Genomic DNA, 1,051,949 nt, shown 5'->3' with positions numbered 1-1,051,949 from the left:
CCATATGCTGTGCTTAGGTACTTAAGAAGTCCGCACCAGAACCCACAAGCCCTTAAGTAGTGAAACCACGTGACATACGGATTCTCAAGAACCCAACTTTCACCGCTGGCACATATATATGTACACCCCAATATCACTTTTCGATAGAGGAATATATATATATTGTACAGAAAGACAAAAGCCAGCACCCATCTACGAAAATTCTATATAATCCTCTCTATCAAAACCCCATTCAACATAAAGAACAAAGTTTGAAAGGAATGTAATGTACCGCCTCCTCCACAGCTCAAGCGCATGGGGATTTTATCCTTTCGAACAAAAAACCCTAGCCAAGCCATGAATTGTAAGGGAAAAAGGAAGACGAACTGCTCTGCAAGGCTGGGAACGGAGGAGAAACCCATAGAGAAAAAATCCCACACAAGATAACCCTCAGCGAGCCGTACGGTGACGGAGCCCCGGTAAAGATTTACTAAATTACTTGAAGGTAAAAGTAAACCGCTACTGATGATGAAGAAGAAAGGAAAAAAAAAGGAGGGCGAAGGGGGGGGGCCGGCGGATAGGGGGGGGTTTATGTAGGGGTTGGAGGGTGGGGACGCTAGGGGCTAGTGGGTGACGAGGTGGGAGGGAGTAGGGTTAGGGTTTGTAAAGGTCACGTGGAGGATGGATGGGAGGGGAATCACATGTGATTGATTGAGGTTAGGATTGGGATCGGTGAGAGCGGTGGGGTGTGGTGTGCTGTGTATTTTATGTTGTGTTGAAGGCGGTATTGGGTTGTTTGATACGGGGTATTATATGGTGGGAGTATATCGATGGTTACCTTGTTGTGTGTATGGCTTGTAGTGTATGGGCTTGTGAGGTTAGATTGTTCCTTGCGGAGGATACAATGGATTAGATATCATAGGTTCGCAGCGAGGTTGTTCAGGCTTTCGTGCAATATACGCAGTATAGAGATACGTTTGCTTGGATGTTATAGTCAACAATGTAGGGAATATGTTGGAAATAGCCATATTGTACCAGCTGGCTAGTAGCTACTACTCTATTGTATCCTTATAATCACCTCCTTATTGTTATACCTAAGGTCCTCCTACCTATTTCTCTACCATTATCTTATCTATGTTGCGTATGGTTCTGTATTGTATCCATCAATACGCTGCCACCATACGCTCAACAACACCCCTGACCCCTGATGCCGTCAGCCAAACAGCCAGTATCGCCATGAGCGATATTGATGGCCTGCTCAATATTCAGCCCTTTAGCTTCCTCACGAGTCTTCATGCCTTATTCAGCGGAGGGGTAACACTGGCGTCATCTCAACGGATGGCCTGCCAGTTGGTTGGCTGCGGTGCAATCCTCAGAAGGCGGAAAAGGAGGGGTTCAGGGCCCGCCGCCGCCTTCCAATCAGTGAGTCTCTGGCACGAGACCAGCGGCGACATCTTCTCCTCCTCCTCTCCTGTTCTCTTCCTCTTCGTCATTTCTCTTGCGCCTGTCTCTGAGAGTAGTATCAATTGCCGGCCAATTTGTACTCGTAATCACCCCTTTTCAGACGGCTCACGGACCACACGGGAAAAGGAAAATCTCCTGTTCTGTCTATCACATTTTAGTAGGTACGTGGGTACCCTTGTTCTACATGTGTGCTTTAATTCAAGGCTATGCCTTATCATCCCAATAACTAGCAAATCGCTTGAATCGTGTGGCTGACTTTGCGTGGAAGAGTTCTAGAACGGCTAGACCCTGGTCGACTGTCGCGTATTGTTCGATCACCGCCATTTTTTTTCTTTCCCTCCTTTCAACCCCTTGGATTCTCCCACAACCGCCATAATGCATGCAGAAGACCGCAGGCCCTTTCGTCACATTCCCCTATCATACAATCATGCCGACTCTCATGCCTCCGCGCTGAGGCTCATCTTGACACTCAACCCGCACTGGGAGGGACCGGACAACAAGATCGAGTTTGTCCGGTTCACGGATGGCATCACCAATACTGTGTGTTCCTCGCAATGTTCTCTTCGCCGGTGCTCGCTGTAAGAGGCAACACCGCCATTCTATGGGACTAACGTGGCTTCAGCTTCTTAAAATCATCAATCGCAAGCCCGGCTTGACCGAGGAGCAGATAGACCAAGAAGCAGTACTGATGCGAGCGTACGGTAACCACACAGAAATCCTCATAGACCGCGAAAGTATGCCACCCGGGGTCACTACTTGCCCCTCCTCTCTGCCCATTGCGACACTTGCTGAGTAGATACTTCTACCTATAGGAGAAACGAGATCCCATGCTCTTCTTGCCAGCCATGGATTAGCCCCTCCTCTCCTGGCGCGCTTCAACAATGGCCTCCTGTACCGGTTCCTCCGTGGCCGCCCAGCCAGCGCGGAGGACCTTGCCACGCCTGCCGTCTGGCGTGGTGTGGCCAGGAGACTTGCGCAGTGGCATGCGGTGTTGCCCATCAAGGGAGCTGCCACACCGCTAATGCCCGCCGAGGACGTGACCCTGATGCAACATGTAGATGAGGCCACGGCACACTGCCAGAAGTTGAAGCACGAGGACATCTCCGTGATCACCCCAAAGCAGCCTGGGCCGAGCATGTGGAGTGTGCTCCAAAAATGGATCCTTGCTCTGCCCACGACCACGGAGGAGCAGCGCCAACGGAGACTTAGTCTGCAAAAGGAGCTGGAGCGGGTTGTCAGCGAGCTAGACGATGGAAAGGGCCTAGGCGATGGTGGAGTACGTAGCACTAGTCCCTGTTATACGGAACGACCATTTAACCTCACACTAGTTGGTTTTCTCTCACTGTGACCTTCTTTGCGCGAACGTCATCGTGTTGCCCGAAAGCGCCTCTTCGGAAGACGAAGCGGCCGTTGTCAACTTCATCGACTACGAATATGCCACCCCCTCACCTGCCGCCTTCGACATTGTCAACCACTTTGCCGAATGGGGCGGTTATGACTGCGACTACAACATGCTGCCCACCCGTTCTGTGCGACGCGAGTTCTTGACCGAATATGTCAAGAGCTACAGCTACCACAAGGGTATCCCGGAGTCATCTCAAGGGGAGATTGTCGACCGACTCTACGAAGACGTCGACCGGTTCCGAGGCATTCCCGGACTCTACTGGTATTGTCCCTTACGTGCTTTTCATATACTACATGCTAATCTAATCAGGGGCGTGTGGTCACTCATCCAAGCCCAAATCTCACAGATCGACTTCGATTACGCCTCCTACGCCGAGGTCCGTCTCGGCGAATACTACGCATGGCGCCGGGAGGTAGACGGGTCGCGGACCCAGGCAGGTGAAGAGATGCCTCTCCGGGAGCGACGATGGGCTCAAGAAGCTTAATCGATGTGACCGTATATAACCGCCTCCCCGACTCTTCGTATACCTCCCTCGAAATCTGTTTGAGATAGCAAGCGATGATCGTTCCAGCGATAACATAAGCGATTTAGAGTCTGGCCGTCTGTCAGAGTTTAACAAAATTTTGTTGATGGGGTGCGGTATCCTCTAGGGACGGGATACAAGATGCACGAATATTTATATTCAACATATTCTTTCCACAATGATTGTGGAAATGCTGTTGGGATAGACATGACTATACCGCGGCTTTTGTCCCTTTTTCTTGTCTATAGTTACGAATGTTTGATAGATAATATAATCATTTTGCCAGTACACAGATAAACATACGTCATTGCTTCATGATGTAGTCCTACCTACCAACCAGTTTTCTGCCACAAATACAGGCTTGGCTTTCTAAGGATCAACAACCTCCAAAGACAGTTGATAAAATCAGATGGTCTGTAGCAATCCACCATTTGGGCACGGACCCAATTATAGAAATGGGTGGGTCACGGGCGCTAACGTTCGCGACAGCTGAACCGAGTAGCGACAGCATCTGTACGATGTACTACTCACCAGAGGGACATGACGTCTAGTCTCTGCGTTATTTTGAGGGCGTTGCGACTCTCACTGAAGGGTTGAGAAAGCATTGTTGAAGTCGAGGCTAAGATAATCATATGGAACACCGTTGGTTACCCATCGTCGTATGCACCGCCACTGTCTCCTAGACATGGTCGACCACACATCCTATCCCCCCAGCGGCTAGATTCTATTGATCCTAGAAATATCTACGTAACATTCGATAAGAGATCCCTGTTGGTGTACCTTTCCATTAGGCATCCATGGTTCGGCTCCGACGATGCCTGTAAGGTTTAAGCCACTGCAATGTGGCTTAGACATGCAAGTCCGGATACAATTTTCTACCCTTGAAACCACACATTCTATTCTATTTCTGAATGAGATAGCATAATAATCCCAATCTATCAAATCCTGAAAAACAAATTGTTATTGCGAGAATCACCTCAAAATAAACCTTTCTCGCCAGCATCACAATCTTTAACCATCTCAACCCTCCAACGCCCACCACATACTAGTATAGACCCTGACCGACCCTGCGGCTACACTAACACGCTCACTCGATAGCCGCCCCCCCTCTTCTTAGTACCCTAAAGCACCTGCATCATTCTCCGAAAGAAAACCCCATATCAATGATGGCGCAGCAATACACTCCCCGAACTACTAGTACTTAGTACTACTAGTATGCACCTTCCCGGTACTCATGATTGGTGCCTGTCACACGGGCGCTAATCTGCATACCCTCACACCCTCTCAAACATTCAGCTCGAAGGGCGCTTGTGATGGATCGTCGCACCGCCCTCGTGTGTCAGTCAGCTGCGATGCACCAATCCCAACCCCTCTACTAGTTCCTAGCTGTCGTCCCCCCCCGCGGCAACTGACTATGCTCTAGTCTCAGCCCTTCGAATGATTTCGATCATCATGCACCTGCACGGCTGGGCTGACTGACTGACTGGGCTAGACTATACCTACAGGGTAGGTTAGTAGGTTACGTTAGCTATGCGTCCGTTTTTAGTTATTTAGAAGCGCCGGCAGCCTTGTCTTTCGTCTTTTGCTCTGTTCTTCAATCTTCCTGTGTTTGTTGTGTGCATTGAGTTTCTGGGCATTTTTATCTTCCGCTACTACTTATTATTACATCGTCTTTACTGATATCTTTCTGACACGCGCAGCTACATCTAACTACTACTAAGCATGTCCGAGCTCGTCCGCTCAACCACCTTCCAAACACCCCAGGAATACTACGCCGGATTTAAATCCAGACCGAATCTGCAAAACGCGTTCTGCGATATCGATGACGAATCTAACCTCAAGGCTTACTTAAAGCTCTTGAAGGATTCCCAAACGCGTAACTTTGTGCTCGACTTTGGGAATGATGATGCTTGGTGTGCGGTGAATTTGGGGCAGGAGGATGTTGCGGCGATGTTGAGGAAACCTGTATGTGCTGTCTGCGGAGTGGGGGAGATGGAGTGCTGACGTTGATGGCTTAGAAACCGAAGTGTTTTGGGACGAGGTGGATGTACGTTGTGCATTTTGAATTTTTTTATCTGTTGTTAAGATCGGTTGCTGACCTCTCTATCTAGTAATATCTGGGCTCCGGAGCAACAGAAGGATTTGATCAAGACCCTTACGAATCACTATGGTGTTTCAGAGAGGCTGCAGGGGTTGATGTGTACGGATCCGGTGGAACGTCCTTCGAAGCCTCCTGTGCCTTCTGAGCCACAGCGGAATAATCTTCGCTCGAATAATATCGATCGCTCTCGTCGGTCTCGTCCAGATGATGTGGAGGGAAACGCCTTGCAGAACCTGAGACATCCTGAAGAGATCGCGGCATTGGCGGCGTTCAGAGGCATTACCTTTGGCAACGTTATCGATCAGATTTGGCACTTTTGCTCAGTGGACTATGGTTTAAAGTGTATGCTTATATCTTTGAATTCATTGAGGCGGTTACTAACGCGGATTTAGATACTTGTATTGGGTACAATTCGCTATTTGTTATTCCTCAAACAGACCAACATAATGGGAAAGAGTTGCCGGATGGAAAGCGACTATGGACCTGGTTGATCTTATGTAATGATGGTAAGTTTGCTATTGGAGACACGAGGATGTTGTGCTGACTGGTCAAGGAACGGTCATTTGCATGCAGGAGAATCCATTCCCTGGTTTGTCTGGGCCATCGGAGAAGGAGCTGCAAGCTGTGCTCGGCGTAGTCCGCAGGAACATCCAGCTCATCTTTGCGGGGGTCTCAAAACAGCACTTTGCTTCGTCTGAAAGCGACTCGTTGGTTACTATTCGAGTAAGACCGTTCTTTGAGGGTGGTCCAGAACAGGTGAGCATCAAGCAAGAAGATGGGCCGAGCTTGTTGTTCTACTATATATTCGATGACTGGGTTTCATCGTATGCTCTCGTTGCGCAACGCGAACATAAATACGGGGTATCCCTCAACAGACTTGTAAGTCCATGGTGATGGCTCTTTACCTTCCCACACGCATACATTAACACTGTTCAGAGGCAAGACATGTTATCGAGACCGGAGGTTGACCTGGTCCATGAATTGCATCGGCTGGGTAGACAGTTGGCCGTCTTGAGACGTCTCTATCAAAGTTATGAGCTTATCATGATGCGTATACTGCAGAGACAGCGTCTGCTGCGTGACGAGGCCCGGTCAAATCGACTTCCAATGGCAATGGGACAAAGCTTTGCGGAAAACGAAGTTGGGGATACTCGCCACTCGACGAGGGAAAGTTTCAGCTTTTCAACTCTAGATGCCGATGTAGGTGTCCAGCTTAGTCCGCCTGCTGTAGCTCGATTCGAACGACTGCTCGATCGCATCAAGCTATATTGTCTGTCGGAGATTGAGAGCTGTCTGACAGAGAAGGAAAACCTCACATTCCTTGTAGGTTTGTCCATCCTGGAACAGAAGGAATATACTGACCGATCACTAGAACTTCAACTTGATCGCCCTCAAGGATTCGCAAGCCGTTGAGAAGCTGACGCGAATCACCATTCTACTCGCAAAAGTGACCATCCTGTTTTTACCAGTCAGTCTGATGACTGGTTACTTCTCCACCGAGCTTCGCAACGTCAAGGGCGAATATACGATCAATCAGTACTGGGTCAGCTTTGGTGTGATTTTGTTCCTGTCGATGGTCCTGCTCTGGATTTTCGGATATGCCAGCGACACAGTGGAAGGCAAGACAATCTACCAATCGTTGTCCCGAAGCTTTTTCCGCATGTCGAGAGACCGGGTTTCCTACCGTAGAAACGAGACATCGGGCGGCGCAAGCCATCGATCTTGACGCGTCGAGTTATGTGTTACGATAAGAGATACCCAGCCTTCAGCATATATAGAGCTTCCTGCACAATGCGCAGCCCTGCACACGAATGAACAGATTACAAGTTACAAGCACCATGCAAGCGAATCTGATGCTATAGATCTCGAGAAGAGACCAGTCACATGTCTACTCCACTGCTGCTACTTTATTCCGCAGTGCACGTTTCGAATGCTCATGACAAGAAACTGCTATGTGATCTGTTTGGCCGAACGATGTTACCTATCGGGTGCATTCGCCCCATCCAAATCAGGGTCCATCAAGACCCTACCACATGCTCTCGCAATTATTCTCCTGAGGCCCACACCAGTAGCACGAGCCATGACGGCATGGCCTCGAACAATGATGGAAATTCGATACGGGGAATTGCAAATGCCACGCCTCCAGGAGTCACGGGGATGATGCGGCAGTGGCCCGTCGCTATGAGGATCGCTTGCTTATCTGGCACGAGGGATGAATAATAGCATGACGCGTAGTGAGCTGAAAGTGGCCCCTGTGGGTTCCGAGGGCTTGCACGAACCCAAGTGTTTAACGCAACGGCGTACTTTATGCGCGTGAGACGATTCGTCAATCTAATCAGGAGATGATTAGTGTGATGGCCACCAAATTACGGAATTTACCCTGAAATCATCCTCATCCATTTCCCAATGTTCTAGGGACAATTGACCGGCAGGCGTGAGCACAAGGCATCCATCGATACCCTTCTTGACTTGCACCCCATAGTAGTGCCACCGAAGGCGATCCACTGGGACGGGGTACCCAGAAAGCCTTGTTCGGGAACCTATCAGGTGTCCGAGTGGGCACCGATCCGGGTGTCTGGACCTTTTCTCGGGACCAAGAGGGGCCCAGGGGGGCAAAGGAGGGAGACAGATAGATACTAGGCAAGAGAGTATGCTGGGCAAAGCAAAGAGGCTGTGAACGGGTAGCAGCATTAGACCGTTGTGGGCGACATGAGGATAGGCAACGATGAAGCCCGTTTCCATTTGGCGTAAAAACGGTACGGACTTGTTTCGTGGGTAAGCCGATCTCGAGGCAGCAACAGGGATGTTGAAATGGTATCAATCGGGAATCCATTGACGGGAAACACCGTGTCCTCTTCTTTTCCATTCGGGAGCCGCAGTCTTGAGCAGGAGGACACCACAAGAGCCTCGTCGAGACGGTCTGTGTCTGCTGGATGGTATTAAGTATTAGTGGTAACCTCTATTACTATCCTAGATTCAATCTATATACACTGTTTGTCTTCAATTGCAAGCATTGTGCCTGTTTGTTGCGTAAAAGACATCCTGGTAACAGAGAATAGAATACATAGTTTGGTATTTTTGACCAGCTGGTTTCGTTAGTGACGGAAGCTACGCCGAGCGGCTGAATTTCTCGACCCAAAAATCCCACCACCTCGTCAAAAAAACCGTCTTTCTGGCGTACGGCAAGGGAAAAAAGACCTGAACCTGACCGACCTGACTGAAACTAACAGAACTGACGGACTCTGACTGAGACTGACTGACTGATCACTCACTATCTCCAGCTTGTCTCTAACTGTCTTGTGTCGTATCCACGCCTTCTAACTCTCCCTCTTTCTCCCTCCCTCTCTCCTTCTCCAGCTTCAACCGCAACCTGGTAAGTTTTGCTATATTCCCCTTCCTCTCCCTCTCTCTCTCCCCGGCTGGTTCCTCTCCATTTTTGTCACCCGATCACACACCTCTATTCCCTTCCTCTCCTTTCCTTAACGGCCACCGCTTTCTCCCCCTGATTTGTCCTGCCCGCCGTGTTTCCCCGGCGTGACTACCTTAACCTGATTACCTTCGCCCCTCGTCCACCACTCCATTCCATCCGTCATACCACTTGCCCTTTTACTCTTATACTATACCTTCCCCCTCCTCTGCCCGACGTCACTAGGTCTGTGTTCTGTCGCTTGACCCTCTCTATCTCTCACTCTCTCACTCTTCTCCCCTCTCACTCTCTCACTCTTCTCCCCTCTCTCTCCGACCGTGCGGTGTGGATCTCGCACACCCTGGACTCTCTTGGTCAGATTGATTCTAACATCGCATTCTCATCCCTAGACCTTTGAATCTCACGCAACCGTCGTCATGGGTCTCACTTTCTCCAAGTTGTTCGACCGGCTATGGGGCCGCAAGGAGATGCGTATTCTGATGGTCGGTCTCGATGCCGCCGGTAAAACCACCATCCTGTATAAGCTCAAGCTGGGTGAAATTGTCACCACCATCCCCACGATTGGTCAGTCCACCTCTTTCTCCCTTTTCTCGGCCCAGACAAAGCAGAACTTGGCATCGATCAGTAGTTGGGCTTGGCTCAGCGCCGAACGGAACGATACTGTGCTTGGAAATGCAATTCAATCCACGATGGGAAAACAACAAGACTGACAAGTGTTGTTTTGTGCTGTGCAGGTTTCAACGTCGAGACCGTCGAATACAAGAACATTCAGTTCACCGTCTGGGACGTCGGTGGTCAGGACAAGATCCGTCCTCTCTGGAGACACTACTTCCAGAACACTCAGGGTATCATTTTCGTTGTCGACAGCAATGACCGTGACCGTATCGTCGAGGCCCGTGAGGAGTTGCAGCGCATGTTGAACGAGGATGAACTCCGTGATGCCCTTCTCCTGGTGTTCGCCAACAAGCAAGATTTGCCGGTATGCTTGAAATCTATTCCCATCGCAACAACGTGAAGGCCGAAACAATGGATATTAACTTTGGCTTTCCTTTTCTTTAGAACGCCATGAGCCCTGCCGAGATCACTCAGCAGCTTGGTCTGCAGAGCCTCACCCGCCGCCCCTGGGTAAGTTATATGCCCCTCGCATATCGACACCTAAGGTGTCGATTCCCGAGTATCCACCCAACTAACGCGCTTGCTTCCTTTTTCTAGTACATCCAATCCACCTGCGCCACGACTGGTGACGGTCTGTACGAGGGTCTGGAGTGGCTTGCTGAGACGCTGCGGAAAACGAACCGCGACTAAACTGATCATCTAATGAGTGGAAGAATACCTGGAAGTTTGTGAACCTGGGAGTTGCGGATGCTGGATGGGGAACCGGGGCCGGCAAAGTCACCTCGTGTAGGGGAAAGGGATTATGCTTGCTAAACTTGGTGGTTCTTGTATGTTCTCTAACGGCTCTTCATTCCTCTATGCTATTAGCTTTTACTTTTTTTTTATCATTTCTTTTGTCACCCTGGCGCCGCCCGATTCTTTTTTTTACGACTTCTTCTCTGCCTTTGTGCTTCTCAACCGCATGCCGTTTCCTTCCCTCCCTTTCTCTCGACTCGACTCGACTCGACCTCGTGCTCGGCGCAGAACAAGGGAGGGAACGGGAACAAGGGACAAAATGGAAAAAGGAAAGGCAGTATATCCATGGACTGGGCTGTGATGCATTTGGCCCCGAGAATGAGAATGAGAATGTAGAACGAGTGCATGTAGTGGCCGGTTTTTTTTATTCTACTTTTAGTGAGTTGTGATAACATTTTATAAATATAACATGACTATGACTATGACTATAGCTAGTATCATCGAGTGCAGTCTATCCATCTTTCAGGTTCCTCCGTTTGCCCCCTCTGTCGAGTCCTTGAACGAACGTCCCATTACCACATTCCACATCCCCAAAGCCAATTATCCAATACGATCTTGTTTGCTCTACTATATATATGAACTGATATACTATACTACCATGTATATACAGTGTATATATATATTCATTAACTTCACCTCACCTACATCCCTCGACAACTTGACGACGAACAGGTGCTCCCTCCCACTTCTGCGTCTTCTGCTGCACCAGTTCCTCCCCGCTCACCCACCACGCCGCAGCACGAATAATCTTCAAGACACATTCCAACTCCTTTTGATCCCTCGGCGCATAGATCATGACGAACCCCGTCGGCACGGTCCTCAAATAACACCACCACCAGCTCTCCCGCGTTAATGGATGTCGCTGGCCCCAGCCCCGCTCGATCACTGCTTTCACGTCCGCCGGATGCAGCGTCAAATGCAGACTCCCGTCGCTGGGGTGCGCGTGACATACTTCCCCGTTGCAGGTGCGGCGGTGACGCCATTGTTGGTTGCGGGACATCATTAGTGAGGAGATGTCGCGGTCTTTGAGCGTGCCTGCGCTTTGTTGCTGGGGTGTGTCGGTGCTGGAGCAAAACATGCCCGTGCTGTGTTTTTCGAAGCATGAGGTCCCTTCGTAGAGGGCGTCTGGGTTTTGGGATACTAATTTCTGGATCTCGGTCGAGAGGGTCTCGTACATGGCTGGATTGGCCTTTTGGGTCATTTGGCGCTGGGGAGCTATCCCGGCGACGGTGGGGCGTGGGCCATGGCGTTGCGGGAGGTTGTTGGAGTTTAGGAGGCCGGTCTTGGGGAGGAGGGTTGGTGGGAGGGAGGGCGGTTGGAAGGGGTCCCGGATTGTGAAGAGTCGGAGGAGGCAGATGCGGAGGTAGCCTGTTGGGGTCGATGGAGTGCCGCCGGGGCCGAGGGCGAGGAAGGCTTGGTAGTCTTTGTGAATGCGGTGGAGGAGGAAGATGGTTGGTATGAGGAGGATTGGTAGGAGGAGGAATATGCTGTCCAGGGGTGGACTGTAGGTGTGGTTGGTTGTCGGGTGTTCCTGTTTGGTGTTAATGGAGGTTTGCTGGGTAGCAAGAAGGAGGTACGGACCATTGTCGTCACTTCGTTATTCACCCTGCCTTATGTAGTAGAGACTGGCGCTGCTTGGCTGGGAGGAAGAGTATGGATGAGTGGTATAGATTCTATCTCAATTGACTTCGAGTCGGGAGAGCTGCATGCCTCCGGGAGTATGTGATTCACTCTCTAGTTTTATAGTTAGTCATCGGCATCAAGACCGCAGGTGCCACGATACTGGACTGACCCAGTTGGTATCGAATGGCCGGGGAAGCAAACAGTGCTATCCGTCGGGGCATCGAGACCTCCTGATTAAGAACCTGAACCTGCTGGATGCAGCGTGCATGGACAGGTGGGCCAATCATCACCGTTGCATCACACACCGCAAGTACCGCGAGGCGAAAGCTGTCTAGGCGACAAAGAAGGTTGATCTCCGTTTATAGGGTAATAGCAACTCTCAGTGTCATAATGCAGTGTGCGATAAACAAAAGGTGTGGCCATCATGAGATCTTGGAAACACGAGACGGATCGTCGTCACTGTGATGTATGACGACAGCCATTCCAATGGGGGTGGTCTCGGGAACTAAAAGCAAAGCAAATATTAACTAGACTAGCGAGTTAGTTTCCGCAGCATCTTTTCGGTCAGCAACGGCATGCCGACCCAGTCAGCGGGTGACTTTTCCTATCCCTTCTGAGAGCCCTCACACGAGGCGGTGCTCCCAATCCAGCACATTCTTGCACAATGGGTTCAGGTCTGGTCTTTGTTAGGCTTTCGTGGCTGGCGGTGGAATGTGAGTTGGTGTCTGGGCGTGTGGAGAGAAAGCTGGGGTAACTGTGGGCCCGTGGGTAGGGTCACGCTGGACTCGATGCTTGCTTTTCTTTCTCATGAAAGAGGCTCAGATCGATCCTGTTGGAAGTTCACGACTGTGTTGTCAGTTATATCGGGTCAATTGACAACTGAAGAGTGATCTTACCGCTGTTGCCGAGGATTTGTAGGAGATGATCATGCCTAGAAGTCGAGTATAGTCTAGGTGAGGCGGCCAGCGTCGGATCAAGAAGATAGTGCAGATGCGCCTTGCAGATCAATGGCAAAGGCACGAGGGAGAATGTTCCTTGTGTGTGTGTTCTGCCTGGTCGTTGTACTTCCTGTTGTTCTTGTCTTTCACTTTTGGGGGTTGCTTCTTTTGGCCTGATCAGTCACACTGATACCTCAGGCGACGACATGCCCGTACTGGACTAGTCCATGACCGTGAATTGCCTCTAACCGCATGTGGACAGCACAAGACATTCCATCCCAAAAGGGACTTTCTTTGTATTTCCGGATCATTTGAAGGCAACAACTTCATTATGGCTAATCTTGAGAGTGCATATACACCGTCAATAGCATCATCAATCCCATCTCTCTCAGCCATTCATGGCACCTTACCGACTCAAGAAAGACAGCCTCAATGTCTTGCGCCAAGCCGTCCTGCCGGGCTAGTGCATCAGCACGGCCGTCCCTTGGGCAACGCTTCCTGGCCGATCTACCAAACAGCTCGCTATGTCGTTACCTGTCGGTAGCTCACTGTTTTGTTGATATCGAGATTGATACAGGGTTGTTCTCGCCATCGTCACCTGTTAACTTGCTTGAGATCCACTGGCCTTGATCCGTGGTCACTCTGGGGTTTCTGTGGCTGGTTCTGGTTTGTTTGTATTCGCTGCTATTATAGTAGTGGTATACCATTTTAACTAGCACTCCGTCGCAGACGTGCGCAATAGTCGCACGCCCATTCTCGGGCCCAGTCACGCTGGGTCTACACTCACTGCAGCAATCGAGCGCCGAGTCAGAAACAAAGTCGACTGCCGAGCATTCTTTTTCTCCGAACTTGATGCCGTTCTACTGATCGCCTGATCCACTCGCATACCTCTGACGTCGCCACCAATACATACTTTCTATGCGAACATAGATCTCCGCCATGCCTGCCCGTTCGAAGAGGTATCAGGTCAATGCATCATCGCCCTATTCGAGCGACAATCGCGATGTCGTCGACATTGAGAAGCAACCATCGAGGCCGAGGCGCCACTACCGTCGCGATAGCTACAGCTCGTATGATTCAGACATTGAAGATGACTCGGAAAGCTCCTCCTCGGTGGCTTCGTATCGGCCCATGCTGAACAGAGCGCCGGTGGCACCCGTGCGACGTTCTCGCAGCAGGCCAGGCTATCGCATACCTAATCGGATCATGAGATGGCTTTGTCTCGCGCTACTGGCCTTCTTGGTTCTGTTTATCTGCACCTTGTTTCGCTTTACCTTCCTTTCAGCTGTCACTCGCGTCAATGTTCCATTGCCGAAGCCTGCTGCAAAACCGGCACAGTGGGAGAGTTTCCCTTTATTGAAACGTTACCATGGCGGCATCCGGTCCTTGGTATCGCGAAGCGAACAGGTGCCAGAGTATCCCAACGATAATCCGGAGATCTTGGGCGTTGTAAGCGCGGAAGGTGCAAATGATACCATCATTCAAGCCCGGGACCAGACATTGCCATTGTCGAGCTCTATCTTCAACCCTTATCCCGACTACTCGTCCGCGGAATATGTCAAAAAGTACGGTGAGAAGCGTGACTGCTTCCTTGACGAGGACGAGAACCTACGGATCCCTCTGGTACATCACTATCCGGGTGTGCCTCGTGGGTTTCCAGATGCGGCCATGGGCTCCAATGAGATGATCGGTATCCAAGACGACGTTTGCTTTGACCGTTTTGGGCGTCTTGGTCCTTACGGTCTAGGCTACAGTGTGCGAAAGGGTGGTATCGGTGCAGGCCTCGAAGGCGATCGTGAAGGTGCGGAGCGTGTCTGGAACGACGTTCCGCCAGTTGACTTTCGTCGCGTCGACTGGGCTGCGGCGCAGAATCGATGCTTGGCTTCGAACAGCCACCGGTTCCGCGATCTTCCTGCTTCACAATCCGACCGCTTCCGTACTATGACCGTGGGTGCACCAGACGCCAAGCAAGCGCCCCAGGACGAGGCACGGTCTGATGGAAAGTCCTATCTACCCCGGACTGCATTCGTGATCCGCACGTGGAATGATTTTCACTACACCCCGGATGACATCCTGTATCTACGATCCCTCATTTCCGAGCTATCACTTCTCTCTGGCGGCGAATACACCATTCATTTCCTGGTCCAGGTCCGGGACGAAACCCTACAAATCTGGGCTGACGATGAGGTCTACGAGCGCGTGCTAAACGAGGCCCTGCCAGCCGAGTTCCGCGGCATGGCTACCCTCTGGTCCGAGCGGCAAATGAATCTCATGTATCCCGGTCTAGAAGAGACCTGGGCCCGCGGGCTATCCGTGCACGGCGTATACCGCAGCACCTACATGCCCATGCAATACTTTGCCCATCAGCACCCGGGATACGACTACTACTGGAACTGGGAAATGGACGCCCGGTACACCGGCCATTGGTACCACCTCTTCGACAAAGTCATCAATTGGGCCCGAGCCCAGCCACGCAAGGGTCTCTGGGAGCGAAACGCCCGATTCTACGTCCCCTCAGTGCACGGCACCTGGGAAGACTTCCGGCAGATGGTCCGCGTGCAGACCGACATCGGCACCAACAGCCCCAACAACCTCTGGAGTGCCGCCGGCGCCTCGCGACCCGGTCAAGACCGCACTCCCGAGTCCCTGAAAGCGCAACAGCAACAACAAGGCGACAAGCCAATTTGGGGTCCGGAGCGACCTAACGAACCCGACATCCTCGAAGTCCCCTCGGAAGGCATCCCACCCACCACGATCGACAAAGACCGCTACGAATGGGGCGTCGACGAAGAAGCCGACCTCATCGTCTTCAACCCTCTCTTCGACCCCGAAGGCACAACCTGGCCCCTCCGCGACGACGTCACCGGCTACGACCACTCCACCGGCCCTCTTCCTCCCCGCCGTGCCTCCATCATCACCGCCTCCCGGCTCTCCAACAAACTCCTCCAAACCATGCACCACGAAACGATCCACAAGCGCCACACTATGTTCTCCGAAATGTGGCCCGCCACGACAGCCCTCCATCACGGGTTCAAGGCCGTCTACGTACCCCATTCAGTGTACATTGACCGCCGCTGGCCGACTCAGTACCTCGAATCGGTATTCAACGCTGGCCGGAACGGTGCGTCTGGTGGTGCTCGCACGTCAGTCTTCGGCGATAGGGAACATAACTTCCGCGGCTCGACGTGGTTCTACTCTGCTGGGTTTGCGCCGAATCTGTGGAAACGTTGGCTGGGGTATAAGGTTGATAATGAGGGGGGTGAGCAGGCCGAGTTGGCGGGTGAGGGAAGGATGTGTTTGCCGCCGATGCTGTTGCATCCGGTTAAGGAGGTAGAGATGATTATCGATGATGGGGAGGAGAAAGAAGATGAGTAGGTTGATTTTGACTGATGGATGGATGGGGTTACATGATTAATCGGTAAATATGTGGCGAATTGGCGTTGGGACTCTGGATTGGATGATTAATGATTAGATGTATATGATGGTTATGCTATAGGTTATGTATGTATGTATATGAAGAAATATTTTGGATATGATGTAAGGGGCATGGTAGGAGAGAGGTATTGTTGTTGTTGTTTACTAGATAGAGATTCTATCTGGAACGGCTGACACTTTGATTGTTGTAGTCTCTGTATAGTATAATCATCAAGAATTCATGATTGGATACCGGGTATATCTAGATCTAAACCAAGATTATCCCAATCCCAGATCTGATTCAGGTCACTCAGATCTAGGTCCAACTCTAGGCCCGTGCTAGGAATACCATCCAGTCCTAGTCCACTCGCATACCCATGCATATCAATAGGTGTACTGTCTGAGGGGCTATGTTTTTCCAGCAGTCGTGAGACTAAACCATTGTCCTGTCCACTCGTAAGAGTACCTTCTGACGAAGAACATCCCGCATCATCAGTACTATCAGTGGTAGACGTTATAGTAGGAGACCTCTTCGACCAGACCGCTTCCCTCTCCTCGGCAGAAAGAGAGATGCTACCCACTATCTTCGCAAGAACAGCATAGCAGGTAGCGCCTGTTTTGGCCGTTCTGGCAACATCTTCCAGTGTACTCAGGGCTAGAGATATGCACTCGAGTACCTTCTCCCGTTGAGGAAGGTTCCGATGTTTATCATGGCTAAGTGCAGAGCAGAGATACGCAGCCGTGTCGAACATCAGAAACGGCGCGAAGTGGAATTTGCCATTTGCAGGGAGGAGATGTGATAGGAGTTTCTGAGCCGAGAGCATCAGGTTCAGGGCGCAGGATACTGCGGTTGGTTGGAGGGATTTTTCGAGGGTGGGTGTGTTTTTGGTGGTGGGGTCGATGGTGAGGCAGGGTTTCAGGGGCATGAAGGTGACCATGTGGGCCAGGGCGTGGAGTTGGTGGCGTTGCATGGGTATATAGGCGTGGGTGTGGTCGTGAGTGGTGTCGGGGTCTTGGAGGTGGAAGATTGGGGGGAAGGTGTCGATCCATCGGGTGACTTCTTGTTGGATGGCGATGGCTTGGTCTGGAGATAGGATGCCGCTCATTACTCCGGGGACTTTGGAGATTCTTTGTCCTAGTTGACATTGGAGGGATATGGATGTTACTGGGGACGGGGTGTAGGTTTCTGTGTTGGGGGTTTCGAGCCGTAAACTGGGTAGTTCGAAGGAACAGCTGCTGCTGTTGATGATGAATGGGCGTGATAAGAGGAGTGAGATTTGCCTGTGGCGTTAGTGTAGGGTATTGCAGAAGGGATAAGGACTTACCAGTCCCAGGTGTAGAGAAGACACCATATCCGTCTTCTCATTTCCCGTTCGAATTCAGTTACCTTTGCTTTGGAGGAACTACGATGCATTCCTACTCCGGATTAGTATCAGACTGGCTGGATGTATGGGGCACTGACCTAGTTCTTGGGCCTCGTGAATTGCAGCTCCCAGTGCATGCCATGATTCGACAAATAATGCTTCAGTCTTGTACCATATTGCCCCAAGGAAGAGTTGTTGTACTTGCGTCAATCCACCTTTGCCTGGACCAATGGTATTGCTGAGCTGCTTGGCAGTACTATGGTATTGTTCGGACAGACTGGTATAGTTTTCGCCCAGATCAGTCTCCAGTTGCTGCCGTGTCTCGACATCCAGGTAGAGAATTGCGCATGCGCAAACATGCAGCAGCAAGGCTGTAAAGGCGGGCGTCAATGATTGGCCATTGGCTTTGCCCGACCACCACGTCGCATAGTCGTGCGAAAAAGTCGGTGGGTAGAGGCAATAGTACTGGTCATTCATCTCACTCAGGAAGTACTGCACCAGGATATCTAGCACGAGTCGCACAGGTAAGCAGGCTATCACGAAGAGCTGTCGCCACATTTACCTGTATAAGGTTTGGGGGGAATAGTGCGAATTGCTTTTTCCAATTCGGGCGATACGAGTCTTTGTGAGGGCAATAATGCGGCTGATTGCTGTAGCACAAAGTACTTAGCATTTACATGGTCAATTATAGGCCGACCTTGCAGTCTTACATATTGCTCAGCGCCACTTGCATGTGGATCGTCGTTATCGGGGAGGTATCCCAGCATGCGGAAATCATCCTCGGTGGCGATGCCCGACACGACTGAGCCACGAGCTTCCGTCAGGCTTTGTCCATCGTCTCTCGCAGACACATCTATCGCCCTGCGAGCGTCAATAATGGTATAGGACAATTGAGGCTTTACTTGAGCGGACCTTGAATCATTACAGACAGGCTTAGCCTTGAGCACCTTCTTCGGTGTGAATTTACAGAGATGGGCAATCCTTCGTGCTTGGCAGTGATTACAGGGCCATTCCCGGCTACACTATATACCGTGGCGTTAGCAGATGTACTCAAGCTGATTGAAATTCATGATAGGTTCGGATGCTTGCCTTTTGCTTCCGACGCTGACACTCGGTGCATGCGGTAGCCAAGCGGACCGACTTTCCGGGAGCCTGAGCTTGGACCATATCCGCTAGGAGGATTTGTGACTGAAGGTGCAGCGGAGCATTCCCGGATCCTGGAAACTGGGATCGATAGTGAGGAGAGAAGCAAACTAGATGGGACTAGTGGATGGTGGAAGTATGAAGAGTCGAGATCCAGTGACCCACCGGCTAGCACTGTCATGTGAGGATTAGTCAGGATCTGCCTCACTTTATCAAACTATAGATGCCTGGCGAAAGCAAATGACCCTCTTGTCTGCTTCAGGTTCGCTGAATCCCTGACCGGTCCCAAATTGTTTCGGGAATCGTCTCTAGAGAACGTGATTGTAATCCTGAGCGCTCGTTTGAGCTTACGCAGTTGGATCATGTGACCCTTCTGAATTGTACGAGACTAAGTCATGTATTTCATCTTAGTTTGCCAGCGTGTCTGTCATTCTCATAATCTTCTAAGAACAACAGGCCCCATTGTAATGATCAACTCTCGTATGACCCTAAACTAAACATAGACATACTCTCAAGTATATTCAGTGTTAATCGAACTACTTACCGAAATCCTTTATTAATATCAACAATACTATAACAACAAAGATCTATACTTGTCCAACCTCCTATATTCTTAGATGATACCGTGTATCACTGCATCAGAGGCCTTGAAACTCGTCTATTTTATTTGGAGGTGACGCTCTGACTGAAGAGGCTTTGAAAGACCGAGTAGGACTCAAAGTATAGGCTGTATAGATGCCTCTTAGAAATGTCTTTTACAAAGGCATATGTCGAATCAGTTATACTTATGAACTACAATTCTATGGGCATCTCTATCTCTCAGCACTAGCATAATGTACAGACCAGCCCAGGTACAACAGTCATGAACTGAAATATTGAGATATGTAATCTTTCAAATGATGCATATAGCAACCATCTGGTATCATAGAGAAGTCATAAGAGTATGTATCAACTGCCCGGTGCAGTTGAATGTTTCATCAAATTTTGTCAACTACACTGTCAACGTGCCAACTTATGAGTCTCTAATCTAAACTAGCAAGGTACTCAAAAGCCAAGAGTAGACGAAGGGATAGGCTAGTGGTATCATAAACATGCAAGATAGAACTAGATGCTTTTTATGAACAAGAGCATCCTGTGGTTAACTGGATGCAAAAAGATTTTCAAAGGATACCTATGTATATACCTAGGGCCACATATGCGGATTATGCCCCTGTCATTCATGATCTAACAGCTATCCAGTCACATCCTTTCTCCGACGAAAACAAAAATCGCCGGTCTAGTTCCCCGTCATCACCCCCCAATCCCCCTCCGTCCACACCAGTTTCATCCTCCAGAGCTTGATCTTCCACAGCCCATTCACATCTGCGGGGTCCTTGGCTACATCGATCGAGTAAAGCGCCCCGCTCGTCAGCCGGGTAGTGTCGGGCTGGTTTCCCTGGCCTGTGCGAAAGTGCTGGGCCAATGCGGAAGCGGTCACTGTCGCGGTCGTGCTGTCCTCAGAGGGAAGGTTGATGCGCACGTTGCTAAGAAAGTGGGTGGTGTCCAGCTTAGAGACGTTATCCCAGCTGCCAGACTTGATGGCCGCGCGGCCCTCCATCACGCTGCCGTTGAAGTCAAAAGCGGCGTCCTCGAAGAAGGCGGACTCGAAGAGCGGAAGGTCATTGCCGTCGAAGGAGAGGACGGCGCGGTAGACCGGGTCCACGATTGCCTCGCGGAGGGGGAGGGCGGGGAGGGTGGTTGGGAAAAAGGACATGGCTTGGGAAGGGAGGCTAAGTTTGGTAGGTAGATTGATTTAAATGTCTTATGATCCTGTTTCACCTTGTTTGGGCCCTCTTGGACTTGGCTTTGGGTGTAGCGCTTGTGCTTGTGGGAGGGGCTTATATACCATCTTTTTCTAGCAGGACTACCGACGGAGACTCTGACAAGGCTGAAAATGATGAACAAAGAGACCGGAGACCGAAAATGAGGACCGAGTCTCCTTCGGTCGAGGAGGTAAGATCCGTGGCTAATCTCCGTAGCCCTATCCGGCGCGGGGTCGGGTCGGGCCGATGTGCCAACTCGCCATGACATGCTGCGAAATCCTCATTGTTACCAGGAATTGGCAAATGAGTAAGATTATAAGAGATCCTCCAGGAGCTCATGCTCCATGCTTCCCTGGGTGTAAGCCTTGCCCAGCGCTTGGAAATTGCTTGTCTCTTCTTGGCTTCCTTCCCGTCCCCGGTGCCGTGCCGATCCCGACCTGCTCAAGCAGATCGGGCAGAGGAAGCGCAAGTCTTCCACAAGCCAGGTGTTGGTAATGGGATGTGGAGAGGAGTTTGAGTGACAGTGCTTAGTTGTGCGTTGCTGGCGAGTTGTACTAATACAATTGACGTTAACTAGTCATCGTTTGAACATGTACTTGTGCTTGAAGCATATGTCCAGTTTGTGCTTCCGGAGTTCAAGCTTTTGAGTTGTTCGGCCTTCTTCCTTCAGCAAATAGACCAATTTGTTATAGGCGAGTGGAGCTATAGCTGGTTATCATTAGAGACATGTCGACCTTACTTTGACGCCTGTAGCTACCTAATATACCACACTCCCCGTAATAGGAAAGGAAGTGGAACGTGAGTGGATGAAGGACAGTGCATATTAAGGCAGCAAGTATGTAGATCCGGGAGGGAAGGTTTTATCTCTTACATTTGCTACATGATTGCTAAATATGATCCGTAGCAATCCAGACAGACTAATCCGGTGGTCTGTGATAGGACTGATGCCATTCGTCTTAATTCATGCCTCAGGCATAAAGTTAATGCCTTAGGACCCTCGCGACAACCACTCCCCCAGCCAGGCCATACTAGTACTAGATACCTCAAGGTTTTACTACAAATTTCCAATTTCTGAATTCTCCTTACGGGCAAAGAAACTGCAACCTGCCCAGCCATTGTCGGAGTGATTAGTGATCCTCGGTTTCTGCGAATAATGATTAATGATCATCATTTAAGTTGGTTATAGTTATGTTTAATAATCATCTTCTCTGATTAACTATGTGGCATGGCGACACGTCCGAAAGACTACTACATAGACGTTATGACATATCTCTTGGATATAAAGCGACAACCAAATCCATCTGGTATTTAATTGTAAAAGATTTGCAATTGCATGATTTTCAGTTCAATTTATCCAAAATGTTTCCAATGATAGTCAATGGGCGGTACCCTCCTGTCAACAGCTCTACTCTAAACGACGTGACTTCTGAAGAACGCTCAAGCGCCATCGACTTCGTCAACCGTCACAACTTTGTATTCGAAGAGTTCGACCATGCTAAAATGATTGACACCTTCCTCCCAAATGCTACTGTTTACCATAGCCATGGTACCATCAGTGAGCACAAGCAGATGGAGGAATTCTTCGAGAAAATCTACGGATATCTTATTCCGGGGATCTCCCGCAGTGCCACAAACCACATCGTTGATCGTGATGAAGATGGGGGCGTGATTGTGCGGTATCAGGAAATGCTCATCCGTTATGGTTGGCCTGGTGATGACACGGCTGGATTCACTCGAAAGGATGTGGTTAGAGAGAATGGATTGCCAGCCATATGGTGGATTGGGACCATCATCGATCGGCTTCGAATGACATCCAACGGCTGGAAGATTCATGAGCGATATCTTGGAACGCCTTTCAGGAATGCCGCTCTCGATCTTGATCGTGCCCCTGAGAAAGTGTCATCAGTGTGACTGCCCTTCACATGGGAGATCTTAACTTTAGGTATTTAGATTGGTAATTACCGATTGCTGAGTTGTGCAGGTTGTTCTAAAAGTGTAGCTGCAGTTGCCAGTAACTAATTCAACTAACAGCACACACCACAATAGCACCTTGAATATAATATGTAAATCAATCATATAATCTATCCCTTGTATCTATAACAAAACATGCCAAACCAGCCCGAAATAGTAACATCATATATACAAACCATGAGCACATTTACACAGTAATGTAGCATCTACAACCGATGCTGCACAGCCCCCATCTCCTCCTCGACCTTCGCCTTCGCACTCCCCACAGCAACAGACTGCACCTTCACCTCCCCAGGAACAAAATCCAATCCCGGCTCTGCTCCCTTAAACTCCAACCTCCTGCACAACTCCTTCCACGACTCCAACCCACGTCTCGCATGCTCCGTCACAACCCCCGTCCCCTTCTCCGCCAACGTCCGACTAAACAACTCCAACGACACCCACCCTTCAAACCCAGTATCAAAGAATGCTCTGGCGGTCTCCTCAATCGGCAAATACCCACCGCGATCCTCCTCAAACGCAAACAACCTCGCATTGCGACTCCAGTTCATCCGCACCGGCTGCCCCTCCACATGGAACGGATGCGTCTCATCCAACGGCCTATCCAGCCTCTCTCCATCAACTACCTGCACGTAAAACACCTTCTTGACATCCACCGTCTCGCGCAACTTCTTCAGCGACGCAGCTAGATCTGCTTCCGCGTTGACTGTCTTGCCGTCCTTCCGGCCGGGGTGCGCATATACCCGCCCCGCAAGGTTAAATGTATCAAGACAGATACCGAAGTTAGGACGGTCCACAGCCTCAACGATCTCGTACGCCTCGTCCCACAGGTTAACCCGCGTGCCCCAGGCCAGTGCCTCGTATACGAAGCGGAACGGCGGGGACTGTGCCAAACCAATATCTGCGAGACGCTGGAGGTCGCCAACGATCACGTCCCGGTCACCCGTGGTTTGCTGGGCGGGCGCAAAGTTCGAGGGCACCTGGATCATGTCGGTGTCGAGGATGCGGGCGAGTTGGAACCATGTGGGCAGCTTCACGGTCAACAGGTACTCAGTTTGCTTGCGGTCGACGAGACCCTCGAAGAAGGAGAAGGGCTGCAGGCAGATGATGGTGAGGTTGAGGGTCGTGCAGAGAGCGTGCACGGCGTGGGCGGCAGCAATGTGGCTGCCGTTGAAGTGGGTGTTTGCGTAGTGGTCAAGGTCGTCGAAGAAGAGCTCGATCCCGCTGTAGCCGTGGCGGGCGGCTTCGTGGAGCTTCCAGGGGAGGGAGTGGATGCCTGGGCGGCCCAGGGACATGGAGGCTATGCCGAGACGGTTGGGCATTTTGTTGTTTTATTTTTCTTTCTTTGATATCTTTTGAAAGGGTTGTGTTGTGTGTTATGGGAGGGGTGATAATGATGCTCTTATAGAGAACGACCCAGTCCTTGCAAGATAAGGAATGGAAAAAAGTACAACTAGTTCATCAATCAATCAATGTGATTAAGCCGCGTCAACTAGTGGATTGCACAAACCTTATCGGGTGATCCTATCTAGATGCTGTGCAACCGCAAAAGAAAGCAGAAGAAGCAAAAAGGAAATGCAATCCAGAATTGAAAACAATAATTTGTGATCTGTCGAAAAACAAAAAGCGTACTTTCTTCCCTCTCAAACAGAACCAGGAACAGGCAACATACTTTAACCCATCTAACTTAGGGTTGATTGGTGTTCCCCAATGCAAGAGAGGGGGGAAGAAAGGAAAATTGGGGAAATTGTCCGCCCGCCCGCCCGCGGCAAAGCGCTTTACCCGCGTTGCGTTTATCCGGGGGTAATGTATCCCCGGCAAAGACTCTGTGGTCTGTGGGACGGGTGTGGGCCGATGTTGTTCGAGTGTGTGTGCCTTCCCCGTTTCTTTTAACCCGCGGATGACCCCGGAGCGGCAAATGAGGAGAGGGATGGTTTTATTTAACCTTTATCCATCCCTACTTACTTCTTCACACTTGTGCCTTTTATATGGGTTTGAGTTGGTTGAGTCTTGGGTGTGGCTGATGCCGAGAGAGTTTGTTCTTGTTTAACTTTGAATGAATATCAATTGGTATTGGCATATTGGTATACAAGGTTCAGAGTATAGGTAAGTAAATCCATGTCGACCTAACGGTCGCTATCATCTAACTAGCAATCCAGGAATACTGCATTCGCTCATTCCTTCCGGCTGGTATCCTCCACCTGCTCAACACCCCCCTTGGTGTAGCCCGACTCCTCGAGATCACGACGGAACCGCTCCTCGTCTTCATGGATCTGCGCCAACACCTTTGCGTGGGCACGCCACACGGGCTGAGTCTGGAAGAGCGGGTCCATGTTCTCCAGCGGGATACCCTTGGTCTCCGGGACGAGGAAGAATACGAAGGGGATCGACAAGAGCATCAGACTGGCGAAGAAGAAGTACACGCCGTAGTCCATCTTGGCGAACATCTGCGGCGTGAAGCGCGAGATGAGGAAATTCCATAGCCAGTTGGACCCGGCAGCGCACGCCTGGGCCAGGGACCGGATGTTGGGATCGAACATCTCCGAGTTGATGACCCATGGTGTGCCGTTCCAGGATGGCGTGTAGAACGCCGTCCACAGGTAGAAGAAGAAGATGGCTGCGACACCGCCCCCGTTGAGGTGGTCGCTCTTGTTGTGGGTCGGGTCCACGACTTTGATGTATGCACCCACAATCCACATGCAGATGGATCCGCCGGCGGCACCGATCAGCAGCAGCAGCCGGCGGCCGACGTGGTCGATGAGGTACAGCAGCCAGATGATTGTCACCACAGTCTTGACAACGCCGAAGATTCCCGTGGTCAGAAGGCTGGAGCTGTTGCCTTTCAGCCCGATGCTCTTGAACACGGTCGGGCTGTAGTAGTTGATGGCGTTGATGCCGGATCCGTTTTGCCAGAAGAAGAGCATACTACCGAGGAACAGCCGGTACAGGATACGCTTGTTCGTCCAGGCTTCCTTGAGAGGCCTCCAGAAGCCAAGCCCGATCGTGGAGCGCTGCTGCTCCAAGGTCTGGTCGATGGCCCCGATCTCCTCGATCATATAGATATGGTCAGCGGGGATCTGGCGGATCCAACAGAGGTTCTTGATGGCCTCCTCGCGGCGGCCACGCAGGAACAGCCAGCGAGGAGACTCTTTGACGAAGAAAAGGCCGATAATCAGCAGGCCCGCTGGAATCAGCTGGATGGCAAAGGGGATCAGCCACTGCTTGTGGCTGGGAGCCATTGTTTGCTCCACTCCGTACTTCTTGAGTCAGCGATGATCGTAGATTGTAAACATGCTGTAGGGGACACTTACGTTGATCCAGAAACCCACGAGACCGCCGATCTGCCATCCTAGCTCGTAAACACCGACCAGCCGGCCTCGAATGGCAGGCGGGGCCAGTTCTGAGATGTAGATGGGCGTGAAGTTGGAGCCAGCACCAACGCCCAAGCCAGCCAGCACACGACCGCCGTAGATCAACCCCAGACCGCGGTCGCCGTCGGCACCCAGCATCAGGCCCGCCCCCAGAGTGAAGATCAGAGCTGACAGCATGAGACCCCACCTACGGCCCCAGAAGTGGCCGATGGGATAGGCAAAGAAGGCGCCGAAGAAGGCGCCTGCCTGGTAGCAGGAGACGATGTTGGCACTGACAAGGTTTTGTTTCGCAGTGGTCATGGAGTCCCAGTGGAACTCATTCTTGAAGGAGTCGAGTGAGATGGTAGTGCCGATGAAAGCACTATCGTAGCCGATCATACATGAGGTGAAGGAGGCAACGGCCGCCAGGAGGTAGATACGCCAGTTGTAGACCTCCTTAGGCGTAGGCCGGTCCTCGACCATTGACAGAATAGACATGATGTCTGTCTGTGTGGACGAGAAGATGATGGATGGGTAGCAGTGAAGTTACAATGATGACCGAGGTAGATTGTGTATGCAACAGTCTGATAGAGACTTAGAGGATGGGAGTCACCAGGGCAGGGTTATATAGCCCTTCCCCGGACAATCGAAATCTGGGGTGCGGAGAAAGACTGGGGGAAGAGGCAAAGGATTACCCCAGATATCAGACTACGCCCAAGCGATTGTTGGGTAAAACAAAGGGCGGCAAAACAATCTCTTCTTTGCAAACCAGGATTCAACCAGAAGGATTCTAGAGAGCAGGGAAGATAGAATGGGATGGGATAGGATTGGACATGGATAGACTTCACGGGGAGAGTGGACGAGCCACGGTCAGGCCTCGTGTTGCGCACTGGCCTACACTGCAAATTTTCCGCCACGGGGGAGGATACACAAGCTTGGGAGCCAGATAGGGGAAGGGAGACGAGAGCCATGGCGGGTTGTGGGGGGCAAATGTGAGGGTGTAGGTAGCGAGCCAATTGTTGTCTACTAAGTGAGTCTATACTGTTGTTAACTGGCTCCCTCCGCAATCGGAGGAACTGTCACGGGATGAGAAGCGAAGATCGCAGAGATGAGCCAATGACAATACCTAATTCCCCACGGGGATGCACTGGCCAGACACCGATGTTTAGTGGGAAAGACGGAAAGTTCTCAACGCGTGTGCGCTCACGTGGACTCAACCAGAGAGCGAATAAGAAGGACGGTATTGCCACACAAACCCTAACTGAAGTAGTACTAGGTACTAGTGTGACATGTAATGATACCAATACTAACCACTGCAATGCAGCTAGATATCATATCCACTAGACCAACAACAAGAACTACACCGAAGGACTAATCAGTCATTCATGACTCGTTAACCATCACTGTGTGTAATCTCGCCTACAGTTCTTATACTTATACCTCCACCTCCCACATTTCATCAAATACACTCCAATACCCCGCTCGGCACCTCGGCACCAGTCCCCAGCACCTAACCCGGGAAAGCGCTCAGCCCCGGCCAAGTCCTTAGCCTACCCCAAGACCTGTGAACAATAACCTGCTAACCCTACTGACCTACCTAGTCCAGGGGACTGGATCGCATTACTCAGTAAGAGGCAGTCTAGGTAAAAGTCATCCCCGATAATCTCCATAGATATAACATATGAAGTAGAATACTTAAACCTACACATTCATTACCCATACTACCACCACATCCTCTATTCATACTTCCTTCCTCCATCTACCAACCCTCACTACCATCACCCGTCACTACAAACCTCTCCCATACATACATACTACTACATCTTCAAAAATGGAACTGCAAACTCCCACCCCCAAATCCATCCTCCTCATCAACGGCCCCAACCTCAACCTCCTGGGCACCCGCGAACCCCACATCTACGGCAGCACCACCCTCTCCCAAATCGAGTCCTCATGCGCCGACCTAGCCACCTCTCTCTCCTGCACATTCGCCTCATTCCAGTCCAACCATGAGGGCGCCATCATCGACCGCATCCACGCCGCGCGGGGCTCCGTCGACGCGATCATCATCAACCCCGGCGCATACACACACACCTCCGTCGCGATCCGGGATGCGTTGCTGGGTGTATCCATTCCGTTCATCGAGCTGCACGTGAGTAATGTGCATGCGCGGGAGGAGTGGAGACACAAGAGCTTTTTCAGTGATAAGGCCAGTGGAATTATTGTGGGATTGGGCGTGCAAGGGTATAGGGTTGCGGTTGAGTATGTGGCGAGGAATTGGGCGCCGTTGAAGAAGGAGGGGGGAAAGTTGTGATTTTATAGAGATTCTATCTTTTTATCTTCTACTTTTTATGAGAAATGAGGGTGTGGTGGAGGAAAAGCTTGTTATGTATGGTATGATATGGGTATACTATCGGTGCAATATGCATATATGTACAGTTCAGGTCGTCGTCACTCATCGTGGCTTTGCTAAGAAGCCAGCATCCTCTTTTCTTCTTCCATTCCTTTGGATGGGTCACTTCCTCAGGTGAAGTGATACTGGGCCGTATATCATATCTACAATGACCATATTCTCTCTTTCAGTGCTGTTCGAAGAGAGATGTAGAGCGGAATATGGATCGGCGGTTGCAGCCTGTCTGCCGTCGGAAGTTAATATCAAGGATTTGATGGATAGCACTCAGTACATACCTTACTGCAGTCAACCGAAACTAGGCCGGTGGGTTAGAGGTGAAAAGCAGCAGTCGATTGTCTAACTGCTCATCTCTTTCCCTCTGCTTGCGACCCCCGTCGGACCCCGCCCACCTCGCATGGTACCTGCTGTTGCGTCTGCGCCAGAAGGAACGGCTCCACTTGGCTCGAGTACGAGTACAGCTCCGGCACCCCCGCCTCGGGCACAAACCCGAGGTTCTGCATAAACTCAGGCTGATTGTCCGTCCTGCAGCTGTTAGTAAAGATTGATTTGCAAATTGTGATAAACTCACTTTTCAGTCCCATCCAGCGACGCCAGTTCGTCAAACAACGCGTCCAAGTCCGGTGCAATCCGCGGTCGTCGCGGCGGCCCGTATCCGTCAATGTCGACAAATGATCCCAAATTGAGACTGGTATCACCGTATGGAGGTGGGTACTGTGGTGCAGTGGTGTGGAAAGGCGAGGTCAGGTCCGGCATCAGTGGTGTGCCTGTACCGTTGATTGGTTTCGTAGAGGAGATGGAGGAGCGAGGATGGTGAGACAAATGGTTAGGAGGAACAGATTCTTTGAGTTGAGAGGAAGGGTGGGCGGTCTCGCCGCTTTGGTTGATATTCAGTGACGGGGCAGGAGTGGGAATAGATAGTGCCACATTGTCATCGACCGTGGGTGTTCGCATCCACCCGTTCGAAAAGAAGGCATCTGGTGTGGCTATGTTGGTCCGGTTGTCCTCCAGCATGCTCACTCGTCGTGCCGGCTCGCCCGCGCCCAGCGGAGCCTGAGCGAAAGCGTGAAGCGGACCCGTATCCCGGTTGGATAGGCTTCTCGGTCGGGCGGGTGCAGGTGTTATCGATGCGGGCAGGTCCGGAGTCTTCTCCGGTAAGGTCGTGTCAGGCCTGTCCTTGATATGCCAGACGGTCGCCAAATGTGCAGCAAAAGATTGAAGTTTACTTTTGAGGCCGGGGTCCAGTTCAAAGGGCAGCGGTGCCGCTCGTTCTCCGGCCGGTGACAGACCACTTGTGAGAACCAGACCAAACGTAGGACAAGTGGCAGAAAGACTGTAGTTCTCCATGTATGTCTGAAGTAACTGGAGCAACCGTTTTGAGCTCTCCGTGGCACGCTTCTTCAGCGGCATCTCGGACATGTTGCGGTCGCTCCGCTGCAACGCAAATTGCAGGCTCAGGTTCGTAGCGACGCTCTCGTACATCATCTCCAGCCCAAATATGTGTGGGGAAGCCACCTTGATCGGTGTCGTCTGCAGATCAACGCGATAGCTCTTTGGGAGTGCCGACACCCAGAGTTGGAGTTGTCGCTCCAGCGCCTCCAAGTGTGCGATGGGGCCGGTTGTCGTCTGTTTCAAACAGCACAAGTCGTTCAGAATACACATCAGCGAAGTGAGTCGGTTAAATGTGCTCAAGGCGTGGAGAGGTCCGCGGTGGAATGAAGCGCGCGACGGCTCGACTGGGCGCAGTCCCGTCTGGTCCTCCCACGGGTGCCACTCCTCCAACCCGTCTTCGTTAATCGGACCAATCTTGATGAGCTCTGCCTTGCGCAGCGATGGCACCTGCCCCGTCTGCATCGCAACCAATGTCTCCAAGATGAAACATCCCAGGAAAACGTGCTTAGACCGTGGTGCACTTTTACCTTCCTCCGCGCTCTTCGACTGCCCCGTGGATTGATTCAACCCAAGGCTCTGAGCAATGCGAACAGCCTGTCCGACTAGTAGCCATGCTGCTGACCAGTCCTGCTGGCCTAGCTTTACCAGTGACAGAATCAGCAATGCCTGCACGTGACCGAGCTCGTGGTTCCCGTTTTCCTCGGGTATGAGGCGTCTAGCCGTGGCGTACAGCTGCGCTGGATCAGGACGATCACCAGCAAAATCGTTCAGTTGACGCGTGGTGGAAATCGAGGCCTCCTGGATGGAGGCCAGCGTTAGGACCGCCCACAGCGCGGCGTAATCGCCAGAACCTGGAGAGGTGGCGGAGATTTGAGCGTCGTCTTCATTATGACGGAACGCTGTTCGTAAAATATCGTGTTTTTCAAGGATAGGAAACCAGCATTGTGTGTAGGAGAAGTAGATGTCTAACAAGGGCCAGGCGTTCGAGGGGAGTTGGGGGATAGGAATGGGAAGCGAGGCCTGGTCGGGCGGGCGCTGCGCCAACCTACCCAGCGACAGGCTCGATACATCCTCCCCTAAATCGTTGGTTGTAGCCGTTTGAGTCGCAGAGTCCCGCGTAATCCGTACTCCGGATGCCTTAGCTGTCGATACCGCGGACGGGGTCTTGATAGGAGACACCACCGCCAACGACCCTTCTCGCCCTTCGCCTAACACGTCTGGAAGATTCCACTCCAGCGCTTCCGCTGACAAGACGCTGCTTCCTTCAGCATCTTGCGGGGAATCACTCTCGCCCGGTAAACGACCTGCTTGGTCCTCTTCAGGTTGTTCCAAAAACGTCAACAGTCGCTCGATCTCTCTCAGGACGATGCTGTTCTTCCACGACGACAATAAGGTATCGGATCCCTCTGCCTCCTTGCCCATCGTCGCCAGATGGCTGGGAATATTGGCCGCCTTCAACAAGGCGCGCACCACCTCCTCACTGCCTTGAATCTTATTGAAGACCAGTCCCCATAGTAACTCGAGGGTGCGAATATAGCCGGTCGGAAGGCCTCGTTTTTTAGGATTGGCCTTGTAGGTGCAGGGCCGCGAGAGCGAGGCGCAAGTCGAGCACACGGGCTGCACGCCATCGCATTTGTCCTTTTTGGAGCGACAGCTGTCGCAAGCCCGGGAGACACGTTGGCGTTTGGGGTTAGAGGCGAAATCATCTGCAGCAGGACTCTGCTTGCTATTTTCCTCGACGTCAGTCAATCGCCGCTTTGACTTGCTACCAGGCCCGGAGGCTTGGCGCGTGTCGTTGTTCATGATCGTCTATCCAACGGTCCACTAGATGGTAATTCCGGACGCATGTTCATCTTCCATAGAGGGTGGCCGAAGAGATGAATCCTTTGCCGGCGGCAGGTAGTACCTCATAAATTGGCCCTTGAAGGCCGCCCCACCGCAGGAACAATTAGGCGAGGGCCAGTGAGCGGGCGACTGCGAAACACAAACAGGGAAGGGGGAGGAAACTAAAGTAGTGTCGGTCAGATAGAACAGGGATGATGAAAAGGCAGCTAATAGAGAAGGGGAAGGTAGTAAGGTCAAAGTAAGACAAAAGGACGGACCGATGGGGGGGAAGAATGGAATATGGGAAAAGAATAGAGAGCGAGAGGGAGAGATCTAAGAGCGGAGAAAGGAAAAGTTGGCCGGACATGACGGCTGGAGGAAAGTTGGGGAAAAGGCCGGCCCTAACTTCTTACCCGCGGGTGGGAGAGCGTCAGCGCCCGCCCCCATAGGCCACTTTTGCTGCATCGCGATTGGGGAAACTACGGTGTAAAGCTAAGTGCTACTGGTGGTGGAAAGTGTGAAAGGCAAAAAGAGGTCAAAGAGGCCCATCAGAACCCACGGATTGGAAACGCTAAGTGTCCCCGGTGGACAAGATGGAGTAAAGCGCCGGGGATGGGGGGGATCCATTTGGTAATACGAAATCAAATGTAATCAAATTGTGAATCCTTCTTATGTGTGTGTGGATTGTGGATTGTGGATTGTGGATGGTGGAATCATAATGTGGGAGATTTTGGTCCAGGTTCGGGAATTAGGAAGTTGTCCGAAGAGCCTGGGGGTGAGAGGGAGCCAAGTGTTAGTAGAACTTGGGGAAGAGAAGGTGTGGAGAGCCATTCAGATTCCAGCATTTTCAGACCCTTTACCTTTCCCCCGTCTACCACTACTATTACTGGTTAACCCAGTCTTGTGTCGCATGGCTTATTCCAGCCGCACCCAAAGTGCGTGTGCATTTCAGTATGTAACTAAGAGTATTAGATCAATTGCTGCCTGGGGATCGAGCTGCTCTCCCCGCGGGGTATCAATGCAGGACAAGGAACAAGGCACATCCCAGTCAACTAAACTCAGTTGAACTAAGTCAAGTCTACTGCAAAGTACTACTACTAAACTTTCCTTAACAACTTGGTTGTTCGGCCGCCGGAGTCATTCCGGGTCATCCGGACGTGGCGGTAACATGAGGTACGAAAGGCATACGAAAAATACGGCCCAGCGACGGCAGAGCCTTTGTCCGCAACCACTTTTGGAATTTGGAGAGCCAAAAGTGTATCCACTCGCTCGGCAGTCGTTTCTTCCCCGCGGTTCGATCGCACTTCCGTCTTCCTCCTCACTACTCACTCTTGACTATTCTACTAACAGTAGTTATTCTCCATCTCCACCTTCTCGTCAAACACGCCCAGTCCCTTCCTGGTGCTGCAGCCACTCCAGGTTCGTCCCTCCTTGTCCCTTCCCTTCCCACCCCCCCTACACTACACTACCTCCTTAGCTCATGTCTCCCCACACTCTTGGGTTTTGAGCATTTCCCGCCCTCTTCTTATCACGTCGCTCACACAAGTAGTTGGATTGCTCCTCCGCAGGCTCATCGTGACCTTTACAAACCAATGCTTACCTTTGAATGCGCCCGGTCGGTCCTGCAGGAACTAATTCTCGGCTCTCGCGTCCTACGCCATGCGTGGGTCTAATAATCGCCCTCTTCTCAGTATTGTGATTTCTCGTGTATAGCCTGAACAAAAATTCCTGTGCACGACATGTCCATCCTCGTGAATCCACCCAAACGCAAGCTAGACGAGCTGGAAGGTCCGGTCGAGCAACAGAACAGCAGGCGCTTGTCGCATCTCCCTTTCACCTCCAATACACCCCATGCAGTAGACCCTACCCCCGGCAACGATGCTCCTCCACATCCCCGTGTCAATTCCGCTCCTCAGACGGAACACTCAGAGGCGTCGCCATGGTTGAATGCTTCCTTGCGCGAGCTGAATTCCAATCGTCAGTCGCCAGTCTCCTTTGACGGGCCTTTCCAGGCTCAGAGGAAATTCGCTCCCAATGCGTCCATTGTGTTGACCGGAATCCGCGGCACGGGAAAGTCCAGTCTAGCGGTCATTCTGGCGGCCACCTCGGGTAGGCGACTGATCGATGCAGACCGGTATTTTCAGCAGGTGACCGGCCGTACACGCGCTTCTTACAAGAAGGAGTTTGATCTGGTCGAGTATCGTCAGCAGGAAGCCAGGGTGATGGAGTCCATGCTCTCCGAAAATCAAGAGGGCTGCGTCATCGCATGCGGGCCTGGGTCCATGGAGCGCAGCGGGCAGACGTTGTTGAGAGAGTACGCGAAGACCCATCCAGTTATCTACGTCCTCCGAGACCCCGAGAGCATCCAGTCTTATCTGAAAGCGTGGAACACAGACAAAGTTCGTCGTTTTCTGGAACTCTCGGGGCCCATCTATCGCGCATGTTCCAACCTCGAGTTCTTCAATGTCTCTGAGAAAGGCATCGCGGACCACCCACTTCCAAAAGACGGCCACCAGGACTCGCCATTGGAATCTGAGCTTGATCAGCGAGTACAAGCAATCACTCCTTTCCTGACCCTCAAACAACTACAGCGTGATTTTCTTTGTTTCATTGCGTTCGCAACGGGCGACACCACGGACCTCAGCCGTCATAACTCATCGTTCCCTCTATCGATGCAACCAGTCGAATCACGCACCTACACCTATGCCGTGACCGTCCCTATCTCATCCATGTTAGAACGTGATCTGGACATCGAGGAGCTAGAGTCGACCTCCGATGCGTTCGAGCTGAAGCTGGATGTCGCCGAACCACCTTCCTCCCATCTCGGTCTGGACTCAAGTTTTGCCGATACTATTAGTCGGGCGGTAGCCAATGTCCGACGGAACACGGTCGTTCCATTAATATACAACGTGGAGAGTAATGTATGTCGTTATGGCTTGAGCGCAGAACACAAGGATCCCTCGCGGCGGTCGGATGCAGAGTACCTCAAATTAGTTCAGCACGGTCTACGATTAGCCCCGGAGTTTGTGACAGTAGACATGTCCTACGACGACAAGGTACTTTCACAGGTCATAGCCTGTAAAGGGTCGAGCAAAGTGATCGGGCACTTTGCTGCCGTGCAGCCACCGGCGCGGGGCTGGGATGACGCACAGTATATGGATCTCTACGAGCGAGCCAAAAGGTTAGGGTGCGACATGGTCCGGCTGACACAGCCGGCGGTGACAATTGACGACAATTTTGCCGTGCAACGTTTTCGCGACTACATCAAGTCCCTTCCTGCCCCGCAACTCCCTGTCATTGCGTACAATACAGGCCCATTGGGCCGGTTGTCATGCTGCTTCAACCCGACATTGACCCCTGTCACTCACCCATCAATGGTCGCCGAGACACAATCGAAAGGCTTGCCGTGTATCACCCTCCGTGAGGCACAGGAGGCGCTGTACGCCTCATTCACTTTGGACCCCTTAAACTTCTTTGTTTTCGGTGCCAACATCACCTACAGTCTGTCTCCTGCCATGCATAACGCCGCCTATAAGCGATGCGGAATGCCGCATCACTACAAACTTCACCAGTCGTCGTCTCTGCGAGGCCTCAATGAGTTGGTGGAGAACCCGCATTTTGGTGGCACCAGTGTCAGCCTGCCGTTCAAAACAGAAGCCATTCCGCTGCTGCATTCCATGTCTCCACATGCTCGAGCCATTGGCGCCGTGAACACGCTAATCCCTATTCGGAGGCTGGGAGACAAGGCCCTCGACGCCGATAACTCCTCCCTGTACATGGAGAAGAGTCGTGCAGGACCGATCAAGGCCTTGCATGGAGACAATACCGACTGGATCGGAATTGGAAATTGTTTCCGGAGAGGCTTGTCACCCGCAAATGCCATCCGCCCGTCATCTACTGGGCTAGTTATTGGCGCGGGTGGCATGGCCCGCGCAGCCATTTACTCCATGATACACCTGGGAGTGCAGAATATCTTCGTCTACAACCGGACCATAGCGAATGCCGAAAAGCTCGCCTACCACTATAATCGCCAGAACCTCCCTTCGCCAGGCCAGGCCGGGTCAGCGGCACGGCCTCAGGTGCACGTGCTGCGAACTCTACAGGACAGCTGGCCTGCCAACTACAAGCAGCCGACCGTCATCTGCTCATGTATCCCAACCCACAGCATCGGGGGGCAGCCGGCCCCAAACTTTGAGATGCCAGTGCAGTGGCTCGAAAGCCCAACGGGAGGCGTGGTCGTGGAGGTCAGTTCAAATACCACTGTGTTTACGCCCTTCTTTATGAACGTTACTAACCAATATGTAGCTGGCGTATAAAACGCTCAATACCCCACTGATGAAACAAATCCGAGCACTTTCGCACCGTGGCTGGGTCGCTCTGGACGGACTAGATGTCCTCCCGGAGCAAGGTTTCGCCCAGTTCGAGCTATTTACAGGTCGCCGGGCGCCGCGACGGCTCATGCGGACCGTAGTCTTGAAGGAATACGAGGGCGAAGAAGGCCAATACGACGAGCAGGCGATCCAAAGCCGGATTGAGAGTCTAGATGGACAACCCACCTGAAGTGCTCATTGGTCAAGAATATGCCATTAAAAGCCCCAGCTATCTAATATCGCGTAAGAAACGCCACCATTGGCTGCCCGCCTCCGGCCTGACCGTACCTGGATGGTCCGTCAGTCAGCATGCAGCCACTTCCGCGGGACTTTTTTTCCTTTTGGCACGGTGGGAGGCATGTGGACGAGCAATGCTTACTGAACACGAGCATGCACGTACAGGCTAGGCATGGACGCCAGTCGCCGCGGACAATGCAGCAAACGCAGCATTTATATCTAGCACTGTCTGTCTGCGCCCATGATATGATATATTTGTGATGACTACTACGTACGTATACTATCAAGAGGATCACGACTATCGTTCCATATACAATCAATGACAAACACGATCAAACATGAATGCCAAGATCCCTTTCCTTAATAAGAGAATAGTAAGCAAGAGACATAGAAATTACTTATTACAGTAATAGAATCCTATGCAATGTAAGACGATTTGTAGTAAGAATGGTTAACTAAGTAACTAAGTCGTTAAGTGATGCTGGATTCGTTTCCAATTAGATCCCTCGTACTGGGTTGGTTCATTTAGTACTAAGAAGTTTGCTATCTGCTACGCATTTGCACATTCTGCTACTATGCCTAATCGGCTTAATGTGATCTTCGTACTCAATTCCATGCAATTCCCTGTCACACAACGTAATAGAATGCATTACTATTGTTATTGAACGCTTGATACAAAAGCGATTTACTGCTTTGGTCTGGCAGGATACCGAAAGGGGAGAGAAGGGAAGCTTCCATCTTCAGTCTGTAAGTGATTAATCCGTGAGATGAATATGGTATTGTCAAAATTGTGGGCAACTCAGCAAGATGCTCATGTATTGCACACTCAATGCAAATTGTTTCAAGAGAAAGTTTTTAGGGAGAGAGGCATGCTTCTTAGCGCGAGATATGATAGGTGATTCATTAATTTATTGTAGGCTGCTTAGTAGCTAAACGCTTCAAAACTAACACCTTAAGGCTGTGCGCAGAGTCTCACATCGGCAAGGACGTACCATGCCAATACTTGAGTATTAAATCCAACCCTAACCCAATACAGCACCAGCCCAACAATACATTAAAGTCCCAAGCAGCAGAAAATATTCATCCATCTAGTCTTACTTCAGCTCCACAAAGTTTCCACACGCCAGGCGCGAGTTATCCGCCGCATGCACGACCAATGAGAGGTTTCCAAAGAAAGCAGGCTCTCCCTCCACATTGGAAAGGAACCAGTCCGTGTAGGTGGTGGTAAATTCCTCGTTGTCGGGCGCCCAGATCGGTCCATGCTTGCCGCTGAGGTCGCCGACTTGGCAGGTCTGAGGCGCGTTGATGTCGCAGGGGGTGGCATCGCCACGGCCGTAAGGGTCCAGGTGGGCGCCAGTGCTGTAGCAGTTGCCGTCCTTAGGGACTGGCTTTTGATGGATGTGGTAGACTGATCATTTCATGAATAGGTCAGTATAAATGTGTAGGCTTGCTATTAACTCAAGGTTTGAGTTTGGGTTCGGATTCGTATGGAAACTCTAAACACAAGCCCCATATGATGGATCGATATGAAGGAGCGGGAAGAGATGGAAGTAAACGTACCCAACTGCTGTTCATTATCGGGGATTCCCCAGAAGTGCGCCGAAACAAGGACACCCACGCCGCTGGGCTTAGGCAAGATGGTCACAGCCCCGCGGACAGTGGTGTTATCCTTGGGCTGTAGCTGCGCGTAGTAGGTCACATCATCGTTGTCAGTGACAACGGGGGCATTGGTGTTCGCCGCAGCCGTGGCGGAGAGGCACAAGGTAGTTGCGAGGAGGGCGGATTTGAATAGCATCTTTGTTTTCGCGAGCAATTTGGCTTTCTAAGAATGCGTGAGTGAATTAGTGGGTGAGAGGGTTTGAGCAGGATTGCGAAGGATTTGCAGGTAGGATATAAGTATATAACTCAATGCAGGAAGAGAACTGTGGTACCTGAATGAAGAAAGAACGACGATCGCGGTCAACAATGGACGAATTCGGCGAGTTAGCAGTCAGTGTCTTTGTTTTCCTGTAACCCCTCTTCCCCCTTGATTCCGGGGCCGCTTTATAAGGGACCATGCATGGCGGTGTAAGGGGACACATTGGTGAGACAATGATCCATTCACACACCGAGTGTATTGTGAATCGGTGGTTGCATCCCTTGCCATGAATCCGGATTTGTTGGTTCCGGATTGGGAGGCAAAGCTGGATGCTTGGGGATTATTGGAATGTCCGTGGGGGCTGTCAGAGAAACGGTTTCGGGCAGGTTACACCGGCATTGTCCTGCTATGCTATGGATTCCTTGGAGATTGAGAGTTGAACTGAGTTGCTGTCAAGGTTGTCAATGGCAAGGTTATTCTTAATGTTAGTTTTCAGGCAGTCACGGGGTATCGAATTGGATCCCCTCTCTGGGCTTTTATTGGGCTTGCTGACCCTACCTATTCCCCTGGCACGTTTAGTAGTGTGCCTTCTTGACCTTTCATATAACCCAGTTGCTTGTTGTCTTCCTGCTCAGGCATCCACCACCCCTGACTTTCTACTCATTGAGTACATGTGAGCAGTCTAAGACTACGAAGCCTGGGGCGAGTACGTAGTCTGAGTGAAGCAAGCTCTGACGAGCAACTCTGGATGGCTTGAGAGTAAGAGCAACAATGCCTTGGATTTCCGAGCAGGAATGTATCTCAGCTAGTTCCGTGGCATGATTGCTACCCCTAGACATGCCACAGTTCATGGCTTGACTGATTTTCTCTAATTTAGCAAATGTTTATTCACAGCGTTCTAGACTGTGTCTTGTGGATGGCCTCTGACAGACTAAAATGACTGGCGGAAAATCTACTTGTCATATTAGAAACTAAACCAAACCAGCATAATCGAGACCGTATACTACTTACCATTATTGGTGGATATTGTAGCGAAGACACAAAGGTGTCAGTTTCAAAAAGCATCCTAGAAGCTATGTGCCATATATATATTTCACCCGCACAGCCATCAACGGGGTGTCCACTTTATGTTGCTGAGTTTGGGGTGTCTTTCCATTCCCAACAAGCAAAGACATGGAGTAGATAGTATCTTCATCAGATGGAGATGAGAGGCATCAACACTCTGCGGGGTAAGTGTGCCGAGAGATCCTGGGCTTATCAGGATAACTTCCCAATTCGGGCAATTTAGGCGCTGGATCATCGCCAGGCCCAGACTGGAACTTCCCCCCTCCATCCCATCATCGGTTGTAGTTATTGATGAATGATCGACGGCCACGATGGACTCCTATCAGTGACAACTGACAGCTGCTGCTGCTCAACACTCCACTCGAGACTGCCACGAATAACGTCCATAGACGAGAAACGAGTGGGACTCGCCTCGAGGTCCCCATATGATCCATCATCCCCGGACTTCTTTGCGGTCCACTGCGTCCCATCGGAGCATGTCCATCTGCTAATTCTCCGAGCGGGTTCCGCTCCCCCTTGTCAGCTGTGGTCAACAATGGAATTATGGGTCCAATGTGGAGAGCTCGGGGTATTTATACAACGAGGGGCTCGTAGACTTCAACTTGGCCCTCCCGCCCCAGCCGCTCCATCTCTCGACAACATCTACGAAGATACAGTGACATTGGACTACTCCCCGTCATGTCTCTTGCTCAAAGAAACTACGTGATCCAGCTCCCTAAAACACCATCCTCTATCGGTCCGCTAGATCCCCGAGCTATTGCTCAGCGATGGATCACCGATCTAGAGGTTCTTCTCGCCACGGGGAACTATTCCCAGCTAGGAAGAGTCTTCCATGAGGACTCCTGGTGGAGGGATATGCTCGCGTTGGTCTGGGACTTTCGTACCATCCAGGGATGCGCGAAGATCCAAGACTTCCTGGCTGCTAATCAGCCTCGCGCGGGTCTTTCTGCTCTGCGTCTGCAGCATGAGGGCAAATTCCAGCCCAGGATGGAAAGCCCCGCGGAGGGGCTGAACTGGATAAACTCCATTATCTTCTTCGAGACTAGTGTTGGGCGTGGCTCCGGGGTCATTCATCTGACGCAGAACGACGCAGGAGAGTGGAAGGCATATGCGATGTATACAACTCTGCAAGAATTGAAGGAATTCGAGGAGCCATTGGGCATCAGAAGAGCATACGGCACTATTGAGACAATGCCTGGTGGACTCAACCAGGGCAACTGGCTCGAGCGACGCCAGAGGACAATTGAATTCAAGGAAGAAGAGCCTACGACCCTCATTGTTGGAGCTGGTACGCAGACCTCGCCATTAGTGCAATAGAAATAAGCTGATTAGTAAACGTTTAGGCCAGGCAGGTCTCAACATGGGCGCTCGGCTCAATTCTCTCGGGATATCGCATCTCATCGTCGACCGGAATGAACATATCGGAGATAATTGGCGGAAGCGCTATAGGGTGAGCTACGCTTGCTATACACATATTCTGACTCGCCATCTGACCTGTACTCATAGACCCTCGTAACCCATGACCCTGCAGAATTCACCCATATGGCATACCTTCCCTTCCCGAAGAATTGGCCGCAATTTACCCCCAAAGACAAACTAGCCGACTGGTTTGAGGCCTATGCTATGATCATGGAACTGAATGTTTGGGTTCACACCTCCATCAAATCTGCCGACTACGACGATGCCCAGAAGCAGTGGACTGTGGTGGTCGTCCGCGGCGATGGGAGCGAACGTATACTGCGCCCACGCCACCTGATTTGGTGCACGGGGCACTCAGGAGAACCCTTGGTTCCCAGCTTCGAAAACCAGTCGCAGTTCAAGGGCACAGTATACCACGGCAGCCAGCACACAGATGCATCCCACTACGACGTAGCAGGCAAAAAGGTCGTCGTGGTCGGCACGGGAAACAGCGGCCATGATATCGCGCAGAACTATTGCGAGAATGGCGCGCAGGTAACTATGCTGCAACGGCGCGGGACCTATGTCATTACTGTTGAGAAGGGTATCTTCATGATGCATGAGGGTCAACACGAAGATCACGGGTACGTCTTATCCTTGTCTTGAACCCGCACGCCTCTAACTCTTGCAGACCTCCTACCGAAGAAGCCGACCTGCTGCATGAATGTCTTCCATTCCCTGTTCAATTTGCTCTGGGCGAGCATTTCACCCGGCGCGTGGCGCACGCCGAGCAAGATCTCCTCAGTGGCCTTGAAAAGGCTGGTTTCGCACTGGACTTTGGCGTCAACGGTGCTGGTCTTGGACGTGCATATATGACTCGCGGCGGTGGATACTACATCGATGTTGGCTGCAGCCCGCTCATCGCCTCGGGAAAGATCAAGGTTAAGCGTAGTCCAGAGGGAATCTCTCATTTTACGGAATCCGGGCTTGTTTTGAAGGACGGGTCAGCCTTGTCCGCCGATGTCGTGGTCCTCGCGACTGGCTACGACAATATGCGCACGACGGTACGGAAAGTACTAGGTGACCGTGTTGCGGACCGATGTCGAGATGTCTGGGATTTAGACGAGGAGGGAGAAATCAACGCAGTACGTACTTCTTCCCGCTTGCCCCAACTTTATCATCACTAACAAGCACTTGCTATAGATGTGGCGCCCCAGCGGACACCCCGGCTTCTGGTACATGGGCGGAAATCTTGCCTTGTGTCGGATCTATTCCAAGTTCCTGGCTCTGCAGATCAAGGCTATTGAAGCTGGCTTGGTGAGTGATGAGCAGATACAGGCGCAGGCTAAACTGTGAGCTGGTAAGTGGACGAGCGATTGTCTCGGATATGGGAATCTAATAGCGGCGGATAGAGCGAAGGCGGATCTGGAATTAGCCTTCTTGTTCAGAATTAGGTATTCAGTAGAGCATAATGAACCATGATACTTTCTGCTACGTTATCGGAGTATGAGAAGCATTCTATCCTCGGTAACCATAACATGTCTATGTGACGAAACTACCGGTATTGTAAAGTATACTTCAAGCTGCCAAATATAGTTAGAAATACGTCGACAAACAAGCATACTATAATACCGGAGAAGTAATGACATGCAAATCACTGACTACCTCTGTACGGAGTAAGTAGACCTCCCAATTATGATGTTCACAACGGCCCGCACAACCACCAATTATGCACCTGACTCAGCAAATGCAAATTAGGGCAGCGCTAAACCCAAAGGCGCTAGACCCATCCACACACAAAGCGGAGTCGTAACGGATTTTCTCACGGCCCTCCAAGCGCGGCGCCCGGCCTGATTTTCTTCCCTCTTTTGATCTTTTGACCCGATATTCAGCGCAGAGCCACACCATAAGGATTTCAAGTTCTTTTGGAAGACTGTCAGCACCATGTCTAAGATCACAGTCGGTATGTTACATCTTTATCCCAACAACGGCAACACTTGAGGTGTATGTGTATGTGTCTGATGCAGGATGCTAATCGTTTTTGTGTGAACAGCCGGAGTGCGCCAGAACATCGAGCAGCTGCTCAACTACTCTCAGAATGAGAAGAAGAGGAACTTCCTCGAGACCGTCGAGCTTCAGATCGGTCTGAAGAACTACGACCCCCAGCGTGACAAGCGTTTCTCTGGTACCATCAAGCTGCCTACCGTTCCCCGTCCCAACATGACCATCTGGTATGATACCACCACCACCACCACCGGAGAAATACCTTCGGAATGAAGGAGAGAGAGAGAAAGGATAGAATACTGATGTAAGGATAGTGTTCTTGGTGACCAGCACGATCTCGACCGTGCCAAGCACCACGGCATTGACGCCATGTCCGCCGACGACCTGAAGAAGCTGAACAAGAACAAGAAGCTCATCAAGAAGCTTGCTCGCAAGTACGATGCTTTCCTTGCTTCCGACACCCTCATCAAGCAGATTCCCCGTCTCTTGGGTCCTGGTCTCTCCAAGGGTGAGTTTTCCCCCTCATACCTCCCTCATAGGGGTATCGTGGCTAATGAATGAATAGCCGGTAAATTCCCTACCCCCGTCTCTCACGCCGAGGACATGGCCAACAAGGTCAACGAGGTCAAGTCTACCATCAAGTTCCAGCTTAAGAAGGTTCTCTGCCTCGGTGTTGCCGTCGGCAACGTTGGTATGACTGAGGACGAGCTCGTCGCCAACACCATGCTCGCCATCAACTACCTTGTCTCCCTGCTTAAGAAGGGTTGGCAGAACGTTGGTAGCCTTGTCCTCAAGGCTACCATGTCTCCCCCTAAGCGTCTGTACTAAGCGGGTCGCTTTTTCTCTTTTCTCTTTATGAATAAATAAAAAGGAAAAAGTTTATGTGTCACGCTGGGGGTACGGCACCCCTTTTTTTTTAGGGACTGGGATTCTGGGGTTGTGTTTCGTATCATAGTTTAGCTACTTATGGTGTGGGTTATAAATGTGATCCTGGGTTTTGGTCTCTATTTGTCTTTCTTAACTGAGTCGGAGGTGGTGTGGTGTAGGTTTTGTATTGTAGACAGTAGTATGGTACAGTAGGTACATAGGGTGTATAGTATGGTATAGTATCATTGCATTCCAGGCATCAACTCCGTCCGGTCCAGAATCATTCCCCTCATGCCGATGAATTCTCGGAGACTCTCCCACTCCTCGCCTTCCTCTTCACCTCGCATGTAGATATCCTTAAACCCCCATGCAAGCGCAACCTTGTCGAAGGCAGCCCGCTCCTCTTCACGGGCCCAACGGTGTCGCAGCGGCACACCCGGTTGCCAAGTCACCCGCTCCATCTGGTCATTCGCCGTCGTGATGGCCAAAATTCCAACCGACGTGACTCCCCCCATGTATGCCAGACCCGCCGCGAAAGCGATACCCGTCGCTGTGCTCGGATCCATAGTGTTCTGCAGCGTTGAGGCCCACGAAGCAAGGGTATAGCAAGCCGCAGGCGCAGCAGCGATTCCACCCAACGGAACAGCTGCCCTCTTGAAGACCTTGGCACGACGGAACGCCGGGGTGCTATAGGTGGTGTCGATGATGGCCAACACTAGCGAGAGGTTGCGCTGGGCGATAGCGACATCGAGAGCCATGTCCGCGAGCTCGACGGGCACAGCACTGTTGATACTCTTAGGTTTGGCCTTGTGGTATCGGACAGGGGAGCTGTTCTCCTCGGGGACTGGTTTGTTGGCGTATAGATGGAAGATCTCCGGGAAGTGGTCGGGACGTTTGAGCATAGCGTGGATTTTGGTGTAACAGGTCAGGGCTTCGGGGGAGATGAACACTTTCTCGTCTGTCAAGAGGTCATGGACGGATTTGCAGAGCTGATCAATGATCTGTTCGGGGGTCTTTCGGGGCAGTGTGGTGGTAGTTTGCTGCTTTTGTTTCCGGGTAGCGGCGTTCTTCCCTTCCTCTAGATCTAGGAGGGATGAAATCTCGTCTGGTTGTTGGCTCTTGCCGGTGTCCTGCTCCGGGTGGACCATAACTTCGGCAATTCGTTGGCATTTTTGTAGCAGTTGCACGACCTTGTCGTTGGGGGGCACAGAGTCCGTTTCGCTGAGTTCGGAACATTCGTGGGCGATCTGGTCCACAGCTTCTTCGAAGTCCGCTGGTGTGAGGTGGCCGGATTTGGTAGACTCAAATCTCCTAGGGGTAGGTGCGTATGTAGTCGAAGTCAAGAAGCTTTTCGGGCTTCTCTGGGGTCGCAATTGGCCTGGGCGCGCGTTCCGGGTCAACGGACTGGATGCATAGGATCGTACGGATTGATGAAGGGGCACAGGAGGTGCGGATAATTGGCAGATCTGGCTGGCTAGAGCTTGCGACCGAGAGCTGTTGTGGCCTCTGAGGGCAATGCCTCTTGTCGGGAGCATGGCTGTTGCTGTTATTGTGGTAGTGGTAGTGAGGGAAAACTAGATGGCCCAGAGAGAAAGATGGGGAGATGCGCAAGGCGGCGAGGCCACCAACTGAATTACTGCCGCCACCAAAAGCGGGTCTCCAGGAACGACTGTCTGGCGTCCATCGACCTGACGTCCCTCTGGAACTCTCCTGCTTCTCCTCCATCAGCAACGCCCCGTAGGCAGCTGCTTTCTTTCAACACCACCCTTTCTCTGGCAACGGCAGGCCTCAAATGATCCAGCCAGCCCCAGCAGATTAGATCCCTTCGTGATCGGCTACCCACTCATTACTTTCTTCCGATTGCAAGCGTCATATCTCATCGTCTACAAACATCATGCCCCCCCCTCCGCCGCCGCCGCCGCCGCCCGGAGGGATGGGAGGTCCTCCCCCACCTCCTCCCCCCGCGGGGAATCTTCCCAGCAGACCCTCTGGTTCAGAAGCTAAGGGCCGGGTAAGAAGACCTTGTCTGCCAGTTTAGGCAAGTTGTCGACTGCTAATGCCTTGTATAGGGCGCACTGCTTTCCGATATCCACAAAGGCGCAAGGCTGAAGAAGACCGTGACCAACGACAGGTCGGCGCCCATGGTCGGTGGTGGAGGAGCAAAGTCTTCCGGTCCTGCAATTCCAAGCGCTCCGCCAGTTCCGGGCATGGCGAAGCCTCCGACAGGGCTTGCACCACCCGTCCCCCCGGCACAGGCAGCGAACAGGCTACGAAGCAACAGCGATACTGGTTCAGGGGGTGATGCAGTGGCGGGTGCCCCGGCGGCGCCTCAACTTGGAGGCCTCTTCGCTGGAGGCATGCCTAAGTTGCGCAGTCGGGGAGGTGTTGACACTGGAGCTAATCGGGACTCGCCATATCGATCAGATACGGATGGTTCGCGGAGCGCTCCCCCGCCCCCTGCTATGTCCGCCCCCAAACCACCAGGTGCTCGACCTCCACCGCGCCCTCCTGCAACAGAGTCGCCTCCTACTCCTCCAGTGAACCCGTTGGTTGCAAATCTCCGGAAACCGCCCCCGCGACCGGCTTCCAGGCCGTCATCGACAGTTTCGACTGCGTCCAGCAGATCCGCCCCTGACGCTCCCCCGCGCGCACCGCCACCATTGCCCGGCTCCGCCAAAGGCCCGCCGCCGCCTCCAGTATCTACAAGAAAACCCTCTGCTCCTGCTCCTCCTCCACCCCCGCCTCCCTCAGCTAGTCCAGCGGCACCTCCGCCACCACCTCCGGCGGCTGCTCCCAGACCTCCCCCGGCGCCGGCACGCTCTACCCCTCCTCCCCCTCCTCCTCCCGGCGCGTCCGCTCCACAGCCGCCGAACGGCACAGCTGCTGCGTCTATCGCCGTACAAGCTGCCAGAAATGCTCTCGGACATGCGCCACCACCACCTCCTCCCCCACCAGCGGCTTTGGCCCCATCAGCCCCCCCTCCGCCTCCTCCCAGTGCCCCTCCCAGCGAGCCACCGTCGCGGCCATCACCTCTGCCGTCTAGCATAGCACCTCCTCCACCTCATCAACCAGACCGTTCTACCCTGGACCCGAGCGCCTATACCCTCAGCAACGGCGGGCCGTCACCGGGAGCAAGCCCTCACAGTCCAGGCGGACATGGCATCATGCGGGTGGACGATCATCGGTTCAAGTTCCAGAGCGAAGGCTTATTGCCCAAGCCTCGACCATTTGTGGGAGGCACCAGGCGGTATCGGGCTGGACGAGGCAGCAGTGTGCCATTGGATCTGAGCGCATTGATTGGGTAAGGGAAGTGTTGCGGCGAGACGCGTGGTAGATTAGTATCTTTCTCCAGACTTGTGGATTCGCTTAGCAATTCGCATATTGTTAGTGATCGTAGGGTGTTTACGGAATGAAGATTGGTCTTCAGGTCAATTGCATTACAACCTGCACGCTCTGTACGTAGTATATGACATTATGCCAATCTGTACCAGCTGAACTACTGGACTAGATAATACATAGTGAAACAATCAAAGCTTCTTATCTGATCAATCAATTAAACGTGATCGCCAATGCGCAGCACGGGACAGCTCCCATCACGTGATCAGTGGGCGCCGCATGGAAGCTGTGAGGATCCGGAGAAGCACGCCGCTGCAGTCACAACCTCCCAGGCCAGACCTCGCTGCTGTTCTTCCTTCCACCGATATATCTTGTCCCTCCGATTAGCGCGTCCTTTGCACGGCTTCCCTCATTTGTACAGAACAGCTGGCCGACTTCGGAGCTTAGTGAACAGATTCCCCTCCAGCTTAACGATCGGAACGCGGCGACGAAGTATTTGCTGCGAGTCAAGCTACTAGCTTCAAACCTAGTGCAAACAGAGTGCAGTCGACTTTGTTACAAGACTGTGGTTATTCTCCAGATCGTCTTTTCTACGACTTGCCTGGGTTAGGTGACCTCGAGTGGTGGTGCATTTTTCGTTACTTGGATTGTTTTTCCGTTCGGGATATTGGTGCTTTAAATAGTACTTCAACCTCGCGCATCTGATCATCATGTCGCTTCACTCTTATATCAACAGTAAGTCTTATTCTTTTACCAGGACTTTGCTGCATGTCTGGTTTTCAGTCCCTTGGTCAGTGCTAACGCAGTTATTTTCCCCCGGAGTATAGAGAAAGTATGCATCCTGACGGTTGACGGCCGCACTCTGCTGGGAACATTACTCTCCACCGACCAGCTAACGAACCTGGTTCTCCTGGATACGATCGAGCGAATCATCCGGACCCCCGACGACCCAGAACCCAGCTCCCAGATTGAGCATGGGCTGTATCTGATCCGAGGCGACAACGTCGTATTATGCGGAGAGGTTGACGAAGCCATTGACAACGATATCGACTGGACGAAGGTCAGGGGAGAAGTGGTCAAAGGCACCAAGAACGCATGAAACAGCGGGGAAGTGATGTTTCGATGATTATCTATATGACAAGGGATTTCTTTTTCTTCTTTGCAGCAACAAGAAAGGAAAAAAAGGATGAGCGTTTTAAGTGTATGATGGGAAAGTGGACAAGAGTTTCAGCGTAACATTGGTGGCTAGTGCGTATATGGGTCAGGCGGACCCCCCTCCTTCTCTTTGTGGTGGTCTTTTCGTTCGTCGATTAAGGGGAGGGGGGAGTAAGCGCGTGCCAGTGTCAGAGTGCCGACCAGGGGGGAAATGTTGTTATGAAGGCGAAAAAGAGAAAGCTACTACGCGCGCGACAGATTTACAGGAGGGGATTGGTCGGTACCAGATGATCCGTGGACATGATCGGTGCGTCGTCGGGCGGGGATCCTTTTCTCGTGAGATGAGAAAGAGAGAGTGAAAGAGAGAGTGAAAGAGCGAGAGAGAGAGAGAGAGAGAGCTACAAGTGGGACGCGCATGGGCTCAAAAGGGCGCTCATCTGATGTGATGTCGGGACCAAGTTTAGCGGCTCGACGGGAGTTCTTGCGTTTGGGAATTGCATGGAATCAAGGAAAGGAATGAAAAAGGAAGTTTGAGATTGTCAAAACAAGGCATTGGGATGGCTGAAGGAATGGGAGATAGGAGAGAAGAGGGGGGGGGATGATACTACTAGTACGTAGTAGTAAGTATCCAACACTCCTGCGCGGCAGGGTTCCATTGGACGGCAGTTTCATTGGGTGTTGGGGGGAAAGCAGTGAGCCGATGTGATTGAGGGCGCGGGATGTTCAGGGCAGCGGTTAATATGGATATGCAAGGTGATCAGCCCTGGATAGGGACCGCAGGGGGTAAAGGATTGTGGAGGGAGAGGGAAAAGGACATAAGTTGACCATTTAACCATAATAATATCATAATCAATATGAAGAAGAAGCAAAGTCACTCATCACCTGATCTGATAATAATAATCAATATAATGCCTTGTGGCCATGTTGCATTGCATGCACCAAGTACTCTGTAGTAACTAATAGCCATGCAGCAAGTGGCACATGCATCATACATACAGTACCAAGCAGGCAGCATCTCTACTACTATTTACCTACTATCTATGCATTGTCTTGTGCTATTAGAGAGGTTCTGCACTTTTATAATAATAATATTATAATAATAAGTTGCTAAAGGAGTTTAGCACAGGCTTAAATAGAAAGGCGGTCTTTTGCCTGACTAAGTAATAGATTTATATTTAGTATTCTTATTATAATATTAATATAATGAGAATAGCAACATAATAGATTTAATACTGTTTAAAACAGATTTAATATTATACTAGAGATCCAGCACCTAGAGACTTCTATCTAGGGATTTTATATAAGTACTCAATATATTAAATTATTAATAATTTAAAATTATATAATACTCATATTTGTTTACACCACTACAAATTTAATAAGTTTAATTATTATCTCTATAATAATATTATTACAATATTTAAATATATTCTATTTTAATAATAAATTCTTTTTATTATGGCTGTTAACCCCTACACCAGTAATACTATTTAATAAAAATTAGATATTTCTACTATCTATAATAAAAACTTTAATAAAGTTATTTTTATTTATTTAATTACCCTGCCTATTAATATCAAGCTAAATCTTATTAGATTTATATATAAATTTATAGTTTTTAAACTTAAATCCTATAATAAGTATACTTACTAAAGATAGAAGGTCTATATAATTATTTTATATATAAAAATTAACTTACAATAAAAAAGTCTTACTTATTAAATTATATATTTAATATAAAGATTTATATTTATTATTATAGAACTGTATCATCAATTTCTGGATACAGGTAACTAAAATTTTTAAATAAAAAATCAATATCTTTTAATATAGCTAGTAAACTTGTAAGGATCTAAATCCTTATAACCCTCGTGATTAGACTATTACAAGGAATATCCATACTGATAACAGTCCCATCGCGAGGCTTGATTAGTATTATCACGTGACCCACGGGCTGCCCGCGAATACTTTAATTATTTATAGATAGAGGATAGGATAGTTAGTAATAATATTTTAAAAAAATAGATCCTATATTTAACTCTTGTAAATAAAATATACTTTTTATATTATCTTAATATATTTATTTTTATAATCTTATTATTTAAACCCCGCGAGATAGTCTATTAAATTATATTTATATAAAATACCAGAAACTATACCTGTGAAGAATCCTCTGAATTCTCTGACTTACTAATTTATAAGACTAATATAAAAGTAATTATAGAAGAATCTAGAAAAATATAAACTTTTCTAAATAATTTTTATAAATAATTTAATCTACTTGAATAGATCACGAACCTGAAGTTAAAACTAGGAATTATTATAAAATTTAAAAGAATCTGCAGGAATTTAAATAACTCTAAAAATTTTATTATAAGTCTTAAATATTTTAATATCTATATTTATTTTTTATAAGATAGTAAATGTTACAGTACTTATAATTATATTATTTATTAATTATTTATTATTTAGTAAAAATTAATTATAAAAGTAAATAATTAGAATAAGAAGCAGAGAATATATATTATAATAATATATTTAAATTATATTCTTAATAATCTCTGGAAAGAAAAAACTATAAGTATTTATTATAATTATAAATAAAAGAATCTTTATAAATTTCTAGAAATCTAACTAGAAGATCTTAATAATAAAAAATAAAAAGTTTAGTTATAAATTCTTAAAATTATATTTTATAAGGGGGAAAAGAACTTCGTATATTTTTAATAATAAAAAAAATAAAAATAGAACTTAATTATAAGGTTCAGAAATTAGATATAATATAATTTTATTTATTTTTTAAATTATTTTTTATAATTATAAAATATAAGATCTGTGAGCAGCCAGAATTTTCTGTAAATAAATAAAATCTAGTCATATTTTTTATAAAAATATAACTAAGTTTCAGCTGGCAGGATAAAAAATTTAATTATTTATAAAAAAATAATTACTATTTCTCGCAGACAGGATAAAATAATTTTATAAATATATTTTATAAGAAGAAAAGCCACGGAATTACTATTTATAAAAAAAAAATTAGAATATTATTTTATAAATATTAATAATTAAATCTGTAATAGTCTCTAGGATTATTACTTACTTTAAATATAAAAAATAAGATTATTTTATAATAGAATATTATATATATAAGAGAAAACTAGTTAGAAAAATAACTAGTTACTTATATAAAACAGAGACTGCTAAGGAAAGTATTATTTATAATATATTTTAATTTATAAATATATAGAAGACTATTTATAAGGAAAAATTTTAATATATTTTATAAAATAAAAGTACTAGTAAATATAAGAATAAAAGTAAATCTAGTTTCTGTAATATTTATAAAAATTATAAGATAAGAGTTAATATCTGTAAAAATATTTATAAAATTTATAAATAAAAATAATATTTATTTAAAAAAAACAGTTATATTTATAATAAATCTTGAAGATATTAAGAATAATTATAAAAAATACTAAAATATTATAATTATAATATCTGATATAGAGAAGATTATACTGGGAATATTTTAAATATATATTATAAAATTTTTTATAGAATTTAATTACTATTATTTGAGATTCTATGAAACTCAAATAATTTAGATATATTAAATATCTATAAAAAAGTTCTTTACAGAAAAGAAAAAAATAAAATAAATATATATTATAATAATCCAAGATATTTATAAGAATTAGAAAGAGGAACTATCTGAATAGTTATAGAAATTTTAAAAAATATTTATAAAAAAAATTATATTATATTCTTTCTTATGATCAGGAATTGACTTAGAAATTAATCTTATAAAAAAATATAAATTTAAAATAAATTTAATTTATAAAATATTTTTTATAAAATAAAAAATATTATAGAAATACTTACAAGAGTATCTTATAAAAGAATAAATCTAAAATTTTAAATTATTTATAAATATCCTAATCTTATTTATGAAGAAGAAGGATAGAAGCCTGTAAATATATATTAATTATTATAAATTAAATAAGTAGATTATTAAGAACAAGTATTCTTTACTATAAATTAATAAGTATATTAAATATCTTATAGAAATATTATAGTTTATTTAATTTAATCTTTATAAAATTTACTACAGAATAAGAATCACAAAAAACCATGAATAAAAAATAATATTTTATATAAAATATAGACTGTTTGAATATATAATTATATTTTTTAGATTAATTAATATATCTGCAGGATTTTAAGATTTTATAAATTTATTATTTATAGAATACATGAATTACTTTATTATTATTTATTTAGACAATATTATAGTATATTTATAAGATCTAGATATATATAAAAAGCAGGTTTATAAAATATTATAAATTTTAGAAAAAATAAATTTATATATAAAATAAAATAAATGTTACTTTACAAAGCTGGAGATTAATTTTTTAAATTTTATTATTAATTATAAAGATATATAGATAGAACTAGGATAAATTTAAATAATCTGTAAATAACCTGAGTTATAAAATATAAAAAAGATTTTATGATTTATAAATTTTATAAATTAGTATTACTGGTTTATATAAAAATACTTATAAATATTTAATCTATTTACTAACTTAATTAAGAAGTTTTATAAAAAGAAAAAGAGGAAGTCTAGTCCTGATTTTTTAATAAAAGAAATTCATAAGAGCTTTTATAAATTAAAGGATATATTTATAAAGAATATTATTATAATTTATTTCCAGAAAGGAAAGTAAGTATATATTAAAATAGATATATTAATATTTATAATTAATAAAATATTATTATAGAAAGATAAGAATAGCTAATAAGTACTAATTATATTTTATTTATAAAAGATAATTATAGTAAAGTAAAATTATAGAATTCTAGACTAGAAATTACTTGTAATAATTAAGTTCTTTAAAAAATAAAAATACTGGTTAGAGAAAGTAGATCTCATAATAAAAATTATAATAAATTATAAAATATTAAAATACTTTATAACTAATAAAGAACTCTTATAAAAATAAATATAATAAATATAATATCTTACAGTATTTAAATTCTATATTATATATTATTTAAGAATTTAAAATCCTGCAGATATCTTATTATAATAACTAGATTATAAAAAAAAGATATCCGCGGAAGATTATAAAAAATTAAGAAAGATAATATTATAATAACTTTCTAATTTATTAAAAATATAATATAAAAAAAAGATTTTATAATAATTAGGCAGATCTTGATTTGTAGAAATATTCTAAATTAAAAATAATTTATAAAAAAAAATAATAAAAAAATTATTTTTATAAAAATATCTTACTGTAAAGATTTATTCATAGAATTATTTAAAAAAATATTATAAATACTGGCCCAAGATAAACAGGCCTAGAGAATTTATAAAAAACTAAGAGATTTTATAAATTTTAAAAAGTAAAAAAGCAGATAAGTTTATTAAATAAAAGAATTATAAAAATCTTCTCTAGAGATTAGAAAAATTATATATTCTAGATAAGTAGAAATTAAAATTATAAATATTTATAAAATTATATAATAATCTTATTACAGAATATTTTATAAGTAAAAAAATAATAATATTAATTTTACAAAGATTCTAGTAGACAGGAATTAGAAATTTTATATAAATATATTATAAAATCTGCAGAGTTTATTAAAGAGAAAGAATAATTTATAAAAAATAATAAAATTTATTAAAATTATTTTTAATACCCGCGAAGCTATAAAAGAAAATTATAATAAACTTTATTATTAACTTATCTATGAGTACTAATATTATAAAGAATTTATAAGAAATCTTTAATAATATTTTAGTAGTAGTAGATAAATACAGTAAAATAATTTATTTTATTTTTTTATAAGAAAGTCTTACAGAAGAAAATCTTATGAAAATCTTTTTAAAAAAGATTTTTTGATTATATAAAATACCTGTGAAGATTATTATAAATTAAAATAGTATATTTATAAAAAGATTTTAATTAGATTTTATATATATTTTTATAATAAAGTAAGGGTTGAGTATGGCTTATTACCTATAAATAAATAATTAAATAGAATATTTAAATAGTATTCTTAAACAGTACTTGCAAAATTATATAAATTTGAATAAAATAATTAGATTAATCTCTTATTATTTATAAAGTTTATATATAATAACTTCTGGCAGATTTTAATTAAAAAGATATTATTTTATATTATTTTTGTAGAATACCTATGAATAATTAAATTAAATTTTTATAAAGAAGTTTAGGAAGAGATAAATATTTTTATAAAATTTAAAAAAATCAAGAATATCTATAAGAAAGTTAAGAAGAATCTAATTTCTGTTTATAAAAAATAAAAAAAATATTATAATTATATAAAATAGTTTAAGAGCTTTGTAGTAAATTAAATAATTTAATTATTTATAAAATATTTTTTATAAAAGTAGACTAATAAAAAATTAGACCTGTGGAATAGAGAATTATATTATATATTAAAAAAAATAAATATATAAGCTTACAGACTTGAATTATTTATAAATATTTAAATTTATAATATATTTTATATTTTCTTATTCTATAAGTATTATAAAATAAATAAAGTAGATTTACAGGAATATTTCTACTTGTAAAAAGAATTTTGTAAATATTATTTAAAAATATTATTTATTTTATAAAAATGAAACTAGATTACAGAAATCTTAATTAAATAAAAAGAATATTCTAATAAAAATAATATATAGAAATTTATTATGAACCTATATTATTTATAGTTATATAAAAAATTTATAACTAGAAGATAATTTTTATTATTAAAATAAAAGAAATAACAGAGATTATACTGTAAGAATAAAAAAAAATAATTATTTAATTTTTTATAAATCTTAATTACTGAGCATTCCCATGTTGCATGTAGATAAAGTTTATATTATAAAATAAGAAATAAATTATATTAATTCTATAATATATTTATTTTAATTATTATTAAAATAAGTATATCTGGTAATTAGTATAAAAGTAATTATTATATTTTTTATTATAATTATTATTAATATATACTGTAAAAGTCAGGGCACTATTCTAGTTTTTATAATATATATTATATTTTTTACTAAGAGGAGGATATATTTTAATCTAAATTATAAAAATAATTTTATAAAGCTGGATATATTTTTTTAATTATTTTTATAAAATCTATTTAATAAAGAATATAGATTAAAGAATAAATATTATTATTTAATAATATTTTTAACTGGAAAATAGTTTTAATATTTTCTAGAAAAAAAAATTAAGCAGAATAGCTGGATATATTATAAAATATTTAATAAACTAGAATTCTGCAGGCAGCTCCATAAACTGGTATAATAATTAATTTATAAATTTTATTATCTGTAGAACTGGCTGGTTCTAAATTATTCTAGAAATATTTATAGAAGATAGAAATAGTTTATAAATATAAAGATTTTTTATAATTAAAGTTATTAATATATTAATTAAAATATATTATTCTTTATAAATTTTATTTTTATAAAGGCTGTAGACAGTAGATACTATAGAAAATTAGATAATATTAAGTATACTTACGGGGAGTATAAATTATAATAAATTAATATTTATATATATATACAGATACCCGCAGAAATAAAATAATTTATTATAATAGAAGACACGGGGGCCGCGGATAAAGAAGAAATTATATTAATAATAATAATAATAATAAATAATTATTATTATTAATTGTGAATTTAATTAATATTATAAAAAAGAGAAGTTTACTGCAGAAAAAAGATTAAAAGAAAGGATTATAAATAATAAAAATAAGTTAACAGGAGATAAAGTTATAATAATAATTATAAAATAAATTTATTTAACAGTAACAGCAGTGGCAGTATACTAATATATAATAAAAAAGTAAGTTTTATATAAAGATATTATACTATGTAAAATATAATAATTATTTATAAAAAAATTACTTATTTTTTTTTTTACAGGGGGGAGGGAGAGCAGGTAATAATTATATATAATAAAAATAATAAATATTTTTATTAAATTATATAAAAGAAGGATATTAATATAATATTATAAAAAATAGAAAATATACCGCGTCTGGTAGACTAGCTAATTATTATAATATATAATAAGATATACTATGCCTGGCAGGCTAGCTGGTTATTATAAAATATAATAAGATATATTATACTAGTTAAGCAAGTAGCTAACTACTATAGAATATAAAAAAAGAAATTATATATAAATATTTTCGCGGGGGAGGGGGGGGGGCGGAAAAAAAAATTATAAAAAAAAAATTAAATTCTAAATTAAAAAAATTTATATAGAATTTTACTAGAAATCCTGAGTCCTGAGTCCTGATTTATATTTTAAAATAGATTTATTATTAATATATATTAAATTTTAAAAGATACTTTATAAGAAATTTAAGATTTTATAATAAATTATAGGGCCCTGTAAATAGAGAGTAATATTTTATATATTTTATAAAAAGCCCTACTGAAAGAGATTTATAAAAAAGATTATTATAAGAAATATATTTACAGAAAATACTGGAGGAGGATAAGTAGTATATTAATATAAGATAAAATATTATAGTAATATTTTATAATAAGACTTTGTAGAGAACAGTATAAAAAAACTTTTATAAAAATATTATAAAATAGGAAAAACAGATAATCTTTTTTTATTTAATTTTTTTTATAAGATTTATAAGCAGGGGTTTTAATAATATCTGATCCTTATAAATAGCAGTATAAATTACTAGTCTTATAAAGAATACTTTAAATAAATAAATATTATAATTATTATTAATATTTATAGTCTTGGGGATCAAGGCCTTGTAGAAAAAAAATAATTATAAAAATTTAAATTCTTATAATTCTTATAATTAGATTATTATGAGAAATATCTATACTAATAGCAGTCTTATTATAAGACTTGATTAATATTATTATATGACTTACAGGCTGCCTGTGAATATTTTAACTATTTGCAGGTAGAGGATAGGATAATTAGTAATAATATTTTAAGGAAATAGACCTACGTTTGACCCTCGCGAATAAGATATACTCTTCACACTATCTCAACACATTCACCCTTATAAAACTGCTAAAACTTAAATTACTAGATTAGTCTATAAGCATTGCCAGGGATATAAGATTATTTAAATTAATATAATAACTAATTATGATTAAATACTTAATAAAATATTAGATTAATAGATTAATTATCTAGATTAATTATAGAAAGAGAATATCTCTAGAAAATAAAGTATTAAAAAAAAGATATTTTATATAAAAAAATATAATATTATCAAGATAATCTAATATAATATTTTAAATTAAAATAATATAAATATTTAAATACAGTAGAGATTGATTCAAATTCTTAAAATTTACTTTTTTTTATTTAAAATATTAAATAATATTATATTTATATATTAATTTATATATAAATTTAATTTAGAATAAAGCCCACTATCTATTTTATTAAAATAAAAAAAAATTTTGAATACACGAGAAACAGTAATCAAAAAATTTATAATACTTTATAATATCTTTTTAATATTTTATTTGAATAATAATACTAATCTAGCTGGGAGGGTTGAATCTCTTAAATCCTGCTTTAATAATATTAATTTAAAACTAGATATTATATTTCAGTATTTTTAAGAATAGAGATAAGTCTCCAAAGTTAAAGATTATATTTTAAATTAATTAAATATCTGATTTTCCTGCTGAATACAAATTATTATAATAATTAAAAATATAATAATTATATAGTTATTTTCAACTGCCTGTATTCTAATCTTTTAAAATAATTTTAATATATTATTATACTAGAAGTTAATAATTCTATTAAATACTCATTTAACGGAGATTCAGATCCAGGATAAATAAATATTAAACTATTTTTATTCAGTAGATAGTCTGTGATATTCAGAATATAATATAATAATATTATATCAGTTTTTATATATAATATTACTATATAAATAAAATAGTTCTTGTCCCGTATTAGCAGCGTGTAATTATTTTTTAATATAATTTATATTTTATATTTTTGCATTATTTATATAACCTTTATATAGCTCAGATAAAGTACTTATAAGATTATTAAATATAATTATTATCTGGAACTTGATACTATAAAACTTTTTATAATCTAAATAATATTACTGCTAGTTATCACATGGCCAGTAAATCAGTTAAAATATATTATCTATAAATCTTTATATATATATTTCTAGATCTAAGTTATTTATAAATTATTTTATTTTATTATATATCAGCAGGGGATGCCATTCTAGTAATATTTTAAATTTTTAATATAAAAATATAATAATATTATTTATAATTATTAAAATATAATTTTTAATAAAATTATATAATACCCGCAATTCCACAAGCTTGTGTGGGTAGGAAAATCTTATAATAATTAAATAAAATATAAGTTCAGAAGTAATACTATATCAATATTACTATTAAATTTATTTAATTTGAAGTAGGTAAATAATCTTAATAATTTTTTTACTAGTAAATCTATTAAATCCTTATATAAATAAATAATATTAATAAATATAAAAAAGCTATTTAATTAATAGAATATTTTATCTGGTATATTAATATACTTGCTCTAGCAGCCAAATTATAATATTAAATTTAAATTTTTAAATCTGCTCAGATATTTAATATAAATAATTTCTACTCTCTGTCTCTATTACTATCTCTATCTTTTTATTATTTAAGAATAGTAATATAAATATTATTCCAGCTATTATAAATAGCTTTATTCTATTCTTTTCAGGCAGGTATTCTATGGTTGGGCTACATAACTACCTGTAAATATCCAAAAGTAGTAGTTAATATCTATTAAACAGCTAACATGCCAAGAATTATTGAAAATACCCTATTCCTAAAGAGTTGAATAGCTTTATTAATAATAGAGTTGATGCTATTCCTAGTTAGGTTCTGCTGGCAGAATTTATTATTATAATCTTATTATTATAAAAGTGCAGAACCTCTCTATTCTTATACCTCCAACATTTATTTAGATACAACTACTTATGCCACCGCAGACTGCATTGCACTGCCCTGTGCACAGCTAGTAATTGACTAAAAAGAATCCATCCGGGTGAACAACGCAAACGCGTCCCAGACTCCATCATCCAGTTCGGTTACGATGATGAGATTGATTAGTGATTACCAAGTACGTATTATTCATTTAGGGAGGATCTAACGCTGGCCGTTTTCGGATTTACGTTTTGTGGTTTGGGCCTGTCCCAGGTTTTCCAGGGGCTCGTCCCAAGTGGTTGGAGATTTAGTTTAGCTTTAGTTTTGGTTTTGGTTTTCCCCCTCGTGAGATTTACCCTTTTTATTCCTGCCTTCGATTTTATTTTAATTTATTATGGGAGTGCGTCTCGTCTTTGCAGGTGGAGAGAAAGTATATCGTATGTATGAGATTTTTATTCCCAGCCCAGGGACTTCCTCAACAATACAACCACCACCTGAATAATAATTAACAATCTAATTATCATGAATTGAATAAATAATAAATGAATTCAAAGCATGCGAAAATAAATCTAAATGTGACAGCCTGCCCCGTTTTCTCTGCCGCCCGCCCCGCCCGTGCCAAGTGCGGCCCAAAACCCGACCGTTCAAAGTTGAAGTTGCAGTTCAGTTCTCAGTTCAGTTCAATTCCCCTGATCCTCTCTTTCTGCCTCCCTCTCTGTGGCTGTTACCTGCTCGGCGTCCCATCCTCTCCTCCTCTCCTCTCCTTCCCCCCCGTACTATCCTCCCTCCCTCCCTCCCTCTCTCCCTCTTACTACACTCTGACTCCTCTTCCTTCCTCCCTCTCTCCTTTGCTTCCTATTCTCTCTCTCTTCCCTCCTCTCTCCTCTTCTCCTCCGCTTGTTCTGTTCTTATTCTTCTGCTTCTGCTTCTGCTTCATTTCTTTGTCATCACCTCTTCTGCTTCCACCAACATTCCTCCAGACCGCTTCAACTCAACTCTGCAACAAATTCCCCTCCTCCTCCCCCATTATCTGACGCCAATCTTCCCCGGTCGCTGGGCGACCGCCACTTCCTACTGCCTCTCCGCTATCAACTATACTGTGCCCTCCCTCCCCCTCCGGTTCCGAGCGCGCCCTTCATGTTGTTGCGACCGTCCCAACACTCTTGTCTATACCCCGGGGTCAATTGGTCTTTCTAAGCGCTAGGATTTCCCTCTTCTTCCCGCTGGCATCGTTAGGCTAGTCCGTGGTAGCCCGACTTCCTTCCTCTCTCCCTCCCTCCCTCCCTCCCATCTCCTTCTCGATCTCTCCCTCCCCCTCCTACTCCTCCCTTACTCTCCTCCCCAACCTCCTTCGTCCGATTCTGGTGGCCAGGCCAGAATGTGGCTCTACCGTGGCGTCCAGTCCGCTGTATTCTACTACGCCACCTGCACCCCCTGTGCCAACACCCTAGACCGCCACAAGCGCAAAAAGGAAGCTGTTCGATCGCAACGTGAAAAGGATAGGATAGATGCTACCGTCACCGACCAACCGAGGCCTTTAGCACAACCCACCGCCTTTAGTACCAACCCAGGATGGGCCGAGGAAATCGCTCTCGGTCCTGGTCCTCCCGCTAGACGAGGTGGTCACCGCAACGCCCATCGCCGGACCGACTCTTGGAATACCGGCATATCAGCAGACTCCACACAGGATGTGAGCCGCGGGGGCAATTCGGCGAACAAGAAGGATAAGAGCAGTTTGAAGCATCCGTTGGGCGATCGATGGAGCCGCATGCGAAATCAGCGCGAGGACGAACCGTTATGGGGTCAGGATGTGGAGGTCAAGGGTTCCTCCGTCGGACTTTCAGGTCGCGGTAAAGCAGATGCTGGTTCCTCCAGCAAATACTACATTGCTCGTGTACCCCCAGTCAACGACCTTCATCCTCCCATCGTTAGTGGACCCAAGAGCCGCGCCGAAACACGATGGATGCTACAACCCCCGCCCAGTGCTCGAGTGATGGCTGGCAAAGAGCGTTCTGGCGATACTGTCCGCAACAATGACCCTAGTGGACAACGCGTAGACGGTGACCGAAATGTCAACAAGCCCGTCACTCCTGCCCAGCAGCTCCCTCCCATAGCCACCCAACCTGCCGAAAAGAAGAATGCCCATAAGCCTTCCCCGCTTCGCATGGCCCCCGACGGCTGGTACGATCCAAGAGCCGTGGAGGACGATTCGGAAGGAGACGACGAATTCTCTCCGCCCTCATCGCCCAGAATGATGTTCGGACGTGATCAGGCCAACTTCGTAATCTCCCCATCATTCCGCTCGCGCTCGGATTCATGTTCTACGCTGTCATCACCTGGCGATACCGAAGTGGAGTCTCCGCGGGTCTCCTTGCATCAGCCCGGGACCCCGACGTCACGGCCTGTCTCCAAAGCAACTCAAGATAGCGGTAAACATTTCCCTCCAACGATCTCACAAGCCCTATCTACCTTGCAACGTGACAACAACAAGGTTCAATTGTTGCATTTGGAAATCAATGACTCGCCTGACGATATCGGATTAGGTCATCTTGAACGTCTCCGACCTTGGCGTTGGAGTATGGATATATGACCCTAAAGATCTGTCCGCCTATCCGCATATCGCCCAGGTCACTTGCCTGAGGGCGTGTCATATTTCCTCCGATTTCGTGCATTGTTGAATCATGGAAGCCTGCTTTGCTCTTATTTTTTCTCGTCTTGCTCCTTGGGTAGCAGAAATACCCCCTTTCTGTTGGATTCCTTTTCTGTTGGCTTGTTTTTGTGTGTATATTTCGGCGTTGGCAGCAGCTAAAAAGCGTTCCGTTTTGATGCCCCTTGACCCATTCCATGGCAGATATATTTCTCGTTGCATCATACTGAACAGCATGGGAGTTCCCTAACGTGTGTATGCATGGCTGGGCCAACAAACACATAATCCTTCATCCACTCCCTCCTACATCGGGCCATGAAAGACTGTTCACATCATCATCCAACTGACTCACTATCCTTTTTGACTGGCTGCATACGCATTTTGCATTATTGCTACTCTTGCTTGGTTTTGACTATTGTGTGTGTGATGTTCCCGATTCCTCTGCGCAGAGTACTATCCCTAGTCTGTTTCCTCTTTTCCTATATCTTTGCTTGCTTGCTTTGCTTTGAGCCGAATTGTCGTGTCTATCTGTCTGTCCTTGCGTTTGCTCTCTTCCTCACTTCATTCGCTCTCTTGTTCTCCGACCTTAACCTTTACCCTTCATGTATACTACTTTGTTTTAATACATATACTTAGATCGTTCTGCATAGAGCCGAATGTCTGTTATGGTGTAGCGTAGACTCCATTTAAAAGCATGTATAGTATAGAATATATACTAATGAATACTCTGTATGGTAAGTACTTAGGGTAAGTATATCCGCGTCTAAACAAGATACCCAATCAGGAAGGAAGTCCGTCAATCCTGAATCAGTCATAGATGTTAACATGGATGGCTACTGTAATTACTTTCCTAAAACAGAAAGAACGTGTTCAGATCAATGAATATACCCCACATACACATACACACATACCTAAAGGCATTACTACTACTACTACTACTACTTCTTATAACTATCATTGACATAGTTGGATGCATTCCCCTCCCTGAATACTATACGGGTATGGGGATTCAAAAGATAAGAGCAGGGCAAGCAAAGATGCATGCTATTCCTTTACTATGCCGCGGCGGTAAGTAGAAGATAGCTAGGTACGCAGCTTGCTAACTAGTTGGCTAGTAGTTGGAGGGAGAGAGAGAAACAGTCTTTTTCAGTAGAAAGATGGTGGAAATGATGATGCTATGATTTCAACTCCGATATGTTCGTAGTAGTGGAAGTGGTAAGTGGTAGTAGTGTTGTTGCTTTGCTTATAACATAGTGGTATGACTGGACAATAGATTGTTTTTTTTCTCTGTCCCAAAAAGAGTAAAAAAGCACGAGAGGAAGATGAGAGGGAAAGCAAAAATAAGGGTTTCATATAGTAGGGTCCCTGTCCCATGGCCCCGGGAATATCATATCACATGCCCAGCACTCAATGGTTTCGTGGATGGTGTTTGTTTTCCTTTAGTAGACCTTCTTCTTCTCGTCCATACTCAATTGGCCGGGGCCCATGTTGACCAGGAGGAGAAGACCTCCGCTGTAATGAGCGCATATTGGTTAGCTGGCGTTTCTTGCGAATGTATCGGAAGGTAGTAAAGGGTAGCTTACACAATGGACAGGATCTGGAAGAAGTCGTACTTGGCGAAGTCCTTGTGAGGGTGGTGGGGGTGAAGCTAAAGTAATGTCAGTTATTGCGCATCACACAAATTTCCTGCCATTGGGCGAACATACAGTCCAGAAGTTGTTGACCAGGACGTTGAACACACTCAGCAACACAACCAGCATGATCGCACTCCACTTGGCCTTGAAGCCAACAATGACCATGACACACGCGACGAAGCCGAACAGGCTGACGATGATGCGCCAGAGACTCCACTGGCCCGAGAAGACGAACCCGATGAAGAGGAAGATCAACAACACACGACCAGCGAACTGGACGTACATCTTGCGATCCTTCTCATCGAGCTGGGGAAGACCGGCGGGGACGAACTTCTTGCGCACCCACGAGTCGGAGAGAACCATGAGCAAGCCACCGACGACACTCAGGTTGCGGAGGAAGAAGTTGAGGTCGAAGATCAATCCGTAACCGAGACCCTGAACAATGACGACAGCCAAGAGACCGCCAACAGCGTACTCCGTGTGTCTACGGGCAATGACCATGAACGAGCAAGCTGCCATTGCGATCATGTTGACGATAAGGAAGGTATGCGTGACTCCCCAGGGAACTGTAATGCGACAAAGCCCAAGTTAGAGTCGATCTGCGATCCGGCCCCACGGCGGGTGCGACCGGATATAGGAGGGACGGGGCCAAAAGCCATGCTTACTCTTCCGGTAATCACGAAGGTACAAGAGTTGGTCGTTCCATTGGGTAATCATGCGTAGACTGTCCTCAATGAAGGTGACGACGATCAGAAAGCGACCAATGGCTGGCAGATACCTGAACAGCAAAGAAGCCACGGTGTCAGTGACAAGTCCTTTTTCCCGCATGCGAGCGATCGAATACGCCTCTTTCAGCACGGAGGCTGAACCAGAGTAAGACTCAATGATGTCGAAGGGCTCACATACGGCTTGACAGGGTCGGACATGGTGTCCAGCCAATCCTCAATTTTGCTCGTCTGTTCGCGGACAGCATCCAGGGGACTGGGATCGCTCGTTGCCTCTACCCGACCAGGACCCCCAAAGGGGTTCTGGTGGCCGAAATTGTAGCCTGCAGTGCCACGGATTTGTGCCATAGCGATAATAGATAGAGTCGAAGGTATAGGAGAGAAAAGCGACCGCGAGAGTGGGAGAGGGACGAATTGAACCCTCCGCAACTAGTCCGAATAAGGGACAACAAACAAGGGTTCGAGCGGGTGCCGAGAGAGGTTAGGTGGCAAGCTTAAGGTCTCGTAGCAGGGAGGAGTGGCAGGATGGAAGGCAGAGCAACCGAATTGCCAGGAAATGAAGGGTATAATATAGAGGGAAAGAGGAGGAGGAGGAAGAAGAAGAGAAAGAAGAAGAGCCAGGCTCACGGAAGAGGAGTTGAAGATGGATGATTGCAGCACCTCCGCGGTGATGGAGAGGAAGGCCCGTGACTGCTGTTCAGGCCACGATGACCGGAACTCGACACTAAGCCGGGAGAGGCATAGTGCGGTCCCCAGCCCGGGAGGTTCGACCCTGGCCCGTGACGCCATGATCTCCCTTTTAACACTAACATCTGCTTCTTCACACTGCATACTATACTAGATCTGCCCCCCGGCTCCGCGGGAGATCTCTCCTCATTCTTCACCGAAAACCCCCCTCTCCCTCACAGCTTGAGGCTTACAACTACTTCTAGTTGGCCTCTTCCTTCCGCCCTACATTGTTGAGGGCTTACACCCACCCCCGAAATGACCATAACCCATGCAGCGGAGTCCGGTCGGACATAGCCCCCCACAGTCCCAACAGGGACCGAATTTTAAGTCGTTCGGCGGAGGATCCGGCGTCTGAAACCCGATCATCGTGAAACAGGAACCCTCCAACCTGGCACACTCAACCAGGGCAGAAAGGAGCATAAGACCTAAAAAAAGATCTTGCGAGGATCCTTGCGAATGAAAAGGAGGATTGAATTGTAGTCGCCTACTTAATTTATGGAGTTTAAGGACAAAACCAAACCCCACAACTACAGCAGCAAGAAGCAAAGAAGGTTAAATTAGAAACACATAAGATGCCAGGTGGCTCCCCTTAGAGAGAGAAAAAAAAAAAGAAAGGAACCATCCACGCTCGCACTGATATCACATCCATAGCCATCCATGCTATTTTCGCCAACACGGTCGCCATGCCGCTCGCGTACTAAAGAGGTATTTCGAAATAGTAGGTAAGACACATCAGGAAAATGTTGGCAAGCGTTGCCAATTTAGAGGCGACCCAAACTTGCCATCTGTCAGTCCCATAAAAGGAGGGAACCCCAGAGTGTGCATGGGCCGAGTACAGTGCCGGGCTGCAAAAGGGGCAATCCTCCGAGCCAATAAGCATCATCACAATATTTAAGAGAGAAAAACAGGGAACAGCGAAAAAATAGGGAGAATCCAAGACTAAAATAATAATAAGAATAAGAGCAACCGAGCATAACGATGAAATAATACATGAGATCTCTTTTTTTGTTGGGGAGTTTTGGGTGTTTCTTCGGTCAAGCCGTTGCGTTTCTGCCACCGTTGGATCTCTCGGTCAGAACAGAGCAACTCGCCAGAATACATGGTACGTTTTTGGTATAATGGAGTGCCCCAAACGCCAAAGCCATGAGTAATAAATACAGTTCAGGATATCTAGGCGTCCTGAATGAATCACAGACAAGCATGCCTCTCGGGGCTAGCTTCGTTTTTTGTCTGATCTATGGAGGGTTTAAGCAGCCCAGTCGGAGTCCAGAGGGTGGCCCTTGACATTCGAGCGAAGGACATCGGGAAGATAGGTGGGCGTCACCTTGACCTTGGGCTGCTCAACAGGGGCGGGAGCAGCAGCAACAGGAGCGGGCTGGCTTTCAGGAGCGCTAGCCTCGCTCTCGTCAGTCTTACCTCCCTTCTTCTTGGTCTTCTTGCTGGAAACGGTGGTCCACTGGTCCTGGACACCGAGAATGCGCATCTGCTCCTCCTCGGAAGGAAGACCGGAGTCCCATTCCTTCTTGGGGGCAGCCTGAGCGGCGGGAGTTTCGGACTCAAAGGTATCCAACAATTCCACCTTCGGGGAGGGGGCCACCTTGGGGGTGCCGTTGGTGACTGCGGGAGCAGCCTTGGTCTGCCAAGCGTTGGTCGGGGGAGGAGCCGGCTTGATGCCAGCCTCACGGCGTTCAGCTTCGCGAGCCATGTGGAGCTGCTTCTCGAGCAATTTACGTCTCTGCTCCTCAGCCTCCTGGACCTGCTGCTTGCGGGCCTCGTTCTTCAAACGCTGCTGACGCTGCTTCTTGGTCTCAACCTGCTTGAAGGACTGGGGCTTCTGCTTCTTGGTGGCATCCGAGGACACAGCACCGGTGACACGGAGAACCGACGCGCCCGGAGCGGGCTCTTCAAGCATATCCGAAACGTATCCAGCGGAACCAGTAGTGGCGTTCACCATGGGAGAGCCAGCGGGGGAGAGATCATCGTCGGCGTCGGCTCCGGTAGTGGACGAGGTGCGAGTAGAGACACGAGAGGTAGAGCGCTCGCCGTTCTCAACCTGAGCGGCCTTGGTCTTCTTCTTCTTCTGGGACTTGCTACCACCAGCGCTGGCGCTGCCACTAGACTGCACGGGAGTTCCATTCTTCACGGCGGCAAAACGCTTGGCCATTTCCTTCTTGTCGATCTCCTCATCCGCCTCCTCAGACTTCGTAACAGCAGGCTGGACGGCGGGCTTCTCCTCAACGGGCTTGCTAGGGGCAGGTGTAGGTTCCGGGGACTTCTTGGTCTTGCGCTTAGGCTTCTTTGCGGCCGGCGCAGGCTCCGTCTTTTCCACGACGGGCTTTATAGGGGTCTTGTGCTTGGGGTTCGGGCCATTGTAGTACCAGCCCAGGCCACCTGCCACGACGAGCAGGAGAGCCCAACTGATGTAAGGGTTCATCATCGTAAAGAGCTATGACACGTAATAATTGTCAGTCTGCGAATCACGAAACATTCAGGGAGGTGATGCTGGACCCGCAACATACATTTAGAATAAAACTTGACGGACGTAGCAAATATCGTTATAATGTCTCAAATATAAAAGACGACTTCAATCACAGACGGAACGTCCTGAAGTGGTCTACTGGCCAGGCGCGTAACGACACTCGGCGAGAAAGGAGAAGAAAAAAGAATAAGGAGATCCAGCAAGGATGTCCAGAAACGAGGAAAAAAAGAAAATACAAGGGAAAAAGAAAAAAGGTATAGAGCAAGCTTCCGCAGATCCTCTTCTTAACCTCTAATCATCGAGTCGTCGAGACACAGAGGGTGGTTGGAAGACAAGGGGAAAAAGGGCAGGCAAGTCGCGCGCAGAAAGGCCAGATTGCCTCGTGGACCTTCTGGATGCTAATACCACTTGAGCTGTAAGTCGAGTCGCGATAAAGCCAGAAGGTGAAAAAAGCTACCGCTCTGCAATGCAGTCGATAGCTTGCAGGCAATTGAGTGCGTAGCCTATGACCTCAGAGTCGGGAGTTGGTTCAAAGGTTCCGACTGCGCTCTGCGGCGAAGAAAGATGGTACTGGTAGCGAGAGTCGGGATGAGGTAAGGGAATAACGGATACCTAGAATCACCGAGCGGGCATCGAGGCACCCGTCAACCAAGGAATCGGGGATTGGGTGACAATGGGTGGGCAAGGGCAAAGGAAGATTAGGAGGAAGGTGAGAAAGAGGAAAGGGTTGAGAGAGAGAGAGAGAGAGAAAGAGAAGAAGAAAGGAGGAGGGCGGAAGTGGAAGAGGACACGGTCTGGAGAAAGATGAAGGGGTTGTCATGAACTACCTTCTTAGTGTCCGTCCGTGAATAATAAATTACAGCGGGAAGAGGAGAGGAGACGGTTGACGGCCGTGGTGGTGGTACTGTATCTACGCAGTATTGCAGTCACTGTGAGGCAGTCAGGGCTCGTATTGGTAATACTGGCTGCCTGTTTGACTTGGAGAGTTGATCCACTGAAGATCAACATCACGATTGATAATGAATCTCTCATTCAGGATCGATGCAATTAACCAACAGGCTTTCCCCGGTAATATCCTGTCACTGCATAGTTGTTATCCTTTTGATTAAATCAAGTCAGGGGCTGACATGCTTGTGGCGCATTTCAAGATCTAACAAGGCACCATCCCCTTCGTATCGGCCTGGCTGTAATTGGACTAAGGTGGTCTTTGTGCCTTTTTGTCACTCCAAAACAATTATTACACCACAGACAGTGTGCCGTCCGTGAGGTCTCACTGACCATTCACACTAAGGAAGAACAGCAAAGGCCAACCAGTTTGATATTAATATCAATAAACTAACGGTTATTAGACTCAATATAGGTGTGTATTCTTGAATTAAATCGGGGTGGAGGACACTATCCCAGCAGGGAGATTACGCGGGGGAAGATCTTCCACAACTCTCAAAGCTGGTTCGACCATTGCCCATGCTGCAATGTCATGTCTTTTCCCCTGTTCGACGGGCGTCTAGACGAGTCGACGGAAGATTCCGTCCTCGAATGAAAGATTCCATGACCCCGGCAACTAGCTCAAGCGGTAGTTGCTGATAGGTTTGCAAATAGTCCACTAGGTGGCAGAGCAATCGAATCACCAAACTAAAAGTGTTTAGACTAGCCTGCAAGAACAACTTTGATTTCGGGAGAATCGGCAGTTACCAGTTACACTATGACAGGCACAAGTAACGGGTGTACCTCACAGTAATTTTACGAGAGTAATACCGGCTCCCGAACAGGCCACGTCTCGGGTTTCTCGCTCAGGCCTCCCCGGAGGTCCTTCCGTTGTGCTCAGAGCAGCTTGAGAGAGTATCTACCTATCATAAAGGACGGGAGATAATAATTACATGTAGCATATTGTTGTTGTCTCCTCGTGATTTATTCATATTATTCAATAATGCAGATTTATTGATCATATAGAATAGATCAGAAGCAGGAGCATCAAGGCATAACATACAACGCTCTAGACCCCTTGCAGAGTAACCATGAGGCCCATTGAAAATGTAACCCCAAACAAAGCCATTTGATTAGAAAGACACGGTAGAGTGAATGATTGGCTACCACAGTCCAGGATATCGATGTGCTGTGATACTACTAGGGTTACTGACACACGCGTTGTGCCTGCTGACATCAATGCTGGTAGGGCAGATGATCCGAGCTCGCTACGGACTCCTGAATCTGTTCCAATGTCCGACACTCTCTCGGAGAAGAGAAGCTTTAAAGAAGACTGGCTTGATGCTGCTAGCCCTGTAGGTATTCATGCAACTCCCCATGCTTCGGGGATAATAACTTCGACCGACGTGCATCCTCACTTATGTCTATTGTGAGGACTAGTCGTATATTAATTACTCTTACCCTATGTCAGCTCCACAGTATGGTAGAGCAATGCAGGAATACTGAGCGATCTTTCGATCGCTCAGTATGTTGTCTAGATAGTTAACTATCTAGATAGCTAGCTAGTTATCTTGGACAGTCGGCATGACTAATAGCATATCCGTCCGTGAGTCTAGTAGTATTGAGTTGCTGCTCGGGGACTCGGACAGATAGCTGGAAGTGGAGAAGCCATGATAACGCCGGCCAAGACCATCCCACTTTCCCCTCCATCGCCCGAAACCCGCGTCATTGCAAATTCTCCAGCAAAAACCAACTCGGTTTGTACCACAAAAACAATATACTTTGATTGGATAGTGGCAAATTCGGCACGCGAGCTGAAGCTGTAGCAATGGCACCGAAAAAGATCATCATCGATACTGATCCCGTATGTTCATCGCTCCGTTCAATGATCACCATCCGAGCTCCACTTCTGCTTCAGAATGTTTGCTAGTTACAACCTGCGCTGATAGTCCAAACAGGGTATTGATGACATCCTTGCCCTTCTTTTGGCATTTTCTGCCGAGCCTGAGGATGTTGAGGTTCTGCTAATATCGCTTACTTTTGGTAACATCGAGGTGAAAAGGTGAGCTTGCGCCGTCCGTCGCTCGATAGTACGGCCCTATACTCACTCAAATAGCTGCCTGCGCAATGTTGTCTCCATGTTCCACATCCTGGAGCGGGAGATGAAATGGCGTCGCGAGCAAGGTCGGCCAGAAGGGTTTGGTACTCTTCGCGCTTCTCCTCCAATCGTTGCTGTGGGTGCAGAGGATCCTTTGGAGGACCAAAAGATGCTTGCAGATTACTTCCGTGAGTTTCGCAAGTGGCAAGTCTTGCTAATCAAGCCCGCCATGCTAACCCTTCTCTAGACGGTACGGACGGCTTGGGGGGTATTCATGCCAGTGTACGTGAAGCACGCAGAACTACAAACTACGAAACTTGCAAGACTGCTAACACACGAATTCTCAGCATCCCCACCTCACCCCCAAAGAAGCTTGGGAGCATCTCTTCGACCCTTCCTCTGACTCCCGCGAGATCAAACCCGTCCCGGAAGGAGATCCGGCTCATCGCTCATTCATTCCTTCCAGGCGTCCCGCACACGAGGAGATTCTCCGTGTCTTGAGGGAAAATGACCCTGACACCGTCACTCTCGTGGCCGTCGGTCCCCTTACTAATCTTGCGTTGGCATCTGCTGCTGACCCGGAAACCTTCCTCCGCGTCAAAGAGGTAGTGGTGATGGGAGGAGCAATCAACAAACCTGGAAACGTGCGCATTGGCCTGAACCCTACCCCGTTTGGGGATGAAAAGAGTCATGGAATGCTGACATCTTCTAGGTTACCCCAGCTGCAGAGTTCAACACATACGCTGACGCTGTTGCGGCAGCAAGAGTCTACGCTCTCACGTCCCCTTCTCCCAGAAGTACTCTGCCGCCCGCAACGAGTCTCCCCGAATATCCTCCGAGCCTTAGCAAACAGCTCACTCTTCGCACATTTCCCCTCGATATTACGCTGAGACATGGTGTGACGCAAGGCCAGTTCCGGCAAATAATCACGCCGCTTCTGGAGAGTGGATCGCCTTTGGCTGAATGGGTGTCTGCGTTTATGGCTCATACCTTCCGTACACTTGAGAGACTGCATCCGGGGCACGTGGGCGATGCCGCGGACCTTAGTCTGCACGACCCCGTATGTGTCTGGTATGCTATGACCGCAGAAGATGACGGGTGGAAACCTTCAGCGACGTCACCAGAAGACATTCGCATTGAGACTACTGGTCAGTGGACGCGGGGCTTGTGCGTTGTCGACCGACGGAACCGGCACCGCATTGAAGCCGATGAGGAGAGCGCAAGTGATCACGGCCTGTGGTTAAGCCTGAGGGCTGGTAACCGCGTGTGGAGAATGGATGGCTCTCCGGTGGAAGACACCTTTGGTGAGGTGCTTCTTCAGAGACTGTTCACTTGAGGTAGTGCCGAGTAGACTAGGACTGCACCACCCAGTCACCACTGGGGTGCATTGTGAATAGGCAATCTGTCAGCTTCCGGTCCCGTCGATGTCCGATTACTATCATATCAGCCAAGCGGAAATATATCCTGTTACTAGCATTAGTCTGTTGGAATTCAGAGCTGTTGGGGGTGTAAGCCAACGTGACGGACTGTCCTGTCTGGTACCAGCCAGTACGCACCAGGCTATTGCAGAATTAACTATACACTCCACGTGTGATCAAGTATCTCCACGTATACCAGTAGCTAGCCAAGGAACAACCGCGTAGTGGGGTGTTACCTCAGCTGTTGCACCAAGCGGCCGTCTAATCGTACTGAACCGCTTCGGATCATCCCGTTTCAATTACGAAGCAGCACATAAGTCGGGGGGGGGAAGGAGATATGCGGCACGGAGAGCATCGCATTGTCCGATAGATACGATTGGCCAGAGCCAATCGAATAGCAACAGAGAGCACTGGCTTACCGTGACAAGCGACAGTCCATGCAGAAACTACAGGTGCATTGCGGGGCATGTGCTTCCGTGTGGTAGTTCTGCCCCGCTATTGGGATTTGAGAATTTGCAAGAGGTAATTAAATGGATGCGTGGACGATAACGATGGTAAAAGAGCTGGCATGGCGGCCAATGGAGTAGACGGCAAGATTGGTAACAATGGAGCAACTGGGGCGTGTCTCGGACGCTTGGCCTAGCTGAGCATAACGAGTATGATGCGGAGAGTTCCCGGGCAGCAGAGAGGACCTGTCTGTCCGAATACCAAAGGGGAAAGGACCAGAGAGAGGCCGACATGCACATGCGACCCCGTGTGGCAGGAGGGTCCACTGGTTGGGAGGACGGCTTGCACGTGCTCCAATGCCCCCTCTGGACGAGAACGTCGCCAGGCTTCGACAAGCGGCCGAGGTGAGATCATGACCATTTGAGTCCCGAGACGTATTCTCAGGCTTTGCGGGTCTGGGATGTTAGACAGATCCACTTTATGGACACCTTCGATTCCTGACGATAGTGAGTGAAAGTCGATGAGGATTCATGGTGTGACTGGTATTTCCCTTTGCCCTCTTCCCCTCGCTTCACCTGCCTGGGTTCTGTCACATTGAGGAACCCGAGCATTGCTTGAAGATTGAGAGACATTTCGGGAAGTTATGAGACTGGTATCAATCGAAAAGGATCCGGGGTCAGCCCGGTGGCGACGCAAGCCTCTGCGCTCTTTAACGGCACCAATTAGCGTGTCGTGTGCGTGAGCGTGGTCCATTCCGCAATTTTATCTAGATTGTAGTCAGGCTTAAAGGAGTAGGGGATCTGAACCCCATCTTTAGTAAATCGGCAAGTGCAGGTCGGAATTGGGAGCAGCTTGGTATCTAGTAGTACCTAGGAGGTATCACTCCGGCACCCGTGGCCTGTGGGGATTTCCGAATTCATGAAGGGGGCAATGGTAGTAGTATGCAAGTAGACTGGATACTAGACCACAAGGGTGAGTAGTCCACGGTAGACTGGTTAGGAGGAGTACCTTGAGTTAGGTACCTGGTAGTATGGGAACAGAGGACTCGAAAAGTAAGGGACATGAGCCGGCAGCTTCGTACAACCCATAAGAACTCTGGACCGAAGCACGAGCCCCAAAAGCGTCGGCGGTTTGGCCCCAGGCAACCGGTCTCGTGCCCCCCATCCGGCGGTGCTGTTGGGCCAATGACGGGCCAGCAATCTACCGCGTGGGCTTCTTTAAGCACGCGACACTTGGAATGGCCCTCCGCTTCGGGATGGCCAGTCCCAGGCCCATCCACGGTTATACTACTAAGTACTCCTAGTACTATTCCTACTAGTACTCGGGTCTCAACTCTACTAAGGTAGTACTGAAGAGAGGTGTATGCGCATGCTGGCTGCAGCAAGCAGCAACTACTAGATAGGTAATGAGCAAGCTTCCCGAAAATCCAGAATTCAACGCCAATCCCTCCCCCCCTCTCCCTCGTCGATCATCCCGATTAGAATTTGGGAAAAAGTAACCACTACTTTTAGTCACTACACCGTAGAAGTACCTGTTTCTTATCGCAATCCCACTTTCCCCTGACCTATTACCTCCGGTCTACTATTGCCTCGTTGTGTCGCCTCTCCCCTCCCTATTCATTCATATAAACTGAACCCAGGTACCAACACTTTGGCAGGGCGTTTATCCGTGCGTCTTCCTTTGTGCAGGAGCCCCAACTCTCCAGCTACAGCTGTTCACTTCTGGTCATATTGCTTTTTCCTAGATTCAATAACCATTTCGGCTTCTTGCCCGTCCAACTGCCTCTTCCCTTTGCCTCTCCTCTCTTGTCCTATCCTATCCCACTTCCCCTATCTTCTTCATCTTTGACGGCTTACGATTGTACGACACTCAACGGGTTGTTATCCAACTTTGCTCCACCATTGGTCCAATCTTACTTTTTTGACTTGACCATCCACCCTATTAGCCCGTCTAATGGAAGAGTAATCATCGGGTTGACTTTGAGCGTTTCACTTCCACAGAGGCCATGTCACGCTCTCGTCTACCACCAACCCCTGCCATGTCGGGGGAGTTCATAGTCAAGGACAATGCATCGGTGGACGCTTCAGATCCATTCGCATTGCCTCCAGCTGCCATCAGTCCATCCAAGATGCAAGCTGCTAGCAGAAGGCCATCCAAATCGGATCCATCCGCTTCCTTTCCAGCGTCTCCAGCATCGCCGAATCCTGCACTGGGTATCATGGCAAATTCCCCGCGTCAGACTGGTGTCAAGAGACCTCTCGAAGACTTTAACCTTCCACCACCCCCCACACGCACTCGCAAAATCATTCAGATGAAGCCCAAGACGCAGAGTCCGCCAAAGCCGACCGCAGCAGCCAACAAAGCATCCACAAAAGAGAATGGCAAAACGCCAGCAAATAATGGTGCCTCGACCAATTCCAAGAAGAAACAACCCAGCGCAACTAGTGCAGCGGGCCGGAAGATTGCTAGGAAGACAGCTCACAGTTTGATCGAACGGAGGCGGAGGTCTAAAATGAACGAAGAATTTGGAACCCTGAAAGACATGATCCCGGCGTGCAAAGGGCAGGACATGCACAAACTCGCCATTTTACAGGTTTGCCTCAACCTCAGTCTTCGACGACCCCTGTCCTTAAGCCGGTCGCTAACCGTACCCGATGACCTAGGCAAGTATTGATTACGTCAATTATCTGGAACAATGTATACTCGATCTGAAAACTGCCGGTAATCGACACACAATTGCCTCGCCGCGAATGCCTCCTGCCCCTCCTTCACCAACGTCTCCGGAGGCTCTGGCAGAAGAGTCGGGCCTTTCATCGGCTTCCGTGTCTCCGGAACTACCTCCCACCGATGCTGCCACGGATACAATCTCCCCGGTGTTTTCCCCCCGAAGTGGTGGTCCTACCGGGAATGCACCCAATTTTTCGTCCATCACACCAAGCCCGGCACTGGGCCCAACCCACCCATCCGACAATCCGTCGCGTTCTGAGCGTGGCTCCTGGGCTATGTCTTCTTCCAGCACCTCCCCAGTGATCCAGCCTAGGTATTCCATAGCGTCTTCTGCCGATGTGGATCACGAAGCCTCTGCTGCCCTACTAATGCTGAACCGGGACTGCCGGGGATCTGTCGGCTCGGTCCACGACGTGCCCACCAATTCCACTACCCGGCATGGGCATCCCCACACCCAAGACCCACAAAGGAAGATCGGGATGAGCGTTAAAGACTTGCTCATCTCCTAGGGGTCATGTGGCCGGCTCTCTCTTTTCACCATTTTCACAGTCGCTCATGACCTCTTCTTTGTAAGGTACGGGGATCAATCGGCGTGCGGAATTTTGATATCATGAACTAGTAATGAACGGTTTGGCCCGGTGCTGTTGGATTTTGCTTTTCGTTCTTATTCTGGGCATTTCAGGTCAACGTTTCAGGTCGGCGGGCTGGTCCAATGCGAGTTAACGGTTATGGTTATGTTTGGAGCGCGGACTTTGTCTTTAAAATAACCTCATTTGATTTGTCTGGCAACGTATCTTGGGAGGATTGTCTGCAAGTCTGCCATGTCAGATAGAATCTAGAAGAGCCTATTATTGTTCACAGAACTTATCAATAATCTTACCAGAAGATCACGCGCTGAGGTTATCATCTGAGCCCATAACAGCATTCCAGGCTACATTCCAACTCAATAACATGAGGATCTCTTGAGCAAAGCCATGAAAGACAACAATGCGACGCCGAGTACTATCCTCCTCCCCACCTATACGGTCGTCCTAATAAAGTTTAACCTACTTTCTCATGACAGCCCATCTGCTTACTACACCTACAGCTCCTAACTTAACTATCCACGATGACACTTGAAGCCCAGACCAGCCAAGCACGAGCCAAGCAATACTGTCGTACTTTTTGTTTCTTTCCTCCCCTCTCTCGCGGCCGACTCTCATGATAGAAAGTCATTCAGCGCGACGATCCCAAGTCTCGACTTTGTATCTAGCGCACCATCTAGAATCCTAATCCCTCACAGTCATTTAACCAACATGACTTAAACAATATCTGATACAGGAAAAAGGATGAGGCGATGGCGATAGCGACCCCAACGATCCAGTCCAATCCAAAGAATGTGCCGCACATCCGACATCTCCACCAAAGATCGATGGGATGTGTACTTTATGTACGGCCATTTCTCGGCTTTTTCCTAAACTGGGTGGATGCGTGTAATAGTTTTGTGTCTAGATGCGGCTATCAGTGTTAGGTTCTTACCCCGCACGCAACTGGAGGTTCGGCTTCTTTGGTGCTTCTAGGCGCATTCCATCTACCACCTTGATTAATTCTCTCTTTTGGGTGCTGGGAATTGCTGGAATATGGTGGTGGTGCAGAGAGCAGTTTGGTAGGACGAGGCGATTGGTGTGATGGTGAAGATGATCATAGTTGAAGAATATCTGTATTTGCTTTTTTATGATTTTCAGCCTGTTGAGATGTCATCCACACCATAGCAACTAAGTACTAACTTTCTACTGAATCGAGAGGGGGGAATAGATACTCCGCGGAATCACATCGAAGCTTTCGCTTCGCTTCTACTCACTAGTGGACGCGAGCCTCTCCCCATTCCGCTTTCTTGGAGTGGAGGGCGCCCGTTCCAACTACACAAGCATTTGGAGGCGAATGTAGTTCAAGCAGACTCGCTTTTTGCCAAGCCCCAAGACATGCATGAATCCTGAAGGATTTTCTGGTGCGGAGTAGTAGATAGTATCTAGGGGTAAAAGGGAGGGGGAGAGAGGGTAGTAGTAGTAGTATTCATCAACAGCAATCTGTGAGGCAATCAATGACAGCGGAATATTATGTGCATGGCATAATACATGAAAACATAGAAGTGAAGCAACTAGTGTAGGTACGGCACATTTGCACAAAAAGGCACTACTTTTCTTTCTTTGGGAGGGGGGGGGGGGGGCTCATACACGTAGTAAAGGATGTTCGCACTGCCTCTATGGCCAAGATGAAAGGCAATGCAGACTAACCCTTGGCTCTGTGGATGTGCTTGGGTTTAGGGCGCGATGTGGGAGAAGATCTACAAGTGGCAGATCCACCCTCCACTTTGGGTGGGATAACACTTGGTCGGGTGAAAACTAGCCAAGTTTTCTTATGACGTTGCTCGGACTAACTTTTTGGCTTCTTCTTTCTTTTGGCGGTGTCTTTTGCAAAGGAAATGAGTAGAGTATAACAATAGCGTGAGATTTCATTCAGATTGATTTGCAATCTGCCTGGAAAATTTGTAGATCATTGCAGTGGCGCTCTCCCGGAGTCTCTGGGAAATCCCGTGAGGACTATCGTTCGAGGCGAGACGAAAGGAAAAGGGCAAAAAAGGCAGCCCTCATTCACGTTCAGACAGGCTCAGACTAGTGCAAGTTAGTGCACTCCACGGGTGCCCCCGCACTGCGGTGCCGCGCTATCCACGTCTGCCCCGGTGACCCTTTCCCGTGGGCCTTCATACTACTAAGTAGGGCTGCAAACTATATATTCCCTCATTACGCCACAGCCTCTCTCCCCTTCCCCATTCCCGTCCCTCCTCGCACACTCACGCACCCCCGTCATTTGATGGCACCAACAATACTATCATCCTTCGGCGGCTTTGAAATCTTACCATGTCCAACAAGTTTCGTTCCTTGCAGCGAAAGAAAAACGCCCGGTCCATCGTTTCTGAGGATCCATGGAAAGTCGATACGCCTTTCGGACCGCCCCGAATCCCACATTTTCCAGGTCGAGGCATGCGACGCCTTCGCAGTACCCTCCAGAAACTGTCGCCCTCTGCACGAGCTGAGCGAGAACTCCTCAGGCAAAAGAACCGGTACAAGATCCCCTTGACTGAGAGGAATGTCGATGCTCTGGTCACAGAGCAGCTGTTCACCGATGCTTGTTTTCCCGACAAACATAGCAGAGAGTTGCAGATCTCTGCATGGCTAGAGAGACTGTCCTACTGAGACGCGCCATCCTTACGTACCTCCTCCTCTTCCTGCAACTCCTTCTGCGGGGAATACCATCGAACACCGACGCTTCCTTGCGCACTTACCTTCCCGCATCTTCTCACATGCTTGAATGGATACTCTGGGAATCAGCTTCAAGGGATCTATTTTGTGAAGACCTGTTTAGTCGACTGTCTCAGCACTCTGTCCGACCGGTACATATGGAAATAGTTGTTCACTCGGCTTGAGGGTTTGTGCTTGGCATAACGGTTGATCCACTCGACGACGCAGCCATGCATGCAGGTGTCGGCGCTAGAGGCGAGACACTCGGGACATACTAAGCGTGCGTTTCCCTTCCTCTTTTAAAGCAAAATAAGAAACCGTGTTTCAACAAGCAACGCCCGGGTGGTCTAGTGGTATGATTCTCGCTTAGGGATACAAACCCAAGCATATCTGCGAGAGGTCCCGCGTTCGATCCGCGGCTCGGGCCGTTTCACTTTTTGTTTTTCTCGCTTGACTCCTTTGCTATGATGATGATGATGAGGATGATTGAATTCTCTTCTTTTGCTTCAGCAGTTCTGTTCGAGGAGGGAGCCCTTTTGTTTTGTGGATCTACGGTTTAATGGGTGGTTGATTGATCGGTTGCTTTCACCTGGTTGTTCCTCGGGTTTGTCTGTATAGCATGGTGCTTGGGGTGATGGAGTGCTTGCTTATCTTAGAGGTATCCTTTCGTGTGTTGTTAGAATGTTATAATAGTTTTGGTTGGTTTCCTTGTCAGGTGGCTGGGATTAACATACAAGAAGGCTTGTGGCACTGAATATGCCACTAATTTGATGATGCGTCCACTACTGCAGGAGCATACATTAAGGTCCCATAGTAGTTAGTATGCACATCTATAAGCATCACAATGTTACCAGAACATATATATCACCGACAAGCCAACCAACCCACAACCTATCCACTACCACAAAATAAATTATATGAATAAACAGTACCAACAACTACAGTTGCGCCTCCATGCCCCTGCATCCCCCAACGCTAGTAATAGCGAACAGGGGTTCATTCCCCAGCCGCGCGGTGATAAGATGAGGGGTAAACTAAGTAGCCAAGCAGCTGAGGGGAAAGAAAGCAAGGGAACATCTAACCGCCCAGCTCAACAACAACTCCACACCATCATTCTTCCTACATTGCACCACCAAGTCTTGGACCAAGACAACCAGCTGTATATATAATGGTCCAACCCAAGAAAGTCGCCATCATCGGCAAGTTGTACGCCCTGCCACCCAACCTAAAGCCATCTACTAACATCCCACTACAGGCGCCGGCCCCTCGGGACTAGTAACAGCCAAAACCCTCCTACACAGTTTCCCCGAGGGCACCTTCATTCCCAGCGTCTTCGAGAAAAACAGTCGAATTGGTGGTCTCTGGCCCACAGCGATTGACCATGGCGCCGAGCGACGGCTCAACCCGTGGATTCGAACAAACTTGAGTCGGTTCACGGTGGCTTTCTCGGATCTGGCGTGGGAGTCTGTCATTGGGGAGGGGGAGCTGTCGATGTTCCCGCAGGCAAGACAGGTAGGGCAGTATCTGGAGAAATATGCGAATTTGTATATTCCCAAGGGGGTTTTGAGGCTGGGGAAGGAGGTTGTGAGGACGGTTCGAGAGACCGATGGGTTGAGGGCGAAGTGGACGGTGCAGTGGACTTCGAGAAGGTGTGTCTTTTTACTCATCGTTCATACGATGCTAGTGGCTAATGGCTTACAGCATAGATGCAAATGGCATTGAATGCAACGGACCTGAGGTGGAATCGGAAGAGTTCGACTATCTGGTCGTCACATCTGGATACTTTGCCAAAGCTCACTTCCCGGATATACCTGGTCTAGCTGGGGTCGCTGATAGGGTTGTCCACAGCTCTGAAGTGCAGACTATAGACGAAGTGCAGCGGCTGCTGGAGAGGACTGGGTCCTCGGGTGGGAAGCTGGTCGTTATTGGGGGTAGTATGTCGGGAGTAGAAGCTGCCTCGACAGTGGCGCTTCATCTATCTACGGTGGACTACAAACCCCCGGTGATCCAGTCCGGAAGAGACTACGAAGTCCATCATATCTCCTCAAGGCCCTTCTGGACGATACCTACCCACCTTCCCCATGATGGCTTCCAGGATAATACCGAGACACAAAACATGCAATTCCTCCCCCTTGACCTCGTCTTCTACGATCTTGCTCGACGTCCTCCCGGCGAAGTCGAGTACGGACTCGGACCGCTCTCCACAGACCGCATACACAAGACAAACGCATACTTCCGCTCCCTCCTCGGTAGCGAGTACTCAAAAATCGGCAGCTTCGGAATCCCCAGCAGCGAGAGCGAAGACCCGCAGCCATCATGGATCGGCATAGGAGACGACTACGCCGAATACGTGCGCTCCGGCTTCATCAAGCCCACCATCGGCCGAGTATCCAACATCAACAGCCCATCAACCCTCACCATCACCCTACCCAACGGCACCCAAGAAACCATATCCGACATCACCGCCATAATCACAGCCACCGGCTACACCCCCTTCTCATCCCTCAGCTTCCTCCCCTCGCCCGTGCTCTCCACCCTCGAATACTCCACCACCGACCCCTTCATCCCTCTCATCCTAGACGGTAAAGGCACCTCACACGCCGAGATCCCCGACCTCGGCTTCGTCGGCTTCTACCGCGGCCCCTACTGGGGCGCAATGGAAATGCAAGCCCGCAGTCTCGCAAACACATGGGCCAAAGACCTCTCCTTCACAGGGCCCTACTTCACCAACGAAGAACTCACCCAAAAGACCCACGAACGCGACCTCCTCCGCACCCTCCGCACTACAACCCTCCCCCGCAGCCAATTCCCAATGGGCGACTACGTAGGCCTAATGGAAACCCTAGCCCGCGAGCTCAACATCCCTCGAGCTCCTATCCCATCCTCCACCACCAATCATCAAACCAATCCCTACAACCACAACGATACAATAAATCACGGCCCCGTCCTCCCCTCCCGGTACATCCCCAACCCCTACCTAACCCCCACCCCACCAACAGACCGCCTCTCCACTCTCATCGCGCGCGAAAGCACCAGCACCCTCAAATCCCTCCACCGAACCATCACCCCCAGCCCAACAAACTACAACCTGGGCATGGGAATGGCCATATTCCGCGCCCTCCACGGACAATGGACCTACACTCGCACCGTCACTCACATCCTACCCTCACCGTCACCATTACCAACATCGCTCCCCACACCAACACGCTCATCTCAGATCTCGCATGTCACAGGAACAGCTACCTTCCACCCTCGTCGTACATCCAGTATCTGGTACGAGAAGGAATATGTATACGAGGAAGGCCACATCAACGATAATACCAATGATAATGACGGTAACATTAAGATGATGAAGAAACGCTACATCTACCGCCTCACCGAAGGAACCTGGAGCAAGAAGAACGGTCAAATCCTCATCTGGAATGTGGATGTTGATCCGTTTCACGCGGGGAAGTTCTCGCATGGGGTGTTTGTAGGGTTGGCGGAGCGGATAGTGGGCTCTGTTGATGAGGATGCCGATGGTAAAGGGGTGGAGGAATCAAGGTATGTGGTTCGGGCTGCGGGGGCGAGACCCATGGATCGAGAGAAGGAGAGGGATCCGAAGTATGAGTATGTGTTTCGGATGGAGGGGGTGTCGGTTGTGGAGTGGGAGTGTGTGGTGAGGGAGAATGTGGTTGGGGAAGGTGGTAGTAGTGGTGGTGGTGGTGTTGAGGGTGCGGGGTTGGTTACGAGGACGGTCTATAGGAGGTGAGCTGTTTAGTTATTTGCTTACGCTTATATACACTACGATTTAGTAGAGATGTTTGGGGTCTACGGTATAGGTGAAGAAGAGTAAGGGTATATAGGATTGAACCTAAGTTGAATTTCTCACGTAGTCCGCCAATGCCACATGGCTTACATCATTATCGTGAATCAGACAATACTTCAATCAATTAACGTCGTGCATCCTCGACCGTAACAGCACTGGGCTTCTCCATCCCCGTATCTGATTGTGTCACGCGCATTTGCTTCTCGTTAGAGAAGAGGTCTTCTCCCTGTGTGACGTGGTTGGCTCCGCCGAAGAGAGCATCAATCTCCTCCAGCGGCACCTGCTTGGTCTCGGGGACGAAGAAGAACACAAATAGAGCAAGGAGGAAGCAGATGCCTGCGAACATGTAGAAGGCGTAGAAGCCGCAGTTGTTGAGGAAGGTTGGGAAGAACTGCTGCACGATGGCGTTGGCCACGTTTTGGGTCTGAGTTGCCATACCCACGGCTTGGGCGCGGACGTTCATGGAGAAGACCTCGGATGTCCAAATCCAAATGGTAGCGCCCCAGGAGGGTTTGTCTGTTAGGATGATTAGCAGGGGGTTTAATGGATGCGGTAATCGGTGGGACTCACAGAAGAAGATGAATAAGAAAAGTAAGAATACGATCGATATGCCGACAGGTTCTGTCTTTGCCCCACCCGGTGATGGTGTTTCTGTTTCAACGGCTGCGACAATGATCATGCAAATGCCCATACCAATGCCACCAACGATCAGGAGGAACTTGCGTCCGAATCGATCGATGATCCAGATGGCGTTCAGAGTGAAGATAATACCAAAGGTGGCATTGAGTGCGTTGATAAGCGCAATCTGGTTGGCGCTCTTGAAAACTTTCTCGTAGATCTTCGTTGAGTACGTGTTCAAGGTACCCTGTCCGCTGACTTGCTGGCCGGCGTTGATGACGAGAGCCAAGTACATGCGCTTGCGGAGGGACTTGTCCTTCCACAAAGCGGCGTAGGTGCCAGAGATAGCTTCCTTTTCGTACTCGATGGCCTCGCGGATTCTGAGTAGCTCGTCTTCAACCTCGTCCTCGGTTGCTCGAACTCTGCGCAGCGCTCTGCGGGCCTTTTCGACGTTGTTACCGCGTTGGATGTACCTGTGTGGATGTAAATAGAGGTACTTCAAATGGGTTCACAATAGCGCTTACCATCGTGGCGAACCGGGAATGGTAGGCAAGATGAAGAGAATGATCACAGGAACCAAGAGCTGGAAGATGACGACCATTCTCCAATCCCACTCGCCCAAGTGTGTGGAGTGCTTGGTGCACGCGTAGTTCACCCAGAAGCAGATGAAGGAGCCAACCGAGTAGAACATTTGCCAAAAGGTCATGATCTTTCCACGAATCTCCGGGGGTGCTAGTTCACCGATATAGATGGGACCCGCAGCTGAACGAGAAGCGTCAGTAAGACTTTATCATCTCTGCTAAGGACACCGGTGGCAGACTTACTCAGTGCGATACCCTGGCCAATACCGATGATGCATCGTCCGGCAAGGAAGCATGCAATGTTACCACGAGGCGCAAAGCATTGCATGAATGTAGCAGCGACGACCAAGACGCATCCAATGGCCATCCCAATCTTGCGACCCAGAAAGTCGGCAATGGGACCGCCCATGAAGAAGCCGCCAACAATTGCACCCACGGTGTAGGCCGTGTTGACACCTCCGATCATGTTCTCGTCAGGGTCATTGAAGTAGGCCACCCAATTGTCCGAGCCTTGTACGGAATTATAAACGGACGCATCGTAACCGTATAAGACCATGCATGCTGCTGCGACGAGGGAGATGAACCTAACGGACGTTAGTATAGTGACCCTTTCTCCACACCAGCGAAGCATGTGTACCAGTTATAGGCTCGTTTCGATTGGAACGGATTGACTTCAAAATCGTAATCAAACATTGTGGCAGTAGAGGTCGTAAGCGACCTGAATACGCCTTTATAGCAAACAGAAGTGTTTCCCAGGTGGGTGGTCAGCAGTCCATACAGCTGCCCCAGCTAGTCGAGACTGCCCAAGAAGAACAAGAGGGTGCAGTGGTGTGTGTACAGAAGAAGAAGGTGAGAAAGGACTGCGTCCTGCGGCACTAGGTATATATATCCGACCTGGTAGAGGCGCGCCGGTCATGCCGCTAGATAAGCTACCATGCCGCGTGCCAGCAGCCAGGTGGCAAGCGCTATATTAAGCCATAGGGCGCTATAACACCAGTTCCAGGACTCGTGTGGACGCTAACGCGGAGGCATTCTTGGGGAGCTGGGCTATCAGAGGTCCTAGCATCCTGGATCGGACAGTGTGTAGGGCACGGCATTCGACCATTCGTCTCCAGGATTTTGTCGGTGGTGGGGTATCCGGGGTGGGCCTCACGGGGAAAGCTCAAAGTGCCATCCCCAGACTCCCCCAGAACAGGCCATTGTTGGGGTAGTCGTAATGTGGAGAAATCCGGGGTCGAGATTCGAGGAAATTCTGAGCCAGGCGCGGTAGATATCCACAGGTGTTTCCACGAATCAGCAACGCGAAGGTTGGTAGGAGGGCTAAAGAGGGTCCACCAATGGAATGAAACAGGGGTTATGATAGGACCAGCGCCTAAGCTCCTGGATGATTCACATGGAGGCCAAGGGAGAATTGGGGGAGGCGGGGAGGAGTGGAGGAGAGGAGGAGGAAACGGAGGGAAGAACAGGTTGGGCAATCCGATGGCGACGGGCTGGGGTCACGAGACAAGGCCTTGATCCCCCTGAAATTAATCTCGCCCGATGATCCATCCCAAGCCAGCTCTCGTATTCCTGTCAGGCTCTTTAATTCCGCATGCTATCAATTCATGGCTCTCTAGAACCATCCTCCTAACCCAACGGTTCGTGCCAGATACACATGCCAGAGTTGCCGGGCTGCTCAGTGGATGATACGCGACAATGCGAATGACCCCGGATACGAACAAAATGAATTGGTCTTAGCGCGACTATCAATAGCTTATATGAAGTACTTTTGACGGAGAGGCTAGCATTCCTGTGCGACTTGGTCTCGTCCTAGTTGTGGCCACCCATTAGCTTTGAGAAGCAGGTGCCATTTCTGCGCAGGGCCAGAACAACCACCATTGTGCAGCACATTTCTATAAACTGCAATTTATTCATACTATCATACTTCATAGTGACTAGGGCATACATTTTCTTGATAACAGTCATAACTTTTAAGACCGTATAACTCGGCCACGAACTTCAGTTGAAATAGCTCTGCTGAGAAGTCGCCCTTCGGGAAAGGTTGCCCTCCGCCACTTTGAGATCCTGACCTGTGTTCTCGTTGGATTGAGAATTCGTGCGAGAGTTTGATCTTACAGCATGTCTTCGTATGCTTGCATTGCGAGCTCGTGGAAGCACCGGGACTCTAGTGCCCAGCTCTGGCCCATTCTGATAATCTTCGAGATCGAAGATGTCCTGTACTCTCCTACGGTGATCTTTCATGAAGGGCCCAAACCGCCGGAACTTTTGCCGGATCACCGTATCATTGCCTGTAGGGGTATTGGCCCCGTCGACGGCGCCATTGTATAGACGTTGTGGGTCATTCCACGCTTTAGAAACTCCAGGGAACAAAGACGCCAATGCGCCAATAGGATGCATAGACGAAAGTCCGGTCTTTGTAGTAGTACTTCCTGAGAGCTGACTGCGGTGACAAATGTCCTGGAGATATTGGTATCGCATCCGAAGTCTCCTATAGATTTCACGCAGCAAGTACAAGAGCGTAGCCGCGAGGATCGATGCACCCAGCAGAGCGCAAATCTTATAGAATATGTCCAGCTCCCTATACTTCTGTTCTTGACAATAGCCATGTATAAGCGCCATATGCTTTCGGGGATAACACATGATGCATTGATCCCTCTTATTGTCTGGGATTTGATCCGACATGCATATCGTCCTCCAATCGCTTCCCTCACATATGGTGTCCTCGCAAGTCGGTCCACCAAGGCTGTATAGGTCCCTCTGAACATAGTATTGACTCACGCCAATGTTAGGAGAGATATCGGACGAGGCATCCGTCCTCTTGCGGCGGCTCTTACCATTCTCCATTTTCGAGATGATATATTTCAGGATCCCATGGTAGCCTTGCGTCAGAGGGTTTGATGGAGGTGCCTCCTTGACTCTACTCGTGTCAGTCTTATTCGGTGGCATCTCTTGACGTGACCATCTCCTCGTTCTGTGTTCCTGAGAGGCAGCTTTATGCTGAAGGGGAGCCAACGACCGGACAGAGGCTATCGAATGTTGCAGGCCATCCCCACGATTTTCGGGGATGAGCTGCTCTAAGGCACTTCCGCAGTGATGCATACCTGTTGATCGGTCTCCAACATTTGTAATCGCCAAGGTGAGCTTGAAAGTCGGTTCAACTGCATTTGGAGGATGTGAACCGCCAACCGTGTTCCCGTTCTCTCTATGGCCCCTTTTCATGATCTCCCAAACCCCAGGACACGTCAAGGATACTGCACATCCCGGTCCCTCCGGACCCTTGGTTGGGGATATTGCGACAAACCTCGAAGCACCAAACAAGGAGTCCGAGCATGAAACTTGGTGGTCATCACCTACTGCTCGGTATGGAGTCGGCAGAGGGCCATCTTGGGTAATATTGGAGATAGCTCCCAATACCGCATAGAAAAGTGCAAAAAGGTGCTGCTGACAATACATGAGAAAGGAATAGAGTGAGTGATTGATATGCAAATTTTTGCAAGAAATTGCCTGCTAAAATGCTGTGGAAGAATTTGAGTCAGTCAATGTGATGAGACTATATATACATGAAGCTTCCTAAGCGGTGCTCGTGATGCAGTAAGTCCAGTCACATTCTGGGTATGCCAATTCTATTCAGGAAACCGCAACCCATGCCAGAGAACAAACATGATTCTAGCATGTCCCATATGAGGGAGAGAGAAGCCTGGCGGTCTCACATTATCTTGGCTTATGCCAGACCATGCATAGTTCGCCTACACCTCAGTGTAAAGTCCACCATAGCGTTGGAAAACCACATGGACTCAATGAGCGCGAAACAGACTCCCAGTAATGAGGAATCGAGCAATCACCTTGACGACTACAATCAAGTTCAAAGTCTGTTCAAAAGCTCATTGAAGACTAATTGATAACTAAGTGATAACTGGTTCAAAACTGGTTCAAAACTAGTTGAAAACTAGAATTGCTGGTGTGTTCTCGAAAGTGACACTTATGCGAAGCGTAAGTAACTTGAATTCGAAATTGACGAATAGCGTGTGTAAGAGATAGAGTATACCTTACCAACTGTGACTGACCATTTTGGGTAGCTATTAGCCATCACGTGCTCTCGTGACACCGAGACGCGACTCTTGCGCGCTCAGTGAAGACATCAGATCGTCTGACAGTCTCTATTCAGTCCTTCAACTTGGTCACTATTTCTACAGACAGCGCGAAACGTCCACTTTCTACTCGGACTATACTCAGCAACCTTTACTACCATAAATAGCCGATCCCTGCGCCACCCCCGATGCCCCGCACATACGGCAAGAAAAAGCAGACGCGGCTGGCTTTCGCTCCGTTGAGCTCCCCGCCGACGAAGAAAGAGGACTCCGACAAAGAGGATGATCGTCGCGCAAACTTGCGCTATGCGCATCCTTCCATGCCAGTCATCCAGAGAGGTCGCTCTCAAAAAGACAGTGAGATTCTATCCTAACCACTACACGATAATCGATACTGACTTAGTGGGATGCCGGCAGCCAAGCCTCCGCCCCAACGTACCCCCGAACCCAAAGCAGAACCAGCTAGCGACAGTGATAGCGATATAGAGATCGTGCGCAGCACGCGCAAAAACCCACAAAGAGGATCATTGAAGCGCAAGAGGACGGACGTATCCAGTTCCGAATCTCCCTCCGCGACCCCGCAGAAACCCGCCGCCGATTCGGAAAGCGATGCAGATGAGGTGGTTCCTGCGTCTCGTCGAAAGCTGAGGCGTGGTGTGGCCCCCCAGTCTGCTATAGCAGCCGACGATAGTGACTCGGAAGAAGAATTGGTCATCTCTCCCAGAAAGCGCAGGACGCGCAACGCAAGCCCCGATGTCCCCCAGACGCCGCGTCGCGGGCTTGAACAGGACGAATTAGACATAGAAGAAGATCTTCAGGCGCTGCAGGACTCAGGTAAGCCATTTAACGAACAAACTAGACCGTCTTCAGTCCTTGTCGCATTGACAGGTCTGTCTACAGTGGTAAAAGATACCCGCACTCGAGGTCGACTCGCCAACTCGGCACGGGCCCAGAGACAACAACACCTGGAAGCTTTACGTCGTCGGAGGGCAGGAAAGACAGCGTCTGATACCGAGGAATCTAAGAGTGATATTGAGAAGTCGAATCCGGGCGACGGCGACAGCGACGGTGACAGTGACAACGGAAGTGAACAAGAGGACAAACCCGAAGCCCATGAAGAGAGCCCTAAACGGAAACCTCAATTCCGTACTCGACTAGAAGAAAGTGACGTTGAATCCGCGATCGCAAGCAACGATGATCTAGACCGCTATGAAGACGACTTTGTGCTAGAAGACGATGATGATACTCTAGGAGCTCCCACGGGCCTAGAGGACATCCCCATCGAATTCTCGCGACATGCCTACAAGCAACTCAAGGACTACTTCCAAGACGCAGTAGAGTGGATGGTGCATAATCAACTCAACCCGGCATTCCCTCGCTCCGACCCAGTCTACGAAGTCGCCTTCAGCAAACTCGAAGACGAAGTCAAAGGCCGTACCGGATCACAGCTCGTCTCATCCGTTTGGAACGCCAAATTCCGGAGAGCTCTATTAGCCCGACCTCGGATTAAGATCACAACATTCCCAACAATAGAGAACCACCCATGCGATGCTTGCAACCGCTCAGGCCATCCAGCCTCATTCGACATCAAACTATACGGGAAAGCCTATTCACTGAAAACACTCGAACCGCTTACCGACGACGACAGCGACGACGATGACGACGACGACAAAGAAGATGACAATGACCACGAAGAAAGAGACCGAGACGGCCACATCTTACCAGATGAAAACACCCGCTTCTTCCTCGGCCGGTAAGCATCACATCCCATCCCCCTTCCATTCCACCGAATTCCACAGATCCCATACCATACCTGCTAACACCATCCTCCCCACCACCACCAGCCACTGCAAGAACAAAGCAACCCTAGCCCACACTCTAACCCACTGGCGCTTCCACCTCAACGAATGGGTGACCGGCTACCTCGAACACCAGGGATACCTATCCGAGACGAGAGTCGTGGAGCGCAGCCACTGGAGCACGAAGAAGAGAACCAAGTACGCCGTGAAAGCAGTTGAATCAATGATAACGAATGGCGAAGTCAAGAAGCTGTGGCGAGACTTTCATATTAATTTACGAACTGCGAGAGAAACTACGGTATGTTTTTCCACCACCACCATCATCATCATCGTCATCATTTAAGATTGACGCGGTAGTTGAGAGCATTTGCTGACCATGTCATTTAATAAAATAGACTCTTGGGTAGTGAGTAATGCAAGCTGCCTCTGCTTCGCAGTTGATGAGATGCTTTCGATTGCACATATTTGATCCATTCATGGGTGGTTTGTCTGGACGGTGTTATGTTACTGCGGATAGTTCCTCCCCTGGTCAGTATCACCACTTTCTTCGAATGCGCGCCTTTACACGATTCTTCTGTTCATAATCATCTTGTTTGTCGCCTCGGTTGCGGGGGCTTGTACATTTATCCTTCATACTATGATACCCTATTTCTGTGATTCATCTTCGGTCTTCTCCTAGCGCAGGGAAAAAATGTACGCGGCTCATATAGCTTTCTTCCGGAATATATTTCAAGATCATTCACATTTCATTATCTAGAAACATGACTTCCAAAAATGGTGGAAATAGACATAAAACGAAACGAACATTGTAACCAGGGGAAAAATAAACCAGTATAGAAATACACACATCGCCCAAGCCAGAAGTTCTGGAATCAAAGGTTGAGAGAGGAGAAAAAGCATCAAGTTAATAGGGCCAGAAATTCCGAACAGTAACAGGTGGGTAAGATTCTCCTGCATGACCATATGGAAACCATACCATCCCTTTTATATCTTCCTCGCGCCAACTCAAATCGATGAGTTGGTTATATTCGCGATTGTTCCATATCCTCAATAGTACACACCTGCTTTTAACCCAATGTAATCCGGATCATGCATCGCTAAATCAAAGTTGTCCGACTCGTTTTTTTTTTGTTGGAACAGAAAAATCGACTAGATGTGCATGTGACTTCATCGATGAACGTCACCGCCTGAACGTTGACGTTGCGCTCCCGGAAGACCGCCCGAATTCAGTGAAACCAAAGGCCTAACGACAACAGGGGCTTCGGACAGGCTCGATATTAGGGTAGTGGCGGTTCGACAGGCCATGGCAAATCAACTATTCCCACTGTTGCGATCTTCATCTTTGGCTGCGGTATTCATTTACAAAGAGGGTTGAGCGGGCTTCTCTTCACCGGGGGCGCCGGGCGTAAGCATCTGATGATAGAAAACAATGTAATTAGCTGCTGTTCGGATATTTCTCAAGATATCGAAAATTGAACGGGGGATCCAAATGACGTCTGTATCTCCATTCTTGGCACGTAATAGGAACGGAAAAGAGTTTTCACGTCATCGCCAACTGCCTCGGGACCAGGCGACATGGCAATAACAACAATAGTAATAGCCAAGCGACAAGTAGATGGCCCGACAAAAATGAGAATTGGGGATGGGAATGGCTGTAACGTACCTCGTTGGCGCCCTTGATCATGCCCTGCTCGCGCTCCATCTGGATGTACTGCTCCTCTTCGGCGTAGGCCAGAGCCCACGGGACACCGAGGAGGAAGGCACTGGTGCTGATGATCCACAGCGCCTTACCACTGAACTGGATGCTGGACTTTGTGAAAGAGGTGACGGAGTTGACGGTGCTGGTGACCGAGCGGCGTGTGGAAGGAGGAATCATGTCTTTCAGGGCGTAGAGACGGTCGTAGAAGGTCTCACCATCGACCTCGAGGTCGGACTCGACGGAGATTTCGGATTCTGTAGGTATGGCATGTTAGAAAAGGAAGGCCATGTGTTTTGAACGGCTGCGCCGATGGACGGATGGATAGATGGTTCAGATTCGGCGTGGATGGATAATGCTTCCGGATGTTGTTGCGCGGTGGATGAAGGTAAAGGTGAGAGTGCAATTGTCCAAGCAAAACAAGCGCCCGGTAGAATTGTGCCTTGCGTTATGGGTTATCAGGATACTAACCGGTGTCAGTGTAGTCGTCTTCCTCTTCGTCGTCCGAGGTCAAAAGGACATTGTGCTTGCTGGGCATGGGCTTCTCCTGGGAGAAGTGCTCATCCTCGACTTCGGTAAGCTTGACCATTGTGACGGTGGTTGTAGAAAAGTGGATTAAAAAGGTGTATTGATAGTAGAATGAGTCGCAGGAAGTGCGGGCGAGGGTCGAGGTGATGGAATGAAAGTGTTGAGGACGGACGGAGATTGATGGAGGACGGCGGGTTCGACCTTCCGGATCCAACTTTTTTCCCGGGCGGAAACGAACTCAATACGGTAAGGAGCTTCTACTGCAGCCGATGCATCCACGCGACGCCCCAAATTTATACGTTCAATTGTTCCAAGGAAAGGGAATGTTCGGGCAATATATATTGTACATGATTGTATATGGCTATCTCTAATTACATGGAGTGAAGAAAATGGAAGTGTTACATCCCTCTATACCCCGTGAACAGCACAGGTAGTCGCTGCGATGTCGGGGCTTCAACTGCACAGCAAATTACCTCCTTCCCAGCTTCCACCGGGCAATCCGCTCTTGGATCTCCTCCCAGGGGAAAGGACGGAGCCTGTAGCCCTCCAACTCGCCTTCCTGCAACACAACGGTGGGCCTGCCAGTGCCACGGCCCTTGTTCTCGACAAGACCACCAAAGACTTCCCGAGCAACCCGGCGCAGGTCCTCCACAGTCAGAGCCTCAATGTGTGCGCACATTTCCTTGACACCAACCTTGCGGCCGTGCACCTGGACCTGACGTCCGAGGTCCTCCAATTCCACCATACGTGACTCTAGGTTCATGAGGAGCGAAGAGCGAAGCTGGTTCTTCGCACGGTTAACCTCCTGCGGCTGCAGGGCTTGGTAGCCAGTGTCGAGAGTGAGGGCCTGGAACTCGCGGCACATGACCTCCAACATCTCGGTAGTCCGTGTCGGGCTGCAAGATGCGGAGATACCGAAGATTCCGCTATCCGTGTAACTGTGGTTGAACGCGATACAGCTTTCGACCCATCCGTGCTGGTTCAGCACGTTGGTGTAGAGACGCGAGTACATTCCCTTACCGGGACCACCGGCAGAGAAGGAACCGCCACCTCCAAGGAGTGTTTGCAGGGTTGCCAGGGCATAGATATCAGGGTTCGAGATCGGAAGGGCCTCGAAGGCAAGGTGGATATGGCTCAGCCGAGGCAGCATGGGGTTTGCAGGGGGAGGAATCGGAGGAAGAGAGAGGAAACCACCGGTGTAGTGGGAAGGACGGTTGAGATCTAACGTCGACGACTGCACCAATGATGGGTCAAGCGGCGACGTGGCGGAATTCTGCGAGCCAGAGTTGGAGAGGTTCTTCAAAAAGGGAAGCTTGGAAAGGAATCCCGACTTGGGGGAGGCTGCGGTAGTAGTTGTGGTGGATGACGGTGTGAACTGGGGAATGGTGGGCACCTGGCCCTCCTCAGCGGCGGACTGGGATTCAGACAGAGTAGTCTCGATGCCCGTGCCCGAGAGAACAGGACCGTCCGTCTTCTTGTGTGTCTTCATATCACCAAAGTACTGCTCTGTAAGCTTGACGGCCTCAGCGTGCGGCACACCAGCAAAAGCGACAACCATGCGCTCTGGGTTGAAAAAGGTTTCACGGTATTTATCAACCACCGCTTTGTTGATCTCGCCTAGCCTCTCATGCGGGCAAAGCAGAGGGTTTCCCAGTGTGTTGTCCTTGTAGGCCGCGGTATGTACCAGTTCGGGCAAGATGAGCTCAGGCTTGGACCAGATCTCTCCAATCTCATACTCAGCCGTAGCCAACTGCTGAAGCACTTCTTCTTCGGTGATCAGAGGATCCCGGATAGTCTCAGCCAACAGTCCCAGAGTCGTCGGGACAGCGGAGTTGAAACTAGCAGACTGGTACATCAAGGATTCACGAGAGGAAGCGCACTGGATATTTCCTCCAAGGCTCTCCAAAACCTCAAGCATTTGATCACTGGTGTGCGACTTGGTCGACTTGAAAGCCAGACGATCCATGATGTGGCTCACACCCCGCAGACTCTCATCTTCATAGCGAGATCCGGCATCGACGTAAACTCCGACACCAGAGAAGGGCCCAGGCAGGGATTCCGTAGCGACGCGGATACCGTTGGGCAAAGTGGTGATCTGATCAAGCTCGGCCGGGTCCTACACAGTGAAAATCAAAGTAGTTAGAATTAATCCCAAGTCCGACCAGAACCATCAAGTCAGATTCCCTGCATTGGAAGAACTTACCTTGGACTCGTTCTCATTGACAGTAGCAAAGCCTCTAGACGCGGAACGAGGCACGCGGGCAAGAGGCTTTGCGGACTCAACGGCCCGTAGTACAGAACGGCGCATATTGACAGATATGAATGGATGAACTGGGCCGAGAGTACTCAATTCAAAATTGCTCCCTTTCCCGGACGGCGTGAAAGCTGCGGCGTTTCCGGAGATGTCGTCGTCACGCCGGCGCCCGCAAGGATTTGGACTCAGATCGCTTATCTAATCACCACAGGCACGGCGCACGACGTCAGACTTGTCTGTTAGAAGAAGCAGGATATGATGTCTTTGGATTGACGAATTGCTTTCCAATTGGGATTGTTTGTCTTGTAATATTACCCGCTCCGTTCCTTTTGTATTAGGTTGCTACAGAGCCTGAGTCATCGGTAAAACTGAGATTTCCTACTTGCACCTGGTTAGTAATGGGAGATCTAGAATCGCTAATTGAGTAATGCGGACAAAGCAGAGACAACCATTGACCTCGCCGCTGGAAGAAGAAATAATTAATTATCTATTTCTATAGGCCATGAACAAACAATCTTAACCTGGCATACTGCATCACTCTAAGCTTTTCCCAGACCATCTATTGAGGGAGACCTTACTACGAAACTATGGGTGCGCCGCAGCCCAAGCGCGATACCAGTCAAGGCACGAGGCATTGGCCACACTGGCACCAATCTTGATGTTGAGACCGCACAGGATCTGCTTCACAGCGCTTTCAACTTTCTTGCCGTTGGATGTCACCGGAATCTCCGGGCAGACGTCCACAATTCCAGGGACATGACGAGGGCTGAGCTCTTTCCGAATGGTCGCTTGGATGCGAGTTGCGAGGTCAGGCGGCATGGTTGTTGGAGCGTCACCAGACGATGCCAGCTTCACGAAAAGAACGACTGTTTCATCGGTGTCAATTCCATCCCGCCGACGCCCGATACACAGAGAATCTTCAACCTCATCTGCGAAATGTTTCAGAAGAACATTGTATATCTCTGCGCTACCGAACCGAACACCGGCTGGCTTCAGAACCCCGTCACTGCGACCCAGCATCACTACACCTCCAGTGTGGGGTTCCAGACGCACGAAATCACCGTGGTGCCAGATTGTTGGCCCGAAGACGTCAAAGTAACTTTTGCGGTATTTCTCTGCTCCTGTCGGACCGGGAGGCCAGAACATGACAGGCTGCGCAGGAAATGGCTTCGTACACACCAGATCGCCGGCCTCACCAGAAGTAGAAACGTCATTGCCAGCGTAATCGTAGACTGAAACAGCCATTCCCAAGCAGCGGCACTGGATCTCTCCCTTGTAGACAGGTAGGATGGGACAACTGCCGCAAAATAGCGACAAGATATCGGTCCCGCCGGTGATCGAACCCAGCATGAGATCAGCCTTGATAGACGAGTAAACGTACTCGAATGTAGACGGCGCCAATGGAGAACCCGTACTAAAAATAGCTTTCAGTGTTTTCAAGCTTACTGGACGGTGAGGGTGACTGGTTGGATGTAAGGAAGCCTGCTCTAACATGGATAGGTATTTGGCAGAAGTTCCGAAGTGCGTGATTTGCAGCTCGTCAATCAGGCGTGGCATTGCCATTTCACCCTTCCCACCTTCCGGGTCGAATGGCCGAAAAGGTGAACCATCATAGAGCACAATGGTAGCGCCACTGGCAAGACCAGAAACAAGCCAATGCCACATCATCCAAGTAGTCGTCGTGAAGTAGAACAAGCGATCTCCAGGACGAAGATCACAGTGAAGCACATGTTCCTTTTTATGTTGCAGCAGCGTTCCCAGTGCACCATGGACAATTGGCTTTGGTGCCCCTGTAGTACCCGAGGAATACAAGATGTAGACCGGGTGTTCGGGTCCCAGACTTGCAAATTCCAGAGGGGCGGAAGGGTTGCTGGCCGTAGAAAGAAACGATTTGTAGGTAAGAACCTTTCCACGTAGTGGTACCAAGAATTGAGGGTCCAGTTTGTAGGACTGGATTGTCTCGAATATGACGAGAAACTCCAGGTTCGGCAGCCCCGGCACGAGTTCACGCAATTTAGCATCGGTCCCGTGCACCTTCCCGTTGTATAAAGATGCATTGTCGGCGAACAAGATCTTCGGTTCTATTTGCTTGAGACGTTCTAGCACTGCATGTACGCCAGTATCAGGCGAGACGCCTGTCCAGAAGGCGCCAATTGATGCCGTTGCCAGCATCGCCACAACAGTGTTGGTATGATTACCAAGAAACCCTGCCACACGGTCTCCTTCCTGCAGACCCGACTGTTTCAGCGAGTTGGCACATCTGCGTACGCGGTCGCGCAGCTCCTTCCATGTCACAAATTCCCGATCCGCTTCCGTGGCAGCGATTATCGCAACCGCGTTCTCATCAGGAGACGAAGACGGATACAGGAGGTTCTCAGCAAAGTTAAGCCTACTCCCCTCGAAAAAGTTGGGACGAGGAAAAAGTAGTTCGTCCGTGCTCAGGACCTATAAGGAAAATTAGCCATCATATATCAAAGGAGACAAGCACTAACAGCAGCCTTTGTGTTGCGCTTCAAAAGAGCGTATTAGTATACTCACACGGTCATATGACTTATGGGCCTTGATGGAAGTATATTTCCATACATCCTCCCAGAACTTGGCGGGCTCAGAGACACTCCACTGCCAGAGATCGTTGTAAGTGGACATGGACAGACCATGCTTGGCATTGGCGGATTGGATGAAGTCGTAGATTTGGGTACTGCAAGGACTCGAGTGTCGCCATAGTTCCTTGGGTACCGTATCGTCACTGGACCTAGTCATTGTGAAGGATTGTTGACTCGTACCAGCAAATGATGACTGCGACTTTGCTGATCAAACTATAGGTGTACGTAGTAGACGGTGGGTACGGAGTGCCAGCAGGTTGCAGTCAAAGTGACCCGAGGTCCTTTCGTCCTGATAGAGTTCAAACCTTTGTGGCTAGTGGTTCGTCGGTATTCGAGACCCTGATTTAATCATACGGCTCTTGTCCAATTGCAGATACCTTCCAAACGTGAACAAGGAAAAGGATTCAAACTGCAACGAGGACTTCCTTTCAGGCTGTTGTGCGTGCTCGCTCGGGATGTGGGTGTCCCGATCTATCTACGGAGTACCCCAGAGCGGAATCAAGGAAGCCGGGGACGGAATCTGCAAGGGATTTCCGCGGTGGGCAGACAATCGCCTGGGATCAAGTGGGAATACAGTGAGTGAAGATATAACTATAGAATTGAAAGTCCCAGGCATCCATTAACACGTTTGTCTATCCTATTTGCTGGTAATCATCCAGATATTGTGAGTTGGACTATATCAATCAACCACGACCTCGTCCTGTGACCCCGTCTTTCGTTCGGAAACTTGAGCCGTGACCAAGGTCTCGCCTGAGGCAGAAACATGTACGCTGCAACCTGCAGTCTGTAGATAAATGCAAAGCGATTGATGCAAGAGAATAATAAATAAAAGTGCTTGGGAGAAACTAACTAGCGGTGAAAATCCAGGCTGTCAGATCACCGGCATAAATGGCAGTTTCAAGGTGCTTCTGGTGACTAGACCATCACCTTGCGTTGCCCCTTTCTGGGATAAGGGAAAAGTCAAAATACTCGATAGAATCCAGGCGTGCAACGAATGAAAACAAATCGAGGAACTTGCAGAAGGGTCCAGGGGCGGCGGGTATGATTACCGTCAGAATACCAGTGGCTCAGGTACTGGGAGGGTGCACGGATAGTGTAGAACCAGCAAACAATACCGCCCTGTGACAGTGTCTGATGGGTCGGGGGCTCCACTTCCCACCCGTAACTCCATCGTCATTTGCAAATCTCGCCAGCGAAAATTGCGCTTTTTTCACCCCAACCAAACCCTACACAGTATTGCTTTCACTTTACAGTACGCAAGCCTGAGCTCCGCTTCGATTCTTAGCCTCGTACCTTGTTTGGTGCCATTATTCATTACTATTCCCTTTGAGGCTGTTTTTTTCTCTTATTCGCGTCACAAAATTCCATTATTCATCTCACTCCAATCTGTCTTCTTCCCGTTATTCGACCTTCGGCGCTCTTCGTCTTCCCTTTCCGACCTCTTTTCCCAGCACCGACCCTTTTCCTCCTTTGCCAACCGGTATACCAACCTACAAAAGGTCCTGCTTCTCTAACGGTTAATCTGGTCGATTGATTCCCTTTGGCTTAGGGGTCCTGACAGATCCCGTCGTCGAAGGGTTCCGTGCCCTCTGCTACTGTTCCTCCACGTGCGAAGGTACGTGACCGATTAGCCCCCGGAGTCTCCGGAGTCTCTCGACAAGACTCTTCCCTTTTTCTTCCCCCCTTAGACCCCTCTTCTCTTCGCTTCTTGTCATCTGAGTCCCTGTCTCTGCTTGCGACCACAATCCTTCGGTCGCTAAGCCATTCTATTGTCGCTCTCCCCGCCCCTGGTGAAATGGTGACTGACACTCGACTCCGCCGTGTGTAGGTGACACCGAATCATTGTCATTCCCTTTTGCGCTGGAGTAAAGGAGGCCAGATCAAAGGAATACGCTGCCTAGAAGCAAAAGCTCGCTGGTTACCTTTCAGGTAGTGCTTGCCGTGCTTAATTGCTCAAGAGCCGCGGCAGAAGTTCCTTCATTTCATCGGTGCTGCACAACCTTGCTCGTTCCTGTCTAGCTGTTTCCTTGCGATGCCTCGTCGCGCTGCTAGTTCTTTCGTCAACGACCCCTCCAACGTTCCCTCTTCTTCTCCTGCCTCCGCAAAGGGTGGTATCGCCATCAAGGCGTCCGCTGTTAAACCTAACCGCCTAAGTCAGCTATTTTCGACCTCTCCTAAGTCCAAGGCCGAATCTCAGACTGCGCAGGCCGCTGTCCAGTCGGCCAGTGGAATCCTGAACTCTAGCACAGCCACCCCACCCATCAGTTCAGCCTCTCTGTCGCTGCCTACAATCTCTCTCTCCACTGCCACAGCGGATAATCCGAACATGGACGAACCACCGACCACTCTCTTTCAGCCGCCTTCGCCCGAAGAGGCTCGTCGCCTGGCTAAGCAACATGCTCAGTTCGGCCCCATCGGCCACCATAGCCATCGGTACACCAGTCAGCATCCCGGTGGTACCTTTCCGGAGCCTGTGATGGACGAACCCCCGTATTATTACCTTCTCACCACCTATATCAGTTATCTTATCCTAATCGCTTTCGGTCATGTGCGAGACTTCTTTGGAAAGCGCTTCCGCGAAGAGAACTATCGGCATCTTAAGCCCCAGAATGGATATGGCGCCCTGAACAGTGACTTCGACAACTTCTACGTGCGCCGTCTCAAATTGCGAATTAACGATTGCTTCGAACGTCCCGTCACTGGGGTTCCTGGTCGCTATATCACGTTGATCGATCGGGCCACGGATGACCACAACAAGCACTTCTACTTCACTGGAACGACCACTGACACCTTGAACCTGAGCTCATACAACTACCTTGGATTTGCTCAATCCGAGGGTCCATGTGCGGACATTGCTGAGGATTCGATCCGCAAGTATGGTATCGTTTCCCCCAGTACTCGCGCTGAGGTTGGATCCCAGGATCTTCATGTGGAGGTAGAGGACTTGGTCGCCAAGTTCGTTGGCAAAGAGGCTTCCATGGTTTTCTCCATGGGCTTTGGTACCAACGCGAACATCTTCCCCGCTCTAGTGAACAAGGGCTGTCTTATCATTTCCGACGAGCTCAATCATGCCTCGATTCGGTTTGGTGCACGTCTTTCGGGTGCTTCCATTGCCATGTTCAAGCACAATGACATGCGGGATCTGGAATGTAAACTGCGCGAAGCTATCAGCCAAGGTCAACCCCGTACCCATCGGCCGTGGAAGAAGATCTTGGTTGTCGTTGAAGGGCTCTATTCCATGGAAGGTTCCATGTGCAACCTCCCTGGACTGGTCATGCTGAAGAGGCGCTACAAGTTCCACCTGTTCGTTGATGAGGCCCATTCCATTGGTGCCATTGGTCCTAAGGGTCGTGGTGTTTGTGACTACTTTGGAATTGACACCAGCGAAGTTGACATTCTTATGGGAACCCTCACAAAGTCTTTCGGTGCCAACGGTGGATACATCGCCGCGGATAAGGCAATGATTGATGTGCTTAGAGCGACCAACTCTGGTGTTTTCTATGGCGAGGCTCCTGCTCCGGCAGTTTTGGCGCAAATCATGTCGGCGTTGCGGATCATCAACGGCGAACTCATCCCCGGTCAGGGTGAAGAGCGACTGCAGCGTTTGGCCTTCAACTCACGGTATCTCCGCCTGGGCTTGAAGCGTCTTGGCTTTATAGTGTACGGCCACGATGACTCGCCGATCATCCCTGTTCTCCTTTTCAACCCTGCCAAAATGCCCGCCTTTTCCCACGAAATGCTAAAGCGGAAAATCTCGGTCGTCGTCGTGGGTTATCCTGCTACGCCGCTGGTATCTTCTCGTGCCCGTTTTTGCGTCTCTGCTGCGCACACCAAGGAGGATCTTGACCGCATCCTAACAGCTTGCGACGAAATCGGCAATGTCCTGCAGCTCAAGTTTTCGACAGGCATCGCGGGAGGTGCCCTGCCGGAGGATGCGATGCCCCCTCCGGAGAAGGAACAAGAGTTGCATCGCAAACGCAACTCCAAGATCATTCCTCCTAGATGGCAGATTGAGGATGTGATCAGACGAGGCGTTCAAGATGTCAAGTCGCCACTTTATTAGTTGGCCGTTTACTGGTCTCTGATCAACCTGCCTTCTGCACCACCGAACCACGTCGATGATTCTCGACGATGTTGTCGCACATATGTTCGGAAGGTGCCCACCACATGAACCAGATCGATCCAATACTGGTCACGCCGCGTCGCTGGTCGATTCAAGGCTATCCTATCCATTTCCCGTGTATCATTAGACAACCCTGCGGTTGTCATGCTTATGTTTGACTTTGGCTCCTACACGCACTACAGAACCGAAACCCAAAGAAGACCATGGACCCCCCAAGTACGGCAAATGCGCCGTAGCATCCCTTACCCGATTGCACATTGCTTATCACTTCTCTCAGGCCCACGAGTCATGTCATCTCGCTGTCTCAAGGGAACAAACGACCATGACTCGCGTGCCACTGTTTTCTTTTCTTTTCTTTCTCTTCTTCAATTCACATGCTTCCTATCCCACACACCCCCCATTCTGTTCTTCCCCTCCCCCTTTGTCCCTTCTTTCATTATTAACCTATAGATATTACTGCTGATTCGGTCCCCCTCACCAAGTGCTGGAGGGCTGGGACCAGAGTGAGCCACTTGCGACTTATTGTTCAAATTAACATGGGGCCATGCAAACTGTACCTACATAATGAGATTGATGAGAGAGAAGAGAAGTCGAAGAGAAGAGGAAGAGAAAGGGGGTGGTAATGAAATGGACTGAACACACACATCACACACAACTGGGCCCGGCGATTCGCGGTTGGGGCACCCACATTAGCGATTATAATTAGATGACTGTTAATATTCTTTTCATGAAAATTTTGATATTTACCACTTGATCCTTGTGATGCATTTACCCGATGTTTCCTCTTATAATAGTAGTAGTAATGTAGTAGTCACTTAGAAGAGATATCGTGTTAACTGCTCGATTCGATTATGGTCTATGCTGGTAGTGAACAAAGACAATTGATCTATCTATCGATGATGAAAATCCAACGACAGTAGCAGTATGTATATGTATGCCAACGCATGCTCTACTACATCTTCAATCCAGAGCAAAATAAAGCAAAAGCAGTGGTCCATATATGCCGTTGCTGTATGTATGCATCTAGTATGTATTGATGGATGAAAGAGAATGCCATGTATAATCCAGGCGAATCCAAAACCCACCCCCGAAACAAAGAATAACCAAAAGCGCCGCCCAAAGAGACCATCCTGTAAGCAAATGCTATGTATGCTCGGCTAAGAATCAAGTCTTCGTCTTGGTGAAGAATATCTGAAATGAAGAACTCCAGTTCAACCGCCGCAGGTGATCGCTAACGCCAAATAAGCAGCCCATAGGAAGCTATGAAAGAAAAAAAAAAAGGTCTATTCCCGGTGTATGGGGAAAGGAAGCCATAACGTCGTAATGTTAAATCATGTTCGCCTGTTGGATGCAGGTGCCTGACCTGAGTTGTGTCGGGTACCGGTATGCAGAAACCAAAAAATAGCGACAAGTAGGGTATAGTAATACAGAATGAAATCATAATCAAACTGTACCGTATCTCTCACGCTCATTCTGCAGGAGAGATTGGTTCTCTTCTGAAGAGACAGGAGCATCAGAACGAAGTCGTCGCGCAGGGGACACTGAAGGGATCCAGCCCCTCATCCAACCCCGAACGCGGGTCCAACGACTACGTCCGTCTTTGGGGTCCTCAACTTGCATGATAGACTCATCATCCCGGGTTCCGTACATGAGGAATTGCACGCCCATGAGCCCGTCAAAGGCTAGCACACCGAAGGCGCCTAGGAAGAAGGGAGTAGCGCGGGTAACCCATTCGAGGCGGTCGTTGCCATCTGCGTCGGCCCAGCCACCACCGCCATAGGCAGGGAAGTCATACCAGGCGTTGGGATTGGTAAGAAGGGAGGCGGAGTAAAAGAGGTTCCCGCAAAAGGCAGCCATGAATAGTAATGGGGAAAGGCCTGATGTGCTCTTCCGGCAGTAGTTCTTGTATAGTTGGGGCGGCCGCGAGCCAAGGTAGAGGAATGTTGACATCCAGGAGATGATCCGGCCGAGGATCTCGAGAGTCTTCTGCGAGGATTCGGAAGTTGTTTGCGGCTCTGTCGGGGCAGCGTTGGCCACCACGGCGCAAAGCATTGATGCAAGCAGCAGAGTACGTGGGGACCCAATTGGGAGGCTGGGGCCACTACTGGATCGGGTAATCGAGCGCTTAGAAGAGCTCAATTTCTCATTGGAGTAAGATGGAGATTGCCCGTTGGAAGTTGACACGGCAGGCTCCTTCATATCTTTCATGTCTTTGGGGTTTGACGGTAAGGGAGACTCGGTCGAACGAGGGGCGTGATCGGAAGAGCCGTTGTCGGAGAACGAGACGCCTTCCAAGACACTACCCGGGGACTGACCATATTCCGAATGAGAGAGGGCACCGTAGCCATCATACTGTCCTTTGTAGTGTGTATACCAGAAGTATTGAAAGACCAAAGTCACGTCAACGCAGACATAATAAGCAGCCACGATGACCTGCCAGCCAGCCTGCCGGGTGAGCAGGGCACCGAGAAGATTACTAGTATCACCCAAACACCACTCCACGAGAAAGAACAGCGACAAGCCAGCCGTCGACTGGATTTGATAATTCTTGTATATTTGTGGGAGCTGGGCGAAGAGCCAGGACACGATGCTGAGGGTTCCGAGAACGGAGGAGACGAAGGCTAACGGTGTGGGGAGGCAGATGTGGAGGTGTGAGGACACGGCCGCGAGGAAGGGAGTTGTCGGTTCACAGTGTTGCGGGAGCACTGCATGAATCTGTTGTAAGAGAGGAGGAGGCATGGCTATTGCTTGTGTCGGGAGTCTAATATCTGTGTGTGACCTGAAGAGACAGTAGAGGTATCTTGGGTTGTTGGAAGTATAGGACGTGTCTCTGTAGCGGTATGAAGAAGGAACGCTAGATAAGGGCGATAAGACGGACAAAGCGAAGAAGCCCGACAATATAGTTGGTGATGGGCAATCCCGTCAACAGCGAGAAGAAAGACGGGGGGAAGGATATGAGAGAAGATGAAGAAGGGAGAAGAGAGAGAGAGAGAGAGAGGAAGGAGAGGGAGGTGAAGGCATGCGCGACAAGGGAAGGGAAGGGAGTCAGTCAGTCAGTCACACTTGGCGGCCTCGAGATCGAGTCACGAGTTGATTTCTGGGGCTGAGGATGGAGGATGATCCCTATCGCCGCCTGCTGATTGGCTTTCCCCCAGAGGCAAAGGGGACTCGGAATGGAGCGGACTCCGTTCGGCAACAATTTACACTAATTTGGAACTATCTTGACTAACTCCAATCAATAATCCTCATCTTCATTCCGGATCTGCTGGTCTATCCGCATTGGCACCATTGCAGATAATGAGTGTCTCTCTCTCTCTCTCTCTCTCTCAGCTCGCTCTTTCCCCCCTCTTTCCGGTAATCATATCCCTTTCCAAACCCCGGAATTATCCTCTGGTCTGCCTACTTCTGCGCTTCGGTCGGCTGTTCACATTCCCACTGCATTCATCGCTCAAACTCTCCGAGATTAAGTCAGACTGAGCGTGGGGTGACACGGGCAATACTGAATGATTGCCCGAACGGAAGAGACCATGATAGACTTTTTTTTACTCCGAATCACAGTTTTGCCTTCATCCCATGGATGCGAAGATTCCTTTCCAAGGCAGAGCCCGAAACTTCCCAGACCCGCCCAAGACAATCCCCGGTCAAGATCACGGCTGCCCCGGAGTCCTGACCCACACTGTTTATTGAAGGTTAAATCCAGGCAAAAAGCACAGACAGCACCGTCGATTGCAACCCTAAGCTCCTGCTACAATAGGCTGCTTGTTCGGATTTCAAGCAATACGTACTTCACTGCACCCTCTGTTGAGACATACATAGCTCGGGTTGACGGATGGCCTATCTCGGCCTGCATCTTGTCTCGGAGATATCAGGGATGTTTTCGGCAAGGACCGCAAAGGGACACTGACGTAGCAGAGAGCAAGTGAAGCCCTTATCTCACTGGACTGTCTCATTATGATTGCGAAGCAAACAGACACAAGAAATAACGGTGAGAGATAGACATATGGAGCATATCGGTCCTCTGTTCGTAGATCCGCTAGCATCTCCCCTACCGGCTGATTAGACGCTTATCTCCACGATAACCCCCAGCCCACGCTATCTATAAAGATACTCATGATCATCTGACTTCCATTCATCTTCACTCAGCTGGAAAATAATCTCAAAGTGCACACCATCACACTATAAAGTTCAAGGGCGAATATGCACGCGATCAACTACTCAAAACCTCAAGAAAAACCCGCCTGACCGCCTAATCACGATCTCACGATCGAGGCGCGTAAACCAGGATGTGGATGGCACTAAAACATGCAGGTACAAGGGTCCCCTTCGTCTTGGTGATAAGACCCTGAACTGTCGCCATAAGCCAACAGCCGTCATAAGGTCCATCATAAAGGCTTTTAAGAACTATCAAATTAGCAGACTCAACCGTACTACACTCCTTCTTTACTATTCCAGTTCATACCCCTCTAACTATCCCCAAACCCAACTGACTGAGACAACTACCACTGCAAGACGTCAGAACTATAACACGCCTTTATATACCCTCATCACCACAACTAACCTACCATGAAACCCAATGACAGCCATCCTAACATAACTCTGTACGTCGCACAATCCCGCCATCAAGTCACACCATTACAAGTAGTCAAAGCACCCCACACCCATCACATCACAATCACCAGCACCTATCAACCCCCCTCCACAATCCACATAGACCATCTAGAACCCATCCACCCCTCTCATTCACCTTCAATCGCGTCCCAACGCGTCACGAATCACCTTTCCTATTGGCCAGCACCCCGAAAGTGGATTTTGGCGATTCTTTCGACATCCAGGATGGTCTGAGAATATGATTGGCTTCTTGGGTGGTTGAGGAGTTGTGGATTATTTCTAGTAGGTGAGGGCTAGCTGGATTAGGGTAAGTGGGATGAGGGGAGTGTAGAAATTAGATGATCTGATAGTATTGATCCATCTTTTTGGATGAGATCAGTTGGGGTAAGTGTCATTAGTTGTGTATGGTAGGATACCTATGGATGATATTACTTTGTCTTTGGGGATTACTTATAAGTACAAAGTATATCAATTGAATAACTAAGAATCTATATAGCTAGTAACCCACAGTAAGTCGAAGCGTGAACAAATACAAAGAGGGTATCAGCATCCAATATCCAACATCACTCACTGCACAAGAACATCCTAAAACATAATCATAACTCATACCTCATACCTCATACCTCATACCTCATACCTCATAATACCTCCCTACCACTCCTCCTCCTCATACCGACTTCGACTCCGACTCCGATGCCCATGTCCATGATGATGGTGATGGTGGTGATGGTGATGATGTCCATGTCCATGTCCATGACTCGACGACCGCCGATAATGACTACTATGATACCTCGTATACTCCGTCTCGCGATCATCATCAACCTCCACTTCCTCGACCTCTTCATCACTATCATTCTTCTTCATCTTATTACTGACAAAATTCCCCAGGATCGCACCCCCAACCGCTCCCAGAAGTCCATGGTCTTTCTTATGTCCCAGATAATACCCCGTCGCGCCGCCCAGGACAGCTCCGCCGAGGCTGCGCTCGCCTTCTTCTACTTCTTCACCGGCAGCAGCAGCACCACCAGCGGTGGTAGGATCATTATCGTAGGCGCGGGGTTGCTGTTCGGTCTCCGGGGCTGAAGGAGCAGGAGGAGGAGGGGCTTGCATGTCTGCGGCGGATTGGGCACTGTATTTTCCCGACTGTGTCAGTAACACATTATCATGTGCATTATACCCAGAACGAAGTATAGATATAGAATGTGGGAGATATATGGGAACAGACTAATACTCAGCATTACTCCCCCTCCGAACAGGCGGTTCGTAGCCCGGTGCCAGACGATCGGGATCATATTGCGGAACAGCAGTATTAGACTCATTATTAACACTGCTGAGATTGGTGTTGCTGCTAGCAGCCTGCGGATTCCATTGTGTCGGATATGACCGAGGAATCTGGCTCACGTCGTACTGAGAACTATAAGCGGGATCTTGATTCGGCAGTGCATGCTGGTTGTAGAACTGTTGCGGTTCGTAGTCGTATCCTGCGTGCTGGTAGACGCCGTCCGGGGGAGAGTAGTACGGAGTCTCGCTGTTTGGGACGGGAGAGGGGTATGGCTGTTGTTGTTGGTGCTGGGGGTAGGGGTCGGTCATTTTTGGAGGTATGGAATTTTCGATGGATGGAATAGGTAGGTTATTGTTGATCTGGTCTGGTTTGGGAATTAAATCTATGGTAGGGAATGTTGGTATGTATGTATGCAGTTGCAGTAGAAATGACTGTTATATTCGGATAGTATATGGATGTCTTGTGAAGATGATCAGCTGGGGCTTGCTGCGGGTCTGGGTGGTGAGGGACTGGCGGCTGACGGGGGTGGGTGCAGGTGACCGTGCCGCACGACTCAGCCTCGCGAACACATACGAACTGATGACTCGGACTTGGCGACAGGGTGGTCTGTTTTTACGCGGTCGGGCTGGCCTTGTTTGCTTTGGCTGGAGTGGAGCGCTCCTACAGGGCTATTGTCTTCGTGATATTCTTGATATTGCGTGATCTATCACGTAGGTTCACCAACAAAGCGGTGTGCTTGGCTGAATGCAATAGTTGATTGATGAATAACGAACATGTAGATCTAACATCACTTCATGAAAAGTCGGGGAAAAGAGCACGAGGTAATGGAGGCATGTAGTTAGGGGTATCCCAGCAACTGTAGAAGGTGGGCTTCAAGACAGAAACATACAAGCAATGAGAAAAGAGACAGCTCGCAACACTAAAAGACTGAAGCATACAAAAAAGAAAGTCAGAGCGAAATCAAGGTCAGATATGACCGATCACCACCTGTCGGGCTGAATGGGTCGCGCTATGCAAGTGACAGCGCAGGTATGATCAAGTCCCCGAATGAGAGACGGATTGAAAGAGGGACCATAACATAGGCCAACCAAGTTCATGCGTCCAGCACATTGTTAGCCCCTGGCGAACAGAATGACCGATCCTCTTGGAATTTGCGCGAATAACCGGAGTTGCAGATGTGACCAGTCTAGTGTACACCAAGTACCCGAGTCTAAAGACCTGCTTATTTGCTCGCCGCACTCCGCGTCCTCCGGCCAACCCACTCAGCGAGCATCGCATCCAGCTGGCTGGTCATCTCCCTTAGCCTCTTACTCTCTTCCTTGAAGAGACAGCCAGTAATCGGGTGGTCAGGACCGGCAGGCGGGATGTTAGAGTTGTCGTGGACAATGATAAATAGATCGCGGATGTCGTTCTCGTCATCCAAGTACGACCGCAAGCTAGCATCGCTCCAAGTCGGTGTTCCAGCAGACGCAGTCTCAAACGACGCAGGTACGGCGTCGATGCCTCTGTGATCGCTGTCACCAGCAATAGGAGATAAAGGCGGGGACACCGATGAGACCGAGTGTCTCCCAGGGGATGGCAGGCCCGCCACCAATCCTGGTGTAAGAGGTGAAACCGGCCCTTCCAGCGGAGAACCGCTGAGGGGCGAGTCTAGACGTTGGGGCTGGTAGTTCAACACCTGCTTCGGCGGGAATCTCTGTGGAGGAGACGCCACAGAACGTTGTTGAGAATAAGTGTTCTCAGACACATCCTCCTCCCAGGTTTTCTGGATGTCAGTGGACGGGTATTCCTGGTGATCGAGTGGAGTCAAAGCTGGCTTCTTTGAAGGACTTGGCACACGGGCAGAAGACAACATAGCTTCCTGGCTGTCGTCAAAAGGCCCCAGGGGAGGAGATGATGGGATATCGTCATCCTCTTCCGATGTTACTTGTCGGATGGTTTGATCCTTCGAACTCATGACTGGTCTCGGCTCTTCTCTAGCATCGACGGGACTTTGAAGACCAGCTTCCTGGATTATGTCTTGCCTAGTTGGAGACATAGCCGAAGGGGGTTGCTTCTGCAACTTGCTGGTCTGTCTCTGCACCACCAAGGGTTTAGGCGATCGAGCAGATTCGGGAGAGGACAAAGAATCCGACGATGTCTTCGGTTGTGGGGATGTCCGAGACAGCTCCGTTGAGGTCTTTTCCGCTTCATCCGTGTCCTCATCGTTAGACTTGGTCTTCTTATCTTTCCTTTTGAACAGACCGCTGAGCATTCCTGGCTTCTTGTCTTTGCGTTTCTTGTCATCCTTATTCTTGTCAATAGCGCTGAGCGCCTTGTCGATCGCCTCCATGCTGCCGCGACTCTGCTGACTGATTAGTTTCCACAAAAACAGAGGTAGTGAGATATATGCTTACCTCTTTCGCCTCACCGGATGAGTTTTCATCCCGAAGCAGGTTGGGTGTCAGAGAGATCTTCTTAGTTTCAACAGTATCATCCTTGAAGAAGGAGTCTGTATTCCGCACAGTGCCATTTCTGGACCTGCTGACAGCATTGTCCGCTGGAGACTGTTAGCTTCCAGTCTGTTATCCCTGGAGAATGTCCTCACCTTCCGTTTCAAATATTTCCTGGCTGGACCGCTGTTTGTCGAGACCAGCGCTGTCAGGCTCTTGCACTTCCTGAATGTCGTCTTCTTCGAATCCTCTATCCTTCGACTTGGGCCTGAGAGGCTTGACGACAATGTCTTCATTTTGACCATCCTGTAAGTGATCCGCATCCTCCCGGGCCATATCTTCGTCTTGGAAAGAAATATCGTCGTCCATTTCTTCTTCGGTCGAGTATTCAACATCAGATGCTTCGATGTATGTTGGGCTTGTGAAAGTAACTGTCTTTGCATTTCTGCGGCGCATTGCTTTCTTCAGCGGATTCTTTGACTTTTCCGAATTGTCGCCAAGCATGGTTGCGGACAACTGATGACATTAGAAAGAACCATGGACTCAAACCATCAGCACTTACATCTACATTTCTGTGTTTATTCAATCTTGCCAACCTCTCCGTGGGCGTCTCAATGTGTTCGGCTGGCAAGTAACCTACCGGATAATTAGCTGATGTTGTGTAACACCGAGGGGTAGCCTACCAATACTGCCATCCTTCACGATCCTAACAAGCCACCAGTAGCTGTTGCTATCGTCCAAGAGAACCATAGTATCACCCTTCGCCGCATTTGCTTGTCCGTCAACGGTCGCAAAAAAGTTGTGAAGGGCATAAACAAATTCAAAATCGATGTCCTCTGGTCAGGGTCAGTCATGGTCCAGAGCTAGACGGCTGAGGGCAAAGGAGATGTTTGGATCCAGGCGGATTGTGTGACACGCGATGTCTGCATATTTCCCGAAAGGACCAAAAGAGGCGGGACGCACCGTCATCAATCGATGGAGAGCTTGAGATCTTGTCCATGAGATCGTCGTCCATCATGTCGTCGCTCTCCCCATCCGCAAGATCGCCTTCCTCGGAACCCCCAGAATCACCCTTGTGATGATGGTGTCCCAGTTCGTCCACTTCCTCAATATCATCATCGTCATCGTATATATCAATCCCATCGCCGTATCCAGCTTCCGGATGGCCGTCTTCGGCGCCGGGACCGTGCATCATTTCGGATTTGATATCCTCGTCCGCATGGCGAAGGGTTTGCTCCTGGTGAGGGGCGACTCCAGATGAGTGAGTAGGTTGTCGCGTGTGATCTTTAGCTGAAGGAGCGTTGTGGTCTTGGAGGTCAAGGGTGTCTATCATAATATGATCCGGGTCAGCAAGGGCGGAGATGGTATACGGATCGGCAACCATGTGCTGGGAGTAGACGTACCAGCCCGTACAATCCGTGGCCTCGCCATGTTTGCTACGTTTCTAAGCAGTCACAACTATGATTTGAAGGGAGCGTCTCTCAAGCTTTCCGCACGAAGGCACGACTTATGGGATCACGGGCATTGGAACCACGTGGTAACGCAACTGGCCGCTGCCCGACGTCCGGGTGGGAACGGTAAGGGAGTGTGAAGATATATTGGAAAATCGAAAAAGGAGCGAATTCCACTGGAAATTCTAGCTGCGAAGGATGTATCGACGCGAAAGAAGGAAGGGAACGCCAGGAACAGCAACGGCGGGGGTGGGTACTTGGGCGTCCGACCAGGCGACGAGGGTTCAGGCAACAAGGCGAAAGAAAGACTTCCAGAGTGACGCAAAGACGAAAGCAAAAGCGAAGCAATAGAAAACGATAGCCAAAAACGCCGATGTTTTGGAGAAGTGAAGCTGGTGCCCAGAACCGAGTCAAGAAACCAAAGGCCGGACGAGTTCCCCGGACTTTCTGGATTGTTTGAGACAGTCCCGAAAAAAGGAGGTCTCCAAACTGGTTGCTCCAAACAAGCGCCCCTTGCGCGCGCTTATCCACTTTCTACCAGAGAACGGCGCTCAGGGCCCGTGCCTGGCCCTGCAGCTGACTGGCCACGCGCCAACGCCGTCTTAGGTAAGTGCAACTAACCTGAAGGGGTTAACACGATGGGGTAGCTGAGGTAAGATGATGCTTGAATAGGGCTCAGGGCATAGGGCCAGGGCGACAACATCAGGTGATGGGGAAGAGATGGGCGAATTGGCAGGTGATTAAGTGGTTCTGGAGTCACGGCGGCCTCTGACTGGCGGTGGATGGTCGATCCCTCCGTCATGAACGACGCCGTGTACCACCTAATCTGTACTGCTGATTGGCCCAGGCTGTTCCCCACTTACGTCTGCTGCTCCGACGCTTCAATGGAACCCTTCAATTCAGCTCCGTCATCACCCGATATTGCCCTTCGTTCACCATTTTCGTCTCTGGTGTCTGACAATTTTTCTTCTTTCTTCCCTCCACAGCTGCCTAGAAGCACGCCGTTTGTTTTCCTTCTTCTGCCTAACTCCATTCCACTGCCTGCCCTATCTTCCCTAGTATATTACTTTGTTCTATTTTAGTGTTATTTCTCCATCTGACTCACTGCACTTTTGAGTTTAGCTCCGCTGTGGGATCGGGACCCTCCGATAAGTAGTAGCATTACGGAGTCGATAAGATTACAAACGGTCTCTCCCGCCCACTCCTCCTTCTACTCCTCTACTCCTCTTACTATTCATTCACTCCCCCTCTTCCTTATCTTCATGTGCAAACTTCGAGTCATCCGCAAATCCCACGACAGTTAAATCGTGGCCGTCTGATCCTTGACGCCCTTGGATATTACTTTGCTCTCTCTCCGAGGGCATGGCTCAGACTGGGAGGAACAACGGGTTGGTTGGGTTGAAGCTAGAGACATCCTTTCACCATTCGCCGAGACCCCGGTGGCGGGGTGATGATGGAGGCAGAAGAGCGTCGGATCAGGGAGACGGTATCGAGGGCGATCGTACAAACATCTTTCACGATTATCACGCACCCCGTTGCGGTACTGATGAAGACAACAGTGCTTTGAGTGGTCTGCACTCAGCGACACCCCCCATCTCCGTTCCCCGTCATGATGATTATCCCAAGCAAGATGTCACCTTTCCTCACAAGCCAGAGGATGTCCAAGCATCATCTCCGCTCGACAGCTTTCTTCAAGAACGCCGCCCTTCCATCAGCTTTGACGCCGCCCTCGACTCTGGCCGACGCCGACCGCTAGAGGATCCCTCTTCTCCAAGAGGAGACGTGAGGAGCCGCACTCAACGGTTCCAAGCAAAGAGTTCGAGCTTGAGGAATTCTTTGCCTCTGGAAGATGATGCTGACCACAACGGAAGACAGGTGGGACTCAGTTCTAGCCTCAGGAGGCAGCAGGAACGACGAGCCATCCCTACCGGGATTGCTCGCGACAGCTTCCCCGAAGAAAACGGTGCTATCCCATCTGATTATGAGCATCCTACTTCTCTCACGTCTTTATCTACTGCGTCTCCTATCACGGAGGAGCTGCGAACCCCTCCAGAAGGGTCCCGGGGCATGTTATCGTCTCCCATCTGCGTGGCCTCGCCTATGCAGACGTTCGCCTCGCTTGATGATCGCAGCTCCTGGTCAGGCAGTGTCATGACTCCTTTCGGAAGTAAGGCACGAGGCCTTCGCGTCTCAACCCGCCAGAGGTCTCGCAGATCTACTGCGTCGAGCGGCAAATCTCCAGCCAGCATGTTTCTGTCCATGTGGAGCGCGGGTGGTGACGAGCCGGCCCCTCAGCCAGATGATGAGGGACAAATGGTCGGTACTGAGTATGTCCTTGGCAAGCAGATAGGATTTGGTGGATTTAGCACAGTGAAAGAGGCCTACAAGGTCGAGGAAAGTGGTAAGACAAAACGGCTTGCCGTCAAGATTGTCAAGAAACAAGTTTCTGGACGGAGTGAGAAGGAAAATGATGAGGTTCAAGCGGAGTTCGACCACGAAGTGCGAGTTTGGCGATATTTAAGCCATCCGAACGTACTGACGTTGGACGCGGTTTACGAGACTGACTACGCCACTTTCTGCTTCACAAAACTGGCTATCGGCGGCACTCTCTTCGATCTTGTGCGGCAAAACCGCCGCGGATTGGACATGACCTTAGCCAAAAAGTATGCGTACCAGCTCGCGTGTGCCTTGAGATACCTCCACGAGGATGCTCGAGTTGTTCATAGGGACATCAAGCTGGAGAACTGCTTGTTGGATCCTACTGAGTCCCCTGATGGGACGAAGACATCTACGCTCGTTCTTTGCGATTTCGGGATGGCAGAGTGGATGAATTCGGACAATGAGGACGCATCACCTGATCCTTACGATAACGCCGCCGACCGTCCCCCGCCTAAGACCATCGGCCCTGCTGGTTCCAGTACCAGCGTCGCGGGAAGCTTAGAGTACGCTTCCCCAGAACTCCTTTCGTCGACGAATGGAGTTATCGATCCTTCGGTGGACATGTGGGCATTTGGCGTCATCGTGTTCACTATTGTCGTCGGATCACGACCATTCCAAGATGCTTTTGCTCCACGGATTCAATCAAATATCCTCAGTGGAAATTGGAATAAGCATGCTGTGGTGGGTGAAGAAGCGGATCCCCAGCTTCGCCAGGACAGAGAAGATGCACTGGAGTTAATAATGGGCTGCTTAAATATGAACGTTGATAAACGGTGGTCGATCCGCGACGTGTTGTGCTCCCGCTGGTTGCGGGAATTTACGGATAATGCAGAGAGCCCTACGGAGTCGGCATGGAAGCTGTAAAGGGCTTCATTCGTTGCAGTGCCTCAACGCATTATATTCTTTCTTTCTTCCCAGTCTATCTGATTTCTTTTACGAAGGGGCTGGGAATGTTGCCTTACGAATGACCGATGATCATGACTGGCGCTTTTATGATACTGACGAGCGCTGGTGTTTCCGGAATGTTGATCATCTAATGATACCCTCTTTTCAATGTTGGCAGCGTTCTGATTTATTGAGTTCGATATTTTTGCTTTAGCGCATTTCGGTATACCTCTCTACTTTGTGTTCTTTGTTCTAGGCATTTCAAATCGCGGTCGGGGACATTCTTTGGGCAAGAAGAGGGTCTGGTTTTGGTTTGGTATCGCATCTTCTTTGACTTCACCTTTCCACTTGAAACAAATCGCTTCTTCTCCTGGTGGCAAGGCATGGCGTTGTTTCCGTTTCAGCGGTGAGGGTTTGCGAACAAAACGTGTCATTTCTCTATTTCTCATATCATCTGTATTACCTACCTATATCCGGACGGTCTTCTTGCTTGCTGAGCGGTTCTCTGGCTTTTTGGTGTGTCCAGTCTCTTCTCTTTTCTCAGGGCATGTGCTTTCTTGACATATGAGCGGCATTCTGCTAGTATGAATGAAATGAACAACTGGTGGTGGGAGGGGGACTTGTATCTAGCTGAGATATCAATCCACTGTGGCTAACCTAGTTATGATTAAGGTAGACGTCTGTAAGAGATCCAACATATGTAGTGTCTAGTAAAGAGAATGAAGAGTAAGTCAAGCCTAAATGTAATAAAACATATCCACAAGCATAACATAACATACAAGCATATTTATACAAGAGATGATAAACAACCAAAGGAAACACTCAACAAAACGAAACCCACAACATCATCTATACCTACCTACACCCACAGATCACACAACACACCCCCGTAAGGAAGGAAATCACCAAAGCCTATTCTCCGGCAAGACCTTCTCCTTCTTAACACCAGCAGCCGACTTCCTCTCCACAGGCGACCTAAAGAACAAACTAGGACCCTCCATCGGCTTCAACAAATGACTCAAGTATCCCCTATGCGCCGGATCCCTATAATACTCAATATCCCTTCTCTTAGTCGGATCCGGCAACCTATACGAATACCCCATCTCCTTCATAACCTTCGACTCAGTCAGAGGCTCCCCATCCTCTGCCACGGCCAACGCCTCACTCCCACTCTCCTTAGTCCAAGCCAAGGACACAAACGGATGCATCTCTCGCTTCATGATCCTCGCAATAGCAGACTTGGTATAGAATCTCGTCGTGACGGATCCACCCGCCGCCTCGACCGCCGCAATCGCAGGCGCAGACGCCCTCGACACAACGATGTGAATCGGCTGCTTGAGCACACTGTCGACGGGGACCTCGTGGTCATCCTTCTCCACGCCCCGGCCGAGAAGCTTCACGCCCTCTTTGGTCTGGTGGATGCAGCGGGATTGGGCGAGTTCGCGCACCGTGATCGGGCGCGTTGGGTCGATCCGGCCTTGGTCGATCCAGGATTGGATTCGGTCGAGGTTCACGGGGGCGAGGTCGATCGAATGCCTGTTCCATTGCCATTATCCTCATTAGCATATAGTCGTCTATCACGTAGTGAAATCTCTTCATGGTAGAAGAGCATAAGAAGAAGGAAAACGTACACATTATTAAACCCCCTCTCACCATGCACCACGATCTCAGGCGTCTGACCACCATTAAACCCAGCGGGGACTTTACCATGCTGCTTCTGACCCTTGTGACCTCTTCCAGACGTTTTACCCTTTCCGGAGGCAGGACCCCGACCTCTTCTGATGCGCTTGTTGTAGGCGCCCTGCGTATCGGAGAGCGAGGCGAGGATGTGCGCGTTCCGGCTTTGTTGGTGGATAGGAATAGCTGCTTGGGGGAGGAGGAAGGCGGAGAGGAGGTTCGTTGTTGTAGTGGCCATTGGCCGCTGCCATTGGAAGGGCAGCAATTGGAGCCGGGGTGGCATGGTGACCGCGTGCTGTTGCTGTGGTAGGTTGGGGGTTGGTGATGGGTTTGAGGTTCTTCCGCGGACAAAGATCTTTCGTTTTCGGGGAGTGAGAGAGAGGGTTGGATTGATGCCTGAGGTGTGTAACTGGGATGGGTCGGTCGGGTCGGAGCGGAGGATTGGTCGGGCCGGTGACTCGAGTAGGTACTAAGTAATTTCTACAACAGTACGCAACGATTATTACTGGATATAAGTGTTGTTTTTGTTCGTAAGAAAGGAGATGTGATAAGTGAGTGACTTCTGGTGTATATTGAATAATCTTCTGTGTATGTGTGAGTTATGGAGATATGTCTTGTTTGGAGACTGATGGTCAGTATTTCTTTGGTTATTTTAATTATAAGATCTGTCGAGTACATCTCACCGCTCGATTTGTCCGTAAGAATGTATTTACACGGAAGCGGTGAAATCAAGTCACCATTAGAATCGACAATCTATTAGATGTCTACTACTGAGCAAAGGCATTGTGTTGTGCAAGTTTTATATATTGAATATATTGAGCAGGCTTAGCCCGCTAGATCGATCTGTGATCGATCTGTAATGCAATGCAAGTAGGTGTTAACGTACAGATACCACGCCATACCCATGCTTCGATAAATCAATCAGAATCCCTCCCATGGCCAAGTATGCAAACATATCCTTCCCAGTACAAAGGCCATCTATAAATGCCAACGCCGTCATAATGCTAGGTCATAACACAGAGTGAAGAAAGTTTTGTACAGTATACACAAGGGGGCAAACATGAACGACAAGTGTGCGAGACAAGCAAATGAGAGAAAAGAATGCGAGCTTCTTCTCGTAAATCGTCGTAAAATCTAGTCGTAAAAAGTGTCTTTCGATAACGGCAAGTCATCTAATAGTTTGGGGTGGTGTGGAAGATCGGTTGCGGGAAGTGTCCATGCGGCCAAGCCTCAGGGTGCGAATATGGCAGCAAGCCCGTCTTCCGCTCAGACTTGCCAAGTGGCTGGTAGTGCATGTGCTCAAACGGGATGCGCTGCTGCTGCATAGACGTCGACGGAGGCGGGATCAACAACGTATTGACACTGCGAACCGGTCGGTAAGGCGAGTTTCGGTTTGCCAGGAAGAAGGTCGGAGAGAGGTGGTTTTGAGGAGTGTGAACGGAGTATGCAGAAACTGCGGGCGAGATTGTGCCCGATGTCATTGCGAACGGGCTGTTGTGGTGTCTGCTGGGGTCGGGCAGTGAGATGGATGTGTTGTACATTCCGTTGGCCACAGGTCCAACGGCAGTAGTAGGAACCGACGTCGCAGGTGGCATCTGCGGAACCCAGTTCGCAGAAGGGTTGTAGACCGGGGGCATGACTCGACCGGAGGGGTTAAGTTGAGACAACGCCGGCATGGTAGGGGGAAGGCTGTGAGATGGGAAGTTCGGACGGGGGAGTCGCGAGACCGGTTCGGACATGGCCGGAAGGTGAGGGGGAACACCGGAGGACGCCAGTACCGGGGGCAAGGCCGGGATGCTCGTGAGAGCTGATGATGGTGGAAGTGACGGCATTGAGGTGAGCATGTTGTTTGGCATGGCTGTCCTCTTCGCTGGTGGCTCCTCCAATGGCTCCTCACGGGACCGCTTCCGAGAGCTGGTGGCCGGTGGCAAGTCGTTCGGGAGCTGAGGTGCGCCAGTGTATGGCACGGCATTCATAGGCATAGCCCAGGGCTGCGAACGGAGAGGATCGGATGCGGGAGGCGATGGCAACTTTGTCGAAGGTGACGGCAACTGTGCCCGAGGAGATGGCACCAAAGTGGGCGACACATTGAGGACTGGCGGAGTAGGGTGTTTCTCGTTCTTTTCGGAGGCTCGAGGTGCCTTGTTGAAGTAGTCCGTGAAAAGCCCGAGTTTGACGTGCCACTCATTCCATTCCTCTTTGGACACGAACAGGTTATAGCGAATGTTGCTGAGGAACTCCACCTCCATGATGTGGATCTCTTGGACTGTGATCCCCGAGACCTCTGCCCATGTCTTGTTGGTGTATGTGTTATCGTCGAGGACTAGACTCTGTCAGTTCTCTGTCCATAACCAGTTCACGAGGGAGTGACATACATTTGTTGCCCAGCATGAGGGCAATGGTCATCAGCCGATACTCACTGCCTTTCTTTCCCCGCACACCCGGGTTGAACTTCTTCAACCGGTAGACGAAGAGCAGTGCCAATAAGATGACATTCTGGCTGACCTGCGTAGTTGACAAGATGTTTGTCACCCACTTTTGGAACGCAACAGCGGGAACTGCTTCTGGTGCAAGAGATGTGGTCGGGCTGAGGCGGTCCTCCACGGCCTTCAGTTTCGCGGTACTTTCGAACCAGAAAAGGCACGTCATCTACTGCCCAGTCAGCATCTTAGATCGAGGACGGATAGAAGAACCCAGCTTACCTGTGCTGCAAATTCAGCCAGGCTGCCTTTGCTATTGCTGATAGACGAAGGAATCTGGAGATACGACGCAACACCATTGGAGCTGGTTTTCTTCTGAGACTCTCGTTCGGAGGTCATGGTATCCTTGACCGGCGCTTGGTATTTCGGCTGGGACGAAGAGACCGCCCCGTTCGATACATCAGAAGACATGCGCGTATAATCAGACACCTTGGAATAAGGTGGAAGCTGATATCCATCGAGCTTGCCGCCATAGGAAGACGCCGGCAGAGCGCTGCAAGCGGTGACGCTATTCATATCGTTCGGAGGGGTAGGTAGACCGTCCCTGAAGGGAGCAGTCCAGGTGTAATCGGGAACTTCTGAGATAGCCTCAAGAGGTCGTTTCCTTGCGCTGAGCGAGCCTTCAGTCCGCGAGGAAGGAGCTATAGTAGGAGTGATCGGGTGGAGGGCGGGGAGATACGGTTTCGTTGAGAGGATCGGGAGAGACATATGGGTGGTATTTAAGGATGGCGTCAGGATTGAAGCAGTTGGATCGAGGATGGAGATGTAAAGGTAACACCCTTGTCAGAGAGCTCGCATTGGACTAGCTCTTGACCAAGTTGGTGTTATTCTTGAGTCGAGTGTTATTAAACACCGGGAACTTCCCAGATCTTCAATTTTCGGGCGTGGTATGCGGCGGTTCGTTGCGACAAGTCGAGACGATGGAAGCAACACACACGAGGTCAAACGAGGAAATCGCCGACAAAAGAATTGGGGTTCCAAGGGAATATCAGCCTGGCTGCGGGGGAGGAGTTGGTAGGATAGCAACAGCAGCGGATCCGGTGAATGCTGCTTTCCCAGATGGAATGAAGGCACTTAAGGGGGTGGGAATAATGGAAGCAGGGACCAAGAAAATAGGATGAAAAAGGATTATCACATAGTAAGTATATTAAATGTCAACGAAGTGTAGGAAGGGTCGTAGTAGTTATAGAAAGTAAGTAGTAGTGACAGAAGAATCGAAGATGAGGTTCTGGGTGTATAGATTGCAATAACTTAGGTTGCAAGTACAACCAGTTATAAAAAGGTATTATATCTCAGGTAATTCAAAGGGCAATTGAGACGATCATAAAGGAAAGTCAAGAGAGTTAATTTAGAACCAAAAAGGAAATCAAAGAGAAAAGAAAAAAAAAATGAAGATGGAAATGAAATAAATAAAAAAGACCTTAGATGGATAGAGAGGCCATAGAGGAGACGGAATCAATTGAATAAGGCCGAATAATGAAAATAGAAATAAAAATCAGGAAATTAATAAAAAATGAAATAAAATAAAAAAGTAAAAGAAAGGTACTAATAATGAAGGATGAAGTCAAGACATCATCCTCCATCCAGCAAATGGCTAATCATCTTCAGAGCAACTCCGCTAGAGGAGCCAGGGTAGGCTAGTTCTCGTCCGGAGAAAGTGCTGTGCCCATACAGGATAGACAGAGTTTGACCCGGACGCAGGTCCAGAGGGTTGATCCTCCTTTCTGGCCTCGTTTGGGTCGGTTCCGGTTTGGCTGCCCGGGTTTGATTGTCTCTGCTTTGTCTTGAAGAGAATGAAATACCGGTTGATGTCAGAGCCACGGGGAGGGGGGGAACAAAGTGGATGCATGCTACGGAGTAGTGGAAGGGTAACAAGGTCAGCAGCCCTAGTCCAGATCCAGCGTTAGGTTCTAGTGTCTATAGGTCATTTTACTGGTCCAGGGAGGGAGAGAGGGGGGGCTTTTTTTTTTTCGCCTTTGGGAGAATACTAGAGAGAGTACTAAGAGAGGGGGGAGCAAAAAGGAAGAGGGGTGGAAGTTCGGACAGCACCTCGCGCGGTCTTGGAATAATACGTGCCTGCTAACTCCGTAGGACCCATATCAGATCCAATAATAAGTCGGGTTTAGCGTCGCATTGCAACCGTCGTGGTGTGCCGCCCAGATTGGTCTTGCTTTTGGTTTAATTTAATTTATTTTATTTTTTTCCCTTTCCTTTTCCTATTTTTGCTTTTTATTTCCACTTTCCTCACCCTGATTAGCTACTCACACCTGAGCATACTTAGTGTTTACTTATGCGTCTCCCGTTGCAGTTGGTCTTTCTATTCTAACTAAAACGGATCAAGATGCAGTAATCATCCTGAAAGCCACAAGAAGAGGTCCTTACAACTACTACTATTACTATAGTAAAAAGCACCGATCGTAAAAGAAATTAACTTTATTAAATAGGCAGAAGTGAAAATGTATTTCTCATGGAACATCAAATAAACCAAACACAAAATAAGAAACCCACCCCCGAAGAAAAAAAAATTAATGATGATGATGAAATGAAATAGGAAGGAAGAATTAGGAAACGGAAAAAGGTAAAGATATCTTACACCAAGGGAGAAGGGGTGGGCATTGCTCAGCAGCCCCCGGGAGGCACGGGAGAGAGAGTGGACGAAGGGAGGTTTGTGCACTCTGAATGTGGTTGATCGCCAGTTCTAGTTCAACCAGGCGGAAGGCAAAGGAATGAAAACTTTCGGTACGGAATCGAACACTGCCTTCTGGTTGCTGCGTAATAATCAAACAATTCATACGGCATCCTTCCCGAAAAGCGTTAGCGTGCCCCCTTCACCTCATTAAAGTGCGCAGCAACTCGAGCTGGGGACAGGCAGGAAAAGGGAGGGGAGGGTAGAGCAAAGAGGAGGGAGGCAGGCGGGGAGCATGGAATTATGGATCGCTGCGTACGGCAGCCGTAAGAGGGTCACGGTGGCTAAAACAGTTCTAGTTAGTCCGTGGTTGGTACTGGAGGTTGGTGGTCACTACGGCGAGGCTTGCTTAGATTGGAGACTGGAGCATCCGCGAGGTGGTCAGTCACTTAGTAAGGCGCCAGGCAAAACGCAGAAAAAGTCAAACGTTCAGTTGCCGGCAAGGCGGCGCTTACCTAGTGAGGTAGTGATGGCAAGGATAGTTACTCTGCAAAGGAAGTCTGGTACCGGGTTCAGCTGTGGGTGGCTCGGGTTGTCATGGGCAAAATGAAGTAAGTTATGTGCCAGACGTACGTAGTACGTACTTCTTTACAAAACAACACTCGCACCAGTCTCACTCACTCACTTTACTTACCTCGCCCGTGTCAAGTATGGAACGGGTCCGAATAGATTGGGAGGTATGAGAACAGACTGAGTGGTTGGGCAGTCTGGTTGCAACTAAACTCGAAGTGGATTAACCCCTCTGACCCAGACAGGTAAGAGTTGCTCCGACGTATCGGTATTACCGATATAGTGTTTCTCCGTCGTGGGCACACACACACACACGCATCACACACGCCCGTCATCACCACTAACTACCCGATCCATTTTGGACAATTTTGGGAAAACTTTAGCATAGGACGATATGTTAGTCTGGCCGTTTATCCACTCGCTGTGTAATGAGGGGGCCAAGGCAAAATGTTGCGTATCCATCATGTAGGCATGTAAGGCATGTGTGAGTACGAGAATTGGATGGATAAGCTGCACACAACGATCCAGAGAGGCGTAATGAACTAAGAGACCAATCATCGGAGGAGAAGCAAAATGGCCGGGCTCCATCGATCTGTAAACACACAGCCAATCGCTGTGGGCCTGAGCCTTTCCACTCTGAATGGTTTGAGCCTGGAGAACTGGAGAACAAGGTGCTCAAGAAGCCACCCACCCACACACACACAACCCCCCTGTACCTTAGGCAGAGAGCCGGAGGGCAGCTGAGACTGAGAAGGGAGCCACTCGCTAGGTACCACTAAGTTGGGCTCGGCACCACCAGAAGCAAGACGACGCGCCCCCCCTTGTGACTTGACTTGTTGACTGCCGGGCCTGTTCTCTTTTCCCAAAGATCCTTCCAGTTAGTACTAGCGGGCATATGCGATAGTTGTAATGGAATAATGAATAGGTAATGGTGGATGACCGCGGGGCCAACCCGAAGTCTCCTGCGACTCACTTGCTGCGGACAGTGCCACATAGTAACATACCATACCTTATCCACCGCCCCCCCGGGCGATGGATGAGGTGAGTAGTCCGTCGTCGTCGTAGTGGTGGTGGTAGTATTCTAGTGAGAGTCATGACCACTTTTACCAGAAGGTTGTAGTAAATATCCACATGCAGACACCACCCGTCCAATCCGCGAGAGTGCACCACCAACTCTCGCCTGCGCCTTTTCCAGGTTCCTCTACCCCCTTCTCTGCCGTCATACTCCGCCCGGCCGTAATGTTCCGTGTATGGACCGATCCATGAAATTGGGCGCACCGTTTCTGTGTCCTTCTACGAGCCCAGAAAAGTACTCCCATTTACCGTAGTAACTTAAGTCTCCAGCAATGAAATTCGATCTGGCCCATTCGTTGTTTCCGCCACCGGTTTGCAGCCACTGCGATGACTCGGTTTCGAGATGATAGGGCGCCGCTTGCTGGTCATTCCCGGCAGGCCAAAAAATAAAATAAAATAAAATAAACCCAAAATACAAAAGTGTAAAAAAAAAAAAAAAAAAAAGGAGAACCCACCCACTTGGCCAAGGACCCATGCAGGCGCAGGCGGCTGTTGATTTGGCTTTCTTTTCTTTTCTGTACATCCTGTCAGCTGCTCGTGTACGTCCTTTATTTTTGTCATTGACTTTTGCCGAAAGGAGGAACCCTATCATCCATGGTTTGATATCACCCACATTTGCGCAGATATCCGCGGCAGTAGTCCTGAAACTAACAATGGAGGGGGGTGCGTCGCTTGATCCAAGACAACATTCACACCAATCCATCTTACCACTCCAGGGTCCCCTAGCATTGGGTGAAGGAAGCTAAGGCCCTCCTTTGGTGGTCTCCAGGCCAGGAGAGCAGAATGAAGTAATTAAAAGAATAATTACACTACCACTGCCGAGTAGTGCCAAACTACTATGTACTTACTTTTACTCACTGATGAAGACTTGCCATACCATGGCTCGATGCAAACAAGGGGAAGAATGAAAAAGGAGAAAAGTCCCTTGTAACACCGGCCGGTCGCACTTCCGATCACACACTTTAGTGAATTCTTCTTGCAAGTTGCGTCAATCAATATCATGTTCCGCAAATGGTACGAAGTCTGCAGAGACCAGAGTGGGATGCTCGGGGCGAAGACAGGATGGAGTCCGACATGGAGAAGTGCTAGCAGTATTATGGTTGGGACCATCATGGGGTGATTATGGAACTACTAGTGGCGACCAGGACAAGAGCCCTCCTCTTCCTTCGTCCGACTTGTTGGCTGGCCATGGGTCGCGGAAACGCGCCATTGCTTCGAATCATTACTGCCCGGCACGCGCTTCGAGTATAATTAGTAGTATTATTGACATTGATTATGATTTCATATACCTCGTACCGCCCGATGATCAGTAATAGTTGGCGGCTGAGTATTAATCTGTGTCTCATCTTGGGCCACTTCCGGACGCGTCTCGTTTTCTGCGTTCGGGGCGGCGAGCTGACTTCGGGGTCTGATTGTCGACCGATGGCCCTCGAACTTTAGCTAGCTAGTAGCCTTGTGCACGACGATTATCAAAGAGTCAAATCACGGAGGCTTTCCTATTCTTTACCTCGAACCCGAACAGGTTGGGGAATGACCATCCATATCGTTTGTCGCTAGCGTAACGATCGTTACCTCTCCCTGTGTGAAGTAGTGACTCTAGTTAGTTCCTTAGCAGGTGCTGCACCGTCGGAGGACTTCCCTCCCTGTCCCTAGACTGCCCGTAGTAGTGTCCTTTTTTCCCTTTTACCCTTTCTCCATTATCCACACACCCCATGCACGTACTACTAAAGTTCAGGGGAGGGGGGAAGAGTAATCCAAATCCAAATCTGATAGTTCAAGCATGGCGTTGAGAGAGTGCAAGGCCACAGGAGCAGATCAACTGAGTTGATTGATTGATGGATGCGCATCCAGTCCAGCCAGCAGGCTCCAAAGGCCTCTCTCATTCGCTCGGCCATCCAAGTGCGGCTAATGATCAACCCCCGCCGCCCCTTGGAAAGACTGGGACTGGAAAGGAAACGAGCAGAAACCAGGCCTCTCCAATCTCCATCCGCCGAGATTCAGAGGGAAAAGAACCGAATGTGTCCCGAGTAGTATGACAATCTCGTCTTAGGAAACGTGACAAAAAGGGAAATGGCAACAGGCGCATTTCCTTTTTGTTGGAATTAATGGGACGTGAATCCCTGTCTAGATTGGAGAAACACGATGGTTGGTTGGTGGTGTCTTGGACGGACTTTGATCTGATCATCAGTCCCAGAGTACTACTGTGTACCAGATTTACTTGACAATACGGTGGCCATCGGCTACTATCCATAGGTACCCTGCAGAGGGGGCTTGATATATGCCTTGCAAAGGAAGGATTCGTGCGTAATTAATGGTTGGCACCACAATATGATCAAAAGGCGCGGGCAATGATAGTGCATCGTCGGGCGAAATCCGTCTGGGATTATGGATTGATTGGCATTGTTGCGGAGCTCGTCCATACTTGTGGCTATAATTTTACCGAATCATATCGACTGCGTTCCATACTTCAATAATATAATGATGAGCGAGACTTTTGACAGCGCTCCATCTGCTACCGATCGGGAGCTGATGAATAGTTTGGTTGATTCGTATTTCCCATTGATACCTGCAAGCAGAGCGGTTAGTTGTCCCCAGTCACATCATTTCACCATCATCTCTAAATCCACCACGACAATGCCAACTGGGGATCGACCGCAGATGAATTTGCGGGCGGAATCAGATGATGCTCCATAGGTTGGATGAGAACTTGATGACGACTCAGACCAATGCAGGTGAAAATTGGCGAAGATTTGGAAAGAAAAGGAAAAAAAGCAACTGCAAACTGCACGCCACTCAATGCCGATAATGAAAGAGTGAAAGACTGATAACGTCTGGTCGCGGTGTATGTGGAGTAGTATCTACAATAGGGTGCTGTTTGGGTCTCGTATGGAGATTCGGAATAATCCCAAATAGTAAGTAGTCACTTTAGTAGCAGCATGTTGTGTAGAACCCCTGATCTTTTCCCTTTGGCGCTTGTTGCATTTTTACTGCCTTTTCGGGGTGGGTTTTCTAGGTTCCCTCTTCAACCTTCTTTTCCGGAAATAGTCGGTCAAGTCCGCGTCGCCATAAGAAAGCACCGTAGGTAGTGATAGCTCCATAGGAAACCTCAACAAAATGCATGGACGCCTCTCTGCACTTGCATATGAAAGTATGCCGCTCTGCATTCCAATTGGTATCACAGTCACTAGTTAGAAGTCTGGATAATCGCGGGCTATTCATTTGAGATGGAGGGGAAAGAGGGGGGAAAAGATGGGTAAACCATCGAATCAGAGCGCCGGAGTGTACATGCTCTTGGTCTGTGTTCCTTTATTTTTGCAGCCTGGCTTTCTGGGTCATCACGACTCAAGCGCGATACGGTGTAACAAATAAACAGAGTGGGTTTTTGGTGTTCCAGAACTTCCGGCAGAAAAAGGTGATGATGGGCTGGATGACGGTGTTGGAATTGGTCGTGGCTATTTCTGAGCTGGGAAATAAGTGGCACGCACGCTCCACTTGGAATTGATCAGTGCAAAAAAAAGAGTAACTAGACTACTTTTGTACGAAGATACTGACTGTCTCTCCCATCTCTCCATCCCATCCTCGATTAGTCCACCAACCCCGACCTTAACTTACTCACTAATGAAGATGACTCCGGCCCCCTTCGCTTTTTCAGTCTCAAACCTTCAAGGTCCATCCGGCATCCAGAATCCAGATGCGAAAACTGGGGCTGGTGGGAATCCTTGGGTCGTTTTGTCACCCGAGCACTCGGGCGCAGCGACGGGCACAGGCAACTAATTGTGCTAAACGAACAAACGGGGGTGGTTGACGCGGCGATCGAAACTTGAGAAGTGAGGCCATACTGGGTAAAAGAAAAACTCTCCAGCCTTCAATGAAGCCCCATAGTTAGTTATACGCTGCTCTTGGAGGATCTGACATAACTCGGGTAAACTGGTGGACTTGGACTTCCAGACTCCTGTGTTCACTGTTCACAGTATCCACTGAACTTCTTGGTCATTGCTGGGAAATAGTCGATGACTATGGAGCTGCTGCTCTAGTATAGTCCCTTCGTAAGCCAAACAGTAATATGCCAGAGTTGGGAAGTCGTTGTCTTCCAAACAACACTCCAGACACCGATCACCACCAGCTTAAGCTTTTTTCCTTTTCGGAGCAGTAATTCTTTTACATTCATTTCATTTTTCCTTTATTATTTACTTTTTCGTTATGTTCCTTTTTTCTGCTGATTGTCCTTGCCTTGGCGCCTGTCGAATCTTGTCTCGAACAAAATCATCTCCCTGACTGGCCATTTTGGGTTCAATGGATTTCCTGCCCCTTCTTGCAACTAATCTTGTCATTAGGCCGAACATTCATCTCAACCAGATATCTGGACCAATGATATCCACTTTTACAGGTGCTGTCATCTGCCGATGAGACGCGAGAAGAGCGCAGAAAATGAAAAAAAAGGAAGCTCTCAGGCCTATGGTCATTAGTGCTACGTATTAGCCATAACGCATCGTATAGTCGCAAGTCAAAGTGCCCTGATGATGAGCCAACGAATAAAGGCTTCCTTGCCATGGCACATGTCCACCCACTTATACTACTACTACCTTGCTATATTCGAGTGTACATCCAATGTCCGGTTGCGGTAGAGAAACCGAGGTGGTCACCGCCAGAATTAATCATCACAACACCAGAGTAGATAACTAACTAGTACTTGCTACGGATGTCGCTTCTGCAATCCGAACAGCACTAAAGCAGCAGAAGCAGCTACTGCTGCTGGTATTCACTAAGTGCCAAGGAACCTTCCTGGTCGCCTGTTGCCAGCAAGTACTTACAAGTACTTACTACCTTTGCCCGGCGCTCTAGACGATGTGACTTTGTCACTACCTAACCAGGGTGTCTCGGCATCATCCAGTTCGAATGTGGAACTAACCGCTTCCACCACTTCCGCTGATCTAGATCATCCCTATTAATCACATTATCATTATTCAATATGATGATTGAAGTAATCCTCCTTTTTTAATTCTCTCCCCCCTCTCTCAGTCTCTCCCTCTTGAACTATTCTAGTCATTCCTGTGGTACCCTGGACGGTGGTTCCGTTTCCCGACAGACTATGCACGTTCATTCGTGCAGAGGCCGCAACCAAATTCCTTCGATCCTGAACCGCCTTGGAAACCCATCGGCCTTCCTGATCGAGAAGGTATCTGGTCATCAATGACGAGGATGATGACGGCTCCAAGTGGTCATACTTAATTACACAGAGTGCAGCCTAGCTAGTACAACACCAGCAAGAATGCATCGATGTACATTTACCCTGTTCATCCGAGGTTCATTGTTCGTGATCCTCATTAACCCACCGGTGGTGAGTCTTCGTTGTGTATAGGGGGTCTCTTAACTTTCCGGGATCCCCTCCTCGGCCACACAATCATTGGGCGAAGATGAGCCTTGATTAGCATCTCGCGGTGTGTTGTCGGAAAGTCGAAAGATAGTACTAGGATGCCTACGAAAAGAAACAGATCGACACTGTCGAACATTATTAATGGGGTCGACAGTAATAATGGTTACTCGTCCTTGTACCGCGCGGCCCCGACTTGCAAATTGATTGCAGGAAACATCCCGGATTACCCAGCATCTCGCCCTCATTAATAAGGATGGTTAGATAACTATGCCGCGCCTGTGGTCGGGACTAATCCAGTCTTCCTTCATGACTCGAATCGACCTAGTATATTGCATGAACTGGCCTGGCCTATCACTAGGTAGACTGGTCGGATAACGAAACTCCTCGGAGATTTTCTTATCACGCAAGTTGCCTGGATGGTGCCGCTCTAGCCCGTGGGTTGTCATTCCCATCCCCAGTTTTCATCACCTTGCACCTTCAATGTGTCCACGAGTGATCGCATCACCGGACTGTGTCAGGATAAAATGGGCGTACGCAAGGACAAGTCCATAATTCAGATTTTTCGGGCCCGTCCCTTCCCACCTTGCTGCCCTTCCAGGCTCCTTGCATCTACTCATCCTTGCGGCTCGATATTTTCTAAACAGCTAACATTGTGGAGGGTAAACAAACAATCCTCATGGGGAGGATAAGCATGATACATCGCAACCACCGTGCGAGCTGATACTGCAGCTTAAGCTTTCGTCTAAGCCAGGCATGTGTGCAAGCTTACTGCTGGCGACCGACAGGCATGACTGCTACGTGCTCTTCAAAACCAAGGACCTCGTCGTAGTCGAGACTCGATATCCCTTCGTTCTCCCTTGAAGGCGCCGTTGGACAGGCAGCGGTTGCTCCGGTTCAGTATGAGACGAGACCAACAATCCTTGCTCATGTTGAGCCACCATCGATCACGGCCCAAAGTCAACGTGAAGGTTCGAATGCCGCCATCGTCAGTCTGACTTTCGATGCGAGGCATAGACTACATCGTAGATTGCAACTTTTGAGGAACCAGGGGAACGCATCCAGTGGTCTGATTTCCAAGCCGCCTGCAAAACAACCCTTATTCCTTCAGAAACCCGGATTTCGTAATCGTGATGAAGGTGACGATGATGATGATGAGCATACTACCAAGTAGAGCTCCTCAAAGATTGGGGAGGCGGCATACTGGATTGGTCAAGCCGAGGCTGCTCAGGAAGCACGCGGCTTATCGTCTGCTGGTCGACTTGCCGCTACGCGACCGTAGTTGATGATTAGCAATAAGCTCAGCGATGACCATTCGACAGATGGCTAGCTCAGCAGAACCTTGATATCACCGTTTGCCTCTCGCGGTGGAGGCCGTCTTTTTCTCGAGATCCATCACGATCACGAAGTCAACATTATTTACGGAGGCTTTGGCGGCATGTGCACCAGATGCATCCGTCGTAGCCACTGGAGCCTGAACTCAGCTAGGGTTCATCGCCCCGTCAAGGTTCCTCATTCGGGTTTTGTTCGCACTCTTGCCTCGCTCCTATGCTTCACAGAAGATTGTCTGGATCGGATACCATTATGGGGAAGTATCGGAAGTTGGGGACTACGTATGTACGGCCTGAAACCTTCCCCGCCGGACTAAATCGAGGTCGTAGAATTTTGTTCACCAATAATCGTGCTACTTTAAGTGGCAAGCCTCGTTTCTGTCGGGTCTTACTTTACGGCCTTGCCTTGGGAAGAGTATCTATACCGTATGCTACAGTACCACCTGAGAAACCCTCCATGGAGACACACCCTTCTTTCCCCCCAACTTACACTACGCCAGCTGAACGAACATCTCCTAAAATTAAGGAAATGATGTATCGATCTTTTCTGTTGGAGTCAATCCTCCCTTACGAAACTCGTCTCACCATCAGACCTTCATCCACCCTGGAACCACACATCCCTAGCACAGCATACCGTTCACCAACGTCCGTCCTTCGTTACTTCTATCTAAGTAGAGTTACTTCTGCGAAATCATTCACTCTTTTTACTCTCCGTGGCAGCAGTCTCCGCTCCACGCAAGAAGAAAACAAGCCGGGAGGGACACTGAGCCACCGACAACTTTTACCAACTTGGTAGCGTAGTAAAAGTACCAAAATTCTTGCCCCTGGTTCATGGAACAGGATAGATAGTACGTATTCCGATCTCTCACCCCTGCCAACTAATAGAAGGAACTATATACCGGTCTCAGTATGATCTTGATTCTTCCCACCCCCTCCCCTCCTCTTCTCTACCCACACTCAATGTCAATACCACCGCGACTGCTGCGGCTACTCTACATACTCAAGGGAGGGGTTGTGTTCTTAACCCAACCCGGAAATACCCATCGCATCCATCCATGACCCCCATGCGAACGTTTATATCATACGGAATCATTAATTCAATTAGTTACCAACCACCATCCCTCAAGTAAATGACCTAAATTGATCACACCTTTCGCTAGTGCATTAGATGCTGCGATCGTCGCTTTCTGAGATGCTGACCGCGTCTGTGGGCACCTTTTCCCCCATTCCTGCAACTTAGATGAATTGGGCTCAGCCGGTTGTTAACTATCAGCTGGCTGCTTGTCTGGCTTGGAGTCAAAAAGTAGTTAGTCCTGGACACGCTGGCTGTTGAACGTTTACACCAGTCAGTGCCTTGGTCTTTCTTTCCACGCTTGTTCAATTCTAGACCATGTGCTCAAATTACTTATGCGTATGCTTTGTATCTATTATTATCAGTCCGACCTAGTTAATAAGTTAGTTAGTTCAAGCCTGTAGAACAGGACAGGGCAGAGAGTTAGTCGGTTGACTTGTTCATCGACTAACTTGGTCTCGATAATGATATCGATGGGTGTCAATTTACCCTAAACCTAGGAAGTCTGGATTATACACATTCACTCACTTTCAGGTTTGCATATACTTACTTACACAGACAGGTCTGTGAGACCTCACGACCCTTTTAGACAGTCTTAACCAAGTTCAACACGGCATTTCCATACTAACATATGTACATAGGTACATGAAACTTTCTCAACGCTAAGAGCCAACTCGAGAGATGAGTACTACCTCGTGATAGATAAGTATCAGAAAGCAGAAAAAAGCAAACAACCAACGACGAAAAGCAAATGCCAGAAACTTAAGAAACAGCTGCCTGACAGACTAGCCTCACAGGACCAACAGTAGACCACAGCGTTCATAACAAGAGTAACATACATGTGCTTACTGACTCGTTACCTCACTTCTCCTTGTGGGTGGGTATGTTGATATCTGCCTTGAGTAGTTACGGATAATGTATGTCTGGCAGTTGGTTATGTCTATCTTACATGGTATCATCATCATCATCACTACTTCTTTATTCTCATTGCCTACTGCTCATTCTCATTTAATGATGTTGGAATGGGTTGAGCGGTGATGCCTGAGTTACATAGGACTATTGACTAATGGATATGATTCGATGGCAGTGTCAGCCGGTAATACTGTATACAAAGTAAGGCTATGTATGGATGCCAGGTAGCTGGCTAGCTAGCTAGGTAAGCTAAGCTAGTAGATAAAGTAAGCATGTAGCTTTGATCAGCTTTGGTAAGGCATACATTCTTTGTTCGTTGTCGCTGGATGATGATGAGTTGCATCTGGTTATTGGCTGCAGCATACCATGTAGTAAAATGGATGAATAGGCAGTAGGTGAGTGTCTACTTATAAACTTGTTTTCTTATTAATTTAATACTTCTGAACTTACTATTATCATTATATATATCATAGACGGACAGTCTGTGTTAATGGTGGTTGATGCGTAGCTTACCTGGTTTGTGCTGAGCTGGGCTGGACAAAGTTGGGTTGGGCAGCTTTAATTTGATACTATGACTGTTATGACTGTTTGTAGTGTGACTTTTTTTTCAAACACAGTGGACATGAACTTGTGTAGTAATATAGTAGGGGAAATAGTAGGTGAAGGTTGAGGTAAGATATCCTAGTATCTACTATCACTCATGCGTGCACCCTCAACTCTATATATTTGTATGGCATCACATTGCAACAGCAGCGGAACGGTAACTACTTACTGAGTGTGTGGAAACCCAGCTATCAGTTACATTCTGTTTACTGGTATGTGTCTATTTATCCCCATATCTGATCAACTAGATAGATGTACTTGGTGGTACTAGTATGCCTATATGCACAGATGGTATTCATTGTGCTCCTGCACAGGAGCTGAGTATACAACAGTTATAGGTTTAATTCACGTATTTATAGGTTGATCTGACTTTAGTGTTTATATATATTGTATCGAAGAGCCCACTCATCAACCCGAGTCGCTCGCTATAATTACAACAGGTTTTATCAATATTCAGTACTATCATCGATTTTTAGGACTCAGTAGGAGTGTTGATCTTACATCCATATAGGGACACAGGGAAATTGCTAAAGGAAAATATCATCTGATTCGAATTAGCTAATCTCCTAAGTTTGATATAATGATCTTCCTACTATATATACTAGCATGATGATGCTATCTGAATATACACAGATACCTCGATAGTACCATATATTGTGAGAAATAAGTAAGATATTCATGACTACTCATTCATTAACTAAGTATCATTCCTCGAAGTTCAGACATGCTGGGCTCCCGATTACCAAAAACATATTAACGCATTATCAAGTGTTCCCGACTTTCTATCCATACCGTGAGGCTTCATCAGGGCGGTAGTCTGTCCTGGCATATCAGCGTATGTCTACACGATATACGGCGTGTCTGTGTCGAAAGATCAGCTAGTCAATATTCGACGGCTGGTATGATCATCAATGATACGTAGAAATATATATATATATATACTTCAGTAGCCCCTGATATTAGTGGAGTCAACTGACGATTCTAGTAGAAAATTTACTCCAAAGGAACCACATTCTAGTTTCTCTTACTGTTTGATGGTTTGATGAGGCAACTAGACATGACTAACAAGATATCTAGATATATATTTGTTACAAATCCATGGTGGAGGAGAAAAGCCTCAGGAAATGAAGAGATGGAGGTCTCATTTGATGTATCATGCTCATAGGGAAACCAATTGATATTTTGAGAATATGAAATGGTAGGTAGAAAGACATTAACATGTATTGGTCCCATGATAGACAATATCTATTATTCGAAAGTGGAATGATAGTAATTTTCAAAAGATATAAACCCTCTTCCTATTCCTAACCGGATTAAGTTTATTGTTATATTGAGTACTGTATAGGTGATGGTTATAGAATAAATCCTTTTGTATTCATATATTTAGTAGTAAGAATGAGTTGTGAGTTGTCGGAGCTGAGAAGGATATGAGCCACCCGGAATGAGAGTGTCTCCTGGATAGACCCGCGTATCATGGTATGGAATGATTGCTGTCGGTCACTCAGTGCATCACAAATTCAAGGAGATGCCCATATATGCGTTCCATATATACTTCTGCAATAAAAGGTGGTTTACAACCATACAGGTCGCTATTGTTACTGTATGCAGATTAGTTGCTGCTGGAAGGTACTAGACCGAACCAAAGTTTCCACGAAAGTCGAACCATATACGCAATTATACAGTCTGCATAGCGCTTCATGCTTGCTCCTTGCATTATACAACCTTCTCGCATCAGCTCCCCTCTATGACCTACCAACATATGCATGTAAGCCACTGGAATCGGACAAACAGCAGGGATAGGGTTCGGCATTGTGTCCGGACAAGACCTAAAGATGGGTACCCAATAACCGCCGAGGTGGCTTGTGGTTGTACAGATACAACTGCAGATGCTCCTAGTTGGATCGCCGACTGACAAGTCAGATATGTTGTACGTGAGACAATTGTACTACATGCTCGGAGTTGCGGTATGGAGTGCCGAACATCAAGCACACCAGAGCAGTTTCGAGCGATAGTATGCCCGGTATATGTTGTGTGCGATGACCGTTCGCCTTGGATTCGTTTGTGCATAACAATACAATACCGTGCCTTGTTTATGCGTTCTTTGTATGCAACCCAGGACCGTAAGAGTCGTCGCCACTGGACGATCGTTGGTGTGACATTGCATTGAGGTAGTCGTTACTTCGAGGATCGCCAAGGGACTGGCCGCTTCTTCCATTGGTGTGTCCCTTACTGAACGGGAATACTTTATCTGTTTACCAAACTGTTAGCTTGAGACTGGGCCAGTTTTTAACCGTAAATCGAACAGCAGCCTGTGGTTCAACTGGGAGCACCTCATGAGCGAGTGTCTCCGGCCAACAAGCATTCGGGTAGTCTGTATTGTAGGGGAAGCTTCCAGAGAACATGACAGTCCGTCTCCCTTATGATCGAGGTGTTTATCTTCCTATAGGCGTACCCTCTTGACGCATGTGGGCACCACATATTTCCTGCTAGCTGGGCCTGAGTTCAACGCGGATTCCAGGAACCCCACATAAGTCCTTATTGGTCGTTTTCGAATATCGTGCAAGCGGCCGATGGGAGCATAAGGCATAGAAGCCGCGACGTTCGATATTGCACGCAGAGTTGAAAAGATGGGCAGCATTGGCTTGGGAGGGCAGGCTATTGCAAATTCGGCAACGAGAATCGACCTGATCGAGGCAACCGCTCTTGTGGGTATGTGGGTCAAAGACAGTACAACGAGGCCATAGCAATCTGGCCTGATAGCATCTAAGCAGCACCACAATCAGCCCAGGTGTGTATGATCGACCGCAACCACGGGAATTAACGGACTTGGGAATGGATTCGAATGGAGGAAAACGGGCGATTGAGGAAAAGTGGAGCATCAGAATCCCCGGATTCTCCTCGTTCTTTTGGTTAGGAGCTTAGAGGCCAGTGGTGGAGTGACAGAAGTGGATGTCAACGACACTGGGGATTCTCTAGTCGTTCTAGATGCGGGAGAAGCCGGGGAGGATCTCGGGAAGGACCGTGTGTTCCAGCTAGACGGGTGACGGATGAGTCAGCGCGACAATGGTCCAGACCGAAAAAGGAAAGCACGAAAAGCGACAGAATCAGGAAAGAGCGGGCGGGAATGCATGGAGGAGCTGCAGGAGAATAAATAATTATTAGGGATAGACAGAGAATAGTTCGGGAATAAATCAGTGGATCATTCAATATTCTATCTTGCCTATCATTCCATCGGGAAGAAGAAGGAGTGATCCATCTAATCCCGAGCAGAGAGACAATGACGGAAACATTTTTAAAATCCAGTATACAATCGTCATTCATAATCGATGAGTGATGTCTAGACATTACCAGCTGCTTAGGGTAAATATTTAAAATAAAAGCCTCAAGAATGATTATGCCTCAGGAAGGGAAGTGTGTTTTCCCCTCACGCCTAATTTCTCCCCACTAAGTAATCTTTTCCCCTCACGCAACTATTCTTCCTCCTCTCTCCAATTTTTTTTTTCTTCATCTCCAACCCGCCACATGTGAAATAAATGGGCAAATAGTCTCTATACCCAAGCAGGAATGAAAAACTCTTTGAACTAGTTTTTTTTCTTGCTTTCCACTGGAACCCGGCTGACCGAGCACCCACTTGGCTTACGGTCGAGCCAGTCGCGTCTGGTGCCAGAAGGAGAAAATTAGCCGCCCTGCGATCCCCAGCCAGAGCACACCGATTCGCCCAAAACAGCTAATTGACACAGTCATTTTTTCCTGTGCTTTGCTTAACGCCGGTGATTTTTCCAGTGGGCGAACCCTTTATCCAGACTTGGGCGTTCAATTTCTCTGAATCACTTCTTTTCCTCTTACTCTTCTCTTTCCCACCCACTCTCCACTCTCCCCTCCTTCCCCCTAACCCTTCGCCTTTTGGCTCAGGTGCGACTACCGCCCGACAATGGTTGGAAGTACGCTGGCGATCCGCTCCAAGATGGCCTCTCCCTCCGCCGCTATGCAGTTGTCGTCGCTGTCGCGCAGGTCGCTCTCGACGCGACCCCAGATTCTTCGTTCCGCACGTCCCTTGAGACAGCAGCAATTCCAGCGCTCTGCTCGTCGCTCCTACGCCGATGCTGCGCCCGCTGCCCCGACCCCCAAGCCCAAGAAGCGCTTCAGGTTCTTGCGCTGGACCTGGCGTCTGACCTGGCTCTCCACTATCGGTGCGGCCGGTGCTCTGGCCTACAGTGTCTATGAATTGCGCCACCCCGCCGAGCAGATCAAGCCTGATCCGACGAAGAAGACCCTTGTTATCCTGGGTAGGTTTCTTACACCCTGTGTCGCTTATGGTGACACAATCGCGGCCGAACAACAACTTACGAGTTATTCCCCAATCAGGTACCGGATGGGGTACTGTCTCCCTTCTGAAGAAGCTCGACACTGAGAACTACAATGTTGTCGTCATCTCTCCCCGCAACTACTTCCTTTTCACTCCTCTCCTCCCCTCCTGCACGACTGGTCTGATTGAGCACCGCTCCATCATGGAGCCGATCCGTAACATCCTCCGTCAGAAGACCGCCCACGTGAACTTCTACGAAGCCGAAGCCACCAAGATTGATTACGAGAAGCGTGTCGTGTACATCAGCGATGACTCTGAGATCAAGGGAGACATCTCCCACACCGAGGTGCCCTTCGACATGCTCGTCGTCGGTGTCGGTGCTGAAAACGCAACCTTCGGTATGTAACTCATTGCTCACACCCGCCACGGATCGCACTCTAACGATAACTAGGTATCCCCGGTGTCCGGGAGAACTCCTGCTTCCTGAAGGAGGTCGACGATGCTCAGAAGATCCGCAAGCGCATCATGGACTGCATTGAGACTGCTATGTTCAAGGACCAGACTGAAGACGAAGTCAAGCGTCTTCTCCACATGGTTGTGGTTGGTGGTGGCCCGACTGGTGTCGAGTTCGCCGGTGAGCTGCAGGACTTCTTCGAGGATGACTTGAAGAAGTGGGTTCCTGAAATCCAGGAGAACTTCAAGGTCACCCTCGTCGAAGCTCTGCCCAACGTCCTTCCCATGTTCTCCAAGCAGCTTATCGACTACACTGAATCGACCTTCAAGGAGGAGAAGATCTCTATCCGCGCTAAGACTATGGTCAAGAACGTCACCGACAAGTACATCGAGGCCATGGTCACCAACCCTGATGGATCCAAGTCCATCGAGCGTATTCCCTACGGTCTGCTGGTCTGGGCTACCGGTAACGCTGTTCGCCCCGTTGTCCGCGATCTGATGAACCAGCTCCCTGCCCAGAAGGACTCGCGTCGTGGTCTTGCTGTGAACGAGTACCTCGTCGTGAACGGCGCTGAGAACGTCTGGGCCGTTGGTGACTGTGCTATTACCAACTACGCCCCTACCGCCCAGGTTGCCAGTCAGGAGGGTGCTTTCCTTGCCCGTCTTTTCAACACCATGGCCAAGACCGAGGCTATCGAGCAGGAGCTGAAGCAGCTGTCTGATGCCCAGGCCCAGGCTAAGGGTGAGGAGCGTGACCAGGTCTTTGACGCGATCCGCGAACGCCAGAAGCAGCTGCGGAGAACCAAGCAGATTGGTCCCTTCCAGTACTCTCACCAGGGTAGCATGGCTTACATCGGAAAGGAGCGCGCTGTTGCGGACATCAGCTGGCTGAGCGGCAACATCGCCAGTGGTGGTACCATGACCTACCTCTTCTGGCGCAGTGCTTACCTGAGCATGTGCTTCAGCAGTAAGTAACCCTGATTCAACTTTATGTGCACTCATATGAATTCTAACTGACATCAATCACAGCTCGCAACCGTGTCCTGGTCGCCGTCGACTGGATTAAGGCCAAGCTGTTTGGCCGCGACGTCTCTCGGGAGTAAATCCTTCAATAAAACCTTTGGAAACTCTGTATCACCATCAGCAGACATGCTACGTCCATGATTTCGAAGCGATAACCCCTCTTTTATTATTGAATTCCATCTCGTTCCCGTCATTCTTATCTCACACCCCTTCTTTGACGCCACTCAAATGACCATCCTCTTCCTTGACCTAAATGGGAACCTTTCCCCCCCATTGTCTGTCACACATTGCTCCGCAGGAGCATATTAATGACGATCAAGAGAGCACACACTACACCAAGACGCTCTGCTGTGATCTATCGCAGCGTCCATAATGGGTAACTCCATAAAAAAGCGCACATAGATCACTTCGACTTGATCATCATTTTATTCGTCTTTTTGTTTCTTTTTCCCTGTACGAAATAGATAGACCGGGTTCGGGTTACTGTTTAGACATGCTAGAATTGGCCATAATTCTTTTCTTTGTGTGCTGTTTCGTTTCATTTCTTTTTTCTCAATATATTTTTCTTTTCCTTACTGCTTCTTCCTATTCATCCTTTAATAGCCTTGGTGCTTTTATTCTCTCTTATATATTTCCCCTTTCATACCGAAAATGAGTTTGCTCAGTTTGGTTGTATATTCTACTCTCCTGTCCTGTATTGGTATTGATATTTGTATTTGTATGCTATTTGGCGGGTTACTGCTCAAAAATAATGAATGCCTTATCTGTATTATGCTATAGAAATTCATTCTCTACCCCTTTCATTATCTAAATATTGTACGAAGTATTAGTTGGCCTCATCACACGATTAGAGTGGATAACGAATGTCTTTATAATTGAAGAGACCACCGTGCTGACGCCTATCCTACCCTTTGCTTGCTATCATGATACAGGAATACTCAACTATGAACAAGAATTTGTTCTGTTATGTATGACATACAGGTGAAAGTGAGACAGAATGTGTCAGTGATTGAGAAGGAAAATACTGTATACGCTTGCTGTGTGATATAACATGTCAAGAGGTATAAATATAAAGCAGAGCCGAGAGATATCGCCGAGCTTTCAGAGAAGACAATATGGGAGGTGAGGTTGACAACAGAAAAGGAAGAAGGGAAAGTCTAATCGATTAATAGGTAGGCCGCTAGGTCGATAAGTAGATTGTTGAATGATTGATTATTTTTACCCCCTTCAGAACAGGTTCCAGCCACGATTCCTCTGTTCCCGGTTACCTACAGGGCGATCTGAGTTTCTGTTCTTCCTTTCACGTCCGTCGAGTTGACGGATACTTTCGATCTTCTGGAGGGCTAACTCAAGAAGTTCCTTCTTTCTGATAACGTCCAGGTGGTTCCGGATGCGCGGGTCTTCGCGGGCGAATCGCTCGACTTCGGCGTCGGAGAGGTGACGGCCTAGACGCATGTCGAGCTCGCGGGGGAAATTGTAGTAGAATTCGGAGAGGAGTTCAACGTTGAGGAAGAGGACGGCAGTGGAGGTGAGCTTGTCGGCGACAACGTCGAGGAAGACCTCCGGACAGTAGTATTTGTTCTTTTTGGAGGAGCATTGCTTGGAGCGAACGGCGAGGAGCCGCATTTTGATAAGGTCAGCCCGGTCACGGAGGAAGACGCTCTCGCGGCCTGTGTCTTGTTAGAAGTGATACCTGATTATATGTAGGACAGATCGACATACCTCGGGCCAGCAAGGCGGAGCTGAATCCACCAGCACCGCCAGCGCCGTCACCTTCCAGGAAGACCTCGCCCTTTCGCACCTTGTCGACCAATGACATGACGTCCTTCAGTTTGCGTCGTCCGATGGAGTCTTCGAGGCGCTTGAAGGCCGTCTCGCACGCTCTGAGTTCCTCCTTGAGGACTTTGCTGACGTTTTCCCTTCCCTTGGCCCATTCCGGGTCCTCGACCTCAATCTCAAACTTAAAAGGTTTGATGCAGTTTTCAACTTGATCGCTAGTGCTGAAGAATCGATCGTTCAAGATACTATTGCACGCATCGACGATCTGCTTTTGAGCGTACGGATGCGTGGCAAAGGTAGAGTTGGCGATCAAGCGATCGACATGAGTCTGAATCGCGTTGGCAACAACTGTAGTGGCAAGTCGACCGATTCCCAACTTCGTCAGGGAAGATGTCGAAGCATCGAGCTTGCGGTGCCAGTACAGTGACTCCGGATCAGCTTTGGCAAGGTCACTGAGCGGATCCAGTTCTGGTAGCGGAGCAGACAGATCGTCTATCGGCTTGTTCCAATACCTTTGTGCCAGAATGTCCATTACCCGCTGATCAAGCTCGTTCTTGAGCATTTCGCGGACCTGAGGGCGGCCGAAGCTTTCAGCAAATGCCTTGAACGAGTGCTTGAAGCTGTCCAAGCTCTCCGCCAGATAAGACTCTGCACTCAGAGGACGATCGTTATATTGAACCTTGAACTCATAGGTTGCCTCTTCAAGCTCCTGACTGATTGCATCCCTAGTACCCGCTAGGCTTGATGCCATCGTCTGCTCGAGAACATGCATGAGCTTTGTGCGCAAAGTCGAAACACCGACAGAAACGTCCGACTGTGAACCAAACTCCGACGGGTGAGCAGAGAAATAGGCGTGTTCATTCTTCATGATGGCTCCGGTGATATTTCCGCTGCCTCTGGAGAAAAGTGCTGTTGTTTGGGGAATACGGCTAACCACACCAACGTAGCCCAGGCGGAGAGGGTACTTCTTATCGGAGAGAACGTTGTAGCCGCGTTCGGGATCAACAAGGTCCATCTTCGTTATAACTCCAATCGTCCTCTCACCTCTGGGATCTACCCTGCGGCTGGCTCTAAGAGCAGTGGAGTTGGCCAAATCGACATCGGCGGCGGAAATGGCGAGAATGACATTCGGTGCTTGGATGTACTTGTCGCAGAGATCGGAGATTTTCTGTTTCAACTCAGGGGGTTGGTCGTGCCCAGCAACTTGGATGTAGCCCGGAAGGTCGATGAGAGAGAGGTCAGGAACGTGAGGAGAGTAAATAGAGAGCTGAATAGGGTCATCGGAAACACAGTCCCTCTCCGGAACGGCCAAGTTCAAATCCGTCAAAGTCCGTTGAATCTGAGAAAAGTCGGTGATCTTCCCTAACCCAAGAGCCGGGAACTCTCCATATTCAGCTTGCGCATTCGGTGTGTTGACCAGAGTCAGCTCGATCGGCCGCCGGGTAACCATGTTCGTGCCTTTCGGAAGGAATTCATGTCCAACAATAGCCTCGAGTACGGAGCTCTTGCCCGAAGACTGAGACCCGATAACCACGATTGACGGGAGCGTCAGGGTATTCGACTGGCCGACGGTCTGCAGGATGTTCCTGATCTCGATCATCTTCCGTGTAAGAAGCATCATCTGGTCATCCTCCGCAATCTTTCTTTCCGACCGAGTGTCCTCCTCATTAGACTCATCGTAACCGAAAGCTCCGGCAGTAGTAGCACCAGCTGCCGCCGCACCGAGACGACTCTCCTTTGGGCGTTTTCCTCCTGGGCCACCATTATCGGACTGAGGTTCTTCGTTGGGACTTATAATACTCTGCAACCATTCCGGAAGTTCCACGGCATCAGTCGTTCTTTGCCATCCGCGTTGTGTCTGTTCGGCAATGCCCTGAATTTCCGTGAACAAGCTCGAAGCTGCATCTCCCGCTGTTTCCCCCGCACGTTTGAAAAGATCGATAGCATAATTTCCTGCCTCTGAACGACGCACACATTCATTAATCATCTATTAGCAAAGACAGACAGAGAATCGAGCACGTACGTGTAGCTTGGTACTGGAAATAAGCTAGCCCCGCTACCGTAGCACCCCCAAGCATAGCCGGCAGCCGTACCAGCTTGATGGCGAGCTTAGGGAGTATCCGGTGAAAGGAGATTGCCCGCACAGCAGGCACGTTATTGTGAATCGCATTCGCACCTACTGGCCAGGCCCGGCCACGTAGAGCGGCGCTGCCATCGGAGCGAAGAAGACCGCCGGTCCTGGCGGCAGCATTATGAACATGGCGGGCCAGAAGACCGGTCCGCAATAGCGGAACAAGACGATGGGAGAGGATTCTCCCGCTCATGGTTCCTGAAATCACATACACATGAAGAAAGTCGGAAGAAGGCTAGTTAGGCATTTCCGAGGCGAAAAGCCACGGGTGGTAGTTAGTACCTTCGGGATGGTGAGGTAGTAAGTTAGCTTGCGGGAGGGAAAGGAAAGCAAGAAGGAGGCGGCGGAGATACAAAATAATAATAATGCAGTCAGTCATTCGATAATCCGCGGCTTTCCCGCCGCGGGTCTCGTGACCTGCGCCCGATGGCCGCTTCGCTGGCCGTATCGGGACCGGTGTGAGTCACGTGTGGAGAATGTCGCCATTTCGATAGATCCAGATAACAACTATTTTCCGTAGGTCTGAGTAATATCTGCTTCTTTCGAGAGAGTCTAGAGTTCTGCAGGCTATTTGGACACAGCAGTTATATATATATTGGGCTGGATTCTTGTGTTGCCCAATCCATACACAACATTCAGCTGCGCCGTTGTCGGATCGAATTGTGACTGGAGACTGGAGCTGCGCCCTGAAGCAACTACTACTAGTTTTAGCGTCTCCAGCTGAATCGGGCTTTGCTGTCTACAGACACTCTTAAAGAAAAAGGTGTCCCCAGGGAGAAAACTTAGACTGTATTTCCTTGTCAAACTATACTCTCTGTATAATCGCCGAATATGTGTCGTCTCCTGGTATGTAAGCTCCGTTCTGACCCCATCCACGTCATACAGTCAAGCCCAGCCTGAACTGACCGCTTGTCGCCAGGTATACAAAGGCAGGCATGAGATTCGTCTCAGCAAGCTTGTCACGGAGCCAAGCCATTCCATTCTCACTCAGTCCTACGACTCCCGTTTAAGACTAGTAAGTCTATCTCCTCTGCAGTGCCCAAGTAAAAGGAATCCACTGCTACCCCCTATCCTAGACCAGAGCCCAATATTAACCCCCATATACAGGACAACCGCCGCCCCGTCAACGGAGACGGCTTCGGCGTGGGCTTCTACACCGACCCAAAACTAGGTCCGGAGCCATGCATCTTCACATCGACACTCCCAGCCTGGAACTGCGAGAACCTTGAGCGGCTCGCCTCCAAGACATGCTCTAATCTAATCTTCGCGCACGTGCGCGCAACCACAGAGGGCACTCTCTCCGACACGAACTGCCACCCATTCCAGCACAGCACGCTGATGTGGATGCACAACGGCAACGTCGGCGGCTGGCAGTACATCAAGCGGCCGTTGGCCGACTCGCTCGCGGACAAATGGTTCCTAGGCGTCAAGGGCGGGACAGATAGCGAGTGGGCATTCGCGCTGTTCCTTGACCTTCTCGAGAAAGAGGGTGTGGATCCTAGCTCTGATCCCGGCCCAGGAGGGTTCGGACAGGCGCTGCTGCGTCGGGTGATGGTGAAGACGATTGCCAAAATCAATGAGTTCATTCGTGATATTCCCAAGAGACATAATGTGTCGAATGTGGAGACGCGCAGTTTGTTGAACTTTGCTGTTACGGATGGCCAGACTGTTATCTGTACGAGGTACATCAGTAGCAAGACGGATGAACCGGCTAGTTTGTACTTTTCGTCCGGGACGAAGTGGGTGGAGGGGAAGGATAAGGGGCACTTTAAGATGGAGAGGCATGATAAGGGGGCTGATATTGTACTTGTGGCTAGTGAGCCGATTACTTTTGAGAGACGTGAGTGCTTGGCTTCATCTAAATCATTCCGACGGAAAAGGGGATATTTTGCTAACTGATTTGCTCTAGATAATTGGGTCTCCGTCCCTGCCAACTCCATCGTCACCATCCACAAGCAAACCGTCCTGCTACATCCCATCATGGATGAGTTTTACGTCGAGGATACGAACCAGGACCGCTCATCTTGCTACGCCGTGTCCAAGGGTCTTGTTAGCACAGCCCCCGGGACAACCGTGCAGCCCCGTGAAGCAGGGGCTGTCGATACCAACCCCGGAGCTATCCATGGCAATGGCTCCACACTAGATTCGCAGCAAATTGGTCTCGCCAACAAGTGCGCTTTGTCACATTGATAGATCGGGTCCACTCTTGTCAATTGAGCGTGTGCGACAGTGTTAGACTTGGGGAGTTACGGGCTTGGAGTTTGGCATTTGGGTGTTGTTTCTCTATTTCGGGCCACATTGTTGAATATCTTTTGTAATTGATTTACTATCCTACTCATTCAGCTTATTCTTCCATCTGTATGCAATACTATTATTAGTACGGAAAGGTTGCTTACAAACCTGACCGGTGAACTAGTATGAAACATTGTCGATATCGAGACTCAAACTCCATCCCGACCCGCTAAACCATATATACACAGGAATGAAACTCAAATGGGAAAAGGGGGTAAAACAAGAAATAAAGAAAGGAAGAGATGCGACCTGCATCCCCTCCACCACCGAGGCCATGCGAAGCAAGAAGATTCGTTGAAAACACAAAAAGAAAGAAAAGTTTCATATATCCTCCCCAGATATATTAGCATGCTTGAAATACTTCATCCCCACCCAGGCAACAACAACCCAAACCCAGGACATAACGGCCGTCAACACAATCAACGCAGGATAATACCCTACAATAGGTAACGTGGGGTCATCTTCCAGCTCTGGAGGAGCATATGGCGTCTCTCCGACGTCCCACGCCCAGCTCCAAACACCGAAGCAACTTCCCATTCCAACCACAAACACCAGCCACGTCACAATCAGTATTATCCACCCCCACCATTCTGTCTCTGAATAGTCCCATACCATCTCCGAGGTGCTGACAATATCGGCGGAGTGGGTTGCAAGGGGCGATTTGGCGCGGTGAAGTGGTCGATAGGCCGTCGAGTCAGCTTGTAAAGCATAGTATGAGTCGGAGCTGGACGAAGCGGTTGGGAGGTGGAGGCCGGTGGTGGTGGTTGCAGCGGCCGCGGCCGCGGCAGCAGCAGCGGCGATAGCGCTATTTGAAGTATTTGGGTGAGGGAAGGGTATGATGTCTTCGTCGTCGGTGGTCATCTCGTCGCCGAGAATGCTTTCTTTGGATTGGTTTTGCTGGCGATGCGAGGGAGCGGCTGCATTTCGGGTTCGCTGGGGTGCGTCCATAAGGGTCCATGTAGAAGTATTTCCTCCACGGTCTGTTCGATGACCTGAACTGCTTTGCTGGAGAACGGTATCGTTATCGGGAGAGGTTGGATCGGCGAAAGCGCGTAATTGAGAATCGGAAGGAGGGAGAGGGGACGATGATGATCCTCCTGGTAGGGATGGTTGTCCGTTGGGGTTGATATCATCTCCACGCAGCACGTCCACCGATGGCCTAGGAAGTTTCTTGTCTCGATATTCGAATCGGGTGCCCAACAAGGCGGTCTTTCGTAGGGAGCCCCTTCTCCTGCGCGTTCTTCGGTGTTGTTGGATCGCAGTCGACATTGCCCTTCCACCTCGCAAACCGGAGCTGAAATCGCTGGTGTCGTCTCGCTCGATGCCCGAATGGCTTCGTTCCGGGGCGTTCTGAGTCGCTTGGATCATTCGCAGAAAGGAGAGGCGCGAAAGTAATGAGCCGGACGAGCTGCGCTTGTGGCCGCTGCTTGCGCTCCCGGAGCGCACCCGCCTCGAGAGCTGATCATTGTTGTCCAGCGAGAGTGCCGCACCTTTGCCGTCGCTTGCATCTTCCATTGGCGCAAGCTGGGCGCGACTAGCTGGCGGTTAGCACGCCCACATCCAAAACCGGGGTTAAGAAAAGTCGTCGGGGGTTCTCATGAGCAGCGGCCAGGTCGGAGACGAGGTGAAGGGGGGAAAGGATAAGCAAGTGGTGGGTGGGCATCCGCGGCCAAGAAAGGGTCCAGGCGGTCACTCGAGAAATTCCCGGTCCCATTCTCCACCTCCCAACTCTATAAGGAGAGAGAATTTATCCGCAGCCACGGAGCGGCTGTGTTGGTATTAATAGAAAATGGATGGGTCTCGACTTTGGGCACGGCAGATAGCAAAACAAGAAAGTGTCATCATACTGATCCCCGTTTAGCATTAGCTACTTCTACTGAAATGATGGAGGATTTTCTGTTTTACTTCCATAGTGGCCATGCACGAATATCCTGGTATAGGGCATCCAAGAGTGAGCCTCTTGGGTTTCACAAAAACAAAATAGGTATAATATCCGAAACGCCAATAGCAGGGTGTGATCGAGGAGATTCAAAGATCACGCTCAGGATATCTGGTATCATAAAGACGAGGCTCAGGTACGGGGGGGGAAAGCGTGAAAAACTGCCAAAATCACACACTAATCGATAAGAGATCAATATTCATTTGTCAAGAATTGGCCAAAGAAACGGGAAGGAACATGGCTTCTCGATCATTCGAATGAAAGAAAGAGCGCGCACAGCCTTTGAGCATCAGGGCTCCTGTGCGCAGGCAGAAACAGATATAGAGCTCTTTGGCAAGCCACTCATACATACTAAACGAAATACGATACAAACTGGGAGAGACGACAATTTGGACAATAGACCAAAGACAGGGCTCGAGAATGGCATGATAACAGAAAATACTTTTGGTTTATTCCGCAGAACGCTTGAACGGGAAGCCCAAGAAGCTTAGCCTTTGATCAAAGTCACGCACATTCGTTCAAAGAAAAGAGCATATGAAAAGTTTGACTCAACAAAGCGGATTTGGGGTATTGGGTGTACGATAACACACAAATTTCATTTCAAAAGGAAGAGTTTGAGAATGGGAGATGCGCTTAGAAATCCACTTAGTCGGGGCTGTCATAAAGAGAAGGAAGTGAAAATAAGGAAAGGAAGAGAGAACAGCGGGTGAGAAGATTAAAAAAAGGGGTGGAAGGTAGAAAAAAGAACACTTCCGCTTGTCGCTGTTGCGGCTGCCAGCAGCGATACCACAATGTCCGTGCTGGCTGACGTGCAGTCTCGAGGATGGTAGATCAACGGCTACGCTTGGTAGCCGCCGAAACCATTTCCAAAGTTGGCGTTGTTGGGCTGGTTCCAGCCGGAGGTAGGCGTGGCTTGACCACGGCCATAGCCAGCATTACCAGGGACCTGGCCATAACCTTGGCCTGCCATTCCGGACTGGTCCCATCCTCTTTGGGTCGGAGTAGGGCCTGTCATTAACCACATTAGTAAAAAGGCGAAGGAGTTTGAGAGGAAGACGTGAGTTTACCTTGGGGGGTCATGGGAGCGCCCGGACCGCCGTACTGGGGGAAGTACGGGGTTGGGGTGGAACTAAATCCCGAGTTGCTCTGCTGACCAGAGAAGTTGTCGAACTGACCGGTAGGAGGACGGTCCTTGCCCCACTGTGACGGTTAGCAAGGAACCCTTTTAGAAACAAGGGGAATGCTCAAAACATACACTGCACTTGAGGGGACGGCCATTGACGTTGTAGCCGTTCAGCTGGCAGATGGCCATGGCGGCATTCTCATGCGTGTCCATCTTGATAAAGGCGAATCCACGGTCGGCCTGCAGACGAGTCTCAATCACATAGCCGAAGTTCTGGAAGAGTGGGACGAGATCGGTCTGCGTGGTGTAAGGGGTCAAGTTACCCACATAGCACGTGGTCTGCCACTGTGGGGTTTGCTGGACGACCATGTCGTAGCTCTGGATGCCGTGGGTAGGGAAGTGGTGATGACCGAAAGCCGTGGTCGGCGTCATGCCCATGGCGGCCATGGCCTGCTGCTGGGAAATGGAAGGCTGACCCTTCTGGTTGGCCCAGTTGCAACGAATAGCGCGGGAGCCGAGCCATTCCCCGTCCATAGAGCTCAGAGCCTTGTCGGCGTCAGAGCGCTCGCGGAAAGCAACAAAACCGTAGCCACGGGACCGGCCAGTCTTCATATCCCACATAACACGAGCCTCGGATACTGAGCCAAAGGCAGAGAAAGCCTGGAGAAGCACTTCATCGTTGACTTCGTTGCTCAGATCTCCGACGAAAATGTGGAAGTGGTTGGAGGTATCCTCCTTGTTTGTGCTATTAGACTGATAGGCCCAGTTCACACGGATTTCCTGCAGAGATCGTCAGAAGCAGTCCGATATTATGCATATGTACGTGGGCTTGCATACCGACTGGTGGATGCGACGTCCGTTGAGCGTCTGCATGGCCCTCTCGGCGGCACCCGGGTCATCGAACTCGACAAAGCCGTAGTTGTATCCCTTACTGTTGAACTTCTGTAACAATTAGCATGAGGAGGGGAGTCATGCAAGATATGAGGTGCTCAGCAGCAGCTCCAGCAGCAAGAGTAAAAGCTTACGTTCTTATCCGGAATGATCTTGACACTGACGACATGGCCAGTCGTCTCAAAAATTTGCTTCAGAATATCCTCAGTCACCCGAGGGTCAAGGCCACCGACATACAAAGCCCTCTTGTTTGGTTCAGGGGCAGCACGGCGTACGAAACCACCGGCGCTGGTCGGGGACATCATGTTTCCGGACATGGGAGAGGTAATGGCGGTCGGGATGGGGTTGGTGTTCTGAGGAATCACCACAGGCGGGCGGGGAGGCGGCGGCATGTGGGAAGGATTAGCTTGACCATTGCCCTGAGACGCATCGTACTGCTGGTTGGGAGCAGCAGCAGAGGTTTGGGGGGGAGGAGGGAGGGTCGAAGAGGTGGAAGCGGTAACGTTGTCGGCCATTGTTGAGAGAGGTCACGAGATGCAAATTTACAGAAGAACCGACCGGGTCAAACGAGCACTAAATGCAAGATGGAAAGGACGACGACAGTGTTTGACGAGACAGCGGTAGGATGAGATGCAATCTTTGATGACGGGACGATGCAGGCGTTACGCAGTCAGAATTAGAGTAGGCGAAGGCGGAAAACGACGCGGGGATCGAAACACCCAGGTCAAGATGGAAACTGGCAAAAGCGCTAAACTAGATCATACAATGGGGACCACGATACGGGCGGTAGCTAGAGCGGACGATCGCCGTCAAGAAAATGACGCTGGAATGCTTCGAGAGGATGAAGAAGATGGCACGAAGCGGTGCTGAAGTAGCGGACGACTCAAAACACAATGGGTGGTGTTGATTCTCAACCAGCCCCAACAAGTGAGCGAGGTGGCAGCAGTAGCAGCAGAGCTTCAGATTCGGGCAACCGAAGCCGGGACGGAGGTGTGTTTGAGGCAAACGCAACGGTGGAACAGAAGACGGAGGGAAAAGAAAAAGAGCAAAGATGAAAGGAAAGGGAAAGAAAAAAAACAAAGGGAAGAGAAAACAGATGCACACGGGCTCACGAGCTCGACAAACACCTGAAGATGAGGGATGGAGATGGAGAGGAGAATGGGAGGGAAGAGGAAGAAGGAAATGGGGAAAGGATGGAAACAGGGGAAAGAAAAGCTGCGATGATCTGACTTGACGGGAAGTTTGACTGGAGAGCAGAACGAGGAGTTTGGATGGTCAAGAGCCGCTCCGGGTGGGGGGCACGCTAGCCCCTCTTGCGTTAGTCCTCCCTTGACGGGCCTCGTCTTTGTCCAAGCAAAGGCGCTTATTCTCCATCATTTGCTTCTTCCTTCTCCTCCTCCTCTTCCTCTTTCCATCTACTCCTCCCCCCTCCCCCCCTCCCTCCCGCCTGATCTGTTCACCTGCCCTCACGTTGGACAAGCTCCTGTCGCGTCCTTGCTATTTTTGTGTCCCTTGGCTTGGGCACTGTTTGCGCGACTTCCCTGCGCTTCTTGCAATTTCCCTCCTCATAACGACTCTTCTGCTCCAATTGGTTTTCAGGTACTGCCGTCAAAGAACCCGGCACCCGTCCTCTCACGGACCTTCTGAAACCGTCCATTCACATCTAACCGCACATTACTGGCTCTTATCGCTCTTTGATATTGCTGGTTAAGGGCCCTTCCTTCCAAACTTTTGCGTCAAACACGACCGACTAGAAAGCCGACAGGCCATACCAAACACCTGTCTGTCACTATACTACCATAGCCATGGCGACAACAAAATTCTCCAATCCGGACTCTCTTGACGTTCTGACGTCAATGGTCAACCAAACGGTACTCCTTTGTCCTAGTAACCCCCTTGCAGTGCTAAAGGCCATATTCTAACTCCCAGTAGCTCATAGAGACCGGCCGCTTTTTTAAAACTGGCGGGTCCATGCAGTCCAGGGCCCAACTCAAGCGTTCAATCCCCACTGCCCACGAGAAGTTTCAGAGTGCTCTAGACAGTTTATCTGAGCAGATAGTAAGCTAGCAGCAGCTTCGAGATTCTGCAATCTGTACTCACCGTCGACAGTTTATTGCCAAAGCCTTCCTTGAACGAGACTACGAGACAGTGCAAGCAAAAAAAGCTGCCCTTCAGCCCGCTGAGGATGTTGTTATGAATGAATCGAACGTGAAAGTTGAACCAGAGGAGGCACCACAGCCTTCTGAACAACCCGTGACCGACGCAGACACCGTCCAGCCCAAGGCCGAGCCAGTTGACGACGCTCTCGCTCCGAAGCCCCAGGTCGACGCAAATGCTAGTCAGCCAAGCGATCAGCCTGTCAAAGCTGAGAAGCCCGAGGAAGATGCCGCTGATGTGCCTGCAGCACAACCCGTTTCTGCGCCAGGCGATTTCAACTTCGATTCCATGCTAGCCGATAATTCTGGGACCAACGCCTTCGACCTGAACCTGGACTTTGGCGATGATGGCGTGGGAAATGACAGTTTCCTGTCAGGCTCTAATCTAGCCAATGCCGCCAGCAATGCCAACAATGGCAATGGGGGAGAAACCAACCAGCCAAGCAATGCTCCAACGGCCTTGCCTGGTACCGAGAACACCCCCGCTCCCGCACAGATGGGAGGGGATGCATTTGATCTTGAGCTACAAAAAGCGGAAGCATTCACTAACCCAGGGGGTACCTCGGGCGAGCAGACGTTTGATGGACAAGGTGGCAGTAATATGGAAGATGTCATGGCACCAGGAGAATCTAGCTTCGACGATCTATTTATGGAGAATGATACTTTTGGGGGAGAAGGAGCTGGAGACGCTAGCTTACTAGATGGGGACGGGTTGGTTAACATCAATGACCTGGATGACAGCTGGTTCACTTGATGGTCCGCGCATCAACGTTGCTCGAGATATGGATCACTACCTTCGCACGGATAGACAAAAGGCAAGCAGCTATATGCTAGTCGGGCGATAACATTTCAAGTAATATGACGAATGTCTGGAACAAACATCATCAATCAAGACGACTGCTTCCTTCTACAATGCAACTTCGGTGTCATCTTCAACTGCCGACCAGACACACTTCTAGAATGGTCAGTGCATTCAATCTGACACCTCGCCAGAGGGAACATTCTCAGTTCTACGATTACCGAGCCGCCAATCGGCAAATCAGACGATCCACCCTGTAAGGGGGTTGGGGATCGGTACCTACCAGGCAACGGAATGACGCAAGGCACTCCGAAAGTGGAGGAATGTACGGACCGGGGCACGGCGGAGCTTATCTCAGTCGGCAAACTGACGTGAAGGCACTCAACTTTAAGCCCGATTAGCTCTTCTGTGTGAAGTGTTGGTCCGGCTTGGCTTCAGTGCAGCTAAGCTGTTTCCTGCTAGTTCGGCCTCGGGATAACTACTGACTGGGTCCTACAAGGAAGTTCAGTTCCAATAGTTTGGTATGGCGATGTTTCTCGTTACACACATAGTATGAAGTCAGTGTGTGGTCCGACGTCAGCCTCCAAATGCCATGAAGTAACTGGCCACTTTTCCTGAGGTGTTCAGAACCGAAGATAACGATCTACATTATGATGCTGCCTATGGGTAAACAGTAGTCCCTGCGTACAAGTAAACAAACGGGGAGTGTGCTGAAGTCAATGTAAAGTCAAGGTTACCCTGTGATGATGTCATCCATGTGATAATGGACTTTGTGTGGAGAACATCATGGGAGCCGGTGTTGATGATCGAGATCGTCTCCAGACTGTCAGCGAGTGGTAAGCTGAAGGCCCGGAAGGTTTATCGCTGACTAAGAGCAGGTGAAATTGTCCGGGCTAATTATCCAATGACTCATAGTAATCTCGATATATCGACGGTGTGGGCTGACAGGTCGATTAAGAACCATCAGAGCCATCTGAAAACTGTACGATATATCTGCGCCTTGAAAGTCTAGACGATTGACTACTCTACCTGGAACAATAAGATATTGCAAGGCATTGAAACGGACAATACTCGGACCTACAGGTGGCGGCGGCGGCGACGGCCACAAACGAATGTGACGGCAAAGGCGACTGTGGAACCGTTCCCGAAATCAGGCCATGGATCTAGAATTAAACTTCTGCATCCCATTCTTCAAATCGGAATGAGAGGTCGGGAATGGTTTTTGGCGACCCGACGGAAGCCTGAAGGGAAAGTTGGATTTTGATTGTATTTACCTGAGAGGCGAAAAGCAGAGAGAGAGAGAGAGGGGAGAAAATGAATTTACCCATGATTCCCCAGGCAAGCAAGGCAAGACAGACCAGACCAGGTCAGCCGGGAAAGGCACACCAAGCCTCAAACTACTCAGAGATTAGTCAAAATCCTTCCCGTCGCGCCCCGATGATATCACCAGCACGGCCAAGAATCCCCGCATTGACAACGAAACGCAACAGCCTCGCAGGAAGCTTTGGGATGTCACGAACTGTGTCCCGGTGGATCTGACCGCCTCATATCCCGGTCTTTCTACTGGGCTTTGATTCCGACTCGACTCTGGAGAAGGAGGGGGGGGGGTGTGTGTGTATGTATGTATGAAGTCAAGGGGACAACTGGCTATCATCCTGATGATCCTGAGCGAAAAGGATAGACATAATCTTATGACCGAGCGAACTTGCTTTGGTCTCTCTTTCTCTCCAGGCTGTGCCGGAATACCCGCTTCTAAAGCCTCAGAGTGCGTGAAATTCGGCCCCCGGGCCCAGCAGATCAGACGTCACTCCCCTCAAGTCATGGCCGAGGCCTGGGCCCCTCTTTTGGCGCTAACGATTCAGCTAGTGAAGGGACAAAGTACCGTTCGAAGATATCTTTAGTCTAGGGTGTTCTTTTCCCTTCGTACCTGAGGACACGAACCGCACCACTGCCCCGTCATCTATCACATGGAAAAGATGGGGGCGAGAGGGCTAGAGAGAGAGAGTAGAGAGATATAACCACACCATCAGTTGAGGCTATGCTGAAGATTGATTGAGCTTGAGAAAGCTCCAGTAGCAAACATTTTGCTAGGATTCGGTCCACAACATCGTAAATCAATATCGGGTCCGATGGATTGACAAAGCGGGTTGAGGCCAGACCTTCCATTGTAGATAATCAGAGTTGGAATAGCTCGAGTAGTTTACCAACGTTGGTGGTCCCCTTCCATGGCGCCCATGTTCGTGCGGAAAGTCTGACCGCGGGTGGAAAAAGATTCAAGGACAGTTTGGTCCCAAGTGGTTCAGCGAGGAGAATGGCCTTCATTGGAGACTTGTCGAAGGCAACTTGCGGATCACCGGATATGACTGAACCTACCGACTTTCCCCCTCCATCCGCGTCATCATCTCTCTGTCTCTCTCTCTCTTGTTCTTCCTCCAAGCCTGGTTCAAGTAGTAGTCGGTTTCCCTTCCTTTCCTCCCCCCGCCTTGTTCTTGCATTTAAGTATCTTGTGCCCAAGGAACTATATCCGCACCGCCTCATTCTTGTCCGTGTCTGTGTTGTCATTGATGTCAATGCTGCCCTTTCGCATGACTTTACCCCCAGTCGATGATTGACCCTTCGATACTTACTTACTCCTAACTCGCCCTACCTGGTCCTCCCCCCAGACACATCCTATCCCATCCCCATTTGGGTCGTCGGTGTTTTTGGCTTTCCCCCCGCATCATCGACCAATCTGGCCTGCTTGACGCTACTGAAAACGGTGATCCCTTCCTTCGCGTTGAACGCTTGATTACTAGGGACTTTACCTTCTGCTGCGCCGCGGTGGACGTGCTGCTCCTTGCGCCGTCGATCATCTCCCAAAACTCAGAAAAACATCCCAATCCGAAAAGAGGCAAAGCAAAGAAAAAAAAAATTCACAATAAAAATTGATTAAAACAAAAAATAAAAATTGATCTAAGGGAAAAGGGAAAAAATAAAACACTACGAAATTAAGGACAGGGAACTGTGACTCCGTCCCAAGGAAAATTCCACTGGTCGCACGACTCACTGCAGCTGGGACTGTGCGTAAGATTCAACCTGAATCTGAATATACTTCTCCACGCCCAGTCTTCCCTCTCTTGACTCCATTTCGGTAAGTCGTCGATTCATCCCCAAAACGTGCTTGCTTCTTTGCTGCTTTTATTTTTTCTATTTTTCCTTTTCCTTTTCCTTTTACCCTTTGACCCTGCTGCATTCCTTTCTTCCCTTTCTCCTTTTACTTCTCTCTCTCTCTCTTCTCCTTCCTCCTATCTTCCTTTGTTACTCTACTTCTTCTACCTTGCGTCTCCCTTAGTGACATCCCTCGCAATATTGGTGTAATCTCTCCCCTCTATACTTCAGCAACCAGCATACTACATCCATCTTGGGTTGCCTCACCTGCGCCTCTCTATATCCGTCTTACCCGTGGTTGAAAATCAGCCTATCCGGACATCCCGCAGTCATCTTTTTGTCTTTCCTCTTTTTTTTCTGTTTTACCTTAGGGTCTTCATTGCGTCTGGCAAATAATGCTCTTCGATTGGTGCTTTACACGATGACGACTCACATCTCCCATCTAGAACAGGATTTATCCGGTTCCGTGACCACTACAACTAGTGCGGTCTCCCACCTTTCTTGTGGCACCCCCGATTCTGTGCCCATCTTCCACAGTCTCTTGAGGTTTCGCTCCGATAATCGTCGGTCTCTAGAAACTTCCAGTGTAGTTGGCGACACTGTTGCGGTCGAACAAGTTCCACGGCCAGGCCATCGGCGGCGCGCGTCCATACTTAGCAAACTGGCGGGTCCGCGGGAAAACGCAAAGCGATTCCTCCGCCTGGGGACCCCTATCCACCCGACTACTACGCTGACGCCACCCACTTCCACTCCCTCAATGCCCGAAACACATCGCCCTCGCCCCGTGTCTGAGATCCTGTTGTCCCCCGATGATGCACAAATGCTTGCCAGCACAGGTTTGAGGACGGGCAGGCTGCGCTCCCACTCTTCGTCGACTGTGTCGGCGTCCCAGCCTTCCCCGATTTCGGCTCAACCGGCAATCCCGGCGGCGGATCCATCGGTGCCGTTTCCCACTCTGCGCAATGAGAAGATCGTGGCGACCGGCAGTGGCATAACGGTTGGTGTTGCGCTCACCGAACCCGTTTTGTTTCTTCAGGGTTATGATCAGAACGATCCCAGCACCAAAAAGTCCGCCATTCTGCGCGGGCAGCTGCATCTCAAAATCACCAAGAGTGTCAAAGTCAAGAAGATCTCCATTTGTTTCCGCGGACATGCCCAGACCGATTGGCCAGATGGTATGTTACATCCCATTGTTTTTACCCCAGGTAGCGTCACCACTAACTCTTTGTCTCATGTAGGGATTCCGCCCAAGAAAGTCCACTTTCACGACAAGAAAGACCTCGTCACACATGGCGTCATGTACTTTAACCATGGAGATACTGCGCTGATGCAAAATGACTACGGCGCGCACTTCTACCAGCACGCCAAACCGGTGACGTCGGTGACGGGCAAGGATGGGCCGACCACCAGCACCCGGGAGTTGCTCTCCAAGACCGGCTCGGCGACCTCGTTGGGCCAGAACGGCCAACTGACAACCAAGGATTTGAAGCGACTGTCCTTGCAATCCAACCATTCGCGCAGTTTGAGCAAGAATGACGCTCCGCCGCCCCCGGTTCACACTCAGCGCAACTACCGGTTGTTTCCCGTCGGTGATTATCTGTATAGCTTTGAGTTTCCCATCGATGGATCTCTCCCCGAGACGATCAAGACCGATCTGGGGTCTGTTCGCTACGACCTTGAAGCGATTGTGGAACGGGCGGGTGCGTTTCGCCCCAATCTGCTCGGTACGTTGGAAGTGCCGGTCATCCGCACGCCAGCAGAGGGCTCGTTGGAGCAGGTCGAGCCGATCGCCATCTCGCGAAACTGGGAAGACCAGCTGCATTATGACATTGTCATCTCGGGGAAGTCATTTCCTCTCGGATCGCAGGTTCCCATCGCGTTCAAGTTGACGCCGTTGGCGAAGGTTGAGTGCCACCGGATCAAGGTGTATGTGACCGAAAACATTCAGCACTGGACTGCAGACAAGAGCGTCCATCGGTTTCAACCAGCGAAGAAGGTGCTGCTTTTTGAGAAGCGGGCGGACTCGGCCAGTACCAGTACCTACCCTGGAAGCTCAATGCGAGTGACGGCTGGTGGCGGCATCGACTGGGACCGTCGCGCGGCTGCTGCGAGGGGCGAGGAGATTGTCGATCGGAACCGGACCAACCTCCTTGGCAATCTCTCCAGCGACGCGGGTGTTGGCCCGACTGAGATGGAGTTCAATGTTCAGCTTCCCAGTTGCCAGGAGATGCGCAACCGGGATGAGTCCCAGCGCCTGCACTTTGACACCACGTATGAGAACATTCAAATCAACCACTGGATCAAGGTATGTTCTACTCCACACCTTGTAGGATTCGCTCGATACTAACGTGTATTAGATTGTACTGCGGCTGTCCAAGGTTGACGAACGGGATTCGGGCAAGCGAAGACACTTTGAGATCTCGATCGACTCTCCCTTCCACCTGCTTTCTTGCAAGGCTACACAAGCGAATATCTACCTCCCCGCATACACTTCGCCCGACTCGGAGCCGCCGCCGCAGGCTCAGGAGTATGAATGTGGCTGTCCGGGGGCGCCGCCGGTCAACAGGAATGGTTCTCGAAACGGCTCCAGCCGGCAGTCGTTGTCTTCTGATCGGGACGAGGTGCCCCTCGGCGGCGCAGTTGCGAGAAGCTTCACTAATGGCTCCGGTGGGCTGGCTCGACCTCCCCAGGCCCATTTGGCGGATGAGCCAACCGATCGACACCCTGCGCCCCGACCGATGCATCTTCTGCGGGCGCCATCATTTGCACCGCCCGCCTTTGAAGATGTCCCGCCACCACCACCACTCGTGACGCCGCCTCCGGAGTATAACTCCATCGTTGGGGACAACGACCGAGAATCGGTGCTGCAGGACTACTTCTCACGGTTATCCTTTTACGAGGAACATGCCGATGATGATCGGGGCCGCGGACGAGTTGATGTGCCTCTCACGCCAGGGGGCCGCGTGAACCGCAGCATGGACGTCCCACGGGAGTGGGTACGTCTGGAGGAGTCGGCCGTCTAACCGACGAGTCGCATTTACGACGCTATGAGGATTGTATTTTTTGTTTTAGAGGACGGAGGGAGTTTGTGATACAACCGGCGTTTGATCCTTTCGGAGCAACGTAGGTTGGCTCCCTGTCTAATTTATCTGGTCTGATTGGATATGGCGCCTTGAGGAACCGGGATGTATTTGTGGCATTGATTGAGCGATCTTCCTCGTTCGTCATACTATATACATGTTGTTTATATTATGTTTAGATACCAGCTGTAGCAGATACAGCAGATGCATGGATTGAATTATACGTACTGAATAGTGCCTCCCTTGCCTTCAGTATGGTTCAATAAACCGTAACCATATACTAGTATCTAAAGCATGAACCTAATGAAGCAGCGGTGAAAGCTCACAGCAAGTGACTGGACGGATGCTGATAAGTAGATATAGATAGTAAGTAGAATTCCGCCCGTGGTGGCGCACCGCCCGCATAGAGCTGCCTCTTTTGGCGCTTATCCACTTTAGTCCAAAGTATTCAAATCTGATTGACGCCATCATCACCTGCATTTATTGATTGTACCACCACCTCGTGCTATTTCGTTTTTCTCCTTGCACGAAGACTAGAACAGGTCATATCTTCTCATAGTATCATATCACTCACGTTCCAGTCTACACCGCTTTCAACTGGAACTTCAATTTTCGAAAAAAAATATCACTTGGTCGTTACCATTGAGAGGTTTGAGCTGCAGGTAAAGTACTACCATCAACAACTACTAGTATATAAGTATCTAAGATGTGAACAGGGGAACCTAAGGATCAGAGAAAAGGCAAAGAGCGAAAATGCCCATCGAAGTAACAGACCTCACCGAGGCAGATATCCCCGCCGCCATTGAGATCATTCAGACGGCGTTTGCGGAAGATCCGTATTTCAAGTGGGTGTTTGATGCTGAGAATGTAAGTCCGTCAGTCACCAGATAAAACATACCCGAACGGGGTTAGTAGTAGACCCTGAGCGTGTAAGATGATGATCATGATGATCAAGATAAAGGCACCAAGAGCTAACCAATTCTCCCAACCTTCCCATCACCGCGGTCGGATTAGGGGTAACCTCCCCCAAACCGACCAGTATGGGAACCTTTCATCTTCATTTCTAAATGAAATAGTTCAACAAGCAGCGCAATTACGATTCCCTAGCGGTGCGATGTCGCTGGGGGATCAACAATGCCATTTTCCAAGTTGCGACAGACACATCAAAATCATCCCCAGGAGGAGGAGGAAAGAAGATAGTGGGCGTCTCCTGCTGGCTCCCACCTACCCCGGCTCACACACCAGAGACATGGTACAGCTGGACGCAAAACTGGCTCCTCAGCTTTCGCCAGATGCTCAACAACGTATGGCATTTCGGACGGGGCGGACTTCGCACCAACCGCTACTGGATTTGGAAGGAGCGGCAGCATGAAGCGCAGAGCCAGATCTGGGATGATCCCCGGGGATACTATTTCTGCAATATTGTGGCGGTGCATCCGGAATGTCAGGGTTTGGGGGTGGGGAGGAAGCTCTTTGAGGCGGTGACGGATCGGGCGGATCAGGAGGGAGTCAAGTGTTATTTGGAGAGTTCGAGGAATGTGCCGAATGTGCAGATTTATGAGAAGATGGGGTTTGAGATGAGGAGGGAGATGGAGTGTAGGGATGGGGAGGATGTTTGTATGGTGAGTTTGTTTTCTTCTTCTATCTGGAGGCGAAACGGGGTGTTGCTAACTTGGGATAGCTCTATTGTATGGTTCGTGAACCGAAGTCTAAGTCGGGATAGTGAGGGGCGTGGCTTTGATTCTAGACGTATCCTCTAATCTAGACATGGAGGTCATTCCATAGTTCACGAATCTCTTAACGGTAGAGTCTGTTCGCCATCACTTATTGGCCAGATGCACCATCGGTTGGTTGGTGAGAAACACGGACAATCATTGATCCTTCTGCGGAAGCCTTTATTAAGATGCAAGGCCAGCAATGTTCACACACCCACATAGTATTAAATCCCCTAACACACCACTCCTCACACTCATGGATGACTCAACCAAACAGCTTCGCGAACGCATTCTTCGCCAAATCCGAGTGGTCCTTTCCCAACTTCCACCTGATATCGGCTCAGACACGATACGAATACTTGGTGATACTCCAAATAGTATTCTTGATCCTGAGGATTTTCTAGGATCCATACGTCCATTCGTTACAGAGACTGAAGAGTCCCTCCGAAAATTTCACCCGGGCAATGAGACTCGTTTTGTTGCAGCCAAAATTTGCCGTGGGAAGCACTCTTACTTTATACTCGACCTCAACAATAGCAATTATAACTATGAAACTGCACATGAATGCAAAACATTGATTCCCGTCTATGTTCTTCGCCTATCGAAAAGACAGCCCACGATCTTTCGCAAACGGGAGCTGGATGAATCTATCGCGAAGATCCTTAGGAACATGCACAATCTCCATGGTCAGGCCCCTCTACCTCTGTTTGACAACCATTATGACCCGTATCTTCAATACCCCATCCCGCATTATGAGGTTTGACTTGTTTTTTTTTTTTCACGACTGTGTGCTGTAATCAAATTTGTTTCATGTCCGAGATATTCTCTGATGTAGGTGGAGAACCTCGCTGCCATACGGAGTCTTTGCATTAATTTGAGGCGTTTAGAAAACGGTAGGTGGAAATGGTGCCAACAACAGGTATTTAGTGGATGAAGGTATGGGGACTTAGTTTGGCAGTCCATTTAACTATTACTGACACCTTAACGCATCAATCCATATGCCGCGTGGGAGCCACGCACAACCATGGCACATCTAGCTAGCTCCTACATTGTAGCAGATTCGTTTGAGCATATGGGTGGTGCGGCAGTATGAGACGAACATGAACCCGAGCACATGTAAGATCTAATCTACTACGCCGAAACCTCGGATCAAACAAACATTTTCAGCTAGCTAGCTAGCTATGTATTCAGTAACTACGTAGATAGTATGTGTCTAGATTTTCAGCAGACTATACATAAGTAAAAACTGGAAACCCCGTTATTGAGTGGACCCCATCACCAGACCATTTAGATCAGAGCATGGATTCGTAGTACTGATTGATCACGAGTCTACCTACAGTCCGTATTCGGGTTTCTGCAGAAAAAGTTAAAGCCCCTTATTTCAGGTTCTTTCTTTCCCCTTCTCGGCCAAGACCCGGGGAAAAGGAATTGGATCCACGGGGATCCACTTTGCATGGGACGGATGAAGAATGAGAATGAATGAATGAATCCGTTCCGTTGCCAAGGAGGGTCCTTTGTTTGATGTAGATATTATATACATAGTAGTATTTATAGGGCGTATGGCTATTTATATTCGTAGAGTAAATAATATTATAATTCATACCTAGTATATACTATATAGTAATGTACTGAAGCACAGACAGACAGACATAGATAATAAATGGAGTGGGTTATCCGAGTCATTCCAATGATCCGCCGTTTCACAAACTACCGACTAGCCCGAGTCGATCATCCAGACAAGAAGAAACAAAGTAAACTACCTTAACTGACTACTAATGTACTGTAGTAAAGTTTATGGAACCGCCTAGACCCCTCCCCTCTATTAGGGGGTTGGTTCAACGTTCAACGTAGACAAGTTCGTTTCCAAGCCGGTGTCTCGTCTTGATTGCCCGTTAGTTAGACTAGTTAACTAGTTAGGGTTGAATAATAAGCCGGGATGAAAATGCCGAACATACTACCAACACACTTTTTTTCATCCTGGTTTCAGGAGAAAAAGTATCTTTTTTTTTCCCTGCTTTTTTTTCCATCCAAGATTTTAGGCTAGAGGTGCAAGCTACGTACCCTTTTGTCGGTATTTTAGAGTGGGGAGGGGGGGTGATATATCAACTACCTTTTTTTCTTCCTTCTTTTCTTTCGTTTCTTTCCCTTCGTGTTATTTGTTACATTGGTTTGATTCTGTGCGCAGCTGGTCTGTGATGCCATTACATCTATCATTATACCTCAATAATCCATTCCAACAATAATAATAATTACCACTACTACCTAATCAACCAAGCAAATGTCCAAGTCTACGAGTCATGTCCTCCACCACATCCACAAATACATCTCGCGCAGCGACTCATCAACAACAACAAACACAACATCAGACCTCACCGTCCAGGCGAAAGTAGGTCTAGCGTTCGGCATACTAGGTACGTCCATCCACCATCATCAATTAAACTAATATATATCCTCACCAAAACAACAACAACAATCATGATAATAATAATAATAACAGGAGCAATCCTCCTCACCATAATCCTCACCACCCTCATCATCCTCCGAATCCAGCACGGACCCGTCATCACTCTCCGAACGCTCTTCTCCCGAACGCCGATCCCAATCGGACAGAGACAGTCATTATCAATAGATATTTCTCCATCGGACGAGGAATCTCAACCGCCGCCGGCATACACACATCCACATCCACACCCATTACCAGAGGCAGGATCAAAGGGGAATGCAGATATTCCACTACCCCCACAACAAGCGCATATACCCCCCTCGCTGCGCAAGGAACTTAATCTGCATGTTGATACATCTACTGCTGCTGCCGCTATCACGACGAAGCCAAAACCTACACCGCTGAGAACAATGTCCGATACGGAGATAGTCAAATCATCAAGATCATCAACGTCATGTGAGAAAGATAGAGAGGCGCGCAGCTCGACGCTAAAGGTCCAGATCCACCACCACCACCATCACCTTCACCATAAGCATAATCAGAATCACCCGTATTATAGTCGGCTGAGGGTGGGGAGTCCGAGGTCGCCTGTAGGCAATGGTGCTGGTGCTGCTGGGATGAAATCAGATAGGTTATGTCCTCCGCCGGACGAGTATGCTGTGCCACCGGATAGTCCTGATGTGATTGTGTTGCCGTCGCCGAGGGAGTTGCAGAAGTTTAGGATTAATGTTTATCGATGAGATGAGATTATACGGTGTGGTATATGGGATTGGGTATGTATATAGGTTACTGTTTATGTATGGGTATGTTTGGTAATGATAATGATCATGAGTGTTTATGGTTTCGCTTTACTTTTTTTTTGGACGGTGGTGGTGGTGGTAGGTATATATTGGATATGTTTTATGGATACTACAAGTCATAGTAGATATGATTCTGAGTGGTGTAATAGCCCACTAGTGAACATTACGATAGGGGATACAGAGTGACTAGACAGGGTCGGTCTATTCACCATTCAATACTTAGTCCCGTAGAGCGGAATATCGGAGCGCTAATATACATAGTATACCAGTAAGTATATGGTAATGCACTCATCCTTTCATATGATGGCCAGAACTCCAAGGTCTGTGACTGGATAACAAATAAGAAACCTGCTATTTATGAGACATGCTAACAGTGAATATATACTCAGATTTGAAACATCATTCACCAATAATCCCCTGATAATCCCAAAAATCCAGGAGAGTACACCTTGATCAGAAATAAGCATAATCGATAACGGCTCACCATGCTATGTGTTGTGCTGGTTTGAAACAGTGTAACATTATTAACCGTGGCGGCTATGCAGATCAACGACAATAATGATAGATTTGACTTCTAGGCTCGTGGTACAAATTTCTTAGCGGGCTGATCAGGACGGGGGATTCAAGTTAGTGATGTGTCAATGGGGATTTGAGATAGGGTGGTTATTTTGTGAGGTTACACAGGGAGATATCATTAAGTCCATATATGACATGTTTCATATAGCATTGCTATACATTCCTTGAAACTTTATATAGTTTGTGAGATGATTGTCTATAAGGGGTATGTAGTCTTGCATAGTAGTATCACAGTAAAATTGTGAATACCCTGCCAAGCTACAATCAATCTTGTCGAATTTATGCTAACATGCACTGACAAAGAAAACGGGTGAAAATCGACCTACCAAGCCCTGACTACTTCTATAGAATAGCTAGCTCTCACAGGCCGCATGTAGCTTCAAGTTACTCCCCTAGACCCGGCAATATCTGACATGATTGACTGGTATGTCCTCGGGCGGGAGATTCAGGACCATAATGGCTGTGACAGTGATAGTCTAAACCATGTTCGTGAAGCTCCTGTTTCTTTCACCATGACAGCATGCACGTGGCGCCATGTGGGGATGCACTCGATAGCATCGTGCCGTCTGGTGCGTGAATACAATCATGTCCAGCTTTATAAATGGGTATGAGTGCTTCGATTCTCTTTCTCCTTCTTCCTCTTCTCCCCCATGCACAGTCGTGACTTTCCTGTCTCTATCGTTGAATTTGATCACTGACCCTCCTTTTCCTTAAGAGCTCGCTTCGAAGTCAGCATGCTCATATTGATTCTTCTCCTCGCCCTAGTGGCCCAAGGTCTTACCATCCCCCGCTCAACCACGAGCAACATCTGGCAGCCCAGAGTTGGTGCTCCATGGGACATCGTGCTCTCCACCAATGTACTTAGTCCTGCTCCCGCCACTGAAATCTATGACATCGACATGTGGAGCAGCGAGCCCAGGACCATCGACGACCTCCATAAGCAGAACCACAAAGTGATCTGCTACTTTTCCGCTGGAAGCTATGAACCACACAAGAAAGATAGTGCCTCGTTTCCAGAAGAAGCGCTGGGTAATCCCCTTCGCGATTGGCCTTCGGAAAGATGGTTGGATGTTCGCCATCCTCAAGTGCGCCGCATCATGGCAGCCCGATTGGATCGAGCACAGCGGATAGGCTGTGATGGTGTTGATCCAGATAATGTTGATGGATATGGGAATGACACTGGTTTTCGTCTGACGAAACAAGATTCCATCAACTATATCAATTGGTTGGCTGGAGAGGCGCATAGCCGGGGTCTTGCTATGGGGCTGAAGAACGCAGGAGACGTTATTCCTCAGGTTCTTGCAAACGTGCAGTGGAGCGTCAATGAAGAATGTGCAGATAAACACGAGTGTGATCTGTATGCCTCTTTTGCAAGGGCCGGGAAACCCATTTTCCACATTGAATACCCGAAAGGTAGTGACAGGAATGACAATGAAGATGTCGATGGGGAGGAGAAGAGACGATACTGTGAATTCTCCAATTCGGGACTGTTTTCAACCGTTCTGAAGAACATGATCCTGGATGGTTGGGTTCAACGGTGTGACTGATATTGTTTGCATCTTCGAATGTGTTGGACTTGCTTTCTACACTAGCTGAGCTGGTTTGTATTATGCTGTGTATTTGTCTCCTAGACCTGAGTTGTTTAGTAGATTGCCACAAAGAAACTGATTGTTTTGAGCCGAGAATTGCATACTTGATGTTCGTAGGTCTTGGCAATACCTGCCATTATTTTCTCTGGCTAAAGTAGGCCGCTTATTGCGCTCCACTTCGGAGAGGCACCGTAGCTCAGTTGTAGTAATCTTCGGTACCAACACAGGGATACTCGTATCTGTTGTCACTAACCAAGCACCATAGTGCCCTGCAGTCTGACTAGCTTGTAGCCTGGCATCCCGTGGTGCAATTGGCTCAGCAATTCACGCTATAGGCGATGTCCGAACACTGTATATTGCTTAACGAGAATCACATGGTTCTCATATATTAGCGTACAATGACTAATGCTTTCACGTGTCTTAAATTGGCAGCCATTATTATCCAACGCCACCGTTGGCAGTGGTATGAGCTCTTATCTCGCGCACGGCCCTGCAGCTTAGTATGCCGGCGCAATCTAGATAGGTCCAGAACATCTGCTGAGTAGTAAGCGGCACTCAGAAAGTGGCAGCCTACGGAGAGCTATATTTCAGTAAAAGTAATCACCGCCACCAAAGTATTGATAGTAGTGCGTCGAATCAAGAGCTTTCCGATATGACTGCTAGTCATTCGCCGTACTCTTACTCTGCACTCGAAGCCTGCAGAGCATGATGTGGCTAGGGTCATAGCACCCCCGCGCTAACGAGCAGCAAGAGACCGTGCATGCGCGCATGTAGGTATCATGTTGGAGCTAGCTGTCCCAAATGACCTGGCTACCGCGGCTAGTCTAGTCTATGCTAAACTGGCCCTCATAGTGCGTATTGCTGCAGATGCGAACAGACGTGCTAGACTTAGGGTGACAGGAACCCTGCTTCAATCCTTTAGCTGCGTAGCGTACTACTAGCGACTAGAAAGGGGCTCGGGCCTAACTTGCCAAGTCTGATGCTCAGACGTGCATTGTTTGATGCTGGCAGATGCAGCTTCCCCGCCCTTCGACTGATATGGGGAGATAGCATGAGACTGGTTGCATGAGCAGCAGAGAAAGTCCTGCTCGAGCATGATCCGGGTCTAAGCGCATTAGACGCATGACAGGATTATGGACGAATTGTGTTGGAAGACGTCGCATATCTGCGGGTGTCTCGTGTGGAATAGACCTGTGAACAAGATCTGCATTAGCTGTATTCGCAGTAGGTATCATTATGCGAGGTAAGCTGATCGACAACGAGATGCGTTGTATTGATCATCCTCAAGACGTCCTTGAACACTTACAATGGTGGGATTCTCAAATGACAGTGGCCTAGCTAGTGAGAAACCTAGCTTCATTCTCTTTCCCATCGCTACCATTACCTCGTAGACTTGCAAGGAGAGCTGATGTAATAGACAGCAATCTCCGAGGAGCGCTCCCAGGCTATCTGCTGGCACTGATTCACCAACCTTTCAGGATAGCCATAGATCATGAAAGACAAAAGCACGATAGCTTGGAGCAATCGACAGTACACAGCTGAGATGCTTTTTGACAGTGATATCGTTGATGGAAGAGATGAAACTGTTGTTGGAAGACCGGTCCCTGGACCGAACAGGTTGCATGTGAAAGAAGAGAAGAAGAGGAGTGGCCGTGAAGTATTTATTCATCCTCGATCAGGTGACGCCGGTTCTACAGGCACAACGTCGTGCTGTTCGACAACAAATAGTTCAAGCCACCTCTTAGCAACCTAATCAGTATATACTCTGCATCTGTGATATCTAGATTGAAAGAAGGCCGGCAACATGTCTTTAGGCTGGACCGTGTAACACTTAGTGCTGGAATAATCAAACTTCATATTTCAGACTGATGTACAGATCGCTACCTTCACTATAACGAACAACATACAACTACAAGCTCGAGACAGTCAGGGTATTCTTGTCATCTTATCGTGTTCCAGCTACTATAGATCCACAGTAGAAACCACCGTTGGTCCGGATGAGTGTATACCCACCACGGCCAGCCTAACCATCCAACCCTTGCCTTAACGGCTACTATAGCCGGCTGATTGACACCAACGGTCGCAGATCCCCCTGAAAGATCTATTTGCCGTTAAGCCACTATTCACCATTTGTCACGCCAAAAAGATTGACTTCGGTAACGCACTCGGCAGTCAGCCGGAGACAGGCACGGCCCAATAATGTCAACATGATACCTGGCATGGCCGTTGTGGCGCATCGACAAGCTCTAAGTAATCGTCTCATTACGAGGGATCACAACCAGGCAAGCATGGAAGCTTCCACGCACGTCATAGACGCAGTCTTGACCACAAACAAAAAGTGTATGTGCCCATCATGTGTTTGCTGTATCTGTATGCATGCCAAGTGTCTCCGAAGCCACTTACTGATAAGTACCTCCGGTGTCCCGGGTAGATGGAAGGTCTTCCCTATCGGTCTTGAGATAAAGCAATGGAGTCCCGAAGTCCCAGCAGGGGTGTACTGCACGACGGCATAAATCCGACATTGATTGCATTATCGACTGCCCATTAGTGTCAGATATCACCGAGTAAGACCAATGCAACAGGCACGAGGCTAGGAGCTGGAGATAGTTACTGGCGAATCAAGCTCAGCAAAAAGCACCCTAATCTACCTATTCAACCCCAGTATGTGCTAAATAGCAGCCATGACGAAATTTTTGGCCAGTCAACCAGCACCCAACTCCGAGACGGCTCGATGATTTGTCGATAAATCAGGGGTCCAAATGGGGGCAACAGATGGAGAAGAATCCAGCAGGAGCAGCCGGTCCGACCCCTGGCCTGACCATCATTCAGCTAGTGCAGAGATAAGCAGGTAGACAGGGAATTGAACAGTGCAGTGCTAGACTAACGGAACTACTAGAACGTTAGCAGAAGAACAGCTTCCCGCCTAGTTCAAGTAGTCTATTACATATCGAGTACCGGCCGAAAATGGGCCAGTAATGGTCAACGACACACCCTGTTGGCTCCACAGGTGATAGCTGAGAAGAAGCCAAAGCCCATCTGCAGAGGACCGAGTGTAGTGACCGAGGCACTTAGCAGAAAGCCCCGGAGGAGTCCGTAGGCTTGATAGCCGTTGCCAAGCGTGCTTGATTAAAGAGCCAAGACTGGAATCGGTCGGATAGATCGAGGCGATTGCATGAGATGACATGATTTCTGGCTCGGATTCGGCCCGAACTGCCCGTGCCTCGGAGCTGTGGCACAGAATGGAATGTGATCCGTGGCTGCGAATTGCAAAAGGCTCGGAGTGGCTGGATGTTGAAGCCTAGGACGGAAGGAAAGGCATTCGATCTGCTTTGTTGCATCCTTTGATAGCAGTCGTCGCTCAAAGGGGATTGGACGGGAGGTCAAGTGCTTCCGCTTACCAAGGCGAGATGAGATGCCAGGAGGCAGTCAGTTCCAGGACTCATCTATGAAGTGGGGTGGATTGCTATGGCTGGTGGGTTCACGCCCCTTCCATCAGCTCGGACAGTACTGTTTTTGGTTAGTGGCCATGACCAACAAAAAATGTTCCTTTTGGTTGAGGACTTTGGAGTGACGACTACTACCTGATGGAGTTGAAAGTGAAGCTCGGGTAATGAGAAGAAGGGTCTCGCCTCGGTGTGTGCCTTGAGAAAATGATGTAACTGGAAGAAAGGCTGACGAGACAGGCGACAGCTGAACTAACGGAATGCAGCTCATAATGTTATCATAAATTATCATAATTACCTGTATTATTTCAATGCATTTTGGTGTGATTATGCGCCTTACGTGGCTTAAGATCTAGGGCCACGGTCTATCAGCCGGGCCCTGCACGGTCTTCTGGCCATCGTTCCGCATCTTCTACTGACATGACGAAGGGGTCAATGACAACAACAACAAGAAGACGGTAAAATTATCCAGCAATCACCGCAGCACTATCAATTGGGGTAAATGTGTGGCCGTACAAAATGCAATTACCCAAGCGAACCACCAGGCTTGTTGGGCAGTTGAAGGTACTTTGATCGGTACTTTCCCCAGGAGCCGTTTAATTCCCCTCGAATGTCTTGGCTATTTATTTGGTAATAGTAGACGTAATATTATTGCCATGCTACAACACTTAGATCGTTCCTTCTGGTCAAAACTTCTTTGCTTTCTACGGCCTTCTTCTCTCCTTTCCCCCCCACTGTATTCCCTTGCGGTGCGTTTCAGCCAGACACGATGGGAGCGCCGTGCCGACTGGGCCAAGCCTGTCCGGCAACCTAATCGACGAAAGGGCAATGATGACCGACAGACATAAGAACGCATGTACACTCCCCGCACCCTCAATTACCGTCGGATAATTCCTTGCCGATGGATCAAGAATGATTGGAGAACTGCACCAGCGACGCGTCCTTCAAAGGGTTGATTCTTTTGCCGAGAGGTAGTAGCATCCACATCGGGTAGATACTTTCTGATAGACGGCTGGATGGGCAGGGCAAGTCCCGTTAACATTAAAGTACCGTGGCACGGCTCAGAAGTTAAAATAATATTACCGGCTCCCAACTATAATAACAGACTTCCAGCCCGCCTTACTCCCAGCATCTTCCGTCCGTCTTGAAGCAAACAATCAATTAACTAGGACCCAGTGCTGTATGAGGTCATACTTGCATGGGCGAACTGCCGGCTCTACTTGCTTGCCTCTATCCCTGATGCTTGCCCTACTCTGAATCTTCTCCGGTCTGGGAAAGTCAGGCCATGGTGGCCCTGATGAACCTCCTACTCGTTCCGGTAATCAAGCCGCGGTCCAGCCCATAATTTTTTTTCGGAAGATACTCGATAGGTTCGGAACATGCGTGGAGAGAAAATCGGAAGCTCGAGGGTCGTCCTGACACCGAAAGCCAGTTGAGAATTAGGCAATACAGCTGACTGGGTATCCTCCACACTCGTCTCGAGACTCCTCCATCTTGGTGATGTGAGTGGTGGACGGACTACGGAGTTATGCCGGACGCCCTGTTTTGCGTCCTATGATAGAGAGAATAAAGCATTCTAGGGACGGGGGTGGAACAAAGAAGGGAAACGGAAAATGGGGGGGAGGGAGACACAGAACAAAGGGGAAGGGAGGGGTTGGGAGGGGAATGGAAAAAAAAAAAAAAAGATATCCGCGAAATCATAATAGAATTAAAAATTAAAATGAGAAATAAAAGTGCGGAAAGGAAGTGAAAGTGGAGAGCGAGGGAAAGAAAAATTAAACAGAGTAAAAAATATGTAGAAAGGAAAAGGAAAAGTTACAATGAAATTGCGAGATTCTAAGAGCCAAAAGAGTCCAAAATATGGAAAACAAAAAAAAGAAAACAAATCCTACGTTATAAAAAATTTTAGAAGGATGATCCCAGTCAAGCTGAAATAATAGTGGTTTAGGTCATAAAGCAGCAGGGATGGAAGCGATGTGATCGACAACCCTTCACAAACTGTTTGTTCGATCTTGTCATAACGTCTGAAAGTACTATGCTGCCACTTGGCTAGTCGTCGAGGCGTCCACGCCGAATCGTGATTAGTAGTAGCACGAAATTGTGCATCCGTTTTGATCCGTCCTGACCCTCCCACCTTGTTGTTCCTCGCTGGGGTACATGCAAGGTACTAATCAACTCTCCTCCGTAGAGACAAGAAGAAACTCACGCTGACTCTGGGCCCTGGTTTGGTTGATGCCCTATGGGTGTTTGGTTGTTGCTCCGCAGTCTCCGTCCGAGCCGCTGGTTCCTCTCCTGTCTCGTCGTTGTAGCATGACTGTCTGGAAACATCAAACCGACCGTACTACTCCGTATACGGAGCAAGGCAGGAATAGTGGCCTGCGACCGCCTGCATGCCCTGCAGCAAATGCATCATCGGCCCGAGAGTAAGTTCTGTGTTGGTAAGGAATCCATGGGCACTAGCCCTTATAGGTGGGCTGAGGCAGAGAAAAGGGTTCCTTTAGCACTGCTCGGCGACCAGTGATTCGTCGAGACACAAATTATTATCACCAGCTCATGACAAATTGCGGTAGCCGACCACAATAGTTGTTGGGGCTGCGGGAATATCAATGGCTGCGGCCCAAAAATTCCCACCATCTCCACCCGAGACAATGTTGGTTTTTCTTTAGCAATCTGGCATCTCCACCATCTCATGCAATAATCTGATTAGCGCCAGTCGTGCGTGCCGGCAGATGTGTAACCACGGTCTGTCACGGATGCAGGCCGCTCGAGGACCACATTGGTCTGGAGATGGGATGTAACGACTAGCGTGGAGTTTGTCGTCATTGTTTCTCTGTCCACCCTCCCCTCATGTTGCCAGCGAGGTTCATGTTTTTCTAAAACGATCGACTGCTGCTTGTTTGATAGGATGTTGAAGCAGCCAGTCGAGGAATACATTCTAACTGGTTTCGCAATAGCTCGGATTGGCGAGCGTGAGCTGCAAACGTCACAGAATCCGGGTGAGAACCTTGAAACCGGTGCGACCCCCCTCGCAAGCCTGTGGAGGTGGAGGAAAGGCAATAGCCTGGGGTGCTAAAAACCACCCGCCCGGCTAGAGGGCCACTGGAGCTCACCTTTCGGCCGGTCGCTGTCGAGGCGGAGGAGCACAGACGCCATCTGTCCCCCAGTAGGTGCAGGACGATACCTTCTTGGCAGGCAACGGGCTGCGTTGCAGGCCTCTGCGTCAGAGTCCATGGTGACTTGATAACTAGCTAGCTGTCTTTAGCGCCCCAGTGCGGACACCTTGCGAGCAGGATAGTCTGAACCCGCACAGGTCATGGCGGGTCTTGTGTAGCGTCTCGACGACTCTTCCGCTACTCTTACTCGTCCGTGGTTTCTGTATCCGGAGCAAATGGTTTCATCCGTTCTTTCAAAAGTTCCGAGCAGGAAGCACATGTGCAGAACATGTGATGCTCTCTGTGGTTTCTGTGCGAGTTCTAGGTCGGCGCCGTATCCCCTTCTGCGAATCCCCACGGCCACGACAGATAGATACGCCGCCTTGCTCTTTCGCTTGCAGCAAAAAGAAATAAACAAGCTTCATTGTTGGAATCAAAACAACACGGTAAAGTAATCAAAGGGTGGGCTGAAAAGAAGAAAACATAAAGTAAAGTATCGAGAAGAAAAAGCAATCTATCAAACCGGCCAGTCTTTTGGACTCCTCCAAGCGCCATGCATATAACGGTACCCAAATCCGCAGATCATAACCCGGGCTTGGCCTTTTGGGGCCCTTGATATCAGTAATGAGTAAGACAAGCAAGAAGTGAAAGTACAGAATCAACAATATGTGCACGGGAGAAGTGAATACAACATCAACACCACAAGACGGTATCGCTTAGAAGTCATGATAAGCCAGAGTTAATATGAGAGACATGTAAAGCGTCGTAATGAAGGGTGTAGCGTCAGGTAGGCTCCGATATAATCCCCGGAGGTAATGAAGCCAAGATGCGCCTGCTTCGATTGGGAAGAGGACCGTCGCTCCAGGCCAAAACGGGAAGGTCGCAATGTCGTTGCCGCTCGCGATTGATCCAAGATTGATGCCATTCAATGTCGACTACAGAGCAAGCATTTTCCAACCACCACGATGAACCTGTCATGCGGACTGTCTGAGCATTTGGCGTCTTTGGCTCCATCGACAGATGTCCGGATGAAATGTTGCGACGGTTCACGACAGGAACTGTAGATGTAGTAGTTCTTGAAGTAATTGCACATGTTCCTCGAGTTTCGATTTCAACGGGTCAGGAAACGCAGTGCAATGATGCTGGATGCAGTCGATTGAGCTTCGATTAGATAGAGGCGTTTTGCTGTATGCGGGGAGGCCAGAGGAGAGTTTCGGACTGGACGGGGATATGAAGCAATGGATGGATTTAGAATTTATCTGGAGCATTGACAAGGCTCGTGCTTGACAGTTTCTCAGGAATTTGTTGTCGACCTTTGTGAACTGACCTGGACTTGGAATAATATATCCCACTTCATGGTGGGCAGTAGTGTCTGTCTGTCATGCAAGCACCAGGGATAGGAATTTAAGGCCCATCACAAGCCCCGTTGCAGCAAGGTTAAACAGGGGGAACGAAAAAAATAAAAAAAATAAAATAAAAAAAGAAAAAGGAAAAAAAGAGAGCCAAATACATTGGATTTTCGAAATAAATAATTTTTTCTCGTCTCCCCAATAAGAAAATAGGAAAAGATAAAAAATAAATTAAAAATAAATATTGTCAAAGGTATGCCCAACAAAGTCAATTTAGGTTCTCATCTATTTTTTTCCATTTTTTTCTTTTTTGTTTTTCTAATCAATTTCAATCTTTAATTATAGACCCGCTCCACGAACCTCAGGACCGTTGAAGCCGTCCGGAGCAAACCTTGAGTACCGTAAGTCCCTGTCCCGATGCGGGTCCAAATAATTCGGAAGCGCATCAATCTCCTTTAAGGACAACAATGATGTCGCAACTACAAACTTTGAATGAGCACCGGCGGATACCGTTCCACTGCGATGCAAAGCCCCATCTGCCGCGGATTGATCGGGTCAATGGGAGATCGACACGGTCCCTCGCAGCCGTTGATGCTTCACTTGCACGTGGCGCTAACTAGGATCTTCATGCATAGGCACTGGTGAGACTTTAGAAAAAGACATAATTATTTGCTTGGGCCTCAGTCAGAAACAGGGCCCGGCAAACACGAAGGGGCTGTGAAACTGTTCGGTCTGCAAAAATTTAAGCCCGTGGTTCAAGAAGTCCCGTTCCAGGAGTTGCTCCAATTGGCTAACAGAGATAGACTCTAGTCATCTCGGGATAGCCAGATAGATGCATTAGCCAATATCGGGTATGGGGAAAATCGTAAGTTAGTTCGTCAGAATGATGGATCATCATTGGACAATGCAAATATCATGGTGCCTGGCCCGTCCTGCTGCTTTGGATTGACTGACGTCTTTTAATCCCTTTCACTTTTACATCGATCAACCTGCAACTGTCTGTCCCCTTGTCAGCTCCATGCAATTAATAACTTTATCCACAAGGTAATTTGACAACATGGTGCCACCACCATCACTGTAGCTCAGACCAGCTGTCCGACTAGACTCGGCTACGTGTGGCGGCAGTGCAGACCTAGCAATATAGCAGGAAGCCTGACAAGGGATGCACTCAGTCAGAGATACCACGCGCCAGTTTACAGGAAGTCCAACATCAACCAGTCAAGACCGATTGCAATTGGAGAGGAAGCCAGAATACCATCCATACAAGGGAATCGCAACCACCATAGTGCTGCGTTTAGGCTCAGCCACAGTAAGCTTTCACCTGAGATTTTTTTTTCTACCCTTTCTCTCTCGACGGGTAATCAGAATGGCCATTGCACCGAACGCACGCCGGGTTGCCGTCAATTGTTTGTATCGTATGCGTAAGCTTCCGGGAGATCGGGGAGCAACGGTGCCAAGAACATAGTGGGATCCTTTTCACCTCAATTATTGGCGTGGGTGCTTCGCTACCCTTTGCTAGCAGGTAACAATCAACAGGACTATTATGGAAGGATCGGGTGTTTTCCGTAGACACACAAGTAGGTACTAAGTGCCCACTCAGATGGTCCCATATGCAGAGAGTCTCGGCCCATTGCCAACGGGGTATGAACCTAGTAGGGCGGTTAGCGGGAGTTTGTTATCGGCAAAGGGGTGTGAGGTATTTTTCCCCTACCTTTTTTCTTTGCCTTTTCACTTTTTTTTCTCCCCTCATCTCATTATTTCTTTCTTTGCTGATCTACTATCTTTCTAGGGAAGTGTTAGCAAGTGTTCTGGGGCAAGCAATCAGATCTCACTCACTAGACCAGGGTACAAGTGGCGAAAGAATCGACCTTCCTGTCCTCGGCGATGTGATTCGATGTGAGTGCCTTACTTGACCGGGACAAAGCAAGGTGGTTTACTTGCTTGATTGCCGGGGGGAGGGGAGGGGGGGAAGAGAAGACGGGATGGAGCATGGATAGATTAACCCAGTGGGAAGACAAGTAGATAGTAACAAACAAGACCCATATGAAAGTAGTGTGTGTAGAGCAGAGTCTGAGAAAGAACTATTGTATTAGTGAGACATCGCGAAGGCCGAAGGGGCCACAGTAGTAGAGCACCTAAGGATGTTGGTGAGCTTGATCCAAGCCCGAGATAGGATGGTGTGCGGGGCTAAAAGGAGTTCCCTGGTGGTTTGCGAGTCAGAACCACGGCGCATCGTTGACAGCCATTCCGGTTAGAGGTCCAAGCTCGGCATTTCCCGAGTTGGACTCGGAGGTTAGGCGGGGTACTATGCCACAAGTCTGTCCTTTTTCTTTTCTTTTCTATTTTATTTTTTATTTTTTCTTTTCCTCTCTAATTTATCCACCCTTTTTACAACATTTATTACTACCGGTACCTAAAGTAGTATTTAATCTCATTCAATCTTTACTCGCTAAATCATCCACCTATAATCCCTGCTCTTCCTCATTTCCTCTCACCCACACCCTTGTCAATTAATACCATCGAGATGCCGGGATTGTTGCCTGGCACCTTTCTAACCCATACTTCGGCTGATTTGAAAATAAGGGAGAATTTCTGAAATCCCTGCGATCTTCCCGAGATTTTCACAGAAGGACCTATTAAGATCACCAACGGGTCAAATCATTGAGAGTGAGCCACATGTACTACATGACGACATGTACCTACAGGCAAACTACTGCTACTGACTTATGCATCTAACGGGGAGCTACTTCCTACTTGAGTACTACTACTGTTCCATACAGCGTACTCACTACCTCAATCGATCGTTTGACTTGCTGTACTCTATACCAGCTACAGAAGTACGAACGGAGGCCATAAAGGAAACGGGCAAACGCCGAAATCCCAGAGTACTTTAGTGCAGGCACTAAGGACTCCCCGTACCTAAATTTGTAGTGATCCTCCTAGCTATGTACGACTGGCCACCGCAGCCTAACTAGTAGTAATTAAGTACTACTAAACTACGGAATCGTTAGTCCGCATGGGCATAGATACTCCAATCCCGGACTAAAGAGATAGCACTATCAACAACCTTCCCATTGCAGTTAGCGCGGCGTTCTACAAAAAGTAAAAACCGCATCTGGGGAGATGCGCTAGGCCTAATCCAGTAACGGCTCTCTTTCCCCCAGTCGGATTCCCGATCAGGCATTAGTGCAACCCCGTGATCCTGCTTCATCCTGGCAGTTCAGCGCCCAGCGATCTTTTCCCACCATCTGCCCCCTCCTCGTCGACCCAATCGCATCGTGGTCCTATCGCTTTCGATAGGGTCCTCGGCGGTCTACTACCGGTGCTGCTCATCCTCAGATCTTGTTCTGCTGTCGCTGCAACAGCCACGTCATTCCTAGTGATCGCCCTCCGGTCAAAGGAGGGGTCGTGCTCTTTGGCTCATCTGGAAACCCGCCCGTCGTTGTGGAGACCGGTTGGATCCGCCCATCTCGTGCAGGTTATCTGTCGACCCAAACATTCGGACATCACACAACTGTCTCTTTCATCTGTTGAGCTAGCTCTGCTATTCAAGATGGGCTTTGGCGATTTTGATTCGATATGCGAGAAGGCCCCTTTGCCGCTATGCTCCCTAGTGGGTCCACCATCTTCAATATCGGGCTCCACGGGCATCATACCAAATTGTTATGCGCGGAACATTGAGCTGGCCAATACCATCATCTTCGAAGGGGCTTCCTGTTTCCTCCACATCATCGCGCTGGGGATGACCGTGATTATGATACTGCACATCCGGTCCAAGTTTACTGCTGTTGGTAGGCTTCTTTACTTTGTTTTTGTGTCGCGCTACTACGCTTTCTCGTTCTGAATGGAATCGAGTGGTCCCCGAGAGCTGAACATCATTGACCAACATCATGCTATCACAGGTCGCAAGGAAATTATTACGTTTTTTTACATTTACATGGCTCTAACCCTATGTTCCCTGATCCTTGACGCAGGGGTCGTTCCACCTGGGAGTGGCCCATTTCCTTACTTTACGGCGGTGCAGAATGGACTGGCATCGGCACTATGCACATCCCTGCTCATCAACGGATTTGTTGGTTTCCAGCTCTACGAAGACGGAACCATTCTCTCTGTCTGGCTTCTTCGGCTTTCTTCCGCGGCGATGTTTGTCATCTCATTCCTGGTCTCTCTCGCGACTTTCAAGTCGTGGGGAGGGCTGGGTCCCACCAACACCGTCGGCATGTTTGTCGTTCTGTATCTCCTGAACGCTATCTGCATCGCTGTGTATCTGGTAATGTCATTGTTACTGGTAATGAACACCCTCGAGGACCGCTGGCCTCTCGGCCACATCGCGTTTGGTCTCGTGGTCTTCATCTGTGGTCAGGTGCTCCTCTACGCATTCAGTGACACCATCTGCGATAGCGTGCAACACTACATGGACGGTCTTTTCTTCGCCACGTTCTGTAACCTCTTGGCTGTCATGATGGTGTACAAGGTATGTATTTCGATATTTCTTCCAGAACACTGAACCCTGCAATATCTCTGACACGCACCCCTGTCTAGTTCTGGGACTACATTACGAAAGAAGATCTCGAGTTTTCCGTCGGAATTAAGCCCAACACCTGGGAGGTTAAGGAACTCCTTCCGGATGAAGATCGCCGCCAGACAGGATACTACGCTGATGCAAACTCGGAGTATGCCGGGAGCATGTATCATCAGCGCATGTCGACCTATCACGGCCATTAACACCTAGCCTAAGACTTCACTTATTCCTTCCTTCGGCGGCCCACCCTCACGCCAAAACTGCATCTTCCGTCCGCCCGTCGCCGAACGACTGCCTGTCGTTGTTTCCTAGTGTAACTCTAATCGCTGCAGTCACACGCAATCATTATCAAATCTAAGCATAAATCGGCAATGTGGGTATCTATAGAGCGAAAGTTAGGTTTATCTTGGTGTTTTCTCTTTTCTCATCATTATTACTACAAACAGCCTGGTTCGTGACATTCTAGCGGTATTTCCGGTCTCTGTCTTGTGGCCCAATGAAGTCCCCTTCATGAGCGTGGAATTGAAAGTTACGCGTGATCTTTTACCAATATTTGCTTTTTTACTTTTTTTTCCTTGGTTTCCGCTATCGGCCCTCCGCTATCGTCAAATAAGAGACTGATAACGTGTCCCGCGCCGGATAAACCTTTTAAATCTAGTATTGACAACATTTGTTTGATTAAGCATCTTGCGCATCGATTCATGTTTCTTGTTTCTATTTTATTCTCATCTTTTTTTCATATATATTATTACGAAGTGTCTCGCAGCATATGTAAATAACATATCATTCAAATTGCCTCAAAGGACCCCTTTTCCTCATCTGGAAAGAAGTAAGAAGGATTCGGTGGACTAGGAGCACGGTGAACTTTAAGTTAGTGGTCTGATTTGATGGGTTGAGTTCTAGGGTGGTGGAAAATCGTACATTGGCCCTAAGAAATTGAAACATGCTGCGCTACTGAGCTGCTGGCCAGTGGAAATCAAATCCGGCAGCTCCTGGTAAGCCCACTAGAGCGAGGTTTGTTAATTGCCGGTCACTCGGAACGGGAAAGCTCCACGACTGTCGGGAAAATCCTTAGGGCCTAGGGTAGTTTGGCCTAGAAATTGCCCCTCAGGGGGGGGGGGAGGAAGAGGGAGAGGAGGGGGAAAGAAAAGTGCTGGCTGCAATGCCATAGGCGATTGGTTTTGTTTTTTCTTTAGCTGCCTGGCTGGATGGCCCCGCCCCCATCTCCTCCGTCTCCGTCTCCGTCGCTAGTAAGTAAGTCTAGTACTAAGTAGTAGTCTGACTTGAGGTGATCGGACCCTCGTCCTTCAGCCACACGTCTGTTCAAGCCTAATCCTTGCAGCGGGTGAAACAGATTACGTGGAATAATCCGCTTTTTGTCGACTGCAAGGATTGCTCTGGAAGGGATTCTGCTTCTTTTTTCTTCCTTTTGGCCTCGGTGATTGGAGGATCAAGCCGATGCGGTTGTCGAGGGACCGCGATCAGTATCGAATTGGCAAGAGACAATCCGCTTGGCTATATTGTTTTGGTTCTGGGTTGGTCATAGTGCGTTCATGTCTCAGGCTTATTTCCTTTTTTTTCCTTTTCTTCCTTTTCACTCCACGACTACAACGTCGTCCCCGTCCATGAACCCGCTATCAGTCTGGTCTTTGCTACGGTCATCGTCGGACCGCGGCATGTTCCCGTCCACCTCTTCAATCGGCCCTGTGGCCGTGGCGTACCAGCCCTTGTCAACCGACTCCACCAGCACTCTGCATGCATCAGACACGAGTAAATTAAAGGCTGGATTCTCGTTCGGTAAAAACATGCTAATGTGTGCTTTGATTTCATCTGCAGCTTTATCGTTCACGGCCCTGGCCCATCGGATGTCTTGTTGGGAAGACCCCGAACTTTCTACTTCCGCGGGAAGCGAGCAGAAAGTGCGATTCTTCGAGCGTATAATTTTCTGGCTGAACGACGATGTCCCGACGTTCTTGTTCTCCACTAGATCACTTGCATTTTGGCCTAGGCACGTATAGAAATTAGTGCAGCCGATACCTCGGTCCCTTTGGACTTCGGCAAGGAGTGCAAGGCGCCTCCGTAATTCAGAAGGCCGTGCTAAAGAACCCACAAACGACAGGTGGGATGATACCCAGCCCCAACCATCCGTCAGTCGGTCTCGCTGTGAATACATCGCGGCCGCCCCGCCCGCAGCCAATGCCCCTGCAGCTCCTGCAAACATGGCATATTTGCCCCACCGTTGCCATGACGGTGTCGCGGCAGCATCTGCATTCGAAGATGAGCTAGGAGCCGAAGGAGGTAGACTTTTGTTGGAAGCTTTTCCCTGGTCGGTAGATGCCTTATTTGAAGAGTTACCGCCTAGGCCGAACAAGCCGGCAACTTCTGATATCGCAGTGTATGCCGTAGTGGCATTTCGGTAATGACCTTCGGCACCATATGATATGACACCCGGGGCAATGCCTAGAAAAGGAGTGTCGAATGCGATAACACCTTGAATGTGAGGAAACATGAAAGAGTGCGCCCCCACGGCAGATTCAGAATCCACTAGAGTGTCGGTTGCAGAGTCTGCAGAAGACGGTGCAGGAATCGGCTGTTCCGATGCAAGCAGAAGAAGGGTCTCGGCAGCAACTATTCCACCCATAGAATGTCCGAGCAGAATAACATGCACAGAAGGATCAACTGTCGGTGAAGCCGTTCGGTTCGAGACCTCCAAGTCGATGACTTTGTTCTGAAGCCTATGATTGTCAATGACACGTTCCATCCACTCGGGAAAAATCGCATGGGCTACTAGACATACCATTCCCGAAAGTTACTTACGCATCCTTTTAGTTCGCCTCGAGTCTCATACTTTGGGTAAACAGTGGCGACGACCTGGACAGCGGGGAGGGCACGACTAATCAGACCACAAAAGCGCCCTGGAAACTCTCCAAACGTATCATCATCTCCCTGTGGGTGTTAGTAGTGAGGTTCAGAGTATGCAACCCGTAGGGTCCATGCACGTGCAGCCTCAAAGGAGAGAGACGGGCTGGTTGGGAATAATGGGTGGAGCATGCACACGGTACCTTGAAGCCATGGATGAACACCAGGAGCAGCGTCTTCTTCATCGTATCACACCGGATAACCCGGAAGGTACATTCCCCCCTTTCAATATCGAGTACTTGTATGACTAACTGAGAGTACGCCCGTAAAATGTGTGGACTGAGTGAAAAGGTGGAGAGACGCGAGAAGAGAAGATCTCGGTCGGCATGAAATAGGCAGCTACGTCATCGGGTATCCCGGCCACGTGACAGGTACATTTACATTGAATCACCACCAGTCGGTGTCACCATTGCACATTCACCAGTTTTACTACATATAAGACGCTTTGTGACCCTGGTACCAGTGTTGAAATGAGGCGGACTGTAAATCTTGCCTTTCTCTCAATGAAATTTCCTACTACTGTCTGTCATGTGGAATTTAGCTGGCACTTGACTACACTCACTATATATTGGAAGCTTCAGTGGTACAAGCCTACAGATTGCTGATCATGCAAACTGTTATAATGCAATGTTTTCAGTCCAGCGCTTGAAGCTGATGTTGCAGCAGAACAGTTCCTTCCAGTAGCCGATTCCCCTATATATATTTACACTTGGCTAGTATGGTAACTGGTCACTGACACCGCAATGGAGACCTTCATGAACTCCAATTAAGAAAGCAACATGTGATGGGGATACTATCATCAACAGTAGCAATAAAATGCTATCCAAGTCTTCTCCTAGCTCCAATTCGGACACAGCTGCGACGGATTCATGATGCTAGATCAAGATTATCAGGTGTTTCCTACAGGCTCATGAATCGTTATAAAAGCGCAATCGTTTCGCAAAACAGTCACCTTTGGATAGACAAAAGTCCAGGTTTCATATGTATCCTGACCATCTGATCACTGGGCTTCCGAACAAACCACTTCGAGCGTCTATGTGTGTGCCAGCGTGCTGAACCCTATATGCATCAGAACCCTGCCAAAAAGGGCATAACTGGCTTGATTTGAATACTAGTATCTGATTTGAAATTTCATCACTGCTACCTTTGGTGCAGGTTTGTTTGATATTGATCTATCCGTATGCTATGGAGTACATTTCACAAACACTCAACTCTTAATGTAGAACCCGTGCACAAATCCCAGAAACCTGTTAGTACGAGTATAATGCGGCTTGACGAACTGAATATCATTAACTACAGTGTTTCGATCTTTATGATCCTGCAGACCAGTGCTCGATCTTACAGGCCATGCCATTCATCACGGGCAACCTAAATCATCATGATTGATGAGACGACTCCCCTAGCAGCCACAGTCAAAACAACAATTAGCGGCCAGTCTAAAGTTATAGATAACTGCAAACGACTAGTATATACTTCATTGTATCTACGTAACACCTGTACAATGCCCCCAAATATCTAAACAACAGTCTATACCTCCACCCAGATCAAAGCTTCCCCCGCGAACTCGTCAACCGCAACAAACTATCCTGATAACTCGTAGCCAACAACTTCCCATCCGGCGTCCACAACCAACTCTCATGAACTGCCCGATTCTCCGCAGACCTAGGAGTCCACCCCTCCTGTATAAACCACTTCTTCCCCGGGGCCCCATCCCCCTTAGAACCCCAATCAAGCATCCGCAAGGCCTCCCCCAACTCATGAAACACAACCGTAAGCGTCAAACTCGCCATAGACGACCACCTCGTCTCTCCCAACGCCCTTGGAATCAACAACAACGAGTTCCTATCACAAGCATACATATGCGCGCATGCATACAAGTTATCGAACTCCCCCGCTTCCTCCCTCTCCCTCACTCTCCTTTCCTCCCCACCAACTATCGGGAGCCCCTTGATCGAATACATCGCCAACTGGCGATACTTCTCCGGATGGCTCTTCACATCCTCCGTTTGATTGAACGTCCCCATATCAACCTTTCGCACATCCACCCCAGGAAACTCCCTTTCCGTCAAATCGCCAGCCTTCACCCCTTCAATCCACCAATCTGCATCCACGCTCGGACTGACGGGGTACTCCTCCGCTTTCTTTCCAGCGATAACAGACGCATACCGCTCCTGCACAGGCGCAGGCTGATGCGCAAACCCGCTCTGACCTTCCCCTCGCTTGAAGGAACATAAGCACGAGAAACAGATCTGGTTCGCCTGTCGTACGTCCACGGACCGCGTGCAGTACATCTTCCCGTCGCGCAGGTGGCGCACTGTGTACTCGTATGGAACATCTAGGAGGCCTCCTAGGATGAACGTTCCGCTTACGCTCTGTGTTATTGGTGTTAGTGTGTGCTTTTAAGGGGTGAGCAGGTAGGTACTTACGTGGATCACGAACCCCTTCTCTACGGTTTGGGATGCTGCGTAGGCAGCCTGGGCGTAGACATGTCCGCCGAAGGCACGGGTTCCTTCGCCTGGGGGATAGGGTGGCGCTATGGATTCGAATCGTTCGGTGGGCTCCGTGGTACTGCTGCTGGGTGGGTTGGGGAGGCGACGGAGTGCCATTAGCTCTGCCCAGGAGGATGGGCTTTCGTTGGATATTGGTTCATGCATCGTGTGTATGTACGATGTGGGATGGTGTATTGTTGGGCTTATATGCTGCTGCTGCTGATGTTGTTGATGGTGGTGGTGTATGCGTGAGGGGTTATGCTCCGGCTGGGATGTATGTACAAATGACTGGTGATGCCTGCCTGCTTCAATCTGTAGTATATCCACTGTACAGTGCGACGGCAGGAATGTTATGTTTGAGATTGTGCCCCTTTACTCTTCACATAGGAGAATGATAAGGGTGAAAGTGGGATTGTATGTTGGCGCTGAGTCTATCGACTGACTACTCATTTAGCCGACATGGTTCACCAGAGCCTCGGCTGACCGGGCGGAGTTGGTTGGCTACCCGTGAAGCATATTCGATGATCAACATGGTGCCGTTCCTGGTATGCTCCCCATATGGCAAGGCTGTGCCGATTATCCCTTTATGTGTTTTGCAGCGTTCATACTTGGGGTAAGTCTGGATCATCATTGTTCCATTCCCTTGCGCATATCGCTGCTTTAAGGATCCGTGCTGCAGTGTAACCGGTAAAAATGAAGTGATTCCGATAGATTGGGGAGCTGATGTAGCAAATATCACAGATTTGTCTTTTTCTATAAATCTATCAATATAGACATACGCTCCTCGAAGCGTTATGGCCACACCTCCATCATCTGGAGTATCTCCCTAATTCTGAGACGGATGTTCCAATGCTCATCCGTCGTAAAATGCATATTGACACAACTGCACAGGAGAAACAGATCACCATCTTTATTGACCAAATCTGCCAAGTAAGGTATATGCGCCGATAATGCTGATATGATATACAAAGAAACCCATCCCATAAATAATACATTGACAATTAAATCATTTTCCGTGTCCCAAACGACGCACAATCGCATAACTGCAACCAATCCACATCACACTCGAATCAGACTTAGAACGTCTCGGAGATGGTGCGGTTGTTGTTCCACTCGACCTTGCCATCGACGTGCTTGATTTCCTCCAGCTTGTCGCCCAGCTTGACAACGGAGAACCGAACCATCCGGGGATCGAGACCGAGAGTTCTGCGGACAGCCGATTGCACGGGACCCGAGGCATCGAAGCGCATGATGAAGTGGTGGCCTTCCTTGTAGCGGGCCTGATGCTTCGTCGTGGGCCTGGGCAGACGGAAGGTGCCCCAGTTGGTGAATCCGCGGACTACGCCGCCGGAGCGGAGGACCTGGATGCCGGCATTGCGGGCGATGCTGTCGACTGTCAGTGATAGTCCGTGGATAATGATGGTTTGGCGATAGCAGGATGTTGCATGAGGATATAAGGTGGTCAAATAGGGTCGATAGGCACGTACTCTCTAACCTCCTGGAGGCTACCGGGACGGACCTGCAGTCATCGATTAGCATTGATTCAATGCATATGATAAAATCATCAAGCAGAATCGTCTGGAAACATACAACAGCAATCAGTTCGTACAACATGGCGCCGACAATGTGAAGTGGGGTCTGGACTGTGAAAATAGCGTCGGGGAACGTAAAGGACGACGGAGAACCAAACACGGAACTGGAAGGGGATGAGATTTTTCCGAAGGTCATTTGCGGAGGCTCGAACTCAACTTCCTTATCAGCACCCGGCTTGGCGCCCGCTATCAGCGCCGGGAATCGCTCTCTCCTCCGTCATTCATATTTAATTTACTTCCCTCTTTCCTTCTTCCTTTCTCTCTCCAATTCAACTCACACTTTCTCACTTTTCCGGATTCTCTCCTCTCCCTCTTCTCTCCCCTCAACTCCAGCTGCCCACCATGTCTTTCGCCGCCAGATCCCTCCGTCCCTTCGCTTCTCGCGTCCTGTCGCAGAAGCTCCCCCTCTCTTCCGTCTGCAGGGCCGCACCCGCCAGTTTCCCGCGGGGAAGTGTCCGGAGCTTCTCCCAGAGCCCACTTTGTGAGCAACCCCCTAGATTTCAGTCGCATGAGGGCATTCAGACCCCCTAGGCTGGATTCAAAGCTAATAGTTGACTCCCAACAGCTCAATTGAAGAAGTACACTGAGTCGCACGAGTGGATCGAGCTCGCCGAGGACGGCAAGACTGGTTCGTCTACCACAGCCATCCCCGGACAAAGTACTCTTAAATATCCACTAACGCCTTCTTCTACCCTTTACAGCGAAGATTGGAATCACCAAGTACGCTGCCAACTCCCTTGGTGACGTTGTGTTTGTGGAGCTCCCCGAGGTCGACCTGGAGGTCAGCGCCGGTGAGCCTGTTGGTGCTGTTGAGTCTGTCAAGTCCGCTTCGGACGTCCTTTCGCCTGTCTCGGGTGTTGTTACCAAGGGCAATACTGAGTTGGACGACAATGCCAAGTTCATCAACCAGAGTCCCGAGGGTGATGCCTGGATTGCGGAAATCAAGGTGAACGATGCCGCGGAGTTGGACGGACTGCTGGACGAGGCTGCCTACAAGGCTACTATTGATGAGGAATAAGCGTGATATGTGTTAGAGTGCGTGTGTGGGCCATGAAGTATTTGAATGGATGGATTGCTCAAAGTCTGGGTTTGGATTATATGCGCGCCGCCGCTTCTGTGCATGGCGTCGAATTTATTATGATTGTTAAGTCATTTGAACTGTTTTCCTTTGTCTGGGGGTTTCATTGGGTATGATTGTTGTGTGTGGATGGTTATGTTTTCACCACATAATGACTGTCTAGAGAGCTGGCTACGTCATGCCGCTATCGGCGGACCCTTTTATTCAACAAAAGGCTGTCTGCGGTTATAAGAATATACGATATCACTGTTATTGGTCTGTCATGGGCATTGCTGGCTTTACAGAACGAACGGGCTGTACTTCTATACCTTAAGACTTGTGTTCAACGAGGATGGAGTCTACCACTAGAGATACTGCAGAAGTCCCAACTATTCGAAGTAGATGATATGAGCTATTAGAGACCGGTGCATATAAAAATGCATACACTGGTTAGCTACAATGCTATTAGCTATATTGATACGACCTACACTATCAAGCACTACGAAATCAGGGGCCTTTATCATCTCGGTACACCCGACTATACAAGTTGTACCGCGATGCACAGTAGTACCACTACCACTATGCGAATGCGCCGGCCGGGCGGTGAGTCCCCCTCCACCTCGGATGGGGCCGAAAGCCAACCGACGAGGCCTGGAGTGATAAGGCTATCCCGCAACATTCCCGACCTCAGGCCCTTGCTTGTCTCCATACTTCACCTCTATACACTTTTGCGCGTGTTTCGCACGTGTAACGCGACTGTCTTCGAGCTAGCACCGAGGCCATTTGGCGCGGGTGCCAGCTCTTTGTCGTCATTCGAACATGGCATCCAATCTCCCTATCCCTATTCCTCCGCGCACCCCGACGCCTCCCCCGGATGACCCTCCGAGCACTTCAAGCCAGTCACCCCGTCTCCAAGACAAAGACTCCTTATCACCATTGAGGGACACGTTTCCAAATTTGCGGGGCTCGTTAGATCCCAGTGATGCCAATCGCTTGAGTCCTACACGGGCGGGCTTCAACCTCAGCCCAGCAGACGCATTACAGCCGAGTGATCAGAGCGACAATGCTTCGGCAGGTCCGTTCAATTTCAAGACTACGACAATGGCGAAGAGCCCAGTCGTGAAGTCTGTGAGTTGTCGCTTACTGCCACCTTGGAGATGGATATACTAATGAAGCCGTCAATGCGACGTAGAACATTGGCCAGCGACGTGGACACAAGTATAAGCACAGTAGCATTTCACATCAGATCTTCCTGGAACCGCCCCCACGAGCCCCTCTAGCTTTGCCTAACTCGCTGCCTATACCGACGTTCAAAGAATATCGCTCCAGTATGTCCAAGGACCAGACTACCCGGTTCTGGTGGAGCGTTTGCCACATGTCTGTTGCTGCGTATACCCTGTGGAGTGCTCATGGATCATTGGCTATGACGGCCCTTTCACACTTGATCCTGTTCGATTCAATCGGCGCATTGCTCTGTGTTGCTGTCGACATATTGGGCAACTTCGAAGTATGGAAGCGATCCAGTGTTCGACACCCATTCGGATTGGAGCGCGCAGAAGTGCTTGCAGGATTCGCCATGTGCGTACTCTTGCTGTTCATGGGAATGGATCTCATTTCCCATAGTCTGCAGCACTTTCTTGAATCTTCCGGCCACGAACCTCACCACACTCATGTCCACGAGCGTGTCTCCCTCGGTCGTGTGGATTTCACTGCTCTGCTGGCCATCTCATCGACCTTGATCTCTGCCATTGGCCTCAAGAACCATGGACGGATAGGGAAGGCGATGCGATTCGGGTACATTGAGTCACTTCCCTCGGTTCTTAGTAACCCGTCCCATTTCCTGACGCTCTCATGCTCCACGCTGCTCCTGTTGCTGCCCCTTGTCTCTATCAAGCTATACAACTGGCTGGATGTTTTGCTTTCCAGCACGATCTCCATTTCAATGTGTGTTATCGGAGTGCGTTTAGTAAAAACACTGGGATCCATGCTTCTCATGTCCTACTCCGGACCGGGGGTATCCGAGGTGATCCGGGATATCGAGGCCGATCCCTGCGTCTACGGCGTCGATGACGCCCGGTTCTGGCAGGTTCATTACGGGCTCTGCATGGCCAACTTGAAGCTTCGCGTATCCGGGACTGAAGAGAACCTAGTGCGACTGCGTGAACGGATAGCCAGCCTTATCAAGAATCGATTGGGCGGAGGGTACGGTTCTGGAGGGCAGAAATGGGAAGTTTCGCTGCAGTTCACGGCCGAGAAGGCATGAGCTGGCAGTTGTCATGCTGTACATATACGATCATATTTGGATTCAATGAAGATATACCGGAATAATAATACGATTCACTGGGAGTGGCGTCATGCTGTCTGTGTCCTCGCTTTAGGAGTAAATACCTGGTGCCGAAAATAGACGGTGTTTCTTTCTCGCTAGAACTTCCCGCCTCTCCGTAGGCAGCAATCACTACTACTCTTGATATTTAATAGTGCGTTTATAGCAATTCTATAAAAAGACATCCGGGGCAACATGGCGTTACTTAGGCTGAATGGATCTGCTCCCGTGTTATCTATATCGGCAGTGGAAGAGTTGTTCTATCTATGAACAGTACACTCGCGATTACCCATAGGTATAAACAACGATAGGATGATTCTGCAACTATTACATGACCTTCCTACCCTCAATATCTCGTTGGACTACAACCGACATAGTAAGACACCTGAGAAAGATCTATATCCATCTCCCTTCACCAATTCAATACCATCAAGCCTAGATCCAGACCTCCGGACCATTTTTCATAGGCTCCCTCCCTCCAAACTCTTAGAAACCGTCAAAAACACCACCACGAAGTCGCAGAAAATGATATAATGTAATATAATAGAATTCACAACAAACGCAATGTACAAAAGCCTCAGTTTTCCGGCCAGCTCTAGCACCCATCCCAACCACAATTCTTTCCTATCCTTCATCATCGCAACAACATCACATTCATTTATGCCGCCGCAGCCAAAACACCCGCCTCTTCAGGCTTGCTCAACCCCACCGACTCGCGCTCGTCTCTCCTCCGGCGCTTCTCCAGGATAGCTTCCCGGCGCTGTGCAAGAATTCTCAATTGACGGTTCTCGACGCCCTGCAGCCAGTAACCGAAGCTGCCTCCGACTCCGGCGAAGAGGGGGTACACCCAGAGGGACTCCTTGGCGAGGATGGGACGCATTTCGATACCGAGTTGCCAAAGACGGACGGCGATGCCTGTTTGAGTAGTTATTAGCACGTGCAGTATGGCATGGCGAGGGATTGAATATAAGGAGAGCGGATGGGAGATAGCTAGCTAGCTAGCTACCTAGCTAGCAGTTGCATGCTGGTATAGCAAGGGTGGGTGGTGTGGATGTGGTGAACATACCGAAGCCGCCCCAGAAGAGGACTTTGTGAACCATGATTGATGTGGAGGAAAAGAGGGAGATTCGCGGCGGAAGGTAGGATTAAAAAGAATGGAAATTGATCGGAAGCCGCAACAAGGTTCCAATGTTCAACTTCACGACAACAATTGCGGACCAACACGGGCTTGAATGGACGGAGATGAGGTTCGACCTTCACACACCCGGCGAATCACGGGGCCGTGGTTCCCAATCTGCGTTTCCTGTTGTCCGGATTATCGTTCCGCCGTGGGAGGGCTGTTTCTGCCGGGCGGTCGGTGCCTTTTGGTCGGGTCCTGCGCGCCGCATTTGCGGGTTTATCCCCGGAAGTTACAGTCCTTTTTTTTCCCCCAAAGCCTCTATTCTAATATTTCTCCAAGCCTGAAGACTTTTGTTGCAGGCTTGTTACATCTCTCAGTCTCTCGTCATGGCTGGTCCAGAGGAGATGATGGATGTGACAGCAGGTGTGAAGCGGCCTACTACGTCTTCTTCTATGGATCTGGACAGTCTGCAGCGGAAGAAGTTCAAGACGGATGAGCTGCCTTTGTCCGCGGCGCAGCATTCGGCCATTGAGCATTTGCTGCACGCATTCAAGAAGAGGGGTGGATTCGACACTATTCGAAAGAAGATATGGTCTGAATTCCATGATGGGGTATTTATTTTATCTTTGATTGTTTTTTTTACTGCTGTTGTTTCGTTTTCTGGATGAGGGTTTGTTGTTTGCTAATCAATGCGCCTTGCTTATATAGGAAGGGAAGGTTGAGTTTACGAAACTACTGGTCGAACTCGCTGAATCTGAAATTGACCGCGAACCCGGTCTTCTTTCTCGCGAACGTGGAAAAGCTGCAACTTTGATCGAAGGTGCGGTGGATCGAAGCGATGTCTACAAAACTGTCGAACATACCCTTGATGCGCTGGCCGAGAAACACCTCCCCGCTATCCTGAGTGCTGTGCGCGATATCCGTCGCGACGAGGTGGGCGAGGAGCTTGCCGCGCAGGAGGAAATCGCAGGGAACAAAACCGATGAGGACTACGCCGCTCATGTGAAGGCGAAACGCGACGAGCGCGAAAAGGTCTGGCAGGAGGAGCTGCGCAAGCAAAAGGAGATAGAAGAGGAGGAAGCGCGCAAGAAGGCGGAGGAGGATCGCAAGCGACGTGAGTTGGAACGCCAGAAGGAAGAAGAAGAAAGGGCCAGGAGGAGGGAGCGCGAGGAACAGCGCCGCGAAGAGCAGCGAAAGCTTGATGAGCAGAGAGAAAAGGAACGACAGGAACGCTACGAACGCCGCCGCCGCGAAGAGCGCGATAGATATCGCGATTGGCGCGATCGAAGCCGAACTCGAGACCGTGATTCAGATCGTGATAGGGATAGGGATAGGGATCGTTACCGTTACCGAGATCGCTCGCCAGGCTATCGCTCTGACCGCGCCCACTCCCCACGGTATCGCGACTCGCGCAAAGAAAAGTCACCGACTCCGAAAGAACCTACGCCTGCAGCTGCGCCAGCGGCGCCGCCAGTGGACGAGAAGTCGTTGGAGGAGGCGGCGCTACAACTGTTGCTGAAGGAGGGAGAGGAGCTAGCAGCCAAGGCACGACAGAAGCCCGAGTTCGACTTTGAGGAAGCGGAGGCCATCGAGAATGGTCTCAAGCCGCCGCCGAAAGGACCCAAGGCTGACTCGAGGTTCTCCAACACTCCGACCAAGGCAGGTAGTCCGGCTGTCGAGGCCGAGCCCAATCGACGACGCGGGTCAACAGCAGACGATCGCCCCCGGACAAAGAGGCGCGACGAGAGTCGCAGTCGCTCACGACGGAGGTTCTCCTCCCGGTTTGACGATGACCGTCCAGAGCGTTCGCGCGATGTATCCAGCCAGCCCCGCAATCGTGACTCTGATGACCGACTGGTTCTTCGCGATTTCCGCGATAACAGATACGGTGACCGGAGCTATCGCCCCAGCCGCCGGAGCAGAAGCAGATCTACTACTCGAAATCATGACAGAGACCGTGACCGCGACCATGACTACCGCCGCGACCGCAGCCGTGATCGAGACCGAGATCGCCGGGACCGGGACCGAGACCGGGATAGAGATAGAGACAGAGACAGAGACAGAGACCGCGACAGACCTCGAGACCGCGACCGTGACCGTGACCGTGACCGCGATCGAGACGACTACCGCCGCCGCCGCAGCTACTACTCCCGATCCCGATCACGACCCCGATACCGCTCCCGTACACGCTCCCGCTCCGTCCACCGTGACCGTGACCGCGACCGTGACCGCGACAGAGACGTCCGAGATCGAGACCGAGATCGAGACAGAGACCGAGACCGAGACGCCCGCCCTCGCGACACAACCGACCGCGAACGAGATCGAGGCCAAGACCGCGACCGCGCCGACCCTCCCCCCAAAGACGAGAAATCCCCTCCCCGTCGCGTATCAGTATCCTCGAGACGACGATCCCGCTCGCGCCGACGATCACGCAGTCGACGCCGCTCGCCGAGTCTCCTTGATATCGATCGCTACGTGCCGCCTACTAGTCGTCGGAGCCGGTCTCCTCGTCGGAGGGTGCGATCGCCGGAACGAGCGGAGAAAGATGAGCGTGATAGACCGCGCTTTGTTGAGATTGATCGGTATATTCCTGGTGCTACTGCTGCTGCGACTGCTACTGCCACTGGTGGTGGTGGTGGTGAGCGTGAGCGTGAACGTGATAGTGAGACTAACGGTAGGGATAGGGATAGGGAGAGAGACAGAGATAGAGACAGAGATAGAGAGAGGGAGAGGGAGAGGGAGAGGGAGAGGGAGGGAGATGATAGGAGGGCGAGAAGGAGGAGTGTGAGTCGGAGGAGTGATGGGAGGTGATATGCCTATTCCTATGTCTAGGATGGGATGATGGAGGGAGGGAGGGACGATGGAAACGAAATAATCGATTGTAATATACCGAGGTAATGAATCTCATGGATAGACATTTATTACTATTGTTGAGTGTTGTTTGATGGTGTAGGTCATTTATCTATTATTACTACTACTACTACTTCCTAGTACATAATCGTATCTGAACGCAGTGCTTCGCTCATAAGAGAATTATCAGTTGTTTATTCAGCGAACTACTTACTACCCGGCTGGAATATACTAGTATGGTATAGTCTTCATGGTCTATATGCTTCACAGCATGCACCACTTGCTAGCTAGGAAAGTAAGCGCTGCAAGATAGATATGAATTCTATTAGCAGTAATCTCTCTCCATCACTGTAGTCATGTACCAACCAGATAGAATGATATACTATTCCTACTTCTCCAATCCCAATCAGAACATATTATAATACCATACTCAAAAACATCTCCATTTCCATATACAAAATCTAATATGCACATACATACATGCTCCATCACCCTCCCGGAGATCCCAACTTCTCTCTACCACCTACTTAGGATACCAACTATCCATCCAAACTTCCCCTTAGAAAGAACCAAAATCATGTCTTACTCCTCTCCACCGCTTCCTTAAGCCCCTCATTCTCATCATGCCTTTTATAAAAGTAAGCAGTGGAACCCGTCCCCGTGGGCCTTAATTCAGGGGATAATCGATCGATGATAGTCTGTTCGAGAGCCTTGATAGACCGTTCATTAGAGCCGAGCTTGTTCCATACGGAGATGAGATGCGAGTTGAATCGAACGGAGGTGGAGACGCCGAGGACGTGGTCGTGTTCTATATACTCCCTCATTCTTTTGGTTAGTTCTATCATATCTTCCATAACTCACAAGTTTACTTCTAGTAGATGATCTATATCATATAGAACAAGAGCAACATAACCGAAAGAAAGAAGAGTGGGAACCAGGGGGGGGGAAGCTAACCCTTCTCCAAAACCGCCTGAAACTCATTCGCCATACACAGAATGGCAATTTCATGAAAGAACGCCTGGGCTTTACTCTTCGGCACCCGGAAGCGCCAGCACCCTCCGTTCTGATTCTCGGGGTCTTCCCAGACGGGTTTCACGCCTTTGCGGAAGATGTGGACGGTGTCGCGCAGCCGGATCTTGTCCCACGGGTAGTTGTTGTACACGCGGTAGAAGGTGGCGATGTCGGCGACATCCTCGTGTAGGATGTAGAGACGCGAGTCGTAGTCTGCTGTTGTGGTTGCGCCTGCTGCTGCTGCTGCTGCTGCTGGGGCGTCGGTGTGGCGGTCGTACCAGACTGTCCAGTGGTATTGGAAGGGGAGGGGACGTAGTTTGCCGAAGATGTTCTGGTGCAGGGATTTGCGGGTGGTTGGGGAGGTGGAGGAGGTGTCGCGGTCCTCTATGGGGCTTTTGTCGTTGATGTGGACGCTGGGGATGGTACTCATTTTTGTGATGTGTGGTAGATGGTTGGAGAGAGTGTGTGTATACTATGAGTGTGGATGTGTCGGCTTATTTGTCCTGCGTGAGGATGTGGGTGGACATCGGGATTAATCCGGTTTGTGGATGGGATATATAGTAGTTCCCAGTGAAGAGAATCCTATTGTCTATGAGCAAGTGGGCAATGCATTGGGGCCATGAATGGCCATAAAGGAGGAGGAAGAAGGATAGAAAGAAAGAGGAAGTAAGACAAGGGGTTTGTTCGTACAGTCGGAGGGACAATGAGACAATGGGAGCATAAAGAGATCTGACATACCCTATTGAATGGCGAGTGAAGCTATACCGGGAGTTCCCAGATGCAACCTGCGTCAAAAGCAGAGATGAACAGGGGACAATACAATAGTGATCTGTCTCAGGAGAAGGAGGGGAGGAGAGAGGGGATATGAGCGACTTTATCAATCACGCATTGACTCCACCAGAGCATCAGCATCAGCAGTAGCAGCAATAAGGAAGGAGCGAGAGTGTGTGTGTGAGAGAGAGAGAGAGAGAGAAGGGAATTCATTCATTTACTAAAGTACACTCCAGACAATAAGTAACCAACAACCACCCCCAACACAGCCACTTAATGTGCCTGCCGCTCACATATGCAGGCAGAAGACACGCCGGACGGATAACTGGCCAGATCGATTGGTGTCATGGCGTCAGCTACTAACTATTCCATAGTTAGCAGCATTAAGGCTGCTTACACTAACTAGTCAGAGTAACTACGTAGGGAAAGTAGGGCCACGGCCACTAGTTAAGGAGTAAAATGGCTCTGACCCCGCCAATCCCGCGGGTTGGGTTTCCCCACTGCGGCGCCAATTTGCCCGCAGATTTCGGTCGATCCTGTTTCAATCACCACCACTGCTGTTACTTTTCTTTCCAACCATCTTTTTTTTTTGTGTCAGGATTGAACGCAATAATATGCCCTCCACTACGAAGCGCCAGGGAGTCGATCCCTCTTCCACTACCACTACCACTACCACTTCTACCGCTCGCGATCTTGATCGGCGCGAACATTCCCCCGCTGACGACGACCATCTCCAACACACCGCTACATCCACCACTGGCCGTGAGGAAGACGAAGATGATGACGATGATGATGACTACACTTCCTCGTCTGGATCTAGCGATAGTGACAGCGACAGCGACGACGATGAGGAAGATGAAGAAGAAGTAAACCAGAAGGAGACCACTACTACCTCCGACGACATGCCGCGCATTCCTGCTATACCTAAACCGCGTATCGGCCGCATTAACAGAAACCCTGACCTACTGTCCCGACTATCTGCTTTTCTGCCGCAGATGAAAACTGCGAATGAGAAGCTCGAGCAGGAGATTGCGGCGGGAAGGGCGAAGGATGTGCGATTGGAAATAGATGGGGATGATGATGACGAGGACGAGGATATGGAGGGAAAGCGGTATATCGAGATGGTATGTTTGATACAATATCTATGTTTGGTGGTTGGGATGCTAATTGAGTGCAGAATCTGGGACTAGGTGTGCTGGAAGAGAAGCGGCCCGGTGATGAGGAGGCAGATCATCTCGAGTCGCAGGGTGGTCAGGACAATCAACATGTTCTGCCTGAGAGGCCGAAATCTGGCAAGGACTCGAATGTGCTGGATACTTTGATGGGCAATGCGGAGTCTTCGGCGGAGAAGGAGAAGCCGACGATCGAGGAGATATAAGAAAAGTCTGCTGATTTGCATGGGTTGGCGCTTTGGGTTACTTGTTGGATTATAAAAGTTGGTCGCTACTATAGAGTTTGTCTGGGTTATTCGCATTTTGGCATAGAAGGAGTGGGTCTACAAAAGTGTTTCCGGCCTACATGTCATACAGTCTCTAGATTCATAGATCAAGCATAACATAATAATCATACCCAAACAAAACACCAGCCTAAGTTTAAGAATACACATGGAACGGAAAAATAAATCAATGATCTAGTGTATTTGCATGATATTAGACATGTATACGTCCAAGCGCACATGCGCAAGGTGGATTAAACCGTCGTCGCTGCATCACCTAACGTTGGTTCGTCTAGGAGACCTCCTTCACCCGGCAAGTCCAGCCGGATTCCTGGCTCAGCAGGGGCAAACTGTGATTCATTAGTATCGTGCATTGATCCAAAGTAGTATTCAAAAGGGTAAATCTTACCTAGCACCCAAACACCAGCCAAGTTCGTTGTTCTTGATCTTCTTCGCAATCTTCACCTCACGCGACAAGGGCATCTCGTATCCCGTGTGCAACAGACCCAGCATAAAGTTCAGGTCCAGGCACCACTCGGGGCGATCGCGCAGCTGGGGCAGCGCATCCTCAACACCCTCGAAGATGCCCCATGCCGGCTCACCCGCGCAGACTGTCGACGTGAGCTGGTGCAGCTCATCCAAGGTGAAGGAGTCGGGCATGCCCAGGGGCTTGGTGCGGTCGTAGAAGTAGGAGAAGATGTACACATCCTCGCGGGCGAAAGTCTTCTCCAGAGACGGCTGGTGAACGCCGTTGAAGGAGCAGGGCGCCAGCTTACAGTCAGCATCCTTGTTCAGGATCTTCTCAGTCAAGCCACGGCACTGAGCTGCCGCAGAAGCGCCTTGCTTCGGGCCAACCATCTTCACCGTCACCTTACCGGCGAGCGGGTGGTCGTTGTCAAAGGTCAACTCGACATCGCGCTCCATACCAGGTCCAATGCAGGGGTTGGAGATCGGCTGCTTCAACCAGGACATATCAACGGGGCTGGCGGCCAACTTGGCATCGACGATCGCCTTGTGTACAGCATCCCGAGCAGCCATCAATCCGTAACCCAAGTGAGAGTGCTGGTAGAGGTCAAAGTGACGACCGCCGAATTGCAGCGAGTACTTGTGGTCACCGTCCGCCAGGTGCTCGGGCATACCGCCCGAGGGGCTCTGGGGGAACGTGGGCTGGAAAACGATCTGAGTGGAACCACCGCCCAGATCAAAGATGGCAGCAGTAGGGGTCTCGTCCGGACCGCCAATCTTACCGAGAAGGTAGTTGGTTGTGATCCAGGCATAGACACCCTCGTCACTGCCATCCATGATCTGCACACCACCCATCTCACGGGAGACAACCGGGAAGGGGTAGACGGTTTCCAGGCGAGTACGCACGGCCTCCAGAATCCTCTGGCTCATCTCGGGGCCAAGCATACGCAGTCCAGCGGTGGCCTTCACGGCAATGGGGGAGCAGGACTGGTAGTCGGCGGGCACGGACTTGAGAGCCACCTGCATCAGAGGGTCCAGACTCTTGGCCGCTCCCTCAGCATCTTCCTTGTAGGCGCTCAGTCCGGAGCCACCCTGTCTCTTCTCGGTTTGCTCGAAGACCTCGTTCTCCAGTTCGGGGGTGGGGCCGCAGTTGTTGAAGCGGTAGACGTGGATACGAGAGCCCTGACTGCCCGCGTCGATCATGAGCGCATACTGGATCAGAGGCTTGGAGGGGTCATGAGGTTTCGTGCACTTGTCCGTTAGGGGAGCGACACCATTCAACGGTGGCTCTGCAGATTGACCGTCAGTCCAGATCGACTTTCCCCGTATAGGGGGTGGTCACTTACGGGATCCAATGTTGCTCACTGTGGGCTTGGACGGCGACAGCCACAGCAACAGAAGAAGCACTGCACTGACAATAGCACCTGTCTTCAGGTAGCGAGAGCGCTGGCTTTGAGACATCATCATGTGGGACAAACTGCGACGAGATTTGCCGATCGATTTGTCCAAGGCGACTAAGGGAATCGCGGGTTCGGAAGCGTGCGACACCGAACGCCTGCTAGGTCTAGAACCTGATGCTGAAAAGGACGATGTACGTGGAGTATGTCGACTGTCAACACCAGTCGACATGCGGACAAAGCCAAGTATTCGGTAAAGGCTGTAGCGTTACGTCCGGCAGACAACGCTCTCGGTATTCCGACCGAGTTGGTATACAGGGAAAGAAAGACGATTAACGGTAGGAACGAAGAGAAAGCATAGGATCGTCCGGGCGCCTCCGGTGCAGGCCACAAAGATAGTGGGAAGCAAAAGACCAACCAACGAATGGAAGGGAGGATGGGGAGGAGGGAAGAGAGAGTGGAAGAGGGAGGGAGGGAGGAAGAAAGAAAGAATGAGGGTGAGGTGGAGGAGGAGACACGGAGAGAGGCAAATGAAGGCCAGTTAGTACTTGTTCTTAATTATTCTTGGCCTCTCAGGGTCTTTTTTTGAAACGAATGGGGGGCTCCGCTTCCGCCTGCTGGCTACCACTGGCTGTAACTGGCTGTAACTGGCTCGATTTGTGGCGTTGGTGTCCCCCCGTGGCTGGTGGGCGGTCGCCGCATGCAGCCAGACTCAGCCCGGCCTCATTATTATTCCCGGACATTGACCTCACCACATGGTCCTCTGCAGCCTATGATACCAACCCTTGGATTTTAATCCCCAGTTCTTCCGTCCCGATCTCGATCTCTGCCCTTGTCCAATAATCCCTTCGAATTCCTCTCTTCTTTTGTTGTCTGTGGGTGTCAGCGCCGCTGTCACCTTTTGGAAATGAAGCACATGCGCCGTCTCGTCCCTCCCACTCGGGCCCTTCGCCAAATCCTCCTCACTCCTCAGCCTGCCTTTCGTCCTCAATTCTTCCAACTCACTCCCCGCATCAATGAAATCCCCTCTCGATCCTACAGCCCGACTACTCCTCTGCTGAAATTCCGCACAAGAGCTACTCCTCGTGCCCTGCCGCAATACATCCTCGACGAAGAGATCGGGGCGCTATATGTCCAAATCGTGAACGAAAACAACAGCCTTGACCCCCCTGTCAGTCTTCGAGATGCTTTGCGACAAATCGACCGTTCGAGTCAAACATTGCAACAGGTGTCACCGGGTAGTGGGGATGGAGTGCCGATTTGCAAGGTTGTAAACAAGTTTGAGCTGCGGGAAATCGCAAAGGCAAAGGCGAAACCCGCCAAGGATGGTCTAAAACAGCTGGAACTGAACTGGGCCATTGATGCCCATGATCTTGCACATCGCTTGAAGCAACTCACAACTTTTCTGGAGAAGGGTCGGAAGGTGGAGCTAATTTTGACGAGAAAGAAGCACAAGCGATCTCCTACTGTGGAGGAGGTCAAGAATCTTATGGACCGGGTCATGGAGACGGTTCGGGAGGCCAAAGCCTTGCCGGTCAGACCCATGGAAGGAGAGCCGGGCAAACATGTGGTGCTGGTGGTGAAGAAGGATGTTTAAGAGGACAAGGAAATATGATGAGTTGATGGAGTTTAGTATGTATACTATTGACGGCCTGAGTGGTATTGGTTCTGTACATATAACGGACCACTCGGTCAATCGGTGCTTGGAAATGCCTTATCAAGCTTTTCCATCACTATTGACATGATATCTCTTATACCCGATAAAACGATGGTGGCATTATGAGCATGTCGGGTGTCGTGTGATATACTGTACCTTGTATTGCAGCTCTAGCTGTCAGGTCGGGATATGGGGCACATGAAAGCGAATCTATACTACCGGTATCGCGGAAGCTCGGGGGCACGAAGCGTGCATAACCTCGTTATATAAAACAGAGAAATATATATGAGTAAAATAAAAAAAGGATAAAAAAAATAAAGAAAAGGAAATCAGAACTACATGTAATCAAATAGCCCGCCTTTGAGTTGTTCTATGCCTGTACCTGGTATACTACGCCATCTCCAACCTTCAAGGTTATTCGTCCCTGGCGACTCCGCAATACTGCAAGTGTGATTGGCTGACGGCTGAGTCAGCGCCTCCCTAAATTTTTCCGGGCTCAACAAGAAGCGCTGCTCGACTTCCCGGCCGTCCAGCTCGTCTTCTTCCTGTTCCCATTCCTGTCCGGTTGTGTTTCCATCGCAGGGTAGCCATCATGTCCAGCCTCGCCAGATCTGCCAACCTCCTTTTCCGCTCTAGCAGGGCCTCCCTGCTGCGCCCCCGCGCTGTCAACCCCATCCAGCATGTCTTCCTCGGCGACAAGCTGGCTGCCCGTGGTATGGCAACCGCTTTCGAGCGTACCAAGCCTCACGTCAACATCGGTAGGTGGCCATCTTCATCTCTTAACGATCCATCAATGCAAGTACTCATTGCTATTCTATAGGTACCATTGGTCACGTCGATCACGGCAAGGTTAGACCACAATTCCCTCCTCCCCCCTCGCTGCGTTGATGTTTTCCCCGATATGGTCCGAAAACTTCTCACACGTTTCCTCTAGACCACCTTGACCGCTGCCATCACCAAGCACCAGGCCTCCAAGGGTCTCGCTCAGTTCCTCGAGTATGGTGCCATTGACAAGGCTCCTGAGGAGCGTAAGCGTGGTATCACCATCTCCTCTGCCCACATCGAGTACGCCACCGACGCTCGTCACTACTCCCACGTCGACTGCCCCGGTCACGCCGATTACATCAAGAACATGATCACTGGTGCCGCCAACATGGACGGTGCTATCATTGTCGTCGCCGCCTCCGACGGTCAGATGTACGTTAACCTTAAAAGAATAACTCTCCTTCAGTATATATGCTTACACTGGCGATCAACAGGCCCCAGACTCGTGAGCACTTGCTGCTTGCTCGTCAGGTCGGTGTCCAGAAGATCGTTGTCTTCGTCAACAAGGTCGATGCTATCGATGACCCCGAGATGCTGGAGCTCGTTGAGCTGGAAATGCGCGAGCTTCTCAGCACCTACGGATTCGAGGGTGAGGAGACCCCCATCGTCTTCGGCTCTGCTCTCTGCGCCATTGAGGACCGCCGCCCCGACATCGGTACCGAGCGTATCGACGCTCTCCTCGAGGCCGTTGACACCTGGATCCCCACTCCCCAGCGTGACCTTGACAAGCCTTTCTTGATGTCCATTGAGGAAGTTTTCTCCATCCCCGGTCGTGGTACCGTCGCCTCCGGCCGTGTCGAGCGTGGTCTCCTGAAGCGTGATAGCGAGGTTGAGATCATCGGTACCACCAACGAGGTCATCAAGACCAAGGTTACCGACATTGAGACCTTCAAGAAGTCCTGCTCCGAGTCCCGCGCCGGTGACAACTCCGGTCTCCTGCTCCGTGGTGTCCGCCGTGAGGATCTCCGCCGTGGTATGGTCATTGCCGCTCCTGGCAGCGCCAAGGCCAACAGCAAGTTCATGGTCTCCATGTACGTCCTGACCGAGGCTGAGGGTGGTCGCCGTACCGGTTTCGGTGTCCAGTACCGTCCCCAGCTGTTCATCCGCACTGCCGGTAAGTAAAATTGCATTCTATTCCGCTACTAGGGAACCATCTCTAATTCTATTTGCTACAGATGAGGCTGCTGAGTTCAGCTTCCCCGACGGAGACCAGTCCCGCCGTATCATGCCCGGTGACAACGTCGAGATGATCGTCAAGACCCACCGCCCCGTCGCCGCCGAGGCCGGTCAGCGCTTCAACATCCGTGAGGGTGGTCGCACTGTCGCCACTGGTCTGGTCACTCGTGTCCTGGAAGAGTAAATAGCGAACCTCCCGAGGTTCGTCTAGCAGGCCCGGACAACTGGCTGCTGTGTATTATGGGAAAAAAACGAAGCGAAAACAAAACTTGGACAGGGAATCGTTCATAATGTTTAAACACCATCTTGCAGCGCGGGCATCAGCGGGAGCATCCGGGACTGATACGCCAGGGTGGTGGATTGCACCGGAGTTCTTGAGTCATATCTATGTATCTGTATTTGTATTGAAATGTCTGTAGACTTTTTTTTGTATCTCTTCTCCTCTCTTCTCACTTCTCGGTATGTCGTTGAATATGAATGAATGATTTACTCGAATGTCATCACTACAAGGTCTTTTGTACATTTATATTATTACTCAACTATAACTGGGGTAGATCAAGACAGACGATCCGATCTATCTACACTACAAAGTAATTCCCCCGATCCGGTTGCCCAGATCACGGACTCTCACTAGCCTAAAACGGTTTAACGCGGGATCAGACGATCGCGGCCTGGAGGCTCAGGCGACCAGCAGACTGGCTGGCAACGCAACGGGGGATCAACTCCTGAGGCTGGCCAGAGTGACCACCGCCCGGACTAGAAGCCCTCCTGCCCTCCTTCCTGCCCGGCTTCTTCCAGCTCTCCTCTCTCACACTCGCTTTCCACCAGACCTCGGTGTGGATCCCATTGTCGTCTTGTGATTGCCCGTCTCCCATGGTGATCCTCTCTTGACCTCATCCGTCTCAACTCTTCTCCTTCTCCCCTTACCTTTACATCCCGCACCTACTTGCCTCTACCCTTTTACTTTCGCCACGCTCTCCGCATCTGACGTTGTTCCAGCGGCGCTCCCCGTCGTTGTCTCATCCCACCCCCGGAAAACAGAACAACTATCCCACATCCCATACTCATTCACCAGCACGAAACCTGCGCTTTCAGACTACTCTGCGGCAGCAGTGCAACTGACGTCTTCCGTCATGGCAACCAATGGCCACTTTGCCGCCATTGGCAACGGCAGCAGCGACAAGACAGCATATGAACACGGGGTGCAGGTCATCGACGAAAACAAGGAGTTCAAGTAGGTCCTTTCCTCATGTCTATGAGTTCCAATTCGACGGTCGTTGTCTGTGACGTCTGGGTTAAGTCTCAGGGGGTAAATTCAGAATGCGACTCTCCGTCATCCGCATCACCTGTTCAGGGGCTTTGGAGCGGCGCATCAGCTAACAACAACAATTCCAGTGCGAATCTGTCCAAATACCTCACTCTGGAGGATGTCACACCAGCCGGCTTCAATTATCACCTCATATCCGTCTTCGGCTCCCAGTCGACGGGAAAGTCAACCCTACTCAACCATCTGTTCGGTACCCAGTTCTCCGTGATGTCCGAGTTGGAACGCCGTCAAACTACCAAGGGTATCTGGATGTCCAAGAATAAGAATGGCGGCGACGGATCAATGTCCGACAACATCTTGGTTATGGATGTTGAGGGTACCGATGGTCGCGAGCGTGGAGAGGACCAGGACTTTGAGCGCAAGAGCGCACTGTTTGCGCTTGCGACGAGTGAGGTCCTCATTGTCAATATCTGGGAGCATCAGGTTGGATTGTATCAGGGTGCCAACATGGGCTTGTTGAAGACCGTTTTTGAAGTCAACATGCAGCTGTTCCTGAAAGATAGGGCGTACGTTTCGCACATTGTTCTACGTGTTGCTTGTGCTTTCTGCTGACCCTTGACCTATAGTACCAGCCACCGTTCTCTACTCTTCTTCGTCATTCGTGACTTTGTCGGCAACACGCCTCTCCAGAACCTGCAGCGGACACTGATGGAGGATATGTCGCGCCTATGGGATTCGATCTCTAAGCCTGCCGGTTTGGAACATTCTTCAGTCCATGATTACTTTGACTTCCAATTCTACGGCCTCCCCCACAAAAGCTACCAGCCAGAACAGTTTGTTGCGGAGACAAAGAAGCTGAGCCTCCGTTTCCGTGAAGGACAGAAGGACCCCAGTTTGGATGCGCGCAAGGGCGAGTTTTCCGATGGAGGCGTTTTCCTCCCGGAGTACCACCGTCGCATTCCCGCGGATGGCTTTTCTCACTATGCGGAGGGAATCTGGGACCAAATTGTGAACAACAAAGATCTCGACCTCCCTACTCAGCAGGAACTGCTTGCACAGTTCCGCTGTGACGAAATTTTGCGGGAGGTCATGGTTGCATTTGACGATGCGATCGTTCCCTTTGAGGACAAGCAGTCGCAGGCGGCTCGCCTCGGGGAACCGGAGATCCTTGGCGGCTTGGGAGCGGCGATGCGGGCCTCGCGGTCCAAAGCCTTCAAGAGCTTCGAAACGGAAGCCAGTCGCTACCACAAAGGAGTTTACCAGCGCAAACGGGCCGAGCTCGAGAGCAAGATTGATACACGTTTGAAGGCTCTTTTCCAGGGCCAGCTGGATGCGACCCATAAGTCTGGTATCACCGAGTTCAGCGACGCTGTGTCGGGCGCTGTCAAGGCCGGCCAGAAGAAGGGGACCGGTTATGACTTTGCCGAAATTGTGAACGAGGAAGTGACCAAGGCCGTACAGAAGTTCAAGGAGGTTGCGCACGAAACTGCCGTCGAGGGTGCCGCCTGGAGTGACTCTCAGCAGCAACTGGCGTTGTATGAGAAAGAGCTGGCGGAAGTGAGCGCACGCCTGCGTCGTGAGGAGATGCGAAGACTGGCCAGCCGGGTCGAGCGTTGGGTGCAGTCCCGCCTGGGCGAGTCCGTTGGTCTCGAGTTCAATGCCCTTGGGTCCGGACGGGCCGGGGGTGGCGCTCCGGAGGAGGGGGAAAAGCCTACGGAGAAGAAATTCTGGGACCGAGTATGGAATGTGTTCGTGGAGACCGTGCTGGATGCGGAGCGCAGATTCACCGACCGCGCCAGTAGCTTCGATGCCAGCCTAGAGGAGGTGGATGTTGGCCTGTGGCGGTTGCGCCGTAAGTCTTGGGGTGTTTTGCGTGCGAAGATTGACGAAGAAATGGTCGAGGGCAATCTGCTACTGAAGTTGCGCGAGAACTTCGAAGACAAGTTCCGTTACGATGACGCCGGTGTGCCCCGAATCTGGCGGCCAACCGATGACATTGAGGGCATCTACACGCGGGCGCGCGAGTCAACATTAACCCTGATTCCCCTTCTATCACGTTTCCGACTGGCGGAGACGTCTGCACCGCCGCCACTGGATCGCTGGGTTGGGCACACGCCCAGCTCTGCGACTGCGGCCGATGAGGAGGACCTGCCGCCGATCGGCGGAGTCGACGAAGAGGAGGGAAAGAGCTTGGAAGAGGAGATGACAATCCTTAGCGAGTCTAAACGACAGGAGCTGACAGTGCGGTTCAAGAAGGCTGCGGATGGAGTGTATGTGGAGGCCAAGCGCAGCGCCATTGGCGGCATGACGCAGGTGCCCCTGTACTTTTATGGTATTCTTCTGGCGCTTGGCTGGAACGAAATCGTTGCTGGTAAGTTTTGCTTTATGAATTTCGGAGTGTGATTGACCATGGCTAATTGTGCACAGTTCTCCGTAACCCCGCCTACTTCTTCCTCTTGTTTGTGTGCCTCGTTGCAGGGTACGTGACGTACCAGCTCAATCTGTGGGGACCGATCATGAAGATGACGGAGGCTGCGTCGAACCAGGCGCTCGTGGAGGGCAAGAAGCGACTGCGCGAGTTTCTCGAGTCTTCGGATACGGGACGACAGGCGATTGCGATGTCGACGGCCGGCGGTGCTGGCCGGGGGGAGCAAGTGGAGATGTCGCGCCTGAACAAACAGGGAAAGACGACGGCCGAGGATGAGGATGGTGACTTGTAAGAAAGATAGATGGGGTTATTTATCACTTGTATTCAATTGTATTCTTCTTTTTATAGATACTGCATCCAAATGCACCGTTTAGCATAGCATCCCGCATTCCATTTGATTTCCATATCATGCCATTGCCGTTGTGGATATTAATTAACGTCTCCGCGTTATCTCGCAATCGCAATCCTGCTATCTCTCTCAACCTTCGTTATCACGCGTTCCTGCAGGCGCACCTCCGATGGCACTGCAGCCGGACTCCCCGCGGCGCCGGCACTACAAAAGGCTAAAGTGTCTAGTCTAGCCTCCAATGTGCTCGCTTCCATCAGCATCTCATCCATTTATCTTCTGACGATGTCATCTGCAGGCTCCACCCCGTCCGGCTGCCCCGACGCTCTCCGACGGTGCACAACAATCAATTCTGCAGTCACGCTCAGGATTTGTCTCTGCCGCACTCCTCATGCCGTGCCTGGTTTAATCTATGCATTGGAGTAAGGTAGTATCGCCTAGCAGGAGCGGAGTTCCTGCTGCGCTCACGCCATGGCGCCGGCGCAGACATAAATCGCTCACTTCCTCCGGCACTGGCCGTTCTCTCGTGCCAGTTCGTCTACTGTGGTTGTAGGATCCTCAGTTCCCTTCGACAGCTCACGATGCGTTCCTTCTCCGCTGTCGCTGCCGCAGCCCTGGCGCTCTCTTGGGCGTCTCTGGCTCAGGCTGCTCGCCCTCGTCTTGTGCCCAAGCCTGTCCCTCGGCCAGCTTCGAGTAAATCGGCTGCGACCACAGGCGAGGCTAACTTTGAGCAGTTGCTGGACCATCATAATCCAGACAAGGGAACGTTTTCCCAGCGGTACTGGTGGAGTACTGAATACTGGGGTGGTCCTGGGTCACCGGTGCGTCTCTAGCATTTGGTCGTATGACCGGCCATATTGGAATCTAGCCGTTGGCAGAGTCCGTGAACATGAGGAACATTGCTGATTAGACTAGGTTGTCCTCTTTACTCCTGGAGAGGTCTCTGCCGATGGCTATGAGGGGTATCTCACCAATGAGACTCTCACTGGTGTTTATGCGCAGGAGATCCAGGGTGCCGTCATTATCATTGAGCGTGAGTGTCACCGCTGCCATGGAAGAAACATAGCTGATTGATACTAAACCAGACCGCTACTGGGGTGATTCTTCGCCTTATGAGGTACTCAATGCCGAAACTCTTCAGTATCTTACATTGGACCAAGCCATTCTGGACCTGACCTACTTCGCCGAGACGGTGAAACTGCAATTCGATAACAGCACCCGCAGCAATGCGCAGAATGCTGTATGTTACCTTCACCGCTCTATGTTTTTGATAGGTGCTGACGATCTAGCCCTGGGTCATGGTCGGTGGATCATACAGCGGTGCCTTGACGGCTTGGACCGAGTCTGTCGCGCCTGGAACGTTCTGGGCTTACCATGCCACTAGTGCTCCTGTGGAGGCTATCTATGACTTTGTAGGTGTAACCTGCTTTTGTTGTCTCTACCCGCAGCTAACCAGATCAGTGGCAATACTTCTACCCCATCCAGCAAGGTATGGCACAGAACTGCAGCAAGGACGTGTCTCTGGTAGCCGAGTATGTCGACAAGGTTGGAAAGAACGGAACTGCCAAGGAGCAGCAGGCACTCAAGGAATTGTTTGGCTTGGGAGCTGTTGAGCATTTCGATGACTTTGCCGCGTGAGTACTTCCATTTCTATAGGAGAAGCCATTCTGACAGCAACAGTGTCCTCCCCAACGGACCGTACCTCTGGCAGGACAACGACTTTGCCACAGGATACTCTTCCTTCTTCCAGTTCTGTGACGCCGTCGAGGTAGGCCATCTCTAACAGCCCCATAGCAAAGCATTATACTAACGAAAGCAGGGTGTCGAAGCCGGCGCGGCAGTAACCCCCGGCCCCGAGGGTGTCGGCCTCGAAAAGGCCCTGGCCAACTACGCAAACTGGTTCAATTCAACCATTCTCCCTGATTGTATGCCACCACCCCTTGTCTCATCCCTTTCTATCTTCAAGTCTAACCCAGTGACAGACTGCGCAGGCTACGGCTACTGGACCGACGAATGGAGCGTCGCCTGCTTCGACAGCTACAACGCCTCGAGCCCTATCTACACCGATACATCCGTCGGCAATCCCGTCGACCGCCAATGGGAATGGTTCCTTTGCAACGAGCCTTTCTTCTACTGGCAAGAGTGCGTACCCCTTACCTCCTTCCACGATAACACACGAAGAACGCACTAACGAGAATCCAGCGGTGCTCCCGAGGGTACCTCCACCATTGTGCCCCGGCTCGTCAGCGCCTCCTACTGGCAACGCCAATGCTCGCTCTACTTCCCCGAAACGAACGGCTACACGTACGGTAGCGCGAAGGGTAAGAACTCTGCCACGGTGAACAGCTGGACCGGTGGGTGGGACATGACCCGCAACACGACGCGGTTGATCTGGACGAATGGGTAGGTCTCCTAGATTCCGTAGAATGTAATTGATGAAGTCAATGCTAATAAACTTGTGAAGGCAATACGACCCCTGGCGCGACTCCGGTGTGTCGAGCACTTTCCGGCCTGGTGGACCGCTGGCGAGCACGGCGAATGAACCCGTGCAGGTTATTCCGGGCGGATTCCATTGCTCCGATTTGTATATGGCAGATTATTATGCGAACGAGGGGGTAAAAAAGGTGGTAGATAATGAGGTGAAGCAGATTAAGGAGTGGGTGGAGGAGTATTATGCTTGAAGGTAGAGACGGTGGTTGCTGGTAAATATATATATGGAGTGTACATAAGGAATGTGTTATGGGACATGATGATGGTAGAGATAGTCATGCCAATCGATGAGATAATAGTATTTGGCTTTTTTACCAATGAAAACATTATGCATGTGGGAAATGTGACGTTGCTCACTTTATATATCGGTTGTCGGGACATATTAGTAGTGTGTAGATACACCCAGTTCATCAGACCTTCTTTGTATGTGGCTTTTACCTGAAGACTCTACTCAGTCATTCTGTCTTAGAGTATCCAGATAATAGCCAAACCATCCACTCATTCGAAAGACCAGCTTGACATGCATATTACCGGAGTCACTGCCAGCCATTTACGGTGAAGGCCATAGTAGCCTGAGACAGTCGGTATCAGCCGTATAGTTATAGATGATAGTTATAGACAACTATATATAATCATGGATGTTCAATTCGAGATCTATGGAGGCTAGGACAAAGTATGGAGATGATATATATAGGAAATAGAGTTCCTAATTTTCAAAAGAACGCTGGAAATAATAAGAACATAAATAATCAATAGCTGTTAAAGTAGCTGGGATAAGTGAACCGTGACCGGATAGCTTAGCAGACTTTTATCCGGAGGATTCATTGCCTGAAGAAGAAGCGTACCAGGCCGAATCCGAGTAAACCCTGGGAATCGATCTGGTACACATTTCTACCGCAATGGGTATGACGTAGGGGAAGGCAAGCATCCACCGTCCATACTCACATGACTCTAAGCCGTTGCAGATCCCTCCAGATCTGACGACAGCATTATCCGGATACTGAACTCCTGAAGTCCTGTTTTAAATAGTGCTCGGCCTCTGCGAAGTTTAACATCCGATAGTCACGACGATCCGGACCGTACCAGCCTGAGGCAGTCAGTGAGTAGTCAGCGGAGATACTTAGTCAGCGCTGTTAAGCAGGCAGAGATTCCGCTATCCGCTCAATTCGGAAGCCGGAACATCTGGATTTGTATCTCATCCGCAATCCACTTGTGGATCAACGTGGCTGATCGGGTCCTCTGAAGACAAAGATCCGCTGACACATCCCACAATGCCCCCCGTTCATTGGTGGGCGTGCTTCAGGCACCCTCAACAGCATCTATTCTTGCGAGATCCGATGGCCAGCTAGGCTGGACCCCTGCTCCACAACTTTACCGGTCCATACTAAGATCCGCATCCGAGTATACGCACAGCCTAGATCGACTTGGCTTGTTGTAGACTCAAGCTCTGTACCCTTGAACCATGGAAGCCACATCGGCCCCCCTGGGGACCGATATACCGGCCAGGGGAATGCGAAATTGTTCATATATGACTGGGACGTGAGCGCGGTTTTCCTTTTTGAACAACATTAAGAAAAATCACCGCATCCCTCTTTATTCCTCCGTGATCGCTGCCGTTTGACAGCTGGCTAGCGTCTACGACATGGCTCCCGATCAGACCGGCCCCTGGTCCCAGGACGAGGACCATCTATTACGCCAAAACACACCTAACACACAGCATACGCATAATGAAGAAGACCCATCCCACCCCTCTGTGGCCCTCATTGGTCCCGAGGAGAGACAGAATCTAGTTCGGATTGCGACTCATGAGTCCATGAGACGGCGTTCAAGCGTCTATACCCAGCATACAGCCGTCTCTGGTCGTCCAGATACTATGGGCACGATCCGAGAGGATGACCCCTGTCTTGACCCCCAGACGGACAAGTTCGATCTCGGAAAGTGGCTCGCATATGGTCTCGGTGAGTTTCGTCAACAGGGTGCTCTCGATCTTCGACCAGGCATCGTGTTCAAGAACCTTTCTATCTCAGGGACTGGCGCGGCCGTCCAATTTCAGGATACTGTCGCATCGACCTTCAGTGCCCCTTTTCGCATTGGCGAGGCACTTCGGACTCGTCACTCTCCGCCCAAGCGGATTTTGAATGAGTTCAATGGTGTTTTGAAGAGTGGAGAGCTTCTTCTTGTTCTTGGTCGTCCGGGTGCGGGCTGCAGTACTTTTCTCAAGTCACTTTGTGGTGAACTTGATGGCTTGACTGTCAATGATGACAGCGTGATACATTACAATGGTAATGACACTCTTATCATTTACATGTGAATCTACTGACATGATACAGGCATCCCTCAACATCAGATGATCAAGGAGTTCAAAGGTGAAGTGGTCTACAACCAAGAGGTATGTCTATACTGTCGTGAGCTAGCATTACCCGCACTGATTATGTTATAGGTGGACAAGCACTTCCCTCACCTCACCGTTGGCCAGACCCTCGAATTCGCCGCCGCTATGCGCACCCCACAGCGTCGTATCAAAGGGCTATCTCGAGACGAACACGCGAAGCATATCACTAAGGTAGTCATGGCTGTCTTCGGACTGAGCCACACGTACAACACTAAGGTTGGAAATGAGTTTATCAGGGGTGTCTCAGGAGGAGAGCGCAAGCGTGTTAGCATTGCCGAAATGACTTTGGCCGCAGCACCTTTGGCGGCATGGGATAACTCGACCCGTGGTCTCGACTCGGCCACGGCGCTGAAATTCGTCGAGGCTCTGCGATTGATGGCTGATCTGGCAGGCTCAGCTCATGCAGTTGCCATCTACCAAGCGAGCCAGAGCATCTATGACATCTTCGATAAGGTGTCGGTACTCTACGAGGGCCGCCAGATTTATTTTGGACCTACTTCGGAGGCGAAAGCCTTCTTTGAGCGACAGGGCTGGGAGTGTCCCCCGAGACAAACCACAGGCGATTTTCTGACCTCTGTTACCAACCCCCAGGAACGCCGGCCACGTGCAGGCATGGAGAGCCGTGTTCCTCGCACCCCTGACGACTTTGAAGCCTATTGGCGTCAGTCACCCGAGTATCAGAAGACGCTTTCCGAGATTGCTTCGTATGAAAAAGAGCATCCTTTGCATGGCAACAAGGTTACCGATACAGAGTTTCACGAGCGCAAGCGGGCTGTGCAGGCTAAACACACGCGACCCAAGTCACCATTTCTGCTGAGCGTACCCATGCAGATTAAGTTGAACACGAAACGCGCCTATCAACGGCTATGGATGGATATCCAGACCACTGTATCAACGGTCTGTGGACAGATCATCATGGCCCTGATCATCGGCTCGGTTTACTACAACGCTCCTAATGACACTGCTTCTTTCACTTCCAAAGGGGCGGCGCTCTTCTTCGCCGTACTTTTGAACGCACTGGCAGCTATGTCTGAGATTAACACGCTCTACGCCCAGCGACCGATTGTGGAAAAGCAAGCTTCCTATGCTTTCTACCACCCAGCAACAGAGGCTATTGCGGGTGTGGTAAGCGACATACCGGTAAAGTTCGCTCTTGCAGTCGCGTTCAACGTTATCCTTTACTTTATGGTCAATCTTCGACGCGAACCGGCCCAGTTCTTTATTTACTTCCTGATCTCCTTCATTGTTATGTTTGTCATGAGTGCGGTCTTCCGAACTATGGCGGCGGTCACGAAAACCATCTCCCAGGCCATGTCGCTGGCAGGAGTTTTGATCCTGGCTTTGGTCGTCTATACTGGATTTGTGCTGCCCGTTCCTTCAATGCATCCCTGGTTCGAATGGATTCATTATATCAGTATGTCTCATGTCTCTTTTGCTTCCTAGTTGACTCTTGCTAACTTGCTAGATCCGATCTACTACGCGTTTGAAATACTTGTCGCCAACGAGTTCCACGGTCGCGAATTTCCCTGCTCGTCATTTATTCCGTCATACGCTGACATGAATGGCTCTTCCTTCGTTTGTTCCACGTCCGGATCAACTGCCGGCGAGAAGCTCGTCAGTGGAGATCGTTACATCGCCGTCAATTTCAGGTACTACTACAGCCACGTGTGGCGCAACTTTGGGATACTGATTGCCTTTTTGATCGCGTTCATGGCGATCTACTTCCTGGCCACGGAGCTGAACTCGTCCACCACCAGCACAGCCGAGGTCTTGGTCTTTCACCGCAGCCAGAAGCGCGCCTTGTCGCGTGCTACGGGCCCAAAGTCTGCTGATGTTGAGAATGGAGTTGAGTTGAGTACCATCAAGCCGACTGGTACGGAAAAATTGGAGAACCTTGGAGGACTCGCTCCGCAACAGGACATTTTCACCTGGCGCGACGTGTGTTATGATGTCGATATTAAGGGAGAGACTAGACGGCTTTTGGACCACGTATCAGGCTGGGTGAAGCCTGGAACCCTCACTGCGCTCATGGGCGTCAGTGGAGCAGGAAAGACAACCCTTCTTGATGTTCTGGCTCACCGTACCACCATGGGAGTGATCACCGGTGACATGTTCGTCAACGGCAAAGGGCTGGATGCTAGCTTCCAGCGAAAGACCGGGTATGTTCAGCAACAAGATCTCCATCTTCAGACAGCCACTGTCCGGGAATCACTGCAGTTCAGTGCTCTGCTTCGTCAGCCACCGAATGTCTCCCTCAAGGAAAAGTACGACTATGTCGAAGAAGTAATCTCCATGCTGAAGATGGAGGACTTTGCTGAAGCAGTAGTCGGAGTTCCGGGAGAAGGCTTGAACGTTGAGCAACGCAAGCTGCTAACCATCGGTGTCGAGTTGGCTGCACGGCCAAAGCTTCTCCTCTTCTTGGACGAGCCTACAAGTGGTCTAGATTCTCAGAGTTCTTGGGCTATCTGTGCCTTTTTGCGCCGCTTAGCCGACCATGGTCAGGCGGTTCTCTGTACCATCCACCAGCCTAGCGCCGTTTTGTTCCAACAATTCGATCGGCTGTTATTCCTTGCTCGCGGCGGTAAGACTGTCTACTTCGGACCAGTGGGAGAGAACTCGCGCACACTTCTCGATTACTTTGAGACCCATGACGCTCCACGCCCTTGCGGAGAGGACGAGAACCCTGCCGAGTACATGCTCGAGATGGTCAACAACGGTTCCAATGCTAAAGGAGAGAACTGGTTCGATGTATGGAAACAAAGCAGCGAGAGTCAAGATGTCCAAGTGGAGATCGATCGCATCCACGCCGAGAAGCAAAACGCACCTGCCGAAGAGGACTCTGAATGGAGCCATACTGAGTTTGCCATGCCGTTCTGGTTCCAGTTGTACCAAGTTACCTACCGAGTATTCCAACAATACTGGCGCATGCCCTCGTACGTGCTGGCGAAATGGGGCCTGGGCGTGTTTGGCGGCCTTTTCATCGGGTTCTCTTTTTACCACGCTAAATCCTCTCTCCAAGGATTACAGACGGTTATCTATTCGATCTTCATGCTGTGCTCTATCTTCCCCTCCCTTGTACAGCAGATCATGCCTCTTTTCATCACTCAACGGGACCTCTACGAAGTCCGCGAACGTCCCAGCAAAGCCTACAGCTGGAAAGCATTCCTAATGGCCAACATCATCGTCGAAATACCGTATCAAATCGTTCTCGGCATCATTGTCTTCGCCTGCTACTATTTCCCCGTAGTAGGCATTCAAAGCTCCGCCCGACAAGCCACCGTGCTCATCCTCTGCATTGAATTATTCATCTATACCAGCACCTTTGCGCACATGATAATCGCCGCAATGCCCGACACCGTCACAGCCAGTGCCGTCGTCACTCTCCTTTTCGCCATGTCCTTGATTTTTTGCGGTATCATGCAGTCGCCTTCCGCTCTCCCAGGCTTTTGGATCTTCATGTACCGCGCATCCCCGTTCACGTACTGGGCGTCGGCCATGGTATCTACACAAGTGTCAGGAAGGGAAGTGGTGTGCTCGTCGTCGGAGCTGTCGGTTCTTGACCCCCCAACGGGTCAATCCTGCGGCGAGTATCTTGGACAGTATGCGGAGCTTGCTGGGGGGAATCTGCTGAACCCGAATGCCACGACGGGTTGTGAGTACTGCTCTGTGAGCACGGCGGATGCATATATCAGTATGACAGGCATTGTGGCGAGTGATAAGTGGAGGAACTTTGGGATCTTTTGGGTGTATGTTGTTGTGCAGATTGCGGCGGCGGCGGCGTTCTATTATTTGTTCCGGGTGAAGAAGTGGCGGAAGCAGTGAATAGCGGCTGCAGGTGGCTTTTCTATTTCTTTCTTTGTTCTATATTGCGGTGACTTTTGGGGTGCTTATATAGGTGCATTTCTTGTTGATATATTTAGACTAGAGATACAGTCATAATAGATTTCCTCATTACTTACAACTACATTTCATCATAGTCGGCTTTTTTCCACTGCTTACGCGTCTAACACTCACACCAACAGATTCTATCCTACTGAGACACTGAAGAAGTTGACCCAACCTGCAAGGACTGACACATGTCTCACATTGACCGCAGTGGCTGCCTCGTGAAGGTGGCGTCTGAACACCCGGGATGGCAGCCCCTTGCGGAGACGATAGTTACTCATGGAATGAAGAAGTCACGACGTACCCATCGTTCCTTTAGGATATTCTTCTACATGGAGAGGTTTGAAACATGCCATGATGTCACTTGCTACATAACATACCATGTATCACACCGACCTTTGTATGGTACCTTCACATTCGCCCTTCCAAGACATCTATGGACGTACAAACATAGTCCTTGATGTACAATCCGAGCTAAACATACATCACCACACAGTTAGTAACCGATATAAAGATCATCAAGACACACACATATACACGATCAACTGATCTTCTATACCCTCAACTCCCTTGCACTGAATATCATTCATGCGATTTACCCCACAGACACACACACGCAAGGAGACCATCCCTAGCAACGTAGAAGTATCCATTATATCATGAGTACTGAAGGATTGAGGGTTGAGGGTAAGTATAAATCACCTCACTTCCTCGTGGTAGCACGACACTTCCACCTCCTTTCTATCCCATCAGTTACTACTTACTTATTCCTGTCACAATGAAGTTCTCCATCCTCTTCCCTATCGCGACTTTTTTCTCGTTCGCCGCGGCGCAGAGTATCCCGGATTGTCTGGTATGTTGTTGTTGATGTTCCTGGACCTTGTCATGGAAATGAATGATATGAAATTTGGTGTGGAGTTAGTTGCTAATGATATCTTAGGGCAACTGTGTGGAGTCGAGCACAATCTGTGGCGACGGTGATCTTAACTGCTATTGCACCAATACCGGTTTCCAGCAGGGTGTGGTGGATTGTTTGAATAATAGTGGGTGTGGGGATGAGGTTCAGAGTATGTATTCCCCTCTGAAAACTGGAGTATTGAGGTGGAAATGGCTGATGGATGGTTTGTGTAGCCGGTATCGATCTTCAGAATCAGCTCTGCGGTTGATTGAGTGAACAGTGCTTTGAGGGGGGTTGGGGACGAGTGAAAAAGGGCTTTATGAGATGCATGACGTGACTGATCATTAACGATGAATCTTCTCTATACTTATATCATCTATCCGTCTTAGGTGGTATCTATATATACATAACCCGAGATATGAAGGCAGTGTAAACGCAGATGTGGATAGGAGGTATAATCTATTCCCACTCGGCCAACAACTTCTCATCCAACCCCACATATCCCTCGACAATCTTCATCCCTCTAACCCTCTCCTCTTCGATCATTTCCCACGTCCAATCCGATACCCCTTGTCCTGTAGCATCATTGTCATCCTTACTCAACACCTCTCCCACCCCCTCTACAATCCCCTCCACCGTCCCCTCTTCCTCCTCCTCAACCACCACTCCATCCTCACCCTCCCCATCACCAACACTCCTCTCCGGCAACATCCCACTCGCCCTCAACACCCTCTCCGGCGGCACAGTAACCCACCCCTTCTTAACCACATACTTGCTCACAGCCGTAGCAAACACCTTCCCATTCGCCTTCCCTCCACTCTTCCCATTTCCCGAACCCATCCCCACAAAAGCAGACAACACATAAACCCACTTCCGATCCCATCCCACCACGCGACTCAACACGCGATACCTCTGCAACGGCCCAATCTCCCTCTTAAAGCTAGTAAAGGTCGATCCCAGCGCGACATACACCTTCTTCCCCACATTGACCTTGGCATTCTCATCCTTCCCGTTCTTCAACTCGTGGTCGAATTCCAAGCTCACGAGCGCCAAACCCGGTGTGTATACCCTTGTCACGATGGCTGTGCGGGAGATGTCCAGATCGGAGAAATACGTGCTGTTGGATTTGTGGAAGTTGTAGTCGGTTTCCCAGAGGGAGGTGCGCGTGGTGAGTGTGTGCGGGTGGAAGATTGGATGGGTTTGGATGTTCTTTTGGTTCTTGCTGGTGAGGGTTGGTGATGGGGGACAGGTTGGGAAGGGTGGGGAGGTCGGGGAGCGGCGGAGGTTGAGGAGGAGGTGGGTTAGGAGGCGGATCTATTAGTTTTCATTATCTTTCATTAGTATTTGGTATATATGGGTGGGAAGGGGGTATGGGATACGTACGTGCCACGAGAAAGGAATGTTCTTGAGATTGAGTAAGGCGAGGACAATGGCGAGGGATTTCCAGGAGAATAGTGTGGGGAGGATGACTTCGCGGAGGGTGGAGAGGTCGGCCATGATGGTTGATTATTATTATTATTATGTGATTATGCGATTATGTAGATGTGGATGAATGTACAGTGGGAATGGGGATTCCCCGGACTTGAATATGGAGAAGAAGATGAGAACAGGAAGAGAATGAACGAGTGGGATCCTGCATGAGTTTTAAAAGGGGACTGAATCAAGGAGAGAGAGTTGTTTGTTTGTAAGAAAGTAAGCCGGAGACTCAATCTTGGGGCGATCTCGGAAAAACTACCTCGGTACTTGGTACCTCCGTCGGAGTTTATCTTATCGCAGGTGATTAGCCCTTGTTTCCCTTTGGAAAGTCTATTACTGAAGTATAGAGGTTATTGAACATTATAGCTTGAGTGATTTCTGGTAATACATGTCTTTTAGATGTCATATTACCTTTGGTTATCTACATTTGTCGCAGTGAGAGCCTACATCTGAATTACCCGAATCGGTATAGTGTTGGTTAGCTGCCTCGTGGATATCCACTTTGAACATCATACTCCTGCTTAAGTGTGTTATTTGTGATATCTCACTTCTTTCTCAGAATCTAGTTATCTATCACCGAATTGAAAGTAACATAGTCTCATGTTTGCATTTAAAAATCTGCCTCTACCACTGTGCACAACACTATACAAGTTGCCCCAGCCAACTAAGCGCTAACGAGCTAGTGAATGGGACTAAATGCATGAACGAGCAGACCAATCAATGCACTCCTCCAACAGCCGATAAATAAGCGCTAGGTTAATACAAGTGAATGAAAGGACTATAAGATGCCTCTACAACAGCACCATAACCATCGGAGTTCAAACATCAATAATCATTCTCCTACACATACCAACCAACAAAATACAGCAAATCATACAAGTATACATCGGTTTGCACCATGGCAACCCCCCAAGACCGCCACCCCGAGCTCTTCCGCCCCGTGAACAGCGAATCACCACGAGGCAAGAAGCGCACCGTTCCACTCCAAGTCCTCTGCTTAGGATTCAACCGCACCGGTACAGCCTGTAAGTACTTTATTTGTACCATATACCTCAAAACCAACATCCCACCACCCTATAATTATCAAAAGCAAACCTATACTAAGAGAAGGAATAATAGCAATGTGCTCCGCCCTCGAAACCCTCTCCCTCCCCTGCTGGCACTCCATCCACCTAATGTCCGACAAATTCGGCACCATCCCCATGTGGCAAGAAGCCATCGACCGAAAGTTCTTCAACGCACCAGGTCCCCTCTACGGCCGAGCCGAATTCGATCAACTGCTCCACGACTACGCCGCCATATCCTCCGATACCCCGGCCATCGCCTTCTCGGAGGAGTTGCTCAACGCGTATCCGGAGGCCAAAGTAGTCCTGGTGGAGAGGGACATCGACTCGTGGTACCAGAGCTGGATGAACGGCGTGATTGCCAATACATATGATCCTATTGTGACCATCATATATACCATTGATCGGTGGTTCACGCACCCGCTGGGGAAGGTGCATAAGTCGACGTTTGAGGGGTGGTTGGGGATTAAGGGACCCGAAGATGCGAAGCGTGTCAGCCGGGAGAAGTATAAGGAGCATTATGCGTTGGTGAGACGGTTGACACCGCCTGAGAGGTTGTTGGAGTTCAGGTTGAGTGAGGGGTGGGAGCCGTTGTGCGAGTTCTTGGGCAAGCCGGTGCCTGAGGTGCCGTTTCCGCATTTGAATGAGAAGAAGTGGTTGGATGAGAAGGTGAAGATTGTGATGTGGAGGGGGATGGTAAGGCTGGGGTACAGGGTTGGGTTGTGGGTGTTGGGGCCGGTGGTGGTGGCGGCGTTGGTTTATAGGGTTATGGGGGCGTAGGAGTTTTAACTAGGCTGTGGTGTTGAACGCTGTCTTTGTATTGAGTAGTTCACTAATGGGAATATTGACACAATCAAGCTGAAGAGAAAGCAATAAGAATGAATTAAAATTACCCCAAAGCTCGGAGCGCGTACTCTCCACGTGCAGTTTGTGTGATCAACGTCTGAGCGGATGCTGCTTCTGTCGCCCAGATGAACCATGGCAATATATACTCTGTCCCAATCTACAATTAAAATCAATACTCAGCATACACCGAATACAGACCAAACAAGTACCCCATCTCCACTCAACACACAGCCCCAAAAATCACCGACCTAACTTCCAAAGATCTACCTAAAAAATCGCCATACAATTCGGCGGACTCGACACCCCCGTCTTACAATTCAACGGACTCGAACTAACAAAAAACGTCCACCTGCCCAACCTCTCACACACCTCCTTCAACCCCTCCAGATCAAACATCTCTCCAATCGGCACTCCCCACCCAGCAAGCAAGAAATGGTGTAAATCCCACTCCTTCTCTACCGGCGGATACACCTCAAAGCTGACCGCATCGCCCGCCACAGCCGCGAAATGCTGGTCCCAGAGGAACCGCACCACACGCTCGCTCTGCTCTAAACCTGCATGCTGGGGTGTTTGCTGTTGACTATACTCGACCTTCTCTTCATCGGACATGTTATCCCACGTTGTCGGTAGACCAACGCGCAGGAAGAGAATGTCGCCTGGCTGGAAGGTAATGTTGCATTCCTTCGCGATGGTGAGGACGTCGTCGAGGGAGACGGTGTGGCGGGTTAGGGCGTTTACTGTGATGCCCTTGGTTCGCTGGATGTAGGAGGCGTAGTCTATGAGGACGCCGCGGCCGGCGATGCCCTTCTTGGCCCAGTGGGCTATGCCGATCCGTGCGGACGAGGGGTCGAGGATCTCGGTGGAGGTGGTGCCGCCGTAGAAGACGCGGCGCTCAGGGTCTTCGGGTGTTGGGGCCGGGGCGTTGTGGTGTCGGAGGCCGTCCCATTGGGAGGATTGCTGGGGATTGAAGTGGTATTCGTCGTCGAAGGCGTGGCCTTCGTTGACCCATTTAACCTGGTGGGCGAAGGGTTTGCGGCCGAAACCTGTGTTTTGGTTAGTTGGTGAGAGACGATGGGGGTGGAAGGAGGGGCACCTGGTGGGTTTAGCTTCTCCAGGTCCCAGTTGAGGCATACACGCTCGCCGGTCTGGATCTGGGTGCGTGCTGCGTTGGCGACCACTTCTGGGGTGAGGAGACGGAGCATCCCCAGCCCCTCGTCGGCGGAGTTGGGGGCTGCGGGCCAGTAGCGCCGCTTGTCGGGGAGGTCGTCGTAGGTTTGGGGAAGGGATTCGGCCATGGTTGTTTGGCAGTGAGGGTATGATTGAGAGGGAGTCGTGTTGTTTGTGAAGAGTAGAGATTACAGGTAGAAGTGAAATGCGAAATGGTAAAGAGCGTGAGGGGTTGTTTAGTTGATGATGGATTGGCGGGTGGGGAAGCCATCGGAGAAAGTCCGGGAGATCCATGCGGTTGCTTGCTTCACTTAGGGTTCATCCACCCATCCTTTTGATATACTCCCATGTTCAGTATTCCTAATGTGGACACGAGATAGTATGTCTAAAATAATCTTGGCATCGTAGATCATACTCAGATTCGGTCAGACGGATTATGCAAGGGGTACATCATATGATCCGAGATTGCGTGAATAATCACCTCGGAGGATATTCAATGTGACAGGTATTGCAACATCCAGAATAGCACTGAAAAAAACCTTGTCTATTCAAAGATCTGAATGTTCATCGGAGTGTGCAATAGATCTACCTCGCCTTCTGCTTCCCTTTCACTTCCCCTCCCACCAACCACACTATCAAACCTTGCACACCCTGCAACACCATTCTAAATACATAGTCCAACCAACTAACCTCCCTCACTGCACACCCCTTTAGTCGACTATCAGCAACCTGAAACGGAATTTTGGCCCCAAGCTCCCCGGCCACCCCAAACGCACTCGTAAACGCATCCTCATGAAACCCATACATCGTCCACGCTCCCACGTAACTGATACCTCGTGTGCCCTGAATCCTCGGTAGCATGGTCTGCGCCCGTACCGCCGCCGGAGTAAACAGAGGATGCTCGTACTGAAACACTCCCTGGATGGTGCGCTCATCCGGCATGAAAAGCGGATTCATCGTCACCAACACCGACCCGTATCTCGCATGCGAGACCCCTTGTGCCCGGTTCATGTTATATGTAACACATACCTGGTCTGCCGCGCCGTTACTCAGATAGTTCCAAGTGGACCAGACCCGGCGGTTCTGTGGAAGGAGGGCCTCGTCGGAGTGGAGGACTGCAGTGTTGGTGGTTGTTTCGAATGCTGAGAGGATGGATTTCTCTAGCGGAGTTGCTTCTTTGGATACTAGGGAGAGTGCTTGGGGTGCAGGCGTAGCAAGGATGACATGGTCGTAGGAGGCCGTTGTGCCGTTGGCGGTAGTGATATTGACCTTGCTCGAGTCTGGATCATTCACGACGGAGACTATGGGCTGATTGAGAAAGACACGTTCTGAGGGAAAGTCGGCCATGATGGTATCAATATAGCTCTTTGCGCCATTCGTCACGCCAAGCCACTCGAGACCGTTCCCGAGCGTATTAAGGAGATTGTGATTGTATCTGATAGCATTAGCTCTGCATCAACGTGATATAGAGACAAAATCATACAAAAACCGGATGAGGGTCACGGCGGGGAATTGCAAGTTGCACTTGTCCGGACTCGTGCTCCACGTCGATGCCGTCAACGGGATTAGGTAGTTGTCGCGGAAGAATGCTGAGTATCCCTCCTTCTCGAGGTACTCGCCTATCGACATGGTATTGTCCACATCTGGGAGACGGAGAAGGTCAGGAGCGAAGTGGTTGAACCTCACCATGTCGAACACCATCCGCCACATCGAAAGGGAGAATAGGTTCCTGCTTTGAGCGAAAAGATTTCTCAAGGAGGAGCCTGCCCATTCAAATGACCCCGAATCGGAGAATCGCGAAACACTGAAGGACATCTCCGAGGGCGTGGTTGGGACATCAATAGTTTTGAGGAAGTTCAAGAAGTTGGCTGTTCCGTTAGACTAGGTCTGGAGTAGAAGAGAGGAAACTCACGATAGGTGGAATTGTTGAGCACAATAAATCCAGTGTCGACATTGACGCCATCTTCTCCCTTCTTGAACTCTACAGTATTGATGTGGCCTCCAAGACGAGGAGCCGCCTCGTAGAGGTAAACCTGGTGAGGGGAGTGCTGGTGAAGGGCCCAGAGGGCAGCCATGCCAGCAGCTCCGCTGCCAATGATGGCTATCTTCCTGCTAAATGATGTTAGCCAAAACTCAGCCATGGTATATAGAGCACAGCACCTGTCTTCCATGTCGTGTAATGAGCGATCTTAACGATATTCAGTGTACACTCTGTAGATCGTGAGCGTGATTCCTGCTGGCTACTGGCTATTTATGTCCTAACTTGATACTCTACAGAAAGATTGACCAAGATCTTGTTGCTTGGCAGCGGATGCTACTTCACTCAAGTAACAGCATGACGTGCTTTGTCACTCTACATGCAGATAAGCCGTACGTGTACATTCCCTTGCCATGCTCCTGCAAGCTAGACAGAATTCACTTCGACCATTCACTTCCCAGAATTCACCGCCCGAGTTACGTTTTCGTAGCACGTACCCCTGGTCTTTGTGTGACCGTTACGTTCAGCTGATGTTGTAGCAGGATGTGGCGGCTAGTCCGATCATTTCATGGTATTTCACCAGATTAGGGTTCTATGCCGAGCAGTCCGAGCGAGATGTTAAGCTCCCGGTTCGCGTCACACTTTGTTGATAAAGTTTGGGTTGATGTTGGCTGGTCATCCGGTCCACGGTAAAGCCAGTAATCTGGTCGAGATTATAAACCCACAAAGAAAGATAGACTGCGGGAATGGGCATGCGTCAATTTTGTGTCGACTGGACGAATTATCGTGGAGAAGGCGATGATAACGTTAAGGAGATAGGAGACTAAGTTACCCCAAAGCTAGCTGCAGGGTCACGAATATACGCCGAGATTCCTCCGCCCATAGCATCATCAAAGTATCCATGGTCGCACAGAGAAATCCGATTTGGGATGTAAATAACACTAGCTTTTCATTGTACCAGACTTTCAGTGAGTGAGCAGGTTGCATTTGACCATGTGTGGTTACAGGAGTATTTGTTGGGCAGTATCGTTGAATCAATACCAATAAACTACCGCTCTACTGCACCATATGACAAAGAATTGATCAGACAGTGGTATCATCTGGAGAATAAACCAGACTAAGGGTGGCCAGGAGACCCCACCCCACAGCCAGGAGGGCGACAAGAACTTCGACTTCAAAGAGCGGTACGTGCCCAAAGGCAAAGTAGCGACTAAGAAACAACTTCATCACTTGCATCCAGTAGTGCCTCTGTTCAGCAGGACTACAGCTGGTCAGCACGTAGTAGTCCAGGGCGGACAAAGAACGCAGACCAGCACTCGCTGCGGGCCGCCCCTTTCGGAACCAGGCGATGATTCGGAAAGCGAGACAACCGGGTCTAGAGAGTTTGGCAAGTTCTGTAAACGAGCCTGATTCGTCACAGAATAAGTCCCGAAGAACATTCATGCGCGACACGCGCAGGAAATCATGTCCCGCCAAGAGCTTGAAGACTTCTTCAGCGGTCAAGGCTCGACTCTCTACGATGGAGGTGTAGAAGTCCGGCCGTAGAACCCGAAATTCAACGGCTTTGTCCGGGCATTTGCTCGAGACTGCACGCGCCGAAGGTGATTGCATGATCTCGACCGCGTCGTTGGCAAACAGTCCTGCAGCGGAATACCGCACGGTAAATGATCCGTCAGTGTTCTCCACTCGATGCCGCAGGTATCCCCTAACAAAACACTCGAGCGATCGTTCGAGTCGATTTGCGCGCCGACTGATTGTTTTCTCCAATGGCACCGGCAGAGACCAGACCCGTAATTTCCGTTGCACATGCAGCATCGCAGCCTGGAAATAGATGCGTGGCTCCGTCAAAGCCCCCACCCACCCCCACGATAAGATCAGCTGGGATCGCTGGTAGGCGGAGAGAGCAGCTGGGCGGATCGCCGGCCCCGTAGCGCGAATGGAAGCAATGAGTCGGACCCGATTGGAAGCAGCTAGCACGATCCGACTGTCGATCGGCCTTTCGCACCGCAAGGGATCAGCGGTGGTTAGGGTATATGCCATGCCCTCTCGGGGATTGAACGGTGAGACATGAAAGTCTTTCGACCAGGTGCTGGAGAAGCGGTTCAATGTATGGCAAGGCTGATCTGCAGGATCGGCAACACTAGTGCCCCCGGAAGTTGACCCAGTCGATAGGAGCAAGTACATATGCCGCTCACCAAAGTTGTTGTTCACCTCTAAGATAACGGCGGCCAAGGTTTTGTTGATAGAATATAGATACCAGAAAGAGACGGGATTAAAGACATGGCCTAGCACTTTGGGAGCAGTAAGCAGAAAGACGTAGGGATAATCTTCATCCCGGAGGCGCTGGGTTGACGATTAGTGAGACACACGCGCAGATGACGGACGGCTTTACCTGACTATGCAGATACTGACGAAGCTTCCCGTGCAGTCCAGCATGGTTGCCTCTTTCCAAGTAATCACCAGGATCCACGGTAAACCATCCAGAGCCAACCACAGGCAAGTTGTATTTCTCGATACTGTTGCCCCGCCACCGAACAGGCAGCACAACCCAAAGATAGGGATAGGAGAATGAATGAACAACTGGATGTACCCTGGTGTGTCGAACCCGACAGGGGTAGAATATCGGCTCAGGTATCCTGTGCAAATCTGAATCTAAAGAACGTGTAGTCATGTTGGAAGAGACAGGCAATAGCAGAGTTGGTATTCGTGCAGTGGACTCAAAAAAGGGGTGCCAGTCTAGGTGACATTTGACGAATAAATACGCACTGCGCCTGCGCAATGGCTATGCTGGCTCCTCGCCATGGTCAAAGGCAAGGCGTTGCTGCCGTGACAGGCGGCACAAATTCACCTGCATGGGTACCTTACTACCTGTGGTATCTTCTTGATTCGAAGAAGCTAATTTAAATGATACCGTCCTTATCTGTGTGCTGATTACTGTGTCTTGGCTACTTGCATGCGACCAGCGAAGGTGTGTCAGACTTCGGAAAACAACTATCATCTGTGTGCACGGTCTGCTAGAGACCTAAAGGTTACTTGCCGAATAGACTTTGGCAAGAACTCAGCTCATCATGTGGAGTTGATCACCGTTGCACAAAGTGGGTGACATGACTGCGTGTTGCTGTCTGGTGAAAGACATGACGTAGGGAGCACCTGGGCACCAGGAAGTGACTGAGAACCATTCAATGACTGAAGTCTGTCTACTTTGAGGTGAATGGAGTGTTGGTATGTGATGAGTGAGGGGATTCCAGTCGTTGTTCTCATCGGCAGGTGCGAGTCTCTCCTTCTGCCGGATCACGGGACAACATGTCCAATGGGTTGAGGGCCTGAGGCCATTTCAGCCCTCTCAAAATGGGATATATCGCGGTCCGATAACAATTATCAATAAGAGAAGATTTAACTACTATCATGGCCCTTGCTGGTAGAGTGTACTTCTCCGAAGACATTGACCCCGACCTCGCATTGCAGAATTGGTTGGGTCAGTGAACATTGGGAACGGCACAGGCGGCTATATGCGATTGGATGCCATGAAGTGAAGGTATGTCCATAGCTTTTATTAATCACCTGGCTCAGGATATAGGATTTCGAGGATGGGACAAGGTTTCCCTCTGCCATTCCTGACGATATTAGACAGTATTACCCTCGACGGGAACAAACCGCACCATCAACTTCCTCCCCTTTGGCAATGCAATGAACTCCAAGTGCTGCTCAATATCTTCATCATCCACAACCTCGGGCAAGTAGTTAGCATATACCATCGCTATAACCAGCTTGATCTCCAGAAATGCAAAATTGTTCCCCAGACACATCCTTCCGCCGGTTCCGAACGGATAGAACAGGCGCCGCATATCATGGATCTTGTCATCTTTTGCATCCATCCAACGCATGGGAATCCACTCCTCCGGAGACGGAAAGACCTCTTCAATCCGGTGCAGTGAGTATGCAGAGGAACTGACCTGTACTCCGCCGGGAATATAATACCCATGGATCCATGCTCCCTCTGGTGGAGTCACCCGGGATAACGGTGCCGGAGCCGGTGCGTGTCGTCGGAGAGTTTCCCGGACGATGGCATCCAGCAACGGAAGTGCATCGATGTCTGCCAACGGAGGCAGTTTCTTTTCCATCTCCTCAGTATGCCTTAACGACCCAGACAATGTAGCCAGCTCCTCTCTCAGTCTTGTCTGCAAATCCGGCCTCTTCGACAGCTCCCACATGATATACGTGATGGTAATACCAGTCGTCTCATGCCCCGCCACCAAATGATCCAATATCTCCGATGCAACGGCTAACTTCAAATTTATATCCTCGCCAGATACCTTTTTCTTTTCCTCCAATCCCTCCCAAAGCCGATCATAAACCACAGGCTGCGTCACCAGGCCTCCATCCTCCTTCAAAAGACCAACCCCCTCACACAACCCTAAACACCACCTCTCCACAAAGCCCATAAACCTATCCTCCCTGCTTAAGCTTTTAAAAGCCTCATACTGCCCCAACCACACTCCCCAAGAAGCCAGATCCTCCAAGAACCTCGTCCCACCCTGCGCTCCAAACACAAACCCAGAGGTAAAATCCATTCCCACAGCCTGAAAAACAGGCAACACATTGAACACCGCACCCTTCGCAACGACTCCTTTCAAGAACTCCCCCAACCTCCTAACTACCATCTCCCGCCCCAGAATCTTAATATCCCCCGACCTGAGCAGATAGCTCTTGGCATAAATCCCACTGAGCAACCTCTTCTGTTCCCCGTGAGCTTTATTCTCCAGCATACCAACCATGTTCGGCGTATGGAAGTTTATAAATGTGTCAGCATAAAACGCATGTTTTTCGAACGCGCCCTGCGTATAGATTGCCCGCAGGCCTTCAAGCGAATTGATGCTGAGTTCGGTAGGGGAGAGGCGGATTATGGGCCCGCGGGCGCGATGGGCGGTGTAGATGGCTTTCACTTCGGTGGTGCGGTTGCGGTGGTGGGTTATCCATTTGGTGGTATATGGAGAGAGGGGGTGAGCGTTGGGGATGCGAGAAAGGGGGTCGGAGAAGTATTCGTGGATGAGGTAGATGATGGGGAGGATGGCGATGAGGAGAACAGGGAGCATCGTTATTGTAGTTGCGAGTAGGTAGGAAGTTATTGAAAAGAGGGATGAATACGAGGGAGACGGTGTTTAAGTATGACGGTGGATGCATGGCTGCATGCTAAAGCGGACTAATGATTTAGGGTTCTCGGAAGGCATTGGTGCATCCTTAGTGCAGGCAACCGGTCGTTGAGTAGTTATGAGGTGCGAGACTCGATGCTGTATTATTCCAGCAGGAAACGCTACTACTACTTATGGAACACTCGGTCATTACCTATAAATACTGTGTGTATATCAGACTATAACACGAAGATATAAATCTAACCTGCCAAGGTCATCATCAACCAGCCCTTGAAAGTATTCCTACCCACCCCATCTCCAATTTCAACTCAACCAGCTACATATTTTCGAACTTTATACACACTCCCCACATCACTCATCAACATCAACATCAGTCCCCATCGCCACCTCCCTAGTAGCTTCCAAATCCGCCTGCAACGCCGCGATCTTCTCCTCCAACACTCTCACACAATCCCTCCCCAAGGGCATCCTCAAAAACCCATATCCAGCATATCCATTATCAACAGCTACAACCAGAGCCCTAGCCGCTTTCTCAGGATCGCCCTTAATCCACTTCGTCGCCGAGTCCATATCCTTCGATAACGCCATCATCTCTTCAACCGGCGTGCCCTTGTATACATCACTGTATCCATTCTCCAGTCCAGGTCCACTAGGAAAGACCTGTCGGCCCGGAGATGGGGTGCGGAATGCACCGGGCTCGACGATTAGAACTTTGATGTCGAAGGGTTTAACTTCTTGGGAGAGCGATTCGTAGATCGCTTCGATGGCGAATTTGCTGGCGGCGTAGGTGGAGCGGGCGGGGCGGGCGATGAATCTTCATTTTTGAATCAGGGTAGTTAGGCATGGTTTCATGAATAACTTGAGTTGACATACCCAGCTCCACTACTAATAAGAATAATATGACCCGACCCCTTCTCACGCATAACAGGTAAACAAGCCCTCGCGGCCCGGAGGGGGCCATAAAAGTTGACTTCCATTTGGGCGCGGACTTCTTCTTCACTAGGAAATGAATCAGCTAATTCCATGGCCACATCTTTGTAAACGCTGCATATGTCAGGAAAGGGTGTCAAGACAAGAGCGTACCTGGTGTCCTCCACCGCCCCAATAAACGCATACCCCGCACTATTCACCAACACATCCACATTATACTCCTCAGCTACCCTCGAAAACCGCTCATATGCATCATGCTGAGCAGGATCGAGACATACCCAGATCCCTCCATTGGAAGCGAACTCCGGATAAGAAGTCTCAGCTTTGTCGATGTCGCGCGTCGTGCCAATGACCCTGTGATTGGCAGTGAGGGCCGCGGCGGCAATGGCCTTTCCTAGGCCTGAGGAGGCTCCGGTGATGAGCCATGTCTGGTATGGTTCCGTGCGCATTGTGTATAGAAGTTAAGATTGACAGTGATGTATGATACAAAGCTACAATGCGAGGAGAAGGTACATGCCTTAAATGTTGGTAGCTGAACGGAGACACCGGAGTTAAGCGCTTAAGTCCCCGTATTCGGGATATTCGTCTACGAAATTGAAAGGATCCATGAAGGTTATCTGCGAGCACGAATGAGAATGGTTGGGTGTATATTTATGGTGCTTATGTAGATCTGTCATCATCTAGTAACATCGATATCTCCGGTCCAAGTAATCTGCACTCAACACACTATCTCCATTATTACAACTCTGCACCACCAACCCTATAAATCTCATTATACCCCCCTAACGCCACCTTCCTAAGTGTCTTTCCATCCCTTCCCGCAAACCTCCCCGGATCCAACCCCCTCTTGATCTCCCCATCCACCTCCTTCCCTTCCAACACATCACACAAAAACCTCGCAGTGCCTGCCGCATGCGTAACCCACACCGCAGCAGCCAGATACACGCCCTCTAACCCAGGAACCTCACCCACAAGGGGCAAATTGTCCGGCGTCATGGAGAAAATCCCATTGAATGTTTCTCTGGGGGTAAGACCAGTTTCGGGTGGGATGAATCCCAGCGCGTCTTTCAAAGTGTTGTCAAACTCAGAGATCCACTCGCCGATGGCTGTATCCTTTGGTTCCTGCGCGACAGGGGCATGGTTGTATGAGCCGAGGCCGTAGAAGGGGCCATGGTCGCGCGCGTAGACGTGGTGGTCGGGCCAGCGGATCCATGGGGATGGTACCTTCTTCTGGTCGTGGTAAGGTCCGTACATGTATGGATGAGCGACGGGGACGATGGGGATAGGGGTATCAATGTTCGGTAGAAGCTCAGGGGCCCAGATACCCGTAGCGAGGATGACAGTCTTAGCGGGGATGAATCCAGCTGTACCTGTGTTCACGCCATCTACGCGACCATTGCCATCTTTATGAATACCAGTAATATCTGCTTCGATGCACTCGACGCCTCTAGCGCGCGCTTCATCTTGATAAAACCTCGTGATACAGGTAGCACTTGCTGCACCATCACTGGCGAAGTACAACGCACTTGTGACATCCTCCTTCTTGATTAGGGCTGGGGCCATGCGGGCTGCTTCCTCCGGGGAGATAAGTTCGGCAGGGAGGCCTGCTGCTCTGGCCGAATCATATCGGCGCTGGAGACGCTCTGCGCCTGTCTGGCTCGTAGCCAGCTCGATCCCGCCGATGGTGTCGAAGCCGCCTGGGATCGTGGTGTACTCCTGCACGGTGTCTCTGGCGAGGCGGGTGAGGATGGCGCTGTCGTTGTATTGGCCGACGAAGCCGGGAGCGTGGCCGGTTGAGCCGTTGAGGGGGGTTAGGGAGCGGTCAACGAGGATGATTTTCTTGGTTTTGTTGTTGTTGGAGAGGTAGTATGCTAGGGCCGAGCCGACAATGCCGGCGCCGATGACGGCGATGTCGGCGGGTTCTTGGGTGGATTGCATGGTGATAATAGTAGCTGCGATGTTTCGTGGGTAGCTTGCAGGTAAGTAGTTGGGACATCGTTGGTATATAAGAGTCGAGGCATGGCGGAAGCCAAGATCCTGGCCGCGTGTGCTTTGCGGGTTCTTGTTGAGTCACCTCGTATACTAGTACTATTTAGCAAGTCTTGGAAGCTATATATAGTGTCGGTTGAGACAAACATCTCCACATCCGACGGAAGATTGACGGGTGGACGGAATGATGTCATAACTTAGTTCAATAGTATAGTTTCGGTCAAATATTGTTAGTGGAGCAAAGTAGGTGACATGTAAAGCATGTAATATCAGACATCAATATTATTAATATAGCATAACTCATGCATTAAGTATACATTGTATCCATCACCATAAATCATACACCATGATCACTACGCCTCGATCTTTCCAGGTTCGCCCGCGTTGCGTCCCAGATATGCCGACTCCTCGATGTTGTTCAACTCGTCTTCCTCCTTATCAAGCTTCAAGTTGCAGAGGAAGAAGAGATTTCCACCGACGAAAGCCAGCACGGCGACGAACCCATAGTTCCAGATCAAGAGGGGATCGGTTGACAGGGCGGTAAGACCCTGCTGGATAGCAGATGAGATGGCGTTCATGAAGAGGTAAAGAGATTGAACTAGTACTTGTTAGTAACAATTTGATTGACACATGCAGGGAAGAGGGCTTACCCAAACTCTTCATGTTCTTCGGCGCCTTGGTATACGCATACTCGTAACCAGTAATGGAGGCGAAAATTTCCGAAAAGGCAATCAGCACGTAAGGCACTGCCTGCACCCACACGTTGATGGGAGCGGCCTCGTCGCAGGTGCTGGGGTGGTTGCCACATGGGCTCAGCTTGTAAATGTAGTATTGCGTGACGGCAGCGGCAATCATGGATGCGGAAGCCAGCAGGTATCCAGCATAGATACGCTTGATCGGGGTGAAGTGGAAGCCCATCTTGCGAAGACCCGGGTAGACGAACTGATCCATGATCGGGATGAAGATGATGAGGGCAAGGGGGTCCAGGTTGTTGATGATATCGTTAGGCACGCCGTGCAACTGCATGGTGGCCGCCTGAGAGGTCAGGTTGTTGGTCATTTGTCCGTAGGCCAGCCCTGCGGGGATCAGTCAAAATGAACATATGGCTTAGGTCGAGATGGGGAGACTAACAGTAAAGAGGGTACCAGGCAAAGACAGCACAGGCCTTGACGGCACGACGCACTTCTTCGACCCAATTGTCATCAAAAGTCATCCAACTGGGCTTGTTGGCAAGACGGCTAGGCTTGACACTATCCCAAAACTCGGTAGATTTGCAGCGGTGGTAGCTGATCTCGTTAGCAAAGTTACCAACAATGCTTGTGATAGACTTACAATGTGACAGGGTTCCAGGACCATTGGCCACGAAGAGCCAGGCTCCACAGCTGGAAAGCCTTGGTCACAACCGATCCAGTCGGGGGCGTAACCGTGTACCGCTTGCGACAGAAGAACAGAACAATTGGACAGATACCGAACATGATGGTCGGCAAAAGGAACGCCAGCCAATATCCCACGTACTTCTCTGCGTACACCATGGCCACGGATCCGATAAGGGAGCCGACGTTGATCATGAAATAGAAGTAGAGGAAGATGCGAGTGATGGTCTGCGCGGGATCAACGATGACGCGCTCACCGGTCTTAGGAATGGTCTTGATGAAGAGTTTGGTCTCCTTGTATTGTTCGGCAATCAGGGGCGAGATGTTGGATCTGTGGCGGTTAGGCTTGACTCCTCGAGGAGGATTAACAGCACGTACTTGAATCCACCCACACCAATACCGAAAATCACCAGACCAACAGCGAAGCAAGCCAATGCACCGTTCGCATGTACAATAACCGGGGGAATAGAGGAGATGATGATGATGATGTGACCAAGCATAGCAAAGCCAATGGAGACTTGGATGGTTCGCATACGACCCCAGTATTCATCGGCAATCCAGGCACCCAAGATGGGCATGACGTAGCACCAGAAGGTGTTGACTGAGACTCAGTTAATATATTTTTCATATTCGCGATGTTAGAAGAGGCTTACAGGTAGTCAGTGCAGTGGAGGTCCGTTCACCCTGGCCCAGAGCACCCGACTGTCCACTGTACCCGGCACCCGTGGTGGAGCCGGCGGGGAGAGGCTGCTGGATAAAATTGACATCTATTCAGGGTTAGACACAGCTTTTAACAACCTCCTGTTACACATACAAACTGCAGTGGTTCCATAGTATGAGAAGCGCTCGCACAGTTCGACAAACGCGACCGTGTAAGCTGTCCAGCTGACCGTGTCAGAGACTCGACGCAGTGTTCGCTCCTCTTCCTCGGTGGGGTACTCGCGCCCATCATCGTGGACATCGTGGATAGATGGCACGGCCGACACCACCGCGGTTTCTTTCTCGTTAATGGGGAGATGAGACTCCTTCTTCTCTTCAACTGTCTGGATCTCCTTTTGGGGAGCATGGGCCTGTGCGACATAGACCAGATCGTCTGCGCCAACGGGATCACTCATCTTGGCGAACACGGGCCCTGACAGGGTCTGACTGGAGGGATGGAAAATGGATGGGAAAGACGATCGCACAAGAAAAGAAAAGGGATCAGCCTGGGGAACAAGGAACTAATAAAGCCTGGGAGGCGAGAGGCAGCCGAGAGACAAGCGACCTAGTGAACCGGTTGGGTGTTGCATTTGGGTAAGCTGCGACAGGCTCGCTTCGGGGCCACTATCAGTGCGCGGAGACTACTCCAGATGTCTCGAAGCTGGCTAGTGCCAAGGCCTAATTTCCACCGGTGCAGCGTCGGAGATCGGAACCCAATGTGGATGGTAGCCACTATCTACTTTGCATAACAGCCAGTATCACGCGATGGGTTGGTGCACTTCTTCGCCGCTGTCTATGCGGCCAAACAGTGGGGAGGCTTATCCAGGGAGGTTCTAGCGTCCATCTAGAACGCACACAGCTGGCACCCGGACCTGCTCTGTTCCATGTTTCTGTGGCAAACATAGCCGTTGCAGCCCGAGTGGCATGTGGTCCGGAGTGGATAAGAAACTGGGGGAAGCAGTGTGGGCAAATGAGGTTACGTCCATACGAGAGAGTCATCTGAAGTACGCGCGATCATTTGTCCAAGTCCCTGCATGGTGGCGGACGAGCAGGATTAGCTTCCACTAGACATCGCGGATTCCTCGCAGTGGGAAGCGACGCTGCTATCGGACTATCTGAGGGCGGATTGAATAGGAACGGGACCACTAGTCATGTCTGATGGCACCGGCTAAACTAGTCTATCTAGCTTTCTCGCCAACGCGGCAAGTGTGGTGGCTAATGCAACCGGATGGATGTCCAACCGTGGGATCTTCCACAATCCCCGCACTCCCACGCGTCTGTCCTGGAGAGGCACAGGGGTGGCAGGTGGACACGGCGAGTAGGGGGCGTCTACTCTATCTCAGCTCCCAACCACGCAGGATGCTTGTAAAAAGCAAGTATGCGGGCTGGAAAGGAGTGAGGCTCGGTGTCACCGAGAGAGCTGGGGTTAAGGCTGGCTCGGGGGGACCGTAACAGAAGGATGGAGAAAAAAAGCAAGTTCAGGGACCGAGTTGGCCAATGGATGAGGTCCAGTGAGGGCCAAGCATTGCGTGCTCTGACTGGTCCAGATGATGTCTCAGAAGATAAACTAACCTAAACCATGGAAAGTACGACTGGTATATTATTGATGAAGGAAACGGAAATAAAATGAGATATCGGGAGTCAAAGATATGAAACTGATAGAGGCAAGTCGGAGATGACACCACCGCCAGCACTGATAACGGCATCAGCCGCAACCAATCAGGTCTGATAATCATAAAATGCCAAGGCTTTGCGGATCTTGGCAGTGGAGCTTCGACGAAGCCAAGTGGGTGGAGGCCGAAAAGAATTATCCGGATACACTCACACTGCTATCAGCCCGATTCCGTCCCTGGGAGGATATCTTTGCCTGCTGCTACTGCTGCTGCACTCATCCTCATGCAGTAGTGTCTAAACTCCCAACGAGACGTCTGATTTATCCACCTGCCTCTGACTCCGTAGCTAACCGAAATAATCAAGCCGAACTGATAGCTGCACCAATGGCCTGATGGTTCGAGCAGCTGCTGTGGACGGTTCGGGGATGCTTCCAGGATGGGCACGTCCCTCGTGGCCTCTCAAACCTTTACGTACTGGAATTCTATCAAGCATTTATGGAAGCCTGACCTAGTCTCGGTTTGGATTAGTCTCCTCTCCAGATCCCGCTGTTGTGATCTCGTCACGTGTGTACGGCCTGGGGCAGAAATTGGCTCACGTGTACCGCCATCCTCTATAGCATTTTCATGGTCACCACCACCATGTTTCGTCAGAATGTTGACTCTGGGATCTGGCGAACGACACATGGCCCGGCTGCTACGGGCAGTTTAACCTTACTTATATGTGGGGTTGGCTCAACCTTTCGTATTCTGCAGGGAAAAGCACGCCTTACTCCGGGGTTCTGATTCCTGCGGAAAAAAGATTAAGCTTCATTTTGTTGACTCTCAAGCCATCCAAATGACGGTCTATCATTCGGAAGTATTCCGACTGCCGACGCACCTTAGTTGCCGATATCTCACCTTTGAAGTCCACGCTTCAGTCCCAGCAGTGGACAAGCACTAGTCAACTAGCTTGGACGCATTACGCGTGCTTTCCCCAGCAAGCGCCTTCCCTCGGGCGTAAGCTGTGGTCACAGGAGGCAACGGATACACTTAGAGAGTGTCTGGTCACTTCATATTCTCCCAAGTACCATCATGTATCAGCCCTACAAACTCCAGATATCAATTCTCGACGGCTCTTGGATGCCATGCCGCTATGATGATCTTCCGACCAATAAGCGGCGGGGAACGCCCCCGCGAGGCTGAGGCTGACTCCATCGCTTCATCCCACGAAGACCTCTTCCTCCGCTGATGCTACCTAATGTACATAAGCATGGAGAAGTCTCCTGCAGCCATCTACTTGGAATTGGACGATGACCGTATTGACCAGCTTATGCGGGCCGCCCACCGAGGCTTGCTTCCCGAGGTTCAATCCCTCCTCTATGGCGTTTCCCCCAACGTCCAAGACCAGACCGGTCGGACCGCCTTCTCCTGGGCCGCATCCTGTGATCTCTCACAGGTCCAGTCCTTCGAAAAGCAGAAGGATTGCGATATTCTGTTGCAGTATCTCCTGGACAGAGGCGCCAATCCCGATCTTGGTGACCACCATGGGGAAACACCTCTCCACTGGGCCGTGAAAGGTGGGAATCGCGAAATGGTAGACCTCCTCCTGAAGAAGGGAGTGTCCTCCGATATCGCAGACTCCCGTGGTCGTACACCGTTATCACGTGCAGCGGGACAAGGACTCTGTACCATCGTGCAGTTATTGCTATCCACTGGCAGAGCGGATCCAGATAGCAAGGACAGCCGGGGCCGGACTCCGCTATCATGGGCTGCCGAAAACTGGCACTTGGATACCGTGCGCGCATTAGTTGCGCACGGGGCTAGCGCCGATATCCACGACCACGAGGGGCAGATTCCACTCTGGTGGGTCATCAGTAACCATAGTAAGAGACGAGAGTCAAATGGGCAGCATTCGGAGGACTTTCAGCAGTGGCTCGCCGCTCTCGGACCGACACATGGGGTGGAGCCCATGACCAAGGCCCGACGAACCTTCCTAGCCTGGGCGAGTGAACGCGGCGATACAGCGCTTGTACAGGAGCTGTTGAAGACGACCTGGGCAGACCCTAACTCTATTGATCGTTACAGGAAGACTCCGCTAGTGTACGCGCTTGAATGGAGTCACTACGAGATAGCGGACATGCTGATGTCTGGCTGCGGGGACGCGGTGGATCGTAAGCACGATGTTGTGTCACTAAAGCTGATGGTCCAAGAGAGCCGAGCTCGATTGCTGAAACCATTCCTGGAGCGGTACAAGCCAGATCTGAGCAACGAGGATGAATCGAGTCCGATTCCTCTGATGAGGTGGGCGCTGCAGCAGGCTGATCGCTCGACCGTCGCTGTGCTTCTAGAACACAAGGCGGGTGTGGATGGGCTGGAAAACAGCGATTGGTTTGGTCCCTGCAGCACGGCCGGAGCATCAGCGAATCTGTTGTTGGCTCACGCCCGAACCGATGGTGCTTCAATTCCCGTGATGGATATGACTATCCCGGATGGTGATCGTGCCACATTAACAGCATTGTTAAGTCATCGGAGGCAAATTATGGCACTTGATGATGGCTACGATGGGCGCTACAGCCGTGGGCTGAAATCAAGCGTCGCTGTGGATATCATGGTCTTCCGGGATGGACGGCGTGCGGCGCGTTGGATCAACGACGATACTTTGTACCAAGACATAAAGGCAATGCCAAAGACGGCGGACGAGACACATCTTCTGTAAGTTGGTCAAGCGAATAATGGCTCTATGAAGACGTGATGCTGATGAAATCCAGCCTCTTCCGGGAGAATCATTATTGGAACACATATTGCCAATTGACCGATACGCCAAATGAGCTGCAATTCTCTCTCGGAAATAAAAGTCCCTGTCGAACGTTCTCACTGTTTGTCCGCCTAGACATGAAGATCGGGACCTCCTTTACCGACGACCAGGACGACGACCGCAAGGTCCGCATCATCGAATGGGCCGTTCTGGAAGCGCCTCAGAAGACTATCCACTACTTCAGCAATCTGTCATACGGATGGATCCCTGAGAGTGACCTGGAGCTGGTGCAGCTGTTTATGCAAACATGGCGGGACGACTGGATCGCGTTTTGCCGGGAGGCTCGGGGGTACTTGGGACGGCTGGTATGTTCTTGAGAAGTTTTATGTTGGGCGACTGCTAATTACGTAGCGAACACATCAATTGACTGCCCGAGGCAAAGATGACCGCCTTATTGACTCCATCGCGGAAAGCATGCAGCAATGGACGCAAATCCAAGCATCGTTGGCCGAGCAGCTTAGTCAGGCTAGGTATTTTGTCGCGCAGTACCAGCGGTTCAGCGAGACGCGCAAGTTTAGTGAAAAGATGCATAGTATGATAGATGGGTTAGACAAAGAGATATCAGGACAGATTGATAAGCTAGAGCAGACGGTGCGCGATTTGCTGCAGATTGTATGCTTTCCATCAGGGCAGTTGATGAGCGTACGGCTAATATTGGTAGGAATTTGCGTGGGTGTCAATTAATGAGGCGCACCGGTCGACTAGCTTGGCGACGAGCATGAAACGGCTCAGTTGGATTACGGTATGTCTGCTTTCTTGCTTCGATCATGGCGACTAACGGATGGGTAGTTCATTTTTCTTCCCTTGACATTTGCGTCGGTGAGCATACCAGAATCCTCTGACATTTTCTAATCTAACTGAGCAGAGTTTATTCGGCATGAACGTGGATGTCCTCAGCGACAACCCTTCATGGCGTTGGTATCCTCTCATTGGAGGAGTTCTACTGCTATTGACGGTGGCAGTATGGCTATCGAGCAAGTTTACGAATGTGCGTGTCTCCGGTCCGGTCTGGACTTTCACTTCACTAACCTTTACAGATTGAGCGATGGGTAGAGAACCAAGCAGAGCAGCTTATCAACGGACGTCAGAAGAAAGAGACACTTGTGTGGTGATACCCACATTAACTGGTTAAGATTCACACCAAACACACCAAATAATACAATCTCATCAGCCACACTATATACCTACCCATCTCAATGAAGGGAATTGTCTAAACAGTAAAATCACGAGCATGCACTCCCTGACGAGTCAGAAGGGCAGTCAACAGCGCGCGCACATCAGTGAGGATCTCAGAGGCGGTCGTCGGGACGGGAAGAGCGGCAGATCCAGAGGCAGCAGCAGCAGAGGGAGCAGCAGAAGGCGTAGCGATGACGGGGGCAGAAGCAGAGGGGGTAGCCGCGGCAGTAGACTCGGAGCTGGAGGTAGTCGCAACCGAGGTCGTCGAAGCAGCGCTGGTAGAAGAGGAAGCAACAGCCACATCCTGAGTAGGGGTAGCAGCGGCAGCAGTGGTAGCCTCGACAGACGTAGTAACAGCAGAGGTGGCAGACGAAGTAGCAGAGGTAGTAGCAGCGGCAGCAACAGTAGTCGAAGAACTCTCGCCACCACTAGCACTAGCACTGCTACCATCCCCAATACTCTTCGTCAAATCGCCCTTCTCAATATAAACCCCACTCCAGAACCAATCCTCAGTCCCATCGCCAGTCAAACTCAACACACCAACATGGAAATCAGCCCCATTGGAGCTCGCACTCGCACTAACAGGACTAACCACCTCCGTCAAGGCATCCGATCCATTCGACGCCCAAAGTCCAACCTTCTGATTATCAAAATCGATATCATATGCAAAGTTGTACCACTTGCCAGTCTCCAGCTCCACAGAGTAATGCGTATCCCCTCCCGCATTCCACTTCAGCGTGTTATCCTGGTACTGCAGCTCCGTGAAATGGCTCTCGAAGAAGGCGATTTGGTGCTCGCTTGACGAGGACGGGGGGTTCGTGCTGCTGGCGCTTAGGGAAAAGTGGTAGTAAAGGTGGCCGGATCCCAGGTCGGAGGCGGAGGATGAGGGGGACATTTGGGGGATCAGTTCGGTGCGTTGCATAGATTGGCCTTCCCAGAAGGAGGTGTTGTCCTGTATTATCCCCCGGAGGGGGTTGTGGGTTAGTTTGTGGGTTTCGGGGAGGATAAAGGTATGGGAGGAGTACAAGTCTGGTACGCAGACCCTGGGCATCGCTCGCTGCTGGGTTCTTGTAGTCGCTGGATAGGGCAAGGTATTCCGAGGTTTCGCCGTCGCCGTGGATGTACCATTGCCAAGGCGCGATTTGGTTGCTCCATGACCCTATTGTTTCTTTCTTAGTAGTGTTGGTGTGAGGGAAAGAGGGAAAGGAGAAGCAATACATTCATCGAAGTCAGCGACAGTATAGGACGAGTTGAAGATTCCGCTCCACAGTACGGATCCGGCCAGTGTGGAGGCGGGGAAGGCGAGGAAGGCGGCTCCTTTCATGGTGATACTTGCGTGGTATATAATGAGTGACTTGTGGAAGTAGAGAAGAGAAGAGAATGGAAGTAAAGAATGGATGTGACCGGCACAATGAAGAAAAGAATGGTGGTTAGAGAGAGAATGGAATCATGGGCAGTAACAGGTTTAAGTAGGGCTTGGATACTGGATACAGGCTTGCGGGTAAACTGAAACAAGTATCCGCTGGCGGTTTCATCACCGCCGCTGTTAGATTAAGCTTGTTTCAAATTGATCGAACAGGGTCCATGACATGACCGACTTGAGACTGACAGCGGTAATCGATTGATTGTCTTTAGTTTAAGGGTGGCAAGTATGGAAACGCTAATTGGTTGTGCTCTGTATATGTTTGTCTAGTCCACACACAGGTTATTATAAGTTAACGCCTCGCACATGTTTGCCCGCTCCAGCACGTCCACTCAGTGCCTAATTGTATCCTCTTCACAAAGCAAGAGCCGCCTCCTTCAACTTGGCGAAATTAGGCGTTCCCAGCCCTGTCGCCGGATCCCATCCCGTCGTGGCATTCCAGCTCGCCCACGGGATCACTCCAGCGCCCTCCACATCGCCTTGGCAGCCCACTGCCTCGCCACTGGTAATATCGTTCAAGCTCTTATAGCCGCTGGAGTACAGCCAAGGGTTCAAGAAACCCAAGGATGTCTTGTTAGCCCGCAGACGGGCATCGTTCAGCAGCGCGACGACACCCGCAAACACAGGGCTAGCGCCAGAGGTACCCGCCACAAGGCCGAGTTGACCATCGGTAAAGGTTTCGTAGCTGTTCACATTAGCAAATATCCTTACACACATCTGAAAGGGATACATACTAAGGCGATCCTGCAAACGCAGACACGTCAGGGAACGCGCGACCGCTGAAGTTGGTGTACTGCTCGTAGTACTTCTTCGTCGACGCCGGGATGTACTTGTCCAGGTAGGTCTCCACCTGATCCGACTGGTACGACGGCTGCGAGAAGTAGTTGCTGAAGCCACCAGAGCTGTCCACCCAGGCAACCTCGGGCACATCTTGGGTGCCGCCGACCGCGGTGATGTAAGGGCATGTTCCTGGGAACATGGGGGTGAATTCCGTCTTGTCGGTACCGTCGTTGGACATGCATGCGCCGCCAACACCTGGATTTGTTAGTGCCTTCGTCATGTTTATGGATTGGGGGAAGCTTACCAGAGTCGCCAGACGATTCAAGAATGGAGATACCACGTGTGCCCATCAGGCCGATCAGGTTGCACACGCGAGTGGCGTAGGCGATGGGGACAGTCTATCCTGTTAGCAGGCATCTCGTGTTGAAGGTAGGGATGCTTACATCTTCGTCATCGCCGTACGAGTTGCTGATGACTAGCGGCAGCTCGTCGTTGGTCTTGGCCAGCAGGTACTCATAGTACTGCAGGTAAGGCTCGTTCTCGTCGGTCGTGGTCTCAACATCGGGAATGAACGGACTACCCAACCTGATTAGCCTTGATTCTGATTCTCGTCTTCAGCATACTCACGGAGATCCACCGGTAATATACTCCGTCACCGGCAAGGGATGAGAAATGCCAACGATGTTCTGCACATCGAGGTCAGCTTCACCATCAGGATCATTCTCCTGGTTGTTGATTCCCCCGTTGATCGTCTCAACAGTGAAGCTCTGCTCTGGAATGTCAAAGTACTGGGTGAACAGATCCAAGTCCGAGTACAAGGCCGACTCGTTCAAGAAACTGCCAAACCCAACACGACTTCCCGAAGATTTCTCGGGCGTGTAGTCAATGCTATACTGCTCTTTGAGACAATCAGGGGTGATGTACTCGCACACATTACTGCTCTTGCCGCTGCTCTCCTTGGTAGTCTGCGAAGCACGCACGGCCGCCGAGCGGGCAGCGTTAGATCTTCCAAAGAAAACAGTTGGCGAAATTAGGTCAATGGACCCAGCCAGATCATCTGGAACAGAGTACTTCGTTGTGCGCAGCTTCTGGGTAGATCCGCTCTTGTACACCGAGAAGGTGGTGTTGAGAAGCTGATTCGCTGTGCCCACAGTGGTCGCAAAGTTCAGCAGACCACCCTCCTTGTGAATCTTGGTGACGCCGTTCTTCTTTAACCAACTAACAACAGCAGCGTCATCAGCGAGAGGAAACTGCTCGTTGATGTCGTCCAGATCCAAAAACTGGCCGTACGTGTCCTTGCCAGGGGTGGACACGGCCAGGAGCTTCTCCTCCAGCTGTTCCAGGTTCTGGCGCGCCAGAGCCACAGACAGAGAAATGGTTGAGCTGGTATCAGCGGCCTTGACAAGCTTCCAGTCGCTTGGGACAGACTTGACGGTCTCTAGAACGACACTGCCCAGCACGGGGGCGGCAAGGGCGAGGCCTGCCGAGAGGCGGGAGAAAGCGACCATGATCGGGGAGGCAAAAGCAAAAACGACCCTGGGTGGAGAGCAGACCAAACAATGACGAGGAACGGCCGGTTAGTTATAGAATTGGAGAGCGATCGAGCCATTCTGCAGTGGGTTTGGGCCGTCGGAGGGCGGGCGGGCTCCGGCGTGGTGGAACAGGTCACGGTGCATGATGCATCCCTTGCATGCAGGGACGCGGTGAAGGCATTCCCGCCAACCCTATAATTCCCCTGGAAGTTTGAAGCCGCCAGAAAGCTTATAATGGGACGAATTACAACACAGTAACGGCATCTCAGTACAAGAATGAAGATAAGATACCCCTTAAAAGTTTGAAGGGATGCAGATGTTCCTGCAGCAAATGCAAGCTACAGCAGAGCTTAGCCGCGGCACCCAGCATTCGGAGGAGCGACGGAGTCCGTCTGGGAATAGATTAATCGGCAGAAAAAGCACTGCGGACACTATGGAGACACTAACGGCACAGATAGGCGTTCTGCAGCAATAGTGGCTTATCAAGACCATAATTGAGGGAACCAGCTCGGATGATACCATTGTTTGCCGAGATGGCCAGGTTTCCCTCGTGAGGTGATGCGAACCGTGAGGGGAATGTAGTATTGTATGCAGCTGCCTGGATAACGCCATTGATTCCCTCTCACTCGCATATTAAAATTTAGTAATCGCAATCAAACTCACATTAGAACAATTAGTAAGTCTCTTAGCAATCACACAAGAATAATACCTCAACCCGCCGGACTTATCCCAATCATCACATCCACTACTTCCGCTTCACTGTCTCCACAACCCACTCGATCCGCCCATCCTCCGCCACCTCTCCGAACATAAATGTCTCTGCAGCACCCACTTTTCCATCTGGCATCGTCATGGTAGAGCTGTGTCTATCCGCAAATTGATTTCCGTCGCGCAGGAACTGCGTAATCTTGAGCGTCACACTCCCGGGTGGAAGATTTCCTCGCAGCCACTTAATGTGTGCAACAAAGGCGGAGAAGTCGCGCGTTGTCTCATCGTCGCGTTGTGTGAAAGTAGGTGTGAATAACTTGGCCAGATCGGCTTCGGTAGTCTCAGGAGGGCCGCTGAAGAGGCTGGTTAGGGCCGATTCGAAGGTGGTGGCTTCGGAGGCAAATGTGGTGGAGGACATGGTGTGTGAGTCTTGCAGTATCCTACTTGGCTCTTGGGGCAAATCGCAATGTATAAATCTGTAAATAATTGTAGACTTTGATGTTCTTAGAGTTGTGTCTGGTTATGGCATCAAAGCTGCACTGCATGACATATAAGTACTGTGGCATGATGGGAGCCTAACATACATTCACTTAGGGCTTACCCAACTGAGTTGTTGCCTAAGTTGACAACAAATAGTATTGCATTCAGAATTGACAGTAAGGCTACTATGCCTGTATTCAAACCAAATGTCTTTGTTTGATTCGCCTTCGTTGACAGATTGTGTATGCTGACGTGAGCGCTAGTGCTACCTAGGTACTATTCTGTGTTGGGTATTCCAAGACAGAACCACAGAAACATTTCTCTTGTCAATGCTTGGACCAACTTCTGCCATCATAGCTCTTTTTAATCATATACCATCTAGATACGGCCACATTATAAGTCAGCTAGAAGGGACTGCGAAGAGTGCTTACACGTGACGGGTGTGAAGATCATTTCGATTATCAGCATCACCACACAACATATGCCGCCTGGTATCGCTTAGTATCCAGCGCCACCCAGTCCATACACCCACGGATCCATCGCTTGCAACCATCCACAAGGCCACATAACTGTGGGCTTGCGTCTGGCAAGATCTGATATTCCAGCTTCTGAAATTCCTCCAGCTCTTCATATACACTCGCAGCTGTATGGTCAACACTCTCCTGCAAGGTGTAACCATCCGCCGCTCGAATGTATACCCTGTTCTAGAACTGACCCGGTTGGCGTGCCTCAACAATGAAACTGTGAATATCATTTGCCAAGCAGATAATATTGTTCGTATAGCGACAAAATCTTTGCACATCCGGTCGATAGAACTCCTCTGGACTAACGGGGCCACAGTTCGATGCATCTGCCAACGCTAGACAAGATTTCGCGCCACTTGTATGGCGGCGGATGAATTCATATTGGCTCACACCTATCGGCCTTTCCTGAAGATGATACAGAATCTGTAAGCCGGCAGTCGTGGCCCAGAGCTTTAGTCCCTGTGCGAAACGCTCAAAATGTTCCGCTGATAGCAGTTGACGTAATGACTGGCAGATGTCAAGCAACGCCAGTTCGCCATATACAGGCTCGGGCCTTGTGCAGTTGAAATCAACCACGTCGATTATGGCGGTCAGGTTGGAGAGCGTGTTTGGCGTCACAATTTCCACCCTATCCAGAAAGAGATCGTCCACCATACGGAGCTTCCAGGGTGTGTCGATCCATGTTAAGTATAGAATAATATAATACGTTCGGAGGTAAGACACTTATGGCTTATCGAGGAAAGGTATACTTCCTCTTCATACACAGTAGACCTTGTATGTGTGACACTTGGCTTCCAGGTTTACTCCTTGCCGTTGACATATTTCCTGCATATATGAATTCCACCTTCTCATAGAGCCGCTACAGATGAGTGAAGATGGCATTTGAAAGAGGCCCTGCCGTGACCATTGAGTAACATGTACTATGTGCTGTCGTCATCACACATACTGTCAGCCATTGGAATCCTGAGACGTCAGTTATTCTGACTAGTGTCCAATAGAGTAACCCCCCTACGATGTCTGTCACCGGATGCGAGAGGAGAGGAAGTACAGATCCCCATTCAGTAGGGGTAGATTAGCACATTCTCTGCTTTTTGCTGACCTGTAGTGCAACCTCTCCCGAGCAGACCAAGCCTACTGTGTCTCATCCCCACTATCACCCCTATCTAATGACTACTCTTTTCCGGGTCAATTATGTTCATCATTTGTTGAAGTCTCGCTAACGTACCGTATCGTGGCTCTCAATATTACCATCTCAGCAGCGACTTGGCATTTGAAGGTACTGTTAGGGTAGTCAATCACTAACATTTGACTGACCTCGACGATGCAGTATTTATTACTTGTTGGTGACGACAAAGGATTTCAAAGCAGCTGGCCATTCAAGTTGTGTTACGCACATTGCCAAATCAAGATATTTACTATGTGCCTAGGGAAGGCTGTAGGGGATTTTACTTCCATTCAAGACAGCAATGTTCATAGCGACAGAAACACGCCTCAGAGTATTGTCCGCCATAACCTACGACAGCAATTAGTTCGCACCGAGTACCAGCAAGATTGGCTGCCAAGTTCCTGTACGGGGCATTCCAAAAGTCTTCATATTGTCTAGTGTCTACTAGAATCCCTTTTTTCAAGCCAATTGTGGTTTGATACATGGGGATCTTCGTCCTGCACCCTATCCAGTGCGGAGTAAACTCTAATTAATTCTCGATGAAGCCACCTACAGCGACGACTTTCATCGGTATTAATTTCTGCTACAAATGTCTCAAAGGCAGCCACTGACAAACGTATATCCCTTTCCTGGGCCTCGCCCCTTGCTGCCGACGACGACGGAGATTATCTCCTTGACAGAACCTTGAGTCTAATCTGACACTGCGGATAGATGGCATACAAAGTATTTCCAGATCACGTCAAGCTTAGCTCCAGCTAGTGATAATACAGATTAAGCCTTCTGGCATACTAATGCGGCACAGAACCTATTTTGTTGAGCTGAGAACGTGTTTCACAGATCGAAGGGGGCGGTGACATGATCAGCAACATCATTACACAACCGCTTTGATGGCCCAAGATGGTATATGTACCGCCTCTGGTCTACTAGATGATACTGTGCGTTGTGTCACAACTATAACCCTTGCTTCTATTCCTTCGTCGCAGTAATGACAGAATTGCCCATTCTAGTCTGCACAACTTTGGTATTGGAACCGCTATGTGCCTCGCACATGCACAGAACATAATACCAAGTACGAATATATAACTACTATGTAGCTCGTAAATTCTAGGTTCCCCCAGAAATGAAGAAGTGAAAGGGCATCGAAACGATACATAGCGTAGATAAGCACCATTTCACCTCTCTGTGACTTTTATTTCAACGAGAATGAACAATCATCGACAAATTCCCGGCTCTGTGGAGCCTGGAGCAGGATCCAATCTCTCTCCCTTCATCCACTCGAAGCCCGCTCCCATGGATGATGCATTGAGGAGCCGTCTTTTAACCCGCTTCCAGCCCAGAATAAGCAACTACAACTCAGTCTCTCATGATGCTTGCATCGAGTGTCATATAGACCTGTTTGAGAGAGATGGGGTGGGAAAGATGATCGGGGGAATGAACGCGCACGATGGAGACTTCATAGCACTCTGCGCCCCGGAGGCGCTACCCGAACGGATTGGCTTCTGCTCGTATTTTAATGAGTATGGGTTTCTCGATGATGGTGAGATGACCTTTCAAGCCTCGAACGCCGTGATTCTTTTGAGTGGCTGACTCTTCTTTTCCTGGTTTTCAGACACGTCAGTCGATGCCATCCAGCCTGCAAGGCCAGTCTTAACAGACCCAGTCTTGACAAGGGCTCTTGGGGCAGAGAAAGCCGAAGATATCACCACAGTCAATGGGAACCCTCAGAGAAAACAGCAAATTATGGCGAAGATCTGGGCGATACAGAAAGAGCTCGATCCTGCATATCTGAGTCGCTGCCAGACGGCTTTGAGACAGTGGTTTGAGACAGCACAACAGATTCGCGACCAGTGTTTCACCGATATAGATGATTATCTGGCTACCAGAGCCGTGGATTGCGGTGCCAAGTCTGTGACTCCCTTATGGAAATTAGGATCGTTCCGCAGCTGACGCAGATGTGAAGCTGGATTGTCCATCTTATGGCCTGGTCTAGTGGTCTTGTGCTCACACCAGAGGAATACGACAAAATCGGACCAGTTACGTATCTAGCTTATGTCGTTCTAGCCATCACAAATGACTTCTGGTCCTGGGAGAAAGAGAAACGGGCAACAAGAGAATCGGAAGGATCTGCTCCACTCGTGAATGCCGTGCAGTTGGTGATGGAGATACATAATACGGATGAAGAAAGCGCGAAGGAGATTGTCTGCAACATTATCCAGGAGCATGAAGAACGTTACTGCCGTCTTCGTGATGAACATCTCAAAAGACCAGATATTACCTTGGCGATTAAGAAGTGGTTTCGGATCGTTGAGCTATCCATTGCTGGAAATGCAATGTGGAGCATCCGCGTTTTGCGATATCATCAAGACGTGCAGAATCCCTACGAAGGAACTTTCGACTTTCCTTCTGTCTTTAGCTCTCTGAAAATAACGCAGTATGCTCCAGATGTGCAATCAGAAAGAGAGGACATTTCAGGTATGCTTCCTTTTGTCAATTACTTTACATGTGATGCGAGTCGGGACTAGAACGATCTTCATGTGTAGATGTGAAACAAAAGAGTCCAGTATTGGCGCCAGCATCGAACCTGGATGACACTGTACGCACCATAATCACTCATTTCATAGGCCAGACTGACCCATCGTAGATATTATGGAAGCCATACGAATACCTCAACTCCACACCAACGAAAGGCCTTCACAATCAACTGGTAGACGCCCTCCAGGAGTGGTACCAACTTCCCCAGCCCTCGTTAGCTATTGTATCCGGAATCGCAACTCTGCTCCATGAGGCATCTCATATGTAAGTCCCAAAATTGCAGTTGTCCCTATAAAGCTGGCCTAAATTTTCTATTTCGAAGGCTGAACGACGTACAACACGTCAACCCCCTCCGTCGCGGCAAGCCTGCAGTCCATCGCATCTTCGGCGTAGGACAAACCATCAACTCGGCATGTTCCCAAATCAATTACGCCCAGCGAATCTGTCTGCGGCTTTCTGCTTCAGCATCCTTGATCTTTTCTGGTCAGTCATATTATAATATCTGAAACCAAAACATAGCTATACTAATACTAGTGTCTACCTCAGACCAACTTGCCCACCTCTTCGCCGGCCAAGCCCATGGCCTCCACTGGGCTAGACACAAGACCATTCCGACGGAGGAAGAGTATTTCAGAATGGTCGACGGCAGTACGTAAATCCACACTTCAGTCGTCCATATAGTCTCTACTAACCACAGAGATCCAAGAAAACGGTTCTCTCTTGGTACTCATCTCCCGACTAATGCAGAACGAAGCTACGCAAAACAGGTAAGTTGCCATATCCCTACCACTCAATCAACTGCACGCACCACCCAGGATGTAAATATATACTAACTAAATCAGCACTCTCGACTTAACTCACTTCATGAACCTAATTGGAAGAGCCTACCAACTAGGAGATGACTACCAGTGCCTAGCATCCGCAGATGTAAGCCAGCCCACAATACACCGTATAGAACTAATTTTATGCATCTACTAGTACACCACCCAACGCGGTCTTTGCCAATGCCTTGGGCAAGGAGTTTTCTCCTATCCTCTACTTCGCGCCCTACAAAATTCCGAAGACCCCACCGTGCTGGTAGAATGGCTTCAGCATCACGGGGGAAGCACGAACAACAACTCCCCCGAGATAACCTTTATCTTTGGACTGATCGAACGCAACAGGGGCCTGGAGGCAACCCGGGATGTACTGCATGAGCTTTCTGTGGAGATTATGAGGCAGCTTGAGATGATTGAAAGCAAGACGAGGGTGAAGAATTGGTTGTTGGGGAGTATTCTGGCCAAGCTGCAGAATGACCTCTCTTCTCATAAATCTGAGAGTAAGAAAGAGGATACGTTGGAGAAGGTGTTGCGGGTGTGGGGTGGCTATCGGGATGAGGCGTGGAGGGATGTTTTGAACTAAACTAGGGTTACCGACAGAATATTTGGGCCTGATTTTACAGAGTCGTGACATTTGAGTACTACGAGCATAGCTGGAGGACTACTTCCCTGATAGAAGATCAAATCACGGTCCATCTATTCTTCTATCCTCTCTACCAAAAATCCAATCATGCACGCTATCTCGGTCATAACAACATCATATAGATACATAACAACAGTGGTATCAACCGAAAGACATATCAATCTTTCCAAGCTCTATCATGTACACATCTCCGACTGTCACATGTCTACAAACTCTGCTTACCAGCAGTCTCAATTGGCAGCAGCACCATCGCCACGAACGAAACCAATAACAGTGCACCCGAAGCATAGATGGGCGCACTGGGGTTCGCAGAAGCATAGATACCAATGATAGGGGCGCAGAATCCAGCGATGCGGTTCAAGCAACTAGCAATACCCGAGCCGGTACCGCGGTTAGGAGCGGGGAAGACCTCTGGGGTGTAGGCGTACAGCACACCGTACATGATCATCTGGGTGAAGGATTCGAGAGCCGAGCAAACGAGTTGAGTGTCGGATGTCTTCGCGGCCGTGAAGCAGAAGAGCAGGACGGCAGTGATCAATGTCGACAGGGCCATTGTACCTTTCCGACCGACGTACTTGATGTCGACCATGTAGCGGGCCAGAATAGGGCCGAAAAGTCCGGTCACAGAGGTGATAGCGTAGTTACGGTAGGTGATGTATACGGAAGACGAGGAGCCGAGGTATTGGGGCAGGAAGGCGTTGAAGAGGGTGTATCCCATGCCGATGGTGGTCCAGCAGAGCCAGATGAGGGCGGCTGGTTTTCATCGTTAGTTCTTGATGGGGGCTGTTGCTGATGATGTAAGGGGAAAGCTTACTGGTGATTCCAAGACGCTTGGACGAGAACAATGGTCCGATCTGCTGCACGGAGAACTTGGACAGCGAGCGCTTCAGAATTTGCGTGGAGGAAAGGTTCTGTTCCTTGCTATCCTCGGCAGCTCCGCCGATCTCTTGCAAGATCTCCACCGTGAGCCAGGTCTTCTTCTTATTGTGATGAGCGACACCGTGAATAGCTGCGACAGCGTCCTCATCCCGGCCCTTAGCGACGAGGAACTTGGGCGATTCGTACAGCTTGAAAAAGAAGAATCGACACATCCAGAACACCATGGTGATGGCACCCAGAGAAAGAACAAGGTATCTCCAGCCCATGTTGTTTTCCTTGGTGCAGTTGCTCGAGTCGGAGCAAGAGTAGTTGGGGATGAAAGCCCAGGCCAGCATACTGGCAATGAAGGTACCCACCGACCAGAATGTGGCAAGTGAACTCAAGATGTTTCCTGAAGCACCGGGCAAGAACTCGAGGAAGATGGCAGCGTCGACTGGTAGATTACCACCTACTCCCAATCCCAAGCAAGCATAGAGAGCACAGGTACTGAACGCTGTTAGCTATAGCGACTTCTCAAGGGTCGGCGGGAACGTACCCAACCCAGCTGGGACCACCGCCCGATGCAAGACCAAAGGCACCACACAAGAAAAGAGTTGTGTTGAACGCCAATCGACGTCCAATCATATCAGATGCAAGACCCCAGAAAGTGGCGCCAACGATCAGACCAACAAACAAGGCGCAGGTAGTAAAACGAACGTAGGATTCGGAGATGCCGAATTCCATAGACAAGGGGGTTAGGGTCAAGGCAACTCCCTACGTAGAACTGAGTTAATTCGACTGCACTTGTCTCATCAGCGTCAGGATATGATTCCTATGGTCTCACCTGTAGCCAAAGACTGTAGGGGAAAAACTTGTTAGCGCAACCCGAACAGATCAAAGGAATCTGTCGACTCACTTGTCAGCAGTCCAACCGAATCCACACAGCATATAAAGTTCCCACTGATAACGGCCCATGCCGATATCTTGGATGGCCTTGTTGATAATCTTGGCCTTGCCTGCAATCATCCAGTCAGACATCCAGATCCTTCGATAAAATGGTAGGAGGGGGTCCTGGCTGGGAGAGAGAGAATAGCCGGCTCCTTGGGGGTCGAAGTTCGCCCATTACGAGGCAACAGAAACATACGATCATAAACAGAGTTATGGCCCGATGCAGAGACGGCAGAGTCGACTTCTGCACGCAGGGCCTCGAGGGTTAGCGTAGTGCTTTCGGGTGCGGAAGCAGCACCCTTTTCCTGGGAATCTAAGCTGTTGACATTGGATTCGGCATCCTTCTCCGTTTGGGGAGTCGTATTGGGGGCATCGGCCAGAGGGATCACGACCTCAGGGATCTGCGAGCGGTCTCGCTGCCAGTTTTTCCACCAGCTACCCATTTTGATCAGGCGTTCCGGAGATAAGTCGCAAGGGGGTAACGACGAGTGGGATGTGGCGCGTGGCTAAAAATATAACGTATCAACCTAAATTGTCGCAGGGGTTGTATGCTGGGGACCTAAATAGGGCACGGTATGCCTTGTCGCCGGGGCTAGATTCGATTGTTTGGATTGCTGCTCGGGGAAAAACGGTCGATTCGAATCTCGTCTGTTCTTACAACCTAGACCGTGAGTAGGAGAGGTTGTCGCAGGGCGCTATCAGGGCAGACGCTAGGGAGTGCAATGGCGGGCAGGCGGGCAGATAAGGGCAACCGAGGTGCGAAGGGAGACCGCGATGGTAGTTGGCGCAATGGAATGATCACAAAACAGGTCGCTCTCTGGGTTTTTGCTTGGGCGCGTGGTCGGAGTGTTCGTGTCCGTCTTTCAGTCTTAGAATGACTATGTCTAGTGTTGTGACGACACCACACAGAAAACGCTCGGAAATAGTTTTTGTTTCGTATATAAATTCAGCCTGGTAGCCGGGTATTGACAGTCTTTTGTAGTGCAAAAGGTGACACGCTCAAAAGAGAAATGCTAGTTGATTCGGTCGCAAAACAGGAATCAAACTTGCAACAAAGGAAGAGGAGTAACAAAATACTACCTCAGGATGGGTCGAGATGTGGAGAGGAAAGACCGGGAGGAATGTGATGGGAAGGAAAGCCGTGGGACGACGGGAGGGGGAGTTGTTGAACCCTATATAAACTCCACGATTCATGCGCCGCAGGAAGACAGGGAAAAAGTTTGACATAACATCAATGCGTAACAGGCAGGTCCACAGCACCCATAACTACTCGGTACGAAGTACCCCGCTTGCCGCCAGTGACCCAAGGCAGAGCTGATGCTGTCGCTTCGATTGTTTTCGCTGGTTGCCTCTGTACGCACACGAATGGCACTCTCGCTCGAGTGTGAAGAGCCGGATTGATGTCCTATGTGGACTGTGTCGCATTGGAAATGATAAGGCTAGTCTTAAGGGACTGGGAGATGCAAGATAGCTCTCCTCATGGCGCTTTGGGTTCAGGCAGTTTGCCTCTTGCTACTTGGGTTGACCTAGTTTGGTGTGCGTGCGAGCGCTCTCGCAGGTTATGCGGATGACGGTGGAGAATGGGAAGGGGCCATAGAAAAGTGAGAAAGGGCAATGAAAGCAGGACATAACAGAAAAAAATTTTCAAGATTGTATGATTCGATGTCGTTGGGGTAGACTTGCGGTTCTTAACATCATCCCAGTGGGTAACCTCATATCCAATAACGAGCCAGCCAGGTCTTACTGTCTCCATCAAATCTCACGTGCCAAGACCCCTAAAATGGCCGAAAGAAGAAGGTGAAACGAGAGTCGAATGTTGCCGTCGGCTTCGTCCGCGGAACCGGCGCCACAAGGGCCCCTTGAGTGGTGCAACGGATTAGCCGAGTATCCACCAAATGTACCCTCATGAGTCCCTCCGGTCGTCCTCGGAAAAGCGACGTCATTCCGATTTCTCACTGAAGACAACGGAGCAGGTCGCGTGTCGAAAATGCTTGAGATCTTCGCCGTTCTCTCGTACCGAGGAATGCCTGGTGATTGTTGACATTCATTGAGGATTATTCCGGTGGAAGAGTAGGGAATCTGGTGTCGGATTAAGGAATTCCCGTCGGATTGCCTCAGCTGATCGGCATTACCGGTTGCGGTCACTAACCAGATGGGCTGGTCACTTGCGACGCGCGTTATTTAGTGCTCAGCATCACTACAAAATATTAGAAAGGGCTTGATTAGCCAGCTCGGGAAATCGAGCCGCTGGCGCTTCTTGGTGGTTATATGACACGGTTTAGGGTTTCTGACTGGCTCCCGAATGTCTGTCTACCTAATAGCAGGGCTTTGCGTACAGCTAGACAAAAGAAGGTGCCTACTCCTGGAGTGAACGTGTGTCATTCAAATTTGCATAGCCGCATGTTTCAGAGCATTCAAGCCATAGGTCTGGGTTGGTAAGGCTCCAACGAAGTTTCTCACCAGATGCTCAAGAAGGTCCTTGATAAGCGCTTCTGCGCCTTGCCGATCAGGTACCTGGAGAGGCTCCGCGTAGACTATAAACGCGCCACTTGAGGGAAGAATTCAATAACAACCTTAGCAGAAAGATTGCATCTCATAATACTCTTATTAGTAGTAGTAAGGCGCTTCACAATGCCTTGGACTGAGCACGTGGAGACAAGTGGTGTTTCCCTCTGTGGGTCCTAGTAGTTCTACGAAATATATGTTCTTGCGATTCACTCATACTATTGTTCGGCCGCATGGCTATATGATGGAACCTGCCAATGACGCATGAAACAGCGACAACTGCAATCGGAAATGCCATTATTGGGCTTCTGTTTAGTAACAGCTGCACCTTTTTATAATATCTTTGTACCCCTGATACAACTGACGGTTCCGAATTTTTGTCTTCCGAGTAAAGAGCTGGAGTGGAAGCTCACTAAAGTGACCATAATCACAGGCATGAGCGATGTACGTCCTATAGAACCATTTATTGATAGGACACAATCCTCCCCAGCACCGCATACTAACCTAAACGACTAATAAATGTCTAATACTAGATGTAATAGCCCCAAGAAAGGACCATGACTCCCTTTGACTGACACCTCCAAAAAAAACGTCAACAGTGCATGGCTGAAATGGCCCACTTGCCTGCATACCCTCTGTCATATGTAGCTGTCTGACCAGGGTTACCCCTGGTCAATACCAATACCTTCCAAGTTCGCCATACTCATTATCTCGTTAACGCGCTGTTAAGATTATGGACTTATAGAAATGGTTATACTAGGGCATCATCTACATCTCTCGTGAATACTAAACCTACCAAAAACTAACAATGTTAGATATACTTCGCTTCAAATTCGTTAACGTGATATTCTGTTCCTTGATTTATGCAGGCTGCTGCGCCATGAGGATAACATGCTGCACTTTCTACAATTGCAGTAAATGAGAGTTATTGCAGGGCAGTAAAGGAAGTCTCCCTGCGTTTCCAAAGGGCTCGGGGAACATCGGCTGAACATCGAGGCCTGCGAGGAGATTACCAGGATACCGATGTATACTGGGAAGTAGAGGCTGGCGATTTAGAGATATCTTCATCAGGCAAACAGACAGATAGTCTCGGACAATCTGGCCTAGGTCGCTGTTTAAAGAGAGGGGGTAAATGTGTCAACTATCGGACTGCAGGTCTACCCTCCACCTCTTCCAGTTCCATCGATGCAGCAAGATACTTTTGCCTGCCTGTGATTTGAAATAATGCGGCAAAGGACATTTCTTGATCCAAGTGCGCAGTATCAGGACCCGATTAGTCACTACTCACCAGATCGATACAGGCGCACATGGGGTAAATCAAGTGATCGGAGTGAGATTTAAAGCTTCCAGTTTGGGCCATCTGGGTTTCAAAGGGAAAAATCTGTTGTTAACGACGGGACTTGTAGAACCATGTTCTCTGTAGTAAATACGAGCTAATGTCTATCTGTCATATGAAGTATGCTGCCATGAATATTTTGTGTTCCACACAATAAATTAAACAATAAGACATTAATTTTAAATCGAATTGGGCACCAAACAAAAGCTATTATACCATGAACTCCCACGCGAAACAATACTTAAGTATACAAAGAAAAAGCAACAGTCGTTTCAAAGATACGGAGCAGTTTCCTTCTCACACCAAGCCCAAAACCTCTCCGCCGTCCCTGCCCCTCCATCACGCTTCGACACCAAGGCCTTTTGAAGATGACAAGGGATAGGGCCGAACCTCCCCCAGGGAATAATATACGCTCCATTCTTCTCTTCTGTAACTTCTGGAGATAGCGCCGCGAAGAGCTCACTGTATGCTCCGTATCGGGGGCCTTTGAATATCCAGCCCTGCGTATTGTCAGCCAGGAGTTGAGGTCCTTGCAGGAAAATTAAAACGTACCATAACCGTGGATTGAATAGCAGAATTATGTCTCTGTAACTCAGTCTTCATGAGGCCGGGATGCACGCTCTGTGTCTCATTAGCATATATCATACGATTTAATGATAAGGGCAAAACGGACCAAACTGAGAATGCCATCCCCACCATACCGCTTCGCCAACTCCTTGGCGATAAACATATTCCCCACTTTACTTTCCATATAGTTCTGCATCGCATCAGACAGAACCTTCGGAGAATCACTTTCATCATCGAAAATAATTCCACCGGTTGCCGCAAATGAGGCTAACATGGATGAGAGCCACACCACGCGGACACTACCCGCAGGAGCCGTGGCCGCGGTGCGCTGAATCAGGGGAAGAAGGAATTTATTGAAGAGGAAGGGACCGAGACAGTTAGTTCCCATTTCAAGATCATGGCCCTATATCACATATCAGCCTTTGATGTTTGCCCCATCAGTTTGTAGTTATTGCTATGGGGCAAATACAGTGATTGTCTTACTGCCCGCCGGGGGAGTCATGACCCCGGCATTGTGAATCAGTATATCAAGGCGGTCTTCCTGTTCCAAGAACCTATTGGCACTTTCTTTGATGCTCGCTAGGTCAGACAGATCTAGTTTCAGGAAGGAGAGGCGACCACGGCTATGTGCTCCCTCCGTGGAGGTCTGAATCTCGTTGATAGCCGTCCGGGCCTTGTCGGCAGATCGGGCTGCGATGTAAACAGTGGCATTCTTTGAATATAGAATGGATGCCGTGTTGAAACCGACTCCGGAGGTTGCACCAGTGACGATAGTTACTTTTCCCGTCAGGTCGGGCATGTCTTTCTCGACAAAAGTAGGGTTTGGGGGGAAGATCTGGCCGAGAGCGGGTGCCATTGTGTACGTCCCTGTATGTGTATGTCCGAGTGTGATGGTATACTATCTTGGAGAATGCTAGGAAATTTTAGATGCTTCGGAATAGGAATTGAGACGTACACCTGGATCATAATGGTAGTTTTATACTGGGTGAAGCCCTCCGGACCCTCAGTCCGGAGCCACAATTCGGGAGGGCGGGACCATCTCCGGCGCTAGCATCTCCGGCCCGGCGCGCCAAGTCCGGGCGATCTTGGAGTGTCGTTGAGCCGAATACACTGAATGTCTCGGTGGACAAGCCTGTATCATGGCCTAGTTCAGATGGTTTCAACAGACTAACCATTTCTGGGGCTGGGTATTCAAGTAAAGAGTGTGTATGCTATGGAAGTTTCAGGGACAACACTATGAACTGTGCAACATATAGAAAACCCTGCAGGCTCGTATCAAGATATCTAGCTGAGTAATCCGCGGCGGTGAACCCCGCGAGAGACGCCAAACATCAATATCACATCAATATCCCCATCCATTCAACGCACCCTGTTACAAGACTAATCCTTTGTTTTAGGGAAAATGGCATCCAAACCCCCCGTTCGGACGCCTATATCCTGCACATTTTGTCGTCAGAAAAAGTAAGGCATACCGTTGTGGTAGTTCGCGTGAATGACTGAATAACCCCCTGAAGGTTAAGATGTGACCGTCTCCAGCCTTGTAGTAGCTGTACCAAACGTGGGTTAGGATGCGTATATGCTCACCCTCCCTCAGCAGCTCCGCGGAGGAATGGACCTGCTCAGCCCCGGCAGTTGACCCAACGGATCCGCCAACTGGAGGATCTAGTGGTAGCATTGCAAAAGGGCGAAACCCCCCAAACGGTAGAGAACCCAGTTCACCTAGCGCATAAGAGCGATTCTTCCCCGGCTGCTAGCCCAGAGACAGTGGCCAACTCCTTTGGTAGCCTGCGGGTCGATCAGACGGGGATGACTTATGTCTCGGGGGCTCATTGGACCGCACTGCAAGACAGTGTACGTGAGAATTTTCCTTTTGCGGTCATCACAAACTCCACTAGGGCATTGTACTAACATGACCCGACGACCTGGCTGGCAGATTGCCGAGCTCAAAGAGTGCGTCGAGTTAGGGCCATCATATTTGCCTTCCCAGTGTGATAACGGGTCCGCCCTTCTCCGAGGGGTGTCTCCGCCCGGCGGGATAGCGGAGGTCCTGAGTCACCTCCCGCCAAGACCGACCGTAGATCGGCTGGTGTCACGATTTTTCAGCTCTATGGAGCCGGGTGTTCGTATGTATACCTACTTTGAAGGAATATTGATTAAAACTTTTAACGCAGTTGTCCAGTTGTCCTGCATACCCCGACATTCCAGAAAGAAGTAGGGAACCCATTCACGTGACATGTGTACGTATGCTGACGTTCACAGTATGACCAATTCTGGACTCATTCACAGGATGTCAATCTGGCATGGTTGAGTATTCTCTTCAGTATCATGTGTCTGGCGATCCACCATCACCAGCTCACTGAGGGCCACAGACCAGACCCGATCGGTGACACCCACGGGCTGTGTGATGATTTTAGGCAACAAGCTGCTTATTGCCTCATTGAGAACAAGTATACAGCTCCGACGAAATATACCATTGAGGCACTGATGTTCTACGCGCAAACGGAGTATTTTCGGGGCGAAGAGTTTCATCACGAGGTCTGGTTGTTGATGGGAATGATCAACCGCCTGGCCATGCGGGCTGGCCTTCATCGGGACGGTTCCCGCTATCCAGAGCTCTCTTGTTTTGCAGCCGAAATGCGAAGACGTATATGGACGCTCATGTCCCAACTGGATGCACTCATTTCGTTTCAGTTGGGTCTGCCCCGAATGATCTATGACGGGTTAGCCGATACACAACAGCCACACAATCTCCTAGACGAAGACTTCTCTGAGGACTCGACGAGCTTGCCACCAGCCCGTCCTGACACAGCATTTACCCCGGTGGCTTATTTAATTGCAAAAAGTCGACTCTCCAGGGTATTTGGTCTCGTGATTGACCATGCTGCATCCACCGCGCCTATCCCGTCCGCACTGATTTACCAACTCGACAAGCAACTGAATGAGTCCTATGCCGCAGTCCCAGTATGTCTCCAATTCCGCAGCGTATCCGAGTCTGTTACGACATTGCCACGTCTCGTCATGCTGCGCTATAATCTGGAAATTCTGTATCAGAAGACGCGGTGCATCTTACATCGCAAGTCCCTCTGCGAAGGCCGCTCCGATGTTCGGTATGCAGAGTCTCGACGTATCTGTCTTGACGCAGCAGTGAATATTCTGCAGCATCAAGCGACTATTGATGGTCAGGTTCAAGCAGGAGGAGTGCTAGCGCAATGTCGCTGGTTCGTGACTTCCTTGGCCACGAATGATTTCATGCTGGCGGCGATGGTGGTATGCCTGGAGCTCCACAACCTCGAGCGGGAAGGTGCACAAGGCGGGCAGGCTGGAACGCCGAGAAAGGACGATCTGCTTCTTGCCCTCCAAGCTTCACATCGGATCTGGTCACAATATAAGGATGAGTCGGCGGAGGCCTGGCAAGCCTGGCAGTCAACTAGTATCATGCTGAGGAAGCTGAATGCCCCTGTGCTTTGCAGTGTATCCCCATCAGATAGCAGTAACGGTGACGGGAATACCAATGGCCACAGCACCATTTCCAGTAAGATCATTATCTATTTCCGTTCTGGCCTTCTCTGACACCCGTATAGCGGAGACCGAGACATATAGATTCGATCCAATGCTTGAAATTACCCTTGATTCTCGAACGGAGAAGTCAATATCTGTGGCAGAGCCCAATATGCTATCGTCTACCGAGCCCGAATTCGATCTATCGCGCCTGCCAAGTGAGCTTGTGAATCTGTGGGACTTTTCTGGTGACATGGGTTGGGTAAGTAGACTAGCATCACAAGGGTTATTTTGTTCGAATCAGAAGAGACTAACTGCATATGCTGATATAGCTTGCCATGTAAATAAACGTTTATACAGTGGGAGTCCTTGACCCACTAAATCTGCTCTAATGAACATGCCTCGTTACTAACCCATCCCATTTGATTCTGTATGCTTGTGTAGGGTGCCTAAAAGGTAAGCAAAATGCCACGAGAACCGTTGAATAGCGGGGTATATTGGGAAGTGGGATGATCCTGCGTTGTGGGTTTCTAGGCTAGACCTCAGCTGCAATGTTACACCTGCTCAAACGAAGGTGGCAAAGCATCCCCATTAATTGATGGATAGCTGGACAGCCCTTAACTAGCGCAAGTACGCTCACGTGATAGGCAGGGCCACCTTGCCTGGTTTCACAGACCAGGGCAGCCTGTGCACTCACACACGTCTGTCCCTCTCTATTCCTTGTTCCTCAGAATTTCTTCCATGATGGAGTCGCTTATGCAGGAGCGTCTGGATTCCTTATATACTCTTTGTCATAAAGGGTATGTGTTCCTAAGAGATGCTATCTCCCAAAAGGATACAGCACTGGCAGGGCTTTTTGATGATGAGCGGTCGGGATTTCATGAATGGGGAAGAAGCGCAAAGATATACCTGGCGCCTCAGACTCCGTTACGGACTGGTAACCTGGAGTACCGCGGGATCCGGCGATCCATATTGAAACTCCTGAAGCAAGTGGCTCTGGGGCTGGAGAACCAGATGCAAGCCACCGCAGATCATAAGCCCTTGAGAGAAATTGTTCTCTCGCCAGAGGCCGCCTTAAATTTGTTCGTATCTCCCACTTTCCGGGTCACTAAAAGTTGCTGGACGCGACACAAGCAAACGGAGTTACGAGCCCTGGTTTCAGAACTGGCTGCGTACAACGAAGATCTTCTGAGACTGTTACGACGTAACCAGGATATGGGGATTGCTCAGAAGCTCATCCTAGATGTTTTCGATACCGCAACCCACACGTTTAGACCGGGAAACCCTAAGGCTGCGAGTATAATCGAGCTGCGTGAGATAAACGAACGCAATATCTACGAAGAAAAGTTGGGATCTGAGACAGGCTCTATCGAAAATACTATAGCCTCTTCATCATCAAACCCTCCGCCCGCGGCAGTTGAGTATAATTTGGAGATCCCCATTTCCTGTTTCCAGGGCTTTGAGACGCCAAAGATCCCCCGAGTGGTCATTGATTGTACATCGCCTGAGAGCAACATTGCAAAGTCTCCACTTACCCGGTATCGTTATGTTTACAATTCAGAGAAGTCCTGGAGTGAAGAACTTGTCTTTGTAGAATGGCGGTTGCGCAACCACGGTGTCAGGAAAACATTTGACGCAGAAGCCCAAGCGAAGCGATACAGTCACTTCGTTCGACTTCTACAACGGACTTCTAGGACTGACCCAGGACTCTGCACGCTACCCTGTTTGGGCTATAGTTTGGCGACAGGACAGCTGCCTGATGGTAATAAGTGCCCTATTGTGGGATACGTTTTCAGATTCCCAAAACACGCCAATAGTACGGCCCGAATATTGACACTCGATGACAAGATCGCGTCCTGCCCCGGAATTCTCGCTTCACCAAGTCCCAACTTAGAGAGCCGTTTTTATCTTTCACAAAAACTCACCCTTGCACTATTACAGCTGCACATTGCTGGGTGGAAGCACAGGCAGCTCTCCAGTAGCAACATCATCTTCTTCCGGAATGAGGGAGATCGATGGGACGACCTAAGCAAACCGTACATTAGCGCCTGGCAGTGCCTTTCGGACGACTATATAATGCAGGGCAACAATACAGACATTGATATGAAGTCAATTCGATTTTGGAAAGGCGAAGATCTGAAAAGTCTTGCAGTCATATTGATGCAGATTGGACTTTGGGAATATCCTTGCAACGCATACCACAGACTTTCGAACTCAAATTTACCCGGTGTGTCCATGGACTACCGCGGTCCTTTCTCACTACAACATGTACAGTCTCTGTATAGAGTCCTTGGGGCACAACTTAGAGCGAAAATGGGCAGCCATTATGCCAAGTCTGTGAAGGAGTGCTCACAGGGCCCATATCTTGCATCGTCACCTGCCAGCCTTGAGGAGCATCTTTTCAATGACGTGATGCCGGGTTTGTACAAATCTGTAAATAACTAGGACCTGATTCTTCGTGGTCTTTCTTGCTGTATGCTAGAATATCATCAAAAATACATACTTGCTTTTATCACGCCTTGATCATGCGTAGGACCTTTGCGTCAATATCATTCCAGACTTCATTCATCGGCTAGAGATGAATCATACAACACGTCATAAAATCCTCGTTCTGTGGGTTCTTATATATAGGGCTTGGAAACTATGTTCACATCAGGTGGATCTGAATGTCTGGAGCTAAGGCTCAACAACGGGGTAACCCGACGCTGGTACTATGGCACATCCCCCGACTGCCCTGATGAGTGGTGCACGTAGGTATTGTGTAGGTCGCCTGCTGCTTTCCTCACACTTTAAGCAGTTGGCTTTATCATCATCAAATGCAATTCATTCTTTCATTTTGATGCTATCTAGCCTGTAGTCAACACGGTGGAACTGCAATGACGGGCGCTCGTTTGAATATAATTGTTGTTCCTCCTTGATGATATATGAGGGTACAGTTGTTGGTAGTATTTAAACGCTACTATTGAAAACGCCTTTTCCATGGATATAATCGATCAAGGAGACACTTAATCAAAAGATCCTATTTGCTTTAACCTTGTCGGGAGTAATCCCGCAGCATTGTTAGTCGACTTTTTCGCCGCATTTTCCAGTATGGGTATGAACTCCACTACGCTCTCTAGGTGCGCCGGCGTAGAGGCTTGTGATTTTTGTCTAGATAATACCCGTTCATTTACATGACCGGTAGCCGTCCAAATCTTGACATCGATTCTCACAGAATCAGTCCTTGCAAGTAATCCAAGTCCCCCCACATATCAGGAAGCAGTACAATGCAGTTTCCAAAACAGATGCTAGGTCCCCTAGCAGGGGCTTCCATCTCTCTCCAGGTCCTATTTCTCGCCAACATGTGCTATCTGTAGGGCACTGCATTTCAAGACGGCACGCGGTTGAGTGCAATGAAAGTTCTTTATGTCGACTTTGACCAGGGCATCAGCGGCAAATCCTTGCTGAAAGCCTACGAGCTTGGCAGAAGTCCAGCCTTTCCCACCATCGAACAACATTCCATAGCAGAATATGCTACCGAGGACTCCTTGAAGCGTGCAGTATGCAAAGAAGGGTACTGGGGAGCTATATATGCTAAAACCAATGCTTCTTTGCGTCTGTCAACGGCCATCGCCTCCCGAGCTGCAGTAGAAAACTACAATAATGCCGACGCCTTGGGATACGTCTGGAACGGCGCTAAATATGCTGCCTATGCGCAGACAGTCCACGCAAGCCTTACCGAACTGGTCCAGGTAACCGGCAATGTCTACAGTCAAGCGAACGAAACATCCATTTTTGCCACAGTCAACGTCTCCAACCCTTCAATTGCGTCAACCCTTCTACAACCTATAGCCAGCACGGAAACCGACCTCCTCACCACCGACCAGGGAACTCGCTTCTACTACAATACCGTATCGATGGTCATGCCGATCAATCAACAATTCTTCTTCTCCATGGCTTTCAATGGAATTTCAATGAATTTCAATCTTTTCGCTGTCTCACTCACTCAGCTGGTTAGCTGTCGCGCCCTTGTCGCTTTCGTGTGCACGTTCATCAGTGCTCTCGCAATGTCCGGATATATAAGGGTCTTTCGCGAAGGGTGGGACGTCCATTCCTCGCAGTTTGGATTGACTTGGATGACTATCTGGCTTGCAATGCAAGTTCATTACTTGCTCCTTGAGTTTGTCACCACATTTGTGCCGATTCCCTTCGCTATCTTGACTTGGGTTATCCTGAATATCTTGAGCACGCTTAGCCCCTTTGAGCTATCGCCGGGTTTCTATCGCTGGGGATATGCTCTGCCTAGTAGGGAGCTCTATGATACGCTCCTTCAGGTCTGGACGCGAGGATGTAACCCTTACTTGGGAAGAAGCTTGCCTATACTCTGGTCTTGGTGGATTGTGGGTGTTGTGGGTTTTGCGGTTGCTCTGAGGTATCGTCATCAGACAGCGATGAAGGCCGAAGTTCAGCTTATAGAGGATGAAAAGTCCGAGGGGCCCAGGGCGTGACTGGTATAACCTTTGAGATCGTTGGCGTTGAATTCATGTGTATTCATTAATTTTGTAGTTGACTCGATCAGAATGTCAATCCTCTAGTAATAAACACATCACAGGAAAGCTATCCGATACACATGTCTTTACAGTTTACTTCCCATTCCAACGTCTCGATCTACTGCATCTCGCGAGTCTGCAGCCGGCAAGCTAGGGACCGGCAGATTCAACTCGATCGCAATTGCCTTTGCAGCCCAGAAGCCCGTCACAAAGGCAAGAGCCAACCCGCCCGCATATCCAAGGTTACTGAACCCTCCACCATCAACCCCAGCAACTAACAGCCCTGGGATGGGATTCCCATCGGTCGTCAGCGCACGGCCCTTAGGATCGATTCTAATGCCACCGTACGTGAATGTAATTCTGCATGATCAGTCGTATGCACAGTTGAATAGAAGGAGGGATACGTACGATGGCTGCACTTCCATACAAAAGAAGGGTCCGTCGCCCTCTACTAAGGGGGCTGGAGGTTTTCCGCCTGCCCCGACAGGGGCATCCAACGCCACAGTCGAGTTACCGAGCCGGATGGCCTGATCGTATCGTTCAATTGTCCTTCGAGCTTGTGTCTCATTTACTCCCCATTGTTTGAGTATGTCGACCAGCCCGTTGATGCTCGGCGCACTACCGACACGGCATCCGTGTTCCTGAGCTTTGGCCAGACGATCGATCTCACCCGCGTTAGGGAACGGTGCGGAGATGCAGTGCTGGGCCCGAGTGCGATCGCTGCGTTGTCAGACACATACTTCGAGGAACATCAAGGGGAGACATACTTGAAAAGAAGAAATCCTCGCCGTTTCTCTTGCTTCGCGAGATACTGATTGATGATCTCGTCGCCAGTCGTCTCATCCGCAAATCGCAGGCCGCTCTCGTTGATAAGCAGGCAATGTTTGCTTTCTAGGTCATGATTAGAACCATGTATGGCGAGGACTTATATCACTTACGATATTGTGCCAACGGCAAATAGTCCCGTGGGGCGACCTCCTCAGCCTGCAGAGGCGCTGCGAGTAAATGACCGTAGAAGGTACTCATCCCACGACTGCTACCTGCACCTACTTGTGTTCCTAGGGTCAACCCGTCTCCTACCGATCCCTTGTTGGATCGCACAAACATGTCGTCTGCGTGTTGGCCCATATGCATAGACAGTAGCCTGGGGTTACCTTGAAATCCCCCAGTGGCTAGGACAACCCGCTTCGCTCGAACTTCGTAGTATGCACCATCTGCGTGACGAATAACCGCCCCAATAACGCGCGATCCAGGGATTCCCGGAACTTCCTGCAGGAGCTTCACCACAGCGGTATTGGTGAAAATTTGTGAGCCCGTATTGCTATCTCTGATGCGCTGCTGATGATATGCATGGAGATGAGGGATATCGATTGGAAAGCCGATGCCTGTACCTCATGTCAATTACTTGTCGCCGCAACGAGAAGAATTACATACCAATTGTCATAATCCCATCAAATCTCTGCGCCACTGGGACACCATTTTCACGCATCCATTGTACGGCCGGGAGGTAGTCTTGCATCCAGGCGGCTTGGAGATCGGCATTTCCCCATGGTACCCAGGAGCGCAGACTTGAGTAGGACTTGGGACCCCAACTGCACCAACGCAATCAGTACGTGTCCTCTTTATTGACAAGTGCTAACTTCAACATACAACATCCCCGCGGAGTAATTGGATGACCCGCCCACGGTGGACTGCTTCTCTACAACGAGAACTTTAGCCCCGGAGGACGCGGCGAAAGAGGCACAGGCAAGGCCTGACATGCCCCCACCACAGATGAGGGCATCAACGGTAATTGTTTGCATTTTGTGATAATCAAGCGATGAGAAAAAGGTATGTGTGCAGTGATGTCTGAAGACGAGCCGCCGGGTATATAACCACCCTCCGGTGGCTAAATTAAGTGGCCGGAGGACCCACCCGGGCATCCTGTGCCTGAACGAGCATGACAGGACCGGGTTATAGGGAATGGCCATTTGGTCAAGCTGATAGCAAATCTAGATATACGAACCCCAACCAGCTTTTTTCAGTCCATGCCCATGCTGAATGGGAAGTGGCGAAACCGGCCATGATAGGGTTGTCCGGATACCGTGATTCCCCGCATTTCTCCAGGATTTCTCGGTAATTCGGGCAATTTTCCTGCGACTACCTAGAAGCTCTCATCCCATGATTCTTTGACTATGGCCCCAAGCACTCGTTCAAGTCAAGATAGGAGAACCTCCAGGCCCCCTGCAGCCGCATGCGAAGTATGTCGTCAACTGAAGATGCGCTGTATCCGGCCCGATCTATCGGAGCCGTGCGACCGCTGTCGACGCAATAATCGGCGCTGCAACATCCCCCCTCCCCGTCCTTTGGGTCGCAGGCCTGGTGCTGTTGGTCGCTATATTGGGTTCGAAAAGTCTTATCGAAAGATGCAAGTACAGCTCAAGAAAGCACCGGTATCAGCTGACGAGGTACAACGGGTGTTGAATACCACGGGCCAAGAGGAGTTACTTCAAGTCATCTTGGCGAAGCTGCAGCATGGTAGTGACGGCAAAATGCCAGTGCCAACCACAGACGGTGCATTGAGAAGCTACCATGATGGCTTGCCAACCCCAAAGGAGCCAGTTAGTAATCCACTAGCACTACTGGCTGACGCATCTAGCGCAGCACAGCCATTGACGCCGTCGCTGGATTCATTATGTACTACAAGAGGAGGCCGGGAGCTCCTCCAGCGTTCAGTCTACGCGTCTCTAGGTCTGCAGCTAAGTCGACACACACTGGAAGAGGGCTTCAATGCCATTTATGATTCCACACTACCCATCCAGTCCCAATCAAACTATTTCCGACCTCCTGATGCGGATCCACCTCGAGATGTCGGCCCAGATCTGGATCCTATCGAGCTGGGGCTGTTATCGTTAGAGGATGCGCATAGTTTGTTTTCAGTGTATGTGCACTACTTCCTAACAATCCTCTTGCTAATGGAATACTAGCTATTTCGTCCGCTTACACCCCATCAACGGCATTCAGGACCCAATTCTTCACACCGTCGACTATGTGCGCTCCCGCTCCGCTCTCCTCTTCACATGGATTCTAGCCATTACGGCTCAATTCGATCATCAGTCTGCATCGTGCGCCAAACGCCTGCGCCTTCACGGCGAGACCCTCTCACGACATGTCCACACATCTGGGTACAAGTCAGTCGAAATCGTACAAGGATACTACATTTCGCTCCTCTCTGCTACCCCTGCCCCGACATTGTCCGAGGAACGCTCATGGCTCTATACTTCCTACGCCGTCGCCGTCGCCACCGAGCTAGGCTTAGACCAGGTTAATCCTCTCAACACTCTTGCCTCCGACTCGATCTCCCAGCGTGAGGCGCGTAATCACGAACGCACCTGGCTGCGCATCCTACTGTGGGAACGCGCTACCAGCGCCGCTTACGGACGAGCAACTGCCTTTCCCGAGTCGCCCCTTACCCGGAATATTGAGAAATGGTGGCTGCACCCTCTTGCCGATTCTACCGACAAGGACACATGTGCCTTCATTCTCCTCCGTCGACATCTAGCAGGCCTTCATCATATTCTGCACCAGCAAGCCTCTTTCAACCACGACAACCCTCACTGGGTCCGTGACCTTGTCGACTCCACACTAGACCCGTGGCGAGTTACCTGGCTCCCTGGATGCACTTCAAAAGCCGTCACTCCCTCTCCCAACATATCCACAGCCTTCCTCACATACGTATATCTCCATAACCGTCTCTGGATGCTCTCTTTTGCCCTAAATACCTCATCCATTCACTCCTACGCCCTCCAGGAAGACTGCTTTACGGCCGCAGTTCAATGTTGTACCCTCGCTGTACACGATCTCCAATCGATTGGGGAACCTCTGTACTGTCTTCTCTCCCCATCTTGGGCGATGATCGCCTACGCCGCCGCTCTCGCCATCAGACTCTTCTCCACTTTGTATAATACCCATGCCGGCGATGAGGGCGAGTTGCTAGGATTGCTAGGGCAGGTAGCCCTGCAGCTAGAGAAAGCTGGAAGCACCCCGTCTCATAGAATTGGAATTGCGGCCGTCCTCGGGAGGCATTTGCTTAGTGTTTTGCGGGCCAAAGTTGGGACGCGCATGGGGCCTGGGGATGTTGCGGATAGCAGGCTACACTGTTCATCTGAATCGGGGCTGGTGGGAAGCAGCTGCGATCCGGTCCTGGGATCTGTTGCGATGGGACTGGATGAAGGTTTTGCGGATGTGTTTCGGGAGGTGTTCGGGCCGGGGTGGGGGCTGGGGATGGAATGAGATTGGAATGTTGATCAGTAGATGCCCTGGAGATAGTTTCCCCGAGGTAGCAGGGGTGATCATGATGCATCAAGAGCGAGAGGAAGGCGCACTTCACAATCATTTTCATTGATGGCAAGCAGTAGCTCCAGGACGGCGAAATCACCACCTGAAATAGGTACATTTACGCAGTGTTTATATGTATACTGGTCGGCATCTGCAATTCCGCTAACATACATACCTATGCTTGGCTGTCACCGTATTGTTGTGAGATGTTTTCCCTCTATTCTTGTCTTGGCGCATGTGTCTGCTTTTTCTTATTTCTTTTCCTTCCCAGAAGATGAGGCAAGGGCGACTATGAAGTCTCCAGATACTTAGACGATTTTCTTTCCCCTTTTGATTGCTATATATTTTACTCTGTCATTCTGCTTTTTATAAATGCTTTTTCTTTCAAAAGATATCAGCGATTGTATTACTCATAAAATTGATATGCGGGATGATCGGCCTTCCCGAGCTGACCGCCTTGTTGCCGTTTCCGGCCAGCACCTTGGGATAGCTCCTATTCGATATCCAAGAATTCTATGTCTAAAAAGCATATTTCTCCTTGGAACCCCAACGTAAAAAGTATCAAACGATCCTAATCAATCGAGGTTATATATTTTTGACATCTATATTCACTAGTCTCACATCCCATTTCAAACCACCTTCTCTTCTTCCACTATCACACATACAATGACAACCAACCCATTTTACTGGATCAAGTCCGAGGACTGGCACACAGCTGGCGAGCCATTCCGCATCATCCCCGAAGTTCCATCAGGGTACATACCAACAGGTAGAACCGTTTCTGACCGGCGCAACCAGATCATCCAGACCGAGAACCACCCGTTGGATAGGCTCCGCAAATTTCTCAGTCATGAACCCCGAGGGCATGCTGACATGTACGGGGGCTTTATCACTCCGCCAGACGACATAGGTGCGCACTTCGGTGTATTGTTCTGGCATACGAGCGGATTCTCAACGGCATGTGGTCATGGTACCATTGCCCTTGCGTCCTGGGCTGTGTCAACAGGTCTTGTCGAGGCTCCAGAGAATGGAGTTGTGGAGGTGGTCATTGATGTTCCGTCTGGCCGTGTGTCAGCGGCTGTTACTATGAAGCATGGAGAGCCAGTACAGGCTTACTTCATGAATGTTGCCAGCTTTCCGATAGAGAAGGGGCTATCTGTGAAGATTCCTTCTCGTAATGAGGAGATTCGGGTTGATTTGGCTTTTGCCGGTGCTGTTATGGCTTCAGTGAGTGCTGCTGAATTGGGTCTTGAGGTCAAGCCGGGTAATGCGGATGCATTCATCAAACTTCAGCGAGAGATAAAAGCAGCACTTGGGGATAGAGCAACCTATCTTGATTATGAGCTGTACGCAGTCATCTTTTTCGAGGACGAAAGAGACCACCCAGATTACCGAAAGACAATCGTCCAGAGGAATGTTACTGTCTATGGTGATGGTCAGATTGATCGGTCCCCTTGCGGCTCTGGCACTTGTGCGAGAATTGCCCTCCTATCTTCGGATGGTCGGCTTCGAAAGAACCAGAAACTTTTACATCACTCTATTATCGGGTCGGCTTTTGAAGCGGAGATAGAGTCCTGGGGTGGTTCCCATGGGGACTTTGATTCCTGCAATGTGCTTGTGAAGGGCCAGGCACATCTGATTGCGCACTCGCGGTTCTTGATTGACGAGGAAGATCCTCTCTCTCCTGGGTTCATTTTGCGTTAGTTGATGAATATTCGTTTTGAGAGGTTGAATGTGGGCCATTTACATTGAACTGTATGAAACAAGCCTGTTGTAAAGTTACATTGCTAGCATAAATCCGCTCTCGATTATATTTAAGAGCAAACTCAATCCAAAGCACCCTACTCAAAGATGGTTGACGGAATTCATAGCTCATATTGCCAGATGATGTTTCCAGCCCAGTGCTACTATATTCATTTGCATCTGGCCCCCACGTTTAGATCTGTTTCCACCCGCAGCTCGGGCCAAGAGTCGGATCCTGCAGGGCGGGGCTCATGTCAGCTAGACGCCCATCGCTGACTGCAACCATTTCTTGCTTACATGCCCAGTGAGTAGCAGCTTGAATGTGCAATATGAGCTACATCCTCCATAAGCCTCTAGATTAAGACCTTTTATCGTTGCAAGAGACCATGGATGCCCTGGAACGAGACGCACCTCTCTGCGCAAGGTGCCGCACCATTGACTTCGATGCTATCTTCCAACTCAGCAAAGATGTCCGAGATGCAAGACTAGAAGGTCTACGAATAATATCACTGGGTAGTATCATTTCCGACCCAAACACGCCATGTCTAATGTGCGATCTCTTCGACGAAGTCAAGTTCGACCTCGACGTATCAGCTCGCCAATCAGCATGGGATACCAGCCAATATCATTTACGTGCTTTTAGCAGCCTCATCAAAGAAGTAGGAGTTACGACAGAAATGCCAACAGAACCTAAGCGGCGAGATATTATCAAGCAAATTCGCAGGGGGGATGAGTATATGAGTGACGAGTCAAACAGTGTGTTTCTCGCGGTATTTCCGGGAAGCGGTGATGATGTTTTCGTCACCAGTGAAATCAGAATCCATGATATCTGCAGCCATCTGGAACAAAGTGTCATTATGCCGGTGGAGGGGTCTGATGTTGCCAACTTACGGACTCACGGGGTCCGAGTGTCACCGAGTCAGATCAATTACGCTCGTCTGAAGGAGTGGATGGATAGCTGCCAGAGTCATCATGGGCCTCGATGTACTTGCTCACCTACTCCTCCGCCTTTTGTACTAAAGGTGATCGATTGCCAGACCCGGCAAATTGTCCCACTTCACCCAGGTTGGGAGTATTTCGCGCTCAGCTACGTATGGGGACCACTGTCCGCGGAGGAATCAGTTGTCCGAATACAAAGGTCTGAGGCTGTGCTTCCGGACAAAGTGCACGGTACTATCAAAGATGCCATCAGAGTCGTCAACAACCTGGGAGGTAGATATCTCTGGGTCGACAAATACTGCATTGACCAGGACAACGCACAAGAAAAGCACGATCAAATATCTCGCATGGATCTGATATATTCTGGCGCTTACGCTACTATAATCGCTGCTGGTTCTGATATATCGATTTCTGGGTTACCTGGAGTCGGTGCAGTTCCACGACGGCGCCAACCACAAGCAACCTCACCGACAGCCTCTGGGAGGGATTTGAGACTGGTATCTACACTGCCTTCTATACGACGTGCTTTAGCCTCTAGTCCATGGATATCTCGTGGCTGGACCTTTCAGGAAGTGATTCTTTCGCGTCGATGTCTGTTCTTCACCGACTTTCAGGTTTACTATATGTGCGGAGAGACCACAAAGTGCGAGTCGACTGTGCTCTCCCCTGTTGAATTGTCACACATGGCCACAGCCCAAACAGCCACAAAGCCTGCCCGCGACGACATCCTCGATTCTTCTCGGTTCACCTATCAAATACCCCTACATCCAGCATACTATTCCAGTAGGCCATATCGACCATGGGCCTTCCTTACACACCTAGCAAGCTACTCAAGTCGAAGCCTCTCCTACAACTCCGATGCTATCAACGCCTTTCGAGGCATCCTCGCTCGCTCCGATCATCCAACCTTCTACGGTATTCCGTTCTTGTTTGGCGGAGAGACTTCCTATACTCTAGCGCGCGATCCGAATTTCCGTTTCGTCTGTGCATTGTCCTGGGAACCTATTTACCAACCTCCTTGCATAGATAATAGTAGCAAAAATGGCGAAGATGGACACTTAATACGGAGAAAAGAATTCCCCAGCTGGTCCTGGGCTGGCTGGATAGGTCAGGTCTCATATCACTACTTTCTCTGGGACAGGAGATTCGGCTGTGCAGAGGAGGATCTTCACCCGCAGGAACTGGATGGGCATCAGCCCGTTCGCGTATGGATTTACTTCAACCTTCGTGAGGATATTGACAATATCTCCGTATGGGATATCTCAATAGAGGAATTCTTCGCCAACCACAACAGCGCTCTTTGGGGGAATATTATGCCTGAAATCTCGCCCTTCCTGCAGATTGAATGTACCGTTCTCCATTGCCTCCAGTTAAAGCTCTTGAGTATTCCCTCTGGGACTACTTCTGTTCCCGCAGTCAGAATTGTTATAGGGGATGGGTATTCCCGTGCTCCGGTGCTGTTCTGCGGACCACCTCCTTGTTCAAACGAGGATGGGGTGATAGAGAAGGAATATTCGGGGCTGGTGCTCTTCGAAAGAAATCATAGCATTGTCCTATGCACGTTGTGGGATCATATCGGGATTTTTGTTCTTCTTGTGAAGGAAGTTCAGGGTGGGAGGAAGGGGCACCATGAGCGTGTGGGATCTGCATGGCTGGATCGAGCGGAGTTAGGAAAGCTGGGTGGTGATGGTAATACGAAGATGAGGAGAGAGACGATTTCATTATCTTGACCATGTTCAATTTATGTACTTTGGTCATCAGTGGACCTGTCAACAAGAAGCAAAGCATATACTGGACACCAGAGTCGAAGACGCCACATACATAGAATGGCAGTATTTTCTCTGACGCTATTGGAGATCTCCTGAGGCTTCCGCGTGATGTAGCTGAGAACTCTAGTGTTGCATGCAAGGAAGGAGCGCTCTACGCCAATCATCCCATATTTCTTATTCTGCAGGTAGAAAGCCCTGCCTCGAGTATCGGAGACAACGTGCGAATCACTCGTCTCTTCCAACATTAATGTCCGAAAATCTCGAAACTTCACGGGTCGTGGCTTCTTTAGAAGTATCTCGGCCCTCTCGCATTTCCTTTCCACTCAGTGTTGACATCCACCACCAACACTTAAACTAATGCAATTGGCATTCGGTATGATTGGGTGACAGCGTGAGCCTTAGCGCCGAGGCGGGGAGGCGAGTACAGAGTACAAGGCTGCGATGTGTTGTTCTAGCATTCACAGTTCTTGATTGGTTGTTCCTCTAGGCGTACGCGCCCACGCACAGGGGGTCGATATGAGCGAGGCTGATGCCTAATAACAGCTTCGGGGTGTCGTTTTGGAACTTTTATTAGCGCGACCAGGTCTTGCGTTCCATCATAGATATAAATCTTCCCACACTTTTTTGTGACCAAGTTGCACGACCAAAACCAGCTATGCCTCTCAGGTTCGATCCTAGCGTGTACACTGTAGGCTGGGTCTGCGCCATCAAAGACGAGGTCACTGCTTCTCGAGCCTTCCTTGATGAGGAACATGAACAGCCTCGTAGACGGCAGAATGATAACAATGTTTATATCGTTGGCCGAATGGGGGAACACAAAGTGGTCATCGCATTCCCTGGAGCGGGCTCATACGGTGCCGATGCCATTGCCCATACAGTGGCTAACATGGTTCGGACATTTCGAAATATCCGATTCGGTCTGATGGTCGGGATAGGCGGAGCGGCACCTTCAGCACCCGACCCTAAGGACCCATTGAATGACATTCGGTTAGGAGATGTTGTTGTTAGTGAGCCGAAGGGAAACTACAGTAAGCTCCTTTGTGGTCCCCATGTGCCCATTTTTGGCTTTTTGTTTTCTACCCAGCTTCTCACAATAATCAAGGCGGAGTATTGCAGTACGACAAAGGCCGCTGGAAGGATAATGGGTTCGAAATAAGATCGCACATGAATAAACCTCCCAAACTTGTACTGGCTGCGATGAAGTTGCTGCAGTCTGATCATGACATTGGCCGGGGAAAGATGACAGCCTTCATCGATGACATACACAAGTCCAGCCAATTACTAGCATGGGATTTTCGCTTCCCAGGCCGCGAGCTCGATCGACTATACAAGCCAGATCTCCCGCATAGTGAGGGAAAGGATTTCAGGGACTATGGGCTTGAAGTGTTGGAAAAGCGCCTTTATCGTGAAACAGATGAACCTGTCGTTCACTATGGTATTATTGCCTCGGCCAATGCTATGATGAGGTCTGTTGTGTACCGAAATTATCTGAGAGACACCTGGGGTGTGTGCTGTTTTGAAACAGAGGCCGCGGGCCTTATGAATGACCTTCCATGTGTCGTCATCAGAGGAATTGCCAATTACTCCGACGGCCATAAGTACGATAATTGGCAGCGATATGCAGCAGTCACGGCAGCCGCGTATGCCAAAGATCTTCTACGAGTCGTGCCAGCTGAGGAGCCTGGCAGTACCGGAATCCCTTCGCAAATCAGCGAAGACTGTATGTCAAGGTATACTTACCGTCGGAAAACGATAAGCTAACACTGGGCAGTTTCGTGGGAATTGAGAGAAGTAGGAAAGCGAGTCGCCAAACTTGATGATATGATAACCCACAACCATAATGAGACAATACTCGGATGGCTCAATGATTTTCCCTACGATATCGACAATTGTTCTATCTTTGATGGAATTCACCCAGGCACCGGCCAGTGGTTATTGAACTCGGACAAATTCCAGTCCTGGTACCAGGCCAAAGGGCAAACACTACTCTGTCTAGGCATTCCTGGCGCAGGGAAGACGGTCATGGCAGCTACCATCATGGGATATATTAATACACACCGGCACGTCAACAATCTGAGTCACGCGCTTGGATATGTGTTCTTCAGCTTCAGATATCCATCACAACAGAGAACCAGGAACATTGTCGCGTCAATTTTGAAGCAGCTTGCCCAACAAGACCGTCAACTGATGCAGGGATTGCAGACTCTTTATGGTCGACATAGTACCAGGGGCACGCAACCGTCAACACGCGAGATGGTCGAAATTCTTTGTTCTATGAGTAGTGATAGGCAGGTATACATTGTTATCGACGCGCTGGATGAGATCCAAAGTCCCATGAAAGGACCGACGAACTTCCTATCGGAGCTTTTTCGGATTCAGGATGCTACTGGCCTAAATATACTCGCAACCTCACTTTTCGCCCCTGGAATTCAAAAGATCTTTAGGGAAAGGGATGGCTGTTCTTCTCTGGAGATACGTGCCACGGATGAAGATGTTCGAAGCTATATTCAAGGAAATATCACTTCCCTGCCGTCCTTTGTTACGCAGGATCAAGCAATGATGGACAGGATCCTGGAGGAAGTTCCCCGGGCTGCTAGCGGAATGTAAGTGACATTGGCCAGTGAATGGATTGATTTCTGATGCTCATCTGACTGAACACGAACGCAGGTTCCATTTTGCAAAGCTGTGCCTCGATTCCTTGAGTGACCAAGTCTCACCCAAGCGGATGCACCAGGCATTAGCAGAACTATCCAACAATTCAGAACTTCAGAAATTGGCGTACGAGAAGACCATGGAGCGTATCGAGGCCCAATCACCAAACCTAAGGAAATTGGCCTTAGACGCCCTTTCATGGATCGTATGTGTCGGAAGGCCTCTGAATATTCGTGAATTGCAACATGCATTAGCAATACAAACGGGCAGTCAGTCTGTTGATACGGAAGACGTTGTTGATGCCATATTGATAGTCTCTGTGTGCGCGGGGTTAGTATCTGTCGACATGGAGAGCGAGGTTGTTCATCTCGTCCATCATACTGCGCAGGGCTTTATAAACAATCGTTTGGAAGAATGGTTTCCAAATGCTCATCGAAGAATCGCCGAAACATGCGTCACATATCTGTCCTGTGACTGGAATATGAGTCAGGACGCCGCAACCATAGTATCACAGCATCCCTTTTACCGCTATGCAGCTCAATATTGGGACTACCATTCTCGACTTGACCCAGTAAGTGATGAGCTTCTACTGCCACTTCTGATGTCAAAGGAAAAGGTGGCCTTGTATGCACAGTACATGCGCCTCCTGGATAGCCGCTCTTCTGATGTGAAGCTGGAAAAACCACAAGACATCACCAGGCTTCATTTGGCGGCTTACTTTGGGCTGACCAATATCGCCAAAGAACTTGTCAAGAACGGCGGCAATCTTGATGCAAAGGATAGCTGGGGAAGAAATGTTTTCGCGTGGGCCGCAGAATATGGGCGCAAGGAACTCTTCGAGTGTTTTTACGATCATGTTCGTTTATGGCACCAAAAAGACAAGTTTGGTGTGACGCCGCTGCAACTGGCTTTATTGAAGAGCCACACAGATGTTGCAAATATACTTGAGAATCGGCATGTTGGCCCTGAACAAGAGAAAATCACAACTCCCGAGGATGAATTGATGTGCGAAGTTCCGATGGGTAATCAAATTTCGGTTGAAGCTCTACTATGCCAAGGAGTCTCGCCGAATTGCCAACAGGGTAGGCGTACACCGTTACACATGGCAATTGTTGGTGGTCATCTTGCTGTCGGGCAAGCTCTCCTAAAGAAGGGCGCCGATCCAAACATGGTTGATTGGTACGGACGGACCCCCTTACATTATGCAGCCGGAAGGGGAAGAGAAGAATTTGTGAAGCTACTCCTGGACTACGGTGTCGACATTAATCTCAAAGACAACAACGGTGCTACTCCTTTGATAAGGGCCGTGGCTGGAAGACATGACTCGATAGTTCGGCTTCTCTTAGACTACAAACCTCAGCTTGACTCACAAGACAATTTTGGTGAAACAGCATTGATCTATGCAGTCAGACGTGGCTCCGATGAGGCGTTTAGTCTACTGCTACGAAATGGCTCCAGTTTAAACATCCAATGCAGAAAGGGTATGACCGCTTTGATTCGTGCAGCTCTTGTGAGAGATGTGGAAAAAGCCCGTCTCTTGCTGGCAGCTAAGCCGCAGATTGACATCCGCAATGAGACAGGCGCCACGGCTTTGATTTGCGCATCCCGGAAAGGGTGCTACAAGATCGTTGATGCACTAATTCAGAATGGAGCCCATCTGGACATTGAAGACAATGACGGTCAGACGGCACTGCTCTTCGCTATGCGATACAATCACGAGGCAGTAACGGCTTTGCTGATACAAAGTGGGGCAAACGTCGAGGCAGGCACTGATAAAGAGGGATGGTCCCCGCTATATCAAGCTGTTGATCGATCTTGGAGTAATATCGTCCGTCAACTAGTAGCAAAGGGCGCAGACGTGAACCGCCAGGATGTGAATGGCATAACAGCCCTGATTTATGGCTGTATGTACAGTAGAAGCACTGATTGCCTTAGTTCCCTTTTGGAATTTAGCGCTCAGCTTGACATTCAGGATGACGGGGGAAGAACTGCTTTGATGTATGCAGCTCGATCGTGCTACGACGAGATGGTCATTATCCTCTTAGAAAGCGGCGCTGACTGGAAGCTGCGCGATAACGAGGGACGGACGGCCTTGTTTTACGCACACACAAAGTGCGACTCGTTCTCTGAACGCCAGGACAAACGTGACAGAATAATCCAGGCGTTTCTGCCTTATGAAAAATTTCTTGATGGGACGGAAGCAGGAAACGAGGCAGCTCAGTCAGATGATGGTACAGCCTGCGAAGACAAGGTGGTATCTGGAAGTGAATAGACCTTTTACTCCCTCTAGAATTCAACGAGTGAAATCAAGGATTGCTGTGTATCAGGGCTGAAGCAGAGTGTCTAGCAATGTAATGAGGAAGCGCTATTTGTGATGGACAATAATCTCGCCCAACATAATACCCAGTCGCTATCGAAACCCGATTCCTTCGACTCTCCCTCTCACCTTAACCACTATCAATGAGTACTCATCCCCATCAGACTCCACACCCAGATCTGGTCTCTTATACACTCTGTCTCTGCTAGAATCACCTGATAACCCACCATTCCCTGGTTTAGGATAGCGTGAATTCCCCTGTCCTTGAGAGGAAAGCTTTCTGCTGAACGCTCGGGGAAACAGAGTCCTTGCCAGCGGACGCAGAGTTGGGAGACAAGCAGATATAATCCCCGAAGATACTTCAATAACGCACCATGCGTTCGATCGGCCCAAAGTATCTGCAATTTATCAGCACACTGCTTGGAGCTAGCCAAGGGATAGACGGGCCAATGTACATGTCAAGTCATCAAAGTCGATATCGACTAGCGTGATGATGCGATATATGCTCGTGAAAACCACACTATGCTGGCATCGTCAGTATATAACCACCACTTTCAATAACAACAGCAAGAAGTATGGGCTGAACAAAAAGGAACCACTTACAAGCCCCCCAAAGAAATCATCCCTATTGCACTAATTCTAACCCCCCACCCAGCCTGCACTTTCCATACTCTGCCGATCAAAAGCCCCAGAATGACCACATCAGTGATAGCATTCACAATATCATTTGCAATGAATGTATCTTTTAGGTTAATGCACCGTCCCGGGAGGGATTTGTCCCATGCCCGAGCGACAGGAATACATTGGAAGATGGAGGCTATAATGAGAGATACAGCTCTGATGATAGTGATCGCTCCCAGGACGTACACGGCTATGCGTGTGGGCTGATGGATGTGGAAGATCCGGTGATACATTGCCAAGATGGAGGTTTTGGTGAGGATGAGGGAGGTACAGTAGAATACTTCTGCGGGGAGTAGGAGCTGCTATGGTATCAGAATGGCTTTCTTGAGAAGGGAATGTGAAGTGATAGGGCTTACTTTGTTGATGGTTATGATGTCATCTATAGGGATAGTGGATTGGTGTAGGCCAAGGCCGTATTTTACCACTGTTAGGTTCCAGTATTATTCCAAGACAGAAAGAATAAAGGAGGAATTGTTATGAAGATGTAACCTACTCACTAAGTCGAGTACGAAAATGATGAATAAGTTAAACTACGTTTCATCGTTAAATTGGACTTTGCGTATGGTGGAGGATAACATACCAACGCGGCCACAATCAGCGCATCCTCTAAGCCCAGAGGTACCTTTCCCAAATGCCTCGAGGAAAATCGCAGTCCCACGAAGACAACACCCAACACTGTAATAGATATTGAAGCATCTCGGTTGTAGCGCTGCCAGCTGCCTGAATCGGCCATGGTCGCTAGCTGGGTTGTATGAAAGAGCGTACTACGAAGGCCGGAAGCACTGATAATATATGTCTAACTTTTGCCATGTTATATTTGGAATACTCGCGGGGATGTGAGGACATTTGGGGGCCAAAAGGTCGTATGTTGTAAGCCCTAGTCTGCCTTGTATGGGTAGAGCTGCCGCTGGACTGATGCAGGGGGCAGCGTTAATACTTGAGCCTAATCTAGTCAATACCTGATTTTTTACACTCTAGGCTTGCTAAGGTAAGGTCTTCCAAGTTGCAGTGTTTGAGCGACTACCCTGAATGGATAATGTGTGGCTTTTGGCCCCATGTGGCTTATGCGGTGAGAATTAAGTTGTTTGAGGGACTGCAGAATGGCATTTGGGTGAGTGCACGGGTATTTGAAGTCGAAAACACGCCGACCATCAGTTAAGAGGATGATTCAGGGCTCGCTCATCCGGGGGAATTAGAAATAAAACAGAATAAGGTAGTTACCATCCTAAGCACTGACTGAAGACCCAGTGGAACATATAGACGACCCTTACCCATTACCCCGCATTCTCTACCACCTCGTCATTCATTCAAGGCATAAGGTCATACTGCTTACCCGTCGTGGTAGCAGAGAAATAGCTCGGTCGGTTTCTCACATAGCACTCGATCGTGGGTTTGAACAATTCCAGGCTGGTAATATCATCATCAATACGCATGTCGCTCGATCATTAAAGACAAGAATAGTCATCTCACGTACCCATTTTCGATCAGAGCTGTCCTTACAACTATCTCCTCTTCCCCATTAGTCGCCGGGATTGTGTATATAGTGCACCCGCAGCCGCTGCAGAAACATTTGACTTTCTGGCGTCCACTCAGGGTATTATTGACGATGTAGCGTTTGGCAAGTCGCTCAGGATCGTGAAGTGTGAAGTTCGGTGTGAAGTATGTTGCAGTCTTCAGTATAACTATGTTATCAGTATATTCCATGTGATGCTGAAAATTTTCGGGAGAAAGAAGAGAAAGAATTTAAACGAACGATCTGACAAGGTCCGCCAGCCCCGAGAGCACAATCACCGCAATAGCAGCAGAAAACTGCATTTGGATTGCCTTTCACTGTAAATCCGACTCCTTTGCATAAGCACCTCCCCGTGTAAGTCGAACATTGTGCATTTTCGTCGACGGGCATGGTGTCAGACAGTTTGTTACAAATGCAGTCAATGCCCCGGTCTATATCACATTCAATATGGAGACATCCCATATTAATGGCTCAAAACGTCCCTATTCAGCCTATATGTATTAAAATATCCCCGCCTTTTGCCATCGGCTGGGTACAGAGACTACCGGGTCTCGGTAGCCCTCGGATGTCTAATAGTGAGTGATCTATGAGAAATCTTAGTCGGCGATCGATCGGCGACTGGACCTTGTCGGCTCGGACCGTGAGCCGTAGAAGGATGCCCCATGTCTATCAGATATTGAAGGGTCCAGGGTCGGATGTAGTATCATGACCCCTCTTCATCCATATAACAAGTATTATTAATATTATGCTCCATCAGAGAAAGCGAGGTCATGAGACACTTTCTCCTTGAACAGCCCCAACCATCCCGAAGCCGAAGCTCCCGAGAATCCGACAGTCTGAGATATAAACCTACTACTATAAGAGAACACTTAACCTAACTCTCTACCAACTAACAAACATACATCCCAGATCCATCTTACTACACATCACTAAAATGACCGACCTCAAGATTTCCAGAATCGACGTCTTCCAAGTCGACCTCCCCTACTCCCATGGGACCTACCATCTCTCCGGCAACCGCGCCATCACCCGCTTCGACGCCACCTTCGTCCGCATCACCACCAACACCGGCCTCGAAGGCTGGGGCGAAAGCACCCCTTTCGACAACTACATCGCGTCCCACGCTGGCGGTGTTCGCGCCGCTATTGCAGAGATTGCCCCTAAGCTCATCGGTCTAGACCCCCGCCGGGTCGACCGCCTCAACGACGCCATGGACGCTGCCCTGCTAGGCAACGAGCCCGCCAAATCCGCCATCGACATTGCCTGCTGGGACATCTTCGGCAAGTCTGTCGGGCTACCGGTGTGTGAGTTGCTTGGCGGACGGACAGAGACGAAGCTCCCTGTTCTGGAGTCGATCCCTGTTGCGGACCCCGAGGGGACGCGCAAGCATGTTTCTGATGCCAGGGCAATGGGATTCACGGGTTTCTCGGTGAAGATTGGTTCGGACCCTGTGGCCAATGCTGCGAGGGTGGAGGCTGCCCTGATTGATAAAAAGCCCGGAGAGTTCTTTCTAATTGATGCTAATGGCGGGATGACGGTTGATACTGCGCTGCGGATGTTCAGGTTACTTCCTAGGGGATTGGATTTCGTTCTGGAAGCGCCATGCGCTACGTACAGGGAGAGCATATCACTGCGACGTCGGATTGACGTGCCGATTATCTTTGATGAGTTGGCGAATAATGAGAGCTCGATTGTGCAATTCGTTGCGGATGATGCTGTTGACGGGATCGGACTGAAGATATCCAAGACGGGTGGGTTGACGAGAGGTCGCAGGGTTAGGGATATCTGTCTGGCGGCGGGGTATACCATGTCTGTTCAGGATACGAGTGGTTCGGACGTGGCGTTTGCGGCCATTGTGCATCTGGGACAGACTATTCCGGAGCAATACTTGAGATGTATTTTGGAGTGTAGGGCTATGTGTGTTGGGAAGACGGCGGATGGGCCGTTTGATGTTCATGAGGGAGTGCTTACAGCGCCGACTTGTCCGGGGTTGGGGGTTACGCCAAGGATGGAGGTGTTGGGGGTGCCGGTTGCCAGTTTTGTCTGAGGTTATTCCTCTTCTGATAGCGTTGAGTGGACTGAGTATGTTCATACAACAGGTACATCTTCGGGTACCATCCGAGACAGCGTCGGGTTCCTCACCCGACATCCGACCTAGGCAATCATGCTTTACAGGCTCTAGAGGATTACCGCTATCTGAAGTTGAACTATCACTTCGGTTCATGTATGTAATGTGCATGAGTGTCATAAAAGTGCTCCATCTGTGTGCGGATTGAGAGATTTATTCTTTCTTCTATATATAGACACTGAAGGACTTTGGCTAGCCTTCATACTCAAACGCAGCACTGTGTCATATGTAGCTATATATACTTGATTTTCTATCAAACTATAAATTTCCTCTTCAGGACACCGCCGCTTTAATAAGAATACTTAGGTTATGCTTAGTAAATGTTTTATATTAACTAACCTTACATCGCCATCACAACTTTGATCATGGTGAAATCTTGATACTTACATTAGTGTTGTACCAAGTAGAGCCCAGCTAACCTTTCTCAGCTCTTTTACTTACTACGCTGAGATTCATCTATATAGAGGTGGTATAAGCTGAACTCTATAAAAAGATAGCAGTAATCATGATAAATATCTGGGTCATATTATTTCACCTTCTATCAAGCTATCTTCTTAGACTACCCTTTACAATACAGGGCATCACTGATCGTAGATTTAGATATATAGTATACTTCAAATTCATCAATAAGAAATAATACTATTTTATAAATATATAATTACAGCTTGTTGGGCAGATGGTTATACAAGATTTTTAATATAATCCGAGTAATAATCTGTAGCTATCTAGGTTTAATAGAAAGAGCTTTGATACTGACAAATAGCTGCAAGTTAGACCCGATTCTGATAATAGCACACTTACTGCAGCCTGCAGCTATCACTATCTGTGAGGTAGTTTATTTATTACTGACAATCATATCATTGATCAACATAAGAGTAGACTTAGCTAGATTAGGAGCCATGGTTCACTGCCGCTAGCAAGTAGACATGGGACACTCAGGTTACAGTCTCTTGCCTTACAGATAATAAACATATTTCCCGCTATTATAAAGTCTGGTAATTTACAGTACATCTTCAAAGCCCTTTCAATGCCAATGAGGCTCAGCAAACCTCTTCCAAAAGTATCTTAGTGTTTCTTAGCATTAGAATTCCAGAAACAAAGAGAGAGTGCCAGGGATGATACTGAATTCCAGAAATACAGTATATACCGGCCTGCTTTGCATCTTTGGTTCTGCATTTTTCTTGCTGATTCACAGATAACCTTGCCTTTGCCTTTGCCCTGCCTTTCTTCTTCTATATTCAGAGTGCCGTAATTATATATATTCATGAATCACTCATTTATAGTAGAATGGACCACCACTCTTCAGTTTATACAGAATTTCCAGAAATTAGCTGTACTATCTATTCTTTTTGAGTCTTTCCCAGATCCTTGTGCCAGGACACAAATGCCCCACAGTTGCAGGAATCTGTGGCCTATTCAGAACATGAGTGGATAGCTCTGATTAGTGTCTAAGTATAGGGGGAATAGTACCCGTTAGCACGAGGGTTCGGGAAAGAAGGAAAGAGTAGTAGTTTAGGTGGTAAAGCCAATATCTGGAAAGTCTGTAATATATACACTGTAGCATCATGCGTTCTAAATCATGCATCTACAACGCTAGAAGACAATAGTAAAATAGTAATGTTTACAATGAGACTTCGACATTGGGTAGTAGATACAAACTTTGACCTTTGTCATCCTCTAGCCGCCCTGTAGCCGTAGGCGAGGATGAAGACTGTGACCCAAGATTGGCACACCGGGGCAAGATATGTGAAGCTCGGTTAGTCGCCCTTAGGTCAGCAACCTGACCAGGCATGCCATAGTCATATTTTCAATGCACCTATCTCATTTCTATCTTGCCAAGATTTGCTCTTGACTGCAGTACTTATGAATCTATGATACAACAAACGCAATGCTGTGTATAAACCCCTCGCTCTGTGCTGATGCTGTAAGAATCCTAGAAAAGCATTTAACTTACGATACAGGTTGTCCCGAAACTGGTGTCACCACGTCTCTATATAGATTACTTTCTAGACTGTAATTACTAATCCGCATTAGTACATAGTTATTAGGAATTTTTCCGAGGTGTTCCTGCTCGTAGACTTGTATTGCTTCGAACATAAAATACCCCTAGCAATAGAGGGGTGTATCCGCTTGTAATTTTAATGTGTAAACACCTCTGTACCCCACCTCGAAATCCATCGCCCGTGGTTCAGACCATCTTATAAATAAATCACACTTTACTCTACCGGCATGGCGCCAAACCTTGCTCCATCAAAGCATGAGCTTATCTATGACATGATCTATACAGCGGTTGAACTGTCTGTATTACAGAAGGTACAGGCTGCCGGCTGCAGCAAGCGCACTATTCTAAGAATCTCTGCTAATATATAGTTAGTTAGTAGTATTAAGACACTATTTAATAAAATCAGATAACTACAGAGTCTTACTTTGATTATATCAGAAGCTCTTTGTAATTATCTGCTTGAAAAGCCCAATATACATCTTGATAAGATAGTAATCTTTCTGTAGAACAAGTTTAATATCTAAGTAATAAAATCTAGTATCAGTCGCACTCTGGCATCTAAAGGCTGGTCAAAGAAGACTGCATGCATCAAGGCTAGGGAGTGCAATCTAGACCTTTGTGATGAATACTTCCACCGTTTGTATTATCTTGTCTTTGTGGACGAATCTGGATGTGATAAAAGAATAGGCATCAGGTGAATGGGTTGGTCTCTGCTAGGTACCATGCCAGTTCAGATGCTTAGATTCCATCGTGATCAACAATATCAAGTACTGCCTGCGTATGCCTAAGACGGTATTTTTTTTTGTCCCGGGTATTCCAAGGCTTCACAGATATATTGGTTTTTGAGGATTTTATTGAGCAGCTTTTCCAGCACTGTGGGGAATGACCTGAGCCAAAGTCCGTGTTAGTCCTGGATAATATATTCTTCTACTACTCAGACCGGATCGAGCAGTTGTGTTCAGAAGCTGGGGTGAAACTAGTATTTCTGTCTCTGTATTTTCTAGACCTAAATTCTATTGAGGATTTATTTGCTGTGTTGAAAGCCTTTATATGATTGATAGGTTATTGCTGTCCACAGGGCCCCATTGTTCGATGCTATCGCAACGCCCTGTTAACGAGCGGACTAAACGCGAGGTCGTTACTGGACCTATGAAGAAATTGCCCTCTTAGGATCGAGACACAACAGCGGTTATTGCCGTGCCGGTGTTTGGATCTTAGACCCAAAGCCTGATGTCGTCAACCTGTAAGTTACATATATGTAGGTCACAAAGGCGGTGTGACCGACACAGTGAGGCTGAGCTGGCACTGCCCCCTGAAGCTCGATCAAATACTCTGATAAAAAGCGATGACGGATCGTGGATATGGACTGTTCTACCATCTCTTTTCTTCTCTTTAACCTGAGTTCGGCTGGTCAGACAGCAAATTGCAAGGTTGACCTCAGGTAGACTTGTTGAGTGAACCGAGTGAACCGCAGACTAACATTATGACTTCTGGTAAACAAAAGCACTCAATCAAGCAAAGCACCGAAAGCAGGAGAACTTATCCTAATTAACTGGACCTTTAGTTCCCTTGCCGCCAGAAGCGAATGTTTTCGTGCCCACATCCTTCGGTTTGCCCCTTCCCAATCCGTCAACTGCAGATGAGCTTGGAATTGATCTCTGCTTCCTACCGCCACGCCTGACACGGGATGGAGACACAGTTGGGATACCTTTCGATACCAAAAAACCTACATGCTCCATAAGTCTACTTTGCCACAGGAACGGATTCTTGCAAAAATACCAAATTCATGTAATAAGCAAAGATCGATGCGCTGGGCTGGATCAATTTGATAGCTTGGTCACAAGCAATAAGAGACTTATCAAGACAGATGTCCAATTTTTTAAGACCGTCAAGAGGACTTACGAGAGAGAGATGTATGGCATTTGGAGAAGTTTGTTCTCTCTCAAGGCACTGAGAGAAATCAGACTTGTATCGGTTCGTTCCACTTTCCCAGATGACAAGCATTATATTCTAACTCGGTTTGGAAGTTCACGCCCCTTGATCATCGTCCCGTGCCAGCTTTTCTTCCCCAATATATCAAGCAGGATATTCTTTTTGCGTATAGGCATCCTGAAAAGCTTCACTCAACTGACAAGTGGATTCTGTGGGTCTACAATCTACGGCAGCCGGACCGGCGGTATGCTCTAGAATTTATGGAAAGCTGGAGTGCTCTCAAAATATCGATTGCCGTCTCAATTCTATTGGTGTCCTCGACTGCACTAGGAGTTGCTTGGGCAGTCGTCAAAGATGACGTACAAACGGCATTTACGGTAGCTTCTTTTGTCCTCGCTGCAGGCTCACGTATGTATTTTCCCATTTTGACGCATTGACTATTAGGCTGACACTGAGAGGCAATAGTACTATTGGCAGCTCTAGCTATAGTCAATAGCATCGAATCATCAACTAGTGATGAGAGTGGTCAAAGGCAGCCGCTGCAAATTACGAATATTGATGAAGACCCAGCGAATGAAAGGGCTTATCCATGCGGCTTCCCTGGATGCAATAAGGTGGGTACTTGCCAAAACCTTCCAGTCCTGTTTAAGAAACTAAGTATTGCTACCCATAGACCTTCAGCATGCCCGAGTACAGCAGGTATCATAGGGCTAATGAACATGGGCTCAATTCCACCATAGAAGGCCCGCATGTGACTGAACCCAAAGATACTAGACCAGAGCTTGAATGAAAACTAGATTACGCGGTAGGCAAACCAGATGATAATTCGATGACACGTGATTAGGACCAAGATGATTGGGGTTCAAGTGGTGTTAATGACAAGAATACGGAAAGTCCAGAACACACTCTAGAGAGGACTGGTGACGGTGCGTTGCCATTGTTGTATTCTCACGAAGTCTGACTGGGGAGGACGGGCGACGAAAATGACTAATGCACGTGATAAGCTGACACATATCGGATTAACTTCGCGCCGACGGAAGCTAGCTGCTGACATCAATCCAGGAGGTAAGTTACTATATGCGCTGTGTAATCTTCTCTATTCAGTGTAATGTATCGAGATTGAACTATTACTATTCATTGTAAGGGACTCCTCCGCGTCGTTTCACCCAAACGCCGATGTTGTGTACGAACCGCCGGGCAGCACCTAATTTCACACCGTGCCTGACAAAAAGAAGTAGGGTCTTGATCTTCATGAACCTGCATGAGATAGAGGCAATTTTTCGATAGTCACGTCGCGTGCTTTGTTGAGGTTTTCCTGGAAAGTCTCGTTGCTCACCGGTAAGTATTGCCCTTTGGTATACTTCTCCACTGCGACATCAAGCAGCCCGTGAACCATGATTGATTCAGCACAGCCGGTCTTAGCAAGGGTTGCATCACCAGCAGAGGGCATAGGTTGTTGAGATGATCCAGCTGGAAGGACGTTGGTATTGATGGGAGGACACATTGAACCGGGTGTAGAACTATCCTGGGTCTTTCTTTTTTTTTTTTTCATGTCGTTGGTTCTCCTCAGCATGAAGCTGCTCACGAAGGCTATCGGGTACATCGTCATGCGTGTCGAGGACCCCTCCTCGCTCCATATATTTGACAAGGGCCTTTAGATGGTGCGTCTTCAATCTATGATGTCTTTTGCTCTCTGGGCCTTGCCAGCAATATTGGCCGTCGTGGCGACATGGGGGCCCGGGACATCGCATGACACGTTAAACATCGCGCCAGACCGAAGGTTGGCCGGAGACCTGCTCGGCGTCAATCTGAGCGTCACGGCCAGCTAGCATCCGCTTGGTAACCGATGTTTCCCCCCTCTTGTCGGTTCTGGAAGGAGGCCCAATATTCTTCATGTAGTTAATCGATATCTGGAGTCGACTCTTCTTGCCAATACGGTATAGATGGCCCCACACTAGCATCGGCTTCTCTACCGCTATCCAATCGATACCAGTGGCTTCAAAGCGCTTGGTAAGATCTCGTTGGGAACGGTCATTTATAGACAACACCAAGGCAGTGTCATCTAGCCTGACCCGTCGGCTGCGTGCCAGCTTCCGTCGTAGGATACTCTCGGCGTCCTCCTTGATCTGTTCCCAATAAGAACTAGGCGGGAGAGTCAGGTCCTGTTCCGTATACTTCACCACCACTCAATTGTTTAATCTAACCCTCCATTCGATCTGATAGTGAATAGTCTGAAGGTTGTTTGTCCCACGCACTTCCATCATCACTTTCAACATTTGGGTGAAACCTAAGTTTGTCGGACAGAGGTTGGTGCAGGGGCGATGAACGTTCACCAACGATGGGTGAAGGGCAGATTACTGATGGCATCCATTCGCGGTCCAAGTAGCCGGGGGTGGGGGCATACGAAAGAGTCCGTTCCCAACGATCAGAGAGTTCAGGTCGGTAGGTTTCATCATTGTTGAAAGCAGTGTAAGTCATCCCCCCAAGGCAGACGATGCCACTGAGGAGTATAGTACCATAATTGCGGGTTAGATTCTACCAAGTGTACAGTAGGTTGGAAGGCTGAGGGCGAATGATATATCCGACTAGCTCAGCCCTCCAACTAACTCCAACGCTGCCTCTCCAGCCTCCCAGGAATACCACAGCACTAGGTACTCATTGGAGGAACCACCATCAGAGACCACCGTCCGCTTGGCAATCACTCGTATCAGGTTTATTTGGCCTTTCGGTGTGTTCTAATCCAGTCCCAGAAACTCGTCAATCACCAACAAATGGATAGGAAGCATCTAAGGCGCTTGTGCCACACATCACCTACGGGAATATAATCCTCGCTCTCTTCCTCAAGTTTATCTTCATGTTCTGACAGAGACTCCGAGTCAGAAGCAATAAAGTCACGGTCTTCAGTATCCTTAGAAAGACAAGGACTATCAGTCGACCAGAAATCTTCGTGTTCTGATTCGCTGCATAGGGCAGAAGCCATCTTCTCCAATAGCACGCCGGCCTCCAGAAGTCTGTACTGGATTCAGAATGGTACAGTGGTCACCTGCAATGGAATGAGCTTCCAATTCGTTGGTAGTTACAGTATCTGGGAAACAATGAGAAGTTTCTAGATATCTGTCGATACCGTACCAGTTTTAAAGCACTCGCCCCCCAAAATAGCGCCAATTAGGACCATCTGGATCACTAGAATTATAGAACTTGCCCGCTGGATAAGTTCTGATTGCATATTATAATTCATGTTGAGGGCCCGGTCAACAATATGCATTAAACGACCCATGGCAGTAGAAGCAATCTCTTGCTTGCCCGTCCCCGCCCAGTTTACCTGCACCGTTCTCTACCCGCCACCACCCCTCAACTTCTTTCAAAAGACCTCACCACGGATGCATTTATGCAGAATGACTGGGAAGAACATATTTAACCATCACATCAAAATCCATATGATTTAACTATTCATTCTGACATTACCTGGGCTCTTTCCCTGACGGTCACTATGTCTCAACCACAACAACAATATGCAGCCCATGATTTGTTTCTGGGGCGGCCTAGTCTGCTGGTTGCCCCATGGCTCAACTATAACAAGGGGAGATAAGTTATTCAGCGTTAGCGTACGCTCAGTACGATGTTATCCTCTATATATCAATTGCCAGGTCGCCATGATTCCCAGGATCATCATCAAGCATGCAACCAACCCACTAAGCTCTAGTGTTGGATTCGGGTCGGGTTGAACTCGTGGAATTTGGGTCGGGGCGGGTTTTTGGGTTGGGTTTCTAAAAATTTATGAACCTGATCCTATGGGTTGGGTTCAAAAATCCCAACCCAGCCCGACCCAATCCAACACTAGTATTTTTCTCCTGGAGAAAGAGATCTGATAATAATACTAGACTTTAGAAAAGCATAACAGATAAGAGTAGATTGCAAGTGGAGAAGTAGACAAGAAAATAATTATTAATTTAGACATAGTTTCTCCAGATTATTAATTATTTAACATAGTTAACTACTCAGTCTCCTGCTTATTTGATACTTAGTAATTATCTTAGGCTGCTCAGGGCATGCTCAGGGTATGCTCAGGTATACTCAGTAAGTAAGAAGTAGTAAGAGGTGAGTACTAAAACAGAAAAAGTAGACCATCAATCCTTCTAGAAAATCTTGTAGATATGCAAGACCATATCACTCTGGAACATTACTACATTCGTAAAATTTATTTCCACACACCCTTAAACTCACGACCAACGATTGACCAATCCACAACCAACTCAGGACGAACCCATTCCTCCACCCACACATTCATCCATTCCGGCTTCACTGCATCCACAGCCCGCAACTTCTCGCTGACCTGTCCCGTCAGCCTTGTATCCAGCACATTCACCCGCTCAGTCTGCGACATAATCCCTTCGAAGAATTCCAACAACTTTGCAGCTGGATTCTTGGCCAATCGCTTCTGCAGCTCTTCTTCACTCATCTTCTCGCCGGTACCATCAGCCGTCTCCAAATCCTGCCGGACGCGCTGCACCCACTCGGTAAAGGGGACAGTCTTGATGGTCTTTCTTGAAACCTTAAAGATAGCTTCGGCGACTACTGGACGAATTGCCTCCCAGTCTACCGGGTGTAGGTTCAGTGGGTGATACACCTGGACAGATCCAGGTTCCCCGCGTCGACAAGCCACTGCCAAGTCCACTAGGACCTCAGCAAGCAGATCAACTGGTACCCAGTCGATACGATTGAGGGCCGGTCCGAGCGTATCAGGCAATATACCCAGGTGATAAGAGCTGAGGACGAGGCTCGGAAACCATTCGGTCTTGTTCCATACTCCCCTGAAACGGACCGGCCCTGCTATCTGACCGACACGTGCGAATGAGGCGTGCAGTCGGCCCTGGCGAGCCGCTTGCGCTAGTAACTGTTCTGCAAGGTACTTGCTATCTGCGTAGCCGTTGGGTCCGGGGGTCGTAGTTGTGATCACTTCTTCCGGGGTTAGGCCGGTCTTTGTGTAGTGGCCCATAGTGGAACTAATAGATGATAGGAAGAAGAGATGGGGTGACTGATGTGATTGGGAAGCGAAGTTGATCAAGTTTACCACACCGGTGAGGTTTGGCTTGAAGGAAGAGAGGCTGAGGTTGAAATTGACTGCCCAGGCGTTGTGGATAATTAGGGTGGCAATGTTTCGCAAAGTTTTGAAGACATCAGGTCCCAGGCCTAGGTCCGGCTGGGAAAGGTCCGCAGTCCAGAAGCTCGCTCGAGACAGATCGGTTTTCATTCCGCTATGTTTTACGCGGTGGCTTTCCCCTGCGTAAGGTGTGCGGTTCAGACAATGCACGTAGGCAACGGAAGGGGACTGTAGGAGAGTATCGAGAAGATAGCTTCCCAGGTTACCTGTCGAGCCGGTCAAAATAACCACATGGGACTTGGGCGCTTGAAACTGGCTACTGAGCTCCTGTAGTAGTTCTTCCCGCTGCTGCAGCTGGGCTTCTTTTCGCTCCTCAGCAGAAGCCTCCTCATGTTGCTGCAAGTGAAGCACTGCCTGGGTGAGTTCATCCACAGAGGGATGGAGATAAATTAGGTTTGGAGTGAGCGTGGGGAGATCAAGACCCTTCTTGAAGGCCCGAGTGGCGGTGATAGCCTGCAGGGAGTCAAGGCCCAATTCGAAGAAATTTTGATTATCTGTGAGGTTCCACCCAGTAACGTAGTTGATTGTTCCTCTAATGTAATCCGAAAGGGCTTTCGGATCGTCCACCTTGCCAGGTCCAGCAGGTTCGTCGTTACTGGCTCCCTGCCATAGTTTGTCCGCATCAGCATACAAGGCATCCAATTCCGTCGTGTACAGTTCGAGCGAGGCAGCTCGCTGAATTGTTCCCTTTCCGGCACGAAGCATGGGCTTGTCTGGCTTTGTGAACAAAATGTGGGTTTTGGCCACGCGTGCATGAGCTGGACAAACCGCATTGGCTTCTTCAATGCTTGGCCACAGTTTCTCAATCATCGCAGCGCGCTCAGGTGCACTGAGATCCTTGCCTCCAATCTCAACTAGGAGAGATGCTTGGAAGCGACGTGCCCCAGCCACCAAGACCGCGGTAACTTCTGGATTGGATGCAGTGATGTGCTGTTCCATAGACACAGGATTTGTTTTCTCACCGTTCAGGAAAACAATCACGTCATCTGCACGAGCGGCCCAGCGCCACAGGTCCGGCTTACTGGGGTCCGGGTGCCGCACGAAGAGGTCTTTGGTGCGGTATTCCTGTTGATCTGGAAAGACTGTGAAGGTGAGCTGGTGTTTCTCAGTCTTCGGGCTTCGGACAATCACTAGTTCGTAGTACTGATCGGCGACGTGGCGAAGCTCTGCACCCATCCGGGGATTGATGTGAAGATATCGCCAATCCGTGCGAGGGTCTCTATTGGTTTTGGAATGAATGGTGCTGATCATGCCAACCTCAGAGGCACCGTAAAGGTTCATGAGTCTAATCTTGGATGCCACGGCGTCCCCGATTGGCTGGGGAAGATCTCCACCACAGTAAACCAAGCGTTCAAGGTGCTTGCTGCAGTAGTCCAAAAGCTCTGGACTCTGGGAGAATTCTTGGATGATGGAAGGGACACCCAAGAGAATATCAATCTGAGTCTTCTTTCTTGCCTCTACAAGGGAGGCGGCGGTAGGAAGACCGCCAGATGCCGGAAAGATGACGGTAGTGCCGACTGGAATGGTAATGAAAAGCGAATATGCCAGACCCGCAGCCTATGACGTTATTAGCTTCCTATATTTTCTGCAAAGATGTAACGCAGACTTACATGGAATGGTGGCGGAACGAGGAATATCCGCTTGCCAAAGAGCCAGCTATCCTGGCTCTCATGGCCCCTTGGGGGATCCAGAACCGTCGTATGCATATGCTTGCACGCGGTGTCATGGGTCCAGAATATCGGCTTTGGGATACCTGTGGAGCCAGATGTATGACTGAAAAGTTAGTCTTCGATCACTGCACAGACAATCAGGGACGTACATTACGGCGAGAACCTCCCCTGCAGCTTCCGGGTAAGTCTTAGAGAATTCAAAATGGGCATATTCTTTGCTTATCAGCTCATCGACACTAGGCACCTCCAGTATATCCAGCGTTTGTCCCTCGAGGATGGCCTTGACTGGCGGTGGATGGGGCACTGGGGTGGCTAGCTTAGTGCAACTGAGGCGGTTGAACAGGCTACTGTGAGCAGCCACGCTGTTCCTTGGGGAGGTGAGGAACATCTTCGACAAAACAGAGTCAGCTTGACTATTTCAAAGTTCTAGGTCATATCACATACGCGATATCCCGCCTTCACAGAACCCAATACCAATGCCGGGTATCGAAGGTCATTGGGTCCCACGTAAGCGAGGGTTTCACCGTCACCGGGACCCAGCTTCTCCGTTAGCCACCAGGCAATGCCGTTGATGGCATTGGCAAACGCTTTGAATGTGATGGGTCGGTATCCATCATCGTAGCTCATCAGAGAGACTGGGTATTCAGCATAGATGGCGTCGGGTTTGACCTTGGCGTAGTGGTCAACGATATGAGGGAGCAGTTGCGTCCGCGGATCAAACGGAGAGGCATCTTGGACAGTCATGGTCAAAACCACTTTGGTTTGCAGTGTATTTGAGATGTGATTGAGGTGCGCAGCTTGTAGTGTTTATATAGCGTTGTTGAGTGAAAGAGTAGTCGGCTTAGCTGGGACCATGTGGCCGAGGGGCCCGCACCTGCTTCAACCCAAGCAAGCAGAACCAGCGTATGTTTAGCGGAACATGCCGACTAGAATAAGTGGAACCTAAGTGGGCTTCGGATAGCCAGTGGAGCTGCACGTAGGGATGTTTGTGGAGTACTTTGTACTCGCTGGTATGTGGGGTGGGGTTAGATAATGGCAGGCCAACGATGTAAGGATATTTGAACAGAACCAATAAGCTGCAGCCCCAATAAGCTCGACAGCCTCATCGGATCATACCTGCCCCATTGAGCGAAGGAATAAGTGATATGGCATTTGGGGGCCAGTCTCGTCAGTCAGCACTAGCAATAAAGCCAAACGGCTGAGTGGTAATGATCCAAACTTAGGCTCTGCTCTAACCACATCAATCAAGCCCTAGTCGGCCGAACAGCCACTAATGATGGCGGCCTCGCGTCAGTGGATTTTTGAGCCGATTTCTGTGTTCTTTTTAGCCTTGCGAATCTTCTTGATGCAAATACGATTGGCTCGTTCGCCTGGATCAAGTTGACCAACATCTCCATTTCTTCTTTGGGTAAGATGCATGCCCTCACATCCGAGGTCTGTCGTTAATAAATATCTCAACTCAAAGATAACATATATTCTTGTCCAACTATTAAGCATTATAAGATGGCAAATATTTATCGAAGGTAATGTAAGAAAGGTCCAAATCAATGCACCGAAAAGTGATGCTCCACCACAATTTGCCCCGGCTTGATATCCGTACCTGAACGACTGCCCAGGGTCACCATGCGCAAGACATCTTCCTCACTCCTCGACGCCTCCATCCATGGAAACTTCGACTCATTATGCGTGGACCCGAGTCCCAGTCGCATTTGGCTGGCCCTGTGGCCCGTTCCGGTATGCAGAGATTCGCCCGTCTGGCTGCGCTTCCTGAGAACGCGACGCCAAAAAAATTTGGTTAGCGGCCGATAGGTAGGCAAACAGGCTGCTATAAGGTAAATTCCACCTTCGATCTCAGCCCAGATCACCAGCGTCGAGGCCGCCCAGGTTACGTCCCCTTGTACGTCAGTCACGTAAAATTCTCGGAATCGGATGATGGAAGAGACCATGCCACTGTTGTTTCGCACGGTGTCAGTACCTCTCGCTTTGAAACTATGATGACCATAATAAAAGTAAGGGAGTCGCAACTTACACACTGCCCATCAGGAAAGTAACCCAAATACCCAGTTTGAGGCGACTCGAGGCATGCAGATTCCAAACCACCGGCATCGGCAATATCAACATGACGACATCCGTCAATATGTGCGCGAATCCTCCCCAGCGCAGCCACGCATTAATGTCAATGCAGCTTCCGTGGAACGTCCAGTAGTAACTTAGTGGTCGGCAGGAAACAACACCAGCGATAGTGACCACAAGCCAATTGATGATGATGACTGCTCCGGTGCCGTAGCATATCTTTCGGAGCATCTTATCGGTGAAGATGCTCAGGTATAAGTGTAAAATGGCGAGTTTTGGAGGTACGACGGTAGCGAAGTAGAGAAGCGGAGTGGTGATGAGGAACTTGGTCGCCGTCACCAGCATCTCCGGATCGATCTGGCGGACGATTTCTTGATGCAGGCCGACCCCGCCGAATTTCACAGCAGCTGTCGGGAAGTGCGAGTTAGGTATATTATCTGACGAGATGGCTACGATATCACGGCCTACCTATTGTGCAGCTCGCATCGGCAACGCAGAGGATAAGGCCCACAACCATGAGAGCATCATCCCAGCCGAACTTCAGCCGTTCAACAAATTTAGAAGTAAAGCGCAGAACCACGCATACCACTTCCAGGACTATGAACACAATCGAAACGGTGATGATTAGGTGTTGTTTGGATTGATGAAGCTGCTCTTCCGAATACTCGTCCATGCTGGCGAACTTGCGAGACAACAACCACACCTCAGTGGAAGTAGGGGATATTGAAAGCTGAACCTTCAGTGTATCGCACTAACTGAGCGGTAGGAAATATCATGAGAATCGTCGCTCGGTCTTTGAAATCCGGTTAAGTCGCTCTCGTTCATCTTCATATAAGCTCGGCGAGGTCCGTATACTCCACACGGAATAACCATCCCCAACCATTTGGGACATGCGACTCGCAAATAGGGGCTGGAAAATAAAGCAACTCCCCGTAGAAAGCTATAAAGAGAACCCCAAGAACTGGTGGCAAGTGCACTCGGCAAGCATAATGAGAGCGGGTCTCCTACATCTAAACAGTAGTAGGAATGCTGATCTGATCGCTCTGCAGGGCCCAGGCAGCGTTTAGCACCATGGATGGAACGCTAAATTAGCACTTCCGCAGCTTCAGACATACCACATTTTAACTTTGCAGCCTATAGCTAAGCCAATAGGCCTTGGAGTGGGCCAACTCGTCTTTCGGAGAAATCTGATCTCGATTGCCCAACCGAGGACTAGCGCTAGACTATTGAATCTAGTAAGCCGCACGAGTAGACAAAACGTGGTAAGCATAGTCTGTTCAGTCTGGACGTAGAAGATTCCTCCGGTTCCGTTATAACACTACTAGTCAAGGTTCACAGTAATGACAGGTAGTGCAAGATGCTTGGATGCAGACTTCTCAGTTCATTTGGGAGCAAGAACAGAACCCATAGCTTAACGGTAGAGCCTCGTTTGCCAAGGTTGAAGCCCTACTCCATCAATCGCGGCCAAGATGCTTGTTCTTTGTTTCCAGAAAGGGAAACAACACTCAGGAGAGTTATCGGCACTCTCTTTGATCCTGCAGCGCCGAATACAGCCATGGCCTGAACATCCTATATACTTTCTGATTACTATTCTAAAGCTATTACCGTCTCTCTGGGTGAACTTTAATTGGCGAACACCGGCACACACTTGAGGTTTACCTTGGAGTATTTACTATCTCTCTACGAATACGTGGAGTTTAGATAATATGGTATTGTCAATTTCTATTCATATATAACTCAGGGTACCAGCCAGAGAGGTCAAAAATGAAACAGCCATCATGATAGTATTACTTTCCACCTTGCTGTAGTGTCAGACCAATCGTGCGAATGAACTACTGAATCCGGGCACTTGTACTTCTCAATCTACTGCTGTTTGAATGCTCATGTCAATAGTGAGTACATATTGACATATGCACTACTATGAACACTTACTAGTATCAGCAAAGCCCCAACAGCAGGTCCTAGCACTTCACAATATAGTTCTCATTCGATAGTTCGCTGGATGATTGGCATTCGTAATTATGGTTACTTCCCTGTAAGTTAATCGCTAGGGTTAACTAATGAGGAACCACAAAAAAACACTTTAGGACTTTAAGAAGTAGGGACAGCTATTCACTAAACTTCCACTAATGCTTGGCCTCCAAACATCCAGCCTAACGATACCAACCACAGCACGTTTGCCAGCTGTTGACCACCAATCCTAACTATCTTGACTTCAACGCATGTTACCTATGGACCCATGATCCGGACCTGCCTCGAAAATCTTCCGACCACAACTCACACTGTGCTATCAAGTCCGTCCAACCTCAACATCCAAACCATGAACAGATCCATCCGAAGATTGTCCACCCACGCCCACACCAGCACCCCCACTCTCCCCTTTCACCTCATTAGACTTCGCCGTACCCAACGCCCTAATCTCCTCCCGCAGCGCATCTAGACGCCAAGACACGACTTCATCACTCCCATCATCATAAACAAGATCAAGATCCTCGTAATCAAGATCAAAAGAAACCGCCTCACCCTTCAAGCGCACTCTCGTTGTCAAAGCAATAGTGGTAGCAATATGCATGACTTCTCTGACACCGACGATAAAACATCCTTCTCTGCGCTTGCCTATATCCCAAACGATGGCATCTTCGTCCTCCCGTAGTGGCAATGTCAGATCGAATATGATCTTAGCGAAAGGGGGCAGATTCATCATCTCCTGCCTCCATAACTTGGAGAGGGGTTGCAAATCGAGATTTCGTTCTTGAGCCTCAACCATAGAGTTGTAGTCACCGATGTGAATGGACGGTGACTGGATGCATAATTCAAGAATGTCGGCTTTTTCAAGCGGGCGTAATAGGGGTAGTCTTGCTTCGCGCAGGGACGGGGGTGGTTTTTGGTTAGGTTGTAGTTCGGATAGGTCTTCGCTGATGCAGAATTCGTGGGGGACGGAGGAGGGGGACATGGACTCTGCTGCTGGCATTTTTTGAGCTCTTGGTGAGATATAGAGATATAGTCAGGGAGTAGTTGAGTTGAGCTGAGGGTGTGGTGGGAAGAGTTGGATAATTCCAATGGGGAAAGCGCGACTGGTGTTTATTTATGTGGCTGAGAATTACTGTATTCACTTACAATCTCGAGTGAAGTATACCGGATACCCTTACCGGGTATTATTCATTGCAGCTGCTATTCACTTACCCAGTCCGAATAACAGTGACTTACCGCATGGTACTCTTTAGAAGGTCATCATGAAGTCGCAGCGCCGACTTTGAGACAATCCTGACAAAGACAAGCCTATTCCCGTTATCCCTTAATACTTGAACACACTTTGGAGATATACCAGCAAGCAGCAACCATAAGGACTACATCTAGAGGCTGAGGAAGACGTAAACGCCGAGGTATATTTCCATATTCCCATCCTCTCCAATTCTTCCCCGTAATCATTGGGGAGATAACCCCTTGTCCTTGGCGGAGTCTACGGTCAGTCGAGCCAATCTATTCTCATCCCTCCATACGGAAGTGAACATCGTTCTGTCTTATACTATAGAAAATTTTCACCGGTAGATATATGGAGCCGATGCTCTTCTCTTCCCTTCATCACACTAAATTAGATGGACGTGACTTGCTATTCAAAACGTCTACCTTGTACGCTCAAGATAAGGGTACATCTAGTCAAGCCTTGATCCTAAGTCGCGACGTGACTTATGTAGTCCGTAAATGTATATGCCAAAGCCGATCAACCAGCCAACGCACAGGAAAGTTCGACGGTGAAATGCTCTGCGGCAGAAACAGATACCAATCATTTTCGTCCACCAGGCTCATAGTACGTGTCAGCGCAGTGCACTCATAATAGAACGGATAGAAGCCACTGTCCTCCCAGTCAATGATTCCAGTGACAATATATTGGCCGCTAGAACCGGGATCTTGCTTCACCATTATATTATCAGTTCGCACATCGCCATGGGTGAACACCGATTCATGTGCCAGTGTTGAGGTGTCATGTTCCAGGAAAGAGCGCAGAAGTCCAACATAAGTGGAACTTCCATGATGACGAGCCGAAAATTGTAGATCACTGTACTCTTTTGTTGTCGTGATGCCTTTGAATAGGGCGCATTCGTCGACCGTTAGCTCCTTGACTCCCTCTCCACAAGTTCCACCAAGTGTACTAGTACCCTCTTTCTGTCGAATCTGTCTTAGACTGCGAAATATATCATCAAGCTGGCGCTGGATTGAAAGCTTGTTCTCATGTGACAGGTTAGGCCATGCTTGGGTCAAAGTCATGTCGGGAACATATGACATGAATATCACACGAAAAGGGCCAAATGCTACCAGCCCATGGGGCCTCGGAGCAGGAATTTGGGGCGCCCGCTTCTCAAGAAATTGCATGCTAGTGTACTCCGTGTAATCCCTATTCCCATTTATGACCTTGGCAATAACGTTTTCGTTGCACTTAACCACCATGCCTCTTACAGAACTCTGCCAGAGTTGTGGTGAGTTCCAAAGCAGCGTTCGCAAGGATGATACGAGCGATTTCTCATCACCGAGCGAAAATTGATCCGCGTCCGGTCGTGAACATCCTGCAAGCAAAGCAATAACTTCATCGGATAACGGATAAATGACTGTGGCAGTCTCTGCACGGTCGAGGTGACATTCTCTGAACTCAGGCGCCTTCACCTCAGGCTCTTGTTTCTCCTTTAACGCGGCTTTCGCTCCAAGCGCCATTGTAATTCGGCGAGTATAGTTCTTCGGGAAGTTTGATAGCAGGTTGGCTTCCGGGTCACGTCGCAGGTCGTCTTGAAGGCCGCTTAATACACGGCGATTGATAAGCCCGGCATAAGACAGCTGACTGTCAAGGACTTTTTGATGTTCACGGAGGTAAGCCTCAGAGAACATTGACATCAAGTCCGCCGCTGGGTCCTTCTCCAGAATGGCCTGAAACTCGAGCATCAACTCCCTGTTCCAGTGTGCCGCGTCAGGATGGGATAGTGAGACTGGCGCTGGTACACTGCCCATTTTGTCTGAATGTAACGAAGTGCTGCTCATAAGTAATGAAGTCGCAAAGAAGACAGAGAAACTGGGTCAGGGAGCTTGATATAGCGAGGGACGTAGGCGCGGTCTGTGCGAACAGGCTCCGACGTTGTTTCCATCCAAAGCGGCCACGTGCCCGGCTCGGGCATCCATATAATGCCATACAAGAGACAACTTCAAAGTTCTACAGACTGTGATGTCTACTAATGATGATCTTGGTCCTAATATATTTATTTTTCCACGACTTGACTTGACCTATGCTGTGCCTGTAGTCAGTCCGCATGCAGTAGTATAATTAGTACCAAAGTGGCCGAAGGAGCTTAGTTGCTCAGGGCAGATTCCGCCATAATGTCTACCAGAACCTACAGCTTACTCAGATGAGAGAAGGCTAATTGGTAACAGTGTCTTGGTATGCACGCAAGTTAAAGTACAGTACTATTTCTGTCGCAAGTATTCCGAATGTATATCCTCCCACAATGCCTCATACAAAACATCATATCTACAGATTCCACAATCTCAAAATCCCATCCGCGTCCGGAACGACCAGCAGCTGAGCATCACTTGAAACAGCCATCCTTCCCTCAGGGCTGGTGTCAATTTTATCCCCCGCACCTCTCGTAAACTGCTGCTTGAGATTACTTTGGAAATCATACGTCTCCACCGTCCCCTCCCGGGTCCGGAACACCAACTTTCTTCCCCCGTCAACGAACTGCACGCTTTGAATACCTGCAAAGCTCCGCATCAAGGAATCCTCAAATGCCAGACGCCATTGCATCTGTTCCTCGCCGGTCAACGGATCCCAAAGACGCACTGTGCCGCTGTCCCCTCCTGCTGCAATCACCGTACCGTCAGGGCTCCAAGCTAGGGTGCGTGCCCAGTGGCGGAATCCGTCGAACCGAGAGACGGACTGTCCAGTTTGAAGGTCGTAGACATGGATATGGGTTCTGGGGCTTCCCTGGCTGACAGCGAGGTACTTGCTATCGGGAGAGAAGGCGCCGCTCCAGAGCTGACAGTCCCCGAAACCAAACACGTGGACACAGTCTCCGGAGTCGGCATTCCAAACTCGCGCAGTGCCGTCCCATGCGATGGACGCAACTAGAGTATTGTCTGGACTCATCCCGGCCCACATGATAGAGTCTGTGTGGCCGAGCAGTCGGTGTCGAAGAGACCGGCTCTGCATGTCCCAGAGATTGGCACATGGGAGGAGAGCAGGGTCACGAAGTCCGTGCTGGGTTGTTTCGTTCTGACTGAGATAGATCATACTCTTGCCATCTGGGCTGAATGTGGGGCTACCGAAGGAGGCCAATTCGCCTTGAAGACGGAGTTTGCTTTCTTGTTCGTGTAGACTGACGGCGTTTAGGAGGGCCTTTTTCATGGCCTGTTCAATGGCCCCCATGGCTTTCTCGTCACGTTTCCAGCCGTAGTTGGACACTAGGTCTGATACAAGGGGCTGTAGAGTTCTGCTCGTGAGGGTGTCGACGTCAACTGGCCTGTCTTCCTTTTGTCGGAGTTTCCCGCGCTCGTCCAGCTCCCATAGGACGATCACCGCGAAATCACGTCCCTCATGGCGGTAACCCTCTCCAGCACTCTCTTCAAGATCCTCGCCTGTCGAAACCAGGACGTACCGGGTGCCTTCTGATCCTACGGTATTGATAATATTCGGAGCAAACTCCACCTGCTCCACGGCACACGTATGTCCTCTCAACACTTCAACACGTTCCTGCGTCTCTGCATTGAAGATATGGATCTCCTTGTCAATACCCACAGCAATGATCTTACTATCAGGACTGAGAGCAAGCGCGTTTGCCTTCCCCTCTAGCTGAATTCTTGCTGTTTCCTGACCCCAATATTTGGGGTACCCAGGTGCCCAGGCGGCGGGCTCCCCAGTGGGAGAGCAGAAGTCATGCTCAAGGGCATAGACGTAGTTTTCGAAAAACGTGCTTTGGTTCATGCACCTCATTTTCCCAGGCAACAATAGTTGATATGGAGGTTGGTATCTGTCTTTGGAGGGGATGAAGTGAAAAAGCTTTATAGTCAGCAAGAGAGATTCTGTGAGGTAGAGTGAACTGAGTCGGTGAATAAACGACCACGAGGCTGTGCTAGTAGCCTTAGATAAGACTGTAGCATTGCGAAAGCCTTGTGAGCCTCACGCCAACTAATTAGCTAGTTACACTCCATCAGGGAATAGGATATTTCCGAGCAATGCCACATTCTGTGTAACCAATGAGACATTGGGGTCTGGAGGCCATGACAGCTGGGTGAGTGAGTCAGTCTATAGTTCAATTGCGGGCTGCAGGCAACAAGCAATTCTGGATCTGCAAGCCCCACTTGGAGGCTGATACGATCTATCTACTTATGCATTGATAGCTGGTCAGTGGCCAGGCGGGGCACGTGCAGGACACAAATGGAACAGGCTGTTAGTACCGGGTGATAGTCCCTGGCATGACTTTAGTTAGTGCATATCTAACCGGATGGTGAATGAAGGTGGTGTTCGATTAGTAACATGTTCTATCCTATGCCATTGTGGCGAGGTGGTTATTCATTAATCAGCTCAGCAATCTAGATCTGGAAACTATGTAATCTGAAGGTGATCATACCCAGTAGGGTTGAAACTGGAATAAAGGTATAGTGGCAACCATTTACTATGGCCGTACATGAAACCCCAGTCTGATTAACTGATCGACTTATAGCTCCATAATGCATGTGGGTTGTAGATAAGATCGATATCCAAATATAGACTCAAAGATGTGACATGTACCATTCGCAATCAGTCATAATCACTTTTCATCCAAATCTAGCAAACCAATCCGCCACATTATATCCAGAGTGAAGAGTGTATCCAACCCCATAAAGAAAACTGGCAAAAGTAACAGCAGATGTGAAAAAGAACAAATACACCAGTGATCAAGGCCAGCCCAATCACGTCTAGATATATAAACAAGAATCAACCACACTCGCATCAACCATTTTACTCCTTCTTCTCCTCCTTTGCCTCAGCAGCCTCCTTCTTAGGCTCCTCCTTCTCCTCCTTGACCTCCTCAACCTTCTTCTCCTGTCCATTATGAGGATGCAGGTAGTCCGACTCGGACAGACTCATCTTCCTCTTCCTCAACCGATCCTCCTCAGCAGCAACCATATCCTTCCACAGATCACCCGTGTGCTCCTGCTCTGCGTTCTTCCTCTCCTCAGCAGCCTGCCTCTCGGCCTTCACCTTATCCTGCAACAAGCCGCGACCCTTCCTCTGATCCTGGATCTCGAACGCCGCACTAGCCACCAACACAGCGAGGGTCAAGCCCTGAGCGTAAACTCTGGCCTGGACCAACTTCTGTGATCCACTGAGGTGCTTATTCCGGTTGACCATGGCGAAACTACCGATCATACTAGCCACCCACGTGGCACCGACAATCTTGTACTTCTCGCGGCGGGCCCACTGAAGCGCGCGATCGAGCGTGGACAGCTGCGACAATTCCTCCTGGCGGAGACGCTCCTCGCGGTTCTCGTACCATTGGCGACTGGCGTTGCGCTGGGCTTCGAAGCTGCGGGAGGCGTGGTCGGCGCTGATGATACCCACGAAGGTACCGGAGGAGGTCACGAGGAAGGATTTCATGGGGAGGGTGAGGTTGCGAATGGTTTGGTAGCGCCTGGTGGCAGCGAGAACACCGGCTGCGCCGCCTACCAGACCGATGAGACCACCGATGGTACCGCCCTTGACGACCTCGCTGGAGAATTGCTGGGTTAGTTACTTGATTCGAAAAGTGGGTGGCGGGGAGGGCGGAAGTACCGGTAATGGGCATCTTCTTCTTCTTTGGTGAGGATCTTCATTGTGATAATATTATGTGAAGAAGCTGTATGTAATTGATTGCAATGGAGGTGGATATGTATGTATTAGATACCTTTTCTGTGGGGGGAGGAGAGAGGATTGAAGAAGGGAAGAAAAGCAGAGGGAGAATGATGCTAGAAATACGTGCAAAGCCCGGGTGACGTACGATCTGGACGCTCGGGGTCTGCGGCGGAGACTCGGACCATCCGGCGTTTGCCCGGGATCCTTGATAGCGTCGCCGAATTGCAACCGTTTTTACTGCTTTGGTTCTACTTTGTAAGCTGCGTCTCGCGCGAGAACGCCCGACCGTTTATCTAGTGCCTTCCCATTCGCTATGGCATGATCCAATAATACACATTCCGCCCTGCGCCGCCTCCCGAAAAATCTACGAAATAAAACCTGACATACATATGAGATCAGAAAAGGAAATAGAACAAAAAAGGTACAGCCAGAAGAATAAAGAATTAATAATTGAAGGAAAGAAATTTCTTCAACGACGGGATCCCTTGCTCGCCGCAATCTGCCGCGCCCGCATCTTACGGAAGCGATCCTCGCCGCTCGCTCCCAGAGGTCGCGCAAACTTGCTCTCCTGTACCATCGTCGGTCGCGGCACCACCGTATAGCTCGTGTGAGTCATGTCAGCGCGCGCGCGGTTCGCCAGACGAGGAGGCAGTAGCTCACGGGCACGAGCCTCTGCAGCAGTGGCCTGTACCGATGGAGTGCGTGTCGTGCTCAGTTTACTGTTCCAGTCAGTGATACATTCGAGGTAGTAGGGTCTGAGTAAGGAATGAACATACGTAGGATCAAAGGCAGCCTCCTGGTATACCCTCTTCGAGTAATCATCGCTGCGCTGGAGGATCGGGCGCGTCCATTCGGCCAGCAGGCGCTCCGCCATGCGCTTGATGCCGGGCTCTGGACGCTTGCTCCGGGTGTAGAAGACAATGACCTTGCCGATACCACTGGCAACCAGAGCTTCCTTGTTGATCGGCAGCTTGCCCAGCGCAGTCATCAGATCCCGCTGAATGTTGTACGCCGGCAAGGAACCATCATCCAAGGGCTCCAGGAAGAATTTGACCGCTTCCAGCAGGTTGATTTCGGGGTCGACCAGACTGTTGACGTATTGGTTGCGGTTGAGCAGCGAGACTACCTCAGGAAGCATCTTCAGCTTGTGCATGGCAGGCTTGCCCTCGCGACGGTTGATAGCGTCCATCTGCGCAGCGTGGGTCATGCGCTTGCGCATATCTTCGATTTCAGCATCGGCCATTTGTTCCAGGTCCTGTTGGAGTCAGCCATCACCCAGCGAAGTCATATAAGTGAACATACAATGCCATCGGCCTTTCTGAACCGTCTCTTAGTAGGCTTCTTCAGCGCCTCGTCCATCGCGCGATCAAGAGCTCTCCGCCGTTCTAAACATAGCAATTAGCATCATCTATGCCATCCTCATCAGTAAGAAACATACTCGTAGCCGGATCCAACAACTCCTCTTCCGCAATCTCTGCCTCCTTCTTCTTTCTCCTCCGACTAGCCTTCTCCTCGTCACTCGCGCCTCCGTCCTCCAATTCCCTCATCCTCCGACTCTTCTTCTCGCGACGTCCCTCTCTCTTCCTCTTCGAGCGCTCTTCATCCCCGCCCTCTGTACGCTTCCGCTTATGCCGTCCGATCAGCTTCAAGTTATCCTCGTCAATCGCCAGCTGCGGCCGGTCCTCGATGTCGACATTCTCGGGATCGAAGTCCTCGAACTGGGCTTCGTCGACTTCCGAAAGAATGGATTCGTCGTCGGAGATCTTGTCTTCGTCGTCATCGTCATCATTATCGCCACCATTGTCTTGCGCGGCCTCTTCTTCTCCTTGGTCTTGTTCTTGTTGCTCTTCGGCTTCTGGCTCTGCCTCCGCCTCTACCTCCTTAGCGGGTTCTTCGTCGGAAACGGCGTCGCCGCCGGGCGTCGGGGGCGCTTCCTGTTGTTGTTCTTGTTCATCCACATCAGCGGCGGGCTTGAGCTCGGGCTCAGGACTGCGCGGTTCGGACATGATTGTGTCTTGTGAAATGGCAGTTGTGGGTGGGTTGGGTGAATATGTTACTTTCTCCCCTGATGAGGAGTGGTCGGGGTCGGCTAGACCAGGTTTCGTGAAGCGTAGATGGGATAGATCGATTCTCGAGACCTTATTTGCCGGAATTCCACTTCTGTTTGTACACTTTATATGCTTAGGCGAGTTATACCCTGAGCGACGATAAAATTAAAGAGAATGGAAAAGAGATGAGAGAGAGAAAAAGCGAAAAGAAATGGCAGGTTTAAGTAAGTAGTAACACCGAGCAACCGCGCAAGAAGTTGAAGCAAGCAAGACCCAAAGCAAGCAGATTCCGCCTCCGCGGTGGTCTGTGCGCGGCAGAATCGAAACCCATTCATTCATTCATTCATTAACTAGTGAGTTATTCAACCCATTCATCATCTCTTGAACATACATCTATCTATCTCTCCATTGAGCTTCTTAACCCATAAACCACTATCACAATGTTCGCTCCAGGTGAGATACTTTTTAAATTGATGAAATGTTTGCATTATGCTAATTGTTACCAGGCCAGGAACAGCTCTCCAAGGAGGAGATCAGAGTATTTCACCCAATTCCCTCTTCATCGTCATCATCGACCCCGAGCAGAACATAACATACTGACATTCTATTTTTCTTTCTTTCTAGGCCGGTGAGATCCAGGCTAACCAGACCATCCGCATGGCTGTCTCCGGTGGTATCCTGCTTTACCTTTGTGAGTTCTTCGCATGCCCCGGAATTCTGTTCTACGAACTAACAATTGATTCAGCTCCCTTCGCTATTGACTTCGTTAAGAAGTTCCTGTAATCGCATGTCGACTACTTTTGTTTTCCACTTTACAACACACAATGCATACAAGGGATAGGAAGGAAGGGCATCGCATAATGTATTATATTGTACATCTCGAGTTGCAGAAATGAATATGAATCTCAAATGACCAGCTGTCACGGTTACTTTTTATGCTCTATTAAACCACGTCTCGTGTGCAAGACGTGCGGATACCAGCTCCTATAAACTCCATGCTCCAAACAGCACAAGCCAAACAACCAGACAGTCCCTCAATTCATGATATGATGGAATCGCAATCAAGCATCAACAGCATCAGCATCAGCGCCGGCATCAGTGGTTCACGGCTCCCCCGGGAAGCTTCTGTGCCTCCTCAAAGTCCTTTCTCACTGCTTCGAGTTCCTTCTGCAAGTGTTGGATTTGCGTGTGGTAGTCATCCAATATCTAAGACTTCATTAACATATGTAGTAACCATGACTGGAGGTAAGGAACTTACCTTCTTGGCCGTCTTCATCGTCTGCTCGTCCAGCTCGTCGTCCGCCTGCGCCGCCGCGCTGGGTCCGGCCCGCTCCATCTCCTGCTGTAGACGTCGCGAGTGTTCCCGGATCGCCAGCATGCGCGCCCAGATCTCCTCCGCCCGTCCATTCAGTGACGGGTCAAAGACCGACCGCTCCAGCTGGCTGAGCTTCTTCTTCAGCTCCTCCTCCGCGTCATCCATGGCGTAGCCGCGATTCCGCAGCACCTGCGTCTTGGCCGCAAGCGCCAGACACCGCTTGCTGAGGACGAGATGTTTCCGGCGGCAGTCAGCGATCTTGACCGAAATCTTCAGATCGTGCCGAGACAGCAGATCCGACAGGCAGTTGTTGATCTCGTGGAGTCGCGTCTGCATCATGGTAAGGAAATCCTTCTGGCGCTGCGCACGCTTGCCCAACTCGAAAAAGCCCTTGACGAGCACAGGAACATATCCCGAATCGGGCCGCTTCCGCAGCGCATCCTCCCATTTTGTGTCATCGTCCTCCGGACCCGGCTGGTAGAAAGGCGCCATTTCTTCGCCGACATTGTTATACAAGTACGCGCGGAAGGGAGAGGAACGGCTGGACGCATCCCACTTGTCCTTTACAATCTGAATCTGCATCGGTACGGTGCGGTGGACTACAACCATTAGTACGTCTAGCATAAACCATTATCATCCTCAACATACCTCCGGTAACTGCACGGCCCGGCTCCCACAGACTCGAACCGAGCTGTGCCGTCGACTGACCCATCTGAGTCTGGCCCAATTGGGGCTGCTGCTGTTGCTGCGCCGGTTGCTGTTGCTGCTGCTGTCCTCCTAGTAGAGAACCTCCGAACAAACTCGGTTGTTGCTGCTGTTGAGGCTGCTGCGTCTGACCCAGCCCACCAAACAGACCACCACCCTGCTGCTGCGGCGCCTGCGACTGCTGTTGCTGACCGAACAACCCTCCTCCACCTCCTCCAAGGGGTTTCTGCCCGAACAAGCTCCCTCCAGTAGTCTGCTGTTGTTGTTGCTGGGGCTGTTGCGTCTGCCCCAGTCCTCCGAAAAGACCACCACCGGCTGGCTTCTGCTGAGTCGCGGTTTGGCCGAACAGTCCGCCGGATGGCTGCTGAGTTTGTGTGTTTGTGGCGCCGCCGAAGAGACCTCCTCCCGACGGTTGCTGGGTCTGCGTCGCACCTCCGAACAATCCGCCCGTGGTGTTCTGCTGCGTAGTGTTTGTCGTCGAGGTATTTCCGAAAAGACCGCCACCTCCACCGAAGGGACTGGGCTTATTTGCGGTGTTGTTGGCTTGTCCAAAGAGGCCGCCGCCCGTGGACGGGGCCGCAGCTTGACCGAAAAGAGACATTGCGAGTTGCGTTGTGCTTAGGTTGAATGGCGAGGAATATAAGGGGCGATATTGAGAACAACACGGTAATGGAAGGAACAATTGCAATAGATAAGGTCGGTCACTCCGCAACAAAGGCGCAATAACACCCAATTGAACCCAAGTCGGCAAATACCGAATTTCTATTGAATGTCAACAACGTAAGAATAAGCAGGTGCAATGATGCGACTAGCCCACAACACAAAGCCAATTTCGCAAGGGAAGAAAGGGGATACCCACAGACAAGCAGCAGAAATAGAAGCGCAGTGCGCGGCATCAACAACAGCCGGGCAATGCTGGCGTGAGTCCATCGGGAAGCTTTGTTTTTCGCACGGTTACGGTCACGTGTGGAGCTCCCTCATGCCTAAGGCAACAAAGGCAGCCAGCTTCCTATTTATGCCTGATAATTCCGGCGACTAGCAGATTACCTAACCCATCCATCCCAACCAATCAGCAACGAGCAAAAACCACTCCTTCCAAACTCGCAGCTTCACCTTCCACTCGGACCCGGCGAACCATCTCCATCAATTCGATCCCCCTCTCCTCGACTTTTCCCCCCAGATCCGGTCCATTCAGTCCTACGCCCAGCGGTCACCATGGCGTCCAGAGAGCCCCAGTACGTTGAAATCCTGCCAATCCCCCAACCGGCCACTTCCACGGAGTTACCCTTGACTACTACACCACCACGACATATAATACGACACATACATACATAATCGCAACGCAATTGAACAATGACCAGCTCTTTTCTAACGGAAATGACTGCTCCAGGTTTAACCAGCAGGTGCTGGTCGACACGACCCCCATGCCCGATCACATCCCCAAGGTGGAGGAGATCGGTGCTACGTCGGCGCCGCTGTACAGCGCGGCGTACTTTATCGGAGACCGCTGCAAGCCCTACAACGACGACTTTATGAAGTGCAAGGACGAGTCGAACGGGCGCGGAGAGCTGGACTGTCTGAAGGAGGGTAGAAAGGTGACGCGCTGTGCGGCTAGCGTGTATGTTCCCATGCCTGTTCTGTTCAATTGGTTTTCCAAAGGGCCATTGAGCGATGATACACCGCAGAAGGAATACTGATTCAATGGATCTGCAGAATCAAGGACATCAACACCCACTGCCTGAAGTCGTTCACTGCTCACTGGGAGTGTCTTGAGAACAACAACCACAAGCTCTGGGAGTGCCGTGCGCAGGAGATGAAGCTGAACAGCTGTGTTTTTGAGAAGCTGGTGCGTTTCCTCTTCCATTTACACCCCCATATCGCGCCCTTATATCTATTCCTATTCTTTCCGGGCCGTGTCCTGCAGAGTAATACTAATTAAATGGTATAGGGCCTGAAGAAGGAAATCCCCGGAACCCCCGAGAACGTCGTCCCCGTGCACTTGCGCCCCAAGCAGATCTACTCCGACTGGCCTGGTCGGCAATATTAAAAGAAATACAAAATGAAATATTTTGAGGGGAGCATATATCATTGTGTTTTTCTTGAACTGAACCACTACCACTAACTTAACGTGTCTTTTGTATTCCGGTGTTTTCCTTTTGTTGTCCTCTTCCGTCTCTCTGGTTGACGTCTGTTTGTGTATATATTAGCATCAGGAATGTCATTGGTTCCGAGTCAGTCATTAATCTGTTGGTAGATCTTGGAGATTCCTTGTAGACCACTAGTAGTAAGTATAGATAGTATGATTGGTATCAGATGATGATAATGATGCATACACTATAATCCAGGCTCCAGATCTATAGACTGTAAATCACCTAGAATACAAAAGTGTACAACGAGAACACCGCAGAAATATGCAGACAGCTAGCCACTGCAATGAAGTATAACACCTCAAAGAGAAGTAGAGAAGTAGTAGACAGACAACCTCTAATCAACCCGACACAATAACAAAAGAAATGAATAATAAAAGAAAGAGGTATAGGTATAGGTATAGGTATAATAAGTAAGAAAAAGAAAGAGAAGAGAAAGAGAAGAAAAAGGTATATACGTATATGTACCAGAAGAAGACAAAAGAAATGAACTGGTGGTAATAAAATTGGTGCATAAAGAACCTCACGGGGCCTTATCACCAGACGAAGAAGAAGATGAAGATGAAGACGTAGGAGACGCGGACACTACCCTCCTAACCCTCCTAAACAGCATCAGGAACACCAACCTCGTCTTCACCTCCGCCCAACCCACCTTCAACTTCTCCTCTAATCTGCGATCTCCCCGCAGTCTCATCCAGATCAGAAGCATACCGAGCAACGCCAAATCAACCATGATCTGCCGTGCAGCGACCCAGACCAACCACTTTAACCAGGCCCACAGGCCTGTTCGTCGACGATGAGCTAGCGCTCGCGCTTCCAGTTGTTCTCGCACGGCGGCGATCTCGGCGGTCATGGTCGTCAAGGCCTGCTCGACGGTGCGACGCCAGCGTTTGGAGTCGTCCGGGGGTGGTTGTGGTGGTCGACGTCGTCTCCGACTTAGGGTAGTATCGTGATCGTAGTCTTCCTCCTGGTGGGAGGGGAAGTTGTACCCTTGTTGTTGGTGATGGTAGTCATGCGATTCGTGACGGTCGTGAGTGTTGTTGTTGTAGTCTTCTTCTTCGTCCTCCAAATGTTCTTCTTCGTCGTCGTTGTCGTCTTCATTCTCGAATAGATTATCCTGCGCTTCCGCGTACACTTCTTCCTCTTCCTCCTCCTCCTCTTCTTCTTCAGGTGGCTCCTCCTCCATCTGTCGTCGAAACCCCGACTCCGCCTGACTAACCGGACTCAACACCCGTAATCTCTCACTCCCTCTCCCTCTCGCCGTGGTAGCAAGTAACTGCTCATACTCCGGACGAGTCAATCTATTACTAGACTGCTGGAACTGCTGCTGTTGCTGCTGCTGTATCCGTGCATGATCCCGTATGGACACCGCTGCCGCCGAAGCCACCGGACTACCGAGGCCCTGAGACGACGACATAGACGACGAAGACGGATTGGATTTGATCTGATCCCAGACGAATTCCAATTCCGCGACGAGTTCCCTTGCCTCGGCTGTTTGGGAAGCGTAGTTATGCATGGTATCGATGAGAGTGGAGATGTAGCGTCGTTTGGCTTCTGTGCGGGAGAGGCCTCGTTGGGCGTGCCATGCGTCCCTACATCATCAGTATGATTCATTAGCATACTAATGCTAATAGCATATAGAAGAGAAGAATGGGGAAGTATACCATTTCTCACACTCCATAAACACATCCGCGGTATTCCCGACCGGTCGATCCATGACGCCTTCGACATCGCCTTCTACATAACATCAATTAAATCCTTCGTCAGCATATCCCATTCCATTATCATCAACGCAACACAAACTCCCCAGTGGTCAAAAATGAAAAGGAAGGGAGACAAATACCCATGCTTTGTTTATACAAGCCATAAAGCTTCAATCTCTCCGACGCCGGCGGTCTAGCGGTCCCCGTGCGGGGAATGCGTTTCACCGTGTTAAGGGCATGGACGAAGACACGATCTGAACGTCATATCGATCAGCACATTATTTCCTCCCCCCAGATTATATCCATCCCTCCATTTAATGTTATCCAGTGTAGTATGTAAAGTAGGTAAAGGTCGGGGGGGATCAACGCACCCACTGAATCCGACATGGTGCGAGGAACAAGACGTCGGACGGCTTCAGCAACATGAGAGCAGACGGGGACGGGAGTGCGCGCGATGATGGGTCCGCATCAGTGTCTTGCTGTGTCGTGTCTCTGTATTGGAGAGTAGTTTCGTTGTGGTGTGTTGTTTATCGGTGCGACCAAGAGAGAGAGAGAGTGTGTGTGTGTGTGTGTGTGTTGAGTGTGTTGGAGTCGGAGCTTCCCCGGATTTCGGCCAAGGGAGAGAGGAAGAGAGAGTGCGCGCGCAGGACTGGTGATAGTTGGTTCTGGGGGAGAAATAATTGGAATTGGATCTGGTAGGATTCAGCACGCGTGTAGAGCTGGTTGGTCGCGTGGGGATTGTTTGGGAGGGAAGGAGTGTGTGAGGCTGCGAGCTGAGAGATCGGTGGTGTGGTGGTTGTGGTTGATTGCTTGATGGATGATGGGGAGCGATTGAACCGCGGTTGTCGGAGTTTAGTCCCTCTGGCTGCTCAGCCAGCCCAACTTGTGATTGATCGGCTATCTATCGATCTATTAGATGCACCCTACTTCGCGCCATTGCATTCATGCTTTTGACTTATTTTAAAGTGACTTCTTCATGGACAATACTATCATCAAAGATAGCTTTCTTTTTTTTGTAGATGTTAATGTATAAGTATATTCATTATAGCTTCGAACCTAATTATATACAAACAAATCGCTAATAGGCTTTCATTCCTTCCCCTCCTTCTCATGCGCCGCATAAGTATTTTCCGTATCAATGGGTTTGCCCGTCATCACACCGGGCATATCCTCGTCCGCGATTGGTGGCCCTGTGAAATGCTTGCGCGCGTACACCACATACCATAGGATACTGATCGCCGCAAAACCGGCAAACACCACACTCGCGTAGTTCATGCTACTCGCATCCACCGGCAACGAGGTGGGCATGCAGAAGAGCACCACAGCCAGGCAAATCCAGCAGATGGATACGATGTTGATCGCATATCCGAATCGTCCCAGCGAGAAGCTGGATTCCTTGACGGCTTCGCGTCCCCGAAGCACGCAAATGAAAATGGGAAGGCCATACGAAATTGACAAACAAATGGTGGCTACACCCGTAAACGAGTTGAAGGCCGCCGAGGACCCGAAGTAGATCAGCCCTAACAGGCAAGCTACAACGGTGGAGAGGATGATGGCCCACACTGGCACATCTAACTTCTTGTTCACTTTCCTCCAAAGTCGGAAGCCGGGGATGGCTCCGTCACGAGCAAAGGCATACGTGCATCGACTGGCAGCCGTCAATGCGCCAATTCCCGCAAACACCAGGATGCCCAGCACCAGGAACAGCAGCCCGAAGCCTCCGCCAGCGGAGCCGGTGGCTGTCTTGAAGATGAGCCCAATGGGCTGGCCACTGGCCACAGCCAAAAGGGTCTGCACCGGGGGCAGAACAAACATGATAGGGATCAGATAGACCAGACCTGTGATACCGGCCGCCACCACCGATAGCACAATGGCCTTGGGGACCTCCCGATGCGGGTTTTGCACTTCCTCACACATGGCAGCCACCATGCCGTATCCAGTGAGTGTGTATGCTGCCTGCAGCAGACCAACAAAGAACGCCCAACCAGCAGGCCTAACATCATCAGCACGGGTCCATAGACCAACCCTGGAGATTAAGAAAGGGGCAAACATACCATCCACTCTGCGAAGCATCATAATGCGCAAAAACAAACTCAGCATCCCGTCTCTCATCCGCCATGGTCAAAAGTGTCACAAGAATAATCACGACACTCCCCGCCGTCCAATAAATGCAGACCTTATTGATCAAATCCAACCACTTGGAAAAGAAGATATTCACCAACGCACAGCACCCAATCACCGCCCAAAACATGAGAATGGTCTGCCAGGTATTGGCAACAAAGTCCTCGTTCCAGAGCGAAATGGCACTGAGGATCAACTGCCCTCCCGAGAAGGTGATACTGAGTGTGACGGTCCAATTGCCCACGAGGGTGAGCCAGCCATCGATGAAGGACATGGCGGGGGCCCATTTGCGCGTGGAGAGCATGGCACTCCAGTAGTAGACTCCGCCGGCGGTGGGGTAGACGGCGCAGATCTCGGCCAGCGAGGCGGCAATGGCGATGGAGATGAGGGTGACGACGACCCAGCCCCAGATGACGCTGACGGATTGGCCGTCGGTGAGGGTGATGTAGAGGGTGGTGCTGAGGCCAAAGGGGGCGGCCATAATGGCGAAGGAGCTGTTGATACATTAATTTAGTGAGTGATGTCCCCTTTTCCCTACTAATAAATATATATATTATGCTGGAATGGGAAACATACAGGCCGAGAATACTCATCATACTCAAATTGCGAGGCAATTCACTCTTGTAGCCCATTCTAGCCAACGCCTCATCGGCGTTGGCGTCCATGGAAGGTTGTCGCATGATGGGCAGTCAATTCAGGTAATTGATCAAGAAGTCGTGTGTGTCTTTTCTTTATGAACTGAAAAAGAAGTCGGTGTGTATTCCACTAGAATTATCTCTCAGGAATCCAAGTTCTCTTAATTTAGGATAGACATATCGTCATTAAAAAGTAAATCCAGATCCCAAAAGTAAGGGATGGGAGTCGAGTGAAGAAAATAAAACAGGAGAAAAGGAGAGGGAAGAGGAGGGAAACACGAGCAGGATAAATGAAGGGGAATAAGAAGGAACAAGAGAGAAGAAGAAGAGGAACAGCAAAGGCAACTTAACTTTAGTTCCAGTTCCTGAACACAACTAACTGCTTGCTACATCATCCCCCCGCACTTACTTACTTACAACTGTTTTAACTCTGTCAATTCCATAATCCACCCAGGGATATCCACACCACAAGAGACAAACAACAACGACAACAAGTGCCCGCCAGAAAGTGACTCCATCAAATTGCCACTTGCCAATGAGAATCCTCCTCCCCGCGATAAGCTCCCCGACTAAATCTTCTCCGGTGTCGGGCTAGTGGTCGGCGGTCCGAGACCGCGCTGATAAGACATGATTAACAAACAACCCTTTTCTCCCTGTTAGATAGATAGTTAACAAGGCGATGACTTGATCCTATCTTTTATACTTCTTATCAGATTTGTATATAGTATCTTTGGGAAATACTTCATCAATGAAGAAGAAGAAGATATCATCAGTCCCACTTACCTGACTACCTACCTACTACCCATATAACTAACTACATACCTGACTGGGTTCTTAAATGCATCCATGCATACTATTCTCCCCGCAATCTGCACGTTCGGAACCACTACATCCTTTTCTGCAGTGTCGTGTACATCATAAGCTAGGGCTCGTGACACTTAACAAACACGAGGGCGAAACAAAGCTTACTTATTACTTATTTTGTAGCACTGATGCCTCGGAAAGGGAATCCTGCCGGATAAGTTGGACTGACTGGGTCATAGCCTCCGCGCGGTTCTCCTCTCCTTCTCCTGTGGGTGGGGAGGGGGAAGTCTCCGTCACATCCGCTCGCTCCTCACTTTTGCGAACCATGGTGCTGAACTGCCTGGTTCGTGGGGTAACAGGGTGGGTGCCGGATCTGGGTCTGTCTACGAGGGATTACTACTGCCTAAATTGACTACATCTAATCTTAAATAGTACTGGTAGTAAGTAGTAAAAATACTGTAGGGCATATTTAGAAGGCGAGGATATATCTACTTCAGTTATAGATTATATATACATATATATATATATAGCACTCTTCCTCGGGTCAAATAATAGTATGATTTCTAGCTATTTCGGAGTTTCACAACTATCCATTTCCAACGTACATCACGGCTGGTGTCTTGTCACTACTTATTAAGTAGATGACGGCTGCCACATCCATTGCCACCCCCACACCAGCAACACTCGAGCCTCATGTCGGACTCCAGTGCTCAAACAGGGCATCAGGCAAGGATGAGCGCCACGGAACAAAGATAGAGAAAATGCGGGGGAGAAAGCGGGCAGGAGGGGGAGGGGATAACAAACACATCAGCTCGACCGAGAGGGTAAGATCCGAACGAATAGGAAAAAAAAAAGGGGAAGGGCATGTAGGTGGGGGGTATCAAACAGGGGGAAAGTGGTTCACTATAACACAGACAAGTCCATCATCTTCGCAGGAGAAAAATCCATTGATATCGAAATGGAAGTTTTTGTGTTTGTCTTTTGTGATTTTCTTTTTTTGTGTGTGACATGTCTAGTGTACGTGCGGACCAGAAGTAGAGGGGCGAAAGTAGGCCCCAATATCTCTCCAACAGATAGAGGTAAAGTAGGGAGAGGGTCCAGGCAGGCAAAGGAGGAAAGGTGACAAGGGGCACGGTAGATAGGAGGGAAGATAGGGGCAACGAAAGCAGGGAAGAGGGATGGATATCGACGGGGGGAAACAAATGATCGCGGGAACGGCGGTGGGTGGGCCAGCCCGGGCATCAAGAACGCCTGGCGTTGGGTTGGGTATGGCGGATGGCCACCTGGCCGACTTGCCCACCGCCACTTTTTGAGGGGGGCCAGCCGGTCGCTCTCCTTGAATCTGTATACTGGACTCCTTCGCCTTCATCACTTCAATCAACTCCCTCGCAGACAATGAAAACAAGATCATGCATGGCCTCCAGTAGACAAGGCCTCAAGTTGAGTCGCAACCAGCCAGCTAGCTTCAACTCCGTCGTCAATGATCATCGCCCAAGTGATCACGAAAAGAACCGTTCAAAAGCACAGAAATGGGGGAAATAAAACAAGCAAAACAATTCGCAAACGCCCAGTCATGCAGTCGTCAATCCAGATAAGTCGTTACATGTTGATGCAGTGATAATAGCACGCCAAATATAATGAGGTCACGCACGCACGGCCCCCAGCATCATGGGCTCAGAACGTTGCAGATGTCGTCCGTTCCATCCAGGCCAAAGCCGGCCATGTCGACGGAGTGCAGAGAACCCGGGCCACCACGGCCCAGAGAGATATCTGAGGAAGCATAGTCATGCTTCAGCCGTTCATGAGGTCCAAAGAACGGTCGGGTCTCTTCGTTGGGGGTGTTACCATCACCCGCTGCCCAAGGCCCATGCTGCCAGAACCTTGTGTTGGCTTGTTGGTCCCCGAAGAGGTCATGGTGGTCGTGGTGGGTCTCGGTCCCGTGGTTGGTAAAGTCATTGGGTGACTGGAACCGCAGATGCGACCGACTGAAACTCGAGCATGGAGAATCGGCATGCAGCGGGAAATCGAGGTTTGGGAATGGCATGTCCTCGACAGTGGTGATATCAATGGTCGGGTTCTCGGTCTGCTGTGCCAGCGCTGACGCTAGCCGGAGGTTGGAGGCGGAGCTTTGGCGGCTGTGACTAGCCGACCGTTCGATGGCTCGCTGAACGAAACTGCCACACGTCTTCAGAATCTTTTCCTGATCCTCTGGGGAGAGGCTGGCAAAGTAGTCGTTTGCCAAAGAGGGCTTGGGCAGTTCGGGTTGGCAGGGAGTCAGGCCATAGGTCTTCTGAGCATACTCTGTAAACCCGGAGGGCATGTCGTATGGGGACTGGTAGACGGTCGGAACCTGCTCCCGTTGCTGCTCAAGGTAGGCATACTTGCGAGGCAACTTAGTGGCGGCCAGGCTACCTCCATTGGCGGCCTCTTGCTTGATGTTTTCCGACTCCTTTTTCTGCAGCACGTCCAGCCGATCCCGATGACTCACCAGCGAGAAGCGGAGCATTTGTAACAACCGTGTCACCTCCTCGGACCGCATGTTGAGGGGTTGCAGCGGCAACAGTGTTCCATCCGGTGCCCGAGGCTGCACTCGCTGCTGAGCCATGGCCAGTTCCAATTTCTCCAACCCGCTCGGCGGTGGTACCGAGCCCATTGGGCCCAGGAGGGTCTCTACGACCAACTCCGGGCTGACAATGGTATACCCGGCGAAGACATTGGCATGGTCGGTGATCTGGGCCAAGCGACGACGGGCAATGAGCTCTCTGACATTGGCGAAATTATTGGCGGGGAGGTTATTGGGGGTCTGCTGCTGCTGCTGCTGCTGTTGATGGTGAAGGTGATTATGAAGTTGCTGCGGACGGGAAAGGGATTGATGATGGTGAGATTTGGTGACCTGGGGATACGGAGCATGGCGGGCTGATTGAGTTGGCAAGGATCGGTAAGCAGACGGCATCGCAGCAGGGGAGGAGGCAGTGGGAGGCGCAGGACGAGGAGGGGCAAGAGGAGCGTGCTGCAACAGGGAAGGGCGGCGGGATGCGGCAGCAGCAGCGGCGGCGGCGGCGGAGGTGGTGGTCGTGGTGGTCGTGGCAGCAGCAGTAGTGGCGGCAGCAGCAGAAACGGCGGCAGCAGCAGCAGAGGCGGTCAAGGGAGACAGGAGATGAGGGTGAGGGGCACCAACACCAGCACCAGCATAATGATGAGGCGGAGCGAGATGGTGGGGGTAGGAGGAGGGGAGTCGGGCCATCACGGCGCCGAGCGACTTGACGCTGTCCAGGAAATTCGCGCGCGGGTTGTGGATAGGCACGCTAGGGCTGTGCGTATACTGTGCCCTACACTCGGTGGAGGATTCGCCCAGGTAATACCAGATCTGTTCGCTCTTGCTGAGGTCGACCTGCGTGGATGGTGGGGCGGACTGGTGGTTAGGGTGATTAGTGCTGTCCACCGTCTCGAACTCGGCCCACTGATACGGAGATCGCCCATCGCCAAATGGATTCCCTGCCACCGGCACTGCCGATTCCAACTCCTTCCGCGCCTCGGGTTTGCGGGCCAAGTGGGCTGGTAATGGCCTGGTACCTGGAGCCAGCGGTGAGAAGTTGCTCCTGCGAACAACCAGCATCCACCGGTACGGTAACTCAATTACGTCCCTGCACATCGAACGGTTAGCCCCTGCGATATCATCCTTGCCCGATCGGGTAATCTCCAAACAAATGGAGGCCCGCGGGGCTCTTCATGCAGCCTCTTCGTGGGGCACCACAGAAAAACTTACCCTCGTGGCAGCACCTTGACCAGTAACGTGCGTTCCTCCGGTCGGTTCTGAAGCACAATCGCACCGTTAATTTCCTTGTCCGCCTGGAACTGCACCAGATCCCCAGCCACCAAGCCCCGTGCCGTCTGGATGAGCTTGCGGTCATAGTCGGGGGAATCGCCGCTAGCCATCCAGGACGGCTTCTTCTGGCGATGGTACTTGCACTTGAGGTCCACGCTGGGGATCGAGTACTGGTTCCCATCGTCCGCAATCACGGCGATCTGACCCTGCTCCACCTGCACACCCGCCAAAAGTGCACAGGTGGCGTGGTATGACCGTGTACACTTGCCAAAGTTGCACTGGAAGCATGCCCCGCGCACTTCACGACAGAAGAGACACTTGAGACCCATGCGGGCCTTGGGGATCTTATCCACGTCACACACCACCTCTTTGCCAGACTCATCGCGGAGGATGGAGGTCTCTTCCGTGTACAAGGCACAGCGACGGTGGGCATGGGACTTGCCGTCTTCGGTCGGCAACAGGTCCTCATAATCCAGATTGTTGGGACACAAGACACATGGTATCTTTCTGGGAACATCCATGGCAACCCGCATGCGTTTCGCCTTGGTGGTTTCACCATCATTCTTGCGCTTCCGCCCACGCGTAGATGTCTTTTCTGGAACACTGCGGGGAGGCGTCAAGAGATCCGACGCACCTTCAATCTCGTCGAGATCACTTTCGTATTCGCCGAAATATTCCGGAGTAGCTTCGCCCCGAAGCTTCCGTTCGATCTCGTCAACATCGATCCAGACACTATCGGCCTCACAGTTGCACTTCTTGGCCACCCGGCCGTAATCGAGCCACTTCTCTGTTGCGAAGTTGACCGACTCGGCGCAGTTGTACCCCAAATTGTAACCGGAATGATATCCGTAAGGGTAGGTGATGACGAACTCGCCCTCGTAGTGCACTAACTTGTTCACTGTAATGCCGTACTGGGACTTCAGAAGATTCGGCGAAACAAGGTAGGTCTTGTGGCGGAGGAATTGGTCGCAATTCTTAGCGTCACTTTGCCAGATACCTATCAAGTCAACATTAGCGTCACGGCCTACCCAATACCTGGTTTCGGGATGGAGCCTTACTCTTCATGGCTTGTTCAAAGCGAGGAGCATCTTCTTGAGAGATGCTGTACCACTGCTTGGGAGCACCGAAGTGGATATAGTTGATACTGTAGAGATCCACATCCTCCAGGTGCCATGCGAAAGTAGCTTTCCACATTCCCAAATAAAGGTACGCTGTATTGACACCAGGCACCTTCTGTCCCAAGACATCCAGCAGATTGGGTAATCGGGCGACATTCCATGAAGTCGTAATGTTATCATCGAAAAGAGATCCCGGCATATCGGCACCGTACATAGGGTTGTTGAACATCAGGGATTTCCAGTAGTTGGTCTCCAGCTCCTCGCATCTTTCGAAGGTGTAATCCTGGCTATCATCGATGCGGTAATCAAAGTCCTGGAAGGCTTCTTCGTCCACATAATCGATCGCATCGCCCTTGTTGTGCTTTCTGCGAGATGTAACAGACTTGGGTTGTCGTCCTTTGGGCTTCGGGCCGGGCAAGGATTCGCCGTCGCTCAGTTCCTCGTTTTTCGCTTCGACGGGGTTCGATTCGGGAGACACGGGTGTTGGTGGGCCTTCCGGCTTGATCTTGTCCAGGCCCTCGTCGGCTGGCGGTTCTTCCTTGACCTTCACCTGGTTGGCCCGTTTTGGCGGGCGACCAGGACCAGCACGACGTTTCTGAGAATCCGATCGAGCGGTCTGGGTTTTGGGAGCAGAAGGAGCCCGGGTCACTCGGTCCTGATTCCGGCGCCGTTCACCTCTCCGCGCAGGTGGCTGGTGACTGCTTTCCTCACACAATGCCTTCCACTGGGGTAGATTGTATGATCTTTGTCTCTCGATGTTCGCTTGTGTGTATGTTCCGTGCGAGCCATGGAATTCCTGCATGATCGGGTTCTTCACACGGATCTTCTTGACGGCTTCATCAAGGGGCGGTAGAGAATCAGTCCTAAAGTTCGTCACATCAGTTAGCGTGCTGCCATGAGTGTTTGTCCGCATAAGCGCCGAGCCATACCATTCTTTAGGAGGAATAACTTTGATGATTCCGGAGCGCATGCCATACTCCTCAACCTTGTTGATGAACGATTGGAAGTCGCGGAACTGATCCATAGTCTATTGAGATGCCCATTAGCCCAAACCTTGGCCTAGGATGGGTAATATGGTGGAGGACTCACCGGCTTGAACACCGGAATCTTGCCGCCGCCATAGTAATGGTCCGGCTCAATCTCCTCATCGTCCGCCTCTACCGATGGTATCTCCTGGGCGCCGTTGACATTGGGATCGAGCTCGAGATCGGAGAGCTCTGACGGAACTCCATCGGGCACCTCTTTCTTGCCGTTCACGCTCTGGGGAGGCGTAATTGAGGCTGCATCGGTCGCCGGAGCGCCGGCGATCGGGTCGAAAAGGGGTTGATCAAGCGCTGCCGCCATCATCTCAAGATGGGAAGAACGAAGGGTGAAATTGGTCGGAAGTCGATAAGGATGCCGTCGTCGGAATATGCGACCGCTGATCGACGGCAGGAGAGGGAATCCCAGCGGTCGGGGGAGAGGACGTTAAGAGTTCGGAAAGGACTTGTGCTGTAGATCGGTCAATATGGCGCAGGAACCTTTTTTGGTATGTCTTGTCGCAGTTTGAATTCCGACGAGGTAAAGGAGGGAAAGAAAATAGAATAGAATAAAAAAGGAAGGATTATTAAGGCTGGCGAAACGGAACTGGATATTGGGGGTGCAAGATAAGAGAGGTAGTAGTAGTGGTGGTAGCAGCAGTAGTAGTAGTGATGACGAAGGAAGAAAGGGTTGGTGGACTGCAAGGCTGGATGATCCGAGCTCCCAGAGACGAATTGCTGGGTATAGGGATCATGCGAAGCAGCAGCAGCAGAAAAACACCAGCAGGGAAAGCGATAAAGATAGGGACCGGGTGGAACGGGTGGGTGGAAGTAAAATTAGCAAGTGGATGATGAGATCGGTATCAGCAGCGCAGTATCACCACACAGCATTGGTAGAGAGAGCGCAAGTCAGGTCAAGCAAGCCCCTCCTCCGGTTTGAGGGCAACGGAGCGAGAAGATTTGCCGTGTGGTGCAGGACCAAGCAGCAAAAAGGATGTTCGTTCGCCAACGAGTGCAGGGGCCGATGGGGAACTTTGGACGCTAGCAGCAAAAGCAGGAAGCAAGAAGAAGGCAGGGGGAAATAGCAGCAGAGGAAAAGGGAAGGCGGAAGAGCCAATCCCAGCAATCCAGCGTCACGTCGGCCGACGGGTCCAAGCTGTGGATCCGGGCCAGAGCGACGATGGCCTGACTGACTGACTTGGGAAATAAGGAAGAAGGGGAAATGAGGGTGTGGAAATGCAACAGATTGGTAGAAAGTGATGGGAGGATTAATGATGATGATTATGATGATGATGATTACTGCTGTCGTCTGCACTGACTGTACTGAACCAGTCTAGTAGCAGTCAAAAGAAATAAGAAAAAGCAGTAATAGCAATAAGTAACAAGAGCAGTAACAGCAGTAACAGCAGCAACCAACCAACCTGCAGCCTGAGCGCCTGAAAATTGAACTGCTTAAGGCACCAACTCCGCGGCGCGATACTCAGTCGAGTCAAGGCACGTAATTTGGTTCCGGCCGCGAGCAGATCTCAGCACGTCTCCGGTGTCGGGAAATGCAGGCAGACAGACAGGCAGGCAGGCAGGCAGAACAAGACAGCTAGACACCAAATTTGAAACAAACCAAGTACAGAGAGATAATAGTATGAGGGAATTTAAGATACTCACTTTATACAAGATATGCCCGAGAAAAGTGAAAGTAAAAAATAAATAAAAAGAATGAGCTTTCTCTCCCCGTCAATAGACTATGGGAGTAATAAATTATCTAGTAGCCTTACTCGTCGTATCGTAGTAGTACTTGGTTCCTTCTATGTGTAATACTTCAAACAACTTCTGGGAAATGTCCGAGCAAACTCTCAGAGTTGCCGCCAGGAAGAATCACGTGCTGCACATGACTGGCCGGAATCAGACACAAGCAACCAGGTCCCGTTACGGTTAGCGTCATACCGGGGGGCGAAAAAAGAAAAATAGGTGTGTGTGTGTGTGTGTGTGTGTGTGTTTGGGGAGAAAAGAGTTACTGTGGGACGCAGAATACACCACGCGGTAGACATCAGCACGCTGTAGGCTGTGCAGAAACGAAAAAATGACTGGGCCTAATTTTTGCATTTTTGGCGAATTTCGGATAGCGGCGGACCCGGCAGAAATTCCCTGGAAGCAGAAAACAACTGCATAACTTTTTTTTACTTCCTTACTTACGCCTAGTACTGCAGTAGTTAGACTAGTAGTAAGTCTGTCTTTAGTGTTAACTAAAAACCAACTTAGTTCGACCATTTGATCTTCACTAACAGGAAGGGGTCTGATCGGTATGATCTCACCAGCCGAGTATATCATTGGATGGTTATTTAGCCGGTGGTAAAGGCGGCTTTTTGATTTATTACTGAACAACAACTAGACTAAAGGTCCTGTCTCTGTTATGGAAGTTTAATTAGGATAGACGAAGAGAGACGGGTTATGTTACCGTGGGAATGAATTTACCAGCTAACTAGGCAGGTAACACACACACAAGCTGTTTCTTAGTTTCTTAATGCAATAATGAACCATGTACCTACATTAAACCAAATACTACATGTACATATAGACTACATAGTAGGATTTTATCTAGCCTCGTAAAGCAATATAACCAAACTCAAACCTAAATAGCAGTAGTAGTGGTAGCCCAACACCGGAATGATAATATCCACAACACTCGTATCTACTATACACCATCACCATCACCATCATCACCACCAATGCCACCGCACATACGAAAAGGAATCATCTTTCCTTTCCGACCGACATACATATATACATACATACATACATGATACACGTACATATATACACATGCATATGCACGACAAGCTACCTTGGTTGTACTCTGTAGCACACTACTTAGTAGTAGTATACCCCCAACGCCAACCCAAATCCTACAACTACTTATTTACCAGTACACAGACCCAACTCCCAACGTCTTCACTCTTCCCATAACAACCATATGCGGAGATACTACCTTAGACACTCTTATCACCAAAAACCGATAGGCTACCTACCTACTCCAACCTCAAAACACAGACCTCCCCAATAACCCACTAACCCCAATGCAAGTCCACTACTAGTAAAATACTATGTTATGTATGCAGCATGCAATATGCAAGACAGCGTTGGGCACAAATCTACTCACTTACTTACTACCTTAGCGGGTGGCGTGAACAACCACCACCACCACTTCTTACTACCTGACCCCCATACCCAAACACCCTAATTGGTTCCTACTGGCTAAATCGTTCGTAATCGGGAGGGTCAGTTGGCAACTTAACCCATCCATCCATCCATTATCACATTCAAATAGAGATAATCAACAATAATTGATTAGTTGTTCTACAAATCTTTCTTTTCTTCTTTTGTCGATTTGCGTATTGGAAAAAAAAAAGAGACTGGAGATCCCCGTTATGGCCTGAATGCAGAGTAGTAGAGTTTACGTGTCTCATTGCCCCCAGTGGCATGATTCTAGTCTAGTTCTACTCCGTAAGGAAAGTAACCTAGCGAGATTAAAGGTTGTTACCGGGCCGGTTCTGATGGAGACAAATCGAGATCGTGCAAGCTGATTAATTACATTTATCACTAACTAATAACTAGTCAATAACCAGTTAACGTTAACATACAGAAGGATTAAGTAAGTAGGTTACTAGTTACTATGCACCGGGATATGAAAATTCAACCGGCGCGCGCGCGTGGCGTGGTCTGCGTCGGCTAGCGGCGTGCGGAACGGATGTACGGAGTACTGCAAGTAGGACAGACAGCTGTTTCATCGCCATCTGGTTGTGGATGCGGTGTATGGCACCCAAGGTTTATGCATCTCATCCAAAAGAGATGGTGGGGAAATTTTCAACGCTGCAAATCATCTATCGCATTGGTATCAATCACGTTGTATATACGCCCGAACACCCATCATGGCTAAATCAGGAGCAATGAGTGACGGAAAATAAGAGACTAATCACAATGCATGGACCTTAGTAGACCACGCCAGCTCATCTCACACCTACACCAAGACAGCTTCAATAATCATTCAGCCGCAACTTCTTCCCGACAAACCGACGTTTCTCGGGCTTTTCGGTGTCCCGCTCCCGGTCTGCATTCAGCCCCTTGAGCGCGTGGAGCAGCATCCCTGCATCAAAGAACCCATCTGATTCGGTGGTCAGTAGCTGTGTCGTTAAACGCAAGGGAACACACTTCCAAAGGTGCAACTTACATCCGCCCATGCCATCGTCCTCCAGTTCTCCGCTGTCCGTCGTGGGTGTCTCGGCACCCCGATGCAGCTGGCCCGGATCCCCCCGAACGATCCGGCCCCGGCGGTGATCGCCCTGGAGCCGCTCGGCAATCATCTCCATCTCGCGTGCTCTGCTCGTGCGCGGGCTGGCAGGCCGGTGGTTGACCGTGCGCAGCAGCTTCCGGATCTCCATCAGGTACGATTCGAGCGTGTACATAAGACGCGCAGTCTGTCGATGTTTAGACGAGGCGCAGAACGAGATTGAATCATCCTTGATTATGTAGCCAATGCCGAAGCCATCCGCAGACGTGGGCCCGAAGCCAAAGTGTCGTAGGCATGGATTTCCACAGTTGGAGGTCGACAGCACGGTGGTGTTAATCTTATCCCAGCCAGCGTCGCTGAAGATTGCGGGCATGGTGCGCATCCCACGTACACTGTAGCCATTGGAAGACAGTCCATCTTCCGATAACGATGTAGAAGATTTGGGGGATTCAATGGATGCGGTCTCCACAGGGCTGGTGTACCCGTTGGAGCTGCTGATGACGCTGTTGTTCGCGGATGACGCGCCGTCATCAAAGGACCGTTGCCACAGGCAGTACAGCGCATAAAGATGTCTATCTTGTCCCTGACCCTTCGAGCAGTCCTTTGTGATGGCGGTATGCTTCTCGGTCGCTTTTCGGAGCGCGCTCACCTTTTGCTCCGCCGGGTTGTCTCCCCAGAACGTCTTGATAAAGTCGACGCATTCGTTAGTCACCGTCCGAATTGCTTCGGTTCGGCCGTGTAGGAAAACTTTAGTCATGGCAGGTTCGTAGGTGTTCTCCATGCGGCCGTAGAGTCCGTAGTAGGCTGCTTGGAAGGCCATCTGAACAAATGCATCTGGAGAAAAGCCCATGGAAGTGATGAAATTCTTGCCATATCCCTTGAAGTCGAGCACCTGGAACTCATGTTGCTGCAAAAGATCGGAGAGGTGGGACTCGGCGAATCGCAGAGCGATGCTGAGCTCAGGCGCCATATCCCACTCGAGCTTGCGGGGTGTTGTGCTGACATTGCCGAAGCTTCGAGGGTCGCGTTTCGCAGGATCAGGGCTGGAGGTCGCCCAGAGGGTCGGTGCCTGGCCGTTGATCGTCCGAGCAAAGCGGAGTATGGTGTCCGTATAAACGTCGCTGGCAAACCGGAGTACTGTATGGCCATCTACGCCAGTATGTTCGAAGTTGATGCCTGCACTGCCGTTCTTACACACAATGATCTGGAGTTTGTCATACCACCGGTTGGTACAAGTGCCGACCTGCACACCTCGGACCACTTCGCTCGTTCCGCAGAGCATATTGGCGCAAAGCTCCGACGTGTTGTGTGGTTCGGTGTAGTCCAGGCACAGAACGAACAGAGCCGTGTCCACGATGTTGAGACATTCTGCGTTGTTCGACCCTTCATCCTTGGTGAGGATATCTCTCAATCCCGACCAAACCTTCCGGTTCTCGGTGCTCAACACACCAAGCGCTCCCTTCGCCGCATCATGAATCGGTGTCTGTTCTGCATCTCCAATGATGACCTGGAGGTTAACCGCAATATCCTTTTCGTTCATGATCAGGTCACTGTTGTCGTCCAGCACATCGAACCAGTAGATTTGACCCCGACACAAGACAACAATATGTTTCGCATGGGGATCCTGGCTTATCACGCATCCATTGTCGGTCGGGACACGCGCTGTTCCGAATAGGCGAGAGTATTGATACATGCAAAGAGGCGTACCCCGGACAGTGTCGGGAGGGAGCTCCTCCCGCCTCACGGCACGGACAAACGACAAGGCAGAGACAACGAGTGAAGCTGCTCTCGTAACCTGGTTGTTCCTCGCAGGGGTCGGGTCATCTTCCAGCAGGAAGAATGGGTTCAAGTTCAGCACAACAGCTTCACACAGCAAATCAGTACAGTAGACACCACGTTTCATGCACCTTGTCACTTACGGCTGTCGTAGTTCAAATAAGAGTCGTACCCTGCAATAAGCAGAATGAGTCAGCCTAAGATGACATAAAAAGGCATGGGGATAAGTTCAATGTATGATGACATACAGAATTGTTCGATATAGCTTGTTTTTGACGAGGCATAGGTCTTGAGCTTCTCTTGCAGAATAGGGCCTTCTGATTTGAGAAAGTCCTGCACAGCTGCCTTTGTTTCCTCCTGCTCTCGAAGTGTCTGTAGCGGGGCTAACGACTCAAGGTATCGCTTGCATGTTTGTTCCAGGTCTGGAATTGGTAATTTGGGTAACGAATCCTGGTTCGCAAAGGTCAAGCCCTTCTTCGGTGGCTCTGATGTTCCTCCATTCACTGACGTAGGGACCGAAGACGGCTTGATCTTGGTCTCCGGGGTTGAGTTCGAACGAAGAGAATCCATTGCGCTTCCTAGAGACTTAGGGGCCGTGAAGTGGCGAACTGCTACGGACGAGTAGGACATGGTGTCAGCACAATGCAGCCCGTCCTGGAGACGTATGATGGAATCTATGGAGAGGACGGATGGATAGTATAGGGATTGACGAGGAGGCAAGATGTTGTGATAGATATTATGATAATTGGCAGGGCAGTATTAGGGGGCTGAAGGATTATCTCATGACCACGGGTCACGTCACGAGGAAGATTTGATCATGAAGGGTGAAGGGCATGAGATCGAGAAAAACATATGGAAGACTAGTGCAGCGAAAATGGTATCATATATAGGTAGAAGCCACCTAGGGGGAGACAATTCATCGTTTCGCAATGATACCCGGGGAGCAACTGCTGGCCGTGGGGTGGAACCCAAAGGTACCTTCGGGATAAAGGGAGTTAGACGGAGGAAGGGACACTTACAGCTTAGCTGCCAACACTAGGAAAACGACCAGGCTACGCCTAGATGAAAGGCTTGAACCACAGTGGACCAGCTCGCCGGGCCTAACCGTCCGCAGCTGCGCCTAAGGCAAGCAGGTAGACGGGATATCGGGGGAACGGATGATGTCTGGTTAGGAGGGGCAGAGGGAAGTATATCCAGCTGGTCTGCCAAGAGATATGGGCGATAGGCCCGGTGGGCCGTACAAGGTGGAGGCGAGAGAGCTCTAGTGCACGAACGCACTGCTGTAGCTAGTAGCTACCTAAGCATCAAGAATCAATAGAAGTACTTATCGACACCTCAAGGAGAGAAAATATGAGAAGAGAAGGTCAGGAATGTGCGGAGAGCCCCATCCGGTGCTGAGCGTTGTGCCTGTGGCAGTACCAAAGTGAGGATGAGATGGGAACTGCGGGGGGAAGGCCGATCATGTGAAGCCGAGAATCCCAGGCAGAAAGAGAGAGAAGGCAGTAGGAACAACTGCTAGAAAGACTACTAGCACTATAGCACTAAGTAGTACTAGAGACACGTACTCGGGATTGGAAGGGCACAGCCCAATAGAGAAGCACCACCCAACTGAAATTAGGTGAAGTGGTACAGACGGGTCAACTGCAGTGACCGCATTAGACAGTAGTTTAATGAGAGATGGAAGGGCTCTAACGAGAGAAATCCTGGTCGATAGCGCCTAGAAGCAACTACTAGCACAAGGATTGGAACATGTGGCGATAATCCTGGACGAGAGCAGACCAATTGGTGACGTTTTCGGACGAAGGGAGACTGTTGGAAAGTCTGGTTGCGGGGAGGAGAAGCTGCCAGATTCTCTCTCCAGAGTCGGTTCCTCCCCCCAAAAGAGGCAATCACCTGGGCTTATTCAGACGGCAGAAAAATGACACCACAGGCTGCAGTCACGTGGGTGGGGCGGGACAGCCGCGCTGACCAGATAAGAAGATAGTAGAGATAGATAGAGATAACAGTAGACATGAACACAGGACTACCCGCTGACATTCTTACTACCTACACGAGTTATAGTACTTGACTGACTTACTTCTCTTCTCTCCACACACAATCATGGCCAGGTGTCATGGAAAAAGGTCTCATCATTTTGGCTTTTGTCATCCCGAAGCAAGTACCGATTCTAAATCAGGGGCGCCCCATATCCACACACCCGCTTTGCAATATACCCGAATCATAATCACACAAGAAATGAAGATCATCTAGTCTAAGGCCAACGAGTCATATTGTCTCTCATTGAGCCCCACACCAAAAGAAAAGAAAAGGAAAAGCAATACATAAATATTCACAGGTGAAGAGAAGCAGAAAAAATAAGCAAGTCACGCCGTGCACCTGCTCCAGCCCGCGGGCTCCGAGGTCGGGTGGATCCTGTTTCGGTTCTTCGGGCAAGCGGTAGGGTAGATCTTCCCCAGATGGAACCTCCGTCAGAGCGTCTTGGCGATCCGGGCCTGAAACAAGCGCAGGACATGTCTCGGACGAAGACAATCTTATTATCAAAATCAAATAGACAGTGCGAAGGCGAAATGAGATTTAAATTTCAAAAAAAAAGGACTGATGATCGTCAGATTCTCCATTGTTCGATGTTCGCACATGGCCGGTGGCCAGAGAATCGCCCTTGCACCAGACGGGTCAGGGACAGGTGTTTTACTTCCATCACAGGCAGCTCTAACCCAACGCATCGATATCCCCAACGCCCGTCATGGCAACGCTGACCGTTTTACCCGCCAGGTGCAGGGAAACCGACTATTCTTTGACATGGTGCAAGAGCGACGGTCTCCAGGCACAGTCACGCGAAATCATCTCTCGCCATCTAGGAGGCAACGTAAACAGCTTGGCCGAGAGGGCGCTTGACGTTGGTGGCATATTCTCCCTCATAGTTTCCTGAAAATCAAGCCTGTCAGCAATCCCTTATCGAATATTAGGGAGGAATACGGGTATACTAACCGGCAGGGCTGTAGTTGCAGACAGTGAATGGCAGGGCCTCGGAGGCATCAACGTTACCCAGGCTGTCGCAGGTGACAGTAGCGCAACCAACGTGGGTGGTGGCAGCCCAGACAATCTGGGAGAAGTGGCCCCAGTTGTCGAAGTAGGTCATGTCAGGGTCGGCCTCGCCGTACAGGTCGGTGTAGTAGCCCATCTCGTCGTTGTACATGAGGTTGGTGATCATGACGCCAATCTCGGAAGCCTCAACACCATATCCAATGTTCTGACCGTAGCCACCGCCGTCAATGGAACTGCGGATTCACGTTAGCGCAAGTAACAAGGATTTTCTGATATGCATGATATACTTACGTGTCGTGCTCATAGACACACTTGGCGGCCAGGGTGTAGGCGCTCGACTCCAAGTCAGAAGACCACTCGACGGAGCTAGCGGAGTGGTTGCTGCGGTGGACGTTGTGGTTGTACAAGACCGCGGACTGGTAAGCGTTGGTGGCGGTCGAGCTAGCGCTGGACGAGGTCGAGGTCGCCAGGGTGGTGGACGGCGCGACAGTCGAAGACCAGGACGAAGTCCAAGCGGAAGTCCAGGCGGAGGTCCAGGAAGTAGCAACCTCCTCAGCAGCGGAAGTGGCGACAGCAGCAGCAGTGGTCGCGGCGGCGGTGGTCTCCACAACAGGAGTGACAACAGACGAAGTGCTGGCCTCAGCAGCGGCGGCGGCGGCAGCGGCAGCGGCGGAGGAAGAGGCCTCAGCAGAGGCGGAGGCGGCAGCAGCAGCAGCAGCGGCAGAGCTGGACGATTCGGCGGCAGCGGCAGCGGCAGCAGCGCTGGAGGAAGAAGCAGCGGCAGTGGCCTCTTGCGCGGCAACGTTCTCATAGACCGTGGGAGTAGGGTACTCGGTGATGGTGGTGGTCAAGGTGACAACGGTCCAGTCGGTCACATAAGAACGCTTGTCAACATTGTTGGCCAAGGCACCAGCGGCGCAAAGGGCACCCAGAGCGAGAGAGTAGCGCATGATTGAATGAGGGTTGTTGTTGTTGGTATTGTCTTTGCCAAGAGTCGAGAGGATGATTTACTACAGTTCAACTGTGTCCGATTGAGATCGACTTCTCCGGGAAGTTATGCGGCCAAGAGATCAACAGGCACGAAACAGTGTATGACAGATAAAAGTTGATAGGGTTTTTTCTGGCGATATATTGCAGATCGACTGCGAAGTGGTTGGGTTGGTAAGACCGAAGGGGGGTTTGGTGGGTGTATATGTACGAATAACCAGCACGTATGGACAAAAAGAATGACAGCCTTCAGGGAGAGGAAACACTTTTTTGAAGGAGTGGAAAAAAGTGCACCAAAAATAAAGGCGAAAAGGTGAGATGAAGGTTGGAAGGGAACGGTGGGAAGGGCCAACGGTAAAGAACGAAGGGCAACAGTGAAGGAGCCGGAGTGGGCGTGAAGTGATAATATAGTCTGGAGCGAGCAGAAAGAGCGAGCAGCTGGAGTTGGGGCGGCAACTTAATCACGGAAAGGAGAGCGACTCCAGCGGGCGGCGTGTACCCGGTGGGGTCGGCGATCTCTGATAATTAAACGCAAATTAATTCAGACGGGGGGAGCTTCATATACGAGTGGGTTCTGGACGGATCTCGACGTCGCGATGGGTCATGGATGGGGGCCTGTCCCGAGTGAGCAGACAGGCGAGCATCCTTTGACCAGCCAATTTCTTTCAGAACACAGACAGGAACAGAGAAAGATTCAATGGCTCTTTCAAAAGCGCCATGCGGTCCCAGCGCATTAATATCGGTTCAGCTCGCGTGTACACCGGCCTAGTTCCACGGAATGCCGTGCCTTGGTGCTTGTGTCCATTGTTTTCCCCTGAGTAACTACGTATGTCCCAACCACGAGCACGTACCCGGAGTTTTTGGAAGGGAGGGGGATACACAGTAGGGAAGAAGATCGTCTACGAGTAACTGACCGGCCAGTCCCTTTGGTTGATGATACATTCCCGCCCATGGCGTTGCTGACAAGGAATCTTCCAGGGCCAGGGTCTCTGACCTCCACGTCCCTGAGACCTGAGACGATGTTGGATCCAGAAAGAGTGGCAGACGCGGGAGAGAGATACAGAGAGGATACCGAGTGCAGCCCATAAGGCGGCCTGACATCGCGCCTCACGGTTACCGGCAAATCGATATAATTACGGGAGTATTTACTGTACTAACTATCCAGTGACGAGGTGTTTTTCTGTCGCATTAATTTTTTTTTGCCCCTGGAAAAGTTGGGGACCCAAAGGAAAAAGAGAGGCATATTTTGCAGGGATTGGATTGTCCAACCGTCGAACAAAATCCCGTGCCCCTGGCTCGCCACTAAGCTACTCTGGGTCAAGGCGCATGCCGCCCGTTTCAGGAACGGGCGCTTCTAAGCCAATCAACGCCCCGTTCCAGGTTGATACGCTGACGGTGGGTCTCTCACGGTCGCAATGGATGGATTAACAGCCCACCACCCATCCTTGGGTCTTTCTTCCAATTCCACGCTGGCTAGTCTACTGCAATCTGCTGGTGGAAGCAACACACATTCAAGTCTCCTCTCGTTGTTGGTCCATCCCAAAAGTCCAGACCAATGCCTGTCAATGGATCCAAAGGTGGTCATCACTCTTCACTCTCTGCAAAGACGGTTAACATTCGTCATGCCCAAGAAATACCAAGACCAAGAAATGAGCACCTGTGAAGCTCCGAGGGGAAAACTCTCCGATGTCAATGTAAGATAATCTATTCGATATTATTAAACTCAATAATATGAGCGGAGAGCTATGACGAACAGGCATCATCCTCATTAAGTCATTATACTGGCTCTCGCTTCTCCTCTCTTCTCTCCAATAAGTCTCTCATAGTCAGCCAACTTAATCCCCCCAGTCCACCGCAAATTTGGGGGTCGGAATAGAACACCGCCCACTCGAGTAATTCCCAGGGGTAAAAGTGCAGGGTAGCTAACTGTGATTAACCACCAAAACTTGGCAACTGACCGACCCACTCACAGCCAGGATGGCGCTCGCTAACGTTTCACTTGTGGCCTTCCCATCATCTTTCGGAGATTGGGTACCTGGAGCTAGTGTAGTAAGTAGTCTAGTGGCCCGGCTCCAGCTTCTCTTTCTCTCCCTCTCTTACTCTCTCTTTGCCTCGCAGCTCGATACGGTGTAATATCTAGACCGTTTCCCGAGGCTTGTTGCCCCAGGACCACTACTTAACACTCGGTCGTGGAGATTCCCGTCACACAGTTAAAAGGTGATGTGTCGAAGTTCTAGAACCATGGATATGCCGTGCCTAGGATGGAGTCCACCTATCTAACAGACGGACATTTCCCCTTAGTCTAGATGAACCCATTCGGTGGGAATTGCGCCATTACTGGCCATTCTTTGGTACAAACGCCCATGACACTTGTAGAGCTTCAGAGAGAAACGAGAGCGGAGAGGTTCGCCAGAGGAGGGAGGGGGGGGGGTTAAAGTCTCTTTGCATTTACACACAAGCCCCCTCTTCGGTTCCATGGTTCCCAACGGATAAAGACACCTCAATCACATTCAGATTTATACCATACATCAAGCAAATCATTGTCATTGCTTTCAAGTAAATCCTTCTTTGCCACTGCATGGCGGATCCTTGGATACTACTTTCTTCTAGAAGAGAAGAAAATTTCGACAGGTCGTAAGCAACAACTCTGGCCATGGATACACACCCTAGGTCTTTCATGGTTGACATACTGAGAGATATTATTCTTCTGCCTAACTCTCCGCACGGATACACACATACACGTGTGCATTTCCAAAGAATAAGAAGATAACAAGCTGAGTTATTTCCAAAGCACCATAATGAATAACAAATTCCCCTGCCATCCATCCAATCCCATCGATTGAATACACCGGCTACTTGCGCGTTTAGCATTGAGCTTGGCGGAAGTGTGGACAGGTTCGACAACATAACATCACAAAATTAACTTCATCGACAATCCACATGACATCTGACTAGCTTACGTTGCACACATACACATACACATCATACAACTGAATGAGGAAGAGCTTAGCGACCAAAACTTCAACCGAACCAGCATCCAATTCTCTGCATTGGATGGACTGACCCAACCCTCGGATGCATTTCCGCCTTGCCTTTGGGCGGGAATTTCTAAGCGGAGCATCCCGGCACCAAACTTCGGCTCCGAGTGCGCGCGCGCCCCTCATACAACCAGATATCAGGTGGGATTGTAGACAAACAGGAGTCTAGATTCTAGTGTTATATCTGATAGAATATTCAATGTGGTAATGAGAAAATTACTAGAATGTCGTTTACAGATCCGAATGTAGACAGTAAGTATATCACTTACTCTTTATTAGTAGTAGGATATATTCCTGTGACACAATATATCATCTCTAGTACTTGATTTGAACATTGAACTTATAACCATAAGTAATGATATACAAATATACACTCCTAATAACCATGACCTTACTACTAATGCATGAGCAAAGCATAATAATCCCCTACAATAAATATGAAATTATTGACAGCAGTACTACTACTACTACTAGTCTTGGAACTATAGCCCCGAACTCGACCCGAACTTCGATCCATACTAAGTAGCCTCCATTCACAGTAAAACACCACAATCAATCAATTAACAATCAAAGCGGATGTATATTATTCCTCCCGACAAGATACTAGACAGATCACAGTATTTCAAACACACACTACCTAGTACTTACTGTACAATCAAATCAAAGTAATTTTTATCCCCAACCAATCAAACCACATGCCTCCCAACCTCCCTCAGCAGGCAACCAGCCAACCAACCCTGAATCTCGATCTCACCTGGCAAGTCCAGATCCTCCCGTCATCTCACTGACACCCAAGCGGAAAAAAGAAAAGTCAAAAAATCGAAGAAGAAGGAAACCCAGCAATGACGTAGCCATGGTTGAAACAGCCGATGAAACTGAAACTCAAAGACTCAAACAAAAGAATTGGAAACAATTGCACATAACTTTGTAACCCCTCCCTCAAACCCAATTTTGTGTCACCCCCCTCTTTGTAAGTAGTAAGCAAGGCAACCCAATGAAACAAATAACTAGATGATCGGTTGTGTGACTACTCATGCGGTGGAACGATGCTCAAGCGTATCGCTCATTGGGGTTTCGGCGGAGTATTTGCATTGAGGCTGAGACTGGGCTACTGCTACTCACCCTGTGTTTGTCATACGCAAGCTGGACTATGCAGAGCGCTAACTATCGGGATCATCTCAGAAAATCATATCAATCTGTTCACTGATTACATATGATAGCTGTAGAGCTGAAACATCCTGCAAGGCCTGAAAATACACTAAAATATTTCCATTCATTGTACATTTCATACTATATTCACAACCCGGCATCGCCCGCTTTCACAAACCATCAGATGATTCTTCGCCGTCTCAGACGCTTTCAGTTCCCTATACAACGGATTTCGCGTCCGTAACCAGAACGATTGATTCCCTACAAAGTCTCCCACATGAGACGCTCGGATATCCACAAGAGATGCGGTTGTGGTTGCCGTCGATATCGCCAACCCGGCTTCCGCCCGAATCTTCTGTACAATCATGTCCCGCACACAGACTGGCTCATCTGTCTTTCTGATCACGCCCTCAGAAGCTTGGACACTGCCCTCGGTTACAGAGGTAGCGAATACGCCCGTGACATTCCGTGTCCCCGTCTCCAACCCAACAATAGCGTCCAAAAGCCCAACAAAGAGGAAGGGATGTTGAAGTATCTCCACGGAAAATGAGCGGCATGTTTGCCGGGCAAGTGTCTTGTATTCCTCATCTTCCAACAGGCTTCCGAGGCGCAACAGATTGCGGGCAATAACCCCATTGACAGCTGGCGTGACCGACTCCGTGCCGGTCTTCAGGCGAAGGAGCGGACCCGGAGCCCCTGATGTCATTGTGGAAGGTGTGCTATAGTATCCTGCTGGTGTGGTTCCCACATAGGCAAGGAAATTATCGTTCAGATATTCTAGTAAGAGCGTTAGCATCACAAGTCTTCCACCGCCGCAGTAGAGAATACGTACTTTGCAGTTGCTCGGCGAATTGCAGGTAGCTGTCATCAAATGTAGCCTCGTACATGTCCAGCAGCCCGCCGATCAGGTATGCATAGTCATCAGCAAAACCTGGGGTATTGCCTCTGCCGCCATCCCGGTAAATGCGCCAGAGCTGTCCAGTAGACTTCTCGAATAGATTCTCCTTGATAAAGCTGATTGCCTTTGCCGCTGCCTCTCGGCATTGTACCGCTTTTGAGCTCTCAATCTCCTCGAACAGCGCACTGCACTTAGCCAGAGCACCAATGGCCAGTCCATTCCAGGCAACGATGATCTTATCATCCAAATCGGGGCGCACGCGCGTCCTTTCGCGGTAATCCCGGAGTTTCTGCTTCGCTGTTCTAATGATCCTCACCACCTCCTCTTCCCCTAATCCAAAGTCCTTTGCAAGCCTGCTTGGTGTTACCTTGACCGATAGGACATTTTGGTTCATGAATTCATCATGCGGGTCGTTCTCGGGCGCAATGTTCCCGTCAGGCAGAACGCCCCAATGACGGGCGCAGACTCCAGCATCTCGTTGGCCCAGCACCTGTGTCAGCTCCTTCAGCGTCCAGACGTAGAAAGCACCTTCTCGCTTCTCGGTATCATTGGGCGTGGGCAGACTATCCGCGTCCTCGGACGAGTGGAACGCGCCCGTTGGCGACTGGATGGGTGCAGTAGTCAAGTAGGTAGCCAAGTCGTAAACCGCACCCAGCAGCTCGGGGTTGTGGGTAATTTTGAATGCATCCACATAGACATCCAAGAGCTGTGCTTGATCGTACAACATCTTTTCAAAGTGTGGCAGGCCCCAGTCGCCAGTGACACTGTATCGTGCGAAACCATGGCCGATATGATCCCGGATACCCCCGCGCGCCATACTAATAAGCGTGTCAACAGCCATGGCAGTTGCTTTGGCGCATTCATCACGTCCAACAATGTCTGCAACCGCAGTCGGATAGATACCCAAACGTAATAGGAAACTCAGGTTAGATGGAGTGGGAAATTTCGGCGCAGTGGAAAAGCCACCGTGGAGAGGGTCATATCGAGAAACAAAGTGCTGGTAGGCTTCCTCCAGAAGCTCGAGGTCCAAGTCCTCGTCGGCTTGCCGGTCACCTTGGTAGGAATGTGTCCCTTCTTCAGCAAACTCGCGAAGTTGTTTCGTAATTTCCTTCGCACTCTCACGGCATCGCAGTTGTTGTGTTTGCCAAACATCGCTTAGTTTCTCGAGGATCTCGACGAAGCCAATAGTCTCATTTCCTGTCAGCGTAGAGGAGTTGGGGCCTGGCCAATAGGTACCACCGAAGACCGGCTCCAGATCAGGAGTCAAGAAAACGTTCAGAGGCCAGCCTCCAGAACCAGTGGTCGCCTGCACGTAGTTCATATAAACATCGTCGATGTCGGGTCTCTCTTCGCGATCGACTTTGATTGGAATGAAAGACTGATTTAGAATGGAAGCTACCTCCTGCGACATGAATGATTCCTTCTCCATTACGTGACACCCTGAATTGACGTTAGAACATTGTGCCAGCACAACGCGCCGCGAATGGAGAACTTACAGTGACAAGCCGAATAACCAATACTGAGGAAGATCAGCCGGTTATGGCGTTTGGCCAAATCGATCGCTTCGGCATCCCATAGCTGCCAACCCACTGGGTTGTTCATGTGCGCCCTAACCTATTCACGAGTCAGTACTTGACGCGAGGGCAGGGGGTTTGTCCGAACTCACATAAGGCGATCGGCTCTCGTGCAGTCGGTTGACGAGTTTCGGACCGGCGTCGGTCGCGCCATCGTGGTGCATGGCTAATGGAGCAGCCATCCTGTTGAGGCCGTGAGACATTCACGCAGTGATCCACTTAGGTTGATAGTTGATTCGTCTATCCAGCCCAGAAGGGTACACAGCCTCGGAAAGGCACGTTGTGAAAGAGGGGAAAATAGTTGATAAGATACCACCTCCGCGGTTGGACCCCGGCTCCCAAGCTAGACAGGGGAGGAGGAGAGGGGGGTAAGGAGATGGAAGAATGACCAGAAAGGAAAGAGGAATCAAGATGGGGCAGGAACGACAGGCCACGAGTAGTGGTGGCAAGAAAGAGCCAACTAGATAGAGGTATAAGGCAGAAGGGCAGCAGGAAGAGCGAGCTAGTGGGATGAGGGGGAGGATGGAGAAGGAGCGAGGAAGCAGCATGTGCCCGCGTTAGACTGGCCCGCATCCGGGAGATCGTCGGCCGTCGTGCGTCATGGGTGCATCAGCTGGGTCACGTGTGCTCCTGCCTCCTTACTCGGTACATGTCCCTAAGTGCGAGTGTGCCTACATTTACAGAGATATTCTACAGATCTACGATTTGCCTAGGCCCTAATACTCCGCACGGCGTGGTAACATCCCTGTTGCTCGATTCGCCCCACCAACAATAAGCCAGGGCAAGCAACGCAACTGCACTCAGTCCTCGGCCATTAGTTCCGCCAGTTCCCGCTCCTCTTCTTCCGTCAGCATCGTCCCCGGGTTTTGTTGCTCTTCCTCGTCCTCCTCGTTGTTTTTCTTCGCCTTCGCTACTGCGATTTCAAGTTCATCGGGTTTCAAGGACCATTGGCGAATAGTGGCATCGATACTGACGCTGACGACAGTCGATCCGAGAAGCACCAGCCCCGTAACCTCTTCGTAGTGGCCGGAGAAGGTATGGTAAAGCTGCCCGGTCTGTCCAGTAGAAAGTATGTATGTTAGTCGAATTCCCATGGCATAGAAACAAAAAAGTGGTATGGTACTGGTTAAATGTACGTACCGATCGATTCCACACGCGAACCTCCTCATCTCGGCAAGCAGTGACTACCCAGCCTCCTTGTTCGTAGACCACTACATCTCGCACATAATCTGGGTGAGTCAGAGTCAAGTTGGGCTTCCAGCCATCCTCTCTCACAAGGCACTTGGATGTCTTGTCCGCCGAAGCAGTCCAGAGATCAGCGTCGCGGTCGAAGAAAAGCTTGTGCACGTTGGTATCGTGGGCGAGAAGAGCCTCTGTGCCAGTAAGATCCTTACTGCCAGTAGAAAGATCGAATTGACGGATCTGTCGGTCACTACCCGCACTGAATACAATTAACTCGGGGCTGTCTGAGTCGAGGGAAACGGGATCGAGGGCGAGGTCCTGGATCCCCTTTGCATGACCTTTCATCACCGCGAGTCGCTGGCCGGTCGCAATGTCGAAGACAATGAGTTGTGCATCGGCGCCTCCTGAAACAAGAACATCCTGACCTTGTAGTCTTGTGCTGATAACAGACCTCACGAAGTCGGTATGACCCTCGTAGCGCAACTTCGGCTCCTTCGATTCCACATCCCAACTCCAGACCGTCTTGTCCCAGCACCCCGCGAACAGCAACCGGCCATTGGGGCTAAAGCATATACTCGTGACGGGGGCAGTCGGGCCTTTGAAGAGAGCTGCAGTTTCACCGGTCTATAGGGAAAGAAACGGCTTAGCCCGGGTATTCGTAAGACACGCAGCAGCGAGAATACCATGCACCTACTTCGAGTATGACCTTCCTGACCGTACCACCACTCTGAGCTACATAGACGGACCCAGTACTCAGAGGATCGGCTGCGACTGCGAGGATCTTACTCTGAAGACGGATGGGATTGCCATTGATGTTTTGGGACTTCACATCCTTTCGCTTCTGCTCATCAAGGGCGGCTCTGGGAGGCGTGGGGCATCAGCGACTAGCTTGCGGATAGGAGGAGCTGGGCGGTAGAATATGGAGTGACGAACGTGGTTTGGAAGAAATCATCCCGGTGGGAGGATTGGGCCATATTGATAGGAGGGGGTTTCTAGATGATGCGTCTATTATTATGACCAAGAACAAGGAGCAGTAACCAGGAAAATGGGGCAATGTAATAGCCAGGTTAGACCCAAACAGTGCCTGGGATGCTATCCACAAAACCAGCTTTTGGTGAATAATGAATACTACTAGCATTCCCCGCTGACGGAGCTCACGTGGTCCGTTCGGGCAAAACTAACGAAGGAACTGCATGTTGAGCTTCTCCCGTCCACCGGAGCCCCAGCCTTTCCCACCACAAAACCTCCGTCGTTCCTTTTTAAACCTTTTCTCTCCCTCATCTTCCCTTCTTCTCTCTTCCTCCCACTTCCTTGCCCTTCCCCCCCTCCCACCTCCCTACCCATTGAGCAGAATTTTCCCTCCTCCTTCCCTCTCTCCCCCTGTACCTTTCTTTTCTATCTTGCGCGTCAATCGCGCACACTCCCCTGTCAGCATGGATATGAACCATTTAATAGGGTCAGTGTTCTATGCCACTACTGGTCTGAACCAGGGTTTGTGCGGCTAGGCGGGAGTTAACACCTGGCAGTCAGCGTTTCAACCTGATCTCCAAGAGTGACATTCGGTATGTTCGATCCTTCCCTTCCTCGGCTTCTGCCCTTCTTACAGCTGCTTCGTCCTCGCACCTAGCTGCACCCCCGGATCAATACTGACGTGACCTTGTCAGTTATGTTGGAACGTTGCATGAGATCAATCCTGAAGCATCCACCATAGCTCTGGAGAATGTTGTCTCTTTCGGGACCGAGGGTCGTCGAGGCAATCCCGCTGAGGAGATTGCCCCGTCGGCCAGCGTCTACGAATACATTGTCTTCCGAGGCAGTGACGTAAAAGACATTAGCGTAGCAGAGGACACGAAGGAGAACAGTCAGCCTGAACCTCCTCAGGTGCCCGATGATCCCGCCATCTTAGGGGTAAGTTTTACCAATTCTTCACTTCATTCCAACCCTTGCCTGCCTTTTGGGTGCTTTGCGTCCTCGGACTTGTTCCGTACGGACACTCGATCAAATGATGAAATATTTCGGATGTAAACTCACAGACCTGTTCCGAATTGCGCAAACAATTCATGTGGATATTTTCCGTTGCCTTCCTTCTGAATGATCGAGAAGCAAAGCACTTTTAACTCTTGCCTTGTCACACATCTTCTCTTTCTTAAGTCATGATGCTAATTGAGTTTCATGAAACAGAGTATGTCTCGTCCGGGACCTACTTCCCAGGGCTTGCCTCCGTCACAACAGCCTCAGGTGCCTCGCCCGGCGCCTCCTGGCTACCCTCAACAACCGCCGTTCCAAGGCTTCTATCCTCCATATGGACAACGCTTTGGAGCCCCCGGTTTCCCTCCTGGACCTGGTTTTCCTAATATGCCGTATGGAGCCCCGCCACCAGGATGGTTTCCTCCCCCGGGTCAAGGATTCCCCCAAGGACCAGGCCAGTTCCCCCCACCTCAGATGCCTATTGGACCCCCTGGCCAACACCAGACCCCTCCTCCGCAGCGACAGGGGGTACCTGGCGCAGGCCCCGTAAATGTCCCTAAACCCACCTCTGAGCTTCCCGTTGGTGACCGGCCGTCCAGTAAGCCAGCCAGCCGGAATGCCACACCCGCACCTGGCGTCTCTGCTCAGAATGCTCCTCCGCCCCCTGTTGAATCGAAACCATCTGTAACGGAGGCCGTACAAGCCTCCAGTATTCCTGCTGCTGCCGCGGCTCCGACTCCGGCCAAGATGCCACCTACTGGACCCCGGAGCGGACGTGTGCAGCCGGCGATTCCGATCAATGCTCCCTCCAAGCCACCTGTTCCTGCTGTAGGCAATCCTCCTGTCGCTGGCGCTGGAAGCAGTGTGCCGCAAGGTACCGCTCAGGCGGCCATTACCGAGGCTACGCGTGCTGCCACGGCGGCTGTTGCGGCGGCTATGGCCAAGCTGCCCCAGCCTAACGCGCCCAAGAAGCCTGCGCATGGCGAGGTGTCCGTTGAAGGAGTAACGAGACAGATGGCGGAAATGAAGCCGTATGAGGGCAACCGCGCTCCCCGTGGTCATCATCAGCATCCCCGTGGACGTGGCGGCCACCGCGCCCCCTACCAGGGACAGTCGAAGAAGGTCGAGGTTCCTGATACGGACTACGACTTCGAGACTGCCAACGCCAAATTCAACAAGCAAGATCTGGTCAAGGAGGCCATTGCCACTGGATCGCCTGTCCACGAGGCTGAGACTGCTTCCATCACTAACGGGGACATTGAAGCGCCTGATACCAGTGCTGATGCATCCTCTGTGGCTACCTACAACAAGTCCACCTCTTTCTTCGATAACATCTCGAGCGAGGCTCGTGATCGCGAAGAGGGAACGGGAGGCCGTGTGGGCGGCCGTGAGTGGCGCGGCGAGGAGGAGAAGCGCAATATCGAGACCTTCGGCCAAGGTAGCGTTGACGGCTACCGGGGAAGCTACCGTGGTCGTGGTAGAGGAAGGGGCTATGGCCGTGGCCGCGGTGGCTATGGACGTGGATACTCTCGGGGTCGTGGAGGCCTTCGTGGAGGTCGCAACACTTCGCAAGCCACCGGTGTGCCTACCCAGACATAGGCGATCCAGTGTCGGCCTATTGTTATTATTTCATGTTGAAACTTATCACCATGCGTTTAGCGTTTTGAGTGGCTTTGTCTTTTTATCTGTTATCGTTCTGCGCTTTGGGGAGTATTGAAATCCTTCCACAACTTTCTGCTTCTGATATCCCTGGCGTCTGATGGAGCATCCTACGAGTACTTGAGCTTGGCATTGTACATGTCGGGACATTTCGGATTGTGATTGGGATCACTATGGGTTACGGTGGGATTGGGGAGCTTCGTGCCTGAACGGCTACGGTTGCATCTGGTGTCAAATTTGGCGTTAAATAGTCGCATGGGTTGGTCGTGAGCCTCCTTTGCCTTGCTTGTCTGGACGATGATCATGTCTTCTTTCTTGATGATGCCCGCCCTCGGAAAGGGCGAGGCTTTTGCCTGAGTCTGACACTCCCAGAAGCTGCTCTGGTGGACTCGAGTCTGTGTATCATACTACAAGATGATTCCCCTTCGCATGCAAAACCCGGAAAAAAAAAGGAGGCCAAATGGTCTGCCATCAGGTGTCTTCTCGTAGTTGATTTAGTCTACCGTAGTTGGTTCTTCAAAGCTGTCTGTCTCGGCTGCGTCTAGTGATTAACATGCAGTGTGGGGCGAAACCGGACGGGGAAGCGTGCCTTCCCTCTTCTGCGAAACCTGTTGAGCATATTCCTTCCCTACAGAGGGCCTCTATTCGTATTCTTGGGTTTCAGTCTAACAACATCTTTGAATTGACTTTCTTGCTCTCAAAAATCAGTCTGATCCTTTGAAAAGGCTTAACCGCCCTCCATCATGCGGGGAGAGCTTGCTTCTCCCCCAAGTTCCGTGGAACCGCCGGAGCCCATCAACTAGTCACAGGGTCCAACGAAGGCCACCAGGACAATCACTCAGTTTGCTCGCCTCAGAGTCTCTCCACTCTCAATCACTACTATATCACCCATCCCTCTCTGATTCGTGCGGACTGGTTTGACATGCCCATCCTGCCCCATCGTCGGCAAAATCGCCTCCAAAAACGTGCTCCTTACCTCGGTCAAACTGCAAATGGGCTTCACCGACCGATTATGTGACACTTGTGGAGAAAGATAGGCCCAATTTCTGGCTTGCACCAAACGGCACTGGCCAGTGAAATGGCACCAGAGTGTTATGATATGACGCAGATTGGAGCGGGGAGAATCAGGATGTTCATCCGGTGTCCCACCTCCCCTCACTACGACAGACATCGTCGTGTTCCCCCAAGGAGGAAAAGCAGCATATAATCTAGTCAGCGCTGTACTAGATAGCCAGTCACAGCTAGTTTCTTCTTATTCTGTCTTCCAGCCACTGCAGACGCTGTGAGCAAAGTCATCTCTATCTTCTAGATCTGACTTGTCCCCTCAAGTCCTAATCATTATCCGCCGGTTATACTACCTGCCATGTCTGCAACTAAAGCACAGGTCCCTGACCAGCTCCCTTGGGACCCAAACTGTACCCAGTTTCCCTCTCGCAAGGAACTTCCCAAGATTCCAGGTGCTCCGGATGAAGCTGCCTGGGTTTGGGGCAAGGATGATTCGGTGTGTGACTAATTATTACTTCTCTGCTCCGAACTATATGTTAACGCATTAGCAAATTAGCTAGGCCGACTGAACCTGCTCACACCAGCAAGAGTCAAAGCAGCCGCTGCAGAGATCCAAACTGGCGAGATGATCCGTCTCGAGTGAGTGCCCTCACTACTCATGTCATGCAAGCATCAGTGATGGCCAACTTCCACCCGCAGTCTTCCGTTGAACGTTCCGAACCCACCGGCATTCCATCGTCAATCCTTCGAGCACAACATCAAAGAAGTGGCCAAAGACATCGTCTTCGACGATACATACTCTCTGAACACGCAAAGCGGCACTCAATGGGATGGATTCCGTCACGTACGATACTTTCCACATGAAGTCCTTCCCAACTCCTAGCATACCTAGCTATCTATACTAATCCCCGAATCGACATAGTTCGCCCACGGCGAATCCAAAACCTTCTACAACAACGTACGCACACCCCAAACCCAAACCACCACAACCCCAAACTAATCCAAGGTTCAACCCACCAGACCAAATCCACCGACATCATCGGCCCCACCCCCACAGACCGATGCAGCATCCACCACTGGGCCACGCATGGAATAGCCGGCCGCGCCATCCTCCTCGACTACAAACACTACGCCGACACCCACTCCATCTCCTACGACCCCTACACGACCCACCGCATCACCTACGCCTCTCTACAAGCCTGCGCCCAATCCCAAGGCCTCGACATCCGTCCCGCCTCCAAAGGCGGAGACATCCAACCCGGCGACATTCTCCTCATCCGTTCGGGCTTCATCGAGCGCTACAACGACCTAACCCCCGAACAACGCGCCCAGTATGTCCTCAACCGTGCTCACTCCGAACTCCAATTCGCCGGTGTAAGCCAGGAAGAACCTATTCTGGATTGGCTGCATGATTGTTACTTTGCTGCTGTGGCGGGCGATTCGCCCACGTTTGAGGCGTGGCCGCCAGAGAAGGAATTTGGGTTTATTCATCAGCAGATTCTGGCGCTGTGGGGGATGCCGTTGGGCGAAATGTGGGATCTGGAGAAGCTCGCTACGAGGTGTAGGGAGATTGGCAGATGGGTGGTCTTTGTGACGAGTGCGCCGGCCAATGTTGTTGGTATGTTCTCCCTCTCCCCCTGTTCCTATTTCTTCTTGTTTGGATAGTGTGGGATGCTGATTTGTGTGATGTAGGTGGAGTGGGGTCGCATGCGAATGCGATGGCTATTTTGTAGGTGAGGATAGTATAGTATTCGAGGTAAGCCATGTGTCTTTGAGAGACTATGCATGTTGATATTCGTGGTGTATTGGTGATAAGTTAGGTATACAACTACAGCGTACATTACCACTCAGAAAGCAACAGCATTAAGGAATATATCATCAATGTTCAATTCATTAAGGGTCATCACGTCGTTACACTCGTCAAGGAACAATAGGAAATAGACATAGGAAATACCCCCCCTCCCGCTCACTACTATCATACCAACTTCTTTCCTCCACTGATGCTATCCAAGCAAACAAATATATGGGTGTAGGATGAAATGCAATGCATCTGCATATACCCAACTCAACCCCTGTTTGCGCTCATTCATCATGCATCATCGTCCTTCAAACATCTGTCATCTGTAATTTTCCACAGACACCAATCAAAACCCACTACCCAAAGTGCGAGATATTCATATCACCACACAACCACACCAACGCGATCAGTCCAACTGCCACGTATTCAGTGACCCCCTTTCATCAGAAAAAATCCTCCGGCCACTGAAAACTCCCTCTATTCTCTCCCTCCTCCGTCATCCCTCCCGCCAACGCCCGAGCCTTATCCCGCGCCTCGCGCTTCTTCCCCATCTCCTTAGCGATGCGTCTATCGACCTTAGCAGCCGTAGCAGAGAGATCTTTAGGGAGGGGTGGCACCGGAGGGATATATTCGTATCGGGCTTGCTTCTTTTTACTCGGGGATGCAGAGGGAGAGGAAGAAGAAGAAGAGTGCGGGCAGCTCTCGACGATCTCGTTCTTCGTTTCTGGGTCGATTACTCCCTTTGAGGTATCGTCCTGAGGGGTAGGGATCGAGTCACCTTGGTGGTGGTAGTCATGGTTCTCTTTGTCGTCTTGGGGTGGTTCGTTGGCACTTGCGGAACGGAGGTCAGAGCGGGCCTTTTTCATGCGGAGGCTGGGTTGGACCCGGTTGCGCGAGTTGGAGGCTCGTCGGCGCGCTGAGGGAGAGCGGGTGCTTGCGGAACGGAGAGGTTGGGAGCGGCGTCGACCGCGCTCTTCGCCGGAGGAGTAGGCGGTGGTTGATATGTCTTTGGATTGCTTGCGCTCGACGGAGCCGGGGCTGTCGCTGGTGAGCATTTTGGGGAGCTTGGTGCGGCGAGGGGTTGTGGCTTCCTCGGATTCCGAGGGCTTGTCGGTGCCTGGTGTTGTGGAGTGCTTTGGGTCTTTCTGTGGTGATGTCTTTAGAGATTCTGGGTCTGGGGATTTGCGCTTGAGGGATGGGCTGTCTGCGCTTAGGGAGCTTCGTCCTTGACGCTCCTTAGGGGTCCTCGGAGTGAGATGTGGTGTCCCGGCGAGTTCGTGTGGACCGCTGCTGGGCGGGTTTGTCAAGGATGACACGGGGGCTGACGCATTCCTTGGGGACGTAGGTGAGACTGTTGCTGCGGCTTGATACAGCAGCCGCTCTGAAGGAAGCGAGGGAAGCGCCCCGGGGACAAATTTTCGAGGGTAGGGAATCTCTGGTAAGGGCATTGGTGCCAGCACCTCCTGCTCTTCACCCACCAGTTCGCGCAATTCTCGTCGGGCCCGCTCCAGCTTGATCTCTAGATCACTGACTCGCTTCATCAGCTTGGCCTGCCGTTGAAGTTCCTTGCGCGACTTTTGCCGTCGCACTGCGGATCCCTCCAGCTCTTCCGGCAATTTGCTTGAATCTTGTCGTCTCACCAGGGGTATGCCCAAAGACGATTTAGCTTTTCGCAATTCTTGGATCGACGACCGAAGGGAGTTGCCTGATTCCGTAAGCTCGCCCGAATTCTGACGCGAATGAATTCCAGCGGGCTTATATTCCATCTGCTCGGGAATCGGGTTCCACGACCGCTGGGGCGTGTTCGACTCTGCGTTCAGATTTTGTAAGTAGCTTCCCTTGACGGTTCCCTTGTAGCCGGACTTCTTCAGCTCCGCATATGCCTTCTCCGCCTGACTCAATGGGTCACCCGGCTGTTTGGCACTTCCGTCTGCCGGTCCGGCCTTTGATCCCCAGGCGCCGAATGGGTTGAACGCTGATGCAATCGCCTTTCCAAAGCGGAAGATTCCCGAGGGCCGCTGGCCATTGCTGTTGTTGCGTACGTCATCGCGCATGAAGATGCTCGGCGGTTTCTCGCTCACGCTGTCGTTCATGCTTCCCTCAACGAACCGTGAACGTCGCCCACGAGCGGACGGACCAGCCTGGCGCATATGCCTCGATGTTCGTGGGGAGCCATTGCTCCTGCTACTCGCAGAGTGAAATGGTCTGCGATATCCCGTAGTGGTGGTAGTCGTAGTAGTAGTCGCAGTCGTATTGCCGCTGCTTGGATTCTCCTTCGGCGCTGGGGCTTCACTATCAGTGGCCGGAGCATCATCTCGCTGCTGCAGCGGCCAATCGTTTGAGCGCCGTCGTTTGGCCGAGTGAGCGGATGGCGATCTGCTCCGGGCAGGAGGCTGGTCCAGCTCTTCTGCATCATCGAAACGACCCGACTCATCGGTGCTGTAGCCGGACTCGAGGCTGGATTCGCTGACATTGCGCGCGTGCTTGCGAGTCCGGGATTCGCGGGCCGCATGGTCAGCGCAAGTGGACTGCAGGGTCTGTTCGAGCTGACGGTCGGTGTCTAGAGGGTCGAGGTCCATGGTTGTGCTGGTGCATCCGGGATGCGATGCCAACTGTTGTCGGGGAAAATGATGGGTCAGATCTCTTGGTTCACACAGTATCCGCCCGCGCAAGGGAGGAAAGAGTGGATGCTATGAAGTACAAAGAGGGTCTGACTTACCTCGGTCGCAGCCTCACGATCCGTCATCCCGTCAGTCACAACGTTCCACTTCGACGGGTAAGTATAGAAGGATAGGTCATTGGACACCAGAGAAAGCGCGAGACAATGGATAAATAAAGAGACCGAGCGATGGAGACAGCAACAGGGAAGCGAACAGACGGGGAAGCCGGAGTGGGGAAGATGGCAGTGATGGGTCGGTCGTTCAGCTGGTAGATGTGGCCCGGGTGGTCGGCAACAAGTCTGGGATAGTCTCGTAAGATCTGTCTAGCGGTGAGAGACAAGACAGTGAGAAGAACTGATGGACCCGAGGGATTGGGATGGTGATTTGTTGTTGACTGTTGATTGTTGATTTGTTTACTTTCCCCGCCCGAGTTCCTGGGCCAGCCGCCAAGCCGCACCAGGCCGTTTTGGCGCCAAAAGTCAGGGCTAATCACATACCAGAGCGACGGGCAAACAATGCTATGGCCTGAGGAAAGGCATGTGCACAATAGCGGTTTTTTATCCAAAAATGAATTAATGACAAATGAAATGGATGGATGAAGAATGCAATGCGCTGGGAGTACGAAGCACCGCTCTAAATATGGGCTGCAGAATCGCCGAGCTTAAACGGTCACAACACAAGGAAACAAAAAAACTCAAATCGGCCCGGGCAGGTTTCAACCTGATGGGACTAATTGGCCTTTACCGTCTGCGCTTGGTTTCATGTCTCAAATGATCCCAAGTCCCCACCCAGGATGACAAAAGAAGGACCGACAAAACAATGTGGGGAATATGTATGAACAAAAAAGCAGGTATCACAATCATTTACAAAAAAAATATCCAAGATGCCAAGGACAATGTGGTATAAACGTCAAGACTGGTCTCGTGAAGAAATCGGAACTCCTCTGGGACCGTGTACCCAGACCGAGAGCTCCCCCAAATTCCCTACCAATCCCCCAACCCAAATTACAGATTCAATTGCACGACCAGACGCCGAGACTCCTCCCTTGTATAAACAGTGCTGTATGTATGCATGATTTCCCTTCTGTCGAGTTCATTATATGGCCGGAGAAATTTTGGTGGCCATCCGCCCGTTGGCCCGCTTGTATGCCATTTCGTCCCGGTCGCTGAGCAGCGCCGCCCGATGAACGTCGGATGGCCTGCGGTCCGCGCTGGGGTAGCTGTCGTTGTCGGGCCGCATGCCATTGTAAAGTGGGCGCTCGCTATGACCAAACGCATCCTCATGAGGTCGCTTCGAAGACGCTGCCGTGCGGGTATCCCACAAGAATCCCCTGGGTTCCCGGTTCGGACTAGGCGCCAGATTGCTCGGTGGCTGCGGCAGATTATTCGAGTATTCGGCGGAGATGGATGCGATGGGCGGAAGTGAAGGAGCGGCATTGGAGGGAGTTGGGGCGCGAGGTGGCACAGGATTGGCCATGGCCCGATATGCGGTAGGATCTGAAGGATGCAATACGCGGATAGGCGGCAATGGCTTCGAGTAGGTAGAACGCTCCGCCGGCAATCGAGATGGGGGATAGCCAGAGGGCATAGGCTCGTATTCGGTGCTTGTTGACGGGTTCCTTGTGTGAGTATAAGTCGGATGAGGAGAATAAACCTGAGTTGGCGTGGTTGCAGACTGAGGAGTTCCAGGTAGTTGTGGGGCAGGATACTGAGTCCGCGTCGCGCCGAAAGAAAGATGAGAAGTGTAAGAGGAACTGCGGGAAGGAGCGATGGGAGCAACTGGAGTGGGTGTAGAAGAGGCCGGTGGTGCGGGAGCAGGCGCCGGCGGAATCGCTCGTGGATAAGCCTGAGGATTCGGGAAGCCGTACTCCGTGGCAGATGGCCGACGAGGAGCCTCAGGCCCATAGGAGAAAGCTGGGTCCACGGACCCAATGCTGGTCGATCGTGGACGCTCAACAGGGTTTGCGTAGGCGTCAGGTGTTGAATACCGATCCGGAATACGGCCGCGGTGGGATCGTTCCTCGTCGAAGTCGTAGTCGTCAGATCGCTTGTCGCCACGTCGTCTCATACGGACGTCACGCCTGATACGGACGCGGCAGCCTTGCTCTGCAATGATGCGGCTCAAGGAAGTGCTGGTGGTCAGACCGGGGAACTTCTTGGCACTGAAAACCGTGAACGGGACCGATACGACTTCGAGACGGAAGTTCAGGAACGATTTGGGAATTGAGGGCTTCCCCTTCATCATTGGTGACCGAATTGGTGCACTTTCATCCGCATCCTTGCTGTCCTTGGTCTCCTCGTACAAATGGAAGCTCAACCGATAAACACCCTCATGACGGACGGAAAGGTCGGGAAAGATGAAGTATCCAGCCTGAGACGGGCGATCCAAGTATGCCACTCCCGCCACCGGGACACCTGTGAGAACGGGAAACGTCGGGGTTGGGGCAAGCCGTCCTTGCGCCATGGGGCGAGCAGTTTCTAGCGTAGCAAACAGGAAGAAATTGGCGTTGTAGGCGAAGGTGATATCTGTCTTGTGCACGTCATCGTTCGGATCGGACTCGAATATACGCAGCTCGACAACCGGTGGGGGATCAACAGGGCGACGGTCCGCAGATGCTGGAAATAGTCAAACATGGTCAGCCTGGTCTCCAATAATGTCCGCATTGCGTGCAGGGAGTGATGCGTACATTTGGCGCCGGCACCGCATGCTCTTGCACGTTCGGGCTGTTGCATAACATTGAGCTTGTATGTGATTCTTTTGCCTTCACGAGTAATCCGGCTGACGGAATGCTCCGTCTCGTTCACCGGAGGCGAAAGGGGAGGTCTAGTAGCCATAATGTACAGAATGCTCGATTAACCTGCTGTGACATTAGCATTCCCATCCCAAGCCCGGTGCGCTTGCCGCGGCAGGTAAAATGATGGCAACCTGCTCCAACCACCCAGTACTTACTTCGGTCTAAATGGAACAGTAACTATAACGAAGCCGGCATTGAAAAGTTGTGCTGATTTATTTGACGGTGATTGTCGTCGTTGTCGTCCTCCTTTGCCAGTCTCTAGGCGCGACCGAGTGTAAAATCTATGGAGCCGATCCGGCGGTTGGAAGACACGGACAAGACTTGGCGAGTGGTGAGGTTGGAATTGATATCGGTCGCTCCAAATTATAGCGGATCGGATCACAGCATGGAAGTGTTCGACTATAATTTGAGAAAAGAAAGCAAGTGGATGAGAGAGAAGTTGGGTCTGTCGTGGGTGGATAAGCGACAGAATGGCCGATAGCCTAGCAATTGACCCCAGCGGGCTATGGAGAGGGAAAAGGCAAGAGAGAGAGAGAGAGAGAGAGAGAGGAGAGGATGGACGGGAAGGGAGAGAGATTGGAGACGGATGGGGTCGATGGAGGGTTGGATACCACCAAGAAAAAGCAGCGTGACCGACAAGAAGAGGGTGAAGAGGGAGGGGGAAAAGAAGAGATACAGACAGAGAGAGAGGAAGAGTAGGAGGGTGGCAGAGTCAGCCGTAACGAGATCGTTCGAAAAGGCAGATGAGGTGCGCTATAGCGACTATACCTACCATGGACCACACCCACTTTGGCGGGTGGAACTGGGACTGAGAGACTCACACAACTTGACCTTCTGGCTGGGTAAGCCGGCTCCGAGGGTGTGGGTGTGATTGGGTAAAATTACCCTGCTCGGCGGACGGCCCACTTCCGGGTCTGGCTCTTACAGTCTTTTTTGGAGGTACGACTTTCTCCCACTTTAAAAACCCCAAGTCTATTTATCGACGGCAATAGCTTCTTTACTACTCACTTACGAAGCATCCACTTACCTTACTTATAAAATAGTCCGGCTTCAAGGTAGGAAATTCTCCCGGAGAAGGGGGGATTATTAAAATGAACTCACAGACTACTTACTTACTTTGTAATTCTCCACGCCACCATCGTGACTACTAACTACAAATTAAAGTGGTCATTCGTCATACCATAAGTAGTACTTAGTGTTCGGTTTTAATACATCTCTGGCACATTATTTTCACGTACTTAACTTCCCATAGATTACCCGGTCACCCCCCAAGGATGAAGGAGACTAAATCTGCGCTACTGAGCCGGAGGGGTGGGTACTGGGTCGGACTGAAAAGGAGATGGAGCCAGAAGAGGGGAAACGCAGCCAGGCCGATCCACTGGGAGGCCACGCTCCTGCTTTAGCCCAAGTGCTAAGGCAGCGGTTAGGTTCAATGGGACATTGCAATCGTGACTGCGACCCTCTTGGCTTGCCTTTTTCCTTTTTGTATAGGAGAAAAAAAAATAAAGAGATAGAAAAATAAAAATGTGACAAGAAAAAATGCAAATTTAACCCGAGAAAGGCAAAATGAAATAATCAGGGATTAATTCCCCAAAAGAGCAAACAAAAAATACTTTACAAATCTTATCGGTAGTCACTGAGGGCAGTGGGTCTGGCTCTGGGGGCTTTTCCGGCCGGGCGGGAAGGGCGAAGGTCCGTGAATCTCAAGAGAAAAAAAAAAAAAAGAGGGGGGAACGACGTCTGTTTCGTATTTGGGAGCAAAAAGAGAAGGGGGCTTAGTTCGGATATCTGATACTAGGAAGGTGACCTTTTTGGAACCGACAAAATATTCACAGGCCTTGCAAGCTACGAGGTCTGAACTCCCTGGTCGGATCTTCTTCATGAAATAATTAACAACGACGACTAGTAAGTAAGCAAGCCTCTTGGAATACCCAGGTGCTAACTAGCGACATAAACAGCTTAGTGAGCTGCCATACTTGATAAGCGACGCAATTTGAATGGATGAAACTTAATCGAGGCGAACCTTCTCAAATTGCAGCTGGGCAAAGGGGATCCTAGTACTTGGTAGATGCTCGTAACTGCCAGTTGCAAGCGCTCAGCTTAGGCCGGCAGGCTAAACTAGACTCTAGGGGGTTGTCCGGAAGGGCGATCTCTCGCGTCAAACTGGAAGGTGATTTTCTGGCGGTCGCGTCGCTTCCAAATCGATGGACATTATGGGGCACCCAGTCGGCATTAATGCTCTTGGGGTTTCTTTCCTGAGATCTGTAGCTTAGGAAAGTCCCGGCACGGAGAAGAGACCGAGAGGCACGTCTGAAAAAAACTGGAGAAGAAGCCCGCTTTTCCCCCTTCCTCCCTAACTTACAAAGCTCTTACTTTATCCGGGTGCTCTCCATAATTGGGAATGTTCTGCAGCACGGACTTTACTCCCTCGAGATGGATCAATAATCATACGAATAATCATCAGACTGGGGACAATAATGAGTGGATGACCATCCAGAAGAAGACTTGGCCTTAGTCATATGGCAAAGGTGACTTTTGTCTTTTACTTTTCAGCTGGGAGTAGGAGTGAGTTTACGGCACGGTGTAATTAACCAGAGTGTTGGTAATCCACCGGGCTTCGATCCAGGATGGGCTCATGACTGATCATTGGATTCCGACAACGCTTCACATGAGACAAGTGCTTACCCGACTCGAACCCCTGTCAGTCACGTATAACACGCTGTATTATTGGGCTCGCAATTACCCAGTCCAGCGGGCCGGTTGCTTATCCCAAATGCCTGGGAGCTGGGAAAGAAAGAGGAGCTTTGAAGGATAGCGGGGTTGGTCAATGCGCTCTTTGTCTTCTTTTCATCATCGCTAGCCTTTTTGCCAATCCTGCAGGTTTGCGTGCTATCTATCTGCTGCACTGGGGATGGGCCAGTCTCAAGAGAGGGTCGGCAATCCTGGGGATGGTTTGCCCCATTTGTCAGTCGGAATCGAACGTTTTGAAATTATGCTACTCCGTCCTCTTGTGCGATCTTAGGATTCATTAATAGTAGTACTAGGCATAGTTGCTTACTTTGGCACTTTGCCCAAAGCGGTCTGTCACTGGACCGCTGGTTGGTGAGTAGCCCTGGGATAATTATGGCACGCTTTTTGAGTTTGGCTAGGTCCTTCAGTACGCTGTGCGCTCCGAGCCTTGAGCCAATAATCTCGAGATAGGAGATATTCGAATCTTCCCCTGCTATTCAAGGCGTTAAGACGGTCGCTAAAGATGACTACTCGATATCGTATCAATACGGCACCCTAACTCGTTGGTACGTACCTAATTAGGGCTGGCCACATGCGAACTACTACGATGCAGCAATGCAGGTTCCATGCTCTTTTCCCTCTTTCTCTTTTCTCTCATCTAGGTAAGCAGGCAGTCATTCGTGAGGAGCAGCTGGGTGGCAGATGAGCGAATGACAATCGTCCGTCCGTAACTGGTGATTTCCGGTACCGGCCGACGGCGAACCAAACAACAATCCGAGAAAAGCAAATCTGGCACCGATCGAAGCACTGACGATCTTAACTGAAAACTACAGGAGCCTGGGATGTGAAATCCTGTCGCAGCCCCCTCCGAATAAAATTGGATCTGCACGAAATGGCCTCCAGTAGGGAAGCCCGGACTGTTTACGGTTTTCAGGGATTATTCCCTACTTAGTGACCAACTAAGCAGGTCGTCAGCTCGACAATGGGGGGGATTGCCCCAGCCCCGATCGCAGAACACCCGACCCCAAATCGTTGGAGGATTTCTTTGGTCCTTCAGGTAATTTAGCCTTATGAGCCTGGCGCCTGCAGGCCCATCTAGGCCGTGGTCTTGCCTGCTTGGGATTAGCATCGGATCGCAACCTGCGAATGACGATGGCTGCTCAGCAAATCGGAAGCTGAGACTCCACACCCTCCTCCTGTGCCCACCTGCGACATGATTCGACCACTGCCAGCAACTCCACTGAAACTGCCCTGAAAGGGAAAAAAATCAAGCGTCAGGCGCCGGCTTTGCCCTGGTCCGTCCACCCGTTTGGCTATGGCCCTTGACTCATGAAAACCAGCCCCGATCATCGTGTGCTGTACTGTGGTAAGTAAGTCGGATGGAGGATGGATGGAATGGATGGCTGGGTTGTGGAAGGTTTCATTCTGCCCCACCCAGACGGTCCGCACCGAATACAGCGGCCCCATTCCAGCCAATTTGACAGTTTGGTTCAGCACCTCGGCTTTAGGCAGGCATTGTCCTACATTCCACCAGACGAGAAAGTAGTTGAAGACCTACAGCATCCTCATCTCCGCTGAGTATGTATTATGTATTATATAATATCCGGACCTAATAGACTGCGAAAAGATGTGTGATCACACTGTTTTGGAGCTCTTGGCGGTAGGTCGGAACGTGGATATTCGTTCTGTAACATACTACTATTACTCCATACTCAGGTGGATTAGTATGTACATAGTCAGCTTGGAGCTAGCTAGTTAAGTATGACATGTTCGAACCGACGTTTACCCTAACCACTATGAATAGACTTGGTTCCTCAGGGGTAGCTGTGACAAGTTGCGGGATAACGGTGTGATGGACACCTCGTGTACCTGCTATGGTGCAACCACCAACCAGTGCTCCTACTACTACTGCTACTACTCCGTACTACTCAAGTGCTACTATTTTAGTGGCAGGCGGACCGACTGACTGAATGACTGACTGACTGATTAACTAACAGACTGTCTGCATGACTGGCTGTACCCTCCTACCGGAAAAGAGAAAAGAAGAGAGGGCAAGAGAGAGTCCCGGGCCCACACCGCACCTTCCCCGGCAGAATCTAGTCGATTTACGGGCGCCTATCACCCCTGCGTTTCGGACTGGAATCTCAATGGGGACTTTTCTCCGGAAAGATCTCCATGTCAATCACTCTAATTGCCTCCGTCTCCTGCTCTACCTGGGGATCATAATGAGGATCAATTTATGATTAGCAGGTATAGTCTCGGCTGTTTATAGGGATAGTCAGTCTGGGATCATGTCATGCTCTCCCACAAGGGGGAAGAAAAAAGAAGAAGAATAATAGAGTGGGGAAATCCCAAGAAGCCACCGAAAAGCGATGATGACAGCGTGCATCGGCCACCACCCACTTGCATCGACAGCCTGCTTCTCCTGTCATTAATCCTTCATTCATTCGGCAGCAACTAGCTGCGACGACTAGTACATGGTAGGTAAGTAGGTGCCTTGTGCTCCCATCAACCACCACCACCACTACCACCACCGTTGTCATACCAAATTGATACCGTTGCTTACATGCGTGCCGCCGAGACATGGCACCACCGTCCGAGCGACCCATTCTTTCTGCGTGAGTTCCAGAAAGCTGCCGGATCCGTGCCGGTGCATAGTAGCAATATACTAGACCGTTGCGTTTCTCTCTGGTCATTGACATGTAATACTTTCACCTAAAGTATGTGCATCCAGGCCGATTAACGTTTCCAGTCGAGGCATCCAAGGCAAGCATGTTGGACGCATTCCGTGCTGTGAACTTCGCCAGCACTCTGTCTTCTGGGTCCGGATGCCTCTGCTGCATAAGCCGAGTGTGCGCTATCGAGAGAAATTGGCCAGTAACCACCCTGTCGGGTCTACCCGCATGGATCTTCCTGGTTGGGCTGCATGGGTCATGTGTAGTGCTGGGTGTCTGGTATTTGGGGAGGCGTAACAGGTAGCGTGAGAGAGAGCAAGCGAAAGACAAGTTACCGGGGAATCGGGCACATACTTGAGCAGGTCCTTCCTGAGATTATCACATTGATACGGTTATTTTGATCTCTGGAAACATTAACACCAGATGGATTACACACACAAGTACTTTGCGAGCCACGACACTAAGCCTAGCTAGCCTGCCTGGGGGGAAAATGGGGCGGCGATGTGGCAATGCCACCTCACCACACCATCGCAATTATTGCATTCAAACCCTCAAAAACTCTCCTATCGACACTCTTCTGTCGCATAATCTTTTCCATCCCCGAGTATCTCGGACGGCGACATTCGGTCCTAAACAAGAGCGTCTGTTGTACAACCTTCATTTTGAGGCGCTCTCGGGGATTAAAAAGCCACCCACCGAGCTCCAAACTGAGTGGTGGTCGGCAGGACGTGTGTGCATTCCTCGCATCTGCAGGAGACTCATCCCTGCCCTCTAACCACATCGATCGTGGCAGACTACCGATTACTTTACGAATGGTCCCCGACTGCCTCCTCCTCTTTCACCCCTCCCCAGTTTGGATTTTCTCCGCCATATTACATACCGAGGCTCGAGTCCAAGAGCTTCTTCCCACCCATAATCAGTGACGGGGATGGCTCCGGTAAGTGCAGGGTATTTCATTCACAACTTACATATTTGGCAGGTCTCATGGTCTTCCACTGGTGGGGTAGATTTGAAGGTCATTGGTGTAGTTAGTACACTATGGAGTAGTAGTAGCTATCCGATCACCCGTGACATGACAACGCTAAAAGCAAAATAAAGAAAAAGAGAAAGAGTAAAATGAGATTTAAGAGAAAAAGAAAAAGAAAAAGAAACGCACCAACTGAAACCCTCTCGTGGACCATACTTGAGGTATGAAAAGTATATTACTCCATACCATCCATCCATCCATTCATTCAAATCCCGTTAGCAAATCCCGCGATCCACGAGGCTTAGTATGCAGACAAAAGTACCAGTCCCTCCCAATGCACCTACCTATCTATCTATCCATCCATCTGTGTATGCAACTAACTAGTTACTATTTCCGTAAGTAGGATACACTTACCATCATATGCACGATCATAATTCTGCATCTGGCACCACCACCATCACCATACTGTATACTTAGTTAAAGACCAGCCCTTAAGCAAGCGATCGATGCACAACACATACTACTACTACGACAGCTTCTAATTATTCTCATCCCGGTATTTATCTATCTATTTATCTACTAATTTGTACATTTCATTATTCCTTGCGTAGATCTTCATCTTAACAGCCAACAACAACACGCCCCTCCTTCGTGGCTGGGCAATCGGCTTATATTTCTGTCCTTGGTAACAACATAACGACTACGTAGTAATAATAGATCGATTTCAAGATAAATGAAACTAAGTTATTACTTCCAGGATAGAAGCTGATCGTAATGTCTGCTTTTCTATGGGAGTTATTCTGAGAGAATATGCATACTGAAATATGGATAACTCTCCTCCTCATCATCATCATATAGATACAGAGCTGCCATGTACTACTAGTGCGTCGTATAGTAGGAAAAGCTACAGAGGAGTGCATCTTAGCTTCATCATCATCATCATCATCATCATCATCCCCATTGATGCTCCACTCCGGAGGAAATAGTTTATCTATCTATCTTTTTTTCATGGCTGTCAAAATATTGAGCACTGCACGGAGCTGGATGTACCCACCTCTCCCCATCTGTCCGTCCTGACATGAGTTAGTTAGCTATGACTATTAGCTGTAGCTGTCTATCAACTAACTAACTATCGTACTTACTTAGTACCCTCCCCTCCCCCCCAGGGACACTTAAGCATGTACATAGTCAATTCACTAGGAGTTTGACTAGTCTAATTATGTTCTAGCTGACCGTTATTTTTCTTTTTGCCCTGAGCTAGACTACTATACGCGACGCCGTGGTATCCGCGTCCCCACCCAATGTGATGCATCGAGTCCCCTCTTTCTCCTGTCCCTCCCTCGTATCTCTCGGGATAAACGGGAAGAACGGGATGTTCCAGATTCTCTCCAATCAGCGTGAGTGATGAAAAGGATCTTGCTTGGCTTTTATTCGTATTTTGGACAAGGTACAGCGACGGGCACGGTGTCGGGATTTGAATGTGCCTCTGGTGATTAGGTTAGAGGCCTTGCCCTTTTCTCTCTGGGTCGCCGTTGAGCTTGGACGCGGGCGCGCGGGTGCGCTGTTGTCTGTGCGTGCCTGGGCGGCCGGTGCCAAATTCTGGGGTGGGTTTGACTGATTCTCTGGTGCTGTGTGGTGCAGAGTGGATGCTGTCTGTCTCCTTTTGCACTGGCAGTGTCTGTACGTACCATGCAGATGGGATAGGGGATCAACCGACTTCGCTCTCAAAATCGAGGAGATACCGCCAGTAACGCATCATTATACAGTAGTCCAGACCCTCTCAGACTCTTTGGGGCCCTCTCAATCGGGTTAGACGTCGCTAGATCGAGAATGTGACTATAGGGTTCGATGTCCTGGAATTGGACGCCATTGTGCTCAGCCGTGCTGGAAATCTCTCCCACCAATGAGATGACCTTTCTGGCGCAATATAAAGGTACGGAATTTGGACATCTTTAGGGTCTCGTCTGCCAAGGCATTCATGATCTGCTGGGGAATATGATGTCTCTTCTCTTCATCCGTAGTACATGTGTACGAATGCTCAGCTACCGAACTAGTTGGAAGAGTGTCATGCCGTAGACTTAGTTGCCTTGTTCTCGACAGGATGCTCTGATAGTCTGTTAAGCAAGGTACCCACCTCTGCAAATTTCCAGTCTATCTACTACTGGGCTCCAAGGGTACGGGAGACGACGCATTCCATGCGACGTCTGACAGCCATATTCTTTACCAAGCTTGGTGAGGTTAGCTGTAAAGTTCTAGTACATGTGTAAGACCCTTTCAGCTTTTTGTGCTTGTGCTTATCCTCGATAGTCCCCTTTGAAGCACCCTGTAGGTGTAAGAACATCTCGTCGGGAACTCTACACGTATGTGAAGCAATTTCTCAAGAGGATAACGTCATGATCTTCCATTAAGGTCTCAGGTCAGCAGGCAGAGACATCCCCATGATCAGGTCATCAGCACAGTGGCCATGCTCCCAGGTTCAAGACAGCTCCTGGTCAATGCAGATCGGTGTTAGAACGGAGTAGATCGATTGCCCTTCGGACCTTCCTTGTTGCTAAGATCAATGCATACTAACCTGAGGAGTGATAGGCGAGAATGACGAGGCTGTATGAGGCGTGGCATGTTTCATGCTATAGTATCTCACTAGCCATAGCTCAGTATCCCTAGCCCAATATCCGAGCAGGGCCTTCATTGCCATATGCCATCCTTACCTACCCCAGAATCATGCTAGAGGATGTTTTAGGTTCCTGACGCAAGGAGCGATGGCCACATACCCATCCGTGTCTCGGCTATGTCCGTCACTGTCAATCTGCTACAACCCCTATGGGTGATTGCGTTTCCATGCTTGCCTGATGCGCCCATCCAAGATGCACCATGTGGCTGTACACAAATTCCATCCCCTTACTTCTTTCATAGTGCGAGACATATCATGGATTCCGGCATAACTCGGTATTTCTATGTCCGGATAACAATATAATGATTTGATTACTGTACGTTAAGATGGGCAATGTACGTACTGTTTAGGATATGTGGGTTTGGAGTATGTATGTTAGTGTCCAATGTGGGATAGACATCGTGGTTCCCATAGAAGGAAGGGAAAAACACCTACTTCGCCAGCGCATTAACTGATACGGGGTGCTTCGCGTCATCATTGGACTTTCATCTAGGGCTTGGTACAGGTGTGCAGCTGATGTGTCGCAAGGGTCTGGGAAGGGAGGCACTGTTGACAGTTTGAGTAAATATTTGGGCACAGATGCACCCTATATCCACCACTCTTAGTCGGTCGCCAGAGGAGAAGATGCATAGTGGCGTAATTGCGGTTTTTGAGTGTTGTCGACGTCGATCCAAGGCCTCTGACCGAAACTTTGAACACTTTGATGTTATTCCTAGTTCTAGTCATGGCAACATGTCGTTGTCATGCAAACAAACTGGGTGGATGCGCTCACTTCCTTACATCCAGCTTATCATATTCTGTCTCGCGCGTTGTTCTCCAGTCTCGGTGCGCATGATTGGGTTAAGTTGCCTTGCAAGTTCGCTGGTGAACCCCGTAGTTTAAACGACTGCAAGTCAATTTCAGAGGACCTAAAACAAACCCCCTACTTGAGCGCTGCTGAAGAAGAGCATAACAGTCAGTTGAGAATAATGAAACAAATGCATATATGTGAAGACCAAGGGATGAATACTGATGTGCGGGTCCTCAGACAAGTTATTGGCGCAGTAGTTTCAGCTCTGCTTCTAGTACCGGTGTGCGGACTAGGATGTTGTTTGACAAGTGACGAGCACTGTTTAGAAACAGGAAGCGAATGACTTGATAAGGGGCTACCCATCTGGAATTTCTGTAAGCCAGTGTTCGACACTGGCACAGCCTTCTATTCTCAGATAGTCCTGCTGCTGCACCGTTCACGGATGGATTGTCGACTCAGTTGACGAAGTCAGTCACGACAGCCAAGTTGGGAAAATGCTCCACATGCTTCTGGTAACTTGAACAAAGTCATTCGGATATCCAGAGCCGTGATGCAGATTAGAAAGTGTAGACACTGGCCTTCGAGAAAAGTGTTTGGCAGGAGATAATCTTGTGGCGGCGAAGAGGCAATGATTGAGAGGATCAGGGCTTTCATTGAGAACCTGTACTGCAGTGACAAAATACTAATCTTTGAGTTAGCTCTCGTACTATTGGTATTTTGATCCATCGACATGATGGTGCTCTGGATCATTTATGGAGTTGATTGATGGTGCTGACTATCATGCCAAAGGACGGTGTGGTGGGATAGATATATACTAATCGAGTGCTCGGGTAAGTATGTTTTCAACATCATGCTTATAGTATGAGGAGGTAGAGTCCACTATGTACTTAGATAAGTAGGAGTATCCTGGAATATACATGACTTGATTAATAAATAGACTTCAGGACAACTTCATAGAAAGTGAGTTGGACCAAAAGAGTTCCAAAAAGGGAAGCCGCTGGGCGGCAGCACGTGGACCCGCGTTTTCTCCGCGTCGCGCACGAGATGACCGAGGGTCTCCAGTATCGACTTCCTCCACCTCCACGCTTATGGATCTTTTGTCGGTCCTTCCGGACTTCCCTACCAAGCCATATGCTCATATTCTCCCGCCTCTTGAGCGAAGCCATATCAGCACGGTCGACTTGATCACTCTCGACATCCTCGAAGTCGCAAAGCGTGCTCGTGTCCCTCCCGCCGATGTCCGCCGCCTGTCCGCTCAGATCATAAGAGCTCTCCATCATGATGTCGGGTTCAAGGAAAACAGAGATCCCGATGCTGATGAGCCAAGCTCCAGCCTCAGTGTTGACGTTCCTGTCTTTCCAGGCCCGACAACCAAGCTAGACCTATCACAGTGGAGCGCGATCAGTACCCTCGACCCCACGTTGGACGCTCTGCTCGATGGTGGCATACCGACGGGTTATGTGACTGAGGTAACTGGTGAGAGGTGCGTATACTCGCTCCCCAGAGTGAGTCCATTCGTATTCGAGACGTCCTGACTTAACGGTTAATCGGTCACAGTGGGAGTGGAAAGACGCAATTCCTTCTCACCCTTCTTCTGGCCGCTCAACTCCCTGCACCTCGTGGCCTGGGCAAGTGTGCCATATACATCTCCACAGAAGCTCCATTATCGACACCACGGCTTTCGCAGCTCATTGAATTCCATCCATATCTCTCTACCTTGTCTCAAGCCCACAAGCCCTCGCTGGAGAATATATTGTCCATCAATGCCATGGATCTCGAGGCACAAGATCACATCCTCAACTACCAACTCCCTGTCGCAATCAAGCGATATAATGTTGGACTCGTGATCATCGACTCCATAACTGCAAACTACCGGGCGGAACATTCGTCCCATAATCTGTCGGGGTTGTCCACACGCTCTGGCGAGCTTGCCAGATTAGGCCAGATGTTGAGGAACTTGGCTGTGGACGAGAATGTCGCAGTTGTAGTAGCGAACCAAGTTTCTGATCGCATTGAAGCTGCTGGCAGGCATCCAACACTATCTCGTTTGAATGGCGGTGCCATCTCACCTATTCCTTCCACACAACAGCAAGTGCTGTCGTCACATCACGAATCAGAAGCTGCTACACCATTACCAAGAAGTCGACCTCTTGAGTCCCGAAATGTCGAATTGACTCCACATAATCCGGTCCTCCAACCATCACCCTCTAGTCTTCCCTCATCACCGTTCACCACGGAGGATGATCCGCAGCAGCAGCAGCAGTTCGACGGGTCATACCTGATTGGCAACCCTGTACGAAACGAGATTTTGAGTCTTCTACACCAACAGAGGTTCTTCACTGGGTGGGGTGACACGCTACAACCTACTATTTCAAGCCTGTACCCAGCTTTTCAACAAACCGCACAAAAGACCCCAGCTCTGGGCTTGGTTTGGTCTACCCAGATTGCATGTCGCATTGCACTGAAGAAGGAGAGCCGCTTCGTGGATTGGGAGGCCATCCTAGAGGATACCTTTGTCTCCAGCGAAAAAGAATTGCTGCCTACAGCAAGAGAACAGGCTAATGAGCTATCGGAATCACGGGTACCAACGGAGAGTGAAGAACATACTAGAGCACACAGCCCTGCAGTCTCTGCACCACCGGACGAGACCGATGCAGTAGACGAGAAGACAAATCTCAGTGTGCCGAATATTGTCCGTGATGATCATGCAACAACTGGGCAATCCTTACCAGTGTCAACACAGGCAGTTACACGAGGCGTCCGAAGGACCATGAAACTTGTTTTTGCCCCCTGGACTGCCGGACCAGTCACAGAACAAGGCGAAATCCAACACGAGGCGGAGTTTGAAATCTGGAAGGGTGGGCTGAGGGGCTGTACAGAAGATTTTGACACCATATAGCGCGATATTCCCTATCACGATTTACGACACGAACAATATATTTCTGACTCGCTATTCTTCCACTTCCTACTTCTTCTTTTGAATATACTTTTTCTTTTTGTAAAACCGTCCGAGGCTTTCCTGCTGGATACTGACCAGGGGTCTCACCTGTTCCGGGACTAGCGTCTGTTTTCGGCGTCTGGCGGAACGGGCGCCCCCGCAGTTTTGTTTCCTTTCTTTCCTTTGCCCACCACCAACTAACATTAACTTAACTCATCCAAGGTTTAAGCTCTTCAGTGCCCTTCCCACACGCCCACACTATTCCCACCTTAATTTTATGCTTACTTTTTGGGTTGGGTCAATGTGATCACTAGTGCCCAGGTGTCAGCCTTCCAATAGTTTATCGCTTTCTTTTCTGATGCGGTGGGTCCGTCCGGACGCTGTCAGCCAGCTGGGGACTTGCTGAGCTTCTCCCATTCCGCTTGTTCGTTCGACCGTTCGGTCTTCAGTCGTCGGATATGAAGGATGCTTGGTCAGACATACCAGATCCAAAGTCAGATTGTCCATAACGATGGTAACAGAGGTCCGTATCGAGATCCCATCAAAGACAAAGGACAACTAGAAAATTACTCGATTCGAGCTGCACTGAAAGCGTGAAAGCTGTTTGTTGATCATATTACACGATCCCCCTTCCGGATTACATTCATAATAGTGGACGATTAAATCAGACATGACGTTGGCCCTTCTACACGTTCAAACCCTTACCCCATGTTCCGTATACGCCTTCAGCTCGAAACAACTCGCAGCTGGTCTATGACATAACAACAGGAAGTGTCATACCGTGGTCCATGTCGATCCTGCGAGAGCACCACGTGTTGCGGAAAAAAAAATTGACGAAAAAGGGAAATAAAGAATTCCAAAAAAGAAAGAAAAAAAAGATATCACTCGTTCTATGTACGACAGACATGCTCTATTTTTCAAGCTTGGCAGGAGGAACTCCAATGCCGTTCGTGTTACGGTAGAAGAGCACTCCGGAGCTCTCACCCTTGGCACCCTCGGTGGGCTCGACCCAGTGGCACACACGGGCACTAGTCCAGAGAGCCTTGAAGAATCCGGTCCAGCCAGTGTGGGCCTCGGTCCGGTAGTGCGATCCCATGACCTTCTTGATGGCCTCGCTGGCCTCATCGGCGTTATAGAAAGGGATGGTGCTGACATAGTGGTGGAGAACATGGGTCTCGATGATACCGTGGAAGATGTGACGGCCGACGAAGCCGAAGTCACGGTCGATGGTGGCAGCGGCACCACGGGCGAAGTTCCAGACATCAGGCTGGTAGTGGGGGAGGGTGGGGTCGGTGTGCTGGAGGTAGGTGATGGCGACTATATCTTCCAGTCAGTATTCGGCGCAGCAATTGTGCCAGTTTATGAAGGAAGTTACTTACCCAGCCAGTGGTTCACCCAGAGGTAGGGGATACCGTACCAAACCAGAAGGTTCATCCAGCCGAACTTGGAGCCGACCAAGTACAGAATGCTTCCGACAATGGCGAGACCGATGTCACTCAGGACAATGAGCTTAGCATCCTTGGCCTCGTACAGAGGGCTAGACGGGTTGAAGTGGTTGACACCGCCGAAGTAGCCGTTCTGCTTGCCCTTTCCACGACCTTCAGGCTGACGTTCGTGGTTGTTGTGGCCAGTGACGTTGGTGAGCAGGTACATGGGCCAACCGAAGAGCTGCTGGAGAAGGAGGTTGAAGGCAGTGGCGATGGGGGTTTCCTCCATCAACTCATTGAGCTCGTGCAGAGCCTTGCCGACGCGAGAGGCATACTGCTCCCGGGTCTTGGGCACGAACACCATGTCGCGGGCAATGTTGCCGGTGGCCTTGTGGTGCTTTCCGTGGGAGATCTTCCAGGAGAAGTAGGGCACCAGAAGAGCGGAGTGGCAGATCCAACCAACAGTGTCATTGAGAACCTTGGAGGGAGAGAAAGCCTGGTGACCGCACTCGTGAGCCAAAACCCAGACACCGGTACCGAACAGACCCTGCACGATGGTGTAAAGAGCCCACAGCACGACTCTTGCAGGCTTGTAAGGGACGGTCTCAGGGGTCACGTAGTTGTGGAAGACATAGAAGATGGTCGCGAGCCAGAAGACATCCCGGAAGACATAATACAAGCTGGTGAGAGCTTTGCGCTCATAGCAATGGGCGGGAATGGCATCACGGATCTGCTTGATGGTATAATCCGGGATCTTGAACTCGTTGCCATAGGTGTCCAGCATCTTGCCGCTGGCCTCTGCCTCCGACGCCAACGAGGACAGGGAAGTGGACGAAGGGGACTGGCGAGGGCTGTCCAGCGGGGAGGGGGTGACCGAGCTGGGAACGGACGAATCCGTAGCATTGCGGTGCAGCGCAACGCGCTTGGGGAGAGCTGTGGAAGACATGTTGAAGCTTGCCCACAAGAATGTGTTCTCGAGCTCGAAGACGGTGAAGTCTAAAGGTTGGAAGCTCTGTTAGCCAGAGTTCAATGCCGCAGCCTGTGCAAAGAACAAGTCAACATACCAATGGGTCAGAACACGGCGCCAAAGCTGTAGCAGCTCAAGGTAGGCACTGGATGGCGTTGAGCTCCCACACGGCGAAGGAGACGGAAGGGTTGGGATCGGGGGGGAAGAAAAGAGGGAAGGAGAGGTAGGGTGACAATCGGAAGGATATAAATGGTCGCCTCCAAAGAGCCTTGACCGGAGGGAGAAGTGGGACGGGATGGTTCAAAGGGAGAGAAAAGACGCGGATGGACAGAGGCGAAAAGAGTGAAAGAAAAAAAAAATGAAGGGCGATTGTTTGATGATCACCTGTTCAGCGTTCAGCAGAACCCGGGGAGAGGAGGGGGGAGGCAAAACAAAAAAGAAAAAATGAGGGTCCCGAAAAGAGGACAAAAAAGAAAAATTGCAAAAGAGGAAAAGGTAAGGGGGAAAAACACCCAAGAACCAAACGAACGCGAATTGATTGGGGAAGACTGATTTCTAGTGCAGTCGAAGAAGAAGAAGCCCAGAAGGCAAAGCCATCCAGAAACACCCGATCTGGATGCGAGTCCCACCGGGCCCCTGGGCTGGTAATTTTGCGTTACGGGGGATCTCCCGCGAAAAATTTGTATTGGGTGGGACACATCTGATTGGTCAGGGGCTGCCGTGCTGATACGGGACGGCGTCCCGACTTACGAGAAGATTACGACCCGACAACATTACACTCTGCAGTATTCGCATTCTCATCTCACACTGTCCTGTCATTTTGGCCTACAGAAGGGATCGGGTGGATGGATAACCTCGGCGGCGCTTACTGGACCATCTCAGCGCGGTTTGCCTTTTGCGTGACATGCTCTACATCTGCAGATGGTTTCATCACTGGCTCGATCGACGCATCTGGCAAGGTCGTAGGAAGTTAATCTGCTTGACTCAAAGCAAGATCATGGAGAATCTGGATACTTGAGCCGAGGTCGACACAGGAGTCTGGTCTGTGGCTTGCCCGAGATGCGCATGCCTATGAACCCTCTAGGTTGCGGGCCATCCGTGACTGGTTGATGCGATGTATACGCCACCTGTTGCTTGCTTGGAAGGGGGCGGCTGATCCGTCCGGCCTATTTGCCAGAGGCGAGAGTGTCATTTGCATTCCGGGGTGTGCTCACTGCTGAGGGATTATTTCTTTGCCCCCTTTAAGCCGAGATCCTCCACCGCATGGCCCTCTCTCACCGCACGCCAGAAGATCATAAGATTGTGTGGTTGCACTCCTGACTAACCGGCCATGTGGCTCGAGTATTGCAAAATACTTCACGTTCCAGAAACAAACCCGAGCATGGGTTACCAGGGACCATGAACCGCGGAGGCTCACCGCCCCGCTGGAACCAATAGGACTTTGATTTTAGGCCCCACAGCCGGGTAAGAGGGAGAATTGGCTTCCCAACAATCTTGGCAGCTTTCCCCCTTGGGCGGTAGGCATGAACCCCGATGAAGAATTACAGTTATTATTCCAGTTTGATTATCGGAGGGGGCTGGTCGTTGGCCCTGTGGCATTCGGATATTTTTTACTGGTCAGTTTCACCAGTCACCATGCGCGGACAGATGACACCTCGGATGGAGACGAAAAAAACAAAAAACAAAAGAGACTAACTAGTCAGTCTGAATGGGTCGGAGATGACTCGGGCATCTTATCAGAAATCAAGAACTGGAGAGGACCAGCTGAACTACAGTACCTACAAAACACAAAGAGTAGGGATGATCCTTCCCCAGCCAGCTGCTCACTGCTTGCTTCACTCCTATGCCCTGACAGACAGACCCTAATGATTTCCTCCAAATCTTCACATGCCGTGGGTATGGTATTCTCGATTTATCCCACCGACCAAAAGAACCAACCAGCCTCGCCCAACCCAATGCGTGCGTCCAGATTCAACAGAGGTATTGAACGGATCATCGACTTTTTGCACACGAACGGTCCTGAGCGCGACAAGGTCTGGTCTCGAATCGAATGAATGAATGAAGAACCCCCATGTGATTTCCTCCGCATGCAGAATGTATCTACACACTGTGGACAGTAGTGGCGCGCCTTACAGCATGTACGGAGTACAGTGTCTAGTTTCCAGCTCCACGACTCGAACACAAAGCGGCAGAATCCACTTGCTGTGTACTGGGATGGGCTTGGAATGGCCCTTAGACTTTCGGCGGCGCGGGTGGAAAAACTTTAACAAACGCAAGCCCCCCCCCCGACCAGCCAGCCCAGCCCATCCAGCATTACTACTTACTCACTTGCCACAATAGGGACGAGAAGTTATCGGGTAATGCGAAATACACATGTAGGGTATTTTAGGGTAAGAAAAAGCGTTACATCCATCATAAGGGAAACTGGAGATAATGAGAACCGAAGAAAAGGATGATGGGGGAGAGGGAAAGGAAAGTTAGATGCATGTGATTGTAAGATATGGAAGGTACGCCGTGATACCTTCCCCAACTTCTATCTTCTATCTACTTAGTATATAGAACAACATGAACTAAATCCCACCCACTCAATTAGTTCCTCGACTCAATAATTATATACCTACATACATACATACTTACATACAATCTCCATTAATAACACACATACATACATACATATTATACCCTCAAATAAACCCCCTAAAAGCAACTCTGAATCCAAGCAAAGCAATCCAAAAAGTACTACCAAAAGTAGAATAGTTCGGCGTTTGCAACGCATGTCAGCATCTGTTGGGACACACCAGCCATTTTGTTGAGATTGGGTCCCGGTGGGGCTGGGGGGGAAAGGAAAGGGAAGAAGTAGACTAGCTGATCGGGAAACAAGGATTATGTGGGGGTGGGAAAAAAAAAGGGCGGGCGCGTGTGTCAATCAATTACCGAGTAGGTTTGGTTCACTACTAAGTTACTTTTCAGTCAGTCACTGACTTTATTTAACTCGCACTTGATAGTGTTATGCTATTTGAAGTTGTCGTCTGGTGGGAGTGAGTAGTAGCTTTTTGTGTAACTATCTCTCAGGTTTGTTATATATCGGCTGATCAATTATTTATTGGGATCATTTACTGGCGTGGGTTGTTAGTTAGTTAAAGGAGGTGTTTAATGTTCGTTCTATTGTAGTACAATTTTAATGGAGATGATGCTAACTAACTAACTAAGGTCGGTAAGAGTAGTTATTAGTTTAGTATGGTATGCTGACCTTATCTGGTGGGAGAGTATGTGTTGTAATGGAGTGTATGTATTGTTAAGGGGGTGTATTTTGCATTTGTGGGTAATTTGCAATTGATGATGAGTTTGATGTATATTGTTGGACTACGTAGTACACTTCATCTTCTTATTATCAATTCATTGCCTGCTAATAATACTGTCTATAGTATCATGGTTTCAAATATATCCCATATAGTCTATACAATATACACATGCATTGTACCTGGCTTCTAAGCTATGCTATGTAGGTAGTAGATATGTAGGGGAAAAAATGTACTCTATGAGCTCGTTACATGCAACCGCTCCGAATCGATCAACCACGCCCCGCCATGACTGCCTCCCGACAGTGACAGGCTCACTGTCGTCGTGCGGAGATCGGGTAATACCAGCACGGTCTCGCCGTGGTTGCGGTAGTCAACCTCGCACGGAATGGGTCGGCGCTGCAGCGGTGCCACTGCCGCTGCGGCGGCGGCCGCCGTCATGGACCCAGCTGTCACGGGCTGTCCAGGGTTGGGGCTCATCATCTGGCCCCCGGTCGCTGTCGTCGAAGATTGAGACTGCGGCTGGGGCAGAGACGATGAGGATGTTGGGGATGGTGGCACAAAGGACCTGATTTCCAAACCCGGAAGAAGGAGATGTCCGGCTTTCTGTGGGAGGAGCATGATTGCAAAGGTTTTGGTCTCGCCTTCTTCGGCGGTGAAGTTTCCGCGGCGTCGCCCACCAACGAGCCATGTTTCGGGATTCGCGTGGATCTCGTACGAGAAGTCAAGCGGACCGCCTGCGTTCTCGCGATGCTCCGGTGAGCACCACCGTCGTGTATGACGTATGCTGAGTTCTGCAGCAATCATCTGTCCAACTGCCGCATGGGGCGGCTGCTGTGCCAGATTGGTGAGGCGGAGCTCGGCTGTGTGCACAACTTGAATCTCCGGGATGTCAACGGGGATGACGATGTGTCTGCTGCGTACGGCTGGAGAGTCTGGAAGGCAGATAACCGGGTGATTCTATTTGGGTCAGACTAGAGAAGCAAGGGGGCCCGTCAGTGGGATGTACGGGTGACTTACCTTATGCCAGTCCATAAGCCAGGCCTTCAGTCCATCCATTGGCTCCTTCAACGCACTCAGCAATGTCTCCCAGTGGGCATTCGCAAAATGCAGTGTTTCCACCTCTCGGACGAGGCCGACAACTTCCATGTCGGAAGTCGATAGCTGTGAGCGGGTCGTCTCAACAATGTGGGATGTGAGCAAACTTGTGTACTGATGAAATTCGCTAGCTGCAATGCTGGACTTGAATTTCTGCTCGACTGCATATAGACATTCATCGTCCACGCAAGTAAAATCGACGCTTAGTCGCAGGGACCGTCTTGCTCCCGGAGTGGGAACGCTGTCTGGCCGCTGTCGAATCTTGTAGAGAAGAGATGCGGGTTGTTTGGCAAATACATTCAGTGCCACAGAATCACCAATACTCGACTGCACCTCATAGATGTCTGAGCTTGGGATTTGGCACTTTAAGATCCGGAGCGGTATCAGCATAGCCGGACTGATGGTAAACCGTGAGAATAGCACACTATCCTTGAAGACATCCTGCACGTTGACACTAATTGGCAAGCCTGAGATGATGTTGTGCACCGAGGAGTAAGTAAACCGCCCCTTCTCTGTCTCGTATGACACTTCGGCCCTTGCAGAGAGCATCGGGTGGTGTTCCTCAACCGTGTAAGGGATGCGGAACCGAACGAACGAGTTGGGTTTCAACTGAGTGAACTCAATGTTTCCCGAGTCATTATGGGCTTCGATCTTTATGTCACCCTCTACCAGTTCGGTTTCGGTCGTTCTCAATCGAAGACCAGCAGTGGCAGGTCTCACTCGAAGAGTCCCGCTCTTGATGTCATTCCATCCACTACTGAATTCCAGCTCTAGTGTTCGTAATTCCTCCAGATTGACAAAGTGCGGTGATACGATCTTTGCCTGGAGGCCGTCCGGTGGCGGAAAACAGTAAATGAATGGCCGACTATCCTCTTCCTCGGCCTCTGCCTCCCTGAATCCCACTGGAAGGGACGCATGCTTCCCGCCACCAAAAGTGAAAACAATGTTCTTCGCTCGCATTTCAATGCGGTCCACGAAGTATTTACCTTGCAGTGTTATCTAAATTAGTCAGTATCTGTCAAGAAAGCAACAGCACAAATAGCTGCGACCGACTCACCGGAGAGTCGACCAGCACCCTCGTCGACGACGACTTGATGGTCATTTTGATAGGAGCCTCTAGCCAATGCTCATTACTCTGAGCGTTGTGCGCACCCACCAATCGCAGCTTGATAGAATCAACATCAATGCGCTTTCCCAAACAAAAGCGTAGGTACAGTTGAAGCTGGAACCCATCCTTGTCCTCATAGTGTAAGATTGCAGGTTTGACGTTGATATCCGCAAAGAAATCAGTCATGGGGGCTAGGACTTCTTTCTGAAGGGAACCTGATGCTTTGAACAGCTCCTCAACGTACTCAGAAATCAATGCATTCTCCGCAAAGATATGCGACGCATCTAGCGTCTTCTGCCGCTTTGACAGGTTGGACTCTGTATAACTGGCAAACTTGGCGAGAAGACGGAGGATCACCCGGACGTATTCTTCACTGCGATTAAGCTCTTTCAGACACCGGGTATACATTTCCAACATAATGCCCTCTAGCACAATCCAGTTCTTACTGCCATAAAACGGAGCAATGTGATGGAAATAAGACGCTGCCGCCCCATAGTCGCTCTGTCTGTAGCGTATGAGGGCCATGTCAGCAAGTGCGGCCTGGGTTGAGTACGTCCGATTTGCAGCGATGTGGTGACGGTACATCTGATCTGTAAGATCTTCATAATGCACACGGAAAGCCTTTCTGGACTGGAGAGCTAGCTTCAAGCCAGGGAGATCGATACCAGACAGAAGATTGGTTTCCCCAGACTTATCTGCTGTCTGTGGAGTCTCGTCATCAAGCGATACTTCAGCCATATCGTCAGCATCCGATCCTCGATCATTGAACAGAAGATGGAGATCGTTCCAAGTCTCCTTCCAGCCAAATCTTGCAGATATTTCCTCCAAGAGTCGGCGAGCCATCAGAAGCAACTCCGCTCTTCCAGAAGCTAACTGCTCGGAACCGGTCTTGGGCGTAAGCTTGGGGCCCTCAAAGCCCGGTCGAGCATGGACAGACGAAAGGGCATCTGCAGGCAAAATACCCGAGGTTGTCATACGCCGGGGCTGAGGCGTAGCTGTAGGAGTCGCAAGCGAACTTGAGCGCCTGGGAAGCTGTGGGTGGCCCTCAGCATGCGTAGCATTGTCTGCTGCCTTATTGACAGCATGCAGTGAGGACTCTGGAAGTGTAAGGGCGGGAGTAAAGGTCTGAGAAAGCACCTGGGAGGCAGCAGCATAGGCCCATGATGATACGATATTGTTCACCACCTCTGACTTCCTAGCATCCTCGACATCTACCAGTCCCGTCTCAAGGTCGAACCTTAGTGTCCGCGCCGCAAGACTAATGAATCCGGTTGCCCTCTGGCAAGCTTCGGAGAGAAGCAGTAGATTTTCCGGCTTCCTGTCTTTCTTGGACGACTGTGGATCTGCTTCTGCTTCCTTACTGAGTAAGGAAGGAGCCTTTGCCGCCCTAAGCAGTAATGTCAATTGTCTTGAGAAGACATAAGTGCGAAAATCAAAGATAGAGATATCACTGGCCAGTATCATCTCCCGATACGGCTTTTTTGTTGCAGATATGGGAAAGTCATCCATTGCAATTTCCGGAACGGGTTCTGGCTCATCATCCCCCTCGCCCTCGTCCTTGCGTGCTACTTCTCCTCCAGACTCCAGAGCCGATTTTGCCTTATCTTTCCAGTCCTTGCTGTAAGTCAGAAATGCACCTCCATGTTGATCTCCAGTTCCTTCAAGCTGTTCTTGTATCGCGGTGTCCAAGCCGACCGCAAGTTCATCGTAGCCGAGCAGCGCGTCCTCGAACAACCCCACATTTTCGAAGCCCCTAGCTAGACCCTCCTTGAGTATGAAGAAGGTACAGAAATTCCAACCAGGCAAGCTGCGCTGCGAGTCTTTCTCTTTGATATCCTCCTCATACTGCGCGACGCGAAGGTCAAAGGATGCCAGAATTGCGTTCTTCAGCTTCTCAACCAAGTCTTCGATCTGATCGGCCAGCTCAGGTGGCTTCGCATTACTACCCTGCTTAGGGAGGCGTAGCTGAGCTACGCGATCTATGGTGGAGGACTTGGAAGTTCCGTTGAAGTCGGCCTTGACCTTCTCAAGGACTGTGGTGGTTGTGCGACCCCATTTAGAAGGGGCGGACTTTTCCGCCCCCTCTCCGTCCTGCACCACATGTACAATGAGCCAGTCGAAAGCATCGTGCTTCTCCTGGCTAGTGGACGTTGCGCTGGACGAGGAGGTCGTGGAATGGGATTTGATCCAATCCCGCAGCGCCTTCCGTGCCGTAGCCTTGTAGGTATCGTTGTCGTCACAGCGGAGCAAGTAGATCTTCAAGTAGGGGGTCTGGCGGAGGCCTGGGATCTGGTGTCGCCGGTGCGTCACGGTGGCACTGGCCGTGTCGGTAGAGGGCTTGCGCTCGTCCGATTCATGCTGGGCAGGGACGAAGCCGATACGGAGGGACTCGATGGATCGAACGGGGCGGGTCGGGGACTTCCAGTGGAGGTTCTTTAGAGGTAGCTTATCTGCAAGGATGGACTGAACAGTGGGGAAGAGACCGGAGGGATCAGTATACTCGACTGGGAATCAAATCGAAGAAGTGAGCAACGTGTACCCCAGAATGCCATTCGGAAAGCCATCGGGGGGTGGGTATCCTTACCGGTGACACTGCTGGAGCCCGCCTGGGGTGAGGGGTCCATGATGCCCGAGCACTATTCGGGGGTCAAGGGACCACTCGCAAAGGGCATGCCGCCTGACTGGCCGAGAAAGGGGGGAGCCAAACTCCGAGCTAGATGCGCAGTAAGGGGAGGGAATTGGCAGAGAGGTAAGTATATCGGCCACCGCGGTGATGATGGTATTGCGGTTGTTTTGGCCGGGGGGCGGCAAGACCGCCTTTCTCTCCGCGCGTGTGGGCTTCCTACCGCCTAACCTTCCCCGACATCCGTTCGTGGAGCCCGCAATAGTTACGGCTGGGGTGCTTCCAAGCTGCTACGAAATATTATGCTATCGATATGCTGATACTAGAAAGACACTCAATCGTAAATGATATATTCAGCTCTATGCGCAGTATAGAAAACAATAGGGGTTGAGTCCTCTGCAGGACACGTGACTTGGTCTTCATTAAGTGAAAGAAAGCCGTAGGGAAAAGAGATCGCCTAAGGAAACACACAAGAATCTGTACAGGAATAGTTGAGGGCAGCATGGTTCACCAGAAACAAGACAAAGAGATCAAAACAGTCATATCCCGTCATTATGGAACAATAGCTCTTTAACAAATGAAAAGACATGCCCCGTTTGTATTACCGACCCAGAGGACAGAACGCCCTAGCTCAAAACAGATGAAGGAAAGGAGGAAAAGTAAAACAGATGTCAATGGCCAACTTCTAAGGCGCGCTGCGCATATTGAGCCTTGACGAATTCATAGCCGCTGGTAAAGCCTTCCCAGATGCCCGGGACATAACTCCGAATCCAAGCACAGATGACCAATAGAAGGAGCGGAATCTAGCAACCGTTAGCAGTGGCTCCAAAGTGATACTGACAATTCCATGAGCGGTCCTACTTACCCAGATGAAATACAGATTCCGATCGCTACCTAAGCCCTTCATTCGCCGCGCTTGCTGCTCCCGAAGGTGCTTCTGCTGTTCACGAGATATTACCTTGCGGCCAATCCGTATATCTTTAATATCTTCGCTTTCTGGCTTGGTTCGGACGACCTCCGATGTGCTGGCCTGCGCTTCGAAATGCTGATCGAGTGCTGCCTCCGTCGCTGCTTGAAGCATACTCGATTTCTTCAAACGCGTTGCTTGCTCATCATCTTCGTTCTCTTTGTGCGGGTAGAGTTCCTCATAGGAGGGTAGCTCTGTACCCGTAGGGGCGGAATTGCCCGTCAGCATATCCCACCAGCCATCTTTGGCAGACCGCGCGGTGCTCGGTCGGTGAGGAACCAGATTGGTGATACGACGCATCATCGGATGGGCTTGGTAGTCAGGTAGTGCGGGCATAGGCGGCAACGCAGGCAGATTGGGGAAGGCGTTGGCCACACTTTGCTGGAACTGATTGATTTGGGCCTGCAGTTGGTTACGCCAAGCAACCAGGGCGGCCGGAGGCGAAAATGGTCGAGCATCGTCCGAGTCTGTTGGCTGCTCAGGTCCAGGAATCGACACTGGCCGCTCGTGATGCATACTCGACCGGCGGGAGGCGCTATAACTAATTACATCGTCGTCGTCTTCCGAGTCATCGGAGTCTTCAACGGCATGATCAAAAGAGCCCGACACAGATGAAGAGTCCCAAAGGGAATGTAACGATGCGGAACTGCTGTGCCTGCGACGCGAGGAGGAAAGCGATCCAACACTACGTGAGCGGTAATGACGTGCAGGTATCAAGGCCGCCTGGTGAGCAGGCAACGTCGTAGCGAGGTCTGCTGGAGTGAAGCCCCTAATGCTACGGGCATTAGGGTTGGCACCGGCAAGACGGAGCCTGTTGACGATATGCGCATGACCGTTCAGAGCCGCAAAGTGCATCGGCGTGTTCCCGGTGTTATCCTGCAGGTCGGGATTGGCACCTCGCGCAAGCAGGCCGGCCACGAACCGTGTCAGGCCCAAGGAGGCAGCAAAGTGGAGCAGTGTCTGGCCTGTCGCAGAGCGCGAATTGTACCTGGGTGGGCGTGGGCTGTCATCAAGATCGACAAACTCGAGGTACTTCCACATTCTACCATCAAGATCACCAAGTGAGACTTGCGACTCCAGCCCAGCCGCCTGCCGCTGGTGACCACCACCAGAGCCTCCTGGGAAGTCCTTTTGTAGGTTGAAAACGCCCTTCATGTCACTGCCCATAATCTGCTGAGCCGTCTGGAACGCGTCTGCTTGACTGCCGAGTTTCTGTCCAAGGATACCAAGAGCAAGGCGATACATCTGCAACTCGCGATCGTCGACATAACGGAAGAACTGCTGCTGCTTTGGCATCAGAGGTTGAGTTGGCTGCATCTGGCCGAAGGTGGGATGTTCATGCTTGAAAACCACCGCCACAAGCCCGGGTTGAAGTGCAGGGGGTGTCAGGCAGTTGAGACACTTGTCACCCCAAAACGTGGTAGTGGTGGCTAAAGTGTCACCAAAGACGACTTCCATCCCAGGGTAGAAGCCGCTTCCAAGCAAGGTAACCTCTGTGCCTCCCGTAATAGAGCCTTCTGCAGGTACCAGTTTGTGGATGACTGAAGGTAACCGGTTTCCCGCATTGGTTAGTGGCGGCCACATTGGTGAGGACGTGTTGGGTCCCAAGGAAATATTGTAATTTGGATCCTGGAAATTGTTGCGCGAACCCCCAGGGGTCCCAGGACGACTTGGTTGGGCGGAGTTCGGTGCAGACATCAATTGCTGCTGGATGAAATTGTCCAAACTCTGTTGTTGCATGGTGTTAAGGAAGGGGTTGGTATCTGCGCCGTTTGGAGTCGGCGGTCCGTTAGGGAACTGATTAGATATGGCAGAAGCAGTGACGAAGGGCCTCTCCGCCGGGGATGCGAACCCGCGAGTGCTGGGAAACGGTGGATCATTGTTAGGAGCTGAGGAGCTGGAGACACTACCTGACGACTGCGTGTTTTCCAGCTTGGTCATAGTGAGTTCCGATGGCAGTCTCCCAGAGTTGCTGTGTTTGCGACGCTTGCTCATCGGCCCTTGGAAATCGTTCGGCGATGTCTGTCGAGAAAGACTCCGCGGCGTTTGGGTGTTGGTGGTTGTGCCGTTCGTTGAGGAGGACTGGGACACGGGGAAGGAGCCCGACGTCAGATATTGAGTGTTGAATCTTTGCTGCAGACCCTGCAGATCGGTAGCTGAAGATGACTGGGCGGCTTGTTGCGACGGGGCCGATGATTTGCCTGTGTCAACACTGGGGCTCGAAGGGAACACACCAACGCCCGGAAGCTGTGTCCCGTCCGGTAGAGAAGGAGATGGACCAGGAGCTGGTGGAGCGGGAGGTGCATGAGTTTTGTGGTCGTCGGTGATCATGATAGAATTCGTTATCGCCTGAGCAACAACATTATCCTTATAATCCTTGACAGTGAAAATGACCCTAAAAATTAAAGTTAGCAAAGTGCTACAATACCACATCCGCCCAGAGCCGGGTATACGTACTGAAACCCAAGCTTCTCGTTCTGATGCCTGCAGTAGCATGCGATACGCATTGGCAACTCCACTTGCATGGCCCCTGGAGGAATATTAGGCATCGGGGCGTCTCCAAAGCTCGGCATGGCATTCTTCGATGGCTCGGCCCATTCCTTGACTTCGTTGGTGTTGAAGACGATTACCCTTTTCTCCTCGTCCTTCTGGAAGAGTTCGTCTTCCTCCGGCTTTCTTTGCTTTTTCCTGAACGCACGCTTCCGCTCACGCTGTATACATCCAGGGCAGATCTTCACTTCTCCGCCATCCAGTGGCTTATCGTCTTCTTGCATGTCTTCAGCGGAACGTGGGCTAGAGCTGGATGAACGGTAAGAGTTATCTCCTCTTGCTCTGGCAAACGCCTTCTTCAGCTTCTCTTGATCCTGCATCGCACTTGTACAAACGAGACTTGTGTGCAATTCCACAATCTCCGGGGACCGTTCGACAGTCGGCGGTGCAAGAAATTTCGGCTTCGAGATGGTGTGGCTCGGCAAGCGCAACTTTTTGACGCCATTCGGTAACGGAAAGAGGGTCAGCCTGATAGGAATTTGAGTCTCCACGCGTGATTTGAGGGAGGTGGGATGCACGGTTAGCATGTGACGCTGCGTCGTCTCCTGCTTCACGGTGGTTGGAGAAGGGGACGGTGCGAAGTTGACACCAAATGGGAAGCTGCTCGGTCCAAAGTTGAGACCCGGAGTAAGCGGAGAACCGCCATTCATGTTAATTCCACCGAAGCTTTCTTCCAAAAGTGATGATGGTGAATGGCCTCCCCATGGGCCCAGTGGCGATTTGGCCTGACTGAAGCTTCGCGAAACGGAGAACGGCGAAGGCTCCTTGGTGTTGCGAGGAAAGAAGGATGACCCATTCATCTGTGTATTATGTGTCAGCAGAGCACGTTCGAACCGGCGGCAATGAAAAAACGGGAACTCACCGATGAGGCAGAATGTCTGGCCGAAGTGCTAGAAACACTCCGCATCTGAGATTTTGATCTCTTAGCAATTCTGGGCTGCGCAGACTCGGATTTCAGAGGGCTAGGACTGCTGGCGGCACTCTCAAAATCAAATGCGGCATCCATGGCTTTGTTGCTCGATTCAAGATCGGTGTCTGTGGGAAACGCGCCGTCAAGGTTTGGCAGGGAAAGGTCCAGACCGAACAGCGACTCCTCCTTCACTGATGACAAGTCGGGATTCATCCAATCCTCTGTCGCATATCCGAACGGCATAACAGTGTTTTCGCTATGGACAACCGACGCAGACGAGGTGACGGACGGGTTTCGAAGATGATTCCGCGGTGATGTGGAGGAAGAGCTAGGAGATGAGCCATCCGGGGACTCGGCGGGGGAATCGGACGAGACAACATTCACTTGTCGCAACGCATCCTGGTCTTGGTACGATCGCTTGAGAGACAATTCCGAGGGCGACAGACACGATGGCTCCGATTCCGCGACCGGGCGGGATGAAGTGGCGCGTGAAAAGATGTCGTCAAAGTCCCTCCCTGCATTTTCCGCCGACATCTGCAGCCTCGCAGTATCTAAAAAGTCCATATCTTCGTCCTGGTAAGGGTGCCCCATCTCGTCATCAACGACAATCGGGTCCAGGAAAGGAAACGCAGGCGAAGAGGCAGCCTCTGCCGATCCCATCATTTGACTCTCACAGCAGTCTTCAGAAGACCAGAGGGAGATGCCTGCAATTCTCCCTAGCGTGCCTCACAGCCTGCTTCTCAACCCACACCTTATGTATTTGCAATCCAGATTGTTGACACTTCGGATGGTGGGACAGGAGGACAAAGGGCGGCCAACTTGGACGGGAATGTGCTGGGCGGGCGCAGTTGCGGGCGCGATTCTCTTGCCTCCGTCAGCAGTACCCCACGTCCATCAACCGAGGCGACAGCGGCACAGGAGAATCTAAATTGGGAGCGGATTGAAAAGAGGGAAGATGGTGGATTCTCAGAGGGTGGTTGAAGGGGAACTGTAGGGTTGTTGAGTAAGGGCGGCTGGCGTAGGGGGGGAGCGGAGGCGGAGGCGCGGCAGAGTTGGGAAAAGGGAGTCACTGTGCAAAATCCAGGCCGGGCGTCGGAGCGCAGAAGTTTCGAGGGTAGTAGACGCGAGTGTATCAATCCGAGTAGAATCTCGATGGATAGGACAAGACTAGAAAGAGAGATGTGAAGGGTGACTCGGGAGACGGCGTCCGACCGGCAAGTCAGTCCTGGAGACGGGAGAGAGAGGCCAAGGACAAGGAAGGGGAGGGAGGTGAATCAATGGTTATCTGCTGACTGAGGCACTTTGCTGTAAAACGACTCTTTGCGAGGATTCGACCGTGAGTCGCGGTGAGGCCGCCCCAGAGTGGCACTAGTCCCAATATGGACAAATGTCGGCCAGGAACGGAGTAACTAGGCCGCCGAGTTTCCATTGGCCGGGGAACGATCCTGGGAGGGGCGCCCGAAGACGGCAACCAGTGATATTTGAGGTGGTATTAATTGATCACCAAGAGTTGCGCCTTCCTATTACTCCGAACACTGAATTGACTACTATGTACACCAAGTAGATACTCCGTACTATTGCCTTTAAGTTCGGTGGATGTCGCCGCTCTATGGAGTGTCTTCTCCTGTCATTGATGGACAAGTTCCGGGACACGTAGCGGGCTACAAGTCAATAGTACTACTTATAGTGCACCTACTGTGTAAATCGTGTCCATGTCTTGGTGGGTGGATGCTGACTTCTTCCGATCCTCCATCATCAATCGATCATCGCTCTGAGAATAATGAGAGAATATTACTCCTCCGTACTAGTACTAGAGATTATCTGTTGATCCTACGGTAGGCGGGCGGCTCAGTTCCGAGCCATTGGATCAAGCCTGTCAGATCGCACCGCATTTTGTGACACATCTGTATGATATCCTCTCCGTCAACACTCTCAAAACATGCCTACTCCATTGGGAACACTACAGCACTTGGGCAAGCAGGTGTTCGTTGAGTGTTGAACGCGTCTCTCGGTACATTAAATACCAGTTACCGTAGTTACTTGGTATTTGATCAGCCACAAAAGATGAGCACCATTCGCGGATCGGAGAGAGTGGCGCTTTGTTCGCGGATCATTATGGAGCATATCTCACCGTCAATTGGCCCAGACTCCACTATCTGCGTTTACCATTCTCAGCAACTTGGACATCCACCACGTACGACAGCCTAAGTATGGATGGTTCTCCGTGGTTGCTAAGAAAGAAGATGACCGCAGTCAAGTAAGTTTAATCCAACAGTCGTTCGCATACTCAGGCGATGCGCGATGGAATGACGCCACAGTGTAACTCCGAATGGTCAGCAAATTGAATCATTCGTCATGTCTTGCTTGGGATTTTCCCACAGAGCACCCTCGGGTCCCGATCAGACCGCATCCCTGAAAAGGTGACGATAAGCGTTTTGACAGCACTCGATCCGAGTTCACCGTGCGGAGCAGATCAGGTACCAATGAAATCCCAAATTTTGGGCCTCTTCACTTAGCACATCAAGTTACCTGGGACAGTGCATTACTAGTCGAATCTACATTCTAGCAGGCCTCACCGCACTCGTTTTAAATATATGGTCAGTCATCGCGAATTATCTGATGACGGGCTTTTAGGATGCCTACACAGGAGGCCATGGAAGAATGCAGGTTTTAGTCGACCGTAAAGACCAAATTATCTTTCGCAATCGAAATCATCTAGGACCCATAAAACAACCGCATGCCCACGCGACCTTTGGAGCAATCGCAATGTGCTGATAATGCTAATTCCGCGGCGAAGATCTCACGGCAAGCCGATTTTCACTAGCGCAAGGACATCAGAAGAAGAGAAGACTTAATCCGGAAGTAGGCGGGAAAATATCCAAAGTGTACTGATCTACTGTGGGGAGTCTGGTCTATCTTCTCATAAAGTGCTTCGTTGGGTGGCTGACCATTCAAGACTTACCGAGCGGTGTCGATCAGCCCATTCCAGGTAAAAAAAAAAAAAAAAAAAAAAGAGCAATTATCTACTATATGAAAAGTTTGCCATCCACAGTACACAGCTGAAGCACATCAAATTGCTAGCGGCGGAGATCTTATACTCCGATAGCAGGTTCTATGATGCTTTCGCTGTCACTTCGTGTTTTTCTCCATGAGAAGGTAAGCGCCAGAGATCAATGATAATAGTCTCTTTCCAGCTTATTGATGCCGAACCTCATGACAAATTCGTATATTGAGGGCTAACTAAGTATATATTTTGAGGGTTCCATGGAACTTCTGACATAAAGCGATAATAGCTTTAAGTGATACACGAGTCAGTGCTAAGAGAGAATGTCCTACAGTCTTTCCTTCAAGAGCTGGCTGCAGGTGGCTTGGGTGACATTTTAAGGTCCTGTGTTCAAAATATGCAAGGATTGCAGTTACCAACACCCGCCTGATCTACATGGGATCATGATGTCGCACAGTGAACGCAGTCAGATCCTCAATTGCAGAAGTACATAGATCGTGACGAAATGTAGTAGTAGTACCAGTTAAAGTAGTAGCTGGGCCGAGCGCACAACAAACTTCCGAGTTAAGGTTACAAGGTTTTCTCGTTCAATGAGCGTTTTCGTTATATGCTAAGTTGCATCATCTATATCCTTATAAATAAGTAATATGCATACACACTATCATTGGAACGTGGACTTCGGATCACCGCTGAATGGCTGGCTGATTATACACAACAGGAGGTTTCGGCTAGTCACAAGCCTAAAGCAGAATGCAGAAAACCAAATCAGTGTACGTCCAGCCCAAGGATCTTGAATTGAGGCTGGGGTTCAGTTATACAGGAATGCTTTAGGCAAATAACCACAGTCCCAAGGAAGGTCGCAGCTAGGACAAGACGTCCGTTTATATCATCTGCAACAACTGACATTCTAATTATGGCAGGACATGAGAGATCTGCGGGCGACAAATAATTGCACAGGAGTCCGTCCCTTCCCTATCAAACAAATATACCGATGGCCATTGCGGAAAAAAGCTTGGTTGGTCGCTGCTCCATGTGGATAGCGAACTCCGCCAATGGGTGTGTTTCGGATTGAAGACCTCAACGGTGCAGCTAGGATCAGAGTCCCACCCATCTACCAGTAACAGACTACCACCACTGAGCGTCCAGACTTCCCAAAGCTGATGGAAATCAGTAAGGGATTGCACCCCTAGACCAAGTCGGGCGCTTCAAGAAGCAATAGCGGTCCCTGCATGGAGCGCGTGGACCCTCAGGGTCCTATCGAAAGGAGCGTTTGCGGCCACAAATGTGTTTTCAATTCATGGACTAGCAGACAATCCAGACCAACTCCATTCAGCAGAAACTGGGCGGCACCCAATCAATACAGGGCTGTTGCTTACTAGCCTTCAGGGAGGTATTAATCAAAGCTGAGAAGGTGAACGAGTCAATCATGGGAAGCTTGACTCTACTTCGTAAGGGCATTGCCAAGACTGGATTCGATGCGGCCCTCCCTGCAATTAAATCGGCGGTCTCAATCTAATTGTCGGATGGGCCCCGGCCCCAGTTATCACCACTATGTATGTGACGGGATGGCACCATCTCTATTGGGTGGCAGGTGGCATTATTGCGCCCCTCCATTTTGAGAATCAGGCTTGTCGCTCTTTTCTTCTTTTTTTCACGCCACATTTCATCACGCAGAGCATGGAAAAACTCCCATAATAGAAGTGCAGTACTGTTAAAAGCCACTGAGGGAGGTGAGCAAGAGTTCAAAAGGGACTAGTGCGCACGTGGTTGATCGCTGACTACTGCAGTACCACCTGACTAATTAGGTATCTACAACCATCTAACTAGTACTTTGTAACAACAGTTGGACGACATTACTTCAGCCCGGCTTCATACTTCACCTCTCTATCAATTCTAAAATCGAACAGATTCTTCTATCTCCAACGATTGACATAACCTAAACAAGCCACTTCCGGCGGAACTGGCAAAAATGGCATTTCTTGGCAGGGCGGAGTTGGAGCCAGAATAGCTCCAGAGTGAAACTCGCCATGTCGCAGACTGCCGCCGGACGGCCAGAGGGCCTCCGGCATTCGGTCCACTCTTCTGCTCCGGTATGTAGCTAAATTCGCTGGGCCCTTTTCGGCGCCTCTCCGTCTCCCCTATTTGGACAACGCTAATGCCCAAGTAGTAACTGGCTCCTGCAAGGGTGTCTCGACCTCCGACTCTGGAACCTACCGGCGTGTTTGTGGTCTGTGGTCTAGTGCCTGCTTTTCATCAATCTCAGACTCTCCGTCTGCGATGACCCTATCCCAATCAATTCTGCGTCTCAGTCGGCCCTGTAGTCAGTGGGAACTTGACAGCTGCCAAGAAATCCAATTGCAGCATTGCTATCGGGGAGTGAACCTTTCATTTATCCTGATTCGAAACCGTTCGGTCTGAGCTTTAGGCGGAGACTTGATAGAACTACGACCATGGCTAGCATTATATAAAGGCGCTGGATTCACGTCTTGCTTTGACCTTTCTTCCTTTCCTCCTCATCAGCTTCTCATTCATTTCTCTTCCCGGGGTCTTAGAACCATCCATTCTCTTGCTTTCCTTTCCTGGCTTCATTGATTGAAGACCATTTGCTTCGTCACTCTTTCTTTCCCAACCGATCCCTCTTACCCACGATCACGCTGTGCGTCGATTAACTCAAAGCCTGCAAAATGTCTGTCGCTAAGATTGCTGGTGTTGTCCTCGGTTCGGCCGCCCTTGTTGCTGGCCACGGTTATGTGTCTGGTGCTGTCGTTGACGGCCAGTACTACGGAGGATACATCGTCTCCTCCTACGCCTATGAGAGTGACCCTCCGGAGACCATTGCCTGGTCTACCGAAGCCACTGACCTTGGCTTTGTCGACGGTTCTGAATACGCCGAGCCTGACATCATCTGCCACAAGAGCGCTAAGCCTGGTGCTATCTCCGCTGACGTCAAGGCTGGTGGTACTGTCGAGCTTCAGTGGACTGACTGGCCCTCCAGCCACCACGGTCCCGTCCTGACTTACCTTGCCAACTGCAACGGTGACTGCTCCGATGTCACCAAGACTGACCTTGAGTTCTTCAAGATCGACGAGAGCGGCCTTATCAGCGACACTGAAGTCCCTGGAACCTGGGCCACCGACAACTTGATCTCCAACAACAACAGCTGGACTGTGACCATCCCCTCGACCCTCGAGTCTGGTAACTACGTCCTGCGTCACGAGATCATTGCCCTGCACTCCGCTGGAAACAAGGATGGCGCCCAGAACTACCCTCAGTGCCTCAACCTGAAGGTTACCGGTAGCGGTAGCTCCACCTACTCAGGCACCAAGGGTGAAGCCCTCTACAAGGACACCGACCCGGGTATCCTGGTCAACATCTACCAGAGCCTGAGCTCCTACGACATCCCCGGCCCTGCTATGTACAACGCCACTTCTTCCGGCAGCTCCTCCGGCAGCTCCTCCAGTGCCTCTTCTACGAGCTCCGCTGCCGCTGCCGCTGCTACTACTTCCAGCGCTTCCAGCTCCACCACCAGCGCTGCTGCTGCGACTAGCTCCGCCGTAAGCGCCACCACCACCAGCGCTGCTGCTGCTGCCGTTGTCACCGACGTTGAAACCACCGTCCAGACTGCGGTCGCCACTGCTTACCAGACTTCGACTGACGTTGTGCAGGTCACTGTCACTGGCAGCGCCCCCCAGCAAACCCACATCCAGGTTGCCAGCTCCAGCGCCGCCGCTGTTGCTACCCCCAGCAGCTCCAGCGTCGCCGTCTCCAGCGACAACCTCACCAGCTACTTCAGCTCTCTGAGCGCCGACCAGTTCCTCAGTGTCCTGAAGGAGACCTTCTCCTGGCTGGTCACCGAGAAGAAGCACGCCCGTGACCTCAACGCCTAAGCGCCCAGCCAGACGTGGAAGTTCGGATCATATAGACATTCCTTCTTGTTTCTATCTGACGGCTACACGAGCCCTTTTAGCCGTCGGATGCTCTTTTCGCTTCGGATCGGGTATCCACCTATGTACCTATAAAATATCAATATTGAAGCTGTGACTTTCGATTGTAACGTCCTCTTTTGTATAATACTGCATTGTTTGTATCTACTGTCGAGATAGAATCGACTTCTAGTAGTCGTTGATAAGTGACTGGTAATCGTTGAGGGTCATGAGGAAGGCAACAATGGCCTGCAAAGCATGGCCCACAAGATTGTCATCGATGTTCTTTCCAGCCTGTCTTGATAGTATTCTCTCTATTGACCATGGTAATACCCCGTGACCGATTCTTGCCCGAAATGGAAGGCACTGCTATAGATTAATGACGGCCTGGCTTCTCTTCTCATGGACTACTTACTACCTCTCCTCACCTTCAGATTTCTCTCTCATATTGTCGAAGTCAAAGCGCTGCTAACAAAATTCTTTCCCCATCTCCCCAAGCCATCATGTCGCCCTCCCAGGTCACACCTCAGCAGCCAGATGACATTCCCCCCAATGAGAAGAGTCAGTATCGGATGATCAAGGAAGCTGGATTCAACGGCATGCATGATTTCATGTTATCTTATGGATTGAAACCGTACAATTTCGAGGACTACGATGAAGCGAAGGAGATTTTAGACACCATGAGATGGTATGACCAGGAGTACTGGGAAGCCGAGCAGCAGGAAATGTCTCAAGAGCAGTACGAGGGTCAGGAAGAAGAAGATTGCGAGCTCCACCCGGAGTATTGCGAGTACAGGGGAGCAGAGCCGGATGAGCAAGAATATGTGGGTTGGGATGAAGGACCAATTCCATTCTATCACGACCAGTATGAAGGTTATGAGGGAGGCCAGAGCCACTACGACTTCGAGGACTGCGAGGCAGACATGAGTGAGCCGCTCCAGGAGTGCTATGACCATCCAGACTGTGGAATGGATGATGGGTTCTGTGATGGCTATTATGATTGAGTTGAGGACTGGTGAGTAGACTTCCAATTTGTGCGTTTTGCTCTACCTGGGTGCTTGCGAAGTATACAATAGGGCGCTAACCTGAACGGTTCAGTAGGACTCTCCGGCAGGTGCTACCGCTATCCTCTGACATGATACTGGGCAGAAAACAAATCGTGCGTCTGGTGAAGGTTGAGGGAGTAGTGAAGTCCTAAGGTTTTCAATTCTTCGATTGCTGGTAATGATATTATTCGGTGATGTATGCGTAGAATGTGTTGAAACCTCGGGAAGCGGGGACCACGCGGGCGATTGTTGTTGCGGTAGTCAAATCCATTCGTTCGTCCCCTCAGCAGTTCTCCGAATAGCGTCTTCTTCCCTTTATCCACTCCCCGGATACTCCATTTCTGTTGATGTGGGCTGCATGGCTTAGATCGTCATATAATACTCGTCTACTAAACCACTGCACCCTCGTTCCTCCATCATGTTCAAGAAGAAGCCCACGGTACGTTACCCCTCCCCCGCACCACTCTGAGATCGGTTACAACACAGCAAAGTCAATCGTGCCTTTTTGAGCGCATCGCTCACAATAGACAAATCGCAGATCAAAAATCTTTCTCCCCTGCGGTCGTCCGACCGTCGAAAGATTGCCGATCAGATTATCAGCGATTACAAGATCGAGGTCCCACAAAGTGCACCGGTTGAAACCAGCGGCGACGACTCAGCTCCAGGCGCATCCAACCCAACGGCGCCAAACCTTACCTCCATTCGAAATGCTCTACTCCCCGAGAACTGTTTGACCGCACGCTTTACTACGACCGCCGGACCTCAGCTCCGCGAAGTACAAGGGACGGTGTATGTTGGAACACATCCCGGGGCCGATGAACGGGTTCTGTGGTTCAGAGTCGACCACGGCCCCGGCGCCGATGGACGCCTCTACCCTACGGTATATACACTTTGGCACAACCCAGATCTGGTGCCACTGCTTCATACCCCGCAAATGGTCATGCAGAAACTGCACGGAGGAGCTGACCTGATGACTCCGGGTCTCGCCAATGACCCGCCTTTCGACGAGCGTGCCGTTAAAGGTGCAGTGGTTGCTGTTGCAAGCCTTAATAGGCATACGGTACCGCTGTTTGTGGGCGTGTGCGAAATCGACATCTCTGCCCTTGGTGAGGTCCAGGGCACGAAGGGACATGCCGTTCGAGGTCTGCACTGGGAAGGTGATGAGTTGTGGGCATGGAGCTCGTCTTCCAAGCCGGGTCAGCCCGCTCCAGAGTATCTGGAGGGGTGGGATGATGAACTGGAAGAGGACGAAGATGTAGGAGAGATCGAAGAGGGCGTGCAGAGCCTAGCAGTAGATGGTGAAGAGGCCACTCAAGGAGCTGGAGGCGAGGAAGCATCGGACGAAGCGCATGATGCTCCGCAGGAGGAGGTTCCTGAGGTTGAAGAAAAAGAGCCCACAACTAAAGGTGAGTCTCGCTCAATACACCATGAGTGTTGTTATCCTAACCATTTGAAGAAATTGATGAGGCTTTCGAAAAGGCCTTCCTCTACTCCCTCTACAAGCTCAAGCAAGATAACCCATCCGCTACCAATCACGGTCTATCTTTACCCGTTCAACCATCTGCTCTGATATCGAACATGATCACACCCCACCTGCCCATATACACCGCAAAACAAGCCCAATACTACCAAATCAAGAAGACCAGCTGGAAGAACGTGAAAAAGTTCATCAAATACCTGGACAAGCAGCGCTTGGTCAAGTCCAAAGACCGCAACGGCCAAGAGACCGTCATCCTCGATGTGGACTTCAATGACCGTCGCGTTCTAGAATTCGTCCCTTACAGACTCCCATCCAAGAACGCCGTCGAGAGCGCAGGAAAGCCTGCCACTCCAGCAAACAACGCCAAGTCCGCATCTACAGACAGCGGCGACCCCTCAGTCGGCCAAACCCTGACCGTGCAGACTCTCTATCGCCCAACCAACAAACTCACTCCAACCATCTTCCCCGCCCTATCCAGCACCCACCCCAGCAACTACTACAAATACACCGACATCTCCACCCACCTCGACCAATACATCCAATCTCAGAATCCCCCGCTCGTCGACCCCAAAAACAAACGCATCATCACCCTCAACCCCTACCTCGCCAACACCATCTTCACCTCCTCCTCTGCCGATGACAAGAGCACTCTCGCCCGCGGCAAAACCACCCGTGACGGCCTCCTCAAGCGCCTCATCGAGGACCACTCCCTCATGACAGCCCACTACGTCATCCTACGCCCTGGCCAAACCCTCTCCGAGGTGAAGCCCAAAGCAGGCGCCGCCCCCAAGGTCAATGTGATCCTTGAACGCCGCACCGGTTCCAAAACCGTCACTAAGGTCTGGAACCTCGAAGTGTTCGGCATCATCCCTAGTCTCTTGGCCGAAGAACTGCAGAAGAAATGCGCTAGCAGCACCAGCGTAACGCAGGCTACTGGCGCGCCCAAGGGCGTCATGGAGGTGCTCGTCCAGGGAGACCAGCGACGCGCATTGGAGACGGCGTTGGTGAGACGTGGGTTGAGGACGCAGTGGATTGACGTTGTGGATAAGACGAAGAAGAAGAAATGAGTGGTTGGGGTAGAATATTGGATGAGAGGTGGTTTTGCATATGATGATACCGTTATATACGTGCTGTAGTCGATGAATATAAGTGCAGCCCTGGCTGTTGCAGTCAACACTTTTAGTCCTTAGCGTGCTACTGCTATGCATTGGAAGTTCCATGCTATCACCAGTCGCAATCTTGCTTGATGATATTCCACGATAGTACGCTCACTTACCAAAAGGAAGGAAACTAAACGGTAAAGATGAATTCCAGAACATCCATTTTCCGTGAGTCTAGAACGTAACATCCACCGAAGCAAGGATATCGGTAAATAATAATGAAAAGGAAAAGAAAAAAAAATAATAATGAAATTATACAACGCCATTATGATACTATGGTCTTCAAAGTCCGGGGGTAGTAATTCGAGCCAAAGTCATGCTTTTTGTATCCCATAACCCTTATCCCATTTTTCTTTCGAAGCAATGAATAAAAATAAGCAAGTGGTGTCATTGATGATAGACAGCCAGCTTTGAATTGCAACTTTTCTCTCTTTTTCCTTTTTTGATCTAGATGACGTTATTTCGTTTACTCCTTGGCGTCCACCTTCTTAGCAGGGTGGTCGCCGTTCGCCTCGTCTTCGGCGGCACGCTTCTGGCCGGACTCGGCGGTGCTCTGGACAATGGGGACGCCGCTGGAATGTTTTGTTAGTATGCGTACTTTTGCTTTGTGCAATGGGGTGGTGATAGGAGGAAGGAAAGAAAAAAGTATATACATACCGAGCATCCTTCTGGACCTCACTGCGCTCCTCCTTGGGCTCACTCTTCTTGTCGTTGAAGCCGTTCTTCTGGTCAGCCGCGCGGCGCTCCCTCCAGTCGCGGTTGTCACGGCCACGGTTTCCACCACGGCCACGGCCGCGACCGCGCTGGAAGCCACCGCGTCCGCGGGAGCCGCTGGGCTTCACGCGGCCAGCCTCAATGTCGCGCACCTTCTCGTCGCAGTAGTCCTTCTTGCTCTTGATGAGCAGGTCCTGTCCCTTCCACTGGGGCTTGGGATCCAGGGCCAGGAAAGCCTTCTGCTTCTCCTCCGACTCGAACTCAACGAACACACTGCCCTTGAAGGTCTTGTCGTAGGCACGACGCAGACGGATGGCGTTGACGGGTCCGTAGGGGGCAAAGAAGGCCTCAATGTCAAGCTGAGTGGTCGGCTCCTCGTCGCCGAAACCCTTGGCGTAGATGCTACGGCTCATGGCCTGGTCCTCGAACACCTTGACCACGTTGTGATCGTGAGTCTGCGACACGGTCTCCGGAAGGGGAGTCTTCCGGCGCACGGAGGTATCGTTATCGGTCAACTCAAGCGTCTCAGACGACTTGAGGGCCTCGACGACGGCGCTGAAGGGCTGGAAGCGGCGCATGCGCTTGAAGGAGTGCAGAAGTTCCAGAGGAACGGAACGGTTGGCGCTGCCGCCGACCTTGGAGAACAAGAACTTGTCCATGGGCAGGTTGGAGTCAGAGAAGTAGAACTCAACCTGCTTGCGGATCTCGACCGGGTCATCCGTCACCTGCTGCGTGGAGGGGTCAAACTTGGCGTTGTTGCGGCGGTTGAAGCGGCCCTCGCGACCCCGGTTGTCGTTGCGAGATTCCTGTGTCGTCTTCTGCTCTTCGGCCTTCTCAGACTTCTCGCCCAGCTTGGCGGCGGCCTCGACAATGCGGGCTTCCTCGGCATCTTCGGTCTCCTTCTTTTCGGCACCGTTGGCGGGCACTTCGTTCTCGCCCTTCAGCTCGGCGAGGACGTTCTGGACATCCTTCTCAGCCTCAGCGTTGGGCTGGGCGACAGGCTTTTGCTCTTCGGACATGGTCACGAGCTGTGTGGTAGGAGTTTAAGGGGGTATAGGGGAGATTGTTGTATGGGGTCTATACTAGAGTGGAAAGATATCAGTCAGTGATTCCTACATATCATCAAAAGCAGAGAGGCACAGGCGATAAGTTCAGGATGAGGGTAGGGTGCAATCCCGCGTCAGAACCATGATACGGACCGATTTGGCCAATGATGGACGGAGAACCGCGCGACGGCGATGCGGAGAATTGGAGGAAGCAAGCAGGGCACTCGTATCTTACCTAGATTGCGCGTGCGCAAGATAGAAATATAAGCGGAAAAGAGGGATTGACCAGGAAAAGACACCTGCAAGTAATTTAAAGACGAGCTCCAGATGCGAGAGAGAAAATGGCCAGGCCAATTAATGCGCGGCGGGGGAAATTTTCTGAGCGCCGCAGCGGAGCAACTGTCTTGCTCGCCTCAGGCAGCCAGGCAGCGGTGTTTGTGTGGCGCAAACAGCTGACTTGGCCGCTTTAGGAAAGTAGCCGGATTGGCCTCTTCAACAACGGTATATTGACACTTCATGATATGTATCCTTCACAGATTCTGCAAAGCAGGATTAGGTTTTCTTGAGGTAAAAGTGAAGCTGGATTGAAACGGGTGTCTGGATTCTTGTGTTACCAACTAGGTATATTTTTGGAAAGTCACAGAACGTGTGACATGCTGCTAGAACGGATGACAACTACCACAGTAGGTACCAACCAGACATGCATCTGCTAGTTGTTGCCTGGCCGGTTTCCAAGCGCGGGCGATCAATATGATCTTCCCTCAGAGGAGATATTGAATATCTCTCAGGCAGTAGACGGGCTTCAATAGCACCCTGTCTACTCTAGACCGTTTCAACTGAAAGTTGTCACTATTCTACTCCATCGCATACTACCGTCATGCCTCCCAGAGCAATATACCTCGTAACATCCCGAAATAGCCCGAGCCAGCGTGCTCATTTCTCCATCTTTGTTCCATCGGTCGCTTGTTCCACTATAGGTACTTCGATACACGTTGTGGGCGCGCCTATGATGGGCTATCAGCTCGAGTTCAAACGGAATCACGCCCTCTCCTCCAATGAAGAGCCGTATGAGACGGTCTTACTTGGACATGTCGACTCTCAACATATTGCGGACTCCTTAAAAGAGAGTAGTAGTATGTATGTAGACCATACTTCGAGGAGTGATCTTGAAATCGCAGCCAGTCAGATACCGGCCCCTCGTGTTAGTGAGAATTTCATGGCACCTGTGAATGATGTGAGTAATTCTCGAGTGCCTCACTGCCTGTGCTCCAGCCTGACGTATACAGACCACCAACAAGAGATGTCAAGAGTGGACTATGGAATTTGTTCGTCATCTGGTTGCTCGGGGTCTACTTGAGGAAGAAGCCGTTCAGATTGTCCAGTCGAAACGCGATTCGCCAGCCCATGGAATCGCTTTGCAGCCTGCTGGTCAACGAGTAGTTTGAGGGGCTATCCAAATTCATGCAGGTAGCAAGTGCCAAAGGATATATGACTTGAAAACTTTTGGTTCCTAGCTGGCACTAAGAAGAGTCAATCAATTTGGATGCAATCAGCGAAAGATCAAGCCAAAGTACTTCTGGGCGCAGGATAACAAAGCAGGTTTCCGGCACTTCCCCAGAAGGGATGTGTAGAACTGCACTTTGGGCTAACAGCACCTGCCTTTTCCGTTTGGTTTCAGCCCCGTTGGTGCCTTTCAAGCCGTCTGAATCAAAACTCTTCTCATAGTTATACTCCAGCCTAAGCCTTCCTTCGGTACCATGTCCACAGTATAGTTCCTAGGAGCTAGGCGGGTTTCATTGGATATACTTCAGACTACCACATTGCGTTATATCACAAGAGTTGTGCCATTGTCTCGCTCTCATTAGCCCATTGTCCGAGCCAATATGTCACACATTATTTGAGGTATTTCGGAATGTGCGTTTGCTTCTATTCCTATAATATACCAAGAAAGAATCTAACAGGCGCAATCCTCATCAGAAAGGCATGCTGATAGTCGCCGGAACTCACGGTGACCGAGAGGAGAGCTCCCTTATTCGATTTACGTGCAACAGAGCCATTGCCTTCCAACGAATACGACTCGCTTCGAGCACTTTTGACGACCCTTTGACGTTGGCATACTTATAATACTAGCTCTCGTAGAAACTTGCAGAGAACACTGGTCAAGCCGAAAAGACACGCCAGCTCGTCTCATCATGGCTGAAGAACCATCATCCAAGTTGTTAGCCGCATGGCCTACTAGAGATGTAAGTCTGAAGCCTTTCCACCGGAAGACGAGTACCCTTACCATAGGCTTAGATCATTTACATTTCTATCTTGGGACCATTGTTGCTTGCAGCGCTACTGGAGTGGTTCCTCTTCCTTGCTGCGTTTATTTACTGCCTGATCAAGGTATATCAGAAGGCCGATCACTGGAGTATTCGAGTTCTCGCAGTCATCATGGCCCTCCTCATCACACTGTGCAGGTGGGCTTGTTCAAGTGCAATTTTTCATGGATGAAAGTATTATAACACACATGTAGGGGAATCTTTCTTCCAGTGATGATCGCTATACTTCCACTACCACCGCAGATCACGCAATTTTTTCCTCGCCAGCTCGTGTCGGTACTTCAATGGTTCGCTTTCTGGGCATTCTCTGCGCTTCTAATCATACCATGGCTATTTTGTGTCAATAGATTCGTGATTCACTCCTTAGGGCGAACCAAGAGGGTGAAGGAGGCTTTAGATGACCGCACCGCACCAAAAACCGTCATTGTCATGCCAGTATACAAAGAAGACCCCCTTGTTCTGATCAAGGCAATTGACTCGGTCGTTAATAGCGACTATCCCAGTTATTGCATTCATGTTTTCTTGTCCTATGATGGGTGCAACATCGATGAACCTTATCTCCATGTGATCGACCATTTGGGAATTCCGATTTCGCTGGAGAGTTACCCGCAAAGCATTGATGTGACATATCATGGGGCAAGGATCACTGTTTCAAGATTCAAGCACGGTGGCAAGCGTCATTGCCAGAAACAAACCTTCAGGTTGATCGACAAGGTATATGCCGACTATCTAAAGCATAATGACGACCTATTTTTGTTGTTCATCGATTCAGACTGCATTCTTGACAAATTATGCCTGCAGAACTTCATGTATGACATGGAACTGAAACCAGGGAGCCAGCATAATATGTTAGCGATGACAGGAATCATCACTTCAACCACAGAGAGAAATTCCCTGATAACTGTTCTACAGGACATGGAATACATTCACGGGCAGCTTGTTGAGCGTACCGTGGAGTCCGGTTGCGGCGCTGTTACCTGCCTTCCGGGAGCACTGACAATCCTACGATTTTCAGCTTTCCGCAAAATGGCGAGGTACTACTTCGCGGACAAAGCTGAGCAATGTGAGGATCTCTTCGACTATGGCAAGTGTCACTTGGGAGAAGATCGCTGGTTAACGCACTTGTTCATGATCGGGGCGATTGAACGCTATCAAATTCAGATGTGCACGAGTGCTTTCTGCAAGACAGAGGCGGTTCAGACATTCTGTAGCCTGCTTAAACAACGACGTCGATGGTTTCTCGGCTACATAACCAACGAAGTGTGTATGCTGACCGACGTCAGACTGTGGAAACGCTACCCACTATTGTGTCTGGTGCGCTTCATGCAGAACACAATCCGGACGACTGCATTGCTATTCTTCATTTTGGTAATCTCGATCATAACAACTTCCAGCAAGATTAAAAACCTGCCTGTTGGCTTCATTGCAGTTTCGCTCGGTCTCAATTACATCCTTATGGTTTATTTTGGGATAAGGCTCAAACGCTTCAAAGCCTGGCTCTATCCCCTAATGTTCATCCTGAATCCGTTCTTCAATTGGCTTTACATAGTGTACGGCATCTTCACTGCAGGCCAGCGAACGTGGGGCGGGCCTCGAGCTGACGCAGCCAAAGCTGATGAGCATACTACACCAGAGGAAGCGGTCGAGAAGGCTAGGGTCCAGGGGGATGAGCTGAATGTTCAGGTAGACACCTTTCGAACGAAAATAGAAGAGAAAGGCGTTCCCATCCGGCCTTCATCTAAGGTCAATGGTCGCCTCTCGTTTGCGCCACAGCTTCCAGATCGGTATTACGACTATCAGGGCGCTCTGGGGACCAGTCTCGCCAAATACCTGACCCCTCTTCCAGACGTGCCTCGCATCGGCCTCCACCCACATTGCTCATCTGACTCGGTTGCGACATCCGATTCTGGAGGCAATTCAATTTCCTTGCCCCAGAATGTGGAATCCTTGATGAGCGCCGGGGAGCGGGCCAGACTCTCCATAAGTCGCCCGGCGCAGGAAGACACCGGACTTCTACACACACGGGAGGCAGATGGTGGAGAGCATGGCCTGTATGTGCAATCTAACGAGGACCCGGTAGACAACCGGGCGTATGAATTGCATACCATTGAGTCAGAGAGCAATGTCCCAAGCGGAAAGCCCCAGGTATCGTCAAGTGTTCCACAATCAATGATACAGCAATCTAGAGCTGTTCCTGGGTCTCAGCCCCATGGGCACTTGCCACAGCCAAGATACACCAAGCGACCTAGTAGGATTCCGAGGCAGAAGAAGGGACATATGCAACCAGAACAAATGGTTTGAACCGGAAGGCAGTGCATAAGAATTCAAGCATCGGATTGATTTGGTAGTGAGCCTAAGGGTTGCCAAGGAACAGAGGCCGACTGACCAGAGTATTAGAGCCTGTTTTGAACACACATGCTACTACTAATGAACTAGTTACTTGACTCTCGTTCAGTAATGGTCTGTGATCCATCGTCTATTCACATCGTTTGTATTCAAATACTCGTTTCTCGCATTATCAAATAAGCCAAGTTACTATCCTCTGAGGTCATGGATGCGTATGGGGAATTCGTGCCCATTTGGTCTCAATAATCAATAGAGTAAGACAAACGAAAGTTTATCCAATTGAATCGGATTCGCTACGGAGTATGACACATAACATTGGCATACAATGGTCAGATGATTCTCTGTAACGGAAGTCTGCAACCCACTTAGACTGAGAGATACCGACGTGCCAGCTGGAGCAGTCGAGAATATCGAACGCTTGAAGAATGTATCTATAGAATGTCATACCAACCCTAGCAGTACTGTGGTTGATTGACTGGAAAGAGGGAGTGGCCAAACAGATATGCACATGATGAGTCATCACAAACGGGAGAAAAACTCTGAACTATCGATAAGCCCCGCCAAAGCGGTCAGGCAAGGGTTCTGCCGGCACTAATGGAGCGGTGAAAGGTGGGAGGCGTCGAGCAGCAGCCAGAAGGTTCGACGAGCGCCCAAAGAAGCCGGTGAAGCTGTGCTGCGATGCTGCTAAGCGCCAGGTTCCTTATTTATTCCTGTAATCCTCCGACCTGGGGGACACCTGCGTTTTATATATTTCTGCATTGATCTCCTCTAGTGTGTTAATTATACATTATTTTTTTTAATTTTTTTTTTCCGCCCAAGTGGAACCCATCGAATTGTGCTTACTGCTCTAGACAGATAATATCTGCCTGACAGATAGTAAGTAGTAGTGACTGACGAGCCAGCGGTGCCCACGTTGGAAAATCGACGCCTCACCGCCCGCGAGCTTCTAGTGGCGGGTCCTGCAGTTCTCGCCGTGCAAATTCTCCCCCTCCGTCTCGCTCTTTTCTCTGCCCTCTTTGGATCCTCCCCCAACCTCTCCCCCTCAGTCCCATTCTTCCACTTTTTTCCTCTTTCATCCTCACATCACTCTTCTACTTCTTCTTTTTTCCCCTCTCTCCTCTTTTCTTCCCCCCACTCTCTTCTCCCCCTCTCTACCTCTTCCTCATCTAGACAATGTCTGTCGTCGGTATAGATTTCGGTGCCCAGAGCACCAAGGTCGGTGTTGCCCGTAACAAGGGTATTGATATTGTGCGTCACTCTTTCCCCTCTGCCCAAATTTCTCTTTCCCCTCCGAGCGCTGCCCATCCGCTCGTCATTATCAGTCCCAAGTCATTACTAACTAGTCCATTGTGATGGTTTACAGATCACCAACGAAGTTTCCAACAGATCTACTCCGTGAGTTCGCCCATTCTTTGCTTATCATGAATTTTATGTCGGCGCCATATCAGCTGCCCGTCCCAGTACATTAGTATACGAGCCGTGTACTGACTTCATTTTTCTCCCACACAGTTCCCTTGTTGGCTTCAATGCCCGCTGCAGAGCTCTCGGTGAGGCCGCTAAGACGCAAGAGACTTCCAACCTCAAGAACACGGTCGGCAACCTGAAGCGCCTGATCGGCCGCTCATTCAGCGACCCCGATGTTGCGATCGAGCAGGAGTACACCACGGCTCAGCTTTGCGATGTCAACGGCCAGGCCGGTGCCGAGGTCAGCTACCTCGGAAAGAAGGAGAAGTTCTCGGCTACTCAGCTGGTCGCCATGTACCTGACCAAGATCCGGGACATCACCTCCAAGGAGCTGAAGCTTCCTGTCTCCGACGTCACCATCAGCGTTCCCGCTTGGTTCACCGACGTCCAGCGCCGCGCCATGCTTGATGCCGGTGAGATTGCTGGCCTCAAGGTCCTCCGCCTGATCAACGACACCACCGCCACCGCTCTCGGTTACGGTATCACTAAGCTCGACCTGCCCGGCCCCGAGGAGAAGCCCCGTCGGGTCATGTTCGTCGATATCGGCTACAGCGACTACACTGCCTCCATCGTCGAGTTCCGCAAGGGTGAGCTCAACGTCAAGGCTACTGCCTACGACCGTCACTTCGGTGGTCGCAACTTCGACCGTGCCCTGACCGAGCACTTCGCCGATGAGTTCAAGGAGAAGTTCAAGATCGATGTTCGCACTCACCCCAAGGCCTGGTCTCGTACCCTGGCCGCTGCCGAGAAGATGAAGAAGGTTCTGTCGGCCAACCCTGCTGCTCCCATGAGCATCGAGTCTCTGATGGAGGACGTCGACGTCCGCGCCATTGTTAAGCGTGAGGAGCTTGAGACCATGGTCAAGCCCCTTCTGGACCGGGTCACCGTTCCCATTGAGGAAGCCCTGGCTGAGGCCAAGCTCAAGCCCGAGGACATCGACTTCGTCGAGATGGTTGGTGGCTGCACCCGTGTGCCCGCCATCAAGGACGCCGTCTCCAAGTTCTTCGGCAAGACCCTCTCTTTCACCCTCAACCAGGATGAGGCCATTGCTCGCGGCTGTGCTTTCAGCTGTGCCATCCTCTCCCCCGTCTTCCGTGTGCGTGACTTCTCCGTTCACGACATCGTCAACTACCCCATCGAGTTCACCTGGGAGCAGTCTGCCGACATCCCCGACGAGGACACCAGCCTGACTGTCTTCAACCGCGGCAACGTTATGCCTTCCACCAAGATCCTTACCTTCTACCGCAAGCAGCCTTTCGATCTCGAGGCCCGCTACGCCAAGCCCGAGATGCTGCCCGGCAAGGTCAACCCCTGGGTTGGCCGCTTCTCCGTCAAGGGTGTCAAGGCTGATGCCAACGACGACTTCATGATCTGCAAGCTCAAAGCTCGTCTGAACCTGCACGGTATCCTCAACCTGGAGTCCGGTTACTACGTTGAGGACATGGAAGTCGAGGAGCCCGTTCCCGAGGAGGGTGATGTGAGTGATAACCCCCAGTTCAATTTCGCGAGATGTTCCGATTTACTGACGACTAATTAGGCCATGGACACCGATGGCAAGGATGGTGAGCAGCCCAAGAAGACTCGCAAGGTCAAGAAGCAGGTCCGCAAGGGTGACCTGCCCATCTCGACCGGCACTACCTCCACCGATGAGTCTGTCCTGAACGCCTGGACTGAGCGTGAGAACTCCATGTACATGGAGGACAAGCTCATTGCCGAGACCGACGAGAAGAAGAACGAGCTCGAGTCCAGCATCTACGAGCTGCGTGACAAGATTGACGGCGTCTACTCCGAGTTCGCCAACGAGGAGGAGAAGGACAAGCTGCGCGCTAAGCTGACCGACACCGAGGTAGGTCTTCACAACGTTCGTTCCATTTTTCGCTTTACAAAGGCTAACGAGTTGTTCAGGACTGGCTCTACGAGGAGGGTGAGGACACCACTAAGTCCGTCTACGTGGCCAAGATGGACGAGATCCGCTTCGTCGCCGGTCCCATCATCCAGCGCTACCGCGAGAAGCAGGAGGCCGAGCGCCAGGCCCAGGAGGAGGCCGCCGCCAAGAAGCGTGCCGAAGAAGAGGCCAAGCGTAAGGCCGAGGAGGAGGCCAAGAAGGCCGAAGAGGAGGCTAAGAAGGCCGAGGAGAAGCCCGACGCTGAGATGAAGGACGCTCCTGCCGAGGGCGAGAAGCCCGCTGAGCAGTAAATTTGCTCGATTGGTAGATAACGGTGAGCCCAGCTGTGGGATCGCAGCTTGATGACAATGTGGTCACGAACAATGCAATCATGTTGAACCCCTTCAGTTGTTTATTACGGATTTCTTTTTATTATTCTTTTTTCTTCCATTCCCCTTTACTTTATTCTGGCCGAGTGCCGGCACTGTGATGTAGAACGACATGATTTCCCCTTTCAGTACTTGCTTTTCCTCTCCGCGTTTGTTTGTGGTCGACCTGGAGATGCTGGCCTGGTCAAACGGCGGGAGCAAACTGGCAGGGGCACAAAAACTACTAGAGATGCGCCATGGCGATGTGGATAGACCTGCTTGAAAAGTATATGATTGGTAATACAGAATATAGTATCCTTGCACATGCAGATTGGTTTATATTTTTTCACATGGTGCTTCTTAGTGTTACACAGTATGGGCCCAGTAAAGTTGAAATCGCTGCCAATATAGTTACTACTATCGTAAGTGGGAGCGCCACAGATACATCGACAGTGGTACACCGTCCAATTCACCCGACTTCTTCCCAATGAAGGTGTATAGATTACTGCCACTCCCCAATCTCAAATCATTGTGAAATTACTGAATGACATAATGCCTCCCACCAATACTATATACACTGAATGATTATGCTATCAGCACTACTTATACCTTCAGCACATCACCAAACACACCCTCCCCAGCAAAATCATGCATCAAATCCACCCACAAAAACCTCTTCATGATCTCTCGCAACTCTCCCCACGTCCTGATCCCCACTCTCTCCAACCATTCCCGCAAACACCCTCTCAACCAGAGATCCGTCCCCTGAAATGCTGGCAGCGGCGGCAATGCAAGGATCCCGACCATCAATAGCCAGAGAATGAGCTCCAGGGAATCCTCCCCCTCGTCCTCCCCAGCATCGTCAGGATGTTGCTGGCATTGTCCCATGAACGACAAGAGATGAGGTTGATACGAAGCAGGGAAGAATACAAAAGGCAATGTCTTGTCTTGCCACTGGAGGAAGGTATGATGGCAGAAGGTGAGGAGACCTAGACGGAAGGTTTCGTTGTTGCTGTTCGGGGGGAAGGGCAGTTGAAGAAGACGGTACATTACGGAGGAGAGAGTAGAGGGCATGATATCTGGGGTTAGGCGGCGTTGGGGGGTCTCGGTGATGCTTGTGTTGATTAGGGTGCAGAAGTTTTGGAGGACGTGGAAGGTTGTCTTTAGGGTTGGGTCTAGGTGGAGTTGGGGGTTGTTGGTTTGGCTAGGGGTTGGGTTGAAGATGGTAGGGAATGGGGTTAGTGGTTCGAGGAAGGTGTCTCGGAAGAATATGGGTGTGGTGTTGTTTTGGAGGGCGAGGCCTAGGTCCCATCTGGTAATGGTTCAATCAATGTAATGGGCTGGATGTTATAGGGGGGGGTAAGTGGCTTGCTTACCTGAACAGCTCGATGAGGATTTTCTGGCTCTCGAATAAGCGCAGACCACCCCGAAGATCCATGATTGTTCGAATTCCCTCCATATGTTTCTGTGCGACCTCGGATTCGCCCATCAAATGCGCTGTCATGGCCAACATCAGCACAGTGCGTACGGTGAAATCGGAGATTTTGGTCCGGAGATCGACGCCCGTTAGTCTCTCGCGAAGGATCTGCACGCCCTTTGTAAAATGGAGCATGGTTCTGCGATTGGAAAGTAGTTCGTCGGAATGTTGTCGACCGTGGACTGAGCACATGAAGACTTCCGATGCGCATACGGTGAGATGCAGATAGGCGGCATCGGAACGGATGGAGTCGTGGAACCAGGATTTATCCCTATAGTCGAATTCAATCAGGAACCCCAATGGGAAGAACATTTGCATTGATAGTTTGGCGACTACATGGAATTCGCGTTAGCTACGCAAATGAACGAGGGGGTTAGTGTAGGGAAGACCTACATTGTAGTATATCAGCGAAGGTACCGGAGTCCACTTGGACGGCGAATTGAGCAAATGACGGATCAGGCCCTACTACTAGTTTACTAGTCGATGGGATGATGTTGGGGTCCTGATATACTTCTGCTGATTGTGGTGATGGAATCTGATCCTGTTGTATGGGGTAGGGCTTTTTCCGTCGGTCGTATCGAGGCCGCCCTTTGTTTATGCCTTGCATTACATGGCTTCGGATGAGTCGACGGGTGTTTCTGTCGGGCTTTTTGTTATCCGTCGATATGATAAAGTGCATGATTGGGTTAAGATAGCGCAGGTTGTATGCGCGATTTAGTAGAACCCAGAACAGGGAGCTCGGTCGAGATGCTTTGAAATCACGGAATTAGAGTAGGATGATATACGGAGTCTTGATATCATTTACCCGAACAGGAACTTGAAGAGGGTGAAGGGGGGCTTTTTATGGTTGGTTTGTCAGCTGGTGATGCTGACAGGAACCGATGGCGTGTCGCTGCTTCTAATATCATTTGCCAATTCCGGTATAGTCACGGCCTTGGTATACTTCCCGCTGGATTCACTCGGTGACACCATCTTGACTATATTATTATCCTTCTTTGGTGGAAGTTGGAAATAAGATAAATACCCCCTGAACATGACTCTCATGGTGAGTTTCTCTTCTTCCTCTAATTACCTGTCAAGCCTGACTCATTTTCACTCCTTCAGAAATCCGCACCATGTCCACAGACCGAAAGACCGTCCTCATCACAGGCTGCTCCGATGGAGGCATCGGAGCTGCACTGGCTGAGACCTTCCACGATCACCGTTACCATGTCTTTGCCACTGTGCGCACCCCGTCAAAGGCCCCCAAATCACTCACCAACTCTCCCAACGCTACCATCCTCACCTTGGATGTGCTGGATTCGAGTTCCATCACCAATGCAGTGGAGAAGGTGACCAAAGCCACTGGCGGCAAGCTTGACGTTCTGGTAAACAATAGCGGAGGCAGCATCATCCTCCCCGCCATGGATACCTCAATCGAGGAGGGCAAAAAGCTATTCGACTTGAACTTCTGGGCGCCTTTCGCCGTAACGCAGGCCTTTGCTCCTCTACTGATCAGGTCCAAAGGGTGTGTTGTGAACAACACATCAGTGAATGGAGCTCTTCCGTTTGTCTTTATGAGTAAGTCCAACCCTCCTCTTTAGTCATAAGACCTGGCATCCATTGATTAATGCAACTCACTCAAGGCATGTACAATTCCTCGAAAGCGGCCTTTATGAGCGCCAGCGAGACTTGGCGTATGGAGCTGGCTCCGCTGGGTGTTCGCACCATCACTCTCATGACTGGTGGTGTGAAGACTAAGTTCTTCGACAATTACGTTCAACGCCAAGTCCCAGAGACCTCATATTACATCGGAGCAAAGGATGCTATTCAGAAAATGGGAGATGGAAGCTTGCAAGATAGCGGCGTTGATAGGTACGCATATGCATCTAAGGTGGTTCAGGCAGTGGAGAGGAAGGAGTCAGGAAAGCTGTGGGTTGGTGGAGGCGCTGTCCCTGCGAAATGGGCATTGTGGCTATTGCCGCAATGGGGTGTGGTAAGTATCCTTTGACTGCTTGTTGCAGAGTATCTACTTAGCATCGATAATGTGCTAATTGCTTTGATAGGATTTGATGATGAGGAAAATGTTTCCTGTGTTCGAGACAATCGGAGGCGGACTGAAGAAAGACGCTTAGAGTTGTGATATAGCTGCGCAACAATCGTGACTGCGACTGCGTAACAGGGGTTGCAAAGTGGCCTTACTGGTATTTTCAGCGTAATATTTGTGCCGGTTTTCAGCATGTCAATTTCAGCATCTTGGTGCCATTTATATACTAGTTGTCTTTTAGCCTATTCAATCACGGAGTCACCTGACGAGCTTGTGAGGTCCTCCCCATTTGCATCCAGTAATCCATCGCTTCTGACCAGCCTTGCTGTCTTTGAGCAAAATTCATTGTATACAACAGCTCTCGTTCACTATCTCTTTTTCTCACCAGCCAAAGGCCATTGTTCAAAACTGACAACACATGCATGAGGAAGCCTAGCTAAGCCCAACTAGCACCCCATTCTCGTTCTCAAAAGTCATGCTAATCCGTTCCGTCCACGGCTTAGTATTATAATCCGACACGGTCGAGAAGGTTTGGAATATGCGGGCTACAATGTACGTGAGGACAATCATAGCATAATGCTCTGCTCTTGTGTTAGCGAGTGCATCCTGGGAATCACCATAACTGAAGGGGAACTTACGGCCGGGGCAGATTCTAGGACCCTTGTTGAACGGAATATAGCCAGCCATATCTCCACTTAGTTGTTCCCATCGTTCTGGACGAAACTCCCCAGGATCCTCACCAAAATCCTGCCCTAAGCGATGCCTAGCCCAGGTGGAAAAAACCACAATGTCTCCTTCCATGACAAGAATCGGCGCGTCACCATGAGCCCCACCTCCAGTTGGCAAGGTTGAATTCTTGTTTGCCACTCTCGCGTTCAAAACAACTGGGGGAAACAGTCTCATCGCTCAAATCTTATGTTAGTGCATAGTAGTACTCAGATGGCCAAAAGAGGTGTCGTACCTTCTTGAAGGACCCAGCGGACATAATGCAGTGTCCCGAGCTGTCCCCATGTCGGAGGGTTTGATTCAATGGTGTCAATGATGCTTGCTCGCAGCTTATGCACCACGCGCTCGTTCTGGGAAAGGCAATAGAAGAGTCCCGAGAGTGTCGTGCTCATGCTGTCATTTGCGAGTAGGATACTTAAAGCTTGATCGGCAAGCTGTGGTGCTTCATCTATATCAACTTGTGATTTGAGCATAGACCGCTGTTTTGCCTCCTTGTCTGCTCTGCCTTGTCTTTCCAATCCTGTAATAACGCAGGTCATCACATATTCTCGTGCGCTCTTGCAAGCCTTTAGAAAGCTTCGCTTGGGCACCAAGTGTCGCAGCGGGCCACGGAAGCCATCTTGCACGATTCTATTCTTAACAAGAAGAAGGTCCTCGAAAAACTGCTTCTTCTCTCGAGATTGGGTGAAGCTGAGAGCATCAACAGAATCTCCTAAAGAGAACAAGGTCTGCATGTCTAGAGACAGATTAAACGCACAGGACTGAATATCGAAGGATTGTCCATCCGGAGGGACGTGCTGAAGAAAAGCTTGGAAGTGCTGCTCACAAAGGCTAAGATCAATGGCCTTGCGAAGGTTAGAGAGCCGACTTCGCAACTGTTCCCGGCTTGTCTTCCAGCCCGCACCATCAAGGGTGAATATCCCATGCGGTGTGATTGGCTCAAACAAAGGCCTTCGCAACGGAGAACTATCGAAGTCGACAAATGCCGTGGAAAGCAGATGCTTGATATTGGTCGCGTTGCAGGTGAATAGCAGCCGAAATCCTAAGACATTGGAGACATAAGTCTCCCCATACCTCTCGAAGAGTGCATTTGTGTACGAGAGAGACGTTCGGCGGCGAAAATGGTATGCTAACTCGATTGACTTGGCGATTCCGAAGATGTCATACCAAAAGCGGTCGCTTTCGTTGGGCGGCTTCTGGCAGCCATGAAGTTGTTCGAATCGTCGTAATCTTCGGCTCCGGTAGTATTTAGTTACCAAGAGGGTAATCGTGACACCAAGAGCAACCACAGCCAAAGCTAGGCGAAAATTACCTGGGTAGGAGAGTCTGGGTAGCAGGAGTGCTGTCATGTTTGAAACGGTCTCTTGGGCATCCTGCATGGTGACAAAGCAAGGACAAAGCAGTGCCCATATGCTGACAGACGACAGTTACCCTAGGTAATAGTAAGTCATGCTCATATGACTAGCCTATCAAGGGACTGAATATTGCATGTGAGCAGGCCTGGGTTCCTTAACGAAGGTAGTCATCAGGGGGGACAAGGAGGGCGAAAAAGGGAAGCCGCGCCCTAATATGCGACCCACCAATTTCCATGCTACTAGGATGCGCTAAACATGCTCGACTATTATAAATTCGCATATTGTCTCCTTACCGCAGGTCTAGAGATCTGATATGGATCATTTCTTCATGCTGCCTCACGGGTTTTCATTTGCTACTACGACTACGACTATAACAACTTCATAATTTCCCTACTTCTACTCTTTAAACGAACTACGACTTTGTGATGATGACCTCGAGAAGAGAAGGGCACGAAGAATGGGTAATATCTGGGAAAGAGCAACTTACTTCCGATGTAGAGCGAACTCTGAAGCTTGCCAACGATTATGCTCTTGGTTCGATACGCTCCGATGGGCATTGGTGCGGGGAGTTGAGATCCAATGTCACTATCACGGCCGAATACATCTTCCTTCGACACGCTTTGGGTCTAGACTTGAGAGCCGATAATGCGGCTTACTGCAACTATATACTATCACAGCAAAACTGCGATGGCTCATGGGGCCTAGCACCTGAGTATCCAGGCGATGTATCGACCACGACTGAAGCCTTCTTAGCACTCAAGTTGCTGGGGGCGAGTCCGGACATGCCGGTCATGCAACAAGCCCGTGCATTTGTTCTCAAAGCGGGCGGTGCTGAGAAAGTTCGCGTTTTCACTCGCATCTTCCTGGCAACTTTCGGATTGTTCCCATGGGATGCAGTGCCCCAGCTGCCCGTGGAGCTAATTCTTCTGCCTTCCAGTTGTCCAATCAACATGTACACTTTAGCGTCCTGGGCCCGAGGAACCATTGCCCCGCTGCTGATTATCTGCCACCATCGGCCCGTGTACGCGCTACCGGAGGACTACCTAGATGAGCTATGGCTCAATCCGACGGACAAAAATGTGCCGTATGGCTCCCCGCTCCGGGATCTGCTGTGCCAGGGAGACATTACTGGACTTGCATTTAGTGTCGTGGATAACTTGCTTTACTACCTGAATGGTCTCCGTTCCGTCCCTTTGCTCCGATCATACGCCCGACGAAAATGCCTACAGTGGATCCTCGAGCGCCAGGAGCCCACTGGTGACTGGGCTGGGATCTTTCCTCCGATGCATGCCAGTATTTATGCGTTCGTGCTGGAGGGCTACGAGCTGGATGACCCTCCAGTCCGCCTTGGAATTCAAGCATTGGAAAACTTTGCTTGGGAAGACGAAAAGGGCAAACGAATCCAAGCATGTGTTTCTCCCGTGTGGGACACAGCTCTGATGTCGATCGGGCTCTGCGATGCCATGTCGCCCGATAAGCACGTTCTCCAGCAGGCCATCACTTGGATCCGGAATCGCCAATTGCTGAAGCCCTGCGGGGACTGGCGGATCTACCGCCCTAAGCTAGCCCCCGGAGGGTTTAGCTTCGAGTACGAGAATAGCCACTACCCCGATGTGGACGACACCGCGGCCATCATCCTGGCTCAGTTGAAGCAGGATCCCCAATCTGTCGCTTCGGACTCTGTGATTGCAGCTGCAACATGGATCCTAGGCATGCTGAACCCTGATGGCGGCTGGGCCGCCTTTGACGTTGAGAATGACAAGCTGTTCCTCAATAAAATTCCCTTCAGTGATATGGACAGCTTGTGTGACACCTCCTGTGCCGATATTACTGGGCGGATTCTGGAAGCCTTCGGATTGATGATGAGGCGTGAATCGAAAAGGCCCATCCTTTCTCAATGTTACGGCATGCATGCACTCGGGGGATCACATACCTTGCATCCACACAAGAGGCCAACGGAGCCTGGTTCGGACGATGGGGTTGTAATTACGTCTATGGAACGTCTCATGCACTGTGCGGATTGGCCTACTACATGGAAGATGACAAGCGAGTCAGTGGGCTAGTGGCGCCGGCGCTACAATGGCTAAAATCCAAACAAAATGACGACGGCGGTTGGGGCGAACCGCTACTATCCTACCGAACAACAGGCACTCAGCTGCAGCAGCAATCAACTCCATCACAGACTGCATGGGCGCTAATGGGACTATTGGCCCACCTTCCCCTCACTGACCCTGCTATTGAGCGTGGGATCCGGTGGCTGGTATGTTCACAACAACCAGAAAAGGGCATTGGAGCTTCCTGGCCCGAAGCGGTCTACACGGGAACAGGATTTCCCAATCATTTCTATCTGGGCTACGACTACTATCGGCATTATTTCCCTATGATGGCCCTTGGCCGCTATTTGCAGGCGAGTCGGGCCCACGCCTGAAGATGCCGCAAGGAGGTGATCCCAGCCACCCGATCGATCACATACGTCTGTCTTTCTGAATAAGACTGTAAAAACCATGTAAACAGAGACTTTGTGGCGATATCTAGATTATGAATTCATGTTTATTGTTTGGCAGCGCTATCTTGAACTGTATTTACTACATCTGAAGTACTTTTAAACTTCGACCGTTTACCAGTATGTCCTTGCAGCATGGTAGCAGCGCAACCTTAAACGCCGTAGGAAGTTTCTTTTCTTTTCTTTTCTTTTCTTTCTTTCTTTTTTTTTTTTTTTTTTTTTTTTTTTTTTTGTTCCCACCAGTACTGCCAAGTGCCAACAAGTGGCCAAACCTAAGATTAACTTTCATAACCGTAACCTTTCTTCAAGAATAGACTTTATTCAACGCACATGCAGAAACGCTGTAGCACCACCGAGAATATTGAACATCGGAAAGAGATAATACTCATGGATTGTGACGGATCCTATCAAAATACCGTGCGTGAATGAGACATACTTGAAAAAAGCGAGACAAGGCCCATCTATAGTTGCCACCAATTTGTTTTGATTAATTAGCCGAGCTGACTCGGCATAATGCAGGTGGATATTACTGGTATATACTCGGTAATTGCCCCTTACTCAGTCGACCGGAAACTAGTCCCGGGGTGTGATTGATAGCACTTAGCTCGATGACAACAAGGAACCTCGAGAGTCGAGACGTTCCGCACGAGATACGTAGCACACATACTGGTTTGTTTGTCTGTCGGGTGGCCCGGGATTTGATAGAGCAGACTAAAAATTTGGTAGTCGGTCTAGTGGATGTGGATAGTGTATGCAATATGCATACTACTCCGCTTCCTTGGTTGGGATCACAATGGGGGTTTTGTCTATAGTTGGATGGATTTGGTAGGTGCTCCGTAGAATAGGCCAGGGCTGAAGGGCTGAAGGGCTGAAGGTTAGGGAGTAGTAGGACTGCGACGGCTGGACCAGATTTGACTTCTGAGGCACTTCTTAAAAATCATTGGCTGATGTGTAGGTATGTTGTGAGACATTGTAGATTGGGACGGGCTCTTCAGCGGGCGTGCAAGTATCTCGAGGAGGATCCTGCTCTGCGGGGGCGAGTGGGGCGTGCGGCTGAGGTGCATGATTGTGCTGGATGAAGTTGTCTTTTCGCCACATCATTCTCCCTTCCTTCAAGTGGATCAAGTTAGATCGATTGGATAATTGTGAACAGGACGGAGCTCATTGTTTGTTTCCCCTCCTGTGGAACTCCGAGCATCGCTCCTGCCCTCCTCTCCCGTTCCCGATTAGCATTCGTAACTGCCGTAATGGAGATGAAGATGAAGATGAAGATGACAGGTCGTGCAGAAAAGTAGAGAGACCGGGGGTCCTTGACATGCCTCTCTATCTCTGCATCCCCCTCCCCCTTCTTTCTTTGGCTCTCGCCTTGCACGACATTCAAACATCATGATGGAGTTCTTTTCAAACTTCAGCCGGGCCCGGCCAGCAACTGTGCCCACTGACAAGGTTGTCCCTCTACGGTACTGGGATGACCTGGACTATCTCCGTCGACTCTGCCATGACTTCACCTTCCGTTTTGACGACGTACTGGACGCCTCCAAGCTCGATGCTGCTCTGGCACGTATGACGGAGATTGGAGACTGGAACCAATTGGGAGCTCGTCTGCGCCTGAATGTATGGTTATGAAGATCAAACCAGGTCCTTCCAGGATCAACCAGGCTAACTCTCTTTCCAATCCAGGACCAAAATCGCCTCGAATACCACATTCCCGCTGAGTATACCAAAGCGCGGCCCGCATACAACTTCACCACCACCGAGTATGGGTTGCGCATCTCCGAGCACGAACTCGGTAGACAGCTACCAAAATCAGGCCAAGATCAATCGGTTCTCTCGCCTTCGCCTGCTGTCTTCGCTCCCATTGTCCGCCATGCGGATAGTCCTCGTAAGCTGGCTGACTGGATATACACCGACCGGCCACAACTTCATATCCATGTTTCTGTCTTCCAGGACGCGACTCTTGTGACGGTCAGCTATGTTCATACTCTGTTCGATGCTATTGCGAGGTCAACTTTCTTCAACGCGTGGATATCTGTTCTGCGGGGTCGAGAAGACGAAGTACCGCCTTTCATCCCTTTCGAACATGATCCTCTGCGCACACTGGGTACAGAAGCCCCGGTAAAGCCCTATAGTAACTATGATCGCGCTCTTAGCGGACTTAGCCTTGTGATATTTGGGCTGCGGTATCTATGGGAGCTGTTCTGGTATCAGCAAGAAGAGGAACATCCCATTCGCCTACCAAGACGATGCGTGGAACGGCTGAAGGAATCCGCTCGTAAGGAGCTTGCTGCAATGAGCCCTGATAACGAGAATAAAGCGCCCTTTCTGAGTGAAGGTGACGTTGTAATGGCGTGGTGGGTGAGGACTATTGTCACAGCTCTGAATCCGGCGCCAGATCGAACCATCATGGTCATGAACGTTTTCAACGTATGGGCGCTTTTCGAGGAATGGTTCCCAACTGGCGGCGCGGGATTCATTGGTAACGCCTTTTTCTATTCCTACACGCTGCTAGTTGCAGGCCAGGTTATTCAGGATGCTAGCCTCGCATATGTGGCGTCCAAAAACCGTAAAGCCCTCATGGAGCACCGGACAAAGGAACAAGTTCAAGCCATGACATCCATGCAGAGGGCATCGTTCACTCGAACACCACCAGTTGTCGGAGATGCCAATTTGCTATTTATGGCATGCACGAATCAGCACAAGGCCAGGTATTTCGAGCTGGACTTTTCGGCTGCCGTGGTGGCCCCGGGAGTGCCTCTGAGCGAACGGCCACATGCTCTAGGTAGACCGTCGTATATCAACGACATTGAGACTTGTCAGGGGTACCCAACCCGGAACGTAGTCAGAATTATTGGGAAGGATGCTGCGGGTGACTATTGGCTTTTGTTCAAGACTCGACCGGGCGCGTGGGCAGTTATTCATAGACAGTTGGTAGCGTTGCTGAAGCTGGATGAGAAAGAATGATGTATGTCAGGCAGATTAGTTAGTACGAGAAGCTTGAGACCAGTGGGTCTGGATATGGAAAGAACTATGAGAGTGCCGTGACCCACGTAGCAATCGCATCTTAGTCCAATCCATCTTAGTCGATCGCATCTTAGTCCCTATAAATGGACCGGTCGCCCGGAACATTCGCTCACGGTTTAGCGCCTTGGGACAGAGCTACGCATAAGCATGTCCAGCCAGGGGATCCCACTTAAGGTTATCCAGCCCACTGCTGACACAATACAAACGGCAGAGATCATCCGGTCTCAAATCCATATAGAGCGCAGCACCGCCAACATTTTCACCATTTACCGAAGCGCCAACGCATCCCAGCTATGTATGCTGTTCCTATCAGTGTGCTGCGCAATAGGCGCGGGCGCAGCGATGCCTCTAGTAACCGTTGTGTACGGGAATTTTGCACGCGAATTCATCACCGGAGACAACAATGCACCGGATGAGATTCGAGATCGTGTTCAGCGCCTCGCGCTCTACTTGGTGTATATCGGTAGGGAGATCTGCATAACCCGTTATCTGCCACCATCTGACGCAACAGCGCAGCAATCTGGTCTCTAGTCACCACCGCTATCAGCACGTTTGGCTTCAACATCATTGGGGAAAAGATATCGCGCCAGCTTCAGCAGAAATACCTCGCTTCGGCTTTGCGGCAGAATATGGCTTACTTCGACGTAGTCGGAATTGGAGAGTTGACGTCTCATATGGATCAGGATATGAAACTGATCCAAGCTGGTATCTCGCAAAAAGTTGGTGAGCTGCTTTCTGGGCTGTCTGGCTTTGTGGTTGCTATTGTTTGTGCATTCATCCAGAATGGGCGCTTTGCAGGCATAATGATCTCTCAGCCCATAGCCCTGCTTACACTCATCGGGGTGTTGGGGGGTTCCTTGAGTGTAACACAGCGAAGGGGTCTGGCTCAGTACGTCAGAGCAGATAATCTGGCCCAGGAAGTGCTCAGCGCTATGAGGAGTGTCATTGCTTATCGGAGCCAGGAAAGGTACGGCAAAAGGTATTACGAGGCGTTGCGACGTCCAGCTGAGTTAGACTTCCGGGAGCGCTTCATTTTTGGGATGCTTGTTGCGGGGTCTTTCATGGTTATGCACTGGGCGAATGGTTTGGGTGTATGTATATCGTCTTTCCTTTCGGTGTTTCTGCGACAACCAGATGAGTCCCTGCTGACAACTGCCAAGTTCTGGCAGGCTGATCATCTCCTCCGCCAAGGGCGTTGCACTATTTCGGAAGTTTTGACTATTCTGTATGCAATGGCCGTTGCAGGAGGAATGCTAAGCCAAGCATTGCCATCCATTGTCAATATCACACAGGCCAATGCGGCCGCCAGTCGTGTCTTCTCAGTCATTGAGCGGAAGTCACCCATAGATCCTTCTGCATGTACCGGGGTGATGCACAGTCGGGTCAGGGGGGAGATTAGCTTCGAAGGTGTACACTTTACATATCCTTCGCGACCTGAAGGGGAGGTTCTAAAAGATGTCAATTTCGTTGTGCCTGCCGGGCATACTGTAGCGTTTGTGGGACCATCCGGGTCTGGGAAATCAACCGTGTTTGCCCTTCTGGAACGACTGTACCATCCTCACAGCGGTCGGATCATGCTGGATGGCGAGCCAATTGATGCCATGAATGTCTCGTGGCTAAGATCGCAGATTGGGTATGTCGGTCAAGACGTCACTTTGTTCCGTGCATCAATACTCGATAACATCGCATATGGGCTTCCCGAAGCTGCAGCTGAGGTGCTTCAAAACTATCATTTTCTGCCTCTCAGTCTCTTATACTGATTTTGTGATGCAGGATATGGACGCAAACGCGATACGAAAGCTGGTAATCGAGGCGGCCAAAGTTGCCCAAATTCACGACTTCATTGCGAGTCTGCCCGAAGAGTACAACACCATAGTTGGGGCACATGGATCGAATCTCTCAGGGGGCCAGAAGCAGCGTCTTGCTATTGCCCGCGCAATCATATCTCAACCAGCAATATTACTGCTGGATGAGGCCACAGCTGCACTTGACAGTCGGTGTGAGAAAGCAGTGCAGGAGGCGCTGGACAACGCCGCCTCAGGACGAACTACCCTAATAATAGCTCATCGGCTGTCGACAATCCAGAATGCCGATAAAATAATCGTCATGAAGGACGGTCAAATCCTAGGTCAGGGCTCCCATTCAGAGTTATTGAGTACATCTGCGATGTACCGAGAATTAGTGAGATATCAGGCGCTTGAAACACCCCACCGATCAGAGGACGACAGGCTTATCAGCCAAATACCCCATTCGTTGGGCGCTCACGATGAATATTCCAAAGATACCTTGGTCAATTTTGATACGGTGGATATACCAGACGACGGCCCATTAGCAGTACGGTCGTCCAGTAGCAGTGTCAGGCGAGTTTGGAGTCTCAATAGACCAGAGTTGCCATATACAGTCGCTGGCGTGAGCTTCAGCGTTTTGGCTGGAATAACATATCCGGTTCAAGCTATCTTCTTCGGTAACGGGATCATATCAATGATCAATCCTGACCTCAGTACCGATGGACATAATGTTCAATTCTGGGCCTCTATGTATCTTACCCTCGGTATTATCGCATTTGTGGTTTATTCTGCACGGGGATATTGCTTTGCCGTGTCCGCATCACGGTTGGTTCTCCGAGCCCGCTCGCAGTTGTTTAAGCATTTGATTGTGAACGATCTCCCCTTCTTCCAGGACAAAGACAACTCAATTGGTGCATTGGTCAGCTTCCTTGCATCTGGACCTCGGCAAATCACTGGCATTTCGGGAACATCACTGGGGCTTGTGGCTGAAAGCATTGTGATGCTCGCGACCGGAATTACCATCGGATGTATCTTTGGGTGGAAGCTTGGTCTTGCTGCGACAGCAACGGTCCCATTAGTAGTTTTTTCCAGCTTCATGCAATACCATACCGTGGCGCAGGTACAAAAGCACATCACGCGTGATACTGGTGCTGTCGCCATTGCACATGAAGCCCTATCTGCCATCAAGACTGTAACAGTCCTTGGTCTGCAAAAGACCATCAGCGCATCGTTCGAAAGTGAAAGCCATCGAGACAGCCAAAGCAATTACTGGCTCATGTTTGCCGCGACATATGCGTGCACCACTTCCCTCCGCGTGATGAGCATCGCTTTCGTTTTCTGGTACGGCGGTACACACCTAATCGCGACTGGCGAATACAATGTCCAGCAGTTCTTCATCTGCTTTGCAGCTACAATGTGGGGATCACAGTCTGCGTCCGTGCTATTCGCCCATGCTCCTGACATCGTAGGCTCTGAAGCTGCTGCTGCTCGACTGGAGAAGCTGATGCAAGCCGGAATATCGTCAGCCGCCCACAGAAAACTGAATAATGGCAACGCTAACGTGCCAAGTATCACCGCAAACGTTTCGCTGCGACGCGTCAACTTCAGATATCCAAGCCATCCATCTCGGATAGCCTTGAACGACGTCAGTCTCGATGTGCCAGCGGGTGCCTTTATTGCTCTTGTTGGTGCTACAGGCAGCGGGAAGAGTTCAGTGATAAATTTGCTGGAGCGCTTCTATACCAGCGAATCTGGCGCAATAGCACTAGATGATATGTCCATTGAACAATATGACCTCGACAGTTACCGAGGGTATCTAGCACTGGTCGACCAAAACCCTTGTCTTATTGGTGAAGACCTGCGCGACTGCCTGCAGAGTGGTGAGGTGGTCGTATCAGACACCGAGATTCTAGCCGCGCTAAAGGACGTTGGGTTAGCCGATTTTGTGGTAGGCTCTTTCAACTCTTCCTATCCCCTTGTTACAAATTCTGACTATTTTGGTTCTTGTGTCAGCTGTCACTTCCTCAAGGATTAAGCACCTCCATCATGGCGAACGGATCGACCCTGTCTGGGGGGCAGCGCCAGCGCATGGCCATCGCGAAGGCGCTTCTATGTCGACCAAAGATTCTGTAAGCGCCCCTTGCTATAGAAAGCGCTTGATCAGCGAGTTTTGACATTTCTCAGTCTACTTGATGAGGCAACCTCTGCCCTGGACTCCGCCTCAGAGGAACTAGTCCAGAGGACAATTCAGCGTGTGATGAAAGGGCGAACGGTCATCGCTATTGCCCATCGACTAAAGACGATTGTCGATGCTGATGAGATCTTAGTATTCAAGCATGGACAGATTGTAGAAAGAGGTAGCCACGGGAAGTTGATGCAACTTGAGGGTGAGTATTGGCAGATGGCCAGGTTACAGTCGCTGATGGGGGAAGAATGAACTGGAAGTTGAGAGTGTATATGCCTGGTTTGCATATAGTTCGGCTATGCAGTAATGAATGAACATAGAATATTGGTAAGCGGGTAATTTTATGAAATTTCCGAACCAAGAAATCCAAGACCCTGAGCATTATCATGTGACCCAACATTAGGCTTGGCATGTCCGAAAACAGACTAGTCAAGTGACCGGCATGGAAGGTCTGATCCCCTCCCAAAACAATCCATGCAAAACGAGTACGAGCGGAATCACCGGATGCCACCAATTACTCCCACCCCTTGGCAGACAGACCTGTCCAACTATTAGATGCTCCTTGGCATATTTCTTTTAAACGAGTCTCAGCAATCAAATTAGTTGACTACCTGATAGGTCGGTCAAATTAGAAGTGTTGAACACTCCGCTCCTTCCTCTCCCCTTGTAGATAGGCAACAACCAATACCTGCACGGAAGAAATTGATAGCTCCGAGATTGGCAGGGTCCTGTTCCCTTCCGCTCAGATGCGTCGGAGAGAATGAGCGAATTGGTAGTGCTTGGGTTCGGCCATCAAGACTAAAGTAGCATTTCTGTGGGGACGACTAGTCAGGAAGTCCAGGGGGGTTAACCTAACCTGATGGTGGAAAGCAACCTTGGTTCTTCCGAATAAGGGGCAGTTCGTTACGGTATTGGGAGTTAGGGGTGGGTGTATGGATGTTGTACGATGGTGGTATGTACTACTTACCACTGACCATCAACTTTTGTAAACTCTCTGGAAGCAACCCGACTGTTTCAGGAGCGCGATAAGATTCTGACATATACTCCGGTAGCGGAGTCTAGTACTCATTCCATCTGATGGAGAGATCTTAATTTGGGGGCGGATAGATGTTAGAAGTTGGAGGGAGATATACTCGTAAGCATGTATATAGAAGGACCTGACTCGAGTCAGTGCAAGGATGGTTAGCCTCGATGGTTGTGTATCCAGTAGTTGTTTGGTCGATACTGCAGGGCGTACATGTAGGGCATTTGTCTGCCCTACGAGGTGCATGATGTATCGATCTCGCTGGACATTATTAATATGTCTCTTGGCCTCAGCATCCTTCTGTCTTGGCCTCATAGCAGGAGCGGAATCCTATGTATGATTCGTGCCAACACAGTCCCCCCCCCCCCCTTGTGCTTTAGGGGGGTTTCAACACTGCAGGTCATCGTCTGAGAACCAGCCGTCCGACCTCCGAGTTGCCCTGCTTGCAGTGAAGGGAGGGACACGGACACTAAAACACAATGGGGAAGTTTTCAAGATGGTGTCACCGTGGCACGGATAATTAGCCAAAGCCATCCTGCATCTGTGCTGTGCTGACTAGACACAATGGACATTACGACCAAGGAGACCGAGAGGTGCGTGTAGCCCTATGAATCAGTTGGCTGCTTTGCTGATGCTGGTTGGTGATACGGTAAGCGGATGGTACGGAAGGCGTTTCCGTATGTAAGCCGTAACATCCCTGGGAGGAAGATAAGTGGGGAGGGAGGGAGAAAAAAAAAAAACAGAGCCAAAGACACGTCGGGAAAGATGGCACGCGAGACCCGATTCTTTTCTCTCTTTCTGCCCTGAATTCGGCCAAAATCAATCAATCAATTATGGAGCGCCGTCTCCTTTCGGTGGATTCTTTAATGGTTGCCTAGGAACTATTCCTCTCGTGATTCCGAAGAGAGGAGACCATCCATCCTGACACTTTTCCTACCAAGTATCGCAAGTAGCTTCTCTCTTTGTCCTCATGGGAATGGAGCATTGGCATGCCAGGCGTTCTCAGAGCAGCCAACCAGCTCCCTGTCGTCATGGCTGTTATCCTTGCCGATCCGGACCTGCAGAGCGTCATCCACGGAAAGGGTCCAAGGCCTATTCCCAACGCGCCAATGTAATATTCTATCTAATGAGGGTCCTCAGTGGATCTCCCAAATGTCGCCCCGCTTGGCTGGTTGAAGTCACCCCGTTTGTACGGAGTCGTATTTGATTTTATTCTTCCTCGGCCTTAACCAAATCTCCCTCTTCCCCCCCCAAAGGTGCAAAGCTTTTTTCCCGTCGTGTTGAACTGTACGGATTCGTCGGATCTTTCGGTTTGATTTGCGGGCTCGTGTGGTTCTCGAAGCCTGTCTAGTCGGACTATCAAGAACCGTTCCCCGTGCTTTTCTCTCCTGATCTTCCTTTCCCTTTCCCTTGTATCTTTCCCCCCTCAGTCTATCTTCCCCCCTGTCTTGTCCATGCCTGATTGGCGTGTCGAGTCGGGCTGGCACTTACTTGGCTGCTCTCATCGTTAGCACCGGTGGCCTTCTTTTCTCTCGTCCGATGCACCACGCGATTTGAAAGGTTCGACGTATGCGGCTATAACGCATTCGAGCAACGACTTGGCAGCCCTGTTCTGATCCCCCGCATCGACCGGATCACTGCTCATACTCACCCAACCACCGCCTACTCGGTCCAGAATGCAAGCAGGGGCATGATTGACCTCCCGAACTATTCAACAACCCTTTTTCAAGCATACAACATTGACCTCTGCCGCCGGACATGAACCCTCGGGGCCTGCTGGCCGTCCTCACCTGCGCGATCTGGTCAGCGGTGGCCACAGCACGCCCCAGCCCCGCAGAGCAGAGCAATCACGGCAGTTTCATCAACCGCAATGACCCAGACCCGCTGTGGCAGAAGTACGGGCTGAACAAGTCAGACGAATTCAAATACTTCCATGAGCCCGGTCGTGACGATACCCTGGGCCACTATGACTCGCGGTTTTTCCAAGGGGAGCCGGTTCCGGACGCGGAGCGATCTATCACATTGACACATATGATCCGAGCATATCTGAACTTCTTCGAGGATAATGGACTGGAAACATGGATTGCGCATGGAACATTGCTGGGATGGTGGTGGAATGGCAAGGTGGGCGATTCCTGATGCACCAGGCATGGTTAGTTTGGGCCGGTCTAACCCTCTTTCTTTTTAGATCATGCCCTGGGACTGGGACATCGACACTCAAGTCATGGATACCACATTATTCCATCTCGCCGACCATTTCAACCAGACTGTTGTACAGTATACCACTACCGACCCCGACGTCGAGCGCCGGTACCTCCTGGATATAAACCCGTGGGCGCGTCAACGTGATCGCGGCATGGGACTGAATATAATCGATGCGCGCTGGATCGACATCACCACGGGGCTATACATCGATATCACAGGGCTGAGTCGACTGACGGCCGAGAAGCCCACAGAATGGGAGTGCAAAAATGGGCACAAGTATCAGACACACGATATATACCCACTGCGGAGATCGACGTTTGAGGGCGTGCCAGCCAAGGTGCCCTTTAGGTACGATGGAGTGCTAACAGAGGAGTATACAAAGAAAGCGTTGACCCAAACGCAATTTCACAAGTGAGTGAATCGCTTTAGCCGAGAGGTGCCTCATACTGACATGTGATAGTCATACGTGGGATCCGGAACTCGAAGAGTGGGTGCTGGATGTGCCGGCCACAATGGACGACCGGCAGTATGAGTGAGCCAGCCATTTTGGCTGCATAGTTTTCTTATTATCGACTGTCATAAGTGCATCATCGGATGGTGTCATGGTCATTCTTGGTATATAATCATATAAGGATCGGAGTTCAGGGTACAGGCGGCGTTGTGGACAGTCAGCATTCTGCAGAGTCAATCTAGTGGTCATACAATCTTTCTGCAACATTTCGCACGAGCTAAATCAGGCGTAGTGCAATAGTAACAGAGTATGACCCGCGGGGTGATCAATCCCAAACAGCATCTCTCAACGCCAAACAAAGGCGGACCAGCCGAAATTAAGCAGCGACGATCTGCTCGCTACCTGAGGCACCAGTACCAGGGGCCCTGCCATTACATACCAGTAAAAAATAGTGAAACCATACTTACCTTAATCGACTAAAGCTTATCACCTATCAACACGTGACATGCTTATCGCCTTATCGCTGACAAAACAAGATCGAACTGCATCGAAGATCATCACCACTTCTTTCTCTCTGTATATAACTCACCTTCCTCCCCCATAAACCCCCTTCATTTCACGCGCCACCCTCACACATCCATCAGCAACCATGACCGACTCCGAAACCCCAACAGGGGACATCCTAACCCTGCAAATCCACCACCGCAACGCCTCCCACCCCCTCACCCTCCCAACAACCAGCACCCTCACAGACCTAACAGAGCTCATCTCCTCGACATTGCAAATCCCTCCAACCCACCAAAAGCTCCTCATCTCCCCCTCCCCAGGAATGCTCAAACACCCATTCCCACCAACACCCCTGCAAGACCTCCTCCCTCTCACCTCCCCCAAATTCAAACTCACCCTGCTGGGCACACCCCCACGAGACATCGAATCGCTCAACACGCACGGCACCGAACTCAAAGCCCGCGCTGAAGCCCGCGATCGCGCGCATCGTCTCTACGCCGCGAAACCCACTCCCTCCAGCACCTCCTCTAACATTAGCAAAATCCACACTCTCTCAAACAGCGCCAACGGCAGCGGCTCCTACACTTTCCACCGATGTGTTCCGCTCCCGCATCTTCCTAACCCTTCTAAATCATTGACGTTTCTTGAGCGCCTCCGCGACGACCCCGGGATTAAGTCTGCGATGCAGAAGCATAAGTTCTCTGTGCCGCTGTTGACGGAGATGGATCCCGCTGAGCATACGACGAGCGAGTCGAGAACGTTGGGGTTAAATCGGAATAAGGGCGAGGTGATTGAGTTGAGGTTGAGGACGGATGCGTATGATGGGTATAGGGATTATCGTACGATACGGAAGACGCTGTGTCATGAGTTGGCGCATTGTGTGTTTAGTGAGCATGATCGCGATTTCTGGGTTTTGACGAGCCAGATTGAGAAGGAGGTTGAGAGGGGGGATTGGACGAAGAGTGGCAGGACCGTTGGGGAGCAGGATTTTTATAATCCTGGGGATTGGGAAGGGGTCAGAGAGCATGGGTTGGTGGTTGATGAGAAGGGGTGGACGGGAGGGCAGTTTGTGCTTGGTGGGGGTGGTGGTAGTAGTGGTGGAAGGGGAGAGAGTCGGAGGGAGGTTTTGGCTAAAGCAGCGGAGGAGAGGATGAAGAGGGCGAGGGAGAGAGAAGGGGAGGGGAGGTCTTGAGTAATGGTGGTTTAAGTGGTTCTTGTATAGTTTTTGATTCGGCGTAGCATCTTGGTATATACTCCTTTCCGATCCCAGCATTTAATGACATGAAATGACATGACATGATACCATATTTTGGACAATTACAACTGCTCGTTCACGAACAGACCAGCCATACCCTGGCCCGTGCCAATGCACATACTTGTCACCAGGACCTTCTTCTTCGTCCGTCGCGCCTCACTGAGGATCGTACAGATCTGGCGTGCGCCCGTTGCGCCCAGCGGGTGGCCGAGGGCGATGGCACCACCACGGGGGTTCACCTTGGCGTGCTCCAGACCCAGGTTGTTGAGACAGTAGACAGCCATGGAAGCAAAAGCCTCGTTAATCTCGTAAATGTCGATGTCATCCTTGTTCAAGTTGAACTGGGACAGCAGCTTGGGGATAGCTGCGGTGGGACCAATACCCATGATCCGGGGCGGCACTCCCGCGACGGTGGCACCGCAGAACTTGGCCAGGATGGGCTGGTTCAGCTCAATAGCCTTGGAGCGGCGCATGAGAAGAACAGCGGCGGCTGGACACACATCATCATCAGTATAGTCCTCGTAACAACCATCACAAAGATTACTTACCACCATCCGTAACCTGACTCGAGTTACCTCCCGTGCTCCGGTTACCGAACTGCGGGAAAGCAGGACGGATCTTGCCCAGAGACTCCGGCGTCGTACCATAGCGAATACCCTCATCCTTGGTCAACGTAACCTGCTTCACCTCCCCAGTCTTCGGGTCCTTGACCTTTGTGGTGATGGGGACAATCTCGTCATCGAACCAGCCCGCCTTCTGAGCTTCCTCCGCCCGACGGAACGATTCTGCAGCATATTTATCCTGCTGTTCGCGCGTGATGTTGAAGTCTGCACCAACGTTCTCCGACGTCTGTCCCATAGGCTGCATGCAGTCCGCCGCTTCCTGGTTGCGAAGGACCTCCTCGTTGAACGGGCGCGGCAGCCGGTCACCACCAACGGACATCAGCTCCGCGCCAACAGCGATACCCACATCAATGGCACCGAGTTGGATCTGGTTCGCGATGTCCTGTACGGCCTTCAGACCAGACGAGCAGAAGCGGTTCACGGAGGATCCACCGGCTGTGTGAGGGATGCCGGCTGCGAGGGAGGCAGCGCGGACGAGGTAGGCTGCTTTGCCGTCGCCGACCTACATTCATAGTATAAGAGTTAGTAATCCGGTTTCTATAGACAGGACAAGTTGGCGCTCACATTTCCCAGACACACATCCTCAACCAGAGCGGGGTCGATCTTAGATTTAGAGAGCACTTCCTTCAACAGTGCATAAAGGATATAGTCCAGTTCTGTGTCCTTGAATCCACCTTTGACAGCCTTTGCGAGGGGCGTGCGCAGCGCGAGAGTGATGACCACATCGTCTGGATTCTTCTGGGTGCTGGGGGTGCTGATTAGTGGTGTTTGTTTGCCGGAAACGGTCTGGAGCTTACATTGCGGCGAGTCCGCTGTTACCCGATGGCTTCAGGTGACTGAGGATAGAGTTTAGACGATCTGCTGCCATGGTGTTCTGTGTAGCTGTTGAAAGATTCAGGGGTCAGTTTCTGGAAGGTCGACTGGTTGGGGGGAGCTGATAGCATGAAAGCGGAGATGAGTTTGTCAGGCGCAATCTGGTATACCAGAGCAAGGTGCGGCTGTTCAACAAGTCGATGAGTATATACGTACCTGTGAGAAGATAGATAATGCTAAAAGATCAAGAAGGATTAGAAGAAAGCGGAGCAGAAGAGGGGAGAGGGAGGATGATATAATGAAGGGAGTAAATGCGGTGGTTCTCCAATCCAGCCGAACAGCCGAGGTTCTTTCCCCTCTAGGACGGCCGATCAGCACTAACAGTACTTTGCCTCTCGGCCATTTTATGAGGAGTGGGAAGTATCTCCGATGTGCCCCAACCTCGGCGACGATGATCACCGTTACATCTTAATCCCAATAGATCAAAAGCTACCGTGTTTCTAACAAAAAGCAATATATGTACAGGTGGCCATTTGCCACATTGCGCCCAAATAAGCAAAACCAGTCCAAGCAAACTCAACACCCTATCGCCTGCCCATGATCATACGTCCAGCAAAAGTTCCTTTAATATCAGTCAACCAATCCCATACCTACAAATGATGATGCTGCTCGTCGTTGCTAATAACGCTGCCAATCTCGGACCAGCTAGCCGGAGTAGCTGCACCGGAGCGCTCAAAGTCGCTTAGCGTGCCTTCAGACCCATCCCCTGCAGACTCATAGATTTGGCTGAAGCTACCGGCAGTAGACGGTGTAGATGGACGCTCAACGTGATGACCCTCGGAGTGTAGGTCGGATAGGTCTGAAAACGGAGACCTCAGGTCCCGCCCAGTGCCATTGACAGCTTGATCCTCCGGATGAGCATAGATAACCTGAGAATAATCTTCGGTGTGGCTAGATGCAGGTGTGTCGGGACGATGGTAGCTATCCGATCCTACAAGGTGTTCGTCCTCACCAAACTGGGAATGGAATGAGGTCGCAAGCCTTTCCGGTGCTTCCGACGTTGGTGTGAACTCAACAAGCGACGGGGTATGAGAGCCAGGGGACGGAATTGCAATCTGTAGGCGACTCCCGATGTTGTTTGAGCCATCGATTTCAGCCATAGGAGTGGACGTTCCAGTCTGCTTGCCGCGTTGAACAGGCTGCGACGTCGTTACTTCCACCGCCGTCGAGTTCGCCATTGAATCATTCACCGGAGGCTCTGGACTATCCAAAAGCCGGCCACTATCATCCACCAGAGCGTCAAAGCTGCTTGCTGGGGCTCCGTCTCTAGTCTTGCGACGGGCTTCGAGCACGCTGCGTCGCCGCTGAAGCTCTTCCACCGCTAACCGCCGTCGCTCCTCAGCCGCAGCGCCCACCTCTTCCGTCATCGAGATATCCTGCCGTAGAGCGGCTGCGTCTTGTGGATGGATCTCATCGCCGAGATGGTGGAGCGCCAGGGCGATCTTCCGTCGTGAGGTATTAACCCATTGTCGGAACTGGGGCGATTCGTAAACCGCGATACCTGCAGCGACAAGCGCCGACACGGTGATGATAATGCCTGAAAGGTCAGTACCACCGCTTCCGAGCTGAAAGCACTTGCGTAGAATAGCCCTTTCACATGCGAAAAGAAAGAAACTACAATGAAATCATCGCACAGACGATGCGGATCGAGCCGGGCTCGAGCAGCTCATAGATCATGATCATTTTCCTGATAAGCACACCGCCCGGGTAATACAACAGAAGCAAGGCTGTTTAAGCATTAAGGAAACAATGAAAGGACCCTTTAAAGCAAGCATACCTTTGGCAACCGGCGTAGGCATGGCGAAACACCCTCAGTCGCGTCCAAAACAGATCTGGGTGAACAACAGCAGGCAGCGGTAGTAAGGTGAGTGTCGGCGTCACCTCCAGCTTGATCAGGCGGATACCCGGGTTCATTTTCCCCGCCGCCCGCCACATGTGACCCGCCCCAGCCCTTATCCGGCTGCCCTACCTTGCAACCCGATCCGGCATCCCGCGTTTCCCCTCCGCCCGATCAAAACATCAACATCAACATCAACACCTTCAACTTTCGCATTGCCTTTGCGCGCCTGTACAATCAATAACGACGTTCAATTCGCTACACAATAGAAAGCCATTATGTCTCGCCCATCCTCCATGGCGCAGCGCCCCCTCACGCTTACAGAGGAGCTTGAGAAGCTCGAGCAGTCAATCACCCTGACCCTTCAAGGTAACAACATCACTTGATATAGCTCCTGTATACACCTCTGACTTTAGTCCCCACCAGAGATCGACCACAACTTTAGCCAAGCCCACCGCATCGTCACAACCAACATTCTTCCCCTGGTCGAGCAATACGCAGAAAGCTCCCGCGACGTCTGGGATGGCGCAAAGGTACATCACCTACCCATGTTCCCCAACAACGAGCCCTGCAGGCACTCTAACTCCCCACCAGTTCTGGAAACAATTCTTCGAAGCCAGCGCCAATGTCTCCCTCTCGGGTTACGAGGAGAAACCCGAAGGAGAAACCACCGTCCAAGAACCGAGCAACCTAACGGCCGAAGAAGACCAAACCGTTACCGAAACAGTCGGCGAAGACGACAGCCACCACCAACTCCACCGAGCCGACGACATCGAACTCACTTCCCTCAGCCTCTCCTCCCACAGCACCCCTCGTGTCGCCGGCCACGACAACCGCTACGCTGCCCATGACGACGACACCTCGTCCATCGCGCACCCAACCCCAGATACCCGCTTCCGCGACGATGATGACGACGAAAACGACCCCTACCTCCCCACCACCCCAGCCAAATACTCCTCCGCCAAAACCCATCACTACACCGACGACTACTCCCACAACCAATCTCATACCCCGATGTCCTCCTCACCATTCATCCCTCCCGCCGAAGACCCAATCATGCACCAGATGGCCGACAAAACATACCGTGTGCAAGCCACCCCTCTCGGAAAGGGATACGGATACGAATCCCGGTCCAAGTTTACCGTTACACCAAAGACAACAAACAACAGCAAGAAGTACGCGTACGATGACTCTCCAATTTCCAGCCCGGAGCCGGAAGCCCCGAAATTGCATGCGGAGATCTTCTCCTCTCCTATGAAGGGCGTGGAAACGCCGAATACGGGCCGCAAGAGGAGACCTAGTGCGAACCGGCTGCGGATTACCCCGAAGCCCGGGATAAGCGTGCTGACTCCTGCGCGCGGCGGCGGCGGTGGTGGTGCGAGACGGTCGGCTTGGGACAGTGATGATGACTTTGATGACGGGGATGAAGACTTGGGCCCGAGTCCGCCTAAAACGATGCAGTTTCACATTCCGCAGAGTCGTTTGATGAAGACGCCTGGTTAGTATACTTGCTCCCTGCCCCTGTCTATCCTGTATGGTTTGCCCTTTTACAGATGCACCAGTTGCTAACCAGAGTATGCTACAACAGCCAAGGAAGCATCGAAACGCATTGTGGAAGACCTACTCTTCACCGCCGGAGCCAATGATACAACAGACGACCTGCCAATCGAACAAAGTCCAAGTATCATCCAACGAGTGGAGCGACTGGAAGATGAGACATTCTAAAATAGCTGTTACTCATTCAAATAAGATATAATATTTCCCACTCCTCTTTTCACCTGGTGTATCTCATCACCGTAATATAAACACACTAGACATCATACGTTCTACACAATACGCACAGAAACAAATACCCCTACAAATAAACCTATAATATACAACTAGTAGACAAGCAACCAAAGCACAATCAATCAAATACTACTACAACTCCATAACTCGGATCTATCTATCAATCAAGCAGCAACAGCAACAAATCAGCTAACTAAATCACACACACTCACATCCCTAACGACAAGACGCCAACGCTCACTCTCGATCTCATCGATAACTTCAGAAATCGCCTAACAAACATACCACAATTCAAAGGCAAATGAGTTTATAAGAATGGATATAAACCGAAGGGGGGGGGAGGGTAGAGAGAGACACTGAAGGAAGACCCTGGTCAGGTATATACATACCAGACTGTGGTCCCCAGACAGTGTGCAGAGGGTACGAGAGACAGATCGACTGCATCGGGAGAGAGAGCAATATCACATCACCATGGACTAAGAACTAGCTTCGAACCTGCGGGATAAATCAAGCAAGCAAGCGGAGAGAGAGAGAGAGAGGAAATGAGACAGATTACATGGGGTAAATTCAAAGAGGGGGGGAAGAGGATTCGGGAAGGAAAAGAAAACTGAGACACATAAGGGTATCGACGGGGAGGCAAGGCGCTGATCAGATATATCATTCGAGAATGATGGTGGCAGGGCTTTTGAGAGTTTGATGAGGCATGATGGATTGAAAGAGGATGGGTGTATGAATGGGGGGGAAAGGAGAATCAAAAGACCAAGACATCCGTGCCGCCGTGATATATGTACAACTGTCGTACTGACAGGGTTCGGGGTATTCTAATGAAGAAAGGAAAATTGGAATGGGTGCATGTCACTCCAATAGCCAAAAGTGGGAAGACCGATTCGAGAAGCAAAAGAAAATGGGGAAATGGACCGTTTGCATCCTCGCGCCCCTCCGGACCAGGCCGATGGTTCAATCAAAAACGAAACTGATAGCGTTCTAACCCTGCAAACCCATGAAGATTTCCTGACAGTTCTCAACCAAGAATTTCAAGACCTCATTCTTCTTCTGCACATCAGTCATTTCACGTGCGAGACTTTCGGGCCGCATGATGGTTGGCGCAAACACCACGGCGATGTTCTGGCTGGTCATCAGGTTCTCCTTCTCGCGCTCGACCACGCGCTTCAAGTGGAACACGAGGAACTCGAGCACATCCTGGTGAACGCGCGGCAGCTCGCGCAGATTCTTCTGTAGATGTTCGACCCGGGCGGGTTGAGAAGTGATCTCGCCCGAATCGATGATCTTCTCGTAGACGTCAAAGGTGATGAGCGGCATGGGCAGCTTGCGGAAGTACTGCTTCAACGCAGAGGTCACAGCATGAATATCGAGGTCAGGATCGGAAATATCGTAATCCTGTGGAGAGCGCTCGAAGCCTTCCCGAATAGTCTGAATTGCAGAGCTGGCGCCAGACTTCCGGTAGATACCTTCCATATCCATACCTAGGTGGACAGTTAGCATCCCTAGCGCACGTCCGTAACTGGCACCACATACCTCGTAGTTCGACCTCCTGAATACAGCGAGTAATGATGGCGGGGATGATGCTCTTCTCCTGCTCCATGCGTTGTTCCAGATCTGTACCGAAGAGGCCTGCTGATCTATATTAGTTATCTGCTTGTATGCAAGTGGAACAAAAGAAGCCAGATACTTACCACCAGGAGCAGGGGTTTCAGCCAGAGCAGGGACGCTGTCGGTTTGCGGCATCCGTAGTCCTGTTTGTTTGCTCCGCTGATTGCCGAAGAAGCCAAATCCGGGGCGACTTGGATCCTGCGTTTGGGAGCGTGGCAGACCCGGGTTACCCTCAGCGGGGGTCGCTTCGCTCGACATGAAGGCACCCTTGAGACCCTTGGTGACGCCCTTGGCGACGTTCTGACCGCCCTTTTTCCAATTGAACTTGCGAGGCTGTCCCTTTCTGATGCTAACCACTTGGGGACCGGGAACAATTGTAGCTGGTTCAGCCTCCTCTGAGATGTTTGTCGTCGCCACCGTAGGAACCAGATCACTGTTGGCCGCCTTGAGAGCATCAATAGCGGAGAGGGACTTCTCCTTGCCATGAGAGTAAATACCAAGACCGTTAGCCCCACGACCGTCCGTCGGGTTGGCCTTATAGAGCTCTTGGATCTGATGCACCAGCTGGTTGTTCAGCTCTGCCAGTTGAGCGTTCTTGGAGGACAACTGCTCGAATTCCTGGAAGCTCTTGTCCTTCATACGGTTCAGGTTGGCCAATTCCTCCGCAGCATCGTTACGTTTCTGCACCAGTTCTTCGATCTGTGGCGTAAAGGTATCCTTCAGCTTCTGTATAGATTCCACAAATTCCCGCAGGACATGGTTGGTCAGCTTCCCAAGATCGAGCGAGCCACCGTTGCCACGTTTTTCAGCCTCGAGGTGCTCGGTCAGCACGGTGAGTTCACGCATGGCAATCTCCTTCTGTGCATCCAAGACCACCATCGTAGAGCGCTTCTCGTGAAGTTCAGTGTTAACCTGCTTGACATCGGCACTTGCATTCAGCATCGCCTCCATCTCGGCGATCTTCTGTTCCCGATCGGACACGCGTTGCCGTTCCTTGCGCAGCTCATTACGCAGCCATGTCACTTCCTCGGGTCCTGCATTCTCAGGAGAAATCACAGACGGGCTCGCCAGGTCGGGTATCGCTGCAGATCCGTTAATAGGCGACTTCGGCCATTTGGCGTCCCTTGATAGGCGAGAACCTTTATCGCTGTAGCTGCGGCCATGGCGAACAGAGTTCGAAACGCGTCGTAGGAAAGACTCACTCGTCTGTGCATTGTTGCCATCGTCCGAGCCCATGATACGGGCCATATCTTCGTCCATGGTGAAGTCACCGCCACCGCTGTACCGCAGCAACGAGGGAGAACCCGCACCGTCAGTTTGGCGGTAGGATTCTACTTGTTGGAGAGTGCTGATAGAGTTAGGACGCGCGGGGGGCTTAGCCTGATCGTTCAATTCACTGCGTGGGGTCCACGTGGAGTCGCCAGTCCGAGGTGTACTTCTGCTCACACCGGTCCTGTCAGTGGATCGCTCGCTCCACTGGTCGCTGGGGGTAACAGAGGACGGGCGAGGAGACGTTCCGGGCTCTTTCCTCGATGGTTGATGCAGCCTGCTCTCCAGGGAATCGGCCCGTTTTGGATGCTGCACGCTCGTGGAGGACAAGAACGACTGGGCAGAGTCTACCGATCCTGTCGTCTCGTGCAAGCGACGCAGCTCATGCGAAGGCCGAGTCGGAAGTGTGGTGGTATTGTCACTGGCAGTTCTCTGAAGCTCTGGGGCCAAACCCTCTCTTTGGACGGTTGCCGATTTGGTGCTTTCGGGGCTGGGAGTGGAGAAAGTGCTGGTCTCCTTACGACCCAGGTCAGACCTGGAACTGCGAGCGGAAGCCGATCTGGCGGTGTTTGTGCCGTTGGCGAGGTCATCCTGACGCCAACGTGCCGCGTCAAGATCACCGCGGTCCCGGCCCTTTTCCTGGTACGCAATATGCGGAGATGAGCTTTCCGACCCATGAGGCGACTTCCCGTACGTTGTGGCAGGTAACTGTCCGCGCGCAGACCGCTGTTCTTCGGAGGGGTCGAACGCAACAGGGATCAAGAATTCACCACCGCCATCTGCCTCCGGTTGAGGTATGACTGAGTGTCGATTGCTTCGGTAGGTGCTCGAAGGGAGAATTAGGTTGTCTATAGAATTTTGACGAGTTAGTCCCTCAGACACCACAAGTTTCACAAACCACAGAGTATCCTACCTTGATTATCTGCAGCCGCACCGGTAGCAGAAGCGCTTCTGCCCCTTCCTGCGTCCAGCGCAGGCGCAGCTCCTCGCAACGTCGTATCGGGGGTTGCATCTGAATACGCATCGGCAGCTGCCTCGTCGGAGCCACGAGGCATCAGTTCGGGGTCCTCCGAGGGCAAGGAAGGGAGTGATTTGTCTAGCTTCATGTTCGCCGGCGTCTGCTTCCTCGACGGTGCTACATTCCGATTCCTCTTTCTTCGACGCTGCATGAGGGATTCATGGCAGTCCATACAGAATATACCCTGCGAGGTTCGAGCATAGCGCAGGTTTTCGATCTTCCTCTTGCAGTTCCGGCATCGAAAGCATTGTGCGCAGAAAGCCTGCTCGCCCGTCAAGATGGCGAGGTCTTCGATCTTGTTCCCACACGAACTGCAGCTGTACGTGCAGTTGCTGCAAATCAACGAACCATCTCCCAGGAGTAGCAGGTGTGCGTCGGAATCGAGAAGGGTACCGCAGGTGCTGCAGCAAAAACATTCAATGTGCCATCGATTGCCCGCTACACGGGAAGTCAAGAAAGGAGCGGTCAGCCACTTGTCAAAACAGGGGTCATGAGGACTCAATGCAAACCTACCAAGTTCGAAAGCTTTGCCCTCTTCTAGAATCTGTTCGCGAAAAAAGCTAGGTTAGCATGCGATAAACATTGTTACTCCAGTCAGAGCCTCCTGCATACCTCTCCACAACCCTTGCAAGGATACGGGATATCATCCTGGTCCATCGGCGATTCTGGATACGCGGGGGACTCCATCCTGTACTCCTCGCTCTAGTAGCGACCGAGACAAACAAGCTAAACACGACGAGTTGATCGAGGAGGTCAACGACAACGTGAATCCGGAAATGCGCCCGCGATGCTAAGGTCAGAGTGTTTTCGTCCAAGTCGTTAAGGAGTTCTCGATGTCCCGTTACGCATGCGACGAATTCGAAGTGGAAGGCGTGAATGCCGGTCTTGTTCGACGAGTAGAAATATCGCTAGAATATCATACAGCGAGGGAAATGCGAAACGGGGGCTTGTCAGGACGGGGAGTGTGTACAAGGGCTGTAGTGCCGGGGGGGGATATGCGGGAGGGAGGACACGAGTCCGCGCGCAGAATGGAAAATGCAATTAACTCCCACCACCAACAGAGAGCAAGAGAATGATAGAATGACGAACGAGTCTAGTGAGTAGAGTGATTAGATTAATAACAGGGTTAGTCGCAGATCGACCAGGGTCAACATGGTGGAGGAGGGGGGAAGGGGGGAGGGGAGAGAGGGGGGGAGATGGAAGTGGGAAAAGACAGGGAGAGCAAATAATAGTAGCAGCTGCTGGGGACTTGGTTGATGAGTAGCGCGAAATAGGCCGCCGGACCAGACCAGCAGCAATGCCGACCAGGGGCAAAAAGACGGGGGGAGAGGGAGGGAGGAAGGACTATCACTAACCAACTACCTGACCGCGGACGGAAAGCAACAATAACCTACTACAACCACCACGCACCACGTCAGACCAAAAGGAAAAGAAATAAGAGAAACAAGGGAAGGAAGAATGAGAGCCAGTCAACAGGGCAGACAATCGAGCAGGGGGAGGAAGAGGAGGGTGAAAGTAGAGTAGAAGAGGTTGAGTGAGAGATCGAGACGAAAGAGAGTTTGAGGCCGAAATGAAACACACCAAACGGGGAGCGTCGTTTCAGATAGACTCGCCGCGCGGAACCCCATCATCCTATCCTATTCTTACTTCCTTCTCCCGCCATGATATTAGCGAGGATGATTGTGGTCAGAGCTCTATTGTCTGGAACAATAACACTTTTTGGAGGGAAAGTGAATCAACCCCCCATTCATTCCAACTGAATCCACTCGTTTTTATTAGTTATGGCCTCCTTGGATGAGACACCCGCGATACGAGGCTTTCCGAATACGATACTGGCCACCTTCCCAATCTGGCAGAATCTGGGCTGTGTTTCCGCCGGTATCTGTAGTATTGATGGTATGGCTGATACGGAACCCGTCAGGTCTTAACGCCTCAGGCAGCCACCGACTCGGAAGTTCTAGCCAAAAGCCAGCAGATACTATACGTCCAGTAAATTAAAGCTTCTATGTACACTATCCAATCATTTCCAAAAAAACGCCCTCCAAACACAATAAGGACTCTAATGCCAATACCCGGGTGAGATTGCGCCAGTATCCCAAATCAATCAATGCTTTCATCAGATGCTGCTACCTATGTGAGCCGCGTGGGAGAGAGGAGAATCCCATATCGCAAGATGCAGTCAAGTCCCACCCTCAAAAAAAGACGGAAGGCTTGTCATAGATGACCCGGCACCATCATTCTAATTATGAAGGGGTGCTTTTGGTTCTTTTCGTGGGCTTTTTGGTACAGCGATGCCGTGTTTCAGTTGCCCATCTCTTCATTAGGTCTCCAGCGACTGGTGGATCACACTCGTTCGATACGTCTCACTACGCTGGATCAGCTCCTGATGGGTTCCTTGTTCCGCACAGCGGCCCTCCTCAATCAGATAGATCTGATCCGCTCGGTGGATCGTGTTCAGTCGATGCGCGATCGCGACAATCGTCGTGCGGCCCGCTAGCGTCGTCAGGGCTTCTTGGATCTTCTTCTCCGACTCCACATCCAGTGCGCTCGTCGACTCGTCCAGCAGCAGCAGCCGTGGCTTGCGCACCAGCGCGCGTGCAATTGACAGGTGCTGGCGCTGCCCGCCTGAGAATTGCTTGCCGTCGTGGCTGCACATCGTCTGGTACCCGTCCGGCAGGGCCATAATCACGTCGTGGATGTGCGCCATGCGACACGCCGCTTCGATCTCTTGTTGTGTCGGTTCATGGCCGGGGCAAGCACCCAGACCAATATTGAATGCGACCGTTCCTTCGAACAGAACATTCTCCTGCGGCACCAAGGCGATATCATCCCGGAACTCGGTGCCTAGCTGCCGAGTCACGTCTACCCCGTCGATGATCACCGACCCGGCTGCAGGACGGTAGAATCGCTCCAGCATGGCAAAGGTCGTCGATTTGCCCGATCCGCTAGGCCCGACCAGCGCACAGAACTGACCGGGCTTGATGTCCAGGGTAAGTCCTTTGAGAATTGGACGTTCAGGCCGATTTGGATACGTGAAATGCACCCCACGAAGCTGGGCGCCGATACCGTTGCCATTCGTCTGACGTACACCCCGACGGGGCTTCTCTGCGGCCTCCACATCCTGTGCGGCGGCTTTCTCCTCAAGCAAACTGCTTGAGGGTTGCATGCTCTGCGTGGAACCCTGAGCCAGCTCCTCCTCCGCGGAGCGGGTAGTGAGCAGATCAACAATGTTAGACGACGCCAGACGGGCCTTGGAGATATCCGGCGCCAGAGCAAACATTTGACCACAAGACTGCGTACTGAATAGCAGGCAAGGCAGGACAATAAAGAACTGAGTTTGGGAGTAGAGCCCCGATGCCACCTGCTTCGATCCCCACCAATACGCGAGGGCATACACCAAGTTGCTGATGCTAAACGCCAATGCCAACCAGGCATTGCCATGTGCAATAGCTTTCATTGTGTCCCGGTATGGGCGGCGCAGGGCTCGGACGAACACTTCCTGAGATTGCTTCTCAAGGGAGAATGCTGCAACAGCACGAATGTTATCGACGGCCTCGACTGTGATGGCCGTGGCCTTGGCAAATGCCTTCTGATGCCGCTCAGTGAACTTGGCTTGAACGCGGAGCTTCATCATGCCTGCTATAAGTAGGACGGGTATGGTCGGAAACAAGACAATAGTGATTTTCCACGCGATAGCAAATGATATTACCAACCCTGCTACCAGGTTGACGGCTGTAGCAAGAAGAAGACCGATAGTCGATCCGGTGATCCCACTCAGAGAAGCAGCATCCCCAGTGATATAAGTGATCAAAGTTCCTGGAGTCCGGTCCTCCATACCATGCCATTGTATGGTCTGGCTCAGCAGCGATCGTAGCGACAGCACCCGGAGCCGATACAGAATCTTATCCGCTGCCCAGCCAAAGGCGCAGCCGCCCACCACATTTGCCGTAAGCTCGACCAGGGCAAGGATGAAAAAGAGCAATCCATAAAGATTGCCACTATCACTGATGGCATCCGAAGATCTGCATGGGCTCAGACTGCCAACGGTGTGGCCAAACACAATCGCCTCGGCCGAGTAGCTACCTCCAATGATGACGGACATACAGAGCCCGAGGCAAATCAACGGCAGGTTGGCCCGCACCAGAGAGAATGTGTACTTGACGGTGAACCAGCCCGAACGCTTCCTCTTCTTTTCTTTGCTCCCATCACCATCTGTGGAACCAGAAGGTACCTCACCGCACACTGTGTCTTCAGTGATGTCTGAACCCCCAATGCCTACTAAAGCTTCCTTTTCGTCTGTCGGCTGCACACTCTCGTGAAGACTGCTCGTGGTAATCATATCGTGAGGGCTCTTCAAATCTTCAACGCTCAATTTACCCAGGTTTTGCAACCGTACCATTTCTGCGTACACGCCCCCCTGCGCCACGAGCTCCGCGTGAGATCCTTCCTCGGCGACACGTCCAGTCTGTACGACAACAATCTTGTGTGCATTTTTGGCAGTAGCTAGTCGATGTGCGATCGAGACTGTGGTCACCGTTTCGGATACCTTGGCCAGTGCAGCCTGGATAAGTTGTTCGCTGGTGGAATCCAAGGCAGCCGTAGCCTCGTCGAGAATGAGTATACACGGTTCTCGCACAAGAGCACGAGCAAGAGCAATTCGCTGCTTCTGGCCTCCACTAAGCTGATTTCCTGCTGTTCCAACATGGGTTGCGAAACCGTGAGGCAAAGCATCGATGAAGTTTAACGCATTAGCGCTGGCGGCAGCCTCCCGGACGAGTTCTACAATCTCGGCAACACAACTGTCGAAGCCGGTAAGAGCATCGTTCTCGGACATGCCTTCCCTGATCTTTACAGCAAGTTCCGAAAGGCTTTCATCGAGAATGAACGGGGCGAGCCGTTGGTGCTTCTCTGCGGATGAAGCCACCAGGCCGTACGCGATATTCTCCAAAATTGTTCGATCCAACAGAGCAGGTTCTTGTTGAACGAAACCAATATTGCCTCGCAAATGTCGAACATTGAGATCTCGGAAACTCTTCCCTCCGATGGTCACATCGCCTGATGCAGGGTCATAGAACCGTTCTAGGAGGGAAACCACGGTAGACTTTCCACCACCAGAGGGTCCAACAATGGCGGTATGCTTCCTAGGTGGGATGACAAAACTCATTCCTCGGAGTACTGGAACGTCTGGTCGAGCCGGGTATGAAAAGTGAACATCATTAAACTCAATGTTCTCCTCCCCGAAGGCAGTCATCTTATCGCCGTCGTCTGCGGTCCCATCGATGGCAGAACGACGATTGATCACGGCTAGAAGTCGCTCCGAGGCACCGGCTGCTGACGCAAAAACATGGATAAAGGGGGCGACCTGACTCAGAATGAAGGAAGCATCGATGAGAACGAAAATGACAGTGTATACAGCACCCACAGATATACCTGAGTTGTCGTGGGCAACGGAGTTCGAGATCATCTGGGAACCTTCCCAGAAAGCCAAGGCGTTGGCTGAGTATGCAACAAAGTACAAGAATCCAAGTTGTGTAGCATGCGTACCTGCCTTTTTGAGCGCATCCATTGATGATCTGGAGAGATAAGTGGCAAACCGCTGCTCCAAGCGGTCGTTGGCATTGAAGGCATGAACCAAGGTCAGGTGCGATAAACTGGACGAGGCAATTGACGTAGCGGCATTGATATTGGCTGTGATCCGGCTCGCATACTTTTTGATAAAGTGACCTCCAACCAGCGACATGAGGAGAAAGCAAGGCACCACTGATACCAGCATGCCCGCAATCTTTGGCGCCTTGATGAAAGCCACGATATAGGCGGTCACGAAGTATGAAATAGTGGAGATCACCAGGCCCACCTTCTCCGAGGTCCCCATTTGCACTGTCTCAATGTCACTGACCAACCGGGAGATCACATCGCCCGAAGGGAGTGACTCGATGAAGTTCATGTCCTGCCTAATGATACTTTCAAAGTATCGCCTGCGATAACGGCGCGCCAGACGTTCGCTCACCAAGCACCAACATGACGTGTAGATATAGATGATGAAGAAGTTCGCTATGGTGATGTAAATCACATAAAGAACCTCGGTGCGTACACTGGAAGATAAAGTTGACGAAGCGTTGTCCGAGGTGGAACAAGTGGTCGAATTGAGGTTGTTGATCAGGTTACCAAATACAATTCCGAGCAGAGGAAAGGGGATCCCTCCAGCTATCCCGAATATCACGCCGCATACAATAAGGAATACGTCGAATATCGTGTAATCCAAAGAAAAAAGAAGGTGTACGTAAGCGAAGAACTGCTTCAGGTGTGCTTTGGTTGGGACTAGTCCATGGAGAGATCGCATCTAAATGCGAAGAGAGGTTCACCCAAGTCAGTACCTGCTGCTCATCCCTCGAATGAGCGAATTGACATGACATACCAAGCCATAGACACCATTGGAATCTGCCCGCCCTTCAGACACTGGGACTGGGTCTGCCATTGTAGTTTATAAAGTTACGCAGTCTCGGTGGGAAGCGGCAGGGCAGGGTTCGAACAGAAAAGTATGAATCCTGTTATATGACAGGCCCTGTCGCGACTTCAAATTGCAGTCGCAATGTGTCAACGAAAGAGGCGCACGGGAATCCAGGGCGCTGGTGCTCCAGAGTCCCTCAATTGGAAGGGGATGAGTTGGAATCCCCGCAAAATGATCGACCGGCAATGAGGCAAGAGTGAACCGATACACTCAGACAGACGCCCCCCAAAAAGCATCCCCGCCAATGTCGACGATATTCTATTTGAATGGATGGTTCACCAGATTTGGAGAAAGTGGAGGGAAAAAAAAGAAGGGGGTCGAGAGTTTAAAGAGAGAATGAGTCCACCAAGGAAGAGAGGGAAAAAAAATAGAAAAGGAGCTAGCATAGTTCGTACAGAGCAGGAACACACTAAACTTCAAGACCCGGATTGCTCATCATTATTGCTCCGGTTGCGGCCCTTTGAAGAGCTAAGACTTGGGGCTGAGCTGCAGTTGACTCCATGGTGTGCTTGAGTCCAAAGGCCAGTCAGTGGAGGGGAAAGCCATGAGTAAGAGAAATCCGTTTACCCCCAAAGCATCCACCATCGGAAAAGAGGGTCCCGTTCCAGCTGGTGACTGAGCGGAGAAGATCAAACCTACGAAGGGAGAATTGCACCGAAGAAAGAGGTATGGATCGTCACTCGACAGGGAAAGAGGAGAGACGAGGAACCGGACAGTGACCCAGTAACGACCTGATTTTCGCCCAGTGGACGCATGTAAACTCAACAAGTACCTACTAGGTAAGTTATTTCTGCAGACAATCGATCCCAATACGATGTAATGTGGGTATGAGGAATTGCAGCAAACACCGGACTGCCGTTGTAAAGTCCACGGCTTTCATTGAGAAACTGCGAGGAAGATCAATCATTGGATGTTTTTGTTCAAGACGCAGTGGAGCCAAAGTGGGAGGCCAGTTCGGCGGTTCCTGGGATCTGTGTAACACTAAGGAAAAGTACTAACCGAGGCTATACTAGTCTACGTTGGCTAGTCACCTAACGCTTATGATCGTCTTTTAATCTAAAGAACCCACGAGAAAAGAAAGAAAAAATAAAATATATCGACTGGGGTGTACCGAGGACCGAGGGTGCATTTCGAACTGTTCGGCAGCTAAACTGTGTCTTCCAACTACAACTACTACTCATAACTGAAAAGGCAGGTGCTCATCTGCAATGGTTTTTATAAACAACAAAAGCACCAAGAAAAAAAATAATTAGAATAAAGGGTCTCGTTGTGCGATATGCATGCATCAAACTCAACAGGAACTGAAAACGAGGCAACAAGCGCTAAGGATCTGGGCGTGGGACGTGGCTGGATGGATCGACATGTCGTCGGGCTCATCTGATAACTCTGTTGTCGAGGTTCGCTCCATTACCTGCAGACCCGCAGCCCAATCACCTGCCTATTTTGGTGCCGCCGCGGGAAATTTTTCTCATCTTCTGCCGTCTTCTTCCTTCTTCTCCTACCCTGCGGTGTACATCTTCATCTTCTCTCACGAACTCTCACATGAAACCTTCATAGGTCGGGTCCCCCGTATAACACCATTTTTGGGTTACTTCATAGGTCAAATCCACAAATGCACATTGTGTACTGAATATCCACCCCCACCAGTATTATGACTCTTTCTGCCCCGCTCGGGCAGGCATGACCACTGCAAGTCTGCAACACTGTTGTTGTGTTACCCGTTCAACGCAGACCTGAAACAAGACAGCATTCCGCTGTAGCAGTCAAGTCCCGCGCGCGAACTCAATAACTATCATGTATCTATACCATAGCAATATAAGACTACAAGACACTACAATATATTTAAATTGCACAAAACTCGCTACGCAGCGTTCCATGATTCTAGAATTAAGTAGCGTCCGTCCTATCCCAGAATAAGCAAAATACTAACCAGACCTTATCCACAATCCCACTTCTGATGGGGTTTGCCGATGGAGTAGTCCAAGTTATCAGATGGCGCGGCGTGTTCCTCCCATTTCTCACTTAAGTAACCCCCATCCATCGGGCACCACCAGTAATTTCCGCTCGCACCTCCTGACTATTTACTTTGCACGCTGGTCAGTTTTCTCGTTTCTATTTCTGATTCTTGGGGGGCGGAAATATGACATAGTTCTATTCTGCTAGTGCGACTACGTACTCCGTAGTCAGCCTTGGTTCCAATTTCCTTTATCTAATCTGATCAATCAAAAATTCCCCCCTGAGTCCGACTCGCAGTGTGCCCCTGCGGTTGGTGAATCTGATTAGATGCAGATCTGATTAGATAGTTCCTGCGTGTTTGACCCTCTGGGCATTCTCGCCCAGACGATCGACCAGAGTAATGTAAGGGACATGCGACAATCTGTGGTTGTGTTCAAGCATTCACTGTGATGTGTCGCCTGATTTGACGCGTAGCCGCGGATTCGCGTATCGTATTCTTACATCATATCCAACACGTCTTTACTACCGTATTCACTTACCAACGATACGCACTTGCCTCGACGCGTGTGTAGTTGCTTCCTTTAGTAGAATCCATCTTGCCATTTCCTTCCCGATGAACAACTTACTACCCTGCTCATTTTCTATCTTCTCCCAGTCTATGCTTCTATCCATCTTCCCCTTCTACCATCTACTATGGCTTTTTTGATGGCCACCAAGTGACTGGTGACTCAGTTGAGTGAATTGATCTTTCTTTTCTACTAGATTGGACTGCATGGCTAATGTTTGCAAATTCCTTCTTAGGTCGCTGGTGTGTTCCTATCATCTTCCTGGCGTGTTCTGGGGGCTTCACTCGGCACATTTGCCTGGGTACCCCTTCTCGCCTGATGGGACCCCCCACTGGAAGTGGGCGCCTACAGCCATTCTAGGTTGTATGGCTTGGGTCCCGGATACAACGGGGAGGCGCTGCCGCCACTTTCGCCAGGTTGCCTGCACACCGGCGTCCGCTCATGCCACACCGTGGGTCTCATGGAGACCTGCAAAGGCCTTGGTGAAACGCTTTGTGTCTTTTAAAGCATCACTTTCAGTGTGATTCTCAACCACTTGAGTTGAGAAACAGGGTTAGTGTGGCATTTGAGCGGACGCCGGTTTGGCGGCAGCGCCTCCTGATTTCTATGTCTTCCTTGAAACACAAATCCCCAAACTAAAAGCTTTATATGAAAAGATGGAGCCCAAAGCAGTGGAACTGCTAGATGTGCTAAGAAACATGAACTTGGCAATTGATGCCAAGGTCAGTCTTCTTAACTCAATGAAATCCGACATGAAGCAGAAAAATGTCCCAGGGAACACGATTGCACTGATCTGGAAACATTTAGCGCCCTGCGCTGAACAAATGCAAGTACGGGCCCTGGACATTGAGAGTGAAGATAATCAAAGGATGCCTTTCTAACAATGCTGTCTTATAGACTTCATTCGACGTGACAATGGGAAGCACCTGCATAGCTAGCATGTAGGATGGCTGAGCTTGGTTCACTTCTTGTTTTGTTTGCTTTCTGCATTTTGTTCGTCTTCCTTCTAATCGAAGCATATGCATCCAGTGTGAAGGACTGGTTCGCAAAAATGGATTCAAAGGCTACTGAGTTAGTAGCAACATTGAAGAATTTGAACCTGGCCATAGATGCCAAGGTCAGCTTTTTGAATTCTGTCAAGTCTGACATCAAACAAAAAATGTCCCCGAGAGCGCAATTCCAGCGATGGGGAAACATATAACGCCCTGCGGTGACTAAAGGCAAGTACAGGCCCTGGACATTGAAAGTGAAGATAATCAAAGGACGCCTTTCTAACAATGCTGTCTTCTAGACTTCATTTCGACGTGACAGTGGGGAGCACCTGCATAGCTAGCATCTAAGATGGTGGGCTCGACCAGAGCAAAGAATAATGAAACCAAAATTGAGACTAGTCTTCTTACAAGAATACGCAAAGAGGAATCAAGGACACGAAAGTATGCTCGATGCCCCAAAGGGGAAGGTGCCCGCTCGCTGCATCTTCTTTCTCTACAACCCTCTCATATACCGCATACTCAAATCACACACCACTCCCCAATAACATCTTTGCTTGCTCCTGTTGCCCGTAATGTCTTCCTTGTAAGTTTCCGGACCTATGAGTCCTGCATGATCGAGTTTAGCTTTGATCTTCGACAGTTCTTCCGGTTTCACAGCTGCTGGCTTGGAAGTGTCGTGGGACGCTTTCGCGATGTCTGTTGATTTTACTATCGCTTCTCTCGACACTCAATGAACCCTGCTTGGGTGGAGCTGTACACCTTTCGTAAGTGGCTCTGTTTATCCGCCGTATGATGGTGTCGACTTTCGCCTTGGAGTCAAGTAGTCGGAGTACGTCTTTGGTGAAGATTGCTTTGTCCGAAATTCTACGAAATCTTTTAGCGAGGTCTTTCCCTACCCTGCCCTCGATTCTGCTCCAGTTATTTGCTGCAACCCTTGCAGTATCATAAAAGCTCTTCGCCCGCATCTGCATTTGGGTCTATTCCTGTATCTGATTTTCTTGACAATACTTTCAGGCTTCGGCCTTGCTGGCCAGCGCCGAAACAGCGATTGCGCTTGCCCCATTATTGATATGATTAAACCAGTCGACTGATTTGAAAAACTCGATGCAGAGTACTAACCGCTCAGCTTTGTTCTTGCTCGTCAAAAAAAGTTTACAAAGTATCAAAAAAAAACCAAAAAATTGTTCAGTTGTTCTGTTGTTCTGTTCTGTTTCTATTATTTTGAGCTGTTTTTTGTGAAATTGAGTACTGCTTCTAACAAGGAAGTTTAGATTCGAACTCACTCTCGGCACCGCCGAGCTGAGCTTTGTGGTTGTCTTCCTTGCGTTGTTTGGAGTGTATTGGTTGATCTTGTTTGCTTTTTGCTTTTTGTCTGTTTTTCCTTCTTATCGAAACATATGCAGTCAGACACCCCGGCAACAACGGGCACCCCCGTTCCTGAAGCGAGGCCCCGAAGGACCTGTGCGCCACCGGTCACGGAGAGGTGACCTGCCTGGCAGGGAAGAAGTGTGGGTGGGCTTCCAGCAGCTGAGATCAATGGATATAAAGGCTACTGAGTTAGTAGCAATCCAAGGCCATGACACCACATCTGCTTAGATGCAATTCGCTTGGCTGCATAATCAGATCTCTTGGTCCCCCAAACCTGCTTTTTTCCGAATCAAAGGGGAAAGCGTTCGATCGGAACAAGAGATTTGCTTGTTCCTGAACTCCCTGTGAGCACCTCCTTTTTTTTTTCTTTTTTTTCCTTTTGCCATCCATACTATCTCGCGCTTCTCTTTTCTTCTTCATAACATGTTTCTTCACGTTCGCCCTGTTTCTGTACGCCGTTTCTCTTGCCCATTACTCTTCTAATCATGATGGAATGCAGGTTCGAAGTAACACTCAGCTTAGACAAGCTAGCTTTTGCCCTCAAGCCCTTGTTGCCCTTTAGGGGGGGCTTTATATATATATATATATATATATATATAGGGGTATCTCGTTACAAAGAGCAAGCAAGGGTACTGTTGAAGAGCTGTGTGAATGTTATGAGTATGCGATTTGTGAGAGTTTTGTAGAGAGAGAAGAAGATACAGCGAGCGGGCATCTTCCCCTTTGATGCATTGAGCATACTCTCGTCTTCATGAGTCATCTTTGCGTATTTTTGTGAATAACATCGGTCGAGCCTGAATAAAACACCCATAAAAGACTGACTGCATCTGAAGCGATAAGAGACGTGTTCCTTTAGAGGTAGTTAATATTAACAAAAGATATTGAAACTGACCAGGAATGCCAGCTCTGCACTTGCGACGGTAACTTCAACACTGGATCCTGTCAACACATAGTTCGCAAAACACGACGATGAGGTGTCGTCAAGGCCGCTCACCATCCGGCAAAGAACTGAGATCCGAACACTGCGGCTCACAATGCACATACCCTATTAAGTTTGCTCCTAGGGAGCGCTGGGGTGGGAAACAAGCAAGCAATGTACTCGAGATTGTTATCGGCTTGGGGGAGTTCAAAGAGATTTGGGAGACTTTGTGGATTTCTAAGTAAAAAGAGGGTTGTTGTAGAGAAGATGGGAAGAGAAGAGGGCTCGTTCTCCACTGCGCCAGGAGGTGTACATGGGATAAAGCAGACAATCCAATAGCCAAAGGAAACATCACAACGCGAAGCTAGGTGGTATAAGAGCAAGACGCGGGAGGAGAGTGAAGGAAGTTTTCAGGAAGCCCTGAAAAGTTGAGGAGATATGAGATGCGAGACAGTACATATTTGGATGAAGGAACATGAACAGGATTTTTTCAGACAAGCGCAAGGTCTCCCCAATAAATCCACTAGAAATGGGGCACTAGAAGCGGATGCATGGGGATAGATGTTGAAGACGCTGGGCTACGTCCAACACTGGTGGGATACTATGACGAGGGTTCCTTGGAGTCCCTTGGGCTCAAACCTCAGGGAGTTATCTCCAAGAGACTCTGAAGCTTACAGTCTCGTCCCTTGGGGAGATGAGTGCGCAACTCAGTTTCTGCACAATGCACAATGATATCCATCAGAGATATTAATATGATCCATTGAATCCTATCAATAACGGATTGGTTCCTAACAATAACGGATTGCCTCTAACAATAACGATGCTGACAAGAATGATGCTAATAATAGCGATGCTAATAATACAACACAGGGTGCGCCTCATTCACAACTGCTCCATAGCAATGAAATATAAAAGTAAGTTTCGAGTGTTCTCAGAGACCTGACCAATGATTTTCCAAAATTTCTCATCATCGGCAGTCATTGTATGCAAGTGTACACACAGCTGAGTCACTTTTTGCCGGATGTTCGCTTGCTCTGATGTTAAGAACTTGCTAGCAAGATCACCCAGCCTCTCCAGGACATCCATAGGGAAGCGAGCTGCACGAGAGGTCATCTGACGCAGGATATCCGTAAGAATGTTGAACACCATAAGAATGGCACGGTCGTTAAGCGACGCTTCCTCCGCAGAGACAACGTCCACAACAGCCTTAACAATGTCCCCAAACTCTGCCGCGCTCACCATCTCCTCCGCGGTCTCATTCAAAACGATCGCCATATAGCAAGTAGTGTCGTAGTTTTTTCTGGCTCTGATGATGGATTTGATTATACGAGATGCATATTCCCCCAACGACATCGTGGACCCACCATTGTCCACAAGTCGTTTCATGTGTCTGAATGTGTAACGCACTGTTATAAGCACCTGCGCTTTGGGGTCAAGCGGGCGCCCGAAGTATTGCTGCTTTTCGTCTGGTGCTCTCTCGAGTTCGCCTAAAAGGGCATCTAGGAGCTCGGAGTACTGTTCTTCGTCGTCAAAAAGCCTATCATGAAATTCAATTAGCCCCTGCAATTTGTGGTACCCATGAATGTCCATACTCTTAGAGTGAATCCTGGGGATTCCCTTCTCAAGAGTCTGTCTCGCTTTCATTGGGTCCTTGGAGCGGGGACTAATGCTTCGACGTCTCTCCTCGAAGCGTTTTTGTGCTGCCTCAAACTTAGGACAGCGATGCGTCGCCGTGTCGTTACTCGGTCCGGTAGAGGGACGTGTGCGCGGCACATGTAACGAAGGAAGACGTGGCATAGATGTCTGTGGTGACCTATTGTCACGATGGTCTGGCTCGTTTTTCGACAGTTCCTCTAGAGCATTGTTTTTCGGTGCATCGCGAGGGACTGACGGAGTGGTAGGTGGTTTTGTCTCTTTCGGGACGGAGTTTTCATTGCCCTTCGCAACAGGGGACGATGGTTTGGGCAAAGGGATCTCGCGCAGTCTCAGAGGGTCTGTCACTACGATAGGATGGTGTACAACAGTGGAAGTTATGCTGACATTCCGCTCTGCGGCTTCATCCGCAATTTCATCGTTCTTTTCCTTCGTGTCTTCGTAAATGACGACCTGGTTTGTCGCCTTCTCTACAGGTTCCTTCTGATCTGGCGTGGCCGGGCGCGTCGGCTCAAGCCGTCGGCTCTTCCCCATGGGCCGCATAGGTGCGGAGGACAAAGATGAGACCTGAGGAGCCGACTCAGGCCGTGGGGTCATAGCAGTTTTTGGTGCAAGGTGTGCCTTCTTCTGCGCTGCGATCGCCTGTTTCAATGCACTTCTTCCCGGAATAACGTTGGTGCTGCTTGTAGTGGCTTTCTGGGATGTTGTAGAAGATTTCGAAGCATGTCGGTCTGCACTTTGCATGTTGCCAGCAGCCGGGTTAGCTGGATCTTTCTCCAATAGCGACCGTGACTTGGAGTCAAGGTCCGACATGATACTGTAGTCCGTTAGCCAATTTATCCACCAAGGTCACAGAACAGCATAAAAGTGGAAACTCACAATTTGGCTTTCTGAGGCCAGACGCTGTGGTATGTCCAGAAAGTCTTCCTCATTGCCTCACGAACACCAGGATTAGCATCACCAAGACCTTTCTTAAGACTTCTCTCGATGAGCTCGATTCCACCGCCGTGTTCAATGGAGGACTTATGAGCAGCCTGTTTGTTGATGAGGGTGATGTACCATCCAGCTGAGAACAGACGCAACTGGACGTTTTTGTCTTGGGAAGCGGCGTAGACATGCTGGAGAATTCGATGAGTGTAAGACACATTTCCAATAACAATGTCAACGGTCAGATTCCCATTTTCGGCCGTTATTTTTTTCATACCGGCGCAGAGTTTGATGAGATTTTGCAGGATGATCTCCATCATCGGATCGATTCTAGGGCCACACTTTCGGGCGAGATCTTGAATGAGCAGACATCCATTTGTTCCCATAGTAGTTCGGAGAGAGTTCACGACTTTGAAAATGCCATCCAGAATCGACTTGATAGCAGCGACAAAAGTCTGAGAGTATGCATGGGGCGCATTACCATGCGTAAGTCGGCGTAAAGTAATGACACTCTTTTCACGATTCACCCAGTTATCTTCGGACTCACGTCCTTCGAAATATGGTGTCATTAGACGCACGAATTCATCAATTTCCCGAGCGGATGAAACAATGATTGGTTCCACATCGGAAGGAGTAGGCTCTACTGGCCGTGTGCCGAACTGACTAGCCGGTCTGACGAGAGTATCTTGAGTGACGGTGTCGACGCGAGAGGCCGGTCTCTGATCAATTCGCAAGGTTGGTTTCTGGTCAGCACGCGAGGCTGGTCTCTGGTCAACACGCGAGGCCGGTCTCTGCTCAATACGTGAGGCCGTTTTCTGCTCAACACGCGAGACTGGTTTCTGCTCAATACGTGAGGCCGTTTTCTGCTCAACACGCGAGACTGGTTTCTGCTCATCACGCGAGGCCGGTTTCTGCTCAGCACGCGAGATCGGTCCTTGTTCAATTCGCAAGGTCGGTCTCTGATCAACACGTGAGGCCGGTCTCTGATCAACACGTGAGGCCGGTCTCTGATCAATACGTGAGGCCGGTCTCTGATCAACACGTGAGGCTGGTCTCTGATCAACACGTGAGACCGGTCTCTGGTCAATACGCGAGGCCGGTCGTGAAAGATGTTCAGATTCATCAGATTCAAGGCCAAGATTCGTCAGAATGATGCTGACAATAGACTTTCTGACATTGAGTTCACTCAATTGCTTTTTAAGATCTGCCTTCGCATGTGCGGGTGCATTTCTAAGTCAGGTTAGCGGCAGAGACTCGAAGAAAAGACCAACGAAACTTACTGGAACAGCTCGATAATGGTTGCCTTGGCTGTATCTCTGACAGCACTATCGGCGTCCTCGAGACATGCCACAAGACTAGGGACATACGGACGGAAGAGCAAGCCATATTGCTTAGCCATCTGCCAGCGGAGTTCGGTCAGCTTTGCTCAGGATCAACAGGAGTGAGACTTACGTTTGCTAGCCAGATCATGCTCATTTCCCTAGCTCTGTTGTTTTTTCCGATAAGGGCGGTTCCCAGCACATGTTGTTCAACTTCATGGCTAGCTGCCGGCCAAAAGTCAGTGAACGCTTGGGCCGCCTGTGCTCTGACTCGCTCCTTATGATCGCCCAAGCGTTCCAAGAGCAACGGGTAAATGTTGCGAGCCTGCGAAGCAACTATACTATGCTGTTCCTGAATGAACAGTCGTTTCAAGAAGTGACCCATGGTGGAGAACCCAGCAGAGAGAAGTGTCGAGTGGGGAGAGGAAATTGACTGACGCAACGCATCAAAGATCGGTACAATTGCGTTCTCTGGGACATTCTTCTGCTTGATGTCCGACTTCATTGAATTTAGCTGACTGACCTTGGCATCGATCGCCAAGTTCATGTTTCGTAGAACCTCAAGCAGTTCGACTGCTTTTGGCTCCATTTTCTCATAGAAAGCTTTCAGTTTCGGGAATTGCGTTTCGAAAAAGACATAAAATGAGACAAACAAGAAGCCAAACAAAAAGAGACGAAGTACACCAAGGAAGATTAAGAGACAAAGAAATAACGACAGCTCCACAGTCCCCACCTTAACATCAAAATGCAACCTGGAAGCCATCGTTAGAAAATGATTAAACAATTTTTTTTCTTCTTTTCTTCTTTAAAAGGCAAAATCAAAGAAAACGGATGCGGTTTTGAAAGCGTGAGAGTGTTGAAGTTTGATTTGACAAAACGTGGTATGGGAGAGAAGTAGTAAACAGGTGTTGTAGAGAAGAAGAAGAGAAGAGAAGAGGGGGGGATCGGGGGAAGTCCATAAACCAACAACAACATGATGGCGCTGAGGAAAGTGCACATACCTGCTATATTGGGTAGTCGCGATGAGAAGGATGACGGAGAAGGCGGATGGGGGAGGCAGGTAGGGAGGGAGAGAGGGAGTTGTTACAATATGAGCTCTGATCTGGAAGGAGAAGGAGGATGAGGTAGCGACGAGGGTTGCAAAGTGACGCAGTGACGGGGAAACTTCTCAGCGCTTATCTCCGCACCTGTTTCGCTTATCGGGCCGACGCGACTCCACCAGACTGGTTCACTTCGAAGGATGACAGCGAGGCGATCGGTATGTAGGGGTATATATCAAAGTGCAGAGTGTTACAGAATAGTAATGCATGGAAAGATGTGGGTGGTTTGGTTTCGTTGGATGATCGCAAAAATGAGGGGTGGTCGATGATCGGGCGGCGCGCTGTCCCTGAATCTTCTTTTTTTATTTTTTTTCTCTTCGCTTTGTTTACCCGCAATGATTCACCCCGTTTTGGGTAAACAAGTGGGGGAACTGGAACTTTTTCGTCTGCAGCCACGAATTGATTGTTGTTATGGCAGCTGCCCAACTTGTTGTTGACGAACTGGAGTCCTGCTTTAAGTAAATTATGGTTGTTTTGAGTCTCATTAATACTATGATTTTATTTTCTTCCCCCTTTTTTTTCTTCTTCTTCTTCATCTGCCCTGATTCTTGGTTCTCCGCCGCACTACGCGAAGTACTACTAGTATGCCTCTCATCTACCCCTATTTTCCTTTCTCCTCTTATTTTTACTTAAGGAAGGTGTGTGACCTCTTAACTAAAGGTGGACCGTGGGGATAGACTCATTTTCGGATGCAGTCTTATCGATAGTTAACTCCACGGCCAAGACAGCTCTCCAATCGCGCATACATGATACTAGTACGTTCTATTAGATTCGAGAATAGCAGTAGACTATTCTTTATGACTGGTAATTTGAAATATCACATCAGATTCGGAGTAAAAAGCGCGTTGAACAGTACTACTCAATTACTCTACGCGACCGAGCCTGAAACTGCGCCTAAGTACGTGTTCCTTTTGCTCTTCCCTTTTCCCCCTGAAAATATATAATCACAACTACTAGTCGTAATAATAAACACCCGCAGCCCGAGCAACCAAACACTGAAGGTGAGTCATCAATGATTACTGTACCATTACTACTACTTACCAACTACTACTAGACGCCATATACCCAGCGCAGAGTCTACAGATATCCTTGAGACCACAATAATGATACAATCCAGAACAATGAATAGTATCAAATAGGTTAAATCCTGCTTTTGAAACTAATCACATACCACAGCCAGTCACACTGCAAGTGGATTTAAATTAGACTGCAGTAACTCCACTCGATCGCCGCGCCGCGCGGTGGATCACTCCGAAAAAGACGGCGGGCACTTGGACCAGCCTCGGTGTGTCACAGCGCGCGCACGCAAGCGCGATGCAACAAGCGAACCTGACGGTCGGTGGAGGGGCTGCTCGCGTCAAGCATCGATTGATCAACTTTAATTCGGGTTTCTTTACTGCGATGAATTGTCCATAGTCTGGTCTGCGCTTGATTGGGTGAGCTTCCGCGACCCCTGCGGCGGCTATGCTGCATGCGCTACTGACTAGTAGACGACGCCATGCTTCAAGCCTTCAACCTTGCTATAAGCGACGCAGTAATCCTCCGTCTTAGATCAGTTCTACTACATTTCTATCTCCTCTTCATTCTATAGATAATTCATACACTACTACTAGTTATACAGCACCCATTGAACAATGTCAACCTCCACACCCCAAGCTACACCCTCGCTCTCACCACTCCCACCGCAACAACCACCACCACCATCTTCATCACCCAACTCCAACTCCAACTCCAACCCACCTCGCCCTCAAGACCAGCCTACTATCCCCCAACCCACCCTCCGCCTCCAAATCAACGACCTCCGCCACCCAGCCTCAAAGACCTTCCTAACCCTCCTCCCGGACCTAACTTCCACACTCACCACCGCCCTCACAACCATAATCGAGCACCTATACACCCCTCCCCAACAGGAACAACCAACATTCCACCCCACCCCACCCCCAACCCGCTCCATAACGCTCCTCCTCCACACCATCTCCGGCGTAGCCTACACCACCGGCACCGAGCTAGACAACGACCACAAAGAAATCCACCTATCGCTATCCTACATCGAAACCATCACCACCAACGGCAACAATTCCAACCCTACCGCCGAACTAACCGGCGTGCTCACCCACGAACTCGTCCACTGCTACCAGCACACCGCGCCCCCAGATTCTCCTCCTAATACCCCACACCCCCCCGGCGGCCTCATCGAAGGAATCGCGGATTTCGTGCGCCTGAAAGCGGGCCTGGAACCGCCGCATTGGAAGCGGCCCGCGTCGGCGAAGGAGAGAGCGGACAAGTGGGATGAAGGATACCAGCATACGGCGTACTTTTTGGCTTGGTTGGAGGATGTTAAGGTGGGTAAGGGGGCTGTCGGGATGATGAATGATCGGTTGTTGAGAGTGGGTTATGCGGATGGGTTCTGGGAGGGGCTGTTTGGGTTGGGGGTTTTGGAGCTTTGGGAGGAGTATGGGGTGTGGTTGGATGGGGGTGGTGGTACTGGTACTACTACTAGTGGTGGTGGGTGTTGGGAGGATGAGATTGTTGATCGGGTGTAATGGGTATTATTACTAGTATTGCTGGTAGTGCTTTGGTGTAGGCTGAGTTATGGTGTGGGATGGTGAAGGGAGAATGGCGTCAGGGTTACTACCCATCAGGTGCTGTTGACGGTGCCATGCTTGTCCGTTGTGCGCAAGGTCCATTGATTCAGTAAAGTACATACCTCTATATACGTACTTCTCATCTAGAGTAACTGTCTGTAAACAGCGTCATCCCAAGTCCATCTCTAGCCAGTCTTCAAAGCTTCAAAGATGCAATACAAAAGAATAGCGTTTAAATCGGATAACATGAACATAGAAATAACATCAGAAGAAAAAAGAAAAAAATAGATTTCCCATATTGTACAAATCCTTGCAATGGTGAATAGATGAGGGGGTAGCAGTATGTAATGTTGCATCGCTGTCAATCCCGCATTGACAACATCTATAACAGATATAATGTGTGACGCCGTTTCTTCAAATCTCTCATGCTCACTCCTACACAATCACCTCGCCCAAGTCCACGTGCACCGGCTTCCAGGGAGCGGCTCCCTCTTCCTCCATCGAACTAGGCACACGCACGTTCAGCGGACTGTACAGGTACCATCCCTTCAGGGCGGCGACGGCAGCCCTGGAACGAGCCTCGAGCAGACTGGCGCCAGCGCCCTCGCCCAACTTATCCTGACCAGAGTAGATGCCAACGACGAACACGGGGTGTCGGCTCTTGCGACCGGTTTCACTGATGATCCGGGCAACGGGCTGCTCGAAGTTCTCCCGAGCACACAGGCGGGCAAGATCCCGAGCGGGTTGGGAGAAGTTGAACAGGTCGGAGATGTTGAGGTGACGAGAGAGGAAGTGCTGCTCGAAGAATCGCTTGGCAGCAGGGCGGCCTGCGTGCAGGTAGATAGCACCCATAACAGCACGCACAAAGGTTGCGTTAGCCTGTTCGGCGGTCACGCCCTGGGTGTTCTGGGCGTCCTGCTTGGACTGTTCCGAGGGATCCTTGGGCCCCTTGACTGGATCTCCGAACTCATTGTCGTAGACAACACTTGATGTGATCGACTTCCGCCAATGTGTCTGATCTTCGTGAGGTCTCGCCGTGCCAGTGACAGGCTTCGAGTGCACATCAACTCCCGGGAGGACTCTATTGAACTGCAGGTAGCCGGGGTCAACTTCTCCACCAGGAGCAGCAGCGGACTCCACACCCCATTCTCTCGCCATTGCGGCCAATGTCTTGGGCCCGACATACGCATACATGGCTGCGAATATAACGGTCAAGGGGAGTCGGGGATACGTGCAGATGAGGTATTCGGAGGTGTAGTGTGTCAACAAATCGTGACCAAGGGTGGCCAGAGACTCATTGTTGAATTTGGGGTTGGGATCAGCCGAGGCGTCCACGAGAGAGCGAGCAAGGGTCTCGAGGGGTAATCGTGAAGGAAGGTAAAGTCGTGCGTGAAGCGCAGCCAGTTTGGCGGACTCGCGTGCGGCCTCGACCGGGGGAGACGGGAGTTGGTACTTCGACTGTCGGGAGGTAGGGGGGCGAATAGATGATGCTAGAAGGTCTTCCTCGAGCAATTGATCATTGGCAGCCGGCGCAGCAGGCGAAGCGGTCGATTGATGCCGGATGCCAGTGTAGAGACGGTGCTGCAGGCGGCCACCAGTCCGGGCTTGCGCCGAAAGGACCGAACTGCTCCATCGTTGGAGCTGCAGCCTCTTCATCTGGGCAACTGTGTGGGTGTTGGGCCGTAAATTAGAAAAAGACCGAAATCAACTGTAATGACCGCCCGGGGACGTGGCGTGGAGTGTTCAAGACGGGGGCAGATCCAACTTGAGCCGGCACGAACTTTTGGTCGGTAGAGAAAAGTCGAGCTTCGGAGAAAGTCACGGGGTCTGGCGGTCGTGTGAGAATCGGCCAGGTGGCGCTAAACCAAATACGGATATAGCGTCACGGGGTCTGGGACGAGGGACGAACGACGGCCATTTCGGCTTCCAACCCGCTCAGAATAACGACGAGCTTCTCAGCGAGCCATTGTCCACGTCTTTCCCCTACGTTCATTCTAGATACCCTCAATACACCATGGGTGGAGGCGGCAAGATCCCGTATGCGACTCTTCTCCCACCTGGGACCACCTTTGCATCTGAGATTGACTGAATTCTTTCCGCAGGTATCCCAAGGAAGTCTGGTCTCCCGCGGGTGGCTGGTACGCTCAGCCCGCAAACTGGAGGGTCAACACGGCCATCATTGGCGCCGCTGTCCTTGGAGTTGTCGCTGTGACCTGGAGCATCAGTGCCGACCGTGAGCACCGTGACAAGATGCCCGAACCCGGCAGATTCTTCCCCAGTCGCTAGTCAGTCCCCTCAGCCAATCTCGTGTCATGTGTTTCTAAGCAGCAGTCATTGACTTTATATTGCTTCTATCTAGCTGGAGCCGGGAAATCAGAGAACACGAAAAGCAGCTGGCCGCCCAGAACCGGTCATAGAGCGGCAATAGGATGAAGAGGTAGTTGTGGGAAAATGAGTACCTGTGGTGGTTTTCTATGGCATGCCAGGTTTTGTTTCATAATTTTGTGGGCTGTACGACAATAGAAGGGCGTTCTTCCATACGGTCAGTTGATCTGAAAGTGCTTCTGAGGAGACTCTTCCAATGTTCGATACAAGCGCTGTGTGTACAGACGGACCCGTTCCGTGAACTCAGTCTCGTTCCAAAGCTCCTTTCCATCACTGGATGTAGACATGCGAGGCACTCCAATCTGCTCCACCACGAAGCTGGCCGCCACAGTAGCAAAAATCAAGGCCGTCAAGACCTGGCTATGCTGTGCAGCAGCTTGCACTGCTTCCTGCCATGCTGTAGATCCTGCGAGGACCGAGTCGACAAGATTGGCTGGTTTTCTGCCTGCACTCACCATGCCCTGTGTCAGGGCACCCAGAAAAGAATTGCCTGCGCCAGTGGGGTCAACTACCGCCGACGCCCCTGAAGCACTGGGCTGATGGTAGGCGGGCAGCCAGACCCTCTGGGATCTAGAGTAAGAGTAGCTGCCGTCTTTACCGGCTCTGATAACCAAATGCCCGTTCCCATCAGGACCAATACCTGACTCAAGGATCTTCTTGACGATGCTCTTCCCATAGTCGGTGTCCTCGCTCCAACCAGGCTGACCAAACATCATTCCGAGTTCCAGTTCGTTGGGGCTCACAACATCTACAACTTGGTTTGCCGCAAGGAACCGCTCTTGCTCTTCTGGTGTGCATAGATCCGGCACAGGTTCCCAAACGAAAATAGGTCTTTTCGCAGCGTGCTCCACTGGGGGAGCTTTGCCTGCTCGCTGTAGCTCCTCCCGTCTGCGCAAAATTGTTTGTACAATTGAAATACAACGCGAGGAGGAGCAGACCATGTGGAAGGTCTTGGAGAACACCTGAGCATCAGACAGCATTTCTGGTTCCAGGCGCAACTTTGGGGTCAGGTATTTGAAGTCTGCGACAAATTAGTATTTGTGTCGTTATAGCTGCAGATTCTAAGGATGGATACCGACCTCGCTTCTCATTCGGACCATAACCATTCCAGGCCCTGGTTGTCAAGCGACTTTGGTCCTCCCGGAATACACAGTTTGTATCCCACGACTTGAGCAGATCGAGAACATCTGGAGGGAAGTCGGAGCCAACATCCACAATCCAGCTCACAGCCTGCGAATGTTCTCTTCCGGTCACCAAGCGGGCACCAACGACGGCAAATGATGCTGCGCCTCCTAGGACATTTTTTACATTGGGTCTTGATCCATCGAAGTCTATATCGTCTATATCACAGGAAAGGGGGGATTCCGTAAGTACATAGTGCGATTTCGACTGCGAATGGGTAGATCATGGCGTACCAAGAATGAACATGCCCATTGTGCAGAAGTCCACATTGTCTCTAGAGTGCTCCGAGGAGCCATGGCCTTCCAACATGGTTACGGAAGCGCTCAAGTACCTTGAAGGGAGAAAGACTGGTGAGATCTTGTACTCTGGCGGGGTTCGAGGGATTCAATCTAATCCGCCGCTTGAGTCTCCGTCATGGCGGCCTTATCGGATTACCGGCTGATACCACCAACGTCATGGGAGACGGGCGGATAACAGCCACGCTGGCGTACCGTATGGTATGACCCACTATCAGGAGCTCCAGGCCTCAGGCACGGGTCAGGAGCATCGCCGTCTCATGCAATTCCAACGGCTGCCTTGATCCTCTCCCTCCTCAGCATCTTCTTCTTTCTGCCTACAGGTCGCTACTGACCCTTCTTCTATCTCTCAATCGTGGCACACGGTAGCCCGTGCCCCTTAATAGCTCCCTTTGTCCTCCTTTAGTCCGACTGTCATCAATAGCTCCCTCCCTCCTTACTTCGACAGGGGCCGTCAAGATGGCGACAGGAAGCCACATGCATAATCTCACCACCCTTATCAAGCGGTAAGCCTTGTATCAGATGCGCTTGGAACCTCAGCGCTGTGCTCTCTTCTATTCTTTAATATATCCCTCTATCAGTACCATATGCGTCCGATTACATGTGTTTCTAACCAGCTGGAAATGCCAACAGGTTGGAAGCCGCGACCTCCCGCTTGGAGGATATGGCTATGTCACTGGATGACCCCAACTCGCCCAAGACCATAGCCCCCCCTGCTGTGCCTGAAGCTGCTACTCCTGAGCCTCCCAAGTCAGCTCCCGCTGCGGCTCCCGCGCCGCCTCCCATCCCGCCGCAAATCCAGGACTTTGACACCCTGATTAACGAGGATGTCCGAAACTTTGTGGAACTGGGCCAGAAGATCAATGGCTTGGTCGGAGAACAGGTAAGAGAGAAAGCGCATGTTCTGCTGAGTGCATCGCTCACAATTTCCGCAGTCCAAGGTAGTCCTTCAAGCCTTCGAAGCCGAGCGCACCTACCTCCTTGTGTCCACGAAAGCTAGAAAGCCCGAGCAGCAGCCCCCGGAGCTCATGACGGGCCTCCACAATGCTTCGGACAGCATCAACAACATTCGCGAGTCGAACAGAGCTTCTCCACTCTTCAACCACTTCAGCGCAGTCGCGGAGGGTATTGTTGCCCTGGGCTGGTTCTTCGCAGACAAGCCCGCCGATTTTGTCACTGAGATGGCTGGAGGTGTCGAATACTACGGAAACCAGGTCCTGAAGGAATACAAGGAGAAGTGCGCCGCCTAAACAATCTGTGTAATCCCAAATGGAGCTGACCCATGTTGCAGGGACCGTACCCACGTCCAGTACATCCAGGCCTACTACCAGATCTACAAGTCCCTCGCCGCATATCTGAAGAAGCACTACCCTAAGGGCCTGACCTGGAACGACAAGGATGGAATCGACGCTCAAGAAGCTCTTAGACAGGTCAAGGCCGGTAGCTCTGGCCCTGCCGCCGGCGGTGCTGCTCCTCCTCCCCCGCCACCCCCTCCAGTTCCGACTCTGAACGTTCCTGGCGGTGTTCCTCCCCCTCCTCCCCCGCCGCCCGGCGTTCCTCCTCCGCCTGCAGCAGCCCCAGCTGCACCAGACATGTCAGCTGTCTTCGACCAGCTGAACCAAGGTGAAGCCGTCACCGCTGGTCTTCGGAAGGTCGACAAATCCCAGATGACGCACAAGAACCCCAACCTTCGCGCCAGCTCCATGGTTCCCGATAGCCCAACCTCCGGAGGCAGCGCCGTTCGGGGCAAGTCGCCCGCGCCGAGCAAGAAACCCAAGCCGGAGAGCATGCGCGCTCGCAAGCCGCCGCGCAAGGATCTGGAGGGCAGCAAATGGTTCATCGAGAACTTCGACAACCCCGGCGAGATCGTTGAGATCAACGCGCAGCAGAACCACTCTATCCTCATCTCGCGCTGCAACAAGACTATCATCAAGATCAACAACAAGGCCAACGCCATCTCCATCGACAACTGCACTGGCCTCTCCCTCATCGTCGACTCGCTCGTCAGCAGCCTTGACGTCATCAAGTCCCCCAAGTTCGCCCTCCAAATAGACGGTGTCGTCCCCACCCTCCTCCTGGACCAGGTCGATGGCGCTACCGTCTACCTGGGCCAGCAGAGCCTGGCCACCGAGGTTTTCTCCAGCAAGTGCACTGCAGTCAACATCATGCTGCCCCCTAAGGAGGGAACCGACGAGGATACCAAGGAGTGCCCCATTCCCGAGCAGATCAAGACATACGTGAAGAACGGCGTTCTGGTCAACGAGATCGTTGAGCACGCTGGTTAGATTTGCCTAGTGGATAAAGACTGCATATACATGTAGAATCTTGGATATTACTCACCCCCCATCTCCGACAACAACAACAACAACCACAACCTATTACTACCCTTACCACCCTAAATGGAGGCGATAATATGCGGCAGTTGGAAACCAACTTCTTGGAACTTCAGTGCTGTGTTTTATTCTACTCAATCTCTGTAGATAAAATCTATTTTTTTCCGTTCAATCTCATCTTCCGCTATTTCTATGTAGACCGTGTTAGGACGTGTATAGAAACAGGAAGAGCCTCAGGTGTCACCTTCCCCTTTCCCCACTCCATCCACCCCCGGCATAGATGAACTACACAACACAATTCTTGGTGTGATATCAAGAGACGTAGAAGAGGAGATAATCCAATTACCGTACATCAAACCTACAGTAACTATGTGACACATATGTTATATAACATCCACAAGCGTAGTGCAGACTGGATCAAGACGAAACAGAAAGTAAAAACAGAAATTGTTTCCGTATTAGGGGTTCCCCCCCCTCCAAACCCGGAGAACAATTACAAGACTGCATGACACTGCTATTTCCGACAATAGAATAGAACAAAGAGGGAGGGAGATTATTGCTGCTGAACGCACAGTCCGCATCGGTTTTTCAACTAGTGTTCGATCGACATCAGGAAGAATTGAAGGTATCGGCTAAAGAAAGAGAGATAAAGGGAGGAAAGACTTGTTCAAAATATCTAAAGTAGTGGAATATGTAAAGATGAGAGAAAGGGTGACATGTTGAGGTGGGTATATTTGCTAGTTCCCGTACTGTAATGCTTGTCCTGTGCGCCTTGCCGTGCGTATTTATTTTTAGGGAAACGGCAGGATGGTCAATTATAATGAATGAGATGATCCTGCATCTGCGCTTAAGAGGTATAGTGCTGTGCTGTTAGCTGAGGAAGACGTGGGGTTGTCCCGCTGTGCTGTGTCGGCCTTCTTGAGGAGAAGGTTGAATACTTGAACGAGGTGTATAAAAGAAGTGAAGAAGAGGAAGCAGAAATGAAAAAAAAAGAGGTTACCATCACGATACGGTCAAGTCATGCTGGCTGGAAGCGTGCCGGCGTTATTCACAGGACTTCTGGGGGTCAGGAGAGTCGTGCTTGTGCACGTCCAAACCCCTCAGCTTCCTGGCAAGGAGGCTGTCACCAGCTTCGGAACCGTTGAAAGCGAACGGATACCCGCCATAGCCGATCTCACCCTTACCGAGTTTACCATAGAGCCCACGCTCCGTATTACACTGTTCCGCAAAACTTGAGTCGAGTTTGGGCCCTGGAGACAGTGACGGAATAGGCCGGAAAGGATGTGAGGAAGGCTGGGGAGGACTGAAGAGGTTGGAGGTGCCTCGCGGGGCACCTTCTCGGTCTGCAAGTGTACGGTCTGAGAACGGGTCCTCTGGAGCACACGTGGAGGAGCTCCCGGGGTAGGGGGGCTCTCGTGAGGTCATAGCCCCCGATGGACTCAGCATCGATAATGGTTCTCGATCTGAGGGTGCTTTGTGTGGCACCTGGTCTGTTGATGACCGTGCAGCTGCATGTGTATGACTGGAGTCCCGCGAGGGTTTGTAAGGCGTGTAACGGGGATCAGGGCATTGAATTTCATTGCGAAGCTTTTCCTTACCGTCGGGAACTCTGTTGGCAAATACAACACGAATGCTAGAGTGAAGATAGAATCGGCCCCGAGAAGGACAACATATGTTTAGATGGATCAAGTACCGTAGAGTTGGCTTGTCTTTGGGATCCTCCGAAGCGTTTAGCGACGCTTCAGGACGATCGGTTCCATAGTTCTTTCGAGCGCTCAAAGGCATATCAATGATGGGACCCACCGAATAGCTTCGTTGTCGGATGAATGTCTTGGTCCCCGGCTCCATATCGCTGAGGTCATAGGGCACGAGGAACAGCTTCACCGCTGTTTTGTTGGGGTTCTTGATCATGATCTGCAACTGACCGTGTTGTGGGATTCGGTAACAACCACCCGGTGGACTTTTGGGTGATTCCGCCCTCCTATGCCTCTTCTCGCGCCTGCGCAAAGTTTCCTGATCGGTTGACTTATGTTCTGTGGTATTTCCCATGACACAGTCATTGTGTGTTCCTGCAGGGCTCTGATGGCGCCTGCGACGTCGACTGCTACCACTGGACGTGTCCCGAGGAAGGAAATTGTCCAAGTCTATCAGGCCAACATAAGGGCTGGGGCTATCGTCCGCGATTGAGCGGCCACTGCCTGATGTAGGGTAGCTGTAAAACACCGCCGGGAATGGGATTGTCACGTGCGGTGGGCATTTGAGGTTGGCTTTGCATTTGCCTTTACCGAGGACGCCAATTTGCGCGGTGAAGTCCAAGGGCTTGGAAGGGCTCATTGACATTCTTCCACGGAGGATAGACTCCTCGTATGAGCCAACCATTGGCGCATGTGCTCTGGAAGAGACTTCTGAGCCCACTGAGGGCCTTCGGACCCTCGTGATCGGAGTTTGGACCGAGGATGCAAGCTGAAGGCTGTATGTTGAAGTCAGGGACCGCCGAGGGGATTGAAGATGGTAAGATGTTGTCGTGTCCCATGGTGTGCGGTGAGCATCAGCCTGGAAGTAGATCCCCTCTGCATGGCCCCCATGCGATGCCTGCAAGTGCTGGAATGTTTCCGGTGGAAGGGTACGGCGACGACTGACTTTGTCGATGGCGTCCGAATGACCAACGTACTCCGGCCGAGGAGAGAAGTCCAGGTCTGTATTATTCGCCTGGTGAACGAGAGGGCTCGTCGGGGCTTTCAATATGTAGCTCGAAGAGAACGAGCCGAGAGAGGGAGCCCGGGAACGGGCTGCCGGGGTTGCTGTCTGAACTGATAGAGATTGGCCTCGTAAAGAGGCAGGGAAAACGGGAGTACTGAACCAAGGCGTCGTCGGGGAGGAACTCAGTAGTGAAAAATGTGCGTTGACGGTGCGACCAGGCACCGGGGATGACGGGGCGTGTTGCTGACTCTGGACTTGAGAGCTTCCTTCCCTAAAGTCTCCTGAATGTAAAGCTGAGCGAGGGCGTTCAATATCGGCCGGCGATGCTAACTGCTGATCACTCGAGTCGGACTGGTCGCTAGGACCAGCATTTACAGGTGCTTTGTCTTTCATATTGGCGGAAGATACATCGGATGTCTGAGAGGTAGGGTTCGGACTGCTTCCCGACTATAACAAATGAATGGGTTAGCAAGGTCTCGGATACATGACAATAGAGCTTCTGCTGTTCTGGATAAGATAGAACAAAGGAAAAGAAGAACCCGAGACAATAAGTGGGCTCTAGAGTGGCAGGACATACGGAATGATGTGATGCCCATCGAGGCGCATCGGCGCTTTTAATATACTGGATCAGTTCCTCGCGATTTGTTGCATGCATTCCCGCCCGGCTTTGATCCGGAGAGGGGCCTTCGTATGGGACATTTTGAGGCCCTGGGAGGGGGTGGCTGCCCAGGGGCTCCCCAGGAGGATGTTTCCAGGGGGAGATGGTCTGACGTCGAGCATTAAGCCGTGGCTGGTGATCATCAGACCACACATCCTGGAGCCGCTGGTGTTCCGGATCCTGGAAGATGGGCATGGTCACCGGGAGAGGGGATGGGCAGAATGACGGGAAAAGAGGGCAAACATCGCAACCTCAGGAGCAGAGAGATCAGGGAGACGGGACAACGAGGACCCTGACAACGCAAGAGGGAGGGGATTGCAGAGGTTGCGATGATCCGCAGAAACCGAAGTGGCGGAAGAGGAAGAGTCACGGTGGAGTCGACGATGACTTGATCTGCCTTTTGAAGAATGGCTCCGAGTGGGTAAAGTCGTTTCGGGGCGTGGGGAACCAGAGGAAGAGAAGATGAGAGAAGGTATATATATATATATATATATTTAGTATAGACGATAAGATAGCAAGACTGACCGGAAATTAATGAGCGATGGAATTTAACAGGACATCTGAAACGACTAGAGAATCAATCGGGCGCGAGTAAAGAGAATAAAGACCAAGAAAGTAGACGTGAGGGGGAAAGAAATGCGGAAAGAGGAGAAGGGAAAAAAAGAGCCAGAAGATGCGGAGCGCAACGCTTTCGATTCCATCATCTGCCCAACTCTGTATTTCCCTCTCCGATTTCCCTTTCCCCTCCATTGTAACCCTACACCTGCAGAATTATTCCCTGCAATCCTCCTGATTATTGCAATAAAATCCCGCCATTCCCGGTGGAGACAACGCAGCTTTGCTTGGGAACATCCTGCAAGAGCAGCCCATCACCCGCTAAACTCGAGTTCCTGCACCCGCTCGGCCTCTGCCGTCCAAAACTTTTTTTCTTTTCTCTCTTCTGCAGCAATTAAAAAAAAAAAAAGGTCAACGAACAACACATCCCACCCCCGCCACGTTGTCGCTTGATTAGTTTCCTGCCCAATACACCGCTCCTTACATCCCGCGATCGGAGTCGAATTCCAAGAAAAAAGGAAAAGAAAAGAAAAGCAAAGCAAGACAACCATTTCAAAGCCCCGACCAACCATGGCCCCGAAACGCTCCCGCGACGATACCACCACCGCCGACGAGAAGCGGGAAACCACCAACGATGCCCCCGTGAAGAAGAGAAAGGGTTTCAGCGTCGGTCCTGCCAACCTCCCAGATGGAACATACCGTCGCAAGAGTGAGTTTTTTCCCCTCTTTTCTTCTTCCTTACCCCTCACGACAGTCTGGAACCGTGAAAGCTAACAGAAGATAAACCAAATATAGCCCAAAAAATCAAAAACGACCTAATTCAAAAAGCCAAAGTCAAAAAGGCCTACGCCAAAGTTCGCGCCGCCGAGCTTGCCGCCGCTCCATCTAGACCCATCTACACCGACGATGCCCAAGATCAAGACGAGGAGAACAAGCGCGCGGACCCGGCCCCGGCGTCGTTGGAACTTCACCCGGACCGGCAGGCTATGCTAGACCAGCCGGCGCCGGAGCCCGAACCTACTCCTGCTGGTAGACCGCAGCGTGGGGAGAAGCGCAATGCGAAGGGCCGTCGTGAAAGAAAGCCCAAGCCCTCTGCATTTGCTCGAGAGATGGAAATTGCGGAGAAGCGGAGGAAGGAGGCGGAGAAGCGTAGAGAGGAGCGCGAGTTCAGGCAGAAGGATCGCGAGGCGATGGCGCGCGCAAAACGGCCGGATCAGGCTGGGAAGAGGAGATTGGGGAGGGAGAGTAAGGTGTTGTTGGGTCGGGTGGAGCGGTTGGTTGGGAAGGCATAAGATGATGATGCATGGCAGGGCAGTTTCAATGTTGATTTGATTGCGAAGGTGTTCAAAAGTTTGAATATGATACCCACTAGGTAATGACTACATTTTTTTATCTTCTTTATAAGGATTAGGCTGCTACTACTTTCAAGATGATTTGTATATTTCTCTTGTGAGGATGAAGGGTGGGATTGATCTAGGCGGATGGTTTGTGCCCGTTGCCGCTCCGCGGCTTTCGGAAGCAGGCAAACTCTCCTTTGGTTCTCTCTCTCAAGCGCTTCAGGATGCCTCTCATTTCTCCCAGCTCAGACTGAAGCCGTGCGCGTGCCTCGTGAGTGGTCCGTCGATCCAGCTCAACATATATCTGACTTTGTATCGCGGATGCTTCGTCGGTCGAGAACTGCGACATAGTCTGCGCGATGAATTCCGTGTCCAGAGTGGCCTGCATGAGGGCTGGCAGAGTGTACGAGGACCGAGAACTAAAAGCGTTCAGAAGCGATGTCGACACCTGGGTCAGCAAATACGTCAGGACGACGGAGAGCAAAGAAGATTGGGCGGCGGATGAGGAGCGGCTCGGTACGGTCGTCAACGTCGAAGGGATGGTGGTGGTGATTTCCGTGTGTACGAGCACCAGGTCCAGCATGGTAGTGTAGACGTATGGACGGACCTGGTCCGGGCGGGACGATGCCGGTTCCCAGTCGGGGGCAGTGATGCTGTTGACAATCGTCGTGTTCAGCGCGTTGATGGTCGGCTTAGTGTATGACTGGAACAAGCGATCGTCGATCTGGTTGAGCACATCGCGGACGGTCTTGGCCTCCTCAGTCAACCGGACCGAGAACGAGTTCTCAAAGTTGGCGACCAGCTGCGGAACGAGATCGGCCTGGAATGCCTTGATGTTTGACAAAGTCAAGAGGATGCGCACATTCTGTAGACGCATTAGCCAAGGAAATAGCAGAAGACTGGCGTGTTTAGAATCGATGATCTACTTACTCTATTCCGAGAATCGACCGCATCCGCAATGAGTAGCGACGGAGATGTATCAAACTGGCTTCGTGTCGCCGTTGAGCCAGCTGCGATCCACTCATCCTCATCCTCCGACGATGTAGGATGTTCCGCATTCTCAACCAGGCCACTCAGCGCCTTATAGACACTAGACACAAATTGGGTGCGAACCATCTGTAGTAGTTTGGCAGGGGGCTGGGTCACAACGTCGACGGAACCAGATCTTGCCATAGCCTCAGGGATGTAGAGGATCTTCTGCATACCCGCGATAATTGCGTTCTCAAAGGCAACAAACAGACCAGGCATCTTGGTCAAGTCTCTCTTTTCCGGGTCTCGAGTCCAGTCTTCCAACATCTTGCAAATTTCCGCATCCTTCCCCCAAGCTGCGCATGCCACACGTACTGAGCGTTCGCGTGCCACACTCACAAGGGATTTGAGAAGATCACGGGTGTTGGCACTGTGCACCACAGGCTCCAAGGCGGCCATCTCACTAGCCGCCGTGCCAATGAGCACGAGACATTGACTGAGATAGTGAATGCCACTGAGAGAATTCGAGAATGGTGGCCAGAAGGCGTAGTCTTCCCAATGCTCCCCGCGCTTCGGTGTGGGGAAGGGCATGTTCTTCGGATCAAGCTTGAAACGCGACTCTGTTGGGGTTACGCCTCGACTTCCAGGGCTGCTGGGGCTGGCTGTGGAGATTGGCGAGGTGAGGAGGGATACATCGTCCACCGGGGGATCGGCGAACAGTGAGAGAACACTCTCGCGAATGAGATTGAGAAGCTCGACTACTCCCTTTTGCAGCTCTCTGGCGTCATTGGACGAAAGTCGGTGGTGTTTGCGACTTTCTCCCTCGAACCCAGCTGGAAGAAGCTTTTGCCTGCTGCCGTCAATGAAGGATTGCGCTACTTCCCAAAAATCGAAGACTTCGCCAAGGAGACCTCCTTCAGAGGACAACAGCCTGCTCAGATAGGTATGGATACATTCCCAGAGCTCGATGACTTGGTCGCTATCGCGCATGGTTTGGGTGTCCAGAGCGCCGTCGCGAGGGGCCAACCGGAGGTATGATGCCACTGCCTGAGGCGTCGGTTTCTCACCACTAGCCAGTCGACGCCTCAAAATTTCTATCTCGACCTTGCAACGGTCACAGAATGCCGTGATCTTCTTTTTCAAAAAGTCGTAGCGACTGAGAAGCCATACCCAGATAGGATTGTCATCGACCCCTAGCTCCAGGAGAGCACCGATAAGCTCCATGTGCTCCTCTACGGGACCCGTAGCAGTAACTGTGGTCGAGGTTGTAGGCGCATCGCTGAGGCGCCTCCACAGGTCGCGTTTGAAGGCTTGAATTTGCGAATCGACATCTATCCACATTCGTCCCATGGCCAGAATAACATGGGCCTCTTCATCCGTCAATGGCTGATGCTTGCTCGTTGCGGTATCGGCAATATCCCTGGCAGTCTTGGATAGGGCCCTCGCCTTTCGATACTGCTCAAAAACAGAGTCATAGTCTCTCTGCTTGATGGACTTGGAAAGGTGACCGCCTATTTCATAGATATCTCTATGTTTCTCCATTGTGTCGACAACGGACTTGAGCACCTGCTCCCTTTCACGTCCTCCCAATGCCGGACCCCACACCTCCTCTGCTTTAACAGATGCCTCGAGCAACGGAACACGGATACCCTTCATGCCGTATTCGCTCTCTTTCGTCAGAGCGTTCTTGCCGGGACCTGCATCGGAAAGGGCCGAGGTAGCTATGCTCTGTTTGCTTCCCGAGAGGCTCCGCAAATGACCAACCGACCGGCGGTTGGCATGAGGGCTCAAATACTCCTCTTTCTTGCCCTGATTTCTCATTTCTGTATATACACTGTCGATGGTCGCTTTGGCTCGAACGAATCGCTCGAAGTTCGCTTCGACGAGGACTTTCAGCGACGCGGACTTCTGGTCAATTGATTGAGAGAGAATGTTGAGACCTTCGAGAAGGGACCGTATCGACGCATCGGAATGGACTTGGGAGAGGAAGAGCGCCGGGGAGAAGGAAGTCGATGAGAGCAGGAAACGATTCCGCAGGCGACTCTCTTCATCTAGCGACAAGCCTCGCATTTTGAGGATCTTGAGCACACTGTCCCCGGTTCCCAGGGGATCAGGCTCATCCATCTTGACGAGATTCTCCCGACCATTGTTGCCTTTGAAGGAGCCTAGAGTGACCCCCTTCCGCGTGCTATTGCTGCGCTCCAGAGCAAAGTACCGGGATTTCTCCGAGCGCGAGCCACGACGTTCTAAAGCTTCGTCTTCAGAATGGTCGCTTTCATCCAGCTCAGCGGGCCATTCTTCAGGGAAAGCCGAGGGCAAGTTATAGTAACTGGCCACGTCGACGTCAGCCATGATCGGGGGTGGGTGGGTAGGTGTTTTGGGAAATCGGCGATAACGGAGGTTGTTATTATGGGGGGAGCGATTAAGCACGGAGGGGAGGGATTAGGGAGGCCACATGCAGGAAAACGCGCAGCAGCAAGGGTGGGGACAATTGGGGGGTTCAGAATTAGGGTGTTAACTATAGAAAGGATAGGCACAGCCAGGTCAGGCAGTTCGGAGGGAACGTTTGGGACGTTGGGTTAGCTTGGGAGTTATCAGATCAAGCACGGGAAGCAGACTGGAGCCGGTGGACTGACGGTAACTCGCAAGTTTGTCTCTTGTTCGGTCGGACCGGGAGCGGCGGTGCCGAGAATCACTGGATGGATTAAAGTGCCTTTCTTCGCCGCGACTTGCTCTCTTCGTTCCCGCACAAGGAAACCCGCCGCCGCCTTTTCCACCTCTCTCTCTCCTCTCTTCTTTCTCTTCCTTACTCTCCTCTCTTCTCCTCACCACCCCCCCAATTCCTTCTTTTTATTCCACCCTTGACCGTTTGACGTCGATCTCGGGGACTTTATCACAATGATTGCCGCCAGGAACTTTGTCGCTCCCGCCCGTCAATGCTTGCGGACAACACGTGTGTCCCCTCGCATTGCCTCGCCCTTCTCGCAGGTAAACCTACCGACCGCTTTCCTCGACAACATCACCTGGAAGGATTTTCGATCTAACTGCACATGTAGCTCCGCACTTACTCCGTTGCTGCCGATGAGCGCGTCGCCAAGTTCAAGGGTCAGAAGGACACTGATGTATGTCGCGTCCCGGGCAACGCCTGAAACATTTTTTTGCGTCCATCCTTTGGTCCGGTAGCTTCCGCCGCAACCTGCGACAACGGCCTATATCCAACAGCTGTACCGAAGGATGGATCTTATATGAATGGTGTTGTTGACTTGATGTGTCCTTATAGGGAAAATACACTGTTACCCTGATCGAGGGTGACGGTATCGGTCCCGAGATCTCCCAGTCGGTGAAGGATATCTTCGCTGCCGCAAACGTACGCCTCCCGCTTTCCTACGATCGCCTATGATATACAAACCCAGCGATGCTAAACTACCTGTGTGCAGGCCCCTGTCAAGTGGGAGCCCGTCGATGTTACTCCCATCCTGAAGGACGGCAAGACCGCCATCCCCGACGAAGCCATCAAGAGCGTCCAGAAGAACTACGTTGCGCTCAAGGGTCCTCTTGCTGTACGTCCTTCCTTTCTAGACTCTTTTGCGATGGATCTAGTTTCTAAACGCTTCGTCACATAGACCCCCGTCGGTAAGGGACACGTCTCTCTGAACTTGACCCTCCGTCGTACTTTCAACCTCTTCGCCAACGTCCGTCCCTGCCGTTCCGTTGCCGGTTACAAGACCCCCTACGACAATGTCGACACCGTCCTGATCCGTGAGAACACCGAGGGTGAATACTCCGGCATTGAGCACGTCGTCGTCGATGGTGTCGTCCAGAGCATCAAGCTCATCACCAAGGAGGCCTCCGAGAGAGTGCTCCGCTTCGCCTTCCAGTACGCTCGTTCCATCAACAAGAAGAAGGTCCGTGTCGTGCACAAGGCCACCATCATGAAGATGTCCGACGGTCTCTTCCTCAACCTTGCTCGTGACATCGCCAAGGAGTTCCCCGACGTCGAGTTCGATGCTGAGCTGCTGGACAACTCTTGCCTGAAGATCGTTACCGACCCCACCCCCTACAACGACAAGGTCCTTGTCATGCCCAACCTGTACGGTGACATTCTGTCCGACATGTGCGCCGGTCTGATCGGTGGTCTTGGTCTGACCCCCTCCGGTAACATTGGTGACGAGTGCTCCATCTTCGAGGCCGTCCACGGTTCTGCCCCCGACATTGCTGGCAAGGGTCTTGCCAACCCCACTGCTCTGCTTCTGAGCAGTATCATGATGCTTCAGCACATGGGTCTGACCGAGCACGCCGCTCGTATCCAGAAGGCTACTTTCGACACCCTCGCCGAAGGAAACGTAAGCTAGCATCCCATCAATCTGACGTCAACATTGCGAAAACACGATGCTAATAGTTGCAATTTTAGGCCCTCACCGGTGACTTGGGTGGTTCCGCCAAGACCCACGAGTATGCTGAGGCCATCATGAAGCGTCTGTAAGGGATTGGAACATGCCTGTACTATTCCCCTAAATTGTTTCCTTTTTAGCCTGTGAATGACTCTAGACCAAATATGTAGTGATCTACTGTATGTGCTCCCATGTATTTAGATGTCATCTATGTTGTTTTACTTTCTACCTCGACTTTTCCTACTCCCAATCTGTTCAGTCATTGTTGGAGAAAGAAAGATACTAGTAGCGAGTAGCATGATCGACAGAACTTGCCTAGTTCACTACCGTCCCCGTAAAAGAACAATCGATTGTAGAACCAAGGAAAAGAAAGGTGATAATACAAACAAAGCCCCATCAAAACGCCTAGTTCTCCCAAGGTATCATTATCGACGTATTTGTTACAGACAGAGCCAACGAACGTCAGCGGGAAAGCACGTATCAATATCAAGGCTGACGCCGTCGACCCCTCCGAGTTCCTGTGCCTGCTGCACTTCTCCCCTTCTGCTTCGTCCTCGATGTCTGGGCGCGCGTACTTCGCGTCGTAGGCGATCCTCCCTCCGCTTCCTCATCGACCTCGCTATCATCCTTCGCAGCGTCCGAACCATCTTCATCGCCATCTTCATTCGCGCCTGTCTCCTCGCCAGAATCCCCTTCTTCCTCCGCAGCTCCGGAACCCTTCGCCGGCGGTTCAACTTCGACTTGAAGACGCGACGAACGCGTGCCTCGTCCAGAGGTACGCCCGCCACGGCCTGATTTCCGTCCTCGTGATGGCGCGGGGGAAGAGCGTGGTTCTGTGTGAGATGAACAGCTTGCGATTAGTATGTTTCTTCCAACGATCCGACAACCGAGGTAGTAGTATCATTTACGCACCGTCCGTATCAGCCACCGTGCTCCCCCTCCTCGATCCCGCATGCGTGCTCGGATCAGGAGACGCCGTCCCTTCCATCGCCAGTCGCCGTTCGAACATCAGTTCTCCGTATTCGTCCTGGGGTAGTTCGAACGGGCAGTAGAATTCCTTCGAGTCCTCCGCGGTGTCTGTTATCAATGAATCTTCCTGTTTATCCCGTAATGATTGAGAAGTGTTAGCACGAGCCGGAGTTCAGAGGATGCAAGTTTCTTTGTTGGAACGAGGCATCAACCCACCCGTTCATCCAAGGCCGGAAGATTGTATAATGTACCCAGCTTCTTCCATATCCCTGGTATCCGTGTGTGTTCAGCGTGCGCGGGCGCATATCCTTGGCTTTTCATGAACTCCGAAATCGCGATCATGCGGAAGTGCTTGTGCATGCCTTGAAAAAGAGAAAGCTCATTAGCGACACACTGTTCGGAGTAGTGCTTGCCCTTGCGCCTAACAGAGGGGAATTATTGCTGACATACCTACAGGCTTCCATTTTATAATGCCCTTCAACAACGCGGTCTCTTGCTCGTCCGTCCAGGGATCTGTCACTGGGTCGTAATCCGCGGTTGTTGGCTGGTCAGTGGTGCTTGCGGACGGCTCGGCATTCTCATTTTGAGGAGTGAGTTTGGCTTTCTTGCGCGGGGGCATGGCGGTTGAATAGTATGTAATGAGAGAGCTTGTTTGTATTCCGTAGAGGTGGGTAGGTAAATAATGGTTTGCTGAAGGGACGGAGGGGAGAGCTCTCGTCCGCGGGTTGGCTGAACCGCGGCGAATTCCTGCCGCTTCGGTTTCCCGAACAAGCGGTGGTCCGGGCGTTGAACGGGGAGAGAAGCTAGACTGTATTTGGTTTAGTGAGGCGTGATCTCGCGCTGCCAACGCGTCCTCTGGTGCTTGTCACTTGAAATTCCCACGAGACTTTGATGGGTTGTGTTCGATTGAGGACGATGAATCTGGGAGAATCCACTGCTGGCCCGCTGTCTGGTCATGGCTTACAGAGTATTGCTCAGTTCGTCTTGGGGTTTCTGCATCCATCGAAGCTGTTGGCGTGGGAGTAGTTGTCCGCTGCATAGTACGAACTATATGCTGAAAGACGTCATTATTGGTTCCGGACTGCGAGTTGTTTCAAGTGTCCTATGAAGTGCAATTGACAGATTCGGCAGGAGAATGCCTCAGAGAAGAGCAGGGTGACAATGCTAAATATGATCTCTGAGCGGTAGCCATCATGGTATGCCCCATGAGGCTACATCTGTCGGTCGTCGGTTCCACTGTGAAATATGACTGCTGACTATGGTGCGATGCCATTGAGCTTGCTGTCGCTTTCCTTCGCCAAGCAGGACCGATAGTCTATCTGACTTGACCAACGTGAGTGAGCGAATGATACGCTTTTGACACTGGTAAAAGAATCCTACGTTCGACTCGCGCATATTGCAGGCGCACATCAAGGCGCACATCAAGGCGCACTTTATCCTTTCACTTGAAGCACATTACAGTTTGTATATGTTTCTTGCGAAATTAGCGTCATTATATACAATCTAACATCGTCGTCTTTCTATACTAGTGACGAAGGCTATTTCCGGAACCGAGAAGGTGCTCCCCTCAGAAGAAATGAAGGTCCGACTCCGCCCATCCTTGCTCCAGTAGGATCTTGCGGGCGGACTTCTCCATGGCCTCTGGACCACAGATGAGCACCATGCTCTTGCCGTCGGGAATGGCATACTGCTTCAGCAGGTCTTCCGATATACGTCCACGACGTCCAGTCCAACTGTCCGGAGCCTTGGTTAATGTGTGTACCACCTTGCACTTCTTGCTATCCAACGCTTCATAGGCGTCCAGTTCGTCACGACAGAGAATGTCCTCTTCCTGTCTATTGCCATCCAGGACCACGCATGAGGTTGGGTCCTGCTTGTCCTGTATCACTGCACGTAGCACTTGGAAAATTGGCGTGATACCAGTTCCTCCACAGATCATCTTGAAAGAACTAACATGGCGCTCTTTGCCGCTCACCATAATCTTGCCGTTTCCAAGGTACTCGAACCTGCCAGTGGGACCCTTGCAGTCGATTTCTGATCCCAATGCGAGTTTCTCGAGAGCCATGGTCATCTTGCCACCTTTGACTGTGGGAGTGTCGAAGTAAATCTTGACCAGCAGGTCCATGGTGCCTTCCTGGTTGGTATCGGAGATAGGGGTGTATGAGCGGATAATGGCTTCTTTGCTGATGGGGTCAGCGACCTTGATCATGAGATGCTGGCCAATGGGCAGGCCCAGGGTCTGTTTGTCATGTTGAAGCTGGAAAGTGAAAATGCGGGTGTCCCATGACACGTCCTTCCTCTTCACAAGGGTCATCTTTGACCATGATTTCGACTGGAGGAATGTTGCGCGAGGTTCATCCGATTCTGGTGCGCTATCGTTCTTGAGCGCTTTCAACGACGCCTTATCCATGGTTCCGGTATGGTAATCAGGCATCATGGCTTTGGCCGTTTCGCTATCTGTGAGTGTGTCAGTATTCCAAACTCCAATCAAAAAAGGTCCTTAGACATACGGATGGCCAAAAATTCCTCCGAAACGTCGATGCCAGCAGAGGAAATGATACTCTGAGCTCCTCCAGGATGGCCCTCAAGGAATGCCGTGCCATCGTACACTTCGCCGTTCACGATGAACCAGGGTTTCTCATCGCTTGAGTTCTTCTTGAATTCTTCAAGGTCGATCATCCGGTTCACGCCGTCTTTCTTCATGTTGATCTCCTTCTCGGGCTCTGGCTCTGCCGGTTCCTCTCCTGCGTGTCTTTCTCCCCAGTTACCGTTGGCCAGATCACCACCGGCCTTTTTGACGCGTTCCATCCATCCACCAGGCCCGGTAGGATCTGTTGGGTGGTCGAACCTGAGAGTCCCATTCTCCTTTGTGATGGTGACCCGGAACCAAGGATTATTCATCATGCCCAGAACAGACCAGTACATATCGCGCGGTTGGAGAGACAAGGCCTCATCCATGGCCCGCACAAGAATGGCATCTGTATTTTCTAGCTCGGGAATGGCGATATCCAGCGACCAAAAGCTCCAGCAGAAACAAGTCTCGCGCCAGGACATGTCTACTCTGCCACCGAACAGGTCCCCTTCGAAGTCACGATACTTGTCTTCGGCATATGAAATGTTGGCCAATCGCCAGGCTAAAACCAGGTTAGCTCTGCTTCAGCACATTTGTGTGATGATCGTCGTACATTTGCCTTTGTCTAAAGATATTTCAACTCTTGTAATCCTCCGACCGCCTCCTGCATAGGCATATCCTTTCACGTTGTACGACGGGCCTGCCGACGCAAGATCCAGCACCTCCTTGTGCTCGGGGTATACTACAGAAGAGTTCACGTTCAAATCATAAATTGCATATCGGTCATCGCGCCACCAGTTTGGGTCACTGGATGACATTTCGGGCGAAACCATTGTCCTGGATAAAAGTTAAGACAACGTACTCTTGTGGTCGGATAGGCGAGTCTTACGGTAATACTCGGTTGTCATAGATGTGGTACCAGTTATCACTGGGCGCATCAGTCAGAATGAGCTTCTTGAGCCATTTGACACTTCGGCCACCGATCTGGCCGGGTACGACGGCTCTCAGGGGACGGCCGTGGTCAGGACGGAGATCCTCGCCGTTCATTTTGTGGGCCAGCATGATTCCCCTATTGGGATCCATGGCCCAATTGAGTTTGATTGAGGTGCCGTAATACCCGTTTGGCTGGAAGCAAAATGTCAGAGCACTACATGCATGGATGGATAGGGCGACTTACCAGCTTATCTGCTCCCTCCATGCAAACATACTTGGCTTTCCTCAGAGGCTTCGCACTCCGTAGGATATCTGCCATCATTGGGCCAGTCCAAAGGGCTGTCGACAGGCCAGCGGAACCCCATGAGAAACCTTTGGTCTTCCTGACCACATTCTGCTCCTTCCGTCTGTTTCCCGCACAGACGAGAGTGATTGGTGCTGTGATCTGATCGTATTTCTGCAAGATTTCCCGGAAGTTGAGGACAAGCGGCTTCTCCACTAGGCTGCATATCCCTTGTCAGATAACGGCGCGACGTTTGGGGGAAATGATATTCTTTACCCTTCGATGCTAATCTCCCAATTTGGGATGTCTTCGTCCTTCACCAAAGGTACCGGGCCATGATTTCTCACATAGAATAGTTCCGGGGAAGTCAAGAAGCCTAGTTTCCAGTGAGCATCGCCACGACTACAAGGGCCCTTGCGCGGAGTTCAGAGGGGACAGGGCAGCAGGGAGAGAGGTTGAGTACCTTCATCGTACAGAGCCGTAAGTGGAGGCTCGACATTGAAGGGATGAACACCCGTCAGTCTGATAAGGCGAGGGTCGCGGGGGACATGATAATCGGGAGTTGGTTTGTCTATACTGAGAACTTCGGTTGGTGCTTTTGAAGGGGGCGGCAGAGGAATGTCTGGAAGTTCCACGGCAGGCAGCTCCTCTTGGTGGACCTTGATCGGACCCGACTTGAGGGCGACCCCTTGAGCGGTGAAAGGCTCTGTCAGCACCTCAGTGACAGTCGCCATGATATGCGCTTATGTGGTTCAATAGCCTCGAGGTGCCAGATCAGACATGAGACAATATCGAGAATGGAGACGAGTATAGATTCGGACCGATACAGAGCATGCAGAAGGCAGATGAGAGGAGCCAGACACACATCCGGGGAAGACCAGGGTTAGCTACGGGAAAATTAATCGCTCAAAAACCAGATGACAGATGAACCCTCAAAACTGCCGGCTTTTGGATTAGCTCAACGGGGTGACCAGCAACGGCCGGGATCTGGTACTAAGTCCACGGAGAAGAAACAGGAGGCATTCCACCTTGTTTGAGATCCTCTTTGGGGGGCGTGATTGAGGGTCAACCTTCGGCCGGAGAGATTTCCGCGGGAGCCGGTGGATTCGAACAATGAGTGATCTAACGAGCAGAGATATGTAATAGTAATACTCCGTACTCTTCAGATGGTCTAGTCATGGCCTGGTGTGTCCTCCAGCCGGGAAGACAGGGAGAAACCGGGCTTCTCATTCGAACATTCCTACGGGGGGGTGTGGGCACTTGAGACCTGGTCCCGAAAAAAAAAAAAGTATAAAAAACCCAGACATGAAAAAAATCCGGAAACAAGCCTCTCCCGAGCAGCCAAGAGACTCACTAAACTAGTGACAATTTGTGCTGTAATGGAAAAACAAGCCCCAGGAGGACAGCGGCCAGATCCACTTGTCTAGAGGGCTCCACCGCCGATTAATTGCCCATTAATTGCAGCAGGATTACGAAGTCTCCAGCTGGCCGTGAACAGAGTATTGTTCTCGTGTATTCACGGTATCGGAGAATATTGAGTAAGTAATATTGCCTGGGACTGTTGAGCTTTTTGCCGCAGTGGAGACGGGCAGAAAAAAAAAAGATGGAAAGCAATGGTCCCATCGGTCGACTAAGTAGTGGTCAGTGAGCAGACGTCTAAAAACAACTGGTAGTCAGTCAGTAGTGGTTAGTCAGTAATACATGGTGCTATGTAGCATGCACCTGCTGCTGGAAACCAAACCATAGTCAACGCATCCCTCGAAATCCCTCACAATGAAGTTGATGATTCCAGCAACTGCAAGGAGCTTCAATCAATCAATCAATCTCTGGTACGTATACTTCCGATCACGGCCAATCAGACGCTTATCAGGAACCGATAAGGCAGTCGCGATAAGCAACAGCCTCAATGCCTTCCTTTCTCCATTGCATCTCCGCGGAGTCGCACTCGCTCGCTCGAATCCATGCAGCCACTCCCCAATTACCGATCGAACCCATCGTATGCCCGGTTCTTATCCGTCCTTTCCCCTCTCCACGAACGGTGGCTCCTCTATGATCTGCATGGCGGGTCAAGAGGTCCCTGATTACAGAACGATCATGCATGGACCCCCCTCGCAACTGACTACCTCAGAGGTCATAGTCACCCATCCAGTATCCCACGGAGAAACACAACTCAAACGCCCCTATGTCCGCAACTCCGCGCAGTTATCGGTCTCCTCTTGGCGAGATAGTTACAACGATGGTGGTTTGTTGTTCATGGCTGTGTAGCGCAGCTCCGGTGCCGCGGGGATTCTCTTTTCCCTGTGGCACAAACAAAACCGCGCTGGTTTCCTGTTGGCCACTGCCATCGATGTAGGATTCCATGATTATCCTCTGTCATCACAATGCCTCTGTTGGATGGATCAGGGAATGGTGACGCTGTCGTCATGGACAGCGTCCCCAGCGTTCTCCCTCCTGCAGTTGATTCCCTACCAGATCCGGCTACTCGCCGATCGGCTTCGAATAGGCGCCAGAAGATCGTGGTGGTCGGCTTGGGAATGGTGGCTATATCCTTCATGTATGTTCGGGCAGTCGAACAACTGTGTATTAACGCCGAAACTCGAGATGCTGACTACTCCTGGTTGTTCTTAGTGAGAAGCTCGTCAAGCAGGACTCAGAGCGACGAAAGTATGATATCGTTGTCATTGGTGAAGAACCACACATTGCCTACAATCGAGTCGGCCTATCGTCCTTTTTTGAGCATCGCAAGATCGAAGATCTATACTTGAACCCAAGAGAATGGGTGAGTACTCCGTAGTCTGCTGAGTTTCCGATCCGCGCTCGGGATGGCGGCCCTGGTCCAGACACTAACGCCGAAGCCGGTGCCCTAACTAGTACGGTTCCATCAAAGACCGATCCTTTGACTATCACCTCAACACTCGGGTAACCGACATCTTTCCCGACCGTAAGACGGTCAAAACATCGACTGATGATGTTATTCCTTACGATATCCTGATTTTGGCTACGGGTTCTGATGCCGTACTTCCCACGCGCACCCCGGGACACGATGCCAAGGGCATCTTTGTCTACCGGACGATCTCGGATCTGGAAAAGCTCATAGAGTTTGCATCCAAGCATAAAGGTGAGACGGGCGTCACTGTAGGAGGTGGTCTGCTGGGCCTAGAGGCGGCCAAAGCGATGACAGACCTGCAAGACTTTGGCAGTGTCAAACTTGTCGATCGCAACAAGTGGGTGTTAGCGAGACAGCTGGATGGAGATGCTGGCACCCTTGTGACCCGCAAGATTCGAGAGCTGGGCTTGGATGTACTACACGAGAAGCGCGTTGCGCGCATCAATACGGATGACGATAACAACGTTACTGGAATTGTTTTCGAAGATGGTGAAGAACTCAGCTGCTCATGCATCTGTTTTGCTGTACGTTTCCTTTTGCCATTGCCAGCTGCTTTTGGCGTGCTAACTCCCAGGGCAGATCGGAGTCAGGCCACGAGATGAGCTGGGCCAGTCCGCGGGAATCCAGTGTGCTGGAAGAGGAGGTTTCGTCATTGATGAAAGGTATAGTCAGAGCTTGAAGAATCATCTAATAAATATTGACACACTACAACAGCCTCCAGACATCCATCGAAGACATTTATGCGATCGGAGAATGTGCAAGTTGGGAGAACCAAACCTTTGGTATCATCGCTCCCGGCATCGAGATGGCCGACGTGCTCGCATACAACCTCACCAACCCCGACAAGGAACCCAAAAGCTTCAAGCGACCCGATCTCAGTACCAAGCTAAAGCTGCTAGGTGTCGATGTGGCTAGCTTTGGTGACTTCTTCGCCGATCGGGATGGGCCCAAGTTCCTCCCCGGTCAACGGCCGTCAATGCCCTCCGGAGGTGCAGCTGAAGATGAGCCAGCTGTAAAGGCGCTTACATACAAGGATCCTTTTGGCGGTGTCTACAAGAAATATCTCTTTACCATGGACGGCAAATACCTCCTGGGTGGTATGATGATCGGGGATACGAAGGACTATCTCAAGTTGAACCAGATGGTCAAGTCCCAAAAAGAGCTGGACGTACCTCCCAGCCAGTTCATTCTGGGGGCTCAGAGCGGTGGGGAGGAAAATGCCGATGATCTGTAAGTTATCAGAATCGCGCAGACGCCGAAGTAATAGGCTAATACCTTATGCGCCTATAGGGATGACAGCACTCAAATTTGTGCCTGCCATAATGTTACCAAAGGCGACTTGGTTTCGAACATTAAGAATGGCACCTGCAAAACCGTTGCGGAGGTCAAATCGTGCACTAAAGCGGGAACCGGCTGTGGCGGCTGTATGCCGCTAGTGCAGTCCATCTTCAACAAGGCCATGCTGGACATGGGACAAGAAGTCTCGAACAACTGTATGTATACACTTATCTTTTGGCTTTGACATTATTCTAATGTGTATGCAGTATGTGCTCATATTCCACACTCGCGGGCCGACCTCTACAACATCATCGCCATTAAGCAACTGAAGACGTTCGAGGATGTCATGAGGACGGTCGGCAAGAACCCCGATTCGCTTGGCTGCGAGCTCTGTAAGCCTGCAATTGCCTCGATTCTCTCCAGTCTTTTCAATAGACATATCATGGATAAGGATTTACACGAGTTACAAGAAACAAACGATCGGTTCCTTGCCAACATTCAGCGGAACGGGACCTTCTCGGTTGTTCCTCGAGTACCTGGAGGAGAAATCACGGCGGACAAACTGATTACGATCGGGCAGGTCGCCAAGAAATACAACCTCTACTGCAAGATCACTGGTGGTCAGCGTATCGATTTGTTTGGAGCCAAGAAGCAGGATCTGCTTGACATCTGGACGGAACTGGTCGATGCAGGTATGGAGAGCGGGCATGCGTATGCCAAGTCGCTTCGGACTATCAAGGTATGTAACTTCATGTTGATTCGTTAATTGGGGTGGTCTGGGAACATACTAACGCTTCTCAGAGCTGCGTGGGGACCACATGGTGCCGGTTCGGTATTGGCGACAGTGTTGGCATGGCCATCCGGCTAGAAGAACGCTACAAGAGTATCCGCTCCCCGCACAAGCTAAAGGGCGCTGTCTCCGGCTGCGTGCGAGAATGCGCCGAGGCACAGAACAAAGAGTGAGTCTACATAAATGTTCTGTATACTCAAGGCATCTGGCTAATCTGCTTCAGTTTTGGTCTTATTTCCACCGACAAGGGCTTCAACATCTTCGTTGGAGGCAACGGAGGTGCCAAACCTCGGCATTCCGAGATCCTCGCGAAAGATGTTCCGCCCGAGAAGGTCATTCCGATGATCGATCGGTATCTTATATTCTACATTCGCACGGCAGACAAGCTCCAGCGGACAGCTCGCTGGATTGAGAATCTCCCTGGTGGTATTGAATATCTACGCGAGGTAGTTGTGGAAGATAAACTGGGCATTGGGGCGGAGATGGAACAGCAGATGCAGGAACTGGTCGACAGTTACTTCTGCGAGTGGACCGAAACGGTCCGGAACCCCAAGCGACGCAAATACTTCCAACAATTTGCTAATACGAATGATACCGTCGACACCGTGGAGGTGATCACGGAGCGCGACCAGCAGCGCCCGACCTATTGGCCCAGCGAACCGGCCAAAGAGGACTTTAAGGGCCACCAATGGTCCAGTCTCTCGTGGCAGCCTATCATCAAAGCTGACTACTTTTCGGATGGCTCGCCACAGATGTCATCCGCCAATGTGAAGCGTGGGGATACGCAGTTGGCCATCTTCAAGGTCAAGGGCAAGTACTACGCGACGCAACAGATGTGCCCTCACAAGCGGGCGTTTGTCCTGTCAGACGGGCTGATCGGCGACGATGACGCCGGCAAGTACTGGGTGTCATGTCCCTACCACAAGCGCAACTTCGAGCTGAACGGAGAGCAAGCGGGTCGATGCTCGAACGACGAGAGCATGAACATCGCGACGTTCCCGATTGAGGAACGGGACGACGGGTGGATCTATCTGAAGCTGCCGCCTGTCGAGGAGCTGGACTCAATTCTGGGGACGGAGAAGTGGAAGGTGCGGAAGGGCGAGGCGCCCGATCCTTTCAAGAAGCATGACAAGAAGTATAAGGGGATGCGAGGGAAGAAGGCGGGCGAGAAGGCATCTGGGTGCAGTACGGTTGCGTCGTCCACGGTGATTGACTGGTAGTCAGTTCGTCTGTGGCGAGGGTGATGATGATGACGATGATGATGTTACGATTTGAGCTAGAGCTTCTTTGACTGGATGAGGATGTCCGTCTACAGCACACCATGTAATTTATTCTATGTATCTTCCAATACCAGTTCCACATTGTCTACTATTGGTATTACACCTAAGCCTTAGTGGTGGCCCAGGGAGCCCTCAGACGACACACGCGACTGGATAACTGGAACCCATCGTGGATATTAAGATGGTGCCATATCCTGCCCGATGCAGCTGCTGCCTATATTAACTGTGTTTAGACCATGCTCGGGGAAGCCATACATCAGTGAGCAGATGCTAGTCCGGCCCCCAGGAGCTTACATTGGGGGCCCGGGGCAGCCGTTCGTAGCCGAGGAGCGTTCGTTGTATTTTGTGTTTGCCTTGCGTGCCTTGCATGACCACTTCGAGTATTTGCACCAAAAGCAGTCCGGCGTTCCAATTTAGGGCAGCGGCTGTCAACTTGTCCGGGCCCCCCTAATAGCAACACGCTGATTGGCTGGAACGAATGACTTATCAAGGATCAGCCCACGAGGTGGCCCGTGCATGACATTGCTTTTCTTTTTACTTTTTTTTTCTTCCCAACTGGGACAGCATTCTCATTGTTTGGGTCTCCTTATCAGCCAGTTTCAGCCTATCTCTCACTGTTTGATACGAAATCGGATGCCGAGAGTTCCTATATCGGGAGTGAAGATGTATCATTGTCCAACGTAGACAGTCGATCTGCAACCCCTTTTTTGTGCTTTTCCCTTTGTAGTCTGTCTAGTGTCTACATCTTCCATCCGGACGGAAGAGAGATGGATCCCTGAAGCAGTTCGAAACCGGGTCGAGACGGCGACTCACAGTACTAGAGGACTGAATAGATATCCACCTGCCAAACAGGCGAGGAATACGTAAGTAGTGGCCCCCGTTATTAATTTACTGCCGCCCCATCTGGCTGGCCACTACGAAGTAGTCTATAGTACGGAGTAGTGGCTGGCAGCTCGGCACCTCCTACTATACCCGACTGGGGATGTATTCTGTAGACTCTTGCAATGTCAAGCAATGGCAAGCTTCAGAAAGAGGGAGAAAATTTTTGCTAGCTCGTAGACGAAGGAGAAATGGATACCAGGACTTGCAAAATATTTCAACCGGAGGTTTGAGGAGGATGACTTGCGGTGACGATGGCCCACTTGCCGGTGGGTTGGGTTTGATTTATTTTTTTTTCTCTTCTTTCTTCTTCTGTTGTGATTGTCAGTTTTTAAGATGAGAGAAACTGAAGGTGACCGCGTCGCTTCCTGAGGTCCCGTCTCTGTCCCGTGATACAGTTAGTCAAGCAGGAGTAAATGAGTAAATGAGTGACTGAGTGAGTGGACTTACTCCGTAATGGGTGGCTGCCTCAATTCCCTGGGTCCCTCCCTATCTACTCCTTACGACTAGTCTATCTCTCGCCAATCTCTCTCTACCATTCCTCCCCTCCCTATCCCTCTACACGCCCACTCACTCCCCCCGGAAATACACAAACAGTCATCCTTCTTCCATCTACACTCCGCGGAGTTACTTCTCCAGATCTTCTACCTTATCCTTATCAGTTCCCCAGAACCATGCCAATCATGCCCTAAACTGCCGTGCAGAGACCCTTGCTTATCTCCAGCACTGGTCTCGTTGGTCCACGCCTCTCGATGAGGGTCATGAACTGGGCCTCGATCGCCATGCCATGAACCCTGAGGTCATCTTCCTGCTTAGGTCCATGACTAGCGACTCCGGCTCTTACGCTGGACGGTCTCTCTTACCGCGCGACCCAGTATCCACAGCCACGCTCAATCCGACTGCCAGGTGTGGATCCCCGGCCATTGCTCCTAGATTGAGTTCACAGGCTTGCCTTGGTTCTGCTTATTTCGCTGCTGTTGCTGCTGATAATAATATTTTTTGCCCTGCTGCCACACCGTGTTGAGCTTGACCCATTTCCTAGGAGATACTGATTTATGTTTCTCTGAATGTTATGTCGTTTAATTTTTATCAGAAGCAAGCCACTCGCATCAATCAACTGGTAATCAGACCGCTGACCCTCCTAGGAGATAGATAACTAGATAGATTGATGCCTTGAAAGAGGCCTCCCACACGGGGGTGTCGGAGCATTTCCTACGCCTGAAAAGAGCGTTTCCACTTCTTGTGACACTATCCGAAGCACCGGTCTATATATACACGTCCTCTCCATCGATCTAATTCGGTCTTAATTCTCCTGTATTGCCCTATACCACACTCTCAATACCCATTGCACTTCCAGCGGGACCCAGTCGTCCGTTGGTCTACTCGAATCTAATACGCCCTGGTGGTGTTTTGTCTTTGTTGTGATACCCTTCTCTCTGTGCTTGCTAGATCCCTCCTGTACCTTACATCCTTGCTGTCTTACCTTGCTGTCTTACCAGTGACAGTATACCATCAATTGATTGCGCTATCGACCGAATCTCTCTGGCGATGGATCACATCAAGCTACTCTTTGTCTCTCCGGAGGTTAACCCGAGTAATCGCAAAGCACAGTCTATCCCTATCCTCAACCCGTTTGACAAATATGGTCGGGTTTTCTTCTTCTCATGGCTGGGTTTCATGGTAGCTTTCCTGTCGTGGTATGCCTTTCCACCGTTGGTGAGTGACTTCTAACCCGGATGCATGCATGGACAAAGGTTGACATAGGTTCCTCACATAGTTGACCGACACAATTCGCCAAGATCTTAACATGACAGAGACGCAGGTCGCAAACTCGAACATTGTTGCTCTGCTCGCGACGTAAGCCTCCCCGTCCCATACTCGTCTTATATATAGACATCGTTGACAATGTGCTAGTCTGCTTGTGCGATTCGTAGCAGGACCCCTTTGTGACAAATTCGGTCCTCGTCTGGTCTTCATCGGGCTGCTGCTTTGTGGGTCGATTCCAACTGCCATGGCGGGGCTTGTCACCACTCCCAATGGCCTGATTGCCCTGCGCTTCTTCGTGGGTATCCTCGGAGGTACCTTTGTCCCATGCCAGGTCTGGTGCACGGGATTCTTCGACAAGAAGATTGTTGGAACTGCAAATGCTCTTGCTGGTGGCTGGGGCAATGCTGGTGGCGGAATCACCTTGTATGTTGAACATTGTACCCCTCTGGATCATTTGGCTTACTTGTCTCAGCTTCGTTATGCCCGCTGTGTACGATTCCCTCGTCAAAGTCCAGGGCTTGCCACCACACAAAGCATGGCGCGTGGCATATATTGTGCCGTTCATCATCATCGTCGGGGTTGCCCTGACCATGCTCTTCGTATGTGAGGACACGCCGACGGGCAAATGGTCAGAGCGTCATCTCTGGGTGAAGGAGGCCACTGAGTCTGAGGGCAACATCATTGATATCAACTCGGGAATTCCATCCAAAGCCCCCTCGGTGTCCGACATGATGGCGGACGTGGAGAAGAAAGGCGGCGCCCAGACCCCCATGTCCCTGGGAGCCGAGTCCCAGCAGATTGGCCAGTTCGACGCGCTGCGGACGGACACGGTAGTAGCACCCACGCGCAAAGAGGCCCTGAACGTGCTCTTCAGTATGTTCACTGCAGCCGTCGCCATCCCATACGCCTGCACTTTCGGAGCAGAACTTGCCATCGAGTCTGTTCTGGCAAACTACTACGTAGCGAACTTTCCCAGTATGGGACAGACCGAGTCCGGACGATGGGCCGCCATGTTCGGGCTACTGAATATCATCTGCCGACCGGCCGGTGGCTTCGTGGCCGACTTTTTGTATCGAACCACACAGAGCCTATGGTCGAAGAAGATCCTGCTGGTCTCCTTGGGACTCATCACGGGAGCTTTCCAGCTCGCGATCGGACTCACCAACCCGAAGACCGAGGCCACCATGTTCGGCCTCATGGCCGGGCTTGCCTTTTTCCTCGAAGCCTGCAATGGCGCCATTTTTTCTTTGGTACCTCATGTGTATCCATTTGCCAATGGTGAGCTCACTTTGAACCCTCTATTAAATGACTTTGTGCTAATAATGATAGGTGTCGTGTCGGGTGCTGTCGGCGGTATGGGCAATTTTGGTGGAATCATCTTTGCCATCATCTTCCGCTACAATGGGTCGCACTATGCTCAATCGCTGTGGATCATCGGGGCGATCTCGCTGGCAGCGAACGTGGGCATTTCGTGGATCCGGCCGGTGGCGAAGAACCCGGTTGTGAGGCAGTAGTGTTACACTTTGTTTATGAAAGATCTTGATGATATCTAGCCGATGCGAATTCATGTTTATGTAGTAATCAATTAGAGAATGTGCTTTACTATTACTACTCTTCTGATCTTTCTTATGCCTCACTTCCTCTGTCAAATCTGCGCTCACGTACAGTAACCCCGTCTGTCTAACCTAAATCTCATGGAGCAGCCCAAACAAACCATGGAACACAAATTCTAGAAGCCATTTACAGCAGCACACAATGCAATAGATGTAGATCGGATAAGAGATCCCCGGAAGACAGCGGAAAGTCAAAGCGCAATGATGATGGCATAGCGAGTAGTTTGAGTTTCGGGTCCGATTATATGAAGAGTCATATGAATGAGATGATAGATAGTTCCATCAATGCGATTGAAATATCCTGATTTTTCTATCTTGGGCAAATTTCAATCTTGAATTTAATCGAATCAACTGATATTATCATACCAACTACAATATAAACACCTGAAATACCTACCTACTATCTACCAAAATGTCTCAACGTACGTCACCCCATGCCCCCAAACCCTACACCACCACCACCACCACCACTACGATCACCTCACACATTGAATACTTACACGAGAATACCTAATGATATGATACAGACCACGAAAAACATCTTCGACAAAATGTTCCACCACCACAAGCACCAAGACACCCAGCAACATCATAGTGCCAGCCAAGGCGGGGAGAACGACGACGACAGTGGCAAATACCCCTCTCAGCAAAAGAGCCACTTGAATGAAGCAGAGGAGGAAAGTCAACCTTCACATCATGGAGAGGAGGAAGGAGTTGTGAATCGATTTGAGAATTATATTAAGGAGGATGAGGAGTTGGAGAGAGAGGGGCAGACGTATGGGGGGTTGATGTAATCTTTATTTATTTACTATTTAATTAGTTTAGTTTCTTGTGTCAGATTGGGGATATTGGGGGTATTTATCACGATATAGTTGACTTTAAAGATATGTTTTATTTTTGAGGGTTGTAAGTAGGGTGGCGTTGTAGTTTGTGGTGGTATCGGTGACTATTAACTGGCTTTGTATGGCTTTTGAGTAAGTACTTTTACTTTGGCGTTGATGGGTAGGGACAATACCCTTAGTAATAGTTACTACTACTACTACTACTACTACTACTACTAACCAAGTGGTATTTGATGTTAAGACTATAATCTTTAAATCCAGTGGTAGGTCACGCATGTCAAGGTACAAATCATCCAGAAAAGCCATGTAATAGAGTAGTTGATGATGCAAATGAAGCCATCACAACTACTTACTAAGTTCTACACAGCTTTTGAACAGAAACATGTAGTATCTACTACGTCTTGTGCTATCCTACCCTAATCTATAACTGCGTAGTATACAAACAAGTAACAAACATCAAATAAATCCCAATTCTCCACCACCACCACCACAACATCTAGTGTGACCCCTCCTCCCTCGGTCCATCCCAACCCCCAATTCGGGCCATCATCACCCCGAATCCACAAAAACATACATATACAGCAACTACTACCATACCATCATCCTATCCTCCCTTTCACAATTGAACAACTTCCCTTCACCTCAAACCATTAAACCAAGCCCAATTTCCCTCCCCCAACCTACCAATTCCATACACACACACATACACACACCAACAATGCCCACCCGCCGCATCGCCCAAATCGTCTACCTCAAGCCCTCCGCCATCGCCGCATACAAAGAATGTCACGCGAACGTATGGCCCGAAGTCCTACAGCAGATCAAGGAGTGTAATATTCGCGATTGTATATATCCCTCCCCCTCAGAGTCATAAACGAAGTGCAAAGTTATATATATAGAAGCAGAAGCAGAAGCAGAAGCTAATATGGGGTAATGGCTATTTGCAGACTCAATCTTCTTCGATAATGAGCGGACGCTGTTCGCAACGTTTAAATATGTCGGGGAGGACTTTGACGGGGATATGCAGCGGATGAAGGCCAATCCGAAGGTGAGGGAGTGGTGGGGTTTGACGGATGGGATGCAGGTATGTTTATTGCTTCTACTTATCCATTACTTATGATGGTGTTTAGTTCAGAGGGAAATTGAAGTGAGGCTTATATATATATTACTATGTGCAGGAAAGCCCTATCCCTGGTGCTGTCGGAAGTGCTGAAGGTCCTGGGTGGTGGAAGGTGCTGGATGAGGTGTTTTATACTGAATAAATTGTATGATATGAATATACTCTCAACTTTGTTTCCGTTCTTTCACTCCTCACAAGTATAGAAATACATAAAACTACTTGACGGATCTCATTCGGATCTCATATACATGCCATGCAACAATGGGTATCTTCGCCGGGAAAATCCGTAGCCGCAAATCAGCTGCTCCAAAAAACGCCGACTCCCTCTAACGCAAATATATCGGTAACCAATCGTTATAGCTCGTGCAACACCACTAAGATCATGCCCACCGCCAGGGTATAGGCAGCCCACGGTGTCGGTCTCATTCGGCACTGCCAGGGACATCCTTCAGGATCTCCCATCCAAATTCGTCCTCTGGCCTCTCGGGCTCCATACCAAGCGCGTTGCGGTACGCCCGCACCTCGTTCTGTAGGCCTGCAACAATCCTAATAGGCAGCTCTTCCTCCTCGGAGCGGAGACGGTACGCCGTCCGAATCATCTCGGCACACTTCATCGTCTGCGCATGCCAGTAGTCACGATCTAAGCGGCTCTCCAGGTGGGAGTCACGCTCCGCTTGGAGCAAATTGTTGTAGTGGCGTTTCTGAGACAGATAGTGCATGTTGTTGTTTTGGCAGTAGTTGCGGATTTGCTCAACCATCGTCCCGAGAGTTGCCTCATATTCCCCAATCAGTTTGGCGTTCTCCGCCTGCTCGGTTCGTAAAACTTCAACTAAACGTCTCTCTTTGGCAAGGGCACGCTCGAGTTCGGTAATACGGGCACCTAAGCTTGTCAGCCGCTGTTCAGAGAGAATGAAATTCAGACGACCACTTACCGGTGATTTCCCCGTTCACTTGTTGCAAAGTCGGGTTGGAACCCTCCGAACCAGACCGTTTCTGTCCCTGTCAGCCCCGGTTAAACCAGACTATATAGCCTCCATGGAAGACATACCATAATTTCCTCCGCACTAGTCACTATGCTTTTCGTCATTTCGCGATTGTTCTTCAACACGTCGCTCAACTCCAACACCATATCGTAGAGATGATGCAGATCCATCTGATGACCCGCGTTCATAGGAACTCCGCCATTCATACCAGGCATTCCGCCGCCGTTGACCTGAGCCGGTGGATGAGGCATCGCAGGCGACATCGAGGGACGAGGAACATTGGACATGCCTGAAGCACCGCCAGAGGTATCGCCGTAGCTGGCAAACATGGCCGACCCAGGGCTACTGCCCGTCATGCCCCCACTGCTGTTCATCGACATGTTTGCGGAGTCGAAAGCGTTGTTTAATGCGTTGAACTCGGGATCGACAGCAGGATTCGGTTTAGGGAGGTTATGGTCGTCGTCAAAGCCGAACCCGGAGGACTCCAAACCCAACACTTCTTTTCTGAATTTCTCAAGGTCACGACGAGTAACGTGGGTGGAACGGCGGCGATGCCCACGCACAAAGGGTGCCTTGGAATCAGGGGAAGGCGTAGACGCGCTGATGATGCCGGGTGAAGAAGGCTCACTTTTGCTGTAGCTGTTGTGGTGCGCGGTCGGGGTTAAATCGTCAAGATTGGGAAAAGGAACCGTTGCGGTGAGAGCAGCAGACAATGGGGAAGCAGCAGGTAAAGCTGGGCGATGAGGGTCATCCACCTCGTCCTGATAGTGAACCGTGGCCGCGGAGAAGCCAAAACAGTCAAGCGTCGGAAATTCGGAAGATTCCAGCCGAGCACCAGCCTCGGCAGCGCCACAACTTGGGGCGGTGGCCGCACCAGAATTCTCCATGATAGCTAGTAAGTAGCTAAGTTAAACCTGGGTTTATGCCAAAAAGGGATGAAGTCAAAAAAAGAAAAAAAAAAAAGGTGTGGTGAATGTAAAACAATAAGAGGAAGGGAAATCGATGGGTAGAAAAATAAAAATGTGGGAACCAGTGAAAAGAGAAGGAACAGAGCAGCTGCTTCTGCTTCTCTGTAAGTAGTAAGTAGTAGTCCCAAAAAACAACTGTTTGGCTCTCGTTCTTCTCCCTCCTTCCTGTCACTGGCACTTTGCTATGATCGTTGCAGCCGCAGTCAATCGTCTGGTTCCCCCCTTGCAACTTCTCAAAGTTCCGGTAATTGCATGGGAAAATCCCTCTAATTATAGCTGCCCAAAGGAGACTTGCGGCGTAGAGTCAAGAAATTGAGATCTACTGATTGATTATCCAGTTGCAATGGTTTTCATGCATCTGTGCGACCTCTTTTGCCGGCAATGCCGCATCCTCAAGCTCCAGAGGCTATGTATGTATGTATGAAGGCACAACACTCTCACAAGTGTAGGCAAGGCATGCAATTTAGGTATTCGGGCATCCTTCCATTCCATTCAATGCATGAAGTCATTCTAGCCGGGCCCTTTCTCTCTATTTGTCATCACGTCATGTCCAATAAGGCATCTAGTTTCTGGTCGCACCCCAGATACGGCTTGTCCTGCTCCTGAGCCCCCAGTTTCTTCTTCCCTTGTTCGACTCGGCCGCCCACTCGCGCAACCAGCATCCTCATTTTGTCTAACTCCTGGACTAGCTCGCCATCTCTCGTCACCAGATTAGGCTGGATGTGTTTCTGCGGTTCCCGGAACGGCTCCAGTAATTGTTGCAGCTGTCGTAATTGATCCAGGCGCCGTTGTCGCTGTTGCCGTAAGCGATCCAGGTCCGTAAGACGCTCCCGTAGTTCTTGGTATCTGTATCACGATTAACCAGCTGAAACTGTGATCGGTGCGAGAGGTATCCCAGACCTAGCTCGCTGTTCTTCGCTCGCAGATTGGTCCTCTAGCTCCAATGGAAGTTGTGCGATATTCCTGCGACATTAGATCTATCTGCTTTCCCAGCAACAGAAATCCGAAGCTCACAAATGACTGGATAGATCCACCGATCTCTCCACCCCTTTTATCAAAGACCCTGGGTGGTGTATTGCCTGGGTTACCGACGACCAGTATAGGCTGGTAATTTGCTGAGCGACATGCTGAACCGCTTGGGAGGAATAGACGATGCGACTATGTTGTTTCAAAGCGGCGTTCACTGGTGTCCCATAGGTTCGTTAGAAACATACGCAAATTGAAGAACGATATACGTATAACCACAGTGCACGATGGGCGATCATGTGCAGTTATCCCAGGATGGTATGCGTGGAGATTTGATTCTGGATGCTTGCACTTACACTTTTGCAGAACATCACCGACCACCTTATCACTGAGATCATCCTCTTCGGTCTCAGCGGCGTAATTTCGCCAATCTTCGGGCGGCTCAAGGCCTTCGGATAGTATTCGGACTTGCGCCCTGATAAAGGACGACTTCAGCTCGGAGATGGTACGAGTAGATTCCATGACTCCATAGTGAGGGATTGTGATCGGCTCAGAGGATAAAAGAGGACCATCGCGATTCGGCTTCACTGAAACGCGTCCGGCGCTATCGATAAGCACACACGTGACGGATACGCAGTGCCCCCTTCCGCCAACCTGCCATCCATCGTCAATCATCACCAGAGATTGGAGTCAACAATCTCCTTGCGTCTTGATGATTTGTACGTTTCATGCCGCTAATATTACAGGGCTTCTGCGGTGCAGGTTTGGCCTTTAGGGTCTGGAATTCCCCCTGCAGCTTTCATTGCCTCGGACCTTGATTGTAAACCATAAGCAACAACCGATCTCTCGTATCTAACCTCGGTAACTTGGAACCCCAGGTCTGGTCTTCTACTACTCCGCCAAAGAACAAACATCAAGCGACATCTTCATCTTATATTTAGATCACCTTTGTCGCTACTATCTCTACCCATCTACTGCCTTCCGAAAGCCTCTACCGACTAGTATATCGCCACTATGGCTGACAATCAACGGCCGATAGGCCTGCTGTTCGACATTGGAGGAGTGTGTGTAAGGCTGCGCGATTGCCCAACCCAGAGATAATAGCCTGTTAATAAAGCTGCAGGTTGTCTCCCCCTTTCAGGCTATTCTGGACTATGAACTGGCCCACAACATCCCCCCAGGATGGGTGAATTTCAGTATTTCTCGTACCTCACCAAACGGCAGCTGGCACAGACTCGAGCGCGGAGAGATCAAGATGGATGCCGACTTCTTTAAGGAATTTAACAAGGATCTACGAAACCCTGACTTATGGAAGGCGTTCCACGAGAGACTTCAGAAACAGCGCCCGGATAGTGCACCAACATCGGTCCCTCCATTACCCGCCCTGGACGCAGAGTTCCTCTTCTGGGAGATGATGAGGGTGTCTAGGACGCCGGATCCATATATGTTCCCTGCTCTGAAGAAATTGAAGCAGTCGGGAAAGTTCGTTATGGGAGCTCTGTCAAACACGGTGATATTCCCCGATGGACATCCATACAACACAGACATCGATGACAAGAAGTCGCAATTTGACTTCTTCATTTCATCTGCGCATACCGGTCTCAGGAAACCGGACGGGAAAATATATCAGGTTGCGCTGCAAGAGATGGAAAACGTAGCAAGGAAGAAGGGTCTAGGCGGTATTCGCCCGTCTGACATTGTGTTCCTTGATGACATTGGAGAGAACCTTAAGGGCGCAAAGAAAGCTGGCATGCGAACCCTGAAGGTTAATCTGGGACGGACCCAGGACGCTGTGAAGGAGCTGGAGAGAATGACCGGCCTTCAGTTGCTAGAAACTCCAGAAAAACCCCGGCTGTAAATTATATGATTCAGCCAGCTAGTTAGATGGTATTTGGTCAGCCTACAATTTTATAGAAGTGAAAATTTTCCGAATAAAGATTGCTGGAAGAGAATAGATGGTTTTTGATTGTTGAGAGTACGGAGTAAGTGGTGGTACATACTTCGGTCCTTCAGCCCGCTCGTGGCCAACCGCAGTCTGGCGCCGGGATGCAGCCACGCTAAGCGAAGCCTTCCACAAAAGACATCCCACGAAATTTCCCATCTCTTCCTTTGCAGCCACCGTCGACAATCCCCGTCATCAACCAGCGGCAACCGTCAAAATGGTGAGTTTTGCTGTAATTCTCAAGTGACTGGGAACCGACTTCGTCGCAAATTCCCCCGTCGCCTGAACGAAAATTTCAGGTCATCCCACATGGGCGACCGCACTGTGGGATTGGAAACGGGTCTTTGCAAGATGCTTCGGTCTTTCTCTGAAGCGCAAATTGCTGACTCGACTGTCTCTTGTAGCCTTTCCACAAGCTCGTCAAGAACAGCGCTTACTACAGGTAAGAAATTTACAAGACTCCTCATTTCGTCAAAAGTCTATCCTGGAACTAACAAATTTTCTCTCTACAGCCGCTACCAGACCAAGTACCGTCGTCGCCGTGAGGGTAAGACCGACTACTATGCCCGTAAGCGCTTGATCACCCAGGCCAAGAACAAGTACAACGCCCCCAAGTACCGCCTGGTCGTCCGCTTCACCAACCGCGACATCATCACCCAGATCGTCTACTCTGAGATCTCCGGTGACAAGGTCTTCGCCAGCGCCTACTCCCACGAGCTCAAGCGCTATGGCATCACCAACGGTCTGACCAACTGGGCTGCCGCCTACGCCACCGGTCTCCTCCTTGCCCGCCGTACCCTCAAGAAGCTCGGCCTGGATGAGCAGTTCCCCGGTGTCGAGGAGGCCGATGGTGAGTACACCCTCACCGAGGCCGCTGAGACCGACGAGGGCTCCCGCCGCCCCTTCAAGGCTTTCCTTGATGTCGGTCTTGCCCGTACCTCCACTGGTGCCCGTGTCTTCGGTGCCATGAAGGGTGCCTCCGACGGTGGTATCTTCGTTCCCCACTCCGAGAGCCGCTTCCCCGGTTACGACATCGAGTCCGAGGAGCTCGACGCTGAGACTCTCCGCAACTACATCTTCGGTGGCCACGTCGCTGAGTACATGGAGGGTCTTGCCGACGACGATGAGGAGCGCTTCCGCTCCCAGTTCCACAAGTACCAGGAGGCTGGTGTTGAGGCTGGTGACATTGAGGAGCTCTACACTGAGGCCCACAAGGCCATCCGTGAGGACCCCTTCAAGAAGGACGAGGATGCTGGTGAGAAGAAGACCAAGGAGGAGTGGAAGGCCGAGAGCAAGAAGTTCCGTCCTCAGCGCCTCACCCGCGAGCAGCGCAAGGAGCGTGTTGAGCAGAAGATCCGTGAGCTTGCTGCTTAAATGTTCGGACTTCTTGAGGCCGATCGTGCTTGATGGTTTTTACCACCCAAAAAAGAAACTATGAGTGCGATAGTCAAAAAAGTTTGATAATTCTCTTTGAAATATAGGGGAATTAAGGTTCTTCTTGCCCACTACTACTACTTCTTTTTTTTTTTTGTGATATCCAGTAGTCTTGATGAAATCTTCATGACCGGAGTTTATATGGCAGGGTTGAATTTTTATGCGTTCGGAGCAATTAAGGAACGCACACAATGGGATATTAATTGACCATCTAAGAGGTGCTCCGGTAAAATGGCAATGTAGACACTGCTTGTAGAAACCACAATAACGCCCGCTATACTAGTGTCACAGTGGACCATCATCATAATCCCCCGCCATCCTTCAAGCGTCTTACATTCTCAGTCCAAGTGGATTAATCCATCGATGGATTGTTCGAAGACCCCTCTCGGATATGTGGGGGAACGAACAAGCAGCAAAATTTCGGTAGCCCAAAAGCATTGTGCAACCCTCAAGGAGCATCTTCCCGCTCTGGGTAACATGCATCATGCACTAGTCCTTATTCGGCCTAGCCCTGAAGCCCTAACTGCCATTCCTGTTGCTGTCACTCTCGGAACATGTTGCTCTGTCCGGCCAATTGCTTCGAGATGATGAGGCTGGCTGGATAGTATACCTTCCTCGGAGAATGTAACCTGTACCATTTGTTTGTCTGATGGGGCCATGGAGAAAAATTTTCTGTCTGCATCGGACTAATGTTGTTTTTGACGCAGTCCATGACGAGTTGATATTTCTAAACGAATGCGGATGCTTCGGCATGGTTGTACGAAGACATTGCTTGCTACTGGTTACTTACTAGTGGGTTAATTAGGCACTTGTTGGTGGTTGATGGCAGACAACAACAACAGCAGCAACAACGACCCAACCCGAGTAGATCGGACGCTACCGTGTAGTACTACCGACTAAGTAGTAAGTATACTCTGTAGGCGGGTAGATATTCAGCCCCAGACTTAATCTGATGAATGAGTGAATGACATGTCATTCCTTAAGCGAGAGAAGAAACTGGCAGATGACATCATCCGACATTCTACTTAAGCATATTCTGCGCAAAGATCATCCATGCTTTCAGGCTGATCTGTGTAACACCGTATGACATTTCATCCTTCTATTCAGTCTTCAAGCCTCATACGTCGAAGCTAATATTCGCCGTTCAAAGTACGTACTAACTAACTTGGCTACTTCGAGCAGGGATGGCAGAAAAGAAAGGTGCACTTTGCTGGTTAGAGTGTATGATCAACATGTTCTCCTCTCGGGTTCCATAAAGTGGATCGCGTTAAGTTCAATGGATCAAGGCACCACGTACTATGGGAACATGGGTTATTATACTCTGTTATTCGGGTTGTTTAATTTGCCATCGGACTCAAGACTTTGGATCTTCGGTTTGCTTTCTTTCAGATGGCTCGGAGAAATGAAACTTACTATCTTATGATTGTGTCCGCTGAGAGGGCCAGGAGGGATGATCATGATGGGCGTGTGGTGAGAACGCCACTCCAAAGGGAAACTGAAGAGCGGGACCTTGAGATGCCAGTAGTGGGTAGATGCTGGAGAAAGTAACTTACTTAAGAGTGTTGAGAAAGGAGATCGCTCGCGTGGCTTTATCATTCGATCAGTTCTTGCTGTTGGACAGACATGAACTCATTACTAAACTATATTATTAACTTAACCAAAACAAGAGATCTAAGCAGTTGTGGGATCGCAGTCGATCGGGTCAGGTGCTAAAAAGAGGAGTATCTAGAACCTATCACGTACGTACACACACAATGCAGAAGTAACCCAGGAAAGAGTAAACGAATGGCGAGATGAACAACGCACACGAAGATTATCTACTTACTCCATACACGGTACCCATAATTACTTTCTGGTAGTGTCGGGCGCTGAATGCGACCATCAGCTCCAAACGAACGGTACTAGCCCGCCCAGGTTTAGGATTATCTGGAAATCGATGATTTGCGGGTTCGCGTACGCACTTGTAATTTCAGCACCGGTTGAGGGTGGGCTTGGCAGGTTGTCGTGTGAGTTCTGTCCTCCAATTCTCCTCGGCAAACAAATCAGGCGGAATATGCGGAAAGGACGTGTGGAAAGTGGCAAGAAGACTCCCCCGTCAGTCCATTTTTGGGGAGTGGGAAAAGGACAAAAAGGATCATCATTCGATGCATATATCATCAGTCGATACATTTGTATTGTTTTTTACTTTTTTTATCTTAAGTACTTCTGTAATGTGTGCAGGGTGCAGGACCAAGCGCAATGCTAAGCGTCGACAGGGGAGCCAAAGTACTTCTCCGTAGACGGAGGGAAAGAGGACAGTGTAAGAAACGGTCACAAGTACCCGTTTCTAATACCGTCTAGTAATTTCTCCGCAACGGACTCGAGTATGTAATCGCCGAACTCCCCACTGGCGGGAATCATGCTATGCCCACTAGTCCCAGTTGAGCCACTTCCCTCCTCATCCCGATCGCCTTCAGTTCAACTGGTTTGCTTTGCCCGCAACCCTTTCCTTTCCCTTCTCTCCCTTTTCCTATTCTAGACCCTTTCGAAAACTAACTAGTTTTCCCTCTCCTCCTTGAAATCCCCATCTTTCATTGCATTCCCCTTTCCCCCTCGTCATATTCTTCTCACCCCCCCCTATTGACGTCGCTCGTCTTACGCTCTTGTCCCCGTTTCTCCGCTGTGTCACCATGTCCGCAGTACTTCGCCGCAGTACCATGATGGAATGTACCCACCGTCACCGTTCTTAATCATCCGCTGGCTGAAATTGTGATCTTTCGTTTTCGTCGCGAGGCATAGTAGATCTGTCGGATCATTTTATTTTGGACTACTCGTGCAGCGATATAGCCTCCGAAATACGATCTGTATCCACTATCGCGCCAACTGGGTGCAGCTTTCGCCTGAGGACCGCCGCTTCGCTATTCATCAGCGAGCTGACGTCGTCTCTCTTACACCTGTTTATCTAGTATAGTGTGATTAATTCGCATACGGACCCAAAATGGAAGGGATTGAGACTGTGGATGTCAGCTGGCTGCATCACTCGCAAAAAGGTAAGCCGGACGTCGCTCAATTGCTACCATATCTACTCTGGTGTACCTCTCCTAACGCGATCGCAAGACCATCTGTCGCGCTGTAAGTCGGCATCATCAGTGGTTAGCGATAAGTCTGTCGCGGATTCAGATGTCACATATGCCCAAGAACGAAGTCTCGAAAAACCAAGCACTACCGATAATAACTCTTCAGCATCAGCCCCCCTCACTCCTACCATATCTAAGGGTTCGTCACAAGAAGATGGTGCGAAGGCCACGAAGGAGGTCAAGAATGAAGACAAGTCAGTGGAGGGAAAGCCTACTGGCACCTCGCCAGCTACTCCGAAAACCGCGCCTAGGCCGGTTACCGGACGAAGGAACTCTTGGATATCGACCCTGAGTTCCAAGTTTTCCTCTGGTTCTACTCCACCGTCGCAGTCGAATATGAAGGCACAGCAGAGCCCGAAGGCGACCTCTCCTGTTTCGAAAATGGACATGCATAATCCTTTCGGTGCGGCGTATTCCCCAAAGGACAAGGAAGAAGAGAGGACGAACGAGAATAGCCCTTTCGCCTCAACATCTCCGAAAGGTCCTTCGTTCCTTCAGAGCGCCTTCCGGAAACTTTCGTCATCCGCATCTGGTGGCACTGGTAAAGCCGCTTCTACTGGGACGATCTGCCAACGTCGCGTAATGAATATCGATCCGGATCGAGATAGGTGCAAGATCCCGGATCTAAATCCTGCCAAATTGCGTCGTGTCGCTTTCTGTGTGGATGTGGAAATCGCTGGGATATCCTACCGAGAATCGGATGAAGACAGCCCACCAGCAAGTAGTAGGCGACGTCCTGTCCCAGAGGTTAACAACCAAAAGTCCAAACGATCGCATATCAAGTCAAAAGAGAAGGAGGAAGCTGCAGCGTTGAAGAATCCTCAGGCTGTGGTTTCTTCAAAGGATAAGAGTAGCCCTACAAATGGGGCGGACGGGAAAAGTCCTGGGTCACCAGACGCACCGCCAGCCGAAGCGAATGCCAATGGCGAGACAAAAGAGCCAACACGAAAGCAGGAGAAGAAGAAGAGGTCAGAAGAAGAAAGGCGTGAGCGCAGGGAAAGAAGGCGCAGACAGGCAGAAGCAAATGGCTCCATACCCATGCAACTCACAGCCGACGGCCAAGAGTATGGCTGCCGAACACCTGCGTCTAACACGAGCCGAGCCAAGACACAGAGTCATCCAACAACAGATCCTGTGCGGATATATAGACGCTGTTGTCAACTGCGCGAGACGCCTGTGCTCAAGCGCATCGTTGACGAGATCTCATCACCTTCCTCCACGTTAGCCGAGTCTCCAGGAACCGTGGCCGTGCTTGACCTCAGCGACTTCCCTATGACGGCCGAGGATATTGCTACTTTCTGCGATTGGCTCGCTGTTGTGCCCGTTCGAAAGCTCATCATTGAAAGATGTGCTCTGACTGATGACTCGGTGCGATCTATTCTCGCTGCATTACTTTCCACTAGAACAGTGGAACATATGATGCAGCGGCGTAGAAAGGGAAAGAAGGCAGAGGTGGTGTCTTCGGAGAAAGAACAGCGGTTTAGCGTCGTTGAGAAGGTGTCGCTGAAAGATAACCCCAAAATCGGACCAGAGGGATGGCGTCATATCTGCCTATTCGTCCACCTATCAAAATCCTTGAAGGCGATTGACTTGTCTGGCATTCCTCTTCCCAAGACACCCATTGCTGTCAATTGCTCCAACAAAGGAGCCTCGCAAACCCAGAACGTCACCAACGTAGCAACCCTCTTCGCGAATTCGCTCGCACAACGCTTTGGCGGGGACCACCTGGAAGAATTGCTGCTGAGCGAATGCCGACCTACGACCGAAGATGTGAAGAAGATTTGTGATGCAGCCACCACTCTTGGTTTGAGGAGGCTTGGCTTTGCCAATAACGAGCTGAGCAGGGAAGGTCTGGAGCACATCGTTGATTATCTCAAAGCCGGAAAATGCGAGGGGCTAGATCTTGGTGGGAATCCCATTCAAGACCAGTTGGACTTGATCATATCTTCTTTCACGGAAGACCATCCGCTGTATGCTCTTAGCTTGGCTGACTGTTCCCTTACGCCTTCCACCGTCTACCCCCTGTTCCAAGGATTGACAAGATTGCCGGACCTTCGCTTTGTCGATTTCTCCCACAATCCAGGTCTTTTCACTATGCAGCCCGATGCGCTAGCAACCTTCAGGCGTTTTCTTCCCAAAATGCCTGCTCTTAAACGTATCCACCTGGCCGACGTCAACTTGTCTCCTGACCAAACCATTGCTTTGGCCGAGGTTCTTCCTGAATGCCCCAGCTTATGCCACTTGAACATCCTCGAAAACCCAGCCATTACGGCGTTGGCATCTGCAACAGATCCCGCCAATCAAGAAGAGGCATGTGCTGTTTATGCATCCTTGATGGCGGCAGTGCGTGTGTCCAGAACGATCATAGCCGTGGAGATAGAAGTTCCAACTGCCGAAAACAACGAGGTTGTGAAGGCTTTGGCTTCCCAGATAGTCGCCTACTCTCTCAAGAATCTGGAGCAAGGTGCCATTGCGGCAGAGTTTTCCGATCCAACAGATACATCGACGAGATCAGCCGTCCATGTTCCGGAAATTTTGCAGCATATCGTTGGCCACGGTACTGGAGATGAGGTGGAGGAAGTTGACGAGGCTGCACCTGATGAAGACTATGTCATTGGAGGGACCGGCGTGGTCAAAGCTCTCGGTGTTTGCCTCGGTAACGTGGATCGCCATATGCCAGGAGACCAGTCCGGACCCCCAAGTGGCACAACTACACCCAGGCATAGGAAGTCCAGGTCTTATGTCACTAAACGACCCCGTGACATGTCTAAGAATCTGTTGGAGTCGGCGCGTAATATCCGGACGCGAATCCAGTCGGCCCTTGTGCGCGAAGACAAGGCCGGCAATGATACCAATTACCGTATGTTGTTTCTCCTACTCTCCCCCCATCTTAGGCGGTGACGCTAACCAGCTCTACCATTGCAGGGCGTCTCCAATTCCTCGACCTCACCTTACAGCGCATGATCCAGCGATTTGAAGACGAATATCCTGAGACCCGCATCATACCCCAGTCCATCCCATCGTATGCGATCCAGGATACTAGCTCACAGGGTTCTAACGACGACGGATGGAACGGGCCTGTGTCTGAAAACACCCAGCTGAATGGCACCTGCGCTGATGCCGAGGCCGTGGCAGACGAGGAGGAGGAGCAATATGCCGTCCGACTATCACGGTCAAGCTCGATTACGTCGCTTCATTCACGCGCAATGACCTCCGAGGAAGGCCATGTTCACCGTCTCGGGCAGAACATTCGGCGCGATTTCCTCCGGCCTTCGTTCGATCAGGCTGACGATGATATGTCGGCATTCTCATTTGAGGAGTCCCATATGGCCGCCTTGCGTGATAAACTTGATCGTCTGCAGGAGGAACAAACCCACGCACCTTTTGAAAGTGTGGATGCGGACAAAGCGCTTGGAGATCTGGGTACCACAGTGGAGGAGTTATGGGCCGCTCGTAAGAACGATGCGGAAACCTTTGAGAAGTTCCGGCAAAGCCAGATCGCTGCGCAATTCAACAGTGGCAAAAGGACATCGTCTAGCAGGAGCAATGGGAACGACGATACCGAATCAGATCAGCAGGCTTCTTTCTGAGTTAGAACCTGAGTTGACTGGGTTAATCATAGCCGATTTCTGGCTTTTGTTAACACCCATAGGTGCTTCTTCCCTCGTCTAGCTGGCGATGGGGCTACTGTTTCTGTATGGACGGATGACTGGGATCTCTGCGGGCAGAGGATGGCCCTTGTTTGTATATAGGTCACCGAAAAGAGTGACATTCTTATCTGTATTCTAATCTACTTCGCACACGCGATGTGTATCTGCGGTGGCAATCTCCTTTCGTTTTACCTATTGTTCGTTTTTCTTTTTCGTTAGTGGAAGGGGGAAATCTAGGCTAAGGGTGGGTAAAGGCGTTGGTGCCAAAGGTGCATGGGAGAATCTGGGACATATAGAAAGTTGAGTACTACGAGAGGTGGTCAGGGTAGGGTGTTGATGTTGATATTAACTATGGGTTGAATTATTAGCGATGGTGAACGACTTAATCAATAATCAATATTTTAGTTAGTTAGAAGAATGTAAACAGTTCCCCGCTTAGATAAGGCGGACATCCTCGGCAGGCCCCGAGAATCCGGGGAGGGAAGGAGCCCCCGGGCCTATTCACATGTCAAGCCCCCATCCATCATCCTTCCATCGTCATCCCCTCGCTCTTCTCCTCCATCATATCTTCCTCCCCCCTCCCTATCTCTCTTCATCTTCATCCTCTTTCTCGTTCCTCTTCATCTCCCCTCCTTTCCCTTTGTATTCACCGGTCATGTTAGCCGTCATCGACTTCGGCTAACTACACTTCCGGGGTTTACGTCGCAACTATGGCTGCGCAATCCAAGTTATTTCCGCCCGAGCGGTCCATCCGACACCTCTTCTCCCGCCTGGCTGCCACCTACCTCCGTCATCGTAAACAAATATCCCGTACTGTGTATTTAGCTCTCTTCGCCGCTCTCGTGAAACGCGTCCATAATGCCATCTCCGAGCAAAAGGCCGCCTCCCAGCACCAGGAAGAACTGCGCCGACGCCCTGGAACCAGTAGTCTTGGCGAAGGCGGCGATCGTCCGCGCAAAAAGGTCGAAGTCAACCGGGAATTCTTTCGCAATCTGCTTCGTCTGTTGAAGATCGTGATCCCCGGTTGGCGGAGCAAAGAGTTACGGCTCCTGTTTGGCCACAGTGTCTTCCTGGTGCTGCGGACACTGCTGAGTCTGTATGTGGCCGAGCTGGATGGCCGGCTGGTTAGCAATCTGGTGAGAGGGAGAGGCAAAGACTTCTTGCTGGGGCTAGTGTGGTGGATGATAGTGGCAGTTCCTGCGACATTCACGAACTCCATGGTAAGTGGCTTCATATCAACAGAAGAGAAAGGTCCAGGAGCTAAGTCCCTTTTGCGTTGCGGTAGCTATCTTATCACCAATGCAAACTCGCTCTCTCTTACCGCAAACGCCTGACAGACTACATACATGACAAATATCTGTCGAACATGACGTTCTATGCCATATCCGCTTTGGACGATCGGGTCAAGAACCCCGACCAGCTCATCACAGTAGATGTTTCAAGGTTCTCCGACAGCCTGGCAGAGCTGTACTCCAACCTGGCAAAACCCATTCTTGACATGGCCATCTACAACTACTCTCTTTCCAAGAGTGTGGGCGGAGAAGGCCTGTTTATCATGAGCCTCTTGGTGCAATTATCCGCCAATGTTATGCGAGCCTTGACGCCACCATTTGGCAAATATGTGGCCGACGAAGCACGTCTAGAAGGCGAGTTCCGGTTCCTGCACTCGCGTTTGATCGACTACAGCGAAGAGGTGGCTCTCTACCATGGTCACGAGGCAGAAAAGGATACCTTGGATAAGGGCTACTTCACTTTGATTAAACACGTGAACCGCATTCTTCGCAGACGCTTATACCACGGATTCATGGAGGATTTCGTTATTAAGTACTTCTGGGGCGCCTTGGGATTGATCCTCTGCAGTATCCCCGTCTTCTTCCGCATTCCCGGCCAAGTCACTCAGACTATGGGTGACCGTACCGAGAGTAAGCATTTGCGCCCAGGCTAGAGACCTATACATCAGCACGATGACTGACATGCATCAAATAGGCTTCGTTACCAATCGGAGAATGCTACTTTCTTCCTCAGACGCCTTTGGACGTCTTATGTTCTCCTACAAAGAAATCTCCGAACTAGCCGGCCACACAGCCCGTGTCTCTTCGTTGCTAGAGGTTATGGACGACCTCTTAGCCGGCCGTTTTGAGAAGAAGCTAGTGTCCTCCGCCTCCACAGAAGAAAACACAGCCATCTTATCCGGCCGCGGAGTCGTCGAAGAAAGTGATTCAATCGAATTCACCGATGTGCCTATTGTTTCACCAAACGGTGATGTTCTGGTCCGCAAACTGTCCTTCACCGTGCACCCAGGCGACCACCTTCTGATTGTTGGGCCAAACGGATGCGGCAAGTCCTCCCTGTTTCGCATCCTCGGCGGCCTATGGCCTGTTTATGGAGGCCAGGTCAAGAAGCCCCGATTTGACGACATCTTCTACATCCCTCAGCGCCCGTATCTTTCGCGAGGTACACTCCGCCAACAAGTTATCTACCCAGATGGTGTCCGCGAAATGCGCGCCAAGGGCATTACTGACGATGATCTGTACGAGATTCTCTCGGTCGTGGAGATCGCTTCCGTTGTTGATCGCCCTGGAGGTTGGGACGCTGAGGAAGAATGGCGCGACGTCCTATCTGGCGGTCTGCAACAACGGATAGCCATGGCCAGACTATTTTATCATCGGCCAAAATTCGCCATTTTGGACGAGTGCACCTCCTCTGTGACTTTGGAAATTGAACGGGTCATGTACGAAACAGCCAAGAAGCTAGGTACTACGCTGATGACTGTGTCCCACCGACGGAGTCTTTGGAAATATCACAAGAAGATTCTGCAGTTTGATGGGCAAGGAAGCTACATCTTCACTGGTCTGGACTGGGAAAGGAGACTAAAGTTGGAAGAGTAAGTTGCATCGCTCCGAGTTGTTTTGGTGGCTGTACCATGGGAGATGAGCTAACAGCGGTTTATTACAGTGAGAAGGAGGAGCTGGACCTCCAACTTCGCATGGTGCCAGAGTTGCAGAGGCGCATGGCTGAATTGAGCGCTTAGGGCAGTGTTTTATACACGTGTCATTCTCTTGAAGGGATATAGAGTATATATGGGGTTTATAGTTGTCGTCGCTGTGTCACTTGCCGTGCATGGTTGCGTTATGGTATGTGTAGCGCGTTTGGGGCAACTTACACATTCATGATTAATGTAGAAGACGCATGGAACTTTGTAAGAACAGTTAGTTGCATAGAATATAGCTGTTTGATAATTGCTGATCCAAACAATGAGTTACTGCGGAGTGAATGAATGGCTCCGTCATAAGCATCTCTCTCCTGTTCAACGGGCAGCGTTACGAGTGTAGGATCCATGTAATAGTAGAAGTTCAATCCAACTCGCCAAGAGGAAAGAAAAGCGGAAGAATAGAGCGGGTGACAAAACGGCAAACCGAGAGGAAGGACCAGATGATGCAGGAGTCCAACTTCAACAATGGCCACTGTCTAATTTTCCACCTCGAGGGGCTCTACATTCCAAATGCTTTCGGCGTACTCATTGATCACGCGGTCGGTCGAGAAGAAACCCATGCGTGCCACACTGGTGATGGACTTGGCTAACCACTCTTCGCGGTTCTGGAATGACTCATCTACCAAGTCCTGTGTGGTGATATACGAGTTGAAGTCATCAGACACTAGGTAGTAATCTCCGTGCTCAACAATGGAGGCGATGAGTGCCGAGAAATTGTTAACATCACCGAACATGCCGCCACGAATTGCATCGAAGACTTTAGCCAAGTGAGGATCGAGCTGGAAATCGCCGTAGAGGTGTCGGTGTCGAAGCTCTTCCACATCTTCTGCTAGATTTCCAAAGAGGAATATGTTCTGCTCCCCGATTTCTCTGGTAATCTCGATCTATACAGGGGGCAATGGTCAGTGCTAGCATCGCAGACGGGATATAGGGCTTCATACGTTAGCACCGTCGCAAGTTCCAATGATCAAGCCACCGTTCATAACGAATTTCATGTTACTAGTACCGCTGCCCTCCGTACCAGCGGTTGAGATGTGCTCGCTGATATCAGACGCTGGACAGATAATTTCGGCCTTACTGACGTTGTAGTCCTCGACAAAGATCACCTTCAAAAGATCACCAACTTCAGGGTCATTGTTTACCACGGATGCAACTTTGTTAATCAGGTGAATAACGGTCTTCGCCATCCAGTAGCCTGGGGCTGCTTTGCCTCCAAAGACAGATACGCGCGGCAGTGCCTTCTTTTTCTCTTCCGCAGACATTGACTTGATCCTCAAGTATCGGTGGATGACACCGAAGATGTTCAGCTGCTGCCGCTTGTACTCATGGATACGCTTGACTTGAATATCAAACAAAGCCTGTGGATTTACACTGTAACCGGTTGTCTCTTTGATGTGTTTAGCGAGACGAATTTTGTTCGCGGTCTTAATCTCGGCCCATTCGCGTTGGAATGCCTTGTCATCAACGAAAGCCTCGAGCCGGTCTAAAAGTGTCAAATCAGTCAAGAATTGATATCCTCCGAGCCTGGAAGCGATTAGATCAGACAATCGTGGGTTTGCCTGGTGTAGCCAACGACGTGGAGTAACACCATTGGTAACATTGGTGAACTTGTCCGGGCCGTATATTGTCACGAAATCCTTGAAAAGGGTGGTCCGCAACAGATCTGAGTGTAGTTCTGCGACCCCGTTGACTTTATGGGAGCCAATAATAGCGATATAAGCCATCCTCACCATCTTCGGGTGGGACTCTTCAATAATCGACACCCGAGACAGTAAGTCTCTATCTTGCGGAAAGTTCTTTTCAACATGCTGGAGGAAATATAAGTTGATGTCGAAGATGATCTGCATGTGCCGTGGTAGCAGGTTTTGCACCAACGGGACAGACCACTTCTCCAGGGCCTCTGGCAAAACCGTGTGATTCGTGTACCCGAAGGTCTTTGTCACGATAGCCCATGCCTCGTCCCACTCGAGACCTTCGTTATCAATCAAAATGCGCTGAAGTTCGACTATAGCCAAGGTTGGATGAGTGTCATTCAATTGAATGGCAACCTGATCGGGAAACTCGCTCCAAGCTCTCTTGGTCTTCTTGAATCTCCGGACAATGTCGAACAGAGAGGCAGCACACCAGAAGTACTGTTGTTTAAGTCTTAGCTCCTTACCCCTGTCAAGGTTGTCATTCGGATAGAGCACCGCAGAGATTGTCTCCGCACGTTGTTGCTCTGCGACAGCACTTTCGTAATCGCCAGCGTTGAATTTCTGGAAGTTGAACTCTCCGCTGGAAGCCTTGCAAGACCACAGCCGAAGATTGTTCGTGGTCCGTGTGCCATAGCCCGGGACAGGAACATCGTACGCTACTGCTTGCACAGTTTCGCCGTCTTGCCATGAGTGGATGGTTTTACCATTCTCGTCCTGGTATTTTCTCACCCAGCCATAAAACTGAATATCGACAGTGATTTCATGCCGCGGGAACTCCCATGGGTTGAAGTCAAGCCAGTAGTCGGGGACTTCCATCTGATACCCGTCTACAATTTCCTGCTTGAAAATACCATAACGGTAGCGTAGACCGTAGCCCCAGGCTGGATAGTTCAATGTCGCCAGACTGTCGAGTAGACACGCAGCCAAGCGTCCAAGACCTCCATTTCCCAGTGCAGCATCATGCTCCTGGCTAATGACATCTTCGACTCGGAAGCCAAGGTCCTTCAGGCCCTCTAATCTCATAGGATTAGTAAGATGTATTGGGCATTTGTTCCAGGATTCCTACCTCTTGCAACGTCCTTCAAGCCGACATTGAGCATGGCATTATCCAGAGCTCGGCCCATAAGAAATTCGAGAGAAAGATCTGGCAAGTGTTCTCACAGATAAGTAAATGATAGTTTAAGTATTTCAAGGATCCGCTCACAATACACTCGCTTCTGGTCGGCAGAAGCTTGTCGCTGTTGCGTCTTATTCCATTCGATGATCAAGCGATCTCGAAAGGCTAGGGCGGTTCCAGAGTATGCGGCCCTAATACGTCAGCTGTTCGTTCCCTGATGCTGTCCAGCGAGTGTTATAATACAATTCGTCACAGTTGTACAAGGAGCGAGCCAAAGTAGTTTCGATGTGGCGGACCAGCTCATCCTATTCACATCATAAGTGAAATGCTCGACGCTGTATGTACTATCCAACCTACTTCGAACTCTTCTTTATTGGCAAATCCATTGACGGACTATGACAAACACAGGCTTAGCAAAACGATCTCAGATAGAAGCGCGTCATCGAGTATCCTACGTGCTTCCGCCATCTAGGATACAAGGCAGGTCAGCGATACTCCAATGACGGTTGAATATGGGACAAGCTTGCAGCTTTGCAGCTATGGAGAGCGACGGCTATCATGGCAAAAGAGTTATATCAGGATCAATACTCACGCCTCCCTAAGATGCTCGGGAATACTAGCTTCAACACTTTTGATCTCTGCGGGTCCGAAGCCGGTGAAGGTACGTCTGTGCTTGGGACGACTGAAGCCGGGACCAATAGGTCCTTGGAGCTCAGACACCGGAGCTCCAACCGAAGGCTTTCTTTCACGACGAGGCTGTTCCGAGGCCATTGTAGCTGAACAAGCGTTGAAGTGGCGGAAACACTAGCTAGTTCAAGAAGTGGTCAATAGACTAGCCCAACGATTTGAGTATGAGGCATTCAATAACAAAGAAGCCTGAGCTAAGGGAGCGCCTCGAATCCTATAGTGGGAAAAGGCGAAAGAGAAAAGGGGGGAAAGGCTTGAGAGGGAGGGGGAGAAGACAAAGAAGAAGGAAGGAAGGAAGTAGTGGGAGGGGGGTGGGAGCGAGGTACTGTAAGTAGTACCACGGACTGACTATACTTCACTATAGTAAGTATAGAGAGTAGCAGACCTTTACTTCCCCCTCCATCCCTTTCTGTCAATCAACCGCGTGACAAGGGTGTCAAAATCGCAATGCTGGGATCAAAGCAGGGCATGCGAAACAACCGGGAGGGGTAATATGGAAGTCTGGGATGGCAGTTGGCGATAGATGGAGGATCGAACAGGAATCCGGAATGGATGATCATACGTTTGGTCCCCGGGCTCTCATGCAATGTCGTGCGAGGCAAGTGTCTAGACTTTCATGGAACTTCCAACTAGCTCAATTCGCAAATAGAACAGCGTAACTGGGCAACGCCCTAAGCTGCCGTGTAGCTCCCTGAATGCTAGACCAGCATTGGATGGAGGAGGATGTGTGTGTTGACTGACGGATTGTCCGGAACTGGGCCTGAACTCAATAGAAGTCACGACGTTTCCTTGGAAAGAGGGGTTTTAGGCGACAGAAACGAGACAAGACAGCATGAATTAATTCATCACTGCTCCACCACCACCATCTCGTCCGTCTGACAGTCGCCGTCTGGCCTGACCGGAGCTGCCGCTATGACGCATGGTGATCGGGGAGGGGAGGAAGTACTAGTAAGTAGTGGAGTGGATGGAGGAAGGATTGACTCTGGAACTGGGTGACGGTGTATTGATACCGTATAGTAAGTAGACAGTCTTGTCTCTGGATACCTACTCCTTTCGACTACTCCAGTTACTACTAACAGTTGCTGCTTCTTTGATCGCCAGAACTACTAACTGCTACTACTACTACTACTACTACTACTACTACTACTACTACTACTACTACAGGTCTGGTCTCTACGACATCAACCACATGTATTGATGCATGCAATACAATGTACTATTTCCGTTATTCTCTTTATTTTTCCCTCTTTTGATTGCATCTTCCTTTCTACAGCTCTTTGGAATAAATCTACTACTACTAACCACCCGCCCGCAGCTCAGTCCTCCGGGTCCAGTCCATCTCCGGCCTCATCCCCCCCCCCCACCCCCGCACTGCAACCTTCCTGTCTGATCGGCGGGTCATCAACGCTCTCCCCCGTCTATCATTTCATTTGAGCGCTAGGATCAACGGTCTGAGCTCGAGGAACTCCGCGCGAGCCATGGGCGTTTCCCATGACCTTTGCACGATGCAAGCCCTCTCCAATGTCTTGACTGGTTCCCGTGAACTAGCGGAAGAAACCAACATGAAGCTGCGCTCGGAGCTTTCCATACCTACATGCCCAGTCGACTCGACCTCGCTGCGAATTGCCTGGCCGTACTCTCAACCACCAGCTGGGACGGTAATGATGTCTGGAGGCACTGCCACAACTGGCCTTGGCCTAGAGATGCTCGCCTTTTGGGCGGGCAAGAGAACGTCAAAATAAGTAACATCGACTTCAAGACAGTAAGCAGCACGCCTAACAGCATCATCCGATGGGAGCCGCTCCGCTTGCAATGGGCAGCATCACTGCACATAGGGCACGGTGACATTTCATGGGTAAGAGATCAATTGCATGCATAGGATCGCTACAACAAGCTGCGTGGTATAGACGGGAAGATAGAAAATCAACAGAAACAAGTAAAACAGAATGCCGGGTAATAGCATAGAAAATTAGAGAAGTATGTAAAGAGAGATCGCCATTAGATGCAGAGTCAAGTCATGGGAAAAGAAAAGAAAAGAAAAGAAAAAAAAAAAATAAGGGTTATAGGAAATTCCGGGGGCATGAAACAGGATATTAAAAGGCTTTGCGCAGTCCACGTGCAAAGAATGTAATGCCAAGGCCTGTGACTCCCTCTTCCTGTTATTGAGGACCTTGAGCTCATCGATTGAAGATCAGCCCCAGGAGTTGGACGTGGTCTGTTATGGCCGATGCAGATAGAAAAGCCCCAAGAAACATATCATCCTGAAAGATCACAAATGAGAAGGAAAACTTGACACCATGCCACAAATTCCAATGACCATGAACCAACCCAGCGCCAGGCACATTGAACTGTGAGGTCAACTTAGCACCGTAACGCCGATGCCTACCGACTGAACACAATGTGATGAACAAACGAACAAAGAAAATCAAAAGATAACGAACGCCAAAGCTGCAAAAAGTGTGCAAATCAGAAGCATCAAAGCCTCAGAGAGAAATGAGGTTCATCAGTAAAACCGGGCTGGAAGACTGACTAGTGAGAGGGCAGATAGGACGGCCTCTACACAACGTAGCCAATTGCCGAAGTGGAGAATCTCGGTAACGTAAACCGGGTCTAGTTGGTCTTCCAACGATAGCTGCCTCACAGAATACCCGAATCCTTGAGGGCATTTTGCAGGATTGTTTCCTTTACAGCGGCGAATACCAGACGGATATTCGTCGTGTCGGTAGCCTGAGTCAGACTTGAGGGCGAATTAGTGATTACACAGCACGAGCAGGTTTGACCAAAACTTACTGAGGGTAAAGATTCAGATGCGCTCTGTTGACTTGATTGAATCTCCAAAGAAGGTATTTGGCCGCCCGATTCACGTCATTGCCGCCGGAATAGTCCGGAAAGTAATGGTTCAATGGAGATCGAGGAAGCTTTTGTTTGAAAAGATCGACCTTGTTTAGGAAAAGAATTATGCTCGTTCGCATAAACCATCGAGAATTGACCACGGAATCGAACAGGACTAAGCTTTCCATCATGCGATTCTGAAAGCGATATCAGCAGTGGCGCATGGGCAGGGCGATGAAGCGCTCCGAGACATACCTGATTGCTCTCCTCCAATAATACTTGGTCATACTCACTCAGCGCCACGCAGAAGATGATGGATGTTACGTTTTCAAAGCAATGAATCCACTTCTTCCGCTCGCTCCGCTGGCCGCCAACATCGAACATACTATGTGACAAGTCAGCAAATCGTCGATGAAACAGGGGTCACCTTCAAGGAGAGGACAGGTCATACTGTATGCTAAGCTGGCCCATGGTAAATCGCGTCTCATATATACCTGTCGTTTTGGTTCGCGCGCGGAGTACATCATTTACGTTGGGTATGTAATCTGGGGAAGCTATCCGCTTAGCTTCATCAAAGAAACTAGAAGGACTCGGTCAGCGGCTGTGCTTGTGGTAGGACTCGATTTGACGCAAGCACTTACTATGGCGCAGAATCCATCAGATAGAATTCGTTCTGATGCTCCAGCACATTGGAAGTACAAGGGTCATTCCAGAGATACGTTATCGCGTCACCGACCCGAGAATCCAGGGGTATATTTGGATCAGGGTCAATGTTATAATCGGAAAGGAATTGGATGTAGTCGCGGACTTTTTGACTTGAAGGTTCTAGCGAGAACTGGTGGTAGGCTGCTATGAGAGATTTGGTACAATCGAGGAGGTTCTTGTAGACCGTTAGGCGATATAACGCCAGCTCTTCAACTGTGTACCCATTTTGGTGGATGATCTTCATTTGCTTGACGATGGTCGACTTGCCGCTTTCTCCGGAACCTAACATCACACACGACATCACAGTTAGCAACAGTTGAGCTTGAAATAGCATCGGCCTTCGCATAGCCGGATGAGGAGAATGCAACTAACCAAGCAATAGGATCTTGCACTCTCGCCGTAGCCGCCTAGAGTCCTCTTCTAGTTTTCGGTCGATTGCTTGGCTCCTCCGCTTCGACTCCGCATCTCCTGTCGCTTCCGTGCTTACACACGAACCCATGTTCTCGGTATGATTCCCAGACAGCGAAAAGCTAACCCATTAGCTGCCTGCGGAAGGATACGGCATCAACCTGTCAGGACGCTGAGACCCGACGCCGACGGGAGAGGCGAATACCCAGACGAGTGGCAGCTCCAACGACCCAAACAGACAGATGTGATTGCGGACGGAAGGTTATGAGCGGCGCAATGGGGAGGATATCGCTGCAGCGATCGGAACAGGGAGAGCAAGAGAGACGTTGGTATATGCGATCGACAACGGAGTTCGATCAGGGATCGAGGCTTGCGCGCGTAGTGGCCGAAGGCAGAGCCACAACAGACGGCTCGAGGTCGAAACGGGGAAGGCCGGAGCGACGACGACTGCAAGCTCCCGGGGAGGCGGAGGTGTTGGCTCGTGACGCAGGAGGTGGAAAGGAAGCAGGGGAGACAGCGAAGCAACGAAAAGACGCCGAGCCCAAGCGCGGAGTAGGATGGTTCTGCTGGAGGTTTGATCGAGAGGGTGAGGGGTGTCAAGAGAACCAACTGCGGAGCAGGAAAGCGAGCGAGAATGACGACCTGACGCTAAAAAGGGTAGTTAAAGTCGATCGGGGGGGGGGTGATGATGTGGGAGAGTGGATGAGAGCGCGGATCTCGAGTGTGAGATAATGTAAGCAATGGGGATCAGTCGTCGGTCGGGTCGATCAATCAGGCGGGTAATAGTAGTTAAGGGAGGAAGGAGATGAGATGGGATGGGATGGGATGGGATGGAGGATGGGGGGGAACTAATGCGCGGACGTGTGAATATGAAAGGGAATTAGGTATTATTACTGGTCATTATAAAGGAGAAAATAAGTTCGTGTGCGTTAATTAGTAGGAAAGGAAAAATGAGGGGGTGGAGGGAGGAAGAGGAGTAAGGTGAATGGTAGGATGTGATTGATTGATGGAAGGTTAGTTCGTAGTGGTTGGTAGAGAGGATGGGATGGAATGGGGATGGGATGGGATGGGATGGATGGGCCAGTTGTGGATGTTTCCCAATCGTCATCTAGACAGGTGGAAGTGGAGATGGCAGAAAGACAGAGGAGAGGATTACATACTCGCTCGATCGTAGGGGCGCGGGTGGGTATTTGGGAAAAACGTGGACCGGGCGACCCAAGCTTACCGCGAGTGAAAGACATAAAGGGAGAGATGGAGAGACGACCAAGAGAGAGGAGAAAGAGAACTTCTGGCGCTAAATGGGGGTTTGAATGGGTGAATGGATCTGATCGATCTTGGGGTTGTATGTAAGTATAATATTCCCTCCCTCCAAAAAAAATAACGATAATAATAATAATAATAATAAATAACAATAATAATAATAATAATACCCTCTACTATTCCGATCTTTATGTCAATGGTCGGGTTCACCTGATGGCCAAAGTTCTCCCTCTCCCAGAGCATGTCTGAGATAGTAATCCTACTTCTTTTAGACCCTCCCCATCAGCCCCTAAAGAAACATAACCCACGCTTTACCTACTACTACTAGACTACTATTCTTGTGGTCAGATTTGTGGGCAGGCCGGGGGAGGCAAAAAGAAAAAGGGACTAATGTACTAGTAACTCAAAACGCCAGTGGCAGCAATTACAGCGAGTCAGGCCAGACAGGGCACACTCAGTTTGCCTAGCTGCTAGGCTTTCTCTGTCGCTCGTAATATTTTAGCGTGTGTCTTGTATTCTTCCCTTTCCTCCAACCAACACTTACTACAACGACTACTGTGCGTCCACAAACCCGAGTAAAGGGTTTGATTCTCTATTGACGGTATTGTGTCACATCTGGTCTAGAGCCGATTCGGTGGTACCCCGTGCTCCTGAATATCCAAACAAACATTTTTCGCATATTTTCTTGACGCAGGGAGTGAGTGTCGATCCTCTTATATACTTAGATCTTCTATATGATACATTTCTTCTTTGGTTGATTATTGTGTATTTCTTATTCGTATTGATGGTATCCTTTTTCTCAGTTTCATTTACCTTTCAGAGCATCATCTTGCCCAGCAGCACATGAAGTGAGGCTGTGGCTAACAACAGCACCCGAGTGGAACACTGTGTGCTTAGAAGATCGTCAGACTAACCGGGGCAATTCATGAGGCTACCTGGTCACTTGTCGCTACATCCAATAACATCATCCAACAGTCCCGATCAACTTAGTACTTTGCACTTAAGCATGATAGATACCAGTATTCGCTGGCCTGTCAATATAAATTTCAGCTCAGCCCCCAATTGGCTGCAATTGGAGTACCAACTTGTGTTATAGCCATGTTTTGACTGTATCAAGAATACTAGTGTAGGGGCGCCCCTTGTCGAGCATCCCGTCCTGGATGATCGTTTTGGACGTATCCGAAAATGAATGACTTGATTCTAAGTTTTCTCATTTTCTCACTATGGAGTACACTAGTATCCGTTTTGAACTCCTCTTTTCCCCCACTGCCCTCGAATCCTGTGTTAATAATAGGAACTTGGATCGGAGAAATGTTTTGAGACAACAACCATGTGCACATGAAACACTGGCTGTAGCTACCACAACTAAAAACACCCCTAGTCCTCTTTCTTTTCCCTCACCATAGTTACATCCATTTTTATTCTCTTGCCCATCAGAATTTGATGCTGTAGGAACAGAAGAGGGTGTGGTAAATCCCAAACATCTCTGTACACAACAGCAGATATTCACCTCGAGAGCGTGCCATGCGAGTGAAAGAAAATTGAGGATGGACAACCGAGTTTAGATGCAATGTAATGATGGATTCTAATGATGACATGCCGCTTATATTCATATCATGTCAGCAATCCGCGCTCGGATTTAATATTGCTTGCCCGTTGCATCTTACAATTTTGGGCTCTGGAGACACGGACGGGTGACATTATACTTCCACTCGAGATTAATTGGCCCTGGCTTGTACTTGTCTATATATTCACAGCGACATTCTGCAGCTTATAGTGGCCTATCAATTGACACTGAGCCTGAGAAGCATAAGCATTGTCCAGAACCGTTAGTCGCGGTCACTGGCTTTGATCAAGGTTACATAGAATGCGGCTTCATGGACCTACCGGGCTTAGACGTTACCTCGTGTAGTAGCATGCCAACGAGTCTATGAAATACCGCTGGACCCATTACCAACAGAGCCAACTTCAATGTGTTGACTGCAGTATTCATGCAGATATTAAATGTTCATTAGAAAGTAAGACATACAGTGGACCATATACTTAGGAATGTCGAGCAGTCAATAATGACTCGAATTAGACACGGTCAATTGATCTCGCAGTTTACAACAGGAACTCTTCATCCAGTGTTTTGACATCAGCTCTGCAACCCCTCACATAGAACGGTCACGCCGTAGGACGTTCCTTTCTTCATGCCAACATGAAACCAGTCTGTTGTAGTACAGCAGGGATGGCCGTGTCAAAGCGGCATGTCATGTGGCATTTGCCCATCGTCGAAACGTACTTCCATTGTGCCCCAAACTCCTTGCAGGTATGAGAACCAGTCTTCTACCGGTCGCTCCGAACTTGAAATCTTGTGTACTTAGTATCAGGGTTGGGAGAGAAACAGCTTTATGGTCAGAGCGCAGATAATGATGGGGTTGGACCATCTCGGGTAAATTAGGTTGTATCGGCATATAGTCAGTCATCCCCTAAGACCTCGCTCCCCTCCTGTCAGGCAGCATGGCCGCTGCCGAGCACTAGTAGCTGCGTTGGCACCCCGTGCCAATTTCCTTGTGCTGAAACTCCTCGATTCTAATAATGGCATACGAAGGGAAATCTGTCAATCAAATAATCATGACAGCCTGAACAGCCTTACACAAACCCGGATATAGTTTCCATACATAGCACGGAGTAGTTACTGTACTAATGTTGGTAATCACCTGATTGTCCTTCTTTCTGTCCTTTCCTCCCCGGGTCGCCCCTTAGCCAGAATTAGAAGCTTTGACGAATACAAGATGAGTGTGCGAGAAGAACGTTGTTCGGCCGACATAGTATGTTAGATATGAATTTATCAATGGGACAGGAATGAATATTGATGGGTTGTTCGTCACGAAATTGGTGGAATTGATTGGAACCGGCTGAGCCCCACCGAGGGGGGGGTATGATGACATTGAGGAGCACAGCTTGATGCTAACTAGTACTACTGATAGTATGGTTCGCCCCGGTTGGGCATTACGTAGTAGTAGACGCCTTCTTGGAATCATACTTACTGTGAGTAGTATTCCGATCGATCGCGATGATGGTTAGCCCATCTATCGATCATTACTCTAATTAACGGCCATATGAATGGGCTGACACGGGATCTTGAGGTATACTGCAGGAGAGATGAATCTTTCCCACATACACACACACTTTCTCTCTCTCTCTTTCTCTCTCTCGCCATATTCTAAATAGTTAGGTTGGGATGTTTGTAAGTACCAGTAGTCTGCGACCATACGTATATGCTCCATGTCTATTCGCCTTTTGAGATTGTTGCAGATGCACTGGAGGAACAATTCTGGTAGACCCCGCGGGGCATTGATACTTCTTTATATATACAACATCGCAAAAAATCTAATAAAAGAACTACTAACCAATGAAGGACTACATATCAATTGCATGCCAATGATAATGATGATATGATTCTCTTGGATAAAATTTCCCATGGACTGTTAGGTAAGCGTGACGGGCTTCTTCCCTGAAATTTGGAACCGTCTTCCAACCAATCCAACCAATGGGTATGACTCAAGAGTCTAGACAAGACCGCGTCACAGTGGCAGTGGCACTAGTAGTCGATCGGTAGACGAGAGGGAAAACAGAAAGGAACTAAGAATCGCAGAGCTGCTCTTGCACAGTACACAATAGTAGTAATAAGTTGTGCCCACACCCAGCCGGACCTTTCTGTGATACCCTGCTTCCGTCGCGGACGTCATCGGTCTTGTTTTGGGCGTTCCGGAGACTGAGAACCTCAACGGACTAGTAGGAATTACTAGAGAGAGACTCGTTTTCCCCACACACACCCTGCTGGGCGCCACCTACGGTCTTTTGCTGCCTCTTTCTCTCTCCAACACCAACTACCAGTTGTACCTCGTTCCTACTTACATCCCGCATTTTTATTCTTGCTCTTGTCGTCGTTCACTTTAGCCTCTCCTGCTACTGCTTCTTTTTTTTTATCCCTCCCACTCGACACTCCTCTCCCACCTCACTCATCTCGATCTCTTGTCTCTTTTGGCTTCCACTCCCAATCCCCAAATCTCCTGAGAACGAGCTCCGAGGCTCCCACTTTCCCCCCCTCCTTGAGTGCGGTGTACCGTCATCCTTACTCCAAAATGGCGGAATTCGTGCGTGCCCAAATCTTCGGCACCACCTTCGAAATTACAAGCAGGTGCGACTCTTTTTTGACGATTTAAAGAAGATCAGTATGATCTATCGATCATTTACTCATTCTCTCGCAGGTACACAGACCTGCAGCCCGTGGGAATGGGCGCTTTTGGTCTCGTCTGGTGAGTTCGACAACCCCTCTTCTGGATTTCGCCGCCACGCGGATGGCTTTTGTGGCCCGCCCGAACAGCACATGGACTGACGCCTGTCATGATATAATTCAGTTCTGCGAGGGATCAATTGACAGCACAGCCGGTCGCCGTCAAGAAGATTATGAAGCCGTTCAGCACACCAGTTCTGTCCAAGAGAACGTACCGCGAGTTGAAGCTGTTGAAGCATCTACGACACGAAAATGTTGGCCAAAACCCCCCACCAAGAGGCGGTCCGCCATCCGCCGTACCGCAATGCTGACTATGAGTAGATAATCAGTCTCAGTGATATTTTCATTTCTCCGCTCGAGGATATGTAAGAAATTTTGCCTGCTTCGAGTTCTCACTAAGTTGCCTTGTTTCCTTTTTATTCTGACGATCGCCGCAGCTATTTCGTCACGGAACTCTTGGGAACCGACCTCCATAGACTCCTCACCTCCCGTCCTCTGGAAAAGCAGTTCATTCAGTATTTCCTCTACCAAATTTTGGTACGCCATTCTGACATTTGTTTCCGCGCTTTATCTATCGTGGATCTTTCCCCTGGCGTACGCTGACCATCCGCAGCGAGGACTAAAATATGTCCACTCGGCCGGTGTTGTCCATCGCGATCTTAAGCCGAGCAACATCCTCATCAACGAGAACTGCGACTTGAAGATTTGCGACTTTGGTCTTGCCCGTATTCAAGACCCTCAAATGACAGGCTATGTCTCGACCCGGTATTATCGCGCTCCCGAGATCATGCTCACATGGCAAAAATACGACGTGGAAGTGGATATTTGGAGTGCGGCCTGCATCTTCGCGGAGATGCTGGAGGGAAAGCCATTGTTCCCAGGAAAGGATCATGTCAACCAATTTTCGATTATTACAGAGCTTTTGGGCACCCCGCCGGACGACGTTATTCAGACCATCTGCAGTGAGAACGTGAGCATCTCCTCCGCGCTACCGTGAACGCTGCTCTTTCGATGATCTATCGCTAATACTTTCATCATGTTAGACTCTGCGATTCGTCAAGTCGCTGCCTAAACGCGAACGTCAACCTCTGGCTAGCAAGTTCAAGAATGCCGACCCAGATGGTATGTATATCACCATCAATCAAATCAGTCGACACTGGCCTGGTCTCTAACATCATCATAGCTGTTGATCTCCTCGAACGAATGCTAGTTTTTGATCCCAAGAAGCGAATCCGTGCAGGCGAAGCGCTTGCGCATGAGTATCTCGCACCTTACCACGATCCCACCGACGAACCTGTGGCCGAAGAGAAGTTCGATTGGTCCTTCAACGACGCCGACCTGCCGGTGGACACCTGGAAGATTATGATGTGAGTCTTTGCGAAGTAGGGTTGCCAAGTATTGAATGCTAACCTAGAGTAGGTACTCGGAGATTCTTGACTTCCACAACATTGACCAGGCCAACGATGCTGGCCAAGTGCTCGTTGAAGGAGCAGTCGCCGATGGACAGCAGACCTTCGCATGAGTAGGTTCCACAATATAATGCCATGGACAAGGCGCAGGCAGCGATGCGATATGATTATGACGTCGTCAATTCCTTCGATTTCTCTTGGTATGTAGACTGGAAGCGGGGACTGTGATATGGTGTTTTTTTGCCCGACACGGGTCTTCTTGTGCTCCCTTACCAAATTTTTCTTTTTACTTTTTCATCAATCTTACATCCAGGCGTTTACACACGACCCGCGCTTGGAAACTTTTCTACCTGCGTTGAGAGTCGGACGAACTGGAGATTGGACCCGTCTGTAACACGACTGAATTATTTTCTGTTACCCATTCTTGATGCTATATATACACTTCTTCTTGGTCCACGATTGATGAGCATGCGTGTTATAAATCTCTTTTTGATTAATTCGAGTGTATTGGGGTGTGTTGTGTCTGTCCCTCCCTCTTTCCCTCTGTGTGAGTGTGTGTTTGAGGAAACTTGTTGGATTTGCGTACGTTGCGCCATAGAATCGAATTTGAGAAAAAAAGAACATACTAATTTTGTGACGTTTGGGGTCTTTCTGGTTTCCTTTGGGTCTAAGGAGGGAGGGTGGGGAGACGGAATTGGAACACAAATATCGTGCGAGATCGTAATCCCTAATAAAACTGCTAAGGAGCAAGAGGGCGTCAATTCCTTATCTTTCATCGAAGCCATCAGCACCTTAAATAGTAGCCAACCTTAATCCCGAGGCAGCCTGTCCAGCGGGGCGTATGGGGCCCTCCTTTTCCAAGAGTTCTGTCTCTCTTCCCCCAACTTCCCGTCACCGCCCGGCCGGGGGAACCAATCTGCAAGCGGATCTGGATCAATCTGCCAGTGCCAGCAGCTTGCTCCTTCCCCCCCCTGGTCGGGGTCCAGTTTAATTCCAAGACTACCGATTGACTCGGACTAGTGATCGCTTCCTCGAGTCTTGCATTAATTGTCGGTCGTCCCTTTCGTCCCACGTGAGGCCTCCTCCGTTTTATCTTTTTATTGGGTTCTCTTCTAGACAGGAGGGGCTTCCTCCTATTCTCAAAAAGGTGGAAATTGGCTTGGAACGTGTCACTTCTCAGTCCCCATTTTCTATGACCGTCCCCACGCCATGTCTTGCGTCCGCAGTGGTCAGGATCCCATTGTCATGGTCATAGATTTTCACCATGCAAGGTGAGTGTCTCGTCGTCGGCTGAAGCAAGCCCATGAGGGGCAAGAAAGATGTTCCAGAAGGGAGGCTATGGAGTGGCTGGCTCCCCGATCAATATCAACATTCCTCGATTGCACACCCTTTACTACTACTAGTGGCTCACCCCCCCCGGCTCTATCATGGTGACTGGGTCGGAGTCAAGCACTAGCACTTGTACCTCATCTCTGTTTCCTGTGTCTCACTTGTTCTCTTCATTTGATCCATCGCGCAATGAGCTGGATTTGCTAACCATTGATATTCATTTTACTCTGCCAGGGGTCCCGAAATAGAACTATGCGTTGGAGACGATGGAAGCGATCCTGCAGCGGAGAATGACTGGTCATTGTTACCGTTTATGGCCTTATCCGATGGAGCGCATATGTACGACCCGAACTGTCTTATCGTCCCTCGTGGATCAATACAACTACTGAGAGATCGCTCTGAGCTGCGTTGACACATATTGTACCTTCTAGGTCCACCGAAGAGTTCTCGTACTTCACCGTGCGGCGGAAGGAGACTCCTACCGAACCTGCGACTTCACTCTTCGGCATCTCTTGTTCCCGACAGATCGATTCGAATCTTCTCATATATCGCCCTCCGGATGTTACAAGATCCACGGTGCAAAAAGCGGTGGTAGTGGTGACGGATAACCCTCGGAGCTTGGGACAACTGAGGGAGAAACTGTCTGTTGTGACTTCGGCTTGGTTTGCCCAGCGGTATGTCTATCAGCCGATGCCAATTTCTGGGACGATCTGCTCTCGCTTGCTATTGGGCAATGGTACATCGGATACTATCGTCGGGTGTCTTGGCTGACACAGCATCAACAGGGATTTTTCGGATATCGATATTCTAAAGGTGCGCTCTTAGATAGAAGTCTGTCTCGACCCTTGCTCACATCTTCTTAGAAATTTAGGGAAGGCCTCGTGATCAGTCTGAGGAAGGATGAGGGATCAAAAGACCAAAACCTAGGTATGACTGCCCTGCATTTTGGCTTCGCGCTTCCCTCTGGTTGACGTGTTGTATCAAGGTCTTTCCCTGCGGGAGATGATCCATGAGTTCAAATACCAAACCTTGGTTCTCTTCAAGGCTCTACTTCTACAGCCAAAGGTAAGCAGTGCCCAGAACAACAGTATACTTCACATACTAATGTTACGTAGATGCTCTTCTTCGGCTCCCGATGCGAACGGCTGTGCATGATTCAGTTCTCTCTCGTTTCGCTCATTCCTGGGCTTTTGAATAAGTTACAGGACTGTGCTGATCCCGCGTTTGATACCTACGCACAGACTGTGGAACAGCCGACGTCCCTCAAGACGAGTGATAGAAATTCTTGTAGGTCATCTAATCCCTTCTTCACTGGGTGTATACTAATATCCACAGTATTGGCATATATGGGTCTACCTCTGCAGATTTTCGGCAAGGTTCGTTAAACACCATTTGTAGGGTTTAGGCTCTTCTGACATGATCTAGGGAAGCATGTTCGGGCCCTACACGCCATTGCAGCAGCTGGATCTGCTAGCAGATTATGGAACAAAGTCGTACGTTGTCGGCTCGACAAATTCATTACTGTTACAGCAAAAGGATCGCTATAGCGACATACTAGTTAATGTGAGAACATTTCGACCCTTTATAGATACTCTGCTAACATCTGAAATCTCAGCTTGACGAAGATACCATTAATATCTCATCTCCCACCCTCCGGAATGCCTTGGCACTATCTGTCGCAGACCGGCGCTGGATTGACCTTCTCACCCAAATCATCAACGACACATGGGATGAGGCCCATCCAGAGCAGCCTAAGACCCACGGATATATGGGGTCGGAGGAATTCATTAGACTACAATTTGAAGAATACCTCTTAGCACTCCTCGCCTGCATGCAGTATCACGAAGAGCTCAACTCTCTGAATGCTGACGAGTTAGGCCGGAGGAGCCGTGCCCATCTAGAAGCATTCAATATCGAGGGAGACCCGGCTTTGGAATTCAATTCCGAATTCTTGGCGCAGTGGAGGAACACGCCGAATTATTCGCTGTTCAAACGTCTGACCTCTGATGCGCTTCTTTTTTCGATCGTTGAGCCTCGCCATCCCTGCGCAGGAGGGCTCACCATTGATGATGTCCAACGACGTTTGTCTCAACAAGTCGCGGAGCTTCACTTAGACGAAAGGGTCCGTGAAAGTCGCGAGGCTCTGAACAGGCACATTTCTACTGGGCAGAAGAAAGTGAGCGCGGCATTCAACAGCTTCTGGGCGGACATCGAATCCATGCGGGAGGCCCAACGCAAAAAGAATGAAGAGAAGGCCTCCCAATCGCAACGTTCTTCCTTGGACAAAGGCTCTCGGAACTCTCCACCATTTTCACCGTCCGACACCGCATCGGTGCATTCCACCAGCGGTGCTTCCTGGTTCTCTGCGCGTAAAGCTCCTGCTGTCGATCTCACCCAAGCACAGGCATCCGTGAGTGCAGCAAGCCAGAAGGCAGGTGCTTATCTCAGCTCCTGGGGCTCTTGGGCCAGTGAGAAGCGGAAGGAATGGCAAGAGAAGAAAACCACGCCGGCATCACCAACCTCCGTCAATTCGCCATCGGCTCCGGCACTAAACAGCATCACAGAAGCCAGCGAGGCGGACCGAGGAAGACGGCGGTCCATGCAGTCTCGCCGCAGCGAAGACTCCACAATCTCCCGCAGTGGAAGCAGAAGAAAGCGGTGGAGCAACATTCTCCTGCGGCGGGAAAGCGGGGAGTTCAGCTCCGCCTACCGAAAGGACGACGAGAGCAGCAACAACGGCGAGCAGGACACGTATTCGAGATCGCCCTTGTCTCGCACAGCTTCATCAGTTCACGATGACGAGGTCCCCGCGATAGAATCAACTCAACCGCCTATTGAGCCCACAACCCATTCCGCGCCCGAATTCAATGAGCCCGCACCTACCACTGCAGCGGAACATACGAACGAGTCACCACCTGATGAAGCCGAAACCTCTAAACTGAAGTCCCTGGAAGACGAAGCGAAGGCTCCTACTACTACCCACTTGCAACCATCTCCTGACATCAAGGAAGTGTCACCTGAACCGATCGAGCCGCATGCCGAGAAATAAGACAATCATTCTGTTGATGTCTACTCGATCATTATAATAGTAATAAGGGAACAACCTATGTCCCCCTGTTCCCATTCTGTATGTAAGCCTCCCGCTTTATGTCACAACAGGCTTTCTTTCTATTTCTCCCTTTCGGGGAGAACCCCCCCCACCAATGCTCATCTATCATCGAGAGCTCCTGATACCCGAAGAGGACACAAATAATGCCTGTATATATGACGACGCATGCCATCTATCTCAAATGTCGTGTATACTCTGTCCCATCATGTGAACTGATACATAGAAATCGCATAGTAGCTAGATAACGCTCATAGTGTTTTGATACCAATCATACATAATATTTGCATCAGATCTTTACTCACTAATTCTTGATAGTATAGTCTAATATCAATGAGGGGCTTGTCTTTCCACATATTATGAAATATCCAAATTTTGCCTAATTACTGAGATCGCCGCTCAGCCCAACCTCGAAGAGTTTCAGTTTAAATGAACTTAGATGAAGGAGTATGATGAGAAAGTGAAAAGTGGGATCCAGTCTAATTGTATATCTGGGTTGTCATTTGTCATAGCAGCGCTGTGAAGAAAAGAAAAACACAACGTTTCCCATCCGCCGCTCCTCGATGTGCCATTGGGACAATATGAGTCAAGATAGAAGAAGACTAATATAAAAATAAGGAGGCTACTGCGCTAACAGGACATTTGAGATGATGGTTGATGTGGTGTTTGTGATCTTGATCCAGGATGAGGGGATTGAACCGCCAAGATGAAAGGAAAGGATGAGGAAAGGAAATGGAGAACTCGGGCTATATGGCGATCACGCGATGTAAGCGATCTCATCACCGTCCAGCCGCTCTATATAATCCTTCTCCATGAGTGCTTCGATGTTCTTCTTGATGTCCGGGACCTTGGGAGGGAAACGCGACTTGACCTGTTGGATCACTTCTTGGACAAGTTGCACATGCTTCATCTTCTTACGAGATTTCATGATACGGACAATGGCGGACTGTTATACACATGTTAGCGACATGGGAATTCTTCCAATATGGCATATGTGCAAGGAACATACCTGAAGCAGCAGCTTCCGATCCTCCTCAATCGTCTTGTGCGTATCATCAGACTCAACCTTCTGCTCAGACTTGATCTGGATGTTAAGGTTGACCTTGATCTTCTTGTTCTTGAAGTTATAGTTCAGGGAGAAGGATGTACCAGGTTCTGGCTTCGACCCCTCCGGATTTATGATGAGCACCTTGGCCTTCAGGAAGATACTCAGGTTCGGGTCAAGGATCTCGGGAGCAAGGGATGTGGCTTTTTGGATTTCCTCGTAGGAAAGAGTGTCATGTTCGTTGAACAGTAAGAGAATACCCATCTGGAAGGTCGACACCTGGAACGTGTACGGAACCTTGGTGTTTTTGATGTAGTTGGTCTTGATTTCACCTTTGCATAGCTGCCAGAGCCATGTCAACTTACGACCATTATGCTTGTCAAAGTAGAAACTCTGGAACCGTTCAGCAGTCTTGACGATTTCCGGTGGCGCGAGAAAGTCAGTCGAAGGCGCACTAAGGGGCCAGAATCCAGTTCCCAGGATCTGGAAGTGTGAGTCCACCAGTTTCCTCCGATCGTCATCGTCGAGAATCTTCTCCTGCCAGTCTCTGTAGCTGGCGTTAAGATCCTTCGAAATCTGAATGTCTTGGAACATGCGCTGCAGCTTGTTGGTGTACTCGAATCCACACGCCTCCTTCAGCTTGCTAATCATACTGGTCTCTGCATCGTCAGAGACCGAGCTGACGTGGACGAGACGTTTAGCCAGCATCTTGGAGTAGAACTTCTGGAAAACATCCTTGTCTTCAATGTACTTGAAGACAGTCATGATCTGCACCAGCATTTCTTCGAGTTCAGACTCCTCCGCTGCCTTGGAGCCCTTCTTGAGCAGTGAATCTGTGTACCGGGCCAGCAATTCCGGGGTCTTTGTTGAACCAGATTTGCAAATCTTATTGCGATTTACAAATTCACGGCAAGCATTATCTAGAGACCGGACGAACTCCGACTCGCCGTTGAAGGCTTCGCTTACCAGACTCTGATACCGGGTGTGCACCTGCAACAGTGCATCGACGTAGAGCTTGGGCTCAAAGGATTCGCCATCCGCGGCAACCTTTTCCACGGCAGCCAAGCCTGCTTTTCTGACGTGGGCTTCAAACTTGGTGCGGAGAGGGTCCAGGCCGTCTTTAATGCGAGACAAGAGTCTGTACATCCGGGCTAGATCTTCTTGGCGTTCATTATCCAACAACACCTGGAACTCGTCCCGCAAGAGTTCGGAGTGCGCGGTAACAAGCACATCCAGGCACGTGTCAGTGAGGTGCTTAGAGATATCCGGGTGCAGATACAAGCCCACGCGAGCCTTCTCTTCGTCCAGACGAGCCTCCGCCTTCTTCATGTACTCAACAACACTGTTCTCTGCGACAAACTGGCGTGATTCATTCTCATAATAGACCCTAGTGGCGTCAATGAAGGGCTTCTCGAAGTAATACCGATAGACCTCCAAGGTGGATTTGCTAGAGTCGCTCTCGTCCAAGCCAAGGGAGACGAAGGAGTCAACAATGCTCTTGATCTGAGACTGCTCGATGGTTTCGCCGTTTCTCTGCTTCTCGACCAAGTTGAGCACCGCTTCCATGACCTTCTCATGGACCTTCATGAAGAAGTCATCCTTCCACTTGACCAAGTGCAAGGTATACACATCGTATACATTCTTCTTGCCTTCGTCAATCTCCCGCTTGACCCAGTGACGGTTCAAATATTTGAAGAGATGGTTGATGTACTTAGCCGCCGTCGTGTAACGGAGCCACTCTCGGATGTAAAATCCCAGCAGGGCCTCTTCCGCATGACCCTCGGACTCCTGGTATACCGCGTCAAGGTGACGAGAAAGGTACTCCCCGAGCAACTTGTACAGTTCCTCTCCTAGTAGGTGTGCTGGTGATGCCGTCAGCTGTGGAGTTCTGAGACTTAAGAATTTGTGTGGTTGTGACCGACCGCCATGATGCGCTTTTATGTTTTGGCTGCTGCCGATAGCCTTCTGTGACGTGCAAAAGTTATGAACGGCGCTTGTTTTATGCAGGTTAGCCAATACATGGGGGCAGGAGACGCCTCGGAAGCAGGACATACGTATACAACGCCATGTACTAGAACAACGAAGATGATATGTCAGCACACCATCCAGCTCGGCAGATAATGATGATCCTGACGGGCAAGCCAGGAAAAGAAATTTGAACGGCATACAGTTTTCATATCCACACCTTCCTCCAACTTGAGCATCACGCTGTCGATGCCCTTCTCTAGGAACGTCCATCTGCGCACCGTCAGCCAAGGTCCCGACCAAAGCCGCTATATGATTCCTTCTGACAAGAGCGGCCGCCCAGCTTAGAAGGACTCACGTTTCATCCAAATCATCCTTGTGAGGGATTTGGGGGATAAGAGCAGGCATTCTGCGAGCTATGGATAGTCGAGTTCGAGCCTTGAGCACAGGTCTATGGAGTAAACGGGACAGCATTAGCTTATGCGAATTTGAGACGACTCCTTTTGAGGAGTTGTCAAGGCGGAGGAAAGTTCTCGTTATGGGACGGAACAATGGACAAGGAGACGATAGCGACCAGGCACAAAGACATGTGAGGAATGAAAGGGAACACGGAACTTACCTCAACGTCTCAAGGATAAAATGAGTGACCGCACGATGAGCGGTGGGCGGCTAAGCTTTAAGGCAGCGATGATGAGTCTAGATATCAGCTTCAAGACCTCAGCCTAGCATTTAAGGCAGAAGAGAAGCTGGCGCGCTGTGGGAGACGACCCAAGGAGCCACGAGGATTGCACTGCAAATGCCCGGAACAACTAGAGTAGGTAGTGACGCGCCTTGGGGGGGAGAGGGTGGGGAGGGTAGAAAAGCGAAGGCGGGAGGAGATATGATTTGAGCAAAGGAAGCAGAAAGAGGGCGTGGCGGTTGGGCGGAAGAACTAAGATGGGGGGAGGATGATGATGGCTGGTGGTTGGTGGTTGGTTTAGTTTGGCGGTTACTAAGTAACTTGGTGGAGGTTCCTCCAACAGAGGGGGGGAATTGCTCGCTGTTTGCGGTAGGCGGTCAAGCCCTTTCGATCTAGATTTCGATTCCCCAGGCCGCCCTGCTGAGTGATCGGGACTAGTACAGAGTCCTGTGAATAGTCTTTCTTTAATCTTAATTACTTGAAGGTTTGTTCCAGGTCTCTTCAGCATCGTGTTACATTGTGCACGTCCAGCTTTATATCTCCCCTAAGATTCTCCCCCAAACTGGTAGGCTGTCACGGGACCCGACCCTTGAGACCAAACTGCTACGTAACCGCCTACCCTATTTCTGACCCCCCCAAAAATGTTCATCTGTCACACAGTCAATGTCGATCTGACTGGACACATCCTCCGCCGTTGGAGAGAAGACGTATCTAAGATCTCCTGGCATCAATGACACGTTGGATGCGAGACAATCAGCTCATTGCGTGACGAAATGCTAACTGTCATGCATTCTTCGTCCCCTCACAGGGGGCAAGCAGTACTAATGACGTCACACATACTCTCATTACGGGTGAACTGATCTTTAAAACCCTTAGAAAAATGAACCACCACAACTCCGAATTCCATTAGCACTAACATAAAAGAAGAAAGACAAGAACGAATGGCCGTGTTGAAACTCGATCAATCATGTCGTTCTCTCCTCCTTCAGACATTTCCGTGACATCTCGCCAGATCCCCAAATGGGGTGGCATTCCCAACACCTCAATCCAGTCTAAGCCACTCATGATCTACCACAAAGCTTTTAACGCGTCCGCTCACGATCTCGCGGCGCACCTGGAGGAAATTGGCGAGGTCAGACCACAGTGGGTCTATTCCATGTACAGTCAAACGCACTTTCACAGCACCACTCACGAGGTGCTGGGTGTGGTTTCCGGCCGTGCACGGCTTTGCTTCGGTGGGGAAGCGAACCCCGAACGCTTCGAGCCGACCGTCGAAAAAGGAGATCTGATTATCGTGCCCGCCGGCGTCGGCCACCGGCTGCTGGAGGAGCTCGGCTCTGGCCAGGGCGACCCTTTCCAGATGGTTGGCGCTTATCCGCCCCAGAAACAATGGGATATGTGCTATGGTGACTCAAGGGAGGAAGACAAGGTTTCGCGGAATATCCATGCCTTGAGTTGGTTCCACAGCGACCCCTTGTGTGGGCAGGATGGGCCTGTGCTGCACGTCTGAAGGATTCCTTGGGATAGATTTTCGAGCGATAACAGCGGCCGTGGATTCTTTACCATCAAAATTTCATATGTACATAATGTTCTTATCGTATATGCACAGTGATCGTGTAATCCAAAAAAGAAATCAGATTTTCCCTTTCCGACCCAATGCTTTGAAACTCCAACCGACCACCACGACAAACATAAACTCCATAACTAAGCTCACGAAGCAAAGATATAGCGCCAAGTAAAGCAAACGGGGGAATGAGAAGGAGAAATTGAAGGAGGTTGAAAGGGGTAAGCCAAGAAAGGAGTAAGAAATTAACTACCGGAAAAGCAATTCGGGGTATTAATGTGGTGGAAGGGGGGATAGAAAATTGCCCCAGAGGGACTATAATAGAGAGATGAATAAGGGGGTTGGGGGTATATTGTAAGAGCTGCACTTCATGAAGCAACTCGTTCGACAAGTCTAAATCGAAGCTGTCAGTATCGTCATTCGTGTAACATGGTAAGACTCTCGTACCTGAGGACACTGATGGAAAAGGTGGTAAGCCAGGCTAGTAGCGCAATCAGTAGTACACAAGCTAAGGCGATCTGCCGGTCGCATATTGCGTCGTTTTTCGGCGCAACCTCTTGGTTAACTTCAGCCATGGTGCATGCGCCCCTCACGGTCGAGAGTGATTCGAACGCCAAACTGAGATTGGCCGAGTCGAACACAATGAAAAAGATGTCCAGAAGAATGAGTCGCGCCTTGGCGGAGGGAGAGCGAAGACCCAACGGCTTGGATGTGTATTCATCAAATGTAATGTAAACGAGGTAAACCAAGGCAACCGCATCGACGATAATCGCCATCAGTGCAGAGGGGCCTTGGGGATGCTGGTACGTCCCCGAGAGATGTTGGATAGAGCCTCCAAGAGCTAATGCAGTGAGGGAAAAGCACCACACCGTAAGTCGAAAGATCAAGGGGACCATAGGGCTCTTGAGAAGCGTGCTGTGGAAGCGCTTGAACCAAATTTCTCGTCGTCTTCTCATCCTCAAGGGGTCTTCGGTATCTTCATCCGGTTCACCTTGACCTCGCCAAGGTTCAGAATAATCACCGAGATTCTCATTCAACCAGTCCGGCGTGACGGATTTCTCCTCAACTCCTTGTTCTCGGGGGTATGCAATGTCCCTGGAAAAGTTCTTCCAGCGCGACTCGCGCTCTCGTCCAATGAAACCCCTGCTACTTTCACCCTGTCCACTCGAAAGGGTAGGTCTTGATGCCGCATAAGGCGAATGATTGTGCTGGGCGACAACAGCTTCTCCGGGCTGTGATGGAAGCAGCCTATCTGTGACAGCTGCATCTACCTCATCCTCCGTATACTCGACTGAACGGATCCATGCTATACAGGTTATCGTTGGTTAGCTGACTTAACCCGGTGGATCCGAGATCGATCAGGACACAAGGGGAAACTCACCTGGTAAAGTCCGAGGTTTCTTCCCCATTGCCGGGATGTTGTCGAATTCGCCCACGACTGTACTCTCTGGAGAACGTGAGTGCCCAGCCAAGTAGTCTACTGCCTCATGTGGGTGGACGATATCATTGTCGCTGTGGAGCGCGCCAGTGGAATGGTTCGATTGCGCCGACATCCACTCGGTAGCGGAGGGTTGCTCCGACAGCTGTTCATCGGAGAGCGGAGCGGCATCCGGAGGCTGCAAATGTGAGTCGCGCACATCTTGTGCCATTGCCGTACAGTTCAGCGGTGGTTCCAGGCGAAGGTGCGTCGGCGGGTCGGAAGCTGGGGGCAAGCCGCGGATCTAGTCTGCATCGCCTCAATGTCCCTCGGAAGATTAGCGGGCACCGGGCTTGACTGAAATTTGGGAAGCCTTGGCCCTTGGGAGAGATAGGATCATCGAGAGAATAGTCAGGATGGGTGAAACAAAGCGACAATGAACTGAGATCAGACGTCGCAGAAGGAGGGGAAAAGAGAGCGAAAGGCTGGGAGGCTGGTTTACAAGAAATTTGGATGATGGAAGCCTACGTAGTAATTCGTCCGGACTGTAATCTTAGCTGGAGGAGCTAAACCCCCAACCGGTTAGCTGCGTAACTTTCGGCCAGGTACACTCAGTACTTACCATACCGTACAACCTGCAGCCACGATGCTCAATACTATCGGTAGTTGCAGTGTCATGCATACCGTCACAACAGTAAGCTGAATGACGTCTGAGATGCAACTAAGCAAAGCATCATCCATCATCACCACCGCCGCCGCCAATTAATGGTCCGGCAACCTCCACGCATCCATCTCCGCTACACCCATTCATTCCCTGATATCAATTCAGAAAACGGTAACAACTACGACTCGAAAAGCCAATTCAGGCCCCGTGACCTTCGAATACCCTCATCAGACAGGAAAGGCATGCCACTTTCATCTACGCCCTTGAATCGGTTATTTTCTCTAGTCGATCGCTAGCTCTCCCTGGCTGCCTCCCAAATTTGCCCAAATCAGCCATTGTCGCTGATCCTTGGATATACGCCACGGCACTCATAATAATATCACAAAACGGATCCCTTCCTCAGTTGCTATGCGACTCTTCGTCATCCCTATCTCGACGCGACAAGCTCTAATCTACGCTCGACCCCTCCGCCGTGGTCCGTCGCAGAAGCCTTCGATACATGACCGGGTCATACAAAAGGCTGCAGAAACATGGGCGAAATGGGAGGAGGCCGATAAGGGCTGGAAGAAGCATTTGGTCTCTTGGGGTAATCGGGTGCAGCAACGCATCCCGTATCAAGAATGGGGTCTGAAAAGTATTCCATCTCTCGCAGCGGTGCGGCGACTTGATGAATCCTACGGGGCCAAGAAAGTGGACGTACTATTCCCGGGGAATGCTATTCGGCCGGAAAAGCTACAAAAGATGTTGCAAGCAATTGCGACGGAAAGGCAGGACTTGCATCGCCGAAGGATGTGGTTGAGCTTGCTTGCGACGCCCTTGACCGCTCCCGTTGGGCTTATTCCTCTGTATGGAGCTCTTCTGATTTACCCCGATGTGAATGGCTTGCTTGACCCGTAAATGCTAACCACACAACCATGCCTACAATATAGTGTACCTAATGTCCCTTTCTTCTACCTCGTGTACCGAGCATGGTCCCATGGACGAGGTTGGCTTACCACTTCTTTCCTACTCATGACAGTTCGTGAACTGACCAGCCCAAGCACTTAACGGCTCCAAACACTTGGAGTTTCTTCTAGAGAAGAATCTCCTGAATCCGATATCATACCCTGGGCTCGAAGAACTGTACGCGAAGCGCGTATCTTACGCGCTGGAGAATACTGGAGTGGACAAACCCATTGCGGAGATGGTAGAAGACGTGGAGAAGAGTGATGATAAATTACTTCTCCGCATGACAGATGCGAAGAAACTAGCCTCGATACTCGAGGCACCGGATCTTGCGCTTGAAGCTGAGCGAGCTATCATACAAGTGGAGGAAAAGCTGAAGGCTGATGCGAAGAAAGATGCTGAGGATGGGGCCTCTGAAAAGAAAGATACATGAGCAAAGGGGATAACTATGGGAAGGATTCCTACACGGCAACCATCATGGCCCGTGGCTGCCCCAGGTCTTCCGAGGGCAAGTCAGTACATAGTGTTTGTAAATGGTGCATGGCGAATGGAGCTTGGAAGCACACGCCCAGTTAGAGTGATAGGAAGTATCTAGACATATTGCGAAATAATGAAAATCACGCGACTCTCCAAGCACTTCAAAGCTATCGATTTATGAGGCTATCCAGAGACTATATCTAAGATAAAGTCGATTATCTGGAGCAGTACCTGGACGGAACTAACTTGTTCCGGTAATCCCAGCGGAGCCATTGCGGGACGCCCGAACCGGATGACGCCCAGCAATCCAGCCAAACAACTTCCCCCCATTTATTCCCCCCATCCTGTTCACTTCATTCATTCTTACCTCCTATCTCCCATTGCTCGGTGTCCTGCTGAACCCCCCCAAGTCGACAAGCGACTATGCCTCCAATCATGTCAACCAAGAAGATCGAGCAGTGGGAAATCGAACGGTACTGGGAGATCTTCGCATCGCTGGCAGGCGGCCAGCCGCGTTTGAACAACTCCCAAGCGGCCTCGGTACTCAGGAACAGTCGGCTTCGTGATGACCAACTGGAAAAGGTCTGGGACCTGGCAGATGTTGATGGCGATGGCGAACTGGATTTTGAGGAGTTCTGTGTTGCCATGCGATTGGTGTTCGACCTTGTCAATGGGGTATGTGAGCTCCCCTACTGCGGCGCCTCCCGGTCCCTCCTGGTGCTGCATGTCTCCTTTCCCGCCCGCTTCTGCAGTCCAATGCTTCCCCCACTCCATTACGTTACATGCTAATATATCCAATCCGCAAAGGAACTACAAGCAGTGCCAAACGTTCTTCCGGATTGGCTTGTGCCCGAATCCAAAGCTCATTTAGTTCATGCGACCCGGGCCCTGAGCGGTCGTCCAGAGCAATTCGAACGGATAGAAGACGAGGATGACACTCCCGGCTTGAAAGATGGCTTTGAATGGTACATGAACCCATCCGATAAGTCTAAATACGAAGAAATCTATCTCGCGAACAAGAACCACCGCGGGGAAATCTCCTGTATGTCCGAATTCAAGCTCACCCCCAACTTCTACCTTCCGGGTCATGAAACTGACATGATGCCGGTCTCATATAGTCGAATCGTTACAGCCTCTTTACGACTCCCTTGACGTCCCGGACACAGACATCCGCTCTGCATGGAACCTAGTCAACCCTTCTGCTTCCCCGACCATCAACAAAGACGCTACGCTTGCATTCTTGCATATGCTTAACTACCGCCACGAGGGCTTCCGCATTCCCCGCGCCATTCCTGCATCCCTGCGCGCTTCGTTCGAGAACAACCAGATCGACTACCAAGTCGACAATGCTCGTCCCGCCCAGAAATGGGGCGCAAGCGGCGATACGGAGACCCTCACGGGCAAGAAAGCCAAGTTCGGAGATACCTACTTGAGTCGACTGGGTGCCGGAGGAAAGACATCCTATACACCCAAGGGCACGGATTTCAGCGACACCATCCAGGATGAAGAGTGGGAGAAGGTTCGGTTGAGGCGCGAGCTGGCGGAGATCGAGTCCAAGCTGGATTCTGCTAGAAAGGCCTCCGAAGGACGACGCGATCGACCTCGGAACGACGGCCGGCCCAACTGGGTGTTGATCAAGAAAGAAGCACTCCAGCTGCTGGAGTACAAGGAGCGGGAGCTACGGGAGCTGCGTGAAGGCGCGGGCCGATCCAAAGACGGCCAGAACGTAGAACGTCTCAGAGATGATGTCAAGACCGTTGGCGAGCAAGTCGAAGGTTTGAAGAGCCATCTGGCGCAACGGAGGGAGGTGCTCTCTGATCTGCGGGCACAGGTCGAAGAGGCAAAGTTGTCCCGCTAATCATCCAATCTATTCCTCGTTCGACTTGCCTTTCCCTTTTCTTGCTTCGTTTTCTTGAATATACTTTTCACCTGGGTTGCTTTCTGGTATTTCCTTCTTGCCATGAGGGGTCTACGCTCACGAGCTTTGCTATTGTGTTGTTGTCGTTGTATAGCCATTTTCTTGGCGAGGAGCATCAGGCGCTTAATGGATTGATTCGTGTCTCGTTTATTTTCATGCATGCTTCGCTTCCACTAGAGGTGTGATTTGTTCCAACTCATTTAAGTCCTCAGTTTGGACTTGCTCTCGCGCATTACCCGCCTATTACACCTCTTCCTTTTCCAGTCACCCCCTCTATCTAATGTACAGTACATAATAAGAACGCCCTATAAACCTAGCCTAGGTTTCGCTTTCCCTGACCTGACGCCCACCTCATAGTAAGTAGGTCATAATGATTGATGAAGGGCACAAACAACCTAAACGCCCGCCTTCATGAGGAATAAACAAAAAGAAAAGTGAGAACCAAAAGAAATATTACTTCCCAATAATCTGCGCCATTAAACCATCACCATCCCTCTTCGTCTCGACAGCCATGAAGGCCCGTCCAGTAGTATCCAATCCCTTCTCAGCACGAGCATACGCCTCCTCACTGCGATCCGTCAAGATATCCAAATCCTTCTTCGAAAGCAAAGTGGCCGGGTCCGCACCAGCCTCAAAGCTCTCATATTCATCCTGCCCCAGCGCCTTCTTCAAATCATCAACATCATTGGAGCTAAGTCCACCGGAGTCCAACAGACTCCGGAACTTGCCCTTCTGAATAACCAACCTTTCGAGACGACGCTTCGAGTCCGCTTTCTCGAGCAGCGTCTGTTCCACGGTTCCCTTTGTCGCAAGGCGATAGACAATAACCGGTTTCGTTTGCCCGATGCGGTGGGCGCGGTCTTGCGCCTGCAGATCCTGCTGCGGGTTCCAGTCGGAGTCGAAGAGGATGACGGTGTCGGCGGCCATGAGGTTGATCCCTTGGCCACCGGCGCGAGTGCTGAGGAGGAAGAGCTTGTAGTCTTTGTCGGTGTTGAAGGCTTTGATTTGTGCGCGGCGGTCTTCTTGGCTGACGGCGCCGTCGATGCGGCAGCAGTTCCAGGAGCGTAGTTGCGTGGCCCAGTCTTGGAGGATGTCGAGTTGGGTCTTGAATTGGGAGAAGATGAGAATTTTGTGGCCCTTTTTGAGAAGGCAGGGGACTAGCCGGTCTAGGAGGAGCATTTTGCCAGATGCTGTGACGAGGGTTTCGTCGATAGAGGTTGGATCGTCCATCCATGGCCAGTAGAAGTTATGTGGGGAGTTGCAAGCAAGTCGGGCTTGCATGATGGGGTTTTGCATCTTCTTTTGAGCGATTTCTTTCTCTAAGAGGTGGGAAGGAGATTGTCAGTCTTCCGATGTAGGGTGAGGGCAGGGATATGGAGGTGCTTACTGGCAAGCCGGATGGTTTTGGCTCTCTCTTGCTCCTCCTGTTCTGTCTCGCTGGGTTGTTCAGCGATGTCCAGATCTTCTTCTAAGCCTTGCTCGAGTCTGCGAAGTCTAGAGTTGAATTCGCGGTCGCTCAGCTCCTTGTAGCTCGACACCTTGCCGCGTCTCCGGGATGTGGGCAATGCTGCACTGGCTGGTGTGGATGAGCGGCTAGATTTGAGACTCTTGTTCGGTGATGAAGCTTCGCTGGTATCAGCGCTGCGTTTCAGGCTCTGAGATCGTGACGGTCTTCCACTCTTAGCCATGAGACGTTCCGTGGCTTTTTCCTCGAGGTACTGGCGACCAGTGCCGTTGAGAATCTCACGATAAAGGTCTTTCTGTTCTGCTGTCAACGGCGCATATAGGATGTACTCCCGCTTCTTGGGAAGGGACGTCTCAACATCGGTCTTCACACGTCTGAGGAGGAAAGGCTTCAAGATCGAGTGCATGGTGGAGACCAGCGTGCGCTTTCGACGTTCCATGACATCCGTCTGACCATTGTTGTCCAGCATGGACGAGAAGTCAAACCAACCCTGGAAGCTGTTGAGATCATTGAAGATCTCAGGTAAGAGGAAGTGCAGTAATGACCAAAGTTCGGTGATGTTGTTCTGTAATGGTGTGCCCGTGATGAGGAGCCTGTTGGCCGAGTTGTAGGTGAGCAATTCCTTGATCAGTTTGCAGTTCATGTTCTTCAAGCGATGTCCTTCATCCTGCAAACATGTTAGAGAATCGAATCATTTCAAACGGTCATGCGATGGGGAAGCAGAACATACCACAATGATATACCGCCACTGATATTGCGCGAGGAACTTTCGATCGTTCATGCAGATTTCATAGGAAGTGCAGACGACAGGAAAATCCGCGCTCCTCTGGTCCTTCATGTTCATGAACTTCCTCCTAATGGTTGCACGTTCATCCCTTGTCCCATGGTACAAAACCGTCTTAATTCCAGGCGTCCACTTTGCAAACTCGTCCACCCAATTGCTCACCGTGCTCAAGGGAGCAGCTATCAGGAAAGGGCCAGAGACATTCTTCTCCTTAAAGAACGCAATTAGTGAGATAGCCTGAACGGTCTTCCCAAGGCCCATCTCATCAGCCAGAATGCCACACAGTCCATTCATCCATAGCGACTTGAGCCACTCCAACCCCTCCAATTGATACTTCTTCATCTTCCCTCCGGTCACCAACTCCGGCTGCTGGGTAGCAACTAGTTCCTGACCACCTAGTGCCGTTGGATTCGCTTCATACTCATCTGCGGCATGCTCCAAAGCTTCCTGAACCGTCGGCTTATCCTCATCGACCTTCACATCCGCCTTCTTGAAGTAGCTGGAGATGGTGTTGCCATTCGCAGCCGCAGAAGCAGGCTTCCTTCCCCGGCCTCTCCTGGTCTTAGTGGTTTCCTGTTCTTCCTCCTTCTTCCCTTCTTCAACGGCAGCTTCCGTTGTGGTGGCAGCGGACTGCCTTGCACTCGTACGCGTCTGTCGCCGTCCAACCGGCTCGCTAGCACCCTTGGGTTTGGTTTCAGTCTTTTTCCCTTGCTGCTGCTGTTGTTGTTGCTTGGCTGCTTCAAGTCTCGCCTCTTCCTGCTGTTTCTTCATTTTGTCCGCCATTATCGCAACGAAGACCTATCAAGAGAGAGCGAACTCATCAGCAATAGTTCTGCGCCACCCAAATCTCTTCCAACCCCATGATCGAACAATCGCACCTCACTGGTGTTAAGAAGATGCATCAGCGCCTTCGCCTTCACATCCATCCCCTCAATATCCTCCGATAAATCCATCTTATCCTGCGGCGTGGTCTTCTGGTCTTGGTCGGGTCCGTCTGTCATCGGCGTGGACGTCTGCGAAGAGCCTGTTTGTGGGGCGAATTCATCAAGGGAATCAGTCCCGGTAATGGGGGTATCTGGATTCGACATCTTCCCACTTCTATTTTGCGTACTTCACGGATGTCGCTTATAGGGTCTGTCGTCTGCTAAATATTCTTTCTGCGCGGCCAATGTCGCAATTGCCTCCCACAGCGGGATACCGGAGCAGAGTGGGATTGTCCGATTGCACCTTCACTAAAAAGGCCTGCGGTGAGTCTTTATCTCCCAGGTGTCCTGCAACTCCGTTAAACAAGAGGCGATAATGGTGCCCTGGAAATGGGACCAGAGCATCAACACTGGGCAGGCAGCCTGCACGCATGACGGACGGGCGGCGCGCCTTTGTTCTCCCACGCGGATTTTCGCGTCAGCGCACGGACCATCTCTAAATGGGTTTTTGCCTTTCACATGAACAACCGCTTCTTCCTCTTCCTCACTAAGACACCACCTACTTGATACAGTACCGCAAATATATGCAAACGATGTTCTAAGGTCCAGGTACTTGTGTACCTCACCGATCATGCTGATAATGATTTATGATTGAATAGTGCATCGTGGTTCTGCTATAATCAGAGCCAGTTCTGCAGGACCCGGAAAGTACGGTATAACTATGGATTATCCCCCGACATATAAACCATCATCATCATCATCATCATGCATGGCTGTGTTCAGTGCAAGTTGCCAGCTTTTAAGGCACAGCTAAACTACCCTGTACCCTCTATCGGGCCCCAGTGACACCTTTGTTGTCTTGCAACGGAACATACCAAGCATCCACGCGTTCTTCGTCTCGATGCAAGAAAGATATTCACGCCATGGTGCTGACGTCCTTCGATGCCCTTTGCTAAGGCTCTCTCTTAGAAGGGACAGCTTCCTACTAATCTAATAGAGTCCATTAGGGACCTTCCATTCAATATTGCATCCCCCGTACATAGGACTCCTGTGGTTTATCATACCTGAGCTTCCTCCACATATTCATGCTACAACATATAAATTGCAGAGGGACAACACTAGATCTTCCTATTTCCTGCTCGCTCATTTTAGTACAGGCCCCGCTGAATTTAAGCTAAGCAAGAAACAATAACTCTCTTGCAAGGTATACCTCGCTCAGGCATCATGGATCGATTGCCCCCCGAGCTGCATATACGAATCGGCCGATATCTCTTGATTGATGATTTATACCGGCTGGTTCTCTTATCGAAATACTACTATTCCACTTTCACCCCGGAGCTCTACCGCGAGATTCAAGTTTCAGGAAGATACCGGCTGTTGAACACCGATTTCCGCCTAGACAAGATTGGCCCTCCTGCCCGATGCCTCCCTTATGCCATCGATGAAAACCCAGGTCTTGCTGGTTTCGTCCGGTCGCTGGAGTTGGTCCCTTTCGTATATCCGGGTTCTCCAAAAATAAAGCTGTCTAGAGCTCTTCAGGAAACAGGACGGGGAGACTTGCTCTCTCGTCCGCTGACCAGACAGATGATCCAGCGTTGGCAAAAGGAACTTGAATCTGACCAAAGACTCGACTCCTGTCAGCCCCTGAGGAATCCCTGGTTCGCTCTGCTATTGCTTCGGCTAAAGAATCTAAAACGTCTTTCTGTTTTCTTGCCATGCAATGAGCACGGATATGGCCAAAACGGTCCCGCTCCCACGCCTCGTTTTGACGAAGTCATCTCATCGGCAGCATGCCCTGAATCAGGGATCCTCACCCGCTTGACACATCTTACATTCAAAGAATCTCAACCAACTAATTCTTATAAACCGCTAGGTATACCCCTGGCCCGCCTGATTCCATTTCTCGAAATCCCTTCCTTGAGACATATTCGTGTTACGCGGATTACCGAGCAAAACGAACAAGCTCTCCCTCGCAACTTCAACAGCAGAGTAACCCATATTGACGTCGAACAATGCGATAAAACCGTCACCCAATTACCGCAGCTGCTCATGGGGTGTTCAGAGCTCGAATCCTTCACCTGGACGCTTGAGGAGTCAACACCCCACCGATTTGGGTACCCGCACAGCCCTGGCTTTCACTGGGAACCCAACCGCGCATATGATTCTCTTTATAAACTCCGCTCAACGCTGCGGCACCTTAGTATAACATCTCACATATGCGATGGCATCAGCTACCTTCATCACGAAGTGGAGTATCCCCAGCCAGCATACTTCGGGTCCTTGTGTGACTTTCCCGTCCTAGAAACCCTACAAATGCGGATGGTCAATCTAATGCCATTTCAACCCGGCACCCAGCTCCCAGTTTTCCCTCTGTGGAAGACTCTTCCAAGTTCGCTGAAGTTCCTATCTATAGACAATTGTCTTAAGCAGACTTCTAATACGCTGTGCGATGAGCTGGAGGACTTGGCAGTACATTGCCCGACACATTTCTCTCAGCTAGAAGAGGTGCACATTGCGTATTCCCAATATGAGAAGATAAATGGGCAGCAATGTCCAGCCTGTCAAGGCTGGTCGTACAGCAATGTCAAGGCAAACCCAGCACTCGTTGCGCGGCTTCTGGCATTGGTATACAAATTTGGAAAGCACAGGGTAAGTTTCAGCCCCTTCGGTAAATTCAAGGACGGAAAATATATCGGTGGTGGTAAATAAGTACAATGTTAGAGTTTTTGAACAGGGCTTGTGATTATGGTCAGTGTCTAATCTTCAATATCACTTTGCTGTTTTTCAGGCTTACGTTTACTACACTTATATTATGGATCAACTGTACTAAGCAGATGTGCATCAGTCTCTATGCTAAATACTGATCACTTTGATTTGAACTAGTCCAAGTTGAAGAAACAGAAGGCGACATAGATAGCGATGTGGTTTATCAAAGCAAGGCCCTCGAACATAGAACCTGATGTAACATTGAATGCATGTATTCGACTTAGCTTTATACAACAGTGTTCTGTACGGAAAGAAAGTTAGATGCATGGCTTTGCAATACATATTGATGCAGTGGCGAGTCCAGGCTCCTCCACTCTTTTCATATATCTCAATAACGATAAGTAACATGCTATGCTCACCAGCAGAATCTTGATAGGGATACGGTGGTTTCGTGAAACGCTTTTCTCTGTCATGGTGTGTGTGTGTGTGTGTGTGATCTTCACACTATCCCCATGCCCTCAAACTCCAAGAGGGATATAAACTAGAACTTTGTAAAATCCAACTCGGACTGTTCACGACAAAACGCACTGCGGCCTCTCTTCAAAAACTTCCCGTAGCCCTTCTGACCTACAATACCCCCGTTATCCCGATCCCAGACGACCTCCCCACGCAGCAGGGTGTATTGCGGCCACTGGGTTACCATGTGCCCTTCATACGGTGTATAGTCCACATTATGATGTAAAGCGGAATTCGTGATAGGGAATGGTTCCAGAGCAGATGGATACCAGATCGTGAGATCCGCATCGGATATACCCGGGATAATGGAGCCTTTCTGCGGATAAAGTCCGTACATTTTGGCTGGGTTGGTGCTCGCGACCTCAACGAACTTCTGAGGCGTGAGACGGTTGGAGTTCCAGACTAAAGGAAGACGTGTTTCAACTCCCGGGCAGCCGTTGGGGACATTTCGGAAGCGGCCTAGGGGTTCGTCGCCATTGATGGCTATCTTTTTCCCATTGACATCGTCGTCGTAAACATATGGGCTATGATCAGAGGAAAGAATTGTGAATGTTCCATTTTGCAGCCCTGTCCAGATGCTTTCCAGGTCGTTCTCACCCTCGCGGGGTGGGGGTGAGCATATGCATTTGGCGCCCTCGAAGCCGAGCTTGTCGAGGTCTTTCCTGGTCAGAAACAAATACTGTGGACATGTTTCGGCAAAAATAGGCCATCCGTTGGTCTGCGCGCCGCGAATTGCGTTTGCGGCTAGCGGCGAGGAAACGTGGACGATCAAGATTGGTGTGTGGATGAATTGGCTCAGGGATATGGCTCGACTGGTAGCTTCACACTCCATGATTTGGGGCCGCGAAGTGGCATGATATTTCGGTTCTAGTAACTGGCGATTTTCTAGTTGCTCAGTCATCCAGGTGAGCATGTCGCCGTTTTCAGCATGGATAAGTACGGTTACTCCATCTTTGCGGCCCTGCATCAAGACATCCATGACCTGGCCGTCACGTAGCTGCATAGATTCGTAGGTCATGAAGATTTTGGCTGAGGACACGCCGCGCTCGCGAAGAATGGAAAACTCGTTGAGAACCTCTCTGCTTGAGTTGGATATCATAAGATGAAGAGAATAATCACAGTATGCAGCATTTTCGGCTTTCTTTTGCGCTGTTTCCAGCGCCTTGACTAAGGATGGATCAGACTTATCCTGAGGAGCAAACGCGATGATGCTTGTTGTACCACCAGCAATAGCAGAGCGGCTTCCGGTCGTGAAAGTATCTGACGCTTGACCCTGGCCTGGCGGTTCGGCCAGGTGGACATGCGCATCAATGCCGCCTGGCTAATGGTGACCTGTCAGTGATTGAGACCATCGCTGTACTTTTTGTATGAATGAAACTTACCATAACATATGCACCCTCGGCGTCAATAACTCGAGAAGCACGAGCTATAGCCAAGGACCGCGCAGGAGCAAGTATAGCTATCTTTCCATCTTTAATGCCAATATCATACCGACCAACATCAGCGGCCGTAACAACGGTGCCATCTAGCACAACACAGTCAAATGAAGTGGTGAGCATGCTAGGTGCCAGTGCAGCTGTTTCACCTTAACAACCCTTTAGGGAGTGGACTAAGGTAGTGATATCGTGGAGAAGCAGAAGAATTCCCTTATGTAGGGTGCAGTGATTTATCGGTCTAGGCGAGACACCATCAACGAGACCAGGGAAACAAGGGCCAGATCTTCAACGTAAACCACACCACTCGACCTCGATGGATCTATCTATCTCCAGACTGATCAATAAGGGATGTGCCTAATTCCACTATCAACCCCGGTTTCTCGGGGCTTTAAAATACCTTTATAGGCATCCCAGAAGTATCCTAAACCCTGAAAGTTTATCGCCAGATCAAGACCCGAATTAAATCATGGGTGCTAGTGGCTGTCACATCCTAGGTCGGGGGCCTCCAGTGTACGTAGACAACCACTGTTGTCGGATAAACAAGTCATCCAGCCGAGCAAAACAGGTTTAACGCCAGTTGCAGATAGTATCCCCATAGTTTAGACCGTCGTCATGTGGCGTCGTGGTGATTAAGGTTACCGCTTCGAGTACCATCAACCTTCTTGTGGATACAAATACCTTCGTACACACTCTTACATAGCTCTGATCACCTAGTCATCTGGACCTTGCAGATCGGTACTATGTACTTTCAGCAAGCCTGCCGGAAAGCGAACCCACAGAAAAGGGCACAGCCAGCTTATCGACGCCACTATGACACGGCCGAGAAGGAGCCTCTTGTGTTGCAAGGGCTCTGATGGATACACGATTCCAGGGGCGATTGTGCCATTTTTGGTAGCCTCTGGCCTCTCCTGGCAGGCTAATTTCATGGTGCAATACCCCTTCCGCCAACCTCAAATGGTTATCCTCTTTTCGGTCTCGATAGCACTGGGTACTAGATGACTTCTTTGGCTGGCTAAGTTTTAGGCAGTGCTAGGCTCAGTTGAAGGCCTGCTGTCAGCTCGGCGCTTCGCAGTAGCTGTTTTTGAAGACCACATTCCTCGCTTGATGCCGATGACCCGTTCAATTTGCTCGTAAGAGTGGGCCTTGGATGCTGGCTTAATGGCTTCGAATCGAGTAATGGTTCCACCTCAGCTCCTGCCTTTCGCGTATTAGATCCTTTGCCACTATAAACTTATTTGGTACTATGCTTTTCGAGTTGGGGAGAGTTGGTCCTGTGCTGGGTATGTCCGTATTATAAACCTAGTAAGCTGAGGACTTGATCAACAGCCCTCTTCAATGGAGAATTAATGGCATTACCCAATGAGCAAGATTTGCCCCCAAGACGCACTTACCTGGATTGCTTCGAGAGGCTGGTGACATGAATCATGAATTGTGAATCCGATGGGATATAGGTTGCATACCTATATTGATGAGATGGGGATCGTACAGATGAAGAAGTGAAGAGATGAAGAATGAGAAAGGAAAGATCCCGTGACACGTAGATAATATCACGCGACGTGTTCTGGCGTGGCCCTGCACACCCCAATTTCACGATTAGATGCTGTTCCAAGCTCTCCTTGGCCTCGCGTGCTTCTGGTGGCTTCTAGTTCTTGATCTTGGACCTAGATCACAGGTAATCTTGCTCTTGAAGCACTCGCAGCCTTTGGCATGAATTCAAGAAGGCCTAAGCCCGCTGAGAGCGGCTACAAACCTAAGAAAATCAGCAAATACAGAAACATCGCACAGAGAAATTCTAAAGGTCTAGGTTGTATAATGCATCTCAGTTCCGTCTTTGGGGCCAGATATTCACTTTGGTCGATACTACTCTTTGCTGCGTGCAAATTACATCTGATGGTAAAGGAACATTTACGAAAATGTGGGCAAGGTAAACGGTAAGGAGTCTTCAACAGCAACAGTCTAATCTTCGCAAATTCTGGAATACCTGGTCAGTCTAATTCGGGTACCATTGCTCTTGGGACGGGCACTCTCGATCTTTTTCCCTGGTTTGCGTCCTTACTAGAGTCCCTTGTGAGTGACTATACAGGTAGAAGTACCACCTCATCATAGTCGTTGTCATGGCTATCCTGGCTGCTGTCATCTCCGTCGCTCAGTTTTTTAGACGAATGCACTTTGTTCTCTTTAGAGACTAATGATTCGACTGGACGTTTCGGGGGGGTTCCCAGCCTCGAGTCCTCAGTTAGCACTTCGTGACCAGAATTCTGTGCAGCTGATTCTCTGAGGACCTTCTTTGCTTCCAGTGGGGACTGCGGTGCACTGGTTACATGCGGTGATTGTTTGTTCTCATCTGCGGGAAGACAGTCAGGGCTTATGGTTGATACTGCTGTATTTGGGGTGGCTTTGGGGGTCCAGATTACGAGGCTTGGAGTTTTTCCTGATTCAGATAAGGTAGCATACGTGCTGCCACTGCTTGATCTGAGTGGAATCTCTTTGCGTACTTCTGTTGCTGAACTTCCGTGTCGTGGGTCAGGCCCCGATGAAAAGGCGGTTTGGCCTGCACGTCTGTCAGTCATACTTCCATAAGGAAGTCTGGTCGGAGGAACGAAGGCTGCATTCTGGGACCTCCTTGCGTCGTGTTTGTTGCCGTGGGTATTATAAAATGTTCCAAGGATTGGTCGTGGCCCATTAAAGGACAGACTCGTCAGAGGCATCTCCCAAGGTCTCGATACCAGCTTGGGAATTCTCCATCTCGTATCGCAAACATGAGCAGCTTTCTCCGCGCCAACGCTCAGGCGACAGGGCTCACTCCCTCGAGGGTCATAATACACTACCTTGTGTCGGGGTTGAGAATCTCCGTTACATTGCCTGGGCTTGTTGAAACGGAATTTGTGTAGGTACTTGTTCCTTTCAGAGTTCGGGCAGTATTTGGCCATTTCATACGCCTGTATCGTGCAATTGTCATCCGGGTCAGGCACATTAGCATTTTCATCCCCTTGTGCTGAGAGACCTGTTGCATCAAATTCTGCACAATCCACAAGGCGCTGATGGGTCCTCTGGTCATCATCGAGACACGGCTCAATGTCATCGTCTTCAAGTGCTTGCCAAGCAGACGTACCATTACCCCATTCTCCTGCATATTTGCGGTCGAGTCCACGCATGCGCAGAAACAGTTTGGCATCTAGCAAGTCACTTGCCTGGCACATTGAAATGTCCGAGTCGATCTGATTCTGTAATTGTCCGGAAACCTGACGGGAAATCTTGCTGAAGATACCTTGGTGTGGAACGCGATTATGTCCACTTTTAGTATTGTCGACTCGCAGGAGTGCCTTCAGTTGCCTTTCTCTCATATCTTCCAACTGTATATCTTCCTGCTTAGCTTGCCGATTCCATTGGCGAATATTCTGCTGGGTTTCCTCACGCTCCTCTGCCGTCAGCCCCAGTAAATGGCATGTGGTTGGCCAGTCAAATTCTTGGAGCATATTGTCAATGATCTCAACTTGAATTTGTGGGGAAAGGTCGCCCCATTTACAGGGACGAACGGAGGCTGTCGCTGAAGGAGCCTGTGCAAGGACAAGAAGTTTGTTAGACACTGGTTGTTAAAAAATGGGTGAAGGATAGGATTTAGGTCATGCTCAACGTACCTCTATATCCTCCTCGTCAGGGGCATCATTCATGGCTACATCCATGTCGCTGTCCATTAGATATCTCTCGATCGATGGCTCCCGACCAACATTAGCAAGAATGGTCATATTTCTCCTGTAGACCGGGTCAAAGTCCCCGTTGTCTAAGATACAATTTTGACCTGATGCTGGAGGTCTGATCTGTACGCCTGTATCTACCCCACGCACACGCTTGTTCTCGGTACATTCGTCATCTTTCTCCTGCCCTCTGGGGCGCTTGGAGAGATCTGCCTCCTGTCCTTTCCAATGTCCTCTTTCTTTATCGCGTAGGCTGGGGGGAGACGGATGATCTAGCGTAGGAAAAGCTGCCGGAGGTAGATTGGGATCAAAGGGAGTGCTATGAATGCAGTCTTGGCTTTGTGGCACACGTAAAGATCTCTGTGTACATGGGCTGTAGAACTGATCTTGGTTGAAGCGCTCTGGTGGGCGAATGCTCTTGCGAAGTTGCATGGTGCTCTTGGGTGGATAAGGAGTACACGTTGCTAGAGATATGTAAAGTCACTGTGAAATAAAGATGAGAAGTTAATCGTCATCAATCCCGTATATCAGTCCATGGTGTGGGGAGGTGAAGGTGAAGGCAGAAGTAGTGGCATAGACAAGGCAGTGAATGCTATTTCATAGTTGATGGGCTGAAGGCGAGCCTTATTTCAGCTTCAGAGCAGATGCTTCGACTGTGTGGTGATGAATTTCCCAGGGAGAATTCCAGAGAAAAATACATATAAAAATGAGGAATATGTATTGATGGGCCTTGCAGGTTTGTATGTGCCATTGGGCTTTGGGGTCATATGTTGACTTTACGAGGCGACAAACGCACGGCGCCTTCCATCTCGGTACGGTATCTGATTACAAGCACATCATGCATGAAATGCACGAGGAAGGAGGCAAAATGGAAGACGGTTATTTCCCGCTTTACTCTAACATATCTCTTGTCGCTACCAAGCACAATCTATCAATTTCCTGTGACAAATACTCTCGGAGAATAGCATTAGAGATCAGTCGGTAGAACGATCTTGGAACGGTGCCAGCGGTTTTCTCTCCAGATCCCAAAACTCGATCTCATCAATATCCATGTCGTCGGTATCTCGGCTGTTGATTCGCTTCTTCAAGGAAGCTGATGTATCCAGGATGCTGGCTCGGCGCACTCTTTCGACATCCCGTTTGGCCACGATGATAGCTTCGAATGCCAACAGTAACTGCGACGCCGGCCCGTCCACGATTACACTCAATCGCTGCGACTGGACTAGATCCAAGGCCTTCATTGGACTGATATTGAGCATCACCATCAGATAGGCCATCACCACCAAAGCCGACGATTGGTTGCCTGTTTCACAGAATACAAGAACCTTCTTTTCGATGCTCCGGCTCAAGCCGAGGGGAACCGAGGACGCGATGTGTTCATTGATGCCGTAAATTACATCAGGAATATTGCTAATGAGTTCTTGATTATCTTGATAATCAACAGAGGCTGTCATAATATTAAGCGCGGCGGCTGCCTTGGCTCCAGAAAGAAGACCCGCCTTGGCCAATTGACTATGTCGGATGCCTAGGAGCAGGGTGATTCCCTCTTGATTAAGCCAATCTCTATCCGCGAGGCAGCTCCAGGGCCCCAGGTATAGGAATGGAAGTATTTGATGAACCTGTCTGCGCTTCTCGTATCTCCAGTCCACACTTTGAGAGAGGGTATCTTTAAAGAGATTTATGTCGACCTTGTCGAAGAACCCAGATGGAACAAACTCCCCCTCAGGGAATTGATGCACGGCAGGGTTATCAGTGTCACGGAGGTTTGAGTTCCCCACCCCGAGCGGCGACCACGTGTATACTGAAGGCTGCTGGCTTGATTTCCTCGAGCTATACTCTTGAGTTGCAGTGTAGTGGGCGTTGGCGCTATGGGACATGGGAAGCTCCGCCGGATGGTATGGTTGAGCCATTGTTTCGCGGGGGCTTACGTGCACAGCACAGCCCAATTTCAGTAATTGAAAACCAATTTCTTCTTGGGGTTTTCCAGGGAAACAAAAGTCTGAAGTTGTGGAGTGAGTCGGGGAGAGGGAGGAGACCCTCCCTTATAAAGCGGGACTGGGTCAAGTTCAAGTGAATTGGGTCTAGTCATTAGGGGAGGGGGGAGAGAGTCTATTCCAACCATTGTGGGCCATCTTGTCATGTGTTTGTCTTGTTTCTCTTTCACTCTTATTCATTGTCAGATGGGTTTCTTTCTTATCCCTTTGTAGGCTGCCGAGGACAGTGCATTTTCTTTGCTCACAATCTTCGTATTATCGGATAATACCAGCTTGCCAGAAGGGGCATAGTTCTCGGACAGGTTCATCCTTGGTTCACTCCGCCGTGGTTTATTCCCGACTCGTCCGGCGTCTGTTCTATGCCAGAGATAGCGACGCTTTAGGCGGCTCTCAACTCGTTCAGTACTGTAACTACATGGATGTCTCCGACTAGACGATTGCTGGGCTCTTCTGTGTGATTTAATGTACCTCACACTCTGTTCCTTTGCTGCCTTATGTTTCCCGTATCATCCATAAGAGGCCTGGGTGTTGGGAGCGGGGTGATAACCAGTGGGTCGATAGTAATCTTTTGCACTTTGCGATTGAGGATCCTGTTAGGTCCCCGGTGATGAGGAGGGTGCTGTGCAAACGACTGGTATACCCGTTTTTTGCTTCACGGTCGGCGCTTTCTAGCCGACTACTTGCCCCAAAGAACATTGAAGATGCTGGGTTTGATCTTAGTGATATGACAGACTGGTCTGGGAGTGATCTACAGTGGCTGGATTTCAACTAGAGCGCTCTAGTACCACCATGAGGTTGTCGCTTGATGGGTCTCCTGGGGTTGTTCCTGATTCAAGATTCATGTGTGCGACAATACCACGGGCTCGGGCTCCGTCGTTTGAATCCAATCGTGTGTGGTACTGGTGCCGCTAATATATTTATTGTCGTGTCATTCGGCGGCAGCCATTTGCGGGACATTCCATTGGAGGATGTTGTCCATATATATAATCTGACCGTGCAGAAGAAACTCTCTCGAAACGTTCGCGAACATGTCTTGATGTAGTAGTAGCACATCTTCATCCAACCTGGAAATGGGGCCACTGAAGTTGCCACCTAGTGGTATTCACTACTTGGTCCAAAGCTTTTGATGATCAAAAACATCGTGGTCTAGTACAACCTCCACTGTGTACACCCGCACCATCGAACACGAAATTTGGGAAGGCTACCCCAAGCGTTTGATTCCTCACATAATGCCAGAAACTCCAGCAAATCAGCATCACAAGTCAGTGTGGCCGAGTGGTTAAGGCGATAGACTAGAAATCTATTGGGTTCGCCCGCACAGGTTCGAGTCCTGTCGCTGACGATCTTTTTGTTTTCTTTTTTTTTGGGGGGATACCTTTTCCCTTACCCAGCCACTTCCTGTAGGGGTGAATCCAGCGGGTAACTGACACCACAGGAGTCAGACTGCACAGCCAGGACTGCCACTTCGGCATACTGACAGAGTTCTTTTACATATAGACGCCTCGATACCTGCCGGAGGATTGCCTTATTTATTCTTGACTCCCACTGTCAGTTAATGCGGCCTCAGAAAAATATACACTAGACTCGGTGAATGGCCCCAACCCTGCTTCTGAGGACGCTCATATTTTGCTGGTAGTGCTAGGAACTATAGCATGCAAGTCCAAGACGTGCGACCTGGAGGCATATGGGCACATATAGCTTGTCCACAAGTATGTACCATAATAACAGCCTCCAAAACAAGCAACAGTCAGTGTGGCCGAGTGGTTAAGGCGATAGACTAGAAATCTATTGGGTTCGCCCGCACAGGTTCGAGTCCTGTCGCTGACGTTTCTTTTTTGTTCCTTTTCTTTTTGTTCCTATCATGTATGTCTCGATCCAGATTTGTATGTGCCGCCACAACAAGACCGAGCCATTGTTTTGCCATCGCATAAGAATGCCCCATGACCCGTTCTCCTAGCTAGTAGAGCCCCAAGTCGTTCACACCTGGGGAGACCGTACTGATTGAATGAAGCATGCCAGATTAAACAGTTACTCCGTGCTGAATCGTTTCATCGCCAGGCCTGACTCGTATGCAGAACCAAAGAGTCCTAATGGGGGAGTTTCTTCTGAGTTCTCTTGATATTCCGGGGCAGACAAGGTAATGCCGAAGAATTCGACTCGAACATAGTGTACATTCCTTGCGTGTGACATAGGGTCATTGCACACAAAACTCTGCCTGATTGTCAGGGAGTGGATCGAAGTCCCAAAGGATGAATGCAGTCTTCAATGCCCAGAGCCAACAGACCATGGGTTCCTAGTAAATACTGCATGGACAACACTATCGTGCCTCTCCACTGCGAATACGGCACGGATGCCGACCATCGTAGGCCTAAATATGATTTCAAATTCCCTCAGATATCTGCCCTTGTCAAGCCAGGGTAATGTATTCTTTTTTGCCAGCCCTATAGATGATGCAATTCCTATGAATCAGTTCAATAGCCTGCAATAGAGCAATAGGTGAAGAAAGGTAACCTACCTAATATGTATAAACCGGTACAGTCGAATTCGCAGCGAACTAATAGATCTCAGAGAAACGGGTGATCCATAGGTTTTGCTTGTCGCACTCGCCATCAAGTCAACAATATGTCAACCCCTCGAGGTGCAAGGTAACAGTGCCACCCAGTACCAGAAGCAGATACATACGTCAGGAACGCACGGAAAGCTGCTTCCGGTAGTTGGCCGTGGGCAACATTCGCACCTTCCCGACCAGGGAGGGATGCCAGCAGATCTTCCACATCTTGCGCTCGTTCTTCCTCCTATATCATTGGCTAGCTTCTGGAATAAAGACATTAAGCATTTTGAAGCTACTACCCAGAGCTTTCTATATCTTGTTTTTCACCTATAGAACAGGCATCAAGCCGCAGTCCGAAACGACCGTGCCATACCAGCCTCCACTAGCACGGCCAGGAGTCACACATAACATGCAAACACATCGTCACAGGCAACACAAGACGCGTATAGACATCATGATGAGGTGAATGCAAAGTTTCTAACGCGTTTCTTCGACACGTCCCCATTGGACAGAAGCAAGAAGTGGATTTTCGCGATTGTTCCAACATCTCGGCCAGTTGAGAGTCCTCATTGGTCTGCCAGATCATATCGGATTGATCTCACAGTTACTTCGATTACCGTGGGCCTGACGTCTAGCTCATCGTTAGTCACCAGCCGGGCTCCCGTAATGTTGACCTCACAGCTCAGCGACCTACGAGGTCGCCATAGCCGAACTTCCGACCCTCGACCAAGCTTCCATCTATTTCGTGCTGAGCTGTGAGTTATAACGACTTGTAGTATACTGGTCAATCTGTTCTAACTTTGAGCTTTAGAAGATAAGTCCTGCGCTTGACCTCGTGAGCATGCCTATATCGCGAATACAAGAACATGGAAGCCAAAGCTTCACAAAATCATACACTGGATACTATGTGTCTTGCAGCTGGTCATGTATGCAGGTAACTATGTAGGGTCAGCATGCATGAACGGTGTATTCAATCCAGAGGCCATTGAAGTATCTCGTGCAAGCTTGATACGATTCGAAGTTGGCTCTTGCAAGGCGACACATACAGTTAGACTTCTCAGGGACGTTGCCATTATTGTTGATAGATTCGACATCGGAGAACCTGTGCTAGCGCTCTCATTTCTCCTACGGCCAGCACACTGCCTTGATCATAGCTGATTACCACGAAAATGAACCTTACACATTACAATATATTATCTTATATGTCGCAGCCAGAATTGATTAATGTACTGCTTACCATGGCGTATCGTGCCGCTGGCAAGGAGGTCTGTCTCCAAACAAAGAGTCAGTGACTGAGGTTTATGAGAGCCAGGGTTTCTTTCCTCCCACCAAGACTGGACGACAATGCAGCTATATCTCTTCTGTAGTAGAGGCCTGGCGTATCAAAACAGTCAATCCAGTGATCACCGTAGTACACACATTGATAAATGCGCAGAGCAAAAGGAAGGGCAAAAAGATGATGTGGTGGAGAATACTGAACGGTTCGATTCCCCCACCGAATTCGAAGAAAGCAAAAAACGTCAGCGACAGGACTCGAACCTGTGCGGGCGAACCCAATAGATTTCTAGTCTATCGCCTTAACCACTCGGCCACACTGACTAATTGATGTAATGTGGCTCAGTTTTAGAGTATAGGAAGCAGCAATAAATAACCCAACACATGGCTCAGCTGACTTACTGTGGATGCTGCCTGCACCACCAGGCATTCAACCCTTCGAATATTAACCTCCTTCTCAGCATCGTTATCACATGCCATCGATGCATCCTAATACACTACATCCTCCTTACCACGCCCTTCTCAGCTCCACCACTAAGCGTTACCCAATTTAGTCCCAACAGATACCGCCTCAGGATCCCTACGCGCTACCACGGCGCCTACCCATAACAGTACATATCCGCCGAACATGGCGCAACATTCATAAGCCATCAATTCTCCTACCCCTCTCCACAACACAGTCTGCCTCATTCTACGGCTGTGGATCCTCAAAAGAAGCTAGATGTACACTTGTCACCCAAGCACCAACACCACAACACATCTCATCCTCCATCGACCCAACGGAGTATATCCAGGGCATGCATACGGCCAATCACCAATAAGCAATCTATACCCTCACCACAACCGAAAGTAGATTCCTACCAGCATCAGGTTCAAACATACTACTCTCGTCTACAAGGCTAACATAACAACCGACCAACCAACAACAACCCAGCAAATCAACAGGCACATGAAATCCGAACTACCTCTCCTGAGTCATATCAGATAAGCACCCACCCAACTACCCAGTAAATAAGCTAGTCTAGTACGTAGTAGATATCTACGGAGAGTGAGTGAGTGCTTACTACCGAGACGCCAGAAGCATGAGTCACGGAAAGAGTCACGCGCAGTAATCTAGACCGGGTAGTGTCTGTGTCCTTCCTGGAAAGGGAGCCACGTTGGGCTGGCTGGACCTTATGTACTATGTAAGGGGGGAAGAGGAAGTGAGTGAGTGGGTGACGACGACAACTGACTACCAAGTGAGACTCATTATGGGGCTTGCTTGTTACCCGGACTACTGCTGTACATGGCTAGTTGGCTGGTCACTAGGTAGGTGGTGAGAAGGAAGGAAGGATGATACGTGAGGTATGTGTCATACTATAGTATGATACATGGTGAGTAATTGAGTGCTTACTAGCCTTGTTGTGGTGATTTGCTTGGTAATCATGGAGTCGGGAGTGGGATGGATGGATGGAAGGATGAAAGATACTAGTGAGGGAGTGGTGAGTGAGGCTGGTAGCCTTGGATGCAAGGCCAACAGATGCCTGCCTGCCTGCCTGCCTTCCTGCCTAGTCTAAACAGAGGAGATCATGAACGATGCAGAGCCCGAGGACTACTAAGTACTAGACTAGTATGTGACCAGGGATGTACGTGCCAGTCATTATTACAATTTTCGATACGGAAGGAGCACCTTGGCGGCATCCAGCTTGTCACGAAGACAAATAGGTGATTAGATAGGTAGTTAGATGACAGACATCTTTTATGATTTCACCCCACTGACGTGGTGGAGGGACTACGCATCCCCAGGATCGACAGCTACGTTTGCATCGGAGAAATTTTGAAGGCACAAGTGAAGAGAGACACGATTATGGAGGTCAAGAGGCAACAACAAAAGAAACGGGGTGAAAAACGCCTGGGTATATTTCAGGGAATAATAAGTAATGAGGAAATAGAGAGAGATAAAAAAAATACAGGGAAAGAGATGAAAGGGGGGTTAGGAACCATAAGGATAAATCAAAATAAAAGAAAAAAAACACCACCTGGTCTGTATCAACGACCTCGAGCAAACGCCATCATCTTCAGAGCTGCCTGATCTTTATCCATGCGTTCCGAGATGTAGACCGACCCATATGAACCACCCGTAGATGTTGTAGACAGATCCGCGAAAACAACCAAGGCCCCGTAATTTGCATAGTTTGAACGCCCTTAGAATGCAAATTTCATACAACAAACCATGAAAATGAAGTGAAATGACTCTGAACCAAAAAAAAAAGTGAGAAGCGGGGAGGAAGGGAAAGCGAAAGGGAAAGAGCCAAAGTAGCACGAAACAAGGAAACGCAACAAATGATAAGAAAGAGAACGAGCGATCAAATCAATACCACGTTGAAATCTTGATCCAGCGCATCCAGCTAGCCCTGCGACGTCGCGGTCTGAGGAATAGCCTGCTGTAGTCCAGCCACGATGCGTTCCAACTCCTCCAGTCGGCGATCCTTCTCTTGGACCTCACGACGCAGCCTCTTCAGTTCATTGCGAAGATCCACCCCGTTCTCTTCCTCCTCGGGAAGCTCGAGAGTGGCCGGATCATCTCCGAGAGATTCGCGTTTCCTCTTCAAGGCTGCGGATGCCGTCGCAAGAGACGTGGTGCCATCCAGATCGGGAGACGGGGCGATGGGCAGCTCGGACGCATGTCCGTTCTCAGTGTGCATGTGGCGGCGGCGAAGGTGCTCCTTCAGGTTTTCTTGACGCGTAAATCCGTTCCCTGTGCTGCGATTGCAGTCGGCGTACGGACACATCAAGGGTTTCTTGGCATTGATGTTCTTCTTATGCACCTCGCGCTGATGCCTCAGCAGACCGCCAGAGTATGTAAAACCTTGAATCTTGTCGCAGCCGGGTTCCATGCACTTGTACGGGCGGTCGTGTTTGTCCATGTGTTTGCTGTGAAGTGGCAAACGGTTAGCTTTTCCTTGAATCGGGGATTTTGTAGCTTTGTCTTTTTTTCTTAATCATCATAACCATCATGAGGGGAAAAAACTTACTTCCATTCGCACGGACGGCGAAATGTTGGGGGCGAGTGCTGGCACTCGGGATGGTCGCAGTAGATTTGACCGGCAGTGTTCTTGGGCGGATCCCGCGCTCTTCTCACCGACAGTCGTGGGCGCGTCCCTTCCATGAAGTTCGGAGACAGCTGGTCGTTCATCTTGGGAGCTGGAGAAAGCGAGTCTGGGACAGTGACGAGAACAGAGGTAGGTCCACCGGGACCTTCACTTCGTGGACTAGGATAATCAGAGCCGTCACCCATAGCGTAGCTACAACCCCGCCGTCAATTGCGAAGGGGGTTGGCCCTGGTGGCGTTCGGAAAACGAGGCGGAGAATAGAAGATAGGTAGACGGTGGTAAAAATGAAGTAATGTCAAGTGCAGCGGTTGAAATGATGGGAGGAAGAGGGAGTTGATATTAGCTTGGTTGTCGAGCTCAATGCGCGTCGGGTGGCACTGGGCGATGGATGGTTGTTTGCTCAGTTCGGAAGGACGGATTGCCAATTTTTTCAGGACGGAAAACAAGGCATCTAGCGACACGCGCACGTGACAACAGTTGTTGGCCAGTTGGGTAATGTCTTGGCGGATCCGCCACTCGATTGAAAAGGGAAGGTCGAAGTTGGGTGTTGGGGAAGGAGCAATGTACCTATCTTGTTTTAATAATAAAGAGGGAGAAAGACAAGAGAAATAGTTGAATCTTTGGTTAGTACTTATACGGCATTCATAATACCAGTTACTTGGTGCATAGTAGAATCCAACAGCAACACCCGTCTAATTTTTATTTTTTCTAAAAACCCAGATTAAGACGCTGGTAAGGATACTCAAGTATCATGCCTGCACACGTGGTGTGATCGGAGACAACTACGCCGGATTTGTGTTTTGTATGTATCAGTCAAGCCTTGATGGGCGCCGAATCACGATGGATTGACTGCGGCATGGATGGCAAAAACTTAGTAAAGGGTCTTTAGGCTGCGACTAGTGAGTCATGCTAGGCAGGCAACCAAGATAACTTACAGTAACTTCCTTCCTGTGCTATTACTAGGATCTACCAAGGGTCGGCTCTCTCTCGTTCTTTCCCTAATTTCTTTGCTCAGCTTCGACAAGGCCATCCGCCACAATTCCCACCCCAGTCGGGTTGCATGCCTCATTGCTGCCTGCCAATCAGGGCCCTCCAGCACGTGGTCTGCCTTTTTCACCCCCCAGCCACATTGCCGGTTTCGGTCAATTCTCTGTGGCGTTTCCGGAGTCATGGGATCTGCCTTACAAACCAACTCGGACATGCCGGTTGTTGCTGTTATTATTTTTATTTTTACCTATTCTTCGAGTTTCTATTGTATTTCCATACATCACAAAGTAGAGCATAGTATACTCTATTACTCCTGCGTGGCAGATGGGAGAAGAAGAGAGGTGTGAGGTATCTACGTAGTAAGGTGATAGGTACCTTAGGTACCCAGCAACCAGCATAACTCCGGCAGCGGTTCTTGCCCAATCCTATGCTCGGCGTTCCGTCAGGCAAAGAACCCGCTTAAGCGCTCTGAGCCCAAGGCAAATGGAATCCTCGGAAAACAAAAACCCCCAACACGAGGCAATAATGAGAGAAAAAGAATTAGAAAAAAGCTGAGACGCTTGACTTGCCTTCCACGCCAAGGTCCAAAAAGCAAAACTGGAAAAAAAGGAAAGACAAGAGAATAGTTCTACTGCTTACTTACTGACAGGGTTGTTTGTAACAATGTATGCCAACCCTGATCCACTCGGACGGGATCTTCCCACGTCTGACAGGCAAGAGATTCATACATACCAACCAGTAGTAATGCTTAAGCTGCATACAGTTATGATCGAATAGATAGATCTTTCTCTCATCCTCACTCTTGATCCCTGTTTGTAACAAATCGCCCTTCCCGTGTCAACGTCAAGATATCTGCCGCCCATCCCTTGCATAGGACGACAATTCACGCCCAAAAACTATGCCTGGACAGGGCGAATCGCTCCCTGCCTCGTTTAGATTGCCAGCAAACGAAAATTACTAACCTAATTAGCCGGCGTGCATTTCCCTCAAGCGCAGACTGTTTGACGTGATTGTTAATTCTAAATTAATCGTTAGTTGGTGTTGGTTATTGTTGATGTTGTTGTTGCCTGCAAAGCACGGCCACAATCGCAAACCACAGAAAAAAGTAACTTAAGCATCTACGTCAACATCTTGATGGGGGGTGATTGTCAGGAAACCAAATCCTTCGATATCAGATCGTCGTAGGCATCTTCATTCTTCAAAAATAGCATCATCAGAGACGTCTGAGTGGGGGAAGGGTTACTGATTCCCCTTTAGTGAGAGGACGGATCTTCCCCAGCCAGTGGCGCAGCGCCCGCCACGATGTATGCAAGACCATCCTTGTCACTCCGAGAGAGATCTGCATGGACCAGTAGTTAAAGCATCCTTCAGTGATCTTGTTATCCCCCTCTCTTATCCTCATTCCTTCTTCTCCACACACGAGACGGCCGGTGTCTCCGTGGATGATGGGATGCCCGTGTGGCTTAGAGGTCTTCCTCCAGTGGAATGAGTAGTGCCTAAATGCATCGCCTGCAGGTAGCTGGCTCTAATTCGCGTGTGCTGCTCCTGACAGGACCACTAGATGAAGAATTAATGCAGGTTACTCTCGGTTATTCATGACAAGATCGTGGCGGAGTCTTCTATCGAACGTGCGGATCATTCTGCGAAGGTGGACCGGCGGACGGATCCGCCGTCATCAATCTACAAATAACTACCGGACAGCTGCTAAGATTGCGAGATATGCGGATGCCTACTCATCTGCAGACGATCGTTATCTTTGCTCGCATACTGAGACGTATCATGGTGAAGCTACGAGGCGGTGTGGTGAATGAACGACAGTAGTTGGATTGAGATGAGGGACTAAACGGCTCATTCGAGTCGACAATCGGCATTGCCATGACTCTCGAAATCCGAGACATACGCGTAAAGAGACACAATGGGCAGGCAGTGTTCGGGAAAATATCCTCCTGGTCCCAGTTGCCGAGATTCAGAGAGAATTACTGCTTAGCCGTAGCAGTGCCACAAACACGCGAGAACGATGAAAACAGGAATTGGGCAAGAAGAACAAAACAGAAAATAGGCAGTCATAGGATTTTAAAATAGTATCGGGTAAACCAGGATTGGCAACAAATAGAAATGTGTAGCATCATCGGTGATGAGCCACCCTCTTCCAGCTCTCCGCGAGAATGCTAGGACTCACCAGCTTCCTCGAATCGAGTCGAACCCGAGTGCAGCCGTAAGCCAGAAAGATTGCCTTGACATACCACTGACTCTTTTCCCTATGGAAATAGTCGATGGCGACAAACCATATCGATAATGGGCCATGTACACGGAATAGTCGCTGCCGTTGCATGCCATGTCGCAGAGCGTTCTATGTTGTCATCTGACGGGAGAGTCACTTGTCTAGTTGACACGTAACCGTACGTAGCTCCTGTAGACTGGCATCTTTCCATATGGATAAAAGCAATGCGAAAGAATCCGAGGAATGCCTCATTTCCCACCAGATGATTGAGGGGTGGCTCTCGCCAACGCTTCCCTGAATCTTACAGATGTCTCACGCCTAACGGTGACATGGATGACGTCGAGCAGAATCCCAGGAATCAATTCAGTTGGAGTAACCTGATGATTCGATGGACGATTGCCCCCCGAGCTTCGGGAAAGGCTGCAAGCTACTGGGCCCGCTCTAAACCGAAAAGGGTACGAGTGCTCCCCAATCAATCATAGTTGCCCCCAACCTGACTGGCAAATGCCGTCGAAACACTGCGCGTATCATCGTCGTCATGAATGTGGCCTGGCACACCACGAGTGACACGAATGCTAGCAGAGCTCCCGCCGAAAATGCTGCCGTTATCGGGAACGCCGGGCTTGTAAGGCTCCCGGCCACCGGATTCCACGTAGCGCTTCAGCCGATCAGACTGACTGAGACTGGGCTGCTTGCCCATATCGTTGATGCTCAAGCCAGCAAGGCTGACACCGCCTTGGTCGACGCTCTTCCCATCAATGATGCTTCCAGTAACATCAGACTCGGTGGCCGCCACAGATTCTCCGGCAATGCTAGGTGCTCCCTTCATTCGGTTACCATTGGCCCGACGGGCTCCAGGAAGCGCGGGCCACGAGTCGGCGAAGTTTTGGAACATGGGAGGATACCCAGAAGGAATGCCAACCCCACCGAGGGCAGAGGAGTGGACGGAAGAGACATCATCGGGGATGTAACCAACCACCGAGCCGGTGTCATGGAAGTCATTGCGGTGACCGTTTCTTCCATTCATCAACCCGCTCGTAACGTTAGAGGCATGGTTGTACGCCATCTGGAAGCGTTGAGGACCCCGGTATGCCTGCTTGGGTCGGCTGAACTGGATCAAAGACTCTTGCAGGTTAGACAAGGGTCCCTCAACCAGACAGTGCCTTTCCTTGAAATGCTGCAGGAGACAGTTCCACAGAGGATGCTTCGACAAGACCTTAGGGTTTCCAAGAATGGCCAAGCCATACTTGGCACGAGTGAGAGCGACGTTGAGACGGCGAGGGTCACTCAGGAAACCAATGCCCTGGTGGTCGTTGGAACGAACACAAGAGAGGATAATGAAGTCCTTCTCACGACCCTGGAAGGCATCGACTGAGGCCACTTCAATCTCCTTGTAGTGTTCCTTCTTGAAGGTGCCATTAGCTTGCATGGAGCTAACAATGTAGCTGCGCTGACCCTCATAAGGAGTGATGATACCAATATCCTGGGGCTGGACTCCAGCCTTGAAGAAGCGGGTGACAATTTTTTCCACGTTCGTCGCTTCAGTGCGGTTAAGGTAAGAGGTTCCTGAGGCCGAAATCTCCTCATTACCCAGATTCGACCAGAACATCATAGGGTTATCGGCAATGGGCCAGGGGAAGTCGACATCACGGCGGAGACGCTCAAACGAAGAGATACCATTCTGTAGAGAACCTTCATAAAACATGTTCGATGGGAACTCCGACAGGCATGGGTGCATACGGTACTGAACGTTCAGACGGATAGGGGAGCAGCCAAGAATGACGAGACGTTCAAAGAGTGACTGGTTCAGACCTGCCTTAGCTGCCTTCTTGTTCATGATAACAGGTCCCAGCTGTTGGTGATCACCGACAAGGACGACTTGCTTGCATCCAAGGACCAAGGGAATCATACACTCTGGCTCAGCCGACTGCGTCGATTCGTCAATCAAGACGGTACGGAACTTGAGCTTCGCCAGACGAGGATCACCAGCACCAACGCAAGTACAGCAGATAACGTCAGCGTTATTCAGGATCTCGCGCTCCGCTGAGCGAGTTAGTTGTTTCAGTCGCTTCTCATCTTGACTGGACAATTCTCCAAGCTCGGCCTTGAGCTGATTGAGCTTGATGAGTTCGATGTTGGTATCGTTGATGCGGACTTGCTCATGCAAGGACAAGAAGCCAACCGGCGATTCAACATCCTCTCGTGATTTAGCTGTCACACGTACAGTCTTCAGACCTGTTCGGTGGATACGCTCGCAAAGTTGGTCGACCGCAACGTTCGAGGGGGCGCACACCAATACCTGACCACCGTTGATCTTCGCAAGGTGGTAGATGATCGTAGCAGAGGTGACAGTCTTTCCCGTTCCCGGAGGTCCCTGAATCAAACTCAAAGGTCTCTGCAGCACGCTCTTCACAGCGTTGATCTGACTACCGTTTAGTTCAGGAAGTCCCGGAACGCTGAACTTCTTCGGCATTTGGGTCTTCATCGGCGCGGCGGCGACTTCGTGTCCGAGAAGGCGATGGAAGATGTAACCGGAGACACTCATCTCATCCACGGCAAAAGTCTTCATGGCCAGCTGCATACGATCGAAGGATGTAGACTTCCAGACGTAGTCGGCCGTGAAATTGTGTGTGCACTCTGTAGGCACAGACTTATGATCACCCTTTGCTCGCAACTCGATCGTCACCTCATCAGACTGGTTGTTGGGAATCTTGATGACATATCCAACACCTTCCCACTTGGGCCGCAGTTCACCGGTATACTTGAGGCGCATCTCATCTCCCACAGCCAACTTAACATCGCCAAGTTCAAGCTTGGGCAGAATGAAGCTAGCCAGATGCTTGTTGTTAAGACCAAGGTCCCAGCGTACGATCAATCCATCCTGCGACTGAGATTCCTTCAATTTGCGGTCGTAGTCGGCCTCAATCTTGACCAGAGGCCCAAAGATGTTCTGATACTGGAAGGCATCATCATAACGCAGAAGCACGGGTGCTGGCTCATCGTCCACAGCCGTGGCCTTCTCTAAATCCGAGAAAGTCGCTTGGGAATTTTCCTTCCACATCTCTTCCAACTTAGCAATCAACTGCGGACTAAGGTGGCGAGCGCGGAGCTGCTCCTGGTCGGAAGGGGCAGCAACCAACCATGGCAAGAACGAACGGTCTTCAATCAATGGTTGCCAGCGCGAAGTGTCCCAGTTCATATCTTTGGAAGATGGCATAGCGGCGCATGGTTGACGGCATAGCAACACGACAACCGTGTCAGACTTGGCTGGGATGAATCCAAGCAGGAAAACGTTCTTGGTTCCGCAATTGTAGCATTCCAATATCGTATCTCCAAGCGACGAGGCCGGATGCAACTGAACTTCCTTGTGGCGTGCTCGAACGAGGTGATTGACAATGTGGGAGGATGAAGTGTTACCACGGGCGCTGCAAAACCACTTGCTGCAGGCCAGGCACTTGACTACGCTGCTCGGGTTATGAATTCCGCAATACCTGTAGAGGAGCTCCAAGTCAGTGAAGATGTAACAGAGCAAACGCTACGATATACTCACGCGCAAGCATGTGGCGGGAGTTCCTTCTCCTCCTCAAAGTGACCCTGATGATGCTTGTTGTCGGCTGCCTGAGCACTAGTTGTGCTCTCTACATCGTCGTCTCCTGAAGCCTCATCGTCATCGTCATGTCTCCGCGGGCGGAACTGGGAAGCTGCGTCGTCCATCTCCGGCGGAAGCCTGTCATCGCCAAGTGCCGCCATAATGATGTAGGAGAAAGAAAAAAAACCGATGCTTAAACCCCAATATCGCTACCCAGGTCAAGGCAGAAAGAGTGAAATCAGCGGAAGCGAAAGCGAAAGACGCCCAGGACACCGAAGATTAGGCGGTCATACACGAGTTTGAAATGTCACGCGAGGCGATTTGAAAGATGTAAAGAGCGTGGAGGACGAAACAGCCGTGACTGTCCGAGGACAGAGGCAGGGGATGTTGTGTTTTCTTTATCGGAGGTCACCAGTGTGCCACAGCAGAGGGGCAACTGTATATGAGATTAGAACTGGAATCCAGTCAGATTCACTTTTGTCCGTGGGAATTTATAGAGCCAACTGATGAAAAAGATGCCTTACATTCAAGTCACAGAGCCCTGCCGCCACTAAAGAGCTTGACGCAAGTGAATTGGGGCGTGTCCTGGAAGGCAGGGAATGATGGACAATCCACAGGACCGGATGGTGGATGATTTGCGATCGGCTCAGGCCAAGGCATTCGGAGTCGTTGCCGCCAAATCCCACACAACTCCGGTGGCCAAGGCGGACCAGACCGGCAGTTGCCGCAAGAAAAAAAGTTGCCCGCCTTTTGCGTTCCAGACCCCATTCTGATCTACTCAATCATTCTTCATATATATACACACGATGTTGGTATGTCGCTGCATGGGATTTTAGAAAATAGCCATTCCCCGTGGTTCCAGACCTCTTATCGCTAACTACTGATTCTTCAGCGTCGTCAAGCCCGTGAGCGTCGCGATTATCTGTACCGGAGAGCTCTCACTCTCCGCGATGCCTCCATTGCTGAAAAGCGAGCCCAGCTGAAGGCATCGCTGGCCTCCGGAAAACCCCTCGACCCCTCCATCGCTGAAGACAAATCGCTGCGCGAAGATTTCAAGTACGATGAATCCATCACCCCGGATAACCAGAACAAGGATGGCGACGTCGATCTCGATGATGAATATGCCCTCACCTCCGGCATCGCCGACCCCCGTCCTATCGTGACAACCTCTCGCTCCCCTTCTGTCCGTCTGGGCACTTTCGCTAAGGAGATCCGTCTGCTTCTTCCAACCTCCATTCGCTTGAACCGTGGTAACCTCGTTCTTCCGGACTTGGTTTCAAGCGCAACTGCCGCTGCGCTGACCGACATGATTCTCGTGCACGAACACCGTGGTACGCCCACTGCGATGACAATCTCCCACCTTCCCCATGGACCGACCGCTAGCTTCTCCCTGCATAACGTTGTTCTCCGTGCGGATATCCCTAATGCCGCTCGCGGAACTGTGTCGGAGAGCTACCCTCACCTCATCTTCGAAGGTTTCAAGACCAAGCTGGGTCTTCGTGTGGTTCAGATTCTGAAGCATCTGTTCCCCCCGCGTGAGACCGGCAAGGTTGGAAACCGTGTCGTCAGCTTCGTGAACAAGGAAGACAACATTGAGGTCCGTCATCACGTGTTCGTCAAGACCGGATATCGGGATGTTGAGCTGGCGGAAGTTGGTCCTCGTATGACCATGCGACTGTTCGAGATCCGCGGTGGAACCTTGGAGAAAGGTTCTAGTGGTGATGTTGAATGGGCTCTTACCCAGTACACCAGGACGAGCAAGAAGAAGGATTATCTGTGAGCCAGTTTTAGTCTTGAGGACACCTGTGGCTTTCAGTTGGCTGTGTATAATCATTTACGAAGGCAAAAAGAAAAGTCTGATTCGGCGCATGAGGTGTTCAGGAAGGAGCTCAAAGGGGCGGCTTTTACATTTGGCATATCTGATCGCTATTGTATACCCATCTGAAAGAAATTTTTTCATTACTTCTCTCCTTTCTACCTAGAAATCATGTAGCCATTAAAGTATGACCGCAGTGGTAACAGAGGTAACAGATTGAAAATCTAGTATACGGCCGAATTAATTGAAGGCCCTGCCTCAGCATCAATTAGGGCTAGCCGACCGGATATATTTGTCTCGGGGACAGCTCAGAATCTTAAATGTCCGGACCAGTCAAATCGTATAGATTATCGGCTCGTCACTGCCCGGCCTCTCACCATTCCCATCCTGTGCCGACTCGTGCTCAATGCCCTGCAATGATGCATCTAGATAATCTTGCTTAACAGTCACCATGCCATCGCCGTCGGGTGCATCAACTCCCCGAAGGAAATTTGACAACAGCCCAGCCTGATCCTCGTAGTAGAACCAATTCTGGTGAGGAGGCAGTATCTTGCCATCAGTATCTCTCTTACCTTCTGGTAAGATATCATCCAGTCGCCCTTCCCACTCCTTACCTGTTTTGTCCTTGAAAGTCTCCTTGAACGCCGTCACCGCGAAGTCACGATCTGCTTTCAGCGGTGTCAGGAGTTGGCTCTGCTGCTTGCCAATACGGCTGTACTCGAGATGTGTAGCGTAGACATGAGGTTCTCTATTAGACTCGTATACCTAAATACAATTTCTCAATTAGCCCTTCTCCTGATACGTATACCTCATCTGCCTGGAGAGAAATAAACGATCGCGACTCCACAGCATTATGACTAACTCACCCTGACCACATATCTCTCCTTGCAGCTTTTGCCCTGCATCAACCGGACAAGCGTAGCATTGTACGTCACCCTCGCTTCTTCATCCGTATAGATGTGATACCTCGCTACATCACCAGCCTGAATCAGCCTGCGTAATACGCAGGAACAAGATAGATGATAGCATACAAACCGCAGTCCCGGCCTTTACGCCCTTTCTCTTCCTACCAAAAGGATCCTGATTCTTCAGATTACCTAGTAGCGTCGTGTTAGTCACCAAAACTTATATCATCTAGTCAAGTCCGTTCGACTTCACTTTGTCGGTTGGACTCCACTCCAACGGTCAATAACTTGCCCCAAGAGCAAAAGAGCAAACGTGCCTTTTTTCCTAGGCTCTTCTTCCTCCCTCTCCCTTATTTTCACTTTCTCGTTTCCCCTCTTCTTCTTCTCGCGTTCGAGTATATTCGCAAGAAGATACTCTGTCTCACGCTTCGGTCTTCGATTCTTAGATAAGAGAGAGTCTTCCAGCCAGTCAAAGGAGACTATTTTTATAGTTCGTAGTCGTTTAGCTTCTCGAACTATCATTCGGTTTCCCTGTCAGAACTGTATGCGTAACTTGAACCCCTTAGTTTCAAAGTACCTACCTGCTTCAACATTATCCTTGAACGCTTCTTTGGTGGTGATCATATGAGTGAGGTTTTTGCTGATGTCCTTGGAATATTGGCCTCCGTTGGCCCGTATCCACTGGGGTATTTTGTCCGAAAGTCCATCGAATTTGCCGAATGAGCTGGCATGTATGTTTTTAAAGGTCTTGCCCATTCTGAAGGGAACTTGGAGAGGTAGTATTCCGGTGGATTCCGATGGAACCTTTGAAGTAGAGTCTCTTCAGCTGACCGTATGAAGGGTGCGTTGAGTGGATATAAGGAATCTTAAAGGTATATAGTAAGTGGAAAGCTCGGGGAAGAATATAACAAGTGCTACTACTATTACGATACTACTCGATCAATGGCAGAATGGACGAACACTGAGAAAAGGAATAGGTGATTATCTCGTCAATGAAAAGTGAGGCTACTGTAAGCTGGCAAGAGTGTAGGATATCTGAAGTGGCCGTGTCATTGTTTGGCATCATGGCTATGGTAGATCCGAAAGGTATCAACAAAGTAAAAGGTAATGAGACTCAAAGAAAATCAAATGAAAAGACCAATGTGCCTAGTAATCCCATGCTAAGGGATATATAGAGACGATTGAAAGCTAAAGTCCCCTCACGGCCTGCACAAACGCGCGAATTTTGTTAAGATCCTGAGCGCCGTCTGACTCTACGCCAGAACTGACATCTACGCCAACGACTTTGCGACCAGATTCGCCAAGTTTCTGGACAATGCCAGCAACATTGGTAGGATCTAAACCACCCGCCAAAATAACGCGCAAACCACTGTCCTTATCGAGGACATTCTGAACGCGGGACTGGTCCAGCAACTCACCAGTTCCCCCAACGCCAGAATCCAGTAACGGTAGGGCGTGGTAAGCCCTGCGGGCGATTGCAGGCTCGTCAAGTCCAAACTTGCGGATGACAGGCACTGGGATCAATTTGGCCCATTCAAGCGGCTCAGATCCGTGAAGTTGCACAACGTCAAGTCCCAACTTTTGTTGCTGACTCAATATATAATCAAGGGGTTGGTTCTGGAAGACGCCCACGAGAAGCGCCCGGCTAGGGTGACGCAGAATTTTGGCTGAGTGATCAAAGTACTCCACAGATGTCGCAGCGGGAGGTTCTTGAGATGTGTGAAGAGTTTGACCAGCAGGTTTCGGGGTGGACCTGACCACTTGGGATATGCGGAGCGCCACGTCATCAGGGACGCATCGCGTTCGCCCTTGCACCATAATAATTCCAATTAGGTCTGCTCCAGCCTCGATCGCTGCTCGTGCAGCTTCTTCAGATCGAGTACCGCAGATCTTTACCAACGGCGATCTCCGGGACTCGCTGGAAACGGTTTGTGAGCTGCCTCCAAGAAGCTCAGCAATGAAAGCAGCCGTGTCTGCTGCCCGCATCAGGGCTTCTCCTACTAGGATAGCTTTGACACCCTCCTTCTTGTAAGCCTCCACATCCTTAGGCCCGGAGATCCCACTGAGAGCACACACGATGGTGCTGCTGGGCACCTGATCCATGAGCCGGCTAGTAGTGCCGAGATCAACCTCGAAGCTTGTGAGGTCCCTATTGTTGACACCGATAACCTCGGCTCCAAGATCGACCGCAATCTTCATCTCTTCGGGTGTGTTCACTTCAACCAAAGGCTCCATGCCAAGGCTACGGGAGTAGTGATACAACCGAGTGAGGAGTTCAACACTAAGCATCTTCACAATGAGCAAGACCGTGTCGGCACCGGCCAAACGGGCCTCTAGGATCTGGTATTCGTCAAAAACGAATTCCTTCCGCAGAATGGCAGGCCTGTTCGTCATGCCCTCCAAACTTTGGCGAACGGCACGCAAGTCGTCAATGCTGCCTTTGAACCATTCAGGCTCTGTGAGCACAGAGATGACACTGGCACCGGCCTTCGCGTACCGCCTGGCCTGAGCAGGCGCGCATGCATTTTCGGCTATCATACCCTTAGAGGGAGAAGCACGCTTGATCTCTGCCATAAGGGACAGTGGGTAGGGCGATTGTCTAAGACGAGCCGGAAATGGGACCTGGGGAGGGGCGAGATTAAGGTCGTAGGCAGCCTGGAGGTCGGCTGGCCGCTGCGAGGGGATAGTCTTTTGCACGGCGACAGCGGCTCTCCGATGGTCGTAGATCCTTTCGAGGATGGACAACTTCTTGTCCGTTTTCGGGGCAGGGTTTGAGGGAACGGTGGCCTTGGTAGTGCTGCTCTGCTCACCAAAATGTTTCCCGTTTCCTTCCCAGGTGCCTGCAGTAAGTTTGAGGAAATTGCGGAACATGATGCGGCCGTACTCAGTGAGGATACTTTCGGGGTGGAACTGAACCCCCTCCACGGCCAATTTCTTGTGTCTCACGCCCATGATGACATCCTTGTTACTGTCATCCGCCAACTGAACGGAAGAGGACACCTCCAGACAGTCGGGAATTGTCGCATGTGTACCAGCTAGAGAGTGATAGCGAGTGACGGCGAGCGAGCCAGGTAGTCCTTCATAGGCGCCCTTGCCGTCATGTTTAAGCGGGGATGTCTTGCCATGAAGAATCTCGCCGGTGACATCAACTTTTCCACCAAAGCAAGTAATAATACATTGCTGACCCATGCATACACCGAAAATGGGAATCTTGCCGCTGAAGTATTGAATGGCTGCACTGCTGATACCAGCGTCAGTCTCGGGGTGACCGGGACCGGGACTGATGACCAGCTGTGTGGGCTTTTTGGCGATCAGTTCCTCCAAAGTGATCTGGTCATTACGAAACACATTGACTGTAGCACCCTCGAGAACTAAGTACTGGTAGACATTCCAAGTAAACGAGTCGTAGTTATCAATCAAGATAACATTCGATGCGGTGCTCAGTTGGGCGGCCTTGGTGGGATGGTGGGGGGAATGATCGACGAGTCCGGAGTCCGCCATGACGAAAATCTGCGCAGGCAGGATCTTCAATTAGATGAAGTCGAAGAGCAATGCGATAAGGAAAAAGCAGCCAAGGGCGATGCGCATAGAGACACACTCACCTTTTTGAAGTTGAACTGTCAACTGCCGGAGTAAAGTGAGGGCGGAGCAAACATCGACGGTGGCTGCGGCCTGACTCAGATCCTCGGTGGATCGTGTCGCCTTCCAGATTGGGGTTGGTAAGCAAACGGCGCAAAACTCCAGCTCACCGCCTTGGGCTAAACCCAGATAGGCAGTCATTGTTGACCTCCAGCCAAACCCGCTCCTGGAATAATATTCTTGGGTTCCCGCCTTTGAGCTTGTGAGCTCTCTGCTTAACACTCTCAACTTGCCTGCCCTTTTGCTCCGGGTCTTTGTCGCTTTGGACCCTCGCGAGCAGCACATCCTTTCCGCATCCCATCGAGCATCTAGAATGATATAATTGTCTCGCCAATGGCTCCCGTCCCGGAAGCCTATTTCCCGTCCCTGGACAAGTGCTTCTCCGGGGACGTCCAGCTTCTGTATGGGCTTTACATTCGTCTCTTCCCAATTGACGAGCATTCACTGATTGTCTATGCGATCTTAGGTCCTGGAAGAGAGCCTTCCTTCATATATGCAAAATCGATAGCAACGTCGAAGATGTGGAAAGACTCCATGCCTTCCTATCGCATCCCGACAGCGTCCAAATCCTCTCGAATTGCCTCACCGGTTTTCCTTCTCCTTCCACCAAATCAAAATCCGACTTTGAATCTAAGACAGCCGCAATCAATGTTGAGACAAATGCGCAATCCTCGTATGATTTGAAGGAGATCAAAGCAGATGCTCTGTGGTTGAGCGAGAAGGCGGGTATTGATGAAATCAGCGCGCTCCGATTAACAGTATTAGAATGGCAAACCCGACCTGCCACGCGCCTTCTCAACCGTTTTGCCGACGAGGAAACAACCAGCTTGCAAAGCGCGGCGGGAGGTGACAATCTTCGTGTGTCTCTCGCAGGACCTGCCCTGGCCGAAATTTTCAATCAGAAAGCAGCCCATGTTGACGAGGCTTCCGATTTTTCTTCTGAAACTAGCCGCCGCCTGCGGCTGCGCAGCTTATATCTATCGGAGAGAAGCCATGTCGTCAAAGTGGCATGCAAGCTTCTTGCGTTGCATCTCAGAGATAACCAAGAGCCGGCTTCCCAGCGTTCTTTGGACCTTCCCTCTCAGCAGCTGTCCAAGCTAGGTGGCACAGTATTCAATGGAAAGTCCAAGGGTGAAGGCTGGCGCACGTTCAACAAGAGCTGCGTCGAAGCTGTGCGGAGTCGGCTGTCTTCGTTGGACAGCGGTGGTGGCTGGCTAGGCGCCACCGAGAGTAGCCAAGAAATCGAAGAATTATGGGCCACTATCCTTGTTGAGGAGGTAGTACATATTACACAGATGTTGTTCCTGCAACTTCAGGCGTCTACAGAAATTCCTGGTGCGGAGCTTCTGCTTTCTTGGCTTCGTCTGATGGTTGACTACAACTTCCTAGAGCCGCTCCGAGTCGTGAGTACTGCCGTATTATGTTTACCGCATGATCTTGTTGCTAACTACAAGAAGCCATGTCAGAATCCTCTGGAGCTGTTGGTCCCACTTCAAGGCTTCGTCTCTTTGACAACACTAGCTTTTCTGAAGCTGTCATTGTCGGTCCCATCGATCATCAACAATTCCTCACACAAAGGCCCGTCGGCTGAGGCACCTTACTACCTCTCAAAGGAAGAGATCGGCCAGATAAACGAGCTCTTCTTGACAGCTGGTGTAGAATCTAAAATTGCTAATCCAGCTGCGTTTTCCTGGGGACTGATAATGCATACTATGAGGGAGCTTGCACTCAGCGACAGAGAAAGCCGAGAGTTGGAGCAATTCCACAGTGCAGTGGATTCTTTCCAATCGAATACACCTCATTCGAATCCATCCAAAGCCTCGGAGATCACTTTGTATGAAGAGTTGCTCGAGAACGCACGTACTCCGACCTGCACAGCGGATGAGGCGATAACTCTTCTAAGCTCAGATGCAATGAAGGATATGGTGTTTGAAACCGTCCTTGTTCTGGCCACGAAAGTTGGGGCTACCTCAGCAGTTACTGACATTTTAACAAGCCAGTGGATTCAGCTCGTGCTTCTAGATTTCATCCGGACCGCTGTGGTGTACCTAGACTATTCCCCCGAGATCGTTGGGTCCACACTGGCAGTTCTCCAGGGCTCACCGGTAGAATCGCAGTGGTTTCACGGTGCCCCGTTAAACCCCATCAGCGACCCTCGTTCGGTTTTCGTTAAGGATGATGCTCTGATGGACAACATTTTCCGCATAGCGCGTTCTCGCTTCCCCTATGAAACAGTGCCTTTCCTGCAGCTGTGCCGTGCATTGGTCAGCAAAGATCTGGTGAATGAGGAAGGCCTTCCAGTTATACTTGGAGAATTGGAGAACATGGATTCCTTTACGCAGGTCGTACCCCATGGATTCCAAGGCTACGAAACGGTTCGCGAGGATGAGAACGCAAATTTCGTCACCCTTGTTCAGTCCCTTCCCATGGTCGGCACATCTCCCCGAAGGCAGCTTACTGATCAGGAAACCAGTAACGCCCTGGTTGTTACGGGCTCTTCGCAGATACCGTCTTCAGCAATTGGACAGGTCGTCTCCGAGTCAAGGCCTGCGGTGGTCATGTGGCACCATCAGTATTCCTGCCTGAGCTATCTCGGCAGCTGGCTAGAGGAATGGAATGAGAATGGAGGCTTTTCAGCAGGTTATGGAGAAGATTCCGTGGCCGATTCGATAGGTCTTTTGGCCGACCTTCTCTTTGCAGCAAAGGACTCGCAAGTGCAAAGCGGCGATGGCTCAAGTGCTAAGAGAATCTTGGAGATTGCGAGCGATGGGCTATCCCGCCAAAGCGACATTATCTCGCTTGTTTTCGAGATTTTTGAGCGCAATCTACCCAACATCGGACCCAGAACAGGATCTGATATTGTGATGGAGACTACAATTGCCTGTCTGCGATTCATTTGCGTCCTCATCGACGTTCTGCCAGGCAGAGTGTGGCCCTTACTTTCCCGCAGCAGCTTGCTGGGCTCTGATGGTAAGGGTGGCATCCTGACTGCGATTGTCTCAGCTACAGAAGTGACATCGGGAGACTATCCCTTCTTGCTGGGCTGTGTTCGTCTGTTCCAAGCAGTTGTTGACGACGCTGCTTCTCGGGCCGTGTTAAGAAGGAGCCCCAACGGTCCCAATGGGAAGGCTATTCTTCCTTCCGATTTCACCGCGGGCGTTCCCTCGCATATGTTGAGAGGAACTCTTCTGAACTTTGTACGGGTGATGGTGGAAGTTTACAACAGCAATGGCAATTGGAGGTTCAATGTGCCGGAACAGAAGCTTGAAATTAGCACGAAACTCGCAACAGTGTTTGAGAGGGTACTCTACTACGCTTATGGTACGAACGAAATCACCAAGCTGGACACCAAGATCACGGGCGTCTTTTCTTCGTCAGCAACCTATCTTCTCAGTGTCTTACGGCCGCAGTCGGCCGCGGATTTGCCCTTCAATTCCATCCTTCGCCTTATTGTCGATGGCCTTCAGACACCGTCGACGCTGTATCTCCGCTACATGATTTTTGTGCAAAGGCAGGTGTTAGCGACCTTGGACCTCTCGATCAGGCTGCTACAGGCGGCTCAGCTCCTTGAACAGCCACTATCCTTGCTGGAGGACCAACTGTTCAAGGCTACACCCGCTCTGATCAAACTGTATGCTTTGGATGATGCCTATCGGCTCCCGGTGGCTTCACTGCTCAATGTTCTCATAACAGGCGCAGCTTTGGACCCGGCAAATGAGCCGCCGTCCTTGGTCGGTCACCTGGGAGCGGAATCCGCATGTCTTTTCCTCGACGTCCTTTCGCAGTTTGACAAGCCGCTCAGCGATTCCAACCTGCGCTTGAGTATATGGCACTTGCTAACTACCCTTGTCAGCAAGCGCCAACAGTGGCTGGCCGTCTACATCCTTACGGGCACCTCACCACGCCAGTCGCTGAGGAAAACTGACACAGACAAGGGAGCAGCAATGAGGGGTACCCCGTTCCTGAAGATAGCACTTGATATGCTGTCTCATATTGAGCAGCTTGACCTTCAACTGGCTGTCGCGCTGCTGGAATTTGTCTCCCATGCTCAGGAAAACTGGCCATGGGCAACCCCAGAATTGAAGAAACATTCCCTTTTCTTCACCAGCCTGGTGAATTACGTCTCGAAACTGAAAATATCATCCCTGACCATCAAGGAACAGATATCTGCTACCCGTATCGCAGCTGTCGTGGCAGATATCTGCGCCGTGTATCTGCACTCAGCCAAGGAGATGCAGGACCGAGGCTTTTACAAGACTTTAATTCCGCTCGTGTCTTGGTATTCCAAGGATGCGGTTGATGTGTCCGGTTATAATGCCTCGCTGCATGCCAATCTGAAGAAGAATTTCGAGATGAGGTATCCCGGGTGCAAGCTCGTAGACTTCAAGCGCACACCTTTGCAGTCTCGCTACCTCGGCCAAGACTATTACTACGACATCCAACTCGGCAAAAAGCTCCTTTCTTATGATTTCGCGTGGACTGGAAGTCGCAACCAGGGATTCGCCGAAGAATTCCAGCGGGCCAATCTGAACCTGTCTTTGGTCGAGGCGCAAGTGGTAAGTACTGACCGAATCAATCAACGAAATTATTCTAATTGTTGGGACTGCGCAGAGCCTTCTTCATAGTTGGAAATTCTTCGCCGTCGAACACTGTGCGGACTTCATGGCGGACCGTGAGGTTCAGAAGTCGATGGCCGTTGTTGTGCAAAGTTGCCTGGAAGCCAACACCCGAGGCGTCCCGCAGGAAGCGATCTTCGAGAGGATACAACAAACTCGGGTAGAATTCGCCCAAGCTCTCCTCCAGCGACTGGTTGCAATCGGAGCCAAGGGTGCCGAAGTCTTTGGTCTCCTCAAAATCGTATGGGATGCTCTACGCACGCGCCGCGCCACCTACGAAGACGCATTGATCAACGATGACACGGAATATTACCGATCCCTTCTTAATGTCCTCTTCCTCGCTCTCCAGTTCCATCTGGATTCACCCTCGCGAACAGCACCTGAAACAATTACCAAGAAACCAGAGGTATCATCTAACCTGGGAATTATCGTTGAGATTGTGAAGGTGGTCGTCGCACAAGGGTTCAAGGCTTTGACAACCTACCTACATGATCAACCAGACAAGTGCACGCCAAAAGATTTCGCCATCCTGATCGCAATTCTGCAGAGCTCACTCCAAGTAAAGCACGTCGACCGCCTTTTTGAGCACATCGTCTACCATGTGGCCGACAATGACACCGCGAGACTGGCGACATCATTGTTCTCGTGGGCTGATCAGCTAGCTGTAGCCGGCGATCCGGTATACGGCGACCTCAGCATGTCACTCCTGGTTAAGATGTCTACGATCCCTATGCTGGCGGAACATTTGGCGGTTGAGGTGGTTCTGTCTCGGCTCTCCACCTGCCGCCTCACGAACATCCTGCGCGATTCGAAAGGGTTTGGGCCTTTTGACCCTGTGCCCCGCCTGTACTCCATCTGGACCGGTGGCATCCTTCCTCTGTGTCTGAACCTTCTTTACCACGTCGTTCGCACTGCGCCCGAGGTAGCGGCATTTCTCAACCAGTTCGAAGGCCAGCTCAAACGTGCTGCTGACTCTTTTGCTGCCGGTCGCACGACAGCGTCGGTCTCCCGAATCAGTCTGAGCATGGTCTCCGAGGCGTACTCACTGGCGCTTATCTCATACATCCTGACCCGATTCCGGGAAGCTGGAGCCAGCCTTGGCATTGATGCGCAGTCGATCCAGGAGCTCAAGTGGGACAAAGCTCAAGTGAAGGAGGATATTGAAGAACTTCTGGAACGGAAGCACAATCTTCGGGCGCGGATCGTTGCGACGAGTGAAAAGGAGCTGGAGTTGTCGCGCCAGAAACCGGTCGATGCAGCATCGGGAGCACAAAGTCGGCTGGAGGAGAAGATTGTGAGTGAGCTCAAGGCAACGTTGGCGTGCCTGGGAGGGGATGGTGACGAGGCATAATGACATTTAAAGTGACAATGGGTGTTCATAGCTGAATTTTATAAGGTGTGCGGGGGATGGTTTAATCGACTTTCTATCTTTTCTTCTTGGTTCTCCCTCTCTGTTCGTATAGTGATGATGTCCCATCTATTCCATAACCTCTGTCTTGTTTTCAGTCAGCATCATCTAGCCAGCATGCATCAATCTAGGTATACAGTGACTTGTCTCAGTATGTCTCATAAATACCAGTGATAAGGATCCATGATTCCACCAAGTCTGCATGCATGTCGCCAGTTGACTTATAGATCTGACTGCACTGCACATCGCCGCGGACCTCTTCTCCCTTTCCGTGATATCCCTGTCACACCTTCAGTTGCCTTGTTCTGTCGGTATAATAATTTCCATAATCTCCGGAACATAAACAAAAAACAGACCAGTGCTCAAGCACAAGGATGGTAACTACTAGTACTTACTAGCACCTATAGTCCTTCCTAACAGTACAGCAATGTGATGTGATAGTGATCAGTTCGATCTCACACATAAGATGTTTTACTATATGTACTTCCCTCGTTCCCAAGAGTAGTAAGTAGCATCCGAGGTACGTAGAAGTGCACCAAATGAGTGTAGATACTTACTGTAATAGGAAAGGAACACCACACCCCCGCTCTTGCTCTGACTGACAAAACCAACACCCAAACACCCAGCATAACTAGTTACCTGTTTCCCTCCTTACTCTTTCTGTTATTTCCCTCTCCTCATTTTTTGGTTATTCCCTCGGCTCAGAGACCACATTCGATGAACCGAGGAGCACAACCAAACCACCACCACCACAACAACAACAACCACAACCGATTGGCTCGCTCGGTTCTTAACTTTCCTTCCTTCCTTCCTTCCTCCCTTCTCCAATAAACCCAAATGCGGGGAAAGCTTTAATCCCCTTTCACCTTCTTTTTATTCCATTCCTACCCGCCTTACTAAGTAAGTAGTAAGTAGTGGGTGGTCGTAAGTACCTTCCCAGTGTAAAAGCAATAGTAACTATACTTCTTTAAGAACGTTGTGACAACGGGTGTCCCGGAAAAGCAGGGATTAATGAATGTGGGGTCCCTCTATTCATTTTCCCTTTGTCTTTTTTTTCTTTGTCTTGTTGCTTATGTGCTGACGTGGATGCATGGATTGTGTTCCTTGTTTCGGGGGGTTCGACTTGACTGGTCCGAAATACAGATGAGAGTTTATGAAGGAGTATGAGTGCATAGGAAGATGATGAGGGGGAATTTAAGGGAAAAAATTGACTTTCGGTGGGTGCCAGGGTTAATGAGTAGTAAGATGTTATATCATATTATACTGTTACTCCTATTAGTACTTGAGATAGGAATCGCCTCTTTCTCTCTCTCTCTCTCTCTCTCTCTCTCTCTTTTCTCTCCCTTCCTTACTCTTCTTGCTTGGTTCAAACTGTCGATACGAGGCATTGTTGCATTTTTGGAGGGATTACATAGTCCCTACTATTACGATTATATACTGCAAGGTGGGGTGTAAGGAGTCACTTATTACCACCACTACTTAAAGTCACACAACATATCATCTTTCCAACCGGGGAACACAGGGTTACTGCGAACGGTTATTCACATTTACTTACTTCTGTTGTCCAACTGCATGGGATCACAACAGATTGTCTGAGTTGTTCAATTCGCGCGTTTTCACACATTCCAATCATCTATTCAGCATCAGTATTACCAGTAGTAGTCATTTACCGTGCATTGCTGGCAAAAGATGCCGTTCAAGTCGCGCTGGCAGATTGACATCCCCAACACTCATCTGGCCTCGGCTTTGCTGACTTCGCCGACTCACCCCCTCTCCAAGACGCACCGCTGCTTCTCGGAGGCTGCTCGTCCCGACACCCACTACTTCACCCCCCACGATTTCCGTCTATGGTGTCAACGATTTGCTGCAGGCTTGCGCAAGCATGGACTACAGGCGGGTGACCGTTTATTACTTTACTCCGGCAATGACTTGTTCTTCCCTGTCGTTTTTCTCGGCACCATCATGGCTGGCGGCATCTTCACCGGCGCAAATCCATCCTACGTCGCCAGGGAACTGGCCTATCAGTTGCAGGATTCCGGTGCATCGTATCTGATCTGCGCCGAAGGCAGTCTGGACACTGGAATTGAAGCCGCGAGGCTGGCTGGACTCAACCGCGATCGGGTGTTTGTCTTCAACAATGCCATTTATGATGGTCAAGGACATGCCGTCAACGGCTGCCGCTACTGGGGCGACCTGATAGCGTCTGAGGACGAAGGTAGCGGATTCGCATGGGATGACTTGTCAAGCCCGGAGTTGGCCGATCGGACTCTGGCCCTGAACTACTCCAGTGGCACCACTGGCAGACCCAAAGGGGTCGAGATCACGCACAAGAACTATGTCGCCAACCTGAGACAATTCAACCACCTCTCCTACCTCAATCCGGATTGGAAGGACAAGCAGTCCCGCTTGCGCTGGCTCTGTTTCCTTCCCATGTACCATGCCATGGCGCAGAACATCTTCATCGCGTCTGCCCTAAGTCGCGATATACCCGTATATATCATGCCCAAATTTGACTTTCTCAAAGTTCTCGAGTACACGGAGAAGTTCCGCATCAGCGATCTCATCGTGGTTCCACCGGTGGCGGTCGCATTGGCCAAGCACCCTGCAGTCAAGAGCGGCAAATACGACCTGAGTAGCGTGGAAAGTATATCCTGCGGCGCGGCACCTCTAGGGAGGGAGGTATGTGTGGAGGTAGAGGCATTGTGGGAACCTGGACGCATCAACCTCAAACAGGGATGGGGCATGACCGAGTAAGCTATCCACCCATTGCTTTTGTATATTCAGTGGCGAAGAATCTGCAGGCTAACGAAGTTTCTGTTTTTCTCGCCTAAAGGGCTACGTGCTCTATGATGGGCTGGGATCCCAATGAGATATGCGAATCGGCGTCGGTGGGAGAGCCCAATGCCAACTGTGAGGCGAAGATCATGGCCGATGATGGCGTGACAGAATTGGGACGCAATCAGCGCGGTGAACTTTGGGTTCGAGGACAGAATGTCATGAAGGGCTACTGGAGAAACCCGCAAGCCACGAGGGAGACCAAGACGGAGGATGGATGGCTGAAGACAGGAGACATCGCTTATGTTGACGACAGCAACAAGTTCCACATAGTTGACCGAAAGAAGGTGAGCTGAAAAAAACAAGAAGAAAAAAAAGTCCCAGACTCGCCACCTGCGGTGCAGGCCAATATCCAACACATTGCTTCTGTCTCGTGTTGCATGGTGCTAACTGGCATGGTTTCGCTAGGAGTTGATCAAAGTCAAAGGCAACCAGGTCGCACCGGCTGAACTGGAAGCCCTTCTGCTGGAGCATCCCGGAGTGGCCGATGCTGCAGTCATTGGTGTTCCAAGGTGGGTTAATAAGAGGGGTTCAATCTAGCGAGCAAATGGGCTGATGTGGTGTTGACGAATAGAAATGACGACGAGAGTCCCCGGGCCTATGTTGTACTAAAATCCGGACAAACCGCCACCGAGAAGGATATTATGGCGTTCATGGATGGCAAAGTGTCTGCGATCAAAAGACTTACCGGAGGGGTGGTATTCGTTGATGCGATTCCGAAGAATCCTTCAGGAAAGATCTTGCGCAAGGCGCTCCGCGATCGCGCTAAGGAGGAGATGCAGAGAGATGCTGTTGCCGCTAAACTGTAGGCAGGCGCCTTCGCGGGGCCCTTCATTACATGCGGCACTTGCCCGGGACGCCAAATTGCCCGTCCAGTCGCATTGGCCGACCCAACCAGGAGGATGAGAGTTGTCAGATTCGGATATCGCCTGTGGTGGGGTGCATGCAGCGTAGTATTTGGAATGGATATGGAAACCCAATAGATCGCTGACGTGCGTTTGAAGAGAACCCGGTGCTTGGGTCGTGGGCTTGGAAATTGGGGGTGGAGAGAGCGATCAGATCCCGACGATAGACAGTGATAGTACCAGTAGACCCATAGCAATGCAGATGAATGAGCGAATGAATAATAGTGAATGGAGAATGCTTCCGGGGCCAAAAATGGCGCGGCGTGTTTAGTTTTAGTTGGTACTGTAGGCCAGGCCGGCCGAGGAGCCTGTGAGCCTGTCAGAGGGCAAAGACAGGGCAAATCTAGCGCCACACTGATCGCCGAGAACACCGCCACACTGGGGCGCTAGACGGATCTCGTTCCTGAGTCGCCCATCTTCGGGGAATCCCAAGGGAGACGCGGGATGAGAAGAGAGAATAATGTGAAAAAAAAGTGGCAGCCTGTCCAAAGTCAGATGTCATGAATGTCTCATAAAGCATAATCCACTCTGCAATGGCGAGCTGATGATAACTATATTCATGAACCCCCCACCGGGTCAGGACCCGAAAAACCGTGGAAGTCGAACTGGATCTGCGGCAATCCAGACGATCAATTTCATTATTCTGGAGGGGGAAATTCGGGAAAATGGCGCAGCTGAGGTAAATGGACGGGCTGTGAAGGGTAATGGAGAGCGACGACACCAGGAAGCCATGAAACAAACTGGTGATAGTTTAGAAAAAAGGGAAGGATGAGTAGGAAAAGGAAGGAGGAAAGGGGAAAAGAGGCGTTGAGTTGTTGTGTTGTACTAGTAGTAGCAGGGAAGTTCTACATTTCTAGATCACGAGGCCGGTAATCTTACAGGGGGGTGGAAGAATACTACTTAGAGTATACAGCATGTTGGGGTGGGACAGGTAATAATACGCGTGAGCACCTGACCGGAGGTATCCCTAGTCGAGATTGATTTGATTTCTAAAATTGATTTGCATTTATGGAGAATTATAGATTGTTACACACGCACAACTACGTACTACTGTACTACTAGCTAGTCAGTCGATACATACAGTCGACATGTTCAGTTCAGTATCTAGTAGTCATGAATATCTTCTAGTAGTTAGTTATATCCATCCCGTCCAACGACTTTTCTTTTCTCCACTCAGTCTTGGTCGCTGCACTACTACTAAACTAAAAAGACTCCACTTCAACACGCTCGGTCTTACTCTGGCTTCAGCGGACAAATTAGAGACTCAAGACAAGACTAGACTCTCCTCTCTTCAGTCCGCCATCTCCTGGTCCCGACAAGTAGACTACCAGTCTAGTGTTCGAGCCTCACCCGGTCCAGGTCGCCTTATACCGTCGATACTGGATACTTTGCTGGTTTGCTTGATCTTCACTGGGTCGGGAACACTCGCTAATGAGTTTAGCGGGCCCTTTTTCTCCCCCCATCTTTCCTCCGCCAGCCGATATCCTGAATGTGGCGCTCTATCTGGACAGCTGAACCTGCCTTGCGTTGAGACGTTCCTGGTCCTATGACGGGGGTGCATTACAGTTGGAGTCCCCATTCCCGTGGGTTTCGTCTTCCCCTTCATTATGCTCTCGTGGCTGAACATGACAGAGCTGGACCTGGAGGGGCCACTTTCACACTATCCCAACACAAACCACCCCCCCCTCTCCTCTCTTTCCTTCTTCCTCTTTCTCTCTTCCCTGTCCGTAGTTAGCTTAGATTACACATACCTGCAATGCGAGCTTCAAAACCACGCTGCGATCCCACTAGACGGGGATTTTTGTTTTACTGTAGATGTCCCTGCATGGTGGAGTCGCGCGCACCTTTCCTTTTCTCCCTGGATACTATAATATCAAAACAGACTATGGGAATTTCCCTCACCGGATCATTCTAGGACTGGTGCTTGAATATTTTTTTCTTTTTGATTTGTTGATGCGCCATGCTTGCGCCATGCTGGTCTTGGTTATAAGTACCTCCTAGATCGCATCCTTGAGAAAAGAAGTCGTTGGTTTTTGAATTATAACCACTTGCTTTATCCATTCTTCATTTACTTCCTCTCTCATACCTCCCACCCCATCTTCCAACCCTATCTGTGATACTCTGCGACTACTTCTACCACAAACTGGCCTGGGAGGGACTATCTCTCACTTTATCTCTTCTACTACTATCGTCATCTCTTCCCCTTTCTGGAACGGAAAGAAGTACTTATATACTATAAAGAGATTCCAGCTATATCCGGTACATAACCACTATTTCCCAATTGCGCGGGTTACACAGCTCTCTCCCCTCCCAAAATTAAATATACCTAATACTTACTGAAACACCCTAGAAAACAATCAAAACCTGCATTATTCCGTCAGCAGGAGAAAGCAATCAGTGCGTGTGAGTGTGTGGTGTGCGGCCCTAGGACCCAGCACATCTAGAGAATCCTGCAATGAGCTGTATGGACAATGAATGGTCAATCTCGAAAAAAGACATTCGGATCCTCTCCTTCGCCATTCTATACGTGATTGCCAGCATATTCTGCATTCTGGTCCTACTAGTTCAGCGTCTTCGCCGTCCATCACCCTTTAGATCCTACGCCTACGTACCGCCAGAGAGGCAAATGATGGACCCGCCACCTTTTACGCCGTCCGAGAAGTGCGATCGTGGTGGTATCGTGGGTAGTGGTGGCGAAGAGCCCGTCGGCAGGACTGCAGCAGTGGGCCTAGGCCTAGTTCAGGGCCACGGCTACGGCGTAGGCTATCTCAATGACCCAGCCTCCCAAGGCGTTGGTCCATTCCCTTCAGCCTGTGATGTCCTGCAGCCACTTTCCCAGCTGTCTCCCTTACCTTCTAGTGGTTATCTAGCGGCTGTCCTGGCCCGCGAGCGGAGCCTTTGGACAAAGCAAGCATCTGGAACCGACAGTCATCTGGTGCCGTTGTCGCCCGGGTGTGCCGCCTCCGCCCCTGTCCACGACCATCGTTCAGCTACACCCCCCGCGGTGAGGTTGGATGATCGCCTCGGTGACTCGTCATCTGAAGCGCCAACTCACGATTCCATGGTGGTGTCAGATCCTCAGCGCCAGCCCGGAATTCCTGCGCCGGTTCAGTGGTATGCCAACCCTATTGCTACTAGCCACGAACAGGGGGTCCCCAGTATCGCAAACCTTATCGGATCCCATCCTTCCCAAAAATGCGGCTACGCAGTCCAATTCATGCACGATGTAGATGAGGAGGGTACGCGCTCCTGGCGACGGTTGATGATTGAGTACAGCTAGCCTTAGCTGACTGATGGTGTGATGTTTCCTCTTCGAGAACGATGCATTGTGGGGTTCTTTTCATTCTCCGGGATTTGGCTTGCTCTTTTTCCCTTTCCCTTTTTCAGTTGTGGGTTTCGCTGTTCAGTTTACCTGTTCTTTTTTCCCTCTCTCGGGGACGCTTATGAGGATTTTCGGGCTAGTAGCATAGGGCGTCTGTCCCGAACGACAGCGCCCAAAAGGGTGGCAGACTGTGCTTTAGTTTTATTATTTTTCGCGCCTACCTAGCTTAGCATTCAATGACGATTAATGACCTCCACGATGATAATCATCTGGTACCTTTCCGAGCATTTCTTGGAGGCGACAAACTCCCCCCAGCAAGCGCGAAAGAGAAGAGAACAACTGAACCCCGAGACGCTCTATAGTCCCCGATTTCCCGATTAGGACTAGCCCAAACAACCAGCTCGATCTGGATGAGTCAGCAGATCTAACGTAACCGGCAAGCGAGTCGGCCAGGCAAGCCAGTCGGCCACCTGTATATCCCATACTAATCCAGCAATTTTTGAGCTGTAATACTACAGCCAAACTTCATATATTTAAATTTATTTAATGAAACTGGCATACTAGAATATATCTAAGATTAGTATACAAATATTATAAGATAAATATCAATATTTAATCAAGTAAAATAGATTACGCTGTATTTTTTTGGTAATTTATTTCAAACTCGTATTATATATAATATGAATCCTATTATATTATATATTTTTGATATTTGGTTTCTTAAAGTATATATATAGCTTCGATTAATATTCTATTGTAATTGAACTTACGGTGGGTGAGATATTAGAGTTAGATAAATGTTAGATTAGTATGGGATACACAGGTGGCCGACTGGCTTGCCTGGCCGACTCGCTTGCCGGTTACGTTACAGGCCTCCCCGTCACCACATGATGGAATGGCCAGAAGAGCTTCATGCCCAACCTTCCCCTCCTCTTGACTTCTCCCGGCACACATAGCAGAAGCAGAGAAGATGACTCTCACAGCCTACTCCTCATACCCGGACTCTCCGGACCTCGCAGCTTTGAACCTCTCGCGCCTGGTTGCTCGTTTAGAACATAACCTCCTCTCCTCATCCGCGGATCTGAAGCCACTACGCCAGTCAGAATACCAGCGCATGAGAGTCGGAGCAGTACGTCCTCGTGCCTTTTCTTCACTCGAAACTACCTATCGCATTGCATAGTAGAGGATACAGCTACAGCCACAAGCCATGACTATTGACTAACTTCCCATCAAAGAACATAGACTACGCCCGCACCAACCTTCAAACCCTCGAACGCACCCTCCCCCAGATCAAACCCACCGACCGTCGCAACGACCTGCAGTCCGACCTAGCACGTCAACGGCAGGTTCTCAAACAACTCCAGAATGTCCTCGACGAGATCAGTAGTTCCCAGGCGGAACCTCAATCCGACGACGACGAAGAGGAAGACGACTCTCTAGACGGTGAAGACCTCCTCGGCACCCCAGACGAGGGCAGCACCACCGACGAACAACTCGAACATGAAGAGAAGGACCGTGATATCGTACCGCATGATAAAGAGCCAACAACAACGACAACAACAACAGCATCCGCCACCAACACCCCATCCGCACCACCAATGACCACCGAACCACCCTCCCAAACAGCAGAAGCCACTCCCGCCCCGACACAAGAACAACCATCAACTCTCCGAAACAGATCACACGCACCCACAACCACCCCCTCCACGGCAACAGCCAGCGCAACCGGATCCTCTCTCCAGAAGAACCCTCCTTCCCCACAGCAATCCTCAGACTCTCGATTACACGCGACAGAAGAGACGCTGTCATCTCATCGCGCGGAACAGGAAGATCTGACATCGTCTATGCTTGCGCTAGCAACGCAGCTGAAGACTTCGGCGCAGACGTTCCACTCCTCCCTGGAGGCGGAGAAGTCGGTGCTGGCTCGCGCGGTGGATGGGATTGATCGCACGGCCGGGAACATGAAGGTCGCGGAGCAGCGTATGGGCATGTTGCGGAGGATGACGGAGGGGAAGGGCTGGTGGGGACGGATGATGTTGTATGCGTGGATTTTTGGGATGTGGCTGGTAGCTATTCTGATTGTGTTCTTGGGGCCAAAGCTGAGGTTTTGATTTTCTTTCTGGGGAATGTGAGTGTCCATTGGGGAGGGAGGGAGTGCCGAGTACCACTAGTTAGTAGATAGTATTATTATCCGCTGGGCGGATATTGAAGCTGGACCTGGGCCTAGAACCTGGACACTTGGTGTAGATACATGCTGATAATTGATAAAACATTGTTAAACACTTTTATTAGTTCTAATGTACACCGACTCTACGCGAAAACACATTTTTAACAGAAGATATATTTCACAATCCTTAACTCTGACTATAACCCAATGACCGACCCGGCATGACACATGAGGAAAAGACATGATATTCAGCGTACCCTGTCAATCTCCCGTGCCCGTGGCCTTGTCGTCGTTCATTGCCCTCCAATGCACGTGAGACCCATATGGAAGAATGCGTGATATATGGTTACACACAGAATTGCGGACGAGGGGCACCAAGAGATGATGGGATATCCAGCTGGGGAAAGAAGACACAGGATGAAAAAGGAAAAGCGGAAAGAGGGGGTGGAGGGTAACGCGAACACGGAGGGAGGTAGACCAGAAAACGACGCGGGAATCCCATATAAGTAAATAAAGGAGAAAAGAAGACACGCAAGCACGGGCTCTGATAAATCTATAAATTCCGATGGAACCACAGATGACCCGCTGCTCACAGAGAAGAGAAACAGAATAGAAAGTGCAAAGGTAAAACAACTCCTGCTCTGTGTCATGGGATGGATATCGGTAATGCTGATAACAAAGAGCCGGCTAGATATCATTTCAAGACAAAGGAAATAGGGAATTAGTAAAATAGACAAGTGAATGTCTCAACGCCAGGATCTCTCAAAAGGGAGGAATAAAAAGAACAGAGTGCGACATGGTATGGCAAAAAGCAAAACAGACAAGATTACAAGTCACATAGCATACGGTCTAAATGTCGAGAAGTTCTCACTCGAGCGAAATATACCGGTCATTAGATCAGACCACACAGTCTCAGGTTTTCTTGGATGATGATGTCTAATGGGAGTCAGTATCTGGGCATGAAACGGTTCGATGAGTGTGCGGAACATACCGTTAACTGCGGCCATGACGAAACGGATCTGTGTGGTATCCGTAGCACATGTGAAGTGAGTGTAAATCTGCTTCTGCTCGGCTTGGTTGAGAGAGACAAAGCGGTTGAGGATGTAGTCGCAGGCGGCGGCGTAGTCGGCACCACCCTCGTAGTCGGGGAAGTAGTTCTTCATAGGGCTGACGGGCAGCTTCTCCTTGAAACGATCGATCTTGTTCAGGAAGAGAATGATGGAAGTCTTGACGAACCACCGGGAGTTGCAGATGGAGTCGAACAGGGTAAGCGCTTCCTGCATACGGTTGACGGTCTCGTCCTCGAACAACAGCTGGTCGTATTCGGAGATGGCGACCAGGAAAAGGATCGTGGTGACGTTCTCGAAGCAGTGGATCCACTTCTTACGTTCCGAACGCTGGCCACCGACGTCGAACATGCGGTAGGTCAAATCACCGATGATGAAAGTAGTCTCGGTGATACCGGTGGTCTTGACACGAGAGCGGAGGACATCCTGGTCGGTGGGGAGGTAGTCAGGCTGCGCGATACGGTCGATGGCATCGAAGTAGCTAAGAAATCGGTTAACAGAGGCTCCTGACGAGCCCGAGACAGATGCGGCACTTACTACTTGGCGGAGTCGTTCAGCTGGTATTCACGAGACCGCTTGAAGCACTCCTGAACACCGCTGTCGCGCCACAGAGCACCAATGGCATTGCCGACCTCCGGGGGCAGGTTGTCGCCCTCGATCTGAGCAGGCTGCATGAAGACGGTCTGGACGTGGTACTCGTTGCGAGCATCCTCCAGAGGCAGCTCCAGCGACTCCATAGCCTCCAAGATGACGCGCATAGACTGGACGGTGTTGCTGTAGATGATTTCCTTGAAGGACTCACGCTCATCGCGGGAGTAGCTGCCCTCGTGGATCAGCTTCATCTGCTTGAGAATGGTCGATTTTCCGGACTCTCCAGCACCTGTTCAAGACATCGTTAATCTTGCGTCCCAGCGCGAAACCTGCACGGGGGTAGAGAGAGAGAGCGCATACCGAGCAACAGCATCTTAATCTCGTTGCGCTGCATCATCTTGTCCCGCTTGAGCTGGTTCTCAATCTCCTCGTTACGGGCCTTGCCCTCCTTGTCTTCAGTACTCATTCCACAACCCATTTTGGCGGCGATTAATGAACGTGGGAGTGATGGATGAAAAGTCTAATGTGTAGCGGGGGGACGGAGTTGGGTGGGCGGGTGGTAGTGAACGTCAAGAGTAACGAGCCTGTCCGTAGGGAAAGATGTCAGTCAGCCATGGAAGCGAATTCTCCGTGTATTGTAAAAGTGGGATCCGGCCAGCCCCTTGCCCCGTCGACCGTGGGTGTACGCGGAAAGAACCACTATCGGACACCCCAAGAAAAACAATCGAATGAACGATGCACGATTTGATTTTTGAGTGTCGGAAGAGGATCAGAACCAAAAGGCAGCAGTCTCCCCCAGGCCCAGAGATCGTGCTGACGCAAGGAGGTGCAGCTGATGCATCAACCGGAAGGCTTGGGAGCACCGTCCACCATGGGGGGAGGGATTCCGGGGCAGAGAGGAAGCGCGAGGAGGAAAAGGGAACAACGACGTGAAAAGGGCCACTCACTTTGCTCGAAAACTTGATATATCAAACTCCAACTGAGAGGAGGAGAAAGAGAAGAATGGAATTAAGCCGGGGATGATATTATTACTAAAGGCCAAGCGGACGCAAAGGAACGGGCGGCAGGGGAAAAATCAAATATAAGCGCGGAGCGTCTGGGACTAGTAGGCGGAAAGGAGGCGAAAGGAAGGTGGAACAGGGAAATACACCAATCGCGGTGATTTCAACAAGGATAATCCAGAGAAATGGGACTGAAGAGGATAGCGAAAGGAGAAGTAAAATAATGGAGAAAAGAATTGGACGAAGTAAACCCAGGGATTCTAAAGGGATATGCTGGTTCTATCCCAATCCGTGAAAAAGTTGGGGTTTGAAAGGAGGAGAAAGGAAGAAGAAGAAGAGGAGGAGGGGGGGTGTGGGAATAGATGAGACAAGAGATCGAAAGGGAAAAGAAAAGAGAGAGAGAGAGGGTAAAAGCGAGCGAGGCTGAAGGGCCGGAGGGAAAGGATTAAGCTCAACAGGTTGTAAGGGGGGGCAGACTTTCAGCGTGAGTGAGTCGGGCAACGGAAAAAAGAGGGGCCAAGATGAGATCCTGAGGCAGTCCCGGGAGCGTGCCAGAAAAGTTGAGCAACGAGAGAGCGTGTGTGAGGGAACTAGCCTGGAGAGCAGACAGAAACCCGGGAAAAGGAGGGATTGATTGGGGAGAAGTCTGAGGAAGAGGGGATGAACTAGAGAGAACGCAGCAGGCTGATACGCCGACTCCATTACTACTACTACTACTTACCGGGTGCCGGTACCTGCTTGCTGCTAGTCTACTAGTAAACTATTCTAGTACCAAGTGAGTATCGGGGGGTGAAGCCTGAGGAAAGGTTCTTCCTCTTCTTTTTCGATTTTGATTTTGATTTTCCCCAATAAAATTTTTATAAACCTTTTTTCCCTTTTTTCTCCTTCTTCTTTCTGCCATTGACCATTCCCGCTTTTTTCTGGAACGATAAGCTGGCCCGGTTCCAACCTATGAGTGACGATGACTGGACCACTTCAATAGGGGCAGTGGAGTCGTCTCGTTTGGTAAATGCGATGGCGACCCAGTCATAGACTGCTGATTGGCTCTGCTGGTAAGGGGTGGCAGTGGAGGAAAAACCAGCACGATCCAATGGCCTTGCGATTCTAATGAGTAGCCTTCCCCTTTTTCGACGACCGGCTCTTCTCTGACTTAGGAGTCTGCTCTGTCCGAAGTTTGTTGTGCTCCAACTGGGATTCTTCTCCCGATGGTAAGACCAGCACAGTTCAGAAGAGGCATAGTCTCATACATCTCTTACATTTCAGTCCCGAAAAGCCCATCCCAGACACAACTACAACAGTACTATCTACTACCACACCATCCTCTGCGTCATAGATACTGCCAGTCGGCAGCATAAGATAGACATGATACAGTGATGAGACAGCAAAGAGGTCCAAACCCAGATCCCATATAGAGTTACAAACTACGTAGTTCCAAGGCTGTCGTTACCGTAGATATTATGATTAATGATTCAGTTGCATGAATTAATTTCCGGATGACGCAGATCTGCAGTGCGCACCTGTAGGAGATGGCCCTGGCGACCGGGATGCCATTCGACAGCCAGCCCATCAGGCGTTTTTTAAACTCTTCAAATCATACTAAGCGCTGACCTCCACTGGTGACGAAATGCATCCCAGATCTCTCTTGTCTCTGCTGCTCATCAGTAACGGGCTAGACTAATCCTGCAGCAGTAATAACGACAACGACAGCAGCAGCAGCAGAAGACATCGTCCACAGTTCGCAGTAGCCGACCGTTGCTAAATCTGGTAAGGGTGCAACTTACCAGGGCGCCTGCAGTTTCAGGTGCCCACCACGCGGTGGAGGTCCGGCACGCTCAGCGCGCCCGATCGCCAGGTACACCGCGCCATCTCACAAAGTTACGCGGTCGGTTGGCTTGTTCCAGAATGTCTTGAGAGTTGAGAGGCTTGAGCTGATAGAGCTAGTGACGCAGTTTGTGTCTATTCATAGGCAGAACATTCTGAGGAATCAAACGTGGCGGAATAATCATGCATGTCTGATGTGATGATATACGGGGTAGAATGCATTCCAGTGGAGGCTAGTCTACTACTGCAGCTCTAGACTACCATGTGGAAAGAAAAAAAAGGTGGATGGCCTCAAGATTGGGATGGGCATTAGCGTACGGAGGAATATTGTCGTTCCTGTTCCTACGGCCAGGTACCGTATGGTAAAACTCCACTTGCAACTGCCCGTCGATCGCTTCTCCGCACAAAAGGGAGAAAATGGATGAGAAACATGCATTCACAAAGACCCATTCGTTTGTTCATCATATCATCTGATACACGCTTGTGGTTTCGTCCAGTGGCAACCTCTTGGTTTTAGTATGTACTTCTTCCATCGCAACAGCTCATGCTGTGACAACAACTTCCATGGATGAAGGAGGATTCAGCCACTGCTGCCTCCCATGGCCACCGGACATGCACAGACGGAACGACCCGCCTGAATCGTGCAAGATGAATCTGCTCAGATGCTGCTTGCTGGAATGGAAGTCGGTAACCGAAATCCGTGGTTCTGCAACTCGACTAGAGACCAACTTCTCCACTGTCTAGTCGCCTTAGTCGCTTGCTTTTACCGCCCACGCTATTATTCATGATGATTGTCGTCTCCTTACCATCACATCACATCTTTCACCCCTTTGTGACTGGGGAAAGGGCCTCGTGGCGAGCTGCCTGACATGTTCTCTCCTACCATTCTGGGTTATAGTTAGTTACTAATTGTGATGAATAACTCAAGTTATACATAGTTAGTTAGTTAGTATATCCCCTGGAGGGTCGCGACTGCTTATACTTTCAATCGAGAACTCCTGCCGCTGTCGACCGATAACCTAAGAAGGCAGCTCGAAATGGACTTATCCCCATCTTTGCATGGAGCATGGCCAGACTATTGACTTGGTTTCCACTCTTCACTGGATTGGTGACCTTGGCATAGACACCTTATTATGTAGACGCTTTTACTGATTCGGTTGCATAACCTGGGAGAAATGCGGAATACGGTCAATGCTGAGCAGAACCGATGGAGGTGATGATGATGATTTCTGGGTCCAGCTGCAAGAATGCCGAATGGGTAAAGGATTGGTGGATGATGATGGTCGGCAGGATCCTCAGTAAGCTCGGAAATGGGCTGACAGCCTTCTAAAGTGTTCCAGTCCGTTGTAACTCGTGATGGGGGTGGCTGACCGTGCATCCTGTCAATACGAAGGAGGAACTGAGGAAGACCGTGCAGAGTAAGACACTCAACTCCAACCCGATAACTAGATTGTCGCCTACCGCATGAAGTTATCTAAGAATGAACTGAGGAGACCATGGATCTCCAATCCAGCCCAGCCTTTTTCATGTGCGATTCCGTCCACGATCCCTGGCTGGCTCATCGGCCAATCCGATCGCCGCTCCACTGATCCATCCACGGATCCAATCCCCGATCCATCCATCTCTCAGGGACTGCAACATCCACTCGCGCGATCGGCCTTCCTTCACAGCCTCGCGTTTTGCGCTACACTTTTTTTTTGCGACCGAGGACATCGCATACAGACTAATACCCGTACGGATTGACTATCCGTCGCAGATACGCCCCGTCGTTATCATTGCAACCTGCATCTTTCGCTAGACACCCCTTTCCGTCAAAATGCATGAGCATGAAATGTCCTACATGGGCCCTCGGGGTAAGATCCCTTCCGACCTTCATAGCCACAATCTCCAATAAACTAACCACACCGTTACCGAAGCCTTCAGTCACGATCAGAGCCAAGATGCAGAGGCCGAATACGACCGTCTCCGCAACCTAGCCAGACAAGAAGCTTCAAAGCGCAACTCATGTTTCCAACGGGTACGCCATTGACAACCACTACCGCAACCACCCAACCACTCGCCAAATTGAGAGGAACAAACAACTAACCAGTATTCAAATGGCCAGTCCCAGGAAGCCTACTCCAGCGGCGATGGCGCCAAGGCCAAAGAGCTCTCCGAACAAGGCAAAGCCCACGGTCGCAAGATGGAAGAATACAACAAGCAAGCGTCGGAGTTCATCTTCCGTGAGAACAACGCCAACGGGCGCGTTGCGGCAGATACCATCGATCTGCACGGACAATTTGTCGAAGAGGCAGAGGAGATCCTAGAGGAGAGGATCAAGTATGCGAAAGCGCACGGTCAGGACCATCTCCATGTGTAAGCTTCCCTTTCACGTTACACACTACACAGGCTTCTTCCTTACTCTCGACGCAAATCGCTAATCATCCAACTTTCTGCCATTCAATAGGATCGTCGGCAAAGGAAACCACTCGGCCAACCATATCCAGAAGATCAAGCCCCGAGTAGAGCAAGTCTGTCAGGAACTTGGTCTTCAGTATGCGACTGAGGAAAACGCTGGGCGCATTTATGTGAATCTGACTGGTGGTCCGGCGGATATGGACACTGCCCCTACGCCCAATCATCCTCACTATCAGCAATACCCTCAGCAGCAGCAGCAGTATTCGTCGGGCACCTATGCTCACCCGCATCAACAGCAACAGCAGCAGCAATATCCCGGTTCGCAACAGCAGCAGTATTCTGGTTCTCAGCAGCAACAGCAGCAACAACAGGGTGCGGGTAACCAGGATGAGATCGAGCAGGTGGTCAATGCGGTTCTGCCTAAGATCCTTAATAAGCTGGAGAAGGCTTGCTGTGTGGTCATGTGAAGGGAGATTCGCGCTTGGATGCATGACAATTATTGGCAAAAGAGTAACTTTTTTGGCCTATATATGATACGATCTAATGTGTGATTGGTATAGACAGAGAAGGGTGCATGGGCAGACACGACCGATCATTGGACTTCTCGCGCAATTGGGCATTTGGCAGAAGACAACATATACCCCGGGGCTGTGTATTGGATTCGGTACTATCTAGACGTTCAGTGATTAACATGTTCTGGTTTCTGTTTGTTACGGGCTAGAAGACAAGGAAAAGAAAAAGAAGCAAAGAAGAAAATCAAAGTTCGTATTAAGAGTCGCCATGAGTACAATGTTTCAGATCACAAGGCAATCTGATTAATAGGCTAAAAGGTATCACGTTTCAACATCCTGCATAATAAATACGAGGTCCCATGCAATCGACCAACCAACCAACCAGGGATGGCGGTGAATAACCTCCGAGCATGGACGCTTGATCATCGTCCGTTGAACTTACTGGGGACCACACTCCCCCAGTGTCGATTCGGTGATCTTGTTGAGGATCGCCCGGACCATGGCGCCGTCCTCACGTCCATCTGCTTGATCACCATCGATCGCTTGGATGAGGGTCAGTGCTTTGGCTCGCAATTCTCGGACTACGTCCCGCGTGTGCGCGAAACTGCCTGTACTTTCCATGTAACTGACTGCATACAGCTTGACTTCTTCATCTTTCGTCTTTTGCTTGAGAATGCTGAGGAGCTGATGGTTTCCGGGGTTGGAGCGGATACTATGGATGATGGGAAAGGAGAACTTTCCCTCCGTGAGGTCTTCACAAAGACCTTTGTTCTTGGTGTACGTAGTGTTGGACAGGTTGAGATAGTCGTCGCAGATTTGGAAAATCAGTCCCATGACGTTGACAAGGCTCACGCAGTCCTTGCCGGAGCTACTTTCGGCCTGCATTAATTTCACTGCAAGTCGGAACAAACCACCAGTTTTGTTGCCGACCATCTCCAAATATTCGTCCTCGCTGGGGCAAGTCAAGGTATCTCGCCAGAAGAGATCCATTCCTTGACCGCGGTGTAGGTTCAGTAACTCTTGAACATAGATGTCAATCGCAGCGGGGTTGTTCAACTTCTGCACCTCTTGCAGAGCGAGGAAATACACATAATTCGCAGAGTTGATGGTCTGCGCGGTGCCGTATATGTTATGGGCTACTGGGATACCTCGTCGCAAAATGGAGTTGTCTTCGACATCATCGATCCTGGCTCATACGCCATAAGTCAGGTAGGTGTCCAGACTAAACCGAGGCATGATGTAGAGAGCTTACAGTAACGATGCAGTATGAAGCATGGCCACCACCTTTGTGATGATCGAAAGGCTCTCCGGAGGTACCTTTAACCACATATTGAAGGCGTTGATGAGCTGCCGCCGTATGTCCTTGCCGGGGTGCTGTAGCATATAGTCGTACGGCCCCATAACAATTCTCTCATTTTCAGGCGACCATTGTCCATCTTTGTATTTGGTGCCATCGACGCTGGAGCGATTACGATTGTGCATGCGGGAGTGGTTCGTGTTTGTGGCGAGCCCATCATCGTTTGAGCTTGCGTGATCCATGGCGGGACTCACCAGGAGATCTGGCTTCCCCAGGCTAGCTGCGCCTGTGCCGTCAATTGAACTACCTGCAAGAGAATACAATTCGGGGTGAGGAGGTCCGCTAGCAGAGATTTCAGGAACCGGTCCTGCAGACATGGTTTGAGTGTTAATCGCTTGCGTGTTTTACGGGGTGATTGCTGGGTCTCGTCACGAACAGAGAGGGGGAGGTTTTTGGCGAGCGGGCAATGCTGTAACAGCCAGGCAACCGTGAGAAAGGGGAGGAGTGAGCAAGCCCATCTTACAGGTAATCAGGAAGAAGGGCACAGCCGCAATAAGTAAGGTCCGTGTCCCATAAGAATGAAGGCAAAAGTAACCAAGTTGAGAGGGTATCTTGCAGGCTGCACAAGGCTCTCTCAAGAGAGCTTCTGCTGCGGGGAAATCGGCCAAATGACGAGGAGCATCACATGCATTGCCGTTCGCTTTCTCCTGTTGAGGTCACATGACTCACGTGTCGGCGAAACTGGGAAACTCCGATCCGGTGACAGCTGGGAATGCTCCCTCCCTCACTTCCCCTCTCTTTCCTAAAGTTACACCAAACTCCCCCCCTCCTGTGTGATTCCTAGTGTGACGAGTGTGACGGAATTTTCAATTCTACCGCCTGCAAGGGATGGTGACGTTTGAGTGGTTGCACCAGCCACGAGCAGCAAGTACTCGTAGTTGTCGTGGGCACGGTCGGTGGGCCGGTAAACACCCATTCCATGCTCTGGAGACTGCTTCCGTGTTGGTTCTCATACTGACCGACTTCTTCAAGAAACTCTTGCAACCCAACGGGTGACGGCATGATAACCATCAGGCCTTTATCTTGGCCAGGGATTGACTTGGTGGCGTAGCTGAAAAATGGATCCCCTTTCTTGACATCATTAGCTGAAGGCTATCAAGGAGATCCTGTTCTTCATGGCGTCGAATGTAGCACGCCTATTGGAACACGATCGTGCGTCTCCGGGACAACCATCGGGTGTTTGTGTCGGATGTGGGGGAGCTGCAGTCACTAAGGCTGGCCAGTGACCGAGTCTAAATCGGCTCGATCAGCTTCACACGATGACAACAACTATTTCTTCGCTAGTTGATCGAGCCCACCGACTATCGCTCACCAATCATTGTAGCCTTTAATTAAGGCCCCCATTTTCCAAGCGCCTGGGCTCAGCCGTGTTCGATTATTTTTCTGGCTCCTCTCTCTAAGTTAAGGTACTACATATAGATAGCGCCGTATCTCTTGGCCCAGGGTCCTTTGCGACTGACAGATCACGGCCCGTCTTTTTCTTTTTCAACCCCCGTTTTCCTTCACCTGCAACCTAGTTCCTTATTTCCCTGTTATTTCTGGAAATAGCCGTGCTACTCATCATCTCTGCCCTTCTTGTATTACTCATGGAGGCTTTGCTGGCACACTCGTTCGACTACCTTTCCTCTTACGAACCAAGCAAAGTTCGCAAAGGGCTGCGGCAGGTCGAAGGGCTCCTCGCACAGATCTGTTTATCCAAGACGAAACGCCCGGCGTCTGACAAACGCCGTTCTCTTTTGTCGTTTGGGGCTCCGCAACCGGTGCCCAAGTCTTTGGCCGAGCTTCGAGATGATCCGGCCTTCAGGGAATTTTTCAAACTTCAGGAAGGGTTTCAATGGAATGGTAAGTGTCGCTATCCGCCGACTCAACGATTATGTGAGTCCCCAACACTAATGCACTGCAACCAGTCGCAATGCGCTTGGTGACATGTCTCGAACACCTGCTTGGGCGGGGGAGCAATGGCACCAATGACCTTCTCATCGTCTCCACACTCGATCTGATACAGGGCGTGCTCCTCCTCCACCCTCCATCGCGCACACTGTTCGCGCGCGAAATCTACATGAACCTACTGCTGGACCTCCTCGATCCAATCAACTGCCCCGCCATCCAGTCTGCGACCCTTCTCACCTTGGTCACGGCTCTATTGGACCACCCCGCCAACACGCGCACTTTCGAGGAACTTGACGGACTGCTTACGGTGACCTCGCTTTTCAAGCAACGTGCAACATCTCGTGAAGTCAAGCTCAAACTCGTCGAATTTCTGTACTTCTACCTGATGCCGGAAACACCGATGATCCCCACTAGCGCAGCGAGCGCGCCCAATACGGCAGTCCTTGGACATCAACGGAGTCCAAGTAAACTTGGTGTTTCCCCGGTCTCCCGGAGTGTTAATGTCCCCGGTGCCCACAGCGGCGGAAAGGCGCATCGGGATACACGTACGACTGACGAGAAGCAAGCATTATTGGGCCGGTATTTGAACAATGTGGAGGATCTGGTCGAGGATTTGAAAGAAACAGCACCCTTTGGAGCGACAGTCTATTAGCGGTGTTACGAGCGTCATTGGGTTCTGAATTCCTTTGTTTATGTTGAGCGTGCATGGATAACGGTATCATGGCTGGGGTTCTTTTTCTTTAATGGTTTTTTTTTTTCTTTTTTCTTGATATCCTCAATCTTCTTTTTCCTTTGTTCCTTTGTTCCTCCATTTCCTTTGTGTCTTGTTTTCTCTTCAGCCTTTCCCGTCTGGTACGGTCTATGCATCCGGCACAACAGCCTCTATCCTGTTTCTTCCCTCACTTTTTGTCAATGCCTTTCCTATATGACTCATGCATCCGCCTGATGTCTCATGTGTCACGTTGCGACCATGTCTTTATAATCTTATGCGACCCTGAATGAATTGTTATGAATGACATTAGTTTGCTGCCGAGTAGTGTGACCCATGCCTGGGGCGAATGCATGTCTTAGATCCGAGCTCCGGCAACTTCTGAGCCAAACTTTCTGAGCCACATCGCTATGGAAACCACAATCTCTCGTACAACTCTGTGTCTACCTCCATATGTACAGTCTATCATCTACCCACCTACCTGGATATTCATGACCCCCATCTAGTTACTCCATTCCAACCTTACTCAACAACCAACCCCCATTCTGCAATGTCTGAAAGACCGCCTCGGAATCATACTTCCTGGCCACCTCCTTCAATCGTCTTACGTTCTCCGCACCATAACTCGCCAACGGATCCTGGTCCCACGCCGCATAGTTCGAATACTTGTAGGGGAGATACACACCCGTCCGTTTTGCCGCGGATTCCGCCGCATCCACGATTTTGCGCACTGCCTCGCGCACCCGTTCCTCATCTTGGATGTTCTTCCAGTCTGCTCGGGCGAGGAACCCTGTACGCAAAAATAGATGTATTAGCTACCAGGAGGAAACGTAAGGCATCTACTTTCTTGTGGGTATACGTACACTGCTGTCCAACGGGCTCCAGACCTAGAGGACTTCCGCCATTCTTAAGCGATTCTCTCATGGCGAGTGACGACATAGGCTGAATGACGGTCGTCAAGGCGATGCCCTCTACGTCCTTGAGAGCTTCTGCTTGCTCAGCGTGAGCTTGTTCGATGGCCTTGTAGACTTCTAAACTAGGGCGGCTGGACATGGTGCGGAATTCATGGCTGTGAGAGTTGTTAGATTGGCATTCTTCCTTTGGTAGAATCTTCAAGGATATGGCATACACAGTAGGTTCAGCTTCATTCACGGATGCCACGGCCTGGACTAGATCGTAGACGGTGCGGATACCCGGGGGCACGAAGCTAGTGAGATGAGGTATGTCGTAGAAGGCCTGGAAGACGGGGGGGTTCTCGACGGGCGCGCAGTAAAAATAGACGATGAGAATGATGTCGTTGGTAGCGTTCCAGATGAGAGATGCCTTGTTGTCGGTTTCAATGGCATCGTGGTATTGCATCAGTGCGGCGCGCAGTTGGTCGGCTGCCGTGAGGGGATAGATGCGAACTTCGGTCCATATTTGGTTGAGGATGGTGTTCATTTCGATCTTGGTAACAATGCCTGCAAAACGTCGAGTTAGGAATCCGCTGCTAGATAGTACGAAGACCGCATATGCTGGTGTTGCTAGTCATGAAGCTTGATAGTGGTAGGTGGTATAGTTACCGAAGTTGGGCCCGCCACCCTTGAGGGCCCAGAATAGATCGGGGTTTTCGCGGGCATTGGCATTGATGATTTGCGAATTGGCGAGGACAACCTGTTCAATAATTGTTAAATGCTGTATTTTTTTTCAGGGGCACGGAAAGAGGAAATAAATGCTAACTTCGTAGTTGCAGACGCCCATGGCACCCACGCCATACTGACTATTCTGGAAGGAGATGCCGCCGCCGAGCAACAAGCCGGAAACCCCAACGGAAGGCACTCTTCCTCCTGCAACCGCCACCCCGTGCTGTTCAAGACGGCGATATACTTCCAACCATCTCAATCCGACGCCAATCTCTGCCGTGGATTTGTCTTCAGCCATCCGGACTTGGTCAAATGCTCCCAAGGAGATGACCACGCCGTCCTGGTTACTAGTGAAGCCCGGAATTTGCAAATGGCCCCCACCCCGGATGGAGAACTTGACGTGGAAAAAGCGGCACAGCGCCAACGCAGCTGCAACTTGTTGGGCAGATCCGGGACGGACGATTACCCGAGGTTGAAGCCAGCAATTGGTAGACCTGACCGGATCGTGGTGGTTGGTAAAGGCATTCCTTTGGTGGTCGATCCAAAAGTATAGACGTACCAGGGAACTATACGCTGCGGCTCATAGCCATTGGACCCGTGCACGACGGCAGCTGCGCCAAAGAACAGGGGGAAGACGGCGGCAACGTAAGAGGCTCGTTCCTGGTCTTGCTCTGCAGCTGACAGGCTGTCAAATCGCGATAAGAGGGTCTCTATATGCGTGACCTTCTCCATCTCTAGATGGCAGGCGTTGGCGACGATCTCCGTGACTACCGCAGCCATTGTGTGATCTATGCACGAGCTATACATGCAGGTAGTTGCCACAAGCCAAATTTGAGGAAGTGAAAAAGAAAATAAAGGCAAGGAAGACCGAGAAGAAGGCTTCTACCCCCAATTCCGTGATCCGGATGGTGGATATCGGCTCGGAACCGACTAGACGCTATCTGCGCCGGCGTCTTGAGCGATCCTGCGACCAGGATTCAGACCCCTGTTAATGTTTGACAAGCCTCGAATTTGGAGCCTGAGAATCCCATATCCCTGTTTCATTTGTACGTTAAGAGCATTGGCATCATTGACTTGCATTCCTTCGTGGTCCACAGCACCCCAGACAAATACTTTAGAAATGATGGTATTCCCCCCGCTTCTGCTCTCTCTTCTCGATCCATCCTGATGACCACCTCTGCTTTGGTGCGTGAGAGCCGGTTAGGATGGGTGGGTCTATCGAGCAACAGGACGATGTTGGCACATCGTCCATGACCATCGCGGTGCGGATCATTGTGTTAGTGCTGGCGGTTCCGACAACCTTGGTGTGTGTGCTTCGAGTATGTTTTCTTGATACTCCTGCAAGCCATATGGAGGCCACAATGACTGAGCTGTTGTAGCTGTATATGCGCAAGTTCGTTCTGAACAATTTCGGGCTTGATGACTGGTTGGTGCTCGTTGCTCTTGTGAGTTACGCAGCCGGGAATTTTCCCTGCGCCTGATAACTGACTGACTAGATCGGAGTGGATCTGTTCTCTGCCTTGGCGTATATCATAACGTACTATGGATTGGGTCGGCCATTAAAATATGTTCCTGAAGACCATCTGGTTGTCTTCCTCACGGTTCGTACCTTGAGGCCCAAAGCTTTCAACCAAACTGATCTTTGCAGCTCGAATATGCCTCACAATGCGCCTACCTAGTCATTGCAGCAACTGTGAAAACGAGCCTGCTCATATTTATAATGCGTCTGTTTCCGACTCGCTTCGTCCACATTGCCGGGAAAGCCCTTCTTGGTATCATCGCGGCCTTCACCCTTTCGGGGACCCTCGCGCTGGTCTTTCAATGTCGCCCTGTCCAAGCGGCCTACGACAAGACTATCACCAACTCGAGCTGCTATCCCACTGAGACCTCGTACGCAATTCTTATGATGCAAGGTGTCATCATGTTCGTGCTAGATGTATCGATCCTAGTACTTCCGATACGGCCTATCTGGCAGTTGCAGATGCCGACAAGGAGACGAATACTTGTGCTGGGGCTACTCTGCATTGGTGAGTTTTTGAAAGAATTCAAAAGTCCAATAACTTATTATTGTGCAGGTTTTACTGCATGTGTTGCTGCCCTCGTGCGTTTCTCAACGCTAAAGTTTGCCAATGATACAACCAATTTCACCTGTATAGTCTCCTTTAAGTGGGCAGAAGATAGGTTACTGACTTTTCCCAGACTCAGCCTCCACGTCCCTCATTTGGATGGAGATTGAATTCAACCTCGGCCTAATGTCAGGGTCTCTTCCTTCTCTGCGAAAACTTTTCAAGCTTGGCCCCCAATTTCCCACGAGCCGGTCAACGAAGACACAGCAAAGTTATGCATCGAACTTCGAGTTGCACCGCCACAGTTGGACTATAGGTGGAATCACAAAGAAGACGGAGATTCAGAGAGACTATGAGAGAAGTGAGAGCCAGGAGTTCATTGCCCCAATATATGGGCAGGGAGAACTGACCACAACTTCCAAAGCGTATGCGGATGGGGAGACAAGCTCTGCCAGTAATGCATGATGCCCGGGTCGTGTCGGCCAATTTATGGTATCTGTGTCTCGATGACGCCAATAGAGCCATCCAAATACGGAGAAGACCCAAGCGGGTTCGCGCATTCAATTTGTAAAGGTTCCATCCCATCACTGCCTCCGTCAATGCCGAGCGGGTCGGTGTGTGAGGGTCAAGCCGACGTAATGCCTGTATGTCCCGGATCGGTCTCCGATACGCGGAAATTGACATTGGCTAGCGTAGAAGCTTACCTCCTTACTAGTACTATTAGTAGTTTACCGGTCCAGCCACTGGAAGGGACATAGACAAAGACTTGCCAGTCTGTTTCCTACAGTATTGATATTGCTTGACCGGATCTTGTCCAAACGGGTTGATCGGGGTATAAGACTGTGACGGATTTCCTTCAAGGCGGAGGCTTGTTCCGATTCTAGTTGGGTAGCATTGACACATATAAGTTGTTATTGTACAGTAAAATTAGAGGATTCTTTCACAAATCCATCCGTCTAGAAGAATTTGAGGAGTCTGTCACGATGTTGTACAAGGTTCTCGTGTTGGCGCAGCAATTGTCCCAGCCGGTTCCGTTGCCACCCTAGCTTCTCCTCCAAGATCAGGTGCGTGTATGCGAAAACACTAGCATCGAACAGACCCGGATTCGGTCGGTCAAAGAAGTGCAGGTTATCGCCCAGTAACGTAGACAGCGCCTCGAATGCGTCGTTAGCCTCGGCCTCCAAGGCGCCCACATCGATATAAGATGATGTTTTTAGGATCTCTGTCCGGGCAGCTTGCTGGAGCTGCAGCGCGAGAGCGGTCCGCACGGCGGAATTCGTACTAGACGGGTCCACGTATAAAGGTCGAGCAACGGCCTCGAATTCCTCGGGATCCAGGTATAAGGTATATAGCTGCTCCGGCGCCAATTAAGTCAGTCAACACTCATCCATCGATAATGGATTCCGGAGGGTGGGGGGACCGTAACGCACCCAAGCATTTCGTATCCGGTGGTCCAGCAACGACGCATATACCTCGAAACGCAGATCCAACTGCTGCTCCTCTTCGCAGTGGACTTGCTCGATGGCCCATTTTTGGAGCTTGCTGGAAGGAATAGGGGCGTTGTTGTTGATGGGGTGGGCGGGGATTAGGAAAGGAAGGGCGCCAGAGGGAGATGCATGGTTGTTGGAAGGAATCACGTCGACGTCGATCCCAACGAATCTTAAGTATGCCTAAAGGCACGGAGAGAGGTTTCAGGTCAGCGATGTACTTTGGAACTGGCGCAATGCTGCATTTCCTACTACGTACCTGCCACTTGAGACACTGCGGGTTGAACGACGGTCTGCCATGCCTGGCACTTGCGGCATCGGTGAAAACATACAGTCGATTGCCACGTTTGTCGGACCATGCGCTGTGCGGGAGATCATTGGAGGGGTAGGTGACGAGGGGGAAACGGTCGAAGATGCGCTTGATTGGTGCCGGAACGGAGAAGAAGTCTCGAGCGCGCGACACCGTGCTCACATTGTCCGGTGTCTGGCCGGGGACATCACGGTGTTCGGGGGTCATTGGATGGATGGAGGGAGGGGATTGCGCAACTGTGGTATTAAAGAGACTCGGTAGAACTGCAATGTCAGTTTGATGGATGCCGGGGAATTGGCGACAAGGCCAGCTAGAAGACCCGAGGTCGATGTAGGTTTGTCTGATGAACAGAGGAACAGAACCGTTTCTCGCCCAACTATTTACTTAGTTGAGTTCAGTTGATCTTGTTATTCGCCGGCTGATAATCTCCGGCCGCCAAGCCCGCGCAGAAGCACCCTTTTGTGTGCCTCAGGCAAAGATATTGGTTATACTGCCTGAGGTTTCCAACGGGCTGTCATGCGTTGGATTGGATTTGAATTTCTCTTATCGGCTTATCGTTAAGTTTTGCTCCGCCGTTCGGACGGCAACGGAGACCTCCACCACCTTTCTCTCTCTCTCGGTTTGACCACCCACGGCATTCTCTCAGCAATACTAATTATTCAACTTCCTGCGGGGTGGTAATTACATACTGCAGCATTCTTCCTCATTCCGAGCTGCAATCCCTCGGCCTCGCCGGGTTGTCCTTCGTCTCTTCCCCGCCTCTGGAATCCATCCCACCGGGTAACCTTTGCGCTCGTTCGAATCCGTCGCTTGTCCAACCCGTTCCAGCCTCTCTTTGTCATTCCACTTGTGGTGCATCCTGGCCTGGTCCGCCTTCGCTTCGAGGGGAACAACAACTTGTTTTCTCGGTAGACGTGCATCGCTATTGCCTGTCTCTAACACCCTGCTTATTTCTTTTCTTTTCTTTTTCTCTTGTGATCAACTGAGTCCTTACGAAAGCCTGGTTGCGGCCGTGGTACGATCAGACCTACGGGCGGGGTAAGGCCAATTCGCACACTTATATCTCACCTGAAAGCTCAGGCCCTCCCTTGGATTCACTATTCAGCACACTCTCGGCTGATGCTGTTCTGGGCTCGTTATCATGCCTCTCGATGAAGAAGGGGCCAAGTGGTCATGGTATGGCTCTCCGCCGGTGAATAGGCTCTCTGCTAATCAGATGCGCTTCCACTAGTGAGCCATGTATCCGTGGCCATCGGTCCTCAAAATGTCAGCACTTCGACAGGATGATGATGAAGGTCCCAAAGGCCGGACGACCGCTTGCTAGATGCCCTCATCCGAAGGGAACTTGCAGCTGCCAGAAGCTATATGCGTTCATGATTCGCATTCCTAAAGGTGGGTATATGCGACTGATATAACCTATCGTCTATCCTACAGTGTCATAGTCGCATCTTTGGTGACTGACTTTGACTGTGTCATGTAGGCTCGACTTGCTTGTGTAGACCAGTGTACCAAGTGCCTGCCGATGCGGCGGAATCTGCTTCAACCACTCCCATTTCTGCTCCTCCGATGCCGATTGCTGCTCCCAACAAAATCCAGAAACCCATCAAACGACAGATCAAGACGGCCCCGGAGAACCTTACCAAAGCCTTGAACTCCATACCAGAATTCGGAAGCCAGCAATTGGAACATGGAAATTTGGGCCGACCGTCTCCTTATTCGGCTCAGGAACAGCATTTGTGCAGTTCATATGATATCATCAAGCAAGAACCAAGCCCCTCGCACAAGACCTTCGAGTGCGCCAGCGAAGAGAAGGCGCCGCAGGGCGGCAGCTGTTGCTCTCGCAAGTCTCAGCCCTCACCGATTATAATCCCGGATGTTCCAGCTCCTGCAGTCCAACGTTCCTGTTGTAGGAAGTCCGATTCGGCGGCACAAGATGTCGAGAAGGAGGACAGCACTCCCAGCGGTTATGATCACTTCCAACCTCCAGCCTTCGACAGTGATAATGCAAGATACACACCGAACTCTATTCCCCAGGTTTCGACGTGGCAAGATTTCCAAGCAGCGAAGCAGAGCCAGTACATGCCGCCTTTCGCATTGCCCATATCCGAGTCCGGTTATCTCCCAATGGCCGGACCTGCCGCGGGTTTTCATTCTAGACCACCAGACTTTCAGCATCCGCATGCGTTCAACAACTATGAGATCTTCAACAATCAGGTTTCTCAGCCGACGTCGGAGGACACGCAGAATGCTATTGCAGATCCAGCAAATCCTGCTGGCGAAGCCTCCCATGATTGTAGCTGTGGCGATGGTTGTCAATGTCTGGGTTGCGCATCTCACCCCTTCAACAACACTACTAGACAGCATGTCCAACAGATGGGCCTCCTGGTGGCCTTCAATGATGATGAACAGAGCCCCAACAGGCTGAACAGCCATAGAGGCTCCCCTTCGCAGAGCCAACCCCCGGACTTCTCATCATTACAGTATTCCTTCGCCAACTTCGGTAATCCTCTGGGCGACAACTTTCACCCCGTCGCAATGCACCCATATGCCCAACAGAGTGCGGACTCAGGTCACGTAAATAATGGCTATTCATCTCCGCCTGCGGATTATCTAGGACAGCAACTGATGGTACCGTCAGAGTACTATACTCTCGAGTACCCAGTGGGGCTACCTAGCGCTTGCTCCGATACAACTGGAAGCTGCCAGTGCGGAAGTGACTGTACCTGTGTTGGCTGTCTTACCCACAGTGGACACAACGGACTGCCTCTTGAGCCCGCCATGCCCGAGGGCAACTGGGACCACATGAACCTACCAGGTTTCTCCATGGATGCTACAGGTCACAGCACGTCACAGATGCCCGTGATGGATAACTTTGTCGCTCATTCGAACTCTATGCTGTAGTACCCCACCTTTTATTTGCATTGGGATGCAATGCGACTCCGCCATCTTTCCACCCTTATGCCCTTCCCTTGCTTTTCCTGCGATCAAGTTCTCACTCGGATGACCGATGCTTGTTCATGATACCCCTTGCTCATAGATGTTGGATGATAGAGGATACAAAAGTCTTTCCGTCCTCTCTATTATTGTATATATTCCTCAGCCATTACCTAGGTTTGTCTAGAGTCGCAAACGCACGGACCAATCTCCTCCCCAAGCTCTATGAGCCCTTATTCCTCTATTATTTCCATTCGTTCTATACTGATTGGCAAGACATCCGTAGACTTATCGCAAGAGAGACTCTGGTCTAGACCGAATGCAGTAACCTGGAGAGAACTAAGCCCAAATGTCTTATAAGGTGGTCGCATGACGGGCCTGAATGCTAACGAATAGCTACTATCAAAGCAGCATTACAGATGCCTTAAAAGACAGTCAGAAGTGGTAGCACAACGATGAATTGAATGCTAAAGTAGGAAAAAGTCTAGAGAGACCATTTCAAACACGACGAAAGATGTTCTTGATGCAGCTCGTTTTCCTTCCCAGCTATACAGGTATCATACAGAAATGGAGGCCCGAGCTACTCTACCTACGCAGGGCATCTCTGACCGGAGAGTCGCCCCGACGGAAGGAGGCTGTAAGAAGTTAGCTTAAATAATTCCCTCCGGCATTGGAAGAGAAGGGGTTGAATGCAATTGCATGAACGTACAATCAGCTTCCTCCCAAGCACGTCCGGCACCGAAGCCGAGACCAACCCACGCGGGCCAAGCTCTCCGCTTGAAGAGGAGCACGGAGAAGACAACACCGAAGGAGAGACCGAGGGAAGAGCGGATGATGAGGGAGGAGATGGCGCGATCCCACTGTGCATTGAGAAGTTCCGTATTAGCCCGAGCACTACTGACTACACTTCCCGATGACATATGTGCGTCTGTCCCGCAGTTGCAATTTGCGGATGGCAAGGGCGGAGAGGTCCGGCGGCTCCATGGCAGGCCCAGCCAACAGAACATCCAACATCCAGACGGAACAAAGTGATCGATGGGAACTTCAGATGGTGGTGCAAAGTACCTTTTCGTTCAGCAGGGCCTCGCTGACGGGCTTGGTGGAGCGTGGGACCGGTGCGACCGGCTGGGATTCGTTGGAGTCGGCCATGGCGATAAGAGCTGAAAGTCCGAGAGTTAATTCAAAGAAGACTCAAATGGGGGGTCAATTGGATCGACAGGGACCTGACTGACCTTCGGCAACAGACTACAGAAGGGAGGGTTAAAAGGTAGTTGCAAGCAAAGGAATGAGAAGCAAGAAAGAGAAGGAGAGTCGATGGGCGGACAAACTGATCGGGTGCGACGTTTCGAGCTCTGCCGGGCTAAAAGGCGGTCGGAAAAACTAGGCAAAGCGCTCTCCGCTTTCTGGCGTCAGTCTTCAACTTTTTCGACTTTAAGGAATCCCTCCTTGGTCCCCCGCAGCCCAAAAAAAAAAAACGTCTAGGACGAACCACTCCCCTCGGACTATGTTCGATTTGTGCTGACGCGGTGGCATCGAGGATCTTGGGGAAACCGGTACTTTACGATCTGACTCGTCTCATCCGAGATGCCTTCAGTCGCGGAGGTATGTGTTGGCTCGCTATCTTTCCAGCGTTTTCGGTTGTATGCAACTTTGAGTGTTCGGCTAACCTGCTGGGATTGTTTCTCTCTATACAGCGCCCGCGCTCCTCACAGGAGGCTTTACTCCGCCTCGAAAAAGGCACCGCGTCTCCGACCGCACAGCTTGACGAAGCCGCTCAGATCATCGGCCTGGATCTTGCCCTATGTGCGAGTCACCCTGAAATCAATCGAACCCCTCATGTTCAGAATAATGCCGCGCCGAAGGAGGAATGGGTGCTCCGGTGGTTATTGAAGAAATTGCGGGCGGGCAAGAATTATCGCGTCGACTCTACCTCTTTCCTCCTACTCCGACAGTTGATCGACCTAATCCCGCCAAAGACCCTGGCGACGACTCTGAAGGACCAGAAATTCCTCGCTATCTTCAACCAAGCTATTGCCGACCTGGAGGAGGATGTATTCGCAGCGCTGAAGACGGGAACGACTGATTTACTGCCCTCCGATTCGGATTCCAGTCATACCTTGAGCGATTCTCCGCACCGCAATGGCGATTACGATAAGAAGGGAACGAAGAGAAAAAGGGCCGGCGACGATGAAGCAGACACTATGGATGTTGATGACCAGCCGCGCACGCCGATCTCGTGTTTCCTGGCTTTTATTCGCGCACTGGATTGCCTGTATAGCTTGATCATGCTGGCGAATCGGACTCTTGGGGTGGATGAGGTCGCTAGCTCCCATTTGAAGCACGCTTTGAAGGGTGAGCCAGAGCCAAACGCAGTGACGCTGCAAAAGTCTTTCCGACTGGCTGCCGTGATTTCGACGCAATTTTCCCATGCGCGCAAGACGACGGACTTACAGCACCTCCTCTACGTGTTTCCTGCGGTCTTGGAGCTGTGGGAACTGAGGTCCTCTCGCCGTGATGACTCAGATAAGGGACTGAGTAATGAGTGCTTTGCAAAACATTGTTTCCAGAGCGCACTCAGACTTCAGGTCTCTGTTCGATCGATCCGACTTGACACCGATGAGAGGGCTCACGTACTGCATGGGGTGGAGCGCTTGATTGCTCTGCATGTGGTCATACCGACACGCGGTGGCTTCTACGAGCGAGGAGGTGCGGGTATTGACTATTCAGCGAGTGAACCGGATTGGAGTCCGGTTAAACCTATCTCTGATACACTTAGACCTATCCTCTGCAAACCAGAATGCCCGGCAGAGACTGCAGAGGACACCGCTGTACAAAAGAAAATCATGTGGAAGACGGCAGAATTGCTCCCGGAGTTTTTCGATATCGCGGTTCGTTCTGTGCCAAGGGACACTTTCCGGAGACAGACACACGAGGCGCCGTGGCTGGAGACTCTGTTTGTTGCTATTGCAGAGCTGGCTTTCTCAATTGTAAAATCTGAGAATACAACCACCTACCTTCCCGAGTTCGTCGGCATTTTGGAGCGTCTCTTCCGTGTGGTTCTTGTCCGTAACGTGCAGTTGTCTCTACATACGTTGCTCACCCACGCTTCCTACACCGGACTCCTCAAGGATGGTTTGTCGCAGATCGAATGGAATCTTACATCGCTACTTGTTGAGCTCGGTGTTGATATCTTCCTCCCTAACTCTGGTCTCAGTGACTCGACAAAATTGCTGAAGGCTCTGCTGGAGAAGATCTTCTTGCATTGGCGCAGCGGTACGCCCCAAAGTGACGGCAGCTATGAGACCATTAAAAACGGCATTGTTATACCTTTGCTACGTGGTTTCGTGGCCGCTCGAGACTTGCCCACCCTCATGGAGTTTTGGTACGAGCAGCTCATCGAGGTTGAAGAGGCACGGTCGCAAAATAAGAACTTGGGGTCTTTTATTGTTTGGGAGGATGATGACGTTTGCAATGCATATGGCGATGTAATGCGGAGTCCCCTCACTCACACATTTGCCGCTGCGCAACTCAAGGCAGCTGCGGTGGAGATTAGGAGCGAGGATGGGAAGATTGCCGACGCGCCCGGAGCCTACGCCCAGTTCGTGATCCTAGAGTCTGGCTTCAGATACCGTGATTTGAGCTTCGCGGACAAGAACGAATCTCTTAGCTCTGTCATCCAGACCGCGGCATCAACATTGTCATCGAAGCAAAAGCTGCATTGGCGATGGCGGCTGTGGCGACTCGCTCGAAACCTGTTGGAAAATAATGTCCAATCCACCGACAATGATCTCGGAGTTGCGATCATGAATCTGGTCGATACAGGCGCCGCGACCATTCGGCGTCACCATAAGGACCGGCTGCAGAAACCTTGGGCACCGTTGGAATGTTTCGAGGCGTATCAATTTACCCTTGCCGCCGTCAAGGGGTCTTTGAACCATGATCAGTTCAAATCACTTACCAGCCAAATAACAGAGCTAGTCAAGTCAATCTCCGACAAAGATGCTTCGGATGCAATCGTGTCACCCTGGAACGGGCGTATCGAGACTCTGAATAGGCCGGATACTCTTGCCCTGGCGTATTTCCTGACACTTGTCAGGAGTCCGGATGTCTGGGATCGGGTTGAGCCTGAAACTAGACGCTCTTTGTTTGGCCATATCCTTTCTTTGGCAACATCTCAGTACAAGTCTTCACCATCGGCTTTGGAGACTGTTAGCCCTGAACTCAGATACCTTCAGGCTTGGGCTGGCGTTGTCTGCCATGAGTATCTGCTCAACGCTCCGGCCATCGCGTCTGATCTTATCTCCGTGCTCTCGAGCCGGGTCAAGGAGGACATCACGAACCGTAAACTCTATGTTGAGAGCTTGCAGAGGATTCCTGCCCCGCTTGTCGTGCGCCGGCAGAGAGCGATTTTGCTGGATCTGTTGCAGGAGGTTATTGTCCAGGAAGACAGCACGCCCGAAGTCACTGTTGGAATGCTGTCATTGATGGCCAAGCTGGCCGATATGCCTAAATCTGCCGCAGCCGTCACCAGCAATTGGGAGCCGGTCTGGACGATTGCGAAGGCTGTCACCTTGCAGGGAAGCGAGGTTGATCTTCAGATCATGAAGGCCTTCCGCAATTTGCACCGAGCAGTCATAGCTAAGCTGCTTGTTCTGTCCGACGAAGAGCGTCACAAGCTGTTCAAGAAGATGTACCGCAAGGTCTCATCGAAGGCATCAAAACTACAGACTCTTGACCGTGACTCCATGGACTGCTTCTACCTGAGGATCTCTCTGTCTCAGCTGTGGCACCACCGTAAGCAGCTGGTAAATGTCTTCGAAGAGACAGATCTTGCTGCTTGCCGCCGGAAGGTATTCGACCTGGTGGTTGTCGAAGTTAAGTCTGTCAAGGATCAGTGCAAGAAACAGCAGCTGGAAGAGACGATCACCCTGATCAAGATTATTGATGCGCTGGAAGACTTTGAGGATCTTGCCACGGACCATGCCGAGGTCGAAAAGTTCCTGTCAAAGATCGAGAGCTACGTGGAGAAGTCGGTTGATTCGGGCTCCTCGCTGAGAAGACTCATAAGACGTCGAGTCCTGGCCGGTCGCGGCTCTGAGAAGAGTATCACACAACCTGTGGTTCAATGTGCCGAGGCCCTCCCGCTGCAGCACATGTACAGCGAGGAACAGCGGTTCTTCATCCGGTCCACCTCTGGAAGGTTTCAGTCTATGTCCGTGGAAGAGCTGACTCGAGTCATCCAAGACGTGCGGGAGTTAGGCTTTGTTGGCGAGAATGCGGAGTACCATCTGCTCATTGCCGGGTTGGCTATTGCCTCGTTGCCTCCAATTGAGGACAAAGAAAGCCTCACGGCCCAAGAACTATCGTTGGTTTGCACCGCAGTGACCGAATCTCTACCCCGCAACAAGTCTATCGAGCAGTTTACCCTTGCGACCGAGTGCCTCGACATTCTCCTCCGGAACTACACTCGCTGTATCACGCAATGGAACGTCGATAATATCCTGGGAACTATTGCGGTGTGCGCGTCTAAGTCAGGACCTTGCATCGACCCCGAATACGCGGGAACCGTCTATATCCGCCTGTGTCGCCTGATGGGTGTTCTCCTGGGTCTCCACCGTCAGAAGCTTGGAGGCCGATTCCACCTCATTCTGCCTGTTGTCGAGCGACTGCTGGACTGTTTGTTCGCTCGTTCCAAGAAGCGCAGTCGATCCATGCTTCATGAAAAGAAACTCGGTCAACAACCATACTGGCTTGCTCCTTTGCAAGCGTCGCACGCAGTTCACTTCACCCGTCTCCTCACGTCATTGTGCGACCCAACCGTATCCGCAGTCTCGAGACCGACACAGTCCGCAGGTGGTTATGAAGGGTTGACTGATCAGACCAAGAAAGCCAAGCGAATCGCAGGGCAGTACCTCCAGTACCTGATAATGGAGTATACGCAGAGTTCCCTGCGCGGCACACTCGCTCCTGAAGTGAAGGCCGCCATTGTCCCTGGTCTCTACGCAGTCTTGGATGTAATGTCGCGCGAGACGATGCGTGCCATGAACGCAGGACTGGACGTGTCTGGCCGGGCGGTGTTCAAGGCGCTGTACGACGATTATGTGAAGTTTGGCAAGTGGAATAAGGGCTAGGTGATGGCATAAATTCGGTGATTGGCATGGCGGGATGTAGATTGCATATAGACATTTCTTCTGTACTTAGTTCAACGGGTGCTGTGCTTTGCGCGCACCACGAAATTCATAATCATTTCGAACATGTGGTTCGCTCCTAATATGCCCCAATCCTGAGTGCAACTTTGCTAGTCGCTTTACCCTACCTGCCTCTCCAACTACTCTAGTACTCAGGTACAAAAGTACAATTAATGCCTTGTTTTCTTGCTTGAGACTTCGGACCCCCCGCATAAGAAAAAAAATGAGAAGCAATAATCTTAAGCAAGAAAAATAGATTAGGCTTTCCAAGATCCAGTTCCAAATTCTCGCACACCACTCCCCCTTCCCATACTACCCTTTACCCCCTCCAAGAGGCTCGGGATGACGTATATGGCACCGTCCTGAGCCACGTTTTCAGTGATCTGATCGCCAATTTTGACTTCTCGGGAACTGGGATCTGAGTTTGTCGGGGCGAGATAAAGGTAGGGAAGGGGGATTTTGGTTGTGGTTAAGGGAGAAAGTGTAAATTGTTTGCTGGTGATTTTGGGAAGCAATGATGTAGTAAGTATGAGCGAAATGATGAGTGGAGAGGCGTTCTAGACAATCTGTGTGTAAGGTATATTCTGAGGGATTTCGATGAACGTTGTATTTTCTTATTTTCTTACTTCTGTTTTCTTTTAAGGTTAGTTGTGTTGGGTAGGACTGGATATGTGAGAGTCTCTTTGCGTGTGTGTTGTGTGTGAATGGTGGTGGTGCAAGAGGGGTTGCAGATGACGGGGAATGGATTTATAGTCTTTGGGAGAACTGTGGATGGATTGCGCTGGTGGTAGTAGTATGATGTCGTACTAGTCAGTGTAGACTGCTAGTAGAGTATGCGAACGGGGTTAAAGGTGGCTGTCGAACTACTATTAGTTAAATGCCTCCGGTAGTTGGTTTAACTAGTTAGTCAATCAATCAAAAATGATTGATTAGCATTACAGTCAGTAGTTCACTAAGTTTTGTTATTAATTCAGCTAGATAGCAGTCCAAACTGCATGCACAATCAGGTGATCCTCACCTGACTATACACGTGCTTCCTCCCCTTTCTGGATTTGGAAAATCTTAAGCTCTCCATCCGGAGGAATTTCGCAAAGAGAACCTCGGGTTCGACTTGCGGGAGAGGAACCGGTTATCAGCCGACGATGGGGACGGACGAAAAGAAGAAGAAGAAAAAAAGCAAAACAGGAACATCAGCATCTGCTGATGGTTCCAAATCAATCCTTTTACTCGATGGCATCGAGTCAGCCGGGCTGGTGATTAGATAGGCCCTAGCCACTAAGTGGACCCGTGAACGGCTGTGAGTCGCTGATTGAACTGGGGCACCCCCGGGCTCGGACTGATTGCGGAGGACCAGTGGAGATGCAGAACAGCAGACAAGTCCCGATATCTTCCCTTGAACAACTGATAACGTTGACGCTTACTCGACCCGATCGAGCAATGGAAAATGATTATCGTCCTTCCTTTGTGGTCGGCTCTCCTGGTACGTCCGACAAACGGCCCATGGAGGGCGATAAGCTCGCTTCACATGGGTGGCGCTGTCCAGGTCGATCCCGGCCCTCTTTTGACCAATTTTCTTATCTTTATCTCGTGTCAAAAAAAGGCAAGGAAAATTAAGAACAGAATTAAGACATGGGTGAATGAATGAATAACTCAACCCGGGTGTCATGCTGGCGTATCCAGCCATTATCAGCCCAGACTCCATGATGGAACCCGCTCCATATCTGTTCCAGCACCCACCTTGATTGGCCCATCGCTGGGCGATGACGCCGATAGGTAGTAGTAGTTAGTACCTTCCAGTTCTTCTTTGGTATACGCCCAGACAGACAAAAAGTGTTTATATCTCTTCGTTCACCCCCCCTGGATTGTCGTGCCTGGACTGGTGAAAGAAATTATTACCTCTCTTTTCTTATCTTCTGTTCCTCCGTGGCTTCTGTTTGCGAGCATATAACCCTGGTGGTTCTGCTCCCATCAGCCCTAAAAGAATACTATTCTCCTCCCTCCCCCACCTCAGAACCCAACAAATCGACCTACTACTCCATAGCTATCGATATCTCCCGATACATACTGTCGCTGTGTTATTCGACCCCTCGACGTTTGTCAACATACCACATAGGCCAGAGATGCCTCGAATCAAAGAATGGATCGAAAAGCTCGAGGTGCCTACGGAGCCCGGGTTGACCAATACTCAATTGATGTTGACGAACCGTGACTTGCGGCCAGGTGAGATCATGAAACTGGCTGGCGGATCACATTGAGACGCTCCGTGCTTGTGCAGCCGGATTCAATAAGAGGACACTGGAAGCTGACCGTGTGCAAATTTGATTTCCTCCGACTGCAGTTGAACACGAGCGTCGTCAATGGAGATGGTACAACTTCATCGCCTTTTGGATTGCAGACTCTTTGAATATTGTAAGTGTCTTGTGCTGCTGTGGTATCCAATTGAGTCATCTTCATGCATTATTCACTGAACTAACACATCATCTCGCACATAACAGAACACATGGATGATTTCATCTTCGATGATTGTCGACGGTCTGTCCTGGTGGCAGGCATGGATTTGCGTCTGGGTCGGTTATTTCATTGCGGCTTGTTTTGTCTGCTTGACCGGTCGCATCGGTGCAGTCTATCACATCTCGTTCCCGGTCGCATGCCGGGCCAGCTTTGGAATATGGGGTTCTTTCTGGCCCGTCTTCAACCGGGCGGCAATGGCTGTCGTTTGGTATGGTGTTCAGGGTTATATTGGAGGTGAGCCTTTCCACGAGAGTTCATAGTACAACGGTTCCCTTCCGGATGAGCGAAGCTAACCCCGAGGACTAGGCGAGTGCGTAACCTTGATGATTGAGGCTATCTGGCCAAGTTATAGAAATATCCCCAATCATATCCCCGCAAGCTCCGGCGTCACCACCAAGGACTTCCTGAGCTTCTTCCTGTTCTGGCTCCTGTCACTGCCAGCTCTCTGGTTTCCAGTCCATAAGATCAGACATCTCTTTACCGTGAAAGCCATCTACTCTCCCATCGCCGCCATCGCCTTCTTTGCCTGGGCCATCTCCCGCGCCAACGGAATTGGTCCCATCGTGCACCAACCCGCTACAGCTCACGGAAGCACCTTGGCCTGGGCGATAGTCAAATCTATCATGAGCTGTCTCGGCAACTTTGCTACGCTGATTGTGAATGACCCGGATTTCTCGAGGTTCTCTCGGTCGCCGAAAGACGCGCTGTGGTCCCAGCTGCTCACCATCCCAATCGGGTTCGGCATCACCTCCTTCATCGGCATCATCGTCTCATCTTCTTCTGCTGTTATCTTCGGCGGTGACTTTGTGTGGAACCCGTTGACGCTTCTGGGTCAGTTTCTGGATGGCGCCAGCTCCGCCGAGCGCTTCGGTATCTTCATCATCTCGACTGGCTTTGCTCTGGCTCAGCTGGGCACCAACATTTCTGCCAACTCGGTCTCTGCCGGTACCGATATGACGGCCTTGCTCCCTCGATACCTCAACATCCGCCGGGGTAGTTATATCTGCGCCGCGATCGGCCTGTGCATGTGTCCAGTACGATTATTCTCTCCTCCATAGTCTGTGTGGTATGAGAAAAGCTAATAGACTCTTTAGTGGAAACTCTCGTCTTCATCCAATTCATTCACCACTTACCTCTCGGCCTACTCCATCTTCCTCTCTTCTATCGCCGGGCCTATGATTTCCGACTACTACTTTGTTCGGAAAGGATATCTGCGAGTGAAGGATCTGTACAGTGTTGGAAATGACTCAGCATACCGCTACACGTACGGCTTCTCCTGGCACGCATACGCTTCGTATCTTGCAGGCATTCTCGTCAACATCGTCGGGTTTGCCGGCGCAGTTGGGCGTACCGTGCCTGTGGGAGCCCAGTACATCTACAACATCAACTACTTTTCCGGCTTTGTCGTCTCATGTGTGATGTATTACGCATTGGCCCGACTGTTCCCCCTTTCCTCCACCAGCAGTACGTGGCATGAGGCGGATATCGACGTTGATGAAGACCGTCTGTCCGTAGCGGATGGGCAGGAGGTGTATCCGGAGGATGAGCATCCGACCGGCAAGCCGCTGGACGTTGAAGCTCCTGTTGATCAGAAGCACCCGAAGTCCACCGCTTCATCGGTGCTATGAACGAGACATGACTTTTTCTTTCTTTACCTGTTGATATTGTATTCTAATGACTGAACGCTTACTTTTCCATGGGAAGGTACATATTAATACAGTGCCATGAACGACCAGAGATCCATGCTTAGCAAGAGATTTCACACTTTAAGTACTGCAATAAGTTTTCGATAACCCTTAACGGGGTCTTGATATTTTAGCCAAGGTGACTTAATCAAGATGGATAGATATTTCATCTCATGAGTAGAAGAGTATAGCTATCCCAATCAGGTAGGTGGGGAACGATAGTGCAGAAGCGACTCCCCCACTTGGTGGTTCGCTCCGACCGGTCTTTCCCCTTTCGGAAGTCATTGTTCTTCAGCGTTCGTGAGGATGGAGCGTGTCGTTCATCACTATCTCATATACAACTATCTCCATTGACGGATATACCACGCTGCTCGCTCGGTAGCTGCTAATGCATACATGGATGAGATTGGTGCTTACTGTCAATAGGCGGTTATATACTATCGCACATAATACTACTACTAGGAGGGATTGGGACCCATGCTATACAATTACCCTTGCTCTAACTGTCGAGAGTCTGTCCCAGGTACGCTCTCAGTTTTTCACTTATGTCTGTGACTGAACATTACATGTGTGTGTAGTATTGACCTGCGTCGACTAATGATTGTCCTAGTGCTCTGCGGTCTACGATCAGGTATATATTTACGTCTCTTGGTGAGGGAGGTGAAGCCATTGTACTAGGGGGTAGGTCCAGCTCTTGCACCCTCGTCGCACTTCCTTCTCTGTCCCGTCCTCGTCTTTTCTGTTGCATTGTTTACCGCTAGCTGTTCGCCATTTCTCTATTTTCTTCTTCTTATCCTATCCACTCTTTCAAATCGGGGATAGTTCAATGCCAATCGGGCAGTCAGCTCATAAGATGACTTCGTGCAAAATAATGTTCAGCCCAGGCAACTTTGCTGGCTTAATCGGCCTGCAATAGAAGTTTCCAAATATTGCTCTCCAGTAAAGATCTGGATACTGAGCGGAATACATGCATAGAATGGTATGATGCGGATACAATAACGATTACTCGGGCTAGGGCCTGCTAGTCGATAGATCTTCACGGATGCTTGACGGAGAAAATATAAGTAGCAAACCCAATGTGCTACCTGTGGCTCACAGAAAGAAAGATTATTCAGGAAATAGTGGCCTTACGTGCAAATCGAACAGCATACAATGTGTGAGCAATATGATATCGCTGTACGCCTCCTGAGCGTCGCCTGTCGGTGACTCTCAGACTTGCCCATACTGGTTAGCGGATCTACAAGCTGACCTGCAGTGCCTGGAGCCCAGGCCCAACTTGCAGAGAGTGAGCGGTTCAACACCAGAACCTTGTTGTCGTCACCCAGTCAGACTGATATTATTGATGTTTATGCTAGCGTCGACTGCACTGCGGGCTCTAGGGTGCATCACACCGATCGCGTGACGTGGCGGGGTCTCTAGCTCTTCTGGTCTTGCCTTACCTGTCTTCTACTCCTATCTACCCGGTGTCTGCTGCTCAATAAAAATTACACTATCGCCAAACAATCATTGTGTCGCTGGTCCAAATCAGGACGGCCATGATACCTCACAATGGCCTCACTAATTGTCGTTATAGCCCAGCTTACAGTGCTCACTCTCGTTAGTCGGATGGTTTACCTATGCTACTTCCATCCTCTGGCACCCTACCCAGGCCCATTTTGGGCCCGCTTCACGAACCTTTGGTACGTGTTCATCCAGTCATATCCTTTGCATATTACGGAAATCGTTGAGCTGACTAGTTGTGAGTAAAAGGCGGTTCTTCACGTTCATGAGCGGCCAACTCCATCTTGCAGAACAGCAACTCCATCAGAAATATGGCCCTGTAGTCCGAGTGGCTCCGAACTGGCTCTCTTTCTCGAGTTTGGAAGACTTTGACGCTATCTATGGATTTAACAAGTCCGTCGAAAAGGGTGATTTCTATGCATTTGGACGAAGCCCCAGCCAGCGTGAGGCGAGTATATTCTCAACGAAATCGGATACCATTCACCGCCAGAGAAAAAAGAAGGTTTTAGGGCCGGCTCTCTCGAGTTCAAAGGTAGGAAGGTATGAGCCTGTTATTGAAGAACATGTAGCAGTTCTACTGTCACGACTGGAGGCGTCCCGACACCCGACAGGAGAAGGAGTTTCAACTGCAAACGTGGCTCCCTTGGTAACCCGGTTCACCTTGGACACAATGTTGGAAATTCTGTTTGGCTCGGCTATAGCATCGAACCCTTATACTGATAGTGCTGCCGCCGGTGCCATATGCTCGCAGCTTCGCAAGATAACCAAGACAGCATGGAGCTACTCTCTTTGGCCAATGTACGGGTGGGTTATGAACAGCTGGATCATCAGTTCCTTCCCTCGCGGCCTCTTATACAATAAAAATGGTGCACAGACTGGAATGGCGGGGCTCGCGGCTGCCGTCCACAGGGCAATCATGCGAAATCCCCAACATGTCATTCAATTTCCAAAGCCTGGAATTGTGAAAAGCTGGCTCGAAGTCCCCGTTGACGATGCGAATCATATGAGAGAACCTGAGGTCCTAGCTGAAGCTATGAATATGATCTTCGCGGGCCCCGGGAGCATGGCGGCCGCGCTCACGGCTATAATACACCATCTGGGATCGGAAGAAGGACAGGGCTGGCAGGATAAAATTCGCAGGAAGGCAGCAGTCTCCAGTGAGAGCATAACGGCTGCCACGATCCCCATCGAATTGCAGGCTGTGATAAAAGAGACGATGCGTTTCCAAGGAGTCTTTCCAACAGCATTTCCTCGTGTAATCATGTCGGGTGCTGAAGGAGTCATTCCCAGCCTGTCAACACCGCTACCGGTCGGCACTACAGTGTCTGCGAACACCTATGTCTTGGGTCGGTCTCGCGAGATCTGGGGAGATGATGTCGATCAATGGATACCAGAGCGATGGACTGGAGATGCTGAACACAGGCGGCAGATGGAAACAAAGTTCGTAGTTTTTAGCAAGGGTCCGCGAGGCTGCGTTGGGAAGGATCTGGCACTGATCATACTAGCCAAATCGGTGATGGGACTCATTCTACAATGGCAGATCAGAAGCGTGGGCAGTCTGCGAGGAAAGAGCTGGCTGGAAATGCAGTATGACGATTGTTGGCTGGAACTCAGACCATTGTCCACAGCGCCGTAAATGGTTGCCGATGATGACTCGGTCGGCGCGTCGGGATCCCCTTTTGGAAGAGTCGGGATCCCGTTTAGGAACCGACAATGATCCATCATGGCATTTTATCGGACTGGGCTCTCTAATGGCCCATTCAATTCATTACAATTGCCTTGAACGCTTCGCCGTCGAGATTTCTGCCTGAGTCACGGGGTCCCACAAGTGGCTATTTATATGGAGCATATCGCTCTTGCTCCGTGCCGATCATCTTCAGTCGATCGATCCCATATTTCACCTCCCTAACAAGATCTTGCTCCCAATTATCTGACAAAGTCTTGAGGTTTTTAAAGATCTTACTTCTCCTGAACTGGTCTCTATTTTTTTTTACCTACCTACCCTTCGCCTGCTGCTACGTCGTCACTACCAAATTTGGACTATTCTCTTCTCGGCCTCCTTTAAAGCACCCTCACCACCGCGCTTTCGAAGAAATGTTGTCTGGCGGGGCTCTTCCCCAGACACTGGGTTCGATCACTGCAACTAAGATTAATGAACTCTCCAAACAACGAACACTTTTCGAGAAGAGAAGAGCAGAGATTGTACAAGCTGCCGAGGATGCTCACAGTCTACGATCAAAGGCCCAGGTTCTCCTGGAAGGTGTGACCAGGCTCAAGGGATTCCCCAATGATGCACTTGACCAAGAGGACCTAGACACAGACAGTTCATCTAATGAAGAATCTGCCGTTGAAGATCAGACTGAGCGCGCTATTCACGCTAATATTCGTCGCTTCCTTCTGCAGAGCAAGTATGATCCTTCTGTCTCAGACCGCAGCCTGAAAAGTTGGATTTCCCAGCTCGAACAAGAGCTTAGCTACCTCGAGCTAAGGCATAAGCATGCCGACTTCTATAGCGAGCTAGTCACGGAATGGCTGCGTGACTTCGAAGAGGTGGCTGCTTCTAGCTCGGCTGCGAACGAGGACGGGTCGCAAGGAATGGCTTTCGAGAATGTTGGTCGGTCAGAAATGCACGAACAGCGAGCCACATGGGAGTCTCTGGTCTTCACAGAGACAGATGTAGATGGAAGTGCCATCAAAGCATATCTTGACGGTCTTTTCCAAGCAACAACACCCTCACAGCAAGCATTGAAGCAACTGCGGGACGCAGTCAGAACCTTTGGCACTGACTTTGCCTCGAAGAAATCTTGGCTTGAGGTCGCTGACCTCAAGTGGGTATCGGACTCATTGCTGAAGTCCGATTTGCTCACGAAAGAAAAGATGGCCGTTCTGAAGGAGTTCATGCGCAACCCGGCAGTCGCCCAGGAGGTGGTAGATGTTCTCAATATGCGCCTGGCTTCTCTTGACAACTGGAGCTGGCCTGCAGAGGGTATCCCAGTGGAGATGCGTCGCCAGCTGAATGGCAAATACCGGGTATATATGGACGAAGATCTGCTGGACAGCCTCATGTTCGAATACCTGGGGATGAAATGGTCAGTTACATTTCGATCTGCCTTCAACTCGTTTCTTGACACACCAGCTTGGAAATTCCTTCGGGAACGAATCCCCAGGCGCGAAATGTCTCGCCGTTCTCGATTCACGGGGACGAACGCCAAACGCCTTGGTACAACGAGTGTAAACGATCGCCGAAAGGAAACGTACAAACAAGACTACTTTATGAGCCTCCTACCTTCCTCGGTGGACGCGAATATGGACCCATATGGCGAGGATGCGGAGCCTGATAACGCAGTAAAGAACCCACTGGAAACGAAGCACTCACTGCTACATCTTCTGATCACCGAATCCCTCCTATACACCTCGTTGCACGGCCAATTCACTGCTATTAGATCTGATTTCAAATGGTTTGGACCCTCTCTCTCACACACTACCATACTGGTGGTATTGGAGTATTTTGGTGTTCCACGACTCTGGCTGGACTTTTTCCACAAGTTCCTAAAAACTCCGGTAACTTTTGCACAAGACGGACCAGGTGCCTCCAAGCGAACTCGGAGCCGAGGAATACCCATGAGCCATGCCCTTTCCACTTGTTTTGGTGAGGCAGTTTTGTTCTGCATGGACTTTGCGGTGAACCAAAGCACAGACGGGGCTTATCTATATCGGCTGCATGATGACTTCTGGTTCTGGGGTCACGAAGAGACTTGTGTCAAAGCCTGGACTACAATGGAAACATTTACCAAGGTCATGGGCCTAGAGATAAACGAGGAAAAAACGGGAACAGTGCGCCTGAAGGGAAAAGACGTGGCAGACCATCATGAGCAGCCATCTGACTCTCAGGAAAAGGAAGCGTCAGACCCCCTGCCTGAAGGAGATATTCGCTGGGGATTCCTGAAGCTGGATCCTTCAGAAGGTCGTTTTGTCATTGATCAAGAACAGGTCGACAGCCACATTGCGGAGCTACAGCGCCAGCTCTCATCCTGCAAGAGCGTCTTCTCATGGGTCCAGGCATGGAACAGTTACTTTGGACGGTTCTTCGCCAACAACTTTGCGAAACCAGCCATGTGCTTTGGGAGAAGCCATATAGATATGGCTATATCCACACTGAGTCGTATTGAACGAACTTTATTCCCCGGAACCTCCAGCGGGGTGACCGACTACCTGCGCCAAGTGATCGCAGAACGTTTTGGTGTTAAGGACCTCCCAGAAGGGTTTTTCTACTTTCCTGTAGAATTCGGTGGGCTGGAGCTCCTGAATCCTTATATCCCTTTCCTCGCAATGCGTGAGAACATCAAAGCAACGCCTAAAGGTCGGCTGCATAAGGCCTTCATGCAATACGAAGTCGAGTACCATGATTGCAAGCGGCGATTTGACGAAGGGACTTCTGCTGAGCAATCTACTTCTCTGGGAACTGAATTGGACGACGACGTGGCTGACATGACTCTGGAGGAATACACCCGATACTCGGAAACTTATAGCCGTCCACTTTTGGAGGCATACACGGAGCTGATCCGTGTGCCTAAGGAGATCAGCATCAATCTGACGCCAGAACTGCACCGAAACCAGATGTCTCTGGACGCGAGCGTTACCAATGAGACCAAAGGTCGCAACACGATCTCGGATATGTGGTATAGTATGTCAGCATATTGGCGGTGGACGGCAGAGTTGTATCAGGAAGAGATGGTAAAGACTTACGGAAATTTAGCAGCTGTGAATAGGGAGTCTATGCCCCTGGGAGTGGTCAAGACGCTAAAGGAAGGCAAGTTCAGATGGCAAAGCTGATCATGAGGGTGGACTTGCTTATATCTGTCTATTGTTTCTTGCTGATATACTCCCTTTTCCAAGGAAGCTTTGTGTACATGAATGAAGATGAATAATTTCGATCAGCGGCTATGTGCTGTAATGTGCCTCGAAGTCAGATAGTAGACGTCGAAGACGGTCTTTCTCCTTTTCGCCTCCGAAGATCGCATCGTAGGATTTTCTACAGATGCCCAGCACATCGGTCCGCGTGAGTTGAAAGTGCTCTGCAGCTAACAGATACTCATTCGATACGGGACTGCAGAAAAACCCTACATCGTCGGTCTGCACCAGTATCAGTTGGCGGTTCGTGTAAGAGAATGAGGGTGATGAGGAAAAATGATAGTAGCAGAGACTTACGCAAAGCACAATCGGGCAATTCTGATGTCTCCAATACCCGAAATGATGATCCAAAAAGCCACCATCAAACATTTTTGCGTGCACATTACACGACATGCACAATTCAAGTCCCAACTGCCTCCTTGCAATCTCCCGTTTCAGCTCTTCAGGCACATGAATCACATGGCCCAGCCGGTCCGGCTGAAACTCCAAGAGTGTCTCCAATTCTCCAGGCGTTGCCGCCTCCCTCATTTCGGGGAAATGCACGGTCACGCCTAGTTCGTTAGCTTTGGCTTTCGCAAACGCCTCCCGTAGCACTGAAACATCACCCTTGGTTGGGTTGCCGCAGACATCAATGCCCACGATACCGCGGGCGCGGTGGGCTAGTGCCAAGTCTACAATTTCCAGGGCCTCAGCAGTAGTGTGATGGCCCCTGTCCAAAGCTAGAATCAGATATACAGACATCTTCGGGGAAGTGGGGGATTGGTTGGCCTGAAAATCCGAGATTGCATCAAGAACGGTAGTAAGGTATTCCTCCCGGGTGAAGGAGGAGGAGGGGGATGCACGGGGAATGGTGCGGAGTTCAAGGTAAGTTACGCCGTCGTTTTGAAAGTCGGTTAGCACGGAATGGGTGGCGTAGGTGAGGCTGGCAAGATCATTGACCAGATTGTAGATTGATTTGTTGAAGGACTGGAAAAATCTGGAAATTAAAGGTTGGTGGGGAGCGTCTTCAATGCATGTATGAGAGTGGAGGGACTACCCACGTTTGCAGGGAATAATCTACCTTCCCAGGCGGCATGGTTATCCATGGATCTTCTATGTTGAAGTCAGGGTCTTGGGCCTTCTTCTTGAGCCAGATCTCATGGAGACATTGGCGGCTGATACTGCCGCTGAGGTGGGCATGGAGCTGTGGGACAACACACATTAGTGAACAACCTTGATTCTGTTTCTTTCCTAGTGCTGGAGAGTCGTTCTATTCGATTGAAAGGTGTTTGCATGGGGTATGTACTTGCCTCGATCTTGGGGAGGGATTGGGTGAAGGCACGATCGACCGCTTTCGAAAGGTCCATAGTCGATCTTGGTCAGGTGTCTATTGTACACGGACTTGAGGATGTAGATCTATGTGACTAAGTGACTGTCCGTCTATCTTGTTGAATCTGATTGATGGATGGAGGTGGAAGTTGGGAAGAAGGAGGGGGAGTGCAAGTGGGATGGAATGAGTTGGCGATTTCAGTTAGTTGGGGAAAGAGCAGGTGACTTTTGCTGCACTCGTGGTTGCCCAAGGCGCCGTTCTTGACTTGTTGCCAGTCTACGCCCACTGTCGACCATCTTGAGGCCATGAGTAACAGATTGAAACAATATGCCTTCTGATTCGAAGAGATGAGGGTTTACCCATCAATACAAAAACTGTCTATTGGCCCTACGCCGCCGTGACTGAACCAATGACCACTTCCGACTACCGCTCAGGCTAACTATATCTTGTTTGTAAACCAGGAAATTGCACACAGCACACAGCACACATGCTGCAAGTGCGCTCCATCCGCTATTTCAAATCAGGTCTCTCAGTCGCTCAACGCATACAAGCTCCACATGGTGCCTAGAGCCTCAAATTAAAACACGGCATATAAACGAGATTCAAGATCCAGCGCACGGCCGTCCTCCCGAGACCGAGCACTTCCGACACGGGTCTCTGACGTGTCAAGACTCGAAACTCTTTCAATCCGATTAGTCCATTGAAACAATCCGACAAGGAGATACGGACAACAATAAGCCGTATGGCGTCAGTCGTTGACTCGGTTTAGGATAGGTTTGGGTCATGGGGGTCCTCCGATGAGCCGTGTGATCCCGCTACCTACGAAAACATTTCGTGTCCATCGTCATGAGCTAACCTTCGCGCCGGATAGACCGATGTCGTCTATAAGGCTTGCAATAAGCAAGGATCCCACCAAGTACTTTTTATGAACCTCGTTCGATTCGTGCTCACACCCTATGGCATGTTCCATGGCCCTCTATGGGTGTCAGGTGTCTGTACCACCATCAGGCGATTAGCCAGTTGATTTTGCTAGTATTTCTCGCCGATCTGATTTGCGACAGAATTGGTTGCCAGTGGCTTGTGTTACCAGGCCCACTGATAGCGTATGCCTCACACATTTCCGATCAGCGCGACTGATTGTTGCGTGGTTCTAGCGGGAGATATAGAGTTTCTGGCATCGTCTTAGCTGGTGATATCCAGCCCTTTTTGACACTGGCTACCTCCCAAGAAGCTGCATATATATGCTTCCATATTCAAGTTTCGTATAGATTGAGGCCCTGTGAATCCGTATAACGTATCATTAATTCAAGTGGAGATTCGCGGCAAATGAACAGCCTTGCAATCAAACCGGTCCCGGGAAGCATTGCCGTTGAGCGTGAAAGGGACCCAAATAGAAAATACGCCTTCACAAGTGGCGCGACACTTGTCAAAGAGGCACAAAATCCCATGTAAATTAGAGTCAAACTGCCGTGATACAAAGCGAGAACAGACATAGCAAGGCAGAAACCGTCTCTATTTGATACGCCACGCAAGCACTTCGGCTTACTGCCCCCAATCAAACCCCGTAGCTCTAGCAAACAACGGCTTGCGCTCAAAGGGAAATTATAGACATTAACGGGAGTGACACGTGTCGCGAGGCAGTTCCTTACGCTAAAGTAGCACTTGAAGACTATGCATTCACCGGCGCAGGAAGGTCAGGCTACCTGCATACGCAGCATCCAGTGACAGGGAGAGTCTTTGTGGTACGCACCGATGGCTGCAGTAGTAGCACAGGGCAAACCGGAGCCCAATCTGATAACGGCAAGGGCGGCCGGCGACGCCGGGTGAGTTTTGTTCTTATTGGAGTGGCAGCATATGCTGGATCGGGAATCGTCCCACCTAGGGCCTGTCTGGGGTCGTTCGCTTGAGAGTTTGACCACGGTAAGCTGGATTCGAGTGAGAATCTGCGAAGCGGAAACAACCGGCTTTGCAAGAGACCGTACTAATCGTGTATCTGGCCTGTATTTTGTATCTCCACGGAAAAGGCAGACCCGCAGCTCAGTTTCGCCTCCGTCACGGTTCTCTGTAGGCTTGTATCGTCTGGCCCGGTTCTCGAAGGATTCGAGAAACCCATATACAGACGGCTGGTCCAATGGAAAATTGGTGGATAGTGGGAACACGGAATAGCTGTCTCCAGTTTTATTTTTAGCCGATGATCCAGCTTAGGGCCAGGAAACAACGATGGTTGTGTGCTGTGAGTCAATGAGATGCTTTCAATAACCCTTAATAACTGAAACTAATTCACTGACTAGTTAGTGAACCCTGAGTGGGTCACGATCCCGAGGCGAGTGCTTGCCCTTGACATAACGTCATCAGTGCCATACTGAAGTTCAATTCAAAATTATGAAGGCTGTTCGCTGTTGAAGATTGCGATATATTAATGACTATTCTGCCAATGAATACTTTTATGGGAGAGCCATCAAAAGACATCAATGTTATGGGTGGGGTTCGCCGGCCTTGTCCGTTTGGGATAGGTTTCGCAACTAAGGACAACCGGAACATTACGAACCTTGACAGCGTCTTTGCAATCCATGAAATATACTGTCGGTGGAGCGTCTTGAGGTCAATCAGGTCGATGATGTGAGAACCCAGTGGGTGCTTGAGCGAAGGAGAATATTTCCATTGAATCTCTTCGTTGCCCAGTTCTTAGTCAAGTCAGGTTGGTCGCGAACAAAACCGCATTAGTTGTTGTAGGCAAACGTATCCAAGTAATATGTATGAACGACCCCATGAAAGGATCGATTTACAAAAGGTGAGTAAGACGATTTGATTCGTCAGTCAACACATATTGTGCTTACGAGACCTCCGAACTTCGAGACAAGTCATTCTGATTCTACTGTCAGTTCTTTTCAATTCAGAAAGCGGACTCCATGTGCAATTTCCTGCTCGACCTACTTGTTCAGTCTGCTAGGGTTAGCTTCCCTTAGCTGATGTGCCGACAGCATAGGCTTTCACTAACAGTGCTCATGATCGCCATGTCGTGTTGGAAAGCAGAATGCGAGAGTCCAAGGAGGAGTATGACTGGCAAGCAAGAGCAGTACTTTAGAGTCGTCACCCCCCGTAAAAGAAAACAAATAAACAAATTCAACTTCACCGAAGCATTGGGCTCACCGAGGAGTTTAAGGTGAGTCAGGGATTAGGTGGGACGCCTATTTTTATGATCTTGAGCGTCTGGTTTCCAGTGACGGTGATCAGACATCTGCATACATCCATAATATCACTACAAAGCAATCAGTATTTCATATGGGATGCTCCCTCCTGGAAGTGCTATAGGTCCTTGTTGCGGGGGTGCCTGGAATTGTAAGATCTGCCTCTGTATATCGCACACGAATGCGAAACAAAACAGGAACGTCTATATTGTTCAGTAACTATGCAAAGCGACACTCTGCAATTATTGATGCGGTTCATCTCACACACGAAGGCCATGCTGTCCCGCGTGTATTGAGAGGTATAGAGGAGTAACAGTGTGATCTCATGATTGAACAGCCATGGTCGTCAAGTGCAAACTGTGAGGTCGCGGCAGTATCAGAGACACAGTCGACTCAGTCTAGCAAGACCATTCAGATGACCGAAATGAGATTTTGATACACCGTCCCTGGTCCCAATATCTGGATTATCGCGATGAATTGACACAACAGATAGTAAAGTACCTAGTAGAAGTTAGCAGTTGGGGCTAAGCCCGTTTGGTAGTAGTCCTCCAAGCCATTGAATTCAGGTTTCCGGTCAAACAAGTCTGTTGGTTGAGAAGTCGTATTGCCACTGCAGTGGGCCGAATCGGCCGATGCCATTAGTAGTAGCCTCAATCTGGGGCCAGGGACCTGGACCAGGGTCTTCTTTAGCACTATGCAAGAATAATTGTTGCCCCAACCCACTTGACCCGGGTATTTTGTACGACACGTAGATTACCGGGCAAGATCCTCCGTCATTCGAATCGAGTGTGCCAAGTCAGAATGTCTCAGAAATGATTGGGGTCCGGTCCGGCTAAAAAATGTTGTATCGGTAGCCTATGTCACAAGCGATGATTCTAACTTTCTCCCCAGACGCAGGACTGTACCCGCTGCTGGTATGCCTAAGCGACGGGAGTCAGACCTGGTGCATCAAGACAGCCAACAAGAACTATATCCCAATGCGGTGCTGATACGCTCAGTGGCTGAGAGTTGGGGAGAGAAGGGCGGAGGAGAAAGAGAAAAAGAAACCAAACTTTTGACAGTCACGAGGCTTCATAATCGATACTGAATGGAAATGGCAGTCGAGGGAGGGCCTTTGCCCGTGCGTGCTGCATAGTCAATTGGAAGGACTCATTCAACTATCAGCAAGCCACAACACGTTATCTGGCTGGTTGGCTGGCTGATAGGAAGGATTATCCATAGCAGAGCCGGATAGCGGCATTGTTGGGATCAAGACCGAGGCGTTGGCCGAATGACACCATGCAGCATGCGCCGTGCGACCGGGGACTGGAAAGACCGAAGAAGGTCGAAGCATCGAAGACGCATCGAAGGAACAGGCTCGACGAGGCTCAGCTCAAGACGGTTTCCACTCTTACAGAAAGTAAAGGAGTTGCATCTTACCCCCTCTATCGCTAACAACTTGTTAGTATAGCCTTGCCTGCCCCCCAATACCTACAAGGATGGCCGCACAGGATATGCAGCCTCGTTCTACAGGTGTTTTGGGGCAGGCGACAGGTTTATTAACTTTAGAGTTTCAGGGAAAAAATAGAAAAGAGGCCGAAGACGGATTAAGGTACGGCAAGACTCACTATGCCAAAGTCAAAATGCTCAAGGTACTGTGGTTGTTACTAATGATGATGCTCTATGTAATATATTGTATTTTGAGAGTATGGGAGCTCGTAACGAGCAGCAGTATTTTTCAATAAAAAGCGGTAATACCAGCATCATCTGTTATTAACCAGCCACGGAAATCATTACGGCACATCATGGCAAGACCCCGGTATAGGGGGCGCAACGTTCCACTCAGTTGGGAACGGCTCTCTCGGCCGCCTTCTCTTTGAACTTCAGGACAGACATTGACGTTAGTTACTTTGGGTGCCCAGTCTAAATACTGCAGCCGGCCACAGCAACCGAAAACCTTACCACATTTCCAACGTGATAGATAACATGGATGACAGGTAACGAGTTCTCCTCTGAATAAAACCAACGATGAATATTTTGCAAAACGCTCTTCGGGCTTCCTCAGTGCTACTATAAATGTGATAATATCTTCATGACATATTGTACCATAGAATAAGAAGGTTTAGACGAGGTCCCTTAGGGTTTTGACAGAAGGACGTAAAAGGAGAGGAAAATTAACAAGGGACCTCTGGTCTGACGATATGAATCGCGGGCTATGGATGGGACATGCCCTTCCCGTAGGATGAGTAGGGCAACCAGGGTATGAATAATTCAGTACAAACGAGCCATAACTAATACCTGTACGATAAAGAAACCCTGATACGAGGCATACTGTAGCACCGGCAAGGCGGAAACATGATCAGCCCTTGAAATTCCCATTTGACTCTGCGTTTCAGTTACCGCTCAGCTTCTTTTCTTGTCTTTTTATTATTTTTTTATAACTTCCTCAAGAAGTTACATGTGTATATCTCAGAATTGCTTATAACATTGAGCTCCTGCGCCTTTATCCCCCTTATTTGACCGACTCGGTAAAGCTGTTCTGGCGCACGTCTCCGACTAGCCGTCAGTACTATGATGTCATCGTTTCACCCGATTCTTTGCGTAAAGTAAGAATCTGACCAGTGACAAATTGTAGCGTATTTACTGTGCTGCTCCCTCATTAGTATTAGTAAGGATCTACGAAGTAATATGTGCACAGATGCTTTGATTTTCAGTCAAGGCTCTAAGAGGATTGCATTACATCAACTAGATTCTGCTTTTGGTGTAAAGGGGAGTTTAGGGAGGCTACTAGTCGGTCACTACTCGACATCGTGATTATAACCACACATCCTTTGTTAATACGGCTGAAAACGGCCACCATACCCTCCAGTCTAGTGCAGTAAAACATGAGCATAAGGGGTAGCAAGGGTCACTTCACACTGCATCAGCAGCCTGTGTGATCGTAGCAAGGAGTTCTCGGGTGCGAGATCCTGAGCGAAAGGAAACCGCAATCGAAGGCTTGGAAGCCTGTCAAGAGTGGGTCGCCGTTTGGAAACAGCCCCACGAGGCAGTGATTTTACCCAATCACAGTGGCTGCTTGGCATCATCCCTGTGAAGTTGGTTGCCCAGTAGGTATGATTCTTCTTTCCCCCCCCCCCGGCCAGTTGCCGAGTTTGCCTTTTGGACAGAAAGCAGTCTGCATGGACTAGTCACTAGTAAGTACTACATCAAGTTATAGTAGCAGTGTTAAACTACCAAAGTCATGACTTGGCCGCACGTTTTCAAAGGCTCAACTTCGGATGTTAGCAATGGTTATCCGGTACCCCTGTCGCTGCATAAGTACGCAAATAAGTATGACTTTCATAGAGAATTATGTGCAGTGCGACAGCCTGAATGTAAGTAATTGCTAATCATGCGCAAGCACGGAAACACCGCTGGCTACAAGCGGGTAACCTTTCTTTTTCACCATCATTTCTTCTTGGAGTGTGGGACCTTCGTTTGGCAAGCAGAGGTGGAGCATCGTACCTTCTGGCAGTTAATAAATTCAGGTAGTATCTAGGAAGTAATAAGTAGTGGTTGACAGTCTGGCATGCGATAATGTTTCTTATGAACCAATAATATCTCCATGAGGTCTGCACGTGTGAACACATGAGCACTCACCCCACCTTCAACCGCATTTAGCACCCAACTTGCAGTACCTACTCAATAAAATTAGGTTAGAGCGCTGGACATAAAATATGTAGTAATACGGAATCAGCACTAGTCAGCATGCTGTTCTGTCTGGCTAATGATTGTAGATAGTTAGCTTCCTAGGCGATACCCTGAAGTCGTCCTTTTCCCTCTATGACCTACAAACACAAACAAGGAATGAACCTTGGGTAGCAGAGGAACTGAAAATAATTCTACTTCACTAGTATGAGGATATGTGTGACTACTATAATACGTGCGTGGGCAGTCAAACAGTCCAGAGTAGTCAGTAAACATACATTTGAAGGAATACATAGCCCAGTCTCATATCTCTGGCAGCTGTCAACTAACTTGACTAATCCACTCCCCTCCTTCACCGGCTTCCGTTCAATGCGTCATTTTTCGCGCCATGAACTAACCCATCCCCCGCTATGGATCGTCAAGTTGATAGACACCGCCAGCTTGATTGAATTCCATGTTTCAGCCATAGTCGGTGGTGATTGCCTGATCCACAGGCATCTAGTTCAGACGGAAACCCAGGGAAGAGGAAGCGGACAGAATCATCAATGCACGCGAGACGGCGATAACCTAAAGCATGGGTCATCTTTCAGCTTCCCCTCTTTCTGATCAGCAGAATCGGCGTCTGCAAACGGGAGGGTCTTGGATTTTAATACAGCCCACTAACTGCCTATTGTATGTGCATGCATACAGAATGCACCATGATGGGTTGAATATCTTCCAAGCACGCACTGCAGTTACTCAGCTACCTAATCAGACGCTACTCTGAGAAAGTTGCAATCTCCCCTTATCAAGAAAGTTCAGCGCCCTTTCGCGGCTATCTTTGCATGATTGGGGTAGCCTATGAACTTTGCTGATTATCAAGGGCGCATACCACCTTGCGTCGTCAGCTGGAAACCGTTCGTTTGAAACCGATTAGGTGTCCCGTGATCACAAAGGAATATTTCCGCCACAGCCGCGATACCAATCTAGGACGGATCGGTCGGAGCAAGATCGGGATTTGATATCGTGGCTCTCAAGATGATTACCTGCTCGAAACCTACACCCTCCTCCGGTAGGATACAAGAGCGTTGACACCCTGCCAAAGCACATGGTCATTTGCATCACCGGAGCCTCCATCATTGGAGGGATAAATTTCCTAGTTCAGGAAAGGCTAGGTAATCCGCGGACGGCCCGGCCGATATACGCTTGTGGTTGCAAGGTAGCTCATGATAGTCTATTTGATCGTAATAGATGTGAATATGCCCTCATCTGCTTCATTATCGGCAGTAAATGCCCAGGCCGAGAGACTGTATGTCCATGCCGGATATTATCCTGGCAGATGTGCATCCCTAGAATATATGACAATGCCACTTGCTTGCATCTAGTCGGCCGTATAATGGCTCTACTGATGACATGCAAATAATCCTTTGTGGCCAATCCGGGATGTTCTGAGACGAGCGGAAAAATGCTTTTTTAGATTCAAGAGGCGGTGGTCAGAACGCGAGTCCACCATTCAGTGGCAGGGCCAGAGAAAGACGGAGTGTAAGAAACCTGAATTGGCAGATGTTTAGTTGATAGGACGACGATAGCAGCATCGCCAACTCAGCAAAATGGCTCAGCTTTGTGCGGGGTTGGGAAAACGCCCCGCAGCTTACTATTCACGGTTGCCTTCCATCAAGAATGAGCAAACGGGCTACTGCGTAATTGGCAGTTTCATCACCACGAATTATCCTGACCAAGAATATTAAGCAGTCCATTAACATGTAGGGGCAGCCATGCAGTGTCCGGTCAATACCTTGGTAGGTAGGTGGTACATAGTGTCTGTAGTTTGATCTGCTAGTGTCCATTAAGAGTCTACTACTTCGCCGAAGTCATTGAAATTGGAGCGACCGGAGCTGGAGCCACGGAAAAACCAGATCTATGGTGTCATAGGGCAGATACTGGACAGAGAAGAAATGGATTCGAAAGTAAGATCCACATTGGGTGAATTCTGTTTGGATGAACCCGTGATTCTATTATCCCCTTTCACGGCCTTCACCATAAGCTGCCTATCATCTTTGTTGCTTCTATCCGCGACGAGAGAATTAGAGAGGCTCTTTGACCGCTTCTTCATCCTCCTCCTGCTGTTGCCGCCTTGGTACTACCTTGGGTATCAAGGTGTCGTAGTCCAAAAGCGTTTGCCATGAGGAACTCCAAGCATTGCTCTGGGTGGTGCATGGGCGCGCTAGTTAACTACCAATGGCCAATGACTTGTAGATAGCTTGGCAAATGTGCTGAAGAGTTTTGCCCAAAATACTACATGCACCACGGGCTCGCAAGCATTCATGAGTATGGGGCAGACCGTAAAGAATGAGAAATACGTGATTCATTTTGTGCCGATTCGTATCCCTGTCAGGTTACATGGAAGCATCATTGATACCTTCCAATCTCTTACCGTGGGATGGAGGACTGGCAGTTTCTGGGCAAGTTCATTCATCCCGTGCTGCGTTTCCACTTTCCGGCCCCTTCCCCCTTTCCGCACCGCCCCGACTGGTTTCACTGCCACTCTTATCCTCAGCCTCAGCTTTGCAAACACGCGTGTAATATTACTACGACGGTACTAGCCGCGTTTCTCCCCCGCGTTGAGATGAAGACAGGGCTGGGATGACTCAATCGAAAATCTCTTGCTGTTTGATTAATTTACCGACAGATTACCGCCCCTCACCCCCTCTTACTTGCGCTCGCATTCTTGTACCAACTACGAACCTAGAAATGCGAGTGAACCACTCGCAAGCTCCACAGTAATGTCGAGTAAGGATAAAGCGGCACCAGCAATTATTTTGCACAACTCCCTTATCTTCCTTTTCTCCGTAATTTTGTTTTTCTTTTCCTTTTCTCCCAAAATTTACCCACCCTCCCCCTTTCCTGGCGACACTTAAGAGGGAAAGAAACATGATTGCATCTCAAGGGAAATTAAAGGGCACTATGACGAAACGGGACAGGACAACTATTGCCAGCAAAAAATAGTATTTAAGTTTTAGGCGGTCTGCACATCCCTAGTCGGAATGCATCAGGTGACAATCCCCCCGATTGTCGGAAGAGCCCAATTCCTTTTCACGGTCGTACATGCAACTAGCGTCCTGGGGAAGAGGGCCTTGCTACTGCATGCAGTCTCTACAATAGTCCAGTCGTATTCTTTGGCTCTTTGGAGAAAAGTTGGGCGACAGGGATAAGGCAGGTTGGCATCTAAACCCAGAAACGGGAAACGAAGGGAGACCCCAGCGGGCGGGAATCCAAGATCCACATATCTCCCCATAGGGACCGCTGTGCCGGTGCCTCAAGAAGGATCTGTAACATCAATATTGGCGATAACACGGTAATAGTGTTTGCGGATCGACAGTCAGGCATGCTTCGGATTCTCCTGCTCCCGCGTAGTGATGGCATATACGTGGATAACTCCGTACTCCGTACCGAGTATCCGTGTATGCAGGACGGATTATCCGTGGGGAAGTTAACCTTTTTGCCTTGAGGAAGAGCTCGTTACAACTACTGTTAGCTATGGGGGTGAGATTGAGGAGGGTTTGATTGTATCCACAGACCTTCCATAGCAACTGACGTTCTCTGTTCGCCTTCCCCTTTTCTTCCCTTTTCTGCCTTGTCTAACTAACGATTTCCCCCCCAATCCGCCCCCCTCCTGAAAAAGGTGAAACAACATACCTATCAGCTTCTCTGCTCCCCCACGATTAACAGTGATACCATCGACAAGGAGATGATCATCCAATAGATCATGTCCGTTCACTGTGCCACTGCCTACAGATCTCCAGGAGGAGGATTTACTGTAGGAAGTGGAGCGAACAGCTTCTGGGCATCTTACCAATTGTGGATGAAGACCAAAATCCTCGTGATCAAATACTATATGGAGTCCTCCGTAACAAATCTACCGAATTAGATGCTATGCTGCCCAGATAATAAAGGACGTGGATAGATAATGTAGGGAGGTCGAACGTTGGGGGAACCGGAAAGGGAAAGGAAAACAGAAAAGGGCACTATTGAAATAAGTTAGAAAAAAGAGAGGAAATGGAAAAAAAGGGAAAAGAAAGGTTAGCCGCTACTGTATTTCCCAATGATGCCCTGAATGCCAATCAGCCTTCGTAGAAGGACGGAAGGAAGGACAGAGGGTAGATTGGAGGAGCCTCATAGGATCTCATGATCGCGGCTAGTCTCATAATCGCTTGGGCTGCCGTTGCTATGCTTCCTGGACAGCTCACCCGTTAACTGACTTTGATCTTGGAGCAGGTGCCCAGCAATGACGGCCCAGTTTGATTAGACTACCTTATTGGCATACCTGAACTAAAGGTTAATAATACTTTCTATCCCTTTTCTGGTCCTTAGCCAACAGTATATAGGACTTGGAATTTCTTCCTTTTGGCGACTTCATTGCTGTTATCACCAAGTAGTACTCCTGGGTCTGCTTGACAGAGAATTCTTTACTTTTCCCTGGAGAAGACATTGCGCAGTTTTCACAGGGGCTAGACGCATATCAACAAGGCAACAAAACAAAAACGCCTCTGTTATCATCACTGCCGTCCACCACCATCATCATTATCCTGATCTTATATCATCATTACCTGAGCGTTTTCATTGGTACCAGAAAATTGGTGCCCGCGTTTTTTTCAGACCTTCCTAAGACATTCAAGACTTGGCTTCCCAGATTACTTTTGCGGTGCGGGTCCCGCAGGTAGGCTAGAAGAGGAAGGAAAAAGAACAGTGTTCCCTACTACTCCGTATCCGAATACCGATTACCATCTTTGGGCTTGGTCTGACGTGGGGTGGGAAACGGTTCTAACCTGGTTACATGACGAGGGGCAGACGCGTGGGAGTTTCGTAACCAGAAATTCCCAGTTGACAATACGCAAATACGTATCTTACCAAACCACAGGTACGGAGTACGTCAGTAAGTACCCACTCCAGCTTTCTTTCAATTGAAACATCCATCGGTTTCTTCGAAAACGACTTCCAAAATCCTTCCCTCCGAACTTCTCCCTTGTCTGTCTGTACGACACCGCATTCGCCTGGATGGGAGACTCTTAAGAGGGCGAACACCAAGACTTCCCCCCTCTCCCCAGCATTTTGTTGACACTCTTTACTCCAGACATCTTCGCTCCCTCGACTTTCGCAAGTGGAGATCCCAATTTCTCTCTCGGGCGAAGGATAACGCTGGCACTGTTTCCTCCGTCGCATGATCAACTCTCTTACTCACACATCCTGGCGCCTTTCGCTGCAGGTCCTCTACTACACTCCACGTAACCGTGCAGCAAACTGGAAAAGCTACATATCGGACCACACTAGACAATCGCGACCCTCACGATTACTCTTGTCGGTCCAATCTCCGATTGCTCAAATTATCACCCTTCCCCTTTGGACCACCTGCATCACTGCGTTGGCAGGCAATCCTGCATTTCCTCTCCCGATCCTCGTCGCCGATTTTCCCTTCTTGCGCAGCCTTCCTCTAGTCTCCGGCCGGCGAGTGACGCCAATCGACGCGAAGCCGAAATTCCCTGCTCAATTCCAACAATAATTTTTTTTTACCTTTACAGCCACGCACACACATACACACCTTTTGGCGTCTGTAGAAGCTACGTTCGGAGGGGCTCTGCTGACAGCTAAGCACATGCGCGGCGCACACGGCTATTGACTTGCATTATTTCGCTCACCAATTTCTGTTCCCATTACTTTTCAATACTCGCCTTGGAGCGTCCCTCGGTCCTCCTGCCTCGCACCGGAAAAGAACCTCAACCGCCGGCACCAACCACGGCCTATTGGTTCGAGCTCCACACGTCCTCGCATATTTGCTGCAGAGGGACAGCTTTCCCCGCGTACTAGGAGATCCGCCAACTGAGGAGGGGTAAAATTAGGGCACCAGAATAGGATACAACGCGGGCAAATCAGATCATATCAGGAAAACCTGACGAAAATCAGTTCCGGGAAAAAAATAATTGGAGACCAAGGCTGAGGGTGCCAAGTCATTTATCACTTTTGGCTTTACTTGGGTTGACGACAAGACAAGCGATCAAAGAGCCTTCCCCCCCCACCCGCGCTGTGCCATTGTTACACAAAGCCAGTGTCTGTCTCAATTGTTATCAGGAACCCGGATCCCGTACTCTCGCGAGCGCTCTCCGGCAGGGCTCTCCGCATTGCATCAGAGGCAGGCCAAGATGCAGATATCAAAGACAGAGCAATCCCGCTAAGCAAGTGGCTTTTGCATCGCTCAGCCAGACACGATCCCCTTTTTGGCTCGTATTGCATTCCTGCTATAGGCCACCATATCAGGGTCAACACAGCCGCCTAGTTACTGCACGTCGCTGTTCATTCGTCCCCTGAAGAGTCCAGGTGACTCCAGCTTTGGCACGGTTCACGACAGGTCTACAGTCTCACGTTTTGCAGCCGGGTGCTACGTCTGGCAGGTATCCGCAATGGCTTACGCCGCCGCTTCGTCGCCTTCAACCATAAATGGCGACACCCAAGCAAGTTTAAAAGTCACTGGCTCACTCCCGAAACCTCCAAAACTACATAATGTCAACACATCTATTCCCCCCGCCCCCAATCCCTCCTCCGCTCCGCCCTGTGCCTCCATATACTCATATACACCTAACTCATTACGTCCTTCGCATACCTTCTCAAATGCTTCGAGCCCTTCAGGCACCCCTCTGCAATCAGCTACTGACGCGCTCCGTGGTCGAATACCTTCATTCCCTCTGATCCCTCCAGCCCATCTTGAGCTTGGAGATTCAATGATGGCTGTTCCTGGGAATGCTAGTGCTTCCGGCTCGGGAGACGCGGCAACCCAAACGACAAACAAAGGTCCGGGGTTGATGCGCAGAATCTCTCGAGGGGCAGCCAACAAGCTCACTCGGAGGCGGCAATCCGCGACGCAGAATGATAAGCGGGACCGTAGCTCCGGTCCCGTTATCATGCGCAGACGGAGCGACAGCAAGACTGGACAAAATAGCTGGGAAAGTGCGCTTGAGTCCAGTAATGAAGAAGACAGCAACGATGCTCTGGACTCACTTGGGGTCTGGTGTGGCTCCGAGGCTTCTAGCTTGCAGAATGAGAGTTTCAGTCCTCCTACTCGCATCGTTAGTGCAGTCGCACCGAAGGTTGATGCGATGATTCAGCGTGGCACAGTCCTCACAAAAGTCACCAAGAAACGACGAAAGCAAGTGCGCTTCTTTTTCGACATCGACGCTGGGAAAGTTTACTGGGATATTTCGAACCCGACGAAACGGTTTTATATAGATGACATCAAGGAGGTCCGAGTGGGTGTCGATGCTCGCAATTATCGTGAGGAACATCAGGTTTCACAGGATCTTGAAAACAGATGGTTCACCATTGTCATCGCCGATGCAGAACGATTGAAGGGACGGGCTGTCAAGACTCTGCACCTGATTGCGCCTAGTGATCATACCTTTGAACTCTTTACGACAACCCTCGAACACATTTCACGCTATAGAATTGGTCTTATGGCTGGCCTAGCTGGTTCTGGCCAGAGCGAAGCGGTCTTGAAAGCCCACTGGCAGCGTGAGATGTCCAGACTATATCCAAAGGGTTTAAAACCCGACGAACTCGAGAGCCTGGATTTTGAGGCGGTTGAGAGTGTATGCCGCAGCTTGCACATCAACTGCTCCAAAAATATGCTCCGTGCTCAATTCTCCAAGGCGGACAATAACAACAAGGGCAAGTTATTTTTCTCCGAGTTCAGTGACTTTGTTGCTCGTTTGAAGGAGCGGAAAGATGTCAAAGCTATCTTCAAAGAGCGCGCTGTCAGTTTTGAGGGCTTTACTTTGGAAGAGTTCCTGGCTTTTCTTCGTGATGTGCAGAATGAAGATGTCGAGTCTGACCGAAGCTACTGGGTGTCTATCTTTGATCGGCTTGTGCGCAAATCGAGACCCCGTGCACCCAGTCTTCCAGAGCACTCGGACGGAAGACCTACTGGGGTTCCGCGTCTGGGCCTTGATGCCTTCACCTCGTTTCTATCCTCTTCCTGGAATGGGGTCTACGCCTCCCGCGCCCCCCAGTCCAGGTTTGATCGCCCATTAAACGAATACTTCATCTCCAGCTCTCACAATACCTATCTTCTGGGTCGCCAGGTTGCTGGTGCATCCAGCACTGAGGCATACATCAGCGCTCTATCCCAAGGGTGTCGTTGTGTGGAAATCGACTGCTGGGACGGAGCTGATGGCCGACCCATTGTCTCCCACGGAAGGACCATGACCACCAGTGTCCTGTTCGCCGATTGCATTACTGTCATCAACCGATACGCATTCATCAGTACAGACTTCCCCCTTATCCTCTCTCTCGAAGTTCACTGCAATCCCGAGCAACAACTAGCCATGGTGAAGATCATGAAGGAGACCTTTAAAGACCAACTAGTCTTGGAGCCCCTTCTTACAAATACCTTCATCCTTCCATCGCCCGAGGAATTGAAGCGTCGCATCCTTGTGAAAGTCAAAACTTGCGATGAAACAGAGGGTGGTATGCGACAAGAATCGTCGGGTTCCTTGATTAGTGTTGGTCGAAAGCGCAGCTCAAGCTCCCCATTTATGCAACCGACGGTGCCCGAGTACCCTCCAGTATCCAACCTTGTTCCTCTTGCTGGGTCTTCCACGACTGGCCAGGATTGTGTCGATACTTTCCTTTCCCAGGACAGACGATCATTCACGACCACCAGCTTAAGCAGCGCCACGGAAGACAGTGATGGCGCATTGACGTCCATGAAAAGGGAACGGAAACGACGCCAGAAGAGCAAGATCACCAAGCCATTATCGGACTTGGGAGTATATACTCGGGGCTACAAATGGCATAGCTTCACGTCTGCGGAAAGCCAGCGGTATAACCACGTGTATTCGTTCGCAGAGCGTTCCTTCGAAAGTATCTGCCGTGATTCAGATAGCAAGGCGGTCTTCGAGAAGCACAACCGAAAGTATTTGACAAGGGTCTATCCGTCTGGCTTCCGTTTGAGGTCCTCGAACTTCGATCCCCTCAAATTTTGGCGTCGCGGAGTGCAGATGGCCGCTTTGAACTGGCAGACCTACGATGTTGGAATGCAGTTGAACCAAGCCATGTTTGCCGCCGGAACTGATCGCACAGGCTACGTACTCAAGCCCGAGTCTCTTCGCACCGTGACTCCTGGCGAAGATAAATGGAAGAGCACGGGGCGGAAACGCGTTAACTTTACTATCGAAGTCATCTCTGCCCAGCAACTACCGCGGCCTCGCAGCCTTGGACCGGACGATAATATCAACCCGTACGTAGAGGTTGAGATATTCAGCGCCGATGATCGAGGCCAAAGTTTTGTCATTGGGGAAGGTGGTCTAAACGCTTCGGCGCGGAGTGGCGTGTCAGGTATTGGCTATCCGCACCGTCGGCGCACAAAGATCGAGCAGAGCAATGGGTATAGCCCCATCTTCAATGATTGCTTCAAGTTTGCGTTGGAAACGAAGTATCCGGACCTCGTGTTTGTCCGCTGGACTGTCTGGAGCTCGCTGGATGGCCGCAGTGCAGGAAACAACAGCAGTCTTCAGTTGGCTACCTTTACTGCCAAACTCACCAGCCTTTCTCAAGGCTACCGCTATCTGCCTTTGTATGATGCAGGCGGCGACCAATATCTCTTTTCAACCCTGTTTTGCAAGATTACCAAAGATGGCATCACTCCCGCCTCCATTGAACGACCCGATACTGAGGAACTCCGCGCTGAGCGATTGGGTATTCTCCGTCAAATCGGTCAAACCGTGTTCAAGCGCTCGTCATCCACTGAACGGGAGAAGGAGGCTTTCTCCGATAAAGGTAGTGAGATCCCGATTAGCTCAGAGGACAACCATTCTCCAACATCCCCGACTTTGACGCCGACAGTGTCAGCGGCATCTACGTCTTCGCTGCCCCCTTAGCATCCATCCAACGGGACTTAGGCACAGTGTGAAGTCATTTCCACTCGTTCTATTCTCCGCTGTACCCATTGGGTTCATCTACATCTCCTTTCGCTATCACGCTGTGATATTTTCTTTCCATTCATGTGCAAGTATGGGATTGGCGTTTTGTCAGCTTTGGCTGCATCTTTCTGCATTTTCTTTTTGTCCTTTCCTGGTTTCTTATGGGAGCCTGAGGCGCAACACGGTCGCAAAACGGAAGCCACAGGCGGGCTCACATGGAAAGCATGATCTCATATCTTCGGACTTTACATTTTGTTATCTATCTGGGGCGACGCATGGGACGATTCCGAGTCCTGAGAAGGCGGGTTCATGGTGTTATTTACTACTTGTGTTCTAGCTCTTGTGTGTGTGTGCGTGCCTGTATGTCTGTGTTGGCACTGGAGTGCCTTGATTTATCCGCGATACCCTTTTAATCTGGACGTTTTTGTGTTGCTCTTATGCGTTGCATGGCTGTGTGATTATCATTGCAGACCCGTTTTCCATTCTCACTACTGTTTTGTTTGCAAATCCATTTTATTCAGCATCTGTCTCGGGGTTTTTCTTGATCCGATGTGTCATTTCAGATATCAATTGTCGTTGCATCGGGGTCGCATATTAAGGGAAGAGGGAGTCACCGAGGAAACGGTTGCATCATTCGGCATCACTGGCGGGGGATCAATGCATTATGAAGCGAGGTTTGAGGCCTCTTGAGGAAGCTGGCTATCATGGTTTGGTCCACTGTCGCTAGAGTATCCGGAAGAGATCCTAGCCCATAACAGGTCTGTTGTTTACATTTTGTACTTTTGTGTGTTAATATGAAATTGCGGCTGGGACGCTTTGCTTCGATTCCGGGCCTTTACCCAAGCTTGGTTTATATCCTTTCCAACTATTCCTTCTCGTAGTTAGTATGCATGAGATTCAGTACCTTTAACAGTAGAGGCGTCATGGCTTCAGGTATAGGTCAACATACTCGGCCAACCTGCCCCAATGTGGGCCACCCGCCTCCCACCGCCCGCGGAAAAGGCAACGTGACGACTTCCGCCTCCGCGGATGGCCATCCCCAGCCTAACTATACTCCCCAAACCATTCATTACTCTTTAATTCAATCCTCCTCAATTTCTCCTTTTAACCGCCGCAATGGATCCTTTCTCTGCTGAGGGTGGTACGTTTTGTCCATTGAGCGATCACAAATACGCACTCGCCCCCCATGATCTCAAGCACTAACATGCCTCATATTCCCCCCATAACAGAGCTGATCAACATCCACAATGCCTTCCACCAAGGTCAATACCAAGCCGTGATCGAATTCGACACCTCCGCTCTATCCCCCGAGAACCAACTCCCCGCCCGTGTCCTCCAGCTTCGCGCCAAGATTGCCCTAGGCCAAACAGACGAAGTTCTCGCCGATGTCGAAGGCGAGGAAGAGACCCCCGATCTAGCGGCCGTGAAAGCGCTGGCTCAGCAGTCGACCGGAGATGTTGAATCGGCATTGAAGCTGGCTCAGGACCTCGCGGAGAATTACCCCGACAATGCTACTGTGCAGGTTCTGTGCGGGACGTTGCTGCAGGCTCAGGGACAAAGTGAGGATGCGTTGGCTCTGTTGACCAAGCATCAGGGGAACCTCGAGGCGTGAGTTTCAGCCTTCAGCCCCCAACATGTGCACTTGTTCTGGATGATGATGGATGGGAAGTGGGGAAGCTAATGGAGACAATGATTTAGTGTGGCCTTGATCGTTCAGATTCATCTTCAGCAGAACCGCTCTGATCTCGCCTTGAAGGAGGTTCAGGCTGCGAAGCGCTGGGCGCAGGATTCCCTTCTGGTCAACTTGGCTGAGTCGTGGGTTGGAATGAGACTTGTATGTGGTTTACCTGGATGCAGCGCATGCTGCTATTTGCTCTGCTTTTTTTTGTTGTTTGAGGTTAAGAGATGGGAACTGACTTGCTTTGTGCTTCTGCTTTTAGGGCGGCGAGAAATACCAGGCTGCATTCTACGTCTACGAGGAATTGGCTTCCGCTCCTAGCACCTCCGCGCCCCTTTCTATCGTCGGTCAAGCCGTGGCTGAACTCCATCTCGGTCGGTTGCCTGAGGCCGAGGCCGCCTTGACTGCGGCTCTGCAGCAGTACCCCGACGAGGCGGAATTGATCGCTAACTCTGTTGTGCTGAACGTCTTGGCTGGCAAGCCTTCGGAGGAGTTGGAGCAGTACGTTTAATCCCCTATACCCCTCGTGTTTGATCCTTCAACGAATGTGTAGCTAACTCATGCGTTGCACTTACTATAGGCGCCTCGAACAGATCAACCCCACGCATCCCCTGCTGTGCGACCTTCAAGCAAAGAGTGAATTGTTCGATACCGCGGCTGCGAAATACGCTCCCAGAGTGTCGGCTTGATCTAGGATATCCGTTGCTTACTTGTGTGCTACTTGCATTGTTTTTATTTCTTGATCTCCATCTTGTACCCCCTCTTCTTGCTCCCTGGGCGTGATATTGTTTCCGATTATGAATTGATACGACGGCGTAGCTATGTGTAATCTAGTTATTGTCCAGCGAATGCTTCCTTCCTTATCCTACTTTACCTGTCTAGTCTGTACTTGCCCTTTTCCCGTGTATTGTCATATAAGTGGGTAACTGGATTCACAGGCTGATAATTTCATTACGTGTATATCATGTGGTGCGATGTCGCCTATTTGAGTCAAGGATTATAGACTTGTTACCTGAACCACCATAGGGAAAGCGACCCAAAGCAAGAGAAGGGGACGGGCCAGCAATGGGACACTTCAATCCCCATCGTACAAGTAACACCTACCAGACAACTAACACTATTAATCGATCTTACAGTCGAGCACCTAACCAGTTAACGATCGCCTGAGTCTGCTGAGTATCATACCCGACTACATCTGCAGCATAGACAGCCGAGTCATGGGTTTCATCCTGTGCCACAACGTAAACAGTATTGGGTACGACTTTCTATTTAAAGCGACAAAGTATCAGCTGCGCACTATAACTTGGAATGCTGAAAAGAAATGAAGCAGGAACGGAACGTGGAAACAGCCAACAGGAGAAAAAGAAGTGACGAACGAACCTTGAACCTCTCCACAAACTCGTCAATAGACGAGAGCAGAATCTCATCTCTTCCAGCAGTCATCAAGATATCTTTTGCTTGTATTTCCTCCCACCAATCCATGGGAGCTCTAGCTGGTTCACTCCAGGGATCACCCTCTTTACCCGAAAGGTACTGATCAGACCAACGGTCGAGGATCTCTTCAGAGAGGGCATCCTTGTATGCGTTTTCCTGGACACTAGGGCCGTCCAACTTGTAACTGACCCACGGCGCGCAGCCAAATACACCTGCCAAGGGCTGGGAGATCTTCAGAGGCTCGATCTCTGGGTGTGGATGGGTGAGATGCAAGAGCACAGCGAGAGAGAGATTCCCACCAGCGGAATCACCACCCAAGAAGATATTAGCTGGGGAACGGCCTGTCTCGGTGAGGATGTAACGGAGAGCCTCGACCGATTGACGGAGTTGTACCGGATAAACAGCGTGCGGCGTAGTAGTGTAGGTGAGGAAGAAGATAGCAAGGTTGTCGTGGCCAGCTTCGTTCAGGCGGTCGAGCATATGTGCTAGTAGCTGGTAATGTTCTGGGCGACCAAAGAGAAAGAACCCGCCTCCTAGGTAGCTGGGTTAGTATGGGTACAATTGGAGAATAATCTTGGAACTAGGAATGAAAAGAGAAGACGCCTGTCACTCACCGTGATAATAGACGAGGACATTTTTGGCGTTTTTGTTGCCAATCCAGTGGCCTTTGGCGCCGTGATTAAGAGGCACAGTCTGCGGCTGGAGACCTCGGCTGGCCATGAACTGTCTGTATACCTCCTCGGTGGGGGTATCCCGGAGCCTAAGATGGCAGTTAGCAGGCAGTGCCCAGTCGTAGGGAGGACTAAAACGCACTGCAATTGTCTCGGGGTGAAGGTGACACAAAGTTTGCGCGTCACGGCGTTGAGCACATGGACGTTGTACTGCTTGGCGCCACTCTTGCCTCGAAAGGCAGCTGTAACGGAGACAGAAAGGAAGGTCTTAATGACGATTAGACTGTTCCATGCCTCCTGCACCTTCTGCCAGATGGTTAGAGGTTGGTTCCAGGACGACATGGTGCGAAAAGGTGGTTATGGGAGGGGAGAGGATGTGGAGGGGACTTGAAGGTTGAAATAATGAGGGTCGATACCCCCGCTTTCTAGGTGGTCCAGCTGAAAGTGGTAGACAAACCTGGTATATTCGGCAATTGATTGACTGTCCGGAGCAAGGGGCAGGTGGAGTGCATATGCACCGATAGGCAGAATGGAATAGCTCTTCCACTATGCTTCAGCCAACCCCCCCGCAGCTGGAGAGTTGACCTCGGCTCGGAACTACTAATTCAGAAGTATGTTATATTCCCCCTTATGCATTATGGCTCAGATATAGATACATTCTAGTTTCCGTTCACCATATCCTCCTTGCCCGTCAGATCACAGAATGCCTTATATGTGGTGAACACATTCTCCTCTCCACTGCCCGTACTCTCGACGATACACTCGGCGTTGGCTCCTACAAAGAACACATAGCCTTCCTTCACTTCCTCAGTCTTGTGGCCAACCGTGATCTTCCCATTTCCACCTGTGCATATCAGGATGCTGGGACCCACCAGTGCGTCGAAGGTTGCTTTGGCTCCAGCCCTCTTCAGATCCGTTTTGACAACACTGAATTCTTCAATGGGCGGGTCGTAGAGAACAGACGATGAGCCACTAGAATAGGCGGAGGCATTGAGAACGGCATATGGATAATCGGTGGGCTCCAGTTTTTGCTCCTCAATTGGCGCATAGGAGTATGTCAGCATCTCGGTGAGTGTATCAACATCTTTGAACTTGGGAGTGAAGCCCGCCCGCACAACATTATCAGACGACGCCATGCATTCAATGATATCTCCAGAGATGTATGCATGGATATCGTCAGCCTTCAAGAACATGGCTTCGCCCGGTGCCAGCTTGACAAAATTTAGGAAGAAGAATACGAATAGCCCGATGTCGTTAGGGAATTGCCCGTTAAGCCGAGCAATGATGGCAGCCAATTCGGCAGGGTTGCTCGGATTCGTCTCTGGAGTGCTGGTAGATGTAGCAAATGTATCAGGAGAATCCTGAGCCGCGGAGATCAGCTTCTGGGTGGCTGCCTCAATGCTTTCCGGTGATGAGTTCATTAGCGATGTGAATAGGGCACGTAGCGCGTCCTTGTTCTTCGCCATTTGGGCAGAATCTTGCGAATCTTCGGAGCCCTTGACAACACTCTCGAATTGATTCGCTGCTTGCGTGCCGACTAGCTCGCGGAGAGGGGCGACTGCGTTAAGGAAGTGAACAATTTCGGCCAGCGGTCGGAAGCCGCACAGTCCTTCAAACGGGGTGATCGCAATCGTCATTTCGGGTTTGTGATTATCATCTATATAGCATAACGGTGATCAGAGTTGCGTTTGGCGTCAGAGAGAAATAAAGGGGTTACCTGGATAGTTTCGGGCATCCCGGGCATGAAGCTTTTCGGCCAGTTTCTTATTCGGATGGGCTTGAATACTGAGAGCCTTTTGAATAGAAAGGACCTTGAAAAGGAAAGGCAATTTTCCGCCATATCGCTCGCTCACTTCCTGAGAGATCAATGCTTGGTTATCTTGAACCATATCGAGGAGGGTTCGCTGGGTTTCGACATCTTTGGAGGGAAGGGAAGGATGGGTGCCCATCCACAACTATACGTCACCGGGTCAGTTTACCGGCATGAGAACATTGAGAATTTGGGGAAGCGAACCTCTGCGTAGGGCTTCTCTGCTTCTATGGAGAAATCGGAGCCTGCAGTAATGGCGGCATACTTTGCGGCAGCCGACTCATGGCCAATCTTGCCTAGACCAGCTTCAGCAAACGCAGCGGGCGGAACAATCTAGGATGCGGGGATGTCCTACCCCAGTCATAGCTGTTGACACCTGTGGATAAAGGAAATAGACTATCAGTGAGATTATTCTCTTTTTCTCTCGGATAGAAAGCTCGATAGGATGAATACTCACCACACTGAAGACGGAGCAACGGTACCTGCATAGTGCTGAGGGAACTAGTATGATAAGTAATTGTATTGGTGTGAAGGGGAAGGAGGAGGATAGACAGAAGAAGGAAAGAGCGAACGAACTAGTGAGTGAATGGCGGGGGGAAAAGAGGAACAACGGTAGTTACCAATTGGAATACTAGTACTCAGTAAATCCACTCGCTAACTTGAACTTTCTCTCTATCACAACAGAGCAGAAAAGAAAAGAAAGTCAAAATTCAGACACGACACTGGGGGTTTTGAATCCTTATGAGCGACCGAAATAATTCTTGCTTCCGTTCCCCCAGAAGATGTCTTAGGAGGGTGAGCCCCTCCATCTCCCGCCCAACTCGTTTATCGACCATTAAATTAATATTCTCCATTCCCGATTGGGTGTTCCGCATCCGTTACGTGAACCGGAATGGAATCTGCCAATCACAGAGTCCCATGGGGCGCAAAGCGCTTACCGACTAGCCGCGAAGGGAAGCTCTCCGCCCAAGGAACAGCTTCGCAGTCGAATGCTCAGCATGACGGGGTCCCTGAAGCTCAGGTTCCCGTGTCTCCTCCGTCCCAATCAGTCGGGCCCAACAGGTTTTCCACCCCGGACAATCCGTTTTCTGCAAAGCCTCAGAGTGCCTCTCCTGTTCGTCCCCACAACCTCAGACAAGGTGCTGCCCGTGGTACTCGAAGCTCTGCCCGGCAGGATATCCTTTCCGCCTTCGAATGGGAGGCTCTAGCCATCGAGAAATCGAGAGACTCCGCCCCCGTTGCAACCTCAGCTAAAACCAGGAATAGTCAACTAAGGGCTACTACGACTGCTGCTGCTACAGCTAGGGACCAGAGCTCACCTTCCAAGAACCCCAAGAAAATGTCCCGGAATCGGCCAAGAGGTCCCCCAGTCCCCAGGGACAACGGACTGGCGGCCAATGAAGAGACTGACATGTGGAACAAGATCCTCCAGGACCTTCGCAAAGCGAAGGAGAAGAATGACAAGCAGAAGACGCTGGCAGACCAGATCGCCGCCTTGAACGAGAAGATCGGTAAAGAGGGTGGAAGTAAGTCTTATATAAATCTTCCTTTCTAATCAGCCCTATCCACATACTGCATGCCCTGCAAAGAATAGAACATGGACCGAATCGCTAGATGTGTTGTGATACTGGGGCTTTTCGTTGCTTCGCTCCGTTCTACACTTTGCACGAGGCCTTCTAACCATAATGTCCTTCTTTTGCCTTGTCTGTTTTATGGCTTTTACTTGCTGTGGAGATCATGAATGCTGATCGCCGAAACAGGACCTTCTCTCAGCGAGCATGATCAGCTCGATAGTCTCTATCGACAAATGTCAAAGCTGTGCGACGATGAGAGAGCCATTCTCCAGGATGAGCCTAGCGATGTTATCAAGAACTTGGGTCTCCTGACCGCACTTCGACAGGCCTCCGAAGCGGAGGCCCCTCAAAATCGCGCTGCTACGTTTTCTAAGTCGCGGAAGAAACGCAATGAACTGGATGGGTCAGCAACTGACTCGCCTGGGCCCTCCACTACTGCCTTGCCGGACAAGGTCGGTCGCACGAAAGGCGGCGTTCAGCGTAGTACCAGTGTTTCCAGCACTCAGGTCCGTGATAGCCGAGACATCCGCGACAGCGGTGTGTATGTTAAAGTAGAAGAAGGCACAGAGGGTACCAAAGGTACCCTTGCAGAGCGCAGCGGACACCTGGTGGTCGGGGCGGAGGTTGTCTTCAAACACAACAAGAACAAACAAGGGGTCGAAGGCGAGGGCATTCAATGCATTATCAAGGGGATCTCTGGGGATGGAGTGAAAAAACGGTACGGCGTGACGCCCCAGTCCACTTCCACAGGATCATTGACCGATGTATCTTTCAAGGTATGACGTGCAGGACCCGGAGCCAAACGAGAATGGTGAACAGGGAGCTGTTTACAAAACCACTGCCGCATCTCTGATTCCCATTCCCCAGATGGGGTCAGCCTTGCCCTCATTCTCAGTAGGGAAGCAAGTGTTGGCGAGATATCCAGATACGACCACGTTCTATCGTGCGGAAGTCATGGGTTCCAAGAAGGATGTCTACCGCCTGAAGTTTGAGGGCGAAGAGGATGATAAAGAGATGGAGGTAGATCGACGCTTTGTACTCGATATACCTGGGAAGTAGAACCAGTCCTGGGATGTCAATGTTACACTATGAGAGATCTACGGAGCGCTGTCTTCCCCTCAAGAGACAGCGCCAGTAAGAGTATGAAACTGCCCCCCAAGTGGGCAGGCGAACAAGACAGGGGCAAGGCACAAAAGACGGAGTGATAAGAAAGGATTGACAAGGAAACAGGGGCAAAAAGAAGAAGAGATTTGCACCATGGTCGGTTGCACTATATTTTGATACCCATTCATTGAGCTGGAATGTTTCAATTTGGCGGGTGAGGCGGGATTTACGGAGTTAGGTTTGCTTTGATGAGTGGGATGATCGCCACAAATTGGCTGGTTATGTTGGAGAGGTATAGTAATAGTTACCTAGTTATCGTGTGTCATTTACTTTGAATTCCTTGCATAGATGGGGGTTTCAACCTATTTGCTACTGTTATTGTTTGTCGTATTATTCCTATATTCACCTAGTATCCATTAGGTACTTAGTTCTAACAGAACTAACCAACTAGATAACCGGTCCAGAAGCTTCCTCTGCAGTAAGAATTACATAAGGCGTGTCAAGCCTGACAAATGGGTGGGTGAGTCAGCGAGTACCCCCACCGCCGAAGCCGCAGTTAATTCCGAGGGTCCGAAACCACATGCGGCGCCGAAACAGAGCAAGTGCGGGATAACTGGCCCATGGTCATCCCACGGCAATGGTGATACTTTACAACTACTTCCTATGATCATGTCCTCCTTTTTCGCCGTCTCACTGGTATAATTTCTTGTCCACCACCTATTGTCAGGGTCTTTTGCAACTTCTTCGCCATACGACTTTCGCTCCCTTTACCTTTCAATCTATCTGCGCGTTGTTATCCGCGGCCATCATGTCGAACCTACCTTCTCACGCCTCCCCAACCTTCGTGGCGCAAGATGCGCCTCCCCACCCTGTGGAAGAACTCTCCATTAGCACAGATCAAGCAACAATTCTGCCCTCAGATAGCAGAGTAGACGAGCTTCGTGACAATGCTATCGCCCAGTCCGACAGCGCAGATAGCGATCGGGGTGATGTAACCCCCGCCGTGCCTGCCTCCCTCCTCTCCCCTTCCTTTACCCCTCCAGCTACACCCGGTGGTACATTCAATCCAGCGAAATTGCTTCAACAGACTCAACAGTTATCACACACTAAAGCCCCGAAACTTCTTCCTTGCCTTCCCGAAGTCGAATGCATCGTTCGCGCACGGATTCCCACCACCACCGGCGCGGAGATGTTTCTCCATCTCTATCACAACAACTTGGACAACAAAGAGCACTTGGCAATTGTGTTTGGAAACACTATTCGAAGTCGGAGCCTGGACAAGGTTCGGCCAGGGGAAACGGAAATGGATCGTATGATACGTGGAGCTTATGTGGGCACATTGCATCCCGGTCGGGTGAGCAGTTGGTATGATGATGGAAACGCTGAGGGTGCAGCTGGTGACGGTGGACCTGTATCATCAGAAAGGTCAACTGCGACAGAGAGTTCACCTAGTCAAGCGCCACTTGTGAGGATACACTCCGAATGCTATACCGGAGAGACCGCCTGGTCTGCGCGCTGCGATTGTGGTGAACAACTAGACGAAGCAGCCAGGTTGATGTCCTTCCCCATGGAGACTCTAAGTGAAATGGCTTCCCAGCAAGCTGTTCCGGTGCCTTCCAATGCCTCTGGCGGGGTGATTGTTTACCTGCGGCAAGAGGGTCGCGGAATAGGACTGGGAGAGAAGCTCAAGGCCTACAACTTGCAGGATCTTGGCTCCGACACTGTAGAGGCTAACCTTCTCTTGCGACACCCTGCTGACGCGAGAAGCTACGGTCTGGCTACCGCGATCCTAGTCGACCTTGGGTTGGGTGTGGATGCCAATCCTCACGGCATCCGACTTCTTACGAATAACCCGGACAAGGTTCGCGCCATTGAGGGTGCAAATCGTGAGGTGGCGGTTAAAGAGCGTGTGCCAATGATACCTTTGGCATGGAGGTCGGGGGGAAAGCAGGGCATCAAAAGTCTAGAAGTAGAGGGCTATCTCAGGACCAAGGTAAGTTTTGCTTGTTTCACCATGTCACTCTTCAACTGGTTTTTCCGAGACTGGTTGTTGCTTTTTTTTTTTTTTTTTTTTTTTTTTTTTTCTTTTTCTTTTCTCTGCCTCGGTTGTGGTACTTTTGTTATTTTGCTCCGGCCAGGGATGCTAACTTTCTTGGGTCCAAATAGATCGCGAAAATGGGACACATGATTGAATAAACTCGCTAGAGTCATTTCACGTATTTTCTTTTTCTTTTTCTTTTCTTTTTCTTTTTTATTTACTTTTCTTTTTGGTTGCATCCCCTCACTTGTCTGTTTCACCCACTATATAGCCGTTTGTCGAATGGGTGTATTATATGAGGCCTCGGGTTGGGTCTCGGTAATGCTGCACAGTTATGAACTGATTTTATGATCTAAGAGTTTATCATTGTCCCTCGGTACACCTGTACCTCTGTTATTTGTTTCCATTTTCTATTTTGGACGGAGTGATATCTGTCTGCGTTCTTTTTTTTTTTTTTTTTTTTTTTTCACCAATCTGGTGCACTGGTCTGGTTAGGCATCACCAGGATTGTGGATACCGGAACAAGCTTTGACTTTGATACCATCTGAATGACGCCAAAAGTGAAAGGATAAACCAATTGAGAATGAGCTGTCATGAGATCGTGTGCCGACAACCCGAGACAATTGCTCCGTAGCTTTTGGATCCACCGATTCACCGATTTATGGCGAAGGGAGTTTAGTATCTAGTGCTATAGCTCTAGGATCCAGAACCCTTGGCGAGGGACTTTTTTTGCTGTCTCTTTCGGGGTGCGCGGGACAGGAAGCGGAGCAACGCCACAACTATGGAAGTTTAGAGCACCGCAAAAGACTAAGACACTCCGGCTCGGCCGTGGCCTGGCATTTCTGCAAGAATCTTGTCTCTTGTCTTCTGGTGCCGTCAGGGTAAAAAAATAAAATAAAAAAAAAATAGGCAAAACGTGGTGCCGATTATTGACTTTGGGGCAACTCCACCGCAGCCAACCAGACTGATTGTTCACCTCCGACCAGAGAAAGTTGCTGAAGGCTGCCTCCAGCTTCCCCAATGATCATTTCCCTATTTTTCTTCTCTTGCCCCCCCTCAAATGACTCGCTGGTCCTGGTGTCAGTCCTTACTCGTCCGGATCGGCTGCTCCTTTTATTTTTATCTCCCCTGTCTTTCTTTCTCGATGCCACCCTGACCATCCTCCAGTGAACCCCAGATCCTCCTGAAATCGTCTGGGATTCTGATCCGCTTTGCCTGTGCTCCTTACCCGTCGTGTTGCATGGCCGCTGCGTTCCCGTAGTAGCAGCCTGCGAGTGAGGCCATGGCCACCCGCCTTCCTCCTCTAACCGATGTCGCTGCTTCAGCGAATCCGGAATCCTCCTCAATTTCCTCCGCGTCTTTCTCCTCGTCCGCTGCGGCTGCTGCTGTTACACCCTCGACTGTTCAAGGCCCATCCACCGCCGCCCCGGTCGCCACTCCCGGGTCCGATGTGGTAAAACTGGAGGACTCCCCCACACCATCCGCATTGACCTCTGCGGACGCAGAAACACCCGCACCGGATAACAGTGGAACACCGGCAACAGGCGCAGGTCGCAAACGCAAGCTTAACTGTACCTCAGCGCGTGGTGTAGCGAATCTCACCCCGGAGCAGTTGGCGAAGAAGCGGGCGAACGATCGGCAGGCCCAGCGCGCCATTCGCGAAAGGACGAAAGCTCATATCGATTCTCTGGAACAACGAGTCCGAGATCTTTCGTCGCAGAAGCCCTTCTTGGATCTTCAGGCGGCTTTGAGGCAAAATGAAGTCATCCAAGCAGAGAATCGGGAGATCAGACATGGACTGAAAGCGATCATGGATATAATTCAGCCTTTGTTGGGGCAACAAGAGAAGCCGAGTATGTTCCCAGAACAACTACGTAGACTGTCGGGGGAAACAGTTGCATTAACAGTTTATTCTTCCAGATACTTTGACCGCGACGCCTTCGTCAACCAACAATCGAATCCCCCCAATAACATCGACGCCGCCGTTGTCCGATGCCTTCCGTTTCTCAGCCAATACCCAGAGGTCAGCCCCTGGCGAGCACCCGTTTGCAGAGTCTGCTACGAATCCCGAGACATCTTCTTCCACCGCACATGCGGCTTTTGCGTCCGGTACGGCACGCCGTGAGATAACAGCGACAGGCCCCGCTTCTTTCCGCATTGCGTTCGACTACCAGCGACACAACTTGGCTCACGGTTTGGACTTTGGCGGGACTGATGAACGAATGGGCTTTAACTTCCTGCTTGACGCATCGCAGCAGGTCCCCAAAGTGGAGGGCTTTCGACGCTCATCAGAGACACTGAGGCCATCGTCAGATCCATCGCCAACCTACCCATCCGGTGTTCATCCTTCTATGGCGGAACAGCCACTGCCTGCCTACCTGACCCCGATTCGCAACGTCGCTCCGACATGCACGCTGGACGCCATTCTGTTGGATTTTCTTCATAATCGACAGCACCAAGCAGCGAAGGGGGTGTCAAAGCAGAGCCTAGTTGGACCTTCTTACCCCAGCGTCTCCTCCCTCCTCAATCCAGAGAAAAGCGTTTACTCGCATCCCTTATCGAAAGTGTTCACCGACATCTTGCGGACCTTCCCAGATATCTCAACCCTCCCCGAACAAGTGGCCGTGCTGTTTCTCATGTTCCTCCTCATGAGGTGGCAGATTTATCCGACCCCTGAAAATTATGACCGGTTGCCCGAGTGGCTCACTCCTCGCCCGTCGCAGCTTCTCACGGCCCATCCGGCTTGGATTGACTATCTGCCATGGCCGCGAATGCGAGATCGCCTGGTGATGTCGTACCAGGATTATCCCTTCGAGAATTGGTTTATTCCCTTCACACGTACGCTATCTGTCAATTGGCCCTATGAAGCGACAGACTGCCTTTTGTCTTCCGGTGACGGTGACGAGCTTATGGTCAATCCCGTCTTTGAAAGACACTTCCGCAATCTCGGTAACTGGTCGCTGGGGCCCGCTTTTGCAGAAGCCTATCCTTCCTTGGTCGAAACCACAAGGATCAAATCTTCACACTAATGCAGACGGATTATTAGCCATCGCTTGTCATTGATCAAGATAGATGGTGCATCTTCATGACTTAGACATCGGGCATGACAAGCTGTTTCGACTTTGGAGTTTATCTACTTCTCCTCTTCAGTCACCTCTCGCTGTACTTGGTGCCCCAGTGGTGCTGGCTAACGGTGGTCAATTTCGTTGGCCGAGACAGCATACAAAAAGTTGAGCTGAATCTTAGGACTGCACACAGTGGTCTCCTTCCCCTGACACATTCGTCTCGTACGGTACCACCTAAATTGTGTCGCCCATGACTTACGCTGGCCAAAGTTCGACAACTATCTCGAGATTTGCTCAAGTTGTCAGGCTGTCAGGCAAAAGTCTACCAATCGTATTCTACTGGCCTTGCCTGCTTTTGAGAGCATAGTGGTCCTGCGAGAACATTTGCATCACGGGAACAATCCGAAAAAGGTCAAAATCCCGGACGGCCCTTAAGCTCCGAAACTGCCTTAAGGGTTTCGAACTCCCCACCACGTAGTTGCATGTCACAGACTGCGGACGGGAGGACAGTCCGACAGTAGGTATTTGTCTGGAAGGGCTTTCACATCCCTGACCATTTGAATGCCAGACGAAGATCTTCGGTTATATCAATTACTATATAGGACAATGTAACTACTGGTTTCGCCCATCTAGACAGAGATCAACATGAGTAGCCACATATATCTAGTCTAATCTATTGAGAGTTTCCCTGTCGACTCTTTTCGTTCCAAAACTCCAGGCCCGCCTTCTGCCGCAGATAGCCGTACATGGAGCTGCTGTCCAAGCATTCGCCCGCATACTCTCTGGCAGCCTCCATGTTATCAAGAGAAACCTGCAAACCCGGCAATTCCACGTTATGCTCCTTCGCCATGGAAAACGCGTGCTTTGCATCCTTGATGGCCAGAGACACCCCGAAGCCGGGGCGAGAGTCCAATGGCGGTGCATAGGCACCAGTCGTCAACCTACCAGTGTCAGCCATGATTTACTATGAAGATGGATAGTCAACACGCAACATAAATGGCACACTCACCGTTTAGAATACCCCCCAGCCACACCTCCAAAAGCCTCTCCGATAAGATCCTCCATGGGCCCTGTACCCAAGCCCGTCTTTTCAGCAAAGACCTGTGCTTCGCCAACCGCCTCCATCAAATTCACCGTGATGATGTTTCTGACAACAAGATACACACCCGTTAGCAAGAACTTGCATCCCCTATACCAAAATATAAGGTGGGGATGGCAGGACCAACATACCCTGCGATCTTCAAAAGCGAAGACTTCATAGCATCCTCTCCGCAATCAATCACCTTTCTCCCCATCACGTCCTGGATGAACGGCTTCACCACTTCTGCCGCCTGTTTGGGCCCTCCGATGGCGAATACCAGCTTCCCATCCACAGCGATGGGGTTGCCCCCGAAAACAGGAGCAGATAGGAATTTCGCGTCCTTTTCCTTCAGCTTCGAGACTGCTGTGCCCACAGTCTCGGGGAGAACGGTTGAGCAGTCAACAAAGATCTTGTCTTTGAGGGAGTGGCCGGAGTTGATAGCTGTGGTGACCAATTCTTGCAGAACAGAGTCATTGGAGACCTGTCACTTCTTTAGTAATGATGTCTTTTTGCGCCCCGATGATGCTGTTGCGCATCTTCCAGCGGAGAGGTCGCATACCATGGTGAAGATAATCCCACATTGCGAGACAAGCTTCGAGAAGTTGTCTGCGGGTGTACCGCCCAATTTCTTGAGGGGGTCACCTCGGGAAATGGTTCGGTTGGAGTAAATGAGACCCGGGCCTGTCTTGCGGGCTAGATGCCTTTGAAGATTGCTGGCCATGGCGAGGCCCATGGAGCCGAGGCCAAACTGGTTGGGCATTGGGGTTAGTGTCTGAGCTGATAGATTCTCCCTCTTTCATTGATATTAACATACCCAACCGATTTGCGTCATGATGTATGTTGAACTGGAGTAATCGAGTGTTGTCTAAGATGCCAGACGGGATTGAGCGGGTGTTCTGGGGACTATATATGCGTCGGTGGTTGTAAATAGACTTCAGTTCATTAATACTATCGGGCGGGCCCGATGCCGGGGAGCTTGCTACGGTCGTTAAGTACTACAGCACTAAGATCGACTACTGCTGTTTATGGAAGTAGAGGGTTCCTTGATTGTTGTATACTTTGATGTCAGTGGTTACTTCGTATGCCTAAATAACTGGATATTTATCAATTAATTTGTTTACAGCTTTCTCGCGAGATCCATGTGTGTGTAGGTTTACTAATTAGTTATGAGACAGACCTCTCCAATACTGGATAGCGGTTAAGGCTGCTAGGCTATCAGGCATTCAGGTATCCAGGGAGAAACACCGCCTCAGGCCGACCACACGAGACGGTCACGGACCCACTCCGAACCAAAGACAGGCCAGACTGACGATTAGTAGTACTCCGTAGACTTACTCTCCGTACTGCTGCTTCCCAACCCCGTCCAGCCTACCGCTCTCTGGACGTCATCTCCCATGCTCCTTTTGTTTTTACCCCTCCGGAATTGATCAATCTTGCTACGTCTTAACTATCTACATCCTTCACCATGGCTGACATGCCCATTGGTATGTTTATGCGTCTTCCCCCTCCTCTTCCTGCCCTTCCCTTCCCTCTACCCCCTCAATCCCCCCAAGTTCTCCTTGTCGGTGCCTGTCCCTCCCGTGCTTCCCAGCTAACCAACCACGCCCCCCAGTGCTCGACGGAGGAACTGGTTTCCTCAAGGTCGGATATGCTGCGCAGGTCTGTCACTATCTCTATTCCATTGCCTACTCTTACTTACCTCTCCTTTTCCGCCCATGAACAGAACTTCCCCGAGCACCAGTTCCCCTCGATAGTGGGGCGGCCCATATTGCGAACGGAGGAGCAGGCCGGCGACATTGTCGTCAAGGATATCATGTGCGGAGATGAAGCTGCTGCTGCCAGATCTATGCTGCAAATCACCTACCCTGTACGTCCATCTATTCGCGTGCCTTCGTTCTACCCCCCGATCGCTCCGTTGTCTCCCCGGAGGTGTGGCAGACGTGTTAACGTTGGGCCCGACTTGGTATACAGATGGAGAATGGTATCGTGAAGAGATGGGATGACATGCAACACCTATGGAACTACACTTTTTACGAGAAGATGAAGATCGATCCTACGGGCCGCAAGATCCTCTTGACCGAGCCCCCCATGAATCCCCTGAAGAACCGGGAGCAAATGGCTGAGGTTATGCTGGAAGGCTACAACTTTGGAGGTGTATACGTTGCTATTCAAGCTGTGCTTGCACTATACGCCCAGGGTAAGTCTCGCACGCTCTATGTCCTGAGGCGCCCCTTGGACCACAGCTCTGATCGCCCGCTCTTTCGCATTCCGCAGGTCTCAGCAGTGGTGTGGTCGTTGACTCCGGTGACGGTGTCACCCACATTATCCCCGTCTACGAATCTACAGTCCTTAACCACCACATTCGCCGACTTGATGTCGCCGGTCGCGATGTCACCCGTAACCTCATCGCCCTCTTGCTCCGTCGCGGTTATGCCTTGAACCGTACCGCCGACTTCGAGACTGTGCGCCAGATCAAGGAGAAGCTCTGCTACGTGTCCTACGATCTCGAGTTGGACAAGAAGCTCTCCGAAGACACCACCGTTCTTGTCGAGTCCTACACCCTCCCCGATGGTCGCGTCATCCGCGTCGGTAGCGAGCGCTTCGAAGCCCCCGAATGTCTCTTCCAGCCGCACCTGGTGGACGTCGACCAACCCGGTATCGCCGAGTTGCTCTTCAACACCATCCAGGGCGCCGATGTCGACGTGCGCTCCAGTCTCTACAAGGCTATCGTGCTCAGTGGAGGAAGCAGCATGTACCCCGGCCTGCCTTCCCGGTTGGAGAAGGAGCTCAAGCAATTGTGGCTCACACGGGTCCTGCAAGGCAACCCGGAGAGGTTGAACGTACGTAATCCCACTCGCTGGTGAACAGCACCTTAACCAAAAGAATTCACATGCTAATCTCATAATCTAGAAATTCAAGGTGCGCATCGAGGACCCGCCGCGACGAAGACACATGGTCTTCCTGGGAGGTGCCGTCCTCGCCAACCTGGTAAGCCTTCTTATTCTTCCTATCTCCCCCTATATACCTATTCGTCTGTTCACGAGACACACCATCGCTGACACAGTCACCAGATCGCCGACAAGGAGGATATGTGGGTTACCAAGCAAGAGTGGCAGGAACAGGGTGCACGTGCCCTGGCCAAGCTCGGCCCTAGATAGTTGTCTCTTTCATTCAGTACATACTTATGTTGTATATTTCATTTTCAACCTTACCTACCGACTACCTATCATTACCTACCATCTATCGGGGATTCCGTTTTCCCGCCCTGCGAACTGAACAAAATCACCACCTCCATCTAACGCCTTTCCCCAAGCAGCCTTTTTCCCCCACCCCTCCTTCCTCATGTTCTATTTTCATAGCTCCGTCATTTGTCCCATACTACGTACATACGATTATAGCTTTTCTGGCGCGTCGGGGAGATTGAGTTAAGTAAGGTCCGCCATGGTGTCATGTCATGTCATCTAGTATGTGAACGAATGACCGAATTGGGCTGGCTTGTATGTCTTATCTTTTCCTCGTTGTGATCGGTCAACTCCTTTCTAGTAAATAATACAATATAGCTAACTTTAGCTCATTATTTCGACATACTAGCACGGATTGGGGACTCTTATAATTCAATAGTACAACTAAAACCGAAACCGTTCCTCCCAAGTCTATATCTTTCTATATACTATAGAAACAAAGTGTGAAAGTACTCCTGATAAATGCATATACACAGATGAAGGCAATAGATATGAGATGATAAAGCCATAGATCGATCCGCGCGACCAATGGAAAACAACACAGGACTCCACCAGCGGGGAGGAAGGGTATATAGATCCCGTCTAATAGTGCGATGTCTATTCATCGAGGTCGGACTCGGACTGGTCATTTGCCATGCTTTTCTTGCGCTCTTCGTTCATTTCTCGGTATGTGCTCCAACTTAGCAGGAAGAAGGCACCAATGATAAGGATACCGCCGATGATAGCCGCGGCGGAGGGGGGCTGGCCGGTTCGGAGCCAGTCAGCGATGGCGACGAGGAAGATGGTAAGCAGCGCTGCTACAGAAGAGAGGACGGGGGAAGTGAGCGAGATGAGAACCAGGAAGGAGCCGGAGAATGCTAATTTGAGGAACACTTTGTTAGCACGTACACTCGACGTCATAGGTCAAAAGAGCTTAGGACAGTAAGACTTACTAGCATTAGCAAGGACAGAGATCATAAGCATCCATGCAGCTTCACCAGTAGGCCAGCGAAACGTTTCCAAGCCCAGGATATGGAGAATGGGCAGAGGAATCCAGAGAACAAGAAGGGTGAAGCACCCAATGAGACTGCCAAAAGTGTTGGCAAAGATCATGCTCCGGCCGGGACTCGTGCCCTCTGGAGGGCAAGCATATCTCTTGTAGAGCACCTCGTACAACCCATAGAGCACACTACCAACTCCGATAATGATGTTCCCGAAGAGTCTATTTTCTGCCTCATCATGCGCTTTGCCGACTGTACCATCTGCAGTCTTCTTACTTTCGTCCCTATCTCCATACGCGACGACCAGAACGCCGAAAATGGCTACCACGACGGCAAACACTTTGTCGAAGCGAAGCTTGTCGTTGAGTAGGGGTATAGAGAACGCATAGGCGAAGAAGGCGGAGCAGTTGTAGATCGCGGTCAAGTCACTGGCCGTTGTCATGTTGACCGCGACATACCAAGAGCCACCGGCTATGGTGAGAGCGGTGGTGACAAACGCGGTCGTTTTGAGCATGTATCGAACCGGTGATCGTTGGGAGTCGCGAGAAGTGAGGTGTAGATCTTGAGCTTCCACCATCTTGGCGGTCGTCCGAAGGAGATAGACATGGCGTCGCCAGAACGCTGTCCAAGAGAGTTTACGCTGCTGCAATCGGAGGATGAGGAGTTGTGCCGGCCAAAGTAGAGCCCAGGAACCGTGTGTAAGATAGCTATAGGTTAAGATCAGGTCAAAAGTTAGCGTCCCCTTGCACTTAACGAACTATGCGACTGGTGTACCACTTACAGCATGCAGTATGGTTTATCCCAGTGTAACTCATGCTGAATATATACCGCGGTCTCCGTCTGCACCACGAAACTAGCCAGACTCAACAACAGGAATCCCGACGCGATCATGTACTTGCGCCGAGTCTCCTGCTCCGCGTTGCGCTCCGGGCTCACACCCCTGATTGTAGGCCGCCGCGAATGGTGTAGCATGGGCCTGCCCTCTGCCTCCCCATGGCCCAGGCTGGCGTTTGACAGTCGCCCTCTGTGGTCATCCTTGAGCAAAGGCTGGTTTGCTCGGGTGTCGGCTGGGCGATGCATAGATGGGCGATTCAAGGGCATTTCATCATCCGAATCGTGAGTGTCGAGAACCAGCTCGGGGTCCCTAACCTCCCTCGGACCCGAAGATTGCGCACTGTCTGAAGCCACCTTGTCTTAATCTTCCGTTCAAACCCTTCAAGCGGGAAACAATAGAGGAAATGCAGAAATCAAAAAGAAAAGGAAAATATGTATGAACCTTTTTTTCTTGGGGGCTGACACCCTACAGTTAATAAAGAATGGACTTCGCGCGTTAACAGAAGGACGATGCACGAGACCGCTGGTGTACCGCGGGTCGCAAATTAATCAGACAAACAGGAAGGACAGTGAGAATATTGCAGTATAGAAAAGACTGTTCATGTGGGTATTGCGCCATAAAAGCAGAAAGAATCCAGGTCAGTTGCCCCCGGGAAAAGACCGGCTGACGAGGGCATGCAACACGGTATATAATGGGCGGCTCCGAGGCGAAGCACCGCCGCTGCGGCCACGTTTGCCAAGTACGTCAGGATTAGGGGGTGTCAAGGAAACTGTAGCCAAGACTTGGCCGCAGTGAGGAGTAACAGAATAAAACAATGGTGAAAAGGGGAAAGAAGAGGAAGATCAAGAGTGTTATGAGATCGAAGCACAGCTGTGCAAGATTGAAATGAGAGGGAGAGGGAGGGAGGAAGGAGATATGGCTGATGCGGTTACATTGCAATTGCAAGCAGTTGGGAGGGACTCGCAGACAATTGATACGGCCCGGGGTTGGTTACTTTACTTACTCCGTATTAGATGCAACTCTCGCATCTGACTGGCCCACCGGGACCCCGTTCCATCCCACATCGGGAAAGCGCGTATTGTCTCACGTGACTCAGCGGGGGACCTCCATGGGTGCCTTCCGCATTGGGACATGCCGTGCCTTTTCTCCAGAAATTCAACCTTTAACGTAAGTGTCATCGTCTTCTTATTTATTATTTATAGCAACATTGTTTCATACATGCATCAATCACTACACTATCATCAATTTAAGTCCTATTACATCTACAGCCTCGTCTTCAAAACATAGCACCGTATCCCAGAAGGCATTTTGACCCTCCCCTCCTAGTGTGCGAACCGGAAATCTAACCGCCGATTTCCCTCGTCTCTTGTGGTTGCAACATAGTCGACTCGTTGATCTTCAGTCATCGCGTTCCACTTCTGGTCCCGTTGTCGGTTCCGTAGCATATAGTACACTTTGGTCGCCAAGTAGATAGCCATGTTGACGCTCACAATAGACAAGAGTACTCGGTTTCCGACCACATAACGTGGTGCATCCCCTACAGGTCAAATTGCGATTTTATCCTTGATCAGCCTAGGAATACAGCAATGCAGGCTGATAGGTGGGAAAGACACTTACAATCCCGATATATGTTCGAAGCTATGATGGCAGATAGTTGTACAGACATATTGTATATCGCAGCTGCAATAGCCCGAGTTCGCACGCTGTTCGAATTGCGGGATACCCATCCAGCTTGGAGAGCATGAGCTATTCGACTTCACATCAGTATTCTTCACCCAAATAAACTCGGCTTCCTGAACTGCAATCTGCCTACCGTTAGGGAACCCGAGGAAGAGCGTAAGAACGCTCCATACGATCCACTTGTTGGCTTCGCTCAGGTCCACTACATTCATGTAAATGAGGAACGGCAAGCACCAAAGCTGCGCCACAACTCCCATCCAGGCAAGTGAGCCGAATATCTCTCCTCCATAAGTGAGGAGAATTCTTGTTATGATTCCGATGACCTGGGAGTCCGTCAGAACTGTCATACCGTGGGCCATTCGTTGCCCTCGTTCTACTTACACTGCAAGGGAGGGATAGTAGAATGGTGTTGAAGGTGCTGAACCCATAATCCTTCAACTGCAATGTAAAATACTGCGAAACAGTAGCTATTCACAGAACTTAGTCCATGGCTCCCTTGAATTCATATAACGGGGTGTACTGACTATAGGGTGCCGAGAACAGCATTCCGACAATGTATAACGGCCACAAATCAAAGTCTTTGATACTCATCCATACAAGCTTGGCTGTTAGTGGTTGGCGATTATGCATTGAGCCCTTACTCGGGTCTTCTCGTAAGAGGCGATTGACCATGATGGTCTCCTCCCTGCTCATATTCTCATATCAGCATCCTGATACTTCCCCGTTTGCCATCTATCTTGGCTCACCTTGCTGTAAACCAGCCCTTCTTTCCACGAGCCCAGTGAGCTGTTTGTGTCGCTGAAGGTGGCAGTAGAACAATAGCAAGAAGGCCTAACGCCAGGGTGAGGAGGCCCTGTTCCGCTTGAGCTAAACGCAACGTCAAAGGTAGAGATGCATACATACCTCAATCAAGAAAAGCCATCGCCAACCAGCTTGCCCACCATGACCGCCCAGGTGGAGGATCCCATACGCAAGTATTCCTGCCAGCATATCGGCCAGAGAGGATGCTGCATACCAGTATCCAAGACGTATCGATAGCTCATGGTGCTTGTAAAAGTACGAAAGATAAAGGATGACCTGCTCAAATTTAGAGGGGCATAGTGGGACGAAGAACAGTAAAGCCACTTACAGTGGGCGTGAAGCCACCTGAAACCAATCCTATCAAAGCTCGGCAGACCAGGAAGGAAACTCTGTTGGATAGCCAGAATTGGCAGCTAGCCACAATCGACCACGCGATCATCTGTATAGGGATCCACCTGTCGCAGCCAATCCTCTTGCTGATGATCTGGGTGGGTATTTCACTGAACATAAAGCACAGTCTGTACAATGTGTTCCCCAAATTGTAATCTGTGTATTATATAAGGTATGAACTATCATCCTGGCATTTCAAGCTCAATGGAAGTTACTGACCATCACGACTTAGGCGGATATCGGTCAGGAAATTATCGGCATTGGCTTGCTCTGATATTGTCAGTACATCAGGTGGTATCGATATATATATTCACTCACGGATATTAGACTTATCGAGTTCCAGGGCAGTTATCATTATGCAGGCCCATATAATGATACGGAGGTCCAGCTTTCTGACGATTTTCTAGATGTCCCTAAGATTAGAGCTTTCCGCTCACAGTGAGCCTCGCATACATACATTTTCTTCAGCCCAAGTCCATCTTGCTGCCGGGTCGAAGCGATGAATGCCTTCCCAATCGGGACGTGGTTTGTATTCCTCAACAAGGTCAGGGTCATCATACACCGACGGTTGTGTTGCAATGGCATTAGGGTCAGGGGTCCGAGATCGATGGAACCAACTCCATTTCTTCTTGTGGGACCCACTGAGTACTTCATCGGTGGAAGCGGCGGTAGATTCCTGCGTCACACTTATCACGGTCTTCTTCTCGATGTCTGACGTTGGATAGCCACTTGCTTCCTCATCTGGGTGATTCTTGACCGCAAACGAGCGAGCAATGACAAGAGACATATCGTATCGCTAGAGCAAAATCGCCCATCTGATTCCTTTTGAGCCATGGTAATTGACGTAGCCGGTAAGCCTATTTATATATTCTCGTCATTTCCTCTATATTTGGACCATCCTTGACTTGCGCAACACGCAAGGAGATAACCACAACTCTATGCTCACATGGCCCGTACAATCGTTGCATCCTCAAGGTTGGGATCTAGATCACAGCATGAGCGCAACCTGCCAATTTACCGGGGTCTAGATGAACACAACTCGAGATCCAAGGACAACCAGGTCTGCAAACCCCTTGAAACAGCTCCTGGTATCTAGTCGATATCGCTGGTGCATGCACGCTATTGGTGTCAGGCAGCTATCTGCCATGAATGCATGGCAGTAAGGTTTCATTGCAGCGTTCACTTAGTTCTGCACGATTCTGTCGGATCAAGTGTGGACTACATAACCGTGGGATTCACCTTGTCTTCAAATACCTCAAGGTCAGCCAAGACAGAGTCTAGTTCTCTGTGTCCTAAACGCTCCGATGTGTCACCAGCGGAGATAAGCTCTCAATTAGCTTCGAGCTATACTTTCCGCGGTAGCACAGTGAAGGGATATGTGCACTTGTAAGGAGGAGTCGGAGATAAGACCGTGAGTGAGGTTCTAGGCGCAATGGTAAGAGAATGTGGCACAATAGCTGTCAGGCGCCTACCCCAGATTAGCTTAGACGATGGTATAGATGAAGTGCCATGCAAGGGTACAGCACACATCCTATAGACTCCATTCTTGAGTGTGTATGATGCGAGGATCATCCCTGGGCAGCTGATAATTAGCGCCATCCAGGCTCCGCAGTATGAACCCGACAGACTGCAGACATCGGACAATACCTGGATGCGTGCAGACGAAAGGATCTTGTTCCAAGAGTAGGTAACAGGAGGAAGCGGGGAAAGAAGGGGAGTGATTGTGGGTGCTCACATGTGCGGCACGGTCACCTGCTTGGAGTTATGCAGAACATGCAGGAGGATCTCGATCTAGACCCACCGATATTCGAGTCCCTCCAACCTCTGCATAACTACATGGCCTGGACCGGTGAGCTTCTGCATATCCCATTCTACTTCTATCTTACAGGGGCTAGTTGCTGAAACACGTGTCAAGGATTTTCATGGCGAAGCGAGTTGGAATTGCTGTCATGAATATTTACTATTCCTATTATCGCATTCTCCCAATTCAAATCTTGCCAGTTACCCTGGTATGCACTCAAGCCTTCGCACTAGGCTTGAACAACGCCTCTTTGGTATCGTAGGTATATTTGAGCTCGAGGTGCCAATAGTCGGGAGCCGAAGCCTTCGCAACCAACCAGGCCTTGTCCAGAGCCTCAACCACTTCATCGGGTAGCGGGCCCTTCTGAATATCCTTGAGATTGCTCTCCAGTTGAGAAAGGCTACTCACTCCGACTATAATTCCATCACGGCCATTATCGTTGATATTCAATGCAGAGTGATGACGGATCCACCGAAACGCAGTCTCAGGCAATGTCAATCCATGCTTTTCCACGACAGGCTCGATAATTCTCAAAGCGTCAAAGGTAGCATCCTTGAAATACCGACGGCGGTACAATGATCCGCTATCGCCCTTGTCACTGTACCTACCTTCTTCTGGCACATCTTGGGTCTTATACTTGCCCGAGAGGAGTCCTCCAGCAAGGGGGTTGTAAATTACAATGTCAATGCCGTAGCGCTTGCAAGCGTGGATTAGCTCGGTCTCTATGCTGCGTGCTATAGTGGAAAGAGTCAGAAACAATTTTCCGGACCATACGAGAAGTTAGCGTGTACGCAAGGGAGTCTCACTGATGGCATTGTACATGGCCTGGTAAATCGTTGGCCGGACCCAGCCTCGTTCGTTGCAGATGGTCACAATCTCCGCAACCTCGAAGGCAGTGTAGTTACTCAGACCGAGTTCTACGAATTTGCCTTCCTTGTGCAGTTCATTGACAGCTTCCAAGGTTTCCGCGAAGGGAACCGACCTGTCGGGTGCATGCAGATAAAAGATGTCAACGCTGTCTGTTCCCAATTGCTTCAAAGATGTTTCGAGGGTTTCTCGCAAGACATTAGGCTTGTGGGTGCCCGGGACTTTCGGATACACCTTTGTTGCCAGAGTCAGACCACGTTCCTTCCATTTGGCTTGAGCAGTGAACGCTTCTTGTTCTCCTCCAACATAAATTCTTGCCGTGTCGACCTCATTGAAACCTTGCTGTTGGAAATAGTCCAGGCATTTGTTGAAATCCTCAAGGGAGGTGATCCGAGCACCCCCAGCTTCATTAGGGCCAAAGGTCATCAAGCCGAGGATAACCCGGGGAGTGGGGTTCTGTGCGAGGAGCGGCATAATGAAGTCGAAGAAGACGATGCTGGAAACATTTGAGCTGGGATGACCAATTAATGTTAGGAAGTATCAGATGTTTGCGTACCTCGGTTAGAGGGATCCGGGAAATCTTAGGTAGACTGTTCCAAGGAACAGCGGAGTTTGGATGGTGCCAGGAAGGTTTAGGCCTGAAGAAGAGGGGGGATAAAGACCTGGCCGGGTGGGAGGGGTTCAAATAGATAAGAATTCCGGCTCCCCACACTTCTTGTCACACGCAACTCCGGCCGTTCCATGGCACCGAACCAATATCTATCTGCGGAGACGTCGATGACGAGCTTGGATTAATATTACCCGATTACACATGAGGTGATTTCCCTCCACAAACCGAGTAAGCTGAGAGTTATATATCCCGGCCGTCAACGTGGCGGTAATGCTGAGTGGTAATGGAGATGCCCAGACTCAGTAGTAGCTTCCCCGCAGGCCGGTGGCAGTAGCCCAACCAACGAATCCGTTATCGGCAGCTTCCTTGTCAACTCAACTCAACATTTTCTCTACATGTCCAGTCCAGCACTTCATAACACTCTTTTGTTCATAACCTCATACACCCATATCATTCACGATGACTGTGCCAACGAAAACTCAATATTCCATTCTTGTCATCAACCCCAACACTTCAACGCACATGACCAATACTTTGATACCCATACTGGATAACCTCGGGCATGGAGGCATACAATTTGACTACTTCACAGCTCCAGCATCCGAATCAGTCACGCTCCCCGATGGAAGAGTGGTAGAAGGAGTGCCCAGTATCGACTCCGGTGACGATTCTGTCAAGTCGGCTTTTTATTGCATGCCCTTCCTGGAGCAACTGGTGTCCGAGTATGATGGCTTCATTGTCGCCTGCTTCTCAGCTCATCCCCTCGTTGGTATGCTCAAAGAAAAAGTCCGGTCGATCGAAGACGCAGAGTCATCGGGAGTTCCCTCGGAACTGAAGGTCAAGAAAAAGTACGTGACGGGTATCTTTGAAGCGGCAGTTCTTGCTGCTCTCGGCGTGATTAGTTCATTCCAAGCCACTCCGGGCCCAGATTGGGGCAAGGCCCAATCTCGAGATACGTTCGGCATAATTTCGACCGGTAAAGTCTGGGAGACTGAACTCAGCAAAGCGGTCGCTGACATGCTTGGCAACTCGGGAGATTCCACATCCACTGGTCGGTTTGCTGGGGTGGAAACGACTGGACTGACGGCCGTCGAACTACACACCACCCCTCCCCAAGAAGTGAGAAGGAGACTGGTCGAAGCGACAGAACGGCTTTTGAAGAAGGCAGCCCATCCTGTTGGTGCGATATGCATGGGCTGTGCCGGCATGGTGGGCATGGAAGACGCAATAAGAGAGGGATGTGTCAGGACATACGGACGACAAAAAGGCAGTCAAGTCAGAATAGTCGACGGCGTTATTGCTGGGGCGGGGATGCTTGCGACGGCTTGCAAAGCCGGTTTCTAGGGGCCTATCTGCAGTCATTACACCATCTCTTATGTTAGAGACGTTGTAAAACTGAGTGAGACTATGTATTATGATGAGCTGCGGTCAATGCACCCAGCTACGAAGAACGAGCTGCAGCTGTCTGTATTATTATGAAGAGAGAGTGTGTCTATTATGTCGCTTTAGCTAGTACTCCATGATGCCAATAGTTTCCATGAAACCCAGTGTTATGTGTTACTAAGTCATTTATTTTATTTAATGGGCCAAGTAACTTCGCTATCTCAACTCGCAGCAAATCAGGAAGTCTCCACCGTTGATTTACCAATGAGTATGAAGCCCAATCAAGCAGCTCCGCGAAGCCATAGTCTTCCAAGTTCTTGTTTCTGGTTTACTTTTGGGGCGCGGAAGGTTTCAAGGCAATCGACAAGGGACTGTTTCGGCCTGAGGCCCCCACACACCTAATCGAGACTTGAACTTCCCCGCGGAACGCGCTACGCGTAGACTATAATCCACGATCACTTGCGGTGATCAAGGAACAAGATGCCCAGGTGGGTTCGACTCTCACAGCTTTTCTACAATATTCTTAGAAACATGTGACTGTATTAGCAAAATCTGATCTCCATATTTAGGGAAATCATAACGATCCAAGCCGGCCAGTGCGGTAACAATGGTATGGATCCCCACGAGAAGCAGCTTCCACTATAGCTCTCGACAAACATCGTCTGGCATATTCTGAGACTTCGCTAACTTGTATATGCGTTAGTCGGCGCTCAATTCTGGCAGCAGCTATGTCTTGAGCACGGCATAAGCCAGGATGGAAACCTGGAGGATTTCGCGACCGAGGGCGGCGATCGTAAAGACGTCTTCTTCTATCAGGTATACCTGCCACTCTAATTGTGCTTCGATAGCCCAGAGAGCTAATCAAACATGATCAATAGAGTGATGATACCCGCTATATTCCTCGAGCGATCCTGCTCGATTTAGAACCCAGGGTACGACCCCTTCCGCGCAAGACCATCTCGAAGAAACCAAAATGATCGCGCGAATGGCGAGCTGAGAATTTTCCGATTAGGTCCTCAATGCCATCCAGGCTGGTCCGTACCGAAACATCTACAATCCGGAGAACTTCTTTATCGGACAACAGGGTATTGGCGCAGGAAACAACTGGGGGGCGGGCTATTCCGCAGGCGAGGTCGTGCAAGAAGAGATCTTTGACATGATTGATCGAGAAGCGGATGGCAGTGACTCTTTGGAGGTATGATACCGGTGCTATCATGATACATATATGACGTGCAAGATTGGATTTGTGATTGAGCTTGGTGCTGATGGTTACTTTGGCAGGGATTCATGTTCCTGCATTCAATTGCAGGCGGTACGGGTTCAGGGCTGGGCAGTTTCATACTGGAACGCATGAATGATCGGTTCCCCAAGAAGTTGATACAGACTTACTCTGTCTTTCCCGATACGCAGTCTGCGGACGTCGTGGTCAACCCATACAACAGTTTGCTTGCAATGAGGAGGTTGACGCAGAATGCGGACTCTGTGGTAAGGCACTGTTATCGATGAATTGATGACGGACTTGACTAAATCTGCGTTCTAGGTGGTATTGGATAACGGTGCACTTTCAAGAATTGTCGCGGATAGGCTCCACGTACAAGAGCCTTCTTTCCAGCAAACGAACCAGCTTGTAAGTAACCGCCCATCTGTAAATCTTCTGGCACTCATCACTCATAGGTTTCTACCGTTATGTCTGCTTCTACGACGACCCTTCGATACCCCGGCTATATGCACAATGACCTCGTGGGAATCATCGCTTCCCTCATCCCTACACCGCGCAGCCACTTCCTGATCACCTCATACACCCCGTTCACCGGCGACAACATCGAACAGGCCAAGACAGTGCGTAAGACCACTGTTTTGGATGTCATGCGTCGTCTGCTGCAGCCGAAGAACCGCATGGTCTCCATCAACCCCAGCAAGTCCAGCTGCTACATCAGTATACTCAACATAATCCAGGGAGAAGCAGACCCGACGGATGTGCACAAATCACTCCTTCGTATTCGGGAGCGACGCCTGGCATCCTTCATTCCCTGGGGACCAGCGAGCATCCAAGTCGCATTGACCAAGAAGTCACCCTACATGCAGAATACCCACCGCGTTAGCGGTCTGATGCTGGCGAACCACACCTCGGTGGCGACACTGTTCAAACGTATCGTGCAACAATACGACCGTCTGCGGAAGCGAAACGCTTTCTTAGAGCAATACAAGAAAGAGAGCCCCTTCTCGGACGGCCTGGGCGAGTTCGACGAAGCCAGAGCAGTGGTCATGGATCTCGTCGGCGAGTACGAAGCCGCGGAGAAGGAAGATTACCTGGATCCAGAAGCAGGAAAGGAGAAGGAGATGGGAGTGTGATTGTGAGTGCGCGTGTGGTTTGCTGGCCTAATCTAATGTCCCACTTGCGTTAATCCTCATACCTCCTCATTTCTTTCATTCCCATCATGACTTACAAGGGTTGACCGGTGTCAAGTGGCAAGGGCGTTCTCTTTGATTTTGTGTTGCAACAGAATACCTTCTCTTTCAAATTGCTATGACTTGGGCGCGTTATTAATGAAACAAACAAGAAAATAAAAATTGCTAAATTGGTTTGCACCGCGTAAATCGACGTGCCCGTCTTCGGTACTCCGCACAATTGTGTAACAATCCCTATCGGCCAAAACCGATGAAACACCCAGGCAGGCCAACGGTTAGATCACTGATCAACAGAGCCAATGTGTATTATTTGGGCGATAGTGAGGCAGGGTGGGGTGAAGTAAGATCTGACTACTTAGTACAGGGCATAGCAGGTTCGTGCCCAAAGTGAAGAAGGGTGTAAGAGTGGTAGGTAAGTGTGCCTTATAGCCTCAGGTCTAAACTGAGGAGAGAGTGAGGCCACCATTTGTACTTCTGTTTCTTACTGGTGACGAGAGTTTGACGAAGTAATCAACTTAGGAAAGAGGGGCAAATAGTAGTGGCTAGTTAATGAAGCAGAGTTCCTATCATTCTCATCTCTTTGGGAGGGTAAGGGAGGGGGCCCGGGTCTCAATCTTGTCTGCAAACAAATGCACAAGCGGTGTCATGGTTGGACAATGAACAATGAACTACTTGGGTATGTCCATGCCATAAACAAAGGAAGGAAAGAAAGGGGGGAGAGAGAGGGAGAGAGGGGGAGAGAGAGAGAAAGATATACTGAGCAGGCTGTCAGCTACTACTAAGACATATGATCATAGATTTTCTGGATATTAATGTATATATAGTATGATTGATACAATTGATAAAGTCCTAGTGAAATAGTACAGGTTAACCTTGGTTTTTCTTTTTCTTTTTCCTTTTTGTCTTAATAATCTCTCTATATAATTTCATAATCTATTCTATAGAGCTGTCATAGATAAACCCGATGGCACAGGCGTGAATATAGCAACTTAGGCCTTGAAATGGGCTCTTTCAGATCATTAAAATTCATTCCATACCTCTACTGTTAATCGCACTGTCACTGAAATGGAGTATGCCGTGGCTTTTGTCGCACCCAGAACCGGCAGTTCTGCCCTCACGTGCGTCTTCAAGTTTCAAGTGGCTACCGACCTAGTCACTAAAGCCCCAAGTCAAATACCTCTTGCGTCGAGGAGTTCGGCTTCGATAACGCCCTTGGCATGTCCCTCTGGTAGCCAGAAGTTCCTGATCACTAGTCCGACAGATTGCAAAAGCTCTGTCCATTGCCGGCGAGTCCGTTCAATTCCCGGACACCAAACCACGACCGTCATATCAAGTAAGGTCTCTCGGGCACCGGCATTTTGGTCAGGAACAATATGATCTTCAAGAAGAAGCTTAGAGTAGCCCTTCTCCATAGCACTAGTAATGTGGCTTAAAATGCGCCTGCGATTCTCATCTGACCAATCATGCATGATGTTCTTGAGGTAGTATGCGCGAGCACCTAGTAAAATGTCAGACGATAAGGAAAGAAGGAGACGGGGAAGGTCGTCCAGCCTTTGATGGGTTGGGATGTAAAGAAATCATGTTTGATTCTCCGTATATCCTTGCTGAGGTCTTGAATATCTTCAATGACGGGTGTTTGCGCGCGTTCCCTCCATGAAGGTATTGAAGCGCTGTAGCGCTACTGGCTTTTCCCGGAACCAGTCTCAGCAGGTGCCAGATGACTTGTAGGCGTATTGAAGTGGCGTATTGTAGGGATCTTCTGGGTTTTTATACCCGGTCTTTCTAAGTAATTCCGGCGGCTTGTGGAAAACGGGAAGAGAGTCAATGAACCTAGAAGGGGCGCGCAATAGATGGTGAGAAAGACATCGCAGTATGTTGTATTTGGATGATTACGAAGGTACGCACATTGAGTCCGCCATGTCGATTGTTGTTCTCTCCGTCATTTGCGTCGACCACGCGGTGGGCGCATAATGGTTTAAGCCTCGCTTTTTGGCGAAGCCGTTGCAGAGAAGGACACGCATAATTCGCTCTATGCATAGGGTATCAGCATTCACGATCGGACAAATATCTCTTTCTAATGAAGGTGATATATACCAATAAGCTGGACATCTGCGTTTTCGGCAGCAGCCATCTACTCACACTATTTGTGGTAGACAACATAGTGAGAATACCAAGGTCGTGCACCGTTTTGACAGCCATGAGCACCGATGGCTTCGACTCGAACGTCAGCAGCTAGCAGCCAAGTCACCTGGAGGGTGGTGGCCGCACCTGGAGGAACAACTTATAGATTGCATCAGCTGGCTTCTAAAGGCTTCTCACAAGCCTGGCGGCATGTTAAAGAGCCTCCTGCCGGTGCTTTTCCAACCCAGTTTCCTGGTATAACTTGGCGGAGGCCGATGTTCTCGTCAGATCCGTGGATATATCCTCCAAACCTCGAGTCATGGTGTTGGTGAAAGTGGGTTTTCCGGATGTCCAGCAAAGTGAACTTATATGCAGATTGTAGAGGCCGACAAGAAAAGCTGTATACCTAGGGCAATATTGGCAATCAAAGTGGTGCAGAGAGGATACACAGAGTCTCTTCGTCGGCAATCGTTCCTGGCGAATAGCAATCTGAGCTGGACATGTGTGCATAGTAAGTACCTCTGATCAGAACAGATTAGTGGCGACTCACAGCCAGCGTTTGACACATATCCATTGTCTGGTGTTATTAACTACGTAATTGATTAGTTACACATTCAGGGACGAAGCTGCTGTGTTGACCGCCGAGTGTTCGTGTATGGGGTTAAGGGCGTATTCTGGTACCTGCAGTTGGAAAACCAATTACTTTCAATTAGTTGGGGATATAAACAATGACACCGTTGAAACATTTATGGCGTAGAAGTCTACTGAGGTGAAATCTGGGCGAAATGTTCTGAGTACCGATGTAGGGTTGGAAGACAATGGTAACATGTGTGAGTTGTTGATCGCCGATAAGCGAAGCCTTGCATCTTGGCCAAGACGGCTAGATAAAAGAAGTTCGCCTGGAGTATAATAAGCGTATGCAACAGAGATTAAGGATGCAACTTCTTCGGCATTATCCTTATCGCATGCGCCTTTCCCTGTAGATGCATCTATATCCTCTTTTGTGGCAACATGTCTTGCGAAGGCCCCACACTAATAATACGACGACTATTTGAGCTGACCGCCATCACAGGCCCTTCAGTGTATATGCGAGGCGCCACACCTCAATGATGCAGATCTGTACACCGACTGTATAATGAGGTCATCAATTTCATCCCTCGCTTGGAATCCGTAAGCCAGGGGCCGTCTCTAGAGGCGAGCTGCAGGGCTCCCACGCACTGCTCCTCTCCAAGGATGGTTACTCTGTGAATTGGGGAACACTGGATACTGGATGAGAAGAAAGTGGGTTCCATTGTCGGAAATGATGGAAATTGAAACACGCAAACCCTTTGTCCTGTTAAGTGGAGATCTCTCCAACAGCGTTCCAGGCCTGTTGAGACACTAGATGGACAGTAGTCGACGGTCGCACCAAAGCAGACATAAGCGTGTGATAGAATTGCTACACTCCTTGCGACTCTTGAAATAGACATCCCACAATGGTAGTCTCCAGCCAGGCACGATCTCTCTCCTGACTCCTCACAATGAGATCCCTTGCGAAGAGAATGATTTGTTCCTCCTGTTCCACCGTCATTCCAATTCCTATGGCGAATGTCCATACAATAATCATGATCCCTACATAGCAAGCTGTGTGGAAGATTTCCTCCTCATGCAGTACCGGATATCCTCGTATAATATGCTGGAGGAGGGTGCGGCCCATCTTCACACCTTTCACAATCTCTAGGATGTAGAGGTCACCCATGATTTGTGCGAGGTCTTGATCACGACGGCCATAGTGGGATGATTCAAAGTCAATGGGGCTGACAGTCACATATCCCCTATCTTGCGATGCATCTGAAATAAGGAGGCTGTAGGGCGTTGTTAACAGGCTAAGCAAAGACACCATTGCGAGATAACCAAGAAAAGGAGTGAGTTTCATACTTTCTAACCGAGAAATCCCCGTGCACCAATGACATCCCACAGTCTTCATCACGTCGCTCGATCTCTTCAACCGCATACTTCCTCACTTGGTCTGCAACGCCATCAAAAAGGTGGGGGGCAGTTCTGATCTTTTCCTCCAGCCTGCCCAAGTAGAATCTATACATAGTGTCCCGGCCTACTGGGTTCTCGTGCAGGTCAAATTTGCCGCCCCCACGCTTCGATGTCGAGCAGTGAAGGGAACCTAGCCAGCTGCCAATCGCATAGCCCAGGGACGCGGCAAGATTAGGGGACATATGACATCCAGCGGCGGAGATGATGTCCACGAGAGGGGTTGTACCCTGCAAGTCCTCCATGATCTGCACATTCTGCTCGAAGAAGTGATATGGACAGGGTGTCTTCACAATAACGCCTTCGTAATGTTTTGGCGCGACGAGCCCTCGCGCCAAGGCTTCCAAAACTCCATATTCGACTTTCTACAGATCGTGAGAATCCGTGTCAGCGGGCGAATCACATCACTCAGTTCTAATTGTAACGCGAGCCACTTACACATCGACTGGCTAGGCACGTAACACCAGGGACGAAAGTCACATAGTCCTTTGAATGCTTGATAATAACACTCTTGCTCCCGTCGGCGAGCGGGTGAGCAAGTAGACCACGGTAGGTGAGGTTCAGATGACCACCACTCAATTGCTCAATAGTGGAACATTCATAAGGTGTAGACGACAGGATGTTGCGGATGGGGGTGATATTGTCAACGTGCCGTTCCATCTCAGCCGTCGTGACTTGTGGAAGCGGAACCGGGGAGGCCCCATTTGCATGTATCATCGTGGTGCTCGATGGGAGAGAGATCTGTGATGTTGGGATTAAGGTGGTACTTGGTACTCTTCTGGGTAGCTGAGCTTGCGAAAGGCTTTGATCTCCTCGGTAATGTCGTGGTTTATGAACCATGGAGTACGAGCTAACGGGTGCATAATGCACGATCAAATCCTGCAGCTAGGGTAAGAAAATTACCAATCCAAGAAATGATGCCCTAGCCGCATGGCTAGTTGAGTTTAGTACTCCGTACTCGTGACCACTTTCCCTCTGGGATCAAACACTCTGGATATGTACTATACTGCCCGAAATGTGCTTTGCAAGGGGTTCTCTCAAGGGATAAGGCAGCTAGGTAAATGTCTTCCGGAGTGTCGTGCATGCCGAAGACGCGCGCCACAACGTAGTGGATTTGTCCCTTGCATTTGAGGGGTGATAGGCTCATTCAAGGCGAAGCACTACTTACTTACTTCATAGTTGTACTTTCTCCCTGTTGCACTCTCCAAATCCAAATCTCCTGGATAGGCAATGAGCTGCACCATGCCCTACTTCAGCTCTTGGCCTCGAGAAGGTTTCTAGGCAGCCGTGTCATCATTCGCTCAATGTTTTATTGAAGTTACATGCACATTTGTCCCTCACCGTATTCAGCAATATATCTACAAAATTTCATGGAGAACGTGATATCATCCAATGAAAGCCACGAAAATTCAATCGTCCCCCTAGCAGCAATTCTGCGGCGCCTTCTTCGGCCAGGTTCTGACACCCATATTGTGACGCCCGGTACGTTTACTTTGAGCGACATCTGCTTCTACTATCACTGAGCCCGATGCCGACCATGAACGGTACTATTCAAGAGAACGACCATCGAAACCATGATACGAACGAGAGCCGATGCAATGAAGGAACCATCATGAACGACAGCCAGGGAGAAAGCCGCCCCGCGGATACGTCATATAGTCACTTCACGAATTACGAGAGGATATTCATCATCGCTATGGCCGCGCTTGCTTCTCTCATGTCCCCGATTTCGAGTCAGATATATTATCCAGCACTTCCCGTACTTGCTGGTCACTATCGAGTATCCGATACATTGATCAACCTCTCCGTTACTGTTTATATGATCATTCAAGGGCTAGCACCGTCATTCATGAGTAGCTTTGCTGATACCAGTGGACGCCGACCAGTTTATATCACATGTTTCCTCATTTACGCTGCGGCTAATGTCGGGCTGGCACTCCAGGACTCCTACCCAGCGCTAATGGTACTCCGCTGTATCCAGAGTGCAGGTAGTAGTGCAACAACCTCGCTTGGCTACGGAGTCGCAGCAGACATTGCAAGTCCATCTCAAAGGGGTAAATACATGGGCCTGATAACTACGGGCTTGATGACAGCCCTCTCACTGGGCCCCATCCTTGGAGGTATCCTCGTTCAATGGCTTGGTTGGAGAAGCATCTTCTGGTTCTTGCTTATCCTAAGTGGGAGCTACTTACTGGTTTATATAATAACGATGCCGGAGACCTCCAGAAAGGTCGTGACAGATGAACACAGAGTTCCACGTTCGTGGTGGAGTAAGAGCTTGGTTCAACAATTCACTTCCCGTCGTCACGATCCGCCAACGTCGAATGTACCCGCGCATCGGGTGCAAGAACAATCAAGCACCACTAAAAAACCCGGATTCAATCCATTACGTTCTTTGAAAATCTTCCGAGACAAAGCAGCATCCATCGTTATATTACACATCGGATTGGCCTATGCCTTACAGATCGCCATCATGACGAACATGGCCAACACCTTTGGTCAACTCTATCATCTCAATACGTTCAAGCTTGGCCTATGTTTCCTGTACGCTACGATACTACTCCTGCTGCTGGGTGGCTATGACTTGTTGCACAGACGCCCACTTTAAATGTTTCTACGCTAACTTTTTGGGACACCACTCCACGGTGTGAACTTTTAGACCCATCGGAGTTTCTGGATGTACAAGCTCTATGTTGACTGGAATATTCACGGATCTGAATTACCGACGCATAGCACGCAGAATGGAGGGCACAACTGCTGCTACTACTACTACCGCTCCGTTGTTTTCTGAGACCAGCGACTTTCCGGTGGAGAAGGTCCGTCTGCAAGTTGCTTTGCCACTACTTGGTGTCGTAATCCTAGGCGTAATCCCATATGGCTGGGTTTTGAGCCAGGGTGTGCCTCTGTATGTACCGTTGATCTTGCAGGGCGTGATTGGATTCTGCGGCACTGGGTGTGTAAATATCCTAAGCGCCCTTCTTGTGGACTTCTTTCCGGAGCAACCTTCAACGGCATCGGCAGCTGCGAACCTTGTTCGATGTTGGCTGAGTGCCGTGCTGACTGCAGTATTGCAATTCTTGATTTCTGGAATGGGCAGGGGTTGGTGCTTTACGTTTTTTGGCCTGGTGGTGCTTGCTGCATCCCCATTGCTCTGTGCAACATATTGGCGTGGAATGAAGTGGCGCACGAGAAAGATAAACCATGCCAAACCCGATGAAGAAGAAATTCGGCTCGCCGAAAGAGAGCACTGTGCGACGACAACCGAGTCAAAAGATGGACCGGAAAGCTAGGAAGGCATACAGGCGAGAGGGCATGAGCGTGGGTGTGTATTCAGGATGTATCATATTATTATGAAGAGGTAGCCTGGGCAACCACTTTGGTCCATGTTAAAGCAGCTTCATATGACTAGCTTCTTTGGTTTTCATAATATTTTGGTTGCTCTTGAAGTCTACTGTTCTCCGATACGGTATTAGCAGTGTACTCTTCCTCGCATTACAAATGGATTTCAATAGGTACTCTCCCAGATGTTATTTTCTACCTCTACAGACAACTCTAGTAGCTCACTAAGCAGCGACTAGATGTTCCTTGAAACTACCGACACTAGGGCAGTCCTGAAAAACGGACGCCCGAAGATTTAAATGCAACCCCAAGGCAAACTTCTCAACCAAAACAAGGGACAGCAGTGAATCCACTCCAATGTTTGCAAATTCGACATCATCCGTGAGCTCCTCCGGGCAGATGGATGTTTCGGAGGCAATAATGCCCATGGCTTGTTTTACAAGCCCGCTGTCGTTACGGGCTACCGGGCTGATTTCAGCATCGTCGGGCGTAGAGGGTGGCGTGTCTCGTTCAATCGACTCAATAGGTCTGCCGGGGGATACTGATATTGGTGAATGTGTTCGTGTGAGGCTGTCAGAGATCGTCGAAGAGACGGATAAATCTTTGTGGGACATCGGACTTTCCTCAGGTGGATCGAAAAACCGGCGCAGCAGAATCCGAGGCAGTGGACGCATCGTCATACCTCGGATTTGGCCAACGATTTGCCCATCTCGAATCACAAAGACGTCGCTTATATAGAAACCTGGTTTTTCTTTTGCCGGTTTCAGACTGGTGTACGATTGGTATCGTGCCCCGGGCACCAAGGGCTGGCTAAATCTCATCGACTTCCAGCCATCCATGACGTAGACAGTATCGTGGTCGTCGAGTGCGTTGCTCCCGTTCAAGATAAATCCTGCCACATGAGAAACACTGTCGATATAGTTGGGAGCTGCCGTCCATCCACCCTCGCCAGGCGGAAGCAATACCTCGGCCACCCCTTCCAGGTGGTGCAGTACCACAGACTGGATTCCCCGGTATTTCTCGGAGTAATCGACAAGCGTCTTGAAGAAGGAATAGACCAGGTTGCCGGACAGGCGACTGGCCTGTCCCTCCTGGGCCAATCGATACAACACCTCAATTCTGCTTATGAGTAAGTCAGTTTGGGTACCCCATTCGTCTGACCAGATCTGGCTGTCTCCACACGTAACCACTCCCGTAGCTAAGGTTTCGTGGGAGCCATGGCCGTCCTCCAGGGCGTGCTCAAAGGACATTCGGACCGAACGATGCTTCAGATCCGCATCAGCCCGCACGCGTAACCACTGAGGGTTCGCTTGGCTTTTTCTGGCAACTAAGCCCTGAAAGATCTGTACGTTGCCAAAGTCCAATGACGGAAGTTCGACCTGAGGTTGGTGTTTGGTATATATGTAATTGGCCAGGGATAACGCCATATCAGGGTATGCGAACTAGTAGGCCTGTCAGCAAAGGACCTTGAGTGATGAAGGGCGGATTGAACCATACCACGGACATTACTGGTCGTCCACACATTTTGTGTCCAGAGATAATCTTCAAGAGTTGGTCTTCCATAATGTTGGACTGCATTAGAACGGTGTGGCCATTCTCCGATGATGACTCTTCGAGAATTTGGTGCAAGAGAGGGGTCTGGAAAGCTGAAGTCACTGGAGCCAGGGCACCACCATCTTGTGTCTTGAGCCCTTTGTCTTTGAGTAGCAGCCAATTACCATTGTACTGGATCCAGTGCTTTTTCATATCCCATTGATACGAAGGGAGGGTCAGCAAGCGTAAGTTTGGCTCAAATGGTCGATACCATTCATTCCAGTCGATCTCGACCCCAACTTCGTGCAATGCAGACATGGAAGCTGCAAACGTGCTCCAGTTACTCTGATCTGACCTCATGCTGGGGACCATGCATGTCATATCCCGTACAGTTGCTCGCACAGCATTGCTGTAGGTTTGGTGGACACCAATTTCAATGAAGGCAGTATTGGAATGTATAATCCCCATCTCCTGGGCCCTTTCAAGTGCGGCAGCAAACCGTACAGGTGCCCGTGTCGCCCGTTCAAGATATGAGTCAGCCAAGATGTCCCTGCTAGTGACATTGTCTGCTAACAAGGGCGAAAGAACCGACGCCTTCGGCGAGTGGAATGTAACCGTTCGGGAAATCTCACCAAAACGGCGGAGGATCGGTTCCACATGAGCGGAGTGGAAGGCAAAGGGGACGTTGAGTTTGGTCGTACTATAGCCATTCGACTCCAAAGACGCCTGGATATCGTCCATGTGTTCGACGGGCCCGGCAATGGTGACATTACGCTGCGCATTAATACAAGCCACCTCGTACTCTTTCCTATGGGGTAAGCACTCGCAAATTTCATCAACGGATGCTCGTACTGTAACCATGCCATGTGTGCCAATGGTACACAGCTCCTGCAAGAGCAGAGCTCGTCTGCCCACCAAAAAGATAGCATCGCTGGCAGACAATACGCCAGCAGCATGCAGTGCAGCGTACTCTCCCAGACTTGCCCCAATGACTACATCAGGCTTCACCCCAAGCATGCGCCACAAGTCCGTCAGCGCAATCTGCACACATGTTGTCAATAACTGTGTCATTAGAGGCATAACCGCGGCGGTGTCTTGCTCTTGGCTTAGAATGAGTGGGATGATCGAAGGGAAGCCGTGGAGAAGACATAACTTATCCAGGCGTTGGATCTTCTCTCGATATGGAGGGTATTCTTCGAATAATTGTCGGCCAATGCTGGTATAGAACGAGCCTTGCCCGGAGAAGACAAATGCCACCGATGGTCGCTTCGGAATTGGTCTCCGCATTTCCACATCATTGAGACATGTTTGAAGGCGACGGATGAGTTCCTGAGTAGATCCCCCATTGACGACGACGCGGTATCTATAGTGCATCCGCCTTGCCGTGGTGGTGTATGACAGACTAGGAAGGTCTGATGATGGGTTCTGCTGGAGGTATGTAATCAAACTCCGGATGTTGTTCTTGAGAGACACTTTGCTCTTCGCCGAAACGGCAACGGGAAGTGTTGGATGGGGACATGCTTGCGGCGTACTCCTCACAGGGGGTTCCTGGAGAAGCAAACATGTGCTCCCCCCCGCCGCGCTGAAGTTGTTGACCAGTGCGAATCGCCTTCGATTGTTATCGTGGGCCCAAGAAACAGTTTCCATGGGTATCTTTACATTCAATGTCCCAAGATCGCGGAATTGTTTGTTGATCGCTGTTTTAATCCCAACATGCTTCGGAATCGCGCTCTTCTGGAACATCAGCAGCGCTTTGACTAGTGCTGTAATACCCGCAGCTGCCTCTCCATGGCCCACATTTGCCTTGACAGAGCTAACATACAATGGGTGCAAGCGTCTCTTTAAGCCTGGGCAGAAAACATTCGTGACAGATTCCATCTCGGTAGTGTCGCCTGCCTGAGTTCCCGTGCCATGCATCTCAATCACATCCACATCTAGTGCATTGACGTTTGCCTCTTTCAAGATTTGGGAGAAGAGATGCTCTTGTGTAGGCGCATGGGGGTGGGTTATGGAGCTTGCATTCCCCGCATGGTTTGTGGCAGAGGCTCGGATGATACCGAGTATATTATCATTATCGTTCTGAGCGTCTGCTAAACGCTTCATCACGATTGACACGATACCATCTGCTCTGCAATAGCCATCCGCTCCATCATCAAAAACTTTGCAGCTTCCAGTTTTGGAGAGAAAATAACCACGACTGAGGCCAGCAAAGCTGTCGGAGCCTGTTAGTAAATTCAATCCACCAGCAACCACAGTGTCCGTCTCCTCACGTATCAGGGCTGAACAAGCAATTTGGATTGCAGCCAAACTGGCCGAGCACGCTGTGTCGATACTGTAGCTCGGACCAGAGAACTTAAAGAAGTAGCTGATACGACCGGGAGCAAAGGCACGGTAGTTACCTGGAATAAAATAGGTGTCGATGTCCTGCCCGGCATTGGCCTCTCGGTAATCATCCGAACAATGACCATAATATGTACCCACTCGAGTGGCCATCGTAGAAGGTGTTCGGTTAGGAACGAATCCAGACTGCTCCAGCGCTTCATACGCTGTCAGAAGTGCCAAACGATGGGCTGGATCCGTTTGGCCGGCTTCCCGGGGAGACATTCCGAAGAATCCATTATCAAAGAGCCCGGGGTCGTCTATAAAGCACCCAAATGGGGTGTGGCTAGTATTCTGGCGCTTTCCGGTGGTGTCCGTATGTGTTTCTACGTCGTAGCGATCGGCTGGGATCTTCTTGTGCACGTCACGCCCATCCACCAAAAGTTCCCAGAATTGGGTCAAGTCGTTGGCACCGCCAGGCAGTCGGCAGGACATACCGACCACTGCGATGTCAGTGCTGGAGGGGTTGGTAGGTTTGTTCTCTTCCATGAACACCCATTGCATATGCTCTCGGGTATCGACAGTACAGTGTGGATAGGTAGCCTGGGCACGGGATATCAGGGTGTTCACAACTGGACAAGGCTGGAAAATTGACTCCAGACGGACGTGAGCTTCTTCGTTCCAATCCGGAGACGAAAAAATAGCTTCAGCAACATTTCCCCACTGGATGGTGCCTGTCAGGAGGCAATATATGGCAGACTCAAATAGCTCAAGTACAGTCTGAGAGCCCAGTGGCTTCCCATCAACCATGGAGAGCAAGCACACATTGCTAGGAACTCTCCGATTGGCAATTTTGGGGCTGACTGTTTCAGCTACATGGGCACTATCAGCACGATCGTAGAGATGAGCTGCATGGCAAGGACCTCCATACACTGGCAATGCAGCGTGGCGTGCCGATGCCAATTTCCCCGTCTTTCCAAATATCTTTGCTAGTATGGACGGTGGCCCATTCACAAAAAGACTGCCATCGGGTTCGATAACACTGATGTAGAGCTTGCCCGTGATTGAAACATCCTAGATCATTGTCAGGCTTTGCTGTCCAAATATTTGCTGCCTGCTTACAATAGATGCGTTGAAATGGTCGAGTGTCTCTTGTACTGTTGCTTGATCCATGTTCTTCAAAATCACTGACCAGCTTTTTGGCGGAGCGTCTGGTTCCTGCGGCTCAATCTCCTGCTGCTTCTGGTACAGCAGATAGCCGGTTCTCATAGCGATTCGAACAGCTTCGGCTGATGTTTGAGGAACATCTAATAGTGTTTGAGATGCAACAATCCCTGTAGCAGCCAACAGACCTAAGCCTAAACCAGTGAAGGTTGAATTGCTAAAGTTGAACTCCTGCGGGTTGCGCTCATAGCTCCTGAATTGAAAAACATCTCGTTCAGATCCTCATCCACAATGATAAGAATTGAGATAGAGACTTACCCAAGGAAGAGGGAAATATGGAATAGACAGGTAAAGGCGCATTCGAAGACTCCGGTTAACGGTCCTCCGTGCCAGTCGAATGAATCAACGAGATCCAGGATCGACTGAAATGGAGGAATGAGAGTTTTCAGTTCTGGTGGAAGTCGCCGAATTTCTTCGTGGGCGACCATGGTCGCCTCTTCCAGAAAACGTCTCAGGAGTCCATGGCTCCGTGATCGAGAGACGAAACGGAGTCTCTGGGAGAGATCCCGTAGGTCAACCCCCGGAAACTTGTTGCTAAAGAAGACTACTCTCATTTTGCCCGTGTCTTTTCCAGCCAGTCTGGGCTTCACGGCCGCAAGTAGGTACTATACGATATTTATGAAGTTGGGCGTCAACACGGCTATCAACGCCGCTATAAGAACCCTACATGTTGCTCACTTTAACTAAGTTAGCGGTCAGCGTCGTGTGATCCATTACCTTTACAAGACATGAATACACATTGCCATGGGATCTCCTTACATTGCTTTGTATGTGATTAATACGTACCGGCATAGGCGCCATAGCTGGGGTTGCAGATAAGGTCCATCGAAGATCAACACGAGGAATCGTGTAATACGTAGATCACGTCCTGCAGCCACTACGGCATCCCCAGGCAAGGGGTGTTTTGCCTTGCGAAAAGCAGGGGTCACAGGCGTGTAAATTTTCTTGGCTACGGGGGAGTCCTAACGCGTCCTCGGCCGGGATTGAAGCGTGCAAGCAAGGGATAAGACTCCGTCGAGGGTGGCTGACACGCATCGTAGCTAGTAGATATCACAGAGACGCTTATTTCAATCTCGTCTTCAATCAAGCAAAACGAACAGTCTCTATCTCGCATCGCAAGGCACACAATCGGATAGAATGTTTCCTTTGGCCTTAGCAGCCTTTTCGGCCCTTATAGGGCTCATTCTCAGTACCAGTATCCTGAAATGGAGACGACAGCGAATCAAGCTACCACCAGGTCCTCCACGCAAGCCACTGTTTGGTAATTTGGGTGACCTACCTTCTAACGATGTACGGTTATGGGAGTTTTGGCTGAAGCACAAAGAAACTTACGGTAAGTTCTCCGACCGGGCCATAATGTCGCATGAAAACATTGTGGTGACGATTTGATACCAGGCCCTATTAGCTCACTATCTGTCCCTGGGCGGACGATGATCGTTCTTAATGATGTCCACCTTGCTACCGAGTTGTTGGACAAACGATCAGCGATCCATTCGTGTCGTCCGAAATTCCACTTTGCATCCATGTCGGCCTCTCCTGTGCTTGTACCGCTGAACAAGAACTAATGTTTATTACAGGGCTGGCTGGGATCAGATATTGGGAGTAGTCGAGTACTCTGATCGATTCCAGGAACTTCGGAGGGCTCTTCACCAGGGAATTGGTTCGGCGAAATGCGTTGCGCAATACAATTCAGTGCAAGAGGTGGAGGTTCGCCGATTCCTTCTACGCGTATTGGATGATCCACACAGTTTAAATGACCAGCTGCGAAAGTATGTGGCGCAGCAATCAATGGCATCAAAGCTGATCTAACGACATCCAGGATGACCGGGGCTGTGGCCCTACAGATAGCTTACGGATACACGGTGGAACCGCACGACAGTGACCCTCTCATTGACCTGGCTGAGAGAGCGGTGTACGACTTTGGTCTGGTCGTTACTCCGGGAAACTGGATAGTAGATGTCTTTCCATTGTGTAAGTTCCCGAGTGAACATCTATAATGGATCGCAGTGATTCATTGGCTTCTAGTAAGGTATCTGCCGGCCTGGCTTCCGGGGGCCAAATTCGTCCGGATGGCAGACAGCATCCGGAAGACTGCCACAGCTTTCTGTGATACGCCGTGTACATTTGTCAAACAACGACTAGCCCAGAGTGACTACCGTCCTTCCTTCCTCTCGAACTCGCTCCGGAATCAAGAAGGGTTGTCAGAGGCCGATGAGTCCGTGCTGAAATGGTCCGCCGCAGCGATATATGCTGGAGGGGCAGATACTGTACGCCTTTCCTTGGGGCTCTGTATAGTCATGCCTGCAATGCTGACAGCTAATAGACCGTGTCGACCTTGGCTACGTTCTTTCTCGCTATGACTCTCTATCCGGAAGTCCAGGCTAAGGCACGAGCGGAAATTCAATCCGTCTTAGGGTCGGATCGTCTTCCTGGCTTTCAAGATAGAGACAACCTCCCGTACATCAATGCCATAGTGAAGGAGACTCTTCGCTGGCATGCCACTGTCCCCGTCATCACACACAAATCCATCGCCCCCGATGTGTGCGAAGGATATGACATCCCGGAGGGATCTTGGGTCATGGCTAACGTCTGGTTCGTGTTACGCATGGGAAACTCTACGAGGAATTGCTCATTGTTGACTTATTTCTTCAGGGCTATGAACCACGATCCAAAAACCTACGTTGATCCCTTTTCCTTCAAGCCGGAACGCTTTCTAGGCTGCGAGGGGCGTGCGCCCGAACCTGATCCACATACCTTTGGATTCGGTCGACGAATATGCCCTGGACGCAACCTGGCCAGAGCGAACGTCTACCTGACCGTTGCGCAATCTTTGGCTGCTTTCCAGATCAGTAAGCCGAGGAAGAATGGCACTGAGAGTGACTTCCGCCCAGAGTTCCAAGCAGGGTTTGTCAGCTCGCCAGCCCCGTATGAGATCGACATTCGGGTCCGCAGTCCGGCTTATGAGAACCTCATTCGCACGGTGGAGACCGAATATCCCTGGGAACAAAGTCACTCCAAAGAGATTAAATCGCTTGCTTCCTGAGGCATTCGTGGTTATCGTAGTAGTGGCGTCACAAGTGGTACTGGAGATGTCTTTCCGTTGTCATGCAGCTTTCCTTGCACGAGGCGAATATAGTACGTACGTAGTTGCGAATGTAGGGGGCATCGATGTGCTCGTTCGCCATCACGCATGGTCATCCATCCGCTAGAATGTACTGATAAGCCTGGCTACTGCAGAAAAAGCATACAAGATCTTTCATTCTCATGATACCGACGTAATGTAATTCAGCCTACAGACCGCTATTTCTTGGTGAACGTATTGCGCTTTCTACTAGCACCAATGAATGCAGCTCCAGGATATCAGGATAAGGGTCATGACTCGTATTGAGGAGGCAAAAGTAAAAGAGCGTAGGAGCTTGTGAGCTAGAGCAAAGCAATTTTCTACTTCTGGAATATGCCCCCTCAACCGACAGGAGCGCCGATCATGCCGCAAGGACATAAGATGCTGCTCTTTCCATCAGCCCCTTGCGACTAGCCTAGATACATGCAATCAGGCATACCAGCATGCGACGGCTATTGAGTCTGCTCACTCTTGACTGAGTTCCGACTTGATGGATCAACACGGCTTCGTATATGCAAATTGTGGCAGTGTATACAGGGCGAAGTGACGTGGCCCGCAGCTCACGTAGATAAATGGAAATATCCATCTGTAGTGGCTGTCCCTTACGCTTGAGGAAGAAAAGCGTTCCATAAAACTCGGCACTTTTCCATCTTCAACCAGCCAGACAAGCAACTACTACTACTACTACTACAATGACTATCTCAAACAACGCGGACCACGAGCCAAGGGAGCTTGACAAGGCACTCGGCACTCTCAACAATGCTGCGGCAGAGTGTCGTGTTGCGATGACATGCAACACAAGTGACAGCGTTGAATGTCACAGCGCGGTGCACGGTGCGCGTCAGAAATTGATTGTAGAGACGCTCAAATTCCTTCAGGTCGTTCAAGGGCCTGTTGATACTGTGCAGAGCTGGTTTGACAAGGTGAGCTGCTCGCCGTCCCTTTTGTTGTCCAGAATCTGCCCTCCGCTGACCGGTCAGACGGCTCATATTGCAGCAATTCGCTCATTGTTGGAGATGGGTGTGTTTGACAGGCTTCCTACAGGGGGTGCATCACGCTCCGCTGAAGAGCTGGCTCAAAATTTGAACGTCGAACAAGATCTTGTTGGTGTGTCTCCATATATCCATCTCCTGAGTCTCTGTTGAACACCAGATGTCTAACGAGGTTTCGGCTCAGCCCGCCTGATGAGAATTGCCTCGACATATGGTCCTTTTGAGGAAGTCGGGCCCAGCACATACAGACACACCCCGTTTTCTGAAGTTTATTTGCGCCCGGAGATTCGTGGGTTATTCCAGTTTGTGTGAGTAGAAAACACACCCCATTACAGATTCATTGGTATACTTCTAGCCTGCTGATCTCTGACTATGCCGGCAGAATGGATGAGCATATGCCGACGCACCTCAAGATGCACGACTTTCTCGCGTACAATGGGTGGAAATCGCCGGACTCCGTCTCCAACAACCCTTACACGTACACGCACGAAACTGGGGGTAAAGGCATGTTTCAGCACCTCGCGAGCTACCCTAGTCGGATGGAAGCCTTCAATAAAGGGATGACTATGCAAGCCATGACCTCTGGATGGATGCTCGATGTATACCCTTTCAAGAAGGTCATCTCTGATCAAACGCCAGCAACCAACGATCCTGTCGCTGTTGATATTGGCGGCGGTAAAGGCCGTGCAATTCGCCAGATACGGTCTCTTTGTGATGGCCTGCCGGGGAGATATATACTTGAAGATCAAGAGCATGTTATTCGCAGCATTGTTCCTCCGCCTGATGGAATTGAAATGGTCCCTCACGACTTTTTCACGGAGCAACCAGTTAAAGGTAAAATATTTTCATATTGCCTCTTGTGTGCTGTGGACCTGGGCTCATCGATCTTGCAGGTGCATTGATTTATCTCATCCGCCGGTGTCTTCACAACTGGCCTCCTTCCAAGGTTACTGAAATCCTAAAGAAAACTGTAGCAGCCATGGAGGTAAACAAGTCTCGCCTTCTTATTGAGGAGATCCTAGTCCCTCAGACGAAAGCCGGAATTGAAGAAGGGTGGATGGACGTACTCATGATGTCGCTTGGTGGTAAACAACGAACAATAGAAGAATGGCGCACCGTGCTCGCTGAGGTTGGCCTGCGAGTGGGCAAGGTATACCAGGTTCCAGGAAGCTGCAATGGTATCATTGAGGCATGGAGGGTTTGAATTGATTCGTCGATGTCATGGTCATGGCATCGTGCTAGGAGGTTCAGAAATGTCATTGGCACTATCACCTTTAGATATACTTATAAACGGGGCCTATCTTTGGGTCATGCGACGTCAGATCCAGCCCCAGCAAGTTCCTCTCAGTAAGGCAGTAGACTGGAAATAGTTCCTAGTTCTGGGGGTATATCACATTCACCAGTAGAGGGTATGTCAAGGAACCTGTCAGGACAAACTCAAACACGAGCGGCTTTATATGAAAATCGGCCATATACAATTCTCCGCCACTTTCAGCTGAGATACACATGCCTTGGGGTCTGATGTGGGTGCTGCTTATTAGACCACATATAATACACTACCACAAGACAAGACAAGGCTCTGTGAAGTCATTCCTCTCCTATAACTCCAACCTCGCCATGATCCCATAACCGCCGGTGACAACCTCTGACACTTACACTACCTTTCTATCCTTTGAAACGACAGCCGTTCGCAGCTAAATAAAGCTCATCCAGCAATATTAATACCCTGCCCAACTACAGATAAGCTGATCGCGAAAAGGTGCCCTACATAGTACATGGACAATAATACGCCTCCGCAACTCATTTTTGCCCATCCCCCCCCCCCCCAATACTTCAATATGGAAAGTCACTGGCAGGAGCATCGGTAGTCACCCTGGCAGGACTTGCAGTGAAAACGCACCAGTTTGCGGTCCAGATCATCAGATCATACAAATATGCCCTCCCCGACCCAGTTATTGACCGTGTGCAATAGGCTCAAGATCCTGATGCTGCGAGCGTGAGCGCCTCTCCTGCCTCGACCAGCAGACCAAAAATGATGAGGATTTGCCTCTTCTTCCCACTTGTGATGGACGTGCTTTCCCATGCCTTCCTTGCACACCGCTGAGAGAGTCCTCAAAATGGGTATACCAACTTAAACAAGGAGACGTTGCAAATTCATAAGACCTGGAAGAAAACTCGCATGCAGTGGGCATTAATCGAGAAGAGTCAAACTGACGAGCAAGCTTAAGCTGCTGGCTGACGTGGATACCAGTCTGGGTAAAATCCTGCAGTTGCTTTGAAGATGTGAGTCCAACTCTCTCTGCCTATTATCATTCCAGGCTAATTTCTGTGCAGCCACATCAGCTTCTACTCGTGGACACGGGAAGATTAGGTCTATAGGTTATAACGGCCCGAAACTACTAAGTATGGGCCCCTGCTGGTGAGATATACAATCCTATCAACCTTCATCATTTACCGTCCAGGATATAGTACTGAGAATTTCACCATAATTTCTAATAATACGCAATTCAAAGCGTATCCTTCCCACTCGTCAAGCTCCAGCGCGGTCGCGGTGCAGACCCTAACGCCCCATTCAGTCAATGGGCCTTCAACTACTGTCGCCTCGGAAATAGCCCGCTACTTGATACACGTCACAGCGCTCGCATATTTGGCTCCCGTCTTCGAGATATTCTGCCACCCCGGCAGACACAAACTCAGGAACACCTTCAGATACTCTCATCACACTCATTCTTCAAATTGATGTCCAGGACGCGAGTGGATGGACGTGTCTGCACAGAGCGGCCACGTACGGGACTGCCGCGGAGGTTGCGGGAGTTGCTTCGGGTTCGGTGCATCGCCGCTTATGACAACGTCGGACGGGTGGCCGGCTATCTTTTGTTCGGCGCTTTTTGCAGAATCCGGAGCTGGAGCGGAGTTGTGGGAATCAAACAGTTCGGGCTTATGTGTCTGCTTTGGAGGACGCAGGTTATGATGTCCGTGTGGATGGCAAAGGCCGGGCGGGGGGGAGGGATAGAGATGTCGATGTTCTTTTATAGTTACTTTATCTACTTCTCTGGACGCCTCCTTCCCCAAGTCGGGGTGATGTAGATCCCGTCAACAGATCCAGGATATATGACAACGAACGTTGTTCGTTATTGACGTCGCCAGAGAATGCTACTCTTGCATTCCTCATGATACTTTATGCAGTTGTCTAACCATTCATGAAGATCCATAGTTTCTCTCCGAGTCCGCAGCGAGATTAATTTGCTTTCTGACACGACCATCTCGCAGATATAAAGATTCTATAAGTTGTCAGCCTACCTTCTTGCGTCAAGATAATTAATGAGAGAGGTAACTTTACTATCTGGCGTGCTGACTTGAACAGTAGCCCCATCACAGAACATGTCGTGTCGTAGTTCACCTTGGCCTAATGTAAATGGCTGCCATTGTAGATACGCTGAATATGAGTGAAGACTACCGACAGCGTACAGTAGCCATGTTATATGGATAAGACTTAGGTTCGAGAGTGATGCTGAAAGATGGGGTCTGCTTTGCCAGCAAGCGACCCGCTGCTGGCTACCCTCAAGCGCTCATGATCACTACAAAAGGTGGCCCCTGGCCACACACCGTTAGGCTGTGAGTTGACTCTTTATTTCTGAAAGGGCAAAGTAAGTGCAAGCAAGTGAATTCATGGTATAGGCGGGCCATGCTTAGGTTCTGTAGCATTGCCTAGCATTCCAGCGGTGGACAGTGTGATGGAATTGGTATTATTGGTGTTATGACTGCCACGGTAAGCCACAGCTCATTGGCCGCTTAAGCCCCTCCCTCTTGTGACAGCCGGTCACATGACCATGATCGATGGTGACTGTGAGCTTATAAGTGATGCGCGTTCTGAGTCTGTTGAGTCAGAAGAGTATGTCTGTAAATATACTAGACTGCAGATATATGAGGTCTGGATGGGTTTAATAATCAGACCGGGGAGTACGTGGACAAATATGCACACGGGAATAGCAGAAGCCGTGGTGAAATAGACAGCCAAGAACTGTGTTAGTTAACTACGGCCGACGTTTTATTAATATAGTCACGTGTTTATGTTAAATCCAAGATAATTTTACCTGATACCTATGTGGATTTAGCTTGGGATGCAAAGACCTGATTAGGAAAGATAGGGAGTATACAGATAACCAGTATGGTAGTACGATTAGTAAATCCCAAAAAGAACCAAAAAAGCTTTGTTGGAAGCTAAAAAATCGAATGCGCTTCAAATTTATGCACTCCATGGAATCTGCAAACCCAAGGGTAGGTGCATGATGATAGTAAAACTATCAGTACAGAATACTTACTACTACCGGGGTTACTCCGTGGAATCGGCAAGGGTTCCCTTCTGGTTCCTGGGCTCTATATTCAGGACTAGATTGATAGATCAGTATGTTAACGATGGCTTGGAAGATAAAAGACTTCCAGGAATTTACGATGAGATCATCAATATGTACGAAAGGACCACTTGATCTAGAACGATGATCCAAAAATCCTGATTGTGAAAAAGAAAGAAAGATCAATAAATAAAAGTCATCAGGATGGATGCTGGCTGCAAGGTATGAGCCCTCACGTGACGAGTTGTGAAAAGTTTGGGTGAGAAAGAAGTAGGTTTGGCATGGGATTCATTTTCAGGTATGGGGGGAAACCGGGCTGGCAAGGTTGGGAATCATAATAATAGTGATAATAATAATCAGGAGGTGTACACTTTACTACTGCAGTACGACCCTCGGGATGCAGCTTCACTAATGTGCACAGACATCCGTGAAGGGATTTTCTGTTTTCCCTCCCCCTCCCATTCTCCTCCCCTTCGTGGTGGTGCCTGGATGGAAGAGAGACAGAGGAGGGAGGGAGGGCCCAGGCTTGCATGCATTGTTGGGCCGGATAGTTTTGGGAAAACCGGGGTGGGAAAGAAGGGGAAGGGAAGGGTAAGGCAACGTTGAACGGGTCAGTAGACTAGTAGGCGTGGCCGTCCCTTTGGGGTTAGTTTAGTAGGAGGGGAATAAGGGTGTTAAAAGAGTGGAGGAGGGGACTTTTGGCGGCGATATATACGTTGGAACTTGAAAAATGGCTCGTGAGGAGCAAGAAGCAGCTGATGTGGACATGATTGTCCTCGCTTAGACAGGATTGATCGGCCTGATGATGATGATGATGATGATGACGAGAAGAAGAAAGGGGGTGTGGTGGTGGTGGTGAAGTAGTAGTGGTGCTGGTGCTGGAGTTGGTTTGGTGAAATGAAAAGGGCAAAACGGCCAGTTGATGATGATGCGTTGGTTTGGAGTATGGATGGACACGTAGGAAAACGGGTAAACTGGATCTGGATGTAATTCCTCTTGTATGACCTTTGCTCTGATTTTTTCTATTATTGTTTTTTTATCTTTTCTTTTTTGATTTCTTCTTTTTTCTCTTTGCCTTCTCCTATTTTTCTAACTCGTTAAATTAATTATTAAAGTATGGAGGCATTTGTTTTTTCTTCTATTACCAAGTCCCCTGGTCCTGTGGAATGTTAAACTTTGCCAGTGACCAGCGAACTTGCCATCTGCTGCTATGTGACTTTAGTAACCAACTACTACTGCTACTACGGACGACTAACTAATACTACCACTTACTAACTTCGGAGCCTGAATAAGAAGAAAGAGAAGAAGAACTAACTTTTGCCGGGTACCGAACGGGAACCTCGTGCGCATCCGGCCAACGCAGCAAAACAGGACGAACCGAACTCGATAGCCGTCACCCGAAGGCGTAAATCTGAAGAAAAAAAAAATTACAAAATAAAAAAGGAAGGGAACCAGAAACTGAAGAGTAAGGAACCCGAACAGAAAGATGTATGGATGGATGGATGGATGGATGGCTATGAAAGGAGAGGACAGTAAGTACTGTTAGAGTTAGTTAGTGAGCAGCGAAACCCAAAGAATCCTGGAAAGTTCTGGGTCCACCAGGCCGATTTGCCTCCACCGGGCGTCGTCGTCGTCGTTGCCCGTCGGAGGAATAGTCCCAAGCGTCCGCAGGGCCTTTTTTGGCTTGTCTTGTTCGCTGGGGCTAAGAATAATGCCCATCCGGCGCCTCTCTCTACCCTCTCTCGCTCTCCCTTCTGTAACGCGGTGCGGGTTGCTGCAATGCGCTGATCCAAGCATTGCAGCAGCGCCGTTCTTTGACTCAGCAAGTCATCCATGACTCCCTCCCCCCCATAATTCCCTCTCCCCCCATCGGCCTCCATTCCGTATAAATTGACTTTGCGCTGCGCTTTTGCCGCTGCCACCTATTTATTCGTCTTTCTTCCGCCATCCTTTGTTCGCTTTCTCTCCTCCCTTTCTATCTTGTGCTTCATCCATCGAGCCCTGACTTCTTCTTTGCTCTACTCTACTTTCAGTCGTCCTATCCCTATCCGCTATCCAACTCAAGCTAAGCTACCTTAACTCCGATCTTCGGTCTCCCTTCCACTATACATAGACCGCCATCCTTATCTGCCTGCCTCCTTATCACGCCTCCTCACTCACCTCCTCTTTCTCCTCACCGGACCACTGCTCTCCACGTCACCCTCAACCTCCGACACTCTTCCTGTGCTCTTCATCAGTCCACTCTTTCCGGACTGCATAACATACACTACTACTCTTAACCAGTTGAGCATCTTTCACTGTCACTACCAGTCCTTCTCTGGGAACAACAACAAGCACCTCATTTCCAGTCCTCCTATCGTCATTGCTGCCCCGGCGGCTACTACTAGCTACTCTTGACACCGCCTCCCTCAACTCGCTCTCTCGCCACCACTTTCATCATGGCGCCCCGCAAGCCTCGCTGCAACTTCAAGGAGTGCAAGGAAGCCGCTCAACGCATCGTCGGAGACTGCAGCTTCTGCAGTGGTCACTACTGCTCTAAGCATCGCATGCTGGAGGCTCACGCCTGCACTGGTCTCGAGGACTGCAAGAAGGAGTCCCACGCCCGCAATGCCGATAAGCTCAACAGTGAGCGGACTCACGTCATTAAGGGCGTATGAGATCCTCTTCTCCCTGGAGATCTCACAATAATTCCATCTCCCTACTGCGATCTTCCTCTCCTTTCTCCTTTCTTCCTTATTATTCCGCTGCGTCGCAAACTTCATACATATTATTAGCGCGGTGTTCCTACTTCCACACTACACACTTATTGCCGGCATTAGCAAGTACTGCATGGCCAGTAACGCTTTCCGCGACAGTTCGCCACCTGGGTTGGGGAGGGAGTTTTGATGTTGATACTGTTCTGTTTGGCGTTCACCACAGCTCTGGAGTTTCGACGGCTATATTTTATATTTTTTTTTTTTTTTTTTGAGTTTCTATTTGCTGCATATTTCCTTCATCACTTATTTTCTTTTCTTTTTTTTTTTTTTTTTTTTTTTTTTTTTTTTGCAGTGATCGTGTTCATCTTCCATGAGCTTCCCGCGGGCGGTTATTGGCAACGAACCGATACTAGACAACATCTCTACCTTCCAGTTCGTGTTGGATAGAATTGACGGGCTTTTTACCCCGTTTGTGATTGGTTTTGCTATTTCCACTGGTGTGTCACATAGCCAAGCGGTCATAGGTATATATGCATATTTGTCCACACCTTCCACCATCAATTGAACCCATAGATTCAAACCAACCTCCCGGAATAGCTTAGTACCATCCATCCTCAGCGCGGTGGCCGGAGATTAGTCGTGTGCCAGCTACCCACGTAGCTGTAAGCTCAGGTAGCTAGCTATCCCGCTGTTCTGACCACTGAGCGTGCAGAACGTAGCAAGCGTCATATGATAGTAGCCCGAACAAACCTCTCCAACCAACTAGCCCCGAAGCTCATAGGTTGAAACCGACCTGACACCTAGAATCCCTGCAACAACTGAGAACAGAGAAGACCTCGACCCCTCCCCACCCCCCCTCCCCCTAGAACCAAAAGCAAAAGCACCCACCCATTACTACGACTAGTACATGACGAGCCTGAAACAAAGTGATACGATAGCCATCGAGCCCGTACCACAGAGGAAAAGGGCACTTTTTTTTTCTTTTAGCCCGGTCCAATTTTTGGCCTACCACACACACACACAGTTAGCCAAAAGAAATAAAACCTAACCACCTAGGAAAGGGGTTGAGTGGGAAAGGAAAGAAAAATAAAACATACATATCATGATGTTCACTTAGTCTGCTCAAATATTTGTTTAATTCTTCGACGCGCTCTTTGTGAGTTTTGACCCCTTCTCGTTTCAGGCGCTCTTGCAGCTGTATATGATGGTTAGCCTATCTTGTCTGTTTTTGTGACATAGACATTTATCGCTTCGATAGCTCCTTATAATGAGAGGGTTTCGAAAGAAAAAGCAGCATGTACATCAACCTCATACATAAGAAACAAATCAATCAAATCAAGGGAAAACAAATTCAAAACCCAATGCATAACAAAAGAAATATATAAGCAATACATACCCTCTTCCGCCTCATCTCCTCATACTTCCTCTCCGCTTCGGTCTTCCCAGCTCCCGCAGAGCCAGATGCTGAGGAAGGTTCATGTTCATCAGTGCGAGGTTCCTCTTCAGCGCCACTTGCCGTCGCTGATGTTGTCGTTGTAAGTTGCTGCTCCTGCTGATTCTTCTGCTGCTCATTCTCCTCTCCACTGCCTGGAACCGACGATTTCTTGCTGCTGCTGCTGCTGCTCTTCTTCTTTTTCTTCTCTATTCGACCGTTGCTGGTCTTGGAGCCTTTCAGTTTTAATTTGCCGCCTCCACCGGGGGTGGAGTATTCGCTTGGTACCATCTCCCCTCTTCTTTCTTGTTATAGTTGCTTATTGTTATTATTGTTCTATGCTGGGGGATAGATGGTGGTGCATGGTTAGGTTGATGGGGAGGTAGTATGGATGATGATGGTGATTCCGGTTGCCGCTTTAAGCGGGTCGGTCAGGTGACTTGTGTGGTGTGTATTGGGGGTTGGGCGGTGGGACTACTTACTAGCCTTGAAGTATTGTCATGAATAATACAAAAGAGAAGATATCTAAAGGAGAAGAAATTTGAATTTGTTATGTCTCTTTATGGTTCAACGGGGATGGCTGGTTCATGGCCATGCTGGTGGGCTCTACATTTGTGATACTCTTGTCTGGCACCATGCTTGGAAAGTTATTGGGAATTGTTAACACAGGGTGATAGCAGGATTTAGCATGTTCTGTTTGCTTTATTAATTTGATATCTAGTATGTTTCCTTGATGCCCTGCGATTCTCATGTCGAGTCCAGCATCAATAATCCATTTATCCCATCCCGAAACTCCATCGTAACATATGCACATCAATCGAAGGGAATCGGGCGCAGCCCGGATCCGCCTCCTCGCTTTCGCATTTCAGCACCTGCTGCAATTGTGCTGGGTACCTTGATTCCACAGCAATCCCCAAAGTAATCTGTGTGGTCGGCATGGTTGTGGTCGTGGCCATGCTCGTGGTCGTGCTCATCGTCTTCCATATCATCCGTGATCTCCCTCATCCCGGGAGCTGCCGGCAACAAGCTACCGAACAGAAAGTGCTGCATGATGGGAAGCTTACCCAAAACCTCCTTGGCGAACATCTTCTTCATGCCGCTCTCGATTTTGCTCCAATTCTTGGCTCCTGATATGTCATCCAACATTGGGCTGTGCCACCGTAATCCCTTTACAGTTTTCACGCTATCCACCCATCGGACCTGATCCAGATAGATGTATTTGCCACTTTCCTCCTCGAGAACTGCCATGTTGTGAATTGCCAACGGCGTGATGTAGGGATGTGCAACGAGCTGGGAGGCACCGAAGAGGAACGGCAGGAAATGATAATCATCGAGACCCCACACTCCATGTGATCCAGCAGGTTCCAGGTAGTACGTGGTTTGTATATCACGCATGAGGTTCATGTAGCTCACGTATACATGGAAGACGATCGCAGGGAAGTCCGTGGCGGAGAATAAGTGCACCTGACGTAGACACAGCAACCACATCATGAAGTTCAGTTCGTGACCTGAACCGTAGTCTAGTCGGTCGCGCGACCCGAGCGAGTTAATTAGATAGGTCGAAGCTTCTTCTATGAGAGCTTGATCTTGAAACCCGAGTATATCTTTGTGCCACGCCGCACTTTGTGTTGCGACATCGTCAAATAGATCGCGAAAAGCTGGGTTACCGAACCGCGAGCCGCCTTGGTCGAGTGACGGGTGTGTCTCGAGAAGGGATCGGATTTGGAATACTATAGACTGAATCTTGGTGATGATGGGGGAAGGGCTGCCGATCTCCGTGGTTGCCCGCCCCCGCACTGAATCGGAGAGACCGAAGATGAAGGCGAGGATCAAGGTATGGGTTGAGGAGGAGAGGAATAGGTCATGGTCTTGCTTCGATAATATCCGACGCACTGGGCGCGCATACTGATGGGAGGAGAGATCCGGAGCACTGGGGAGAGGCGGGGTGACTGGAGCAGGTTCGCGGGAGGAGGGCGTCTGAGACTTGGCTTTACTCGCACGAAGTTCCGAAAGTTTCTTGGAAAGGTCAATCTTCGGTTTCGGTGCCGGACTAGACACGGAAACTTGTGAGGCCATTTTGAGCGATATAATAAGGAGGTCGATGCGATCCTGTCTTCCTAGTGACCTTGCCGCACGACAACTGGCAGAAGATTGTTGCTATCGTTGGACGAGAATGTGATAAGCAGCCGCGGTCATCTGACACCGCCCGCGATGACATAAGATGGATTTGGGCTGGTTGGCAGAAACTGACCGCCTAACAGTAGAGCAGCCATTGCCCCTTTCCCAAGAAGGTATAGCTATATTGCCACAAGATTGAGGCATACACAAGTGTATTCTGGGTACTACTATTGTCATGGGGTGGCGACGAAACCCAATGGGGTGAACAATGGCGCTGGAAAGGTTATCCGAGTTCAGAACTGAGTTGAGCCACATCGGATTCATCGGATTCGACTCGGCCTTTGCCGTCATCCGAATCCGTCCGCCGAGCAGCCCACCAAATCTCATTCAGGAGCCTCGGACGGAGGCTTACCTCCGCGCCGTGGATCATGATGGCAGATGCGGTGCAACGCCCCCGAACCAACTGACATCACATTTTGAACACAAAGTTTTCGACTCCACGAACGAGGAAGCAAAGTGGACCGATCGATTTTCAATGTGGCTAAGTCCAGGGCTTCGGTTCGGATTTTCTGGAACATGAGAGCGATATCCGCTGTGAACCATGGATCGGCGCGGCTGAGTTGAGGCACTATTGACTTGAAGGCAAGTACGAGCGAAAGCGTTCAGCCTGGGGAAGGTTTCCGGAAGACAGATCTGATCGGGTGGAGGGCTGAAAGAGGGACAGTCTCGGAGGGTAAACTTGAAAACCATAAGTAGGTAGGCATCGACCCTTGCATTGGATATGACTAGTATTGGGAAAGGGTCTTTATCCCTTATTATTGTATCGTAAGCCAGAAGAAGGACACGGCTGTAAGATAGGTTACAGTAAGCAGGATACTGCTTTGAATGTTTGTTGTTTCAGTTAGGAGTCAGTCGGTCGCTGCCTTAATACCAACCTGGCCCAAGATCGGCCTACTCGTTCCAGGATTATTGATTCTCAGAGGGATTTAGGACGTCTTCTGGAAACCAGAGCGATAAGAAGTGAGGAATGCATCTTGACTTACAGTACTCCGTGCTCCGTGTTGTCGCCTGCGCAGATAAGCCCAAGACATGGGACACGGTTGGTTAGACGCACAACATTTCACACCATGATTAGACTCGACTAGCCCAAGGTGCCTGGTCCCTGTTCGGTGACGGTCTATCGGGTCTGAAGGGAAACTCTGTGCCAGTCAGACAGCCATGCTTGGTTTCCGGCTAGGCCGCATGTACGTCGACGATTCGGGCATATCAATCTTTGCCCTTCAGCCAATAGATAGAAGTCTCTGGCTGCACAACATCGATGAGAGATAGTAGATACAAAGTAGTAACCTTGGGCAACGCCACAGACAGCTCGCATGAGGTATTGATGATAGAACTTCTTGTCCATCGTACCGATGAGTCTCGATTGATGAGAAAGTAAGTATAAGCCTCCCATGACTCAGTTGTCGTCAGATCCTCATTCTATTGGCGCTCCGACCAGTTCAGGATCACCGGTCTCTTCCCAGGAGAAGGAATAAATCAGACCGCTGAGAAGGCTACTAGCTATCGAATTATCTAGACCGCGACATGGCGAAGCTGAAACATCCATATTATCGTAGTCGGCGCGGGAAGATGATGGGAGCTGAATTGCGTCTAGGGTATAAGCAATTGGACGGGTCACTCGGCGCTTCTACAATACCTCTTCCGTGGTGACTTTATCCGGGATTCTCAGCGGCGTATCCCGTAGTATGCAATGGGCCGTTCCTGAAATAGAAGGCCACAACCAAGATCGGCCGACGTGGCTGAAGTGCATTGAAACTGGAACTGGAACACATGGGCGATATCTAGTCCTCACTAACAGTTTCTTGGCAGCCAATGATAGGCGTGACATGTGCCGCCAGACTCAGGTGGCTAGTAGAGATCCTGACAAAAGTATTGGTCTATCACTTATCAGGGGAGGGGGGAGAGGGGAGTACTAAGAGGGGAGGAAAGTGATGTGCCTCACTCTGAGAGGGAAGAATTGGCGCCCGTCTTCCATCTAGTAGTTATGAACTTACGTAGGTGCTCCATGCCTCGTATCGTATCCAAAACCTTTTACAGTAAGCCACCATCATCCCTTATTCTGTCCGTATATTTATTTGTGTGGATGATGTTGGTCAGGATGCTTAACAGGTTCGCAACAACCGAGGATGATGATGCGATCATGGGATGAAGTCGCAGATGATGGAGAGTGATCACCAGGGGGACGGGAGCACAACAACACCAAGTTTGGGGGAAAGGAGATCTATTCTTGGTTGTCTCTGATTTCCATGCGGGATGTTTCAACTTGCATGGCTTTTCCCCTCCTGGATGTCGGGACGTGTCAACCATTGCAGGGATCGCTGGCTGGCTGGCGAAGTTGATTACTTTAGTAAGTAGTTTGTTTGGTATCGATGTACTGTAAGAGAAGGGTGCGAGCGAGTGGGTAGGAGGAAGGATGTCAGTAAGAGTAAGAGTAAGTAAGAGTAAGAGTACGAGGTGAAAGTAACTAAGCCTGTAACGGGTTTAGTACTAGATACGGCGAGTAGACACAAACTCCGTATTTAGTCTTGCTTTTTCGGCGCGACGGGGCAAGGAGTCAACTGGCGCTAATTAAACTAGCTTGAATGCAGTTAGCCCAAAGCGTCTAGTGGGTGGCGGTCGGCCTTTTCCCCACCGAGACAAGCGAGATTTCGATGCCCCTGTTCGTGTTGCGGATTGGCCGCCCGTTCAGGTACCGCCAATTTAGTCTACTGGTGCCTGGGGGGTTTTCTCCGGAACTTGACCCAATAATGGTGGTCCCCCATCACATATTGGAGTCATGCTGGTGACAAGTTAATATAGCCCGGAGACACTACCAAGCCATTCACGGGCCATCAATTCAGCATGGATATGGATCGCTAATATCAGCTTGATTATTATGCTCCATAATGGCCAAATTGCCGCCATGCAAGAACCCTGATTGCAACGGACGGCATGAACAGGTGGCAGTGGGAAAGTGGAGACCTCTGGCTCTGGCACTGGCTCTCGCTCTTCTTTCTCCTCCTCCATGTCTGGCTTATGTCTCAAGCTCAACCAGGGATGCGCACCGTATTCGCACTTGGTAGCAATCAGATACTATGACGTCTTCTATATGAAGAACTGCAAGACGAACATTTGGGTTGTAGATGGAAAAGTGAGAGAACTTGACTGCATCAGATCTGCCACCCGCAATGTTCTTCTGGAGGAAAGCCTATTGTATTGGTTTTTGCTAGACTGTCCGGTTTCTGTACCGGTGCCGAGTAAAAAAAAAGATATTAAAAATAAAAAAAATAAGGAAGCCTGCAGATTCGGAGTATTGCGACTTCATCGACAGGGTACTACGTACGTAGGCGCAGTAGTAGCAAGTTAGTAGGCACGCATTCATCCGAGAACTCCGCAGGCCTGACTAACTGAAAGTATGCAATTTCCCCATGAAGACGCTGGCCAGACTAGTCTAGTCTAGTATCGATGGATTTTAATGCTACGATGGAGCCCTTCACTATCACCTTTAATTAGTAGTGTGGCCTCGAAAGCGGGCTAGTGCGAGACAAGTGAGAAAGCGAAAGAGGGAGAGAGAGGGCGAGCGAGTGAGAGGTCTGCCTAGTAATTACTGACTGACTGGCCTTTCTCCGTACTTTACCGGTGCGCATCGTTCGGTGGTCACGCCTCCGCATGCTGACTGGAGCGCTGGGCGATCGGATGGCCCTGGTAATACGCGGTACGGATCATTTGGTACTAAACCAGGTTGAACGGTACGGGCGCGGCCCCTCCGGCCACCCAGCCAATCATCCCCTGCCGCCCTCCATACGTCGCCGTCTCCTCTCCTCCTCCTCCACCACCAAGCCTTTTGCTGCACCTCAGCCTTTCCTCTCCTTCCTTCAACTTCATTTTCCTTTTTCCAGGTTGATCCTCTCTCTCTCTTTCCTCTCTTCCTCCCCTCCTCCATCTCTCCTCCCTCTTCCTCCTTCTCCTCTTCTTCTTTCCTCCCCCTCTCTCTTCACTATACCTTCTTATTCACATTAACCTTTCACTCTCTTAACTTCACTTCGCCCTCCTCTCCCGACTCTTCCGCCCATCCTCTCCTCCTTGGCCCGTTCCCGTGGCCGTCCGCTCCTTACAACACCAGTCTCCTTCGTCAACAACAAGTACGACACACCTTCAACTCCCTCGATTTCGATACATTCATTCGATTCGCCGTGTTTCTAAAGCGTTGCTCGACCACTGAATCAGTTACAAAAGCGATTGTGGAGGCTTGTTGTGTCTTTGGGTTTCAAACCGTTTTTGCGACCTTATATTCCGACTTGTATTCTTTCGGCTCGTATTCATCGGATCCTGGGGTCTCGTCTCTTCCTTGGTGCGACACTTGAGAGTTTGGATTCAAGGGTTCAATGGTACCATTGCAGAACTGAAGGCCTCCAGACAGCACCGGGCTTTCCAATCATTGTAGGGAAGTCACCAAGGTCTGGAGGTCCCCGTGTGTCGTCAAGGTCACATCAACTGTGTCCATTACTTGTCACGGCGTGATTCAAGTCATCTTATTGTATCAAGGTTCAATCGGTATTATCCAGACCTCTTGATCAACCCGGCGTATCGTTATGGCTTCGATATCCCTACCTCCACAGCCTCAAGCTAGTCCGGCATTTTCTCCATATATTCCCCCGGCTGATCTGTCTCCTGACGGTCACAGCCGCCGCAACCTGAGAATGTCTGCTCCGCTCCCAAACCCCCACTTTGTCTTTCCAGCCCGGGATCCTAGCGATGAGACACCCCAGTCTTCGGAGACCGGTGCGAGGGCTGCTGTGCCGCTCCCAGCGTTTTCGTTCAACCCGGGCGCTCAACATTCATCACAACCATCGATGCCCTCTCTCTCACCGAATAGACCAGGTGGACACCGCAGACGCTGCAGTGAGTTCGTTGGTGGTGAACATCCGATCATTCCGCCTGCGTCCGTCGAGGCCACTCAAAGCAAGGATGACAATTTAGCGCCAGCACCCGCCAAACTTCCCGCTCCAGGGCCCGGCTTTGGTGCGGGTAGTCAAGGAAAACGCCGTCATGCCCACCGCCGCTCGGCTGCTATATCCAGTGTGGATCTCACGGCTATCTCGAATGCGCTAGACTTGAAACCATCCATTGGAAGTGCTCCATGCTTTCCGGCAGATACAACGCGTGAAGGCCATGCTTCCAATGACCCTCCCAGACCAGTCTCTCAGTCCGCAGCTGTACTGACCCGGCGATCTCCTCCAGTATCGCCTACCATCGTGATTGAAGAAGACCACTCAGAGGTTGTTGAACCTGGTACTCCTAGCTATGTGCCCTCGCCCGGACGTCACTCGGCTGAGATTCTGTCGAAAGAAATTGGGCCGGCAGCAACATCAGGACTTGGCGCCTCCGCTAGAAATAGCGGCTATACTTGCTTTTCTCCTGCAGTCGACAACACACAACCTAAGGCTGAAAAGTCAAGGCCAAGACCTCGAACTGCGGATGCATCCTTCATGCTAGATCCGAGCAAGACCGCCAAAGCGGACGATGCATCGCCCATGAAACGGCCATTGTCTGCGGCAGGCCACTCCCGTAATCGCAAGAGCTTGTCTTCAGGAATCCTCGAGCACCTTGCAGGCTCATCGCGACGTTCCTCCTCCTCTTCCAGTGGCTCAGAAAACAGCTCGAATACCTCGGTTAGCGAGACAAATGACTCTTCGGAATCCCCTTCAGGCAAAAAGAAATCGAAGTCCAAGAAGAGGCAGAAAAAAGTGCGGTCTTGGGCGGGCGCTCTTCTAACAAGGGGTAAGAATAAGCGCCATACCAAGAAGGACATGTCGGTATCAAACTCCACTGCCGCTCCCCCTGCGTTAACCCGGACAAATTCGGATCTCGGTTCTGGCTTGGACGTTGATTTCGATGATGACAACATCGTCGTTTTGAGAACACCTACCAACCCGGCTACACCGGAGTCTAGTCATCTGCCTCCAGAGGAGGAGCTACAACCTAGCCTGGATAGCTCCTGGAAGCCAAGGAGCTTTTACGAACAGAATACTCAGAATGATGCCTTTAGCCCAGTGATAGATCTAGATGCAGCTCTGGGTCCTTTCAATACCCCTGACATGCGGTCTAGTCGTGTTGCAGAGAGTGGTTTTTCAGCGGCAACGAAGCGGATGTACAGTGGTGGCCGACGAGGTGAATTCATAGGTCCGGAAATGCGCTATCATCGACGTGCAGAGAGCGCTCCGGAAATGCCCCCGTTTGATCGCAGCTTTCTCGGTGGCAATCGCTTTGTCACAACCTCAACCTTGGAGAACCCCGATGTTCTGTACGAAGAAGAGGAGGATGCTTTTCTTGCTGCCACCGGCGATTCTCAGCAGGGATCTGTTGAACAACCAGGGCCGCAGGTAGCCGCATCCGACATCGTTGAAGCAGATAGGCAATCAGAGCAGAGCAAAGACAGCTCTGATACTCTGACACACCAACCGCTTGCTCCAGAACTCAACAAGGGCGATATATCTCACGCTGGTCTTGGTATACGGAAGGACGAACCAAACGATGCCACGGACATTGCTGCTACACGCCCTGATCAGGAGGAACAAAAGTCCGCCGCAGAGCAGGCCTCGCTCGCTCAGTTTCACAATGCGGCTAATCCTTTCTCTGCTCCGCTGCAAAGCTCGACAGAGACGGACAGACAGGAGTGGCACCATAAGCCCGTTCCACCGAGTCCCGACATCTCGCCTCGATTTATGCCTGCTGACCGCGCTACTACCCCATTGGAGCTGACCCCCAATATCCCTCCGTTGTCTCTCCAAGGCAACAATTCCCTTCCAAACTCTTCTTTTCCATCTCCCGACTTCACGCTGTCTTCCGTCGACGTTCCTCGCTCAGTGACGACATCGTCCACCACCGATCGTAATTTTTCGAACCCCTCATACAATCCGTCCGTGGATCTTCCTCAGGGTTCAGTTGAGGATGTGCCCTCACTGACCAGCAGTGCGTCAACCACAACGAACACGTTGAACCGAATTTCCGGCACGTTCTTCACTCGTCCTCGCTTGTCCACCGATCGTTCGGCGTCTTTTTCTGCCGCTGTGCGCCGTCGTACCAGCCAAGCTCACAGCTCTAAGAGATCTAGTCTCGCCAGTCTCTCCAAGCTGGTTGTTGGACCCCACGCAGAACGCAGCAAGCTTAGCTATGAAGAGAAGCCACCGGAAGATGAGCCTGAGAGATCCAAGAAGAAGGGCCTTCGCATTAGCAGGCTTATGCACTTCTGGAGGACTAAAGACAAGGACAAGTCCTGTCTTGAACATGGTGTTCGGGATCAGCGGCCCTCTTGAGCCATGACTGCTGTGACCATTGTCTGCCCCTTGTACATATCTAACCTTCTGATTCTCTTCGACGTGGTCTTTGCAAGATCTCCTTTTTCCACCCTTATCTCTTCTTCTTTCCCCTTTTTACTTCTTTTTCTTTCTATTTCTATTTTTACTCGGACCGGTTCGCCTTTCTGCGCGTTGGGTGGTAACTGACGAATTTCTTTTTCATCGACATGTGGTTAAGCGTAAGAGTATGAAAGCTCTATCTTGTTTTTATTTCTCTTTCTTGTCTCTCGTTCATGGCCGGTTGCAGTTGTGAACAAATCCTTCATCTCCGTTCGCTATTCAATGTTTCAGGGCCCATCTTCAGTTTCAAACATTTTTCTCTTCATTTTCTTCTGATTTCACTATCATCCATCTTTGTCTTCTTGCATTCATTATGGCATCCATCTTTATGTCATTCTTTTTCCACGAGACTCCTTTACATGGACTCATTGGTTCTGTTGGCGATGCTAAATTGGGGTCCTTCTTTTATTCGACTTCCTTGGGAGGTGCATGTCATTCAATCTTGAAGTGCAAGCATCCTTGCCACTTTGAGTATGCAGATATACATGCAAACAGTATGAGCTGCTCACAGACAATTCAATCTACACTCCGCGTCATCACATTGATGGCGTTTACTCAGTAACCATTCCAAGCCCTTGTATTTTGTCACGTGTATGAGATTAGTATGAAAATCTGTTGTCAGTACAGCAGCTTTAACACTCAATGATAGCTTATAAATAACCAGTAGCATTGCTGTCTTGGGAAATGAAGCCCTTGCTCTTTTGGAGAATGCCAAACACTCTGGCAGCGATACTCCGTAGTAGTAGTATACTAAGTTGTGACGATATATATCCAACCACGGAGAGCCCCACACGCCCATCCAAATGCGAAACCGAAAATTCCCCCAAATCCCAAACTGAATCCAGACAACATATCCTATTAGCAATCAATGTAAGAAATAAATCACAAAATTCACACTCTATTTCAAAATGGCACCTCCTCGATCCGGCAACACATCTAGAAAACCCAACAAAAAGGAGAGTAGTAAAAAGAAGCCGTCCTCTTCTTCTTCGCAAGCACAACCACGCCGAACCACCAGCAAAACCGATCCCAACCATCATCATCATCATGCCGCTCATCAAAATCATGAACTCAACATCTCCACCACCATCCCGCTGACTCTCCAACAACTTCTGCTTAATGTGTTCAAAACCGCCTTGCTCACCAATGGGCACAATTACCTCTATAATCGGGAGGAGACGAAGCAGAATGATGATGATGATGCTGCTGCTGCTACCACGACTGAAGCCACTGGTGATCCAGCAGAGCAACAGCAGCAGGAGCAACTAGACATCAAAAGTCTGATCCAGACGATCAAAACCCATCTATATAATCGGGACTTTGACTCCGCTTTCACAGATGCGAATGAGGATTTGCTTCGTGCTTATGCGTTGCGGTGGAGCTCGTCCAGGGCGTTGGGGTATGCGGGCATCTTTCGTGCGCTGTTGAAGGAGGTAATTAAGCCTGTTTCTAAAGATGATGATGCTGCTGCTGCTGCTGCTGCTGCTTCTACGAAGAATGTCGTGTGTATTGGGGGTGGCGCGGGCGCTGAGATTGTTGCGCTTGCGGCTGCTTGGAGGGATTTTCTGGATGGTGCTGAACTACCATCTTCTTCTGCAAGTGAAGAGGGCCAGATTGCGGATGCTGTTAAGGCGGTATCCTTGGATGATGGGAAAGAAGAAGAAGAAAAAGAAAAACAACTAACTTCTACTTCTACGTCTGCTACTGCTACTCCCACCTACCCCGGCCTCTCCGTCACGGCGGTAGACATCGCAGACTGGTCAAAGGTAGTCGAGCGCTTATCCACCGCTATTCGATCTCCCACAGTGACTGGGTCGAAGTCGCATCCTGCTCCGTTGTTACCCTCCAGTGGAGACGAAGAGAATAAAAAGAAGACGCCCGGGTTCAACGTCCAGTTCGAAAAGATAGATGTTCTCTCCGCGGGGGAGAAGGAACTTCAGGGATTATTCTCACAGCAGGGCGCGGAATCATGCTCTACCGTCTTGGTGACGTTGATGTTTACTTTGAATGAATTGTTTTCGACGTCCATGGCTAAGGCGACGGGGTTTTTGCTACGTATGACGGATCTGTTGCGGCCTGGGACGGTGCTGCTTGTGGTGGATAGTCCTGGGAGTTATTCGACGTTGAAGTTGGGGAAGGGTGGCGATGGTGAAGTGCGGGAGAGACAGTATCCGATGAAGTTCTTGTTGGATCATACCCTGCTTTCGGTAGCGGAGGGGAAGTGGGAACGGTTGCTGTCGCAGGATTCGAGGTGGTGGAGAAGAGATGCGGCCAGGTTGAGGTATGATGTTGGGGAGGGGGCTGGGTTGGAGGATATGAGGTTTCAGGTTCATGTTTATCGGAGGGTTGGGGAGTAGGATTTCTATGTCTTGTTTGTATGGTTGCATTTGGTTTATGGCTTACAATGATACCTACCATCGTGGAATCTATGTCGTGAAGTCCGTTACCTGCTATAAGGTTTGGATAAGTAGAGGCACACTTGAGAGAGGAATGGGTATGATATTGCTACAGGTCGATGCGAATAAGGGTGCATGCGTGTGAGTGTGAGTGTGTAGGAGAGGAGGAAGAGATGAAGAAAGAAGACCAAACGACATTAATTCGCCACGGAGATCATGCACGCCTGAGATCCATCCGGTTGAAGGAAACGCAACAAAGAAAAGAGAAATAAGAAATACACGTAATTCCATTTACCAAGCCACAGCGCCTTCTAGTTTCTCAAGCCCAGCAAGAGGCTAGTGCTCTTTCCGCCTTCCTTGCCATCGTTACCGGGCAGATACGTGACGTTGGGGTTGTTGGCGAGCGTCGTCGCGATCTCCTTGCTGGCGTCGATACGACGGATCTCAATCAGGCCACTGCCGGCCTTGGCAACGGCCTTGCTGATGATATCAGCACTCTCGGCTTCACCCTCGGCGCGGATGACATTGGCCTGACGTTCCTGCTCGGCTCTCTCGACGATGAAACGGGCCCGCTCGGCGTCCTGCTGGGCGATCTGCTTCTGCTCGACGGCGCGTGTGAATTCCTTTCCGAAGGTCATGTGGGTGATGGAGACGTCCTCGAGGGCGATGTTGAACTGAGAGGCTCTCTTCATGAGGTCTGTGCGGATGCGGTTGGAGACAGCTTCACGCTGGGTGATCAGCTCGGCGGCATCGAACTGGGCGACAATGGCTTTGAGGACTTCGTTTCCGATGGATGGCAGCACACGTTCATCATAGTCGATACCGTAGGACTATTTGGGAGGGTCATGGTTAGAGGGATTGGTCTTGGTTGAGTATAGAAAAGGCACACTCTATCTTACCTGGTAGATGGCCGGCAGCTTCGGGACCTCAGGACGGTGCAGCACACGCAGAGTCAAGCTGACCATCTGCAAGTCCTTACTACCCGTGGTGGTAGAGATGTTGCGGGGCTTGGTGCGAACATCATAGATAATGGCTCGCTGCAACCAAGGGATGAGGAAGTGTGTACCCTCGTTCATGACCTTCTCCTGCACTCCGGACAATCGGTCGAAGATGACAGCGCGGGTACCACCGCGAACATCGTAAATGGAGGAGTTGAAGAGGTAGACTCCGGCCGAGATGGGCACGGCAAGGCGGTAGACCTGCTGAAGAAGGGTAGACATGGTGATGGAGTGATGAGCGAGGGGACGGGGACTTCAGCAGCGACAGATAAACGACCGTAATTATCAGGCGGGCGGGAGTTTGGCTGGAGATGATGTCGAGGCTTTTCGCATGCTGTCCCAAAACGGATTAGCGTTGGGCGGTGGTTTGAACTTCCAACTTCGACTTTCGTCCGTTTTGGTCCGAAGGTCACCGACGACGACTTCTCTCTCTCTCTCTCCTCTCACGCTCCATCTCTCCCTCCCCACATCGCGCTTTACGTCGCTGATTCTCGTCGCATCTCTTCACAATGGGTGGCCATCTCGATCCTAAGAATGGAGTGTGAGTTTTCTGCCCCATTGTCTCGTCTTGTCCGCTCCCTAGCTTTTCCGGGGGAAAGGGTACCGTGCGGTCTCGTCTGCCGTGATATCTACCCATGTCCCCTACATCAAATGACTTTGACTCCATTCGAGTCGTAGCTTATTGGCTAGTTATGATGGCTAACTTGTGATTCTTTTAGCTTCCTGGGCTGGTGGGGTGATCTGGGTATGTCTACAATATCAACGTGATTCGCCTGTCTGCGAAGCCTTTCGACTGTCAGCAATATCGGGCCATCGGGCTTGTTACTCGATTATAGCCTTGTACTGTCGACGAAATGCAGCTTCAATAACGACAGAATGCGCAATTGGACTTCGGAACCCTTGCTAACATGGCTCGTTTCTGCGCCATCTAGGATGCCCTACTCCCCAGCGTGTCACCTCCTACTCCATGTCCCCTAACCGCCAGCGCCCTCTTGCCGGTGCCGGTCACGCTGCCATCTTCAACGTTTTCCGCAGATTCAGACACCAGGTCCTCTACGTCGCTCCTCCCTTCATTGCCGCCTACGCCATCATGAACTGGGCTGTTGAGAGGTATGCCTCCCCCTTACGTGCGGACATGAAAGCCTATATTACGCATGTTTCTGGTACAATTGGACATCCCAGAGCTGACGCTTGGACTTGCTTGCTTATAGGAACGAGTACCTCAACTCCAAGCCTGGCCGCCTCCTTGAGGGTGGTGACGAGTAAATGTAACGTGCCAGCTGGGAAAACCTTGAGAGAATAGGGATGGCATGGGGCAATATGGAAGGGCTGGATGTGTGATTGCACTGTACAGTAACTAGAAGCAATCGAATGTGTTGCAATGTTTTTGGTTGCCTTGACCGCGCGTGGGGTGCATCTGTAATCAAGAATGGGCGGCATCGTATAGGCCGGAGGGATTCCACACCCGCTTGAAGCCAACCCGTAGTGTCGTCTGCCAATCACCGGCGGCTATTGCTTGAGCCTTTTCAGCGCGGGAAGTATCCCACGCTTCCTGGGCAGGTCAATTGGCCATGCGATTTTTCCCTGAATATTTGCGATGCTGAGTGAGTGCTGCCCGAGTGCCCGAAGGTGATGATTGTGGTACAAAATGGAGATGTTGGACTGCCTTGGCCGTGATACTAAAGTATCCTCAAGAACCACAATTGCCCCGACGATTGGATGGAGAATCATGCGCGTTGACCAATTGAGTTACGCAAGTGTCTACTATCCATTAGGATTATCGTACATTTCTGATCAAGATAAGAAAGGAAGGAAGACTCTTTTGAGGGAAGTTGAAGTGGATGCTATTACTCTTAAGTTACAGACACAAGGTCATACCATAACCAGCAATACGGCAACCAAACCCACTGGCCAGTAGAGAAAATTACCGAAACGGGCGACAAAAGAGAGAAAACCCCACCTGAGTGGCCGCCATCGCCGGTGATAAATTACCACTGGTCAGCGGCCGTACATACAATTTTTCTGTTTCTGGTTTTCAACTTTTCCCCCACTCCGCATGCGTTCGTCTCTCGTCGCTTCTTTCCTCTCGCTTTCCTTCTCTCCTCCTTCCTCTTCCTCTTCTCTCTCTTCCTCTTCTTCTCTTCTCTTCCGTCTCCCTTCAGCTGCTTCTTCGCTGTCTGCTCTCCGTCTTCGTCCTCGTCTTCTCCGTCCTTTTCACCACTCCATCACCATGAGCGACATCACTCACCCCACCATTAAGGGTATGTTAGTAGTAGTTCTTTACCTTATCCGCACCATCCAACCACCCCTCCATCATCATCACCTCGCGATCTACCCCGCCTCCTGTTCTCTTCGCATTCCCCAAACCTATTCTTCAAATCCCTTCAATGGATCAATTACCGATTATGACGCTTCAATGAGCGCAATTTCGCCTCAAGACGATGTCATCTCACTACATACCCCTCCGACGAGAATTTATTACCCCTCCTCGCTAACATTGGTTCTTCGCTTTTTTCTACAGATGGCTGGTTCTCCGAGCAGTCTGACATGTGGCCCGGCCAGGCCATGAACCTCAAGGTTAACCAGATCCTCCACCATGAGAAGTCCAAGTACCAGGATGTCCTCGTTTTCGAGAGCAGCGACTACGGCACCGTCCTCGTCCTCGACAATGTCATCCAGTGCACTGAGCGCGATGAGTTCTCGTATGTTCTGGAACCCTTCTCATGAGCTATTTTCCATTTCTAAAAATTACCATTGGCCCTAACATCATATGACTATAGCTACCAGGAGATGATCACCCACCTCGCCATGAACTCCCACCCCAACCCCAAGAAGGTCCTTGTCATCGGTGGTGGTGACGGTGGTGTCCTCCGTGAGGTCGTCAAGCACGAGACCGTCGAGGAGGCCACCCTGTGCGACATTGACGAGGTAAAACATCAGAAAAATCCCCGTGTGCTTGTGCCGTATGTGTGAATATGTGGCTCATGGTTTCTCAGGCTGTCATCCGTGTCTCCAAGAAGTACCTTCCTGGCATGAGCATTGGCTTCCAGCACCCCAACGTCAAGGTCCACGTTGGCGATGGTTTCCAGTTCCTCAAGGAGCGCCAGAACGAGTTCGATGTTATCATCACTGACAGCTCTGACCCCGAGGGTCCCGCTGAGAGCCTCTTCCAGAAGCCTTACTTCGAGCTTCTGCGCGATGCGCTCCGTGAGGGAGGTGTCATCACCACACAAGGTTGTTCGTCGCCTTTCATTAGTCCCTTCTTGCCCTTTCTATTCCACTTCTCTCCTCCCTTCTCAAATTCTCTCTATATCTCTCAAACTTCTCATGTTATTTATGTTTTCTGTGTTGTCTGTATTCTATCGTCGCGAACTATGAAGCTAACCTTGTTACGTCCCAAACCACCCGACCCCTAACCCGGGATCGGTTTGGGTTCGTGTTTTCTACCCATACAGCCGAGAACCAATGGCTGCACCTGTCTCTGATCACCGACCTCAAGAAGTCCTGCAAGGAGGTCTTCCCCGTCGCCGAATACGCCTACACCACCATCCCCACCTACCCCTCCGGCCAGATCGGCTTCATGGTCTGCTGCAAGGATGCCACCCGTAACGTCAAGGAGCCCGTTCGCAGCTGGACCCGCGAGGAGGAGGAGAAGCTCTGCCGCTACTACAACCAGGACATCCACCGCGCCAGCTTCGTTCTCCCCAACTTCGCCCGCAAGGCTCTGGACGCTTAGACTATCTGAAGTTTTGTCGTTCTAATACTTTGGGTGGTGGCCTCCTCCATTTCGAGGCCCCACGGCGGCTGATAATCGATGATGATCTGACGATGACGAATATAACAAAAGATTTCTGCTGCTTCCTCAATAATATTCCCCCGATGCTTCACCTGGATTGACACGTGAGATGCAAGTCGAAAGGATCTTCTAAGAAATAATACTAGCCAATATCCGCTTTGGGAAAAGTGGACATTATATGACTACGTCGTAATCCAACCGTATGTGTACGCGCTTAGTTCGGTGTTGCTGCCGGTGCAGCTTGTCCAAGTCCACTTGAAAGCCAAAACTGGTGCTAGTATACTCCCATCATAGACCAATTCCCCTCTAAATCTACCAAGGAAAAATAAAACTATCATCAAACCATGAAATGGAATAAGAAAGATTGCATATATTTTTATCTTCAAAGAAAAAGTCGTTAAAAATTAGGACTTCTCCCAGGGGTATCATCGCCCACAGGGATCAACATCGTCCCGGATACTCATAAACATGATTCAGTACAAACCATCACGATGCCACCGCAAGACATTTACAGAATCTGCTGGAAAGCACGGTTGATGGGAGAGCGCACGGTGTGGCCCTTGTAGAAGTCAATGGTGGCGACAGCGCGCTTGCTGATGCCCTCAGGAGTGAACTCGAATTTCTGTGGTAAAGTGAATCAGCATATGCCGTTATCAAGGGGGGGGTATGTATTTGGTAGCTTACCTTGTAGACATCCTTGTAGGGGCCAGAGGCACCGAAGCGGTTGAGACCGAACTGCTCGTGAGCGTAGCGCTCCCAGCCCATGGTGGTGAGAGCCTCGACGGAGAGGACGGGGATGTTGTCGGGGAGGACCTGGAGCTTGTAGGCCTTGTCCTGGGCATCGAAGACCTCGAAGCAAGGAACGGAGACGACGCGGGCAGCAATGCCGTGCTTCTCCTTGAGGTAGGTGGCAGCCTCGATACAGATGCTGACCTCGGAACCGGTGGAGATGAGGGTGACGGCAGCGTCGGGGGCCTCGAGAGCGACGTAGGCACCCTTGAGGGCCTTCTCGATGGTGGAAGCCTCGAGCTGGGGCAGGTTCTGACGGGTGAGGGCCAGAATGCTGGGGGTGTGCTTGGAGGTCAGAGCAGAGTAGTAGGCAGCGCTGGTCTCGTTGCCGTCAGCAGGGCGCCAGACCATGCAGTTGGGGAGAGCACGGAAGTGAGCCAGAGTCTCAATAGGCTGGTGGGTAGGACCGTCCTCACCCAGACCGATGGAGTCGTGGGTGGCAACGTAGATGGTGCGGACACGGGAGAGGGCCGACAGACGGACAGCACCGGCGGCGTAGGAGACGAAGTTCAGGAAGGTACCACCAGCGGGGATGACGGTACCGTAGGCGGCGAGACCGTTCATGACGGCGGCCATGGCGTGCTCACGGACACCGTAGCGGAGGTAGCGACCGGACCAGTCACCGATGTTGTACTCGGGGGGCTGGAAGTCGACGGCGTTCTTCCAGCGGGTGTTGTTGGAGCCAGTCAAGTCGGCAGAGCCGGACAGAAGCTCGGGAACGACATCGTGGATCTTCTCGAGGACAGCCTCGGAGAGCTTACGGGTAGCAACGGCAGCGTCGGTGGGCTTGTAGACGGGCAGGCTCTTCTCCCAGCCCTCGGCAAGCTTGCCGGAGAGACGGCGGGTGAGCTCGGCGTGCTCCTTGGGGTACTCAGAAGCGTACTTCTGGAGGAGCTGGTTCCACTCCTGCTCCTTAGCAGCACCCTCAGCGGCGTGCTTGTGGTAGAGGTCGTAGACCTGCTGGGGAACGACAAAGGTCTGCTTGGGGTCGAAGCCGAAGAGCTGCTTGACACCCTCGCAGTCGTCAGCCTTCAGGGGGTTACCGTGGACACCGCCAGTACCCTGGAGCTTGGAACCGAAACCGATGGTAGTAGTCAGACGGATGACGGAGGGCTTGTCAGTGACAGCCTGGCACTTCTTGATGGCGGCCTCAATGCCCTCAAGGTCGTTGTCACCGTCCTTGACGTACTCGGTGTGCCAGCCGTAGGCCTCGAAACGCTTCATAACATCCTCAGTGAAGGCGCACTTGGTGTCACCGTCTGCAAAACAAAACCGAATTAGTCTGATTGTAATCCCGAGGGGATCAGGGTGATGAATTAAAGCTTACCGATGGAGATTCCGTTGTCGTCGTAGATAGCAATGAGGTTACCGAGCTTCAGGTGACCAGCCATGGAGGCGGCCTCGCTGGCAATACCCTCCATGGCGCAGCCATCACCGAAGAAGCAGTATGTGTAGTTGTTGAAGAGAGTGTAGCCGGGCTTGTTGAAGACGGCAGCGGAGTGACGCTCAGCAATGGCAAGACCAACGGCGTTGGCGAAACCCTGACCCAGAGGACCAGTGGTGACCTCGACACCGGGGGTGTCGTGAGCCTCGGGGTGACCGGGGGTGATGCTGTCGAGTTGCTACACGAGCAGAATGGTTAGGACATGACTACAATGGGCTCCCCAGAAAGAAGTCTCGGCGGATACATACTCTGAAGGACTTCAGGTCATCCATGGAGACCTGGTAGCCGAAGAGGTGAAGGAGAGCATATTGGAGCATGCAGCCGTGGCCGTTGCTGTGAAGGGAATTAGTAAACCGATTACTTGGACAGTACTGGTGCAGGTCGAAACTTACGAGAGGACGAAGCGGTCACGGTTAGCCCAGTCGGGATTTTGGGGGTTGAAGTTCATGAACTTGTTGAAGAGGACGTGGGACACGGGGGCCATGCCCATAGGGGCACCGGGGTGACCGGAGTTGGCCTTGAAGGTGGCATCCACCTAGGGGACGATTAGTTTCAAATTTGATTATCATCAAATAATTCCTTTTGAAGGAATGACCACTCCGCAACCCACGGCTAGTAAAACAAGGAGCTCCGAGGAGATAGCAGCTACACATAGCTAATCATCCACGCGGGAGGCTGTGCTCCGCGGAGTCCCTGTGATACCAAGAATGGGCTTCCGGTGCCGGAGCTCTGGAGAAGCTCTCCGTCACACCGGAACCGGATGGGAGTGGGATAAGGAAGCAAGAGAATGGAAGCAGGAGATGCATACCGCGAGAGTGCGGATGGTGTTGATGGCCAATTGGTCAACGTCGTTGTAACCCATGATTGCTGTGTCTAGAAGAGAAGGAGGGAAGGTTAGAGAGGGAGGTTGAACGGGGGAAAGTGTTGAAAGTTGTTGGGGAAGAAATGAGGGGAGGGGCCATACTATTTAAATCCAACCAAGTTCTTGTTTTTTTATTTAGCGGGATGATCCAACAAAACAATCAACACAAATGGGAAGACCACCACGAGATGAAGAATAGGGAGAAAGATGACTGAGAGAGGAGAAGAAGAAGAGAAAGAAGGAAGAAGAGAGAAGGAGAAATGATGACAGGGAAGGAGGGAGGGGGGAAAAGCGAGCCAGACGAGCGGAGTGGGATGGAGGGCAACCGCGACCAAGAGCAGAGAGAGGGTGAGAAAGGGAAGGTGGGGGGGCAATGATGTCTGTGGTGGGGCACCTCTCTTTCACCGGCTGCTCGGAGGGGGTTACAAACTCGCTGTTGTCCACGGCTATTCTTTTCTACTCTGTCGGACTCGGGATCGGCTATTGCCAGGCAATTGATTGATCTTGGGCCGTAGATAATTTGGATCTTAAGCTGGAGGGTGTGACGGAGATGATGGTGGTACGGGGGGGGGGGTTTGGGTTGAAGCTCTCGAGGTCCTCAAGTGAAGGTGGTATACTTGATTATTGATGATGATGTTATGCACAATCTGCCCCTCCCCCGCTGCCTCAGGCAATGGGCGGTCCCTCCGGAATTCAATGCTACCTTTTTCTTTTTTCAGCTCTCAACAGAAGTACTGTAGAGCTACAGAGAACATTTTTGATGTGATCATTTCATCTATACTAGACTAGTAAAATTGATGAAGAATAGCAAGAGCTCGCTTCTGTTCCCCATCATCTTACTTGCCGTCAGCTAGCTATACGAGAGAAGTCTGGAAGTATCCCTCCGAAACGCCACCAGGAAAGCTCCCCCCTCCAACATTACATACTTGCTCGATAATTGCAGGGACAAGAGTTGCATTCTACCCATTAAGCCCTGTAACCTGTCATATCGAAACACGCAGATCTCTGAGTTGGCCCTACAAACTCTCAGATAACATAACTACTCAACCTACTCAACCTCTTACAAAATGCTCTTCACCCCGCCGGCCATTGACACTTTAACTAGTTTCTATAGCAATAATCGCCCACCCACCCACCACCATATTATTTCCAGGGCTAGAAATCAAATACCTACCTATAGGCGGATTCCCTCCCCAACATAGCAATTCTCCGGACGCATTATTCATTCAGACGAGCCCCATTAGTCCACCCCGTGTGTTTCTGTCCGCTGGGTCCCGGAGGACGCTGCTCCGCCAACGGGGTACCTTAGCAAGTCACTAATCTCTCCGCTTTTTCCTTTCCCATGCTTTTTACGGAGTCCGGATTCCAGCCCAGTCTCCATCAATAATCATAACCACAAACAACAACAACCACAACCACATTGTAGACTACCATCTAGTCTAGCTTTCGGAGCACATATCTCCTAAAATAAATATTTAGCAGGTCAAGTGATTTTGATTATGAAGCAGGAACACGCGGCATTCATCAGTCACGCATCGCAGAGAATTTTTCTCCCCTCTCATTGCTTTGCTTCCGGAAGGTTTGCATTTCCGATGCTTTCCATCCCGGGCAAGACAGGTCAGTACTCGGGTGTGTACCGTAAAGGAAGACATAGCGATGGCTGGCCAGTCTATTGTACCAAGTAGGTAGCTAGGAGTAGTAGTAGGCCCATGCCAGTCCTTGTCGCAACTAGAAAATCGTCTCATGCAGCTAGAGTTGTGCAGTCGCCGACTGAAACGTTGTTATTTCCGGGTTACCAACTATCGAAGTAGCTACTAGCTAGCTTGCAAGGTTCAGTCAGGGCCGCTCAGATCGAACGGCTTCCCCGATTAGTCCAATCCGTGTGCCGTTCGGGGGGCATGCGCTCGGGACGGTCTGCCTCTGATTGATGCTCGGACCCGGGGATGGGGGGATGGCCTGTGAGACGCATGTGTAAATACTTAGTAGTGGTAGGCTCGCTCTGCTCAAGTCGTTTGCAGTCAGATGCGTCTGGTTTGAAGTATGCAAGAGTACGTTACTGGGAGTATGCGCTGCCCTACCATCATCATGTGAGGGATGGCCATACTATCTCTTGGCAGGTGCATGTGATTTATTTCATGTGAGTCTGGAAATTTTCTGGTAATAGGGAGCAAGCAATGGCTACCGTCGCTACATCCTGGACCCAGAGGGTTTGAAGCAGGCAACATTTGTTGAATTGAATTGCAAGACGCGGCAATCATCCGATTCACAAGGATATGATTACTAACAACAGACATACTTGAAAGATCCATCATTCAAGATACTATATACTCAAACATTATAGGGACAAAGGGTCGGAGATATGACCCCCGACAGACACTCTGTGTAGAGTGCCTAATGGAAACCGAGACTCCCTGCACCGACCAGGTATCACGAACGAAACAGATGGGGAGAGAAAACAACATAGGGGAAAAAAAGAACACAGACATCCTCTCGCTTCACCCTGACAATCCCAAAATACAAAAGAAACTCCATTTACAATCCAAAGGTCATTGCGTTCATGAAAAATGCTGGTCTTCTGAGCACGATGGCTCAGACAGCCAGTCGCCGATCCCAGCCATTAATCAGCCCAAACTCATCCACCTCATCTTCCACCGCCGGAATCATAACATTCCGGAACGAGCCCAGAAAATTGGCCTGCTCTTCCGGTGACAGCCGCAGATCGTTGTATGGCACACCCTCTTCGGCACTGCCTTCGTCGGAGTAACTGAGGACACTCTGTGCCGGTAGATCCTGGTTGGCTGGCACGTCGCTATTGCTACTGGCTGACCATGCCTCGGGAGACAACCCTTGCAGCTCTGCGTGTGGTGCTGACAACGGTGCCACCATGGGATCCCCCTTGTGAGCGAACTCAGCCGTGAGGGAAGCGAAGGGACCACTGTCTTCACCACACTCCCTTCCCCCATAGATCCCGGTAAAGATGTTCGAATAGCCGCGGTCCATGTCACTCAGAACAACTTCCCAGTCGGATACCGTGATGGGTCCGCTCGGGTGATCCGAGGGTGCGGAGCTCGAAAGCACATGACTGCTATCATACGGGCCGGAAGACGAAGGATAGACTGTCTTGTTCGTAGATACATCTAGCGCGTGGAAGTTGTCCGGTGGCAAGCTAGCCCAGCTGGAGGACCTGATGTGGCGTTGGGCGGCATTGGGACTCGCTCCGCAGATAGTGGCCCTGCGGGAGGGCGAATCCGGCGTTTCGTGGTGGTTTGAACCGGTCATTTCACTCAGACGCGACTTCCACGACTGAAGGTGCTTCTTCGGGGACTTCAAAGGTCTCTGCAAGGGCGGCGACATGTCCTGCGGCTTGCCAGTCGACACATGCCTGCTATTGTTCAAAGAAACGAAAACACTGGCCAAAGCGCTGAACTCCGCGGCAGAGGACGACGAATCAGATTCCAATTGATCAATGACTGCGGTAAGCAACTTTTGGCTCTCCTTGACGAGCTTGCTGTCACGCTTCAGCCCGATGCTTTGCCAAAGGAGGCCTAGTCCTGTAGCGAAAACCAGTTCCTTCCGATTGATACTCACAGAGAGACAGAGACGTCTCTCATCGAGCAATTGAAGGATCTGGATAATGTGCTTGGCTGAGTCGGAAACTGTAAGGATAGAAGGGGACCGGACGTGCTCCTCGCCGAAGCAGACCGCGGGACGGTGGATCAAAGAACGAATGAAGTAGTAGACGAGGGACTAAAAACAAGTCAGTAAACGCATGTGATGGTAGGAGGAGGGCTTTCGGTAGTTACCAGAAGGGGCGATCGGCTACTAGTAACATTGGTGCTAGGCTTGTCCTGAGAAAACTCAAGGCGGAGGTGAGCAGGTAAGCCCTTCACCCAATCATCCAATTGCTCTGCAACTGAGCGTAGCTTCGACAGAGAGATATCATACCCTCCCTCAGAGGGATAGATATCCTCCAAAACCTTGTTCAACACGCGCGAACCGGCGAATAGCGCGATCGCACTCGAGATACGGGTAGACTCTCCAGGAAGAGTGGGCAAGAAGCCCGATTCCGTGACGTTTTCATCATCAATATCTTCGGGGTACTCGGTCTTGATGTCCTCTTCACGTAGTAGAACAGGCAATCCTGTCAAAGCAGCGGTGAATCTGGATATGGGTTAGGAAAGAAATACGTTATGACGGCTTTGAGAGGGCCTACTCACCGATCGAGAGTATATTGACACCAGAACACCTTCTTTCGGGTTTCTGCCATGAGAGCATTCGACGAGAAGCGTTTCTGGCTTTGATGCAGTCTAAGCTGTTGACTAAGACTGACGGCAAGACCCCGATAGCGTAGGAGGCTCGTGTAGTCGCCCTTCGTCATGCAGTACATTTGAGCGAGCACGTAGCATTGCATTGTTGCAATAGATATATCACTGGCAATGGATTCAAGGATCGAGGACCAATTGTCTTCGAAAAAGGTGGGGTCCTGGTTGGTTCTCGACTGCAAAAGCCCAATGAGTTTCCGGTATGGTCTGGCTAGATTAGGGTTAAAGCTTACCATTGAAGCAAGGGCGGCAATGCCGAAGATCAAATTCAGTTGTGCCAAGTCGTGTTTGCTGCCCTGCATAGACTCGGTGCCTGAAAGGTACTGTTCATAAGCTTTCAGAATAGTGGGTCGGTGAACAACCGGATAAAGAGGAGCCCATTCTTGGAAGAAGATGTTGATGAGCTGATCGGATACGAGCCGGGGCGCAGTGCGAATGGCCTGGTCGACGCGGGAATGGGAAATGGCCGGGGGAGCGGCCAAAGACTTGATCGCAACATTTGACGGCAATCGGTTTTGATCTATGAGTTTATTTGTGAAGACATCTGGCGGGGTTAGCCATGAATTTTTTCTCAGAAACCGCTTCAACTCGCTTTGGGGTTTGTGAGGGATGGGTGCCAGGAAGTGAACAAGGAGGGGCGGTTGAACATACCAACAAAACCGCGAGTACTGGAGATTCCTGCAATATCAGCCGAGGTCGACTCGGTAGGCGGCAAGGATTGTGGAATCTGGATTACACCCTCGTCTGCATCGGGGGCGTTGGACCTTGCAGGCGCAGATGGCGACGGCGCTGCAACACTAGGTCTCTGACGCGAGGAAGGAGAGAAAGAGTGTATACGAGAGAGCACATCGATCTTTTCATCCTTTTCATCTAACAGGTTCTTGAGATCCCTAACTTCGGACTCCAGGGCGCGCACTCTTTCCTCCAGCGACTCGGTATATCCACGAGGGAAAGCACGGCGACTGAGCTTGTCACTAGTCTTGCATTCGAAGCCGACATTGGCGCATTGTGTACAACAGGGACGGACGCCGTCGCAACGGATTTTCTTGCTTCTGCAACGATCACAGGCCTGGGCGATACGACTCTGAGAGCCGTTCCCGACCTTGATCACTTTCATCGGGAGAATTCCAGGCATGTTGGCTGGATGCTGCGGCGCATCTGCCTTGAGAGAATGGATCGGATTGGCGCCGGACTTGGAGAGTAAGATTCGACGGTACACTCGAGGGGGGGTTCAGTAGTAAGTAGTTGATGCGAACGCCTTGGGATCACCAGTGAGACGGGTCTGGAGAACCTAGGTGTAACTCTCTGTGTGAGAGGAGAAGTGGAGATGCGGAAGTAGTGTCGAGATTAAGGTAAGCGGATGATAGCAGCGGGGTTGAAGGACTTTTGAAAGACAGAGAAGGTGGGAAGAGCCAAAGAGAGAGAGTGTGTGGTGGCGGTAAGATGGGTTTGTAAGGCGTGAGGATGAAGGAGAGGACCGACGGGGCAGAAGAAGAGCGACCAGAAGCAAGCAACTTTTCGATGTAAGTACGTACGGCGAAGGTATCAGGCCTGGTAACAAACGTTCCGCGGTGCGGCCTGAGGATTGAACCGACTCAAAAGGGGGGCTGGTGGGGCTGTCTATAGTGGGTCATGCGCTGGGATGCCGGCCAATCCCCATTGTGGACTCAGCTCATTCGCTCAGCCGACAGTCGGCGGGCTTCCAAAAGTTGACTTGGAATCTTTGGAAGGGTTTGTGGGTTGGAGTAATACCGGTATGGTAAGTCTGGAGCCGCTGAGGTTATTCGAATTGAGTGACTCTCTTCCCCGGTCCTCGGCACTTGTCGGTTGACAGCAGCTGATTTGTAACTGGAAGAACATCACCTACTATCAAGACACACAGCACTGGTTTCGTCTCTGGCTTACATTGATTGATTCGCCATTCATGTACTAGTGGTCTAAGTAGTATTACTAGTAGTTAGTATCTATCTACCTATCTAGATACGCGGGTAAATACTAGAAATGACTAGCTGAGCCGAGGCGGAGTATTGCATCGGAGAACGAGGGATACTTATGTGTTTTGTCGAGGCTACGTAGTATCCAATAGGTAACAGCATTAAATTGCTTATAAGCTAGTACTAGTAGATAGCAGTAAGACGCCGCCCCTTCGTCTCATCAGCATCAATCATCTCGCTGTCACCTTATCAGAAAAGAGAAAAAAAAGTTGGCACTGACAGGCCCCCTGGCACAACCCGCGTCGACGCCTCGGCACTGGCGGCGGCAGGAACAACTTCCACCAAGGGCAAGTCCACAGCAGACCTACTCCGACCAGCGCGGCCACTAATGTATGATTAATGGCACCGGCGCAATAAGGCCTCTTTCCACCGGAGATTCCTACATTAATTCTCCTTACAGGGGTGTTCAGAAGGGCAAGTGATTGGCGAGCCATAAGACACACAACCAGTCAGATAGGATCCACGATGGGGTTCTCGTATCATCAAGGTTGAGTGTCCCGTGTATTGCCATATCTAATCATATCGTTACGGATGGCTGCCAAGGCCCATGGTTGCAATCTATTCCCCCTCCCAAGCACGGATTATCGGGGTGATTATGGAGAATGCACGAGGACTAGTATGTAGATGAACCAGACAAAACCGACACTAGCAGAACGCAAGTGCGGTCCGGCTCTTGAAGATCACAGCATTCCGAGCCAGCAAAGCTTTGCCGGTTTCCACCGGGCTCGCGGTCCGACAAATGTAGTAGAGTGGATGGGGACCCGATGGAGATCACTTTCAAGTCTTTGCCAACTGTCCAGACCATCAGACTCTGATATTACCACTTCTCTCTACCGTGGTTGGCCAACAACCAACCACCTCCTCCCCGCGATTCGGAACCCAACTGGCACCCGGACGCTTGATTTACCAAATGACATTGAATGGTGGCTATTCAGACAGGTTACGTATTCATCTACAAGCGATCTGCAGCTTTCTTTGAGTTACTATCTTCTGAGAGAAAAGAGAAAAAAAGTTGACTATAATATTGTCGATGATGAAAATTTTTCTCATGCAACTGCAAGGCAGATCTGTTGCTCTCACCATTTATTATTGACTCTCGAATTCCAGCCCAACTAGGGTGGGGAATCCGAGCGTTTGCCGAACCATTCCCGTTTGAGTCAGGGCCACGTCCCCTGGGTCACTGGATATGAACTGCCTCATGCGGTGTCGCCACTGATTTCCCCCCCGGCGTTCGCGGCTGGAAGATCGCGGAGAGTAAGCGCTCCTGATCTTGGATTCTGGATTATTATCCTCGTATTCCCATTGATCGAATGGCACGAGGCCTGAACAAGATCGAGTCTGCTTATTTCCTCAGTGGGGAAACACCAAGAGGATTCAATATCACTCATATAAAAGCTCCTCAGCTGCAATCTTTTTTGCTTCTTACTATTTACTTTTTTTTTCTTTTCCCTCGCCCTGCCCGACGGGGATATCCGACAGACTTATCAGCGACTAGTGGTTATCACATTCATTAATATAACATGTCCTGGGTACTCCGAGCGCTTTTTTTTCATTTATGTTGACCGTGGCTCGGTGAAAGTTGGTCGTGCGCCGAGCGTTTGCCGAGAAAACGCAGAGGTGGAGGCGGATATCCATGGACCATTCAATGACTGCAGTCTGGAAGGGGGTTGTGATTCGCCCACTGCTATTGTTCCAGTTTTTAACATCAGCGCATGAACACCTGAGGCAAGACCTTTTTGGTCATTGTCAGTGGTGGGTTTGACTATTACGGAGTAGTCAGCACTGCTTGGGGGCCAGTTGACCTGCCGGTGTGATTCACACATTGGTTGATAGTTCGGCGCTCTGCAACTGCTGTGCATATCTCACTCGATAAATCCTCCCAGGCCCAGAAGGCTGGCTGGCTGGACCACCTTCTCGTTAGCCAGGGTCTCCTGGGCCTCTAGCAGTCGATCATGGCGGACCGTAGCTGTAGCGTGCATGAATCTGGCCCCACGAGCTGAGATCCTGATATGTATCTAGCATCTTCACATCCCCCCTCGATGTAACTAGGATGTACCTAGTACGTACCTGATGACCTCTTACGTGAGTACTTGCACGGTCAGACCCAAAGCACGCGAAAATTATCCGATCGATGCCTGGTAAGATACCCCCACCACAGGGACAGGGCTGCAGTAACGAATCCCTCAGGCGAACTTTAGTGTAATAATATCTTACCAACACACCAATTCAATCTCAGCCAGTACTAGAAGTAAGTAGTCGTAGACAAACCACCTCAGCGACATCGGAACCCTCAAACCTAACGCACCAAGTTACTTACAAATAATCAACCAATCACCAACCCTTGGCAACTTCAACTTATGAATCATCGCAAACGTCATCACTACATAGTTAGTCCCTTAAATGATAAAAACCAATTTGAATAATAATTAGAATAAATAGTTCTCGTGCCAATCCTTCCCAGGCAAACTAGTTACAAAATGGGATTTGCCCAGAAATGGTACTTTAAAGTTTCACCAAACCCCAGGACCAATTAATTCCTCTTTTCTTTTCTTCGCGTCACTTCTTTCAACCAATCCAATGCTCTCGTTTTTTGGGAAGGATCGCTTTACCCCGCGGTGGGTAGGGTAAAATAACTTACTTACTCAGACTAGCTCAAACTCAGATCTTCCGGGGGTGGTGGTGGCTTAGTAGCTAGGTGGAAATCTGGTACCTCCACGTTTTTGTGGCCATGGTTTAAAATTTACGGTGCTGTTACGGGTTGGGTATTATTGTGTGGGTTTGATACGAGATGAGTTAATTTATGACTAGTTGCTGCTGCGCAGGAAGTAGTAGGACTTGATGAAGGATCGGCATGCATGATGGGGGTCTGTGTTGGTTGATCTGGTGGTTGCAGATAGATAGGTTGGCAACTGTGCTACTCGTTAACTAGTTATTGACTAATTAGGGTTGCTTGGCTAGATTGTTTCATTGCTATAGTGGGTTTGAGATGGATAACTAGCTAGACTAGATGTGCGCAAGTGGGTGTTTTAAAGATCGTAGTTCACTTTCAAGAGAAATCCTCCTCGATGTCCCCTGATTGTTGGGCAAGGTAGGCGTTGACTGCGGGGCTTGACATGAGTTTTTCCCGCTGTTGTTTGAAGGATCGACAATTAGTATCTTTTTGGTTATGTTTGATTTACTGTGTGGGGTTTACAATATGGGGTAAGGGGTAGCGAACGGGAATAATATCACACAACGTACCTGGTTAACGAGGTCCTCAATTGCCCGTTCCATAAGCTTGGACTCCAGCTCTCGTAACCTCAAGATTGTCTGAAACACAAATGGTTCGAAAATAGCACGCATGTCTTCGTTCTCGCGGATCTCGCTAATCATCATGTCGGTTTGGCGGAGAACGAAGAATTGGGTCTCCAGTCGCTCAAGGATGAGCACCACCGCACGGAGCTGGTAGATGTCCCATTGGGGATCTGCAGCTAGCAGGTCCCTGAGACAGCTTGCGTCCCTCACTTCTTGCCCGTTCCAGGTAGATTTAAGTTCCCTGCCGCCGTCGGTGGTTTGGAGGACGTTGAAGTCCAGCCCGTCCTCCTCGTTTACGCATGCCCACCAGATGATGGGGCTGTCCCAGGTTGTTGTTGCGGCTGTTTCTGAGCCGCTAGAGGAAGTAGATATCTTGACCCCGGGCGTATCTTTGCAGAATGCTTTCTTTGCTATCTTCAACGGATCGTCATCAGGTATATCCAAGTCAAGGAAGATTTGCCTCGCGTCCGTGGTATGCTCGTCGAGGAATCCATATGAGAAAATCATTTCTGAGGCGGACTTCTCATCACCATACCTTGATATCGTCAGCTTCAGCAAGCTCGAAACACGTAGTCAATATAAAGACAGTACTTACGAGATTGTAACCTCCTCATCAGCCCGCAAGCTCCGTCCATCCCGCAGCTGCAACACAGCATTCCCATCGGCATCCTCGTCATACAACGCCTTGACCGTCCCCTCAGGAGCATGGTTTGCCATATCAATACATGGAACCATGGCATGTCCATGCTGAGGCAGATCTACCATGCGTGACCGGTACAGCGCATCGACATATTTCCAATCGTTGAACGTCAGTTTCCCCGTATCGTCATCCCACCAATACCTTTTACACCAGTCCAAGCCCTCTGTGCTCTGACGCAGGTGTTCAAATTCTTTCTCCAGCGAGGCAATCTTCGCATGCACAGCTAACCTCAACGAGGAGCCGCGCAAGAGCTCTAACTCCTCTTCACTGTAGAATGTAGGCAAAGGTATAGAGGACGGCAAATACTTCATATATTCGCTCCAAGGGCTCGATAGTCCGATCTGGTGCCGCTCATGCGCATAGTCCGGGCTAGAGTGGGTAAGTTGCACGAGAAGGAAGATTAATATGGCGCCTCTGGCTGTCTGTACAGATCAGCATAGAATTAACACGAGCTCATCCGTCTCTCCGAAGAGGCCATAAACACGGTATTTGTTCGGCGGAAATCGGAATACAATGAGGAAGTAGAACCTACTCTTCCAAAGTTCCCGACAGCTTCTAATACCTCACGGAGCTGTCTATCCGATTTGGAATATTCTTCAACAAAATCGAATGACAGGACCAAGTCAGACGGTACTCGTAGAATCACCTCCGACTCTACCGCGTTGCTCGCTGCATTTCCACTGGTTTTTACCTCGGTTGCAACAATTGCAGACCCCTTGTCGGTGCCATCATCTGCTTGCAATTTGCGGAAAGCGATACCATTGACGGAGACCCCGTTGAGCTTTATCCACGACGGAAGCGACTCAATCGGATAGTAATCGTGCTTCATTTTGTAAAGTTTCAGTTACGGGGCGTTACTTTTGCAGTAGCAAATGCCTTCGAACACTATAAAGCGAGCATGGTGCAGTCCTGCGACGTACAGGTCAGGTGTTTGTTTGTCCTTATCGATAAGAGGGCGGGGAGCTATCTCCATGCCCTAAGCCCTATCCATGACCGTTGATCGCAACTGGGGTACATTGCGGCATGTAGACGTCATACAAAAGCTGTCGAGCCGGATTCTCCAGGCGAACTCGATCGGACCTTAGCTAGTATTAATTGAAACTGCGGGGATGTTCTGACTTAACCCGGACAGATAAGTTATTATTCTTGCTATACGTGAAAGACATAGTGCTGCGTCAATAAGAACTACTTTTACCCCAAGGTCTACTAGCTGCTTCAGTACTACAACCACCAATATGCCCGCCAACACCCGCATTCAGTCTTCAGCTTCAAAGCTCCACAATCTGCTTGTACCGCGGCCTCCAACACCATGTCTGCTTCCACTGCGCTCTATATGGCAGCCGGCTGCGATTCATACCCCGAGAAGCGTGCAAGCACGCCTAAACAGCGGCCTGGGCAAAGACTGGAAGGGTACTGGGGCGGAGGATAATGCAGTTAACCGAGCAGAAAAAAATGATACTACAGACCCAACAACAGATGCATCAGCTTCTGTTATGCAGGACAGGAAGGAGGGCGGGGGTAACGACGCAAAGCCTCAGGGAGCAACAGAAAAGGGAGGTAGTCAGCATGGAAAGAAGGCGAAGCAGGAACATCCGAAGGCACCAGAGCCGATTATTGGAATGAATGATGAGAGAGGCCATGTAAGTGCCAATGTAAAATCCATGCAAGCCTATACATGCATTATAAACCTCACGGAGTTCAGTTGAATGGCTAACTGATTTTGCTCTGATAGAAGGGTCATTAAGACCAGGGTCATATATTGGTAATGGGAAAAGCTCAGGAGCGGTTCAAATCGGACTGGAAGATGCTAGTCTTGGAACTATATCATCTCAGTACTTGTGTTTCATTATCATGTTGACTGTACATAAAATCTTGAATAGCAGGATCTATCGACCAGGTTTGAACGACAGCACCTAAAATAGAAAGGTTAGCTTTGGCGCAAGCAGTTTGTTTTGAACAGGAGACCCTACATCGTGCTTTCCTACTTCCACTATTTCGTCTTCGGAGACACGGGTGCCACCGACTCCTTCAATGTAGGAGATGGGTACGTCACCCATCACCTTGCGAGCAACGTCGCCCACAGTGGTATTCCTGCTCGGCGTCAGAAGGTCCAGTTGGAGCAATAGGTTTCATATCAGGGCCACTCACTTGCCAACAAGAACGCAATCGCGGAACACAGCCGTTCCGGCACCAGAAGAGAAGGTGGAGATGTTGCGAACGGGGAAGACAGGTACGAGTCCCAGCAGTTCTGCAGCACGTGAAAGGCATTGGACAACTCCTGTAGACCCGAAACGATAAAGCACCATGTCTTTCAAGTTCTCAACGCGCCTATGTGCATGTTAGCATGGCCTACGAGAAGGGCGTATATAGTGTCTTCGTACTGTGTGAGCTTCTCGTCCATTTCCTTGAGGCCGCCTCCATCGGGATCGCCCATTTCGATAAGGTCCTCCCTCGTATCTAAGAATTCGCTTCCTTCAACGTACTTAATGTATCCCTGTTTTGCCAGCCTCCGGAGGAAAACTTCTGAAATGGCGGAGCAGAGTACGATTGTTTGAGGATCTTGCATCTTAGCGATTTTGCTAATATTCTAAGTCCACTTTGTCAGTAACGACGGCAACATGGTGACTTGAGAAATATGACCAACCTTGTCTGCATCCGGATGATCAATCTTGTTCAAAGCGAAGACTGTCGGGAACTTCTCTGCGATGAAGGCTTCAACGACCTTCTCGACGGTCTCATCGGACCACTCCTCGAGAGGCTCTTTCAACCCCATCCGATCCAAGCATCGGGCAACAATCGCATTTGTACCTCCGTAACCGGAAAACTGGGCTTGCAAGGTATCCACGGCCGTAGCCTCTGATGTTGATTAGCACAGAAAGATGCTTCTGGCTGATTTATGACCAAACTTACTGACTGCCATGTGCCTCCTCTTGATGGAACCCCTGCATGGTATTAGCCCTGATTATGTAGCTCCTGGCGCTCAAGCATACCATTTCTGCATGAGATTTCCCAGAACCCAGCGTACAATTTCCGACCTCAGCCATTCAATATCCTGTGAAGGATCGTATCCGCGTGTAGATTTGCCTGTATTTGTAGAGTGCGACATCAGTGATGCCGTTCCGAGATTTTCCCAGATATCAATATTCCATACCTTCCGCATCGGTTGTTCCACTAACGTCCACAACGTGGATTAAAGCATCGGCATGGCGCAGGTCATCCAAGAACTTGTTACCCAGACCGCGTCCTTGGTGTGCACCTGGTACAAGACCTGCGACATCCAGAAGTTCAATGGGAACAGAGCGCCGTCCCTCCACACATCCTCCGTAGTTCGGCTTGCACTTATCGGAGACATTGAATCGTTGACAGGCGCATTCTATCTGAAGGTAGCCAATGGCGCGCTGGGGATCGATCGTAGTGAAACTGTGTTTTGCCAGTCAGAGCAGCTCTGATAAACGGTCCATTACGGCGTTCGAAGGGCGATATCTATATCGATGTAGGACGAGAACGGCAATAGGATTGAACATACGGGAAATTTCCTGGATGTGAAACATGCCATAAGTTTGTGCTCCGACACAATCAAAGCGCAGAACTTAAGTAGCTTACCGACTTTGGAAGAGGCATCTGTCAGACTATTTAATGTGGTCGATTTTCCGCTGGATGGCTACATGCCCCTCACTTCGATCAGCGGCGTCTCGTATGAGGGGTAAAAGGATCCCAGACCTTTCCGACCAGCCCAATTAACGGATCTCTAGGCATCTTACAACGCGCGCAGCAATCTCTAAGGTATATGAGCAAGAAAAGAATGATTTTAAGAAAATAACATCGATCTGATCGCTTGAGTGTTGGGGAAATCATTTCTGCATCAGCGGGGAGACAATCAATTTCTGCCATCCTCCCTAGGAAGGCGGTCTGAGGCCGCCGTTCCCGATCGAGACCCCGATTGTCCCTGACTCTGAACAAGATCTCTTCGATATAATTCTGTTCTCAGGCATCAACATTGATTGAAATTGATATGCTTGACGCTACTAACGATGCTTGGAGCTGCCACAAAGCCCAGTGGTTTCATGCTACGTCTGTGGGGTGCAATAGCCTACGCGTTGTGACAAGCATCGCTTTCGGTCCGTCCTCAGATTGACAGTCACCCTTGATAGTATTGTCTTCCCTTGAGAAAAGCGGAGATCAAGTCTAAGTTCGTATCTATATGACTTTCAATGCTGATATGGAAAGTTTGTAACTCCGAGTAAGATGCCGAAGACTCGCTATACTGGATTAGACTTCGCCCAATGTCCAAGCCCAACATCACCTATATCAACCAGAGATACGTATTCACGAGTATAGGCGCGATTCGAGTCTCGGATGCAATGTCCTTGCTTAACGATCGGAAAGCAGTGCTCCGTTTTAAATCCAGTGCTGTGTAGCAGTTTCATGCCTCATTTGCAGACTCGTGTATCAATACCACTCGAGAATCTTTGGACACCTAAGTGGTACGTTACTCCTCAGACTGGGGAAGGTTACAGGTATCTCATCTCAACGAGCATTGACCCCGCTTTGGGCTGCTTGATGATGTCCCTGGATTGTTCTACCTTCAGTATCAGATCTCATATGGCATCACTGGGGTGCTGATCCCATGTACCTGGGGCTTGGCTTAGAGCGACTCCTGTCCCTTCACCGGTGCGACTTTAAAGATGAATATGTAATAAAAATGGGTCAAGAAGTTGAAGGAATGAGAAGGAATGATAGATTCCAGGTACACAGTATCAGCATTCTGCTATGCGGAGAATTGTCGTTATTGTTGCCATCATCGATCAGACAATCCCAAGGCTTCAGGGGCCGCTGTTTCACCGGCAACTTCTTGATATTCCCTCATCCAATAGAACGATTTCCAGTCAAGACTTGTCTTATTCGTTCATAGTCTCCATAATTGAGTGGACACTGTAGCCCCTATGATGAAGGGGTCAATGATGCTGGGTTGGTTGCAAGGCGAACCAAGGTGTAGCCGGCTTGTATGACGTCGTCGCGGCCAACGTCACCAGCCACGCCCATCGGTTCTCGTCCACTGCAACAACATATTAAAGGTACATTTATCCCATCAGAATCATCCTAGCAATCAATCAACTTTCAATTCATCCTCAACAATCAATCCATCGCATCTCATACCACAAACTTCACCTCAATTACCACTTCATCAACCACACACATACACAACTTCATCCAAAATGTCCGAACAGACTTTCCACACCACCATCCAGGACATCCGCAAGCCCGAGTCCCATGCCTCCCATGCTCATGATGGCAAGACCCCCAAAAACTCTAACGTCTCTGCCATGAAGGTAATTCCTCACTTGACCTAATGTCTCTTTTGACGGATACTAACTAATATACTCCAGTCCATCATCGATGAGAACACCGACAAGCAGGCCCAGATCGATAAGACCCAGTCCAACCTGCCATTGCCCGAGGATCCCCCTCGTGCTAGCGACTGGAACTCTATGGACCAGAGAACTGTCAACGTCGGTTCTGGTGGTCGCGAAGGACCCGTTTCGGGCGAGAACAACAGCGCCTTGAGAGAACCCGCAACTGCAAGCAGCAGTGTCCGGGTATCTGGAGAAGAATACCACAAGAACACGCAACCCATGAGTGGTGTTGGACGCCAGGGCAAGGATAACCTTGAAGGTCTGCCCCGGGATGCTCTTTACCGGTAAATTGGATATATTATGAGTTAATGTTGGGGAGGGCGTATTGACTACGGCCTATTTTTTATGTGTACTATTATGACTTGAGCATTTAATGAACCAAAATGAATGTCCTATAACCATTTTATCTTACTACTATTCTCTCTATGGTCGTATTGCACTATTAAATTTTCTTATAGTGAATAGTATACTGGTAGTGCCAATGTAAATTGCTGTTCGAGATAGCTTGGTTTCATTTTCCACTTGTAGTACTAATGCTATAAATATATTATCTACCCGGGCGGGAACTAGTAAAAGAAGCATCAATTGTTACATGTGCTTGATTGATCAGCTACATTAGGCATTGATCTGTAATTGCTACTACGAAGTAGAATAAAAGCTTCTTTATATTCTAGTCTACTTTGGTAGATTAATACTACCACTAGTAGTACTATCAACTCAAGTAGGCTAAGCAATACTACACAGCCGGTCCAATCGGCTTGCGGACAGAAACCCTAGGACCTTTCAGTCAAACGGCACGGTCAAGACCGTAGCAGCTAAAGAACAAAAAGCATCTCATAATGCACTTCAAAAGCCAGGAATTGAACACATCTCCTTTGTAACAAGAGATGAGTAGTATAGAGAGAGCATTTCCTCATGCACCCAACCACCATGACGTCATACCAGCTATACCACTAGAAGGCCAGCAAAGCATCCAAACCACTAGTAATCTACGCAATAGAGAGAGAACAAAAACATCATAGCAACAATCATACCTAAGCAAGAGCCCATACCTGATAGTTCTACCGGAAATGGCAATCAGACATGTGGGTGGATCCGACCGAAGTTGTCTGGGCCCTCAAGGGCAACATCCGGCACAAAGGGGAAGGGGCGAAGGGGGAGGGGCCGGGTTCCCCTGCAGAAAACAACAGCCCAGTTCGCTGATCTGGAAGACGTGGAATTCCTGTCTTGCTTGTCTCCCTTCTTTTTTCGATGGTTTAGTTTTGATTGACGCCACAACTGGAGACCAGATACTGCTCGTTGACGTACCTTGTTCGCTTGTTCTCTGTTGAATTCGGTGGGCTCGTCGTAATGTCAGTATGACATCATGTGCTGGGATGAACTCAAGCAAAGCGCTCAGACTCGGGGAAGTTGACGCCATCCGTTTCATTTGGTTCACTCGGTCGTAGAGTATATAGATGGCTTTTTTGTCGTTGTGAGTTGTTGGTTGGGATAGCAGTTTATTTCATTCTATCTAACAATCAATCAATCAATCAATCAATCAACTAAACCAGTCCAGTAATCTAATCCTCTCAACACTACTCTTTTCTATACTTCTCCTATATCTCATATAACAACCATTATAACCATGGATCTCCAAGGACAGCCCATCCCCCCTGGCCAGAGAAGCACTAAGGTATGTCACTTGCTTCGGCACTGCCCAAGTTACAATTGAGGCATAGATGCTGATTTTCAACAAAGGTCACTTCCGACCCCGAGCGCAGAAACAACCCTATTAAAGAGCCCGCTGGTCCCATCACCAACGACTCCTTGGCCGCCGAATCAGCCACCCAGGGCGGCGCTTTCTCTCAGAACCGCGGAGCTCAGCCCATGGGCGTTTCCGCAGGTCAATCCACTGTCCGAACCACCGACACCAGTGCCGCTACCAAGCTCGACTCCAACGCCGACACCCAGGACAAGTACGCCGAGGGTCTAGGCGGACAGGGCAGCTACCCTGGCGCTCACCTTCCCGAGTCCGGCTACGTCGGTGGTCCCACTGCTGCCCAGAAGGAACTCGGTATCGGCCAGGGCCAGTACCCTGCTTCTCAGAAGCTGTCTCAGCAGCAACAGTCCTCTGGAGGAGGAAGAAGCGGTGGTGCTAGCTACTCCCAGCAGCCCGCTCCGGCTAGTGGCAGCGGCTACAGCAGCCAGTACAATGCTGGAGCTGCGCCGTCTTACGTTCACGATGTGACTGGTAGCTTGAGTGACAGCAAGCCCAAGGGTGCCAATCTGAAGGAAGGAGATATTCCTGATGATGCGCCGAATGCTAGCTGGACTACTGACATCGGTAGCGAGAATGACCCCGGTCGGTTGGCGCAGGGTGGCTTCCAGCGTAAGACTGCGGAGAGTGGTCCTGACGGTACCAATGCCGGTAGACAGAAGGGCATCGATAACCAGCACCCGTACCAGGCTTTGCAGTCGGACCAGAGGGCTTGATTTTTGGGCCATTGATGGATGATGTTATGAAAAGCAAAGCGCGTTTTATATTTTTGGATTTTCCCCGTGTGTAATGTTTTTGGGGGTTTGGAAGGAATGGGCTTACTCTTTGGGAAAGACTGCGTCCTTCCTTTCCTGTATTAGTGTATCTATCTAGATGATATGAACAATCAGAGACTGACCAGATCATTGATCATTTCTTCTGCGTCGTAGTGCCAATGTAGCTCAACGTTTTGCCATGATGCACATGTTGCTGTAGTAGAGGATGGGGCTATGGTGGTTTGTCCAGAAAGTAGCTTAGAGCCAACATTGATGTTATATAGCCGGCTTCTGACCACGTTTTTCTAAAGAACAATGATATTACTTATATACACCGTCTTCGCCTATGCTGGTTTAGGCCGGAGGAAGAAACGCTGCAAAAAGTACGCCCTGCACAGCAGCGTATATCACCATGTACTGAACAATTATCTGCCAATAACCATTTTGGTCATTCGTCGTCTCCAGCTGCCGCTTCAATGCAGATGAAGGACCTGTATATCTGTTCATAATCGAAGTCGCTGTCCATATATACCATACTGGATAACCAGAGGCCAGTCGCGTGATGATCTGCACATGATTGCAAAATAACACCATAACGGCAAGGGTAATCTGAGGAGCTGCCAGGCTACGCAATAAACGACCTGTCAGTTGGCCGGTCGGGAACCCTGGCTGTGTTGTATTTGTGGGTGTTTCCCTCCGGTTAGAACCCACCCCGAGCGTCCAGATGGCAGAGTACACCAAGATGGCCAACATTGGACCAGCTAGTGCAAATAATGGCACGTTGGACAGAGTCCAATACCGAAGAAAGCCATTGTCCCTGCATACGTCAGCGGAAATTGACAAAAAGCGGGATAAGACACCTACCAGTAATGGTCTTGAACGAAGCTGTATATACTGGGTATAGTTCGATGACACCATTCTCTTGACGGGTCTTCGTGGGTGGCACAGAAGTGCTGGTAGGCTATATATTGCGGCAACACAAATCCGAGCCCCGTGCAAATACCTCCGAGACCGACCGCAACCAGGCGGCGAAACTTGGCAAAGCTGAAGCCCTGCGTTAATGAATACAAGACTCGACATGCTTCTTCGAAAAAAACGATGCCATTGAGCAGACCGTTTCCACGAACAGCGGTGGATAAGCCGTACAGGATACCCGCAAGCACTAGGAGGCTATCTTTGATGCTGATGGAGACGCCGCGAGCACCAAAACTTTGAGCAAAGAGAAGAGTGCCCGTGAAGCTTAGGAGAGAATACGTGCTCTCCGTGCAGGGAGCAGATAGGAAAAGTCCAGCAGGCGAGATAATGTGTAGATATGCTGCGATAAAAGCTAGCTTGCGTCCTTGCGCTCCAGGGAATAGAGTGCATGCCAAACGATAGAGAACTACCACCGAGATGGCATGAGCTGCGTGGGAAATGGCAATACCGAGTGCACTATGCTTGAATTCATAGGGGATAGCCCCAATGTTTGTAAAGCCTATCAAGAATCTTAGAACACAGAGAATTGGCTCATGGGGTGTATGAAAGACGCCTACCACAGGCCAATAGATTAATGAATTTGGAGAACGCATAACTGAATGCCCATTCTTGCTCCAAGAGATGGCCTCGTCTGGCCGCCTCAGTAAAGTAAATGGAATCCCATCTTGTCAACTTGGTAGATATCAACCTCGAGGTGGATTGAACGATTCCTTCTGTTTCATCTGTGTTCTTGTGCCATGGGAATAAGGTCGTGGAGGTATCGTACCCGGGACCGGGAGTTAAGATGGCCAGGAGAAGCAATGAGGCCTTCCAGAGGATAAAGACGGATAATAAAGACCGATAGGGATGACGGAAGGAGCTTCGTGTAAGCCACGACATGTTACACTAACTATCTGGCTTTACCCCAGCTCGTTTTCATTGCTGGTCATAGAAGGTTGAACTCCTTCAGGTGGTTGGTTGCATGTTCCATTAACTCCGTATTGCTTTTCCTCCCGAATTAAGGGCACACGCTAAGCCGCCTTGGGCATTTCTTCCATGTCGAATGATCCATGAAGGCGACGATATCTTCCCACGCAAAGATGAGCAACCCTCAGTAGAAATAGTCGCAAATATGGTTAACCCCCTGAAATGCGGGCTCTCCTGCTTGCCCCTCTTGCCATTAATCTTTTCTCTCTCCGCATTCCTAACAATGGGAGCAAGAATGGTCCCCATTGGCGCTCTGTACGAACAGCTTACGAAGGCTCTGGTCAAGATTGGGATTTTTATTGTATACTTCCTGCCTTTTTTCATACACCATGTGAGAACGCCGGATTTGCAACGGACACATCATAAAAGATCAACCCAATGAACACGTCCTAAAGGCCAGACCCCGAAGACATGCACTGCCTTGTCAAGCAACAAAGTGAAACTGTACAGCCATAGCAGCAAAGTGACAAGACACATAAAGAAGCCGTATAATTAAGAAACAACAGAGCAAAGGAAAAGGTGGATTCAGAAGTCCAGCTGAAAACTTCACAGGTTCACCTTCTTGGCCTCCTTCTGGGCGAGCTTGGCCAATTCCTCGAACACCTCGGTGAAGTCCTCTCCATCATCCTCACCGTCCTTCTTCTTGCCCTTGGAAGCCGACTTGGGCACAACCATCACGACACTGGTGGGGCGTTTCGTGGCGGCGGAGTTGCCGAGCTCAGCTCGGGATGTGACGAAGACGTAGGGGATACCGTGGTCCTCACACAGGACAGGGATGTGCGAGATAACGTCCATGGGCGAGATATCGGCGGCGAGAATGACGACACCGTTGGGGACACCGATGCTGGCGTTGGCAGCGGGAATGGGCGACTTGCGGAGAGCCTTGACGACCTCCTTGACACCGCGCTTCAGGCACTTGTTGACGGCAGCTATTATAAGTCAATCCGTTAGCGAATGTTTATTAAGTGATAGATGGATGCGCAGTCAATGCCGAACGCGGCAATCGTAAGCCCTCAGGGCCAGAAGCTAGAACTGATTCAAATCCAGACGCCATCTCGACGGGACCAAAGTGAAGGCGGCAGGACTCCTGGGAGACATATGCAAAAAGATGAGAAAAAATATATCCTTACCCTTCTTGACGCTCTTCAGGACCTTCTTGGCATTCTTGTCTTCGACCAGAGGGCTGGCAAAAGGAACAACGGCGCCAACGGGGCGGCTGTCAACGTCCATGCGCTCGGTCTCAGCGCCATTGACAGGAGCCTCAGTGGCAGCCTGATCAAGGCCATCGAGAACCTTAGTGGTGAGCTCCTTCTCGACGGCGTCGGCGAGAGCGACCTTGTCCTTCTTCTCCTTCTTCTCCTTCTTGCTGGTCTTGGAGACGCCGTCCTTCTCCGCGCGCTTCTCCTTCTTCTCGCGCTTGTCCTTCTTCTCGGTCCTTTCCTTAGCCATTGTGAATATTAGACCCACCCAGGGAGTTGAACTGAATCCGGAAGAGGGGGAAAGAGACGAGGAGAATGGCGACGGGCGTGGGGAGGAATAGTCGTCGGTCTCGTCGAAACCCGCAAAAATTCGAAATCCATTTCAAAATTTCGGCGCTAGTCCTCTTTAAGAATCAAAGCTTGCGCGGGCGGTGAGCTGGCTGACTCAGCCACATGCCTATCCGGGATGTCATCGCTCTCTTGTTGTTATCGAAAAACAATGAGGCACTTGCTGGCGCTGGGCCTGATGATTGCGCCCTTATGCTCAGTCTAAGGCTGGAATCTGCGGCGTTTCAGAATACATATATGGAATCTACCGTTTCGGATGAACTCATCCCGAAAACTCGTGTCACACGATAAATACTATTGCCAGTTCAATCCATCGTAAGTCCGTCAAATGTAGCCAGTTTGGCTCAAGGAAGCTAATGCGCCTCAGATGAATTCAAGCATCAATTCACGTCCTTCGCGGGACACCATGCGCGCAGAATCTCCCTTGTCGCTTCCACCGGCACCCGACGCTTTGCAACAATCGGTCCGCTCAGTTTACCCCTCAAAGCCTGGTAGGTTAATGTTTTCTGTGTCTCAGGCTGCGCGTGCTTCAAGACTAATGGCCTCTCTAGACACGGAAAAGGAGGAGCTGCTAGTGCAGGTGAATACATTAAAGTATGAGCTAGAGAATTTCAAGCAAGAGAGGGATTTGATGGTCCTGCGTCATGAGAAGGAACTACGGGATTTGCAGCTCAAGGCAGATTCGGACTTCCGAAAAGCTCAGGTTTGTTCAATTCTTCAGCCACTACCTCACGTCTATTCCACTGACCATGTTTCTGTCCCACAGGCTGCAGAGAGTAACAGCCACCGGGCCACCCACAAGAGCGAGACTCTAGCGAAAGAGTTGAAGGAAACCCAGGACAATGCCCTTAATGAGAAAGCCGGCCTTGAGCGAAAGATCAGAAGTCTTCAAGATCAGAATCAGTTACTTCAGGAGGAAGTGGAAGACTCAAAGGCACAATCGCTCGATCAGGAGAGACAGTACAAATATCAGATCAGCGAGCTCGATACTATACGCTCGTCTTTACAAAAGACGATAGAGGAACTGCAGAATGACCTCCAGACTGTTCGGAGTGATATGCAGACTACACAAGAGAAGCTGCGTCAACGAGAAACCGAGGTCGCTGATTTGGAAACGGAAAATCTCCGGCTCAAAGCTGAGGGAACAGATAGCGAAACGCTGTCAGTTCTTAAGCGCGAACTTTCCGAACAAGTCAGCCATATCAGAAATCTGGAAACCACAAACCGTGAGCAAAGCACTGAACTACGACACCTACGGAAAATACAGAAGAACGTTGAAGTTGTGGAGGAGCAAAAGAGATCATTGGAAAACCAACTGCAGTTGATGAAGGATGTGGAGTCACAGCTGGGGACTGCTCAGATCCAGATCCAGATGTTGGAAGACGAGCGACGGTCTTGGACTAGTCTCTTGCAAGACAATGATCAGCCGGCCGAGTTCGATTCTCCAGAAGCGGTTGTGAAGGCTTTGCTACAAGAGCGCATTGAAAAAGCCTCTCTTGTTGATAAGATAGGCAGTGTTGAGGCTCAGTTCTTGGAGAAGGACGAATCCATCAAGAACTTGGAGACAGAACGGACCACCCTGCGACAGGAGATTGAAAAGCTCCGGAGCAGTGCCGGTTCTGTTGCGGGTGGAGCTATGGCAGAAAGCCGTATGAAAGCAAGACTCGAACGACAGCGGGCTCTCGCTGTGAAAGAAGTCGATTATTTGCGTGCCCAACTCAAGGCTTTTGACACGGAAGAGGTGACTATGAATCCGGAACAAAATCAATTCGATCAGCAAAAGTCCGAGCAAATCGCCAATCTCGAGAAGCTCGTCGATGAGTATAGGGCCGAGCTTGAAAAGGCCCATGAAGAGCTTGCTAAAAGCGAGCCTTCCCAGCAGGATGAGTCTCAACCCCGCGGAATCAAACGGCCCCTCTCTCCAGCAGAGAGCGATGCAGAAAGCGAACGTCTTTCTGTCTTGACGCGCAAGTATAGAACCCTGCAGGAGTCCTTTTCGAAATCCGAACAAGCAGCGACACTTCTGCGCAAAGAGCTCGAGGCAAGCAAGTCTCAGATCAAGTCCCTCAAGGCTAGATCGCGTACCAGAATCCTTGAGCTGCGTGACAATCCCACGGCCGAGGCAGAAAACCTCAAACTCTCCACTGTGAGGACTTTGAAGGCCGAAAACCAGGACCTCCTTGCTCAATTACGTGGCGATCATGCAGGTGTAAAGGTCGTTCCAGTAAGCACTCTGGAAAGCATGAAATTGGAAGTCCAAGACATGGAGCGAGTAGTCGCGGACAAGGAGAAGCGTATGCGGCGACTGAAGGAAATCTGGACGGCGAAGTCGTCGGAATTCCGCGAAGCTGTTGCGTCCCTGCTGGGATACAAACTGGACTTCCTTCCCAACGGCCGTGTCCGAGTCACCTCGATGTTCCATCTATCAGCTGCTTACAGGCATGGTGACCATGATGCTCCATCCGACTCACGGGGCCCAGGAAGCATGGGCAACGGCGAGGAAAATTCAATAATCTTCGATGGAGAAAACGGTACGATGAAGATCTCGGGTGGTCCCAACAGCCTCTTTGCCATGGAGATCAAGCACCTCATCAAGTTCTGGGTTGAGGAGAGGAAAGATATTCCTTGTTTCCTTGCTGCTATGACGCTGGACTTTTTCGATAAGACTACTAGGGCTGCGCGCATGTAAGATATTTGGTTCTGCCTAAGGGGCATGTGGTTTAGTTCTATTTTGGCCATGCATATTTCAATGTGATTCCCCGGCACACACGTATTATGGTGCCATGTTATAACATTTCTCTGTTCATGAAGATTCATGTCATTATTTCAAGGGTTGCTAGCGACTAGTAGTCCTTCTTACAGTGGTTCAAGAAGGGCTAACTAGGCTCTAGCGTCAAAGGTACCAATCTAGCTCCCGTAGCAGTTTAGTCCGTATCCATGGCAACATCTTCTGCATATCACTACTAACTACTATCATCATGCTCAACGGCTCGGCCCTAACAATAATTGAAAGAAGACGCAGTAAGCGCAGTGGCTATTTCAAGGACGACGTACGGTTGTAGCACCTAATTGCAAGCACATGATAACGATACACCAAGGGACATAATTCAATGCGAGAAGCTGAAGGAGGACAAGCAAGCGTAGTCCAGTATCCCGTCTCCTTACCGTAATCAGACACCAACAAAGAATGACTTGAGGGTATTCAGTATTCAATTAGGATTTCTTGATAGGTGTTAGGTACGGCCAAGGCGATCCTCCTTCCCGATTAATGCTCATGTGCAGAGCATGTACAACCCTGATTACCCATTACAGTGGAACTAATAATAACATGAACGAGCAGCTTATTTACAGACCATTAACCGGGCTCAGCATGAGCTGGAGAAAAGGCCAGATAATGAGATTACATGACGAGGAAGGAAAGGATATCGGGTAAAAGACAAAGGAAAATACAGCAGAAACGGCAGGAAAGATAGACTTGCTTTGCACAGGAGGATTGAAGGGTAGGGACATAGGGCGACACAGTAACGAGTACTGATTATGTTGATATACCGTGACGGGGAGGCTTTTTGACATATTTATCATGAGGTGCGAAAGGGCGACAGGACACGGCACGTAGGCTCGCATCGTTGCCGAGGCCCTTGCGTTGAACAGTGTCTTTTGTTCGTACACGGGTGGTGCGCAGGTAAACGCAAAATGCGGACCCAGCCTTAAGATGAGACATATTTACCCCCGAGCAGCTTTCGGGCAGTCGGGACATTCTTCCATTCAACAGATGGCTGCAGTTCAGGAGTCTGGCTGCCGGCCTCTTCGTCTGCAAAGGGGTCAGAGCCCTTCACCAGATTAGTCGGGGAAGCGGTGCTGATTCCCAGACGGGATCCATCATCAAGCGTGTGAACCTCGAACTTGGCATCGACCTTGCCCTGTCGTGGCCAACTGGCTGTCGTCGAAAATCGGACCAGCAACTTGGCATCAGAGTCAGCCTTGACTTCAAGTTCAGGAATTTTCCAGGTCACTGCAGACTGCTTGCGACGGAATGTTGCACCGGTGTTCGGGTACATGACGGCTGCTGTGGCATGAGCCACTTCGCGCCCTTCCACAGGAGACGTGTCCAGGTTTACTGTCAAAACAAGATTCCTGAGGGTAATTGAGCCTCCTGGCGCAGACGTGAACGAGGAGTTGAGAGAATAGTAGATGATCGCACTGGCTTGGTGCTCTTCGAGATTCCACACTGGTCTGAAAATGACAGGGCAATAGGCTGCGGCAACGGAGGGTTCCATGTGAATTTGGTACTTGAAAGCTACCGTCGGCGAAGACCGAGCAATGCTAGCCAGGTTCACCTCATATTCACCCCTCTTTTCATCAAATTGATCCTTGCCTTTGTCTTCCGTCACGAAGTGCGGGTTGGCAGCCACCTTCTCAAGAATCTGGAAATTGTCAAGGCGAACCCGTGTGCTACCTGGAGTCACATCCGGTGTAGCATTGTATGCCAACGCAAGTTCTCCAACGACAAACGATTTGGATACCGCACCCTCAGTGAACCATGCACTGACTGTGTCTATGATAGATGCGTTGAGACCTGGTTCGTGAAGGTCGGGGTGCGAGACGGGACCCGGAGCACTATGTAGAGTATGAGACGAGCGAATCGAGGTCGTGTCGGACATGGCATGGTCGTCTGTAGCCGTGCTAGGCGAGGCAACATGCCTGGCTTGCAAAGATGGAGAGGTTGGAGCGGACGTATCCAAGGTTGATGGTATGGCAGGGAGGTCATTTCCCGGTGCAGGTGTAGGAATAAAGACAGTGTTACGGACATCGCGACGGCCACGTAAGGTTCCAGCATTTCGTCGGACACCACTCTGCTGAGCTCGCTGCATGGTAACATTAGCAACATGCGGTAGCAAAACATTTTACACATAAAACCCACCATTCTGAGCTGATTAGCCATATCATCCATCGCTTGCTTGGCTTGATCCTCGTCCTCAAAAATTGGCTGGTCTCGTATTGTCAAATTCATCCCGGGCTCCTCCAGTCTGAGAAGATTATTAGCCAAAACAATACATTCTCAAAGTGACAAAAACCGCTTACCCGGCCGCCTCTCTTTGGGCCCTGGTAATCTCGTCAATGGTCTCCGGACGCTCCGTGAAACCTTCTGAGTCGACTCGTGGCTGGTCGGTAGATTAGCTTCGGGAATCAGTGACAAGTAATCTTTCCCACTTACCTCATTGCGTGACACGCCAGCAGCGGCAGTGATTTCTTCAGAAGGAGCTTCGTGAGATGTTGCTCCGTTGGCGGTAGCCGGTGCTGACTGGGGCACTGCAGTGGATGTCGCGCCAGCAAATCCCTCATGCTCATGAGATTCACTCGAGATAGCTGGAGGCTCAGTATCCTGAGTAGTCATGGCAGTGCTGGGGCGCTCCATTCCTTCGGTTGGGGTCTCCGGAATCTGCAACTCGCGCGAATCACCCCTCTTAAAGGAGGCAAACGGACTGCGGTGTTTTTTATCGGAGAAGAAGGGACCAGCGCTAGAAGGCTGAACAATGCTCCTCCGTCGGTTCATGACGGTTCCCAGCCTTTTAAGGCCACCCAGGGGTGTATTGTGCCGGGGCTCGGGTGCTACGAGAAGGGGTCAGAACTCCACATCGAGCGAATGGCACCAGAATACGGGGCTAGAGCAGTCGGAGATGCAAGATATGCTCACCTGGAGGTGTCCTAACTGGACCCGAATGTTCCGATCGCTGACTAGCAGCATCATCCTGCAGGCGTGGTGGAGGCGACAGAGGTGCTACTGGGGGAGGCGAGGTAGTTTGTTGTCTCCTCGGAACGACAGGTCTTCCTCCATTAATTTTCGCAGCAAATGTCTTGATCTCATCTGCAGTCTCTACGTTCAGAAGAACGTTCAGACAGCTTTCGGCAGCCTGACGGCAGCGCTCAACCTGATCCGTCTCATGGGTCTCCAATTGAGTGAGAGCATCTCGCAGGTGATTGAGACGGCCCTCATCTGCTGCCTGAAGCTGTTCGAAGACAAATGGCGCTCTGGAATCCCATTGCTGGCTAATTTCTTCTGCGGCGGCGATGGCGCTAGCCAGCTTATCGGCACCCTTCGGGCCCTTCTCCCTGGCCTTTTCTACTTTCTTCTGGGATGCTTCGTAGTTCTTAGCCAGTCCCGCAAGGTCGCTCTGGATACCAGCCATGGAAGACAATTCCCGATTTTTCGTGTTATACTCTCGCAGCGGACGTTCTACGTCCTCCTCAATTTTATGAGCGAAAGTTTCGTGCGAAGAGGCAATCGATTCGGTGGCAGTGATAATGCGCTGCCACGGTATCTGGAAGACACTGTTCATGAAATTGCTGTTAGTACAAGAATTGTTAACCCAAAGAATAATCGGAAAAGCCGGTCGTACCCGAGCGCTGCGCCATTGTCCAACTGTGGCCGATGCGCAAGTTTCCGCAGCCCTTGAGCATACAACTCTTCAATGCGACGACGTTCCTATGAATTGGAAGATAGGTGTAAGCCACAGGAAGTGTATTCTACATATGTCTTCAAGTAGAAGAGCAAACAGCTTACCTGGAGCCAGTCCGCGATGTCCGCATTGACTTTGTTTATGATGCGAATGCGATCATTGAGAACACTTGTAGCTTGGCCGGGCTGCAAAGAGGCCTGCAATATTGACGAGCAAATACCAGGTTAGATGTGTCTGGACATGGTAGGAAGTGGAAGTTGGGAGGACAGGGAGGAAAAAAAAGATAGGTGGGGTTATCTGGGGTCGAGGGGATCGTACCAGCAACGCTGGATACTCCTGCCGTGAGAGTTCCATCACTACACATAGGTCACAACCTTAGCAGAACGAGGGTCGGGGGCGCATAATAAGGAAGAATGAGACTGGGAAGGGATGAGCATCGAATGGGGGAGGCGATTGGACGAAGCACCACGCGGAACCGGGGGAAGGTTCAACAAGCAACGGAGGACAGCTGGAGTCGGAGGGAAGAGGATGTGATGGCCGATGGCTGATGGCTGATGACGATGATGGGTTGCAACGCCGGAACAACTGGGGCGGAGGTGCCGAATCGGCCCATGCCGCTCTCGGTAAGGCGCCACGGGAGTGTCACATGTCCGTCTGCCCGCTTTTTTTGAGTGATTATGATAACAACAATAATAATAACGGGGTATCTTTAAATAGTTAACTACTATACTACTTACTAGCAGAACTAGTGGATAGATTGAATATATCATCTATCATCTGTTACCTCTCATCTCTCTCTCTATATATAACTATATATTTCTGTCTATCATGACCACTCCCGACTGGAGAAAAACCCTTGGCTTCACAGATCGATTGTCTGCCATTCAATCGCTGTAAGTCTACTATCACCGGTGATCTCTCCCTGCATCGCGCTCTCTTATGTGAATACGAAGGAGTTGATTCTGATACCCTTCAGTACTACCGCTTATCAGCGAGCTTCTTCCTCTGCTGCGTTCGCTGAAGCTCAGTCTCAAGCGAAGCGCTTCGAAACCGAAGCTTACGATCAAGCTGCATCCAAGGAGGAGTATGACAGGCTATGTCAAGAAGCCATTGACAAAGCAGAGTCTTTGGGATCGGTTGCTCCCATCATCAGCAGCCCAGATCAACCTCAGAACGACACCGACGAAGACCACTGGGAAGGGGGCCAAACCATCGGCCCATACCAATCATGTCTCCATCACTTCGATGGCCTCCATTCCATGATCTATAAGTCCAAGAATACCGACGGTAGCTTAGTGGCAGTCAAGGTCACTATACCTCACATGTTAACCCCACCACATGATGCTAAACGTGAGGTTCAACTTCTTCGTGATGCGGCTAGTCCTCGCGTAGTGCCTTTGCTGGACACTTTCAGCCTAGACGAGGGGCGACTAATCCTCGTGTTTCCGTTCATGAGATATGATCTGGAGCAACTACTTCGGCGAGATGCGTTGACTGCGGCGCAGACCAAGTCTCATCTGCGGGATATGTTCAGCGCATTAGCACATATCCACAAGCTGGGAATTATACATCGAGATATCAAGCCTTCCAATATTCTGCTTGATTCTCCTGAAGGACCGGCATATCTTGCAGACTTTGGAATTACATGGAAAGAAGGAAGCAAGGGATCTGAGCCTGCGGACCAAAAAATCACAGATGTTGGAACTACCTGTTACCGCCCCCCTGAGATTCTATTCGGCTTCAAGGCATATGGGACTGCTCTTGATCTTTGGGCGGCCGGTTGTGTTGTTGCCGAAGCGGTGGCTGTTGGGCATACGCAATTATTCGACTCGGGACCGGTGGGAAGCGACCTCTCACTCATCCAGTCAATCTTCACGACCCTGGGGACGCCGAATGAAAAGACATGGCCGGTATGCAATCGAATTACCCCTTTCCTGTCGAGATGATATCAGGATATCATGCTGATCGAAGTCAATCATAGGAGACCCAGAGTCTACCCGACTGGGGGAAGGTAGAATTCTACAAGTACCCTGCTAAACAATGGGACGAAATCCTTAGAGGGGCTTCTACCAAAGCCCGTAGCCTTGTGAGCGAACTGGTGCGCTATGAGAGCGGTCAGCGGTTGTCCGCAGAAGAGGTATGTGAAGACGAAAAGATAAACCGACGGATTTGACGAACCATCTCTTACAACGGAAACAGGCCTTGAAACATCCTTATTTCTCGAGTTCCTAAATCTTCAATATCTTTCTTCGAACCCCTTATTGAAGAGACGGCCACTGCGGCGATCCTTCACATGACAACACCACAGCAAAAATGCGATCTACATGGCTTTACGGGCTTCTCTTGAGCGTTCGCAGGCTGCCCCATTGGTGTGCCCACTCTAGAACTCGCTAGGCGTTTCAGCACCCCGACAGACCGAAGTGCTGTAGACATTGTAGCAAGGAGCTGCTAACGCCTGTCAGGCATTAGCCTCGGCAGTAAGGCGAGAGAGGCCGGAGATTTCTGAAGGCGGGAGTATTATTATTAGTGTGGGCTGATATTCAGACAGCTGGCTAGCGCGGATTATTAGGCCGGAACCGAACGGAGGAGCACCGGTTAAATTTTGGAATCATTCGAAACAAAGACTGACGGAGCACGATTGTTCTGCTGGCCCTAGGGGTGTGATCAGATTACAGTGTAGACCTAAAAAAAGGAAGGAAGGAATATGGAAGAGGAAACAGAGTTGAGAGTTGAGACCAAGTATGAGCAGTGTATCGGAATTATGATCTGATCCCAGGTATTTGACGCATGCAAGGGCAGCACGTTTTGTTTAGGCTAGACTCGCGAGGCTGCACGAACGTGGTGCTGCACCACAGCTACTATCAAAGCCAATGCCGGTGTGATGCTCAACAGCGGAAGGCAATTCCATTTGTCGGCCATGCACAAGGGTCGTACACTCGGAGGAAACCTACCTACAAAGTAACGTACCACCCCACTATCGCAGCCATTGGATGATTGTCATTTGCCAGGAGTAGCCGTGGTCAGGGTGGATGTGGGTAACGCTAGGAAGGACCGGAGTTCAAGAAGGGGCTTGGCTAATTAATGAGCGGTGGCTCAGGGACCACCCAATGAATGAGAAAGTGAAGATCTCGTTTAATGCAACGGTGCTGGATCAAAATCTATTCAGCTCTGAAAACTTTGCATTTCCGCTAACGAGGTTAGTCATGGAATGATGTCGTTGGGTTGTTAGTAGTCTAGTTGCTCAGAAGGGGGTACCCAACGAGTTCAGAGTGACCACACTCAAACCCATGTCAAGAGAAAGACTGAGCAAGTAGCATTTCACCTCAGTGAGCGTGCATAAGAACATCTGGTGTATCCCCTGTGTGAACGCCCTCAACAATGTACTGGTTCGGGGGCCGGGGGAGAAGAAATGATGATCGAGGGGTTCGGCCCACACTAGCATCCATTTGTAGCCAGTATTCGCATTGCCTGTGATGCAGTTGTGCAGGAGAGAGTTTGGGGGGGAAAGAGCGGGAGGTTCGGCAACCTCGTGATTCCTCTTGTGACGGTCAGAAAACCAGGAACCGTATCAAAATAGAACGAATCAGCGGGATGAAGTGCCTGAGGGTTGAGCGGGACAAACCCCGTGATCCCCGCCTCAGCATGTTAGCGCAGACCAGGGCGTACAGGCTGATACGCAGTTCTAATTGGTGGAGAGCCCCTCTTTTATGCTTTGACCTCATTTCGTTTAACTGTGGTTCCCGTAAGATGGTAATTTACCCGTATTTGGGAGCGATGCTCTCTTTCCCAGTACTTACTCTCGTCTTTGGGTCCCCTTCACTCTCTTTTTAGTTGGTTCACCACCTTCACTTCTCGCAAGCCCACGCTTGGGCGTGCTCACCTTCACATCCATCCTTTTACTCTCCCTCGTTTCGTGCCTCTCGTCCTTCCTTCTGACCTTCGCGGCCTGGAAGCTCGCTGTCCTTCGTTTCAACCGATCTAGATCGGATGTGGCCCAGCCCTTTTTGAACTATATCTGGGGATTCTCAGACTTCCATTCTTTTCCCTCTCACATTCTTTTAACGCGCTTGCGCCCCTTTAACGCCACTACGCGACTAGCTTATCTCGTCGTTGGTGTCAGAGACAACAAAGTAAAGCGATCTGTGTCACATATCATATCAACTGGTATCCGTTCTTTGATGCCAGTGAAACTACTCACAGACACTCTTTATCATTGAGCCTGCGTTCACATATATCTGCCTATTTCTGCATTTGCTGTGTAGATACGGTACAAGTACGCGGGGCACCAATATATTCCCGTCACGTTCGACTCTACTCTAGCTTACTACTAGAGGCCCAGTTAATTGCAGAATAGTTACAAGGTGCACAAGCCCTAAACCATCTCAACCATGGTGCATGCGCATGCGCACCGGGACCGTGTGCCCCATTTGAAGGGTCGAAGCCCGGATAATGATGCGGTGACAGTGGTCTATGTGACAATGAGTGCGGATTTTGATGGTCCTGTTGGAGGCTATGTCACGGGAAGCAAGACTTCCTCAGAAAGCAGCAAGAACACAGCTGTTGGTATCGGCGCTCCTGTTAAGGCATCGAAATCGTCCTCGACAGCAAAAGAGACCGAGACGGCCGAGACCACTGAGGCAGCAGCAACACAGACAAAGGCTGAGACTCATGCTACCGCCACGAAGACTGCTGAGACCGCTGAGACCGAAATCACAACGGCACCCCAGCCAACAACCACCGAGGCGACCAAAGAGACGCAAAGCACGAGCCAAGATGAGACTACATCGGCAAATAGGACTACCTTTCAGACCAGTACTTCGTCTGCTATGTCTTCGGACTCATCTTCCGTATCCTCCCAAGGCAAGGCGGGACTGGAAAGCTCGGATGTCACTGGGTCTTCTGCGTCGGCATCCGCAACTGCAGTTTCGGGATCAGAAGGGCTCTCTGGAGGTGCGAAAGCCGGCATTGCTATCGGTGTGATATTGGCGGTCGGCTTGGTTGCAGGTCTCGTCCTTCTCTGGGTGCGAAAGAAGAAACAGGAACAGAAAATTCAAAAGGAAGTAGCCGAAGATGAGAAGTTCTGGGGTTCAGATCCTGTCGCGCCACCACCTCCTCCTCCGAAGCCCGAGCCGAAGAGTTCCCTGGAACCACCTCAACTCCAAGTCCGTCCAGTCACACAGTTTGCGCCATTCGCATCAGAATTCAGTGCTGGTGCTGGCTCTGGGGGCCCCTCTACGGTTGCTGCCGACGCTGCCGTCGCCTCCGGAGCAGTCGTTGCTTCAGGTGCAGCTGGCACACGTAACCTGACTGGAAATACCTCGCCGGTTCACACACCACAATCAAGTACCGCTAGTGCAAACCCCTTCAACGATCCAATCAATCCATTCAATCACCCTTCCGAGGTCTCCCCGCCTTCTACGTCCCACGGCTCCGTTACACAGCTTGGCTCCGTCCCAGAAGAATCTGCGGCTGCTGATCCCGCTGCAGAAACAGCCACGGCAACCGGAATCGCTGTGACTGGTGTTGTAGCTGGTGCTGCTGTGGCCGCGGTTGCAGCCTCCAGCGCGTCAGATAAGGAGTTGCCCATTCGTCCTGAAAGTTCTATATCCAGCGTCTCATCTGAATCCAATTCCACCAATACTGGCCCAGATGGTCCTTCTAATGCCAATGCGGCCCCGGCTTCAGCTGCCCCTGCTGTCTCTCCTGTTCATTCAACTGAAGCGGCTGGACCAGTTCCAGTTCCGGTTCCAGTTCCAGTTCCCGCTTCTGCTCCTGCTCCTGCTCCTGCCCCATCCAATGTGCATCGCGTGCACTTGGATTTTGCCCCTTCAATGGCCGATGAACTGGAGCTACATGCTGGGGATCTCGTCAGACTCCTGCACGAGTACGACGATGGATGGGCTCTTTGTACTCGTATGGACCGCTCTCAACAAGGTGTTGTCCCTCGCTCATGTCTTTCCTCGCGTCCTTTGATGCCCCGGATGGGCCCGCCCCCGGGTGCTGCCCCTGGACCCCGAGGCCCTAATAGCCCCATGCCGGCTGGAAACATGATGCCGGCTGGAAACATGATGCCGATGCCACGCTTTTATCCTCAAGAAGGTCGTCCAATGTCACCGGCTCGCCCAATGTCACCGGCTCGCCCAATGTCACCGGCTCGCCCAATGTCGCCGGCTCGTCCGATGTCGCCGGCTCGTCCGATGTCGCCAGCCCGCCCAATGCCTCCCGCTCACCCTGGTTACGCCGGTCCTCCGCAGCCGCAGCCGTATACTCAGCGTCCTATGTCTCCGGCGCAGTTCCCACAACCTCCAAGATCTTTCTCTCCCGGTCCCGGTCCGATGGTTCCTAGGTCTCTGAGCCCTGGGCCCTACGGACCCCCAGGAATGCAAGGTCCCCGCATGCCAGTCAACCAACGGATGCGTAGCAACAGCACAGGAGGTGTGGCTGGAGCGAACGCTCGAATGACAGGACTATCCGGACCGAGTCCTCTCGGAACTCCGCTCGGCCCAACTTCCATGCATCTAGCATCCCTGCATCCATCAGTCAACGCTGCACCAGCTTCGGCCACCATTGAGACAGTCGCCCCTGAACATAGCCATGAGTGACGGGTCGTCTCAATGCCGAGCACTTGATACCATCATATGCCACGAGTGTCAACTGAACGCCGCTGGGCGGACGAACCTGCCACGATAAACACTGTATGCGTCTGCGACGAACGCTTCCTTACTGGATTGCGTTTCAAGTTTCATGAACATCAAACGCTTCCGGTCACGCGTTCCTTCATTGTTCTTTTCTTTTCTCATGCCGGTTTCATAATCGAAGCACACGAAACTATGTGTCTGGATACTTCTTTTACTTCTTCTACCTTCTACTTCATGTGAATGACTCTTATACCACTTGTTACCCTTTTTCATTGGCCTTGATACCTCCTGCTTTCCTTTCTTTTCACTATGCACAAACGAAATGTAAATTAACTGTCTCTGAACCTGATCTACCTTATTGACTTTCTTCTGCCGGACACTTATGGACAAATGACAGATGAAGAAAGACGTGGGGTCGACAGGACACTGAGCTATCTACTGTTTTGGGCGCTTCAATGTCTTGGGATTAATGATGTGCTCAAGATAGAGGAATTATTGCTACATAGTGCTTAGATTATCAATCAAGAATAAATACAGTATCTAAATCACGGGATACGCTTTCGTAGTTTATGGATCAGACAACTGGCAATAACGACCAGGTAGTAATGGCAACGTAGCTCGCTTGATATTTACACTCCCTTTTCGTCCCGTTAGAGTCATCAACATCAGTCCGTTTTTGTTAATCTATATACGCATATGCTAGCTCATCATCCCCCATATCCCCGCTAAAACTAGATACAAACCAGTCCAGAAACGAACAATGACTGCTCTGTCTATACTCCTACCAAGTCTGCCCTGTCGTTTCGCTATCAAAGATGCGGAACCCCGCCACTTGCCAGAAGCAAGTTCACAATACTAATAATACCCTCGCCAAGGATCAACCCCGAAGCAAGGACCACAACAGACGAAGAGGCGGAATCCGCCTCTTTAGCAGCTGCCTGCTGCTGGTTATGAAGCCCGGTTGAGGATCCCGCACGCCCTTCGGCCGTCCATGAGTCGGACAAATTTGTTTGGATGTCGTCGGTGCTCGGGTCCGGCCCGCCGCCGGCGACTTTGTTAGAATGTCGCCGGGCCCACCACCAGGCAATTAAGCCGCCGATGGCACGGGCTAAAGTGAAGGACGGAACGTTGAAAATCCCCACCGCTACGGCAATACCGCCGGGAATAAAATCCTTCCAGGGGGCGGAGACATCTCTGCGGCCGCCGTTGGCGATCGGCGATGAGGCGACAATGCGGAGGATGGTGATGGCTACGAAGATGATTCCGGCGACAAGAGATGCTTGCCACGCCATCGGAGGGAGGCCTTGACCGGTGACTAAGCGGGCTGTGAAGATCCAGACGTATGCGGTGGGAGTCTGGAACATAGGACCGGGGACTTCGTATACGTTCACGTACATTTTGTAGACGGCAGTGGAGAGCACGGCGCCGACGAGACTGCCGATCATTTGGCCGTAGAATTGGGCCTTGGGGCTGGCACCAAGGAGATGTCCGGTTTTGAGATCCTGCATCATGTCTCCGGCTTGAAGGGCACCGGACTCGGATACGGCACCGGCGAGGAGGTTGGTGACTAAGGCGGTACGGCGGGAAAAATGGGAGGCGGGTGTAGCCAGGGAGAAGAGCAACTGGGTTAGTTTGCTGATTCCGGAGACGGGGTTCAAGTCTGTTTCCCCAAGGGCGCGGACGCCCATGATGGAAAGGAGGACTGCCAGCAGGGTGGCAAGGCTGGAAAGCAGTGGAGACATTATGTCGCCAAATACGAAGTGCATGCAGACGACGTTGAGAATCAAAGTTAGAGGGAGGAGTATGATGACTGTTCGGTTGGATATAAGCTGAGATGGAGGCGCATCTTCATCCGCATCATCAACGGCGCTGTGTCTCCCAATACTAGGGACAGTATGGCTCGGCACAGAAGACACCTCAGTGATGGGACTCAGAGCGGAATAGGATATATACGAGTGATGATTGGAGGTTGTCGAGCCTCCAGATAGAACCCTCCGTCCAGAGCGGCTGTGGAGGAGCTTGTCTTTCATATTCGAAGCACGGGGTATTAGAGGCCTCACAACCAGCCAGCCAAGACTGACAAGAGAGTCGGCAAGCATAATGGCCAGTGAGATCCAGACGATCCAAGCCTTACTTCCATCTTCCCAACTGTCCACAGGCCCCGGGGCCCATCCGCGAGCCTTTGCAAGTGGCGAAAGAACACCCCAACCCAAGAATGCACCGAAGAGCATATGCATACAGGTTGAGGGGCCCATGATAATGCCCTGGCCAACATATGCGGGCGACGGATTCAGGGTCCAGAGCCAATTCTTAGCCAGATAAAGTCCTAGAATAGGAATATCGCGGACTTGGGGGACGAAATAGGAGAAAAGGGTCTGGCCTATTGTCAGTTGTAGATCCAATGTTCTCAGGCAATGAGCCTTACATAAATTCCGGACACCACGAAGGCGCCCACTAAGAGACGCATCTTGGACCTCCAGTCCTCTTGGACATTGCTATCATCACCAGAGCTGGCGTTGCCCAGCAGAACGCCGGTTTCCTCGGGTTCATGCACCAAAGTCGATGCGTAGGATCTCTCCTCACGCCGTATGACACCCTCAACATCAGTCACCCGCTTCTTCGACTTCTCGTCGCCCTGGCCACTTCCGTGCAGCACCCTCAGCATCAAGGCTGAGGCTGTCCCACTCGGGAACTTCAACTTTTCCCGAACGATCACCTCCTTCCTCAGTGGGACGGCGAAAACGACGCCGAATAGGCAGACCCCCAAGCTCCAGAGGACGAGCTTCCAAAAGTTCAGCTTCAGAGGTCCGCCTTCGCCGGTACCACCATCTCCCGACGGGCCATCTTCGCCATCTTTGATCAGAAATTCCAATGCCGGGATGACCCCGACGAACCCACAGCCCAGCGGCATGGTCCCCACCGCCCCTGCTACTGTTTGTATGAGGACGTTCTCGATGGGTGTGAATGGATACGACAGGTATTTGGAGAAGACCTTGAAGACGGAGAAGCCGATTAGGGCAGATGGCATGGCCATGGTGCTGATCCATCCTGTCTGTAGTCCAAAGTATGTGTTGGAGAAGGTAATGAGAGCGCCGATAAGAAGGCCGACGAGCAGGGATCGCGTGGTGAAGCTTTGCGGGGAGGTTGCGGAGGAGCGAGAATTATCGGTGAAGGCTGTCCGGTCACCAAAGTCGACGGAGGACGTTAGCGGGGAGCCATCTCGGACTGCCCCATCCTCTTGACGGTCGCTGTTGGAGGCATTGCCTGCCATGGTGATGGATTGGTAGTTCATCGGATGCCGTCGCGGTTCAGGTTAGTCGAGCCAGCACGAGAGGAGGGCTCTCCTGTCACTTAAGAAGGAAAAGTCGGATCAACGAGCCATCACGCAAGGGACGGAGCGGAAAGCGGGGAGATAAGAGTAAGCCGCGAGGATGGCTGGGGAATCGATTGATGGGAGCGATCGATAGGGCGATGGAGAAGCATCGCAGCTCATCCGATGATTAGTTGAGGATTCGCCATCATTTGCAGGCCCGATAACAGGCTGACTCAGCCTGCGATAAGAAGCAACCAAACAAAGAGAAAGAGAGCATCCATCATCATCATCCACTCCTTTCGAGCTATGCTTGATGTCTTTCAATATAATGGAAATGGTCTTTCATGGTATCTAATTGTTTAACAAACAGAATATTCTAAATCATGTCACTACGTTCATGAATTCCCCCACCATCCACTTCTCCACCGTCTCCTTCAATTTCTGCTCATAGTTGATCAACGTCTTCTGTGTGGCCCATGCAATATGAGGTGTCAGAACCAGATTCAGATCCTCAGTGCCTTCAGCCAGCAGAGCACTGTTCTCCAGCCCAGCAGGTTCCTTCTCAAACACATCAGTTGCAGCACCGGTGATGCGGTTCTCCTGCAATGCTCGGACAAGTGCCACTTCATCCATCACTCCTCCCCTCGAGACATTGACCAAAACCGCATGAGGTGACATGGCCTCGAATTCAGCCGTCGATAGCAGATTTCGCGTCGAAGGAGCAAGGGGAACTGCAATGAAGATCACTGTGCTCTGCCTAATCACCTCGTCGAAGGAAACCCTCTCCACATTGTCGTTTGCGTGATTCGGTGTGCTCGCATCACCAAGTGCTTTGCGCCCTGCGATAATAACCTTCATACCCAGCCCACGGGCTAATTGGGCGATCCGCTTTCCTGAATTTGAGTCAGCCAATGTAAATCTAAGCGAAGGACAACCCATGGATCGCCCGAAGCACGTACCGACAGCGCCATTTCCGATAATTCCGGCCACCTCCTCCTGGCAGGTCAGGGGTTGCGTTCCATCGTGATTCACACAATCGAAGACGAGGGTCTTCTTCCGGGTCCATTCGCCCGCGCGGGTCAATGTGTGCGCGCGCATAACTCTGCGGCGTACAGAAAAGTAAAGTCCAATTGCATGCTCGGAGACAGCTTCGGTGTTTGCTGCAGGACAGTTGCTCACAGTAATGCCCCTCTTTCTGCATGCTTCGAGATCCACGCAGTCGCTGCCTGCAGCAACTATCACGATCAATTTCAGATACGGGGTCACCTCGGGAGTTAGCGCCTCTGCATCAATTCGCAGCGCCGATAGAACTAAGATAGAGGCATCGTGTACCCGTTCGTGGATTTCGGAGAGCGATGTCTGTCCGTAGATTGTTGTGGTGTGAGTATAAGGAGCGGGTAATTCGAACTTGGGGATTCTGATAAAATCGCCCTGCAGGGCCACGATGTGGTGGTCCGTAGGCGACGAGGGAGGTGCCATGATGATTTGCAGATTTCGCCGGGGACTGAAAATAAAAGAGGGTAGACCAGTCAAGTTATATGTCGGTCCCGCGGTTGAGTACAAACTGCGCGCCTTGCGATTGACAGCGACCCACTGCAACTCCAAGCGATAAGAGCAGCTCAGAAACATGCGCTCGGATCTCAGCCGACATCCCCCACATGAATCACATTCCATTACTTTGACAAGTGATAAGGCAAAAGGCAAGTTATCTAATATTACAATTTTTCTTGGTAGTATCTGAATATGTAACTGCAGGACTTCGACTAACTCTACTAGTACTCCCAGTAAATAATCTATTTGGACTGCTCCATAGCAATCCTGAAGGCTACAGCACCGCTTCCGGCCGAGGCTCGCGAAGGAATCCTTCAAAGTATTTGGTCACGCCGGCCACGTCGTCGAGCTCTCCAATCCATCCAATGTACTGATCGGGCCGTAAAGCCACCATGGCACCCCTTGATCTGTCCACCCCCCAGATCTCATATGCATTGCCTTTGCACTGTTCATCCCAGAAGCACTCACTGTCACTCCAGACCTTGGTAAAGTCCCAGCCAGTGGTCGCATCGAACTGGTGCAGAACTGGGGGGAAGTCGCTCAGTTCAACATCATCCAGCGGAGCACTGTGGATTGCCTTGACCTCGATGACAGAGTCGAGCTTTTGCTTGGGGGGCGTGAAGCGTTTCTGAAGCGCCGACAAACCCCCATTGAGAGCCAATATACGACTCTTCTGGTCTTCCAGCCGGCAGTCTCCGACCAGAAGCAGAACCCGAAAACGGCCATCGCTGTTTAGGAGACGTGAAGTCCACCATGGCTGACCATCTGCTTGCTTGCAAATAAGTGCCTGGGGAAACCTTTCTCCTGCTGTCAGGTGCTTGGCCACTGGTGTACTGTCCTTGTCTACTATGAGGCTCGCCTTGTAGAACGATACATGGCCCTCGGCGAACATCTCATTTTCGCGAAAAACATCTTGCATGGCCTGGATGTCTTCTGGGTTAGCTTCCGGAAGACCCTCGAGTTCAAGCTGATCCTGCTTTTTCTTCTGCTTCAGGAAGAACGCAGCCCATTTCTGGTCGAACTCAAGGAGCATCTTGGCGAGCTGATGACGCTCTGACTTGTAGGTACCGAGGATCGAAGGAGGCGCCATCTCCTTCACGACCAGCGCCAGTTTCCAACCGAGGTTGAAGCCGTCTTGAATGCTCATGTTCATTCCCAACCCAATTTTAGGGCTGTGAGTATGGACGGCATCCCCGACAAGATACATACGTCCTTTGTTGACCGCGGGCGCGAGTCTCCGACCGACCTAGGTTTTATTAACCAGCCATCACCAAGGGCTCCATTGAGAAAGCGAGAGTCAGAGTGTACCTGATAGGCGGCCCACCAGTGGCAGATCTTGAAGTCGAAAGAGAACGGAGACATGATGCTCTTCACTCTTTCGCGGAGCATGTCTAGAGTCACCGCCGACCGATCGAAAGAAGGCGTTATCTCGTCTTCCTCTTGCAAAGGGACATAGAAGCGCACCACATTGTTTTCTCTCGTGATGACAAGCAGATGCCCGTGCGGACTGTCAATCGAAGACGGCCAGCGGATGTCCGCTGTGGTTCGACGTTAGAGGTCTTTCGTTCCATACCAGGTGTTGAACTTACGGAAATCCGTGATTGGGACCACATCCATAACTCCCCTAAGGCATGCATGTCAGCTACAGTCGACCAAGAAATGGTGTAGTCGGTTACCATATATGATCCGTGTGGGATCCCTCGAAGGGGATGTTCAACTGTTTCCTCGTCCAGCTGTGCGCCCCATCACAGCCAATGAGGTACTTGGCCCGAACCGTCTCGATTGTCCCAACCTCGTGCTTGCGTTTTGGGGCCAGGTCCTCCAGGTCATCCCGGGCTGGACGGTAGGGCGTAATACCCGGGTTAGGGATAGGGGTTGCTTCTTCCTCACTTAGAGTCCTCAGCTTGATCGTGATGGGGTATGCCTGGGTATCATTCTCAAGGCTCTCATCATAGGTCAGTGACTCTCCCATAACGCCTCTTTCAACGTCGATACTGGACGAATCCCGGATAACATCAAGGAAAAACCGTTCGATGCGGCCCTGGGACAATAAGGCCATGCGATGCGGCGAGGATTTCCAGATTGTGCTACGCAGTTGTCCAGCGCGCTTCAAACCCCCTTTTCCGTCTGGTCTCTAGTATCCATGATGAGTGACCACTCCCACCTACGTTAACTGTAACTCTTACCCAATACTTCAGACCTGCTGCGTGGTATCCTTCTTGCAGGATCCTTTGGGTAATCCCCATACTATCAAGTAGTTCGAGCGTTCGGCCCCTCAGGCCATCTGCGTGGCCTCGGAATATTTTCGTGCTACGCTTGTCGATGATGCGAGCGTTAATGCCATACTGCGCCATCCAGTAAGCAACAGCTAGACCCGATGGACCCGCACCGATGATGAGGCTGTGTCTGGGTCAGCAGTAGCGGCCGAGGGACGGACGGGAAGACTTGCACGTCGGTTGTAGATTCAGTTGAGACGGTCATGATGGGTGACGATAGAAGCGAAACGAGGATAGTCGGAATGATTTGAGTGTGTCGACATTTTCAAGTTGGAGAGGACAGCTATCTGCCCTTTATCCTACAGTGAGACTGCAGCATGCAGCATCCCGGTCGGACTATCACTCCTACATGCTAGTCGGCACGGCCAATGGGGCCTTTGGCTCTGCCGTCTTCCCTCCACCACGCAGCTCGGAACGTTTATGTGTGAGCGCCAATAGGCAGCACGATTCAGCTAGTTCGGACCATTGCAATTAAGCCTCACAACGGGGTGAATCTGGCTGACAGAGGCGATAACTCGACACATCACACATATAAGCCCTTTGTGTCATGGATCAGGAGATGCTGCCTGAGAAGGGTATTGCTGTCAAAAGCCAAGTCTGTTAAGCAGCGACGAAGGAGAGCTACTCCCTTGGCAATCTGCTGGAGAGCCTCGAGGCCTTGGTCTTAATTCTGACGGATTCTCGGAAGAGCCGGGACTGTCACTGCAGTCTCAGCTGTGTATGGGTTACCCGGAATTTCGATCAGCGATCAGACCGAGTCGACCTGGTCATAGCTTACTACAGCTTGCTTTCCTTCCGACCACCGAGAAACTAGTGTCTGTGGCGTTGGTGCAACTACCCAGTAGGCGATGTCCGGTCCTACAGTCGCGTCGCAACCCCGCGCTCGTTCATGCGCTTTGTGTGTCAGGCGGCCAGCCATGCGCCGCCGATACTATTATCCCTACCTCGGGGTTATCTGCACCAACATATGTGATATCTCCTGTATAAGGGTGGCTTTGACCACATCAAGGTGACGGGTTCGCAGCTAGGGAGGGCTGAAGACTCCTGGTCGCGATGACGAGTACTTGACTTAGGGCAAAGTATAATTGCGTCTATCTTGAGCCCTTCTGAGCCTCTCTTCCTCCTTGTCTTTTCGAATCTGAGGTAAGCTGATTTTGACATGGCCAAGACACCGACAGGGTTGACAGATATGGGGATGGTAGGAGAATCGGCATCCACCCCTGCGTGCCGTACAGTCCTTGCCATCCCTTCCCAGACCTCCTGGGCAGCGCAAGCTACGATCTAGGCTATGTAGGCATTTTATGTTCCACAAAAAACCAAGGCTAGAGGGCCATGTATGGAAGCTTTCTCCGCACCGTCTAGTCCGCCGGGGCCCCAGGCAGACTGAACCTACCCTTTGTGTTGTGGACGATCCATTCCGACGCGCCCACGAACTCCCATTGCATTCCAAAACAATGAACATCAAGGAAAATCAGAAAGTAACAGTCCCAGGAGTCGTGGATCCTTTCTTCGCCCGTGATATAAATCATGGCTTGATCCTCTGGGAGCAATTGTTCTTATTCTGCATCCCGTCATCCGCAACCTCTGGCATCTACCAAATCGCTTGATCTTCGCCATGCATTTCTCCAGCGTTAGTATCACTCATCCGTATACCCAAACCATCTGCTAATAAGTCCAGCTCCTCGTCGCCTCGGCCCTTTGCCTGACCCCAGCCGTTTACGGCTACGGCGTGGCACAAGTCACAGTGAAGTCCCACGAAGATTGCGACCCTGGCGCTCCCGCCAATGACAAGCTTATTGGAGATGCCGAAACCACCTACGCCACCGAAGATACTTGCGAAAAGGCCAAGATCTCGCACAGCCTGGCAATCGATGCTTACTCGGTGAGCCTCCAAGATGTCACCAAGGATACCTCCGAGCGTTGCCATGGTCTGGGTGTCTATGCCAATGACCAGTGCATTGGCGTGCCCAACGCAGTGGTTCCTTTCTACCCAGGACAGGAGGATGCCGAGAGCGAGTGCATCCCGGATGACCCGTTCGACAAATACGTCTACGTCCGGCTGCTGTGCGATGGGGGTGACGGTAACAAGGATGACCTGAAGAAGGTGGAATCGCACAACCCTGCCGAAGACCTCGCCAACGACCCCAACGATACCCAGGACAATGGCGGCGGCAACATCCTCGGCGGACTTGGCCTCGGTCTGTAGACAGATCAAAGTGTGCGCGATAGCCATGTGCTGGACATGTACGGGATGAAGCGGAGGTTGCCATGACTTACTGGGTTATAACCAATGTAGTCTAGAAAATAATAATGTTACTCTACCAGCTTACATTCTGCAACTTTGTATACAGTAGAGGCTAAATCCATCAACAATTCTACCTAGAGCATAAAACCCACCACTGACCACGAAGTACTACTATAGGACTCAATTCCAAGCGAAACATGTAACCATAGTAGCACAACAACAAACAATAACCTCCTATCTACTCTGCACCAATGAACTAAACTACACCCAGCGCAGATCCGTAGATCACCCCCCAAGACTCCAATCACACACAGGTAAACCCTCTCAGGAATGCGGATACAGTATCCAGCCATCCACCAATGGCAATTGACATATCCACACCCACGCCCAGGAATGCTGAATGCTAGCCACTCCCGACGCCAATTACTCCTTCCTATTTACATGCATACGCATTCATTCTTAGCAACTATATTCTTCACGCGTAGACGTGTAAATCAGCGGCTGGTAGAACTTGCTAGAGCGGAAGGATGGTAGTATATAAGGATGTAGATAGATAACTTTGAAGCATCATTCAGCTTCAAGTCAATCCAATCGAACTCATCTTGGAATCCAAACATCTACTTACTTCACACCACACCTTCTACTTCTAATAGCGGACCTCAACAATGCGCCACCACCACCACCTCACCACCATCTCCCTCCTATCCCTAACCCTATCATCAACAGCAACCGCCGCCTCCACCATCGCCAACATCCACCCTGTCTTCCACAATTCCTGCCCTCCCTCCCCACCACCACCACCAGTACTACTATCCCCCCGCGCCCACCAACACATCCCCCTCCAACTCCACGAAGGAACATGTCACCCAATCCCCATAACATCCACGCACGTATCCTTGGATACGCAGATCGAGCAATTCGTATCTCCTGCTCCTAATGGCGATGACAACAACAAGGAAGAAAATGGAGGATTAGGGGGAATAATACCCCAACATTGCAACGTGACCATGCACGAACAGCCCGGGTGCGTGGATGAGCCGTTCCTTGCGCAAAGTGTCCATGCGGGGGAGTTTGGTCGGTGGGTGGGGAGTACCTGTGCTGAACATCATCATTATCCTCGTCCTCGTCCGAAGTATCCTATTGTTAGGGGGAGGTATCCTCGGAGTGGAGGGGATGAGGTTGGGAATGGGAATGGGAATGGGAAGGGGAATGTGTGGGTGTTGTTGGAGTGTGCGGATGCTTCTGCTTCTGCTTCTCCTTCTGGGGCTGATGTTCATGGTGTCAATCAGGTTGAAGGTGGGGATGGTGATGCTATGCAGCAGCAGCAGCAGCAGGATAATGAGGAAGAGGATAAAGTGGGAAGTGTTACGCATGGGGGTATGGTCAGCGCAACGTCTGGAGCGGGTGTGAATGGGACGACAGGTGCAGGGAATAACATCACGTCTGGTTCTTCGTTGCATGCTGCGATGAGTAACAGCACGGGAGTCAACAGCACGTCTACTTTAGTGCATGCTCCGCTGAACCAGACGGGTTCGTGGAGGTTGATGCCTCGGAGGAAGAGGGGGAGGTTCTCGATTTACTGATGGGGTTTGTTTCGGATGCGATCATGTCTTATGATAAAAATGTCTCTCATGCTTGGTTGATTGTTATTAGCAATTACAGAATGAATTGAACGATATACATGCTAAAACCTTGACGAGATGCCAGGAAATATCAAGTAGCAGTCAATGTATGCACACGTAACACGTGGTACGCAATAATGATACAATAAATCGTTCAAATCTAGCTACAGCCAGACTAGAAACCGAAGCTGTCAAGCAGCGAGTTGGCGTCTGGCTCTTGGAATGTCGTTGGAGGTGGCTTCGGTTTCGGTTTCGGTGCTGCCGCAGCTTGGATACTCTGTTGCAAGCTTTCACGAATCGGCAGGTCCGCGACAACCAGGCTGCTTCGTCGGCGCAGCATCTTGCGATAGTCTACCCCATCATGCAAATCGAGTGGCCCCTCCTTGGCTGGTTGTGGTGAAGGAGGTCCTCCCAGGAACTCCCAGTGGCGTACTAGATCTAGAGCCAGGAGATCGCATCCCATGCGGTCGTACAGACGAGCATTGCGGATGACGAAACTCCACTCGGACTGCGCGGATACTTTAGATGCTCCTTTCAACGTCTGTAGTGTCTTCTCACGGAGTTGCTTGTACAGGACAACCAATGCAGGGTCGTTGGAAAGATACGACTTGGCTTGCAAGGGTATCATCCCTGGGCTGCCTGGAGACGCTGGCGTCTCGGGGATAAGTGACTCTACTGGGGACTAAAACTAACATTAGTATCCTTCATTTTACAGTCACGGAGATACTCACAATCAGCGATCGGACTGCCATTCCACGACGACCCAGCATCCAGAAAGCCCACGATGCCATCCACCGGTTTCCATCAGTGGCAGCCTCAGGCAGCACTCTTTCTTCCAGGATCTCTTTCAACACTGGACCGTCATCTCCCTCGTAGGCACGCGTGATGGCGATGGCAAGCTGGAGATCGCCGACCTGGTTGAGACATACAAAAGCGGCGTCGCGCAAATGGTCCGCAAGAAGGAAGAAGGTGGCAGCATATTCTATACCGCGTTAGTTGGGTTCCAGATTCAGTTCTATAATACGCACCAAATCTTCGCTTTCCAAGCAGAGCATATGCGTTCTTCAATGCCGACGTTTTCCACCGCTCTTCCTGAAAGTTATTGGCAAGCAGTCGTTGTGTTGCACCTTGTTCACGATGCCAATGCGCCATCCGCCAGAGACCCTGAAGGACGTTTTTCTTCCTCAGGGCGATATAGTACAACGAACAGTCGATGGGGTTCTTCTCTTCCGATTTAGTATACTCGTTCCGAGCAACGACTTCCAGTTGCGCCCGCTGACACTGTTAGCACAATCCGATCACTGCCCAGAGGTGAATCTTACCACAGCAGTAGGATTCGACAGCCACATGAACATCCCACTCTCTCTGGCCGCTTTCCACGTCATCTTTCCACCAAATTGTCTTGATGCAAGGTCTACCAAGATGTCCTGACTGCCGCTATGGAATGCCCAGACAATTTCTCGCCAGGATACCGTGTCTTTGTTTGCCACTCCTTGGGACCTGCGTAGCATATGCTGACGGAAGAAGAGGAGATATCGCGCAGCATTGTCATCCATTGAGCGACGATGCTTCTCCACAGTTGCAACACACTCAATCGTGTCCACCAAGCGGAATTGCTCTTGGCTGGAAAGCTGGGGCAGGGTAAATCGCGCCAGGTTCTCGTTGAGCACCAGGGCCGTATCCTCATCCACTACGGTCGACTCTTCATCCATGTTGAGATCGGCATATGAGGAATCTATGCCTTTGGAGGTGGCTCGTTGGGGGGTCTAACAGGTTAGCTGCGGAATTTTGTGGCTATCATATAGGTGCTTACATCATGTTCAATGTAAAAGCTTTCCAAGGGCATGTCCAGGAAGCCGTCAATGTCATCACCTTCCGTGTAGAACTTGAGTATGCGATGAAGTTTTAGCAAGACCGCATGTACCAGGTTGTTTTTGCCGCTCAGAATGCACTGCGCCAGGAATTGCGGGTGGAAAACGGGCAGCGGTCCATTCAGCCGGCTCACAACCTCGAAGAGATCGACGGTAGAAGATCCGCGAGCTGGTATACGTAATTGAGATATCAGATGATCGGAGCTTTCAATTTCGTTCCCATACACGAAGAGTTGATTTCCAGCTCCAATGGCGAGGCAGCCATTGCTGAGCCAGCAAGAATCCCCAATAGGATGAGGAGTAAGGTCGCGGATCCAGATTTCGCGGATCTGTGTCCACGACGGGCGCGAGTCAAGGTAGTCATATCGGAGCTGGGATAAAAGAATGACTTTATGAGGAAACCCAACCGCTAGGATAGACTGCATGTCTGGCGTTGACGTCCAATCTAAGTCACGGATGATGTCGCCTTGTGAGAAATGTTCTTCATACTCCAGCTGTGCATCATTCATATCCCATATCGTCAGATGCGTGCGGTCTTCATCCACAAGCGCTGCTTTCTTGATGGAGCTCCCGCTCGCAAGCGACGGGTTCTTGATACCTGTCTCTACGGTCGAAGTCAAGAGCCATTCGACACGGCTCTTCTCTTTGTCAATCTTGGCCGTCCAGGTGCGGACAATGCCAGTCTTGGTATATGAAAGTGCTATATCCGGCGAGAAGAGGTCAAAGAAGCCGGGCATCTCGGCTTTGCGGCCGGCTGGGTCGACAGGCAAGATGTAAGCCATGTCCTCATCCAACCCCAGATGGAATGTACAGAACTTCCGCAGCTGACATTGAGTCCCATCCGCTGTTCCGTTGGTCTGCTTAGAGGTCGGCAGTTGAAACTCCCAAGCAATTCCGTCCATGCTCGCACCAATAGTTGCTACGTAGACAACCCCATTTTGCTCTGCTGTAGGGATAGGCAAGACACACAGTGGCTTGCTTGATAATTCAAACGTTGTGGCCGCCAGCTTCTTGGCATGAAATGGACGGATATCCCAGAAGGAGATTCCGTTGTGATGGAGGTTGACCAGAAAGTCGCCGTCTTCTAGCACGCAGCTGCGATGTATATGTTCGTCAGAGAACAGCTCGCTCTGTCGAAGAAGCGCCGTACCACTCTCTCGCTGCTTTTGCCTCCAGATCAACGCCTTGTTATCATCCGTACGCGAGGCAAGCGTGTGGCCAATGGCATTACGAACGATCTTCTTTATGGGGCCATTGTGGCCGGTCCATGACGCCTTCATAGACACCCGGTTTTTGCGCGGAGCAGGATCAAAGAGCACATCTACCGGGGAATCGAACCACTCAATCCGGCCGTCAAAGTGATGCACTAGAATGCTGATGGAGTCGCCTGGTTCTGCACCCTGGAATGCATGCAGCTGCGCATAGTCTTCTTCCGGAGAGACACCGGGCATGAACGCGAAGTCCAGGCCTTCCACGTGGAGAATGTTGAACATGTGCATTTCAGATTTGACCTTGGACCCAACATCTTCCAGGGCCCAGGCCGACATGTGCCCTTGTCCATCAATCACGACACAGACTTCGGGGCTCTTATTCGCGACTTCGATGATATGTTCCAGAGTGTGATTATCCTTGTTTCCCGTACTTCTCTGCACGGCTCGCTCAGTAGCCATGCAAAAGTCCCGACTGTCCACAATGAAGCCATATCGACGGGTCGGATCGCTCTTGTCGGTCGCATGCCTTGGCTGAACAGAAGCGGCCATATCAATTTGCGCCCATAGTTGCAAGGCGGTCGGCGCATGATGATCCACGGTCGCCCATACCCGAATCTTATTGTCGGCGCATACGGTATAGAATACATTGTCCATAGACTGCTCCCGATGGTACGGTCTGCGCCAATGTATCCCGGTAATGACTGTAGGGTGGGGAAGATATGACACTTCGAAACGAATGTCCGTCCCGAATGCGAGTCGGCGCCATACTTTGGCCATGCGGTCGTAATGCCCAGTGGTGACAAGGAGAGTTGCATCGGGGGAGAAGCGCGCGAATTTAACGGGAGAAGCCAGCTTCTGCTTCCAAACTTGGCGCGGGGTATCGTTCAAGAACCAGAGAGTGAGGTGAGAGTTGCCGAGAAGCAGCTCCTCGGAGGAGCCCCATGACAGGGTACGAATAGTCTCATTGTCGTCTTCGCTGCGAAAGGTTTGGACTAGAGACCACTACCCCATAGATCCATCAGCATGCAACTTCTCGTATAGCTTGTATCTTTCCATCTCATTGACCACGGACCTTCAAGGTTTCATGCTGGATGCCATACGGTTGGTAGATAAACACATCGGGTCCACCGCATACGGCGATCTTTCCGGAGAGCTCATCTATGGTGACAGCCTCCAGGGCGTCGGTATCGTCGACATAGATGGTTTGTAGGAGCTTGTGCGGACCGCCGAGGATCACTAGTGCATGGCCGGATATGTACGCCTGTGGAGAGAGTGCGCAGAAAGCGCCGAATCAGCCACATGACCACTTATAGAACACCGGGAAAGCTGAAGAGGTTCATGCAGAGAGCTTACCACAACACGAAGACCATCCCACAGCGCGGTGCTGTAAGCCTGGAGCTTCGTTGGGGGCCTCCCCGGCAGTACCGCTCGCATGGAGACGGGTGGTTGTGGAGAGGTAGAAAGCGTTGGATGCGCGGGGATGCGCTCACAATGGCGCTACACCATTGCCAGTGCGCAGTTATAGGAGCAAAAACTTGGTTGAAAACTGCGCAATGTGACGGGGTTTGCAAGAAAGATGCAAGTATAGAGCTGTATGCGGGTGGAGGGGACAGCTCACCTCGAAGACGCAAGAAGAAGCATCCCCGATCGTCGGCCCCGTGATCCACACCGCCCAGACTCATTCATTCATCGTCATCAACCCCAACTGCTTGTTCGGATAGCCTCGGTCCTCCTTTACTTGGAGTGACTTCTGGCTTTATGAAGGCAGACAATGATATGGTGCTTTGCCACATTGTAGCTCTTAAGCAATAACCCCATCTAGTCCAATCAGCTCTTTCAGGGAACATTGTTATCCTCGGGGGTCATTCCTATTTAGATTAACCTCGCTAATTAGGCTTGCGGGGATCCAGACTGCTGCAAAGTAAGCAGGGATCTTTGTGACCGACTAGTAATCAAATGTGACTGTGATTAGTTGTTGATAAAGCTACAGCTGCAAAGGACTCCCACTTATCAGGTGCAGGGCTGTGCTCTGATGGTAGTAGAGCGGGATGAGGATATATTATCACCTAAGGGACTGAATATACTACTACTTCACTATAGTACTTTATTTTCCGTACACGGACGTGGAGATCCGCCTCTTGCTGGATATAATTCCAGTCATACTCCCAGATCTATACCTTCGCATTTTTTGCTTCTAAATTTGCTTGTAGCCGCCATTCACATATAAAAAAGCGGTCTATCTACTACTCTGCAACTGCTTCACATCTCATTCCCCCCTACAACCCTAACCCCAACCCCAACCAAACATGGACTTCGATCCCATCGCAGAAAGAAAACAAGAACAAAAGGCCACCGCCTGGCTTCGTCTCTGGACTAGCCGGCAGCCAGAGCTCCTATCAATGCAACTTGCCCACAAACACCGACCAGCCAGCGGCAAACCCGTCTCCGCATGCCTCTGGAAAAGCGGAGCATTCAACATCTGCTATCGAGTAAGATACAACAACAACAACAATGAAGAACCAGATATCATCATCCGGTTCGCCACTCTAGGAAGAGCCATCCTCCGCCGAGAAAAAGTCCAAAATGAAGTCGCCACAATGAACTACATCCGCAAGACCACCTCGATCCCTATCCCCGAAGTATACGCCTCGGGGATCTGCTGGGCAGGTCCCTACATAATCATGTCAGCCATCGAGGGTGTACCACTATCGCAGCTCCTCAAGAACCATTCTTCTTCTGCAGGACGACCAGTCCTAAACCCCAAAATAAGCAATCACAGCTTGAAGCACGCATACCGCGAAATGGCCATCCTAGTCCTCGAGCTCTCCAGAGTAGAATTCGACTCCATCGGTGCACTCGAAGAAACAGAGCATGATTGCTTCAGCATCACCAAACGACCTCTCACCTTCAACATGAACGAACTAATGGCCTCTGCAAACCTACCACTAGAAGCATTCCCACCTCCCTCTCACACCTTCACTTCATCCACAGATTACCTCTACTCCCTAGCCACACAGCATCTCCTCCACCTTCGTCTACAACAACGAAAACCCTCCCTCACCAGCGAAGAAGACTTCCAGCGAAAACTAATCGCTCGCTATCTATTCCTGAACTTAACGAAGAACCTCGACCTCACTAACCCCCAAGGCCCCTTCCGTCTCTACTGCGACGACTTCCGTCCCTCAAACGTACTTATGAATCTCAATACCTCTCGCGTCTCAGCCGTGATTGACTGGGAATTCACCTACGCTGCCCCAGCAGAGTTCACGTACGTAGCGCCCTGGTGGCTGTTACTCGAGAGTCCGGAGGACTGGGAGGGGGATCTGCATCAATTCCCGGATCGGAATCTTCCCCGGTTCAATGTGTTTTTGGAAGTATTGCGTGAGTGTGAAGACGAGTTAATGGGGCAGGGGCTTCTCTTGGAGTCACAACGTTTGGCTTCGAGGATGGGCGAGTCCTTGGACAATGGGCTATTTTGGGTATGTCTTGCCGCGAGGTATAGTTCTATGTTTGATGAGATCTATTGGGAGTTTGTTGATCGGCGGTTTTATGGGGATTTGGGGTCTTTGCAGGATCGTGTACGGCTGTTGAGTGAGGAGCAGCGGTGGGAGATGGATGAGCTGGTGAGAGGTAAGTTGGGTCGGTGTGATAGGGGTGAAGATGAGTTTGATGATCATTATCCGATTGATGTGTTACTTGAGCTATGATTTCAGGTGTCTTCACCAACATGAGGTGTATATTGTTCAATTATCCAAGCCGACAATAGCTAATCCGCACAATACCTGCCATGCAAAAAGGGTATCTATCATAACCTTCGCCCCAAAAAGCTGCACCATCCAAAACCCCAAAATAGACAAAGGGAACCAGAAGAAAATGTACATAAAGTCCTATACAAGTATAACCCGGAAGGGTTTCACGTCCGTCGACCGGATGATCTTCTGCCATCGGAAGGAGACCCCGGTTCTTCATCCACGAACCGGACGCTAGTGCCCAGTGCGCTCGCTCGTCCAGTACGGCGTCTAGTTGAATCGGTTCGAGGGAGTACAGTACCGACGCGCAAAAGTCGACTGGCAAATGGAGTGTAAGAGGGCGTAGCCGGAGTAGTAGAAACATGCGCCATGGCCCGTGCTCTGGCGGCTCTTTTGGACGGCGATGTGAGGAAGTTGGGTGTCGCCAGCGGCGTGGTCGAGGCCATTTGGATTTGGCTGTTCGCGGCCACAGCTAGGTCGTTGGTCTTAAAGGGAGTCGTGGTTTGATACCAAGGATCGAAAATGCGTCGGTTCGGCTCGGCTTCGAAGGTCGCTCCATCATAGTTTCTCGTCGGACTTATCAGAGGCCCTGGTAAATCCCGCGACTCGGACTTCACGCGTGCTTTCTCCAGCCAGCTACGGAACATGCTTCGACAGTGCTTCCTTAGGTTTCGTTCCTTCATCGCCTCGGCGGTCTCGGAGAAGCTCTTGACCTGGAAGACACGGAAGCTGAGCTTCCGCAATTGGATATTGGCCTGGCCGAGGACATGCTCCCGATTCATATTATTTGCTTGTTGCTCCTGGCGCTGATACACAAGCAAGGCCTCAACCCAGCGCGTCAATTGTTCGCCAACAATTTGGCGCGCATAGTGATCATCGGCCGCATCGCAGTCCTGGAGGCGATTGAAGGTTTTCTCTTGCCATCGAGGTACAAGCTCGGACGCCATTGCCAAGCAGCGTTGCCGTGAGAATTGCAAGGCTTGCTGCTCCAGACCTGCCATATGTAAGGACCTGGAGTGCCAATGAGATAGAGCTTTCGATGCCAGATTTATCTTGATCTTCCTCCGGGTCTGGATATACGCTTGTTGGCGACGCTTCTTGGCAGACTCAACTGTCGCGACGCGCCATTTCTTGGTGAACTTGGTAGCCAGGAAGTAGTATCTGGCGGTATTAGCCCATCCCTCTATCTTGACCACATGCTGATACTTCGAACGCCAGGCCACAAGCGATTCCTGCGCTAAGCGTGGAGCGTAGAACTCAGAGGCAACCATCTCCCTCTCGCGTTGCAACGATAGCTGATCCCGCCAGCGTTCCAGCTTGGATCGGAGCAAGTCTTCGTTTCGTTGTTCCTCAAATACCTCCGCACGGTCAAGCAATTCGGCATAAGTCCTCCGAACGTTAGTCACAAAGACCGAGAAGACTTCCCGCTTGATGCGCTGCTCCCTAATGCGCTGCATGAGACGGTATCTCTCTGCCAAAATCCATTTGTACATCGCTTCGAGCTTGATACGTTCCTCAATTCGGGCATAGAGAGCCTGACAGCGAAGCTGGTCATTCCACGTTGTCCACGCATTGCGTATAATCCGTTGCCGATCCATCTCCCGTGCCTGCTTCAGCATTTGAGCGCGATGCACCCACTGTGAGTACGCTGCTTGAAGAATATGTGTGCCCACCATTTTTGTAACATGGTTAGCAACTGGGGCTAGATGAGCTTGGGCCCTCCATTCTATCAGTTTCTCCTCTAGAACCTTGCGGCGCTCCGTCAATGCTACTTGTTGCTCTCTCGCAATGACACCTTGAGTCCTTTCATGCCAAAGTTGCATCACGGATCCCACAGCATAATGCTTGTTCCGAACATCAATTTCATGAATGCACTCCCTGTTGGTTCGAAACTTGCGCAACCAGTACAACAGAGAGCGTCTCTTGAGGCAATAGTCGTACCACTGAGGGGCACGCTGTTCGCAGAAGCTCCAGAACCACTGCCAATAGAATGTATGCTTCGACTTCTCCCTACTGATAACAATCGCCTTCTCTTCCGCCTGTTTGAGCTCTCTGGTCCTTTTTAGCCAGGCAGCAAAAGGTTTTCGCAGAGCGAAGCGCTGGGCTTTCATCTCATTGACTGCAGTAATCTCACGCCATGCATGGAAGTACTTTACACTAAGGATATGTCGCCGAGCTGCAGATGTCCGAGCAAGTTCCTCTGCAGTCAGTTGCGCCCAGTGAGAGAACGCCTTGGTGAGGAGAAAGAGATCCCGAGCCCGTCCCGCGCGCTCTTCCAGATGCTTGAAGAATCTCTCCGTTCGCTCTTCCTGCCGTCTGTCGCGGATGATGGTATGCCACGTTTGAAACGCCTGTCGAAGCAAGGTGTTTCGGTCTCGGTTTACGGCGACCATCTCCATATTATGGTGGCTCTGTCTGGCCTGTATCGCCCTCTTAACCCACTGCGTGAGAAGTCGACGGTTGATGGCCCGTTGGCGGTACATATTGAAAGTCGATGCATCTCGCAGCAGATCCGAAAGCGATGGCCTATATAGCATTTCCGGCGGCATCTCTGGCCGTTCAAGGGGACCGATGCTATCGTCCCTGGAGGACACTGAAGATGATTGCTCTCCCTCTTCATCGGAGCCATTTGAGGAAGTTTTCGAGCGCCGGGCTCGTGAGGCTTCCGCTATTCTCTCCGAGCGATCGCGGTCGACGGCAGACCGGGCATATAGTCCATTGGGAAGAGGCTTCTCGTCAGCCGGCGGCGGCTGAGCAGACGAGGATTGCGCAGCCAGAAAGTCCATCCGACTCATGAGCCGGCGACCCACGTCGATAAACTGTGCCATCAACTGAGTCCTGTCGGGGGACTCCGCTTCTGGAGAGACCCGCGCATGCTTCGGGGACGGCGACGGCTTCGTGAAGGGATACTCAGGCTTCCCGACTTGTATTCGCGACATGGACGACCGTGAGCTTGGGCGGTTGATAAAGCTTCTTTGAGTGGGATCGTCGCCAACATCGTACATGGAATTGAAGGATGCCCGCCTTCGCAGCGGTGTCTGTAGTTGTTTCTGTGGCTGTGGCTGCGTTGAGTCCTCCCGGGTGTCGCGTATCCTTCGCCTAGGCCTGCTTTCGATGGAGGGTACACTGTCCGGGTACGTCTCATCGTAGGTATCATCCTCGCCGCCGAATTCAATAACAATGCCCATCCGTTCGAGTAGGCTTTCGAATTTGTCGAAGAGCGACTCTCCTACGACATGTTTGCTTCCCATTTTGAGCAAGAAGCGCATACAGGCATAGCCTGGATCCGCGTCGACGCCATGTTCGGCAATAACCTCGTCGTAGGCCTTGAATAGCACACGGTACGGGAGTCGCTCGACTTCTGGATCCCTCTCCGCACGGGTAATGACTTGGTAGAGGAGGCCGACATCTATGTTGAACAGTAAGCAATCAGCACTCCGCAAAAGTAAACAAGGACTACGGATTGTGGAGGGGGACTAGTAAATGCGACAGAGCATACCTTCATCGGTGAGCGCCGGGTCTTCATGGGACAAAGGTCTTCGCTGAAGGGGAACGGGAGGCATCGAACTGTCCGCGAACTAAGGCGCGTTTTTCGCATATGGCTCATGGAGACGGAACAGGGAATCATTAAGCATCGCGGAACAGGCACGAACACACACACACACGGTCGGGGGTGGTGTTGCTAGGTGGGTTGTCAGAGGCCCACAGTGCTCCAGGCCGCAAAGTCAAGCTAAAGTCAAGTTAGACCGCAAGAGAGATCCCCAAATGGACCGGTGGGACCCAATGGCACGGCCGGGCGACAAGGCATTGACTTTTTATCAGTCAAAAAGCCAAGTTGTTTTTGCTTTGCTTTTGCTTTTCGTGTCGCGCCGGCGATGGGAATGTGCTGGGTCATGTGATGGATTATGTAACGGGAGCTGGTCCAACAGTCACGCTTTGGATAGAAGAACAATCAATCACCTGTAGATAGTACTTAAGTCTTTAGCTCTCTGTGTGGCAAAAACACTGAGCAAGATGCCGTCAACAAAGACAAGACCCATTGAGAAGTTTGCAAAGGCTGCCTCGAAGTGCTCGGTCGAGGTATGTCATGATATGAATCACCGAATCTGCTCGATCCAGCTGACAAGACGGGCTTTCAGGCCGCTGCGTATGGCAAATGCGTCGTTGCGGACTACAATGCCGTGCAAAAGGACATGTGCGCCAAGGAGTTCATGAAGCTCAAGGACTGCTTTCTGGTAGGAAGAAAATCCGCATCTCCGGGATGACTTCATCTGTAACATGGCTAATTCACGCTTGACAGGCGGCCTCGAAGAAAGTCTAATGGTGGTTGATGGGTTGCAGGAGAACTACAAGGTTTAGGCGCATTGGGCTGTTTGGCTTCTACTAGCATGTATGGCGGTGTCTGTATAGGAAAGGTCTCTACAGGTATATGTAAAAACTTATCATCATGAACGTGTGTAATTTTATTCATCCATCAACTAAACAAAGAAGAAATGTCAAAACATCGTAACTAGCGGGAATTGTATGGTCTAAGCTATCAACATCTTATCTGTGTGAATCGATCAAACCTCTACAACTTGAGCAGACGCAACAGGAAAGTGGCCTTTTGTACTTCTTGCTCTTCTTGGATGATCATTCCCGGCTCCTCTCCGCTGGGCACCTTGCCGTCCACAAGCTCGTAGCGGTCGAGCGGTCTGCGCACAACCTTTTCGATGGCCTTGGCTTGCGTCTCAAACGCCTTGTTGATGCCCACATCCTCGGGATCCGACAGGACGGCATACTCCATCTTCACATCATCAGTGGGGACAAGACCCGCCTTCTTACGAAGACGCTGCAGACGGTTGATGATCTCACGGCCCAACCCTTGCTCGGCCAACTCAGGGTACAGGTTAGCGTCCAGGATGGTCAGCAAGTCGCTATCCGTGTTGGGTTCCATGTTGGCGGACGCGCTGTCCTCCTTCATTCCACGCTTCACGACCAGATCACCTTCAACAAGCTCAATGCCGTCAACAAGCATCTTCTTGTCGGCGACGAACTTCTTCACGTCCTCGCTGGTCAAAGAGGGCAAGGCCTTCTTGACCTTCTGGACCTCCTTCTTCAGCTTCTTGCCCAACGTAGGCCAGTCGGCGGTCACACTGTACTGGACGTTGTACTTCTCCTCGTCCGAGGACAGGACAAGCTCAAGAACGTTCAGCTCCTCGAGGATGTATCCCTGCAGGGACTTCACATCGTCCAGGTACTGCTGGTCCTGGTGGATGACAACGAGAGTCTTCAGCGGCGTCTTCAGACCAATGTTCCGACGTTCACGGGAGATACGAGCCATATCAATGACCTTCTGCATCCGGGCCACGCGCCTCTCGACAACCTCATCGAAAAGCTCTTCCCGAACCTCGGGGAAGGGAAGGAAGTGGACACTGCGGCTGTCCTCGCTACGGAGCGCCTCGGGGATGTGAGGGAGAAGCTTCAGGTAGATGGTGTCGGTAAGGAAAGGAGTGAAGGGAGCCAGGCCCCGGACCAGGGTGTACAGGACCTCGAAGAGGGTGTTCAGGGCATGCTGGGTATCATCGACACCGTTCTCACCCTTGAGACGTCTGCGGTTGAAACGGATGTACCAGTTGGTAGTGTTGTCGATCAACTCAAGCAGGCGAGGAACGACGGTGTACAGACGGTATCCGGCCATCTCCTCGTTGACGAACTTGAGAAGACTCTGACAACTGGCCAGGATCCAGCGGTCCATGACGTTGGTGTTAGTAGCCTCCGCCTTAGGATCAAAGGTGTAATCGAAGCCCTGGGTCTTCTTGAACAGAGCGGCTTGACCCTCGAAGAACTTGTAGCTGTTCCAGAGGGGAAGAAGAACCTTGGCGACAATCTCCTTGACGCCCGACTCCTTGAACCGAAGGGGCTCAGCGCGCACAACTGGAGAGTTGATCAAGTAGAGGCGAAGAGCATCAGAACCGTAACGCTCCATGACGAGGGCGGGATCAGGGTAGTTCTTAAGTCTCTTGGACATCTTCTTTCCATCCTCTGCGAGAACAATTCCGTTGACGACACAGTTCTTGAAAGGAAGCTTGCCAAAGAGGTGGGTACCAAGCACAGTCAGGGTGTAGAACCAACCACGAGTCTGGTCAAGACCCTCTGCGATGAAGTCACCGGGGAAGCTGTTCTCGAACTGTTCCTTGTTCTCAAAGGGGTAGTGCTGGGATGCATAAGGCATGCTGCCAGACTCAAACCAGCAATCAAACACCTCGCTAACACGGCGAAGGACACCCTTGCCCTGCTTGCTGGGGATGGTGATCTTGTCGACCTTGTCGCGGTGCAGGTCGGTGAGTTCGCCCTCGTAGCCACTAAGCTGCTTGAGTTCTTCGGCACTACCAACGGCGACAACCTCCTTGAAGTCATCGCTCACCCACAAGGGCAGAGGAGTACCCCAGAAACGGTTTCTCGAGATGTTCCAGTCGCGAGCATTCTGGATCCAGCTGGAGAAGCGTCTCTCCTTGACGAAGCTCGGCACCCAGTGGGAGTCGTCAATGCCCTGGAGCATTTGAGGGATGATAGGGCCGATCTTGACGAACCAAGCCGGCACGGCCCGGTAGATCAAGGGAGTGTCGGAACGCCAGCAGAAGGGGTAGCTGTGAGTAATCTGGCTGTCGACAACCAGGCGTCCAGCAGCCTTCAGGTGCTTGATGATGCCCCTGTCCGCAGCCTTGACGTGTTGGCCCTCGAAGTCCTTCACTTCGGCTGTGTAGCAACCCTTTTCGTCAACAGGGTTAGGGGGAAGACGGCTCTCACTGATGACGCCGTTCTCCATGCCAACTCTGTAATCGTCCTCACCAAAGGCGGGAGCCTGGTGGACGATACCGGTACCATCCTCAGCAGTGACGTACTCGGCGTTAAGGACCCGGAAACCGTGCTCCTTGAACTCTTCGTAGAAGTAATCGAAGAGGGGCTGGTACTTCCAGTCCTTCATGGTAGCACCCTTGAAGCGGTCGACGATCTTGAACTTGGCCTTCTTGGGATCCTTGTACAGCGTCCGGAGCAGAGACTCGAGCAGGATGTAGTGCTTTCCAGATGCCTCGTCGAGGATCTTGATGTATTCGAAGGTGGGGTTGACCGCGAGGGCAATGTTCGAGGGCAGGGTCCATGGGGTGGTCGTCCATGCAAGAAGGGAAGTCTCGGGCTCGTGGACGAGGGGGAATGTGACGACGACGGCAGGGTCCTGCACATCCTTGTAGTTTTGTTGAGCCTCGAAGTTACTGAGGGGGGTGTTGAGGGCGGTCGAGTAAGGCATGACGCGGTAGCCTCTGTAGACAAGGTCCTTGTCGAACAGTTGCTTGAAGACCCACCACACTGATTCCATGAAGCTCACGTTCATGGTCTATAATGCATGGTCAGCCTATGTAGAGACCGCGGGGTATAAGATGATGGGCCTGTCTACCTTGTAGTCATTGTCAAAGTCGATCCAACGACCCAGTCGCTCGATAGTTTGACGCCATTCCGAAGCAAATCTCATGACAATGGCTCTGCACTCCTCGTTGTACTTCTCAATACCAATTTTCTCGACGGCCTCGAGACCCGACATGCCCAGCTTCTTGTCGATCTCGTACTCGATGGGCACACCATGGGTATCCCAGCCAAAGCGACGCTCGACATAGTGGCCCTTCATCGACCAATAACGGGGAATGATATCCTTGATGGTCGAGGCCAACAAGTGACCGTAGTGAGGCAGACCGGTAGCGAAGGGAGGGCCATCGTAGAAGGTGTATGGTTTACGACCTTCGGAGAGCTCAACCTGCCTCCGGAAGGCGTTGATCTCCCTCCACCTCTGGAGGATGGCCTCCTCCTCGCGGGGAAAATCAATGGACATGACGGGCGAGCGGGGAAGGGGAGAGGAGGTGACAGGGAGGAAATCTGTCGACTTGCGATCTTCCAGCGAGGGATCCGCGGGGTAGATTTAAAGCCCGATTGAAGGTTGCGCACAAGCGGCAGAATCGTTTTGACTCACCCCGCGCACCATTTTTGTGTCTCCGCTGGCCAATCAGCACCCGCTTCGCCTACCGCCGACATCAGCCGATGTGACTGTCTCTCTTTCAATGCGAATTCATAAACATCTCTAAATATGGAATAGTTTGGCTCAGGTACACTGTACAATGGCTACTACGCTAGTCACAAGGCTGATTCCCATCTTTGATCTACAAATTGGGACTAACCTCCCATGGCTCTGACTCACTCATGCTTTCTTCGTTATTGGAATGCAATCCAGGGTTGTCGCAATTCATGGCTGCTACGCCCTGCGCCTCATGCAAGGACCACCAATAATGGCATTTCCATTAGGCTTCCTCCTCTTCCTCATCCTCGTCCTCTTCCTCCTCCTCATCATCTTCAGCTTCGGACACTTCTTGACCGAGATCCTTTAAACGTTGCTATGGAACAGTATGAGTCATCTGCATAGTCATTGGGTTAGGGCCAGTGGGCTTACCTTGTCCTCATTTCTCTTCGCCTCCAGATCTCCGAACACGATCAGCAAATCCTCAAGCTCAGACTGTGCCGCCTTGCGAGCTTCCTCCTTCTCCTTGGCCTCCGCCTTGGCTTTCTCGAGCTGTTTCCGGGCCTCTTCAAGCGCTTGGGTAGCCTTGCGTGCTGCTTCCTCAGCCTTTTTTACCTCACTTTCGGCCTTCTCGGCTCGCTTCTCCGAGGCAGTGCACTTAGAGGACAGTTCATCGCGTGTAGACTGTAGTTCTGTCGTAGCTTTCTCCTTCGCAGTGTCCAGTTCTGATTGTAAAGCCGTGGACGCGGACTTGAGCTCCGCAACCTCGGTCTCATGCTGCTTTTTGGCGGCGTCCATTTCGGACTTAAGCGTCTTGATGGTTTCTTGGAAGCTGGTTACTTCAGTTGCCTGCTTTCCTTTGCCAGCCTCCAGCTCGGCTTGAAGGTTCTCGATCGTCTTCTTCAAATCGGACACCTCAGTAGCATTCTGTCCGTTGCTGGAATCAATCTCCGACTGCAGCGTCTCAATCGTCTTCTTCAGATCAGAAACCTCTGCCGCGCTCTGGCCACTGCTGGCATCAAGCTCCGACTGCAGCGTCTCGATTGTCTTCTTCAGGTCAGAAACCTCTGCCGCACTCTTTCCGTTGCTGGCATCGAGCTCCGACTGCAATTTCTGGATCGTCTTGTTGAGGTCGGAGGCCTCAGACTCATGTTTCTCTTGACTGGCATTCATCTGCGACTTGAGCTCCTCAATTGTCTTGTTCAGACCAGAGACTTCGGTAGTATGCTGTCCTCTGCCTGTCTCAAGCTCTGATTGCAACTTCTGGATTGTGGTGTTCAACTCAGAGAGCTTGGCCTCATGGTGTCCCTTAACAGTGTCGAGTGCTGACTGAAGATTCTGGATTGTGGTGTTAAGTTCCAGAACTTCCGCCACATGCTGTCCCTTTATCTTTTCCGCCTCCGACTTCAAGATCTGAATAGTAGTCTTCAGGTCAGCAATCTCAGCAGAGGATTGCTCCTTGCCGCGATTGAGATCAGACTCGAGCGAACGAATCCTTTTCTGCAGGTCAGCCACCTCGGCTTCATGATGCTTCTTTACTTGGAGACTTCTCCTCTCATGGTCTGCAGATGTTTCCTTCAGCTGTCGATCAATGGCTCGTAACTGTTCGCCATGCTGTTTCAAGAGCACATTTTGAGCGTGCTTCTGCTGCTCCTTCAAGACATTCAGTTCTTGTTCGTGACTCCGCTTCAATGATTCACAGATCTGCTGCAGTTTAGAAGACTCTAATATGGTGGCGTCTCTCGTCTTTCGGTGTTCAGCCTGCTCGTGATCGAGCTTGGATTGCAGAGCAAGCAGATCCGACTCCAGCTTCTGTGACAAAGCGCCCTTTTCTTCTAGTTCTGCCCGAAGCGAGTCCACAAGTTCGCGAGAAACTCCTCTTTCAACACCGTTGGTGATCACTGAGATCTCGATCTCGGGTTCCCGGTCAATCGCACGTAGCAAGCGGCTGAAATTGTCTTTGAGAAATTCAACAAAGGTCCTGTCGAAGTAGATTTCCGGAAGGCCACCGTCGTATTGTGCCCCCACGGTCTGTGGTAGGACCTCAAAGTCACGTACCAGAGGATCCTCTCTGAACCGGGTGATCCGGTCAATGTATTGTTCTCGTCCTAGCTGCTCGATCAACAACTTATGCAGAGTCTTCCGCGGTATAGGCGAGTCCTTTGAGGAAAATTCGTATATAATTCCGAGTAGAATGGTGCAAAGACCCGGAACAAGTACGTAAGTGGCTCCGCGGTGCTTGATTTCTTGCAGCAAGGTCTGTATGCTGCTTCCCTCGCCCAACAAGTCATTCACAGCATCCGGTTCTTCGAAGAGCCAACCACAGAGCAGCATCAAATATCCAAGGGTGATTCTTTCATCATCGCCTCTTTGAATACCGGTGATCAAGTTGCCTACTATCGTCTGGATGCAGGTAACGACTTCTTCACCCTGTTCAGCATCCCCCTCAGTCACACCCATGGCGATTGATTTGGCTTCAGCGTTCTCGAACAGCAGTTGGTACATCAAGACAGAAGCCATCCAGGTTTGGTAGGGGTCGGCATTTCCTCGAGCTTCTGGCGGCAGCAGCAGGACAGTCAAGATATTGGGAATCTGGTCTTCTCCGCTAATATGTCCTTGGATCGCTCTTCCTAGCACATGGACACGGATCCCGGTGTGGTTTGCGAAGAATGCCTTGATACATTCGCAAGCGGCAAGTCGTGCATCAAGAAGCGACAATGGAGCAGGCTCGAGAGTCAATTTCAGCAACGCTTCGATAACATTGATCCGCTGGAGTTCTTGATGTGTCGAATCCCCATTGACAGCATTCGGAGTAGGACTCGAGCCCCAAATGACCTCAACGTCTCCAAAACGCTCCTGCAAGGGCTTATTGCTACGTATCAAGTCGGCGCATGTCGCAAGAGCCTAGCACAATTAGCGTCAACTTTATAGGCGATCAGTGTCTCATACCTTGGATGTCACATTGACATTGAATCTTTGACCGAAAGCAGTGTTCAGGACTTGTTCCATGACACCATTGTTCCAGAACGCCGTCTGGTTGGCAGGAGTGTTGACCCCTCCTTTGATTAAAAACAGCTGGACAATAACCAAAAGTCCCCAGAGGTTCTTATCCCGATGCGCGAGAGCCCATTGTGGGGTGGGCTCTTCCGAGTCCTGATCCTGATTGACATCCGCGAGGAGCTTTGCTAGCCTCTTGACACAGCCCGTCTCCCGAAAATATGACTGATTGGAGATGTTGAGCCTCAGAAGGTTCGCGAGTAAGGAAAGGCAGTCTTCAACCACTTCCGATCCGTGAGTCAAAGCACCTTCAGCTTCTATCAAGGAGAAGATAAGGTCAAACGCGTTTTCGAATGCGACGAGTTTTTGGAACTCTTCGGAGGCCGGAGTGAGAGCGATCAGGAGAATTAAAGCTTCTATTCGATGCACAGTCGTAATTAGCAGTTGCACACCGCGCTTCCGCGCTGAGGGGGGCGAGGGGGGTGAGCTCAACATACCATTGCGCACCGGCTCTCTAGCATCTCCCAGAGCACTGACCAGCCTCGGTATACCCAACGGCGCCGTCAGGATACATTCTTGTGTTCTTTCTGGCCGTGCGCTCGAGATCTGGAACATCAACTGCAGGGCATACAAGCGAGAGTAAAAGTCACGAGTATCCAGGAGGTCAAGGAGCGCGGTAATATTGTCTTGACGCTTTTTGCCTGGTCAGCAAGTGCATGTCTCGGCCAGTAACATGTACAAACCTGCGTAAATTCATCGGACAGCCAAAGGGCGATTTCGTCTGAAGCTTCGGGCTAGACAGCGCATATCAGCAGGGGATGCGACAAACTCGGCTGAAGAGGCCACCAACACTATTCTCGTCCGGGGTAAACAACATCAACAAGGTCTCCAAGACCACCTTCAACGTATCCACATCTTCACGATCATCTTTGAGGCTGTTGATCAACGGGCGTAGTGCGCCCGAAGCAACGGAGGCAGGAAAGGACTTTGCAAAGCTTCTCAATCCTTGTATAGCTGCCCGTCGATCTTCTAGTAAAGTTGCACTCTGAAGCCGACCAGTCAGAGTATTAATTGTGTCGGTGGCCGTTTGTTTGGCCGGCGCCTGCGACTCGAGGATTCGGAACATCGCAACTGGTAGCTCGTAATTTCATGGTCACCGCCGGCCGGGGGCGTAGCAAGTTATAGGCATTGAATTCACGGAGGTGTGGGGAGAGAGGAGAGAAGCGAGTGGATCAGCCAGCTGAGTTGTTCTCTCCGAAGCTGCAGCGGCAGCAATGGGTGGTGGTGATTATGATGAGAGCACACGGGATAGTGCCAGTAGTCCGCAGTATGGAGTTAGTAGTAGCCAAATAAGCCGCAACGATACCTAACTCAAAAGAATTAGAGCCAACAATGCTGTACTGCTGTGTCCCGACTGGTCATTGGTCAGGGTGTCGGGGGCCCGCTGACTACGTACTTTGCTGCTTTGAGTCTAGTGTCTAGAAGGGGAAGTTCTGCCGGAACCGCGACAAAAGAAGCGCCGAGATCTCGGATTTCATGGTCGGGCAAGTCGACCGGCCATTGCGATCGCAGAGACTTCCACGCCTTCATCATTCCCCCTCACCTTTCGAGAGGGTCAGTCTTTTACTCCTAGTCATTCCCACAGTGTGGGATCGCGAGTTTTCCTTTCCCCTACTCCCTATACCCTTCTACGGAAGTAATCATTTACGGGTCATTCCTGCAGACTCGGAGACGTTGAGATAGCCGATGCAGCGCATCAGCGAACCTGGCTTAAATCGATAGATCTACTCCGTATAATCTGTACAAACATCTTCATACACTCTTTGTCAAATTCTACTAGCAATCATGGGTGTCCCAGCGCTTTTCAGATGGCTTTCCAACAAGTATCCTAAGATCATCTCCCCCGTTATCGAGGAGTTTCCGCAAGAAATCAACGGCGAAGAGGTTCCCGTGGACACCACGCGTCCCAATCCCAATGGAGATGAGATGGATAATTTGTACCTGGATATGAACGGTATCGTTCACCCATGTACTCATCCGGAAGGAAAGCCGCCACCGTCGAACGAGCAGGAGATGATGCTGGAGATCTTCAAGTACACCGACCGTGTGGTGAACATGGTCCGCCCGAGGAAGCTTCTGATGATTGCTGTCGGTATGTTGTAACGTTTATCGCGTCGCCTACTTTGATTAAAGTGTTGTACTAACTCATGCTTTTCGCCTAAACTAGATGGTGTCGCGCCACGCGCAAAGATGAACCAACAACGAGCCCGTCGGTTCCGCTCTGCTCAGGAGGCCAGAGAGGCAGATGAGAAGAAGGAAGAATTCCGCAAAATGCTTGAGAGGCAAAACGGCAAGAAGGAAGACGAGGATATGCAGGAACAGGTCATCCAGAAGACGTGGGATAGCAATGTCATTACCCCGGGAACGCCTTTCATGGATATTCTCGCGGCAGCTTTGCGCTACTGGATCGCTTACAAGCTCAATACCGACCCCGCTTGGGAAAAGGTTCGTCTCCTGGTCTAGTTCTTGTTGTATATCTTACTGACTCAAGCAGCTTAAAATCATCATTTCGGATGCGACGGTTCCGGGTGAAGGTGAACACAAGATCATGGAGTTCGTCCGGTCACAGCGCGCGTCGCCAGAGCACGACCCCAACACCCGCCACGTCATCTATGGACTGGATGCCGATCTGATCATGTTGGGTCTTGCGACTCATGAGCCCTATTTCCGGGTCCTACGTGAGGATGTCTTCTTCCAGGAGTCAAGGGCTCGGACATGTCGGCTATGTGGACAGGCAGGCCACAAGGCGGAGGAATGCAAAGGTCAGGCAAAGGAGAAGAATGGACAGTTCGATGAGAAGGGTAAAGGAACCTCACTCAAGCCCTTCATTTGGCTCAATGTGTCAATCCTTCGGGAATACCTTGCTGCGGAACTGTACGTTCCGCAACAACCGTTTCCTTTCGACTTGGAACGTGCTCTGGATGACTGGGTCTTCATGTGTTTCTTCGTAGGAAATGATTTCCTTCCTCACTTACCCTCCTTAGATATCCGTGAAAATGGCATCGACACTCTGATAGCTATTTGGCGTGATAATATCCCCGTCATGGGCGGGTACCTGACCGAGGATGGACATGTTGACCTCAAGCGGGCCCAGCTTATTCTGCAAGGACTGGCCAAGCAAGAGGATGCTATTTTCCGTCGTCGTAGACAGGCCGAGGAGAGGAGAGCTGCCAACGAGAAGCGGCGCAAGCAGGAAGCACAAGCGCGTGAAGAAGGTGCTAGGAAGCGGAGAAAAAGCTCTCCCAACTACGAAGCCTACGAGACACCTGCCGGCAATCCTACCGGTGGTCGGTCTAAGGGTGCCGCAGATGCGGCGCCTCCCAATGCCGTGGAACTGATCACGCCTCAACGGGGAGAACTGACCCGGGAGGCGAGGCAGTTGACTCACAGCATGGTTACTAACCGCGGTGCGGTGTATAAGGCTAACATGGCGAACAAGAGTGCCGCGGCCATCCTGAAGAGCAAGCTCATGAAAGGTTCGGAGGCTGAAGAACCCTCCGAGAACACCGAAGAATCCGGGTCAGAAGCTCCAGAGCCTTCCGAGGAGAAGACCGAAGAGCAAACTTCGCCTTCGGTTCTCGGTAAGAGAAAGGCGGATGAGGTGGCAGAGGAGGCCGCAACGACGCCGACCAAGAAGCCATCTGCGGGCGACTCTCAAAACGATGAACTTCCGCCCGACACTGTCCGCCTGTGGGAAGAAGGATACGCTGATCGGTACTATGAGCAGAAGTTTGGCGTTGATCCCGAAGACAAAGAGTTCCGCCACAAGGTCGCACGGGCGTATGCCGAGGGTCTTGCTTGGGTTTTGAGATACTATTTCCAAGGATGCCCCTCGTGGACGTGGTACTACCCTTACCACTATGCGCCATTTGCGGCTGACTTCGTGGATATTGGCGAAATGGAGTTGCAATTTGAGAAGGGAACCCCATTCAAGCCCTTCGAACAGCTGATGGGAGTTCTTCCGGCTTCTTCCAACCACGCTATCCCTGAAGTCTTCCATGATCTGATGAGCGATCCGGATAGTGAGATCATCGATTTCTACCCGGAAGACTTCCCCGTGGACCTGAACGGCAAGAAATTTGCTTGGCAGGGTGTCGTACTACTTCCCTTCATCGATGAGAAGCGACTGCTGGCTGCGATGGAAAAGAAATACCCTCTTCTCTCTGATGACGAGAAGCTCCGGAACTGCGTGGGCCGGGATGTGTTGTTGATCTCCGAGAGCCACCCACTGTACCACGATCTGGTGGCCAACTTCTATTCCAAGAAGCAGGGAGCCCCCAAGTACTCCATCAATCAGCGAATCAGTGAAGGTTTGGCTGGTAAGGTCGAGCGCAATGAGTCGTACATCCCGCACAGCTCCTTGGTATCGTCTCTTGAAGAATACGGGATGCCGAGTTTGGATGATGATCGATCTCTCACGTAAGTTACTTGTTATCTTTCCTACTTCTTTGTGCTGTTTACAGTTAGCTAATGTTCCGGATCCATGGGTTAGGGTCAATTACGAAATCCCCAAATCCAAGCACGTCCACAAGTCCATGCTCCTTCGGGGCGCCAAGCTGCCACCCCCGACCCTGGACAATGCGGATATCCAGGCCGTCAAGAACAAGGCACAACACTCGGGCCGATTCCATGGAGGAGCTCCGCTTCGCAATGGCCACCGGGGAGGCCGGATCAACTATGCCAGTGAGCGGCCGAACCCATTCGCGGCCCATCTGGACCCCAAGTTCATGCCGCCCGGTAACAGTGGTGGAGCACCGACGGGCATGCCTTCTGGATGGGTTCCTCCGAACGCTGGAGGCGGTGGTTACAACCGCGGGCCACCGCCTCCGCCCCGCGGAGGAGGTGGTTACCACCAGCGATCGCACTATGGCGGTGGTGGTGATTCCTACAACCAACCAATGGGCAATTACGACTACTATGGACGTAGTCAACAAGGATACTATCAGCAGCAAGGATCCTACGGTGGTAGCAACCACAACAACGCGTACCGTGGACGCTCATCCAACTACGGGGGATCCGACCAGCGCGGTGGGTATAGCCGCGGAGGTTATTCAGGTCGGGACCACTATTCGTCCCGGAACTCTGGCGGTGGTGGAGGAGGTGGATATGGACGGTATTAGATAAGGGGGATCATGTTCGAGAACATGAGAGATTCGGGATGAAAGGGAATGTCTATTACGCATGATCGATCCAGGGCCATTTGCGCCAATGCCACGTTAACTAGCTACTTAACTTCTTGTTGTTTGTATGCTTATCTCTATGACATTGTGAAAAGAGCCAGAGAAAAGAGAAAAAAGGAGGCCAAGTGATCGGAGGGCCGGCGTTCGATTGGATAATATTTGCTGGGGTTCATTCTATACTAAACTATCTGTATAGCAATCAGAAGGTCTCGCGAGCATCGCGAATGGATACGAAACCTTCCTTCCAACCATGTAGAACAGACAGCTTGTCAGATCAAAATATAATGCTGTATATCCCGCCCAGCTGGAAGTAATTCTTTGCCCGGTAAGATTTGCGACCGCGATAGAGTCAAGTCTCAAGTGTTCGGATCCGGATCGGGGTGTCAGACATTAGGAGGATTCACGGATCCGGAATGAGGATGGAAGGAGTCTGGAAGTGTCAGCTTGACAAGACGTTTCGAGAGACGAGGGAGCTCGTGTTAATAATAAGATTGAGGTTGAGCAACACGAGGAGATCGTAGCTAGTTCAGATTGGTCCACCATTAGTTTCATCAGATGTCAGACAGGGCAGAAGTAACTCCGGTGGAGGCGGAGTTGCCAAACCAACGGCTGCGACGACATCGGAGCGGGAGGAAGAGAAAAAAAGTAACGGAGGAGAGCGACTGTGAGTCAACGACTCCAATTGCGACCGCCGGTGGATCTTCTTCTACAATAATCCCCTCCAACCCAATAAAAATTCCCCCAATTCTTCCCTCTTCCTTCTCGATTACTAGTTTCATAGTGACTACTAGCCATCCATCCACCCTCCTCCATCTCTTGTGGTTCCGGCCCCCAACTTCCAGCCATCTGGGCATCTTGGAAGAACTCTCTCTCTCCCTCTTGCTCACATCTCGTCTCGTCTGAATATTTCCTCACCGGTCAAAGCGGAGTTGCGCCCCGCTATCGACGAGGACCTTCCTTTCGATTCATTTCTTACTCAGGTACAATTCCCTTTCTCTCCCTCACACACACACACACTCTCTCTCTCCCCCCCTTGCGCCGTATATATACATGTACATGAAGTATTTCTTCCCTTTCCAATCATTATACCCCAATTGAACGAGTCACATTTCCCCCCCTCCTTCTACCCCCCACCTGCCAGAAGCTTACCGGTTGCAAATCCCCCACAGTATGAATTAGAGAGACATATTGGCATTTTATTCCCGAGTTGACTACGTTTCCATTCCCTCCTGATATTCTCCGAACGATGAGCGAACCCACGAAGATCAGCATCTTGGGTCGTGAGAGCATTGTCGCGGATTTCGGTCTCTGGCGCAATTATGTCGCCAAGGACCTGATCAACGGCTTGTCCTCCACGACCTATGTTCTCGTCACCGACACCAACATCGGTTCCCTCTATACCCCCAGCTTCCAGAAGGCCTTCGAACAGGCTGCTGCCGCCGTCTCCCCCAAACCTCGTTTGCTCGTCTACCATGCCGCCCCCGGTGAAGTCTCCAAGTCGAGACAGACAAAAGCCGACATTGAAGACTGGATGTTGAGCCAGAGCCCGCCATGCGGTCGTGACACGGTCGTCATCGCTCTGGGCGGTGGTGTCATTGGAGATCTGACCGGTTTTGTTGCCTCGACCTACATGCGTGGTGTCCGCTATGTCCAGGTCCCCACAACACTGCTCGCCATGGTGGACTCTTCGATCGGCGGAAAGACCGCCATTGACACACCATTGGGCAAGAATCTGATCGGTGCGATCTGGCAGCCGTCGAGGATCTACATTGACCTGGAGTTCCTGGAGACGCTCCCGGTTCGGGAGTTCATTAATGGTATGGCGGAGGTGATCAAGACCGCCGCCATCTCCAGCGAGGAGGAATTCACAGCGTTGGAGGACAACGCCGAGACGATACTGTCTGCCGTCCGCCGGGTAGTCCAGCCTGGCCAGCGCCGCTTCGAAGGCATTGAGGATATCTTGAAGGCTAGAATTCTGGCGTCTGCGAGACACAAGGCTTACGTCGTCTCCGCGGACGAGCGCGAAGGTGGTCTCCGGAACTTGCTGAACTGGGGTCACTCCATTGGTCACGCCATTGAGGCCATCCTGACCCCTCAGGTTCTCCACGGAGAATGTGTCGCCATTGGTATGGTGAAGGAAGCCGAATTGGCCCGCCATCTCGGCATCTTGAAGGGCGTTGCCGTGGCTCGCATTGTTAAGTGCCTTTCCGCCTACGGCCTGCCAACCTCGCTGAAGGATGCCCGGATCAAGAAGCTCACCGCAGGAAAGCACTGCTCCGTCGATCAGCTGCTCTTCAACATGGCTCTGGACAAGAAGAACGACGGTCCCAAGAAGAAGGTCGTTCTGCTTTCTGCCATTGGACGCACTTACGAACCGCGCGCCAGCGTTGTCCCGAATGAAGACATTAGCGTCGTTCTGGCTCCTAGTATCGAGGTCTACCCCGGCGTCGCAACCTCCTCGAACGTCGTCTGCACTCCTCCGGGCTCCAAGAGTATCTCCAACCGTGCTTTGGTTTTGGCCGCTCTCGGTTCGGGCACGTGCCGTATCAAGAACCTGCTGCACTCCGACGACACCGAGGTGATGCTCAACGCTCTGGAGCGTCTGGGCGCTTGCACCTTCTCCTGGGAAGAGGAAGGCGAAGTGCTCGTCGTCAACGGCAAGGGAGGCGACCTGCAGGCCACTTCCCACCCTCTGTACCTGGGAAATGCCGGTACCGCTTCCAGATTCCTCACCACTGTCGCTACCCTTGCCACTCCCACTGACGTGGATTCGAACGTTCTTACTGGCAACAACCGCATGAAGCAGAGACCGATTGGCGACTTGGTCGACGCCCTGACCGCGAACGGTGCCTCGGTCGAGTACATGGAGAGAAAGGGTAGCCTTCCCCTGAAGATCGCTGCCTCCGGTGGATTCGCGGGTGGTCAGATTAACCTTGCCGCGAAGGTTTCATCCCAGTATGTCTCCTCGTTGCTGATGTGCGCTCCGTACGCCAAGGAGCCGGTCACCTTGAAGCTGGTGGGTGGAAAGCCCATCTCCCAGCCCTACATCGACATGACCACGGCCATGATGCGCTCTTTCGGTATCGATGTGAAGAAGTCTACCACTGAGGAGCACACCTACCACATTCCTCAGGGTCGCTATGTCAACCCTGCTGAGTACATGGTGGAGAGCGATGCCTCTTCAGCTACCTACCCTCTGGCCATTGCGGCGATCACCGGCACTACTTGCACTGTGCCCAACATCGGTTCCAAGTCCCTCCAGGGTGATGCTCGCTTCGCCGTCGATGTTCTCCGTCCCATGGGCTGCACTGTTGAGCAAACGGACAGCTCCACCACTGTTACTGGAGCGCCTGGTGGTGTCTTGCGGCCCCTGCCTAACGTCGACATGGAACCTATGACCGACGCTTTCCTCACGGCTTCCGTGCTCGCGGCTGTCGCGCGCGGTGATGGCTCCAACCACACGACTCGCATCTACGGAATCGCCAACCAGCGTGTGAAGGAATGCAACCGTATCAAGGCCATGAAGGATGAGCTTGCCAAGTTCGGTGTCATCTGTCGTGAACATGACGACGGCATCGAAATCGATGGCATTGACCGCACCAGTCTGCGTCAGCCTGCCGGTGGCGTTTTCTGCTACGACGACCACCGTGTGGCGTTCAGCTTCAGCGTTCTTTCCCTCGTCACTCCTCAGTCGACGTTGATTCTGGAGAGAGAATGTGTCGGCAAGACCTGGCCCGGCTGGTGGGACTCGCTGAAGCAGCTGTTCTCCGTGAAGCTGGAGGGTAAGGAGCTGAAGGAGGACGAAGCTGCGGCTCTTACGCAAGCTGAGAAGTCCAGTGCATCCATTTTTATTATCGGCATGCGTGGCGCTGGAAAAACCACCAGCGGACAGTGGGTTGCGAAGACTCTTAACCGCCCGTTCCTTGACCTCGACACCGAGCTTGAAGCTACGGAGGGAATGAGTATCCCCGACATCATCAAGCAACGTGGATGGCAGGGTTTCAGAGACGCCGAGCTCAGTCTTTTGCAGCGCACGTTGAAGGAGCGCTCAACTGGCTATGTCTTCGCTTGCGGTGGTGGTATCGTGGAGATCCCCGAGGCGAGAAAGTTGCTTATCGATTACCACAAGACCAAGGGTAACGTTCTGCTCATTATGCGGGATATCAAGCAGGTCATGGACTTCCTCTCCGTTGACAAGACCCGCCCCGCTTATGTGGAAGACATGATGGGAGTCTGGCTGCGCCGGAAGCCCTGGTTCCAGGAGTGCAGTAACATTCAGTACTACAGCCAGACTGCTGCCACTGGCGGTCTCGCTCGTGCATCTGAAGACTTCAAGCGCTTCCTCCGCACTGTTACCGGAGAGGTCGACAGTCTTAGCACCATCAAGCGCAAGGAACACTCGTTCTTTGTGTCTCTGACCCTGCCCGACCTCCGTAATGCTAGCGATATTCTGAAGAAGGTATGCGTCGGCTCCGATGCAGTGGAGCTCCGTGTCGATCTTCTGGAAGATCCGACGATGGATGGTGATATTCCTTCCGTCGACTACGTCGCCGAGCAGCTGTCTTTCCTGCGCAGCCACGTCACGCTCCCTGTCATCTACACTATTCGCACCAAGAGTCAGGGTGGTCGCTTCCCTGACGACGCCCATGCCGAGGCCTTGGAGCTCTACCGCCTTGCGTTCCGGTCTGGACTCGAGTTTGTGGATTTGGAGATCGCCTTCCCCGACGAGATGCTGCGCACCGTCACGGAGCAGAAGGGCTATTCTCGCATCATTGCGTCGCACCACGACCCCAAGGGTGAGCTCTCCTGGAGTAACATGTCGTGGACAAAGTACTACAACCGTGCGCTGGAGTACGGTGATGTGATTAAGCTGGTCGGAGTTGCCAAGAACCTGGACGACAACAACGCCTTGAGGAACTTCAAGAACTGGGCTGCCAGTGCTCATGATGTTCCCTTGATCGCTATCAACATGGGCGACAACGGACAGCTCAGTCGGATCCTGAACGGTTTCATGACACCCGTATCCCACCCCAGCCTTCCGTTCAAGGCGGCACCCGGTCAGCTCTCCGCTGCTGAGATCCGCCGCGGTTTGTCTCTGATGGGAGAGATCCAGCCCAAGAAGTTTGCCATTTTTGGCACACCCATCTCCCAGTCCCGTTCCCCTGCTCTCCACAACACCCTGTTCGCCCAGAGTGGTCTGCCTCACGAGTACAGCCGCTTGGAAACCGCCAATGCTGAAGATGTCAAGGACTTCATCCGCTCCCCCAACTTTGGCGGCGCCTCGGTCACGATCCCTCTGAAGCTGGACATCATGCCATTGCTGGACGAGATCGCACCCGACGCCGAGATTATCGGTGCGGTGAACACGATTGTGCCTGTCTCCCAGGGTAAGGGCCAGCCGGCTCGCTTGGTTGGTTACAACACGGACTGGCAAGGCATGACGCTGTCGCTGCGCAACGCCGGTGTGTATGGATGCAACGGAGACGCCAGCGCCGTGGTGGTTGGTGGTGGAGGCACCGCTCGCGCCGCCATCTATTCTCTGCACAACATGGGCTACTCCCCGATCTACATCATTGGGCGATCCCCCGCAAAGCTTGAGAGCATGGTTCAAACTTTCCCCAGCAGCTACAACATCCGCATCGTCGACTCGATCGATGCGCTGGACACCATCCCTAAGGTGGCCATTGGCACGATTCCGGCCGACAAGCCGATTGATTCGGGCATGCGCGAGACGCTGTGCCACATGTTCGCTCGGGCTCAGGAGATTGATGCTGATATGGTCAAGTCGGTGGAGAAGGTGCCTCGCGTGCTGGTGGAGATGGCATACAAGCCGTCGGTGACGACGCTGATGCAACTGGCCAACGACGCCGGATGGCACACAGTTCCTGGTCTGGAGGTTCTGGTTGGCCAGGGATGGTACCAGGTAGGTTCTTCCAGGTGATTACATGATATGAGTGAAGACTAATGTGGTGTACTAGTACCAACGCTGGACCGGTATTTCGCCTCTCTACGACGATGCCAGGGTGAGTTATTCTATTGAGATGCCTCTGATGCAAAAGACACTTGTGACTGACTGAATCGATCACAGGAAGCCGTAATCGGATCTCCCGACCCTAATTCAGCATGAGTTCAGCAAACTGAGTAGTTTACATGAACGATCTCGGGTTGTTTTTTCTACCTTTATTCCGCCTTCAACGGCGACTTGATATAATTATCAATTTTGACTTGATAAAGTGAGCTGGATCATATAAATGGAGTTTCCTATTATCTTCAATAATATCCATTTCCATACTGTAATACTTGGTATGCCCACTAGGTATCATGTAGACAAAACACAAACAATACAGTGAGCAACATACACCTACGCGTCTTGATCCACCGACTCGCACTCCCGACATCGAACATCCATACCAGTAGGAGTAATAAAAGAGTCATACGTAGTGTATACGAGAAGGGGACACGCACCACCCGAACTAGAACTAAAACAACCCCACAGATTTGCACTGATACTGACGAATATTAAACGATTAACTTTGTTGATAGAGACCACCTATAAATAGAACATGATCGGAGATATACCTGAGTATACATAGCCTCATCAAGACATGAACATGTCTCTCAGGTAATCGTAACGATATACGTACGTATTGATTTGATTTGATTGACTAACAATAAATGCGCAATCTATCCACTCCTCAGCTAGCCAGAACATCGCGTATGCAATCCATCCATCCAAACATACATACATACAGTGAAAAAAAAACAATAATAGCAATAATCAACAATGGACTTGATCTAGAATCTGATATCAAAATACCAACTACAACTAACTACTACTAAAATTAAATTTCTAAGCGAAGATCAGATTTTTTTTTTATTTGATAGCGGATAAATTAATCTGATGTGCTGGTCAATTGAGAATATTGGTGGTGGGGGAAATGGAGTTCTAGACCCGACCGACCGACCGGTCGCGACCGGGGTGTGCGCGGGCTGTGGGAGAGTCTGGACCGTCGACCGTCTGCTTGTGTCTACATTCTTAGTAGTCTAGATGGTTGTGTTAGTTATCAACAAAGTTGGTATGTATGCTAAGAGTCAGGCTGAGGGGGGTCATGTGCGCATTGCGGAATTGGAAATTGAAAATTCTTCGGTGCTACTGACTAACTAATTGACTGACTGACTAGCTAGCTAGTTAGTTAGGTCATGTATGTAGTTGTTTTGGGGATATTCTAGAAGGGTCTGTTTTGGTGCATTACTCAGTCTTTGTAGTACTAACAGATGTGTTGACTGTTGACATACCAGTATCTTCTACTATTATCTGATGAGTAGTATAGGAATATATTTTTGTGTTGGGCGGAGGCTGAGTATCCGAGAAGGTTAGGAATTATTGGTGCGCTTATGTCCGATTCAAAGGTATCTATGTATATGCATATATTGAATAATTAAGATGTATAATATTCAATACTTCATATACATTCCATAGTAGTTCATAGAAAACACAATCCTGTGGCTGGCGGGGTAGTAAAGCCCGATAACAATGTGTCACTAGTAAAGGTGGATTAAAAATAGTAACTTTTCCTCGGTTCAATCATCAGATAGATCTTGGCCCATCATGACTCGAACAATTGCTACTACAACACTACTACACTAGTCTCATGGCATGTCTCACATCAATAATTGATAAGGTGATTCATTGTCATAATTGACTAAGTCAGTATGTAGTTAGCTGTCATGATCAGCTGCCACTAAGACATTGGTCACCAGCTGGCACGAGACACTTTTCCTTAGTTATTGTTCAACGGTTGGTCGGTCGAGAACCTTCCATGGAATGATTAATTGATTGATTCGGTTGGGTACCTACATACTTGCAGAAAATAGATTGTTAGTTCGGTTAGTTCGTTAGTTATCTACATAGTAAGTAGTGTCCATGCCCAATCAGCATACTCTTGGGCTGTGGCATCCTTGCGACCGGAGAGAAAAGTAGGGTAAAGTAGTGGGTGGATGCGGGTGACCCGTGGTGCCGTGTACCCGAACACAACAATGTGTCTCAGTAGTCAGTAGTCAGTACTAGAGTCAGTCACTAGTGATCGACCGGGCCGATGACCCAACGACTACGTACAATACTCTCCTCCAAGTCTTGTCTTGATATCGCTCTCTATCTAACCATCGATAAAATAGGCTCAAACACAGGATAATGGATAATCTAATGGAGACTCGGTGGATATTCACGTCATCAATGCACGCGAGAACCATGTCATGCCCGGTCGGGGAACCGAAGATCGTAGGAGCCATGATTTCCATCGGGCATCGCCTCCAGTAGATTCCCCGAGAAGTTTGTTGCAATCAAACCGGTGACTCGTGGGAAATCGGGGAGGAAGTGGGGGCAGGAGATCCGGGAAAACAGGTTGCAACGGATCAATGAGCCTGCTATCGGATGTCGGAAAGACAGGATTGCGAAGAAGACAGAAGAAGGAAGGGAAGGGGAAAAAAAAAGCAAATAGTACAACCTATCCGAGTAGGTGCTGCACTGGTGTAGGGAAGATAGTAGTCCGGGACTAGTCTAGAAGTTAGTTGGTTTGCAAGGTTTTTCCCTGGACTCGGCTTTGCACGGCCCAAAATTAGAAAAGTTCTAGAAAAGACGTGGAAGAAGTCTATACGGCTGCGCCGAATGGAATTCCCAGCAGACTAAACCGTTTTGGCGTGGTCTTGCATATCCTTGACGTATGGAACCAGCGGTCGTTACCGAAATTACGGCGTACGGACGGAGTACGGGGCCCGAGTTACGCCTAAACGGGGGAAGAAGAGCGAATGGGGAGCTGCCCGCGGAAAATCCTGAACGACAAATCGATGAACTGGCAACCGGGCTGTGGCTGTGCGCCCTCCCAGCCAATCACACGCCGGGATTCATCCCTGAGCAGCTGCAGGGGGGAAAGACGAGCGGAGAAAGAAAGGGATCATGGAATCCCGAGAGAAGAATTTTCTCACCCTTCCATGCATTAGTCTGTCACTAGTTGCGTCCGTTAGCATGTGGCAGGCAGGGGAGGTCTGGCACACTGTTGTCCGGGTCGCTGGTACGTGCTACTAGTAGCCCGAGATCGTCGCCCCGTGCGAGCATAGAGTGCTGACTGGGCACTCTTCCCTGCCAATGAAAATTTTTTCACTGCCGTCTAAGGCCTTTCATAATGCATTTGTCTTGCAGGGTTCCTGGCGAAGGATTGGTCCGGTCATCCTTGTAGCACATGGCATGGTCTTTCCGCTGGGAAGAAAAAACAATTTGACTTTTGGTGGTTGCTGCTCGGCTACATGCTTCGGCAGTCCTGAAGACGCTTTGTTCCGACAACGAGTGGAAGTGGTGATGTCTTGCATTACGAGCTGAAACTCTCTGATCTCCATGCTCGACTCATTTAATTTTGGGGCTCAATGACATCTGTCAAATCATGTAGCTTCATTGACGTCGGATCACGGTCTTCCTCCCATTCCCCCGGCCGGGGAGGAGGGGCTTTTCCCAGATACCCGTCCCTCAGACCCGCCGGGGTCCCATACAACTCAAACACTGGATATCAACGCCCGGGACAACTGGGGCAAATTGTCCACTCCAGCTAGGTCCAACTAGCGAAGGCTGTAGTCTTCCCTGTTCCGGTCGCCTTGTGCTGACGGACGGCATCTGCGATACACCGTAGAAAGAAAAGTACTCCGTATAGGTATAGGCCACAGGATTCCTGCTACGGCTGAATGCAGACGATCCAGCCAGCTGGGTCAGAGATAGTGGTACCCGGGGCAGAGCCCATTTGCTGTTACCTAAACTCGAGCTTTAAGTCTTTGCCACCAGTTTCAGCCGTCTCGTCTACTCCTGTGGTGGGCCCGCAAGTTGGGGCTTTTGTTTGGGGTCCTTGACAGGGCTCTGTGCCCATAGCTTAGTTAGAATGGAGTTGTTAGTGGAACCTGGTGGCTTGAAGCCAAAAGGTAGTTGCGTTAAACTATCCCCAATCACAGGTGTCAATGTACCAAGGTGGTCGAGCATGTGTGGACCGGAATCAACGCCCGTCCCTCCACGTTGCGTACTTTGCATATGAGGCGGCCACGCGTAGACAACCTAATTGAAAATTTTTTTCAGGGCAAGCAGGAACGTGCCAATAACAAATGAAGCTTGCTTTTTGCATGTGAAAGCGATAGGAAAACCTTGGATTGTTGAAGGGGAAAGAGCTTTCCACCAGTCACACCACTACCACCGCAAGTCACCTCACATTGTTTTTGCACTTGGTGTAATCCAGCAGTATGATTTGCAATTGCCTAAGGGGCAAATTACTACGTATTCGTAATCGTGCAACTTGGAACCCATGCAGAGATGACTCCTGTGAATACTAACTAAGACTAATTCAGAGACAATGAGTCAACGCCAGAAGAAACCAGATGCAACTCGTATGGTCCCAACGGGAATGACCTCCTCCGATATAGGACATGTGCTGCTTCGGTTAGCGCGCAGGACCGTGGAACACTCAAGACATAATCTGTCATGCCATGATAAGAGCATCAGCTGACCCGATCACGCGTGGAGAGAAAAAGAGGGCATTGCTGCAAGAGAGAGAGAGAGGGACCATGTTTGCTGCATGGCAGGGCAGGCAGGCTGGGGGTGGGAAAAAAGAAAGGACCACCGGCCGAGAACCCAGTTCGGAACAGATGTGCCGTGAAAATCAGGCTGCTAGCGTTGGAGGCAGCGCTAAGGCACCTCGGCCCAGCTACCCTGTCCAGTTGCAGTTTTTGCTGTTGTGTCGGCGATACGCAGTCTCCGAGGCCGGGGTCATCAATCTTGGCGCCGGCGTATGGCCGACCTTTTGCCGGCCCAGACAGTTCTCGACCCGTCTCAACGTTCAACATGACCGACCACATTATCAAATTCTCTCTACAATTGCTGACAAGTGTGGGTGGAATGCAGTAGTGTCTGCCAGAAGTATCTGGTGACGGTTTTACTCGGGCAACTCCGTGGAGTTTCGTGGCCGACCGATTACTATTGTTCATCCGGTGGATGATGAGTGGATTACTAAGGTGTGACTAGGCATGAGACATGCACTAGCCACATCATAGTGGCATTGTGGCGCAGGCAGCCTGTGGCTTGTGGGGGTATGTCTGTTCGCGTTGGCACCTATCGACTAGTTGGTCTGTATCGATGATCGGCAACTACGGAGCAGACCCTGATGCATCATCCAGCCAGGGCAGGCAATGCTGAAGAAAGGATCTTCGGCTTTTCTTGCTTTGCCGCGCACCGACTCCTTCCCACTCCTTTTCGTCGGTCGTACATGTCATCTGTAAGGGTTTTCACTCTTGGTGGTCCGATCGCAAGACAAACACGAGATCGGTATCTGGTTCTGCATTGCTTCTCAGATGCCATGCTTTACTTAAGCAACGGCATTGTGGCTGAGCCGTGTCCCATTGGCTGCCTCGGTTCCAGAGGAGGAAAAACTAAAAAGGTTACAAAACAAACGATGCTTCTTGACACACGGTGTGGAGTCCGATTCTGATGTTTTGGTGCGACTAACGGATTACTAGTTTACCCGACTATATCGGACTTGTAGCCCTGTGTAGACTGGTTGGGATTTATCAGATAGATTAATTTACATCGAACTAACTGTAGCTGAAGAATCCATCCCTACCAGTCCTACAGTACTCACCTGGTGCATTTCCTTCTTCACCCTGAATTAATTAAATACGTTATGACCAACAATTAAACTACTTAATTCAAGAGACTGCCAGAAATTTCCATCTCCCGTAAAATCCGAGATATTTCGGGTAAATCATTTTGTCTGGACTTATCGGACGAAATAGCTGAGGGTTTAGCGGGTGCAGAAGTTTACTAAGTTTACCAGACAGTGCAAGCATGCTGAAGGGAAGGAGGGGAGGGAAAAAGCAAAAAGACCAAAACCAATGGAAAAAAGAAAAAATACCCACTTGGGAGACTGGGATTGTGGCTTGGGGGCTGTCGGGGGTGGGACCGCATTGGATAACCAGCTCCCCGGAGATGCAGATCGAAAAGTGCAAGTCAAGGTGGGTCTCTGCCTGGTGGTAAGGCAGGTAAGTTTTACGTGTTCGGCCGTACGTACGGGTATGACGGAGTAAAGTATGAGGGATGGGTATGAATAAGTTACTGACCAGCCAGAATACGCTTAACCCGATCGGGCGAAAAATAAAAAAAAAAATTCGAGTCACAGAGGAAAAGCGATCGTCGGGCTTGTCCGTTAGTGGTGTTTCTAGTCTAGTTACTTACTGACTGAACTGAGAGTATGCGGCAGCAACGTCATCCCCATAATAAAAGAGCCATCCTCTCCCCCTCCGCTTCAGCTATGCTCTCCCTTTCCCCTCCCATCATTATCTCTCAATTTTAAATCATCCCAATTGATGACTCTTTTACATCAGACTTGTTCATCTTATTAAATACCCTGGTCTGCCTCTCCACCCCGACCGGTCTTCCCCATTACCAATTCAACCTTCCCCCCTTCTACTACACCTGGTGTTCTCACCCCAATACCCGTGGTCCTCCGATCTACAGTAAGTTGGCTCGTACCAATCTTGCCCCCCACCACCCCCCATCCTTACGTTGTCTACCTTCTTGTCCTTTTCTCTTTCTTCTTACCTGGTCTTTGCATCATTTGGATCAGATTGAGTCTAACCAGGCCTTTCTTGAACTCTAGTTTTTGTCCTTACCAAGGGTTTTTCACCGACAAAGCCTTCACTATCGACCTCCCGCCTTCCTGATTGGACCTTCCACTACTCGACGTTTCCAGACTCTTCGACACGCATTGCCTGTCTACTTGAATCTCCGGATCACTCCGTTTCGCTCTTCTCGTTGACTCATTTCTCCGGTTGGCACACTTCGCACTCATACGCTTGGCCCCTTGAAAGAGTTTAGTGGGGGCCGCTGGTAGCCAACACCCTATATTATAACCTTCAGTCGACACCCGGTGGCAAATTCCGTGTCTATACCTGCCCACCACCCCGTCGGCGTCATTCTCCCTTTGACGTCCAATCGCGAACAAGCACATTATGTTCATGCACCCTGCTGCACGTAAGGGCTTGATCACTGAACCAACTTCCATCCCCTATCTCAACTACCAAGATCCCGTTTGCATACAAGACGACCAGATTCTCGACTACTCTCAAGAAGCCGCTCTCCACTTTCTCGGCCAACAACAACCTCGATTGCAGACTCCTTTCCAGTACCAACCGGATTTGCAGTTCGTCTCTCCGCCGTCTTCCGCTCCTTCCTCTCCTACTTCCTCACCCGCCTCCACCATCTCCCACTATCCTGCGACAACAGCGGTTGCCGCGGATTACTCCTCTGCCGTCTTCGACGGCAATTCCTTCGAGGCTCCTTCGATGACACCCTCCTCCTCCTACAACCCTTCCATCAACATCCATCACTCAGCATCACCACCCTCACAAGCCTACCTTCCCCAATATACTCAACCTTACTACTTCAACGGCAACCCGATGTTGGCACAACAGTCTGTCGCGAACAACCACGGTTGGGAAGGCAACTTGCAGCTGCTGGGCCCAGCTCGCCTCCAGAACAATCTACTGAAAGCCTCTGCTAGTCCATCCTCGAGCCGCTCTGCACCCGCTGGCAGTTCTTACTCAAGGACAAACGGTGCGGCCAAGCCTCTGCCTACCCCTGTGCAGACCCCCGTGCAGTCCTTTCAAGATGGTAGCCAGACCGACGCCGATCTTGCCATGAGACGGGCGATTCTGGAGCAGCAACAGCAACAACAACAGCAGAAGCAGTCTCGTCACCAGCATCAGACCAGCGACTACTCGCTAGCGCCTTCTGTATCGAGCGTGAGTCACAACTCGCCAGTGACTCCTCATACGGGCTTCGAAGACCTCGATGACGCATCGAAGGCGATTGTAAATGGTGAGAACCGGTTTCCCGACGTAGACAAGTGGATGGATGATTACTTACGCCTCGATGCGCTTTCAGACTACAACAACCACAACGCGAACAACAACATGACCATTGGCATTCCCAAGCTCAACCGCACGATTTCCGACATTTACCAGGACGAGCTTTACAACCCCGCCATGATGTCTACTCCACAGATGGCTAAGCCCGCGACAAACCAGCAGAATCTCCTGGCACCATCGTTCCGGAATGTGATCGCCGATCGCCTTCAGGCTGCCAACCAGGGCCACTTGACCGCACGGTCCCAGTCTCCCATGGTGAACATGCCGCGCGATCGCTCTCCCTTCCGCCAGAACTCTCCTCTGGCCGCTGAGTACAACCATGCGGCTTTGCAACAACCTCAGATGGCCACCAGCGCCCCTACATCCCAGAATGGGGTGAACATGGGCCAGGCGGCCCAGGGAGGAGAGCCCAAGACGATGTCCCCCAAAGATGCACTGCTGGACTTCAATGAGGGTGACGATACTGGCTTGCCTCTCTTCCCCCCTTCGTCACAGCCCGACTTCAATTTGGGCGATGCACTGGGCGGACTACGCCGCGAGAGTTCCGGCTCATTCCAGCCGACTCAGAACTTTACATCGATGGAGTCATTCCCCAGTCAATACGCTACGCAGGGTGCCACTCAGCAGTTCGCCTTCGGCCAACAGCAGAACCACCGTCAGGCACAGCAACAGAACAACAATCTGCTGCATCAGACACCCGAATTCCCCGCGTCTCTCCCTCGGTTCGACTCTACTGGTAGTGATGTGCTGCCTTCGACTGAGATGACCTCCCCACAGGCATCGCAGAAGATGCCAATGCAGGCACCACCGGTCAAGGAAGAGATCAGTCGACCGGAGAACACCTCGGCCGATGGAGGCACCTACACCTGCACATACCACGGCTGCACACTACGCTTTGAGACCCCGGCCAAGCTGCAGAAGCACAAGCGCGAGGCGCACCGTCAGACCACCCCTGGCGGTCACCTGGTTACTCGCGATACGTCGGCCCGCAATTCGCAGGCCGGACCACACAAGTGTGAGCGCATCAATCCGTCTACGGGCAAGCCGTGCAACTCTGTGTTCTCCCGGCCTTACGATCTTACACGGCACGAGGACACCATCCATAATGCTCGCAAGCAAAAGGTGCGGTGTCATCTGTGCACGGAGGAGAAGACCTTCTCGCGCAATGATGCGCTCACCCGGCACATGCGCGTGGTGCATCCAGAGGTTGACTGGCCCGGAAAGCAACGGCGCAGAGGGCGGGAGTGAAGCTTGGGTGGATCAGCCCCAGTTTCCAGCCCCCCTTCTTTTCTTCTCCTTACCCCCCTCCCTCTCCTCTCACAATTCCAATCGAGTGGACCGACAAGGGGTGTGTGGAGGATGGGGATGGTGAGTGCCATTCAGCAGCCCCGGCGGTGACAGCATGAGATCCACCGGGTTTCCCTCACCATGACGGATCCCCAAAGCCTCCGACGTCATGGGCTAGTCCCCATCAGGCAAGGACTCGCTAACGGGCCCGGATCGACGGTCGCACCTGCTTTATCGGGCAATTGTGGAGCCTGAGGACGTGCACCCAATGCAGCAGCCATGACGTCATGGATGCACCCTTTGGGACGGGTGGCCCGCCGATGGACCAATCAGCGGGCCGATGACGTATCGATCTCTTTTTCAGCGAACGAGCAGGCCTTTTTTTGCTTCTTTGGGCTTCTTTCTTTTGCGATGCTTTTCTTTGTTTTGCATTACATGCCATGGGTCTTAGATTTCTTTTGTCATTTATTCATCATCTGTGATGTGAACGGTGTTGCTGCGAAATTCTTTCTCATTATTGGGTCACGGTGGTTTTCGGAAATGGGGTTTGCATCAAAAAAAGAATTCCTTTTTTGCGCGTGTGTATATGCAAAGGTCCCGCGTGTCTGTTTTCTTTCCAGCCAGCTTGTTACGAATTCCTGGGGTTTTACGCTTTGTACTATATTGTCCCCTGTATGATTGTTACGTGATGAGATATTTATTGCTGCAGCTATTTTTCGTTTGCATTGGGTCCGGCATGGTGGTGGGTTTGGCGCGCAGATTGTGATGAAAAAACCATGTACAGTATGAGATGTATACATATATCGTGAAAGACATATATACCACCTTTATTATGATTACTTTTCCTTTATTTCCGTCTACTAGTAGAGAATATTGTTTCAGAAAAAAAGGGGCTATTGGGACCTGTCAGCCTGAAAGCTCTCAATAGTGAGTTTGAGAGCTTTCTAGCGGAAGAAGCTATGAACATTCGCTGCACACTGCACGGTGTCATCGGCAGGTACCCAACTGCTTTCCTAAAAAGTACCACAACGAAGACGTTTTGGAAGCCCAAACATACAATAGTCCAATCTAATAATAATACCAATACCAATACCACCAACAATAAAAATACTCATTATGCATTACACATACCTCCCAATGCACATTGTTAAGGTACTTTTATCAAAGACCCATCCATGGTGCTTGCTGGCAGCCATGGTGGTTTCGGAAAGAATGAATGAAATGAAATGGAAAAAGGGCCAATAGGTATGACATCATACATATGCACCCCTGTTCCGGTAGAACTACGGGAAGCTATGCATGGCATCACCATACATCATTTTTCATAACGTACGTACGTACAACAAAAACCAAGCATGCATGCATGCATGCATGTTTCTGATTTCTTTCCCAATTCCTTCTTTTTTTCTTTCCTTGCTTTATGGGATGGTTATGATTTATTCTCCGAATATGTGGTTTGTGGCGGTGCAAGGTATGTATGTACTTTTTGAGTCATAGGAGAATTGGTGTCTTGTTAATCAGTTAGTTATTGATAATGAATTAGTCAGTGGGAGTGAAGGTGGGAAGGGATTAGTAATTCATTCATCGGCAGTTAGTTAATCTATGTAAAAAAATAACTAACTAATCTGAATTTATTTAATTTGACTATCGTACGTACTTTTAATTCATTATTTTAAAAGAGTAACTAAAGAGTAATTAATCTAATGATAGAGTCATGCTTATGTATATATGACTGAGCTAGTTACCTTATAAAGTAATCCCCACTGACTCACCTATCTAGTATTTCCGAGTGAAGTATGTAAATCATTCCCCACATAGTTAGTTAACCCCTCTTTTTTCATGAGGTGGGTTGGAGGGGGGGAGATCCACAGTAGTAAATCAATTAGTCCACTTTCAGTCCACTTTTGAAGGAAGGTCCCTTGGGTACGCAATTTGGTCTGTTTTATCGGGTCGGCTATCCACTCCAATTAAAGAAAAAAGGGTTTGTATCAGGTTGGTGGAGAAATTGTGTGTGTGGGTTAGGGATCGATCTACATACATTCGTCGTACACTTGTATCTGAGTTACATTTCTTAGAATGGTTTTTGTTATACACGATTTGGATGTTTCTCTCTCTCTCTCTCTCTCTCTCTCTCTCTCTCTCTCTCTCTCTCTCTCTCTCTCTCTCTGTGTGTGTGTGTGTGTGTGTGTGTGTGTGTGTTGGGGGGGGCGCTTTTGAAGATATCCTTGTAGATATTGTAGTGGTAACGATAAAACTTAATCTAATCATTGAACTTTACTGTTTACCTTCCAACTACCATATGTTGATTAGCACAACTACACCATGAAGTAGCGGTTTCCCTAATTTTTAAATAGTTATCGCCTCCTCAGCTACAACATCGGACTGCCGTTGCCATCAGTACTACTAAAAACTTTTCTTATTCGATACCTTATCTTGCCTCTTCGGGTAGTATCTAGAGACAAATCTCATGCAATCATGTTGTCCTTTTTAACTTTGCTGACTTCTTTGCATTCTTGATCATGCAAACGGGACATCAACTTTAGTCCAAGAAGATCACCTATTACTCCCTGCGCCTTCAATTCAGTGATGAATCGCTCCGCTGATCCAATCGAAACGACCTGGTCCTGTCGGCTGTGGATGACGAACGTCGGTGTTCGGTAGTTGCCCTCCCGGACTTGTGCCAGTGGGCTGATCGCTGCAAGGCGAGAAGCGGACGGCATCGCGAGGTCATCGGCGCTGTCAGTCTGAGCGTTGAGTAAAAATGGGAGGGCAGTGCCATTCTTCGATACTGAGAGCACGAGATCAAGGCGATAGGGACCGCTGTACGATGAAGCATAGCGCTCTGGAAGTGGACCCAGACTCAACTATCCTATCCTCGCACTTTAGCTTCCAACAAGTAAACTATCCTATCCTCGCACTTTAGCTTCCAACAAGTAATTGCTGCAGAGATGCCTCTCGGGTGAAGCTCGTGCGAGAAAACCCCGCTTCCTGAAGAACCTCCATCCACTTGGACGCTGGCTGAAGAGGATACTCGGCTCCGTTTTCGGCCACCCACCATTCATCAAGCAAGTCGAAAGTAATGTCAAACCACGCCAGCGGTTGAGTTCTCTCAGAAAGAATCACAACCCCGTCATCAGTCAGGCAGTCCCCGAGCCTGCGGCAAGTTTCAACCCTGCTGGAGGTTGCGTGCACACAGTTCGTTCCGATGACTATGTCGTAGCGATTGCGATGCTCGGCTCTCGTTTCCTCTTCTAGATCAATTGTGTCGTAGTCGATCCAGGAGAAATCAACGAATTTGTCCTTCGCTTTGGAGACAATCGGTGCAAATACATCGGTAAAAGTGTATTGGCACGGGATTCTCGCCGCCTCGATAGCCTGTGCCAGCCGCAGAGTTGTGCCCCCGGTGCCTGCACCAACTTCCAGAATGCGAGGGACCCGCTTATCGCTCTTATGATGCATGTCGTGTCCGCGAAGCAAAATCATGACTAGAGTTACGAGCTGATCCGTAGATGTGGATACCATTGGTGAGTTGGCATAATAGTCTTCCATAATTTTGGATGAGGCTGAGCTTCCAAACATCAGCGATTGAGGATCTTGTTCGCCCTTGAGAATGGGTGCCAGGTTTTCTCCGGTCAGTTTCATCAACTTTGCTTCCGGCAAATAGGCTGGAAAGCGGGAAACAAAGGTCTCATACGCCTCCGCAGCAGAACCAAATTCTGGGGTTTCACGACCTCGAACTACTATGCTCGCCTGTATGAAAATAACCCCATGGGTCTGAAGAATTCCCCACAGTCGAGCAACGAGCTTGCTGTGCTTGGGTAGATGCTTGATTGGGTGAATAACCGTCCCTGAGGGCAAAGACAGGACGGGAACCCCCATAGCCTCGAAGGCTTCCAAGATATAGGCCTGCACCAAAAGATTTTGCAACGGTAAAACATTGGACTCGTAGGCAATATGCTCATTCCTATTTGCCGCATCTTGGAATTGGCCGTCAACTTCGAGCAGCGCCTCTACTGGGTCCCTTGTGGCTGCGGTCTTGTCACCTTCATGTCCAACAACCCCGTTGAGCTTGGTTTGTAAGACAACCGATGGAATACCAGAATCAATAGGCGATACCGGCTCATTGTGATGTATAATCTTATCACTACCATTTGTGAGTCGAGAGTCCCAAGGCGACTTTTGCCTCACCATTTCAGTGAGGTTCTCCACAGACGTTTGTCCCAGGCCTACGGTACTGATGCTCGACTCAAATGCTGCGTTGAGCTCATCCGAAAATTCCATCAAAGATAGAGAATCGATACCAAGGTCTATGAGAACAGCATCCGTTGGGATGTCGGCCGGATCCAAACCAGTGTAATTCGATATGAGCTCCTTAATCACAATTACGGGGTTCCTGTACTTTTCTTCTGGTGGGGTTGTCACGGCTGTTGTAGCCGTCATAGGACTTGATTCCGTGTCACTAATTATTGGCAGTTCAGCGGTAGACATAGCGGCAGTATCAGGGGCTTTTTGAGCCGGCATGCGATCAGGGCGCGGTACTGGCTGCTGTGGCCAAGAAACGCTGGCGTTAGCAGCTCCTAGGATTTTGCCCAACTTCACCTTGTCCAGCTGATTAAACCGAACTCCTGACATCATCGCTACCACCTGTCTTTCGGGGGAGCGTACGAAGACATCCCCAATGAACTGATTATTACCAGCCGACTTAATACTTGTGTAGACGAACCACTCCCCCTCAAAATTTGCTAGACAGGCAGTTGTCAGAATCACACGTTCAACACCCACCGCTATCAGGACTTGGTCATCAGCAGCGTTTTCGCTGGTATTTAGCAGCAACCCTGTCACCGAAATAAGGGAATCAAGGAGCACCGCATCACATCTCATCCAAGTAGGGCTCTCTATCCGACCAGGCTGGCCTTCGGGAAGTTTGACGGTTGCTACTGCTTCGTCTCCATCCACTACCACGGACTGGATACCTTGGAGGAAGGGAGCGTATTGCATCACTTTTGAGAACAACCCATACGCCCTCCTTGCCATGAAGCGCTCGGCCGTCTGGCAGTCTTGGACTCGAGTGAACGCGCCATCTACCAGTCGCCCATATGTAGTCAGGTTGGCTTGTGCTGATACGGTAGCCATGCCCACGCAATGGACCAAGGGTTGTCTGGACTCTGGAGTTGTGGAACACACAGTGAACTTCCAGGATTGCTTGGGAACAAGCTCTTGGAGTTGCAGCTCCACTTCACGCGATTCGGTCTAAACCCAGAGGCACCTGGAACTGCGAATCATCAAAAGTTAGGTGCTGTGTAGCCATATGCCCGAGTAGAAGCTGAATGGCATTGGTAACACCCTCTAAGTATAAGGGTGCAGGACAAAGTGGTTGCTCAAGAACGCATGTCCTTTGACCGCCTCCTGAAATCTTTCACATGTCGTATTAATATGAAAGCTCATATGGGAGTCGCAGGAGCCTGCTTCTTTTCGAGTGATTAGTCTCGTGGGAGGTGCAGCCACAGAAGCTGCGGAGTCTAAGACAGCCGAAGCTGCCAAGAGCTTTTCGTGCAATTCCATAGCTCGGTCGATAAGCAGAAACGGTGGCGTTTCCTCCGCTCATTCAAAATAAATGCAACACTGGCCACGTCCACCTTGGAAGCGTGTCTCGACAGATGTGTTGCCAGGTCCCGCGAATGCTCGGTGAGGCTTGTTTTCGAGGCTGCGCTCAAGATAATCGGAGATGCGGCCCTCCGGTTCCTTGCCGGTGACGATAATACATGGCTGCGTCTTAGTGCATCATCCCGGCAATCAAGGAAGAATGGGGGTTGCATTTCCCTACAACCCCAATTCCGTGGCCCGAAAATGAGCTTAGGCGTGTTTCGGTTGACTCTTTTGGATTTGGTGGGACCAATGCCCATGCAATTATTAATGGTGCTCAGTCTGTTGTCCGGAATCAAGAACCGGGGCATTTGCACATGAATGGCAATGCTTTCCCATCCCAGGAAGCTACAAAGCTACTGGTCTGGTCAGCAGCCGATGAGAAGACTGCCTCACGGGTTGCTCAGGGTTATAAGGATTTTCTTTCAGAACACACTGAAAGCAGATCGCTAGCGTACCTAGAGGCCCTTGCATTCACCTTATCGCGGCGTCGCTCTCAATTTCCCTGGAGAACTTTCTGTGTCAGCGATCCTAGCCAGGGGCTCGGCAACCTAAGCGTTTCCCCGGCCGTGCAGGTCAACTCAAAGCTTCAGGTATGCTTTGTGTTTACCGGACAAGGAGCTCATTGGGTGGGCATGGGGAAGGAGCTCCTCGACTACGACGTCTTCAGGCGCAGTCTAGAGGAGTCAGACACACTCCTCCACAATGTTGGATGCCACTTTTCAGTTCTTGGTGGGTAAAGCAATGCATCATTCTAGTCACTTGACAGAACAATCCTTATATTCACTATATCCAGAAACTCTGTACAGTGATAAGGGCACCGAACTGAATCAACCAGAGTTCTGTCAGCCGGTTTGCACAGCTCTACAGGTTGCCCTCGTCGAACTCCTAGCGGACTGGAACGTCCATCCATTTGCTGTGGTAGGTCATTCGTCCGGAGAGGTTGCCGCTGCATACTGTGCCGGAATCATCACTAAAAGCTACGCTCTTGAGCTGGCCTTCTTCCGAGGCTTAGCTGTCTCGGCAACATCGCGAATAGGTTCTCCAGATGGCGGCATGCTGGCGACACGGCTCTCATCAGATAAATGCTCAGAGCTGCTTGCAGAACTTGCAAATAGTCAGAATCCCGAAACACGCAACATTGGTATCGCGTGCTACAACAAGCCCCAGAACTTGACCTTATCCGGAGGTACGAATCGAATCGAAAGACTGGCACTCACTCGATTGTATCATTTAAGTAGCCTTCCTTGGGATTACGCGTGGGGGACAAGTTGAAATCCCAACCATTGTACCAACAGCGGTCAATCATCTATGGATATCGGCAGATATCACACAGCAAATATTTGCTGTCTCCGCAGAATCTCTTCAGAGCAGTGCACGACGCTATGATGTGGATTACATCTCAGTTGGGGCTGAGAACGAGAGACCTCTTATCTTGGGCGATCTAACACTCACATTCATTGAAAAGACTGCTACCCCGGCTGTGAACGAGACCAAGACAAGCACCGTCTCCATGTACCGTGTCGAATGGAAGCCCGATGTCAATCTTCTTGGCCCTCAAACTGGGTTGTTTGCTGCCCAGCCATTGCAGCTATCCCAAAGTGAGTCAGAAATGATCAAGCTCACTGAATATGCCTGCTTCCTTGCCATGTCCGAAGTTTTACACGCAGTCGATAGTGGCGTGTCAGTCCATTCCCAGAGCCTTAAACATCTACAGAAGTACCTGGCATGGATGCGACATCAGACCGGGCTCATAAGAGCGTCCATTGAGTGGAAAGATTGGGTCTCTACACAACCAGCAGGTAGTGGGTTCCAGGAGCAGCTGTGGCAGAGAGTATCATCATTCGGACCCGAGGGGAGGCCGATTGTGAAATTATGTCGGCAACTATTGCCCATCATTACAGGGGATGTTGATGCGCTGCAGATTCTCTTTGCCGACGAAACGTTGGCAGACTACTACCGTCAGGAAAACCCACCTCCTGAAGTCGTGAAAGGAGTCCAGCAGTATGTTGACTGCATGGCGCATGCCAATCCCAACATGCGAGTGCTGGAAATCGGGGCAGGTACAGGCGGTATGACACAGTATATCCTGGATATCATTGGCGGCCATAATGGCAGTGCTGCGGAGCGTTTTGCACAGTATGTGTTCACAGACATATCTCCCGCCTTCTTTAAGGACGCCAGAGAGAAATTTGGTAGAGGGGAAAGGATCATGATGAAGACCCTCGTTATTGAGAAGATACCTGTAGATCAAGGCTTTGAAAAGGAGGCCTTTAACCTCGTCATTGCCAGCAATGTAAGTTCGCACTCTGCATGACGGTGGATTTGGGGCTGACCAGCTTAGGTTTTACATGCCACCAAGGACTTAGCCTTGACTCTGGAGAACACCAGACAGCTTTAGAAGCCCGGAGGGAAGCTTATACTCGTTGAGGGTACTAGCCCTAACCTACTAAGGACCTTTTTCATCTTCGGCTACTTGCCGGGATGGTGGCTATCAACCGAGGCGTATCGCGAGTGGGGACCACTGGTCCCTGTGAACCGGTGGAATAAGCTGCTCCAGGGATAGCCATTTCACCGGAGCGGAATTCCTTCTAGATGGCCCAGACAAGAAAAACTCACTGAGTAGTGCGGTAATCTCAACTGCGCGCCCTCTTGTTCGATCTAACAGCGACATGATGCCAACATCGTCAGACATTCTCATTCTGAGAAAAGAGAGCTCAGGTTTGCAGCAACCTTAGCCACCTCAATATGCGACTTAAACAAAGAGTTGGACCTGTCTGTCAGCATCCATGATGCTTCTGAACTACATGAGGTTCGCAGTGGAGCTACCGTGGTCTTCTTGCAGACCATTGACGATTTCGTCTTCCACGAGCTTGACGAGAAAGGGTACCAGAATCTAAAGACTACTGTGGCAATGGCCAATAAGCTGCTTTGGGTGACACGGAGACACAACAGCCCAAAGCCAGGTTCGTTGGAGCAGGACGCTGTGCTTGGCCTTGCACGCTCCCTTATGTCAGAGAACGAGGGCCTTAATATCGTGACCCTAGGACTGGAAGGTATCGAGGCTACTTCTCGCGCAGCACAGCATATCCGGGCAGTATTGCAACACTATTCCTGTTCTGACGCCTCCTTATTGAGCGTAAATGGCGAGGAGATCTTTGAGATCGATGGCCGCCTGTGTTTGAGTCGTGTCTTGCCGACAGAAACAATAGCCAAGGAGATCTGGAGCATGCAGCAATCCAAGGCCCATATGGATAACGATATGCGCAGTCTTGCGAACAATGAGATCGAAATCCAGATACGCGCAGCTACGATTACACCAAACATTACCACTGGCCAACCTTCTTTGGGCCAGGAGATAAATGGCACCATCACCCAGATCGGGTCAGACGTGCAAGGCAGCTTTCAGGTTGGCGGTCCCGTTGCTGCTATCATACCACATTCTGGCACGGCATCAATCAAAGATCGGATTCAGTGCCCGGTTGGTCTCGCTCATAAGATCCCCGACGAATTATACAACAAGGGAGAGATCGTTCTGCCACTTGATTTTCTGATAGCATACGACTCGCTACACAATTGCGCGCGGCTACAGGCAGGGAATTCGATAATCATCCATGACGGGGCTAGTTCACTCAGTCAAGCCGCGATTCAACTCGCTCAGTTCCTGGGTGCAGAGGTTTTCGAGACTTTCAATACAAGGGAAGAGGAAGCTATAGCGGATATGTACTCCATTCCCGCTTCGCACAGATTTCCACAACAAGGACATATGCTGATGACGGGAATCAAACGCCTAACCCACGGTCGAGGCGCGGATGTCATGTTCACTCCATTGATTGCGAAGGAATTAGATCAAATAGCGTGGAACTGCTTGAAAGAGTATGCCCGAGTTATTGAGATGGTTGACAAGAATTCACGTACTTCCTCCGGAGCTATGCCTCCCCGGCCTCGACTGTTCAAACAAAGCTTCATGTTCGCCCGGCTGGATATTCCGACGCTTCTTCAGGACACAGAGAAAATTGCAACTATCTTGCCTGAGGTCATGCGTCTGCTAGAGCATAATTCAGTGGTTCCTGTGCAGCCTGTCAGAATATTCACCCCCTCTGAGCTTGAAAATTCCAGTGGTGTGAAGGCTGTCGAGCAATCTCGGTCAGCCAAGACGTGTCTCCTTTGACTTGAACAGCCTCCCAGCATCTAAGCCGCAACATACCTCATTGCCGGGGGCTTGGGTGGTCTTGGTAGAAGCATAGCCAAATGGATGATCTCCAATGGGGCCCGATATCTCGTTCTCCTTAGTCGGCAAGGTACAGAAAGCCCTGGAGCAGATACCTTCCTTAACAAATGCGCGACCACGAGCGTGACAACTTTCGCGCCCAAGTGCGATATTAGTGATGAAAGGGCAGTCAGTGCAGTTATTCAGGAAGTACAGCGGCGGATGCCTCCCATCAAAGGATGCATCCAGGCAACTATGGTTCTCAAGGTAAACTATCACATCATAAAAATGCCCCACGCAAGAATCACAAACTAACATGTCTGTTATTGCAGTCTGCCATGTTCGCGAATATGACCCTCGACCAGTGGAACGAAGCACTACGCTCAAAGGTGCAGGGCTCGTATAATCTCGATCGCCACCTTCCAACCCAGCTGGACTTTTTCATCTTCTTGTCGTCCGTGTGCGGTATAATCGGCGCCAGCGGTCAATCTAACTACGCTTTTGGCTGCGCCTACCAAGATGCACTGGCCCGATCTAAAGTCGCGATGAGACAGAAGGCTGTTTCAATTGACCTCGGGATTGTCGAAGGGGTTGGATACACGGCCGAGCATCAGGGCGTGGGCTCCTTCATGCGCTCACTGGGTTTACAGCCCATCCCTGAAGAATATCTCCTCTCCATATTAGAATATTACTGCGACTCCAGGCGTGAAATCCTTCATCCCAGCGACGCCCAAATAGTCGTTGGCATCATGAGCCAAGACGAGATGCAGCGGAGTGGACTTGTTCGCTCGCGATTTTACTCGCGGCCGTTGTGGAATCATTTGCAGCGACGCATGAACCCAACGCTTGGCGGGAGCAAGGTTGTTGCTGCTCAACGGCCGAATAAGAAGGGCCCCTCATCGCTGAAACTCCCGATGGCTGCGAGCGATGATACGCTTTCGTCTGTGGCAGATGGCGGTCCAGACGCGGTCAGTCGGGCCATCTGCGAGAGGGTCTCGGATGTGCTTGCTATCAACGCTGATGATATTGACCCAGCGAAGCCGTTGCATATGTATGGGGTGGACTCATTGGTTGCGATGGAATTGCGGAGTTGGTTTAAAGAAGCACTGCAGAAGGATGTGGCTGTGTTTGATATCTTGAGTAATCGGCCGATAGGAGTGTTGGCTCAGGAGGTCGTGGGTGTGGCTGCGGCTGCATGAGGTGGGTTACAACTATTCGATGGATGTGCTAGAAGGGGGTGAGATGTAGCTACTAGTCTGAGAATGACGTTTTCTCCGGTTGCGGCACTTCGGTCTCATACATGGACTCCTTTGGCTTAGGGCAATCTGCGGTGGTGTACAAGGTACCCTGTGATATTAGTTCGCCTATTGCGTCATGATGAACGCTGTCTTGCGTACGCCCGTCAAGGTGTCTTTGGCATGTAGGAGTAGCTGATCAGCATCACTCAGTAGCATGGATCTTGAGTTCAGACTTTGAACATCAGTCATCCGATGCAATCATAAGTATGGAACGTACACACGGTCGCAGCTTCATTGGCGGAACCAGAAACCGGCTATCCTCTAGATTGAGGTATGGGCAAAGCACCAGGGCAGGATACTCGGGTCATTATCGCGAGGATGTTAATTATACAGGGACGGACCAGTGACGTATAATTCGATCATTCCTGTCTGTTCCATGCTTTCACGCTCAAGCGACCAGCCACATGGCTTGATCCGGGCATTGGAACTATGATCACATTTGCAGGCTTTTGTGTGGATATTAGTGGACTGTTTGTATGATCCGAAGCCCCGGGTCAAGGATTAGGTGTGGAGCTTCTCTTGCTGAACATTTCCCGGTGTTGATCTTCAGGGTGTTATGTACTTGGGTGATCCTATGCTCTTTCCAAGACTTTGGGGGTGGGCAAGACACCTAAGATACCCTTCGCCACACCGGGTTACCTGTGATTCCTTTGCTTCGTTGGATCTAACCAGAGCCTGCGAGTATTTGACTGGACATCCTGCGATATTCCCGTGGGGTCTTCACCCAGTCAATTCGCGGTTCCTTTGACGCCTGCCAAACAGTCCCCATAACCCATTGTATGTGGCCCCATCTGTTGTACGCCAGATTCTCGCGGCTATGGTGTCCGTGATGGCGTAGGTAGAGTGGCCTTTGGGTGTCTTCAAAACTGGGTTCAGGCGATCGAGTAGGGAAGTGGTTTACGTATCCAGCTATTTTGCTCGTCGGGGGACCAAGGCAAGATGGGCCTGGAACGCAGTGGCACTATGTACATCAGCTGTGCCTTAATGTCTCTGCTTGCCCTTGGAGGGTATGCGGCCCTGTTGCCAGTCCCTCGGCGTCACTGCTGCTCAGAGGGTATTGAGCCCACTCCCGGTTGGCTATGAGAAGAGTGCAGCCAGGCTATGGCTTGTTCCGGGCCATAACTCCAGGAAGTAGCACCAATGTTGGAATTTCGTTCACTTGGGCATAAGAGTGGTGGGTGGTTAGTTCTCAGGCCTCATATCTATCCTACCGTTGTCTTGCTACCGCGCGTGGTGCTGGTGTCTGATGGGTTCAAGGCCTGTAGGGTCATAAGCCAGTTGTCTTTGGTTTGAGCACCTTGTATTCAACCATTCTCTTGGGGATGCCAGCGACACGGCGAGGTGCGTAGCAGTATCTTTAGTGGCAGTTATCCCGCTGGTAAGCATTTGCAGCTACTGCATTCCGTTCTGTATAGCATTGGAGCTATGTCCGTTTGAGTATTCGGAATGCCTGGGGCATATCCATTTTTTGCTTGGACATGGTATTCTGCATGGATTTTCTTGCTCCGTAGCATATCACACGGCGGCATGTCCATCGCGTAATGGTCATAGAATGGAATCCAACGCGAACAAGACGTGTCGTGACGCGCTGTCTGTCCCCGTGACCGTGGTTCCTGTTCAGGTAAGCGGGTGTTGTTGGCCTGGGGCAGCCGCTGGATGGATGGTTGGATACCAGTGACATAAAAGTGGCCGATCACGAATGACAACGTGCGTTTTGTTTCTGATCTGCTATCTATACAAATTATTTATAGGTGTGATAATAATTTCCTGGTATTTTAATTCCAAAATAATGAGTGTTGGTTGCAATATCAACGAATTAAAATGGCCATCAACCGGAGTTTGTAGTATGAAGAGCTGCGGGTTTGAGTTGAACCCCCCTGTCGGTCGGGTCGGGGCGGGTTGGTCCCCGGGCTCGGGGTGTTTCGGTGCTTTTTGGGGGTTCAACCCGGAGCTGGGTTCAACTTGGGAGGGAGCTTGATATACTGTATGTAGGTACTAGATCAGAGGGTTTGATCAAGGCGCTGGAGTTGATACTGTGATTTTTCTTGCTGTATACTAAAATCACCTTATATTTCCTACTGTGACATGTCTGTTGGTGCTATTTTTTGTACGAGTCTATCGCCAAATGCCGTAGATGGTCTTAATTTGCTGGTATCATGCCGCAATGTCGATTGTCGTTGATTGATCCTGTGTGATACTAAAATGATCTTATTACTGATCCGGTGGGTATTACATAGCTTTGTCATTTCTTTTGTATGGCTCGTCATGTAGTTTGCGGTGTTGGTGTGACTACTTTACGTGGTGTTGTTGCATTGATATTGGTGAAATGATGTGTTGATTATATATAATGGTAGGGTAGCTGTATGTATCCGAGATATGATAACCCTATAGATCACAGCTACCGAGCAACAATACCACGACTACACAATTCACAGTAGCCAAAAGTCCTACAAACAAAGAGTACGATCAGATACAGGACCTAGATACACTAAAAACCTCATCTACTGCCATCAAACCACCAGTCTTGGTGTGATGATGATGAAGAAGAAGAAGAAGACAATAATGAGGAGATGATGCCTAAGGCACACAACAATAGCGGAACTACCGGAGAACGCGTAGCGCGTCGACTACCATACACAGCAAGCGACTCGCACAAGTTAAAATGGTATTGATTGAAGTGCTGTAGATTATGGGATGGAAACTACTATTCCTACTATCATTGATGCTCTCGTATGATGGACAATATTTTAATTCCCCAATTGCTCTACCACGACAGCCTTGCACGGCACCAACAACACGCGAGCCTCAACATCCACAAAATACGATGCTCATACCACGAGGAAGCTACAAATACACAATGGAAAGATGTGATCATTTTCGACCGTTCGTATTCATATCGGATCGCGTCAAGGTCGCACGATCCTCTTTAGCCTATGGCACCAGCCGAAGCGTAAAAGGCCGCTATGATACAGAAATTCAACCACGACCACCAGCAGACCAGTAGTGGACGCGTGTAATAGTAAATAAAATACGACAAAGCAAACCCAGACCCATGATACTTGTCATAAAAAGATCAAGAACACCCCAACGTCCCAGTCATACCATGAACCAACCCGAAAAAGCAACCCGTCGCGTCACTGCTGCGGAAGGACAACTGACGCGCCGACCGCGCAGGATGGCTAAAAAGAAACAAGCAGGAAAATAGAAAAGGCGTTTAACCACCGAAACCGTAGAGGGTACCTGAAAGATTGCATGTTAGACGCGTTGGACACGACCAAGCCAGAACAGATAGTACTTACGGCCCTGTCTCTTAAGAGCGTAGACGACGTCAAGGGAGGTGACGGTCTTGCGCTTGGCGTGCTCAGTGTAGGTGACGGCGTCACGGATGACACCCTCAAGGAAGGTCTTGAGGACACCACGGGTCTCCTCGTAGATCATGGCAGAGATACGCTTGACACCACCACGACGAGCGAGACGACGGATAGCGGGCTTGGTGATACCCTGGATGTTGTCACGCAAGATCTTGCGGTGACGCTTGGCACCACCCTTGCCGAGACCCTTTCCACCCTTTCCACCTGTAGAGACGCGTCAAGTCAGTCACTGTCGGTTGTGTAGACAAGCATGGACGATCTATCGAGATAGATAGACCATGATGAGAAGTGATGAACTTACGGCCAGTCATTGTGAAGGTTGTCTAAAAAGTAAACGGAAATAAAGTTGAATTAGAGTTGAGGGTGAAGATGGTGGAGATAGTTAAGCGTTTTAGAGTGAGATGGATGTAAAAGGAAGAGGGCAGAGAGCATCCATGGGACGGGAGATATTTGTATAGCAGAAGGCGCGCCGCGGGGAGGGCGTTGGAATCACACGCTAGAGGGCGGATCGACCAATCAGAGTTCAGGATCCCGGCCAGCGGACTGATCTGGCGGCAACGTGACCGGGCAGGGATGATTCCGCTGGGATGAGACTGATTCACACGGGAATGTTCCCCACCACCTAGATCAGCAGTCAGAGAGTGTCAGAGACATTCCTGTCGATGGCCATGAGCCTCTCCAACAGGTTGATAGGATCACATTCCGGGCCTGAGGTTGGGATCAAGGTGAGGCAGGGGCAGCTTCTAGATCCGTGATCCTGGCTTCCTATTGGCTGGCGGGCACTAGGGCGCTCGCTTAGCGCTCCGAGCAGGCAGAACGGGGACTGACCGCCTTTGGGCACTTTTGATTTTCCCAGCGAAAAGTGAGCCCCGAAATCACGGCTTATGGTGTGCTGCTTTCCGAACACTTTTTCGATCAAAGGAACGGCACGCTAAGGCCCCCTCCCTTTGCTGGCAAACCCAGATCACCACCCACCCTTTCGCTTACTACAAATACCTCTCCCCACCCGCCTCCTCCATCCTTCTTCCATCTCCTCATCCCGTCCACCCTTATCTATCAACCTTCATCAATCTTCCATCCTCAACGTCATCTTTCCATCTCTAAAACAACTAAATCCATCAAACTTAATCCACTAAGATGGCCCGCACTAAGCAGACTGCCCGTAAGTGCAACCTCACTGTCCTTTCTCTTCGTGTCGCTTGACCGCGTCATGGTCGCGACACCCGTGTCTCACTTGAGGAACATCACCACTAACTATCATCTCATTATAGGTAAGTCCACTGGTGGCAAGGCTCCCCGTAAGCAGCTCGCCTCCAAGGCTGCCCGTAAGGCCGCTCCCTCCACCGGAGGTGTCAAGAAGCCTCACCGCTACAAGCCCGGTATGTATACACTCATCATCCCAAAGTGGCAAAGTGCCTAGTCGAACAGTCAACTAACAGTCTACCAAAGGTACCGTCGCTCTGCGTGAAATCCGTCGTTACCAGAAGAGCACTGAGCTCCTGATCCGCAAGCTGCCCTTCCAGCGTCTTGTTCGTGAAATTGCTCAGGACTTCAAGTCGGACCTCCGCTTCCAGTCTTCCGCCATCGGTGCTCTTCAGGAGTCCGTCGAGGCCTACCTCGTCTCCCTCTTCGAGGACACCAACCTGTGCGCTATCCACGCCAAGCGTGTCACCATCCAGTCCAAGGACATCCAGCTTGCCCGCCGTCTCCGTGGTGAGCGCTCTTAGATTTACTTCTAATGAGTCGGTTCTTTTTTCTGGTTGGGAAGGCGATAACGGGGTTTCTTTTTCTTTAATTTTCATGACTACTGGCGATACATGATGGGTTTGCGAATTTCAATGGGTTTCGGCACTGGGTTTTCGTTATTTCTTGCTGCGCAATAAATAGTAGCTGCCGATTCAGCGGCTGGGTGGAATTGATCATGGGGACGCATCCGAATATGTACATTAAAGAAAGCTTTTATTCGACGTGACTTCCTTCGGGAGCGCCACCGGATGGCATAGACGCGAAATGCAGTATCTATGAAACAATCCAACCCGGTTTGAGATCGCGATGTTGTACTCTCGTAGAACGCGTAGACTAGTGGCACGGTCGCAGCCTAGTGCTGCCTGCTGTGGGTGGCCGTACACTAACCACTCCCTGATCGGCTACAGTACTACGGCAGATCTACGCTGCAGGGTTGATGGGCTTGAAGATTTACTTAGTAGTTAGCAAGGACGCACCAGTGATGCTGCAGGGCTTGCGTTCTTTCTACATAATGAATAAGAGTCTGAATGTGCGACCGTGTGTGGTATTTCCAGCAATGTAACGTCGGTATTCAATGCTTCGAGTCTTACCACCGTTTCCGTTACTTCCTGTACACACTCCTTATCATAATGTTGCAATGGAAACGACGATTTCCAGATTATCTCTGATATTCGACCAATGAATTCCCATGGCCAACTGCAACATACCGAGTCAAAATCGGATGACGACAGCAGGAAGAGCGGGTGATTTGTGGCATTATTTGGTACACAACCGAATACTGCCTGCGGCTTACCGGTTCGCCACAGTAAGGGGTAGGGGTATCGAGTGGGTGATATTAGCAGCAAATCGCAAATTATGGAGTATTCGGGTTATGGCAATAGAGTTCGATGCTTAGTTTGAAGGGTAATGAAACATGAATCTAGATAAAAAAGCGGCTTTTTTTTTTTATTATCGCGACGCGGACTTTTCGCGTCCATTCTAAGTAGGGTCGAGAGTAGAATGAATGGGTGGTGGGCGAGAGGCGGCCTACACTAATTACGCGCCGCCGGTAACAATCACTGTTCAGAGTTTGAAAGGACTTGGAGATGGTTCGCAGTTCAAGGAAATGACAACGGGTATGTGCAGCTGTCTTGCAGAAGATATGTAGGTTTCCTCTTTTCAGTTGGATCTACGATGGCGTATCTCTCATATGGGGATTTCCTACAAAGGACTCTGTAGCTTTTGCATTGCTGAACCGAAGTATCGTTCCCTACGACCGAGCCCGCAGATCATAGAGCAGGAGAATTAATCCCTCTGAATGGCAATATTTCCTCGATATAATCTCCGGGATATTCTTCTCGAAGATTCCTTGTACGCTGAGGCAAGTGGTTCCTCACGGCCAAAGTCGCCAATTCGCCACCACGATCACCGAATCTTGTCGGGATGCGATGACCACCATTTTAGTACCTCGCCAGTATCCCTCCCATACAGCGCAACGATAGCCACGAAATACTTGAACAGCAGTTATGCGAATAATATGCAAAAGGTTATATACGCGTGATTAATGATGTGCTTGCTGAAGCTTCCGGCGAACAGTGATCACCATCGGAGAATATAATTGGAAGGCTCGAGGACAGGTAGGTTGACTCCGGGCCGCCGGATCGCAGCATCCCGTTGATCTGCAGATTCGTTGACTGGCTATCCTGTATAATTGGTTTTGGTACCATGGGAGGGATGCCAGTGTAATAATGTGGGCAATGCTGAAGTTGAGAATTGATTCAGATGATGATGTTGGATGAACTCGAGTTGTTGGAGAGTACTGGATGCTTGGTGTGGACGACGCGGTCGTTATCATAGCGTCTAGTCATTCAAGTAAGTGGTTAGTGTATGTGCCATTGTAGAGGGAATAGGTTAGACTCCTCATCTCAGCGGCATGAATTGTCCCCTGATTTCCTCTGTTATCATATTCTTCCCTTCTCTTTTAGGATCATGATCAGTAAGTAGTCTGCAGGTAGGATGTTGTAGTTCAGCATGAAAGACCATGACGTTTGCTTGGACGCATATCGGGCGGGGCGGCGGGGACAGACTTAACCCGCATCATAGGGAGGTTGGCGGTAGTAGTAGCGTGTTTATGTATGTATGGCAATTCCTAGAAGGGTTAATGGATGTTGGCGATAATTGCATTTTAATAGGGAAGGAAATTGCTAGTACCATCATCTCCTCCCTAAGGATCAGTGAAAGCTGAATACATAGTAGCGCCGATCATGAATTGTAATTGCTACTAGTTATACTCAGTTGCCGTCGGGCCCGTCACGAATATATATATACAACCGGCGTCAGATCACTACAGTACTATTGACAATAACAAAGAGACTAATTATTTTTTCATTTACCCTACTATGAAAACTTACATAGATGTCACTAAGCCTGACTGATTAGCATCGCCTAAGGCACCGAGAGGGTCTCGGAGAAACCTGACATGGAGCAAACACTGATTTGTGCCGAACCGGGGTAATATTCCCCTTGCGTGAGGCACGCTGCTTATCCAGCAACACCAACATTGATATTCCGACCACGAGTATTACTTGTGGGGGTAAATCACAACATTATCTTGGACATACTAGCACATTGCTAACTAAGGTGCGTTTCTTTGTTCTGCATTGGCAATGAGCCAAGTTAACTGCTTGATTACTCACACACTACGCCTATCTGTAGGTAAATCAGCACGTTCACTGCACATCGAGATCGCGATGACTTCTGCCCTCGGAACATGCTGAGACTCCGAGTCAGGGTCTGATATAATATGTGCCCAGAATCCCCAACCCCCGCTCGCAATAGAACGTCGGTTCATATCTCATAGGTAGCCTGGGTGATGGATTTAGTCTGACTTCGGTGATCGACATATCCAGCTGGATCAACATTATTATCGTTGCCATGATTCATGGTCAAATTGCGGTGGCTTGAATTTAGCCGATCGATCAAACCTTTCAGCTGAGCAGCACGAAAACTCCCCGTATCGAGATATCACCGGCTACGACCGACACGCAATCGGATAATCCAAACTCTGAAATCGCGCTAGGCTAGTGATCGTCTACAACTAAAGTAACTTCATCTCTCAAAGCCAATGATATCGTGCTACCCAGAATATTGCATCTCCGCTGGCCCAACAAGCGATGCAGATACCCGATAATTCCTACGATAGGCCCAACAAAAGAAGTACGAGGTAGATACATGCTGCAGAGAGAGACCGGGGCCGGAGTTTCATTCGGGGCACAGACCGCGTCTAAAACCAGGCTGCCTGAAAAAGCAACAAGACCACAGCTTGAATAGATTGCAAGCGCGACTGCCCGAAGTTTGATACATCACAATCACACACGATGTGCGCGATCGGAGCCTGATTTAGCCCGTTGTCGGAATTGTCGCCATGTCCCACCTCGTAATCCATCGCACGAGATCGGAGGATCAAATATCGGTCAATGCAACCCAATATGAGAGCAACCGATACCTGTTACAGATTCGTCCATATCACGTACTCATATAACCAACATGCAGGTGCCTCTGGGGCTGATGCGGTTCGTGCATACGGCCCATGACTTCAAAATTGATGGCTCTCCGTAGTTCATCGGTCTCTTTTACCATTTATGCCAGACATTAGTAATCATTACTGATTGACTCGCATTGCGTGAGACAAGATTCATCAGCTCCTCAAAGCAAACCTTAAGGGAGTGGGTCAACGGAATGACCGACAGATCGCAACCTCGGCAGACTTCTTGATATGAATCTTGATTGAGTGATCAGCAATATGAACTTAGTCTTCAGATAATGCGGTGAATCGTGTCATCTGTGTCTGGTATAGTGTCAGCCCTCCCATGTATAACGATGGAAAAGACATGCAAGTTTGAAACAGTCTACTCCTTGTTAGCAAGGATTTATTATGACTCCTGTCTCAGGAGTCAATATCAGCACTACGATAAGTAGGACAAATAACTAATGTTGACCGGCAGACTAGCTGGTGCCTAGCCTTGTCACACACTCAGACAGTCACACGGTCCCACGAATGACCCTGGGATCAGACGACGTCGGACATATCACCCAAACGAGCGGATGCGTTGACGCTGTGCAGATGAGTGCTGCATCGCTGGAATTATGCCGTCGGAATCCCTCCGCCAGCTGGACCTGCCCGCCTTCCAATTTAGGCAGGCAGTGGTCCACTAGGCCAAAGCAGGCTTAGTGATCCATGGATCATCTGCCTTCTAGAAGCCACACTAACCACAAAAAGGCCAATATGCGACTGTGCATAAAATCTTTGCTTATCAACTTTTTGTTTGTTTGTGTGGGCGGTGAGAACAGACAGAAGAGACATGAAGACAGAAATCAACCGCCACTAATCTTGGTGATCGGCATCTTTGCAGCTCCAACAATGGGCTTTTCCTGTTAACTCTGAACAACTCTTGCTCGGCAGTTTTTACCGGAACTCAACCTGACCTACACTCGGGCATAAGCCCGTAGCTATCAGTCCTCTTCGCAGCAAGCACTGTCATGTTACGTGGCCTAGAAACAGGGAGTCTAGAAGGTGTCTTTCGCGATATCGTTTATCTCTCTGGACCTCGGTAAGTTTCGCCCCTCGACAAAAGACAGCTCGAGAAACTTCCTACCCAACGGTGGTGACGCCCCACTATCGGACCTGAACTAATCGAGAAACGAAATTGCGAAAGAAATTATCCCGAATGACTCCTCCTGCCACGAGGTCCGCAGATTCGCCCATGGATCCTCAGCCGCCTGGGCTGGTTCGGTCCACCTCAGCCGAGCCCGATCACTCTCGAAGCCTTCAACACGGCCTCCACCTCGAGCTAATGCGGTGCATAAGTCCGGACTAATATGCAGACATCGGCTGCATGGCCCCTTTTCCGTCTCGGGTGGGCTGTGCTTCCCTGGGTCGAAGGGCCTTTTGCGCACCTCGTCTCCGTCCGCCCTGATTGAAACCGGTGCTGATCCCGAGGCTAAATACAAACGATTAGTCGTAAGTGACGCCGCTTGGCGCTCGATGGGGGTGGGAAGGAAACAGAAATTTCGTGGACCCCATTAGATTTGTATATATAACCAGGGGTCCATCCTCGATACCCCCTACGGAGGAGACTTTTGCAACCTTGTTTTAAGGTAGTGATCAGCCTGGTTATCTTGATCTGACGTCTCCGGCCGTTGAGATCATCCCCCTACTACATCCAGACCGGCATCTTATCACGACATATTTCTCGACGCCCAATTACACCTCGGCTCTCTCGCTTGTTTACTAAACACCGCAACCATTTCACCATCACTCGTACTTATCCCCCCGCATATCGCAAGCAAACTTCGGCCCTCCCATATGGCAACCGAGAAGGGGGATAGCGGGCCCTCAGTGATTGAGGCGCCTGAAAGTCGCACCATCCCGTTCTGGCGTCTACTCACCGACCAGGGTGTGGTAACCCAGGAGGTCATCGACTACCACTATCCTGGCTCTGGCACGGATGAGGATCCCTATGCGGTAACATGGCTTCCTAATGATCCTCGCAATCCGATGCAGTTCAGCGCGGCCAAGAAATGGACTTTCACTATGGTGATGGCCCTCGCAACCCTGGCTGTTGCCCTGGTCTCGTCCGGATACACTGGTGGTGTCCTTGAGATTGAAGAACAATTTGGAATTGGCACAGAAGTTGCAACGCTCGGTGTTTCCCTCTTCGTCCTCGGTTTCGCAGTTGGTATGTCTTTCTTATACCTGTGCAGCCCTCCACATACAGCTAACAAGTAACTAGGCCCCTTGCTGTGGGCCCCTCTTAGTGAGATGTTTGGCCGGCAAATCATCTTCTTCTTTACGTACATGGCTCTTACTGCCTTCAGCGCAGGCAGTGCCGGCTCGCAAAACACATGGACCATGATCATTCTCCGCTTCTTCGCTGGATCCTTTGGGTCGTCTCCCATGACCAATGCAGGTGGTGTTATTGCCGATATGTTTGCTGCCAAGGACCGTGGTATTGCCACGAGTCTGTTCGCTGCGGCGCCTTTCCTCGGTAGGCTCCAGTCCTGATCTCTCAAGTCTCATCGCCCGCAGCTAACTTAAGCACTATAGGTCCCGTTCTTGGCCCCATAATTGGCGGATTCCTGGGAATGAATGCGGGATGGAGATGGGTGATGGGCTTTCTCGGTGCCTTCTCTGGATTCGTCTGGATTATTGGTTCTCTTACCGTTCCTGAGACTTATGCGCCAGTGCTTCTTCGTCGCCGCGCCGAGAGACTGAGCAAGCTCACTGGTAAGGTGTACCGGAGCAAGCTGGACATTGACCAGGGCAAGACGACAATCAAACAAGCATTCAAAACCGCCCTGTCCCGTCCTTGGATCTTGTTGTTCCGTGAGCCAATTGTGTTCCTGCTGTCTCTTTACATTGCCATTGTCTACGGTACCCTGTACATGTTGTTTGACGCCTACCCCATTGTCTTCCAGGAGTACCGTGGCTGGAACCAGGGAGTTGGCAGTCTGCCTTTCTTGGGTATCATGGTTGGCATGCTTGCTGCTGTCGCCTACAACATCTGGGATAACAAGCGCTATATCCGGGCACAGGAGGCGCACGGTGGTTTTGCCCCCCCGGAGGCCCGTCTACCCCCCTGCATGGTGGCCTCTATTGCTGTCCCGATCGGTCTCTTCTGGTTCGCATGGACTGACGCTCCGTCCGTTCACTGGATGGCCAGTATCGCTGCCGGTGCTCCATTCGGATTTGGTCTGGTTTTGGTGTTCCTGAGCAACCTGTCTTACCTGATTGACACGTACACGATCTTTGCCGCGTCTGTCCTGGCGGCCAACTCAGTCATGCGGTCCATCTTCGGTGCTGTGTTCCCCCTGTTCACCACCTACATGTACGAGAACCTCGGTATCCACTGGGCTACCTGTGTCCCGGCTTTCTTGGCCCTTGCCTGTGTGCCGTTCCCTTTCCTCTTCTACAAGTACGGCCCTGCTATCCGCACTCGTTGCAAGTACGCTGCCGAGTCCGACGCCTTCATGCGCAAGATGCTGGAGCAGCTCGCGAAGAAGCCCGATCCCGAGGAGGAAGTTATCGCGGAAGAGAAATTCGACCGTACTGAGGCCCCTGCTCCTGGGGTAGAGGCTGACGACTCCGACTCTAGCACCGAAGCACACATGCCTGCGGCCCATCGCACTCAGAGCAAGGCTTCGGTTCGGACAGCGAAGCAGTCGCTCTACGAGGGCAACCCCTATGATATCGACCGGGTGCACACCCGCGAGTCATTCAAGCAATGAGTCTAGTCTCCATCTGCGGGACCCGACTCAACCATACATTTACTACCGACCTTGTGAATAATCTTTAGTACTTATTACACTCTCCACACCTACACCCTCGACAATTCCATATATTTGTGGACTGTCAACACGAGATGCGAATGATGGCAAGAAGAAAAAGTCTGTGAATTGTTAGATGACTTGCATGGTGATATACCCAGTTTGATGTTTGCTTTGGCATTTCAGTTCGCATTAGCATGATAGATGGCGGTGATTTTTTATTTGAACGCATACGGGCCAAGCAGCCCTACCAGTGATATAATGAGATAATTGCAATATATACTCTATATACTACGACTCTGATGTTGTTCTATTATAAGCCTGTCAGCAACTAGTAGTCAACAAAAGTTAAGCCTCCCCGGATAAGTGACTCCGGGACGATCGCTATCTCCGACCGATCGGAGGGAGATAATCTCTCCCCGATCCTCGGCTACCGCGGGCTTATGCGCTGCCGACCCTGATAGCCTTTGAAACTTTTTTCTCCAAGGCAGTGTTAGATTTCGTCAATCTGTTACTTCTTCCTTTTATTTTCCATGTCAGCCTGAATTTATTCTTCAAGTGATACATCTCATCGGGCTTCTCGCTGGCTGGTGGCTAACGCAGCAAAGACGTGGCTGCACTGCTTCCGGACTAACTATTTACTTATCGCCTTGCGCCCGTCGAGTCATTAACTTATTCTCCCTGGGGGGAAGTCCGTCAGCAAGACAATCCACGACTCGCCTTTTCTTCGCAGTCCCAACTTCTATAAGCACTCCCTCCCTTCTAATCATATTCGCCCATATCGCAACATTTTATATACATTATTACCTCCTCCCTAGCGACATTAACACCCACCAAAATGAACAACCACCACATCCTCATCCGCCGAATACAACCACTCCGGTCCCTCCGACGCCAACCACCACGAAGAAACCTCTCCTCGACCCCTCGAAATGCAGAACCTCACCACAACTCCGTTCCTGAGAAACCCCACCCTCCAGCGAACAACCCACAGCCGGCTCCCACAGTGCCTGGCCCAGTCGCATCGACCACCGCCACCGCCCCCGGATCGGTATCCGCATCGCGAGCATTCATCCAGAGAATCCAGGCTGGCCCCGTTGGACGAGTGGCGCGAGCGTATGCGCGTGTGCAGGAGAGACGACCCTACCGGACGCAAGTGATCAGTACGATTGTGGTGTATCTGTGTGGTGATTTGGGTGCGCAGTTGTTGTTTCCACCGGATAATGGTTCACCCCGGGAGGAGCAGACGGGAGATCAGAAGGAAGAAGCAGGGAGTAACAGTGGCGGAGTAGTTGGAGGAGGGTATGATCCGTGGCGGACGGTGCGGCATTTAACGGTGGGAGTGGGAAGTGCGATTCCGACGTATAAATGGTGAGTGTCGCGGTAGTTATATGGTGTGGGGATTGCTATGCGATGTGATGGCTAATTCAGAGGCGGAATTAGGTTCATGTTCCTGCATCACAACTTCAACTACTCGTCCAAGTTCCTCTCCATCCTGACCAAGGTCTGCGTGCAACAGGCGGTGTTCACTCCCGTGTTCAATACCTATTTCTTCGGTCTGCAGTCGTTGATGACGGGCAAGTCGTTGGAGGAGACCTTTGAGCGGCTCAAGGTTGCTTTACCGACGAGTATTTCGAATAGTGTGAAGCTGTGGCCGGCTGTTACGGCTTTCAGCTTCATGTATGTGGCGCCTCAGTTCCGGAGTATCTTTTCTGGTGTCATTGCTGTTGGGTGGCAGACGTATTTGAGTTGGTTGAATCAGAAGGCGGCGCGCAAGGTCGAGGCAGAGAGGACGGCGTCGGTGGAGGTGAGTGCTGGTGTTGGCGCGGTGGCTATGAAGGCATAATTGCCATTCATTCTTTATTTTCCTTTGTGTGATTGATACAACTTCTTGATATCCCTGCGATGTATTGGCGGATTTGGTTTGAATATAGATATAGACTCCTTCGGTTATGGATTAGCCGGCAACTTGTTTAGCGAAGAGTGAGCAAGCAGTACATAGATAGACATGAAATAGAGATCATTAGCAGAGATACCCTCGTCAACAATTGAGACATGACAATAACAATAAGAGAAGAAGGAATACATAATATTAATCAAATCATGGCCTGATTATCATATGACGTGAGAGGATCCGAGCGCCCAGACCCGAACTTTGGATCTCGTCGCGACTCTTCCTTCTCAATGCCACCATCTTCCACCACACGCGGCATGATTCCCTCCCTCGCATTGCAGGCATGTCCTGCCCTCCACCAGCAGCATCTCCTGTAATTTCCGGCGCCTACAATGACAGCGACGACAGCAGCAATACCACAGATTACGGCTCCGATTTCTCCCCGGAAGAAGACGCGCTGCTGACCGACCTGCTCGCCAAGATCGCCCCAGATCGCCACGCGACTCCCCCAGCAGAAGAAGCAAACGCAGATCCACCTCCTTCTCAGGCCGCACCTGTCATTCGAGACATCGAAGACCAGTATGCGGATCCCTCAAGCAGCCGGGTACCTAAGGTCCTGGGGCGCGAGAAGCCTACATGGCCGCAGCGGAATTGGACGAATCGGCCGGGTGGCGGCAGCGCTGGCGCAAGATCAGCGGCGATTCCAGGCTACTACGGTCGTGCCGCGTCTGGTTAGTAGATTCCCCTTATCTCTTATTTATGTGTTATTGTTCGTTCGTTCGTGAGGAGACTGGGACAGGGTAGTGGCTGACGGTGAAACTTCCCTCGAAGCGTTTAGTTGAGCATCCGAATTCGACAGAAGGGCGCGAAAGAGATCGCGAACGCGAGGCAGCTCGTCATCAGGAACGGATAGAGAGGGAGAATAACAACAGCAGCAGCAACAATAATGAAAGTGCTGAGGTGGATACAAGGTCACCTGTGGAACGATTCCGACGGCCTCCGATGAAAGCCTTTTCAGTCACGGATCTGATCTCGCCGGCGTGGTGTGAGTTACAGTATTGGTATACGCTGACCAAGTTTGGGCGCAAGCCGAGGACAGCGGCGATGAAGCTGGGAAGTAAAATCCATAAGACGCTTGAGGATGAAATCTACACCACGGTTCCCGTGGATATCACTACTAAGGAGGATGCGCTGGCCTTGCGGATTTGGAATATCATCCAGGGTTTGCGCATGCTGCGGGAGTTTGGGATTACTCGGGAGTTGGAGGTCTGGGGATTGGTGGATGGTGAGCTGGTCACGGGCGTGATTGATCAGCTTTCTCATGATTGTCCTGACCCGGAGCTGGAGGCCACCGCTGCGACGTATTATGCTGATGTTGAGGCGTCGAGGGCTATCTTGCCTGAGTATCAGATGTCGTTGTCGGATTACCTGCTCTCCCCGACGGGGGGCGGGAGGCTTCTTTCGGAGGTGTATGGACAGGATGATACACCCGCGAAGGCAGATGGCTTCGATATGGATACGGACATGAACCTGGCCAGCAGCAGCCAGGAAACCGATAACTTCCCCCACCAGCCCCGGATCTACCTCACCGACGTCAAAACACGCGGCAGCGGCTCCGTCCCAACCGTCAAGAGCTCCTCATTCCGACCTACTCTTCTCCAACTCCAACTCTACTACCACATGCTCAACCGCCTCGTCCTCAGCGACGATGTAACCATCGACCTCCTCGCCTCGCGATACAACCTGGACCCGAACCGCCCCTTCACCGACGCCTTCATCAACGAAGTCGGCGGTCTGAACGACCAATTCTTCGACGCCATGTCATCCCAAGAATTCGACCCCGACTATATCCCCACTCCACAAGACGCCATCGAGCATCCCCAGCGTCACCTCCCCTCTTCTCAATCCCAACCCAACTCACACTCTTCCTCGCAGTCCTCCAGCGAAGACTCCACCACCATCCTCTCCACCCACAATACCCTCACCACTCTCTGGACCCTCATGAAATCCCACCTCCGTCTCACCTTCCTCCCCTCCCCGCCAACAGCATCCCCCTCCATCCCCTCCGAATTCCAACCCCGCAGTCTAGACCCCTACCCCACCATTCTCTCTCCACTACTTACGGCACGATATATCTCCTCGAAGCCGAGTGCGGACCTCCAACCGCCCCGGGTGCTCGGGAGTAGGTCGTTCCTCTTCGATCCGACGTCCATGTCGTCGTATGTGGCGGATCAGATGCATTGGTGGCGCGGGGAGAGGGATCCGCGCGGTGTGGAGGTCATGGAGGCGTGGAAGTGTCGGATCTGTGATTTTAGGGATGATTGTGAGTGGAGGAAGGAGAGGGAGTGGTTGTTTGCGAATAGGAGGATGGGGAGGAAGAGTAAGGTTGAGGGGGGTGTGGAGGTTGGTGTTTGATTAGTATATACTACTAGTGCTATATGTGTGTCTGATCTTTAGGCGTGTTGGTTGGTTGGTTGGCGTTATGGATAGGGGAATAGACTACTTCCATATAAATACAGAATATAACAGTCTCAGAGACAATGCTGATGAAGATTGAATGAATGTTATATGCTCACGGATAGTAAGTATATCAAGGATATCGACAAGAACCAGAAATACAGACATCATCAATAACTCAAAGAGGATACTTCCTCACCTCATCCTCCAACTCGACTCTCAACCCCCTATCGAGCTGTTCCTGATGCTTCCTATCCAAAAACTCCAACAACACATCCCCATACCTCTCCCGTCCCTTATAAACCGCCACATCATCCCCCCAACTCCTCACCGCAGAAGCCAACCTCCCCGGAACATATTCCTCCTCCACAATCTTCGTAATGGGTTCAAAATACGTCCGAATCGTAAACACCACGCCTCCCGACTTCGGCAACCGTCTTAGACTCTGCCTCTCAGACCGGAACCAATGATTCTCAATGGCCTTGTTCTTCTGCGCCGTGCTCCACGACACCTCCTTCGCGTCCTCGGAGCCGATACTATGCGACCAGGGTAAGCTGTCATCGACTTGGATGAAGTAGTTGTTGCGGAGAACAGGGTCTTCTGGTTTCAAGCGCCGGAAGAAATTCATCATTCCCTTTTCGAGTTTCTCTGTGTATTGCGGGACGGAGCCCGAGGTGTGGATTTCGGAGAGTCGCATGCCGTATTTGTCGGAGAGGCGCCAGAATCCGGCGAGGAGGACGGCGCCTGCTAGGAGGTAGTATTCGCCGTCGGGTCGTTCGATCATGATGGCGAGGTCGTCTTGGATGAGGCGTGCGGCGATGGTCATGGGGTCTTCGGGGAGGGGCCGCTGGGTTATGTTGAAGGTTTCGTGGGTGACGAGGTTGGTTAGGCCTGTTGGGGTTCTTTGGAACATGGTTGGGTAGCGTTCGGGGAGGTAGGAGGTTAGCTCTTCGAGGAGCTCGATGGCTGCGTCCCATGCTTCCGGGGCGGTTTTGCAGCATTTGTCGCCGCGTTCTGCGATGCGACGGGCCTTGTCGGCGTGGTATTTGAGGTAGTGGTTGTCGAGTTCTAGTGTGAGATGGGTTAGTATGTGAAGGTGTATGGTGTGGGATTGGGGGATCGGTCTCACCAATCCATTCGTCCCAGTTCATGCTGCGTAGACCCATCGTGACGAAGTACTTGCTGTGGATGGTCAGATTGATTGCTGGCTGTAGATGTGCACTTGGCGGACCACTTACGGTCCATATCGGAATGGTCGATAGGGAATGGGCTTGGTCGTGTGTACATCCCAGTCGGGATACGGTGATGCTGGAGGCCGTTTAAAGTCCGATGGGATCCATTCTACATTACTGGCATCAGCTATATGAGCACGTCTATGGGGGTTGCTGGAGGTAGCTCACCTCCCGGTTCCCTGGTAACTGCGACCGACTTCTTCTCGAGATCTGGGGTGGATGATCGGGGGACGTTTGGCTTGGATGTTGTCGTCCACCAGTGGAACGCTCGGGTGATGAGCCAGACGCCGATACTGGTTACTGCACTGATCAGGGCAATATCGTAGATGGGAGATTGGCCAAAATGAAGCGATTCAGAAAACATGATGACTGAAAATGGTATCACGGTGGTCGGAAACAAGTCTGTGCTACCACCATGGCGGAGATAGTCCCGGGATGCCGGGGGATATGATATATGATATATACGAAGTAAGAGAGAGAGAGAGAGAGAGGATGGAACTAGTAGCTATGCAGATGATGCGCAAGGTGCAAGCGCACCAATGAAGAAGGGCGCTGGGTGGGTTGCCAGAAGGGTTAATGCGATGCGAGAATGAACTCCAGCCAGAAGCTGGGGGTTTGAGATAACAGCCAGCGGGATTGATAGACGCTGCATTGCCTGCAAACTCTCTTATCATCCGAGGATATCTTTCCCCAATCCGGCAAGGCCACCACACCGCCAGCCAAGCTCATTCGAGCGTTGGCTTCAGCATGACTTCTTCTCTTCTGCAGGCGCGCATCCACCATACGAACAAGGGTAACCGGGGGAGATATCTATGTACAGTAGCTTGAACCCCACGTTTCCATAGCCAATCTATGCAGCATTTCCTGTGACGTCGCTGCGTCTCCGCAGCAGACAGTACTCGCCCCATTTCCGCCGGAGAGGCTCTGGGGTGATAGGCAAATCCGGAGTCCAGATCAGCCGCCCCAGAAGACCCGTCTGGGATGCGTCCAGGAAGCTATGACACGCCAGCTGCTCCCACTGCGTGTCCTCGTGGATGTAATCTGGCTCCAGCTCGGTTGCCTTCCGGCTCGGGAACTCCGAGTCTACCAGGAAGGAACATTGCGAGAGGTCGGTCTAAGCCAAAGATAAGCATGCGAGAGAGAGAGAGAGGAAGGAAAGACCGAGAACTTACGTATTTTCCGAGATCTTCTTCATTGCGATCGTTCATGCCCGTGGGAATCCGCGACGTCCCTTCAAAGAGCGCAGAGAAGTCCGCAGCCTCGGGAAACTCACCGGGAAGCAGTCCTCGGAATTCGCTGCGAACAAATTTGGCCCGCAGGTCGCTGGGGAGGAAGAAGGACGAGGGAAACCGGTACCACTCCTTGCCAAAACACACCGTATCGCCTGGCTGGGCGACTCCGGGCTGTGCCAACGGTTCGAAGACCTTCAGCGGAGCATTGTAGGCGCTCATGATCCCAACAATCCGCAGGAGACCAGAATTGAGGGCCATTAGGATTATTGACATGATCACTGCCAACTTGATCTTCGGTAACATACTCCCAGCTGACACATTGGGGTTACTGGAGCCAACGAACGACAGAATCATGTGGAAGGCAATGGACGCATTGAGCGCGAGGAATGGATATGCTGGGAACATGAACCGCTCTTCCTTATGTGGCTGGGCTGTGAAAATGGCGAACCACATGTAAAACGGGGTGATAAGTGTCACGGTTCGGAGCAAGGTCTGCACACTAGTCGCCTTGGGGCGGAAAAGCGCCTGAAGGGCAAGCAGCGGCGCAGCGGCCATAGCGAACGCAAACCAGATGTTGAAGTTGAGCAGCAAGTTCCGGATGTAGAAGGTCCAAGGCTCAACCCCGAAGATATCGGGACCTCTACCCTCTCCGCCAAAAACGTTGTACGCCACGATGTTCCAGGGTACAATAACAAGTTTACGCAGGAAAGCGTAGTCTACAGCAATTTCAAGAGCCTGGGAGAGTTAGCTAAAACGCAAGATGGGGAGGCCATGCAGGAAGTCATACCAGAATTACAAGACACCTCATCGCGCCATCCAGAACGCTTAGGAACATTCCTCTCACGTTTGACGACAACAAGCCGATAACAACCTCCTCCAATAAAAGAGGAAGCATGAGAGCTCCAGCAAACGGCCAGCCGACAATCGCCCCGAGCCCAAACCACATGATCCCCTGCGCCGTTTTCTGACCATCGCGCCAATCCAAGAACGCCGTCAGACCCAGCATCGACATATACATGGTGAAGCTAGATGGTAGGAAGGCGGTTGACGCATGGAACATGCCCGGGGTGAATGCGACGACCATGAGGAAGAGAAGGCCGATACGGGGGCTCAAGGTACGACAGATGGCGGAGTAGAGACGGGTCTCGCAAGCAGCGCACACCAGCGCAAGGAAGCATCTGATCGCATAGAACTCTGCAGACTTGCTGCTTAGAGCAAACGATCCGATTTTGCCCACCAGGGCATGTGTAGAGACATACAGCCAGCTTCGGATCGAGTACACCGGAGAGTACTCCCACGTCTGAAGCCCGTATCCATGGTTGAGATAATGCGTTGGTTCCCAGAAGTTAAAGACTTCGTCACAATCCTGTATCGGCGCGTAGAGGGCTGAAATCACATTGGTGATAATGCAAAGGTAGAGTGCGATATTCAATGGTAGGTAAAATGGCGGCGGCGGCGGCCTTTTAGAATAGCACGACTTATTAGCAGTTGCGGATGGAAGATGCCAGCTGGAGGAATACTCATACCGTTGTTTGGTGCGCGGAGTAGGCGTTGGCCCCTGCGATCCTGAAGGGGCCTCGCCTGTCCTCCGAGCAGGTGCCATTATAGCTTCTAGGAATGATCCACGGATGATGAATCCTCCTATTGTCGCACTTGTGCTTGACGCCGTCGAATTGACGCGGTCGGAAAGAGAGTCCGGAATGAGTCCCGCGAGGCGGAAGAAGCGAGCAGCGCCGCTTATCGATAAGCGGCACCACGGCAACCCGCTTCTCCAGAACGAAAAAAAGTTCCCGTCGCAGTTTCATCACTCCTCCATTCCACCTTTTTCGCTTGTTTCTGGGGTGACTGTCCTTCGTGGTCCTTGGAGATTTCAAGATGAGTGATAACCAGTCTCCTGCTCAGCCTCTGGGCTCTTCAGAAGTCCCCAATGAGGGTCCTCCTGTCAAGAGGCCCTGCACCATCGATACGCCACCCATTGCCTTGACGCCAGCGGACGATGGAAGCGATTTCTACAATACTCCCTTGGCTGTCGGGACACCTGCGGACAGTAGCGCTGTGAAGGACCAGGTTGATGGCGCTCAGAATCCGACCAGTGAGCCGGATGCCGCTTCACAAATCCATCCCCCCATTCCGGGTTTGAACCTGGTCAATGACAACGTCAAAGATCTGCAGCAACCACAGACGGCCACAAATGCGGCCAGCGAGCAGAGCGATGCTGTACCTACCAACCAGTCTGCTCCCGAACAGGCTGAGCCCGAGAAGTTGGAGGAAACCAAGGCGGAGCCCGCTACCGATGCTATGGATGTGGATGCCAATGAGAAGCAGGAGACCCAACAACCAGCGGAGGCACCTGCCACCAATGGCGCAGAACCTGCCCAGGAAGAAGAAGAAGAAGAAGACGACGACGAGCACCCCGAGTGGGAAATCGATTCCTCTCCCTACGAATCCTCATCCGACGACTCCTCCACAGATTCTTCCGATGACAGCGACGACGACGAAGACTACCCCATTCTGAGCCCCGAAGAACAAGCACGGATATTGATGCAGGCCGAACTTGGCTCTGACGACGAAGGAGATGGAAAGGGCAAAACCGGCGGCCATCTGAGAACAGCGAACGAAATGCCCGAAGAAGCACCTCCCATCCCTGAGGTTACCATTACACCCGAGATGAAAATCGTGCATCTGGGTCAGGTGGAGGCGATCGTCGAGAACACACTCCTCATTACGGCCAACACCAGCGGCGAATACCAAGTGCTCGAAGCCGGCTCGCTACTCTGTCTGGAGAACCGCAGTGTCGCCGGTGTAGTCTCCGAGACTCTCGGAAGGGTCGAGAACCCTCTGTATGCCGTTCGGTACCCGACCGCGGCCGCCATCACCGAGCGTGGCCTGTCCAAGGGCACACATGTCTACTATGTCGAGGAACACTCCACCTTCGTCTTCACTCAACCCCTCAAGGGTCTGAAGGGAAGCGATGCCTCCAACTTCCACGACGAAGAGATTGCCGAGGACGAAGTCGAGTTCTCCGACGACGAAGCCGAAGCAGAGTACAAGCGCAAGCTCAAGCAGAAGCGCCAGGAAAAGAAGGACTCTCGGAACGAAAACGGCCCAGCAAGAGGCAGAAGAAACCCCCCAGGACCCTCCAAGCTCGGCCAAAGCGAACTGAACTACGACGACAACCCTGTTGACGACGGCTACACTCCGCTGGCCCGGCCGAAGAACCTGCACGAGATGATGCGCCAACAGGAAGCCCCCGTTGAAGCCGACGGCCACTCCGGCCCCAGCAGAAACAACTCCGGCTTCCGCGGTGGTGGCCGTGGTCGTGGCCGAGGATATGATCGTGGAGGTCGCGGTGGTGGTGGCCGCGGTGGTCGTCCCTCCCACGAGTCGGCTCCTCACCATCAAGACCGTCAACAATCATACTACCAGCCCCAAGCGCAGGCCTCTCATCAGTCTCAACCTCAACCTCAACCCCACACCTACCCCCAAGCAGCGTACCCCACAAACCCGCAGGGTGCATACGCTCTCCCTCAGCAGTTCCCTCCCTTCGGAGCCTTCCAGCCGCAACAACCCCAAGCGTACGGACAAGGTGCTATGCCAACAGCACCGTTCAATTTCCAGATGCCTTTCCAACAGGCCTATCAACAACCGAACCCGTACCAACAGCTTCCTGGTAACGTGCACATCAATCCCTTGTTCCTGGCTGCCCTACAGCAGCAGCAACAACAGCAGCAGCAACAAGTACCGGGACAACAACAACCGCAACAACCGACGATGAACTTTGATCAAGTGAAAGCACAATTGGATCTTCTGCGGCAATTAAGTAACAACCAGAACCAGAACCAGGGACCTCCTCGTTCGTGATTTGTGATGATATGATTGATTGATTGATCTATATATTGCTATATGCGTTCCCTTTTGGAAATGGATCCTGGCTATTATTCTCTTTCCTTTTACTTAGTTATCCGGGTTTGGTTGCATTTTTGGAGCTACTAACTGGGCATCGTTCTTTCCTTGATTCGGTTCCGGATGGGTAATCAAAAAAGTTTTATCTCATTCTGCACTATCACTTCACGCTTCTTGAGAACTTCCAATATTATCATGGTCCGATGTACGGCGTACAGTGTACTGACATACGATACTAATGTCTCTGGATATAATGTGCGGGAAATCTTTCTGAGTTTGTTTATGATACAGAAGAGTAATTTGTAATTAGAAGGCGTGATAATGCTATGCCATGCCATGTCATGTGTAATCGAGCTCACGACTCGTTCTGTTTGGCACTCTTCGCCAATACCCAGAAATTCTCCAGCTTCGCGCGGGCCAAGACATCCTTAGCTTGGGAATCCGTTTCACACACTCGCGCACCCAGCCATTTCCGGAACGCGCGGGTCTTGACCTGACCTTCCCAGACAAGTTCGCAGGTATTGTGACTAAGGTCCTTCAGTTCCCCGGTTTGCTCGTCTTCAGCTGCTAGCCAGGCGGCTTGGGCCTCGCGGTTGCCCTCGCGCACCGCGTTCGGGCCAGCGTTCTCGGTCCAGTCAATCCGGTTCATCATGAGCTTTCTATAGTTGTTGATAGAGTGGGAGCCCCCCTCGACAATCACGAGGTTGAAGCGAGGGTGCATGACGCATACTCCTGTGAGAGCGTTCTGTTCGGCATTCTTGCTGATTTTAAAGCGGTTTCGCCCGTTGGCGAGGCTGTCAATTCGATACACGGTCATTTGAATACCCTTCTCCGCATCGGCCTCCTGTTGCCGGGCAAGCTTCTCTCGACGTTCTTCTTTAGTAAGTTTGCGCTCCGCGTTCGCAGTCTCGTGTTTCTCACGACGTTCTGCGATTTCCCGGTTCACGCGTGCCTCCACGGCCGTGGGATCCTTGACGGCCTGTTCACCCAAGACTCGCATCAGGTTCGATTTTTTGACCTTTGGTGGAGGTGCTGGCTCGAGACCCAGTCGGATCTTCGCTTGTTGTTCCTTCAGATCTGCCATGCGGCGCTGGCGACGGATCTTGGCCTGTTCCTTGGGCGTGAGATACATAGGCTTCTGTGCTGGTAGTAGCTTTTCCTGCGGAGGATCGAGAAGAACTGGGTGTTGTACGTATTGCGTGATGATCGAGTCAGGCGTGTCGATTTTGAGGTTTTGTTCATTTTCAATGCCAGAATAGTCCTCGCCGTTCACCAGACCTTCGTCCCACCATTCAATTGCGGGAGGGGCTGGCACGAGGAAAGCCTTCTCAACATCCAAGTCTTCATCGATACCCGCCTGCCGTGCTCTTTCCGCAATCCGCTTCTTCATAGCTTCCAACTGAGCCTGCCGACGGAGAGCGGCGGCCTGCTGTATGTATTTGCCCTTCTGGTTGAAAATGAGCTGTCGCGTTTGTCGGGGCTTCGCTACTGTTGCTTTCGGACCAAGGTTTGGATCAAAATATGGGTTGTTCTTGATTTCCTCTATAGACGGCCCCGATAGATCAAGTCCGGCTCGATCTGGCCTCCCCGCGGTAGCTGGGGATTCTGTACGTCGGGTCTTGTTTTGGGAAGTCTGCCGTCCTTTCGCACCCCGGAACTCGAGTGTATCGGAGAGCAAAGCGGGGTGAAGACCAACATCCAGACCACCTCGAGCTCGCGACGAGCCATCGTCTTCATCTTCGAATGGAGGAGGTTGAGGCGTCGGCGTAGGGGCGGGTCGTTGCGGAGGAGCAGCGTTGGCGCGACTGGTCGCTGCTGCCACTCTAGCTTTCATTTGTTCCAATCTCGACATGGCTGGACTGGCAGCAGGAGGCGTAGGGCTGGCACTTGATGCAGCCGGCGTAGGCGATGGCGATATACCCTTTGCCGCTTGAAGTCTGGCACGCACCGCTTCTGCTTTTGCTCTTGCTTCGGCCACCATCTTTTCAATATCAACCTTGCCCGCGGCAGGTGCGCCTTGAGCAGGCATTGGGGATCCATGATTGGAACGAGGTCTTTTCTGAGTGTTGTTGTCTTGGTCCTCGGGGTGAGGCCGCTTCAGCATGTTGCCTGATATGTCCGCCATGATCGGAGAGACAAATGAATGCTCCACTCACCCACGGAGATCAGCAGAGCGACCGACAGGCTAGCGATGGGATCGAAGTGAGAGAGTCGAAGAAAGGCAGCTTTATAAGCAAGATCTGGGGCCGGTCGCGAAAAGACGTCAACAATCGAGACAAGGAAAGGATCTCAAATCACGGGGCGCTGCAAGTGCCAACGTGGGTCCGCCGGCGGTGTCGCACGGCAGAAAAAAAGTTGGGTGAAACTTTTCGCATCGTCGATACCGACGAACCCGCCTTTTCTGCTTCCCAGGCCTTTAACCCCCCACGAGTCCCAGAATTTGCACCGCCAGCGTCGTTTGTCGCTCAAGCGGCTGCCAGGGGAATCATGACTACTTTCGCTCGGCCTGTGGCCTCCTCCATTGCGGGGATTGAGTTTGGTGTCTACAATGATCAAGACATCAAGGCCATCTCGGTCAAGCGAATCCATAATACTCCGACATTGGATTCTTTCAACAACCCCGTTCCCGGTGGTCTCTATGACCCGGCTATGGGTGCATGGGGTGACCATGTGTAAGGCTTCCCTTTCTTTGCTTTCGAATACCTTGTGATCGCGTACCATGCGTATGCGGATCGTAGCTAACAGTCTCCAGTTGCACGACATGCCGCCAAACCTCATGGTCTTGTACTGGCCATCCCGGACACATCGAACTCCCAGTTCATGTGTACAATGTCACGCACTTCGACCAGCTGTATCGCTTGCTCAAGGGCCAGTGTGTCTACTGCCACCGTTTCCAGATGAGCCGAACCAACATCAATTCCTACAGCTGCAAATTGCGCCTGCTGCACTATGGCTTGGTTGATGAGGTAGCTGTTATCGATACGATTGGCGGCAAGGGGTCCGACAAGAAGAAGGCGAACAAGGATGGTGAAGGGTCTAGCAGCGAGGAAGAGGACGACGATGACATTATCGCCCGCAGAAATGCATTTGTCAAGAAATCTATCCGCCAAGCGCAAGCAGATGGAAGACTACGGGGTCTCATGTCTGGCTCGAAGAACCCGCTCGCTGCGGAGCAGAGACGAGCACTTGTTAGAGAATTCTTCAAAGACATTGGTGCTGTGAAGAAGTGCGCCAGCTGCAGCGGGTACGTTCCTGAATTCTCTACGCGCAAACTTTTGCAAGGCCTCGTCACTGATCCAGGCGCATAGACTCTCCCCGTCGTACCGTAAAGACCGGTCCTCGAAAATCTTCCGAAAGGCTTTGCCCGAGAAGTCTAGACTTACCATGACGCAAGCTGGATTCCAAATACCAAACTCCTTGGTCCTCCTCCAGCAGGCCAAGAAGCTTACCTCCAAGGAGAAGGCGGCGCTTGCTAACGGAGTTTCTGACAATGTTAGCACCACTTCCGAAACACATGGTGCAGAGGAAGAGGTTGCGCGTGGAAATGCAATTGTGGCCCAGGCTGAGAGCAGGAAACAGGCCGTTGGGGAGACCCAGCAGTTCATGCCCTCTCCCGAAGTCCACGCTGCGATGACGCTGCTTTTCGAGAAAGAGCAGGAAATTTTGAGCCTTGTTTATAACTCCCGACCTTTGCCGAAAAAGGAGTCCCAGGTTAGCGCAGATATGTTCTTCATCAAGAACATCCTGGTGCCACCGAACAAGTTCCGTCCCGCGGCACCGCAAGGGCCCGGTCAGATCATGGAGGCTCAGCAGAACCAGTCCTTCACAGCGATCTTGAAGAACTGCGACATCATCAACCAGATCAGCAAGGAGAGACAGAGCGCAGGCGCCGACTCTACTACGCGCGTGCGGGACTACCGTGATCTCCTTCACTCGATCGTCACCCTCCAGGATACCGTCAACATGCTAATCGACCGTGACCGTGGTAACCTCAGCGGACCCGCCGCCGCCGCCGCTCCGATGGGCATCAAGCAGTACCTCGAAAAGAAGGAGGGTCTATTCCGAAAGAACATGATGGGAAAGCGTGTCAACTTTGCTGCTCGAAGTGTTATCTCGCCCGACCCTAACATTGAGACCAACGAAATTGGTGTCCCTATGGTGTTCGCGAAGAAGTTGACCTACCCAGAGCCGGTGACGAACCATAACTTTTGGGAGATGAAGCAGGCAGTCATCAATGGTCCTGACAAATACCCTGGTGCTTCGGCTATTGAGAACGAATTTGGCCAAGTCACCAACCTCCGGTTCAAGAGTCTGGATGAGCGGACGGCGTTGGCAAACCAGCTGCTCGCCCCGTCAAATTGGCGCATGAAAGGATCGCGTAACAAGAAGGTTTACCGCCATCTCACCACCGGTGATATCGTCTTGATGAACCGTCAGCCTACACTCCACAAGCCATCCATCATGGGTCACAAAGCTCGTGTTCTTCCCAACGAAAGAACTATTCGCATGCACTACGCCAACTGCAATACCTACAACGCAGATTTCGATGGTGATGAGATGAACATGCATTTCCCTCAGAACGAGCTCGCTCGTTCGGAGGCTATGATGCTTGCGGATGCAGACCATCAGTACCTTGTCGCAACATCCGGAAAACCCCTGAGAGGTCTGATTCAGGATCACATCTCCATGGGAACCTGGTTCACCTGCCGTGACAGCTTCTTCGATGAGGAAGAATACTACCAGCTGTTGTACAGCTGCTTGAGGCCCGAGAACTCCCACACAATTACTGATCGGATCCAGACTGTGGGCCCAACGGTGATCCGGCCTAAGCGTCTCTGGACTGGTAAGCAGATTATCTCGACTATCCTCAAGAACATCATGCCTTCCGACAGGGCTGGTCTCAACCTGAAGAGCAAGTCTTCGACCCCTGGAGACCGTTGGGGCGAGGGTAACGAGGAAGGTGAAGTTATTTTCAAGGATGGAGAGATGCTTTGTGGTATTCTCGACAAGAAGCAAATTGGTCCCACAGCTGGTGGTTTGATTGATGCCATCCATGAGATCTATGGACATACCATTGCTGGTCGGCTGATCAGTATTCTCGGTCGTCTTCTGACGAGATACCTGAACATGCGTGCCTTTACTTGTGGTATCGACGATCTTCGACTGACCCCGGAGGGCGACCGCGTTCGTAAAGAAAAGATTAGCGAAGCTGCTGCCATTGGTCGGGAGGTTGCACTGAAGTATGTCACTCTCGACCAGACTACTGTGCCCGACCAAGATGCCGAGCTGCGGCGACGTATGGAGGAGGTTCTCCGAGACGATGAGAAGCAGGGCGGCCTTGATAGTGTTTCGAACGCTCGCACCGCGAAGCTCTCGACCGAGATCACCAAGGCCTGTCTTCCGAAGGGTCTGGTTAAGCCCTTCCCGTGGAACCAGATGCAGTCTATGACAATCTCCGGAGCTAAGGGTTCGAGCGTCAATGCCAACCTGATTTCCTGCAACCTGGGTCAACAGGTTTTGGAAGGTCGCCGTGTACCCGTCATGGTTAGCGGTAAGACTCTGCCATCTTTCAGAGCATTTGACACGAATCCTATGGCTGGTGGTTACGTCTGTGGTCGTTTCTTGACTGGTATCAAGCCCCAGGAATACTACTTCCACGCCATGGCTGGTCGTGAAGGTTTGATTGATACTGCTGTCAAGACCTCTAGATCCGGATACTTGCAGCGTTGTTTGATCAAGGGTATGGAAGGCTTGAAGGCAGAGTACGACAGCTCTGTTCGTGAAGCCACTGATGGCTCGATCGTCCAGTTCTTGTATGGTGAGGATGGTCTGGATATTACCAAACAGGTCCACCTGAAGGATTTCGATTTCCTGGCATCGAACTACGTGTCTATCATGTCTCAGGTCAACCTGACCAGCGACTTCCACAACTTGGAGAAGGAGGAGGTCGCGAACTGGCATAAGGATGCCATGAAGAAGGTGCGCAAGACAGGAAAGGTCGAAGCCATGGATCCTGTCCTTTCTCTCTACCACCCCGGAGGTAACTTGGGAAGTATCTCGGAGAATTTCTCGCAAGCTCTTAAGAAGGTAAGACTATCTGAAACCCCAAAACGAGACGAAGTACTGCGACTGACAATCCTGTTTCTAGTACGAGGATGCCAACCCGGACAAGCTTCTTAAGGACAAGAAGAAGGACGTGAACGGTATCATCAGCAAGAAGGCATTCAACACTCTCATGAACATGAAGTACATGAAGTCTGTCGTCGAGCCTGGTGAGGCCATCGGTATCGTTGCCGGTCAGTCTATTGGTGAACCGTCCACCCAGATGACCTTGAACACCTTCCACTTGGCTGGTCACTCGGCGAAGAACGTGACGCTGGGTATTCCCCGTCTGCGTGAAATCGTTATGACTGCTAGTGCCCATATCATGACCCCTACGATGACCTTGATCTTGAACGACGAGCTGTCTAAGGAGCACTCCGAAAGATTTGCCAAGGCTATCAGCAAGCTCAGCATCGCGGAGGTTGTCGACAAGGTCCAAGTTAGAGAGCGTGTCTCCTCAGGCAGTGTCAAGGCTAAGGTTTACGACATTGATATCACTTTCTTCCCTGCTGACGAGTACACCGCTGAATACGCCATCACGACGAAGGATGTGCAGAACACACTGCAGAAGAAGCTCATTCCTAAGCTTGTCAAACTCACTAAGGCTGAACTCAAGAAGCGTGTCGATGAGAAGACCCTGAAGAAGTACTCCACTGCTCAGCCTGAGATTGGTGCTTCCGTTGGCACCGTACAGGACGGACCCCGCGGCGCCGATGCCGACGCAGAGCCGGCTGACGACGACGTTGAAGACGACGAGGACGACGCCAAGCGTGCACGGGGCACTCAGAACCGGTCCAACCAGGTCTCTTACGAAGGCCCGGAGGACGAGGAGGTGGACATGGTCCGACAGCAGGATGCTGAAGAAGACGATGACGACGACGAGGAGGGTAACGCCGGCGAAAAGCGTGATGTCGAGATGGACGATGCTTCTGATGAAGAGTCGGAGGGCGAGACAAAGGACACCAAGCTGCGCGAAGAAGATATCAAGAACCAATACCAGGAAGTCACGCAGTTCAAGTTCAACCCTCGCGACGGAGGATCCTGCACTATCCAGCTGCAGTACGACATCGACACTCCCAAGCTCCTGCTTCTGCCCCTGGTGGAGGATGCTTGCCGCAACGCAGTCATCCAGTCCATCCCTGGCCTTGGCAACTGCACATTCGTCGAAGCCGACCCGATCAAGGGTGAACCTGCCCACGTCATCACTGATGGTGTCAACCTGCTTGCCATGCGCGACTACCAAGACATCATCAAGCCTCACTCCCTCTACACCAACTCCATCCACGACATGCTCAACCTCTACGGTGTCGAAGCCGCCCGTGCCTCGATCGTCAAGGAAATGTCCGACGTTTTCCAGGGTCACAGTATCTCCGTCGATAACCGTCATCTGAACCTGATCGGTGACGTGATGACCCAGTCTGGTGGCTTCCGCCCCTTCAACCGTAACGGTCTTGTCAAGGACGGCTCATCCCCTCTGGCCAAGATGAGTTTCGAAACCACCGTCGGTTACCTCAAGGAGGCCGTCGTTGAGAGAGACTTCGATAACCTCAAGAGTCCCAGTGCCAGAATCGTCGTTGGTCGCACCGGAACCGTCGGTACCGGTGCCTTCGATGTCCTTGCTCCTGTGGCGTAAATATAATGGGCGTGTTGCATTTTCACCAGTTTTCATATCTTTTTGTATATGTGCAAAATCATTAGTTTCTGTATTTCTATTTCTCTATTTTTCCTTTTCTTTCCTACTGTTCTTGTCTGACGTGTCCAACGATCTCTGCAGTTGTCTTTCAGCGGGAATAAGAAAAAAGTTGAAGTTTTCTTACGCAGATCGCATCCTCTATCTACCTATATTCCAATAGTACAGGCAATCAATAAAAAGAATTTTGAATACTAAGAAAGTAACATTATTTCTCATATTTTTTGGTTGATCGAAGCACGCCTTGTATATATAGTACACTGTGATGACCCAATTGAACACCAGACTTGAAACCGTGGTATCATGCATGCAGGTTGTGCAAGGACTGCTGAGGGGATGAAAGAAAGCAGAAACAGAAACAAATGCAACCGATCGAATAATGTATTGACACAATAAAGCCATTAAAAAGTTCAGCTTCACTGCGCATCCAGCATCATCAGATCTTCATTATCAATGTCATCATCGAACTCATCTGCATCACCTGCACCATTACGAACTCCATTGTGGGGAGCAGGCGCGGCACCGCCATAAGCAAGATTTTGTGGTACTTCTCGCTGAGCACGTTCCTCCTCCAACTTCTGCTTTTCTCGGTGTCTTTCTATATCAGCCAAGCTCCACGTGGAGATCCCTTCTTGATCCCTAGCCTTGAACGGCTGGGCCATCGTCCGCAGGAAGTTCTTGGCGGTAGCCGCCGCCATATCAGTACTGAGGTTGGTTTCGCTTTCCAGCATGGCCTGATTGATCCATTTGGGGAGCTGGTTGCGCTTCTTCTGAAATCGACGATCAGCGAGCACCATGACTCCGTAGTCGTCCTTTCCGCGTAGGACGCGACCCAGGCATTGAGCGGCGTGACGCATGGCGTCGAAGGAGAGGAAGTCATTTTCGCGGATGCGGTAGTTTTCGCGCAGGAATTCGAGACGAGCTTTCAGGATGCGGGACTCGGTGTATTGGAACGGAACGCCGATGTTGATGACGGCGCGGCCGTAGTGGTGGTCGAAATCGATTCCTTCGGAGACTTTGCCTCGTGCGACGCAGAGGAGGAGGGCGCCTCGGCCGTTGCAGCAAGCTGTTCGGTAGGTTTCGAGGGCGAGGGAGGATTCTTGTGCGTCGGGCGTCTCGACGAGGATCAGTTTGTAGTTCCAGATTGAGTCGAGAATGCCCATGCCCTGCCACATGCTGATGATGGATTCCATGTACAAGTAAGAGGGGAAGAAGACGACGACGCCGTCGGGGGTGATTCGGGAGAATTCCAAGACGAGGTTGCCATAGTTTCGGACGACTCCGGGATCGTTGCGGATTTGGAAGGATGAGGATATCTGCGCCTGATCGGATCCGCGGGTTACGACCATGGGTAAGAAAGACCGACGAGCAAGTGTCATACTGTAGGACTCCTGCATTACAGCATTGAATCCTAGCATCTTGGGGTACATCTCAAGAGGGGATAGCGTTCCTGAAGTGATAATGACGGAGCTGAATCGGTCGAACACCGGCTTGATGGCAATGGCGGCATCTAAGCAGGTGAAATGTAATACCGGGTTGGGAACGGTTGCTGCTTCTGATTCAAAAGGTTCCAAGATCAGGAGGAATCCTTTTTCATAGGTGGCGACTAGAGTCGCGAATGTTGCTACCTCCTGGAGCGGTTGGTAGTCTTCTATGTTGATAAGCTCCAGAGTTCGCACGAGCGACGTTAGTCGTTCAGCGCAGAAGCGAAGGGGCTTCCGCTCGATATAGGTCAGATCCTTCACGTGTGTTAGGAAGGAAGGAGGCGTTTCGGATATGGTATGCATGACTTTCATTCGGGTTTTGAGGTATTCGATAAATCTTTTAAGGAAGGATACGAAGTGCTCCGCTCGTCGTATATTTCCCGGCACGGCCTCCTTGAGCAGATCATCCGGAAGGACAGGGTTTGAAATGAACTGATCCTCCTCCCTAGCTTGTTCGGCTGCCTGTAGGCCTTCAACGAGTTTGGAATACTCATTCTGGAGCTTTTCTGCATCCGAAGTCTTCATCTCATTGATCTTGCGTTCCAAATTGTTCGCGCCTCTCGTCGCTTTCCGTAATGAATCCTCCGTAATGTCAATGCTTAGCGATTCAATACAGACGTTGTCGATATTGTGAGCCTCGTCGAAAACCACGATACAATCCTTAGAAAGCTCTCGCGATACCCTCTCAGCGATCTTGGGGTCCAGCAGGTAGTGGTAAGAGTAGATGATGACGTTGCAAAAGGGCATCTGGACAGTTCATGAGTATGCTCGCAGTGGCTACAACTATTCAAGGGTGTCATACCATGCGTCTGGCAGAAAAGTAAGGGCATTGTTTATGCTCTTCTCCGTATCTGAGAAGATCATCGAGGGTGAAGACACCTGGGGGAACGAGGTTGTGCGGTTCGAGCAGATCGAGGTTCTGAAGAGAAGTTATAAAATGGCCCTGATCCAGATCGCAAGCTCCATACCTCATGATAGACGCAAAGTTCAACGTCCTCACCGCGCTCTTTCTTCTCCTTGACGAAGCCTGCAGTTAAGCTCCGGCACCTTGCATCGACCACCGCGCCACTCTTTTCCCGCTTGACAGACGGATGCAGACACAAGTTCTTTCGACTTGTCAGACCCAGCGCGCGGAAATCTTCGGTATGCCCAAGTTCCTTAGCCCGGAACTTCATCAGCGCCTTCAGTTCGGCCAAGGCCTTCTCGATCTCGGACATTGTTCGAGAACAATAGATGAGCTTTCGGTGCTCCGGATAGTGTTGTTGGTAGGCGACAATCAGCGAGAGAAGAGATACAGTCTTTCCGGTCCCGGAGGGCATCTCCAGGACACAATGACCCCCGGCATCGAGGGTCTTTTTAAGATCGCACATGTAGGCATATTGTTCGGGATAGATACGAGGATACGGGAAGAGGACGGGGAGATCACTAGCAGATGGAGAGAGTCAGTTGTAACAGCTCTCGGATTAAGCTGAGAGCTACGTAAAGGGTAGTACATACTCGATAAAGAATTTCATGGTGATAGAGGAGCGTGATGCTCGAGAGAAGATGAGGATCGCCTTTTGGGCGCCTTCGGAGGATCTTCTAGACCGCGTCGACTTTTGCCCAATCGGGAATCGATGACACCAGATCACGTGCACTGCCCGATAGAGACGCCGATAATGTAATCACGCCGCTTTTAACGGCGGGGAGCTTCGATTATCAATTATCGATATCAAAGCAAGAATCTGCAAAATCCCAGGGGAATTGTGGGATGAGAGACCCTTAAACAGGTAGCTTGGGTCGGTTAGCAAGAAGTCAAACTCGGCCAGGTTCACTTAAGCCTCTCTTCTATGGTTGTGACCTGCTCTACTTCCATGCTATACACGCGCATTCCGTCATTTTCTTTACATCCCGCTTCCCCCACTCTACTATGAGCAAGAAGTTCAAATCTCAGGCTTCGAGCAGCCGAGCTGCTGCCGGCACTTTCGGAGGTTTTGGTGGATTCTCCGGCGCATTTTCTGGCCAAGGAAAAGAGCCATCTTCACTTACATATGTGGCTGAACCGCCGGATCTTTCCCGCATATCGGAGGCACAATTAGCGATTGCGTTCAAGAACTTTCTAAAGAAAGATGAAGTCACCAGAACGAGAGCTCTGGATGATCTACGGGATCATGTATCGAGTGTCGAGAGTCGCAGCGGAACGCTTGATGACGGGTTCCTGGAAGCTTGGGTAGGTCAACCTTCGCATTATGCGCCTCGGAATAGCAAGTTGATCATGGTTCGGAACATCGGCAGATTAAAATCTATCCCCGCGCTTCCATAGATCTGTCCCGCAGGGTGAGACAGACCGCTCATTTTACTCAAGGGTCGATTGCCAGTCTGGTGGGAAAGCGGATTGCTCGCTTCCTACCCAAGGTGATTGGCGCGTGGCTGGCAGGAATCTATGATAATGATAGACCTGTCCACCAGTCTGCTTTGGAGTCTTTCACCCGCGTCTTCTCGACTGACGAGAAGAGAAGCGGCGTGTGGAAGGTTTACCAGAGCGCTATCCTAGAATTTGTGGATGATGTCATCCTGCAGCAGACTGCTCTGACATTGAGCGATGAGCGAACGGTCAAGCCTGACGATGCAGAAGCAAAGTATGCGCGTGTAGCTGGTACTGCGCTTCTGTTGTTCAACAGAGTTCTAGGTAAGCGGAGATCCGTATTGTTCCTAACATCCTTTAACTAAAGCATATGCAGGACACTCGACCCATGAAGATCTGCAGAAGGATCTGCCGACCATCGAAACTCTCTTATGCAGCAAATCTCTATGGGCGCTTTCTTATCACGACGACCCTTTTGTGCGCAAATCGCTCTACATCCTTACTCGATCTGCTGTGTCTAAAGAGCCTGAGGAGCTTGATTGGAAGCTTATCAGTGCTGCCTTGATTGGCAAGGCTTTGCACAGTCCCCAACTTGGTTCCGCATCGGAGCTTTCCGAAACAATTTTGCGAGTAACGGCTGCAAGACCGCAACTATGGACAGAGGACTATTCTGGGAAGTCATCTCCTTCCAAGAGACTTCTTCAATACATACAAAAAGGTTCACAAAGCGGCACAAGCTCCTTCTGGCCAAATCTTTGCCAATTACTTCAGACGATTCCATTCGAAACATTGGCCAAGATTGACTCGCAATCTACATCCGATTCTCTTGGTCTGTCTAGTGCGGTTGCACTAACGGAGTCGTTCCAGGAAGGACTCACTTCTAGGGATGAGCCTCGACTGAATCGTGCGGTTGGTTGGAAGGCCTACATTGACACGTCGATGTGGCTTGCCCACCGGCTTTCTGAGGAGGATAGGGAGAAATTCTTGCAGGACAGGCTTGCTCCGTTGATATTGCAATATGTCGAGCCTGAACAAGATCGTCTTCAATGGACTCTTCCCCCTTCGTCGGCGGAATCTATCTGCACGGATTGCCTCGTCGCAGTGACAGCGAAAGGCTACAAAGCGGTGGTCGAGCAGCTGTGGACAAAGTTGGCCGATGGCCTACTCGAGGCTGTAAAGCTGTCATCACCGGAGCAGTCCAAGGACTTCAAGTCCTCACAGGACGCAGTATGTGTGGAGGCTGAGCGTCTGTTCTCCTCGGAAGCCTTGTTGCTTTCGCGTTTGCATGGCACTGCCCATGAGACAAGCATTTTGGATGTATTCAAGAATACAGGCCTAAAATTACTCGATAACTGCCTGGAGGTGTTGCGCTCCAGGAATGGTAAGCCTTATGGAGCGGCTGCGGTTGTAGAAGAAATAGTACGCAAAGTCCCGCAAATCGCGCAAGGCTCGCAGTCGTTGTTGAATTTTGTTCAAGAGGATGCGCCTGAGCTCTTGGCATCTCCATCCGCTGATCGATTGGTATCCATTATCATGTCTTGCCGATCTTGGAAAGGATTCGGACCTAGCTTCGAGAAGGTCGTCGAGCGTGTGGCACAGTCGGATCCTGAGTCCTCAAATGTACATGCTGTTCAGAAGCTTCTTTCCACTCTTGATTTCCAGGAGCTAGGCGACAAGAGTGGACTGGTTTCTTTGGTCATGCGGGCCCTAGAACAAGCTTGCAAGGGCAGCGACCTTCACTGGTCCATTGTTGTTGCCGTGCTACAGAACCATACTTCTCATGGGCAATTGACGGACTCAATTTTCCTGCCTATTGTGGATGCCCTCTCTGAAGAGAGCAAGGTATTTGACACGCTACATGGACTTTCTCGCATCTCCAGCTCGGTCCCCACTGCTGTCAGAAACTTCCAGAGCGGAGGCCACGGCTCAAAGTTGTCTGCTAAGCTGTTGTTCCTCACCGAATCGTCGGATGAAGAAGTAGCTAGTCTCGCGGAGTCGCTGTCCAAGACTGTGAAAAATTCCGTCGTCAGTGAGACAAGCGCCAAATCGAGCTTTGAGATCCTGCAGCACCAGTTCGACAATGTGAATCAAATGTCACTTTCGTAAGTCGCGACCCACCGAGAGGAGAGAAAAGAAGCTAACGGTACTAGCATCGAGTCCATGTTGAGCATCGCGGAAGAGCTGCTACAGAATGTCCCTTCCGCTGACATTGGAAGAGTAGCGAAGGACATACTGCCGTCTCGTCAATCTTGGGAGAATTCCCTTGGACCTTTTCTCGAGCTCCCTCCACGGCTATCGGCTGCCGTCACCAGCCCGCTCGCCGGTACCGTGCATCTCGTTAATCGCAGTGTGTCAGACGCATTTCGGGAACGCTACGCGCGTATTCCGCGCGACTCCAACAATTGCTCGTCGGCGTTCCGGTTGGCATTTTACACCATCAAGATTCTTTCTTCATTCGATATTGTTGAACATCTGGGGATCGAGGAGCTTGAGACACTGTTTTACAATGTACCCCTAACAGTGCAGCTTATTGATGATGACTTGAGCATCCAAAACTGCAATGGAATAACCGGCATCACACACCCCGAGCAGCGTGAGGAGTACATGGAAGTAGTCAGCGATGGTCGAAAAGCCGTGAATGGCTGGGCTCAGTCGCAAAAACTGAATGCCGGTAAAGGACTGTCAGTTGGTTCTTTGCTTTCTACATTCTGGACAAGCCAGGTGGAGAAGCTGGACTCCCTTTCTCCGTTAGACTACCAAATTGGGCTGGCGTTTGTGAAGATTATGGAAGCTGTGGATTCGTCAAACAAGAGTCGGTCATCAGAGGAGGTCACACAACTTTGCAGGGAGATGCGAAAGGCGAACGCCATTCGGTCGGCCTCTTGGGTGACCGTGCTACGAAGTGCCATACTCTCCAACCCTGCCGGCACACGACTGTGTAACGAGTTTGTGGCGGACTCCACGGGGTTGAAGCCCACCGATGAGAGCAAAGATGGTATGTCGAGGCCCCTTTACCCACTCAATCTAATCTGCTAATATAGACTAGGTCTTCGCAAGCTGGTCCTTTTGAATCTCCTGTTATCTGGAGAAGAAGAGGTTGCGGCCTCCATTCCCACACAGCGTTTGGTGTTCCTTATCAAACATCTCATTCAATGCCTTCAGTCTGAGGGCACATCTCTGAGCATCAAGGCCGAGATTTTCCAAGTCCTGGTAGTGATGCTTCCTAACCTACAGGAAATCTACGGCTCCCACTGGGAGGAATGTATGGATATCCTTATTACCACATGGCAAGAGACTGGTGGTAGCGACGAAGCCATCCCTACTCTGCTATCGTCATTCAGACTCTTTTCTCGTCTTCAGTCAATCGCAGGCGACGAGGAGAGTAACGATGATGTGAAGGATGCGTGGTCTGATCGGAAGAATGCACTCTTCAATAGCTTGGCATCAACGCTCCAGAAATTCGGTAAGTGTTGGATACACGGTTATCAGGTATATGCTGACTGGGCAGATTCGTCCACCACCTTCCACCAACCCCGAGATGTGGCTGTTGATCTGTTGTGTCGCTTCCTCAACGTTATCCCAGTTGATCACCTGGAGGACGCGAGCAAGTTCTTCCCTCTTATCACAGCGCAGAGCCCTGCGGTGCAACGCGCAGCTTACACAGTCCTCCATCGGTACATCCCCAGCGTGCAAGAACAAGTGTCATTTGACGTGGCGCTGTCGAAGACGACTGTCGGACTGCCTGACGAGCTCATGTCTTTGCTGCTCGAAGCACCGACTATGGAAGGGGTTAACGCCGCCTATGGCGACGACAGGATGTGGGCCGAACTACGGTCGTATCTGCTAAGCTGGAAGGTGGTTTTCGATCACTTCGTTAACGCGGTATGTATTGGTGTCTTGCTATAGGAAGATGGTTTGCTGACCGTCACAGTCTCTCACTGTCCAAGAGAACTACGTGGCTAGTATCAAGGACAACGAAAGTCTCAGCCCACTTTTGGAGTTCATGTTCGATTTCCTCCAGCGATCGGACGGAAAGATGGTGGATGCATCTAAGTTTGACATCCGCTCCTTTGAGCTCGATCAGTCCGAGAGCGCTGAGAAGGAGATCCAGTGGCTTCTTGTGCACTTGTATTTCTTGTGCTTGAGGCATCTGGCCAACATGACCAAGAGCTGGTGGCTCGATACGAAGAAGCGCATCAAGGGGCCGGTGGAATCCTGGACCGAGAAATTCGTAAGCTGCCTGAATATCTGGCAGACCCTAATGTAAACTAACATTGCATTAGATCTCACCTTTGGTTATCGAGGACTCGCTGCGGGGAGTCACTGAATGGACAGCTACCCAGGATCCGAACGAAGAGCGGGCGCTGAACGTGAAGATCTCGCCCAAGACGGCGGAGATCATTGCCAGCATCCCGGTGGATGAAGAGTCGCCACCAGTGGCATTGTCTTTGTCCCTTCCTCCGGCTTACCCACTGCAACCAGCGTTGGTTGTGAGTCGAAGCCGTGTGCTCGTGGACGAGAAGAAGTGGCGCAGCTGGTTGCTGACCATCCAAGGCGTGATCATGTTTGCCAACGGCAACCTGGTGGATGGACTGCTGGCGTTCCGGAAGAACGTGCAGGGAGCGCTCAAGGGGCAGAGCGAGTGCGCGATCTGCTACTCGGTCATCTCGACGGACATGCAGACACCGAACAAGCGGTGCGCCACGTGCAAGAACACTTTCCACTCGGTGTGTCTGTTCCGGTGGTTCAAGAGCAGCAACCAGAGCACGTGCCCGCTGTGCCGGAACAATTTTGTTTATGTATGAGAGTGTGGAAGTGGTAGAGGTGTACATAGATAACATAGTAGGAGTCTTACAATGATGCCATATTATTCGATGACTATTAGTACATGTGGGATCCATGTCCTTGACCGGCAAAAAAAAAAAAAAAAAAATAGTAAAATTACAACTCCCCATGCTCCTCACCATCCAAATGCTGAGTCTCATCACCCTTACATTCAACCTCATCAAACCTAAACTTCATGAACCCATCCCCCTTCGTATTCCAAAGGGCATTCCGATTGTATTCCTTAACAATAGCAAGCCCATTGAACCCATGCGTATTGTTACCGCGAATACGCAGAAACCCCTTCTTGTCACCGTCATCCTTTACAGCCTGGAACTTGAACGGGACCAGCGGATCTTTATTTTCGCTGTTCTCGTTAGGCCAGAGATACCAAGACTTATCTCGATTCGCCTTAAGCACAAGTGGTCCCCATTCTTTGGAAAGCCAGTTGAGATAGAAAGACCCGCCATCGGTTACGTTGCCCTCGGGGGATGGGCAACCGGATTTGTAGTCTCCGCATACTTGGAATGTTCTTGGAGGGGTGTCTTCGTCGAATAAGAGTGGTTCCCAGAAGAATCCGCCGTGACCGCCGTGACCGCCGTGAGGGATGAAACGTTTGATCTCGCCGCGGTCGATGTGTGTTAGCTTGTAGCATTTGCGGTAGGTGATTGGTAGAGTTGTAGTAGTGGGTTGGTCGATCTCGTTATTGATACTATCGAATGAAGGCTGGAATGGCTGGAACATATTCTGGGGCAGAACAAAGGCCCCTGTCGAGATGGCAAGGAAGACAATGGGAACAATCTTCATGGTTCCGATTATCTGGTAATCTTCGACTAGTAGTGGTGTTTGAAGGCTCAGGATCGGAAGTCTTTTCCCTCAATCTGATGGAGTGATTAGTTTCAATGAGTGTAATATATAGTACAGATGGAGAATACCTCGTGGTGAAGGCAGTCACCAAATCATAAGTCCATACACAGAAAGAAATGATCTTAATGAAGTATACATGATATAATAATACCATTATGGTAGGTGGATCCAGGCAAAGCCATAGAGTCTGAATGTGAGAAACGTTGGTAGAGAGCAGTTTTCGGATATTCGGATCCATCCATGATGATGACACTGCCACACCTGCCATCTCCGTCGATAGATTACGCAGTTTTTTGCTAAGATCCGACTGATGCTAATAGCAAGCCAGTCAATTTATACATACAGCATTATATGTTAGAAAGATGTTTCATGGTGGAAACGAAGCTCCAGAGGTGATCACCGTACAATGTTGTATGGAGTAGGAAGTAGAAAACTGTGGGGGCGGCACCGCGGGGCACAACCAACTTTCCGCCGCGGAGCTCCAACTTGAGCTTCTCCATCTCCTCCTCGTCAATGTCCGCCTCGCACATCCCCAACCTGAACACTCTGCGCCGCGGTGGTGGTCGCGGCCGATTTCGAAGTCGTGGAGGTGGCCAGCCCGGTGATGCAGGCCACGGGTCTCATGGCGCCAAAGATCGTGTGGTGCAGGGCACCGACAATGACGCCAGCGTCTCCCGCCTCAGCGCCGTGAATCTGGGCTATCTTGATGATGTCTTCGCACCTGCATTAACGCCTCCGGGCATGGAAGTTCGCCGACTTCCCATCATCAACAGAGGTACTTTATCGTCCATAGACTCCAAACTTTTAATTTCTAACCATCATAGGTACCTACGTTCGCACCACCACCATCGACCACCTCGTCACCCGCTTTCTGAGCGCCCATCCCTCTTACCCCAAGAAACAGATCATCTCCCTGGGCGCCGGCACCGACACGCGCATCTTTCGTCTCCTCTCCTCCCCTACCTACGACGCATCGAATCTAGTCTACCACGAGATCGACTTTTCTGTCAACACTTCCGCCAAAATCAAACTCATTCGCGCCGCACCTCTCATCCAACGCGTCCTCAGCAGTAGCAGCGGCGACGTCGAAATCTCTCCAACCAACGACGCCCTCCACTCGCCCTCCTACCACCTTCACCCCCTCGATCTCCGCAGCCTACCCACCTCACCCGTCCTCCCAGGCCTCGATCCTACTCTCCCCACCCTCCTCCTGTCCGAGTGTTGTCTCGTATACCTCACCCCCGGCGAAGCCAGCTCGGTAGTCCGCCACTTCACAGAAACCATTTTCCCGGCGACCACGCCGGTAGGGTTGGTTCTGTATGAGCCTATCCGGCCCGACGATGCATTCGGGCGCACAATGGTGGCAAATTTGGCCACGAGGGGGATTCAGCTGCAGACATTGCAAGAGTATGCGTCGCTAGAGGCGCAGCGACGGAGGTTACGGGAGCTGGGACTGGACAGGGGACAGGCGGCGGCGGATGTGGACTTCATCTGGGATAGGTGGGTGAATGAGCGGGAAAAGGAGCGGGTGGCAGGGTTGGAGATGTTGGATGAGATGGAGGAGTGGAGGTTACTGGCGAGACATTATTGTGTTGCTTGGGGGTGGAGGGACACCCCTGGTGGAGTGTTTGAGGGATGGAGGGAGATGGAAGGGCAGGAGGAGTAGGCGTAGGAGTACAGTAAGAAGTATGAAGTATTACTGTGTAGTTAGGGAGTAGTGTGTGCGTCATACATGTTAGCTAGCTAGCTAGTTTATTTATTGCTCCCAAGTAGTTCCCCAGACTATCATATGATAGATTATATATGAATGAAAATGCACGTTGAGCGCACAGGCCAAGGGGCGAGAAAGAGGAGAGAGTAGACTAAGTAAGTACTATGCAGTGGAGTGAAGTGCATGGCAGCCCAAGCTTGCAACGTGCATGCAAACCACCCAGGACCCCTGTTCATACCAGTATTATAACATTATTATTGTCAATTATTGCCTAATTGTTCGAGTACTTGACAGGGCAAACAGGTATTTGCCCAGCAATCAAGCCATTGGTGCAATCAAACATGACCATAGATACGAGCCCTTGAGCAAGCGAGACAGAGACTAAACATAGACTATTGCCTAAGCTAGCACCATAGCTCCCGCCTATGAGCCTGTACGATTGGCTTGCTTTCTCGCCCCCTTTTTTTTTTTCAACTGCCAAAGTCCGTGCCGGTCAGTGACTGAGACTAGTTCAGAGGCAGAGAGGCACTGACTCGAATGGACTCGAGCACTACTTTGTGACTTATACTGGAATAGGATGCTGATCCGGTCTGGACGGATGCTGATCGTGATGTCTTATCTGGGAGAGGAAGGGAGTGGTTGTGAGTTTTGTCCCGTGTCATATTCTGGTAGAGTTGAGTTGCGTTGACAGGTGGCAATAATTAAGGATTGAGTTGGATAAACTCAGCAGATATATCATTGTTCACAGCTACGCTCTCTCTCTCTCTCTTTCTTTACTCCCCTTTTGTGAGTTCTACCACAAGTATGGATGAATGTCTTAGGGTCCACGGACCCCTTATCCATCCATCAGGAACCGTACGGTAACCTACACTATTCCACTATTCCCAAAGAAGTAATATACGGGGGGTATTCCATGAACTGCCGCGGCGCAAAGGCCGCTGATTGGCGTGAACCCCTGAGCGGGTCATGCCTAATTGGGATCGAAGCTTTAGGGCTATCCTGTTTGGGTAACCCGGGGAGAGCATCACTTTCAGGCTACTAGTCGTAGTAGTCTTTCTCTGGTAGTTTGATGGTGGTGGCAGTGGGTTCCTCGTTTCTCTTTTCTTCTGGGTCTGCCGGCTCTTGTCTCTCTCTTTCTCTTCCTCTTTTCCTTCTCTTTCTTTGCTTCGGTCCAGTCTCTCGTTCTTGTCTTTACTGACCCTAGTCTTTCGTTTCGCGTGGTCTGTCGTGGTGTCATATTCAATTATTCTCTATACTTACCTGCCTATTTGTCTGCCGCTATATATCTCACAAAACTGACCCATACATATCACATCTCTCCACCTTTGGTTACATATACATACAACATACATACATATACACATCTCATACAACAATGAAGGCCACTAGCGCAACGGTGGCTTTCCTAGCCATGACTGCTGTCCAAGCAGCCAAGCACGCCCATGACCATGGCCACCACCGCAGCCATCGCTCGGTGGATGCCCCCGTGGTGAAGAAGAGCTCCTCGTGCCAGTTCCCCTCCGGGGCTGGCTTGATCCCTATCACTCCCCACGAGGTCAATGGTGGATGGGCTATGAGCCCTGACCAGGAGTGTAAGCCTGGCGGATACTGCCCGTATGCTTGTCCGGCTGGTCAGGTCTCTATGCAGTGGGACCCTGAGGCTACTTCGTACACCTACCCCATGTCCATGGTAAGTTGCCTGAGAGTAAACCTTTGTTGGGCGTGACTGACAAGAGTAGAATGGTGGACTGTACTGCGACGAGAACGGCGAGATTCAGAAGCCCTTCCCGGACCGTCCCTACTGCAAGGACGGCACCGGCGTCGTCAGCGCGAAGAACAAGTGCAAGGAGCAGGTGTCTTTCTGCCAGACGGTTCTTCCTGGCAATGAGGCCATGTTGATTCCCACGCTTGTTGAGGAATTGGCTACCCTGGCTGTTCCGGATCTGAGTTACTGGTGTGAGACTGCGGCGCAGTAGGTTTTCCATTACTTTTACTTGTAAGAGATCATTATACTGACAGTATAGCTTCTATATCAACCCTCCCGGATACAACACCGAGACGGCCTGTGTCTGGGGTACCTCCGCTAACCCCTACGGCAACTGGTCCCCGTATGTTGCCGGTGCCAACACCGACGGCGACGGCAACACCTATGTGAAGCTCGGATGGAACCCGATTTACCTGGAACCGACCACCCCGTTCCGCAACGAAGTCCCTGAATTCGGTGTCGAGATCGAGTGCGAGGGCGGCGGCTGCAATGGTCTGCCCTGCAAGATCGACCCGTCCGTCAATGGCGTGAACGAGATGACTGGCGACAGCTCGGTGGGTGCAGGCGGTGCCACCTTCTGTGTGGTGACAGTGCCCAAGGGCGGCAAGGCCAATGTCGTTGTCTTCGACAAGGAAGGTGACTCGGCCAGCGTGCCGGTGTCTAGCAGCAGTGTTAGCAGCGTCGTCGTCAGCAGCAGCGCTAGCTCCAGCTCCAGCTCCACCTCGACCAGCAGCATCGTCCCTACTACCAGCAGCACGTCGACGGTTATCAGCTCCAGCTCCAGCACTACCAGCAGCACCCCGACCCCGACCCCGTCCAGCACTACTACCTCCAGCTCCACGCTCAGCTCCAGCTCCACCATCAGCACCACCAGCTCCAGCAGCATCACCCCCCGGCCTACCCCCAGCTGGACGCCCTCATCCAGCTGGAAGATCAGCTCGAGCGCAGCACTGAACTGGACCGTGTCGGCTAGCTACACGTACAAGCCACACGCCATGGTGGAGACAGGCTCCTCGCATGCGAATCCTGTCGCTGCTGCTGCTGTTGCCAGTGGTTCCAGCCAGTCATCTGGAACTGCTCAAGCAACACAGTCGGCAGCTGTGACAGATGGTGCTGCTGTTGGCAGTGCTGTGTCCAAGCTCAGTCTGATTGTGGCGGTCCTTGGAGCGATTGTAATGGTCTAGACTGAGACCATGTTGACTACTAACAAACCATAAATGGTCGCATACTCACCATCATTTTTCTTGGTTCACTTCTGATGGGCACCTTTTTCACACTATACTTTATACCCTTATGATTGACGTTCTTGTACATGCTTGATTGATGAGCATTTATTGATAATGTTTACTGTTAATATAGTCATTAATCTGTAATCCAAGTGCCAAGTGCCACTTAGCATGATAATCATAGGGTAGAGGATAGAACAGCCCGCATTCACTAGTACGAATTCCAATTGAACAGTCAGATTCCATCTCTATTTGAACGAGTAGCAGTGCAATTAAGAAGAATGTCCAGATTAATCCAAAGGAGCAACCCAATACCCACAAGCAAAGTGGAGTAGTGATGAACTGGATAAAGTAGAAAGAGAAAGATGTACGGAGTTAGTAGCCTGTGTCAATGCCAAAGCGGGAAGCCAATCGGCCCACCTCCACCTCCACCTGCACTGCCTAACATCATCATCATCTCCTCACCACCTCCCTCTATTCTCTACACTCACACTCACCACCACACCCACAACAACAACCACCACCTCCACCACCAAAATGCCTCCCTCACCACAAACAGTACGCCCTCCTCCCCTCTCTCCATGCCCTCCCATCCCATCCACACCCCCCAATCCACCACCCTCATCCCCGCACCCCTCCACCCCTCCAACCCCCAAACTAACAACTCCTCTCAATCCTCCAGGCAAAACTAACCAGCACCCTCCACCTCCTAATCCCACGCCTCCGCCTACTCCAAAAAAAAGACACCGCCAGCTCCGTCGTCCAACGGCGCGACCTCTCCACCCTGCTAGCCGAGAACCGCTCCACGAGCGCCCGCATCCGCGTCGAGAATGTAATCGCGACCGACACCGCCGTCGAAGTAATGGAGATGGTCGAGCTCTACTGCGAACTACTTCTCGCGCGGGCGAATCTCCTCGATCAATCTGCCTTTGGGGAGAAGGGGGCGCGCGCGCGGAGTAGAGCGCGTGGGGAGGCGCAACGCCATCTTTCTTCTTCTTCATCATCATCTAAAGGTGGTGCAGAGGGGAAAAGCTCAGGGTTCTCGTTTTGGGGGTTTGGGCGGAAACAACAACAACAACAAACCACCGGTACATCACAAGCAGCAGCAGCAGAACAAGCAAGAGCTGAAAGCGGTGGTGGGGAAGAAGCAGGCGCCGCAGTGGAAAAAGAAGGCTACATCGACCCAGCCCTCGACGAAGCAGCGGCAGTGATATTCTACTCGTATGCGCGGTTCCCGCACGATATTCGGGAAATGACGATCCTGCGGGGATTACTTAGCGATCGATGGGGGAAGGATTTCATGATGCTGGCGCAGGAGAATAAGCTGGAGGAGGTGAAGGTTCCGGAACGGTTGGTGAGGGGGTTGAGGGTGAAGCCGCCTTCGGAGGAGTTGGTGGAGAGTTATCTTGTCGAGATTGCGAGGGCATATGGGGTTACTTGGCCGGATGGGTCTGTTGCTTCGCCGGAGGGGGATGTGCCGAGTTTTGTGGAGGATGAGGACAGGGATGATGGTGATGGTGATGGGGATGTGAAGTTGCCGTCTACGCCGAGGAAGATTGGTCAGTCTGGTGATAGTGAGAATGACGTGCGACGGGCATCCGAGACAATGGAGTTGAATAAGGCAACGCCGCCGCGGGGGCTATATTCCGAGGGAAAGAGTCCGGTGAGTGTGGCGCCGCCGGGGCCGAGGGTGGATAATTTGCATCCCAAGGTCAAGGTGCCTGGGGAGGAGGATGTGTCTAAAGAGGCAAGGCAGTCGAAGCCGGCGAAGAGTGATATACCCGAGTTGGATGAGTTGACGAGACGGTTTGCGGCGTTGAGACGGTGACATGCACATTCCCTCTATACTCACTACATTAACAGTTACGATGTTATGATGATAAGCACGAGCAAAACTTCTATTAGATGCATGCATGCATCCGTCTATCTATCCTCTCTGTTCTCTCTTTCATCATCCAATGCATAATGTAACAACAGGTATAATATATCAACAGCAACCGCTGAACCATCCCAAACCAGATCAAAATCCAAAGCACACGACCGGACACCGCTATGCAATGGGTCCATTATATATATGTACAAGAAGCAACTCTAACGCCTGTGCAGTGATATGAGAAAATAAAACAAGCAAGACTTAGTCCCGCTCTTCTTCCTCACCGGGGAGGAAGACTTCATGTCCGGAACCTTCGTAGACAAAGATGGCTGCCACGCAGCCAAACACCGACACCAATGCAATCAGCCACCAGGCGAATCCGACCATGCCCATCTCCAGACCGTAGCCGTACCACGATCCGGAAAAGATCGGTCCAATGGTACGGAACGCCGAGGACACGGACTGGCCGATGCCGTGGATGGTGCCGAGCACTGACGGGTGCGGAGAGCAGTTGTTCAGGAGAATGATGGAGGTGGGAAGAGTGAAGGTTCGTGCCGTCACTTGCAGGAACAAGACCACAATGATGGAGAACCACACCCATCCGCCGTTGGCCTGGCCCGGCGGGGGTGCGGACGACGGAGCAAGAGCAATGTATGGCGCGAATGCGTACGCCAGAGGGAAAAGGGTCAAGAAGTACTGGTAACTCTTGGCCGTGCCCAAACGGTTGTTGATGCTGGGGTAAATGGTGAACTGGAGAAGCATGCCAATCACACCGAGAATGGCAGTAGCGAAACCAACACTTTGTGGCAGCATGCCCAGACCGCCAGTGAAGATAAAGGGCAGTCTCTGGACCGGACTGGCAGGGTCGTTGGCATCATAACGCGGGGTAGAGAGGAAAAGCAACCAGAGATTGTTGAAAGCACCCATCTGAAAGTCGAAGAAGGCCTGCGCCAACAGCGTGCACAGCACGTTCTTGGTCCAGATCCGGCGGAAAGGCAAAGTGCGAGCCTGACGGCTTGCCTTGGTCGCCTTCTCTTCCATCTCGTAGCTCTCGGCCGGGTCTCTGCGGTTCAGCAGAGGACCAGCCTCGTCGTAGTCCGCGAATGGCAGTCTCTGATACAGCGGAGAGTTCGAAGGAACGATGGCCCGGATGCCGCGAGCGAAGATGCGCATCGAGAACACGCCCAGACCGGGCTTGCCCTTGCAAGCTTCCAGAGTCTGTGCAGTCAGTTAGCAGTGCGCATAGCAGATTTCAACAGAAAACATACCTCTTCAAGACCGATGGCGACACAGACCGCAGCAAATGTCAGGAAAATGCAATTCGCCAGCATGGGCAGCGCATACGGGTAGCGAATGAGCCACTGCACACCGTCGGCGCCGCCGAAAGAAGAATCAGGACCGAAGAGTCGAGGATACGCCTTGACCGGATCAGCCAGCATACCACCCATCACTAAAAGAAATTAGCTGTAGCCACAAACATCACAGCAGGGTACCTACCAGGTCCGAACAACGCGGCGACGTTGAACCCGATAGGCAGAATCAGGAACGCGCGCGAGTGGTATTTCTTCTCCTTGACATTCTCCGCGATCATGGTCCGAATAATACCAACCGTCCCGTTGATGGCACCGCCAAAAGAACGCCAGAACACGGCCTGCGCGAACGACGTCGAAAAGGCAACACCCAGACAGGACAACGCGGTACCAATAAGACCAACCAGCAAGACAAACTTGCGACCACCCCATTCTGCATCGGCGACACGGCCCCAAGGGATAGCTGTTGCAAATTGCGCGGCGGTAAAGGCACCCTGGAGGATACCGGCCTGGGTGGAGACATCGGCGTCGGAGAGGTTCTCATCGAAGGATTTCAGTTGGTAGAACATGTAAGCTTGCAGGGAGGCAATCTGGAGGAAGTCGAAGACACGACAGAGACCCAACAGGGCCAACTGCCCTTTGCGCGGAAGGGACATCCATGTAACGGGTGCTGGACGAGGCCGGGGAGCCGACGAGTCGGCCAGTTCTTGAGGTTGTAGGAGAGACATCTGTGGCTGGCTGTAGGAATGAGAGCGACTGCGAGCGTGTCCAGGACCCCAGTCGAAGGAAGTGTTCCTCACGGCCATGTTGGTGTGAGAGCGATTATCGTCGTAATCGTCGTCGTAGCGGCCGGAAGAGCCCTCAGAGACGTCAGCTAACGAGATGTTGGATTCTCGGCGACGACGTTGTTGAGAAGAGGTAAAGTCCGCGGGGTCGGGTTCGCCGCCTTGATCGTGACCGGATGTCCAGGAAGTGGCTCGGGTATGACGAGCATTCCGGCTCTTAGAGGCTTGGGCGAAGGAGGAGGAGGTGGCCGAGAGGGGGTTGGGAGTGGCCGCTGGAGTAGAGATGGCCGAGGAAGGGGTGGTGGAGGAGAGCGATAAAGAGGGTAGCGACGGACGCCCGGCGGTTCCTTGAGAGCCGGATTTTGGCGCAGGCATTGGAGAGTTACCTTTTGGGGGGGCGGCGAATGATGATAGGGCAGCCCACGGTACTGGAGAAGAACAAGAAGGAAGGGAGGGGCCGGACCGGGGCTTGATGGTTTGGTTTAGGTCAGGTCAGATCGGGATCCACGAAAAGAGAAGAAGCGAGAATGAGAGACTGAGAATAGGAAGTAAGAGAGAGGGAGAAAAAGAGAGAAGAAGAAAGGAATGGAAAGGGAAGATCGTGAAGAGAGAGAGAGAGAGTGGAAGACTAGACAGAGACGACCATCAGGAGAACTGCCGTACTCAGTAAGAACTGGGAATTACAACTTACTGGATGTACTGAACAACTGATTGTTACTGAATGGAAATTAATGAAGTATACGCCCAAAGAGGAAATGACTCGTGAAACTAAAATAAGCCGAATAAATTAAAAAAATGATTAAAATAAAAAAGGAAAAAAAAAAAAAACTTTTTTTCTTTTCTTAAATTCTTTTTTATTCTTCATTCGGATCGGCAACGAATCCCCGAGCTTGCGACGACTCTTTCGTCGGTTCTCCACCTCAACTCGTCCGTTCCTTCCTCGTCCGGCCTTTTGGCGTCTTGGCATTCATTCTATCTCCCCCGTTGAATTTTCCTCTTTTCTTTTTTGGCACTTTTGTTTCGAGTTTCGACACAATTGATACCCACTCTCTCTCTTCCTCTTTCTACATACGTAGTAACTAGATAGGACTAGGATGATACTTCCACTTATCTCTTTCCCCGGCTAAACAGACCCTCACCAGCGTCTCATCCAGACGACCTGAACTCTTTTCCCTTCCCGTTCCCTTGAAACAAAACCCCCCCATCCATGCGTCTTTTAGAAAGTCGACTACGTAGCATCAATTCCGACCTCTCCGCTAGTTGATGTGCATGGGGCAGGTGAAAACTTTTTTTTTTGTCTGTCTAAACGAAAGTTATGCAGGCTGCGTCAGACGTCAGAGATCAAAGCCTTCAGATCAGACGTACGCAATTCGATGCGTAGATAAAAGTAGTAGCGAGTGACGGAAAGTGACATGCAGTTTCGGTTGTTGGTTCGGGGCTGCGTCCGCACGAGTCAGTTTTTCTTTCCTGTCAGCTAAAAACTACGTAGTAAGCTACTAGTTAACTTTGTACTCGTTGTCGGCGTCATGCATTTCTATGGCTCGTTGCCGCTTTGCTCGGCTTTGCTATGTATGTATGTACTGTCAGCCGATGACCGTCCCGTGTATTAGCCGCTGTATGGTATGGTTCCAAGGTTCAAGGAGATGGATCGTATGTTTGAATTGGAAAACGGGAAGACTTTTTGTTTATACAAGTTTAATATTTATCTTTATATTCATTTATAAGCACATCAATAATCACACTTATTATAATGTGCATCTATCTATCGCACATAATGTCCTTCTGCTCGCCAGGATGGACTCCGTTGTTCTGCCAACGGAAAATACCGCGGTGGCTCCTGTGACTTCGTCCAGCGTCGCCAATGCCACCACGGCGTCTCCTCCGATTCCGTCCAGGGCTTGGACCTCTCGATCCTATCGACACTCTCCGTCGATGCCCTCTCCTTCACCCGGCTAAATTGCTGTTGGCGCCGGTATATCCGCATGATCGTATAGATGGCCACGATGGCCACGACAAAGCCGAAGACGGGGGCGATCCATCCCACGTTGTTATCTAAATTACGATAGTCAGCGGGGTTATTCTTCCTGCCGTCAGCTGGAGGCCGCTTACCATAAACACTCTTCAAATTGCCGGACCCGCTCTCACTCTCATCCTCATCATCCCCGGTCTGACCCCAATCGAAGTGTGCATCAGGGTGATCAGGATCGACCCAAGGAACGGTGTTGATTCCAGCCGGGGGAATCGCAGGTCCAGCGCCCTCCTCGCCAGGCATTCCATACGTCTGCGCATTCTCACATGACTCCCGGCCACAATAACCCTGGAGATCGGGCGACGGCGTGAAGGTGAACATGCTGCGCGACTTGCCCAGAACCTTGCCCTCCACATCTACCGCCTCCGCGTAGGTCCAGCGGTAGAAGTGCGGTGCCGAGTAGCTCGTCTCGAATCCTCTCTTTTCGGTCTGCTTGATGAGCATATACGGGCCAGTCGAGTTGGTCGCGCCGTAGAACCGCCAGTACTTCACACGCGTAGCCCCGTTCCAGCTGACGTAGAACGTCGTCGGAGAGAAGGTGTCTGTAGATTGCGAGTACGTCCAGAGAGCCGGCACGTCGGTAGGCATTCCATCCCATTCGAACTTTTGTGCCCGGTAGTTCATGATGCGATCCTTGTCGATGTAGCCCCAGAGCAGTACATTGCCTTCTTCGTCATGTTCCGACACATAGGCGTTGTTACCCCACCCAATGAATACGTTCTTGTTCGGAAGGACTTGCATGTTACCCTGGCTGGAGCTGATCATGGTCTTCCCGGGAGGAGAGTAGTCGTGCAGCTGAGTGGCGGTGTTATCTTGGTGATCGATCAAGATAATCATGCCCGAGGAGAAGTCGTGGGTGCGGTTGAAACCATTGAACCCGTTGTTATACAGAGACAGCAGCGTGTGGGTGGAGTTTTCACCAAGCCACCGCGCATCGTGCTGTTGCGAAAAACTGAAGTTGATGTTCTTGAAGGTGGGATGCGCTCCGTGCAACCGCCAGATGATAGATCCATCCTTGCCGGAGATTTTGTAGATCGCGCACGTGTGGCGCGAAGAGATCAAATAATCGCCGTCAGCGTTCTTGTCGATCGAGTTGATATGGAAGTAATCCCAGGGCGAGCGCGGGTCCAGCCCAGTGCCCGAAGTATCCGTGTGACTCGGCCAGGTGTAGGCATCCGAAGGGTCGACGTGGTCGAGGGACTTCCACTCGAACAGAACTTCGTTGGTCTCCACATCCACCTCCTGGAAGATACTCTCCATCACCCATCCCATGCCGGATTTCACATTCCACGGGGACATGTCGAACTGTCGCTGCTGGTAGACCGTCATCAAGGCAGTCTTGCCGTCATTGATAGGCATGAATTCGTGCATATCGCTGGATGCCATGCCGCCTCCGGGAACCACGGTTCGGACGATGCGATAGTGGTCATCCATGATGACTCCATGACCTCGACAATACCCGTTCTGTTGAACACCCTGAAAGAAACACAAGTGATCCTTTCCCTTGTATTTGCAAACGTGCATGCCGTGGGCATTTCCGGGGCCCGAGTTACCCCAGCCGCTCCAGACTAGGTTCTATAACATGGTCAACACCATACAATACACTCGGGCGGGAATATCAGAAGCATACCCCCTCATCATCATAGATATACGGGCCGGAATTGGACGCTTCATACGGGCCGACAAAGATGTAACCCGGGCTTAGCTTGTCGGGAACTCTATGTTCCAAAGTAAGGACTGGAGGATAGAGATCGGGTCGCTGCAGGTGGACGTCGAGACAAGGTTAGCGATCCGGGTGACGAACATCTTGGCTACTATTGCGTGCAAGCAGCTGCAATAACGCTAAAGCGGGCGCAACTCACGGATTTAAAGACCGAATCGATCTCTGCGACGACAGTGTGAAGGCATGCGAGTAATAATAGTGCCACACAGGCGACTATGGAGGACGGAGCCGATCCCCCGGCGATATGAGTGAAGGCCACCATGGATTCTTTACATCACTTGCTCGGAGTGAGCTCGGAAGTTGATAGGAAGATCGAATGAGCGAGAGGGAAACAGAGAAAAAGGAATGTCGATGAAAGATGAAAAACAGATTCAGATGGCGAGAAAATCCCACAGTCAATGCAGGGCCACCTGATCGGGGTGTCAAGGTATGTACCGAAGTATGTATACAGGGATGAAAGAATGGGGGAAGATCGGGGGAGAGTAGGGGAAGGGATCAGCGGTTGATGATATAAAGGGAGGAAGAGAGGGCGAGAGGGAGAGAGAGTGATAGTAGAGGAGACGAAAGCGGCGAAACAAGGACCACAGGACGCTCTCGACTTTCTTCCTCTCCTTCTGTTTGAATCCTCTTTCTTTCCCCTCTGGTCTGCTTTTTTTGCCCGCAAACCGCCGGAGATAACGTTTGGCAATCCTGCTTTATGCTTCAGGCTGGCCACAGTTCGTTACACCCGATTTCCTCGTTTCGTCGGTGGAGTCATGCCAAGCCCGGCCAACGTACGATGACACCCAATGTGGATTAGCCATGGAGAGCCGGAGTTCTGGAAATGTAGTGGCTACAAACCGCCATTGGTTGATCGGAGCGGGGACAGGATAAAGATCCCCACCCCAATCTGGCACTGGCTGTTCATGTTTATTGCAGTCGTGCAGCAGCAGCAGGGATTGAAATCTCCATACCTCAGACGCAGAGGCACAGTTGGCATGGCATACAGAGGCAGCAGTGTGTGTTGGTCCATACCGACATATGACAGATAATGATTCGGTCTGTCAGAGAGAGATGTGTTCCAAGGTATAGTATAGTGATAGCAAGATAACTACAGAGGTTGTCAATTTCCATAACTCTAATCGTCATCGCGTTGCGCAAAGATAGGCGATCTTTGTGGCGCATTTGGCACCTGCCTCGTAAGTAGGAGAATTGTCTATCCTAATGCTTAGTTCGGGCACTTATTTCCAGAACACGTTGAAGTACTACGTAGACATGACCTCCTGACCATCCTCATTTTATCTCTCTATGAATAGAGCTTTTCGTCTACAGCAACATTGCCCCTTTTGTATAGCAGCAGCACCGCATTCAAGTGCTCCAACGAATCCAAAACATAATAATGAAATTAATGAATATCACACCACAACAGCAACCAAAAGAATTGGCGCCATGAAAGGTATAACAAGCAAAGAGTTGAATCCCCATCTACTTTGTCCTCAGCTCACAGCTACGGTGTAGATTAGTACTACGTACCAACTTGCGGAGAGAGAACATACGTACCCCCTCCACGTAGTGCCTCCCCCAACCCCATCTAGTCTAATCCACGCCAGTCCTCACATCCCAACTAGCACAAATCACAGCACCAATTGAACCACCGTTCCAGCTAGCTAATAAAAGCAGCCGCCACTAGATAGATAATTAGATCCTCCCTTGAACCCTTCAAATAACACCACTAATTACTCTGACTTACTAGAGATAAAGATAGATACAACACACACACACACACACACACACACACACACACGTAACCCATTACCGGGGGGTATATTTACATCCGTACGGACCCGGTAAACCATGGAACCAACAACCGGGTGTGTTTCGTTAACGCCGAACCTAACGCCCAATCAGGAATAGTCGCCACGCTGCCACAGGCAAAATTTCATGGATTTCATGTCCAGGCTAGACCAAGGGGAACTGAACTGAGAGAAGGGGGGAGGGACCCATGCCGACGCCACGTCACGCCACGGTTGTGGTTGGAGCAGGAGAAAGAGAAAACTGGTGGAGTTGCGAGGAAGGAGATTCTCCACTCTTTTAGTTTGATTGATTGATTAGTTGATGGGCTGGGCCTTTCACTAGCTAGGTACCTGTCTAGTCGAGGTAGGTAAATTATTTGCCGGGCCGGAATTGGAGTGCTAGTCAGGGCTCCCGGCTGTGGTAGGGGATAGGATTCTTGTTCACCTATTTTGTAGATAGTTCTTGCTTGGAGGGTTTTATGGTTTAAAGGTAGATAAGTAGTTATGCATGTAGTTGAGAATGTCATGGCTGGCTGTTACTAACGTATTCAACATTGAGCCTGTCACGCTTAGTCATCTACGTGAAAAGGAAAGCGAAATGAACAATGGAGACAACCCCAACAATAAACAGTGCCTGAATGGCTTGGCAGCAATCCAGTAGTCCAAAACAAAAGAGACAGAAACGAAACAAAAATACTAAACGAATACGACACCGGATCACGGGTCACACAGAGACATTTGAATCCTGGCGCTTGCAGAACATGTAATGTACTTTCCTTATGCTGCATTGGATGCATCACAGCACAACACAACACAAGTAAACACTCTACGTATATAACGTTAATTTTAGACAGGTTCATACGCACACACACACACACTTGCCTTGGAACGTAAGCGCTGCACTCTCATCTCCGAATCCTTGGCTGTATCAGCGGAACTCTATTAATAGGCGCCGCCACACCACACCAGCACCCCTTTCGTCGCAGCACAGCTTCAAGTTTAGGCGGCGGAGGCGGCGGGTATAGGAGCCGCTCATTTTTGAGAGTCATGGCGTGCATAATTCGCTGACCAACCGACCAACCAACTTGCTGATTGGAAGTAGTCGGAATCTATTTGAGTGATTTATGCTAGGCTTATTGGTTTATGCTCCATGTGCTGCTTGACATTGCGCATTAGGATTGATTGTATGTTGTACTTTGTTGTTGCCAACTGGCAGTGAGTATCTACTGCGTACTGCTCATTGGTATGGCTGGTTTAATTCCCGTCATGCGCTGGGCGGGCGCCCTATGCATGCATCTTGGTCGATAGATCTGCTGTAAGCAAGCCCGAAGCACCGAGCGGAGTTAGTATCTGATCAATGAGCATTATGAACGCTCTGCTTACCGCCAGGCTCAGCTCGCATACATACAAGGCTGTGTGATGAGTATGACAAGGATTGGATTGGGCTGGGAACCGCGCCCGCCGAGGACGTGCCAAGCACAACGGGTTGAAGTCGCACAGCCCATGTCAGCGACCGCCATGGCCTTGTAGGGCGCGCGACAACTCCCTATGCAGGCCAAGACGGATGCTCGGCGCCTTCCACCGTGCGAGGACGAGGGGGAAGGGTGGTTGGACCGCATGCCGAGGCTCGCCTACAGATTACTTACACATTACAAACCCCCGGCCAAGAATACACCATACGGAAGCAACCATGCTCATAGGCTAAATAATCTATATTCATCTCTCGTCGACTCCATCTACGCCAGGCAACAAGAATCCAAGACCGGTCCCTGCGCAATAAGTCTAACCAACATAGCCAAGAAAATCCCCCCCACTGTAAGCCATAGAGTGAGAAACCCAGCCAAGAGCCAAGGAAATAGCAGAACATCAGTGCACAGTATTAGCAACAAATACCCCTGAGAAGGTGGTACGCTCATCGGTATATATCAACATGAGAAAAGCAGTTTTGGGAATAATTAGGGAAAATAAAGCAAAGACCCGCAGCATTGGCGCCCAGCGCATGCTGCAAAGGGAAAAAGCGAAGGAAATTCAAAGAACCAGGCAGCAAGCAAGCGCATCTACCGAGAGAAACGCTTGAAGGCCATGGTAGCAACCAAGCCGGTCGCCAGCAGAGCACCACCCATGGTGACAGCCTGCAGAGCGGCGTTCAGCATCTGGCGCCTGTTGCGGCCGCGGCAGCGCTTGAAGAAGTCGGCCATGTCGTTACCGCGGGGGAAAGGAGTGTCGGGGACCTCCTCACCCAGGAACTCGCAAAGCGGGCCCCAGCCCTCGCCGATCTTGTACTCGAGGAGCCTCTCGGGAGGAACCAGGCTGCGGACCTCCTCAACGTGGTCAAGGTAGACCTGCTTGCCCTTGTTGGGGAAGTCGCCGCGGAAGAAGGTCTGGAAGAACTTGTTGAGCATGGGGTAGTACATGCTAGCGGCCCAGCTGAAGTTCGAAACGAACTTGTGCTCGGGGTCGGAGACACGCCACCAAACGGTCTTCATGACGGAACTATAGGGAATCAATTAGACTATGTTCTGGATCGCAGAACGAAGGAGTATAACATACGCATGCCACGACTCAACATCACGGGTGGTCAGAATGACCTTGGCGTTGGGGTAGGCCTCGATCAGCTCCTTAGCAAAGGCACAGGCAGGCCAGTCACAGACTGCCTTTGAAAGAGTCAGCGTGCGAGTTCGTTGCGAGTGATCTATAGTAGCAACCTACCTGGCAGTCTCCCAGAAGCTGATCCCATTCCTTTCTACCGAACTCGCCGACACCGTCGTACTTGGCAGCGAGAGCATCGTGCCACATCAGGCAGTCGGGAGGGTTCTCCATACTGGCGGACATCATGTGGTAGGTCTTGACGTAGCCCAGACGTTCGAGGGCAATGCGGAGGGCTGTTCACAGAGCCAGTCAGTCATGCAATCCGTCGCCTGCCTCCAAAGTAGCACCTACAAGCAGTTCCGGTTCTTCCCACACCCAGAGCCAGCACCTTCATGGGCACGGTGCGGTGGCACTTGCGGCGGTCGATGCAGGTGTCATCGGTGAAGATATCAGTGATTGGCTGGGGAGCCAGGTTGTCGGCGTGAATCAAAGACATGATGGATTATCGGCGGAGATAGATGTGTGGTTTGAAGTAGTATAGTAACGCGAACTGGATGTACTACCCGGGGGCTCGCTGGGGGTGTAGTGTAGTAGTAATGAAGGTGTTACTCTGCAAGGGACCGCTGGTCGCAAAGGAAGGAACAGGTCTAAGGACAGAAGACGAACTGAATCCAACCCGAGGAAGACAGACAGACAGGCAAGGATAGAGACAAGAGAAAAGAATGGAAGAGAAGAAAGAAAGAAGTGGATTCCAGAGCAGGCGTTGCAGAGATTAAAAGGAGCCCGGGAGTAGATCAAGAACAATCAAGGTGATGGAGTCGTAGATAACCCAGAAGGACCCAGAAAGGCTAGTCTCGATGGTGGGAGGGTAATAATAAGATCAGACTAGGAAAAGCACCTTGGCGCCTCTGCGCCGAAAGAGTAAATTAAATTATTTGCAATTTCTGGATTTTGAATATTTTGAATAATAGTAAATGACGGCCAGACTGAATGTGGCAACTTTCCTGTCTTCTGGGGAAATCCGCGACGGAAACCTTGGATTGGTCTGGCCGGTCGTTTGGATCTTCATCCACTTCTCTGGACCATTGGATACATGAATACTTCTGAAACGGCGTGCGTTTATTTCCTTTCTTCAATATACTATTCTGTTGTCAAAATTATTATGTTTTTTTTTTTTTTCTTTTTCTCCCCTTGAATCGAGTGATTCTTGTTCCCTCATTGCAATCAATATTTCATTTCCATCCCCTCCATCCCTTCCTTTCGCCGGCGGAGACCCGCCGGTTGCTCAACCCACGTTCTGCACACATTCCTCACAAGGATGGAAGTGACATTGATAAACCACCTTGTCGATAGTAATGTAGGGCCAATAATAGAGTAGGGTAGTACTCCTGGGGTACAAAGTATAACCGAAGGGAAACCCATTCATCCCTCCCTCCCCTCCTTCTCCCCCCAAAAAAAGAAACCTTGGATTACCCGACAGAAAAATAGACGTCACCGGCTGACGTTCACCCAAAAAAGCCAGAAGGATAGTCAGGGGGTGGATTTGGTTCTCCTCCACTCAACATGAGGAAGCAGATGAATTTCCACGAATCTCGCCAAGGGGGAACCCGAGGTGCTGGGCCAGTCACAAGCGAGCAGGAGGCGAGAGGGGATTCAGGGAATCAATCATGAATCAATTCGACTTCCGGGAGACCCAGCAGCGGTGCGCGGCGGGGCTCCCAGCAAAAAGCAAGAAGCAGAAGGGGAAGGGGAAGAAGAGAAAGATGGAAACATGCCAAGCCCGGCTGTCGCTGCATCCCAGGGATCGGCCGCGTAGGCCTGCGTTTCGCCGGTCGATCGTTGAGCTTCTGGATTCTCTGGATTGGATCTTGTCCTCATAGGCTCAGCTGTCGAACCGTGCCCGGACTCGCACTCATTGGTTGAAGCCACAGTTGACGACGCGTACATTTCTCCGTCTGTTGCTGGATAGTGCCACTCCCCGCCCGGGCTAATGTTAAGCCACCCACGCCATCCCAGCAAGTAAAAATAAAAAGGGGAAAATAATGGTAGAAACCTTTCTACTTCGAACAAATGAAGATGGAAAGAAAAAGAGCCGTGCGTGTCAATTTCCAGCATGGTCTCCGCTCAGGGATACATACATGGTACGAGTTACGAAATGCGAAGCAAAGAAAAGGCCTGAAACGTATCCTCTCCTTCCATCTCCACCATACTCCAGGGTCTGTTCTGTTACGTATCATACTGAGTATGCCCCTGCATTCCTACCTGTGCGGTGTAAGGGTGGAAATCTCTGCAAAATATGCTGAGCTGCGGTGTTTACCACCACACCCATTCTGCTTTGAGATCTGTATGACCTGCAGAGTCGTCTTGTCGATGTGTATACTTCGGACATGGAATGTTCACCCATGGATTCCTTGTTCTGTAAGCCGGCATGGGGTAACAAAGGTAGTGTGTAATTAGCATGGCTGGGAGTGGCATTAGTTCCTTAGTTCTCTCCATTTCACTCCTTCCCGTGCTGCTATCCCAATCCGGCTAGTCTCTCATCCTGGTCAACACCATGAGCATCTAATCTTGACGACTCTTCTTTCCTCCAGTGGTTGGTATACAGATCCATTGCCAGACGGACGGTGGAAGACCGCTTGGATCGCTCTAACAATAACCATGGCGCTATGACTCCTGACTACGTGGATTACTGCCTGTCCAGGTCGTTCGAAGCAGCCCGCAACGAACTGGATCTGTGTCCTCACAAGCTGCAAAGTATATGGCTCTCGAATCTGAATCCATCTATTGAAGCCCCACATCTGCGGCGACAATGAAAGCAAGCTTCTCCGGGAAGCCTCCGTAAAGCGTGCGTGCAAATGAGCCGTCACAATCAGGACATTGCATTCAAGTGCGTTGGACATGACCCTGATCCCACTACAGAGAAAGAGAGCTTAGAGCGGTGTTGGAACTTGTCCTATCTCACTGTGGATCTAGAGAAAGATCGACAACTTTTCTACGAACTATCAAGGTCCTATACGGTGTTCAACAAACGAAAAAGGAAGCTCTTGCCAGATACCATGTTTCGAGTATCCCAGGTAGGCAATCTAAGCGTCTGCTTAGAGCTTGACTTGCGAGTCCAAAGCCTGACACCATCCACTCCGGTGCTGTTCAGTGTCCACAATCTTGCCGTGCGGATGCCCTGACACCGACCCGTGCCTTTGTTCCACTGTGGAACGACTTGGAGCTTGAACGGTTGTCTCCATCTGGTGGCGGCAGTACACTTCCACGTCGTCGTCCGCGTAACTTGTCCAAGCCTCATCGATTCTATCCCTCTGCGCCAATTGCAACGGTGCATGGTAATAACCTTCAGGGCAAGCATTTCTAGACTCGAACTGGCCAGATTAAAGATACAATAGTGTGATTCCTCGTGGAACGCCACCCTTGGATGTGATCAACTCTGACAGTGGATTATATGTTGCCCGTATAGGCTGTGTACCCACAATATCCCGAGGCACGGGCTGTCTAAGGTTAACCGTCAGGAGATATTCGAGCGAATAATTTCCCCGACTTGCCCATGAGAACAGGTGCATTTGGTCAGTGTATCATGCGACGCAAATAGACCTGACAAAGTGACATAGGCCTCTTTGCTGACGCTTGCTCAGCTGCCAATTTGGCCACTTCAGATGTCTGTCTACCTCGCAAACACCTGCGACGTGACGTGTGGTGGTGGCTCAGCAAGAGGACGGCGTCAACTTTACTGCAATAGTCGTTTCCGAACCAAAGAGGCAAACTCAAGATGATCCGTCCGCGAAACCAGTCTCCACATGTTATGAACACGCATAATCGGACAATACCCACGCACTTCCGACTTGCCTCGTCTTGGTTGTTACGGCCGAGCCTAGAAAATTGGAACTCGCCTTACCCGATCCAGTCCAAGCTGGTGCTACGGTCAACTAGTCCGACTGCCCCGTGAAAGTGGAATTGACTAGTGCCGCCCTCTCCGCAAGCCAGAAGAGTCTCGAAGGCCTATGCGGTCGTGAAGGCGAGAAGACTGGTTCAACGAGAGTTATTTCCTAAGGTTTCTTGGAAATTCCCTGTTCCCTCATTTCCTGCCTCCCCCTTTTCTTTCTCAAAAACCGCGCATCTAGGGACAAAATTGGAAGTAAGTTGGAAATTGGCGGAGTGATAGGCCAAAAGCTCGACTGATAATCATCTGGGCAAAGTGGGCATGGATCCCGTCCCCTATCAATCAATCAGACGACCAGTCGTTAGATGAATCGTCGTAAGCCCCATCAACCTGCCCATATCAAGGACCGCTATCACTGGCGAGCCATCCGACGTGGGGTGGTGGACCCATGGGATTCCAATCCCCAAATCTCCGTCGAACTGCATGCGCTCGACTAAAATGGTGATGCGTTAGGTAACGTTATCAACTTGTCACGGCGGTTTATCTCCACGTTGGTTGATCGCAACACGAGTGGCGGGTGAATTCTGAGTAGTCTGATGAGGATCTGCCCTCTCCTTCCGGTTTCTGCTACGGAGCATGAGCCGGTGCGGCATTATCAGCAAGACAGGCCAGCTTGGACGTTGTTGAACAGTTCATGAAGCCGAGACAGAGGTGATACAGCGGTAATTCTCTCCCTGCGTACGGACGGTGTAACGGGATTGAGACGGTAGGTAGTTCCCAAGTGCCGGTGCCCGTCAATCAATCTCCGTCACAGTTCACCGATCCAAGGCCAGTGCTTGTCGGACCATTAGAGCCAACAAGGAGGTGTGCTTCCGGAGTGAGAGGGTTGTCGAAAATGGTGTCCTCAGGCCATCCAGGTAAGCCGGATGCGATGACCAACATAAGCGTGCAGGGTGACGGTGCAGTCGTGCATCAAGCAAAGCAAATCCATCAAAAGAAAAGGTGTGATCAGGGTGAGAGGCCCCTTATGTATGAATTGCCAAGAGCTGCTGTCACCATCGTCGTTGGCAGGCTCGCAATCGCCGCCCGCAATCACCTCATCTCCTCGGGGCATGTCGACCCAGGCAGGAGGCAACCCTCCCCCAGTTGAGAGCACCCACAATTAACCACATTTCTGGAATGGAGACGAACTACGGAGTCCTATTAGCCCTGTCATCGACAGATAAGCTTAAATTATTTTGATGGCGCGGCCGTTGCGTGCTGGCTGCGTTGAGTGGTCCGGTCTCAGTTGTGAGATGTCTCGGGTGATCCGCTGTCAAGCATCGCGGCAGTGAAAGTCGGCTGTTGGAGGTCAGGCAGCAGCCATACCCCGTGTGAGTGCAAACAATAGCGGACACACTTGGTCCCTGTGAACCCCTGGCAGACCCTGAAAGTGGCCCTGAGAACGGCTATAAGTGCACTCATTACAAGCATCGCATGGCGCTTAATTTGAATGGAATCTACTCGATTGGACAGTAGGATGCAGGTAATCCAGAAAGGGTATTAACAGTCGCCAACCAAATACAACATTGGAAACAATCGCATGCAATAATGATATATAAAGAAACACGCCCAGACTTGATATCAGCCTAATGAACCCCTAACTCCTCTTGACCATGTCCCGTGGTCATATATGCAATTGTATCGCCATGAAGCGATCTTTATACTTCTCCCTTCTTGCTATACCCCCCAATATTATCTCCCTCATTCCAGCTTATCCAAGTGTTCCAACCTTGTCAATACGACTTGCTTGCTTGTTTCTTCAATTTCACCTGCAAGGAACACCTCGTCCAGAATGGCGTATACCTGTACAACCATCAGCCCATCCGTCTGCTACTCTCTTCCGGTTCCAGGACCATCCCAGTGACTCCCTCCACCACCCTATAGCTCACTTACCTTGTAGAAGTTGAACACCAAGTCCAACTCACAGACGTTCCCAAAGAACTGATCCAACACCTCGACGAAGAAATGGATCGCCTCGAGGTAGGCCAATTCGTTGTCGGTTGCATCGACGCAGGCGCAGAAGAATAACCCCGCATATCTCCGGTAGACGACCTTGGTACTCCTCTTGAACTCGACGAAATTGGACTGGTATTTCTGGTCTCGCGGGGCGACCAGGCGATGGACCTATCCAGCATACATTATTACATCGTTCCGCGGCGGGGTGTAGTAGTAGTGGTGGTGGTGGTGGTAGTAGTTGTCGGGAGGGGCATATAACGAACCTCGCCCTTTAGCTTGACCTTTTCTTCATCCTAACATAAATTAAGAGTGTTAGATGACATCCGAATCTGTCCAAGTAGGGATGCACTTACGCTATACGGCGCATACCATTTCGCGAGCCGCGTCTTCCCCCTGTTCCTGCGTTAGGGGGTGTATTTCATGCATGGAGATGGGGCATCCCGGGGGGACGCGGGGTATGACTTACTGGCGATTCTGCACCAGAATAAATGAGAGTACCATCCCGTTAGTGGTTATTGCAAGGGAGGAGACCAATGAGGGGGGTAAATCAGCAAAGCCAGAAGTGCAACGGGGGCGTCACTTGTTCTCCGCGGTGTCTCCGGCGGACAATGCGAGTCGAGACTCCATACTGCCGGTGCTGACCGCTTTGACCGTTGGGTCACCGATTGACTTTAAGCTTTCCAGATCGAATCTGCAGACAACCAGCATAATGAGATTGATTTTCCATTGTTTTCACCGACTGCTCGCTGGGATCTCTGGAATTCAATAGTCTCTTTCACAGTTCTTCTCTCCTTCTAATCCAGCCCAACCTTTAAATCATTAGTCCTCTCTAGATAGGTGGTAACCCAAGGAAACAAACAAAGAATCCAACATTCGAATCCGGCCTCACGGAGAGACCCTGCATATATCATCTGCCTTTTTCTGCTCTTTTCGCCTTTTTCTCTTTCATTCTTTCCCCTGCATATTATCTATCCCATCCCGCGCTGTGCAACCAACTATTTCCCCCAATCCGAATCCGCAATGCGCAACCCCTAGACTCTCATGATCTTTTCTCTGTCTCTCTCTCTTTCTTTCATCATCCTTCTCTCCACTTCTCTCCTCACCTCGCCGAGATCCCGATCTTAATATGAACTACTCCTCCTCCCCACAATACTACCGATCACCTCATTCATAAAACAGCACCTCCTCCCTTACTTCACCCACTCTCCTCATTTCCCTCCCCCCCCACACACCCCCTTCCTCACCACTACCACCTACTACCATCCAACAAATCTCTGCAGACGGCAGATTAAAATAAATAAAATGCCCGTCTACATGCTCTACGGCTTTCGCTGGCCGCGCGCCGGCTTTACCGGCATCCGCGTATACATTGTTCTCCACAACCTGGAAGACGCAACAGCCGAATACCTCCAACAACCCCTAACCAGCGAACTGGTCATGGAATCGCTCAAAAAGACCGAACCCAGCATCGTCTCCCGCCTACCTAACCTCCGTTTCATCGAGCAATACGACCCCGAAGACACAAGCGACGACGCAGTTAGCAAGCCCTACGCCTACGTCGGTGGGAAAGTCATCTCCATCCCCGAGGATGTCGGTCCTACTCCCGAGACGAGCTGGAAGCCAGAGGACATATTTAAGGAGGAGCCGTTGGAGAAGGACGCCATGGAGGCTCTGACGGAGTTTCGGGATAAGTATGCGGCGGGAGAGCGCATTGGCTGGTGGATTGTGTATAACGGCGATCCGGAGAGGTGGTTCCCTCACGATGAGGAAGATGGGGATAGTTTCGATGATGGGTATGATGAGGAGGGGAGCTATGCCGATGGTGGAGAGTATGAGAGTGATCAGACGCAGACGCCGCCGGAGACGCCTTCTTCTGCTACGGTGGGTTTTCTTTTGGTTAATTTATTTTGAATCTTTTGCTAACAGTGATTGCGATTGTATAGATGCGATTCCCCGAACGGTTGACTCGATTGTTTGCTAGGCGAACAGCTTAATGGCTACGGCTATGGCTATCTCGCAATCCTCTCTACGGCTTATGACGTGTGCGTGGCTAGTTGCTAGCATTTTGTTTCCACCAGAAAGCGGGTTTGGGTGTTTGGGTTCGTGCATGTGATTTCATTAGCAGTGTTCAGTTTTGGCGTGATGAATATCTATCTATTTTGGTTTCGTTCCTCATCAGCGACGGTCTTTACATAGTGCCGTATCCGCCCTTCTGCCAGCTAGCGTCGAAGGTGGCCTTGTCGACAGCGAACTCCCGGATGTAGTCCTTCTCCAGGTCATGCGCTCTCTTTCCGATCAACACCAAGCTGTGCAGAGGCCGGCCCATCTCGACCTCGGCCAGTTCCTTTAGGGTACCAGCAACCAGCTTCTGGTCCGCGGCACCCACACGCGCCGCGCCGACAGCAAGACTGTCCGGTCCCCAGACGCCTTCCTGACGCTCCTCCTCAGTCTCCAACATCTGACCTGCACACTGCGCAACGGTCATATAGCGAGGGGGCTCGTAGACCAAACGGCCCCGAGCCATGTTCTCCAGCGACGGCTCCTTGACCTTGATGTCCAACAGAACCAATGTGTGCAGACCCAACTGAACGTTCTCCTTGACCCGATCGTAGTAGGATGAAGGCTTCCAGTTCTCAGTGAAGAAGACCATGCTGACGGTCTGACCGAAGTTGTACAGCTGCAGACCCGTGCAGCCGATACCGGACATGATGGAAGCGTTGGGGATGACCTTGGATTCGATGCCCAGTTCGCGGGCGCGGAGGACTAGATCTGTGTGTGTGGTGGCGCTGATGGAAGTCAGACACCATGCCAATGTCGCGCCAGAGAATTAGTGAAGACAATACATACCCAAAGGGATCACCAACGACGAGGAAAGCAACATCGACCTTGTCGGCGTCGGCGAGAATCTCATCGCTGCCACTCTCGACCTTTTCGCGGTCGGCCTCGATAACAGGACGTCCATAGAAAGCTTCCTACTAAACCAATTTATTCCAGTTAGTCAACTCCACACCCTAGAACACATATCTTGTAGTACTCCGTCAGGCGACACTCACTAGTTTCTCCTTATCGACGAGCAAAATGGCCGTGTATGCCTCCAGATAGACACGCTCGGCCTTCTTAACGATCTCCAGACCGCGGACCGTAATATCGGTCTCGTCAGCCAGACCAAGTCCTACCAGGTAGAGCATGGTGAATATACAATTTCAAATACCACAAATAATTGGAATTGTAAGTTGTTCGTGAATAATCCCACCAGCCGGGAAACTTTCGATATTCCCCCACCAAATGCGGCGGAGGGCAGCCGGACATCGGATCATGTGATGATCCGGCTATGCACTGTAATCAGTCCAAGTCACCTGAGGGTGTGAGATTCACGTGCACCAACCAGCATCCAGGCACTGTTTCCTTCTTTCATACTTCGCTGCTTCGAATGGATGCCACATTGTCAATATCTGTCCCATCTTGATCCTGAGCAGATAGAGATTCGGACTCCCCTTGTCAGAGTATTTGCAGTGGAGCATGCTCGATCAGTGTTCCTATAACCTGCATCATGTCGACTGATCGTACCCCCAAGTATCGGCAGGAGATCCAGCAGGTAAGCATTTGTTCTGATTTCCTATCTAGTCTGTCTGGTGCTGTGAGAATCTGTGATTTGTCTCTCTTTCTCTTTTGGGTGCGGCTGCGTGAGTCTAGTCTGTTTATGGTATCATGCTGGTTCTATTTGTCGCTGCTGTGATAAGTGATACTCCGCTTTATCGATGTGATCTACGGAGCTTCATTGAAGCAGCGGTAATGCATGGGAATGGTGAATTCTAGCATGCAATGGTGCTTTGCTCCTTTGCAAAATGGGATTACAAAGGGTCTTCTGACTGGAAGTCTTCTTCTACTTCTTGCCAACTCGCTTGACTGAGGTCTACTCGGATATTGCGAGTCTGCTTGTTGTTGAAGGCACTATCTCCAGTCATGTCTGCGGATCCCTATGATTCTGATGCTACTATCTCGTGGCATGGATGGGACCATCTGGAAGATGGCCAAATGACGACTGCACCGCCGGTGCCATTTGTCCCGGCAGTTCCAGCAGTCCCAACTGTCCAGCAGCAGCCGCGCGACGAACCGTTGGACATGTACATGGGGATGGATGCAGAAACCAGGGAGGAGTTCAAGGAAATGCTAATTAGTTTCTCTCGCAAGATGATGTTCGTCTCTGGTGAGACTGCCGAACCGTCCGTCGAAACCACGACTCTCATTGAGGACATTGTGCGCCAGCAAGTTGTCGAAATTGTATGCTCTTTCCCCAACTATGTTGCGAACTCCGCTAACTCCTGCAGCTCGCACGAAGCACCGCCCTAGCTACTCGTCGCGGCGTGCGGTCTATCTCTACCGATGATTTGATCTTTCTCATTCGCCATGACAAGGCCAAGGTGTCGCGTCTCAAGACGTTCCTGTCCTGGAAAGATGTCCGAAAGAACGTCAAAGACTCCGACGACAAAGGCGGCGCTGATGCTGCAGACTTCGCGGGAGCTGATGACCCCATCGCCGGCGGAGTCGTCGCAGGACCGCAGGACGTCGCGTCAAAGCCCAAGAATAAGCGTGCTCGCGTTGGTCTCGCCTGGGACGTGAACAGCTTCTACTCGGTGCAGGTTCCCGAACGCGAGGACGAAGAAGATGAGGAAGAGGAGGAGCAGAACTACGCTACGCTCCAGCGCCTCGCCGCGGCCGACGAACGTACTAAGAACATGACCAAGGAAGAGTATGTGTTCTGGTCAGAATGTCGCCAGGCTTCGTTCACCTACCGCAAAAGTAAACGGTTCCGCGAGTGGGCCGGATTCGGCATCGTGACTGAGTCCAAGCCCAATGACGATATCGTTGATATTCTTGGTTTTTTGACTTTCGAAATTGTGCAGACTCTGACCGAGGAAGCACTCAAGGTCAAGGAGCGGGAAGACCGCGAGAAGAACCGTCGTGGAGGTGGTGAGAACGGCGAGAGCAGTAAGAAGCGTACGCGCGAGACTGGATTGTTCGATCCCCCTGAGGAGGGTCGTACCCCGGTTGAGACCAGACATATTCGCGAAGCGTATCGGAAGCTGCAGGCGACTCCTAATAAGAACATTGCCATGCTGCTGCACAATGGACGCCTGCCGGCTAAGATGCCATTGCGATTGGTAGGTCCATACCTGATATTGGATATGGTGGTAGATGCTAACTATGACAGATTTGAGGAACTATTGGCGTTAGCGATGGCGTGGGCCACAATTTCACGATACCCTTGGAGTTACGATAACATGATTTCTTATTTTTCGGTGCTCTTGGTTGAACTTGGTTGGTTCTATTGATAATGAGGTTGATGGACTGGTCTTCGGAATTTGACTGGTCTGGATTGATCTTTTGGGGCTTTGGGAATCATGTTAACGGATGGGATATTTCTTTTGTTTCTCTTTTGTCGGGTGTTACTTGATTGAACATCTTGTACGAACATCTTGTAACACTAGTTGTTTACCTTCGTCTCGTTCGACCGGTCTACTTGATTGAACTTGTTAGTTCAGCCTGGTGCTGTTTCCATACTCGTTCTCTTGTCGATTAGTCTTACTTGACTGGACATGTCTACTTGCAGCTTGAAGCTAGCACATAATTCATTGATTATCTTGCAGTCCTACCACTCGCATAATGCTAATCATATCTTCATAGCCCCATATCAACCACCCCCAGAGACTTACTCAGGATGCGTCCGTCTCCCTATAACCCAACCAGTTAGCAACCACCCCTGAAAGTAAAAAAAAAGAAAACGAAGAAAGAAAACTTACACTCATCAAACTCGGCCCTCCCCACCTCCCTAATACTATTAACAGCCGGCACATCCCCCCTGGCCACACTCTTCACCGTCTCCACGGCCCGTCCAATAACCCCCTTCCTCGACACCGCATACACTGCCGTCTTCGCCTCCAGCTTAATCACCCCGATCCGCGGATCCTCCGGCCCACCATCATGCACTCCATCGCCCAAATCACCCAGCCACGCCTGCAACGCCGGCGAATAATACTTCTTGACGGTCTCCTTATCCGCCACGATACTCGCCGTGCCGGAGATAGATGCCCAGGACCCGCTGATGGGGTCCAGGAAGGACATGTTGGTCTCGGTGGGGTGGGCGGTTAGGTCCATGGTTTTGTGGCTGAAGAGGTTCGTGTGGAAGATTAGGGTCGTGTCGCCTTTTTCCTATACATAGGAAAATCATTTTGTGTTAGTTGTAAAGTCTCCTTCTATTATTATTCTCTGGGAAGGAATGGGGGAATGGAATGATGGAGGGTTTTTACCTTCCCAGCAAGAGCCATACACCGACTCGTGAGCAGATCATCGTCCGAGGACTTTGTCGTCAACATGCCGAATTTCTGTTCTGTGATGAAGGTGGACAGGTCGGTGATCTTTTGAGAGAGTGGGATGTCCTCGTCGAGGGATTTGGCTTTGTAGGGGTCCAGGGGCTGCGTGCCGCTGGTGGTGGGGATTGTGGTGGACATTTTCGATTATTTTTCTTCGTTTCGTTGGTTGTGGATATTACTTGGTTGAAGAAATTTCGTAGAAGATTCAATTGAAAGATGGATTGTATGAAAGTGAGGGAAAGTGTAGGAGCTGGGGTTGTTTATATGATATAGTAGGAGGATGGCGTAGAAGTGACGTCAGGAGGTGGTAGTACTACCACCACTACTATTACTGCTACGTACTATCTTTAGCAGGGTTGATGGATGGATGGATGAATGGAGTGTGGGATGGGATGGTGTCATGGTCAGATTGATGTCAGTGATGACGATCGTATACCTTTTACATAGTAGCATAGCATTGGGGGTGTGCGATTCTGGGGGAAATACTTTTGAGTGTGTTGAATGGGGAGTCCCGTCACTCCCGCGTGTGTATCATACTAAAGTGGTGGTGTGTCCATTGGATAACTGCGGGATAATTCTTTTGGGTTGTAATTAGTTTATATAATTGGTAGATATATTTACTATATAAGTAGTTTCCATGGTTATCGATACTACTGTAGTTGATTGTCTGGTGCTGGGTAAATAAGGGAAGCGGCTACTACTATATATCTTGGTAGTGTCTCATGGCCTCATGTCAGCTCCGAATGGTCAAGACCATACTATTACTAGTAGGATCGAGAATAAGCTACGTGGACATAATTGAAACCAAGTTATGTGTCATCACTCATTAACAACCTATAGTAGTATCTCACACATAACTATACCACAGCGTCATCTGCAACTCCTCCAACCGTCGCAACCCTCCCGACACCCGCCCCAGCGCATCCGTCAGGAACGCACTTCGCGTCGACCCCGGCTGGGGAGCAGACCACGTCGTCCACCCCCGCGACATGGCTCGCTGGAACGTAGTTTCCGCATGAGTGTCTGGTCCCAACGGTGCCAGCTCCACCACGGCTTCCGGCCCCAACGACAACAGGTAATTGATCCATTCATGCAGCACAATCATGCCCTGATTGCGCTCCTGAGAAATGCCGGCATTCTGGAACACGCCGAACCGGCGTGCCCGCTCGGTCTCACCGCGCAGGAATCCCAGCATGTACTTCAGACACGTCCATACCTCGTCCATGTCTTGCATATCGCTCACCGAGAGGCCTCCGGGATTGCCCTCCCCGAATCCCGGCGGAGGGTCGAACAGGATGCTGGCTACGTCCTTGGGGTCGGGACACGGCTGGAACGGGGATCCAGTTTCCCCACGCAGCCAGCTGACTTGTCCGTCCATATCTGTTTCTCTGCCCGTCTGCATTCCGAAGAGGTAGCAGAAGGTCCAGACGCGCCAGATGGCGTTGTCTAGCCGGCGGGCTTCTGGACCGGATGGACGGGCAAGGGCAGTGTATGAGCTGGTGCGCATGACTCCCCTGCAGTGGGTCATCATCAGGCCCTTGAGAGTGGCGAGAGCGCGGAGATCGCGGGTCACTGCACGGTAGTAGATCGTTGCAGGGGATAGATCCTGCGAATCTGTGTTTTCATTAATCTCACTTATTTGACGCAGTTCCCATGCTGCAGGGGATCTGCGTCTAATGGTGTTTTCCATCAATGGGAGCTCGTGGCGCTTGAAAACGTGGTAGGTGGCTCTGCTGGTCTGAGCGAAGGAGAAGAGGTCATCCAGGTCGTCGATCTGGAGGAGGATATTCAAAACCATGTCTTCCATGCCAGGCTTGGAAAGGCTCCATCGGTTGGACACCATGCGCTGCAGGTCGTCGTCCAAGGCGGCCATGACTGCGGCGAATGGCGGAACGGAACTACGTGGCTCTGATATTTGGTCAGGCGCAGGACCTGTAAAGAAGCGCACTGAGGGTGCACCTTCAGTGAATGCTTCGTCCTCGTCATATCCAACGTATTCCCAGTTGCTTTCAGTGTCATCACCTAACGTAGGCCGTCGAATTGGCTTGTCAAACAGCTGGCTCATTGGCTGGTCAACCGGCTGATCGACTGTCTCAGAATCATGGAAATCCTGCGGAGGGAGTTCGCATGTGTGGTCCGGGGGCAGGGAGGAGTGTGAAGTCGGTGGGGGTGAGTTAGAAGGTGCAGTGTCGACACCAAGAAGTGGCTCGTTCTGAACCCGCGTGAAAAGCGATCGGAGAAATTGCTGATTGGATTCTGCTTGCAGGATCATATCCATGGTATACCCATCTTCGAGCAAGCTCGCGAGGACATTTTTCATTCGCTTGATGGCGTCTTCATAGTGACCGTCATCCTCCTTTCCGTCAAGGAAACCCTGACCATTGTCCTCCGGTGGACGCTGAATAGGTGGTATCGTCGACATGCGAACAATGATTGATGCTCTGCGGACATTCTGGTACTTGTTCTTCTTCGTTTTGCTGTGCTTGAGTGCTCCACCATCGTGGGAAACGGCTTTACGGGTTAGTACCCGCCGTACGCCTGCCTTTAATGACTGCCAAAGGGGCTTTTCGTCACTTTCTGGCTTCAGCTCCTGTTTTGACGTCTTCTTCACTGGCTGCTTCTGCTGGACATGCAGGTCCGTCGGACTCGAGGGTTTCGGATTATGACCGTAGCCCTGATTGTTCGACGCGGGTGGCAAGTGTTCAGCTTTGATACCAAATACTTGCGGCCACTCAGGAGCATCCCTAGGCCCTTTCCCAACCGCTGAAGAGCCGATATACCCTGGCACATTCTCATACCTAAGGTTCGAGGCTGCTCCTGTATCTGGAAAAGCCACTATAGGTCGCGGGGTGGTGGGACGGGGAGCTGTAGATCGGGGCGTGGAGGGCTGAATGGTAGGTAGAGGAGTCACCGGTCTGGGGGTGGTAGGTCGAGGGGTTGCTGGTCGGTAAGTCATAGACGGGGGTGTCATAGGCCGCGATGTCGCAGCGAAGGGTGCTGCTGGGGGAAGAGGTGTTGTAGGTCTGGATGTCGAAGACACTGGTGTCAGAGGACGTGGCGTTGTAGGCCGAGGAACAGCACCATAGGGCGCTGCATGAGGTTGAGGTGTGGTTGGTCTGGATGTCGAAGATACAGGAGTTATAGGACGGGGCGTCGTGGGCCGGAGTGCTAACGGCTGAGGCGTATAGCTCGTAGGGGACTCCCTGAGAGAGCTTTGCCCGCCACTTGATCTACCAGATCCTCTCGAATGCGCATTGCCACTTACTCCAGGAACGGGGGGTAGAGGCTTGAACCTCCACTCGGACGCTGATGGCGAGCGCGTCGCAGAACTCGCGCTAGATGTGTATGAATAGCATGGGCTGGGTGGGCCATATTCATCGGCTCTTGTCTTGGGTATGTGTAGATGTGGCACAGCCAATCTGTCTGCTGAGTCCCATGTCGTTTCCAATCCCGCGAGGAGCAGTTTGTCGTCGACGTCTGGGGCCGGCATTTCCAATTGCTTGGGTTGGGTGCGACCCGCGCTATCTTCAGTGTGATCCTCAAGAATGTCGTTTGGGAGAAAATAAAGAGTAGACCTGGAGGAGGCGAGGCTGTCCACTGACTTTATGCCTTGTGGGTTGCTGAACGGGGCGCGTGGAGGGGCTATTGGAGATCTGCAGCGAATGGGTGCATAGGGACCCGAGGTATAGTCGGACATGGTATGCAGGGCGATCATGTAGAATCACCGCTATAGGTCCAGAAAGGTCCAGAAAAAAGGTCTATAATAGAATGGGGAGGACGGACAAGGGTGATATACGTCGCAGCCTGCGGATGACATACCCCTGGGACCCGGTTCCGACTGATACGCAAGCCCACCAGGGCTTGAATCCTGAGAGCCATCGGCTTTGGGTCCATAATGTTTTGAATTTAGTCACAGGGCCCACGCGAAGCTGCGGTATCAGCAAGCCCAGAGCTAGAACCTGGCCATGGAAAAGGTGCCTGCGAGAGCATAGCCCAACCAATGACCAGACAACCAGGGGACAGGCAAGCACAAGTGCTATGCTGACGGAGGATCAGCTAGCAGGGGTCGTGGCAGTGTTTGGAGCATGTTGACTGAGAAAGGCAACACAACAACACGGTCGCTGGAGCACTTGTGTGTTTGGAGAAACTAGTTCGCGATGGCGTTGGGGCCAAATCGCGTCAGAATCTGCGAGGAACCCGGATTGCGACGAACGCGACACTGAGTAATAGTTAGTGACTCCCCAGCTTCGAAGCAGATTTGAGTATCACACTCACCATGAGCAAAAAGAATTGCATAACGAATAAATTGTGGTGGACGTGTTGAGAAAATGTCCAAAGAGGCAACGGAAGAGAAGAGAGTTGGAGAAGGGGCCAAAAAGAACGACGGATGAAGTTCTCTCGCAAAGCCTCCCTTCCACCTTCAACTTCCGCCCCCAGAGACGATCCAACTTCATTTCCGCTTCAGCCGATCCAGAAGCGATTGTCCTACAACATAGCCATGTGGCAGAGCCCACCGGTCCAGACACATCAGGGAGGAGATCGTTCCGTGTCCCAGCTGACATCAGATGTTGTTCTCTCAGGGGAAGTGTTTCGTTTGGGGCGAAAACTCCCACCAGGAAACCTTGCGAGGAGGAAGTTGGCTCAGAGAGCAGAGAGAAGAGAGTAGAGAGCTACTAAGGTACCTACTCATCGGGCTGAGTTGCGTTAAGTGGTACTGACATGAAAAACTCAAGGGAACGAACGAATACCAGGAATTGATGGCCTATATGTCGGCCACAACATGCGCTGAACATAAGAAAACCTACACAACTGTCTCGGGGATCTTAGCCCAGCACATCCGGATCTACTATCTGTGTCAGCTCAACAAGGCTTTCACAGGAATCAGAAGTGGATACGAGCCACATGGGTGACATACCATTCCCCGGATCCGTGGTCGACTCCTTTTTCTCGAACCTGATCAGCACCATCAGGCCTGCCAGTCAAACTGGAGGAAAACGGCCCCTTGTTTGATCACCGGGCGTGAGTGTGCCTTGCACTATTGTTTAACGGGAAGGTAGCTTGTTGCCTGATGGAGTGATAATGGCACATTCGATAAGTGACAGGAGCAGGTTCAAATGAGCTTAATGGCAGCAGGAGACAGATGCTTGTTCTTGGTGGTAGGTATTAGGCCTATGGATGACCTTCTGTATGACTGAATGCATTCTCAGGTTGTCAACAAGGTTGCACCAGAGCATTATCTGCATCGGGACCAGATTGCTGCCTGAAGCAGACGATCTCCCCAATTGACTTCAAGTCAGTTGAAGCTTTCGAATTTAGATCATGTCGCGTCTCCCTGGGTTCCTTGTAATTGGGCATCATGTTCTCCCGAATTTTTCCAACAACAATTGGGGTGGACAAGCCCCTCTGCAGGGCTACCAATGGCAAAGACCTTATAAAGCAGTCTTCTAGACAGCAGGTGATTCCTTAGAATCTGACTAACCTCGCACACGGGCATACTATGGGCCGTACCAACAATTGTGGAAACAGGGTTTCATGATTGGGCATGACTGGGTTCTTCGTATGGGTTGTAAGCTTCTTCTGAAACGGATTACATGCATGAGTAGTGTGTTTGAGCGTTGCATAACTTCCTACACCTAACGATCTCCACCGACTTACCATAATACAATAATGATTCCTATTCCGATTATGAAAGAGAATTTGACGGACAAACTTTCTGATACAAAACAACGGCGTCCTGATAAGAGCCATGTCCCTGAGTGGACCATCGCACCGCGTTCAAGTTATCCCAACTGATACTAATGACATGCAACCCCAGTCGGACCAGTCTCATATTCGACACCAGACTGAATATCCAACCTCAGATCTCAGCACCAAACACCATACGCAAAATTATCGCACCAACAGTCACCACAACAGAAAGGTTGGACTTGGTCATTCCCAAACCCTGAACGACATCCAACACCCCAATCCAGTCATACGCCACCAGCATCCGGATGATAGGATACCACCACCAGGGAAATGTTGCACCCAACCAGCAAAATACCCACGTGAAACCAACGCATCGCTGCCAGATGGGTATTTCATCTGCGGTTCTTTGCTCTCCCCGTGACAAATTAGCCCAGTAGTGTTGGACGGCGTCCTCAAACATGATGGCACCGGCTTGTGCGACGAAAAACAACATGGCGCCGGTGTTACCACCTTCGATTCCGCTAATCACATTTGTGAATACATGCATCAATCCGGAAAGTATGAAGACAAGGGTCAGGTTGAGATATCGTTCTCTCAAGGAGGGCTTGGGGAGGCCGAGGATACGGCAGGTGATTGCTGTTGAAACACCGGTGTATGACCAACGGAGATTTTGATGCCAGAATTTGCTGGGTCGTTATATGTCAGCGAGAACTATGTCACTTCGAGACGCAAGGATTATATGAAGTACTAGATGCGAGCTTACCCCCAGAAACCGCGAACAGTATACGTGTCGGCCAGGCTCCCAAACTCTGGGGGCCACGAAGCGATTGTTGTCATTCCGGTCGCTACTGATATTATAGACGCCACCCGGTACATAGAGTCCAGAAAGAGCATCGATCCAGGAAACCCGAAGAGAAATGCGACTGTGAGACGTCCGAGAAGCTGCTTCATGCTAGAACTTGCCATCTCGAATTCGCGGCCGGATCCGTATATGAATGACCCATCGTAATCCTGCACATCATGGGTAGCTAGCGATGAGAGCACGAGAACTAGGGCAAGAACTTCCCATATGGCAATCGCCAGCTGCCTGATTATGAAATAACCTCGGCTGGGTGGCTTTGCTCGAAGCACAAGCGGATGACTGGGAATATTCTTTACCTGCCAGGGCGTGCCAATACCACGGGTAGACTGGAGTAATGCGGAAGCAGACGCAAGTTTCCTGGCAACCGTACCCGGTTGCCCTGTCAGATCGACTCTGGCAACTAGAAGCAGGTTTATATGTTGGATGAGCACGGTGAATGGCATGCCACTAAGAGTGACTTTGGCGTAGGTATGGTGGTCGGTCATTCTGATCAGAACGCCTTCGATGTAGGCCATGTAGGTTATCGAAGGGAGGCATATCCACCGTAAGAATGAGTTCCGAGGTGTTCTTGCGATGAGGGTGACCGTAATGAGACTTTGGAGTATGGTAACAAAGGTGCAAAGGAGGTCCGGTGAGATGGCCATCTTGCTTGGTGGTTTGAAGCATCGGAAGATGAAACAAATGACGCCGTCTAGGGCCTTTAGACTGCTGCTGACGGGACAATCGTTGACTTCGAAGCCAATGCCATTAGTGGACACAAAAGGGGCTGGTTATATGAGCTCAGGTGGGTGCCCATGTAACAGCTGCAGACCTCACACCACTTGCTCGTGCAACGACAGATGAGCATCCATGAGGAACGGGAGATATCGAAGGAGGTCAACTCTATGAAGACTAACATCTGGAGACAAATTTCTGGATGCATTAATCGGGGGACGAAAGTCGTAGAGGCTATTTGCCAAACGCAAGATCCACCGAAACAGCCACAGGTCGGTTTATCGTGGCTATAAGAGTAATATAGAACAACTGCATTGCCCTCCGTACGGTGTAACCTGGTGTGGTAGTAGTTGGCAGTGATGTTTTCCGGCATTGTTCCGCAAGATCGGCTTAACAGAATGGCTTTCCCCTGAGAGATAGACATCTGGCCAAAGAATTCTAGGGGTTAGTCAAAGATTTGAACCATTGTGCAGCTGCAGACATTACTTGCCAATGCCATTTCCCATCCGGGAGACTTCTTGGTTTCCGGAGAACCACGCCGAAGTTGGAATAGAAGACGCTCAGACCAAGTGCCTTCATAGGTTTTGCGGGGAACTGTAACGATCCTGTCAGGCGGGAGCTTGATGGATAATCAGTAGATAATAGTACATACCAAGTGCCGAATCTTCAATCGGCGATTTGTTGCATGTCAAACGCCGGTCCAATGATATACCAGTTCCTCTCAACCCCCTCTCGCTGACCTTCCTTCTCCCGCACACCTACCTTCTTCAAACCATCTCTCTTCAGCAGTCTCATTCCATAGGGGCTTTAAAACTATCGGTCAGACGGACTATCACCTTTATATTATCCAAGATCAAAAGTGCCTACTGTCACCAACACCCCAACTTCAAGGCTGAAAGACAGGACGCGCAATGGCCACGCAAACACTAATGGAAGAAATAATCTCACAAATTATTGATACGTTCAGCGGAAGTCTTCGTGAGCTGAGTCTCAAGGCAAGGGAAAAGCCCATTCTTCCTACCCTATATTCTGTACTAACTACCGTCCAGATCCACCAAAACCCAGAGCTGTGCTACGGAGAGCACATGGCCCACGATGTAATCTGCAACTACCTAGTAAAGTACTCTAGCCTATGTGGTATAACAGTAGTCCGCAAAGCATACGGCCTCGAAACCTCCTTCCTTGCCGAATACGTCAACGGAGACGGAGAAGTAGTCGACTTCTGCGCAGAATACGACGCACTCCCAGAGATAGGTCACGGATGCGGCCACAACCTCATCGCCATCTCCTCCATCGCCTCATTCCTAGGTCTCGCTGCCGTGATGGAGCGAACCGGAATCCCAGGAAAAGTGCGTCTTCTAGGGACCCCCGCTGAAGAAGGCGGCGGTGGTAAAATCAAGTTGATCGAAGCGGGCGCCCTGAAGTACACAACCGCCTCGTTAATGAGCCACCCAACACCCCAGTTCCCTCATATGCCTGCGGGCTCTGCAGGTGTGGCATTCGGCTCCTGCTTAGCGGCGACTGGGCTCCTAGCTAACTTTACCGGGAAGCCTGCGCACGCGGCTCAAATGCCCTGGGCGGGTGTGAATGCTCTTGATGCGGCAACGTTGGCATACCAGGCTGTTGGTTTGCTAAGACAGCATATCAGGCCTAGTGATCGCATCAACATTATCATTCCAGAGGGAGGGACGGCTCACAATATCATTCCGGATAAGGCGCAGGTTCGAGTAAATGTCCGATCTGAGACGTTGAAAGAGATGAATGCCCTGCGGGAGCGCGTTGAGAATTGCATGAAAGGAGCGGCGTTGGCTACGGGATGTGCGGTTGACATTGTTCCAGCGTATGAACTAGTTTCCTTTATCCTATATGGAAGATAGTGAAACTAACACTGAACCAGAATGGACCCCTACGCAGATATCCGACCCAACGAGAGCCTCTGTACAGAGTTTACCCGATACATGGGTTCCAAGGGTCTGGACTACTACTGCGATCTACAAAAGAAGGATATCGGTGCATTCAGCACAGATATGGGTATGCACACAACACCCCCCTCCCTCTTCCTCACTATCCAAGTAGACTTGTATTCTCTTTGTTAACGAGAAACAACCACAACTATAGGTAACATAAGCTACCAAGTCCCCTCCTTCCACGGCCACTTCTTCATCCCCACTCCCCCCGGAACAGCCATGCACACCGAGGCGTTCCGCGATGCAGCAAAGACGGAAGAAGCCCATGATATCGCCATGTCAGTGGGCAAGGGCATGGCTGTGGCCGGACTCAAAGTCCTGACCGACAAATGTTTCGCGGCCCAAATGAAGGATTACTTCGAGAAGGATAAGAAATTACGATAGTAGACTCTTCTTTTACCTCCTTGCTGGATCCCATGCAATGAATGTCTTGTCCTCGCTTCGGGCCATCTTCAACCCGAGGGGGGGCTTCTCTTCTCGGCGTAGTGATTGTCCCGAGACGCGACTTCGCCGGTGGTTGTCCCGGGGGGTAATTTCGCGTGTAACCATGGGTAGAGTATGCAATAGCCTGATTGATTTGAGCCTAGAGTGGCGTAGATAATTCCGTGAATTTGCGGGTGGGAACTACTGAGGAGTACTATGATTACGTGGGGTAAAGTGTCAAAGTCTACAGTAATGCAATGTAACAATTTGTAATCATCGTAAATTCGTATCCTAGTTGTTTTACATGAACCAGTCATGGCTATCTGCGTAGAAGCTAACCCAAGATCCACGAGCTCGTCGCCGAAGCGAGCTCTCCCCATTTTCTCACGATGTCAATTATTAAATTAGAAGAGAGCATCGCCCAGACGGTAGTGGACGGCCTTGATCTGGGTGTAGTTCTCAAGGGCGTACGAGCCGAGCTCGCGGCCGATACCGGACTCCTTGAAACCTCCGAAGGGAACCTGGTAGGAGAGCATGTTGTAGCTGTTGACCCAGACGGTTCTATGTGCTTGTTAGCGAGTGGATTCGATTCATATATTAGTAATATGGTGCCTTACCCAGCACGGAGAGCGTTGGAAACACGGATGGCGGTGGTGACATCCTTGGTGTGGATACCGGCAGCAAGACCTAGGACATATCATTAGCAATTGGTATCGCAGAAATTTGATACCGGAAGGACTCACCATAAGAAGTGCTGTTGCCGATCTTGATAGCATCCTCAACGTCCTTGAACTTCTGGACAGTGACGACGGGACCGAAGATCTCCTCCTGGTTGATCTTCATGTCGGAGGTGACGTCGGTGAAGACGGTAGGCTGGATGAAGTAACCCTCGGTGCCGTGACGCTCACCACCGACAGCAACGGTAGCACCGGCATCCTTACCGTGCTGGATGTACTCCATGATGCGGTCGAACTGGAGCTGCGAAACCTGGGGACCCTGGAAGGTGTCCTGGGCGAAGGGGTCACCGACCTTGTTCTGGAGAGCACGCTCCTTGAGACGCGCAACGAACTTGTCGTAGATGCCTTCCTGAACCAGGATACGGGAACCCGCGCAGCAGCACTGACCGTGGTTGTAGAAGATACCGAAGTTGGCCCAGGAGATAGCGTTGTCAATGTCGGCATCGTTGAAGACAATGTTGGGGGACTTGCCACCCAGCTCGAGGGTCACCTTCTTGAGGTTACTCTTGGCGGCGGCCTGGAGGATAGTACGACCAACAAGGGTGGAGCCAGTGAAGGCGACCTTGTCGATGTCCATGTGGTGAGAGATGGCGGAACCGGCCACACGACCGAAACCGGAGATGACGTTAACCACACCGGCGGGGATGCCAGCCTCCTTGACCAGCTTGGCAGCATAGAGACCGGACAGAGGAGTCTGCTCGGCAGTCTTGAGGACAACCGTGTTACCGGTAGCGATGGCAGGACCAATCTTCCAAGACCACATCAGCAAGGGGAAGTTCCAGGGGATGATCTGTCCGCAGACACCGATGGGTTCGTGGCGAGTGTAGTTCAGGGTCTCAGAGTTGGTGTCGATGGTCTGACCATGGATCTTGTCGGCCCAGCCACCATAGTAGCGCAGGCAACCGGCAGCGGCAGCGATATCACCCCTGGCCATGGTGATAGACTTGCCGTTGTCCAGGGCTTCGATAGCAACCAGGATCTCGGCATCACGCTCGAAAAGGTCGGCAAGCTTGGTCAGCATGCGGCCACGGGTGGAAGGAGTGACATGGCGCCATTCGCCCTCGAAGGCCTTGCGAGCAGCGGCAACGGCGGTGTCCACATCCTTCTCCGAGGCCTCATAGACGGAGACAATGGGCTTCTCGGTGGCGGGGTTGATGGTCTCGAAAGTCTTGCCATCGGCACCCTTGACGAATTCGCCGTCAATGAACCTGGTAAAGTAAACGGTGATTAACCCTCTACCCAAAGCAATATCGAGGTGATGGAACGCGGGGTGACATACAAGCCCAGAGGCTGTTCATACTTGACGCCGTTAGGGGTCGTGATGGTAGCGTAGAGGTCAGACATGATGAGAGATGGGGGAGATGAGATGTGGTTAGAGAAGAAAGAGAGAGAGGGGGAAGAGAAGAAGGAGAGGAGAGCGGGGGAGGGGAGAACTTTCAATTAATAAAGGAGACAGGAAGTTGAGTTACTAGTGGTGGGGTAGGTAGGAGTGGGGTGGGTGAGAGAGAAGTGGTTGATGGCTGATGGTTGAAGAGAGGGGAAGCTGGCGAGGCGCGAGGGGGGAAACGCCAGCGGAGATCATCCTCGTCCACTGGCTTTAGACAGACTAGTTAGTCCAGCTGGACTGGTCTAGTCGGATCCATGGGAGGAATTCCGGGTCTCATCCATTGCCATTTACCTCATTCGAATCTCTCCGCGGATAGCCACCCCCTCTTCTGCATGCTCCGATTGGAGAGACCAAGCTCCTTGAGACCGAAAACCCACAGCGAGTTAACCTACGTACTCCCGAGACCCCTATAGTGGCCATCATATTATTATTATATCGCGGTAAAGCATAATAAGGACCAGGGCAATGATGGGAACCTGAAAAGTCGGGATTCCCACATGCCAGCCCGTTTCTCCACTCTTTATCCAACAATCGCCAGCGATCGTGCGGGGTTTCGTTATCCATGGCTTTTTCTGGTCACCACCACTATCCAGGTCCCCCCTTTGGTGTCAGCCATTTATACTTGGTAGTATGTAGTCATTCATTCTTCAAGAGACCCTGTGGCGTTGGTAGTGGAGGGGATGGTTATCATTAGTCTTGGTTTGAGATGGTTACATCTAGCTTCCTCTTACATCATACCGAAGAGGAATGAAGGACCTTTGAGCGGACGGGAGAATAAGAGGCTAGTAGCTAGGCAGTCGGTTAGTGAGTTATCAATCATCTCCTTTTTGTAACTCACTAGGGAACTATTACTCACAGCTATGGAGCATGGGAGCAAGCTCTTTTTCGTATTTCCGGAAACCCTCCACCTCGGTGTGAGTGGCGGGGAACCAAGTGGGATCTAGTCTCTTGAGCTAGTTTGTTGACCTGCAAGCTGCCACATTTTAGTCAGCCAGTCAGGTTGGTTCCTTCCAAGTACATCTCGTACTTGGAATAATAATAGTGAGTAGTTCACGCATTTAACAAACATCCCTGTATAGTCCAATTGCACACTGACCAGTGAGATCTCACAAACTTACCCCTCAAACTCTCAAAGTAAGATGAACAAACAGAAAAAAGAGGGGAATGCGACAAAAAGCTGAGAGATCCCGAGGCATTAGTCTGATTAGTCTCGAGCAAACAAAGTGACCCATCCACTAGCGCCAAGTCACTAGCGGGTTACCGTTGAGGTTTAGCCACAATGACACCTTCGCCTGCTGTTGCTGCGACGGGCGGGAGTTTAGCCCGAGCTGGTAAGGATTCAAACCTGGGGGTGGTCGGCTGATACGCTGGACCGTTTACTACTGGGCAGCGATCTAAGACCTCCTTGCCCCGTCTCGGGCGAGTTGTTACAAGTTACAACCCCCTCCCAAGGTACCCCAACGCATATTTCCGCTGCCTATAGACGACTTGAGTTGAGTGTTGTGTTCAGCCCAGAAACTGCTCCCCCACTTATCTCCAACCAACCCTATCCATGTCAATTTATTCAGAACTTTCCCATTGTTCACTCTGACCAAGTCTTCTATCTGAAACGGCAAGATCTATGGAGATCCCGCTGCAATGGCAATGCGTGATCTAGTCTAGTGTGCTTTTATCATGATCGATTCACCAAATCCCGGCCCAATCAAGTAGATGGCAACTACGAAACTGTTCGATGGAATCTTGTCTTCTATCCAAGGGATTAGTTGCATGCAGTCTAGTCTAGTCCTGCAGCTTACACAGTTCATCTCTTATCTCCGGTTCTACTCCGTAGCGCCCGCTTACGTGCCCCTCGTGGGGTTTGCTTTGGCTTGTACCTGCCGGATCCAGCCTCGGCTTCTGCTCTTTGGATACCGATTTGCGATCTTTCCCGAAGAAGCGAATCTGCCAACTTCGGGTTGATTTATACCGGTGGGAGGTTAAGACTCCTCTCATCTCACCAGATGCCAGCGAATCCCGCCAGTGTGTTTTGGTCTGACCTTTCCTCCGAATGAAGCTTGATGGTCCTGGTACCGACAAACTGCCATAAAAACAACCTCGGGATAGTACTCCTCCGTGGACTTGCTGCTTACTTGCCCTTGAAATTTATTGGGAGACACCCCATTCCTTCTACAGGGCTCTTCTGGCAGGATAGACGTTTCAATGTTCTATACCGGTGCTCATGGCATTGTTGATGGTGAAGGAATTCCTTCGGCCATAACATAGGTGACGTCTTTTCGAGGCCTTTGAACGCGCACTGGAAGACATTAGACTGCTCCGGTTCAATTTGTTGTGTACCCATTCCGTTCACCGGAAGAGATACCGGGAAGAATGCTTAACAACAGAGCGAAATTCAGAAGCAACTACACTCGAGTGACTCATGGATGGTATGTGTTGTTGTGCTGCAATGCAATGCTACAAAGTACAACAACAACACCGCGTTATCAGTGCCGATCGGCGGGGTTGGGATACTCTGGAGTCTGGCCATCACTCCCCGGCATGAAGTCAATGGGTGGCCTGAGTGCATGCAGCCCCCGACCGAATGGTGTCAGTCACTGCCTTTAAGGTGTGTAGATTATTAACTTAATTCTGCTACAGTTCTGCGAATAAGGACAAAGGCTTGAAGTAGGACAGCAGCGTGACTCATCCCTGTTACTGGTCTTTGTCACTGCCGACTACGCGCCTATAAGAAGCCCCTAGCTTCACACATCCCCTCTTGCTACTGTGCTGCAACCTGCTGCTCTCTTGATTCGCTTCTTTCTGACTGTCGCATATCCATTCCGCTGCGAACGTAAAATGCCAACCTTTTGGCCGTCAATTACCCCAGAGCTTCGAGACTGGGCTTTGCGACAAAGCGTCTTTTTCGTGGCCTCTGCACCTCTGCAAGGACGACATGTAAATGTGTCGCCCAAAGGATTTCCTGACTCGTCCTTCGCCATCCTTGGTCCTAACGAGGCAGCTTACGTTGATGCCACCGGCTCCGGGAGTGAGACCATCAGCCATGTGCGTGAGAACGGTCGACTTACCATCATGTTCTGCTCATTTGATGCCTCGCCAGGCATCGTGCGCTTCTTCTGCACTGGCTCCGTGATCGAGTACGATGAGCCTGAGTTCCCTGGGTACCTCGAGCGGATGGGAGGCAAGAAAGTGGTGGGAGCGCGGGCTATCATCCGTCTGAATGTCTTCAAGGTTCTCTCCCCGACTCCTCTTGGAAGCGCCCTCTGGCTGATTGCCGCGGGCAAGATTCAATGCTAACAACTGATGCGATGCATGTTATGGGCTACAGGTCCAACGTTCTTGTGGTTATGGTGTCCCGCGATTGTCCCTGCAAGTCGACCCCGAAACCAACAACACCAAGCCGTATCTCCAAGATCGCGATACCCTAGGCCATTGGACAGGCAAAAGAGTCGAGTCCAATGAGCTTCGCACCTATCAGAAGGAGTGGAACGTACGAAGTCTGGACGGGCTACCTGGACTACACACTGCGCTCAAGGATAACCATCAGCTTGTCTGGTTGAAGCAGTTGGGCAACTGGACTCGTCGTCACAGAGACGAGATCGAGATGGTCAAAACCTCCATTCTGTTGTTGTTTATTTCTATGGCTATCCTGCAATGGGCAGGATACGTGTAAATGTAGTATGAACTGTGACAGAACTGAAGGGTCTGTTGCTTGTAACCACTTGGAGCTGGCCTGGTGGCGTGACTGCTCATCTAATCCGACATGTGACTTAGACTTTCCTTCCTCTCTACTGCTTGGACGAGCTTCTTTCAACTGGTCGCTCCCGCATAGTGGTGCATTAATGCGACTTGTTGATCTCTATGCCTGCGTAACTCAATTTTACTTAGGTTGTTCATCATCTTCTCGTGCCGGTCGATCCGACCGCAATGCGGCAGGTGAAAGCAGATCCCCGCATCATCGTCTCAGACAACCGAATGTCCTCGGCATCTCGCTGAAGAGGAGCTCGCACTATGTCCTACTTTCCCTCCGTCCCATGGAACTGGCTACCTAGGCAATAAACTCTGGAAATGCTATCTATATAAACACTTTTCATGACCGGACGAGATACTCTTGCTGTTTCTCGCTCGCTTTTCACGCCATTTCTACTGTAGCGGTCAATACACCTATATACTATCATGGCCCAACGCTCGATCCGTATAGCTGGTACGTCGGCCTACTTGAGACGCTCCAATACTGTTTATAGTTCACTGACCAAACTGAGTAGGAGCCTCTGGGTCCAATGCTGACCGTCGCCATGCCATCGCCGAGTTCGCTCGCAATTATCCTCACGATCCAGTCGATGTGATCATTGCTGACTACATGAGCGAGGCGAATATGGTGGCATCAGCGGCTCGTACAGTAGAACAGCAGCAGCGTAAAGCACAAGGCACGCATGGATCCTCGGCGATCGAGGCACCAGGCTATGAAGTTGGCTTTCTCCAAGCTCTGGACCCAGCCCTGTCAGACCTGGCAAAATACGGCATCAAAGTGGCGGTGAATGCAGGAAACACGGACACAGAGGGCCTCTACAACGTGGTCAAGCAGATGGTGGAAGCAAAAGGACTGAACCTCAAGGTCGATCTCAAGATGACCTCTGAAGAAGCCATGCTCACATAATTCTAGGTAGCTTGGGTCTCCGGAGACCAAGTCCTGTCCACCGTCAAAGCTGCATTGTCGTCGGGCAAGTCAGCCTTCGCCAATATCTATACCGGCGAATCCCTCTCCGATTGGCCTTTCGAGCCTATATTTGCCCAGTGCTACTTGGGAGGACTCGGAATCGCCGCCGCTCTATCCCAAGGAGCTGACATCGTACTCTGCGGACGAGTCTCCGATGCGTCCCCAGTCATTGGAGCGGCGTACTGGTTCCATGGCTGGAACCGTGCTGACCTTGATCAGCTAGCCAACGCATTCGTAGCCGGTCATCTCATTGAATGCAGCAACTATGTCTGCGGCGGCAACTTCACCGGCTTCAAGGCCCTGGAACACATCGGTCCTGACGGCTGGTCCAACATCGGATATCCCATTGCGGAGATCTCCCCGGAGGGTAAAGTAATCATTACCATGCAATCATACGCGCGTGGAGGCGCCGTCACCATCGACACCTGCTCATCGCAGCTTCTATACGAGATTCAAGGCCCATGGTACTTCAACTCCGACGTAACTGCCATCTTGAACGACATCCACTTCGAGCAAGTCAGCCCCAACCGCGTCGCCCTCCACGGGGTCCGCTCTGGACCACCACCCCCAACTACCAAAGTCGGCATCACAGCCCGCGGAGGCTTCCAAGCGGAAGCGATCTACTTCCTCGTAGGCCTCGACATCCCATCCAAGGCACGCATGCTCGAATCCCAAGTCCGCCGACTCCTATCACCGTATACCCCCAAGTTCACCAGTCTCCAATTCTCAACCCTCGGCTCTGCCCCCGAAAACCCCGACAACCAAGACAGCGCCACCGTCTGCCTTCGCATCGTCGCCCAAGCCCGCCACGCAGAAGACCTCTCCCCAATGCACTTCCTCCGCTCCATCGTCGACACCATCATGCAAGGCTACCCGGGGGCCACTTTCCACCTTGACACCCGCCAGGGTTTCCCCCGCCCCGTCTACGAATACCACGTCACCCTCCTGCCCCAATCCGACATCAACCATCAAGTCCACCTCCCCTGGCTCCACCAAACCCTCACTATCCCACCCCCTCCAATAACAAAATCCTACCCATCCCGCCAACCCTCCCAATCCCTCACCGACAACCCCACTCTAGACTTCGGCCCCACCATCCGTGGCCCTTTGGGCTGGATCGTCCACGCCCGGTCTGGCGACAAGGGTCCCGACGCGAACTGCGGGTTCTGGGTCCGTCATGCAGACGAGTACCGCTGGCTGCGGTCATTGTTGTCTGTGTCGGGAATCAAGGAACTCCTGGGAGAGAAGTATACTGCCAATCCGGAGCTGAGGGTTGAGAGGTTCGAGTTGCAGAATTTGAGGGCTGTACACTTTCTGTTTAGAAATTTATTGGATAGAGGGGTGGGGGTCACTACGACGGTGGACTTCTTGGGGAAGAATGTTGCCGAGTTTCTCAGGGCCAGACATGTTGATTTGCCGGTTAAATTTCTAGAAAGGGGGAAGTTGTAGGTTCATATGCTGAGGACAGGAAGTTTGGTCCTAATGGTTGGCATTGATTAAGAGTAGTTGATTAAGAGTAGTTCGAATCTTACCAGTCAAAGCTTACTAGTACTCCTATTCTAATATGTCCAAACTGAAATCACTAGTATTATGTGGTATCTCATAACTAGCCCTTCTATATAAAAAACCATCATCATTTGACGCCATAAATGCAACAGCTAAACCAACATCTCATACCATGCTGACCTCTTCTCCCCCGAACTCCCATTAAATACACCCATCTATCTCCGCCTCGCACTACTCGCCATCGGCTCAAACGCATCACTATCATCCTCAATATCCTCACTCGCCGCCCTCGTCGCCCTCGTCGATCTCCCTGACCCCGCCGTCCCACGCACACTGCTTTGCGATCCCACGAAATTCAGCGTCGTCTGGGTTGCTTGCTTGCCCCGAGTTTTGCGCGTAGCTTGTGCCGTTCCTCCAATTGTATTGGATGAAGGCGCTGGAGATGGGGCTTTGCGGCGTTGGCTCGTGCTGGTTGTTTTTGTTGTTCTGCGGGATCTAGTGGTGGCTGGTTTGGCGGGTTGTTTTACGAAGAGGGAGTCTTCGTCGTCGTCGTCCTCCTCATCCTCGTCGATGTTGGCGGCTGCGTTGTCGTCGTCGTCATCGTCGTCGTCGAGCATTATGACGTCTTCTTGTTCGTCTTCTTCGTCGGAGGAGACGGGGCGGCGTTTGCGGGTCTTGGTAGATGCAGATGATGTGGTGGTTTTCTTGGAAGCAGTAGTAGGTGCTGCTTTTGTGGTGGCGGTTTTGCGAGTTGTAGCGGTAGCGGTGGTGGTGGTGGCTCTGCCGCCACGGCCTCGGCCGCGGCCGCGGGTGGATGATGTTGTTCGTGATGTGGTGGGTGCTTCGGCGCCATCCTCGCCGGCTACGTCTTCGTTGGGGTCTCCATCCTCATTGTCGGAGTGGATAAGAGCGCCGGGCTGGTCCTCCCAGACACCGTCGAATTCGGTGTCCCAACCGTCGGGCTTGGGCTTGAAGCGCTTCTTGCCGCGGGTGCGTTTCTTGATGCCGCGGGAGAACATGTCTTCCATTTGCGTGCGATATCTCTCCATGGCTTTTTGTAACGAGCTTTCTGCTACTTCTTCTTCCTCCTCTAGATCGTTGTCGCGATCTAGGGCTAGTAGGTGCTTCATTTGGCTTTCAAGGGACTCGTTGACGAACATTTCCAATGCGTGCTTGTCGTCTTTGTCGATGAATTGGGCGACTGCGTCACCGAAGGAGTTTTGTGGGAGGATGGTGAGAGATTGTGCGGAGAGGAAGTCGCGCACTAATTGTTCGACTTTGACGGTGTCGAGGGTGGAGAGATGTGAGACTGCTGTCTCGTCGAGATCGGTTTCTCCCGGTTTGCGCGTGCTGTTGGTGTTTTTCTTCTTGCGGTAGAATTGGACGACGTCGTTCACGTTGGCGACTTTGCCTACGAAGCGGTTGGAGAATCGCTGTGGGTTTTCGCAGTCATAACTGCCTCCTTCCGGGGTTGATGTTTCGACGCGCAGTCGTACTAGTGGCAATGGGATTTCTAGCTCTTCGTCTTCTGCGGTGTCGTCTTGCATTTCTAGCCATTCCGTTTTCGCTTCTTCGATGAGTTCTTCGACGATTTCCATAAGAAGACGGGTTACTTCCGTGCGGTTGTTGTCCTTGCGGGCAAGCTTTTGCGCGCCTTTCTCTTCGGAGAGGATGATTTCGCGCATGGCGAACGGGCGGACGGACTTGAGGCGGATGGGCTCGCATTTGAACTCCCGGCCCGTGATGCTGAGAATGGCTACATGTTTGGCCACTGACTCGCCAGGCACCAGGGATGTCGCCACTGATGAACCGGGCTGCATGACATGAAACTTGGTCTCGGGGTTCAGTCGCGGGTTGATCAGACACTCGTGTTCGTGGCCCCAGATGACGAGGTCTAGGAATTCGGGGAGGAAATTCTCGGGTAGGTAGCCTGTCTCGGTATGTGCGTAATGGTTCTGATGGACGGACATTAAGTTGAACCAGTCGTCTTTCTGGATCGAGGGCTGGTAAAACTTGACCTTGCCGTCTCGAAATGTGCGGAATAGACGTTCATCGCGGACGTTGCTCATACCGTAAAGAGCAAGTTTCGTGCGCCCTTTCTGAAGCAAAACCGGCTTAATTTGGATATTGTCCGACTCGGGGGTCCGCCCATAGTAGTTGATTAACCCAGACACCTGAAGCAGGTCCAATGCAGCCAGATGTCCCTCTCCGGACGGATCATCGTGGTTGCCGTGGATTGAGAAAATGGGGATAGCCACGTTGATATCCAGATCCTCGTAGTTTACGTGGTTGAAAGCACCCTGAAAGTTTTCGCTCGCATCACTCAGCATCTCCAGTTCGCAAGGCTTATCGCCGAGACAGTTCATGCGAATGGAGCGCATGACTTGGTACATCGACTTGCGCGATGGCTTGTTCTCGTGGAAAAGATCGCCTGCCAGGAGCACCATGTCTACATCTTGCTCCTTGGCCAGACACATCACCTCATGAAAGCTTTTCCAGCTGTCATCGCCACGGATGGGATCCCGTTCATTGTATCCGACATGGTTGTCTGTTGAGACGAGAATGCGGATCGTTTCCGAGTCTGGAACCATCAGCAACGGGCAGTCAGCGGAGGAGAGGAATGATACTTACCATCTAATCTGGGCATCGTGAAGAGAGCGAATACACATGAAATTCAGAGTGATAGAAGAAGAGTGGACGATATTGAACAAAAGCAACTTGTGAAAAGTCAAATGAAGAATCCCAAAAGAGTAATATTACAGGCGACTACTATGTAGCCTGCAGGCTACCGTAGAGGAATGCTGCCTAGAAACACAAATAAATCAACGACCGTCAAAACTGAGCTACCTGCATTCCGAGAAGCAACGGCACGTCAGTTAGAAGTGAGGGAGCGGCACTTAATCAAATGGTGATGTATACTACTTACTGCATGGATGGCGACGAAATGCCGGGAAATGAAGCCATTCGCGGGACGGCGCGTGAGCACGTGACCGGCACGCGCGCGGAAGACGGGCGCTGATTGATTGCTCGACCGGGAGGCAACACTAAGCAAGATTCCCCTCCGTTGATTCTCGTCGGATCGCCGGACTGTCTTCGTCCTCCTTCGCCTGTGACTCTCTCGTCTCTCTCTCCTCCCCTCTCTGTCCTTCCCTTTTGTCCCTCCTCGCCTCGTCTCGTCCTACCTTCCATCGCATCGTATCGCGCCACACGTTCTCGCCGTCTTTCTCTCTGTCGCCTGTCCTTTTCTGTCCGACTGATCCAGATTTCGTCCCTGGTTCAGTCGCCTCCAACATCCCAGTTACCCCGCGAAACTCTTTTATGCAATCCGAGCCTACTGCAGTTTTCGACCGTTCGCTTTCGGTAGACCCCTCTTTAGACGTGCCCTTCAATTCTACTCAGCATGGAAATGATTCGCATGGTGAACACCCAGTCTCTGGGCTTCGCCATCAGAAGTCTGGGGACTCCAGTGTCGGTCATGACTCATGCGATGGCGGCCAGCAGTCGCCCTTGAAGGAGGCTGACCCTGCGCCGTTCAACGACACAGTCAGTCAGTATGAGCATACTGTCGCTCCGTTGATCCAGAAAGAGGAGGGAGTGAAATCTAGGAAGAAGCAGCCCTCCATCTACTCGGGCTTGTCCCTGGAAGCCTTCCCCAATGGTATGTCATCCCGTTATCTCGGGCTCTGAACGTCATGTTAATGATCTTCCGACAGAGGTTTTGACGCACATCCTGTCGCATCTGCCTCCCCCTTCTCTGTCCTCGATGGCCCTTGTGTCTCGCCATTTCCATGGTCTTGTCACGACGCCTCACGCATGGAGAATTGCTTTTTCTCGCTACTTTCCCGGCCCCTACACTGTCGAGGATGGCGCGTGGCTTTCCGCAGCGAAGTCGTCGGAAACGGTGACGTCTGATAAGCGGTATTTCTCCAGGCTGACTGCGCTGGCATCCTGGAGAAGTGAATATATCATGAGAACCCGCTTGCTCCGATCGCTCTCCAGAGGCAAGCCGGCGCAGTTCGAACCGTCCAAGAAAACTGGTACGGTGCGAGCGGCTAGCGTCCGGAATGGCAGCGCCGTAGCCACCTATACCTCACAGCTTCTGTACCCTGTCAGCCACTTGCACGGCACCTTCGGATCGGAAGTCAAGAAGAAGGAGCCTCTCTTCATCCATGGCGCTTCGGAGCAAGGCTTCGCGTCGGCTAGCGATCCCTCAACGGTGAAAGTCGGTACATGGGGCCTGTCTGACCACCAGTTCTTCCGACACTTTGCAGACCTGTTTCCCGGAGATGCAGAGTATGGACTAGGCTCTGGTGATCATGTTGGAGCTCCTAACCGCATGGATGTTAGCCAGCCCTATGGTATGATCTACGGCGAAGCATGTCCTCAAGGCCGTACATACTTCATCTCGACCACGGAGCAACGCGGGAGGTTCTTGGGCATCGCGGATTCCAGTTCACAGCCTAGTCTAGGAATCCCCGCGCTCAACTTGATTGCGACCGGTGTTACTGCGGTGTGGATTGCTAAATCCTCCAACATCCTTAAGATGACCGGCGGTCTGGTCGCGATGCTGTCAGGCTCCTCTACCGGAGTGCTCACATCCTACGCCCTTGGTCCTCACCCTACCTATGAAAAGAGGTACGAGAGGGGCCAAGTGACTGCTAGATGGGTGCTGTGTCCTGGTGTCCCCATCATATCTATCTCGGTTGATGATAGCTATTCCCCGAAACGTCATTCCCGTCGGCGGATCTGGGCGACCGTCCTGAACGCCTTGGGTGAGGTCTTCTACCTCTCTGACCTCCCGCGACAGCCTGATGTGCCTACCACAAAGCTGTCTCCTGAGGAATATGAGCAGCTTGCTTGGAAGACGGGCAGAAGTGTTCGTTGGGAGCTTGTTGAGTTAAGCCGACGCATTGCACGGCTTGATCCATTCAGTCGTGATTCGGTCGATGGCAGCTATAGCCCTCGGTCGTCGTCGGATGCCATGAAGCTCAACGAGGAACAGATAGCTGCAGAGACAAAGGAAATTGAGCGCTTCCTGTCCTTCAAGCCCAAGCATTTCCGGAAGGTATGCGAGGGATGGGACATGAGACGTGAATTGAAGGTTGATTTCGCTGGAGACGATGGTCACGGAGCCGGCGAATCGTTCCTGGTGATCAACCGGGGTGTGGGAGATGACGAGAAAGCTTCGATCCGCAGATACACGAGAAAGATGACTAGACATGATGCATCATTGTCGATGCATGGATCTCACAACGTGGAGAACGTGCCTGTACCGTCCATCTTTGGTGGGCCTGTCAAGTCTCCCATCCTCTCTTCTGTGAGCAGCTCAAGCACTACGGCCCCTTCTCGCGCTTCCAGTGGCTTGAGTGAGACGGTCTGCTCCATTTCAAACACCGAATGGCGCATTACAGATTTCGACTTTGGTGACAGAAAGTCGGTCCAGATCACTACGAGTGCCTTGGACCTCTCGACCTATGCTCTATTGACAATCGATGAAGATCCTCTCATCGGTATGTCGGGCAGCTCCGCACTCTCCTCCGCCACGTCTTCGCCTCTTCCGCATATGAAGCAATCGCCTGGCAATGCAGAAGTGCCTGGTCAGCGAGGACGCTACTTGGCTGTGGGTACAGCGGCGGGAACGGTCTTTGTATGGGACATCCGGTCGCCTACGTCGAAGAATGCGGAAGTTATCAACCACGTTTCGCCCATTCGAATCATTCAAACTGAATCTCCTCAAGTTTCCTGTGTCGCTTTGACCTCGCTGTACCTAGTCCATGGTGGAAACGACGGCCTGGTGCAGGCCTGGGATCCCCTTGCTTCTTCGACTCGTCCAATTCGGACCATCAACTCACGATTTTCTACCCGCGCGCGCCGTCGACTTGTTCAAGCCGAGGCATCAATCCACGGTGTTGGCAACAATTACTATGCCACGGGCGCTATCTGCCTTGATCCCGATCCAACCGTTCTACGGGGCATGGTCGCCCTAGGAACCCACCTGCGCTACTGGTCCTACAGCTCCTCCGGCGCCGACCAATACAAGTCCAGCAAGCGTCGGCTCCGTCGCGGTCTTAGGGGTATCAACTCCACCCCAGAAGGTCAGCGCTTCAACACCAGCGGCCGCGGTGCACTCAAGGACTACATCGAAGACGAGAAGGTTGAAATGGAACGCCAAAAGATTGCTGACGAGAAGGAACGTGCCCACCTCAGCCACCGCTTTGGCGTCGACCTTCTCGGTCCAGACGTCGACGAAGAGCAGCTTCTTGCCTACGCTCAACTCCTCAGCCAAGAGGCCTACTCCAGCGAAGCCCACAAACGCGGTGAAGCAATCGAGAGCTCAGCAGTGAGCACCTCGCCCAGCGACACCATTGGGCCAAACGACAGCTCTGTCGCACCCGATGAGCTATCCTCTGCATCGTCGCCTTACGAAGACTTCGCCGATGGCGACCTCGATCCCGATATCGCTGAAGCCATCCGTCTTAGTCTCCTCGATGACAACAAGCCCGGCACCGACCTGGACACAGACACTGGTCCCTTCGACCCACCCTCCCCGTCTCTATCAGGCCCAGCCGTCGCAGAAAGCAGTCGCCAACAAGAGATCGATGATCTCGAGTTCGCAATCCAGCTAAGTCTCGCAGAAGCAGAGAGTCAATCGGGCCAGCACCACCCGACGGAGGAATTCCCGGCTCTGTCACCGTGGGCGCAGCCATCTCCTGCTGGGAAGGACAAAGGGAAGGGTCGCGCTTAGCCTAAGCTTTTTGTTCCCTGAATGATATGATAGACATATCTATTCTATATCTTTGTGCCCTTTTTTATCTTATCCTTGTTGTTGTATGTTATATATTGCGATGTGCTTACACTGTTAATGCTGTGTTGCGTAATACATAACTTGTGTATGGTATATCCGTTAGTTATTCCGTTTATGATCAGTTGAAGAGGTTAAGAAATAATTACCATGCTTGATATAGTGTCACAGGTTTTCCTTGGTTCTGGTTATATAAAACCGCAGTATAATTGAGCTTGTACTACTTGTATATCGTCGCATGAGTGAGAAGTACTATCTCTCTTTGTAGTAAGTATACTTCAGTCTTCATTAGGGACTAGGATGGAGCCTACTAAGATATAAAGGAGAGGAGCCAATGATTCAGTGGTTGATACAGCCAAATCACCTGACGCGAAACCGACCTTAAGATACGACATGAAAAGATCACAAGAACAGTTGAGGTAATAGTTCCATGACGGCAAAGCCGTACTACAGAAACAATGCAAAAAGGTATATATACAGCACGTAGATGTATTAAACGTCGTCGAAATCATATCCCGAGTCAAACTGCCCACTGCCACTTGGCTCTATTCAGGGGACCTCACTCTATACACGTGGAACAACTCCTTCATCTTGGGGGCAAAAGGTCATGGTCATAATTGGCAAGAACAGGTTCACCGGGAACAGTATGGGGAAAGAATCTAATCAGAAAAGTAGGTGATGCAGAATGGAAAGTGGAAGAACAAACGGTCTAAGGCAAGCAGATCTACAGCATGAAGACGGCGAACAGAGTGGCACCGGTCAACACACCCATGAAGGGGGCAGGCAGGGCGCTGCTTCCCGAGGTAGAAGAGTCGGAGCTGGAGGAGCCCGAGCTGGAGCTAGAGCTAGAGCTCGAGGTGCTGGAGCTGCTGTTCGAGCTGCTGGTGAGGGAAGTGGAGTTGCCGGGGGTGTTGGACTCATCGTCGGACAGGACCTTGTACTTGACGCTGGAGACCTTGTTGCCGTTGTAGTCGTAGATGGTCTGGGGGATGGTGGTGGCAGACACGGCAACGAGGCTGCCAACGGTGGCGTTGGTGTAGCCGTTCTTGATCCAGTCAGCGACCTTGGAGGGAACGGTAGGCAGGTCCCAAGAGTTCAGGAAGGTGTTGTTGGTGATCAGAGAAGAGCTGCAGGTCACAGCCTCCTTGGAGGTCTGGGACGAGTTGGAGGACTCAATGCTGCTCATGTCCAACTTGTTGTACTGCTTCTGAAGGTTCTCATAGTCGACCAACAGGGTGGCAGTGTCGCTGCTGTTGATGGCCACGAGACCGTACTCGTTGGCTTCCTGGGTCCACTCGTAGACCAGACCACCGGAGAAGACCTGGTCCATCTCGCTGCCGTAGAGGGCCTGCACCTCGGTGAAGACACGGGGCTGGACGGCGTTGCAACCGTACTCGGAGAAGAAAACGGGCAGTGAGGCGTTCGAGAAGTCCTCAGTCAGGACGTCGTAGCCGGAAGCCTTGTAGGACGACTCGCCACACCAAGAGTACGAGTTAAGGCCAAAGAAGTCGGAGCGAGAACTGGTCGAGTTCTCCAGGTTGCACTCGAAGTAGTCAAGGGTGTCCATGAGGATGGGGCGCACATCAGCAGCGGAGTAACCCACAGGGATGGAGCGGTTGACGTTGGTGGAGATGTAGTCCTTCATATCACGGACGACGGCCTGAAGAAAGAATCAGCAAGAAAGCTCCACCACACTACATAGAGAGACAATGAACATACACGAACGTAGGCAGGGGCCTCGTAGACACTCTGCTCGTTGATAACCTCGTTACCGGCAAAGAAACCCAGGGTGTTGGGGAAATTCTTGAAGGCCTCGATGACACCGAAGACCTGCTCGTAGTAGACGGAGTTGTAGGTGCTCGAAGGGTTGGTGCGGTCAAGCGAGCCACCGGACAGAGGGGAGTTCACGTCGAGAATCATGTAGATACCCGCACCGTTGAAGATGGAGGCGCACTTGCTGTGGTCGACATTGGGAGACAGGTTGTACACACGGATAGTGTTGATCTGAACGGGTCCCCACGGTTAGCGGGGACAGCAAGAGAGCGCCAGCCAAGAGGGATTTCTTACACCCAGGTTCTGCATAAGAGCAGCATCGCGCAAGCAGGCATCTGCATCACTCAGGGGGTCTTCAGTGGCACTGAAGCCAGAAGAACCACCGGGCTGGTAGCTGTTGCGCAAAGGGAGCATTCAGTCAGCACATGGACTTTCCTCACGACAAGTAATATTTCTGACAATGAGGGGATGCTTACTCGACACCCAGGATCTGGAAGCGATCACCAGTCTTGCTGTTGACAAAGTCCTTGCCCTTGACTTCGATGGGAGTGACAGCGTTGGCGGTGGTCGCAAAAGCGCAAGCCGCGGCGAACAGTTGAGTGTATGTCTATACCAGATGGTCAGTCAGCAATCGAATTATCCCATGGTCGCAAACTGCTACTATCGGTATAGTACACACGGGGAACATTTTGCGACGAGTTCAGGAGTGACAGCTATTGACTCTTGACAAGGCTATATAGTATATCGAAGAAGGAAAAAAGAGAGGATGGAGTCTTCCACAGGAAGATCCGAAAAAGCAACGATTGGTATAGTATATAAAAAAAGAGTGACGTGGGAATAGAAACCCAAAACAAGGCAGCTAAGGAAGGAAAGCGCGCGGGGGCAGATAGGCTGAACAGGGAAGCACGAGAAGAAGAAAGAAGCCGGAGTGAGACATGCTGATGGCTATAAAAAAATCAAGGCAGGAGTCGGTCTTTGGTCCTTTACCCCCCCAAAAGGACCCTCAGGGACCAACAGGAGGCAGCCAATCTCCCACTGATTCGAGATTGATTGAAACGGGCCAATGAAGTGGGGGTCGCATAGCACCGCTAATCTCCGCTACTCGCCAATAGCCCCGTTGCTTCAGGTTTAATTGGCCTGCCCTCGCCCCATCAGCTCGACGGCGTGCCTCAGACCAGCCAATTTCAGGGCCGATCCTGGTTGTTTCCTTTTCCCTCGTCCCTTAGAGACCCTGTTAGTACTGTTAGTACTGTTAGTACCCTGGCACCCTCACGCTACTAAGAGGGTCGCCCAAGATGAAAAGAGGGTGAGCTGATTACGCATGTCTTGTCGGCTGGATTCAATTCCGTTTCGGAGCTGCTTAGTACAGACAATGTCTAACCGTGCATACCACAACTAACTACCAACTACTTATAAACACATCACCACACAGCTCACCGCTCCCCATACTGCATACATTGATTTCATGTTCGCTTGTTTCACATCAAACAAATCATCGTTTCGGCTCAAGTGACTCGTGCACTCTCAACTACTACATGTTCGTGCGTCTAAGAATACATACCCGGATGTTCATCCCATCGTGAGAAAACCTCGGGAAGAAGTTATTACCGGCCCCAATGACTCGGATCATTTGCCGTCCGTTCAGGCCCGGTTGAGAATAAGAAAAATAGGTGAGGTGAAGAAACAACACAGTGATGGCGCCGAAGAATTCCAAAAATGCCCGCCAGGTCGGCGGCCAAGACACAATGCACATATACAGGGAAATCTGGAAAGGAAATGATGCGGAAGTACATGGGTAAACGGAGAGGGGAGAAGCGTGACTGGCAGACAGACATCGATTTCCGATGATTCCGTCACTGCCAGAGGACCAGGCCACGGCCCAGCGTGAACTGGAATATTATAGAAGACACACACGTTCAAGGCCAAGGTTCTGATGTGGAGAAAGGGCGGGTGGGTGAACGGAGCAAGAGGGAGAGAGATGGGGAGGCCGGGGTTCAGGAATCATGGTGGAATCGAATTTACTCGACTCCGTGGCTCTCCGGGGCGGCGCTCTCGCCGGTGAACGAGCCGAGCTTCAGGCCGGAGTCCAGAGCGACCATCTCGGCCAGGATCTCGAGCACCTCCTTGGGCACGGTCTTGTCGTAGATGGAGATCAGGTCCTTAGGCTGGGGGTAGACCTTGAGGGCCTTGTAGAAGCACAGGGCGGCCTCAATGGGTTCTGTAATACGGTTGGTATATGAATTGCCAATGCATAGAAGGTGTAGGGGACGTGTTCGAAGCGCGTCATGTCGGGGGATGCATACCTTCGGCAACAAGAGACTCTCCCTGAGCAACCTGGCTCATGAAGTAGGCCTCCTTCTCCTCCAGGTCCGTGGGGAAACCCTCGTCCTTGGCCTGCTGCACAACCTTCTTGATGACCTCGCGCTGCATGGCACCCTGGGCCTCAGCCTCCTCCTTGACAGCCCTTGCCATGCGGCGGTTGTTCCTCTTGAGAGCTTTGCGGAACTCCGGGTCGGTCTGTCTCTTGTGGTCAAAGTAGACGGCGTAGGCTAGAAAGGGCAATGAAGGCGATCAGCATCTTAGTTGGGAGAACTTCGGTATATGGTTCCGTGGATGGCCGGGCTGGTGTCCTTACCCAGAAGGCCGGTGACGATTGTGCCGGCAGTAGCGGCAATCAAGGTCGACGTCCTCATGATGAAGGTTGGATGGAATGTGAAAATGGGGAAGAGACGGAAGCGGCGAAAAGGAAATTTCACCAAGAAGAGGGAACTAGACGGCGTCGAAGGGGGGAGGGTACGGGAGAGGTTTGAGCTGAAGCAAGACAGGCAAACAAGCGGACGTGAAGAGATGACGGCGATTCTTTTGCTGTCCGGATAATTTTGCCAGGATCATTGTTGTTCCGCCTCGGGGTTTCTGTCCCGCTTGAGCTGCCTCCCATACTCCCCTTCTCTCTATACTTCCTCTCTCTCGCTACATTCCGCCCCTCCCACGAGATTGCAGGCTCAATCTTTCTTTCTCATAGACTCCTTGCCAGTCATGGAGAGCCGTGGCTTGACCCTTCGCAGCAAATCGCGCCGGCCCCGCCCCCAGATCAGTGCTCCGAAGCCCATATCCGGCCCTTTGCCGACCAGTAACGGCAGTAAGGGTGCCGGTACTCCAGGCCAAAATACCTCCTCTCCCAGCTCGACATCCCTAGACCGGGCCCCTTCGAAGGGCGCGACCTCTGATCTAGTCAAGCGCCGTTATTCCACTCGTTTTAATCAGGCCCCCGACTTCGATGTCAGCGCTCCGCCGGTGCCGGGCCTGCCCAAGGCACCAGCCACGTATGGCGGGCTCAGCCCACCCGAAACGAGTCGCAGACCGTCCACAGAGTCTTCTGGTCCCCCCAAGGTGGACTTGAATGCTCTTCGCGATCCCAGTCTCCCAGTTGACAAGTGTGAGTGACGCCCGACATATGTCCCCGCGGACTCCCCAATCCCACGGGTGCTAACGTGGCACCAATCTACGTCAGACGTTGCCAACCTGCTCGCCAATGCCTCGGAAGAGGAAATCGAGGCATACCAGAAGAGTCTTCGGAAGGTTAAAAACCGAACTTCGACCGATCTGCAGCAAAATGTTTACCAGAACCGCACTCAATTCATCAAGATCAGTAAGGAGGCGGAGAAGCTTAAAGGAGAAATGCGGACCCTCCGCACTCTGATGGCGGAGCTTACCACGGCGCTCGGACAGACCACCATCGGCAACACCCCGAATCCCATGTCCCCCGCCGTTGACGAGTACATGCCGAAACGCAATGCCAACCGCAGTTCTGTCGCTAATCTAGAGAGCATGTGGAACGTCCAGCTCCAGACCCTCTGGAAGACGGTGGAAGGCTCTCAGAAGTTCCTACCGGTGGTTCCCGGTCGACACATCGTGATGGAGACGGGACATTGGGTGGAACTGGACTCTGCAACCTGGAAGCCCAGGCGACCAGTTCACATAGTGCTGCTCAACGACCACCTGCTGATCGCTGCGAAGAAGCGCAAGCGGGTGGACCAGAGCAGCCATCGCGGGCCGGTTCCAACCAAGCTGGTCGCGGAAGAGTGCTGGCCCTTACAAGACGTTGATATGATCGACCTTGGTGCCAATCTCTCCGCGGGGGTCGCTCGAGATGAAGCCGAAGACCGGGGAATAGCAAATGCGATCAACGTCCGCGTCGGCGGAAAACCGTTTACCTATCGCCATGACAAGCGCGACAGCTCGGCTAAAGGGGAGCTGCTCGCGACCTTCCGGAAGACCGTCGAGGATCTCCGACGTACGCTTCGCTCCGAGACCGAGGCCGCAAGCAAGTCCACCGAGTCATTTGGCTATTTGGGCGTCCGGCGCCCTTCCCATTCCCCCATGCCGGATCAGTACGACGGCGGCGAAAGCACCCGCGACAAGCCGGAGGTGCGTATCGATGTGGACGGAAAGCAACAGAATCTTCGCTGGGTTGACGGGCAGGTGGACGAGCTGGATATTGACATCGCCCTGCAGCGGTTTGAAGAGGCCGTGGCCAACGTCGAGCGGCTTCGCAAGCTCGCCAAGGGCCTGAAGGGCAACGCGATCGCGCAGGACGTGATCAACACGAAGGTCGACGAGCGTGCAGCCACCCTGGCGGAGGTTATCCTGCGAGCGCTCGTGGATACCCACTCGTTTCCTGTATCCACCAAAACCAGAGTCTCCTGGCTCACGCGGTTGGGATTCGAAGATCAAGCCCGGGAAGCTTTTCTGAAAACTCGCTCGGAAATCGTCTCCAAACGGATTCGGTATGTCTCCCCGTACCACTCGCTCAGTAGCACGAATAACTAACCTTCGGCAGTGCCTGCGTCTTTGAGGGTGACCTCCCCCTCTACATCTTTCAGATCTCCTATGTGTACTTCACGTTGATCAAGAACACCATTAGCATCTACCAACAGTGTTTTCCGCCAGTTATGTCCAGCGCCAGCATCCGCTGGGCAAAACACCACCTCGACGGCTTCAACGCCCTGCTCACCCGCCAACTCAGCAGCGTCCAACGCGGCACGACTGTCTGGCAGAAATGCATTGACATTGTACACGAGCAAGCCGATCAGCTGACCGAGGTGGGTGTTGACTTTACCGATCTCGTCGCAAAGGACTTGGAGACTGGCGAGGAGTTCACCGAACGACCGCAGATGACCCGGTCTGAGTCCCTTATTTCCGGGTTAGCGGACACTGCAGCGGCAGCTGCAATTATCTAAGTGACGCGTGTATATTGGTTTATTTTTCTGTTTATTACCACTAGCCTCAGGAGGCTACGTTTGATGATGTGTGTTCTGCGTCGCCTGTTTGTGCATTTTCTTATGCTCAGTCTGTTTGACATGGACCCCACGCGAGTGCTCCAGAATGGCTCTATGTTCCTGTCTTCTATTCTGTATTCTCTAGATGTTATATTCATACCCATGAACGCCGAGCTTAGTCGTGTATATGGCGCTATACCACCGTTCAACAGATCCATGTATACCCGCACACATTTCACCTCCTTTGAATGGAAAACTTACAATCGACAAGACTGAGAAAGCGCTACAAGCAGAGATATGCAGACGCTTGTCCTTCGAGCTACCTGCACTATGTTACTGAAGCGGACTAAGATCTCCGACGTCGGCATTGAGCCAATCCCGGGCACGTGTGATCACGTGAAGCTAGACTGCTCATTGATGTCTCCCTCGAAGTCGAGCTGCCAACTGAACTGATCACTCCACAGTCCTTGTTGGTGTCAGTGGATGCTAGATCTAGCATGACTCGCTACTTGTCCGAAAACAGTGTGGCCAGTATGCTGGCAGCCTTTTCACGGCGGATGACTAGGACACGATCTGACGTCAGATACCTGAGACGATAGTTCTACACGATGGTATCTTCATTACTTGTCCCCAAAGACAGTCATTTTATGAAACACTACGGGATGAATTCTTCCTCTCACCAGCAACTGAAAGCACAGCTGATAGCAATTGCTTTCAGCAACATGAAGCGGGCATGGCTGGACACAGTTCCACCTCGGCCCCAAATCTAGAAGCCGAGCGGCGGACCCCAACAGTTTCGGCTACAAAATCCGCCTGAAACTCCGAACGATAAGCAGCGGACGAAGATTATTGCGCGCAGACTCAACAGCAAGTGGGTTCATCCCCTCCATTGGCTCCCTTCTGGGGCTCCTTGCTTCTTTTTTTTCGTCTGTCGCTTTTTTATCCGATCTAATCTTTCTTCCTCCCTTCGATCAGTACAATCTCCCCCGCGCGCGACACCAATCAATCAACATGGGACTCACTAATGGTCAATCTATACAAGGGTGAGTGAGTATCGCTCCCGCGCCTTTATCCGCGGCTACTTGTAACCCTAAGTAATGCTCACATCCAACGTGGCTTGCGCAGGCAAGATGCGGAACACCAGGCCCTCCCATTGACGGCCCTTCCCTCTCTGCCCTTGTTCGTGCAGGCAAATGCCTTTGCGCAGAACACTCCCGACAAGATTGCCGTCGTGGACGCCACCAAAGGGCAGGAATTCACCTATGGACAACTGCTAGCCGATGCGGTCGCCCTTAAGAAGGTCATTCTGGAAGAGCTAGGCCTCACTGAAGTCGGAAACCTGGAAGAGCGCCGCATCGCCTTCCTGACGCCCAACGGCTACGACTACGTGGTTACGCAATGGGCCGTCTGGGCCGCGGGGGGTGTCACCGTCCCTCTCTGTATGTCCACACCAACCCTACACTATCGCAAGCCCCAGAGAACCCAAACCCAGAAATCGCGCCTCACTAAATAGACAACAAACACTAACCTCACCAAACCCAAGGCACCACCCACCCCGTCAAAGAGCTCCTCTACACAATCGGAGACTCCGACCCCTCCCTACTCTTCCTGCACCCAACATTCGCGCACTTCGAGACCCCACTCAAGGAAAGCATCAGCAAACCGATCCCCTTCAAACCCCTCACCCCACACCAGCAAACCACCACCTCCATCACCCTCCCAACCATCAGCCCAATCTCATTCCTGAACCACCGCGCCCTCATGATCTACACCTCCGGCACAACCAGCAACCCAAAGGGCTGCGTAACCACACACAAGAACATCACCTTCCAAGCGCAATGCCTGATCGAAGCGTGGAAATACAACCCCAGTGACCGACTGATCCACGTGCTCCCCCTCCACCACATCCACGGCATCATCAACGGCCTCACAGCCAGTCTCCTCAGCGGCGTCACCGTCGAAATGCACCCGAAATTCGACCCCGCCACGATCTGGACCCGCTGGCGCGAAGGCGGCTCCACCATGTTCATGGCCGTGCCCACCATCTACTCGCGTCTCATCGACTACTTCGAAACCCACCTGCGAGGCACCGAGCACGAAGCCGCCGCCCGCTCTGGCGCCCAGTCCCTCCGTCTCATGGTCAGCGGGTCCGCGGCGCTGCCGACCCCGGTGAAGAGCAAGTTCGCCGCCATCACGGGACAGGTGCTTCTCGAGCGGTTTGGAATGACCGAGATCGGCATGGCGATTAGCTGTGGCTTGGAGACGGAGAAGCGCGTTGACGGGAGCGTGGGGTGGCCGTTGCCGGGTGTGCAGGTGCGGTTGACGGATAAGGAGAGTGGGAAGGTGGTTGATGCGGTGGATGAGGATGGGATGATTGAGATCAAGGGTGATAATGTCTTTATTGAGTATTGGCGTAAGCCGGAGGCTACGAAGAAGGAGTTTACTGAGGATGGATGGTTCAAGACTGGGGATGTGGCGAGACGGGATGCGCAGGGCGCGTACTTTATTCAGGGTCGTGCGTCTGTTGACTTGATCAAGTCTGGGGGCTATAAGATCTCGGCGTTGGAGGTGGAGAGGAAGATGCTGGGACTGGATGCTATCCAGGAGGTGGCGGTTGTGGGGTTGGCGGATGAGGAATGGGGACAGCGTGTGGCTGCTGTGGTTAAGCAGCGGTCTGGGGTAAGTTTATCTTGTTTGGTGTTTCTATTGTTACGGGTTGAGAGAGTGCATGCTAATATTGATATAGACGGAACCCTTGGAACTGGCGAGTCTGCGTGCGCAGCTCAAGCAGGAGATGGCGCCTTACAAGGTGCCGACGGTATTGAAGTTGGTGGAAGCGATTGAACGTAATGCCATGGGCAAAGTGAACAAGAAGACGCTGGTGCAGAAATATTGGCCGGAGCTGGCCTAGCCTAACCTAGAGATAATTATAATACCACATAAAGTTCACTAACAATTGAACGAATGCATGAATACCGGACCCTGCAGTCGTCCGCCAACACCTGGATCAAGGCATTGACAAAGAAATAATGGCACCAGCACTGGCAGCATGCGGACCAATGCAAAACCCTCCAGCAATACATTCCGGAGATCAGCACGAAACTGATGCAGCTCTATAAAGGCTTGACTTCGGCCCAGCGGAGCGCCTTATTCCAAGTCTGGATAGAAAGGAGTAGCCTCAATATATTTCTACATGTGGCTTGGAAGATTAATTCTGCCCGGTGCGAGCAATGTAATGTAGCACCAGAAATAGTATACTATATCCTGCTCATATATGACTTGTATAATAAGCTCTGCTGTTAGATTTAGTACGACGTTTAATCAATGCCGCGGAGCCTGAAGGAAGCGCTAGCAGAGTAGAAATATATAGTGCGCACGGTGAGCTTCCTGCTTAAGATGGAGTGCTTGCAGTATTTATTATTATTTAAGCTGTCTCAGGCGCACAACACGGAAGAAGAGCAACTACTAATAATAGCAGGTACAAGTCCTGGACAGTAGGGAAATGAATATAACGCGCCCCAGGATTGGTAAGGTGTGTGACGGGTAGGGTAGGGGGTGTATCCGCAGACCCATACTGCTGATTCCCCCCTCAGGGTTCTCAATATTTAATGATGATAATTGATTTCCTTGACTATAATTGTCTGTAGGTTGCATGCATACATGCAGAAGCTTGTTGAGCTAAAGGGCTGCGGAGGAGGGACTATAAGATCTAGTGCAGGATTATGAAGATAAAGGAAATAAGAGCGCATGCATGAACTATTATGGACTTTTACAGCCACTATGCAAGGTAATGAGATGATCTATGTGAGGCCCTTATATGGACCTCTACGGCTACGGAAATCTTTGACCGGGCAGGGAACAGGAGCGAGCGGGTTCCAGGGACTTATGGAGAGGCTTAATAGGGTTTATGTGAGAAGAAAGTGAAGAATGTGGAGCAAGGGTTTAGAAAAAATGTGGAGTAGGATTATAAAGAATATACAGATAGGGTTGAGTGGATTCCATAAGAGGGCATTCTTATGGAGGCTATCTATGAGGCATCTATGAGGAGACAGTTACGCGCGCTCTGATTGGTCAGTTGAATTTGGGGATAGCTTCATGCTTAAATTATGGTATTTGAAGCGATACAGTAAGATTATGAGGGTTTAATATAGGGAAAGAATAGAGTCCTGTATACTAGAATTTTCGCAGCTCGGAGGCTCGCTCAGGCTGCAGGTACCCTGCAAGAGCGCCCTGGCCGCGCTATATTAGGGTGACCCAAAAGCAGTGAGTGTAAATGCTTGTATGTATGTGCGAGTGTTTGTGTGTGTACGCGAGAGAGGGAGGAGGGAGGAGGAAAGCGAGATGGATGGAGGAACGTATCCTGAGTTGCCTAATTCGGCCAACATGAACTCCCGAAAGAGACATCTTTAGTCACGGCTTCCTTCTCCTTCTCAGTTCCTTCCTCTCTTGTTCTGGAGACATCATCTCCTGGTTATAAAGCGAACGATGGTTTCTCTATTCCTGCCACTCTCTTCTGCAACATTCCTCTCTCTTAATTCCATCACTTTATCGTACTTGTTCATTCGCTACAACTTGTTATATCTTATATCACCATCATCACACTTACCATGGCAAACCAGGCCCCCCAGAACCGGAACGCCCGAAACCAGCTCGTCCAGAACCAGCCTATACGGAGCCAAACCACCCCAAATCGGCTTCGCTGGTGGAGTTGGACTGACCTCCGCATTCGCCAACACCGCATCTTGGTCGAAAGGCACTACCCCATGCCAGAAGGCGGACCAGCCCATGCCAAGGGGACCATAGAAGTCGAGTCGCGACAAACTGGACGCATAATACGCGTCAATTGGTACTGTGGAATGGACAACACCAACGCTGCAGCTCCAGTCATCATCCATCTCAGCGGCAGGAACTTCTGCGTCAAATCTCATGGCATCGACGATGAATTCCTTCACATTGTTGCACGTGAAAATAGCCCCTTCATAGTCCTCGACGTTGAGTACCGTATCGCCCCGGAGTACCCATACCCTGCGGCTCTCGAGGACATTCAGGACGTATTGCAATATCTCAGGCACCATCCTGCGGACTACGATCTCAACCACTTGGCTATCTGTGGATTCGGTGCCGGGGGAAATCTGGCCCTGGCTATGGCTCTTAGTTCCCCCCGTGACACTTTTGAAACCGCGGTTGTGTTTTATCCGGTCACGGATTTGTCGTATCCAGAGAAGCGCAAGATTCAGCTCATGGAACCGGATATAAGGAGGAGAATGAGAAGGGGGACGGGTGGTGTGATGCCGCCATGGGTGATGGAGTCGACTATCCAGTCTTATTTGCGTGGGAACCATCCTAACATCGTGGACGATCCGAGGCTTTCGCCTATTCGTCAGCAGGATGAGAGTAGATTTCCGCGAAGATTACTTTTCATTACAGCTGAAGGGGATCCGTGGACCGCGGACACTAAGACGATGGTAGACGGGTTGATATATGCTAGGCGTCGGGATCAGACATCATTGCCGACAGTGTTTTATCTGGAGATGCTTGGCGTAGGTCATGCTTGGGATAAGTATAGGAAACTTGATGACCATGGATTGAACCAGAAGAACACAGCGTATGACACGGCGGCGCGTTTTTTAAGAAGAGAGGTCCACCCATGACATTCATGATAGATAGATAGATAGATAGATTAGCTTGTTCATTCAGTTTGACTACCATGATGCGCTGTACTCTTCACCACCCTTGTCCTATATGCATGACGGAATGATATTATTACAGTTTATTTCGTTTGTCGAGGCTGAGATTGATTTCAATTCTGGAAGAGCACTCCGTCCCACGTATTGATGATCTGTACGACCTACTATCTACTATTCATTAAGTCTCTAATTCTCTTACATGTTCTTCCTCCAACGGTTTCTCTCTATACGACCCCGCTAGACGAACATATAACATCTCCTATTCTTCCAATACCATCATGTCAGAGATGTAAGAAGTAAAAATGACATATCTCAAGTATGAGCAAGGGGGTTTGGAAGAAGAGGAATTGTATGGAGCAACACTGGGTAATGCAGCAATGTGCGTGGAAAACATGGATGAAAGAGGCGATGACAAGGCAAACTCCAAAAGCAAACGTTGAGATGGTAGACTATGAGACGACTGACGATAAAGAAACGAATGGAAAGGATGAAACGGGCCCAGAAGAAATCACAAAAGTTCGTGGAAGGCCTACTATATCTGCCCTGATTATACTGCACCGAATTTCGATAAGCTCTGCAAACTGGGAATCAAACGAAGAGTAAGAATATCGGAAACCTGAGCGTAGCTCCCATTGTGACGCTGAAATATGAAGCCAATGTCACCGTCCACGAAGCTAACAACCTCCTCCTCTGGCTCGAAAGGTATGCTTCGGCGGTGCCAATCCCTAAGCTCCTGGCTTGTTACACTTGGATAGAGCAGATTTTGCAGCCCTGTTATGCGGAGAGTTCGTTGTATCAGGATCTCGAGATGCGCTCAAATTCGTAAATATCTTCAACTCTGGTGCGTCTATGGCAGCCTTTTTGCTTGAATGAGGCATTACTGAGCTGGTTGCTATAGCTAGCCCTTACGTCCGTAGGGTAACTCTTCTTCATGGCTGCTAAGAGTATGGCTGCTAAGAGTGTCAATATACTATTCAACTACGCAGCATGAGCGGTGGGAGTTAGGGTTCTTCATATTTACTTACTCAACCCTTCAAAAATGAGAACACGAAGCAGACACCTTGATTGAACGTATAAGAGAGTCATACCACTATCTCTAGCCCTGATACTTCCAAAGTAACTAGACAGTACCCAAACTACGTTTGAAAAATCCATCTCGGATCCCTATCCCCCAAAAAGTCCCCCTCAGCATCCCCCACATCCCCCATCAACGCCTCCATTCCCTCCCTCTCCCTCACCTCCGCCTTAACCCTATTCTCCCTCCTCAGCACCTCCCACAACACCCCCACAACCACCAGATTCGCCACCAAATACCCCAACGCAAACCCATGACCCAGAAAATACCTCGGACTCGTCTCCGTCCGATACAGCTGCGTCCCCAACACAGCGCCCAAATTCCCAATGGAAATCTGCATCGCATTCGCAATACACCTCTTCGTCTGACCGGAGACATTATTCGCCGGCCACGACAACACAATCGCCACGGCGGGGTAGATCCCCGCTGCAGCGAAGAACGTCCCCAGGTAGGAGACACCAGGTCGATGATCAGTTAGTAGAAGGATATAGCCTATGCATGCTAGTGCCGTAGAACCCAGAATGAAGGGCGCGCGCCGGTGCGTGCGCTCTGATAGAATGGCGACGGTTATGGTGAGGACGAAGGCGACGGCGTAGGGCGGGACGGTGAGGAGTTGGGCTTGCGCGGATGTGTAGCCTAGGGCGGAGATGATTGTTGGCTATATTTTCATATACATGTGATTGTTAGTGAGTGCTATGTGTTGTGTGTGTATCCAAGGGTAAGTAGCTCACCATGAATAAAGATAGGGTGTAGAGTGGAAGCGACATCGTATGAAAGGCCAGTCCGTATAACCAGACCTTGATATCTTTGAAGGCGTCGAAGACAGCACTCCAGGTGAATTGCTCGTCGCGGGTCGAGTCGTTGTCGTTCTTCAGACGGAATTGGATGAATTGGCGCTCTTCGGGGGTAAGGAATTCGGCTGTCGAGGGGTAGTTGTAGACCCAGAAGTAGGCGCCGATGGACATGAGGACTGTTAGGAGGCCTTCCTTTATTGTTTCTTTCTGTTAGTTAGGGTTTGAGGTAGTGGTGTAGGGTAGGGGAGGTGGGGATAGTACCAGGATGAATATCCATCTCCAGCCGCTGTATCCGCCTACACCTTTCATGTGGGCTATGCCCTGTGTTCATCATTAGCTTGGCTAGAATAGAAAGTGAGGGGGTGGGTACAAACCCATGCTAGAATCCCTCCAAAAGCACCCGCCAACGAAGCAGCACTGAAGAATAGAGCTACGCGGTAGTGTTGCTCGTTGCGTTTATACCACATTGATAGGTAGAAGACGACGCCGGGGAAGAGGCCACTTTCTGCTATGCCGAGGGCTGTTTTATCACAATTTTAGCATTGTACATTTTATGATACGGTTGGTTTATTGGGGTATGTGTACCAGTTCGCGAAGTTAGATATCCCGCATAGTTCTGCACCACGCCCAGAAGCGTCGCCACAACACCCCAGACTAATGTTAATGTGGGGAGCCAGATCCTGGGTGTGGTTTTCTTCAGGACGATGTTGCAGGGTACTTCGAAGAGGACGTAGCCGATGAAGTAGAGGGTTAAGCCGGTGAGGTATTGGTCTCCTGCTGTTGTTCGGTTAGGGTTTATTGTTATGTGATGTGATATGGTAGGGGTGGGTGGTACATACACATGTGGATCTCGGTGGCCATGCCTTCGAGTCGGGCGTTTCCCACTGTAGGTATTGAAGTATTGGTTAGATTTTGGGGACTTCTATCGGGTGCAAGGAAGAGGGAACGGGGGTACCATTGCTGCGATCGAGGAATGATAAGAGATATAGGATGGTTAGTGGTGGGAGGAGACGAAAGTCTAGTTTGCGAAGTAGGGCTTTCTCGTTGATGTTTGTGACGCTGCTTGTGCTGGGGGAGGCGGCCTTTTCGTCGGCCTCTATTGTCTTTTCGGGTGTGGATGCCATGCTGCTCATAGCAGGGGTATGGATTACTGTTCCCGAAAGTACTAACTATTCAGAGTATCATTCAATCTAGGTTTGACAACGGGACGGGACTATATAAGAGTCTGCTGGAGTCGCACTCCACGTGGGACAGACATCATGGCAGCCGTGATGAAAGGCATTGTCAGGCTCCAGAAGGGCTAATCCTTGCCTGCTATGGGATATTTGCTTCCACGAGCCGATGCGCAATCTGGAGCGGTGATGACGAGATTGGTGGAGTAATCCACATAAGAGGAAGTAAAGTTAACAAGGTTTGGGGGTGGGGGTAAATAGGTAGATGTTCCTGGTGGTGATGATGGATTGTTTGATAGTAGACCCACTACCTGGATATGATAAGTAAGTCCTGCATAGTATTGGTGAGAAATTATGTTGCGCTGTAAGTGATATTCAGACTGCTGATCTTGTATCGAACATTGATAGTTATTCTGGGCATAGTTGGCTAATGAATGAGAGGCCCGAAGTGGTGTATTCTGGAGGAGAAAGCACGCCATCTGCAGCCCGCTCAACGTCATTTGGCTCACTCGGTCGAGAGCTGCGATGCTAAATTATACTATCTGGTTCATCGCTCAGACCAGTTGGCAGCGTTTCTTGGTGCATAATATGATCTTAACTAATTTGCATAGTGATTTATGTAGGAAGTATGAAACGCTATGCAGAAGTAACCCTCATTCTTACTAATGATACTTAGAAGTTAGATTTGTCCAGCATAAGACTGAAAGTACAAGTATACAAGGTATGGAAAATGGAAAAATATGAAGATAGATGGCATCGAATAATCATCATAATATTGTTGCGAGACATGATCAACATTTCTCGGTGGTATCTTGTTCGTAGTCGTCAGGGGTATCTCTTGTTGTTGTCCATCCCACCCATAATGTCCCGAAGATTCAACGCCAGTCCAGTATTCCCAAAATCCCAAAGTCCGTCCATCCAAACCCAAAAAAGAAAACAAAACAAACAAGGGAAAAAAAGGTAAAAGAAAAGAAAACACGCCAAAGAAACCAAAGAAAACGCCAAACACAACAGAAAACACCACACACACACACACACACACAAAACACACACATAACGAACACAACACACACAACACACAGAACACACACATAAAACACACACACACAACACACAATACATAATACACACACCACATACATCACACATAACGGGATGATTGTGTTCATGGAAGGAAATTCATCTAATCTATCATGCGGGCATTCTAATCGCCTCGCAGCCTACGCGGTATATGTATAACACTGCTTAACTTTTCGAAAAACACCAGCCAATGCGGAAAAAAAGGAAGAAAAGCAACACGCAACGTAAATCACACATGATGCTTGGAGGTCGCCATTCAGACCTGTGAAACAACGCCACAGAAATCCTTGGGTTCCCTCAAAATCGTAGTACTCGTCAATACCCCGGAATGACCTAAGGCGCCAGAATCAACGCAAGCAGAGCCATACGGCAGTAGAGACCATATCTCATCTGTAATCCAACATCAGCATCATGTTCAGTCAATGGGGCGGGGGAGAAACTAACCTGGCGGAAGTAGGCCGCCCGCTGGTCGAAGTCAACTTCCTCCGAGATCTCCGCGTTACGAGGCAGAGGGTGCATCACGACCATGTGGCTCTTGGCGTGCTTCAGAAGAGCGTTGTCAATGACGAAGCTGTTCTTCAAACGCTCGTACTGAGCCAGATCGCTGAAGCGCTCCTTCTGCACACGGGTAGAGTACAGAACATCGGAGCGGGCAACGATCTCAGGAGTCAGCTCCTCAGACTCCACAACAAGCTGGCCAGAGGCAATGACTTGCTGGCGGACCTCCTCGGGCAGGGAAAGATCCTTGGGCGCAACCAGCTGGACGCGAACATCGTAGAACTGGAGCAGCTTCAGCAGCGAGTGCACAGTGCGGCCGTAACGCAGGTCACCAGTGAAGGTGATGGTCAAGCCGGTAACGGTGCCGAGCTCCTCACGGATGGTGAAGAGGTCAAGGAACGCCTGAGTGGGGTGCTCAACACTGCCGTTGCCACCGTTGAGGATGGGGACGGGGGAGAACTTGGCCGCGGTCTCGGCGCTGCTGGGATCGGGGTGACGCAGAACAACGGCATCTCCGTAGCAGCCGAGAGTGCGGACGGTATCCTGCAGGGTCTCACCCTTCTTGGTCGAGGAGTGCTCGGTGGAGATGGCAATGGTGCGGCCTCCCAGACGCTGCATGGCAGCATCGAAAGAAGCGGACGTCCGGGTGGAAGGCTCATAGAAGAGAGTGCACAGAACACGACCCTTCAGGATATCAAGCACACCCTGGCGCTGGACTCCCAGGCGCATCTCCTGGGCCACAGTGAAGAGCAGGTGCAGATCAGCCCGAGTGAACTGGTTAACGGACAGCACGTGCTTCTGTCTGAAGGTGGACCGAGAGAGCATCTCAAGGAGAGAGGAAGACACCTGGGGAACGGGGGTGTACAGAGGAGGTCCAAGCTCTCCCACAGCAGGGGCCTGCTCAGCAAGCTTGCGGCCGGGGCGGAGAGGAGTTCCAGAGAAGGACAGTCTGCGGTCGAGAGAGCTCTCGGGACGAGCATGCACCATAGGGGACATGGCCTTCACGGAAGGAGAGGCGGGCACAATCCGGTGGGTGGACATGTCGGTTCCAGTGGAAGCATCGGAGATGATTTCACCATCAAGGCAAGAGGTCTTACCCTGGAAAACAACACGCTGCACAGACCCTCTAACGTTCTTGCCGTTGAAAGGAGACCAAGCACCCTGGGGTGCCTGGAACAGGTACGGCCGGTCAACCTCAATCTCGACGGAGCTGTCGGCCTGGTCGTGAAGCTCGAAGATCTTCTTGGGGTTCTCGTAGAGACGAGCGACAATGTCCTCAACAGTCAGGCGACCCTCCGAGACGGCAGTGAACAAGAGCGGCAGAGTCTCGGCGATACCGGCGACAGGAGAGCTCTTCTCACCAGCAACCTGGTAAGGGATGCTGCCGACAGAGAAGACATCGATGGTGCTCAGGTGCTCCCACAAGGCCTTCTGGTCCTCAACCGAGGGCAGCGAGCTGCACTCGGGGAAGTCATCCTTCGTAAGGAACAGACTGTAGACGGAAACATCGCAAGTCACCTTAAGACCCTTCTCCTTGCTGAGAGCAATGAGACTGATGTCCTCCTTGGACGACACACTCATGACGTGAATGTTGCGGCTGTGGAGGCTGGCCAACAGCAAGACGGAGGCCAGGTCAGTAGACTTGGCATCGGTGATGATAGGCTTGCTGGACGGCCAGTTACCGAAGTGGTTGGTGACCGTAGCAACCTTGCTGATGTTGCCAGACAGGTGGTTGAAGGGGATGAAGAGCGAGCCCACGTCTCCCGTCACTTGTCCGATCTGGTCGGCGTTGTCAGCAGTGGCCACAACAGAGAAGTTGAAGTCGCAGAAAGAGGACTTCTCAGCATTCTGCTGGGCAATCTTCAGGGCACGAGCATCGGTGACCGAAGCGTCAACACCAACAGGCATCACGCGAACCATGCTGAAACCAGCGGCAATGGATGCCTTGGTCATGGCCTGGAAGTCAGGGGAGCCAGGAACCATCAGGTTGGGCACGAAAGCAGCGACGTTGATCAAGCCGGGCAGGATGATAGTGCGGTGGCTGGTCTGGTAGTCAATGGTCTGCACGTTGAGAGCAAAGTGGCGAGCAATGGCCTCAATGAGGATCTTGGCGTTCTTGACGTTGGTGACCAGAGGAGTCTGGTAGTCAACAGCCATACGACGAGTGCGGTAACCCTTACTCATGTAGTTGGCAGGACGTCTGAACCGGTTGTTGGACGGCAAGTTGATGTACAAGTCAATCAGGTTGTTGGCCAAGTGCTGAGTGAGCGAGTACTCGGACTTGATGTCCTCCTCCTCTCCCGGAAGGATCTCGAGATACTTGACGGGGACGCCGTTCTCCTTCAGGAAATCAGCAGTACCGGAAGTGGCGAAGAGGTTGAACCCAATCTGGTGCAGCTTGCGGATCGAGGGCAGCATCTCCATCTTCTCCTTGTAGGAACCGATAGAGAACAGCACGTTACGCTTGGGAAGGCGGAAACCGGTGGAGATCAAGGCCTTGAGGTAGGCTTCGTACTTGTCACGACCGAAAGATGCGACTTCTCCAGTGGAGGCCATCTCGACACCCAGGACGGGATCGGCACCCGAGAGACGAGAGAAGGAGAACTGGGGCACCTTCACACCGACGTAGTCCTTGGGGATGGAAACAGGAGGATATTCAGCGAAGGGAGCGCCGATCATCGCCTTAGTAGCCATCTCAATGAGATCAACGCCCATAACCTTCGAGACGAAGGGGAAAGAGCGAGAAGCTCTGACGTTACACTCGATGACCTTGATGTCGTTGTCCTTGGCGATGAACTGGATGTTGTAAGGACCAGTGACGTTCAAAGCGTTTCCGATCTTCCGGGTAGCCTCCTCAATGCGGCGAACGGTCTCGGGATCCAGGTCTTGCGGGGGCAGGATCAAGGTGGCATCACCAGAGTGGACACCGGCGTTCTCAACGTGTTCAGAGATGAAGTGTCCAACCATGACACCGTTGCGAGCCACAGCATCCATCTCAATCTCCTTGGCGTTCTCAATGTACTTGGTAATAACCACAGGGTGCTCACGGGAGACCTCAGCAGCCTGGTTGAGGTAGCTGGCCAAGTCGTGCTCAGAGTAGACAGTGTTCATGGCAGCTCCGGAAAGCACGTAAGAAGGTCTGACAAGCACAGGGTAGCCGACCTTGTTACAGAATTCGGTAGCCTCCTCAGTGCTAGTAAGCTCCTTCCAAGCCGGCTGGTCAACTCCGATACGGTCAAGCATGCGGGAGAACTTGTAACGGTTCTCAGCACCATCGATCATCTCGGGAGAGGTACCAAGGATGCGAACGTTCAAGCGGTGCAGGGGCAGAGCAATGTTGTTGGGAGTCTGACCACCCATGGAGATAATCACACCGCTAGAGGACTCCAACTGGTAGATGTCAAGGACAGTCTCCAGGTTGATGTTCTCGAAGTACAACCGGTCAGCCTCATCATAGTCGGTACTGACAGTCTCCGGGTTGTAGTTGACCATGACCGTCTTGTGGCCCTGTTCACGAAGGGTACGGATAGCCCGCACGGAACACCAATCGAACTCGACGGACGAACCAATACGATAAACACCAGATCCGAGAACCATGATACCCTTGTCCTCGAAGTTGACATCGTGCTCAGAGGCGTTGTATGTGAGGTACAAGTAGTTGGTGACCGAGGGGAACTCAGCAGCAACCGTATCGATCTGCTTCACAATGGGGATGATACCAGACTCGACACGCAGACGTCTGACAGCCAGCTCATTGGAGCTGAGGAACTTGGCAAGCTGACGATCCGAGAAACCAAGCTGCTTGGCCTGGCGGATAAGGGGCCTGGGCACACTGGTGGCATTGTATTGGGTCATGAGCTTGCTGAAGTCGCTAAGACCCTTAAGTCTGCTCAGGAACCACTTGTCGATCTGGGTAAGCTTCCAGATATCGTCGACGCTGTAGCCAGTAGCCATGGCGTTGGCAATGGCAAACAGACGCTGGTCGGAGGGAGTCTGCAGTTCACCCTTGATGGACATGAGGGCATTGGTCTCGTTGAATCCAAGGTTGTGGAAGTCGACGGAGCGGATAGCCTTCTGAATGGCTTCCTCGAAAGTACGTCCGATAGCCATGACCTCACCAACACTCTTCATGGAGGAACCGAGCTGGGTGGAGACACGGGTGAACTTCTTGAGATCCCAACGGGGAATCTTCACGACACAGTAGTCAAGGGAAGGCTCGAAGCAAGCGCAAGTGACCTTGGTGACTGAGTTCTTGATCTCGTTCAAGGGGATACCCAGACCAAGCTTGGCAGCGATGAAGGCAAGAGGATAACCAGTGGCCTTGGAAGCAAGAGCAGAGGATCTGGACAAACGAGCATTGACTTCGATAATGCAGTACTCCTTGGAGAAGGGGTTCAGCGCATACTGAATGTTACACTCTCCGACAACACCAAGGTGGCGAATGACGTTGACGGCAGTTGTACGCAGCATGTTGTAGTCTTCGTCAGAAAGAGTCTGGGAAGGAGCAACAACGATAGAGTCACCGGTATGGATACCGAGAGGGTCGAAGTTCTCCATGTTACAGACAGTGATGCAGTTGTCCCTGGCATCACGGACGACTTCGTACTCGATTTCCTTCCATCCCTTCATACTGCGCTCAATCAGCACCTGAGGACTAGCAGCGAAAGCCTTGAGGCAGAGCTCCCTCAGCTCATCCATGTTATCGGCGAAACCACTGCCAAGACCTCCAAGGGCATAGGCAGCACGGACGATAACGGGGAAGCCGATGCTTTCAACGACTCCCATGGCCTCTTCCAAGTTGGAGGCAGATGCGGACTTGGCACACTTCTCATTGATGGAGTCCATGCTGCGAGCAAACAGCTCACGATCTTCGGTGGTGATGATAGTATCAATAGGGGTACCGAGGACCTTGACACCGAGGGACTCGAACTCATCCTTGAGCTGAATACCGACCTGCAGAGCGGTCTGGCCACCGAAGGTACAGTAGATGGCATCAGGGCGCTCGTGCTTGATCACCTTGCGAACAAAGTCGGCATTCACAGGAAGGAAGTAGACCTTGTCAGCCAAACCCTTGGAAGTCTGGATAGTGGCAATGTTGGGGTTGATCAAGACGGTGTAGATGCCTTCCTCCTTCAGGGCCTTGATGGCCTGACTACCGGAGTAGTCAAATTCACCAGCCTGGCCAATGCTCAGACCACCACTACCCAGGATCAGGACCTTCTTCACGGAAACGCGAGGAGCGATTCTGATGTTCTCCTCCTTGGCGCCACCAGGGAAAGAGACAGGCTTCTGAAGAGCGTCCGAGGAAGCCATGGTGTCCTTGATGCTGTTGATGAAGACGTCGAACAGGTATTCGGTATCTCTGGGACCAGGGGTGCTTTCAGGGTGGAACTGGACACTGAAGAAGGGCCGGCTGACGTGACGGATACCCTCGTTGCTACCATCGTTGGCATTAACGAAGAGCTCCTCCCAGCCCTCGGGAAGGCTGTTGGAGTCCACGGCATAACCGTGGTTCTGAGAAGTGATGTGGCACTTCCCGCTGAGCATGCTAGTGCAGGGAATGTTGTGACCACGGTTACCGAACTTCATCTTCAAAGTCTGGGCGCCGACGGAGCGAGCGATCAGCTGGTGACCCAAGCAAATACCGAAGACAGGAGTCCGGGCCTCCTTCAAGGTCTTGCTGAGGTTGTTGACAGTGGTGGCAAGGGTAGCCGGGTCACCGGGACCGTTCGAGACGAACAGACCGTCATAGTCCTTTCCAGCAAGAGTAGGGAAGTCATAATCCCAGGGAACGACGAGAACCTCAACACCGCGGGCAAGCAAGCAGCGCAGCTGGTTGAACTTCAGACCCACGTCCAAGCAGAGGACACGCACCGGGCGACCGGAGGGGTGTTTGAGGGCGACATTCTCGGGAGGGGAGAAAAGTTTGGGTTCCTTGATCGACACTGTCATATACAAGTCAGAAATGATCATTCTCGCTTGAGTTGTGAGTCGGGTGCCTACCTTCGGCGACCAGGTTCTTCTTGTTGGGGTCAACCCATTCGATCTGTTCGAAGAAAGGCTTCCAGCTGTCCTTCTCCGTGGGGATAACAGTGGCATCGCTGACAGTCTCAGACTTCTGGAGCAGCAGACGACCCAGCATGCTACCCTTTTGACGGATGCGCTTGGTGAGAGCACGGGTATCGACACCATGGACGGCAGGAACACCTTGCTCCTTCAGCCACTGGCCAAGGGAGGACTGAGCAAGGAAGTGGGAGTATTCCTCTCCGGCGTAAGTAGCAACGACCAGACCCGCGATGTGAATCTGGGTGGACTCGAAGTACTTGGGAAGAGTCTTCAACAACTCATCCATGGTCTCCCGGGAGGGGACACCATAGTTACCGACGAGGGGGAAGGTAACGACGAGGATTTGGCCCCGATACGAGGGATCCGTGATGGACTCTGGGTATCCCACCATACCGGTTTGGAAGACCAATTCACCGGCGATACTCTTCTCGGCACCAAAGCTGTAGCCCTGGTAGACGGTGCCGTCCTCAAGCTCGACGGCGACCATCCTCCCATTGCTGCCCCGGTAGGGAGCCGAAGCGGGAGGGATCACGGCCCCATTGTGAGCTTCCATCGGGGGAAGCGGCTGCAATTCCTTGTTGATCTGGTTGTAGGCCACTGCGCCTCCAGAGAGAGGGGAGGAGGGGAGGGCAGCCTCCTCGTGACCAGCGGACTGCGGCATTCTGGTGTGGTGACTGTGTATGTGGGGGGAGGGGAAAAAGGTCCTCTCGGGGACTGTATGACTGGGGGGTATTCTCTCTACCGTAGCATCAGCAGCCTCCAAGACCCTTTTGAGAAAGATGCAAGAGGGGAGGGAGTAGAGTGATTCTGCTGCTTCTGCACGGGAGGAGGAAGAATATAGGAAAGAGAGAGGAGAGGAGGAGAAAGAAGAATTCTCAAGAATAAAATTTTGTGTACGGCGGGCTTGATGGAGCTCTCTCATTGGGCTGTTGAACTCACCGATCCGGGGATCATGGGCCTTTCTGCTGGCCCTGACCGCCTCTGAAGAAAATTTTTCTCGACATTTTTTGGGGATTTTGAGGGGGTTGAGCACTGGGAGCCTTCGTTTGCTTTCTTTCCATTGCTAATTATGGAGTCTAAGCAATTCCTGTCCGCAATCCGGAGCCAGTCAAGTTTCATCCCCCTCCTCCCCTCCCCTTCCCCGAGTTCCAATTGCTGCATTGACTCATCCGTCACAGCGTGAATGGCATATTCTCTTTTACATCTGATTTACTACTGATATTCCAAATTGAGGGACTGATTTCAATCAGTATGGAATTCACACCCATCTGACGACTCATTCTTAATACGGAGTACATCCCCTGACGAGGATTAGACGGGACAGGGCCACCAATGTGTAACCGAGTGAGGTCATCGCAAGCAGAAAGCTCTTTTCTAGGTTAGTCTCGTATTAGGATTGCAGTTCGGTGGAGGGGGTTGCAGAGAGCGGTTCTGCCGCACACACAGACCTTCCTGCCTGTTAGTGCCACCAGCCCCAAAAAAAAACTGCCGAGATGGCCCGTCTCCGTCACAGTCAATTGGTTCTTTGGGGGACAGTTCGCCACACGGATCGACCACGCTTGCAGCCTGTGGCCACTGCAGGCGGTGAGCGCTCTCCTACCCGGTTTGCCTGCCTTGGCTTTTGGTTCTGGATCCGGTCCGATGCCTGGCTTCACTTTCCTCCAATCATCGGCCCGATTGGCGCTTTCAGGAAACTCAATGCCAACCCGTTATCGGAAAGTGTACTTTTTTCGGCCTTTCGGTGGAATGCCGTTGGTTGAGTACCTTCTGGAACAAAGAATTTAGCATCTTACAGCTACTATGTTGAACCTTTTTTATTTCTTTTTTCGCTGTAGACTGTATGCAATATCTGCTCGAGCTCCTTGTTCTATTTTACCTTGAAATCCCCGCATCGTGTGGCTATTCCGTTCCCGCATTGTTGGCGTTTTTGGACGGGTTCCTTGCATTAATGAACAAGTTGACAACCTAACCATCTATCTACCATGTGGAATATTCAATGTCGTCTCATTAATTCTTATAGTATGTGATATTCTATTCAAACGGTTTTGAGGGTCCTTACATATATTGTGTGGTCCGCAATTGCATTGAGCACGAAGAAAATAAAGACATACTATTATATATATTTGCACACCGCTATACTATAGTATCTTCTATGTCTCAGCCCTATCGGAACTTCCAAGGGACATCATACCCCCGCTTCTGTGGATATATGAAATGCAGATTATTAAGTTGATGCTAGTATCTATTCTCGACTTTTGACTAGAGGCCAAATTTGCATTCTATATGCGTCCTGCAGCACTCGGATCAAGCACTTGAAGAGTCAATGCCAAGGCACGTTGCTGGGAGTTCTCCAAGTTTGATTGGTTAAAGTGCGCACACTGTGCCAATCACCAGATCCCCTGCTTGATGTCCGACATTCTACACAAAGCGGCAAGGGTGACAGCCTCCCTCTCATAGAAGCGCCGCCCTTCCCCAACCTCGATGAAGTAGCTGCAGATTCACACTAAGGGGGTTTAAACAGACTGTATACAGTTTCCTCAGGCGAGTTTCTTCGATCTTCCCTTGATTCGCAAACTCGCGCCTTGGCCATAGCTGAGAAAAGTTCGTATGTCACTCCTCGCGACCCGTCCGAGAGATTAACATGTCATATGCCGTTTACTGCCGCGTGATGACTGACGCGTGGGTCTTGAAGAGCACAGTGGCTCGAACATTTAGACATATCCCGATGGCTCTACTGGGAGCTGCCGCATAACCTAAGATTTAAGGCTCAGCGTTTTCGAAAAGCCCTTCTGCCTTTCGCCGAGACACTAAAATCTCTTCGTTTGGTGGCTGCTCATGATTACAAGAGAGGTTGGGAACTGAAGTGGTACGGCATTCAGGGCGAATCTGAGGAGCCGCTGGTGATGCGACAGCTTTCTTCACGGCACATTCCACTTCGCATGTTATGCTACTTTCTGAAATACTTCTACCGCCTTACTCGAGGCTTTGGGCGTTACGGAAATTGGGGTAGAACCATATCTTGATCTGGGGCTGAGATCTTCGAGTTTCCTGCGCCAATACTAAGACTCGTCTTGCCGGCTGAAGTAAGTCCTCCGTTACGTGCCCAGAATTCACAAATGGCTACTGGTACTTCTGAAAACGGCTTGCAGGCGTCCGGCATTGACTTGAAGGCAAGGTATTAAGAGAGAAGTACTGGGAGAAGAATGGCTTCCGTGAGGAAGCTGACTTCGCAAAAAATTCGGGATTTCTCCCTAAATGAGTCGAAATGGGTCAGATTGAGAATGCAGCCTACATGTCTGTATCGGCCTCCATCTCGGTTATTATCTGACTAAGGTGGGAGTAGCAATCCGAGATCAATCAAATCTTACCAACTTAAAGCCTCTGTCTGCTGTTCCAATAATCTTCGAGGTTCTTCGCGCAAAGAATAGTGGCGAAAGAAAAACACCTATAAATCAGGCTACTTGCGAGGTACAGTACACGTGGGCATAACTGAGCGACAGCCTGCGACCGTAGGCTTTGGAAGTCAAGGCTGTCATCTTTGTTCAGAAGCTGAAAGTGCTTCTTATCTGATGATGTGAGCATCTGGAGAAAGTATGACTTATCTGGCCATCAGTATACTAGCGTTTCATTAAACCGTAAATTGCTTGGCCAAAGGTGATGATGAGTAGACAAGTCGAGAAATATGTCCGAATTGTTCTAACCTATCTTTATAGATTGCACAGGAGTGAAATTTGGCTCTCGTCCCTTGAGTGACAGCTGTTCGTACCCCTCTTGAGCACAGATCCGCAATCGGGCACAAACTACGGGCGGATGATCCCCAGGGAGTGGGGCTGGACACAACGATGCCTACTACTAGATACTGGCACTTTGCCCTTCCCTTATGAGTTCCGAGTACTCCGTGCAAACATCATGAAAGGGTTGGGTTGGCAAAACTGGGTTAACGGCTTGTTCGAGGACGATTTGACAACCTTTGTCCTCCGTCAACCCCGAGTTTGGGCCAACAATTATTTAGCGCCTTGGATGGCTGTGCAGTTGCAAACCTCTCGCCTTGTCAATTTGATTGGGTCTTCGGATCTGCATGAGCTGAGCACGCCTGCGACATGGCCAACACTAATTAGCAGGCGAGACTCCTTCTTTTTCTTTTCATCTTCATTTTTTTCGCTTCGCCATGGTCTACGTGATTTAGGTCCAAGATATCCTTAGCCAGCCGAGTCTCCTCGCCATATAAGCCGTCACGCACACGACTCCTTCTCCCATGGGACTCTCAAACTGTTTCAAGGTTTTTACGTCTAAAAGGGGAAGGTCGAGAGCGAAAGGAGCGAAGGTCAGTCCTGCTGGAGGACCTTCCTCTGCTACCGCGCCAGCCACCTACTCTAATGACCATACCGTAACGAGATCTTGCAAGACTTCGTCAAGTCCCCAGATTCCGAGACTTACCTCGGAATCTATGTTAAATGATGATGATAAGAAGAAGATCAACGCCAATGACTTTGACAGGGTCCCTACAGATGGGGAAATCACCCGGTGTGGGGGAAGATCGTCGGATCGCCGTGGTTGTGTTTGGGGGAGGCTCAATTCTCTCCGTCATCGCTGAACGAGTAAGCCATGTTGGACCATTGCCCTATTGAGACAAGCTACCTTTGGAGTGGACAAAAGCCCCATTCTTTCCGGCGACGATGTAGATGACCTCACCGAATGAGAAACAAGCCATGGCTGCTAGGACTAGTAAACAGGCCCCAGCTTTCTTCCAGGTTTGCATCATACTTGACAACGAAGGCGGGTTCCTTGATTGAGGATAGATTGGTTTGGTACAATATAGATGCAGTAAACTATTGAAGTATTGCATCTAGCGATGAGTTGCATAGAGCTGCATCTGTCAGTCGCTGCAATACTGCATCTGTCACATTGCTACCGACAGATGCAAGTAAATGATACTAAGGAAGGTGCCATGATGGCAGGGAGTGCATCTCATGGAAACAGCGAGCATCTCAGCATGATCGAGCGGCACAACTATCATTACAACAGCATGCTGTGTCTGTCATAATCGAATAAGCAACCATATTTGCTTTTTTTTTGTTTCGCTTCTCGTTAAATCTCCTAGATTACCGTTGATACCACCCTATCTCCATATGGAGATTATTTGTTGTGGTTGCACATCGCATTGTTTAGTGAAGCTGTCCGGATGCTACACAGCTCCACTGATCCACTGAATTGCCGCGTGTCAACATGTCAACAATGCCTTTGTAAAGACTCGGGGACATGCAAGACATGCACCCCCTAATTAGTAGACAAGTAGTTGTACGGTATCTGCATCCACAATCTGCGCAGAATCCAGTGCAATCGAATCTGTCAAGCTAAAAGTGTTCCAGAAGGCGGAATCCCCGCTTCCGTGGCGGTTGGATCCTCGGGCGGCCATTTAGAGTTAGGCCACCTGTCGCCGACGCTTACATCTCTCGCCGTTTCACTCGACCTTCAACATCCCCAAGTGCCTGTCTTCCCCCAGCTGCCTGCTGTCCCGTACTTTGGCTTTTGAATTCTTCTTCTTTCCAAAGTGCGCCCGTCCCTTCAATAACAGCTCAGGTTGGTTTTATCTTCCGTCCATTCATCCATCCCTTGGATGTGATAGATTCCCTCGAACCCCCCTATACTGACCACGCGTCATCAACTGCTTCAGCATCATGCGCTTCACCCCGGTCGTCGCCCTCCTCCCAGCGCTCGCTGTGGCTCAGGAGCAGGTTCCCCTTGCGGACCGTGTCCAGGGCTGGTTCAACAAGGCCAAGTCCTACTTGCCTACTGCCACCCCGGTCGCCCCCGCCGCTGCCGTTGTTGAGAAGGTCGTCGAGAAGACCAAGATCCAGGAGAAGACCGTCTCCGAGTTCAACTTGACCAACTGGCAGTCCTACCTGGAGCCCGCTTCGGAGCCCCAGGACTGGTTGGTCTACATCACCGGAGGAAACAAGACTTGCTTCGGTCGCTGTGACAAGGCAGACAAAGCGTTCAATGTAAGCAAGCCCTAGAAAAAGGGGGCGCACCCACTCGATTTCATAACAATAGTCGTTAATAATCCTCCTATTTAGGAATCCGTGCTTTTGTTCTCCGCCGATCCCACCTCCCCTAACCTCGGTAAGCTGGATTGCGAAGAGAACAAGGTTCTTTGCTCTGCTTGGGGTGCCGGTGCTCCTTCGGTCTGGTTCCTCCAGGTGCCCCAGGCCCAGCTTGGTGAGGAGCGCCCCAACACTCCCCTCCACACCGTCTACCTGAACTCGACCACCGTGACCCCGGAGACCATCTACAAGGTCCACTCTGAGAAGGTCTGGGAGAAGGCCCCTGCCTACGACGGTCCTCTTCACCCCACGGACGGCTGGCTCGCTCAGAACAACCTTCTGCTCCCTCTTGGATATGTCATCTACGGCTTCAGTGCCATCCCCAGCTGGCTTTTCATGATCGGCATCAGCTTCTTCAGCCGTACCTTCATGTAAGTTGTCTTGCTCTGATCGCATTCTTTCTGTTTGCGATCCGCTACTAATGTGTCACAGGAGCCGTCGCCTTGGAAACGTCGGCGGCGCGCCCGCTCCTCGTCCGAACTAGACGTGCTGTTAAGGGAAGATGGCAGTTCATTTAGAATGATTGGGATGTGTATATAATGAAGCAGAGCGCCTGTCAAATTGGATTGCGGTTTTGGGTTGATGCCTCTAACAGTTGTAATACAGTAAGCAGACCAACATTCTAGAACAATTTATTTTCCACAATATTTCATGCATATCAATACGTATTCAACAACCCCAATAGAGATAGGAGAGACATAGCTAGCTCCCAACTAACCTGTTAACAATCAATTAATCAATCGTAGAAACCAACCACCCGGCCCGCTAACGTCACCGCCGACCAAGCAACATCCAGCTCCGCTCCGCCTTTATCGCAAAACCACCACTCAATCCCTCTACCAAACCACCACCCTCCACACCCACCCCCAAGAGAAACAATCAATCCCAAAATGTCCGACCTCGACCGCACCACCCCCTCCACAGCCGCCTACGTGGTCGCGACCGCCATCCTCACTGGTATAACCGGCTACTTCATCGGCCAAGGCAGCAGCCTCGGTCTCTTCAGCAACAAAGAAAAAGAAGGCTGGCCGAACAGCTACAACGTGAAACCGCACCTAGACTCGTCGGACGAAGACTACGAATCTGAAGAAGAAGAGGGCAGTGAAGAAGAAGGAGACGGCACGGAGCTCGCCAACTTCGACAGCTCCAATGAAGAAGTGAAATTGGTGCTTGTCGTGAGGACGGATTTGGGTATGACGAAGGGTAGGCATATCCCCGTCTTCAATTCTACAATATTATATCGATGTCTCTGGCTATGGATATGGATATGATTATTGTGTTTGTGTTTTATGCAGCGCATGCTAATATTTTGTTACTGTTGCAGGCAAAATTGCCGCCCAATGCTCGCACGCTACCCTCGCATGCTACAAGTACCTGACAGCGTACACGCCGAACAGCGGCATCCTGCGCCGGTGGGAATCGCAAGGTCAGGCGAAGATCGCGCTGCAGGTCAAGTCGGAGGAGGAGATGGAGGAGATGCAGGCTAAGGCGATTAGTCTGGGGCTTTGCGCCAGGGTGATTACGGATGCTGGACGGACGCAGATTGCGAGTGGGAGCCGCACGGTGTTGGGGGTTTTGGGTCCCAAGAGTGTGGTGGATTCGGTGACGGGGCATTTGAAGTTGTTGTAAACTTTTTTTTCTTACTCCGTATCTATATCGATCGAAGTTCGGTTTGGGGGTGTTATGGGTGTAGCAGTGAAAAGATCATGCGGGATTGTTGGGTCGGTGTGTTGAGATATGACATGATATGGCGTTTTGGAGAAGGGTCTCGCGATGCGATGTGCTTCATCCTTCGGTTCAGCATTATGGCATAATCTTTTTCTAGTAGCATGTCGAGCATGCTACATCGTCCATTCTTGATAGACGCTAGCCGACATATTGATCGGTTCAAGTGGTGCCCCAAGCACACTCATATAGTATGCGCACAGTTTTACATCTTTACAACTACATACATAAATTATAATGATAGGAATGTTGGCAGGTCATGGTTATTCCCTGACCTCAGTGACCGACGGTCAATTCGGTAAAGGGAGTAGGAATATGACGCCGTCAGCAACCAGGTTCTCCAGCCGAGCTCACCAAGATGGGAGCTCAAGACCAGAGTGAACACCCAGCGCCAACCTTTAATCTGAGATCTGTCGACCGGAAGTGCAAAAACCATCCACAAGATGAATGGCTCCTTAAGTCGTCGAACTGTCCAGCGTTCAACCGAAACACAGAGAAATAAACAGCCGAAACTGCCACCCTCCATGAACGGGATCGCTGAACACAGATCCGTGTTTGTTCATGTTCTGAAGAAAAGAAAGAAAAAGAAGAAGAAGAGAAAAAATCGTCGAAGCCGCCTTTTATCCGCTGCGCCAAGCTCGCGCTAAGAGTTTGTCGCGCTAAACCTTACCGAGAAGGGTGCTGATTAGGTAAGTGCTTGTTGCCGCGCGCTCGCTCGCCCGCTGGCTGGTCGGTCGGTCAGGTCAGGTCAGGTTCGCCGCTGCGGCGGGTTGAATATCTCATATCCCGTCACTTCAACTTCAATTTCCATCAGTTGAAGACGATACCTCCTCACCACCTACCCACCGACCTTCTGTATCCATCTTCATCTTTTCCTCTGCATTTGTCGCCACCATGGCCGACGCAGTTTCCATCGAACAAAACAACAAAATCCGAGCCGCGCTCGGATTAAAACCCCTGCCTGTTCCTGGCGCCGAATATGAAGACGACTCCGACGACTCGTCCGGTTCCGAAGATGAAGACCCCGCCAGTACCCTCGAGTCGCGCGAAGCGATGGCCGGATCCAACTGGAAGAAGATGCAAGACGATGCCGAGGCGAAACGGAAACGGGAAGAGAGAAACGCTGCGATCAAGCGGGCACGAGAGCTGGCGCAGAGAGATGCCAAGTTACAAGGCACCACGCTGGGTGAATCGGGCGATGCGGACCAGGACACCAAGGCGTGGCTGATGCAGGCGAAGAAGCGACAGAAGAAGATCGAGAAGGAGCGGGCGCGCAAGCTGGCGGAGGAGCTGGAGGAACGGGAACGTGCGGCGGAATACACGGCGGTCGATCTGGCTGGCATTAAGGTTGGGCATGAGGTGGGCGATTTCGAGGGCGGCGAGGATCATATTCTCACGCTGAAGGATGCGACAATCGATGAGAATGAGGAGGAGGGGGATGAGCTGGAAAATGTTGATTTGAGGGAGAGGGAGAAGGCTACGGAGCGGACAGAGTTGAAGAAACGGAAGCCGGCGTATGATCCTACGGAAGAGAACTCGAGTATTCTGGCACAATATGACGAGGAGATTGATGGCAAGAAGAGAAAACGATTTACTCTGGATGCTCAAGGGTCTACGGTGGAGGAGCGGGAGGCAAAGAGACAGGAGGTGTCGGGAAAATTGAACAAGAACATCGTCAGTTTGGACCTGGAGACGGAGACGACGACACCGGCGTCCGACTACATGGATATCAGCGAGATCAAGATCAAGAAGCCCAAGAAGAAGAAGGCGAAGGCTACGAAGCAGAGAGCTGTTATTGATGACGACGAACTATTTCCTACGACCGAGTCGACGAGTACCCCGAATGACAACGCCATGGAGGTTGATACCAATAACGGAACACCCGTACCCGCGCCCGCCCCCAAGAAGTGGGCAAGTGAAGATGTCTCGTTTGTCGATGACGACGATCTACAGGCCTCGCTTACCCGCCAGAGACGTGCTGCGTTTAAGAAGCGACAAAAAGTGCGACCGGAGGATCTTGCTCGACAGCTTAGAGAAGAGGGTTCTCAAACACCGATGGAAACCGGCACCCCCGATGGAAACGAAGAAGAGCCCGGCCTCGTGATCGACGAAACCTCGGAGTTTGTCTCCAACCTACAGAAACCTACCCTTCCAGAGCGCCGCGAGAGACAAACCACGACGCCCGCCGAGGAGTCACGTGCTAAGAGTGAAGGCCCCAGCATCAAGGCGGAGGACGAGGATGTGGAAATGGGAACCTACAATGATATCGAAGACGAGGAAGATCTCAAGGAACGGATCAAGCGCGAGGAGTCGCAGGCCCAGCAACAGATCAGCACTACAGGTTTGGACGAGGAAGCGACTCTGGATCAAGGTCTCGGTGCTACGTTGAACATGCTCAAACAGCGTGGTCTGGTCAAGGGATCCGACGCCGCAGACAACAATTCTCTGCTGCGCGACCGCCATCGCTTCCTGCAGGAGAAGATGCGCATGGAGACCGAAGCAGAGAAACGCGCCCGGCAGCAGCGTGAACGCGATCGTGCCTCGGGCAAGTTGGACCGGATGTCAGCGCGCGAGAGAGAAGAATACGCTCGGTGGGAGAACAAGCAGCGCGATCAGCAGGAGGCGCGACACATGGCAGAGGTGTTCAACCGCGAATACAAGCCGGATGTGCAGCTCAAGTACGTGGATGAGCATGGTCGCGCGATGAACCAGAAGGAAGCGTTCAAGCATCTCAGTCATCAATTCCACGGCAAGGGCAGTGGCAAGATGAAGACGGAGAAGCGGTTGAAGAAGATCGAAGAAGAGAAGAAGCGCGAGGCGATGAGTGCGCTGGACAGCAGTCAACACACGGGCATGAACAACGCCATGGGAGCGACAGCGCGCAAGAACCGCCAGGCCGGTGTGCGACTTGGCTGAGAAAGGTGTTGCTTCTCTCGGACTGTTGTAGTAGATGATGACCTTCACTGAACGACCTCTCTCCAAGAGGCACATTAATGATCCTCAGCAGATATATTTCTAGGCTATGCGATGTTTGTACAGATTATACCAATAGAACGTCACATATTACTCTATCTATATTCAATAGATCGACCCTTTTTGGGGGTGCAGATAAAGCAAGCAAGCCAGCAGCACGCGGTTTTGTCCGATGATGGATGGATAGAGAGGTAAGATGGACTCGGTGCTCCGAAGACACTGCAGGACGTCCTCAATACTCCGTCGATGGTGTAGCAGAGCTATTGAATCGGGATAGGCTTGGCGTGTGGGGGAATTTAACCGAGGCCGAGTGATATTGTCCGAGGCGGTGGAGTGCAAGCAACCATGGTTGTGTGGGTAGCTATTCAAGATTTTGTGGTAAAGCTACCAAAATCGAGAAAAGTGAGACTGTAGTTAGCAGGAGGAAATGGAGTCAATGCTGCATATTTATATGATTGATGGTGTGATGGTGATGGTTAAAGGTAAGTGGTACAAGAAGGAGAATTGTCTCCGATTGAACAGATAGTAATTACCCCAACTCCTCGTGAGGGGAAGACCAACCTCAGCCCATCCATGATTTTCCCTCGATACTAAAACAGTTCACCGGGGCGAGCGGGACGGGCTCATCATTTGTGGTGCGATCTGTCAAGGAGGGAGTCCACGCTCTCCGTGATGATGACATTGACAACTCATTCAGTGGTGTTCATTGTTGTGTCGGATAGTAATCAATCAACTAGTAGAGATAGACAATCGCATTCAGATGTCATTGATGAAATAGATATACTACATCCATGCTACTCCGTACATCCGAGAGATATGTGCAGCGTACTTGCTTTCTGCAGCTGCCAAATCAATAATGTAATGTTCCATGCAAACCAGCCAAACAAGCAACCAAGTCAGCTGCTGGCGATGCGGAGGACGTGGCCAATCCGAGGCCTCCCGCGTCTCTCCCCGGAAACTCCCTACTGTGCTAACCAGACTAGTCCCAAGTCAGTTTCCAGTGACTCAAAAAATAAAATAACTATCGCCGACCTCGTCTCTCCCGCTTGTCTCCTCCCCCGATTCCAGCCTTCCCTTCAAGTACTGCTTGCCAGCTCCTTGGACCCTCCCCGTCCTTTTCTTCCTGATCATCTCCCTCCCTGGTCTCTTGGAGTGCTTGCTCGTTTCCTCCTTTTCTTTCCTCTCTTCTCTTGTCCAATCCTCCTCCATAAACCATGTTGTCCACCCTCAGAATCGCCAGCCGTAAGGCTGCTACCCGTGACGCTAGTGTGCGCACCGTTATTGTCGGCGCCAGACACGCCTCCGCCTGGTCCAACGTGCCTCAGGGTCCTCCCGTAAGATCTCCAATACATCCCAATTGCTGTTGTGATGCCATTGCTGATTCATTGGCTCTGTAGGATGCCATCCTGGGTATCACCGAGGCCTACAAGGCCGACACCTTCCAGGAGAAGATCAACCTGGGTGTCGGTGCTTACCGTAAGCATCACCCTGTTTCAGTTTAACTATCCAAGCATACCATCGTTCGATTACGCCAAACAACCAACCTCCAACCGTTCAGTTGTCTGACAATCCATTGCGATCAAACAGGTGATGACAAGGGCAAGCCCTACGTCCTGCCTTCCGTCCGTGCTGCGGAGGACAAGGTTGTCGCCTCCGGCTACGACAAGGAATACGCCGGTATCACCGGTATCCCTGCCTTCACCAAGGCTGCTGCTGAGCTGGCCTACGGTTCTGACTCCGCCGTCCTCAAGGAGGACCGTCTCGTCATCACCCAGACCATCTCCGGTACCGGTGCTCTGAGAATCGGTGGTGCTTTCCTGCAGCGCTTCTACCCTCACGCGAAGAAGGTCTACCTTCCCACCCCCAGCTGGGCCAACCACGCCGCTGTCTTCAAGGACTCCGGTCTGGAGGTCGGACAGTACCGCTACTACAACAAGGACACCATTGGCCTCGACTTCGAGGGTCTGCTGGCCGACATCAAGGCTGCTCCCGAGAACAGCATCATCCTTCTCCACGCCTGCGCTCACAACCCCACCGGTGTCGACCCCACCCAGGACCAATGGCGCCAGATCAGCGACGTCATGAAGCAGAAGGGTCACTTTGCCTTCTTCGACATGGCCTACCAGGGCTTTGCCAGTGGTAACGCTGACCAGGATGCCTTTGCTCCCCGTCACTTCGTGAAGGAGGGTCACAACATTGCTCTCTGCCAGAGTTTCGCCAAGAACATGGTAAGCTGATAACCAGACTTGGTGTATGATTCAGTATTAAGTGATATATAGGGTCTGTACGGCGAGCGTGTCGGTGCCTTCTCCCTCGTCTGCGAGTCCGCCGAGGAGAAGAAGCGTGTGGATTCTCAGATCAAGATCCTCATCCGTCCCTTCTACTCCAACCCTCCCATCCACGGTGCCCGCATCGCCTCGACCATCATGAACGACGCCAAGCTCAACGAGCAGTGGCTGGGTGAGGTCAAGGGCATGGCCGACCGCATCATTGAGATGCGCGCTCTCCTCCGCAAGAACCTGGAGGAGCTTGGCAGCAAGCACGACTGGTCTCACATCACCAGCCAGGTAAGATTCGGGAACCATGGTTGATATGAGTAATTACTGACATGCGACAGATCGGCATGTTCGCCTACACTGGTCTCAAGCCCGAGCAGATGGACGCTCTGGCCAAGGAGGTAAGCAGCCTTCAATCCGTGTATCTCTTCTTCACACTAATCTGTCCAGCACTCCGTCTACGCCACCAAGGACGGCCGTATCTCCGTGGCCGGTATCACCAGCGGCAACGTCAAGCGTCTCGCCGAGTCCATCTACAAGATCACCGGTTAAATGAGCAGCCAGGGAGGGGACCATTTGCTCATAAAAAACGTAGATCAGGGATTGGCGTCCCGTTGTACTGATATCCATGTGTGACATTAGCATATCTAAGTATCTAAGCAAGTTTCAACGATTTGGATGACATTATTGCTGTCCAGCATGACTCGTAATCATTGCAATTGACTTTCACCCAACGATGCTAAGTACTTTAGGCCTAGACCATTCACATCCATCACATCCGGACCCTCCGAAACCACAGGTCACATAGTACCGAGCCGGCAGGCAAACCCACATACATACATACATACATACTTTTCCGCACAGGATCTGTCGCCACACCAACGCAACGCACCGCACGAGTCGGGCGAGACATGTAGCGGTGTAGATAGTAGATAGCCCAGATCAGATCTTGCTGTGCTTCCCAGCCACCACGAGTGAAGCAAGCAGGAAAGGTACTAACTAATGTATGAGTTGGCCTTCTTCTCATGAGAGCCATAGAAGAAAAAAAGATTCGATCTATCAGGAGTACGATGCCTAATTGGTATAGAGACATGAAATGCCGCGTTACTGCTACATACATTACAGTAGTTTGAATTTATTTCCTGAGGCTGGGAGGGGATTGGATTGGATTGTGCCTTATAACAATTAGCTACTACTAGTTAGTACAGCGTAGAGTGATAACTAAGTAAGTAAGAAAAGAGCCCCTGAGTCATAAAATATCATGTCATATCATATAAGGCACCTTCCTTCGGGCACAGTCATCCGAGATCAGTAGACGAAGTCAGTTATGTATGGGTAGATTGCCTGGTTTTCTGCAATCTTTTTGGATCGAATTTGGATACCTCTCTCTCTCTCTTGCTCGTATGATTTATCGGTGTTTGCCTTGATAATAACTATAGTAACCCTTAATTATCTAGTATACTGTATCTTTCATTATTCTTCTCTCATAAGGTACACCATACGTATGTATGTATGTATCTTGGGTATGGGTGATTGAAGTAAAGTGGGCCCGGGTTACCGGTCTTTATACTATATCGATCGTTAGCTTCCTCTCTCTCTCTCCACTCCGAGTTAACTTAAGTCCTGGGGGTATGGGATGATGATGATGATTGCTAGGGTAACTGTTCTTTTTCTTTTAGCTTACTTTTGTTTTGATTGGATTTATTGTTCTGGTAGATGAATATTTTGAATGATACCCTGATTGTTTGACTGACTGAATGACTGACTGGTTAAAATAATTTCACTATTCATTCCATTGCGACTGCGTTATGTATATTAGTTACTCCTATGTAAGAGATGGTTGGATCTGTGTAGATAGGTAGAAGTAATACATACCAGCTTAGCGCGGCTGTATCGCTTATTGCTTCACAATTGATGACTCTACTTTCTTTTTTTTTTTTCTGTGGTTTTCTACAGTTAGTACCTCAGTAAGTGGTTGTTTGCTTCATTGCTTGTTTGTGGCGGTGATGGTAAAGGAATGACCGAAACTAATCAACTAGCCTAATAATAATAATAATAATTTACCCTAGTAGTTAGTTAGTAACTCCGTACGTAGTTAGGTATGAATGAATGCCCTGCCAGGCTGAGCAGCGCTGCTCAGCCTCATTTTCGTTTCCCTTCTTTACTTAGGTAGGTAGAGGTGTGGCTATGTAAGACATTGCAGATCTATTTCTTCTATTAACTATCTACTGTCTGCTTTTTTTTCGAGTTGCTAACTAACTAACTAGCTAGCTAGCTAACTAAATAACTGATTATGGGGTAAATTGCACTGCACTGCACTGCAGTTTAGCCCTTCTTCAATACTACTACTACTACCACTGCAGTACCCCGACTATGCTTAGTATTTATTTATTTATAGAACATTATACTCAGGCTACTCCAGTTCGCTGTTTGTTCGCTAATAACAGTTCCGTCCCACGGCACAACACCCCCCTCCTAAAATAGATTAATAGTAAGGATCATCAATGTTCATCGGCTATCCCGGTAAGAGTCATCCGGATCAACGAACGCATGTAGTAGAGCGGTTTTGGCTTATGGAGTAGGGGAGGGAAGGTAGGATTCTCTTTTCAATGTATGTATGAGGGGGTGTGATGATGATGATGATGATGATGATGAGACAGGGGTAAAGCAAACCAGGAGGGTCCTGGCACGTTTCAGCTGGATCACTAGTAGTCTACTTTTAACTATGTATGGTTGGTTTAGTTGGCTGACTCGAGAGAGCTTGGGCATTGGGGGGTGTTTTGTTTCACTGCAGATGACTACAGAAAGAAAGAAGTCGAGGGAGATAGTCAGTTAGGAGCTTGCTTACTGACTACTTTAGTATGTAACTTGGGTAGAGATAAGTTAACTAAACTTTGTATCTTAGGGGAAAGGGGTAAAGATAGGTAGATTACAATAGTCAGTTAGTTGGATAACTAACTACTAATTAGTTTCGAGGGTGGGTGTGGATATAGGTGTGGATGTGTGGGGAATGAATCGAGTTCGAGTCTTGTCTTGTCTTGTCTTGTTGTTTTTTGATCCCTTTTTATTTCCTTCACTTTATTCATAGTAATTCTGGACTTTATTGCCTAGAACCGAATGTGATATATTTATTATGAGGGACTCTGCTTACTTGATACATAAGTCAACTAGCTAACTAGCTAGTTAGCACAGTTATTCTTAGTACTGGTAAGCACAGCAACCTGGTAACTAACTAACTAGCTACTAGGTAGGGTGTAGTATGTGATGCTGTGTCGATGATGTGCTGGCAATGGCTGGCTCCATTGTCAGTCCTGTAATATATGTATTGTAAGTTATTATGGTGGTAGTGTGATGAAATACACATACCGTATTCATTGTGTCCGTTTGCTTTCCCTTCCCCTCGCATGAAATCAGGCCCACCAATGATCAATTTCCCAGCCAGCCATCATCCCTCCAGCATTTCCCGTTCGGGCGGGAACTTTCACAATGGATCTGAACTTACACAGTCAAGCCCACCGTGTATGCCTATTCCAGTAGGCTGGGAAGGATGGAAAGGGAAAATGAAGCTCGGTTACTTACTTAGTCATGTTTGGGGGTTGCATTCCTGATGATGGGGTTGGATGCATCATGCTGAGTGACGGTGTCATTCTTTCCTTTTTTAGGTTGTTATACCTATATTACTTTAGACATACTAGCCAGCTAACTACTAGATTATATCATGGGAAAATATCTGAATCATGAGGGGATAGCAGTTTACTGTTGCTTGAAGGTGTTCAGATAACCTATTACGTCACCGACAGCCAGAACAAAAAAACAGGTGTAAAGAGTAAGTCAGAGAGGGAAATAGGAATGATGAGGGCAAGCCACAGCAGCTGCATGCTACTGCTGCTGCTGCTTCTCTGACTAGTGTGTCTGCTACGCCTCGTAGTAACTCCGACAGAGTAATGCAGGGCCCATTCCCTGTGATGGTCTAAGCGGCAGTGGCAAATGCTGGACACTTACTGACTGTCACAGAGTGTATATACTTACTTGGTTCATTCAATGGAGGTGATAGTACTACTCCATTCTGGTTAGTAGTCAGTAGTGCTTCCTGCCTTACTGCAAGGTCATCCTATTGTATCGATTTGTCTATGACTCGACGTCGAGGCGACCTTCAGTTTCCACTTCCACATCCACTCGCCGGGGCTCAAAACACGTGGAAACGCCTCGCCAATCATCAACACGAGTTCAGGCTGCCCGGTTGCCCAGCGTGCGCAGGCGTGTGTATACTAAGTACGTAGTAGGAAATACTCGAATACACATCGACCTTACCTAACATGCATGACACTGAATGCCCAAGTCATGCTGATGCAGTCGTTTGTCTACAGGGTGTTAGTTGCGCCCGTCTTGAGCTGCTGGCGCGGTAGATAGTAGTTACTTTCCATTTCCTGTCAATTGATGTATGTAACTTGACTCTTCCCTGATCGCTCGACGTCTGAACTCTGAAAGGTCCTGTGCGCATTCTTTCCCCACCTTTTCAATGTACCGGCCCTACAGGAACCTGGTCAGGATGAGCCTTGCTTAACTGGACTATCGCCTTTCTGTCGATACACGAATCCCAGGACGAGAAACGGTGACGGAAATAACACCCGATCGGGGAGGGTGCAAGATAGCCTCGAGAGAAAGCAATGAAGCGATTGATGAGCGAACACCGGGTTGATCAAAGCCCATAGTGGATGCCTTGTATGCATTATGTTCAGACACTAGAGTCGAAGAAAGAAACTCTTGAAGAAAAGAGAGCTGACCGTTCACCCCTTCATTACTGAACTGGAATGATCACAGGGCGGTCCATCCTTTTCTGGGAAGCCGGGGACCAATTATTCCCTCTAGATGAAACCTTTTTCTTTCCTTTTTCTCGTTTCCATTCTCCCCTGCCCTGATCCCACCCCCCTCTCCCATGTACTGACTAACGGACGGACATCGTACTTAAATCTTCATCAGCAGGAGAGATCTTCTTAGCCAATAGATCCCTCCCCAGTGGGAGGATCATCTGGTTGGTTTGTTTCGGTTAGAACCTCGGCCGGACTGTAACCTGGAGTTGGGATTTGATGTCCATCCTCATCATCATCCACCCATCATACTCCGTTATTGATTTTCAATCTCCGCGATCTCTCCATGTCCTGCGACCTTATGATTAATTCCGGCGCTTGAATTTCTCCTTCCATTCGGCACCTTTAGTAGAGCAATAGTTCAATCGGGGTAACGATAGATAAAATAAAATAAAATAAAAGGAGCAGTCCGATTGTGACCACTTCTACCTCCCCGTGACCTACCAGCTTATCCAACCCCGACTAGGAAACTCGTGTGGTTTCTGGGCTGTCTGAGATTGGACCATCACCTCCCGATTTGTGCTGCCCGTACCTCTGTATTAAGTTTGGCCTGCACGAGAGCAAGTGCCTGTCCATGCAGGTTTACCATCTTGCATTCTTTTCTTTTTTTCCTCTTGTGTTATCTTTGTTTTTGACTTTTCTTTTTTTTTTTTTTTTTTTTTTTTTCCCCTTCTCCTGGCGGTGCGGGATGTCGCGCGGGTTTACCAACCGGTAATCTGGGAACCACCCTTCCTGCTTCCCTCCTCCCTCCTCTTTTTTTTTCCCCTACGGGAATTCCCCCTTCCCCTTCCGATCATCCGCCGGAAATAAGAAAGGGTCGAGGCTGGTCGGCGGGTGATCTGCCGTCAAGCTGAACCAGTGGCTCAGCTTTTCAGTTTCATTACTGGGTCAAGCAGCGATCCGGTGACAACGCCGGTACCTGGTATTGTCTGAATCATGGGATGCGAGAAACCGTTCGGATGACTGGTAAAGTGTAATCCAAGCAAGGCACACACTCTCTTTTCCTTGTGATATCTGATCTCATAGCATCTCTTCCATTTAGTTAGTACATCAGTAGACTGACACTCTTTTCCAGTTCTAAACTCTGGTATTGGTCATCTGCCCGACCATACATCTCTTGCTCTATCTTTTGATTGATTCATTCAATTCTTCTAAAATTCCAGTACCACCTTACTGTCCATTCACTGCCGAACGTGTATTAAACCTGCTTAGGAATCTGCTTCCCTTTCAGTCAGCAGCCAGCCAACAAGGTATTGTTAAGTTAATTAAATTACCGGCCGCGACTCTTCAGAAAATAGTGCGACTCGACATTAAACTTTGGGACACTTTCTGACTGACGTCCTTTCTCGTCTTTGATTTATTCTATATCCGGTGCCGAATCATATTGTCCAAAAACAAGGATTAAAAAAAATTATCCATGGATTCTTGAACTGTTGGCTGCTGTTGCTGCTGCAGCAACCACCCCCCATGATGAGGCTCACCCTCCAGTGTTATTTGGCTAGTGAGTTAGCCAGGAGAAAACGACCCGATCAAGGCAGGCAGCAGGAGACGATAGGAGTGGTTCCAGATGGATCAATGGCCGATGTGACCCATTCTTGTCATCAGTGGGTGGTGGGGACACTGGGTGGCAGAGGCATGGCCATGGCGTAAGAAAGTAGCTAGACTCCCAGCTAACTCACTCACTAACTGACTAGTGAGCTACAGTAAAGGGTGGTCGAACAAGTAGTTCCCGTTTTGTACCACCACCACCTAGAATGGAGTCAGTCCGTCGTACAACCTGAACAGAAGAATTACGACACACACACACACCTCCGGGTAAAAATTACCGGGCCCGTAATCGGACCCAAACCCAGGCATCATTTCATTCATCCATGACCTAGTTAGCCTTGGACCTTTTGCTGCCTTTCACAGGCACGAATGCGAGACAAGCAAAAAGGGTTCGTAAAGAAATCTATTATAGAGTGAAACCCGCTGTCATGCCATTATACTTGAGACATTCAAAAAAAGAAACACAAGGGTATCTAGGGAATAATATATTTAGGACTATAGTCAAATCAAATAGATGCTAGAGTCTTCCCCTTGTCACTTTGAATGCATCCCGGGCTTCCCTCGGATCGATCGCTGGTAGGGATCAATTGTTCCAGAAGAAACCGCCTTTCATCCATCAAACGCCCCCGGGGAGTTGTAATCGAGATACATACACCATACACCACACCTCACCTCAACAACACCCCCGGTAAGTCTGCGTAATACGCAAACCCGCTCCATTTTCATCCCATGCCATCCACTTGAGGACCCCGTCAAGGATCAGACTACCTCCCTTAGAAAGTCTTTAGCACCGACACCTGGTCCTTGAGAAGTAGAGTTGGACTCCATACTGTCGGCCGTCTGCCAGACTAGTGGCCGTACTATCTTTCTTTCTCTTTTCCCTTTCCTAATATTATTCGTGTATCTTCTTTGGTTATTCTTCCGGCAAGTCAGATTTATGGTAACTACGATGCCAGGTCGTCAAAGAACAGGGCACCCGCTACCTACCTACCATTCTACCCCATGGTAGATAACTAGTTAGATGCTGTTAGCCTCGGGCTTACTACACACCTTGCATTCGGCTTTGCCACATTTCCTGCCCGCCTTGTTGTTTATTCTATTTTTCTTTTTTGAAACCCCCCTCCCCGCTCCTAAAACTGCTGTTCTTGCAGCCTATCAAACGTATTTTTTTTTCTCTTCTTTCCCTATACCTTGTCGAGTCCTAGGTGCATAGGTACTCTTTTATTACGGTAAAAATAGCGGTGCCGGCGGCGGTGGCCAACTCCGCTCTCTCCGCGGAAGCAGAGAGGCTATTACGGCAGCAGGCAGGTACCGCAGTGGAAAGGGGAAAACAGAAAAAAAGAGCGAAAAAAAGAAAAAGGCTCGGGAGGAGGATGGGGAGGTTAGTTTAGCAGCCGTGAGGATGTTGTCGCAGAAGGTATTTGGGAGAGTCTGCAGGTTAACATAAGTGGTAAATTTAATTAGTGATCCGTATGATGGAGGGCCAGGATTGGGATTCTGCTGGTGTTTTGGCTGGGCTAGTGCCTGCCTAACTAACCCAGGGTGTGATAGCGTCCTCAAAGAAATGAATGTGAAAATAATAATCTTTGGCATTTTTTGTTTTTATTTTTATTTCTGGCTTAGAGGGTCGGGTTGTTCCCTTATTATTATCATTATTCTGGGCCTTATTATTATTATTATAATTATAATTTTCGGGTCATTTGGGTTAGTGAGTTAACCTTTTTTGACACCCTACTTTACAGGACTCTGGAACCAAAACGAGCAAGGTACCCTGAACGATACCATACCGCTCCTCCCCACTCAATACCTCAATACTCACGCCTCTTGGTCTTGTCCCGACTGGCACTCTCCGCTCCAAGGCCGCCTTACACTCGCATCCCCCCGTTCCTTTGGCATCATCTCATCTCATCCTTCCCCTTCCCCTTCCCTCTCTTTCTCTTCCCCTCACCCTCCCCTCTTCCTTCTTCCCTCTCCGTCTCTCTTTCTTTCTCTTCCTCCCACACACCCATTCACCCTCACTCTCCCTCTTCACTCTCCGACACCTTCAAGACCACCCTTCTTGCCATGGGTCTTGTTGGCTTTCACTCTTCGTTTGCTTCCTCTTATGCAGACTTCCTCTCCCTCACTTTCCTGAGTGCCGTTGCTTGATCTTATGGCGTATTGTCTTAACACGCCTTTCCGTGCATTCGGCCGCTGACCTGCAGCTTCCACGCTGCCAACCGTCTGTATTTCGACTCTCGAATCCCTCCCTCCTCCCAATTCCTCGTCTCCGATCGACTCGGACGTTTCTCGCCCTCTTCCTCCCTCCCTCTACCTCGAACTCTCCGAATTTCTCTACATTGTCCCTCTGCAACCTACCTCATGCCGGCTCTCGAGGTCCCCGAGTCCGGGTTGTCTCTCTGCCGAGACAACCACGGCAATGATGCTACCACCAAGCCCGTTCAGATTATGCGGCTGAATCTAGCTCAGGATACTCTTGATGAGCTGATCCAGAGCCTCCGGAACGATCAGACTGCTCGAGTTCGTCTGGGGAAACATGCGACTCTCTACTACGGCTCCAAATCCCAACAATTCCATCCCCTCCCCGAGACGTGTCGATCAGAGCTATATAGCGGCAGCTCTACGGACAAGGAAAACCTATATTTCAGCGGGGTGTTGAGCCATAGCTTGGAGGTCCAGAAGGCGAAGGAGGATACCGCGAGTGCCGATAAGGCATTGGCCGATTTGGAGCAAAGCCTGAATGCCTTTGAAAGAGGAAAAGAGTCGAAGAAGACCGCTATAATCACAAGCCTTGATGAAGTGAGGGCTTTGCGGGCAGGCGACAGACATGGCACTGGAAAACAGACTGCTCGTCTGGGTCGTGCTCCGGCAAGCAAGGTGGAGCTGGAAAAGGATCGACTGCTTAATGCCAATCGCTCCGTTTCCTCGAGCCCGGCTCTGGGAGTTGCTCGATCACCTGCATCTATACCTCCGCTTACACCTACCTCCGCTCCGCTTTCTCAAAACAAAGATCGCATTCGCCTTGAAGCTCTCAAAGTCCCCTTCATTCACCTTCTCGCCGTCCGGGCAGTTTCCGCCAAATTCCTCGCGCGACAAACCCGCGCGTCCCTCGAAGACTGCGAGACTCTGGCTCGGAAATACGGCATCGAAAACCGAATCAATCCGGAGAAGTTCGATCTCAAAGATAAGACCTATCGGGAGCTTGATGTGTGGAAATTTCCCTATCCCTCCCAGGAAGATCGGCAGGAGGCAATTGAGAATGCCATCTCTGCATTCGATCGCCTGCGAATTTCCCGGTCCGACAAGCTCTGGCAGATGCTTCTTCCCAAGGAAGAACGCGGAAAGGGCAAGTGCTTATCGCGCCTGGACTTGCGGACGGGCCCCATCAAGAAAGCTGCGACACCTCGGATACAAGTACAAACATCTGATGACAATAGCAAGGACGGTTACACTACGGGTCAGGAGACCGACAAGGCTAGTGGGAATGGTCTAACACCAAGGACGGGTGAGCCGACGTCAGCTCCCAGATCTGGGACGGTCGCGCAGAAGAAACGGCCCGGCGACAAGGATACCGGTGCGAAACGGACTGCCGCAAAGACCAAGGTTGCGGGTAACAGTACCTTGACGGGACGCGTCACCAAGAAGGCGGAGCGGAAGACGACCGCGAAACAACCAGAGGGCAAGTTCAAGTCGGCGGAATTCGTTCATGACTCGGATGAGGACGACACCGACCTGCCAGATGCATCGTCAACTGAGAAGCCACAGCCTGCAAAGGCAAAGGCTGAACCTAAGCCGCAGACTAAACTGCAGAAGCCCAGCCCTCCCAGGGAACCCTCTCATGCGCCTACCCCGAAGGTGGAGCAACCAGAAGCTACACCTAAATCGGAGCCGATCGACCAAGCGTCACATCGGCCTATGGCAGCAAAGAGGCCTCCTTCCTCGCGACCTCCTGCGCAAAAGTCCCCTCAGAAGTCCCCTCAAAAACCGTCGCCCCTCGGGTCCTCGCCCCCCACCAACGCCTCTGATATCCAAAATCGCAGTCGTTCTTCAAGCCAAAACAATTCTTCAAGTTCCTCGTCATCATCGCCCCTCATAACCCAGGTCAACAAGCCCAGGCCTGTTGCGAGCGCCCCCACTGTGAGAAAAGTGGTCAAGACCAACGGTGTATCCAGACCAGCTACCGTGACCAATCCCCTGAAGCGCAAGGCGGAACTTGAGCGGCCTGCAGCGCTAGCTCAAGTTCCCGGACGTATTGCGGGGGATCTGGAACACAAACGGCGGCGAGCCGTGAGCACGTCCAGTGGCAGTACTGGGAGCGCCTCGCCGCCCCTCCGCCGCGAAATTACCATCCAGGAGTTGCACGACAAGTCCAAGAAGTTCAAGCGGTTCTACGCCAAGTACCACGCCTTACATGACGCACTGGCCTCTCAACAAAATCCGTCGCGAGCCGACTTGGAGAAGCTCCAGAGGCAGCACACTAGTCTGCGGCGGATGAAGGAGGAGATATGGGCCGAACATCAGCAGCTCCGAGGTGGGCTCTAACGACAGAACATGGCATTTGCATGAATTTATTCCTTATCTATTTCTCGACCCTTGTTTATTATGGTGTCTGGTCCCGGACATTGACAGAACGGGGTTCCTGTTATTATTCCACGATGTTGCTCCTTTTCGACTACCATTGTGTCTGTTTTGTTTAGCATGACGAAGCCGGATAACAGAAAAAGTGCTTCGAGGCGTTTTATGGGGCCAGGTGGATGTCGTTGATGCTTGATAATTTTCTTTTTTATTTTTCCTTTTCTATCTGGTTAATTTCCTTATCATTTCCTTTGTTGATTGGCATATTATTGCATCTTATCACGCTGACAAAGAGCATGCATGTAATGGGAATGGGTACATATTAGAGGCCGGACTGTCATGGAGGGCAAGAAGCAAGGACGCTGCAAGGAGTCTTCGATAGAGACCAATGAAAGACAAGATTCATACACCATCTTCATTCCTGTCGCCTCCGTTCCTACAGTAAGCAAAAGCTAGTTCAACTGCAATAGCAGGTTAGTAGTAAGAAGTAGACTAGGAATCATGGCCCGACGGAGGCAATTCCCGCACTCTTTTTTTCCCTCATTCTTCCAGTCCGTTCCGATATTCCGCAAAAAGTGCCGTGCAACACGAACCGTCCGTCCGTCGTGCCCCTCATGTGGCTGCTGTCGCTTCTCACTCATTTTCATTGCCCGATTAGGTCCTCGGGTTCAGATTCCAGCCCAATCTGGTCGATAATACCCCGCCATATACCCGATACTACACAAAGAGAGTCATCTACCCTGGCGAAGTGATTTACACTCTATGGTATTCTAAACACTCTTCTATTCACTATCCATTTCATGCAGTTATTAAGTAGTCGAATAACACCTATAGCATTGATCGGTATTACACATGATCAGCATGTCAATCAGTCAATCATCCAGTCCGATCACACCTGAAAATCATCCACACGCACGAAGCAAGTAACATGAACCAATGAGTGAGAGTAGTATTATTATACCCCGGATCATCATCATCACCCACCCATCAATCATCGATACAAGATACTAGCAGGACCTGCCAGGGAAACACTTACCGTGTATAGTTACATATGACAGATACTACTACTAAACCACTTCAGGATCGGAGTTTGAATTGGAGGGGGGAGGAACTGAAAGAAGGAGGGAGGGGGAAAAACACTCCCCTCCCTCCCCTTCTTTCCTTCCTTCCCATCCCTCCACCTCCTCCTCACTACCAAATAAGTAACTTACTCACCCCACTATCGGCACGTGGCTGGAGTGGCCGATTGGTCCCGAATAGGTAGGGATACGCTACATGCTACTAACTGTATACTCGGATACCTTACGGAGGCGGGTATGTATGTATGTATTGGTATGTATTGGTATGTGGGGTATTTTACGAGCGAATGAGTTGGGGTAAGTGGGATGATGTCATTCTCGTAACTTATTCTAGATTGCTACTCGGGGTGGTGATTTTGTTTTACATTTGTTGTGATGGATAATTATGCTGGCTGATTTGCATGGTTATTTGTGGATTGTGGTGGTTGAAGTGTGATTTTGGCTGTGTTTGGAGGTATATATTTGGGTTGTAGTTGGGAGGGGATTGGTGGGTGAGTATTATATGTGAGGATAGGAAGGACTTTCTTTCAGCTTATTTTTTTTATTCATGTTAGTTATTACTAGGCTTGTATTATACAGAACTAAACGAAGAATGGATTTGGTTTATTTGAGTGTATCCAGTTTCTGCTCTCTTGAGTAGATGAGCTCGCTGTCAGTATAGTTGAGTGTTCAGGATAGACACTAAACACTGGTGTGTAAATTACAGGCATTTGCAGAATGTCAATATAAGACCCAGATACCCTTCTATGCTATCTACTAACTGTCTACTACATTCTATCCTTCTGCCTCAATATATACACTCCCTGTCCTACATAGCTCCCGTTCACTCTATATATGGTCTACTGTTCCCGCCATGCCCAATCGGGTCCATCCCAATCGGGTTTACGGCCGGGCCCATTTGCAGGGCGGTGGACAGCGACCAGAGCAGAGCTTGGATACTCAATTGACCTTGAATCTTTCTCCCTCCATCATGCTCTCTTTCCATCCTAATCCCATGGCCTCCATGTCCTTTTCAATGATCCTGTGATGCGACTATTATAACACAACCCCGCCCATTACTCTCAACCCCACCGTGTGGGTGACCACAAACGGCCAATCCCAATCTAGATCTTTCCCCGACCGACCGGATAAGCCAGACACAGCTTGGTGACGTTAATCCGTCCGATTCGACCCTTGCTGTCTGTCGCTTATCAATTGCCGTCCATACTATCACCGCTACAAACTTATCAACCTAAAGAAAAAGCAGTATATTAGCCATGACCCCTGCCAGAGGGCGTGGCCCAAGCCAAAGGAGTCCTCATGTCCTGGTGAGCATCCATTTCCCCCCCTGCCTGCCCCCCCTCACTCCGGCGCAATCTATACCGAAAACTTATACTAACCACGCCCATCATCATCCAGGTGACCGACTCCCGAGACCAACAAACCACTCAACCCCGTCGTCGCCGCTCCCCCGCAACCCGTTTCATCACAGTCGACAATGTCCTCCAATACACCTCCGACGTCCCCTCCATGCAGCAGCGCCATCCACCCCAAGGCGGCGTCCGGGCGCGGCCGCGCTCCCGTCTCGCTTCCGCCGCGGGCGGCTTAATCGGTGCTGGCGGAGCGGGCTCCTCCACCGGAGGAAGCAGTGCGGTCAGCACAGCAGCGTCCATGAAGCGACTTGCAGCGCAGCCGCGACTGCCCCCACGTACAACAAAAGTCAGTGAGAAGCTGGTGCTTCTGCCGGAGGCCGGGGACGAATTGCGCGAGGAAGAGGAAGGGGAAGAGGAGGATGAGGAGATGGTGGACGAAGAGTTCGTGCAGAAGATCGCGAAGGATAAGAATCTTGACCCGGATTCGGTGAGGCAGACGTTACTGGCGCAGAAGAAGCTCGATGGGGATTTCGGCGTCGATAATGAGATCGCGCCGTTGTTGGCGGAGGAGGAGGTGATGAAGAGGAGGAAGGTCGCTCCGGAGAAGGCCAAGAGCTATGCGGAGAGGTTGCCGAAGGCGCGGCGCGCGGAGAAATTGGCCAGAGTGACGGCGTATTGTACGGCGCAGGCTTATAAGATGAGCTCGTTGGCGTCGTTTGTGAAGGAGAGGCATGGCGGAAAGACGAAGCTCTATGATGATTGTTTGTATACGGCGTATCATTTGCCGTTGTTGCCTGGGCATGAAGGGTATAGGTTGAGGAGTAGTCCGGTGCTGAAGAAGCCGGGTGGCAAGTCGCTGCTTGACGAGGAGATTGAGCGGAATGAGCTGCGAGATCATCATGAGGATTATATGCCGGAGGCAGAGGAGCATTCGGTGTTTGGGGGGCGTCATGAGCATGGTCCGCACCCGCATGAATCGCATCAAGCTGGTGAAGAGGATCATGCTGGTTCTGGCTCGAGGGAACAGTTTGGTCAAGGTACGGCCCATAGCCAGCCGGGCCCGACTGCTGGCTCAACGGCGTCGTCGAGACTATCATATAATGTGGCGGAGATGTTTGTCTTCAGCTACGGAGTTGTCGTGTTTTGGAATTTCACCGAGAAGCAAGAGAAGGATCTGCTGGCTGATTTGGCGTTTGCGACGTCGTCCGCAACGGGATCCCCTATCCCGCTGGCTACCATGCCATTGCAAGAGGAGGACTTTGAAACAGAGGAGTTCCATTTCGAATATTCGACCGAAATCAAACGCCCACGTGTCTACAACGACATGATCACTCTGCGCAGTGGCGACCACATGATCAAGCTAGCTATCAGTCATGGCATCGCTCAAAGTACCAAGCTCTGCTTCTTTGAGGAAGTTATGGCTCGCCAGATGGCCGAGGCCAAGGACGTCCCTCGCCGACTCGCCATGACCGGCAACTTAGGAATGAAGCGAGACGAAGTATTCCGGATCCTGGGTAGTCTGTTCAAGAGTCGGGTGGAAGTGAACCTCTGTAAGTGACACCCTCGAACCATAAGCTGGATAACCTTCTAATTCTCACAGCATCCAATATGCTCGACGTCCCCAACTTCTTCTGGGAAAGCGAGCCTACTCTCTACCCACTCTACATTGCCGTTCGGGAATACCTCGAAATCAAGCCCCGAATTCAAGTACTCAACGAACGCTGCCGTGTCTTCCTTGACCTGGCTGAAATTCTCTCCGATTCGATCGCCGACAACAGAACCTCGCGTATGCCATCCCCTATCATGAAATGTATAACCAAACTAACAACCCACAGATCAAACCTGGATCATCATCGTCCTCATCATCATCTCCATCCTCGTCACCACCTCCGAAGTCTTCCTCCGCTTCGGCCTCCTCTCCGCCCGCGAGAACGGTGCATCCTCAACAATCACTACCATCCTCTCCCGAGCCCTCGGACATACTTCGCCCGCACCCGTATGCTCTTGTCCAGCCTCTGCTGTTCCCGGAGTTCCAGCAGGCATGGGAGGAGCATTGAATACCACCGGCTTGCCGTATTGATTACACCATACCCTACATACTTAATACTCACTCACACTTTCTCATTCATCACACCATTACAATTACATTCACAATAGCAGGCCGGCCGGATCACACCACCGAGTAACCTCATCCCTTTTACCGTCTGTCCCATACAGCAACTCGTATAAGCATACACAATCCACATACTCAATTCATACTTCCACTTTCAAGCGATGTCATCCCCTTCAGTCATTCAATTAAGAGTCAGATTAGCTAAAAAGAGACTGGATATATCCCCTTCATTCACTATACCTATGACAAATCCACTAGTTAATCAATCAACCAACCAACCACAAAACCATACATACCATTCTCCCCAAACTTCTCATCTGAGATTCTATTAAAATAGGCGGTGCTGCGTGGCAGTATTCTATCATAACCTCAGGCAGAGATATCTCCATCTATCTCACGTTGTGCCTAAGGCATCTATGAGCTCATACCCGTCTCGATAGTAGTTAGTTGCTGCCGGAGCCGAGGCGAGGAGGTACGTCATCAACCGGGAAGAACCTTGCTAGTGGGTGTTTCAGGTTAAATGAGCTCTTGAGCTCTAGTTGATGAGGGCTCGGATGTTGGGTAGGAATGAGCAGGTCAATCAGGTGAGAGTATGGAAAGTAGTTCCGAGAGTGTTTTGTTTCCTTTTTTTTTTCCCCTTCCGCTTTCGTGGGTGAAATGAATATCTACTGCAGTGAGTGAATGCATTTCCACAGTAGCGATCGATCGATGTACATTTAGTAGTGTAAGTAGTATACTATGGTAGTAGTAGGTTAAGTCTATCATACATGACAAGGAACAGGTTCATCTACACCTGGGTAATAAATAAAAAAGGGTAAGAGGCCGTTAAAGGGATTATCACACAAAGGAAAATAAGGAAACAACGAATAGAACAACACGATGATGCGGGGGGGTACAAGAGGAAAAAGAATAGGTATAGAACATATGCACAGATGATGACGATGGAATAATAAGCATAAACCAGACCAAGACCCCGAATTCCCAAACCCCATTCCGACCGAGCCATGACACCTTTTCCACCTCTCTATATTTTATGCTTCGTCCTGGTGGTCGTATCGCACATTAGACACAAAAGGAACAACAGAATGGAACAGAGCGGACAACTCGGATCCTGCGCACGCGACAAATCAGCTAGCCCGGACTCCTTCCAGCGCTGGTGACCCACACTGGGAAATGCAAAGATGACGGTATATCAAATATCCAAAAGATGTATGCCATGATGTAGAACACGAGGAATGAACAATGCTGGAACAGACCGATATAACAAAGGAAATAAACAGAAATTAACAAAGGAAATATCTTATATCCGCCTAGCATCTTCAGAGGATACTAGACGTTATGCTAAATGGCGTAGAAGGACAGCAACTCTCCATTAGCGGCCCTGCCGTCTGCTGGAGAGTTTAGTCCACTACCCATATTTAGACCGGAGTCGACCAGGCGCTCTCCATCTTGTGCTTCAGATCATAGCCATCCGGTTCAGTGCTCGTGGGCCGCCGGATGGTCGAGTTGGGGAAGTACATGTGAGGGGGCATGGCGCTCGGATATGCGGGCCCGCTAGTTTCAGGATAGAAGTCGGTTGCCGAGCCAGGCGACGGGATGCTGGCATGCGAAGGAGAAGGCCAACCGAGGCTGGTCATGTGCGGGCTTCCGCTAACGCTATTGGGCCGGTGGTCGTTGTTGGCGGGCGGCTCAAGAGGCTGCGGAGGACCGTATCCCGACGGATGGGAAGTCATCGAGGGACGGGGGTGCGGAGCGCTACCATAACTGGACAAAGATGGGGACGTGGCGGTCGGGGAAGCCCGGGGACTGGCCTGCGTAAAACCGCCGCGAACATGGGGCGGAATCGATCCGTTCGGCATGTAGTAGTCGGAGCGAGGCATATTCAAGGGGGGAAGGTCGCCAGCTGGGGAAATGGGATGGTGTGCCGGAGAGGGAGTGGAATGGACAGAACCGTGATCGGAGAACATGTCGCCAGGCATTCTCGCTCTCTCCTTGTTCTGCCTCAGATTGGCCTCGGTTTCCGCAGCAGCTTCCTCGATTGTGCCCGTGTGGTGGTTCTGGTGGCGTGTCAAGGTGGTGCGGCGAGTGAATGTCTTCTGGCAGTTCGCGTAGGGGCACTTGTAGGGACGCTTCCCAGAGTGGATTCTGCGGTGTCGCGCCAAAGAGGACGAATCACTGAAAGGCTACAAGTCGGTTAGTCCTGCTCGAAAGCCAGCCAAATAGGCATGTACATACCTTGCCACATCTCTCACACATATGAGGCTTCTCTCCAGTGTGGACTCGGGAGTGCACTGTCAGAGCTGAACGTTGAATGAACTGTTTGCCACAGCCGGGCCAGTCACAAGCATGAGGCCTGATACCGGAGTGAATACGTTCTATGCAAGTTAGCTGACTGTTTCCCTACGGGTTCGTGAAGAATGCTTACCGTGCCTTGCAAGGTCACTGCGGCGGGCGAATCCTTTACCGCAAGTACCACAGTGGAAAGTTTTGGGAGGAGGATCCGGCCTCCCTTGAGGGGCACCGGCGTTCGGTATTTGAGCACCACCGGCGTAGGCTCCAGGAACAAAAGGATTCTGCAATAGGGGCAGCCCCGGCCCCGGGTGTGCCTGGTGCGCATAGCGCATATCATGGGCCATGTTCGGCACCTGGCCGAGCGGACCATGAGGGGGGTATGCAAGGACAGCTTGATCACCAGCGTCGGAGACACCAGGTTCCGACTTCATTTTGGGCGATGACGTGTCGAGCCCAGGATTCGGTACCAAATGCTGATGATCAAATTGTCCGTCTGCGGCAACCATGGCGGCAGAACCTTTTCTATTCAAAATAGTTGTGATGTCCATGACCCGACCCCGCGAAGAGCTGAGGGACGGTGGTCAAGGACGGTCGAAAAATTTCACGGTAGCCCGTCTGACGCGTAGCCGCAGAATGACTCCACGGCGCTGATCAAAGGCTGTTGAGTGGCTGAGACAGGTGTCGAGTTAGCTTTACTGGTATAAGGTCAAAACAACTGTGATACCGGCAAACAGCGCGGCCGTGACTTGCATATGGGAGTAACCACTTCCAACAATCAGGCAACACGCTGGCAGAAAGACCGCGACTGCTCCACCAACTCCAGACCGAACACGGTCGAAAGCAAACAGACGTCATGGACGGATGATTTGCCGGGATAAACGGAAAGAAATAATTGTAAAACTCACCTTGCTTTGCGCTACCCGTAGATCAAGGACTGTCTGTCCTGATGAGGTGTGACGTGGGCGAAGATGACCGGGATCACGGCTTTCTCGTAATCAAGAATGTGAGGACAAGGGCGAGTTGTCAACCCAGACTGCGCAGTAGACTCACGGCTGGGCAGCAAATGACAGCACGGATGAGGTTCTTGGTTTCACCGGGTACCCAGACACTGACTGGCGAGTTTTGGCTTCTAGGAACAAAATCCGAGGTGTTGAGAGAACGGGCGCTTCTTCACGAATCGGAACGTCCGCAGTTGTCTTGTAACAGTAGATTCGGAACTGACCCAGCAAAGACCAAGATCCTAGTTCTGACCTCTACGGATAGCTGCAGCGAAACTTATCCAGCAGTAATCGAAGGGAAGTGGCTTGAAATCACCGGTGTAAACTCGACAAATCTCGGATCGGTCGATGGAACACGCGAGACTTGTAATCACCGAAATGTCGCTACGGCTTGCACGCGAATTTGCGACAAGGTCCGGATTCACTTGGAGTATGTATGCGATCGCAGGAAGTGAATGTGCGCGCTGTCGAAATGTTTCAGCGGGAAATCCCAGGAGAAAGGCTCAGCGTCTCCAGAGGAGGGGTAAACGGGCAGGACGTAAATGATTCGGACTCGATCGGTGGTCTTATGGATGGGATCTGAATGGAGGCACAGTAGAAGATCAGTAGACTGCGCGCAAACCGAAAGAATCAAGTGAGGGAAAGGTGCCTTGTGCGCGGCCTGTCCAGTGTCTCAAATTCCTCCTTTTTCCCACCAAAACAGGTGGTGAGAAAAATCTCCAGTCCGAGCCCGCTCAATGGACGGCATTGCGCGCAGGTTCAGAAACCAGGAAATGCGACAAATAAGACGCTGGTTCGCACAGAGACGTGACCTGCAGGTGCTCATATCCATCCACATGCAGCGATGGAAGGCAGTCATCATTGACTGGGGGGAAATCGGAGGAGAGAGGGGGAAGGAAACCAAGCAGCCGCGGGGGGAGCTGCGGTGTGGAAAGCGCCAAAGCAGCCAAGAAAGAGGTACTTACAGAGACCGAGGAAAGAAGTGACAGCTTTCAGGTGAAACGCGGTCAAGATGGACACGGTCTGGGAAGACCCAAAGTGTTGTTGTTATGTTGCGCGCGGAAGGAGGGGATCGACGGAAAGAAAATGGGGGGGGGGGGGTTCCGAAGAAGTTAAAACAGCCAGCAATGGGGAAGAAGAAGAAGAGGCCTGTTCGACGGAGCTTCTCGGGGTTATTCTGACGGGAGAAGCAATAGTAAGATGAGAGGGGAGGGAAATTCCTCGAGAACCACACAGCCGTGGCGAACCGATGCAAGAGGCGGAAAAGCAAATGCACCAAGCAGGATGACGGGGAAAGTCTGTCTGTGTGTGTGCTGTGGGAAACAGAGGAAAAGCAAGGAGGTTTGACAGGGAGGCAGAGAAGAGAGGATGAGGAATTAAAAACAAAAGTCAAAAAGGAATTATAAAAAACAAAAATAAGAGGTAAGTAAGTTTTGACTTCTTCTTCCTTGGTACAAACCGGAAGAGAGAAAAAAAAAATAAAATAAGATGAAGGGGAGGGAATTTGTAAGGTGAGAGAAGTGAGTGATGGGGAAAAGAATCAGTGAATAATTAATGGAAGAATAATCTCTGGATGCTGATGGATGGATGGGGATTGTTTTTGGTCGGTAAAACAGGAACAGTAATAGGTAGAGTCAAGAGGAGTAAGTGAGTAAAATAAAATCAGGATAAAATAATAATAATAATAATAATCATCAATACTCAAATCAATCCAGCAATCAATCAATCAATCAATCAATCAACCGGGGGGATTCGGGGGCTGCAGGTGAATATTAATGGGCGAAAAGCAGCCCAACAACAGGTGGCTGCTCGTTTTCTTATAGATCCAGTTAAAATAACTTCTTCTACTCCTTCTAGTGTGATCCAAGGTATCCATACGGTGTGCGTGCCTCACCCGTTCGTCTTATTAGTGAGGATTGGATGTGCTCCTCTCTTCTCCTGCCGACCATCACCACTTGGTCTGGCAGGTAAGTTAAAATTAAATGTTATTATAATTAGTATAGCTGGAGGTCCTTCCTTTTCCTTTTCCAACAGTAGTGGCGGTAAAATAAAATCAGAATAAAATAAATGAAAAATAATGAATACCCAAAAATACTAAAAAGGACTAAAATCATAATATTAATCTTATTATTATTATAATTTCACTGACGACTTCTTCTTGACTAGTTCAGTCCCAGACTTACTACCTACCTTACTACTGACTACTTCCTGCTACTAGACTAACTGCACTACGGCTTTAGTTCACGGAGGCTACCACGACTCTAAGTACCACTACAGCTTCGCACGTTTCCACCACAGGCCCCAAGTGGCTCCAGTGAACTCAACTCGCCCGAAGAAGCTGGCGGCACCAGAAGGTCACCGTCAGCGCTCGGCTCCACAACGTGGCTTTCCCCGTCTCTCCCTGGCCGTGCGAGAATCGCTCCTGCTGGGTGGGTATCGGCGGGTTGATGCCGATCTGAATGAATCAGGACAATATTATCCTTTTTCTGGTGCCGCGGGCCAGGCGATTACCTTCCATTGCTTCCATCCTCCCCGTCACACTTCCCTCGGGACATGCTGTGAAGGATACGTGATGGAAGAAGAAAAAGGAATCGCATCCGATAACAACGGTTTTTAGCCGCCCTACTCGGAGGAACACGCGATTAACCAGAGAACATCCCACGGGACACATTCTGCGCTAAATGAATGAGGAGGAGGGGTGTGTGTGATATAACGTAAACTGGTACAAGGCAGAAAGAGAAGAACAAGGTCCCCGATCGTGGCTGGTAACTGGGCCAGGAGTCTGACCACGGATATTGCATCACTGTTCGGAAGCTACTCCTGCACCTACCCCAGGAGTTTCCCTTTTCTCAAGGGGCCTCTATCTGCCCCTGGTGCGCCCATCGAGAGGGGAAAAGGAAGAGCACGGAGGATAAGCCGAAACCAAAGGAAGGACAAAGACAAATGAGAAAAAAGAAAGCAGGTGAGGAAATAGGAAACCAGGTGATCAGATCGGACTGGCTGCATGCTTCAAAGTATCGTGCGACAATGCGAAAAACTCTCCAGCGCCGGCTCCGATCAGGCATCAACCATCACCCTATGGCGTGGCTTTGCTCCAGTTTCGCCCTCCCAAAAGTCCCAGACAGGGCAAGAACATCCTTCAGCTTCTTTACACAAGCTCGCCAACAGGAAGCCTTGTTCGGAACGAAACCGAAAATGCAAATGCGAATAAAAAAAAATAAATGGATGCCTCTTATTTGTTGTCAGCCTTCCCCTGGACGAAATTTCAGGGCGAAGCGATCGCTAATCTCGCTTTAGAGTACTAGAGTAACTACTTCACCTACTACAGAAGACTAAAATCAGATTGACCAGCCGCGAAGAGGCATCGCGGACTAACCCCAGGCGATTCGGCTGTTCAACGGAAGATGTGATTTGCCCCTTTCGGAAGAGGGTCTCAGCATGGCCTGTGATTACCGAAAGAACAACGGTGGGAAAGCTAATTTCCTTCTAGAAAGGTTCGAATGATGGGGAATCGGGCGTGGTCCAGGACCTCCTAAGAGGAGCTTTGAACGCACTATTACATAGTGCTTCAACCCGTCCCTCCACGCAGGCCCCCCCTCTCTCCTCTTGTCTCCTGTGTCTCCTCTTCCCTCCCATCCGGCTGCAGGGACAGGTCTTCCTCGTCCTGTCGGATGCTTCCTTCCCCATTCCACTCACCGATCTGCATGTCACGTTGGACCACATGCTGACTGGTGCAGCGAATGTGTAGAGAGCAAAGGGCACACCAACCAAGAAGGGGCTAATACTGAAGCGCTAAAAAAAAAAAAAGCAGGGTTTGATGATACGGAGGGTGGTAATGGGCCGTGGAGTCTTTTCCCGCCCGGTTCCTACAAGAAATGCCCTAGTCCTGCGACTAGTCGCCTAGTCTTGCTAGTCTACGGACCTGACGGAGGAGGCTGCGACGAAGAATCCACCCGTGCTGCCTCTGGGCTTCAGTCAGGGCTTCCCTCCTTTCTTTCCATTTCCCACCCCTCTTGGTATTTTTCCCTTGTCGACTTTTTTTTCCCCTGCTTGCTTTTTCCTATTCGGTTGTGACCTTGTTGGTCTCCCTTGCAGAAGACTGACCCCACTGCTACACACACTAACGGACTCGTACATCGTATGGATCCTTCGTGTGTACCAGTCATGATGGATGCCAAGCCCACTTCGGGCTTCCGGCGACCTTCTAGAAAGAGCTCGGAAGGGCAATGGAAGGCTTCTAAAGCGTCTTTTCCCCCCTTCTGCCCCCCCATGTGCCATTGCGGCTGCGTCACCCACCTTGGGCCGATGGTGGCCCTTGTCTCTCCCTCCTGGCGCTCGTGTCACATCCCTGAGTGGAAGATCCCACGACAACGCACAACGGACTTGGACATAGCCGGCGCTCCGACAGCCAACAGAATAATACAGCAATCCCAAAAAGAAAATAAAAGATACATGATAGCTGCAGACTACTTAGCGAACCCCGGAATTGACTTTCTTGGTGGTCAGTGTGAACTTCTAATGATTAGGTGACCCGAAGAACAGGACAGCTATGCGCTCCGTCCTATCTGACCATCGGCATCGTCATCATTGCCCGGAATCCCTGCAGGTGTCCGTGTTGGCCGCGGATCCGTGTTGAATGATTCTCTCGCGGCCCCACGGCTAGGCTCTCTCCCGAACGTTGGCCTTGGGGACTAGGTAGTGCGAATTAGATAGAGTAGTACTCCGTAGTGTCTCGTTCTCAGACACAATACGGACCACTATGCCTTGGGAGTGGTTTGACTTGGCCCACGTAAATTCAGGGGCGCTCGGGATCCGAGGAGAAGTGTGGCTAGAGCGGACGATGATGACGTCCTAACCAGCTGCCCGTCTACATCATCTCACTGAGTAATACTTAATAAGAGGAGGGACCATCATATGCGGGACATACGATTGGACCGACGGGCTAGGCTTAATTGCGAGTGGCCGCATTGGAGTTTCAGTTGTCGGAGAGGACGGGCCCTTGGTGCGAGAGATACGTTGCCTAAAGCAGAATAGGGGAGAGTTCCACAGGTGGTGTGGTCTGGTTCACGCCGCATGAATTAAGTGCGTGAAAGAGAGACGGTTCGACTAAGCCCGTCCGTCAGATTGAGGAGGGACGAAGGATGGATGGATGGATGCATCGCCATCGGATGATGCAGTAGCAGATGCTCTAGCGCCAGATTGTCTCTTTTCTGGAAGCTTGCCTATGCAGGACAATCACATATTGTCAGCCTCGGGGTCAACGCGCAGATGCATGGGGAGGATTTAAGTTAAGTTTTTTTGAATCCCATTATCTTTTCCTATGTCGCCACTGTTTCTCTTTTACCCTACTAGTGTACTTACTATGTAGTTTGAGGAGCTGCAGCTGCAGTACGACCATTGTCGTCACAGCCGAATTCGACCTCTTCTTCCGTTTTCCATCGGATAGGGGAAGAGAGATGGCAGAACAAGAAGAACTTAGTACTTACGGAGAGCATCCGATTACCAACCACCACTTTCACCTTCTTAGCACCATGTCATCCATCCCAACTCGGTATATAACGCGTATTACTTTACTCCGTCAGTCACACACATACTGCTGTGTACTACACCGCATCATCACCATCACCATCATCGTATCCTTATTTTCCCCGACACTACTACGAAGTACTAACCACCAATATGGAGCTACTCCATACAAACTAGGAGTATTTTTCTCCATACCATAGCAGTCATAGTGGCAACCACCATGCCCCATTTTCCACCTTCCCCCCCTTCCCTCCCCTTCTCTAGCCGGTTCCATTTCCTGATCGACAACCCCAAGAATCAATCCCGCCCAGAAAGCAAGACAGACAGACAAACCAACTCAGACTTAACTCTACGCAGATAGTGCACGCTCATCATGATCTTCACCGGCATCATGAAAACGAGTCCCGTCCCGAGACTAAGCTGACTAGTCTGTTAGGGTAAGGGAATAACAGAGTAGTGCTTAATGTTTAAACTATACTAACATATAGCTTAAACCGCACCGGGTAAGTCGAGAGTATCTACACAGAAGGAAAAGGGCGGCTGATGATTCATTTCTCTTTCGTAATGAGAGAACCTAGAACTATCCCATGGTTTGTCATTTATTATTCAGCTAGTAGTTATCAATTCTTAATGAGACATACAATACAACAAAACCAGGAGAAAAGAAAAATAAGGGATAGAGAGGCGAGAAGAGACGGGACAAGACAAGACAAAACAAGAAGGAAGAAAAAAATAAGATGGACCAAACTAACCAACCATCTGGATCCTATCCCATCCCTCCCTCTGAATTGGAGCAACAGAAAACCCCCAATGAAAACCAGAATCCATCAAGCTACGGAGTACTACTTACTGTACTAGACTACGTACGGCACAGAAAGGAAAAGGAAAAGGAAAAGGAAAATTGGCCCAGACCGCCGGCCCCATAACCCTGACTAGCAACACCACGTACTAACCAACTAACAAATTAGGTAGACTCCATAAAAACGTCGAGAACTCGACAGGTATGGATAGAGTATGCTTCCAGAAGACACGTAGAACAACTCCCTTAAGTGGGGAATGAAAACTAGTTCAGTTAGTTGGCTGGAATCATGGTTCACCGACGGAGTTTTATTCTGTGTTTGGGAGATTGTGGATTCTCCGTTTGTTGTTGTTCGTGACGGGGGGGAAAAGAAAAGGAAGAAAGAATGTGAGGGAATATTCTATTAGCAATAAGTATTGTTGTGCTGTGTATATTGAGGTGCCACATTTCTCTTTTTGATTTTTTCGCTTTTTTCTTTTCTTCTCTCTCTCTCATTTGGAGCAAGCAGTATTGTACGCGGTGGATGTTGTACTGGTACCTTGTGGGAGGTACAGTTATTGTATTATGGTTAAGTAAGTAAGTAAGTAAGCAAGTCAGCCATCGTAGCAGGCAAACAGTAGAAGTTGGTAGCCTGATCGCCTCAATTTGCTGTGCGCGATATATACAATATGAGGATGGGCAATGCAGCACGCCACGATGCACGGAAAGCAGCCGAGGATGTATTCCAGACATAAGACATTGTATCTGATCAAGAGAGTTGATCTATCATATTTGATGCGATCATTCTTGCGAGCAAACAGCAAACAGGCCTCCAAACAAATCTAAATGTGAGTAGTAAGCAGTACCTGCCTGCCTGCCTGGCAGACAGACAGACAGACAGAACCAAACAAACACCCAGCCTTGGCATGTTTGTTTTCCCCGAAACAACATCCGCATCCGCAATATCGCAACTTTCGGCTTCAATTCTGCCAGACCAGCGCTGCAGCTAATTCAGCTTGATTGATCTGCCATTGACGATGCGCGGCGCGTCCAACACATTCCCCTAGGTATATACCAATATATTTCATGCAATTACAACGAAATCCCAACTAACACCACCCGCCAGTCCCACCCTACCACCCAAAATACAACCACCATACCTCAAAAACCTCCGAACAAACCAATCTACAAAATACTCGCAATCCAACACAACCAAATCCAACCCGGTTGCCAAAATGCTCCGCCCAACACCAACCTCAACCACCACCACGACCCTCCTCCGCACCCTCCGCGCCCTCACCACCACCACTCCCACCACAACCGTCCCCAAATCCCAAACACGACACCACTCCTCCGTCTCCGCCAACGAACTATCCCACTTCTCCTCCCTCGCCACATCATGGTGGGATCCTCAAGGCCCTTCCCGCGTCCTGCACCTCATGAACCCCGTCCGCCACGACTTCATCGCCTCCTGCCTCGCCGAATCCACCCCGATAAGCAGCACGACGCCATCCTCACCCATGGACCCCGCCAACACCCACAACAGAAACAACCTCCGATATCTCGACATCGGCTGCGGAGGGGGTATCTTCGCCGAGTCACTAGCGCGCACAATCATCCCAGCCTCTTCACCTTCTGCATCATCAGAAGCTACTAGTGGTGGTACTTCTCTGACACGCACCCGCGCGGCCAGCATAACAGCCCTGGACCCCAGCCCCACGCTGATCAAGATCGCACGGGACCATGCACGTCTCGACCCGTCCGTGCAAGCGCACCTGGATAGCGGGCGGTTCAAGTACGTGAATGCGTCGTTGGAGGAGTTCATCCCCACATTACAGCCCGAAGAGAGGAGATTCGACATCGTGACTCTCTTCGAAGTGCTCGAGCATATCGATAATATCCCCGGGTCGATCACACCGCAGAGTTTCCTGTCGAATTGTCTATCTATGGTGAAGCCGGGCGGATGGTTGATTGGGTCGACGATCGCGAGGACATTTCCCTCGTGGCTGGTTAATCAGGTTGTGGCGGAGGCGCCGTGGCCGATTGGTGTCGTGCCGAGGGGGACGCATGAGTGGAAGAAATTTGTGAATCCCGGGGAGTTGGAGGGGTGGGTGCAGGAGGGGTTGATGAGGGGGGTGGATGGGAGGGCTGTGAGGGGGGGTAGTGAGGCGTTGGAGGGGGCGAGGTGGAGGTGTGAAGGTGTGGTGTATTTTCCTGGGTTGGGGTGGAAGTTGGTGAAGGGGTCGGAGAGTTGGGGGAATTATTTTTGGGCGGTTAGGAAGGGGGAGTAATCTTACTACGTAGTAGGAAGTAGGAAGTTGTTGAGGAGGTGGGATTGTATATTACTACTAGGTGCCAGGGTGGTGTACGATATGTATCTATAGATGCAGTGCTTGAGTTACTGTCATAGCATTAGATAGGTGTTTCAGTGCATTAGCTTCTTTCTTGCATTGGTGCTGTTATACTAATGTAGTGATATACGTGGATTGTGTTGTATCAATAGACCTGCTGCATGCTGATCCATCGACTCGAACCGGCGAGCCTAGGATAAGATCCCCCCTCAATCACTTCTTCCTCCCCTTCCCCTTCTTCTTCGGCTTCTCCGGTTCAGGAACACTGACTGTTCCCTGCACCACATCATCGCCCTGATCCTGCAGTCGCGCCGACCCGCTGATAAAGAAAGTGAGGTCCCGGTTCTGCTCCGTCAAATCCGCATTCGCAAGCTTCAGACTCTCCACCTCGGACTTCAAAAGCTCAACCCGTTCAATGAGATTCTCATTCATCGTCTTCTCTTCTCGCCACTCTTTCTCCATCTTGCGCGTCATCGTCTCGAACTTCTCCGCGCGCTTCTCGGCCCGCGCCTTATCGCGCTCCAGCCCGGGGATAATCTCGCTAGTCAGGGTGTCATATTGCGCCTGCAGGCTCTTCAAGCTGGCGGTGGCTTTCTCGACTGCGTCCTGCGCGGAAGAGGCAGCGGCACTGGCTTGAGATGCTTTGTCCACGGCACGCTCGACTACCTCTTCGAAGTAGGCCCGTTGGCTTTCAAGTTGACTAGTAAGTAGATGGGTATATTCCACGCTCATGTTCTCCAGCTTCTCCCGCGGAACGGCGTCTGTCCAGTCGGGTGGGTCGAGCGCACTGTTGTCGGCTGCTGGAAGTTCCACGAGCTTGCCGTCGGTTTTGCTTTGGATGATGCGGTGCACATAGGCATCGCCGACGTAGTCCCAGACGCGCTGCGTAGAGAGATCCATTGCAAAGGCATGCGCCGTTTCCTTGTAATGCGCAAATGCATGAGCCCCGTCATAGCGTCCACAGCCGACATTTCCGCAAATGAGGCAGATCCAGAGGTTAATGTCCGAGTGACACACGCTGCACTCGGCTGGTTCATCATCGTATAATGCGGCTTGACTGTTCCGCCGGATGTCGTCTTGTGTGTATCGACATACGGGGCAGCCACTTCCTTTCCACTTCTGTAGACATGTGCAGTGAAAGACATGCTGACATATGATAGTCAGCAAGCCGGTGGTCTCATCCATACGCTCCAGACACACGGGACATGTTGGCAATTCGATAAGCGCAGGGGTAGGAGGCGCCAGCGGCCTGGTAGAGAGAGTAGCAGAAGGTATGGAGCTTGACTGAGTGGTCGAAATAGGCGTCGTCCGCACAGGGCTCGTTGTAGCGTGTGGGGAAAGAAGACCGCTCTGTGATCCAGACAGCGCGCCTGGCTCAACGGCTTGTATTTCGACGGTCTTTACGAAGACAACATGACAGGTTTCGGGCTGAAGCAAGGGCGCGTTAGCATCGCAGCCGTGGATCTGCATGAAGCAATGCATGATGCACTTACCTCCATGCTATTGAATACCTTTCCATTCCAGTCCTTCTGCCATTCCTTGGCCTTCTTCCCGTTGCGAAACTTCATCAAGACCATGTACCGGTTCGCTCGAGCGGTCTTGATCATGCGAAAGTGATTGACATCGTTCATAGTCGATTCACCCACGAATCCCAAAAAGTCGGATGGTGACATATAGGAAGGGACGGCTAGGATGCATAACGTCGTGCAATCCTCATCTGGCATGTGTTCTTCTGGGCGCGGGGGCCTACTGCTGCCGCCCACTTCATCGTACGTTGTCCTCGCCGCAGCCGCTGAACCTTTCAAATACGAGGGGTAGTCCTCTTCTGTCAGGTACGGCGTCTCCTGAGCATCTCGGTATAGATGCACAATTCCCCAAACACTGTCCGAAGTGCTCTTGTCCAGCGGGATGTATTTGCCTTTCGTGCGTAGTCCTCCCAAGATATCCGTGCCGATCCCGGTCGCGATGGGGTTATCCTTTGCGTCCTTCCAGCCCGTCCGCTTCGTAGCACTGGTGTCCTGCTCCGATGGAATCATATCAATGCACTCGATGGATACTTTATCAAGCCTGAGATCTCTCTCAAGATCGGATGCGCTTGTGGACGAAGTCGTGTAGAGGGGAGGGGTACGGGGGTCTGTGACGTTGGTAGTCGAGTCTGAGCCGTGGGTTTCGGCGAAATTGTTGGATGAGGGGCGTGGGTGTTTCCCATGCGCTTGATGACGAGAGGATCGATGTGCCCACGGTGAGTGTCGGGGGCGCTTCTGGAACGGGAGTAGAGCTTCGCATGCGGAGTCGAAGGATAGCGACGTCGAGTGCTTGTCCACGCCTGGGTATGTGCCGTGGAGGTCAGAGTGCGGGCGAGCAAATAATTCGATCGCAATGTGGTAGAAGTAGGAGGGCATCACGACTGATGCTCACATCTCCAGCGTGTTACACGTCTGCAACTGCTCTCTCAGGTCGATTTCATGAAATGGAAGCTACTTTCCTGTCCCACGCCGCCTTGGGAGGGTATAGTCACGTGCTATGATACGGGTGGCGAAGACGGTGACTCACATGCGATGTCTATTAGTTACTCGTTAGCTATTGTATAGGCAGATGAAGATGAAGATGAAGCTATTTCAATTTCTATCTAGTTTCGTCTCATACGATCTGTAAGGTGGTGGACGCCGTCCTGAATTGCATGTGGACCACGTCTATGCTAGCGTGACGTCGTACCTCGGGCGGTCCTACTGAAACTACAGGCAACGGTGCAAGCAAGATATCAGGTGGAATATAATTATTGGATTGATTCCTAGGTGAAAGAATGTCGCAAGGCACCATAGAAGATGGTGACCCTAAGGTATGCCCAATTTATCCGTGTCATAAAACCGATAAAACAACCGTCCCAACGCCATGCAGGCCACTCAACCGTAGATGAGCCGTGCTAAAGAAGAAAGATCAAAAGAAGGCATTAGTTTCCACCACGGAGACGGAGCACCAAGTGCAGAGTGCTCTCCTTCTGGATGTTGTAGTCGGAGAGCGTACGTCCATCTTCCAGCTGCTTACCAGCGAAAATGAGACGCTGCTGATCCGGGGGAATGCCCTCCTTATCTTGGATCTTGTTCTTGACGTTATCAATAGTATCCGAGCTCTCCACCTCTAGCGTAATCGTCTTGCCGGTGAGTGTCTTCACGAAGATCTGCATACCACCACGGAGACGAAGGACAAGGTGAAGGGTCGATTCCTTCTGAATGTTGTAGTCGGACAAGGTACGGCCATCCTCCAGCTGCTTACCAGCAAAGATCAAACGCTGCTGGTCCGGGGGAATGCCTTCCTTGTCTTGAATCTTGGTCTTAACGTTATCGATGGTGTCGGAAGATTCAACTTCCAATGTGATCGTCTTTCCCGTAAGAGTCTTGACGAAGATCTGCATACCACCACGAAGACGAAGGACGAGGTGAAGAGTGGATTCCTTTTGGATGTTGTAGTCAGACAGGGTACGGCCATCCTCCAGCTGCTTTCCCGCGAAGATGAGACGCTGCTGGTCGGGAGGGATGCCCTCCTTGTCCTGAATCTTGGTCTTCACATTGTCGATAGTGTCAGAAGACTCCACCTCAAGGGTGATAGTCTTTCCGGTCAGGGTCTTGACGACTAAAGTGAGGTCAGTATACGGTCCAAGTTGAAAGTGGCCAACAGGGTGGCAAATAGAGTTCAGGAGAACTTACAAATCTGCATACCACCACGCAGGCGGAGAACGAGGTGGAGAGTAGACTCCTTCTGGATGTTGTAGTCAGACAGGGTACGGCCATCCTCCAGCTGCTTTCCAGCGAAGATCAGACGCTGCTGGTCGGGAGGGATGCCCTCCTTGTCCTGGATCTTGGTCTTAACGTTGTCGATGGTATCGCTCGACTCGACCTCGAGGGTGATGGTCTTGCCGGTGACTAGATGGAAACAAGCAGTCAGATGATGGATTCATGATGCTAAGCTTGGAGAGGTGATTAGGTATACTCACGGGTCTTGACGAAGATCTGCATGTTGTAGAAGCGCAGTTAACGGTGTATGTAATTAGGTGGAGTTGTTGTGGAGAGAATCGCAGACAGCGATGCGCGGAAGGTGGGTGGTAGGATGAGAGGTATGAGGGATGAAGGAGGGTTAGTAGAGAAAGGAAGGAAGAGAAGGCTTAAGTAGTCAGGAGAGGAGGTGAATGAGGGGAGGCGGAGGCGAAGCGCCTTAGTCAGAGGATCGGTCAGTGAGATAACGTGATGCAAGGGAATGGCTTAGAGGTCAAGTCGCAATAAAGGGAAAAGAGCAGCAGGGACTTTAGCCCGAGCGGTGTTAGCCTGTCAGACGAAGTACCTTTCGGGCGACGCTTCTGGCACCTCCTGGGGGATTCCCTTGCCATCCGGCTATTGCGCCGGAATCCGCCTGGTCTGCGTCATTTTGGTTCTCCAATACGCTTCGTTGCTGGAAGCGCTTGGGAGGGAGAATCTACTAGAAAGGTTCTGGTTGGGTTGACTCAGGCTCCCACGGCAGCCACCGATTATTGGGTTTACAACTACGGGAAAGAGTGGTAACGCATACGAAAATTCTGTCTGCAAAACTTAGAACCACAGGCAAAGCCTGATCCCATATGGTAGGCACTTGCTGCTGCCATGGGAGGGGAATCGAAGTTAGTTGGTTGCCGGGGGCTGATATCAGTCCGGGGGAAGCGTCTACGAGCGGACAGGACGACTCCGTCCGTACCCGCCACTGACGCCACCAGTCGGTATCTCAGCCCGATCCAATCCAGACCGTAGCCGTGTTCCTGAAATAGAACCCGTTGAAACTCGGACTTTCTGTTTTCTATATATTGTTTGCCTTCTCATTGATAATTCGTATCATCTCACCAGGTGAACTGGTGGGTGATCAGCAGAGGTTATGCGACAACTGGCCTTGCGGCGGCAACAACGGGCGATGACGTGTGAGTTGGGGGCATTCCTTATCGGAGGATGGAGGATGGGGGAAGGGGATCCTCTCCAGCTGTTATCTCGACGGCGCGGCCTCGGGAAGTGGCCTTAGGCCATCGCTAGCGGCTGGAGATGGGTCAGGTGATCGTCGCATCCGGAATGCCCCGCTTTTGGCCCGGCACCCACTGAATCAATCGTTATCCATGACTGCATGCATTCCAACCCTCATATACCAGCTCATCGTTTGCATCATCACTATTTACTATCCTCTTCTCACCAGTACTAGTAGTTATGTATCAAATCTTCCTCTCTTGATAACTGTCCCTTTGGCTGCGTCATCATCTATCGTGGTTGAAGCATGCGTAGGTGCCAGACAGTCTATTGCATTGGGCGGCTATTGGGAAAGTTATCATCTCACCAGGTGAACTGGTGGGTGATCAGCAGAGCAAGACCTTCCATTCATGGTTACCGTGGCTCGGAACTTTCTTCTGCTCTAGGGTCTAGAGATGGCTTTGGATAAACAAAGAAGGGTGGTACCATTCTCGATCCCGTTGAGTGATCCGCTCTTCAATCAACAAACCAGTCACAACTCGCCGGCAAGGCGCATGCGGGCAAGCTGCTGTCGGTGTGATTACCGTCCCCACTCAATAGCTAGGCATAATGGGCTTGTTGTGGGTTTAACCATACTCGCTGTAGACGTTGGAGTTGACCAACAAGGTTGCCAAGATGATAAATAGTTGAGGTTTGTAGCAATAGAGATCCTAAATTCAGCACTCTATTCAATCGGCACGGTGGTGACACGGCTCGGAAATATGCACGGCAATTGCACCCTAAACTATGGCGTTACACTGGCACTCGCATCAAGACTGAAGGGGCAACGCATCAGCTCTATTCCACCTCCCCGAAGATACCTTAAAGACCCCAATGTCAAGCACTCATGCCGGTGAGGGTGGACAGAATCAGCAAGAGTCTGAAGCAAAAAACCGGAACCGTCATAGGAGACCGGCGCTCTACCATTGAGCCAATAGACCAATGGAAACGATCTACATGGGACTCGAACCCACAACCTCCGGTTTTCCAAACTCAACCAATGAGCCAACGGACCGATTTAGGCGGGAGCTTCAAAAAAGTGGTTTATGGGCGGTAACTGGCTGTCTCCGAAGAATGACAGCTGCCAGCGGGTCTCACCGACCAGATGTTTGATGTTTGTTTACATCTCCAATGCGGTAGATATAGATGAGTTGATTGTACGCATGGTGCCTACACTTCTGATTACCTATATAAAGACAGTACACTTACAAATGCATGTCCGTCGTCGCTGCTCAACATCCCTGCAAGGGGCATGCTGAAGATTGATAGATCGATCGTAGCGGAACTCACCCCCCTCATCTCCATCATTCACTCACCATTAGATCATTGATTTGTCTGAACCTCTATTTCGATCGCTCTCGTTGCACCCTCTGATAAGGTTGCAGATCAGGTGCTTATAGTTTCCTAGCTTGGTTCACTCAAGTATTCACTTGGTGCATCAGTGGTTCTTGGTCCCTGCCCCTCCACCCTTGAGGCAACATTGTTCGCTCCTCTACAGCCCACAATGTACGACTGTGAAACGTGCCCCCGCTACTTTAACAGCTGGTATGCCTGTCGCCAGCATATGAGCGACACGGGCCATTGGGGCGTGCGGTACGAATGCGAAACGTGTGATGACCAATTCTTGACCCAATGGGAAGTGGAGGAACATATGGATGACAATGGACACCACGCTCCCAAGATCCCTTGCGAGACATGCGGAAGGAAGTTCTACAACCAGACGTCAGCGGATCAGCACATGAATGCAATGGACCATTGGGCTCCAACATGGCCATGTGAGACTTGCACACAAATGTTCCATACGGAAGGTGCTGCTGAACAGCATATGCGGGCCAAGTCCCATTACAAAAACTACTGTCACCCCTGTAACCGGCGTTTCGATACTGCGAACAACCTCAAGATGGTAAGGCCTTCTATATCTTCCAACATTGTAATTGAACTCAGACTTCGCCTGTAGCACCTGAATTCGAAGATTCACCGCGGTCAAGACGTCCTCTGTCCTTTCTGCAACGCCGCTTTTACTACGGCCACTGGTGCTGCCCACCACCTTGAAACCGGCTCCTGCAAGCGTGCTGTAGGCCTCAATCGCGAGACTATCTACAAATTTGTTCGCAGTCGTGACACCCAGGGCGTCATTACAAGGAAGCTGCTTGAATGGAACGAGGATGACAACATTCAATACAAGGCGAATTCCCGTGCTTACAACGGTGATTACTGGGAGTGCTACTTGTGTCATCGGGAATTCAACACTTTGACCGCACTCAATCAACATCTCAATTCGCCTGTGCACAAGCAGAAGCTGTATCATTGTCCGAATGCGAAGTGTAGGAAGCAGTTTATTACCATAGCTGCTCTGTTCAACCACCTTGAGAGTGAATCCTGCGCTTATATGCGGTTTGAGAAGGTACAGCGGCAGGTTCAGGATGTGTTTCGTGGCGGGAGAGCTATTGCATTCTGAGAACAGCACAACACCATATGCCCTAGCCCCCAAAGCTGAACATGCAATTCGAATTGATGTCTGCTAATATGGTCTAAATTTCAAGTATTGGTACTCCACAAGCTGACTTCAGATGCTGTCATAAGCCAGCTACGCAGGGCGTGTGGGCACAACCTTGCTACGAAACTCCTTCATTGAGGCCATTCCTGACGTCTATCTAATATTGTGCATCTACTCCGGTCTGCTATTCTATCCTCACCGTGGGCGGCTATTACGATCTCATGTTATGAATTCGCCCGAGCATTAGTATCAACAAATTGACAATTGTCTGATCAAGTACTTGTAATTTAGCTATGATGTCTTGCTTGCCACTTTGATGTTCTTACCAGTTTAGTATCTCGAAATTGAAGAACCTGTCAACTACTTCTCTAAGATTACTAAATAGGCCCTGTTCTACCCAATGGAAACATGCCCACCAATATTCACAAGCAATGTAAATACACAGAATAGATCAGCAGACCGGCAGGTCTAATACAACCATCCACATGAACCAATACTAGTATCACTTTCACTGGCCAACGATAATAGAGAAAACTGGATATATAAATAGTTGTAAAATTCAAAAACAACACAACACCATAAAGAACTCATCTATGATATAACTTGCCACTCCAGTACTACACTACTATGTAAAACAAAAGAATCAAACCTCACCATCCAACTGAGAGACAATGAAAGAGGGAATACATATTTGAAAAATTCCGTTACATACTCGAGGGCATACCAAATACCACTCACTCATGCACTACCCGAAGCATTCGATATTTATCAGTTGCCTTGGAAGCTCAATGCTCAGTATTTGGATCTTAGCCGGGACAGCAAGGAGCTAGTAAACTAACAAAGAACTAGGGAATATACTATATACTATTTCTCCGTATGCAAATCCTTCTGTTTAGAATAGACAGACAGATAGATACATAGTAACACTGAAGTAGTACTATGTTTTTGAAATCAGACTGATCAGTCATCGCTGAGTTAGATAAGATGAGAGCGAGTAATGTAGAATTGACAACTTGTTTGCTGGAAAAAGTGACAGATGAGAAGTGACAGATGAGTTATGAGACCTTTTTTTTCTTCTATGTTTCTTTGATGTAGACGCACTATAAATGTAGACAGATGAATATACTTGTTGCTTGGATAATCGCTGTGTGGATATTGAATAAAGGAAAAGAAAGAAAGAAAGAAAGAAAGAAAGAAAGAAAGAAAGAAAGAAAGAAAGAAAGAAAGAAAGAAAGAAAGAAAGAAAGAAAGAAAGATGGTCTTATGTTTGTGTCTGATTTAAGTGGGAAGTATGCATATGGCGCGTACATATTGGGTAGTGAGTAGGTAGTAAGGTAAGGACTATGCGATTCCCACAGGAGTGATGATGATGATGGAGATGATGATTATGTACTTCTAATATAGATAGGGCTAAACACTTCCTATTGATAAATGCATTGCTGGGTGTTTATCGGATGTGAATAATATGATGCTGGGATCATGACAATCTATGATTCCCCTGATTGGGGGAACTGGTGTGGTTTTGGTTGAGAGGATTATGTAGTAGTATTTCCTGTGCCAACTTGATCTTAGGGTCAGTCTATATGTCTACATATTATATGGAAGCTGCTTGTTATTACCATGAGAGAAGGAAAAATAACATCAGAATATCATTCCACTGTTGAAGCAGTCAACAACTTGTTTCTGCCTCTGATCTATCATGTTTATTCTTTGTAAGGAATACTCGGTATCGGGGTCATCTATTTATACATATAGATGCTAAGTTTTGACCATTCTACTATTGATACTTAGTTGATAGTAGCAGCTAGGTTACCAGATAATCAATGATGGGATGCGAAGTCCACTCATAACCATATATCTGACTTCGGTGTCGTTTGTTGTTGTTCAAATCACGAGAAGAGGTATAGAGTAGTATAACAAGGTCTAATTTAAGACACCATACGGCCAGAGCTAGAGGTATGATGGGAAACATCCTGACAAGATCCAAGTTTACATATTTCTTTGTTTATAAGTTAGATCATGTTACAAGCACGTTAGTACTAACATTTAGCATCAACCCATCGCTCTCCCCGCCGCTGTATAACCATTATTTACCATCGGGATTTATCTCGTCTCTCGGGGTCTGAAAAACCAAGCCAATGCTACCATCATCCTTAGTTCTTTTCAATTGGTCCTCACATATAGTTTCAACACATATAGATCAAATCAAGGCACACGGTACTTTCAACTCGGCAAAGTACTTCCCACTAGGCAAGCCAAGCGCCGCACAGGCTGAATTCTATCTTCAGCCAAGCCTTAACTGGCAGGTATTAGGATCAAAAACCACGTAGGTTGTTTCGCCACTGGCGTCGGTCTCGGGGGAGTTAGGCGAGGTAGATCTGAAACGCAGGAATTAAACAAGATCATCATTGTGGCTATCTACTTAGTTTTGTTAGATGCAGCAGTCCCGAGATGTCTAACTAGTCGTTTCCTGGTTTAGTTCGTCCGGAGAAACATTCCAGCGAATGATTGTGGTTCCTGATGTGGGATGTCCCTTACTATGGTACTTTGACGGGACAAGTAAGGGAGGAATAGTATATGCTCTGGGCCCATAAGCTGCTGGGTTCGTGCTCATGTGACTGTTTTGTAAAATTTGGATATTGGTTGGGTGTCAAAAGGGATGGAGATCAGACCATAGGCGCCACCGTAGATACCCCCATACTGGGGTGGCATCGAGAAGGGGTATACTACTAGTAGTCGGTGAACTACATTACTGTTATAGTGATTGGTCGAGGATATACCTACCATGTTCGGGTCACACAATACTGTCACCTAGTCCATATGGGCTGGGTGGCTGATAAGTGGATGGCTCTAGCCTCCCCCTTGCCCGAAGAGGACGTTGTACTGTCAGACTAAAGTAGGACACTACTATAGCAGATACTAGGGGCTGCAGTGGAGGAAGGCGTCCCAATTGAGGACAGGCTGACGGAAAAATAATGGGACAACAAAAATTCTCCCCTCATGCAGGCTGATGTCATGGCTCGTGAGACACCCCCCGGCTAGTGCAGTGCATGCTGTATGATGGATGTATACTGATCACACGCGGGTGAGATTTCATCTGATTTGAAAGAGGGCAGATGATGGTCTGTATGCCTGATGTCAAGGATTCAGCTGAAGGGAAAGCAAATTGCTGGCATCTGTGCAAGTGATGCTGTGATGATGGGTAAAGTATGATTTGTCAGTTTAAAGAACGGCTTTCATGCCTGATACAAAATCCATGGCCATGAATGAAGATGATGACCGAGACGGACGACCGGCCCACTCCGAGAAGGATTCCTTCGAGAAGCAGCGTTGGGTTTTCACACACGGTACATCGAACAAGGGTGGTCGGGAGTATGATAGGCTGTTCAGATTGGAGCCCCAGAAGTTCCTAATTGAAGTGGCAGTGGATCGACCAGCGGGAGGCAGACGGCGAGAATTGCCCGGAACATGGATTGGCGTTGAGAGCCCGAGACAGGGGAACCTCGAGTCGCTTCCCGGGCATGACTCGCCCTATCGATCGCGTGGGTGAGTCCGTACTAGAGAGTATACAGAGGAACCCCTAGTTAGTACGCAGTGTCACTTTTGCTGGATACCTCCGCGGACAGTCTGTTCTGGAGATAAGCGCCGACGGGGGAAAGGGGAATTAGAATCAAATTACAATCGTACACGAATGGGGAGTCACGAAATGCTGTCCAGTGACTGTGACCCTCGGGGTGAAAAGTAGCAAAATAGGGAAGGAGCGACTTGCGGCCGAAGTGTCTGGAAGGCGGTCCAAGCTTAGTTTGGTTCGCTTGGCAATAACCCCGCCAACGTCAGCGGCGCTTTTGATTGGCAGCAGTTCTGCCCCTCTATGATGTCAGCGTTCAGGTATCGAGCACTCTGATAGGCCCACTCTTCCCAGCCAGACCCAAAAAGAACCTTTCCTCGACTGTTTGTTGAATTGCCTCGCCTCGCAAAACCAAAGAATCAGAATCTGCGATGACGATGTGTCTGTAATTAGAATATAGAATATAGATCCATTCCCCAACATGAAGTACTTATATAGAATCATTAGATTGACCACTGCTGTAGCAGTTCTCTCGAAATTTGAGCCGAGTTTTCTTTTTTCCTTTTCCCTTCTTTATGCAAAATTCAAACGTCGAATGCCCAATGGGCCCCCTTCCATTCCTCCGCTGGCACCAATTCCTACGGTATGAAACGGATCTCTAGGGGATGTTCTTCTGCTCTACGCTCTCTCCCTTCTCGTCTTAGCTTATAAACCCCCCGCAACGGAAGACGGAAGAAGGATCACAGCGTTGGAAGGACTTCCTTGTCGCCTCGCCCTTGATTCAGTCACCGATTGCCTATGTTTGGTCTTGCAGCGTGTGTACGTCCGGTACAGCTAATTTTGGTTGACCCCTGAAGGGGCCCAGAACCCTCTCTTTTTTCGGGATGTCGTAGCAGGTGAGTGAACAGGGTCCAGATTCGGCTCCGACGCGACAAACCTGGTGACTGGGTTTACGGTCGATTTGTCAACTGAATTCGCAACGTCCCCGGTGAGATTGGTGGACGGCACCGCTGCATGACTGCCTCCAGGCAGAGGACAATCCTTCAGCACGATAATACTGTTATTTCCATCCCGTCTCCGCCCACCAGACGCACCACCCCTCGTTTGCCATTCCGAGGCACGTTGACAATCTAGATGATTCGGTCAACCATGAAAGACATGGTGAAGGAACGAGGTGCCATCCACGCGCGATGTGATGATGCCTATTGACCGTTCAGAGGCTGGAGGTGGTGCGGTGGTGGGGATCGACGCTCATGGCGGACTGATAAAAATCGGGAGGGCGGACACCCTACGTCAGTTGTGGTCCTATGATCTCAGCGTGCATCATTCAGAGTGGAGGTAGGATTGGCTCCCTTTTGGCCCGAGAATAGGGCGGTCGGTACAAATCCATTCACAGAAGGTTAAGAGGGGAAGTAAGACATCGTGGCAGAACTGGGGTCTGGAATGATTCTGAAAGAAGAGCTGACGACTGGCTGGACACTGAACAAGCACAGGCATTACAATGTTCAACAAATTTGGGATGAAGGGAAGATGGCATTGTGCATAGGTTGGTTTTTGCCCGCTTTTCTTTTTTAACCCTTTTTCCTCTGGTCTCGCCTTCCCCACATGGGACGGGCCAATCAGCGGCCCTCACTTATGTGGGATGTTTGACCTGGATATTTTGAGGCTTTTTCTCCCGGCAAATTCTAGTCTCGAGACGGGGGATCGCGTTCGGTTTGGATCTGGGTGAAGTAGACCTACCTACCTTAAAAGGATGGTGAAAGAGAAAAAAGAAAAGAGGGAGAATCCTTTCCCTTCACAGTGACAAAGATCGCTATACACCACGCGGTTCAAGTAGGGAACAGATTTGTTGAAAATAAGAATTAACCATCAAAGACGCGCGAGAAGATGACGCCAGAGGATCTCGTCATCGGCTGCTTAAAACGCTGCCAGAGTCCCGCTCTCCTTTTTTTTCACCTCCCCTCTGGAAATTTCTCTTGATCGCGCGTTTTTCTGCTCGTCGGTTGATCATCGTGGTTTACTCTGCAATATTGTTTTTCTTTCCCCACCACCACGACGGTTTGTAAGCTTTCCGAGACCACTCATTGTTTGTCTTGGTCTGTGGCTCCCTTTATTGTCTTTTGCCGTTCATTAGGTGCCTTCTGTATGACTGCTGCAGCCCACCGTGCCGGTGTCCAATGAATTGACCGCTCTGGATGAACATCGGGCCTGTCAGTTGAGGAAGAAGGCGCTGAAGGCTGAAAGCATCGTTGTTTCCCCCTCGGTTTGTCCCATCAAGGACTGGCCCACCGTATTATTCACTCCCGCAATAGCGCCTAAAATCCTAATCATAATTCTAGCCTGACGGTAACTGAATTGAAAAGGTCACATCATCATCATCATCATCCTTCACTTTTGGAGGTTCTGGTATGGGACTCTCCCAGGGTATTGGTGGGACACAACTTACTTTTGACTCCTGATAATACAGTCTGATCAGGTCTGTACCTTACCTCTAGTCCGGGTCTTGTTGTGATTCTTTTTGTTTCCTCCCTCCCATCGGTTATCCTCCTTCTCCTCCCTCCTCTCCCTATCTGCTGCTCTTGTGTCAGTCAGTTCTTGTGTCTATCGGCTGCCAGCCCAGCCCACTTGCTCCCCTCCTCTTTTTCGTTCCCCTCCACTTTCTGGTTCCTTTTGACGGCGCGCACCTAACCAGAAAAAAATTAAGCCCAGCGAAAAAATTCGAAAAAGAAAATAATAATAATAATAAAGAAAGATTTTTTTCTTTCTGAAATAAATAAATTCGAGAGGAAAAAAATAGAAAAAGAGAGAAAAAAGAAAAACAAGCCAAAAGGGTAAGGAGAGCAGAGGTTCACACACACAGAGTGCAACCAACCATCAGCATCGTCATTTCCTTTTACCTCATCCTCCCTCTCTTTTCCCTCTCCTCTCCTCTCCTCTTCTCCTCTCCTCTCCTCCCTCCCACTTTCAAGCTTCGCTTTCCCCCTTCTCTTCTTCTTCTTCTGCCTTCTCTTCTATAATCTTATCCACTTGTCCTAATCGGGAACATTCATCTTTCCCACTCTGCCTCATCTTAACTCGCCTTATCGTCGGGTTCCCGTTAATCTAAGTTTAATCTGACCATTGCCACCTCCGCGGTTGCTGCCATACTCTTTTTTGATTCATATACCCAAAGGCATAACCTCAGCTTCTCAAACTGCGGTGGAGGGAACTGGTTCCAGGTGGGCAAAACCCCCCTTCTGCTGCTCTGCTTAGCGCCTTTCCCAGCCCATCATTGCTCGGCTGCTCATCCTCTTCCTCCCCCTCGGACAATCACTGCCCCTCCCCCTCGTCCCTCCTGATCCAGACAGCTGTTCCCTTTGCTCGTCCCAAAGGTGGATCCATCCCATCTGGTGTGTGATGGTGGATTGATATCTGTGCTTCCCTTCTACCCGCTGCCTCTCTTTCCACAATCACTTTCTTCTTATTCTTCTTCTTCTTCTTCTCCCCTCCCCTCCCAGCCTCACTCATTCCCACTAATACCCCCCCTCCCTCCCCTCCCCATTCCCCTGGTGGCAGGTACATCCTTGTTCAAACATTCCCTCAGCCTCACATAGCTAGATTACCTTGTGTGTTGCTCTTGAACTCTCTCTATCTTCTTTCTTCATTCCCCTCATCGACCCCCTCCTGACTTTTATCTTTTTTCTATCTTTCTTATTCACGAGGCAATCATACCAAAAGACGAACTGTTGGCCTCCCCAGTTCTGTGTTCTGTGTGTGTCTGCGTGTTCATTCCCCCTTCTTTCGTTGTATATCTCCTGGTTCTATTCTTTGTCCCTGGGCTGGCTTGCCTGACCCTCGTAATACCCCTATTGCGTAGGGCAACGTCACGATCGATTCGAGCAGCTGTAACGTCGCCGTTCGGTTCGTGTTCCACCGCTGACATGGGATTAGCCTGCAGATTCTTTCCGTGTAATTCTCAGTATTTCCGTGTTTGCTGCTTGCCAGCTTGGGCCCGGAGAACAGCCGGCTAGATTGACCCACAGAGTCCGAACACGCAGCCTGTCAAAGGACCATTGACTCTTGGTGGTCTCGAGACGTTTGCTCTACGTCGAAACGACATTGATTCTTGACTCAACACACGAGAACTCAGTCTCGTATTATCACATCATCATCATGGCGCCCACCACTACTACAAAGACCGTGGAGGAGCCTGTAGGTGTCGCGAAGCCGCACACTGAAGCCAGGGTTGATGCTGACCTCCCCAAGCCCAAGGAGACTAAGGAAATCCCCTCCACATTGGCGGAGATGAAGGGGAGTATCGATGAGAGCACATTCGAGCAGATTCTGGAGATGGATGACGACGATAGCGACAGAGATTTCAGCAAGGGTATTGTGTTTGGCTTCTTCGATCAGGCTGAGAGCACATTTGTCAAGATGGAGGATGCTTTGTAAGTGATTGCGCTGCTTGCGTTGTGGTAATCGCGCTAATCAAGCCTATAGGAGGCGGGAAGATCTGAGCGACCTGTCTTCTCTGGGACACTACCTGAAAGGTTCATCAGCCACTCTCGGACTCACCAAGGTCAAGGATGCATGCGAGAAGATTCAACACTACGGAGCCGGCAAGGACGAGACCGGTTCGACGGATGAGCCAGAAAAGAAGACCTCCCTTTCGCGCATTGAGAAGACCCTGACCCAGGTGAAGGAGGATTACAAGGAGGTCGAGGCCTTCCTGCGCAAGTACTATGGCGAAGACGAGGAATCCGCTTAAACTTTAGGACGAACAAAAACAGACGGACAGGGTAGAGTCAGGCGAGATTTCTGTGTCAGTTAACTGAATATACGCGCGAGAGCGAGGCCACACGCTCCGCCCAAGATCAATGAAATCGAGATCACCAAGTGACAGCATCCATCACCACACAGCTATTCCTAAGACTGCGGAAACATGCAGGAAGACAGTGTCGATCCTACCGCGGGAAAAGATGATTTATTTCTATATTTGCCCCTTGTCTTGGCCCGGGCTTTATTCTCCTAGAAATGTATGAACCATGAACTACAAGGAATATGAAGAACCAGAACAAAAAGAAGAAAAAAAACAAAAGAAAAGGTAGATGATATGAGACTGGTCGTCCTGCCTTGGTTAGCCTAGGTGCAAGACGATCCTTGGGAAGGCGGATGTCGCATGCACATTGCCTTGTGGCATGATCGGGTAGTCGTTGCTAGCCAGGGGGCGGGGAGTGCTTGGACGACCATCGAACTTGAGCATATACCCCTGGTAGCTTCAGCTCAAGAACAACAGATGAAAGGGAGTAGATGGTGGCATCTATCACCTCATCCGACCTCCCTAGAACATAGATATCAGTAGGTGGTAGTTGAGTCGACTTTATCGGGTCCGGTAGCAAGTTCGTGGGCTACCAGACGGGAGTTCTGCCGTGGATTGTCGGACATAATTGAGTATGTACAACCGTTGCCTCACATGCACCTTTACACAAGGACCAGGCTGAGCAACGTTCGGGAGATGAGCTGGAGGTGCCTGTCGTATCCTTGGGATTGTCCCAGCGTCGACCTCCACTCCGGATCACGGCGGCATCCGGATGTCTGCAAACAACAGATCTTCTTCCCTTGAGGAAGGACTCGATGGAGTCGACAAACGATCAACGGAATCGTCTTTATATTCCTCTTCCTCTGGGGGTGAGAGACGAAGTGACGGGTTGTCATTTCGGTCGAAGACAGGACCCTTTTAAACCAGACTGGGGCGTTTGTCCGTCCGTTAGCGGGGGCGTCTGCCAGGGATGGTAGGGTTAGCCACCACCACCACCAGCTCCTCCAGAAGCTACTGTAGCTACTAGCTAGCTGCCTAGTTCATGGCTCGGAAAAGACAACACAGACACGACTTGGATTCTGGCGGGATGGGACAGGGTCCGTGGCACGACAGATGGTTGGGAGTGATGATGGTGATCATGGGGTTGTGTTGATAGCCCCTACCGTCTGCCATCATGAGAAGGAAAAGGAATCGGAGCATACAGAGGGACTGTTCCATCCAGTTTCTTTCCCTCGACACCCGTACGGTGGGTGCCGGTGTGCTACCATCCATCCATACCAATTGCCAAAGCTGGACGGGAAAAGTGCAGGTTACATTGACAGCCTGTCCTGTCTGCCTACCTGCATTCTGTGCGTGTGTCTGTTCGATTTATATCAAATATCATGACTCAGAGCATACACCCACCGAGTACTCACGAGACCGCGGTCAGACAAACTACGTCTTGTTCCCGTCAGTCGGTCGGTCGTGGGATGATCCGAGAGAGCATGACATATAGAGTACCGTCCCAACAAACGGATAGCTACATACTACCTATTCACTAGCTGAGTAGGACGACGGGTATCTTTCTTGCCCCTGGCAGTGCAGCGGTGGTATCTGATGATTATAGCAGTGCGATAAGTTGGGTCATATGGGAGACATTGTTCTTATTCTTAGTCTCACAGATTGATTCCGTGACTAACAGACAACGGCTGTGCTGCAGATGGCTAAGCTATGTAGTATACAAGACAATAACACCTGGAGTTGCCTTTTTTTAAAGAAAAAAAAGTATATCATCTATTTCCTTTATTCCATATTGTCTGTCGATTGATCATACATGTGCTGATCCGACGGGACAGAAACATATTCTCCTGAGTACAATCAGCCATCAATCAACAATCACCCAGATAAGCAAGCAAGCACTGTCCCCTCGGGAATCCGTGTTACTGCAGACGAAACCGGAATCGCTATCCCTGTTGATACATATACCCTTACAGTCTATCCCTTCCTTATAATTTGAGAGGACATAGTACCTAGTGGCGTAAGATATCACTACATAAATCACATCACCTACACCAAACCATCACTTATACCCTTTCAATCCTACCACCATATCATACCTCCACCCTCACCAAACCCAACCCTCACCCCAAAATCCCCCCAAGAATAAAGAGTGAAAGAGAGAGATGTCCGTCTCCCCCCGCGCCAGCAAAGAAGAATTCATGGCTGCATTAGGCCTCTCGACACACGATCCCCAACACGAGCAATACTACCGCGCCATGAGAGTATATCCCCATACCTTCTTCCCCAATCCCTCACCCCCAAAACAAAACTAAATAAAGTAATCTATTCTCCAGGACGAAGCAATCTCCACCTACAACCACCTCAACGAATCCCCCAGCAACCTCCTAGACAACTACAAAGCCCTCAAACCGCCCTACTTCTGGCACCACATCCGCCCGGAGCGCCAGCGATGGGGGATAAATGAGATAGCGAGGAACGCGAGCCCCCTCACGAGACCGTTATTTGCCCGGGGGATGACGACGGGCGAGTATGGGCCGAATTGGGTGGCGGGTTGGTTGCTGTATAGTGTTTTTAGGAGTAGGGATGTGAGGAATAATCGGAATAGGAGGAGAGGGAATGGGGTTGCTGGTGGTGGTGGTGGTGGTGGTGTGAAGGGTGGGGAGGACGGTATGTATATTCTTCTATTTCTTTTTCTTTTTTTTACTTTCTATTCTTTTGAGAGTTGGGGGGTATTTGGTTTGAGGGTATGTATGTATGTACACTGGCTAACTATGCTGTATGTATGTATGTATAGGTCGGGCAAGTTCTCCTCAGATGGGAGTGAGACATGATGGTGGTGCTTCTGCTGGTACTGCTGTTGGGGGTGGTAGTAGTGCTGCCAGTTCTGGGATTGGTAGTAGTGCCAGCAGTGGAAAGAAGGAGTATTATGATCCTGTTCGAAATGGTTGAGTGCAATGAGTGCAATGCAACGGGCATGAACATGGGGCTGTGTATAGATCAATCTCCATCCTCTTCATCATCACCTCCTTTTCCTCTCTTCCCATTCTTCTGCGTCCTCTCCTGCTTCAACGCCTCCGTCACCCTCTCATCCCTCTCATCCTTCATCTCATCCCACTCCACATCATACTCCGCCGCAATATTCTTAATCTCCTTACGCAACGTATTCCCCTCATCAATCAATGACTCCCACAGCTGCAAATCAATCCCCTTCTCCTGATACAGCTTCTTCTGCCGCGCATTGATCGTAAAATCCAACGCCGACCGGTACGATATCTCCCGATTATGGTACAAGAACCACAGATATCCCCCCATCAGCGTCGACAAACTCACCAGATACGTCACCGGCTCCATCGTATCCCATCCCAGATCCGTCTCAAACGTCAACCTATACACCAAGTACCACCACATCGCCAGAATGCCCAGCCCTCCCATCGCCACCCGCTGCGCACCCCGGTGCGCCAGCGCATCACACTCGTGCTTGATCTCCGCGATGCCCTGGATCCGTCCGGAGATCTTCCGCAGTCGCATCCGCAGGAAATACGTCCGCTCGTCGAACGATGGCACCGCCACATGGATCTGATGTACCCCGGCTGGTGCGCCTTCCACGGAGACGATGAATTCCCGCGCCCGTGCTGCGTCGCGGATGAAATCGCCGATCTCGGTGGACTGGGACCAGCGTACGAAGCGCTGCTCCCGCTTACCACCTCCACCCGGTGATCCTCCCTCTCCCTTCTTGCTGGGCTCCGTTCGGCGTAGGTACGTGTACGTGTCGTCTTCGGTGGGGGCTCGCTTGCCTTCGCCGTCGTCGATGCGGCCCATCTCGTCCAGCTGGTGGACTTCTGCGCCGGTGCCTTCGTAGACGGCTTTTCGGGGTCGGATGGGGTGGTCTTCGATTTGGAGGGCGATGAAGGAGACGGTTGGGGGGCGAGTCTGGCCGTCTTCAGTTGTTATGGCTGGGACTTCGGATTGGATTAGTCGTTCTAGGTGGGAGAGTGGTTGTTGGGGGTGGACGAGAATGGCAATTGGTTCGATGTCTGGGTTGTCAGTATTTCATCCACCACATTAAGTGGATTTAAACAACACACACCTTTATGCTCTCCCTGAATCCCAGTTGATAGCGGAATCAATAACTTGAACAACCTTGACGGCGTGGTTAAGAGCTTTCCTATAAACACACAGCATTAGCTTCCCTATCATTTACTCTCAAGACAATGAGAGGTATACCCTTCGTCATCGCCTCCTCCAACTTCCCCCCTCCTTCCCTCTGCTCCTCCTGCACACCCCCCGTGCGATCCCGTAGTCTCAATCTCTCCAGTTGCTCTTTCGTCCGGGTGTTTCTCATTCCACTGCCGCCAGGGATTCCCGCGCGGAACCACCTGCGGTCCAGTGGCGTGTAGACTGCACCACAGCCAGCACGTAGCATATACGTGCTAGTACCATTATACCCCCCTCTTGTTGTCGCAGCGCCTAGTATAGCAGGGGAAGCACTGCAGGCGTGCCATTGTGTACTAGGCGCAAGTGGAAGCGCAAGCCCGACTCGATGAACTCGACCCAGAATCGACCGCATTGCGGTCACGTCATCGGCTATTGGAAATGGAAGGTCATATATACAGTTTATCCTTTAGGAGACGATGTATATATATATATCGACTAGATGGGGAGATGAAGACTGCACAGAAATCAGGGGTAAAAGACACCAGTAGAAGCTAATAGCTTTTCAATTAAGATTAGTCTAGAATGTAATTGTCAAAGGGGTATAATAAGAGTTACAGGTGAAGAAGTGCCTTGGAAGATAGACTTCATAACGTAGTCAGTTGATTGGGTGATGTACGTCATGATGAGTCAGCTGTGATGGTTGCTGTTGTGGAGACGCGTGTCATGTCAATTGTTCGGTTGAGGGAGGCGAAGCAGAGGTTAATTTGTGATGTTAAGGAGGCTATGATGTTGTTGATGATGGTGTTTAGCGTCATTGGGGTGTTGTTGTTGTTCCTGAGGTCAGGGTCAGGAGGGTTGGTGGTGGTGTTTGATTCATGTTGAGGTGGTGGGTGGTCTAGACCGCTACTATGTACCTTAAGCAGCAGCAGTAATAGTAGGAGTGGTCGGTGATTTCGCCTGCATAAAGTATACAAGTTATCAATTGAGCGCTCATACATCAAACCACCACCCAAGATAGTGATCGCTGGCCACCCATGCAATCAATCAAATACAACAAACTAAGCTTATCTGGAATCGATCTCTGTGTTTCCCTAAGACCAATTCCATCATCCATATCCATATCCATACCATCACCGCTAAAAGCGACACCCAACAAATATCCATGAACAAAGAAAAGCATTTCGATCTATCTGGTATTCAAGTCATGTCGTAAATCGTAGCATCATCAAGTATCCCAGTATCCCCTCTGCTTCCATCCCCTCATCCCCCGATGGAAATCATCTGCTCCAGCTCCTGCTACTGTCCAAAGGCAAGCGCCCTCGTCGGTCCAACACCCCTTCGATCCAATCTTCCTTCACAACTCTCCGGACTGCTCCCACCACTTCTGCTCTCGCCACTAGTCGACATATCCGTCTCATCTCCGTAGCGTCCCTTTCTTCCCGTGCCAATGGCGACCGGAATCCCCTGAATGGGACCGCCCCGGTGTTCATGCCCAGCAGGATACATGCCGTCGTTGACAGAGAAGTTGCGACAAATCAGGTACGCGCGCATCGCTGCATTCTCTTCAGCCAGAGTCTTCGATTCGCAAACGTCCTCCGTCTGGTATTCCCGGTTGTTGACCCGGACGATGCAGGTGTAGCCGCCCCCAACAGCATAGGATTCGTAGGCGGGATCTGCCCAGTGCCGGCGTCGGCAGAGGCCTGTACATCAGGTGTTAGTAACCTGCTGTTGAAGGAAAAATGACGATCGGATCGTGTGTTAACGCTCGGTCGCTCCGAAGGACGCAAATTCCCCGAGCGATCGGCAAATCACAGAAGGTGTAGATAAGAAATCGCATCGCCTTGAGTCAGGAACAACCACCACCACCGCCGTCGGCTCGATTCCGGCCATTGTTGCTTTTCCACAACATGCATGCATGCATGGTGTCTGACATCAATTGTGGGAAAAACAGCGAGCATGGCCACTTGGAGGCGTTGGTCTGACCCAATGGCATAATCAAGAGGAAGGGGAAAGAGGGAGGTCGGACGAATGGCAAACGAAATCATCTACATACTTGCGAGGTAGAGAATATAGTACATCGTGAAGACCAGTAAACGGCCAATGGAAGGTATAGCCCTGGACGGTATCGGCCCAGTATTCGTTGCCCCAGCTCAGATCGAGACTGCACCAGATCCTGGGCAGTCACACCAAAAAGGTACCGGCACGAGTCTATGTTGACAGCGATGGTTGGTGCCCAATGATCACTCACTCACTCACTGCCTCTCATATGACGGGCAATGGTTGCTGCTATTTTTGTGTGGTTCCTTTTCTTACAATGGCCAAAGAGCCCTGTTCACCACAAGCGGGCCGAGACGGTCGACAACGCCTAGTATAGTCAATGCAAACAAAGGGTACGAAGGACCGTGAGGGAAGGAACTAGCGGCCGAGGAGAGTCAAGCAGCATGCCTTACACTGGCGGAGGGCAGGAGAGAAAAAAAGAAAAGAGAGGCGAAGAATATCATGCTGGCTCAGGTATAGTCCGCTCAAATAAACAGGGTGGGGCTGGTCGTTGATAATTATTCCAGTCAAAGGGGAGGAAAAGGGTAGAGAGAGACAGCGACAAGAGAGACACCGTAGGGGAGAAAATAATTACCAAAAGCAAAAAGAAAAATTAAAAAAAAATAAAATCACCATTTCAATCAAAAGAACGGCTCTCCACCGGCTCTTTCAACCTTCTCCACAGATTGGCCGAGGAGAAAGGGAATAGACGAATACCCTCCTCCCAAAAACGGTTCTAAACCTCACTAGCTTTGTCCGTCTTGTCGCCTTTCTGCTTGGAGAAAGGAACATGGCAAGCGCGGTCCAAACCCTGATGCGCTGGCATGGCTTTTCACCAGTGGTCCCGCGCAAAAAAGATCCAGGACGTCCTGGCCCATCGGCCACCGTGTAATTCGCCGCCGATCCAGGCGGCTAACATATTGACATGTTGTTCAGGATAAGAGCTTTCCGGGCAAATCGGTCGATTCGGTCTACCATTCTTGCTGCAGAACGTGGGCCGGTTGTTCTGGGCATGCTTAGAAGGCGCCAGTCTGTAGTCAGCGCGGTCTTTTTGTGAATTTTATTTTCCTCCATCTTCCTTGCGCGTCCCCTCCCCTCCCGATCCTTCGGTCTGGGATGGATCCATAAACCCCGCAGTGTGTAGAGGGAACAATGACTGTCGCCCTGTCAAGTAAGTCGCAACGAACGTAATGGAAGCACGGGAGAAAGACCCAAGGAGGGAGGCGTCGTGGAATCCCGCTAATGCACATTGATGATACATAACAAGGGGTTGATGTCGCGCAGATGAATCCTGGCATGGAACCACCAGAGAGAATTGGTTGCTGGCGGACTTCTTTGTACCATGGGCCGATCGTCCCTACTGGAGGGGAAGCAGAATACCACCAATGATGGAAGAAATCCCCGTTGGACTCGACCGTAACTTATTTTTTTCTCCCCTCTGGTCGGGTCAATGCGAGACGATCATGACCCTCGACGACTCGGTAAGCCATCCGAATCCGCTTCCCTTAGTTTTAGCAGACCGCTTCCTCGGGTGCCTCCTGAGTAATCCTCATGTTAAATGACCTTGAATCCTTCCAGAGGGCCAAAGACCCAAATGTAGAAAACACCCGAAAAATTAAGGTCCCTAGAGGCCTCTTGCTATCAGACCCCAATTCACAAATCATCCTGGAATGTATCGGCTGCCGCGTGAAAAATCCGGATAGGCTCCAGACTGGCTGGAGTGGATCAAGCTCAGATTGGTCGAGGCGTTGGATGTTGTTGACAAGCAGGCATCGCGGATGCAATGATGAGTTGGCAATTTCGCTTCGTGCGGCGGGGAATCCATGCCACTTCGACACGAAGTGAGCAAAGGATGAGGAGAATGGAGGAGGGTTAGTTAACCTTGCAGAGTAACCTGAGAGGCTTTCCCTCCCTCTTATTCAGCACCACCCCGGGGAATTTGGTCTTTGGCTCCAATTTGACACCCGTTGGGCCACTGCCTTTTCTTCCCTCATTTGGCTGATTGACGGGTTGCAGCATATTTGCTCAGTGTGTCTGTGCATGGTGGTGTGTGAGTCCGTCCTTTTTCCTGGTGGCCCTCGCGTCGCGATGGTGACATGTATCGCTTGGATGTTTGTGGAAGCGAGGGCGGGTCATGGTTTCTTTCCCCTCTATTTCTTAGCCGCCTTGTTCTTTTCTTACTTATCGTGGTGGTCATTCTTGGAGGCGCCAGGGATGGGGTCAATTGTGGGAGAACGCTCAGTCAAAACTGTTCCTAGTCGGAGCATTGCCAGGACCGTTTCAGCGGGCGTTTCTAGTTTCAGAAAGTCTACTGGTGAAGACCCCAAGTGGCCGAACTCTGAGCAGCTGATGTCGCACCAAACAGTTTGACCCCGGATCTCGTCGCAAGGCAGACGGATTCATTGGTTTGATCATCTTCCATGGTAGCTGCTTCCTGGTTATCTCATCTGTATGACTACCATTCCCTAGGTGCTTTGATTCCTGGCTGGAACCTACTTCTCCTCAGTGCGGAGGCCAGCCAAACTATCTTACATGCGTGTCACAAGCTTATGGACAATTGATTCTTACATGCGTCGTACTGTACAAAATATACTTTTCATTGATATAGTTCCCCTGCTCGATATCGGCACCCGTCTCATCACCACTCGGGCTTGATTGGACGTTGCTCGCACCATACCCGCAGGTTCTCTGCGGCCGCATGGGGTACCACGAAGATCGGGTGGAAGGCCTTCAACCGGTCCTTCTCATCGAATACATTCTGGTCGGAGGATGCGACATCCGAAGCAGGGATGGGAGTGCATTTCCAGGAATACGCCGAACCAAAGCCTTCATCAGAGCTGATGCTGGAAGTGGTATGGTAATGATGATACTGGGCCGAGCTCAAGCCCGTCAGCGCGTAGCAGGTGTGGTACGAATCCGGATGCCTAGTAGTTATCGTTAGCCTGGCCACACTGTGGAAGGGATCGGAAGAGGAAGGGAGTTGCGTACTTTCCAGGCTTATCACGGAGCCCCCCGTACTTGGACTGGCAACAACCAAGGATATATCTGGTTAATCCTTCACGGCTGTAGAGATTGGCAGGGACCCGCTCCGGACCTGTAGCTGACTGGACCCCATTGAGGGCAGACTGAACTAATGGCCAGCAGGTGCCGACCCAATGGCTGTAGCAGCCATCCACCAGTTTATTGGTTCTCCCCGAAAACCCCCCTTCGGGGGCGTACTGTCGAGCAGAAAGCCAGCTCAGGAGTAAAGGAACATCCATGCACCTGACGTTATCAGCGGAAGCGGGGAGAACATGAGAATGTAGCCTCTTACCTCGACACCACCACTTCTGGTGGGCCCATGAGGCACAGACATGCCAAAGCACAGAAAGTATAGGCGCCATGTGCCTCAGAACCGGGGCTTCCGGAAATGCCGCCTTCGTATGTTTGGCCTGCAGCCAGATCAGTCTAGCCCGGAAGCTTGGGGATGTGGAAGCTCTTACACCTCGACAGATACTCCGAGAGGCCACTGGTAAACGTCTCAAGACCGTGCTGCCGAGCTTCGGCATCAGGGGGTAGTTCCAGTGGCAAATTCAGTAGCGAATGGACCACCATGGCGCAATAGGCGCCTCTGACCAAAATTTAGCAAAAAGCAAAAGGGGTATGCGAAGCAAGCAACGGGAGAAAATACCGCACGTCTTCTTCCCCGCCCGCGCAGACCCTAAAGCCGCCGTCAGGCTGCTTCAAACTCCCTAGCCATCTCCACCTGGTCTAGGTCAGCATGCATTGATGCTCAAGTCAGGTACCGCAATTACTCACATCGCCTCCCGATCGATCAGGTTGAATGCCTCTTCGCCTCCAACCATGGCTAAAGCGAGCACTGTGGCATAGCTAGAGGCGCAGTGGGACAGTTGGCCGTGGCCTCCGCCCATGCCCCCTGTAGGATTTTGCATTGGCGTAAACGTGGAAATGACACTAAAGAGAGGACTTAGACAATGGTCGTAGACGGAAAGATAGCAATTGAGAGCCAGAATCACAGCAGCCATGATCAATCTGCAGTTGCCAAGCGCACAGCTCAGTGATTGCTTACCGTTCACGGTATTTGGTGACATCTTCCCCCAGGAGGCTTAATCCAGCCAGCACCCAGTAGACCATCCAAGGCCGGCTTGCATCCATGCCAGCGAAGCCCTCTGGATAGTCCTCCAAAGAATCGTATAAGTAGATAAGGTGGTCATTCTGATTCAGAGCTGGCACTCCAAATCGGTTGAAAGGACCTGCCTGGCTGTTGTGAATGCCTTTCAAGAAGGGCAAACATTTGTTGACGGTCTCACTTTGGACCTCAGAGGACTCGGTGCACAGGGCATCTAGGAGCGAAGGCAGCTCTTGAAACAAAGCCGGAACTCCGGGATGTGCTTGGGGTTCATACATGCCGCCGCCGCTGTTGCTGCGCTGATCTAGCGAGGTGTGCTTTTTGGATGTAGGCGCCGAGGGCTGACGGCGACCTATTGACGAACTAGTAGATTTGGTGTCTCTACCCTGAGCGTCTGTTGGTCTGGATGTTTGGTTGGATGAGAAACGAACTTTGCGACGCGGCTTCCCTGCGGCAGCGATAACGATCGGCATGGAACTTCCTGGAGTTCGAATATATGGATTCGGGACTACTGTTTATTGGCGCGATCGAGAATGATCGAGATGAGCCTGGGTCCGATTGTTCTCCTCTTCATGAATGGAGATGACAGCTGCCATGGCCGCCCGCAGAATCCATTGTTCTTTCTCTCCCCGCCGCAGTTGCAAGTCAGGTGGGCCCCTCGTCGACTCCTCAGGCCAGAAGGCCCCAGTCGAGTTGGGCGAACAAACCAAGTGCGCAAGATAGATAGTAGAACCTCGGTTCCGCAAAGATAAGGCTGCCATGGGAAGACGGTATAGTTGGCTGATGGGGAATCGTTTCTTTATCCTCAATTTCAACCCAACATCTGTCAAAATCTTACATGGTGGTGTCAACCCCATACTATGTGGTATGTTGGTAATTGGTTGGTATTAACCAGCACGTTCCCGAGGCACCACCATCTGCTTCTCTGTTTTTCCTTTTTCTTCGTGACGGATGGATCCCGTGACCCCCTTTGTTCCTTTTTTCGCAGGCAGCCAGCCCATCGCCGATGAGGAATGGATCGCCGCCTTCACTCTCCCACTCGGGCTAGCGGGCATTCCGGTCGGCGGCCGGAAGTCTTAATCCTAGTAGACTAAGATGCAGCTCCTTCAGTCTCCATGACTCGACCATGAGGGGTCAAAGGGTCTCAGGAGAGCTTCTCCTCTCCCTCCAACCTCTTTACCCCCTATCCTGTCTCTCTGTCTAGACGTTGAATCATTCGGAAAGAAGCTCCAGTGGTTTCCCGACCCTTCCAACCCTGTCCTAGCCGACTCAAGCGACGGGATTGAGCGCGCGCATCAAACCAGGCAGGATTTAAAGTTATTGACGCTGGGTTTTAGTCGTCTACAAAAAGTCTACTACCTAGACTACGTTGTCTTTGACTAAAGATTTCGGGCACTGACCATCGACACTACTGCAGATCCGCTTCCCGTGTGTGTCTCCTCTGTGACCTCACAAACATCACGACCGTGCTAATAATAAGATTTTCATGGCTGCTGCGACTTAAGCGCCAACGTCGTCAACCGGCGTATCCGTCTGGACATTGTTGGCTCTGGAGGCATTAAAGCGACGCGCTGGACATAGTATGTATGGCTTGCGGCCGCTGGCGTGGCGAGCTGCGAGTCAGAAGTCCGTGGTGCCGATATGTTTCATAGCCGGCGAATCGAGTTGTCGAGCCCCATCGGAGTGGAGTTCACGGGCTTGGATTTCATATGCAGAACGTTTCCTTACGCCTGGCTGGCTCGTTGCCTGCTTTAGGGAGGTGTGTCTGTTTCCTTTTTCCCCTTCGAGGGAGCTTCCGCGGCCAAGACCGTTTTGGTTTCTTTTTTACCTTTCTTTGCACGGCCCCGTGGAGGAGGTGACCACCCCAATGGTGCTGACATAGCCCTGCGCTTGCATGTTTGTTGAGAACCAATTTTGGATCTGTCACGTTTCTCCTCCCCATTTTACGAGCCGAGTTGGCGGTTATGGGAAAGGTCTTTGTCGACCCTTGCTAAAATTATCTAAACGGGTGGGGTCACGGAAGTCACAAGGAAAAAAGTGGGAAGGCCAAGTAAGAGGAGAACAGAAAAAGGACCCTGTAACGACGGAGGAAGAGACATCCGCAGCATGTACATGCCAACGCGCCGCGGGATTGCATATGCCTATCTTCATGATGATGACTTACCCAGAAGGGTAGGACGATGGGGAGTCGTGAAGTTGCCTCGACCCTTATCGACTCTCTTCATCATCTCATCATTTCATCATCGTCAGGAGAGAGATGCAGATAAGGAGGGGATGATGTGCTCTTGGGGGATTCCTAGGAGGGGAATCGTACAGTAGTCGTACCTAGTTGGTTGGCCTCGAGGGGCAAGGCCTGTGGCATGCTCATGAACCTTGGAGCTACTGCACCGTCAGCCACCTTGTTGGCACGAAATCAACATGTGTGCGCCAGTGATTGCCCACTGATTGGGAGGATGGGCGTTATTGGGCCGAGATGATTATCACCTACCGTGAACTCGCAGGCCATCCCGGTCGAGGGACTGGGGGTGGAAGGGGACGAATGGCAGCCGGGGCCAGAGGCTGCTAGATGTATGTAGGTAAGCCCGGACGTACATCAACAATAGTCCTCCTGTCCACCCTCGTTGAACCTGAAGTTTGCCTGTCACTGGCGAAGACTCACGCACAATACAGTTTATGTCTTGAGTTCGGTGGTACGGAGGCGTTGAGTCAGCGAGGGTCCTTTTCCGAGCAGTCGCTCAATAGTAACTCAAAGAGAGATGGGTTTAGTTTAACACTAACGGCCCTCGGGGCAAAGCGACGAAGCAGGAAAAAGAAATATTGCCACGGCCGACCTTCGATCGGAGACATTTGCCAATAATCGTGGCGCCTTAGTCAATAATGCTCCATCGAATCCAGTCTCAACCGATCTTTGACGGTTTCCACTGATCTCCCTTTCCCGAATGTGATCCCGTGTCTCGACAACGGAAAATTCCGTCCGGTACCGCGGTAGCCCAAAAGCAAGCAGGGCTTTTTGTTGATGATTCCATTCCCAGGGCTAAGTAGCACTACAGCTCAAGGTGCTACTCTGCTACTACTACGCTACTATATCACTAGTTGACTGACAACAAATCATCTGCCTGATGACTTTTCCTTTTTGGAAGGGGGAGTATTCATTCTGAGCGAGAGGTACTACTGACGTAGGGCAGTGCTACGCTGGAAGGCAGTTGGGAGAGTCACTGGTACATAGCCGGTACGTGGCTCGGACGTGGGACGCCAACGAGAGTAGGCTAATCCGATGCATGGGCGTATGGGGCTAGTACTGCCGTCGCGCGCATCCCATGGTCAGCAGCTACTAACAGTAACTAACCCACTTGGCCTAGTCTAGTCTTTTATTTTTTTTTTTTTTTCTTTACCCTTTTGCACTCTTTTACTCGGTTGGTAGGCTTCCAATTTGCCCAAGATCGAGAAAGGGCTGATAATCATGAGACTTGTCAATTGAACAGTTAGCAGTACGTAGTGGTTCGATCCTAGGGCCATATTGGGTTAACCGGTCTCTAGCATATTGTGAGATGTAGGGTCCTACGGATTGAACTCAGATAGGACTAGTGTGAAGACCATGTTGGCTGCTCTTTTTTTTCTTTCTCTTTTGTTTCTTTGGAGTGGCACTATTCTGTCTGCCTTCTTTCTTGTTGTTTCTTTTCTTTTTCTTTCTGTTCCAATTTTTTTCTTCAAGTTTTTTTTTTTTTTAGTTACTTTTTTTTTTTTCTCTTTTGTGGATATCATCTCGTTCTCCATTTTGGCGCCCGGGGAAGAAAAGCAGACTACTGTACGTGCTAACCTAGGACACAGTAGTAGATAGTAGATAGTAGTGAGTACTGATAGTAGTTCATCAGCTGTGGATGGAGTAACGCCACTCCAATCAAGTAGGAAAGGGTCGTGGCATTAAGTCCACCCGGGCGGAGGGGATGCAACCCAGCCTCTCTTTTCCAATTTTCCCGGGACAGAAGGGAAGAGAGTCAGTCAGTCAGTCTTTTTGACTTCGTTCACGAAATCCCCACTTCGGATGGTGATAACTCCTTCCCAGGATCCCCTAGCGTATCTCCGGCCGACGCAACTCCCGCCTCACCGCTGCTTTGCTCCCCACCGCTAGCCTGGCTTTTGCCCGCCATGGCCTCATCCTATCGCCCGTCCTCGTCCTCTTCTTCTCGCTTTGCACCCCCGGATTCTGGGCTTTCTGCTCATCCGAAGCCCTTTTCTGGTCCTCAGGCTTCATCAATCACCATTCCATCAATCAGTATTCCCACGTCTTCCTCCTATCCCCATCCCCCATCCCCCAATCCCCTCCCACACCCACCCATATTCTTCACGCTCTTATTTGTTTTTTGTACCACCCAGCGTGTGTCTATCTGTCTGTCTAACTTCTGTCTGTCTATTTGTCTATCTGTCTGTCTTGCTGTCTGTCTATCGCTTGAGTTTTATTCTTATTTTTTATTCTTTTTTTTACTCTCCCATCATATTCATTATTTCTTTTTTTCCTCCTCTTTTATTTCCCTCTTCACAAAGTGTCCAGCAAAGTTCATGCAATCCTTTCCTTTTCTCCCTCTTCACCGTTGGTAAATAGTTTCCTGTTGTCAGCATCATGTCGAATGTCGATTTATCAAGCGACGGCTTCATTGGCCTGGACTACGACTCGAGGAATTACCTCCAAGCTCACTCATGGCCCGTGGCGGTGGACCACCAGGCCTCTCAGCGATCGGATGGAGCGCGAGACATCTCGCCCTTGCAAACCAGCGGTCACGCTTACGATCAATCGGTAGCTCAGGATCCTAATCTGATGGTCGACTGGCACTTCCAGCACTTGCAACCCCACCTTCAGTACTCCCATGAGGAGGCCTCCTCCGCTCCCCAGCAATTCACCACCGCCGCTAGCTATGGCATGTCTATCCACTCTTCTCCCGTGGATCTCATGTCTGGAGCCCACGGCCACATGAGCACGAGCCTGCTCGATGGCTCTTATCTGCCCCTCTCCGCGCCGGTCGACATGGTTCCATTCCCTTACCATGACCTCCAGGCCGACCTCATGGCGTTCCCTCCTGCCGATGGCTTACCGGATCTGTCCGCCTACAGCGCACCACAGAATGTCTTGGAGAGCAGCTCTCCCACCGACACTTACCTGGAAGTCCGATCTCTGTCCAGTAGCGACAACGGCTGGAGCACCATTGAGCCCCGCCGCTCTCATGAATTCTCCTACCCGGACCAGGGCATCTTTATCAATCCCACTCAGACGCTCCACGACCGGTCTCTGTCCGAGTCGTCTTATTCCACGTCATACGGCAGCTTCGTGGAAATCACGAATCCAATCAATTCGCCCAGCTCTGACACCAACTTTGACACTGCTTTCAACCACAGCATGACTCGTCGGGTCTCTTACGACCACACCTCGCATGGTTCGCAATCGCCTACGGCGGTTAGCCCCGTGGCCATTGTGCGGCCCATTCCGGTGCCCTCCAAGAAGGCGTCGACCCCGCCTACTCGGTCCGCAGGATCAACTTCATCGGCTTCCCCTCCTAGCCGGAAGCCGTCTCGTAAGAGCCCGATCGCTGCTAAGACAGCCGAGACCAAGGTTCGTAAGCAGTCGCAAAATGGAAAGCCAGAGACCGAGAAGCGTGTGGGCAAGCGTAAGGGCCCGCTCAAGCCGGACCAACGGAAACAAGCCAGCGAGATCCGCAAACTGCGCGCGTGTCTGCGTTGCAAGTTCCTGAAGAAGACTGTAAGATAGATCCCACCTTAGTGATGCAACATACTGATTGAGTAAATAGTGCGACAAAGGAGAGCCCTGTGCGGGCTGCCAACCCTCGCATGCGCGATTGTGGCAGGTTCCCTGCACGCGGATTGACATCAAGGAGATCGGCTATTTCATGAAGGACTGGAAGGCGGACTACGATCGTCACGTCAACTATGATTTCACGGTCGGAAACATCAAGGGGTTCTCGGAATTGGAGACGACTCTCTTCATCACTCATGGCTACGGTCAAGTCCTTCCCATCAACGCCCGCGAGGTCTACGTACACGACGATCAGTGCTTCAAGGTCGACTGGGTGGAGTCTATGCACCGGGAACCGACGCCATACGAGGTGGAAACGGCCAGGCTCTCTGCTGGAATGGAAGGCATCTCGCACGCTATGCTCTCGGATTATCTGGATCGCCACATTGACGGCAACGGAACGTTTGAGAAGTTTGTGGATGACTACTTCGAAGGCACACCTTTCCTGACGCAGATGCTGAAGACGGCCTTCCGGTATTACTACCGCACGAAGTTGCCGGTGATCCGCAAGGCGTTGAAGCTTATCATTGCCTACAACCTGACGCTGCACGTTACCATGGTGGAGGGTATTGGCGAGGAGGAGCAGTTCAAGGGCAAGATCAACGACAAGTCGTCCAAGTTCAGTGGCAAGACGATAGCGCCTGTGATGGTCAACTTCCAGGTCAAGTGTGCCATGGCGAACATGTGGCGAGAGTTGCAGAAGGACGTGCTGGAAGAGCTGTCTAGCCTCTACTCAAGTGTCTACAGTGGAGAGAAGCTCAAGAACTGGCCGACAATTTTCATCCTGGCTTCGATACTTCTGGCCGTGTGGGAGGAGATGCAGTTTGACTGCCATTATCGTACTCCGGTATGTGGAATGAACGTGTGTGCAAGCCGTGATGCTGACGTGTCGCAGGATGCTGCCGCTGTTGATAAGTTCTGCAATGATATGGAGACCACACCGGTCGGAGTCATCGTCGGTCTGTTCCAGGCGATTTCACAGAAGCTGCCTGCGTTTACGGACTGGGAGACGACCAAGCACCACCACCTGCTGCACTCGAACCCCGATGTCTGCAACACGATGACCGAGGTCCGCCAACATGTTACGCAATTTGGTAAGCGCGAAACTGAAATTCTGGTGCGTCTGTGCAATGCTAATATTCCTGTAGAGAGCTATCTTCGGGGCCGCAATGGTTCCAAGTTCAACCGCAATGACTTCGACTGTTTATCCAACAAATTTGTCTCCCGACTTGTGATTCGCGCAAACTAAACGACGTGTAACGAGCTTTGAGATGACGGCATTATGATTATGACACCAGCCCGGCATCAGCGAGCGCCTTGCTTTCGTACTTTCGCCTTGTCATCACGAAGCTTTTCATTCCTTTGTTTTACGAGGCTCTCTGGGCGTGGGAACCCGGAGGGCCGCTCTAGCCTGAAGCATCTGTCCGATTTAGCAACCTTTTACCTTCTCAGTGGTATACCTTTCTCGCACAGTATTTACAATAGCGATGATGAGGATCACGAATGTCATGATATTGTACGGTCACGACCTGATTGGCAGCGGACGACGAGGGCAACTGCGTTGCCGACTCATGCTGGAGGCTAGTTCTCGCTTCATGAAGCTGCGTGTTTGCATTTGTGTCCTTGATTAGCGTGTTTATAGGATGAATCATGATTAAAAGTATGAGATGCCAGTAGCGTATGCAATACCTCACATCCCTATAAGAATGTAGTAGTTGAAGCATTGACCATTGAACCCACCACACCATATTCCACATTCCACACAGCTCAAAAATCAGTCCTAAATCATCCTCGGCACAAAATCCGGGGGAGATTACATAACCATCCTCACCACTGATCGACGCGTCCCAACGATCCACTAGTCCCTACCTACCCTTCTACTTATCTAGCTACGCTACTTATTTTCCCTCTTTCCTTCACCACAACCATTCCACCACCACCACAACAACAATAGTACATACACCCTCCCCTCCCATCACCCCCACCCCCAAGGGAACCAACAAAAAGAAAAGATGGGACTATCTCGCCCCTACCTCCTCCTCTACAACGCCGTCTCCCTCACCCTCTGGGCAACATGCACGATCCGAGGCTTCTCGCAGCTCTTCTTCTCTCCGAATACCATCCCCCAAATCTTCACGAACGTCTACCCCCTCCTCCTAACAACCCAATCCCTCGCTCTACTGGAGATCATCCACAGTCTACTCCGTCTCGTCCGCGCACCGGTCCTCACCACCGCTATGCAGGTCGCTAGTCGCATTCTTCTCGTTTGGGGGATCATGTATCCGTTCCAGGGTGTGATTGTGGGGGAGAAAAGTCAGGAGGTTGTTGGGCTGGGTGATTACGCCTTCTTGGGGTGTTTGGGCGCGTGGGGTGTGACGGAGTGTATTCGCTATGGGTTCTTTGCCCTGCAGTTGTCGGGGGTTGGGGTGCCGGGGTGGTGGGCTTGGTTGAGGTATGTTATTTTTTAAATTTCAATGATCTATTTGGTGTTGTTGATGCTAACCCTGGGGATGTTGTAGGTATAACACCTTCTATGTGCTTTATCCTCTTGGTATCTCCAGTGAGTGTCTTATGGTGTACAAGGCGTTGGGGCCTGCCGGGGAGTTGGTGAGTCCGCTTTATAGGTGGTTTTTGATTGCTGTGTTGGGGATTTATGTTCCTGGTGAGTTTTATCCACCTTTGTTCCTTGGGAGGGGGGTGGAGGTTTGGGATTTGTGAAGGATGTGTGTGTGCTAATTTGGGTAGGGTCGTATATTTTGTATACGCATATGATTAAGCAGAGACGCAAGGCGATGAGCAAGAAATAGGTGTGTTGACTGGATACATTGGGGGTGGAGATAAGAGGTGGTGTAAGGTTAGAAGTGGGTATATGTGTATGGTCATAGTGGTACTATGGTATAGATGGATATAAGCTCGGCATGATAATACACAATATAATGTACACTATATACTTGGCAACTACATCTCCCTCATGATATCACGCACGGCCTTTGCTGCAAACCGTTTCCTCTCCGCTTCGGGCAACTCGTCGCTGATATCTAATGGCCATGTTAGCAAACATCCAACCTCACTGTCAGACAAAACGGAATCATCACTACCCTTGATGGCTCTCATGCGAAGCAACAGCGCCTCGACCGCATCGACGCGCAACTCCTCGTCCCCTTCATCATCGTCATCATCAAACCCATCCCCTCCTCCCCGCTCAATCGCCATCCGCAACCCAACCATCTCGCGCTGCAGCTCATCCACCTCCAAATCGAACCCATTGTCTGCATCATCCAAGCCCAAAAGCTCGCGCTCAAGATCATCATCAATCCCATCATTCAGTAACCCTGTCTCTGCATCCTCCGTCGCAGCCCAATCATGCGTCTCCAAGACCTCTTTAATCCGGCGCATGCCCTGTAGTTCTACACCCATAAGTTAGCATCACCCATCACCACCTATCACATACCCCCCAGACGCAAAGCAAAAAGAGCATAGAGAAACATACCACCATACCGATTCCTCCCCACCTCCTCATCCTCCCCCTCCTTCCCACCCCACCTCACAACCTCCATTCCCATCAACCCCATCTCACAAACCTGATCCTCCCACCACCCCTCCGAAAACACCTCATCAATCTCCAACCCCAGCCCATCCTCATCCTCACCCTCACCAGCTACCTTCCCAGAACCTGCTGTCTTCGTCTTCTCCCCCACCAAAACAACCAACCCGGGCACCTCCCCCACCCCACCCCTCTCCTCCTCAATCAACGCCCTCACTTCCCCCACAGCCCTCACGAACTCCTTCAGCCCGCGCACATCAGCCCTATCCTCCACATCATCCTCATGCTGTGATTCCTGCCGGCCGGGTACGGGGTCCATCTGCACGGGGTTCCGGAAACAGATCATCACGGCGCCGATAGCGTCCCGCACGACTTGGGCCTCGGGGCTGGAGAACTCGGTTTTCCATTGCGCGGGGGAGATGGTGCTTCCGGATGTTGAGGGGGCTGGTTCGGGGGTCTGGAGAGGGATCTCGTCTACCCAGATTGGGACATCGGCTGTGTAGTACTTGTTTGAGAGGTGGAGGGGCGGGTGTGTGGTGTAGCCGGCGAATGTGGTGGTGGTGATGGTCGTGCTGGATGCGAGGGAGGTGGTGGATGAGGCGGCGATGGTGGAGGCGGAGGAGAGGGTGGGTGTTAGTGTTGGTGAAGCTGATGCTGGCGCTGGCGCTGTTGGAGGAGTGGTGACGGGGGTGCCTGTTAGGGAGTGTAGGAGAGGAGGGATGATGGATTGGGAGTGTGTGGTTGGGGTGAGGATGAGGAGGCGGCGGGGGTTGGGGATGGGGGTTGGTTTGGAGGTTGATGTTGATGTGGATGTCGTGGGTGGCATTTTCGGTCGTTAATACGGGAGAGTTTGTTTGAGGTGAGATATGTGATGTAGGTAGGGTTTTGCTGTGAATTTATCGTGAAGGGTTAAGCAGTTGAGGAGGGGAGAGAGAGAAAGTTGGACGGGGTGCGGGGACACGGCGGCGGAGTGAGCTCGGAGGTGGTGGTTTGGTTAGTGAGTGATTGATCTCGTGTTGATATTCCTTTACCATGTTTCATTGCCCTCTTGCAATACAATTTATGCTTTGGGTTATTCACAATGTTGTAATGATGTATTTCGAATTTGCTTCGTGTCGTCGGTAATTGATATTAACCTATCACAATCAGCTAGCTAGCTAGCTAGCTAGCTGTATCTGTCTCCCTCCCAAGAAACACCCTACGAAAACCCAGTAGCACTGCCACAAATCACATACCCTCCATCAATGCCCCCCCAAGAAATCCAACAACCCAATCAAACTCAATGTATTTAATATGATATCAGACCCGACGACCCAGACAGCCAAGCCAATACGAGACAAGACAAGTTTATAGATACGAAAAAGGAGAACACACAGAAAGCAACTCGAATAGAAACAAAATAGTAACGCCGCACCATCCATCCATCCACTAGTATCCATATCGTTTCTTATTTTTTTTAACCCCTTCTCTGTCCCCTCGCTCTCTGCACCGTGGCCTTACCACGAGCAAGACCGACACCGCGACCGCGCTGGCCTCGTGAGCGGAACATGGGAGCGTTCCTATACGATATGAGTTAGCATTGCCCATAGCCCCCGAGATAAACATGTAAGAGGGAGAGATGGTGGCAGCAACGAACCTAAGCATATCCGGCACAATGAAAAACTTCACATGGCTTCCCCGAATGTACACCTGGTCGAGATGTGACACGCGGCCGTCGCGCGCGGTGACCGTGATATCCTTCAGTTGGACGTTCATGTTGTCCTCAGCTGTAGCAGAAGAAGTTAGTGATAGCTGTATTTGGGATTGTTGTATTGGAAAGGATGGATAGGTGTAAAGGAGGAGGGGTGTGAACGCACCCTCTAGGAGTTTTCCACGGTAGACAACCCCGGACGTGATCTCAAGTGTGACGACGTGGCCCTATACAAACCATCCCGGTGTTAGCCTAATCGCAATACACAGATAACAAGCCAATAGCTTTAAAAAAAGCAGGGATAGAACCAACCTGCGCCTCATTAAGAAGCTTGATCGGGATACCGATCGTGCTGGTCAACTTGCCCATTGCGGAATGTGAGAGATTCTAGCGAAGCCGTGGAGGAAAAGAGAATGAAAGTCCGGAGAAGATAATATAAAGCAAGCTGAAAAAAGGAGCTTGACTATTATTCAAAGGCGTGAAACGAAGACAGAATGGCAAAGGGAAGGGAAGGTTGTCTTTGTGTCTGGCGCGTGCGATCCGCCGGCGGAGAGTTTTGCGGCTCTGCGGTGCGGGAGACTTTCTCGGCCAAGAACTAGTCTTCTTTCTTTCTTCCATCTTATCCATCCTATCCATCCATTGCTTCCATTCCAGCAATTAATCTGATACACATTACGCACCAATTCACACTTCTCACTTCCCACCCCTCAAGCAATAGATCTAGATCTACTATGCATTAAGATCTACAAACCACCACACTCATCAAATTCATACCCCACTAAACAGCACCATCTACAACACCTCCCAAATTACTACCCAAAGTCCGCCATGCAACCCCCCAACAGCAACCTCCGCGCCTTCAACCTGGCCGTCTCAACCCTCCTAAAAACCCCCTCCAACTTCCTCCCCCACCTCACCATCCCAACAATCACCCACCTACCCGAAAACCTCGGCCCAGCAGTCCACCCCAACACCCAAAAGCCACCACCCACAATCCGGGCCCTCGTCCTCGACAAAGACAACACACTCTGCCACCCGAAAACCACCTCTTTCCCATCCGAGATCCTTAAAAAGCTGCACGCGCTACGCACCTCCCCAACGTCCCCCTTCACGGCAGATAACTCAATCCTGATTGTCTCGAACCGCGCGGGGAGTCACCCGCGGTATGATGCAGAGGTGCGCGAGCTGGAGAAGGAACTGGGGGAGCTGCGGATTCCGGTGTTTCGGCTTCCCGAGGGGAGCGAGAAGAAGCCGTTTTGTGGGAGGGAGGTGCTGGAGTGGTTCCGGGAAAGGGGGGTGGTGAGTCGCGCGGATGAGATTGCGGTGGTGGGGGATCGGTTGGGGACGGATGTGTTGATGGCGGTGGAGATGGGGTCGTGGAGTGTTTGGTGTCGGGATGGTGTGACTGAGGGAGGCAGGGAGATGAATCTGTTGGAGAAGATGGAGGTTTGGATTGAGAAGTATTTGAGGGAGTCGAGGGGGTTGAAGGCGCCGGTGCCGAAGGGGTGGGAGGGTCGGTAGGGAGTTTTTTTTCGTTGGATTATCGGCTTGATTTAGATACGATACCCCTGTATACTACTGTTACTATGTGCGCAGTCGATAGATTGACACTCTACTATTATATGAATGTATTCGCTACGAGCAGCGCGTGGGGCAGTTGGTGGTGTTTCATGGTTCAGGTTGGACCTGAGAAATGTCTCCATATCAGCCGTGCGCACAATCCGGACGGAGGTTGTCTCAGCTCCGCCTCGATAGTGGCACCATTATCAATGTGCTACATGACAGGATTGCTTCAAGCAAAATATGCAGACGCCAATCTCAGGACGATAAATAACCATCACAAAGGGAAATGAGCAAACGATTCCTAACCCGCCAACCCAGAAGAATCCAAGAAAATAACCGAATGTCGCCATCTGTCTGACTTTCTGGCATAACCACGTTAAACCCTGACCAGGTATAAACAAAATGAAAAGAAAAATGGTCAGGGCAGAGAAGAAGATGAAAAGCCCAGCTAGCCTGCTGGGAAATGAGAAATGCGAATGAACGCTCAGGACCAGCCCCGGAGAAGGTTATTAATACAGAAGACGCTGAGAACATAATCAAGAAAGAATACATCCTCCCGTCATCGTCGATTGGCCATACATCACGCGGATGTCTGGGTATCTCATCAGTCCGAGTGGAGGTACTCGAGACCAGTGGCCAGGAAAATTCGAAACATTGAAGATGCGGAAATTTGAAGATCCGCGCCAATGTGCGGTGCTACCCAAGGGTAGATGGAGATATGGCTAGGCCGATGGCCGAAGACAGCCAACGTCAATACGGGTCATAGCATGTTCTGGTTTCAGGAGCCAGGGGCCATGCCGTTGGGATCAACGTTCTCCAGGCTCAGGCTCTGGAAATCGCCATGGACCCCGGGGGATGTATGGCCGGACATGGGCTGCATGGGCAGATCGTATGTGTTGGTCTCAAGACCCATAGAAGCCGGAACAGCGAAGTTCATGTTATGCTTGGGATAGATCCCATTCATGGACATGCCATCATCCGTGTAGTTGGGCTGATGTTCGTTACCCAGACCGTACATATCTTGGGGAGCGTGCGAGATGTTCGACAATGGAGGAGAATGGTTCGCAATCATAGGATCGGCATGACTGACGTTAGAATAAGATGCTTGGGACGCCACGGTTGAGTCAACAGCGGGCGAGACGAAGGGAAGGTTGAAGGGGGTCCCCATGTTGGTAGCAACAGGAGTTGAGTCACCGCCGGCTCCAGTGCTGAAAAGCCCAGGGCTGGCAAAGTCTGATGGGGAAGCTGTCGTGGTAGCAGACATGGGGTGTGTCCGCGGGTCGAACCCATAGGAGGCAGAGGTATCTATCCGAAGGTTGACAGCCAAAGGATGAGTCGACTGGGGAACGGGAGCAAAGATACCCGTATCTGCATGGTTGAACTGAGCCGGAGTCTGGGGCATGTTATAGTGGGCAAGAGGAGCCTGCATGGCAGAGAAGTCGACAGCTACCGGAACTGAGCGACTCCTCTGGCGCTTGTGTCCGCGCATTGCGGGAATGTTCAGGTGAGCATGGCTCTCGGGGAACACGTTCAAATAGGCCGGAGCGAATTGATTCGGCTGCGATGCAGGACGCTGGATAAACGGAGGGGACATGGGCGGGTTCATGGCAAAGTTGTTGTACGCAAGGCGGTTCTGGAAGGATTCCAGGGACACTAGCTTGGCAAGTTGCACGCTGAGAACCTTGGGATGTCCCCCGAGATGGTGGACCAGGATTTGGCTTGCCTGCTGATCCTCGGTGAAGTCACCACACTGGTAGAATCCACCAGAGTTGGAGGAGTCCATGTAGAACAGCGGGGGGCGGTTCAGCTCAACAACAAGACCGCCAGGTCGCGGGGGAGCACCGTTTGCCTGAGGAGTCTGGTCGCCCGACTCCAGTGTGATGTTCTTGATGTAGGCAAACGGGTACTCGATCTTGTATCCAGCAGAATCGTTGTTGATATAGTACGTCATGCAGGCCTTCTCAGGGGAATAGAATACTACCAGATCCATCGCGTTCTGTCCGATACGTCGCCAGCTACCGATAGTCAAGGAACGACAGGTGAAGTGATGAATAACTGTGATCGTCAGTATTCGTGACAAAATAGCAATGGCGGACTCAAACGTACCAACTTTGCCAGAAGGAGCCGACTCATGGGGATAAACACCACCGGTTCCGTATCCACCCGTGCGCCCAAAGGGGTCCCTTGCACCGGGCTTAGTGGGGTCGAATTGCATGGCCAGGTACTGGCGCATCGACTCGGGAATAGAATCACAGCCTTCACCCGTTTCGATGCTCTTCTTAGCAAGCATCTTTATTTTTGCGCGTCTACAGATTCGGTTAGCAGCAGGTAAGGAATGATAGTAAGGATCACAAACCTGTTTTGGAACCAGATCTGGACGGACCGCTCAGTCATGTTGATTTCTTGGGCGATTCTTTCGCGCGTGGCTGCCGTGGGAGTCGGGTTCTTGTTGAATTCCAATTCGAGGGTGACCAATTGATCCTGAGTCGCCCGTTGGCGCTTGTTGTTCTTCTGCTGCTGGGTCAGCGTGCTCTTCCGCTGAGGTCGACGTGCCGAAGCGGAGGCGGCCGTGGTGGAGTTGGACATGGCCGGGGACGGGCTCGAAGTAGTCGACGAAGACGAAGTCATGGTAGAAGCGGGGTTGGAGGAAGAGTTCGACGTAGTCGAAGGGTCAGGAGTGTCTGTCGAAGACATGTTTGCAGGGATTGAGTGAAGTTGAATGGTAGGAAATGCGATACGACCAAGTTCGTAGAAAGGAGATTCCGTGGAAGGAAAAGGAGTATGGGTGGTGTGACGATCCGGCCGACAGTCAATGAGGATAGGGGAGGGGAGTTTCCGGATCTCTGAAGCAGCGTCAAGCGCCAGAGAATGCGGATAATGTCAAACGAATGGAAGCGCTTTGGCTGGAAACACGTCGAGAGTCGAGAGTTCCGATGAAGCAAAGCGCAAGAGAGAAGATGAGCGCGTCGCAGAAGCGTCGGGATGAGAGGGCAATCAAATGTCGTGGGAATAATATAAACAGCTGACCTAGGCAGCTTGGAAGGGAAATATGATCCTTGCTCTTCGCAACCGTAATGGGGGAGGCTGTACGTGAGATTGAGATATCAAAAGTAGATCGGTACAGATTCGGAGGGGGGGGGGCGGTGTTTGGTAATGGCGAAGGTCTGCGTCAATGGGCGGCCCTGAGGTAAGCGAAGATACAGCTAGATTGAGAAATAGATCGTGAAAGAGTGAAACGATCGACTGAAGCGAGCGAATGTAGTTGAAAGAAAGAATGGAAGGGGTGAAAAACACAAAAAAGAGTGAATGGGAAAGGAAAGAAAGATGCGAAGATGGTCGGTGGGAAGGAAGGGAAAGGGAGGAAAGAAGAAGAAGGGAAGAAGAAGAGACAAACGGGTGGAGGAGGCAGAGGAGAAAGCGAGCGAGCGCGACGGTCAGGAGATGGGATGGGGGAGGGCCCAAAGTGGTTAGCGGGTTCAGTAGTTGGCGCTGGACTGTTTTGGCACCGGCTGTTCCTGACTTTCTCCGTGGGGCTGGCCGCCTCTCTTTTTTTTTCTTTTTATTTTTTTTCTGCCCTTTTATTCCCTTTTCCTTTTTCCTATTATTTCCTTTTCGGATTATTCGTTTCTTTTATTATTAATGATCGATTTATTTTTCCTGGTATAGAATTTTTTCTGGCGAGGCAGCTCCAACAAGTAGTAGTCGTAGTTGTGAGTCAAGGAGTAAGTAATCACCGTAGCTCAGTTCACTCAGGGCATTGAAAGTCAATACTCTTTTCCTTTTCTCTCTAATTCACATCTCTCAGGATCACCAAATACTTTGAGTATTTATTCTCCCACGATCTAGACATTGTTGATCGAAATGAGACTGTTATGGTCACGATATGCTGCTGCTACTACTCCATCCGGAGGGGATAAAACATCTGGGTTGTTACAGAATTTCACATGGCTTGAAGCAGGACCAGAATGTTACAAGACCACCACCGCCCTCCACCCACACCCACCGCCTTGTTTTAGCCCCTGCATCCAGTCGCGGCATCTGCACCTGCTGCCCGACGTTGTTGTTTGGGATTCCAGCCATCCAATAAGCATTCTCTTCCGTGCCTTTCTGCATGGTTGTGGACGTTGAAGACTGCGACCTCAGGATGGTTTAGGTTATGCTCGTACTTTCCCCCTCCCCAGTCAGTCACTCTGCGTCGCTCCAGCAGAAGATACCCAGCATAGGAAACTCGGAACCGTATGCCTAAGCAAGGCAACGACCGACCCAGCCGAATCGGAGCATCATCCCCTTCGACCATCTATAGCCATAAATAGCTACCATGCTCGCGATTCCAGTCATTTCCAGATGCATTTATGTAGGGACCAGCAACTAAGTCATGTATTGTCTACCTCCATGCCTCCAGAAACATCGTGCAGGCGAACCCACCGAGCGATCGGACTACGGATACAACCAGGGGTAGCGAACCAGACACAACGTGACCTGGACCGTTCCAAAGCCCGGACGGGATCGCATAAGCGCCCGACGATTGACAAGCTACAAAAGGGTTTCAGGTGGTGGAGTGACCTCATAATTTTGCCGAATCAGGACCGGAAAGCAAAGCGAAAAGAAGTAAAAAAGAAAAAAATAAAATAAAAAAATATCAAGGGAAGGGAAGAGGGAAGGGAAAAAAAAGAAAAGAGGACAAAAAAGAGGCGGAGCCAAGAAACCTACCCCAAGAAGCGACCTGCCACTCGACCCGGTTCCTGAATCGAACCGCAGAACCAGGGCCGTGGTTCCGTCACCGGGCACCGCATCACCATGGGTGGGAAAGGGGACATCCTGACTAACTGATTGCTTTACCCATAACAGCTTCAGGATTGGAACCATGGATGGCGAACCGCACAATTCAGGGAGCGAGTGAGAAGAGGTTGGCGCTGGTGGGAGACTTGGTAAGGGCAGTTCGGGCCTCTCCGGCCATTGTCCACAGAAAGAGGATCAGGGACTTTACCGCTTCCAGCAGGTGACTGACCTCATTTTTGCCTTTCTGGCCAGCCGTATGAGTGGCCTCCCACTCTTACACCCTCTCAGGTACAACCGTAATCCCGGAGCTGTCGACGTGCTGGGTTTCTATTAATATCCTTTGGCCTCGATTTTCTTCCGTATTTACTTTGATCCCCCTCGCTTTTCTACCCATATTTCTGTCGTTCAGCGCAAATCACTCACTGATCTTTGGCGCTGCACTCCGCCCGTGCCGACCACTTCCACCATTATCCCTGGTGATTCGGTCCAGGTACCCGCCCCTCTCGCCATCACATAAGTCCTGATTGGACCACTGCGGATGACAGCGCTAGGGGGGGTGGGTGGAGAAGCGTTGTTCGGCACTCGTGCTGACTTGTACAGACTACAGACTACTGAGGCGGTTAGTCGGGGGCTAGTCTTCCATCTGGATTCTATCGCCGAATCTATTAATTTATAAATTAATTAATCGCTGGCACCTTCCTACGAACACATGAACGGGTGCTATTAATACGGTAGGGCAAGACAAATCCGGGGATAGTGAAAGCCGAGAGAAAAAAAAATAAAATAGACAGACAAGCATGCATCTGGAGGTTGAAGACGGAGTATAATTTCTTTTTCCCATCTTACCACATTGATCGACTGGATACCGTATATGCAGGTACACACAGCGTACTTCCCTCGTACCTGACTCCTGCCTCACAATGGGCGAGGTACCTGCTTGTGCTAGACTACTTACTTACTGCCAGTTGTGCAACCTCGTCTAGACCCGACCGGGAAAAGACCAGGACAGACCCGCGGATGATCCGTGCATATCATCCTTACCATTGGTCCAACCCAACTCAGCCACAGCAATGATAGGCCGAATGGCGATGGAGTGCCGTTTTCCGACCGTCCGAGAGCCAGGCACGCCCACGCCTTGCCCAATTAGGCAAGTATCCGACTGAGTCGAGACTTACCGCCGACGCTAAACAAGCATCCATCCTACACTAAAGCACTTCCCAGAGCCACTGATAGGGGTAGGTAGCCAGCCAAGTCACTGACCTGCATCACAACACAGTAAATACTGTACTGTGGTTATGTCTGTTGCTGCATCAGATGTGCCGGGGGTGGTTGATACATTTCCGACCGAATAACTCCCCCAGCGCATGCGCTTTGGTCATCACATTTGCTTATCACTTTTTGGATCCATCGTACGACCAAATACCTCGCTCCGAATTCCACTGCAGGATCATGACTCTCTGACTCCTCTTTTTTTCCTTTCTCCGGCGACGGAATACTCCGTCACTCAGTCAGCTCTTAACGATCTCCGACTAGATCTGCCCCATTTGGTTTCCAATAGTGTCTACTTAAGTACACCCGTGAATAGCATCCAGTCTACCTATCTACCCGGCCTCGTCGGATCCGGCGCGCCGTGAAAAGCGCATCCCACTCCCACTCCCGAGTTCCCCTAGTGCTGCTTTTCGCTTCCCGGGATCTGTTGCCTAAAAAGCACGGAGCAAGTGTGCGTGGTGGTTTTTGTTTCTTCCCATGATGTCTCGGGGACTACGGAGTAGTATCCTCTCTGTCTCTCATTCCCTAGTCTAGCATTCAGCGTTCAGTCCCCGAGCCCCGCAGAGCATACACACACAGTCACACACAACTCTACCCTTACCAATCCAGTAAGCAACATGTTAGTCCAACAGCCGCCGACCCATACCTAACCTAGTGGTCTGCCCCTCTCAAACCGGGCAGACCAAAAGAGAGGCTTAAAATTACTTGATTGCTCACCACCCCCATCACGCACGGGCATCTTCATAATTACTTACATACCTGACTAGCTAGTTAATAATCTAATTAATTACAATGACTAGCTGACCGACCGAAGTCGCTGACTGAACCTGACTGTCCATTCTCCTCGGTTCGGCCCCTCCCTCCCTCCCTCCCTTTCTCCCCCTTTCCGTTAACGGCCAGCCCGCATTCCTCCCGTATATGATGGGGAGGAAGAAACGGGGGAGAAACGGGGGGGCGTTGAAGGGGAAAGGGGATTATCAAACCACCCCATCAAGTTGTTTCATGTCCGCATGCGACAACGTCTACTAACTACTAAATCCGGATACCTTCCCAATTCTTGTCCTTGATTGGCGCGGATAATTTCGCTGCGCTGGTATGTCAGCCCGATAATTTTAAGGTGATGAGTCAGGTAGGTATAGAGTCGATCAGTCGATGGTTGATGGGATTCTGTAACGGCGGAGGAATGCTGAAGCTTAGATCTACTCTACTCGTACATAGCTTTTACTACTGACATGCCCATTCCTGACGTGCATGGCTGGTATGACGTACGCGTAGAGAGTCATTTCTACTTCTACTGCTGCTGCTGCTAGTGTTGAAATTGAAGGATGAAAAGGACTTCGTAACTATGAGTGGTCTAGACGGAATTGGAATAACTAGAGTTGTCTGTAATGAATAAGGACCGGTTGGGATTGAAATATGAAGGTACTACTCAATCTTGCTATATATTCATAGGATGATAGGGTAGTCTATTGAGTATGTTGAGGAATGTCAGCTGGCAGGTAACACACGCAAGTATATACTATCGAGAACAACTTAACTTCAGTTAGTAGGTTGTCTAATTCCGTAGACATTTGGTATGACCATTCTCGAATATTGCATATGATAACTTATAGCAATAGGAGTTAAATGAGGGCATGTCACGCTGAGGTAGGAGTTAGTACCCTAGGTACTTATTCATTTGTGAAGAATGTCCTACCAATAACAATACCATGATTTGAGGCACTATACACTATATATCCAAGTCGAGAATATACTAATGTGGGCAAATGAATAATATCCAGTTGAAGCTATAGAACCACATATCACTTAGAATATATATTTGATCAACTGTAGCAGGCCAATAGTTCCACTCAATTACTGTCCCGACGAACAGCTTGAGTTCTCTTATTTATATTGGTATCATTTATACTATCATGATGCGAAAAGTGTCTGTCCAACTCCCCAGTACTATCACCTCTATGATAGTACCTCCCTCATCTACAGATACTTGTCAGACTTGGTGAATCAAGACCGATTAAGAGACAAGTTCACATTAGTGACATTATAAGACCTCAATTACAAACACCTGAACATATCCCCATGCTATATACAACCCAATCACCTCTTGTAACCAGCACAAGACTTCATGGACAACTAGTAACTCAATAGGTACTATGCTATTAACCCCCCTAAGCAAGATCCACCCCCTCCATCCCCTCAAAAACCGAACTCCAATAATCCGCCGTCTTGAAACAAATATCATCCCTCCCCTTCCAACTAATACTCTTACCCTCAAGAGCACACGCCGTCCACAGAATCTCCCTCCAATACGCCTTCTCCGTCTTCTTTCCCCCAAATGCCTCCACCACATCATCCGGCGCCGTCCACGCTCGCGTATATCTCCCGTTCTCATCCACAACCGGCCCGTTATCATGAAACACCGTAGCCGGATTGAACTTGGGAAAGTTGACATGGACAAAGAATGGATGTGGGGGTGGTACGGATGCGCCCCGGACGCGCCACTCGCCTTTCTTGGTCAACGCATAGTCTTCTATTGGATTGTATTGGACCATGGTGGACCCTGCAAAGCCATCGGGCGTCCCTCTACCCACTGCGCGGATGGGCTCGCTGACTTGGTAGAAGGGCTCGTTGAGGGCGATGGCTGCTGCGATGAAAGTCTCCTTGTCTCCTTCGCCGGCGGCGCCTTGTGAAAGGAGAGGGTAGTAGTGGCTGGGGCCGTAGAAGTTGTAGTATGCGGCGAGGAGGAGGGTGCGTGTATGTGTTCGTTTGGAGAGGAGCAGTTCTCCTGATTCGGTGGATTGGCGAATTGTAGCGGGGTTTTGTTGTTGGTGTTGGTGTTGGCGCTGCTTTTTGTTTTTGCCGGGTGCGGTTTCATCCTGTGATACAATCTTGTAGTATAGTGGTGATGTGGTTGGTCGCCAGAAGTCCGGCCAGGTGACTAGACCTTTTGAGGTGAATGGTTCGGATGTAAACAATATTTCTGGGTCGTGGAGAGCAAATGCATCTGCGTCTAGGAAGAGAATCTCTTCGAAGGAGGAGAACATCATGGCAAAGACTTTGTATTGGTATTTCTCGATGGACCTACTGTCGGGAATGGCGTCGAGAATCTCGGAGAGAACGATACATTGCGCGTTCAGGGAAGGAAGTACAACCTGACAGACATAACCATCGTACTCATCCCAGCTGGCGAGGAAGACTTCCATCGGAAGCGTCGAGCCACTTCGGCGAAGCATTCGCAGGGAGATGACGAGGACGGGGAGGTAAGACCCGCCGGCTGTCGAGACAAGGCCGCGAGTGTGTGGTTGGTAGTGTAGGCTCGGTGGATTTTGATTAATTAAGTCGACGAACTTGCTGTGTGAGAGTCTCATGGCGGAGACGTCCTCTTTGGAGAGGCGCAGGAGGTCAGGTAGTGGATCGGTGTTCTTGGGGTCGAATCCCACAGAATCGGCGTTTGCGACTCTTGTTGGAGAATTGGAGTAGGGCTCTGAGGCCATGAGTATAGGGTAGAACTCAGACCAGAATTGTTCATGGCTGGTAGCTCTGCCGGCACTCTGCGATCGTGACGCTGCGAAAGTCCAGGTGAAAACGGCAAATATTCCTAGGATGATTAGAGCGATCCGTCGCCGATGTTGTGATCGGAGTGCTGCCATTGTAGTGGTTCAATGAAAGGCTGAAGGAGTCATGTCTCGAGTGAAGATAAATGAGAATAAGAAAGTCCTGGAAGGTTGCGCATGGCGCAGCCATGTCAATGGGTGAATTGACGCAGCGGGGATAATAACGCTTTTCTATTTTTCGCGGTGCCCAGGCAATCACCCAGCGAGTCCAATTAATCTGCGGATGACCCATGCCCGTATGAGTAAAGCACCAGCTCGCAGTTCCTGACGCTAAACATGTTTGCTTGATTGAGATGTGAGTGCTATAATTTGGCAGTGTAGCACTAATGCAGCCGGAACCACAATCTAAGCCAACCGGCGCTTACAGCAACGGACCGTCGCAGAACGGACTCAGTCCGGCACGGACGGCGTAGGGACGCGTGCAAACCGGCTGATTGACAAGAGTAGTGATCGACCTCAACCACCAATAATTGTGATGTCTTCCAAACATCCGCAGGGATGTTCTAAGCCCAGCGCGGGCTGAGGCGGCCGTGTGAGGAGACACCCCCTTTCGAGTAGCACAAGCTGATGTCGGAGTTTTAAGCCCGCGTCACGCAGACCAGACATTCTGCTCAATCTTGGGAGTTTGATTCGCGAATATCAAACGAGCCTGGATGTTTGCATTAATCAAGGACCGACTAATATTAGAAGTATTGTCATACTCTGCCTCCATGAGCTTAGCCCCCCGGCTTGATGGACCGGATATCATTTCGAGGCCTTTTCCCCGTCATGAGCGACGAGCCCTATTCTAGAGCCTGGCCCGAGCGACTACCCACTGTGGAGGCTAGCAACGTCTACTCAAGGCTTTGTTAACTGCATATCCAGGATGTTCTATAACTTCAGGCAAAACATACTCAGGATAGGAGACACGCTTAACCTGATGTGGGGGGCGGGCGCTCAACAATGGACAGACTCCACTCAACATCAGCCTAGTGCGCCCTGGGGGTCATAATTGATGAGATCGTAGGTGAGCAACGCGAAACCTGAAATGTGACCAACAGCGACTAAGCCAGGCATTCTTAGTTGGCACCCAGTTCATTAAAACAAGTGCTCCTTACAAGAGCCTGGAATCTACGATGACATAACCTTATCAAGGAAGTCTGTATATTTACTACGTATATTCGATATTGTACAGACACAGTAAGCAGCCTTATGAATAAGAAATTATGTTGAGACATTTACTGCAGTCAGGCAGGTGTCAGCTGCCCCTCCGCCACCTCTTCTTCCTTGCGTGGTTTCCGACCACCACTTCTTCAGTTTTAAACCACCCGCCTTCTTGAGATAGATTGAATACACATACGTTTTTCTCTACATCTTGACAATCTTTAATAGATTATCTTATAGAATTAGATGCTATATAGAATCTACGATATAATGACTTTTCTTATGTAAAATATAATCTTGGTTAGAAGTATGTACTTCAGGCTCCTGTTTGTCTATGACAGCTTATACTATAGTAGATTCCAGACTCTCACACCTAGTGTGCTTGAAGCAGTAGATATTCTGGAGATTGACTGTTAGGCTATTCAGTGAAAGACTGGTATCCCGAGCTAACCATCCATTAAAAGCTTAGGTAAATATGAATAACCCGGAGCGCCACATTAACTAGATTGATAGTAGCCCTGACTGATCTAGGCAAAAAGATATCCTCTATAGACATTGTGTTATGCCTGGCGAGTCTGCCTTGCTTAGTGATCTTGGTGGGTAACCTATGGGTTCAGAGAAGTAATTTGCCAAGGCGTAATCGGGAGCGCTCATGGCCTGCTTTCAAGTATGGTTCTCAGTAAATGCTGTCTATAGCAGGTCAGAGACTCCCAAGAAGCTAGTATGGTTGGGCAGGAATGTACAAACACCTTAAGAAGATCAAGCCTAGAGATGCTGGGGCTGGTAAAGTGAGATCATCCTTCTATCTCCTTCCTCCTTTTCTATCTCCCGACCCCGAGAGCGGCCTGTGCCACATGGGACGGTATGATTGGTTATTCAGTCTTTCCACAATCTACTAAGTAGCTTATCTACGTGCCCAGCCTTCTTTTAAGTCACGTCCTTTCCCTCTCAGCCATTCGAGTGAGCTGAGAGACCAGGGCCAAGAAAAGGGAGTGGGGTCCAGGCAATCTTAGCCCTACTAACCTCTATGCTTGTTTTCCAAGATCCAATCGTCTTATTTTTGCATTTAGCAGAAAAAGCTTACACAGGTTGGAGGTCTGATCCGAAACAAGAACAAGCGGGGATGCTTCAGCTGAATCTCTTCCCACAAAATTACTGTCGGTGTACAAACGTAGCCTTCATTTCTACTCAAAAGAATAGTGAGATAATCAAGATTGTCTGATATCAGACTTAGTGAAAGAGATATCAACAGCCTCATGGATATCAGTTGTTAAACTATAAATGCAGAAGCTCCTTCAGTATCGGATCCCGCTGCGAGGCTGACCGAACTATTTTCCTGGTTGGAGTCTCACACTACTGCACTAAAATCCTGAATCTGCGGCTGGGTGCCCGTAGGCAGATAGTACCCAAGGGCATGGGAGGGGTCTGGCGAGGTCTAAGTCATGCGTGTGTGGTTGCCTATCATCACGTGGAATTTGCTGATGCGTCTCCCTATTTATATTGCATCTCTCTACCCCTGGGTGCCATATTCTGCTTACGTTTTGCGGGCTGCCATACCTGGTACTACCCCTTGAGCATCATTAATTCGATCAACGTCAATATGCCTCCGCCTCCTCCCTCTGTACCCGAGGGTTGGAAAGCCGAGTTTGACCATCGGTATCAAGCATGGTAGGTATATAACTCTTCTCTTCCTTCTTTCTTTTGCTACTTCATCTCTGTATGAACACCCACTGACGGCCCTACTACACTATAATAGGTACTATATCAATATCCATACCAGACAGTCCCACTGGGAACGACCAGACCAGCCAGCCCTGCCTGCTGGACCCGTTCCGCCTCCTGCCGGCGCCCCACCTAGTCGTGAGACTGCTACTACTACTACTACTACTACTACTACACACGATCGACCAGTGGGCCAAGGAGGTCCGAATCCAGATGACCATAACCTACCGGAAGTGTACACTCCACAGCCTGCGTCACAGTCTGCCTACGCGCCAAACCCAGAACAAGGATACACTAGCTACCAGCAGCCACAATACGGTTACAACGGCTATAATCACAACCTTACTTATTCCCCGTACCCTGCATATCCGAATCAGTATCTCAATCCATACCAAAACACCTATGATCCATCCCAGCCTCCCCACACCCAGAAGCAGAAGACAAGCTTAAGGAAGAAAGTTGCAACTGCCCTAGGATTAGGCGGAGGAGGACTAATTAGCGGAATTATACTCGGGGAGACTATCTAGTCAAGCACTACAAATACTACAAGATGATTTTGCTAGCCTGCCACTGCCACTGTCCCTGATGTGGGACCTCAGTCTCCCACACCTCATCCTGTGACTGCTATGTAAAGATTATATATTAATAAATAATCAACGGATAAGAGAAATAAAATGGTCCAATTCAAAACAAAAAAACAAAAAACAGAAAACAAAACAAAACCAAAAAAATCTGTATGCTTATACATTTAGAGTATAAAATTTTGTAATTACTGGGCAGGTGACTGTATCTGCCTGTGATACTAATGTGATTCAAGAGGAGACACCATTCTTATGTCTGATTTGAATTTTAAATTCTGGAACATAAGAAACTACTGTATTTGTCCCTAATATAACTATTAAGAGCTTGGTTTTTGACCTGTTTTAAATCCTCTGATATATGACAACACTGATCCCCGTATCCTCTGCAATGATATCGAACTGTCCTGGAATGGCTTGTGAAAGCCGCTGCGCTATTGGGGAGAGAGGACTGCACGCAGAGTTACAACAAGGCCATAGACAACAAAGAGCGTTGCTTGCATAACACCTAGCCAGACAAGACTCGTGCTTTGGTCGATATAAAAGAAATACAGCATCCAGAATAGACAAGAGGAAGGGCAGACAGAGGTATTAAGAAGCCACAGGGTAACTCTTTCCCATCGCTTCCGCCCATTCAATAACTCATCGAATGCGAGCGATAAGAGAATCATCTCCCATAGGCCAATCAGTGGAATCAAGAGAAAGAAGTAACATGAACGACCCGCGCCCAGCGTGACAAATGCCCCTGTGAAAGAACCTTGTCCTATAGCAGCAAGAACTAGAAGTCCCAACATTGGAAATGACATCAGCGTGCAATAGACACAGAACATACGTAGAGTGCTGCGATATGAGCGCCAGGTGGCATGCCCAACAAGCCGACTGTTTCTGGATGACGCGAGAATAGGGCTGGATCTACCGGAAGCAGGAATCATTGTTTGTCCCGTGGGTACATTTTGCGCGGAGAGCACGTGAGTTGCATTTTCCGCAGGATGGTATTTTCCTTGCCCTGTGTCTAGTAGTTAGGACCATTCTGTGCTGGACTCCCAAACTTTACCCACCAGTATCGGAGTGAAATGATTCCACTATCGTTATCAGGGGCCCGGCGAGCAATAGCATCGCAATAACCTGGCCAAATGTCCAATCGCTCGACCCATTGAGAAATCCAGTCGGGTTCCCTATCATCTGAAGCGTGGCAATCAACCGATAAATACCCCAGAAATAGGCCACAGCTACCCAGAAGATCTGTATTTGATGTCAGATCGCTCTGGAAAACAAGCGGGGAAGTGGGAAGGACAACTAGCCTCCATGAAGACAGACGTCCATCCATCGACAAGCAGATCCGCCGATAGCTTAGCTGCTAATAATGGATAATAGCAGACCATACACTTCAAGCAGGGCGGTTGGGCTGATGAATCTGACCAGTCATGCACGATCCGTAAGCTTGTATATGTCCAGTGGCTGACCCTCGACCTTGCCCTGGTGAAAATATCCACTGAAAGGAATCGATAGAGCTTGACAATGCGCACCACGAATGAAAAGGTTATAAGCAGGACTGAGATTAGCATAGTATAGAAAGCTTGTCCCAATGGCAACCTAATTCGAATATAGCATATCGCGGCATCCCCGTAATTCGGCTCGTTCTTGCCGGTACTAAAGGCCCAATCATAGTTTGCAGTAAATCCTAGGCCAATAGCCAAGAGAACGCACAATGTAGCCATGGCAGCTAGCCGCCATGTACGCTCAGAGGAGTGAAGATAAAGGTGATTGCGCAACGCCGTCAGGCAAGATTGATGTGTAATGGTAGAAAACCAGGTCAGACCTATGACAACTTGCCAGTAGAATGTTTGTAGACCAGAGCCAAGCTGCGAAAAGCCACTGATAAGTATTGAATAACCAGTCAAGAGCTGCATGTCACTGAAAGCGATGATACACTATGGTTATAACCAGCGTCAGTACAGCATGACAGAAGACTAACCATGGAAGCTTAGAGGAGGGGAGAAACCCTGATAAATGCTTCCTCAAAACTGGTATTATTGATGGGAACGCAGCCAAATGCACCCAGAAAAGATATTGCTGTACGTCTCGAATCCTCGAGTATAAGTGCGTCCACTGGATTAGGGTAAAAGGCCCTGGATACACTGTTCCTTTTGGACCCTAAAAATGGATCATGAGAGGGATCATATGCAACAAAGTAGTATAGTGCAAGAACCACGACCACTATTCCGGCTGTTATGATGTAGCTGAAGACAACCTGTAGGATGCAGATTAGACTAGCCTTGTGCTCTCTTCAAACTAGGCTTACACCGGTGCCTGTGATATCACTGTTGGCGATCCATTCGGGAGATGGGCCTGAACAGTTGTACGTCCAAGATGTGCTCATTGTTTCCGGGGGCCTGAAACAAGAATCTGCAGTTAGGTAACCTTCTAACAAATTTATCAAGACAACAAAAGCCTGCTCTGAAGGGAGTTGTCGCTCTTATGAGATGTGATGAAAAGCAAGCATATGCATTCCAGCTCCGCCACAGTAAGCCCTCCCCGTGATGTGCTCAAAAAGGTGAAAAAAGCCGCGCACTGCCACTGGCCGACATGGTTCAGGGATCTTTTTAACTCATGCCTTCCTCAGTTAGCTTTGGCTCCCGAAAAACGCGACCATACAGCCTCTGCCACGCAGGCCTCTTTCTGGCTATCAATAAGAGAGCAAAAGCTCATTTTGCGCCCCGCTGTACTTCTTTGGATGTTTCGGGGGTTGCCTCGTATCAGTCGAGCTGCTGGTAACCATCGCTATGCGCAACAGCTGCAAGAGGTCTCGGTGGGGAAGAAAATGCATACTTCTCGACTTCCAGGTTCCTTACTACTAGTAGTAGGGACTGGGAAATATGTGGGACACATACACACATCTACTCATCGTCAAACACACTGCGAACAGAACCCTAGAAGAACATAGCTGGGCCATACCGACAAGGCTCAACACAACAGAAAAAGAGTATCAGATCGGGCTCTTTTGAGGATTTATGCCCAGCGAAGTAAGGTGCCATTAGTTCAAATAGACTGGCAACTACACTAAACGTTAATGGGTCGCTAGCGAAGCAATGAGTATTACTCACTACTAGATTGTAACACCTCGATTCTGCGGATATCCAGGCCTTCTAGTTATACGACTCTTCTACTTATTAATCTACCTATCATCAAAAGCCTGCCATATGTCGTATCAACCCACTCGTCTACTAGGAAATTGACTTTCAGTTTAACATAATTCTTTTTTTCATACTACTCCCTAAGCAACCACCTAAGTAACTACCATACCTGCACCAAACCATCAAATCCATACTATCAGTGTAGAAACAAAAATGCAAACATATCAGAAAGAAGAAGCAGCAACCCAACCACCATCCCAGACTACCCCCAAGAGACAAAACCAAACCTTCCTCAAACGAAACACTACACACATCATCTACTACCCAATTACTCGATGACATCAATAAACCCTCCTCCTCGCCTCATACAAAAACCCGCCAAAAACATCCGGATCCAAAGTCTCCCTCAACCACGCCCAATCCTTCTCATTATCCCTCAAAGCCCTCAAATCATCATCCGTCGCCCCACCACTACTACTCGCCCACAACACCTTGGACAAAAGCATCTCTCGCTCTCGATCCCGATCAACGCCATTCTGCCAGTTCGGCGCAGGAGTAAACGGATACACGTATTTGAGTTTATTCTTGATCCAGGCTTCGTAGGATAGGATGGGTAGGGGGGTCCTATATACCATCACAGTCATAAATCAGCAATCAACCACCGACCTACTACTGAATAGTATCAAAGATTGAGTACTGGGTAGGTATAGGTAAAGAGTAGATCTTACAAAAACTCCCCCGTCCACTTATAATACACCACAGGAACATCCTCATCCTCCTCCTTGCTTGCGGTCTGGCCGCAATCAACAAGAAACAGGCAGCGGGTAGACTCAATGGGGAAACGCTCGGTGCTGAAGGCGTAGCGGCGGTGCTTGGAGGGGATGAATTCGGTGTGCCAGTGTAGTTGGCAGATGTGGTTGATGAGGAAGGTGTTGCGCTCTTCGTTGGTGTCTCCTTGGAGGAGGTGAATGCGGGTGTCGACGAGGATGCGGATGGGAGGGTCGTAGAGGGATTTTTTGGGGTAGGGGGTGGGTAGGGGGTGAGAGAGGTCCATTGGGGAGGACATATTAACTGAAATGTAATTAGATGGGGGATGGGGATAGCACAGAGTAAGAAAGCGGAAAAGTTGGCATACTTCGTGGCTATATAGTAGTACGTATGCTCTTTGATGAATGGCATGGTAGATTCCTAGCGTGAGGGTATTGGGTTCATGGGAAATACCAAGGGCTTTGGAAGAGGGAATTGCCATGTTGATGAGTGTGTTGTAAGTGGCATTCATGTAGAGAGTGATTCATCTTAGGGCACCTCATGGGACATGAATAGGTGCGTGAAGGTTAGTAGGTTAATCTGTGACTGGTGATATAGGCATACAGTGTTGAGAAGAATTCACATCTAGTGATCTTTGTTGCCATGAAGTTTTCATTTAGTGATAGATGGATATCGATATTGTAAATAAGTGCCCTAGTTTCTAGGTATCACCAACAATCGGCAATATCCTATAGTATGATAAAAGCGTCCGCATATGTTGATGTAGATACTAATACTTTACCCTTTTATGACTTAAATCATCGACCTATGGCAACTATATAAGCATCCCTCAATTCATGGAATGTAGGCTTCTCTGTGTGAATATCAAGTAGTCAATCACATACAGGGATACTCACCAAACAGCACACCCTAACACAGCAACCGTTAGTCTTTCCATCATATTTATTTGGTAGTCAACTAACGATACTGGTATGTCGGCGGATCAATTAACTATGCAGCTTATGAATCCCCTCCACTGCATTACTATTCCAACCCAACCTATGCACTCCCCCGGAGTGCTAGATCCGATATACCCGGGGAAATTGGGGATCCACTCAGGGGAAACTGGAGCGCCCCTCATCCTCGCTTCCGGCTGCTCCGGAGCTGTCAAGCTTAGCCTACTTCTTACAAGCAATACTCTTTCTTTTCATCTGTTTCACTGCTCCATGTAAACGTTGCGCGTTTGTCCACGTTCATAATCTATTTGCTTTCCATGCATATATACAACCAGTATACACACTGATCAGAAAAATAACAGAGAAGGAGTGACTAGAACTTATCCGGGGTATCCACTCGAAACGCCTGAACGCTCACAAATCAAAGGAGTGAAGGCACTCATACAACAAACAGACACGAAGAGATGCTTTTTTGTTTTCTTCCATCATCCTTCACTTCAAATGCCCCTTTCGGATGGCTCCGAATCCCTTCGTAAACAACTCATGAACCTCAACGGACCGGCGGGGAGTCTTGGGCACCTCTTCACCCTCCGGAGGAGTGCTGGTGCCGTATCCGCCCAGTTCAACATCTTCCATCTCAACAGGGCCAGAGCCTGTCTTGCTACCGGTCACCATCACTCGTGGCCGAGCAAGAAGTTCCCGAACCTGTTGTTCGCGCACTTCCATCTCTTCCTCGCGAGCCAGCTCAAAGCTGGATTTCTTCTTGCCGTGATCCCAGCCTTGTTGCAGCTCAGATGCAGCGGCTTCCTCAAACCGTCTTCGAATGTCCAAGTCCTGCTCATATTCCTGGAAGACGTCCACGTCCGTAGGGAAAAAGAGCGCCCGGACGGAACTCACGGTCATTTCGAACACGATCACTGCGATGACGGTGACAAGCAAAGCTGCCCAAAAAGCGAGGTCGTGGCCTGATGCATAGACAAAGTTACCCAGAACATGGTAGATCCCGTCGCCAGAGCTGGGGTTGTACCGGCGATCGAGGATCAAGTTCCAACAGAACCAACCACCAACGGAAATGATCCACACAACTAAGCACAGATACGTCTTGTTGTGCACCTCGAGGGCCTGTAGCTTGGTGTTGATGACGATAACACAGGCCGTGAATGAGAGCAGACCGGCTGAAAAAATGTCACTGCCTGTGTGCGTGAACATGACATTTTCAAACAGCCCAAACATGCAGAAATAGATCATCATGGCCTCACATGCAGCCATGAACGTCCAGCCTAAATACAGCCGAATGTTGAACCCGCCGTTGCGCTGCCCTTTAGTATATAACTCTGGGACAGCTAGGAGGGTGGAAGCAGAGAGGTCTTTGGTAAAGATGCCAAGGAAGATAACGGCCAGAGACGTGAAGAGAGTGTTGAACATACTCAAACTCCACGACTCATAAATACTGGTGCCAGTGTACCCGTTCCAGCGCTGGTACAGAGCCTGCGTCAAGTAAAACAGCATCTCCTTCCAAAATGTCCCGAGCGTGTACTTGCACGCCCGGATATAGTTCCACCGACCGTGGACAAGGAGCAACTTCAGCAAGAACCTGAACTGGGCAATCGAATAATCCGAGATTCGGGCCGCCTGCAATCCCTCCTTACCAGTAATGCCGATGCCAACGTGAGCTTCCTGGATCATGGCAATATCGTTCGCACCATCACCAATCGCCAGGGTCACGCTACCCTTGACTTGTTGACGGATTGACTTGACCAGGAAGGCTTTCTGCTTAGGACTGGCACGGCAGCAGATAACCGAATCAACTAGCACGGCCAGCCTGAAAAACTGTGCCGCCAGGATTTGGTCTGACTCGATTATGGATAGTGTCTGCCCATCAACTACAATAACCGAATGAGCCACGCCGCCCTTGGTGATGTCGGCTGTCAATTTGACAATTGACTGCTCGACCTCTCCAGTCTCATGATCCAGAATGACAAGGGTCGAGTAATCCTTTACCAGACGGCAGGAGTGACCGATGTTGATGGCGGTCTCTCGCTTGTCGCCAGTCAGCATCCACATCTTGATGTTCGCACGGCGCAGCTTGTCGATCGCCTCGGGAACGCCCTTCTGCAGCTTGTCTTCGATGGCCGTTGCGCCAGTCAACTCGAGCTGTTGCTCGATTTGTTCACCAACCTGTTCGATCTTCTCCTGTCTGTCAACAAGGCTAGTGGAGGCTTCGTGATAGGCAGCCTTCCACTTGTTGTAGGCAGCTTCGTCAAGGAAGCGGTGCCCATACAGGAGCGTACGCAACCCCTCTGTCGCAAAGTCGTTGAGATGCTGGAAGCACCGCTCGAACACGGCAGCCTCGTTTACAACCAAAGCCTCCTCCACAAGCTCTTCCTCCTCATTCTCGTGGATGGAGCTTCCAGAATCCGACCATGTGCTCGAAGCGCGTCCCAATTGGGCAGAGGGGCGAGGACTGTAATACTCAGGATCGTCCCCTCGCGTCAAGATTCCACCATCGGTCTCCCGGTCGCGCAGCCAAACGTCGATGCTTTCTCTTAGAGCCGATACGTGGTCGCCGGTAATACTTGATCGCCGGCGGGCCATGCTAGGCCGGCCAAAACTGGTCCGAAGCCCGCTATCCTTACGACTGTGATACTCGCTGTTGCGCCTCACGACCTGGGCAGCCTCGGCCGCCTTGCGTTTGCTGGCGCGCCTCTCAATCTCCACGGCCTTCTCCTGCGCGAGCTCGGCACGTTTCAGCAATCGCATCAGAATGCTATCAGCGCCCTTGCAGAACACGCAAATGCGTTGGTCAGGCATCCGCACCACAACCGACATACGTTTACGAGCGCTTGAGAACTCGATAACATCCATGATCTGATATACCTCATCGCAAGGCTTGTCATCGGGTCCGTTGGGATAGGTCCGAATGGTAAGGGTATTTGGCTGCCGGTCGCGAACGAGGTAGCCAAGCTCCTGAGCGGCCATAACCAAGGCCAACTCATCGGGCGATGCTGCCTGGAAAGAGACATTGCCAAACTCGTCATCTTCCGGGATACAAGTGTGACACAACGCCATGGCCAAGATGAACATCTTGGCCTTGCGGGCAAAGACGGTGTAAGGCTTGCGCTGAATATATTTGATCATATCGGTGGTACGGTTGTTGCGCATAGAGGCGCCACGTCCGTCCAGGCCGTTCGTCATGGACATCGAGGTTCGGGGAGGCTCTCTCCGCGCCTCCGAAACGTTTGACTTGCGGCTGAGCGCCTTCTTTCCTTTTGCGCTGCGTTTCTTGTGGATCAATTTCGTATGATCACCGGCCTTGGCCGCCTCTTCGACAAGATCAAAGTCATGGTACCATGCAGTGCCAGCAACACTCATCTTGCGGAAGCGCATCGAATTGTTGGTCAAGGTACCGGTCTTATCCGAAAATACATAGCTGACTTGGCCCAGTTCCTCGTTGATGGTGGACGTGCGAGCTTCGATCGGAGTGTCAGTCTCGGGGTCATACATGTCGATGTCGGAATTCAGCAGGAGCATCTGCGCGACCTTGACAATTTCCATACTCACGTATAGCGAGATGGGAATCATCGTATTGAACATGATCAGGAAGGAGGTGAAGATAGGGCCGATGGCTACACTCGCCTGAGTGAGATACCATGCCTTGGGCTCGACTTGCTGATGAAACCAAAACTTGTAAGCGAGAGTGCATCCTACCGACAAGCAAACGACAAGGAGCACGATCAGCATAACAACCCGGTTGACCTTGGCCTGGAGAGAGGGCGACTTGATGCGAGGGTTCTTGTTTGCGTTCATCCGAATCTTACACTCCTCGCCGGTATAGATGACCATGCCATACGCACATTCGGTATTGCGCAGAATACTACCGCGGTATACGATCTCATTGTTGGTCAATGGAAGTTTCTCTTCCGCGGCGATGGTCACATTGCCATCAAACTTGTAAAGGTCCATGTTGGGGTCCTCGACGGCGAAATGCAAAGCACTGCTACAAATGCCCTCAACTGTCCCACAGACCTTTGCGATAGGATGAGCAGGCTGTTTGTTCTTTAAAGTTGTCTCACCGTCCAGAGCCATGGTTTCGATATAAGCGATACCATTCGGTCCGTCAGCATGAAGCAGGACCATATCTGCCGGTACAGGCTGATCACGCTCCAATCGGATGACGTCGCCAACTTTGATATCTCTCCACTTCACTGGGACCCAGTCCTGAGACTCACTTGAAACGGACATGCTGTCGCTAGCGCACATCTGGGGAGGGATACCTGCACCAGGGCGAAGGACAAATGCATAACGGTTATTTTCTTCCTTGTCTAAGCGATAGCGACGCCAATCATCGAAGCCTTCTTTGCCCATTGAAATAGCAACGAAGATCAACAGCGGCACGAGTGTGGTAAATGAACCGGTGGTACTCAGACCAGGAATCATCTGTAGGATCGCAACAATAAGGAAATAGAAGTTGGCCAGCTTCGTAAACTGCGCGAACAGTTGGCGGGGAAAGAAACTCCAAAAGCTGTAACGACTGGAACGGATGGAGTTTCCGACATAGGGGTTTCCGGTTCTCTCATCGACGAGCGCTTCGGTGCGAGTCGCGTCAAGGTCAATGTGCCGACCGTCTTTGCTGGGCGGAATGTCCTTAATACGAAGGATGGTTTTACGTGCCGTCTCGAGCATGTCCTCCAGACGAAGCATCAGCGTGGCAATGACAGCCCTCCGCTTGAGCCATTTCTCATAGGAGACACTTGTGGAGAGGTGCCTGCTGTGTTTGGGGTTATCTGAAGACTCTGAGTAATACGTTGTCGACAAGTCCAGGTTCGGATCGGATGCGGATTTTTGCGTTACTAGAACGTCTTGCTTCTCATCTTCAGTGGACTGACGCGGCACCTCCTCCGATTTCCGCTCGGAAACATCAGCAGAAGCGCCTTCCTGTGGGCTAACAGCCTGGGCTTGACCCAGCTCGATCGCACCCGGGGACGTAACAGCGGACTCAATATTCTTTGCAAAGATTGTCCGTCGCAGCGAATACCCACGATGACGCGATCTTGAACGACCGCCGGATTCCGGACTCTGTGGGGAGGGAGGGGACAATGTCGAATTGGGCGACAAAGGCGAGGTTGCGCTATGTCCTGGGGACCTGCCCGATGAAGGCACCTGCAATTGAGCGAGATTTGTGTTGATTGTTAACCCTCTGGACGCGGGCCGTCGGTCGGCGTCCGAACCTCGAACTTCCTCCGGGGCCGGACGCTCCAAGTCGGTCGAAAAACGGACATGATGTTGCGATGATCTTCGGCCAGCATCCGACACGGTTCGAGATGGAGAGAGGGACGGTCGGCCGGGGACTGCACCGCCTCGAGCACGGTTTATATCCAAGGACTGGCTCCGTGGCAGTTGCGGTACTGGAGTCGAGCCGCCATTTCCTCCGGTTGTATGTTCCGCCGACGTGCTTTCCTGCGGACCGTGATTGGACTCGGGTACATCATCATGTTGGGACATGGCGGGATCGCAAATGTCCACAGTGATGTGAATGCCACAATATCCGTCTCCTTTCGTTTCTATCAATTCACTTCGAATCTCGAGGTAGAAGGTAAATAATCAAAGGGCGAATCGGTCGTAGTCGTATCTCCTGTATGACGAAAGGCCTGACTCATGCTTCGAGCCTCAAAACCAGTCAAAGACAACGGACTCGTTTATGCCAGCATATGAGAGCCCCCCGAAAGCAACCCACCGATGGATATCGTACAAGCGACTCGCGCAGAGGTAGACTGGAAAAGGAGAAGGTTCGTCACAGCGATAGGGAGGTGAACCGGAGCGAAAGCCAAGACGATGATGGCAGATGGCTGGAAGTGAAACAGGCGGAAACGACTGTGGGGAGCGAGTCCACCGAATTAACAGAAGGAACAAGAATGGACAAGAGGGTGGAGAGGGAGATGGGGGGGTAAAGAGGGGAAAGAAAAGGCCACGCGGAGAGTTGAGAAGAGACAAGGATATGGGAAAGACGTCAAGAGGAGCTTCTTTTTCCGCAGGCGGCGAGCAAAAGAGAAAGAGAGACCAACCAAGTGAGTTCAGGCTGTCCTGATTCTGTTTTGTTCAGCTGCAGCGAATACGAAATGAGGCAGCCGGAAGCGGTAAGACGGCCGAAATAACAATAGAGCCGCCGCCACTTGACTGCAGCCGGATTTTTAATTTTAATTAAAGACTGGCTGGATGCAAGCAGGGAAAAGAATGACTGCAAATGCAAGAGCAGAGTAGAGCATAGAAGCGTCAAAAAGAAAAGAAGAGGAAGAGGAAAGGGTAAGCTCTTTTGGGAAACCGGACTAACTTCAAGTGGGAGAGGAACAAGAACCAGAACCAGAAGAAGAAGAGCCGTCGAGAAGGTGAGCCAGAAGGCAAAAAAGGGAGTCTCGAATGAAGGCCTGAACCCAAAACTGGAACCCGATGGGGAATTTGCGGAGGCACCTTAATTGGCGGCGGGCCACTCATCGGTCGCCGTCGGCTTTGAACGTGGCTTGGGGGCCACGCAAACCCTCCTCTCGTTCAAGTTCTTTTAGGCCTTTTCTGACTGCACTGCCCCTCGTCGATTTCCAGGGTTCATCACCTCCTACACAAAAAGTAACATTGCGATCAGATCTTCGACTTTGTATGTCTTGTCTTAGATTACATTAGATGATTACTACTGTAACACCCTGTCTTCACATACAGACGCACTGCACACTGTCCGTGGTCTTCTCGGAATAACCTTTCAGTGGCGGAAGAACCCCTGTCACTTAAAGAAACTTGGTTAATCCCCGCCATTGACAGGGCTTTGATCTGATTGCTTTCCCTACTTATCACGCCACTGGCACTAGTACTCCAGTGTACGTAAGTGTGCGTGTGTGTGTGGTGGTGGATTCAACGGTCAAGCAGTCCGATTTGCCACATTTCCAATTCTTTTCCATTCAACATCCACTCTACCATGGATAAGCAGTTCCTTTGACAGGGTCCCGACCTGCCACTACTGACCGCCTGCTTCTTACAGCTCATCTCATTGCCTGGCACTTTTACTTTAGGTTTCTAAATCATGGTAGCCTATCTATTCTTATCCATCTACTTCGTATCAATCTCTCACCATGTTTATTTGGCTGCCTGCTGCAGTAACTGCCAATACTATAGTCAGTCATGATGATGAAGACTATCAGTTCTATTTTAATAGTCATCGTTCCGACACTTCCATCAAATTAGACCTTCCGTTAGCTTGAAGCTCGATGCAACAGTCTTTCTAGGGTTCAACCGATCGTAAGATACTAATCAGGCTACTTCATATCCTTCAGGCGCTCCATCAGTCTATCAGACTATGAATTGCTTTATTACAGATTGTGTATGCAAGGCGACCAGTGCAATGCTTACATGATCGATATGTTCACCATCAGTGAGCCTGCTCAGATAGTAGGAATTGTATCCATTCATTGGTATAGAAGAATGACATGCGATACACAGAGTGACACTATCCTTCTAAAGGTTATATTAAGAAGATGTGGCCACAACATACCTTGCTAGGGATGCTGGAGTACCTGTCACTCGACGAACTTGCCTCACATGAAGTTCTTCATAGTGTATGGTTTTGTCTTCCTGCATCTACGCACTGCAAGTAGATCGGTGTTGCAGTCAGCCACCCTTGTCAGTATACCGCGGAGAAAACGTGCGTGAGGAGAGAGAACAGAGTGATATAGATGATGTAGACCATATATATGACGGCCATATAGATGACATATAAGTATCGCTCGATACAATAGTCCCAACAATTATGCGGATCCTATTCGATCAATTGGATAATTCGCTTCCCCTTCCATCCATATCCCAGAGACCTCGGAATTAAGAAAGAAATGATGTAAAGAAGTACACAACGACCATGCTAATGCTCCGAGTCGGGACATTCATTCTTCGGCTTTTTACATTATTTGAATGTATTTTCTCACCGTCATATCCATGCACGTGAAAGGAAAAAATAAATATTGGGGAGCCAGACAGTCGAAGACAATGGTAATTCCTCTGCCCCACCCCTCAACAAGTCCATCAAGTTGTACAAACCACCCCAGACCGCTTCCTTATTAATGGATAGATGTGTCCTATAGCAACTCGTGATTCTCAGGTAGCACCACATGCAAGGCATCTACATTCCAAAGAACCTATAGGGGACATGATAGGCATCATGGAACTGTCGAACCGTGACCAAGTAGACTGAAACATGTTAACCCATGTATGGAAGAGGATAGAAACTTTAACTTCTAATACAGCTTTCTCTTTGAAAGAAACTACTGTCTTACATAGAGGTAATTACAAGAGCATATTCATAGATCAACCTATTGGCAGCTGTTGAGGCCACAGAGCAGAGTATATATATAGAGTTCATTCATTTTTATAAGACAGCCTTCATACTTCATGATATCACCATTAACATACTGTTGTCCTTAGAATGCCTACCGACACATTAGTACCTCTAAATATCATAAGCCATACAATCATACCATTCCTTAGTTCCCGGATCCTTTACAAGCAGCAACCTTATATAGCAGAGAGATGTCCTGGGATATACCATGACTCATACCTATTGCAAGTATTGTAAGAATAGTAGCCCTTACATCTACCTTGCAGGAAATGAACGTTCAATTTGCAAAGGAATCGTTTATTGTAGTGCAAATCAATCATGGTTCAAGTATAATAGACCACATATCGCTGCTTGATATAATACCTCAACTTATCTCCACGAATATGATTACCGGTCTCTACTTTACTAGAATCCTTTTTTTCCCCTCACTAGACCCCATCGTCTTCTAGTATCTTAATCCTGTTGATATAGCCGACCTGGTAGCCAGTGATATGTCTATACCAGCGGAATGCACCGTTCTCGTGGTCGGCGGTGGCCCAGGAGGATCATATGCCGCATCTGTGCTTGCCAGAGAAGGAATTGATACCGTATTGTTGGAAGCCGATTTTTTTCCCAAGGTCAATTGAGATTCCAGCTTTTAAAAACTCACCTTTCACTTTAAAGGCCTACTTCTGACTGTCTCGTCGTAGATACCACATTGGGGAAAGCATGCTGCCATCTCTGAGGCATTTCTTAGAATTCAACGGTGCATTACCTGAATTTGAAGCTCATGGATTTAACATGAAGGTAAGACTATGTCGCCTGATGACTCTGTCTAGTGACTAGTTGACTCCTGTGTAGAAGGGGGCAGCGTTTAAGTTCAACAGCAAGCCACCAGGATGTATGTTGTTACACCACCCCCGATAAGGCGCTTTTTAAAGGGCAATTAGATACCGATTTTCTCAAGGCCGGAGGCCCTCATAACTACACTTGAAATGTGTTACGATCCGAGGCAGACAGCATACTGTTCCATTATGCCGGAGAGTGCGGTTGTAAAACTTTTGATGGCGTGAAGGTCACTTCCTTAGAGTTTCGAGCGACTGAGCCGTCAGTAAACGGCAACGTTGGCTTCCTCGAGTCTGCATCTTGGACACGAAGAGACAAAAGCACCGGGAGCATCCAATTTGAATATCTGGTGGACGCAAGCGGGCGAGCCGGATTAATGAGCACGAAGTATTTGAAAGATCGACGGTACAACGAAGGGCTGAAAAACACGGCCATATGGGGCTACTTCAAAAACGCTGCAACATATGGTGTAGGCACCTCTATGGAAGGCTCTCCCTACTTCAGTCGCCTCGAAGGTAATTCATCGGCTTTTTAATTAGACCAGCCCAAGCAAACAGAGACTAATCAATGCTGCAGACGCATCCGGCTGGACCTGGGCGATTCCCCTTCACAACAGAACAACCTCCGTTGGTGTTGTCCAACACCAGAACAGTGTCAAGGCGAAAAAGCAAGCAATGGGATCGCCATCATCCAAAGACTACTTTCTGAGCTGTCTGCACGAAGTGTCTGGGATTATGGACCTTATAGAAGGTGCGGAGCTCGTCTCCGAGGTCAGATCCGCGTCGGATTGGTCGTACAATGCGTCATCCTATGCGGCTGCCAATGTGCGCATAATTGGAGACGCTGGGTGCTTCATCGACCCGCTTTTCTCATCTGGCGTTCACCTTGCTCTTCTAGGGGCTCTGTCTGCGGCGGCCACAATCTGCGCGTCCATGAAAGGCCAATGCAGCGAGCGGGCTGCCGGTAAGTGGCACTCCGAGAAGGTTCGCGAGGCGTACACACGCTTTTTGCTGGTTGTGAGCAGTGCATATGCCCAAATGGCCCACAAGGACCGTCCTGTACTTAATGAGCTCGGCGAGAACAGCTTTGATCGAGCTTTTGACGTATTCCGGCCGAGTAAGTCATCTGGCTGATCAGTCCTTCATGGGAGGTTCTTAGCTAAGTCTGCACTATCTAGTAATCCAAGGAATAGTCGACGCGAATGGAAAAATTGCTGAAAAAGAGGTTCAGGAGTCCATCGAGTTTTGTGTTCGTGTCCTTCAGAAAATTGATCATGAGCAATCCGGCGTCCACACAGAAAGTGCAAGAGCTGGCCACATTTTTCAACAAGACGAACTTGAGAATATGAAGCATATCATCATGAATTCAAATGAGACATTCACACTCGACAGCTTCGGGGCCGATGTCATTGATGGAATGACTGCTAACATAAAAAGAGGGTCACTGGGCCTGGAAATTGTTGGCTAAACTTGTTCACATTGAGTGCCATCGACATGTACGTCGCCTTGAACGGAATGTAGCGCAGACAACCCTCAAGCTTGGAACACTTGATTAGCAAAGCGCTGCCCTCAGACTTGGCGTCTTCATCAGACTAAAGAGAATCACTGCCTTGAATCAATAATGAGTTGATTGAACCTCTTACATCGATATTCTTCATATCAATGACGCCCATTCTTGCCCTCTTCACGATCCCACAGTTGCGGCTATACTAAGAGCCTACGGAACTGAAAGTACGTGAAATCCATCAGGATCATAGTCTAATATCTGAGACTTCTTTTCAGTAGCATAACGTGATTATGTTACTCATGGAAGTTTTTTATTTTATTTTCTTTTCGTTTTCTTTTTCTTTCCCTCCTTCTTCTTCTTCTTCTTCTTCTTCTTTTTTTTTTTTTTTTTTTTTTTTTTTCTTTTTCTTGGGGTATTCAGCATTGATCATGGTCATACTATGCAAGCGCTGTGGCGATGTTGGATGCCTGAGTTGGTGGGTACTATGCCTCAGACTCAGCGCATAAGGTGATTGGTGAGCGCACGTGATGGCTGCGGGGCGGGCCTGCTGAGAGATGACGTCGTTGGGAGGGAGATTTTGAAGATCGCAACACTGGTCCATGCCAATCCCATGTCAGTCAATGATCGATGAGAGTCATATGAGTGTGTCACGGAAGTATCATTATTCCATTGCTCAATTTTGCTTTACAATGAAGCTAATCATGTAACTGGGTCTATCCTTTCCCTTCTCCTAGCCTGCCATGCCAGCCATGTTCTCCCGCCTACGAAAATCTGCTTGCTAACGTCCGAAGAATAACAACAATCATTAAGAATAAGAGGGTTCACATTTGCGCCCCTGCCCTGCAATTCCGTCTCATAGGACAAGCGAACGTGGTCTATCAGTACCTGGGCGGCTGGGGTGCCTGGTAGGGGGAGTAGCCTCGTGGCGCTCCAGAGGACTGTCCATATCCAGGCTGGTTGGGGTGAGGAGAGGGTGCACCATATCCACCACCGTATTGCTGGCCATATCCCGGTGCTGGGGCCTGACCCTGGCTCTGGTAGGGGGGTTGGCCGTATCCCTGGCCATAGCCTGGGTTAGCGCCGTAGCCCTGCTGAGGTTGACCGTAGCTGGGAGCAGGGGGATATCCGGGTTGACTGTAGCCACCACCGTACTGTCCACCCCGGGGCGCTCCTCCGGGAGGTCCAGGAGGCCCAGAGGGAGGTCCCGACGGGGGAGCACCGGGTCCACCAGCTCCGCCAGCAGCCTTCTCATCTTTAGTGTCGTACGAGGAATCAATAGCCCCAAGCATCAATTTAGCGCACTAGAAAAGTTAATAAATTTGCAGTGGGATGTGTGAATTGGAACATACCCAGAGTTCACGAGTCAAGTACACGGGTGGCACAGCGCGTGACATTTCATCCTGTTCGACCTCAAAGTCTGTTGACAACATCAGTAAACCTGTTATGCTCGAAGGGCTCTACTAGCGTAAGTGGACTTACTGGAAGTGCAATCAATCAATGAGCCAATTCTTGGGTCTTCGTCCAGTGAGGCAAGGAAATCCCGAGCCTTGGTGTCATTGCCCACCTGCGAGAATTGGAACGAAACGGCACCCTGTCCATATTGAGTCCGAGCGACCTCGCTCACGGCGTAGCCGATAGAGCTAGAGACGCTATCAAGAGGCTCTCCGGCGGGTTGTCCATCCGTGATGGTAATGACAAGAACTGGCTTCTGCAGGCGACCTGCTCTGGCCGGGCCCACAACCATGGGATCGAGAACCTTGTTGCGCAAGCTGGTTCCCAGGGGAGTAAGGCCTTGGAAGCGGACGCGCGAAACAAGGCGGCCAACATCCTCGGCGTTGCGGATTCCATCTCCCTGCTCCGCATTGTTCATGAACCGTACCGAGATGCCATCTTCATCGAAAGTAGACGCAGCAGCAGCAACAATTTCAATGATCTGCACCAGCTGCTCCTTTCTGACGCCGCGCTCTTCGAATTCGATGGAGCCGCTGTCATCAACATAGAGGATGACGTCGAACAGAGACAGTTTCATAATGTCCATAGCCACCTCTTGGGGCACACGGAGTTCGTGCATCAGCTTGTTGACCTTTCCTGGGGCCTCGTTGGCCAGCGTCTGAACCAATCGATCCAGTCTCTCCGGGGGCCAGAAGCTCTGGAGTCGTTTCTCCTGGATAGTTCCGATCAAGAGTTGTCTGTAAGCAGCGATCTGCTGGTCGGATGCGCGGGCGGCGGGAGGAGCACCTCCAGGGGCACCGTAAGGCGCTCCCGGTCCACCAGGTCCGCCGGGGTAAGGTGCATTCTGCGGGGGGTAGGAGGGGCCCTAGACCATTGAAACACATTAGCTTGTCGGTCACACCAGTCAAAGCCAAGCAAATACGCGAGAAACACGACTGCAGATCAAGGACAAACAAATGCGGGTATCTGGGATGTAGTATGTACTTGAGAGGCTTGCTGTGGAGGATACTGCGGTCCAGGAGCTCCATAGGGCTGAGTTTGTGGCGGGGGAGGCGGGGGTCTGTTATAGCCCTGCTGTGATTGTCCATATTGTCCGGATGGAGGCTCCCTAGTACCATATGGAGGTGGTTGCGAATAGCCCTGCGGCGGTGGTGGTGCCTGAGACCCATAGGGCGATGGGGAGTAAGCCTGAGGAGCCGGAGATGCCGACGGATAAGCGGGCGCCGCGTAAGACGGTTGAGACCCTGGATAGGGCGATTGAGAACCCGAATAAGCTGGGTGCGGACCCGGCGATGGTGAGGGAACCGGCTTGTTTGGAGGGGCCGACGAAGGCGCGTAGGCTTGATACTGAGGCTGCTGCTGCTGCTGCTGCGGGGGAGGCGAAGTCGGATATGGGGATTGCTGGGCCGAACCCGGGCGTAGCTGAGGCGGATAGCCGTATTGGTTATAATAAGGTCGCGACATAGTTGAAGATGGCGTCCAGATTTTCCAGCGAACGGGCGAGGAGGGCAAGAAATAGAAAAGCAGAAGTGTGACACGGGCGCGAAGAGAAGGTTGGAGGGGCAGAAGGGGGCCACAGTGGAGAGGGAGGTGAACCCTGGCTCTCTTTCATTCGATGAGAGTAAATCTCACGATGGGAGGGAGAGGGTGACCCAGCAGTGAGGAGGGGCAGTGCCAACCGAATGAAAGCGAAAATTGGGGGAGAAAATCGAGGAAAGAAATAAGACACGAGAAAAGAGAAAAACAAGTTCTAGCTTACCGGACCACCAGATGGCGCAGGGGAGCCTTGATAAGCCTGATACTGGGGTTGTTGCTGCTGCTGCTGGTAGTGGTCGCAAAGAGATGCGTCAGCTTTTTGTGGACAGTGATAAATTGAAAACGAACTGGGTAAAGACGCCGGGGATAAAATTGAACGGTTCAAAGGAAGGACGGGAGAAGAGGGGCGGAGGGGATCACTAAAGATTTAGTTTTGCCCGGTAGGGCGGGGACTCACAGGATTACCACTAGAAGAAGGATTGTTGCCAGGCTGCAGTGCAGCTGGAGGGCCTCCAGCATAGCCTGTCGGAGGTGCGCCTCCATAAACGCCGGGCCTGTTTGCGCTCATGTTGTTGGGTGGTGGGTTTTGACTGCCGGCGATCTTGGATGCAAACTAAGAGAGGACGTGCAGGATGCAGCGGTTAGTTGGGTGGTATATTCGATGCAGCCTGCTCGAGGCTAAATAGTAGTCTTGGGATATAGTATAGTAGTAGTAGAGTATGGTCTCATGAAAGGAGAAACACAAAAACACTTTGAGGTGAAGCGGGGCAGATACGCGGGGCAGAGAAGAAAAACAAGAAAGAGCAACAGATGTAAAGGGAATATGTTGGGCACTTACCCCCATCTTGGTAAAGCAGCTGACGTCCAACTACGTAGTCAGTAGGTAGATAGTCAAAGAAGTATAGTCAGGGGGGGAAAACAATTAAATCGGGGAGAAATGGAGAAGGGAATAGGATGATGGGTGGAAAAAGGATGGCGTCAGAAGGAGAGCAGAAAACCGACGGCACTACGGCGTCACTGCCACTATAAAAGCACTGCCCGTGAAGAGATCCATCCAAGCAAGAGCTAAAGTGCTAAAACAGCTGGACTGGGACTAGCCGACCTCGGGATGACGACTGGCCCACTCCTTCCTCTTCTCACATAGACCCACTGTTGGTTTGTGTCCTGAAGCTATACCCAGCTGCCCCCTTTCCCTCACTTGATACTTCCTTATTCTACGATGGCAACCGGCAGTTATTGACCGTAGCGATGGATATCGCATAATAATCACGAATCTTTCTAGTGATCCCGAGGTTTCTAAGGAAATGTATCGGGAACTACAGATCAGTACAACTGTACTATAGCCTGTTGGAACCCTGCAGGAGTGCATTGATGTCAAAGTCTGTACAAGCCAATCGTTCATCCCGTTCCCCGCACGCCAGAAGCATTTTGGATGATTCCGTAGGGCTGATTTCATCCATTTGGCATTCTTCCTACCAGCCTCAAGGATCAGGCTAGATGAATATTTTTGTGTCCTGGCAAGGCTGGATTGCTGACAAGCCACTCTTCTCATCATATTTGAGCAGAACAGTTCCGTATACGATACTTACCTGTGCCTCACATGGATAATGGTAGTTGTCACAGCCACAGCGGATCAAGCGCAGCACATGATAACTCAATATGACTGTAGACTGACTTCACAGCAAACCCAACAAGCCATCACCATCCCAGCTGACCAAGGCCATTTCGTGCTCGGAATCACGGCTGTCATGGGATTGGGGGCCATAGTCGACCGCACCTCTGCATGCAGTAGTCAGAAATAAGCTCGCAGCGTAAAGGATCTGCCGAATCAACGATGGGCCCTCATCTCAGGCATCATCGGGGACACACAGACAGAACGCACGGATCGGCGCAGCCAAACAATAGGGCTACATCACTAGCTCGGCTGGAACAGACCAGACCAACAGGACCCCTGGCGTAGTCTAAAATAACATTTTTATCAGACCTTCTAGAGCATTTCAGAGCGTTAAGCATAAAATCAGAGAACAGAAGGTGACAGGGCAGGATGGCAACAAAAACCAGATTCCACGGGGGACTGATGTCATGCATGCCATCTCCGGTGCAGAAAAAGCTTCACATCCCTGCGACCAGGTTCGAATAACAGTAACACAAACTCTCCCTGAGGACCCTTGAAAAAGCACCCCCAGTGCTACTCTTTATCCCTTGTTTTATCTCAGACACCTCACTGCAGTGTTGCCAAATACTTTCTTCCAAGGGACTGAGTGCAGCGCACCCAGTCGGTATTATTATTACCGGGTTAACCCCCTTTGCACCTCATACATACATACATACCAGCTCACCTCACTTCCCCCTTCGGAAGACTCGTCCATTCCATCCCTCGAACGTTCGGACCATGTTCTTTTCTTCACCGTCGCTCGATCTTCAGAGCTCATCCTCGCTCTTATCCCTCCCTGACGATTGAGTTTCATCAAGTAGCACAACTGATCTACTACATACAAAACAAGTACGTGGTTTACATTCTCATCACTCTCCCTACCAAACGAAAGAAACAACAAACACTAACCTCACCATCACGCGTCTCAGCAGAACCCAAAATCCAAATAAACTAAAACATGTCCTCAACCTCAACCACCCTGCGCGTGGGAATCCTCACCGCAGACGAAGGCGCCAAAGCCATCCAAGCCATTTACCTCCCAGCCCTCCGTGCGCTTCCCACCTCGTTCCAGGTCCAAGCCATCCACGATGGCTCCAAGCAGCCCCTGTCGTACGAGACCGACATCAACGGCAACATCTGCAACGACCATGACCACCATCAGCAGCACGGCACCAGCACCAGCACCGCCATCCCAGTAGCCCCCACCCCCGATGACATCCTCACCAACCCAACCATCGACCTAGTTCTCAACTTCATGCCAAACGAGTACCACGAGACCTACACCATCGCGGCCCTCCACTCCGGCAAACACGTCATGGTCGAAACCCCGCTAAGCCTAAGCATCCCCAGCGCCAAACGCATCATCGAAGCCGAGAAACACGCCCCCAACGGCGCCAAAGTCTTCGTCGCCTGCGCTCGTCGCTACGCCCCCAGCATCGCCTCCGTCTTCCGACAAGAAGTCGCCAGTCTCGACCGCATCTACTACGCGCGATGCCGCAACATCGCAGGCCCCAGTTCCGCACACACGGCCACCGCCCCGCGCAAGCAAGTCTGGAACGAGGTGAACGGACACAGCCAACCCTTCCCCATTTCACCCCCTTCTTCCCCCTCTGACTCCATGACCGGGAAAACCCGCCCCCAGCTCCTCCAGGGCCTCCTCGGAGAAGCCTTCCTCGGCCAAGACCTCAGCAAAGAGCGCGTCGCCCTGTGCGAGTTCCTCGCGTCCCTGGGATGTCATGACCTAGGCCTCGTGCGCGATACCCTCGGCTATCCGGACGCCGTGTCCAGCATCTCCGTCAACGAACCCTATTACTCTGCCGTCTTCCACTATTACAGTGGCGGAAAGAGCGAACACGCGTTCACGCTGATGTACGAGACCGGGACCGATGCCGTGCCTCGATGCGATGCGCATCTAACCATCTACGGCGATACGAAGACCGTGAGCGTGCAGTACGGCCTGCCGTATGGTCGACGGCATGGGGTGAAGGTGGTTGTCGAGACTGTCGATGAGAATGGGGATATGAAAAGATCGGAGACGGTGAGTGCGTGGGAGGAGAGCTATCGCGAGGAGTTGAAGGCGCTGCATGCGTATTTGACGGAGGATAGGGCTGTGAAGACAACGGCGAAGGATGCGATTCAGGATCTGAGACTGTTTCAGACCATCTTCGAGCAGTATGATCGCCAGTGTGGGACTATTCGGACTCCGTTGGGTTGAATTGTTTGTCCTGTCGAGTGATCTAATGATGGAGGAGCGCATGTGTGGAGGGGAAAGGGTGGGAAGATTGCTATTGCGTTTGCCAGGCGGGGGGTCGTTGATCAAGCTGGGATTGTTTTTGTTTATGTATACTAATTACCTTGTGCATCATGCTTGTGGTTTTCTATTTACGGCACGGAGTCTAGTCGGATGCAGTTGATCCAAGGATCAGTTTTTATTATGTATCATGCATATCATTGATTATAATACGGCTCAGATTGCTACTCACGATGGAGGATTGGAGGCCGTTCACTCATCAGTGTGTGCTCTATCTAGCTACAACCCGAGACTATCAAATATCATTCCACATGCTTCGTTCTCTGCAACATGCAACAAGAACAACAACAACAACTAGATTGGTATCCTGCCAGCAAATGCGATGCAAGAACGGAGGGAAAGTGAGAAAGAAAAAGGGGAAATAAGGAAAAGCGGTGGTTATCATCTACTGCATCTACCGCTTGCCCTTCTTCTTATTTTTCTTCGAGCTAGAACCTCCACCGCCTCCTCCCTGGGCCTTCTGAGTAGGCGGAGCCGGGGACTCTTCAGCCTTTTCGTTCACCACACCACCCTGTGTGCGCTCCGCAGCGCGCTGCTTACCCTTGCGGCCCTTGGGGCGGTACGAAGACCGATCGCGAAGAGGCAGCCAGCGTTCCGGATCGGGTGTCTTGCTGGGATCGTAGTCCTTGGGCAGACGGTCCTTGCGAACGCGCTTGGTTGCGCGGTCTTCCTTGCCCTTTGCGCTTCTCTTCCGGGCGCCGGCCATGGCGGCGGCGGCGGCAGCGTTGGCCGCGGAGGAGGGGGAGATGCCGGCGTTTTCGAGGGAGGCGACGTTGACGCCTGAGATCAGGTCCGCGACGGAGGGGAGACTGTCGACCTGGGATTCTACCTTGGAGTAGTCGATGGTTGCCTGGGAGGCGACGTAGCCGGCTACGGCGAACTGGTCGGTCGAGTCTTTCTGGTAGAGGGACTTGAAGAGGTCGCCGGCTTTGGCGAGGTCGGAGCGATCGGAGGAGTGCAGGAGGGATGCCCCTGCGGCGCGGAGCAAGGAGGCTGGTGGCTCGGCCGATTGGCTCTGCCAGTAGGTTGCGGCTTTGGCGAGTTCGCTCCGGATCTGGACTTTACGGCCCTCCAACTTGTAGAGGGAGACGAGGATGCTCAAGAGGCCGGGGTTGAAGCGGACTGCTTTGTCTTGCTCGGAGATGGACTCGTCGAGCAGTTGGAGGGTTCGCTCTAGTGTTGTGATTGCGGACGTCGTGTTGCCCGCACCCACGTAGAGTTGGACGGCTGTCAGGGCAAGGCCAAGGTCCTTGGGCCGTCTGTCGAGCGCAGATAGTATACGCTTCAGGGCCTTGGTGCCTGTTTCTCCACGTGCATGAGCGGCAGCATTGTAGACTGAAAGCAGGTTGGCACGAGGTTCCGTCGAGGGGTAGCCAGATTGAGCGAGCGCCTTAGAGGTGGAGCGGATGATGCCATCGTATTTCTGAACGAGGAGGTCGGCCGAGTATGAGTTTCCCGTCGCGAGGTTATCTTGGTATTCGAAGAGCTTGTCGCTGTCGGTGGATTCGGGGATCTCGTGAAGAGCCTTGTACAGAGCGAAGGGATTGGTAGTGGTGGTGCCACGGGCAAGCGTAATGTTGGTCTGAGCGATCTTCTTCGTCGAGAGCTCGGGAATACTATTGGGTTATGTGAGCTTCCGATGTTCAAGTTCAGCCAGGGTTCTGTGACAAACATACTCGCTGACGGAAATTTCCTCCAGGACGGACTGTGCTTCCTCCGACTTTCCTTGGCGAAGCAAGACGTACAACTGCTGCACGGCAATCGGAAGAAGCTCGGCAGCCCGGTCTTCAGGAGTGAGATCCTCCGATGTACGACAGAGTTCTGTGTAAAGCTGATCAGCTACTATTCTCGTGCGCCATGCGGGGTTGAGCACACGAACCTTTAGCCCGAGTCAATAGAACTTGTCCCTGCTGGAACTCGCCCTTGGCGATACTCAAGCAAGCTGCATTATAGACCGTCTCGAACGCCTCTAGATCATCCCGCATCGGCCTGCTATGGCGTACAAACTGGGGGTAGCCCTTCCACTGCAGCTGGGCATCCGTAGCCCACGAGTTGATGCGCAAATCGTTCTCTTCGTTCGACAGGGACGCATTGTCTTTCGACAATTCTTCGTAAATCTCGGCAGCACGACGGAATTTCTCGGAACGGTAGCTCTTTACGAAAGATGAGAGTTAGGATGACCAGACAGACTATGACAGAAGATATCCGAGAGTAGATAGTCTTTTTGGGAAGTGATAACGTACGGCTTGAGCTTCCAAATGCAGCGCACCCCTCTCACCGGCGACACGAGATACCACCTCAATTGCCGGGTCCAGCTGGCCGCATTTATATAGAGCATAAGCGTATTCCAAAGCTGCTCTGTTCTTCAAGCCATCACCGGCTTCTTCGAATACTCGCAGGCAGTCCTCATAGCGGTCAAGCTTCAGCAGAGCAACTGCCTTTATGTGCTGAGCATGCAAGTCCGACTTCGACTTGGCCAGCGCGGCATTGCATGACTGCAGGACTTCCTCGTGGTCGTCAATGGATGCCCGTTGTAGCAACGAGCTCAGCGACTGGGCAGCCATAGCGGAATGTGTGTCAATTGGCGGAACGCGGAACGGGATGAGGGGCCCGACGAGGGCTCGGAGGGAAGGAGAGGTGGATTATTTATCGAGTCACAAATAAGGACATATGCAATAAGCGAGTAGTAAAGTCGGGAGTATAGACTGGCCGAGGATGATCTGGCAGGTGGCCTCCGCTGGAAGCCATGTGTGCGGGATCGAGATATTTCCCCATTGGGGAACTCTGCGCAAGTGGGTGGGGGCGCCCCCCGTAGTCCCCCCGGCTCACCATGTGACTTTGTTTCAAGGCGGAAATGAAATGAACTAAATTATGCAGTTGTCGGGGGCATCTTGACTGATCTAATGTCAAACCCGTTGTGCAACAATAAGTCCCAGTAATGGTCTAGATTACTGGCCGTTGTGCTTCACATTTTATGCCCCTTACTCACCGCGCCACGGCGTTGCTTTTGATTACTCTTCTCTGGGCAACGTTGCATGGAATTATGCAGGGGCAGATTAAACCAACACAAGCAGACAGCCTAGACGATGAGCCGTTCAGCTGGGGCAACGAAGCAACTGTATAGGAATCTTTGAAACCAAAATGTACAGAATCGATTGAAAGTATTCGTCTGCCTTCAGCCCGCACAATTAATTTGTGTACCGGTGGTACTAATTCATGCACGCAATATAAGCCCATGCTTGTACTTGACTAGTGGTGTTAATTAGCTTTGACGACATCTATTATTATCACTGCCCAAGACATAGGAACTAGACTACATATCATATCTCACGGACTCATCCGACGACGAGTGATAATGAAAATCCATCCGCTTCATCGCGATTGGCCATGGGAAATTAAAGCGACTGGAGCAAATCTCATGAGGCTGCAGTGCCGGAAAAAGGCTGCGACAGCGAGTGGCTCGCAAAGGAAGAGAATAATTCCCTGATGGAGTCGACGCGTGGTCACTGGAAAAGAAAGCGACAGTCAACTTATCAAGATTCTCTTGACATCTCGTGCCAGAGGTTGTATTGGCAGACAGATGCCTTTTTCTTTTTGCTTTCGAGACGAGAACACACGCATATGCACCACTTGTTGGTCAGTTCGCCAACCCGCAGCAGGGCTTTTTCCACTATGCAACTGGCTGGCGACACAGACACACACTACCGACCAGATAAGGAAGTCGATAAGCCCATCATGAGACGCACTGCCAAGCGATTCGCCTGCAGCCGTCGTCATCAAGCCGCCGCCCCCGCTGTCCGGTTGGACCATCGCCCCCAAGTGGAATGCGCGTCAATCAACGGGCGGTTGTGCCATCCACCAGCTGCTGCGGCGACGGTGGCTGTCCCGCGGATGTCTAGCCTAGTAGTGCAACCGAATAGACAGCAGACCAACCAATAAGTTAGGGGTAGTGTAGAGTGTTAGGTTCTGCTACTACCGTAGATGATAACCCTCTGGCTGGCGGCGTCTTTTGCCATCGGAAGCGAGAATGCGACCGCGCCATGAGCCATGGGGATGGGGGAACTGGTACAGGGTAAACCGCTAAGGCGGACCCCTAACGCAACCCTGGGGGAGTCTGGGAGAGTGTCACCGTCCATCGCTGCAGACATTGGAGACGAAAGCATCAGACTAAAATCTCCTAGAGCGTGTTTGAATGGCCGATCGAGGGCCCCCAGTGGACACCGAGCAGGTGTGCCCTGACGGCCAGACCGGCTCTTATTCGACCAAGCATCGTAGACTCCATCCGTGGCTTCCAGCGTCCCATCTTCCCAAAGTCCAGGGCATGGCCGATCCCTGGCTTGTCGCCGGTCTCCGCCAGGTCAGATCCGACCAATTTCGAGCCGTGCAAGTGCTTGTTTCTTGGTGTTTCTTGTCGCCGTGCTGCTTTGGAGCCCCGTTGATCGCCTATCAGCCTTCCCTTTCAACCTTGGCTCCATTGACGTTGTCGCTTGCCCGCTGACCTTCGTCATTCTTTCCGCGTTCTTCTTTCCTTCATCCGTTGGGGTCCAGAGATCGTCTGCTGTTCATTTTATCCTCTGGGTTTTCCTCTCCACGTTTCCTTCCCCCCTTCTTCGCTGCCAATCTTTCTCCTTTACTCGCCCAGTATCCGGCCCTCCCCTCCTTCCCCCGGTACTCACCACCTCCCCCCTTTGTCCCCTCTTACCGGAAGATTCGACATGGTCTTGCACTGTTAGTGCGATCACTGTGATTATTTCATCCTACTCCAGCCATCCATTTGCCGGGGATTATACTTGAGAGACACGGAAAATCGAGAATGTGGGCAAAACCTGCGGACAAGCCGCGGTCATCGATAGGGAAGAGAAAGCTGCTGCGCTTTGTCGTCATCAGCTGTATCGTCACTAGCTTCACCATTTTCCTTTGGCCCCGTCTAGAATCCGAGCGCGTGACCACGGAAACTGTTTCCAACATTACCATCACCTCTGATGTTGGCTGCCAGCCGGACTTTGAGGCTCTCCGCCGCTTGAATGTCCAGAAACTGACCCAGTACGTGCGACGCGAAGTAGTGGCCTCTGAAACTCCCAGCAACGTCTTGCCGCTGTCACAACGTCTCCAAGTTCCTTTATTTCCGCAAAAGCCCCATGGCGACCAACTTCATCTACCGGAGGAGCTCTTGCATGAGGACTGCTTAATACCAAACCCGGTGTCCCTCCAAGTCCCGACACCCCCCAGACATGCGGATGCGTCCCACATCGACTTCGGTGTCGCTACGACGATAGAACGGTTGAACGATTCCCTGGACGCGTTTTCTCATTGGGCGGGTTATACAAATGCTCACATCTTTGCCTTGGTTGAGCCCGATGAGAGGGCACACGAAGTTCTGCTAAAGGCTGATGCGCTTGGAATAAATCTCTCAATATCGGAGTCGAGTGAAGAGTACCAGCGCCGATACTTTTCGCTGGTCCCTCACCTGGCCAAGAATGCGCGTCCAGAAACGAAATGGTCGTGCGTCATGGACGACGATACATTCTTCCTCTCGATGCCAGAGTTGGTCAAAGGGCTCAAGGAGTATGATGAAACGAAACCCATGTACGTGGGAGGACTGTCTGAAAGTATTCCCCAGGTTGGAGTGTTTGGATTGATGGGATTTGGAGGCGCAGGCGTCTTCTTGTCCCGGCCTTTGATCCAAGAATTGAGCCGGCCGGAAGTATTCGAGGACTGCCAGAGAATGGATGTGACGGGCGACCGCAGAATTTCTCTTTGCATCTACCAGTACACCAGTGTTCGTTTGACCATCGACCACCGCCTGCACCAGCTCGACATGATGGGCGATGTGTCCGGGTTTTTCGAGGCGGAACGGCAACCGCCGCTGTCAGTGCATCACTGGAAGTCTTGGTTCCACGCGGACATGGCCAAAGCCAGTGCGGTCACCGAAATCTGCGGTGATTCATGTCTCCTGCGGAAATGGCACTTTGGAGATGGCTGGATCCTCACCAACGGCTTCTCGGTGGTGAAGTATAGCAGCGAGAAGAAGCCAGGCGACAGAAGCATGGAGCTCACGTGGGACAGCCACAACGGTGCTGTATTCGAGTCGTACTTGCATGAGCTCGGTCCTCTCCGCTTAAAGGACGAGGGAAAGATTAGCTACCTGCACGAAGACGCCATCATTGACGGAAACCGTGTCCGTCAATGGTACGTCCACCGTGACCCGGAGCAAGGTGATCAAGTTCTAGAGTTGATCTGGCGAGCAGCCTAAGAACACCCGCCTATCTTTTCAAATTTGGCACATTTACTATTCATGCAATCCCCCCTCGTTCTCCCTCCGCCCCCACCTTCATCCATCTTCAAAATCGCCTGCACTGCTTTTACAGGCTACAGGTTGTCTCATGTCCTACCCCCTGACTTCTTCACTTATATATGAAGAGGGTTATTCCTTTCACCCCCTCTTCTACGCTAGCCACGTTTATAATTTTGCTTCTTTTTTAACGGCGCATAGATCATGAAACTTGACTTGATTGTTTAGCTTGGGATGATATCAGATTCGTGCGCGATACAGGTACATAGTCTTGGGTTTCTTATACTTTTTTTTTCTCTACACTTTCATACCAATTGTACATTTATTTTCGATGGACCCGGGTGTGTGCTTTGTATAGCGCAGTTAGACTAGAATAAAGAATTATTTTGAATGACTCCATGTTACTCCTTTATAATTATTTATAATGGCGCGATGGCTTCCCTTTCAAGTGTAAATGCATGGTGATTGAGCTAATATTCAACCACAATCGATAATGAATAGATAGTCTCATCACCTATATACATGCTTTATTACATACAAATCACCTTCATGCCGTATACATTGCCACATAGTCTCCAGATAAATGGTATCATAACAAAAGCAAAATCGTAATAAACTCGAATTAATACCAGCATCGTCATCATCGTAGTTCCCTTCCTAGTGCAGAAAATTGTTTTCCGGAAATTGCACCTGTGGAGTGGGTAGAAGTTGCGATAGTGGCTCCATTAATGCTGTCTCTTGTTCATGGGAATCAGGATTCTCCGAAACAGTAGCAACGGCGAGCCCGGTTTCCTCTTCCCATGTGGGAGCAGTGGGTAATGGAGGGAGGAAGTTGCCCATTGACGTGGGGGATGTGAAATCCATGGCACCTTTGCATCGCTCCAACAATGCGGGGAAGAGGTACGACTGAGAGCCGCGAATGCGTGATAAGGTAGTGAGGATGCCCCAAAGGAGTTCGCGGGGATCGACGGCCGCTTCAGTAAGACGGTGCGCGGCTTTAGTATTGAGCGATCGTGCCACGTCTGCGACTGAGGAACCCAGGTCGAATAATTTTTGTTCCTGTTATGTTGTTGTTAGTAAATGGCATTGGCATGTGCTAAGTTGGAACTGATGTACTAACCATGCCAATGCCGTGAGCATCAACAGCTCCCTGGGATGCAGCACCAATAACGTTCATAACAGCTTTGCCGACAAGAACGGGGAGGTGAAAGGGGAGGACTGCCTCATCGCGAGACCCAGGCTGAGTGGCGCGAGTCATGGAAAGTTTCCACATTACTGTCTGTAGCCATTGCTGGGTGATGAGTATGTCGACCTTTTGGATCTCCGAAACTCCGTCGACCGAGATCGCGTTGCAGAGACTAGATTGAATAGCAGACGTAGGGGGCATCTCGGACGAGCCGTCCATGCCTCCGGCAGAGACCCAGTCATAAAGGTTGACGGTCAATTTCTCGAAGATGCTGATAAGATTGATGAAACCGTATGCTAAGATAGGATCTTCGGAGCAAAGTACTTGCGGCTTACGAATTGAATTGCGCAGCATTACCGGTTTCGCTTGTTGAAGTGCGTAGCCCCTAATTCATATTAGTCAAAGACTGGCAAATGCTTTCCGAGGACGCATCTACCTTTCTGTGACAAAGAGTAGCCAGAACACCCTGCGCCGTTCCTCGGCTTCTTCGATACTCAGATCCACATAACTTGATTCTCGGTGGAGTGCCAGCGTGAAGACCATGGAAGTTGCTTGACAGAGGTAGAACCAGGCATGGTCCTGTCTGTCCAGATTGCCATATGAAGCAAACAGGAAGAAAGACGTAAGAAGACTTTCTATATTCATTCCATCTACTGGGTCACAATCCTTCCTTGCGCGTACTGCTTCAGCCAGCAACTTTTCGCCGGACATCCAGGAATGCCCGTCAATCCCGGCTTGCAGGTGTGAAGGTTCTGGGACAGATGCTGTGCCATCCAGCTTGAGTTGGATGTGTGTGGCTGCGCATAGGGCGACAAGAAAGGCATATCGTTGGGGCGATAAACGTTCAGGCTGGTGGCAATCTTGTTGGAGCTCCTCCTTCCGGACCACAGGCATGATGGGGAACAGATACTTCAGATAAACATTCACATGGGCCAGTAGCACCGGAGCGGACAGGCGTCGTGCATAAGGGCGCACTAGTGCCATACTAGAGTCTGACAACGAATTGGTTGAATCAGGCGAGGAGACTAGCTCTGGCGGAGGAAGCTGAGAAAACGGCTCAGGGGCGTCATGGGGTAAGTATTGAGGGTCTGCCACTGTAAAGGAAGGCGACATCGGTGAGCTTAACGGATAGCCCACTCCATCTGTAGTCCATGGCTTGTTCAGTGGATTATGTGACGGATTGTGTTGATATGAATTCTGTTGTCTTGATACCAGTGGATGAATGGGCGCAAGCGGATATAAGGTGCGAAACTTGGGCCCTTTGCGCCGGAGCACATCACTGTAGGAGCAAGAAAGAAGCAGGCGTCGACACTTATCGCAAGGCAGCTCGCGCGAGCATTTGATCTTACGTCGACGACAGTTGTCGCAGGCTTGCTTGGAGGCCTTTTGCTTGGTGGGGGAAGGATGTGAGTCCATTTGTATGCGGAAACAAGTGTGAGACTCCCGTCAGTTAGCAGTAGCAACAGCAGTGGAGCGAGACTCTGGAGACTTCATTGTATTCTGAGAAAGAGTGATGCTCGCCGGACAAGTTTCGGTGGTCAAGATGGCCACACGGTGAGCAGTCACCGAGAATCATGCGATTGCTAAAGGAGGGGAGACCAAGGAGAGAAATCTGGGGAAGGGCGGCGGGGAAGCGACACCGTGAGAAAGTCGGCACCTCCAGGCTACCCGGACCCCGCGGTATGAGCCACTTTCTATTAACCTGCTACGACTGGCCTGTTCATTTCGGCCCGTTGTTCGAGCCAAAGAGGCTATCACCTCGACTGGAGCTACTAGTATTTTAGTCTCAGAACGACTTCCTGGCTTAGCAGGTGGACCCTCCGCCCGAGCCATGACGCGGGTCAGGTATACTCCAGACAGAAGGCCGAAGTCATCTCCTTTAACGGCGAAAGCAGCGTAGGCTGTGCCAGGATATGGTTCATGGAGCTATCATGAAAGATATTGCCTGCAGACGGCCCATTCCCTCCGGCGACCCTTTTGTGTGCGAGGGTGGTGTGAGATACGATCAGTCGCTGGTTCGGCCTGAAGGATCCATCATTCGACCAAGAATATCATCAATGCGCTACGGAGTACTTTCGGAGAATCAGCACCCCTGCACAAAGCATTGTCATGGTGAATTCCTCTGGCAAAAGCTGACAGAGTCTGAGACTCGCTGACGATGGGATTCATGCTAATGATGGTCCGGAAGAGCTTTCACGTAACACTGGTGAACAACATCCCACTCGGGAAGCCGAGAATATGTGACCTAGAAATGAAATGATTATCAAAGCCATTAAATGCCTCGCAGTCAGGGCCCCTGGTATGTGTCTTCACTAGTAGACCCCATCTTCATTCGTCCCCGCCTTCAATGCCCTTCATTTTAGGTTTGAAATCAAGATTGAGTGCCACCTAGTTTTCAAACCAGCCAGCATCGACAAGTCTGGTGTTGAGATTCTTCACCGGGAGCATTCTGGGGAAGGTGGGAAAGGCGCCGCGCGAAGTGGTCGGGTCGCGATTGTCAACTGGATTGGAGCACAAGAATCGTCAGAGCCGAAGCCCGAATTGAGGGGGTCTCGGTGATTTATCGGGATGAGAGCCAATCAGCGTGCGCTCATCATCTGATTGTCTGGCTGCCAGGCCTCTCAGGCATCAATACGGTACTCGGCAGTATCCACTCCCGTCTCTCCGATGCAACAAATCATCGTTGGAGAATCCCCAGGCTCCCCCGCCAACTGGGGTCGATGCTTCTCCAATTGTCCTCGCCTACAATAAAGGTGCTGTACCAGCCCAACAATATCTTCAATCAGGTAGGTGCTTGCTCGTTACCTGCCCCATTCTCTCCTCTTCTTCGGTCATAATGAACTCAATTCGCTCGCTAGCTTTGCCGATTCTCCGCAATCCATAAAAATGTATCTCCGTTTGCCCCTTACACGTCGGGAATTCACCGGCGCAATGAGCCTGCAGATACGGTCGCACAGCGTCATGTCAATAGGAGGCTACTCCTAGTAGTGATGATCCGGTCGCCTCAGCCCAGCTATGTATAAATAACACGAGAATTCCTTGAATACATATAGGTTATAGCTGTCTTACTCTCATCAATGATATCGCGACCGTGCCTCGTGTCTCTTTAAGCGAGCCATGGTGAAGTTGACCGATCTCCTCGCCAGAGCCTGGCTTGTCCCTCTGGCTTATGGGGCGAGCCAGTCGCTCTTATCCACCACTACCTCTTCACAGCCTCAGTTCACCATTCCTGCTTCCGCAGATGTCGGTGCGCAGCTGATTGCCAACATCGATGATCCACAGGCTGCCAACGCGCAGTCGGTTTGTCCGGGCTACAAGGCTTCAAAAGTGCAGCACAATTCACGTGGATTCACTGCTAGTCTTCAGCTCGCGGGCAAGCCATGTAACGTATACGGCACAGATGTTGACTCCTTGACACTGTCTGTGGAGTACCAGGATTCGGATCGATTGAACATTCAGATTCTTCCCACTCATGTTGACTCCACAAATGCGTCCTGGTACTTTCTTTCAGAGAATCTGGTGCCTAGGCCCAAAGCTTCTTTGAATGCATCTGTTTCCGACAGCGATTTTTCTGTGTCATGGTCAAATGAGCCGTCGTTCAATTTCAAGGTGATTCGAAAGGCTACAGGCGACGCTCTCTTCAGTACAGAAGGCACCGTGCTTGTTTATGAAGACCAATTTATCGAATTTGTAACGGCTCTTCCCGAGGAGTATAACTTGTATGGCCTTGGGGAGCATATCACCCAGTTTCGCCTCCAGAGAGATGCTAATCTCACCATATATCCTTCGGATGATGGGACTCCTATTGACAAGTGAGTGCCGATTAGACCCGCATCTTTGGCTCCACTCCTGACACTTACTCTTCCTAGAAACATCTACGGCCAGCATCCCTTCTATCTGGATACAAGGTATTACAAGGGAGACAGGCAAAATGGATCTTATGTTCCGGTCAAAAGCAGCGAGACCGATGCCTCGCAAGAATATATTTCCCTCTCCCATGGCGTGTTTCTGAGAAACTCTCATGGGCTAGAGATACTCCTCCGGCCCCAGAAGTTGATCTGGCGGACCCTAGGTGGAGGCATCGATCTGACATTCTACTCGGGCCCAAACCCGGCCGATGTCACCAGGCAATATCTTACCAGCACCGTGGGATTGCCGGCCATGCAACAATACAGTACTCTTGGGTTCCACCAATGTCGCTGGGGCTACAACAACTGGTCGGATCTGGCAGACGTTGTCGCGAATTTTGAGAAATTCGAGATCCCGCTGGAATATATCTGGTGCGTATTGTACCTGTCCATTATGTCTTAACCCGGTCTGACATGTATATAGGACCGATATCGACTACATGCACGGATATCGCAACTTCGATAACGATCAGAATCGCTTTTCCTACAGCGAGGGCGACGAATTCCTCAGCAAGTTACATGAGAGTGGACGCTACTATGTACCCATTGTTGATGCGGCACTCTACATTCCTAATCCCGAAAATGCATCTGATGCGTAAGTGTACCATGTCAACTTATATAGCTGTCCTTCTGCTAATAGGCAATACAGATACGCTACATATGACAGAGGAGCTGCGGATGACGTCTTCCTCAAGAACCCTGATGGTAGCCTCTATATCGGAGCCGTCTGGCCAGGATATACAGTCTTCCCTGACTGGCATCATCCCAAGGCAGTGGAGTTCTGGGCCAACGAACTTGTCATCTGGTCGAAGAAAGTGGCATTCGATGGAGTGTGGTACGACATGTCTGAAGTTTCATCCTTCTGTGTCGGGAGCTGTGGCACCGGGAACCTGACTCTTAACCCGGCACACCCATCCTTCCTTCTCCCCGGTGAGCCCGGCGATATCATATATGACTACCCGGAGGCTTTCAATATTACCAACGCTACAGAGGCGGCGTCAGCGTCGGCAGGCGCTTCCAGCCAGGCAGCAGCAACCGCAACCGCAACCAGCGCGTCGACCTCGGTGTCATATCTGCGCACAACGCCCACGCCTGGTGTTCGCAATGTGGAGCACCCACCCTATGTAATCAACCATGATCAAGAAGGCCATGATCTCAGCGTCCATGCAGTGTCGCCAAACGCGACCCATGTTGATGGTGTTGAGGAATATGATGTGCACGGTCTCTACGGGCACCAAGGACTGAACGCTACCTACCATGGTCTGCTTGAGGTCTGGTCTCATGAGCGGCGGCCATTTATCATTGGCCGCTCAACTTTCGCTGGCTCTGGCAAGTGGGCGGGCCACTGGGGCGGTGACAATTATTCCAAATGGTGGTCCATGTACTACTCCATCTCACAAGCCCTTTCCTTCTCGCTCTTCGGCATTCCCATGTTTGGTGCTGACACCTGTGGGTTTACCGGAAACTCGGATGAGGAGCTCTGCAACCGATGGATGCAACTGTCCGCATTCTTTCCATTCTACCGAAACCACAATGAGCTCTCCACAATCCCCCAGGAGCCTTATCGGTGGGCTTCTGTTATTGAAGCGACTAAGTCCGCGATGAGAATCCGGTACGCTATCTTACCTTACTTTTATACGTTGTTCGACCTGGCCCACACTACGGGGTCCACTGTAATGCGCGCACTTTCCTGGGAGTTTCCCAACGACCCAACTTTGGCTGCGGTTGAGACCCAATTCATGGTTGGACCGGCCATCATGGTGATTCCGGTACTGGAGCCTCTGGTCAATACGGTCAAGGGCGTATTCCCGGGGGTGGGACATGGCGAAGTGTGGTACGACTGGTACACCCAGGCTGCCGTTGATGCGAAGCCCGGAGTTAACACGACCATCTCGGCACCATTGGGCCACATCCCGGTTTATGTACGAGGTGGAAACATCTTGCCGATGCAAGAGCCAGCATTGACCACTCGTGAAGCCCGGCAAACTCCCTGGGCTTTGCTGGCCGCACTAGGAAGCAACGGAACCGCGTCGGGGCAGCTCTACCTCGATGATGGGGAGAGCATTTATCCCAATGCCACGCTTCGTGTGGGCTTCACCGCATCACGGTCAAGCCTGCGCTCGTCAGCGCAAGGGAATTGGAAAGAAAGGAACCCGCTCGCTAATGTGACGGTGCTCGGAGTGAACAAGGAGCCCTCTGCGGTGACTCTCAATGGAAAGACAGTATCACCAGGATCCATCACATACAACTCCACGTCGCAGGTTCTGTTCGTTGGGGGGTTGCAGAACTTGACGAATAGCGGCGCATGGGCGAAGAACTGGGTGCTAGAATGGTAGTGTCAGACACAAGCCAGGTGTGCGCGTACAGCATGCAAAAATAGGTAGGGCAGTTAATGTCCTGCAATGTAGGTATTTGGTTAGAATTCAAATTTTAACATCAACCTTTGTTTTACCGCCCACCACGGCATTCCTGCATGACTATGTTCTGTAAACGGGTCTGGCAACACCCAGCAACGAGTCACTTGGGAAGGTACTCAATCTGACTCGCAGCTCTGTATAGTGGTTGCCAAGGCCGCCGGGAAGGAAACCGCCGGCCTGTGGCCACTATTCGCTGAGAAACCCTGCCAGTCAATGGCATCCACCCATGATCGCCAGGGCCCGATGGAAATCCCCCGCATCTTTATCCGTTTATAGTTGAAGTCTTTCATTCCCATCTAGCTGACGGTCGGGTACATCGCTAATAGGCAGCCTAGTTTCCAAGACACGGAGACGCATGTAATCGCTATTTATAGAGTGCTGGGATCGGACCCGTCGAACCGTCTTCCGATAGTAAGTGACAACTCACATTGTCATGTTGGCCTTACTCAATCCAAAGGAACTGACCGGCTTTGGATAGCCTAGTATAAATCATATCATCCTCCCTTCATTAGAGCGAAGTGCTCCTCAAATATAGTTATAGTCTTAGAGAAACTGACCAGAAGAATGATGATGATTCTGTTCTTCCTCAGTTTTGTGGTCAGTGCTTTGGCAGCCACGCCAGCAGAATGGCGCTCCCAGTCGATCTATTTCCTGCTGACCGATCGCTTTGCACGAACCGATAATTCTACCACTGCTTCGTGTGATTTGAGCGCCCGGGTTAGTCGCAGCATGAGCGAGATCTTGCAAATGACCCGCTGACAAACGTAGCAATATTGCGGTGGATCCTGGCAGGGCATCATCAATCAGGTCGGTCCACCATCGTTGCAGCACCATCTCTATCGACGCCAGTTTGGGAATCTAACATTCTTTAGCTGGATTATATCCAAGGAATGGGCTTTACAGCGATCTGGATCACACCAGTAACTGAACAAATCCCCCAAGATACCGGTTACGGACAGGCATATCACGGATACTGGCAGCAGGATGCGTGAGATTTACTCCTATCACCCCAGTGCATGTATTTCCTCCTTACCATGCAGACAGTTACGCCCTCAACTCCCACTATGGTACAGCAGACGATCTCAAAGCTCTCGCTTCAGCTCTTCACTCACGGGGCATGTACCTCATGGTGGACGTCGTTGCCAATCATATGGTATGTTCTCAGTCCTCCAGGAAGTTCGCTTCATATCTGACAACGATAGGGTCACAATGGCACGGGAAACTCTGTGGACTACAGTGTCTATAGGCCATTTAACTCGCAAAAGTACTTTCACAACCTCTGTTGGATCTCTAATTACGATAATCAGACAAATGTTGAAGACTGCTGGTTAGGCGACAACACCGTTGCCTTGCCGGATCTTGACACTACCCGTACGGATGTGAAAAATATGTGGTATGACTGGGTCGAGTCGCTTGTCTCTAACTACTCCGGTATTCCTACCTTTGCTTCACTATGTGCTATCAATTATAGGACAAAGACTAACAGACATCAAGTCGACGGCCTCCGTATAGACACAGTCAAGAACGTTCAGAAGAACTTCTGGCCCGGCTACAATAATGCGTCAGGCGTATACTGTATCGGAGAAGTCTTCGATGGAGACGCGGCATACACCTGTCCTTATCAGGATGACCTGGACGGAGTGCTCAACTACCCGATGTAAGCCCTACCTAGAACCCCAATGAATGCTCGCCAACGACTTGCAATAGGTACTATCCACTCCTCCGGGCTTTCGAATCCACCAACGGCAGTATCAGCGACCTCTATAACATGATCAACACCGTTAAATCCACCTGCAGAGATTCTACGCTTCTGGGGACTTTCGTCGAGAACCACGATAACCCTCGCTTCGCCAAGTAAGCATCCCTTCCAACTTCATCGTAACGAGCACATTAGCTTACCCCCGAAGCTACACAAGCGACATGTCCTTAGCCAAAAATGCCGCAACGTTCACCATCCTAGCCGACGGCATCCCCATTGTATACGCCGGTCAGGAACAGCACTACAGCGGGGGCAATGATCCCTACAACCGCGAAGCGACGTGGCTCTCGGGCTACAAGACCACCAGCGAGCTCTACACGCATATCGCCACATCGAACAAGATCCGTACCCACGCTATAAGCCAAGACAGCGGATATCTCACCTACAAAGTGAGCCACCATTGAGTCCTTGCGTTGCGTAGTGCATCTAACTGTGGAACTCTATCGCAGAACTACCCGATCTACCAAGACACCTCGACTCTTGCCATGCGCAAAGGCTACAACGGCACCCAAACCATCACGGTCCTTTCCAATCTCGGCGCCTCAGGATCCTCGTACACTCTCTCCCTCCCGGGAACAGGCTACACCGCCGGTCAAGAGATCATGGAGATATATACCTGCTCGAATCTGACCGTCGACTCAAATGGCTCGGTGCCAGTCCCCATGAAGAGCGGATTGCCACGGATCCTCTATCCCGCAGATAAGTTGGTTAATGGAAGCTCATTTTGCAGTTAGTTCCTACCTATCTGTTTCAAAAGTCCATGTTTATATGCGTGTCCTTCACATACATTGTTCGTGAATTGATAAATTGATACATCCGCACAGGTTCCGCGATAAGCGTCTTCAAGCATGCAGGGGGAGTAATGTTGTTCTTGAGCTACACTGTGTAAGTGCATCATTCGCTAGGTGATGAACCCCATGATCGTGATCTAGATGCTGACAGTGATCTGTAGAGTTTTCGCTCAGGTGCTTCTTGCTATAATGACGTGATTGGGATGTCTCAGTGTGCCTTCCCTTATTACTTTATTTTTATAGGCGATTGGATGTTTCTATGTGTAATGGATTCTTCAAGAAGATTTTACATGATTAAGTAGTATCCATGTCCTTTTGCTTGTTAGGGTGAATAAAATATATACCACCGACGTAGTAATACCGATACCTAGTCCTTAGTGTATGAAAGCCAAGGTCGGTCACTACAACCACACGAAACAACGGATTAAACTTAACTAGTACTACTATCATCAACACCCAGCCAATTTCTACAACAGACCAATAATAAAACCACTGCACACAAGCATAGATAATTCCTATCCATCCAAAAAATAAAGAAAAAGAAAAGGAAAGAAAAGAAGAAAAGAAACGGGAGAAGAAAGAAGAAACTCCTACTTTCCTCCATCGAGTATCTTCATCCGAATACAACCCATCTACGGGCGGGGCAAGCGAGATGAACAACAACCTACCTGCAGCATCAATCAATCACTCAACTTTCCTGTTTAAATCCTTCAAAAACAGTAGTAACTTAGTAACACATGAAAATGCCCAACTAAACTAAACCTACTACTCTACTCCCAAAAAAATAAATTAATTTAATCAACAAGACGAAAAAGTTTATCCCTCTCAAAACAACACCATATTGGCTCTTCCTCCTCTCCCCCTCTTCCTTCCTCCTCAGTAAAGCATAGACAGGTAGTGATCGACTTATAAGAATAACTAGTATGTAAGTCATTCTTGAACCCCCTCCCACTGCCAGCCCAGCCCCTCTTCGAGAATTCATTAGTGGGTGACTGACTGACTGTACTGCAGTGCAGCAGCCACCACATCATCATCATCACCATCTACGGGAAGGGGAGTGGGAAGTGGACTGGAGTAAAAGGGGGGTGTGTGGTCAAAGGACATACTACTACTTACTACTAGTATGTATGTTACTTGATCGATCGGAAAATTATCTATCTTCTATTTTTCTCTTCGATGATGATTAACTAGTACTCTTTCCTAAAATGTACTAATCTGACAATAGTAGTAGTTGTACAGATTGGTTCCGTTCCTTGTTCGCTCTCCTCTCTTCCCCTCTCCCCTCTCCCTCTGGGTGGGAGGAATGACATGGAATGCTGTTGTTGTTGTTGTCCTCCCGCGGAAGCACGGAACGGTCCGAATAGGAGGAGGGATAGGAAGATGATGTCGGAGATTTATCCGATTAGGAAATGGTGGCTGGCTGGGGCTACTGCAGCCTGGTGGTCTGTGGTGAGTAGTTTGGCATGTGAATGTAACTACTAACTAGTAGCAGTGAGCGTTGTAAGTTGCAAGAAAAGCAAGCGGCACTCGCTCAATTACGTGATGATTCGTGGCACGGGCCCCTCTAACTAAATAGGACTGTGCAGGAAGGCAACCTAACCAGCTAACTAACTACCTGATGGATCCGGTGGTGGATCGTGGATTAAAATATATTATTTTTATCTTTGTTTAGTGTCAGGCCTTGGATATTATCATTTTCGTTGCACGTCATCATGCTAGGTTCAGCCCAGTCCAAGGGCAGAAACTAAATCACCACACCACTGCAGGCAGGTTATCCCTGGTGGTACTACTGCTACTACCATACCCACCCCCACCTATGTCCATCTCCTGGTTGACCTCATTGAATTACCTTACAGCGTCGCTGACCGATACGCTGCTAGCCCAGTCACAGGCATGCCGTTGAGTATCCCATCCGGAAAAGAACTCGGCATGACTTCTGGCATCAGTTGCTCGAAGCCATACCCCTCGATCATGCCATCCATGAGCGGTGGCATGAACGGTGCTTGACCCATGCTCATCTTACGACTGTCGCCGTAGGATGATAACGGAGACCCTTTGACCGTGGACGACGGATCATTGCATTCCGCACTGCTACATCGCCGCTTGAACTCAGCGACCATGCACGAAAACCGGTATGCGATGTGGTCTTCGTTGGGCGCGAGATGCAGCAGGAACATCTGCACCTGCTCGATGAGCGGGTCCATGAGGTTGAAATCACACAAATTCAGAGCAGCGTAGCCGACAATGAAGTAGACCTGGTCGACAAGGCTCAATGCGGTAGAGTACCGGATCTGGAGGAATCGCGATATGATCAGACGTGAGGTTTGCAGAACCTCAGATGCGAGCCTGTCGGATCTGGGCTGAAGCCTCATTGCTGTGCGGTGAAGGAGTGTCTGGCAGAACCAAAGGCTCAGCTCCAAAGTGGAACTTTCACCAGCTGTTTCGCTCGTCAGTGGTAGTCCCCGGGAAACACTGGCAGGCTTCTTACAGAAAAGGTGAGCCCACTCCCTCTTCCATCGCTCGATTTCCTCATAGTCAAGGTCCGCCAACCGCATGCGACTGCTATTGCTCTGGAGCCGCAATGTAATCAAATAGAGCTGTATTTCCGCGACAACCCTGGCGTCCTCCAAGGTTGCTGCGGGGTGTTCCAGTATCCGTGGGCAGTGATCAAGGTATCTCTGCTGGATATGGAATGGACGCGCATTGCCAACCGCAAAACTAATGCGTGTTAGCTATGTTGGGGACAGGAGGTATCAGGTAAAACCCACTGTAGCTGTGTCAAGCAATATGTATTCCATAGCCGCAGCTGCGCAGCCGTTTCATTGTCTACCACAACTTCCGAGGGCGCATAGTTTATAAACTCAAGCGCAATAATCGCATGGTTGATTGAGATGCCACTCAACAGCCAGCTGTCCATGGGTGGCTCTTTCTGGGCGGTTGCTGGCCAGAGACAGAGAAGTGCAAGTGCTTGGAGGGTCTCATACTTCAGGGGAGGTTTCTCCCACAAGATGTTGACTACCGCATGTCGCACTTGAAGATATAGAGCATGCACAGCAGACGCTGGTATCCCCGGGACATAGCGTGAAGCTAGAAGGCATGCAGTATTATACAGTAGAGAGTCGGGGGCTTTCATGTCATTGTGGATATCGGAGAGATTGTAAATAGAAACGCAGGCACCGAAGTGATCGACAAACCTGATTTGCGCCAAGTATTAGCAGCTATCTTGGTAGTTGTCTATCAGGTATGCTCATACGTTTGCAACAATTTGAGGGATAGTTTGGAGTCGATAGCGCCCTTGGCGGCACCGTCACTGGAGAGGGGAGAGTCAACAGGAGAAGTAGTCTCTGCTTCTCCGAAGAAGTCGGACTGGAGGTCCTGAATGAGGCGAACGGGTTTAGGCAGGAAGGGAGACGACGGGCTTCCCTCCATGGAGGCAGTATCATCCGTCATGATACTTCTTGTCAAGTGCGGAATTGAAGTATTTGCGAAACCTGGGGAGTGATCTAGCATCTGCCGCATCATGCCCGTCATCTCCCTCATGGATCGTTCTAGGGAGGTGAGGCGCTCCTCAATAGAGGGAATTGCCGAGGTGGCGTCTGGCCAGATCGCAGCACTGTCTTGGAACCGATCGGTCGTTTCTGGCAGCTTGCAATCGATTCTAAAGAAATCGTGGACTGTCAGCAAAATTGGGACAGTTACACTCCACGACTAAGTTCATGTCGCGCCCAATAGGACAAACAAAATTCGAAATGGCAGGTATGAGTTGCTACTGACCTGAGAGATAGACAGCGACGGCACGCATGACCGCGCGGATCTAGATCACATCTTGTTTTAAGCTTCCGACATGTGTGACAGGCAGTCATGGATCGTCGTATCCGGCCTTTCGGACGAGCTGTGTCGGAATGGGGAGCTAGTCGCCTGCCATCCTCGGCAACGTCCAAGCTCTTGTGCTCCCATGAAGAAGGGGTCTCGTATTTGATCTCGTCCACGGTGCGAGTCATGTCATCAAACGAAGTCCACTTTGGACCAATTGATGGCAGGCAATTTGGAGAGTACGGTAGAATCAAAACCAAGAGGGCAAAAGAGGCAAAAAAAAGCAGTAGAATAGTTACTACGCGCAGGCCATCGAGGGGCGGGCAGGTGGAGAGACGAATAGTGCCTTTTAACAGTTGGCGGCCAACCCTGGAAATGGGATTGTGCTCGCCAGCTGGGAATTGACGAAATTGGCTTTGGTTAGATTGGTTATGGGTCCGTCCAGTCCGTTCTTGACCTGGGGTAGACGCTAAATGACGGCAGCACAGCAGCCAGCCAATCCATGTCCCTGCAGGTCTTCTAGAAAGATCGAAACAATGGGTCGCGATACTGGCCAGTCACCCTGGCAGGGGGTCTGATTGGCATGCGCTATGGTATTCTCCGAGTCTCCGATGTAAACCGGATCGTAACTAAATCCCGCTGCTTCCAGGGAGGGGGGTTGGGACCAAAATGACGCCGGTGGAAAGTGGGAAATTAGTGAGGAACTGCCGCTGAAGTTTGGCGTTGATTTGCTCGGTTCCCTGCTTATCATGAAGATATGGATCGGGCGGAAGTCCAGGATAAGAAGGTCAGTAACTCGCGTGTATCTTTGGCTGATGGTCTTTGGGAATTGATGACGGCTTTTCTTTTTCCTTTTTTTTCTTTCCGTTTTTCCTCATTAGAAAAAAAATAATAATTATAGTAATAAGCAAAATTAGCTTTTTAGGATCGCTCCTCCAATTTCTCCTCTCCCCTTGTCCGTTCCAAATTGATGGTCAGGCATGACAGCGGTTGGAGATTGACGGGGAGAAAGTAACCGCGTGAACCAAGGGAAAATCAAAAAGCGATCATGTAGATCTTAACGAGAAGGAGTGTCTCTCGACAAGACCATAGCGACTGACCATAGGTAATTACCTTATAAGATTCCTCAAATGGTCTTTCTACCGCCAAGGAGAGAAAAATTTTCCTCTTGTCTCATCTCTACACTTGAACGGCGCATCCTGCAATGCGACATAGAATGCCTGCCCTGGCGGCTATCACCGGAATTATTGTTGGACTGTTAGCAAGGATGCACGTTGATATTATCACATCCATGTCTAGACCCGAAGCCAGAAAAGCATAATCTATGCAGGTCCAGCGTTTGTGGTGCCAGTGTGCCCAGGCGTCTTCCACAACAGCAGCCCGTGGGGGATCCTCAGGAATGATTCGAGCCACCAGGATCATGGCGGAGCTCCTACTGGTCCACTTCATCCATGTTGTTATGTCCGTAAAATGCTTTTAGATCATACCGTCTTTTTTCTCCTTATCACATCATTCCTTATCATATGTTCACAATCCGGGACGGAGGAGGCATATCGGTCCAACATTGGCTGTTGACCCATAATCGACAGGCACCCGCGTTAAGGTCAGCAGAGGTGGTGGACCCAGCACACGGTGGAGCCCGGGTTGTCTGAGCAAGGCTTGTCTTCGAGGGAGTGGTCGAGCTCTCTGGGGCCTTCGACACAGATATCACATACACCACAGCGAATCAGCAAGCCCTCATTAATAACTAGTTTATTTCGCAGAAAAGACTAGTATTGAAATCTAGGCTTGCTTCAGGCCCAAATGTGCTGCTTCTTGATTTTTGACAAGTGCAATGATGGGGCTTGAATATTATTCCGTCTGCT

General features: G+C 50.4%; 349 protein-coding genes and 4 non-coding genes across 353 annotated transcripts; 182 read left to right on the top strand and 171 right to left on the bottom strand.

Annotated features, from left to right (window-relative positions):
* Positions 1–1,818: 1,818 nt before the first annotated feature.
* AKAW2_30660A (putative ethanolamine kinase) lies at positions 1,819–3,332 on the top strand (the record flags this gene model as incomplete). Its single annotated transcript, XM_041687198.1, has 5 exons — positions 1,819–1,983; positions 2,066–2,177; positions 2,256–2,719; positions 2,772–3,109; positions 3,158–3,332. The coding sequence occupies 5 exons, from the start codon at positions 1,819–1,821 to the stop codon at positions 3,330–3,332; spliced, it is 1,254 nt and encodes a 417-aa protein (XP_041541107.1).
* Positions 3,333–5,093: 1,761 nt separating this feature from the next.
* Positions 5,094–7,198, top strand: AKAW2_30659A (uncharacterized protein; the record flags this gene model as incomplete). The annotated part of the gene is made up of 7 exons (XM_041687197.1): positions 5,094–5,336; positions 5,390–5,418; positions 5,483–5,814; positions 5,865–5,978; positions 6,026–6,351; positions 6,409–6,795; positions 6,845–7,198. 7 exons carry the CDS (start codon positions 5,094–5,096, stop codon positions 7,196–7,198), a joined length of 1,785 nt encoding a protein of 594 aa, XP_041541106.1.
* Positions 7,199–9,315: 2,117 nt separating this feature from the next.
* On the top strand, positions 9,316–10,204 carry arfA (putative ADP-ribosylation factor; the record flags this gene model as incomplete). Its single annotated transcript, XM_041687196.1, has 4 exons — positions 9,316–9,463; positions 9,634–9,878; positions 9,959–10,024; positions 10,112–10,204. 4 exons carry the CDS (start codon positions 9,316–9,318, stop codon positions 10,202–10,204), a joined length of 552 nt encoding a protein of 183 aa, XP_041541105.1.
* A 742-nt stretch (positions 10,205–10,946) lies between these two features.
* On the bottom strand, positions 10,947–11,893 carry AKAW2_30657S (uncharacterized protein; the record flags this gene model as incomplete). The annotated part of the gene is made up of 2 exons (XM_041687195.1): positions 10,947–11,840; positions 11,891–11,893. 2 exons carry the CDS (start codon positions 11,891–11,893, stop codon positions 10,947–10,949), a joined length of 897 nt encoding a protein of 298 aa, XP_041541104.1.
* Positions 11,894–13,809: 1,916 nt separating this feature from the next.
* AKAW2_30656A (DUF3405 domain-containing protein) lies at positions 13,810–16,245 on the top strand (the record flags this gene model as incomplete). Its single annotated transcript, XM_041687194.1, has 1 exon — positions 13,810–16,245. One exon carries the CDS (start codon positions 13,810–13,812, stop codon positions 16,243–16,245), a length of 2,436 nt encoding a protein of 811 aa, XP_041541103.1.
* Positions 16,246–16,523: 278 nt separating this feature from the next.
* Positions 16,524–18,815, bottom strand: AKAW2_30655S (uncharacterized protein; the record flags this gene model as incomplete). The annotated part of the gene is made up of 7 exons (XM_041687193.1): positions 16,524–17,565; positions 17,610–17,700; positions 17,747–18,154; positions 18,211–18,298; positions 18,359–18,509; positions 18,561–18,670; positions 18,738–18,815. The coding sequence occupies 7 exons, from the start codon at positions 18,813–18,815 to the stop codon at positions 16,524–16,526; spliced, it is 1,968 nt and encodes a 655-aa protein (XP_041541102.1).
* A 1,252-nt stretch (positions 18,816–20,067) lies between these two features.
* Positions 20,068–20,544, bottom strand: AKAW2_30654S (nuclear transport factor 2 family protein; the record flags this gene model as incomplete). The annotated part of the gene is made up of 1 exon (XM_041687192.1): positions 20,068–20,544. One exon carries the CDS (start codon positions 20,542–20,544, stop codon positions 20,068–20,070), a length of 477 nt encoding a protein of 158 aa, XP_041541101.1.
* A 1,408-nt stretch (positions 20,545–21,952) lies between these two features.
* On the top strand, positions 21,953–22,504 carry AKAW2_30653A (uncharacterized protein; the record flags this gene model as incomplete). Its single annotated transcript, XM_041687191.1, has 1 exon — positions 21,953–22,504. The coding sequence occupies one exon, from the start codon at positions 21,953–21,955 to the stop codon at positions 22,502–22,504; it is 552 nt and encodes a 183-aa protein (XP_041541100.1).
* Positions 22,505–22,770: 266 nt separating this feature from the next.
* AKAW2_30652S (sugar phosphate isomerase/epimerase family protein) lies at positions 22,771–23,886 on the bottom strand (the record flags this gene model as incomplete). The annotated part of the gene is made up of 1 exon (XM_041687189.1): positions 22,771–23,886. One exon carries the CDS (start codon positions 23,884–23,886, stop codon positions 22,771–22,773), a length of 1,116 nt encoding a protein of 371 aa, XP_041541099.1.
* Positions 23,887–24,738: 852 nt separating this feature from the next.
* Positions 24,739–26,412, bottom strand: AKAW2_30651S (sugar porter family MFS transporter; the record flags this gene model as incomplete). The annotated part of the gene is made up of 2 exons (XM_041687188.1): positions 24,739–25,821; positions 25,876–26,412. The coding sequence occupies 2 exons, from the start codon at positions 26,410–26,412 to the stop codon at positions 24,739–24,741; spliced, it is 1,620 nt and encodes a 539-aa protein (XP_041541098.1).
* Positions 26,413–27,745: 1,333 nt separating this feature from the next.
* AKAW2_30650A (type II 3-dehydroquinate dehydratase) lies at positions 27,746–28,228 on the top strand (the record flags this gene model as incomplete). Its single annotated transcript, XM_041687187.1, has 1 exon — positions 27,746–28,228. One exon carries the CDS (start codon positions 27,746–27,748, stop codon positions 28,226–28,228), a length of 483 nt encoding a protein of 160 aa, XP_041541097.1.
* A 443-nt stretch (positions 28,229–28,671) lies between these two features.
* Positions 28,672–31,519, bottom strand: AKAW2_30649S (putative C6 transcription factor QutA; the record flags this gene model as incomplete). The annotated part of the gene is made up of 2 exons (XM_041687186.1): positions 28,672–28,849; positions 28,896–31,519. 2 exons carry the CDS (start codon positions 31,517–31,519, stop codon positions 28,672–28,674), a joined length of 2,802 nt encoding a protein of 933 aa, XP_041541096.1.
* Positions 31,520–33,279: 1,760 nt separating this feature from the next.
* AKAW2_30648A (putative quinate pathway repressor protein QutR) lies at positions 33,280–36,100 on the top strand (the record flags this gene model as incomplete). Its single annotated transcript, XM_041687185.1, has 2 exons — positions 33,280–35,784; positions 35,846–36,100. 2 exons carry the CDS (start codon positions 33,280–33,282, stop codon positions 36,098–36,100), a joined length of 2,760 nt encoding a protein of 919 aa, XP_041541095.1.
* A 1,141-nt stretch (positions 36,101–37,241) lies between these two features.
* AKAW2_30647S (putative cytosolic Cu/Zn superoxide dismutase) lies at positions 37,242–38,228 on the bottom strand (the record flags this gene model as incomplete). Its single annotated transcript, XM_041687184.1, has 3 exons — positions 37,242–37,555; positions 37,708–37,969; positions 38,079–38,228. 3 exons carry the CDS (start codon positions 38,226–38,228, stop codon positions 37,242–37,244), a joined length of 726 nt encoding a protein of 241 aa, XP_041541094.1.
* Positions 38,229–39,748: 1,520 nt separating this feature from the next.
* On the top strand, positions 39,749–41,824 carry AKAW2_30646A (putative flavin-binding monooxygenase; the record flags this gene model as incomplete). The annotated part of the gene is made up of 5 exons (XM_041687183.1): positions 39,749–40,358; positions 40,414–40,520; positions 40,577–41,112; positions 41,160–41,613; positions 41,672–41,824. The coding sequence occupies 5 exons, from the start codon at positions 39,749–39,751 to the stop codon at positions 41,822–41,824; spliced, it is 1,860 nt and encodes a 619-aa protein (XP_041541093.1).
* Positions 41,825–42,412: 588 nt separating this feature from the next.
* On the top strand, positions 42,413–43,300 carry CRP74 (60S ribosomal protein uL1; the record flags this gene model as incomplete). Its single annotated transcript, XM_041687182.1, has 4 exons — positions 42,413–42,431; positions 42,522–42,699; positions 42,787–42,980; positions 43,038–43,300. The coding sequence occupies 4 exons, from the start codon at positions 42,413–42,415 to the stop codon at positions 43,298–43,300; spliced, it is 654 nt and encodes a 217-aa protein (XP_041541092.1).
* A 281-nt stretch (positions 43,301–43,581) lies between these two features.
* Positions 43,582–44,874, bottom strand: AKAW2_30644S (uncharacterized protein; the record flags this gene model as incomplete). Its single annotated transcript, XM_041687181.1, has 1 exon — positions 43,582–44,874. The coding sequence occupies one exon, from the start codon at positions 44,872–44,874 to the stop codon at positions 43,582–43,584; it is 1,293 nt and encodes a 430-aa protein (XP_041541091.1).
* Positions 44,875–45,233: 359 nt separating this feature from the next.
* Positions 45,234–46,644, top strand: AKAW2_30643A (putative proline-rich, actin-associated protein Vrp1; the record flags this gene model as incomplete). The annotated part of the gene is made up of 2 exons (XM_041687180.1): positions 45,234–45,350; positions 45,409–46,644. The coding sequence occupies 2 exons, from the start codon at positions 45,234–45,236 to the stop codon at positions 46,642–46,644; spliced, it is 1,353 nt and encodes a 450-aa protein (XP_041541090.1).
* A 741-nt stretch (positions 46,645–47,385) lies between these two features.
* AKAW2_30642A (U6 snRNA-associated Sm-like protein LSm8) lies at positions 47,386–47,774 on the top strand (the record flags this gene model as incomplete). The annotated part of the gene is made up of 2 exons (XM_041687178.1): positions 47,386–47,410; positions 47,503–47,774. 2 exons carry the CDS (start codon positions 47,386–47,388, stop codon positions 47,772–47,774), a joined length of 297 nt encoding a protein of 98 aa, XP_041541089.1.
* Positions 47,775–60,210: 12,436 nt separating this feature from the next.
* On the top strand, positions 60,211–61,422 carry AKAW2_30641A (uncharacterized protein; the record flags this gene model as incomplete). Its single annotated transcript, XM_041687177.1, has 1 exon — positions 60,211–61,422. The coding sequence occupies one exon, from the start codon at positions 60,211–60,213 to the stop codon at positions 61,420–61,422; it is 1,212 nt and encodes a 403-aa protein (XP_041541088.1).
* Positions 61,423–62,918: 1,496 nt separating this feature from the next.
* On the bottom strand, positions 62,919–64,186 carry AKAW2_30640S (protein ERV29; the record flags this gene model as incomplete). The annotated part of the gene is made up of 5 exons (XM_041687176.1): positions 62,919–62,991; positions 63,063–63,127; positions 63,186–63,679; positions 63,779–63,891; positions 64,020–64,186. The coding sequence occupies 5 exons, from the start codon at positions 64,184–64,186 to the stop codon at positions 62,919–62,921; spliced, it is 912 nt and encodes a 303-aa protein (XP_041541087.1).
* Positions 64,187–65,813: 1,627 nt separating this feature from the next.
* AKAW2_30639S (uncharacterized protein) lies at positions 65,814–67,004 on the bottom strand (the record flags this gene model as incomplete). Its single annotated transcript, XM_041687175.1, has 1 exon — positions 65,814–67,004. One exon carries the CDS (start codon positions 67,002–67,004, stop codon positions 65,814–65,816), a length of 1,191 nt encoding a protein of 396 aa, XP_041541086.1.
* Positions 67,005–69,798: 2,794 nt separating this feature from the next.
* AKAW2_30638A (putative nucleoside hydrolase) lies at positions 69,799–71,404 on the top strand (the record flags this gene model as incomplete). The annotated part of the gene is made up of 6 exons (XM_041687174.1): positions 69,799–69,834; positions 69,929–70,032; positions 70,087–70,256; positions 70,316–70,350; positions 70,416–70,712; positions 70,781–71,404. 6 exons carry the CDS (start codon positions 69,799–69,801, stop codon positions 71,402–71,404), a joined length of 1,266 nt encoding a protein of 421 aa, XP_041541085.1.
* Positions 71,405–73,938: 2,534 nt separating this feature from the next.
* AKAW2_30637A (uncharacterized protein) lies at positions 73,939–75,169 on the top strand (the record flags this gene model as incomplete). Its single annotated transcript, XM_041687173.1, has 2 exons — positions 73,939–74,526; positions 74,597–75,169. 2 exons carry the CDS (start codon positions 73,939–73,941, stop codon positions 75,167–75,169), a joined length of 1,161 nt encoding a protein of 386 aa, XP_041541084.1.
* Positions 75,170–77,557: 2,388 nt separating this feature from the next.
* AKAW2_30636A (uncharacterized protein) lies at positions 77,558–77,893 on the top strand (the record flags this gene model as incomplete). Its single annotated transcript, XM_041687172.1, has 1 exon — positions 77,558–77,893. The coding sequence occupies one exon, from the start codon at positions 77,558–77,560 to the stop codon at positions 77,891–77,893; it is 336 nt and encodes a 111-aa protein (XP_041541083.1).
* A 381-nt stretch (positions 77,894–78,274) lies between these two features.
* Positions 78,275–78,365, top strand: AKAW2_t30005A. The gene has a single exon. It is a non-coding gene; the product is annotated as a tRNA-Pro (tRNA).
* Positions 78,366–79,106: 741 nt separating this feature from the next.
* On the top strand, positions 79,107–81,689 carry AKAW2_30635A (uncharacterized protein; the record flags this gene model as incomplete). The annotated part of the gene is made up of 3 exons (XM_041687171.1): positions 79,107–79,137; positions 79,194–79,587; positions 79,640–81,689. The coding sequence occupies 3 exons, from the start codon at positions 79,107–79,109 to the stop codon at positions 81,687–81,689; spliced, it is 2,475 nt and encodes an 824-aa protein (XP_041541082.1).
* A 181-nt stretch (positions 81,690–81,870) lies between these two features.
* Positions 81,871–83,638, bottom strand: AKAW2_30634S (putative MFS sugar transporter; the record flags this gene model as incomplete). Its single annotated transcript, XM_041687170.1, has 5 exons — positions 81,871–82,262; positions 82,317–82,837; positions 82,889–83,126; positions 83,189–83,529; positions 83,583–83,638. 5 exons carry the CDS (start codon positions 83,636–83,638, stop codon positions 81,871–81,873), a joined length of 1,548 nt encoding a protein of 515 aa, XP_041541081.1.
* A 1,305-nt stretch (positions 83,639–84,943) lies between these two features.
* Positions 84,944–86,164, bottom strand: AKAW2_30633S (uncharacterized protein; the record flags this gene model as incomplete). Its single annotated transcript, XM_041687169.1, has 1 exon — positions 84,944–86,164. The coding sequence occupies one exon, from the start codon at positions 86,162–86,164 to the stop codon at positions 84,944–84,946; it is 1,221 nt and encodes a 406-aa protein (XP_041541080.1).
* Positions 86,165–87,221: 1,057 nt separating this feature from the next.
* AKAW2_30632A (uncharacterized protein) lies at positions 87,222–89,239 on the top strand (the record flags this gene model as incomplete). The annotated part of the gene is made up of 5 exons (XM_041687167.1): positions 87,222–87,390; positions 87,451–87,867; positions 87,934–88,786; positions 88,878–89,130; positions 89,228–89,239. 5 exons carry the CDS (start codon positions 87,222–87,224, stop codon positions 89,237–89,239), a joined length of 1,704 nt encoding a protein of 567 aa, XP_041541079.1.
* A 952-nt stretch (positions 89,240–90,191) lies between these two features.
* AKAW2_30631S (mitochondrial import receptor subunit TOM22) lies at positions 90,192–91,117 on the bottom strand (the record flags this gene model as incomplete). Its single annotated transcript, XM_041687166.1, has 3 exons — positions 90,192–90,245; positions 90,496–90,785; positions 91,000–91,117. The coding sequence occupies 3 exons, from the start codon at positions 91,115–91,117 to the stop codon at positions 90,192–90,194; spliced, it is 462 nt and encodes a 153-aa protein (XP_041541078.1).
* A 408-nt stretch (positions 91,118–91,525) lies between these two features.
* Positions 91,526–93,022, bottom strand: MAS2 (mitochondrial-processing protease subunit alpha; the record flags this gene model as incomplete). The annotated part of the gene is made up of 1 exon (XM_041687165.1): positions 91,526–93,022. The coding sequence occupies one exon, from the start codon at positions 93,020–93,022 to the stop codon at positions 91,526–91,528; it is 1,497 nt and encodes a 498-aa protein (XP_041541077.1).
* An 873-nt stretch (positions 93,023–93,895) lies between these two features.
* AKAW2_30629S (acetoacetate--CoA ligase family protein) lies at positions 93,896–96,070 on the bottom strand (the record flags this gene model as incomplete). The annotated part of the gene is made up of 2 exons (XM_041687164.1): positions 93,896–95,755; positions 95,849–96,070. 2 exons carry the CDS (start codon positions 96,068–96,070, stop codon positions 93,896–93,898), a joined length of 2,082 nt encoding a protein of 693 aa, XP_041541076.1.
* A 1,875-nt stretch (positions 96,071–97,945) lies between these two features.
* On the top strand, positions 97,946–99,976 carry lcb2 (putative serine palmitoyltransferase 2; the record flags this gene model as incomplete). Its single annotated transcript, XM_041687163.1, has 1 exon — positions 97,946–99,976. One exon carries the CDS (start codon positions 97,946–97,948, stop codon positions 99,974–99,976), a length of 2,031 nt encoding a protein of 676 aa, XP_041541075.1.
* Positions 99,977–101,479: 1,503 nt separating this feature from the next.
* Positions 101,480–102,775, bottom strand: AKAW2_30627S (PQ-loop repeat-containing protein; the record flags this gene model as incomplete). Its single annotated transcript, XM_041687162.1, has 1 exon — positions 101,480–102,775. The coding sequence occupies one exon, from the start codon at positions 102,773–102,775 to the stop codon at positions 101,480–101,482; it is 1,296 nt and encodes a 431-aa protein (XP_041541074.1).
* A 2,520-nt stretch (positions 102,776–105,295) lies between these two features.
* AKAW2_30626S (uncharacterized protein) lies at positions 105,296–106,234 on the bottom strand (the record flags this gene model as incomplete). The annotated part of the gene is made up of 2 exons (XM_041687161.1): positions 105,296–105,773; positions 105,870–106,234. The coding sequence occupies 2 exons, from the start codon at positions 106,232–106,234 to the stop codon at positions 105,296–105,298; spliced, it is 843 nt and encodes a 280-aa protein (XP_041541073.1).
* A 914-nt stretch (positions 106,235–107,148) lies between these two features.
* AKAW2_30625S (SH3 domain-containing protein) lies at positions 107,149–109,789 on the bottom strand (the record flags this gene model as incomplete). Its single annotated transcript, XM_041687160.1, has 7 exons — positions 107,149–108,270; positions 108,323–108,465; positions 108,514–108,874; positions 108,921–108,994; positions 109,042–109,194; positions 109,322–109,684; positions 109,762–109,789. The coding sequence occupies 7 exons, from the start codon at positions 109,787–109,789 to the stop codon at positions 107,149–107,151; spliced, it is 2,244 nt and encodes a 747-aa protein (XP_041541072.1).
* Positions 109,790–110,591: 802 nt separating this feature from the next.
* Positions 110,592–110,891, top strand: AKAW2_30624A (uncharacterized protein; the record flags this gene model as incomplete). Its single annotated transcript, XM_041687159.1, has 1 exon — positions 110,592–110,891. The coding sequence occupies one exon, from the start codon at positions 110,592–110,594 to the stop codon at positions 110,889–110,891; it is 300 nt and encodes a 99-aa protein (XP_041541071.1).
* A 280-nt stretch (positions 110,892–111,171) lies between these two features.
* AKAW2_30623A (serine/threonine-protein kinase) lies at positions 111,172–113,112 on the top strand (the record flags this gene model as incomplete). Its single annotated transcript, XM_041687158.1, has 1 exon — positions 111,172–113,112. The coding sequence occupies one exon, from the start codon at positions 111,172–111,174 to the stop codon at positions 113,110–113,112; it is 1,941 nt and encodes a 646-aa protein (XP_041541070.1).
* Positions 113,113–114,035: 923 nt separating this feature from the next.
* On the bottom strand, positions 114,036–115,093 carry MRPL10 (mitochondrial 54S ribosomal protein uL15m; the record flags this gene model as incomplete). Its single annotated transcript, XM_041687156.1, has 2 exons — positions 114,036–114,669; positions 114,765–115,093. The coding sequence occupies 2 exons, from the start codon at positions 115,091–115,093 to the stop codon at positions 114,036–114,038; spliced, it is 963 nt and encodes a 320-aa protein (XP_041541069.1).
* Positions 115,094–115,982: 889 nt separating this feature from the next.
* Positions 115,983–117,998, bottom strand: AKAW2_30621S (putative mucin; the record flags this gene model as incomplete). The annotated part of the gene is made up of 3 exons (XM_041687155.1): positions 115,983–117,133; positions 117,186–117,459; positions 117,513–117,998. 3 exons carry the CDS (start codon positions 117,996–117,998, stop codon positions 115,983–115,985), a joined length of 1,911 nt encoding a protein of 636 aa, XP_041541068.1.
* Positions 117,999–121,040: 3,042 nt separating this feature from the next.
* On the bottom strand, positions 121,041–121,480 carry AKAW2_30620S (uncharacterized protein; the record flags this gene model as incomplete). Its single annotated transcript, XM_041687154.1, has 2 exons — positions 121,041–121,340; positions 121,460–121,480. 2 exons carry the CDS (start codon positions 121,478–121,480, stop codon positions 121,041–121,043), a joined length of 321 nt encoding a protein of 106 aa, XP_041541067.1.
* A 13,300-nt stretch (positions 121,481–134,780) lies between these two features.
* Positions 134,781–136,711, top strand: NDE1_1 (alternative NADH-dehydrogenase; the record flags this gene model as incomplete). Its single annotated transcript, XM_041687153.1, has 4 exons — positions 134,781–135,135; positions 135,215–135,553; positions 135,607–136,575; positions 136,638–136,711. The coding sequence occupies 4 exons, from the start codon at positions 134,781–134,783 to the stop codon at positions 136,709–136,711; spliced, it is 1,737 nt and encodes a 578-aa protein (XP_041541066.1).
* A 1,147-nt stretch (positions 136,712–137,858) lies between these two features.
* MGM1 (dynamin-related GTPase MGM1) lies at positions 137,859–140,734 on the bottom strand (the record flags this gene model as incomplete). The annotated part of the gene is made up of 3 exons (XM_041687152.1): positions 137,859–138,301; positions 138,354–140,369; positions 140,434–140,734. The coding sequence occupies 3 exons, from the start codon at positions 140,732–140,734 to the stop codon at positions 137,859–137,861; spliced, it is 2,760 nt and encodes a 919-aa protein (XP_041541065.1).
* A 638-nt stretch (positions 140,735–141,372) lies between these two features.
* AKAW2_30617A (glutamine amidotransferase subunit DUG3) lies at positions 141,373–142,731 on the top strand (the record flags this gene model as incomplete). The annotated part of the gene is made up of 4 exons (XM_041687151.1): positions 141,373–141,387; positions 141,461–141,556; positions 141,649–142,381; positions 142,451–142,731. The coding sequence occupies 4 exons, from the start codon at positions 141,373–141,375 to the stop codon at positions 142,729–142,731; spliced, it is 1,125 nt and encodes a 374-aa protein (XP_041541064.1).
* A 423-nt stretch (positions 142,732–143,154) lies between these two features.
* On the bottom strand, positions 143,155–147,301 carry AKAW2_30616S (uncharacterized protein; the record flags this gene model as incomplete). Its single annotated transcript, XM_041687150.1, has 6 exons — positions 143,155–144,367; positions 145,615–145,780; positions 145,840–145,972; positions 146,028–146,675; positions 146,733–146,837; positions 146,921–147,301. 6 exons carry the CDS (start codon positions 147,299–147,301, stop codon positions 143,155–143,157), a joined length of 2,646 nt encoding a protein of 881 aa, XP_041541063.1.
* A 1,290-nt stretch (positions 147,302–148,591) lies between these two features.
* AKAW2_30615A (uncharacterized protein) lies at positions 148,592–149,696 on the top strand (the record flags this gene model as incomplete). Its single annotated transcript, XM_041687149.1, has 3 exons — positions 148,592–148,657; positions 148,719–148,844; positions 148,896–149,696. The coding sequence occupies 3 exons, from the start codon at positions 148,592–148,594 to the stop codon at positions 149,694–149,696; spliced, it is 993 nt and encodes a 330-aa protein (XP_041541062.1).
* A 3,613-nt stretch (positions 149,697–153,309) lies between these two features.
* Positions 153,310–155,911, top strand: AKAW2_30614A (arrestin C-terminal domain-containing protein; the record flags this gene model as incomplete). Its single annotated transcript, XM_041687148.1, has 3 exons — positions 153,310–154,063; positions 154,127–155,193; positions 155,246–155,911. 3 exons carry the CDS (start codon positions 153,310–153,312, stop codon positions 155,909–155,911), a joined length of 2,487 nt encoding a protein of 828 aa, XP_041541061.1.
* Positions 155,912–156,721: 810 nt separating this feature from the next.
* Positions 156,722–157,691, top strand: AKAW2_30613A (GNAT family N-acetyltransferase; the record flags this gene model as incomplete). Its single annotated transcript, XM_041687147.1, has 3 exons — positions 156,722–156,835; positions 157,045–157,590; positions 157,650–157,691. 3 exons carry the CDS (start codon positions 156,722–156,724, stop codon positions 157,689–157,691), a joined length of 702 nt encoding a protein of 233 aa, XP_041541060.1.
* Positions 157,692–159,961: 2,270 nt separating this feature from the next.
* AKAW2_30612A (uncharacterized protein) lies at positions 159,962–160,866 on the top strand (the record flags this gene model as incomplete). The annotated part of the gene is made up of 2 exons (XM_041687145.1): positions 159,962–160,094; positions 160,181–160,866. The coding sequence occupies 2 exons, from the start codon at positions 159,962–159,964 to the stop codon at positions 160,864–160,866; spliced, it is 819 nt and encodes a 272-aa protein (XP_041541059.1).
* Positions 160,867–162,236: 1,370 nt separating this feature from the next.
* Positions 162,237–163,049, top strand: AKAW2_30611A (endo alpha-1,4 polygalactosaminidase; the record flags this gene model as incomplete). Its single annotated transcript, XM_041687144.1, has 1 exon — positions 162,237–163,049. One exon carries the CDS (start codon positions 162,237–162,239, stop codon positions 163,047–163,049), a length of 813 nt encoding a protein of 270 aa, XP_041541058.1.
* An 11,539-nt stretch (positions 163,050–174,588) lies between these two features.
* Positions 174,589–175,760, top strand: CHS7 (chitin synthase export chaperone; the record flags this gene model as incomplete). The annotated part of the gene is made up of 3 exons (XM_041687143.1): positions 174,589–174,826; positions 174,938–175,509; positions 175,578–175,760. 3 exons carry the CDS (start codon positions 174,589–174,591, stop codon positions 175,758–175,760), a joined length of 993 nt encoding a protein of 330 aa, XP_041541057.1.
* Positions 175,761–177,151: 1,391 nt separating this feature from the next.
* Positions 177,152–178,661, bottom strand: AKAW2_30609S (uncharacterized protein; the record flags this gene model as incomplete). The annotated part of the gene is made up of 3 exons (XM_041687142.1): positions 177,152–178,292; positions 178,355–178,503; positions 178,620–178,661. The coding sequence occupies 3 exons, from the start codon at positions 178,659–178,661 to the stop codon at positions 177,152–177,154; spliced, it is 1,332 nt and encodes a 443-aa protein (XP_041541056.1).
* Positions 178,662–180,020: 1,359 nt separating this feature from the next.
* On the bottom strand, positions 180,021–181,130 carry AKAW2_30608S (acyl-CoA thioesterase; the record flags this gene model as incomplete). Its single annotated transcript, XM_041687141.1, has 2 exons — positions 180,021–180,848; positions 180,903–181,130. The coding sequence occupies 2 exons, from the start codon at positions 181,128–181,130 to the stop codon at positions 180,021–180,023; spliced, it is 1,056 nt and encodes a 351-aa protein (XP_041541055.1).
* A 911-nt stretch (positions 181,131–182,041) lies between these two features.
* On the bottom strand, positions 182,042–182,693 carry AKAW2_30607S (mitochondrial 37S ribosomal protein bS6m; the record flags this gene model as incomplete). The annotated part of the gene is made up of 3 exons (XM_041687140.1): positions 182,042–182,351; positions 182,453–182,484; positions 182,556–182,693. 3 exons carry the CDS (start codon positions 182,691–182,693, stop codon positions 182,042–182,044), a joined length of 480 nt encoding a protein of 159 aa, XP_041541054.1.
* A 206-nt stretch (positions 182,694–182,899) lies between these two features.
* Positions 182,900–183,575, top strand: GCV3 (glycine decarboxylase subunit H; the record flags this gene model as incomplete). Its single annotated transcript, XM_041687139.1, has 3 exons — positions 182,900–183,038; positions 183,123–183,185; positions 183,259–183,575. The coding sequence occupies 3 exons, from the start codon at positions 182,900–182,902 to the stop codon at positions 183,573–183,575; spliced, it is 519 nt and encodes a 172-aa protein (XP_041541053.1).
* Positions 183,576–184,433: 858 nt separating this feature from the next.
* ZRG17 (cation efflux family protein family) lies at positions 184,434–185,877 on the top strand (the record flags this gene model as incomplete). The annotated part of the gene is made up of 2 exons (XM_041687138.1): positions 184,434–184,742; positions 184,807–185,877. 2 exons carry the CDS (start codon positions 184,434–184,436, stop codon positions 185,875–185,877), a joined length of 1,380 nt encoding a protein of 459 aa, XP_041541052.1.
* Positions 185,878–186,595: 718 nt separating this feature from the next.
* On the bottom strand, positions 186,596–187,037 carry AKAW2_30604S (putative NADH-ubiquinone oxidoreductase 14 kDa subunit; the record flags this gene model as incomplete). Its single annotated transcript, XM_041687137.1, has 2 exons — positions 186,596–186,852; positions 187,004–187,037. The coding sequence occupies 2 exons, from the start codon at positions 187,035–187,037 to the stop codon at positions 186,596–186,598; spliced, it is 291 nt and encodes a 96-aa protein (XP_041541051.1).
* A 406-nt stretch (positions 187,038–187,443) lies between these two features.
* Positions 187,444–189,868, top strand: AKAW2_30603A (BOD1/SHG1 domain-containing protein; the record flags this gene model as incomplete). The annotated part of the gene is made up of 3 exons (XM_041687136.1): positions 187,444–187,668; positions 187,766–189,639; positions 189,742–189,868. 3 exons carry the CDS (start codon positions 187,444–187,446, stop codon positions 189,866–189,868), a joined length of 2,226 nt encoding a protein of 741 aa, XP_041541050.1.
* Positions 189,869–190,482: 614 nt separating this feature from the next.
* Positions 190,483–191,348, bottom strand: AKAW2_30602S (eukaryotic translation initiation factor 4E; the record flags this gene model as incomplete). Its single annotated transcript, XM_041687134.1, has 2 exons — positions 190,483–190,715; positions 190,862–191,348. 2 exons carry the CDS (start codon positions 191,346–191,348, stop codon positions 190,483–190,485), a joined length of 720 nt encoding a protein of 239 aa, XP_041541049.1.
* A 955-nt stretch (positions 191,349–192,303) lies between these two features.
* AKAW2_30601A (NOPCHAP1/New4 family protein) lies at positions 192,304–193,067 on the top strand (the record flags this gene model as incomplete). The annotated part of the gene is made up of 2 exons (XM_041687133.1): positions 192,304–192,813; positions 192,867–193,067. The coding sequence occupies 2 exons, from the start codon at positions 192,304–192,306 to the stop codon at positions 193,065–193,067; spliced, it is 711 nt and encodes a 236-aa protein (XP_041541048.1).
* Positions 193,068–195,893: 2,826 nt separating this feature from the next.
* AKAW2_30600A (putative translation initiation factor IF3) lies at positions 195,894–196,583 on the top strand (the record flags this gene model as incomplete). Its single annotated transcript, XM_041687132.1, has 1 exon — positions 195,894–196,583. The coding sequence occupies one exon, from the start codon at positions 195,894–195,896 to the stop codon at positions 196,581–196,583; it is 690 nt and encodes a 229-aa protein (XP_041541047.1).
* Positions 196,584–197,235: 652 nt separating this feature from the next.
* On the top strand, positions 197,236–198,828 carry TUF1 (translation elongation factor Tu; the record flags this gene model as incomplete). Its single annotated transcript, XM_041687131.1, has 5 exons — positions 197,236–197,401; positions 197,464–197,492; positions 197,578–197,840; positions 197,903–198,582; positions 198,644–198,828. 5 exons carry the CDS (start codon positions 197,236–197,238, stop codon positions 198,826–198,828), a joined length of 1,323 nt encoding a protein of 440 aa, XP_041541046.1.
* Positions 198,829–199,300: 472 nt separating this feature from the next.
* Positions 199,301–199,519, bottom strand: AKAW2_30598S (uncharacterized protein; the record flags this gene model as incomplete). Its single annotated transcript, XM_041687130.1, has 1 exon — positions 199,301–199,519. The coding sequence occupies one exon, from the start codon at positions 199,517–199,519 to the stop codon at positions 199,301–199,303; it is 219 nt and encodes a 72-aa protein (XP_041541045.1).
* A 258-nt stretch (positions 199,520–199,777) lies between these two features.
* On the top strand, positions 199,778–202,631 carry sey1 (dynamin-like GTPase SEY1; the record flags this gene model as incomplete). The annotated part of the gene is made up of 4 exons (XM_041687129.1): positions 199,778–199,878; positions 200,040–200,477; positions 200,538–202,282; positions 202,339–202,631. The coding sequence occupies 4 exons, from the start codon at positions 199,778–199,780 to the stop codon at positions 202,629–202,631; spliced, it is 2,577 nt and encodes an 858-aa protein (XP_041541044.1).
* A 635-nt stretch (positions 202,632–203,266) lies between these two features.
* AKAW2_30596A (putative serine peptidase) lies at positions 203,267–205,366 on the top strand (the record flags this gene model as incomplete). The annotated part of the gene is made up of 10 exons (XM_041687128.1): positions 203,267–203,506; positions 203,601–203,718; positions 203,771–203,925; positions 203,975–204,097; positions 204,147–204,319; positions 204,366–204,453; positions 204,505–204,610; positions 204,668–204,827; positions 204,888–205,088; positions 205,150–205,366. 10 exons carry the CDS (start codon positions 203,267–203,269, stop codon positions 205,364–205,366), a joined length of 1,581 nt encoding a protein of 526 aa, XP_041541043.1.
* Positions 205,367–206,817: 1,451 nt separating this feature from the next.
* On the top strand, positions 206,818–211,389 carry AKAW2_30595A (uncharacterized protein; the record flags this gene model as incomplete). Its single annotated transcript, XM_041687127.1, has 4 exons — positions 206,818–207,457; positions 207,506–207,564; positions 207,616–208,981; positions 209,033–211,389. 4 exons carry the CDS (start codon positions 206,818–206,820, stop codon positions 211,387–211,389), a joined length of 4,422 nt encoding a protein of 1,473 aa, XP_041541042.1.
* Positions 211,390–212,230: 841 nt separating this feature from the next.
* On the top strand, positions 212,231–212,618 carry AKAW2_30594A (CFEM domain-containing protein; the record flags this gene model as incomplete). Its single annotated transcript, XM_041687126.1, has 3 exons — positions 212,231–212,305; positions 212,393–212,519; positions 212,584–212,618. The coding sequence occupies 3 exons, from the start codon at positions 212,231–212,233 to the stop codon at positions 212,616–212,618; spliced, it is 237 nt and encodes a 78-aa protein (XP_041541041.1).
* A 191-nt stretch (positions 212,619–212,809) lies between these two features.
* Positions 212,810–213,847, bottom strand: AKAW2_30593S (uncharacterized protein; the record flags this gene model as incomplete). The annotated part of the gene is made up of 2 exons (XM_041687125.1): positions 212,810–213,664; positions 213,734–213,847. The coding sequence occupies 2 exons, from the start codon at positions 213,845–213,847 to the stop codon at positions 212,810–212,812; spliced, it is 969 nt and encodes a 322-aa protein (XP_041541040.1).
* Positions 213,848–214,724: 877 nt separating this feature from the next.
* Positions 214,725–215,670, top strand: AKAW2_30592A (sulfotransferase family protein; the record flags this gene model as incomplete). Its single annotated transcript, XM_041687123.1, has 2 exons — positions 214,725–214,851; positions 214,946–215,670. 2 exons carry the CDS (start codon positions 214,725–214,727, stop codon positions 215,668–215,670), a joined length of 852 nt encoding a protein of 283 aa, XP_041541039.1.
* A 333-nt stretch (positions 215,671–216,003) lies between these two features.
* AKAW2_30591S (uncharacterized protein) lies at positions 216,004–217,031 on the bottom strand (the record flags this gene model as incomplete). Its single annotated transcript, XM_041687122.1, has 2 exons — positions 216,004–216,779; positions 216,830–217,031. 2 exons carry the CDS (start codon positions 217,029–217,031, stop codon positions 216,004–216,006), a joined length of 978 nt encoding a protein of 325 aa, XP_041541038.1.
* Positions 217,032–217,488: 457 nt separating this feature from the next.
* AKAW2_30590S (NAD(P)/FAD-dependent oxidoreductase) lies at positions 217,489–219,074 on the bottom strand (the record flags this gene model as incomplete). Its single annotated transcript, XM_041687121.1, has 4 exons — positions 217,489–218,338; positions 218,387–218,771; positions 218,816–219,012; positions 219,064–219,074. 4 exons carry the CDS (start codon positions 219,072–219,074, stop codon positions 217,489–217,491), a joined length of 1,443 nt encoding a protein of 480 aa, XP_041541037.1.
* An 890-nt stretch (positions 219,075–219,964) lies between these two features.
* AKAW2_30589S (DUF1365 domain-containing protein) lies at positions 219,965–221,552 on the bottom strand (the record flags this gene model as incomplete). Its single annotated transcript, XM_041687120.1, has 2 exons — positions 219,965–221,224; positions 221,274–221,552. 2 exons carry the CDS (start codon positions 221,550–221,552, stop codon positions 219,965–219,967), a joined length of 1,539 nt encoding a protein of 512 aa, XP_041541036.1.
* Positions 221,553–222,447: 895 nt separating this feature from the next.
* Positions 222,448–223,974, bottom strand: AKAW2_30588S (cytochrome P450; the record flags this gene model as incomplete). Its single annotated transcript, XM_041687119.1, has 2 exons — positions 222,448–222,486; positions 222,541–223,974. 2 exons carry the CDS (start codon positions 223,972–223,974, stop codon positions 222,448–222,450), a joined length of 1,473 nt encoding a protein of 490 aa, XP_041541035.1.
* A 408-nt stretch (positions 223,975–224,382) lies between these two features.
* Positions 224,383–225,410, bottom strand: AKAW2_30587S (uncharacterized protein; the record flags this gene model as incomplete). Its single annotated transcript, XM_041687118.1, has 3 exons — positions 224,383–224,845; positions 224,905–225,030; positions 225,115–225,410. The coding sequence occupies 3 exons, from the start codon at positions 225,408–225,410 to the stop codon at positions 224,383–224,385; spliced, it is 885 nt and encodes a 294-aa protein (XP_041541034.1).
* A 289-nt stretch (positions 225,411–225,699) lies between these two features.
* Positions 225,700–226,899, bottom strand: AKAW2_30586S (NAD(P)/FAD-dependent oxidoreductase; the record flags this gene model as incomplete). The annotated part of the gene is made up of 1 exon (XM_041687117.1): positions 225,700–226,899. The coding sequence occupies one exon, from the start codon at positions 226,897–226,899 to the stop codon at positions 225,700–225,702; it is 1,200 nt and encodes a 399-aa protein (XP_041541033.1).
* A 404-nt stretch (positions 226,900–227,303) lies between these two features.
* AKAW2_30585S (putative MFS peptide transporter) lies at positions 227,304–229,438 on the bottom strand (the record flags this gene model as incomplete). The annotated part of the gene is made up of 7 exons (XM_041687116.1): positions 227,304–227,548; positions 227,601–228,026; positions 228,082–228,236; positions 228,283–228,654; positions 228,702–228,924; positions 228,977–229,090; positions 229,138–229,438. 7 exons carry the CDS (start codon positions 229,436–229,438, stop codon positions 227,304–227,306), a joined length of 1,836 nt encoding a protein of 611 aa, XP_041541032.1.
* A 2,434-nt stretch (positions 229,439–231,872) lies between these two features.
* On the top strand, positions 231,873–234,541 carry AKAW2_30584A (ankyrin repeat protein; the record flags this gene model as incomplete). The annotated part of the gene is made up of 7 exons (XM_041687115.1): positions 231,873–233,326; positions 233,383–233,734; positions 233,781–234,041; positions 234,091–234,171; positions 234,219–234,248; positions 234,295–234,417; positions 234,467–234,541. 7 exons carry the CDS (start codon positions 231,873–231,875, stop codon positions 234,539–234,541), a joined length of 2,376 nt encoding a protein of 791 aa, XP_041541031.1.
* A 98-nt stretch (positions 234,542–234,639) lies between these two features.
* AKAW2_30583S (glycoside hydrolase family 131 protein) lies at positions 234,640–235,929 on the bottom strand (the record flags this gene model as incomplete). Its single annotated transcript, XM_041687114.1, has 3 exons — positions 234,640–235,557; positions 235,631–235,764; positions 235,824–235,929. The coding sequence occupies 3 exons, from the start codon at positions 235,927–235,929 to the stop codon at positions 234,640–234,642; spliced, it is 1,158 nt and encodes a 385-aa protein (XP_041541030.1).
* Positions 235,930–236,382: 453 nt separating this feature from the next.
* On the bottom strand, positions 236,383–238,316 carry SED4_1 (S53 family peptidase; the record flags this gene model as incomplete). Its single annotated transcript, XM_041687112.1, has 5 exons — positions 236,383–236,713; positions 236,763–237,063; positions 237,113–237,206; positions 237,252–237,384; positions 237,436–238,316. 5 exons carry the CDS (start codon positions 238,314–238,316, stop codon positions 236,383–236,385), a joined length of 1,740 nt encoding a protein of 579 aa, XP_041541029.1.
* A 769-nt stretch (positions 238,317–239,085) lies between these two features.
* AKAW2_30581S (uncharacterized protein) lies at positions 239,086–239,466 on the bottom strand (the record flags this gene model as incomplete). The annotated part of the gene is made up of 1 exon (XM_041687111.1): positions 239,086–239,466. One exon carries the CDS (start codon positions 239,464–239,466, stop codon positions 239,086–239,088), a length of 381 nt encoding a protein of 126 aa, XP_041541028.1.
* A 766-nt stretch (positions 239,467–240,232) lies between these two features.
* Positions 240,233–240,706, bottom strand: AKAW2_30580S (terpene synthase family protein; the record flags this gene model as incomplete). The annotated part of the gene is made up of 1 exon (XM_041687110.1): positions 240,233–240,706. One exon carries the CDS (start codon positions 240,704–240,706, stop codon positions 240,233–240,235), a length of 474 nt encoding a protein of 157 aa, XP_041541027.1.
* Positions 240,707–242,420: 1,714 nt separating this feature from the next.
* On the top strand, positions 242,421–245,150 carry AKAW2_30579A (uncharacterized protein; the record flags this gene model as incomplete). The annotated part of the gene is made up of 10 exons (XM_041687109.1): positions 242,421–242,754; positions 242,827–243,121; positions 243,178–243,689; positions 243,740–243,810; positions 243,859–244,013; positions 244,072–244,232; positions 244,296–244,397; positions 244,456–244,516; positions 244,592–244,676; positions 244,728–245,150. 10 exons carry the CDS (start codon positions 242,421–242,423, stop codon positions 245,148–245,150), a joined length of 2,199 nt encoding a protein of 732 aa, XP_041541026.1.
* A 265-nt stretch (positions 245,151–245,415) lies between these two features.
* On the bottom strand, positions 245,416–247,459 carry AKAW2_30578S (MFS transporter; the record flags this gene model as incomplete). Its single annotated transcript, XM_041687108.1, has 6 exons — positions 245,416–245,963; positions 246,025–246,575; positions 246,625–246,842; positions 246,913–246,925; positions 246,985–247,084; positions 247,213–247,459. The coding sequence occupies 6 exons, from the start codon at positions 247,457–247,459 to the stop codon at positions 245,416–245,418; spliced, it is 1,677 nt and encodes a 558-aa protein (XP_041541025.1).
* A 3,670-nt stretch (positions 247,460–251,129) lies between these two features.
* AKAW2_30577S (uncharacterized protein) lies at positions 251,130–252,280 on the bottom strand (the record flags this gene model as incomplete). The annotated part of the gene is made up of 4 exons (XM_041687107.1): positions 251,130–251,357; positions 251,410–251,478; positions 251,531–251,827; positions 251,894–252,280. The coding sequence occupies 4 exons, from the start codon at positions 252,278–252,280 to the stop codon at positions 251,130–251,132; spliced, it is 981 nt and encodes a 326-aa protein (XP_041541024.1).
* A 546-nt stretch (positions 252,281–252,826) lies between these two features.
* AKAW2_30576A (Zn(II)2Cys6 transcription factor) lies at positions 252,827–255,266 on the top strand (the record flags this gene model as incomplete). Its single annotated transcript, XM_041687106.1, has 7 exons — positions 252,827–252,885; positions 252,939–253,275; positions 253,358–253,547; positions 253,604–253,635; positions 253,684–254,956; positions 255,006–255,184; positions 255,255–255,266. 7 exons carry the CDS (start codon positions 252,827–252,829, stop codon positions 255,264–255,266), a joined length of 2,082 nt encoding a protein of 693 aa, XP_041541023.1.
* Positions 255,267–255,663: 397 nt separating this feature from the next.
* On the top strand, positions 255,664–257,367 carry AKAW2_30575A (uncharacterized protein; the record flags this gene model as incomplete). Its single annotated transcript, XM_041687105.1, has 1 exon — positions 255,664–257,367. One exon carries the CDS (start codon positions 255,664–255,666, stop codon positions 257,365–257,367), a length of 1,704 nt encoding a protein of 567 aa, XP_041541022.1.
* Positions 257,368–258,314: 947 nt separating this feature from the next.
* On the top strand, positions 258,315–259,409 carry AKAW2_30574A (SNG1 family protein; the record flags this gene model as incomplete). Its single annotated transcript, XM_041687104.1, has 1 exon — positions 258,315–259,409. One exon carries the CDS (start codon positions 258,315–258,317, stop codon positions 259,407–259,409), a length of 1,095 nt encoding a protein of 364 aa, XP_041541021.1.
* A 128-nt stretch (positions 259,410–259,537) lies between these two features.
* Positions 259,538–261,253, bottom strand: helE (3-ketosteroid 1-dehydrogenase helE; the record flags this gene model as incomplete). The annotated part of the gene is made up of 6 exons (XM_041687103.1): positions 259,538–259,811; positions 259,860–260,171; positions 260,219–260,342; positions 260,390–260,836; positions 260,886–261,043; positions 261,102–261,253. The coding sequence occupies 6 exons, from the start codon at positions 261,251–261,253 to the stop codon at positions 259,538–259,540; spliced, it is 1,467 nt and encodes a 488-aa protein (XP_041541020.1).
* A 456-nt stretch (positions 261,254–261,709) lies between these two features.
* AKAW2_30572A (fungal specific transcription factor domain-containing protein) lies at positions 261,710–263,723 on the top strand (the record flags this gene model as incomplete). Its single annotated transcript, XM_041687100.1, has 2 exons — positions 261,710–262,371; positions 262,418–263,723. The coding sequence occupies 2 exons, from the start codon at positions 261,710–261,712 to the stop codon at positions 263,721–263,723; spliced, it is 1,968 nt and encodes a 655-aa protein (XP_041541019.1).
* A 711-nt stretch (positions 263,724–264,434) lies between these two features.
* AKAW2_30571A (proline racemase family protein) lies at positions 264,435–265,472 on the top strand (the record flags this gene model as incomplete). The annotated part of the gene is made up of 1 exon (XM_041687099.1): positions 264,435–265,472. One exon carries the CDS (start codon positions 264,435–264,437, stop codon positions 265,470–265,472), a length of 1,038 nt encoding a protein of 345 aa, XP_041541018.1.
* A 425-nt stretch (positions 265,473–265,897) lies between these two features.
* AKAW2_30570A (HET domain-containing protein) lies at positions 265,898–268,180 on the top strand (the record flags this gene model as incomplete). The annotated part of the gene is made up of 1 exon (XM_041687098.1): positions 265,898–268,180. The coding sequence occupies one exon, from the start codon at positions 265,898–265,900 to the stop codon at positions 268,178–268,180; it is 2,283 nt and encodes a 760-aa protein (XP_041541017.1).
* Positions 268,181–268,874: 694 nt separating this feature from the next.
* Positions 268,875–273,143, top strand: AKAW2_30569A (uncharacterized protein; the record flags this gene model as incomplete). The annotated part of the gene is made up of 4 exons (XM_041687097.1): positions 268,875–269,247; positions 269,322–269,939; positions 269,991–270,822; positions 270,887–273,143. 4 exons carry the CDS (start codon positions 268,875–268,877, stop codon positions 273,141–273,143), a joined length of 4,080 nt encoding a protein of 1,359 aa, XP_041541016.1.
* Positions 273,144–273,281: 138 nt separating this feature from the next.
* AKAW2_30568S (uncharacterized protein) lies at positions 273,282–274,602 on the bottom strand (the record flags this gene model as incomplete). Its single annotated transcript, XM_041687096.1, has 6 exons — positions 273,282–273,586; positions 273,644–273,708; positions 273,792–274,168; positions 274,226–274,293; positions 274,363–274,399; positions 274,450–274,602. The coding sequence occupies 6 exons, from the start codon at positions 274,600–274,602 to the stop codon at positions 273,282–273,284; spliced, it is 1,005 nt and encodes a 334-aa protein (XP_041541015.1).
* Positions 274,603–276,316: 1,714 nt separating this feature from the next.
* Positions 276,317–277,429, top strand: AKAW2_30567A (mandelate racemase/muconate lactonizing enzyme family protein; the record flags this gene model as incomplete). The annotated part of the gene is made up of 1 exon (XM_041687095.1): positions 276,317–277,429. The coding sequence occupies one exon, from the start codon at positions 276,317–276,319 to the stop codon at positions 277,427–277,429; it is 1,113 nt and encodes a 370-aa protein (XP_041541014.1).
* A 3,566-nt stretch (positions 277,430–280,995) lies between these two features.
* On the top strand, positions 280,996–282,234 carry AKAW2_30566A (uncharacterized protein; the record flags this gene model as incomplete). The annotated part of the gene is made up of 5 exons (XM_041687094.1): positions 280,996–281,005; positions 281,077–281,486; positions 281,540–281,852; positions 281,910–282,058; positions 282,118–282,234. The coding sequence occupies 5 exons, from the start codon at positions 280,996–280,998 to the stop codon at positions 282,232–282,234; spliced, it is 999 nt and encodes a 332-aa protein (XP_041541013.1).
* Positions 282,235–283,201: 967 nt separating this feature from the next.
* On the bottom strand, positions 283,202–283,922 carry AKAW2_30565S (uncharacterized protein; the record flags this gene model as incomplete). Its single annotated transcript, XM_041687093.1, has 2 exons — positions 283,202–283,586; positions 283,849–283,922. The coding sequence occupies 2 exons, from the start codon at positions 283,920–283,922 to the stop codon at positions 283,202–283,204; spliced, it is 459 nt and encodes a 152-aa protein (XP_041541012.1).
* A 1,720-nt stretch (positions 283,923–285,642) lies between these two features.
* On the bottom strand, positions 285,643–289,019 carry AKAW2_30564S (putative NRPS-like protein biosynthetic cluster; the record flags this gene model as incomplete). The annotated part of the gene is made up of 4 exons (XM_041687092.1): positions 285,643–288,162; positions 288,216–288,378; positions 288,425–288,663; positions 288,720–289,019. 4 exons carry the CDS (start codon positions 289,017–289,019, stop codon positions 285,643–285,645), a joined length of 3,222 nt encoding a protein of 1,073 aa, XP_041541011.1.
* Positions 289,020–289,819: 800 nt separating this feature from the next.
* Positions 289,820–291,021, bottom strand: AKAW2_30563S (uncharacterized protein; the record flags this gene model as incomplete). The annotated part of the gene is made up of 3 exons (XM_041687091.1): positions 289,820–290,225; positions 290,305–290,755; positions 290,817–291,021. The coding sequence occupies 3 exons, from the start codon at positions 291,019–291,021 to the stop codon at positions 289,820–289,822; spliced, it is 1,062 nt and encodes a 353-aa protein (XP_041541010.1).
* Positions 291,022–292,638: 1,617 nt separating this feature from the next.
* On the bottom strand, positions 292,639–293,319 carry AKAW2_30562S (uncharacterized protein; the record flags this gene model as incomplete). The annotated part of the gene is made up of 1 exon (XM_041687089.1): positions 292,639–293,319. One exon carries the CDS (start codon positions 293,317–293,319, stop codon positions 292,639–292,641), a length of 681 nt encoding a protein of 226 aa, XP_041541009.1.
* Positions 293,320–294,035: 716 nt separating this feature from the next.
* Positions 294,036–295,376, bottom strand: AKAW2_30561S (aminoglycoside phosphotransferase family protein; the record flags this gene model as incomplete). Its single annotated transcript, XM_041687088.1, has 1 exon — positions 294,036–295,376. One exon carries the CDS (start codon positions 295,374–295,376, stop codon positions 294,036–294,038), a length of 1,341 nt encoding a protein of 446 aa, XP_041541008.1.
* A 484-nt stretch (positions 295,377–295,860) lies between these two features.
* Positions 295,861–297,321, bottom strand: AKAW2_30560S (WD40 repeat domain-containing protein; the record flags this gene model as incomplete). Its single annotated transcript, XM_041687087.1, has 1 exon — positions 295,861–297,321. The coding sequence occupies one exon, from the start codon at positions 297,319–297,321 to the stop codon at positions 295,861–295,863; it is 1,461 nt and encodes a 486-aa protein (XP_041541007.1).
* A 1,008-nt stretch (positions 297,322–298,329) lies between these two features.
* AKAW2_30559S (HIG1 domain-containing protein) lies at positions 298,330–299,183 on the bottom strand (the record flags this gene model as incomplete). Its single annotated transcript, XM_041687086.1, has 2 exons — positions 298,330–299,080; positions 299,143–299,183. 2 exons carry the CDS (start codon positions 299,181–299,183, stop codon positions 298,330–298,332), a joined length of 792 nt encoding a protein of 263 aa, XP_041541006.1.
* A 488-nt stretch (positions 299,184–299,671) lies between these two features.
* Positions 299,672–301,208, bottom strand: IWS1 (transcription factor SPN1; the record flags this gene model as incomplete). The annotated part of the gene is made up of 4 exons (XM_041687085.1): positions 299,672–299,921; positions 299,979–300,457; positions 300,505–300,587; positions 300,641–301,208. 4 exons carry the CDS (start codon positions 301,206–301,208, stop codon positions 299,672–299,674), a joined length of 1,380 nt encoding a protein of 459 aa, XP_041541005.1.
* Positions 301,209–302,345: 1,137 nt separating this feature from the next.
* Positions 302,346–303,871, bottom strand: AKAW2_30557S (putative nucleoporin; the record flags this gene model as incomplete). Its single annotated transcript, XM_041687084.1, has 3 exons — positions 302,346–302,456; positions 302,509–303,164; positions 303,214–303,871. 3 exons carry the CDS (start codon positions 303,869–303,871, stop codon positions 302,346–302,348), a joined length of 1,425 nt encoding a protein of 474 aa, XP_041541004.1.
* A 614-nt stretch (positions 303,872–304,485) lies between these two features.
* Positions 304,486–305,317, top strand: AKAW2_30556A (coiled-coil-helix-coiled-coil-helix domain-containing protein; the record flags this gene model as incomplete). The annotated part of the gene is made up of 4 exons (XM_041687083.1): positions 304,486–304,505; positions 304,661–304,888; positions 304,984–305,116; positions 305,219–305,317. The coding sequence occupies 4 exons, from the start codon at positions 304,486–304,488 to the stop codon at positions 305,315–305,317; spliced, it is 480 nt and encodes a 159-aa protein (XP_041541003.1).
* Positions 305,318–305,940: 623 nt separating this feature from the next.
* On the bottom strand, positions 305,941–307,507 carry AKAW2_30555S (acyl-CoA-binding domain-containing protein; the record flags this gene model as incomplete). Its single annotated transcript, XM_041687082.1, has 4 exons — positions 305,941–307,009; positions 307,082–307,154; positions 307,261–307,374; positions 307,492–307,507. 4 exons carry the CDS (start codon positions 307,505–307,507, stop codon positions 305,941–305,943), a joined length of 1,272 nt encoding a protein of 423 aa, XP_041541002.1.
* A 702-nt stretch (positions 307,508–308,209) lies between these two features.
* On the bottom strand, positions 308,210–309,921 carry AKAW2_30554S (putative GABA permease; the record flags this gene model as incomplete). The annotated part of the gene is made up of 3 exons (XM_041687081.1): positions 308,210–309,113; positions 309,175–309,735; positions 309,818–309,921. 3 exons carry the CDS (start codon positions 309,919–309,921, stop codon positions 308,210–308,212), a joined length of 1,569 nt encoding a protein of 522 aa, XP_041541001.1.
* Positions 309,922–312,346: 2,425 nt separating this feature from the next.
* AKAW2_30553S (putative jumonji family transcription factor) lies at positions 312,347–316,971 on the bottom strand (the record flags this gene model as incomplete). The annotated part of the gene is made up of 5 exons (XM_041687080.1): positions 312,347–314,324; positions 314,447–315,503; positions 315,565–316,487; positions 316,554–316,651; positions 316,714–316,971. The coding sequence occupies 5 exons, from the start codon at positions 316,969–316,971 to the stop codon at positions 312,347–312,349; spliced, it is 4,314 nt and encodes a 1,437-aa protein (XP_041541000.1).
* Positions 316,972–320,671: 3,700 nt separating this feature from the next.
* Positions 320,672–323,331, bottom strand: AKAW2_30552S (choline/carnitine O-acyltransferase; the record flags this gene model as incomplete). Its single annotated transcript, XM_041687078.1, has 3 exons — positions 320,672–322,788; positions 322,845–322,874; positions 322,950–323,331. 3 exons carry the CDS (start codon positions 323,329–323,331, stop codon positions 320,672–320,674), a joined length of 2,529 nt encoding a protein of 842 aa, XP_041540999.1.
* A 2,224-nt stretch (positions 323,332–325,555) lies between these two features.
* AKAW2_30551S (CAP domain-containing protein) lies at positions 325,556–326,696 on the bottom strand (the record flags this gene model as incomplete). The annotated part of the gene is made up of 3 exons (XM_041687077.1): positions 325,556–325,626; positions 325,690–325,979; positions 326,038–326,696. The coding sequence occupies 3 exons, from the start codon at positions 326,694–326,696 to the stop codon at positions 325,556–325,558; spliced, it is 1,020 nt and encodes a 339-aa protein (XP_041540998.1).
* A 4,360-nt stretch (positions 326,697–331,056) lies between these two features.
* AKAW2_30550S (thioredoxin domain-containing protein) lies at positions 331,057–333,556 on the bottom strand (the record flags this gene model as incomplete). The annotated part of the gene is made up of 4 exons (XM_041687076.1): positions 331,057–331,697; positions 331,753–333,258; positions 333,315–333,432; positions 333,485–333,556. 4 exons carry the CDS (start codon positions 333,554–333,556, stop codon positions 331,057–331,059), a joined length of 2,337 nt encoding a protein of 778 aa, XP_041540997.1.
* A 76-nt stretch (positions 333,557–333,632) lies between these two features.
* AKAW2_30549S (uncharacterized protein) lies at positions 333,633–333,965 on the bottom strand (the record flags this gene model as incomplete). The annotated part of the gene is made up of 1 exon (XM_041687075.1): positions 333,633–333,965. The coding sequence occupies one exon, from the start codon at positions 333,963–333,965 to the stop codon at positions 333,633–333,635; it is 333 nt and encodes a 110-aa protein (XP_041540996.1).
* Positions 333,966–334,192: 227 nt separating this feature from the next.
* Positions 334,193–335,548, bottom strand: AKAW2_30548S (WD40 repeat domain-containing protein; the record flags this gene model as incomplete). Its single annotated transcript, XM_041687074.1, has 4 exons — positions 334,193–334,447; positions 334,533–335,198; positions 335,269–335,434; positions 335,508–335,548. The coding sequence occupies 4 exons, from the start codon at positions 335,546–335,548 to the stop codon at positions 334,193–334,195; spliced, it is 1,128 nt and encodes a 375-aa protein (XP_041540995.1).
* Positions 335,549–336,007: 459 nt separating this feature from the next.
* On the top strand, positions 336,008–338,141 carry AKAW2_30547A (putative G2/M phase checkpoint control protein Sum2; the record flags this gene model as incomplete). Its single annotated transcript, XM_041687073.1, has 4 exons — positions 336,008–336,030; positions 336,101–336,136; positions 336,239–336,482; positions 336,756–338,141. The coding sequence occupies 4 exons, from the start codon at positions 336,008–336,010 to the stop codon at positions 338,139–338,141; spliced, it is 1,689 nt and encodes a 562-aa protein (XP_041540994.1).
* A 1,423-nt stretch (positions 338,142–339,564) lies between these two features.
* On the top strand, positions 339,565–340,939 carry AKAW2_30546A (uncharacterized protein; the record flags this gene model as incomplete). Its single annotated transcript, XM_041687072.1, has 6 exons — positions 339,565–339,702; positions 339,763–339,845; positions 339,906–340,050; positions 340,129–340,164; positions 340,227–340,824; positions 340,899–340,939. The coding sequence occupies 6 exons, from the start codon at positions 339,565–339,567 to the stop codon at positions 340,937–340,939; spliced, it is 1,041 nt and encodes a 346-aa protein (XP_041540993.1).
* Positions 340,940–341,447: 508 nt separating this feature from the next.
* On the bottom strand, positions 341,448–343,750 carry AKAW2_30545S (putative nuclear RNA binding protein; the record flags this gene model as incomplete). The annotated part of the gene is made up of 2 exons (XM_041687071.1): positions 341,448–343,616; positions 343,724–343,750. The coding sequence occupies 2 exons, from the start codon at positions 343,748–343,750 to the stop codon at positions 341,448–341,450; spliced, it is 2,196 nt and encodes a 731-aa protein (XP_041540992.1).
* Positions 343,751–344,759: 1,009 nt separating this feature from the next.
* On the bottom strand, positions 344,760–346,498 carry veA (sexual development activator VeA; the record flags this gene model as incomplete). The annotated part of the gene is made up of 2 exons (XM_041687070.1): positions 344,760–346,279; positions 346,351–346,498. The coding sequence occupies 2 exons, from the start codon at positions 346,496–346,498 to the stop codon at positions 344,760–344,762; spliced, it is 1,668 nt and encodes a 555-aa protein (XP_041540991.1).
* Positions 346,499–357,379: 10,881 nt separating this feature from the next.
* Positions 357,380–359,190, top strand: AKAW2_30543A (putative DNA repair protein (Rad57); the record flags this gene model as incomplete). Its single annotated transcript, XM_041687069.1, has 2 exons — positions 357,380–357,774; positions 357,849–359,190. 2 exons carry the CDS (start codon positions 357,380–357,382, stop codon positions 359,188–359,190), a joined length of 1,737 nt encoding a protein of 578 aa, XP_041540990.1.
* Positions 359,191–360,139: 949 nt separating this feature from the next.
* FAH12 (oleate delta-12 desaturase odeA) lies at positions 360,140–361,602 on the bottom strand (the record flags this gene model as incomplete). Its single annotated transcript, XM_041687067.1, has 2 exons — positions 360,140–360,546; positions 360,609–361,602. 2 exons carry the CDS (start codon positions 361,600–361,602, stop codon positions 360,140–360,142), a joined length of 1,401 nt encoding a protein of 466 aa, XP_041540989.1.
* Positions 361,603–365,159: 3,557 nt separating this feature from the next.
* On the bottom strand, positions 365,160–369,752 carry AKAW2_30541S (putative TMEM1 family protein; the record flags this gene model as incomplete). The annotated part of the gene is made up of 4 exons (XM_041687066.1): positions 365,160–365,882; positions 365,943–367,019; positions 367,078–369,632; positions 369,713–369,752. The coding sequence occupies 4 exons, from the start codon at positions 369,750–369,752 to the stop codon at positions 365,160–365,162; spliced, it is 4,395 nt and encodes a 1,464-aa protein (XP_041540988.1).
* Positions 369,753–370,422: 670 nt separating this feature from the next.
* AKAW2_30540S (putative membrane-tethered transcription factor (SPT23)) lies at positions 370,423–374,841 on the bottom strand (the record flags this gene model as incomplete). Its single annotated transcript, XM_041687065.1, has 4 exons — positions 370,423–370,554; positions 370,617–373,113; positions 373,176–374,068; positions 374,131–374,841. 4 exons carry the CDS (start codon positions 374,839–374,841, stop codon positions 370,423–370,425), a joined length of 4,233 nt encoding a protein of 1,410 aa, XP_041540987.1.
* A 5,025-nt stretch (positions 374,842–379,866) lies between these two features.
* On the top strand, positions 379,867–381,069 carry AKAW2_30539A (lytic polysaccharide monooxygenase auxiliary activity family 9 protein; the record flags this gene model as incomplete). The annotated part of the gene is made up of 2 exons (XM_041687064.1): positions 379,867–380,736; positions 380,848–381,069. 2 exons carry the CDS (start codon positions 379,867–379,869, stop codon positions 381,067–381,069), a joined length of 1,092 nt encoding a protein of 363 aa, XP_041540986.1.
* A 539-nt stretch (positions 381,070–381,608) lies between these two features.
* On the top strand, positions 381,609–382,109 carry AKAW2_30538A (uncharacterized protein; the record flags this gene model as incomplete). The annotated part of the gene is made up of 1 exon (XM_041687063.1): positions 381,609–382,109. The coding sequence occupies one exon, from the start codon at positions 381,609–381,611 to the stop codon at positions 382,107–382,109; it is 501 nt and encodes a 166-aa protein (XP_041540985.1).
* A 976-nt stretch (positions 382,110–383,085) lies between these two features.
* AKAW2_30537A (putative RNA binding protein Ligatin/Tma64) lies at positions 383,086–384,698 on the top strand (the record flags this gene model as incomplete). The annotated part of the gene is made up of 2 exons (XM_041687062.1): positions 383,086–383,557; positions 383,608–384,698. 2 exons carry the CDS (start codon positions 383,086–383,088, stop codon positions 384,696–384,698), a joined length of 1,563 nt encoding a protein of 520 aa, XP_041540984.1.
* A 559-nt stretch (positions 384,699–385,257) lies between these two features.
* On the bottom strand, positions 385,258–386,524 carry AKAW2_30536S (tRNA maturation protein LHP1; the record flags this gene model as incomplete). Its single annotated transcript, XM_041687061.1, has 2 exons — positions 385,258–385,363; positions 385,449–386,524. 2 exons carry the CDS (start codon positions 386,522–386,524, stop codon positions 385,258–385,260), a joined length of 1,182 nt encoding a protein of 393 aa, XP_041540983.1.
* Positions 386,525–387,428: 904 nt separating this feature from the next.
* On the top strand, positions 387,429–387,908 carry AKAW2_30535A (uncharacterized protein; the record flags this gene model as incomplete). Its single annotated transcript, XM_041687060.1, has 1 exon — positions 387,429–387,908. The coding sequence occupies one exon, from the start codon at positions 387,429–387,431 to the stop codon at positions 387,906–387,908; it is 480 nt and encodes a 159-aa protein (XP_041540982.1).
* Positions 387,909–388,987: 1,079 nt separating this feature from the next.
* Positions 388,988–391,176, top strand: chsD (chitin synthase D; the record flags this gene model as incomplete). The annotated part of the gene is made up of 2 exons (XM_041687059.1): positions 388,988–389,013; positions 389,070–391,176. 2 exons carry the CDS (start codon positions 388,988–388,990, stop codon positions 391,174–391,176), a joined length of 2,133 nt encoding a protein of 710 aa, XP_041540981.1.
* Positions 391,177–392,394: 1,218 nt separating this feature from the next.
* hsp88 (Hsp70 chaperone Hsp88) lies at positions 392,395–394,881 on the top strand (the record flags this gene model as incomplete). The annotated part of the gene is made up of 5 exons (XM_041687058.1): positions 392,395–392,469; positions 392,585–392,616; positions 392,731–394,162; positions 394,223–394,531; positions 394,591–394,881. The coding sequence occupies 5 exons, from the start codon at positions 392,395–392,397 to the stop codon at positions 394,879–394,881; spliced, it is 2,139 nt and encodes a 712-aa protein (XP_041540980.1).
* Positions 394,882–395,541: 660 nt separating this feature from the next.
* On the bottom strand, positions 395,542–397,094 carry AKAW2_30532S (uncharacterized protein; the record flags this gene model as incomplete). Its single annotated transcript, XM_041687056.1, has 3 exons — positions 395,542–396,250; positions 396,315–396,747; positions 396,809–397,094. The coding sequence occupies 3 exons, from the start codon at positions 397,092–397,094 to the stop codon at positions 395,542–395,544; spliced, it is 1,428 nt and encodes a 475-aa protein (XP_041540979.1).
* A 436-nt stretch (positions 397,095–397,530) lies between these two features.
* On the top strand, positions 397,531–398,529 carry AKAW2_30531A (uncharacterized protein; the record flags this gene model as incomplete). Its single annotated transcript, XM_041687055.1, has 3 exons — positions 397,531–397,975; positions 398,041–398,390; positions 398,461–398,529. 3 exons carry the CDS (start codon positions 397,531–397,533, stop codon positions 398,527–398,529), a joined length of 864 nt encoding a protein of 287 aa, XP_041540978.1.
* A 344-nt stretch (positions 398,530–398,873) lies between these two features.
* AKAW2_30530S (cytochrome P450 monooxygenase afumB) lies at positions 398,874–400,546 on the bottom strand (the record flags this gene model as incomplete). The annotated part of the gene is made up of 3 exons (XM_041687054.1): positions 398,874–399,022; positions 399,080–399,325; positions 399,403–400,546. 3 exons carry the CDS (start codon positions 400,544–400,546, stop codon positions 398,874–398,876), a joined length of 1,539 nt encoding a protein of 512 aa, XP_041540977.1.
* Positions 400,547–400,947: 401 nt separating this feature from the next.
* On the top strand, positions 400,948–402,585 carry AKAW2_30529A (uncharacterized protein; the record flags this gene model as incomplete). Its single annotated transcript, XM_041687053.1, has 1 exon — positions 400,948–402,585. The coding sequence occupies one exon, from the start codon at positions 400,948–400,950 to the stop codon at positions 402,583–402,585; it is 1,638 nt and encodes a 545-aa protein (XP_041540976.1).
* Positions 402,586–404,411: 1,826 nt separating this feature from the next.
* On the top strand, positions 404,412–405,986 carry AKAW2_30528A (uncharacterized protein; the record flags this gene model as incomplete). The annotated part of the gene is made up of 2 exons (XM_041687052.1): positions 404,412–404,639; positions 404,706–405,986. 2 exons carry the CDS (start codon positions 404,412–404,414, stop codon positions 405,984–405,986), a joined length of 1,509 nt encoding a protein of 502 aa, XP_041540975.1.
* A 207-nt stretch (positions 405,987–406,193) lies between these two features.
* On the top strand, positions 406,194–410,270 carry MDR1_2 (ABC transporter ATP-binding protein; the record flags this gene model as incomplete). Its single annotated transcript, XM_041687051.1, has 5 exons — positions 406,194–406,509; positions 406,563–407,761; positions 407,820–409,781; positions 409,847–409,962; positions 410,018–410,270. The coding sequence occupies 5 exons, from the start codon at positions 406,194–406,196 to the stop codon at positions 410,268–410,270; spliced, it is 3,846 nt and encodes a 1,281-aa protein (XP_041540974.1).
* A 2,530-nt stretch (positions 410,271–412,800) lies between these two features.
* On the top strand, positions 412,801–413,783 carry AKAW2_30526A (putative mannosylphosphate transferase (Mnn4); the record flags this gene model as incomplete). Its single annotated transcript, XM_041687050.1, has 3 exons — positions 412,801–413,166; positions 413,231–413,658; positions 413,708–413,783. 3 exons carry the CDS (start codon positions 412,801–412,803, stop codon positions 413,781–413,783), a joined length of 870 nt encoding a protein of 289 aa, XP_041540973.1.
* A 564-nt stretch (positions 413,784–414,347) lies between these two features.
* On the top strand, positions 414,348–415,397 carry AKAW2_30525A (putative zinc metalloproteinase; the record flags this gene model as incomplete). The annotated part of the gene is made up of 1 exon (XM_041687049.1): positions 414,348–415,397. The coding sequence occupies one exon, from the start codon at positions 414,348–414,350 to the stop codon at positions 415,395–415,397; it is 1,050 nt and encodes a 349-aa protein (XP_041540972.1).
* A 125-nt stretch (positions 415,398–415,522) lies between these two features.
* kat1 (putative 3-ketoacyl-CoA ketothiolase (Kat1)) lies at positions 415,523–416,951 on the bottom strand (the record flags this gene model as incomplete). Its single annotated transcript, XM_041687048.1, has 4 exons — positions 415,523–415,950; positions 416,009–416,585; positions 416,648–416,828; positions 416,881–416,951. 4 exons carry the CDS (start codon positions 416,949–416,951, stop codon positions 415,523–415,525), a joined length of 1,257 nt encoding a protein of 418 aa, XP_041540971.1.
* Positions 416,952–417,546: 595 nt separating this feature from the next.
* On the bottom strand, positions 417,547–418,755 carry AKAW2_30523S (uncharacterized protein; the record flags this gene model as incomplete). The annotated part of the gene is made up of 2 exons (XM_041687047.1): positions 417,547–418,493; positions 418,734–418,755. 2 exons carry the CDS (start codon positions 418,753–418,755, stop codon positions 417,547–417,549), a joined length of 969 nt encoding a protein of 322 aa, XP_041540970.1.
* A 316-nt stretch (positions 418,756–419,071) lies between these two features.
* ASK1 (DASH complex subunit ASK1) lies at positions 419,072–420,518 on the top strand (the record flags this gene model as incomplete). Its single annotated transcript, XM_041687045.1, has 4 exons — positions 419,072–419,162; positions 419,220–419,326; positions 419,388–420,291; positions 420,382–420,518. 4 exons carry the CDS (start codon positions 419,072–419,074, stop codon positions 420,516–420,518), a joined length of 1,239 nt encoding a protein of 412 aa, XP_041540969.1.
* A 1,047-nt stretch (positions 420,519–421,565) lies between these two features.
* AKAW2_30521S (putative Rho GTPase activator Rga) lies at positions 421,566–425,166 on the bottom strand (the record flags this gene model as incomplete). Its single annotated transcript, XM_041687044.1, has 7 exons — positions 421,566–422,065; positions 422,118–422,213; positions 422,276–423,274; positions 423,395–424,309; positions 424,375–424,917; positions 424,993–425,023; positions 425,092–425,166. The coding sequence occupies 7 exons, from the start codon at positions 425,164–425,166 to the stop codon at positions 421,566–421,568; spliced, it is 3,159 nt and encodes a 1,052-aa protein (XP_041540968.1).
* Positions 425,167–426,799: 1,633 nt separating this feature from the next.
* MDR4 (ABC transporter ATP-binding protein) lies at positions 426,800–430,954 on the bottom strand (the record flags this gene model as incomplete). The annotated part of the gene is made up of 2 exons (XM_041687043.1): positions 426,800–430,819; positions 430,895–430,954. 2 exons carry the CDS (start codon positions 430,952–430,954, stop codon positions 426,800–426,802), a joined length of 4,080 nt encoding a protein of 1,359 aa, XP_041540967.1.
* A 6,716-nt stretch (positions 430,955–437,670) lies between these two features.
* Positions 437,671–441,276, bottom strand: STU1 (uncharacterized protein; the record flags this gene model as incomplete). Its single annotated transcript, XM_041687042.1, has 4 exons — positions 437,671–439,258; positions 439,321–440,598; positions 440,649–440,767; positions 440,821–441,276. The coding sequence occupies 4 exons, from the start codon at positions 441,274–441,276 to the stop codon at positions 437,671–437,673; spliced, it is 3,441 nt and encodes a 1,146-aa protein (XP_041540966.1).
* Positions 441,277–443,421: 2,145 nt separating this feature from the next.
* Positions 443,422–444,330, top strand: AKAW2_30518A (basic secretory family protein; the record flags this gene model as incomplete). Its single annotated transcript, XM_041687041.1, has 1 exon — positions 443,422–444,330. One exon carries the CDS (start codon positions 443,422–443,424, stop codon positions 444,328–444,330), a length of 909 nt encoding a protein of 302 aa, XP_041540965.1.
* A 477-nt stretch (positions 444,331–444,807) lies between these two features.
* Positions 444,808–446,028, bottom strand: AKAW2_30517S (mitochondrial 54S ribosomal protein mL44; the record flags this gene model as incomplete). The annotated part of the gene is made up of 1 exon (XM_041687040.1): positions 444,808–446,028. One exon carries the CDS (start codon positions 446,026–446,028, stop codon positions 444,808–444,810), a length of 1,221 nt encoding a protein of 406 aa, XP_041540964.1.
* Positions 446,029–446,386: 358 nt separating this feature from the next.
* AKAW2_30516A (uncharacterized protein) lies at positions 446,387–446,789 on the top strand (the record flags this gene model as incomplete). The annotated part of the gene is made up of 3 exons (XM_041687039.1): positions 446,387–446,409; positions 446,475–446,657; positions 446,732–446,789. 3 exons carry the CDS (start codon positions 446,387–446,389, stop codon positions 446,787–446,789), a joined length of 264 nt encoding a protein of 87 aa, XP_041540963.1.
* Positions 446,790–446,915: 126 nt separating this feature from the next.
* On the bottom strand, positions 446,916–448,248 carry AKAW2_30515S (ribokinase family protein; the record flags this gene model as incomplete). The annotated part of the gene is made up of 3 exons (XM_041687038.1): positions 446,916–447,778; positions 447,837–448,097; positions 448,173–448,248. 3 exons carry the CDS (start codon positions 448,246–448,248, stop codon positions 446,916–446,918), a joined length of 1,200 nt encoding a protein of 399 aa, XP_041540962.1.
* A 446-nt stretch (positions 448,249–448,694) lies between these two features.
* capA (adenylate cyclase-binding protein) lies at positions 448,695–450,520 on the top strand (the record flags this gene model as incomplete). The annotated part of the gene is made up of 4 exons (XM_041687037.1): positions 448,695–448,741; positions 448,869–449,118; positions 449,171–449,472; positions 449,527–450,520. 4 exons carry the CDS (start codon positions 448,695–448,697, stop codon positions 450,518–450,520), a joined length of 1,593 nt encoding a protein of 530 aa, XP_041540961.1.
* Positions 450,521–451,612: 1,092 nt separating this feature from the next.
* Positions 451,613–454,121, bottom strand: AKAW2_30513S (uncharacterized protein; the record flags this gene model as incomplete). The annotated part of the gene is made up of 2 exons (XM_041687036.1): positions 451,613–453,715; positions 453,846–454,121. 2 exons carry the CDS (start codon positions 454,119–454,121, stop codon positions 451,613–451,615), a joined length of 2,379 nt encoding a protein of 792 aa, XP_041540960.1.
* Positions 454,122–455,051: 930 nt separating this feature from the next.
* Positions 455,052–455,773, top strand: AKAW2_30512A (uncharacterized protein; the record flags this gene model as incomplete). The annotated part of the gene is made up of 2 exons (XM_041687034.1): positions 455,052–455,190; positions 455,277–455,773. 2 exons carry the CDS (start codon positions 455,052–455,054, stop codon positions 455,771–455,773), a joined length of 636 nt encoding a protein of 211 aa, XP_041540959.1.
* Positions 455,774–455,954: 181 nt separating this feature from the next.
* Positions 455,955–459,139, bottom strand: AKAW2_30511S (exocyst subunit SEC5; the record flags this gene model as incomplete). Its single annotated transcript, XM_041687033.1, has 2 exons — positions 455,955–456,683; positions 456,749–459,139. 2 exons carry the CDS (start codon positions 459,137–459,139, stop codon positions 455,955–455,957), a joined length of 3,120 nt encoding a protein of 1,039 aa, XP_041540958.1.
* Positions 459,140–459,685: 546 nt separating this feature from the next.
* On the top strand, positions 459,686–461,270 carry IDH2 (isocitrate dehydrogenase (NAD(+)) IDH2; the record flags this gene model as incomplete). The annotated part of the gene is made up of 6 exons (XM_041687032.1): positions 459,686–459,775; positions 459,844–459,909; positions 460,068–460,154; positions 460,225–460,347; positions 460,411–461,130; positions 461,199–461,270. The coding sequence occupies 6 exons, from the start codon at positions 459,686–459,688 to the stop codon at positions 461,268–461,270; spliced, it is 1,158 nt and encodes a 385-aa protein (XP_041540957.1).
* A 394-nt stretch (positions 461,271–461,664) lies between these two features.
* AKAW2_30509S (uncharacterized protein) lies at positions 461,665–462,766 on the bottom strand (the record flags this gene model as incomplete). The annotated part of the gene is made up of 4 exons (XM_041687031.1): positions 461,665–462,011; positions 462,091–462,274; positions 462,364–462,509; positions 462,598–462,766. 4 exons carry the CDS (start codon positions 462,764–462,766, stop codon positions 461,665–461,667), a joined length of 846 nt encoding a protein of 281 aa, XP_041540956.1.
* A 948-nt stretch (positions 462,767–463,714) lies between these two features.
* On the bottom strand, positions 463,715–466,669 carry niaD (nitrate reductase NiaD; the record flags this gene model as incomplete). The annotated part of the gene is made up of 7 exons (XM_041687030.1): positions 463,715–464,604; positions 464,658–465,281; positions 465,333–465,556; positions 465,609–465,844; positions 465,897–466,155; positions 466,212–466,311; positions 466,399–466,669. 7 exons carry the CDS (start codon positions 466,667–466,669, stop codon positions 463,715–463,717), a joined length of 2,604 nt encoding a protein of 867 aa, XP_041540955.1.
* A 1,647-nt stretch (positions 466,670–468,316) lies between these two features.
* On the top strand, positions 468,317–472,110 carry niiA (nitrite reductase niiA; the record flags this gene model as incomplete). Its single annotated transcript, XM_041687029.1, has 9 exons — positions 468,317–468,489; positions 468,564–468,714; positions 468,807–469,346; positions 469,402–469,484; positions 469,537–470,052; positions 470,113–470,315; positions 470,367–470,839; positions 470,902–471,059; positions 471,114–472,110. The coding sequence occupies 9 exons, from the start codon at positions 468,317–468,319 to the stop codon at positions 472,108–472,110; spliced, it is 3,294 nt and encodes a 1,097-aa protein (XP_041540954.1).
* A 2,487-nt stretch (positions 472,111–474,597) lies between these two features.
* On the top strand, positions 474,598–476,330 carry AKAW2_30506A (MFS transporter; the record flags this gene model as incomplete). The annotated part of the gene is made up of 5 exons (XM_041687028.1): positions 474,598–474,765; positions 474,827–474,906; positions 474,964–475,239; positions 475,289–476,094; positions 476,146–476,330. 5 exons carry the CDS (start codon positions 474,598–474,600, stop codon positions 476,328–476,330), a joined length of 1,515 nt encoding a protein of 504 aa, XP_041540953.1.
* Positions 476,331–476,980: 650 nt separating this feature from the next.
* AKAW2_30505A (uncharacterized protein) lies at positions 476,981–477,223 on the top strand (the record flags this gene model as incomplete). Its single annotated transcript, XM_041687027.1, has 1 exon — positions 476,981–477,223. The coding sequence occupies one exon, from the start codon at positions 476,981–476,983 to the stop codon at positions 477,221–477,223; it is 243 nt and encodes an 80-aa protein (XP_041540952.1).
* A 766-nt stretch (positions 477,224–477,989) lies between these two features.
* On the top strand, positions 477,990–478,533 carry AKAW2_30504A (L-rhamnose mutarotase; the record flags this gene model as incomplete). Its single annotated transcript, XM_041687026.1, has 3 exons — positions 477,990–478,116; positions 478,219–478,355; positions 478,450–478,533. The coding sequence occupies 3 exons, from the start codon at positions 477,990–477,992 to the stop codon at positions 478,531–478,533; spliced, it is 348 nt and encodes a 115-aa protein (XP_041540951.1).
* Positions 478,534–478,813: 280 nt separating this feature from the next.
* On the bottom strand, positions 478,814–480,261 carry AKAW2_30503S (uncharacterized protein; the record flags this gene model as incomplete). Its single annotated transcript, XM_041687025.1, has 3 exons — positions 478,814–479,271; positions 479,324–479,384; positions 479,440–480,261. The coding sequence occupies 3 exons, from the start codon at positions 480,259–480,261 to the stop codon at positions 478,814–478,816; spliced, it is 1,341 nt and encodes a 446-aa protein (XP_041540950.1).
* Positions 480,262–480,881: 620 nt separating this feature from the next.
* On the bottom strand, positions 480,882–481,983 carry AKAW2_30502S (kinetochore subunit FTA4 family protein; the record flags this gene model as incomplete). Its single annotated transcript, XM_041687023.1, has 4 exons — positions 480,882–481,188; positions 481,243–481,305; positions 481,357–481,525; positions 481,665–481,983. 4 exons carry the CDS (start codon positions 481,981–481,983, stop codon positions 480,882–480,884), a joined length of 858 nt encoding a protein of 285 aa, XP_041540949.1.
* Positions 481,984–482,322: 339 nt separating this feature from the next.
* AKAW2_30501A (HAD family hydrolase) lies at positions 482,323–483,166 on the top strand (the record flags this gene model as incomplete). The annotated part of the gene is made up of 2 exons (XM_041687022.1): positions 482,323–482,376; positions 482,432–483,166. 2 exons carry the CDS (start codon positions 482,323–482,325, stop codon positions 483,164–483,166), a joined length of 789 nt encoding a protein of 262 aa, XP_041540948.1.
* A 301-nt stretch (positions 483,167–483,467) lies between these two features.
* RPL5 (60S ribosomal protein uL18) lies at positions 483,468–484,624 on the top strand (the record flags this gene model as incomplete). The annotated part of the gene is made up of 3 exons (XM_041687021.1): positions 483,468–483,470; positions 483,655–483,692; positions 483,763–484,624. 3 exons carry the CDS (start codon positions 483,468–483,470, stop codon positions 484,622–484,624), a joined length of 903 nt encoding a protein of 300 aa, XP_041540947.1.
* Positions 484,625–487,661: 3,037 nt separating this feature from the next.
* On the top strand, positions 487,662–491,390 carry AKAW2_30499A (putative cell wall biogenesis protein Mhp1; the record flags this gene model as incomplete). The annotated part of the gene is made up of 3 exons (XM_041687020.1): positions 487,662–487,713; positions 487,781–490,660; positions 490,726–491,390. The coding sequence occupies 3 exons, from the start codon at positions 487,662–487,664 to the stop codon at positions 491,388–491,390; spliced, it is 3,597 nt and encodes a 1,198-aa protein (XP_041540946.1).
* A 770-nt stretch (positions 491,391–492,160) lies between these two features.
* Positions 492,161–494,481, top strand: AKAW2_30498A (ATP-binding cassette long-chain fatty acid transporter PXA2; the record flags this gene model as incomplete). The annotated part of the gene is made up of 4 exons (XM_041687019.1): positions 492,161–492,670; positions 492,736–493,372; positions 493,437–494,334; positions 494,406–494,481. 4 exons carry the CDS (start codon positions 492,161–492,163, stop codon positions 494,479–494,481), a joined length of 2,121 nt encoding a protein of 706 aa, XP_041540945.1.
* A 437-nt stretch (positions 494,482–494,918) lies between these two features.
* glpV (glycogen phosphorylase) lies at positions 494,919–497,260 on the bottom strand (the record flags this gene model as incomplete). Its single annotated transcript, XM_041687018.1, has 3 exons — positions 494,919–495,326; positions 495,384–497,149; positions 497,203–497,260. The coding sequence occupies 3 exons, from the start codon at positions 497,258–497,260 to the stop codon at positions 494,919–494,921; spliced, it is 2,232 nt and encodes a 743-aa protein (XP_041540944.1).
* A 3,317-nt stretch (positions 497,261–500,577) lies between these two features.
* On the bottom strand, positions 500,578–501,976 carry gpaB (guanine nucleotide-binding protein subunit alpha gpaB; the record flags this gene model as incomplete). Its single annotated transcript, XM_041687017.1, has 6 exons — positions 500,578–500,677; positions 500,731–500,969; positions 501,028–501,157; positions 501,224–501,352; positions 501,414–501,759; positions 501,850–501,976. 6 exons carry the CDS (start codon positions 501,974–501,976, stop codon positions 500,578–500,580), a joined length of 1,071 nt encoding a protein of 356 aa, XP_041540943.1.
* A 185-nt stretch (positions 501,977–502,161) lies between these two features.
* Positions 502,162–502,617, top strand: AKAW2_30495A (uncharacterized protein; the record flags this gene model as incomplete). The annotated part of the gene is made up of 1 exon (XM_041687016.1): positions 502,162–502,617. One exon carries the CDS (start codon positions 502,162–502,164, stop codon positions 502,615–502,617), a length of 456 nt encoding a protein of 151 aa, XP_041540942.1.
* A 4,658-nt stretch (positions 502,618–507,275) lies between these two features.
* Positions 507,276–508,949, top strand: sakA (mitogen-activated protein kinase HOG1; the record flags this gene model as incomplete). Its single annotated transcript, XM_041687015.1, has 9 exons — positions 507,276–507,331; positions 507,402–507,449; positions 507,552–507,681; positions 507,749–507,792; positions 507,865–507,964; positions 508,041–508,397; positions 508,471–508,549; positions 508,611–508,794; positions 508,847–508,949. 9 exons carry the CDS (start codon positions 507,276–507,278, stop codon positions 508,947–508,949), a joined length of 1,101 nt encoding a protein of 366 aa, XP_041540941.1.
* Positions 508,950–510,045: 1,096 nt separating this feature from the next.
* AVL9 lies at positions 510,046–513,214 on the top strand (the record flags this gene model as incomplete). Its single annotated transcript, XM_041687014.1, has 10 exons — positions 510,046–510,107; positions 510,400–510,504; positions 510,597–510,839; positions 510,951–510,978; positions 511,029–511,092; positions 511,151–511,230; positions 511,281–511,452; positions 511,501–511,541; positions 511,591–511,728; positions 511,781–513,214. The coding sequence occupies 10 exons, from the start codon at positions 510,046–510,048 to the stop codon at positions 513,212–513,214; spliced, it is 2,367 nt and encodes a 788-aa protein (XP_041540940.1).
* An 814-nt stretch (positions 513,215–514,028) lies between these two features.
* culA (cullin culA) lies at positions 514,029–516,689 on the bottom strand (the record flags this gene model as incomplete). The annotated part of the gene is made up of 5 exons (XM_041687012.1): positions 514,029–514,217; positions 514,281–516,309; positions 516,371–516,387; positions 516,485–516,554; positions 516,640–516,689. The coding sequence occupies 5 exons, from the start codon at positions 516,687–516,689 to the stop codon at positions 514,029–514,031; spliced, it is 2,355 nt and encodes a 784-aa protein (XP_041540939.1).
* Positions 516,690–517,927: 1,238 nt separating this feature from the next.
* Positions 517,928–518,470, top strand: AKAW2_30491A (cupin domain-containing protein; the record flags this gene model as incomplete). The annotated part of the gene is made up of 1 exon (XM_041687011.1): positions 517,928–518,470. The coding sequence occupies one exon, from the start codon at positions 517,928–517,930 to the stop codon at positions 518,468–518,470; it is 543 nt and encodes a 180-aa protein (XP_041540938.1).
* Positions 518,471–518,892: 422 nt separating this feature from the next.
* AKAW2_30490S (phospholipase D regulator) lies at positions 518,893–520,173 on the bottom strand (the record flags this gene model as incomplete). Its single annotated transcript, XM_041687010.1, has 3 exons — positions 518,893–518,917; positions 518,972–519,830; positions 519,906–520,173. 3 exons carry the CDS (start codon positions 520,171–520,173, stop codon positions 518,893–518,895), a joined length of 1,152 nt encoding a protein of 383 aa, XP_041540937.1.
* Positions 520,174–521,013: 840 nt separating this feature from the next.
* Positions 521,014–521,983, top strand: AKAW2_30489A (mitochondrial K+-H+ exchange-related family protein; the record flags this gene model as incomplete). Its single annotated transcript, XM_041687009.1, has 3 exons — positions 521,014–521,450; positions 521,535–521,590; positions 521,646–521,983. 3 exons carry the CDS (start codon positions 521,014–521,016, stop codon positions 521,981–521,983), a joined length of 831 nt encoding a protein of 276 aa, XP_041540936.1.
* A 467-nt stretch (positions 521,984–522,450) lies between these two features.
* Positions 522,451–523,885, top strand: end3 (cytoskeletal adaptor protein SagA; the record flags this gene model as incomplete). The annotated part of the gene is made up of 3 exons (XM_041687008.1): positions 522,451–522,702; positions 522,835–523,069; positions 523,146–523,885. The coding sequence occupies 3 exons, from the start codon at positions 522,451–522,453 to the stop codon at positions 523,883–523,885; spliced, it is 1,227 nt and encodes a 408-aa protein (XP_041540935.1).
* Positions 523,886–524,398: 513 nt separating this feature from the next.
* AKAW2_30487S (putative SNF2 family helicase/ATPase PasG) lies at positions 524,399–527,282 on the bottom strand (the record flags this gene model as incomplete). The annotated part of the gene is made up of 4 exons (XM_041687007.1): positions 524,399–525,264; positions 525,333–526,077; positions 526,141–526,992; positions 527,073–527,282. 4 exons carry the CDS (start codon positions 527,280–527,282, stop codon positions 524,399–524,401), a joined length of 2,673 nt encoding a protein of 890 aa, XP_041540934.1.
* A 1,059-nt stretch (positions 527,283–528,341) lies between these two features.
* Positions 528,342–529,826, top strand: AKAW2_30486A (uncharacterized protein; the record flags this gene model as incomplete). The annotated part of the gene is made up of 1 exon (XM_041687006.1): positions 528,342–529,826. One exon carries the CDS (start codon positions 528,342–528,344, stop codon positions 529,824–529,826), a length of 1,485 nt encoding a protein of 494 aa, XP_041540933.1.
* A 538-nt stretch (positions 529,827–530,364) lies between these two features.
* AKAW2_30485S (hydantoinase/dihydropyrimidinase family protein) lies at positions 530,365–531,898 on the bottom strand (the record flags this gene model as incomplete). Its single annotated transcript, XM_041687005.1, has 2 exons — positions 530,365–531,660; positions 531,722–531,898. The coding sequence occupies 2 exons, from the start codon at positions 531,896–531,898 to the stop codon at positions 530,365–530,367; spliced, it is 1,473 nt and encodes a 490-aa protein (XP_041540932.1).
* Positions 531,899–533,850: 1,952 nt separating this feature from the next.
* On the bottom strand, positions 533,851–535,251 carry AKAW2_30484S (uncharacterized protein; the record flags this gene model as incomplete). The annotated part of the gene is made up of 1 exon (XM_041687004.1): positions 533,851–535,251. The coding sequence occupies one exon, from the start codon at positions 535,249–535,251 to the stop codon at positions 533,851–533,853; it is 1,401 nt and encodes a 466-aa protein (XP_041540931.1).
* Positions 535,252–535,404: 153 nt separating this feature from the next.
* On the bottom strand, positions 535,405–535,902 carry AKAW2_30483S (uncharacterized protein; the record flags this gene model as incomplete). Its single annotated transcript, XM_041687003.1, has 1 exon — positions 535,405–535,902. One exon carries the CDS (start codon positions 535,900–535,902, stop codon positions 535,405–535,407), a length of 498 nt encoding a protein of 165 aa, XP_041540930.1.
* Positions 535,903–536,444: 542 nt separating this feature from the next.
* AKAW2_30482S (dual specificity protein phosphatase family protein) lies at positions 536,445–537,380 on the bottom strand (the record flags this gene model as incomplete). Its single annotated transcript, XM_041687001.1, has 1 exon — positions 536,445–537,380. One exon carries the CDS (start codon positions 537,378–537,380, stop codon positions 536,445–536,447), a length of 936 nt encoding a protein of 311 aa, XP_041540929.1.
* A 1,345-nt stretch (positions 537,381–538,725) lies between these two features.
* AKAW2_t30004A lies at positions 538,726–538,806 on the top strand. Its single transcript has one exon. It is a non-coding gene; the product is annotated as a tRNA-Ser (tRNA).
* Positions 538,807–539,210: 404 nt separating this feature from the next.
* On the top strand, positions 539,211–539,291 carry AKAW2_t30003A. The gene has a single exon. It is a non-coding gene; the product is annotated as a tRNA-Ser (tRNA).
* Positions 539,292–541,533: 2,242 nt separating this feature from the next.
* On the bottom strand, positions 541,534–541,614 carry AKAW2_t30002S. The gene has a single exon. It is a non-coding gene; the product is annotated as a tRNA-Ser (tRNA).
* Positions 541,615–543,677: 2,063 nt separating this feature from the next.
* On the bottom strand, positions 543,678–544,567 carry AKAW2_30481S (putative C2H2 transcription factor; the record flags this gene model as incomplete). The annotated part of the gene is made up of 2 exons (XM_041687000.1): positions 543,678–544,203; positions 544,305–544,567. The coding sequence occupies 2 exons, from the start codon at positions 544,565–544,567 to the stop codon at positions 543,678–543,680; spliced, it is 789 nt and encodes a 262-aa protein (XP_041540928.1).
* Positions 544,568–548,062: 3,495 nt separating this feature from the next.
* AKAW2_30480S (putative regulator of nonsense transcripts) lies at positions 548,063–551,340 on the bottom strand (the record flags this gene model as incomplete). The annotated part of the gene is made up of 2 exons (XM_041686999.1): positions 548,063–551,081; positions 551,141–551,340. The coding sequence occupies 2 exons, from the start codon at positions 551,338–551,340 to the stop codon at positions 548,063–548,065; spliced, it is 3,219 nt and encodes a 1,072-aa protein (XP_041540927.1).
* Positions 551,341–551,985: 645 nt separating this feature from the next.
* IMP4 (snoRNA-binding rRNA-processing protein IMP4) lies at positions 551,986–552,959 on the top strand (the record flags this gene model as incomplete). The annotated part of the gene is made up of 2 exons (XM_041686998.1): positions 551,986–551,991; positions 552,072–552,959. The coding sequence occupies 2 exons, from the start codon at positions 551,986–551,988 to the stop codon at positions 552,957–552,959; spliced, it is 894 nt and encodes a 297-aa protein (XP_041540926.1).
* A 369-nt stretch (positions 552,960–553,328) lies between these two features.
* On the bottom strand, positions 553,329–554,656 carry AKAW2_30478S (BRCT domain protein; the record flags this gene model as incomplete). Its single annotated transcript, XM_041686997.1, has 4 exons — positions 553,329–553,760; positions 553,862–553,965; positions 554,027–554,092; positions 554,482–554,656. The coding sequence occupies 4 exons, from the start codon at positions 554,654–554,656 to the stop codon at positions 553,329–553,331; spliced, it is 777 nt and encodes a 258-aa protein (XP_041540925.1).
* Positions 554,657–555,088: 432 nt separating this feature from the next.
* Positions 555,089–557,401, bottom strand: TRP1 (bifunctional anthranilate synthase/indole-3-glycerol-phosphate synthase; the record flags this gene model as incomplete). The annotated part of the gene is made up of 1 exon (XM_041686996.1): positions 555,089–557,401. The coding sequence occupies one exon, from the start codon at positions 557,399–557,401 to the stop codon at positions 555,089–555,091; it is 2,313 nt and encodes a 770-aa protein (XP_041540924.1).
* Positions 557,402–557,872: 471 nt separating this feature from the next.
* On the top strand, positions 557,873–563,506 carry AKAW2_30476A (nucleoporin; the record flags this gene model as incomplete). The annotated part of the gene is made up of 4 exons (XM_041686995.1): positions 557,873–557,940; positions 558,006–558,942; positions 558,997–562,095; positions 562,151–563,506. 4 exons carry the CDS (start codon positions 557,873–557,875, stop codon positions 563,504–563,506), a joined length of 5,460 nt encoding a protein of 1,819 aa, XP_041540923.1.
* Positions 563,507–565,252: 1,746 nt separating this feature from the next.
* On the top strand, positions 565,253–566,938 carry AKAW2_30475A (acyl--CoA ligase; the record flags this gene model as incomplete). The annotated part of the gene is made up of 3 exons (XM_041686994.1): positions 565,253–566,313; positions 566,397–566,685; positions 566,807–566,938. The coding sequence occupies 3 exons, from the start codon at positions 565,253–565,255 to the stop codon at positions 566,936–566,938; spliced, it is 1,482 nt and encodes a 493-aa protein (XP_041540922.1).
* A 2,820-nt stretch (positions 566,939–569,758) lies between these two features.
* Positions 569,759–570,583, top strand: AKAW2_30474A (uncharacterized protein; the record flags this gene model as incomplete). The annotated part of the gene is made up of 1 exon (XM_041686993.1): positions 569,759–570,583. The coding sequence occupies one exon, from the start codon at positions 569,759–569,761 to the stop codon at positions 570,581–570,583; it is 825 nt and encodes a 274-aa protein (XP_041540921.1).
* Positions 570,584–571,595: 1,012 nt separating this feature from the next.
* On the top strand, positions 571,596–572,736 carry AKAW2_30473A (uncharacterized protein; the record flags this gene model as incomplete). The annotated part of the gene is made up of 2 exons (XM_041686992.1): positions 571,596–571,754; positions 571,861–572,736. The coding sequence occupies 2 exons, from the start codon at positions 571,596–571,598 to the stop codon at positions 572,734–572,736; spliced, it is 1,035 nt and encodes a 344-aa protein (XP_041540920.1).
* Positions 572,737–573,684: 948 nt separating this feature from the next.
* On the bottom strand, positions 573,685–574,928 carry gpaA (guanine nucleotide-binding protein subunit alpha gpaA; the record flags this gene model as incomplete). Its single annotated transcript, XM_041686989.1, has 4 exons — positions 573,685–573,728; positions 573,784–574,340; positions 574,397–574,739; positions 574,811–574,928. 4 exons carry the CDS (start codon positions 574,926–574,928, stop codon positions 573,685–573,687), a joined length of 1,062 nt encoding a protein of 353 aa, XP_041540919.1.
* Positions 574,929–579,454: 4,526 nt separating this feature from the next.
* Positions 579,455–580,136, top strand: AKAW2_30471A (Smr domain-containing protein; the record flags this gene model as incomplete). Its single annotated transcript, XM_041686988.1, has 2 exons — positions 579,455–579,627; positions 579,719–580,136. 2 exons carry the CDS (start codon positions 579,455–579,457, stop codon positions 580,134–580,136), a joined length of 591 nt encoding a protein of 196 aa, XP_041540918.1.
* A 483-nt stretch (positions 580,137–580,619) lies between these two features.
* Positions 580,620–581,855, bottom strand: BTS1 (FPP/GGPP synthase family protein; the record flags this gene model as incomplete). Its single annotated transcript, XM_041686987.1, has 2 exons — positions 580,620–581,367; positions 581,434–581,855. The coding sequence occupies 2 exons, from the start codon at positions 581,853–581,855 to the stop codon at positions 580,620–580,622; spliced, it is 1,170 nt and encodes a 389-aa protein (XP_041540917.1).
* A 1,269-nt stretch (positions 581,856–583,124) lies between these two features.
* AKAW2_30469A (cell division control protein 14) lies at positions 583,125–584,080 on the top strand (the record flags this gene model as incomplete). The annotated part of the gene is made up of 2 exons (XM_041686986.1): positions 583,125–583,380; positions 583,446–584,080. The coding sequence occupies 2 exons, from the start codon at positions 583,125–583,127 to the stop codon at positions 584,078–584,080; spliced, it is 891 nt and encodes a 296-aa protein (XP_041540916.1).
* Positions 584,081–584,643: 563 nt separating this feature from the next.
* AKAW2_30468S (FAD-binding oxidoreductase) lies at positions 584,644–586,539 on the bottom strand (the record flags this gene model as incomplete). The annotated part of the gene is made up of 6 exons (XM_041686985.1): positions 584,644–584,927; positions 585,001–585,206; positions 585,267–585,597; positions 585,700–585,790; positions 585,857–586,253; positions 586,319–586,539. 6 exons carry the CDS (start codon positions 586,537–586,539, stop codon positions 584,644–584,646), a joined length of 1,530 nt encoding a protein of 509 aa, XP_041540915.1.
* A 425-nt stretch (positions 586,540–586,964) lies between these two features.
* AKAW2_30467A (uncharacterized protein) lies at positions 586,965–588,290 on the top strand (the record flags this gene model as incomplete). Its single annotated transcript, XM_041686984.1, has 6 exons — positions 586,965–587,078; positions 587,139–587,204; positions 587,256–587,360; positions 587,408–587,786; positions 587,835–587,909; positions 587,959–588,290. 6 exons carry the CDS (start codon positions 586,965–586,967, stop codon positions 588,288–588,290), a joined length of 1,071 nt encoding a protein of 356 aa, XP_041540914.1.
* Positions 588,291–588,781: 491 nt separating this feature from the next.
* Positions 588,782–589,829, bottom strand: AKAW2_30466S (putative mitochondrial outer membrane protein (Sam35); the record flags this gene model as incomplete). Its single annotated transcript, XM_041686983.1, has 3 exons — positions 588,782–589,177; positions 589,256–589,495; positions 589,572–589,829. 3 exons carry the CDS (start codon positions 589,827–589,829, stop codon positions 588,782–588,784), a joined length of 894 nt encoding a protein of 297 aa, XP_041540913.1.
* Positions 589,830–590,763: 934 nt separating this feature from the next.
* mac1 (putative copper-activated transcription factor GRISEA) lies at positions 590,764–592,523 on the top strand (the record flags this gene model as incomplete). Its single annotated transcript, XM_041686982.1, has 3 exons — positions 590,764–590,798; positions 590,854–591,014; positions 591,103–592,523. The coding sequence occupies 3 exons, from the start codon at positions 590,764–590,766 to the stop codon at positions 592,521–592,523; spliced, it is 1,617 nt and encodes a 538-aa protein (XP_041540912.1).
* A 618-nt stretch (positions 592,524–593,141) lies between these two features.
* MIC10 (MICOS complex subunit MIC10) lies at positions 593,142–593,705 on the bottom strand (the record flags this gene model as incomplete). Its single annotated transcript, XM_041686981.1, has 3 exons — positions 593,142–593,191; positions 593,266–593,416; positions 593,622–593,705. 3 exons carry the CDS (start codon positions 593,703–593,705, stop codon positions 593,142–593,144), a joined length of 285 nt encoding a protein of 94 aa, XP_041540911.1.
* A 435-nt stretch (positions 593,706–594,140) lies between these two features.
* Positions 594,141–598,687, top strand: AKAW2_30463A (ribosome biogenesis protein URB2; the record flags this gene model as incomplete). Its single annotated transcript, XM_041686980.1, has 2 exons — positions 594,141–594,158; positions 594,251–598,687. 2 exons carry the CDS (start codon positions 594,141–594,143, stop codon positions 598,685–598,687), a joined length of 4,455 nt encoding a protein of 1,484 aa, XP_041540910.1.
* Positions 598,688–600,864: 2,177 nt separating this feature from the next.
* Positions 600,865–602,883, top strand: AKAW2_30462A (nucleobase cation symporter-1 family protein; the record flags this gene model as incomplete). Its single annotated transcript, XM_041686978.1, has 5 exons — positions 600,865–600,964; positions 601,083–601,153; positions 601,240–601,489; positions 601,562–602,289; positions 602,350–602,883. 5 exons carry the CDS (start codon positions 600,865–600,867, stop codon positions 602,881–602,883), a joined length of 1,683 nt encoding a protein of 560 aa, XP_041540909.1.
* A 1,605-nt stretch (positions 602,884–604,488) lies between these two features.
* Positions 604,489–606,076, top strand: AKAW2_30461A (putative cytochrome P450 pisatin demethylase; the record flags this gene model as incomplete). Its single annotated transcript, XM_041686977.1, has 2 exons — positions 604,489–604,619; positions 604,690–606,076. 2 exons carry the CDS (start codon positions 604,489–604,491, stop codon positions 606,074–606,076), a joined length of 1,518 nt encoding a protein of 505 aa, XP_041540908.1.
* A 458-nt stretch (positions 606,077–606,534) lies between these two features.
* AKAW2_30460A (uncharacterized protein) lies at positions 606,535–609,273 on the top strand (the record flags this gene model as incomplete). The annotated part of the gene is made up of 1 exon (XM_041686976.1): positions 606,535–609,273. The coding sequence occupies one exon, from the start codon at positions 606,535–606,537 to the stop codon at positions 609,271–609,273; it is 2,739 nt and encodes a 912-aa protein (XP_041540907.1).
* A 108-nt stretch (positions 609,274–609,381) lies between these two features.
* AKAW2_30459S (putative adenosine deaminase) lies at positions 609,382–610,697 on the bottom strand (the record flags this gene model as incomplete). Its single annotated transcript, XM_041686975.1, has 4 exons — positions 609,382–609,573; positions 609,649–610,327; positions 610,392–610,534; positions 610,641–610,697. The coding sequence occupies 4 exons, from the start codon at positions 610,695–610,697 to the stop codon at positions 609,382–609,384; spliced, it is 1,071 nt and encodes a 356-aa protein (XP_041540906.1).
* Positions 610,698–613,040: 2,343 nt separating this feature from the next.
* AKAW2_30458S (uncharacterized protein) lies at positions 613,041–613,644 on the bottom strand (the record flags this gene model as incomplete). The annotated part of the gene is made up of 4 exons (XM_041686974.1): positions 613,041–613,056; positions 613,209–613,329; positions 613,498–613,526; positions 613,595–613,644. 4 exons carry the CDS (start codon positions 613,642–613,644, stop codon positions 613,041–613,043), a joined length of 216 nt encoding a protein of 71 aa, XP_041540905.1.
* A 9,067-nt stretch (positions 613,645–622,711) lies between these two features.
* Positions 622,712–623,050, top strand: AKAW2_30457A (uncharacterized protein; the record flags this gene model as incomplete). The annotated part of the gene is made up of 1 exon (XM_041686973.1): positions 622,712–623,050. One exon carries the CDS (start codon positions 622,712–622,714, stop codon positions 623,048–623,050), a length of 339 nt encoding a protein of 112 aa, XP_041540904.1.
* Positions 623,051–623,945: 895 nt separating this feature from the next.
* Positions 623,946–627,416, top strand: PLC1 (putative 1-phosphatidylinositol-4,5-bisphosphate phosphodiesterase Plc1; the record flags this gene model as incomplete). The annotated part of the gene is made up of 1 exon (XM_041686972.1): positions 623,946–627,416. One exon carries the CDS (start codon positions 623,946–623,948, stop codon positions 627,414–627,416), a length of 3,471 nt encoding a protein of 1,156 aa, XP_041540903.1.
* A 1,158-nt stretch (positions 627,417–628,574) lies between these two features.
* AKAW2_30455A (putative Coatomer subunit epsilon) lies at positions 628,575–629,825 on the top strand (the record flags this gene model as incomplete). The annotated part of the gene is made up of 5 exons (XM_041686971.1): positions 628,575–628,599; positions 628,688–629,066; positions 629,157–629,292; positions 629,399–629,637; positions 629,717–629,825. The coding sequence occupies 5 exons, from the start codon at positions 628,575–628,577 to the stop codon at positions 629,823–629,825; spliced, it is 888 nt and encodes a 295-aa protein (XP_041540902.1).
* A 441-nt stretch (positions 629,826–630,266) lies between these two features.
* AKAW2_30454S (putative 6-hexanolactone hydrolase) lies at positions 630,267–631,583 on the bottom strand (the record flags this gene model as incomplete). Its single annotated transcript, XM_041686970.1, has 4 exons — positions 630,267–630,401; positions 630,517–631,103; positions 631,185–631,330; positions 631,384–631,583. 4 exons carry the CDS (start codon positions 631,581–631,583, stop codon positions 630,267–630,269), a joined length of 1,068 nt encoding a protein of 355 aa, XP_041540901.1.
* Positions 631,584–631,900: 317 nt separating this feature from the next.
* pmi1 (mannose-6-phosphate isomerase pmi1) lies at positions 631,901–633,539 on the bottom strand (the record flags this gene model as incomplete). Its single annotated transcript, XM_041686969.1, has 5 exons — positions 631,901–632,898; positions 632,959–633,196; positions 633,256–633,347; positions 633,407–633,427; positions 633,509–633,539. 5 exons carry the CDS (start codon positions 633,537–633,539, stop codon positions 631,901–631,903), a joined length of 1,380 nt encoding a protein of 459 aa, XP_041540900.1.
* Positions 633,540–633,943: 404 nt separating this feature from the next.
* On the top strand, positions 633,944–635,684 carry SGF29 (SAGA-associated factor 29 family protein; the record flags this gene model as incomplete). Its single annotated transcript, XM_041686967.1, has 3 exons — positions 633,944–634,577; positions 634,812–635,343; positions 635,402–635,684. 3 exons carry the CDS (start codon positions 633,944–633,946, stop codon positions 635,682–635,684), a joined length of 1,449 nt encoding a protein of 482 aa, XP_041540899.1.
* An 853-nt stretch (positions 635,685–636,537) lies between these two features.
* RIB1 (GTP cyclohydrolase II) lies at positions 636,538–637,925 on the top strand (the record flags this gene model as incomplete). Its single annotated transcript, XM_041686966.1, has 2 exons — positions 636,538–637,722; positions 637,896–637,925. The coding sequence occupies 2 exons, from the start codon at positions 636,538–636,540 to the stop codon at positions 637,923–637,925; spliced, it is 1,215 nt and encodes a 404-aa protein (XP_041540898.1).
* A 1,124-nt stretch (positions 637,926–639,049) lies between these two features.
* On the top strand, positions 639,050–640,796 carry AKAW2_30450A (bZIP transcription factor; the record flags this gene model as incomplete). Its single annotated transcript, XM_041686965.1, has 2 exons — positions 639,050–639,620; positions 639,688–640,796. 2 exons carry the CDS (start codon positions 639,050–639,052, stop codon positions 640,794–640,796), a joined length of 1,680 nt encoding a protein of 559 aa, XP_041540897.1.
* Positions 640,797–641,505: 709 nt separating this feature from the next.
* AKAW2_30449S (NAD(P)-dependent oxidoreductase) lies at positions 641,506–642,745 on the bottom strand (the record flags this gene model as incomplete). Its single annotated transcript, XM_041686964.1, has 5 exons — positions 641,506–641,773; positions 641,842–641,979; positions 642,063–642,394; positions 642,473–642,661; positions 642,728–642,745. 5 exons carry the CDS (start codon positions 642,743–642,745, stop codon positions 641,506–641,508), a joined length of 945 nt encoding a protein of 314 aa, XP_041540896.1.
* Positions 642,746–643,378: 633 nt separating this feature from the next.
* Positions 643,379–645,071, top strand: ARP2 (actin-related protein 2; the record flags this gene model as incomplete). The annotated part of the gene is made up of 7 exons (XM_041686963.1): positions 643,379–643,397; positions 643,526–643,572; positions 643,637–643,780; positions 643,885–644,110; positions 644,188–644,753; positions 644,824–644,901; positions 644,985–645,071. 7 exons carry the CDS (start codon positions 643,379–643,381, stop codon positions 645,069–645,071), a joined length of 1,167 nt encoding a protein of 388 aa, XP_041540895.1.
* Positions 645,072–645,752: 681 nt separating this feature from the next.
* Positions 645,753–647,236, bottom strand: AKAW2_30447S (DMT family transporter; the record flags this gene model as incomplete). The annotated part of the gene is made up of 3 exons (XM_041686962.1): positions 645,753–646,012; positions 646,088–646,842; positions 646,917–647,236. 3 exons carry the CDS (start codon positions 647,234–647,236, stop codon positions 645,753–645,755), a joined length of 1,335 nt encoding a protein of 444 aa, XP_041540894.1.
* Positions 647,237–648,292: 1,056 nt separating this feature from the next.
* AKAW2_30446S (putative MFS transporter) lies at positions 648,293–650,628 on the bottom strand (the record flags this gene model as incomplete). Its single annotated transcript, XM_041686961.1, has 11 exons — positions 648,293–648,507; positions 648,588–648,716; positions 648,784–648,973; positions 649,032–649,117; positions 649,175–649,335; positions 649,397–649,503; positions 649,554–649,727; positions 649,780–649,997; positions 650,061–650,111; positions 650,160–650,244; positions 650,299–650,628. 11 exons carry the CDS (start codon positions 650,626–650,628, stop codon positions 648,293–648,295), a joined length of 1,746 nt encoding a protein of 581 aa, XP_041540893.1.
* A 1,230-nt stretch (positions 650,629–651,858) lies between these two features.
* On the bottom strand, positions 651,859–652,983 carry AKAW2_30445S (aldo/keto reductase family protein; the record flags this gene model as incomplete). Its single annotated transcript, XM_041686960.1, has 2 exons — positions 651,859–652,376; positions 652,449–652,983. The coding sequence occupies 2 exons, from the start codon at positions 652,981–652,983 to the stop codon at positions 651,859–651,861; spliced, it is 1,053 nt and encodes a 350-aa protein (XP_041540892.1).
* Positions 652,984–653,578: 595 nt separating this feature from the next.
* AKAW2_30444A (aspartate/glutamate racemase family protein) lies at positions 653,579–654,463 on the top strand (the record flags this gene model as incomplete). The annotated part of the gene is made up of 1 exon (XM_041686959.1): positions 653,579–654,463. One exon carries the CDS (start codon positions 653,579–653,581, stop codon positions 654,461–654,463), a length of 885 nt encoding a protein of 294 aa, XP_041540891.1.
* A 519-nt stretch (positions 654,464–654,982) lies between these two features.
* On the top strand, positions 654,983–656,854 carry TUB4 (gamma-tubulin mipA; the record flags this gene model as incomplete). Its single annotated transcript, XM_041686958.1, has 8 exons — positions 654,983–654,990; positions 655,072–655,112; positions 655,206–655,318; positions 655,381–655,434; positions 655,515–655,697; positions 655,784–655,987; positions 656,043–656,129; positions 656,177–656,854. The coding sequence occupies 8 exons, from the start codon at positions 654,983–654,985 to the stop codon at positions 656,852–656,854; spliced, it is 1,368 nt and encodes a 455-aa protein (XP_041540890.1).
* A 1,226-nt stretch (positions 656,855–658,080) lies between these two features.
* AKAW2_30442S (uncharacterized protein) lies at positions 658,081–658,380 on the bottom strand (the record flags this gene model as incomplete). Its single annotated transcript, XM_041686956.1, has 1 exon — positions 658,081–658,380. One exon carries the CDS (start codon positions 658,378–658,380, stop codon positions 658,081–658,083), a length of 300 nt encoding a protein of 99 aa, XP_041540889.1.
* Positions 658,381–658,614: 234 nt separating this feature from the next.
* Positions 658,615–658,932, bottom strand: AKAW2_30441S (uncharacterized protein; the record flags this gene model as incomplete). Its single annotated transcript, XM_041686955.1, has 2 exons — positions 658,615–658,741; positions 658,817–658,932. The coding sequence occupies 2 exons, from the start codon at positions 658,930–658,932 to the stop codon at positions 658,615–658,617; spliced, it is 243 nt and encodes an 80-aa protein (XP_041540888.1).
* Positions 658,933–660,470: 1,538 nt separating this feature from the next.
* AKAW2_30440S (phosphotransferase family protein) lies at positions 660,471–661,774 on the bottom strand (the record flags this gene model as incomplete). The annotated part of the gene is made up of 3 exons (XM_041686954.1): positions 660,471–660,876; positions 660,950–661,422; positions 661,496–661,774. 3 exons carry the CDS (start codon positions 661,772–661,774, stop codon positions 660,471–660,473), a joined length of 1,158 nt encoding a protein of 385 aa, XP_041540887.1.
* Positions 661,775–662,594: 820 nt separating this feature from the next.
* AKAW2_30439A (uncharacterized protein) lies at positions 662,595–663,665 on the top strand (the record flags this gene model as incomplete). Its single annotated transcript, XM_041686953.1, has 1 exon — positions 662,595–663,665. The coding sequence occupies one exon, from the start codon at positions 662,595–662,597 to the stop codon at positions 663,663–663,665; it is 1,071 nt and encodes a 356-aa protein (XP_041540886.1).
* Positions 663,666–663,747: 82 nt separating this feature from the next.
* Positions 663,748–664,347, top strand: AKAW2_30438A (uncharacterized protein; the record flags this gene model as incomplete). The annotated part of the gene is made up of 1 exon (XM_041686952.1): positions 663,748–664,347. The coding sequence occupies one exon, from the start codon at positions 663,748–663,750 to the stop codon at positions 664,345–664,347; it is 600 nt and encodes a 199-aa protein (XP_041540885.1).
* A 273-nt stretch (positions 664,348–664,620) lies between these two features.
* On the bottom strand, positions 664,621–670,026 carry encA (non-reducing polyketide synthase encA; the record flags this gene model as incomplete). The annotated part of the gene is made up of 4 exons (XM_041686951.1): positions 664,621–665,838; positions 665,894–669,322; positions 669,371–669,665; positions 669,731–670,026. The coding sequence occupies 4 exons, from the start codon at positions 670,024–670,026 to the stop codon at positions 664,621–664,623; spliced, it is 5,238 nt and encodes a 1,745-aa protein (XP_041540884.1).
* Positions 670,027–671,497: 1,471 nt separating this feature from the next.
* AKAW2_30436A (uncharacterized protein) lies at positions 671,498–672,515 on the top strand (the record flags this gene model as incomplete). The annotated part of the gene is made up of 3 exons (XM_041686950.1): positions 671,498–671,739; positions 671,796–672,064; positions 672,125–672,515. Coding segments are annotated over 3 exons (902 nt in total), but the record flags the coding sequence as incomplete, so codon positions are not given.
* A 770-nt stretch (positions 672,516–673,285) lies between these two features.
* AKAW2_30435A (uncharacterized protein) lies at positions 673,286–674,789 on the top strand (the record flags this gene model as incomplete). Its single annotated transcript, XM_041686949.1, has 5 exons — positions 673,286–673,516; positions 673,574–673,700; positions 673,770–673,893; positions 673,968–674,419; positions 674,479–674,789. The coding sequence occupies 5 exons, from the start codon at positions 673,286–673,288 to the stop codon at positions 674,787–674,789; spliced, it is 1,245 nt and encodes a 414-aa protein (XP_041540882.1).
* A 5,556-nt stretch (positions 674,790–680,345) lies between these two features.
* On the bottom strand, positions 680,346–680,699 carry AKAW2_30434S (uncharacterized protein; the record flags this gene model as incomplete). Its single annotated transcript, XM_041686948.1, has 1 exon — positions 680,346–680,699. The coding sequence occupies one exon, from the start codon at positions 680,697–680,699 to the stop codon at positions 680,346–680,348; it is 354 nt and encodes a 117-aa protein (XP_041540881.1).
* Positions 680,700–681,616: 917 nt separating this feature from the next.
* Positions 681,617–682,356, bottom strand: AKAW2_30433S (uncharacterized protein; the record flags this gene model as incomplete). Its single annotated transcript, XM_041686947.1, has 3 exons — positions 681,617–681,638; positions 681,731–681,828; positions 682,030–682,356. 3 exons carry the CDS (start codon positions 682,354–682,356, stop codon positions 681,617–681,619), a joined length of 447 nt encoding a protein of 148 aa, XP_041540880.1.
* A 522-nt stretch (positions 682,357–682,878) lies between these two features.
* RRD2 (serine/threonine-protein phosphatase 2A activator) lies at positions 682,879–684,141 on the bottom strand (the record flags this gene model as incomplete). The annotated part of the gene is made up of 1 exon (XM_041686945.1): positions 682,879–684,141. The coding sequence occupies one exon, from the start codon at positions 684,139–684,141 to the stop codon at positions 682,879–682,881; it is 1,263 nt and encodes a 420-aa protein (XP_041540879.1).
* A 310-nt stretch (positions 684,142–684,451) lies between these two features.
* On the top strand, positions 684,452–684,763 carry AKAW2_30431A (uncharacterized protein; the record flags this gene model as incomplete). The annotated part of the gene is made up of 1 exon (XM_041686944.1): positions 684,452–684,763. One exon carries the CDS (start codon positions 684,452–684,454, stop codon positions 684,761–684,763), a length of 312 nt encoding a protein of 103 aa, XP_041540878.1.
* Positions 684,764–688,814: 4,051 nt separating this feature from the next.
* AKAW2_30430A (putative cell wall proline rich protein) lies at positions 688,815–691,538 on the top strand (the record flags this gene model as incomplete). Its single annotated transcript, XM_041686943.1, has 1 exon — positions 688,815–691,538. The coding sequence occupies one exon, from the start codon at positions 688,815–688,817 to the stop codon at positions 691,536–691,538; it is 2,724 nt and encodes a 907-aa protein (XP_041540877.1).
* Positions 691,539–692,548: 1,010 nt separating this feature from the next.
* On the top strand, positions 692,549–693,997 carry AKAW2_30429A (25S rRNA (uracil2843-N3)-methyltransferase; the record flags this gene model as incomplete). Its single annotated transcript, XM_041686942.1, has 1 exon — positions 692,549–693,997. The coding sequence occupies one exon, from the start codon at positions 692,549–692,551 to the stop codon at positions 693,995–693,997; it is 1,449 nt and encodes a 482-aa protein (XP_041540876.1).
* Positions 693,998–694,347: 350 nt separating this feature from the next.
* Positions 694,348–695,256, bottom strand: phb1 (prohibitin subunit PHB1; the record flags this gene model as incomplete). Its single annotated transcript, XM_041686941.1, has 2 exons — positions 694,348–694,866; positions 694,936–695,256. The coding sequence occupies 2 exons, from the start codon at positions 695,254–695,256 to the stop codon at positions 694,348–694,350; spliced, it is 840 nt and encodes a 279-aa protein (XP_041540875.1).
* Positions 695,257–695,543: 287 nt separating this feature from the next.
* Positions 695,544–696,337, top strand: AKAW2_30427A (ubiquinol--cytochrome-c reductase subunit 8; the record flags this gene model as incomplete). Its single annotated transcript, XM_041686940.1, has 3 exons — positions 695,544–695,575; positions 695,754–695,779; positions 695,967–696,337. 3 exons carry the CDS (start codon positions 695,544–695,546, stop codon positions 696,335–696,337), a joined length of 429 nt encoding a protein of 142 aa, XP_041540874.1.
* Positions 696,338–697,264: 927 nt separating this feature from the next.
* On the top strand, positions 697,265–698,770 carry SPE3 (spermidine synthase; the record flags this gene model as incomplete). The annotated part of the gene is made up of 5 exons (XM_041686939.1): positions 697,265–697,295; positions 697,556–697,736; positions 697,815–697,962; positions 698,031–698,268; positions 698,490–698,770. 5 exons carry the CDS (start codon positions 697,265–697,267, stop codon positions 698,768–698,770), a joined length of 879 nt encoding a protein of 292 aa, XP_041540873.1.
* A 568-nt stretch (positions 698,771–699,338) lies between these two features.
* Positions 699,339–701,925, bottom strand: tktA (transketolase tktA; the record flags this gene model as incomplete). The annotated part of the gene is made up of 6 exons (XM_041686938.1): positions 699,339–699,452; positions 699,515–700,878; positions 700,947–701,241; positions 701,312–701,396; positions 701,456–701,598; positions 701,872–701,925. The coding sequence occupies 6 exons, from the start codon at positions 701,923–701,925 to the stop codon at positions 699,339–699,341; spliced, it is 2,055 nt and encodes a 684-aa protein (XP_041540872.1).
* A 2,589-nt stretch (positions 701,926–704,514) lies between these two features.
* Positions 704,515–707,382, bottom strand: facB (C6 transcription factor FacB/Cat8; the record flags this gene model as incomplete). Its single annotated transcript, XM_041686937.1, has 5 exons — positions 704,515–705,672; positions 705,729–706,086; positions 706,143–706,423; positions 706,481–706,791; positions 706,899–707,382. The coding sequence occupies 5 exons, from the start codon at positions 707,380–707,382 to the stop codon at positions 704,515–704,517; spliced, it is 2,592 nt and encodes an 863-aa protein (XP_041540871.1).
* Positions 707,383–708,865: 1,483 nt separating this feature from the next.
* Positions 708,866–709,357, top strand: AKAW2_30423A (uncharacterized protein; the record flags this gene model as incomplete). The annotated part of the gene is made up of 1 exon (XM_041686936.1): positions 708,866–709,357. The coding sequence occupies one exon, from the start codon at positions 708,866–708,868 to the stop codon at positions 709,355–709,357; it is 492 nt and encodes a 163-aa protein (XP_041540870.1).
* A 1,930-nt stretch (positions 709,358–711,287) lies between these two features.
* On the bottom strand, positions 711,288–713,064 carry AKAW2_30422S (SET domain-containing protein; the record flags this gene model as incomplete). The annotated part of the gene is made up of 4 exons (XM_041686934.1): positions 711,288–711,368; positions 711,482–712,070; positions 712,131–712,657; positions 712,768–713,064. 4 exons carry the CDS (start codon positions 713,062–713,064, stop codon positions 711,288–711,290), a joined length of 1,494 nt encoding a protein of 497 aa, XP_041540869.1.
* Positions 713,065–713,470: 406 nt separating this feature from the next.
* On the top strand, positions 713,471–713,979 carry AKAW2_30421A (uncharacterized protein; the record flags this gene model as incomplete). The annotated part of the gene is made up of 2 exons (XM_041686933.1): positions 713,471–713,875; positions 713,968–713,979. The coding sequence occupies 2 exons, from the start codon at positions 713,471–713,473 to the stop codon at positions 713,977–713,979; spliced, it is 417 nt and encodes a 138-aa protein (XP_041540868.1).
* A 142-nt stretch (positions 713,980–714,121) lies between these two features.
* Positions 714,122–715,991, bottom strand: AKAW2_30420S (Ygr210 GTPase family protein; the record flags this gene model as incomplete). Its single annotated transcript, XM_041686932.1, has 11 exons — positions 714,122–714,148; positions 714,206–714,326; positions 714,384–714,563; positions 714,617–714,822; positions 714,880–715,091; positions 715,146–715,177; positions 715,226–715,319; positions 715,387–715,655; positions 715,762–715,771; positions 715,839–715,896; positions 715,956–715,991. 11 exons carry the CDS (start codon positions 715,989–715,991, stop codon positions 714,122–714,124), a joined length of 1,245 nt encoding a protein of 414 aa, XP_041540867.1.
* A 1,460-nt stretch (positions 715,992–717,451) lies between these two features.
* On the top strand, positions 717,452–717,937 carry AKAW2_30419A (uncharacterized protein; the record flags this gene model as incomplete). Its single annotated transcript, XM_041686931.1, has 2 exons — positions 717,452–717,565; positions 717,623–717,937. The coding sequence occupies 2 exons, from the start codon at positions 717,452–717,454 to the stop codon at positions 717,935–717,937; spliced, it is 429 nt and encodes a 142-aa protein (XP_041540866.1).
* A 1,339-nt stretch (positions 717,938–719,276) lies between these two features.
* Positions 719,277–720,124, top strand: AKAW2_30418A (uncharacterized protein; the record flags this gene model as incomplete). The annotated part of the gene is made up of 2 exons (XM_041686930.1): positions 719,277–719,324; positions 719,390–720,124. The coding sequence occupies 2 exons, from the start codon at positions 719,277–719,279 to the stop codon at positions 720,122–720,124; spliced, it is 783 nt and encodes a 260-aa protein (XP_041540865.1).
* A 393-nt stretch (positions 720,125–720,517) lies between these two features.
* GPI18_1 (DUF409 domain protein) lies at positions 720,518–722,017 on the bottom strand (the record flags this gene model as incomplete). The annotated part of the gene is made up of 3 exons (XM_041686929.1): positions 720,518–720,980; positions 721,028–721,637; positions 721,696–722,017. 3 exons carry the CDS (start codon positions 722,015–722,017, stop codon positions 720,518–720,520), a joined length of 1,395 nt encoding a protein of 464 aa, XP_041540864.1.
* A 633-nt stretch (positions 722,018–722,650) lies between these two features.
* On the bottom strand, positions 722,651–723,553 carry NHP2 (snoRNA-binding protein; the record flags this gene model as incomplete). The annotated part of the gene is made up of 2 exons (XM_041686928.1): positions 722,651–723,033; positions 723,235–723,553. 2 exons carry the CDS (start codon positions 723,551–723,553, stop codon positions 722,651–722,653), a joined length of 702 nt encoding a protein of 233 aa, XP_041540863.1.
* Positions 723,554–724,018: 465 nt separating this feature from the next.
* Positions 724,019–726,340, top strand: MAD1 (coiled-coil domain-containing protein MAD1; the record flags this gene model as incomplete). The annotated part of the gene is made up of 1 exon (XM_041686927.1): positions 724,019–726,340. The coding sequence occupies one exon, from the start codon at positions 724,019–724,021 to the stop codon at positions 726,338–726,340; it is 2,322 nt and encodes a 773-aa protein (XP_041540862.1).
* A 1,018-nt stretch (positions 726,341–727,358) lies between these two features.
* AKAW2_30414S (uncharacterized protein) lies at positions 727,359–730,463 on the bottom strand (the record flags this gene model as incomplete). Its single annotated transcript, XM_041686926.1, has 8 exons — positions 727,359–728,516; positions 728,573–728,678; positions 728,734–728,813; positions 728,867–729,261; positions 729,347–729,981; positions 730,050–730,135; positions 730,214–730,306; positions 730,428–730,463. 8 exons carry the CDS (start codon positions 730,461–730,463, stop codon positions 727,359–727,361), a joined length of 2,589 nt encoding a protein of 862 aa, XP_041540861.1.
* Positions 730,464–730,937: 474 nt separating this feature from the next.
* AKAW2_30413A (putative cell division protein kinase (Ctk1)) lies at positions 730,938–732,341 on the top strand (the record flags this gene model as incomplete). The annotated part of the gene is made up of 4 exons (XM_041686925.1): positions 730,938–731,002; positions 731,086–732,019; positions 732,091–732,246; positions 732,309–732,341. The coding sequence occupies 4 exons, from the start codon at positions 730,938–730,940 to the stop codon at positions 732,339–732,341; spliced, it is 1,188 nt and encodes a 395-aa protein (XP_041540860.1).
* Positions 732,342–734,497: 2,156 nt separating this feature from the next.
* AKAW2_30412A (SH3 domain protein) lies at positions 734,498–736,711 on the top strand (the record flags this gene model as incomplete). Its single annotated transcript, XM_041686923.1, has 1 exon — positions 734,498–736,711. One exon carries the CDS (start codon positions 734,498–734,500, stop codon positions 736,709–736,711), a length of 2,214 nt encoding a protein of 737 aa, XP_041540859.1.
* An 845-nt stretch (positions 736,712–737,556) lies between these two features.
* AKAW2_30411S (OPT family oligopeptide transporter) lies at positions 737,557–740,039 on the bottom strand (the record flags this gene model as incomplete). The annotated part of the gene is made up of 2 exons (XM_041686922.1): positions 737,557–739,122; positions 739,173–740,039. 2 exons carry the CDS (start codon positions 740,037–740,039, stop codon positions 737,557–737,559), a joined length of 2,433 nt encoding a protein of 810 aa, XP_041540858.1.
* A 402-nt stretch (positions 740,040–740,441) lies between these two features.
* Positions 740,442–741,539, bottom strand: AKAW2_30410S (D-isomer specific 2-hydroxyacid dehydrogenase family protein; the record flags this gene model as incomplete). The annotated part of the gene is made up of 2 exons (XM_041686921.1): positions 740,442–740,953; positions 741,020–741,539. 2 exons carry the CDS (start codon positions 741,537–741,539, stop codon positions 740,442–740,444), a joined length of 1,032 nt encoding a protein of 343 aa, XP_041540857.1.
* Positions 741,540–741,885: 346 nt separating this feature from the next.
* AKAW2_30409S (putative phenol 2-monooxygenase) lies at positions 741,886–744,092 on the bottom strand (the record flags this gene model as incomplete). Its single annotated transcript, XM_041686920.1, has 6 exons — positions 741,886–742,857; positions 742,920–743,149; positions 743,201–743,235; positions 743,288–743,745; positions 743,798–744,011; positions 744,061–744,092. The coding sequence occupies 6 exons, from the start codon at positions 744,090–744,092 to the stop codon at positions 741,886–741,888; spliced, it is 1,941 nt and encodes a 646-aa protein (XP_041540856.1).
* A 1,096-nt stretch (positions 744,093–745,188) lies between these two features.
* AKAW2_30408A (uncharacterized protein) lies at positions 745,189–745,494 on the top strand (the record flags this gene model as incomplete). Its single annotated transcript, XM_041686919.1, has 1 exon — positions 745,189–745,494. One exon carries the CDS (start codon positions 745,189–745,191, stop codon positions 745,492–745,494), a length of 306 nt encoding a protein of 101 aa, XP_041540855.1.
* Positions 745,495–745,502: 8 nt separating this feature from the next.
* On the top strand, positions 745,503–746,093 carry ccpA (the record flags this gene model as incomplete). Its single annotated transcript, XM_041686918.1, has 2 exons — positions 745,503–745,517; positions 745,566–746,093. 2 exons carry the CDS (start codon positions 745,503–745,505, stop codon positions 746,091–746,093), a joined length of 543 nt encoding a protein of 180 aa, XP_041540854.1.
* A 704-nt stretch (positions 746,094–746,797) lies between these two features.
* AKAW2_30406A (uncharacterized protein) lies at positions 746,798–747,715 on the top strand (the record flags this gene model as incomplete). Its single annotated transcript, XM_041686917.1, has 1 exon — positions 746,798–747,715. One exon carries the CDS (start codon positions 746,798–746,800, stop codon positions 747,713–747,715), a length of 918 nt encoding a protein of 305 aa, XP_041540853.1.
* A 214-nt stretch (positions 747,716–747,929) lies between these two features.
* Positions 747,930–752,270, bottom strand: RAV1 (WD repeat protein; the record flags this gene model as incomplete). Its single annotated transcript, XM_041686916.1, has 7 exons — positions 747,930–748,436; positions 748,486–748,736; positions 748,783–749,029; positions 749,077–749,520; positions 749,568–751,838; positions 751,909–752,097; positions 752,190–752,270. The coding sequence occupies 7 exons, from the start codon at positions 752,268–752,270 to the stop codon at positions 747,930–747,932; spliced, it is 3,990 nt and encodes a 1,329-aa protein (XP_041540852.1).
* Positions 752,271–753,142: 872 nt separating this feature from the next.
* On the top strand, positions 753,143–754,543 carry AKAW2_30404A (aminoglycoside phosphotransferase family protein; the record flags this gene model as incomplete). The annotated part of the gene is made up of 1 exon (XM_041686915.1): positions 753,143–754,543. The coding sequence occupies one exon, from the start codon at positions 753,143–753,145 to the stop codon at positions 754,541–754,543; it is 1,401 nt and encodes a 466-aa protein (XP_041540851.1).
* Positions 754,544–754,749: 206 nt separating this feature from the next.
* On the bottom strand, positions 754,750–758,148 carry AKAW2_30403S (Sfi1 family protein; the record flags this gene model as incomplete). Its single annotated transcript, XM_041686914.1, has 2 exons — positions 754,750–757,994; positions 758,085–758,148. 2 exons carry the CDS (start codon positions 758,146–758,148, stop codon positions 754,750–754,752), a joined length of 3,309 nt encoding a protein of 1,102 aa, XP_041540850.1.
* Positions 758,149–758,599: 451 nt separating this feature from the next.
* On the top strand, positions 758,600–758,906 carry AKAW2_30402A (uncharacterized protein; the record flags this gene model as incomplete). The annotated part of the gene is made up of 3 exons (XM_041686912.1): positions 758,600–758,665; positions 758,725–758,820; positions 758,886–758,906. 3 exons carry the CDS (start codon positions 758,600–758,602, stop codon positions 758,904–758,906), a joined length of 183 nt encoding a protein of 60 aa, XP_041540849.1.
* A 249-nt stretch (positions 758,907–759,155) lies between these two features.
* On the bottom strand, positions 759,156–762,449 carry ILS1 (isoleucine--tRNA ligase ILS1; the record flags this gene model as incomplete). The annotated part of the gene is made up of 2 exons (XM_041686911.1): positions 759,156–761,960; positions 762,021–762,449. 2 exons carry the CDS (start codon positions 762,447–762,449, stop codon positions 759,156–759,158), a joined length of 3,234 nt encoding a protein of 1,077 aa, XP_041540848.1.
* Positions 762,450–762,912: 463 nt separating this feature from the next.
* AKAW2_30400S (putative intracellular protein transport protein (UsoA)) lies at positions 762,913–766,752 on the bottom strand (the record flags this gene model as incomplete). The annotated part of the gene is made up of 6 exons (XM_041686910.1): positions 762,913–763,005; positions 763,062–765,533; positions 765,579–766,042; positions 766,124–766,319; positions 766,370–766,420; positions 766,477–766,752. The coding sequence occupies 6 exons, from the start codon at positions 766,750–766,752 to the stop codon at positions 762,913–762,915; spliced, it is 3,552 nt and encodes a 1,183-aa protein (XP_041540847.1).
* Positions 766,753–767,876: 1,124 nt separating this feature from the next.
* On the top strand, positions 767,877–770,806 carry rat1 (5'->3' exoribonculease Dhp1; the record flags this gene model as incomplete). The annotated part of the gene is made up of 3 exons (XM_041686909.1): positions 767,877–768,131; positions 768,181–770,105; positions 770,179–770,806. 3 exons carry the CDS (start codon positions 767,877–767,879, stop codon positions 770,804–770,806), a joined length of 2,808 nt encoding a protein of 935 aa, XP_041540846.1.
* A 1,306-nt stretch (positions 770,807–772,112) lies between these two features.
* Positions 772,113–776,993, top strand: AKAW2_30398A (pentafunctional protein ARO1; the record flags this gene model as incomplete). The annotated part of the gene is made up of 3 exons (XM_041686908.1): positions 772,113–776,789; positions 776,845–776,889; positions 776,955–776,993. 3 exons carry the CDS (start codon positions 772,113–772,115, stop codon positions 776,991–776,993), a joined length of 4,761 nt encoding a protein of 1,586 aa, XP_041540845.1.
* Positions 776,994–778,770: 1,777 nt separating this feature from the next.
* AKAW2_30397S (uncharacterized protein) lies at positions 778,771–779,164 on the bottom strand (the record flags this gene model as incomplete). The annotated part of the gene is made up of 2 exons (XM_041686907.1): positions 778,771–778,909; positions 778,983–779,164. 2 exons carry the CDS (start codon positions 779,162–779,164, stop codon positions 778,771–778,773), a joined length of 321 nt encoding a protein of 106 aa, XP_041540844.1.
* A 2,217-nt stretch (positions 779,165–781,381) lies between these two features.
* AKAW2_30396A (uncharacterized protein) lies at positions 781,382–781,822 on the top strand (the record flags this gene model as incomplete). The annotated part of the gene is made up of 1 exon (XM_041686906.1): positions 781,382–781,822. One exon carries the CDS (start codon positions 781,382–781,384, stop codon positions 781,820–781,822), a length of 441 nt encoding a protein of 146 aa, XP_041540843.1.
* A 2,076-nt stretch (positions 781,823–783,898) lies between these two features.
* Positions 783,899–786,064, top strand: AKAW2_30395A (stress-regulated transcription factor RPN4; the record flags this gene model as incomplete). The annotated part of the gene is made up of 2 exons (XM_041686905.1): positions 783,899–784,766; positions 784,833–786,064. 2 exons carry the CDS (start codon positions 783,899–783,901, stop codon positions 786,062–786,064), a joined length of 2,100 nt encoding a protein of 699 aa, XP_041540842.1.
* Positions 786,065–788,568: 2,504 nt separating this feature from the next.
* Positions 788,569–791,236, bottom strand: AKAW2_30394S (uncharacterized protein; the record flags this gene model as incomplete). The annotated part of the gene is made up of 2 exons (XM_041686904.1): positions 788,569–788,967; positions 789,035–791,236. The coding sequence occupies 2 exons, from the start codon at positions 791,234–791,236 to the stop codon at positions 788,569–788,571; spliced, it is 2,601 nt and encodes an 866-aa protein (XP_041540841.1).
* Positions 791,237–792,063: 827 nt separating this feature from the next.
* On the top strand, positions 792,064–793,021 carry AKAW2_30393A (uncharacterized protein; the record flags this gene model as incomplete). The annotated part of the gene is made up of 2 exons (XM_041686903.1): positions 792,064–792,478; positions 792,543–793,021. 2 exons carry the CDS (start codon positions 792,064–792,066, stop codon positions 793,019–793,021), a joined length of 894 nt encoding a protein of 297 aa, XP_041540840.1.
* A 238-nt stretch (positions 793,022–793,259) lies between these two features.
* AKAW2_30392A (class I SAM-dependent methyltransferase) lies at positions 793,260–794,063 on the top strand (the record flags this gene model as incomplete). Its single annotated transcript, XM_041686901.1, has 1 exon — positions 793,260–794,063. One exon carries the CDS (start codon positions 793,260–793,262, stop codon positions 794,061–794,063), a length of 804 nt encoding a protein of 267 aa, XP_041540839.1.
* A 597-nt stretch (positions 794,064–794,660) lies between these two features.
* Positions 794,661–795,917, top strand: AKAW2_30391A (quinone oxidoreductase-like protein 1; the record flags this gene model as incomplete). Its single annotated transcript, XM_041686900.1, has 1 exon — positions 794,661–795,917. One exon carries the CDS (start codon positions 794,661–794,663, stop codon positions 795,915–795,917), a length of 1,257 nt encoding a protein of 418 aa, XP_041540838.1.
* A 261-nt stretch (positions 795,918–796,178) lies between these two features.
* Positions 796,179–797,155, top strand: AKAW2_30390A (beta-ketoacyl reductase; the record flags this gene model as incomplete). The annotated part of the gene is made up of 2 exons (XM_041686899.1): positions 796,179–796,223; positions 796,289–797,155. The coding sequence occupies 2 exons, from the start codon at positions 796,179–796,181 to the stop codon at positions 797,153–797,155; spliced, it is 912 nt and encodes a 303-aa protein (XP_041540837.1).
* A 3,313-nt stretch (positions 797,156–800,468) lies between these two features.
* On the bottom strand, positions 800,469–800,936 carry HHF1_2 (histone H4; the record flags this gene model as incomplete). The annotated part of the gene is made up of 3 exons (XM_041686898.1): positions 800,469–800,494; positions 800,554–800,829; positions 800,927–800,936. The coding sequence occupies 3 exons, from the start codon at positions 800,934–800,936 to the stop codon at positions 800,469–800,471; spliced, it is 312 nt and encodes a 103-aa protein (XP_041540836.1).
* An 826-nt stretch (positions 800,937–801,762) lies between these two features.
* Positions 801,763–802,352, top strand: hhtA (histone H3; the record flags this gene model as incomplete). The annotated part of the gene is made up of 3 exons (XM_041686897.1): positions 801,763–801,787; positions 801,897–802,004; positions 802,075–802,352. The coding sequence occupies 3 exons, from the start codon at positions 801,763–801,765 to the stop codon at positions 802,350–802,352; spliced, it is 411 nt and encodes a 136-aa protein (XP_041540835.1).
* A 5,363-nt stretch (positions 802,353–807,715) lies between these two features.
* AKAW2_30387A (MFS transporter) lies at positions 807,716–809,637 on the top strand (the record flags this gene model as incomplete). The annotated part of the gene is made up of 3 exons (XM_041686896.1): positions 807,716–808,088; positions 808,143–808,397; positions 808,457–809,637. The coding sequence occupies 3 exons, from the start codon at positions 807,716–807,718 to the stop codon at positions 809,635–809,637; spliced, it is 1,809 nt and encodes a 602-aa protein (XP_041540834.1).
* Positions 809,638–810,514: 877 nt separating this feature from the next.
* AKAW2_30386A (Mpv17/PMP22 family protein) lies at positions 810,515–811,522 on the top strand (the record flags this gene model as incomplete). Its single annotated transcript, XM_041686895.1, has 2 exons — positions 810,515–811,047; positions 811,120–811,522. 2 exons carry the CDS (start codon positions 810,515–810,517, stop codon positions 811,520–811,522), a joined length of 936 nt encoding a protein of 311 aa, XP_041540833.1.
* A 391-nt stretch (positions 811,523–811,913) lies between these two features.
* Positions 811,914–813,985, top strand: AKAW2_30385A (exonuclease V; the record flags this gene model as incomplete). The annotated part of the gene is made up of 2 exons (XM_041686894.1): positions 811,914–812,301; positions 812,409–813,985. The coding sequence occupies 2 exons, from the start codon at positions 811,914–811,916 to the stop codon at positions 813,983–813,985; spliced, it is 1,965 nt and encodes a 654-aa protein (XP_041540832.1).
* A 220-nt stretch (positions 813,986–814,205) lies between these two features.
* On the bottom strand, positions 814,206–815,623 carry AKAW2_30384S (heme-dependent oxidative N-demethylase family protein; the record flags this gene model as incomplete). Its single annotated transcript, XM_041686893.1, has 4 exons — positions 814,206–815,095; positions 815,157–815,209; positions 815,266–815,368; positions 815,428–815,623. The coding sequence occupies 4 exons, from the start codon at positions 815,621–815,623 to the stop codon at positions 814,206–814,208; spliced, it is 1,242 nt and encodes a 413-aa protein (XP_041540831.1).
* A 486-nt stretch (positions 815,624–816,109) lies between these two features.
* ALG9 (dolichyl-P-Man:Man(6)GlcNAc(2)-PP-dolichol alpha-1,2-mannosyltransferase) lies at positions 816,110–818,094 on the bottom strand (the record flags this gene model as incomplete). Its single annotated transcript, XM_041686892.1, has 4 exons — positions 816,110–816,373; positions 816,432–817,226; positions 817,279–817,951; positions 818,018–818,094. The coding sequence occupies 4 exons, from the start codon at positions 818,092–818,094 to the stop codon at positions 816,110–816,112; spliced, it is 1,809 nt and encodes a 602-aa protein (XP_041540830.1).
* A 272-nt stretch (positions 818,095–818,366) lies between these two features.
* Positions 818,367–820,352, top strand: AKAW2_30382A (RNA-binding snoRNP assembly protein NAF1; the record flags this gene model as incomplete). Its single annotated transcript, XM_041686890.1, has 1 exon — positions 818,367–820,352. One exon carries the CDS (start codon positions 818,367–818,369, stop codon positions 820,350–820,352), a length of 1,986 nt encoding a protein of 661 aa, XP_041540829.1.
* Positions 820,353–820,749: 397 nt separating this feature from the next.
* AKAW2_30381S (U4/U6-U5 snRNP complex subunit PRP3) lies at positions 820,750–822,519 on the bottom strand (the record flags this gene model as incomplete). Its single annotated transcript, XM_041686889.1, has 1 exon — positions 820,750–822,519. One exon carries the CDS (start codon positions 822,517–822,519, stop codon positions 820,750–820,752), a length of 1,770 nt encoding a protein of 589 aa, XP_041540828.1.
* A 14-nt stretch (positions 822,520–822,533) lies between these two features.
* AKAW2_30380A (DNA-directed RNA polymerase I core subunit RPA190) lies at positions 822,534–828,129 on the top strand (the record flags this gene model as incomplete). The annotated part of the gene is made up of 4 exons (XM_041686888.1): positions 822,534–823,066; positions 823,147–823,638; positions 823,703–826,481; positions 826,543–828,129. 4 exons carry the CDS (start codon positions 822,534–822,536, stop codon positions 828,127–828,129), a joined length of 5,391 nt encoding a protein of 1,796 aa, XP_041540827.1.
* A 473-nt stretch (positions 828,130–828,602) lies between these two features.
* Positions 828,603–831,184, bottom strand: RAD15 (TFIIH/NER complex ATP-dependent 5'-3' DNA helicase subunit RAD3; the record flags this gene model as incomplete). Its single annotated transcript, XM_041686887.1, has 4 exons — positions 828,603–830,417; positions 830,473–830,589; positions 830,639–831,095; positions 831,168–831,184. 4 exons carry the CDS (start codon positions 831,182–831,184, stop codon positions 828,603–828,605), a joined length of 2,406 nt encoding a protein of 801 aa, XP_041540826.1.
* Positions 831,185–831,579: 395 nt separating this feature from the next.
* Positions 831,580–836,819, top strand: AKAW2_30378A (ubiquitin-protein ligase RKR1; the record flags this gene model as incomplete). Its single annotated transcript, XM_041686886.1, has 7 exons — positions 831,580–831,879; positions 831,945–832,338; positions 832,391–834,116; positions 834,165–835,009; positions 835,061–835,896; positions 835,946–836,245; positions 836,298–836,819. The coding sequence occupies 7 exons, from the start codon at positions 831,580–831,582 to the stop codon at positions 836,817–836,819; spliced, it is 4,923 nt and encodes a 1,640-aa protein (XP_041540825.1).
* Positions 836,820–836,955: 136 nt separating this feature from the next.
* On the bottom strand, positions 836,956–837,645 carry AKAW2_30377S (uncharacterized protein; the record flags this gene model as incomplete). The annotated part of the gene is made up of 1 exon (XM_041686885.1): positions 836,956–837,645. The coding sequence occupies one exon, from the start codon at positions 837,643–837,645 to the stop codon at positions 836,956–836,958; it is 690 nt and encodes a 229-aa protein (XP_041540824.1).
* A 573-nt stretch (positions 837,646–838,218) lies between these two features.
* ppm1 (protein C-terminal leucine carboxyl O-methyltransferase ppm1) lies at positions 838,219–839,371 on the top strand (the record flags this gene model as incomplete). Its single annotated transcript, XM_041686884.1, has 2 exons — positions 838,219–838,480; positions 838,530–839,371. 2 exons carry the CDS (start codon positions 838,219–838,221, stop codon positions 839,369–839,371), a joined length of 1,104 nt encoding a protein of 367 aa, XP_041540823.1.
* Positions 839,372–840,791: 1,420 nt separating this feature from the next.
* Positions 840,792–842,365, top strand: AKAW2_30375A (SUN domain-containing protein; the record flags this gene model as incomplete). Its single annotated transcript, XM_041686883.1, has 3 exons — positions 840,792–841,106; positions 841,156–841,388; positions 841,441–842,365. 3 exons carry the CDS (start codon positions 840,792–840,794, stop codon positions 842,363–842,365), a joined length of 1,473 nt encoding a protein of 490 aa, XP_041540822.1.
* Positions 842,366–842,944: 579 nt separating this feature from the next.
* On the top strand, positions 842,945–844,235 carry AKAW2_30374A (DUF292 domain protein; the record flags this gene model as incomplete). The annotated part of the gene is made up of 2 exons (XM_041686882.1): positions 842,945–842,965; positions 843,090–844,235. 2 exons carry the CDS (start codon positions 842,945–842,947, stop codon positions 844,233–844,235), a joined length of 1,167 nt encoding a protein of 388 aa, XP_041540821.1.
* A 306-nt stretch (positions 844,236–844,541) lies between these two features.
* Positions 844,542–846,750, bottom strand: AKAW2_30373S (putative MFS transporter; the record flags this gene model as incomplete). Its single annotated transcript, XM_041686881.1, has 3 exons — positions 844,542–845,498; positions 845,549–845,730; positions 845,778–846,750. The coding sequence occupies 3 exons, from the start codon at positions 846,748–846,750 to the stop codon at positions 844,542–844,544; spliced, it is 2,112 nt and encodes a 703-aa protein (XP_041540820.1).
* A 1,387-nt stretch (positions 846,751–848,137) lies between these two features.
* On the bottom strand, positions 848,138–850,389 carry AKAW2_30372S (arylsulfotransferase family protein; the record flags this gene model as incomplete). The annotated part of the gene is made up of 4 exons (XM_041686878.1): positions 848,138–848,427; positions 848,485–849,979; positions 850,035–850,163; positions 850,267–850,389. The coding sequence occupies 4 exons, from the start codon at positions 850,387–850,389 to the stop codon at positions 848,138–848,140; spliced, it is 2,037 nt and encodes a 678-aa protein (XP_041540819.1).
* A 3,567-nt stretch (positions 850,390–853,956) lies between these two features.
* On the bottom strand, positions 853,957–854,984 carry AKAW2_30371S (sulfotransferase family protein; the record flags this gene model as incomplete). The annotated part of the gene is made up of 4 exons (XM_041686877.1): positions 853,957–854,392; positions 854,450–854,553; positions 854,609–854,781; positions 854,840–854,984. The coding sequence occupies 4 exons, from the start codon at positions 854,982–854,984 to the stop codon at positions 853,957–853,959; spliced, it is 858 nt and encodes a 285-aa protein (XP_041540818.1).
* Positions 854,985–856,153: 1,169 nt separating this feature from the next.
* AKAW2_30370S (uncharacterized protein) lies at positions 856,154–856,603 on the bottom strand (the record flags this gene model as incomplete). Its single annotated transcript, XM_041686876.1, has 1 exon — positions 856,154–856,603. One exon carries the CDS (start codon positions 856,601–856,603, stop codon positions 856,154–856,156), a length of 450 nt encoding a protein of 149 aa, XP_041540817.1.
* A 3,514-nt stretch (positions 856,604–860,117) lies between these two features.
* On the bottom strand, positions 860,118–860,873 carry APS2 (AP-2 complex subunit sigma; the record flags this gene model as incomplete). The annotated part of the gene is made up of 5 exons (XM_041686875.1): positions 860,118–860,219; positions 860,310–860,540; positions 860,636–860,665; positions 860,726–860,765; positions 860,839–860,873. 5 exons carry the CDS (start codon positions 860,871–860,873, stop codon positions 860,118–860,120), a joined length of 438 nt encoding a protein of 145 aa, XP_041540816.1.
* An 801-nt stretch (positions 860,874–861,674) lies between these two features.
* AKAW2_30368A (uncharacterized protein) lies at positions 861,675–862,366 on the top strand (the record flags this gene model as incomplete). Its single annotated transcript, XM_041686874.1, has 2 exons — positions 861,675–862,253; positions 862,316–862,366. The coding sequence occupies 2 exons, from the start codon at positions 861,675–861,677 to the stop codon at positions 862,364–862,366; spliced, it is 630 nt and encodes a 209-aa protein (XP_041540815.1).
* A 194-nt stretch (positions 862,367–862,560) lies between these two features.
* dph5 (diphthine synthase) lies at positions 862,561–863,560 on the bottom strand (the record flags this gene model as incomplete). The annotated part of the gene is made up of 3 exons (XM_041686873.1): positions 862,561–863,158; positions 863,220–863,344; positions 863,426–863,560. 3 exons carry the CDS (start codon positions 863,558–863,560, stop codon positions 862,561–862,563), a joined length of 858 nt encoding a protein of 285 aa, XP_041540814.1.
* Positions 863,561–863,922: 362 nt separating this feature from the next.
* On the top strand, positions 863,923–865,590 carry SPT3 (transcriptional regulator SPT3; the record flags this gene model as incomplete). The annotated part of the gene is made up of 4 exons (XM_041686872.1): positions 863,923–863,967; positions 864,564–864,653; positions 864,701–865,534; positions 865,585–865,590. The coding sequence occupies 4 exons, from the start codon at positions 863,923–863,925 to the stop codon at positions 865,588–865,590; spliced, it is 975 nt and encodes a 324-aa protein (XP_041540813.1).
* Positions 865,591–866,082: 492 nt separating this feature from the next.
* Positions 866,083–866,881, bottom strand: AKAW2_30365S (blue light-inducible protein Bli-3; the record flags this gene model as incomplete). The annotated part of the gene is made up of 3 exons (XM_041686871.1): positions 866,083–866,105; positions 866,174–866,582; positions 866,681–866,881. The coding sequence occupies 3 exons, from the start codon at positions 866,879–866,881 to the stop codon at positions 866,083–866,085; spliced, it is 633 nt and encodes a 210-aa protein (XP_041540812.1).
* A 709-nt stretch (positions 866,882–867,590) lies between these two features.
* On the bottom strand, positions 867,591–870,458 carry AKAW2_30364S (uncharacterized protein; the record flags this gene model as incomplete). The annotated part of the gene is made up of 1 exon (XM_041686870.1): positions 867,591–870,458. One exon carries the CDS (start codon positions 870,456–870,458, stop codon positions 867,591–867,593), a length of 2,868 nt encoding a protein of 955 aa, XP_041540811.1.
* Positions 870,459–872,600: 2,142 nt separating this feature from the next.
* On the bottom strand, positions 872,601–873,937 carry pyr8 (acetyltransferase pyr8; the record flags this gene model as incomplete). The annotated part of the gene is made up of 2 exons (XM_041686869.1): positions 872,601–873,117; positions 873,195–873,937. 2 exons carry the CDS (start codon positions 873,935–873,937, stop codon positions 872,601–872,603), a joined length of 1,260 nt encoding a protein of 419 aa, XP_041540810.1.
* A 981-nt stretch (positions 873,938–874,918) lies between these two features.
* Positions 874,919–876,358, top strand: AKAW2_30362A (M20 family metallopeptidase; the record flags this gene model as incomplete). Its single annotated transcript, XM_041686867.1, has 4 exons — positions 874,919–875,002; positions 875,057–875,847; positions 875,905–876,038; positions 876,126–876,358. 4 exons carry the CDS (start codon positions 874,919–874,921, stop codon positions 876,356–876,358), a joined length of 1,242 nt encoding a protein of 413 aa, XP_041540809.1.
* Positions 876,359–876,801: 443 nt separating this feature from the next.
* On the bottom strand, positions 876,802–878,478 carry ALD5 (aldehyde dehydrogenase family protein; the record flags this gene model as incomplete). The annotated part of the gene is made up of 4 exons (XM_041686866.1): positions 876,802–876,958; positions 877,015–877,084; positions 877,141–878,342; positions 878,414–878,478. The coding sequence occupies 4 exons, from the start codon at positions 878,476–878,478 to the stop codon at positions 876,802–876,804; spliced, it is 1,494 nt and encodes a 497-aa protein (XP_041540808.1).
* A 2,875-nt stretch (positions 878,479–881,353) lies between these two features.
* AKAW2_30360A (pyridoxamine 5'-phosphate oxidase family protein) lies at positions 881,354–882,188 on the top strand (the record flags this gene model as incomplete). The annotated part of the gene is made up of 2 exons (XM_041686865.1): positions 881,354–881,746; positions 881,844–882,188. The coding sequence occupies 2 exons, from the start codon at positions 881,354–881,356 to the stop codon at positions 882,186–882,188; spliced, it is 738 nt and encodes a 245-aa protein (XP_041540807.1).
* A 503-nt stretch (positions 882,189–882,691) lies between these two features.
* On the top strand, positions 882,692–884,681 carry AKAW2_30359A (acyclic terpene utilization AtuA family protein; the record flags this gene model as incomplete). Its single annotated transcript, XM_041686864.1, has 3 exons — positions 882,692–882,719; positions 882,781–883,130; positions 883,179–884,681. The coding sequence occupies 3 exons, from the start codon at positions 882,692–882,694 to the stop codon at positions 884,679–884,681; spliced, it is 1,881 nt and encodes a 626-aa protein (XP_041540806.1).
* A 272-nt stretch (positions 884,682–884,953) lies between these two features.
* On the bottom strand, positions 884,954–887,385 carry MRE11 (MRX complex nuclease subunit; the record flags this gene model as incomplete). Its single annotated transcript, XM_041686863.1, has 2 exons — positions 884,954–887,319; positions 887,370–887,385. 2 exons carry the CDS (start codon positions 887,383–887,385, stop codon positions 884,954–884,956), a joined length of 2,382 nt encoding a protein of 793 aa, XP_041540805.1.
* Positions 887,386–888,056: 671 nt separating this feature from the next.
* AKAW2_30357A (F-box and WD domain protein) lies at positions 888,057–891,483 on the top strand (the record flags this gene model as incomplete). Its single annotated transcript, XM_041686862.1, has 2 exons — positions 888,057–888,396; positions 888,452–891,483. The coding sequence occupies 2 exons, from the start codon at positions 888,057–888,059 to the stop codon at positions 891,481–891,483; spliced, it is 3,372 nt and encodes a 1,123-aa protein (XP_041540804.1).
* Positions 891,484–892,264: 781 nt separating this feature from the next.
* On the bottom strand, positions 892,265–894,001 carry gel2 (1,3-beta-glucanosyltransferase gel2; the record flags this gene model as incomplete). Its single annotated transcript, XM_041686861.1, has 5 exons — positions 892,265–893,200; positions 893,260–893,544; positions 893,608–893,707; positions 893,790–893,920; positions 893,993–894,001. 5 exons carry the CDS (start codon positions 893,999–894,001, stop codon positions 892,265–892,267), a joined length of 1,461 nt encoding a protein of 486 aa, XP_041540803.1.
* A 1,330-nt stretch (positions 894,002–895,331) lies between these two features.
* On the bottom strand, positions 895,332–896,006 carry AKAW2_30355S (TOM complex receptor protein TOM20; the record flags this gene model as incomplete). The annotated part of the gene is made up of 3 exons (XM_041686860.1): positions 895,332–895,531; positions 895,617–895,862; positions 895,949–896,006. 3 exons carry the CDS (start codon positions 896,004–896,006, stop codon positions 895,332–895,334), a joined length of 504 nt encoding a protein of 167 aa, XP_041540802.1.
* Positions 896,007–896,349: 343 nt separating this feature from the next.
* EXO84 (exocyst subunit EXO84) lies at positions 896,350–898,553 on the top strand (the record flags this gene model as incomplete). Its single annotated transcript, XM_041686859.1, has 3 exons — positions 896,350–896,749; positions 896,825–898,100; positions 898,154–898,553. The coding sequence occupies 3 exons, from the start codon at positions 896,350–896,352 to the stop codon at positions 898,551–898,553; spliced, it is 2,076 nt and encodes a 691-aa protein (XP_041540801.1).
* A 1,050-nt stretch (positions 898,554–899,603) lies between these two features.
* Positions 899,604–901,503, top strand: AKAW2_30353A (acyl-CoA synthetase; the record flags this gene model as incomplete). Its single annotated transcript, XM_041686858.1, has 4 exons — positions 899,604–899,635; positions 899,718–900,031; positions 900,136–901,271; positions 901,339–901,503. The coding sequence occupies 4 exons, from the start codon at positions 899,604–899,606 to the stop codon at positions 901,501–901,503; spliced, it is 1,647 nt and encodes a 548-aa protein (XP_041540800.1).
* A 1,696-nt stretch (positions 901,504–903,199) lies between these two features.
* On the top strand, positions 903,200–904,243 carry AKAW2_30352A (uncharacterized protein; the record flags this gene model as incomplete). The annotated part of the gene is made up of 1 exon (XM_041686856.1): positions 903,200–904,243. The coding sequence occupies one exon, from the start codon at positions 903,200–903,202 to the stop codon at positions 904,241–904,243; it is 1,044 nt and encodes a 347-aa protein (XP_041540799.1).
* Positions 904,244–908,733: 4,490 nt separating this feature from the next.
* On the bottom strand, positions 908,734–915,625 carry AKAW2_30351S (bifunctional carbamoylphosphate synthetase/aspartate transcarbamylase; the record flags this gene model as incomplete). The annotated part of the gene is made up of 3 exons (XM_041686855.1): positions 908,734–908,790; positions 908,845–914,843; positions 914,902–915,625. 3 exons carry the CDS (start codon positions 915,623–915,625, stop codon positions 908,734–908,736), a joined length of 6,780 nt encoding a protein of 2,259 aa, XP_041540798.1.
* Positions 915,626–919,219: 3,594 nt separating this feature from the next.
* AKAW2_30350A (uncharacterized protein) lies at positions 919,220–919,558 on the top strand (the record flags this gene model as incomplete). Its single annotated transcript, XM_041686854.1, has 1 exon — positions 919,220–919,558. One exon carries the CDS (start codon positions 919,220–919,222, stop codon positions 919,556–919,558), a length of 339 nt encoding a protein of 112 aa, XP_041540797.1.
* Positions 919,559–920,642: 1,084 nt separating this feature from the next.
* AKAW2_30349A (uncharacterized protein) lies at positions 920,643–921,552 on the top strand (the record flags this gene model as incomplete). The annotated part of the gene is made up of 3 exons (XM_041686853.1): positions 920,643–920,966; positions 921,042–921,439; positions 921,501–921,552. The coding sequence occupies 3 exons, from the start codon at positions 920,643–920,645 to the stop codon at positions 921,550–921,552; spliced, it is 774 nt and encodes a 257-aa protein (XP_041540796.1).
* A 406-nt stretch (positions 921,553–921,958) lies between these two features.
* On the top strand, positions 921,959–922,697 carry AKAW2_30348A (aminoacyl-tRNA hydrolase PTH2; the record flags this gene model as incomplete). The annotated part of the gene is made up of 2 exons (XM_041686852.1): positions 921,959–922,271; positions 922,393–922,697. The coding sequence occupies 2 exons, from the start codon at positions 921,959–921,961 to the stop codon at positions 922,695–922,697; spliced, it is 618 nt and encodes a 205-aa protein (XP_041540795.1).
* A 990-nt stretch (positions 922,698–923,687) lies between these two features.
* AKAW2_30347A (U4/U6-U5 snRNP complex subunit SNU66) lies at positions 923,688–925,709 on the top strand (the record flags this gene model as incomplete). The annotated part of the gene is made up of 1 exon (XM_041686851.1): positions 923,688–925,709. One exon carries the CDS (start codon positions 923,688–923,690, stop codon positions 925,707–925,709), a length of 2,022 nt encoding a protein of 673 aa, XP_041540794.1.
* Positions 925,710–926,980: 1,271 nt separating this feature from the next.
* Positions 926,981–928,594, top strand: GOT2 (putative aspartate aminotransferase; the record flags this gene model as incomplete). The annotated part of the gene is made up of 6 exons (XM_041686850.1): positions 926,981–927,100; positions 927,164–927,242; positions 927,354–927,994; positions 928,046–928,333; positions 928,384–928,443; positions 928,493–928,594. The coding sequence occupies 6 exons, from the start codon at positions 926,981–926,983 to the stop codon at positions 928,592–928,594; spliced, it is 1,290 nt and encodes a 429-aa protein (XP_041540793.1).
* An 8,225-nt stretch (positions 928,595–936,819) lies between these two features.
* AKAW2_30345A (uncharacterized protein) lies at positions 936,820–939,000 on the top strand (the record flags this gene model as incomplete). The annotated part of the gene is made up of 1 exon (XM_041686849.1): positions 936,820–939,000. One exon carries the CDS (start codon positions 936,820–936,822, stop codon positions 938,998–939,000), a length of 2,181 nt encoding a protein of 726 aa, XP_041540792.1.
* A 2,368-nt stretch (positions 939,001–941,368) lies between these two features.
* Positions 941,369–943,544, top strand: AKAW2_30344A (RMD1 family protein; the record flags this gene model as incomplete). Its single annotated transcript, XM_041686848.1, has 4 exons — positions 941,369–941,419; positions 941,511–943,014; positions 943,065–943,250; positions 943,300–943,544. The coding sequence occupies 4 exons, from the start codon at positions 941,369–941,371 to the stop codon at positions 943,542–943,544; spliced, it is 1,986 nt and encodes a 661-aa protein (XP_041540791.1).
* A 1,451-nt stretch (positions 943,545–944,995) lies between these two features.
* On the bottom strand, positions 944,996–946,300 carry AKAW2_30343S (putative C2H2 finger domain protein; the record flags this gene model as incomplete). The annotated part of the gene is made up of 3 exons (XM_041686847.1): positions 944,996–945,760; positions 945,813–945,952; positions 946,003–946,300. 3 exons carry the CDS (start codon positions 946,298–946,300, stop codon positions 944,996–944,998), a joined length of 1,203 nt encoding a protein of 400 aa, XP_041540790.1.
* An 8,106-nt stretch (positions 946,301–954,406) lies between these two features.
* On the top strand, positions 954,407–955,462 carry COQ3 (3-demethylubiquinone-9 3-methyltransferase; the record flags this gene model as incomplete). Its single annotated transcript, XM_041686845.1, has 1 exon — positions 954,407–955,462. One exon carries the CDS (start codon positions 954,407–954,409, stop codon positions 955,460–955,462), a length of 1,056 nt encoding a protein of 351 aa, XP_041540789.1.
* Positions 955,463–955,735: 273 nt separating this feature from the next.
* On the bottom strand, positions 955,736–957,924 carry AKAW2_30341S (putative RING and UBP finger domain protein; the record flags this gene model as incomplete). Its single annotated transcript, XM_041686844.1, has 2 exons — positions 955,736–956,950; positions 957,016–957,924. 2 exons carry the CDS (start codon positions 957,922–957,924, stop codon positions 955,736–955,738), a joined length of 2,124 nt encoding a protein of 707 aa, XP_041540788.1.
* Positions 957,925–962,041: 4,117 nt separating this feature from the next.
* On the top strand, positions 962,042–962,995 carry AKAW2_30340A (C2H2-type zinc finger protein; the record flags this gene model as incomplete). Its single annotated transcript, XM_041686843.1, has 2 exons — positions 962,042–962,440; positions 962,495–962,995. 2 exons carry the CDS (start codon positions 962,042–962,044, stop codon positions 962,993–962,995), a joined length of 900 nt encoding a protein of 299 aa, XP_041540787.1.
* A 3,277-nt stretch (positions 962,996–966,272) lies between these two features.
* On the top strand, positions 966,273–966,584 carry AKAW2_30339A (uncharacterized protein; the record flags this gene model as incomplete). Its single annotated transcript, XM_041686842.1, has 1 exon — positions 966,273–966,584. The coding sequence occupies one exon, from the start codon at positions 966,273–966,275 to the stop codon at positions 966,582–966,584; it is 312 nt and encodes a 103-aa protein (XP_041540786.1).
* Positions 966,585–970,754: 4,170 nt separating this feature from the next.
* Positions 970,755–971,349, top strand: AKAW2_30338A (Hpt domain-containing protein; the record flags this gene model as incomplete). The annotated part of the gene is made up of 3 exons (XM_041686841.1): positions 970,755–970,793; positions 970,848–971,029; positions 971,082–971,349. The coding sequence occupies 3 exons, from the start codon at positions 970,755–970,757 to the stop codon at positions 971,347–971,349; spliced, it is 489 nt and encodes a 162-aa protein (XP_041540785.1).
* A 2,213-nt stretch (positions 971,350–973,562) lies between these two features.
* AKAW2_30337A (uncharacterized protein) lies at positions 973,563–974,349 on the top strand (the record flags this gene model as incomplete). The annotated part of the gene is made up of 3 exons (XM_041686840.1): positions 973,563–973,661; positions 973,734–974,067; positions 974,195–974,349. The coding sequence occupies 3 exons, from the start codon at positions 973,563–973,565 to the stop codon at positions 974,347–974,349; spliced, it is 588 nt and encodes a 195-aa protein (XP_041540784.1).
* Positions 974,350–974,397: 48 nt separating this feature from the next.
* On the bottom strand, positions 974,398–975,967 carry AKAW2_30336S (uncharacterized protein; the record flags this gene model as incomplete). The annotated part of the gene is made up of 3 exons (XM_041686839.1): positions 974,398–975,434; positions 975,488–975,565; positions 975,625–975,967. The coding sequence occupies 3 exons, from the start codon at positions 975,965–975,967 to the stop codon at positions 974,398–974,400; spliced, it is 1,458 nt and encodes a 485-aa protein (XP_041540783.1).
* Positions 975,968–976,851: 884 nt separating this feature from the next.
* On the bottom strand, positions 976,852–977,633 carry AKAW2_30335S (uncharacterized protein; the record flags this gene model as incomplete). Its single annotated transcript, XM_041686838.1, has 2 exons — positions 976,852–977,255; positions 977,609–977,633. The coding sequence occupies 2 exons, from the start codon at positions 977,631–977,633 to the stop codon at positions 976,852–976,854; spliced, it is 429 nt and encodes a 142-aa protein (XP_041540782.1).
* A 2,597-nt stretch (positions 977,634–980,230) lies between these two features.
* Positions 980,231–982,194, bottom strand: RAM1 (CAAX farnesyltransferase subunit beta RAM1; the record flags this gene model as incomplete). Its single annotated transcript, XM_041686837.1, has 7 exons — positions 980,231–980,516; positions 980,581–980,856; positions 980,906–981,023; positions 981,075–981,202; positions 981,263–981,337; positions 981,391–981,546; positions 981,662–982,194. 7 exons carry the CDS (start codon positions 982,192–982,194, stop codon positions 980,231–980,233), a joined length of 1,572 nt encoding a protein of 523 aa, XP_041540781.1.
* Positions 982,195–982,236: 42 nt separating this feature from the next.
* Positions 982,237–982,578, bottom strand: AKAW2_30333S (uncharacterized protein; the record flags this gene model as incomplete). Its single annotated transcript, XM_041686836.1, has 1 exon — positions 982,237–982,578. The coding sequence occupies one exon, from the start codon at positions 982,576–982,578 to the stop codon at positions 982,237–982,239; it is 342 nt and encodes a 113-aa protein (XP_041540780.1).
* A 3,761-nt stretch (positions 982,579–986,339) lies between these two features.
* AKAW2_30332A (Zn(II)2Cys6 transcription factor domain-containing protein) lies at positions 986,340–988,773 on the top strand (the record flags this gene model as incomplete). The annotated part of the gene is made up of 4 exons (XM_041686834.1): positions 986,340–987,470; positions 987,520–988,371; positions 988,420–988,618; positions 988,673–988,773. The coding sequence occupies 4 exons, from the start codon at positions 986,340–986,342 to the stop codon at positions 988,771–988,773; spliced, it is 2,283 nt and encodes a 760-aa protein (XP_041540779.1).
* Positions 988,774–989,536: 763 nt separating this feature from the next.
* AKAW2_30331A (protein tyrosine phosphatase-like domain-containing protein) lies at positions 989,537–990,331 on the top strand (the record flags this gene model as incomplete). Its single annotated transcript, XM_041686833.1, has 3 exons — positions 989,537–989,976; positions 990,044–990,186; positions 990,270–990,331. 3 exons carry the CDS (start codon positions 989,537–989,539, stop codon positions 990,329–990,331), a joined length of 645 nt encoding a protein of 214 aa, XP_041540778.1.
* Positions 990,332–990,482: 151 nt separating this feature from the next.
* On the bottom strand, positions 990,483–991,894 carry AKAW2_30330S (adaptin-binding domain-containing protein; the record flags this gene model as incomplete). Its single annotated transcript, XM_041686832.1, has 3 exons — positions 990,483–990,562; positions 990,623–990,931; positions 991,015–991,894. The coding sequence occupies 3 exons, from the start codon at positions 991,892–991,894 to the stop codon at positions 990,483–990,485; spliced, it is 1,269 nt and encodes a 422-aa protein (XP_041540777.1).
* A 630-nt stretch (positions 991,895–992,524) lies between these two features.
* On the bottom strand, positions 992,525–993,127 carry SMD3 (putative small nuclear ribonucleoprotein SmD3; the record flags this gene model as incomplete). Its single annotated transcript, XM_041686831.1, has 4 exons — positions 992,525–992,627; positions 992,705–992,834; positions 992,925–992,985; positions 993,071–993,127. The coding sequence occupies 4 exons, from the start codon at positions 993,125–993,127 to the stop codon at positions 992,525–992,527; spliced, it is 351 nt and encodes a 116-aa protein (XP_041540776.1).
* Positions 993,128–993,586: 459 nt separating this feature from the next.
* AKAW2_30328A (phosphatidylglycerophosphatase) lies at positions 993,587–994,279 on the top strand (the record flags this gene model as incomplete). The annotated part of the gene is made up of 1 exon (XM_041686830.1): positions 993,587–994,279. One exon carries the CDS (start codon positions 993,587–993,589, stop codon positions 994,277–994,279), a length of 693 nt encoding a protein of 230 aa, XP_041540775.1.
* Positions 994,280–995,099: 820 nt separating this feature from the next.
* On the bottom strand, positions 995,100–997,015 carry AKAW2_30327S (homeobox domain-containing protein; the record flags this gene model as incomplete). Its single annotated transcript, XM_041686829.1, has 3 exons — positions 995,100–996,376; positions 996,428–996,627; positions 996,678–997,015. 3 exons carry the CDS (start codon positions 997,013–997,015, stop codon positions 995,100–995,102), a joined length of 1,815 nt encoding a protein of 604 aa, XP_041540774.1.
* Positions 997,016–1,002,537: 5,522 nt separating this feature from the next.
* AKAW2_30326S (alpha-mannosyltransferase) lies at positions 1,002,538–1,004,019 on the bottom strand (the record flags this gene model as incomplete). Its single annotated transcript, XM_041686828.1, has 1 exon — positions 1,002,538–1,004,019. One exon carries the CDS (start codon positions 1,004,017–1,004,019, stop codon positions 1,002,538–1,002,540), a length of 1,482 nt encoding a protein of 493 aa, XP_041540773.1.
* A 2,707-nt stretch (positions 1,004,020–1,006,726) lies between these two features.
* On the top strand, positions 1,006,727–1,007,375 carry WWM1_1 (WW domain-containing protein; the record flags this gene model as incomplete). The annotated part of the gene is made up of 2 exons (XM_041686827.1): positions 1,006,727–1,006,794; positions 1,006,883–1,007,375. The coding sequence occupies 2 exons, from the start codon at positions 1,006,727–1,006,729 to the stop codon at positions 1,007,373–1,007,375; spliced, it is 561 nt and encodes a 186-aa protein (XP_041540772.1).
* A 485-nt stretch (positions 1,007,376–1,007,860) lies between these two features.
* AKAW2_30324S (uncharacterized protein) lies at positions 1,007,861–1,009,806 on the bottom strand (the record flags this gene model as incomplete). The annotated part of the gene is made up of 5 exons (XM_041686826.1): positions 1,007,861–1,008,432; positions 1,008,485–1,008,668; positions 1,008,728–1,009,357; positions 1,009,429–1,009,677; positions 1,009,729–1,009,806. The coding sequence occupies 5 exons, from the start codon at positions 1,009,804–1,009,806 to the stop codon at positions 1,007,861–1,007,863; spliced, it is 1,713 nt and encodes a 570-aa protein (XP_041540771.1).
* A 1,095-nt stretch (positions 1,009,807–1,010,901) lies between these two features.
* AKAW2_30323S (uncharacterized protein) lies at positions 1,010,902–1,011,614 on the bottom strand (the record flags this gene model as incomplete). Its single annotated transcript, XM_041686825.1, has 2 exons — positions 1,010,902–1,011,184; positions 1,011,289–1,011,614. 2 exons carry the CDS (start codon positions 1,011,612–1,011,614, stop codon positions 1,010,902–1,010,904), a joined length of 609 nt encoding a protein of 202 aa, XP_041540770.1.
* A 1,141-nt stretch (positions 1,011,615–1,012,755) lies between these two features.
* AKAW2_30322S (aminophospholipid-translocating P4-type ATPase DNF3) lies at positions 1,012,756–1,017,765 on the bottom strand (the record flags this gene model as incomplete). Its single annotated transcript, XM_041686823.1, has 1 exon — positions 1,012,756–1,017,765. The coding sequence occupies one exon, from the start codon at positions 1,017,763–1,017,765 to the stop codon at positions 1,012,756–1,012,758; it is 5,010 nt and encodes a 1,669-aa protein (XP_041540769.1).
* A 4,070-nt stretch (positions 1,017,766–1,021,835) lies between these two features.
* AKAW2_30321A (uncharacterized protein) lies at positions 1,021,836–1,022,592 on the top strand (the record flags this gene model as incomplete). Its single annotated transcript, XM_041686822.1, has 2 exons — positions 1,021,836–1,021,974; positions 1,022,036–1,022,592. 2 exons carry the CDS (start codon positions 1,021,836–1,021,838, stop codon positions 1,022,590–1,022,592), a joined length of 696 nt encoding a protein of 231 aa, XP_041540768.1.
* Positions 1,022,593–1,023,843: 1,251 nt separating this feature from the next.
* rfeF (putative transcription factor RfeF) lies at positions 1,023,844–1,026,797 on the bottom strand (the record flags this gene model as incomplete). The annotated part of the gene is made up of 6 exons (XM_041686821.1): positions 1,023,844–1,024,266; positions 1,024,315–1,024,382; positions 1,024,445–1,025,282; positions 1,026,177–1,026,239; positions 1,026,411–1,026,566; positions 1,026,792–1,026,797. 6 exons carry the CDS (start codon positions 1,026,795–1,026,797, stop codon positions 1,023,844–1,023,846), a joined length of 1,554 nt encoding a protein of 517 aa, XP_041540767.1.
* A 1,768-nt stretch (positions 1,026,798–1,028,565) lies between these two features.
* Positions 1,028,566–1,029,822, top strand: AKAW2_30319A (Gfo/Idh/MocA family oxidoreductase; the record flags this gene model as incomplete). The annotated part of the gene is made up of 1 exon (XM_041686820.1): positions 1,028,566–1,029,822. The coding sequence occupies one exon, from the start codon at positions 1,028,566–1,028,568 to the stop codon at positions 1,029,820–1,029,822; it is 1,257 nt and encodes a 418-aa protein (XP_041540766.1).
* Positions 1,029,823–1,030,312: 490 nt separating this feature from the next.
* Positions 1,030,313–1,032,482, bottom strand: SRP72 (signal recognition particle subunit SRP72; the record flags this gene model as incomplete). Its single annotated transcript, XM_041686819.1, has 4 exons — positions 1,030,313–1,031,534; positions 1,031,595–1,031,739; positions 1,031,798–1,032,071; positions 1,032,162–1,032,482. 4 exons carry the CDS (start codon positions 1,032,480–1,032,482, stop codon positions 1,030,313–1,030,315), a joined length of 1,962 nt encoding a protein of 653 aa, XP_041540765.1.
* Positions 1,032,483–1,034,110: 1,628 nt separating this feature from the next.
* On the top strand, positions 1,034,111–1,034,416 carry AKAW2_30317A (uncharacterized protein; the record flags this gene model as incomplete). The annotated part of the gene is made up of 1 exon (XM_041686818.1): positions 1,034,111–1,034,416. The coding sequence occupies one exon, from the start codon at positions 1,034,111–1,034,113 to the stop codon at positions 1,034,414–1,034,416; it is 306 nt and encodes a 101-aa protein (XP_041540764.1).
* Positions 1,034,417–1,034,731: 315 nt separating this feature from the next.
* Positions 1,034,732–1,036,171, top strand: AKAW2_30316A (glycosyltransferase family 31 protein; the record flags this gene model as incomplete). The annotated part of the gene is made up of 1 exon (XM_041686817.1): positions 1,034,732–1,036,171. The coding sequence occupies one exon, from the start codon at positions 1,034,732–1,034,734 to the stop codon at positions 1,036,169–1,036,171; it is 1,440 nt and encodes a 479-aa protein (XP_041540763.1).
* A 696-nt stretch (positions 1,036,172–1,036,867) lies between these two features.
* Positions 1,036,868–1,038,812, bottom strand: AKAW2_30315S (putative C6 transcription factor (AmyR); the record flags this gene model as incomplete). The annotated part of the gene is made up of 3 exons (XM_041686816.1): positions 1,036,868–1,037,269; positions 1,037,331–1,037,781; positions 1,037,833–1,038,812. The coding sequence occupies 3 exons, from the start codon at positions 1,038,810–1,038,812 to the stop codon at positions 1,036,868–1,036,870; spliced, it is 1,833 nt and encodes a 610-aa protein (XP_041540762.1).
* A 1,701-nt stretch (positions 1,038,813–1,040,513) lies between these two features.
* On the top strand, positions 1,040,514–1,043,640 carry AKAW2_30314A (glycoside hydrolase family 31 protein; the record flags this gene model as incomplete). Its single annotated transcript, XM_041686815.1, has 4 exons — positions 1,040,514–1,041,208; positions 1,041,266–1,041,676; positions 1,041,729–1,041,899; positions 1,041,954–1,043,640. 4 exons carry the CDS (start codon positions 1,040,514–1,040,516, stop codon positions 1,043,638–1,043,640), a joined length of 2,964 nt encoding a protein of 987 aa, XP_041540761.1.
* A 645-nt stretch (positions 1,043,641–1,044,285) lies between these two features.
* Positions 1,044,286–1,046,469, top strand: AKAW2_30313A (alpha-amylase; the record flags this gene model as incomplete). The annotated part of the gene is made up of 11 exons (XM_041686814.1): positions 1,044,286–1,044,438; positions 1,044,490–1,044,528; positions 1,044,594–1,044,709; positions 1,044,766–1,044,874; positions 1,044,924–1,045,152; positions 1,045,216–1,045,378; positions 1,045,429–1,045,575; positions 1,045,629–1,045,869; positions 1,045,930–1,046,209; positions 1,046,305–1,046,365; positions 1,046,433–1,046,469. 11 exons carry the CDS (start codon positions 1,044,286–1,044,288, stop codon positions 1,046,467–1,046,469), a joined length of 1,575 nt encoding a protein of 524 aa, XP_041540760.1.
* A 1,652-nt stretch (positions 1,046,470–1,048,121) lies between these two features.
* On the bottom strand, positions 1,048,122–1,050,272 carry AKAW2_30312S (uncharacterized protein; the record flags this gene model as incomplete). Its single annotated transcript, XM_041686812.1, has 5 exons — positions 1,048,122–1,048,708; positions 1,048,760–1,048,989; positions 1,049,040–1,049,465; positions 1,049,525–1,049,929; positions 1,050,046–1,050,272. The coding sequence occupies 5 exons, from the start codon at positions 1,050,270–1,050,272 to the stop codon at positions 1,048,122–1,048,124; spliced, it is 1,875 nt and encodes a 624-aa protein (XP_041540759.1).
* Positions 1,050,273–1,051,949: the final 1,677 nt, after the last annotated feature.

This window comes from Aspergillus luchuensis, chromosome 3 (genome assembly GCF_016861625.1).
Source record: "Aspergillus luchuensis IFO 4308 DNA, chromosome 3, nearly complete sequence".
NCBI lineage: Eukaryota > Fungi > Ascomycota > Eurotiomycetes > Eurotiales > Aspergillaceae > Aspergillus > Aspergillus luchuensis.
The sequence above is the reverse complement of the archived record's forward strand: the minus strand, read 5'-3'. Positions and strand labels throughout refer to the sequence as shown.